The sequence below is a fragment of the Felis catus genome, chromosome D2 (genome assembly GCF_018350175.1).
Source record: "Felis catus isolate Fca126 chromosome D2, F.catus_Fca126_mat1.0, whole genome shotgun sequence".
Classification (NCBI taxonomy): domain Eukaryota; kingdom Metazoa; phylum Chordata; class Mammalia; order Carnivora; family Felidae; genus Felis; species Felis catus.
Window position 1 is genome coordinate 85004407 of NC_058378.1, and position 1147248 is coordinate 86151654.

Sequence of the window (1147248 nt, forward strand, 5' to 3'; positions counted from 1 at the left end):
TGATAAGTTCTTTACAGATTTTGGATACTAACACTTTATCTGATATGTCATTTGCAGATATCTTCTCCCATTCTGTTGGCTGCCTTTTAGTTTTGCTGATTGTTCCTTCGCTATGCAGAAGCTTTTTATCTTGATGATGTCCCAATAGTTCATTTTTGCTTTTGTTTCCCTTGCCTCCGGAGACATGTCAAGTAAAAAGTTGTTGCAGCTGAGGTCAAAGAGGTTGTTGCTAATTTTCTCCTCTAGGATTTTGATGGCTTCTTGTCTTACACTTAGGCCTTTCATCCATTTTGAGTTTATTTTTGTGTATGGTGTAAGAAACTGGTCCAGGTTCATTCTTCTGAATGTCACTGTCCAGTTTTCCCAACACCATTTGCTTGAAAAGATGGTCTTTTTTCCATCAGATATTCTTTCCTGCTTTGTCAAAGATTAGTTGGCTATACATTGTGGGTCCATTTTCTGGGTTCTCTATTCTGTCCCATTGATCTATGTGTCTGTTCTTGGGCCAGGATCACATTGTCTTGATGATTACTACTTTGTAATATAGCTTGAAGTCTGGAATTGTGATGCCTCCAGCTTTGGAGTTCTTTTTCAGGATTGCTTTGGCTATTCGGAGTTTTTCCGGTTCCTTACAAATTTCAGGATTGTTTGTTCTAGCTCTGTGAAGAATTCTGGTGTTATTTTGATAGGGATTGCATTGAACGTGTAGATTGCTTTGGGTAGTATTGAGATTTTGACAATATTTGTTCTTCCAATCCATGAGGATGGAATATTTTTATCTCTTCTTCAATTTCTTTCATAAGATTTCTATAGTTTTCAGGGCATAGATTTTTCACCTCTTTGGTTAGGTTTATTCCTAGGTATTTTATGGGTTTTGGTGCAATTGTAAATGGGATCCATTCTTTGATTTCTCTTTCTGCTGCTTCATTATTGGTGTATAGAAATACAACCGATTTCTGTACATTGATTTTATATCCTGCGACTTTGCTGAATTCATGTATCTGTTCTAGTAGTTTTTGGTGGAGTCTTTTGGGTTTCCCACATAGAATATCATGTCATCTGTAGAGAGTGAAAGTTTGACTTCCTCCCTATTTGGATGCCTTTTATTTGTTGTTGTTGTTGTTGTTGTCTGCTTGCTGAGGCTAGGACTTCCAACTATGTTGAATAACAGTGGTAAGAGTGGACATCCTTGTCATTTTCTTGACCTTAAGGGGAAAGCTCTCAGTTTTTCCCCATTGAGGATGATATTAGTGGTGGCTCTTTTGTATATGGTCTTTATGATCTTGAGGTATGATCCCTCTATCCCTACTTGCTTGCGGGTTTTTATCAAGAAAGGATGCTGTATTTTGTCAAATGCTCTTTCAGCATCTATTGAGAGGATCACATGGCTCTTATCCTTTCTTTTATTAATGTGATGTATCACACTGATTTGTGGGTATTGAACCAGCCCTGCATCCCAGGAATAAATCCCACTTGACTGTGGTAAATAATTATTTTAATCTATTGTTGGATCTGTTTTGCTAGTATCCTGTTGAGAATTTTTGCATCCATGTTCATTAGGGAAACTAGTTCTCTTTTTTAGTGGGGTCTTTGGTTTTGGAATCTAGGTAATGCTGGCCTCATAGAATGAGTTTAGGAGTTTTCCTTCCATTTCTATTTTTTGGAATAGCTTCAAAAGAATAGGTGTTAACTCTTCTTTAAATGTTTGGTAGAATTCTCCTGGAAAGTCATCTGGCCCTGGACTTTTGTTTATTAGGAGATTTTTTTGTTCTTAATTCAATTTCTTTACTGGTTATGGATCTGTTCAAATTTTCCACTTCTTCCTGTTTCAGTTTTGGTAGTTTATATGTTTCTAAGAATTTTTCCATTTCTTCCAGATTGCCCAATTCGTTGGCATATAATGCTCATAATATTCTCTTATTATTGTTTGTATTTCTGTGGTGCTGGTTGTGATCTCTTTCATTCATGATTTTATTTTTTGGCAGGGGGGGTCCTTTCCCTTTTCTTCTGCTAGGGGTTTATCAATTTTGTTAATTCTTACAAAGAATCAGCTCCTGGTTTCATTGATCTGTTCTACTGTTTGTTTTTTTTTTATTTTGATATCATTGATTTCTGCTCTAATCATTATTATTTCCTTTCTTCTGCTGGTTTTGGGCTTTATTTGCTGTTCTTCTTCCAGCCTTTTTAGCTGTAAGGTGAGGTTGTATATTTGAGAACTTTCTTCCTTCTTTAGGAAGGTCTGGATTGCTATATATTCACTCTTATGACCACCTTTACTGCATCCCAGAGATTTTGGGCTGTCGTGTTTTCATTTTCATTGGTTTCCATGTACTTTTAAATTTCGTCTTTAATTTCTTGGCTAACCCATTCATTCTTCAGTAGGATGTTCTTTAATCAACAAGTATTCAGGGTCTTTCCAAATTTTTTCTTATGGTTGATTTTGAGTTTCATAGCAATGTGGTCTGAAAATATGCACAGTATGATCTCTATCCTTTTGGACTTGTTGAGGGCTGATTTGTGACCCAGCATGTAATCTATTCTGGAGATGTTCCATGTGCACTAGAGAAGAATGTGTATGCTGCTGCTTTAGTGTGAAATGTTCTGCATATATCTGTTAAGTCCATCTAGTCCAATGTGTCCTTCAGAGCCATTGTTTCCTTGTTGATTTTCTGCCTCAATGATTTGTAAGTGGGGTGTTGAAGTCCCTACTATTATGGTATTATTATCAATGAGTTTCTTTATGTTTGTGATTAATTGATTTATATATTTGGGTGACTCCATATTGGGGGATATAAATATGTATAATTTGTTAGATCTTCTTGGTGGATAGAACCCTTAATTATGATATAATCCCCTTCTTCATCTCTTGTTACAGTCTTTATTTTAAAATCTAAGTCTGTCTGATATGGCTACTGTCTGATATGGCTATGGAGCATGGCTACTCCAACCTTCTTTTGATGCCATTAGCATCATAGATGGTTCTCCATCCCCTTATTTCCAATGTTCAGGTATCTTTAGGTACCTTGTCTCTTGTAAGAAGCATATAGATGGGTCTTCTTTTCTTATCCATTCTGATACCCTATGTCTTTTAATTGGAGCATTTCATCCACTGACATTTACAGTAAGTACTGACAGATATGAATTTAACACCATTGTATTGCCTGTTGAGTTGGTGTTTCTGTTGATGTTCTCTGGTCCTTTCTGATCTTGCTTTTGGTCTTTTTGTTTTCTTTTGTTTTGTATTTTCTCCACTCAAAGAGTCCCCCTTAAAATTTCTTGCAGCGTTGGTTAAGTGGTCACAAGCTCCTTTAGTTTTTGTTTGGGGAACTCTTCATCTCTCCTTTTATTTTGGATGAAAGTCTTGCTAGATCAAGAATTCTTGGCTGCATATTATTCTGTTTCAGCATGTTGAATATATCCTGCCACTCCTTTCTGGGCTGCCAAGTTTCTGTGGATAGGTCGACAGCGAACCTGATCTGTCTTCCTTTGTAGGTTAAGGACTGTTTTTCCCTGCTGCTTTCATAATTCTTTCCTTGTGAAAATTCCTTTGTGAATTTGACTATGATATGCCTTGGTGCTGGTTGGGTTTTGTTGAATCTGATGGGAGTTCTCTGCGCTTCTTGGATTTTGATGTCTGGGTCCTTCCCCAGATTAGAAAAGTTTTCTGCCATAACTTGCTCATATAAACCTTCTGCCCCTTTTTCTCTCTCTTCATCTTCTGGGACTCCTATGATTTGGATGGTATGCCTTTTTAATAAGTCACTGAGTTCTTGAAGTCTTGTATCGTGATCTTTTGCCTTTACTTCCCTCTTTTTTTCTGCTTCATTATTTTCCATAATTTTATCTTCTCAATCACTTGTTTTCCAGCAGCTTGTTTTTAAAAGTAGAAATTTTTGTTGCTTACTTAAAATTATAAATAGTACATGCTTATAATAAACAATGTGAGAATTACAGGAAAGGGATATATATATGTATGTACGTATACACATATATGTATATACATACATATGTATATATGTATATGTATATATCTCTTCACTGTTAACTTTTGGTGTATTTCTGTCCAGTCTTTTCAGAAAGACATTTGGAGATACATGCTCTTCCATGACTGGGTGGGTATTTTGTGCACCTAATTTTTTTCTTAAAAAGTAGTAACAATAAGAGATTTCTGCTTCTGGGAAGATGGAGTGGATGGGATTTTTTTCTTTTCTCCCTGCTAGGTACAACTAAAAACCCTGGACCTTATACGTAAAACATATATGAGAAGGCTGAAAAGTCCCAAGGAGAAGAAAGACCAGCTAGGGATCTTGAGACCCAGGGAACTACATAGTGGTGATTTTCCTGGGTTTTCTTTTTGCCTCATACATCCCAGACTTGGAGCTGATCATGCTGGCAGTCCAGAAGTGTCAATGGTACAGATTTGGGCGGGGGGAGGGGGGTGGGGCGGAATCCCTGTTCTCTCTAGCCAAAGGACAGGGAAAGGAGCATCCCAGTAAGACAGAGAACTTTTAGACTATAATTGCTCTATTCCAACCAAACACCTCAGAAAACCCGTGGCTCTACCCCACCCATGCCAGCAAATACTGAGTGGAGAGCCTATTCTCCTATCCTCAAGAGGCTGTAAGGAGGTGCCCCAATAAGGTGGTGTCAGAGGAGGCCTGGTGCGGATTTGGAGTCTTCACTAACACCCAACAGTAATGAGGCTATGGCCCATTCCTATGGTGTCAGTAGAGGCCATGTGGGGAGCAGTAATGAGGCACTCCCACCCAGCCATGGAGGTATTAGTGGAAGTTTCATGGGAAACCAGAACTCCCACACCTACCCAGCAGTAATGAGGCATCCACCCACTGAATATGAATGAGGTGATACCTTCCACTTCCCCTGCCACAGCAATGCCAGAGAAAGCCACCTGCAACAGAAATTTAGGTAAGATTCTTAGAACGTAGTAACAAAAACGTCCAAATTTCAAGTGAAAGTCACTTATCATGCCAAGAACCAGGAGTATCTCAAACTGAATGAGAAAAGATCATTAATAGATGCCAACACTGAGATATCGACATTTTAGAATTATCTGACAGATATTTTAAAGCAGCCATCATAAGAATGTTTCAACAAACAATCACAAATATGCTTGAAACAAATGAAAAGACAGAAAGTATCAGGAAATAAAATAGAGGGTTTCAGCAACGAAACAGAACATATAAAGAAGAAAATGGAAATTTTAAAAATGAAAATATAACAGATATAAAAAACTCAATGGATGGGCTCTACTGAAGTGTGGAGGAATCAATGAAAATAATCAGTGAACTTGAAGATTGAACAATAAAACTACTCAATCTAAACAGAGAAAAAAACATTTTTAATGAACAGAGCTTCAGGGACATGTAGATTATAACAAAAGATCTACCATTCATGTTTTTGGAGTCCCTGGAGGAAGAGAATTAGGACGTGACTGAAAAAGTACTCAGAAAAATAATGGCTGAAAATTTCCCAAATTTGGCAAAAGACATAAACTAGATTCAACAAATTTAGTGAATCTCAAACAGGATAAACTCCACTCCAAAGAAATCCACACCAAGGCTCAACACAGTCAAACCTCTTGAAAACTAAAGTATACATAAAGTATATATACTTTAAAGAGAGACAGAAGACACCTTACCTATAGGGGAAAATAATTTTAATGACAATGGATTTCTTATCAGAAACCACAGAACCTGGGATGCCTGAGTGGCTCAGTCAGTTAAGCGTCCAACTTCGGCTCAGGTCATGATCTCATAGTTTGTGGGTTTGAGCCCCACATTGGGCTCTGTGCTGACAGTATGGAACCTGGAGCCTGTTCTGGATTCTGTGTCTCCCTCTCTCACTGTCTCTTCCCCACTCGCACTCTCTCTCAAAAATAAATGAACATTAAAACATTTTTGTTTTAAAAAAGAAAAGAAACCACAGAAGCCAGAAGAAAGTGGCAAAAATTACTTCAAGTGCTGAAAGAAAAGAACTGTCAACCCAGAATCCTTCATTCAGTAAAAAAGTCCTTCAGCAATTAAAGGAAAATAAAGACATTCCTAGAGGAAAGACAACTAAGAGAATTTGTCACCTGCACACCTACCCCAAAAGGCTAAATGGCTAATGGCAGGCCCCTAAACAAGAAAGAAACAATAAAAAAAGAAATTTAGAAGTTACAAAGATAAACATCTAAACACAATAGTTAACTAAAAATGGAATTCTAAAATCTGTTCCAGTAACCCACAGGAAGACAGAAGTATAAACAAGAGAAATAAAAAGCAGAGGGAATAAATTGAAAACAAAACATAAAATGACAAACTCAAGCCCTAACATATTAAAAGCTACATTAAATGTAAATGCTCTAAATACACCAATAAAAAGACAGACATTATCAAAGTGGATTTAAAAACATGGCTCAATAATATGGTGTCTCTCTACAAGAAACTCATTTAGAATATAATAATGGTATAGGCAGGTTGAAAGTGAAAGGGTAGAAAAAGTTATACCATATAAACATGAATCTTAAAAAAGCAGAGTTGGTTTTATTAATGCCAGATAAAGCAGACCTCAGAGCAAAGAAAATTACCAGAGACGGAGAGGAACATTATACAGTGATAAAAGAAGACACAGCAATGCTAACTGTGTTTGCACCAAAAACAGCTACAAAAATATGTGAAGCCAAGAGTGATAGAATCGAGAGGAAAAATAGAAAATACCCTACAATTAGAGTTGGAGAGTTTCTCAACAATTGTTGGAATGCTTAGAAAACCAGCAAAAGCCCAGAAGAACTCAATCACACCATCAGCCAACAATTCAATCCAATTAGGGTCTCACTAACATTTATAGAACATTCCATGCAACAATGGCATTATACACATTCTTTCCAAATATCCATGAAACATATGCCAATATAGGCCATATAATCTAGGACATAAAACATTCTCAACAAATTTAAAATAATCAAAATCAAACAGAGTGCATAGTCTGACCACAATGGAATCCAACTAGTGTCCAATAACAGAAAGATCTTCAAACACTTGGAAACTAAACAAAATAATCCCACAAGTCAAAGAAGTCTTGAGTGAAATAAAAAAAAAAATGAACTGAATTAAGACAAAAAGACAACATATCAAAATTTTGGGATACAGCTAATGCAGTGCTGAGAGGAAAAGGCATAGCATTAAATGCATAGAGAATGCTTTTTCATAGGCAAAAACACGAACATCCACCCAAGACTCATACCTTATACAAAAATTAATTCAAAATGTATCATGGACTTCGTGTGGAATGTAAAAGTACAAAATTTTTAGGAAAAAAAACCATAGGAATTCTTAGACTTGACACAAAAGCACAATCCATAAAAGGAAACATGGGTAAACTGGGCTTAGTCAAAATATGTTGGGAAAGACGGTCTCCTGCTTGCAGTCTTCTGATCCCCACACTCGGCTGCATAGGAAGGAGCACTGGGCCTGGAACATTTCCTTATCAAGATGGAAAGGTACCACAAAGCCTGTGCTGGACTTGTCACCTCGTGTGGATATCTTTCCTTGTTTCAGATGCGATGTGCCCTCTTCTGTTCTGCTTAGGTGTGTGCGCCATACAGCACCTGGCCAAGCCCACTGCTATCTCTGTCACCTGCAGGGAGGGGACAGGGTCCACCTGATGCAGCACAAGATAAGTGCATGCAGGCCACGGCCCTGCACCAACTGCCATGAGGAGCCTGCTGGCCATGGGCGTGCCGATGCCCACTATGGGAGCAGCTTTTGCCAAGTCTCGTCTCTGTGCGAGGAAAGCATTGTTTCACCCATTGCTTGTCTGTGTTGTGTTTTCCCTGGCACCTCCGATACCAGGATGCAGGGGGCAGAAATGCTCAGACTTCTGAGCAGGTGGTAGGCAACAGATGTCACTGGCTTGACAAAAAGTCAAAAAAATGGAACACTTTGTTTAAGTGCCTACCTGTCGAAAAACATCGGGCAGTTTCCTGTTTGGGGCCATTTCATGAATTAAGCTGCTACAAACATTTGGGTACAGGTTTTTGTGTGAACATAAATTTTTGCTTCACAAAAGATCCTAGGAAGAAGATGTAAAGATAAGCTACAGACTAGGAGAAAATATTTGTAAATTGAAAATCTGACAGAGGACTAGTAACTAGGCTACATAAAGAATTCTCAAACTCAACAGTAAGAACACAAATATCTAATTAGGGGATGAACTGACGACATGAAGAAACATGTCAGCTGAGCATTTACAGCTGGCAATTAATCACATAAAAGACAAAAACATACTTATTCATTGAAGAAGCACAGATTAAAATCGCAATGAGACCCCATTACACTCCCATCGAAATGGCTACAATGAAAAATAGTGACGCCACCAAATGCTGATGCAGACAGGGGGACGCTGGATCCCTCAGGTGGGGCTGGCAGGAATACAAAATGGTGCAGCCACTTTGGAAAACGGTTTGGTGGTTTCTTTAAAAACTAAACACGCAGCCACTAAACAACCTGTCAGTTGCACCCCTGGGCATTATCTCAGAGAACAGAAACTTGCATTCATGCAAAAACCTGTACACAAATGTTTATGGCAGCTTTATTCATAATAACCCCAAATGGGAAACAGCCCGGATGTCCTTCAACGGGCAGGTGCTCAGACCAGCTGGAGCCCATCCACACACGGACGCTGCTTAGCAGTGGAATGGAAGGGACTGTCCATACATGCAACATCCTGGATGGACTTCCAGAACATTCTGCTAAGTGACAAAACAACAACAACAACAACAACAACACAAGTTTACACACCAGAGGATTCCGTTTGTATGGCATTCTCAAAATGACAAAGCTATAGAAACAGGTACCACGTTCGTGGTCTCCAGGGTCAGGGTGGGGTGGAGGCGGGAGAGCACTGTGGCGGCACAGGACGGCAGGTGGGAGACTCTCGGTGGTGGGAACGCTCTGTGCCCAAGCTCCGTCGCTGGGGAGCCCCCGCCAGTGGCGCTGTGTGAGATGCTGCCGTTGGGGGAGACCGTGTTACTTCTTACAGCTGCCCGTGAATCCACAACAAGCTCAACCTTGGAAACTGAGTGGAAAAGTAACAAGGACAGGTAATGTTTTCTGAGCGAGCGCCGTGTGCCAGGCATCACGTTTTAGTTCCCACGGGAGGCCTGCAGGGTGGGCGTTATCGTCATCCATTTTACAGGTAAGGAAGGTGAAACTCAACGAGAACAGCTCTCCCAGGGCCACCCGCAGCTAGTGGTGTCCAAGCTGAGATTCAGACACAGAGAGCCAGCCTGACTCTCCCCACCATCTCCGCAGTCCCTCCCGCCTCAGCCTCCACCTGGCCTTGCCTCTGGGCCCCGTGTGGGCTGTACTCCCTTCCTGGCCCCGCTCCCGGGCCCCCCACAGAGTCTCGCTGCTTTGTCCACTGCACTCGGTGATCCGCCCCTTCCTCTCACTGAGGCAGACACACTCTACACCCCCAACACCCCTCGGCTCTTGTACAAGACAAGACCCCCTCCCTGGAATGACTCTGGCCGCGGGCACTGCCTCGGCCTGCCCATGGGACAGATCACGGGAGCTGGGCATTAACACTGTGGCCGGTGGTGTTGGTGGGTAGACACCCAGACTCATCAGGCACCACACTGGCCTGCACACGCACGGGTCCTGCCCTTTCCCGGCTCGCATCCCCACCCCCCGGGATGGCCTCCCAAGCAAATGGGTGTCTCGGGGTCCATCTGTCAGGGGGCACCCGAGATGCTCCTTAGGAGTTTCTGTGCACACACATCATGTGCACCAAGCAGCTCCCGGGTCTGCAAGTGTCCCCATATGAGTGCCCTGGGGCAGCCACAGCAAATGACCACGGTCTGGGTGACTGAAAACAACACGAATGTAGTTTCTCACAATCTGGAGGCCAGAATCCACAATCGGCGTCACTGGGCTGAGGTCACGGTGTCCACGAGGCCGCCCCTCTGGAAGCTGCGGGAAATGACCTGCCCCTTGCGTCTTCCAGCTCCCGGAGGCTGCTGGCTTCTTCCGCTCCCATCTCTGCCTGTCTTCTGTCTGAATCAAGGGTCCCTCGGCCTCTCTCCTATAAAGACACACGATTGCGTTTAAGATCCATCTGGACGATCCAGGATACTCTCCTCACTTCCAGATCCTTAGCCACACGTGCACATTCTTCCCGACAGGGTAAGGTGGCGGGTTGTTGGGACTGGGGCCCGGCCTCCCTGGGGCAGCGGTCGTTCGGGCTCCCCGACGTCTTCCCGACCTCTATCCCGTCCAAGTCCCATCCTCGACCTTGCGCATTTTAACCACGGCGACTCCCCCATTCTGCCATACAGGCCAGAAATCAGGGCACCTTCCCCGCTGCCACCGCCTTCACACTGGGCTGGCCCCAGGCCCGTCTGCTTTGGCCCAGAGGCCCTGGCACACCTGTGGGGAGTGAGGTCAGTCAGGGTCATGCTTTGCCTTCCGTTCGCTGACCAAGAACTGCCCAGGGCAACGAGGAGTCAGGAGCTCCCCCGGGGTTCTTGCTGGAGCCCCTTCGCTGCACGGTCCCTTCTCTCTGGCTCCTCTCCCACCTGCGTCCAAAGCCACCTCCAAAGTGCTCTCTCTTGTCCTCCAATGTTCCCTGACACTCGATGCCTGGCTGGGGACGGCTCCAGGTCCCCGACCCATTCTGGACCGACCAAAGGTCTTTTGTCCTGGATGATGCTTGTCCGAGGGGACACGTCCCGCGATAGGGGCACGTGCCTGTCTGCAGCCTAAGATGCCGCGTGGCATACAACAGATGCCTCAGAGTATCCACGGGCTTTGTCACCGAATGTTCTGTGGGCATTCTGATAATTGACGTATCTTAATATTTTCATGTTTACCCAATCTTGTTACACGGAAGTGCCGTGCTCCCTATCGCTGAGCGCACAGGCACTGCCTGCTTTTCCGCGCTGCCCACGAGCCTCGAGGGGCGCTTTGCTCGCGGATCGCTGAGCACCCGCCTCTGCCTGCTTCCTCGGCCGAGGATTCTGGGAAGGCAATGACTGGCCCAGGGGTCTTTGGGTTCACGTCAGCGGCAGCTCGTGCGCTAGCTCAGGCCAGTCTGGGAAGAGCTGGCCTGGCCATCCGGCCTAAGCCTCTGGCCCCAACGGCCTCGCCCGTCCTTCCTCTGGCCCAGGAGCAGGTCCCTCCCGGCAGGAAGGATCAGGGCTCCCAGGGTCTCGGCCCTGCTCCGCCCGAGCGGTGCCCTGCAGCGTGGCTTCCGAGATGTGAGTCCAGGGACCCCGCAGCTGGGCCCTGTCCCCTCACAAGCACGCACGCTACACCTCTGATGATGAGACTCAGGCCTCCCCGGGCGCCCACGGGCCTCGGCAGTGGCTGCCCCAGGCCACGGGACCCAGGCGTGGTGGCCGCTTCGGCCCTCTCGGCACGCCACGGCTGCCCCTCCCCCTCGTGCCCAGTGTCCTGCAACACTGAGGCCAGGTGTCTGAGGCCCCGAGGTTTGTCCCAAGCCCATGGCTGGGATATGAGATTTTTAAAAAATATTTATTTATTTTGAGGGGGGGAGGGGCGGAGAGAGAGAATCCCAAGCAGGCCCCCCGTTGTCAGCACACAGCCCTCCTTGGGGCTCGATCCCACGAACTGTGAGATCATGACCCGAGCTAAAATCAAGAGTCGGACGCTTAACCGACTGGGCCACCCAGGCGCCCCGAGATTCCTTTCTTAATTGAGGTAGAATTCACGTAACACGAAGTTAAGCATTTCAACTTTGTAAAGCGAAGGATTCAGTAGCACTTAGTGAAGTTAGCACATTCACAAAGCTGCGCGACCACTGCCTGCTTCTCGTTCCACGGCATTTTCATCAGCCCAGAGGGAGACCCTGAGCCGGCTAAGCATCCGCCCCCGTTCTCCCGTCACAGGGACGAAGCAAGGCCACTAGCCTGGGGTGGCGGTCCTTCCCCCGGCGGCTCGCCCAACCCAGCCAAAGCCCCAGCCCGGGCCACGCGCTTGAGCCCAAGAAGACGGAGCTTGTAAACAGCCACCCAGGCTTTCGCGGAGAAGACAGCTGCTTCCGCCACGGTCACACCACCGCCTTGCTTTCTTCCCCGCTTCACTACAGAACCCGCCCCGGCTCCTGTCGGGGGCACGGGGGGCTCTCGACCGCTCTCGGTGCTGCCACATTCAAACTGATGCTGGCTCTTGAAAAATCGCAAGGTGCCTCGGTGAACCTTTCACGCCCCCTCCCATCGGCTCCTCCTAAAGGCCGGCCTGCTTTCCACCCCCACGGATTTACCTGTCGTGGGCGCTTTGAGTAAATGGGATCCTTCACTACGCGCCTTTGGCGTCTGGCCCCTCTCCTTAGCATCACGCTCTCACACTGTGGCATGGACCCACGCTTCATCGCTTCGATGGCCGAGTTCCACTCCAGGGTGTGGGCTGTGGTCCCGACCTGTGAGGGCCCCGCTCTGGTCTTGGGAGACTCCACTCAGCGCAGGCCCTGAGGCTGCTGAGAAGGCGCTAACTCCCAGAGGCCTCCGTCCTGGCAAAGAGGCAAGACGAACCGATTTCATTCGGAACAAACGGCTGTCAGCTCCATCCGCGAGCACGTGCCCACGAGGACACTTCCCCCGGGCTGTGGAGGGGTGAAGTTTACGGCCATCGTTGCAGAGACCACAAGCCCAAGGGTTTTTCCCTAGCCTGGGGCTGGCTCCCCTCCTGCCATGGGCCTTCGAGGACACCGCCTTCCCCTGGGTACAGCTGGGGAGAGGACTGGTTTTCCTGCCAGGAGGTGGTGGCCACACGTCCGGGCTGGGACCCCCTCCCCCACCCCCCCCCTCCCCAGGGCATCAGCCTGTCCGGCAGCCCCACGCCCGGCCGGGAGGAGAGACTGGTACAGGAAGGAGGCCAGCTGTGCACGCTGTCCTGCCCGGCGTGCTGGGCACTGCGAGCGCCTGGCTCAGACTCTCGGGCCAGGGCCGGATCCTGGGGCTGGGCTGGCCTCCAGGCACCTGTGGTGGGCAGCACCGAGCCAGTCGGCTCAGCTGCCCGCAGAGACGGGGCCGGGGCACAGCCCTCCACCCAAGTGTGTGGGAATTTCCCGTCTGCCCTTCGGCCAGGCTGGGCCTGCACCACAAGGCAAGGCGTCCCGTCCACACCCAGATCCCCAGGGGTGACCGGATCCTGTGACCCCCACCCCCCGCCCCCATGCAGACATGACCCTGACCTCACGGCCGTACTGGTGATATCATGGGCTTGACTTCATGGTCTGAGCGCCTCCTTCGTAACAGGCTTTGTGAATCGATCGTGGCTGGCTGGCACGTCTTTAGAACTAGGGTGCCAGACTACTGACTCTCATTCTGTGGGTGGCTGTGCTGGGGTGCTGGGGACAGGTGAGGGGTGGGGTGAAAGGAGGGGCTCCCTACACAGAAGAGCTCCACATAGATAAAAAAAAATAGTTTCCTTGAACCTTACAACTCTCCTTTTACCACAAATACTATGTCCTTCTCACCTCTCCCAGCATCTGACAGCCTATCAGCCACTCACATCTTAGTATGAATTTGTTGACCTTACACAAGTCCTCTGACAGCATGGCAGTCACAGCAGCCTGCATTCATGTTTCAGGTCCACCCAACCCTGTTGGCCCTATGAGATCCTGATTCCTCCACCCAAAAAGAAGACTCAGACTCAGTACTAGTCTTGTGGAATTCTAGGATATCAAGGATTAAGGAGCGATTGCTAGAACACTTAGAGAAGGAAAAGACAAGTTAACCACAGAGCAATGAGGAGACAGCCGGCAGCAAGTTCATCAGGCACAATGGAGCTGAGCTTTAGGGTCATGAGGAGAGTGTTCATTATATTTTATTTTTTTAGAGACAGTGCACACACATGCATGTGCCTGCATGACCGAGGGAGGGGCAAAGGTAGAGGAAGAGAGACTCTTAAGCAGGCTCCACACACAGGGCGGGGCTCCATCTGATAAGTGTGAGATCATGACGTGAGCCAAAGTCAGACATTTAACTGACTGAGGCACCCAGGCACCCCAAAGAACTCTTTCAATTTTTGTTTGTTTGTTATTGTTTTTTAAGTAAGCTCTACACGCAAGATGGGGTTTGGACTCATGACCCTGAGATCAAGAGTTATGTGCTCTACCAACTGAGCCACCCAGGCACCCCCGTGAGGAGAGTATTTTGAATTCAGAATCTATGCCAGAAAAACCAGCAATTATATTTGGGGCTAAATTTCCAGGTATGCAACTTTGGGGAAGATTTACTTCTTGCATCACCTTTTGTGCTCTTTCTGAGAAAAATTTGCTTGAGGATGTACTCCAATACAGTCACCAATAACCTGAAAAGAACTTCAAGCAAAAGAAAGAGCTGGGGTCCAAAAATCAGTTGCATTAACCCAAGAGTGCAGTATGAAAATAAATTCTAGTCTGAGAGCTTGGAAAGCAGCTGGTACAAATTAGACACTCAGAATAGTGCAATGAAGAAGCTGGACGATCTTCCTGATGTGGTGAGGAAAGCATACTTGTTCTATCAATATGAAAACATAAAGGCAATTAGCAATCCCAGGATAAACAAAGAGTTATAGAAGAGTGTGATGGGTACAGATAAAATATCATGACATGATTTGAGCAACTGATAGAATGTAAAAAGTACATATGCATTTTAACATCGGCTCCTGGATCATCACCCCTGCCAGCAGCTATACGTAGTGGTATAAAATTTCATTTCCTTCCTCAGTACAGAAAGGAATAATATTTATGAAACCATACTATATGTTTACTAGCCTTAGAATTATAGACTAAACATACTGGCATTTATAGAGGAGATATAGTTACAGATTTGGAACAGAGAATAAACGTTATAAATTCTTCCCTGGCCATTTATTGAATGGCACTCGTCACCTCCCTCCCTTTTATTCCCATAGCTCTTACCACTTGATACATTGTAGATATTACTTATTGCCTTTGTTCATGGTCTGTCTCCCCAGTGGAAAGTGAGTTCTGTAAGTCTAGGGATTCCATCGGCATTGTCTGCTGCCTATGACAGTGCCTGCCATTTAGCAGGTACTCACAACCTTTTGTGGAGAAACCTGTGAACAATCTAAGTGTAAAAGAATCATTGACATGGGTTGGTGTGGAGAGAATGACACGGAGTAGAGGAGCCCTCACCTCTTCACCCGACGTAGAAGGGAGTGCTGAGATCGTGTTCAGGGCTGCTCACAGAAATAGAGACCTGTGCACATGATTCTAAGCCATTGATGAAAAAATGGGAGAGCGAAAAATAATGTAACAAGATTAAGGGGAGAATGTAGAAAGTGGAAATGACTTAAACATTTGGATCATACTGAAAAGTCAAATAGACATTGTTTAAAATTGACAAATGCAGAAACAGAAGTAGAAGCATTTTATTTAGAATCACGGCGGTAACAACAAGAGCTGAAAACATAAACTGTTAATATGGTTCTCTCCGGAGAGTGGTAATGGTGTGGGAGACTTTTCTTTTTTATTTAATATCAGTCCACACTGCTTTAATATTTTTACTTTTTGTCTATTACTTTTATAATTTAAAAAAATGTGGGGAAAAAAGCCATGTACACAGACTTCAATGTCCTTGTTTCCTGTAAAAATGTCTTCACTTATTTATGATTTAGTCTTATGCCGCTAGACTTTATAGACGGTCAATATAAAAAATGTCTATCTGAAGAGTGTATCTATATTGTTTGAAAACTGCAATAAAAGACATTCATGTCCATTATGCCACCTAATGTCCCCTGTACAAGGATTCATGCCAGAAACTTCTCCTGGAATTTCACACCTGAAGAAAGTTTGTCTCAACCAGGGAAAAATATCTACAACGGACATGAAGGACAAAGGGGTTGACATTCTTTGTAGAGAGAAACTTTCTCAAATTAATAAAAAAAACTTCCTAAATACCTCAATAGGGGAAAATGGATAAAGAATACAAAGCATTTTACCAAAGAAATTTAAAAAATAGTCAAATAAAACGGTGAATTAATATTTTTACTTCTCAGCCTTGCAAAATTGAAGAAGAAGAAGAAGAAGAAGAAGAAGAAGAAGAAGAAGAAGAAAGAAAAGCAGTGGAGGAGAATCAGGAGGAGGGGGGAAGGGGAGCAGGAGGGGGAGGGGAAGGGGGAGGGGGAGGGGAAGAAGGAGGGGGAGGGGAAGAAGGAGGGGGAGGGGAAGGGGGAGGGGGAGAGGGAGGGGAGAGGAAAGGAAGAGGAAGGAGAAGGGGGAGGGGCCCAGGAGGGGGGTGGGGAAAGGAGGGGGAGGAGAGCAGCTAATAATGAGGTGGGGGACAGTCGGTGGGGAGCCTGACCCCCTGGGCTCTGTAATATGATCAAAAGCCCAGCAGTGTCATTTCTGGAACAGAGGCTAAGGACACAATTGGGTAAATGTGCAAATCTGTATTTCAAACCAGTGACTGGTCTCATCATGAAAAGAGAAAACAGAGACACCAGGACGCGCGCAGGGCGGAGACGGGAGACAGGGCAGCTGTAAGCCCAGGAATGCGAGGGACCACCAGCACCGCCAGGAGCTAGGTGAGAGGCCACGCGGGATGTCCACACCCAGAGCCTTCAGAGGGAGGCTGGCCCTGCCACCCGGAGCCGTGAAACGGCCCATCTCTGCTTACCGCGAGCCGCCAGTCACGCAGCCCTGGGAAACAAACGCTCGGAGGCTGAGACGGGCCGACGGTTCCGGGCTGGGCGAGGGCATCCAGGCACCAGCCCGGTGGGCCACCTCTGGTCCACAGCAGCTGCCACCAGTGTCCCCGTGTCTGGGCCGGCAGGCAAGGGAGAGGAAGTCCCTTCCTGCTGCTTTGTCCACGAGGAGCCCGCTCAGCGGTGGCAGCGTCACGGCGGTGCTGACTGGGCGGCCGGGCCCCGGCCACCCCGACTGCAAGGGGCCCGCGCAAGGCAGCCTCTGCTGGGCCGCGGTGTCCCAGCGGGAACTCCCGGGCTGGTGTGGCAGGGGGATCCAGGGGTGGGGCAGCCTGACGGCTCCCCTCCCCCAGCCAGGCGCCTGGGGCCTGGGAGGTCACAGTGAAGGACCAGCTGGTAAGGGGGGCCCGGGTCCTCGGAGGAAGGAGGGCCTCCCAAGTCGGCGGTGCCAGTGAGACCACACTCGGCCCGGCAGACTCCGCGGCTTTGGCGTGTGCACGGAAGCGCTCCGACTCCCGTGTCTCTGTTCTCCTTTTCTTGTACACATAGGTCATATGGGAACTTGACACCACATTTAGAAAGCGATGCCGCTCCTCCCGACTCTGGCAAGAAAGGCAAAAGGAGAGACAGTCTACCTGTGTCTAACCAGAAGGCACACGGATGCGGGTCCTGGGAGGCCAAATCTTCCGGGGTCGGGTGTGAGCACGGCCCTTTGACCTTTGACGTGGCCGTGGTGAGGGTAACTGGTACATTTCGCTTCCTGGAAAACACCTTAAGGGCCAAGTTCTAGGGTCATGTGAGTTCAAGCCCCACGTTGGGCTCCATGCTGGGCATAGAGCCTACTTAAAAAATAAAGTGAAGTATTTGTACAGATAAAGAAATGTGGGTAGTTGCACGTACCTGATGCGTCGACAAAGTGTGGTCTACCCGTACGTGGGTACATCATACAGCCATAGGAAGGAACGACGCCCACACTCTAGAGCTTGGGTGCCAACCTCGCAAACACGAGGCTCAGTGAAAGAAGTCAGGCACAAAGGCCGCTTTATTGTATGGCTCCTTTTATGTGAAATGTCCAGAGCTGGGAAATCTAGAGACAGGAAGCAGACAAAAAACAGTTCACGTAGGGCGGAGGCAGGATGCTGGCTGGGGGTTCTCTCTGAGCCGATGGAATGTTCCAAGACCGACGGAGGGGACGGTGGCCTGTGTCCGTGAACAGACTACAAACCACTGAATCGTGGGCCTTTAATGGGTGAACTGTATCTCAATAAAACCGGCTACAGAGAGAAGTGTGTGTATTTGTGCTGACATGGACGGGACCCGCAAACGGCGTTTGCTCCGGGGAGAAAAGGAAGAGTGGGAAAATTGCGCTTTGAACCTTAAACTCTGTTTTATTTCTGAATCGCATGAAGTTTTGCAATAAGCAATCACGTTTGGTACCTGGGAACCCAGTAAGGAGGAGGAGGGGCGGGGGGAGGGGAAAGGAAGGGGCACGTGGCCCACCTCTGCCAGCCCGGAGTTCTCCAGACGCGCAATCTTCCTGCCGCTTAAGAACAGCTCTGCTGGCGTAACCTCCACGCCTGCCTGCCTGGCCGGAAGAGGGCAGCGCAAAGAACCACAGCAAACCCGCTCGTGGGCATCTGGAAAACTCACACACGTCCCCCTGAGCGAACGTGCAAACCTAGTGTCTCTGCAGCTGTTTACGGCAACGCGGAATCGGGCCCCGTATCGATGCTGTCAGTATCGACAGGGTCTGGTTATAAACCTTGTCCCGGAAAGGATAATTAAAAGATGGATTAGACAGAGAGCACATCTCCTTTTCTTGCGGCAGGGAACCCGGAGGCGGCCCAGCAGCTAGCCGACTGGTCACGAGAAGCACGACTCATGGGTCTCGGCTAGTGTCTTAGGGAAGACGAACACAGATGGAGGGGAAGTTAAGAGCACGTCACGCGTATTCTCAGTTGTTCGCTTGTGACAAAACAGGCTTTCAGTTCCAAAGCTGGCCTGGGTCTCAATGGGTGTTGGGTCCTTAGAAGTGGAACCTGGAGGAAGCATGGCAGGTGCCGGCTGGACGGGCACCGTGGAGTAAGAGCAGGAGACCCTCTCCGTGGGCAGGGCGAGTCTGGCTTTGGAATCGGAACGTGATCCCCGCTGCCACAGGCCGGTCAGGACCTCACAGACGCGTGCGCCACAGCCCCGGGATCCGGGTTCCAGAGCAATCTGTTCTTGCTTTGATGTTTTGCAAGAAGACACCCGTCTGGCATATTCAGCCCTAAAATCCGGCCGGGCAGGAGGTCCATGCTCTGCAAAGCCTCACGGGAGGACTCGCAGGCTGTCCGCGGGGACCTGGAGGCCAGCGGCAGGCCTGGGAGGGCTGAGCCATGCTCCCACCTGTGACTTTCTCTCTCAGAAAGTGGCTGCTCCTCCCGAGACTCACTGTCCAGTGCTCGTGATGATCTGACCCGCGGCGGGCCCCCGGACTATGGGGACCATTGCGCCGCTCCAATGCAGTGTCTTGTCATTGGCCATTTTATGTGTCTCTCCCCTCAACTGGCCAAGGGGGCACAGGGCATAGAACGCACAGGGCATCCCAGCACACAGTAGGCATTTTGAACAGGGCTCGTTTCGTTGCAAAAAAAAGGATAAATCTACTCGAACTCAAGCACAAGAGCTGTGGTGGTTATTGCACTGCTCCTGGGGGTGGTCTGGTTGCAAGACACAGATCCTGGTGTGCCACTTACTGGCAGGGTGTCTGGAGTTCACAGAATTGATGGGCACAGTGGGCACCAAGGATGCTCCATACATCTTAGGACAGGAGGCAGATAATTGTCCGGCTGGCCAGATGCTGAGGGCTCTCCCATCGTGCAGGACCCAGCCCCGAGACCCAGGAGTTGAGGGAGATCAGTGGCTTGGGGGACAGAGACTGGCCCAAACCAGACCTCCTCCTGGCCCAGGGGCAGCCTGGGGGAGATGGCTTTGCTGGTGTGCACAGACTTGGGAAGGTGGTGACTGAGTCCTGGGGCGGCTTTGCTGGGGGCACCGTCTAGTGCGAGGGTCACTGACCTGGGAGGACAGAAAGTAGGTGGCCAAGAACCCCAGGCAGGTGGCACTGAGGGGGGTGAGGGGGCAGTGGTACACCTTTCTGGCATGACCAGCACAGCCCAGCGGGGCCCGGGGACAGGAATGGGGTCCCTGCCTCCCAGTGCAACATCGAGGCTCAGAGTCACGTGTGTAGCGAGGAGAGACGTCCCCACGATTCCACACCCAGATTTGGAGGCTCGGCCTTGTGCAGGCTGAACGATGACCACGGCGGCTGAGCAGGAGCCAGGTGACGCTGCGTCTGATCCCCACCTCACTGTGAGAGGTGATGGAGCTGGGGGGGAACGGTCGCCCCTAAAAGTGTGTCCACATCCTAGTCTCCAGATCCTCAAATGTCAGAGGAGAGGGATCTTGCTTTCCCTCTCCCTCTCCCTCTCCCTCTCTCTTCCTCTCGAGAGAGCAAACATAGCAAACAAGCGACTATGACCTTTACAGCAAAAGGTGCCATGAAGTCAAGGTTCTCGAGACGGGTCTGTCCTGGATTGTCCAGGTGAGCCCTCAACGCCATCATGCGTCCTCCCAGAGGGACACAGAGGGACACGTGATACAGATGCACGGAGGCCACATGAAGAAGGAGGCGGCGACTGCAGTGATGTGGCCACAAGCCAAGGACTGCCTGCCGCCTCCAGAAGCTCCAAGAGGCAGGACGGACCCTCCTCTGGAGACTTCACAAGGAACACGGCCCTGTGACACCTGACGTCAAACTTCCCGCCTCCGGGACTGGGAGAGAATAAATCTCTGTGGATTTAAAATACGTTTAGGGGCACCTGGCGGGCTCAGTCTGTTAAGCATCAGGCTCTTGATTTTGGCTCAAGTCATGATCTCACGGTTGGTAGGTTTGAGACCCACATCAGGCTCTGCACTGACAGTGTGGAGCCTGCTTAGGATTCTCTCTCTCTCTCTCTCTCTCTCTCTGCCCCTCCTGTACTCTCTCTCTCTCTCTCAAAATAAAGAAACTCAAAAAATAAAAAACAAACACTGAACTCTTTAAAAATAAATAAATAAAATACACCTAAATGAAATAAGTTTCTAGTGACTCATTATAGCAGCCACGGGAAGCGGCACAGGTGGGGTTGACCATGACCATCGGGCGAGGCGGACTTCGGCCCAGGGACGCCGAGCACGGCCGCAGAGCTCAGGCCAGCAGAACTTCCTGAGCCTTTCTGGCTCAGGGGTCCCTGCCAGTCGCCACTTCTGCTTTTGCTCCCACCTGCCCTCGTAGGCCTCCCTGAGCTCTGCGGACCCCGCGCAGCTGGCGGAGGTCAGAGTGGGAGGGGGGCGGGAGGCGCCCCCTTGGAGTTAAGCAGCCCAAAGTACAACAAAAGTTTTCCTGGTTCTTTGGTGGTGAGACAATTTTTTTGTCTTCTTGAGATTTCATTTGGCTTGAGACACGGGCTTTGAAGCGCGCCCCCCCCCCATTTGAGGACTGACCTCAGTCAAGTTTATGACCTGAAAAGGGAGCACAGTGTGTCTACGGGTGAGTCCAGGCAGCGCTGGCATTCACAGCAGGGCCCGGGGCAGGGGCTGGCAAAACAGGGCTGCAGGACGGAGAGGGGGCGCTGGCCCAGGGACACTGGCCTGTCGCTGCCCCTGCAGCCGGCTGCCACAGCCGTGTGCCCTCTCCTCGCCGTGTGGGGCAGGAACCGCAGCTGTGATGATCACGTTCACCGACAGCCAGGCCCTGCCACGCGCTCCCACTCTGTCCCCACCTGAGAGGCAAAGAAAGAAAAGTGCCCGCGACGTGCACTGCCTGCTGGAAGGCGCTCTGGCCGGAACTCAGCTCAGGAGCTCACAAGCCCACGCTCCCAGCCACCCCGCACCGCGGCCTTGAGAATGATTTTAACCTTATCAGAGGAAGCGCCTCCTTCCGACACTTATATTTTATGCCCGGTTCCATGTGTTTCCTATGATGTGGTGTGTCCTTAGATGTGAATGAAAGCATTGCTTCAGACATAAAAATTATAAGGCAACTTCTCCATTCTCCGTTTCACCCTCAAGGGTGTTGATAATCGTGGCCAGCCGCCGAATCCAGGGCGAGATGCCGGGTGGGCCGGGGACCAGGGTCTGGGGACTGCTGCTGTCACTCCTGCCCTCCGGGCTCTGCCTCTGTCCCTCTGCCACCCTCGGTCACATCTCCCATACATCTCAGAGGACATGGGAAACCTGGCCATTCGCACAGCCGTCCCTCCGTCTCTCACAGGTGATAACAACCAGAGGGACACAGGGACCAAGAGAACAAGAGGCGGCTGAAGGGGCCGTGGCCCGCGTTGCATCTGAGGCTCACAGGGGCAGATGCGGATGTGAAGCCAGGCACCGCATCACCCCCAGGACAGGGGGTGGGGGCATCGTGGCTGACGGGAGAGGTCGGCCACCTTTGGTGAGGAGGGACCCATCTGGAACCATCTGCCCCCTTTCCACTCATCTTCTGGAGGGTCTACAAGATTCATCTGTGGCGTTCCTGGGCCGGTTTTGAAAAGGCGGAACAGGAGAGAATTTAGGAGCCAGACAGTTTTCATAAAACAAAATAATGAATTCATCTCAAGTATGAGCTATTGATTTAGCATCACCTAAGAAGTCATCCTAACACTCTATGAAGAATATGTTTTCAGTTCTAAAATCTTCTAATGGATACGTCAATTTTAACTGATTCTTCCCTGTTAGGTCTAAATCTCTCCTTTGGGTTGTGCCACGCGGCTGTCATGAGCGCTGATAACATGACAAATGGGGTTAGGACGTGAATTTCCATTTTCCAAATGAGACTTTGAGCTGAGGCTGCACTGGCCTGCTTCTTTCTAGATAGGTGAGTCTGAAGGTGTGGGCAGCGGCCGGTGGGGTCCTCTGTGCAGGTGGGGGCTCCACTGCAGAACCCCAAGTAGGGCCGGCCGCCCTCCCAAGTGCCACCTCGGGCCAGGAGTCGGCCTCACAACGCACCATCACGTTGGCTTTCTTTATGAGGCGGCCGGTCCTAGGATCAATGTTACTAATTTTGCAGATGAGGGATCTGAAGCCCCAAGAGATGCAATGACTTGTCCAAATGGCTCTGCGATGCTTCCTCTATGCCCCGCGCCGCTCTGAGCGCCACCCACGAACCCTCTCAAGGTCTCTGTGGTGTCCTCCCAGCTGAGGCACGGGGGGCTGGAGAGACCTGCCCGACGCTGGGAAGCAGTAGCTTACCCCAGGTCGCCCGGGCTCCAGAAGGGCAGGCCAGCAGAGAGCCATTGGCGACCTCCTGCCGACCCCAGATTTCCACCCTGAGCCCCCATCTGCCCCCCTAGGTGGATGCTCACCTGCCAGGGCCCCTTCCCACCATGCACGGGCCCCACTGAGGCCAGCAGCCGTCACTGGGAAGGTGGGGCCCTGGCCCGCCTTGAACTCCATGGGCTCCAGTTAGGAGGCCCTGGACAGGGGTCTGGGGAGCCCCGGGGGCCAGGCCTGTGCACCCCCAAGCCGGCTCTTTATGTCTTTCATCACATGTGCCACATGTTGTGGGTTTTTTATTGGTTTTGTTGACTTGCTCTGCGAGATCTTCCCCAGGACTTTACCATAACAATGTTTTCTAGTCAGGCTGACGATGTCTCCCTTAAGAGGTATTAATATTCGAATAAATTGTTCTTAAGGTGCATCTACTTATGGAATAAGCTATAATAAGCACACCACAGTGTTCCACGGAGCACAGTAGACATCATAAAATACAGAAGGCTGTGGAGATCCATAACTTGGTGTTCACTTCCTGAAGCAGTCTGCGAGGGATGGAGGCCTTTCTAGAACGATCTCTGCTGGGGAGGAAAACTTACCTGAAGCTTCGCCTGAATGAGAGGGAGTGTCGGCCGGGAGCAGCACAGGGAGCCCGGGGACACGGCCGCATCTCGGCCGAGATCGTCACTCCCCTTTGGCCCATCTGGGGATTTCACTGCCTAAACCCCAGGACCCCTGCTGGAGGAGGACTTCACTCTTTTCTTTAAGGGGAGGTGTCAAATGCATCGCCATATCTAAATATTCAATTCATTAAGTATTAAACATCTGTTCTAAATAACACTGTGAAATGCAAATGATAGCGGCTGTGTTATATCTTAATACAAAATTCATTAAATGCATAGCCCCAAACTTTCCAACCTCATTATAAAGCTGTGTGCTCAACCTTGCTACCAAAGACACGTCACACCATCCAGGCTGCGGGCGTGCAAGAAAGCTGCCGGGGGGAGGGGGGAGAATTTACCACTGTTAACCAGGAGACACAGGAAATAAAGCTTTGCCGGTTTTGTACATCCCCCAAGAGAAACTATTTGTTCAGTTCAAAGAACTTTCAGGCTTCCTTATCAAAGTTAACCCAAACGTGTCCGTGCCTAAGATCAGAGTGGCTCCCACAGCACGGTGCAGGGCGCGGGGGACCACGGGCCCAGACCTGGGAGCTTCCTGTGAGGTCAGCACCCTGCAGGGGCAACTACCTATGTGCAGAGAGAACTTGCGGGCAGCCCGGCCCTGACTGGGGCACTGGGGAGCCGAGCCCCAGGGTTGTTTGGGAACAAGGTAAAGAGGACACGGAGGCTGGTCGGTCCCCGAGCCATGCCTTCTGCTGCACAGATACCCAGAACCATTCCCACCAACCTCTGCTACTCATGACAAGGAGCAGCTGGGCGGGGGGGGCGGGGCACACAGGGCTTCCGATAGCACTTGGTGGTTGATTCGTTGGTTGGTTGGTTAACTAGTCCCTTGTATGTTCCCTCCTCCCTCTGCACAACGTTGCTTCTACCCGGTTTCTCTCTGGAAATGATCTCATCTCACTGGGGTGCCTTGGGCCCAGTGGTGTTGTTTAACCCGCACGCCGAGCAGAACTTTCCGAAACTGGCTGCTTCCTTTTGGGGTTCTCCCCATGCGCAGGGCTGCCTTCTTTGCTGTGCTGGCCCGTGTATGCCTTGCACATGCCAGGTGCCCAGTGAATATTCTAATCTATGGAAAGAGCGAATGAACGTGAGGCGTGGCTTATAAGAGAGTGAGTGAGCAAGTCCCATCCTAGCTTCCTTCCAAGCCAAGGTCACGATGAGGTAGAAACCGAACAGTAGAGGGGGTTTGGCCTTGAAATCCACATGGCCGACCACACAGAGGGTGCCCACCTGGTGGGGGCTCTGCACCCCCAGCTGCTGTTGTCTGCCTGTGTGGACCTTGGGTGCCGTGGGCCCGGCTGAGCTCAGGGGTCGGCTTAGGAATACACATGTGACTCGGCCTCCAGCCCACAGAGGCGTCCCGGTGCGGAGCCCTGAGTCCTTGCGGAAGGCTGGGATTCCTCACGGGGACGTGAAACCTGCTCGCTGCTCCTCCACGCTTCACCACAAGCCACAACGGGAAATGCATTTTGCACTGGGCCTCCACTCACATACTTCCACGTTACTTATGGTCTATTCTAACACGCAACACGCACACTTCTTCACCTTCTAGCATCTCGCAACTGGGGCGCCTGGGTGGCTCAGTCAGTTAAGCGTCTGACTCTTGATTTCGGCTCAGGTCATGATCTCCCGGTTCATGAGTTTGAGCCCTGTGTTGGGCTCTGCGCTGATAATGGGGAGCCTGCTTGGGATACTCTCACTCCCTCTCTCTCTCTGCCCCTCCCCTTCTCATTCTCTATCTCTCACAATGAATAAATAAACTTAAAAAAGTGTAGTCTCACAATCAAAAACTCCACCTGGCCATCAAGAGCTCCCTGGCCCTCCTCACCCTGCCAAGGCTGCCATTTTACTGGGACCACGTGGGTCGAATTTCATTTTTGTTAAAATGTCTTCATGGAGAGTGGCTCTGAAGCCACATTGAAAGGAAAGGATTTTGAGTATGCAGAAAAATACCAAAGCAGGATCGCTAATTCACATTAGGTAACAAAAACCAAATTCAATGTTAGGGGAGCAAATATTTAGCATTGATTGGGAGGGTGACCTTGAGGCCACATGTTCTTTTTTTCCAAAACAACCACCAAGCGCTTTATGAGTCTTAAGAAGGGAAGTCGTGGGGCGCCTGGGTGGCTCAGTCGGTTAAGCGATTGACTTCGGCTCAGGTCACGATCTCACAGTTCATGAGTTCGAGCCCCGCGCCGGGCTCTGTGCTGACAGCTCAGAGCCTGGAGCCTGCTTCGGATTCTGTGTCTCCCTCCCTTTCTGCCCCTTCCCTGCTCATGCTCTCTCTCTGTCTCAAAAATAAATAAAAACATTAAAAAAAATTTTTGTTAATAAAAGGAGGGAAGTTGCCCACAAGTAGGTGAAGCTGGGTTGTTTGGTGACTGAGACACATGTGGAAGGATGGACTAGGACGCACCTCCCAACGCAGCCAAAGGCCGGAGAAACGGCCACGTCTCTCTGGACGGATGAGAAACTCAAAGCACCAAGAAGCTGTTGTGACAGATTCTGGTGTTTCAAAAAAGTCTGCTGTTTAACGTTATTCAGTGTGGCGTAATTGGCTGTGTTCTCCTTCTTACTCATAAAAATCACAGGACGTCTGACAGAGTAAGGCATTAAAGAACGCACGGCCGAAACACGTTTTGCAAACCAATACTCATCTTTAGCGTACAATTCACTAAACGTTTCCTATTTCGTTCTACTTCATTTTTTAAAACTTCTGGCCTGGCCCACGTAACGGACTGCGACCTGCAGTCTGAAGGATGGTGCTGGCGGCCCTCTCGTCTGCCACGTGCAGGAAGCCCACCAGAGAGGTCGGGGACAGACGTGACGGTGCCCAGTTTCTCGATCGGCACCATCTGACAGGAACACAACGGGAGCCACAGAGGCAGCTGAAAATTTTCCAGGAGCCACATGAAAAGTGTAGGGAGCAGAAGGTGAAATTAACTTGAATACTATGTTTTATTTAACCCAACATATTAAAAAATACTCTCTTAAGCAATCAGTATGCAAAAATTCTCAATGAGCCACTTTCTTTTCATTCTGTCATTGAAATAGTGCGTGGCTCACTCTTACGGCCCATCCTGATTCGGACTAGACACACTTCCTGCGTCTAAAATACAAGAGCTACGCGGGGCTAGCAGCCACCATATTGGGCAGCCAGGGTCAGCAAACCTTTTGCGTAAAGGGACAGATAATAACTATTTGGGGCTCTAACAGCTAACGCTCTTTGGCACAACTACTCAACTCTGCCACTGTGTGAAAGCAGATGTAGATAACACTTGAGCAGAGGACCGCGATAATGTTCCAATAAAAATGTATTTACAAGAGCAGGCAGCAGAATAGATTTGGCCCTCGGGCTGGAGTCTGTCACCCTCTGCTGTGGGTCATTCCATGCCTGAAGCTGTCAACGCCTCTAGACCCCCCCAGTTCAAGCCAACAAATCCTCTTCTGAAACTCACTCAAGATGATTGGATTAAGATGGCGGCCGTCTGAGGCTCCTGCCCCCGCCGAGGGTGCTGGGTGGTTCCCAGAGGTCCTCTGGGTCCATTTCCACCCAGTTTTCTTGTTCGTTCCTTGGAGGGCACTTCTCAGCTTGTGCCGTCCATGCACTATTCTTCCTGAGTGCCTGGCACTTCCACTCAAGTCTCTTGTGGACTCGGAACTCCCAATCCAGGGAGCAGGGAAACATGTCAGGCTGGTTTAGAGCAAGCTGGCCAGACAGGTGGAAGGGGCCTCCAAGTACACAGGCTTCCGGGGTCCAGACAAGCTTCCACTCCCTCGCTCCCGGGTCACCGCTGCCCTGAGGCCCCAGGAGGAGCTGGCGGACCCAATGCCGTCACACGTCACTTACGAACACAGCCCGGTGTCAGCCAAATGGCTCCAGCATCTGACTTCAGCTCCAGGCGAGGCACCTGCCCAGCCCTGCACAGGAAATGATTTCCAAATGACAAACATTAGCCTAGTGGCTTTCAAATGCCATTCTTGGAGCCAAGTGATCATCGTGTCATCAATGCGCGTAGCAGACCTCTGAGGGTTTGCCTGCCCGTCTTCCCCTTTTTCATGGATAATTCCTTGTCCCCAGTTGGTCTCCAATGACTGGGGGACACCAGACCAATGAGTCATTGCCCTGAGGATTCTGGACTTGGAGGAGCCGATTTGCAGCGAGAGTGAAGGAAGCCAGTGGCTGAAATGCCAAGTGGAGCGGGTGGGGATATAGCCGGGGGACCTGTGGGCAGGCATGTCCCTGGATCTCGTATCCAGATCTGGCTCACTCTGGCTTTTCTCGTGGCTCAGAGGCTCTTAGGGACACCTCCAAGTTCTCTCAATAAGCCCTTTTCTGCTTTAGCAGTTCCCAGTTTGTTCCAACTAACGCAAGCGAATTGAGTCCTGCTGACTCCCACCTAACTCGAGCGGTCGGGGGTCATGGTGAATGCCTTGAGGTGACACAGGCAAGGGACGCTGGGGGGGCTCCATCCTGAAGGGGCTGCGACCCGTCTGAGGCCAGAGGCCAGAGGCCAGCACCTCCCTTGCCACTGACGGTCCCGTGGTCTCGGGACTTAGTGTAGCCGTGGGGCAGCACCTCCCCTGCCCGGGGGAGAAAGCACCGGCTATCTTCCTGGGGAGGCTGCTCTGCCTGCTCCCCTCGGGACACCCGAGGAAGGCTGCCAGCTGGGGGGAAGCAGGAGGTTTGCTGACTCACAGGAGTGGCGGGTGTGGGAGTCTAAGGGCTGGGCCAGCTGGAGCCCTGCCCGGTGAGACGGTTAACCTGGAGAGAATTCCCTTACTTGGCACTTTTCTCCAGAAAACACGTGCGACTTTATAAGTACCACGTGCTGCTTTGGGTGTTACAGGCATGACGCGGGGAATGAACCACAACTTCACACCCATCTGGGACAAAGGGGGCTGCTCTTTTTTTTTTAATGTTTATTTATTTTTATTTATTTTTGAGAGAGACAGAGACAGAATGCGAGTGGGTTGGGGCAGAGAGAGGGGGAGACACGGAATCCGAAGCAGGCTCCGGGCTCTGAGCTGTCAGCACAGAGCCCGACGCGGGGCTCGAACCCACAAGCTGTGAGATCCCGACCTGAGCTGAAGTCGGACGCTCCACCGACTGAGCCACCCAGGGGCCCCGGGGCTGCTCTTTTTAACAAACTTTCTGAATGGGGTTGAATAGTCCACCCAGAACCCTGGACTGTGACTTTACTTGGACACAGATCTTTGCAGGCGTATTTAGTTAAGACAAGGTTATGCCAGCTAAGGGTGGGCCCCAAATCTAGTGACTGGTGTCCTCACAAGGAGAGGAGAGGGCACAGAGAGAGAGAACAGAACGCACAGGGGTGATGGCGGATGCAGATGGCAGATGCAGGCCAAGCAAGGCCGGCAAACACCACAAACCAGGGAAAGGCGGGGACCCCCTGGAGCCTGCAGAGCAAATACCCTGCCGGCACGTTGATCTCCGCCTTTCGGCCTCCACACCGCAGGATACGTGTCTGTTGCTTTAAGCCACCCAAATCTGCACTGATTTGGTACGGGAGCCCCAAGAAACTAAGGCAACGTCCATTCGAAGGAAAGAAGCCCCTTAGTCGGGTGGTCACCCTCTGCAGGGCCCCAGTGCCCACCCTGTGCTCTGGTCTGCTCTTTCCTACTGGCCGGCTGCTCCCTCGGCACAAAACCCTCTCTCCGCCTCATGCTTCATGGGCCCCTCACCCTCCTGGAGAATCCCCTCTTGCCCTGGGGGGCCACCCGTGGGCCCCGAGAGCTCCTTCCTCAGGGTTCCCTGTGCCCACGCGGAAGGCCAGTCTTACGCTGATATCAGAGGCTGCCTGTGTCTGCATCTGCCTCCCTCTCTGCAGCGAGCTCCAGGAGGCCACCCAGGGCCCCGGCCAACTCCGCGCCAGCCCGGAGAGGCACTTCATGAATGGATCGCCAAGTACGATCACTCGGTAGAGCCAAACCTTGGATGTGCATAAAGCAGCAGCAGCTGGGGCTTTGCTGGCAAAGCAGGGATTTGAGAAACAATCGTTCCCATTGACCACTGGCTTGCCGTATATCAACACTGCACTGAACTCTTGTGGCCTGGACAGATTCATTTCTCCTCACAGCACCCATGGGGATATGCTCGGATCTTACCGGATGGGTGAGGTGACTGGGGGCACTGCGTCCACGGGTGGCGGGCATCCCCGTGTCGCACCCCTGACTCTCCGGGGGCACCCCTGCCCACTCGGGCACACGAAGGATGAGGCCAATAGCGGTTTCCTCTCTGAAGCATCCAAGTCGCCACCAGAACCCCCCTCGCTGTGCCAGTGGGCAGCTGGCCACAGCCACTCACACCTACGATTTCCAGCGTTTGGATGTAAACCCAATTTCCCCAAATCCAGACAACTGAGTATCATATCCGTGGAGCACAGTCAGCTATAACAGGACCAACTTGTGCTCACGTTGGGAATTCCTGCTCCGGGGGTGGAGGATGCACGTGAGGTACCCAGAAGCTCACTTTTCTATCCATTGCACTAAGGTTGCAAGCTGTCTTCTACAGATAGTGACCAAGGCAAACTGACCCTTGGGGTGTCCGCAGAAAGCATCAGGGACGTCCCATGCCCACCCGCATTGTCACCTGACACCACCTCCAGGACTGTGAGAGCACCTCACATGTTTGTCTCCTGCCAACAAGCCCAGGCAAATGGCCTTGCTCCCTGGAGCCCCGGTTCCACCACCTGTGAACAGGAGCTCACCTCGGGTCTCACAAGGCGCTGTTAGGATCAAAGTTGGGTGGGGAAAGCCCTGGTGGCGTGGCTGGCACACATGTGGCCCTCAGAACAGAGTCATTGGTTATGCTCCCTGTCTCAGAGTGATGGAAGGCTCTCTTCTAGGGATCGATGACTGAACCAAAGCAGAAACCTTCACCGAAATTCAAGCTAGTAGGAAGAGTGAGTTATGGGTGGAAATGGGTCCCCCTTAAGTTTCACAGGGTGAAGCCCTAACCCTCATGGGGCTATCTTTGGAAACAGGGTGATTCAAGTTATAGGAGGCCATTAGAATGGGCCCTGATCCCATGGGACTGGAGTCCTCATAGAGAGACTCCAGAGATGCGGGTGCACAGAAAACAGACCGTGGGGGACACGGAGAGCAGACGGCCACCTGCAAAGCAAGGAGAGAAGCCTCAGAAAAGCCAGCCCTGCTGATATCTTGACCTTGGGCTTCCAGCCTCCACCAGAACTACAAGAAGATAAGTTTCTGGCTAAGGCCTCCAGACCTCCTGTACTTTGTTACAGCTGCCCAGCAGACAAATACAGCAGGCATCCCTCCCCTCATTTATTGGTCCTTAAAATTCCATTTTCAAACTTGACTCGTTCATTGGTACCCTGCCATGTTCCAAGATGGACACAGGGTCTCAGAATCTATGTTTCCAGGTGAGTGGGTCCCGTGAGCGTATCCGGGGGGCCACCCGCTAAGCTGTGAGGACAATTCGGTCACATTTATAGGTATGTGGTTCTGCAAGCTCACGTTCTGCCGGGTGGTCTCACAGAGTTAACCGTACTGGTTTGCAGCACTGATGATGACCTTGCCGGTGGTAAGAGGCCGTGACATGTTTGCCGGGCAGGACACTGGTGCTGTGTCCAGAGCCTTGTCAGTGTTTCCACACTTCACGCCGCTTGGTGCGAGGTGGTCGGTTTCCACACTTCACGCTTGGCAATGCTAAAGAGGGTGCCAACCTCTGAGCTCTTCAGACCCTTCTCCCAGAGCATTTGGGACCACACCCATGTGTCTCAGCAGAATATTCTATGCTGGACAAATTCAAGGCATGTTCAGAGGATTTTTTTCCTCTCTTTTAAAATGCATTTAGGAATGACTATACTGGTGAGGTTGGGGATTCCAAGTACTCCCAATTACTGGAATGTTCTCCCCAATTTGAAATGTTTTCCTTGCACGGCTCCCAAAAATTTGCACAAACGATCCCACTGTTCGGGTTTGGATCAGAGCTCCAGCGCTGGCTGTTGTAGGAAGAAGTGGAGCAGGCAATTTAGACACCCCATTAAGGCGATAAAAACCTCTCTCTGCATATTGAAATATATAAAAGGAGCAGGGAGCCGGCAGTCGGCAGCATGAAAGCATTTGCTTGTGGGGCACCAATGAGGAACAGGTCCAACGGTTGGTCCAACGGATGAACCAAAGTGGTTGGGCGGGTGACCTCAGGGAGTCTGGACTCTGTGGGAGAGCCACTGGGCCCCCTACCTATCCGGCCAACCTGCTGGGCACCAAGAACAGTGCCTGGGGACTTCCCCACTTCTGATGTTTGTTGGCCATAAAGGAGGTCCTATGAATCCTGAAACCACTGAGGAGGAACAGGTGTCCATGGCCAGGAACCCAGGCCCAAGGTGCTCCAGGCAGTAGAGCCCTCTGCGAGCAGCCACATGGGGGCAAGAGGCTGTCGGTGCTGTGACGTCGGCCAAACACGGCTCCACAGGCTGTGCCCCCGAGCACCAGAAGCAAAGGAGTGAGCCCTCACTAATGGCTCCCAGGCCCTGAGGGTCCTGAGTCCTGAAAACAACTGCATTTTCATGGCAACAGCCGTCTGCTCTTAGGGCCAGATGCTTCGGCACTCTCCACCGTGGACATGTCACCATCTGCCTTGACAAGCAGCAGCAATGACGACCCCAGACCAAAGACTGGGACTCTACCTCCCCACTGACGTGCCAGGAACTCCCTTCCTCGGGCAGCCCGGACTGTGCTCCGCTGGGCTCTGCGGCCATCGATGGCGGTGCCGTGAGTGTGGGCAGCACCCCCGGGAACTCAGGCTGGTCGGTCCAGCCCAAGGGCAGCACCCCAGCTCACTGGCACTGCCCTCCATCCCTCCCAGACACACGGCCTGGCGGGAGTGAGAAGAGGGCTCTGGGCAAGTCCTTGCCAGCTAGACATGGTCTCTTGGGAGCGGTGGCCTCCACCCAGCCTGGGGAACCAGAGGAGGACAGGGGCGGGGACACTCTCTGTGGACAGGCCGAGCCAGCGCGTGGGCCCAGAGTTCACACAGACACGTCCTGAGGCCTGGGTGACTGCAGGGTGCCGAGGGGCTGCAGCCACTGACGAGCCCCTGCCTCGACGGTACTTATCACAGCAGGTGTGATGCCCCAGGCAGAGCCCATCTCAGGGCCTGGGCCCGCGCCCAGCAGGGGACTGAGACAGAAGGCCAGGCCAGCCTCCGGGAGGTTGAGGGGAGACCACTCATGTCTCAGGAGTGTCACCGGGCCAGAATGAGTGCAGAGGAGCATAAGAAGGAAGCCAGTGTGATTCCCAGTGTCCCCCCCCCCCCCCCATCAGCTGCTGCTTTTGCCAGGTGCTCCCTGGAGTCTTTGAGCATCTGCTTCTGGTTGTAATAGCTCAAAGGACCAACACACTGAGCCTGGTGTGGTATTGGTGGCCTGGAGCTACCACAACAAACTCTCACCAACCGGGTGACTTAACACAACAGAAGTGGACCCTCTCACTGCGCTGGAGGTCGGAAGTCCAGATCAGGGTGTCGGCAGGGGTTTGGTTCCTTTGGGAGACTCCAAGGGAGAGTCCACCCTAGGACGCCCTCCCGGCCTCTGGTAGCTTTGCCCACAATCCTCAGTGTCCTATACTTACAGATCCTTCCCTCCAACCTCTGCCTCCGTCTGTCGCTGTGTCCCTACTTTTGTTTTGTAACCACCCTCCCATTGGGTTTAGAGCCTGCCTTGGTCATGATCTCATCTTGATCCTTGATTACATCTGCAAAGACCTTTTTTCCAAATAAGGCTGAATGAATTCTGAGGTCCGGAGTGCACATGACGTTTTAGGGGCCACTATCCAAACCACTACAGTGGGTATGGGGACTGCTGGTCCAGTCAGCTGTGAACAGTATGGACATCGCCGTCCACACGAATCCAGGGCTGGGGGAGGGAGGCCCAGGAGGAAACTGATTCGGCCTCTCCTTCAAGACAGACTTTCCCTTTATTTTATAACCTCCTTAATTTTTATTTTAATTAAGTCCAATTACTGTAACAACCCCAGTGAATTGAAATCAAGGGTTTTATTAGTTTTCTATTGCTGGTGTAATAAATGACCACAAACTTAGAGGCTTAAACCAACCCACACCATTGTACAGTTCTGTAGGTCAGAAGGCCAACGCGGGTGTCAATGGCCTCAAGTCAAAGTGTGCCTGCGGAGCTGAGTTCCTTTCAGGAGGCTCCAGGGGAGAATCCATGTTTTTGCCTTTCTCTGGCTTCTCGAGGCTGCCCATGTCCCTGGGCAGTGGCTCTTCCCTCCATCCTCAAGGCCAGGAACAGCAGGCTGAGTCCTTCACTCTTCCTCTTCGGCCTCCTTTTTCCGCTTAGGACCCTGGTGATGACGCTGGGCCACTGAGACAATCCAGGATCGTCCCCCTGTCCTAAGGTCAGCAGATTAGCAGCCTCAACTCACTCTGTAATCTACATTTCACTTTTCACTTAACGTGTATTCACAGGTTCCAGGGATTGTGATATGGACACCGTGTCCAGGGGTGGGGGATTTATACATTATTCTGTTTACCACAGGGCTTTTCCTAGATATCTTCCTGCTGTTGGGATCTGACCTAATTCCATACTTGTCAGTGTACGTTTCCTGCATTAATTCAATTTTTTTTTAATCTAGGAAGACTTGTTATGTGGCCCAGCATGTGGCAATCCACCTTGCAGAACATACCACATACTCTGAAGTTGCAGGAATGGTGTAGGTATTGATTAGGTCAAGGCAGTTGACAACGTTTTCATAGTACTTATGTTTTAACTCTATGTCTATCAATTGCTCAGCAATGGCTATTAAAGTCTCTAAGATCATAGAATATCTACTTCTTATTAGGTGGGTATACATTTATAATTATTACATTTTCCTGATGAATTGACCCTTTTATTATTACGAAATGCCTCTCTTTTATCTTTTTTAATGCTCTCTCTCTGGAGGTCTACTTTGTCTGGCATTAATGTAACCATTCCAGCTTTCTTATGCTTACTGGTTGCATGATATACCCTTTTCTATGTATTTATGCTCAGCCTATCTGGGTTTTCATATTTAAAGTTATTATTTATTTATTTATTTATTTATATTTTTATTTATTTATTTAAAAAATTTTTTTAATGTTTATTTATTTTTGAGAGAGAGAGAGAGAGAGAGAGAGAGAGCGCATGAACAGGGGAGGGGCAGAGAGAGAGGGAGACACAGAATTGGAAGCAGGCTCCAGGCTCCGAGCCATCAGCCCAGAGTCCGACGCGGGGCTTGAACTCACGGACTGCGAGATCGTGACCTGAGCTGAAGTCGGACGCTTAACCGACTGAGCCACCCGGGCGCCCCTATATTTTTATTTTTTAGAGAGAAAGAGTGTGCAAGGAAGAAGTGGGGGGAAAGAGAGGGAGACAATCTTCAGCGGGCTCCTCGTTCAGCACAGAGCCCAACACGGCACTTGATCCCACAACCTTGGGATCACGACTTGAGCCAAAATCCAGAGTTGGAAGCTCAACCAACTGAGCCACCCAGGTGCCCCTAGAGTAATATATTTAAAAAATAGCTATTGCAGCTGGGTCTTGCTATTTTTAATTTTCATTTTTAACTGTGGTAAAATACGCATGAAATTTACCATCTTAAATGTACCATTACCATCTCAAATGTAATTTACCATTTTTAAATGTACAGCCCAATCATGCTAAATATATTCACACTGTTATACAACCAATCTCCAGAACGTGCTTATCTTGCAAAACCGAAATTCTGTACCACTAAGCAACTCGCGTTTCTCTGCGCCTATCACCGCTTCCAGCCCCTTGAACGTATCCGTTTACTTTCATCTCTGGGAGTCTATTCTAGGTACCTCACGTAAGTGGAATCATCCAGTATTTGTCTTTTTGTGACAGGCTAGCTTATTTTACCAGGCATGATATCTTCAAGCTTCATATATATTATAGCTAGTTTCAGAATTTCCTTCCTGTTTTAGGGCTAATATTCTATTGAATATATTTACCACATGTTGTTTAACCATTCGTCATTCACTGATGGCCACCTGGGTTTCTGCCATCTCTGGCTACTGTGAATAATGCTGTTATGAACAAATGTCTGTTCCTGTCTTTGCTTTCTTTTTTGCTTGCTTTTTCTTTTGGTACGTACTCAGAAGAGGAAGTTTATTCTTTTATTTTTTAATTTTTGAGGAATCGCCGTACCGTTTTACATACGAGCTGTACCATTTTACGTTCCCTCTAACAGTGCGCAAGGGTTCCAATTTCCCCACACCTTTGCCAACACATGTTATTTTCTGGTCTTCTTTTATAGCCTCCTAATGAGTAATGGTGTGGGTCTCGTTTCTCAAAATCCATTTTGACAATCTGTGCCTTGTAAGTGGAATACTCCGTTCAATACCATTTAATGTAATTTGTGAGATGGCTGGATTCAGATATGCTAATTTATTATTTGTTTTCTGTTTGTTCCCTCTGTTTCATGTTCCTCTCTTCCTCATTTTCTGCCTTCTTCTGGATTATCTGAATATGGTTTAAAATTCCATTTTTATTAATCTATTGTATTTTAGCTGTATCTCTTTACATTATACTATTAGTAGTTGCTTAGGGGTTAAAATAATTATACACCTATTAGTTATTATTGTTATTAATTATAAAAATATTAATAAAATATTAATAATTGTTAGTTATCAACTATTAAGCAACTAATTATTAATTATTAAATTAATTAATAAATAACTAAAATAATGTACAACTTTAGCTTTTCAGTTTACTTAGAGTTAATATTGTTCCATCATATATAAAACATAGAAACCTTATAACTGTGTAGGTCCATATGCCTCTGAGTCCTTTAGGCTATAGTTGTCACGGGTATTATATCCACATACATAATAAATTCCAAAAGACAATGTTGTAATTTTTTGCTTTAAACAGTCTTTCATATTTTAAAGAAATTAAGATTTTAAAAGTCTTTTATACTTGCCCACACATTTCATTAATTCCCTAAACTCTGAATTTCCAACTGGTATCAGTTCCCTTCAAATAACTTCCTTTAGCATTTCTCATGAATAGCAACAAATTTTCTACATGTTCTTTAATCTGAAAATATTTTCACTGTTGAAGGATACTGTCCCTGATGGTAGACTCCTAGGAGGACAGGCTTTTCTTCAAGCACTCTGAAGACATTGTTCCACTGCCTTCTGGGCTCCATAGCTTTGGATGAGAAATCTGCAGTATTTCCAAATCATCTTCCTCCAGTATAGTGGGTATAGTTTTTCTCTGGCTACTTCAGAGATTTTCTCTTTCTTTTGACTTTCAGCAGTTTGATCATGATGCTCAGATGTGGTTTTATTTATATTTATACTGTTTAGGGTTCACTGAGCGTTTGCAACTCAAATTTATGTGTTCACCAAGTTTAGGAAACTTCTTGGCCTCTACACCTTTAGCCACTTTTTCTGCTACGTTCTCTGTTGCTTCTCTTGGGACTCAAGTTGCATATGTGTTAGACTTTCTGGTATTGTTCCTGAATCTCTGTTTGTTATTTTCAATGTTTTTTTCTTTTCTCTTCTTCAGATTGGGTCACTGATATTCATTTAATTTCAAGTCTGCTGACTTTTATCTGTGATCTCCATTCTTATAATAACCCAATCCACTGAATTATTTTGTTTTAGATACTGCACTTTTTTTCAGTTCTAGAGTTTCAATTTCTTTTTTTCATGATGTTTCTTTCTCAGCTGTGACGTCTTGGTGCTTCTTTTACTGCTGGCATATTTTACTTCATCGAATACGGTTATAGGAGCTCCTTTAAAGTCCTTGTCTTCTAATTCCAACATCTTGAGATCATCTAGGATTGTTCTCAGTTAACTTTCTTCCTGAGGCTGGATCATATTTTCAAGCAAGTTTAGATTGTATCCTGGGATGTCATGTATTGGGAATGTTATGCTGCAGAGATTCTGGGCTGTTTCAATCCTCCAGATAATGTTGACTTTTTGTTTTAGTAGGCAATTAATATGACTGACCTTAAACTGTCTCTTTTGTGTCCGGTCAAATCACAGTTCAGATCTTATTATCTTTTAACTGCTGTGAGTCCTGCCTAAAAGCATGTGTAGTTCAGGGCTTTGCCAGAGACTTGGGTAGAGTTGGTTTTTGTTTCGTGGTTTGTTTTCATACAGAGTTTGTAGTTTTTACATATAAGAGGGCTAGGTCCATAGGAATTTACTTGGCCACACCCTTATGCTTGTTTCTAACACACTAGTGCTTTTCCCACCTGTCACAAAGCCAGGAGGCCTCTGAGCAGGTGACTTGGTGACAGATAAAAACACCTTCAGAAGAGACTGAGGAATAAAAGGCCAACTGTCCAAGGCTGAAGGCAGAGGCAGCTGTGGGCAAGCCTGCCTTCATTAGTCTGCTCGGGCTGCCATAACAAAATACCATAGACTCTGTGGTCTAAGCAACAGAAATCTGTATCTCACAGCTTTGGAAGTCCAAACTCCAGTCGTCAACACATTTAGTTTCTTCTGAGGCCTCTCTCTCCTTGGATTCAGGCCCACCCCATCACCTCATTTAACCTTAATTACCTTTAAAGACTCTGTCTGCAAATACAGTCACATTCAGAGGTACGAGAGGTTAGGACTCCAACACAGGAATTTGGGAGGAAAACCATTCACCCTGTAACACGGCCCTGTACAGGCTGAGGGCTGCCCTCTCTTCAAGGCTAGCATTCATCATTGGATCCACCCCGTGGCACCCATGTAATTACCATATTCTGATGAGAGACCTGAGGCTCACACAGTCACAGGGCCAGTGAGCAGCGTGTCTGATGCCCCCTCCTACGTCAGGCCCATCTGACCAGGAGCCCGCTTGGGTCTTGGGCTCTGGTGTTCCAAGCCCAACAGGTCATGGGCACCACCCACAGACCCTAGGACCTCCCATCACAGGACCAGAAGCACCAGTGAGGGCAATGATCACGTTGCACGGAAGGCACTAGATGGTTTTGGTGGGCCCGGTCAGTTGCTCAGCACTGGCTCCTGGCAGCCGCAGGAGCCTGGCCCTGAGGTAGACGGTTTTCTCTCCAGGCCCCCCAAGACCCCACCCAGAACCCCACCTGAGGGGCACCCCTTTCTCATCATCAGCTTCCTCATGGCTGCGTGTTGCTGCGGATACCCCATATTTCAATGGCCTCTGGTTTGCCGAAGGGCGAAGCAGACACTGCCCCATACGTGGGGTAAATCACGACAGAACGTGTTCGGAGTCCCCCACGTACGGCACGGCTGCAAAACAGGCGTGCGGCCCACCTGAGTATGCACTGCCATGCGGTTCCTCTCCAAGTGGAGGGCAGGGGTCCCGGGGGACGATGGCGCCTAGCAGAGTCCACAGTCCCATCCCGGAGCACCCAGCATCCCACGCTTGCCTCTCCCCACTGGGCGCCACCCTGGAAATGGAAACTTCTGCAGAGATGCGTCCCATATGAAACGGGTGGGCTCTTCTGAGGTGCAGCCAGAGGAAGGAAGCAGCACCCCGAGTGAACAGAATTGAAATGGTCTGGAAAATATGGCTTCGGTGTCATTTTAGAATGCAGGGGATACTGGAGAGTGTGTGTGGAACCACCCTGGGGCCATCGGAGCGTCTGGGTGGAAACAGGAGGGGGTGTGCCGGGCAGGGCGATGCCCCCTGCACCATGGGAGGGGGTGACAGACAGAGAGGCTGCTGGCCATTACGTTGCTGGCTCAGCGGCAGTTCACGGGTCAAAGACTTTTACCCAAGCGCTGCTACTTTGCCTCCGCTTCATTCATGCCATTATACTCATGCAGTATATTCGCGTAATCTGCCTCAATTACACTGTCTGGGGAACCACTTGGCAGCCATTAATCCCCTGGCAAAGTATTTGACAAGCAAACAAATTCAGAGAAGGATGGCTGACGATCCTGAATTTCAGCAGCTCCCCTTCTGCAAAAGGTGTCAGAGCACTTGGCCTCCCGGGGAAAAGCAGGTGGCTCGGGTCTCTGTCCTGTGTTCTGAGAACTTGCCCTTCCCACTGTCCAGCCGCTGGTGGTTCGTCCCCCAACCCCCCGCCCCTGCCTCGGGGAGACACCACAGCACGGTGGGCGTGCCCCGCAGAGGAGGGGCGGCACATCTAGCCATCAGGTAAGTGTGCGCCCCACGCTGCCCAGTGTAGGGTCACAACAGGAAGATGTGCAATTACAGGGACAAAAATACCCCGAGGAAATCAACACGGGACTTATTAATATCAGATCCATAGGTGACAACTGTCAGACAATCGGTCAACAAGGCCCCGTGTCTCTGTGATCCTGGCTAACCCATTACGATCTTTATGAAGTGTCCTTGTGGGGGGTCCGGATCTTCAGATATGAGGGGAAGCCCCTGCCCTTTTATTAGCAGCTAAGCTCTTTATACTTTGACCATATTGCAGCAGGTTAGATGTCTAAGCTTTATTGTCTTATGTTATTGAAAATCCAGATTCGGGCAGGCTTCTCCCTCAGGTCATGCTTTGTCTGCGAATACATCCTCATTTCTCCATGTACAGAGACCGTCTGGAGAGAGGCAGAAAAAGATTATGACTGTAATATACTTAAATCCAATTTATTTGCCTGACCAGAAACTTCCACCCTCCACAATAGCTTCCTACCCGAGATGCTGTCCTTAATTCTTTGGTGACAGGGAGGAACCCACGGCACTGGCTTCCAGCAGGTATGGGCACGGAGGGCAGGCGTGGGTCCCCGGGCGTCCAGGCCAGTGGGTGGTGGCAGTGCCCCCGTCCAGCACGGACTCAAGTTTCTGCCTCAGAACCTCTCATTTGTCTATTGGGAATAAATCCTCAGCTGCATGATCCCACCGGAAGAGAAAGACATCCGGTGGAGAACAACAGTCTAGGAAAGGTCCCTGGCCCCTCGACTTTTGCCACAGGTCCCACTTCTGTTCCAAGATCCATCTGTTGGCTGCCAGCTCCTGCCCAGGCTTTGGCCCCTTCAGGCTGGTCCTTACAGCCACAGTTAGGGTCTTTATTAGCCTGTGTTAACATTTCCTCCAGACTCTGCCTCTGGACGGAGCCTTGCAGCCTTTGAGGAAAATAATTTGGGGGAGGGGAGGGTTGTTTTCTTAATTAGTATTTGCTCGATTTTATTTTTTTCTTTTTCTTTTTTTAATGTTTATTTATTTTTCAGAAAGAGAGAGAGAGGGAGATACAGAATCCAAAGTGGGCTCCAGGCTTCGAGCTGTCAGCACAGAGCCCGATGAGGGGCTTGAACCCATGAACTGTGAGATCATGACCTGAGCCGAAGTCGGACGCTCCACCAACTGAGCCACCCAGACACTCCAGTATTTGCTCAATTTAAATGATGGGATGCAGAGACCAGCCAGGGCAGACAGGGGATATGGGCGGGGTCCACTGCCTGGAGGGTGTCAACCATAGCCCTACTCCCTTCCCACCCCTGCCCTGGCAAAGCAGCACTGGTGCCTGCCTTGGCCTCGAACTGCCCACTTCATGAAGTTGGCATGGGCTGCCCTCCTGCTTATCACGTGCAGGCCTTGCCCACGGCCCCAGTCCATGCGCCCTGGAACACGACCAGTGGGCATCAGCTGTGCGTGCTCGTCCGGGACAGGCCTTGACAGAGGGAGGAGGCAGGGACGGCAACCCAGGATGAAGCGATGACCTGGACGGGTCTGAGCTTGGGGCAGGGACGTGGGGCCTGGAGACAGGGTCCCAGTCGGCAGGGAGGACCCAGGAGAAGCCAGAGAGGCTGTGCAGAGTGACGAACGGCTGCCAGCTAGCCTGGAATGTTCCCACGTTAGCGCTGAAAATCACACGTCGCAGGAAACCCTGCATCACAGGAAAATGGGGCTAGCTGGTCCCCCTAGCAGCCAGGAATGGTGATGTGCTGCTCTGTCCCCTCTGGGTGACCCCGCAGGTCAGCTTACAATTTGGGCCTGTGGCTCATTCGTAATCCACAGATGATAAGGATGCCTTTTTACCTCCAGAAACTATGGCTTCTCATATACTCCTTTGTTTGGGTCCAGGCACTTTGGATGACCGTGAATTTGCTGTTCCCAGAGCTAATGGCACGATCCATTTAAAGACGTGGCAAACTCCAGAGCATGGATGGCAGAGGGTTTGGGATAAGAAACCGGCCTGGCCGGGAAGCCGGCTCCAAAGTCAGCAGCGGTCCTGCGTCCAGCCTCCTGACAGTGGGGGTGCTCCATGAAGGGGCCCCTGTCCTCTGCCGCTCTCCCCTTCCCTGGGATGACTGTGAGAGTGGATGCATCCGTGGGGACGCTAGGAATGCTGGGAAATCTGGCTGTCAGCAGCACCAGCGGGTTTGGGTCCACAGGCCCCAGGCCCCACCCCCTACTGGGCTCAAGATGCCCCCGGGACAGCCAGTGGGTTGCCAAGCCGACCACAAAGAGTTCCTGGAACCGCATCATAACATCTGCTGGTCTCTGCTGTGCAAGGCACCTGTGAACATTTGACCCTCTCCAAGGCGAAGGCCACATCAAGGCTCCTCTGGCAAAGCACCTGAGGAAGTGGGTCATTCGGTTCACGGACGCTGAGGACTGGTGTCAAATTCTTCCCCCTTCCCAGAAATGAGACAGCAGGGAAAGTCTTGGGGAATCTCTCCCGCCACGCCGTGCCCTGCCTGCCTACTGCCGTGAGCACCTTCCTCAAAAGAACAGAATGAAGAGGCCGCCGTGGTGGGGCAGGAGGCCCAGCGACAGGGGGCACCAAGGGCTGTGGGGGCTCTGGGAAACCCCACGGGCCTCCTTGCTCAGGGGACCACTCCTGGGCCCTAGTGAGGCCCCCACGGTCACCCCCAGACCTGCTGAGGCGGGTGGGAGGTGCTGTGCGGCCCCAAACGGGATCACCTCCTTCCGGTCACTGCAGGGCAGTCTGTGACGTTTGCTTCACTTGGAAGGAGACAGAGCTCCAGAACGGACGTCGTGCCAGGGTGAAGCTGTGTTAGAGACACAACGTGATGCAGCAAACACCTAAGTACTGGTGCTTTCGCTCCTGAGACACACGGCTCCACAGACTTAAGTCTCTAAGGGGGTCAGTTTCCACATATGAAGTTTGAGCCGGGAAGGGAGAGAAGACAGTGGTCTTTTTAGTAGGTCCAGGGAGCAAGGCTCAAAACGCACTTTTGGGCATAAATCTAAGCGCAGAATCAATTCTCAGGAAAGCAACTAATTAACCAAAGAGCGGAAACATTTTACACGTTAATAGGTTTTGCCAAACTGTCTTCCAAAATGACTGTGACACTTTTTAGAGCTACCAAGAGTGAGTGCATACTTTTTCCACATCTTCACCAGCACCGAGTATTATGCCTTTAAAAAATTCTTGCCAATCTGACCGTAAACTATCTAGATTAGATTTGCATATTCTCACTTATGAATTTTAGCATTTTTGCCGTAGCAAAAATCCCAGAGCAACCCAAGTGTCTACCAATAGCATGCTGGCTGTGTGATCTTAACATGACTTTAACAGGATGATCCGGGTCTGTGCCTGTGAGTTACGTTCACAGGAAAGGCCTCCAGGACATGGTAAGTGAAATGAAAGTTGCAAGGCCTTTGTGTAGAAGTTTAACAGGCTTCCCCCACACACTCATATGCATACCTGTGCACGTGCACACTCACACACACACACACACACACACCCAGGCAGACTGTTGTGGGCAGGGGGGTGGCGAGATTGGGGAGACAGGAGACGGAGGCACTTCCTGGGTTTGGGGGCTGGGCCTGGGTTGGGGTAAATCAGACACGGCGAGGCCTCCAGGTAGATGGAAAGATCATTCTGCAAGTGTTAACCACTCTGGACAGTCTGGATGGAACTAAATTAACTGACCAAGGAAATATATTAGAAAACAAAAAATCTGCTAATCGGATTGAATTTACACTCTTAGCAGAGTTTACAAATGGGTATGAGCTTTCTTTAGCTCATCTGTCCAGGACAACACTGCGATCCACTTTACTCTCCATTTTCTAGAATAGTCTTGGACTTGTGTGTCTCGGGGCTGATGTGTTTCAGGCTGAAACGGAGCTTCTTGGAGCTTCTCCCTGGAGCTGCCCAAGCCACCGAAACCAGCCCCTCCATGCCCGCCCCTCCGCTCTCCCCTTGGCTGTGCTGCCCCCTCACCTCGAATGCCTGAAATTCATTCTCTGTTCTGTATCTACTCCTGTGTCCTCAGACCCATAACTACCCAGAGCCACATGCCGTCTTCGTCCTTCTGACCAAAGTTAGAAAGCCTACGTCTGGCTGGGGTGACAGGCACCGGAAGGAGGGAAAGAAGGTCTCGGAAGGAAGGCGGGCCTCTTCACCTGAGGAAAAGTCACCTGAAGGGGTGTCGGATGACATTAGGGAGTCACTGTTCTGTAAACGACGATAAAAGTGATGCCGAGATGCCCTCACCTGCTACAGGCATGTGCAGGAGTATTTTCAGATGACGTGAAACAGTGCCTGGGTTTTGCTCAATACACCTCAGGACAAAAGTCCTCAGAGGGCGAGGAACAGCAAGACTGGCGGAGAGTTCATACTTGATAGAGGCTGGCGGCATGCGGGGACGCCTCATCTCCTGAATACTTTTGAGCACGTTTGAATTTCCCCCAGCGCTAAGTTTCTGTAAGCGCCTACCGATAGTAAAAAAATAAAAAGAACAAGGGAGTTGAGGGGCCAATATACTTAAAATCGGTTATCATTATTTACAAACATGTTGGTATTAGCAAATCCAGGAGAATTAATTTGTTCAAACATTAAAAGCTAATGGGAAAGTTTGTCAGCTGGCCAGATCAAACATAACTATGGAGATCTAAAACTCCTCCCAAAAACCAGCCATGGGAAACACCACCGGAAAAGATTTTTTTTAATGTTTATTTATTTTGGAGAGAGACAGAGAGACAGAGAGAGCATAAGCAGGGGAGGGGCAGAGAGAGAAGGAGAGAGAGAATCCCAAGTAGGCTCCACGCTGTCAGAGCAGAGCCCGGAAGTGGGGCTCGAACTCATGAACGGTGAGATTGTGACCTGAGCCGAAATCGAGAGTTGGATGTTTAACCTACTGAGCCACCCAGGTGCCCCTGGAAAACAGGTTTTTTTAAATACGCCATTTATAATAACTGCCCACTATCAAGACAGTGCTGGGTCTCGTGTGCGGGTAGGAGAAAGCCCCCCACCCCTGCGTTGCCCTTTGCTTTCTGGGTCCCTAAGCAGCTGAGACATGGCATTCTCCCCACAGTGCTTCTGATCTCCCAGAAGACGCCGCGTCTCCTTGCCTCAGGGGGTGCTTGAGTCCTGCCTCCGCATAACCAGGGCATCCTACCCACTGCTTAAATAAAAATGATGGACCGCCGCCCCGGGGCAGTGCAGAGCTCGGCCCCCTACAGGTGGGCCCTGCTTGCAGCTTGTAGATGGCAGGGAACCTTCTAGTTCACACATGATGGACTTGAAACTGTGAGGTTTGGGGCAGTGCCCGGTGGGCCCTCACAGTCCATAGCATCCAAGGGCACATCAGCCACATGAGGGGTAGAGCCCCTGGGGCCTCCCCTGACCAGCACCTCTCAGCCTGCAGACTCCAGGCGCCCGGATCTTACGTGCAACGCTCCACCCTCAAGAGCCTGAGCCTAGTGGGAGATGGCCACACCCGCTGAGATGGGCACTTCCCCACAGCCGTGCCCGGGGACTATGGGCCCCTGCAGGTGAATGAGACCCAGAGAGTTTGGTTTTCCTGGAGGGCAGGGACCAGATTCCGGGGGGCTGTGCAGGTGTTTCCCGGCCGGGCAGGCTCTGGGGGAGGCATCGGGCCATGAGGCACGCACTCCCAGCCTCTTCCCTCCTGCCGGGGAGGCTACGCTGTGGTCTGCTCTTGCCATGCCCATCAGATGACTTCCACCCAAAATCGCCACACCTGTTACCGGCCGCCACAACTTTCAAGAACAGAAACGGAAATCTACACGTGTCAGTTGTGCTCAGTCTGACACCAGCAGGTGAAGTGCGTGCCCCAAGACCGGGCCAGCGCAGCCCCCGAGCCCGGGATTCGGCATTTCTGCAGCCGCCGCTGGGCCGGGCACCGTCGTCTAGAGACCACAGCGCTGTGCTCGGACCTTCGTTCCAGACACACTGTTATCCTGCAGCATTTTTGCGTGAAGCAGAGGCCGCAAAGCCTCACAGACAGGAAATCATCTTGAGGCGGCCGCGGCGTGGCCAGTCACACCCCACACTGACGGAGATGAAGCGGTGACTCGGAGGGTCACGTCCTGTCACACCCGCGTGGTGCGTCCGTCAGCCCAGAGGCGGGGATGCCAATTCGAGGCGGCCACCGTCCGCTCCCCTTGGACGCGCTCCCCGGGCCCCCGGGGCAGACTGATCACTCAGCCTGACGCGAGTAAGTCGTAGATTAGATTCCACACATACTCCCAGGAAACCCGACTGCGCCTACTTCGGTTTCCGGGCGGCATCCGTCACCTGTGACGGGACACGGGATGTGCGCAAGCTGTTTGCGCACGAGCCGGTGAGATCCCGGTGGACGCGGGCGGGAGGAGGCTGCCCTGGGGACCAGGCAGGGGGGCGGCCCAGGGAGGGCGCGCGGAGGTCCCGTCCGGGCTGGCCGGCCTGTCCCCTCCACCTGGTGCCCGCCCCCCCCCGGCCAGGACCCGCTCCGGGAGCGCCCGCCCGCGGTCCACGCGCGGGAAGGCGGGCGTTTGGTGGCTCTCGTCGCAATTCGTTTTAATTATGTGCGTCATAAAAAGACCACCTGTGGATGAGGCAACGCTACCGTAAGAGGCTCAAGGTTGCAGCAGGGAATGCTTCATCACCGAAGTGTGTTTTCCCCGAGGAGTTCTGCGACCATTTGATTTAATTTTTAATTTTTACATTTTAATCAAAAATAGATCAAACGGTGGTGGTCTCTCCGGGGAAACATACTTCAGATAGGAAGCCGGCCATGCTCCTCTTAAATATGTAAAGCTGCCATCTCTGCGTGAGTCGCGGGTGGCCCCCGCTGCCAGCCGCCCCTGCTGGGGGCCCGGCGCGTTTCTGGAGGCGCGAGGCCGGCAGGTGGCTCCACGGGCTCCAGCCCCTCGTGAGCTCTGAACGACGGACCCCGCGTGCATTTCACACAGGTGACCGCACCGCACGGGGCCCAGATCTCCCCGCACGGCAGGCCCATCCCCCGGGGGGTCCCCTTACCTCTGCAGGGTGGGGAGGGGGGCAGTGTGGGGTGCGGCTCAGGTGTGTGCGTCTGTACGTCCGTGCACAGTTGCTTCTAACGCTCTGCTCCGTAACAGCCAGCAGGGTAACCGCTGGGTCACAAGGAAAGGTACATGCAACCTCATCCAGGCGCCTGCACAGAAGACGGCCCCCCGGCTCGTCACCACGGGACTCGGAGTCCGCCCCGGCTCCTGCTGAGGTCCAGGTGGGCTCTGAAAGGTGGGCTCCTTTGTGACCCCAGGTGGCGTGCCTTGTGCCTTCTGCAGCAGCTTCTCTGGCTTGGTGTTCCCATCTGTGAAGTGGGGACGAGGCCGGGCTGTGCCCCGGGTGCAGTCGTGGGGACCGGGAGTCCGTCGAAGAAACATGTCGGAAAAATCCTGGCTGCACAGAAGTGCCCGCTGTCATTTTGTCCACGTCATACTGTTGCACGGGGACGAGAGGCAATCTGCTGTCTCATCATCCAGAGAGGTCTGAGGGTCTGAGGCATGAGGCTCTGGGCGCGTGGTGGGGAAGTAGCCAGGGATGGAGACCCGGGGCCTCCAGGAGCCCTGCCCCTGCAGAGGCAGCAGCTGCCAGCTGCCCTCTATCCCCAGGACTCTGATCTCCCCTCAACGAGCAACCCAGGCATCCAGGCGCCCCCATTACAAAGCCAGCAGATCCCACAAAGTTGGGGGAGGGGCTACGGGAGGAGAGGGAGAGCCATCCACTTTCTCTGACTCCTGTCCCTACCTCGGCTGAGATGGCTGACACCTCGGCCACATCCATGTGGCTCCTGGAGGCACGCCTTCACACGTTTATAGTACAACCGTTGCCTTGGCCTCTGGTGCCCTGAGTGGGGGATGTTCCCCCCCTCCCATCAATGACGTTTACATAAAGACCTACTGGAAGGATTCTTTCTGATCTGGCTCCAGGGAAATAATGCAATTTCTCTCCAAGAAAAAGTGTGCTGCTTCCTTTCTCCAGGCCACGGGGATATACATCAGTCTGTCCTCGTTGTTGCCTTAGAAGCTCAGAGAAGTGTGTGCTCAAATCTGGCGGCCGGCTTTTTGGTCTCGCCGCCTCTCCTCCAGCGCAACATAATTTGTTTCTCCTCCACCCCTGGCTCATCACTGACATGCTCTGCAGGGAGCTGTCCAGCTCCCTCTCCGCGCTGTGGGACAGTGGGGCTAGGGAAGGGCTGCAACGGCCACGTCCCCTCCCTGGAGCCACCCACTGAGGCCGAGGGTGGCGGATGAGCCCGTGGGCGCCTTACCCACCAGCCAGGGGCCAGTGGGGCAGATGGGCAGAGACCCAGCTGGCGGGGGCTCCCTTTCCTCCCCACTCTGTCTTGTCTTCGCTGCTTTCTTCCTTCCCATGTGCAGAGCACACCCTCCGGGGCAGGGCTGTGACTCCCTGAGCATGGTGTGCGACACAGTGGGCAGGCCCTGATCTCCCAGGTGGGGGCCAGGGGACCGTGCCCAGGGATCTGCTATTCCCCAGCTCCTGGGAGGTGCTCAGGCACCCTGTGGTCGCGGCTGGCGGCTCCCTGCAGAGGCAGCCAGGCTCACGCTGTCACCAAGGACGGTTTCTGACTCCGCAGTCATCCTTCGTGGCTTGGTGCTTGTGCTGCCGGAGTGACAAGTCTTTCTCAGGTAACACGCGGTAAGTGCCTCTTTCAGTTCTGGGAGGGAGGGCCTCCCCCTGGCTGGGCTGAGTCTGGGGTTTAGACCTTGAGGACTTCTCTAAAGTAACACAGAGAATCTGAAAGTCGTAAGAAACGTTTAAAATGTTAAATGAAAAATTCAAGATACTCAGTTGTGTGCTGCTCAGCACCAAAGCTGAGAAACAGAGAAACACATTAGAAATGGACTATCATCGGTGATAAAATCGGGGGCAGGGGGGGGAGGGGGTTCAAATGTCATGGGAGGTGTTCTGTGGTCTCTCAGCATGCACGTGTGTCTTTCACAGAGGAGAGGGGTCATCAGGACACGGGAGACACAACTCAGGGCAGGTTCAGAAACAGGGAGCAGGTGGTGGACTCTGACCTGGGAGAGACACAAGCTGGGGGCACAGGTCCAAGGAGCCAGAAGGGTCCCTCAGACCCTCACACGCCTCGCAGAGCTGTCTTGGCCGTGCACACCGCAGGCCTCGCGGTGTGGGGGCCTCACGGTGGCCGGAGCTCCTGAAGCTCTCAAGGGTTATTAAAGTCAGTTCAAAGTGACCCTGTGGGTGCCAGGGTGCCCTGCCCAGCTCTGGGCACCACTGAGCAAAGCCCATCCCTGCCTCCTCCTCAAGCCCAGCACAGACCTCGCTTGGCTACACCATTCAGTTTATGAGTCACACTTTCTCATCTCCAAAATGGATGGCGGCACCTTTCTCAGGGCCATGGTTGGTGGGGGGGGGGGGGAGACGATCAACGGAGCTACAGGTGTGTGGGATGGAGTCCTGGCCCGCCAAGGCCGGCCTCCCCCAGGGTGTCTGGGAGAAAGACGTGCGTAGACAAGGGCCTGATCCCATGGGAGCTCGAGCGCGCTCTAGCACCTGCAGGTGAGGGAGAGGGGGTCTGTGGACCCCACACAGTTCAGTCGTTGGCTCAGAGCTGCCCATGGGAGGCAGGAGCACCAGCCAAAGCCCCCAACATTCGGTGCCTCCACAGGATAGTCAGTGGAAGGAGACAACGCCTTGGAGGAAGCGACCAGGACAAGTCGGATGGAGCCGGGGCTCCAGGCCTGGCCTGGCTGCAAGGAGGCCCCGAGCGAGTGGCCTCCGGTCTGCACTGTCTCATCACAGATACCTCTGCCTTTTCCAATATGAGGAGCATTCTTACAAGGATACAGGATTACAGTAGGAGTTTAGACCAGGTCACCTGAGGATCAGAAGGGTCACCACAGCCTCATGGACAAATTAAGCACCAGCAGAGCATTTGAAAATTCCTGCACTAACTTGGAGAAAAAAATACACGTCCTAAGAATGTTTTCCAAACATGCCTGTTCGTGCCAGTCCGGTATCGGTGGAGCTCGTTTGCGTCATAAACATTCGCCAGCAAATCTGAACACCGTGTCTGGGGGCAAATCGGACGATCTTATAATTTAAACGAGTTGTACCAATATGTCATTTTCTGTCAAGACCCAAAGGTTCCTGGACTGGGGCACAGCATGACACCAGGTAAATGCTGGTCCGCTGCTGTGGGACTTCTGAAGTCTGCGGAGGCCACAACTGCCGTTCTTGGGGGTTTTCGGGGACAGTGAGTCAGATTTTCTTGGTCTAGCCTCTCTGTCCAGGGTGGTGTTCTCCAGGATAAAAGCCAGGACATGCCAGGGCCTCCTGGGGGCACATCCACCCTGTCAGGACTTTGCCGTGGGACAAATGGCTCGCTGCAGGAATCTGCGGTCTAGACGGGACAACAGCCAGCATGGGCATCTCTGAAGCCTCAACTCTGGGCTCACAGGTCCTGAGCGCATCTATCAATTACCCGGATGCCAGCGAAACCACGCTGTAAGTGGAACCATGTGGGGAGACACAGGGTCCTTGCGAGGAGTCTCCCCCTCCTCTGTTGTCATGGTGTTTCCCTAACCTCCCTGGCCGTGGGGGGTAGCAGAACAGCCTCCAGTGGCGGCCATAGAACAGAGGACCCTCCCAGGGGAGCGGCAGCATCTGGACCCAAAGGGAGAGACCGAGAGCGAGCACAACCGTCTCTCCCAAGCGCTCCTGCTGCAACAGGTCAGTGTTTGTTTGTTTGTTAATTTTACTGTGGTTAGATACTTACCACGAGATCTAGCCTCTCGGATCTTCAGGTGTGCAATACGGTACAACATCTACAGCGTATTCATCTTGCGTAGCTGGAGCTGTACCCCATGGGCAACAACCCCTCACGTCCAACCACCATTTTATTCTTTGCTTCTATGAGTCTATTTTAGATACCTCACTGAAGCAGAACCGTGCACCATTTGTCCTTCTGTGACTGGCTTGTTCACTCAGCATAGTGTCTTCCAGGTTTATCCATGTCGTTGGATAATGCAGGATTTCCTTCTTTTCTAAGGCTGAATAATATTCCACTGTATGTGTATACGGTATTTTCTTTGCCCGTTTATCTGCTGATGGACATTAGGACTGTTCACGTCTCGGCTCTTGCGAATAATATTGCTATGTATGTGGGTATGCTGAAATCATTTCAAACTCCTGATTTCAACTCTTCTGGGTATATACCCAGAATCGGAGCTGCCAGATCACATAGTAGTTGTATTTTTAATTTTTTGAGAAACTTCCATACTGTCTTCCACAGGAGCCGCACCAGTTTGCATTCCCACCAACAGTATATAAGGGTTCCAATTTCTCCGCACACTCACCATCCCTTGTTGTCTCTTGGCTTTTTAGTAACAGCCATCCCAGCAGGTATGAGGTGGTATCTCGCTGTTTTGGTTTCTATTTCCCTGATGACGAGCGATGTTGAGCATCTTTTCATGTACCTGCTGAAGCCATCGTACTCCCTGACTTTGAAATATAGTACAAAGTGACAGTAACCAAAAAAGTATGCACTGCTATAAAGACAGACATATGGACCAGTGGAACTTCAGAATTGAGAGCCAGAAACGAACACATATACAGTCAAGTGATGTTCAACGAGGTGCCAAGAACACACAACGGGGATAGGAGAGTCTCTTCAGCAAATGGCGCTGGGAAAACCGACAGCCACATGCCGAACAATGAAATTGCTTACACCACACACAGAAATCAACTCCAAGTGGACTGAAAACCTACAGATAAGGCCTGAAGTTCAAACTCCTAGAAGAGAACACAGAGGAAAAGCATCACGACATCAATTCTGGCCGCGATGTGATGTGGCGTGGACCAGACGCCGAAAGCAGGGGCAGTAGAAGCAAACATAAACGAGGAGCACCATGTGGAACCAAGAAGCTTCCACACGGCAAAGGATGCCATCAGCAAGGTGGAAAGGCATCGTGCAGAATGGCAGAAAGTATTTGCAAACCGTCCGTCTCATAAGAGGTTGATTTCAAAAAATATATAAGGAACTCCTGTAACTCAACAGCACAAAAGCTAATAACTCCATTTAAAAACGGGCCAAGGACCAGAAGAGACATGTCTCCAAAGGAGACGCACAAATGGCCACAAGTCCTTTTTCATGATTTGGACGGGCACCACTCCTCCTGGCCGTACTGCGACGTCCTGCAGGGGTTACTGGGGGAGGCTGGAGTCTTTCAGGGACTAGAAAAGACACTGATGACCCCAGAGGTGAGTTTCTTGTGCTAATTCGAATTAATTATTAAGGGGCCTGTCAAGAATGTTTTTAAAAATTAAGAGATTTAGATCGTCACTGAACTGGGTTTCTTGAAACAGGAGTAATGGGCCTCACCATGAGAACGACCAAAAAGATCGCTTCAGTTGATGTATACGTTTATGCTGATGGCTACATCTTTTCTTGTAATTTTATTCTTTTTCTTTTTAAGTTTATTCATTTTGAGGGAATGCGCACAAGCAGAGGGGAGGGGCAGAGAGAGAGTTCAGACACAGAATCTGAAGCAGGCTCTACGCTGTCAGCACAGAGTCTGGTGTGGGGCTCGAACCCATGAACCCTGAGATCATGACCTGAGCCAAGATCAAGGGTCGTATGGTCAACTGACTGAGCCACCCAGGAGCCCGTTTTATTCCTTTTCACAGAGGTCATAACTAAACCTGATTTAAGTTTTTATTTGTGTAATTATTTTCATGTAAGTAAATTTAGATGCCAGTAAACAACTTGTCTGTTGTTGTCTGCCCTGAATTTCAGCTAAAAAGTCACTGCATTTTATAAATGTACAATTACCCCTTACTGGCCTGAGCAAGCCGTTCCGAGTGCTTGGGCTCCTGTCCCCGAACGAAGGCTGCTCCCCGTGCCCCCAAAGCTCCCCTCTCTCTCCTGTCTACCTTGATGAAGGAAGCGGGGGCGTGGAGAACCACACACATGCAGTTCGCACGCACGAGCGTTTATCGTGGACACACTGGACGCGGCACCTGAGCTGGCTCACACCTGTGGCACTGGCTCTGGGAGGAGATGTAGATCCTGGAGTGCAGGGCCTGGAAGGGATGGGCGGGCAGAACCCTTGGCCGAGTCCACGAGAGCGGGAAGCACAAACCCACCCTCTGCATCCGGCCCCAGCAGTCACCACAGAGGGACCCAGTCACCTGTCCCCGGCCCCCCACCCACCCTGGTCATGCGCACGCAGCCTCCACCAGCCCAGCCCAGCCGTCCAGCTGCTCAGAAATGGCCGGTACATCAAGCCGACCCGCCGTCCGGTCCGGGCTCCACTGGACATCGAGCTGTTTGCCCACAGGGGGACTGGGAACTAAGGAGCTCGGCTTCGGAACGGATCCCGGCGCTCACCTAGAGGGCGTCACTGCTGAGGTCTCGAGCCAGACAGTTACTTACATTCGACATCAGCGGCGGGGCCCGGTGGCAGGGGGCGGGTCTAAGACGAAACATTAGGCGTCCGAGGAGACTCCTTCCTAGCAGAAATGTACACGGAGCTCAGCGCTCCGAGTGGACTTTCCTTTTTGTCTTCATTTGATCAGCTGTGCCCTGTGCCGTTCCCGCGTGTCACGGAGGGAAGGGCCAACCTGACCCACGCCGCTGCTGCCTGTGACCCTCCCCTGCGGCACGATACAGCACACCCCTGTGTGACGGGCGTCACTGGGTCACTGCCACTGCCCCTGCCATCCAGCCAGCCTCCCCCAGTAACCCCTGCAGGACGTCACAGTACGGCCAGGAGGAGTGGTGCCCGTCCAAACCCCCGTCAGGGCTGTGTGCCCCCAAACGTGGGGATCAAAGAGTCATCCCCAGCTCTCTGTACCGATAGGACTGAGGATGAGGGCTTGTCCAGTCCCCAGGTCACCCCAGGGTCCTCAGCGGCTGGAGGAGGAAGAGGAAGTAGGAAGTGAGTGACTGGGGTTTGGAGCACCACAGCGGATGACTCATGGGAGAGAAGAAATGCCTCCATTTCTCACAGAGAAGGAAAAGACTGAGTCATCATAAGTCTTGACTGGATTTGTTTTATTGTGGTAAAATACACAACACATAAATTGGACTGTTTTAAGTGTGCATTTCAGCCGCATGAAGCATGTTCACCCTGCTGGGCATGCATCACCTCCATCCATCTCCAGAACCGTTTTCTCTTCTCCAGCGGAAATTCTGTCCCCGCTAAGCAACTCCCTGCCTGTCCCTCTGCACCCTACTAAGTTTGCACCAGATGGCCCTGTCTTCCTGCCAGGCTGCTGAAGTGATCATGTAAGGTGGCTGGCTGGCAATCCTCCCCACATATGCATACGTACTGGTAAGGAACCGACGGGCCAGACGTTTCCCAAGGTGCTAAAGTGCACGCAGAAATCACGAGTCCTGGTCATCCTGGTCATGAGCTGGCAGCAGGTCCTGGGATGAGGTCTGGAATTGCGCTCTCCACGTGGCCTGCCACCGGGGGGTGGGGGGGGGGGGAGCGGCTTTCACCACAGTTTCGAAGTCAAAGGCAGAGAGAGCGAGGCTTTTCAGCTCTGTCGCTGACATCCTGGGACCCAGGGCGTTGGGCTCCAAGGCCCCATGCGTGTGTACGCAATCACTTTCACGAGTGCCAGGCCCCGTGCAAAGTACCTAATACCTCATGCCATTGCTCACTGCCCACCGCGAGTTAGGAGGTGGGCGCTGTTGTTGTCCCCATTTTCCAGATGAGGAGGCTGAGGCACAGGGTCAGAGTCGGAAGCAGCAGGGGAACCCCAGGCAGGTGCCTACCCCAGGCCCTGAGACGCACCAGACCCCACTACTTCCGGTAGTGGGCTTGCGGGCTGCCTAGTCCGGCAAAGTATACTATTCAACTTATTCCAGAACACTGGAGAGACTTTCCACATAGCACAGAGGAGCCGTCTGCCCCAAAGTTCCCATGTCACAATCTAAATGACTCAGGTATGCCCAGATTCCCGGAACGTGGCGGGCGGCATTTCCTGGGAGCTACGGAAATGCAGAACGCAGGGACCCTCCCCAGACCTGGTGTCTGCATCTGGACAAGACCGCCCCACCCCTGGGATCCACGTGCAGCCTGAGGAGCTGGGGTCTGGAGGGGCCCGGTTCGGACCACAGTCTGGCCGTGGGTGACTGACTGGGCCTTGCTCAGCCGCTGTCCTTATTAGTACAGTGAGGGTACTTGTTTCCTCAAAGGGTTTTGGATTATTAAAAATGATCACTCAGTACACTGTTGGGGGGAAAAAAACTGCACTATTCAGTTTTAAACAGCCAGTTTCCAGGAAATGATCTGGTAAGACAGTTATAATCAGAAAATTTAATGGGAAGAAAAAAAGATACCCAGGGTTGAGTTTAAAGTACAAGACCTGTGCTAACAAAACAAAAACCAAGAACAGGAGAAAAGGAAGCACGTACACACACAAGAGTGTTGATCGTGGCACAATGCCGTGTCTCTGAGTGGAAGTCTCAATAGTGGAAAGTGGCTGCTTATCCTGCAATTAATAGCAAATTCAGCAGAAATCCAACTGATGTCTCATGTGGCTTTTATTTGTGAAGTCTGACCAAATGATTCTGAAGGCGATCTAGACGAATAAGCACACAAGAACAGTCAGCAGCGTTCCGACAAATGACAGGCGATGACGGAGAAGTAGCCCGTGCCCAGGAGAACGGGACCCAGGCCTGGGCTCTGGCTTTGTCACCTTTCTGCACGTGTTATGTCTCAATAACAAAAGTCTCACACACACACACACACACACACACACACACACACACGCACGCACCCCCCCCCCCAAGCACACGATGCCACAGCCAGCAGATGAGAAAGATCAAAGAACAAGAGAAAGCACACAGTAACCCCACACATAGTAGAAATGGAATTTGTAGTCAGTGGAGGCAAATGTGGTTAGAATAAATGGTTAATGTCGGGGAAGAAATCAAGGTAGACATATCACCCTTTGCGCAACCCCCCCCCCCCAAATTTTTAGCTACAGCAAAGTTTTAAATGTTACAATGACAGGAGAGTCACGCAAAGCTGTAGACGCATGATTTGCATATCAATTCAGATAACGTACAGAATTTGGGAGAAATGAAGGCCTCACTTGAATGACTCTCGGGCTAGAAACCAGAGAAAAAGAGGCTGACAGATACGACCATTAAGTCTTCCATGTAGCAAATGGTACCATAAACATCAGTGAAAAGAAGCTGAAAAATTATAAAGTGGGAAAAGTACTTGTAATGTATGAGAGAAAAACAGACCTACTAGCCTTAGTATATGAAGAATTCTTAAAAATAAATAAGACATGGGTCCCAGTAGAAATATGGGCAAAGATGGAAAGTTCACAAAGTAAGTGGCACATGGCCACTAAATGGAAAGCAGGACAAAGACCAGAAAGGCAAGGATCAAAAAAGAAATTCTGGGGTGCCTGAGTGGCTCAGTCGGTTAAGCGTCTGACTTTGGCTCAGGTCGTGATCTTGCAGTTTGTGGGTTTGAGCCCTGAGTCGGGCTCTGTGCTGACAGCTCAGAGCCTGGATTAAGCTCCAGATTCTGTGTCTCCTTCTCTCTCTCTCGCTCTCTATCCCTCCCCCACTCATATCTGATCAAGCCTGGGGATCATCTACCAACTTGCAGGAGATACAGAGGTCAGAGGAGCAAGTAAAAACATGACTCACAATTAGCAAAATCTCAGCACAAGCTCTACAAACAAACCAGCTTCTTGAAAATACAGTCCAAGGGGGAACAAAGGAAGGGAGACCCTCGATCAGAAAAAACAGAACTCATCAACCGGCCGGACATGTGGACCTTATTTGGATCCCAACTCAGACAAGCCGTAAAAAAACAGACAAAATAGAAACAAACGTTTATGAAATTGATAAAGCATGCAGAAATGTAACCAGAGACTAGAGATTTCATAATCTGTTTGAGGAGGAACCATCATAGTGTGGCTCTGCTTTTAAACATCTCTGGGAAGGCTGTACGGAAACTATTACAGGTGAATGGATACCTGGGACCTGCTTCCAGTCAGTGTGTGGGGAAGGGGCGGGCAGGCAGAGCAGGCTGGGGGCTGACCTCTGCTGGGCACGGAGGGCTGAGGATGTCCCTTGTACTGTTTCTTCTGCCGACTTCTGGGTGTGTGCATAATGTCCTGAGTTCAAAAACAGAGTAGGCTCTGCCCAGTATCGGTCAAAGAGAAGGAAGTAGGCTCTTGGGACCAACCTGCTAGAGGGCACAAAACCAGAATGTACCCTCTGACTCACCGATTCAACTTATAGAATGTTCTCTTATGAACACAAATGGGAAACCTTATAAAAATGTGTGAGAATGGTTATCCGGCAATTTTTGTGATAGCAAGTAGATAAATGAGTAAATGAATAAATGAATGAACTTACACAGGCAGTACAGAGGGACCGGACAAAGGCACTGTGGCATTATCCACCCAATGGGACATTGTGCAGACATTTAAGGACATGACCCAGGACACATTTACTGACGTGAAAAGACGGACGTGACGTTAACATCAAAGGACGCGTCTGTGGGAGTGTATGCTTATGGAGCAAAGGTTTTACAAGGATAGTCATAGAAATGCTAACATCAGTCATGGTATGGGAATGATGGGGTTCTGGGAGACTTTTATATTTGTATTTCATTTTATCTATAACATTAGTTTTCTTCTGTAGTAAGTATGAAATTGATGTATAATTTTAAATGTTTTAGAAAGAAATTTATAATTAAACCATATTTTAAAAGGAGGCAAGACATTTCAAATGATGCTACTCTGTTAACCATTTCCCTTGCTTTTGAATTTTCTGAAAGTTGTATAATCTGTTGGTTTAGAAGCCACTATAAACTTATTTTGTGAGACGATAAGAGGTATTTTTGTCCCCACACAAAATAGAAACAATGACAGTGATTAAGGGATACACTGACAATGTATCTAATGGGAATGCACATACATACAGGCCCAGCCTGCTTCCTCGGGATGTAAGGGAACCTCTGCCTGCCCCCACCGCCACCCTGACAGGCAAACAAAGACGAAGCAGTCTACAGGGATAGCCACATTTCATGCTCGTCACGGGGTGTCAAAACCAGCTTTAGTGGGATCTGTGCGGGTGTTGCCTATTAGCTAATGTGCTTCAGTACCTGCAGTGCTGACTTGACGGGGGGCAGCCAGCGGGGGCTGGCCAGGGGGTGGTGACCAGGCAGGGAGCCACCAGCGGGGTCTGGCCGGGCCGCCAGAGGGGGCTGGCGGGGGGGGGGGGGGGGGGAGGGGGGGCGTGGCCACGGTGGGGTGCAGGTGGCACCGGGAGCTCTTCCAGCAGGCCGAGCGGCCGTGCCCCGGGCCCGTCAAGCCGCACATCCTGGCCCAGACTTCATTTTGCAAACATTAAAAAGACCTCCCCACACTTACCTACAGGCTTTAAAAACAACCTCTCCCAACAAAACGGGCACATCGTGCCCGAGCTGTCCCGACGACGGCCTGTGCCTTCCAGGATGGAGTACCCTGTTACCTTCACGAGGACGTGTTCCTGCAGGGATCGGGACGCGGCCCCCACGCAGCACACGGTGAGCCGTGAAGGGAAGCCCGCGTCCGGCAGGCCGACAGCGGCCACCTGGGTGAGTGGTTTCTGGGCTCCTGTCTTCGCTGCCCACCTTGTACGATGAACACGCATTACTTCTGTAGTCATGCAGCGGCCAATAAGAAGCAAAGCCCTACTTGGACACTTCACAAGCTGCAGGGCCCCAAACGAGGGGACCGGGCAGGGGCAGGGGCCCGCTCAGAGCCGAGGGGGAGGCCAGAGGCCAGGTTGGAGTGCGGTGGCCGGTCGGGGGAGGCTGGGCTAGGGCGGGTCCGGGGATGGGGACCAAGATGGCTCTGGAAGCCTGGGGCCCCACAGCGTTCTACTCTGGGACGTGAATGGGGAGGATGCACTGAAACCACCCCTCCCAAGCGCCCTGCCGACAGGCTTTTCCGCGGTGAGCACTCCCTCCGCCGTCTCAGGTCTACAGGGACTCGTGACAAAACTGCGGGTCGGCATCACCCCGGCCTCTGTCGTTCGCACTGCCACTCTGCGCTCTCGTGCCCTTCTGCTTTTCCAGAGGAGGGGGCCTCTCTGGGGTCGGAGGGCTGTGCGGTGGGGCACAAGGAAGGACACCGTGAGGTCACCACGGCCGTCTGTGCACGCCCGTGCTTCATGTTCCCGCCACCCCCCACAGAGGGACGGGGAGGACGAGGCTCCAGGACGCTGCTGACTGGCTCATGAGGCCAGACGCCATGGGGGACGGGGAACCTGCACCCAGTGTGTCTGGCTCTGAACGGAGCGGCTTTCCACCAGGCAGGAGGATGCCCGGGGCTTAGCGTCCACAGGAAAAGCTTTCGGTTCACGTCAAGAGCTGGGGTGATGTGTGGGCGACGGGTAATTGCCAAAACAACGAGTAACTAAGTGGCCACCTCCTGTCCCCGTGAATCTGGGGGAAGGTCAAGCTCACCCACCAGAAAGGTGAACAAAGAACTCCAGAACTCCCACTGTTTCCCTGGGAGCTCAGACGCGTCTCACTCTGAAGAGAGGAGTGCGAGAAAGGTCCTCAGAAGCACGTATTCTAAGGCCACGAATCTCAGCCTCACGGCTCTCAGCCCTGGCTGGCTGGTGAGGACTGCGGTCTCGTCTCAGGCCAGGTACGTGGCCTGACCCAGGGCTGAATGACTGGTGACCTCCAAGCCGCCGGGGGCAGAACAGTCCCATCTCTTCCCCGTGACACAGCGGTGCGCCTGAGGTTCTGGGTAAGCCACGTCACCACGGGTACTGGCCTCGTCTCCTCCCAACGCCCAGTCTTCTGCCCTTCCGTGCAACACCAAGTCCCTCCACGACCACACACGGGACTGCGGACCGGCTCTTTCGAATGTCAGTGCTGGGGCGGGCACCGGCACAGAACACGGCCGGGGGGTGACTGATGAAAACGGAGGGTGCAGGGACGCCGTCCCGCTTGGGCTTTGGGAAGGCAAAGAGCCAGAGTCGTCCTATAACCCAGTAGTTTCGAGAGGACCTTGCCTACTAAGTACGAGGACGTGTCAGGAAGCCCTCAGACCCAGGGAAAATGACGCCAGTCTGCACACCCCGACGATGCATTGAAAACCCGAGAGAAATAAGAAATTTCACTTTAATATAAAGGAAGCCCTGTGCCTGACAACTTCGGTTGGGGAATTACATGGAACAGATTGGATACCAGCATTTAGTAAAATCCAGGTTAAGATTATAGAGTATTTTAAATATAAAAATAAGTCTTTTAGTTAAAAAAGAGCACAAGCAGCCCTGGACACACCCACAAAACAACTGGAAAGCCTGACGGAAGAGCCCGGACGAAGCTCCATGAGCCACTGGGCCCTCAAACCTCATAGGGAATCTGACACCGGATCTTTTTTTAACTTTGACATGATGCAAACGATACATCTGAAAGGAGGCTGTGGCAGGTAACAACGGTCGGAAGGCTCCTCTGAGGGGACGGGGTCCTCCTGGCTCTGGCGTGGTGGACACGGGGGTCACCCGAGCGAGAGGACAACGGGCTGCAGCGTGAACAGGTGGGCGCCCACGTCCGTCCAGGACACGACACTCGCCGGCACGTGGATGGCTGGAACCCAGACCGGAGCCTTCCCGCTTGCACCTTCTAATAGTTCTCCGTGTGGCTAAGATGTCCCTACGATGACACAAAAGTACACCGTGGGAAGTAATTTGCTGCGGTTGTCTGTCCACTGACACAAAGCACTGCGTTTAGAACGACAGGGCACACACTTGTACGAATGTTTTATTTCTGAGGTGAATCTACATTTACAGAGTATCCAGAACATATAATAAAACATATTTAGAGCACTTCCTACGGTGCCTGTTACATAGAATATTCGCAAATAAACATTTTTCTTCTTTCCTACATGCTATGAAGGAAAACAAAGAGACTGAAAATATAACTTATATATTCATAAAATAGAATTATTTTTTTATGTTTATTTATTTGAGAGAGAGCAATAGAGTGCGAGCAGGGGAGGGGCAGAGAGAGAGGGAGACAGAGGATTCACGGCAGGCTCCACACTGTCAGCAGCACAGAGCCCGACGCGGGGCTCGAGCTCCTATACTGTGAGATCATGACCTGAGCCGAAGTCAAGAGTTGGACGCTCAACTGACTGAGCCAAGCAGGCATCCCGTGAAATAGAATTTTTTCAAACGACGTTGACTAAATACTGAATAGGAACCCAACACAGAGAAGCTGTAGTGGTTCCTGTCAGGGGAAGTAACCCCAGTTGGTAACAGTCCAGGGCTTCTGCCCATCCCACCTGAGGCCTCCTCGCCTTTGCCCGCAGAAATAACTGGGAAGGACCAGATGGCTAGGGGCAGACAGGTGGCCCGACACTGTGCCACCGTGAAGTGAGAGGTCTTGTTCCAGAGTCTAGAAACCTTCGTCCCAGTTGGTCACCATCCCAGCAGAGAGTAGTGGGGATCCGTGGCCCAATGACAGCAGCTGGCAGGGGAGCCCTGCTCTCCAAGACCACATCACGATGCCAGTGGCTCCCTGGGCTTGTGGAGGCCAGGAAGGGTGGGCTGGGCCGGGCAGTGGAGGGGACAAAGCGGTCTGGTCCACGATGGTGTCCATCTCCTCGAAGGTAGGTATTGCCCTGAGCCACAGGGACCCAACACGAAAGACCTGGGACTGGCACACGGCAGGGGAAGCGGCACCCAGGCTTGTGAGCATGTTTCACAAGGATGGATCATCCCGGCAGATTGGAATAAGATGCTCTGGAGATCTCAGATTCTACCCAAGGAGCAGTCAGCAAAGGCTTTACACAGGACAGGTATTTTAGTGGACCAAGAAGGCAGAACACAATCTTACAAGGTGAAAGGGCTCACTGGCAGTGAGAACAGATAAGAATATTCCAGAACCAGGAGTGCCTGGGTGGCACAGTTGGTTAAGCATCTGACTTCAGCTCAGATCATGATCTTGCAGTCCATGAGTTCAAGCCCTCGTGAGGCTCTGTGCTGACAGCTCAGAGCCTGGAGCCTGCTTCGGATTCTGTGTCTCCCTCTTTCTCTGCCCTTCCCCCGCTCGTGCTCGCTCTCCCTCTCTCTCTCTCTCTCTCAAAACTAAACTTTAAAAAAAAAATTAAAAATAAAAAAAATAAAAAAGAATGTCCCAGAACCAGGGAAGTCATCTGTGATGACTGAAGCTAGGGTTCACAGCACACACAGGCAGGGACAGGGGATCTATCTGGAATGCCATGCTGTGCCCAGATTGTGAAATTTATAGGTGTTGAATTTATTCAACAGGCCTCTGTTTCCCAAAATAGCCTCTGCACTGCATGTGTAACAAGCATCCCTTTATAAAAGGACATTTAAACAAGAGTCTTTACTGTGGTTCTTGGGCTCTTTAATCACCTACTACCCATCAACTCTCCAAAAGGTGGGGAAAGGACATAGCACTTCCCCAACTTCTCTGGCCAGGAAGCTCTTGTCCTGAGTCCCTCAGCAGCAGGAGCCTGGGCGAGGAAGCACTGCCCCAGGCACAGGAAGTGGCAGAGATGGGGTCACACAGAGCTTGGGAAGCTCACTCTGAGATGCTCTGGGAGAGGGAGTGCAGTGGACAGGGCCAGGAGGCAAGACTCCAGGGAAGATGGGGCCTCTCTTGAGGGAGGGACATCCTGGGGGGAGGGGACTAGATCAGGCTCTTTAATTCATCATCATCATCATCATCATCATATCATCATTACTGCTGCCAATAGCACCACCACCATGTAGCCCAAATACCAAATTTTTTTTTAAAAAATGTTTTGCTGAGAGGTCTCCATCCAGCCCCCAGCCGCCCCCTTTCCACTGGATGGGGTTATCTGAAGATGTGTTGGAGGCAGAATGGACAAGACTCGGGACAATGAGACAGACGGAGCCATGTCAATATGAAGGCCGAGTCCAGAATCTTAAAATTTTTTTTAACGTTTATTTATTTTTGAGACAGAGAGAGACAGAGCATGAATGGGGGAGGGGCAGAGAGAGAGGGAGACACAGAATCGGAAGCACGCTCCAGGCTCTGAGCCATCAGCCCAGAGCCCGACGCGGGGCTCGAACTCATGGACTGCGACATCGTGACCTGAGCTGAAGTCGGATGCCCAACCTGACTGAGCCACCCAGGCGCCCAACCAAGTCCAGAATCTTAAACACAGAAACTGCTCCTTTAAGCCTTTCGCCAATGCTCGGAGTTCCTGCGTCGTTCCATTCCCTCTCCTCAATTCGTTCCACTTGGTCAATGTCCCTCTTGGAGCATAGAGCCACAGGTACACCCAAAAAGGAGCCTGTCCTATCACCAATCTAGAAGCAAGGTCCTAGTCCTCTGACTCTGCAACACCCTGTGGCTGACAGGGGAGATCTGGGCGCTGAGTCTCCAACATGACAGGCAGGAAGAGGGTGTTATGCCTTACCTGTGAGTCTCATGCTGACTGACCACACCTTATGGCCTGACTGGGCTTAAAAAGTAATCTTATAAGAAACGGGGAATATACCACTTTTGATAAAATACAACTCCAATGTATTTCCACCAAGAGAGAGATGTTTTAGAAGAGAGCTTTTATTCGTTTCTAATATTGGGAGGGCCTCAGACCCAAAGATGTCCAGACTTGAACACAGCAGAATAACACTGTCAAAACTCAAATCCTCCTGAAGGCAGAGAGGGAGAGGGACCCTTCAGAAAGTTAACAGCTGACTTCTCATCAGAAATACAGAAGTCAGAAGGCAGTGACAGTGTGTATTCAAAGTGCTAAAAGACCGTCAATCAAGAATTCTATATCCAGCCAAACTATCCTCCAGAAATGAATGGGCTATGTAAATATCTCTGGATAAACAGAGAAAGTCTGTTGCAGCTAGACCTACCCTACAAGAAATACTGAAGGGCATCCTTCAGGTTGAATTTAAAGGATATTGGACAGTAAGTCAAATCCAGACTTTAGGAAGCCTAAATCGTTTCTTAAAGTGCTAACTTGCCTTTTAATGCACTTCATCGTCTCCTCAGAGTGTGGAACAGATTTTACTCTTTAAGAAGTTCTTGTTCTGTCCTTCTAGTCATCCAAAGGCTTGCTGCTTCTCACATCCAGAAGAAATAATACGGGTGTGATTGTGATTTGTTTCCTAATTATTACTGCTAAGAGTTTCTCTCTCTCTCCCTCCACCCAAGCTCCCTTAACAGTGTACCCACCACCTTGGGCCTCATGTTCCAGAGGAACTCCCCCAGCCCATCCTGGCTGTACCTCTCCATGGGGTAAGGAATCCACGGGGCCAACGGGATGTTCCCACCCCTGCTCTGCTTCCAGAGCCTATTTCCTGGGCCTGCATCTGCCTTTTCTGCAGGTACATTCTGCTGAGGACAGACCACAGCACTATCACACTACAGCACCCTTGTTTGCTGGAGAGGGGTATGGTGAAGTGGGAGGGGATGAGGGTGGAACCTGGACGTGCCCTTCCAGTGTGCCCCGGGCCCTGTGTCATGCAGGACAGAGCCTGCACTGAGCAGCAGGGAGGGGCACGCCCAGGAGTGAGCTCTCCCTCATCCCACCAGGTCCCAGCACGAACTGCTGAGAAATTCAGGAATGCTGTATTTGAACTTTCCACCTCCTTATGAAGTTAAAGTGCCAGTATGAGTCTGAGTCGTAGAGGACAGCAGGGCCCACGTGAAGTCAAAGAAGCCCCGATTCCTGAAATCACGTTCTGCCTCTGCTCCAGCTTTTCCAGAGCTCTCAGGCACTGGAACGCGCCCCGGCCTACCCAGTGAAGACCCTTGCAGGGGGCGGGAGTGGGCAATAGGAACAGAGCTCAGCACTCAGCAGTACTCAGTAGTACTCAGCAGTACTCAGCAACAGCTTCTAATGATCAACTCAGAACAGTAATGGGCAAACGGTTCATAATCCTCCCCACCGATTGTCTGTGACAGGATCAAGTTTGGGAAGCAGGGCACTTAGACCAGGGGGAAAGGACATGTGGGCAGAACTGAAGTTGGGGTGGCGTCCCACAACCTCCTCCCCCTTCCGAGGCTGAGTCAGGGGCTCCTGCTGGGGAAAAGAAGACGGAGACTGAACAGGCAGAGGCTGCTCCACCTGCCCGAGCAAGGAGACTCGCGGTGCTCACGTCCATGGGGAACGGGGCTGAGGGGAACACAGAGGAACGTTGCTGCTCGAGACAGACCATATTTTACAAATAGGGAATATGGAGGGGGGCGCCTGGGTGGCTTGGGTGGCTAGGTGTCCGACTTCAGCTCAGGTCATGATCTCACTGTTTCTGAGTTCAAGCCCCTGTCGGGCTCTGGACTGACAGCTCGGAGCCTGGAGCTGCTTTTGATTCTGTGTCTCCCTCTCTCTCTGCCCCTCCCCCGCTCACACTCTGTCTCTCTCGCTCTCAAAAATAATAAAATAAACATTAAAAAAAATAGGGAATGTGGAGGAAGGTACATTCTAGGAAAAGCCTTGAGTTTAAAGCTAAAAACAAAACTGTACACACAGCTTTCATGGACTTCAAAAGCAGGCACCAAGGACAGACTCTCCAAAATCGGGCTATCATCATAAAATTGTTTTCTCTCAAGCTCACAGGCATGGGCTCTAGGGAAGGGGCATCTGGCACCTCGAGGGGATGCTGCGATCTCAAGCAGGCTGCCTTGTGAGGAGTCTGAGGACTTTAAAGAATCCACTTACCTGCTGCTGCTGCTGCTGTTGCTGTCTCTTAAAATTTTTGTTTCCATTTCACCTTTTGATCCCTTTCACCCATTTCTCCAACTCCCTACCCTGGGCATCCACCAGCCTGTTCTCAGTATGTATTAGCTGCTTTTGTTTTTAAATAAAAGATCCGACGCGGTAGTGGGACTGCACGGTATGTCTCTTTCTGACTTACCCCACTCAGCGTAACACCCCCGAGGTTTATCCACGTTGTTGCAAATGGCAGAAGTTCATTCTTTTTTATGGCTGGGTAACATTCCATGGAGTGTGTCTATAGTTTCTCTATCCATTCATCTATCCTGTTTGAGTGTTCATCTTCTATCCAACAAGTGCGATGAATATCAGTTTTAGCACTTTATCTGTGACTTCTCTTGGATCTCCTATGTGGGTAATTGTATCATCTGAAATAAAAACTTATCTTTTCCTTTCCAACTGTTACACCATTGCTTCTTTTCTCCCATCTCACGGTGTCCAAAATGGAAGCATTACCCCTCCCTGGGTAGTCAGGGAGCGAGCGACAGCAGCAAACTTGTGTTTCCCTCTTCATCAACGGAAATGCTTCCACCCAGTGTGACGAACCCTAAACCTTCCCAGGATAAACACTTCTAGTTCTGGTTTGCTGAGTTCTTCCCATCAGTGGGATCTGGAGCCTGCATTTATTTAGATTTGGATGATCGTTGGTTTCTCTCCTCTGATCAATGCAGGTTTTCTAATGTTAACTCATGCTTCTGTTACTTCAAGTAGGACTTTTTTACCCTAAGAAGCCATCTGCGATGGTAGCTTTCTGCTAACTTTCCCAATTTGTTTCACTGTTACTGGTCTGTTTACATTGTCTCTTCTGCCATCCCCGCTGCGCTGGCCATCCTAGCCTCGTGCTTAGTACAGCCAGCCCACATGTCCACAAAGGACCTGTCCTCTGAGCGTGTCAAAAACACTATTCCAAAGTCTCCTGGTGTCTGTTTTCACCAACGAGAGGTCTGTGGCCAAAGCATGACCCCTCCCTGCCTCCTAACAGCTCCATGAGAGATGTGCTGACAGGTCATGCGCAAGGCCTACCCACCATGATTTCAGGAACACAAGAAAGGTATAGACACAAACAGACCCACCGTCACGAAGCACCACATGGCTTGGGAGACAGGGCATGACAGACACAACTTGAACACCCTGTACATCCTGAGCCCTCACTCCCTAAGGAGAAACGAACTCGTCATCCTGAACCTGAAGTTTCTCATTCTCAGGAATGTCTTCTTTCAGTTAATATCAATGTTTTACAAGTTTAAAATTGTATCTAAATGGCATCATTCTACACACATCCTTCTGTAGTTTCCTTAAGTTCATCCATTTTTACTGTGATACTTTGTCAAATTCATATACCCAAACTCACCTACCCACTGTCCCACAGGACAGTCGGGTTTCTGGCTGTTTGCTTGGCAAACAATGCAACTACAATTACCTTGTGTGCATTCCTCCCAGGGAAGAATCTTCTGGGTCACAGGGAATGCCCACCACCCTCCCTAGCAGGGATCTGCTCTCCCTTTCACTGTGTCAACGTGCACGGCCTCGAATGAGGTGGGCAGAGCCTTTCACCCCACACCCCGCCCTCACTTCTGTCGTCGGCTTCTAATGAGTGACTCGGAACAACTTTCCTGATCAGTCTCCTACCGATCATCTCGACAGGGATCAAGTTTGGGAAACCTTCCCATCTAAGCCAGGGGAAAGGGTAAGGAGGTAGGACCGAAGTCAGGTGAGGAGGACTAGCGGAATGGACGTCCCATTCCCTTCACACTTCTGAGGTTTGCTATTATCGTTGTTATTATCTGCCAATTTGATGCTTAAATTTGATACCCTTAATTACTAGCAAGGCTTAACATCTGTTTATGTTTACTGGCTAATTGGGTTTCCTCTTCTCTCAATTGCCAATTCATACACTTTGTCCATTTATCTGCGACTCTCTGTTTGGTATGTCACAAATGTCTTCCCTGCTTTATGGGATCTTCTTCAACAGTGTGGAGGGATTTTGGCATGCGACGTAGCTTATGTTCATAGCCAAATATACCAATCCTTCCCCTGTGAGTTTGTTAGATTGTACAATTCTGTGTGGACATTTAGGGTCTTTAACCTTCCCCCCCACCTCCCAGGATTGATTTCTGTGAGGCAGAGATCTGCTCTTACCTTTCCTCATGTAGATGGCCACGTATGTTAGCACAGTTGAGAGACCTTGTCCTTCCCGCCTGACTTGCCGTTGAGTCTCTACACTGTTGGCAGTTGCCGTATATGCAAGTTTAACGCTCTCCCTTTTATCTCACTGGTCTATTTCTCTATCCCTGGGCCAGCACCGTCTTAACCCTTCTCACTCTGTAATGGATCTTGACATCTGACAGGTGACCTTCGTCACCTTGTTCTTTTGCTTCAAGACTGTCTGGCTACACATGTCTTTCCTTTAATTCTGGAAAATTCTCAGCTACTATCTTTCCAAAAGCCATGAATCTTTTCAAGTCGGGTCATTTCATTATTTTTTCCTCCTCTTCTCTAAACTCCTTCCTTCTGGATTTCCTGATGGGGTTTCCATTCTTTCCTCAGACTCTGCATCACACCTTCTATACTTTCTGTCTCTTTATAAGCTCGTGAGGTGCTTTGGATGACCTCTCCAGACAAAGCTAGTTCACGGATTCTGTCTTTAACTACATCTAACTTCAGTGGCCAAGTCACTCACTTTTAGGTTAGTTTTTTCAACCTTCCAATTCTCGTTTCACACTCTACTCATCTTTGATTATGGCTCTATTTCCTCTTTAATCATTTTTAAGTTTAAAACAATCAGTCTTACGGCAAATTTCAAGTTCTTTTCTATTTCGGAGTCTTGGGGGTTTGTATTCTCGTTATAATTCCTGATGTGTCCCCAACGCCCCCCTCACCCCAGCCATAGATCTATGGGTGTCATTTGTATTGTTCTGACAACTGTTCAGGCATCCTCAGTGCCGACTGTCTGACCTCTGCAGCCTGTGTGCTCTGGATGGTGGAGGTGTGCCCGCAGGACGATTCTGCATTTGCCACCATCCAGGGCCTTAATGGACTTCGAGAGTCTGTATCTATTTCTATGTTCATGCTTTGCTTTTGGTTCTTGTACCACTGAGAAAGAGAACCAGCCTGGGGCCCAGACACCCGCGTATGGCCTGGTGTTTTAATTTCTAGTCCCCTTAAGGGACAAGTAGATCTTCCAGGCTCAGAACTTTAGGCAAGGGTCCAGGTTCTAGCTCCCACACCTCCACTGGCCAAAGTCACATCTATCTGCCTCTGGACATCAGAATTCTAGTCCCCCAGCCTCCCCACCCCCCGGTCCCCCCGGCCTACTCTAGGACCAAACTCAACAAAGGTGGGGACTTAGTAACTGCCACCAGGGATGTGTCTGTATCTATTGTTCTGCTTTTGTTTTCTCTCTCTTCACTTATTACACATTAACTATGCATTTCATGCTTTTATCTGTACCAGAAGGTGGATGCATTTGCATCAGCGCACCTAACGTGCCCCTAGCAAGTCTAAATTACATCTTTCTTAAAGTGTTTTCAATCCATTCACCATCTCCTCACAGTTTAACTTATTTTATTTGCAAGAAAGAAATGTGTGTTTGGTTTTTCTAGGTATCTGAAGGCTCTGATCTCAATAACATAGTTAAAAAAAACCACACAATGTTCCTGGTTGCTGTATTCTAGAGAAAACATTTACTGTCAGAAGCTAAATCTGAAGATTTGGTAAGAAGTCTATCCAAACTCATCTGTTCTGGGATTCACACTTGGCTGTACTGACACAGCCAAACCCTCTTCTCAGCCAGCGTGTTCATCCAGTTTGAATAATTCAGCGCCGTGTCTGAGCCCAGACGCTCTCCTGGCATCTGGGAGTGATGTCCACAAGGACACCCCTCTCTCTCTCTCTCACTCACTCACTCACTGCAGCACCTCTCAGCAGGTGAGAGCTGATCTCTGCGGCCATGTGCGGGGTTGGGGGGCTGGGGAGGCTGGCACGCGGGCTGTAAACACACACAAAGAGCAGCCGAGAGGAGCGGGCGGAGGGACGGGCTGCGGTGACCGCTGGAGCCCGCCTGCCCGCCCACCATGGTGGACCCCGTTCTCCTCAAGCATGAATGCACGAGGTTCAACAAACTCTGGCATCCTTGGCCAAGCTGGGGAAATGCACAAGCATGATTTGATTCTCACGGGATAATCGATGAAATTTCCCTTGAACCCACCTGATTGTGTTTTCCTCTCTCAGGACGTAAGAATGAAGGACTGACCAGAAGCAGCTAGTGCTGAAATGGGGCACAAAAAGCAAACAGCTGCTCATCGATCTTCCTCCGGCTGCGTCAGAACACCACGTTTTCATCCCGGCCTCGTCCCCGCTAGACGCCTGGACCGCTAAGCCCGGCCGCGGCCATCCTCCTGCTGCGACGCAGGCCAGGAGAAAGGCAGGCTCTCTGCACCCTGGGCCCTGGGTTGGTTCCTGTCTCAGCCCAGTATTTAGAGATGCCACAGATGGAGGAAGCACTTACCAATCAGACAGGTGGGTAAATAACACAAAACAAATATTTTAAAGGTCACGCATTTGGAGATAAAAAGTACAAAGAAAACAAGAATATCCACTCAGAATCAGAGTAACCATACTTGGGCTGCTGCAGCCGGGAGGCTGGACAACAGGCTGGACCACACACCCCACGCCCCGCCCGCCTCTCCTTCTCCCGCCCCTCCCCTGCACTGTCAGTCAAGGGACTTCAGTGTCAGCCTGGGAACAGCACAGAGGCTTATTAGGTCTACTCCCCTTAGTACCTGCCCTCATCACTAATGAACAGGCTGTTATCTAAAATCAACTTGTTGGGGTGTGTGTGTTGGGGGGGGATCCATAAAACCAAAACATCGTGGTTTGCACATCAGCTTTTATGTGGCAATTCAGCACCAGTTTAGGTAATAAAACCCAGCTCACCCCAGATAACAGAACAAACACCACCAGTGATGAGCAATATTAAAGGGCCTGACTCTTTTGATTTAATGCCCGGGCTCACCACATCGCCCAGGCAGCTCCGGGCTGGGGCAGGCTCTGCCCGTGCTACAAAACGCCACGCTTGCTGAACCACACCCTGAGGCCTGAGGGTGGGCAACAGAGACCCAGAGGCCCGTGTTTCAAACTGCAATCTTTTTTTTTTTTTTGTCGTCCAAGAGGACTGGTCTACTCTTCAGGCAATTAAGTAGGATACAGTTCAGAAACGAATGCAGGTATTTCACGCAGGGAATTTAATATGGCTTCAACCGCTCACGGAAGAGCAGAGAGGCCCTGCAGGGGAGGTCAAGGCAAGCCCACGCCCACACGCAGACAGCCGCAGGCTCCGGCACGGAACACAAGCGGAAGCAAAATGACCACAGAGCCCAGAAGCCCGTGCCACCTGGCAGGAGCTGGGGGCAGGCGGGCTAACTCTGCAGAAGCTGGCATCTTAGAGGGAGGGGCTGAGAGGCTGCCTTGGGGGTGAGGTGGGGGGAGAGAGGTGCCCTGGCTTCCACCCCACCCTCCCTCACACTCCGGGGTCCAGGGTCAGAAACCAGAAGCCAAGGAGTCTGGAAGCACAGGCTCCACAACACAGAGCAGTGCAAAGGTGGGGCACAGAGCTGAGAAAAACCGGGTAGGCGACCATCATGCAGACCCAACACAATCTGAAGGCGGCCCTGCCCCTGCAGGGCTCGTGCACTGGGGAGCTAGGGTGACGGGGACCAGATGCCACTTGGAAAACCGGTGCCAGGACACAGCACCGCAACGAACGAGGGAGATCCGCTTCTCCCACAATTTCCTGCCTTATGGTGCCCCCACCCCCACACCACGTACCTTCATTTGACCGCCCTACAGACCTTTCGCGGCCCTGTTGGGTTTCATCGAACGGATTAGCATTTGCAAAGGATGGCACGGTTTCCACGGTCCACTCGGCCACCGTGGGCCCTGCACCCAGCGGGCTAAGCTGACCCGAGAAAGGAGGCGTCGTGGCCAGGCTGTGGCCCAGTCCTGGAACTGCCCACGAAGGAGAGGTCATCAGCGATGGTGGCCACTGGCACTGCCTCCAGGTTCGCAGCCCTGGACGGGGCTGCAGAGAGGGGGCACCCCGGCCTGGGGAAGGGTGGACTCCCCAAAGGACGGAACGCCACGTCCCACCACAAGGACAGGGGCCGCCTTCACTGCAGCCGTCGGTCACCCGAGCAGGACGAAGCAGGGCTAAGAGAGGGTGCCGCCAAGGAACAGCACGCACGACAGCAGAGACCCCGCGGCAAGGCCCAAATGGCGGTCGCTGCAAGGGGAGCCAGAACAGACCGCACAGGGAGGAGACCAGGCGCCAGCCTGGGCGACAAGGCGGATGGAGAAGGGCAACCGAGAAGTCCCCGCATACGCGAGAAGCCAAGACCCTGCATTCACGAGAAACGATGCGCGCTAAAAACGAAGAAGAGCTCAGGAGCAGAATGACAGCAGAAACCCAGGCTCCGAGCTGCGACAGCCGCCTGAGGACTCAGGGCAGGACCGGCCGATCGGGTGAGGTCCCGCCGAGTCAGAACCACACCAGGAAACGAGGCACAAAGGAGGTTATGGGGGGAGGCGGGGAGCACCAAAGAAGGGGAGTTTCCCTTTAGGGCCGCACAGACTCCCCGGTGCACCCTGTGCTTCTCTGTGACCCAAGGTCACCACCCTGGCTCCACTACGGGAACAGTGGTACAGAAGGGGCACACTTGTGTGCACGGGCACACGTCTGTGGATGGAGTCGTGTGTCTAATGAAGTCTTCTGCAAGTCGGACTTGCTGTCTGTTGGCGATTTCCTGGTAAGCACTGCTCCCTGGGATCTCACATTTCTAAAAATACTATTTGCTTTTTATTTAACACTGAACCTTTTGATGTTCCAGAATACAAAAATAGCGTCTTATTATTTTAAAAGCTTAGGAGAGAAACTAGCCGTATTATTAGAAAAAGAAGATATACGCAGCTATAGTCTGTTCAAATATCAAGAGGTGTGACTTTTCAAATTCACATTTCAATCTTTATTTACATAAGACTTTTAGAAACAGTGGGTGTAAATATTAAATCACCCAAGCCTGGGTAAAGTTTTATTGAGAATGACTACTGATAAAGGGAAACTGATTTTTTAAAGTCGGTTTCTGAAATTTAGATGAAAAGAATATCGAGCACTAACGAAAAAATGATGTATTTACATATCAATATAGGTTCTCTGCTCACAGATTCATTTCCTATGAAACATAACAGAGGCAAGCCTGGGGAGTTACAAAGGAAGGAAAAATCCTAATCAAATAGATACTGTTGTTCAAACAGAATATTAGCTAAAATGATCCAATCAGCTGTTTGAGCCAAATTTTTTTTCTTTAAGCCATTCATGCCAGAACACAACCTCTTAGAGCAGTAAGAATCCATACTACGTTCCAAGTATTTGCCCAACAGATGGGGGGATTTGAGAGATACATTCCATGGAAATGGGACGAGGACAAGGAAGGTCACCATCTAGTCACCAGCACTGACACAATTTACTCACAATGGGGCCGCGTCTCTCCAGGTAAACATCACGTATTTGTATCCAGCGCAGGTGCAGCTGTTGTACGAACCAACCTAAAGTACAGTAAGTTCCGACCGCTGGATCTCTGACTCCGCCCTTGTTCAAGGACTACACCAGGGAATGAAGCACAACGCGCAGGAATTCTCCTGACGAAAAGACCACAAAAAGTCGAAAAGCAGGGCGCCTGGATGGCTCAGGCGGTTGAGCGTCCAACTTCGGCTCAGGTCACAAACTCACAGTCGTGAGTTCGAGCCCTCCCCGCCCCAGTGGGCTCTATGCTGACAGCTCAGAGCCTAGAGCCTGCTTAGGATTCTGTGTCTCCCTCTCTCTCTCTGCCCCTCCCCTGCTCATGCTCTCTCTCTTTCTCTCAAAAAATAAACATTAAAAAAAAAAATCGAAAAGTACACCTTTACAAAGCAAGTCAAACACTAAGCTTGGTTTCTATTTCTCCAATGACTTCAGGTGACCAGAGGTTCACACGGGCGATAGCCGACACTTAGGTCTTCACTAAAAACAAAACCATTGCTTCTCACTGTAAAATACAGTAGCCTGCAATATATCCACTGAAAATCTTATAATTTATTGACTCAATCTTTTGCTTATCAGAAACAGAGCAATACATTTCTCTAAAAATCTGTAGGGGGAAATCTAAGAAATACTCACATACACACAGATACACACACACACACACACACTCTCTCTCTCTCTCTCTTTCTCTCTCTCCTGGTTTCTATGTGTCAATTAAATGTAATTCCATTTTATTGTGATATTACGATTCTAAATTTAAAATTAAAAAAAACCCCAAGAATTACAGAGGTTATCAAAAGACATATTAACTTGTTCTTAGAGTAAGTCCAAAATGAATAACAAAGGTATGATGCTAGTGTCCAACCTTACGATATCCTGCCCGATACAGGAGATGGGGAATGTGACTCTGGCTATGTTAGGCCTCCTTTACTTTGATTTAATGGTGGGAATACTACATTTCTCCCTCTGAAATCTGTGGTTTCTGTAAAGTTTACGGAAACACGAAAGAAAGCTTAAGCAGGGAAAAGAGAAAACAATGTCCATCCCTATTCGGATAATTAAATGAGGTCAGGGCTTTCCTCCAAGACGTCCTCAAATGATCTCTATCAAATGTATCCAGTGGCCTGTTCCCTTCCCTGAACTCTGTGTTAAGAAAAAATTTTGAGTGTATTTTCATTTCTGCTTCCAAGCTGAAGCTGGAAACAAATCAGTTTGCACCCCAGCAGAATGCCAAGAAAAGCTTAAATCAATCTGCACCTTTTTATTTACATCCCTCATTCCTTAGAAATGTAATTGCCGTTTTTATTAACTTTGTTTTATGGATCTAATATTTAAGAACAAGTCTGTCTTTTATGTCACAGCGAGAAGGTTAATGCACTTACAGATTCCCCCGCAATACATCTCGGGCAAGGCTGGGCCGAGTTCCTTCCACCGTTGTGAGGAATCTATTTAACAAATCACAGCCGCAGATGTATCAGAACAGTGATTATTTACACTTTTTATTAAAATATTTAAATGGGTCACAGCTGGATTGGTAGGAATGGAACCTACCCCCACGCGTGGCCACCGCTGGCCGCTGTCAGGGAGCCCCTCGCCGCTCCAGGACATGGGGGCGCTCACCTTCACCGGGGGGCAGCCTCGCTCCTGCCCAGCCGCCTCGAGTCTCCTGCACACCCGCTTCTGAAATACACCAAATGTCACTTCAGAGAGCCTCCTAGAGCACACGACGCTAACTGGATTTGCTTTCGGAAAATGTCAGCTGCAAATACAGACCCTGCGGAGCCCGGGCAAGTTTACAGGGCGTTCGGGGGGTGACTTTAAACGTCGTCTTTCAGGAACCCATTCCATCAGTTACATTTAACCTCATTACTTGTAGCACTGTTTGGTGTTTACTTAGCTTTATAGATTTAAAGTAGCCATCTGCAACAATTTTGGGCGAAATTCTTATAATAAACTATTGTGACTGGTTTACTGATATTGAAAATATACAAAACCTATCAATTTTGTTCCAGAAACTAGTTACGTGCTTCAACACATTTTGCCTGGTTTCAAGTTACAAACTTTCTTTATACGAGATGAATAATTCACAGGTGAGTAATTCTTTATGGTCTTGCTGACACTGAGGAGCAAATTAATCGTACTTATTTTCAAGTTGCACACATGCTCTGTAACTGATAAGCTTTGGGAAAGTCAGCACTTGGCTTCTGCTTCCCCAGGAACTGAAGAAGGCCAACCGCTAAAGCAATCCTCCGACACTAAAGGAAAAACGCATTCACTCTCAAGATCCCAAGACTGAGCCTTCTGAAGGGCCACCCTGTTTTCAGTGATGCCCAGCTGACAAGCGACAGGACCCCTGCGTGTGGCGGTGAAGCCCGACCTCGGCCCGGGGCAGGCATCCGGCCCAGCTGCTGGACCAGCTCCCACCCGCTCAGCGGCCCCGCGCTCACGCTGCTGCCCCCTCGGCCACCTGGCCTCTGGCAAACCATCACCAAGGTTCGTACCACGTTTGTATTGTCTGTGCTAATACCTGTCTGTACTTTCTAATTTGACTTTATTTTTTTACTCAGTGGATTTACTCAGGATAGAAACCTTCTATCATGGATTTAGAGTGCTAGTTTTACTGACCTCTAACATGCCTTACAGGCTAAATGGAAATTGGAGATTAAACTGGAAAATGTTGAACTCCAAGTCCCTTAACCCACTGAGAAGACTTTCTCGGGGTAAGTGCTCGACCTCCAGGTGGCCAAAGACAAGGCTGGCTACGAGCCATGACTTCCCTACGGCTCCCCTAACCAAACTACGAGTCTACACAAGACCACACTGTGGGACAATGTGAAGACAGAGAACGTGAACGACAGAAAACAGGGTGAGAGACAGAAAAGCCAGCAGGTGCCAGTGCGGGGCGCCTCATGCTCCCAGCTCACACATGCACCTGCCGACGTGAGCTCTGGTGAGCAGGGGCACAAAGAAGAAGCATAGGACACAGAATGGCACCAGCAAAGGGGTGAGAAAGTCCAGTACAAACACAAAAGAGCTACAAAGTGCCTGAGCAGAGAGCCTGGGTCAGGGAAGGGGCTGAAGGTGCACACATGTGGCAGAAGGGGACAGACACCATTTACAGGGGCATTGGCAAAACTCCGAGCTTCTGGGGAAGAAAACAGGAAAAAGGCAGGGAGAACCACCCTTTGGCAACTGAGTGTAAAGCTAAAAAGAAAGAGGGAGAGTGTAGGGTCTTATGAGCAAAAAGGAAATACGAGATTCAACCTGCCCATCCTCAACAAAACCAACCAGCCAGCCAACAGTGGCCATGGCACCTGCACTTGGGCCAAATTAACCGCAGAGGCTGCCGTCAGACTAGAAATCTTTTAAAAACACTCAATACCGTAAAGAGTTGCTCCTGAAAACCACGATGAGTCAAAAGAAAATTGGAATTTACACCCTAAAATCATAAACGTATTCAAACATTTGAGGACAGGAAAGACTACCCTGAATCAGAAATATAAAATTAAAAACAGAAAAGGACCAAAACAGGGAGAAAGTGACATGAGCAGATGCATCAGATAATGGAAGGAAAACAAAATTATCTCAGAAATGAAGAATGGGGGCGCCTGGGTGGCTCAGTAGGTTTAAGCGTCCAACTCCTGATCTCAGCTCAAATCATGATCTCACGGTTCGTGGGACCGAGCCCCATGTGAGGCTCTGCGCTGAAGCATGGACCCTGCTTGGAATTCTGTCTCTCCCTCTCTCTCTGCCCCACCCCTGCTCTCTTTCTCCCTCTCTCACTCTCAAATATCAAAACAAATATCAAAACAAATATCAAAAAATTAAAAACAAAGACAGAAATGAGGAATAAACTACAGAGCATCCAAGGAGAATAACTCCAAATGAAAAGTAACAAAGGCACCGAGGAAAGACAGGACACGAGGAGGACAGACGTGGCAGGGAGAGAACACGAAGCAGTGGCACCCGTGAGTCGGGCTTCCCGAAAGAGGAAAACGAAACAGAACCGCAAAGCCAGGATTTAACATGTAAGAACATTTCCAGCATAGAAAAGGCCTGAATCTTCAAACGAAAGTTCTCACAGGGTACCTGGGAAAAATGACCCAGGATAATCAACTCTGAGACGTGTCCTAATGAAGCTATGGGGTCTCAAAGGTAAGGACAAAGTCCTCGAGGCCCACGGGCCCAGATTAATGAAGACGCAAAGGAAGTTGACTGGCACGGGCCTTACCAGGGACTTGGACGACAGTACCCCCAATCGGCCCTTCTGAAGGTCAGCTTTATCTGATCTAGTGATGACTGGGGGCTCCAGCAAAGGATTTATGAGGCACATTCAAAAATACGTAAGTGCGTATATTACCCAAAATAAAGGTGTAGTTAAGCTGAAAGGCAGATGTGCAAAAATTACATAGTGACAAAGCAGAAATAATTCAACTGAAAAATGTGAGGTGAAGTTAGAGGTAAAGGGCAAACACTCTGATTAATGGACAGGTCAGTGCTGTGTAAGCAACAGGTGTATTAAAGAATACGAGAAAGAAACAGGAAAGTGAGACGATAAAGAGTTTAATCACACAGGCTACTAAGGACGTAAAAACAGGTTCAAATACCCCCCTATTAAAAGAAAACAGTTTTTAACTGGGCTCACAGAACAAGCCCCACCTGCATGCTGCGTACAAGACACACACCTAAAATAAAGTCATTCAGAAAAGCGAAAAATTAAAAGGATGGACGAAGGTAAATAAAACAAAAAGAAAGAAGGAGACCGAGTAGGATTCAAGTCCCAAAGCATTAAACACAGGAGGATGTACTTAATGTTAAACGCCACAGTCTGCAACAAAGACACAATGCTCATGAAATCTGTGCACCAAATAATACAACCACCACTTCTACGAAGCAGATACAACAGGATATGCAAGGAGACGCAGGTAGGAACGTACTCATAGTGGGAGATTCAGTACACCATCTCCGTACAAGACAGAGCAAGTGCACAAGAGTAAGTAAGGAGACAGATCTCAGCAACACCATCAACCAAGGCAGATATTGTGCATACGCAGTGAACCGCACACCCTGATAACCGAGAATATACATCTTCTCAAAAAACTATAGCACATTCACCACAAGTGATGGTGTATTTAGGTCACAAAGAAAACATCAACAATTTCCATAATGTAGAAACACTGCAGACAATACCTTCTGATCACAATGCAATGTAAGTATACATCATTAACAACAACAACAAAACAGAAAGGCACTTCCACTTGGATATTTAAAAATCCTATTATTGACTCTTAGGTGAAACTAAAAGAATAGAATTTTGAAAAAGTAATTACACAGAAAACACTACGTATCTGAACCTAGGGAATGCATTTAAAGCAGTAGTCAGAGAAAAATTCATTATATGAATATTTTTATCAATAAAAGTGAAAAAACAAAATTAATAAACCAACAAATCTCAGCTCATAAAAACTATAAAAATAACAACAGAGTAACCCAAAAGAAAATGCATGGAGAGAAACAATGGAGGGAAAAACTGATTAATGAGGTGGAGTTTTCAATTAAAACACTAGAGCTAAACAATAACTCTGAGTCTTGTTTGTGTGTGTGTGTGTGTGTGTGTGTGTGTGTGTGTGTGTGTGTGGCGGGGGGGGGGGTGGTAAGTGACAAAACAGACAATCCACCAGCTAAGTTGCTCAAGAAAAAAGGGGAGAAAGCACAAATACAGAGAATAAGAAATGACACAGGGAAAGTGACGAGGAAACAAATTTTAAAAATCCCAAGAGACGGCTTTGCAGACAGACGTCTGTGCAGACAGACATCTGTGCAAACAGACGTGAAAACGTAGCTGAGAAGGACAAGTTCCTAAGGACACTCGGATGACCAAGGCTGGCCCCACTGCAGCCGGAATGCGGGACAGATGACCGCAGGGAAGAAAAAGAGCCGCTTCCTGGGCAGGCAGGCACCCCACAAGAAGCAGCGGACAGACAGCTTCAGGGGTTCGAGCAGACCTTCATCGCCGGACGGTTCCAACGCTCCATGTAAACCGCCTAGAGCACTGACAAGGTCGGAAAAAGCTCCCAAGTTCTTTAATGAAGCAAATGTCACACTGACACACCCGGTAAAGAGCAATAAAGACAGACAATCACAGGCCAGTACCCCTCAGGAATATCAATGCAGAAATATTAAACAAAACATTAACAAACAGAATCTAACACCAGACCACACACCGTGACCAAGTAGGATTTTTTTCGAGAAATGAAAGTTGGGTTCAATATTAAGAAATCCAGTAGCCTTCACTCTATAGAGATGCTAAAAAAACCCTTTGCCAAAATTTAAAACCCATCTATAAAAATCACAGAAAATAGAAATTGAGTTTTATATATATATATATATATATATATATATATATATATGTTTTTTAGTCACTTATTTGTGTGTGTGTGTGTGTGTGTGTGTGTGTGAGAGAGAGAGAGAGAGAGAGAGAGAGAGAGAGAGAGAGAGAGAGAGAGAGAGAGAGACAGAATCTAAAGCAGGCTCCAGGCTCCGAGCTGTCAGCACAGAGCCCAACGCGGAGCTCGAACTCACAAACCATGAGATCATGACCTGAGAGTTATATTCTTAACATGATAAATATACATACACTATTCCTAATGCCAGTATCTTACTTAATGGGAAAAGGCTGGTGGCATTTCCACTAAAATGGAGGCAAGGATGCCCGGTCTCCATTTGTGCTCACCAGTGCCCTACCCTAGAGGTATTATGTTACCCTGTACAGTTACAAAAGATACACCAAGCAGAGGCATAAGAATGGGTAAGGAAGTAAAACGATCTCTATTTGCAGACGATAGCATAATGTATATCTGGAACCCCCCAGAGAATCAATGATAAAACTAACCCAAGCAATAAAACCATCCCTTGAATATTAGGATACAAAGTTAACCTACAAAAACTGCCTTCAAATATAATAAAGTATTAGAGAAAAATCCATTCTAAGTAATTACAACAAAGAGGGTCAAACGTTTTGGAGTAAGTTTAATAAGAATTGTACAGAGCCTATGCGAGGAAAACTCAAAACATTCTTGAAAGACACAAAAGTAGATATGAACAAATGAAAAGGCATCTTCTATTCTAGGTTAGGATGACTTAACATTTGAAAGATGACAGTATGACAGTTAATTGATAAATGCAATGTAATGCCAGTAAAAACACCAACAGATTATTGTATGGACTTACACAGTTGATACCAAAGGTCACATGGAAAAACAAACATGCAAGAATAGGCAGGAAAACCCTGAGGAACATACCAGACTCTATGGATTGGACTTAAAGCGGTAATCAGAGAAACATTCATTACATTAATATTTCTATCAATAAAAATGAAAAAATAAAATTAAGCCACTGGATAGTAAACCGTACCATGAAGACTCTATAATTAAACTGGGTTGTACTGATGATAGACAAATAGGCAAATGGGACTGAATAAAAAGTCCAGAAATAAGGGGCCCCTGGGGGGCTCAGTCGGTTAAGCTCCACCTTCGGCTCAGGTCACGATCTCGCGGCTCATGGGTTCAAGCCCTGCGTTGGACTCTGTGCTGACAGCTCAGATCCTGGAGCCTGCTTCGGATTCTGTGTCTCCCTCTCGCTCTGCCCCTCCCCCACGGATACCACTTGGCATCTGTCAGACCGGCAGAACTTCCAAGTGTGACCCAGACTCTGCCAGAAGGTTGTGGGAAACAGGCACCTATCTCCTGCGCTGCAAATTCTGCAGGAAACTTGGTGATACGGAAGGAGAGCTACAAACAGACTTTCTAACCCAGAAATTACACCTGTAGGAATCTACCCACCAGGCACAGCTACAACAATGTGAAAAAAAGGCTGCACACGGTTACTCACCATAGCACTGGTTGAACCGCAAGCTACTGGAAACTGCTAACTAAGCACAGAGCTAACTACGCAGGAGAGCTGCTGGGGGAGTGGGGCGTGCCCAAGCAGGGCAGCTCTTAGGCAACCATAAGAACCAGGGGAAGACCTCTGTGCCCTGGCTTGCAGTGATTTCCTGGATATACTGTGAAGTGACAAAGTGCAAAAGAAGATCTGCAATATGCTACCCTTGGGGTGCCTGGTGGCTCAGTCAGTTAAGCATCCAACTTTGGCTCAGGTCATGATCTTGCAGTCTGTGGTTTCGAGCCTCACATCGGGCTCTGTGCTGAGAGCTCAGAGCCTGGAGCCTGTTTTGGATTCTGTGTCTCCCTCTTGCTCTGCCCCGCCCCTGCTCATGCTCTGTCTCTCAAAAATAAGTCAATGTTGAGGGAGGGGAGGGTAGGTGATGAGTATTGAGGAGGGCACCTTTTGGGATGAGCACTGGGTGTTGTATGGAAACCAATTTGACAATAAATTTCATATATTGAAAAAAAAATAAGTCAATGTTAAAAAAATTACAAATCCATACATCCATACATACATACAGAAGCAATCTACCCTTCATGTAAGAAAGAAGGGGTATAAGAAAACACACCTGTCCGTACAAAAGAAATACAGGGAGGCTGTACCAGAAACTAAGGAGACTGGATGCCCACAGGGAGTGGATGGGAAAAGGTAAAAAGGAGGGATGGCAGGTGTAAGTGGGAGCAGACACTTCTCCACGCATATTCTCGGAAGCTCTAGTCTTAGAACCACAGGGACATTTCATGTACCTCAAAATACCAAATTTAAAACAACTAGGGGGGCGCCTGGGTGGCTCAGTCGGTTAAGCGTCTGACTTAGGCTCAGGTCATGATCTCGCGGTTTGTGAGTTCGAGCCCCGCGTTGGGCTCTGTGCTGACAGCTCGGAGACTGTAGCCTGCTTCGAATTCTGTGTCTCCCTCTCTCTCTGCCCCTCCCCTGCTCATACTCTCTGTCTCTCAAAATAAATAAATGTTAAAAAAAAATTAAAAAAAAATCAACCAGGACGTCAGAGAGAGAAGACCCAAATGAAACACAAATAGTAACAAATGAAACTATTTTACAAACAAATAACGTAGCCGCTACAGAACTATCCTCAGTAACTCTGGCAGATACTATTTAGGCTAGAAACTCTTAAGTCTAAGGGAAAAAAAAAAAACTGTAAGGAAACCATCAGCAAAACTAAAAGGCAACTGACAGATGGGAGAAGATATTTGCAAACGACATATCAGATATAGGGTTAGTATACAAAATCTAGAAAGAACTTATCAAACTCAACACCCAAAAAATAAATAATGCAGTGAAGAAATGGGCAAAAGACATGAATAGACACTTCTCCAAGGAAGACAGCCAGATGGCCAACCGACACATGAAAACATGCTCAACATCACGCATCATCAGGGAAACACAAATCAAAACCACAGTGAGATACCACCTCACACCTGTCAGAATGGCTAATGTTAACAACTCAGGCAACAACAGATGTTGGCGAGGACGCGGAAAAAGAGGACCTCTTTTTGCATTGTTGGTGGCAATGCAAGCTGGTGCAGCCACTCTGGAAAACAGTATGGAGGTTTCTCAAAAAACTAAAAATAGAACTACCCTACGACCCAGCAACTGCACTACTAGGTATTTATCCAAGGGATACAGGTGTGCTGTTTCAAAGGGACACATGCACCCCAATGTTTATAGCAGCACCATCCACAATAGCCAAAGTATGGAAAGAGCCCAGATGTCCATCGATGGATGAATGGATAAAGAAGACGTGGCATATATATACAGCGGAGTATTACTTGGCGATCAAAAGGAATGAAATCTTGCCATTTGCAACTATGTGGATGGAACTAGATACTATGCTAAGCAAAATTAGAGAAAAACAAATATATGACTTCACTCATATGAGGGCTTTAAGATAAAAAACAGGTGAACATAAGGGAAGGGAAGCAAAAATAATATAAAAACAGGGAGGGGGACAAAGCATAAGAGACTTATAAATATGGAGAACAAACAGAGGGTTACTGGAGGGAGTGTGGGAGGGGGAATGGGCTAAATGGGTAAGGGGCACTAAGGAATCTACCCCTGAAATCATTGTGCTATACGTGAACTAATTTGGATGTAAATTTAAAAAAATAAAATTAAGTACTATGTTGAAAAAAAAAAAACCCGTATGCAAATACTGACTGCAGTTAGCAAATCCGTTTCTCACAGTGTTAGCAATTTTGAAACTATTTTATTGGCATCCTAGGATTGAATAAATAAGTAAACATATTGTAAATAATGAGAGCAAGGTTTCTCTGTTGCAGAAATAAGTTACATTTAAAGAAAGGGAAGGGCTCCTGGGTGGCTCCGTTGGTTGAGCATCTGACTCCTGGTTTTGGCTCAGGTCATGATCTCATGGCCTGTGAGATCGAGCCCCGTGTAAGGCTCTGTGCTGGTGGTGCAGAGCCTGCTTGGGATTCCCTCTCTCTGTCCCTTCACTACAGGTTCTCGTTCTCAAAATAATAAATAAACATTAAAAAAACAAAAACAAATAAAGAAAGAAGAGGCTATGAAAGAACCTGGTGGTGCTGGATTAGACCCGGATGTGCTGTTTTTACATCCAGACAGAGACACAGAAGCACATACAGATGTGTGTAATGCACATACTAAGAAGTGTAAACGATACAAATACCTACACACTAGTGCACGCACACACACACACATACACACACACACACACACACACACACACACAGACACCAATGCCTACATGTTCTAGTTGCGTCTGCTGACGACGGTGGCATCCTAGGAGCGGCAAGACTGCACCGAACAGGTGGGTGCTGCTTTCTAACTACCATTCTCCAGGAATGGTAGGAATTATTAAAGGAATCGAGACTCCAATGGAGAGGGACTGGGTCAGGCATACAACAGGGAAAGCATAAAAAGAGCCTGAGACATTCTGTGCCCCCCAAATAAGGAAGTTTTTAAAAAAGGATGAGGACACATCAAAAAGACAAAAACGTGCCATCTTGAAGGAGTTCCCAATGGCCACAGTTGGAACAACTGGATTGAAATCCAGAGAAAAAAGTAAATTCCTGTGAGTCTGACTGCGACATAAACAACTGAACAAAGAACTCAGGGAGAAGAGACAGTGTTCCCCTTTCCAGATGACTTCTACTTAACTATGTAAAAGGAACAAGGAAAACACAAAGTCACCACGAAGTAAACGCCACAGTGAAAGTTACTTCCAATGAGATTGACCAATAGATGCTAAAATCTATGGGTAGAAGTTTAAGGAGAACCAGGATACTGGCACCGTCTCCAGGCCCCTCCTCCGAGGATCTTATCAATCACAAAGAGAAAGACAGTGGCTTTACAGTGGATGAAATCACCTTCACCGAGTGACAAGATCAACATCGGCAGTAATGACTGAGATCGTGAAGCCCTGACACGACGCACTGGGGTGTGATGTCACCTCTGCGGTCTTTGTGCCAAAAGTGCATGGCCTTCATCTACTCATAGAAGCCATGGGACAAGCCAAACTGAGTGATATTCTACAAAATAACTGACCCCTCCTCATTAAAAGTGTCAAGGTCATGAGCGACTGAGGAAGTGCCACAGGCTGGAAGAGACCACAGAAGCACAACAACTCGGTGCAGTGTGGACACTGGATTCAATCAGGGTCAGAGAAGCCTGTTAGTGTGAGAACTGGGGAGGCGGGAGTAAGGTCTAGTCTAGTTAACACGCTGAACCGGTGCTAACTTCACACTAGGCTCACAGTACTATGATCACATAAGCTGTTTAGCCAAAGGCTATACCTGAATTCTCTATACGATGTTTTTTGCAACCTTTCTGTAAATCTGTAACTATTTCGAAGTTTTTAAAAATGAAAAAAAAAAAAAACCAACCATCTCTTATACCCCTGGTGGTATGTGCACCACACTTCTAGAAACACTGAGTTAAGCCAAACCGCTTTCCCATAATCTCAACCCACTGATTCTAATTTTTCCCTCTTGAGCAACATAAAACAAATATTCCCTCATGCATGAGATGCACATCCTTCCAGATGCTTGCAAATCCTACTCAGGTACTTTTGAGGCTTCCTCTCTCCCGCCCACTATTCCTGCTGCCTTTCACTAGCCCACACCTGAGATGTTTTCTGGACTTTTCCTATCCCAGACACCTTGCTCCAGAGTTTCTAAACCATCAGCACCCCTCTTAAACCATAACGAACACTTGCAAAGCCAAGTGGCCCCCACGGTGGATAGCAGAACGGCCACCTTCTAGGACTCGGCCAGTGTGTCTGATGCCTAGCTGAACAGGCAGCGGCCACATGGCGTGGCAGGTCCAAGGGAGGCGGGCATCCTCCACTGTCCCTGAGTCTTCTCCACATGAAACGGCCCGATGCTGAGTGTTCCCCTTTGCGGCGAAGGGCTCCCCTTGGCGCCTTCGTTAAGTTTAATTTGACATCCGTGTTGCTTCCTAGTCTAGCAGAGGACATCCAATCCTCCTCCCGAAGGATCCTGCAGTAATCCTTATTATCTTCATAACGTTTGCAAAAACGGGGCCTTCTGTGCCTCCGTCCAAGTCAGACGAAAGTACTGCAAAAGACAGGATCAAGGACTAGATCTCTGGTTATTCAGGACATGCTCGATCTTTGCACCATAAAAAGAAGGATGATGGGTAAAACTGGCTTACTGCCAACTTCCCACACTCTGCGTTAAGGGAAAAAGTGGAAAGGGTAAATGCGCCCCGTGTCATTCTGTATACAGGCTTCAACTCGCCCCCATTGGTAACAATATCATTTCCCTGCTCCTTTCTGAGTAACATCACACTTGCCAAAGGGGAAAGCCAAGGGGCACGGACAGGGGACTACGAGTCAGAACCCACACTTTCTGGATGAAATCTAAAACACCGGGGAAGCACATTCGAAACCATTTCTGTGTGGGGTCAAATAACATTTGGCACATTAAGGTCACTAGACTTGTGATCATGTGTGGTGACAAGCTGACATTCTTTAAGTGGCTCAGATGGTTGGGGAATTGGGCCCCCACACCCGGTGGCAGGCAAAAAGGGGGACTCATGCTGGCACCTAGGTGGTCGGTAAGAGCTGGGCTCCCCTCGGGGACGTGCAGGTTACCTGCTTGGGAGCCCCCGGCCAGCTGAGTGGATTAAATTATTCATGTGTTCTGCTATTTACTGTGGATTATTGAGAGCTGACTGCATATGCTATTGACCTGTACACTTACTTGGCAAATTGTCCAGTTATCATGGATGGGCCTGGACCAAAGGAAAATGAAGGCTGCAGAGGCATTTAACTCCGGGATGCTTGTGCTACACGGCTCCCTTTTACTCCCTCGTAGAGAGGATATGTCAGCCTTCATAAAGGCAGATGAAGATTTACCACCCAGCTAAGACACTTGCACTGTATAAACGAAATTAAAATCCCGAGTGTACACAAAGACCCCCGTTACTAAACAGTAACTGAGTATCAGTCGAACGGCAGCCTCAGCAGAGAAGAAGAGTTCACACAGGAACACGGCTGGCTAAGAGGAGACACTAAGAAGACGCAGGAATTAAAATACAAAACGCGTCTCGGGTTACCCAATGACGGAACAAAGAAACCTGGCCGGTCTGGCAAAGACAAGCTGCCGTCCGCCGACTGCATGATCCCACCTGTGCTGTCACCGACCTGTCCCTTTATTGGGAGTGGTGGCGCCCAGCCTGCCGAGGGGGGCGCGGGGCAGGGACGCCGTTCCAGGCTCTGCGGAAGCCGGGCTGGGGACGTTCCCACGACGCCCCCGTGGACACGCTGGTGAGCCGGTGAACGGGGAATCCTGGCACACGGGGCACGGCCACCCGCCGAACCCGGACACGCGGCCAGCGCTGGACCCCGGCTCCTCTGCTCCACACGCCACAGGGATGCAGAGAAGCAAAAAGATGCCGACTTCCTGGGCCGTCTGAACAGAAACGCACCGTGTCTTCTCCTCAATCAGCACAGCAAGAAAACGGCACAGTCTTCAAACATTAAACACCATGAATTGAGCATAGTTAATAAATACACCAATATGCGAATCGAGCATATGAAGTGTATGCTTTGTGTATGTAAAGTGGACCACCAGTGCAGATCGTTGCAACTCAGGATGCGATTGATGGTTAAGTCTCCACACACACGCCCACACCCCTCATCTTTCATTCGGAAGGTACTGTGGGGACTCTTAGTGACGAACGGCCTTTTTCCTGAAGATCGTTTGTATTTGAAAAGTGTCATGCCAGCTGACGGAGGCCTAGTTACCAGAAGCAGTCTGCTGAGCGAGGCTGTTCAGCTCAGTAAGGAAAGTTGACTCCTGCTGGAGGGGCGGACGTGGATGGCCACCAGCCCCGAATACGGGACCGTGAGTGCTGGCAGCGAGATCCACAAGGCCCCGCAGACCGTCATTTAGAAAGAAAACACCGCTTCCGTCACACGCAGATCCTGCTTCCGTGACACCGCCACTTGGAAAATGACCCTGCCGCCTCGGGAGGTTTGCTTTCTACGGGACGGTGCCACGTGACACGGAGTCAACCACGGACACCAGAAGCCAGGATTCCTGCTCTCCACCCCGTGCCGCCAGGACATGCTGAAACTTTAACCACAGGGACCTCACATGCTGGTGCTGTGCCCTCTTCGGCTGTGACCGCTGTCTGGACGACCCCTCGGCTTCCCACGCGTGGGCTTCCCGGGCTGCACGCCCGACCAGGTCTGGGGAAAGAGGGAGGCCGAGGGGACACACGGCCCGAGGCAGCAGAGGCAGGACTGACAACTTACTTGTCCACTTACAATCACACGTCCGCTTCCAGTTAGAGGAAAACCCACGGATGGGCACACTGGACTCACCAAGGACCCACTGCAGGTGTGCAAGATTACGAAGCCCACCACAGACCCAGGTTACACCCCGGGTGACCATTAGGGATCTCGAGGAAAGCAGGCACACGGACTGAGCTACCCCGGCCGGGCCTGATAAACGTCGCTTGCAACAATTACAAATACAGTTCGGGGGTGTTTCCACATTTGTCACTTCACAACAGGATCGTTCGACCCTCACGACAGCCGTATGACAGGAGGAATGTTTTTTCTACTTTGCAGATGAGAAACATGAAGCCCCAAACCCTCAACCAACTTGTCTGAGGTCTGGGGATCTGCAATGATACAGCTGGGCCTTCAGGGAGTTTTCAGTCTAACGAGTCAGACAAGACTGAAAAATACAGCCAAAGATGCACTAAAAACCAAACAGTGTGTGAAAAAGATTTCAAAACTTAACATAACTGTCATAAAAACATACAATTATCAGGCCTCCTGGGTGGCTCAGTCGGTTGAGCGTCCGACTTCGGCTCAGGTCCTGATCCCATAGTTTGTGGGATCAAGTCCCCGCACTGGGCTCTGTGCTGACAGTATGGGAGCCTGCTTGGGATTCTCTCCCTCTCTCTTCCCCTCCACGCTCACTCTCTCTCTCTCTCTCTCTCTCTCAAAATAAATAAACTTTAAAAAAACTTTTAAAAAAAGCTACAATAATCAAGACGGTGTGGTACTGGCATAGGGATAAACATCTAGAACAGAGCCGAGAATCCAGAAACAGACCCTGACATTTAGGGTGCCAAGACAATTCAGTAGGGAAAGCACGGTCTTCATAACAGACGGTGCTGGCATGACTCAACGTCCACACGCAAAAGGAGGGACTTTGGGCCCTGTCTATACACCATACACAAACATTAACGTAACATGGGTCAGAGATCTAAATGTAAGAGCTGAAAGCATAACATTTGTGGAGGGGAACATAGGACAAGATCTCTAGATATGACACCAAATGCATGATCCATAAAGAAACAAATTGATAAACTGGACTTCATTGATATCCAAAACCTTGGGGCTTTAAAACGCACCATCAAAAAAATAAAAAGACAAGCCACATTCTTAGAGAAAACGTTTATACATGTTAAAAGATATGTGTCCAAATGATATCAAGAAGTCTTTCAATGGAACAGGGCAAATAACATAATTTTTTAAGTGGGCAAAGAATCTGAATAGTGATTTCTCCAACAAAGATACACAAAAGGCCAATAAACACATGAAAAAATATTTAACGTCACTTGTCATTTTTTTTAATCTTTATTTTATTTTTGACAGAGAGAGAGAGAGAGAGAGAGAGCACGCGAGCACGAGCAGGGGAGGCGCAGAGAGAGAGAGGGAGACACAGAATCCGAAGCAGGCTCCAGGCTCTGGGCTGCAAGCACAGAGCCCGATGCGGGGCTCGAACCCACGAACCACAAGATCCTGACCTAAGCTGAAACCCGAAGGAGGCCAAGGCTGAACGCTTAACCGACCGAGCCACCCAGGTGCCCCAACATCATGTGTCATTAAAAAATGCCAATCAGAACCACAATGGGATGCCAGTTCCCACCCACTAGGATGGCTGTAATCACAGAGGGACAGTAACAGGTGTTGGGAGCGTGTGGCAACACCGGAACCCTCACTCGCTGTTGGTGGGAACGTGGGGGCAGCTGCTCTGGAAAAGAGTTTGGCAATTCCTCAAAATGTGAAGCGTCGTCAGGTTACCGTATGACCTAGCAATTCCACAATTAAGTATCCACCCAAGAGAAATGAAACCATTACGTCCATGCAAACACTTGTACGTGAACGTTCATAGCAGCATTACTTGCAGAATCCCAGGAGTACAAACCCAAATGCCATCAGCTGAGTAACAGATAAACAAAACATGGTGTGTCCACACAATGTAGTACTTACCAACAGAAAGGAATTAGATACTGGTATCTGCTTCAACAGGGCTGAACCTCAAAAACATTATCAGGCCAAGTGAAAGAAGCTAGTCACAAACGACCAAATATCGTGATTCCGTTTGTAAGAAATGTCCAGAAGAGACAAACTGATGGAGACAGTCAATCAGCAGTTGCTAAGGGCTAGGGGAGGGTGATAGTGAGTGACTGCCTACAGGAACCAGCTTTCTTTTAGGGGTCATGAAAATGTTCTTTATGTAGATTATGGAGACATTTACACAGCTCTGTAAATATATTAAAACTACTGCCCTGTGTACTTCAAAAGAGTGAACTTTATGGTATGTAAATTACAAACAAGGCCATTTTTAAATATGAGCAAAAGATCTGAATAATTCACCAAAAAAGATACGAGTGATAAACAAGGACATGAAAAGATGTTCAACAGCAAGTCACTAGGGAAATGCAGATTCATAGCACAGCGAGATGGCTAACTTCAGACCTACCAGGAGGACTCTAACCAGGAGCGTGGACAAACTGGAACCCTCTGTAGGTTGCCAGTGGGGGTGCAAACCGTGCCACTACTTTGGACGACAGCCTGGCAGTTTCTCGGGAAGGCAAACACACACTTGCCGTACGAAGTAGCAGTTCCAGTCCCAGGTGTCTAAGAGAAATGTAAACGTGTGTACATACGACCATCTGCATGTGAGTTTCCCAAATTTCCAGCATTATCTGTGATTGCCAAAAAGGAAGAACAACACAACGTCCACCAACAGGTGACTGGATAAACAAAGTGTGGTGTATTCATACAATGGAGTATTATTTAGCAATAAAAAGAGCAGACTACAGATACCTGCTTCATCATGGATGAGCCTGGAAAACATCACACTAAGTAAAAGAAGCCAGCTGCACACACACAAAAAACAACAACAACAACAACAAACATATGATTCTGGTTATACAAAAATTCCAGAAAAGGTAAATCTGGAAAAACAAAAAGTAGATTAGCAATTGCCTGGAGCTGGGAGGCACGGACTTACCGCAAAATGGGGACACACGAGGTACCAGAAGCGACCCAACACTGGGGTGACGGCTGCACGATTGATTAGCCAAAAAAATCGCTTCATTGTGCACTTGAAAAAACACCTAAACAACACTGTTCTGCTCATAAATGCAAGAAAGAAATTGAAAAGACAGGAAGCGCAGTCACGACCTTGAGGGTGATGATGGAGCACACCGTTAGGGCTTTACCAGCCGAATTAAAATTTTCCCTAAATAAATACTCTGCAAGCACCAAGGATTTTATGCATTAGTGTAATCCTCCCTGCGTTCCTTTGCACACACAACCCTCAACATGCCGATCAGCCAGAAAGTATTTGCTGAACGCCTACAATACGCCTCGCTCGGCTCCGGGCATCTGACACTTGAAGATGCTGAAGCCACGTCACGGTCCCCTGGCGTGGCCGCTGAGCCCAACAGACCCCTGACAGACCCCCAGCCAAGACCGACCGTTACCCCATTTTGACCTTGCTGTGTCATCTATCAGGAAATGTGCAAACAACTAGACGTGACCGGGCTCCGTGCAGGTGGCAGAGTCAAGGTGGCATCAGAGTTACAACCAAAGAGGAACCGTTACTGGCAAACTTCTCCCCTGGATGGGAACGTGGCAGAATACGTTTAAACTGAGTAGAACAGACAGTGAAAGCAGCTCAACAGATGAGCTCAACCTTGAAATAAAAAATGGCCGAGAGAATGGAATAACCTGTTTCTTGAGGCAGGGGCTGCCATCATTTTGATGGAAAGCACAGAAAGTCAGAGTGAAGGGTTTGGTCTGGGGTCGGCCCCACCGCTGGTGCTCACCAGGTTCTCACAGTTGGGATCTCGCTCAGCAGACGAGCTACAAAATCCACACCCTTCTGGGTGAAACACGCAAATTTAACTCTGAATTTTCTCTTTAGAAGGCAGACCCCCCGTAGGATTACTCAACTGGAGTTAAAGCCATAAACGTGTTTAAGTGCTTCTGCCGACAAAGACACCCAGCTTTACCAGATCATTTTTCAAGTGTTAGCAAAGGTAGGTCTAAAGTTCTCCACAGTGCAGAGCGGACAGAAAACATCCTCAGCCCTTGATTTTAGAGGCAGCTCTTCATAATACCAAGAACTGGTGAAAATGGCAGATTGGAACTTTGTAATTTACTTTCATCTAAATTTCCACAGCTGCATCAAAAACATTCCAGGTTAAAACTCCAAATTACCGCCTGTTTTGAAAAGTTCAAGCTTGCTCATCCGTGGACTGAAGGCAAGACCCGTGTGCAGGTATAAAGGAAGGGAAAACCATGTCTGCCAATGTAACGCACACAGCCCGCTGTCCAACCTGCAGGGAACAGCACAGCTCAACAAAGTCACACGCTGGGCTGGCAAACTAAATTCCGTGCAGAAAACATTCGCGTTGTTACCGGTTTTAGTTCGCCGTGGCATTCCTGCTGCCGTGTACAACCCACACACACTTAACACAGTTGAAATCAAATAGGACAGAAAGCATTTATAATTACAACCTTAAACTTCATGAGGAGTCCCTCAAACTTAACCACATTGGGTTAAGTTTCAACCTTTTTAAAAATTTTAAATCAATAATCCAACGAGCTCTTCAGGTGAAGACGGGGCAACGGGGCCCGGACTCACCCTCCTGCATGAAACATCCAAAAAGGGACAAAATAAATGAAACAACAGATTTCTAGACACTGACCAACGAGTTAAAAAGAAGAGTGACCCCCAAGATACAGAACACAAATGGGCTGGGCCCTACCTCTGCCCTACCTCACTGCCTGGAGGGTTCCCAGGCTACGGCACAGGGAGGGAAACCTGAGGCAGAGCCTGGGGGCCTCCCTGAGTTGAGAACACAATGCTGTAAGAGGTTCACAGGATACAGCATTCTTGAGAGAAGACAGCAACACAGAGAGAAATATGAAGATCTGCATGTACTCAGTAGAGTACTGGTCAGCATACAAATGTCAGGAAATTATCCAAGAGCAGGGAAAGAACCACCTGAAAGAATAACAGTGCTTGGTGCTCAGACAGAGCTGGGAATATGGCCTGACCCTATCATACCAAAGCAAATCGTGACACTGACAAAGAGAAAATTAAAAGTAGCCAGAGACAAAAGATACATTACATACTGAGGAACAAAGTCAGCGTGATGGCAGATTTCTTACTGGAAACAATCCAAGCAAGAAGACAGCACAGCAACATCTTTAATAACTGAGAGAAAAAACAGTCAACAGAATTCCATACGCAGTAGAAATATTTTTTTTTTTTAATTTTTTTTTCAACGTTTATTTATTTTTGGGACAGAGAGAGACAGAGCATGAACGGGGGAGGGGCAGAGAGAGAGGGAGACACAGAAACGGAAACAGGCTCCAAGCCATCAGCCCAGAGCCCGACGCGGGGCTCGAACTCATGGACCGCGAGATTGTGACCTGGCTGAAGTCGGACACTTAACCGACTGCGCCACCCAGGCGCCCCTAGAAATATTTTTTAAAAATAAGGGTGGGGGCGCCTGGGTGGCGCAGTCGGTTGAGCGTCCGACTTCAGCCAGGTCCCGATCTCGTGGTCCTTGAGTTCGAGCCCCGCGTCAGGCTCTGGGCTGATGGCTCGGAGCCTGGAGCCTGTTTCCGATTCCGTGTCTCCCTCTCTCTCTGCCCCTCCCCCGTTCATGCTCTGTCTCTCTCTGTCCCCAAAATAAATAAAAAAACGTTGAAAAAAAATTTTTAAAAAAAATTAAAAAAAAATAATAAGGGTGAAATAAAGACTTTCTCAGACACACAAAAGTTCAAAACACATACCACCAATCAGCCTTTCCTAAAGAAATGTTAAAGGAATTCCTTCAGGCAGAAAAGAAAGGATACCGAATGGAAATATGCATCTACACAAAAGAATGAATTGCACGGGGAAATGGTTAACTGTGGGCAGATATGTTTTTTGTTCTTGTTACTGAACCCTCTTTAAAAAATGATTGATTGGTTACAGATATAGTAATAACACAGTACCAGATTTACAACACATGTCACAGTAAAATGTAGGACAATGAAAGCACAAAAGTTGAGAGGAACAATGAAATTGTACTATTGTACGTTTCTTATATATAAAGTGGCATAATATCACCTGAAGATAGACTATATTTTAAACATGTACATTTTAAATCATAAAGCAAGGGGCGCCTGGGTGGCGCAGTCGGTTAAGCGTCCGACTTCAGCCAGGTCACGATCTCGCGGTCCGTGAGTTCGAGCCCCGCGTCGGGCTCTGGACTGATGGCTCAGAGCCTGGAGCCTGTTTCCAATTCTGTGTCTCCCTCTCTCTCTGCCCCTCCCCCGTTCATGCTCTGTCTCTCTCTGTCCCAAAAATAAATAAAAATGTTGAAAAAAAAATTTTAAATCATAAAGCAAATAACAAAATACAGCGAATGAGCCAACAAAAGAAATAACTTGAAATCATAAAAGTATGCCACTAAACTAGAAAGGGAAAAACAGCATAGCAAAGAGGACAAATAGAAAACAAAAATCAAGAAGCTAGGTTTTAATCTAACTATACCAACAATTACATTAAATGTAAACAGACCAAATATTCCAATGAAAAGGCAGAGACTGAATTAAAGAGAAAAAATACTCACTTATAGGCTGCATACAAGAAACTCCCTTTATTTTTAAGTTTATTATTTTGGGAGAACATGTGCATGAGTGTGCAAGCTGGGGAGGAACAAAGAGAGAGGAAGAGAGAGAATCCCAAGCAGGCTCCATGCTGTCAGTGCAGAGCCTGACATAAGGTTGGAACTCATGGACCGTGAGATCTTGACCTGAGCCAAAATCAAGAGCCAGACTCTCAACCAAGTGAGCCACCCAGGAGCCCCAAGAAACTCACTTTAAATGTAAAGATACAGATATAGAGGAGAATGTTACAAGGGATACAAGAAGTAATTTGCTAATGTTAAAGTAGTTAATTCATCAAAAAGATATACAATTCATAAATGCATTTGCACCTAATAAGAGAACTTCCAAATACATGAAAGAAAACTAGAAGAAATGAAAGGAAAAAGACAAACATACAATTACATTCACAGGTTTCAATACTTTCTCACAAAAACAGATAGAACATGAAGAAAATCATTAAGAAAATAGAAGATTTAAACCAAACTAACAACCAACATGACTTATTAGACACTTGTAGAACACTCAACAACTGCACAATATACCTTTTCCAAGATGGACCATACCTTGAATCAAAAAAATTGTTTTAGGGGCGCCTGGGTGGCTCAGTCGGTTAAGCGGCCGACCTCGGCTCAGGTCATGATCTCGCGGTCCATGAGTTCGAGCCCCGCGTCGGGCTCTGTGCTGACAGCTCAGAGCCTGGAGCCTGTTTCAGATTCTGTGTCTCCCTCTCTCTGACCCTCCCCCGTTCATGCTCTGTCTCTCTGTGTCTCAAAAAAAATAAAAATAAAATGTTAAAAAAAAAAATTAAAAAAAATTGTTTTACATGGAAAACAGTATGAAGGCTCCTAAAAACAATTAAAAATAGAGCTACCAAAAAAATTGCAATCAGGCTCTCAAAGAGATATCAACACTCCCGTGTTCACTGCAGCACATATTCACAGTAGCAAAGATGTAGAAACAACCTAAATGTCCACTGACAGGTGAACAAAGAAAATATGGTATGTACATGCATTGGAACTCTGTTCAACCTTAAAGAGAGGAAGGAATGTTATACGACAACATAAATGGACATTAAGGATCTTGGGCCAAATGCAGTAAGCCAGACACAGAAGGACACATAATGCATGATTCCACTTACATGAGGTATCTAGAAGAGTCAAATTCATAAAATTAAAGGGTTGGGGGGGGGGAGATGCTAGTTACCAAGCGTAGTGGGAAAGGGAAAATGGAGAATTATTCATCAATAGGTATCAAGTTTTGGTTAAGCAAAACGAATAGATTCTAGAGATCTGATGTAGAACACTGTACCTACAGCCTACTGTACAGTTAAGACTTGTTAAGAGGCTAAACCTCATATTAAGTGTTCTTATCACAGCAAAAATTAAAAATTAAATTTTAGGAAAAGGAAAATAAATAAGTCTAAGTAAACTAAAAGGATTCTAGTCACGCACAGTATGTTCCCTGAGCACAGTGAAATTAAATTAGAAATTCTTTGAAAAATTCTTAAATTAGAATTCGTTAAGAATATAAGACACAAGTGAGATCTTACCACAGATTAAAAAAAAGAGTTAAAAAAAGAATCAGAGATGAAGAATGCCATAAACGAGATTGGAAACAGGCTTGATGCAATGAACAGCAGCCTGGAAGAAGCAGAGGAACAAAATAATAGTAAGTAATAAACCTGAACAAGAGAGAGAAAGTAGAATTATGCAACAAAAGAATAGACTTAGGGACCTCAGCGACTCCATTAAACATAATAGCATTTGTATCATAGAAGTTCCAGAAGAAGAGACAGAAAAGAGGTAGAAAATTTATTTGAGAAAATAATAGCTGAAAACTTCCCTAATTTGGGGAAGGAAACAGGTATTCACATCCAGGAAGCACAGAGAACTGTCAAAATCAACAAAAGGAGACAACACCAAGACACATTGTAAGTAAATTTGCAAAATACAGTGATAAAAATTTTTTAAAGCAGCAAGACAAATAAGTCCTTAACTTACAAAGGAAAACCCATACAGCCAGCTGGAGATTTCTCAACAGAAAGCTAAAAAGCCAGAAGGGAGTGACATGAGATATTCAAAGTGCTCAATGGGAAACATATGCAGCCATGAATACTCTATCCACAAGGCTTATCATTCAGAATATTGAGAGAGATAAAGAGTTTTCCAGACAAAAACTAAAGAAGTTCACAATCACCAAACCAGCCCTGCAAGAAATATTAAAGAGGACTCTGAGTGCAAAGGAGAGACCAAAAGTGACAAAGAGAAGAAAGGATCAGACAAATCTCCAGATAACAATGACAAAATAAGCAATAAGATGGCACTCAATACATATCTATCGATAACTACTTTGAATGTAAATGGACTAAATGCTCCAATCAAAAGACATTAGGTATCAGAATGGATGATAAGTAAAAAAAAAAAAAAAAAAAAAAAAAAAAAAAAAAAAAAAGACCCACCTACATGATGCCTACAAGAGACTCATTTTAGACCTAAACACACCTGCAATTTGAAAGTGAGGGGGTGGAGAACCATTTATCATGCTAATGGACATCAAAAGAAAGCCAGAGTAGCAACACTTATAGCAGACAAACTAGACTTTAAAACAAAGACTGTAACAAGAGACAGAGCAGGGCCCTGTATCGTAATAAAGGGGATAATCCAACAAGAAGATATAACAATTGTAAATATTTATGCACCCAAACATGAAAGCACCCAAATATATAAAACAATTAATAACAAACATAAAGGAACAGATAATAATATAATAATAGTAGGGGACTTCAACACCCCACGTACATCAAAGGACAGATCATTGAAACAAAAACATCAAGGAAACAATGGCTAGACCAGATGGACTTAACAGATACATTCAGAACATTCCATCCTAAAACAGCAGAATACACATGGGACATTCTTCAGAACAGATCACATATTAGGTCACAAATCAGGCCTCAACAAATATAAAAAGACTGAAATTATACCATGTACCTTCTCTGACCACAATGCTGTGAACTAGAAGTCAACCACAAGAAAAAATCTGGAAAGACCACAAATACACGGAGGTTAAACAACATGCTACCAAACAATGAGTGGGTCAACCAGGAAATCAAAGAAGAAATTTTAAAAATACATGGAAACAAATGAAAGTGAAAACACAAAGGTCTAAAAGCTTTGGGATGCAGCAAAAGCCATCCTAAGGGGAAGTATAGAGCAATACAGGCCTACCTCAAGAAACAAGAAAAATCTGGGGTGCCTGGGTGGCTCAGTCAGTTGAATGTCTGACTTTGGCTCAGGTCACGATCTCATAGTTCGTGAATTCAATCCCCACTTCGGGCTCTCTGCTGTCAGCGTGGAGCCTGCTTGGGATTCTCGGTCTCCCTCTCTCTCTGCCCTATCCCCCGTTCACTCTCTCTCAAAAATAAACAAACATTAAAAAAGAAAAGGGGGGGGGGCGCCTGGGTGGCTCAGTCGGTTAAGCGTCCGATTTCAGCTCAGGTCATGATCTCACAGTCTGTGAACTCAAACCTCACGTCGGGCTCTGTGCTGACAGCTCGGAGCCTGGAGCCTGCTTCCAATTCTGTGTCTCCCTCTCTCTGCCCCTCCCCTGCTCATGCTCTGTCTCTCTCTGTCTCAAAAATAAATAAAAACATTAAAAAAAAAAAAAAAGAGGGAAGCAAGAAAAATCTCAAATAAACAACTGAACCTTAGAAAAGAGCTAGGAAAAGAACAAAAGAAGCCTAAAGCCAGCAGAAGGAAGGAAATAATAAAGATTAGGAAAAAAACATTAGAAAGCAATAGCAAAGATCTCTAGAAAACCCCCAAATATTGGGAAACTAACACATTTCTACATAACAAATGCATCAAAGAAGAAATCAAACTGAAAATTATAAAGTACATTGAACTAAAAAAAAATGAAAACAAAACATATCAAAATTTGCACTAAAGAAGTACTTGGGGGAAATGTTTAACATTAAATGCCTATGCAAGAAAAAATAAAAGGTCTCCACTCTATGACCTCAGCATCCACCTTAAATAACTAGAAACAAAAGAACAATGGAACCCAATGTAAAAAGAGGAAAGGAAATAATAAAGATCTCAGTGAAAAGTAATGCCACAGTAAATAGAAACAATAGAGAAAAACCAATGAAACTTAGATATCCCATGTTCATACATCAGACACTATGCAGAGTGCAGTCAAGATGGCAACATTCCTCAAATTAATCCACAGATTCAATACAATCCCTATCAAAATTCCAGCCGGCTTCTTTGTAGGAATTGACAAGCTGATCCTAAAATTCACATGGACCTTCCAGGGACCCAAAATTGCTGAGACAGCGTTGAAAACGAAGGTTGAAGGACCCACACTTGCAGGTTTCAATAGTTACTATAAACTACAGTCATCAAGACAGTGTGGTACCAACCTAGGATAGACAAACAGATCAAAGGAACCAAATTGAGAATCTAGGGAAAAACCCTCACATTTACAGTGAACTGATTTTCAGCAAAGGTGCCATGGTAATTAAATGGAGAGAAAGAATAGTCTTTTCAACAAAAGGTGATTGGATACGTTAATACCCACATGCAAAAGAATGAGGTTAGAACCTTACCACATACTATAAGCAAAAATTAACGCAAAATGGAACAGATCTAAATGTAAGAGCTAAAATTATGAGAGAGGTGGGTGGGGAGCGGGGGGAATTCTGCTCTGCAAATCACATTTCTGGTAAGGGACTCATACTTGGAATATATAAAAACTATTACAACTCACCAAGCAAAAGACAACCTAATTTTAAAAATGGGCAAAGGACCTCATCAACACCCTTCCAAAGAAAATATACAAATGGGCGAGAAGTACATAAAGATGCCCAACACTATTAGATATCAGGACAATGCAAGTCAAAACCACAGAGATGGCACTTCCCATCCACTTAGGATGGCTACAGTTAAAAAGACAAATAGCAAGTGTTGGAAAGATGTGGAGAAACCAGAACTCTCGAACAATGCTGCTGGGAATGTAAAATAGCATAGCTACTTTGGAAACAATCTAGCAGTTCCTCCAATGGTTAAAGATGGTTACCACAGGGGCGCCTGGGTGGCTCAGTCAGTTACGTGTCCAACTTCAGCTCAGGTCACTATCTCACAGTTCATGGGTTCGAGCCCCACATTGTGCTCTGTGTTGACAGCTTGGAGCCTGGAGCCTGCTTCGTATTCTGTGTCTCCCTCTCGCTTCAGATTCTGTGTCTCCTTCTTTCTCTGCCCCTCCCCCGCTTTCTCTCTCTTTCTCTGTCTCTCTCTCTCAAGAATGAATACACATTAAAAAAATTTTTAATTAAAAAAAAAAGTTACCACATGACCCAGAAATCCCACAACTAGGTTTATGCCCAAGAGAAAGGAAAATATATGTCCTTACAAAAACTTGCACTTGGATGCTCATAAAAACATTATTTACAAAGGCCAAAAAGTCAAACTGTACACTTAAATATGTGCCATTGTTATAGTCCAATAATAGTATTTAAACCAAATCTAACAGTACATTTAAAAAAAACATTCAGGGGAGCCTGGGTGGCTCAGTCGGTTAAGCGTCCGACTTCGGCTCAGGTCATGATCTCGTGGTCTGTGGGTTCGAGCCCCGTGTTGGGCTCTGTGCTGACAACCCAGAGCCTGGAGCCTGTTTCAGATTCTGTGTCTCCCTCTTTCTCTGACCCTCCCCTGTTCATGCTCTCTCTCTGTCTCAAAAATAAATAAATGTTAAAAAAAATTAAAAAAAAATCATTCATCTCAATCAAGTGAGATTTACTCTGGGGATCTAGGGTGGTTCAATATTCATAAATCAATCAATATGATTTATCACATTAACAAGAGAATGGATAAAAACCATATGATCATCTCAACAGATGCAGAAAAAGCACTTGACAAAGTACAACATCCATTCACGACAAAACTCTCAACAAAGTAGGTTTAAAGGGAACACACCTCAACATAATAAAGGCCACAAATGAAAAACCCACAGCTAACATCGTCCTCAGTGGTGAAAAACTAAGTTTTTCCTCTGAGATCAGGAATAAGACAGGGATGTCTGCTCTCGCCAATTTTACTCAACAGTATATTGGAAGTCCTAGCTAGCCACAGCGATCAGACAACAAAAAGAAATAAAAGGCATCCAAACTGTTAAGGAAGAAGGAAAACTTTCACTATTTGCAGATGACATGACACTATATATAGAAAACCCTAAAGACTCCACCAAAAAACTACTAGAACTGACAAACGAATTCAGTAAAGTCTCAGGATACAAAATTAATAAAATCTGCTGCACTTCTACACTAACAATGAAGTAGCAGAGAGAGAAATTATGAAAACAATCCAATGTATTTTTTTAATGTTTATTCTTGAGAGAGAGAACAAGCCCAAGTGGAGGAGGGGCCAAGAGAGAGAGGGACAGAGCACCCGAAGCAGGCTCTGTGCGGCCAGCAGCAAGCCGGATATGGGGCTCCAACTCACCAACCGTGAGATTACACCTGAGCTGAAGTTGGACGCTCGACCAACTGAGCAATCCAGGCGCCCCAGAAAACAATCCCATTTATAATTGGACCAAAAATAACAAAATATCTAGGGATAAATTTAAGCAAAGAGGTGAAAGACCCATACTCTGAAAACCATGAAACATTGATGAAAGAAATTAAAGAGGACACAAATAAATGTAAAGATATTCCAAGCTCATGGACCAGAAGAACCAGTATCATTAAAACGTCTGTACTACCCAGAGCAATCTACAAATTTAATGCAATCCTGGCCAAAATGCCAACAACACTTTCACAGAACTAGAAACAAATAATATTAAAATTTGGATGGAACCACAAAAGACCCCAATGAGCCAAAACAATCTCGAGAAAGAACAAAGCTGGAGGTATCACAATCCCTGACTTCAAGATATTCTACAAAGCGGTAGTAATCAAAACAGCATGGTACTGGCACCAAAACAGACACATAGGTCAATGGAACAGGATAAAGAGCCCAGAAACAAAACCAGTTATATGGTCAATCAATGGAGGCAAGAATATGCAATGGGAAAAGAGAGCCTTTTCCACAAAAGGTTGGGAAAACCAGTAGCTACATGCAGAACAATGAAACCGGACCCCTTACTTACACCACACACAAAAATAAACTCAAAATGGATTAAAGACCTAAATGTGAGACCTGAAGCCGTAAAAATCCTAGAAGAAAACACCGGCAGTAATTTCTTCTGACATCGGCCATAGCAACATTTTTCTCGGTAGGTCTCAAAAACAAAAATAACCTATTGAGACTGCATCAAAAGTAAAAGCTTTACATAGCAAACTACCAATAAAAACAAAAAGGCAACCTATTGAATGGAATGGGAGAAGATATTGGCAAATGATACATAAGGGGTTAATATCATGGGTGAAGGGATGGGCTAAATAGGTAAGGGGGATTAGGGAGGACACTTGTTGGGATGAGCACTGAGTGTTATACGTAGGGGATGAATCACTGGCAATCTACTTCTGAAGTCATTAGAGCACTATATGCAAACTAACTTGGATGTAAATGAACAAATAAGTAAAAAGAAAAAAAGGGATTAATATCCAAAATACATAAAGAACTCATACAACTCAACACCAAAACACCCAAATAATCCGATGAAAATGGGAAGGACATGAATAGACATTTTTCCAAAGAGGACATTCAGATGGCCAACAGACACATGAAAAGATGCTTAATATCATTAATCACCAGAATGGTGAAACTAAAAAACACAAGAAATAACAGGCGATGGTGAGGATGTGGAGAAAAAGAAACTCATGCACTGTTAGTGGAAATGCAAACTGGTGCAGCCACTGTGAAAAACAGTATAGAGGTTACTCAAAAAAATTAATATAGAATTAGTATATGATCCAGTAATTCCACAACTGGCTATTTACCCCAAGAAAAACACTAATTCAAAAAGATATTTGCACCCTGTGTTTATTGCAGCATTATCTACAATAGCCAAACTATGGAAGCAGCCCAAGTGTCCATCAACAGATGAATGGATAAAGATGTGGTATATACATACAGCAGAATATTACTCAGCCATAAAGAAGAATGAGGTCTTGCCATTTGCCACGCAGATGGATTTAGAGGTTATTACACTAAGTGAAATACGTCAGTCAGAAAAAGACAAATAACATATGCTTTCACGCAGAAGTGGAATTTAAGAAATAGAACAAACAAAAACAAACAAAAAAAGACTCAAATACAGAGAACACCAGTGATTGCCACAAGGGAGGTGGGCGGGTGGGGGGATGGGTGAATTCAAGGGGATCAAGAGTACAGTAATCATGACGAGCACGGAGTAATGTATACAACTGTGGAATTATTACAGTGCATCCCTGAAACGATCACTGTATGTACAGCATTCTTCAATTTTACTTTTTTAATTTATTTTTTTTAATGTTTATTTTCGAGACAGACAAAGAGCGCGAGTGAGGGAGGGGCAGAGAGAGAGAGAGAGGGAGACACAGAAGCTGAAGCAGGCTCCAGGCTCTGAGCTGTCAGCACACAGCACAGAGCCCGACACGGGGCTCGAACCCACAAACCATGAGATCATGACCTGAGCCGAAATCGGACACTTAACCGACTGAGCCACCCAGGCGTCCCTACACTTCAATTGTAAAAAATACATATCAACGAAGAAATATAAAGGTAAAAATTTTTAAAGAAAAAAACTAGTGATAAAAAAACGGTCAATAGCCAATTAATTATTGCATCCTGATACGTTATTTCTACAGGTCACTGATAAAGAATGAAAATACATTAGCGGAAATGGTCACTAATCCCAGGATAAGCTGGAAAATGGGATCCTGGATCAACCGAGAGGAAACTAGAAAAGATACCAATTGGAGGGTGAGCCCAGACACCTCGGGTGTCGCTTCCCTGGAGAATTTTTACAGAAGTCGTCAGGAAGGAGCACCTTCACGGACAGTAAAGGCTGAGTATGCATGAAGGTGGGCGTTCTGGGCACACCCTCTTCTTCCCGAACATGTAGGGTGGTGAGGGTGCGGGGGGCAGGGGGGCTGAAGCAGCCAAGCGCTGGATGCCTCCAGGTCTCAGGGTCAATCTCACCAGGATTTCACTTCTCTTTCCTTTCTGCAGAGCCCAGAATAGTGCTTGCTGTTCAGCAGGCACTCTAACAGGAATAATGAACCCTACTCATAGTCCATGGCTACACGTGTCACCACACTGGGCAACCTTCCCACAATCAGGACACCCAGGGGGTTACGGGAGGCGCCTGACTGTGGCTCCGCCGAACACTTGTGGAGCTATTACAGAGATGGGTCCTGGCAGCTGCAGGGGTTTCTACAGCTCCACTGGTGGTTACAACGCACAGGGTGTAGACCCACTTGTCTGTGAACAGAGGTAGGACATGAGTTGCTCTTTCCACGTAACCAAACTCTGAGGAGGCCGGGGGGGGGGGGGGGGGGGGGGGCATGTGTGTGAGAGAGAGAGAGAAAAGAGAATGGAAAACTTGGGACAAGGACTCAATCTGGATTATTGGATCAACGACTGAGGCACAATACAATATGAACAAGAACTTTATCAAATCAAGAGTCCACACACACCATGGCAATAAGACACCCAAGTCACTAATCCTTGGTAACAGGAAGTACTGCAGCCTCCAGCTGGGCACTTAATTTCAGCATCGCAATCTGCAAGATCATTCCAAGTTTCTCCTGTAAGCCTTTCTCGTTCTCTCTGATCAATAATGACCTCCATTGCCTCGTCCCTGACAGCCTGTAGCATCACACCTTTCATCTTTGTATGGCCAATTCAGGGCTTTGTTGCAAGCCCCACATGGGAGGCTGCAGACGTCTTAGGCTGTGACTAAGACGACAGGCACTGAAGGCAGGCGGTGGGGTCAAAGACCTACGTCCACCACTAGCTGTGTATCCTCAGACCAGCTGATTAACCTCCCTGTACCTCCGTTTCTTCATTTGTAATATGGGAATAAAAGCAGGTTGCTGTGAGATTCAGACAACCCACCTGCTAAGCGCTCAATGACTAGCACTACCTGTGACAAACGTGTCCAAAGTGGAAAACGCAGTGACAAAACCAGAGCTGGTGTTCTCCTGCGCTCCACACCAATCTTCTCCCGTAAGAGCACCATTGCCCAGCCAGGTGCTCAAGTCACAGCCCTGGGAGTCATCCTGGGCTCCTCCTCTCCCGTGACCTTCCACGTCCACTCCATCAGCAAGACTAGTCCGTTCTTCCTCCGATACACAGAGCCCTCTGTCTACATTCACTGTCCAAACCTGTAACCTCTCGTAATTTATACGCCCCTTGCCCCCCTTAGCTCTGATCACCATCCCTTTCATTTTCCCCAGAGTTCCCAGAATAGGCTCTTAAAATGTCAGTATAATCATGTCACTCTACATTTACTTCCCACCATACGCAAGGTGAGCAGTGTAGTGATGACCTGGCGTTGACCTCACGTAAAAGGACACCACCAGGGAATGCAGGAAGCAGGTGATGGGAGGAACCTGGGTCCCTGGATGTCTTTGATCTGGGTAGCACCAGCCCCACCCTGTATTTAAGCACCCCCCCCCCCCCCCCCCCCCCCCCCCCGCTCACCTCTATACATTATGGACAGCAGGATCAAGCTTCCACCTCGTTGGAACCAATGTGGTTTGAAACCTTCAGTTACAGAAGCTTAATTTGTTTCCTAGTAACACGGTCCCTGGAAGTGGTGTGCTTCTGTGACAGGGTGTTAAGTGACACTGGCTTCGTGGCCAGGCAGTGGTGGGTGAGGAAACACATGCAGGGAAGGAAACTAGGCAGTCTTGTCATGCTGTAAAATCATGCGAGAAAACTGTGCCTGCATGAACTCGGGAGACAGATCCCGTGCTTAGTAAGCCTGTGAGTCCAGAAGACACAGAAAACTTCCTGTGCTGGGTATGTTGGCTGCTCGCTGGTGCTCTTAGCAAGGAACCATGAAATAAAGCAGGCGGGGTGAGACCAGCCAGTTCGCAAGCGGAGGTGGAAGTCACCGGGAGCTGCTCAGGGGCTCTGCCTTAACGTTCCAATCCGACGGTACTTGCCTTCCAGTTCCCTAAAAGTCTAAGCAATCCCCTGCCTCCTATCCTGTTCCCCTTCCAGTCTCGTGCAGGCCCGATTACCCACCCGCGGATCTTGATCAGGGCTTTTATCACCAGTCACGTCACCTGACCCTGCTCCCTCGGGTCAAAGTGCTCAATCCAGGTGTGTCTGCTCACCTGGCAGCCCCACCACACCCAGCCCAGCGCCCGCACGCGGAGGCCTGACTCAGGAGCAGCAGCGAGCAGAGCGCGGGGCGCCACTTGACCCTCACCCTGAGTCCACCGAGTCGGCCAGGCCATACAAGGGAGCCCGCGCTCCTGAGAGGGACCCAGGGTCCGGGGCCCCGCATCTCTGCGCAGGCGCGGCCGCAGGGAGGCGGAGTGCCTGAGTCGCGGCCCCGCCCCCGTCCCGCCCACCCTGGCAGGAGGGCGCCAGCGCTAGTCCAGCTAGATTTCCTCCCGGGCAGGCCCGCGGGGAGACACGAAGCCCAGTGGGCCCGCCCAGGGGCTCCGCCAACCCGTTCCTAACGCCCAGGCCCCGGGGGGGCTCACCGCGTCCCCCGGAACCTGCAGCTCCTCCGGCCGCCGCCGTCGCCACGGGCCCGGCACCATGGTATCCCTGCGGCCCCAAGCCCGAGTCCACGGGCCTCTCATGACCTACGGACTCCGGCCGCCCGCCCCAGCCACTGTGTCCACGCCTCTTTGCCCCCCCCCCCACGTGCGCCGCGGGCGCCAATGAGAGACGGGGGGCGGGGCGCCGCGAAGACGGCTGGGCCTTGCTTCGCGAGGGCAGCAGACACGAGTAGCGGAGACCAGAGTCTTCTGGGCAAAAGGGGACTTCCGCCCAGGGTTGTCATTTCGCACAGAGGGCCAGCCTGTTACTTCTCCAGTCACTGGATCGACTGTGGGACTCCGAAGACCTTACTCCTTCAGGGTCCTGCTAGGCTTCGACTGCTGGTGGCGGATCGGCAGGGGGAGCTCCCTCCTCCTCGCTCTTGTGATTGGTCATCGAGCGCCGTCAGCAACCGTCTTCCTGCGGCTGGTCGGTTGATGGATGGCGCAGGGAGCCAATCCGCGTGGGCGAGCTGCCCTGGAGGGTGTGTCTGGGAGCTATAGTCCCGGGAAGGGGGCCTCACTTCCGGGCGGGCGTGGCTGGGGGCGGTACGGTGATCGCCAGCCCGGGTGTGGCCCTGGGTGGGGAGCTTCTCTGCGGGCTGTGCAGAGGAGGAACGGGGGCCTGACGGGCCGCGCCGGCTGCCCTCTGCGCTCGCACCCTAGGGGAGCTGGCAGCCCCCGTAAAGGCCGAGGCGCCCGGCCCCGTACTCTGATTAAGTAACACGCGTCCGAGCCGGGCTTCTGCCGGGTATCTGCTAGCGGTGGGCAGGGCCGGAGCTCTGCGCAGTGGCAGTAAAGTAGGTCTGCGGGGGCGGGGCTCCGGGACGGAGTTTCCCATCTGTGGTAAACGGATGGATGGGCGGGGGCTGCGTTCTTTCCAGCTATTGTTGGGGTTGTTTCCCGCCGAAGTGTGAGCTTCCCGGAGCCGCTGCAACCCTCCTGCCACCATGAGGGGCGGCTGGCGGAAAACCTGGTGAAAAGTGCGACAGCACCTAGGCCGAAACGCCTTGAGTTCCGCACCAATCCACAACTACATGCCTGCCAGCCTCCAGGCTTTTTGTTGCATTTCAGTTATTTGAGGGCTGAGTTTACCATTCTGCTGCGGGTAAAGGTATCTTTTTTGTTGCAAAGCCTGGTTCTTACCCGTTAAGGTGAAATGCGTGACTCCTCCACTCCGTTGGGCATCTGGCTGCATGATCTTCAGCAAGCCAGGTAGCTAATCTATATCAGTTTTGTTATTTATGAAAGATAATGATGAATCAGGGCATTATGAAGATTAAGTGAGGTGTATACATATAATGTATTTAGAACAACGACTGACACAAACTACTCAATAAATGGTATATTACTATTACTAGTCTTCCTATACTAACACTGCTGCTCCTAGTTGACAATCCTGTATCAAAACCCTGGACTTAACGGTTGTGAGCAAAAGTTAACAATACTGTATATTTGAAAGTTGTTAAGAGACTCCATGTTGAAAGTTCTCACCATAAAAAAAAATAAACTGTGTAAGGTGATAAATGTGCTAACTGATCTTACTATGGTAATCCTTTTGCAATGTAAACACGTCAAATCATTCCAGTTGTACGATGTCCTATGCCAGTTATATCTCAATAAAGTTGGGGGTGGGACCTTGGGGCTGGCTGTGTTTTGGAATTCAAAATCTTTAGGATTTTTTTGTTTTTGAAGCGCTATATATATATATATATATATATATATATATTACATATCTAGTATGAAACGCCTTCAGTAGGGCCTGGGACAACACCCTATGATCAGACACAATATTTATGTGGCAAAATGTGTTAATGTTCAGAAATATTCACCTTAAGTGGGATATATAACTGCTTTAAATAGTCTCATATCCGTTCAAATGTGTTTGCTCGAAACTTAGGAAGAACTGATTTTCAGAACTGTTGCATTTCAGAGTTGAAAATAAGGTGCTATCAAGAACCTGTACTACTACCCCTACTTTAAAAACTTTGTGTTCTTTTGGCCTCGCAGTTTACCTTAAACGATGTGCTGTGTGGTCCAGTGTCAGTATCACTGGCCTTTGGACTTGGGGCTGCTCTTTCAGGCACTTGAACCAACCATTGAGTAATGGGGGAACGCTTAGCCCACAGGCTGGTGACAGCTATTCTCCTTGACCAAACTCTACCCAGGCTCCCCTGAACTCTTCTCAACTAGTCCCTGACTCTGGGGTTTCCATGTTAGTCTCTGCATTGTCCAGGTTTAGCAAGAGTCTCCCACTCTTGCCCTCTGATCAGCCTCAATGTCTGATGGGGTTCCTCATTCCCCACATTCCCCCAGGTGATGTCTGATCACCCCGGCCTGCCTTCAGCAAGAATCCTGTTGGGTTGATTTAGAAAGAATTGTCCCTCACCCCAGATGTTTCCCTCTAGGATTTTTCACCCACTGACCTCCCCCTACCCGCATCACACTCCTAGGCTATGAATTCCCACTCTTCTTTGTGTTGGGAGTTAATCCCACTCTTCCTCTCCTATTGCAAAATCCCGTTATAATAGTCTCTATATCTGTCACAATGGACCCCCTGAATAAAGTCTGCCTTACCACTCATGTCAAGTGTCGTGCATTTTCTTTCTTTAACACTATGTACAGCGATAGGTATATTTAATACATTGCGATTTAGTGTGATACGCTAGTTACCAAACAACAGTCAATTGGATACAATTACGATGTATACAAAACTCTGCTACTACTTAGTTTATTTAAATTAATATCATATATTTTTCAAACTCTAAAAATAATATAAGACATCTATTAAATAATATTTATAGTACTCATTATTTCAATATGTTAAAACAAATACATTAGTTATTAGGAAAAAAAACTGGAAAATTCTCAGGACGTTGGATTCTTGCATATGACATCAAAAGCATAGTCAACAGCAACAACAAAAATGGATAAATTGGACTATATCAAAATTAAAAACTTAACGTGCATCAAATAACACTATTAATACAGTGATAAGGCAACCCCAAAAATGGACTAAATATTTGTAAATCACGTCTCTGATAAGGAGTTAAGACCTAGACTACATAAAGAATGTCTACAACTCAACATCAGGGAAAGAACCTGATTAAAAAATGGACAAAGGACTTGAATAGACATCTCTCCAAAGATGATTCCAAACAGCCAATAACCACATGAAACGATGCACAACATCAACTACTCATTAGGGAAATACAAATCAAATCCACATTGAGATACCACCTCACATCCATTAGGAGGTGCATTATAAGAAAACAAGTGTTGACCAGAATGTGGAGAAGTTAGGACCCTTGAGCGTTGCTAGGGAGACTACAAAATGGTGCAGCCCTATTAAAAACAGTATGACATTTCCTCAAAAAATTAATAAAATTATGATCCACAACCCTACTTGTGGGCGTATAACACAAAATAGTTGAAAGCATGGAGCTCGGATGCCCATGTTCATTGCACACTAGACGCAGTAGCCAAAAGATGGAAAGAACCTAAGTGTTCATAGACAGATGAATGGATAAGTAAAACGTGGTCCATCCGTACAGTGGAATACCATTCTGCCTCAAGGAAAGAAATTCCGATGCCAGCTACGACATGGAACCCTGAGGGCGTTATGTGAAATGAAATAAGGCAGTCACAAAAGGATAAAGTATAATTCCAGTTACAGGAAATACTGGAAAAATCAAACTCCTAGAGACAGATAGAATGGTGGTTTCCAGGGGTGGGAAGGAGAATGGGGAGTTAGTGTTTAATGGGTACAGACTTTCACTTTGGGAAGGCGTGAAGAGTTCCAGACATGGATGGTGATGATGGTCACTTAATACCATTGAGCTCTACACTTAAAAATGTTCAAAATGAATTACCCTATGACCCAGCAATGGCACTACTAGGTATTTATCCAAAGGTTACAAAAATGCTGATTCAAAGGGGCACATGCACCCCAGTGTTTATAGCAGTGCTATCAACAATAGTCAAGGTATGGAAAGAGCCCAAATGTCCATCGACTGATGAATAGGTAAAGAAGATGTGGTACATATATACAATGGAGTATAAGTTGGCAATCAAAAAGAATGAAATCTTGCCATTTGCAACAATGTGGATGGAACTAGAGTGTATTATGCTAAGCGAAGTAAGTCAATCACAGAAAGAAAAATACATGATTTCACTCACATGTGGAATTTGAGAGACAAAACAGGTGAACATAGGGGAAGAGAAGGAAAAAATAAGAGAAAAACAGAGAGGGAGGCAAACCATAAGAGACTCTTAAACACAGAGAACAAACTGAGGGTTGCTGGAGGGGAAGTGGGAGGGGGATGGGCTAGATGGGTGATGGGCATTAAGGAGGACACTTGTTGGGATGAGCCCTGGGTGTCATATGTTAAGAGATGAATCACTGGGCTCTACTCCTGAAGCCAATACTACACGGTATGTTAATGAACTTGAATTTAAACTAAAAAAAAAAGGTAAGACAGACAGAAATAAACAAATAAATAAATAAAATGCCAAGAAGTCTTTAATAAGAAAAAAATGTTTAACATGGTGAATTTTACGTATATTTTACCACAATAAATATTAATTATTTACCACAAATAAATGAATACATTAAATATTAAAAGAAAAGCATTTCTCTGCACACCATTTACCATCCCTCACACACCACCTTCCAGGGAAACGGCTCTCAGGTGACCTGAGGTCCGGTTCCACCCTGCCGATGTCCAGCTCCCAAGCGAGCTGCTTTAACCTCTCACCCCCTGCCCCTCTCAGTGTAGAAGTTGGGGGTGTTAATAGCGATGTCTGCGTCAGCGCGGTCCTGTGCGTCTTCCGCGAGATACCGTCTGTACCGTGGCGAGCCTGATGTGCGGTACTCGGTCACCGTAGCTGCCCGACCATCTCTAGTCTGTCCCCATCTGAGCCCTGGACCATTCGGAGTCCAGGCGGTTTCTGGAGGTTCAGTTGGCATATGGCTGTCAAACTTAACTAGTGATGTTCACCGGGGCAAGCATTCATTTCTAAGCCTCAGTTTCCTCATCTGTACAATAGGAATGAAATAGCCTGCTCCTGTCACCTGTCTTCCAGGAAAGAGGGAGCTTCAAAGAGTAGCCTGCAGATGGCCTCGGAAACCATGTACAGCTCAGCCCGGTCAAGGGAGATCGCACGTGTGTTGTAGGGAGGGGGATGAGTGACAGTTCTGTTCAACTTTTGCAAAGCTAGGACTAGTTTTTCATGAACTTAAACACCCCCCTTTCACTCTCCAACGACTTTTTTTTTTTAATTTTTTTTCAACTTTTTTTTGTTTATTTTTGGGACAGAGAGAGACAGAGCATGAACGGGGGAGTGGCAGAGAGAGAGGGAGACACAGAATCGGAAACAGTCTCCAGGCTCTGAGCCATCAGCCCAGAGCCCGACGCGGGGCTCGAACTCACTGACCGCGAGATCGTGACCTAGCTGAAGTCGGACGCTTAACCGACTGCGCCACCCAGGCGCCCCAAAACTTGCTACCTCTTCTTGTTGGGATGTGAAAGAGACAATACATCCACAACCTCCAGTACAGAGACTGGCACACAGTAGGTGTTTAATGAATGCCCCTTCTTTTCCTTCTTGCCCTCTTATTGAAAGAAATTCTCAGCACTTTCTTTGGGCACAAGCATAAGGATACCTTTCTTTCTTTGAAATTCTCAGCTTTTAGATACTATCATAGTGATAAGGGTCATCATCTTTGCCTGGAAACACTTCTCCCTGCTCTGCAACAGCTTGCTTCTTCTTGTTCAGATGTTGGCGGTCCCGCCCCTCCTCAGAGAGGCCAAGCTGACCCGCTGACCTAGAGCAGCCACCTACACGCACCTCAGCCGTGGCCTGACTCCAGTCCTCCAGGACGCTCAGCTCAGGGGTCAGTTTTCCTTCTTGCCGACCGACGTCCCGTAGGCCCCACCGAGGGCTGGTTCCCCACTGGCTGGGACTGGGCCTGCCGTCCATCAGGCGTCGGAGCTGGAGCCGTCAGCTCCGCGTCCCTGGTGTCAGTGAAGCCACGGCAGGGGTGTCTTTGTGTTCAGATACCAGAAACAGGCTCAGAGGCCTTAGCTGTGGAGCCCAGGGCTGCGGGAGGACCGGCTGGCCGACCCGAATTCCCTCACAGCTCCGTTGGGACCCCTCACCAGTTTTGCTGCCCTGTAGCCCTTCCTGCCTGTGGAGAGCCTCCCGATTAGGCTGCAGGTGTTGCTGGAAACCGGGCAAGTTTGCTCACCCCAGCAAACAAACACCAGCAACAGCTCAGGTCTGCCATTGGCCCCAAGGGCCTTCGTCTCACAGGCCGAGTTTGCAGGCGCCCTGCTGGAAAGTGCGGAACCGGCATCGGGCCTCGAGAGGTGACCGTCTGTTGTGCGCCGGCACGAGTAGTCTATCCTGCACGCTCCCCTCTGTGCCGGAAGTGGCTTCTGCCCAGGAGTGGGCGGTCGAGGGCCTTCTCCTCCCTGAGAACCGGCCCGTCTCTGCCTCCCTGGGTACGGCCTCACCTAGCGGCCTGTGTCCGTCCGCTTTCTTCCCTGACCAGGAGCCCTGTGCCTGTCTGGCCTCTCTCTTCCCGCCTCTCTCTTTCACCTCGGAGCTCAAGGTCCAGGCAACGTCCAGCTCGCCCATGGGACTTCCCTTCCGTGGCTCTGACGGCTCTGTGGTCCTCCACAGGAGCCACCCTCTGTCTGTCATGCTGTCTGTATCTTCCCACGTGGGCCCGTCTGGACTGGCCAAGTAACCTGTGCCAGGGGACCCCGACTCCAATGTTTTCTGCATCGAGCTGGCATACGACACATGCCCTTTATTGGCGAGTTAACGTGGAACGTGTGCTGCCTACGAAAGCCTCGGCATGTTGCTTTCCTTTCTGTCGTGACGAGAAGCCAGCCGACAAGTGAGACCACCTTCAGACACAGCGCCAAGTCAGGACTGGAAGGGCAGCGCTTCACGCGCTGACGGGGAAACTGAGGCTCGCTTGCCCACCCACTCACTCATTCCAAAACATTCCGTTGCCTGGAACATGGAAGGTTCTCTGAGTGGGAGCAGGTCTGTGGTCCATGAACTCAGGGTCCGGCCTGCCACTCTCTGGAAGCTCTGTGAGCATGTTTATCTGTGTCCCCAGCTCCCAGCGCGGGCAGGGCTCAGGGCGGGTACTCAGGGCAAGGCCAGTGAATGAATGAGTGCAGCACCGTTACCTGTGAGGCATCGGCTCCAGCCACAGCCAGGGGGGGCCTTCGGGAGGGTGCCCTGCCCTCTGGCCTCTGGGCTGCTAGCGGTAAGGACCTCTCTTCTCGCTGGGCTGGTGAGTGGGAACGTAAGCTCTGCTATCTCTGGGCTCGCATTGTTAGCCTTGGTCTTCAGCAGCTTGTGAGGCCCTCGCCCTGCGGACAGACTGCTTCATCCCCAGAGGATCCGAATCTGAGGCACACACACGTCTCTCTCTAGAAGGGAGACGTTTGTTTCCTCGAGGGTCACGGTTTGTTCAATGCCATTTTAGTCCGGGCTATATTTTCCTTTATGGAAAGAGTCGGTATAAGATTCTTCTACATGCGATCTTGATAATGCTCCAGGAAGAGTTCGTTGAGGCCAAACACAGCCCAGCACGTTTCACCTTTCAAAATGCTATCTCTCCGTGGAGACGTCTCTGATCTAAGCCAGCTCCCTACATTATTTCCTGACACTGTAAGTGTACTCTTTGGGAATGACCAGCAGCAGATCATTATTTAATACTGAAAGACTTTGGGGGCGCCTGGGTGGCTCAGTTGGTTGAGCATCTGACTTCGGCTCAGGTCATGATCTCAAGGTTCTTGAGTTCGAGCCCCACGGTGGGCTCTGTGCTGACGGCTGGGAGCCTGGAGCCTGCTTCGGATTCTGTGTCTCCCTCTCTCTCTGCCCCTCCCCACTCATGCTCTGTCTCTCTCTCTCTGTCAAGAATAAACATTACAAAAAATTTTTTAAAAATACCAAAAGACTTTGTGACCAGTACAAATTAGAGATATACATGAGACAACATAGCACACGATGTGCGCGCCCCCAACCCATCCCATAACGTCCGCGTAAACACTTGTTACGTACAGAAGGCAAGCTTTTTATGGTCCGTCGTTTTGCATTTTCTTCACAGGCGCCGTAAATAAATAAAAATATTAATAAACCACAACTGTGCCGCCTAAAATCAGTAATAGCTTTATGTTTGAATGGAGGGATTAATTGGGTCTCCTTCTGACCTCTCTCTGCTTCTAATCACTCGGTAATATTTGTCGAATGCCAGACACAGGTGTACTTTCTATGCTATGCTGTGTTTTCAACAATAGATTGAGATTTTAGCACGATGTTTTATATTTCATCCTAAATTTTTTTTATTTGCAAGTGTATGAAGTCACATTGGTTATGTTTGATAATCCATTTTTGGCATGTATTTTCATATAAATGATAGGGTGTTTGGGCCTCTTGGCTCTCACAACATAGTAAGGAGGACCCCTGCATGTGGAAATATGGCTGTGTGTGGGTTGGAAATAATAAGGATTATAAATGACTCACTAGGTATAGAAAATAAAGGAGAAGACTTATCGGGGAGAAGTAAAGAACCTTGCTCTCTTTATGCACCGCCAAAGAAGCCACCACAAAAGATATATTACTGTTTCCCTTCTTGTTATTTCTAAGGGGGGTTTTATTAACCCCTTTTTATCAATCAAAATAAATTGATTGCCAGTGAATGCAATATTTCCTGACTATATATAATTTGAAATTATAAAAGAAAAGCAAAGATGTGCAAGCTCATATACTACAGCTCAGGTAAAGAAGAGACAAACCCCCTCCAAAGAGATTGCTAAATAGTGTTAAAGATTTGTGCGGCCAGCCCTTAGAACATTCTCTCTAAGGATATGATCAGGCCTGGGGAGTCTTCGGGAATCCGGCTTCCTTCTGCCGTGTCAGTGGCCAGGTGTCCCAGAACACTGCCATTTCATATTTATGCCCCATCATAAAAGGACATATTTCTGCAGGGTAAATATAGGGATGGTCAATAAAAACTCGGTCCTGGGTAAGGAAGGATGATTCAAGCGGGGAGAAAAGCGAGTGGCCGGAAACCCACTGTGCATCATGAAGAGGGGACCAGTCACTGCTTGTGATTCAGGGACCAAAAATGCATGGAAAGCTAGAAAATTAGGATTTCATCCAAACAGCGGAAAGTATCCCTCCTGGTCCATGCCAGGCTGGTGAGAAGGCGGGAGGGTCCAGGACGATAGGAGTAAAACACAGCAGGATGGAACGGGGGTCCAGCCGGGCTTCCCACACGGAGGGGCTGGGGCTGCTGGCTGGCGGAGACCTCGCTGAACCAGGAGGCCCTTTGCCTCTCCCACCACAGGCCCTGGGGCGATCCAGCCCCACCTGCTGGGCTCGGCACCTGCCAGAGCCTTCCTGTGGGGTCTGTGGGACCCACCCTCTCCCTCAGACCCTTCCAGGGTCCCACACATTTGCCTCTTCACATAGGAAGGAGACTCTTCCCCTCCATCTCCGACTACTCATTGAACTGAGGAAAGAAAGAATGGTTGGAAAGTCAAAAGGGAATGTTAGCATTGACATTTTTAAGTGAGATACTTCTTTCGATTACAATAAGGCGTATTTCATATGAATGAGTGAATAATAGATACTAACTTAAACGTAGGCTAATAATGGAGTTACCACCAAGTTTTGCTTTACTCTGATGGAAGGGACACATCCATGGAGGTCTAAACTTCAGCTACTTTGTCATGAGAATGTGAAATAGTGACTCATTTATTTTATATACATGCTACAGAGCAATAGGACCCAGGCATCATTTAAAAATCAGAGGTTTGCCGGACACCTTGCGGGGCTCGGTCAGTGAAGCGTCTGGCTCTTGATTTCAGCTCAGACCATGATCTTATGGTTCATGGGTTTGAGCCCCACGTTGGGCTCTGAGCTGACAGTGTGGAGCCTGCTTAGGATTCTTTCCCCGTGCTCTCTTTCTCTCTCTCTCTGTCAAAATAAATAAATAAACTTTAAAAAAAAATCAGTGGTTTGCTCTTTTTTCTCCTTTCTTTTTTGTTTGTTCGGTTCTGGAGGAAGGAATTTTTTTCCCTAATGTTTATTTTTGAGAGAAAGAGAGAGAGAGAGAGAGAGAGAGAGAGAGAGAGAGAGAGGCAATGCAAGTGAAAGAGGGGCAGAGACAGACACACAGAATCTGAAGCAGATTCCAGGCTCTGAGCTGTCAGCACAAAGCCCAACTCAGGACTCGAACCCACCAACCGCAAGATCGTGCATGACCTGAGCTGAAGTTGGATGCTTAACCCACTGAGCCACCCAGGTGCCCCCAGAGCAAGGAATTTGAAGGCAGCAGCTATTCTACAGGAAAACCGCCCCAACCGTGAAAACCCGAAATGAGTGAGCCAGTTTGGAGACCATCTGAACTGAGAATCCTTTCTGGATTTGAAGCAAATCCAAATTTGTTCCCAGCACCAAGAGTTAGTATTTTGCCAAATCCCTGACATTGCCCCTGAACTTCCTGGAGGGCAGCTACTGGGAACGGGCACAGAGGCTCCCGAGCTGGCTGAGTAGAGGTGCCTTGAACGTCATGCATTTTGCCCTATCCTGCCCACTGGACTCCAGCGGGGGCGCCGTGGCGCTGGGCCAACGTTCACACAGCAACTCTGGAAAAGGTTCAAGAAGACAGATTCCAGAGGATTAAAATAAAAATCCTGGCCTACCTTAGTCCTGCCCCTGTGCAGGAAGCTGTTGTGGGTGTGGCGGACTTTCGAGGAATTTAGGCAAGTGTAAGACTACTGTGGTCGTTGATTTAACCAAAGTCGAACCAGTCAGCTTCCCGGGTTGGGATGGCCTCTGCTGTGCACCGAGAACCGATGATTGGCTGTTAGCGGTGGGTCGCTAAGCTGTGTCTCCAAGGAATGTGTGTGTTTGCAGTGTTTCCCAGACCTCTGTGCCCTGAATCTCTTCCACAGACAGGAAGGGCCAGCTTCACTCATAGTGCCTACTGGACACTCCAGATGTCCACTCCGTGTGGCGACCTCTCCGTGCCAGAGCAGACTGTGAGAGGGCGCCAAGGTCAGTGGGACAAAGGCCCATGCATTCAAGTGACACAACATGGATGGAGAGCCAGGGTCTGTAAGGGTCCCTGTTGAGACGTGAGCTGTTGGGGCCACACAGCCTGAAGGTGCTTCCCTGGTTAAAATTTCTCAGCTCTGTTAAAGATTTTTTTTAATGTTTATTTTGAGAGAGAGAGAGAGAGAGAGCGAGCACAAGTGGGGGAGGGACAGAGAGAGAGGAAGACGCAGAATCTGAGGCAGGCTCCAGGCTCTGAGCTGTCAGCACAGAGCCCGACGCGGGGCTCAAACTCGTGAACTGTGAGGTTGTGACCTGAGCTGAAGCCGGACGCTCAACCGACGGAGCCACCCGGGCGCCCCTAAAACTTCTCAGCTCTCTTAAGAATGACTTCTGATTGACAAGGGATCTGGTTTGTGACACCAAGTCAAGTTCATCTGTGTCCTTAGTTCCTCAAAACCGATGCAGGAATTATAACCAGGAGCAGAGAATTAGCACCAAAAGGACTTAGAGAAGACAGAGTCACACATGGGTGCGCACGCAATACGGTCTCCCTGTGAAAGGTGGACGCAAGACAACGAGCAGCTGCATAGAAACGCACACAGCGATCACAAACACTCGCGGCCAACCAAGTGTCCCGTATCTGCAACGATCACACCCCGGGACCTGGACCTTCGGGTAAACAAACACGCATGTGCACGTGTAGCGACAACGTGCGGAGTTGTCCTCACCACCACCCTTCCCCCAGCCCCGTACTGACGTGCCTTCGCAGCACAGTTAAGACTTGGTAAATGTCACAGGATGTCAAGTGCTGAGAAGGGCAGGAGAAGGTACTAGAAGTTGGCAGGTTGGGGAAAAAAGTACCCATTTGGTGGATCAGCAGAGCCTCTACAGACTCAGAATCAGTATTTGAGGCCAATCTGAATTCTGGCCTCTCTAGGTTGAATAAAGAAACCACTCAACAAAGGATGCTCCTTCCCCAGCCTGAGGAGGTGGCTAATGCCACCTACCGCCCGGAGACTGGTTCTGCAGCCGGTTCCGGCCACCCCGTCTGGTCCTCGGTGGAAGAGAGATTAGAATTTATGCCAGGGATGGAAAACGGGCTGTCACCTCTCAGGACGGTGATACATTGCAGGGAATTAAAAATTAATTTAAAAATTATCTGGCTAAAGTGTTTTTGGAGATCGCAATAAATTGGATTAAGATTCGTGGGCTACATTTCTTATAAATACATTTCTTCTGCAGGGCACCTTATGAGGTACGTTCATATTTTTTTCGTGGGTAGCAACCCCAAAAGCTTCATCCCAATTCTAGATTAGGTTATTGGGTACATGCTTACCTGCATAGTCGTATCTTAGGAGAAACTGGATTGCTGTGGAACCATCAGATAACACACATTTCTGAAAAGAAATGGAATGTATTTTTATTGGCACAGCCAAGATGAAGTATGTCTTGAAATCTGTTTTACAAATAAACTTGCACATAAATTGTCCATTCACTGCTTTGAAATCTTTTTTCACGTTTGAGGAGCTGTCAGAGGTCCCTAATAAACATGAGTCTTATTTAGTTTACTGGATATGTAATTCTTCTTTTCTTTGAAAATAATTATTTTTCAAGCAAGTGCAGCAAAAATACAACCAATAAAAATCTAGCTATGACAGCATAAACAACCTTTATAGCCAGCATATACATAGAGTTCTTCCAATAAAAGCAGTTTCTAGTAGGGAAAGGAACACAGAAAATTGGCCGACTGGTCGGAGATCAAGGTCTGGGCTCCTAAGGGTCGACAGCCTGTTTCCACTTCTCCATTGGGATAATTCCTGGTTATCGGGGACAGTTGGGGCATCCCAACTGCTGGTATATTTCAACGTGGTTTGTGAGACACCTGCCCCAGGGCCCATTCTTGGGGCCACCAAAGCTGATGGACGGTGGGGTGAAGGTCCCCAGAGGGCTCCGGAGGGCAGGATGCAGACCCTCTACATTTTGCATCCGGCCCTGCGGTCTCTCAGGAGGGTGGTGTCAGGATGCCAAGGCGAGTGGGCAGGGCTGGGGCAGGGGGATTCGGGTCCATTTAGCAGAATCTGGTCCAAGGATTCTACTCTGGATTTTGGTCACCACCAACTCCGACTAGTCAGGGCTCCCTTCCAGGTGTGTTGTTTGGGCCCTTCCCAGCTCTGCGTCCTGGGGTGGTCTCACCGTGCCCTGATCATGATCCTTGGCCACCAGCACGTGTGGACAGAGCATGAACCCTGCAGCTGAAGGCTCCTGGGCGTCCCCAGCCAGGTGCAGACTCTTCCCGGGAAGCTCCGTGTTAGCAAGTTCTCAGCAGACATGCGGGTGCTCATTTATGCTTTTTATAGTAGCTCCAGAAGATGTTATCGCAGCTTGAGAACAGAAATTAAAATATGTATCCTTCAGGTGCAAATCTACTGTACTTACAGTTTTACTGTTTCTCTGCAGGGGGGCTCCATTAATCTTGTAACAGTGAAATTCCTAAGGAAATTAATTCCCTCCAGTTGGGGTTATTCTCAACTGGTCTTCGGGGGCGGAGTAATTGGAATTTAAGAGTCTCTCTTAAAAGAAAGGAAACATTGGCCATTTTACTTGAATAACAACACTTTTTAATGCCATGCCTTGCCCATTAAAAACGCTGGTTCGTTCTCTCCCCGCCCTCCCCCCACCCCAGGACTCCTGTGTCTCTCAGATCCTTGGGGTGAGGTTTACAGAAACCCCCTCCAGGTGGGGACTTAATTCCAAGTCCTCACCTAGAGTGACCAGGCATTCCTGTCCGCCATGACTTATTTGTGTCTGCCTAGCTCCTCAGCACTGTGCCCTGCCAGGGAGTAAGTGACACTTGGCCCCAGGAAGGAATGATGTGTCATTAAAAATGCAGGGCGAAAATATTTCCTTGCCTATTTAGGAGCAGTTAATGTTAGCTGTCGTTACCTGGAAAAATAATGACCCCTCAGTCTCTCTCTCACACTCACCCCTCTTTAAAATGGGGTCCATTCACAGATGCAGGGTGGGGGGGCTGCTTTGCTGCCAGGAAGGCTTCCCGCAGCTCTGTCTGGAGCTTTGGTTCTCCCAGGCCAAGACTTCACAACGCGGGGCCCCGGCCTCCAGATCCCTGTGCTGCGGGTCCCTGAGACGAAGCACAGCACCCGTGGAGAAGCCTAACTGTCCTGTCCTTTTCAGGGCTGGGCCTCTGTCCCAGGAGAGCTGAGCTGTGCCTGGTTCCTGACTGAGCAGGGTCTGGGAGCCCGGGAGAGGCCCCTGCTCAGGGGACACTTAAGGTGAAATGTCACTGGCTTCCCTAAGGGGGCGCCGGGAGGGAATAGAACATGGCTAAATGATGCTTCTGTATGGGGTCAGCAGAAGGTCAGTGCCTGGGATGAACACACATCGGTACATAGGCCGAAAACAGCCCCAGTATATTGCTTTCCTGTGTTTTTACGCTCTTCCACACTAACGGGCTGGAGGGAAAGCCAAGTCCAGAGTATTCTGTAACGGGCCAAACCAGTTTACTAGGATAATGAGCTTTTCCCTTTGGGTGCAACAAGCTTAGAGACGACAGCGTACTCACAGCGTACTCACAGGGGAGGGATGGGGTGCAGTGGGGTACACGAGACGCGCAGGAGGTGTAAAGAGAAGGCCTAGTGTGATCTTGGTGTTGGTCCTTCCCTGCCGCAGGTCTGGGTGTTTCCTTAGCTATGAAGTGTAGGTAGGTGGTGATGTTTTCACCTCAGCAGCTGGAGGAGCATTGAGTGATAAATACAGACTCTTTTGTGAGGGCTTCGGAAGGCTGACAAGCACTTTATACGTGTATATATGCTTATGTACCTGTAACTCAGATGCGACAGCCTCCCACGTGTGGCTTGGGCTCAGGGCTGAGGGGAGTGGTCTTTTGTTGCCAAAGTCAGAGCATTTTATTTTTTTATGAGAGAGAGAGAGCGAGCGAGCGCCAGCAGGGGAGAGAGACAGAGAATCCCAAGCAGGCTCCACGCTCAGCACGGAGTCCAACTCTGGGCTCAATCCCACGACCCTGGGATCATGACCTGAGTCAAAATCAAGAGTTGGACACTCAACCAACTGAGCCACCCAGGTGCCCCCAAAGTCAGAGCATTTTAAAGCTCAGAGGTCAGCTGCTAACCATTATGCCTGCGTCTAATGTCTATCACTCACTATGTCGATGGTGATAGCGGCAGAAAGAGCATGAGTGACAAATGGTAAGGATCTGGGAGTTTTCCTTTTTTTTTTTTTTTGTAAGTAGAGAGCATGTTCTGTAGCTGGTGTGTGCTACTATCAGCAAATTCCATTTAAAGGGGAAATAGGGATTTTTAGAACAGCCACATTCAGAAGGGGTGATTACTACTGCTTTTTGAAAAAGAATCACTATTGCACATTTCCCTTGTGCATTACAATTTCATTATTTTTAAAATTACAAAGACAGTCCATGTTCTTTGAAAAAATGCAAATGACACTAAGAAGTACATAACGTAAAAAATGAAGGTCTTCCCTTTCACTCTGCTCTTTTGCAGGGGCAAGCTCTCCTAACACTTTGGGGCACATCCTTCTGAAGAACTTTTTCTATGCTGTGTTCAGCTATAGATAGTTATGTCATTTAATTTCTTATATTCCTGTTTAATATGGCCATCAGAGTGGGGTACCTGGGTGGCTCAGTCAGATAAGTGTTGGATTCTGGATTTTGGCTCAGGTCATGAGCTTATGGTTTGTGGGTTCGAGCCCTGCGTCCAGCTCTGCGTTGACAGCATGGAGCCTGCTTGGAGTTCTCTCTCTCTCTCTCTCTCTCAAAAATAAACATAAAAAAACTTTTTAAAAATGGCCATGGGAGTATACACCCTGTTTTGCAACATGGGGTTCCCCTCCTTCTATTGCATTTTTGCATAGTAATCTCTAGGTTTTATTTAAAAAACTTTTTTTCACTGTAAAATAATTTTGTGCCACGTGCAGTTCTAAGAAATAATACAGAGAGATCCTGTGTACCTTCTCCCCCAAAGAGGACATCTTGCAAAAAACCATAGTACAAAACCACAACCGGGATGTCCATGATCACACAATCCGCCCCTTTTCTTCAGATTCCCCAGTTTTACTGGAATTCATTTGTGTGTGTATTTTGTCCTGTGCAATTTTATGTTTAGGTTTGCATGTGTAACTACAGTCAGGATACAAAACAGTTCCTCATGGCTCTCATTGCATTTTAAATAATGTGATTTTCCATTTTCAGTAACATCTATCCCATTCCATCCGCACCTTTCAGTTAATTTCATTTTAGATTAAAATGCTATCCTGTGGGACGTCCAGACCTGACTTCACCTGCAGTCGCGCACACACCCTCCTCCCGGCTGCTGTAGAACTGTCTGGAAGGTGCGGAGCCTCCGGGAGCGGGCGCCCAGCGAGGCGGGCGTCCGCGATGCCAGGAGCACGCGGGTCAGGCGAGAGGGGGCTCCCCCGGAAGCTCCGCCCCCGGTTCCGCGCTCGCCCCAAGCGCAGGCCCGGGGCGGCCCGGGGGCGGGGCTTCCGTGCGCAGTCGCCCGGAGGCCCCGCCCCCGCCGGCCGCCCGCGCTCGATTGCTCTTGTCTGGCGGCTGCAGCATGGCGGCGGGGGCGGCCGAGGCGGCGGCGGCAGTGGTGGAGGTCGGTTCAACCCGGCAGTTTGAGGAGCTGCTGCGCCTCACAGCCAAGTAAGCGGGGCGGCGGGCGGCGGGGCTGAGGGGACGCACGCGGGGGGCGGCCTCCCGGGCGGCGGCCGGCGGCCCCCGGATCCCGAGCCTGGTCTCCGGGCCCGATCCCCGGCTCGGCCCGGACGCCCGGCCTGGCGGCCGCGGGGCGCGGCGGCGCGGCGAGTCGGCCCCGGGGCCGGGGGAGGGGCGCGGAGACCCCGCGGCCGCGTTGCCATCAGCGGGCGGTTGAGGAGGGCCTAGCGGCTTAGGTGACTCTGCCTCCCTGGAGCCGAGCGGTCGAGACGTGTGCATACTCGGGTAGTGCTCGCGTGTTCCAGCTCACCTGCAGCCGCAGACGGGGATTTCCTGTTTGGGGAGCTGGCCGAGCCGGGGTCTGTGCTGCTTTGGCACACGCGCTCCTGGCCCTGGGGACGGCTCCAGACGGGGACCCGCGGGGCTGCGCGGGATTGGGGGACACCGAACTGGGTGGGCGCGTACGAGCCAGGGCTTCCGGGATCGCCCCGCGGCGCTCCTGCCGCCTCCCCCCGTGAGCCCTCCGGGGCCTGGGGGTTCTCTGAGCTTCGTACCGCTCTACTGCCGCCGGGTACGGTGGGGGCTCCAGGGCCGGATGGCCGGGGAGCCAGTCCCCAGCCCCGCCACTACCTAGCCTTGTGACCCTTGGGCAGGCTTCATTACCGGGCCTCAGTTTCCTCGACGGTGAGCTGGATTCTTAGAGTAGCGGCTCCCTAGGGTCGTGGTGGGTGAAGGAGGCGGTGCGTGTACCCCGCGACCTCGCCTGGCGCGCGGGATCGTCAGCCCGGAGTATTTTCAGTATGGAACAGAGTAGTTGCATGGCGTTCCCAGGCAGTAAGTGCCTGTGGACCCAATTCCGTGGGATTAACCCCCCCTCCCCCCCACCCCCGGATTTGATTTAGGGGCAGGTAGTGCCATGCTCGGGAGAGCAAGTGAGACGGGGGAGTTAGGTGCCTGTGTTGGAAATGGAGCAGGGTGAGAATTCCTGCCTGAACTTGTGGCTGGTCATGGGCTGGGGACGTGGCGGAGTCAAAGGTATTGACCAGAACAGCTCTTTTGACTTTTGAGGCTTGCTTGGAAAATTGTTTGGGGTGGGGAGGAAGGAGAGAAATGACCAATACTCATTGATGGAAGGTGGGTTCTGACTCATCCCGCGCTTGCGTTCAGATTAGGAGGACAGCCAAGGTGGACGCTTCCTGAAAGGACCAGGGCCTGCGCGGGCCTGCCCTCCGGACGTGTTTGAACTTACTATCACCTGAAAGACTGTTTTGCTCTGTGTGTTGCACAGTTTGGTTTTTAGGTTTCATTTTTTATTCATAAAAATCCTTAAAATAACACAGTCCATACCGTACCACGTATTCTTGCCGCTGGCCCGCACTTAAAGTGATCCAGGAGACAAGACACCTTTTCCGTAGCGATTAAACAGGCACCTGGGCCATGATGCATGGCATCCAGGAAGGGAATAAATCTGCCGGTTTCGGTGAAAATGGAAGCATTTACGTTATTAAGTAGGGGCGCCTGGGTGGCTCAGTTGGGCCTCAGACGCTTGATCTCCTCCCAGGTCTTGATCTCGGGGCTGTGGGTTTGGGCCCGCGTTGGGCTCCGCGCTGGGCGTGAAGCCTACTTAAAAAAAAATTAAATAGTACTTGGCATTGTAGTCATTTAAAAATCTGCTTTGTAAACATCACTTCTCAATTTTAAAATTTTACGTGAATTGAACTTTTTGCTTGCGTCGTGTCAGGTGTTTGAGGATCGCTGACACCTCAGCTGGTCTGTGCTGGGCGGAATGTTCATACCCATCTGCAGAGTAATTGAGATTTTGCCCGTGTGTAAAATACTTACGAGTCGAGTATAGGCGGTATTTAATAAAGGGTAGCTGGTGTTATCTGCAGATGAGGAACTGCAGGAGCAGAACACCTAACGAGAGAGAAACTGCTATTTATCGAGCACCAGTTATCCTGCTGATGAAGAACCAAGGTGTCTGTTACGTTGTCCAAAGTCACGTTAGTTGGGATTTGAACCTGGTCCTCAACGGCACACCATGCACACTGGATTACAGACAGAGTACTCTCACCTATAACCTAAGAGAGGGCGGCGGCAGCGTTCATGTTTGTTTCCGGTTTATATCCTCATGCTACCAGACCCGGCGTCTTAACTAGAAAGCTAAGCATCTAAATATGAGAATATTGTGGGTAATGTAAAATAACTATTGATACTATCATACTTCTGTGTTTTCAAAACGTTTTCATATTTTTGTTTGATCTTCCCAACATTCCAGGGTATTAGTTATTGCTATTTTATAATTGGGAAGATTCCATGATTAAGACCTAGATTACTCTTCAAAGCCATGTTAGTGATAATGGAATTTAAGTTGTGTAGGTGTACTTTTTTCGTTTTTTTAATTCTTAGAGTATAATTGACACAGTATATTAGTTTCAGGTGTATTACTTATTTATTTTTGCATAGATCAGTTCAATTATAAAGTTTGGTAACATTTTAATGAAGTTATTTTTTAATGTTTATTTGGGGGGGAGAGAGAGAGAGACAGACAGACAGACAGACACAGCACGGGTGGGGGAGGGACAGAGAGGGAGACACAGAATCTGAAGCGGGTTCCAGGCTCTGAGCTGTCAGCACAGAGCCCTATGTGAAGCTCCAGCGGGAGCCGTGACATCATGACCTGAGCCGAAGTTGGACGCTTAACCAACTGAGCACCCAGGCGCCCCTTAATTTTTAAAAATACGATCATATTGTGAGCAATTTTCCATGTCGTAAAAATTCCTTGAAAAATGATTCTTAATGTCTTGATAGTATTTTATTGTTTGACCATTAAAAAAACTATAGTATTGTTGAAGAATTGATTTTTCTAGTTATTTTCTATAAGATAATGGAAAAGTATTTATATACATAAATCTTTGTCTCTTTAATTACCTCCTTAGGATAGATACTTGACTGTGTGTAGGAAATTTCTGAAAGGTTGCAGTTTAATTTTTACCAGCAGGATATGGAAATGCTTGGCTCTCTCCATATTTTTGGTCGTGGAATATTATTTAAAAAATCCTTTTCAATTTAGTAGAAAATGGTATCCCAGTTTTTTAAAAATGAGGTATTAACATACACATCATGTAAAATGCACAGATCTTAATAGTTAGGTATGATGAATTTTTATAGTTGTACGTACACAAGTAATCACCATTCACAACAGTATCGAGCCCCAGAATGTTCCTTAGCTCCTTTCCAGTAATCCCCACCGCTGATCCACTTTCTGTCAGTGTAGATTAGTTCTGCCTGTTCTTGGTACTTTATGTAAATGGAGTCTACAGCTGCTGGTTTCTTATGTCTGGGTTGTTTTGCCCAGCATGCTTTCGAGATGCGTGTTGTTGCATGGATCTGTCATTAGTTCCTGCTTACTGCTGAGGAGTATTTTATTATATGAATAGACAACAGTTTCTCCAATTTGTAGACATTTGGGTCATTTCCAGTTTTTGGCTGTTGTGTCTGAGGCTGTTGTGAACATTCGTGCGCAGGTCCTTTTGTGGGCCTCTTTTCTTTCTCCCCGTCCCCTTAGGCTTTGGAGCCTCCCCAGCATCCTCTGCAGAGGCTCATTCAGAGGTTTTTGAGGGGCAGGTAGATCACTTATGGCCTGCGTCACACTGGCCAGAGCTCAGTTCTGGGGCCCCAGACAGCTGCAAGTGTAGTCAGGCTGTATGCCCAGGAGGAGAAGGAAACCACACTTGGTGAAACACAGCATAGTCTCTGCCATAGGCCCTGAGGCCCACCTACCCACACGTTGGAGCTTCTGAGTTCTGCTGGACACGAGCGATAACCTATTGATTAGGGACCCACAGTATGTCCTTTCCAGCCTTAGGTGGGTCTTTCTTGAGAACATGCTGCTTTCCTCTCGTGTGCCCCCGGGCAGCTCTCCCTTCTGCCTCAGTGCTGTCTGGGACTCAGACCTCCATTTTCCTTTGTTTCAGCAAATGACACGCTTCCTACCTGGGAAAACAGCATCTCCCCAACTCTCCTTCTACTCTCCCCTCCCCCAACATCTAACATTTATTCGTAGCTTTACCCATTCTGGATTGCTTCACTCCTGACCTGGAGCAGACTGCCTCTTATCTCAAGATGAATTCTTCTCTGCTCTTAGGTTCCCCTCCCCTGCCGCCCCGAGCGAGACTTTGCATCCTTAGAAGGCTCTTTTGCCTTCAACCTTTTCCTCTCCACTTGCACTACCCCCTCACAAGATAAACGTGAAGATTTTCTTGTATTAAAAAAAACAGGGGCACCTGGGTGGCTCAGTCAGTTAAGCGTCCAGTTTAGGCTCAGGTCATGATCTCACAGTTTGTGGGTTTGAGCCCTGCATCCGGCTCTGCGCTGACAGTGTGGAGCCTGCTTGGGATTCTCTCTTCACGCTCTCTGTCCCTCCCCCGCTCACATTTTTTCTCTCTCTCGTAATAAATAAATAAACTAAAAAAAAAAAAAAAAAAAAGCCAATCCCTTGAGCCTGTCTTTGCCTCTGTCTGGGACTCCCCCTGTTTACAGACAGATCTCTTATTAAAGTGTAGATTTCTAGCAACCTGCTTCCTCCTCTTAGGTTCAGTCCCCCGCATGCTGCAGTCCGACTTGTGCTTCCGCCGTCCAGCGTTGCTGGTGCCCCGCCACCTGCATCAGATGGTTGTCATTCCTTCCTCCTCCTTCTCTTGACTTCTGTGAGGCCCTTTAACCTTTGAGGGGCACAACAGAATCGAGCCCCAGAATGTTCCATTTAGGCTCCATTTTCTGGTCTACTGCCGGGTTCCTTTTCCTCTGTCTGTCCCAACTCCTGTTGATGAGTCCAGAGGCTCTGACCTCTGTGTTTTTGGAGAGCTTGGTGCCAGCTCTGTTTCTTGAATCCCAAGTCTGTCTGCAGATGAAGCACAGACTTCTTTCCTGAGTTTGAGACCATCACTAGCAGCCCACCAGGTTTCCTCTCCTCTCAGGTTAGCGGCTAGTATATGTGACCCATGCCTGCTGCCACCGCTGGTCATCCATCAGTCACTGAAACTTGGAGTCGCTCTAGCCCTTGCTTCTAAGGTCACCAACCAAATCCTGCCCCTCCTGCCTCTGAAATCCCTTTTGTTCTGTTCTCTGACGCTGGATGGGAGGCTCACTCTTCTCTCAGCCGTACTGTTTCACTGGTTTTACGGGTTGCCACTCCCTTGCTTACCCACAGGTTAGTGGCCCTTACTTCCTTTCTCTATGTAACATTTTTTTTAAATTGTGTTTTTTTCCTGCTTTTTCACATTTTTTCTGATTGGGGGTGGTTATATTTGAACTTAGAATTCTGTGGAAGGGTGTTTAAGTTCAGTATGAGGATAGACTTAAAAGATATCTTTGCCAAGACAATTTTGTATGAAAATAGTTGGTAAATATACACTGAGATGCCTAAGAACTTAGTCAACAATTTATTAATCCACTGTCCTGTCTGTTCATACTATCAATTTTTAGAGAATCGTTTGTAGCATAATGTAAACAAAGGATGTCGTAGTAAAAAGTAGTTTCTTTTTTTCCGCTTGTTTTCTGCCTCGTGCCTTCATTTGCAACATTTTACTCCTGTTCCTGTGGTCACAACTATACCTCTGCCTCCACAGTACTGTGCTTAGAAAGTGAATCCTAGAATTTGTAGTCACCATCTACCTGCAGTCCCTTTTCAGAGACATCGTGCAGACATCTAGTTTCTGCCTTTCCTAAGGATCTGAGAACATAATTGATTTATAGGACTGTGAGTTGAGATGGATGAATATTTAGAACCACTTCATATGAAGTAAGTCTTCACTCAAGAGATACCATTGACTTGAAAGTTCATCCGAAAGATTATCAAGACCTTGCAAGCCTTCCATTTCAGTCTTTGTTTAATACAACTAAATTGTAGCAGTACAAAAGCGATTCAGGCAGTTCTTGTACAGGTTTCTTGGTGATAGAATTGAACATATATACATATCTCCTTATTTTTAAAGACACTGTAGCTTTAAAACATTGCGTTTTGTTGGTTTCTAGGTCCCTCCTCGTGGTCCATTTTTGGGCGCCATGGGCTCCGCAGTGTGCTCAGATGAACGACGTGATGGCAGAGTTGGCCAAAGAGCACCCTCAAGTTTCATTTGTGAAGGTATTGTATTTCCAGTGTCGCATCTTTTGTGAGCTTAATTCTGACTTATGATGCAGACTGCATTTTACTAACGTAAGGGAGGAGGGGTGTGGGATTCTACGTTTATAGTTGGTGCATGTGTTATTTTTGCAGTAGATCATTCTTAAAAATCTTAAAATTGTTTTGCATTTCTCAAGTACCGAGTAGTGTAACAATCACCATACTTTCCCTGACACATGCTTGGTAGATTGCAGGATGGGCAGCGGGGATGTTTGTGAACAGAAGCAGACTAGATCATTCAGTGTGGGCCATTGTGGTTTTAGTACGGTAAAAATACTAACAGAGCTTGCTTCATTGAAGAGCAAGGTGTGATGTGCCAAGTGATTGGAGAAAGGGTGTGGGAGGCGGCTGGGAACCCCGGGGAACGGAAAGAAGCTGCTATCTGGGATCTGGGGCCAGGTAAATGCAGACCCAGAGGAGAAACCGAAAGCTTTGCTGACCTGTGTAGGAAGCAGAGAAGGAAGGAATCTGGTGTCTCTCTGGCTTGCCTTGTTTTCACCCAGCTTTGCGTGCTCTAGTTCCTACTTTGTGTCTTGGGTGGGCACGTACTAGGAAGTGATAGTTGAGGCTGTGGATTAGCTACTTGGTTTAGCACATTTAATGCTGTCATTCAGGACTTAGTACTGGTTGAAACAACAAAGCCACAGTAGAGAAGCCGAGAATCTTAGAGGTGAAACCCTGGTTTCAGAAACTTGAATCCTTCAGATTTAAAGAAACAAGAAAGACCAAAGCCTTATTTTATGAAACCAGAATTTGTGAGTTCAGAGGACATGTTTAGCAAATATACCCACATGTGGGGTTAAAAGTGACATCTCTATTTTCCGCTTTGTGTATCCACTGAAAACAGAATTCTGAAGGCTAATTCATCTGTGTAACAGGAGATAAAACTTTCAGGCAGTTTCTGTACAGATAAGTGTGCTTTGAATGGTGTTGCAGTTAGATGTCTCAAAATCACAACAGCGTGAAAGGTGTACAACGCGAAGCTCCCCTGCACCTTCCCCCCCCCCCACCCCGCTGTCCTGCCCTATAAAGAAGGGGCTGCCTGTGTTAATTTTGCATGAAATCCTTTCAGTGTTTTCTTTTTTTTTTTTTTTTAATGAAGATAGAGCAAATATAGAAGTAATAGCTTTTTAAAATTTAAGGACTTATTTAAAATTCCAATGAAATGTGTAAATGTAACCTTAGAATATAACCCTAAAATGTCCAGTATAAATAATAGAAGGAGACATTAAAACTGCATGTTTGGTCAGTGATAAAAGATAATGATTACAAGTGGAATGAATGATTAAACATTTCAATCATAAGATTAATCAAGATGATGGTAATTGTTGCAAGTCTGCTTTTATGTGTATAATGTTACAGGTTTAGGTGACACATTGTTCTGAGCTGCCATCTGAATGGTTTATTTAAAGAGACTATAGAATTACTTCTCACATTGGTACCACACTTGGCTGTGAGATTTTAAGTTGTTCAAGTGCTTAAGTGTCTCGCCAGGCGTTGGAAGTCCTGGTCTGCTGGGGATGCCTGAACCCTACTGCACCTGCCTCTTGGGGGTAGGGGGTGGCGCTAGGTGGGGCAGTTCTCCCAGGAGTCATTACTTTCTGAAAATTCACTCTGTGGAGTCGTTGGTCTTTAAATGGCAGGGATAACCTGCAGTGGACTTTGTAAGGTAGGTAATTTAATTGGTGAGCAAATAAGAAGTAAAATATTTGAGAGGTCTGTTGGCATTCCCCAGTAAGAGAGGGTGCAGTTCATTTTAAAATAACTGTCTTTTGTTATTGAGAGCTTTTTGAACAGTCTAGGGAAGGGAACTGATGTTCTGCTCTGTGTCTTTTAATTTGATTTCTTAGTTTTTTTTTTTGTTTTTTGACTGCCAACAGTCTGGCATTTATGACTTGTGAATTATAGAGATCAGTCCATTTTATAACTTAGATTTCCAAAATCATCATGTAGGTGATCTCAAGCATAATGTTTTTAATACTTAATTTTTTTTCTTTTTTTTTTTTTTACGGTTTGTTTATTTTGAGCGACACACAGAGCATAAGCAGGGGAGGGGCAGAAGGAGGGAGACGCAGAATCTGAAGCAGGGTCCAGGCTCCAGGCTCCAAGCTGTCAGCAGAGCCCGACGCAGGGCTGGAACCCATGAACCGTGAGATGGTGACCTGAGTCAAAGTTGGACGCTTAACCGACTGAGCCCCCCAGGCGCCCCTTTAATACTTTGAGTGTAGAGTTTTGTGACCACCAACAGTTTCTTGTTTTGTAGACAATGGGAAAGTAATACCTGAGAAAAGTTAGCATACGTTTTGGTCCGAATTAGTCTGTGCTCACTGGAACAGGTTGTTGAAAGGCAGGACTCTCACATTTATTGCACGTGAACGGACACCCTCCTTCCTGTACTGATGGGCTGGTGATGAAGTGCACGCACGCTCCTTGGCACCACGTATATGCCCGTGCCTTGCGGTGATTCACTGTTGCGCATTGGCTGCCCCATCTAGCCCGAACCCAAGGCTCTGGGCCCCACAGGAGGTTCGCACACCTCCCAAGGCCTTCGAGAAGACATAGGAGTCGCTCTTATGGCCCAAAGTCTTACTGAAAACTTAACATTTGTTCAGAGTAAAATTAAATGGCTAATTAAGATGTTACATGTCCTTGCTTTTCAAAATGTGTAAAGTCAGTTTGTTAGCTCTTTGTCTTTAAATTTTTTAATTTTGTTTCTTTAATTTATTGTTTTTTTAATGTTTTTATTTATTTTTGAGACAGAGAGAGACAGAGCATGAACAGGGGAGGGGCAGAGAGAGAGAGGGAGACACAGAATCCGAAGCAGGCTCCAGGCTCCGAGCTGTCAGCACAGATCCCGACAGGGGGGGAGGGGGCTCGAACCCACAGACTGTGAGATCATGACCCGAGCCGAAGTCAGACGCTCAACCGACTGAGCCACCCAGGCGCCCCGACTCTTTGCCTTTAAAATGGGAATACACGTTTATTGTTTACTCCCTTGTTTGGTAGATAGAATCTTTCAAGGTCTAGGGTGTGGTAGTGGGGTGGGAAGGAGCGAGAACAGCATAAGGCTCCTTGTGATGGTGTAGTTGGGTACCAGTAGTTCTATTCGAGGTCCGAGTCAAATTCGTCTTTTCGTAGAGTGGCTGTTCATTTTTTTTTTTTATTTTACGTTTGATTTTATTGTGATTTAAATTAATTGAAATATTTTATTCAATTTGTTACATTAAATTTATTATTATTTTTTCTTCAAATGAGAATTGTATATTTTTAAGGTGTGCAACATGATGATTCAAATCAAATCCATTTTATATGAAGTCTCCCATGTACCCCTGTGGCTTTTTTTTTTTATTTTTTCCATCTCCAAACTTAGTCTGTGCCTATGGTTCAGCGATTAGAGAATATCTTGTACTTTTGTCTGTTCTGTTGTTTAATTCCTGTTTTGTTTGGCTTCTTGAGTAGGTGGTGGGATATTTGAAGTAGAGACCTGTACCTTACCTTGTTTTCATTTTTTTTATTGCTTTCCTTTGTGTCATTGGCTTCCATCTCCTAGGCCAGCCTCCCCCACCCCTCTTCCAGCTTGGTATTCTGATTCAATTACGCCGTGGTACTCGTTTTACCATATAAGGCACTTTGGTACATAAAATCTCAAAGTCAAGCTTATTGGCCACCTGGTTGGTGAGGTTTTGTACTACTGTATTTCATTTAGTAGTAATCTGATTTGTATAGTTCCTGCCGAACTTGAATTTTACGTCCATTGTAACTTCAGATATGAAGGCAAAGGTATAGGAGTTAGATACTTAAATTTGTATTTTTTGATTCTTAAAAAATAGAAATTGCTATAATTTGATTCTTGAATGCACAGGCATCTTAAAATACAGCTCACAGTTCAGTTTCTAAGGGTCTCTAAAATCAGTATAGATAATTTCTGTGTAGTTATAGAAATGTTCAATTCTAAATGTCTGTTCAGTTAGTATTTGTAAACAGACAATGTAGGGTCATCTCCAGAAGGGTGTCAGCCAGCTGTGTAACTAGGTACCACTTAGCTGAATTCCTGTTTTTCAGTGTCAGAGAATACTGAACAGTTTATTTGGCATCTTAGAGAACCTGTGTAGGATTCCATTTTTGGAGAACTCTAAAAATGCCTCTCAGATAATTCAAGTAGAATTGCTAAATCTTAAAAATATCCTAGTTTTTATTTATGCTGTCTTGGTAATTAAAAAAAAAAAATTAACAATTAACAGTTCATTAGCCATTCCTGGGCTACGTTTGGTAAAGGTCTTTTAAAAAGCTATCAAAAACATTAAAGATCTATTTGGACAAGGAATTTTACTTCGAAAGGTTTTCCTTTAATATCACAAGTCACAGAGTTAGAAAGAAGCCTCTTTTTGATGTTTAACAAAATATTCCTGAATGTCAGGTTTAATTGTTCCCTCCTCAGCCTTGGGGATCAGTGCCACACTGGCCAGTGGTCACTCCCGTTGTTGGCTTAGCAATAGTGACCACCATTTATTCAGTATTGTGTCAAAATTTATTTACCCAACACTTACAGGCCACTACTATGCTAGTCACTGGGGGTACACAACAATAGGGTAATCGGGTAACATTATCAGGGTAATTTCAGAGAATAGTTCTGAAAGGAAAGAAATCGGGTGTGGAAGAAGAGAACCTGGGCTGATGGGTGCTTTATTCCGTCTGGCTGGAGAGCTGCATCTAGTACGAGAGCTGGAAAATGAAAAGGAGCTGTCCTTGGGAGAGCCAGGACAAACTTTTAGGCTGTGGATTAGCAAGTGAGTACTGCTGGAGGGCCTGGCCTGCATATGGGCCACCGGTGGGGCCAGTGAAGGGGGAGAGGGTATGGCAGGAGGCTGGAAGGGGAGGCAACAGCCACATGACCTGTGGGCACTGGTGGAGTTTGGGTTTTATTTTGAGTGCAGTGGAAGTGACACATCAGTTTCTGGTTTTAAGCGCTTACCTGGCTGTCCTGTGGGGAGTGGGTGGAAGTGGCAGAAGGATGCAGACTGGAAGCAAGTACGCACGTTAGGAGGCTATTTCACAGGCCAGGTAAGAGATGCCTTGGACACTGGTGGCAAGGGAGCATCGAAATGACGTCATGGTCTGATTTGGCTTGTATTTTGGAGGGGGAACCCAGAAGACCTGTTAACGGGTTGGATGTCGGGTGAGGGAAATGGAGTAATCAAAGTTGTCTTCCTTTTGATTGGATCACTGGCTGGATGAAAGAAGACAGAGATGCCCTGGGGAGGAACAGGCTTGGTGGGAAATGCCTGGTAGAGATCCACATGCAGATGTCAAGCGTGTAGCTTGGAGCTGAGCGGGGAGGTCTGGCCTGGATACAACTTGGGCGTTGTCGCCATATTGGTGTTTCTTAGATGAGACCGCTCAGGGAGGATGAGCGTAAATAAGAGAAGTGCGCTCAGAGCCAAGTCCTGGGATGTGCCAGCCGTGGAGAGGTTGGCCAGATGTGAGGGAAGAAGCCAAAGAGACTGAGTCATGAGAGTTATAGGAAAAACAAAGCAAAACATGGAAGGCCAAGTGAAGGGTATCATGAGAAGGTGGGTGCGGTCGTACTAATGATACTGAAAGGTCAGTAACATGATGAACAAAGAGTAACCGTTGGCTTTGGTGAAATGGTAGCTTGGCGGTGTAGAGAGGAGCTTGGCTCTGGAGCTACACTGCCCTCCTCCACTGCTCACCGTTGTTGGAATCTTGGCTGAGTTACCTAACCTCCTTAAATTCCAGTTTCTTCTGTTAGTTAGGTGTAATGGCGGCATCTATGATCGTGCAGATTAAATGGCTCAGTATACAAACTGCACTTAGAACAGTGTCTGGCTTAGATTAATCATAGCTGTCAGCCATTACCATCATAGTGGTCTTTGGTGACCCTCTAGAGAGGGAGTTCCCTACCTCTGCAGTTAACCTTGCTGTGGTAACAGCTCCCTGCCTCTCCTCACCCGACTGCACACGGGAAGGGTCTGAGTTTGAGAGTCATGGTTCAGGAAGTAGATGGTTCCCAACAAAGGCATTCTGTCTGAAATTCCATTCTGGAAACGTTCGTGTTTGGTGAGGGCTAAAGTCATGTATAAATCCTATCTTTGAAATTTAATCTTTCTTTTTGATCGATAGAGTAGAAAAAGTTTACCGTAGTATAGTGAAAAAAAGCATAGGTTTTGTAGTCAGTCTTGGGTTTATTTCTCAGCTCTCCTACCCAGTGACTGTGTGTTTTGGGACAAGTTACATCTTTACCTAGCCCCCTGTAAGGTTGAGATGATAATGTACCATACACTTTTCCAGGTGTTAAGTAGTTTAGGCAATTGAATGCAAAGAGCCTGTTGTGGTTTATGGCACCGAGTAGGTTTTCCATGAAAGATAGCTATTATTGACTGCCCTTGGTCTTTTCTGAATGCAGCTCACTTTTCAGTATTTATTTATTTTCTATTTTCATTGATAGAACTGTCATGTTGCTTTACATCCAATAAAAATGTTTCCAGAGAATTTTACTGCTGCAGAGGTTTTAGGGCCTCAGATAACCCTTGATGTTCTGGGAGAATGGCTGTGCCTTTAGTGACCGTCCTGGCCCCTGCTCTGGGAGGATTTGTTTGTCACCACTGCCTTTGTCTTAGGAAGAAGATGTCATCTCGCTGGGAGCTATTTTGAGGAGAGGTGCTTGTGGTGATCCTCCTGGCTTTAGGAATTTCAGGAGGATGATTTGCTTCCTAGAAGAATTGTCACTAAGGGAGACCCTTGGAAACCAGCCGGAATATGAGAAGAGGTCAACTTTAAGCAGCACAGAGGAATGTGTTTTTATGATTCCCGATGTTGCCTGTTTTGGTTTGGTTTAAGACCATAGTATCTTGTTTTTGCTGAGTATTGCCCCCTTTCTTTTATTAAAAAAATTTTTTTTTAATGTTTGTTTATTTTTGAGAGAGCTAGAGCATGAGCGGGTCAGGGGCAGAGACAGGGAGACACGGAATCAGAAGCAGTCGCCAGGCTGCCGGCTCGCAGAGCCCAACGCGGGCTCGAACTCACAGACTGTGAGACCATGACCCGAGCCGAAGTCCGATGCTCAACCTACTGAGCCACCCAGGTGCCCCTTAGTACTGCCCCTTTTTAAAATTTGTGTTATTTTGCTGTTAGAATCCAGTTGTACCAAAGATAGGGATCGTAGCTGAGCCTCACCCAGTGCCAGTGTGTGCCGGGCACTCCAGGGGTATTATTTGCAAGAGAAAATAGCGAGCTGCCCTAGTCATCGCCTTCTCTGCTGTCCTTTGCTTTGAGTGTGCAATTGTATGAAAGAAAATGGCACAGAAGTTTTCAGAACTTTCAGAAAGCGTGTTCTACATAGTGGTCTCCAAATGCTTTGTCTTCTCTCTGTTCATTTTTTTTAGTTTATTGGACAGTTGATGTTGACTTGAAACGTATATAATTTTCACGTTAATACATTTTGAAAGATGAAGGTAATTAAAAATATTTGTCTAAAGGGCGTCTTAAAGAAATAAAGTAGTAAAAGAGCACCCGGGAACGTGTGAGACAGAAGATAGAAACCAAAGACGAATGACTGTGCCTCCCACTTGCCGTCCAGGTTCATTTGGATAGATGGATGCTGGATTGGGGAAGGCTGTAGATAAGAATAGTGTTTCAAGCCCAGTGGAAACCTTCTCTTCCTGGAAGAATACAGGATATATATCTTTAACTCTTTTAACAGTATAATTTATCAATAAATTTTATTTCCTACAGGTATAATGTGAATTCAGATTTTTATTGGTTTTAAAAAGTTTATATTAAATTGAAAGTCCTGTGAGGGAAGGATACAATATTATGTCTTAGTTTCTCTCAAAGTGTATTGTTTACAAAATCCTGCACATAAATAGCTTACAGGAACTGTGTTCTAATTATTTAGAAATTGAGTTGTGTAAAATTCATATGTCAGGTAACACATCGTGTCTCGTTGAGGGGCCTCAAGGAAATCATCAAGCAGAATGCAGTCATCTTATTGAAAATGCATTTAAATGTATGAATAGACTCAGAAGTAGATAACCTAGCAAGATCTCTGCCTAGTGTCCGGCAGCCTTGCAGGAGTTAAAAGTAAAATTTATCAGACATCAATAGTTTATTGAAGAAATACTCCTTTTTGCTTCATAATTTGCAGAAGGCTGCAACTGTCAGTCATGATGTACTGCCTCTTGAAATTAGTCAATAGAGCAAACAGCAAGAATTGCTGTGGGCAGAAAATAAGCACTGTAATCATGACATAACTGGGGTCAGTGATTTATGGATTTCAATATAGTAGTAGCTGCATATGATTGAAAATTTACTAGGTCACTAGTGCACCAAAAATTTTATTCACAGCCTCCAGGCATCTTTTGAAATGTGCAACAAAATAAAAACCTCTGAACCTGTTTTGACACTGCGGACTCAGTGGATGACACACCAGCCCAGTGAGTCTCATTTAAATGTAAATGTGTCATAAACTTTTGTACCAGACTCTTTAGAAACATCACCTACTTGAAGGGATGCTGCATGTGAATCTGGTAGACATATTGAAGTCGTAAAAAAGGACCTTTTCATAATCAAGCTTTATATTCTTTTGTTTTTAAAGTTGGAAGCTGAAGCCGTTCCTGAAGTATCTGAAAAATACGGAATTAGTTCTGTTCCCACCTTTCTGTTTTTCAAGGTAAGGATAAGGACGCACAAGAGATCCTGTATCTGTAGTGGGCCAGGGGGCTGAATCTTGGTTCCTTCACCCCTTTCCCTGATCCGTGAACGTTAGACACTCGGTTGTTCCTGGCTTTGCCCCGTCTTCTTGTAGTCTCCTTGTTTGCATCGATGCTAAAGCTTGGCCTGGGGCATCCTGCAGAAGTGATATGGGCCATGTAGAGGACCAGCAACCAGAATTGGAGCTTCTGGAGAACAATCCAGATACTTGGCTATAGCCGCAAAATGTCCCCTCCGTTGGGTAGAAGTTGGTTGCTTAGGGCATGTGCCTGGACGTAATGGAACATCTGGCCGGTCCTGGTTTGATTAATGACTCTCTCAGGAAGCAGGTGCAAATCTGTGCTTCAGGGCACCCCTGAGTGTCCCCACAGTTCCTCCAAATACTGCATTTGTACTTAGTAACAGATTAATCCCCACGAGGGTGGAGGAAATCTTTGCTCTTTAAGGTTGGACTCTGATCTGGTTTGAGTTTGAGGTGTAGCGATGTTTTCCTAGTATGTTCCCAAAAGGGGGATGAAAGAAAACAGTTACATATTTCTAAAATGGAGGTGCATTCCGCCAATTGGTAATCAGAGTTTTAAAAACTCACCTAATAGTAAGTAGTGTTGACCTCTTTAAAAATCAGCTAGAGCTGTGGATTCGTGCTTGTTATAATTTTGGAGCTTTATGCCGCACGTATTTTAAATGACTTTTTTAACTTCAGAATTCTCAGAAAATTGACCGATTAGATGGTGCACACGCCCCAGAGTTGACCAAAAAAGTTCAGCGACACGCATCTAGCGGCTCCTTCCCACCCAGCGGTAATGAGCATCCTAAAGAAGACCTCAACCTGCGCCTGAAGAAACTAACTCATGCTGCCCCTTGCATGTTGTTTATGAAGGGGACTCCTCAGGAGCCCCGCTGTGGTAAGAAGCTGCTTTCACACGGACGCGAGCAGAGTGGGCTCCACCGGCGTGGGGTGCGGCTGGGTGGGCGTGCTCTGGTCCTGCCACACCGTCCCTCCTTCGCCTGCGTGGAGACAGCTTTAGGAAATCCGGAAGGTCCTAATTCCCGCTGACACTCTGTATTGAGGTGGTGAGAATCTGTTTTGCACCACAGACACAGAGAATTTCAGAACCCAGAGGCTTCTTAGAAGTCATCCAGTTGAAGATTTTTGTTTATGTAATAAGCACCCAGAGACGGAAAGCCACTCAGCTTACCGGGAGCAGAGTTGGGAGGGCATTGCTGTTGTGTGAGTGGGCTTTTGTCTGTTCAGTTCTTTTTGCTGTTAATGGTTTCCGGTCTCTCTTGGGAGTCTCTTTTTATTCACCGTGCCCAGATTGAGTGGTTTAAAAATTTTCAGAATTTTGGTGGTGGTTCTGTGTCTCCCCCTGTACTTTGGCCTTCCCTGTTGTCGCACATCGAATTACGCGACTAGTGTTCAACTACTGCTGTCATTTCCAGTTCATAGGTGCTCTTGTTTTCTGTGTATGTATATACCCACCCACCTACCCCCCGCCCCCCCCACACATACACATACACGTACACTTATACATATACATATACATATACATATACATATACATATACATATACATATACATATACACATACATATACATGTACATGTACATGTACATATACGTGTACATATGCACATACATATACATATACATATACGTGTATATATACGCTTGTAATTTTCTCCTGAAGTGAGTTTTAGGGTTTATTTGACCCCTCTGGTATTGGGTTTATGTTATTTTCTTTTTACTATGCCTAGTACAACATTATTCTGCTTCATAATTGAGCATTTAATGCCTTTTGATGATGCTGTTGAGAATCAGTTTGTTTCAACTATACAGGGAGGAATTTTTTTCAGATAGGTGGCAGTAAAATTGAGTGTGCTGTTGGTAAGATTACTGCATGTCCAGTGTGACTTTATAAAAATAACCTAGCTTCTAGCATAGCTTTAATTGTGAATTCTTCCCTATATGGTTAGCAAATTACATGTTAGGTTCTGAAAAAGTCCAGTTTTAAAGATAAAGTTTCATGTTGAGTCCCATCTTAAAACGATAAAAGGCTCCTTTAGCTCTCACTTCTACTTGAAAAATTTCCTTGCTGGCATTTATGTGTCCAAGGATGCTTGCTGTTTAGATGTTGAAAAGCAAACTCTGTCTCTACCAGAGTTAACTCCAGGTAGCAAGAGTCAGTCTCTGTTGTGGTTGTTTGTTTTTAATAGAGGTTGTGGCTGGTTTACTTTCCCCTATCAGGCAGGAGAATCCATTCTGGTGCTTTCTGTGGTGACCTAATAACAAGGACTTACAACGTGAGTCTGACGGGGTTTGTTCAGTGCCTTCACTGAAATGTGACGAGTAGTGGAACTGGCTGTCACGTGGATGCACCTGAATGACAGGTTCCCACGTAGGAAACCTGCAGTAAAGCCGATCCAGTGCTCTCTTCTGTGGGTTCGAACAGGACCGTCCTCTCACTCTTTTCTGAGTGGTGACCTCACCAGATCGGCAGGTGGTAAAACCCGCAGCTTGGGGAAGGTGTGCTGAGGCAGCAGGGGGAAGCACAGTGGCCGGGTGTCACAGCAGGGGGGCTGCAGCCCAGTGCCACCCTTGGTGACGTAGGTACAGGTCAGTGACCCTTTCTGTGCTTTTGGTCCTTCCTTTGGTGGCATTGGGGTTGGAGCCAGTCTTGGGGATCCTTTTGAAATCAGATGTTGTATGATTATTCAAATAAATTAGAATTACCCTGAGGAATAACCATTTTTCTGCTTACCTCTTCATTAGACTTAACTTATAATGCATTTCTAGTCATTTGTATGTTAACTGGCATTTAGAAGAGTGTATAAAAAGCAAGTTAAGAGTAAAAAAGAAGCTTTCAAACATTTTGGAACAATCTGATAAACATAATTACATCTAGATAATAAGAGATGTAATTGGGGAATTCAAACAAGATTTTTAGATATATGTAATTTAACAGGTACAGTTTCATTTCAAACAAGTACTTGCTTTATTCTTTATAACTTTTATAACTATGTTTTTGACAAGTTTTTCTGTTTCCTGAGGTCTTGATTTGTGTAACAACATGTCTTTGTATCAGATATAGTAAGTGAGTGACGTATGGGAAATAGATCATTTTAGAATGTTGGTATTCTTGAATAAAACATCTATTCAAGGATCAGTTAGAAGGTGCCTTTCTTGTGCCTGTACCCTGCCACTTCCTTCATTGATGCTCCTCTGGCTCTGTGTCCCCCTTTGTGTGCCCTGCTACACGGACTCTTCATCTCGAAACTGTTCTCTTTCAGGAGTGTACTCGACTTTCACCCTCTTCCTTTCTGAGCCCACTTAGTGGAACATAGGTTGTGCTCTTGTGTTCGCACATCCGAGGTGAGGTACAAGCGGAGCCTCCTCTGTGCAAGCAGCGGCCGTCCGTGCTCGCGAACGCCACTGGCTGGTATTCCATATTTGGAAAGAATTCCCTTGGAAGGCCCCGCTGTCAGTGGCAGCCGGTACTCCCCGTGGGCCCCCTCTGTGGAGTGGAGCTGCGGTGATGTTTGATTAGCCGACCCCACCTTGCTTTCGGGTAATCAGAAAACATGCATGTATAACATGTAAATTTTCTGTCAGGGAAACCTTGAGAGCCATCTCAGGGTCTGCCCTGGAGCCCCGCTTGATCTCAGCCCAGCCCTTTCACACTTCACACCCTGTCTTTGTGGCTCTCAGCTTTGGCTTCTCCCGGCAGAACTGGGTAGTGTGTTAGGAGCTGGACGTGGTGATACGGTGTCAGTCGTCAAAGAACTAGATTATTCTTACGCTGTGCTCCTCAGGAGGACAGGAAAGAGAGGGCTCTCGTGTTCTAGGCAGATTTTCAAGACATACTGAGATGTACATCTTTTTAAACAGAATGTTAAATCCTTGAACATGCAGGTTAATTAAGTTATTTGGGAATTCTTGTATCCATTTCAGTTAACAAAGCTTTTAGCAAAGCAAAGGGTATTTGAACCACGGGACGGACTTCTTCTGCAGCAAAAGTCATCTAACAGGGTTTTCTTTTTAAATCCGACACAAACATTGTAGGTTGAGAAGTGGGCTTTAGGGTTTTATTGTTACTAGATGAAATGTACCAGTCAGGCTTATTGTTCATGCCTTCTGTCATGAGTAGAAATGACTGCAGACAGAAACGGTGGTTCTGTGACAGCTAAATGGTTCTTCTACTTTTAAATATTTGTATTGCGTGCGCACGTTTTTCTTAAAAGTGTGTAAATATTTTGTTATTGGGATGAAGCCTTCTCACTGTTTTATCCTTAAGCATAGCATTTCCAGTCTGCTCCTTTAACCCTTAAAAACTGAACATTCCCCATCAATCTTTCTAGTCTGCATGTAATTGCCTAAAGCTAAAAAAAGCTTTTCCTCAGCCAGTTACAGTAGAAATGAGTTAATATATTGGCAACAGAATAACCATCAGCAATCAGCCGTTAGCTGTTTACTAATGAACTCCCAGATGAGCGAAAAAAATTTCAGAATCAGTGTTTTACTTCAGGCTGTACATGAACTTAACACTTCAGTTGTAGGGAAAGCAACTCATATGCCGTACAAATACCAGTGCTTCGTCTCAGTAAACTATAGATTTGAAAATTGTTTGGAGCTCAGTAGTACATCCCCGTTTTCGTAGTAAAAGTGCTTTTGGAGGACACCAGGTGAAGCCTGTTCTTGCAATTAATCTTACACTGAATTTTATGATTTGATTTTATTTAAAAATACTTGCCGATGCTGTGAAGTCCTGTAGGAATTTTGCACCTGAAGAACAGGTCATTTTCCAGTGAATTATGACTGTTTGAAAAGAAGGATGGTGTGTGAAAAGAGTAAAGTGGTACAAAGTATTGAAAAACAATGGGGAAGAATTAGCTTATGAAAGAAAAATATCCTCTTTTCAGACAAGACGAATAGATTTATAAAAGACTGGTATTCACACTCTTATTCTTCAGTACTAATGTCATAATAAGAAAATGATGTCAAAAAAGTAGAGGACAGAAATGTGTCACAAAAGTATAATAAAATCACGGAACATAAGATTGTCACTATGGTGCAGTAAAAAAAAAAAAAAAAAAAAAACAAATCGCATTACATACTTCGGGGAATGTAAATAGTTTTCAAAAGGAGACTGTCAGGTAACAGCACCAGATGAGAAAGACGCTGTCAGCCTGTTGACAGTTCCTATGTAACAACACCAAAGACAGCTTTGAAACTCAGTGTATCCAGTGTCCACTAACAGAACACATTCCTCCTCGACCTAGATAATTTATTCTGTTAAAGATCATATAGGCTGAGAGCTCCTGAAATGGACACTCAGGAAGTACTTCCAGAGCAACAGAAACCAAACGGCTGGGATTCAGTATGCTCACGGAGTGGTTAAAAATGACTGTTGTGATTTTTTTCCCCCATCCGGTGTTCATTCTCATAGACTCACAGACCGCAGGGCTGGGAGGGACCGTGGAGGCATCCGAATCCGTCCCCTGATCGATGGGGATGTGCGGGAAGGTGGGGTGGCCATCCAGGGCTCAACTGTTTGTCTCGGTTGGTGGGTGGGGCAGGTTCTGGGGCTTTCTGACCAGCCTTCTTTCTCCTACAACAAAATCATGCCTAATACTGAAGAGGAACATTGGTAAAGAGAGACTTTAAAAAATTCACAAATATGTTAAACTCTAAGCCCCACTTGAACACGTGGTTTACTTCAAGGTCAGATAAGGGGCTGTTGGAATTTGTTTTCTCTTTCCATGCTGTATAGCCATGCTAATTAAATCACGGGTGAGATTGAGGCAGACATCTTTGTTCAGTAGCTAATGTGTGTTGTGAATTAATTTAAAATCATGTGTAAGAGAGAAGCTAAGTTCTTTATTTTCTTTTTCTTATGCAGGTTTCAGCAAGCAGATGGTGGAAATCCTTCACAAACACAATATTCAGTTTAGCAGTTTTGACATCTTCTCAGATGAAGAAGTTCGTCAGGGCCTCAAAACCTACTCCAACTGGCCTACCTATCCCCAGCTCTATGTGTCTGGGGAGCTCATAGGAGGACTTGATATAATCAAGGTTAGAAGTGAGAAGTCTGTACCTTGTAAAGAATTTTCATGTAGAGCACACTTTTGTAAGTGCCGTAATAAATGTAAAGTAGGAATTTCTTAAGAATCTCTACTTTTACGAATATGAATCTGGAGTATATGCAAAGTATTTCTGATGAGATGGTTGATTGATATTCTGTGTCAGGGTACGACCAAGGAGAGTTGCTTTGTAGTGAAGTTTCTTAAACTTACACATGTGTTTATTTCAGGAGCTGGAAGCATCTGACGAACTAGATACAATTTGCCCCAAAGCTCCCAAATTAGAAGAAAGGTAAGTGTTTAAAAGTGTCAAATAGTCTACCATTTATTACTTTAAAAGTATTTCCTAATTCTTGGTTTTTGCATTGCTCTTTCCATATAGAAACGAGGGGTTTGTTTTCGTGTGCCGAGGTCATAAGAGTGTTGTTTGCAGTCAGACTAGTCATGCGAACTTGGGAAGGTCTCATTTGCACTGGAGAAATTTTTGTGCCAATTTAATGAGCATGTGGAGGATATTCTTCGTTTTTATAGAACGAAATGTCATTGTCTCGGTGGAATGACTAAGTTTTACTTACTTCTCTGCGTCTCGGAGCCAGGCTCCAGCGGTCCCGGTGTTCAGCCTTCAGTAACAGCCCCTCCTCTCAGCATCATCCGGACGCGGGCTGTGAAGAGTGCCCAGTGTGAGGAGCGAGGGCTGCGCATGTGGTACCCGCGTAAACACTTTGGGGGCCTCACGCTGCCTTTCTAACCGTGATAACTTCAAATTCAAGGAGATTTGGAGCTGTAAAAATTGGTCTTTGTTTTATGAAGGATCTCAATCAGCTTTTAAAGATCTTACCTTATGGAAATTTTGGACTTTGGCCTGTAGGGAGACTTACAGGGATTTTTATTGTAATAAATTTGAATTAATGTAGAGGTTTAAAGAAGAATTTATTTTGAAATACACCCGTGTATCAGCCGTTCGTAGTTGGGGCTTGAGTCTGTAAGGCGAAACCTCCTCTTGTAGTTTTCTTTGAGATGAAAGTGTTTAATAGTAAGCACCTCATTTATCTGTCCTTGATTAACAAATAGTGTCCCATATGTGTCAAACTGACCTTTAAGTGCCACACTTTCTCAGATGATTTAGACCCTTTGCTGCCTTTTTGGTAGGGCAGTGAGTCTCCTAGTGCCTTTGTTGACTCTGGGTCCCCAGTTGTGTTCTTTGCTGAATAACCTGGGTGGCTCACGAAGGCGAAGTGGCCTCAGAAACCTGCTGTGCTTTGTACGCGCTAGTATCTGCCTTCATTCTGTCTTGCTGCTGTTTATGTCCTCGTCTTCATCAGACCTTCTGTCTCGTTTCCTAATGTGCTGTGTCTGTATTTCCTGTGGCCTCAGACTAGATAACTGGAGTTACATAGAGATTTCTGTAGAGATACACTTGTATTTTGAGTAATCACTTGAAGTGCTCCTGGCTCCTGAGTTCCTGGCTCTGGCGACGTCTCTGTGAGTCGGACGGAAGCGCTTGTTTTGGTTTCCTGGGCCCGGATAGTTGGGTCGCTGCAGGTGACTGATGGCGATCAGCACCATATTCTTTATTTCTGAGTTTTTCTGAGAATCGGCCCATCGTACTCTACCGGAAGTGTACGTGACGAAGCCCTGAGCACGATTTGGGTGTTTCGTTTGTGATCACTTTGTTCTCTGGGGAGGTGTTGAGCTGTGAGTGACCCAGAGCACTGGTGGGAGGAGGATCCGGTGACGTGACCACCACAGGTTGTCCTGACGCTGACTGTCCTGGGATTTGTGACTGACCCTTAGGCGGTACGCAGACGGCTGCCGCTCCTGACAGCAAGTGGGGGATGGCCTTTGGAAGATCGTACAAAGTGTGAAACGCAAAGTTAAGACAGGGGCGTTTGATGTGAGCAGCTGGCGTTCCGGCACTTAGCACCTCCCGTTCCCTCTGTGACCTTGTGAACATCGGGGAGTGTGGGGCCGTGTGCCGCCTCGTGGCGGAGAAGGGAGCCCACAAGATGTAGTTCTGGAAATTGTGGGTGGGCTCAGTGTACAGGCCCCTTCCTGAACAATTCCTTACTGAATTGGCTATTATTATTTTTTTAGTGCTGTGAGTTGATGGGCTTGAATTGCAACTCGAAGGAACATTCGTTGCCTTAAAAGCCATATTGTGTTTTATGGTGGCTCAGGGAGAGAATGAAATAAAGGAAAATGTCAATGCATTTGCTTGTTTAATACCACTCAAAGCTGTGAACTATCATCCTGCTATCCCTCAAATATGCATGTTACTCCTGAAGCGGAGCAAAAGTGGTGTTTAATAATTGAGCTGAGCCATTTTATATCAATTTTCTCTCTTCAGGCTCAAAGTACTGACAAATAAAGCTTCTGTGATGCTCTTTATGAAAGGAAACAAACAGGTAAAGAACTCAAAAATGGTTTTATTTGTAATTTCTTTTGATGCTAACATCTGCAACTAGGGGACGCTTAAATCTTTTCTCCTGGCTGTGGCTAATGAAGCTATAGTGGCATCAGGAAGTTATCCAGGCCTTAATTGGTGCTTATGGAGATCAAACAAAGTAATCCACATCTTGCCTGACTTCATAACATCAGCATCTCAGCGGGGTGCGTTTCTCTTTGCTGCCAAACTTGGTCAACACTGTTCACCCTCTCCTGGTTCTGTTAGTTGCTGTCCCGTCCCGACTTGAGTCCCTGGGCTCGTGTAGTGAGCAGTTTGGTCCACACGCGTCCCGGGCACAGGGAGCCTTGTCGCTGCCGGGGGCACCGGTTTGATGACTGAGTGAAAGTTTGGCAGTTCTTACTTGTAATGGGGTGGTTCCTGGAGCTTGTTGGATGAAGGAGCATACTGGTTGTGCATCGTTTTGAGGACCAAGTTAGATAAGAGCGCTCCCACCGGCAGCTTGAGCAAAGCTGATTATCGTTTGTATTTGGACTAGAAGGGAGATCTCCAGAAACCAGGCTGTGTTCCCTTCCTTTATTCTCAGCCAGTGACAGAGGTAGGCAGGTGGGACAGAGTATGGCTCGTGGCCCAGGGGAGGAGGTGAAAGCCCTGGGAGGCGAGGCTGGTGGAACGGAGGGACGGCAGTCCGTCTCTTCTGTCGTCCCGGGCTACTTGCTTCACCTCCCAGGGCCTCACGGCCCCTTGTGTGAGTGTTCAGTGTGCTTCCCGGAGAACGAGGTTGTGATAGCGAGTGTGAAAGTTGACATAACTAATACAATAAAACCAGCTAGTTAACATAAGTCGTCAGCGTAACTGTTACAGTGTAAGCAGTAACCGGGAAAATGGTAATCTATGTCTCAGCATGCTGAGATCACAGATCAGGACCTAGATTCTTTGACTGGTTCACTAATTTTATTAAAACAAAATAGAGGAAGTTAATAATTCCCAGTAGTGATAAAGTCATCTTTTTATATCTTCTTGGTGATTGTTTAAAGCAGGTTTTTATTCTCAAAAGAGTTTGTTTCTGGAAGTCAGCAAGTATTCATACATCTTGGGAGCAGAGTTACTTGCGCTGTTGAAAAATGCATGTGGTGCCGAGTCTTCCCTCCAGGATCGCTAGGATTTGGGACTTGGCGGCCTGACAGAACCGTGTAGCCCTTCCATAACCTCAGAGAGGCCTGGCACTCTGTGACTCTATAACGTAAAGATACGTTTTAAAAACTGGGGAGTAAAAGTCCAGTTGGGAACAGGCAGGCGATGATCCCGCTCAGTGCAGAAAGGTTAGGTGAGGCGAGGTCATCTGAGAGCGAGTGGAGAAGGAACTCGAGTCTTGGTAGAGCGGCAAGGTTCCCCTCTGAGGACCGTGTCACCACAAAGACTGTCAGGTTCCAGGACACGTGTCATCCCCGGTGGGTAGAGCCTGAAGGAAGTCTGTGGGCTGAGAGTCCAGGGTGATGTCCGGATGGGTCAGGACTTGAAAGGGGGTGGGGTGGGGATTGGTGGCCTCCTGAACTCCCAGCTGACCCACTACTCTGTGATGCCAGAGGCACTGGGAGGCTCGTCACTAGAGTGCGCTGTGCCCACTGTGTCCCAGGGACAGGGCGTCCACAGGACCAGGCCAGTGGGCTGAGTAGGAAATGTAATCCATCTTTACATGTCTGTGTGTTTTTTTTCCCCCTTCTAAATTTAGGAAGCAAAATGTGGATTCAGCAAACAGATTCTGGAGATTCTAAATAGTACCGGGTAGGTAAATCTTGTTTTCAAATGGTGTGTTAAAGAAACTCCAATTTTCCGTCCTGCCACTGATGCCTTTCGGTTGTTGTGGCTCTATCTGTATATGTTTATCTATTTGTTTTTGCTGTGGTGCTTTGTGAATGCTTTAACTTAGACCACAAGAGGATTTTTTGGACAGTATCAACTGATTGGTAACATAAAGGAGCTTCTTAGGCAATTACTGGAATAACTATTTGTCTGCTTTCCCAGAGGAAAGTTAATAACTGAGTTCTTGAACACACACAAAGATATTTTAGGGAAATGTATTAGAGGTTTTTAATTTCCTTAAAAACTATTCTAGTTTTCAACATTTTATCAAATGCATAGGGCCCATGTACAGGTCATTCTGTGCATCTCAGAAGCAGGGTGAATTGAAGGCTGTGTTCATGCTTTTGATCTGCTCAGTGGCAATGCTGCCAGGTAAGAAGATTGCAGTTGATTTTTTTCTGATTAAAAACAAACCACTTGTCTGGAGATACTTCGCCCATATTCGGTAGAGTTTATCAAATGTATTTGCTTATTATTATTATTGTTTTACTTATTCCACAACACTTTCTTTTTAATGTTCTTACTATGCTAGCCATAGGTTGCTTTATTTAGTTTTTAAGTTAATTTTTTAGCCATAGCTTTAAAGAGATTAACCATTTCTTTGAAGTCGTGGGGAAGGTAATCTTTTGAAATATTTAGACATGCGTGGGCATGGTTGAAAGCAGTCAGTTGAGTAGCACAGGTTAAATACAACTCTGGGGACATGAAAAGCAAAGATTGATTTCTTCAAGCGATAGTGACATTTTACAGAGGAGAGTCTAAAGAGTCTTTTGTCATATGGTCTCTAGCCAGACCTTCCTCACCCTGCCCGAGGACAGAGCAGAGGCTGGCTTGCTTTTGGTCATCAGTTTTTATGGCCCCGTTCTCTGTCTTCTGTCACAGCTCCCCGGTGTGACACGCTCAGTCCACCTGTCTCTAGTGACAGCGTGTCCCCTCAGGGCGTACCTCCACGAGGCCATGAGGCCAGGGCACAGGAGCATCGGGCCGTCTCAGCTCGTATGTTCGGTGGAGAGTCGCCCAATACCTGTCTAATCCTGTTTGGATTTGCAAGTACCTGCTCCCCAGAACAGAGGGGCTTCTTTGGAGACAAAGCGCTCCCAGCTGCAGACTTGCTGACGCAGTCGGCTCTGCGGTGAGCGGGGCCGTGGGGACCTTTGCCGCTCTTCACCTTGAACAGACCGTCCTCTTGCTGAGAGCTGTCAGTTTGTGGAGAAAGCTCTGGCTTTTTATTCCTTCCCCTCCGTTCTTACACTCCTCTTCACCTTCTCTGCCCAAAGACACACGCCTCAAGGGGCCGTGTACCGAGCATACACGGAGGTATGCAGGTACTCTGTGCACAGAACTTTCAGGAGATGCATTGGCTGTCGTGACTGCACACACACTTGCACGTGCGTGGGCCCGGTGCCTCTCAGCTCCCTTGTGGACCTGTAACTCGCGCTTACCGTACTGTTCGGACTAGGAGATCTGCCTCCTTTAGTTCAACCTGAAGGGAAACTTACGTTGGGTCTTGTTTTTTTTTTTTTTTTTTTTTTTTTTTTTATCTTCTCTTGCTTTCATACAGTCCTGTTGGTACTTGGTGCTGATTTATCCTGTCATCTTGTTTTTTTGACTGTTTTCTGCACCATGAACAGTTTTCTTGGGAACTTGTTTACTGAGTGAGATTTCCCTGTGAAGGTGGTTTTGGTTTTATGGAACCCGAAATTTATCTTTTATATGTGGCGTTTTCTTTGGCCGGTTTGTGGGACTGCACGTATCTCCGCAGTCTCCCTGCAGGAATTCAGTCCTACATTCATGCTGATTCCTTGACCACCAAACAGTGAAGTCCTTCTGAGTAGATATGGCTGGATTTCCATGCAGTGATTTTTCATTCATTATAACAAGTAGAGTTCATTGTACAGCATGAATCCACACCACTCTCACTGGTTTGTGCGTATTGAAAACAGCATGTGTGTTCTGAAATAAGTTCGCTTTCACGTGGGAAGGCACACCTCCGTAAGGTGGCGTCTGTTGGCGGCGTCGTCGTCCTGGGCGGTGAGCGTCCGGCCCAGCCCTGGTGTCTGCGAGCGGTCAGACGTCAGAGCTGCTCCCCGCTCCCTGAGCAGCTTCCAGGACATCAGAGGCGGCGGCTCAGGGGGTGAGGGCTGGGAACGGAGTGTTAAGGACAGACTCGTGTAAACTTGGGGTACAGGTCTAACCTGGGGTTGCCACACGGCCACACCCACTCCTGTCTGCCCTGTGTGGTTGCTTCTGTGTGATGCAGAGACTAGCCTCCAGGGCCCGCGTGTTTATGGCCTTGCCCTTTCAGAAAAAGTGTGCTGACGCCTGTCTAATCCAGTATTGTCTAGAGAAAAGTCCAGATGAATTTGTACCTACCTGACAGATTGAGAGAAGTAAAGTCATTTCCATTTTTTATAGTGAATGTCATTAGCAACGAAACAATTTACTTTTCCTGACTTTTTTAAAACACCAAGTAGGCTTTATAATTTTTGTTTAATACAGCTATTTCCTGTTAAAATGTTCTCTCCTTTTCGTAGTGTTGAATATGAGACATTTGACATATTGGAGGATGAAGAAGTAAGTTCTGTGTTTTATGTTTCTCATCCTTTGCCTTTAGTTTTACTCATTAGGGTCTAATAGTAAGGTTTCAGAGTTTCTCTTGTTTCCGTAGGTTCGGCAGGGGTTAAAAACTTTCTCGAATTGGCCCACGTATCCTCAGCTGTATGTGAAAGGGGAACTTGTTGGAGGTCTGGATATTGTTAAGGTAAGGTCGGAGTTCATTTGGCATCCTAAAGATGGGAAATGTTGGCATGTTTGAAAATTACATTTTCATATTGAACAGAAACTTCGGAGCTTCCCTGACTCCTTTCCTTCCTGGCCTCCTGTCCAGTCACTTCTGGCTCACTTTTGATTACCATTTCTTTTAAAAAATTTTTTTATTTCTATTTTTTTATTTACTTTTACTTTTTACATGTGTGTTTTTGAGAGAGAAAGCACGAGTGGGGGAGGGGCAGAGAGAGGGGGATAGAGAATCCCAGCAGGCGCCATGCTGTCAGCACAGAGCCCCATGCAGGGCTCCAAGTCACGAACCACGAGATCATGACCCGAGCTCAAGTCGGACACTCAACTGACTGAGCCACCCAGGCGCTCGCCCCGTGTTACCATTTCTGTGTCCCTAGTACCTTGTCCTCCCACTGTCCCTGTTGGATCAGGCTGTGCTCACCCGTCCCCTGAGCCAGCCAAATCATCCCCCTGCTGTGGGGCCTTCTGCCTCCCCGGGTCTTCTGCACAACCTCCTTCCTCTCCCGAAGAGCTTCCGGCCAAGGCCAGAACTGTAACTTGGCCTTCCAAGATGCTCTGATTATGGCCAAGCTCGAAATGTGATTTTTACTCCCACGCTACTAAATCTGATGGAACTGTCTTCCATGTTTTTAGCCCTTCTTTCCTCGTCCCCCCTCTGCTTTGGATATCTTGTGTTCCATAGTTACATGTGTTCTGTGCCCTTCAGGACCCTTGTTGTCTATGAATCGTGTATAGATTCTTGAAGCCAGAAATATTTCGCTCCCGTTCCTGAAGTTCTTCTGTCCTTTTATATTTACGTTGTATTGTGTTTTTGTGTTATTTTGCCTTACATGCACTGGGGTGATGGAGGGAAGAGCGCCGGGCCACGGGCAGGAGGCCTGACACCCAGTGCTGCCTGGTCCTGTCAGCTGTGTGACAGACCCGAGGCCCCTGACCCCGGCTTCCTCACAGAACTGTGCAAGGCTGCTGTGGGCCTTCCCCACTTCCAGCTTGGCCTCAGACGCTAGGAGATCGGTTAGCTCTGTCAGATCGTAAGCATGTTTAGAAACAATACCTTTTCTTATACACCCTTGACATCTTTGACCATTAATTTACTTGCTTAGTTTGCTTTAAGGAAACCCTCCGCGAATGCTCAGTGGGCAGGACTTTTCTTGGGGCGCTTACTACCTGATAGCGCCTGTGTGTGCCACGCGCTGTTTCTTAGCCTGGTCCCGCAGGGACGCTGCAGTGCTAACCCCCCGGCAGCAGCACTGCTCCTAGTTAGGTTTTAAAATAAGTTTTAACTCCTACTTTGGTCTTGTTGGGAGGACTCGAGCCCAGCGCTGAGTGACATCAGCTCTGTGGGCCCGGACGTGTGGTGAACACGGGGCAGGGGTGCCGTCTGCTGTGGTTTCGCCCGCACCAGTCTTGTCTGCTGCGGAGTGCTGTTTGACGTGGCGCTTCTGAAGGCAGCGAGTGAGGCACTTTTACTAGCAAAGTGTCTCATTCCTGGAGGAGAAGAACAGGCTTAACATAGTAGCTCTTGAATAGCCCTGAAGCAACAAAAATAGATCTGCATTTGTTATGTTATATATGTGTTTTATTTTTTTAAGACACAGTCTTCAAACCCAAATACTCCTGAGCCTGTTCTTGTCTGAATGTTTTATAGCCTGTACCTTAGCCATTGCTAACTCTTGGGAAGATAACAATCGATCAATCTCATTTAATTCTAAAGCCGAGCTGTGCGGGCAACTTCGTTTTAGGTATAAAACAGGATGTTACAGGACTCTTGATGTTCACCTGCTAAAAAGACACATCTGGACATTTGTGATATTGGTAACATTTTCTCCCGAGAAGATAACTGGGAACAGTTCTTAGGTTGCCATTTTAGTCCGTTTCCCACAGAGCACGGTTCTTCCGTCTTTAGTTCAGCGGAAACGTCATCATTGCCAGGTGGGTTAATTCTGGCTGGCCTTTAAGAGCACTGAGTGCTTTTTGCTGTTGAATGGTTAGATAAAGAAGTTACCCGGTAATTCAATGACTCAGTCAATCTAGTGTCTTGAGAAAAATACCAACTAATTAGTACATATTCAGTGAGGTCATGTTATCACTACTGCAGAATGTTTGTTTACAGAGGGAATATTTAGATAAGGTCGGCGCACATTAGTGGTGATGATGATGGCGATCCCCGTGTGCCAGGCAGGCTGCCTTAGTGCTTAGGCCGTCCTCACAGCACCCTGAGTTCCTTGTCCTCAGTCGTCAGATGAGGGGACACGGATGAGAAGTTAGGTAATCTGCATGTGATGTCACAACTCATGAGTCCTTGAGTCCAGATTCCACCTGCAGGCTTCTGGGCCTCTCCGTGAGCAGCATGGCCTCCTGCCCTCCAGGTCATGTGCTCAGAAAAGTCCTGCCTGGTCCTTTAGTGCAGTAGGATGTGTGCTTGTTAATGAGTTAATGTTGGAAGATCCCAGAACATCACTGAGAGTTGTCTGAGTTTATATGACAGAATCACACCTGATGGGGTTTAACCAGAGATGAAGTCACATGGAATTTAGTGTGTGTGTGTGTGTGTGTGTGTGTGTGTGTGTGTTTTAAGTAGGCACCATGCCCAACGTGGGGCTTGAATTTACCATCCTGAGATTGAGAGTCGCATGCTCTACCGACTGAGCCAGCGAGGTGCCCTGATTTTCGTGGTTTCATTGATGGATGTTCATGCTGCTTAGTAATAACCTGCAAATTTACATCAGATTAAATGTTTGTCTTAAACTAGAAAATCTCGTTCATCACTTATTGTCACATTTTAAATTTGATGCTGTGTTCCAGATTTTAAATCTGCAAGGTAGCACACAACATTTCTGGATTTGTATGTCTTTTTAGTGATTTTTGGCCTCTACATGTACACTTTTACGCTCGTAGTACTGCGGCCTTTCCAGGCTGGGTTGAAACAGTGAAGCCTGTGTACCGCCCGTGGGGCTATGGGTGTTTTGCTCTAATTGCTGTGTTTGTCAATGCTGATCAATCTGTTGGTTTTGGAATGCCCTTTAAAACCTCAGTTCTGTAATCTGATAGTGTTTATGGCATAATAGTTAGTTTCAGCGTGTTGGTGAGCTAGAGTTTTAATCCAGTGAAGTGTTTCTTCTGGTCTCTGATAACGGATGCAACCTGTGATTGTTCTTCAGACGTTTCCATTTTTCATCTGTCCGCATACATGTTGTTTTTGCTTTCTGTTTTCGTCGTTAGGAACTGAAAGACAACGGTGAGCTGCTACCAGTACTGAAAGGAGAGAACTAGAGGCTTGTACGCTCAGCGCCCGACTGTTGCGGGAACCACTTGGTCACAACTCCGTGCTCAGAGGTGGGCGAGGGGCAGAGACTGCGCCTCACCCCGTTACGCTCTGTGTATTTCACAAGCTTGTGCTAAATACATGTATGTGTTGTTTTGTTTTTTCCACCAAACAATGCAATAAACATCTTCAAAATCCAATTAAAAATACTTGTGTAAAGAAGGTGTGTTTTTACGATGATGTTAAACATGTAGTAATTAGCCTGCTTTAAATTTCTTTTTCGAAATACATGGGCGCCTTGTCGCAGTTCAGAAACGGCAGGTTTCAGGAAATTCAGAACTGTGAAGCTGTCTGAAATCCACACTAATACTTAGAACAGCTCATAGACCAAACCAGTGGCTCCCCTCAATGGCCAAAGATCTCTTTACAGCTTGGAAAAATTCAACTGAAAATTTTCCTCTGACAGCATCCCTGTGTGAGGCGCTGGTGAGATCGCACAGGCCGTGTAGGGCTCTGCAGACGTGGAGACTCGTTTCAGACAGCGCCGGCGGTGTGTTAGCGGGCGGCGGGCCAGAGGAAAGTGATTTCTCGTGAGCACGTTGCCCTCACGTGCTCCAGGACAAGGAGAAGAACGGGGTGGGCCGGGGGATGACAGTCGTCAGTTTGTGTTAAGCACCACAGTTTATTTTAGTCATTATGCTGAAAGCATTGACTTAGCCCTTAAATAGGCTGAGAACATCCTGAGGTCCATGAAAATTTCAACAGTTTTGATCCTGACTCTCACATATTTAACAAATAGTTGCTCTGTTAGGCCTTTGTTGGGCGTGCCTCAAACAGGTGGCTGAATTCACCTCCTGGGTTTGTAGATTGTGTTTGGTGCCCATGGCACATGTTTTCTTCATTAGATTTTTCCAGCTTGTTGGTCTGGGTGGTTGAGGCTCCACAGAAGTGTCTGGTGATCATAAGGAAAGGGTGCAAAGGTCAGCAGTTTACATGAGAAACCAGAGGAAGTGCACGAAGATCTAGTGAAGTTAGCCTTTCACCGGGACACGAGCACCCGGCTATTTCCTTGCTCTCTCTGTGTAGAGGAGAGATCTGATGTCTGTTGTATGTCACAAAGGGCAAGTCTGCACAAAATCCTAAAGGTGGTCACGGCCCTCCTGTCGGAGGAGGACACCTGTTGTAGTGGGTTTCCTTGCCAGTGTGTGTAATCAGATGGGGCTCCTTTGGGCATTGGTGCATGAACTTCTTTTTTCTTTTTAAAATAGAAATCCTTGCATAAGCGAAACCTTTACAACGCAGATGGAAATGGGATTCTAACTGAAATTCTATGAAGCTTCAGGGATGCCGTGAACCACGGAGGAGTGCATAATTTTCTCATATCCGGTGTCCCGACACTGAAAGCCTTGCGTACTGCTTTTGTGATTTTTTGCTCTGTCTGCAAAGTGCCACCTGTCAGCAAGCCACCTTTTAACTTCCCCTTATCCCAAGTGAGAATATCTATCTTTGTGGTCGCAGATTGGATAAGCTAGTTTTTTTCCTAACGCATATTTAACTAAAATGCGTAAATTTTAACGAATGCCCACCTGCCAATTTGGGAACCACTGATCTGGCCAAGGTGGCTGCTCGGGTAATGTGAGATGCTCATGCATCATAGGATGACCTCCTCCTCCTGTGGGTGACTCTTGCGTGATGCAAAACTCTGATGGCGTCACCCGTGATTGAACATCATAGTTTGAGTCAGGGTGAGTGTTCAGAGTTTTTGGGGGACATGTCACTTTGTTAAATTCTGCCAGTTGTGGGCACCATTGGCTCCAGGGATGGTGGAGGGGCGGTGGCGCATATTTCTGTTTTATAGGTGTTTCCAGCTAGACATTGGGAAGATCAGGGATCTCGTTCATGCAAAGCGATTTAGTTTTTCCTAACCTGACTTAATTAGGTATGTTTTAGGAGCAAGGCAAGCGATTCTTGGGCCCACCTGATCTGGGGAGCTCCATAGGCAGTCCCAGATCCAGCTTTCTAATCACAATGAGCCTACCCTCGTAGGAGCGTTTTGTCAAAATTGAAATCCTCTGTGATCCACAAATCCTAGAGAAGGTTGTGCCCAGTGCTCGAGAGACCATTCAGCTCACAGGGTTAGGTGACCGCGTCATTGGGATGCTGCCCTGTCCAAGCCGTGGTGGGAGCTTGTGGTGGGGGGCGGGGCTCACCTGGGTGCTGTCGGAGGGTTTTAGTGAGTCCCGGATGTTTTGGAGGAGCAGAGGCAGGGCTGAGCTGCTCTGTGCGCCGCCCAGCTCTGCCTGTTAGGCTGCCTCCCTGTGCTTGTGCTTCTCTGTAAAATGGAGCTCATCGTGGGGCCCTGAGGGGCTGGGGAGGGCGGTTAAACCTCCAAGGGCAGCCGGCACTGCTAGAGGCTCACGAGGGGTGGCTGCCTTTGGGACTTGGCCTGTTCACCCCCACCCTCAGGGCCATCCTTCCAGAAAGGCCTCCTCGAGGAAGGGCTGGTAACTCCTCCTGACTTGCGTGTCCAGGCAGGAGGTAACTTCCTTTCCAGGGAAGGGTTCTTAGAGAGTTAGCATCCACCTGGAGAGAGGAGCCTGCAGGAATGGATCCCCCTCCCACTTTTTAAGCTCTGATTTTGTTTCATAACCAAAAATAGAAAAAATAAAAAGCCAACAAGAGGAGTTGGGAATTCTGTGCAGGGAGGAACTCTGTAAAGTCAAAACTTGCTCAAGAGTGCAGCTGTGGCCTCGGAGCTGGGAGTCCCGTTCAGGATTCGGTGACTCCCCAAGGCTGGGGCCCACTGCCACCACCAGGCTCCCCCGTGAAGCTGGGGGATCACGGTGCCTTTATGTGTGTGGGGAGGGGCGCGGGCCACTCTACCTGGAGCTGCCCACTCCTAGGTGCACCAGGTGACTCTCAAGTCCAAGGATTGACCTGCAGGAGGCCCGGTAGGTAGGTGTGTTGAAGGTTGCTGTAATAATGTCGATGTCCCTCGTGAAGATAACAGGATGGAGGGTTGGCTTTGCCCATGCGGCAGCTTATTAGACGTTTTTGTGTCACGTTGTGGGACAGCTGAGGCTTGTGGAACCATGCTTTTCCTGGCCTCCGTCAGGAACCCCAGGCCGTGTCCATCTTAACAGGTGGTTGACTTGCTCAAGAAGGACGAAGACAATGATTTTCCATTTTCAGTCAACAAGAATCTTACTGAGTTTCAAATTGAGATGGATTTTTTCTTTATTGTATTTACTGAGATTGATTTTTAAAAACAGCATGTTTTGGGGCGCCTGGGTGGTCAAGTCAGTTGAATGTCCAACTTCGGCTCAGGTCATGATCTCGCATTTCGTGGGTTCGAGCCCCATGTCGGGCTCTGCTGACAGCTCGGACCGTGAAGCCTGCTTCGGATTCTGTGTCTCCCCCTCTCTCTGCCCACCCACCCCCCCCAGCTCATGCTCTGTCTCAATAATAAATAAACGTTAAAAAATTTTAAATACAAATAGCATGTTTTTATAAATAGAAAATCTCATTTTAGCAAAACTACATTGTAGTCACGAAAAGTTTAATTGCTCAGTAAAATAACTGCAATACATTTCAAGTGCCTGACTTTGGTCACCATCCCTTTGTGTCCCAGGAAGGAATCATACAGACGTGTCCTGTGGTCAGAGAAGTTAAAAGCTTCAGATTAAAATAGGAAATATTATTTCTGATTTAGTTTTTAATTAAAATCCATTTTCTTGGGGCACCTGGGTGGCTCAGTCGGTTAGGCGTCCGACTTCGGCTCAGGTCATGATCTCGCGGTCTGTGAGTTCAAGCCCCGTGTCGGGCTCTGTGCTGACTGCTCAGAGCCTGGAACTGGTTTCAGATTCTGTGTCTCCCTCTCTCTCTGACCTTCCCCCGTTCATGCTCTGTCTCTCTCTGTCTCAGAAATAAATAAACGTTAAAAAAATTTTTTTTAAAATCCATTTTCTTAAAATGGACAGTTGGTTCTTGTTTTTCCTAAATAAAAGTAATTTGGTTCTTTGTAGATAAATTCATTTTTTTTAATGTGTTTCAAGTGTTGGGCTCTAGGAATGGGTAGAAGTTGAAATAACTTACTGACGCCTCATAAACTGAAATGCGTAGTTCCAAGCAAGACAAGGTTTCATAATTGGTCTCCCAACTCTGGTTTCAGAGTCTTGGCTTTTTTCTCCCATATAGCTTTGTCTGTTACCTATAGACGTTCACATTTGATAGACGGGAGTTCAGCTGGCCTCGGGGACAGTCAGGGACCCGGGGAGGGGGGTGATAAGGCTCGCTTGTGTGCTGGGCGTGTATTGGGGCTCACCATGTGCTGGCTCATCTAGGGCCACAGCAGCCTTTGTGGAAGGACTCCTGGTGTGTTAAGTCACTGCTGGTTTCCAGGGCCAGGAGCTAGGATTTGAAGCAGGACCCTTGACCTCAGCTCCCCCGTGCTGTGCTTTGAGCAGGCCACGTGCGTGTACGTGCGTGTAGGGCCTGAGCCCAGGGCCAGCCATGGAGTTCCCAGGGCCCGGTGCAAAATGCCGTTGTGGGCCCCTTGTTCAAAAAGCAGGAAAAAAGTGCCCTTACAGGTGCTAAGGCCTAAAGCTGCTTTCTTGCACATTCTCTACCTGTCATGGTTTTTAAAATTTGCAATTTAATGTTCTAAGTAAAGTTAACAATGATTAGCACAAATCCATTTTTCTTTATGTCATGCAGTGATGCTTTTAAATGCAAATGTAGGAGCATTTGGCTTGTATGTGGAATACCTGACCCTAGTTTGGTTTTTTCACTGCTTCCGCCTGCGTATTTTGTTACCAGGACATCGCAAATGTGCACAGCGCCAGACTTCACCTCTCGCTCACTTCTCGATTGGTGCACATTCTCTCAACGTTCACCTTCAGTGCATGGTGAGTGAGGAGGACTGGGTGCTCTCTCTTTCCTTCCGTCAGGTTCCCTGTAGGTGACTGGCTAGCACAGGGGGTGACAGAGTCAGAAGGGATAAGCATCAGTCATTTGTCTCTTAGACCGCTGTTGCCTTCGAAATTCCTGTGCACAAAACAAGTTGTGTTTTGAACAGAAAGCATGGTTGCTTGGGGCTGTGTGCTCCCTGCTCCTTGATCATATGTGTAACATGCTCACCTGTACCGGCCTCGAGTCCCACTGACTTCCCACGCATCGGGGGCCGCTGGGATTCCGTGCTCACAGGGCTTCAGGAATGCTGTGTGTGGACTGGAGCCGGTGGACCTCTGCGTTACACGTCTCCTCACGTGCTTGCTCCCTTATCCCATTACACTTCCAGAACACTAGCACAAAGGTAAGATGATAGGGAATTCCAAGTGCCAGAGCATGAAACTAGCGTGGGCCCTTCTGAGGGCAGGCCTGTGGGACTGACTGTAAGGCCCATGAAGCTGGGCCTACTTCAGAGGGTGTGGTCTGAGGAGTGACGGGTGGAGGTCACGCCCTGGCCCCAGTGCTCTTTCCTACAGATTCTGTCAAAGAGCCAGGTAGTGAGTGTAACCACTACCTGCTAAGGAACCTTCTCTCTGAACTTGATCAGAACAGTTCACTAGATGGTGCCTGGGTGGCTCAGTCGTTTAAGCAACCAACTCCTGATTGAAACTCAGGTCATGATCTCGTGGTTGGTGAGTTCGAGCCCCAAGTCGGACTCTGTTGGAACAGAGCCTGCTCGGGAATCTCTCTTTCTTTCTCTCTCTCTGCCCCTCCCCTATTCATGCTCTCTCTTTCAAATATAAATAAAAAAAACTGTTTTCTAGAGAAATGTACACTTAACCCCAAATGCGATTGCACTGTCCCCTGAATCCTCTCTGTGTGTGAATTCCTGTGTTAATGATTTAGTGTAATAACAGCTATCACTTACCTGGTGTTAACCTGGAGTCAGGTACTGCCCTAAATAATGGACACATTAAAACACTGAATTCTACATTGTCCACCCCATCTTAACAGATGGGGAAACTGACGTTAAACGAACTGAACTGGTCCAGGTCGCACAGTTCCAAGTAGACCTGGGATACGGCCCTTGGTCATGTGGGTCCAGGGTTCAGCCTACTGCTGGTGGAGTCCCTGAAGAGGCTCGTTCGATCCCCCGTGAGTTGGGAGGCCGGAGGATCCTGGGCCACAAGCGGTGCTAGTGCGCGGCGCTGGTATAGGAGGTCAGGGCAACAACGACCAGCGTCCCCTGCTTTCATCAGGAGGGAAAAACTGATCATCGCAGGAGCCGCCCTCTGTGGAAGGCCAGGTGCTGCTGGTCGCAGGGCGGGTACTATTGAGAAGCCGCTAAGGACCCAGCACAGTGTGTCACCGGCACTCTCTTTGCCTTGGGGAAACAGGTTCAGAAATCTGCCCGAGCCGCTAACCAGAGAGTGGTCGGGCCAAGGTTCAACACAGCGAGGGGTCTTCCTCAGCAGGTGCTGCGCTGGGCTGGCGTGGGGGGCGGGGCTCGCAGAGGGTAAGTCCTGGCCCACGGCTGTACCAGCGCGTGTGGTCGGAGGGAGGCCCTCTGCTCAGGGCAAGCCCCCTCCCGCCTCGGTCTGGGTCCCGGGGCCCCAGAGGGGCGACTTGGTGCCCTGGGGTAGCCTGGGGAGCAGGCCGGCGCTCAGGGAGCTAACCTCCACTCCAGTGTGCCAACAGCGAAGTTCTAAATCAAGTGAACGAAACGTTACAATGTGTGCTGTCCTCTTATCTTGACAAATACAGCCCGCTAATGACCTGGAGGAGTACACTTGAATTTAGAGTAATCTGCTGGGAGGGCTCTTCTGGGTCCGCCCCCGCCCTTCCCGCCTTCAGTTTTCCTCCTCGCCTCGAGGGCCTGGCGCACAGGTGCGGCGCCCCAGCCCGACCGCCCGGGTCTGTGCGCAGGCTCCGGGTCCGCGCGGGGAGGGAGTGCGCAGGCTCCGGCGGCCCCCATCGCCCCCTCCGCGGAGTCTCGGTCCCCGCGCGCCAACTTTCTCGAAGGGCCGGCTCCGGGCACGCCCCACTTCTGGAGGGGAGGGTTCCAGTGCGAGCGCCTCCTGAGAGGTAAGTCCCAGTGCGTCCCCCTCCAGACGGGTCGGTGCCGGTGCACCTTTCACCCAAGGGGTCGGTGTCGGTGCGCCCCCCTCCCGAGGGGTGGGTGACGGTGGCCTCCTTCCCGAGGGGCTGAGGGGCTCGGGCGCGTGTGCGCCGGGCCCGCGGGCTCCTCGAAGGAAAGCGCACCGCCGCGCGTGCCTGGAAGCAGATGCCAGGGTCGGAGCGGGTCGCGGGCCCTGCCCGTCTGGGTCCCTGTCCCCTGCATGCCGCGGTCGCGGCGTCTCCAGGGGAGCCCCTCTGGCCTTCACCTCCAGGGCGGGTGACTGCGGGCAGTGACGCTAAGCTCTCCAGCCCGCGCGGCCTGGTAGAGGCTCGGGGTGACCTCGGAGGGACCGGGCCGCGAACTGCCACGTCCGGAAAGAATCACACCAGAACATCTCAAGCCTCAGTCCCTGCAAGTGCAAAACGGCCCCGGCCGGTGCTTCGACTCTCTGGCCGCTGCCGGATCCTAGGGGGTTGCGCCAGGTCGGCCCCCCGAGGGGCCTCCAAGCCGGCCGGGGATCTCGGGCGAGAGGAGGCGGCGCATGTCCACGCGGGAGCGCTGCGCACCGCGTTTCGGATCGACCCGCGTCGCCTGCAGGGAGGCTGCCGGGCGCCAGGGGGCGCGCGAGGACCGAGGAGCGCTCAGGATCCGGCCTGCGGAGCCCGGAGCGCGTGCGCTCGGTGCAGTGAGCGCGCCGCGCCGTGTGCGCGTGCGCTCAGCGCCGACGGCGCACCTGCGGGACGGCGGTCCCATGTCTCTCTTGCTTCCCGGGAGCGCGCCGCGAGCACCTGCGCGGAGGTCACCCGAGTGACTCACGTCGTGCGGTCCGCGAGTTCCAAGCGTTGGGGCCTCGTCTTCCGACCCGGGGTGTTCACGGTGCCGTCGCCGCGGCTGCCGCCTGCAGCCGGGCCCCGGGAGGCCTCGGGTGCGGGCCGCAGGGGACCCCGCAGGGCTGGCGCGGTGAGCGGTCCTCGCCGAAAGCTGGCGCCTCCGGACCTGGCCGCGGCGGGGGGGCGGCCTCCAGCAGACGGCTCCCCGGGGAGGGCCCGGCCCCCGCGCTCCTGCCGCGCGCGCGCAGAGGTGGCCGCGCAGTGCCCGGGGCTCAGTGCCCGGCGGCCTCCGGGCTGTGTGGTCAGCTCCGCGCGTGGGACTTCTTGTTATTGGGCCACAGGAAACCCTCAGTGTCCGGTTGAAGAGGGGAGCCGGTCGGGGGGTGGGGGAGGGGGCTGCCAGACAGTGGGAACCACGTGAGTTTAGATTTTTTTAATTAGTGTTTATTTTCTAGACTAGTTTTAGATTACAGAAACATTAAGTCCGTGGTCTTGAGGGTGCCCATATACCCCTCACCCCGTGTCCCCATTTATGAGCATCTTACCTTAGTATGCTTCATTTCTTAAAATTAACGAGCCAATACGGATACGCTATTGTTAGCTAAAGTCCAGACTTATTCAGATTCCCTTAGTTTCTACCTGATGTCTTTTGTTCCTGTCTCAGGATCGCAGAGGACACTTAGTTGTCATGTTTTCTTAGGCGCCTGTGTGACGGGTGCCTCAGACTGCCCTTGTTTTTGATAACCTTGGCCTCGGAAGAGGTGTGCTTGGGTACTTTGGAAGATGTCACTCTTTTGGGATCTGAGGTTTTTGCCACAATTAAATTGGGGCAGTGGGTTTGGGGAGGAGGTCTGCAAAGGTAAAGTGCCCTTCTCATCACACTGTGGTGAGGGGCCATATTGTCAACATGACTTTCCACTGCTGACCTTCACCTTGATCTGGCTGAGGTCACGCTTGTCTCCACTGTCCGGATACTGTTTTTTGCCCCTGTCCATACCGACTGTCTTTGGAAGGAAGTCACCACACTCAGCCCATGTGTAAGGGACCTCTTCAGGGGGAATATCTAATACACCACCAGGAATTCTTTTACATGGAAGTTTTGGGAGATTTTTCTCTTCTTTCCATTTGTTTGTCCAGTCAGTTGTGTCCTATCAGTATGGACTCACAAGTATTTATTTTATGCTTAAAAGGTAGGTCAGAGTAGGGCTTTAAGTTTGGGTAAGTCTGGAGGTGTATACATAGCTTTTGTTATATGGGTCCCTATTGTTGTCTGTGTTTGGAGTATTTCAAACGAAGTGAAAAAAAAATAGGGTCAGGGCCATCATTGAGGGCCTGAACCAAGCAGGTGGACTGTCAGTGTCCCCATGGCACCCGATGATGGGGAGGGCTAAGCCTGGATGGGTGGCTGCTCTGGCTGTTCTCTGCCCCTTCTCTCTGCCCTAGCTCCCTTCTAGGGTCACGTCCAGGGCTCCTGGGGCATAGGCCCAGCTCCCAGTGGCATCCGAAACCTGCCATATTCAGGTCAGGGCTCTTGCTCAGCTGACACAGACTGCGGGCAGGCCTCAGATGGGCTGGACCAGGGCCCTGTCCTCCCAGATGGCCTCCCTGGGGCACACGCACACTGCCTTTTACTGGACTGCAGTATTGTTGCCGTGGAGGAAAATGTGACTTTGAAAGTGCTGGGCTGGAGGGCATCTGTGGGCGCCCTGTTTCCCACAGGGATCTTCAGATAGAGTCACCGTTTGTGCCCTAAATGGAACTCCTATCCCTGATTTTGGGCCACACCCCCAGCCAGAGGGAGGTGTGTCTGTGGGGGCCTGCTTGGCCTGCATCCAGCCTGGGCTGATGGATGTGGGCTCATTATCTTGTCTGTCTTGGGGGATGGTATTAGCTTGGCAGTTAATAAAGGATTTTAATTAAAGAGGGAAGAATCATTTTGGCAAAGTAGCCTCATTCCCAAACTCAGATGACCTATCAAAGTTATAAGTTTGGTTCATTTCCATACTAGGCTCTGCTGTTTAGCAGGGAGTTTGGTGTGGAGCCTGGGGGAGATGCTGGGCACCCTGGGGTGGGGGGGAGCCTGCTTCCCCCTCTCTTCTCTGCTGTGGAAGCCCGGCAGCCCTCCCGATCCTTGCGTCTTCAGTCTGTCCCCTCTGGCCACCCCCAGGTGGGACCCCCAGGTGGCCACCCCCAGGACCCCCAGCAGGTGTACATGTGCCCTCTGACTCTCTCTGTGTCTCTGCCTTGCAGGGTTTGGCTCTTGCAGGGGCTGCCTGGGGTCTGCAGGCCATTTGGGCTGTTGCAGCCTGTTCTGCGAGTGCTGGCCGGTGGGACCTTGACAGAACTTGAGATAATTGTAGGTTCACATGCAACTGTAAGAAACAACACAGAGAAATCCCAGTACCGTCACCCGGCTCCCCATAAGGGGCGTCATGCAGTGTGCTAACAGCACATTGGTACCAATATGATGCACCGGCCGTGATCAGATTTCACCAGTTCCGTGTTACCTGATTATCACAGCAGATCTCTGGTTTCCAGGGTCAGGTGACGATCCAGGGCACTGCCACCCTGTGCAGCCTGGCGATTTGGTAAGACTCCCTTCTTTCTGTGCGTGCTCAGCGTTAATTGTTTTCATGTAAATAGGACGTTTATTCTCACTCTCTGCACCAACTTTGGCCACAGTAGCAGTACTGTCCCTTCTTTGCCTCTGGTCCTGTCCGGGCCTCCCTGTGTCTGCCACCATCTGGGGTTTGGGGGGGGGGTCTCATACACACGGGATATGTGGGCTTGGCTGGGGGCTGGCTGGCCTCTCCACCCAACACCCCCCCCCCCCCCCGCCCCGCCAGCCTAGGCTTGTTCTCACCATGTCACAGTGTCCAGGAGAGGGTGTGGGCGTGTGCAGTGCCTCTGGGGCCCAGGCGAGAGCTGGAAGCCTGTCCTTTGCTCTGCGGCTGCAACCAGCCCCAGTTCAGGGCCAGAGAGAGACTCTGCCTCTTCCGGGGGCTGCAGAGGGGCACTGAGAGGGGCCGGGTTGCAGGGAGGGAGAGCTGGGGCTCTCCTGTCCTGGTGCAGCTAAGCTGCGGGGGCAGAGGCTGGTACAGGTGTCCTGGTCAGTCTGGGAAGAGAGGCTGGCATGTGCTTGTGAGTGAGTGCCTGTGTGCTTGCTTGTATGTGTGTGCGCGCACACGCACGTGCTCGGGAGGTACAAGCCTGTCTCCAGCATGTCTTGTTTGTGTTCCTGTCAAAACCCCGGATGGTTTGTGGAAGGCCGGAGTCTGAGTCCAGATGGGGGCTAGGGGCAGGAGCTCTGGCAGCGTGTGGTCCCGTCTGCTGTCCAGGACGGACCCTGAGATGCTTGCATGTGACCTTGCAGAGTGTTGCCAGGAGCACGTGTTAGTTCAGTCCCTGCTTCGGTGAGGCTGTTCTCCATGACAGGGTCCTGTGAAAGACCCGTGGGCACAGCAGGTCACAGTGGGGCACCCAACCTCCCACTCGTTGGAACTGCCACGGTCAGTGACTCACCGGCTGCAGCCACCCCACTGGAGGCTCCAGACTGAAGGAGGCCTGTGGGGCATATGGGCCATGCCCTCCTGACCAGGGTGCCCCTCTCCAGCTGTAGGGGTCCCATGGGCCCCGGAGAGGAGGGAAGTTCCCCAGCTTCCCACAGTCCCTTTCTGCTCCAAATCCTCTCTGTCGGCTGGACTCAGATTCGATGGACCTTTCTTCTCCAGGTGCGAAGTGGTGTGAACCAAGAGATAAAAACTGGGGACTGATTTCTTTTAGTGCTCAAGGCTGAGACCCTCAGCGCAGATTAGTCTGTAGGGAGAGGGCGAGCGATGCCCCCAGGTTCTCCACAAACGCCGATGACCTACCTAACTGTTGTGTGTTGTCGTGCTGAATGGACGCCATGCAGAAGCAGCATGTGACAAAGGGGCCAGCTGCTGGCACAGCCCTCTGGGCCCTGGGGTGGAGGGACATGCATGTCTCTCAAGCACCAGAGTCAACATGGTGACGGAGGCAAGCCGCTCAGTGACAGTTTTTCAGGGAACATGTTTGGCTGCCTGTGCAAACACGCGAATAATTGATTTCAAATACAGATCAGAATAGAAATTGTGAAAAAGACGCCAAATGTTTGGCTAATAGAAATTAGTGTTTTCTCAGAGCCCTGGGATCTGTCTGAGGAACTTGTCCTGTTTTCTCCTCAAGCTGGAGGTGGGGAAGGGGATCCCACCTGGAGGTTTCACGGCGCAGCAGGCTGCATTGTAACAACAACCCTCCTCAATGCTGGTGAGGTGACTTTCCAGCAAAGGTCCTGCGGCTCTCAGTGTGGTCTGCGCTGCAGAACATCAAGAGAGCGCTTTGGGCATGATTTTAAAGTACATTGTGCACGACAGACATAGACTCAGTCGGGGGACTGACTGGAGGCACCTGTTCCTGGCAGGGCCACACCCCCTGGCACTCTTCGTAAATGGAAATAGAGAAATCTGGTTGCTCCTAAAAACCCCCTCTAACTTGTACTTGTTATTTCCGGGAGCCCAGATGATGAGGCACCTTTGCCTCAGGACCGGCTTCCAGGCGGGGTCCTGGCTCGTGGTCTGACTGGGTGGCCCTGGCCTCCCCTGCCCAGCTCCGGAGGCTTTGTCCAGAGCAATGGTGGCTTCATTCTTGAAGCTTGCTTTAAAATGCACTGCTTTTTAGTGTAGACTTTGCTTAGAAATGAGTATAAAAGTCACATGCGTGGTCTGGAAGGATTTACGAGGGGGTGGCTGGAAGGTGGAAATCAGTGACACTTTGCTTTAATCAGATTTAGTTGCTTTGTGCCTAGAGGGAAGTCAGATTTCCAAGTACGGCTGGCCTTTCTGAGATGTTAATCCTCTGCCCTCCCCTGGCGGCTCCCTCCCCCTGTTCCAGCAGGTGTCTGTGCTCCAGGCCGCCTCCAGGGGAATCTTGTCTACTTCTGGCTTGGCTCCCTGGGCTCCCCGCCTGCCTGCAGGAGGGTGGATGGCTGGGGGAAGAAGGAGCATGGTTTGGGGGACAGGGGGCAGTGGGTGAGGAAGGCAGACAGGGAAAGGGAGAGATGATGACTACTCCCCAGGTGGGTCCTGCTTGCGGGGGGTTGTCTCCCCGGGTGATGGTGGGTCTGCAGGAGGGAACAGCCCTGGGGGATAGGGGGATGCCAGATAGCCGGTGCTGCTGGACCCTGGACATGAGGCTCCCCTGGGGTAGGGTGGGGATGCCCTCAGTGGGGCTGCGACCCTACCCCCCCACCATGCCCCCGTGTTTGGGCGTCATGACACAGGGAGGCCCCAGGAGCAACAGATGAAGCATGTTCCTATGATTCAGAGAAAAGGCAGGAAGTGTTGTTTCTGGAATGTGTGCTCTGGGAGACTTGCCTGCACCCCACGCCCGTCTGCGAATGTGGACTTGCACAGGTTCGTCCTTGCCTGTGCCACCCTGGTGGTGGCCTGCCTCAGTTTGCTCATCTGTAAGTGGGGCTGGCAGGAGGCGTGTGGTGGAGGCCCCACGTCCCAGGGGCCCGGTCTCAGGGTGGCCGTGTGCCAGCAGTGAGTCAGGGGCGCAGAAGGGGAGGTGAGATCTGGAGGGAAGGAGGTGCCCGGCTGGGAAGGACAATGAGGTGGATGGGGGTTTGGGGCAGCGTGGGGGTGGTCCCAGGCAGAGGCAGCAACAGCATGGCGCGTGGGGGATTCTGGGATCTGGGATGGAGGGGGGCAGGTCCCCAAGAGCTGCCGTCAGAGGGTGCTGTTGGGTGGGGGTAAGAACTGGTGAGGGTTGGGGGTTGGGGGTCCTTGCGAGGGAGTGAGGGAGCCAGGGGCCTCGGCTGCTGGGCAGCAGGAACCAGCCAAGGAATGGTGGGCAGGTGCCAGTGGGATGGGGCCAGCCTTGCTCTTTGGTGGCCAAGTGTGTGCTGAGCCCAGAGGGGCTGCTAGGGCCTCTGTGGTGAAATGGGGGCCCCTTCAAATGTGTCAGGGTGATGAGCCAGAAGCATGTGATGTGCAAAGGGGCAGGGTGTCCCCAGGGTTGGTGGCTCTCATAGCCTCCTTTCTCCCTGGGGACCCGGCCTCCCCTGCCTTGTGCTGCCAGAGTCATTGTTCCCAGGATGATGGTGGAGCTGGGCCTTCTGTCTTCCTGCAGCTTCGCTCCCGGCTGCAGGAAGGGCACAGAGGCCCCTGGTACCCCAGAAGAGTGTGTGTTTTGCAGCCTTCTGCAGCCAGGCAGCTCACCCCCTGGAGGAGGTCCGGAGACCCTGGCAGTGGGCAGAAGGGCCAGCCTGGGGGACTCCGTCAACTGAGCATCCAACTCTTGGTTTCGGCTCAGGTCGTGATCTCATGGTTCATGAGTTCAAACCCCACGTCGAGCTCTGCACTGACAGTGCAGAGCCTGCTTGGGATTCATTCTCTCTCTCTCTCTCTCTCTCTCTCTCTCTCTCTCTGCCCCTCCACTGCTCACAGTGTCTCTCTCTCTCTCTCTCAAATACAAATAAACTTAAAAAAAAAAAAAAAAAGGAAGGGCCTGCCGGGAGGGCCCTGTGCCAGCTCTCCCACCTCGCCTGTTAGTGCCCGCCGAGCCACGTCCCTTGAGCCACGCTGTTCCCTTTGGGAGGAGACGCAGGCGTGAGCTCCATATTTCAGAATTAACGTTTCCTTCAAGCGAACACTGGAAGTCCCATAATTTCATTAGGCGCAATCAAAAACTCCATTTGCTTTTATTAGTTTGAAAGCTGCTCACAGAGTGGCCTCGAGGACAGGGTGGCTCGCAAGACAGGAGGAGGAGACTCCTCCCTGAAGGTCACCACGGCTGTGACCTACAGCCTCTCTCATCCATGCTGCTGGCCGCGGGGCAGCCTCGGGGGCTGGGGCTGCTGTCCTTAAAGATCCCTTGTCTCCATGCAGTGGACTGTTACTGAACATTAAAAGGAAGGAATGCTGACACAGGCTGAGGCACAGGTGAGCCCTGGAGGACGTCACAGAACAAGTGCCCTGAGATTCCACTTGCAGGAAGGATCACAAATAGTACAGACAGGGACTTAGTTGAATGCGCTTTCCAGGGGATGAGGAGAGTTAGCGTTTAGCGGGGGCAGAGTTTCCGTTAGGAAGAGGAGGGGGTTCTGGAGACGATGGCGGGCGGCTGCACCACGGGGCACAGGCATTTAATGCCACTGAACTGCGCGCCCCCAAGTGGTCGCTTTTATGTTCTGTGTATTTCACCACAATTCTCAAAGTGAAAAACGGGTGCCTGGGGGGCGCAGTGGGTTAAGCGTCCGACTCCTGATTTCGGCTCAGGTCGTGATCTCACCTGAGATCAAGCCCCGCATCAGGCTCTGCGCTGACGGCACAGAGCCTGCTTGGGACCCTCTCTATCTCCCTCCCTCTCTGCCCCTTCCCCACTCACACTCACTCACTCTCAAACTTAAAAAAAATAAAAAGTAAAAAGATTATTATTATTATTTTGGCCTTGGTCAGCTTTGCGTTAACAAAGGCCCCTTGAGCCCTCAGTAAACCTGGGTCACCAGCCGCAGATAGTAGGCGAGTTGCCGTGGGCTCTGGGAGGTGGGGACTCACGTTGCAAACACACCCTGGTTGCTGGCTGTCCATGAATTTGGGGGTGACCCTCTGCCATTGCTTCTCCCTCTGTGAGTGGGGGCGGCACGGTCAGCGTCCTTCCTGGAAGTTGAACGCAGACGCTGAGCAGTGGTTGTGGTTGCATCGAATGAGTTTTCTACTCTAAGTCCTGGGGTGAGGTCACTGTAACTGGGAGGTGGCCACGTGTCCCGTCTCTGCTGGCTCATCTCCGTTCACGCCCAGCACAGTTATCAAAGCCCTCTGTCCGTTCTCCAGAGCGTCTCCTCGTGGGGTGCTGCGTCCTGGGGCCATTCTTCCTAGAAGATGCCATGACGGGCCAGCTCCTCTTTGAGTGGGTTTATGCCCCCAGCTGTGGGAGAGCTGCCGTCGGGCCAGCCGTCTCTGAGAGTTTCCCTCAGCAGGCCCGAGGTCATGCCCTTCCCTGGGGTATCGGCGGGGAGCATAAGGCCCGGCGCCCCTCTGGAGGGCATCCCCGTGGCAGAGCTGCATGGAGGGTGGGCTGAGGCCTTTGTGGAGACCGGAGGCAGCCTGCCTCACCCTCCCCTGGGGTGCAGGTGCTCAGGGAGCTCCCCTCCCCTGGGGTGCAGGTGCTCAGAGGGTCCCTGATAACCCTCCTGCACACTAGTCTCCACGTAAGGGTGGGCTCCCCCAGGGGTGGCCTCTGGAGGCAGACACTGAGGTGAGATTTGGGAGCTGGCAGTGAGGACCCACCTCTGGTGGTGGCGGCGTTGGGTTGGGGGGCACAGACAGGTGGGAACAGCGGACGTTCCAGAGAGAGCACCCTTGGCAGCAGCTAGAGCCCCCAGCCCCACAGCGGGGGCACAGGAAGCTTCAGCCAGGCAGAGCTCAGCCTTGGCAGGGGAAGACAAGGACCTGAGGTTTGGGAGGGGGTCCCGGAAGGTCTGGGAGACTCTGATTCTGTGGCGGAAGGGGCCACGTCCTCCCACTGCTGGCTGGGGCTCCCCTTGCCTGAAAACAGTACAGACTCCTGTCCCAGGCCTCAGGCCCCCCTCTTGGACACAGGTCACAGCCTCTCCCCAAGTTGGGCCTGTGGAGGGCTCACGCCTAAAAAGGCCCTTGCCTCGGGCTCCAGGATGCGCTGGGGTGGGGCTGAGCCTCCTTGGTAGCACATCAGGGTAGGAAAGGGAATTTGTGACACATCCTCAGGGTTGCTGGAAGGCCACCCGGAGGTGGTGTCCCTGGGGAGAGCCTGGAGGCACGAGGACACGCCTGTGCGGGGCTCCAGCACCCCCGAGGAGCTCCACGGTGGCCTCCCCTGTAGGGGCGGGAGGGGTCCCCACACTACAGGGGACGAGCTGTCACTGAGGGAGGCCACGGTCACAGCAGTGAGGGGCTGGAGGAGGACATCACCGTGGAGGTGTCAGAGGAGGGCGGCCAGCAGGGAGTGTTCGCTGTCCACAACTGGGGGAGTCGTGAGGCTGGGGAGCTGCCCAGGACAGGGCACGGCCTTGGCCAGATTGTGGGACCTGAGATACTTTTCCCACCCGAACTCATGAGGGAGGGAGGCCAGGTGTCCTGGAGGAAGGACAGGGTGGGGGATAATGGCCCCGTGCAGCCTCAGCACATGCAGGTCCAGAGGAGCCGGAGGGAGGGGGGCCCAGGTCTGCCTGACAAAGGGCTGGGCGCCCAGGACAGGCTTCCAGAGCCTCCCTGCTGAGCTGGGGAGTTGGCCTGATGCCTGCCTAGCAATGCTGACTCTGTCTGGCCGAAGGGCATGTGGAGTCCCGGGGGTCGCCACCACCGGGGAGAAGATGGTGGAGGGGAGGGAAGGGGTGAGCCAGGAGGAGAGGCCCCCTGCCAGGGAGGGGGTGCCGGTCTGAGGAGGGGAGGGCAGACAGTGAGGCAGCGGGGAGGTTCGGCTGCACCACCACCAGCTCCTAAAGCTTTCCAAAGCCTATTTACTGACATTGTCACGGAAAAAGAAACACAGCGTGGAATTTACCATCTTCACTATTTAAAGTGTGCGGTTCAGTGGTGCTGAGTGTGCCCTGTTGTTGGTGAGCCGCTCGCCACCAGGCCTTCAGTGTCCCCCAGTCCCCAAAGCCCATTTTCTTTCTGTAACTAACAAATGATCCCACTTTGTTGGTGGCGGGCCGGCCATTAATGATCCAGAGAAAACCCCGACCTCCTGGTTTCTCCCAGCCTCTCACCTCTTTCCCTTGAGAAGGGAGAGACCATTCTTTCCTGTCTTCCTGGGATTTTAATGGATCTTACCCTCCCGAGAGGAAGAAATAGCCTTTTAAGACAACTTCCTGAAAGTCAAAATAATTCCCAGTGGTTATTTTTAATGCTCTTATTATATGAATTGCACAGAAATAGCTCGCCAATGTCGTTTCTCTCCTGTAAGCTCCACTATGATGTATCTGCCCTGAAAAGCCCTGCCTGCCCTTCCGCCCCCTCCCTGCTCTCTCCTTCCTCCCCCTTTCTCTCCCTCCTCTCCCTCCCTCCTACCCACCCTCCTCCCTCTGCTTCCTTCCCCTGTCTTCCCCCCCACCCCCCGTCTCCTTCCTCCCTCTCTTTCTTCCTTCTTCTCCCTCTCTCTCCTTCCTACTCCCTCCTCCCTCTCCTCCCTCCCCCTCTTTCCACCTCCTCCCCCCTGCTGTCCTCCCACTTCCTTTCCCTCCTCCCTCTCCCTCCCCTTCCTCCTCCCCCTCTCTCCTACTTGCTTCCCTCCTCCTTCTCTCCTCCCCTCCCCACACTCCTTCCATATCCCCTCACCCCTTCCCTTCCCACTCTACCTCCCCCCTCCTTGTTAAGTGGCTGAGGGGTTTGTAGGTATCAGGCTGATAACGCAGTGGCTCTTCCACGTGTGGTCCTGTGTCTCAGCCTGGTGCCCTGAGGGGTAGAGGGTCACTGAATGCCCACTGTGATTCTTGAGTTGGCTGGTGGGTGCTCAGCCTTGTGCTCCCCACAAGGCCCAGTGGAGACCCGTGCTGGGGCAGATGCTCTTAGTTTGCCGAGCTGTCTCAGAGATGGTGGCTGGTAAAGGATGTCTGTCCAACTGCAGGGGCCAGAAAGCCCAGCGTTGTTGGTTCAGCCCATGGTTCAGGTGATTTTCTGGATGACTGCCTCCTTCATGTTCAGGGAGACAGTGCCCTCTACACCTCTGGCCAAAGTGGAGAATGTGCGTTGCAGGAGGCATCCTTCCTTTGAAGCTAGGTGGTCATGGGCACGGCCTCCTGGGCAGCCCTGGGCTCCGGGCTGGTGTCCTGTGCCTGCTAGCTCCCAGGTAGGCATGCACAGGGGTGCTGCCCCTACCCCACCCCCAGATGAATGTGGCTGAGTGTAGTGCTTCCGGCTGCCTGTCTTTCTGACCTTGGCAGCCAAGGCTATGAAAACCCATTGAGACTCTGACATTACAGATTTTCCTTAAATGCTGTTATTTCATGTCAAAAATGCTGGCCAGGAGACGCCACCACATTCTTGAAGGTCACAAAGGGTTTATGAAGCCAATTTGAAAGGGTGCTTGTTGTGAACACAAACCTATGGACACTTTTCTGTTTCTTGTGGATTTTCACTATTCAACAGGCAATCAGATTTATCTCCTACGTGTGTTCTCATTTTCCTCCAAAGATAATTACACGTGATACACTCTGGCATGCTGAGCTCCACTTTTGTGTTTTCCTTGACTTCGAAAATGTGAAGATATTATAAATTGTGCAATAAAAAGCTGATTCTGTATCGAAGGAGACAAAAAGGCTCTCTTTCTAATTGCATGTGTTAATCTTGTACACATCTTCATTAGGGGTGTTAGTATATTGGAAAGATGCATCAAAGTTGGCAAGTAAGAAAGGATCCTCATCAAACACAGGTTAATACATTTTTCTCTGTTGACGGCTGTGGGAAGGATGCATCCAGGATGGGGCTCAGGTCTGCACCAGGGACCCTGCCTCTTCCACATTCGTGGGCTTTGATGAGTGTCTGCTTCTGGGGGCACAGAGATTTGGGGCCAATGGGGCCACGTCAGGGCTGGAGTGTTTAGGGCACTTTACACACACAGGAGCCTCACAGCCAAACCAAATGGTGCCTGGGGCTCCATTTTGCAGGCAAGGAACAGGTTCAGAGAGGTAAGGACGGGTACAGGACACATGGCAAGGATTGGAGCCCAGGTCTATTTTTGTCTGAACCCAAAACCCCAGCTTTTCCCTTCAACCAAGGGTCTCCCTCAGCCTGTGGGGCCGGCTAGGTGGGAGGGTGGGGCACCACGTGCGGCCCAGGGACAAGAAGGGAGAGTGTCTTTGGGTGAAATGTGTTTGTCCTGTGTTCACTCGTATTCCACGGCCTCACCCCAGGCCTTAGTCCTTTGGGTTTCCTCCTCCAGCACCATGGACAGAGGAGAGGGCACGGAGGCTAATGGAGGAGGACAGAGGACCAAGAAACATTAAAATCTTCGTCCTCGTCTAGTTAAGCTTCTGAAGCATTTGGTTTCAGAGCTGAGAGTGGGAAAAGAGGAACACTTTTAAGCAAAAAACAAAAAAACAAAACCCAAAACACTGAAGTAACAGTTTATTGGTCTAGTTCAGGAAGGAATTATGGGAATTTATTTCCCAAAGAAATGGGGTATTTAATCAGACACTGATAAATAGGTCTGCTCGTGTCTGAGAATTTTGAAGGGCTTTATTTTCCTCTTGCTGCTGCCATGGCGAGCAGTGTTAGCTCGTTTTGTTTTCACCGTTATTTCCATTCTGTTAATTAACTCAGCTAGCCAGCATTTGTAAAAGTCGCCAGGAATCCTCTGTGCAGAAGCCCACTCGCTTGAGGTGGGGCCTCACTTGGAGCTGGGCCATCTGGAATGTGCTTTTCCAGGTGGCTGTGAAAGGCCCGACTCTCCTGCTGTCTGCACTTCCCCGCCCCTGCCCCCACCCCGGGAGGGCCCCGAGCCCGAAGGACAGAGGCCGGGATTCCAGTATCCAGTGGGGGCCCCCTCGTCTTCCTCTGGCGGGTGGGCAGGTGGGGTAGACATGGCAGGTGTTTACCAATGTGAAGAAGCTTCTAGATGGAGCATTGCTGGTGTGAACAGACAGGGGACTTGCTGGGCCCTGCCGCCGGGCAGCCTGGGGGCTGCTCTGGGGGCTGGGATGCCAGGTCTTGGTGTGTCCCTCTTCCTGAGGTGCAGACACCTGCCACCCCAACCAGGCAGTCCACAGGTGTGACTGTGGTAGACACAAACATTAATGCTGAGTGTTTAAGCACTTATGTGTGGCCAACATTGCCACGTCTTCCCCTACCTATAATTCTCATTTAATCCCCACCAACAGCCGGTGAGGTATTTTTATTTAAACGGTGAGAAAGCAGACCCAAAGCACTTAAGGATCTTGATCGAAACCACATAACTTATACGTCACAGACCCAGGAATGGCAAGGATTCCAGATGCTGGGCTTAACACATAATGTGCAGGACTGTGTGTATGAAATGCATTTTGGAACATTCTAGAATGTGAGTTGAGTCTTTTCTGCGGTCAGGCACTGTGCCGATTTCATGAGCATAGGCAAGCGAGACCTAGTCACCTTGGCCTTCAAGGCCCACGGAGGGCCGGGAATATGTGTGTCAGCCAGGGTGTGGGGGCCTCCCCATGAAGGAGGGGCAGCTGCTGGACACTAACTGCCTCCTGTACTTAAACGTCGTCTGCACAAGTTCGGGCCGAAGAGGCCCTTGGCAGGGCAGGGGTCGGGTGTGCAGGCTCTGGGTTGGACCGCAGGATGTGCATCCTGGCTAGCACTGTTCTTGCTGTGTGGCCTGGGGAAATTCCTTGACCTCTCTGTGCTTCTGCCTTCTCATCTGTTAAAGGAGGTGGTGACAGAGGCTTGCTTTGAGGCTGAGTAAGCACGGGCACGCGGTACTCTCAGCACAGGTCTGCAGATGGCAAGGATTCACGTCGGCTGTTACAACTAGTTTTCATTTGCACGTGGCCTTGGGAAATCTGTTCTCCTTTTTCTTTGTAAATTAGGAAAGCAGTGTATGTCTACCGTAGAGGTTCAAACAACGTAAAAGTATTTAGTTACAAAGCAAATGAAACCTCCTTCATCCTTTGCCCTGTGCCTTTCTCGCCTCCTCTCAAGGGGAGGTACAGCTGCTGGCACGCAACACCCAGATGTTTTCCCGTATGTATTTACAAATAAGGACACATCCACATGTTTGTTTTTCTTTAAGTGTTTGTTTTTGGGAGAGCGTAAGCAGGGGAGGGGAAGAGAGGGGGACAGAAGGTCTGAAGAGGGCTCTGCACTGACGGACTGGCAGCAGGGAGCCTGACGCACGCGGGGCTCGAACTCACAAACCGCGAGATCATGACCTGAGCAGAAGTCGGAGGCTCAACTGACAGAGCCCCCCCAGGCACCCCGGTGTTTTAATTTTTTAATTTACGTATTGAAACCAGTTAATGATCATTGTACTGCCCCCTCTCTGCCCTCGCCACAGCAGCATGTCCTGGTTTGTGTCATTAGACACACGATGTCGGTGTTTACAGATTTTGTTTCTCTCCTGATTTACACCAGTTTATTTAATCCCTCCCTTACACCATGGGCGTTTAGGTGCCTGGCCTGCACCCTCCCCCCTGTGCAGAAGGGCTGTGGCAGCTGATGTCCTTGTACATTCATCTTTTTATTTTGTTTTATTTATCTAATTAATTTATTGAATTTACATCCAAGTTACTTAGCATCTGGTGCAATAATGATTTCAGGAGTAGATTCCAGTGATTCCTCCCCTACATACAATACCCAGTGCTCATCACAACAAGTGTCCTCCCTGATGCCCCTTCCCCCACGTAGCCCATTCCCCCACCCACCATCCCTCTAGCAACTCTCAGCTGTTCTCTGTATTTAATACATTCATCTCTTTTGAAGGAAGATTTGGACTCAGAAATAACAGGTGCGTGCAGCATCTGCCCAGCGGCCTTGAGAGCTGGCTGGTGACTCTGTGCTTCCCGTGTCTAGGAAATTCCAGAAGGGCAGGCTGGCCGTCTGTCAGGGATGGCCTGTGTGGGTTGCTGGGTTGTAACTCTTTACACACGGAAGGATTCTGGCAGTGAAATTAAGAGTTGAAGTAGGTTTGTCAATGGCAAAATGAAATGGGGAGAACTAAGAACATTTTATTAAGAGAATTAAGGATTAACTGACACATAGGAGTGCATCCAGGGAGGGGTTTCTAGGGAGAAAAAGTTTTCACAGCTGTGTTTTAGGCGGCATGGGGATGTTTAGCCTGAAAAGGCATGGGGACCCCCATCAGCGACCACCTACTGGCGGGACATCAGAAGAAGGGGACCTTTTCCAGGCGACTTCGTAGGGTGGACATAGACTAACAAAGACAACATAGAAGAGGCTGATTTAGAATCAAAATGCAGAAGGGCCTCTGAATACGCAGATTTGTCTGCTGAAGGGCTGGGCTGGACTTCCAGGCCAAGGTGGGGGAAGAGATCTCCCTTCTCTGCTCCTGACACAAGTGATAACAAACTGTTGCATTCATAAATACATGAATAAAAGAAGCCAGGTTCAAGAGGAAAACACCCAGGCCCAGGAGTGGAGGAAAGGCCGGGGGTGAGCAGAGGCTGAGGGGAAGGCCACGGCATGTGGGGACTAGAAGGACGAATGAGAGCAAGGCTTTTGCAGCCCCGAATGCTTACTGTAAAATCTGCTTCAACCCCACAGCCTGTAGGGGCAGGCCGGGGCAACTGCAGAATCAGACAAGAGGGAAAATGTCCGTGGGAAAAGTTGCAAACAAAAATTACAGATCACAGGAAGAAACTCACAGCCCTGAGAAAGTCAGGAGAACCTCCACGGGAAAATGCACACCCAGGAAGTAGAAATAACACGGTCTGAAAACGACTTTAAGATGGGAGAGTTCAGATTTCTGGAGGAGACCGAGGAGGGCATGGAATTCTTGAGATGGGGGAAGGAGGTGTTAAGCCAGGACGAGTGCTGTTCCTGGGAAGCAGACTCTGAGACTTGTGCAGGGAATTTATCTAGAGGGCTCTTGGAACGTGTCTGTAAGTGCCTGAGGGCAGGGCAAAGGGAGGTGCTGAGCACAGATGCAGCCACAACAGAGGCCACGGAACAGCCCACTGGTAGCTGGAGCTCGGGTGGCCCTCGGAATTGTCTCCAGGGAGGCAGGGGACATAGGTACCTCTGGGCAGGGCAGCTGTGTTCGGCCAGGCTCGGGGCCGAGAGCTTGGTTCTGGCAGTGACTTTGGCGTGCCGCTGCTGCCGTCCCATTTTGTGGACACTTCTGTGACTTCAGGTAGGTGTCCAGGAATGCAGTGTCTTATTTGTTTGTTGATGAATACATTGCTTTTCCTGGTCCAGACAGGGTTATCGGATTTGTGCTTTCTGCAAATGTTGTTTCTCTTGTGTTAATCTAATCAAATGGCTCCCAGCTATACAACCCTTTGAAGCAGTTATCCTAACCACGAGGACATTTTTCTAGCTAAAAAGCCATGCATGGTAATGTTCATGTATATTTCATCACTGCTTTTGTTTGTTTGAAATCAGTCACATTAAAAAAAATAGAAATGTGTTGCTGTGAAAAAGGCAAAAGAACCTGAAACCACCCGGAAGACTGTGTTTCACAGAGAGGATTGTTCACGTCAGGGTGCGGCCCAGCACCGCAGAGGCTGAACCTGGCCCTGGTGTCTCGCCAGCAGGAGGCAGCCCCGGGGAACAGGGCCAATACGTGGTGGGACCCTCTCTCTCCTCCCCTTGCCCCTTCTGGATTCCCCCAAACCGGCCGCATGCAATACTCTGTGATTTTGGGGTTGTCTGCCAGATGCTTGCTGGTCTGCAGAGTGGTAATAAAAACCCATTGCAGAGATATGGAAACCCTTGCTCGGAACTAGCAATTCTGGATACCCAGTGCCTGTGTCTCAGAAGGAGGTTGGTACTTCGCCCCACAGGAGCGAGTGTTTGGATCCCTCTGCTTTTACGAGGCCCCCTTCTTTTCCCTGATGTGCGTGACGGTTGCTGATCACTAACATTTCCCCTGCGGGCTCAGTGGAGACAGCGTAGTGGAGACAGTTTCCCGTACTGTTTTACGTGTGTTTCTCCAGACCACGTGTTTGTCAACTGTATGAGTCGCCCGGGGCAATCACAACAAATGACCACAGCTGGCCAGCAGCAGGAGTGCATTCTCACACGTTCTGGAGGCCAGACGTCTGGAGGTGGGGCTGGGGCGCACTCCCTCTGGAGGCTGCGGGGGTCCTTCGTGTCTTCCTTTCTTTTAAAAAAAATTATTATTTATTTTGAGAGAGATAGAGTACGAGCAGGGAAGGGGCAGAGAGAGAGAGAGAGAGAGAGAGAGAGAGAGAGAGAGAGAGAGAGAGAGAATCCCAAGCAGGCTCCGCACAGTCAGTGCAGAACCTGACATGGGGCTCGAACCGATGAAGCTATCAGATCATGACCTGAACCGAAGTCGGACACTTAACTGACTGAGCCACCCAGGTGCCCCCCTTTCTGTCTTTTTAAAGGACCCTTATCATTGGATTTAGGGACCACCCAGATAATCCAGGATGATTTCCTTACCTCACAGGTGCAAAGACCCTATTTCCAAATAAGGTCGCATTCACTGGTTCTGGGGTCTGGGGCGCGGGCACGTCTTTTGAGGCCAGCGCACAACCCACCACGTCACCCCAGATGCGTGTGAAATCGAAGACTCTGAGTGGACCCATAGCGTGTGGGAGCTGTGGGGGTTTCATGTTCGAAGGGTGAAAACAAGATGGGCTTCATTAGAGGCTGGAAGGTCACTCGGGCCAAGTGTGCGCTGGGCCAAGGGAGGCCAGTGGAGGTGTGTGAAGGACTCGATCAGCAGCAGGGACCCCAGATGCCCACAGAGGCTCAGCCTATGCCTGTGCCCTCCTCTCCCTTAATGGGGCAACTTGACTGTGGGGGTGGCAGGGCAGGGGCTCCCACAGTGGACAGTTGGTCCCTCCCACTGTGGACAGTTCCCTCTCTTTTACTTGTAGCGTCTGGCCCCGGGGGGCTGAGCCGAGGGGGCTTTTCTGGGGAGACAGTGGTCTCTGCGAAGCTGCTGACCCTTGGAGGAGGCTGCCGAAGCAGTGTGGGGCCTGGCGGGGTGGGGACAGGGCGGGGGTCTGGGGTGATGGCCCTGGCCTTGGTGGCCGCACAGAGCTGGCTCACTGGCCCGTGTAAATGTGTCAGTTTCATGCATGATGTGAGGCCACGGTCAGTGAGTTTGCTGCACAGCGTCCTGGGGGACCCTAGGTGAGGTGGGAGGGGGGCGGTGCTCACCCCCAAACCCCTACTTTTGTGGGGCTGCTCCGACTGTCCCTGCCTGCCTGGAGCTGACTCTTCTGTCCCTCGGGGCTCATTCCCCTCTCAGCCTGTGCCTCCTGTGCCGAATGTCATCTGCTACCCTGAGGACACGTCATCGGGGCCATCCCTGTCTGTGCCGGAGCCCCTCCCCTGCTCATCTGACTGTGGCGTCTCCCTCTGCCTGACCCCTCCCTGCCCCCCATACTTTCCCCGGGTCTCTGGCCCTTCTCTAGGGTCAAAGTAGGACTTCCTGGGTCCAGGGCACTTTGGCCTTCATGGGCCTTCCCCCGTAAAAACCTATTAAAAATTGTATTTTATGACCGTGTTGGTGTAAAGATGACCAGAATGCAGAAATTGTGAACCTTGCTTACGGCGAGAGGTGGAACCCTAGGCCCCATGCCTGCTATGCCCACGTCCCGCCTGCCAAGGCACCCATGTGGCCTGTGGCCCCAGCACCTGTGGTTTCTTCACTCAGTCACTTCTTTTCCTGGTCACACAGAAAAGCCCGGCTGGTCTCAGAGACAGGACCACTGACATTTAGCGCAGCCCCACCCACCCTGCACCCCGAGCTAGGACCGAGCACAGCAAGGACACTGCACTTCTGAATAAACACGGTCAGAATGCCTCCTGAGCCTGGGGTGCTGGTGGGGAGGGCTCGGTCTATTGAGCATCTGAGTCCTGATTTCGGCTCAGGACATGATCTCACGGTTGTGGGATCGAGCCCCACATTGGGCTCTGTGCTTGCAATTCTCTCTCTCTCTCTACCTCCCTCTGTCCCTCTCCCCCAGTCTCTCTTTCTCTGAAGTAATAAACAAATATTAAAAGAATGCCTCCCGACCCGAGTGGCTTGGCCACGCCATCCGGGACTCACAGCTCTCCTGGGTCTAATGATTTCATTCCTCTGGAACTTTGGCCACCACCATGGCAGTTGGGAACTCAACTGGCAGAATTAAGGACACGTACTTAAGAAGTTCAGAGCAACTATTCACTGATGGGAGTAACACGAGCCAGTCCTGCTGGGGCTTCTGGAACAGTCGGTGGTTCTGTCTGAAAATTGGCCCCAAAGCTGAAGAGGGCTCCAGCGGGCGCCTGCTTCCCTGGATGGACTTTCTTTGGTGCTCTGAGGGGTGACATCACATGGGGTCAAGGAGTCGGATCTAGTGGGGTTTCCACAGATACAAATGTGTGGAACAGAAGGGAACGACTGTGGTCTGACCGGATGGACACGGGGCCCCACGTTTCCGTTGGAAGCACAGCGATGGCAGCCGGATTTGCAGCTTCCCGGGCGTGGAGCTGTACCACGTGCTCCGCGTGACCCCGCAGGGCCCCCCAGCAGTATTCCCACGAGGAGGCGGGTGCTGCTGTCACATGCTCACGCGTGGGAGGAAGCCCCGGCTCAGGCAGGGCTGCTCAGCTCAGCCCGCGTCTATGCGGAGGGGCCTCCAGGGGAGGTCACGTCGCCCCCAGCTCCGTGGAAGGCCTGGGCTTGTTGCCGACGGTTCCTCCGCCTGGTTTCTCCGGGGGATAGAGTCTGCCTGGAGGCAGAGTGGGACCGCACGGAACCTGCATTTTAAAGGAGGTGAGAGCCTCGTGCCCCAACGTGTTCCAGCCGGCGCTGGCGACTGGCCACCGTGTCCCTGCAGTTGGCATAGTCACCGCCCACCCTGCCCTATCGCGAACGCGTCCCTACACCCTCCAGGCTGCCTGCTGAGGGTCTCACGTCAGCCCGCAGTGGTTACAAAGGGCCCACACGGTGCAGCCGGGGAGCACCCTTCCTCCTGAGCAGAGGTAGCTGCCGGGGCTCTGACAGGGATCACAAGCCTGGCCTTCCAGTGTGGGCGGGACAGTGCCGAGAGCCCCGGGTCCCTGCTGCCCAGCGGGCCCTGCCACCTCCTGGGTCCTGCTGGGCTCCTGGTCCTCTGCCTTGTGGCCCACGAGATGCGCACCGCGATGGGGGGCTGTGGATGGATAGGACACACAGAGCATCCATTAATAATGCGTTCCAGGGGTCAGCTGCAAGGCCATCAATTAAAACAGAATCCTGCTAACTTCTGACACAAAATCAATGCCGTCAACACCAGCAGGGGCAGAGCAGGACGTGGGGCCTTTGATGTGCCCCTGGGGCTGGGGCCACGTGGCCTGCCCCGCTCACGGCAGTGCCGTGCAAACAGCTCTGGTGCTCCAGGGGTCCATCCTGTGTCCTCTGCCGGCCTGGCCCAGGCTGCTGGGCGTGGGTGCAGGTGCAGAGACCCCCCCAGAAGCCTTGTTCCCTGACATGTTGCAGCCTGTTGGTACTAAATGTTGGTTCCACGTTCACACCAAGATCTCATCATTTGTTTACTACATTTAATCACGTCAAAGTTGATTTCCTGTTGGGGGCTGTCACTTGACCCCTGTAGAGTGTCAACCGGGACAGCTTTTTTGGGGTGCCTTTTAGCCACAGGCTCCCAGAAGCACATACACACCCCTGACCTGGGAATTTCCCAGCTGGGAATGTGTTATGCATGTGCCCGAGACTCGGCCGTAAGGGGCCACAGTCCAGGGAGTCTGGAAGCAGCAGCAAGTGTTTTCCATATGCATTAGTTCAGGTGAAATGCAGTTGAACCATATAATAGCATATCATAGGCTCATAACAGTACGTCGTTCAGAAAGAAGAGGTAATCATACGGGAGAAGCTTGAAGTGAGTCAAGTTTTAAAAGGCACGGAAAGAGCAGACGCAGTAATTCTTATTTTTATTAAAGATGAGAAAGAAATACACCTGAGTGTGTGTACAGGCATACATATGTACGTGGGCGTGTGTGTGTGTGTGTGTGTGTGCGTCTGGAGGGAGTGAAAATTCTCCTCTACCCTTTGAGTCTGTGCCGAGCTCGAGATTTCACTGGCATAAGGCAGACTCGCAGGAGAAACATTTATTGAATTGTCACATGTGTGTGGGAGGCTTCACAGGAGAACGGACCCCCAGAGTGACCAGAGCAGGAAGCCTTCATGCCTTTTAGACAAAGAAGCAGTGAGCATGTGACGGGTCGGCAGGACAGAGGGGTCGTGCTGGGCTGGCGAGGGCCGAGGACGTGGCCAGGAGGGAAGGGTTAGGTTGACAAGGTTCGTTTGTACAGGTTTCTCACCCCCGGTTCCCGGCTCTCGTGGTAAGAATGGCTTCATTCCTGCTGCAGGGGGGCCCCTTCCACGTGGGAGTTTTATCTCCTGCTTTTGGGGAGCAGTGGGAGGGGCAGAGTGTCCTTGCCCCTGCTGTTTCTTGAGTGCCTCCAATTCAAAACCAGCAATGTGCCAGAGTGGCATTTTGGGGGGTGACGTGTTCTGGTTTCCTTCAGTCTGGACGTATAGATTGATTACACGCCAGAACGTGTGAGAGCAGCCGTTTCTCAGTGGTGAGGTTACCAATAACTTCCATCTTCTTACCTGCTTTATGATTTTCTGTAATAAAAATACAGGTTTTAAAACTTGTAGTGCAAAATTAGCCCCAGTAGGTGTTGTTTTCTGGAACACATCTTGTTTTGGAGAGCTGTGGTGCTCCAGGTCCTGGGAACCACAGTTAGGGTGCTGTCACCCTGGAGATGCTTTATGCTGGCGGCAGGGAGGTGATGAGAGATGCCCAGCTCCCCGAGTGACCGTCCTGCTTCAGCCCCTTGCTGGTGGCTGTTTTGAGCCGCTCACGTTGGGACTGACAGGTGGTGCCTGGCATTGAGCATTCCTGTGGCTGTTGTCCAGCACCCTCCCGGGGGTGCTTCTGCAGTTCCCCGGGACCCCCATTGCCAAGATGTCCCCTCAGTTGCCCACCGGTGCTTCTCTCTGGTCTGCATGCTTCCTGACGTTACCTGCTCTTCCTCCTCCCCCTTCCCTGTCTCCCTGCCTGTGGCCTCGTTTCCTTCCTTCCTTCCTTCCTTCCTTCCTTCCTTCCTTCCTTCCTTCCCTCCCTCCCTCCCTCCCTCCCTCCCTCCTTCCCTCCCTCTCTCCTTCCCTCCCTCTCTCCCTCCCTCCCTCCCTCTCTCCCTTCCTTCCTTCCTTCCTTCCTTCCTTCCTTCCTTCCTTCCTTCCTTCCAACATTTATTCAGTTTTGAGAGACAGAGCATGAGCAGACTTCAGGCTCTGAGCTGTCAGCACAGAGCCCGACACAGGGCTCAAACTGATGAATCGTGAGATCATGACCTGACTTGAAGTCGGACGCCCAACCAACAGAGCCACCCAGGCGCCCCTTCTTTCTTTTAAAAACATTTTTTGGGGCACCTGGGTGGCTCAAGCGAATGAGTGTCTGACTCTTGGTTTAGGCTCAGGTCACGATCTCATGGTTCGTGGGCTCAAGCCCCGCATTGGGCTCTGTGCTGACAGCGTGGAGCCTGCTTGGGATCCTCTCTATCTCCCTTTCTCTCTGCCCCTCACCTGCTCTCTCTCTCAAAAACAAATATATAAACATTAAAAAAATTTTGGTAAAACATATATACCATATAATTTAACCCCTAGGAAAAGTAGCTGTTTTCAAGTCTCCGTTTGGTGGCACAAAGCACATTGACACTGTTGTGTGGCCGTCGCACCGTCTGCAGCCACCACTGTCTCATTTTCCCCACTAAACACTCACCCTTCCGACCCCCCCGCCCCCCACCTGCTTTCTGTCTGTATGATTTTGACAACTCCAGGGGCTCATGAGTGAAGTCACGAAATATTTGTCCTTATTTCAATGAACGTGATGTCTGTAAGGCTCATCCATTTGGCATTAGATGCCAGAGTTTCCTTCCTGTTTAAGGCTGAACAATATTCCATTGTGTGGATGGACAACGGTTATTTTTTTTTCTTTAATGTTTATTTATTTTGAGAGAGAGAGGGAGAGTGGGTGAGGGGAAGAGAGGCAGAGAGAGAGAGAGAGAGAGAGAGAGAGAGAGAGAGAGAGAGAATCCTAAGCAGGCTCCACATTGTCAGCACAGAGCCCGACTTGGGGCTTGAACTCACAAACCGTGAGATCAAGACCTGAGCTGAAACCAAGAGTTGGATGCTTGGACGGAGCCAAGTTGGATGGATGGTGGACGGAGCCACCCAGGTGCCCCTGGACCACAGTTTGTTTGTCCCTCCATCCATCAGTGGACACATCTGGATTGCTTCTTCCTTTTGTCTACTGTGAATAATGCTGCTGTGAACCCGGAAATACAGACATCTCTTCAAGTCCCTGTTTTCAGTTCTTTGGGGTAGGTACTGAGGAGTGGAATTGCTGGATTGTAGGGTCTTTCTGTGTTTAACTGGAGCCACTGTACTGTTTCCACAGTGGCCGCACCGTGTCACATCCCCACCACCAGTGCACAGTGACTTTGGGGTGGGGAGCACTCCTTCGCCGTGCCCAGCTGGTCTGAAACAAGTCCGCCTTAATGTCAGAAATTATTGCCCTATTTATGTCTTCTGTTTGCTTTGTGGGACTCACATAGCAGCCCTTTGTCTAGGCCTGAGTTAGAACGTGGCCCCAGGGATGGGTGGCACTTGGCTATGATCCTCGATTCAGAGTCTCTGACCTCAAGGACCAGGAGCCAAGTGGGGCACCTGGGTGGCTCGGTTGGTTAAGCGTCCGACTTCGGCTCAGGTCATGATCTCACGGTCCGTGGGTTCGAGCCCCGCGTCGGGCTCTGTGCTGACAGCTCAGAGCCTGGACCCTGCTTCCGAGTCTGTGTCTCCCTCTCTCTGTGACCCTCCCCCGTTCATGCTCTGTTTCTCTCTGTCTCAAAAATAAATAAACGTTAAAAAAAAAATTAAAAAAAAAAAAAAAAGGACCAGGAGCCAAGCAGAAGCCTGCAGTGACTTCCTCTGCTCCCTGGGGGGTCCCACCCTCTCCGCCGTGGAGTATCACTATTAAGTCAGGATTGGTTCCTTAATTTGTGGGGCTCAAGACAGAGCATTAAACCAGTGTGTGGGGGTGGGGCAGGGGTATGTGAGTGCCAGGTTCTGTGCCAGTGACCAGCCTTGTTTGGAACAGGTCACATCCTGGCAGATATCCTTGGGCCACGCAGTGTCTCGCGAGTGCCTCTGGCCTCGCCAGCCGCTGGTGGGGGGGGGGGGAAGTGGGGGGGGGGTGCAGGCAGTCCCCAGTCATGCCTGACCTTCATTCATTTGGCTGAAGAAGCAACAGCTTAGGGGCACCTGGGTGGCTCGGTCGGTTAAGCGCCCGACTCTTGATTTCAGCTCAGGTCATGATCCCACCATTTGTAGGATGGAACCCTGCGTTGTGCTCTTTGCTGACAGTGTGGATCCTGCTTGGGATTCCCTCTGCCCCTCCGTCCTTGCTCTCTCTCTCTCTCTCAAAATAAATAAAAATAAACTTAAAAAAAAAGCAACAGCTTGGGGCGCCTGGGTGGCTCAGTCAGTTGAGCTTCCGACTTCGGCTCAGGTCATGATATCATGGTCCATGAGTTTGAGCCCCTCGTCGGGCTCTGTGCTGACAGCTCGGAGCCTGGAGCCTGCTTCCGATTCTGTGTCTCCCTCTTTCTCTGACCCTCCCCCGTTCATGCTCTCTCTCTGTCTGAAAAATAAACAAGCATTTAAAAAAAAAGCAACAGCTGAATATATGTCGTGACTCTGTGGCTGAGCTGGGTACCTGTGCTAATCTATCCTGCATTCACTCACATGATCATGGATCTGGCGGGCCAGCTGCTGACAAAGCCTGTCTTGCATGGCCCGGTAACCTCATCTCTTATGTCGGGGCCTCAGATGACACGGCTGGAACAGGTCAGGGGGCTGGGCTGTTCTTTCACTGCTCCTGAGTTGTATCCTTTATTCCAAACCAGTAATCTAGGAGGTAAAATGTTTTACCGAGTTCTGTGAACCACTCTAGCAAATCGTGGAAGCCGAGGAGAGGGTCATGGGAACCTCAGATTGATGGCCAGCGGTCAGAGGCACAGGTGACAGCCTGACATCGGGAAGGGACCGTCTCGGAGGACTGATCCCTTGACCGCCACGGTCTGAGCCCGGGTTCAGGTAGTCCGTGTGAGGGTCAGGGCAGAGTTAAACTGTAGGACACCAGCTGGTATCTGAGAATCGCCTGGTGTGGGACGGCCACACGTCTGTGTCAGTGTAGAGTGTGAGCCCTGGCGTGGCGAGAAGCAGTGTTCTCCCTCGGGCCTTGCAGGCTCCCTGCTCTGAGGCGCGGGCTCTGTCCCACCTGAGCTGACGTGGGGTGTCTGCTCTCTGGTTGGGCCCTCAGAGGGGGCTGCCCTCCTGCTCACCTGACACCAGCTGTGACCATGACCGAGGACACCGCTCACGCTGCCGGGGCGCTCGGCCGCCTGGGAGGGCTCCTCTGCTGTGTGAGCGCAGTCATTTCAGATATTCGAGAGCCTGCCAGCTGCGCGTTCAGCGACGCCCCACACCCTCCAGGACCCCCAGGGAGCCCGCGAGCCTCGCCGTGCTTGTCGTGCTGGCAGAGCGGACGGAGAGTCCAACCCCAGGCGTGCGGTCATTCAAGGCCGCTGCTCTGAGCTCCCCTGGGGCTGCAGCAGTCTTTGTTGGCTCCTTCCGTGGCCTCCTGGAGACCTGGCAGGACACCCTCTGGGTGCTGGGGAGGGTGCTTCCCGGTGGCCCCTGCCCTGTACTGTTTCCGGGACCCTCGGTCAGGCTCCAGTGGCCCAGAACACCATCTCCGACCTGGGGGCTCTTTGTTCTGAAAGCCTCCTTCGAGGGTCCTTCCCGGGTGAACGTTGTGGCGGAGTTTTGTAGGCAGTCGTTGAAACCATGGCCGCCCATGGAAGCTTGTGTCTTTCCCGCACCAGGACTTCCGTGGTGGCCCTCGGGCCCTGGTGGGGATGCAGTGGCCAGCCCTGGTGTGCTGGGGTCTTCTTTCTGAACCTGGGCCCATGACTTTGTCTGCCAGCAGAGTTGTGGTATCTGGATTCTGCCCATCTTTGAAGCAAGTAGTTTTATTTTTTCTGAATAAGGTGGATTTGGAGACAAAAACAGAAGACTCATGAAAATGTGGGAGCTGAAGGGAACCTCAGAAATAGTCGGACCCAAATCCCCCCTGTTTTACCAATGAGAAAACAGAGGCTTGTCTGGGATAGGTGGCTTGTCCTATGTCACCAAGGTGTGTGTGTGTGTGTGTGTGTGTGTGTATTTTAATTTAGAGCACTCGTGCGAGTGAGGGAGAGGGATACAGAGAGAGAGAGAGAGAGAAAGAATCATCAGCAGGCAGCAGGCTCCATACTCATCATGGAGCCCGATGTGGGGTTCAATCCCACCATCCTGGGATCATGACCTGAGCGAAATCCAGAGTCGGACGCTCAACCTACTGAGCCACCCAGGTACCCCAGCCAAGCAGTATGAATAGGGTCCGGGCAGCTCACATGGCGGCCTCAGCCCTCCACTCCCCGGCCTCCCTCGCAGTGCCTGAGCCCGAGGCCAGAAGCAGCGGTGATAGCAGGCCCGTTCCCAGGCCTCGCTGCATGCCGGGCGCTGCACTGAGCCTCACACCTGCCCCTGAACAGGCACTGGTAGGAACTGCTTTTTACAGATGAGGACATTGAGGCACAGAGGAGTACAGTAGCTCGCTGGAAGACACACAGCTAGGCAGTGACGAATCTGTCTTGGCCAAGGGGACAAAATAAAGTTGGTTGCTTGGAGCATGACCCACAGGTCACTCTTGGGGCCCCAGGCTGGCTTGCGTCCTTAGAAAGGGTCTTGGACAGGAAGGTGTGCATCGGCAAAGTTTGGAGTGATCTGGGGAATAAAGGCCATACGACACTGACAGCCCTACCGACAAGGGACGGGTGTCTGTTGGAAATGCCGCCCATGGCTGGTGCTGGCCCTGCCAGCCTGGGACACTAGGGGGTCATCTGTGGTCATGTGGGGCTTGGGATCTGGTGTGATGGCTGTGAGCTAATGACGTGCGTCGTGAGTGAAGAGCTGTCCACACAAGTGAGGGCAGGGTGATTTCCACTGTAGCTGAAGCTGGTGGACATCACAGGCTCAGGGGGAGCATTTATGGGTCTTTGAGAGCCTTTGTGATGGAACGGGGCCAGGGAGGAGCGTGGGCAGGCCAAGTTGAGGGCTTTGATTTAGGAAGAGTTCCCTGTAGTGGGCCTGATGGGGACCCTGGTCATCTATCACCTCTGCAGGGAACTTTCTGAAGCCGATATCTATCTTCAAGCAGAGCAACTGTGTGCTCCCTGACAATGTGTGACCCGGGAGACATTTGTTCACAGCTTAGAGAGTATTCGTGCCATAAAGTTCCACCAAAATCACGGGAATGTTACAGACTTACCGTCACAAGGTATATCTTTTTAATAATGCGATGCTTTCAGTGACTGACTCGGTGGCCGGCCCTCCTCAGCTGTGAATGCTCTGGAGGAAATGCAGGGCAAGGGGCTGGGGTGTGTGTGTGTGTGTGTGTGTGTGTGTGTGTGTGTGTGTGTGTGTGTATCTGCTGGAGGCTGCCCTTGCACCTGTGGCAGTGAGTGGGCAGTGGCCACTGGCGTTAACGAGATAAATGCTTGAAGGAAACATTTCTCCTTTGGCCGATGATCGCAGCAGAAGCAAAAACACATGTCTGCCATAGAGGAGGATGCTGTTTTTGCTGAGGTTTTCTTTGGTGCGTTATCACGAGAGAGGGTAATGAGCCAGGCCAGTATGTGGAGTTCACGCTTTGCAGTTTGCCCACGGGTCCAATGTTTGCAGAATGGGCCAGAACATCTTAGTGAAACAGAAGCACATCTGTGGAAGCCCAGCTACCCTCACTGTCTGGCCACGCCACAGACACCAGCTGGTGTTCGCCATGTCCTGGCCTTGATTTTCCGGTGCTTAGGAGGCGTACATGTCTAACGTGTGTGAGCGTGGGTGTGTGGATGTGGATGTGTGTGTTTCTGTGTGTCAGTTGAACGGACGTTCAGCCATGTTGAATTTCATGCGGTTCAACCCAAAGTCTCTGTAAATGTGTATTTTGTATTGCATTTTTAGGTACATTTATTTCCTCTGGCTATAAATGCAATCAATGTCCTGTCAGCAGTTGGCAAGTAGAGAAAAGTTTGGAGAAGCAAATGAATGTTCTGCCAAGATCACAGCTTGCTGCAAGGACCTCTCTGGTCTTCTGCTGTGTGTGCTTTGTACTCATTTGTGCCTCTAACATCGCAGTGGGGGCCTCCGTGGCCACAGCTTCTAACCCCCTGGCTATCTCTAGTCATCCTTTGTGGCCCCTGCAGGGGGCGGGCCCACTTTCCTCATTGGCCAGGCTCCAGTTGGATTCCACCAATGACAGGCCAGCAGGAGGCTGGGGGTGGAGCAAGAGTGGTCCGGGTATCTTCTCCTGTTCCTACTTGGCTGTGGTGTCAGTTCTGAGACAACCTCCCCCAGTGCAGCCCAGGGACCATGGTTTCCCCTTGGCTCCTGGCTGCTACCCTCGGGGTGATAACTCATACCGAGGGGCAGCAGTGGCCAGGCTCTGGAGGCCCCCGACCCTCCCTGTTTGTTTGGTTGACCCTCTAGATAGTAGTTCCCTCAGACACTCTTCATCTGGACCTTGTAGGGAGAAATCTCTTTCCTGAGTGATACAGCCTTGATTGCTATCGTGCCACTGCAGGTGCTTGCCTGTTCAGACAGCACAACGTGGTGACACAGGGTCATGGATGTTGCGTGTTGCTTGTGTGTGTTCGCGTGCAGCCAAGTTCAAGGGTCAGTCATGTGAGCGCGACCTGACATGCAGGTGGTCTACTCCGGCTAGAAGCCAGAGCTTGGAGCGTTGGGCACTGACCCCTGGAAAGGTTTGTATGGGATTTTGACCTTTGCAAGGCCACGATTCTTAGGTGGCTGACATCTGTATGCCATGTGAAGAGGGAGGGGGGGCATGTCTGCAACGAGTTCTTGGAATCCGCCTGCCCAAGCAGGACAACCCTGGCCTTCCTCTGTATACCTGGAGTCTTCTGTGTGACCAGGGCATCTGATCAGGGCATCGTGCTTCAGCCAGTGTTGATGTCATTCCATAAACAAGGAGACAGAAGCTCAGAGTGAAAGTGACTTGCTCAAAGTCACACATTTTATGAATAGCCCAAGTGTGATTTACAACCAGACAATTTACTTTTTAGGTCTTTTAAAAAATACTCTGGAGTGCCAATCATATAACTGTTCAACTCGCTCCAGTTCTACCTGTCCCCTGGGTCTCATATCCACCATGACTGCAGAGTCCCCACAGATCTCCCGGTGTAATGATGAAGCATCATGAGAGGCCTTTCCCCCTGCGCTGTGGTCTAAGTGTGTGCTTCCCTCCAGATTCGTGTGTTGAATCCTGACCCCCAAGATGATGCATTGGGAGGTGCGCCTTTGGGAGTTGATTAGGTCATGGGCTGTGGGCATGGGATTAGTGTTCTTACAGAAGGACACTTGAAGCAACCAGGACCCTCCAGGGAAGAGAGGAGGTCACAGAAAAGCAAAGGGGAAGACCAGAATGGACCACATGCTCCTGTACTAGAGTCTGAAACATCGGTATGAACTTGTGTCTAGGCTGATTCAGATACAGATGGGTAAGAACTAATTATAGATATTTGAATATGCATGGCTTAAGACAGACACGTATATTCTGCACTGCTGTTACCTAAGGGCAACAACACGCCAGTAGCAATTGCTAACCAGTGCATCATATGAGCTTTCAGTGAGTCATGATCTTTTTGCTGGTGGAGGGTCTTGCCTCCATGTTGACGGCTGCTGACTGATCAGGGTGGTGGCTGCTGAAGGTGGGGTGACCAGGGCAGTTTCCTAAAATAGGATAACAACGAAGTTTGCTGCATAGATGATCTCTTCCTTCATGAACGAGTTCTCGGTAGAAGGCGATGCTGCTTGATAGATAGCATTTTACTCACAGTAGAACTTCCTTCAAAATCGGAGTCAGACCTCTCAGACCCTGCCGCTGCTGTATCCACTAAGTTTATGTGATATTCCAAATCCTCTGTTGTTACTTCAACAGTCTTCACAGCGTCTTCACCAGGAGTAGTTTCCATCTCAAGAAATCACTGTTTCCTCATCCGTAAGAAGTAACCACTCATCTTCTCAAGCGTTATCACGAGATTGCAGCCATTCAGGCCCATCTTCGGGTTCCTCTTCGGACTCCAGTTCTCTTGCTGTTCCCACCCCCCTGCAGTTACCTCTTCCACTGAGTCTCCAGAGGGTTCGAATCAACTCCTCCCAAACTCCCAATGATGTTGATATTTTGACACTCTTTCCATGAATCACAAATGTCCTTTTTGTTAATGTTTATTTTTTTTATTTTGAGAGACAGAGACTGAGGGTGAGAGCATGCTGGAGGGGCAGAGAGAGAGGGAGAGAGAGACTCCCAAGCAGGCTCCACACTGTCAGCGCAGAGCCCGACATGGGACTCTATCCCGTGAACCGTGACATCATGACCTGAGCTGACATTGAGTCAGATGTTTAACTGACTGAGCTCCCCAGGTGTCCCCACAAATGTTCTTAATTCCTGTAGAATGGTGAGTCATTTCCAGAAGATTTTCAACTTCCATTGCCCAGATCTGTCAGAGAAATCACTGTCTGTGGCAGCAAGAGTGTTGTGAAGTGTATTTCTTAGATAGCAAAACTTGAAAGTCAAAAATGACTGCTTGATCCGTGGGCTGCAGAATACATGTTGTGTTTGCAGGTATGAAAACATTAATCTTGTTGTATCTCCATCAGAGGTCTCGGGTGTGACCAGGTACATTGTCCATGGGCAGTAATATTTCGAAAGGAATCTTTGTTTCTGAGTAGCGGGTCTCAACAGTGGGCTTGAAATAGTCAGTGAATCAGTTGTAAACAGATGTGCTGTCATCGAGGCTTTGATGTTCCACTGACAGAGCACAGGCAGAGTAGATTTAAGCATCATTCTTAAGGGCCTCGGGATTTTCCGAATGGTCAATGAGCATTGGCTTCAACTTAAAGTCACCAGCTGCATTAGCCCCTAACAAGAGAGTCAGCCTGGCCTTTAAAGCTTGGAAGCCAAGCGCTGACTTCTCCTTTCCAGCTGTGAAAGCCCTAGATGGCATCTTCTTCCCGTAGAAGGCTGTTTGGTCTACACTGAAAGTTTGTTGTTGAGTGTAGCCACCTTCACGAACTACCTTAGCTAGATCTTCTGGAGAACTTGCTGCTGCTTCTACATTAGCACTTGGTGTTCACCTTGTATTTTTATGTTATGGGGGTGGCTTCTTTCCTTCACCCTCATGAACCAACCTCTGCTATCTTGAAACTTCTCCTGCGGCTTCCTCACCTCTCTCAGCCTTCATAGAATGGAAGAGAAGTAGGCCCTTGCTCTGAAATAGGCTAGGCATAAGGGAATGTTGTGGTTGGTTTGATCCTCTGTCCAGTCCGCTAAGACTTTCTCCGTATCAGCGATCAGGCTGTTCTGCTCCCTTCATTTGCGTGTTTATAGGAATAGCGCTTTTAATGTCCGTCAAGAACTTTTCCTTTGCGTTCACAACTTGGCTCACCGTTTGGTACAAGAGGCCTTGTGTTCAGCCTGTCTTGGCTTTCAACATTCCTTCTTCACTCAGCAGACAAATGTCTAGCTTTTGATTTAAAGTGAGAGTTGTATGGGGCGCCTGGGGGGCTCAGTCAGGTAAGCATCCGACTTCGGCTCAGGTCATGATCTCAGTTTGTGGGTTCAAGCCCCACGTCGGGCTCTGTGCTGACAGCTCGGAGCCTAGAGCCTGCTTTGGAGTCTGTGTCTCCCTCTCTCTCTGCTCCTCCCCCACTCATGCTCTGTCTCTCTCTGTCTCTCAAAAAATGAATAAATGTTAAAAATAAAGTGAGAGTTCTGTGACTCTTCCTGTCACTTGCACACTTAGAGGCCACTGTAGGGTTATTAAGACAGAACTAATTTCAGAATTGTCATGTGTCAGGGAATAGGGAGGTCCAAGGAGAGGGGGAGAGTTGTGGGAACCGCCAGCTGGCTGAGCAGTCAGGACACGCACGACATGTATTGTGTTTGCAGTCTTATATGGGTGTAGTCAGTGGCGCCCCCAAACAATGACAGTAGTAGCATCAAAGATCACTGATCACAGATCACTGTAACAAATATAATAGTAATGACAAAGTTTCAAATAGTGGGAGAATTACCAAAATGTGACACAGAGACACCATTTGAGCAAATGCTGTTGGAAACATGGCACTGATAGACTTGGTTGGATGCAGGGTTGCCGCAAGCCTACAGTTTGTAAAAAAAAAAAAAAAACAAAAAAAAAAACACGGTATCTGTGAATCGTGATAAAGCGAAGTGCAGTCAAACGAGGTGTGCTTGCATTTGTAATAATTTGATTCATTGATTGCAGTTGGCATCCCATCCTGGAATCCTCTGTCCTTTTGGTTGAGTTTTTAAAGCTTTGCACATGTCGGAGTTCACTCTCCATCCAGGATAGTTCCATCTCTCCTACGATTCTGCCGCAATTCCCTTCATAGTGATCAATTCCCAACACCTGTTGATGCTGATGTGCTTGCCAGCCCTGCTCCAGATGCCACATCAATAGAACCACACAATACATAGCCTGTCTGGCCTGGCTTCTTTCATTTGGGCCCACGTTGTTGCGTGAATTAATGGCTCGTTCTTTCATCCCGGAGTAGTATTCCTTGCTGTGGATGTACCACTGTTTCTTTGTCCATCACGTGTGGAAGGACTTCCTGCTTGCTGCTGGCTTTTGGCAATTATGATGAAGCTACTATAAGCACTCTCTAGAGGTCTCTGTGTGAAAATGGGTCTTCGGGTCTCTCGGATAAATGCCCAGGAGTCCAGTTCTAGGCTGTGCCTCGTGGGGGCTGAGAGAGCCCAATGGCACTGGAGGAAGTTCTGAGACAGAGAAGACGAAAGACACCGTGGGGGGTGGGTCCTCTGCCCCACGCTGCCCCCCTCAGCCGCCTGAGATGGGAGGTGAGTGGAGGGTTGTGTAGGGCTGCAGGGGGCTCACTCCCCAGGGGCCCACCCTGAGAGGACCAGGAGGACGGGGCCCGGAGGCAGTGGGGCACAGTGTTAGCCGCTCCCCCGAGGCCGCACCGCATCGCATCCACGGTGGGACTGGGACTGACTCGGCACCGGCGTTTACCCCCACCCCCATGACATCTGGCTGCCTCCTGTGCCTCGGTGCTGGCATAGGCGGGACGTGACTGCCTTGTCTCTCAGAACAGCCACGCTGGCTGTTGGGTGTGTGGAGACTCCAGTTGGAGGCAGGTGCAGAGGCTGCGTCTCTGTCCGTGGTGGAGCCAGGCTGCAGGGGCCACGGGGGTGGATATTGGCTGGCGCAGGGGTGAGGTCATGGCCTCTGGATGACAGCAGCTTCCTGAGGTCACACTGTGGGTAGCTGACTCTGTTGTAGGACTTTGCTTGGCCACCAGAACAAGAACCACAGAGTGCATGGTGGTTAAACATCAGAGATTTATGGTCTCCCAGTCCCGGGGGCCATATATCTGCGATCAGGGCATTAGCTCCTCCCCCTGGTGTGTAGATGGCCGTCTTCTCCCTGTGTCCTCACAGGGTCCCTGTGTGTCTGTGTCCTCACGTCCTCCTCTTATAAGGACACCTGCCATATTGGGTCAGGGTCCACCCAAGTGACCTACGTCACCTCTCTAAAGGCCCCATCTCCAAAGGCAGTCACCATCTGAGGCACTGGGGGGCAGGACTTCCACATCTGGGTTTTGGGGACACAGTCAGCCTCTATCACTTAGGAATGGGGTTTGGGCAGACTGTAGGACACGTGAGTTGACGCAGATGTGGCAGATGTGGTCCAAAGTTGAGGGCACAGGTGCTGGCAGGCACTTGGGCAATTTATGGTCAGAAGGGAGCAGAGCTTTTGAGCAGATTGTGTTTTCCAGCATGGCCACAGCGAGGTCCCCACCCTCCATGCTCTCCTCCCAGCATGAGGTCGACACTCCCATTGGCAGCCAGGGCCTGGGTCCTCTCTCTGTGACCCTGGATGGGACAGTGCTCTCGGAGAAGTGACCCTCTGAGAGGTGAGGCTGTGTCATCTGGAAGGACAGCTTCCCTTTGGACGCAGGGACAGCACGTGGAGAGGCCACACGCCGATGTCCCTCTAGATGTCTGAGTGTGTGAGCAACGGTCTCGGACCTGGGGGAGAACCGACAGCCGAGCCCCGTTGGCCTCAGACCTTGAGAGGTCACAATAAGACCTTCTCGCTGTCTTGAACCCCTACATTTTGGGGGTGATTTATTGTGTAGCAGTAGATCTCTAGAACCACTGTGTTCTCTCTAGCTTCAAGGAATGAAATCAGATGGGTTGTATGGTGCTTTTAAGCGTGGGCTAAGGCTTAGAGGAAACGAGACATGGTCAGTTGTGCGTGGTTTGGGTTCTTCACGCTCCTGTCCGTTTATGGGCCGTGTGGAGCAGGGAGCTGACACTAGCCCATGCCTAGAAATGGCAGATGAAACGTAATGCTCGTGAATCAAACCTAATGGTCTCTGATGTTTTTATGTGAGTTTCAGAATTCAGTTTTGCTGTCTTCTTTTCAATTTGCGATTCTCCTAGGGAAGTTAGTCCGATGATCTCACTGTCTGTGGTTGAAATGAGACCCTTAGTGTATGGATTTTTAAGTGTAATTAAAAAAAAAAGGCACACGGAGGGAAGTTTGATTAAATAGACTTTTATAGCCTTGGTTTTCTAAACAACGAAAGTTAATTACAGTGGGGTGTTTGCACAGAACTCTTCATCCACAGAATTCTGAGCAGTTTACTAAAACTTGAAATGTTAGTCTTGCATTTATTCAGTATGCAAATAAAGCACAGAAAATATTCCATCAAGCACTTTAAATAGTCAGCCAAACATATCTTCTTTATTATCAGATTAGAAAACTCAAATACAGTTACTCTTTATTGGTTTAATTAACATATTGAAAATACAATTTGGTGTAAACCTGTTCTCTTCTCATCAAAGCTTGAAACACCAGCAACTGTTTTGTGGGATTTGAAATTTTATTCTTTAAGGCAAATAGCTGTGTTTTCTATTAACGCCCTCATTATTTATTTAGACCCAGACAGGAAGGTGGCCGTGGGATGAAAGTGCTCATTTGAAGGCTGGTGGTGATTTTCTGTTTGTTTGGTGCTGAACTAATATTGCCCCACTAAGAAGCTAATTTCATTCTTTCTGTTCTGAGAGAAACCTCCAAAGCACATTACCGTTGGACTCCTCTGTTCTCGAAGGCTGTGATAATGCTGTCAGGTCCCGGTCTTGGGGACCCTACGCCGGGGCTGACGTTTCCCATCACGCTAGCCCACACTGGGGGGTGGGGTGGGGGGTGCTCCGCCACAGGCATTTGGGTGCTCCAGGGGTCAGTGGGAGTGCAGAGGGGAGCAGAGGGTGAATTGAGGCAGAGGAGGCCCGTCCTGGCCTACGGCCCTTCTGTCTAGACCAGCACCTGACCCTCCCGCATGGGAGATTCAGTCTTGGGGCTTGGCCAACACCTTCTTGGGGGTCTTTTTAAAAGTGCAAATTCTCTTCAGTTGCCCTCGGAACATTCCCCGGACCTGGAGACATAAGAAGCGCTGGCTGAGAGGCGGGCTGGGGGTCTGAGGTCCTGGAGGGAGGGAAGGGGGCAGAGCCTGCCACGCTCGTCCAGGGACAGACACCCACAGCTGTGTCTGACTCACCTGTCCCCGGGTGGTGGGGGGGCCTGTGACTGGGGAGGGTCCCATGACACTCTGTTCTGACACAGCACCCCGGATCCTTTCCACCCCATTGTCCCTAAAACCCCATGTCAGAAAGTTTCCGGGTTACCTTTGGGGACAGGGCTCTGGGCATTGAAGCCCTAATCCCCCGTGTCCTGCCTTGCCGAATTCCCTTGATTGGAGAGGACACCGTGTAAGCTTAGAAGGGAACAAAGGGCATCCGGGTGGCTCAGTCAGTCGAGCTCCTGACTCTTGATTTTGGCTCCGGTCATGATCTCACGGTCTTTTGGCCTCTCCCTGACCCCGGTTTAGCCCCGATTTCAGGGGTACTCCTGGCCTCCCTTTCTGTGAGAACTCCTGGGAGGGGCCCTTTGGCAGGTGGGGCTCGCTTGGCTGACCCCTCGCTGGCCCCGTGGCAGCTGCTGACTTCTAGGGGGACCCACGCAGCAGTGTCGTGACCCTGTCTGCTGTCCAACCACTGACTGCCGGCCTGTGAGTCGCCCCTGATGGGCTGGCAGCCTCTCCCAATTGTATTTCATGGGGTTGGTCTGGGCAGAAGCGTGGCTCAAGAAGCCTTAAAAAGAAATATCTTGATGCTCAGAAGCTTGTGGCTCTTCCACCCACATTTTGGGGAGAGGAGAGTTCATGTTCTGGGAGGCTGGGCCGTTGTGGGGTCCCTCTGGGGTGTGGGGTCCAGATGGGGCCAGCTATCCCTTCCCTGCCCAGGCTCTGTGGCCGTGGGGGACCTGTCCCCCTGTGCTCTCTGCCACCTGCAGTGACGGCCTCGGCCCCAGCAGCATGAACTTTGGCAGGGCTCAGTGAAATGGGACAGGAGGCGGTTAAGGACTGTTTTCTTCCTATCATAACACGACCGTCCCACGTTCTCATGTTGGTCTTGTGTGAAGCTCTGCATTATTTATCTATCAGCGTTTGATTTTTAATCCTCAAAGAAGGATTAATCTGAAATTTTCACCAAGAGTAACTCATCCTGGCTTTCAAATGAAATACACTTGTCGACTTAATTCAGAAACCAGGCGTTTGGATGATCTGACTCTTACCCTGAGCTTCTGGTTCGCAGGAACCGTGGGACAGGGCTAATCTGGGGCTTGGAGCGGAGTGGGACTAGGGCAGGTCAGTGGGGCTCACCCTTCCCCGGCCCCTGATTCATTCACATGCTCCATTCCTGGCACCCTTCTGGCTGTCTGGTTTTTAAAAGTCAACGTTGTGGCCTGGACACGGTCAGGCCCTGTTAGTGCGTGAGAAATATGTTTGTTCATTAAGTCCTTCCTTTCAATTAATCTGAAATTGATTTTTGGTGCACAGGCTGCCAGTCAGAGTGCACACACGCTACTTTTATTTGACTAAGCTCATTGTAGTTGGAATGGACACAGACTGGGAGTCCTTCCTGGCTGGTTCCCTGTTATCACGTTGCACCTAGGACCCCTCCTCCCCCAGGTGCCAAGAGGTTTGGGAAATCAGGGGGTGTGGACAGTTCCCTTGTCCCCCCGCAACAGCCAGCCATTGTTTCTTGCCACCTTACAGGCTTCCCAGATACCCTTGCAGCTACCGGTGGCCGTGGGACACCGTCAGACCAGTCTATGGGGCTTTTGGGAAGGCTTCTAATTTTCCCTGAGATGAAGGAACACTGGACTTCCCCTCTTGCTTCTCCTCCATCTTTCCCAGCTGTCTTCGGGGCGACAGGGGACGTCCCTGCTGCATCCAGCCCTGGCTCTCGTGATTAAGTTTCTTTTGGGCCTTCTGTTACATGGAGCCCCAAGCTCCACCACCAGGGATGGTGGTTCCCATATCAGCTGCTCTCGACGCTCTGTGGTTGTCCTAGGAGGCGTCAGTGGGTGTCGCTGGCGGGGAGTGAGCTCCGGGGAAGTCGGGATTCAGTGGGTGGACTCCTGGGGTCCGGGACCAGCCATTTCCTCCATGAGCATCACCCCATTCTGCCCATGGCCATCCTGCAGTGGCCCACCGTCTAGGGTTCCTTGTCAATTGGCAGAAAGTCTCCTGGTGGTTGGTTTTCTCAGCCACAGAAGGCCTTGAGTCCCTGATATGACTGCCCTCAGGGCTAATTCACCAGAGTTAAAAGTGTTAGCAAAAGGGCCCCTGAATAACCATGAGACGGGAAGGCAGGACGGGCGAGGGGGTGCCTCAGCATGCTGGGTGGGGGTTGGGGTCCAGAGCACGAGGGTGACCGTGAGCCCGACGCGGAGCTCAGACCCGTGAACTGTGAGATCATGACCTGAGCTGGAATCAAGAGTCACACGCTTAGCCGGCTGAGCCCCCCAGGCGCCCCGCATCCCTGCTTTCTGATTTGTTGAAAGAGAGCAGTGGTCCTACTGGGCAAGGTTGTTTAGGCTTAAGTGAGGTCTCTGTTTCCGTTGAATGCCCCCACCCCAGAGCTTAGCGTAAGGTGGAGACACATAAAAACCGCGTTGATGCCCGAATCCCAACTTCACATGGTGGGGGACGCCCACAACTGTCCCCTGGCATCTGCATGGGCACTGCTGTCCGGCCTGCACTGGGGGTGGGGCTCTGGGTTTACTCCGTGCAGGATGCCGCATGTTTGGAGGTCTTATAAATATACGATGCGAATAAGTTAGTTTCTCTACATACACTACTTACTTACTTTTCAGGGCTCTGTTCTGCCTTTAAAGTGTCAGCACATCTTGTCTTACTCGGCACCTGTACACTTTGTTTTCTCAGTGGCTCCAAGCCACGTTTCCCTCCATCATTTGTGATACATTTCTCATGTTGGAGCAGGAACCTCTTCCCCGCGCTGGCGTGTCTTCGTAATACAAACAGAAGAGCTTTTAAAATTAACAGGACATCAGAGACTTGGGTTTGTTGTAAAATCTCTCCAAGAACACAGCCTGTGCATATCAATGCCCAGGCGCAGGGTTTAGTGAGTGTCTTTGAAGCATTTCTGTGGTGGGAGGCACGGGGCTGGGCGTTTGCGTATTCTCTCCCTTAATCCAAGGGGGTTCAGAGCGGTTGGTGCTGGTGTTTGTTTTCCAGGGGAGAGGGTAAAAGCCCTGTGGGGAAAGACAGTCTTGGAGCCAGGTTGGAGACGGGCCAAGCACCTTCTGTGAGCATCCCCGGGGCCGCGGTGAGGCCAGCCGAGTGCTGGCAGGGTTTGTAGCAAGGACGGTGGCAACAAGGACTTCACCGAGTATTTGTTACGTGCTCATCTCTGTGCTGAGTGCCTCCCTCTGTCCTCTCCTTTGGGGCAGGTCGTAGCCACTGTTCCTGCCCAGAGGCTGCTCATGGGCCTGGCCGGTAGGGCAAGCCGGTCCCAGGAGCGATGACGCTAAGTATCACAACTGACAGCATGGGCTCCAGGTAGTAAGGAAGCATTAGCGTGGGCATGTCAGTGCTAGAGACCGTGGCCGAATCAGCAGGCAGGCATGGCCGGTGAAGGGACTTGTGACCTTTGTCAACCTAATCTGGCTGACGCTCAGCAGACCCAGCCATCTGAGGGTCCTGGAGGCTGTAAGGCGTGTCTAAGACACAAATTCAGGGAAAATGTGGCGCCACTGGCTGGTCTGTTCTTTCCCTGAGACCCCCGCAGGCGTTCTCACGTGTCATTTGCATTTTATGGGCTCTTGAACTGAGCGCTGGCTCCAGGTTCCAGGTAATGAGGTCTGCAGACATTCGTAGCCATCCCAGACACCAGAGGGTGAACCATTTGGGGGACTTCACGGTGCACATTTTCACTTTACTGCAGGTCTTTGCAGACAAATGGAAATCGAAGTTGAGGGAAGCATCGTATAATAATGTGTGCATGCTCAGCAGTGGTTAGACTATAAAATGTGCACGTCCCACCCAATCGAGAAGGGCGAGGGCACAGAGTGGCCCCACTCAGAAAGGACAGGAGCGCCTCAGCCACAGTGTCCAGGAGGCACCTGGACTTGACCCCAAGGAGTACGGCTCATGTGGGGACCTTGGTGCCCAGGCCTGTGGTGGCTGCCTCCTTCTCTGGATGACATGCCTACCCCGTCCCACCCCTCGGACCACAGACGGAACCCTCCTGTCTTTAGGACAGACTTGACAGGTTCCCGGATGTTGCTGGGCAACCTGGGTGCTGTGTAGGACTTTTAAAAATGAATGAAATGTACTTCTCTGCAGGCTTGGACTTTCTGTAGGAAGGACCTAGAATCTTCCCTGTAAGTTAAGCTTGGGAGAATGAGGTCCAGACTGTGCATAAGGACCCAGCCAGTTGATGCTCCAGAGGAGTCTGGCTGGGAAAGGATGTGTATTTAGTACAGGGAAAGAGGCTCATAATTAGTAAATGTTAACTAGACCTGCAATCATTATGATCTAACTCGTACAGTGTAAATAAATATGAAAATTTGAAATTCTGGAAGGTTCTAAACCGAAATAGGAATGCTGGCTGTCTCTGGGTGATAGGTGGGGAGGGACACGTGATTGTATTGCTGCAGTTTGTGTGCTTAAGGATTTCTGAAATCAGCACGCAGGAAGGGTAAAACGGAGAGGCCTGCTTGGGGGAACGAGGATAGCTTGGGGGAGAGCCATGGGTCTCCGCTAGCTGAGTTGGGAGGAGAGCGAGCTGTGTTTGCCACCGTGAATGCCGCTTCAGCTCTCCCCTGCCCCAGCCACTTGGTTTCCCCAAGTCCAGTTGTTGTCCACGCTGGCCACGTGGTGGCCCAGCCATGCAGGGGCTACCCCCTGTCCTCGTCTGACCCTGCCAGCTGGACTGTATGTGACCTGTAGCTGGGAACCTGTGTATTTAGTACCCAGGTGCTCTGATGCATCCCTGGGTGCCAGCCGCAGAAGGATGTGCTCACTGAACAAGGGGAGATCAGTACCGCTCTTAGAGCAGACACCTCACCTGCAGTTAGGTCTATAAGCAGATGACTTTACAGAGCTCTCAGGGTGGACGATGCCAGGCCTTTCCCATGGCCCCTCTCCACTTCTGTGTCTGCCGACAGGATAGAAGGGCTGACTCCTGTGGCCAGGCCAGATCTCTGGCTATTGGTAGAATTCCTCTCGTTCTGATATGACAGGGGTCACAGGTCAAGTGCTTCTCATGCTTCAGTTCCCTGACTTTCTCTTCTGCTTCTCTTCTGCTTGTAAGGGCTCATGAGATTGAGTTTACATGGATAATCAAGGACAGTCTTACTATTTTGGGACCAACAGATGAGTAACCTTAATTATCTCTGCAGAGTCTTCTTTTCCAGGTAACATCACAGGATCATGGGACTGACACCAGAGGGTGCAGCCCATGGGGCCTGAGTGTATCTCCCACAGTGAGTGTTGCCACTCTAGAGCCTATTGAGGTAGCAGACCCCTCTATCCCCTCTGTCATCTCCCACCTCCCTACCCCACATAGCAGGTGCCCAGGTGTCAACATGGGCTAGTCCTCCACCATCTTGGGCACTGTGATTTACACGAATGCCCTCCTCTTGGGGACCCAGGTTCAGGCCAGATGCACCCCTTGGGCCCATATCCTCTCTCCTGCCCAACTTCCTTCTCTGTGCATCATGACTAGTCAATACCAACATGGAAACTGGATAGGCAGCCAGGATGTAGTTTCAGCATGAGATAAGGAAACACTTTCCACCAGGCCCTGTGAACGAACATTGCTTCAGGTATAGTGAGTCTCCCATCACAGAAGGCAATCAAGCTGAGGCTGCACACCTGAACCTGTTGGTGAGTATATTTCATGGCGGTTTCTGATAGATGGTATATCAGAAGAAAAACTTTTTGTTTTATGAAGTCTGAAAAATTCTTTTAGTACAGTGTTTAGGCCGTTTATATTTAATGTAATTGTAAGTATGAGTCTACTGTCTTGTTATTTGTTTTCTATCTCCCATGTCTTCCCTTTGTTCTTGGTTCCTTTTTGCCTCATTATCTGACTTCTTCTGGGTGACTTGAGACTGTGCTGGATTGTCTTTTTGAGGAGAGTGCTGTGCTCGGATGTGTTCAGTGTTTCGTCCTCTGCCCGCTTTCACTTCACGCTCTAATTGCCTGGGAATCTTGGAGCCTGCTGCAGGGGTAGAAAGCCCCGTGTGTCAGGTTAGGGGCTTCCAGACACCCTGCTTCTGAAGTGACTTCACTCCTCCTTTCTTGCATGCAAGAAGAAAAGTGTTTCTCCCATAAATGCATTTGGTGACCTTGATGGCAGCAGTGCACTTGAAGGTTTGCTAATTGAATTGAGAGCTGAATTTAACTACAAAGCAAAAGATTCCTAAGTTCACTTAGTTTCCTTCTGTTGCTCTTGCGAAATCGTCACAGCCAGCGTTGCCTGCTGGCTAAGACTGTGAACCCTGAGTCCTGGGTCTGAGTTTGTGTGCTGGCTCCCCCTTCTCTGGCTGTTTGGTCTTGGGCAAGTTGCTTATCCTCCTTTCTTGCCTCAGTTGGCACATCAGTAAAATGAGATGATAATGAAGAATACCTCATTAGGGGGTTACGTGTTAGCTGATATCACTGTACGTGTTAGCTGATATCACTGTAGGTATTGCTGTCCGTGGCCACAGATGTTCTCTCCTGCCAGGGTGACTCAACCCCATGGGTTCCCAGATGCCACATGGGACCGGCTGCTTCCAGAACATCTGGGGAGCTTGTTAAAATACAGGTACTTCAATCTCACCTCGGACGAACTGAACCTGAGTTTTGGGGTATGTATGTTTAACATGCTCCAGGGGTATTTCTGACTTATGGCCGAGTTTGGAACCATCAGTTTGCACAAAATAAATTTTTCTTATTTAGCTGCTATTTAAAAACAAGTGAAATTTTGAAAAAAAAACAAAAACAAACAGTAAAAATAACAGTAAATGCTAGAATCATGTTAGTCCAGAAGGTGATGTCCTGTACTGCTCTGGGCTGTAATCCACAGAATTTCTGCGTTTGCCACTGGGTACAGACTAACCATGCTACAGTGAAGCAGTAAATTATATCCTTTCATGCTGCTGGGTGCTGCGTAGGTTCAGTTTCTGTCTTTTTGATGGTCACTTTGGAACCAAGCAGTCAGTGGATTCAGGCAAAGAAACCAAAAGAGTGGATGACTTTATTACAGGCCGTCTCTGAAACCACACATGCCAGGCAGCTTTGGAGGGTGTGGATGTTCAACGGAGCATATTCTAGCCCCTCTTCTGTGCTGGATCTGGTGCTGGGCACTGCGGACACTGAGAGAGGCCGTCCTTCTTGCCTCAGGAGCTCATGGTCTGGAGGGGAGACAGGCAGCCAAAGCCACGGGGTGTAGGGTTCTGATGGGGGGGCGCTCTGCCCTGGGCGAGCTGCCCACCAGGAAGAGAGGAGGGATGGGGTTTGAGTGTGAGGTGTGTTTGTGTCTTTGGCACCCTACACTGTGGACCTCGCTGGTCTATGAGCATAATCAAGGTCACGATCATTGTGAGAACTCACCAGCCTTTGGCCCTTTGTCCCAAGCTTAGCCTTGCTGCTGGCTCTTTGCTCGGGCCAACCTACCCCCTCATTACTTTCCCGCCCCACTGTGTACCCCAGCAGGCTCACAAAGGCTCTTCTGATGTCCTCTCTGGGCTGCTGTCCCTGGTAACCTGTGGTCTGCAGAGCCACTTGGGCACGGCGGTCTACCCGCTCTGCCCTGGACGGGTGCCCGGTCCTCACTGCCAGGGGCTGCCCCACTGGGATCACCAGGAGCCACTGGCCAGTGAAACCCAGCTCACAATGCAGACCCTGCTGAAGTCAGACATCTCCTGAGTACTCGCGGGGCCCCAGGAACGTGCTAGTGCTGCAGGAAGGGATCTGTAACAAATGTGGCCCTGACCCCCTGGAGCTCATGGCCTCAGACACCGGTGGCTGGCCGAAACTTGGAAGCAGAAACCCACATGCAGGTCCGCTCAAGCGCATGGCCTCCTCTGGCCTGTCCAGAGGAGGTGGGTTCTGACATCCTCGAGTCCCACCGTGCAGAGCCTGCTCCCAGACACCCCGGCACAGCCCGATTTTAGCCACTTTCACGGCAACCTCTAGAAGAAGATGTGACCTGGCGGTGGACTCTGGGCCTGTGGGAATAGCGCCTTTGGCTAAGAAGAGGTTCTTTGTACTCCGTGACTCACAACACGAAGTGGTCAGATCAGCCCTGTTCGGAGATACGCATCTTTCAACTCATAGCCAGGTGACAGGGTTGGGGAGAGCAATGGAAGTTTCTCGCACACACACACTGCCTAGTGCCCCTGATGGAGAGAAAGGTGGCGGAACGTCCAAGCCCCCCCTCTCCCAGTGTCCACACCAGGTGGCACTCGCCCCCCGCCCCCCTCGGCTCCCTCACGGACCCTCGGTAGGTTTTTCTTCTGGAGTATTTTAGAGCAAATGTCAGCCATCATATGATTTCTCCCACAAATACTTGCGTATCTAATTCTCACAGATAAGGACCTAAGGAAAACATAATCATAATTCCATGATCGCACTCAATACAATTAACAATGATTTCTTAATATAATCTATACTCAGACTATGTTCAATTTCCCCAAATTTCCTAAGAAAATGTAGTTTTACAGTTGGTTTGTTTTTAATCAGGAGCCAAACATGGTCCACACGTTGCATTCATCATTACATCTGTTAAGTGACTCATTAAGAGATGACCCCTTCCCCTTCCTCCCCACCACTGGCTTGTGGGAGGCGCTGGGACCCGCGTCCTATAGCAGTCCCCACCCTCCGCATTTGCAGATAGCGTTTTGCGGTTTTGTTTAGCGTGTTTCGTTACAACAGCCGTTTCCCGGTAAATTGGAAGGGAGGCCCAGAGTCTTATGTGGATTAAGCTTCGTTTTTGTTTTTCGTGAAAAGGAGATCTCCCCAGGGGTGGTGTGTACATCAGCTTTTATCTGCCCATTTCTTCTTGTTCTTGTTCATTTTCTCCATCTCGTCTGCCTTTGTTTCCCCTTTCTTCTCCATCCTCTTGTTGGCTCTCTCACACCTCTTCACCAGCCTTGTAGGCTTCCCCAGCGTGGGTTTTGCTGACTGCGTGCTGTGTGTGTGCGTGTGCGTGCACGTAACTCCTGTGAGTTGATGATTAGATCTAGAACTTCATACAGATTCAAGGCTGTGGGTTTGTTGTCGTGGCGACAGGCAGATGTGTGCACCTCCATCCAGAGGCGATGACATCTGATTCTGTCTCTTGTTAGGATGCTATAAACCATTGGCGACCATTGCCTAAATTCATTACTTTATTAGGGAGCGATCGCAAACTGGTGATATTAGTAAATTCTTCCTTTATTGGGTGTTCTCCTTCTTCAAAAAGAAATGTCTTGCCAATGATTTAGTTATCCTAAGATGTTCATACAGAAAAGGCAGAATAAGTGCTCGAGTCCTATCTTTTATTTACCAGCTTCAAAATAACGCCACGATCTCTGGCGTGCTCCAGCGGTGACCAGTGAGTTTCAGAAAATTGTCATGATGAGCCCATGGCTTTGAACAGTTTGATACATCTAAGTGGTTGCTGCTGTTCTCTTTATTGATTCTGAAATTGTTCCCTCTCGGGCTTATGGGAGCATCTTCACATCAGATTCTGAGTACTTGTGATGTGACCCCGGTCTTTGGTAGCATCTTTGCTTTCTGCGAAGACAAAATGTTCCAGGCACATCTCGTACGTTTTCTGTCTTCCTGAGTCAGGCATTTTTCTAAGAGGGGTTGTTTAGTTTTAGCGGGACACAGTAGTGTAGGGAACAGGGTGGTAGGGATGCTTCTTGCTAATGGACCGGTCGATGTTTTTAGACCTTTGCAGTGGTCAGGTTAGGAAACATGTATGTTTTTAGTAATAAAGAAATTATGGATTCATACAGCAGTGTCAATTAAAAGGAAAGGCTACAGAACTTTTGCTCAACTTCTTTGGTCTTATGTCTGTATCTCTCTCTCTCTCCCATTTCCTAACTCCACCAACAAATTACTGACTTGCCTCACCTCCCAACACGCGTGCACACACAGCCTCAGGATAGCGTCACTGTGTTCACTTGTTCCGCTAACACTGCTGCCGTGGTGGGCAACGTGGCTCCTGAATTCAGTGAAGAGTCCCTTTGCGGTTCTGTGTGCTTTAGACTCTCTCCCATTAGGGACGTACAGTTATCTTGCTGTGATTTCAAATTACTTGAAATCCTTCCCCTCTAAGAGGTTGATGCCATTAACTCAAAACGCAGTTGTGTTCATATGGTTCAACTTACTTTGGATTCTAGGGATTGATTTTTAATATAATTTTCTTTCACGGACATATAGAATAGTTACCTGTTTCTGAAGTTGAACCTATAAAACAAGGTGTGTTCACAAAAATTTGACTTATTTCCTTGGTGCCTCTGTTCTGTCTACCTTTAAAACTAACGATTAGGGGCGCCTGGGTGGCGCAGTCGGTTAAGCGTCCGACTTCAGCCAGGTCACGATCTCGCGGTCCGTGAGTTCGAGCCCCGCGTCAGGCTCTGGGCTGATGGCTCGGAGCCTGGAGCCTGTTTCCGATTCTGTGTCTCCCTCTCTCTCTACCCCTCCCCCGTTCATGCTCTGTCTCTCTCTGTCCCAAAAATAAATAAAAAAACGTTGAAAAAAACATTTTTTTTTAAAAAATAAAAAAAACCCTAACGATTAAGAACTCTTTTAATTAACTCGACACATTTATTTGCTAAATACATTTGTTTAGTTTTTATTTGCTTTATTTTTATGTATTCAAATACATATTCATATGTTTTAAAAAGGCCTCCACCTTTCTTTTTTAAAAAAATTTTTTTTCTCAACGTTTTTATTTATTTTTGGGAGAGAGAGAGAGAGACAGAGCATGAACGGGGGAGGGGCAGAGAGAGAGGGAGACACAGAATCAGAAACAGGCTCCAGGCTCCGAGCCATCAGCCCAGAGCCTGACACGGGGCTCGAACTCACGGACTGCGAGATCGTGACCTGGCTGAAGTCGGACGCTTAACCGACTGCGCCACCCAGGCGCCCCAAGGCCTCCACCTTTCTTAAAAGAACACCATGTGTGTTTTTGTCTACCTTGCTTTTTTCCCCACAAATACTATCCCGGAGATCATTCTATGTAAATTATGGAGAAATTCCTCTTTTCTACTTTGCAGCTATGCGGTGTCCCACTTTGTAAATACACTATTGTTTGGTCAGTTTCCATTGATGAACATTTGAGTTAAGTCGAGTCTTTTCCTGTTACTAATTATATTCCTCTGAATAGCTTGGTGTGTGTGTCTGATTTTTACCAGGATGGATTTCTACAGATGCCATTGCTGGATCAGACAATATTTGCACCTGTAACTTTTCTAGATATTACCACATTTCCATGCCTTCTATAGTGGCTGTAATAACAGCATGGTAATTTGAACATTCTGTCATTTCTTTTGCACTCGCTGACTGTGGAGTGCCAATAAGGACAGTCTTGCCCTCGTTAACTATTTGATTCACCTGAAATGCAGTCCTTACAAAGAAGGCAAGATGAATGCTTTATTCCTTCCCTTTGTTTGTTAAAATTCACACAAATGAGTTGACAATCTTCGCAGGCAGCCAATGAGTTTTTTATGTGTCATGGTGAACCCTCAAATTCTTACCTATTTCAGTTAAATCCCTTAGAGTCATTCATATTTTTAAACATAATTTTTTATTTTGGAATAATTTTAGGTTAACAAGTAGGTTGCCAAGAGAGCACAGAGTCCCCATGTACTGTTCACTGATGCTTTGTTTCCCTGATGCTAATGTCCTTAGGTTACCATGGCATATTTGTCAAACTTAGGAAAACAACATTGTTACATAATTACATTAACTACACTGCAGATTTTACTTAGATTTCTCCAGTGTTTCCAACATCATCTCTTTTCTGTAGAATCCAATCAAAGATACCACATTGCAATTAACAGTAATCTTTTTGATGTTTATTTTTTTTCTTCTTGGGCTAATGAGAGCCCCATCCATCTGGCTCCTGTCATTTAGATGAAATCTCAGTGGCCTGTGTGTGTCTGTGTTTCCAGGCCAATAAGATGTTCTCAAACTCCTTTTGAACATTTCTTTCTCCAGACCTAGAATGAGCTATTTTTCTAAAGAGCCTTGGTTCTTTTCAGGGAGAAATGGTATTTAGAGTCATAATCTGAGCACCATGGTGCTCATTGCTACTGAATCATCAATTTTAGGCATTTTCAATGAGCAGAATTAGAAAATACATACTTTTTAGGTAAGGAGAAAGCTATGGGTTCATACTCGTACTTACAATTCCAATGATACAGTACAAGGTCCTTAACTCAATTACTCAAAGTGAATTGTATATTTGTGTCTCTTCTGCACTGAAAATCTTGGTTCCTGACACAATTAATGTGTTCCTTATTGCGTGTAATAGTTATACTACTTATTACCTAGCCGATATTAGTAGAGATGAGCAGGTCACGCTGTGGAAACACCCCCACATCCCAATGGTTTGCTACAACAGTCTACCGTGTGCCTGTCATGGTTGGCTGTGGTTCTGTCGTCACTCAGAGACCCAGGCTGAGGTGGTGTCTCCTTCTGTAGCCCTGGCTGATCATCGGGATAGAGAGACCCGGCCTTTGTGCACAACAGCCTTTCCACCAGTGCTAAGTTCAGGGCTCACCCTGCAAATCACGTGGCCAAGACTGAAGTCAGGGAGGCAGGAAGGTAGAACCCAGCTGCAGGGAGAGGAGTAATCCACTGTGAATGCAGACATTATCACTAAAATATGGTTATTTTATCTTTTTGACTGTTTATTTATTTTTGAAGGAGAGAGGCATGAGCAGGGGAGGGGCAGAGAGAGAGGGAGACACAGAATCGGATGCAGGCTCCAGGCTCTGAACTCCAGCACAGAGCTGACCCCGGGCTCGAACTCACGAACTGCGAGATCATGACGTGAGCTGAAGTCAGATGCTTAACTGACTGAGCCACCTAGGCGTCCCACTAAAATACGATTAGAATACGGTGTAAGATTCCTTTTTGTCCATAGGCTGCATGTCAAACTAAAGACTGAATGGTCAAAATAATTCATTCAAAGTGATTTTTCCTGTGTGGGCATGTCACTGACCTGATTTACTGGGAAGCTTAATTTGTTTTGGTTTGCTTTTTGAGTTTTGGTGGCTGCCATTTTTAACTTTCATCCTTTTATTTGTATTTTAATAGAAAATATGTATATAGTTCCCAAGTGAAATACAGAATCAGGTATATTGAGAAAAGCCACCTTGCCTCCTGTCCCCTCCTCTAGAGAGCTACCTCCCCTACATCTACCCTAGAGCTAATATTTTTTGTTAGTAGTAACATTGTTTAGAATTGGAAATTTATAATGTATTTATAATTTATAATGTAGTTAGTAAAATAATTTATTTGCTTTATCATTCCTTTACTTTTGTGTTTAAAAGTACATGTAGGGGCGCCTGGGTGGCGCAGTCGGTTAAGCGTCCGACTTCAGCCAGGTCACGATCTCGCGGTCCGTGAGTTCGAGCCCCGCGTCAGGCTCTGGGCTGATGGCTCAGAGCCTGGAGCCTGTTTCTGATTCTGTGTCTCCCTCTCTCTCTGCCCCTCCCCCGTTCATGCTCTGTCTCTCTCTGTCCCAAAAATAAATAAACGTTGAAAAAAAAATTTTTTTTAAAGTACATGTAAATATGCACCTATTACTTTGTGCAAACAAGATGGGAAGCCCAACGTGGAGGGGTGCCCTGGCCCCCAGCAGCCTTCACACTTCCAGACAGTAGTGGATGGACTATCAGCCTCTGACTTTCTCCGCAAGGCCGACTCCTATCCTGAGGTGTGTGGTCTCTTTCCATCCCTGCTGTGATTGGAGTCTGACCGCCTTTCCTCCAGGTCTGGGGAGCGCCTTGTCTCCAAACTCCTGGTGACCCCGTCTTTTGCATCTGTTTTGAAGCAGCATTTGGTTGGAGGGAGAGTGTGGCCAACAATCAGAAGTAGAGCCTCCTGATCATGTGGCCCTGAAGTCCTACCGGGAACGTGATGGGTACAGGACACAGGCTGGTGTCTCCCTCCAGTTTTGTTAGGGCTCAGTCTTGCTTTTCTGTGCCCCTCCCCCCGCCCCCATCCCCAGGCTGGTTCCTCTAGGATTGCATTCTCCAAGACACGTTCGCTGTGTGAGTGGCTGCCTTGCGCCCTCTCAGCTCCCCTCCTCCCCTGGGGCTGGGGGTGCCTCGAGAGTTCTTATTTCTCTGAGACCAAATTAAATTTGTTGACCGCCCTCCAGAGTGGCTTTGGAGCTTTGTGCGTACCCAGTGCTAAGAGGGCAGCGGTGTCGGTAAAACAGTTTGTCATGCTCAGACCTTGCCCTGAAACAAAGTGTTTGTTATTGGAGCTTGTTCTGGGGGACACCCCTCCCCTCCCGTCGTCCCTTCTGGTCCTCACCCAGGAGCTACCTGGGTAATGGAGCGTTCTTCCTGAAGGAAATGTCACTGTGTAGCAGGGGGACCTTGACGGCTGGGATGTGCTAGAAGGCAATGTATGTGGCATCTTTCTGTCTCAGTTCACGGGTCTCAGTTCGACAGGGGCCTTCCAACACACAGAGCTGACTTTCTTATTAAAACTCAGGGCAAAGCATTACCCGATATTATCTCGTTTGTGTCATGCTCTCTCCTGAAACCAAGGCAGTAATTTATTTTAACCTCTGATGAAAGGGCTTCCTGGAAATAGCAGTACATCGGAGGCAGAAGGTTTGCAGGCTTACGGGGTGCTCCAAGATAAGAGCCTCATGGCTCTGTTGGAAGATTTAATATGGTTCTTATCTCTTTTATTGGCACTGTCCTAAAGAGGCTTAGGTGTTTGCAATGAGAGAATTAGATACTTTGGGCACTAAACCATTTTGTACTAAAATGTTGCTGTCCGTGGAAATACCGTTTTATATTTGGAGACTCATATATTCCACTCTGCCAAGGAGGGATTCTGATCAGAATTTGGAATTGGCTGGTCACTGACTGACAGGCTCTTTGGGGTCCCAGTGGCTCACCTATATTTGTCTTTGTGGAAGTGATCTTTGCTGCGCATTTGAGTGATGGTGTGTAACTCATTCAGATGATGTTTGTTTCTTCTCTGTAAGTTCTGCAAGGACAGCGGTCATGTGTGTTTTTTACTCCGAATCATGCACCCAGCGTCCACCATGAGGCCCAACCATTGGAGATGCTTCAGAACTTTTGTGATTAGGGGCGTCTGGGTGGCTCAGTTGTTTAAGCAGCCGACTTTGGCCCAGGTCATGATCTCATGGTTCTTGAGTTTGAGCCCTGAATATGCGGGGCTCTGTGCTGACAGCTCAGAGCCTAGAGTCTGCTTTGGATTCTGTGTCTCTTTCTCTGCCCCCACACTCTGTCCCTCTCTCTCAAAAATAAACAAACATTAAAAAAGTTTTTTTTATATATATATATTTTATATACATAATATTTAATATATATTATATATAAAATATATATGCATATATATTTATATACATAATACTTAATATATATTATATATTAAATATGTGTGTGTGTGTGTATATATATATATATATATATATATATATATATATAACTTCTGTGAATAAATAGAAGTTTGTCCACAGTTCTATAATCCTGAGAGAGCTCCCGGGACTGACCATGTGTCTGTTGGTTTTACAGAAGCTCCATGAAGGACTAACTTTAGCAAATGACCAAATGATCTGATTATAAAACTGTTTGATACAGGTGAACATCAGAGAAAAACTGTTAAAACAGGTTCTGTCAGACTCTAAGGAAATTATGGGGGAAAATATTACAGTTTTAATTTTCCCAAAAGCTTATTTTCTCTTCTTAACATGAGCTTTTTCTTCCCTCTTTTTTTTTTGAAACCAACCTACTAAATGTAGCTATGTAAAAATTGCTTGTTCAGAACTTTACGAGCTACAAAATGTATTATTGCAATCTGTAGTTATACAATAAACAGGCATGGAACTATGTAACAATTCCCAGTATGAAATAATCATAAAATCCAATATTACTTTTTCCCCAGTATAGCCCATATTTTTTAATAAACTGTCACTTCTTCTGCTCTCAGCAAACACCAAGTTTCCTTTGCAGCCTGAATTTTGTGCTTTGTCTCATCTTGAATATAACAAGCACGTGCCACATCTTAACTTGCCTTGCAAATTGTCCAGGGATTTGCGGTGATAAACAAGTTTGCTTTTAAATCAGCCTGAACCTTTAGGAGCTGTCCAAATGCTGACTGCTTCGGGGGTGGGGAGGATGCATGGTTTTGGCTCCACAGGGAGATGCAGCTATCTTTGAAAGGGTCTCGTGCTGCCTTTTGAAAGAGGACCTGCCTGTCAGTGGCTGGGGCTGTGTTCTGTGATCTGGGACACCCTTCCCCCCAGATGGAGGTCCCAGTTTTTCTAGCATTGTCACACGCTGGTGCTGCAGCACAACACAGTGCAGCCCAAAGGGACCGCCTTTCCAACTTCTCATTTTCTCTGTACCAATTTAGAAAAATAGTTGGGGTTGAAAAGGATATTAAAAGGGGTTCTCCTGAGATCCCCAAGGCAAGAATGGTTGTCTTTTGAGGAGGATGAACTCATCCTAACCGTGAACCTACGCCCTCGGCTCTCCTCCTAGCACGCACTCCCCCCCCCCCCGCCCCACCTCGTTCTCCTGTGTTTGTCCTCAGACAGTGGAGCAGACTGTTTCTAGCAACAGTTTCCCCACCTGGGGGCAGCAGGAGTTTAGGATGGAAACTGGCTCCACCCTTTAGGTTTCAATTTTAAATCTTTTTTTTTCCCCCCTAAGTCTAAATGTTTCCTCTCCCCCTGGGAGGGATGTTTTCTTGCCAAGAGCCTCCCAATTTGTGTCAAGTGCAATTTCTGATGAGATTGGTCAGCTGAAGGCTGGTTATTGATGGAGGGTGATAGTGATGTTAATAATAACAGTAATAAAAGTAATAGCTTGAGGCCTGCCCTCAGTGGAGACAGTGGTTGACCAGGCAGCCTGGCCTGGGTGGGAGGCGCCTACTTGCGGTGTGTGGGATCAGGAAGCTGGCTGGTGCAGACACCTGAGCCATGTTCTCCAAGAGGGATAAGGTAGACATTCCCCCCTCCTTACTCCTTTGACTCCAGATTACCTCAGGACTCCAGTAGGGCAAATGGGGGTTAGCCCCTCAACCCCTGAGTTGAGGAGCCTCTGGAGACAGTCTCTGCGTGTTCAGTTCAATAGAAGTCAGGGTCAGAGTTTCTATGAGGGAGGGAGGGAAGGAAAGGGAGGGGCCTGGCTGGTTGGTGGGGGTCCTACGGGCTTTGTTGGGGGAGTGGGATATGGATGGATCCTGCAGGACTGGTATGACCCACAGGTAGAGAGCATACCAGGTCAAGATGAACTTATCCACTCTTCAGCATGGGAGAAAAATCAAACTCTTGAGAGCTTGAAGCAGCAAAACTATAGATTTTTCATGAGATAATTGTAGCAAACGGTGCACATCTTTACACATGTTGCAAATTATAGCATCCCACGAATGGCAGATTTAAACTTTTTTCTCTAAATATGTATTACTTCAGAGAAAGCCAGACGCACTTTTCCCCTTGCTAGTGGGAGAAGAACGGAATTGTCTGGACTTTGTCTTTATTCATTTTCCAGACTGGATCGGTACCTCTCGGCTGGTCCTGCCTCCAGCACATGGGGCTGGCTGGGAAGGGGCTGTGTTGGTGGGTGCTTTGCTCTCACTAGCCACACAGCACTAAGATTCCTGGAGCTTTGGAAACTGGAATAAAGTCACATTTGGAGCATAGGGATCTGGTTCTGAAAGACTGGCCACCACTGTGTCCCCTGATAAGGGGGTGGGCAGCTTCAAGCCCTGGGGTCTTTAGCACATGCACTGTTCCAAGCACTAGAATTTGATGGGGGGCCTGAACCATGACCTTTGCTGGGAAGGTGGTGAGTCTCCCGACCACTCCCTGCATCCCAGCCCCCATGAGAAGTGAGTGCAAGCCAGCCAGCAACTTTAAAATAGCAATTTCCCAGGCCCTGTCTGCGGACAAGTGGCTGCAGGCCACCAGACCTCATGCCAGGTCCCGGACCTCAGCTCCTGACCGTAGTTCACATTTATGTGCATCATAAGCGCTCAGTGATGTTCGTTAAACAAATTAATGGCATATTTATATATCTATATTTTCACCAGATGGGTAAACAACTCCACAGCCATCAATTTAGGGTTATAGAGTGCACTTCCCTCCGTCTGATCATAGGCCCTGAGCGTCCTCCCCACAGACAGCCACAGCCCGGCTTCTGTGGGTACCACTGCAGATACGTGCCAGCATATAAACGCACATGCATGTACACGTGCACAGAGCTCACCGGAAATTGTTGCACATGAGCCCCTAGAGCTCCACCCCACCGATTAACAGGCTGCCTGGAATCGCAGTGAATGGAGGGCCCGTAATTTGTTTCATGAGTCTCTCGGGGGTGGTTTCCAGGTGTTTGCTGTCTCAAACCATCTCACAGTCAACACGATGGGACGCACACCATGGTGCCCGTATGCTAGTATTTCCGGGCCATTCAGTCCTAGAATTGAACTTGCGAGTCAAAGGGCAGATGCACTTAAAATATTGAAGGACGTTGGGGCACCTGCGTGGCTCGGTCGGCTAAGCGTCCGACTTCAGCTCAGGTCATGATCTCGAGGTTCGTGAGTTCGAGCCCTACATCTGGCTCTCTGCTGTCAGCGTGGCACCTGCTTCGGATCCTCTGTCTCCCTCTCTCTCTCTGCTCCCCCTCTTGTGCACATATTCTCTGTCCCCCTGTCTCTCAAAAATGAACGTTAAGGGGCGCCTGGGTGGCGCAGTCGGTTAAGCGTCCGACTTCAGCCAGGTCACGATCTCGCAGTCCATGAGTTCGAGCCCCGCGTCAGGCTCTGGGCTGATGGCTCAGAGCCTGGAGCCTGTTTCCGATTCTGTGTCTCCCTCTCTCTCTGCCCCTCCCCCGTTCATGCTCTGTCTCTCTCTGTCCCAAAAATAAATAATAAAAAAAAAAAAAATGAACGTTAAAAAAATTAAAAAAAATATATTGAATGGTGTTGCCAAAGTGCTCGGCACAGAGGACGCCCTGACGTGTAGGCACCAGCTTTCACTCATGCGTGTGCTCCAGTAAGGAGAGCAGAGCCCCCACTGGTACAGCCCCCTTCCTTCCCCAGGCCCGTTTCCCAGTTCTGGCCGTCACCGTAGCCTCATTGTAGGACTTCAGTAATTACTTGATGCTTTTCATGATGTTTTGAAAAGTGAGTTTCGAAAAAAAAAACCGAACAGTTTGTCTCTGGAAATTCAAATTACTTCCAACTACTGTTGTTTTGTGTGTGTTATGTGACATTTCAAATGAAGTAACAGGTAAATCCCACGGCTGCTGACTAGTACGTAATAAGTATTCAGTAAGTGTTACTCCTTGTTCCCTTGAAGGATAATTGTCTGTGGCTGTTTTCCAGAAAGAAGGAAAAATTTGGTTGAGGGTGTGTCAGGAAAAGGAGGTAGTCTAGCGCTAGCCGAGACCCTATGTGGTGGTGGCACCACGTCCCCGTCCAGGTGACTTGTCCAGCAGCCCTTGGAGGGGGGTGGTGTAACTTGTATTTACAGGTGAGCCGCGGGGGTCCAGAAGGGTCAGAGCGCTTTCTCAAGGTCACGCGGTCAGCGAGCAGCACAACCAGACCGGACCCCTACGCCTGGGGTTTCACCCTGTTCTGTCGACTGTGAAAACCAGCTCAGGAGGAGTGCACTTTTATTTGAGGCGAGGGTTGTGTAGCAAAACGCTTGGAAGCCTCTTCTCTGTCCCCGTGCGGGCATGTACGTGTGTGCGCGTGTATACATACGGTGCTTGCACGTGAACAGCCGCTGGGTTCTAAACCAGCCCTGTGGGAGCGATGCAAGATGTGCGTGTGGATTGCCTTTAAGCCTCTGCTTACGCGTCACTTTTGGACTGGCCAGCCAAAAGGCCTACCTGTTATTTCCAGATTATTCAAGTTAGGAAATAAAACTGGAAGGGAGGTCGTGGACTCGCCTGATGCATTATTAATAAAGCGGAGGAAAGCCGAAAACGCAGTAGGATCTTGGGAAAAGTAATTTTAACTTTGATGTGGCCACATAGATTTGAGAGGGGAAGTAGGGTCATTTTGTACCAAGTTCCCTGAGCCTTCAAATGAGGCAGAGGCATTTATAATGAAGCCCAAAGGAAATAATTTTGACAGGCGCAAACCTGTAGCTTCCCATTATCAAGTGGACGTCTTCCCGAAGAATAGAATATTTGGTAAAATGTTTTTCTTGTAAGTGTTCTCAGCAGCGTGGGGAATACTTGAATGACAGCTTCGGTCGTGCCCTTCTGCCGTGCAGGACGGACGGGGGGGCCAGTGTCGGCCGGCCGGCCGGTTTCCATCCTCTGGAGGACGAAGGCCACTCAGGCTCGCCTTCACGCCCGAGCTGTCCCAGGCGCACTTGAGGGATGTGCGGGCCGTCTGTTCCTAAGGAAGATTGGCTTTTGAGGCGTCTGCTTTTGGAAAGCGGTCAGTGGTTTGCTTGCTTAATGTAGATCATGTGGCAAGTTGACGGCAGGCTGGTTCTTCCCTCTTACGTGTACATGAAGTCTGTGTACGTCTCTCCTCCCCGGGGCTGCTGCAAGCCAGCACCACACACGGGGGGCTCAAAACACCCGGTTCATCCTCTCACGTTCTGGAGCCCAGAAATCCAAGGTCAAGGTATCAGCAGGGCTGAACTCCCTCCAGAAGCTCCAGGGGAGGATCCTTCCCGACTCTCCCAGCTTCTGGTGGCTCCTGATGATTCTTGACTTGTGGCCACATCACCACTTCCCTGCCTCTGTTGTCATGTGGCCATCTTCCATGTGTGTGTGTGTGTGTGTGTGTGTGTGTGTGTGTGTGTCCCCTTGTAATCCAGTACGAACTTACCTTAACTAACTACATCTGCAAAGACCTTGTTTCCAGATACTGTCATAATCTGTCGTTCTGGGTGGACATCAACTTTGGGGGGGACAGTTTTCAATCCGCTACACTCCATAAATAAAATATTTAGCTTCAAGGTAGGTTAACTAGGAAAAATATATGCAAAATTCCTTGAAATAAGGAATTTTTATCTTCTTTTTTTAATGTTTATTTATTTTTGAGAGGCAGAGAGCATGAGCAGGGGAGAGGCAGAGAGAGAGGGACAGAGGACCCGAAGCAGGCTCCATGCTGACAGCAGAGAGCCTGATGCAGGGGGTCAAACTCAGGAACTGACCTGAACTGAAGTTGGATGCTCAACTGACTGAGTCACCATGTGCCCGTTAAAGTAAGGAATTTTAATGCCTTGAACTGGGATCTCTAGCCTCACTGTGGTTTTGCAACCCGGCTCCAGCTGACATTGCAAATACATGCAAATGAGGAATTAGACCAGTTTTGGTTTCGGGGTGGTAAGTCACATATTCCCAATTTCTCAGGTCCTCAGAGGCTGCCAGGACTTTATGCCAACGGACGTAATATTAGAGCCACGGACATTGGCCCTGCATTGACTTTTTCCTCACCTTATGTTTTTGATTGCTTTTAATGTGCTTCAAGTGTAACCCGTTTGAGTCCATTTTGAGTGTTGAGTCCCTAACAGAGAACAGGCTTTCTGACGGGGCGTGGCCTGGTGGGCAGCATCAGTCCCCTGCTGACCTTCGGCATCTGGGCGTGACTCCAGCAGAGCTCCCAGCCCTGTGTCCGTGGCAGGGGGGAGGGGGTTGCTCTCTTAGTACAGCCCCTGGATGAGGGCCCCCTGTGCTTTGGGGATGTGTGCGTGGATGTGTGTCTTAGTAATAGACTCTCAGTATTTAATCCTCAAGATCCTGAGTCAAGGATTCTCTTTGCTGTTTCCCTTCTGTAGTGTCTTCTCAATATTATTTTATTTGTTTGTCTTTATAACCAACTGGGCTGTTCTTCAAACAAACAGAATAATATGAAATGCCATATGCCCCAAAGACTATAAAAATAAAAGCTACATTTATGAAGACAGGTGGGCAGGGAGCTGGCTCCGGTGGAAAGCTTTGTTGTCAGAGCAGGGAGCACACGGAAGAAATGGATTCGGTCAGTGTGGACTTGGGTTTCTCCAGCTCTGAAAGCCATGCCTGGCAGGAGCTCTCGAAGCTCTTCCTCTGCACACACTCTCTTCCCTCCCAGAGGCAGGGTGGTGTGGGTTAGTACCCCCCTGCCTCCTCCCCCCCTCTCCCCACCCCGGGCATCAGTGGGCTGGGCGGCTCTAATTTCCCATGTCACATGAAGCCCCTGAAGAACCCAAGAGTCTGGGGAGGCTTTGCCTCTGGGGCCCATGAGCGAGAAGGTTCCAGGATAGTGTAGCTCCATTGGAAATTAAAAAAAAATGATACATCCAGGGCGCCTGGGTGGCTCAGTCGGTTAAGAGTCCCACTTCAGCTCAGGTCGTGATCTCACTGCTTGTGAGTTTGAGCCCCGCGTCAGGCTCTGTGCTGAGGGCTCGGAGCCTGGAGTCTGCTTCGGATTCTGTGTCTCCCTCTTTCTCTCTGCTTGTCCCCTGCTTATGTGCATGTGCGTGCTCTCTCTCCCTCTCAAAAATAAATTAATAAAAAAACTAAAACATGATACACCAATTGTGTACAAGTTAAATAAAAATAATATGTTCTTTCTGTTGGTTCTCATATATATGCACAAAACCAAAGAAAAAAGACTTTTCTTAGGAAAAGGGAACTTTAGATTTATCTAGAATGTTTCATTTTTTCAATTATTTTTGATATTTTAGCTAAAGTAGTAAATGTGTGCAGTGTGACAGTCAACAGCACTACCCCATCTCTCTTTCAGTTCTTGTCCCTAGAGAAAGCTGCTGTCTCCTGTTAGCTGTTTCTTCTGAAATTTAAGCCTGTGTAGCTAAAGAGTGGCATATATTGCTACTTTTGATTCTTCCATTTTGGGTCATTTAAAAAAAATTTTTTTTTTTAGCATTCATTTTTGAAAGGCAGAGAGAGACAGAGCATGAAAGGGGGAGGGGCAGAGAGAGAGGGAGACACAGAATCCGAAGCAGGTTCCAGGCTCTGAGCCGTCAGCACAGAGCCTGACGAACTGTGAGATCATGACCTGAGCCAAAGTCAGACGCTCAACCGGCTGAGCCACCCAGGCACCCCAATTTTGGGTCATTTTTGACTCTTCATTGACTTGTACGATTTGATAATTTCTTCTTTGTTTTTTTTTCTGTTCTCTCTTTCTTTAACTTCTGTTGTTCAGATGTTGGGGCTCCTCGATGAATCACTTAGTTTCTTGTTTTTTATTTCCTGTTTTTAATCTCTCTCTCTCTCTCTCTCTCTCTCTCTCTCTCTCTCATGTTCACCTTTTGGGAATGTGTCCTTAATTTTGTCTTTCAAAACTTTGGGGATTTTCCCTTAATTCTGCTCTTATGCTTATAATTTCTAAGAGCGCTCTCCTGTTATCCAAGTGTTCTTGTTTTATATATGCCTGCTCTTGTTTTGTGGATGAACCATCTCCTTCTCCTTCTGAGTGTAGTGATTGTAGGTTCCCCCACAGTATGTCTGTTTGGATCCCTGCATTGTGCCTGTTGCCTCTGAGTTAACTTTTCCTTTGTTGGGCTGGCTTCGTGCCCAGAACCTTTCCTCACTGGCCTGGTGGTTCACGACTGCCCACTGGCATTGTGAGAGAGGCCCCAAGAAGCCAGCTGAAGCTTGGGTGGTTCCGTGCGGATGAAAGCTGGGACTCACTCGTTCTGTTGCGAATCAGCAGTTGCCAGAGTCTGTAGGTCTTCCTCCTGAGCAGGTGGTTTCCTGGAGAGGAACCCTCGACCTCCTGCTTGCAGGGTGTGCGTGTGCTGGAGCTGCCGTAACAGAGCATCACAGGGGGGTGGCTAACGGCAGACCTTTACTTCCTTGCAGTCCTAGAGACTGCAGGTCAAGGTGTCAGGTTGGTTTCTCCCAGGGCCTCTCTCCTCAGCTTGTAGACAGCCACCTTCTCGCTGTGTCCTCACGTGGCCTTTTCTCGGTGTGCCCACATTCCTGGTGTCTCTTCCTCCTCTCACCGGGACACGAGTTCTGTAATATCAGAGCCCCAGTCTCATGAGCTCACTTAACCAGAATTACCTCTTTAAAGGCTCTGTCTCCACAGACAGTCCCATTGAAGATCGGGGCTTGAGCATATGAATTTTGGTGGGACACAGTTCAGTCCGTAACATGGGGTATAAGCTGACTATACGTGTTCTGTGGGCCCAGAGTGGGGATGCTGGCAGCCTCGTGCTGAACGTTAACTTTTCCTTAGTGCCCTTCTTTTCTGTGCCTTATTTCACCCCCATTTTCAGCTGGGCTACAAATCCTGCCGCCCAAACCCTGGGTGGTTCTTCCTCCCCAAAAGGCGTCTCTTGTTCTCTCCTGGGGTGGGGGTGGAGCATTGTTTGAATCCTGAGCTGCCCATCAGGACACCTTTCAGGACGCCTCCCTCAGCTCCCCAACTTCAGCTTCCTCCAGTCTGCACAGTCGGTTGTCTCTTGCCAACCTGCCTTCCAGCCCCTCAGTGCTGCTGGCCTCACTGGTCTGCAGTGGTTTCTGCCTCGTCTTTGTCCTTGCGAGGCTATTCCTTTTTATTCCTTTACTTTTATTTTTTTAAGTTTATTTATTTACTTAGAGAGAAAGAGAGAGTGGGAGAGGGGCAGAGAGAGGAGACAGAATCCCAAGCAGGCTCTTCACCATCAGCATGGAACTCGGGGCATAAACTCGCAAACTGAGATCGTGACCTGAGCTGAGATCTAGAGTCAGATGCTTAACCGACCGAGTCCCCCAGGTGCCCCGATCTTTTCCTGTAATTTTCATGGGCTTGGGGCAGGAACAGAAGAAAACAGCAAGTGTTTGATCTGCTGTGTCTAAGCAGAAGCCCTGTGTCCCTGAGAAGTGACTCCTTTGTGCAGCACGAGACGAGCTCACTGAAGGACAGTCCCTTGGGCTCGGTTCGTGGCACCATTTTAATCCCCCCGAGCAAAGAACGTAGCATGACATTAGTGCGACTTTGTCCGTAAGAGTTCAGGGACTGAAACCGTGTACGCCTCCTTTCTTCAGGGAACCTTGAACGTTTGGTTCTCGGGATAAGAGCTGATGCTCCAGCTTCCAAGGGCTGATTAGATCGGAGCCCAGGGAAGACTTAGTGGGACGCAGGGGGCCCTTGGGCAGCATCCGCCTTATTTCCGAGTGAGTGCGGCCTGGAGAGATCAATCAGATTTTGCGTCTCTATCTGCTATCGTTTCGAGTCTCCAGTCACAATATTTGCCCCTCTTCAAGTGTGTTTCCAAGTGTGTGTCGTTATCTGATAGGAAACTCATCATTGCTTCAAGTCGATATCGTCTTCTGCCTACAGTTCACCAACACCCCTCCTCTTCCTGTTCCTTTCTGTTGTTTAAACTCCTGTTTTGACCTTAATGCCTTAGCTTATCAATTTTTAAATAATAAAGCAACCCACGTGGGACTCTTCCTAATTACTTCCTTAAACTTTTATGGGTAATGTGCATGAATTTAGCCAGGCCCCGTGGGTGAATAACCTTTGTGGTTTCGGTGTGCTCTGTCCTGTGATGAGTATAATTAATGCCAGAGTCCATAAAAGAGCCATGCTGTGTGCCTCATAAAACTTGGAGAAGGCACAAAATCCCTCTCGTGCTGTTGGTTGTCATGGTTACTGTTTGGGGAACGCTTTATTATCCATTCCTCACCCCTTCCTTTTCTTACCAGGATAATAATCCACAGATTTGTGGCTCTCCATTTGCCCCTGGTGTGCGTGTGTCACTGTCATCCTCTTAAACGCCCGGCCCTCGCCTGGAAGCCGGACACAGGGATGCCGGGACGGTGGCAGCTACCTTTGTGGCCATGGGGACACCGGGCGATCAGGCTCGACTAAGGTGAATGACAGTACGGGGGGGGAACCAGTATTGGGTCAGAGGTTAGGGGTGACTCGGAACTGACCAAAGAGGGAAAGGAGGACTGTGCAGAGTTCGAGGAATGGGTGGTGGACGGCGGCTGGGGGAGGGCGAAGACATGTGCTCTGTGCTGACACCTGCAGTGCCCGCCCTCAGAGACTGAGGGTCCTGGTGGACCCCCAGGCGGGGTGTGGGGAGACTGATGCCATCCTGCCCCAGGAGACCGTTTCTAGCTGTCTGGGCTTCCCTGTGAGGGGAGGGGGCAGCTCCAAGTGTGCAGGGAACGGGCCAGGTGGGGCTGCATGACCATCTGGGGATGACAGGCATCCTTGGGGAGATCCCGACCCTCTTACTCTCTCCCAGGGCCCCACGAGTGCCTCCTAGCCTGTGCGCGCCTCCTCTGTACCTTTAACCACTTTGTCCTCTTCTCTGTGGGCTGTGCTTTGTCCCCAGTGCTCCTCTGGGGCCTCTGCCCACCCTGGGCTCCGGGGCAGAACTCCGCTTCATGACCAGCCCCCCAATTTTGATGTCCCCCTGGTCCCCAAACTCAGAGTGAACGCAGGGCTGCTGTCATCTGGGGATCTCCCTTCTCTCTGGCCCCCAAGACCACTTTGCCTTGGGCTTCTCCCCTCGGGTGGCCGGACCGGCTAGCTTTGGTCCCTCAGCCAGAACCTCCCAGCACCTGGTTCCCCCCACCATTGCCCACCCACCCCCTCTAACCTGGCTGCCACTTGGCCCAGGGGCTTAGATTTCTTACCTTGTTTGTCATCTGCACTGTGCTGGTCACATTGAAGTTTTGTGCACGCGATCCATAAGCAAAAACACTGGAAATCTTTTAAAAAGCCAGGGAAATTTGTTACTGAAGACAGAGTTTGAGGATGGAATCCAATTAGGGTCAAACCTCGGGACAGCGCCCAACGTCCCCGTGCTGTGGACTTGGTCCCCGCACAGCTGTATTCCCACTGCCACCAGCTTCCGGGTTGCCATACTCACCTAGGGCAGTGGCCTTCTGCCTGAAGGCAGGCACAGGCTGGAGGGGTTCAGGGTTCGGGGTTTGGATCCCGGCTCCAGCCCTCAGCAACCCCGAGGCCTCGGGCCGATCTTACTGCCTCTCTGAGCCTCAGTCCACCCGTCAGATGGAGGTCACGGTGCTATTTGCCCCCCGCGCTGCTGTCAGAGGTAAACCGGGTGCCGTGTGGCACCGGGCCTGGCACATGGCCAACCCCCAGGCGTTATTTGCTACCATTGTCATCCTTGGTTTTAAATTGGGATTGCACCATTAACAGAGAACTTGACTTCGCTCTGCAAGCTTGGGCAACCTCAGCACGGACGCGTCTCTGGTTTTCCAGAGCAGGAGAGGAGACTAAGGATGCATCATCGCCGTCTTCCTCCCACGTGCTGGGGAAGGTTAAAGGGAAGTGGTTTGGAAAGAGCTTCGCGGCCTCTGACATAGAACGTCCACGTGGAGGCAAATGCTCGTAGTTACAGGTCCTGTGGGGGCGGGGCAGCCCGGGGTCATCTCGCCTCGCTGCCCACACGTCCCTGTAGGAGCCGCCGGGACTGAGCAGACCCTCAAGTCCAGCTCAGGGAGGTTTGGCAGGGAGGGGCCACGGGCCGCCTCCAGGGCAGAGACCTGGGGAGACTGTGTCAAGATGACCTCTCAGCCACAGGCTTTGGGGGGAGGGAAGAGGTGGGGGGCCCCAGGCAGGCCCTGGCCGGGGGGGGGCTCCAGCGGGGACTCCAGAGGCAGCTCAGCGCCACCCGGAGCCCCCGGTTGGTGCCAGACACGCGCCAGGCCTGTGCCCCAGGAACGCCTGAGTGCTGTCGCTTTGTCCTGAGCAGTGGGGTCCCCATGACCCGTCTGCTGTGTGACCGTTCTGTTCCCTCCCAGCACAGAGGAGGGAGTCAGGGCAGAGGCGATGCACAGCACGGCTGGCTGGCCCAGTTCTCCGGAGAGGTTTCCAAGCGTCCGGCCCGTTGCAGCCCGGTGCGGTGCTGACGGACGCGGGCTGTGTCACGGGGGCTCTGCGAGTCTGGTGGCGCTGTGGACTGTTGGTGTCCCCTGCGGTCCCGTGTGCAGATCCCAACCCCCAAGGCAGTGCTGTTGGGTGGTTAGGTCGTGAGGGTGGAGCCCCCGGGGGCGGCAGGGGGAGGTTAGTGCCCTAGTGACAGGGAGCCCCCTCTGCTTCTCTCTGCCGGGAGACAGAGGGACGTCCGGCAAGGAGACGGTCATGGGCAACCCGGAAGCAGCTCCTCAGAGCCCGACCGCGCTGGCCCCCGAATCCGGGACTCCAGCCTCCAGCAGTGTGAGGGATAGATGTCCGTCGTGTCCGAGCCCCCCGGTTGGGGGTAATCTGTCGTTGTTGCCGAGGCTGAGTCAGTCGGTGATTTTTCAGTCCTGGGAGGAGTTGGCCACACCATGGTAATGTCCGTGTTTTGTCGTCTTTGCTTTTGGAGGGCTGTGCTTGGAATTTTATGCCGACTACCTGCCGTCGTCACAATGATCTGGCAGTAGGTGGATAGGGAAACCGAGGCCCCGAAAGGTGGCCGCACACGCAGGAAGGGGCATGACGAGTAAGCTGCTCGTCAGCCCGACCTCGGCGGCTCCCAGGGACCGCGCCAGACAGAAGCCCCCGGTTCTGGGAGCCGCGCTCCTCCTGGGTGACCCGCCCTGGTGGTGGCTGTGAGGCCGGGGCCGCTTACATCGTGAGGGTTCCCCAGGGACACAGAACCAGAAGGACATACGTACCTCTGTATCTCTGTGGGGACAGAAACAAAGAAGAGGCTTCCAATGGGAACCGGCTCGCACGGTTACGGGGGCTGAGAAGTCTCAGGGCCTGCCGTCCGCAGGGTGGAGACCGGGGAAAGGTGGGGGTGGGGTTCCGTCTGAGTCGGAAGGCCTGAGAACCGAGAGCTCCCACATCTGAGGGCAGGCGGGGGTGGACGTCTGGCTCAAGCAGAGACCGCAGTTCATTTTTCCTCTGCTTTTCTGTTCCATTGGGTCCCTCACCAGATTGCAAGATGCAGCCCACACCGATGAGGGCGGGGTACTGACCCAAATGCTGATCTCATCTAGAAACACCCTCAGAGACACAGCCAGCAATCTGGGCTTCCCTGAGCCCGGTCAGGTGGACACATGAAACTAACCATCACACCATCCAAACTTAAATTAATAAAATTGAATAAAATATAAAAATCCAGCTCCTCAGTCACACTAGCCACCTGTCATGCGATTAAAAGCCACATTTTGGGGCGCCTGGGTGGCTCAGTGGGTTAGGTGTCCGAGTTCAGCTCAAGTCATGATCTCACGGTTCATGGGTTCGAGCCCCACGTGGGGCTCTGTGCTGACAGCTCGGAGCCTGGAGCCTGCTTCGGATTCTGTCTCCCTCTCTCTCTGCCCCTCCTCTGCTCACACTCTGTCTCTCTCCAGTCTCAAAAATAAATAAACATTAACAAAATTGAAAAACAAAGCCACATGTGTGAGCAGCTGCTCTTTTGGATGGTAGAGAGTTAGAACATTTCCACTGTTGCAGAAAGCTCTAGCAGGCAGCACCAGACTAACTTATGTCATTATCTTACAAGAGTCTGTGAGTTTTTAAAGATCCCACCATTCTTAGAGATGGCAGTTTTTTAAATGAATTGGTCAAGGATGTCTGAGTGCCACGGACTGGGCCAACTTTTGATGCCCGAATCATCCCAAGGCCTCTGCCCTGGACCGGCTGTGTCTGTCACTCCAGTGTCCTTCCCATGGGTCCACGGGCACCAGCTGCACATGGGCTGTTCACCCCCTGTGCTCATCTTGACATCCAGGCCTAGGGGTCAGTCCCTTGCAGACTGGAGAGTGATGTAAACTTCTGTTTTAGTGTTTTATTTTATTTTATTTTATTTTATTTTATTTTATTTTATTATTTCTTTTGAGAGAGAGAACAAGCTGGGAGGGGCAGAGAGAAAGAGAGAGAGAGAGTAGAGAGAGAGAATCCCATGCAGGCTCTGCACCCAGTGTAGAGCCCAATGTGGGGCTCGATCCCATGACCCTGGAATCATGACCCGAGTTGAAATCAAGATACAGAACCCCAACTGACTAAGCCACCCAGGTGCCTGTAAGCTTCTGTTTTAAATTTGGTTTTATGAAATGCAGTCCAACAGCAATAAAAGCAGAGTTAATATTTCCGTTTTCCTAAAATTGGTGTATGTGTGAGTTTCCTACGGCCGCTATAACAAATTATTGTAGCCTCAGTGCCTCAAAGAGACACATGTTTATTGTCTTGTAGCCCTGGAGTTCAGAAGTGTGGAATCAGCTTTCGTGGACTGAAACAAGGTGCTGGCTGGGCCTCACTCTCCCCAGATACTCTAGGGGACAGTCCGCGTTCCGGCTTCTAGAACTATGCCCTGCGGGCCTTGGCTCTTGTCCCTTCCTTACGCTTCAAAGCCCACAGCATAGCATCTTGCTTCATGTGACATGTGCCATCTTCTGTGTCAAATGTCCTTAGCCTCCTGCTTATAAGGACCCTTGTGATTGTATTCACGGCCACCTGGATGATCTGGAGTGATCACTGCATCTCAAGGTGTTTCACTAAATCATGCCTGCAAAGTCTCTTTTGCCGTATGAAGAAACATCCACAGGTTCCGGGGAATAGGACTGGGACGTTTTGGGGGCCGGAGTGCCCTGGTGGGCAGTTTGGTGGTGGGTCGGAGCTCTACTGCTGTCTAACAAACCACCCCAAACGTGGCAGCTGAAGAAAACCATTTTTTGTTTCTCCTGGGTCTGCTGGTCAACTGGGTGGGTTTGCTTGCTCTGGGCCAGCTTTGGCTGGTCTGGGTTGGGTTTACTCACATATCTGTGACCAGCTGGTGGTTGGATTGACTAGAATGGCCTTGGCTGGGACAGCCCACCCCCCTCTGATTGTAGCTCGCGGCCCTCCAGGTTGCTAGCCCGCACACCCCCAGGCCGATGTGGACTTGAGTCTCGTGGTGACTGTAGGGAAGTGAGAGACGAGAGACGGAGCAGAGGCACATAAGCCCTTGGTGACCTTCTTCCTGATGTCAAGTTTGTTGCCATCGTAGTGGTCAAAGCAAGTCACGTGGCCCAGAGTCTGAGTAGAGGAGGCTACAAAGTTAGAGGGTAAAGGCCAGGATACAGGAGACCCTTGATTAGAGCCATTAATCCAATCAACATGCCACTTTGGACATTGGAGTTAGGGGGCTTGGCTTTGATTTACTTGCTGTGTGACTGTGGACAAGTTACCTATCCTCTCTGACTCTCCATTTCTTCATTTGTTAAACAGGGTACTAAATGTGTACAACAGAGGTATTGGGAGGATTACGTGAAATCACGTAGTCAATGCTCAGCCAGATTCTGGGAACATGGGCAAGTAAATATTAACTACTGTTATCTCCCTGGGTAATAGTTGTGATGTGTTTAGCAATTACTATTTTATTCGTGGTCACCATGGGGGCTGTTTTGTGTCACATGTCCCAGCTCTCTGTCCTGTCTCCTTGTGATGGGAGAGGGCACGTCAGACGCTCAACTCAGGAAGCCTTCGACCTGAAATTTTCATGCAATCCAGCCTCAAGCAGACGTGAAGGAAGATTCGTGCACAGGGTGGTTTAAATGTGTTTGGGCAGCTCTAAGAAGGTGTGAGTGCACTTTGTAACATGAAATCTAATTTTGTTCTTCCTGCTTCAAAGTGGAATTAGTGGATTTGAATAGCAAATGTGTAATTGGCTTTAACTATTACTTATTCAAGTGATCACTTTCCGTGTTGACATGTAAGATGGAAATGCATAGAAGTCAGGCTTAAAGAGTTGGAGGACTTCACCCTTATTCTTAGGCAAGCAGCTGTCAGTAAAAGACAAAACGGGAGGTGTTACTAAGTTGGAAGCTGCCCAAACTTTAAACGCACGCAACAAGAAGCTTGTGAATAGTGAAGGGTTTTGAACTTTAATTTAGTGTTAGATTGCTAAGATGAAATATACAAAACAAAGAGGCTTTTGGGGGGGGTGGGGATTCTCTTGTCTGTAAACTCAGAGAAAAGTAGAACGAATATGCATGAACCTGGTAAGTGAGAGCCCCAATAAGGATTTAAAGTTCCGAGCCACTGAGCGTTTCCAAAATAGTGTTTCTGAAAGCCGATTGTAGTTTAATGGTATTGTCGCGGGTGAGGCTGGTATTGCAGAAGCACCCCACGCTTTGGAGTTGCCCGTGGCTTCAGTTTGCTCCGGCCCCTGATGTACTGCTGAGCAGAAACGTCTCCCTTCTCTTGGCGTCTCTCCCCTGACCCTCGAGGGCTTCCGAGAGAAAGCCCGAAAGTACTTCTTGACAGCCTTAAATCACTTTTATTTCTGTGACATACGGGCTCGATGGTTTCCAAGAGAAATACTTGGAAACACAGATGCTTTCCCCAAATCCCCCAAATCCGTGGTTTTGCTATGTCTTCACAACAAGTGACGCACTTGTGCTTATGGGCTCAGACATCGGGGTGCTTGACTCTTGGGGTCATCCCTGGAAAAGGAGGAATCCTAATGTCAAGGTGGTTCATCTTTTAAAACAACAAATGTTGGCTGTTTTTAACGCAGTTATTTCTGACTGCTTTGGTCTGGAAGGCAGAGCATCTGCTGCTTGACATTGAACACAGACACCTGTTCACGTCCCAGCTTTATTTTTTAAATTTTCTTTTTTCTAACGTTTACTTATTTTTGAGACAGAGCATGAATGGGGGAGGGTCAGAGAGAGGGAGACACAGAATCCGAAACAGGCTCCAGGCTCTGAGCTGTCAGCACAGAGCCCGACGCGGGGCTCAAACTCATGGACCGTGAGATCGTGACCTGAGCCGAAGTCAGCCGCCCAACCGACTGAGCCACCCAGGCGCCCCACGTCCCAGTTTTATTGAGACATAATTGACATATAAAACCGTGTGACTTTAATGTGTGCAGCGTATCGATAGACACATATATTGCAAAAACGATGGCCATCTTAGTTTTAGCTAACATCCGCGTCACATCACATAATTACCGTTTTCTTTCTTTGTGACAAGATGTACTCTCTTGGCCATTTCCAAGTATAGAATACAGTATGTTTTTTAACTGTAATCACCATGCTGTACATTAGGTCCCCAGCGTTTATTCATCTTAGAGCTGGAAGTGTGTACCCTCTGACCAGCAACTTCCATTCCCCACCCAGCCCCCGCCAGCCCCTGATAAAAACCATTCTGCTCCCTGTTTCTATGACTTCCAGCTTTTCAAGATTCTGTATATAAGTGACATCATACAGTGTTTGTCTCCGTCTGGGGCCATGTCCTTCCTAGGAGGGCCGGGTTCCTTACCCTTGGCTGTGAGGTGGGGAGAATGGTATCAGCTCCACAGGTGTGTCAGGGGGACTGTGAGAGGCCAGTCCCAGAGAGCGCCCTGATGGCCTCACACTGACCAAGGCGCAGGGCTGTTCCTGCCGTATGACTCTTGCATAGTCCTGGTTGGTGCCTCCTCCCGTCGCTCCTGACCACGTGAGCATTTAGGAAATGCTGAAACACACTCTATTTCTAGGAGTGTTTTTTTTTTTTTTTAAGTTGAGTATTTTGAGAGAGAGAGCGAGCGAGCAAGCAGGGGAGGGGCAGAGAAAGAGAGAGGGGGAGAGAGAGGATCCCAAGCAGACTCCATGCTGTCAGCACAGAGCCGGATGTGGGGCCTGATCGCCCATCGTGAGATCATGACCTGGCCGAAATCAAGAGTCAGACGCTTAACCACCGGAGCCACCCAGGTGCCCGGAAACATGTTCTATTTCTAGAGTCAGTTGCTTGATATTCTGTTTCTGTTAACAAATACGCAAATTCTGATTTTCATGTAACCTCAACTCCACTTTCAGTGAAAGCAGAGTGTATCCATGTTTCTGATGTGAATACATTAAATCTCATTTCCTCATAGATTTAATGTTTTGAACATATTTTATGCTGTTACGTATTTTATACTTTTATATAATTTAACCGGGTGATTGCTATTAATTTAAAGAAACTTTAACAGGAGCCAACTGCACGGTTTGGTGCAGCACCCTGCCCCCCTGGGTCCCTAAGGCTGCCTGTTCCTGTTTGCATGTGGGCGGGACCGGCCTGGTATGCACAGTGTCTGTCACGTAGAAATTGCTTAATAAGCATTTGATAATTGGCTGAAAAGAAGCTGCGACTCGAGCCTTAGACGATGAGAATGAACCCTCTGGACCCAGTCAGTCAGGACGTACACTTTGAGTATGGTGCACGTTCCGCGAGGAAGCTTGTCGGAGGTTGTGTGCTCCTGACAGAGGTGCTAAGACGGTTTAAGGTGCAGGAAGGGGAAGCAGGTCTGGGCAGAAGGGAGAAGTGGGACCGCTCCCGAGTCCTCCTGGCAGGGAGGTCGACGCAGCATCACACATTGCAGGTGCCCTGTATCCGGCCGACATGGCCCAGCCACCCCTGCTTCTGTAGGAAGGGTGGGCTGGTAAGCGTTTAACAGTTGACTCTTTGGGTAAAAAGCCATCATCTGTAGCATTTGCCAATTTCCAGGGTGTAAATACTTCCAGGGCTAATTTCTAGCTACCAGTGCGCCTGTCGCTGAATGCAGGTTTGGGGGGGGAGGGATGTTACAGCTGGCTGTCGGGAGTCGGGATGAGCTTGCTCTGGCGTGCGGCTGGCAGGGCCTCGGGCAGGTGGCCGTCTGCAGTGGGAGTGGCCTGTCACCGCCATCTCCACAGCCGGGCATGTCCTTCCTAGGAGGGCAGCGGTTGCCGCCACGATCGCTCGGCTTACCCCTCACATGTGAGACACGCACTTCCTCATCTGTCTTGGGGGAACAGCTACTTCCCCATTCCAGGGGCCTGTTTTCTTGAGAGGAGACTTGGAAGAGGGAGGTGGGGGGGATAAACCAGTGTCCAGCATTGCACTCGGTCTCAGGGTCGTGACACGTTCATTATCTCTCTTGTTCAGTGCCCATTCTAGAATGTTCTGGCCCTCAGATGGCTTCTATGCTTGCTTCCGGGCTTACGTGGTGCACAGCCAGACCTCAGTCCCGAGGGGCCTGTGCCCTGGTCACCACATCCCTCTCAGGACAAGGGAGCCCTGGTCACCACGCCCCTCAGGACATGGGAGCTGCATTTGTCCACTTACTGTGACAGTCCTTCTCCATCGTGCTGGAGATGGCAAGTGCTGAGTGCGCTCCCAGGGGACACATGCTGCCCTCCTTATCAGTGAGGGGATTCAGTGTTAATGACAAAGCTGTGACACACGGCTCTTTGGCTGACACCTGCCAGATGCAAACCAGGTTTGCCTTTGGCAACAACACAGGTCTTTCAGTTCAGGCTCCTGGCTCATCACCCCCTCCCCCTACGAATGATGATGACTCTTCCCCAATTTCCAATTCCTCCCCAGGTTGGAAGGGTTTTCTACCACTATAGAATAATTCCTTACACCATCTTGAAAGCAGCTGGCGAAGAGGTTTTTCCAATAATGGAATAAAAACAGGCTCCTTTTTGGATGTGTAACTTTGACCCATTTGGTGAAATACCAGTCACGTGGTCTGGGATCATACCTCATACGGGACCTTTTGCTTCCAAAGGAGGCTCTTGGGAACCACATTGAATTTTCATAGGAAATACGATTTTTCTCCATAAGAGCTTGTCTTCTGCATTTGACAAAACAAGTCCTCCCATCCTGCAGAGGAAGGTAAAAAAGCCTCTGGAGAAGGCGTTGAACTCAGAATTCTAGGGAGAAGATTCTCCACACACAGACCTGCGAGAGTGTGTTGAACTTTTAAATGCAGATGGAGTGGAATGAATCGTTTTTTTGAAAATGGATAACATGGTGAGTGAGTGCTGTTAGTGCAACACAATTACCCGAGTCCCGTGGGAGCAGGAGTCCTTTTGATGAGAACTGACTTGGGCCGCATGAAAAGGAGCCTGCCTGGGAACAAGCCGGGAGGAACACTAGAACATTCCTGCCTGGGTTTTGGTGATGTCAGCGGTGTTTTAACCAGAAGTCCCATTATTCTCCCTACCAGCCACAGAAATATTCTCCCTACCAACCACAGGAAGTGTGACCGTGTACCAACCCTCAGGAATCCTGTCAAGTTTAATTATTTTGACTCTGGATTCTTAGTTGGAAACCAAGCTTACGAGTGGTTTGGGCTCAAGTATATTTCTTTGCGATTACTTCATTTAATGGATAATTTGGACTATCGTTTGAAAGATGCACGTTTTCATGGGGGAAATGGTGTTATTTTTAGATCACTCAGAACTTGAATTTTATCAAGGTCAACAAAACTTGGATTTTGTCAGGAGATGTTGGTGAGCTTCAGCCTTTGGGAGCTGATGTTCAAACTGCTTCGCGTGGCGTTTCCCATTCCCTTGAAGCATTCAGGGAAATCCTTGGTCTTTGTAAATGCGCTGGCCAGCTGAGATGAAAGTTTGGACTCCCAGGAATGGTTTTCCCAATGTGGGGCCTGGTGCCCCTAGGAGCTCCTGCACCCAGGTGGACCACGCTGCCCCTGGCTTCATGATCATGGGACCATGTTGCTGGGTGTCCACCATCTTTACTCGACAAGCCTATTGGTGCACTCGTGGGTTCCACGTGCCATTATCATTTCCTCTTTTCCTGAAACAAATATATATCCCCCTGCACAGAGGAATAATTCCCCATGCCTTTTCAGATGATCTCCACACTAGGAGTTGGGGTCGAAGCATCTCAAAGACAAACTCCCCCTGCCATAGGATCCCTGGGTCCCACTGTTTTCCCAAATCAAAACTCTGCCCTTTGAGCCTTCAAGGTTTTCAGCTGATACGAAAAGGATTTTGCCAAACATGCCTTTTTTCTTTAAATCCTGGGACTTTCAATTTAATGGCTCCTTGTTTGTAACTCTGTCAGCTCCCGAAGAAAGAGGTCAATCACGGAGTCACACAACTCCATCTTTTAGTCTATAACAAAAGCCATATATATCGGGTTTTCCAGAGTCCCAAAGGGAATCGTTATTGGAATAATCATTTAAAGGCATTTCTTTGCAGCATTTTCCCAGAAATTGAATGTCAGAGCTACACCTCCGGTATTTGTTTCCTAGGGCTGCTTTAACAAATGGCTGTAGACTGGGAAGCTTGGGCAATGGAAATGTATTCTCTTAGAATTCTGGAGGCCAGGAGTCCAAAATCAAGGTGTCAGCACAGCTGTGCTCGCTCCAGAGGCTCTGGTGGAGAATCCTTCCTCGCCTCTTCTGCCGGTTCCAGGTGATTCTCAGCATTTCATGGTTTGTGGACATATCACTCCAGCGTCTGCCTCTGTCTTCACATGGCATTCCTCCCTCCGTGTCTGTGTCTTCTCCTTTTCTGTCTCTTACAAGAACACTTGTCGTTGCATGTAGGGCCCACCTTAAATCCAAGACGATCTCATCTTGAGATCTTTAATCATTTCTATTTGTGAAGATCCTTTGTCTGAATAAGGTCACATTCACAGGTTCCTGGTGTTAGGACATGGGCACTTCTTCTTGGGGCCACCATTCAACCTTCTAACCCTCCTTTGTGTTTTATGATCAGAACATACCCAGCAAACTCAACCTTTGGATGGAACACGCTACCCTGGAGCTTCCTTCATCCGCAAAGGCTCTTAGGGCTTTTCCAGGGACCGATCCTAATCTGGGTTTCTGGTGCAACTGCTACGTATGCCCTTTGCTCACGCTCTCGCTTCCATTTCATGAAGAGACTTTCCATCTTCTGTCCTCCTTCAGTGGGCCTATTTCCCTTCTAAAGTAGACCTTCTCCAGACTTGAAAGTAACAACCATGTGAGCACACTGGGCTCTCCCAGCTGCCCTTGTGAATATTGGGACAGAGCAACCAAAACATCTCGAAAGTGTCTAGATTAGAACTGGAACTGTGGGTTTGGATATTGAGCTAAAGCTTTTTTCACAGACATTAGACTAATATTTACCTTAAATTCTAAGGCTGGAGTAACCACGTAATGTTTGCTCATGCTTGAAGAGGGGTTGGGGGTCAGCCTTCTCCTTTTGGGGCGTGTTGGTTCACTGGCACTAATTTCGTGATCCAGATGGAGACGGCTTTCTTCCACGGTAACTCACTGCTGGTTCCAAGGCAAACCCCTGGTCCAGTCGGGCCAGTCCTTGCCGGTGCCAGAGAGTTGGGACGCACTCTACTGCCAGTCACCGTGCCCTACGCCTTCCAGTGAGAGGCGTCCTCCGAGGTGGAGAGCTCTGGACAGAGATGTCCCTTACAAGGCTGGGTCTGCGCTCCCGGGTCTTGCCAGACCGCTAGATGGGCGCGTGGCACGTGGCGTGGTCAGCTCTACCTCCCTGAATCGGGCTGGGGCAGAGACTGTCTGCCCACGGGCCTCCTGGTACAAAAGCCTACACGTAGCTCTGGGAAGCTCTCATTTTTCATTTTTAAGGCAATCTTTCAGGGGGATTTTCAAGGCGATTATTCCGCTTCTAGGAATTTATCCTAAGGAATATTCATATTTAGAAAATGCATATAGACACACGCACAGCGTTACTCTTTTGCAGTAATATGGATGTCCCTCCGCAGGAGAGTGGCTCTGTAAAGTAGTGCACGCACAAAGGAGCACAGGCCCACAGCCCTTCGGAGAGTGGAGCTGGATGTCAGAGGACCCTCTCCCCGAGCGGCAGGCGAGGGCCGTGGCGAAGGGTTCGGCTGTGGGGCCAGAGCACCTGCTCTCACACCTGAGTCACTCAGGTGATTCGGGTGAATTAGCACTAGGTCTGGGCTCCACTTCCTCCAATGTGAAGTGGGAGGATTACTCAGCCTGCCGGGTGGGGGTGTGTGCAGGTTAAGCGAGTTCTTGACTGCAGAGGGCTGGGAACAGGGAGGGCTGGGGCAGGGAGGGTTATAGCATCACCGGGGACATGCCCGTTTTACATGAGTAAAACCTGGCATGGAACCGCGTGCGGAGGAGGCTGCTGTGTTTGTTCTACACAAGCCGCGTGTTCGTGCCAGCGCGTGAACACGTTTGTTGGAAGGGCCTGGGATTTCAGGTGATTTTAGGAAATAATTTGTTCAATCAGGGGCGTGATTTTGCTCTTGCACGTCGAATGCTTTCACTCATTCACTGATTGAACAAATATCTGCTGGGTGTGCCATGGCCATGGAGAACAAGACTGTCAGCAAAGCCACAGACACGGTGCCTCCTGGAAGGGGGAGCCAGGATTCCACAGGCGCATAATTAATCACTTAATCACGAGTGCCTGAGAGCCAGAGTGGGGTGGGGGGGGCTGCCTTCTTTCTGGAAGCCGGCCTGCTGGGGCTGATCTCTGACAGATCAGCAGGGATTCCCAGAGGAAAGGGGGGGGGTATTCTTGCAAAGGGGGCAGCAGGTAGGAAGGCCCGGGATCTGGGAGGGGAGCAGGTGGCAGGGCAAGTCCTTTAAGGAAGCAAAGAGCCAAGTAGAAAACAGCTAGCCAGAAAAGGGCTTGGCAGGGCAGGGCGGGCGGAAATGTGATAAAATGTAGGGTTTAAAAATATTTCCCGCCCCCCACCCCCTGCCCAATGGAGGGCGGGCTCCAGGCCACAGAGACACCTGGGGAGAGGTGAAGGTGGCTAGGATGGGGGGCTGTGGATAGGGGGATGAACTGATTGCCTTAAAAGACAACCTAATTTAAATTCAGAGAATCTCACTGTTTAACCTCATTAAAAAGGAATGCGGCTTAACACAGGAGGGCTGGGTAAATTAACACCTGAATTGCTGGGAACACAAGCAGCCTGGATTAAAACCTCTTTAAAGCAAATAAATATCCAAGTGGACCCTCAGGCTGGCTCCACCAGCTGCTCCTGGGGGTGGGGGGTGGGGGGTGGGGGACAGGGCCAGGAAAAGGCCACGGGGTGCGTGCCCTAGCCGGGCCATGCACCCCCTCTGCTCTGCTCCCCAGGACACCTGGGTGGGCTCAGAGGCCGCGGTCTGAGACAAAGGCTGGCCGCCTTCCCAATCTGTCCCCAAATTTCCTGAGGCGCTGCCAGCGGGGAGGGCTGGCTGGATTTAAAGGGAATGAAAAACAGAGAGATCTTGGCAGGCTCTTCTGAAGGCCGGGCCTCCAAGGCCAGTGCTCCGCCAGAGGCCTGGGGCCGCCTGCCTGACAGCAGCTCTCACTGTGATAGCGACAGGCCAAGGCCACTGGCCACCCCACCATCTGCCAGTGGGAGATGGACAGCTGCCTGAAGCAAGGGCTCTGGCAGGGCCACTTACCCAGGACATCCCCTCAGTGACCAGTGATTAGCGACGGGAAGGAGGAGCAGAGAGATCGCGTCCTCCGGCCCCGCAGCTTGCCTCTGAGGTGAGCCCCGGGCACTTCAGCGAGCTTCCCGAGTGGCCGTGTCCCCGTGGGGCTTTTCCGGTGCTCGAAGGAAATGTTTTGCTGTCCTGTGCACGGCATCCCGGCTTTCAGCCTGGTAGGTCTGCAGCACGGGGAGGCTTCCAGGCACCCGGTCAGGTGCCCTGGTTTTCTCGGCGGAGGACAGGCCGAGGCTCTGTGCTCGGCAGCTCTGGGGCAGAGCCTGGTGGCTCCTGGATGCCTGGCCCGAGCCATGGGAGCAGAACAGGAAGCCCAGCCTCCACAGGACGCAGGGAGGGCGGGCTCTGGGCTTCTGATAGCGCGGGCTCAGGTGTCAGGACATCAGGAGGCTCTCGCCCCCCCCCCCCCCCCCGCCCCGAGCTGTCCCTACAACCCCCCGCCCCCCCCCCCCCCCCCCCCGACTGAGGCAGAAGCGGGCCCTTTCTCAGTTACCTCGGTGAAAACAGGGTGCGACCTCGACTGATTCTGGAACCTGGGAAGATGGCGCATTCACGGGTTGAGCATCCCTGAGGGGGTCGGGGTGGGTAACCCGGGGCCCGGAGATGTTGGAAACTCACCTTTGGGTTTGGACCTGGAATTTCCTCTCCAGAGCAGAGGAGTGTGGGAGCTCAGAATCGAGTTGGGGGGTCACTGCCTGGCGGCGGGTGGGCTCGTCGACGTCAGTTTGGACATGGTCTGTTCCAGGTGGCAGGTGGCCCAGCCAGCCCCGGCAGTGAAAGGACGCGTGGGCCGGTGAGCCCAGACAGTCCTGGGCGCCGGGCTGCTGGGAGGCCCCGGGATCAGCGTTCTGGCTCCCGCTCTCAGCACTGCCCCTGGCGCGGCCTCCTTCCTCAGGGCAGAAAGGGGCACATAGCTCTGGCTCTCATTTCCCTGGAGAGACCGAGGCATTGGGTCTCTTTGGCCACCATCGTCCCGTCCCGTGACCTGGGCCGGCTGACCCCTAAACCGACCACGGAGACCGGAGGAGCGGCTCCGCTGACAGCTGCAGCCCTGGAAGCCGGTGTCCATGGCAGTGTGTGGGGTGGGGATCGGGGAGCATCAGTCTGCTCACGGGCCACCATGTCCACTGCATTTGGGGGTTCTCTTAAATCCATCCATCCATCTTTCTTTCTTTTTTACTTGTTAAGTATTTATTATGGGGCAAGCACTGATTTAAGCACTTTGCAAGTAGTGACTCAATTAATCCTATGAAGTACCATTAGTTTCATATTACAGTTGAATAAACTGAAGTCAAGAGGGGTTGGATAACTTTCCCCAATCAACCAGAATTTGAACATGGGTAATGTAGCTCTACGGCCCACATTCTTTTTTTTTTTGGTGGAGTTTTTTATTTTATTTTATTTTATTTTATTTTATTTTATTTTATTTTATTTATTTCATTGATTTTGGGGATGATTTTGCCCGTTATAGTTTTATTTTATTTTTTTAATATGAAATTTATCGTCAAATTGGTTTCTACACAACACCCAGTGCTCATCTCAACAGGTGCCCTCCTCAATGCCCATCACCCACTTTCCCCTCCCTCCCACCACCTAAATCCATCTTTCTAGGTACTTTTTCTTTTTTCTAAAGTCAGTACATTTTCATTGTTGAATTTCTGAATATTGTCATTTACAGTATAGTGGCTTAAAGTTGTAATTGCCAAAACAGCCCTGGGCAGAAAAGGGGGTTTGTTGGCTTGTGTAAATGGACACGTAGAATGAGATGTTGTTTTCCTGTCAATGATGCTGTCCTGCTGTATGATGATGTATGATGCATGATGGTGCATGATGTATGATGGTTATGATGATGTATGATGTGTGATGTATGATGTATAATGTATGATGTATGATGCATGACGGCGTATGATGATATATGATGTGTAATGTATGATGACATATTATGGTGTATAATGTATGATGGTTATGATGTATGATGTGTGATGTATGATAATGTATGATGTATGATGATGTATGATGGTGTAGGATGTCTGATGGTGCATGATTTATGATGGTTATGATGTGTGATGTGTGATGATGTATGATGGGTGCATGATGACATATGTGTGATGTATGATGCATGATGCTGTGTAATGCATGATGGTGTGTGATAATGTATGATGATGTGTGACGTATGGTGATGTATGATGATGTCAATGATGAATGTGGTGCTGTCCTGCTGTAGGGACAAGTGGCCCTGTGGCTGCAGTTTTGGGTATAGAAGACTCTTCTGTCCGCGTGGTCCTCAGAGCTGTGCCTACGTGGCCCTTTTCCTCCCCAGATGTCCCACTTGGAGGTCCCTGGGACAGGGGCCAGTAGAAGGGCTCCCTGGGCCTTGGAGAGGACCCTCCTCCATAGGGGAGGGGTCAGAGGTGTGTCCCACTGTTGGGAGCGTTCAAAAGTGGGCCACACACGTGGCTGTGGCAAACAGAGACAGCCCCATTTCTCAGCGATTCTGTGCAGAGCGCCTTGTCTTGTTATTGCCATTAAAGGTGTAGAGTGGCAGCATCTCATTGGTGGTGTTTTTGTGGCATCAGTTTCTTCTGAAGTAGACAATAGTGCCAGCAAATTAGTGCAGTTTCTGGACCTACTGTTTAGTTCTAGTGGCCGTCCTTCCATTGAGTGAGTCCAGCACCTGACGTGAACGTATCATGCCGTGAGGGAGGGCCAAGGGCTTTCTTTTCGTACGAATATCCAGTTGTTCCAACACAATTTGGTGGAAAGACTCCTTTTTCTGTTAGGTTGCTCCCGTGCTTTTGTTGAATCTGTTTTGCTCTCTCTATTCTCTTTCACCGATACATTTGTTGGTACTTTATGCCCGTGTCACATCGCCTTGATTGCTATAGCTTTGTAGTAAGTCTTCAAGTCAGGTACTCGAGTCCTCCAACATTATTCTTCTTTTCTAAAATTGTTTTGGCAGTTTTAGGTAGTTTGCATTTCCATACAAATTTTGGAACCAGCTTGTGAATTTCCACATAAAAGCCAGTGTGCATTTGATTTGGATTATGTTAAATTTATAGAGAAGTTTTGGGGAAATTGACATCTTAATATTGAGTCCTCAAAGCCACGAGTGTGGGATGTCTCTTCACTTGTTTAGGTCTGACTTCATGTCTCTCAGTAATATTTTATGGCTTCTAGTGAACAGGTCTTGCATGTGTTTATTGAATTTACTAAGTGTTTTATTTTTTGATGTGATTGCAAAAGGAATTTAAAAAATTTCATTTTCCACTTGTTGCTAGGATATAAAGTTATAGTCTATTGCTGTATTTTAAACATGTTCTGTGATCTTATTAGTTATAAAAGTTGTTTTATAAATTCCTTAGGATTTTCTATGTAAACAGTGGGGTTTTCTGCAAATAGGTAATATTACTGCTTCTTTTCTAATCTCTGTTCTGTTTGTTTGCTTTTTCTTGCCTTATTATAATGGCCAGGACTTCCAGTAGAACATGGAGTGTAAGTAATGAGAGTAGACATCATCACATCAGTCCTAATATTAAGGGAGAGGCATTCAGTCTTTTTCAACATTCAGTATAGCTTTAACTTTGGTTTTTGTGTGGATCCCTTTAACAGACTGAAGATGTTCCTTTCTAGTCCTGGTTTGCCAACATTTTAAAAATCATGAATGGTTGTCGAATTTTGTCAAATGGCCAAGTGCTTTTTTTGTGACTGTTGAAACGATCATATGTTTTCTTTTATTCTGTTAATAGCATAACTTGCATTTATTGCTTTTTGAATGTTAAACCTGCCTTGTAGGGACGCCTGGGTGGCTCATTCGGTTAAGCTTCTGACTTCAGTTCAGGTCATGATCTTGCGGTCCGTGAGTTCGATCCCTGTGTCCAGCTCTGTGCTGACAGCTCAGAACCTGCAGCCTGCTTTGTATTCTGTGTCTCCCTCTGTCTCTGCCCCTCCATTGCTTGTGCTCTGTCTACACTCTCAAAAATAAATACACGTTTAAAAACAAAAACTTGCCTTGTATTCCTGGGAAAATTTTCACATGGTCGTGTGATATTATCCTCTATGTTACTGGATTATACTTACTAAAGTTTGCTAAGGAAATTTGGATCTATGTTCATGTAAGTGTCTTCCACTATAGTGTAATTTTCAGGTTGTTGTATTAGAATTCTTTTGGCCTGATATAATGGATTGGCGAAGGTTCCCTCCATTATTTTTTGAAAGAGTTTGTATGAGAGTGGTGTTATTTTTCTCTTTAATAGATAGATAACAGGGCTATTCAGAGTTTCTGCTTCATTTTGTGTCAAATTTGGTAAGCTGTGTCTTTTTCACGGAATGTGTCTTTTTCATGTAAGTTGCTCTATTTGTTGGTGTATAGTTATTCAAATACTCCCCTATTTCCCTTTTAAAATCTGTAGGTCCTGTAGTAATACTCTATTCTTTGTTCCTCTTTCTCTCTTTTTCTTTATCAATAACAGCTAGGAATTTCTTCCTTCCTTCCTTCCTTCCTTCCTTCCTTCCTTCCTTCCTTCCTTCCTTCCTTTCTTTCTTTCTTTTCATTTTGAGAGAGAGAAAGAGACGCTGTGAGTGGGGAAGGAGCAGAGAGCCAGAGGATCCCAAATAGGCTGCACACTGTCAGTGCAGAGCCTGATGTGGGGCTTGAACTCACAAATCATGAGATCATGACCTGAGCCAAAATCAAGAGTCAGATGCTTAACTGACTAAGCCACTCAGGTGCCCCTAGCTGGGGATTTATAAACTTTGTTGCTCTTGTTTTTTTTGTTTTTGTTTTTTCCATTTCATTGATTTATGGCTTTATCATTTCCTTCCTTCTGTTTAATTTAGGTTTACTTTGCTCTTCTTTTACTGGTTTTTGAGTTATGCATTAGTTCATTAATTTTTGAACTGCCTTTTTCTACTATTTAAAGTGGTAAATATCACTCTAAGCAAATCCCAAAGTCAACTAGTTGTATTTTCATCACCATTCAATTTGAATATTTTCTAAATTTCCCGTGTGTTTTCTGAGACATGGATTATTTAGAAGTAGGTTGTTCAATTTCCGCACATTAGCAGTGTTTTGATGTATTGTTAATTTCTAACTTAATTCCACTTTGGTCAGAGAATATACTTAGTATGATTTTAACCCTTTTATATTTAATGTCTTATTTTATTGGCCCGTATATGGCATATCCTGGTGCACATGTTCTGTGGACTTGCCAAGAATGTGTATTATGCAGCTTTTTGGTGGAGTAAACAGTAAATCTGTAGCTTTACTCATTTTTTAATCTACTCTATTAATTTATGAGGGATGGAAATTAAAGTCTTCAACAGTGCTTGTGGAATTGTCTATTTATCCTTTTTGAAAAAAAGATGTTTATTTTGAAAGAGAGTGCAAGCAGGGAGGGGCAGAGAGAGAGGGGGAGAGAGAGAATCCCAAGCAGGCTCTGAGCTGTCAGCGCAGAGGGCTTGAACTCATGAACCATGAGATCGTGATTTGAGCCCAAATCAAGAGTTGGATGCTTAACTGCCTGAGCCACCCAGACGCCCGAGGAATTGTCTATTTATCCTTTTAATTCAATTTTTGCTTCATAGAGTTTGACGTTCTATTACCTGTGTGCACGTATATGATTACTTTTCCTATTTGGTCATATATCATTCACAGGTGACCCTTGGACAAAATGGGTTTAAACTGCATGGTCCACTTAGATGGGGATTTTTTTTTTTTTTTAGATAAATACAGTCCAGTGCTATAAATGTATTTTCTCTTCCTTACGATTTTCTTAATAACATTTTCTTTTCTGCAGCTTACTTTATTGTAAGAATCCAATGTATAGAACCTATATCATACAAGGTATGTGTTAATTGACTGCTTCTGTTACCAGTAGGGCTTCGGTTAACAGTAGGCTTTTTGTAATGAAGTTTTTGGGAAGTCAGGTTATACAGGGAATCTTGACCACCCTGGAGGCTGGTGCCCCTAACTCCTGTGCTGTTCAAGGGTCACCTGTAATTTCTTCATGGGTCCTATCCCTTGTGAGTGATGTGTTAGAGACTCTGGATTCTGTTCTGGGCCTCCAGAGAGTACTTATTTTCTTTGCTAAGCAGACAGTACATATGGCTTTGAATTCAAACTTGAAATCCCCTCTCTTATAGCAAGTAGTTCATGTCTATTCAGTTCTTTCAGCCTTCGGGCTGTGCCGGAGCCTGCCTGCACATGTGCTGTTAAGTGGTTGGCCAGGTGCTTGGGCTGAGTTTACATGCAGAATCCCCTTCTCCTGCCCTGACTCTCCCCTCCCCGTGTTCCCTGTTTACTCTCCAGTGGATGTAGTTTCCCCTAGCTCTCTCCTCTGGTTCTGGAAGCTGGGGATACTGAGGGTCTGCTCCTCAGATTTAGCTGCTCTGGCTGTCTCAGCTCTGGGTCTGCTCTTAGACTCAAAGTCATGAAAATGGGAAACTCACCCCACACTGTTCCCTTCTTCCGAACGTCCACTCCCCTCTAGCGTCTGCCTGCTCTTGATAACTCTTCAGTGCCTTCAGACTTAAAAAAAAAAAAATAGTCTGAAGATTTTAGGTGTTATCTGTGGGAAGGATGGTCCAACAGGAGCTATTCCTCCATCTCCAGAAGTGAAATGGTCCATCTGCTTTTTATTTTCTAAGACATTGCTGTTGACCTATATACTTTGATTCTGTCTTTGTGAACCTATGTTATTTTATCGTTTTGATATTATTCCAATGGGGCTTTTGTAGGGAGCAGCTTTGCACTCAACTATTCAAGTTATCACGTTTAGTCCAAAGTCTAGAGTGTTTTCTCTATTTTGAATAATTTCAAAAAAATTTCTGGGTTGAAGGACATAAATGCTTTCAAAGCTTATCAGTTGACATGTCGTAGGATATAGTTTTATCTATTTGTTCCCCCTCCAGCAGGAATAGACCTTGTCTGCAGGGGCCTCCTGCTTTTCTTTGTTCTCTCTGATGGTGGGAGAGACCCACAGTTATGTCTGGAGCCCCAGCCAGGACAGTTTACAGTCGTTGGGCAGAATACCCAGAGGGAAGGCTGTTTCTAGCCCAAGAAGTAAATCCCTAACTTTCTTGACTGATCTAAGCCTATATGTCCTTGGGCATAGTTCAGTTCTCACTGGGTTGTGTTTACATTTTTTACCATCTCTACCTCTGCTCATCTAATCACCTTGCCTCGAGATAGGATTGTGGGTTTATCATGAAATCAAACTCCCACTCATTTAAAGAATCACAGTAGCATAGGGGCACCTGGGTGGCTCAGTCGGTTAAGCGGCCAACTTCGGCTCAGGTCATGATCTCGCAGTCCGTGAGTTTGAGCCCTGCGTCGGGCTCTGTGCTGACAGCTCAGAGCCTGGAGCCTGTTTCAGATTCTGTGTCTCCCTCTCTCTGACCCTCCCCCGTTCATGCTCTGTCTCTCTGTGTCTCAAAAATAAATAAATGTTAAAAAAAAAAAAATTGAAAAAAAATAAAAAGAATCACGGTAGCAGAGAGCCGTAGAGGAAACCATTAGGTCTTATATGAGGTGCTGTTTGAATCGACCCTGGAGACTGTGCAGTAGTTAGGGCGGTTCTCAGAGGCGGACATAAACCAGCAGCTTCATGGTTGACCAGGGGAGAAGCCGGCAGCTTGACGATGTCATGGATCTGGCACTGGCCCAGCACACCGGGTCGCCTCCTCCGTAACCGCAGTCAGAATCCCAGGGGGCTCAGCTACGGCTGCCTTGTCTTCTTTTCTTCGACTGCTTTATGACACTTCCTGTGGACAGGGAGTTTCAGTTCTGCTCAGCCTATCAAATGGCCAGAGACAAGGGCCAGAGGAGCTGCAGAGAGAACTTTGGTGTCAGCTGCGCAGAGAACAGCCACGGTTTCAGGAGGGCTCCCCTGGCTGGCGGAAGGCTGATGGTTCAAAAAATCCTAAGTAAGCTGTTACTGCAGGAATGCACCTGAGCCTTGAATTGTGGTTTTAAGGGGGAGGAGAGGCAGGGTGAGGAAAATATCTGCTCAAAGTGTGATCCGTGGCCCCGAAGCACCTGGGAACTTGTGGCTTCAGAGCCATGAATCTACATCTTGACGAGACTTCCACCCCACCCCAGGGGATTTCAGGTACCGTAAGATTCAGCCATTCATCTAGGAAGGCACGTCATGGGTGAAGGCCCTCACCCGAGAAATGCACTCAGGCTTTCTTAGGTAACACTCCAGGGTGGGGGCTGACCTGGTGACACAAAGATAGGAACAGTGTTTCCCAGCCAGAAAAGGCGCCCTTGGGACAGCTCTGCGTTCGCTCCACAGCATGGAGAAGCACAGACATCACAGGGCTTGGTTTTTCTACATGATTTAAAGCCCACCTGTAAGCCCCTGTTCAGTGGCATTGGCGAGATGTCCGGCGTGGACCCTTATCAGCACACCCCTCCCGTCTCTGGGTCTGTGCCCCCTGGGGGGCCCTCCTGCCTGCTCTTCTGGCTGGCAGGGATCTGGAGATAGATGGGTCTGAGCTTCTCAAGAGAACCCCACATTTGCTGGCATTACTTTTCTTCCTGGGAGGGAGAAAGGATTCCTTGCTCACAGCATTTTTACAGATCACCTATGCTGCAGCAGGAGGTGTTTTTAGAATCTCCTTCCTTTTTTTTTTTAATTTTATTAAAAAATTTTTTTTAGCATGTATTCATTTTTGAGAGGCAGAGAAAGAGTGCAAGTGGGGGAGGGGCAGAGAGAGGGAGACCCAGAATCCGAAGCAGGTTCCAGGCTCCGAGCTGTCAGCACAGAGCCTAACGCGGGGCTTGAACCCACGAACCACGAGATCATGACCTGAGCTGAAGTCAGATGCTTAACTGACTGAGCCACAGGCCACGCCAGAATCTGTCTGCTTCTAAATTGCCTTTTGATCTCACCAAGAACACTTGTGCTGATGACGCGGGACTTGCAGGGTGGGTCCACCCCTCTCCGTTTGACATGGCCAGTGTTGAGGAGCAGACAGACCGGGTGGGGTGCTCTGTGGGCCTTCCTCTCCAGGTTGGAGACAGTGGTGCGGACAGTCTCCCGTGGACTTGGGATCAGACTGGATCTGAGAACCCCTGAGATCCACGTAATTGTATTGATTTCAACGCCGGTGTGACAAACACTTGTCTTCTTTCTGGGGAAGTCGGAGGCAGACAGAGCTGAGCCGCGGTTAGATACAATTAGAAGCGCTTTACAGTTTTTATCGAGTTGCACATATCAGAGACCTTTCAGCCCAGGCTGGCCTCCAGGCAGGGCACCACCCCTCTCTGGTTTTCCAGGGGCCTCCCCTGGTTTTTGACTTTGTTTCAGAGCATGGACTGGAAAGGACCAGTTGGGGGGTGTGGGCTTTTCTTTTCCAGGCAAGGCCTGGGGCTGCAGCAGAAGGTTCTTCCTGGGCACTTGGAGAGACAAAGGGTTCTAGAGGTGATGACGAGTCTTACCATAGTGAGGTGACCAGTGTCCCCCAAAAGATGAGTCCAGGTCCTAACCCCGGGTACCTGTGAATGTGACCTCAGTGGAAAATAGGGTCCTTCATCTGCAGATGAAATTAAGGGTCTCGAGATGAGATCCTCCTGGATTAGGGTGGCAGAGTCCTTAGAGGGACAGGGATGGAGAGGACACACAGAGACGCAGGGCGAGGCCGCGTGAAGCTGGACACAGAGATGGGGATGGTGTGGTTGCAAGCCAAGGGATGTCTGGGGCTGTCAGGAGAGGGCAGAGGCAAAGAAGTTTCCTCCCCCAGAGGCCCTGGAGGGAGCAGAGCCCTGCTGTCACCACAACTCCTGACATCTGGCCTCCAGCACCCTACGAGAATAAATCCATAAATCCGCAGTTTGTGCTAATTGCTTTCATGGCCCCAGGACACTAACACGCCTCCCTTCTTCAGAAACCAGCAGCCCAGCCCCGTCCTGGCAGCCCTCTGCCCTTGGCAGTGATTTCTCCCCTTGCTGGCCTCACTCCGCATTCCAGTTGGGCCAGTCTGTGCTCTGATGGGCTGTGTCCTCCTGGCTGGCCTTTTTGGCTGTAGCCCCAGTTATTTTGATGTTTCCTTTATGTCCACAAATGGGGAGGATGTTTCTGCTGCCAGGGATTCAAGTCTTTGCCAGGTGCCCAGCAGTCGGTCTTGTTCTTGTGGTATTTTTACAGCCTAAATTAACTCCTAAGGAACTGGTACAAATTGCTCTCTGCAGCTTGGGTCAGAAAGAGGCCGGCATCCGCTGCGAAAGGTGTGGCTGACCCTAGGGGCGCTCGGATGCCAGAGTGGTGGGCTCAGTCCTGGGCTCCTTTCCACCTTGGGCTGAGTTCCTGGCTGAGGTATGCCCACAAGGTGGGGACTCCCCTGTGAGCCGGGCTTATCCGAGGACCTCACCCTCCATGAAGAGTCAGCGGGAAGAGCTGGGAGATCATACGGAAGAGGCATTGGGTGCAGGAGTGCTGTTTGAATTTCAGAGAAACCTCAAGCAGTGAGTGACGACAGGTGCTTGTTAGGAAAATGGGTCTGATGGTCTCAAGCCCTAGGTAGGCAGGAGATCCATGGCTAGAAAAGGAAATTAGTTTTTTAGAGAGCTGAGGTGGCTCTTGGGGGCACATCCTTGTGAATATCAGTGGGGTCTCTGGGCAAGGATTGCAGGGCCCAGGGCTGGAGGGCTCCCCTCCCCTCCCCTCCCCGCCCAGCCTCGCAGCCTGTCGTGCTCTGAGCCTCCAGCCTCCACCATGCCGCTGGGCTACCGGATGACCTGAGCCTGGGGTGGCCTCGGTGGAGGACACTTTCCAGAGTTTGTCTGTCCTTTCCCTACTTCCTGTTCAGCCTCGAAAGGCTTACTTCTGTGCTCACAGCCAATACATTTAAAATAAAAGGTTGTGACTTAGTAACTATGCAAGAGCATTCACAGACCACCCTGTATTGCAGAATCACAGAGAAAACCAAAGTTTTGCGTTAGACACGACCACGGCCCCTAAAGATGTCCGTGTCTTGATCCCCAAAGCTGTTAATGTGCGCCCTTGCCTGACAGAGGGAACTTTGCAGATGCAGTTAGATCAGGGACCTAGAGGTGGGGGACCTGGGTCATCTGGGTGGATCCAGTGTAATGGCAAGGGTGCGTGCCAGAGGGAGGCGGGGGATCAGCGTCCGATGACAGGCAGAGGTGGGGGCGGTGTCAGGACGGGCCCAGGAGCCAAGAATGAAGGCAGCCTCTAGAAGCCAGCAAAGACAAGAAATGGGTTCCTCCCTGAAGCCTCCAGAAGGAGCATCGCCCTGCCAGCGGCTTGTGTGGAGCACATCCTACCTCCGGATCTGCAGAGGAATCCACGTGTGTGGCTTTGAGCCACCAGCTTTGTGGAATTTTTTTACTGCAGCCACGGGAAGCTGGCCTGGTGATAAGGAGGCTGAGGGGTAACGGGAGACACCGTCGGCACTGGGCTGGGCCTCGGGGCCTCAGGGGACTGTGGCCACGGGGGCGACTGGGAGAGGGGCTGCACAGCTCAGAGTGGGGAAGGCCCAAGGCCCCTCCTGGCTCCGAATCTGAGTTTGAGGCATCACACCAAGGGTGTCTCCCTCTTCGGTTTCTGATGCTTCTGGAGGCTTCCAGTTAAGATGTTATATTCGAGGGGCACCTGGGTGGCTCAGTCAGCTAAGCATCCTAGTGTCGATGCCGTTGCGGGTTGTGATCTCATGGTTTTGAGTTCGAGTCGCATGTCGGGCTCTGCACTGAGCACGAAGCCTGCCTGGATTCTCTGTCCCTCTGCCTCTGCCCCGCCCCTGCTCATGCTCTCTGTCTCAAAATAAATAAATGTTTAAAAAATGGTATTACATTCGAGGGGCATCTGGGTGGTTCAGTCGGTTGAGTGTCTGACTCTTGATTTTGGCGCAGGTTGTGATCTCAAGGTTGTGGGATTGAGCCCCACATCGGGCTCTGCCCTGAGCATGGAACCTGCTTAGGATGTTCTCTCTCTTTCTCTCTCTCTGCCCCTCCACCACCTCTCAAAATAAATAAACGGTAAAAAGAAAATACATTCAAAATGCAAAAGATCTTGGGGCGCCTGGGTGGCTCAGTTGGTTAAGCGTCCGACTTCGGCTCAGGTCGTGATCTCAAAGTTCGTGGGTTTGAACCCTGCATCAGGCTCTGTGCTGACAGCTTGGAGCCTGGAGCCTCCTTCGGATTTTATGTTTCCCTCTCTCTGCCCCTTCCCCGCTCATGCTCTCGCTCTGTCTCTCAAAGATGAGTAAACGTTAAAAAAAAAAAATGCAAAAGATCTCTGAGCAGACTGAAAGTAAGACTGGGGATCCCGGAGTGCAACTGTAGACCCGGCGGGCAGTGTCCCTACCTCGAGGGCCTAGAGCCCCACCTCACTGCCTTCCTCTCCGCGTGTCCCCCTGTGCTGGCTCCAACGGGTGGGATTTACTTCTGTGTTGCCGCAGCCTGGCTGAGGAGAAACCCTCTCTGACCCCCTCTGCCTTCCCACAGCTGTGGGAGCCATGCGACATCTACTTATGCAGAACGCTGAGTTTATCGCTCACCGAGATTGAGATCTGCAGCAAGCACTTGCTTTGCTGGTCCGCTGAGCAGCACGTGGGGAAAATGCGCAGTTAATGATACAGTATAAACTAGAGAGCTCCGCTCTCATAATAATTTTGTTATGGTCAATCTAAGCCTAATATCCTCTCTCACAGCGTTTGCTGCCGTCCTGAATCTTTCCTCTGGAAAGCAGTAATGGGAAGGCCATCAGCAGAGCTTATGGGAAAACGATCGTGCTTAAAACGACCAGGGCTGCTGACTAACAGCACCGCTGCCTCGTCGGGAGTGACCCCTGTGTCTGCAGCCCGGGAGGGCCCCCCCCAGCGCCCACCTGCCGCCTGCCCGGCATCCCTTCCTCTCCCGTCCCCTCTGCAGGGAGGGCTTCACAGATGCCCAGGGGCACCTGGGGAGTAGGGCGCCAAAGGCCACTGGCCTTCCAGGCGGCGGACGGCAGCTTGGCCACAGCGGTTCGCCTCTCCCTTGGCCACCAGGGCGAGCTCCCAAGGGGCAGAGCACCCCCCGTTCCCCGTGGAGGCCTTTGCTGGGGGTCAGGCTTGTGGCCAGGTGGGAGGCCACGTTAGGGAACACCTGCCACGTGGCAGCATCAGCAAAACCTGTGAGGTTTCCAGAATGGCAAGAGGCTCAGACTTGGTCTCCGCCATCATGGCTGGACTCCACGGGCCTGCTGTTCTAGAACCTTCCAGCAGCTGAACAAGCAAGGAGCTCCGCTTTGCTCCCCGCGCAGGCGGATGGGGTTCCCTTTGCCTGCTGACCAGCCACAGGTCTCAGGACCCGCCTTTCGGGGAGTGTCTGTGAGATGTTCTAGGAAGAGCAAAGAGGGACAGAACTCCTGGAAAGCCGCCGGTGGCCACGGTGTGGGGCAGGAGTGACAGTGGCCACGGTCTGGGGCAGGAGCGACACTTCTCTGTACTCCCAGACAAGCCCCTCCTTCCGGGAAAGCGAACAAACAGATGAGAGAAAACAGCAGAGGTAACACTGGAGAGCCTGCTTGCACAGTATGTCCATCTTCCAGGAGCCACGGAGGGAGGCATCCTGTGACTGGCCGTGGCCGTGGGTCCTGCCACACTCTGTTGGGCGGTGTCCACGCACAGCGATGCTGTCAGGCCAGCCGCTCTGAGGGCCACGGTTGGGCCCAGAATGTTCGGTAGAGTTTGGGGACGCGGGCATGACAGCTCACGGATGATGGCATCCTCCCCCCAGACTTCGCAGGGCATGTGACTCCCTTCCCTGAGGGGACGAACGAGCCTTCTGGCGCCTGCTCCGGGCTTCCTCACGGACGACATGCAGACAGGGAGCTGCAGCCCGTCTCAGGGAAGCTGGGGACCGGGAAATGACGAAGGGCGGAGGTAACGGCAGCCTTAGAACAAAGCCTCACATGCCTGGCGGCTTCCCCGGCGGAAGTTCGTCTTCTCACGGTGCAGAGGCCCAGGTCCCCATCGGGGGCCTGAGGCCTCCTTCCTGGGCTTGCCGATGGCACCCTCTCGCTGTGGCCTCCTGGGGTCCCCCCCGTGTGCATGCACCCCTGGGTCTCCGTGTCCAAATTCCCCCTTCAAGGGACACCGGTCCTATTGTACCAGGGGCCACCCCAATGGCCTCATTTTGCCTTAATCACCTCTTTGGGGGCCCTGTCTTTAGATACAATCACATTTGGGGGTATTGGGGTTAAAGTTTCAACTCACAAATCTTGCAGGGACATAATTCAGCCCATCACATCCATGTATCTGTCAGCTGTTACTGTAATAACGTGAAGCAAGTCGCCTCAAAGCAAGACCCAACATTTATGTCTCCTCGACACCTGCAGGGTGGGGGCCAGGCTGCAGAGAGGCCGCCTTGGGGCCGACTGAGGCCAGGGTGGCCCTGGGCTGCAGGCTGGGCTCGGGTCTGCCTCAAGTATCTCCTCTCTTCGGGGTCATTGGCCACTGATTCTGCTTTCCTCCTGTCATCCGAGGAGCGCAAAGTGCACGGGCCTGGCTGGGTTGTATCCACCAGTCCCCTCCGGCCAACGCCAGTCTCATGTCGAGATTATAGGACTTTGCAGACAAATATGCATTTATCTCTCTATGTATCTTTTTAAAAAGCCTGCAACCTTTTCATTTCTATCACATGATACTCATTTTTGCTAAACTTCTCTTAACTCACATCTCATCACTGAGCCTTTTGTCTTATTTTCCAGTTAGCCTGTTGCGTTTTCCACTGAAACTCTCCCCTGTTCGGTTCCTGCATTCGGTCCCCGGGTGTCTTCTGCACAGAGCCTCCCTGCAGAGCCCCCATACCTATGGTCAAGCACGTGATGGGTTCTCTCCTGACTGCACAGTTCTGCAGGGATGACAGAGGCCAGTTTGCTGAACAGAGAAAATGTGGGAGCCGATGATGTCACACGCAAACGTGGACTTTTCAATTGCCATTAAATTCAACAAAATGCAACATGGTGGACCTTTGCGTTTTGTGGCGTTGTGGAATCCACACTCTTAAGATTCGGGTTGTAGACATGTGCTTAATTCGCATTTTTATTGTTAATGACAACAAATCTAGCATATTTTATAGGAATGCAAACTTTCTCCGTGAGCCTTCTTTGGTTTTAAGGGTGAATCTTACATCATCGTATGGTTTGTTACATATTTCGAAAGCAGATGCGTTTTTTTCTTCCTAAGCCATCCTGGGGACCCCAGATTTTCCAGCTCCCCGGTTGGTGTCTTACTGGCATTTTCTGGGCACTTGAGTCTGAAGTTGGTCTCACTTCACTAGTCCTGGGATCCAAGATTAGAGTGAGCCATCTTTTTATTTTTTTATTGTGGAAAAATATACGTAAAACAAAATTTTACCATCTTAACCATTTTTAAGTATCCAGTTCAAGAGTTTTCATCTTTGCAAACAGAAACTCTATGCGTTCTGTGGAAAGAGAAACGGAGTCATATTAAATACTTTGAGTTTATTTGGGCAAAACTCGATTCAATTCAGGCAGCAGCGAATCTAGCAGATAAAAGGGGCTGAGGAACTGTACAAACTGAACCACTTTTGTGGACAGGAGGGAGTGGGCAGAAAAGCGGGTTGGCTCTTGCAAGGTCCCTTTCCTTCAGGGAATGGGCTGAGGCCCTTGTTGGGTGCTGGCCAGATGATCCTGGACTGAAAGGTTTAAGGTTCTGTTTCTAGGAGAGCCAAAACCTAGGTGAAGTTCAGTCTTGATCTGGTGATACAGGGCTTAGCATACACGTGACTCAATTTTGGGCCTGTCATCTTGTTTTGAATGCCATGAAGTGATAATTCCCTTTTCCCCTGAAGAGTCTTTTTGGGCTAAAAGGCTAAAAATCATTTGCCGGCCACAGGTCATTTGCACGGTTGCTAGTGTGTGAACACGTGCTTTCCTTGGCAGCCTGGTAGCAGTGAATGCTCGTCCTGGGGCGTGAGGACACACGGCAGCCGTGCGTGAGGCTGGGCAAGGCTCGGAGCAGATGCTGGGGCCGCCCACATCCCCTCTGCCCACCTCCCCGAGTGGTGCTTAGCTCCTCTGCACTCTGGGAAGAGAAGACACTGATCTTCCTCTTGGGAGAGTGGAGATCAGGCTGTCTCTCCACATGGGTTTGCACGCAGTCAGGGCTCAGCACCTGACTTTGGGAGTGTATGCAAAAGGCTAGAGCTGCGTGTTCCTCGGGCAAATCGAGGCCCGATCCCGAGGCCTGCTCTCCCTCCCAATGCAGGATCCCAGGATGTGAGCACTCAGGGTGGTGACCGTCCCCACGATGACTCCTTGGCACTGTCCTTCAGGCACTGGGGACCATAGCGACCACTCTGCCCTCAGTCCAAGGAGCTCTCCTTGCCCCTCCCGTCGGCAGACCGCCACCACCCCCCCCCCCCCCACCCCCCGGCCCGTGAGACCCTGGCCATGAAGCTGCCTCCTTCCCCCGCTGCTCCCTGCTGACCCAGGTGATGAACGGGGTAGGCCCGTCCCCGGCCAGCGCAGATAATGGGCGGGAGGCCCGCCCAGCTTCGCTGCGCTGGGAGCCAATGGATCTTTAAATTGAGGTTTTTTAAAAAACTTGCAATCAGGTGGTTTGACCTTTGCTTCTAGAATTTGCTGCCATAACCTTTATTATCCTCCAAGGCAGCGCTGCCCTGGGCCGGCGTGTCTGAGCGATGGGACGGAGGGAATGAGAGATTGGTCTCCGCTGAGGCACACGACGTGCGGGCACAGCCGGTCTGACCTGGGGCATTAGACATTCTGTCCTCAGACGGCGGGGAGGCCGCTGACAGCAATGCGGGCAGGGGGGGGTCGGCTGTGGAGAACAACTTTGGATTCCAGTAAAATGGGTGAGGAGGCCCCGATACTGAGACCTTTTCAAGGAGAATTACCGTGTGGACTTCAGGCCCCTGACAGGCAAACGAGGGGTCTCTGACCTTTCCATAAGAAAGCACCCTGCTTATCAACCATTTCGTGTGATTCACATTCCGCGTGGTTTCACTAGCCACACCCCCCCCTTGCACGTGCGCGCCACACAGGTTATAATGCCCCCGTCCCTCCACCAATCAGAGACCTCTCTGACTTCCAGCCACGCCCCCATTACCACCAGCCACGACCACCATGCCAGTCACTGGGGTTTTGTCAAAGAAGCTTGGGGGTTTCTGTGCCCACGGGATGGCCACAGGCTTTCTGCACGCCCGAAAGGGACATGTGGGCCCTGTTCTTCTGTTGAGAGCTGAGGAGCCCAGGCAGGAGCCTTGGATTAGTTGATCTCCATGCTCGAGTGGCCGATTTAGCAGATAAAAATAGAAGAATCAGTATTTGCAAAGGCTTAACTACTAAAAAAGTATTTGTTGCTCATCTAAAATTCAGATGCAGGTGTGTGTCCCGCATTTTACATGGCGACACTACTGTGAGCCCTGCCTGCTGGTCAACCTGTGACACCGGGGTCTCTGCAGACACTCAGGGAAGAGGCTGGGGATGCCGTGAGTGACGAAAGACATGAAGGCCCAAGCCAGGGGGCTGGGAATGGGAATCCCCTCTGTCACAACTTGGACCCGAGTGGCTGGAGAGGACTGGGGGCGCACAGCGCTTTCCTGCAGCATGCAGGGGTCCCCCTGTAGCTGGAGCAGGACCACGTGGGAGGCCGGGGGGGATAGGGCCAGGGTGAGAGGGCGTTAGTGGGAGGGGCAGAGCCTCTGCTAGCCCCACCCCCACACGTGTGCTCCCACCCAACATCTTGCACTGAGCCCTGGCCAGGTCAGGCAGTTGCTTCGTCCCCCTTTGTTCATGCCTGATCACCTGTTCTCATGGGCTTCTGGGCTCTGGGTGAATTCTCCGGAGGAAAGGCTCTGCCCTGAGAGCCGAGGATGCCAGGTCCTTCCAAAAGGCTGTGCCCCTGGACAGGTGCCACAGTGTGCTTGTCTGTGAAATGGGAACCACAAGACGTACTCTGCCTTGCAGGTTGCCCACAGAGATAAAGAGCAAACAACAAAGAGATACCACTGCGTACCTCTTAGAATGGCCGAAATCCAGACCACTGGCAACACACAGGCCGGCAAGGGTGTGGAGCAGAAGGCGTGCCCATCCATCCCTGGGGGGGGGGGGGTGCAAAATGGTGCAGCTACTTTGGAAGACAGTATGGTGGTATTGTGATTTACAATTGCTATTGTATGTGGTCTTGGTCCCCGCTTCTAGCACAGAGCTCCTAAAAACCTTAGAATTTCCCAAGTGATGAGAGCCACGGAGGTGTCTTTTGTTATCTTAATAAGGTGACGTCTCGGAAGGATGAGGGCAGGTGGCCCTAGAGAATCAGCATCTGAACTTTCGGTCCACCTCCCGACCTCTGGGGAGAGGACTTGAGCAGGAAGTTGAATCAGTGAATGCTAATGATTTTATCAACTGTGTCTATGGAATGAGCCTCCATAAAACCCCACAAGGATGGGATTCAGAGAGCTTCTGGGTTGGTGGCCCCTGGAGACAGAGGGAGAGTGGCCCCCGGGACAGGGCATGGGAGCCCTGTCCTTTCCCCATACTCTGCCCTATGCGTCTCCTCTGTCTGGCTGTTCCTGAGTTATATATCCTTTTATTCTGAGTCAGTAACCTAGTAAGTAAAATGTTTCTCAGACTTGTGTGAGCTGCTCTAGCGAATTAATCAAACCAGAGGGGGTGGGTCAAGGGAACCTCTGATCTATGGCTGGTTGGAGAGAGAGAGAGAGAGAGAGGAGTCCAGGAGACAGCCTCGTCTTGCCATTGGCCTCGAAAGTGGGGGCCAGCGGGTCTCAGGGTCTGATGTTCCTCCAGGTAGATGGTGTCAGAATAAATTGTATGTCACATGGCTGGCGTCAGAGAATTGCCTGGTGCTTTGGGAGCCCCCTCTGCCCCCACACATTGGACTTGGGCGTCCAGGGCACATTTACTTGGAGAACTGAACATACTCTTCCCATATTTACCCAAAGGATTTGAAAACTTACGTCCACAAACAGCCTGGGTGTTTATAGCAGCTTTATTCATAATCGTCGAAACTTAGATGCGACCAAGACGTCCTTCAGTGGGTGATGGATAGATGTACTGTGGGCCATCCAGACAATGGAATATTACTCAGCTGTAAGAAGAAATGAGCTTTTAAGCTATGAAAAGACAAGTAGGAAGCTTAAATGCATTATTATAAAGTGAAAGAAACCAATCTGAAAGGCTGCACACTGGATGATTCCAATTACGTGACGTTCTGGAAAAGGCAAAATTTGGAAACAGTAAAAAGATCAGTCTCCAGAGGGCGGGGGAAGGGAGGGGTGAATAGGGAACACAGAGGATTTTTAGGGCAGTGAAATTACTCCGTGTGATACTGTAATGGTGGATACGGGTCATTACACATTTGTCCAAACCCATGGAGTGCGTCACACCAAGAGGTGAACCTAATGTAAGCTAAGTACTTCGGGGGATGATGACGTGTCGTGTAGGTTCATCCTTCGCAACAAAGACACCATTCTGGTGGGGGGGGGCATGGTAGTGGGGGGGGGCTGTGCACACGTGGGGGCCGGGGATCTGTCTCTACCAGCCATTCAGTTTTGCTAAAAAAAAGTTTATTAAAAAAAACTAAAAGCAGTGCATTAGTTAGGATGCTCCAGAGAAACAGAACCAATGGGATGTGTATGTGAAGAAAGACAGATTTATCTTAAGGAATTGTCTCACACGACTGTGGGGGGCTCTAGGGCCCCCATCTGGAGGGCTCTGCTGGCCCAGGGCAGAGCAGGTACAGCAGGTCTGGTGTGAAGGCTGCCTGCAGACGGGGTTCCTTCTGGCTCCAGGGACCTCGTCTTCTCAGAAGGCCTCATTGGAGGAGGTCCACCCACAGCATGGAGTCCTTTGGTTCCTTCACAGTCCGCTGATTTACAATGTTAATCATCTCGAAAATACCTTCACAGTGACCTCGGCTGGCATTTGACCAAATGTCTGGGTACAATAGCCTAGCCGAGCTGACACAGAGAGGGAACCAGAACAGCAGGTTACAAATGTACTGTCACCTCCAAGTTATGGCTCGAGTTCCAGAAAGTGAGGAAGTTACCTTTGCAGTTTTTTTCTATGAAAACTTCTTTATGGTCATGAAGATAACGCACCCTCACGTATTTAACAGTGAAATGGAGGGCAGAATAGAGAGGTAAGCGAAGGAGAAAGCTACTCCCGTGTTTCTCCCTCCAGGGGAGCAACTGCTCACATCTCTGCTAAGCTACTGCGTGCAGGCCCACGCACGTGCACACACGCGCACAACTTTATAGAAACAAGACGACGTTGCACACGTTGTAAGCTCCTGTCTTCACTCAGCAGCACCATGAACCTGCGTGAAGGAATGTTGGTATAGATCATTCTCATTAACGGCTGCATTACTTTCCATTGAATCGATGTATCATCACTTGCGTATGGTCATGGGTGTCAGCTTGCTTTGCCGTGATTTGAATGTACGTATATTGTGCACGGTTGTATAGTGATCTGCTTGGGACAGATTCCCGGGAGAGGAATGTCTGAGCTCAAGGGCACACGGTTGGATTTGGATTCCTGTTTTACGCTGGCCTGTGTTGTGCTTTTGACGTTCACAGGCCTGCTAGCTGTGCGCCCTTAAATATTCGCCAGTCCGATATGTGGGAAGGGGTCTCCAGCATTGTTTTTGTGCTGGAGTCCTTGAAACGTATCTGTTATTCTTCTCGTGATTTTAAACCCATCCCCACTGTCCTGCTGCCGTCGGTAGAACGGAAGATACTCCTTTATCGGAGTAAAGGAAAGGCATTCGTTACGTACTCATGGTTCCACATTCAGAAGCGCAGGCCTCGCTGACAGTGACTGCGGCAACCGGAGGGAAGGTAGGGAGAGAACCACAGGGATGAGATCTTTAATTGTCAGCACCGAGATGCTGGAAATCACTGCAGAAATGAAAATGGGATGATTAACAGTCTGTCTTCAGTGAGGAGTGTGTGTGCAATATGGAGCAAAGAAATATGAAGAATGGCCAGCAGTGAATCGTGGCAATAAATGGGTGGAAAAGATTTATGATCTCTCAGTCCTGAGGAGAGCAGGGAGGCCATGAATAAGAGAATGAAGGGCATTTAATTTAAAAAGAACTCTCCTTGCCAGCTGTGAGTTCCCTGTGTGCCGAGAAGTCCCTGTCCCGCCGAGAGGAAGCTCCTGTTCAAGCCGGACTCTCGTGTTGGCGAATCGGCCTTCTTTCTGATCCTCTAGCTGCGACTGTCCTGACACAGGGCGCGAAAGTCACTTCAGCGGGGACAGGAGTACCCTGCGGAGGGGCGTGTGCGGGCGGGCCTGGACACCCCGTGGGAGAGCGGGTGGGAGGCAGTCTCTGCCACCTGCACACGGGGGCCTGGGCCACGCTGGCTCCACGGCTCCCCTTGGTCCTGCTGGCGGTCAGGGTGAGCAGAGGTCTGTTCTGCGGCAGACTCGCCCTCAAGAGTTTGCTGAGCCTGCTTTCCCTCTGACACGATCTTCGTGGGGTCTTCCCTCACTGGTGGGGGCGAGGCTGGGCAGCCGTCCATCCGGACCGCGCATGAGCCCCCGGCCGGTGGGCACGGAGTACAGCGTAAGGGCAGCCAGCTGTGCTCCAGATTTCCAAGGGAGGTGAGTGGGCAGGACTGCAAGGGGGCTGGGGCCGCACTCGGCCCGTTTGGGTCAGAACAGGCAGCCTCTCTCCACGGCTAAGCTTTTGACCCCCAGAATCTCCAAAGGATGGACCCCAAGAGGGCACCCCTGGAACGGGCCTGGCTCTCTACCCCTTGGCCCCTCTGGGGCAAACTCAGGGGACTCTCCTCCTCTTCCCTTCTCGTGGCCCCTCCGTCCCCGGCCACTGGGGAACAGAGTCTCCTCACTGCTGCACCAGCAGCCTCATAAGATAAGAAGGGGGTGTTTGCAGAGGGAAGCTTCAGCAAGGTGTGCATCCGATGGACAGGCTTGCTGGTGCCCGAGTCCCCGGTAACTATCGAGACGTTCCCTTTCACTTTCACAGGTGGTTTAGTTTGCTGATGAATTACAGGGTCCCCTACTGCTGGGGCATTTGTTGTTTGACGGCCAACAGCAGGCCTCACCTACCGATGAGGTCCCAGCCCCGAGATCCGGAGCCCGGCCGGTGCGGATGCCGGAGCCCGGAGGCAGGTCCCTGGGGGGTCTGGCCTGGCATCCTGGTCCTGCCGAGGAAGCTCCCCTTGTCGCCAGCTGCCAGAGGGCTGCACACCCCTGTCCGTTTTGCAGGTCAGATGCACGGAGGGAAGCGAAAGTATTTTCCTATATGGCTCAGTATCTGCAAGACTGTGGAATAATCGTTATGACCCAAGTAGGACCACGATGGGCACAGAACAGAGCATCTTTCGCTCTGGGAGAGAAGGCGGACTAGTTTCGCTAGTTGGAGGACAGGGCGTGGTGGACAGGGAGGCAGACAAGGTGCCAACTGATCCTGATTCCAGAGCGACTTTCTGTGTATTTTGCCCACCCCCGAAGCGCGGCCTCCTGCTCCTTACCCGGCAGGCACTTCCACAACTGCCTTTTGCCTCCAGGCTGCGTTTGTCACCATTCGCTGGCTTTACTTGGAGGGAATGACCGAGGCTTTGCAATTTCTCAGACTGGGGTTCTAATTCTGCCAAGTTACAGTATGTGGTTGGGGGCAAGCTGTTCATTCTGTCTGAGCCTTGGTTTTCTGAATCGGTTAAATGGAGACAGTGCCTTGTGGCTTTACAGACAGGCTCATGGGCTGAATTGTGTCCCCCAAGTTCGTGTGTTGAGTCCTAACCCTCAGTCCCTCAGACTTTGGCCTTATTTTGGAGACAGGATCTTCATGGGGATAGTCAAGTTACCAGGAGGTCATTAGGGTGTGCCCTAACCCGACGTGACTCTGTTCTTATAAAAGAGGGGGATTTGGACACAGACGCACGTGCAAGGAGAATGCCGTGTGAAGATGGCCATCTGCCATCTAGGGAGGGAGCCTGGGACAGATCCTTCCCCCACGGCGCTTAGAAAGAACCAACTGCATCGACACCTTGACTTCAGACTTCTGGGCTCCAGAACCGTGAGGCAAGAACTTTTTGTTATTTAAGCCATCCAGTTTACAGTACTTTGCTATGGCAGGCCTAGAGAACTAATATCAGCAATAATTGGAATAATTTTTGTCAGTATCCTGGCACACAGTAGGAGCTCAGTAAATGTCGGTGAACTAATTTGGTCTAGGAAATGGAGCTATGGCCCCAACCCCCTCGCCCTCTTCCCCTCCCTCCCCCTCCCCCCTTGCCTCCCCCTCCCCCCTTGCCTCCCCTCCCCCCTTGCCTCCCCCTCCCCCCTTGCCTCCCCCTCCCCCCTTGCCTCCCCCTCCCCCCTTGCCTCCCCTCCCCCCTTGCCTCCCCCTCCCCCCTTGCCTCCCCTCCCCCCTTGCCTCCCCTCCCCCCTTGCCTCCCCCTCCCCCCTTGCCTCCCCCTCCCCCCTTGCCTCCCCCTCCCCCCTTGCCTCCCCCTCCCTCTCCTTTCCTCTTCCTCTCTCTTAACCCTGAGGTTGGGGACCACAGAGGTGAGCCTGGGCAAAGAAGGCAGAATTGCCACAAGCGAAAGATGCCACGTTGCTGTGTCCCCACAGAGAAGGCTCTGGGATGCTGGATTTAAATAAGCAAAGCCAAAGGTGCCCTGAACTGTAACTATGGCTTTAACCCAATTGACTAGTGTGGATTTAAGCATTTTATCTCCGGTGGATCCAGCAGCCGGATGTGTTTTCACCGTGATGCTGAGGACGCCCCTCTGACCACGTTCATGGGATCGTTGATATGAGAGTTGTGGTTCTCGGAGGGCACTCTGTTTTTGTGCAAAACTAAGCCCTGCTCCCACGCCCTGCAGAGAACACCCCCCTCCCCCACCCTCCTGGGTGCCCACACTCTGCAGTTCTGGTGGGCGCCTCCTTGTTCCCCCCATGCACAGCCCCATCCCTTGCCTTCTCATGCCCCTTCCCTCAAGGCTTGGATCCAAGGCCACCTCCTCCCTGCTGCCCTCCCAGATCACCGCACCCAGGCTTTCAGAGGCTCTGGTGGATGTTTATCGGCTCCACAAGGCTGGAGGCAGGACAAGCCTGTGGTTCCTCTTGTCCCACCTTCCAGGCTATGCCCAGCAAAGCTTCTTGTGTGTGTTGCTGCCCAGTTTCTACGTTCTGCACGGGTTGCTGTGTTAAGAGCATCAGAGGCACAGCGTATGAAGCTCACAGTTTCGATTCACGCGTAACTTGCTTCCTGCAGCCTGTTCCCGTGCACCCATCCTGGGAGCCTCGGTCAGCGACCGCCCCCCTCCTGGCACCGGTCACCGTTTCGTGATTGTTTTCAGCCCTCCCGATAGCCTGGACTCCGTGTGGGCGCGGATTCTGGCTTTTTACAGTAGTCGTGGGTAGATGAGTGTGTACTGGGATTTCTTTTCTCTTAATATTCTCTGAGGTATTTTACACAGATTTAGAAACTCTTCCCTGTTGTCATTTCCAGTGGTCACATGACATCCCATGTTTGGGATGTCCCGTGATTGATTCCAGTATTTCCTTTTCACTTTTGGGTATTTAATTTGTTTCCGGGTGTTTGACGTTTAAAGCGACACGCGCTATGTCCTGGCGTGTGCGCATGTCCTCTGCGGCCCTGGCTCCCCGGGAAAAAGTCACGGAGGTCCCGTTCTGGGTCAGTTCTGAGGCTCACAAGGTTGCCGTCCGGGAGCCCAGAGCGGTCCACACCGCGCCTGGCCACAGGGTCGGCCCCTGACCCGCTGACCCGGCCACCTGCGGATATTTTGATCTCGTTAGCATCGGGAACTGACACCTCGGCTTGTTGTATCAGCTCTTTAGCCGTCTCGGCCCCGTGCGATCACTGGATCTCATAAAGGTCAAGAAGCAGGTCGGGCTGCCGGCGTGGACCTCTTGACAAAAAGCCCAAAGCGTATAGCTCTCCTTCAGACTGTCTTTACACGATGTCCTACAGGTGCCGCTGGGGGCCTGCAAGGCGTCTGTGTCCTAGATAGAGGTACCAAGCACGGGGCTCCCAGAGGGGCAGACCCCGACCTGAGTGCAGTCTCGGGCTGTGATGGTCGCTCTGGGCTGCTCCCCGTGGCCTGTCCATGTGCCTGGGACTTCTGGTCTGGCCTGACTGGGTAGGGATTTGATGGGTGTCAGCTCAGCCCCACCCTGGTGCAGAGTGCCTGGGGTGAGGAGTCTGTCTGGGAGTTTTCTCTACGCTAGACAGGGACCCCCTGTGCCAACTGGCCTGGGCGTGTGAGTGCTGATGTGTGAGGTGAGTGGGGACGTGTGTGGGGTCTGCTGTAGTCTTTGTGGTCATGGTACAGCCGAGAGCAGCCTGGTTCTTTCCTTGATCCGGTTGGTCATTTAGACCCACCAACTCTCCTGGAACTAGGAGGCAGTACTAGGTTACCGATGGCTGAGGTGTGTCCGGATTCCGGTCCCCGGGAAGAAACCTGCCCACGGCTCTGGAAGAAGAGAAACCCGAAGCTCAGAAAACTCAGTGCCCCAGCTGGGATAGGGTGCATGAAGCCCCCAGGGCAGCCCAGACTCTGGAGGACCAACAGTTGGGGGTCTGGCCAGAGGAGGGCATCCCAGAGCCCCAAGGCTGTGCCAAGGTCAAGGGTCTGGCCCTTAGCCCTCAACTTCGAGATGGCCCCCCAGCCCCATGGAGTTACCAGCAGAAGGCCAGTCATGGCAAACGGACAGGGGGATAGCGCTGGAGTGAGGCTGGGGTGTCTGGGTAGACCTTGGGAGCACTTTGAAAATTCCCTCTTTGGGCATCAGATATGCTAACGAGGGTTTGGGTTCTTTCTGTGGAAGACCCGGCTCCTCCCGCCCTGAGGGTGTCAGCAGGGGGAGTGCTCATCCCTGTCCCAGGGTTGGGATTGGGGGTGCGCCAAGCCCCTGCATGGGGAGAAAGGAGAGAGGAAGGAGGCCTGGGGGTATCCCAGACTCTGCAGCAGACGCTCCCCACCGGTTCTCCATCTGCTGGGGTTTAGCCTAAACAGGAGTGTGAGAGCCCTCCCACAGCGTCTTTCTCTTTGTGCTGACTTTAGCAGAGGTCACCTTGCATTTTAATGATGGATGATTCCTTCGGGAACAGTGGCCTCCCTTGTTGGTTACCTGCGTGTCACTGGTTTTTCTGCAAAATAACTTTTAGAAAATGTGGTGTTTCATGTACTTATTCAACAAATTGCCTGGAATCTTTTTCAAGTCTGTGTTTTGTTGATAGATTGAAAACGTTGGCACCTTGAATCATCTCTTTTCTGCAGATGATACTATTTTAGTCACCCTGGAAAACAGAGAGAAAGATCGTCCCAAGTGGAGGTGACATGAACGCTTTTGTCGTCCTGTGCATGGCACGTGTCAGCGAGAGGCTGGAAAGGCTGGCGGGCTGTGGTCTTGCCCGTGGATGCACCCGTTGAAGAGTGGGCTCTGTCCAGTCGACACAAACCAGGGGGCACGGCCATGGCAGAAGCCGGGGGTAGGGATGGGAGTCCCAAACCCGGCTGCACTTACTTCCATGCAGCCCCTAACAAGACTTCTTCACTAAAAAGAAAAACTGCTGGGACACAAGCAAACGTGGATGGGACCGGATTGGCGGCGGTTGGCCAGGCTGCCCAGGGCAGAGCGGGATGTGGGCCGGGGGGCCTGGTCCTGTCCCCATGAACACACTGGAACTACAACAGGGCGTCTGCAAGTCCCCTGCCACCAGACAGCTGGAACTGGTCCCGGGCCTGCACAGGGCGTGCGGGGGTGGGGGTGGAGCCCCTCCTGCGGGTGAGCTGTGGGCAGGCCATGCAGCCTTGTTTTGCTGCTACACACACACACTGTGCAGCGACCTCCCGGTTCGTATGGCATCGTGAACATGCATTGTGTCCTTGGACTTCTAGAAGTGAAGCGGCTGCTCTGAGAGCAAGCCCAAGGGGACGTGGGATGCCCCCGCCCAGGGAGGAACGGGCACGTCTCCCGCTGGCAGCGGCTCCAGAAAGGCCCTCTTCACGCTTCACTTTCCAAATGGTCCGCCCGTGAACACGTGTGAGCCTCTCAAGGCCAGCGTAACAGGTGCCCACAAACCGGTGGCTTACAATGGCAGAAATGCGTTCTCCCCGTCGAGGCCGCCCCGGTGCCCTGCCCTCTGAGCCCTGCCGTGTCCCGGTGCTGCGGTCCAGGCTGTTGGCCGGAGTTCTGTGTGACGAGCTTCATCCTCGGGCACAGTTTTCTAAAGCCGGGAAGGGGGACAAACACGGAACAGCTGAACAGAGCCGGTTTCCCCCCGTGTTTCTAAATGTGGCGTTAGCAAAAATAAGACAGTTAAACTACAGCCTGCGTGGGGAGGGGCGGGTGACATCCGTCTCTGTGTCTCCAGGGCCGGGAGCCACGGGTTGGCTCCGCATGGAGGCTGAGGGAGGGCCAGGCAGCCCGGTGTTCTCCCGGGGACTCATTCTGCACATGCAAAGTACTTGTGCTAGCAGCAAACGCCGCGCCATCCGCTAGGAGGCCCTCTGGCTTTGTTAACGTCCACACTCGAGGTTGCTGCGAAGCAGCTATGAATACATCTTAAGAGCACAGAGCCTCCCAAGGATCTTTCTGCGTTCTCTTGGACACACAATGGAAACTTACAAGCCGTAGCATTCCGGTTCGGAGCGTGCCCTTGTCAGCCACAAAATGGAGCTCATGATGAAGCCATTTGCTAGGGCTTTCTCTCTAAAGCGGGGGGTGGTGACGACGGGTGGCAGGCCCCTGGGATGAGGGTGGGGTGACGCGGTGTTTTCAGAAAAACGTGGGCTTTCTGCTTGAAGGTTACTTCTTCTCTGCAGGATTCCCTTTTCTGCTCCAAAACCTGCACCCTCTGGCTTCAAGAATGGGGTTCTGCTGGAATAGAAAGTTGGACAAAACTGACAGGTCGCATGTAGCCTTTCCAGGAGGCAGACCTCGGCCTGTTCCAGGCATCCCCGCCCGTGGGTGCATAAGGACCAAATAGAGGCTGAAGCGGTCCCCGCCTCTTCCTGCCGGCTCCTGCAAGGAGGTGAATCAGGTGTGAAGACAAGGGGAGACAGGAGCTGGGGCTGCAGAGCTCTGATGGAGAAGTCCAGACTACACTTGTCTAGGTTAGGGATGCAGCCGTGGTGTGACTGTGGTGCATGTGTACATAGTGTGTGCCTGTGTGTGTGTGTGTGTGTGTGTGTGTGTGTGTGGACAGCAGAGGAGAATGAGCAAGAACATTGCAGCTCAGCTGAAGAAGGGGGCCCTCCTCACTCACCTGGCTCCTTCCTAGCTCCGTGGGCTCATCTGCAAATAAAAATCCTATGCGTTCTCCTGCCTTCCTCCCGTGGCTGTGACATTAAGTGGGAAGGTGAACATTATCAAATAACGTAGGTGAAGGTACTGCGACAATCGAACGTCTGGTGCAGAGCTGCACAGGTCCTCGGAGCAGAGCAAGGTTCTCTGATGCTTCTGTTCGGAGCCACACCATCTGGTGACACCCCAGAGCATCCTCGTGGTCCCTGTGCATATCTTAAATATCTCAAGACAAACTTTTCTTCTGGTTAACATTAATGAAACAGATGCACAGCCAAGCTTCCTCCTGCCACTGGGTTTGGCCTCATTTTCACCCTCTTTCCCCTGCCTCCCCGAGTCTGCCCCCCACCCCCTCCAAAGCTGAGGTCTGCAGGGAGGGGGCTGGGAAGAAGATGTGGATTATTACATCTTAGGTCATTAAAGTGTTAGAATTGCATTCCATTTAAAATAAGAAAATGAATTAGTATTTACCAACAAAGATCAGGACGGACCCCCACCCTGGTCTGTATGTCAGACAATGACACGTCACCTACATTTCCAGGGTGGGGGCTCCCCACCTAGAGAGCGGAGCAAGGGGATCCTTGGCTGTGGTTTGCTCCCTGCTGAACGGGACGCCAGGTTGGGGGATTTGTTGATCACTTTATCTAGGTCTAAGGAGATCTTCCCCTTTGCAGAGGGGGTTGTAAACAGTTCTGGAAATAAATATTGGATTGAAGATGTTACTAATAACGCAAATACGAGCTAGCAGCAAAAAGCATTGAAACTTGCGTGTCCTGGACAAGCTTTCACCGGCTGCACTAAGTAGAGAGACAACCTGCACAATCAAAGAGTATCTAATTGGGTTGGACAAGCCGCTAGGCAGAAAGATTTGAAATGAATAAGAAGGCCAAATGACATATAGACTTACACTCCCTATCATTTTTGAAAAATTGATTGAGTGCAGAGAGTTTCCATAGAGGAACACACACCCATTTTAGTGATCAGTACATGTGTTTTGACAATAGTTCACCAGGTAATCACCACCGTGATCAAGGTCTGGGATCCGTCACCCTGGACAGTTACCACCGCCTCCTTGTCTTTCTCACCTTCACTTCCAGGCGAACACTCAACCGCTTTCTGTTACTGGAGGTGAATTTTGTACAAATGGGATTACTCAACTTGAACCCCTTAGTGTCTGGCTTCTTTGCTCAGCATAATGATTCCGATGTTTGCTCACGTTGTATATATCAGTAGATAAATTATTTTTTACTTTTAGTGTTCCAGTGTGTGGTTTTGCCACCATTTTCATGCATTCATCTGTTGGTGCAAATTTGGGTTGTATCCATGTAAAGAAAGAAGCCCCTGTTTTTATTGACTCCAACACTCTATCTCACTTCTGACACCAGCTGTTGTGGGCTGTCCTATACTAAGCATTCGGTGACACCAGCTGTGTGTCCTGCAGGTTAACTCAATGGGACACTGTCTACCTGAAGTCCGCTCATATCCCACAGGTCAAGGGTTCGGTCCCCCGAGACTGCCCCTCCTCAACTTGAGACCCCAATCCCAAGTCCGGGCTGTCCCCTGTGCTTCTGGCTATAGATCAGAGGTCCCAAGACCCCCTCCTGTGTCTCGATTAATTTGCTAGAGTGGCTCATGGAAGTCAGGAAACATTTTACTTTCTGGATTATTGGTTTATTACAAAAGGATACAACTTGGGAGCAGCCAGGTGGAAGAAATGCAGGGTTGAGGTGTGGGGAGAGGGTGAGGAGCGTCCGTGCCCTTTCCCGGGGGCCACTCTCCTCCAGGCTCCACATGTTCACCAGTATCTGGAAGATCTCCAACCTTCCCCCTTTTGGGTTTTTATGGAGGCTTCGTCATGTAGGCATGATTGACTAAATAGTTGGCCATCGGTGATGGATTCAACCCCCAGCCCCTCTCCACTCCCTTGAGGAGGGGGTGGGTGGGGTTGAAAGTTCCAACCCTCTGGTCACATGGTTGGTTCCCTGGCCACCTGCCCCCATCCTGAGGTTCTCCAGGAGCCCCCAGCCACCAGTCATCTCATTAGCCTACAAAAAGACACTTATTACTCCAGAGATTACAAGGATTTTCAAATGGCTGTGTGTCTTTCTAAAAATTAAAGTTTTATCTCTGAGGAAATTCAATTTTCATCTCTTTCTGGTTCAGGCTTTTGAAAACTTTGCATATCCCAAGGTCTCAAAGATTTTCTCCTAGAAGATTTATAATTCTGGCTTTTACATTTATGACCATCTGCTTTTTCTTTCTTTCTTTCATTTTTTGAGGTTCATGGTTTATTAAAACATGAACATCTCCAAGGCTGAGTAAAAAAATTGTGGGATATTTTACATGTTGACATTAAATAAAGTAATGCTTTATTTAACATAGAGGAAAGTAATAACATTCTTCTGTTCTCAGTGTAATTACAAGATTCATAAAGAAAATACATATTAAGTAATAGTTTGCTCCAGGCAGTATAGATTGGGAAAGAGATACAAATTTAAAATTATTCTGTGATTATCTTCTACCATTACTGTTATTGTGTCTCTGACAGTTTGTATAACCCTGGGTATTGTTTGAACTTACTGTGTCTACAGTAATAATTGTGGCTTCACCTCCCTGGTCTCTGCCCCCACCTTTTTCTTTTAGACAAAGACTTTTCTTTGCTTCCCAGGGCATAGATAAGATTGTTGGTGCAGGGTTTTTGTTTGTTTTGGTTTTATTTTTATTTATTTCTTTATTTTATTATTTTTAAAAAATGTTTTATTTGTTTTTGAGAGAGAGAGAGACAGAATGCCAGCAGGGGAGGGGCAGAGAGAGAGAGGGAGACATAGGGTCTGCAGCAGGCTCCAGGCTCTGAGCTATCAGCACAGAGCTTGACGTGGGGCTGGAACCCATGAACTGTGAGATCATGACATGAGCTGAAGTTGGACTTTCAACCGACTGAGCCACCCAGGCGCCCCTGATTTTTATTTTTAAATGAAATTTTTACTTTGAGTGATTGTGGATTCATGTGCGATTATAAGAAATAATGCAGACAGGCTTCATGAACCTTTCACTCAAAGGTAACATCTTACAAAATTACAATATGATATCGCAACCAGAATATTGACATTGATAGAGTCAAGATACAGAACATTCCCATTTCCTCAAAGATCCCTCATGTTGTCTTTTCATAGCCACACCCACCTCCCTCCTGCCCATTCTCCTTAACCCCTGGCCACCACCAATCTGTTCTCCAACTCCACGGTTTTGTCATTTGAAGAATGTTATATAAATGGAATCAGACATTGTGAAACATTTGGGGATTTGATTTTTCAATGAACATAATTCTCTGGAGACTGATGCAGTTTGTAGCACGTGCCGGTGGGTTGTTCCTGTGTATTGCTAAGTAGTATTCCGTGGTGTGGATGTGCCACATTTCTTTTTTGTTTGCTTTTTACACCACTCATCTGTTGAAGGGCAATGTGAGTTGTTCCCAGTGTTTGTCTATTATGAATGAAGATGCTGTAAACATTCATGTACGGGTTCCCATCTGAACACGAGTCTTCATTTCTCTGGGACAGTGACCAGGAGCTCCATGACTGGGCTGTGTTTAGTTATCATGGAAACTGCCAAACTGTTTGCCAGGGTGGCTGTACCGTTTGGCAGTGATCTGGTTTCTCTGAGTCCTGGCCAGCATTTGGTGTGGTCATGATTTTTAATAGTAGCCATTCCAATAGGTATGCAGTGGTATCAACTTGTGGTTTTAATTTGCATTCCTCTGGAGGCTAATAATGTGGAAGATCCGTGCTTATCCACCACCTGTATATCCTCATAGGTAAAAGGCCTCTTCTTGTCCTTTGCCCATTTTCTAATTAGATTGCTTGCTTTTTTTGTTGTTGAGTTTGACGGATCTTTAAGTATTTTAGATTTATGAGTCCTTTGTCAGGGGTGTGGTTTACAGATACACTCTCCCTGCCCATAGCTTGTCTTTTCATCCTGGGGACAGGGTCAGTTTTAATTCTGACAATGTCCAGTTTATCAGTTTTTATTTTTATGGCTTGTGTCTTTGGTATCAAGTCTAAGACCTCCGCCTACTCTTAGGGGCGCCTGGGTGGCTCGTCAGTTGAGCATCCGACTTCGGCTCAGGTCATGATCTCGCAGTGTGTGAGTTCGAGCCCCGTGTCGGGCTCTGTGCTGACAGCTCAGAGCCTGGAGCCTGCTTCGGATTCTGTGTCTCCCTCTCTCTCTGCCCCTCTCCCACTCATGCTCCGTCTCTGTTTCTGTCTCAAAAATAAAATAAAAAACAAACATTAAAAAATTGAAAAAAAAAAGCAATGATGGGTAAAGGTGCTTGGGCTTCTGCAGGAACCAGGGTAATGGTGCCATACCGCCTTTGCTGCCATGGTGTTCTTCACCTCCTTGTAAAACACCCCAAATCCAGTGTCACCTGATGTAGCAATAAGAATGAATTATTTTTATCTGATTTAAATTCCCAAGAGCAAAATTTAAAATTCTGTGTGATGAAATGGGAAGTAGATAGACATTAAGCGTGTCTGCTGATGACTCCAATATGACCATTGGCTTGAAGAAAGGCACTTGAGTTGTAACCTGAAAATCAGCTTTTCTATGAAACACAGTATACAGGTGACACAGAACTGTGACTGTTTTGACTTGAGTTTTGACATTGTTTGCTTGAAAATGAATAGTGTGTTAGTTCAAAGAAAGTAACCAATGACATTGAGGGCTAATGATAAAATTTGAGGTTTTGATAAAAATTAGAATTTTGGAAACTCTATATCCACCCCTGTGATTAGCTCTGTGGTGATATTAACAAATGTGACACATTAGTTGTGGACAAGAAACGTGTCAACGATATAAAGATTTGCGTAAATCGGTAAAGCAATATTTTCCAGATCACCAGTGAATGATGTTCTGTCAGTAAAAGATACATTCAGTGGGGGAAAAGAGACTACTGGGTTTTATAATAATGGATGGCTTTAGACTGCACGTAACAATCAACATTTGAGGAACTTTTGCTTGTCGAGTTTTGGTGCCGTTATCTGAAAGAGCAGTTAAATTCTCTTTATTCACGTTGGTGTGAGATCTCAGTTTCTTCATGTACTTCAACTGAAACAACATAGGATGGGTAGAATGCAAAAGAGATATGGGTTAAACCTTACTTGTTTATGCTGTTAGCTCCCTTTGGGTAGATTGCTATGTTTGGTTTGCTAATCTTCTGTTAGGAAGATAGTAAGAGCTTTATTGAAGTATGATTGACATATAATAAATTGTACATGTTTAAAGCCATATTTGCTAAATTTCCACATTTGTACAGATCTGTGGAAACATCACTGTAACTAAGATAATAAACATACAGTTATCCATATCCCTAGACCCCCACCTTCCTCACTTCCTGTACCCCCATTTCCAGGAAATCGTTGATTTGCTTTCTGTCACTATGGGATCATATTTTCTAGAATTTCATATTAATGGAAACACGTAGTAGGTGTTTTTTGGCTTCTTTCATTAGGTACAGTCGTTTTGTGCTTCATCCTGGTTGTGAACATCAATAGTTCATTCCTTTTTATTAGTTAGCATTCTACTGCATGGATGTACCATTGTTTATTCATTTGCATGTTGATGGACATGGGTTGTTTCCGATTGGGGCTTTTACTAGTAAAACTTCTAGGAGCATTCACGTACAAGTCTTATAGTGGATATATTCTTTCATTTCTCCTTGGTGAGTATCTTGCACGGGAAAGGCTAGGTCATATGTGAGATTGATTCTAACATATTCACTTGTTCCTGTGGCCCCATAAGATATGTAATACTGTCATAATTAATCTCTTTATGGCCTTGTTTGCAAATTATTTCACCTGTGTCAATTGTGGGTCGGCTTTGATTGATTTTTCTTCCCTTGTTAAAGTATACATTTTCCTGTTTCTCTGCATGTTTGGTCATTTTTGGTTGGTTGCCAGACAATGTAAATTTTTAGCTTGTGGGATGAAGAATATTTTTGTATCCTATGAATACATGTGAATTTTGTCCTAGGACCTGATTAGTTTGCTTATAAGTAGTTTGATCTTTTGACTCGCTGTTAAGCTTTGTTGTCTGCATTTAGTGTAGCATTAGTTTTTCTGCACTACAGAGTCAAGATGTCTCTTAGTAGTGTAATCAATGCCTCCCGAATTACAGGGTTTTCAACTCTGACTGTTGGGAACAGAGACTATCGCGGGCCCTGCTTGTGCACTGGGCACCATTCCCCCAAATCCTACCAGGTGGTCTCTCCTCAGGCTTACACACGTTTACCGGTCAGCATTCGACTGAGTATTTGGGAGGGACCCTCTGCTCATCTCCAGAGTTTTCCCTCTGCGAAACTCTCCTCTTTGATCCCCTGCCTTGGGAACACTAGTTGCCTTGGTCTTCCCAAACTTTGAACTACATGTTCTCAATTCAGGGAGACCGTCTTGCTCTGACTGGGTTTCCTTTTCCTTCTCAGAGGCCTGGAAACTTCCTCAAGGGAGCAGCTGGGGCAATTGCGGGGCTTACCTCGTTTGTGTCTTCTCTGTATGGGTCACTGGTCTTTATCATCTAATGTCTAGTGTTTTGTGTACCACTGTTGCATATATCTGGTCTTTTTTTTTTTTTTTTAACTAAGTTATTTGAGGCAGGTGAGTAAGTCTGGTTCCTGTTGGTCCATGTTGACTTGAATTAGAATTTTCTCCGTTGAAGATTTTGCATCTGTATGGCATGGGTAATACCGATTTGGAAGCTGTTCTTTTTTTCTACTCTCTTTGTTTGGTTTTGTTACCAGAGTATTGCTAGTTTCACAAAACAGTTTGAGAAGTGGTCTCCTTGTCTATTCTCCCCAATTTCTTGGGGGAGGGGGCAAGATTTGTGTTATTTTCTTTTCTGTGTTTGATAGAATTAATTAGCAGAGGTGTCTTGTATTGGCATTTTCTTTATGGGGGATATTCTTTTTATGAGTTGAATTTCTTTAACGTACAGAACTGTGGCATTTTTCATTTTTTTCTTGAGTCAGTTTGGTAATTTTTATCTTTTAAGGAATTTGTCTATTTTGTCTAAGCTTTTGATGTTTTGGCCTAAAGTAGTTAGTGTCATTACTTTATTATCGTTATAACATTTACAGGCTTTGTGGTGATGGTGATGTCCCTGCTTTTGTTCCTGATAGTGGTAATGTGGGTACTTTTAAGTGGCTCTTTGTATTTTATTTTACTTTTTTAAAGAATTTTGTTTAAAGTTTATTCGTTTCCAGGGAGACAGAGAGAGCGAACGGGGGAGGGGCAGAGAGAGGAAGAGAGAGAATCCCAAGCAGGCTCTGCACTGTCAGCACAGAGCCAGATGCGGGGCCCAAACCCATGAAAGGTGAGACCGTGAGCCAAGCTGAAACCAAGAGTCAGATGCTTAACCGACTGAGCCACCCAGGTGTCCCTATTTTTTTATTTTATATTTAAATTTTAAAAAATGTTTATTTATTTTTGAGAGACAGATCATGAGTAACAAGGGTCAGAGAGAGAGGGAGACACCGAATCCGAAGCAGGCTCCAGGCTCTGAGCTGTCAGCACAGAGCCCGATGCAGGGCTTGAACCCACAAACTGTGCAATCATGACCTGAGCCAATGTTGGACGCTAACCAACTGAGCCACCCAGGTGCCTCTAAATGACACTTTTTAAACGATTTTCTTTTCTTATTTCCCCTCCCTCCCTTCCTTTCTTTCTTTTGCAATTTGAATATTGTGTGTTTTGGCTTGTGTTTTTGTTTGTTTTTTTTAGTGTGTGTATATTTATCCTTTGTGGTTTTATTAATGTTTATATTTTATTTTTGAGAGACAGAGAGAAAGAAAGAGCACGAGCAGGGAAGGGGCAGAGAGAAAGGGGGACAGAGGATCTGAAGCAGGCTCCATACTAACCACGGAGAGCCTCAGGTGGGGCTCGGGGCGCCAACTCATGAGCCATGAGATCATGACCTGAGGCAAAGTCAGACAGATGGTCAACTGACTGAGCCCCCCCACCCCCAGCGCCACCGTCCTTTGTTTTTTTTTTGAGGGGAACCTTTCAAAAAAAGGTTGATTCTTGGAACCAGGCATTTGTTGTTATCCAATTTGGAAAATAGTCAACCCCTCTTTCCTTAAATAATCTTTTCTGCCTTTCTCCTCCTTTTGCTCCTAAAATTACACATATCTTAGACCTCCTGATATTGTCCCATAGGTTCCTGGGGCTCAGTTCGTTTTGTTTAATTTTTCTCTCCTGCATCAGTTTGTGTGGTTTCTACTGGTGTATGTTCAAGTTTACTGATAATCTCCTCTATACTCACTCCCCAATTTGCTTTTCAATTCAGGTAATCAGCCTGCCTGCCTGCCTTCCTTCCTTCCTTCCTTCCTTCCTTCCTTCCTTCCTTCCTTCCTCTGTATGTTTTAGGCTGGAGGTTTTATTTTGTTCATTTTTTTATTTGGTTCATTTTTCTATCTTCTTACTATGTTTATATTTTCATTTCAATGCTTGATCCTAGTTATATAATAGAACTTCTAGGTTTTACTGCTGATTCCACCATCTCTGTAATTTCTTGGTTGGTTTCTGTTCGCTGATCTTCTTTGTAATGGGTTACATTATTCTGCATTTTCACTGTCCAGTAACTCTTTGACTGAATACCTGGCAATTAAAAAAATTTTTTTTTTAAATGGTTATTTATTTTTGAGAGAGAGAGAGAGAGAGAGAGACAGAGTGTGAACGGTGGAGGGATAGAAAGAGAAGGAGACACAGGATCCAAAGCAGGCTCCAGGCTCTGAGCTGTCAGCTGAGAGCCTGATGCCAGGCTCAAACTCACCAACCATGAGATCATGGCCTGAGCTGAAGTCAGATGCTTAACCGACTGAGCCACCCAGGCGCACCTGAATAGCTGGCAATTTAAATATCACATTGTTGAGTGCGGATTTTGTTGTTTTCCTTTCAAGAGTGTTGGACTGTCTTCGGGCAAGCAATCAAGTTACTTTTCACTCAGTGTTATTCCTTTAGGGCTTGTTCTTAAGTATCGCTGGGGGTAGGTTTGGAGGGGCCTTGACTCCATGGCCAGGTGGGCCCTACAACTGAGGGGTCATGTCTCATGTCCAGTGAGGTCTCTCTGGCCCTTTAGAACTTGAGTGGTCCCCGCCGTCCAGGTGAACTCTGAGAATACTTCATTGTACCGATGCCCTGCCAAGTGGAGTTTTCCCCGCGTCTGTGCTGTTTGCTACTTTGTAGTGGTACCTGTGGCCCAGGAAACTTGTTCCACCTATTGTGTTCTGTTTTCCAGCTGTGTATGAGATAGCAGGTTCTGTATCCACTTCCCCATCGTGGGAACAAGTGCAAGCCCTCGTTCAGTGTTCTTAGCGGTCTCCTTCTCAACCTGAGTTTCATGCCTTCCTACATCAATAATGGAGGGAATAAAGCACAAGACACACAAACAATTTAAAAACTAAGCTTTAAGAATCGTAAGGAATTCTAGAAAATGAGAGATTTTCAAATCCTATGATGCCCTTAAGTGTTACATAATTTTGCCAAACTTGTTGACATGTATTTGGAAGCCTGGTTGGCGGCTTCATAGTAAAAGCACATGACTCACAGTATCCTCGGGGAAGCTTTGTTCTTGCCACAGAGGTGAAAGGCCTGCAACACTTCTCATAAAACAATGCAGCGGCAGCCAAGACGCATCTCTGTTGGCAAATACTGTTGGAAGATACATAGAAGACGCTGATGAATATCTGACCAAACAAGAATGGACCAGAGGACACATTCTGTGGGAGGTGCCCTGTGCAGGTGCGTGAAACTCGGATGATTCTTGAGCTCTGATATTTATGACATTCAGCTTTAATTTAGACGTACATGAAGAACTCGTTCTCTTGAGTGAAGAAAAGAAAGATGTTCAGGAGAAGGTGTGTATTCAGTAAGTGTCTTTCTAACGGAAATAACGTTTTGGGAAAGTCATTAGAATTCTAGCTCCAGATGGAGGGGTAGTTTGGACTAGTAACCAGCAGCAGGGGATCCTGGGCCAAGCTGTGGGGACTGGGCGGCGCATCTGGGGTCTTTGCCTTTTTGTTTAATGGGTGTCGGATCCCGTACCTCGGTTCGGCTCAAGCAGTTGATTCTTCATGTTTACCCCGCGAGCGTCTGGACTGCGTGGTGGAGAGGCACGTGGGGGGTGTGAGGAGCTCACAGAGGAACAGGGGCTTTGGGTAATCTGTGGGATAACGGCTCTGTAGACAGGTGGCCTGGGCTGCTGACTGAACGCAGAGAGGGGCTTCTTAGTCACCCTGGAACTGAAAGGGAGCAGGGGTGGGTCAAGGGGTGTGTGCTGGGGCCTGGGACTCACAGGCCAGGTGTATTGGGGTACCTGGATGGTGGCAGGTCAGGTCACACACAGAAGAGATGAAACCAGGGAGACCGTGGGTGGGCCAGGGCCCAAGGAGGCTCATCTGCTGCACAACAGGCTTTCTTCTGCCATCGGGGTGGCGGGGGGGGGGGGGTGTTGCTGACAGGAACATGTAGGAGTGGAGCAGATGTGTCTGTTCTAGAAGGATCTCTGTGTGAGTGAGAGTCGTTGCTGCAGGCTGGGAGCAGCTGTGGGACTCAGAGGGAGGGGGCAGGTGGGTCTTCAGGGATGGTGTTAGAGGTTAATTGTGTCTCCACAAAAGATGCTGAAATCCTAACCCCAGAACCTGTGAATGGGATCTTATTTGGAAATAGGGTCTTTGTAGATGATCGGGTTAAGGTGAGGCCATCAGGCTGGGTCCCAACCTAGTCTCCCCCATACAAAGGAGGAAATCTGGTCACAGAGACAGAAGATGATGTGAAGGCAGCCATTTAGACACCACGGGATGTCTGAGGCCACCAGAAGCCAGGAGGGGGGCCTGAAACAGATTCTTGTCACGGCCCCAGAAGGAACCAGGCTTGCCAATGGCCTCCCCTCTGATGTCTGGCCTCTGACGTGTCTGCTGTTGAAGCCCCCAGTCTGTGGTCTTTGTTACAGCAGCTGAGCTGACTCATACTAGCATGTGAAGGGTGTGTGTGTGGTTAGAGCAGCCAGGCGGAGGGCTGTGGCCCTCGTGGAGGTGCGGACCAGGAAGAAGGAACGGGTTTGGGGGAGATGCTGAGCTCCGTTTGGGGCAGTGCCAGTGTGAGGGGGTTACTGAGCAGAGAACCCCACCGGCGCTGGCTGTCCAGGTCTGGAAATGGGCCTGTGGCGTAATGAGGCTGGAGGGGCCCTGTGGGGTCCCGCCTTGGGGAGCGCACATGGCATGCACGGTGGGGAGGGCCGCCTGGGACAAAGTGCATGGCACCCTTGAGGGAGGGTTTGGGAGGGAGGGATGGGGGAGGGGGAGAGAATGAAGTTCGAAGAAGAGTGAGGGGTCAGGGGCATAGTCTGAGCGAAAAGCATCCAAGAGTCCACTGGCCATACACTTGGTGGGGGGGGGGGTGCTTTGTGAGCAGCTGAGTGAAGAGCTGGGACCCAGAGCAGCCTGCTGGCTAACAGTGACCTTTCCCTCAACTTGGACTCCCAGGACATGGGGCCTGGAGCTCTCGGAGTCCAGGTGGCCCGCCTTGGTCTGTCCCGGGCTGTCTGGTCCCCTTGAGATGTGGTCTGAGAACCCAACCAGGCCTCCTGCTGGACCCGCTCACACTGGACACTTGGTTTCAACATGCACGTTTGTATACATACGATCAAACTTGTCCTGTCAGCCTGGATGGGGGGCTGGACCTGCCCCAGAAACACCCAGAACCTGGGGGGGCGTGGGGGGTGCCTAGCGAGTGTCACGGGTGGGGCATCCCCGGGTGGAGATGTCCCCCCTACACCTAGTCTGGGCGGTAGATCCACGAGCTGTGGCCCTTCCTCAGCCCTGGGCCAGCCCCGTCGCTCCCGCTGTTTTGTGCCTTCCTGGGTCGAACCTGCTTGGACAGGCATGACCGCGGCGGTCCGGGCTCATTTCTCCGCCACACTTGCGTCTGGCCTGCGGCGCCGGCACGGGGCTCGTCACAGGCAGAGAAAATTAGCTGGCGCTGCAACTGGGGTGTGAAACCAGTCACAGAAATAATGGTGCCCCGAAGACAGGAGCCTGGAGACTGAGGGATACAGGAACATCCTTCAGCCACCAGTGCTAAGGGGAAGGGGGAGTTGAGGCAGGCGAGAGCGCTGAGCGTGGAGGGAGCCTGTTCCCCCAGCCAGAGGCTGCTCAGTTGGGGGCAGCAGAGCCCTCCTGGGGGGAGCTCCAGTGGGGGGGCTCTGCCAGTCCTCCCCCACCATGTCCCATGCTCACGTGCTCCTGGACATGGCCAGCACTGGAGCAGCAGGAACGCCAGACCCTTCCCCGGCTCAGTGCTGCCCTCTGCCGGGGAGCCCTCCGGCCTGGCCACTGTCCCCTGAGTCCCTCAGGTTTTCTGTTTCAGAAACTGGCTCCCCCCATTTCCCAGCTGACAGAGCTCTGGGATTGTGGCCCCTGTGAGTCACTCAAAACGTTCATTTATTTTCTCCAATACAATAGCAGAATTTTAAAAACGTATTTAAGTTTAATATTTTTATCTGAAAAACAAAGGTGTCTTCCTGGAAACCAAATTTCATTATCGCAGTGGAAAAAGCTATTTCAAAAGCATTTTGAAAACCCCGTTTTGTTTTATTTTATGTTACTTTCTCAACTGAGGATTAATTTATAATTAAAATGTTTTTGGGAGAGATGTAGCCTGGGTGGTTTTATGTTACTTAGAAGTGAGCAGAATTAGGGGAAAATGATTATTGATTTGGGGCTCCTGTGACCACATTATTATTTGATTAAATGACTAATGGCATGAACTTTAACAATTGATTTATTGATGTTCTACCTTCTTTTGGATTCTGCAAATATTTTTGCGATCAATAGGTTGATACAAACTCTGGACACTTACATTTTTCATGTTTTGGTGGAAATTGTGCATGGCCACCCCAGGATTTGGGAGAAACCATTTTCTTTTGTGAAGAGTGTAGGTTCCAGTTGATGGGAGGCCCCCTGGCCCTGTATTTGTTTCAATTAATATTAACGAAGGTTGGTGATTAATACATGGCTTGGAATACAGAGGGACGTGAGTTACTTAGACTCGTGGAGTATTTACCAGTCTGTGAAGTCAGTGGCATGGAAAACTGTGTGCTCTGGGAAAACAGAATGTGAAAGGCAACAGACAGTGCTGGGCTCCAAGCCAGCCCCGGGTGACGCGTCCCAGTTCCGGTTCCGTAGCTGTGTGCTGCCTGCACCTGCACCCCGGAGTGCCCTGGGACAGCCCGGCAGTTGCCTTCTTCCCTCCGGTGGGGGGGGGGGGATGTCGGGAGAGCGAATGGTTTTCTTGATTTGCATCTCTTTCATAGAGGGCTTAAGTGGCTTGTGCAGGTGGGTAGTTGGGCTGCAGGGACAGCGAGGCAGGTGGTCCCGGCGACTCCCTCATTCATCTTTCACCCAGGGTCCAGCAGGTGCACCTTGTCTGCCCCTTCAGAAAGCCCACCATCTCCCTCCCCAGGGGTGAGCTTCAGAATTAGAATTGCATGCTTCTTGGGGCACCCGGGTGGCTCAGTCGGTTGAGCGTCCTACTTCGGCTCAAGGTCATGATCTCACAGCTCGTGGGTTTGAGCCCCACATCGGGCTCTGTGCTGACGGCTCGGAGCCTGGAGCCTGCTTCGGATTCTGTGTCTCCCTTTCTCTCTGCCCCTAACCCACTCACATTCTGTCTCTGTCTCTCTCAAAACTAAATAAACATTAAAAAAAATTAAAAACAAAAAGAGAATTGCATGCTTCTGGCCCTCAGGCTAACGCCAGGAATTCTGAGGCATGGTGGACGACTCCAGGTTGATGGAAATAATTAGGTTTAATTAACAAATTTCAGGAATAACTATTGGAAAACCCCGAGGGCTCCAGAGGAAAGCGTGGCAGTGTCCCACGTGGAGCCCCCTCCTCCTGGCCGGTTTGTCGCAGGTTCATTATTAATGCCTTTTATCGCTTTGATAATAGAATCTTGTCTCCTTTGCTGTATTATCCTTTGATCATTGAAATGAAGCTTTGATCCTGTATTTCACTTATCACTGAAATGAGTCCTTGGACCTTTAGTGCCAGGAGGTAGATACCTTCAAAGAATCCTGCTTTTAGGGCAGGTTCCCCGAAGAAAGCTGAAGGTGAGTGGTGCTGTGGAGGAAGCCGCCCTCTGCACAGGGGAGTCCGGGTGTGGTGGGGGGCTGAGGGCTGTGGTGGGGGCCTGGAGCCACCTGCCTCCCAGGCACCTTGCCTGTTTCCCTACAGTTTCCCAGCTGAGTTCGGCTCTGACTCCCTGGACTTAGCACGGACCCCCCCCCCCCCCCCCCCCACGGTAGAGAGAAAGGTCCCCCATGACGGCCCTCTCCTGAATGCCACCCCCACATCTGTCCGACTTGGCTGTGAATCCCAGGGCTCCGATAATGCCCCTCGGCGTCCACTAGAAGGACCCGTGGAGGTCGGGACAGCACGGTGCTCCCAATGGCCAGTGTATCTTGAAGGGTACAGTGATCAGCCAGATGTGGAGGTGCCTAGGGCGAGGTCTGGAGGGGTCCCGGGTACACCGCCTGTGCCCCAGCCAGGAAACAGGTTCCCAGAGAGTTTATGGGTGTCCACGTGCAACGGGATTGGGTACACCATGGACCACGTGACCGAAGCTCTGCCTCCACCCCTCCCCTCTGGACCGACTGCAGAAAACTGGGTTCCTTTCCTGGCGCCCCGCCCCCGCCTGAAGCTGCCCGCTGAGCACACCCGAGTCACTCATTAGCATTACAAAGACTCCTATCACTCAAGATGTGTAAAGGAAGTTTGAAGCTGTGCACCAGAAATAGCCGGCACAGAACAAGAACTTTATTTATTTTTTATTTTTTGTTTTATTTTTTGCGAGACAGAGTGCGGGCAAGGGAGGGGCAGAGAGAGAGCGAGATTCTCAAGCAGGCTCTGCACTGTCAGCGCTGAACCAGACTTGGGGCTCAACTCACGAACCATGAGCTCGTGACCTGAGCGGAAGTCAAGAGTCAGATGATCAACCAGCGGAGCCACCTGGCGCCCTCACATACCAAGTGCTTTCTTACGAAGCGGCGGGAACCCAGTCCCCCCTGTGCATTCATAGCTGATGGCCACGGCCAGCTCGTGTGACCCTGGCTGGGGGAGCGGCCCCCTTGATCTGGCTCAGTGCTGTGCTTCTGGGCGAGTCCCCATTCCCCCCCCACCCCACCCCCATCCCAGAATGTGGCTCTGGAGCTCAGAGTCTGGAGGCCCAGGTCTAGTCTGTGCCTGTTACCACAGTCTGCAGAGGTGGCTTCATGCTTCAGTTCACGCCTCCCACGCTTGGATGTAAAACACAGAACGAGCAAGAAACGGAAACACGGGAGTGACATTTCCTACATATGACCTTGAAGGAGACTTTGGGGGAGGGGGAAATCTTTATTTGCTTCAAGATTTACACTTTGCTGTTGTAATCCGAACATCGCCCGGGAGTGTGCTTTGAGTTTCAAACGGAATTGTTGGACACCCCCCCCCCCCCACCGCGGCACACGGCGGAGCACATGTGAGCCAGCGCGTCCCTACACGCACCCCTCCCCCGCCCACATTACCGCCTGTGGCCAAATGTGGCACCCCTCCCCCTCTCTCCAAGGCGGGGCCCGCACACCTGAGCCCACTGGTCAGATCCACTTGGTGCCTGTTTTTATGGGAAATAAATGGGAACACAGCCACGCACGCTGTTTGTGTGTGAGGAGGCTGCTTTTGTGATGTTGAGGGCAGAGCCAGGCAGCGGGTGGGGGCGGTGAAACTGCCCTTCAGGGAAGAGATTGCCAGACAACCGCCCCCCCCACCACCACCACCGATGTCCTCTGCTGTCCCCCCGCAGCCCCCAGCGCTGGCCGGCGAATCCCTTCATGTCACTGCGTCCCGCAGACCTAGCCTGTGGCCTCTCTCTCTAAAGCCAACGTGGCTCATCAAGGTGTTTTGCTTAAAAGCAGACCGCTCTGAAGAGGGGCCGCGTTACTCCCTTAGGAGGAGGAGAAAGGCAGTCACTTTGGTTTTCAATTGCCTGTATTTCCTCTCCGTTACACTCGCAGCAAAGGCGAGCTCCTGGCAGGATTGGGCTGCCTCGGCGGAGTCTGATGAGGCAGGTGGCTCGCCCAGAGTCGGGTTCAGCTGGGACACAGGAACGCCCGGCGATCTGCCGTCTTCTCCTTGAATGATACCGACGTGGAGGCAAGAGAACAAGGTTCAGGGAGCCACAGAGGCCTGGGGATCATTTAATCCTTAATTCACGTTGTCCCGTTTTCACGTTTGCCTGCTCTTTCTGCCACAGCAGTAATAACATTGCCTTTGGCACCCCCCCCCCCCCGCCCAGCATGTCCCCTCCCAGTGTGCCCCCCCTCCCAGCGTGCCCTCTCCCAGGGTGTCCTCTCCCAGCATGCCCCCCCTCCCAGGGTGTCCCCTCCTAGCATGTCCGCTCCCAGTGTATCTCCTCCCAGCATGCCCTCTCCCAGGGTGTCCCCTCTCCCAGTTTGCCCCTTCCCAGCATGTCCCCTCTCCCAGGGTGTCCTCTCCCAGTGTGCCCCCCCCCCAGGGTGTCCCCTCCCAGCATGTCCCCTCCCAGTGTATCTCCTCCCAGTGTGCCCTCTCCCAGGGTGTCCCCTCTCCCAGCATGTCCCCTCCCAGTGTGTCCCTCCCAGCATGCCCTCTCCCAGGGTGTCCCCTCTCCCAGGGTGTCCCCTCTCCCAGCATGTCCCCTCCCAGTGTGTCCCCTCCCAGCATGCCCTCTCCCAGGGTGTCCCCTCTCCCAGGGTGTCCCCTCCCAGTGTGCCCCCCCTCCCAGCGTGTCCCCTCTCAGCGTGTCCCTCCCAGTGTGTCCCCTCCCAGCATGCCCCCTCCCAGGGTGTCCCCTCTCCCAGCGTGTCCCCTCTCAGCGTGTCCCTCCCAGGGTGTCCCCTCCCAGTGTGTCCCTCCCAGGGTGTCCCCTCCCAGCGTGTCCCCTCCCAGCATGTCCCCTCCCAGGGTGTTCCCTCGCCCAGCGTGTCCCCTCTCAGCGTGTCCCTCCCAGGGTGTCCCCTCCCAGCGTGTCCCCTCCCAGCATGCCCCCCTCTCAGGGTGTCCCTCCCAGGGTGTCCCCTCCCAGTGTGCCCCCCCCCAGGGTGTCCTCTCCCAGCATGTCCCCTCCCAGTGTATCTCCTCCCAGTGTGTGCCCTCTCCCAGGGTGTCCCCTCCCAGTGTGTCCCCTCCCAGCATGCCCCCCTCCCAGGGTGTCCCCTTTCACAGGGTGTCGCCTCCCAGCATGCCCCCCTCCCAGGGTGTCCGCTCTCCCAGGGTGTCCCCTCCCAGCGTGCCCTCACCCAGCGTGTGCCCTCCCAGTGTGCCCCCCCCAGGGTGTCCCCTGTCCCAGCATGTCCCCTCTCAGGGTGTCCCTCCCAGGGGTCCCCTCTCCCAGGGTGTCCCCTCCCAGCATGCCTTCTCCCAGCGTGTCCCCTCTCAGCGTGTCCCTCCCAGGGTGTCCCCTCCCAGCGTGTCCCCTCCCAGCGTGTCCCCTCCCAGCATGCCCCCTCCCAGGGTGTCCCCTCTCCCAGCGTGTCCCCTCTCCCAGCGTGTCCCCTCTCAGCGTGTCCCTCCCAGGGTGTCCCCTCCCAGCGTGCCCCCCTTCAGCATGTCCCCTGGTCTTGGTCCTCTTTTGCTGACCATTTCTGAGGTCCTCAGACATGAGCCCTCTCTGCTCTGAGACACCAGTCACCCTGTGACTGTGCTTGGGGTCCCTCTCCCATCACCACAGAAGCCAGCGCAGGAAGGAGACATCACAGAGTCCATCCCTGTGTTTGCACGTGTGAAGCCCGTCCCGGCCTCGTTCTCGCGCTTTTGGTTTAGGTCTTGGACTTTGGAAACTATGGCTTAGTTTCCTTCTAATTTTATTGGGTTTTGGTTTTAGTTAGAACTTTAAGTTGGTCCCCCTCTTACCTTAATGGAGGGCCTTGATTTTCTCTGGCTGAAGGCATGGAGCACGAGTGGGATCGCTCCCTCCGCCATTGCCACTGCCCAAGCCGGGGACCAGTGCCTGTTAGCGTGGGGGACTTGAGCCGGGGGGGGGGGCAGGGCGTGAGCACCTGGGCTGTCCACGCTGGGGCACCCGGGACGGGAGGGCTCAGCAGGCAGGTACCAGCGAGCTCTTAGCCTCCCAGGCTGCGAGCATCACTCTGGACCCTTCACGCAAATCTCTGATCTCAGCCCACCTTGGCCAAGCTCCTCCCAACCATCATCAGCTGCGTCCTTGTAGGGGGGGTGGGTCATGCTGAGGGCCACACCTGTGCTGTCTCTCTGCCCTCATCCCTTCTGTCCCCAGGCATCCTGCCTGCCTTACTGCTGGGGGAGACCCGTCCACTTACTGCGTCAGGAGAGTGCGCTCCACTCCCGTCTAAACAGCAAACCAGAGTCCCGGCTGGCGTGGCTCCTTACAGACTCTCCTCCAGGGCACGACGCCTTCCAGGTTAACATGACTCAACAGAATGCCTGTTTTAGAAGGATAAACTTCTCTCTGCCTAACACCACCCCTTAGAGTTTAAAATCAAACTGACCTTGGGGCACCTGGGTGGCTCAGTTGGTTAAGTGTTCGACTTTGGCTCAGGTCATGATCTCGCGGTTCATGCGTTTGAGCCCCGTGTCAGGCTCTGTGCTGACAGCTCAGAGCCTGGAACTTGCTTTGGATTCTGTGTCTCCCTCTCTCTCTGCCCCTTCCCTGCTCATGCTCTGTCTCTCTCTCAAAAATAAATAAATGTTAAAAAAAAAAAACAAAAAACCCCGCCTTAACCTAACCCAAGACCACATTTAAAAGGAGCACAGTGAGATTTTTTGATGGACAGTGTTCCCATCGCCACAGAGCTCTTGACTCTGTGGTCCAGGATGGATCCTTGTGGTGGCCTTCGCTGAAGATGGGCCAGCAACGTCCTTCTGCAAGCTGACAGATCGTGCAGTCCCCTTCTCTGTCTTCTGCTTTCTCGTTGTTTCGTCCCCTTTCAGCGTCCAACCTCAGGCCTCACCTCCTTCCTGTGCTTCTGGGCCCGTGGCTCCGTCTGGCTAGGCCCCAACAGTGGCACCCTGAGACCAGACCGTGCCTCTTGGTAGGCTTGGGGAGGTGAGGGCTGCCGCAGCCCAGGACCCCAGCCTCCCTCCCTGAAACATAGTTCTGCATTCTTCCCGGTGGGAGTGAGCGGGAGTGTGAGGCCATGACGGAAGCTCGGAAGGAAGGGGAAGGGGGGAGGCGGTGGTGGGCTGCAGGGATCTCCACCCCACAGCGAGCTCCGATAAGGGAGCAGCCTGCAGTTGCCCTGAGCTGCGGCGTGGGGCTGGTTCCCCGTCGTGGATCCGTCACTGGGTGTAGCCGTGGGGACGGGCGGTGCGGTGGACGAGGCAGTTCTCTCCGAGGAGGGCGGTTTCTGCAGACCCTGGCTGCGAGGGCAGTCAGAGCTGTGCCATCCACGGCGTGAGCCGGTGCTATGCACGCCCTGGACGTCGCTTATTCCGTTCAGTCGTGCTTTGATGTGGCGCCTACTGTCTGCCCATCACCGAGCTCGGCCTTAGGAATACAAGCGAGTGGCTGAGGTAGGACAGCTGCTGAGAGAGAGAAGAAGGCAGAGGATGAAGAGGAAGGGGCGGGAAGGAAAGCGGGAGAGAGGAAATATGTACACCGTCTAGACTGGATCGCCTTGCCAGCGTGCCAGGGAAGATGGAACTGTGTTGAAACCCAGGCCGTCATGCGCCGTGGGAGATTGGTTTTCAGGCAGCACTTTGTGTGCTATCTGTGCCTCTGAGGTTTTTTTTTTTTTTTTTTTTTTTTTTTTCTACCAGCTCTTAGAGTTGCACGCCAACCTTATGGAGAGGTGAAATACGTCATGTGTAGACACAAGCTTCATAACACGGCCTGGTCACCGTCATGGGAAATCCACTCCGAGTGTGTGTGGGTCTGTTTTAAATGCCTGCTGGCTGGTTGCTGGCTTCTTGAATGAACAGACTGTCAAGTGCCTGGGTCTGCCTGGAGGCCAGAGGTAGCTCCAGCAGCCACAGGGAGCAGAGTGGGCTCTCGGTCATTCACAGTGACGGTGGGGAATGGAAGCAGACACAGGTCCTGTGGGGCATCAGATGAAGAGGGCAGGTGCGTGCGCCCTGCCTGAGCAGCCCGGCAGCCTCCGCGTCCGTGGGGCTGTGCCCTCCCAGGCCCTAGGTTGATGTCCTCACAGGTGGCTCTTCCTACTTCCGGGCTCTGCAGGGCCACCCAGCGTTGATCACTGGATTCATGTGGCTCTCGGTGCAGACTCCACGGGTGACCTGGAGGGCCCGTCCCAGGCAGGGGACAGCACTGTCCTCAAGGGCGCTGCCCCAGGCTGCCAGGTCTTCTGCCTTTGACTCGGTCTCCGGAAGCCGTGGGTGCTGGGAATGCAGTGGGGAAGCTGTTGCTGCGGCCGTGGAGACGGGTCCTCACTCTGCCACCCGGGGTGAACGTTAGGACCCGGCTGGCAGGGCTCCTCCTGGCACAGAGTGGGCAGAGTTTGTCTGGTGTGGTTGGCACAGCCTTCTCATGACGTCAGTTCTTGGTTCCTGATCAAGTCTCTGCTCTGGGGCAGGCAGCACCTTGGTCGTGTCCTGCTCCTGGTGGGCCTGTTAGAACAGGTGCTCTCTGCCCCTCCTGGCGGGCTGGGCTGCAGAGACTGGGACAGGCAGTGTTGGGGGGCAGTGCCCATTCCGGGGTGGACTCCACCCTCCCTTCTTAGCCTTACTGAGCCATGGTTTAGAGTTTGGAAAGTGGGGAGCATTGCTTCCCCCGGCTCTGGACAACACCCTGGTGGCTCCCAGAGGTGGCTCCCCTGCTCTCCCTGCTCACAGGATTGGTGCCTGTGACAGGTGGTGGCCTGATCTAAGAGTGTTCTGGGGCCTTCTGGAAAAGCCTTTCTCCCTGATAAAAAGGCCAGAGCGGAAAGAGGAGAAGGTCCCTGTCATCCCTGGCTGCCTTCTGTGCGTCTCTGATTGTGGTCACATCACCTGGAGACGCAGCCTATCCATACGTGAAGTCAGGTTTGCAGAGAGAGGCGTCCTGACAGTGCTCAGCAGGCGGCTCAGGGGCCCAGGATTGGCTTTGAACCTGTGGCTACTACTGACCTCAGGTGAGTTCCTTGATTGCTGTGTGCCTCAGTCTCCCCAGATGATAGGGTGGTGACTGTGCCTGCCTTGCAGAGTTGTTGTAAGCATTCCTCAAGTGCTGGCATTTTATTACTTTGTAAGTAAAAAAAAAAAATTAACTGCATAGACAGTACACAAGTACGTGCTTGTTGTAAAAATTCGAACAAAATAGAAAGATGCGCAGAAAAAGTCAACCAGCTAGCCTCCACCCTGACCAGTGCCTTCCCTCCCCCACCGGCACTTGGGATCTCGTTCTTCTCCCAGAGGCAATTACTTTGAAGAGTTGGGCGTTTTTTCTTTCAGAATATTTTCTGGGCGGTCCATTTTGCATAGGGGGTCACGTTGTATGAGGAGTTGAGTATCTTGATGTTTTCACTCGATGGGCATGTCAGGTTCCTCTTGCTGCTGTGACAAATTACCATAAATGTAGCAGCCTAAAGCAATACCCGTTGCTTACACCCAGTTCCCAGAGTCAGCACCCAACACAGCCTCTGCGTCTGGCCGGTTCCCTGCTTAGAGGCTCACAGGATGAAATCAGGGTATCCGCAGGCTACCTGTGCTTCTTGCCGGAGGCTCTGGGATGAGTCGCTTCTGAGGTCACTGGGTGGGATCCACGTTCCCGCACTGGCTATCAGCTGGGTGGCCCCCAGGTCTCGGCAACTCCTCTCCTTGGCTCGTGCCCCCGTCCTCCAGCATCAGGCCAGCGTCCGGGGGGCCCTCTCCAGTTTGGGTATCTGCGTGCTCCCCGCTGCCACATCTATCTCACTGGTGCTCATGAGCGCTCGTGGGACTGCCCTGGGCCACTCGACAATCCAGGATGCTCTCCTGTGTTGAGGGGAGCTGTTTCATAACCCCAATTCCATCTGCACAGTCCCTTCCCAGCTAGAGTGGGGTGAATAGTGTCTCCCCAAAATTCATATCCACCCAGAACCTTGCAATGTGACCTTACTTGAAAAGGTCATTGTAGTTATAATTAGCTAAGGATTGAGATCAGACTGAATGAGGATGGGCCCTAAATCCAATGACTGATGTCCTTTAAGACCAGGAAAGGACACACACCCCCGGGACAGGGGGCAGACGGTGCCGTGAGGTCCAACACAGAGGCTGGAGTGACATTATCTGCAGGCCCAGGAATTCCGAGCACTGCGGATGCCAGCAGAAGGATTATTCCTGGGACTCTTCGGAAGGAGTGGCTCTGATGGCATTTTGATCTTGACTTTGAGTCTCTAGAACTAGGAGAAAGCAAATCTCTGGTGTATGAAGAAACCGCCCACTTTGTGGTACCTTGGTGTGTAGGCAGAGGGCAGTGTCTGGGTCGGTGCTTGATGGGAAACCAGGGTGGGAATCTGGGGGCACCTGCGGACTTCTGCCTACCACAGTATATCGTGGACTTCTTTGTAAATGTCACGTGAACGTGTGTGAGTGCTTTCCACATCTACACAGACATTCTTTGCATGCACAAGGCCGACATTAGGACAAAATTTTATTTGATGGAAAGAGCCCTCCAGGTTTCATTTTATAGTTAACAGTGTGGACGTCAGAAAGCAGAACAAATGAATCAGACACGTTTACGGCCATTGGATGATACGCAACAATGACTATTCATTCTGACATCAATCTGGACAGGCAGGGAGAGGTCGAGGCCGAGTTAAGGATTAAATCTAGTCATTAAATGAAGCCAGTGATGCTACAGAAAGAGAAGAAGGAAGGACGTTATCCGTCATAAATGCCTTTAGACCTCTGACCCCCACAGAGTCTGTTGTCCTGTCTCATTCAGTGTGAGGGCTTCTCCTGGATTTGTCTCCGACGTGAGGGTTAATGGCAGGTAAGAATAGGCCATTATGGAGATCCTGAAGCTGGACTATGAAAGAGATGTGAACATTTCCCTGAAGCAGGACATTCCATCGAGGTAACGGTATCGAGGGCTTTTCAGTCATATTGCTTTATGTCATAAGGCTTCAGCCTGTTAATTAACCGTCACAATACAATCCGTAGATGCTTGCCTACGTCCCCTTAGTTGTATGTGTGGGTGTGCAAACATGTGCATCTCTGTTTTAGGGTCCAAAAACCCTGGATGTTGGGAAAAAAAGACCTGTTACTTCTTCTGTGGGACAAAGGAAAGAAAGCCAACCCAGGACATCAGAGCTTGGGTGCTGTCTTGTGGGGACATGGTAAGGCTAGGTGTCCCTACAGCGTAATGGCCCCCAAATATCGGTGGTTGAAAACCATAAAGGTTTTATCTTCCTCACTTACCCGACTTCTCCATCAGACATCGGTGGGCCTCTACTCCCCGTTGTCCTCTCTCAAGGACCCGGGCTCCACTTCTGCAGCGGCTGCTGTCACAGCAGGTGGGGAAGCCAGAGCAGGAGCCTTGGCTGAGAAGTGGCTCACATTTCACTGGCCAAACTGGACACATGATTGCCGCTAGCTTCGGGGGAAGGGGCACAGCGGGTCCTCGTGCCCTTACGTGTGGGACATTAGAGTGGTAGGCATCAGGAAGGCCCAGCGTGGGGGCCAGGGGAGGCACTGGCTCTCGTATTTCTGCAGGGATCCCCGAGCAGACACGGGCTGTAGTGGCTTTATCAAGCAGGTCACTGGGTCATATCATCAACCAACACATGGGGCACACATGACGTCTTGAGTGCCAGAGGGTGGACTGTCATTGGTTGGATAATGGCCTCCAAGAGATACATCTGCCAGGAACCTCAGAATATAAACTTATTTGGTGTAAACATCTTTGCAGACATAATTAAGGTCAAGATTTTGGCACGAGATCATTGTGGCTTCGGGTGGGTCCTTAATCCAAAGACAAGTCCTTTTCTCTAAGAAAAGAGAAGGGGAAACAGAAGCAGACACATGGAGGGAAAGGCCATGTGATGATGTAGGCAGAGACGGTCCTGATGCAGCCACAAACCAAGGATGGCCCGGAAGAGGCAAGCCAGGAGTCCCTCCCAGAGCCTTCAGGGGGAGTGCAGTCCTAGTGACACATTGGCTTTGGACCTCTGGCTTCTAGAACTGTGAGAGAATTCATTTCTGGTGACTTTTTTTAAGTTTATTTGTTTTTAGAGAGAATGAGAGCAGAGAGAAGAGGTGAGAGAGAATCCCAAGCAGGCTCTGTGCTATCAGGGCAGAGCCGGACACAGGGCTTGATCCCACGACTCTGGGATCATGACCTGAGCTGAAATCAAGAGTTGGATGCTTAACTGACTGAGCCATCCAGGCGCCCCCAATTCTGGTGATTTATGATGGCAGCCCCAGGAAGCTGAGGCAGACTATTGCTGCAAGATAGTTTTTGAGAAATTACATATTTCTCCCTTTGCTGTGCCTGTTCTCTTCTCTGGTTCAGGCTGGTAGGGTCCACAGTTCTTGACGCCTCTCTTCCCTTCTCTTGTTTCTTGTAAGGAGCTAACGCCCACCTGTAGACTCATGGCACTTTCTAGAGATGGGGGAGGGTGCAGAGGCCATGGAGTCTGGGGGCCAGTGGGAGGTAGACGGGACGGATCCCCAGCTTGGTGCCTGAAGGGGGATGCTGTTGGCGGAGCAGGGATTCAGGAGAAGGAGTTGTCGATGGGACCAAGGGAGCTTCTGGCCAGGTTTTAGACAGGTAGGCGATCATGAATCTCTCTGTAGGGTTGGGCTGCAGGCGCCTGGAGATTTTGTTTGAAGCTGGGACCAACCTTATGGATCTGAGTAACTAACATCCAAATCTTGATGAAGCGCTGAAAGTCTGCCTTTTCAAATGGGCATCCGGGCTCAAAAATCTGCTTAAAACCAATTTATTTTGACTAGAAATTGATATTAAATTGATTTGTGTTGACTATGTGTTTAAGGGCCAAATATTGAGTAAAATCCATAGCAGAGAAGATCCTTTGGCAAATCCACCTGTCTATATGTGCTAAATACACTCGTGCCTGAGAAAGTTGAAGCTGGCTCTCGTTGATTTATTGCTTTCGCTCGAGAAGGTCAAACATCTGAAAAGGTAAATTTGATCTTAGATTCCTCGTGTCGTGCGTTCATTCATTCAGCAGATAGTTAGTGAGGCACTGTTGCAGGTGTTTGGAACACGTGCGTGAAGAAGCCCGTCTGGGCTCATGGTGTTCCCGAGCCAGCCGTGGGAGACAGACGCTAACGTAAGGCACATGAACATGAGCCTTCAGGAAGGGGGAGAAAAACCAAAGCAGGAGCGGGGGCTCCTGGCATGGAGGGTGCCGTTTGTAGTGTTCAAGGGCGTGGTCAGATAGGCACCTCTGACAAAATGACATCTGGGCCCGGACTAGGGGAGACAAGGAAGTCGCTACTTAGAGAACCGGGAAAAGGCTGTTCTGGAGGGGGAACCGCACTGCACAGCCTCTGGGTTCTGGCACGTTCTAGGAGCAGTGAGAGGTCAGGGTGGCGGAGGGAAGGGTGACCAGGTCCGTGGGCCTCACTGCTGCAGTGAGGATTTTGTGTTCCATTCTGTTGAGGGGCTGCTGAAGTGTGGGGCATCATGACCTCGCAGTTTTAGGTGACCTCTGGGCTGCCGGGTGGAGAATGGATGGCACAGAGGTGGTGGGGAGCCACTTAGGGGGCCGCCACACCAGTGAGGGGCAGATATGGCCACATCCTGGGCAGGCGATGGGAGCATGGGAAAGACTAGGTGTAGGTGAGGGAGAAGAGAGAACCTAGCTGACCCAAGATGCCCCCATCACGCTGGGGGCCCGAGTGGTGGAGGGGAGGGTCCCAGGACGTGTCCTCGCTGAGGAGATCTCATCACACAAGTGAGGGTTGACCCCGGCCACAGACGTGATTCCGTGGTTCTTATGTCTCGTGGACCAGGGCCGAGATTCTGGCACTGTCCAGCAGCATGTGGCAGCATCTCAGCTCCTGGGAAGCCTGGCCTCTGCCAGGCCCTCAGTCCACCCCCGCCCCAAGAAGGTCTGCCAGCGCCCACTCACTGTGGCTCCCGTGCTGGGCAGAGGGAGCGGGAAGAGCGACCACGTTTTCAACAACACATTAACGCCTGGAGGTGAGACGGGTGGGTCATAGTGGGTTATCTGGCTCTCCTGCATCTTGGATCTTGGAGCTTGGGGCCATCACACAGGTGGGCAGGGGCCTGGGAGGCGGGTGGAGGGGCCTTCAGAGCCCCACAAGGGCCTGGTGCTGAGATCCAGGATGCAGAGCTGAGTGGAGAGACAGCTGGGGGTGGGGGGGGGTGTGGACCCCTGCCACGGGTCTCAGCCCTGGGTGCCTGGCGGGCCCATTCTGGAAAATCACTCACCGCCAGGGTCTTGGTTCTCCCTCGTGTGAAACGGGGAGAGTCGCCATGGAGATGAGAAGGTGCAGATCAAGTGCCCTGTTGGGAGCCCTGTTGGGAGGCTGCCCCGAAGGGCCTCCTAAGAAGGGTGGAGGAGGAGGAGGGGGAGCCCTGGGGAGGGGTCGGGGTGGGGTTCCCGGGAGGAAGCAGGGGGCACACAGCCTCCTTCGCCTCCTGGGAGGTAGGCTGCCAGGCCCGGCCACAGCTTGTGGGGGGCGGGCCGGGCGGCCCACGGAGGCTAGCTTTGCCGTCTCTTGAGCTGGAGGACGGTGCTCACCGGGCACAGGGCCGCTGGCATGGCTGGGGCGTGGTGCCCTGAGCTGCCCTGAAGATGACTTCTGCAGAGCCCACCGGGCCTAAGGCTGCCTGAACGTGCGATGCAAATTTATGCAAATCACGGCAACCCAGATTCCTGGCTGCAGAGACCTCTGCCTCCTCCGCCTCCTTCTCCCAGGAGAGCTTGCGGGGGGGGGGGGGGGGGGGGGGGGGGGGGGGGGGGGGAGGCGGTGTTGGGCCCCGTGGGGCTCCAACAGGCCTCCTCTCTCCTGCAGCCCGAGGGGAGATTGACAGACTCAGGGCTCCAATCTCCCCTTGGCCTCCTGGCTTCCCGAGGCAGATCCCTGCCTGGCTTACAGACACGGAGAATAAACCTGTTCAGCAGGTTAAACCCTCTTTTTATTTCAAGGCTCTGCCAGTCTCTTAACAATTAGAGGGCTGATCTCAATTCTAGACGCAGAGTCAAGCAAGTTCTCAGTTGACTGTAGTTCAGCAAACAAAGTGGCTTCCCCGGAGGGGTCTCTGTTTGATTAATAACAGCAGTTCTTGGTCTTTTCACGGCGCCTCTCGGCAATACTGCTGTCTAGCTGCTTATCAATTCTCAGGACACCCATGATGGGCAGATGGCGAGTCCTGGATTGTGGTCTGCAGGTGGGGGAGGGGCACCAAGGGGGCCGCCCTGTCCTCCTGGGGGAGCTGGAGGGCCCGGGGGCTGCTCCCACAGCCTGCGTGCAGCTCCAGCCAAAGTGGAGAGCGGCTCCTCCCTGGACCTGAAGGTGGAGAGCCAGGTCTGGGAAAGAGAACACCCCCCCCCACTTCTCCATTTGTCATTGTCACACAGAGTGTGTTGTCTTCTTCCTCCTTGGACACGGGGCTGGTCTGCATTACGCGTTGGACCACTCCCTCCAGGGTGTGCTGTAATTGGAGGTACCCCGTGCCTTCCCCCCAAGCCCAGGAACGATGAAGGCATATGGCTCTGCCTCCCTCTTCAACACTCAGCGGGGATGGCCGCCCTCTCTGTGTTCACACTGAGCCGCAGGCTTTGTGCTCTTCATTAAGGTGTTAATGTGGACAGGAAGTAGAAATTTCAAGGGTTTGATGAAATTAAGACTTACCTGTTAGCTGGCAAAACTCAGGAGGGGGTAGAAATACATCAACCTACATGTTTGAAGACTAGGAAGCAGAAAAGCATGTGATCTGGGCTAAGGGGACTTTGAGGCATAATCTAATTTAAAATCAGCCAGTTTACTGTGATGTCTCTGCTAAAACACACTTCGCCCAGGCTGTGAAATCAGGGCTCCTGCTCTGACAAATGTCTGTGTTCTGATTAGAATATTCAGGCAGTCTCCCCGGAAGCAGGTCAACCCCCCACTGTGACAGAGAACCGAAGCTGGGTCATACCACATGTTCGGGTCTGCCCGGGTCATCAGATCCGTGGAGCTCAGAGCCTTTGTTGTGACAAGGGCTGGGTGGAGCCTCCTTCTGCAGGGACATGGGGGACCCCGCACAGTGGCAGGAGACACGTGCTGCCGGCTCTCAGTCCTCTTCCCCAGGCTGCAGAGTGTCCAACCTGCACGACGGGGCCAGAGTCCCGCTTGTTCCCTGTGGAATTGTCTCGGCCCTGCAGAAACAACCAAGCCATGAAGCACACTGCCTCACTTTGACTTCTGCTGGAGATTTGAGTGAACGGACAGGACAGCCTTCGTCATGACCCAGAGGGGGTCCCACAGACCAGCCAAGAGGGCCCCTGGCGGAGGGCAGGGTAGAAATCAACCTCGAGCCAGCAGGAGGTGACCGCAGAGTTTATTGAAGGTGTCGAGAGTGCAGGTACAGACAGTGATGGGAGACTCCGAAAGCAAAGGAGAGAGAGTCCTGTCTTTGCTTGGGGTCTGGGGTTTTTCTTGAGGACCGTGGTCTGGTGTAGAATGTCCTCTCAGTCCTCCAGGGACTGGTTAGAACAAAGGCGAGGGCCCAGGTGCTATTGCTTGGGGCCAGGGGGTCCTGGAGATATCTAGCGCCTGTGGTCTGGAATCTGCATATGACAGCTTCTCTTGGTCATTCTCACCTGGTCCTTCCTTAGATGCTACCGGTTCTAGAGAAGTCATTAACTCCTGGAGGGAGTGGTCCAACCTGTAATGCAGACCTCATGAGGAGGACCTATTTGCGTCACAAGACGTGTAGAAAGTGGGGGTGCAGGTCCTAGCAAGAACAGACGCAGGAGGAGGAGCAAAACGCAGGTTTTTATGGAGTCTTTCAGTTTTCCTGTTTCAGCCACAGAGGGGTCTGATCCAGAGATGAAACGACTAGGCCAGAAGCAAAAGAGCGAACGTTCCGAACTCGTCCAGGTGGGAACATTCGTTCAGGCGATAGTTACTGGGCATCACCTTGTGTTTCTGGGTGCTCTGCGCATGGCAGGAAGCCCTTGATGAGTGGAGACCCATCCATGAAGCTGGCCAGCGGAGAGCTCTGTGAAGGCACACGCAGGTGTCATTATAACACGAACGGGACCCAGGCTGCGCAGGCAGAAGAGCTCGGCCAGGGGTCTGGCAGTCTGGGCGGTATTGCCGCGGTTAGCCAGCTGCAAGTCCTGGCTCTTTCTCCAGAGCTGCTGTGAATCCAGGCTCAGAGCGCTGTGCTGAGCTGTGGCCACCAGACCCAGCCCGTGGGGCGGCCGCAACTGACCGGTCGGAAGCTTGGGCTTCTGGACGTCCCCGACCTGGCTCTGAACTCGGGCCCCAACACTCGCCAGTCCCATTCCTCAACGTCATCACCTGCAAGGACAGCCACACGTGTGTGTGTCACCTGTGTGAGCGCTGACGTGCACCAAATGTTTAACTTGGTGCTTGGTTCTACACGGTGGGGCTGATAGGGATTTGGGTCGTTGGCACGATGTGGTTCTGTGCGTGTTCTCGTGCTGTGTAGTAACACATCATCACGGTTTTAGCTGCTGAGCACAACACTGATTTAGTATCTTAGGGCGTCTGTGGGTCACGAGGCATCAGCAGGGCTCTGCTCCCTCCCGGAGCTCCACTTCCAGGACTTTCAGGAGATTGGCTGAATTCAGTTCCTTGGGTGGTAGGTTGAGGTCCTGTCTCCTGCTGGCTGTCAGCGGGGAGCTGCTTTAACTCCTGGAGGCCTCTCTTGGGCCCGTGTGCCTGGGTCCCGCCTCGGAGCCAGCCACAGCGCTCAGAATCCTCGTGCTTGGAGTGTCTCCGAATGACCTTTCTGCCACATCTCTCTTGCTTCAGCCGGAGAAAGTTCTTTGCTCTTAAGAGCTCGCCTGAGTTGGTCGTGCAGGATAGTCTCCCTACCTAAGATCCATAGCCTTACATCTGCACGGTCCCGTTCGCCTTGTGATGTCACATATCTACAGATTCCTAGGGCCTTGTGGGGACTGTTCTGTCTCCTACAATGGCCTTTCAAGGGGCGTTCAGAGCACTCTGTTGCTTGCAGCGGAGGAGGCGTAGACTCCAGGCGCCAGCACTGATCACCTGCGTGAGTGCAGGGCTGACCTCTGGGAAGGACTTCCTAGGTGTCACGCACCGTCAGGTCTCATGTGACTACACGAGGGCTATGTGATGCCAGTACTGTTTAGCACCCCGCATTTAAAGATGCTTGAAACGGATGCTTAGCGAGGCCAGTGACTTGTCCGAGGGCTTCACTGGTGGCTCCCAGAGCTGGCACCAAGCCCATGTGACCGGGCCCCAAAGTCAGAATTGGTGGTGGTGGTGTTATATTTTTAAAACATCAGTATTAAGTTATAATTGTCAGAATTAAATAATAAAAGCGCCCTAGGTGCTGGGCTCACCCCAGGCGATGCTTTGAGGTGGCAAATCCCAGGCATGGGCGACAGATCAGACCAGTGTTCAGCAACCACTTCCTCCGTGTCCCCATCCCCCGTGTGCTTCCTCCTCCCCCTCCTCCTCCTCCTCCTCTGGTCCTGCTTGGATGTTGGGCTCGGCTGCGTAACTTGCTTTGGCCGGTGGAATGTGGGAAGAGGTGGCCGTGCACCAGCTCTGAGCCCAGCCCCTGGGAGACATAGCCCTCAGGGAACTTCTGTCATTTGTCAGGAGCTCAAGCCCCGGGTGGCTGCCCCTCCAGAGGGAGACACGGAGAGTGGTCTGAGTGTGATCCCAGCACAGAGCAGAGCCGCCCCAGCTGTGCCTTCCTCTTGTTAGTGAGAAATAAATGCTTATTGCTGTTCTCCTTGGTGGCTGTTTGTTACACAGTAAAACCTGACTGATACACCTGGGAACCAAGTACTTGGCAGAGTGGGAATTGAGTTGTGTCAGGGGCAGTGCATTAAAGCTCATCAGAAATTAATGTAATGATTTGTTCTAAACTTCATAAGTCCTGATCTTACATGGTACCTGATTATGGGTCTTCCTGGTCATTGTCGGTGCCCTGACTTCCCTACTGAGAGAGCCCTCTCATATTCCTGCTGGAGGAGTGGTATCAGGGCCCGCCCTGCTCCTGGGCATGATCTGAGACAGGGTGGGGCCTGGGCTCGGGGTTCAGGCCCTGTGGTCACATCTTAACTCCCTGGAGAGACTTCCCTTATCACCAATCATAGCACCCTCTGGACTCTTTGTGACGGCTCCTGAGATGAGGGGAGTGTATAGAAGTATTTGTGGCTTTATTCCTTCACTCCTGTGTCCATTCAGCAAAGTTTTCTGAGCATCTACTATTCTCAAGGACTCGATGAGGGACTCTTGTCTTCCCAGTTCTGATTGTTTGCAGGGTTGTGCTCAGACCCGATGCCAGGGAGAGTGTGCACGTGTGAAACAGAGACTCCGAAGATGTCCCCAGAGTCTGGAGGAGATTGAGTGCCTTCCCCTGGCAGTGCTGGGGCGGGCTGCATGCACGTGGTGCCATCTGAACCCGAGGAACGGGCCCCCGTTCACTGGATCCCTCATCCAGAAATGTTTTACTGCCTGTCTACTAAGTGCCAGATACCGGGCTAGCTGCTAGAGGCATGAGAGTGAACCAGTCAGACCATGTTGCTCTCTTCGTGGGACACAGGGAGAGAGGAAGGAAGGGTGCTTTAGGAAAGGGAACAGCACATAAAAAGGCATATTTTAAATAAGATTTGGGGAAGTCCTGGAAAACAAAAAATGGTTTGGTTTGAACCCATCCATGACGAAGCAAGAAAGTCTCAAAGCGGTTAGTCCTTATCACCTCCGTAATGCTTGCTAAAAGTATCAATAGTAAGACACAACAGAAAAACCTATCCCATATAGGGAACAGCAGCAGTGAAAGTTAGTGTCAGCCAAGACTCTAGGGAAAATTCTGAGTGATTCTGTTCATTATAATGAGATGTGTGTGAAGTATGTGTAAGTTTCTGGTCATGTTAACACATGGCTCCTACGTGCCTGGACTGAACATGTTGTGTAGTGTTGGCCAAGTGGGATTTGGAGAAGAGCCTTAGGGTTTGGAAAAATTGAAACTTACATGAAAGATCCAGGCGTGGAAAGTCTCACTGATCCAGAGCAAAGCTTGCCTTTCAAAGGATCAGAGAGCCTGCTTCACCCCCTGAAGGCACAGTGGGTCTCCGTCCTGGCCAAGAATCAGCTGACCAGCAGCCCAGAACTTGCAGCCTTGGCAGGGCTGAGATGACTTTCCCCTTCTTCCTTTTGGGTCTTAAGTCGAGGAAGGCAGAGAAATAAGAAATGAGATATTGTAACAGTGCCGAGATTCGGACCACAAACAACAAAGTAAATTGAATCCATGCTGTCGTATTTAGAAGGAGATTGAGTGGATGTAGTAGTGACTTGTGTGATCATCTCATTTATTCATGTGTTTTGGGCCATTTCCATGCTTTGAAGGCTTCAGAGTTGTCCGCCATGTTGTATTTTTAGATATGGTTTAAATTATTTAAAGGAGTTGAATTACTTACATTTGCAAACATCACTTAGAACAATTAAGTTTTATTGTAAGGTATTAAGTTCAGTACATTGAGAATTGCATTTTAAGGTGTGTGAGTTTGCCCTCTGGCTACAAAAGCAGCATTAAAGATTGTAGAGCACGGGTTTTTCTCTTCTGTTATGATGAGAAGTTATATTAAATTTCCTAATGTCATACTATTCATTTGCTTATTAATTCAACCAGTTACAGTGACTATGTCCTCATAGAGACCAGCTTCTGGCTGGCTCTCATGAGGCTTAGTGTCCAGACTGCCAGATCTTAAAATGTAGTCCTTGAGCCAGCAGCCCCAGTAGAAATTCAAAATTTTGGAAGCCCCCACCCCGACCCCACCTGCCCACAGACCTGTTGAATCAGACACACTGGGGCCAGGCCCAGCCATCTCTGTGTTAACTAGCCTTCCAGGTGGTTCTGATACTTACTAAAGTTGGAGAACCACCGGTTTGAGTTTCTGTTTCTTCTTAGGTCAGTTTTATAATTTGTATTTGCTCAGAAAACTGCCCATTGAATCCAACCTCTAAACATATTATCATGGAGTTGTGAACATATTTATTAAGAATTTTAAAAAGTTGGTTTTTGCAGTTCTCTTCTGTTAGGCTGTATATTGTCTTCCCACATTCCTGCTTTTTTCCAACTGATGAATTGGAATTTTGGAGCAGACGAAGTCTGTGCTTTCTTGTTTGAGTGACACCCTTATGGATGTGGTTTCAAGGATGTCAGTTTCACACATGCAGAGGTGAAAAATGGCAGGAGAATCCTGTGCCGCCCTACTGGTGGGATCTTCTTCTGATCTCATCCTGGAGATGGGTCTGTTGGCTGGGAATCTTGTGGCCCTCATCTTCTGGACAGACACCTGTAAATCCTGGTGAGGGCGTGCTACCTTTCTACTCCTTTCTCCAACTTCTCTTGGTTCCAGAATGGTGCCAGGACAGAGTGAGCTGGGTCAGAGCAACATTGTCGGCAGGAGTGGTGGACTAAGTCACTTGGGCATGCTTTATCACATGACTTGTCTCAGCAGGGCTTCTGTCTTGGTTTTGCCAGATGCCCTTTATAGGGCCTTCTTCTGAGGCCCCGTGCTCCCACCAGGAACTGTGTGTCCTCTGTGCTCAGGAAAATCTCCTCTTAGGGCCTTGATGCATATCAAAGTGCAAGATGGATGTTCTAGATGTACTTATGTGAAATGGGAGACATGGGCCAAGGGATCAGTGCACTGCTTAGCACTTACTAAGTACTGGGTTAATAATATGCTGGCTCAGTCGGTTGAGCGTCTGACTTCGGCTCAGGTCATGATCTTGCGATCCGTGAGTTCGAGCCCCACGTCAGGCTCTGGGCTGATGGCCATCAGCCCAGAGCCTGGAGCCTGCTTCCGATTCTGTGTCTCCCTCTCTCTCTGCCCCTCCCCCGTTCATGCTCTGTCTCTCTCTGTCTCAAAAATAAAATTAAAAAATGTTAAATTTTTTTTTTAAATAAAAAAAAAAATAATATGCTGGTAAAGGCATTTGCTGTGAGCAAAGTCTTCACCAAGGGGATGGGCATCTAATGGTGGAGTTCACGGTTGGCCCACCCTTGTCTTTGCCACCACATTTTTATAAATGCAGGCTGTAGTGGGTTAAAGAGTATCCCCTCAAAAGATATGTCAGTGTTAATCCCCATACCTATAAGTGTGACCTTATTTGAAAACAGTCTTTGAAGATGTAGTCAAAGATCTCCAGATGAGATCATACTGGATTCGCTGTGGGTTCTACCTCCAATTGCCGGTGTCCTTGTGAGAGGCATTGGAGGGATGTGGCCATAAGTCTAGGGACACCACAGACTACTGGCGGCCACCAGGTGCTGGGAGAGTGCATAGAACAGGCTCCGTCTCAGAGTTTCCAGAAGGAACGGTCTCTGTGGACACTTCGATTTCAGACTTCTGGCCTGGTTTCTCCCTGATGTTGGACTCTGCCTGAGGTATAGCTGCTCAGACACCTTCGGGGGTCCCCAAGCATGTGCCGGGCTGCAGGGAAACAGGCCTTCCCCACACATCCCCAGGCATCTCGATCCTTCCCAGTGGAGAGGCGAGCCTCTTAAGGAAGGGACAACCTTACCAGCCTATTGGTAAGATTGGGGGTCTATTTTATTTTATATGTATTTCAAATATGTGCCATCCATTCGCTCTGCCTGAGAGAGACATGGTATCTGGGTTACAGCCTACTGATGGTCATTCTGGAAACTTCTAGAATCTCAGTTTTTGCCATAAGCAAAATAGTAGAGCATGTGTTCACACTTAGGCATCTTCAGACTCCGTAAATAGCACACATGTCCTCACTTGTTACCTGCTCTCTGTGTAAAAGGAGTTCTATTTCCTGGGACTGCCTTGTTCTGTTTCTGATGCGCTTGTCCTTCCTTCATTCATAGCTCTTAGCTCACACTGCAGGGAGCTCACACCCTCATGTCCTGGGCAGGGCTTTTGTGTTGTGTTCTTTGTGATCTGGACAGTCAGGTGCAGCCTCAGGAGGAGCCCGGGATGGGCTCAGGACAACAAAGACTATCATATCATGGGTCCCAGAGGCAGGAGGCACGCCAGGCCATGTGGGGCCCCATGAGGAAGCACCAGGGTGGCCAGGGGACAGAAGTCAGGAACACGGTAGCACCTGGGCATGGCCTTTGTTGGGAGTTTCCAAGGGAAAGGTGAGGCAGGGCAGCGTGAACCCTTAGGATTGGCCAGTGTGACCAATTCTGCTGGTTTTGGGGTCTTCAGTTGTCTGGCACCTGGCCCTGGGATGAGCGAGGCAGAGGAATGTGGCCTTCTGGGTGTGGGGGCCAGACAGGAGATGTGGCTCTGGGTAGTTGGCCTACATAACCCATGTGTGCCCTGCTGGGCTCATTGTGTCTCCAAGAACTGCCTAGCTCGGGGGGCAGGGGGGGCAGTGTGTCCACGGCCAGAAGGGTTTTCTTAGAAGTCTAAACATCATAATACACAGAAATAGAAGTACACGTATTTACACAGTGGAGCTTGCTTTTCCTCAAGCAATCCCCGTACCCACCGCCCCCCACTCTGCTCTTGCTCAGCTCCCCAGGGCTGCTGGCTTCCTCCCAGGGCGGGAACATGTTGTCTTCAGGAGGTGGCCCCGTCTCTCAGGTGGACAATCTCTGCAGGATCATTTGGGCCCAGAAGCGCGACTGGCTTAAGTGCCACGGAGAGCGTCGGCTGGAGCCAGCCGACCCTGCCCGGGGTCGGGTCTGACCTTCCTGGCGTCGGCTTTCTGTGGCTCCTGGAGCCTTGGCCTCCTTCTCTCCTGGAGCAAAGCGCTTTTCTCCAGGAGGCGGGAGACTGGCTCAGGAGGCCCGCCCTTGATCCTCCCAGCCCGGGCACTCCACAAGGAAAAGGTCCTCCTGGACTCCGTTGGAAGCACCAGGCAGGTTCTTTGTGGTCCCGCTTAGCCTTGTAGCAGCTTCCTGAAGTCACGGTGACGAGTCACGGCACACTGGGCGGCTCAACACAGCAGTGTGTTCTCTGGTGGGTCCTGAGCCCAGAAGTCTGGAAGCAGGGTGCGGGGCCACTCTCTCCCCGAGGCTCTTCCCGGGTTCTTTGGCTCGTGGTGGCGTTGTTCCAGCCTCTCGGCCCCATCGCCCTCTTCTCTGTGAACCCCTCAGGTCTCTCTCTCTCCTAAGAACTGCTCCTAAGCAGCACAGCCCTCTCTCGCCTAAGAACACTTGGGGTGGCGTTTGGGGTCCACCCACACCATCCAGGGTCATCTTCCCATAGGAAGGCCAGGAACTTAATGACACCTGCAAAGTCTCTGCTAAGGTCACATTCACCGGCCCCAGGGCTTGTGACCGGGCATCTTTGGGGGCCTTTATGAGCTTACCCCTGGCCCCGTGCCCACCCTGGGACCGCAGAGCCCAGCGGCCAGAGCCTCAGCTTGGGTAAGAGGCCCACCTGTGGGGCCAGAGGAGCGGGCTGCACCCCTGCAGGAGGGCGCGCTCCCCTCGGCCCCATGGAGCCGCACCGTGACTCTCTGGTGATTGCTCGTCGAGTGTGCAGTTTCCATGTGTGTCTTCTCTCTTGACCGGGCTCGTCAGCAGCGTTGAGGGGTTTTCACTGATGCTGTGGTTATCTCCATGCTTCTGTGACCCTCGGGGGTCAGTCACTTGCTCAAGGCTTCACCATCCTGGCTGCCCAACTCCCGGGGCCAGGCCGCCCTGGCAGGTGCCGGCTCACTGTGGGGGTGGGGGTGGCCAGGGAAGGGCTCCGGCCACCATCTGGCCATCTCAGGGGCGTGGAGTTTCCTGGCCAGCCGCCCCGGATGTGCCGCCCAGGCCTGTCTGCTCTGAAGGCCTCATGGTGGCAGAGCACAGAGCAGGACGAAGGCCGGGCGTGTTGCCCTTTTGCCCATTTGGGAGCTGAGTCGCCTGTCAGCATCACCCGACCACACCTGAGCCACCAAGCTCCCTGTCGTGGTGGTCCCCACGTGTCTGCTCTGCTCTGCCTGACTGCTGGCAGGGTTGGTTCTCGGGGCGTCTGCTTGCCTCTGTTGCTGTTGACCCTGAGGGTGGGGGCTCCCGTGTCCCTAGGGCATTCGGGGGAAGCCTGCAGGACGCTGCTGCCTGCGGTGGCCCCGACGCAGGACAGCCCGGTGCTCTGGGCGTGCCATGGCCCAGACCAGTGCAGTGGGGGTGGTGGGGGGGCAGCTCGCAGGAATGGCCACACTCCTCGTTGGTAAGAAAGTGACCATCTGTTTTTGCCCAGCAGAGACCAGAGTGCAAGATAAAGCAGGGACCTTCCAGGCTCTGTATGTGGCTTTGACGGGCTTCCAAAGTGAAGCATGAGGTGAGGAGTTTCGTCAGATGTGGCAAACAGATGATGGCAGTTGAGACGTTAGAATTTCACGGAGGCATCCGAGTGGCTGGAGCGCCCATCAGCAGAAAACCCCCGCGGGGTCCTGGTTGCCTTGGGAAAGTTGCTTCCCAAACCCCCAACCCAGCCTGCTGGGACCAGGGCTGGGCATTGCGCAGGGGTGTGTGAAGATACAGCCACAGGAGGAAAGCGTTCACATTACCATCTGGCTTTCCACTGTTAAATTACGAAGATTAAAAAAAATTAATGTTTTTTTCTATTTGAGAGACAGAGAGCAAGCAAGTGAGCAGGAAGGGGCAGGGAGAGACAGAGGGAGAGAGAGAGCCAGCCAGCAGGGGAGGGGCAGAGAGAGGGAGAGAGAGAGGAGCCAGCAGGGGAGGGGCAGAGGGAGGAAGAGGGAGAGAGAGAGCCAGCCAGCAGGGGAGGGACAGAGAGAGAGAGAGAGGGAGAGAGAGAGTGAGCCAGCAGGGGAGGGGGAGAGAGAGAGAGAGATAGCAAACCAGCAGGGGAGGGGCAGAGAGAGGGAGAGAGAGAGGAGCCAGCAGGGGAGGGGCAGAGGGAGGAAGAGGGAGAGAGAGAGAGCAAGCCAGCAGGGGAGGGGCAGAGAGAGGGAGAGGGAGAGAGAGTGAGCCAGCAGGGGAGGGGCAGAGAGGGCTAGCCAGCAGGGTGGGGCAGAGAGAGGGAGAGAGAAGGAGAGAGCCAGCCAGCAGGGGAGGGGCAGATAGAGAGGGAGAGGGAGAGAGAGAGCGAGCCAGCAGGGGAGGGGGAGAGAGAGGGAGAGCCAGCAGGGGAGGGTCAGAGAGAGGGAGAGAGAGAGAGAGCCAGCAGGAGAGGGGCAGAGACAGCCAGCCAGCAGGGGAGGGGCAGAGAAAGAGGGAGAGGGAGAGAGAGAGCCAGCCAGCAGGGGAGGGGCAGAGAGAGATAGCAAACCAGCAGGGGAGGGGCAGAGAGAGGGAGAGAGAGAGGAGCCAGCAGGGGAGGGGCAGAGGGAGGAAGAGGGAGAGAGAGAGAGCAAGCCAGCAGGGGAGGGGCAGAGAGAGGGAGAGGGAGAGAGAGAGTGAGCCAGCAGGGGAGGGGCAGAGAGAGATAGCAAACCAGCAGGGGAGGGGCAGAGAGAGGGAGAGGGAGAGAGAGTGAGCCAGCAGGGGAGGGGCAGAGAGGGCTAGCCAGCAGGGTGGGGCAGAGAGAGGGAGAGAGAAGGAGAGAGCCAGCCAGCAGGGGAGGGGCAGAGAGAGAATCCTAAGCGGCCTCTGCACTGTCAGTGTGAAATCCAATCTGGGCCTCGAACCCACGAACTGTGACGACATGACCTGACCTGAAATCAAGAGCCAGACGCTCAACCGCCTGAGCCACCCAGGTGCCTTAAATTATGAAGACTGTGTTTTCCAGGTTGTTTTATTGTCGTGGAAAATATTTAGGGATGCAAATTCCACAGGTCCATCTTCGGAGAGGACGACACGTGTGACGCCGTTTTTGCCACATTGTGCCTAAAATCAGACCCCATGGTGACCTGTGCTGCCTGGCCTGCAGGCCTTCTCAGAGGCTTTACAAAATGTGGGTGTGCTTTGGAATGCTAACAGGGAAGACATTTTCCACCTTCTTCTAAGTTCTAGAATTCTTCCGACAGAATTCCTCCTTTGAGGTGAGCCTGTGAGTGGTCCGTCTGTAGGTCAGAGGGGGGCTCCTTGCCACCCCTGGCGTCTGGGTGTGGGTGTGAGTGGACCCATCCTCCCCCGCCCCCAGCCACAGGCCCAGGCGGTGGGGAACTGCGTCTTGCTTTGCCCTCCTGTCGCCGCAAAGTCTAGTTAGTGCCCAAACGTCTCCTTGGGGGAACTCGCAGTTGCAAAGCCTCCTCTCAGTTTGACCTTGCACCTGCTTCCGTCCCCGGCTCTGTCACACAGTTGATGTCACACCCGCGTGACGTGGCTCCAACCCCCCCAGGGGAGCCGAGGCGGGGTGCTGACACCCACCTCTTCAGACTCTGTTCCACTTCTGCTGGAGCAGAGCAGCGGGCTCCCCTCCCGGAAAGCACCACCGCGGGGAGCCATCCGTGCCCCTCGTGTCCAGCTGGGAGTGGGGGCTCGCCTCTGCCCTTAGCAGGGCCCACAGAACCTTCCAGGCTTCGGCCTCCAGGGAAGGGGTCTAGGTCGGAGCTGCCTGCTTCTGCTTCTCTCTGCTCCACCCAAAATTTCAAAATGGAAACGAAGTCTGGGGGGTCTTGTTCTGTAGGGGTTCAGACAACTGACGATTAGGGTCCCTCAAGTAACCTGAAAGCTTTACACGATGCTGGGGCGTGGAGTCAGTGTCAGGGGCACAGCGTGGCTGCCTGGTGGGGTGGCGGAGGAGACGGGGGGCCTAGGCGGTCACCTCTGGGGCAAACGCAGATGATCTGCCTCCTGGAGGACTTTGCAGCCGGCCATCCACCCCAGACCCGGCGACTCCCTGCAGTCCGCGATCCGCTGTCCTTCCACGGGAGGACCGAGAGCGGTGCTTCTTGGCCGAACGAGGACAGCTTAGGAGCACATCCGGAAACTTGTAGACCATCTGTACCTCCGTGGTCCCTTTGTAAGCAAGGCCACTTGGATGCTTCAGGTCTCCGAATGCCGGCAGTGGGAATTCATCCGATGCTCCGCCTTGGCGCGTTGTGGGGTTTCTCTTCTGATATCCACGGAACTTTCGGCTGTCCCTAACAGTCCATCTAAATTGGAAATGAGGTTTCGTCTTAGGAGACATACATATTTCAGGAGAATCCGGTTCTGATTCCTGCGCAATTGAACACGGTTTTCTCCTCAGCTGGGAAGCGGCCCATTTTCCCTGGTCTGTGCGGCTCAGTGTTCCCTGGCTTTGGTGCTGAGGCCGTTAGCAAATGTGGGGTGACCCTCCTCCTCCCATTATCCCAACGTCCTATAATTTGCCTTCCTCGGGAGGCAGCGAGACAATTTGGTTAAGTATCTCATTATCAGCTCCCTCCTTCCGGCGGGCTTTTCTTGTGCCTTGTGCGGGCCTCTGGGGCTCGATTTTCCGTCACACGGGACTTCTTGCTGGCACATTTTAACCCCCCACAAATCCCGTGATTCACTGGAACTCAAAAGCCTCCCCTTCTCCGTTTGCCATAGCCTCTGCAGAGATCTCAGAAGAAATTGAAAATGGGCAGATGGGTTATTCTATGGCTGCTTTAAGCTTTCCCCCTAATGAAGTGTGTTCGTTGCGTTATGATTTCTGTTTCGTGGCATTCAATTTCTTGTCGGATGTGATAAACAACGGAGCGGATAGGTTTTATATTAGCCTTTCATCACTCAGTGGACAATTTCAGTCTCTCATAGCCTCTGTTATGGCCTCTCAGTGTTTCATTTAGCTGAAATGTGACGACACGGAGGCTCTTTGTGGCCGATCGACACAATACGGAGCCATCGTGGAGATGAGTTTGCTTCTCAATTATTTGCCGGGCGCCACCAGGTAGTTTCCTCGCTTACTGGGCGCTTTGGCTAATTGCTGTTTTAACTTCGTCTGTCTGGCTTCCAGGAGGGTCCCACACTCCCGGTACTGTTCCTAATCTGCCCCCGATTCTCGGTCGTCTGGCGGTTTCCACCGGCTTGTCATCTCTCCCCGTGTCTCCAGCCTCCAGCTGCCATCTTGTTTTCCTTCAGCGTCTGTTTCAGGCTTACTGGGCATCTCTACCTTAGACACGTTTAGTTGTATTTCAGAGCCAAAGTGTTTGACCTCTCTGTAGTAGTTACACTTCACAATCTTCACACTGACTTAAAAATCTCTGAGATATTTTCATGCCTAAAAGGAACCTTCGCAAGATTTTTCAGGTCTGCTTTCTGAGTTTGTGGGGGTTTTGATTTCTCTCGACGCTGATGAAACGTCTGTGAGTCCCTCCCCTGGAGAGCTGAGTGAGAGTTGAATGGATGTGGGGTTCGGCGTGAGGGGAGTTGGCCTCGGATCCATTCTGATCTAATTGCTGGGAATATTGAACAAAGATAATTCAAAACTAATATTCTCACCATTTTTACCCTCTTTTCTGTACCGTGTCCCTTTTTATCAGGGACTCCTAGATATAATTTTTTTGACACTTAGACATCTCCTTCCTCTCCTGGAAATTGGTGTTGACATTTTTCTATAAAGACATTGAACTTTGATGCTCTTTATGCGAAACTCAATTGAACTCTTCAGAAAACTTATTCATTTTCTTTTGGCTTATAGGATGGGAACACAGAGGTGAACTTACCAATTTCTCCATGGAAAGTAGAACTTGGAGAGATTTCAGAAAAGCCAGGATTTGAAGATCCTGAATATATTCCTTTGCTGGACCTCAGTAAGGAAGTGACTTATTATGGCTGGTGTTAATGCATTTGAAATGGTTTCTTAAATACACTTGTGCAAGGCTAACAAGGGAGGTCTGTAGTTGGTGTTAACAGCGTGATACAGTCTGATATTTGCTGCGGAGAGAGGCTTCGTGCAACATATTTTTACCAGGGGTGTTCTGGAGGAATTCAGATTGAGGTGGAGGTCATCTTAAAATAAAAATTGCTGTGGCGTGTGAAAGGTAGTTAAACGCTTTGTTTTGAAACTTGAATAGCAATTCTTAGGGCTTTTAGGCAAACCTTTGCCTCCATCGCCAGGTCTTAGTAGAACATACGTTAGAAAAAGTGATTTGTTTTCTTTTTTTTTTTTTTTTTTCAACGTTTATTTATTTTTGGGACAGAGAGAGACAGAGCATGAACGCGGGAGGGGCAGAGAGAGAGGGAGACACAGAATCGGAAACAGGCTCCAGGCTCTGAGCCATCAGCCCAGAGCCCGACGCGGGGCTCGAACTCACAGACCGCGAGATCGTGACCTGGCTGAAATCGGACGCTTAACCGACTGCGCCACCCAGGCGCCCCTGATTTGTTTTCTTTAAAAAAAATTTTTTTTTAACGTTTATTTATTTTCGAGTGAGGAAGAGACAGAGCATGAGCAGGGGAGGGGCAGAGAGAGAGAAGGAGACACAGAATCGGAAGCAGCTCCAGGCTCCGAGCTGTCAGCGCTGAGCCTGACGCGGAGCTTGAACCCACAGACCGCGAGATCATGACCTGAGCCGAAGTCGGACGCTCAACTGACTGAGCCACCCAGGCACCCAGAAAAAGTGTTTTCTTAAGTCAGGCTCCTTACAGAGGAGAGTCTGCGGGCCCCTAGACTGCCTCGCCCAGACTGCAGGCTCCTAGATGTCCAGCTGGAGCGCCCACGGAAGGGTCCAGACAAAAGGCTGCTCCCAGGGGTTGACAGCCCTCAGCCACGCCCTTCACATTCATTTTAGTGGAGCTGTCCTCCTCGTGCAGCCTGGTATTGTTTTCCCTCCGCAGCCTGGTGTTGTCCTCCCCCCGCAGCCCTGCGTTGTCCTCCCCCGCAGCCCTGAGTTGTCCTCCCCCCGCAGCCTTGAGTTGTCCTCCCCCGCAGCCCGGTGTTGTCCTCCCCCCAGACATTGAAGCCTCGGGCCTCATCACCTGTGAATGTGACCTGTTTGGAAATAAGGTCTTTACAGATGTCGTCAACCTATAACTCACGAGGCGATCATCCTGGCATAGTGCCCTTGGTCTGGTGTGACATGTGTCCCCATAGCAAGAGGCTCACACAGCGCATGGGGGGAGGCGGTCACGAGATGGTGCACGCGGAGGGTGTGGCCGTGTGGCGCCAGCCACGAAACGCTGGCCGCTGCAGCGGCCAAGAGGCACGAATCGTCCTCCTCTGGACCCAGCGGAGACAGCACGGCCTGCTGTGCCCCTCTTTCAGACTTCCTGTGACACACTCTGTTGTCTTAAAGCACCCGGTCTGTGGCCATTTGTCACAGAAGCCACAGGAGCTCCCGTGCCTTTGCCCCCTCCTTCAAAGCCCATCGGTGTGTGGGGGTGGTCCTGGCACCCTGACGGGAGGCCATGGTCCTTCCTATGCACATGACCCAATGAACTTGATGAGACCCAGAGAGGGACTTGTGCGTTCTCGCTCAAGTGCCCTGGCCGCGTGCAGGGGCGGACTGGCAGCTGACCGGCCCCCGGAAGCTTCCTCCCCCGGACACTTGTTTGACAGGTATAGGTGAGTGGCACAGAAGCTCTGAGCCCAGAGAGATCAGCATCTGAGGACAGCCTGCCAGGCTGGGCTCACGTTTAGAGGACGGACACCCCCAGAGAAGAGGTGATAGCTGGATTCTCGACTCACCTGCCTTCCCTGTTCTTGACCTGGGCGGCCCTGTATCACAGGGGTCCTGCCGTGGGGTGTGTGTGTCTGCAAAGGACACAGCATCAGCCACTGAACGTGGGCAGGGGGCATCAGAACATCTGTGGATACTTACCTTTAACTTAAAGGAGTTACACTTTATATATATATATATATATATTTTTTTTTTTTTTCTTTGTACATTCACAATGTAGATTTTATCAGTCAGAGTCCTGGCAGGAGGGAGGCAGCACCCTCAATGTCAGCATGATCTCATGAGCCAGGAGTAAAGGCTGTGCTGGCTCCCTTCGCCCCTTCAGATGCCCTCTCACTGCTCCTTTGTCCTGCGTGAGCTCTGTCCATGCGCCCCTGCCCTTTTGGGATTGGGCGGTGGGGAGCCCTGGCTGGTTTTGGGAAGAGGGAGGAGCAGGAGGCTTGGCAGTCACCGCCCCCTCTCGTGGGCTTGCCTTGGGTGTCTAACTTCCTTCTCCCAAGGGCCCTGTTCTCTCCAGGCCTCTCTGCAGGATTCTGCCCTTCTGGGTTTTGGGTCCACTTTTCCCCTCTTCCTGTGTGCCTGGGAAGGTGACTACACCTTGACAACTGGCCCTGAGTCACGTTTTTCTCCCACACCCCTGTAAAGGGTACTAAACTCTGTACATTTACTAAACGCTTATTGAGGTGTCCTAATCGCATGAGCCATATGCTTCTTGTTGGGACCCGGGACAAAGAGACCCTTTGGAAGATGTGGTCACGGTATAGGGAAACCAGGAGGCACGGTCAGCACCCCAGGGCTCTATGGAGAGGGGCAGGGTGCAGCGAGGCCATGACACCCCCAGGGAGGGAGCTGGGAGTAAGCACCCTGAGCTCACGAGGCTACATGAGGACCAGACCCAACAGAAGGCAGAATATGAGGGGACTGTCGATGACATCCGTGCTGGATAGCGTTCCGGGTGCAGAGCCAGGAGAAGAGAGGGGACGTAGGTCTGGCAGGGTCCGCTAATGACACTGAGCACATACATTATGTGTTCATTTGGCCATTGATGTATATATTTAGAATGTAAATAAATACACATGCACTAGGAGAGTATGCTCATTTCTTTTTAATGGATGGGAGTGAAACAGCAAAACGTTTTGGAAATCAGCAACTTGGAAGATGACTTCCAAACACTGAGGACAGAATGTTGACACTTTATCAGTCGTTGGTAGTTATTGGCTGAAGACGCTTGAAGCCGCGGAGCCTAGAAATCAATTGCTTGCGTCCGCTGGAGATGCTAGGGGCCACGCCGGATCGAGTGAGACCCGGAGGCTGGAGGACAGAACCCGTGCCTCCGTCAGCAGCCGGCTCCGCGGAGCAGAGGACGCTGGCTCTGGGACAGGCGGCCGGCACCACCCTGGTGGGGAGACTGGGAGCCTGCACCAGGGCGGTGGCAGTGAGGGTCGCGAGATGTGGGCACGTTCTTGGTTCGCTGAGACGGTGGAGCCCACGGATCCTGCTGCCGGATGGACGCAAGGCGTGAGTGGACAAGGGGAGTCGAGAGTGACACCAAGGGTGGGGCTTCACTGATGTGAGGGAGAGCTGCCGGAGGGGTGAGCGCCCGAGCTCGGGTGTGGACACGTGAGACTGTGTGGGACACGTTTGAGGTGCTGTGGCTGCCTTCCCGGCCTGCAGGCCCCTCTGCAGCGGGGCTTGGCCGCTCCTCCCATCGAGAGATGGAGTCTTTTCCCCAACCCCAGACTGTGGCTCGTCTTGACACTTGCCTTGGCCAACAAAAGTCAGAAGTGATGTTGTGTGGCTTCCTAGCCTTGGCCTCCAGAGGCTTTGCCGCTCCTGCTCTCCGGATCTTAGGAACATTCCCGGAGGCGGCCGTGCGGAGAGGAGCTGTCCTGGCCGAGCACGGGTTGCCCAGCACGAATGAGGCCATCTTGGGCCGGCCACCCATTAGCTGCTGGACAATGGCACCTGCAGGGATCTACCGCCCAGCTCAAATCATCTGGCCATAGGGTCTTTATTTAGGTTCTTAAGCTTTGGAGCGGGTTCAAAGCAGCACAGACAATGAAGGTATCAACTTCACATTCAGAGCAGATGCTTTAAAAATACAGGTTTTGTTGTTATACAGGACTCGTGAGGCCAACAGGCCAGGCGATTGCCAATGAAAAGAGTGTGTGACTCACAGCTCCCAAGAGTGGGGGGCACATCAGGCTACAGGGGCCCACGGGAAGCACGGGGCTGGTCAGGAGGCAGGGTGGGGGTGTGGACCCCTTTACTTTAGTAAAGGACAGGAGCCTTTACTATGTTTCCACAGGAAAAGATGGGAGAGGCATAGGAAGCAGGTTCAGCCTGGCTCATTTGAATGATGTCGGTGGACTCTGGGTCGGGTTCTCTACCCTGAAGAGGTTAGGGCAGGGCAGGTGTGTGAGAGCCAGATGGAGGACATAGTTAGGGATTGGTGGGTTTTCATAAGAAAAATGCCTTTGAGTTGTTCACTGTCACTAGGCATGGGGCAGTCCCTAGGAGGGGCAGTCCCTCCAGGGGCAGCAGGGAGGGTCACAGATGTCCGAGCGTCAGAACAAATAACCATGCTTAACACAGAGATGTCATAGAATCATCAGCTCTGGGGGTCTGGGGCTCCGGGGAGGGTCCGGGCTGCAATGCAGATGTGGGAGCTGTCAGAGCCTGGACAAGGCCACCCAGCTAGCGAGCAATGATGGAAGGGGGAGTGAGCAGCAGAGCCGGGAGGACCTCCAACACGCAGGCGCCATGGAGCAGGGACTCGGAAAAAGAGTCCCACCAAAGAGCCACCAGGATGAGGAGGGGGACGGACTGACCGTGCTGAGGGCTTCGGATTGGCCCAGGAGAGCTGGGTTGGGGGTCGGCAGCAAGGAGGCTCCGGAGGGAGCTGCCCAGTCAGCCTGCACCGCCCCCCCCCCCCCCCCCCCGCCTCCTGGCTCCCTCCTTTCAAGCCTCTTCTTCCTCCTTGCTCTCCGAACATGCACCTGCTCCAATACACCACCTGAGCTACGAGTTTCTCTTGTGTGTTGTCCACGCTCTTGTTATGCTAGGCTCTGGGAGGCGGTGGTTTCGGTCCCTCGGATGTGCTACTGAACCCCAAGAGCAGAGCCCAACACTGGGAAGAATGAAGGAAGGAAGGAAAAGGAGCTTACGTGTCAGCAGACCTGCAGCTTCTCAGGTGCAGGTGAATAAATGGCGTGTCGGGACGGACGGCCGCCAAGGGGACCAACTGTGCCCTCCCCCGCCCCTGCCCCGGGCACTCGTGCTCACCCCTGAACCCAGCTGCTACTCCGTATCGCCATCACCCTGACTCAGTCCAGGATAGCAGGCACTTACCAGTCACTGAACAGATAAAACGATAACCTATAAACATGATATTCAAAGAGCTTGAATTTTGTGTTAATTACCAATCCAAATCTGACATGTCTCACATCTGCCCCAGAAAAAAACCCAAATGTCCACTAATGAAAGCACTTAGTGCAATTTCATCCCCCAGAAAAGTGAGCTATTTAAGGGAAAGCTTGTAGCAAATACCTCTCAAGATAGTAAAAATTAAAGTTTAAATTTTTTTTTTGCTATTGTTTGTAGTTTAATTATGCAGCATCCCTTTGCAAGAAAGGCTTTAGTCTAGGGCAATTTAACACATAAACATGTTCTCTCTTGATTCTGGAACAGAGATTTTAGACAGACAGTGTGATTATCAGTGATCAATCTTCAGGGAGGGAGCCAGGCTCCCCAAAATACCGGCTGAAATTCATGTTCAGAGGCATGATGGATGAAAAGTGGAGGAGGGTGGATCGGGAGCCTGGAGCCACCTGCTCTCGGCAGTCCCAGACAGACGGGCTCTGCCAGGGGTGCATATACTTGAAGGCGGGATCGTTTGTGATCCTGGTCAGGCAAGTCTTCCCAGAAACACCAGAGCCCTTTTCATGATGATGGGCCGGCTCTCTGGGAGGGCGGTCTGCAGGCACATCTGTGCGGCCAGGGCGACTGCAGATGGTTACCACTGGGTCCTCGGACATCGCAGCCTCCACACGAGACGGCAGCGGCAGGAGAACACGGGGTATCCAGCTCCTACATTTTCTGTCCAGACCTGGCCCTGTCCTTTGTCGTGGTAGAAGCAAGTCAGTGGTCATGTCTGTGCCGGGGGGGGGGGGGGGGGGGGGGAAGAGGGAGCTTCCCTGGGTGGAAGGAGGGGGAACTGGAAATTCAGGGAGTGGCTGGACTTGAGGCCTGGGCCTGGCATTAGGGTCTTGCCCCGGGGCCTGAGATGCCCAGCTGGGGAACGAGTGTCTACATCTGCTGGGGCAGGTGCGTGTGTATGGCGGGGGGAGGGGGGAGGCGCTGGAGGAGGCCGGTCATGCAGTGGTGCTGAGGGCCAGGGTCCACGGCCAGGCCTGGACGGGAGTGCTACCAGGCTTTCCAACAACGTGTGGCTTATACAACTACTGGGGTCAGCAAGGTGGAGAACAGACCTTCTCCTTCCTCTTCTCTCTCCTCCTCCAATGGAAAATCTGGTGTCTCTGTGCCCTCCTGCCTCAGGGGAGGCACGCGGGCAGGTGAGGTGTTTCCGGGAAGTGTCGGGTCAGGGCAGGGAGACATGGGCGGAGCCTCAAGGACAGAGGATGGCAGGGTGGGGGAGGAGCAGGCAGAGGACATGCTAGTCTTGGTCAAGGGCCCCCTGCCGGCCCCTGCGGATTCCCTGGGAGCCTCGTGCTGGCAAATGAGGGACCCCAGGGCCCCATTAGATCTTCCACCAACGCCCGGAGAGGCGCTTCCTTGTGCGGGACTGGTGCGCCGTCCATTCCCTGGGGCTCCACTCGGTTCCCCCAGCTTCATCCATGTGAAGCTCCTGGTGTGGAATCCAGGACAGGTATGAGTCTGGGAGGAGGCTGGGGCCCTGGACACCTCGTGGGGATGGGGAGGCACACAGGAGGAAGCCCCTCGCCACAACACTCGAAGGAGGGGTGTGGTTGCCTGGATTCTCCCTGAACTTAATCCATGGAGTCAACCCTGGTTACAGAAGCATCTCTGCCTGTGTCCGCATGCACCTGCTGGGATGGTCCTAATGAAGTAGGAAATGTTGGGGTTAGAGGTGACGGCCAAGAAAGAATTCTTGAGACGTCCTCGGTGCAAAAAGGAAGTTTTATTAAAGCACAGGGACAGGACCTGTGGGCAGAAAGAGCTGCACTCGGGTTGTGACAGCTGACGGATTATAGACCTTCAGGTTGAGGGGGCATTAGGGACAGCAGAAGTCTCTAAGGAATTTTGGAAGCGAGGTCTCCAGGACCTCGAGGGGCTGGCTGCTGTTAGGGAACAGTCATTTATTACAGTCTAGTACAAACTCTGTCATGAGACTCTTCAGATGTACATCATGGGGCCACATGCTTGGAAGGTGATTGCCAACATCTATCTGGGGAGATAAAAGAAGTTTCCAAAGGAATTTTTGTCTGTTAGAGGAGACTTACAGGATCCTGGAGGTTGGAATAATGTTAAGCTATGATTGCCTTTTACCCTGAGCAAAGCGTCAACATCCAGGCAGTTGAGTTCCTAGAGCAAGGTCTTGTCAATGGGCTGTAAGTTGTGAGCAAATTCAATTTTTGGGGGGGAGGGGCCTTCGTTTCCCACATCATTGCTCCCAGAGGAAACTCCGTGGCAGCAGAGCAAGCAATGCCCAAAGCCAGGAGAATCCTTGCTGCCCGGAGGAGCTGGGTGCTTTCTCCTGCTAAAAACAAACAAGTAGACCAACATGTCGCTTTTCACGAGCTAGTAGGAAGCTCAGGGCAAAATAAATGAGGTAACGATAGTTATCAGTCTTTGTGGTTTTGTGTCCTGTCATACTGTGGAATTCCTTGAGTCTGTTAAAATTATTTTTGCGTTTTATCGTATGTATCGTTAATTTTTTAAATATTTATTTATTTTTGAGAGAGAGAGAGAGAGGAGAGACAGAGCGTGAGTGGGGGAGGGGCAGAGAGAGCAGGAGACACAGAATCCGAAGCGGGCTCCGGGCTCCGAGCTGTCAGCGCAGAGCCCCACGCGGGGCTCGAACTCACAGACCACGAGATCAGGACCTGAGTGGAAGTTGGACACTTAACCGACTGAGCCAGCCAGATGTCCCTCTTTATTTATTTTTGAGACAGAGAGAGAGATAGAGCGTGAGCAGAGGAGGGGCAGAGAGAGGAGGAGACACAGAATCCGAAGCAGGCTCCGGGCTCTGAGCTGTCAGCACAGAGCCCGACGTGGGGCTCGAACTCATGAACCATGAGATCATGACCTGAGCCGAAGTCAGACGCCTCACCACCTGAGCCACGGGGGCACCCCTGTGTGTGTGTATTATTAAGAGGTCACAGACACTTAGTACAGCACAGCACAATGACACAATACCATGCAGCACAGCAGACTTGGTCCCTGAGGGAGGGAGGCATTGGAGTTGAAGGCAGAGAAGTCTGGTCATATTAACCAGTGGGTCTGGTACCTGTTCACCTCCTGGCAGATGTAAAGAGATTTGGCAGCTTTGTCTGTCTGCTGCCTGGGGGGGTGATGGGGTGGGGGTGGGGGTGGGGTCTTCTATTCACAGGCAGCTCTGCGCAGCAGGGGTCCTTGTAGCCTGATGCAGGACTAACTTTCTGGTGGGGGACCAGGCTGCTGGAGGAGGCCTTGCAGACAAGCTGCACCTGCCCAGGTGAGGGTGGGAGGCACTCAGGCTTATCCTGCCAGGGCTTCTCAGCAGAGGCTGTGAACTAGAGTCACCTGAAAAGCTTCTAGAATGCCCCGTGTGTGCACCTACCACAAACCCGATAAATCAGAACCTCTGGGGATGGGACTCTGCATCTGGAGTCTGGACTAGGTGATTCTAATGTGCAGCCAGGTGGAGAACCCCTGGGCATCTGCAGGGCAGAGGCATGGGCGCTAGGTTCCCCCTTGCCCCATAGGGAGGAACTTCACCCAGGGCGACCTGGTGGGGGCGACCCTGGTGTCCAGGACTAGGCATGGAACCCCTTGCCCCAGGCTGTCTCAGATGGCTGACAGGGGTCTGCTCTACTCTGGGGCCAGTTTGCAGCCCCTGATCCTTCCAGAGAGCACGTGCACCTGCCCATGTGCACCTGCCCCGGGGCCTCTTCCAGATGTTGCTAAAGGCTAGCCAGGACGTCTCCAACAGCCTGAATTCCACATTCAAAGGCTGTGTCATAACCGACACCCAGGGCACCCAGCTGCCCAGGCTTCCCTGACTTTCGGTGAGAGTCTGGTGACCCAAGCGGACTCTTTATCGAATGGTATTGATGCGGTTTTGGAGCAGTGTGTGTGTGTGTGGGTGGTCTGGAGCCAAAGGCCAAGAAAGAATTCTTGAGATGTCTTCTTGGGTGCACAAAAGTAATTTTATTAAAGTGTGGGGACAGGACCGGGGCGGGGGGGGGGCAGAAAGATCTGCACTGGGGTTGTGCAGAGTGACTGAGTAAGTACTATGGAGTTGGGGAGGTGAAGTCAAAAGGCGAGGCCCCGGAAGGACTTTCAAGTGCTAAAGAGGACTCTCAGATGCCTGGGCCCTTGCTGTTGTCAAGGTTGTTTTTCCCTCTAGCAAAGCATTAACATAAAGACAGTAGGGAGTTCCTGGAGAAACCTTGCTGGTCTCAAGTATTTGCCCAAGGGCTGCAGGTTAGAAGGAAACTAAGGTTGCCTGCCATCTCCTTCTGGCCTTTGTTCCCACATCACTCTGGAGGGGAGCGCGACGTTGGGGCTCCAGGAAACTGAGTCTACAGGGGTCTGGAGGTTAGGCTGTTGACAAGATTGCCTTTTTCTTGTAATTTACCGAGACACGTACACTGAGGGAGACGCCTGTCCTGCAGGACCGTGACCTCTATCAGTTACCCTGGGTTTTTCCCTTTGCTTTGTTCTTGGGCAGCCGGAGAGCCCAGGAGAGTCCCGCAGATCCCACCTCGGGACGCAGGGCTGTGAGCTCGGGCTCTGCCCTCAGCCCGCCTTAATGCTCCCTCCTCAGGATTGCTTGTGGGGGTCCAGGCTGATCCTTGCTAAGACAGGTCTTTTATTGTTTTGTTTTAACGAATGCAGAGTGTCTAAAGCGTCGGATTCTATTTGATGGGGTGGGTGGGGTGGTGCGGGGACTTGCCAGGAGGCCCCCAAATGGAGATCCTTTGGTATGTAGATGTCCTGGGACTCTTGTCCTGATCACTCCCTGAGCCCCAGGACACTCGGACCTGGACCCAGGCCCCAAGTCTGCATCAACGCCCGAGGGCCCACGGACCACGCCTTGGAAGGAAGGGCCTTGGAGAGCTGTTGTTCTAAACAAGAAAAAGAACAAAAACAGAGCAAAAACAAAACCCCTAGGAAAGCAAATAAGAAGGTCGCGGGAAACTTCCCCAAACCGCAAAAGGCAGGGGTCGGATTCCCTCAGGAACTAATTAAGGCTTCCTGTTTAAGCGTGAGGCACAAGCCTCAGCAGACCCTCCCCAGTGCTGGCCTAGGGCCTGCCAACTGGCCCTCCGAAAGGGCTGTGTCTTTCCTCCCTGACTAATTGCTGTTTAAGCTGAGTGTTGTCAGATAAGTGCTTTCTTATTCAAATCGCCAGCTTTCTCCGGGCTCCAGGGGGCCCTCACCTTGGGCTGCGAGCTCCGTGGTTTGGTTTCCCTTCTCCGCTTGGGCAATTTAGCAACTGCTGGTTGAGAGATGCTAAATTAATTAAAGAGGTAATGGTAACGTGGAACTGAACATGGAAAATCAGCTTTTAATTGAAAAATGGAAGGCATCTTCCCAGCGTCAGACATTGGATCTGGAATACTGATGCTTCATTAGCACAGTGTTGGATTGTGGAGACTAATAAAATACACGAGGTGTGTGAGCACCAGAGAGGTGCCTTTGCAGGACACCTCAGTTGTGCCCCTGTGTGATTATTGTATCCTTTTGCTTAAACGTGGCCTTGGGCCTTGGACGGCAGCCTCCAGGGCGCACTGAACTTTCACACGCAGAAGGCAAGACTGTGAACTCCAGCCATTTCCTACTGAGAGCCCTCGAACCCAGGCCCCGATTCCCAGTTGGGGTGGGAGCCCTGGTAGCAGGCCTGCTGATTGCTGACCGTTCGCTGGATGTCCACTCTGCCCTCCTTTGCAAGGAACTTGTTCTGCGAGTGTCCGCAAGATGGGCAAACATTTCTAATAAATTTTAACTTGGTAAATGAGTGATGTCCTACAATATGAGCAGTACGTGACCCTGAACATCACATGATCACAACTGAGCCAGTGGTTCTCCTCTCTCTCTTCTCTCTCTCTTCTCTCCCTCTCTCTGTCTCTCTCTGTGCGGGATTGTGGGTGATCGTCTTCCCTGCTCAAATGCTCAGTCTCAGGCCGTGGGGTTTGACAGAAATGAGTGCTTTTTCGGAACATTGGAACGTGCCCACAACTGGCGTGAGTGTATCTTTTTGTCCCTTCAAAGCACCTCCGGTCAGTCCTTTGCTTTTTCCATATAAAAGTAAGCTTAGGAATGCTTAGCTTTATTCTAGGTCAAGTTGCCTGCAGATAGAGACCCTTTTGTCTGCTGTCTAATTGCCAGCTACATGAAATACAGTACATGACAAGAGTTTATTAATAGTGTACTGTAGTCAACATCCGTGTGAGCGTATACAGTGGCCCCCATGCAGGGAAAGATTCCATCGAGCCAATGGACAGCAGTGATTCCGGTGGTGATAGTGAAAGTCGTCCTACACAATGACCCTCCTCCCTTGTCTCCCTCACACCAATCACCATGGTTTTCAAGGGTAGTGCAGGTTAATTTATTTTTCTTTATCTTCTGTATTTTCTTGATTATTTTGTATTATATCACAGTATTGTAATCATTTTTATATGAATATTTTTGGGTTGTGGAACGAATCATCTAAGTTTCCATGATTTCTTATGGGGAAATTTGCTTTGATTCCAAGTGCTTTAGATTACAAGTGTGTTTCCAGGACAAATTATGCTCGCAAACCAAGATTTCGCTGTATTCCTTTTTGAGGAATCCACCAACCCCTTTGGACAAAGTCTGGTGGGACCTGGCCAGAGGCGGCCAGAGCCTTCCTCTCTGAGGAGAAGGCAGCCCGCTGCTGCACGGCCATCAACGTTACTCCATAGACTGGCCCCTGAACAAGTGCCTGGAGTGGCCCAACCCTGGCGGGAGCACAGGTTATATGAAGTCCCTGAGTTCCTGTGGAGCTGCCTGTGTTTCGGTCCTTTCTGAGCCTGGTTCCTTGGCCTTTTCTTCGATTCTGTGAGCTTCTTTCATCATCTTCTAATGAATTCTCCTATGGCTTGGATTTTCCAGATTGATTTGTGTTGCTAGCAACCGGAGGGCCCTCGTGGATGAGGAAATCAGGACACAGATCTGGAGCATCCGGCTGTGCTCTCCCAAGCCCCTGAATCACAGCACTGCTCTTTCCAGCCCACCCACCCTTTCACTGAATTGGGTGAGGGAGCCGATTAAAAGCTGCTGGAATTTAGCAGCGCAAGCGAACTCCGGGTCTCATTCTGAGCTGTGCTAGCCTCGGGTAGCAGAGACAAGAGATTTTCCCAGCCTGGTCACGGACCGTTTCTCAGGGTGAGCGTTGAGGGGTCTGGAGTGACCTTCCTTCAACCTGGCTAGCGGGTCCCCACTTCCTGTCACCATAGTCCTTTGTGGTAGGTGCCTGTGGGCCCAGAGCCTCCCACCTGGTGGTGGCAGCCTGGGGAGCCGTCCTGATACAGGCCCCGAGGGCTCCGGCATCTCCTTCCAGAAGAGGAAGGAGCTTTTCTGCTGTCTGCCAGCTGGCTCAGCTAGGTACCCTGGTGAAAATGTTCCTTGTTTCCCAGAGGGTCTGTTACCTCCCACCTATTGTCAGGTAACAATGCTGTTTTATAGGAAGATGGGAACAAGTTCAAGTGAAGGTAAGCAAGAGGAGAGTTTATTAGGAGCGCAGTGCAGCTGACGCCACGAGTACGATGGAACTATCCGGGGCAGGGGAACCACACTCCGGCGGCCCTGAGGGTCCAAGGTGGGCAGTGTCGGGCCTGCAGCGGGGTAGAGTCAGGGCTTCGCCGTCTGGTTACAAGTAACATTCCAGAGAGGGCACCTGACGGGCCTGGTGCCTGCCCGTGACCGGCACCTGGCCCTATCATCTGCTCTGGACGTGGGTTCTCACCTTGGGCTGGGGACACAAGACCCTGAGTCGCCTCATGGCTGCTGCCGAGCCCCACAGAGCAGGGAGAGGACTCAAGTCAGCTCCAGACACTTGGAAGAACATTTGGGCAGAACCTGGAGGGTTGCATTCTGGGATGCGTGGATGGCACCATTGTTGGAAAATCTTGGGGTTGGAGTTTTATCAGAATACTGGATGGACGGGTGGGTGTATAATTGAGAAGCAGAGGTTTTGAGGAGTCCACTCATCCTCTTAGATTTTCACAGCAGTGGATCATGTTCTTAATGAGACTGTGTTGGTGCGTTATCGATGCTCCGTTCCCTCTATTGTTAAGGGAAAGATATTTATTTTTAGCTGCTCTGTAGAGCTTCATGATTGCTCAGCGATCCCAGCAACAAAGAAGAAAGAACCGGCCTTTGTTGATTAATTGGAAGTTGGGAAATTATCTTTTTCCTTGTCTTTGAGAATTGTGTTCCCCTTTTGAATACTCAGACCACGCGAGCATTATTATGCAAGTCTGAGCTCCGCTCACTGACATTGGAAATGGAGAGAACTAGCCCGATTCATCCTTGAAGATTCTGCTGTGCAACAAAGCAGAACCCATTGCCCTCCCTGGGAGAGTGATGACGGATGCCCTGCTGCCTTTTGGGCAGAAATGGAGCAGCTAGGTGTTTCCCGTTGTGCTCGAGGCAGAGGCAGCAGAGGGGGGCAGAAGGGAGACCTTTCACGTGGACCCGCTTCCCCTGGGTCCGGTCCAGCCTGCCGTGCGAGGCTGCCGCATGGAGGGCCGGGCGAGGTGGACGGGCTGTGGCCAGCCCTGGAAACCTCACTGTGGCAGGGCCCCTTTGTCGATACGAATATGCCGCCACCAGGCTGCAAAGCTGGTTGGCAATTTTACGTGCAAATTGGACCCCGCCACACACATCGGTGGAGGTGGTTAGAGCTTGGAATCCCTTGTGGATTCGCCCCCCAGAATAGAGGGTTTTGTCATAAGTGAACAGTTACTTCCACCTTCTCTTCTGGCAAATCTGGATTCCTAGTCACTGAGTCTTCTTAAGGCACAACAATCCTCGAAGCAATTTAAAAAGTATAACTAATAAGCCAGTTGTAGAGATAAAATGAAATTATAAAGAACACTCAGTCCAGAAATAGAAAAAGAGAGAAAACAGAAAGAACAGAGGAGACAAAAAGCAAATAGCTAGCAAACTGATAGATTTACTCCAATCACATCATTATCTTAAGTATATTGAATATAATATAAAAGTTTATATATATGTATTTTAAAGTTTATTTATTTTGAGAGAGAGTGCACAAGCAGGGGAGGGGCAGAGAGAGAGAGAGAGAGAGAGAGAGAGAGAGAGAGAGAGAGAGAGAATCCCAAGCAGGCTCCATACTGTCAGCACAGAGCCTGACACGGGGCTCAGACTCATGAACCGTGAGATCAAGACCTGAGCCAAAACCAAGAGTCGGACACTTGACCAACCGAGCCACCCAGGCACCCCTGAAGTTTATATTTTTGTACCTTGTGTTTTTATTTTCATTCATTGGAAAATAATTCTCATGCCCTTTATGCCTTCCTCTTTGACCCCTAGGTTGTTGAGAAGCACGCCTTTCAGTTTCCAAATTGGGGGACATTTTAAATATTTCGAGGTGTTGAAGTTCATTTTACGGGCCAGAATATGGTCTATCTTTTGGTGAATGTTTCTGTGCCCTTGAAAGGAATATATGTTCTGCTGTTATTGGGTGAACTGTTCTGTGTTAATTAAACCAGGCTGGTAGGGATTGCCGTTCCATTCTTCTGTATCTTACTGATTTTCTGTTTACTCGTTCCATTGATTACAAAGAGAAAAGTGTTCTAGTTTCCAACTATAATTACGGATTTATCTATTTTTCTTTTCAATCCAATCAGCTTTCGCTTCACATATTTTACAGTTCTTTTATTAGCTGCATCCACATTCAGGATCATATCTCTTGAGTAATTGACCTCGTATCTTTGTGTAATGTCCTTCATCCCTGGCGAGACTCCTTGTTCTAAAGTCTGCTTTGCTACAAATACATTCATTCCAACTTCCGTTCAATTAGTGTTCGTACGGCCCATCTTTTTCCATCTCGGTATTTTTACCCTATTTCTGCCTTCATATTTAAGTGGGCTTCTTGGAATGGCACGTTGCTGGCTCTTGCTTCTTTATCTGGTATTGTGATACTCTGAATCAGATGTTCTCTGACTTTAAATTGAATGTATTAACTTGCTCGATCACAAATTGTGAATAGCTTTCCATGCACAAAAAGTCTCCCAGAATATTATCTCTAATGCCTGAAGAATATTCTATTTAATAGATGTTCTCAGACAGACCCTCAGTATCCTCCTGTTTTGGGACAATTTCTATTAAAAGTGAAGCATCAATTAATTTCCCCATAGCTAAATGCTTGGGCGTAGCCTTGATCATTTTCTGAAAGTACAGTTGCTGAGTCATAAGCAAAAATATGCCTATTTTTAAAATGTTGGATTTATAGCCAACTCAGCTTCTAAAATGATTGTGTAACAGTAAGCAGTAGCACTTTCTTAGAATCTCAGTGCCTAGAACTCTCTCTGGCTTGGGGACACAGGGCCACTCAGTAAGTGGTTTGGGGAAGTCATGACTTTAGCTCTGGGAGTCCGTGAGGACACGAGGTGTTGTCCCAGTGAGGGGACATCTGCCTGAGGGGACCTGCTTCTGCCCCAGGACTGAGGGTCTTGGGGCCCCTGAGCACGGCTGGTCCTCCACACTCTCGCTCGGCTGTCTCCTTCTCAGTGCTCAGCTCTGTGTTCAAAGTCACCCCCTCGTGGGCCCCCTGGCTACATGATCTACAACCCCCGTTCCTGTCGTAATTTAGACTCCCGGAGAGGCGGTGTCTCTGTTGGGACTGTGAGGAAACACGATGTCTGTCGCTCCCCAGCTGAAGCCCTTGGCTGCAGTCCCGCTCGCTCGTGTCTCTTCCCAGCCTCCACGGCCTCGGAGAGCGTGGGTTCAGCTGGCGAGGGGTGCCTGGTCCTCGCTGAGTTTACGAGTGAGACGCAAACCGTGTCCGTAAAGCCATCGGGACTTGAGATCCGCCTGTTTTGAGAGTGAACCGTCCTCTCCTGACTGGTTTGGGTGGAGACCCTGACCTTGTTTGTGCACTAGACAAAGGCACCGTGTGGCAGGAACGTGGTGACCCAGGCGGGCGGCCCACGCTAGGGTCATTTTGTTAGGGGGACTGGGGGTGCGGTGGGAAGGCCCGGTTAGCGCAGGCGTTGGGACGACCTGAGAGGCGGTTGGGCCGCTGCCGGCTGGGGCTTGGTGTGGCTGGAGGGGGAAGCAGCAGGTGGACCCACACGGGGTTTGGAGGCAGGGAAGACCACACTTGATAAAAGGTTCACGGCTGGGAGGAGGCACAGAGGAGCCTGAGACCAGGGCTCCAGGGCTGCCCCACCCACTGGGTGAACGGTGGGGCCTGTCTTTGCCACGAGGCCTGGTGGAAAGCAGCTTGGCGAGGAATCCCGGGTTCGGTTTGGGCATCTTAAGTTCGCCACGGCCGTCGGATTCAGGAGGGAGAGAGGAGCTGCTGTTGCAGAGTCCGTGTCCAGGAGCGGAGCAGGGGTCTCGCGCCCTGGGCCCTGGGCCCTGCACGCATGTTGCGGGATGTGCGAGGCCTGCGGTGTCCTGGAAGGACGGCAAATGGCCGGTTCGTGTTCGGATCCCTGTAGCTTCCTGGCAGGTGGGGAACAGTGCCTTTGCCGTGTTTAGGAGGGTGTCTGTGCTGCCGTTTCCACAGCATTTAAAGCACCCCGTGTGTTCCGCGTAATTGTTTGATGCGCACACGGTATTGTGCCAAGTGAGGCTTCCACGCTGTGCCTCGGGGATCAGAATTTCCATGTCCGCAGTTTGGCAGTGACGATGGAATGCTGTTCTCCGCAGACCCAACGGCGCCGAAGGCTTCATTCGCTCTGTCCTTGAGAACAGCAGCCCAGGGCAGAAAGGGGGGGCAGTCTCGGCTGATTTGTCAGGAGCCCCCAGCTGTCCTGGTGCGTCATCATTCTGTTTCCTTCTACCAGAGTTGCATTTAGTAGACATTTTTGCCCCTGTGAGCCAAGGCCAGCTGCTGGTGGTGGGGCAGGAGGTGAAAGGTGCACAAGGCACGGTCCAAGGGCAGGTTACACGAGGGCGGATAGACGTGCGAACCTGACCGCAGCCGAAGCCTTGTGAAGGGTGTTCTCGTCCAGTGCACGAGCCTCATGCTCTGGGAACGTCAGGGGAAACAGCACCGTCTGGGGATCAGAGGGGTGTCCTGGGGGGTGGAGTTTTAGCTGAGTTCTAAAGGGTGGGCAGACAGAGTGCAGCTCGAAGGAGCCCTTGCACAAAAGCCATAGAAGTGGGCGGCTGCATTCCTCTTTATTGCGATCACAGACACCTACTGACTCAACACCTACTAACTCAAGCTCCTGGGGGGGCGGCTGGCACATGTAACTGGCGTGGCCCGATCCAGGCATTGGAATGATGCCATCTAGAACCTGTCCCCGACTCCACCGTCTTCCTCCACGTTGTCCTCGTTCTCCGCAGACCCTCCCACCTGCGGACGCAAACAGCCACCCTGAGTCCCCACGCACACCCGCCAGCTGAGCTCCTTGCAGAAGAAGTCCGCATGGCCCTTCCGGAACCAACCGCTGCCCAGGGGGAAATGCGTTGTGATCCGACCACCCGGGGCCCTGGGGCCACTCTGACACTCATGTTGGCCTCTCCTGACGCCTGGATCGAAGATGATGGAAGGGCAGTTTCCCAGAGCCAAATCCAGGTGCCCAGCCCTCCAGCCGCTCAGTGAATCGAATGTGTGAGTTTCCCGCAGCTGCTGTAACAAATCATCACACGTTCAGAGGCTTAAAACAAGACACACAGTTCTCTCACAGCTTTGGAGGCGAGTGGGTAGCACGAAGGTGTCAGGGGGCTGGGTCCTTCTGAGCCCTGGGGGAGAACCTCTTTACGAGGCGCCCACCTTCCTGGGCTCGTGGCCCTTTCTCCATCTTCGAGCCAGCAGCGTCGGACTGGGTCTTTCTCACTCTGCTGTCTGGAGGGTTCGCTTTCTTCGGCCTGCCGCTTCCACGTTCAAGACCCTGTGACGACTTGGGGCCCCCCCGGGTGTGGTAGTGAGGTCCCGAGAGGTCGAGTAGAAGGTGCTGTTTGTGCTGCTGTGACTTTCCACTGCGGGGTGTTGCAATGCTTCTCCTGACTGACACTGTGCCCTCAGAGGGGCGTCTGAGGTGCTCTGAGCGTCTTCCAGATGAAAGAAAGGGGGAAGGCTTCTCAGCCAGGGTGCGTGTGGCGGGGACTGCAGAGGGGCAGGAGGGCTGCAGGCTGCGGGGCTCGGAGCCTGTCTAGGGCAGGGGTGGGTGGGTACCTGGGCCAGACTCTGCCCCTCTTCAGGGCAGCCCAGCAGGCACTGACCTTGGCTTTGCAGACGCGTCTGGTCCGCTCGGAGCTGCGTCCAGCAAGTTTCCTTCAGGAACAGAAGGAAGACGGGGGTGCCCACCGAGGTGCCGCTGTGATGGACATAAGTCTGCTCTGAATGTCCCTAGAGGGAACAGAGTGTCAGGCCAGTGCACCCCGTGGGTGGTGTCGTGAGGCATGTCTCCTCTCCTTCAGACCTGGTGGCAGGTGGTTGCTCTGGGACCTGGATGTTGCTAGTGACCAATGAAGGGGGAGGTGCCCAGGCTTTCTCTTTCCAGGTGTTCCTGTTGTGCGGGGGTCCCATGGTGGGAGGCAGGTAGTCCCTGTCCCCAAAACTGCAGCCCCAGCCCCAGAGGCCCGCTCCCTCCTTGTGGCTTCGGTGCGATGTCAGCAGGGGACCTCGTCTTTCAGAGTTGTCTATTTCCTCTTAAAAATTAGTTTTAAAGTTATTTTAAAGATTTGCGTACAAAATGGACTTTTTTGGGGGTGTAGAGTCTTAGAAGTTGTTACACATGAGCAGATTCACAATCGGCTTACAGCTCAGCTCTTTTACCCCCCAGACTCTCTCCTGCTGCCTCCATGGCAGCCCCTGATCTGTTGTCTGTCCCCATAGAGTTCTTGAGAGTGTCAGAGACACGACGGTACAAGATGTGCCTTCTGAGTCTGGGGTTCACTCTGCTCGGTGCCTCTCAGATTCACACAGGTCGTGAGCACTGTCAGAAATACCCAAAGTAGGGGCGCCTGGGTGGCTCATTCGGAGCGTCCGACTTTGTTCAGGTCATGATCTCGTGGTTCGTGAGTTCGAGCCCCGTGTCGGGCTCTGTGCTGTCCTAACAGTCAGAGCCTGGAGCCTGCTTCAGATTCTGTGTGTCTCCCTCTCTGCTCCTCCCTCACTCACACTCTGTCTCTCTCTCTAAAATAAATAAACATTAAAAAATGAAAATACCCAAAATCAAACCAATGAGTCCCCAAAGTAGTGATTCCAAAAATGTCTTGTGAGCACACCAAAAAAAGGAGACAGCTGGCGAAGCGGAGTGCTCAAATCAAACCACGGGGCTCGGTGGGGGGGGGGGGGGGGGGGGTGGTTGGAGAGCAGCTCATGCAGGGCGGAGGCAGGGGCTGCGTTCTTCACAGCGATTGCGCATCATATTTGAATTTGCCTGAATGAGAGGGCACTGGTTAGTGGTTACCTCCCATCAGCCTTGGAAGACGGTTTGTTCTTTGCTTATGATCTCCAGAGGCATAAGCGTGATGTGACTCAGGCCCAGGTAGTCTTGCACAGTAAGTTAGCTAAATGACTCTTTGCTCGTGTGGGTAAACTGGTTTTGTCTGCTCAGGGAATGTTCCAGCAGCTCTCCATTTGATTGTGTTATTGGTCTCCATTTGCTTTTGATTTTCACAGCTCAGGAGTTCACTGCGCCTTGGGGCAGAGGTGGACCCCTCGTGAGTGGATGGAACACAGTTTTTATCCACTCCCCTGGTGGAGGACGTTGGGGTTGTTTTCAGTTTTGGGTTGTTACAGAAAGAGCGGTATGACTATCCCTGTGTAGGTTTTGGTGTGAACCTGTGTTTTCATTACACGTGGGTCAGTCGCGGACGTGGGGTTGCGGGCCGTGTGTCATGTGCACGCGGAACTAGGAAGCTGCCAGGGCCTCTGTACCACTTAGCGTTCCTGCCAGGAGCGACTGAGAGCTCTGGGCTCCTCCCCCCCCTCCCCCTGCCGTTGCCCCCGCCGCTCTGGCCAAGCACCCCCCACTCTTCCGGGTGCATTTCCTTGTGGATTTTCAGAGTCCAGCTGGGTCTTTGTGAAGCATTTCGGCACTGGAGGAATCTCCCTTATCCTGCACCTCACCGCGTGCTTCTTTGTCCTCCACACTGGCCTGACGGCAGTGTCTTCCAGAACAGAGCTCAGATACAGGTCTGATCTGACTCCCTTACTCTGCCACCTTAGGTCATTTTGGTGTGGTTTTTGGTTTTTTTTCTCAGGGAGACAGAAATTAAAATTCAGAAACAGTTCGTTTTCTGCATAGCCTATTTTGTTTTCCACTGGGATTAAAGGAAAATGACCATGATATTGTGACTCATTTTCTGGGTCTCCTGGAGAGCTCTCCACCCAGTGTGGAGAGGTACCCACAAGTTCATGGGTATCTCCTACAGCAGAGGTCCTGGGCTTTGTGCTGGGGAGGAACTTGCCACTGGGAAGCTTGTCGTATGTATGGAGTTCCTATGGCAGCTTTAACAAATTCCCACAGACGTAGTGACTTAAAACAACACCCGTTAATTATCTTATGACTCTGGGGGTCACAACTCCTAAAATCGAGGTGTGGGCAGGGCTATGCATTCATTCAGGAGGCTTCGGGGAAAGCCTTGCCTCTTTTTCAGCTTGAAGAGGCCACCTACACTCCTCGGCTTGGAGCCTCTTCCTTATATCCCTTTAACTCACTGGTTCCATTGTTACGTCTCTTACTACGGACTCTGATCCTCTTCCCTTTTTCTTAGAAGGACCCGGGGCGCCTGGGTGGCGCAGTCGGTTAAGCGTCCGACTTCAGCCAGGTCACGATCTCGCGGTCCGGGAGTTCGAGCCCCGCGTCGGGCTCTGGGCTGATGACTCAGAGCCTGGAGCCTGCTTCCGATTCTGTGTCTCCCTCTCTCTCTGCCCCTCCCCTGTTCATGCTCTGTCTCTCTCTGTCCCAAAAATAAATAAACGTTGAAAAAAAAATTAAAAAAAAAAAAAAAAAAAAAAAGAAGGACCCTAGTGATCACACCGGGCTCATGGCGTAATCCAGGATAAACTCCCTACTCACAAGGTAATTTGATCACATTGGCATCGTTCCTTCTGCCACGGTAGGTCACATGTTCACGGGTTCTGGGGATTAGGGTCTGGACATCTGGGGCTATTAATCCACCTGCCAAGAGTAATGGTCAGTTTAGTGGTCAAATACTTGAGGATTTTCTAGATATCTTTATTGTTGGTTTGTAAGGTAATTTTATTCTGGACAGAGAGCAGACTAGATGTACGTATGAATCCTGTTCAGTTTTTTGAGACTTGTTTTATGGCCCCAGCTATAGTCTGTCTGAATGAATGTTTCATGTGGACCTAAGAAAAATATGAATTCTGCTGTTGTTGAGTGGGCTGTTGTATCAGTGTGAATTAGATGAACTTGCTTGGTGGTGGTGTTCAGGTCTCCCATATATTTACTGATTTTTGATCGACTTTTTATGTCAGTCTGTGAGAGAGAGGCACTGAAATCTCTGACTGGAATTATAGGTTTGTTTATACTCTCCTTGCAAATCTGCTGGTTTTTGCTTTATGCACTTTCAGCTCTGCCTTCAGATCAGAATACTTAGGATTTTTGTATCTTCTTATCTTATATTTTCAGGAGCTGACGTTTTCATCATTATGGAATGACCTTGCTAACTTTCTTTGCTTTGAAACCTACTTTGATATTAACGTATCTAGCTTTACTTTTGGTGAACTTGGAATGATATGTCTTTTTCCATCATTTTACCTTTAAACTATTTGTGTTTTTTTTTTTTGTTTTTTTGTTTTTTGTTTTTATTTTTTTTTTCAACGTTTATTTATTTTTGGGACAGAGAGAGACCGAGCATGAACGGGGGAGGGGCAGAGAGAGAGGGAGACACAGAATCGGAAACAGGCTCCAGGCTCTGAGCCATCAGCCCAGAGCCTGACATGGGGCTCGAACTCCCGGACCGCGAGATCGTGACCTGGCTGAAGTCGGACGCTTAACCTACTGCGCCATCCAGGCGCCCCTAAACTATTTGTGTTTTTATATTTAAGATGGGTTTCTTGTAGGCAGCATATCATTCAGTCTTGCTTTTAAAAATCTATCCTGACAGGGGTGCCTCACTGGCTCAGTTGGAAGAGCATGTGACTCTTGATCTCAGGGTCATGAGTGCCAGCCCTGCATTGAGTGTAGAGATTACGAAAAAATAAAGTTTAAAATAAATAAAAATAAAAATCTATCCTGACCATCTCTGTCTTTTAACTGAGGTGTTTGGCCCATTTACATTTAATGAGATGCAGATACTGTTATTTTTAAGTCTGTCTTGCTATTTGTTTTCTGTTTGTTCCTTTTGTCATTTGTTCATGTTTCTTCTTTTTCTTTTGGATTATTTGTATTTTTATGATTCCATTTTATATCTTGTATTAGCTATAGTTTTTTTATTGTTATTGTAATGGTTGTAATGGTTTATACATCTTTAATGTGTCACAGTCTACTTCCAAGTGATATCACCTGGCTGTGTATGTAGTGCAAGAGCCTTAAAATAATATACATGCATCTCTTCCTTCCTTGTTCTATTTCCATGGATTTTACTTCTACAGATGTTATAAACCAGACAATGCATTGTTACTAGTTTTGGTTTAAAGAGTCAACTCTGTTTTAAAGTGATTTAAATAACTGTCTTCATATTTACCCCATATAGTTACCATTTCTGGTACTCTTTATTTTTTGTGTCTATACAGATTTCCATCTGTTCTCATTTTCCTTTTGACTTCCTTTCTCGTAGTGCAGTTTTGCTGATGATAATAGTTTTCAGCATATATGTGTCTGAAAAAATTGCCTTAGGTTTTGAAACTATTTTTAGGGAGTACAGGATTCTAGGATTCTAGGTTGATAGTGGTTTTCAAAAATTTAAAGTTGAACCACTGCCCTTCAGCTGGAACTGTTCTCATTTACCATTATCCTGATCTCTTTTCCTCTGTAGCTAATACAACACTTTTCTCTGGCTGCTTTTAAGATTTTTTCTTTCTCATTGAACAATTTGACTATAATGTGCCTTTGTATGTTTTTCTTCATGTTTATTGTGCTTTCGTTTTGTTCGTTTTGGATTTATGTTTTCATCAAATTTAGGGGATTTTGGCTCAACCTCTGCTTTCTTCTGGGAGCTCTTATTGTGGGTTTATTTGGCCACTGAAGTTGCCCCATCACACCTGATGCTCTTCGTTTTTTTGAGCCATTTTCCCTCTGTTTAATTTCACCTATGTCTTCAATCTCAGTAATCTTTTCTTTTGTGATGTTTAATCTGCAATTAATTTCATTCATCATATTTAATTTTACTTAGAATTTTTTTTTAATCTTTACTTATTTTTGAGAGAGAGAGAGAGAGGGAGAGACAGAGCATGGGCAGGGGAGGGTCAGAGAGAGAGAGAGAGAGAGGGAGACACAGAATCCGAAGCAGGCTCCAGGCTCTGAGCTGTCAGTGCAGAGCCCCATGCGGGGCTTGAATTCACAAACTGTGAGATCATGACCTGAGCCAAAGTTGGACACCCAACCGACTGAGCCACCCAGATGCCCCGTAACAGTATCTTTTTTAATGTTTATTTATTTTTTGAGAGAGAGAATGACAGAGACGGACAGAGCACAAGTGGGGGAGGGGCAGAGAAAGAGGGAGACACAGAATCTAAAGCAGGCTTCAGGCTCCGAGCTGTCAGCACAGAGCCTGATGCGGGGCTCGAACTCACAGACCATGAGATCATACCTGAAGTCTGACGCTTAACTGACTGAGCCACCCAGGTGCCCCCCCACCCGTCATATTTATTTTGATCTCACACCTTATTTCATTTCTAGAACTTCATTTTGGGTCTTTTTAAATGTCTTTCTTACACGCCTAGTGCCTCTTCTATCTTCCAGAACAAAGAGACCAGTTATATCAACTATTTATGTCCTTTTCTACTAACTTTGTCCTCTGTGTCAATGCTGGGTCAGTTCTGATGGATTGCTTTTTCTCCTCATTACGGGTAATATTTTCTTATTTCTTAAATGCCTGATAGTCTTTGATTGAATGCCAGGCACTGTGAATTTTACCTTCTCATGTGCTGGGTATTTTTCTGTTCCTGTAAATATTCTCTAGCTTTGTTTGGTTCCATGGCTAAGTTCCATGGAAACAATTTGATCCTGTCAGATTTTGATTTTATGTTTCTTAGGTGGTTGCAGACCTAGGGTTAATTTATTCCACCATTGAAAGAAAACTCTTTTGAGTTCTCTGCCCTATACCCTGTAACTTAAAACTTTCCTGCTCTGGCTGCTGGGCATAGGCCCTGTTCAGGCTTTGTGTGAGCTCCATTGCTGTCCCCTCTAATCCTTTGGGGCGTCCCATTCCTGGCCTTGGGTAGCTTTTTCACACGCATGCACAGACCGTACTCTGCTGGCTCCTTGAGGGGAGCCCTCTGTGGGTCTCTGGAGCTCTCAGTGTGTGCAACCCTGTCCCCACCAGCACTCTGTGACCTCTAGCCTCTTGTTGTCTCCTGCTTTATCTCTTCATCTCAGGGAGACCATTGGGTTCTGCCTGGAGGATATTTTGGTGACATATGAACCTATTAAGGCAGACACAAGGAGACCACTTTGCTAGGCCTCCTCTCTATAGCTTTCCATCACTTTTGGACTTGGAACTACACGTAGCTAACCTGTTAAAGTGGTTTGTTCCATGCCAGAGTGGCTCTGTGTGCAGGGAGCTCCTCCCAGCTTGTCGTTTTTATTGATTAGTCCCCACACCAATGCTGTGACATGCGTCCAAGTCCTGTGACCAACCTTCCTCTTATCTCTCAGAGCCTCACTTCAGTCTCTAAACTATGTATGCTGTTCTCCCCTTATTTTCTCTTTTTCTTTCCAAGTGAGGGGCTCATATTTAAATATGACACTCCAGGCGAGTTCCAATTACAGGGTAAGGCTATTACCTCCTGCCTCCTTGATATTATGACTCTATTATTGTAGCTCAAGATTGCTTTGGCCTTTTTGATGTCTGTGTTATTCTCTTGTCTGACAGTGAGCTCACAGTTGATGGAAACCCCCAGAGCTCACAGTTGATGGAAACCTCCAATCCTGTTTACATACGTGATTGTTAAGGCACGATAAACGTGGTATTTCTTTGCTTCAGTATTGGCTTTCAAGGGACCACATTGGGCAAATATGCATTAAAGATGTATCAGGGAAGAGTGAAAATACAGGTGCACAAGCCGGGGTTGTGGTGGGTGAGTCCTCAACATGCACACGCTCCCTTGTATCTTCAGTGCAACCACATTATGTGAGGGCTCATTGGAAGAGGATGCATGCTCAAAGTACAGTTCAACATTTGGTTACCTGAGGATTTTGATGTTTTACAGAACTCTTAAATTTGGCAGATTTCAGTATTTCAAGCCAGACCGTCTTTTAAATTGGTTCTGATTCATTAAACCACACTTTAGAGAACACTTATTTAACCGATAACACTTATGGTATTGAAGTTTATGAAGTAACAAATGGCATGTGCTATTGACTTAATGCTGGAATCAAGATGAACCATTGCTATTTGATTAAGATAACAGCTGTTACGGAAGTGCTATACCCTAATGCAAAGAACACTGTTATTATACAGTAGGATAAAACAGTTACTGCAAAGCACCCCAATTTAGGAAATAAAGGTTACTTGAGAGCATGAAATTATTTGAAGTTAATTTTGCACTCTGCTCTTGAAGCTGATTAGTATAAAATGTAATGAAATGCAGTTTTTGCCAAACAGCTGAGCCGGGAGGGTACCCCAGAAACCTGCAATTAGCCCTGATTGGTACTGAGCCTTTTGTGTGTCAGAGAAGATCTGAGTGCACAGTGCTAGTTAACAAGGTGACCCCTACCAAAGCTGGTTACTCTGGCCTCTGGGAAGTGGACTGACATCAGGCTGTTATTTTTGCAACTATCTTTTAGAGGCCATGGGGGGGGTACAACAGTCAATTCCAACATCCCTGGGGTAGGAAGAACGTGATGCGGGAGGTCTTGAAGCCCTTGTCTGTGTGTGTGTCTGTGTGTGGGAAGGGTTGTTTCTGGTCCCCTGTGTACCGTTCAGGTCCTGCCCCTACCCCCAATCTCTGGCCAATGGTAATACAGTCCTAATGATGAACATCAGCCAACAGCCACACCACTAGGGTGTCAAGAAAGTAGTCCTTCCCCAAGGTCTTAGGAGGGGGATCATTCTTGTCCAGAGGTGATGTGTGGCTTCTGACCCAGCCACCTGGCACCTTGAGCTGTTGTAAAAACGTGTGTGTGTGTGTGTGTGTGTGTGTGTGTGTGTGAGAATTAACAGAACTGTCCCCGAAGGAGTGGCCACTGGCCTGTGGTGGTAAAAGTGGTTGGAACTGAGCCTGATGAGGAGGGAGAGGTGTCCTTCCCCCAACATGGAGAAACTGTTTGAGAGCCATGGTGAGACCTGGCTTGTTGGCCTGTGCGGGGCAGGATCGGTGCGGAAGAATCGGGCCAGTGGCTGTGTCACGTGGCTGCATGGGCAACCACGGCCGTGAGCCAGGCCCTCCTGGGCTTCTGACTTTCTTTGTAGCGGGTGGAGTGTGCCCGTGTGGGGACTGACGTTTGGGGAAGGGAAGGTCCCAAACTGAAGGAAGGAAAGCGTTCTTACGGGTGCAGTTTGGAAACAGGGAGTTATTAACTTGACTTTTAAAAGGTGTGTGAGCTCATTATGTAGTCTGAGCCGGTGGAGGGGGCTGTATTAGTCACACACCCGTGAAATTAAGTATGGGTTAGACGCTTGTGTCCTTGAAGACATCAGGCAGGCGTAAAGAGGATTTCAGCCTACTCTGGGCCTTCATTTTTCTCTCTTCTGATTTTCACGGGTGCTCGTGTTGGATGGAGCAATTTCTTACATCGTGTTATGTCTGTGAAATGGGGAACAATACAAGAAGATCGGACTAAGAGCCTATAGGGAGCGGTGGTCATAGCCGGTATGCAGGACACATGTGTTTTAGGATAAACAGGTATGAAACAGCTTCCACTTTCTCTTAAAATTCAGTCGATCCAGTGGTCAGCGCCACCCTGTTCTTTATCTAGATCCCAGATGTTCCTCCGACAATAGGTCTTCCTCTCCTCGGCATCTCCTCACTCTGAGGGAGCCCACTCACTACCTGGGCCCGGGGGCTGCTTCCTGTCCTGCTCTGTGACCAAGAGCCGTCCACCTGACACCCACATGGCCTCCTTGTTTGAAGGGGACGGGGGTGGCTTCCAGTGTCTCCTGGTGCAGAATGGAAGGTCCGTTTGCCTTCTCCTTCAAAGTCAGCTCCATTCAGCCCACTGAAGGCCCACGGTGAAACATTTCTGAGCTCCCAGCACAAAGGTGGGGTTCTCTGCGTTGCAAGGGGCAGACGCCCCTCTCTCGGTGGCAAAGAGGACATAGAAAGGAAAGTGCCAGAGGGTCAGGGCCTCTGCTGACTCCTCTCCGTGTGCTCTCTGCTGCCGTCTGTGTTGCCTTGGCTCTTGGCGGGTTCCCCCGGCCTGGCCCCCGTTGTCCTGCAGTGACAGCATTCAGGCGAAATTCCAGTGGGAAGGAAGGGTCTCCTCCGATGGTTCCAAAATTGGGGTACCGGGATTTTCTGTGATTGGGTGATCTTGGGTCACGTGCCCAGGCCACCAGATAGGCGGTGTGGATTTGCCAGGGCTGGGTCACGTGCTTACCCTGAACTGTGGCATACAGGGGAGGGAGGGTCAGTCCCAGCCAAGCCACACAGACTGAGAACAAGGAGCTGGCCTCCAGAGAAAACCGAGGTGCCATTTTTGAAGAATGCATAATGAGTGTTAGATCTGGAAGTAGCAGGCCTCCGTGCTGCTCCGTAAGTATTTGTTAACTCACTGAATGAATAATGGTGCAAAGGCCGTGGATCACTCAGCGTTCTGCACAGAACCAGAACCACCAGGATCGGGTCACATGATAACGGAGGCCGACAAGTCCTAAGGTCTCCTGTCGGAGCTGGAGACCCAGGAGAGTCAGTGTCAATGCCAGTAAATGCCAGTCCGAAGCTGACGGGCTCAAGACCCAGGAAGAGCCAGTGTTTCAGTTCGAGGCAGGGGAAAACCAATGTCCCAGCCCAAGGCTGTCAGGCAGGAGAAAATGTCCTCTTACCTGTGGATGGGTAGGCCTCTCTGCTGTCTCAGGCCTTCGCCTGATTAGAGGGGCCCCACCACAGTAGGGTGGGGACTCCGCTTTACTGGGGCTGTGGACTCAAATGTTAATGTCATCCACGAGCACCCTCACAGATATACCCGGAAGAGTCTGACCGAGAGTCAGGGCACACTGTGGCCCAGTCAGTTTGGCACATAAAACTTTTTTTTTTTTTAAATTTTTTTTTTTTAATGTTTATTTATTTTTGAGAGAGACAGAGACAGAATGTGAGTGGGTTAGGGGCAGAGAGAGAGGGAGACACAGAAGCAGAAGCAGGCTCCAGGCTCTGAGCCGTCAGCACAGAGCCCGACGCGGGGCTCGAACTCACAAGCTGTGAGATCATGACCTGAGCCGAAGTCAGACGCTCAACCGACTGAGCCACCCAGGTGCCCCTGGCACATAAAACTTTGACATCCAGCCCTACCACGTTTTGTTGGAAAATGATTTTTCTTGAGGAGAATCTTTGTGTTCGCATGTGATCAGTGGTAACAGCCTAACGAGTAACTTGCCTCCAAGAGTTGAGAGATTTGGGCTCATCAGGTACCGTGGGCCTCTCTTTGGGTGTGGGCTATGAGAGTTGTAAGATTTATGAGTTGTAAATACCTTCTCTCGCCCACAAGACATCCATCTGATGGGTTTCTTTCTCCCCCAGTGCCCAAGTTAATTGCATTTTTAATGTTGTATTCTATACCTGTCAAGAGTTAAATAAAGCCAGTAAACTCAGGTTAGTTTCTAACGACATTTATGCCATTTCTAAAGATGAAGATAATTTATTAGGTATGTGTTTTTAAACTAAAGGAGATGCAGGTGTGGCCTGGAAACTTCTGCATCTGAGGGGACTCTGATCCCAGACATGTGAGGATCCGTGTCCTTACACATCAGTGAGTATTTGTGGCATCTGGGGACTAACACACGTTCTGTGCTGTCGTGTCTCCTGACACCTGCTCTGATGGGTCCCCCAAAGCAGATGGGTAACAAGCAGTGCCCAGGGCTGGTCATGGCCACATGCGTCATTCACACTTTGTGTTCCCTGTGACTACTGAGGGTCCGGGCACAGCTGCGTCCAGGGGTTTCCAGTCTGGTGGGGGGGTGGGGTGTCTGAGCTGCCTCCTCCAGGTGCATGTGCTTGAACAAGTTGGTACAGGAGGGGCAGGGGTTGCAGACCCCCTGGGCGGGCAGGAGGCCCCCATGCCCAGCCCATCTGAGAAGTGAAAGCTTTCACGAAGCCGTCTCCACCTAAGCTGTAGAAGCCGTGGCTTCCCTCTGCTTCCCTCGCCCCCAATGAGGCAGGCGGCCTCCTCACAGTCCATCTGCCTTGAGCTGCCCGTGTTTGTTTGTTTGTTTTTTTACATTTATTTATTTTTGAGAGACAGAGACAGAACATAAGTGGGGGAAGGGCAGAGAGAGAGGGAGACACAGAATCCGAAGCAGGCTCCGGGCTCCGAGCTGCCAGCACAGAGCCTGACGTGGGGCTCAAACTCACAGACTGCGAGATCGTGACCTGAGCCGAAGTCGGACACCTAACCGACTGAGCCACCCAGGAGCCCCTAAAAGGGAGATATTTAGACACGGAGAGAGACACAGAGGGGAGGTGACGTGCAGGCAGAGGGTTGGAGCGATGCGTCCACACAAGTCAGGGAGCATCACGACTGCCACCACCACCGTGGATAGGAGAGAGGCCCAGAGGAGGTTCTCGGCCTGCCGTTTCTCCCACAGGGAAGCGAGAGCATGCATGAGGACCGGCTTCCCCGGCTATGTGAGCTCTACCCAGCGTAGACCCGCCCTGCCCAGAATACCGAAGGGAACGGCATGGCGGGGTGGTTGGGAGAAGCTGGTGACCCAGCACCCAGGGTTGGAGCTTGCCAAAGGGGTGCCCCTAACTCCTTCAGGGGTCATCCTGGTGACCAGGAAGCCCACCCTGGCCGCCCGGGCACCTCTCCCACAGGCCCGAGGACACAGGGAACAAACACCACAACCGGCTCCGTGTTCCGTGTGCCTCACCGAACCCTCCCGCCCCGTGGCTGGCTCCCCGTGTCATCCCGAGGACGGCAGGAGCAGGCATTGGCAGATGGCTCGTGGGCACACACAGAAAGCCAGCCCGGGGCTGCAGGATTGGGAGAAGGTTCACAGGCTTGAGCGTTTGAGGACACCGCACTGGGGAAACAAACAGGAGGCTCTCCACTCTGGGCCTGGCCTTTTGGGAAAGAGAGAAGGCCTACAATCTTACAGACTCCTCCACCCCACCCCCCCAAGACGGAATAAAGCATGTGGAAGGGAAAGTCTGAGAAAGCCTCAGCATCTACAGCCGGGTCAACCCAGCATCCTGTCTCTACCCCCTGCACACCTGTATTTTAGCCACTGGGACTCTTTCAGGGTTTTGTGTGTGTGCCCTGCACTTCCCCACCTACATTCGTGCAGTTCATCCTTCTGGAACGTTCTCCTCTCTCCTTGAAGTCTATTTCGAGCATTGCTCCTGTTGTGAGGCCTCCCGAGAACTCGGTGTGGGCTCTCCCCTCATCGTAGGGGCTGCTCAGGGTCATACAGTTCAGATTAGACACTGCTGTGGGGAGACCCGGACCGAAGGGTGTGCGTGGTGTTCCCGGTGTGGTGTTGGCCACGTACCAGCGCCTTCTGGGATGCGGGCCATTTTACAGACTCACCGCCAGGAAGCCACCCTGCCTGGAAGAACGTAGCTATCAGCGATCCTGTGGGTGGAGAACACTCAGGTATGTCAGCCTTGTTCTGAGAGGGAAGGACAAGGACGGAGTAAGGTTCCGAGGACTGAGGGAGAATCCTGATGCCTGCTCCCTGAGCTCCCTACAGCCTGTGAGCAGCCGTGAAGCTGCCTTGCGGGACCTGCCATGGTCCTCTTAGCGCGGAGAGCACGTGGCTCTGTTCCTCTGCTGGACCTTGAAGCTCTTGCTGCCTGTCCTGGGTTGAAGCGTGTCCTCAAGCCCCCAAAATTCCTGTCCATCCAGAACCTCAAGAATGTGACTTATTTGGAAATAGGGTCGTTGCAGGTGTGATTAGTTAAGATAAAGTTATACTGGATTAGGGTATGGCCTCGGGTGTGCCCTAAGCCGTGGTTGGCACCCTTAGTAGAAGATTCGAGGACACAGGGGACAGCAGCGTGCGATGACAGATTGCCGGCAGCCCCCGCCAGCTGGAGGAGGGGCACAGCTCAGGGGCTCTGTCGGAGCCTCCAGGAGAACCGGCCCAGACACACGCTGATTTTGGACTTCTGGTCTCCAGAACTTTGAGAGAATGTATTTCTGTTGCGTTAAGCCCATGAGTCCATCAGGAAGCTCGTGCACTGTGGGACTCGTCTTGTGCCACAAGTAGCTGAGCGTCCTGTATCCTCCTCGCCCGTCTCTACGGCACCCCCACCCCGTGTTGCTCCTCTCGAATCCCCACACACCCTACCCTTTCCAGCACATCAGTGTGTCAGCCTATATGCCCTGGAAGGACTGATTGCCACTTGCAATTTGAAGTTCTTTAACCAGCAAAATGTTTGTGTTTGTATGCTTTTTTATTTTTAATAACTGTTTGGCACATAGCGTGCTTCCTAATGCTTTCAATTACCATGTATAATTATTTAGATATAAATTTTAGAAATGTCAAGTGACTGGTTTCTTGGCAGAGGTAGCTCAAAAGCTATAAACCTGCTGCGTCTGATACTCCGTTCCCGTCACACCGAGCCTTGCAGACCAGGGTGGGCACGCTCCAGGGTAGGCTGAGGGGCGGGTGATGGGGTCATAGGACCAACAAATGTGCTCTGTTTTACTGAGAAGCAGTAATTTAAATCATGTGTACATTAAACCCCCTCCCAGTCACTGAGCATATTATGGTGAGGATGCAGAATTCCCCTGGATTTTCATTCTGTTCAAGCCTTGCATCAGTAATCTCTGGGGATGTATTTTAGGGGAACAATTTAAGAAATATGTCCTTTCTATCCCTATAGTTACAGCAGCATTATTTACAATAGCCAAACTATGGAAACAGCCCAAGTGTCCATCAATACATGAATGGATAAAGAAGACACACACACACACACACACACACACACACACACACACACACACACAGTGGAATATTACTCAGCCACGAAAAGGATGAGATCTTGCCATTTGCAACACCATGGATGGATGTAGAGGGTATTATGTTGAGTGAAGTAAGTCAGTCAGAGAAAGACGGATACCATATGATTTCACTCATAGGTGGGTGAAAATGTCACTCGTTTAGGAAAATTTTCCCTCATTTAAGAAAAAAACAAATAAGCAAAGGGAAAGAGAGAGAGAGAGAACAAACTAATGGTTACCAGAGGGCAGGTGGGTGGGATGGAGATTAAAGAGTACACTTACCATGTTGAAAAAAATTGAAGAAGAAAAAAAAGATCTGTCTGAGATGGGGCCATCTGTTCATTTGCTGACCTTGGGCACCTTCCGTGTTCTGGGTGGTACAGGAGCTGAGGACAGAGGGTGACTAGTTGTGTCTCTGGCCCTCGGGGAGCTTCCATTGGCTGGGAGAAGTTCCTGCCTAGCTGGGTGGTTGTTGGGGAGATAACGTCTTTCTGCCATTAATGGAAATGATTAGGAAGTAATTTCTTAACTCAGTACCGCCTCCCTTTTCTTTTTTATAAAAATGTTTTTTATTTATTTTTGAGAGAGAGACAGAGAGAGAGAGAGATTGCACAAGCGGGGGAGGGGCAGAAAGAAAGGGAATGGAGGATCCGAAGCAGGCTCTGCACTGACAGCAGTGAGCCCGATGTGGGGCTCAAACACACGAACTGTGAGATCATGACCTGGGCTGAAGTTGGACAGTTAACCGACTGAGCAAACCAGGTACCCCCCTTCCTCTGTTTTTTGGATACTATTTTGAAAATGAATGATTTATCAGACAAGTGGGATGCAATAAAACAATTAAAATCCTTCCATTTGAGAAGTCAAGGGAATGTTGATCTTTCATAGTCACAGATCTTGTTCCAAATGTCCTTTTGCTTTTTGTGCAAAGTAAGTGGATGATTCATTTTCAGAGATACCAAATAAAATCTGTGCTGTCTGCTTAACAATAGATTTACAACCTACTGGAAATATGTATGAATGCATGCAATGAGTATGTGCCAAAGATCTGAAATCTGAGTCACCTCAGGAAATGTACATTTGTTCCAGTCAGACTACTTTTTGCCTTACTTGGGCACAGGCGACTTCTGGAGAAGGCTGTAACCTTTGTAGCACTCAGCCAATGAGGAACCAGGGGAGGGACTTACCTCTGTAGCACTCAGCCAATGAGGAACCAGGGGAGGGACTTGCATACTAGGGGATAAATTGTCTGCTGTAACTGCTCCAAGTGTTCCTGTTCATCAGACACCTGCTTTTGCAAGAACGTTGATTAATACCTTGCTTCACTGTCCTCTGAGTCTCTGCGTCCCTCCTTTGATTGGGTCAGTGGATTTATTTCTCACGTTTTTATTTTTATTTTTAAATTTAATTTTATTAAATAAGTGGCCCGCACTTGCTAGGGATTTCCTTTCCACTCAGAGGAGGTGCCTGGACCAGAGGCCTGGAGGCCAGTGAGCTGTCGTGGTCCTGCCGCCAGCTGTGGGGTCACCCCACGGAGCCTTCAGCCTCCACTCCAGAAGGGGCTGTGGATGAGCCTCTGAGGCCCTGTGCTCAGGTGTTGGCAGAGGCTCCTACTGGGTACAGGGCTCATGGCTGTTCTTTCAAGACCTTAGCCAGAATAAGGATGAAAGGCTTCCTGGAAATGCCTCATTATTTGCCTTTGTCCCTGGAAGGCTGCCTCTGGAAAGGGGTGGTGGCTCTGTGTCCACGTTTGGGGTCCTATCTGCAGGCAGTAGATGAGGTCCAGGCCTGTGGGCTGAAGCTTGGTTCCTCACCCCTTTGGGGGACCCTCTTAGCGTGTTTGGGACCTTGGCCTAACACTGCCTCTAGGGGTCCCTTTGGCAGACATGTCCAGGAGTAACTGTTATTCCCTGAGATCCAAATCTCAAGCCAACATGGTTTCTCCTAAACTCCAACTTTTTTTTTTTTTTGAAGAGTCATTCTTGAAAGATAGCTTTGTAAACCAAGGATCACCTTCTAAGATCTTTTAGGCTGCATAGAATGTAGCGGATCCTCGTGGGGGGCTCAGAGAATTATAGTATCTGTCTCACCGGGGCATCCTGGGACAGTGATGCTTCCCAGTGGCCCAGTCCAAGAGGGCTTTGGTTGGTTTTGCTTTTCTCGTGGAATTCATGGAACAGTGAGGAGGATGTAGGAGAGGGTTTATCTACTATGTATGGGAGTTTCTCCACTGGGGAAAGTCCTGCTGAGCCAGGACTCTGTCTGCAGTTTCCCACAGAGTCCGTGATACGGGCCGCGGGTGTGGTTGATGTTCAGTACCTCTCATGAACGAATGAACGAGTGAGTGGATGAAATCCGCTACCGTTAAATTTGGCCCCTAGAGGAATATGGCTGTCCCCGTTAAGGGGATACCATATATCTTTTTTTGCCTGTGTTTTTCTGTGAGTTAAACATTCTTTAGTAAGTGATAATCATCTGTGAAACAAAAATTGACCGGTCGACCAATTGTCTCATATTTTCCATCTGTTGTTTACGTGCTTTCGTAGATTGTGCGAAGTTTCAGAACTGGTGAGTTGACACGGTCCCGCTTGAATTGAGTTGAATTTAATTCTTGCCGTAATGATGTATTCACGTGGGAGGCCCGCTCAGCTCCAGGGCTGATGATCTGTACAGATGGAAGGAGGAGAGACAGGGGGGAAGAAGGTCTTGGTGCCAGTCAGACCCTGGCTGTGCCTTGGAGGAGGACGGCCGTGGTGGGCAGCACCGAGCCGTACATGGTAAGAAGGGCGTGGACGCAGCACCCCCGAGTTCCCAGAGGGAGAGAACTGATCTGGGGAGATGGTCCCAGGGGAACCGGGGGGTACTTCACAGAGGTGGCATTTGGACTGATGCTGGGGGAATGGGCGCATTCAGATCAGGTGGCAGGTGAGGGGTTGGAGGGAAAAAAGCGGGCTGGGTGACCGGGAACAGCACGGGTCTTCATTCTGTTGGAATTCCTGCTCCGCTGAGTAGTCTGGGAACAGACAGTGTCAGGCCTTGAGGGTCAGGCAAGGGGTCCTCATCCTAGGGAAAGGGGAGCATTTCATGGGGTGGAGTAGGACGAGAGGTGGCCACAGCCCACCCTCGGGAGGCGTCACCTGGAAGCCTGGTCCAGAGTCGAAGTGGAGCCATAGGGAGCAGGGAGGTCAGGCGAGGTCCCCAGGGAGGGAGGGAGACAGGGTGGTGGCATTTAGGGTGGGGAGGCAGGAACAGGTGCTGGAGAAGTAGGGAGTGCCAGTCATCCGCAGACAATAGAGAGAAGCCATGGCTCCCTTCCAAAACGCTCCTATGACTCCACACTAAGTTTGGGGCCTCAGACAAAATTTTATCTCAGTGCATCAGGGCACGATACACTGGCCGCAAAATGTGACTGTTACTCAAGGTTCAACTTAGACTTTATTTTTAAAAAAATTTGAAGTCTATTTATTTATTTTGAAAGAGGGACAGAGAGAGCAGGGGAGGGGCAGAAAGAGAGGGGGAAAGAGAGTCCCAAGGAGTCTGATGTTGGGCTTGAACTCATGAACCGTGAGATCATGACCTGAGCCAAAACCAAAAGTCGGACGCGTAACTGACGAGCCACCCTGGTGCCCCTCCACGCAGTACTTTCAATGTTAGCGGCACAAGCTGGTCTTGCCTCTGAATGTTTGTGCAGATTCAGGGTAGAATCTGCTGAACTGTAAAAACCCGCCTTGCGTGGTGCTTTCTCTCACCGAACCATGGTCTGCAAGGCAGGGACCCCTGTCCTGGTCGTCCCTTGTTCCCGGCACCCGCAGAGCCTCTGTCACCATAGCGCTCGGTGCTCATCAGATGTTGGTGAGTACAAGCCATGAGACACATTGCATGTGAGATCTGCTCCAAATTAAGTTCAAGGACAAAAATTTGGAATTGGAGTATCGACTCTGCTTTGTATCTTTTGTATTTTGTTCACAGTATTGAACAAAGTTGTGTCCTACTTCAGTAAAAATAGAAGTTTTTCAGGGTATTGATTTTCTGGAAATCTGGTTCTGTCATTTTATGAAACGAATGAGATCACTCTCCTATCCTCCCAGATGTGACGTGTTACAGCCTTAGTGCTGATGGCCATAATCAGGGGTGAAAGTGGCCCAGTAATCTATGGCTTTACGACCAGTTTGTGAATAGCTGCTATAATACTGTGGAAAGGTGTTCCAGCCAGACTGGAAGGTGAATCAGACCATGGAAGGGAGGATGTTAGCTGGAGGGAAGGATAAGAAGGCACAGGTGTTCCTACTCAGGCCCAAAGCCCTCCTGCACTGGTGGCCTCTCTGGAAACACGCACAGGGCAGCAGGGCATTGAGAGATCCCAGGGGGACAGAATGCGTATGGGGCACCCTCAGAGCAGGGCCTCTGCTGAGCTCTGGGTAGGTGATCCCAGCACCCAGGGCCTGGGTGCCCGGAGGATTCAGAGGAAAATCGACGTGAGCTGGTCAGGAAGGTGAACATAATGCTTGACTCAGGTTCGAAAGGCTGTGTCAGCAAAGCCGCGTGGCAGTGCAGGTGACAGAGGATGTGGAACGAATGAACTACGTCAAACATTTGAGCAAGTTTTCTGCTTTGATCTGGAAGTTGAGTTTCATTTGCTGAGCACACAGTGTCACGAGCTGCCCTGACGGCCTTACCTGCTTTCCTCTCTGTAGATTCTTTGCTTCCAGAACGGCTGGGTCTCCCAGCCGGAGGCTCCAGAACCTTCTTCTATTATGTTGCTGAACCATTCTCCACTCACTCGTTGTGCACGTGTGCTGGTAGAGTCCATACGATATCTGACGGCAGAATAGTCTTCCAATTTTTTTCTGTCAGTTTTGATAGATAAACAGGGTCAGGCTGGTCTGGCCAGCCGTTTAACAGACAACACTTCTGGGGCTGAATGAGAATTTCACCTCTGCTACATCAGAAGAGGGCTGCGTGCAGACCAGGACTTCGGCTGCAGAATTCACAGGCTCGTTCCCGATTGGAAATCTTGATGACACTAGACTTATGAAGCAGAGGCTCTGCCCGGTGTTTGTTCTCTGCATTTATTTGTGAAACAGCAATAGAGGATCTTAAACGCGACGCAGACGGCACTGACTCTTTTTGTAAACATGTGTTGTTCTTAGAATCGCACACCTGATTCCCCCCACCTGAGGATGAAACCCCTTCCTCTGAACCAGATGTGGACTCTGATCCTGGTTCACGGTCACCATGCAGAGAGCTAAGCTTGCCAGGCCCTCCCCTGATTCGCCACTGCTCTCCCAGGACCCTCGCTGGCCTTCGCTACCCCTCACTGCCCCTTGTGGCCCCTTGTGGCCCCTCACCGCCCCTGGTGGCCCCTTGTGGCCCCTCACTGCCCCTGGTGGCCCCTTGTGGCCCCTCACTACCCCTCCCTGCCCCTTGTGGCCCTTGTGGTCCCTCGTGGCTCCTCACCACCCCTGGTGGCCCCTTGTGGTCCCTCATGGCCCCTCGTGGCCCCTCACTGCCCCTGGTGGCCCCTTGTGGCCCCTCACGGCCCCTCACTGCCCCTGGTGGCTCCTTGTGGCCCCTCGCTGCCCCTCACTATCCCTCACTGCCCCTTGTGGCCCCTTGTGGCCCCTCACCGTCCCTGGTGGCCCCTTGTGGTCCCTCGTGGCCCCTCGTGGCCCCTCACTGCCCCTGGTGGCTCCTTGTGGCCCCTCATGGCCCCTCATGGCCCCTCACTGCCCCTGGTAGCCCCTTGTAGCCCCTCGTGGCCGCTGGTGGCCTCTGGCAGACCCTGGTGGCCCCTGGCGGCCCCTGGCGGCCGCTTCATCCATCACTGTCAGGCTCCTCTGGATTTTCTTTCTGCCGCTGCGACAGGTGCCCTTTGCCAGCCAGTGCTCCAGGGGAGACCCTCTTTGCCTCTCCCCCCTCTTCCTTCCTTTAAATTAAAACTCCAGATCTAGGATAGATATTGGCTGGAACGCACTTGAGCTTCTATTTATGGAGTGGCTTGGTTTTGACTGCGGTGGTGATTTGCTTACCTGTTGCATTGTCATCTGCCCGGTCCTGCATCCTCGGCCAACCCCACCCTCCGCTCCCTCTGAACAGGCAGATATTTCAGTGACCTGCTGCCTTTGAATCTCAAAAGAAACTAGAAGTCCCAGGGACTTGCTGGATTTTTGCCAAAGACAGTGTCCCGTAGAGGTAAATGTGAGGAAACCTCCCACCGTCTTGCTAGGTGGGTTTTCATGGGACGTAGGGAGACAGAATTGAGAGGTGACTGGGCAAGAATCATCCCGTGAGGACCCACAAAATATTTCTGAGAGGTAACTCAGGACTCATGCCAGCCACCATGTTCATAGGGTGCCTCCGGGGTGTCATTAAGCCCGTGAAATTTCTTACATTTTCCCCCAGAACAACCTCCCTCTCATTGTTCGGGAGCCTAAGGGGCCAGATCCAAAGGCGTCAATGATTTCTAGGTTTCTACAGAGAATTTTTCCTCTACCTGAAGCCCATCTCCTTTCTCTCCTGTCTGGTTGCCCTCCTGCCCTCCTTGGGAGCCCAGACTCAGGCCACCCCTCCCCCCCCAACCAGAAACCCTCCCCACCTCCCTCCAGGCAGGGGGCGATGCCCATCACACTTGGAGCCTGGTACCCCCACCTGCGTGGGAGGTGAAAAGCCACCTTCACCTCTGGATCCACAGCATCTAGGTACCTGGTCCTACAGAGTCCTGGCCACAGCCGTGATTGTAGGTGGAGAGAGGCTGATCTGGTGTCTGAACAATGGCTAGAGACTGGGGCATTCTGCTCTTTGGATGCCCTAAAGATTTTGTGTAAATAGTTCCTTTTCTTGTTAATCCCTAGATGTTAGATGAACAGAGATATGAAGCTCAATACAAATAAGGCCAGAAGCATCTTTCTTAATTAAATTTGAAATGCTAGTAATTATCCACATTATTAAAGCAGATTGAATCTACCTTATTGCCGCTGACGTGACGGGTGTTGGGAAGCTGGTACCTCCTCACTCACGATGGTTTAAACAACATTAAAAAAAAAATATCCAGCCCAAGAGACAATAGCCACTGGCTCCTGAGCGTTCACTGCCCAGAGGTGTTACTTCAAAGGAGGGACGGAGACGTGTTTTACCAGTTGGGCCCACGAATGCCCACTCTCGTGGACACGGGTGTCCTCACCCGAGCTTGCAGGGGTGCGGGGCTGTGGTTTCGGTTGGGGCGGGTGGAGGTGGGCGTCTGCGGGAACATGAGCGGCACCGGTGGGCGCTGCCCGCTGCGCGTGCGGAGGTTTCTGTCTCTTTGCCAGGACATGCGGCTGTCGCCGGGAAGGCCGTGTGTCTGGGGGAGGAGCCACGGCCGGATGCTGTGACCACAGAGGGTCGGGGCCCGTGCGATGCCCCCCCAGCCCCAGTCCTGGTCTCTGTCACCCCAGAGGCAGGCATACATGTGGCAAAGCCTTGTGACTTAGCGCCAAAGCCCGTGGCAGCACTGGGCGTGGATACTTGGAGATGCCGATATTTGCCCAGTCAAGCCTTTCCAATCTCAAAGGGCACTCGGCAGCTGAGGGCACCCCGATGGTTCAGGCCCGAAGTGGTGTAATGACCCTACGTGCAGGGGACGGAAGGAACGTGCTTGCTTGTTCTTATTTTCAATCCTTGGACCTGAATCCCTGGGTCATCCCTTCATCGCTTTCAGTTGTGTGTGTGTGTGTCCATGTACATGTATGTGCGTGTAAATGTGCATGTGTGTGTCTACAGTGATCTGAGGGGCCTGTAAAAACCAATGCAATTCTGGCAAAATACTTCTAAAATCTTTTTGTTGTCAGTAAATTTTATGTGTTCTCTGTTTAAAGAGCAGGCACATTCTAGCTTAAATTAGTATATTTGCTATATTCTTAGTCTTTTAAAAAAGTTTATTTATTTTGAGAGCGAGAGAGACAGACAGAGTGAATGGGGAAGGGGCAGAGAGAGAGAGAGAGAGAGAGAGAGAGAGAGAGAGAGAGAGAATCCCAAGCAGGCTCCTTGCTGTCAGTGCTGAGCCCAATGTGGGGCTTGAACTCACATGACCTGAGCTGAAACCAAGAGTCAGATGCTTGAACAACTGAGCCACCCAGATGCCCCTATTTTTACTTTTAAGAGTCTTCTCAGGGTTGAGCAACATTTGGGTGAGAGCACCCAATATCTGACAAATCAAAGAAAACTTGAAGCTTATGCAGGTCTTAGGAAGCGTATCGATTGAAACAACACTTTCTTTAAACTCAGCGAATTCATTTCGGTGTGTTGTACCAAAACGTGGCTTTTGACAGCTAATGACCAGGTGATTTGGTTCACGGTATTGGACAAGGCCCTCTGAGGACACACGGGTCCTCAAAAGCACAGTCAGTGCTAAGTTAGGAAAAGCAAATCGGTGACCCCCCTCCCCCGTCTTGCTGCCTGTTTTCCTCGGCCTCTGTCTCTGCGGGGGTCCTGCGGAGCGAGGCATCCCAGAAGGAGATGTGAAGCTTGGTGATAACCTGCACGTTGATCCCCTGGCCGCCTCATTCCTGCCTCCCTGGCCCGTTTCTCCAGACACACTAGAGGCCGGCCCCTTGCTTGGCCACGTTGGGGAGGAGAGTGGTGGGGAACAAGGCCAAGGAAGTCTGGAAGCTTTCTTATCTTTGCTCTTGCTTCAGGCTGGATGGAGGGGAGAAGAGGGTGGGGGAAGCCGTCTCCAGGCCAGAGCAGGAGGTGACCTGAGCTGCAAGGGAGACACTGAGGCTTTGGGAGGGACGGCCTGGCTGTGGCCCCCGGGGAGAAACTGATGGAGTCACGAGGGTGTAGAGAGGGACAGCTCTGGGCACTTCTTACAGGTGATGGAGACAGGCTGGTGTCCCTGGCCTTGCAGAAGACTCCTGTGTTCCACCTAAGACACGGGGACGTAGGAGCCACCAGCCTTGTAGGGGTCTTGATGATGGGGAGACTGGGTCTGTCCATGATATCCTGGTGCACACACATTCCAGAGCTCTTGCTTTACTGTGTGGTGTGTTGAACTGTGTCCCCCAAACTGCGTTCATGTCCCAAACCCTGGGAGTCAGAATGTGACCTTTTTGGAAATAGGGTCTTTGGGGGTATAATTCATTAAAATGAGGTCATCTGGACTAAGGTGGGTCCTGAACCCAATAACTGCAGTCCTCATAAGAAGAGAAGAGACACACAGAGAATCAGAACACACAGGGAGAAGGGTCCATGTGAAGACAGGCAGGGATTGGGGCGATGCTGCCACAAGGGGTGTCTCGAAGCCACCAGGACCTGGAAGAGGCAGGGATGATCTCCCACTGCAGCCACCAGAGGGGGCCCGGGCCCACCAGAGGGGGGCTGGCCGGGTGCGGACTCCTGGCCTCCAGGGCTCCCAGAGAATAAGTGTCTGTTGTTGCAAGTCACCCGGGTGGGTTGTGGCCCTTGGCGATCGATGGTCGTCCTGGGAAACTAGACACCTGCCATGCTGGGTGCTGACCGAGCTCCTGGAACACTGGCACCAGGTGCTTGGAGGAAGAGAAAGGCCCCAGAAACTGACCGACGTGGACGTTCCAAGCAGCCTGATGTGCTGGGAGGAGGCCGCCGGGCCTCAGAAGTATTCCTCGTGCATCGCACATCTGAGTTTGCGCGTCTGATCCGAGGTTGGCTGGGTGTTTGTCACCCTTTTTGGTTTCCCTCCTCTTTCAAACTAGCGTTTTGCTTGTTGATTTCCTTCTAAATGCCTCCCCCGAAGTGTCCGGGGCTCTTCTCTGCTGTGTCTGCTCACTGCCCGCTGCTGCCCACCAGGCCCGTGATGCTGGGTAAGGAGCCTACTCCCTGCCTTCCAGAGACGGACACCCCCTCTGCACCGCGCACCCGTCACCCCTGCAGAGACCCCCAGCTAAATCTGTCACCATCGCAGCTTGGAAAGGAGTGTGTGCCGAGAGGAGGTGGATTTCGAATAAAACCGCTCGTTATCATCCTTCGGAGGTGAGACCTATTTTCTGCTCCGGGCCCAGAACTCCTTCTCTGGTGTAGGGCCGATGTCGTTGGAAATCCTGTGAGGCCACCGTTATCACTGTAGCTCCCGAGGCAGGCCTGTTTTGTGGAGTCAACGGGCAGGGCGATGGTCTCTGTCTCAACTCGTTGCCTCGAGCCTCTTTGTGAAGCCTTGAGGGACCGTATTTCGCCCTGAGCACCGGGGGTTGAGTGGTCCCTGTGGTGGCCTCCCTGGGACCACGTGGACTGGCCTGCAGGGGCTCCCTCTGGCCTGGCAGAGGCCCTCCACCGATACCCCTGTTTATGCTTCGCCAGCTCAGTCTGGGGCAGGGATGAATTTATCGTGTTCATGCCTCTCTCAGTGACAGTATTGAACGAAGAGACATTCAGGGCATCTTCTGAACTCGTGAATTTGGAGACTAGAATCATAGCTTCACAAAATCACTTGTAGAAACAATTCCGAACTGTAATTTACTTTGCTTAATGAAAAGAAACCTTAGGAAGCGTGGCCTTGCCGCTCGGCTGTCTATTTTCTCTAGACGTGTCACAGCCTGTACACATAGTGAGCCCCCAGGCCTGTAAGCCAAGAGCTTTCACACCCCAGCGGGCTGAAGACGATGTATGGAGAGTAATCCAGGGGGCTCGTGTTGGAATTCCAAAGGCGGGAGACTTGACTTTGCATCTGAGGGGCCCAGCACAGCTGCCGGTGCCTCGTGACTCATCACAACAGGCGCTTCTGACTATCTGTGAGCTGAGTTTGAACTTTCCAACAGAGTCCATCAGCGATCCAGACTCTGCCCTCGAATCATCTGGTTTCTGGAATAACACACCTGGAAGACTGCAGGGCCCGAGTCTGTCACTGTGTGGTGTCCGTGACCCTGAGCTGTTCCGGAGTGTGTGACGTCTGACTGAGAGGCGGTGGGAGGAAAGGGGTGCTGAGTCCCAGGTGTCCCGGTTTCCAGGGGTCAAGAGTCTGTGCACCTGTTCAGCTGCGCCTCCCTGAAATCCAGAGTCCCTCCTGAGGAAGAAGGCTCTGTATCCCACGGCTCACCCCAACATCGACTTCATTGTCTCATGTTTCCGTCCTGATTTTCCGCTGACATGGCTGTGTAATTGCCTGCAGCCTGGTAATTAATTGTTAGTTCTGGTTGCACATTTGCTCCTCCAAGAGCGTGAGGCCCCTGTGTTGGGAAGGTCTCTGAATTGGATTTTCATCTGTTTGGCTCTGTTAATTGGGAGAGTAGGAGTGAGGCCATTTTGGATGGAAACACATTACCCTGGCATCCACCGGATCCCCTCGAACATCTCTCTTCCAGCCGCCTTGCATATCCACGCCGACGGTGACTTCGGAGAGTGACTGGAGATTCACGCACAGACAAGATTGTGGCCTTGGAGGTTGCTTCTGGCACCGGAGGGATGCCCGTTTATGGCTTTTGCTGTGCTCGGTTTAACCTCAGTTTCTACCCTTTGAGAAACAAAAGAGCAGCACGGCCCGGAGGCTGCGGTATTAAGCCTATGTTGGCAGAGTTCCCTGCACAGTAGGGTCTGTTTGAAACTTGTTTGAGTGTCCCCTCGCCTCCTATGCTCAGGGTGCCTCCCTCTTTTCTAGCTTCCTCCAGCACATTTACTCATGGCCACACGGTTTACTCCTGGTTTCTGGCGTGTGTCACTTTGCTTGCCTGGTGCCACTTGCTGGGAGGACAGGAATGCCCAGCACCAGCCCTGCCCCCGTGGTAGGCAGAACAATGGTCCCCCAGACGTGCCTGCGTCCTAACCCCTGAAACCACCGAAAATGTCCCCTTATGTGGTGGAAGGGACTTTGCAGAGGTGGTTGAAGGAGATACTTTGAAACGGGGAGATTATCCTCGATTACCTGGGCTAGCCCAGTACGAGGGTGGCGAGGTCAAAGTGGAGACGGGGGACGCAATGATTGAGCCAAATCTACTTCAGGCTGGAGTGAGGTGGAGGACAGGGTCCCCAGCCTGGAGGGCAGGCGCCTCTAGAAGCTGGCACAGGCAAGGAGACAGATTGTCTTCTGGAGCCTCCCGGAGGGACGCGGTCCAGTGAGAGTCCATGCACCTGTTCAGCTGTGCCTCCCCGACATCCAGAGTCCCTTCTGAGAACGAAGCCTTTGCCTCATAACCTGATGATCCGGCTCTGTATCGGATTTCAGAGTTCTGACCTCCAGGACCGGAAGATGATAACTGTGTGCGTTTCTTTGAAGCCACTGCGTTTCTGGTAATTTTTTCCAGCAGCAACGGGAATGTGATGCGGAACCTGATGCTTGCGAGGATCCCGCCGGCCAGGGCGAGTCTTACACGTGAAGGCAGTTTCGGAGCGAGTGCTGATAAACAGTCCTCGCCGTCCCTCACTTGGCTGAAAGGAAGACCATTCATTGCCTTTTGATTCACGAGCTGAATATTCATACGCACGGAGCGGCGGCCTCCCCGGCAGCCTCCCCTCACACTGCAGCACCGTGCGAAACATCTGTGAAACGGCGACCTGAGAGTTTCCGTTTAACTTGCTTTCATGAAGGTTTCGTGATGTATTTAAAGTAAAAACGGTGAGTGTGTCACCTGTCATCTTTTTCAAAGCTGCCAGAAAGTTAAGAAAAAAAGGGAAGCAGAGCAGTATTTCGAACTTTTGAAAGCATCGTTTTCCAGAGCCCTCAAATTCCCGGTGGAAGACGGAACACATACCTTTGGCTTAAAAGGATACTTTGTAGCGCTGTGTTTCTTTTGTCCTTTTTATTTTATATCTCAGCACGTCCCTAATTTATGGTCCGCGTGTGGCCTTCATATCAATTAACCAGAGGCCTTCAGGAAGGTTTCAGAGAGAAAGTGAGGGACAGGGAGTCACAGAGGGGTGTCCTGGCCTGGCCAGCAAGCGGCTGGTGCCCTGGGTCAGTCACTCCCCCTGGCTGGATTTTACTTTCCCCTTCTGTGATGGGAGCGGCTGTGTAGACAGTCCGCAGGCACATGTCCCCCCGAATCCCGGTTCCTCCCAGGCCGTTTTAAGGGGATGCGTATCTGTTCTACTCAGCTAGAGATTTCCAAACAAGAAGTCTTCCCAGGTAGGCTGCCCTTCCAGGATTTTTCTCTTGAGAAAAACAAAAACAACAAACAAATATGTTCCTAAACATGTTAATAAGCTAACCAGAGCTATTCATCATTCTGATTGAAACCTTTTAAACTGCATAATTGTGCGCTGTTTTTCTCGGTTACCTTAATGAAGTAGCTTTTGGGGCAACAGTGATTAACTACAGGCTTGATCGAGTATGATGCATTTGTCTTTAAGTGTCTGCTTTTTTTTGGTCATAAATTTATCTTAACTCTCTGTGAGAAGTGAATCGGATAGGACGGTAATGCAGCCACAGAGATGGCCGTCATTGCTTCCTTCATTTCATCCAAGAGAAGCAAATGGGGGTGAAGTGCCTATTTTCCCTTTATTAAAAAAATTTTTTTATGTTTATTTATTTTTGAGAGAGACAGAGTGCAAGTGGGGGAGGGGCAGACAGAGAGGGAGACACAGAATCCGAAGCAGGCTCCAGGCTCTGAGCTGTCAGAACAGAGCCCAACGCGGGGCTCGAACCCATGAACCGTGAGATCATGACCTGAGCTGAAGTCGGACGCTTCACTGACTGAGCCACCCAGATGCGCCCCCCACGTATTTTCCCTTTAAATGCAGTGACTCCCCCTTTCCTGGAGGTGCTGTGCCTTACAGGCTGGCCCTGTTTCCCAGTGAGATCTACAGCCCCGTAAATGCATATATATATAAAAAAAGACTTAATATGTGGCTTCTTTAAAGATTTATGGGGGACTGCAACGAGATTTTGTATTAAAAAAGTATGGATCCTAAATTTTATGTTTTAATAAGATCAGAGGTGCTGATTCATTGGCTTTTTGGTACTTTATAGAAAGCTAATAAATACAGATCTTTGACTCTTGTGGGACTTCCGGTGTTTTGGTCCTTCATCTGAGCTCACTTGTACATTATGGGGTAAGGTTTCTTGTTGGAATGATTCAAAAAATGCATAATTCAATAACCTGAGCAGGAAGTCCTCTCATAGGGAGTTAAGATAAATTCACAACCAAGAAAAAAGCAGACACTTATCCCATCCTTGGGATAATCCAGCCCCTCAGATGTGAACAGTATGTAATCCATTGGAATTCCCAGCCTGAGAACACTGTTTCCAGTTCCACGGGTCAAAGAATTGTTTTTAGTCCCTTAACGGTAAGTCGTAAAGGAAAAGATGTAGAAATAATTGCTTATGGCTTTGAGAAGTCTATGAAATCATGCTGATCCAAATGAAATAAATAGGTTATGAGATATAAGAATTATCTGCTCTAGTAAACGTGAAGTGGCCATAACTCAACAGCGTGATATCGTCCCCTGTGTGGAGAATAAACAAACAGTGATCCACGCAGAAGAAGGGGGTGGGGGGAGACAGGCCGCCAAAGGGGGGCGGCAATAAAAGGCTTTCTTTGTTCTTTGCCATAAAACTGCTTAACAACGTGATCTCGAAGCCAGAAGCCAGCCAGTTACCCCAGGGTTGCTGAGAACGACTCTGGTTTCAATAGCCCTTGGGCATTAATTCTAGTGTCAGTGTTTTCACACCTGCTGTGGAACTGGGTGGCGCCCTCTACCTGGGACCCCTTTTTCCTCCCAGTGTGATCCAGTGCAGGATGTGGATTGAATAGAAAATGGCATTCCAGATCTTTACAAGCCTTCTTTTAAAAGTTTTCACGAGGGGCGCCTGGGTGGCTCAGCCGGTTGAGCGTCTGACTTCAGCTCAGGTCACGATCTCGCGGTCTGCGAGTTTGAGCCCCGAGTCGGGCTCTGGGCTGACGGCTCAGAGCCTGGAGCCTGCTTCCGATTCTGTGTCTCCCTCTCTCTCTGCCCCTCCCCCGTTCATGCTGTGTCTCTCTCTGTCTCAAAAATAAATAAAAACGTTAAAAAAAAAAGTTTTCACGAAAGTCACCTGAATAATTCAAGTTCATCATAGAATTCAAGAAAACAAGAATATACAGGTATTTTAAAAATGAATAAAGATCGCTCATATATCTCGTACCTGGAGTCAACTTAATGCTAATGTTTTAATGTATAATTCTTCCAGACTTTTTATATATATATGTGTACATGGGTATATTATACATTTATGATAATGGATTGCACTTTGTGTTCTTTAAAAAAAAAGCGTTTACTTAACATTAATATGTCCAATTAAAAATTTTTTTTTCTGTTAATGCTTTTTGTCATGTTAAGAAATATTTCCCCACTCAAGATGAGGAAGATATGTTCATATTTTTTTAAACTTTGTTTTACGATTTGCATTTATATTAATAATAAGTCTTGAATTTAATTTTTGGATACGGGTTGAAGTTGGATGGAAGTGTATGGGTTTTTTCCCCATATCGATATGCACTGGCTTCATTACCAGGTGCTAAAGAACCTGTCCTGTCCCCACTGAAATTTGGCACGTCCTTTCATAAAGCAAGCGACTGTATACGCATGTCTGTTTCTGTATTTTCTGTTCCCTGCCGTTGGTTTCTTTATCCATCATGCAGAGATATCGCACTGCCCTGATTCCCTTTGTGAAGCTATGTTGGCTGATAGTTTGTCTCACAACTTTTTTATTCTTCCTCAAGACTGTCTTGACTATTCTATGCTTATTTATATATTTATTTTTTGTATTTTTGTATGGATTTTGGAATCAACTGTCAACTTACACAGAAATACCTGCTGGGATTTGGATTGGGCTTGCATTGATCAATCTGAGAAGAACTGACATTTTTTTAAATAATGATTTTTCTAATCCTTAAGTAAAGAATATCGCTCCTTTTACTTAGGCCCTCTTTAATGTATTTCAGTAATGTTTTGCAGTTTTTCACATAGAGGTCTTGCACTTGAAAAAAATCATCCATAGATATTTGATGTTTTTTGATGTTATGTTAAACAGTATTTGAAAAATTTTTTCCTAAAATTTGTTGCTACTACGTAGAGACAAAACGGACTCTTCTTAGTGGTTGTGTTTCCAGTGACATTTCTAACTTCACCTGTTAATTCTAAGTTTATTCATAGGTTATTTTAAATTGCTGTGTATGCAATTATGTCATCTGTGAATCTTGACATTTTTATTTTTTCTATCTATCCATCCATTATCTATCTATCTATCCATCCATTCATCTATCCATCCATCCATCCATTATCTATCTATCTATCTATCTATCTATCCATTATCCATCCATCCATCTATATGTCATCTATCTTTTTTTGCCTCATAACTTTGGCATAATATCTCTAGCACAATATCTAACAGAAGTGATGATAATGACCATTCTGAACCCACAGAGAAGGTGTTCACTATTTTAATGTCAAGTATGCTATTGGCTGTAGGGTTTTTTCCCCAATAGCTACTCTTTAGCACAATTGGGAAGACCCTTTCTATTACCAGTTTTCTGAGCATTTCAATCATGATTGCATATTGAATGTTATCAAGTGTTGTTCTTCTTCTGTCGAGATAAGTCTATGGTTTTGTCCTTTACCTTGTAGTGTGGTGAATAACATTGTTTTGGTGTTTGAATGTTAACACTTGCATTTCTGGAGTAAACTCCATCTGTCTTGATATATGTTACTTTTACTATCCCTAAATTCAAATAGCTGATGTTTTGTTTAGGATTGTTGTGCTTAAACTCATAAAAGATATTGGCGTAGACAGTAAAACCTTGGATTGTGCGTAATTTGTTCTGCGAGTGTTCTGCAAGATGAGCAAATGTTTCCAATAATTTTTTTTAATATTTACTTATTTTGGGGGATTGTCCAAGCAGGGGAGGGGCAGAGAGAAGGGGACAGAGGATCTGAAGTGGGCTCTGTGCTGACAGGCTGACAGCAGTGAGCCCAATGTGGGGCTCGAACTCACGAACGCAGATCATGACCTGAGCCAAAGTCAGACGTGTACCTAGCTGAGCCCCCCAGGTGCCCCTCCAGTAAATTTTAACTTGATAAATGAGCCACATCTTGCGATATGAGTCGTACGTGATGCTACATGTCACATGACCACAACTGAGTCAATGCTTCTTGAAATTCGCTTTGATATACAAGTGCTTTGGATTACAAGCATGTTTCTGGAATGAATTGTGCTCTCAAACCAAGGTTTTACTGTACTTTTCTTTTTTTACAGTGTTGTCGTTTTTTGGTATCAGGTCCATGTCATAATCACAGAATTAACTGGTAAGTGTTCCCCTCTCTTCTCTTCTCTGAAAGAATGTTTTTTTTAGGTGGGTATTATTATTTTTAAAGGTTTGGGGATGAATCAGTAAATCCATCTGGGAACAGTTTTCTTCATGAGAAGGTGTGTGACTGTCGGTCCAGTTTTTAAACAGATACAGAATTATTTAAATGCTCAGTTTTTCCTCGTGCCCTTTAGGTTGTGTCCTTCAACAAGTTTATTCTGTTCATCTAAGTTTACAAATTCCCCGGCATAAGGTTTTTCATAATGCCTTTTCTTTTCTTTCTTTTTTTTTCTTTTCACAGCTCATCAGGTCCTAGCTACATCTGCTTTCCATTCGTGAGAGTGGTAATTTTTCCCCCTTTTTGCCTCATAATTCTTACTAGAGGGTTTAATTTTATTAACATTTTAAAATAACATGATTTGGCTTCATTTCTCTGTGTTACAGGTCTGCTTGCTCCTTCTCTGATGCCTATTCTTGTCCTTGTTATCTATTCTCTTCCACATCACTTTGCTCCTCTTCTGGATTCCTGAGATGGCAGGTCTTTTTAAAAAAAAATTTTTTTAACACTTACTTATTTTTGGGAGACAGAGAACAAGCAGGGGAGGAACAGAGAGATGGGGGGAAACACAGAATCCAAGGCAGGCTCCAGACTCTGAGCTGTCAACACAGAGCCTGATGCAGGGCTCGAACCTACACACTGTGAGATCATGACCTGAGCCAAAGTCAGTCACTCAACTGAATGAGCCACCCAGGCACCCTTGAGATGGCAGTTTAATGAGAGTTAACCATTCCCCGCTGCCCCCCCCCCCCCCCCCCCCGCCCCGGGCTTCAGGATATGCATTCCAGGCTGAATCCCCACTCAGCACTGTTTCGTCCCACAGTTTTTAATATCCACATTTCCATTACCGTGCAGTTCAAAATATTTTTTTTTGTAATTTTGTCTTTATCCGTGGGTTTTGCTTTATTAGCGTCCTTTCCTTTTGGCTGAAAGAATCCGCTGTAGCACATCTTCTAAGGCAGGGCCAGTGCGACGAACTCCCTCAGCCATTGTTGGTCTCGGGAAATCCTTCTCTCTCCTTCATTTCTGAAGGGCAACTTTGCCTGGTAGTGTTCTTGCTTGGAAGTTTCTCTTTCTCAGCACTTGGAGTGTATCAAGGTTTCTGCTGAGAAACCCACTGATAGCCTTCTGGGGGTTCCCTTGTAGGGGAGGAATTTTTTTTTTCTCTTGCTGCTTTTGAAATTTTCTTTCTCTTTGATTTTAGACAGTTTTATTATAATGCATCTTAGAGAAGATCTTTTTGAATTGAAATCTGGGGGGGGGGGTGTCTAGGAGATTTACGAACTTCAATGTCCAAATCTCTCTCCAGAGTTTGGCAGCTGTCAGCCATTATTTCTTGAAATAATCTTTCTGCCCGTTTCTCCTTCTCTCCTCTTTCTGGGACTTCAGTAACACATAGATTATTCTTCTTCATGGTATCCTACAGTTCACATGGGCTTTCTTCACTCTTTTTTTTTTAATGTTTATTTCTTTATTTGAGAGAGAGAGAGAGAGAGAGAGAGAGAGCGCACGCACCAGTGAGTGCAAGGGGCAGAAAAGGGCAGAGAGAGAGAGAGGGAGACAGAGAATCCCAAGCAGGCTCTGTGCCAACAGTAAAGAGCCTGATGTGGGGCTAGAACTCATGAACCGTGGGATCATGACCCAAGCCAAAATCAAGTGTTGGACACTTAAATAACTGAGCCACCCAGGCGCCCCATTTCTTCGCTCTTTTTTATTCTTGTGTCTTTGTTCCCTGACTGGATACTTACAAAAGACCTGTCTTGGCGCTCACACATTATTTCTTCTGCTGGATCACGCCTACTGTTGGTGCTCTCCACTGCATATTCTTTTCATTTGCTGCATTCTTCAGCTCCAGAATTTCTTTTTGGCTCATTTTTATGATTTCTATCTCTGTTTTGTTTATTTATTCTTTTCCTGATTTTGATGAGTTGTCTTTCTCTGTTTTCTTGTGGCTCCTTGAGCACCCTTAAAATAACTATTTTGAATTCTTTATCAGGCAGATTGCAGACTCCATTTCTTTGGGCTTGGTTACTGGAAAATTGCTGTGTTACTTTGCTGGTGTCTTGTTTCCTTGATTTCTCCTGTTCCTTGAAGTCTTGTGTTGCTGTCTTCACATTTGAAGAAGCAGTCACCTCCTCCAGTCTCTGCTGACTGGGTTCAGGAGAGAAACACCTTTCATCAGCCCTACTGGAGATTCTGAAGCATTTTGAGTACACCTGTGGTACTCTGGGTACACCTGCTGCATACTTTTTATGCCTTCCTGGCCGGGGGTGGGGGGGTGGGAATCCTGAAAGACTGGGCCAGGTGTGGACATCCATTTGCTGTCTCCAGGGTAAAGCTGTTATGCCTTCCTGTAAGTCCATTTATCATCGTGAGCTATTCCCAATTTCCTCTAGTAATACAGAAAGTGTTACATAATCTGACATTAATAGAACAAAATCAATTTCTTTTGGCCAGTGTTTGCATAGTATGCATTTTCCAATATTTTTACTTTCACTCTGTGTCCTTAAATTTAAAGTGTGTCTCTTGTGGGGCACCTGTGTGGCTCAAGTGGTTGAGTGTCCGGCTCTTGATTTCATGATCCCAGGGTTGTGGGATTGAGCCCCATGCCAGGCTCCATGGTAAATATGGAGCTTGCTTAAGATTCTCTCTCTTGCCCTCTGCCCCTGTTCCCATTTTTTGCTCTTTATTTCTCTAAAACATTAAATAAATAAATAAATAAATAAATAAATAAATAAATAATAAAGTGTGTCTCTTGTAGAAAGCACATAATTGGGTTTAATCTTGTTATGTGGTCTGAGGATCTTTGTCTAGTAATTGAAGGTGTTATTCTACATGTATGTATGTATGTATGTATTTATTGATTTATTTTAAAAGTTTATTTATTTATTTTGAGAGAGAGAGAGAGAGAGAGAGAGAGAGAGAGAGAGAGAGAGTGCATGCACAAGCAGAGGAGGAACAGAGAGAGAGAATCCCAAGCAGGCTCTACACTGTCAGCATGGAGCCTGATACAGGGCTTGAAATCACAAACTGTGGGATCATGACCTGAGCTGAAATCAAGAGTTGGAGGCTTAATCGACAAGGCATCTAGGTGCCCCTCTATTTATATTTAAAATAAGGACTGATTTTGTTGGGTTTAAGCCTATCATTTTACTGTTTGTTTCCAATTTGTTCTACTTTTGTTTGTTCCTTCTTTCTTGGCTTGTTTGGGATTAATGTTATTCCACGTGTCTTTCTGCATTGTTGTTTTTGTCGATACTTTTTTAGTGGTTATTCTAGAGATTGCAGTATGCAGGATGCGGTTACAGTGGCGCATCTCAGTAATTTTTCCACTTCCCTACTGACACATGAGCCTTATAGTGGTTTAGCTCCGTTTACCCTTTTCCCATGCTTTGTGCTATTTTGTCACCTACTTTCCTTCTCCATACGTTGCAAACCCAGTCGTTATTATTATTGTTGTATTAGTAATATTCTTGTGTATTCACTCACATATTTACCCTTGGTGGTGCCCTCCATTCCTTAATGCATTTCTGCGCTCGCATCAGTGATAATTTTCCTTCTGCAGTTAAGAACTTCCTTTGGTGTTTCTTGTACTGTGGCCCTTTTAGCAACAAATACTGTTTTCACACCAATGTTTCATTGGTATGAAAACATCTTTACCAATTATAATTATTATTTTTTAATATTTTTTAGTGTTTTTTTTAATTTTGAGAGAGAGAGAGAATGCAAGCAGGGGAGGGGTAGAGAGAGAGGGAGAGAGGGAGAGAGAGAGATTCCCAAGAAGGTTCTGCACTGTCATCACAGAGCCTGACATGGGGCTTGAACTCACAAACTGCCATAACGTGACCGGAGCCGAAATCAAGAGACGCTTAACTGACTGAGCCACCAGGTGCCTCTTTACATTTATTTTTGAAGGACTTTTTCCTATGTATAAAATTTTTTAGTTGGGATTAGCTTTTCTTTCAGCATTTACCAATGTCATTCACTTGTTTCCAGGTTTTCACATTTTCTTTTAAAAAGCCACCTGTTGGTTTTGTTGTTATTGTTTTGAAGTTAATTTGACTTTTCCCCTCTGGCTAGATTTTCTCTTTATTTTTGGCTTTCAGAAGTTTGCCTGTAATGTTTTTAGGTCCAGTTTTCTTTGCAAGTACCCTTCTGGGGATTCACTGAGGTTTTTGAATCTGCAGGTTAAGGGCCTTCATCAGTTCTATGTAATTCTTGGTTATTCTCAGTTCAAATATTGTTTCTGCCTCATCACTGGTCTTCTATCATTTGGGACTCTACTCACAGGTATACTGGTCCACATGTGTCAAGTGCTCTCTTCTGTCCTTGTTGTATCTTGCCCTCTGTGCTTTGGTGTAGACACTTTTTAATTGGTATTTTTGTGAGTTCACCATTGTGTTCTGTGTACAGCCTGTTTTGAGTGCATCTGATGCTTTTTAGTTTCAAATACTGTAGTTTTAGTTTTAGGATGTCTATTTTGATTTGATTCTTGCTATAGATTTAAATATTCTCAATCTTTTAAAAATGTTTATTTATTTTTGAAAGAGAGAGAGAGAGAATGTGAGTGGGAGAGGGGCAGAGAGAGAAGGAGACACAGAATCCAAAGCAGGCTCCAGGTTCCAACCTGTCAGCAGAGAGCCTGAGGCAGGGCTTGAACCCACAAACTGTGAGATCATGACATGAGCCAAAGTCAGATGCTCTGCTGACTGAGCCACCCAGGTACCCCTCAATCTTTTCATTCTTTTATCCACTTTAAAATTTTTCTCTGACATATTATCCATAGTTATTTAAAAGTCTTTGTGTGCCAACGCCAACATGAGTATGATCTGTGGATCTGCTTATATGGTCTAGTTTTTATTTTCTAGATTATTGGTCACCTTATTCTGCCTCTTTATTTGTCTCGTAATTTTTGATTGTGTGCCAGACATTGTGGATGAAAGAACCATAGAGGCTACAGATGATATTGATTTCCTCTGAAAAGAATTATCTTCTTCATACCTTTGGGAAGGATTATCTTCTTTGTAAGTAGTTTTTTTGTTTGGTTGTTTAAGTGTGAGCAGCTGATTAGTCAAGAGCTCAGCTGGGTTGCTGTTTTAGTAAGATTCAGCTTAACTCAGTTCCCTCTCTTTTTCTTGGGCGTGGTCCTCCTTGGCTGTTGATCTGGAGGCTGACAGGCGTCTGCCTCCTCAGCTCTGAAATGCTGTGGGACATTCACCTGTTTTCAGAAGTTTGATCTTGGGCCTGCAGCTTCTCACGTCCTGCAACTTCCAGTTCAATTTTGCTGAGCAGGATACTGGTTCTGTATTTGAGGCAGCCCCCCTTTCTCCTGGAAATTTGTTTTTTAAATGCTTCTAAAATTTTATTTTGTAAGTAGAATGTGTGTGTGTGTGTGTGAGAGAGAGAGAGAGAGAGAGAGAGAGAGAGAGAGAGAGAGAGAGGTATTAAGCAGGCTCCATGCTGAGCATGGAGCCCAACGTGGGGCTTGATCCCTGGGATCATGATCTGAGCCAAAATCAAGAATTGGATGCTCAAGCAACTGAGCCACCCAGGTGCCCCCTTTAAATGCTTTTCATTGCAGGATATTTCCTTCTGCCCAGTACAGGTTTCTGACTGTGGCCCACCCCCTCCCAATCTCCAGTGTTACCCTAGAATTTAGCAAATGCCCTGAGGATTTAAATCAGTGCTTTTGGTGCTTTTTTCCCCCTTCTATTTCTGGATTTCAATCCATCATGCCAGCTTATATGACTGTCAGCAGCTCTGTGGGTGGCTGTCTGTCTCATTAGAATACTTCTGTGTTGGCCAAACTAAATCCTCAGATTGTGCCCCAAATGTCCAAATGTCCTCACAAGGAAAATTTCTGGCAATCATCAACTTAGTAAGGAGTCTTTCCTCCTTACTAAAGATATTTGTCTAGATGATATCTAGACACTGGGATATCATCTAGACACTATTGCTATCACAACTCTTTGATGTTTTAAATGTATGGCTTTCAGTGTTTATTTTTATTTTGTTTGTTGCAGTGGGACCATCAGCTGGCTACAACCTATTATGGGATGCTTGGAACAAAAGTTCTACATCTTGCTTATAATCTGTTTTTTCCTATCAATATGTTATGAATTCCTTTCTTTTAAATCAATTTATATCAATAGGTGTACTTCTATAACTTTATTTAAAAATCTATATAGATTTTAACTAATCCCCAGTGGTTGAATTATTAGATTATTTATTAAGCATTTATTAGCCAATCTTACGACTAATCATTTGAGATGGAATAAGAAAATAGTAATTTGAAATCATTTTTCATCATCTTTTCTTCTAGGAGAGTGTTCAGGCTAGCTCACACCATCCCAAAGCCCTTTGTCTTAACTTTCAAACAAGTCTTGATATTTTCCTTCTTCATGGCAAGTTTATTTTCCTGCCTTGTAAAATGTTGACACCACTAACGATTGAGAAGAATGGCTGTGTGGGTAAATACTGTTAACAGTCTTCGATATCCAACTATCCTTGAATTTTCTACAGAGGATGCTGTGGCCACTGCATTTGTATAGCACAAGATGCATTTCGCTTTTCTCTTGGTTGGGTGGCTGCTTTCAGTGTGTACCAAGCAATACTCGAGCAATCCTTAAGTAGTCTGTCCCTCTTATCCTTGCTTTTGCCTCCCCCACTTGCACTGATAGTTAAGACTTGGAGGGCTGATGAGAGAGAGAGAGAGAGAGAGAGAGAGAGAGAGAGAGAGAGAGAAGAGCAGGTTATCTTCAAACCTAGGTGATTGTTCATAGGATAGCTTATTTCAAATAGAGATTTCCTCAGTCTCTTCATCTGTAAAATGGGGTGTGTAAAGAATTTAGAACAGTGCCTACCTAGCACATAGAAAATTAGCAAACAGTGCTGGCTGCTGTCATTGTCATGGTTGTCTTCATTGTCACTGTTATCACCATCACCATCATCACCATCACCATTTCCATGAACACCATCATGACCATTATCACCATCATCACTATCACCATCATCAACATCATCATCATCATTACCCATCACCATCAGCAACACCTCAACATGGAATCAGAATCTTCAAGGATGAGGCTGAGAGTCTGTATTTTGAATTTATGCCCCAAGCAGTTCTCAACGTTGTCACTGGTCCTTAATTAGTATTTGCTAACAACCATTGGTCTTGGAAGTGTTTTAATCATTTCTACCTTTTGTGTTAGTTGATTTCTACTTTTGATTTATCATGTTACCTAGAAGACATGCCCGTACTGTGAGTTTTGTTTCCTAGGGGAATGCCCTGAAACAGTTTTTATTGTGTTGCCCATTGTGCAAAGGCTGAGGTGTGAAAGGCCACAGAAAGTATTCCTGCATCATTGGGAAATGCCATTAATGATGGCCTTGCTCTCATGCCCCTTGGACCTCACATAAAGAACTGTGTATATTGGAATTTGGGGGGTGTTTTTGTCCTCTTCATTACCCAATGTTTCTGTGGTGTCGATATTTAGATCTCATCGCTTTACAAAAACTAATACACATGCAACGGACTGTTCTCAGTGTTCAAGGCTGAGAGAGGTGTTCTCAAACGGACACGTATCCAGCAGACAACGAAGTTTTTGTTATTGTCTTAGTGTCCAGGAAGCTCAGAATTAGATGTCATGTTCCATTTTGCTGTTTGTTGATACAACTCTGTCTACCCTTCTCCACTCCCCACTTTCTTATCCTTGTGGTAAATTTTGACTGTGTTTGGGCCTCTTATTGTGAACTCTTTCAAACCTTTTATGGTAGTTGCCCGTGGTGTAAAAATACATCCGTCATAAACTCATGATCTCTAACTGCCACCGGGCCATCAGTGCTGCCCAATGACATTGCGAATCTCTAACCAGTTTGTTCTGTCCCCTGCAATGGTGTTTTCAAACCCTTTACATCCTCATATCTCTGACCTGTCCAGCTTCCATGCTTACTCTGAGCTGAATTATCACTCCCCACTAATCCCAGAAAATAGAAGCTGCCATCTGGAACTCCCTCTTCTATGAATGTGTCTGCTCCCACATGCGTCTTTCTCTTCCTTTGCTGTCAGAATACGGGAGGCACGCCCTTCCGTCTCAGGCGGGCATCCCAGAATGGTCTGCATTCTGTCCCACCTGCCCACTGCCCCTTCCCTCTCCCGCAACTTTGACTCTCCTCCTCCTCCTCCCAGTCCTTGCTCTCAGCACGTAGGACGTGCACAGTCATATGCCACGGAAATGGAAGATCCTCCCCGGCCCCACTTGTCTCAGTCAGATTTCTTGGATGAGTTCTGTGCTTCGTTCCCTCACTGAGCCGCTCAGCCCGCCTCTGCCCTCCGCCCTCTGCCCCCACACGGTCACCAGTGAACGGGAGTCTCCACCGGGGGGCCATCTGGGCTTTCAGCTTTCATAGCAGCTGCACTGCACGGCGACCAGCAGCGCAGTGAGCTCTGGGGCTGGTCACCTTGTGCACACTCCAGTGTAACCAGGCACACACTGGCCGGTGTGTGGCCAGCTGACCTGTCCAAGCCTTGATCTCCTGAAATGTAGGATGTGAACCTGACGGGTGGTGCTCCTCGCCACGGTGCTGCTGTGAACAGTACATGAGAGCGCGCTCTAAAGCAGCGAGCACTCCGGCGGGCACAAAGCCGCCGTCCTCAAGGTCCCTGTGATCCCTGCTTTGTCACCTGTGCTGCAGCTGCAGCCATCAGTTATCCTCTAGCAGCAGTGACACTGCTCCGTCCCAGCACATCCTCCGGATCTGTTCCTTGGTGGTTGAGAGACTGGGTGCCAAGCGGGGCTGGAGGTGAGCCCTGGCGCCCGCTGCACCCCCAGCACTCCTGGCTCGCTGCCAGCCTGCTCCACTCGCCACGTGTTGGCGCCTGCCCCAGATGGAGGCTGGGTTAGAGCAGTGGAGGCCACGTCTCCGCGCACCCCGCTCGTAGAAGTGCTCACTGGCTGTCGGTACCCGCATTCTGCAGAGGGCCGCTGTGCCCCGGGGGCGCCAGGCCACTCCGCCAGCACAGCTCGGTCAGCGCAACCCCGATGCCGTGACCCATGGCTTTGCCGGCCCCCCGCTGGCCTCACAGCTCCATCTGCTTGGGTTTTGTTCAGATATTCATAGATTCCAAAAGTGACCCATTTCGATGAATTACGTTTGCAGGGCTGAATCTGCAGCGCCGGCCTTCCTGGGGCTTCTCCTGGCAGCTCCAGACTTTGCCTCCCCTCCTGGAGCTCTGTTCCATCATGTCCCTCATCAGAGACGAGGCCTCAGTGCCGACCCCCGGAGGGGGCTTACCCCCTCTTGGAACGCATTTTGCAGCAGCCGAAGGCCCAGAAACCCTTCCAGCATGGGTGTCCGTGGACACAGGGCGCAGCTCTCGCTGACACGGTGGCCAAATCTAGCTGGACTTTGAAATCTCGTACTTTTTCTTTTGCTTTGACGTGGCGGCATTGGGCACGCCCTCATGGTGGCTCTTGTGTGCTGGTTCGGGGACCTCCGTGTGTAGGGGGGTGGTGGCGAGGGGCTTGAGGTCCTGCTCTGACGACCCTCTTGTTCTGTCTCCATCTAGAGCCAGGAGTGCAGGTTTCTCAGAACCGGGTCCCGACTCCCTTGGCCCAGCAGGTGAGGCCTTGGAGCGTTTCCCCTTCCAAGAGCAGTGCTTGGCTTGTGGGAATTGACATAAATGTGCAGAAAGTGAGGGGCTTGTTCCAGGAAGGCAGCGCGGCCCTTGCAGGTGGTTGGGGCAGCCCAGGAGAGCCGTGGAGTGCCCTCCGTGTCGCCACTGCTGCCCCTGGCCCCATTGGCGTGTCAGCCCAGCTGGTGCGGGCACCCTGGCCTTGACCTCAGGGCTGGAGCAGCTTCCTCTGGAGAGTCCACCAGGTACGCAGTAGCTTCTTTGCAATCGCATCCTTGGCGGGTTTGCTGGAACTGAAGGGCCCACGGAGAGGTTGAAGGGCTCTGCAGGGAGGGTTCCCAGCTATGGGATGGGCACATGGCTGCTGGGTGACCCCAGCCTGCCCCGACAGCTCAGGACCTTGTCCCACTGCTTTACCAGGACCGGTTTTGTGCCAGGCCTCTGTTTGTGGCCAGACGGCCTGGAGTGCGCTTTTAATGCCCCCTCCGCTTTCCTGTCTCAGCCAACGAGCGAGATCGCCCTGGCGTCGTTCTTCTCGTACTATGTGCGGGGTGTGCTCGGTAGGCCAGTAGGAAAGTCAGCCTCAAAAAGCCATCACGAGCCGACCGTTGCTGTGGAGGGTGCCTCTGGTGCCCCGGGCCACAGCCCCAGTGCCCCTCTGATTCCAGCCCAGCTACGGGTGGCGGACTGGGGAGAGCTCAGACCGTCCCGGTGCTGGCCGTGTCACCCCTAGAGGACGTGCTGCCCCTGAGGGCATAGCTGCAGCCCAGAACCGTGGGGGAGGGAACGTTCCAGCAAGGAAGGGAAGCCGCTGGCTGCCGGCTGCTGCATCCACCCTCCAGGCGGGCAGTTCCGGGGGGACCTGCGGATCCGCCCTGCTGGCTTGAACCCCTCCTACGTTCCACTCCCACCGCCCAGGTACTGCCGGCTGTTCCGATCTTCAGGGAAACCCAAACTGGCATATTGGCTCACGTGCCTGGGGGGCTCCCTGGGCTGCCTTGGGACCCAGGGCACTCTGGGAGCTTTCTGAGGGGCCCAGGGCTCCCAGGTTCAGGAGGGGGTGGGCCGCCGTCCAGTGCTGGGGAATCCTCACTGGGAGGGGCTGGGCTCCCTGCGCAGACGCTTGGCCTCAAGGTTTTGTTCGTGCATCAGGTCCTGAGGAAGGGGCTTCTGGCCATCCCCCTCCCTGCTGCTCCTCCTTGAGGCCAAACACACATGGTTTCTACCACTTTCCGGAGAGAGGCCCTCGGACAGCGTCCTGGGGGTGGGAGAGCCCCAGAGGTGCAGGCCAGTCTCCAGTGTCTTTTGTTTTATGGGCCTCCTCACCTGGCCTTCACCGTGCGATGTCCTGCTGAGGAGGGGCCCGGAGGATGAGGAGGGGCCCCCCTCTTCGAGCTCCAGGTTCTGTCTGCCTGGGCTCTGGATGAGAAATACACGTTTGTTCCCAGGGCTTACGTTGATAAATAATATATTACCGAAGCAGCTCTTACGAAGTCACATTTGCAACACCTCTGACTGAGGCCCCATAAGAGGCGCCTCGTAACCAGCCCCGGTTCAGAGCCAGGCCACGTGGAGCAGAGACAGCTGCGATTTCTGAAGAGCCCCGCGTTCACGGTGCTTTGTGTGTTTGCTTCTGCATAAAGCCGCGCTTCCTGCCCCCCGGAGAAGCTGCATAATGAAAGACGGCGAGCTCTTGCGTGATCCTTAACACTCACGTCTCAACGGGGGTCTTAAGTGCCAAGTTGATATTTTGTGCAGTGGCAAAAGAACAAAGCCGTGTTAAATTCTAAGATGTTTGCTAAAATGCCACGGGCTTTGTTATTTTGTTGTTGCCTCCGGTTTTTGTAGTTTGAGCGTGCCCCAGTGAAGATTACATGTTCCCGTGGTGGGGAAGAGACCAAAACAGTTCATGCAGTGTGAAACCAGACCAGACCACGCCTCTCCATCATGGCGGCTGCTTCGCCTTGGCCTTCTGCGTTGGGGTTGTCCACCTTGGGCTGTCCTTCTGGTAGAGTTCCAGGGATCAAGTATGAATATTTAGCACAGTAGGTTGAAGACTTGCTTTGTCACTCTCGCCCCTGGAAATGCTCTGTGCACTAGAGACTGAACCAGCCAATGTGAACAAGAATAATGATCATTGTTAGCAGATGTTCTTGCATGAGAATCTGATGGATGTTGGAGACCTCCATCCCAGGAAATACGCATATTTTATACGCATGTCGAGAGTGATTGCAGGGGGTCATGTACCAACTAAAAGCCACTCGTTTGCCTCAGATGAAAAACGAACTACTGATCTACGGTCAAGAAGCCTACTGGCTGGATAGTTGAGAATCATGAGTTGTTTTGGGGAAGACGGGCGGTAGACCCCAGGCCATGTGTAAACTCGCAGATAACTAGGCCGGTGCAGGTTGCGGGACTCTGTTTAAGATACTGGCAGTTGGGAGAAAGATGGTATATATTCTCTGCAGCTTCAAGAAATAAATTTGCATATTATGGAGTTAGTATGTGCTTTTCTGGTCAGATTGCTTTTTGTGATTTTCTATGCAAATAAAATCAGGGCCTTTCTATAGCATTAAGAACTGCAAGTAGAAAAAAAGAGAGAGAAGAAAAAGAAAGATAAAATCACCTATTATCCACCGTTGAAAACAAATGAGCCGAGCGGGGAGGTGTGACTGAGAAATTGGGGCAGCTGAGTGTACGGTGGGAGTGGTAACATTGTAACAAGATGGTTGGGGTGGTTCTTGGTGAATAGCGGGGCAAGAGACCCTTGAGGCCGGTGGTGAAGAGCAGGACCTTGACCCAGCTGTTCTCAGCACATGGGGCCATGCCCACACACTGGCGGGGAGAGCTTTCAGGACAGATACTCGGTCATCGCGCGCAAACCACAAAGCTGCCAAGGTTCTGGAAACTAGAATTGGCGAAGGCAGCAGTTTAGGGAATAGACTCACAGACGGACCCTCCTGGGCTGACTCTTACCGGGAAGTGCATCTTGAGGGAAAGATCGAGTTTCACCTGTGCCAGTTACTTTGTTCTTTGTTTTGTTTTGTTTCATTTTGTAGAAGAGCCTCTCTTTTGCATCTCAGTGACTTGTCAAAGCTGATGGGAGTTTGGTTTTCTCTCAGTAGTGATCGGGGGAAGGGTAGTGATCCGAGCCAAGAGCCCCAGGAAGAATTTTCTCCAGGAGAAATTTCCTTCTGAGGGAAAAAATGAAAGCATCCCATCAAGACATGCAACCTTATTTGTTTGTTTGTTTGTTTGTTTCGGGGGGGGGAAGTATTTTCTTTTTTCCATTTGAAATTTGTTTCAAAGCTAAATACGAATGTGTAGCTTGCCCAAGCAGGACATTTGAATGTTGTCTAATTATAGGAGCCATTAAAAATACGTATTTTGTTCTTTCTAAGATAATGCATGGTTTTTCCCAAATAGCGAGTTGAAGTGGTCTAGAGAAAATTTAAGGAGAGTGTTAACTAGCTTCCATGTGTCCAGAGTGGGGTCATTTAGAAAAGCCATCCTTGTTGGCCTCGCACCAGGCAGGAGGAAAGAGGAGGCCAGCATGTGCCTGTGAGGGCGTGGAAGGTTCCCCTGGACGCTGGGGAACGTGGGGAAGGGGTTCTCCATTTCTGGGGAACGTGGGGAAGGGGTTCTCCATTTACTCCCTCACTTCCTCTTTTGCTCACCTTGGAAATTGCTTTGACGCTTCTCCTGGTGTCTGTGGTTTCTGAGCTGAGAAAGGAGGCTGGCCAGCCCCGTTTCCTTTTCCATAATAAAAAATGATTGAAAAGACGCTTGCGTTCACAAGTTGAAAACATTTCAAAATGTGGAGGACTATCCCTGGAGGAGGTATGAATTTCAGTCTGCAAGGAAGGGGGTTGGGGCAGAGAGGAGCCGAGAAGGCAGTGCTGGGGCTGGGAACCTCCTGCTGCTGGTGCCGCCGTGCTAGCCAGCCGGGTGCACACGCGCTCTCAGAGTCGGGGCCGCTGAGCCAGGCCCGGGGACCGGACCTAGTGCCCGTCCCCTCGTCCTCGAACAAGAGGGACTGTGCAGCTCCCACCTGAACACGCGCAGACCCAGCCAAGCGCAGGGGCCTTCAGAGGGGTGGGGGCGGGGGCTGGTGAGGCACAGAAGAAAGGAGAACGTTCTCCAGCCCCATGGGGGTCTGTCCCCACTGAGTCGCGCAGGCTGTGACAGAAGCTGATCCGCTAAAGAGGAAGCCTGTGACCCCTTCCCTTGCCCAGGAGAGAGGGCAAGGCCTCCTGGCCTTTCTGTCTCAGGACTCCCAGCTCCGTGAGGCGTTGACAGTGGGTCGGCCCGAGAGCGGGGGCATCCTTGAGTCTCCAGTATGCAGGGGCAGTGGTGGCTTTCCGACCTAGAGGCATGTGGGGTGTGAATACACTCGGCAAGTGGTCACTGCCCCCGGGAGCGGCCTTCATCTGGTGCCCTTGTGACACACAGGGTGGTGCTCCCACTGTAGCCCAACTCATAACGGGCTGTCGACCCAGGATGATCCTCCAAAGGGCGAAACGGGTAACGTGTCAGACAGCATTCATAGAAATCAGTGGGAGTCACCGATCAGTTCCAAACCACGGAAACTATACGTGTGTGGCCCATGATGTTCGTGAGTCATGGTTCCTTGATGGATGACCGCCCATCAGAGGCTGGGAGGATGCAGGGAGGAATCTGTGGATGTGGTCTTGGTGACAGTTTAATATCAAACCACCAGCTAACGAATGTCAAACGAGACGCCGGACCCCTGGGACCCAATGGGCTTTCGAGACGCTGCAAACCTGGAGGGGCTACGAAAAGACGCCTGGGCGCTGACATTGCTGCCTGGTCTCCCAAGAGGCGACGCGGACATGATAAACCTCTAGAACATGATGCTGTTTGATGTCTGCAAGGACCTCCTATGAAGGGCGAAGGTGATGTGCTTACGCCCTCCATGATTAATGGTGTAAACTTCCCAGCATAAAAGAACTTTGGTACAAGAAGAATTAGCTTCTTTGTCTGTTAACATCCTAGTTTACTGATTTGTGGAGATAGTATCCACACACCAGCTGTTGCCCCCTGAAGCCCTCAGTTAGGGCCCCAGCATTCTGGAAAGGTTCTGTATCTGCTCATGCTCTGGGCAGCCCTACGTCCTTGTCAGGAGCTTCATCTAACTGTAACGTGTGCATGGGTGAGTGAGTGTGAGGGAGTCCTGGTCCCGGTAGGATGACTGGTGGTGTGTGGGTTTGGGGTTATCTTTAGACAAGGTGAGTCTGAGGCACCTGTGGGACATCCAGAAGGTGGCTGGAAACAGGAGTGTGGAACAGTGGTCGGGATTAAAAGCGGCTCTTCGGGAGGTACTGGCATAGGGCTGGGCAGATGAGGTCACCTGGGCATGGCTGACAGAACATGGTGAAGGTCAAGGCTCTGTCCAGTCCCAGTGGCCACGGATGGGGAACTTCAGAGAGGCCTAAGTCAGGCACCCAGGTCCTCTCCTCCACGGGGAGGGGCTGTCCCCTGGTGACGGCTCCATACTTGGGACTCTGGGTTTTAGAAGGGACGTTAAAGTCACCTGGTTAGAGCCCTGGCTCCGATAGATGCCAGCCGCGTGCCTCAGGCAAGGGGCTGACCCTAAGTGTCGCTCTCCTTGTCTGTGAAGACAACAGACGTGCCCTCGTCCCAGAGTGGACAGGCTTCCGCGAGATGACATATGTAAACTGCCTAGTGCGGTGACTGTGCATAGGAAGCTCTCATAAGTCGTGATCGTTCCTGTGGACCAGGATGCCTTCTAGTTACTTGTGGACAATTCACGACAGGTGGACTTAGCTTAAATAGCTCCTCTGGGGCACCTAGGACTTCGGCTCAGGTCATGATCTCACAGTTCATGGGTTCGAGTCCCATGTCGGGCTCTGGGCTGACAGCTCAGGGCCTGGAACCTGCTTCGGATTCTGTGTCTCCTTCTCTCTCTGCTCCTCCCTTATTCATGCTCTGTCTCTCTATCTCTCAAAAAAAAAAAAAGTTAAAAAAAAAAAAACAAACCCAGCGCCTCTGACAGGCTCCTCAGGCCGTCCATGGGAGCCTCTTCAGCAGGTCAACCAAGTGAACTGTTAAGATCTCCTTGCTGCTTCTCTGCTTCTGGAGGGAAAGGCGTCCACGTCTCCTGGAGCTCCTCGTATGGGACACTCGCCTGTTCACCTTTCCTCTGCAGTGATGGAGGGGCAGGGGGCTTCCCTGTAGTGGGGGTGGCCCAGAGAGAGGGGTGTAGACTTTTTATTTATTCCGAATAAAATGTTCCTTCTGCTGTCCATCTGTGTTGATAACCCCACATCATGTGGATCTGGGACAGCAGGTACCACTGAGTTGATGGGGCCACCTGCCAAGCAGCTGAAGACCTTCCTTCTGGATCTAACACTCTTAGGAAAAAAAAAAATGTGTTGAGTTTAACACTGAACTCTAAGGAAAATCTGGTTTGAGTTATTTTCAGGTGCAGATTTATGAAATCATAATGAAATAATAATGTGAGGAGAGCCACTGATCCTGGACACATATTAACAGTAGGCTAAGATAATACAGCACGTATTTCCGATGCATATGTTTTTGAAAAATGCCATCTAGTATTTCGTACATGTCAAAATGATCAATGCCCTTTGTTAGCTCAGACCGGTCAGCATTTTGTTATTCAGGAGTTGGGAAATATCCCCTTTAAATTAAAGTCCTAATCCTTGTGAGTCAGAATGAAACCATACTGTTCTTCCTTTTTACCCCACTTCTCAAGAGGCCATTCTGGCCTTCCTGCCGCCCCAAGCAGGGAGCTGTGTGGGGTGGTTTTGTACTGAACTCTTTGCCCACCCGGCTGGGTCTGGAGAGGGCGTGCCTACAAGGACAGCACCTCTGCTCCCTCTTCTGTGCCCCCCACCACCCCCACCAGACCCTGGCCTGCAGAGCCTACGATTCCAGAGGGGCGGGTGGGGGAGGGCCGAGGGGGCCCCTGGGGAAATCGTGCTGTGGAGGTTTTCCGCGGAGCAGGAAAGCAGAGAGCTCGGGGCTGGAAAACGGGTTTGGAGGAATATGTGCCATTATGGTTCTTGCACCTCGGTGTCTCCAGAACGTCTGCTTTCCACGTCATTACTCAAAAGGCACAACGCTACATTGAGGATCTGTGTTCTTGGCTGTGTGCGTGCATTCTGACAGCGGGACTGTGAGTTCAAATGTATTATTTCCAGTTTCCACTGTGGTCCAGCTAGACCCCAGGAGATTTAAGATGTCTCAGCTGACATTTCCCTCTAAACCCTGAAACAGTGCTCTAGCTCCCACTTGCGCTACAGGAATGCAAATTAAGACACACGTCCTCCCTCCCCTTAGAGGGAAGAGAACCCCTTAGATCTCGGAGCAGGCTGGACACAGGTGTCTCTGGTGGGACTCCTCCTCTTGCCCCCCACCTTGTACCTGGCGGCCGGTCACTTGATTCTGAACTGGAGCCATTGCTAACAGAGGCTAAGGGCCAGTTGTGGGGGGGGGGGCGCTGAGGGAGGCTTGATGGAGGGGATCCTGCCGAGGGCATGGGTGTTCTGGTGGGGGAACAGACGCCCCTGGGAGTCTGACTCCTTCAAGGTGTGTCCTTGAAATGGAATAGAACGAAGGTCACCGTGGACTCGGTGACAGCGGCTCCAAGCTAAGTAGCTTCATTTTCCGCAAATAGGTCCTGTTAAGAGCAGATGCCTGAGTGCAAGCCCTGGCAGGCCAGGAGGATTAACCGCTGACCAAAGTTTTCCTTACAAGTAAATGGCTCTTCCCTCCCTTCTCCCCTCAGATCGTAGTGTCTTTCCTCTGTGGACGACTTTTGGTTATTAGGGAATCCAACATGGGTGTCCCAAAGGCCTTGTGAGACACGGGCGTTGCCAAAGGGTCCCAGGTCTGCACCCTCTGCTGTGTTTAGGGAACCCACCGCAGGGTCCGATGTCAAGCTTCCCACGTGTGTCAGATGATGCTCGGTCTAACCTCCCCCACCTCCAACGTACACACACTGGCAACAGCCTTGGTCATTTAGCCCGATATGTGTTTTGACTGAGGTAAGAAACACTCACACACACACAGACGTGAACTGTTGCTTCGGGTAAAACCAGCCTTTGCGTTACTCGTGTGTTGAGCGCGTGACAGCTCTCTCTGCCTGCTCTTTGCTGTGCCCTGCCAGCGGGTTCTGGGGGTGTTAGAGTTGATTTTTCAAATGTGATGCCATTATGTATACTTTTCTTTGACCCAAAGGTCTTGACGTGGTATGAGGTGAATCACTGAAAACTACTGTCTGGTCCCTCTCAGGAGTTGCCGCACTGGGCCTCATTCATACCGGGTATTGGGTTTAAGAGACACAAAAATGATCATTTACAGGTGCGGCTCTCCGAAGTCTGGGAATGAAAGCTGTCTGCAGTGTTGCTTGGGAGCCCAGTTGCTCTGTCCATGGCCGGCTCTGGACAGCTCCGGTCCTGTCCTCTCCAATACCAAGTCCCGTCTTGAAGGTCACTAGGGCTATGGTGTGAGCCGGAGGCTGGGTGGGGCACCACTTTACCGTGTCGGGTGACAGAAGATGAGGGTGACCTCCAGGGTGGAGAGTGAGGAACAGAGTCAGCGGAGCTTTGGTGCCTGTTTGGATCTGGGAGGTGGCGGGAGAGATGGAAAGTTCAGGATTCAAGTTCAGGCGAGCGGGTGGGTGGAGGGCGGTGGGAGCCCAGGAAGAGGCTGAGGAGGAAGGTGATGAGCACACGTTTGGGCAGGTTGGGTCGGAGGGTTCAGTTCAGGGGAGACAGCAGGGCTCTCGGCACGGCTTTGTGTCTTGAAGTCAGGAGGTGTAGAGGGAGGAGAGGGTGATCTTGCCCCCCTGTTCTTCTGCTCTCAGTGTCTTTCATTTTTGCTCTGATGCCTCATTCCTTCTCCTGTGTTCAGCTGTTCTTTTTCTATTTTGAGACCTTTCTTCTTTTCTAGTGTAAGAGCTTACTGTTCCGGAAATCATTCCATAAACACTGCCTTTGCTGCACCCCACACATTTGATCTAACATGTTTTCATTTTCATTCAATTAAAAATATTTTCTCATTTCCCCTGTTACCTCCTCTTTGACCTGTGGATTCTTTAATTTTTTTTTAATGTTTATTTCTGAGAGAGAGAGAGAGAGAGAGAGAGCGAGCGAGCATGAGCGGGGTAGGGGCAGAGAGAGAGGGAGACACAGAACCCAAAGCAGGCTCCAGGATCTGAGCTGTCAGCACAGAGCCTGACGCGGGGCTCAAACCCACAGACCATGAGATCATGACCTGAGCTGAAGTCGGTCGCTCAACCAACTGAACCACCCAAGCGCCCCTGACCTGTGGATTCTTTAGAAATGTGTTGTTTCATTTGGCATTTGGGGACATTTTCCAGATCTCTTTCTGTTATTGATTTTTAGCTTAACTCCACTTGAGTCAGAGAACATACTTTGTAGGACTTAAATTGTTTTCTATTTGTCGAGGTTAGTTATAGGGCCCAGATGGTGGCACATCCTAGTGAGTATTTAATTTACTCTTGAAGAGCATGAGTCCTTGTAGAGAGTGTCCCATGTCAGTGAGGCCTCATTGGTTCCACGTGTTGTTCACATATTCCACATCCTTCCTGACTTCCTATCTACTTGTTCTCTCAATTTCTCAACGATGACTGTTGAAGTTCCTGACTGTATTTATAGATTTGTCTGTTTCTGCCTTCAGTCCCATTAGTAGTGTGGCTTTGTGTATTTTGAAGCTTTGTCATTAGGTGCATGGACATTTAGGGTTGTTACATCTTCTTGGTGACCTACGTCATGTCCCTCTGTATCCGGATAGTGTCGCTTGTTCTGCATTGGCTTTCTCTGATATTAATATAGACACTCGAGATTTCTTTCTTTTCATTAGTGTTTATACATTATGTCTTTTCCCCATCATTTTGCTTTTAGTGTGTGTGTGTGTGTGTGTGTGCATGTGTGTGTATAAGTCCATTTAATACATAACCCATATTATACACATATAGGTGAGATATAGGTATATGTCTTTATATTTAAAATGTATTTCTTGTAGACAGCACATAATATTGGTCATTCTTCTTTGTTCAATCTGATAATCTTTGCCTTCTAATTGGTTTCTAAAAGACCATTTACATTTAATGTAATTATCCTAATGTTGGATTTAAAACTACCATATTGCTGCTTGCTTCTTTTTCTCCTCTGATTATCTTAGTGGGCTATTTTCTTAAAGGTTTTACCTGTCTTTCTTTATAGATTATTCCCAATTCCAACCTGCTGTGTGGGGGAGGTTTTTGTCTCCAAAGAACTTATTCTTAGCATGTTCTAGAATATGCTCCCTGCTCTTGTTATCAGTATGTTTAATGCGCACAAGTCTTATCGCCAATTCGATGGTGGGTCCTCAAGCCGAGAGAGACAATACCTTTATATCTTCTATGTTCCTCACGACACCCCACAAAATCGGGGTCTAGAGAAGGGGCTTATTACCCAGCTCGGGTGACTCCGTCATTGGTTTCTTCACTCACAGAAGATGCTGAATGATATTGGAGGCAAGTCAGGCGATTGCTGTACAAACACATGGCATCCAGCCACACCATCTCTCTTTAACTAGAGCCCTCATTTCCCCCTGATATTTGTGATGAAACTTTTCTGGTTTTCTTAGCTTCTCGGTGCCCCCTGCTCAGGGCTCCAGGGGATGTAGCTCCGTGGAGCTCCGTCCACGGTCCACTTCCTCTTTTGCACACTCTCCTCTGCTGATCCCAGTCACTTACGCCACCGTAGGCTGGGCTTGGACGGAGATCTGTCTCCTGAGTTCTTGGCTCTCATCCCATCCATACCCTGCCCTCACCCCAAACTCCGTGTATCTCATACTGACCTTTCTCTCTGACTTTCTGTCTGGGGTGAAAGACTCACTTCCATGCAAGACCCAACCTCCAAGTTCTCTTTGGATTCTCCTCCCTCCTGTGTTCCTTCCCATCCAATTGGTTGTCAAATCCTGTCTTCCTCTGACTTTCTCTTCTGCCGTGTTTCTACCATCATCAACAGCTGCCTCTGGGACTGGAACAGTGGCCTGTATCTGGACTCTCTGTGCCTGCAGGACTCCTTCCTTGCCCACGCCAATGTCCCGACCGGATCTGCTGCCCTGGTGTCCATTCTCTCTGGCCTGTGGGCACCCTTCTCGGCCTTCCCTCCGACCTAAGTTAGATGGCTGTGCTCTGTCCCATTGTCCCCACATGCCATGCCTGTCCCGCCCCTCTCTCCCCTGCCCTTCTCCAGTGTCTGTGGAACCTCGTGTCAACATTTACATCACTCTGTTTTTGGTTTGGAGCCTGTCAGCTCGCCTTGGGGGAGAAGGTCTCACTGAAAATGGTGATCGACCAGCTTGCATTTCTGCTTCTGCCCCAGGTTATTCTGAAGGTTCAACATTCACCTTTTATATTTGGTTTTCTTTCCTCCCTAAAAGTAAGGACACAGTTACTCCAAAAAAAAAAAAAAAAAAAAAACCCGTAACATCCGAAGTAAGAAACTAGAAATTCACAAGGGGCTTGAGGCTGTTGGGAGCGTCGTTAGTGGGCTTACCTCTGCGCTACTTACCTTGATGTCAATTTGGAAAAAGGATGCAAACAAATAAATGGAAAGGAAGTAGGACAAACGTTTGGTCACCGCAGAGCCGTGGCGGGTCTGAGCCCGCGGTGTTGTGATGCTGCTTCACCGCAAGTGCCGTCCTTCCTTCTGAAAATGAATCTCAAACACAGAAGACGATGTTTGTTTTGCCCTGCTTAATACTTATTTTCCGGTGGACTGACTTAGCCTGTGGAGTCAAGTCTCTTGCATTTGCCTAGCAGCTTATTTGGGGGAGAAAATAGCCTTGTCATGTCATATTAGCGGCGACAGAACATTCCATCTGGCGGCCGCTCAGCCCTGCTGCTGTGCTGACCCGTGTGCAGAAAATCAGTGTCGGCTCTCCAAAGTGCTCTTGATTTCTTGATTTGGCCATTTGTCAGGTTTCCATCATCTGTGCCCCTGGGTGACTCTCTGTGAGGATAAGAGGAGCCTTCAAAGGCACAGACAGTTTGTCCATTGTTGTAAAACATGAGTAGCAGCACAGCAAAGCGTCAGATTGGAATGGAGACGCTGTGTAGACTGCTCCTTCTGGGACAAGTCACGGCCAGATGTGCGGTCGGCTTTATGGGGTTCAGCAAAGATGGCGGCTGATGACTGGGGAGCAGTGAGATGGGCCTCATCCTGGTGCTCCAGAGAGACCGGCAGTGGGGATGAAAACCTTTGGTCCATGTGTATATTCAGATTGCAGCATTTATGAAAAAAAAATTAACTCTGTAATGTGGATTTTCTAACCTGTTTTTAAGTGAATAATGTAGAAAAAGAGACATTGTGTCTGGTTCTGCAGTGGGTGTTTTATATGCATTATCGTGGATCAGGGAGTGACCATGATGTCCGTCCCCTCTTGCATAAAAAGTCCACGGACAGATCATTGTTTTCCAACCATGTGTGTGTACATGTGTGTCTGTGTGTGCCCGTGAGCTTTGTATGCATGTGTGTGCATGTGTGTGTCTGTTGTGCATGCACATGTGCCCATGAGCTTGTATTTATGTGTGTGTGCATGCGTGTCTGTGTGTGTGTGTGAGTGTGCCCATGGGCTTGTGTGCATGTGTGTGCATGTGTGTGGACAGGAAGGTCCCAGTGGCCCATTTGAGTAGGACTGGCTGTCTTCCGGAGCTTGCCCCCCGGGCTCTTGGGAACATGGAGTTACTTACCCGGCCTGTGGCAAAGGCACAGACCCCAGTGTGAACCTGCTCATACAGTCCAAGGGCCTCGTCTCACTTGGTCTGTGCTGCCCGCAAGAAAGTAGTACGCGGAGGGAGGCAGGTGCAGCTGCTGCAGAATCCGGGGTAGCGTTTCATCAGGCTGCCGTGCCAACACGTTTCAAACACTCGAGACATGCATGGCTGAGGGGTTGGCCTTTCTTCTGGAAGCAGTCATTGGCGGGGTCCATCCCCTCTCTGGGGGGTGGTCACCGAGGTGCCCGGGCCTCTCTGAGAGCAGCCGTCACCCAGGGACCCGGCGGGGTGCTTCTGTACTCTGGCCTCAGCTGGGGAAGCCAGGGTAACTGGCAGTTGGTGGGGTGGATCTGCAGAGCCGGGTCCCAGTGGGAGGGAGACCGAGGCTCCTCTGGCTGTTTCCAAGCAGGAAGCAGCCTCCCCGAGGAGACAGTGACCTAAATGGGGAGAATTAAGGCTGGCTTAATGGCTCATTAAATGTCTCCTCCACAAAAGAAGAGAGAGCAGAGCCGAGTGTGATCAGTGTGGGGAGGACAGAGGCAGGGGGAGCTGAAGATGCCCCTCTCGGGCAGCCCGGCCTGCTGCCCACCCTGCCCTGTGCCCGTTTTGCAACAGCCTGGGTTTGTTGAATGAGATGAGCAAATGGGGCGGTGGTCCAGCAGGCGACAGGGGAGGAGCCCACCTCCGCCCTCTTCCTTATGTTCCTTATTCTCGGTCATGCAGGACACTTCAAACTGTGCCACATGAAGGATTGGCAAGGGTTGGAATTTGGCAAGGTCAAGGTGAACTCCAAATGCTGCGCAGGGAAGGCCTGCTGAGCCGCCGTTGTTGAGTGGCACCTGCTGCCCGTTTGCTCATCACAGTGCCACACGCAGCCCTTGCCCCTGGGTCTCCAACAAATGCGACCAGGACTCCTGGCAGAGCAGCTGGCTTCCGTTCAGTCTGGAAGCAGGAAAAGATCAGGGTGGCTCTGGAACATGGTCTTATAGCAGAGAGAGTCCTGTCCTCAAGGGAGAAGCAGAGCTGGAAGCATGGAGGGTCCAGCCGGAAGGGACATTATCGTCCCTGTGCTGAGGTGGGGAGTCCAAAGGACAATGCTGGTGGTTAATGGTGGGGGGGTGGTCTGGTGGTTAATGGGGAGGCGTGGGCTGGTTGTTAATGGGGGGGCGTGGGCTGGTGGTTAATGGGGGGGGCGTGGGCCGGTGGTTAATGGGGGGGCATGGGCTGGTGGTTAATGGGGAGGTGTGGGCTGGTGGTTAATGGGGAGGTGTGGGCCGGTGGTTTATGGGGAAGCGTGGGCTGGTGGTTAATGGAGGGGGTGTGAGCTGGTGGTTAATGGGGAGGTGTGGGCTGGTGGCTAATGAGGGGGCGTGGGCTGGTGGTTAATGGGGGAGGCATGGACTGGTGGTTAATAGAGGGGGTGTGGGCTGGTGGCTAATGGGGGGGGCATGGGCTGGTGGTTAATGGGGAGGCATGGGCTGATGGTTAATGGGGGACGTGAGCTGGTGGTTAATGGGGAGGTGTGGGCCAGTGGTTTATGGGGAGGCGTGGGCTGGTGGTTAATGGGGGGGCGTGGGCCGGTGGTTAATGGGGGGGCATGGGCTGGTGGTTAATGGGGAGGTGTGGGCTGGTGGTTAATGGGGAGGTGTTGGCCGGTGGTTTATGGGGAAGCGTGGGCTGGTGGTTAATGGGGGGGCGTGGGCCGGTGGTTAATGGGGGGGCGTGGGCCGGTGGTTAATGGGGGGGCGTGGGCTGGTGGTTAATGGGGAGGTGTGGGCTGGTGGTTAATGGGGAGGTGTTGGCCGGTGGTTTATGGGGAAGCGTGGGCTGGTGGTTAATGGGAGGGCGTGGGCCGGTGGTTAATGGGGAAGCATGGAACCTGTGATAAGCCACGAGCTCATGATGATGCCCAAGAGAAAAGTTACCACAGAGGATACAAAAGGAGTCCTCAAAGCAAACAATGGTATAGTCAGTAGGGTGTCTAGTGTCTTCTCATAAGTCCCCTCCCATCTCTGAAGGATGGAGATGTGTTTGTTCTTGAGGCAGCAGGAAAGGATTGTAGAAACATGAGAGAGAGTCCAGCAGGCCTGGGTCATGTGGGAACCATCTGGGGAACGAGAGGCACACGTCCACAGTGGACGCCACACATCCTCGTGAGGAGGAAATGGAGGGACATAGAGCATCCAGTGGTCTCGGTGGTCACATCCAGCAACCATATGCAAAGAGCCTTGGTGCTTCAGGAAGGCAATGGTCCCATTGTCTAGTAAAGAGAGTCAACCAACCGGATTTAATCCCTCCCTTCTAGACCAGAGTTCTTCACAGTGTTTTGACCTGACCCATAGCAAACAATGCCTTTGACATCAAAGTCTAGAGCAGGTGCATGTACACACACACGTTTCATAGAATAGCAGATACATAGGACCGACACTGCCATTACGTACATATAAGTTTCTACCCTTCTGGGACGGTGAGCCCCATGGAGCACCACTTGCCCTTCTATGCAGGAGACTACTGTTATGCGTTGGGCACCCTCACTGCCTGAGCAGCCAGGGGGAGTCCAGCAGAGAAGGAATGATGTAAATACAGTTGAGTCATGGTGCCATGTCTAGTCCCAAAACCAACCTGCTGGGGACTGGCAGAACCAGGGCCTCAAGTATTTCTTGAGGGGCAGCAGGGGAGACCGGGCCTGGGAATTATTACCAAATATTCTTTGAGGGCCACCATGCAGGACAAGTCTTGTCAGCAAGTCTCCCTTTGGACAGGAGAAGTCTTTGAGGCGAACTTGGTTACCTTGGAGTATGGACAGCTTCTCAGTGGTGGTTGGGGATCAAAGAACACAGAATGCTACTCTCATCTCAGAAGGAAACTTTGACTTTAGCAGGAGACCCCATATGGGAGAATTACCATTTTGTTTTACATTGAAGATGTCTCCTCTTTGTTAATTGAGTGTTTACTGTGTGCCTGGCTCTGTGCTAAATACTTTAAAACTCCGTCTGGGGAGCCCCTGATAAAGCCTTCTGCAGTGGGGCCCCGTCTCCCTCCTATAGCAGAGGCTGGCTATCTCCTACAACTGAGGCTGGATCGGCCAAGGACACAGCCCCTGGTTAGTGCTGTGATCTGAATCTCCATCTAGATCTCTAACTGCAGACACATTATTTTCTCATAATGCCTTCTATGTTGAATCTTTTTACATTTCTTAAGCAGCTTGGAGGGGGAAAAGCACATTTCGTCCTAAGGGAATAATCGCTTGATTATTTTGTGCTATTTAATATTTATAAATACTTTCCAATCTAAGAACATAACTTTTAGTGAAATAATACATTGACCCCATGTAGTTAGGGCTCAATTGACCTTTCCCTCCAATCATGGTAGACACAACAACAGCTACTTCAAAACACATCTGCTCTCAGCACCAGACATATCCTCAGACGGCTCCTCCTGTCTCTGGACCTGTCAGAGATCGTAAGTGATCAATTTGTGCATTCCAAAATGCGTAAACACAGAACGCTTACATTGTAATATGGAAATAGGTACTTAATGGGGAAACAACCATTGTTTTCCCCTTATTATTGTCCCAGCTATGAGCTCCTCTGTGGTTTAGGAAACTGTGACTAAGTCTAGGCTGTTGTCCTGGGGGAGAATGGAATCCCCCAATACCCTAAACCTCATTAAAGCCGCTCTCTCAAGTTCCTCCATTCAGTTGTCATGGCAGGTGTGGATGGGTCATCGATCTGGTTGGTTTTGCATTTCCCCTTTTCTTCCTGCTCTCTTCCTCCTGTCCCTGCTAACAAGCAGTGAAATGGACAAAGAAGGAGAAGACAGAATTGCCGAGTGTGGAGAATTCAGCTCGTAAAATCCCTGTCTGGCAACTGCTGCTGGTTAATTTGGTCTAAATTTCGATGTTATAAATAGGGGCTACAAGCAAAGTCCCACCGCCTTAGAAAGGTGATCCCTCTCTCTCCAGGCTTCTCCAATCTGTCGAACAGAAGCGCTTTGAAGCTCTTGCCTTAAGAGTGAGCTTCCACAAAAATGCCCATCCCCAGCTGGCCCATTGCACTCCTCTTGATGAATCGCACAGAGATTTGGCCCCCCTACTGGAAGGATCTCAGTGTTTCTCTTCTCACCTGCTGGGTCTTCTTCAAACACAAACAGAACACAAAGAACCTTAAGGGTGTAGGTTTTATTGCATTTGCTTTGAAATTCCTACTTTGGCAATAGAAATTGGGTGTTGGAGATGACCCCCCTCCAACCCTGCTTTGTCTGAAGCTCCCTCTGGAGGCCATTCATAATGGGGGACTGTCAGGACTGTTAAGCTGGGGCTTGACCCTTCCCCTCCCCCCCTCCCCATATCTTCTGTAGTCAGGAGATGGAACATTCTATACGCTTGATGGTTACTTTTTCTTCTACTGGTACTCTCACTGTGGGCTAATTGGAGGTAGGGTCCCCATTCTGTGAATGGGGTCTCTAAGTTAATTTTTTTTGTGGTTGGTATGTTTCTGAGGTTTTAGAGAAGTATTGACATTATTTTCAAGAATTTAAATATCTATGGAAAACTCTTCCGTGAAACTCTGAAAACAGGGATTGTAATGGGAATGTAGGATGTTCTCATAACCTCGTGTTGTCTGAGAGATGTGGTGTTGGCATTCCCACGGGAACTTGGGAAACATGGCCCACACTCCATGTCTGACAATGTCTGGTGTTCTGGGCAGGCACGTAGGGAACACGTTCTCGGTCCTGGGTCATGGTGGGGTGGCGTCCACGTGTCATGCTGCAGCAGGTGGCCTGGCCTGCAGTGTGTGGCTCTCTTTGGCAGGCCAGGTGGGCGGGCTGTGCCGACGGGCTGGGTTAGCCAACTGGCACTCCAGATCTCAAGGGAAAAAGGAACTGACTGAAATAACACAGTCAGGCTGTGGGCAAATGCGCGTTCGAGTTTCCTGACTAGTTAACGAGGGAAGGAGAATCACACAAACTTCATGTTAGCGGGCTTTGTGTCCTTATGTCACCTGCTCCCACCCCTGGGGGCGGTCGGCTCCCGGCCCAGCCTGAGCCACCGTCCCCGCTCCTGCCCTGCTTCTGCCCCCACCCGGTTCTCCTGGGTCCTCGCTCCTGCGTTCTCTTCCCAATGTGCCTTCTGGACTGTCTGGTCTCAGTGCCTCGCATTTCCTCATGGGGCTGATTTCAGTTTCTGACATTAAAGAGCCAAGACTTGCCCCATCTTGGTCCGTTGGGGCTGCTGTAGCAGATGCCCACAGACCGGGCAGCTCAAGAGCAATAATAAGCCGTGTTTCTTACAGCTCCGGAGGCTGAGGGTGCCTGCGGGGTCCCGAGGCTGGGCATCTGAGAGCAGGGTGCCTGCGGGGTCCCGAGGCTGGGCATCTGAGAGCAGGGTGCCTGCGGGGTCTGGCTCTGGCCGGGACTCTCTTCCCCATTGTACATGCCATCTCGTCGTGTCCTGACGGGGTGGAAGGGGTCAGGGGCTCTCTGAGAGCCCTTCTTATAAGGGCACTAACCCCATTCACGAGGGCTCTATTCTCATGCCCTAATCACCTCCCCGAGACCCCACCTCCAAACACCTTCCCACTGGGGTTAGGCTTCAACGCAGGACTCTGGGGGGATACAGACCTTCATCCGTAGCACCCCTAACTGCTCAGCCTTCTGTTGCTGTGATCCGCACTCTCATCTCCCGTTCTCGTTTCCCGCGTCCTGTCACGTGCTCGAAGGCAAAGGTGGTGCGCCAGCCCGGGGTGGCTTCTGGGGATGAAGCGATGTCCCTCCTCTGGGGTGAGAGGCAGGACATGCAGGACATGAGAGGTGACATGCAGTCAGCGGCCGGGAAGGAGGGGGCTTTGCCTTTTCCACTGGGAGCCCCTTTGGAGGGCTGGCTTTGCCAGGACACCTGACCAGACCGTCCTCCTCCGTGGTGGGATCAGAGGCAGGGCCCACCGCACGGCGGCTCCAGGACAGAGCCGCACAAATGCACTGTTTGTGCAAACGGTGTGGGCACGGCGAGGCAGCGTCAGCAGTTTGGGCGATGGGGCCCTCCCCGAATGCAAGAGCCCAGATGCCAACAGAGAGTCTGTCCCTCAGCCCCTTCCTGCACGGGGACATCGGTTGTCTCCCAGCTTGCGTAATCTCCTTTGAAAACAACTTCTGTTTTTGTTTTTTTTAATATATGAAATTTATTGTCAAATTGGTTTCCATACAACACCCAGTGCTCATCCCAAAAGGTGCCCTCCTCAATACCCATCACCCACCCTCTCCTCCCTCCCACCCCCCATCAATCCTCAGTTTGTTCTCAGTTTTTAACAGTCTCTTATGCTTTGGCTCTCTCCCACTCTAACCTCTTTTTTTTTTTTCCTTCCCCTCCCCCATGGGTTTCTGTTAAGTTTCTCAGGATCCACATAAGAGTGAAACCATATGGTATCTGTCTTTCTCTGTATGGCTTATTTCACTTAGCATCACACTCTCCAGTTCCATCCACGTTGCTACAAAAGGCCATATTTCATTTTTTCTCATTGCCACGTAGTATTCCATCGTGTATATAAACCACAATTTCTTTATCCATTCACCAGTTGATGGACATTTAGGCTCTTTCCATAATTTGGCTATTGTTGAGAGTGCTGCTATGAACATTGGGGTACAAGTGCCCCTATGCATCAGTACTCCTGTATCCCTTGGATAAATTCCTAGCAGTGCTATTGCTGGGTCATAGGGTAGGTCTATTTTTAATTTTCTGAGGAACCTCCACACTGCTTTCCAGAGCGGCTGCACCAATTTGCATTCCCACCAACAGTGCAAGAGGGTTCCCGTTTCTCCACATCCTCTCCAGCATCTATAGTCTCCTGATTTGTTCATTTTGGCCACTCTGACTTGTGTGAGGTGATATCTGAGTGTGGTTTTGATTTGTATTTCCCTGATGAGGAGCGACATTGAACATCTTTTCATGTGCCTGTTGGCCATCCGGATGTCTTCTTTAGAGAAGTGTCTATTCATGTTTTCTGCCCATTTCTTCACTGGGTTATTTGTTTTTCGGGTGTGGAGTTTGGTGAGCTCTTTATAGATTTTGGATACTAGCCCTTTGTCCGATATGTCATTTGCAAATATCTTTTCCCATTCCGTTGGTTGCCTTTTAGTTTTGTTGGTTGTTTCCTTTGCTGTGCAGAAGCTTTTTATCTTCATGAAAACAACTTCTTAAAAAAAATAAAATAAAAGGTGTGGCCAGCATCTATGTTGATTTCTAATCTGGTAAGCGTGTGTCTGACTGGCTCTGTGATGCACTGGAAGTACCCCATGTCTGAGCATGGCATGAAATTCCAGTGTAGATCCTGAAATTGTATCCAAATGCACCAGTAGAACTATAGAGTGTTAAAAGTCAAGCTGAATCCCTTACTCTGAGAATCAATACAATTATTGTGAGATGATGGATATTGATTATCCCTTTTAGCACCTGCGAGTTTCAGAGTGGAAAACGCTGAGGTTTTGGATGTGGTTGTAACTGTGCACAGACGAGCCTTTATAACAGCCCTATAACCCGGGGCTGGGACCGCATTCAACCCTTCTTCCCTCGTAAGTGAAACTGGCCCCAGTCAGCCAATGTTTGAGAGAAAGACAGTAAAACTGAATAATGCAATTGATTTGGCACGGAGTTAGGGTGGTTATGGTGCTTGAAGTTAGCAGCATGTTGACTGTTTCAAGGAAAACCCGAACTTAAAAATACATGCTTATTTTCCTCATCACAGAGCCTGTTACAATAAGTGCCTTTCCCTAGAGCGATAATCTGAGAGAATCCGTCTCAAAGACAACCGCGTTGGTTATGTCGCTGCCGCTCTCGGTCTCGTGTCTACGCTTCAAGGACAGCAGGTGCCTGGCGCGCATCACCTCCCCCCGTGGCGGGTTTTGGCAGCGTGGCATTAGACTGCAGCTACGTTCTGGAGCCATCTAAGACTGACCCACTGCTACCTCGGATGGCAGCCAAGCTTGGGAGGGGGGTGTAGCCGTAACCCAAGGGGCTCGTGAAATCGGCTGATGTGAGAGCCACAGCCTCCTCCGTGGGGATGCGGTGCGTAGGGCGCTTCCTGCCGCCTGCCCGCGCCTTGGCAGTCCAGCTCTGGAGCGGCAGGGAAAGCAGTCGGGACACGCTGGCTGATCCTCCCGTGGCCTGGTCTAGCTGCCCCCCACTCCTACCTCCCCGGTTTCCAAAGGAGCTTATATGCCGGACTCTGGTTTCCCCTAGACCACTGTTTCCACTTAGCGTCAGGGGGTGATGATGGTGACTGTGCATTCTCTGTTACGGGCACAGCTGCTTCTTATGGGGGGTCCCGGGTGCTGTCTTCACAGGATACGGGAAGTGCCAGAGGCGGGGGCGTCTCGGTGGAGGATGGTTAGAGGAGTCTTGTCTGCACGGGGACGATGTGAAGGCGATGGGCAAGTGCTGGGGGTGCACAGCCCCGTTTGTATCACGGCCTCGTGAGGCTCCTCCAGCTGCTCGAGGAGCGTCCTGTCACAGGGTGACTCTCTGAGCTGCTACCCATCAGTGTCCTAAGATCCTTCTTCTTCTCTGGGTTCCTCATGTGAACTTCAGTAAGACCGGCACTTAAAATTTTAATTGTTTGAGAATAATTTGGGGGGGGTGCCGAATTATATCAGAAACCCCATTAAAGTACATAAAAGATTAATTTTCATTATGGCTGCTAGTTAGTAAATATTATCTTTTCTATCAGCCTGAACAATAATATGAGTAATGGGAACTATTTTACTTATTTTGGTTTAATTTGAAAACTCTAATTATGGCAATACTTTGCATTTTTATTAGTACCGTAAAGGGGATTGAAGAAAATTATTTTCGGTGGTTGATTTGTTGAAGCAGTTTCTACTGGATCACTGGATGTGAAGTCCTGGGAGCAGGTGTACGGGTGGGACGACCTGGGGTCCTGCGGGCGGGAGCGAGCTGCCTGGGAATTCTGACTGCGTTCGGGCAGAATCTCCTGCAGGCAGTAGTGTCCTGATGGAGGAGGCGGGATTGTTCAGCCTGTCCACCGTTCGTTCATTCATTCATCCATTCATTCATTCAATAAATCCTTACTAAGGCTGATGTATTCTTTTGTCTCGGTGACAATCATTTTTTAAAAAAATTTTTTAATGTTTATTTTTGAGAGAGAGAGCGAGCGAGCGACTGGGGGAGGGACAGAGGAGAGGGAGACACAGAATCCGAAGCAGGCTCTGGGCTCCGAGCTGTCAGCACAGAGCCTGACGCGGGGCTCGAACTCACAGACGCGAGATCATGACCTGAGCTGAAGTCAGACACTCAATGGACTGAGCCACCCAGGCGCCCCAGTGAATTTGTGTTTTAAAATTTTATTTTATAATCAGAATTCTGTATATTTAAGGTGTGTAGCATGATGATTTGTCATACAGATACACAGTGAAAAGATTACTACGGTTGGGGCCATTAACATTTCACCTCCTCACAAAGTTCCCTTGTTGTGTGTGGTGAGTCTACTCTCTTAGCCGAGTTCTAGTATTCAGCGCCAACTTGGTAGCTGTAACCATCGTGGTATATGCACATCAGGTCCCTGGACTTATTCATCCTACGATTGCCTCCTTGTACCCTTCGAACAACATCCCTTCATTTCCCCAGTTCCTCTCTCTGCTTCTTTGAAGTTGGCTATTTAAGATTCTACATATAAGTGAGATTATGCCGTTTCTTTTCTTCCTGTGTCTGGGCTTGTTTCACTTCAGCAAAACGTCTTCCAGGTTCATCCAAGTTTGTTGCAGACGGCAGGATCCCCTGTTTCTCGTGGCTGGATAACATTCCACTGTGTATATAGCACCTCGTCACCCACTCCCCCGTCGATGGACACTTAGGTTGTTCCCCTGCTTTGGCCATTGTAACTAATGCCGCAGCCAGTGTGGCTGTGCACGTATGTCTTCGAGGTCCTCCTCCCTTTCCTTTGGATACATGCCCGAGGGGCGATTTCTGGATCGTAGGGTAGTGAGGAACCTCTGAACCGTTTCCCCTACGTCGCTTCGTCAAGTGCCGGCTGTGGCTGGGTGTGGAGGAGTCTCTGTGGTCAAGGGCTTCCAGCCTTACATGGACTGAAGGCTCCTTCGAACTCCAGAGCGTGGCCATTGAGAGAATGCATTCCTGATCTGGTTCAAACAAGAATCTGGGACGTCTGTGCCCCACGGGAGCAGGCGCTCTGGGGGAGGGACACGGGAAACCTCCAAGGCCCACCAGGCTCTCGTGGCTGGGTTTGCTGCTGGCATTTGATCACTACCTTGAAACCTCAGGCAGGAAATCTCTGTGTACGTGAAAGTGCCTGGCCTGGGAAGGCCCAGGAGAAACAGCAGGGGATGTTAGCGGCTCCCAGTGTTTCTCTTTCTGATGCCACATTTGGAGCACAGCTTCGTGCTGGCCATTTCCACCCGACTCTGTTCAAGCTCGCCGTGTGTGTGCATTGTCCTTCTTCTGAGTATGATTCTAATCATCCTTATAATAATCCTTGATCATAATTATGCTCATAATCATAAGAATAAATCTATGTGGGCTTAACCTGATGGGGCAGAAAGGGTAGGGTTTGGCCCTGGAGTGGCCTTGACTTTGGTTCTAACTGTGTGACCCTGACAAGTCACAGATCCACTCGGAACCTCAGAATCTTCATCTGTAGGGTGGTAGCAGGCAGGCTACTGACCGTGAGGGAAGGTCTCGAGAATTAGGTTGCTGAGGATACATCATGGTCAGCCAGCAGCTGGGCAGGGCCCCTCAGTCAACGCCTTAAAGGCCTTCTGCTCCACGGGGAGAATTCTCTCTGGATGGTAGCGACGGGGACACCGTGCGTCACATCTCCGGTCGAACATCTCAGCTCGCAGTGAGGTCCCCGGCACTTCTCTGGTTTCTTGAATTCCTGTAGGGCTGAGTAGGGAGAAAGTGCTGGCCTCGTGTCCGACTGCTTGTAGAAGAAAATCACACGATCACCCAGCCCTCTGGCCTCATTTGGCGCTTGTGGAGGTGGAAGTCAGGTAGGAAAGGTGACTCTGGTAAGGTGACCTAGTTACTGGGCAGGGGCCCGAAGGCTTCTGACTCTCTCCAGCCTGTTCCCATCTGGCTCCCCAGTCCCGTGTCGAAAAATACTTTCCGGGCCTTTTTCCTTTCCCACCTTTGTCCCGAATGCAGGGTCGTCAAACGCAGAGCTCTGTTGCATCACCCCCCATCATTCTTAGGAGGGGCAACCCCAGCAGCAAGGAAGGTCGGAGCCCCGAACACATCACCGGTGATAATAGTCCTGCTTCAAGAACAAGTAAAGATGCTTGCTGGAATTAGGCTTCGGTCGTTTGGAAATAGCGACTGGAGCGGAAAAAGAATATTTAGGGAGAAAAGAGGAGGCGATTGTGAACCCTGGCTGAAAGCATCCGGCCAGCCCAGGCCACGGTAGGCATATGGGGACAGATCTGTGTTCTCGGGAACAGGGACTCATCAGCATGATCGGCCACTCGTGGGCCCAGTGGGTGTCAGGCTGGCGGCCACAGCTAGTCTTCTTGGAGGGTGGTCTTGCTCTTCACAGCCCGCCAGGTGTCTCTGCCTCTAGACTTCTTTGCTTCTCCCTCCTCTGGAGGGTCTGCTGGAGCCTGCACGGCTGCTTCAGGCGCTGCTCTGGACACGTCAGGACGCCGTGCTTTCCGGTACTGCTGAGTCGGTGGGGTGGCCCTGCCTGGGGGGCTGAGGGCGGTGTTGCACCGAGCTGACAAATAGACTCGCATTTACTAAAAGCCAGCAGCCGATACCAGCAAGAAGGCGCGGGTCAGCTGGCACCCCTGTGCCCCTCCGATTGTCCTCACGCTTGGTCTCTGAGCATCTGTTCACAGCCTCCGGGGGGGCGGGGCTTCATCACGTGGGGCGCACTGGATGAGGGACCCTCATCTTACCTTGGTTACCTCTGTAAAGACCCTGTTTGCAAGTAAGTTCACGTGCTGAGGTCCTAGAGGTGGGAATTTCAGCATATCTTTTCCGGGGACGCAATTCAACCCACAGCAGGGAGCCAAGCGCCTACCCCCAGAAAGCCAGGCCTGTCACCCGCGTGGCTACCAGCGCAGGGCAGTGGAGGCTGCGGGCAACAGGTGCACACAACCTCCGCCAAGTGAGCGCAGAGATCAGCCCCGCCCGTGCCCTCCTGCCTCCAGGCCGCTGAGTCAGAGCAGGGTGGGGGGTCATTGTGAGCCCTCACTTCCTCCTCCCGTGCATTCGAAGGGGCACACACCCCACGCACCCTGTCCCTGGGCCGCAGCTGGCCTGTGACATGAGGGCAGCTCAGCAGAGCGGGGAGACGGAAGCTTTCGGCTGGTCCAGGCACTTGTGCCAGTGCGTGCTGGGTGGAACCCAGGGGAGGGCCAGCTCCGGGTCTCTTGCCGCCGGCCTGTTTTGCCCAGAGCTGTGTCCAGGACCCAGGCCTGAGGAGATCGGGGGCCCGGCAGAGAGTTGTTGGTGTTCAGGAGGGTGCTGAAAGCGGGGAGGGCCAGTTGCACTGCAGGGCTGAGGGGCCTGGGGAGGGTTTGCTGCTCCGGGGGGCTCCAGGCAGGTGGGAAGATAGGGTCGTGCCCAGACCCCCACCGCAGGGCCAGGCGGGCACCTGGGGTGGCATTCATGTCACATGGAGGTGGGAGATGAAGCAGCCTGGCCTGCGATGGAATTTGATAGCTGAACATGCCAGGGAAAGTTCTAGAACTTGTCCAGGAGGGTGGGCTGAGTGAAATAGGGACCGAGGGCACAGCGGTGATAGGAGAGGCAGGAAACGGTTCGTGGCAGCCAGCCGCCACATTCAGACTCTTCCCTCTGCCCCCACACTCAGGGGACTCCAGGAGTCTCCCTGTAGAGGAGTGTGGTGGGGCTGCCTTACTCAGGACCACAGACCAGGGGGCTTAGAACAACAGACTCGGACTCTCTCGCGTTCTGGGGCCGGAAATCTGAGCCCCTGGTGTCCTCAGCCAGGGCTCACCCAAAAGGGAGGGTCCTTCCTTCTCACCCGGCTTCCTTCTGGTGGCTGCTGCCCTCCCATCTCTGTCGGTGTCACACAGCCTTTCCCTCTGTGTGTGTCTCTGTTCTCTTCTTCCTATGAGGACACCAGGCTTTGGATTTAGAGCCCGCCCTGGTCCGTGGGACCTCACCCTAACCCATACGGAATGCCTGGTAAGAGTCTGTTTCCAAATAAGGTCACGTTCTGAGGTTCTGGGTAGACGTGAGTTCTTGCGAGGGCACAGTCCGACCCGGTACGGAGGAACTATTCCGGAACTTGTAAATGAGACTCTGCCCTCCTACCCCCCCTCGTGTCCGAGACCAAATGAGCTTCCATTTCCACCCAAGCCAGCCCTTCGAGGTGGCGCCCTGCTCTCCAGACCCGTCCTATCTCGGGTATGAAAGCACGCTGCCAGGTGGCAGAGGGGTGCACGGTGCTCAGCAGTGCAAAGTGCCCCTCCCCCAGCCCAGATGGCCCCCTAAGCAAGGACCCCAAACTGAGGGCCTGTTGTGGGGAGCCCCGCCCAAGCCCCTCCCCCAATTCTAGGGTCTTCTAGTATGTCCCTTAGCCCCAAGTCTTTCCAGAACTGCTTTCTGAGCCTGAACTTGGATCTGGACAGACGAGAGACTGTCCCAGGATGCAGCCACACCTGTGTCTGCCCCGCTCCGTCTTACCAGAGTAGGGAAACCGGGGGCTGCCAGGAACAGGGCAGGAACCCGAAGTGAGGTTGCTCTGTGTCCTTCCGTCTAGAGCGCCCTGTTTTCGCTCCTCAGGATCAGGCTCCTTGCACTCATGTGCACAGTTGTTTTTCTGTTGGAAGCTCTTCTTCCATTAAAAAACAAAAAACAAAAACCCCTTAGCAAGCATTTTCCGTATCAGTTTTGTGTTTTGAATTTGACTAGACGATAATTCCAGCTACGTTGTCATCTCTACGGGCATAAAGTTTTCATAATATCACCTTGTATTTTTTTTTTTTTTTTTATCAACTTTCACTGAAGCGTCTAGTTTGTGCCGATCGCTTTCCCTGGTACCTGGGATAGAGAGAGAGGACCTCCGTGGCTAGGGAGTGTGTGGGAAGTGGTGACAGGTTCCAACGGCCAGCCTCTGCTCCCGGAGTCTGGGCTCTGTTGGGGTTGGGGGGCTCACTGTCTGAGGGCAGAGGAAGGGAGGTGCAGGCTGGGGGAGGTGTTGGGCTCAAGGGGGCCTCAGGGAGACGGGAGGGGGCTCAGCGTGGAGACAAATGGAACAAATGGGTTTTATAGTTTCCATCTTCTGGAAACTTCTAAGGTTTTTGGTTTTTTTTTTTTTTTAACTTTCTGGCTTTGGAACGATAATGTATAATCTTCTAAAAAGGTATGGAATAAAGAGGATGTGCATAAGGAAGTGAGAAAAGGCCCTGATCAGTTGCCCATTTCCTGCGTGTAGTCGGTAGACATTTGGGGAATGTCTGAGATCTTTGGGGAGCGTCTCTCTGCACAGGTGTGCATGGAAGGAAGGAGGATGCGTGTTGGGTCAGGTGGCTGGTGCAGGGAGCTTGCTCTAAGTTAAGGTGAGATTATGCTACACATATTTTATCTTTTAGAATATATATTTAATTATTTAATTTAATTCTGCATGAAGGTAAAAGAAATGCAAGGAAACTCGAAGAGACGGCTGACTTCAGATATCTTTTTTAAACTTTTGTTTCCAATTTATTTTAAGGGAGGGGAGGGGCAGAGAGAGAGGGAGAGAGAGAATCCTAAGCAGGCTCCACACTGTCAGTGCAGAGCCCAACGTGGGGCTCGAACCCACAAACTGTGAGATCATGACCTGAGCTGAAATCAAGAGTCAGTGCCCCGATCTCAGATATTCAGATATTTCTAATTAAAAGAGATATTGGTGATGCAGCGATGGCCCCAAGGTTATGAAGAGACTTGTGCAGAATGGTCAGGTTGGAGTCCTATTGTCCAAACTACATGTTTTCGTTTCCCGGTTATTGGCTGCTTCTCTGTTAGGGCAGATCCAGAGAGATGCCTCCACGTCAGGCTTTTGTCATTTGTGACGTTAACACGCCGAAGCTGCCACCACATGCGTTCGCTGTGTGGCTAATTCCCACACATGTCTGGGCTGGGGTCTGTGTTCAGTGGGCTCGCCCCTCACCTCCAGTCCTTTCAGTGAAAGCCGCCCTGTTTCTAGATTGTCTCTATTCGTTTCCTAGTTGGTTCGATTTGCTTCCGGTGATTTTTCCCTGGAAGAACCCCAGTTACCATATTCCCGGAAGCCGTGGGAGCTTGGGAATGTCTGTCCCTTTCCATCCTCCATACGGCTTTCTTCTGAGGACGGCTTGAGTCCCCACCGTCTCTGGTGGCCTGTGTGGGTGTTGTGCCGGAACTGTCTTTCCCATCGGCTGGATTTTGTTTCTGAGCAGGTTTCCCAAGAAGGGCTCCTCATGGTTGTGCATTCCCGAAATCTTTTGTGTCTGTGAGTCTACTGTCTGTTGTCTTTACGGCCGGGGGACAGTGTGGCTGGAGCCACGCATCCTCCCTCAGAACCTCGGGTGAGGGCCCCATTGTTTCCATAGCGCTGACCTTGGCAGGTGAATTCTGTATTTACCTGGATGCCCCAAGAATCATTTCCTTAAACTTAAATCAGTGCCTTAAACAGTACGTGTCTTATTGTAGATTGTTCTGTATAATCTTATCCTGAAACCTGGTATGATTTGGGGCTGTAGATTCCCACAATATTTCTATGAGATCTTTCCTTTTGTCTTTGACCCCGTGGGCTCCACATGTCGGGCTCTCCATGTTGGGGAAGCCAGTTCTCCCTACATTTGATTACTGCTGCCCAAGACCCACCTCTCTTCCTTGGCTCTGTCCCCGCCTCCTCAGCCTCCCTGGCACTCTGGGTCTTTCTTCCACGTCGTCCTTGCGAGTCGTGTGTAGCTCCTCTCTGGATGCTTTGACTTCACACAGTATCTCTGTAATGATGGTGTTTTGGTCAATCTGTTTTCTGGAGTCTACAATTTCCATTCTCATCTTATTTTCTTGTTTTATAATCTTGCCTTTGAGTGACTATTTTTTATTGAATTTCTGTTCCTTTTATGTCCTTCTCAGGCACGAAGCACACACAGGACATTTTCTTCTGTTCCCCAGGGGATGTGTCCCGTGGTCCAGGCTGTTTATCTTGCTTCCCAGGCTATACCCTCCTTTCCTCCTTCTCCTCCTTGCCTTCTCTCTCTCTGTCTGTCTCTCCTCTGCCACTGTCCCTCCTCCTTTGCTGCCAGACTCGGTGTCCCAGGGACACCACCCCTAACCAAGGACTTTGCACCTAGGCTGTGCCTTTGAACTACACTGCTGAAGCCAGCCACACCCTGGGCCAACTAAGTTAGACCCCTTGGGGTGAAGCCTGGGCCCCTGTGTTTCTAAATCTGTCCAGCTGCTTCCAGTGTGCAGCCAAGGCTGGGAGCTCCCGCCCCATTGTCTGCTGTTACCTACAAAAGCAAGAGCAGGACCAGTCACAGGAGTGTAACTTGCTATAGAAAAGGAGTAACCGTGTAAGAACAGGAGCACTGTCTATAAGGGCTTAAACGTACTGGCCTGGGGTGCTGCCCCCCCTCAACGTCCCTGACCGGCCCTGGCTCTGCCTGTGTGAGCTTGCAGAGGGCAGCCCGCTGCACGCAGGACGCACTTGCTTTGCCTTACCCCCCACTTTGCTTTCCGACAGTTACTCGTCTAGAGAGAAAGGTCTGTTCTCAAGTCAGCCTGGGGTGCGCTTTCCAGCGCCTGCCAATGCCAGCTCCCGAGCCATTACTTTAAAACCAAGCTGTGACTTGTTCATTCCTCACTAATTCCCAAATGGAAGTCACAATTTTTGTTTACTTTCCTAAAAAATTCACATGTAGCCTACGGCTCGACTGGAGGAATTTTAAACATTCTTTGGAAGTTGTACAAAGGCCGAGCTGGGAATGAAACGGCCACTCAACGCTAATCCAGCTGTCACTTTGTAAAGCCTGTCATTAAGAAGAGGGACGCAGTCGTGACCGATGAGCGATCGCCAGCCATGGGGAGAAAGGTAATGTCGTCGGACACATCGCTGGGAAAGAACTTGCGGTTAAGGAATGGTGTTTGAGCCAGGTGAAACCCCACTACAATGGGTAACATTATGATTCTGTACACCCAGCGTTTACTGAATATTTTATTTGGCTGGGGAATTGCGTGACGTGCCAGGCACCTGCTCACACCAGAATAACAGCTCCTGCCGGTTGGGGACGGATGGCAGGGGAGTCAGGGCTGGGCAGACTATGTGCCAAAGCATTTTCTAAGGGAAGTTAAGTCTGGGACAGCAAACGCACGCCCCTGCGCATGCCCGGAGTGCGCTCGCTCTATAGCTGGAAACACCAAATTATGGTTCATTTAATTTAATCCGGGAGCATTGAGCCTCCCTGCCCCTCCTCTAGCCCGGGTCCCAGCTGCGCTGTCGTAATTCTCCTAGCTACCCTCAGGAACAAAACACCGTGAGAGGCCTGAGCTTGGAGAAAGAGGAGCAGGAGAGAGTGGATGGCACAGCCCGCTGAGTTTAGACATCATCTTTGGGAGTTTTGCCCTTTGTTATCTGGCTCTGGATGGAGCGTGTCAACAGGGGCGAGGGGCATAGGATGTGGGGCATGGGACCCACGGGGCACGGGGGTGTAGGGCACGTGGGACATGGGGGTGCGGGGCACGGGGGCCCCTGGGGCACGAGGTTCCAACGCTACCCTTCCGCTGTTCGGGGTTCGCAGTGGGTGGGGTACTGTCCCCGGCTCAGGTTCTGATCTGTAACTTTGAAGCCACTCCCAGCTAGGCCACCAACCTCTGGAGGACCGGGGACGTGATTGTAGTGTCCCTGGAGAGTCCCAGGACGCCGTGCTCGGTGCAGCTCCAGGGGTCTCTGCGGACCACCTGCTCCCTGGTGCGTGTCAGCGGCAGGTGGCTGTTCTCGGTGAGCAGCTCTGACCTGCCCAGAGGGGGACGCGCATGGCCAGACCTGTGACCAGGGGCTGTGAGGGGATGGAGGGGGCTGGGGGTGACACTTGGGGCGTTTGCACGCGTGGCCCCCGGTGACTACGTTTGTGAGGTGCGGCCTCCTCTCCTCTGACCACACGCCTGTGCAAGCCGCGAGCTGCGTACTTCGTGCACAGAACACGCTCGAGGCAAGACCCAGTCCGCGTGGGAGCCAGGCGGGCCTAACGCGACATCCTTGCTGCCGACTCCAAGGAACCAGGTCCTGTCCTTTAGAGGCAAAGGTGGCGTTTAAAAAGCAAGGTTTGAAAAAGGAGACTTCCAGACGTAACGAAAGTTTCTTCTCAGACACTTGCTGGCTAAACTCACAAAAATGATGCCTCTGGGGTGTTTGTTTCTCAGTGTGATGGTTCAGAGTTCAAATACTGGCCGCACCGTGTCTTAGGGTTCCAGAGAGGCAAGTGGCAGGGTCGGGGGGGGGAGGGTTCCTCCAGGCTACGAAGCCGCCTTGCCCAGTTCAGCGGGGTCACGGGATGAGAGGCAGAGCCTGGGGCCCGCGCGTTGGCCTTCGAGGCTCTGCACCCTGGGCCGCAGCCTCTCCGCCCGTGCAGAATGTCCACGTGACACAGCCAGGGCCGTTGCCGCTAATAATGACTGCTAGTTAAATGCTGGCGAGGCGCCAGATGCCGTCTGGCCCTCCACATCTCACTTCCGCTGCCTGCCCGCCTTGCCCAACAGGAGGGGAGGGGACGCAGGGAAGATGTGGGGCGGACCCTGGGCGATGGGTCCACGGGGATCGTTAGATTGCTTTCTCTCTTTCACGCGTGTTTGAACATTTCTATAAGAAGCAAAGTTGAGATATATTACCATATAGATGGAGGAATAAAAACTGGCCTAGAGATAACAAGATGCTCTTTCGAGTTTCAATCAAACCTTGGGCTGCTTTTCTCTCCAGTGTGTGGTGGGGCAGGGTGGGGGATCGGGCCTGGCTTCGGGGCTGGGCTGGAAGACAGAGGGTCAGTGTTTCCACAGGGTCCCTGTCCGGGTGTGGGCACCAGCCTTGCCTCTCCGGGGAGCAGTGTCCATTCAGAGCCCCAACAGTGTTAGCAATTGTGCCACAAGCAGGCACTTTTACCAGAGGCTCCGTGTGCGTGCGTGCGTGTGTGTGTGTGCATGAGTGCGCATGCTTGTACTAGTAAACAGAGGTCTGACTTTGCATGTACATGTGTGCACATGTGCTTTTGTGTAGGCATGAACTCATACACGCTTGTGTGTGCACGTATGTTCACATGTGTGCGCAATTAGGTATGCACGGTGTGCATGTGCGTGTGCATGCAAGCACGTAGGTGCGTGTGTACATGTCTTCACGTGCATGCATGTGCATCTGTGTGCACACGTGTGCCTGTATGCACGTGTATGCATACACGTACACGTGTGTGAGCGCATGTGTCTGTGCACATGTGTCTGTGCATGTATGTGTGTGTACATGTAGGATGATAATTTCTCTTCAGGGCTTACCAAGACATACCCGGGGCCTGGCATGTGACGGTGATCCATAATATGAAATATGTAGCGATAACACGGAATGGGGGTGCTTTTCTGAAAAATAGCGACTAAATGTCTAAGCATGTCGGGAATGGTTTGTGACTGTCACTCATGTCTTTAGCCTTCTTTCCCGTAGAACGAAGCCCAAGCCCCTGACCTGCCATTGCCACCGCCCGGGGCATGTGGTTTGCAGAATTTCATGTTTCTTGAGCACCGGTAGGTGCACTTATGGGGCCGTCTGCCGGCCAGGCCCGCTTCCCGGGCAGCACCGTGGGGGCGTGCCGTGGGGGGTACACGCTTCCCCCACCGGGACCTGCGAGAAGGTGCATCTGCCAGGTCAGAGGACACTGGATCACGCGCCAGTGGCTGGGGGGGCCAGAGCGCGACCACGGCCGGGATGGAGACGACTGGGCTTTGGTCCCGGAGCAGCTGGCATGGGTGGAGAGGCTCCTGGCGCCTGTGATCAGGGACATTGCCGTGTGCCTCTGCGGCCTTTCCGTGGAGAGCGGCCTGGCCCCGGCATGCTTGTCTGGGGGAAGCGGCTGAGCTGCCCATGGTTTGTGCCGGGACCTTCCGGGAAAGTGGCACACCGGGGGCAGCCCCTTCCTTCCTCTTCAGGACTCAGAGTCCAGCTCCTCAGCTGTCAGGAGTCCTGGGGCCACAGGGTGGGAAGCGGCGCTCATGCTGCTCCCAGCTGCTGGGAGAAATGCATCTGGGGGAGAGGCGTGGTAGGGGTGCGGGCCGGGGAAGGACTGACCCCGGCTGGGCGTGTGTGGGATCGGAGCGGACACGGGACGCCCAGGGGCCTGGGTGGGAGGGATGGGGAGGGGGGTTGCTCAGAGAAAGCCCGTCCCATCTCAGAAGAGCAGTCCCTCGGGAAGGCCCCACCCTGCATGGTGCATGAAGCCCCACTTTGGCCAGAAAACGCTGGAAACGTCTGAACGAAACTTTCTTGATGCGATGTACGTGACGGCTGTAGGGCTGTCTGCTGGGCCGTAAATAATTTATTGGCGTTCTGAACTTGCAAGTTTCATGATGAAACGCAGTTACCACTAACCATTTGGTTCTGCTCGTCCTCCCGTCCAACATCAGCAGTTTCCGAGACGCGCCGGGTGGCGGCCCTGAGAGCTGCTTCCCGGCACGCTGGCCGCCCAGGTTGGCGACAGTAGCGCCCGTTCCCTGCTGCTCGGGGCAGACTGGACTCTGGTTCAGCTGGCGGGACAGGCGGTCCCCCTGCACACGCGGACCCGGGGCCTGTCTCGAGAGGCTGCCTGCTTGCGGGCAAGCCTGTCGGCAGGCGATGAGCCCCCTACTCCTGCACAATTTATGATCGAAGGGACCTGAAGACAGAGCAGAGCATCTTCCGCAGGTTCCTTTGGAAAATATCTCGTGACTCACGGCTTCATTAGTACACGGATGGAGGAGAGGGATTCGAAACATGGCTTTGCAACATCCTGGTGCCTGTTCCACAGGAACCTAGAGGCCCACGCAGGGGACACGTCCTCCTGGGACATCCCCCGCAGACTGCTCAGATTTGGGTACAGGAAGGAAAACGCTCCCATTGTGTTGTACGGTGTGCCTGCTGTGTGTCATTGATGGCGCCCTACAAAAGTGGAGTGCATCACTTACACATCCGGAGTCCAACGGAGTCGGGCTATTAACATTCTGTAGCTGGCGGGTCTGTTCACTGGGGGTGTGAACTGTGTGATGGCTCCCAAGGGCAGGAGAGTGTGCTGAAAATGCAGGAGATTTAGCCGCCCATAAACATATTAAATCGTTACAGTTTGTTTATGATGGCGGTCCACTTGGACTCCAGGATGATTTTCTCTTCCACTTTGCAGACCTCTTTGATGTGTCCCGCGGATTTCACAGTGTGCTGCACGCACAAGGGACACGGTGAGTGTGGAAACTCATTCGAAGCATCCCCTCTGCCTGGGTCAGCAGCGTATGGAATGCTTTCTTAAGAGCGTGAGACGCCTGCCCACTTCAGAAGGCTGGCGGGCTGGCTGCCCAACTGGGGGTGGCAGCAGTGGGGTCCAGAGGCTTTCCCTCCCTCTGCACGGCTCAGCCCTCAGCTGCCTCCGCCTCCCTTGCTGCCAGGACAGGTCCGGGGGCAGGTTTCGGGGAGGCGAGGGCTTGTGGCCAGTGCAAAGCAGAGCCGCCCGCGGCTGCCTGGGTCTCTCCTGGTTCGATCCAGCCCGGCAGAGCTGGGTGTGTGTGTGCGGGGGTGCAGAGGGCACAGAGGGAATGGGGCCCCAGGTGGACGTCCAGTCGGCGAGAACTCTTAGGGAACAGGTGCGGTGGGGGGGCCGATTTCCCGGGACCTGGGTTTTTCGAGTAGAAGCATTCAGAATATCCCGGGGGCACAGCACGTGCATGGGCTCCGCTTGGGCGGAGGTGACATGTGGCCAGACACAGCTGGAGGATGTGGAGAGTCACTGCCTTCAGAGCCCTGGTCAGGGTCAGTCTAGAGCCATAAAGAGACTCGGGCGGGGTCCAGGGAGTGCTCGGCGTGTGCCGTGTCTGCCGCGGCCCTGTGGACAGCCTGGGCCGCGGCCAGGCCGTGGCTTCGGTCTCAGTTCATCTTGAGAACAAAGAGAATATTTCCATCGCTGTCCACCCTTTTCTCCATCGGCCACATAGCCATTTTTTCGTACAGCAAGGGCTTAACCAGATCCTGTTCATATTCTTGTAAGAGAAACGCTTGATTCCTCTGTGCCGAGACTCATTCTAAGCTCTGGAAAGTACTACATGAGGAGACAGTGTTCTTGCTCTGGAGAAGGACCAGCGTCGTAAGACAAAGCCTCAGTTAGAACACAGCGAGGTGGGGCGGGCAGGGAATCCGGTGGGCACCCAGAGGCCCAGGAACTGGCCCCAGACATCCAGGGACGACCCCTTTCCTGGGGGGTTATGAATGTGTGTGTGCCGCGGGCGTGGGTAGTTCCCGCCGGGGGCCCTCTGTGAGGGGAGGGACCCGGGATGCCGCGGCAGCCTCCAGGCTGGATGACGCAGACTCTAAGAGGGGACAGTTCAGTCTGAGACACACATGCCACCACCTCAGTGCCGTGGCTTCGCGGGCACCAACCCACGCTGGCTCTGGGCATGACCACCCCTGCCATCGCTGTGGGCTCTCTCGGAGGCCGGGCACCCGAGGCGTTCTGGGAAGGTGTGCTGCGGCATTTCAGGGTTTGGGCAACACTGAGTTGCGGGCTAAACCCCCAAGGGATCAAGGCAACGGCCATGGTGCAAAACTGAGTTTGGCCACCTTGGGCAGCTACTCCGTCTCTCCCTGCCTCAGTTTCCCCACTGTCAAATGGGGATGGCCGTGATATCTGCTGCATGGGCTTTTCATGAGGATTAACTGAGACAAATTACACAACACACTTTATGCATGTACCTGCTGTCTAGGAAGCACCCAGGGGGCTTTGGCTACTGTTGTCCTGATGCCCCTTTCTAATGGATTTTACCAGGGAAAATCATCATCTCTGCTACAGGTGAACTCTCTGGGGACATAGTTTCCATGTCTGTAAGCAGTGGGATCTCTCTTTTGCTACTTGTTTCCTTATGCAGGTCAGAATCAGAACGTGCAGGAAGGGGGCACCTGGGGGGTCAGTCGGTTAAGCGTCCAACTTCAGCTCAGGTCATGATCTCGTGGTTTGTGAGTTCAAGCCCTGTGTTGGGCTCTGTGCTGACAGCTTAGAGCCTGGAGCCTGCTTTGGATTCTGTCTCTCCCTCTCTCTCTCTACCCCTCCCCTGCTCACCTCTGTCTCTCTGTCTGTCTGTCTCTCAAAAATAAATAAACATTAAAAAATTAAAAAAAACAAGAATATGCAGGAAGGATCACCACAGAAATTTAATTGCCATTGTACGTACTTATCTGGCATTGGGTAATTGCTCTTTGAGACCGCCGGGTGAGGCTGTTGGGATGCGGTCACCATCACTGTTAAGCCCTTGTGTGTGGCTATTGACAAGTAACAGTCACAGAACTCCAGATATAAGCCAGCGCAGATTCAGTGATAGGAGCTGCCCCAGGGGCCCCGTGTGTCTTGCTTACTCATAAAAGGAGATTCGGCTCATCACCGGCTCTTTCCAGTGTTTTCCTTCATGAAATGAAGTCACGGCCACCAGCAACTCTTCCCTGAGAAATGGAACCCACCGTCGGACCTCTGTTAACCATCAGTGACTTTGGGCCCGAGAAACATGCCACCAACTTTGAGGCGGAATGTAATTTTGATCCCAGTCCTGCCCAGTTTCCCCAGACCAGCTCTCCCAGTGAGAATCCCACCGTCAGGGGCCGGTCAGATGGATGTCGGGCAAGGCAGGTATTAGGTCCAGGATTGGCCTCTGCTGTTTCCTAAGGAGTGTCTAGACTAGGGAGCCCCTTGACTGCTGTGTGTGTGTGTCAGATCATGGACGTCCTCATCAAATCAATGACAAAGGACTATTGTTGGGAAGCAGTGTGAGCCATTAGCCACTCCGGCTGGTCCTGGTAACCACGCACAGGCTGCCCACGCTGGAAGACACAGGCATGAGCGGATGGGGAGTACAGAGCCTTGGACCTCGCACGCTGGTCTCAGGAATGTGCTGGGCAGAGTTAGGCCCGGGCTCTGATGGACACTCCTATTCACGGTGCGTTTATATCTGGGTCTCGTGCCTTGGCGACCAGTCCTGGAAATAGCAGGGGTGCACCAGGAAGGTTCCAGAAGCTCTGTCTGCAAATGGTCACAGATTGATGAGATTGGAGAGGAAGAAGCTGCCCCATGGAGCCAGACAGGGTGGGGACGTGGCTCAAACCAGGAGTTGGTGCCTGGGAAGCATCTGGGAGTGACGGCTCTAGCCAGGCTGAGGATCAGATCCCAAGTCCACGGCCAGTGTCGGTGTGGCAAATGTCAATGGCTGACGAGTGGACACCAGCCTCCTGGAAGAGGAGTCGGAGCCGGAAGCTGGCGGGCAAACGTGGCGGTGGGGCTGGGCACGTGGACAGAAACCGAGCACAGTCTGACGGAGTCGCAGCCCGCGTGCTCCAGGCTGCCTCTCAGGGACCAGGTTGGCCTTCCAGGCACCTATGGCATCTGATGTGCACGAGGGTCTCAGCACACCTGGTGTTGCCCTTGTGGAGTTTTGCCGACACTCATTCATTCACTCACTCATCGGTGTTACCTGAGCGCTGCTATTTGCCACACACTGTTCTGGGCACCGTGAGGCCTCCTGGTCCTAACGCGAGGCTTGGTCGGCGTCCTCAAGGCTACTTACATCTAGCAGGGAAGATTCGATGCACTTACTCATATACACAGGTGAAGCCGAATTAGGGAGTTTCGAACGTGGGCTCAGAAATGACTGCAGAGCGAAGGCCGTTGGTGGCTGGGGACACTTCTGCAGCTGCTGCCTGGAAGGACAGGAAGGAGTGAACGGTTTCTCTTTATTTTAAAACACACACACAAAGCAGGGTCTAAAACACATACACCCAGAGTATTGGCTTCCTCTGGCTCCTGCAAAACCAATCACCACAAACTAGGAGGCTTAAAACCAGAGAAGTCAAGGTGCGAGCAGGGCCGCCCTCCCTCGGAGGCTCCAGGGTGGGATCCGTGTCCCCAGCCTCAGCCTCCGCCTCTTCAAGCCACCTGGTCTCTCTGTCTTCTCTTCTGGCTCCTCTGGAGACATTTGTCATTGCCTTTAGGGCTCACCTGGTTAATCAGGAAGATCTCCTCTCGAGAGCCTGTTTATTTACATCTGCGAAGACCCTTTTTCCGAGTAAGGTCACATTCCCAGGTCCTGGGTGTTAGGACTTGGGCATAGCTCTTCTGGAGGGTGGGGGCAGTTCACCATTTAACCTGCTATACCCAGTTAAGAAAATAACGGCGAAGCAGAACACAAGCAGGGTCAAGTCAGAATGTTCTGGAACCTTAGAGGTTCTCGGTGTGGGGTAGCCAACTGTCTGTCTGCCAAGACCATCCTGGTGTGAGTGCTGAAATTCCCAACTCCCAGGACCTTCCCAGTCCTTAGACATTGGGAAAGTCGGTCATCCTGTTGCCCCCGCATTTCCCAACCTGGTTACCTCCCCTCTCTCCAGCTCCCCGCCTGGGAAACACTATCCTGAAATTGAACTTGACCCCTGGTTTTCCCTAGTGTCATGTCACTCGCATGGGTACTGCCTAATCATTTGTTTCTCTCTTCTTGAAGTTAAGAAATGTGATTATACAGTCTGGAGGTTGTTTATTTCTCCGCTTGACTTTGTGATGTTTTATTTCTATGTATGTATGTATGTATGTATGTATGTATATTTTGAGGTGGGGAGGGGCAAAGAGAGGGAGAGACAGAGAGACATCGTAAGCAGGCCCCGTGCTCAGCACAGAGCCTGACTCAGGGCTCAATCCATGAGATCAGGACCTGAGCTGAAATCAAGTCGGACACCCGACCAACAGAGCCCCCCACGTGCCCCGCTGACATTGTGACTTTGAGGTTTGTCTACATCCACGCACATGGCTAGTTTGTTCCTCCCGCTGTGCAATACTCTGTGGTCTGTGTATACCAGTCACTGTTGGTGGGAGCGTCGGGTCATTTGGGGCCCCGGTGAGCCGCGATCCTGCCATTCTGGCGTCCTTCTGCCGCATGGGCAGCAGTTTCTCAAGGATGTACCCCTACGGCCCCCTTTCTGTGGGGCTTTGATTGGGACACGTACAAGTTGGAGGTGATGCCAGGCTTCCTGCAAAGTGGATTCCGCTGTTCGCACTCTGCCCCCAGGGTCGCGGCTTTGGTGGGCCTGCACCCCCCTCATCCCAGGGATGTCCCACATGTCCATTCCCTCTCAGAGACAGGATGCTTCTAGGGTCATAATATGTTTCGATATCTGGTCAAGGAAGTGCTCCTACCCCTGCTAGCACGTTATCATTTTCCAGGAGTGTTTTCAAAATCCTTAGTTGTCGATTCTTCAGTGTGCAGTTTAGAATAATCCTCAAGTTCCATATTACGAATGAATGTGTTGGGATTTTGGTTGGACTCGTATGGAATTTGTAGATCAATTTGAAGAGAGATGATCATGTGGGGACCTTGAGGTTTTCTACGGCCCTGGTTAGTATCTCTGCTTCTCTACATCATCTTCACCGCTTCCCAGTCCAGTTTTCTGGTTTTCTGCACGAGAGGCTTGTGAACATTTTATTGCATTTATTCTTAATACGTTGTGTTTTCGTTGCCCTCATCCGCGACACTGTGGTGGTCTGGATTGTTTGACGCTTGTCCCTTTGAGAGGTGGAGCTGGGTTGTCTTCCCCGGGAGAGTGGGCTGAACTTCTTCATTTGTTTCACCGACCAGGTGAATGCTGGAGGGACACGTGTGGCTCCAGGGTGCGGGGCTGTGCTGCATGCTCACTGCCAGGAGGCGAAGAGTTCCAGATCCCCCCACACGTCCACCGACTCCCCGGCTGGAGTGTGCACTGTGGGACTCCCCCTCGCCTCCTGTGTGCTCCCCGGGGACGGAGGGGTGCTGCTGGGAGCTGGTCAGAGTCCTGGCTTCCCGCCGGGTCTGCGCTGACACCCCAGCAGGGGTGGAGGTGCCTTGTCACTGCCCAGTACAGGTGGATGTCCGGGCTCCCCCAGGCCTTTGCTGGCTGGGTTGGGGTGCGGCCAGTTTTCCCGATGGCTGGGGGAAAGCTGTTGTTGTCTGTAAGCTTTCTGTCTTTGTTAAAAAAAAAATGTTTACGTATTGGGGCGGTCAGTTGAGTGTCTGACATCAGTTCAGATCACGATCTCGCCATTTGTGGGTTCAAGCCCCGCATCAGACTCTGTACTGCTTGGGATTCATTCTCTCCCTCTCTCTCTGCCTCTCCCCTGCTCACACTCTCTCTTAAAATAAATTAATAAACTTAAAACAATTTTTTTAAATAAACAAAAGTAGGGGTACCTGGGTGGCCCAGGTAGTTAAGCGTCTAACGTCCGCTCAGGTCATGATCTCTGGTTCATGAGTTCGAGCCCTACGTCAGGTTCTGTGCCGACAGCTCAGAGCCTGGAGCCTGCTTCAGATTCTGTGTCTCCCTCTCTCTCTGCCCCTCCTCTGCTTGCACTCTATCTCTCTCTCTCTCAAAAATAAATAAACACAAAAAATTTTTTAAAAATGTTTATTTTTGTTTGAGAGAGAGCATGAGCAGGGGAGGGGCAGAGGGGGGAGAGAGAGAGAGAGAGAGAGAGAGAGAGAGAGAGAGAGAGATTTAGAGAGAGAGAGAATCCACACTGTCAGCGCAGAGCCTGATGTGGGGCTCGAACTCCTGAACCGTGAGATCATGACCTGAGCTGAAATCGGACGCTTGCCTGATGGAGGCCACCGCACCCACCCCACCCCCGTGCCCCTGTAAGCCTTCTGTCTTGATGGGGCTCCTTCCTCGTCCTGTTGTCCGGCCTCCTGTCAGCTCCTGCTGCTGTTTGCCGCTGGTGGGCTCGGTCCGCTTCACAGCCGGGCGTGTGCAGCAGAAAGGAAGCCCAGAGGCCTCCTCCGGGTCCCTGTCTGTGTGCCTTCTCTCCACCCTCCAGAATCTTCCGATGTTCCTTGACGATAGCGTCAGGGGCTTTGTGACCCCGAGCAGGAGGAATGGCACATGTGCTCCATCTTTCTGGATGTGGAGACCAGAGTTTTTAATTTCAGTCATCATATTTTTCATCCACAGAAATTCTATTATTCAACTCTGCTCTTTGCTCCCATGTTTCCCTTCTATTTCTTTAAAACATCAATCACAATAGGCTTTTCCCGCCTGCTTCTGTTGCTTTTGCTGCTTCTCACTCATGGCAGTTTATTTCCTGACTTGGAGATCAGCTGCTCCCTTCCTTGAATTCTGTGGGATTCTCTGAGAGGTGTGTTGAGATTGATTTCCTCCAGAGGAGCTCCACATCTGCCTCCTCCCTCTGACCCGGGCACCGCCAGGCACCTAGCTCCACGTCCGCCTCCTCCCTCTGACCCGGGCGCCGCCAGGCACCCGGCTCCACGTCCACCTCCTCCCTCTGATCCGGGCGCCGCCAGGCACCCGGCTCCACGTCCGCCTCCTCCCTCTGACCCGGGCGCCGCCAGGCACCCAGCTCCACGACTGCCTCCTCCCTCTGACCCGGGTATTGCCGCCAGGCACCAACATAATTTAAATGTCTTGCTTGACATTTCTGGATTAAAAACAGTGTGAATTCAGACAGTGGACCCGCACAAGGACGGGGTGTGGTGTTCAGGGCAGTGTTTCCTCCTTCCCCTGTGTTAGGGTGAGAGGATACAAGACCTCTGCAGTCCCATCTTTAGGCGGGAGACTCCATTAGATTCCCTACCTGGAGCGGTCCTTGGGTTCATGTTCAGACATTGTTGATCTTCTGCCCCATTTTAATAGTTTTCCATTCTGGTGTCTGTCCTGCCACCGTGGCACTGGGAAGGGGATGGTGGGCGAGGCTTTCTTTGGTGGGAGTCTGAGGCAGGCTTTTTAGGCAGCGGGGCTGTCCAGGGAAGGCACAGAGGGCTGCACATGGGGGCCAGGCGGGGTGGATCGTGCAGGGCAGGGCCAGGGCAGCGGGGCAACCTCGTCAGGGCTGTTCTGAGATGAGGGCCTTGGAAGCAAGGCTGGGGACTCTGCCGCTATTTTATGGGAAATGATCATCATAAGATATGGGGAAGGTCTTGGGCGGGGGGGGGTCGTGTAGGGCAGAGGCGAGTGGGGAAGAGCAGGGGTGGAGGGGGTGACCTAAGTGGGAGCAGGTGAGGTGCTGAGAGCACAGGTGGGAGGGCACAGGTGTGGAGCAGACGCAGGAATGACGGGGCTCTGCATGCGGTGAAGTGTTGTGGCCAAGTTGCTGGTGCGGAGGCTTCGAGAGTCCAACAAACATCCAGGAGAGGTGTCATCACCTCCCCCACGGGGGAGGGAGGCCAGGAGGAGACTTCAGGAGGGACTGAGCCAGAGGCATCCTTTGGGATGTGCCCCTGGGGTTTCCCCAAGCTGGTGGGGATGTTCCAGAGCTGGGGAGTACAGCCCAGAATGGCTTTCCCATGTCTATGAAGTGTTGGGACCCAGCGCCCTAGTCTGCAAGGGGGAGTGCCTTCCCCAGGACCGTGTGGTGAGGCCTGCAGACCCTCTCCTCCAGCCTTCTGGATGTCACCTCCTGTGCCTGCACCTGCCTCTGTGGGAGGGCAGGCTGGCATTCTGTTCCTCCAGCTGGTGATCCAGGAAGTTATGTCAGCTGGTGCCTGCCAAGATTTGGTCAGGAATGCTGCCTGACTGCCTTTGGTGGACCTCGGCTCCCGTGTTCCTCTTGGCTTTCCTGTCTCCATCGAGGGAAAGCTCCCCACCGTGAAACCCGAGTTCTCCCTCTACAGGGTGTCAGGAAACCAGAGGCCCAGTGAGGCCGGGAGTGGGCGGCGTCCCCAGGAGTGGGGCCTGGTCCTCATGTGGTGGGGTTTCTCTCTCTGCAGTCCCGGGCAAGGGAGAGAGCTTTGGGCAGGACCAGGCAGCCTCCTATGGAGCCACGACCCTCTCCAGGTGGTCTCACTGCTGGGGCCTCTTGGATGGGGGGGGCTTCTCCCCGTGTCCTCGGTGCCCATTATGTTGACCCAGCAGGAAGCCTTCATAACTGCCGGACAGAAGACTGGTCTCCGTATAGAAGGAGGGGCGACACTTTCGGAAAGCACGTCTGACCTTCCTGGGACCGACCGCATCCTGTCTGTGATTCCAGCTAATTCAGCTCCTGACCGTCTGCATGTGTCGTCCACTGGGGCCACGCGGGTGTCTGCTCCCCGCCTGTCTGTCTGTGTGGTGAGGGCCCAGCTGTGACCGCGGCAGCTGCCTGTGCCCACGGCAACTGGCCACGATGGGCCCCGTGTGGCACACGGCGGACCACTCGGTTTACTGTGACTGTGAGTGTCTGGGAAACATTTCATGATAATGGATCGTCCCCAAAGTTGGTGATGAAATAGGCTTCTCACTCTCTATGAAATGGTGGAAAAATCACTCGGATGTTGTGGCAAAAACAGTACTTTCTGCCCGAGAGAGGAAGCTGTTTGTTCCTTTTCCCCAGGAACGTCAACATGAAATCTCTTCCTCTGTGTTCCAGAATCTTGCGCTCGCAGGGGAAGACAAGAGAGTAGGAATAAAGTTTTGTATTTTTTTCTATAATTGTGCTTATTTAGTGCTGAGAAATATTTACATCGGGTAGTAATGCGTGAATTCCTGGTGCGAACCACTGGACTCGAGGGCATGTTTCCTTGTTGTCTGTCATTCCCATACCCTCTCGGCCTCTCTAATCCCTTCTGCCACCAGCAGTGTGCTGTTGGAAGGTAAACTGAGGCACAGTACAGCTTTTCAAGGGTTTTTTTGAGCAAACATTGATTCAAACTGGCAAGTGCCAAACTGAAAGTGGATGGGAGCGCCCCTCCCCCAAAAGGAGCTGGGGAGGGTTGTCTGTAGAGAAGTGGGGAAACAAAGCAAAGGAAAAGGTTTGACCATGGTTGAAGCGGCTGCCTGCTCGGCTGTGTGTTGTGACTGGGACGATAGAGAGGCACGTGTACCCGAAAGGGGAACGCTATTGTGGGAATTGGCTCACTCTGTAACGGAGGCCGAGAAGCCCCCTGATCTGCCCTCTGCCAGCTGGAGAGCCAGGAAAGCTGACGGTGTGGTTCCGTCCGAGTCTGGAGGCCTGAGAGCCAGGGGAGCCAGTGCTGTGAGTCTAGTCTGAATCCAAAGGCGGAGAGTCAGGGGCGCTGATGCCCAAGTGCAGGGGAAGAGGGATGCCCCAGCTCAGAGGAGAGGAGCCCGTTTGAACCTCCTCCCACTTGTTCTAGGCCCACCCTCGACGTGCTGGATAATACGCTGTGGAGAGCATATTCTTTCCTTGGTCTATTCAATCAAGTGCTAGTCTCTTCCAGAAACACCCCCAGAAACTCTGTTTTGCCAGCAATCTGGGCATCCCTTAGCTCAATCAAGGCGACACATAAAATTAACCATCACAGATGGGAACCTCCTGAGCAGTATATGTCACATTGCGGTGTGTGTGTGTGGGCGGGGGGAGGTCGTCAGTCAAGTACAGATTCCCAGGCCCCCCGTGGATGCCACAGAATGAGGACTCTGGGAGGTGGGTACTCGGATGCATGGTGCTCACCAGCACTCAGGAGATTCTAGTACACTGAGGTCTCGGGTCCCGAGCCTTAAGCAGGCTGCCGGTCCTCCCCCCGGCAGTGGGGAGTGGAGGCTGGTCCCGGTGCTGAGCCTGGCTGGGCCACAGGCAGGTGCAACACTGCTGAGCCAGGTCACGGAGAGCCGCGAGCTGGAATCATCTGTGGGAGCTTTGAAAAGCTACAGATGGCTGGGCTCCACCCCAGAGATGTGGGATTGGTTGGTCTGGGAAGGGCCCTGTAAAGCTTTCCCCCGGGCTATTGATGGGTGGCCGTGTCAAGAACTCCACGTTGGGGCATCAGATTTTGGGGGCCCGTACTACAGTGCTCACCGTTGCAGGATTCACTCTTCCTTTGGGGTGCCTTCGAGACAGGAAATATCCCTGTCCCCTGGAAATCAGGCTTGGCCACGTGACCGGTTCTGGCCAATGTGTTGCCGGAAGTGATGTTGCTCCCGGGGGAGGGAGGTGCGGGTACAGGTGCAGGTGGGAGCGGCCCGTGCCGTTCCATGAGCACCGTGGACGTGCGCTGTGGGCGAGAGACCGACTGGCTATTTGCACTCGCTGAGGTCTTGAGCTGGTTCGTAACTGTTTTCTACCCTGGCTTCTCCTGGTAGACACATCTGGTTTTATAAACAGGTACTAAAACTAAAGAGTTCTGTGTCATAAGTGCCTTCTTCGTTACCTTAATAGAACAGGTCAACTGCGTTTTCTTGTTTTTAGTTTTTCCTCCTGTTCTGTTTTTAAAATGTCACCCATTGATAGATGAAGCCAGCCTTTGATGCTGAAATATTTTCCATTGTCAAGGCAGCGCGCTGTAAAACGTATTCAGTTCAGGGAACTTGGTTATTTAGTTTGTCCCTAGGAAACGAGTGTGATGTCAGGCAAAAAGATCCAAAATGATTAGAGCAAGTGGTGGTCTTCTCTCACGGAGAAAAATGCCTCCAGAAAATTGATTGATCCTTGAGCGATATGCATGCTGGCACTCTGTTCTCTTGGCTTTCACCAAGGGAAATCTCAAGTTAGGGAGAAGGAAGAAAATACACCACTTACTTTAAAATGCATTTTTTTTTCCAGGGGAAAATTTAGCAGCTGTGATGGTTACTCAGCTTTTGTGTGAGAGCTTTTTTCTCAACATATAATACATTAGACTCTACCGTAAGCTTCCTGCCAAGGTGAGGGCTTGCATTAAGCAAGCGATGGTTCCTACTTGATTTAATTCTTGAGCAGAGTGATGGCCGGGCTTAGAGAAGGAACAGGAGGATAATAGAGGTGAATTTATTGAGTTCAAGTGTCCCGACATTTGCATTTTGTGAAATTTCTGTTCGTGCTTCAGGGAGAAATAATTTTAAAATACTAGTGAGAGGAAGCAGCCTTTAGAAAAATTCAATACATACCTTAAAGTTATTTTTCTAGCTCTGAACTGCTATTTAGGGTTGAGTTATCATATGACTCTTTTTGGAAAGCTGAAATTCAGTTGACAAGGGGCAATTTGATTTTTCTGGAATGTTTTATATGAAGGGAGGACTCTTGTAGATACCCAAACCGCTGAGAATATAGGACGGGAGACTGCTGATAATGACTTGCTCTTCCTGTAGCACCTCTGGAGGGGCCTTCCGCATCCAGGGCAGCGTGGGTCCTCAGAGTGGGAGGGGACGAGGGGGCAGGGAGCTCTGGCCCTTTGTGTGTGTTGTCTGACGCAGCCCAGCAGGTGACTTCATCCCCAGGAAAGCTTGGAAAGCAGAGAGAGCTATTTAAAAAAACAAAACATTTTTTTTTACTATTTATTTACTTTTTTTTTTTTGAGAGAGAGAGAGACAGAGCACAAGCAGGGGAGGGGCAGAGAGAGAGACACACACAGAATCAGAAGCAGGTTCCAGGCTCTGAGCTGTCAGCACAGAGCTCAACGCGGGGCTCGAAGTCGTGAACCGCTAGATCATGACCTGAGCCGAAGTCAGCTGCTTAACCAACTGAGCCACCCAGGCGCCCCACAGAGAGCTATTTTCGACGAGATTCCTGGGATGATGCTCACAAGGACATAATACACCAATGAAGGGGTGTGATTTTTCAAATCAACACCGTTGTAAGGACGTGCGGGCACACTCACCCAGGAGGACACTGACCTCCCTGGGAGCAGGTTTGGGTCGTGGACACTAGACTGGCCATTGCCACCCGAAAACTCGGAAACTCCTGTGGGACTGCCTGCCTCTCTTCCCCCTGGGACCATGCTCGCTGGAGAGGAGCGGGTGGGTCGTACGTCAGAGGGAAGCACAACTGCTCAGATGCTCGCTCGTCCTGGGGGAAGGCTGGAGCCACGCTGAGGATGTGACTGCCTCTGGCTGGCTTCCCGTGTGGGCGCCAGCCTGGCCTCGTGGTACAGTGTGGACTCTCTGGGCCCCGGGAGCCTCAGATGAAATCCTGCTCTCCTCCCGGGCCGTGCTCATCCCTGGCGGCTTTGAGCAAGGTGCCCTTGTGGAGGCCGGGGGCCAGTAATCAGGGCGGCTTTGCATCTCTGTGGGGTTAGCAAGGAGCTTCCTCCCGTGGTCCCCCTCCTCCCACTCAAGGGGAAGATGGAGGGGAGGATCCCAGAGGACAGAGCTGGGAAAACGGGGGAGGCGATGATGCAGCGGCGTAAGTCTGTCCAGACCACAGCCTGTTGGCTATCTTTCGGCCAGTCTGTGAGCTCAGCTCTGCGGGAGCCCCTGGGGCGGCACCTGTGTCACGGCCTCACCTTACAGTCCTGAGACATCGGTCTCGCCCTTAGCAGGTGGGTTTCTAAGACCTCAGAGCCCCCTCTCCTGTGAAGTTGAGCACCACCCGCTGTGCGCAGCGCTGCCCGATGCCCCTCGTCCTCGTCACTCGTCCCCGTGTGCCGTTTGGCCGGGAGCCAAGCAGTTACCCTGACCGTGGAAAAGCATTGCTCTCTGACCCTAGTGGGCAAAATTCCTTCCAAAATAGTTTTCTAAGGGCTTTTCAAAAATGGGACATTGTAGTAAGGGTTGCTCTCCTCTTAAGTGGCTGTGTCATTGTATTGGTCACACTGTGGGCTGATGTTGGAGAATGAAAAACACACAAGCGGTTGGTTAAATCAAGGCTCCTGTGTCGATTATTGCAACATTCAGTTTCGATGCAGCGTTTATTCTTTTATTAGAACAGCGACACCGTTTGCTCTCTGCCGAGGGCAGCACATGGCAGGTGGTGAAGTCACGGCCCACGGTGGACACAGCTGCATTGGAACTGTTAGCAATTCGAACAGCAGGGCTCCCTTGAACCCCAAGAGTTACATGTGTCCGCATAACTGTGGGTGTTTTGCCCAGAGCAGAGATGAAACCAGGGTGGAATTTCCCATGTGATCGCTCAGGCCACCACGGGTCAGGGATATGAGGACAGAGACGTTGTGGGCAGTAGTGAGACAGCTCAGGAGGGCAAAAGCCACAGGTTGGAAGTACCCGGGGCCTGGCGGGGTTCTGGACCCTTCCTGAAGGTGGGCTCCTTTGCGTGTTGGGAGCAGTTGACTCTGTTTGTTGGGGGGAGGCCGGGACGTGGCTGCCGTCCCTTCCAGGTCCCCCGTGGCCTGCAGGCGTCACCCAGAAGGCAGTCATACTGCTGCTCCATTGTCACAAGAGCTGGGGGGACCAGCAGTTGTCAAGGTAATCAGCCACCGTGCTCATGTACGTGGGAAGTTTATAAAACTCATTTCCGAATTGTTCGTTTGGGTGAAGACGTTGGGCTTGACTCTGTCTCAGTTTATGGCATCTTGCGGAAAACTTGAAATGGGATTTTTCGAGATGGCCTTGATGGTTTCCTTGCTAACGTCATTGTCCCCATTCACTGGTATTGCCTGCTTTTTGGGACTCAGTCGTTCTAGCTCTGTCCCGACTGGGAGGCTGGGAACAGGCCTCTTGTGTGCTGAAACGGGTCCCCGCTGGTCCAGTACCGGCTCCTCGGCACCTGGGTTTGCGTTCAAGGTGGGGGAGGGGGGGCGCTGTGGCAGAACCGTGGGGCAAGGAGCCACAGAGATGTCAGCACCAGAGTGACCCTTCGCTGGCTCTCTTCCTGCTGCCTGCTGGTCCCGGCCCCCTCCTGGGGCTCCTCCTCCTTTGAGGATAATAGATGAAAAGGATACTCTGGGAGCCCTGATCCTGGGAGCACGTGGTTTCATGACTGGAGGGGTTTGCATCACCCTCCTGAGAGTATTCTTAGAATTAAACCCACATAAATATGGTTTTATTGTTCTCAAGCAGTGTAACTACTGAACTCTGCAGTGGTATATCTGTAATCCAGTTTCAGTATATTTAGAAAAGTATCCTTCTTATTAATGTGCATTTTTACTGTTCTGGTTAGAGGCTGCTCATCAAACACCTTCCCCGCTGCGTTCTGGATCTTTCCCTCTGGCACACGCATACGGTCAAGTCTGTTAAGTTCACGTTGCCATCTACATGATCGTTCTAGGGCCTGTGGCTTTTCAAAAATGTTGAACTGTTTCCCAGTCAACTAGTAGAGTGTGGTGGTTAGGAGAGGAGACTCTGAGGTCAGATTTTGCAGGTTCCCTCCTCCCGCTTTCCAGCTGTGATCCACGGCCTTGGCGGTTCTCCTCTGCCCATCGTGCTAACGACTCATAAACTGAGCTTACAACAGTGCTCCCAACTCAAAGCCTTATTGTGGGGACTAAGTACTTAGGCCAGTGTCGAGCATAGTAAGAATTTGGTAGCAAATCTTGGACATGATGATGTAGGTCCAAAGTCCCCCGTGATACTTTCTGTCTATATTGGCACCTGAAAATTCAACATAATTGGAGATGAACCAAGTGTCCGTGGAAGTGATAATGACCAAGTTTCCACGCCTGGTAGTGGGCGGTGGGCCAGGTGTGGACCAGCCCTCCCACTGATAACAGCCGCAGGAGCTGGAGAAGGAATCTACAAGTTCTGTTTGGAAACTCGGGGGAACTGTGGGCTTCTCAGGGAGGGCAGACCTGGGAGTCTGAGGGTCACTGGGGTGGATCTTACCCTGGCGGTGTTTGCAGTTTCTGGAAGTGGTGGCTCAGAGGCTGAGGAGACCAGCAAGTTTTCAGCAGGTGCTGGGGGCTGAGAAGCCAAAACGTAGAGTCAGAGTTTGGTAACTCCAGGGGCCGGTTGTGATCTCCAGGACAGGCATGGAAAGAGTTGCAGATGCCTGTGTAAGCATCAAGCTAGCAGAGGTAACAAATAGAGTAATAGAAATATTTAAGGAGTCTGAAAGTTGGCAAGAAAGGGATACAGGAACATAGAGGAGGAAGGACAGAGAGAAGGCAGATCGTAAGATTGTGCATTCATTTCAAAGGTGTCAGCAACGCCTGGGTTTGGGCTTTGGGACTTCAGAAATTTACAACTCAAGAAAGAGAATAAGCTGGAAATAGAAGAGTGCACACAGACAAGCTTTCGATCCCTCAACCCCGATTGGATTAAGGTGAGTATTAGTGACCCTCGTTTAGCCACCAAAAAGAATAAAAGTATGTACTCTCTGGAGGAGAATACACTGTCGAAATCGTCAAATCACATGTACTATTTTCATATACAAAGTTCTAAATTTCCTAAGACACACACCCACACAGAGTAGCTAGCATAGGAGGAGATGAGGTGTAATGAAAAATCAAGGGGCGCCTGGGTCGCTCAGTCTGGTAAGCGTCTGACTCTTGATCCCAGCTCAGATCATGATCTCGCAGTTTGTGAGTTCGAGCCTTTTACTGGGCTCTGTGCTGACAGTGTGGAGCTTGACTGGGATTCTCTCTCTCTCCCTCTCTCTCTGCTGCTGGTCTGCTCACGTGTGTGCGGGCTCTTTTTCCCTCAAAATAAAGAAATAACCTTAAAAATAATTAAAAAATCAAAAGAATAAGCACATGGCACAGTCATGACATCCAGGAAATGGAACTTACCAAACATGAAATTATAGAGTTATCCGTCACAGAATTTAAGATAGCTATGCTCAGTGTGTTCGTGAGATGAGATTGAGAAATTTGACAAAATATCGGGAATGATACAAATAAGAAAATGGTAATTCTAGAACTAGAAAGCCCAATGCTGAGCTGAACTGTGCAGGGGTCGAGTTTAATAACCCTCCAGACCAGGGAAGAGGGAGTCAGGAACTCTGAAGGGAGGTGAGAAGGCCACATCACAATCGAGTGACCCAGAGACAAAAGGATCGGAAAAAAATAAGCCACAAAGCCGTCAAATATTAGGATGTAGGATGAGCTCTATTAGATACACAGGGAAAGATGATTGAATACTGGCAGTTCCTTGGGGTGGAACTCGTGACATTAAGTTGGGGCTCACTGGGAGAGATGTGAGGATACCAAGAGACCCTAAATGCCAAATTCAGGAGTGCTCGGAAACTTAGGATAAGATATAAAGAAAACTGCTCTCCACGTTATAGCAAAACTGAAAGCCCAGGCTAAGAAAACCTTAAGAGGAGCCAAAAAGTAAGCAAAAAGCAAACAAACAAAACAAAAACCCCCCACATAGGACTTTGAGAGAAGCAACAAAGTTTGACAGCTGGCTTTTCAACGGAACTACGAGGCTCCAGCAGTAGCCGCACGCCGGTTTGAGGCGCGAGGGAAAAAGCTGAGTCCCTAGTGTCCTGTGCTGTGCTGTGACAGCAGCTCTCAGACAGGAAGCCAGAAAAGGATTCTGAGACAAACTGAAACCATCAAACAGAACAGTAGGAGAAATACAGAAGAGTTGTGTCCAAGTAGGAGAAAAACGATTCCAGATGGTAGTTTAGGGAAACAAAGGAATTAGGAGCAAAGAGAAGGGTAAACGTGAGGGTGTATTTAAAAGCACATTTGTAATAATAATGCCTTATGGGTGTTTAATGTATAGTCTCAAAACACATAAATTCAGCAGCATACAAGTTGGGAAGTGGTTAATGGAGCTAAATTGTTCTAATCAGAGGGAAACATAGCCTTAAGTGCATATATTGGGGAAAAAGCTAATAATTAATCATCAAAGAATCCAACCTCAAAAAGGAAATTAAGGGGTGCCTGGGTGGCTCAGTTGGTTGAGCAGCTGGCTCTTGATTTCAGCTCAGGTCATGATCCAGAGTCATGGGATTGAGCCCTGTATCTGGCCCCACTCTGGGCACGGAACCTGCTTAAGATTCTCTCTCTCTTCCCCTGCCTCTCTTTCCCTGCCCCTCTCCCCAGCTCACACACAGGCTCTCTCTTTTAAATAAATAAATAAATAAGTAAGTAAGTAAGTAAATAAATAAACAAACCCAAAGCAAGTAGAATGATGGGAATAAATATAAGAATATGAAGTAATGAAATAGAAAATAAATATATGATATAGAGATTTAACAAAGCCAAAGCTGATCTTTTAAAAAGAATCTTTGAATATTGATAAATCCCTGAAGACATCAAGAAAATATCAGGACTGCTGGAGGGGTTATTGCCAGAGATATTACTGTCATTACAAAGATCATAAAAGGAAAACCATTATGACCAATTTTATGGAAATAAATTTGGACATTTGGGTGAAATTACCAAATTCCTGGAAACAGAAGTTTAAAAATGAACCCAAGAAAAAGCAGAAAATCTGAATATTCTAATCAGAATTAAATAGTCTTATCAGAATTAAATGTGAAATTTATAATTACATTTTTACACACCCGCACACACACCTGCACACACACCTGTGCTCTCAGTTTTATCAGCAAATTCTATTAAACTCTTCTGGACAGAGTCACACACCCTACAGAAAATATTCCAGAGAATAGAAAAAGGAGAAATACTTCCCAATTTCTTTCATAACGGTCAAATAATGTGAAAAATTGAAATTTGACAGAGACATTACAAGAACAGAACAATTGAGTTCAACCTTATTCACAAAAGTAGATTTTAAAACCCTAAGCAAAATATTAGCAGACTGAGTCCAGCGATGCATAAAAAAGGTAATGGGGTATGTGTAAGTGATGTTTATTTTAAAATACAAGATTGATTTAACCTTTGAAAGTCAACCAATATAACTCAGCATATTATCAGAATAAAAGAGAAAACTCATGATGGTTTTAACAGATGGGGGGAAAAGCATTTGGTAAAACTCTTAGAAAGTAAGGAAATAAAGAAACTGTACGCAGTTGAATGTGATAAAGGTCACACCATCCACATAGCATCATAGCAAAGGGTGAAATATCAATTCTTCACATAAGACTGGAAACAGACCAGAGTGTGCTCTTACCATTTCTGGATTGTGCTAGCGTTTATAACCAGTGCAATAGGAAAGAAGAAGAAATGAAATTTATAATAATTGGGAAGAAATAAAACCACCACTATTTGGAGATGGTATTTTATGTACACAAAACATCCGAAAGAGTATATAGAGAAATTATTGGATTTAATGTACTCATTCAGCAATGACACTGAATTCAGTCACTGTATTTCCATGCACCACTAACCAATATAAAAAATAAAATTGAAATGCTTTGCCATTAATAACAGTGTTAGATGAACTATAGGAATAGCATAGAGTCCAGAAGCCGAGTCAAGCATGTATGGACACTTGATTTAATTTCATGGCGGCGCTGCAGGCAGATAGATGTTTATTTATTTTTTCAATAAATAATACGGAGTCGCCTGGATATCCATGTGGGCAAAAATTAAATTTCAGCATTGCCTCACCACATAAACCAAACAAATGCCAGCCAAACTGCTGATATAATGTGAAAGGAAAAATAAAAATGAAAATTCTATCCACCAAGGATAAGATTTAGAAATCAGATTGTGTTAGAACAAAGAACTTCTGTCCATCAAAAGAGACCTTCAGGGGGTAGATTGCAAATACAGCAGGCGAAATTTGTTTTTTTTCTTAAAATTTTAATGTTTATTTATTTTTGAGAGAGATAGAGTGCGAGCAGGGGAGAAGGAGAGAGAGAGGGAGACACAGAATCTGAAGCAGGCTCCAGGCTCTGAACTGTCAGCACAGAGCCTGACATGGGGCTCGAACCCAGGAACTGTGAGATCATCATGTGAGGTGAAGTCGGAAACTCAACTGAGCCACCCAGGTGCCCCAAGCAGGAGAAATTTGTAATGCAGTAACCACCGATGGCGCCTATACAGAATCTGTGTCTGTGTGTATATGTGTGTGTGTGTGTGTGTGTGTGTGTGTGTGTGTGTGTGTGTGTATGTATCTACCTACCTACCTATCATCCATCCATCCATCCATCCATCCATCCATCCGTCTGTCTCTCTGTCATCTATCTGGCCTCTGTCTTTCTCTAGAGAGAGACACTAAGATCTTAATGTCCAATTATGGTGATCTTTCCATGTTTTGGTGTTCTGCTATCAAGACTCACCATGACCTGGAGGCATATTCAGAGTCGTCACCCTGAACCAGTACACTCATCTTTCCCTTTGCTGAGCTTGCAACGCGGAGTACGACTCTGCTACCTAAATGCAGGCCGTACCCATAGCCCAAGGTCTAGCTGTCCTCTGCTATGGCTGTGCTTCCTGACACCTCGCCTGTGTCCTCTTTCCTGAACGTTTTCAGCAACATTTTACCCCCCCATCCAATGGATGGGGGAGTAAGGCTGCCGGTAAGGTGCCCTTTAGCTGCCCCCCCACACCAGCTGGACATGCTAAAAACCTCTCTCTTTCACGGGCGATTAAGTTAACCTTCGCCTACGGTCCTTCAGCTTGGCTAGGGCAGGCAGCTCCCCTTCTTGCCTGCCTACAAAATCTTATGGAGGGTACACACGAACTCAGGAACAGCATGGCTACTTGCCAGGGGGTCATGCCTGAACCCAGTACGTGTTCGGGACGTGGTTTCGGTGCAGTCACTCATACGTGTGTCTGCCCAAGTTAGAGGATCCTTCCCTGATGGCACCGGCTTCTGAGAGTTTCTCCAGGTCCCCACAAAGCCTGCCGTCCTACGGCACCTGGGTTGTGTCTGTCATCGACCTGCGTCAGACCCGGCGAACCACTTTGCCTCATGAAATCTGGAGGTTGTGCTGAGGGATAAAAGCACATAGGAACAGAGAGGGTTGTAAATGAAGTCACGGCCTCCCGAAAAGAGAACCTAGCCTGAGCGTTACGATATATGTGAGGGGACCATAATCAGTAATCCATAAATCTTATCTGATGGTAGTGGTTGTATGATTTGAATTTATGTGAGAGTCTGAGTCAGGGATATTCTGGTTACGGTTTAAACCTGTTGATAGAACTTCATGAATATAATGATGTTTTATATTTTCTTTTCTTTCTTATATTAGTTTCATCACCTCCTTAGTTACATCAGTTTCACCTCTGCCCACTCATGTATACCCTTTGAAGAAGTGCCTCTAGGGAGGTCATATAGAGGAGGGGTTATTTCCTTTTTCTCTCGGGGGCTGGTATCCTTACGTGGCATCCTCGCAGATGTTGAACCTCGTAACAAGTAATTCTGTTTCTATGAGAAGCCTTACAAATATAGGAAATATATGTATTCATATGGGTAAGGAGATACTGGAACTTTTTCTATACTTAAAGTGTAATACCAGGTAAAGAGAAAACAGTCACATCAACCACTGATGAAGGAACCAAACTGAAGGTTTTTTATTCTTTTCAATGGAAACTTACAATTTCTTGAGTCCTGGACTCATCTGTGCCTAGTCATTCATTGCCCGATCATAAATTTCTCACAAGGAGGGCTTATGGCATTAAATAGGCTGGGTCTCCCACCCACAGGGACACCCCCCCCCCACAGATGGTATGACACTGGAAACAGGAAGTGATAGTTGACTTTCCCGTGGCCCCCACAGCTGGTGCACGTGGCTCCATCGGCACTCCTCCATGAGGGCACGATGGCAAAGACTTGGTGGTGCTCCACAAATGGCAGAGCTGAGGGACACAGGGCAGCAAGCAGGAGGTGACAGCAGAGGCGAGAAGCCAGGGACCTAGCTGCAGCACGTCGACATGGCGTGGGCTGGAACGGAAGCTTGGTTTCTGGTCTGGGACTGACTTCTCCGGGCTTCCCATTTATCATCTCCCAGGTGAGGAGACTGGACACATGCTTGATCAGCCCCCTTCTAGCTCTGACATTCTGGGATTCCTTCTATGTGGGTGACGTAAGGTGCCTTTCCAGTCGGGATGTCCTGGAGAGGCTGGACTGGGCCACACCGTCAGTCGTGCAAGGGTTTACAGATGTTATTAGATAAGTTTAAAAATGTCCCCATAATCTGTTTAGAAATCATGTGCTGGTGAACTCAGAATTTTTATTCAAAGGTAACTTTTTTTTACTTAGCATGTCTCCTAGTCACATATCTACCTGATCTAATAGGGAGGTCAGCCAGCTCTGAGTCGAGATGGCTCTGTTTCTGGATTGCTCATGGATGGGGGATATGGGCCAGCTGGACATTTGGGACAAGTCGCAGCAGGGCCCTCACTTATGGTGTCCATGCCATTTCTAGCTGTGCAAACAGCTCATCTTCTCCTTCCTTTTTTTTTTTAATATTTTTTTTAAACATTTACTCATTTTTGAGAATGAGAGAGACAGAGCATGAGCAGGGGGGAGGGGCAGAGAGAGAGGGAGACACAGAATCTGAAGCAGCTCCAGGCTCCAAGCTGTCAGCACAGAGCCCGACGCGGGGCTTGAACTCATGGGCTGTGAGATCATGACCTGAGCTGAAGTCGGATGCTTAACTGACTGAGCCACCCAGGCGCCCCATCTCCTTCCTTCTTTTCGTCTCTCCTTTCTTATCTCAGAAACAGTTATGGGGCGCCTGGGTGACTCAGTCGGTTAAGTGTCCAACTTTGGCTCGGGTTATGATTTCACGGTTCGTGAGTTTGAGCCCCGTGTCAGGCTCTGTGCTGACAGCTCGGAGCCTGGAGCCTGCTTTGGATTCTGTGTCTCTCTCTCTGCCCCTCCTTTGCTTGCTCTCTGTCTCTCTCTCTCTCTCTCAAAATTAAATAAACATTAAAAAATTAAAAAAAAAGAAACAGTTACTGCTTTTGCACTAGAATGTGTGTCCTGTAGTCTTGTACAGCAGGCCAGGTTTAAAAAGACCCACAACCTCTGGTGGGAGTGGGGACATCATCTAGGGTGGTGGCATCACATACAACAGTCATCCTGAATGTTTGTCAGGCACTCTTCTTTTTTCTTCCTGGCTGTGCAGTGCAGCAGGTAAACGAGATTATTTCATGAACATTTATGGAGAACTGATTGTGTGCTAAGGGCAGGGGAATGAACGTAGGTAAAAAAGCGTGGTCATAAGATGAACGATTGTAATCAAGAAGAGGTGAATTAAGCGCCCTAAGAAATACCACTGCAAGGGCAGAGGGGACTTGCTGGGAAGAGAGCGTCACAGCTGCTTCTCAGGAAGGCTTCACAGAGGACCTTGAAAGACAAACTTGCGGGCCGGATGGGGGAGGGCCTTACGGGAATGAGAACAATGCCAGTGTGGGTGGCGTTGCCCAAAGTGGGTAAAGCAGTGGAATTGGAGGGATGATTGTAAGTAACACATAAGACAACATTTTTTTTTTAAATTTTAATAATCTCAAATGTATTCCTATATATTGGACAAATGCATGTGTTTCTTTTCTGGTATAAATTAGAGTTTTAAAAAATTCGTTGATTGGGGAATTCTGGGTAACCAGGCACTGGGAACTGCATAAATCTGAAACATACAACGTATCCCCTCAGTAACATAAAGAGGAATAAGGAAGCCAATAAAACTGCAAAACCAACGTCCCAGCATAACTGGAAGATGGAGAATGATCCAATATAAAAATCTCTGCAATTAGGGACAGAAGCCCCAAATGCAAGGACAGACCCCTGTGCTCCAGTGTTGTCAGAGAGCAGGTGCAATTCTCAAGGGCAGAGGGGACCTCGCGGTACGTATGAAATTGACCCAAAGTCACTGCTGGAAGGAGAAAGTCACCCTCAGCATGAAAATGCAAGGTTCTCTGATAGATCAAAGTACCCACCATCGAGAAGATGCTGAAAAGTGAGCTGAAAAGGTGAGGAAGCCACCTTGAGAAGGTGATGCTCTGGGAGGATTGGGGGTAACAAAAGGGAGAGATGGCCTGTGAATAGTACAGTGTGAAGAGAAAAAGAAGCAAGGGAATGTGGGATCCTAGTGGAAAAGCACTCCCTCCCGCCATGGTCACCTCCAAGTGCAGACGCTGATCGTGGAGTAGGGAACCACACCTCTCTGCTCTCACAGAGGGTAGATGGGGGTAGTTTTGAACAAGGATCGCATGAACCCCACCAGGGCTCCAGCCTTGTCTATGTGAATGTGGAAGCACAGACTGTTTTTATCCACACAAAACTACTATAAGAAGGGAGTTAAAATTGGGACTCCAAACGGTTCCATGAGAACAAGACCATTTAAACAGGAATGAGTCAACGCATCCAGAACAAAAATGCAAATGGTCATCAACACCACAGTAAATACAAGTGAGATAAAAAAGCAAACACATCAGCTAAACAACAAAACAACAGATACAATACGCACAATAATCATGATACTCAAATAATGTAATGTGTTCACAAACGGTGCTCGGACACGTACAAAGACAAATTTAGACCCGTTTGTCACACCATTCACAAAAATTAATTCAAAATGCATCACAGATCTAAATGTAAGATGTAAAACTATAAAATTTCTGAAAGAAATTTTTAAGAGATACAGCTTCATGACTTGGGGTTAGGTAAAGATTTCTTAGATTAAACACCATACACACAATTCATGAAAGAAAAAAAGATAAATAGGACTTCATTAAAATTAAAAACTTTGGCGTGTCAAAACACACCATTAAGAGAATAAAAGACAATCCACAAAGTGGAAGAAAATACTTGTGACTCATATATTTGATAAAAACTTTATATCCAGAATATCTAAAGAATTCTAACAATTCAATAATAAGAAAAATTAAAAGTGGGCAAAAGGCTCGAATAATTTCTCCAAAGTAAGCATATGAATGGCCAATGATCACATAAAAAAGATGATGAACACCGTTAGTCATTGTGAAATGCAAATTTAGACCACAGTGAGGTGCCACTTTAACACACTTGCTACAGGACTCCTAATCCAAAAGATGATAGTAACAAGAGTTGGTGAGGATGTGGAGACATGAGAGGCCCCCGCCCTGCTAGCGGGGAGGTCGGTAGTATAAGGTGCTTTGGAACGTGGTCTGGCAGTTGCTTAAAATGTTGAACACATATTCGCTATAAGACCCCACAACTGTACCCTTGGGTGTCTACCCAAGAGAAATGAAGACGTATTTCCACAGTCTTTCATGTGAATGTTTATAGCAGCCTTACTCATAATAGCCAGAAAGTGGAAACAACCCAAATTTCCATCAACTAGTGACTAAATAAATAAAATGTGGTATATCTATACAGTGGAATACCATTCACAAATAAAGAGGAGAGGTGTATTAGTATTTGCTACAACATGATGAACTCAAAAACAGTATTTCTGAGTGAAAGAAACCAGGCAAAGAATGCTACATATAGTGTGATCCCATTTATATGAAATATCCAGAAAAGGTAAATCTATACAGACACAAAGTAGAGTGAGTGTTTGCCTGTGTTGAGGATAGGAAGAGAAAATAACCTTCAGACGGCCACGCGTTATTTTTTTACGGGTGATGGAAATGTTCTAGAATTAGATTGTGGTGTTGGCTGTACAGGTCTGTAAATTTATTAAAAGAATCGTTGAATTTTACACTTACAGAATTTTACACTTACAGAATTTTATGAGGTGTAAATTATACCTCAGGAGAGCTGTTAAAAAAATAATGACAGGGTTTGAACCAAACGTTTAGCCCACTGTGTAAGAGAAAATGATTTCCAATTTGTTTCAGAAAGGAAGTCCCAAACGGATTCTGTGGGCAACACAGTCACCTGAAACAAAAGTGTTCGAGGGTGATGAAAGTAAACACACGTGCAGAAATGTGCTATTTATTGGAACAAAGGTCAGATAACAATACTTTCATGGACCCAGTATTCAAGGAGACTTACACAGAAACGGAAGGCTTTAGCGGGTCACTGTCGCACAAGATAGAGAAAGGGCTCAAAACATATGTTAGTCTATAGAAGATGTAAAAGATGTGGGAGCCTGGAGGGCTCAGTCGGTTAAGCGTCCGACTTCGGCTTACGTCATGATCTCACGGTTCGTGGCTTTGAGCCCCGCGTGGGGCTCTGTGAGGACAGCTCGGAGCCTGGAGCCTGCTTTGGATTCTGTGTCTCCCTCTCTCTCTGCCCTCCCCCGCTCGCACTTTGTCTTTCTGTCTCTCTCAAAAATAAATAAACATTAAAAAAAAATTAGAAGATGTAAAAGACATAATCAATAAGGCAGGTTTTTGGAAATATTGTAATTTACACCCTAATAATTGCTAGCATGTGTTCACATAAACACACATGGCATGTTAACAAAAACTGACCACTTGTTAGGTTTCAGAGAGAACAATATTAAGTTTAATGAGGTAGGAGTATTAGAACACTTTTTTTTAAAAATTTTTTAATGTTTATTTTTGAGACAGAGTGTGAACAGGGGAGGGGCAGAGAGAGAAGGAGACACAGAATCTGAAACAGGCTCCAGGCTCTGAGCTGTCAGCACAGAGCCCCATGCGGGGCTCAAACCTATGAACTGTGAGATCATGACCTGAGCTGAAGTCAGACACTTAACCGACTGAGCCACCCAGGCGCCTCTGAACGCTTTCTGATCACAGTTCAATGAAAGTAGAAAGCATTAACAACAACAACAAAAAAAAGCCCTTTCATCAAAAATTTAAAATTCCCCTCCTCAGAAGCACAGTAGCAGGTCTGTGTCCATTCAAGCAGCCATAAAGAAATGACCAAAATTTAGGAAAATACCGTCCACAGCCTCACCATGCAGATACAAGCACTGTCCACATTTTTGGATATTTCAGGCATTTTTTTTCCCACATAAAGCTGTTTTTTTTCTTACATAAAATATCCAAACTTTATATAACATGCAGAGTCCTGTTTCTCTCGTAGCATTTTGTCAGAAGAGTTTTATAATTTTACAGCACAAGTGCAGACTTTGCAAGACCTTATTTACAAAATAGCATTCACAAGCATCCTTGAACAACTTTATTGAGGTGTTATTGATACTCCGCGAATGGACGTCTTGAAAGTGTGCAATTTGATAATTATGTTTGGGTGTGTGTGTATACTTGTGAGACTGTCCCCACAATCCGGAAAATGAACAAGCCCATCACTTTTGAAAGCTTCCCTCTCACCTCTTTGGTTATCCCTCCCTCCCTCCTCCCTTCCCTCTCTCTTTCCTCCCCTCCCCTCCCTCCTTCTCTCCCTCCTTCTCTCCCTTCTTCCTTTCCTCCCTCCTTCTCTCCCTCCCTCCCTCTCTCCCCCTCCCTCTCTCTCCCTCCCCCTCTCTCTCTTTCCCTTCTTCCTTCCCTCCCTCTTTCCTTTGTTCCTCCCTCCCTCCCCTCCACCCCCCCCCACTTCCTCTTCGCAATTCACCTGCTTTGTGCCTTACAGCAGTCTGTATTTTCCAGAGTCTTACAGACCAGGAACTGCAGGATACACATTCTTTCGTGTCCAGCTTCTTTCACTCGGAATAATTGTTCTTAGATTCATTCGTGGGGTTGAGGGTATCATATTTCATTCTTTAAAAAAACTTTATTGAAGTATAAATGACAGTGTTATATTAGTTTCAGGTGTACAATATAATGGTTCAACACGTCCATACATTCTCAGTGCTCATCACAGTGGGTGGACCCCTGATCCCCTCTATCTGTCTCCCACCCCCACCTCCCCTGTAGCAAGCACCAGTTCTCTGTATTTAAGAATTTCTCTGGTTTTTGGTTTGTTTCTTTTTTTTATGTGTTTGTGTTTTTCTTAAATTTCACATACGAGTGAGATCATACACCATTTGTCTTTTTCTGACTTATTTCACTTAGCGTTATCCCTTCTAGGTGCATCCACGTCATTGCAAATGACAAGATCTCGTTCTTAGGGCCGAGTGGTATTCCACTGTATGTGTGTATATATGGGTACACTACATTTTCTTTATCCATTTGTCTGTCGATGGACACTTGGGCTGTTTCCATATCTTGGCTATTGTAAATAATGCTGCTGTAAACATAAGGGTGTATATATCTTTTCGGAGTGGTGTTTTCATTTTCTTTGGGTAAATACCCAGTAGGGGAATTACTGGATCATAGGGTAGTTCTGTGTTTAGCTTTTTGAGGCACCTCCATCCTGTTTTCCACGGTGGCTGCACCAGTTTGCATTCCTACCACCACTGCAAGAGGGTTCCTTTTGCTTTCCATCCTATAACACCTGCTATTTCTTGTTTGATTTTAGCCATTCTAACAGGCATGAGGTGATATCTGATTGTGGTTTGGATTTGCATGTTCTTGATGACGGGCGATGTTGAGCATCTTTTCATGTATCTGTTGGCCATCTGTATGTCTTTTTTGGAAAAATATTTATTCGGGTCCTCTGCCGACTTTTAATTGGATGGTTTGGAGGTTTTGGGTGTTGAGTTGTTCATTCTTTTTATTGTTAGGTAGTGTTCTGTGGCATAGATATATCATAGTTAATTCATCCACTCACCTGCTGAGGAACATTTGGGTTATTTCCAATATTTGGCTCTTGTAAATAAAACTGCTCTGAAAATTCACGTATGAGTCTTCGTATGGATGTGTGCCTTCTCTTCTTATGAGAATTACCTATGAGTGGAATAGCTCGAGCCTAGGGTATTCTACATCTAACATCTTAGGAAACTGCCAAAGTGTTTTCCAAAACAGTATTCTCATTTTCCATTTCCAGCAGCCCCGTATGAGAATTCCTGTTTCTCCACAGTCTCTCCAACGCTTGCCCAGTCATTAACTGGTCAGTCATTAGTTTTAGCCATTCTGTTGGGTGTGGGGTGGTTTCACACTGCAGTTTTCATTTGTAAATCCCCAGTAACTCACGACGTTGAACATCTCTTAGTGAACCAATCTTCTTCGGTGAAGTGTCTGTGTATCTTTTACCCACTTTTTTGTTCTTACTTTTTTTTTTGATTGTCAAGTTTTGAGCATTCTTTCTATATTCTGGCCATGAGTTCTTTCTTCAGATACATGCTTTGCAGGTAATTTCTCCAAGCCTGTCTTTTCAGTTTCGTAACAGTGTCTTTTACATTTTGATGAAGTCCTATTTTTTAAAATTTCTTTTATGGATTGTGCTTGGAGTGTCGTATCTGAGAAATCTTTGTTCAACTCAAGGTCACGAGATCTGTATCTTCTATTTTATTGTGTAGTTTTGTAATTTTAGGTTTTGTATTTAGGTCTGTTATCCATTTTGAATGAATTTTTGTATATGGGAGGATGTGTGGCTCACAGTTCTTTTTACTTTTTGCGTATGGATATCCAGTAGTTCTAGAACCATGTTTTGAAAGGGCCACCCTTTTTCTACTTTATTGCCTTTGTATCTTTGTCAGAACTCATTTGTGTTGTCCATATATATGCAGATCTATTTCTGAAGTCTATTTTGTTCACTTGATCTAATTATTTACCTTTATGCCAGTATTGCGCTATCTTAATTGTTATAGGTTTATAATGTCCCGAAATCAGGTAGTGAGAGCCCTCTAGTCTTCTTCTTTTTTCAAGTTGCTTTGGCCATTCTAGGTTCTTTGTGTTTCCATAAGAATTTTAAAATAAGTTTGCCAATTTCTACAAAGAAGCCCATTGGGATTATGTTGAGTCTATACATCAATTTAGGGGAGAACTGACACACTAACCTCGTGAAGTTTTCTGGGCAACCTCACGAATGTTTCTCAGAACTGTTCTCAGCTCCCAGTACGTGGGTCCCACTTATCTTTTGTCACATTGACTTCCTATTTTTGATACTATGGTAAATGAACTGCTGTTTTAAAATTCCATTTTCTATTATTTTTGCTAGGGTCTACAAAAACCTTTAAATTTTTATAATGGCTTTGTATCCTGCAACCTTGCTAACCCCACTAGTTTTAGAAGCTTTCATAGATTATTGTGTCCATTTGATTAATTGACCCTTTATCATTATGAAATGACCTTTTATAAATCTCAGGTAACGAGACTGCTCTGAAATTTACTTAGTATGGTATTAGTGTAGCCACTGCAGCTATTTGGAGTAATATTTACGTGGTATAACTTTTTTTTCTTCCCTTTAATTTTAATTTGTGTGTCTTTATATGTAAAGTGTGTTTCTTGTCCTCATCTTACTGTTAGATCTTGTCTTTTTAAATCCACTCTGTCAGAGTCTTCTTTTAAATGAGATGTTTAGACCTTTAATGTGATTCCTGATATAGTTAAGTTTTAGGCTACCATATTGCTATTTGTGTTTCTGTTTGTTCTCTTTTTCTGCCTTTTTGTCTGGATTGTGTGTGTGTGTGTGTGTGTGTGTGTGTGTGTGTGTGTGTTTCCCAGTTCTATTTTGTATCGTTCGTTAGCTAATTAGCTGTAACTCTTTGTGTTGTTTTGTTAGTGGTTTTGCCTATTCAAGTGATGTTGTAACGTGTCGTAGAAGACTTCCGTTTCTTCCCTCCTGGCTTTTATACCGTCCTGTCATACACTTGAGTGATGGAAGTGTTATAAACCTCACGATTCAGCAGTTTGTCAAAATAGTCAGCTACCTTTCACGGAGATTTAAATAACAAGAAATACTCTCCTGTACCTCCGGAGGTAGTTACCACCTGTAGTGTTCTTCGTTCCTTTCCGTGGATCTGTATTTCTGTCGTCACTTTCCTTCTGCCTGCCTTTGTTGCAGCGTGAGTTTTCCGGTGATGAATTCTTTCAACGTCTGTCTGTCTGAAAGTCTTTTAATTTTGCCTTGGTTTTTGGTTTTGTTTTTGCTGGGCGTAGAATTCTTGGTTGGCAGCTTTATTTTTCCCTTTATGCTTTTTATAGATGTTTGCTGTCTTGCATTGCTTTTGACAAGAAATCTGCCTTTATCCTCACATTTATTGTTTCTGTGCACAATGTGCCCTTTTCCTCTGGTGGCTTTTAGGTTTTTCTCTCAACTACTGGTTTTGAGCAATTTAATTATCGTGTATGTTGGTGTAAGTTTCACGTTCCTTTTGATTGCAGTTTCTTGAGATTTTTGGATTCATAGGGTTAGAGTTTGCATCAAATTTGGAAAATTTGCAGCCGTAATTTCTTCCAGTACTTTTGCTGTTCTCCCACTCCAGCCTACTTAGGGGACTCCGATGACACACATATTCGGCTGCCTGAAGTTGTTCTATAGCTCATTGGTGCCCTGTTGATTTTCCTTTCTTTTCTTTCTTGCTTTTTTTTTATCAGCATCATTTCGAACAGTTACAGAATATTCCATCCTGTGTGTTTCCTAATTTGGTTAACTATTTTTCTTTCAATCAGACATATAGTTTGTGTTTATGCTTTGTTTTTCTACTACAAGTATGGCTGATAAGAATATTTTTTCCAGTTTTCTGAATGTAGAAATCATGAGATAACTATTGTTGAAGTTTTCTTTGCCTACTCACAGATTGTTTTATGCAAGGGTTTGCTTATTTCCCCTCCCAGACAAGGTATGAATGTCCACCTCATTAGGGGTTTTAAAAGTTATGTTATACAAAAATAATTTTGCCATGGGAATAAGTGTGTGTGTGTGTGTGTGTGTGTGTGCGTGCGCACACGTGCACACACACATGCTGCCGTATGAATGAATGGGCACATTATTAAAATGAAAAATTCTTTGCTTATTTTTATTTTTAAAACTTCAATTTAAGCACAATAAATATAATGAGATATTTGAATAACCATAGCATTTTATCACATCTTTTGTCTCAAATCTACTGATTTTGACTTGCATTGTTTGCCACTTGCACTACTGCTTAAATGACACCTGGATGACTGCTTTAGGATATAAAATTTTCATGTTTTAGATGAAATATTAACAAGCATTAAATTGGAAAAATCCACTTATAGAGCTTACAGTACACATAAGCACTGAAAAATGATGGGTTTTTGTTTATCAGCTAATGTAAAGTGTCTGTAGTTTTGGGTAAAACCTCCTTGGTTTCCAAGATTATTTGGTTCGTATCCTGTTGATATTTGTTCTGTTTTTGCTTTGCTAATGTTGTCCAGTGAGTTTTTAGATTCCTTTTTAAACAAATTTATTTTTAAACAAATTTATGTTTAAGTTATTTATACTGTAACTTATTTTAAAAATTATTTATTTTACACTCTCTTTGTCAGTTTTTGATATTAGGGTTGTTTTCACTTTGTCCAACAAGTCTAGCAGTTCCTCAGATTTTTCTGTGCTGTAGACCCATGAGTAAGAATGAAATGTTTGCTGTTGTAAGCCACGGAAATTTTGTGTTTATTTCTAATACAGAGCTAACACGGAAAAAGTTGATTGATATATATACCAATATTAATAGTTGATAAGATAGAATTTTTCATATCTCATATGCAAAGCAAAGTATTTGGTACTCCGGCTTTGCCTGATTTACTTATTTTAATTCACTTAAGATAATAACTCTTCATAATATTCCATACTAAACAAGGGCCTTTTTCCATATGTTCATTAAATAATTACAGAACTAGTCACCTCATGCGGTTACACTTAATTTTGATGCTTACCACATACCCTCTAATCCCTCCATTTTTATGTCCTTATTTTGATTTGTCTTTTGATGACGGACACGGCAGGGTAAGGTTCCTGGTCATGGTGCAAGGGCAGGACATTTTCTGGTGATCTGTGTGTTGAGAGTACTGTTCCCCTCTGTGAGCATCAGAGTGATTCTGGGAGCAACTTGGGCAGGTGTGGCACGTGTGGCTGTACCTCCCGCCTCACGGGGTCTCCTGGGTCCCACCTGCAGGGCACCAGTGCCAGCCCAACCATGTGGCATCTCTGCTCCTTTCTCTCTTCTTTGTGGAACCCCTGACGGTGTTGGTTGGAGGTCTGTGGTCAGTTCTCATGTCTTCTTGTCTTCTCTTCTGTCTTATTCTTACCCCCACCGTGGAGTGTTCTACGCGTTTCTTCCTCTGGTCCTGGTTTCTGCTGCACCATTGCGTGGGCTCTTGGCTGCCTGCAGTGTGGATTTTAATTTGCTGTTTTTGTTTTCCTCGCAGGGCCTTCTTTCTTCTGCCTGTTTTCTACTCCTTATTGGAATATCCTCTTGAATCTTATTGGAAACCTGAATCTCATGCTTTATGAAATATTCTTTTATTGTCATAAACAGCTCAGCAGACTTCCCTTCCAAATCCCTAGGATATTATTCTCATTCTTTCAGGCTGCAGAAACTCATCGCAAGGCACACGGTAAAGCGTTTTCTGTGTTTCTTAAAGAAAGACCGGCCCGGGCTCAGATCTGAAGATGTGAGGGCCACAGGGTGCAAGTGCGTGGTCCTTAGCGGCTGACTCACGCGTTGCAATGGCAAGCCTGGAGCCACCCCCGCCCCCATGCTAGTGCCCTTGTAGGTCAGTCTCAGGTCATGGTTTTCAAACTGGAATCTGTGGATTCCGAGAGGTTCTGGAGAGTCTTCTGGGGGAGATCTTCATTTTCATTTTCCTTAGCAGTCCGTGATACAGAGCTTTGATTTAAAACCTGGCTTGGAATGTTTGAGACCCACTGCCCCAGCTCCTCGGGCCCGGACGTGAGAAGACATTGCTCTGTCTGTCACACAGTTGGCAGGATCGCAAACCTCCTGCGCTGCAGGCCGGGGGGGCCCGGGGCAGCTATGTCTTGGTGTTCTCTCTCACCACCTCCCCCTTGCCCTGGTGAGCACGGCTCCTTGGACGCACGGCTCCTTGGATGGAAGTTCTGTCTGCATCAGGGGGGCTACCACGTGCCATTGCAGAGGTGCAGGGAACTCAGAGCCCCCACCCCCCGCCCCTGAGACAAAATCCTGCTAGCCCCCCATTTCTCAGATAGGTGCACTTTTCTGATCTGTGTGCGAGGAGTGATCTCTGTGCGAGGGGTGGATTGCAGGGGAGAGGTGGCAGGTAAGGTCTTGTCTTACTTTCTGATGTTTGGACTCAGAAGGTGGCCTGTCAGGTGGATGCTCATGTCACTTCTTCATGTGACATTCATTCTCTTTTGCAAAATGCATGGAGAGTAAGTTACATGAATTATGCCAATGATGCCCTCGTGTTAGCGGCCCCCCTTGCGCTGGGGTCCGTGGTGGCATGTCACAATCTGTCCGCCGTCCTGCTGCGAGGGGGCCAGGACTCTTGTTCGGATGCAGTTTGGCCCCCAAAGCCTGGGTTCTTTTCACTAACTGCTTCCTTGGTTCTACGATAGAAGCAGATTTTTTTTTTCCATTTGTACGTTTTCATGGTTACTTAAGGGAAATTAAGAAATCTCATTTAAAAAAATGTTTTTATTTATTTTTGAGACAGAGAGAGACAGAGCATGAACGGGGGAGGGGCAGAGAGAGAGGGAGACACAGAATCGGAAACAGGCTCCAGGCTCTGAGCCATCAGCCCAGAGCCCGACGCGGGGCTCGAACCCACAAACCGCGAGATCATGACCTGAGCTGAAGTCGGACGCTCAACCGACTGAGCCACCCAGGCGCCCCAAGAAATCTCATTTTAAGACATTTACTCAATATTCTTCATGTGGACTTTTTAAAAATCAGAATGCATTGAATGTGATTAAGAGTTTGTTTAAAGCATCTTTGCTGCCTCCTGGGGATGGGGATGTTCTCGGATGTGTCAGGCTGGGGCTGAGAGATCAGCTGTTGTCCGTGACTCGCAAGGTCACACGCACGGCTAAGTGATCTGTGCTCGATTCTAGAGGGACGCGGGCATGCGCGAGGCCAGTGGGGCACCTCTGCGGGGGTGACAGACCCTACGCAGCAAAACCCGTTCGGGATTCCTGCAGTGCTGCATATCTTCTAGGCTGTGTGACCATGGAGGCGTCAGTGTCCTTTGTTCATGGTGGCAGAGGAAACGTGTGGGGTGGCCAGTGGGTTTGCAAGTGGCTGTGAGGCTGCAGGAGAGGTGCCGGGGGAGGCACCGGGCCACTGGGGTGGCAGGGGCCCCGAGGTCCGGCAGTGTGTCTGGTGGCCCTCCCGTGGAAACACCACCACCACTTACTGGGCCCTGTGCAAGTGTCTTCTGGGTTATTTGTTCCGGCTCCCTGGCACGCAGGCGCCGCACTGTCCTCAGCTTTGGGATGAAGAAACTGAGGATTCAGGAGGTTGTTGAGACCTTTGACATCACGGAGCTGGTCAGTGGGGGCTGACGTGTGGATGGGGTTCCAAGGCCAGCATCTGGGTAACTGCGACAGGGCTGGGCGATTGGGTAGCTGTCCCAGGAGAGAGGAGTGACGAAGCAGACGCTTTCACTGTCAAAGATCGGGAAACCAAGAGAGCAAGAGCTTTAAAATGAATGAACAGGGGTGCCTGGGTGGCTCAGTCAGTTGAGCGTCTGACTCTTGGTTTTAGCTCAGGTCCTGATCTCATAGTTCATGGGTTCAAGGCCCGCATGGAGCTCAGCACTGATGGTGCAGAGCCTGACTGGGACCCTCTTTCCCTCTGTCTCTGCTTCTCCCCTGCTTGCCTTCTCTCTTAAAATAAATAAACGAACATTGAAAAGAAAATAAAATGATGGAAACGCTTCCCATGCGTGCAGCAGGAGAGGCACACTTTTGTTATAAGCAGAGGCGGTGCAGGCCGGGCTTCCCTTGAGCCTCAAATGATCTAATTTCTTAGTCAACACGTGTCTCGTCCCTTCATTTCTCCACACGATTGTGGAACGACCACCGTTTAATTTCTCTCACACTGGTCCTTGTAAAAAGTTCACTCTCGTATTCGAAGTAAAACATGACGTACTTTGTTTAATCACCGGAGGTCGAAAGCCAACACTCAGAGGAGACAGACGCCAGCCCCTGGGCAATTCTTTTTTTTTTTTTTTTTTTTTTTTAACGTTTATTTATTTTTGAGACAGAGAGAGACAGAGCATGAACGGGGGAGGGTCAGAGAGAGGGAGACACAGAATCCGAAACAGGCTCCAGGCTCTGAGCTGTCAGCACAGAGCCCGATGCGGGGCTCGAACTCACGGACCGCGAGATCACGACCTGAGCCGAAGTCGGCCGCTTAACCGACTGAGCCACGCAGGCGCCCCCGGGCAATTCTATCCAAAGGAAGGAGAACCCATTTTCCTGCACGAGAGGAAACCGGAATGTCAAGCTCTTACCTCCAGTCTTTGCAACAGTGGCCCGATGTTAAAGGAGTCCCTGCCGTCCTTGGTAAGGATGAGGACACTGTCTTACTTAAGGAGAGGCTGCCTTTCACGTCTTCTGTGTGTTGAAATGGACTCTGGGTCTTTCTAGGCCTGCACGGGCTTTTATGTAGGAGCCTGTGTAGAAAAGCCCCCAACTTCTGCTGGACGGTATTTAAGACGTCAGCTCTGGGAGGCTATGGAGATCTGGTGTTGAAAAATGTGTGCTGGGTGAAACATATTGTCAAGGCTTGCTTTAAATGATTGCTGTTGTCAAGGTCAAATGGGATTTCACTTAAATTAATTAAAGCCGCAGGAACAAGGCTCTATGTGATAAAATTATTATGCTCTTACCTTAACCATTCTGTATAGGCGAAGAGAGACACCAATTAGAGCTCCAGTGAGTGGAGGGGTATGTGTCTGTCGAAATTAAGATTGCATAGAACTGGACAAAACATCTGTTCAATTGTGATTAGCCAAATCTCCCAAATTTCATTTGGACGAGCGCTAAAAGGGCACATTTGCTAAATAATGAACAAGACAGATGCTGCAATTACATGATCATATTTGCAAAAACAGTTTACGCAAAGTCAGAATATATTAGATAAAACGGTAACTAAGTGGCACGTGACCCCATTTTTTGCCTGAGCAAGAGAGAGGATTGCTGACGGGACGTGGCTGCCTGAGGGCATGCTGTGTTTTCTGGTCTGAATACAGTGTTTTCATTGCTAACCACGTTTTTGACCGAAATCTCTCAATTACCGCAGATCTGACCGGTAGCGTGAAACAACCAACCACGCGTCTTCCTAACGTTTAAACTAACAGAATCCACCTCCAAGTCCCAGGAAGTGGACGCGAGAGACTGACAGCTCCTGTTGCCAACAGTTTTTTTGAAGTTTTATCTATTTATTTTGAGAAAGAGAGAGGCAGAGAGTGTGAGCAGAGGAGGGGCGGAGACAGAGAGGGAGAAAGAGAATCCCAAGCAGGCTCCGCGATGTCGGTGCGGAGCCCGATGCGGGGCTTGAACCCACAAACAGTGAGACCGTGACCTGAGCCGAAAGGAAGAGGCAGACGCCTGTGCCCCTCAGGTCGCCAACATTCTTGCTGGAGAGTACAAGTCTGTGGCATGGCCAGCATGACGGTGAGCACTGGTGACACGAGCACGGGGCTCAGAAAGGACCCTTTCAAAAGGGGCGGGTGGGTTTGATGCCGTTGGTTTCCTGACCCTGCCATCTATGGGAGTTGGGGCAGGGGCGGTGCTGTCACAAGTGGCTCGGGAGACTCCCGCGCTCAGGGACAGAGAGCCCTGGGGCCATCCTTGGGGGTCTCTGAGCTTGTTCTGCCTCTGAAGTGGCTCTGATGACATGTCACGTCCCGGGATGTTGGGCGGGGGGGGGTGGGTGGAGGCATTCACCGAACCACTTGGCAGGATTCGGGCCCAGACGCGGACGCTGGCGGGTGATGCGCTGACTCAGGAGCAGAAGCTTGCAGCCCTTTCCATTCTCCTGAACGGTACCCTCCAGGGCCGCCCCTCCTTGCGCACGGTTGTCCGCCGATGCGCTGCCTGCCTCCGGCCGCGGGCACAGGGCGACCGCCTGCCTCCAGCTGTGCACAGAAGGTGGCCCTGGATGCTCCCGGTCACACTCCACAGGCTTCCAGCGGCGGGCAGAAGGCAGGGACGGACGCCCAGGCTGTACATCTGAAAACAACTGTGTTCTGACGGAGAGCGCCTGTGGTCTTCCGTGCAGAGTCGTGAACGCTCGCGTAGTTTTCTTGGTAAACTGGCTAATATAGTTACAAACTTAAGAGAAGTCACTGCTCTGGCGCCAAAATCCATGAATTTAAAAAATTGTTGTCTTACGATTATAAAAGTAATACGTGCCTATTGGGGACAATAGCATAAAACTTAATTTTAAAAATTGTGTAAAAAATAGTAAATATTCATCGATGCCCCCTTGCAGCTGGCATTCTGCCCCTGGAGTACAGCACTATTGGTACTTATCTTTATTCCTTATTTTTTTTTAAGTTTTTATTTATTTATTAAAAAATTTTTTTGTAATGTTTGTTTTTGAGAGAGAGAGAGAGACAGAGCGTGAGCGGGGGAGGGGCAGAGAGAGAGGGAGACAGAATCGGAAGCAGGCTCCAGGCTCTGAGCTGTCAGCACAGAGCCCGACGTGGGCTCGAACTCACGGGCCGCGAGATCATGACCGAGCCGAAGTCAGATGCCCAACCGACTGAGCCACCCAGGCGCCCCTATTTATTGTTTTCAATTTATTTTTTGATTTTTATTTATTTTCAGAGAGAGAAAGCAAGCAGGGGAGGGACAGAGAGAGAGAATCCCAAGCAGGCTCCACACTGTCAGCACAGAGCCCGACACAGGGCTCGAACTCATGAACCCTGAGATCATGACCTGAGCCGAAATCAAGAAGTCTGATGCTCAGTCGGTTGACTGAGCCCCCCAGGTGCCCTCTTTACTCTTTAAAGTAAACGTAGCCCACATTACGTAACAGGTGCCTTCTGTGGGCTCTGATCCCTTGCCGCCTGGAGCAGGAAGGACCCCGAGGGCCAGTCTCCTGCAGCAGCCCCCTACTGGGGGAGCGGTGACCTGCCCAGGGTCACAGTGTCAGCGGCCCAGGTGGGGACCGTGTGCAGGCCTCTTCCTCCCACGCCCGCCTCTCTCCTCCATCCCGACACACGAGGCTCATCTGACAGCAGCAGGGCACCACTCGGGCCCCTTTCTCTGTCTTTAAAACTGAGAGGTGAGTCTCTGGTTCTGGAAGAGGTGGCCCAAGGAAGGAGCATGTTGTTTACTAGCTGTGGACGGAGCACTAGAAATAAGAACGTTCTTCCAGTGGGCTGCAGAGAGATGTCCCGGCCTGACTGCCCGTGGACAGCTCTCGCACTGCCAGCTGCTCCTCCTGCGTCCGTCCGTCTTGTCCCAGTCACAGACTTGTCACTGCAGAGGCGGGACCAGCCAGGACTGCGGGCCTCCACACCGCTCTCTTTCCACCGGGCCAGTCTGCCATTACTACGCCCTGTGGTTCCTTCTTGGAAAGTTTCTTCTTCTTGGATAATACCTCTTGTTACCTGCCCTCACAATCACGTGCTAACAAGCTGCGAAAACCAAGATTTGTTGTGTCACAACACCTGGCCTCCTAGAGCTTGCAGCTAAGTGGGTGACAGGTGCATTGGTAGTAACCATAATGTTCACACAGCGCTTCACACGTTATTGCGCTTTACAGATTCTGTGCTTTTAACAACGTGAAGGTTGCGGCAACCCTACGTCAGATAAGCCTATTGGAGCCACTTTCCCGAGAGCATTTGTGCACTTCGTGTCTCTGTGTCACACATGGGTAATTCTCAAAGTGTTTCAAACTTTTTCGTTATTGTTATGTTTGTTATTCTGATCTGTGATCAGTTACTACAACTTGCTGAAAGTTCAGATAATGGTGAGTATTTTCAGAAATAAGGTATTTTTTAAGCTACATAGTTTTTTTTTAGATGTAATGCTATTGCACACTTCATAGACTACAGTAGAGTGTAGACATACCTGTTATATTCACTGGGAAACCAAAAATTCATCTGACTAGCTTTATTGCAATACTTGCTTTCTTGCGGTGGTCTGGAACCAAACTTATGACATCTCCGAATTACGATTGTGTATTTCCTAAAGAATTCTTCTATCATGGGGTAGACAGTGCTCTCTCAGAAAGATAGGGCTAGGGAAACTACTTGTGAACGGGGAGGACTGGGAAGGCTTCCTGGAGGAAGTGCCTTCTGAGACTGGTCTTAGGTGTCTTTACCCTTCTCTGGAGGGCTCGGGAGTCATGGCTTTTCCTTCCTTCTGAGATACCAGGATTGGATTCTGGCTCAGGTTTGTTTTTTTAAATACAGTTTATTTGTAAACAATTTCAGGGGATGTGTTTTAGACATTTGAACTTTTCAGGGCGTGAGCATTAAGGTCGGCTCTCCATCTGGCTGCACGTGTCTATGTGAGTCGGCCGTGGTTTCCTGCACCGTGTCCACAAAGCGCTCACATAGCGCCTCAGCTTTACGTGGAGGGACCGAGAGCTTCTGCGCTAATGGGAGTGAGTCCCAGGCTGCGTTCAGAGCTAATTAGATGGAGAGAAATTACCCAGGCTATTTCGGTGTCGGCCAAATATTTTGAATCTGTGTTCGGCGGTGATAATCGACTTCATCTTGATTGCCTCGAAGTAAGTTAACAGGTGATTAATATTATGAACATAGACTTTGCGGGGGGAAGGGTTGGGATAATGAGAAATTAAGGAATTCTGAGTCAGACGGGAGGAGCCAGATGAACTGCACTCTTGGAGGCTCCTTCTCCTTACTCTTGGTGCGTGGTTCTCTACCAAGTTTTGCTCCTTCTTTTGTCCTCAGTCTCAGAAGACTCCTGGGCATCTGTGCCTGGGGCTCTGAGCTGCTCCCACAGGGGCCCTTCCCTGCCGGAGCCCCCACCCTGCCCCAAACCTGTGCCCTGCCTCTCTTTCCCCTGACATTCCCCAAACACTTGTTCTTTTCGTGGCTCCTACAGAAATTAAATTGTGCTTCTCTGCTCTGGGAAACTGCCTCATCCGTTCCATGGTGCATACCAGGAGAAGGTCTTCATTTCCCTGAGCCCACAGTGCCAGTGGGGAGCACGTGCCAGCAGGGAGCACACGCCATCGGGACGCCCCCGTGGGGACCAGCGAGCCCACAGTGCCAGTGGGGAGCACACACACGCCATCAGGACGCCCTCGTGGGGACGGGTCACACGGGTGGTTCTGGGACTTTTTCTGTCTCCTGGTCGAGAGAGCACGGGCTGCAGCCCGTCCTGGGTGGCGACACGTCTCTGCCCTCCTTTCCCTGTAGAAGTGCCCCTCCTTCGGCCTCTGGAGGAGGTTCTGAGTGGGACAGGTGCCTCACTGGAGCAGGAGGTCGTCGCACTGGTTACCGGGGATTTCCTCCTTTGTGGGCAGTTGTTTGGAGTTCTCCGTGGCTCTGGTTGCCTCAGGCTAGCTGTCCATCCGTCTGTGAAAGCCTAAAGTGCCCACTCTCTGCACAGGAACCTCGGGGGCACAGTGACAGCCTGTTCCGTCTCCCCATAGCCCTTCTTGCCTTTGTGCACATTCGTGGTGCACCGTGCACCTCCCACACTCAATGCTGGCACCTGCTGTTGTGTCCTAGAGCTGCAGGGACCAGGGAGAGCTTTCTCCAGGTGACTGGGAGCCAGGAGCGGCTGCCCAGGGGAGGGGATGGGGGAGAGAGGAGTGGTCTAGAGAAGGTATGTCCCCTCGGGTCTTTAAGACATAAAATCACTCTAGTTTCCTGGGCTGTGTTCTCATCACTTTGTTCTGGCTCTAAAATGGCTCTCGTGGGCCGTGTCCCTTTCTGAGCGCTCAGGCTTTATCCGTCTGTGTGGCCGGCTTCACCGTGGGTATCTCCCAGGGCACACCCCTGCAGCCCTCACCCTCCCGTCTTGTCAAAGGCCCTTCAGGTCAAAACAACAAGAACAAAATCCCTCCGTCTTGCAGCGGAGGCCGGCGTTTGGCCGTGTTTTCCCGCTGGTGACTGTGGCTCTCTGTGGGGCGGCTTTCAAACTCAGTGGCCTTTGGTGTAGAGAGTCTTCTGGGTCAACACCTGCCCTTCCCGTTACGGGCCGGCTTGGAGCACAGTTTGCTGCCGATTAATTCATAATGTAAGATATTTGGTATGCACATCTAATTTCTTCACTGTCAGCTTTTATTTGCCAATATGGCAAGCCTTTGTTTGTTTCTATTATAAAACCAAATCCCTAAAACTCTTAAGTTCTTAATATTTTGAAATTTCAATTATCCTCCACGACTGTATCTCTATTCACAGATGCATTTGCATGTGGTAGGAGCTGGTGGTAAAACAACAGGGCCTTTTGAAGGGAGAAGAGCTCTTGGAACCTCCAGCAAGAGGGGATACCGTTATTTGCCTGAGAAAAATCCTGTTCTCTAAGCAAGCCAGAGGAGGATCGGTTGGACGCAGAGCCACTTCGGGGAGACCGAGCGGTTGTCAGGACAAGATCCCGGCTGCCATCACGAACCTGTGCTAAGTCCTGGCATTCGGAAAGCCCCAGGAGACCAGGATGGACCTGCCCACAGGTGATCCGCCCTTGTGAACCTTAAGGGTGGTTGGTACTTGTGACTTGAGCCAGGGGCTAGTCAGTGTCCCACTGTATCCTTAGAATCATGCCCTGGGTACTGGTATAGTCTAGAAAGCATGCACGGGTCTTGAAATATGAAGAAGGATTTGGGGTGGGGGATCTGGACTGTCTGTGAATGTTTACTGAGCACTGTCGGGCTCCGAGGGCACAGTGACAGGCCTGGCGGAACCCCGCTGGGGCTCACTTTCAGGTGGACGTGGCCACACAGACTCCTGGTCAGCATATCCTATGCCAGATGACGGGGAGGGTCTGCAGCTGGGCGGGCAGATGGTGGGCACTGCTCTTTCATCTGTGGGACGGGGAGGCTTCCTGATGAGGTGATCTCAGAGTATCTATTTGAATAGACGTTTGTGGATTTCAGGGATTACCTGTGCACTTATCTAAGCACTACGGCAAAACTATTAGAATGGTCAAATATTGTTTCTGGAAGGGCTGGGCATGTCTTTGGAGTCCCTGGATTTTATGGCTCTGGCCTCCACCTTCAGAACACGCACGAGGAGTCAGACTCCAGTCCGGATCAGTGCCTGCTAAGGGACCGACCACCCTGCAGCCACCTGCAAGGGGTCCTCTGGGGCCATCTCCCTGCCGCCTCCCCGGCCCCATGCCATTGGCCCTGGCTGCCTAAGCCTATTCACCAGGTGTCATCACCAAGTGGTGAGGACCTGGGAGGTGGGAGAAGGGGGGCAGGGCTGTGAAGGGGGCGCCTGTGAGTGGAGCCTTTGGGCGTAAGGGCCTTGGGGTGCTGCCTGGCTTGGGCTGTCCGCCCTGGGAATGCAGGGCACTTTCCCAGGAGTCAGGGAAGCGACTTGCCCGCCGTCAGATGGCTGGAGGGAAGAGGAAAACGCCAGATCTTCACATTTTCTTCTAGAATTTGGACTGATGGCTGGCAAAAGAGCAAGGGAGGCTCTCAGGGCACACAGCCCCTTGCGGGAGTGAAGGAGGAGGGAGCAAAACAGCTTCCCCGGTGCCTCGTCCTGCCCGTCTGAGCGGAGTCGGGGGCGGGGGGGGGGCAGCATGTTCCCTCAAGATGGATCTTTTATTCCGTTGATCGAGCGATTCGGGGCTGCTGTTCCCGTTCTGTGCGTGTGCGCATTTGGTTATTTGAAAATTTTCTTTAGCAATTTACCAGGCCTGGTATATTTCTTTGTTTCACTGTTTTTCCTCTGCGCATAGATTACATGTTTTCAGTAGCATCTGCTGTGAATTTTAATTACGATGTTCGACTCCAAGGGAGCCTTGCAAAGCAGCCAGAGTACTTAGCAGTCCAGACCCATGTTTATGGCACAGACAGACGGTTGCAAAGTGTGTAGGGACACGCGGACACAAGACAGAGGAAATATGATCCAACAGTTCTCCCCCTGCACCCCCGCCCCCCTTTTTAAGAGACCTCTGTAGCAAGGGACTGATACGCACAAAATTACTGTTTTTCGTGTTTTTGTTTTTTGCCGATAATTGCTCTTTGGTTCTTTAAGGAGGTATCACAAAGCCTCAGTAGCTTTTAGAGCAGCAGTTACGGGATTTGTAGCTCGACCAGAATGGAAAATGCCGTTCTGTGTCCTGCTACGTCAAATTGCAAAAATGAGCTTGCGGGGCATCATAAAAACGGGGCTGCTACTATCAGCCTAGGAAGACCTTCCAGAGTCCAGTGCAGTATGCGTGGCACCGATTCCCTGAGGCCTGTGCTGTTCTCAGTGGTGGTTCCGTGCCTCCGGCACACGGTGTTCAAGGACCCATCACGCCGGATAAGGCAAGTCGGCTCTGTGTGTGCCCCAGGGCCAGTGAGGGGACCGTCCTCTGGCTGGACGGGGGCCGCGCGTCCTGCCTGTGTTGGGTGTGCTCCCAGCAGACGAGATTGCGTCTGTCCCTCTGTCACATGAAGCCAGCACTGTGACCACGTTTTAGTTCAGCAGCAACACTGCTGACCGCACAGCGTACTTATGTGGTGATTATTTCGCTGCCCCCGTAAGTCCAGGGGAGCCGAGCCCTAGGGGTTGAAAACAGTTGCCCTCGGAGCCCTCTGTCCAGGCTGGAGTGGAAGTCCTAGGCTTGTCCCTTGGGTGTGTCCTTTAGAGCACATCCCGGCCTCCTCCAGGGCAGGATCCGATGCAGGCTGCCCTCTGGAGCCCGGGCTTCCTCCCGGCCCTGCCTCAGGGTCTGCAGAAAGCGTTGGCCCTGGGGGCTGGGACGTGCCTCGTCCTCACCGAATCCTGGCCAGAGCAAGTGTCAGGACTGTTGGCCAACCCGCATTTGAGGCTCTGCTGTACTCTTCTTAGCTGAGTCATCCAGACTGGCCAGTGCGGGCTCCCGATGAGAGGTGGGGTGACGCTGAGGGTACCGGTGCCCGTGTGTCGGCCCACGGAGAGCCCGGGGCAGTGCCAGAGGGGCACCGGCTCTGATCACATGTCAGCACGGAGGAGGCTCCGTGATTCACAGACGATAACACTTAGGCTGAGGGGTTTAGTGATTTTCTCTCACTGAGTCTCAGGACAGGCATTGGGGTCCGGCACCCAGGGTGGTAACGTTTGCCGCCCTGATTCCCCCAACCCCAATCTGTGATCTCACCGGGGACCCTCGGAACCAGCCTCGCACCCCTCCATCGAGGCCTCTCACGCTGGGCCTGGGGGGAGAATGTTCTGGAGATCCAGGGACGCCACATTCTTTCCTTCCTGCTCTCTGCTGCATCAGATGTACTCAGAGACATCGTGGCTGCTTGCAGTTAGGAACTCTCTAGAATGCCTTCGCCCTCTCTGAAAGGCAGTTTCTGGGCCGCTGCCTTATTCCCCCAAGAGCCGGCCCTCCCTTTCCCCAGAGGCTGACTGACCCTCCTCTCTGCACACCGGGCACCAGAGGGAAGCTGGCATGGTCACCTCGGCTTCCAGGACAGTACTTTGTGGAGCAGCAGTGGACGGCCTCAGGGCTGCCCCCTGGGCGTGCAGAAATGAGGGGTCAGGACTCGGGCGTACGGCTGGGCAGCTGGGAGACGTGAGGATTGGGGTTTTGAGACGGGCCAAGCCGGCTGGCTCCCGGGTGTGCCCGCTGCCTGCTCTTGGAGCGGCTTATCTCTCCCATGGTGGCCTAGTCCTGGCGGCTATTTCCGGGTGGGGGCGCTTCCCAGCTCCCCTTTGTGTGGAGGGTGGGCGAGGCCGGGGGCTGCTCTGCCCGCACCCGTGAGCTCACTGACGGGACACCGGGTGCTACCCCTGCTCAGCGAGCAGCGTCCTCCACACTTGGCCTCCGGGCCCACTTCCCACCATCGACCAGCCGTAACCAGCAGGACTTGTGCAGGCGCGTCCAGCCACTCAAGAGACGGGCTCCCCACTGTTTGTCTTCTCGATGACAGACTTGTCAGCTTCTGGGGGTTCGCCCCCCAAATGGCGCAGCAGGAAAGTCCTCTGAAGGCCTCGGAGGGTGTCAGCTTCCTGCAAAACAACAGCTCATTGCTTTGGCAGTGTGTTCCTGAGTCCCTGTGATTCTGGGGACCGTGTATTCCTGGTGTCACCGCACTCTGGGGGCTCTGTGTGCTCCTGGAGCCTTGTGTCCTGGGAGTCCAAGTGCTCCCGAGGGCATTCTGTTCCTAAGGTCCATGGATTTTCAGCATCTGTGCGCTGGGGCTCAGGAAGACGGCTGAGGAGTGTCTGTGAACACGAGGCCCTTTGGGGAAATCGGTTTCCATATTCCCTACTTCCTATCCTTCCTACACCTGACCCGTCTTACCTCTACCCTGTTGTTCCCCATCCACGCCTGCCCTTCTTCTCCACACCCTTGCACAGTAAAGGCAGGTGAACACCCTTGCCCTCGGTGTCACCTCGGTGCACACCCACGTAGGAAGGCCAGTAACAGTCACGGTAACCTGAGATGTTGTCGACTTTTGGGAAAACAAATGCTAGTGAGCTGGGTTCATTTTGCAAGTGAAATGGTTCTAATACCCAGTTTCAAGACAAAATCGAACAAAGACCCAGGCTAGTTGTTGACCTGGCAGAAGTGTTAGCCTGGTAGATAATTACAACTCATCCACCCAATGTCTTTGCACATCCCTTGGAGGAAGTTTGCCACTTAGAGTGATAGAGCCTTAACAAAGCTTCTTTGTCATCTCCGTGCTCGAGGTGACGCTTTCTCAGCTCATACCTCTACAGAAAATAAATGGAAATAGAATCAATCTTTGACCCCAGCCCCAATCCAGCAATAAGTAATGGAATCATTGCAGGATAAATGAGCCATTTGGAAAAATCACATCCATTCCATCGAAGATGCACTTCTACTAACATTTCATTTTTACGCTTAATACGTATCTATCGAAATATAGATAACATTTATGTTGTTTTGATTTGTTATGCCAGTAATAATGTAGAAAAATCCAATCCAGAAGAAAATTATTTTTAACACTTAGAGTCTATGGTCACTGGCAATAAAGAGTAGATATATATTTCGTATCAATATTCTTGAGCAGAGAAGTACGATAGGATGATGAATAACACAATCTCAGGCGTAAACATTGATCCCTTCGGGACAAAATCCTGGGGAAGAAGTGGCTCGGAAATACAGGTTTAAGTGGAAGAAAAAAGAAATATGTAAGATTTTCTGCTATTGAAGGACCTGTTCTTGAATTTTTGAAATGGTGACCGTGGGTATGGAATGCCTCACTTTTTTGATTCCAATTGATACAATGAATGATGATGTGATAGTTTTATTTTAAAACGGTAATGTTTACACCATGCCAGAATTTACAGCCTATTCCACTTTTTGAACTTCTAACCAACACCTCAACTTGCAGATTCCAAGGGGTGAATGGGCAAATGGATGATGCCTGCGGGCCCCAAGCGCTTCTGCCCGACGGAGGAGGCAGAGGACGTGGGGTCTGAAGGGCGGAAGGAACACAGCCCTTCCAACAGCTCCCGTGCCCAACGTGACCTAATTCTATTTTAATTTCTTATAGACTTTTCACTTCAGAATGGTTGGAGATTTACAGAAAAGTTGCAAAGACACACGGAGTGTTTCAGCACGTGACACCCAGGGTCCCCGACGGCTGACATCTGACACGGCTACGGCACACTCGTCACCACGGACCGTGACGCTGGTGTGTTAGAACAAACGACAGTGCGCGTTTTCTTCCTATCTCCTTAGCTTTCATCTCGTGTGTGTTTCCCGTCCCAGGAAAGGTCTCCTTTGGCTCCGCTTCAGTTTCTCGGTGTTCCTTTATTTTTGCTGATCTTGGCAGTTGGAAGGGTTCGGGACGGGCAGGTTGGACAAAGGCCCTCTGTGGGGAGCCGTCCATGTTTTGTTTGCGGTCAAGCTGGGATTATGTGTTTTGAGAAGGAAGAGAGAAGTGCCTTCTCACCGTGTCGTAGCCACGGGCCGTCCTGTCCACGTGACCGGTCACTGCCGACGTTGACCTGCATCCCCTGGCTGAGGCCGCGTCCCCAGTACCCCAGGTTCTCTCCCCTTCCTCACCGAGCTCTTGGAGGAAGTCGCTGTGCAGTCCACACTTGGGGCTGGGGGCGTGCTCCTCCCGGGGAGGGGGGTGGGAGTGGCCGCGCAGTTGTGTTTTGTTTTGAGTTTCTTCATGGTCCCAGAACACACGGGGTCGTGTTGTGCGTGTGTGTGTGTGTGTGTGTGTTGTTTGTTGTGTGTAGTTGTCTGCACATTGTGTTCTATATTGTGTGTATGTTGTGATGTGTGTTGTGTGGGTTTGGTGTGTGTGTATATGTGTGTGTTGTATGTGTATGTGTGCTGTGTGTAAATTGTGTGTCTTGTGTATGTTGTGTGCTGTGTGCACGTTGTGTCGCATGTATGTGTGTGTGTTGTATTGTGTGAGTGTGTATGTACACACATGGGTGTGAGCGAGGGGCCCACCCTGCAGCGCATCTCAGGGCCCTGGTTCCCCGCCCCCCATTAACGACGTGTATCCCAGACGAGGAACCAGATGCACGTGGTCTGCTGCCCTTCAGACCTGGAGACCTAGGGCACGTAGAGGATAAGCATTCCAGCCCCGTGTCCTCGTCATTGCTCCCTCCCGGGAAGGTGCCTGACAGCTGCCCTGCAGCTCACCTCGGCTCTCTGCACCCCTGCACCCAGCCCTGTGCTCCCCTGGCCTCCTGCCCGCTTTGCGGCATCAGCGGTAAGCGGGGAGAAGCTGGCTGACTCCACGTGGCGATCGGCCCACGAGCTTCTGTGCCCCCCCACCCCCTCCCCGCTCCCTGGGTTCTAGCCTCCCTGCACCCGCTGTACCTGTGGGAGCCAGTCACCTGACCGGGCCTGCGGCCGGCATCCGAGACTGGACCCAGGCGCACCCGCCGTCTCCCCTGTTCCAGCCTCGGTGTGTCCCCGGCCTCAGACTCTGCTCTCCCTACCCTGAGACCCAGACTGCTCCGGGCCCGGCTTGCTCAGGACCTGTCTGCTCCTGACCCTCCCCGGGCAGGTGCCCACGTGGCGTGTGAAGGGTAGACCAGGCCGTGCGGAAAGCCCCTGCGCCCACCCTGTTTCTTTCGCATTCCTTGTCCCCTGGAGGAGCGTTCTGTGGCTACTGCAGTGCTGTACTTTGAGTTCCTTAAACGCTATGCGCTCACCCTGTGGTTTTTGTGAGACTCCGCCTTCCAGCCGCGTCGGGATGGTGGTTCCTGCCCGTGGGCTGCGTTCCTGGTGCAGAGGTCAGTGGCGCCCACCAGCGCCTCCTGGTCAGTGCCGTGGGCTGGGCCTCTGGGCCCTCCTTGTGTGGCTGTGGCCTCAGGGGGCGGCTGGTGGCCCTGTGCCCTGCCCAACGTGTGGGGCCTCCGTCAAAGCCCTGTTTAAAGGACCTACTCACCCTGGAGTTTGTTTGCTGTGATGAGGAGAGTGCCCCAAGCCGGCGTGAGGCTCCCCCACTGCCAGAGGCTGTGCCCCATCAATCCACCTTGGCTTGTAGGAACGGGGACTTCCAACCAAGTGAAGAAGTGCCAGATGGGGAGTCGTTGGTGACCTTCCCCGAGGATGGCCCCACGCTCTCACCCTGAGTATTGCCGGAATCCCTTTGGGAAGCAACTTCGATGCGAACTTCTCTTTGGTGTGTGTGTGCACCGACCAATTCCTCCTGACCCTGTGCAAAACAAGACTATATTCATCAAATGTACTGAGCCCTTACAGCTAAGAGGGTTTTGAATTCTTATCGAGGCATCTCATTCTACAAATGTCTTTCTGGAATGACCTTCAGGGGGATTTAAAGCCTGGCCAGCTCTGCCTCAATAACTCACATGCGTGCATTGTTGACATGGGCATCACTCTCCTTCGGGCCCAGCCCTTCTCCACTCTGGAGCTCCAAGCCTCCCTCCCAGGGCCACGATCCACCTGAAGTAAAGGGCAGGACCACAGCTTTCCAGACGACCACATCAATCGTTTGGAAAAGAGCATTCTAGTGGGTTTGTTAACAATCAGTCATATCTTTGTTGCAGTATTTCACCTTAATTATGATAACTTTTTTCCACGTGTGAGGTGCACAGAATAGACTCACTGCCACATGGTTGAAAAGACTTGTCACTGATGAGAAAGAAAGCCAAGCATCCCAGCACACAGAGGTCAGGGGTGTAGTGGAACCAGAGACGAAGCATGGGGGGGTTCGGGAAGGGGCCCAGACCATCCTCACGGCGCTCGCTTGGATTGTTGAAAATACTTAGAAACCTAGAAATAATGTAATTTAACACAACTCCGTCATTGATGTTGACTTGACAACTTACAGCCATTCTCTTATCTTTTCCTGTTTTGTATTTGTGTTTTGTCTGTGTTGTAGCACAAGTAAAAATCGAAACCCCCCGAATACGTGCCCCATGCACAGCTGTGCTGGAGGCCCGTGCCTGTGACACACGCGGGTGCCAGTATGGGAGAGCGACGTCTTGGCCCCATCAGGGTTTCTCCTAGAAACAGGCTATTGCTTGTGAACAGCTGGAATTGTTTCCTTGGCCCCACGGGAAAATGGATCATAGTATTTTATGGTTATTAACCTCCTGTTATTAAGTTCTCAATACTGTGCTGTGATTTCTTACTTGTGAATATTAACTGTTGTTCTTACCGAGGCCGTATTTTTCTCCTTCCGAGCATTATGGACTCTCACGTCTTAAGCAGCTGGGTGAGTGGGAGTGGCTTGTGGGGTTCCTGCGTGAGGACAGGCGGACGTGATTTGTTACCTCCGCAGAGGGGTGAGCAGAGCCCGAAGGCTGTCTCTCGTCCCTGTGGTTCTCATGCACAGGACAGTGGGGCTCCCTCTGGGAGGTGGGGGTACAAGTAGAGGGAAGAGTGATGGGGGGCATGAAGAAGGAAGGGCGTAGGAAGCAGGTGTGTGGTGATATGAGGAGGACTCAGCCTGCTCCGCGGTCCTGAGGGTGGGGCTTCCTTCGTGCGACACAGATGGTACCACATCCCCGCTTTTGAGCCCCTCGTGGACGGCCACGCATCCGGGAGGTATTCAGTGACAATCAGCGCAAGTCTGCGGGCATCCTCCCTCGCCACGGTTGAAGAGCATTCCTGGCTTATCACATGTGGGCGAATTACCTGCCCAAACTCCTGGGACAGAGAGCCATTTCCAACTCACCCAAAGATGATTCTTGCCCTCATATTGCGATCTCTGGGAAACAGCCTTTTCTCTTTGGAGGAAAGAAATCAGCATTTTGTTTTCTATTTTGGTAACAAAAGGTCTTTCTGAATTTTTCAGTTGCTAAGCTCTAAAACCTGTAATTCCCACACAAACCTGTGACCCGTCTACTGCTTTGTAAACACGGGGAACACACAGCTCTCTGTGCCGCATGCGCTCTCCGTGCAGGGAGGCGGCGTGGGGGCCAGTGCAATTCAGAATCAGCCTGGGAGGCCAGCTCACCTGTCACCCCACACGGGTGACCCAGGAGCAGGTATGTCTTGGCTGGGATGTGTCTGGGGCTCACTGTCATGGAGCCCTGCTGGGGTCCGATGGTGTGGGATCCAGACACACCGGGCTGTAAGAGGACTCCATCGTGATCCTGTTCTGATATGCATGACTCTGCCAAAGAGAGGGGGCCGCTGCCGCTTCCGGTTCTTTCCGGTAACTCCAGCAGTGTTCTTCAAAACCGAATGCCCCAAACGAAGAGAAAATAGATGTCATTGTAGAGCATCGATTCGTTGATTTATTGATTCATTCATTCACCAACTCTCCATCGAATGTCTCTATGTCAGACACGACGTTCATTGGTGCGAGGATAATGGGATAGGTCCCTGGCATAACAGACCTTCATCTGGTGGGGGGAGGCAGACATTAATCAAATAATTAGATAAGTCATAGTTTCATTACAGTCGTGAGAGGTGTGACAGAGGAAAATACCATGAAGACAGAGTGGGGAACCTGGGACATCATTCTGACTTATCTGTAAATGAGGAGCCCTGCATCTGGCACTCGTTCCCAGCAGGACTGGGCTGGGCACAGCACCCTGACACCCGACAGCAGGTCCGTCCAGGGTGCTGGGGGCCACTTTTGCCTGGTCATCATGCACAGCGGCTGGGAGGCAGGTGTTGGGAGGGTCCGACTTGGGAGCTGGGGCAGGAGGCTGTGGTTTTTCTCTGCACGTTGTCACTGGGACTGTTTTGCATGCTTGCAAACATTATGCTGGGGGATTTCCCTAGTGAGTGGTGCATCAAGTTTTGTTGAATTTCCAATCAGGCTAATTAGGAGAGGTGGCTCTTCTAGCTAAATCATATCATCACCACATTGAAGTTGAACGTGTCTCCTCGGAGGGTACAAGGTACTTAGGAAGTAGCATCAAGTCCAAGCTGTTCTCCCAAAATAAATACAAACTGATTGCCACCTGCTTCAAAATCAAAGTTGGTAAAGTTACAGCAGGAAGAGCATTTATTTGCATACTAATTTCTTTTGGAAAATATTTTGGGAAGATCCTGATCCCGTACATCTTTATGAAAAATGAGACTCTGGATTTGCTAGATGTGCACATCAACGGGAAAGTGCTGTTGGTCCCCAAAGCCCTTGGGCCATTCCAGCTGGGTAATAGCTTCTGTGTTGATGGTGAGCCCCAGTGGGATCTGTGAACAGAGTAAGTCTCGCAGAGCAGAGGGTCAAAATTCACTCTTAGCCCAGGGGTCCAGAAGTGGTCCTCAGCCAGAAGAGGGTTTCAGCGTTGTTGACCAGTGAATGAGTCAGGCATCGGATGACCTAATGGCGGGATCGCCAATAAAAGCCTCTGAGCTGTGGGAGGGTGGATGTGGTTGGTGATGCACCTGTCTGTAATTTTTAAAAAACTCATACTGATTTATTTTCCATCCAATTTTTATCAAGTGCTTCTATGCCCATACCTTCGCCTGGTGAGTGGAAAATGCTATGGAATTAGGACTCAAGGATGATGGTTCTGGCATCACCTGGTTAGTTCTCCTACCCTAAAACTTCATCTGCACTTGAAGTTAGAAGTCACGACCTCTTTCTCTTTTCAAGGCTAAAATCCCACACTTGAGGCCTATGACCCTGACTTTCCCCCTCTCCCTTCATGGTGGGTTCTCTGTAGATGCATTAGTTCTTCCTGTTCTCCTGCGCTGCTCACTCGGGAGCTGCCAGAGACTTCTAGAATGTTCACGGGAACAGCCCCGTCCACCCTCCCAGGGGCTGTGTCCCTCTGGATCTCATTTACTGAGCTGGTAAAACATACCCTCCCTGGACAGTAATGACTATGTTTTGCACTTACAACCTACTTTCATCCTAGACGTGTGCTGTTTCTCTCCTGATGCTGGAATCTGGAGGAGGTTATATTAAGATTTTCTACAGGACCTTAAGTCTTAGCTCTGCCCATCAGCATCCAGCAAGATACCGGATCAGACGTTAGATCTCAATGCTGTAAGTTTCTGAGGCTCATTTAAAAGAGCCTCCTCCAGGAAGACTCAGTTGGTTGATGAAGCACGGCCCCTTTACCCAGCCCCTGTCCTCATGTCCTTGGCTGAGCTCCTTCTGCCTCAACTCCAGGAAACATGGGTTTTCTTTGCAGTCCCTCTCCTGCCCTGCCTATGTCCTCATTTGAGCCGTCTGTGTGGGACCTACTGTGAAGTCTTCTGCTCACAGGCCTTGGATGTTTCCCCATGACCTCTTGAAGTAAGTAGAGGACTTTCAGCGTGGCAGCGAGGCTCTCCAGTCTAGACTCAGTCAGCATATTCAGGCTCACCTCCCATGTAGCGACTGAGGGCTTATGGCTTCTTTTGTGTGGGATGCCCCATATCTCCCCTGCTCCTACAGAACATCGTCTTTGGAGCCGTGACCATCTCCAGGGCTTTCCCCTTGAGGCCCACGTTTCTGCTCAGTCTTCTGCTCTTCCAGCCTGCCCACCTGGTTTTGATCTCTTCCTATTCTGAGCCTCCACAGAAAGGCATTCATTCATTCATTCATTCATTCACTCATTCATCCATCTATCCATGAAACATTTATACACCTCATATCATGTGCCTGGTACTTTGACAGACTCTGGAAAAGTAACGGTCCCTGTCCTCAGGAAGATTCATTGCTGCCAAACTTTTTGAAGAGATCCTCACTCACTTCTGTCCTTTCTCCTTCCCGTTCCTTCCTTTGTGCTGTCCAGCTGGCTTTTACCTCCATTCTCTTCCCACCACTTCACCAAAACGTCCTTCTTAGGGCAGCCAACGTCCTCCATGTTGCTAAATCCAGCAGAAAGGTTTAGTCTTTATCTTTCTTGACTTTTTATCCCTTTGGACACAGCTGGCTGCTGTCTCCCCTGTGACACTACAGTATCTGTGTGCGTGGTACTCACTGTATTGGAGGCAGGAAATGTGGTGTACATTGTTAGGAGACCAGCAGGTCACGTCTGGTTTTGTTGGTCTGGGAGGGACTCGTAGAGGGAGCATATCAGGGGAGTCTTTCTCTCTTCCTCCTGTAGAATATTCCATATCAGCAAGGGCACCATAGGCCATCATCACCGAGGCCAGAAACCATCCCCCCACATCTGATGGTCTATTTCCATGTCCTGGGAGTCTTTATCCGCCTCAGCTGACTCACTTCCCGCCTGAACTGTTGCTCTCATCCCCTGTCTGCTGTCCTCCTGTCCACTCCGGCCCATGGACAACACAACAGAGCGGTCTCTAATGATGCAGACATTCTCTGGGATACATTGATGCAGAATTTGCTCCGGTATGATTGCAGCTGCCATCCATAAAAGGGACTTTTTTTTTTTTTTTACAAGTATTTAGCCCCCTGTCTGCCTTACTTTTGGGGTTATAAACTTGTATGAAGGAGTGTGTGAGCTTGATTGGTCATGTGTTCTCAAGTCCGGGCTGCCCTGGACATAGGAGCCAGACAACTGAAAGGCCTACAGGCTGAAGGAGGTCCTCTCCGGCTCCTCCTCACAGTGCCCGTTGCATTCTGCCCACAGCAGACCTGTTGGGGCTGGCTTCTCCTCCCCCTCACTCCCTTACCACTCATTTGCCTCATCAGGCTTGCCTTGCCCACGGAAGGGGAGTGAGGGGGAGTAGTTTGATGGGTTCGCATCTCCACACAGTGACCTTTAGTGCAGCTTCGAGGACTTGGCGGGCCTTCACGGTGTGATCAGATTTCATCAAATGTGCCATTCACTTCTCTTTTCTCCCGGTGACCATCAGAAAGAGAGTTTTCTTTTCAAAGTTTATGGCCTCTGTGGCTTGATCGCAGTTACAGAGCCCCTAACAGCTGTTACTCCTTGCAACAGTGGATCAGAAATGAAGCTGAGCTCAGGCTTAATGGAAATTGTCCCTTGAAAGGTTTGAATTTGGAACGTTTATTCTCCATTAATTTCAAGTAGACTCTAAATTGAGCAAAACATTCTCTGTCTTCCCTCTCAGTTGCAGGTTTTTAGCTGACAAATGGATGTCCGGGTTGCTGGACTCAACTGCAGGCACTGAAAAATGGAGGCTTCAAAAAATGTGCTCATCTACCCAACTTAGATCATTCCATTTGGGTTGTGGACCCCGCTGAGTGAGTCAGTGCTGGAGGGCTGAGTATATTGTGATGCCCCATCAAGACGAAGTGGACAGCACACTTTAACTGCCTGCACTGACACTGAGAGAGACACAGCAGTGGACATGGGGAGAGGCCCACAGATCTGCCCTGAATAGGAAGGAGGTGGCCAAAACGTCCTCTGTCCCGTAACTTAGCCCTGTCCACGGATGGGGCTCTCTTGCAGTGTAAACAGGCTTTGGGGGGAGAGGTAGCTCCAGGATTTCTCTGTAGCATCGCGGTGGTATTCCTGTCGGGAGTGGGGGCTTGAAGCTGTGTTTCCCTATGAAGTTGAGAAACTCAGGGTGTTAAGCATCGACTCTTGATTGCGGCTCAGGTCATGATCTCATAGTCGTAACATTGAATCCCACGCTGGGCTCTGTGCTGAGTGTGGAACCTGCTTGGGATTCTCTCTCCCTCTCTTTCTTCTCCTCCCCCACTCACATGCACTCATGCTCTCTCTCTCTCTCTCTCTCTTAAAAAATTTTATTTTTCAAAGAGCACAGGCAGAGCAGTGTTGACTTGTAACCTCCATAAGACCACCCAGAGTCGGTGGCAGACAGGGTTTGAGATATTGCGTCTGGCTCCTATTCTCTGTATTGTCTTGCCTTCAATGCCCCCAAACCCTTAGACAAACCAGAGTGTAGCCGGACATGTGTAGGGAGATCCTGACTCATCTGGAACATGTGAGGCTTTGAATGATTGGTGCTAAATTTGTCCTTTGTCGTATCCATGGAAAGTCAACACCAGACACCCTAACTGACTTCAAGGTATTGCACTTAGAAGAAAATAGACATAATTGTAAGCTGCTTATATGATGGTTTATTGTTTATAAGGAAATTTTACACATCGTATGCTGTCTTTATGCCCACCTGGCTTCCAGCTTTGCCGAAGAAAAATCCTACGGTTCTTCACTGGCGCTCCTACTGTCTCATGGGCCCCTTGGCACTGGTAGACATTCCTCTACTTGACTGTCTTCATTCTTTTCCACTGTGATTCAGCAGTGATCCAAACGCTAGTGTTTGACTTGGCAATGCAGTGGGGCACGAACACAAAGTGACTTTGGTATTTTCTGAGAATGCTCTTGAGCAGTGTGTCACTTCCTGCTTGTGCCTCCTGCTGTCATCCGGACAGGATTCCATAGATTTCTGGTCACTTCTGTTTATTGAAAAGCCCAAGTGTGTCCAACTTGAACTCCAATCTTATCTACTCTCCTTCTGAGGCTCCAGCATCCTGTAGTGAGAAGGAGGTGTGGTCCAGTCCCTCGTCTTCCTGGGTCCCTGTTCCACGCTATGTCAGGGTGGGAGGGGACATGTGTCCTCAGGCACCTGAGTGCTGTCAAAGTACTTTGTTGGCTGTGGCTGCTTCTCTGGTACGTTCTCTCTGAATGGCTGATCCCCAAAGCTGTTCTCTGGCAGCTGGAACGTCCTGGAAGCGTCACACCAGGGCCCCTCCAGGTTCCCCTCTCTGTTGTGGGAGGTCCACTCAGCTTTACTTCATCCTGTGCCTCTCACCTGCCCCCTGAGCCCCTTGCTCCTTGGATCCCGTTGACCAGCATGCCACCCATGTGATGGGGTAGCAAAATTGCTCCAGCCCAGCGCCACCCCACGGTGTCCACTTGACCCAGAGGTGGCAGAGCAGGGGCCCCACTGACCACCACACTCTGCTCTGTGTTTAAGGAGGAGCAGGAGGAGGCTGTGAGTCAGCCTTTAGAGAAGTCTGGTCTATGGCGCCTGGGTGGCTCAGTCGGTTGAGCGTCTGACTTCAGCTCAGGTCATGATCTCGTGGTTTGTGGGTTCGAGCCCTGCATCAGGCTCTGTGATGACAGCTCGGAGCCTGGAGCCTGCTTTGGATTCTGTGTCTCCCTCTCTCTTTGCCCCTCCCCCACTCACACTGTCTGTCTGTCTGTCTGTCTCACTCTTTCTCAAAATTAAATAAACATAAATAAATAAGTAAGTAGGTAAGTAAGTAAATAAAAGCCTGGTCTAACCCTTGTTTACATTCCCAGCCCGGAGCCCAGGTCTGTGTCACTCTCTTTGCTCTGGGGGCAGGCAGGACACCCCACCCCCCACTGGAGGCAGAGGGCACAGGCTCCAAAGTCCCGGTGCCCCGCACCTGCCGTCTCTGGGCTGCATCAGTGGCCCGGGCAAGGGAGGCCTGGAGGGGAGCAGGGGTGGAGCCAGTGCGATCCCTTCCATCGGCCACCCGGTCATCTGCAGCGCTTACAGAACATGAGGTGGTTCAAGTTTTTGATACTTTGATAGCTCTTTGTCCTCAGCTCTGGGTTCTGAGAGCCAAGTTCAGCACCACAGATTCTGACCCATCTGCCACCCTCTCAACCGCTATTTCCAGCTATTTCCACATCCTCTCCAGCAGGCGCCATGCCCCTGCTCCACCCCTCTCTGCCCTTGGGCTGCAGGGAAGGTGGCCCGACCTCCTCCTCTCTGGGGGTCATGTCTCACCCCTCCCATCTCCTCTGGGTCCCTGTTCCATCCTCCACTTTCTCTTCCTCTCCCTCTGCAGTCAGCACTGTGACTCATTAGACTCCAGTCAGGGGAAGTGACTTTAAATGATTGGGAAGTTGTTGGTGTTTTTAGGGCCGAGAAGCTAACGTATCCTGGTAGCTGAAAGCCCAGGAGACCGGAGTAAAAGTTGAGACTGGAGATTCTTTTAAAGGTAACTCTTGAAAACATTCACTAGTTATTGGACTGTTTGATATCTGGGGGCTGTTTTGTCCTCCATACTTTCTAAGTGGCATCTTTCGTGGCTCTCTGGTCGTATTTCGCCAGACTCTGTGGACGTGGAGCTCAGCCCTCTGAGGCTCTCCTGCCACGAGCTTGTGCCCTGCTGCTTGATTTCACGTGGGTCCTTTCGGAAGCTGGGAAGGGCCAGCGGGCACCGGGCTCCGGTACACTGAAATACTGCATTCTGCAGGACTCCGAGAAAAGGACGTTTGTGGGGAGAAAGGAAGTCCTCACGCACAGTCTAAATTCTTAGAGAGACTGGCTTTTCGGTGATTTGTGTCTTCTAAAAAACAAAAAAGTCACTCCATTTGTACATTTAAAGTGGGAATATGTTTAAATGATTACAAACTAGTCACATTTGCAAGCCTTTCAAGAATGATAGCTCCAGCAAGAAAGTGCTTAAATAAAAAATAAATTATTGCAATTTTCAGGTTGAGTAATATAGTGTGTATAATTGCAGCGGCTAATATATGCATTTAATGAAGTGTATCTACCTTCTTGCTGGAGCACCACCAATCAATTTGCGATGAAGTAATGTAATGAGCAAATAAACGCCGTTCCCTATGCTTTAAAATCCCCCCATGTCTAATAATGCCTTACATCCATTAGCAAATAGTTAGCTTCATCTGTTTGCCTGATCTTTGCTAAGTGCGTGGGATTCGCCCCCAGCAGATTCTCGGTGTGCCCCCTGGAGCCTCGGTCAGGTGGGTGAAGGGAGGCTGACTCCCCCAGAGCTGGTATCACAAACACCGTGTCCTGTGGATGGCACAGAGGTCCTTAAAGTCAGATAGTCCTGGGTTTGAATTCCTGCTTCTTCTAACAGCTGGCAGATTGAGGAAATCTCATAAACTTTCTGAATTTTGATTTTCCCATATGACAAATGCCAATAATAATCATAATAATCATGCCTACAGATGAGGGTCATGAGCAGGCTTTTAAATTTTTTTCTTTTCATGTTTATTCACTTTTAGAGGGAGACAGAGTGTAAGCAGGGGAGGGGCAGAGAGAGAGAGGGAGACACAGAATCTGAAGAAGGCTCCGGGCTCCGAGCTGTCAGCACAGAGCCCGATGAGGGGCTTGAACCCACAGACCAGGAGATCATGACTTGAGCTGAAGTCGGATGCTAAGCTGCCTGAGTCACCCAGGCGCCCCAGTGAACAGGCTTTGAAAGACACTTAAAACATTCATTGGGATGATGATCCTGATAACAGGCAATGATTTCACCATTACTTCCCGCTACCCCCCAGGAGCCGGAATCCCCCTGCTACAAGCAGCTGGGACGAAAAGGTAACTCTTGAGGAGGGCTTCAGGGCTTGGTCAGATTCAAAATGGGAGAAACAAGGTGCATTTTATGCTCTGTTCGTCCAGAACTTGTGATCTAGGCCCCTAACTTGCTTGATTCCCAGCTAGGTTAGTTAAAATCTTCTGTTAGAATTATTTTTCCAAGACTCGACGCACAGTTACATAAAATCGGTCGCCAGCAACCTGACGATGTCAGGCCCACGCAGCCGTCACAGAGCAGGGCTCCAGATCGCTTTTGAAAATTTATGTCCAAATATTTCAATTCCTTAACTTGCTCTTTTCAGAAAAACGTAGAGGAGACACAGAATTCTCTTCCGCTCTCTGGTTTCTTTACATGCCTGCTGGCCTCCAGACCTCTCAAAACGTCCTGCAAAATCTCCTCCCTGAAGCCTGCCCAGCGTATCTCTCCCCTCTCCCCCTCTCCTTACCCTGACTTGGCTTCAGAGACCCGGGTGGGGAGAGCACAGCTGTGGTAAGAGACTTCAGGGGACGTGCTTTCTCTCTGGTGGGCAAGGTGGTGGTGGGGGGACAAATGCAGCCCACGATACTAGCACGTCAGCGTAGGCCACACGTACATCTTATAATCCCCACCCTAGTAGTGCCCGACGTCCCGTCCGGTTCGCATACAGCACTGGCCCTTGCATGCGTGCCTCAGAAGGTGCCTTCGGGGACGTCAGAGCCGGCTTTAGGTGGTCCCTGCAGTGAAGAGGCCCCTCGTCCCCGGCAGTGGTGGTGCGGAGTCTGAAAGCTTCCACTGAGTCACGCCGATGCCTCGGGGGCCAGGTGCTCCCCAGAGCCGGCCCTCCCCTCACTGAAGACCCGTCCTGCTTCCCTCTGCCTCCCTCCTGAGGTCGGCAAGTCCTCACCGCTGCCTCTGCCCTGAGCGGCGCCCCTCCTGTTCTCGACAGCCGACGTCCGCTCTTCCCCGTCCCGTCTTCTGGCCTGGCCCGCTTCCCTCTGGATCCCGTCGCTGTCACAGGACTGAGGATGAGTGAAGAGGCGGTTTTTACCCGCTGGCAATAGGGGTTCTTGCTGTGCCCTATGGATAAAAGAATTAATTCCTGACTTGCGTCTTCTGGCGGTAAACTTTTCTGACGGCCAGTGATGGGAGAGTTCAGTGCCGAGTCTGACACGGGTGGGGTGGGACAGCCACAGAGGGTTCAAAGTGTGTTCCCAAGGATCAGTCTTGAGGTCACTCTAGGTGTCCACTATCACTATTAGCTAAACGAAGAGTCAAATGGGAGCGAATCACGTCCAGAGAGACCCATGCTCAGGTGTTTTCTTAGCGCTACTCAACGCGTCATCTCACATACGTGACATTTCTGTCAGTGGTTTCAGCCACGCGGGAGAACCGTGCCTCGGGGGAGGGTGTGGCGGGGCTCTGTCGGCTCAAGTTCACCGTGAGGTATCCACACGGGAGCCGGGGAAGCAGACAGGCTCCAGGGAGCCAGGCGCTGGGCACACGCAGCGAGTCGGAGCCCCCCAGGGAGGAGCGGTGGTGGAGGAGAGACCCAGGGCGCATTCTGGTGTAAGAGGAGAAGCAAAGCCATACAGCGCACAGCTCGGTGCGGATGTCGTATAAAACACTGCATCTTTTGGCCAGATTATATATACCCAACATACGTGGCATCTGTGAAGTAATACTGATGAACCAAACGCCCGCGTGCATATCACCCAACCAATGGCAGAGAATATGAAGGACTCTTCGAAGCCCACGCTGGGTCTCTCGCTGATAGCGCCGGGCTCCCTTCCGACCCGAGATCTTCACCAAGCCAAGTGTCCTCGTGGCCACCCTGGCGACCCCTGGTTTTTTACGACACGTGTGCAGTAAACAGTATTTTACTTAGCCTTTCAAAACTGTGGACTTTCTATAAACCTTATGCATTCTTCTGTAGTTCCCTCCATGTCTCCTATCACGTTTGCGAGTTCATCCATGGTGACGAAGGGAAGGAGTCGTAGTTCATGCATCTTTACTGCTTTATAGCATTCTGTTAATAGAGAATAGAATTATTTATCTCCTGCACTGCCAGTGGATTATTTTCAGGGTTTTCCTGTTATAAAACACTGCTATAAGTAGTCTTGCATTTGTCTCCTGCTGTCTAAAAGCAAACATGTTCACATACATGTCTATCAGGGCATAGGTTGGACACGTCTTTCCATTTAATGAGGTCATGCCGATTTGTCCCCGCCCCCCGACTTTATTGAGATAGGATCGACGCGGAACATGGTGTAAGTTTAAGGTGTACGACATGTTGATTGCACACACTTACATTTTGCAGAATGATCACCAGAGAGCTAGGTAACACCTCCATCATGTCACGTGATTACCATGTCTTTTTAGTGGTGAGAACATTTAAGATCTACTTTCTGAACCACTTTCAGATATGTAATACAGCATTATTGGCTGTAATCACCGCACTGAGCCTTAGATCACCAGAACTTACTCTGCTTTGAAACTGATTACACCACTTGACATTCCCATCAAAAACTTGGTCTCTCTCCCTTCGTTAGAGGTTCCCGCCGTAAGGTTTTTCAGTTTTTCTTCCGCTGCTGGGTACGAAAAGGGGTCTCACTGTGGTTCTAGCTGCCACTTCCGTGATTATTAGTGAGGCTGATAATCTTTTCATATGTTTATGAAAGTTGTGTTTGAGCTTTTTGCCTATTTTCCTATTGAGTTGATTGGGCGCTTCTGAAAAAATAGATTTGAGTTCTTTACACATTCTGAATACTAATGTCCTGGTTTTTTTTTTTTTTTAAAGAATTCTTGTAAAATATAGATCATCACATGCTTGATGGTGTGTTTTATGAATAGATATTTTTTTATTTTAACATAATCAAACCTTATCCATCTTTCCTTTATGTTTGTGCTTCTTTCTCTGGTTTAAAATCATTTCCTACTTCAAATGCATGAAGATATTTTCCTCATTTTCTTCTCAAGGTTTATAGTTTTGCCTGTCACATTTAAGTCTATAATCATCAGACACTAGCTTCTGACAAAGGTCAGTGTGATCCAGTTTGTAGAGTATAACTAGAGTATAATTTATTCATTTCATACTGCGTAGTATTTCATTATATAAATTAGCCACAATTTTTTTATTCCTTCTTCTGTTGAAAGACACTTGAGTGTATCTCTAATTTTGGACTATGTTGAATAATGTAGCAATGAACATGCTTACATCACGTGGGTGTTGGTGTGTGGTGTGGGTGGCTGTGTGTGTGTGTGGGGGGGGGGGGGTTGGTTCATGTGTACGTGTATCTACTAGAGACCAGGAAGTCAAAGATCAGAGTACTAGAAGATTTGGTGTCTGGTGAGAACTCACTTTCTGGCTCGTAGATGGCTGTCTTTTTGCTGTGTCCACGGATGGTAGAGAGAGGGGTGAGGGGGGTCCCTGAGGCCTCTGTTACAGTGGCACTAATCCCAACATGGGGGCTCCACTCTAATGATGTAATCACCTCTCAGAGGCCCCGCCTCTAAATACTGTCAACTTGGCATTAGGATTTGAATGTATGAATTTTGAGGGGACACATTCAGTCAATAACATTTGTATATATTATAAATATCTTCTCTTACCCATTTAGATTGCTTTTCCACTGCCTTGATGATGACTTTTCATAAACATAAATTCATAATTTTAATAGACTCAGGTGTATCAATCCTATCTTTTTTGTTCATAATTTTTATTTCCTGTTTAAGGAAACTTTCCTTGTTTCAAGTCATTAGTAGGATTTATTCCTGGGGGACAAAGGTGGTTCAATATTTGCAAATCAATTAGCATGATATATCACATTAACAAGAGAAAGTATAAAACCGTATGATCATTTCAGTAGACGCAGAAAAGCATTTGACAAAGTACAACACCTGTTCATGATAAAAACTCTCAACAGAGTAGGTGTAGAGGGAACATACCCCAACATAATAAAGGCCATAAATGAAAAAAACACAGCAAACATCATCCTCAGTGGTGAAAAACTGAGAGATTCAGGAATCAGACAAGGATGTCCACTCTCACCACATTTATTCAACATAGCGTTGGAAGTCCTGGTCATAGCAATCAGACAAGAGAAAAAAATAAAAGGCATCCAAATTGGTAAGGAAGAAGTAAAACTTTCACTGTTTGCAGATGACATGATTGTCTGTGTAGAAAACCCTAAAGACTCCACCAAAAAACTACTAGAACTGACAGACCAATTCAGTAAGGTTTCAGGATACAAAATCAATGTACAGAAATCTGTTGCACTTCTATGCCCAACAATGAAGCAACAGAAGGAGAAATTAAGCAATCGTTTTATTTTTTAGAAGTTTTACTGTCCTTCCTTCCACACTGTTCCAGCCAACCCCGCATCATTTCTTGAGAATACTGTCTTTTTCCTCGCTGCTCTGCAGGGCCATTTTGTCGTAAGCCAGGGATCTGTATATGTGTGGGTCTACTTCCGGGCTTTCTACTGTCTCATTGGCATGTACATGCTTGTGTCAGTTCCGGTCTGTGCTGTTTACTTTTGCTTTGTAATCCATCTTGATACAAGTAGAGTAAGCTGTCCCAACTTGTTCTTCAAGAATACCTTGCCTATTCCGGGTCCTTTGCATTTCCATTTAAATTCTAGACTAAATTTGTGAAGGTCAACAGATTGGGATTTTGATTGGTATTGTTTTGAATCAACTGGTGAAAATTGACATTTTATAATATTAAGTCCTTAAATCACAAGAATATGGTTTATTCCTCCATTTATTGAAGGTTGCCTTAAGTTGTCTTAATAATGTTTTTCCCCCTGCCTAGCGATCTTGCAATATTGTTGATTTAGTCATAATACTCATTATATTTGTAAATGGCATCTTTATAAACTGTACTTTTTAATTTTGATGGTGTCTAGGAGTATAATTGATTTCCACAGATCAAATTTGCATGCAGCAACTTTTCGAAACTCTCTGTTGGTTTATCTATACCTTCCTTTGGATTTTATACACAATCATGTCATCTGTGGACAATAACAGTTAAGTTTCTTATTCTTCAGTTTTGTCATAAGCATTTGATCAATACAGAAAAATGGTATCAAGGAAGGTAGTTTCCTGCTCTTTCTAGTTTGCTGAGATTTATTTTTACCATCGTCCTGCGTGCTGTCAAAGGAATTGGCATTTTCTTAGCCTTGTTCTCTAGATTGGATATGAGCCCAATGGGAAAGTGGGTCCCCAAGCAGGACTTACCTCCTTGGGTCACTTTCTTCCTCTGATCTTACTGGATATCCAGTGTCTTTAACGGATCTTTAAAATATATTGTTTCCTCAGGGAAGTGTTAGTTCAAATTTCCTAATATGCTGTCTCCAGAAGTAGAATCCCAGAGTCACAAGTTAGTGTTAATATCACTTTTTTTAAGAATGGAATCAATGCTTGTTTAAATTTATTCATATTTATCATTTTTCTTTTTCAATCTCAGAAATTCCTTCTTGGAATAATTTTCCTTTTCTTCCCCAGACTTATCCATGAGAAGTCCCTGTTGGCAGGATCTGTTGTCAGTAAATTTGAGACTCGTTTGTCTGAAATGTCTTTGTTTCTCCGTCTTTGGGGTTTGGTTGGGAGCAGCTCTCTAGACTGAGGATGGTGTCCTCCTGGGACCCTTCTGGCCAGCAGACCGCTGCAAGGCTGGCCACCGCCCACAGCGGCTTATCTTTCTTTTCTCTCTGGCCGCTCTTCACATTTTTTGATTTTAATGTTCCACAACTTGTCTGTGATATGCCGTGATGTTGTGTTTCATTTTGTTTATTCTTTGGGATTCATTGTGTTGTGATTCTGAGGATTTATGTCATTCCTGGGTATGGAAGCATCTCGTACATTATCGCCAAATATTACCTCTGCCCCAATCTCTCGGTTCCTTTCTGCAACCTCCGTCAGACATGTGCCAGCTGTCACCAGCTTTCTCACCCCTTCATTCGTGTCTTCCCTTCCTTTGTCCCTCTGCTGTGCCCCTGGCACTTCCTTCCCATCTGCTTCCCCGTTCACCAATTCTCTCTGCATCTGCTTACATCTTTTCTTTTCTTTTTAAAAATTTTTAAATGTTTACTCATTTTTGAGAGAAAGAGAGACAGAACATAAGCAGGGGAGGGGCAGAGAGAGAGGGAGACACAGAATCTGAAGCAGCTCCAGGCTCCGAGCTGTCAGCACAGTGGCTCTCGAACCCATGAACCGTGAGATCATGACCTGAGCTGAAGTGGAAAGCTTAACCGACCGAGCCACCCAGGCACCCCTGCTTAAATCTTTTCTTAAATCTCATGCGTTTTAATTTAATATAGCATTTGATTTCTTTAAGGGTTTTACTGTTTATTTTTATATCTGCATAACCATTCATCTCTTGTTCTGTGCCCTATTTTGTGTCTCTCTTTTGTTTGTTCATAATACGCATCATGATTTTGAATCTATTATTCTAATATCTGGCATCTTTTTAAAAAAACTTTTAAAAAATGCCTTATTTATTTTTGAGAGAGAGAGAGAGCACGAGCAGGGGAGGGACAGAGGAGGGGGGACAAGGAAGTGAAGCAGGTTCTGCATGGATAGCAGCGAGCTCGATTCGGGCTCCAACTCATGAACCATGAGATCATGACCTGAGCTGAAATCGGACGCCCAACTGACTGAGCCCTCCAGGCGCCCCTCCATCTGGCATCTGTTTGAATCTGACTCTGCTGCTGCTTACTTCTAACAGTTGCTCATGTGGCTCATTTCCTTTGTTGTTGTTTTTGTTTGATGAGTCCGCTTCCTTACGTGCAAGACCCTTTGGGAAGTATTTGGATTTGCTTCTTCCAGGAAACCAAGGGTCTCTTGACTTAGTATCTGGGACCACTTTAACCTCAGTCCTCAGCTTGGGTTTGTGTGGATCTTGCAGATGGCTCTCAAAGCCATGAGTCTGGGCCGACATGTCACTGTTGCCAGGAGATGCTGCCCGTTACACCCAGAGTCGGGGCACGAGAGCCAAGTGGGCTTGCTAGCTGTGTTTGCAAGTTAGGGCTTGATTTTGTTCACTGCAAGTGTGTCCTGTGGAAGTTCTGGCTTCACGCACCATCACTGCAGGGACGGTCAAAGGAAGCCCTACGTCACTGCAGATCAGTCTGTGACTCCAGAGAGACACCAGACTGGGGACTCACCTCATTTCATATTTTAATCTTGTTTGTTTGTAGCCTCTGAGTATTTGTGCAATTTCCTTTAAGCTCATTCGTGTACTTAGTGTCTTTATATTTTATTTTTTTGAGAGAGAGAGAGAGAGAGAGTGCAAGTGAGCGAGGGGCAGAGAGAGAGAGAGAGAGAGAGAGAGAGAGAGAGAGAGAGAAGTGGGGCTCATCCGATGTGGGACTCGAACTCACAGACTGTGCGATCATGACCTGAGCTGAAGTCAGATACTCAATGACTGAGCCACCCAGGTGCCCCGAAGTAGTGTCTTTATATTTTACGTTCCACTACACATCCGCATCCTGTCTCCTCTGCTTTTTGCCCCCAAGCCCGCCTGCCTCCAAGTACAGGATTTTAGTGCCTTCATTCAGCACGATGTGTTATGACTGCTTCCCAGTGTGGACAGTGTGTGGTCTACACCCAAGCTCCATCAGTTCTTACGCCTTTTAACTTTAACCTTGACCTAAAATGATGACATTGGTGTGATTGCATTTCAGACAAATGTAAGGGAATGGTCCCTCCCTAGCACTGTGAATGACAGCCGATGAATAAAAGCTGGTTCCAAGGGAATAGGAACAAAATCCAAGTGTTCATGAAATCGAGAAAGTTTCTGAGCAAGGATTGCATTAGGGCACAATTAAGGGAAAATTTAAAAGGAAGTTGGAGTGGCAAATTCTGTTCTAGAGATCTGAGCGGGATATTCTCAGGAAGATAAACCCCCTTCATACAAGCCAGTACAAACCTTGATATTGCAAAAAATTTATATTTGACTCATACAGTGTATTTACATCGGAACAAGACATTTTGTCAAAATCAGATACAGGATTGGCGTCTACATCATCTTCTCGTAAGCGCCACGTCGGAGTTCCCAGGTGTCACTCACCTACAATTGGCAGATGGCTCTGGTTTTCAAACAGTGAAGTGAGCTCAGTCACCTGCTGGATGGTTTTTGGCACAGAACATCAGCGCTGTCAGATTTCCGACTTGTCACATTAGCGGGAGATGCTGTGATAGGAAACAGAATTTTACTGCATAAAGAGTGTAATCCGGAAATCTGGATCAGCTTTTGTCGGATGTCACAGCAGAGGAGATCGCCGGGAGTCAGGCCTCGCCCGACAGCTTTCCTTGTCTTTAATGCTGCCTGATTTGCTGGAGTTATTTTCCTTGGAGGGAGGCATTTAAGAAGTGAGAGAGGCTTTTGTCTTCGCTATTACGTGAGCTTTTGAAATGGGACTTGGCTGACTTCAGATATTTAAGCCATAATATATGTTTCACTGCATTCTCCTCTGATCGATCTTTCATATAATGGTAGGAGCTGTTCCTAAAATCTAGCTTGGATCTTCTTAAAATACGGTTTTGATCATGAATCCTCAAAAACTCAGGGACAGCCTTAATACTTTTTTTTCTTTTTAACTATTTAGGGGACATCTGTGTGGCTCAGTCGGTTAAGCATCTGACTCTTTTTTTTTTTTAATTTTTTTTTAACTTTTATTTAGTTTTGAGACAGAGAGAGACAGAGCATGAACGGGGGAGGGGCAGAGAGAGAGGGAGACACAGAATCGGAAGCAGGCATCCAGGCTCTGAGCCATCAACCCAGAGCCCGACACGGGGCTCGAACTCACAGACCGCAAGATCGTGACCTGGGCTGAAGTCGGCCGCTTAACCAACTGAGCCACCCAGGCGCCCCGAGCATCTGATTCTTGATTTCAACTCAGGTCATGATCCCAGGGTTGTGAGATCGAGCCCCAAGTCAGGCTCAGCGTGGAGTGCTGGGCATGGAGCCTGCTTGAAATTCTCCCTCTCTCTCTCTCTGTCCCTCCCCTGCTCGCATTCCCTTTCTCAAAAAAAAAAAAAAAAAAAAAACCCAAAACCAAAAAAACAACCACTTTGGTCTTTTTAAAATCTTGATTGGGGCGGGTCGCCTGGGTGGCTCAATCGGTTGAGTGGCCGACTTCGGCTCAGGTCATGATCTCGCGGTCCGTGAGTTCGAGCCCCGTGTCGGGCTCTGCGCTGACAGCTCAGAGCCTGGAGCCTGTTTCAGATTCTGTGTCTCCCTCTCTCTCTCTGCCCCTCCCCTGCTCATGCTTTGTCTCTCTCTGTCTCAAAAATAAATAAACGTTAAAAAAAAATTAAAAAAAAATCTTGATTGGGGCATATTTTGTAGACCATACGTATCACCTGTTTTAAGTTGATTTTTTTTAAATGTAAATTTTTTAAAAAATTTCTTTTAGTACGTTGACAGAGTTGTACAACCATCACCATGAATGGGTTCTGGAACATCTCACTGCTGCAGTAGGATTCCCTGTGCACATTTATCTGCCCACTAATCTACTTTTGTGGATTAAAGCTATTTGGTAGCTTTGCCGTCTCTGGATATTAATTTTTAAATAATTTTTTAATGTTTATTTATTTTTGAGAGTGTGAGTGGGGGAGGGGCAGAGAGAGGGAGACACAGAATCCAAAGCAGGCTCCAGGCTCCGAGCTGTCAGCACAGAGCCCAACACGGGACTCAAACTCACGAACTGTGGGATCATGACCTGAGCCAAAGTTGGACGCTTAACCACCCGAGCCACCCAGGTGCCCCTTCTGGATATTTCTTAAAAATCAAACAATATGGTGGGTGGTTTCTTGTGTCTGAATTCTTTCATGCGGCATAATGTTTTTGAGTTTCATCCAGGTGATGGAATGTACCTGTGGGTTTTCCCCTTTTGTGGCAAAGTAGTATTCCTTTGTCTTCTTCCCAATGGATGGGCATTTAGGTTGTTACCACATTGGGGATATTATGAGTAAATGCTCAGAATATGCAGCAAAGAAATACACTAAAGTTCTTGTGTGGGCATGTAGTTTTACGTCTCCTAGGTGGATACTTGAGAGTGGAACTGAACTGCTGGGTCATATGGTAAATTCACGTTTTCCTTTTTAAGAAGTGGACAAAGTTTTTGGAAGTGGCTGCACCATTTACATCCCTACCAACAGTGCACATGGGATCCAGTGTCTTTATATCTTCACCAGCTTTAGTCGTTTGCCTTTTTTGTTATGTCTATTCTATTGTGGGTGAAATGATCCCTCATTGTGGTTTTCACCACCATTTTCCTAATGACTAAAATGTTGAGCATTTTTTCATGTGCTCATTCGCCATTTGTATGTTCTCTATGGGGAAATAGCTATTTAAATTTTGTGCTAATGTTTTGATTGGGTTGCTTGTCTTTTTTTGTTTGTTTTTTTGGGGGGGGTAAGAGCAAGTGTGAGTTGGGGAGAAGGGCAGATGGAGAGAGAGAGAGAGAGAGAGAGAGAGAGAGAGAATGAATCTTAATCAGGCTCCTTGCCCAGCATGGAGCCTGATTCAAGGCTTGATCCCACGACCCTGGGACATGACCCGAGCTGAAACAAAAAGTCAGACGCTCAACTGACTGTGCCACCCAGGCACCCCAGGTTGCCTGTCTTTTATTATTGAGTTGTAAGAAGTGTTTTTTTGTTTGTTTGTTTTTACTATATTCTAGACACAAGTCCTTTATCAGATATATCTTCTGCAAATATTTTCTCCCAACCTGTTTGTATTTTCATTTTCTTTTCAGCGTCTGTTGACTTGCTGAAGTTTTGAATTTTAATGAGGTCCGTCCGATGTATCAGTTTTTTTCTTTTATGGACCATGGCAGGATCATATGTTAAATGTGTGTTCAGATGTAGGGAAAACTGTTTTGCAGAGTGGTTGTACCATTACACATGCAGGAGAGTTCCAGTGCCCCCACAGACTCACCAATACTTGGCATGCTCTGTCTTCTCTAGCTTTGCAGCCCTACTAGGTTTGCGGGGACATCTCACCGCGGCTCTCATCTGCATTTCCTTAATGACTCATGCTATTGAGGACATTTTATTAGATTACTTGCTGTCCATACCGCTTCTTTGGTGAAATGTCCAGATCTCTTTCCTAATTTTGAAGACTGGGTTACTGTGTTGAATTGTAGTTTGAGAGTTCTCTGTAGATTCTCGATACAACTCCTCCATCAGATATGTGGTTTGAAAATAGTTCCTCTGACATCTGTCCATTCTTTCAAGGGTCTTTTGAAGAGTGGAAACTTACAGTTTTCACGAACTCGAGTTTAGCAGTGTTTTTTTGTGTGTGTGTACGGATGGTGCTTTGGGGATGGAATGTAGGGACACTTCTCCTCCATGAAGATCACAAATATTTCCTTTCGCTTTTATTTTCTTCTAGAAGCTTTATGGTTTAGGTTTCACTTTGAAGTCTGTGAAACATTTTGCATTAAATTTTACATGTGGTCAGAGAGTATATGCATATTTGTATGAGTTAATGTTGGTCATTTTTAAAAAAAAATTTTTGTAACATTTATTTATTATTGAGAGACAGAGAGAGACAGAGCATGAGCATGGGAGAGACGGAAAGAGGAGGAGACACAGAATCTGAAGCAGGCCCCAGGCTCCGAGCCATCGGCAGAGAGCCCGATGTGGGGCTCCAACTCACAAACCACGAGATCATGACGTGAGCAAAGTGGACCCTTAACCGACTGAGCCACCCAGGCGCCCCTGGTTTTTATTTTTTATTTTTTATTTTTGTGCACACAGAATATTGCTTTGCCCTGCACCATTTGTCAAGGGGACCGTCTTTTCTCCACTGAATTGTCGTTGCTCTTTTGTCAGAGGTCAGGGTCCATACTTGTGTGTCTGCTGTGGAATCTCTCCTTCTTCTTTCAACCTACTTGTTTAATTTGAAATCTGTGGCGCCCTGTTTGGTTACTGTCACCTCACAGTAAGCTGTGACGCGAGGTGGTGCTGTCCTCCCAATGCCGTGCTTCTTCTTCAAAGCTCCTTCCGTTTTCTAGGTCCTTTTGAATCCCACGTGAATTTTAGAATCACTTTCTCAATTCCAACAAAAAACTTTGACAGGCTTCTGTTTGGGTGGCACCGCATCCCCACATTTTGGGGGGATTGGGATCAACACGACCGGGGCTTCTGACCTGTGAACGAAATCGTATCCCCAGTCACTTAAGTCCTTGGTATCTCCTAGCAATGGTTTGTAGACTAGTTTACACACATGTTTTGTTGAATGTATCCATTGTCCATATTTTTAATGCTATTGTAAATAGCTTTTAAGTTTCCAATTGTTTTCTGATATAGAAATATAATCGATTTTGGGATGCTGGTGTTATTTCTACACCACATCCTTGTTAAACTCATTTACTTGTCCTAGTAGCTTTTACAGATTTTATTGAATCTTTGTCATTAATGATCATGCCATCTCAGATCCAAGACAGTTTTACTTTTTCCTTGCCCATCTGTTTTCTTTTGATTGCTTATTCTGGCCTGAGTGCAGTGGACAGAAGCTTCAATACAGTATTGATGGACATGGTGAGGGTAGACATCCTTGTCTTGTACCTGATCTTAGGGGAAAACATTTATCATTATAGATGACATCAGCTGTAGTTTCTCATTGATGCGCCTTATCAGGTTGAGGGAGTTCACTTTTATTTCTTGTTTTGTGGGAGTTTTTAAGGAGAAGAGATGTCAGATTTTGTGAAATGCCTTTCCTCCTCCGTCAAGATGATCATATAGTTTTTATTTTTTAGTGTGGTAATGTGGTGAAGTATACTGATTGATTTTCAGATGTTAGACCTTGCTTTTAGGGAATAAAGCTTACTTGGCCATGATATAGTATTATTTTAACATATTGGTTGATGATTTACTAAAATAAAATTTTGCTTAGATTTTTTTTTCAGTCTATGTTTATGAGGGATATTTGTCTCTAGTCTTTTTTTCTGATAATGTCTTTGATTTGGGAATCTGCATAATGCTGGTCTCAAAAATGAATTGGGAAATGGTTCTTCCTGTTCAGTCTTATGGATGTGTCTCTGGTGAATTCATATGTTTCTTCCTTAAATGTTTGGTATAACTCACAAGTAAAGCCATCTGATTCTAGAGTTTGTTTTTTTGGTGGATGTGGCTGGCATTAGGTGTGGGCGAAGACTTGTACCTGTAAATGCCATTTCTTTAATAGATATAAGGCTATTAACATTATGTGTTTTTCTGGCAGTTTGTACCTTTCAGGAACTCTTTCATAGCATCTATGTTTTTGAAAGGAGGCTTCAAGTCGTTCCTAATAGTCCCTTATTATCCTTTGTAATAACTTATGAATCTATAGTGATGTTACTTTTCTCATCCCTAACGTTGGTGATTTGTGTTTTCTCTGTTTCTTTATCACTATCAATTATGTTGATCTGTTCAAAGGACCAACTTTTGATTTGATCCATTTCTGTTTTCTTTTTTGTTGGCTTCCATGTTGAGTTTTCCTGTTTCCTTTATTCTGCTTACTATGGGTTTAATGTGCTGTTGTTTTTCTAGTTGTTCAAAGACGAAGCTGAAGTCCTTCTTTGAGATCTTTCTTCTTTTCTTTTTTTTTTCAACGTTTATTTATTTTTTGGGGGGACAGAGAGAGACAGAGCATGAACGGGGGAGGGGCAGAGAGAGAGGGAGACACAGAATCGGAAACAGGCTCCAGGCTCCGAGCCATCAGCCCAGAGCCTGACACGGGGCTCGAACTCACGGACCGCGAGATCGTGACCTGGCTGAAGTCGGACGCTTAACCGACTGCGCCACCCAGGCGCCCCAATCTTTCTTCTTTTCTGATGTCGGCATTTGGTGCTGTAAATTCCTACCTGATTCTTGTACTTGCTGTGTTTCACACATTCTGATATGATGTGTTTTTCATTCAGTTTAAAATACTTTCTAATTTCCCTTTTGGTTTCTTCTTTGACCCACAGCTTATTTAGAAATACATGTTTTTTGTTTTCAAATATCTGGGCATGTTCAAGATATCTTTCTTGTAGTTACTAACTTGTTATTATAGTTATTAACTTGTATATTTTAACTTGTGGTTAGATTCGTTTTGGTCAGAGCACATACTTTCATGATTTGAATCCCCTGAAGTTTGTTTAGACTTAAATTATCCTCCAGAACGTTATCTATCTTGGGAAACTTTATGTGCATGCCTGAAAAGAATGTGCATTCTGCTTTTTGGGGTCCGGCGTTCTGTGTCAGTCAAGGTTGTTGATAGTGGTATCGAACTAGGCCACATTCCCGCTGGTTCTCTGCTCCTTCAACAAGGTCCTGAGCGGAAGCTACCATGGTTTTATTTTCTCTCCTTTGCTTTGTAGTTGTATCTGTTTCACTCAGTGTATTGGGAAGTTTTGTTATGAGGTTCGTAAAGGTTTAAACTTGTTTGAGCTTCTTGACCGGTTCAGCGCCCCTCTCCTTATGAAGTGACTTTCAAAACCTGTTACTTCTCTTTGTCTGAAATAAAATAGTCAGTCCAACCTTATTTTGACTAGTGTTAGCGGGTATATATTCTCCCTGTGCTTTTGTTTTAACTCCTCTTTATGCTTATATTTAAAGTGCTTTTGGGCGCCTGGGTGGCTCAGTCGGTTGGGCGTCCGACTTCGGCTCAGGTCATGATCTCACAGTCCGTGAGTTCGAGCCCCGTGTTGGGCTCTGTGCCGACAGCTCAGAACCTGGAGCCTGCTTCACATTCTCCCTCTCTCTCTGCCCCTTCACTGCTCATGCTCTCTCTCTGTCTCAAAAATAAACAAACATTAAAAAACATAATAAAGTGCTTTTCACCTAGGTAGCAGGTAGTTAGGATTGCTTCCTGACAAGATTTCACTGTTTCAATTAGGATATGCTGTGGGATTCATTAAGCTCTTCAATCTATGGGTTTATTATTTTATCAAATTGAAGCCTTTTCTGCTACTATTTTCTCGATGCTTTCTCTGCCCTCCTCTCCATTCCTTCTAGTCCTCAAATTACACACATATTGTAGCTCTTGAGGTTGTCCCACAAGTGCCCAGTGGTTGGCTCATTTTTCTTGATTATTTTCTTTCTTTGTGTTTTATTTTAGGTAGTTTCTATTGTTGTCTTCAGCCTCACTATTTTTTCTTCAGCAGTGTCTAATTTGCCCATCTAGTGGAACTTGCATTTCAGATTTGTAGTTTTTACCTTGAGGATTTCTGTTGTGTTATTTTATATCTTTCATGTCTGTAAGAAACTTGAACCCAGGGGATGCATTTGTGATAAATTTTAATGTTTCTGTTTGCTGATCCTAACCCCTGTGTCAGTTCTGGGTTGGCTTCAATTGACTAATCAATTCTCCTCATTATGGGTTGTGTTTCCCTGGTCTTTTGTTTATCTGTTCATCTCAGAATAGCAGACATCATAGATTTTACTCAGTGCTGGATATTTTTGCAACCCCACCGCTGTTACTGGACTTCTTTCGGGGACACAGTCAAGCTAATAGGAGACAGTTCGATTCTCTCAGGTTTTGTTCTCCCGATTTGTTGGCTGGGTCCATTGGGGTGGGGTACCATCTAGAACTAACTGTGCCCGTCACTGAGGCAAGATCTTCCGGCGTAATTTACCCAGTGCACCGTGAATGATGAGATTTTGCAGTCTGGCTGGTGAGAACAAGCACCGTATCTGGCCCTATGTGAGGCTCAGCGGTTTTCTTCTGGGTAGGTTTCCCCTGTCCTCATGTAGATTCTCCCACCTGCCACATAGGCTGACGTGTACTTGGCTCTCCCTGGCTGAATATCACAAGATATCCTCTTGCAGAAATGGGTTTTCCCTGTGTGCAGGGTGCTCTGACAGCACTCTGCTGTGTAAACTCTCACCGGCCTAGTGTTCCGGAGTCTCTGTCCTGTCTCCTGGGTTGCTGTTCCCACGCTGTGGCTCTCAAGGCAGTGCAGGGGGCAGCGATAAGGCTCATGTGGTTTGTGAACTTCCTCTCACGCATCACTGTTGTTCACTGCCTGATGTCCCGCCTCTTGAGAACTGCTCTTTTGTATGTTTTTCCTGCTCTTCTGTTTTGATGGTTTCAGGTGGGGCAGTGACTCCTGTCCCTGTCAGTCTCCCAGAGGTAGCGCAAGTCTTGCCTCCCGGATCCCTAGCCTGACATTCAAGGCCTCCTAGGATCTGGCCTCAACCTGCCTTCCCAACTGAATTTCTCATTGCATGCCTGTCTTTTGAAATTCCCAATGAAAGGAGCATGTTTTCTGCATCGCTATGGTCCGAATGTTTGTGTCCCCTCCCGAATTTCTGTGTTGAGATCCTAATGCCCAACGTGGTGGTTTTAGTAGGTGAAGCTTTTGGGAGGTGCTGAAGTCAGGAGGGTGGAGCCCTCGCCAGTGGGATTAGTGCCTTACTGAAGAGGCTCCAGAGAGATCGCCACCCCCCTTCCACCATCGAGGACACAGTGAGAAGGTTCCTGTGAACCAGGAAGCAGAACCCCACGGAAGACAGCCATGTTGGCATCTTGGTCTTGGATCTCCAAGCCTCCAGAACTGGGAGCAGTACGTTCCTGTTGCTTGTCAGCCACCCGGTCTGTGGCGATTTGCGGTGGCAGCCTGGATGGACTAAGGCCCACTTGCTGAGTGCAGTTATGGATGCTTCACGGCTAGGACAGCGTGAAGACATTCCCCCCTTTGCTCATCCATGTGTATGTCCTAAGCATCTGCTATGAGCCAGGCACCGTGCTAGGTGCTAGAGGTGACGATGGTGGCCCGAGCAGACCCCGTGTGTCCTCACAGAGCCCTGCTCTGGTTGACGGGCACTCATAATAGTGGTGTGAGGAGTCACATGATAAGTCAAGGGCAGGGGCTGTGACGGACAGAAGCAGGAAGCCACACAACCTAGATATGGAGTCACAGAGGAAGGGATCTCCACGGTGAGACAGGAAGTGGATGCTACGGGATGGAGTGGAGCCAGGGGGTGAGGTCGGGGAGAGGGCTGTAGAGCAAAGCAGGGCACCTGCAAAGAGCTAACTGACGTTAAAGATTCGGACGTGAGCAAGGAGAAAAGAGAGAGACTTTACCGGCCTCTTAAGAACTTTGGACTTAAGGTTAAGGACAACACAGAGCCATTGAGTCGTTTTAGCCCAGACACCGGCATGACCAAACCTGTGCTTCAAAGTCGATTCCGAGGCCAGCGTGGTCAGGGGAACAAGACTGGAGGCGGGGGAGCAGTCCACGTGGGAGGTGAGGGAAACCGCAAGTTCCATGAACTGCCGTGATTTTGCCACAGAATCCTTGAGGCACTTTACCCGGTGTTGGGGTTGGCGAAGTTTAATCCTTCTCGAGCTGCCCCCTCTGGCCCGTGATTGCCGCAAGAGGCGGAGCTCGCCTGTGGTTCCTCTTTGTTTCCCCGGCTGCTGTTCCGGTCCCCAGACAATGCCTCACACACAGTAAGTGATTAATAAATTCTGGCGACTTAGATTAACAAAGGAGCTCCCTTTTAGGGGACGTAACAGATGCACGATTGAATGCTTTTCTGTTATGAAATGTAGCACCGTGGTGTCCTTTGCTCTATTCTCGAGGACTTTCTAGGCGTGCGGTTTTAATTTCGAGATCTAAATAGATGTGTCAACAGTGTGAGGTCACACAAGGAATTCTCAGCGTGGTGTTTTCAGTTGTCATAACAGTTACGATCCTGTGGAACCACAGGCAATTTCCTCAGTAAAGAAGGAAAGAAATGAACAGGCATGCCGGATGCTAATGCCACTGCCAGGGTACATGGGCGGTTTCGATGCTAATACGGGTCAGGGAGCAGGAGGTAGCCTTGCAACATATTTTGTGGAAATGAGTCTCCAACAGGCACGGAGCTGAGGGCCTGCCCTGCAGAGGCTCGGCGGAAAGGTGTCTGGAATCCCAATCCGGGCGCAGAGCCGGGAGGCGATTTCTATTAGCCGGGGATGTGCCTGCAGTTTATTGCTCCTGATAGAGTCAGCGCCCAGCGAGGTACCCGTCGGTCTTGTGTCAGGACATCAGTGCGGAAGTATCAGCTCCTGGAGGAAAGTCTTGCAGCAAAGATATGAGAGACTCCGAAAAATCAATGCCCCTAATAGAAAGATATTTCTGGAGGCGATCCTTTTAGAATGAAGAGACACCAAGCTCTTGCCAATCCTTCACGTCTCAGAAACAATATTTCTTTCACAAAGAATTGGATCTAAAGCACAGGGTGGCTTAAAACACTACAAACAAAACCACTTACGTCTTGTCGAGTGAGCGCCTGGGACAGTTCCAAGCCCAAGCCCTGCCCCGAGGACCCAGCCTCCCGGGTCTCTCTTTTGGGCCTTTCTCCCCACCTGTGAACCGTAGCGCTGCGGTGATGCAACAGACGCAAGACCTGCTCACACCTTTGCCGTTCACACTCAGCTCTAAATGTGGGGGGTGCCTGATGCTTCCAGCGATTTCTAGAGCTCTGACTACCCCATGTTTGCTTCCCCCAAACTTAACCAACAGTGGATATTAAAATGTTCTGCCTCTCGGGGCACCTGGGCGGCTCAGTCGGTTGAGCCACCGACTCTTGATTTTGGCTCAGGTCGTGATCTCACGGTCGTGGGATCAAGCTCCATGTCAGCTTACTGAGCATGGAGCCTGCTTGAGATTCTCTCTCTCTGTCTCTCTTCCTCTCCCTCGCTCTCTCCCTCTAAAATTAAAAAAAATAAAGAAGAGAAAAAAGAAAATGTTCTGAATCTTGGAAGGGTGGGGCCAGAATGTTATCTTGGTAAATCTCACATGAATGTAATTACATGACAATGGCTCCTTTCCATAGTTTAATTCCATTTGTGTGCCTTCCTTTGTTCGCCTTTCACATGCCTTTTAATGTATCTTTTCCTCTCTGATGTTTGGAACACTTCATTCATTAAATATGGTAGCCAATTCACTCTGCTCGTGGTTTCTGTGAGTTAGCTTCTTAAGCAACTTGTCCCCAGTCCCGTGAGGTGGGTCTTATTGAAAAACCCATGTTGAAAATAGGAGGGCTTTATCATTTTGAGGTTTATTTTCTTTCATTCCATAGTATATGTTCACTTGCAGGCTGGGGGTCCTCGATGGTCTCACCCAGCAAGGATGGGGTGGGCGTCCCAGGCAGTATGTGGGGGACGCCCCCTCCCTGGCATGTTGCCCCGGTTTTCCTGTTGTTCCAGAGGCTTAGGGGCGTGGAGTAACTTGCCGGAAGCCAAGTAACTTGCCGGTGTCAGAGATCCGCCTTGACCACCATGCACACTCCCGGGCCTCTTTGGGAGTGTTTCCCACCTTGAGAGAAGACGGTCTCTCTAGCACCTTCCAGGCACTCTTGTTATCACACTTTGCATTTATTTTGTAGTTATTTTTTAATGTTTGTTTATTTTTGAGGGAGAGAGAGACAGAGCACGAGCAGGGAGGAGAGAGAGAGGGAGACACAGAATCTGAAGCAGGCTCCAGGCTCTGAGCTGTCAACACAGAGCCTGATGGGGGTCTCAAGCTCATGTACCATGAGATCATGACCTGAGCCAAAGTCAGATGCCCAACTGACTGAGCCACCCAGGAGCCCCTCTTTCCATTTCTTTTAAAACTTTATGTATAGTATTTGTAGTGTTGGTTGTTTCTCTTTCGTTTTGTAAGCTGTGACAAACCCATAAAAGTGTGTGGTGGGAGGGAGTAGATATACAGATGAACAAATTACAATAAAACACTTTTATTGCCTCCACCTAGGTCAAAACTAAGACTTTGCCAAGTGTCCCAGAATCCCTATCCATACCTTACCATGTAGCTGCTATCTTGAATGTTATGGTATTTCCTTGATTGATTTTCTTTATAGGTTTACTACCTAATTATGCGTCCCTGATAAATGGAGTTTAATTTTGCCTGGCTTCGAACATGATGTCAATGGGATGCTATAATTTGTGTTCATTGGTGTCTGGCTTCTTTTGCTCAAAATGATGTCTTTGAGATTTATCTATGCCAACTGTACTCATGGTGTGTTTGTTTTTATTGCTGTACAGCAGAACATTGTATAAATATGCCACAGTTTGAAGGCTTCCTTATTTATTCTACTGTCAGTGGACGTTGGATCGTTTGTAGATTGGAGTACTGCAAATAACTGTGCTACGAATGTTCTTGTACAGACATCTTAGCGTGTGTGCGTCTGCCTTTCTCCAGGGTAGGCACCCATGTGTGGATTTGGGAGTTCATAGGGTTTGTATTATCTTCTGCTTTGGTAGATACTGCCAAATGTTCTTCCAATTAGTTGAACCCCTTAATCTCCCGTCAGCAACAATTGTGAGTTCTGGTTGCCCCCTCTCCTCATCAATACTTGGTGTTATCAGTCTTTCTCAGTTTGGCCAGCCCGTAGGGTAAGTCGTATCTCACAGAGTTTTCACGCACATTTCCCTGACTGCCAGTGAAATGCGGTGCATTTTTGTCTGTTTGCTGGTTGGATCCTTTCTTTGTGAAGTGCTTGTCAATCTATCTGCAGAGCATTATACTGAACTAATAAATTCGTTTGGAGAGAACTGTCACTTTATACCATCTTTTCATTTGTCTGTCTTACGTCTTATTTGATTTGTTGTAGGTTTTTTTCTCTTTAAAATTTAATTTTCTCCACCGAGTCCTTACACACCTTTTGTTGGATTTATTCTGATACTGTACCTGACAATTTTTAGTACTGTTAACATTTTCAAATATTCATGTCACATCTTTTTATTATCAGGATAGAGAAATACAATTGATACGGTATGATCTTGAGTCGCAAAAGCCTCCTACTATTTTTTATGGTTCATGTGGAGGTCGTTTTGGATTTTCCATACGTACAATCCTGTCTTCTCCAAAACACACCGTGTTTAGCTCTTTTCCTGTCTCCACCCTTTGCCTTGCTACCCCCCTGTGCGTTCTTCAGATCAGAGCCTGTGTGTCTCCTTGGAATGGTCTTCCCTGATGTTCCCGTGTAGTTAAGTGTGTCTCACCATGCTGTCTTTGAGCTGTGCTTACTCCAGTGACATCCTCTCCCTCATCAACACCTGGAAGGAAGGAGCTGTATCTGTGGAATTCATCAGTACACGCCCAGGCCCAGGACAGTGCCTGGCACACTGTGGACACATGAATATATTTCTTGAACAAACAGAGGAGTTTATTTATTCAGACGAATTTTGAACTCTTCTGCTAACTTCACTTCAGAAACTCTGATTAGTTCTTTGATTTGAATCTCATTATATTTTTAGTTAATTTTGAGGAGCTGTAATAAAAGGAGAAATCAACAGAGATACAGAAATGACCAAATTATATGCACGTTAGCAGCACAGGTTTGAAATAAAAAGAGCGCCCACGGGCAGGGTTAAGAGGAAAACCGGTGCAAGCCTGTCGTCTCATCGACAGTGCACGAGACTAAGACACCTCTTTTAGCATTGGACCAATCGGGCAAAAACTTGAAGAGTCTCAACTGAATTTTGGACGGTACACGTGCAGCGATGTTTACATTCCCCACACAGAAAGTCATATCCTTTTCTTTACCCAAAGTACATTTACAATAATGACTTGGGAGCCATGGAACAAGAGACCCGTTCCAGTTCCAAAGGGTCAATATTATACATAATGTGTTCTCTGCTGGTAGGACAATATGTGTAGAACCCGGTAATAAAAAGATGTAAGAGACAGAATACTCCTGTGATGGGAATCTAAACTGGAATCTGTGGTAATTATAAAATATTCAGAATTATATCCCCAGCATCCAGAATGATGCCTGATGTACAGTTGGTACTCAATGAACGTAGGTTGGACGGCAAAACCATAAAGCTAACCTTATGAAACACTGTAGGTTGCAGCAAAGTCATTTCTTTCGGTAGATTTAGCGTTAGTGCATATGTTAGAACCAAGAAAGAAGAGTTGCGATTTAACTATTGTGGGTTAAATACTTATAGTTTTCTCTCTTCCATCCATCGGTTCCACTAATCATCACTGGTACTAATTCTGGAGGTTCGGGTCAAACAGTGAGCCACCGTGTTGCACCCAGAAGACTGGAAGTACGTGATAAGACTACGTGTTGGTGTGGACATGTGAGGGGAGAATACTGTCGGGTGTGAACTCCTACCACCGTTTGTTTGCAGAGCGGCGTGGCGATTTCTAGCAAACGTGGTGGGCGCTACCTGGGACTTACAGTCCATGGCGCTGTGCACGGTGCTGTTTGCTGCAGCCTGGTTTGCAGCGGTAAATTTGGAAAGCAGTCTACACGTTCGCTGACAGCAGAACTAATACAGACAGCAGAACTGACAGCAGAATTAATACGGTCCATTGGTGCACTTATGATATAGATTACTGCGCTCTACAGAGATGATAATGATTGAACCTGATCAGCAGTGTATTAATTTGGCAGACCTTAGAAGCAATGTTGAATAAAGAAGCAAGTGGTAGAATGAAAGTAGAGCTTAACGTTTGTGTGTTCTTTAAAAAGGACACAAACTGCATGTCGTTTGCAGGTTGGGGTGATAGTACAGCATAGACACAAAGGATAAACATAAAATTCGTGTTTGTTGTTGTCCATGGAAAGACAAGGAAGAGACGAGGACCAGGGAGAAGTACAAAGGGGGGTTGTTGTATCGGTAATATTTTTGTCTCACAGTGGGTTTTCTGGAGCTGCAGGATATCAGAGAGGAGGAGTGGGAGGGAGAGGGAATCCACTGCTCCTGGGAAGCACACCAGTGACCACGGGCCAAGGGAGAAATGACCTGGGATGTGGACCCAGCAAAGACCCAGCCGCCTCCTGGGGCAAGCACGGGGCCTGGGCCCCCCGCAGATTGTCCTGCGTGGGGTCTTTTCATCCCCCGTCATCAGGCACTGGCTGTGGGCTTTCCCGGGGAAGGAGGTGCGACCCAGGGAGGGGTGGTCCCCTGACACAGCTGAGAGTGGAGGGTGGTCCTCTGAGAGCCCTGCTGTCTCCTGGATTCTTGTATTTTCCTAAAATAAGAAACAAAGAAGAAGGTAGTGATTGTTTTAAAATTCTGGGTGGCAGTTCCTGGAAGTCTTTGTCATATTATTTTTTGTAACCTTTATGCATTTTTAAAGATTTACAAATATCTCCCCCAAAACCAGAGAGGGGCACGTGATGGTGCAGGGAGCAAACTCAGCCCACCTGGGGAGACAGCCGGCCGGCAGGGGTTCTGCCCTGCAGTGTCTGCTCTGGTGGAGACTCTGGGTTTCCAAATCGTGGGGGGCATGGCCTTCCCACCGTTCCCCGGGGGTCGGGGCTGAGGTCTGCTCCTGCTGTGAGGAAGGGTCAGGAGGCTTTTCTTGTAGAAAATCTTCCTGGAGGAGCGCCAGGAAATCGCCAGCCTGACTTCTCCTGTCCTTCTGGGGACTCACTTTGTCCTTGGGATTCTTTCAGGAAGGAGCAAGGGACGGGGTGCACCTGCGGCTTCTTAAGACACCGTCTTAAACCCCAACACTAAGACATTAAGCTCGGTGAGGACATCTCGTGCGGCAGGCGGGCCCTCCGGCCTCATGGGGCACGATGGCCACGTGGAAGTGGGCCTTCCCTATCGGACAAGGATTGTTCTAAAGGCTTCTTCCTGCTTTAGGAGCCCACTTTTTATCGGCCCCCCCCAGGCCTGTGTGCATTTAGGACCACACGAAACACCTTTGGCAGATCTTTAGAAGCGCTCACACATTCTTCTCTTTGTTCTTTGTGAAACTTCATTTATTTCTAATAAATTAATTAAAGATTCAGGGCTCCAAGTTTTCGAAGGGCTATCCAGAGAAGTGTCCCCGACCCCCCTCTCCCAACCAGTTTCTTTTGTAAACTTTCCAGAGGGCATTGAATGCCAGACCAACATACTTAACATTTGCCTCTTGGAAAGTGGGAGCTGGGGGACATTTTTGTGCTGGGGGAGAAGCATTAAGTCTGCTCGAGGACGAGATGGTTGGGGAGTGTGAGGGTGGTTTGGGTGGAAGGGGCAGGAGCAGGACATCACGTGTCAGACTTGTCTGTGGCCTGAGCGAGGGTGACCAGGGACGCCCTCGCCATTGGGCCCCCGGGGGGGGGGGGCGCGAGAAGGAGATGCGTGTGCAGAACCTGGTGTGGTTCCGGGAGGTATGGTAACGCCACTGTCACTATTCTCTCTGCACCACCATTGAAAATATATGGATGGAAAAGCCCACTTCTCAGGTTACTGTTCGAGCTGACTGACTGTCCTGAGATGCTGTTAGGCCAGTAAGATCTCTGGGTTCTTCTGGGGAAACCTGGGGTATAAATTGCCAGGTAAAACCCCATTTAATTATATAAGCAAAGCACAGCATCATGAGAAAGAATTGGTGGGGTGCACTCATTATGAATGAGATTGTTCGCTGGCTGATAGGGAGGAAAACATCCTTCTTTTTAGCCTTTACCACCGTTGAACTGACATCACCAGATGTGTACTCCCTCGTATACCCTCCCGCTCCTCTGCTGGGCTGGAAACTCCATGAGATCAGGGCCCCAGGTTTGTCTTGGTCAACATTTTGTTGCATGACTCAGCATAGCGCCCAAGTGTTAGGAGCAAATGGAGAAAATAATAATGAGTATGTGAAATGAAAGGAATAGATGGGTAGATGGACGGAATGATAGATGATTGTGGAAATGTGCCCAGAAGACTTACCCGGCAGACTGACTCTCTTGGAACGCCCTTGAGACACGTAGAGCGTGGGTAAGAGTGTGACGATTCTGGAAGTAGAATGAGTGTGTGTGTGTGTGTGTGTGTGTGTGTGTGTGTGTACGTGCGCACACGGGTGTGTGCACGTGGCAACGTGGAGGGACACAGAAACGATCGTGTCTAAAATGTCAATGACCTTAAGCGGAGCCAGAAGCTCCCAACCAACCGTTTAAAAGAAGATATAAAATCCACACGAACAAGGAGAGTAGAGGGCTTATGTATCTCCGAGAAGACTCAGCCAACAGGAGTCGATTTAAATTTCCGTGAAAATATTACCCGAGAGGAGGGTGGCTCGCCCTTTTCACTGCTGCTGTTGACAGAACAAAAAGAAATGTCTGCAGGCGGCTGAGAGGAGCCAGCGTCTGTGTGGGAGGCCGGCGATGTGGCCGGGGCTCCGGCGGGGAGCAGGGGAGCAGGGGGCGCTGGGGTGCATCCCCCCCACCCCCAGGCTGTAGAGTTCCTCTTTCTATAATGGTCAAGCGTGAACGTTTCTGGGGAAAAGGGGGCAGAAGAGGCCGGCATCCTCCCAAAATGAAACCGAGTTCTACGAACCTTCTGTGTTTCGTACACGTTCTGGGCCGCGCCGGGAAGAATTTGGGGAGATTGCAGGGGGGACAGCGCCAGGCTGTGTTCAGGGGGGTACTTGAGGATAAATGGCTGCTTCCCCGGCGTTTGCCCCATAGACGGACCTTGGTCACATGTCAATATGTCTGTGGACGTATTTGCCAGCTGTTTGTGCCCAAGTGTCTCCACGCTCAACAGAGAAGCAGCCGGTTTTGGGGGGCACAGCCTTGCCAGGGCCTTAGCGCTAGGGGCCACACTGTGGGCCACACTGTGGCGCAGATGAGGGACCCCCCCCCCCCCCCGACCACGTCCACTCTGCGGTGAATCACGAGCTGTGTGGCTCTTGCCTCAGGGCCAGGATGAGACTGTGTGGTGTCTGGAGAGCCCAGCAAGGGTAGGGGAACCGGCATGCATGAAACGGTGACTGCCACGCTCTGACGTGGGGGGCGCAGGGCGGGGCAGGATGTGCGGGGCAGGGAGTGCCCTTGGAGGGAGCCGGCGCGTCCTAGGAAGCTCCCCCTGCCTCTGGCTGCTTGCCTAGCTCTGGGAGCAGAGAGCCGGCTCTCACGCCACTCATGCCTTGTGGGGTCGTCCGCTCAGTCGTCCGTCCATCCGCCCGCCCGCTCAGCGCTGGCCTGGCACCGGCCCGGGGGGTCCAGCCCACTCCCGGGGGCCTGCGTGGTTCTCCTGCAAGTCTCCCGTGGTCTCCGCCACCCCCACAAGCACGTGCCACGCCGAGCTGCCCCATCTACAGGTCATGAGCTCCTCAGAAGGCGGTCTCCTTTTCCCTTTTGCTCCTGCTCATCAGGCTGTGTCTCGGGCAGCCGTCAGAGATCTGAGCCGAGCTACAGGCAGTGCCTTGTCCTCCCTCTGCCTGAGCCCCTTCCATCTCGACGCTCAGTGCAGGTCGCGGGCACCAGGACCAGTTTCCGCCCATCACCTGCCTGTCAGCTGAGTGCGGGCTGCTGGCGTCAGGGAGCCCCTCGAACCCGCGTGTTGGCTGTGATTGCTGTCACCTCCGTGGGTTCAGGGCCCTCATTTGTAACTCGTGTGTGTGCGTGTGTGCTTTGCTCTAAAGTCGGTGAGGAAATTCGGGACACCTAAATAAAGGGATATCGCTTTTTGGTTTCGACGTTCCAATTGTTCACGATGGGAAAACATGACTGGTAGCCGAGGGGACATAGATTTGAGGGGGGGGGGACCCACCAGTGGCTCCAGACCCACGCATCCCTGCATTTGGCCCGTTGCGTCTTTAGATGTTCAGAAATGGCATTATGCTATTAGGTTAACAGTCCTGGTCACTTTGAAGGCATTTGATGAATATCTCCACATTCTCTTCCAAAGGGGTTGCAGGAGTTTCTATTCGTGCCATCCGTGGACGGGAGCCCCGGTTTTGTGCGCCCGGTGTCAGCCTGAGCTGAAGCCTGCTCTCACGGGCTCCCAGAGCCAGTGCCTCCCCAGCCCCGTCTGCCCTGAGTTACCCTGGAAGCTTGAGCGCGGTCGTGGTGGGGGTATCCACAGCATGGAAGTCGTCACAGACACCAGGATGTCCCCCACCCTCCTCGCCCGCAGACAGAACTGGTTGTCACACGTCTGCCAGCACGCCACTGCTGCCGATGGCCGTGCAAAGAAACAACACAAAACCAGCTGGGAAAGGTTTGCTCGACGGACACTGCCTCTCCCCGGGAGCCGAGGCGGGAAGGGGGAGCCAGGAGGCTGTACCAGGCCCGTCTGCTTCCCTCGGGCTCCGTGTCCTTGGTGCCATGTGGATGGCGCTCAGCGGCACTAGCCAGAGCATACACACCTGCGGTCCCGTGGCCTTTCGTCCCCTGGAGGTACCAGCCACCCGTCAGCCTCTGTCCCCTGCGGCCCCTGCACGAGGCCAGGCATCCTGTGTTCGGGCACCTACAGGCTTGAGACAGGGAAGCCCATGCAGACCCTCATAGGCAGTCTCCTGCCCCTGTCACCGGGAGGGAGGTCGGGGTCCCCTTCCGCCGAGCCGGCCCACGCGAGGACATGGAGGCGACATGGTATGGTGGCCCTGCCTCCACGGCCGCCTGCCGTGTTTCATGCTAACAGACTCCAGTCTCCTCCAAAGACGTCTCTCCTATGGAGGCTGGCATTCCAGACGGTGCTGCTCCCGGATGGAGTGGACAAGGGCGCTTCCTGCCCCTGGAGAGCTGCCCGAGCTCGCCCAGCCCAGCGACCGGTCCCCATCCTCTCCCCGTGAAGTCACTAAATGGCCGACCCCCAGGTGCCGGGGCTGTCTGTGCGGCACGCACAGTCCTGCTGCTCAGCCTGTGCACAGCCAAGCAAAGACGGACACCGCCCACTAGGACGCCCGTGGTTACAGTGGGAATGCGGGGGTTTCTGTAACGAGTAACGCGTGCTTGTTGAAAAGTCTCAAAAAGTATGGAAAATAGGACTATCGTAAAAATGAACATTGGCACCTTTCAGAGATGAAAATTGTCAGTATTTCTGTGTTTTCCCTTCCTTCTCTGTGTACATTGTTGGATAATTTTATTCTGATGTTTTGCAACATATCAGAAGCGTTGTCACATGTCCCTATCATGTTAAACCAAGCCAGACTAGGGGAGCCTGGGTGGTTCAGTCAGCTAAGTGTCCAGCTCTTGATTTCGGCTCAGGTCATGATCTCACGGTTTGTGAGTTCAAGCCCACTTCTGGCTCTGCGCTGACAGTGTGCAACCTGCTTGAGATTCTCCCTCTCCCTCTCTCTGTCCTTCCCCCTTCATGGTCACTTGCTCTCTCTCTCTCTCTCTCTCTCTCTCTCTGTCAAAATAAATAAATAAATAAACATTTAAAAAAACCCTGCTGAACCAGACTGTAGCACAGGGCACATTGCATTTGATAACCCCTCTCCAACGGTCGCACGCTTATGTTCACCCAGCTTCTCTGGAGTTGGCTTTGCTAACGGAGTGTGAAAGTTTTTCCACCTTTCTGCTCGTGTGTCCCCCAGCCTCACCCCATGCGAATGGGAATCAAGGACAAAACCTGCCACCCCAGCACGGGGGTCACTTCTCTGATGTAAGGTCACACTTAGAGGACCCCAGTTGGGGTCCTGGTGTGCACACAGTTGGCTGGGTCTGGTGCCGTGTGGCCCGCAGGCTCTGTGTCCTCCGGGAGCAAATCCACATGGCCATTTCCCGTCTCTCACCCACTGGCTTGGGAGGTGTGTCCGACAGGTGCTTGGAGACAGGTGGAGTCCAGACTTGGATCTTCGGGGCAAGTGGGTTTTCTCTCTCTTTTCCTCCCTCGTCGCTCAGCGTGGAGAGACCCCGGGCTCCGGGACTAGTAAGTAAAGCAGGATTCCTTCCTCTCCCAGATTCCTAACCCATTTATAATGTTTCAGGTATGGCTTGAGATCATATTCCGAGTGAACTTGTTTTTCAGTAGCTACCCAGTTACTTCTGCCTACATATTGGATTAAGCGATTCTCCGGCCCAGAGACATGTGCTGTGTTCTGTCACACCACCTTGACTGATACGAAGGCTCATTTGAGGATATTTTCATTGGATTATGCTTGGTTGGGTGCCCATCTGATACTTCGAATTTTGGTATTTTTACAACGTATTTTAGAATCACACAGGGCAGTGTTCCTCCTCTATATTTTCTTTGTTGTTATTGTGTCTTTTTCCTCCACTCCTTAGAATAATTTTGGAGCAATGAACCGCCCCCCCCCCCAAAAATAAAACCCACGTTGAGATTTTTCCTGAAATTGGCATCAGTTGGCCTGAGTCAGGTCGCCGTGGTCCTTGAGCCTCGCCACCTGGGTTTGAGCCCCACGTTTGCCGCTTCCGGGACATGCGCCTGGGCAGGTGACCAGCTGACTCTTCACACGTAAACGTGGTTGTAAAGGTACCTACTTCATAGGTTTTGTTAGAAGCATGATCTATTTGTGTCTTTTCTAGGAAATCCTTGGCCGCCACAGGATGGCAAACGTGTTTTCTTATGCTTTTTCCTAGAAGTTTCATAATATTAGCTTTTACGTTTTTAGGTCTGGGAGCACTTTCAAGCTGCTTTTGGGGTGTGATATCACTTGTTACCCCACGTCGACATGCAGGTGTCCTAGCGCCATCTGTTTGACGTGTATTCCTCTGTCCGTTGAACGGCAGTGGTGCCTTTGTCAGAAATCAGTTGAAGATCTATGTGCGGGTCCATCTCTGGACCCTCTACTCCGTTCCATTGATCTGTATCCCTGTCCTGCCAACACTACACTGTTCCAGTTACTGTAGCTTCATGGCAAGTCTTGAAATTGGTTAGTGTACATGTGGCGGCCATCGGAAGGCGCCTCGTGGACTTCCTGCTTGGGGAGTGCGATCGACCGCGCCCAGCCGCGCTCCTAAATCCGTCCTGCGTTGCTGGGAGGCTGCTCCAACCACACGCTCCCAGGCGGTGCCAGGTGACGCAGAAACGGAGGCAGGCTGTTTCATGGAAGTCCTGGGGGCTTGTCTCAAGGACGTCCCCAGGCGGGCACAACCTGTTAGACCTCACGGCAGCCGCTGGTGGTTCCATCAGCTTGCCTTCCTTCTGCCTCCTCTGGGTTCTTCCTGCTTCACATCTGCTTGTCCTGACCTCGGCTTCCAGAGCTCCCGACCTCTGCCCCCTGTTCTCTCTCACACAGACGATTCCTCCAGTAACACCCTCCCCCTGGCTTCTCAGAGGACTTGCACAAACACAGCCGACTGTCCCACTATTTTTCCTTCTTTTTTTTTTTTTTAATTTTTTTTTCAACGTTTTTTAAATTTATTTTTGGGACAGAGAGAGACAGAGCATGAACGGGGGAGGGGCAGAGAGAGAGGGAGACACAGAATCTGAAACAGGCTCCAGGTTCCGAGCCATCAGCCCAGAGCCTGACGCGGGGCTCGAACCCACGGACCGCGAGATCGTGACCTGGCTGAAGTCGGACGCTTAACCGACTGCGCCACCCAGGCGCCCCTATTTTTCCTTCTTATAAAAGTTATTTTCATCCTTTGCATCCCCATAGACATTCCTGAGTCCTCTTGTAAATGTCTACCCTAAAAACGTGCTGACATTTGGACTGGGATTGTGTTGAACAAAAAACCAATCAAAGAGGATCTGTATCTTTCCTGTGTTGAGTCTTCCAATCGATCAATACCCTATGTCCCTCCATTTCTTTTATTTTTAAAAATTCTTTTTTAACGTTTATTTATTTTTGAGGCAGAGAGAGACAGAGCATAAGCAGGGGAGGGGCAGAGAGAGAGGGAGACCCAGAATCGAAAGCAGGCTCCACTCTGAGCTGTCAGCACAGAGCCCGACGTGGGACTCGCACTCACGGACCATGAGATCATGACCTGAGCCAAAGTCGGATGCTTCACCAACTGAGCCACCCAGGCTCCGCCATTTCTTTAGGACTTAATGTCTTTAGGGAAAGTTTTGTAGTTTTCAATAGATGAGTCTTACGCATACTCCATTTGATTCACCCTTAATTATTTCACATTTGTGCATGCAATTGTAAATTAAATTTTTACTTAACTTCCAATCATTTGTTGCCAGTATACAGAAATGCCTACTGACCTTGCTTTCAAGAACAGTGCTAAATTCACTTAGTTCCAGTAGCTTTTAGGTACATTCCTTAGTGTTTTTCATTTATACATACAATTCAACTGTGAAACACGACAGTTTCAATTCTTCTTTCTAATCTGCACGCCTTTTATTTTGTGTTCTTGACTTGTGGCATCAGTTACATTAACCCTAACCCTAGACATAACCCTAACCCTAAAGCCCTATAACCCTAACCCAATAACCCTACCATCAGTCTTTTCAGAATGACATTCACTGTGACTTTTACATAGATGTCCTTAACCAAATGAAGTCTCTTTCTTTCCCTAAAAAAATCTTTGCTGAGATTTTTTTTTTTATCACGAGTAGCTTGGTTTTGCCCGGTAGTTTTTCTGCATCTGTGGAGATCAGAGTGCCTGGTTTTCCTTTTTATTTTTTAATATGGTGGATTTTATAATTTTTGAAAAGTAACCTAGCATTCCTGGGACAAACACTAATTGGTCATGTGTTACCCTTGTTATATATTGTTGGATTCAATTTGCTAATGTTTTATGAAGGGTTTTTTGTGTGTGTGGTTATGTGGGCTTCTGTTTCGTGGCACTGGCTCTGTTGTCCAAGTGAAAATGGATCTCATCAAACCAACTGGCTAGTGTCTCCACTTCCTCCTGTTTTCTGAAAGAATTTCCAAAGAATTGGAGTTATTTCTTCTGTAATGTTTCATAGAAGTTGACATTGATGCATTCTTGGTGTGGCGTTTTCTTTGAGGGAAGGTTTTGAATTTTCTTGGTAGATGCAGGTAGAAATTCTGATGTTCTGTGTCTTTTTCTATCACTGTTGGTCATTTTTGTCCGCTCTGGTGAGGGTTTTGGTCAGAGGTCATGGATATCTTTCAATCTAAGGTGTCCAGTTTATTGAAATAACATTATTTTTATGATTCCCTTATCATTTTAGTATCTGTAGAGCCCGTAATAGTCCCCTCTGTTATTCCTGATTTCTGTAACTTGCGTTCTCTGTTCTATTTGTGCAGATGTTTCAATTTTATAGATCTTTTGAAAGAAGCTTTCCTCTGTTTTTGTTTTTGTTTTTGATCCTATGATTTTCACTCTTCATTACTATTTTTTTTTCTACCTATTCTTCAGACTCGTTAATGTCTATTTATCTATAGACAAGGTAACCGGTTTTTCTTCTCTATCATCTCCAATCCGCTATTGAGTCCTTAGAATGGATTTTAAAATCCATTGCTCTACTCTTTAGTGATGAATTTCCCTTTCTACAGCTCTGTTTCTCAGTTGAGATTTCCTGTCTCCTGTTAGCAAGACCACTTTTCTTTCATCCTTTAATTCTCCTTGTAAGAGCTGCTCTGAAGCTCTTGCTTGCTAAAGCCAACATCAAGGCCATCCGTGGTCACTTTCCAGTGGCCTTTCTTCCTGTGGAGAGATTCCACTTTTCTGTTTATTTGCATATGTCTACTGATTTGGGTTTGAAAACTAGACATTGTGGAGAGTACGGTATAGTGATTCCGGAGTCTGCTGCATTCTGAGTGTTTATTTTTCTTGTTCTCACATGTTCAGTTGCTGGGCCTCTGATGACGAAGTTTGCTTTTTGTGTTTTATACAGCTACTGAAATCTCTGGTCTGTTTTTATGAATTCCCAGTGTGGATATACAGCCTACCTTTGTACATCAAACTTGCTTGCATTTATATTTCATTGTCATTTTTGAAACTGATTTTTCCCAGCTCTTAATGCATTTGGACAATTAACCTGTGCCCAGATAATTTAGTGGTCCACCGAAGACTTAGCCTGAGCTTTACTTCAGGCTTGGGGGCTCAGCTTTTCCAGGGTTTCCTTGCTCCCAGGGGTCCTGCTAGTTTCCAGCAGCTCTACCACTTGAGGCTCTGTCTTCTGAAATGTCAAGCCCGGTAGACGTTAGCTTTTTGCCCTTTGAACCGCGCGTTTGGGGAACGCACTCAGTTAGCAAAGCAGCAAACACATAAGCTCACCTTGCAGCTGAATTTCAGGAATAATCCCTCCCCATCTCTGCGGCTTTTCCGTTGAGTCCTTTGTGGTGTCCCCGGCTGTGCAGAGTTGGCCTGCACCTCGAGGTGGCTGGGCTGCCGCTGCTGTGACCACAGCAGTGTTGTTGGAAAGCCCTTGGGCTCCAAATGCCACAAATTCATATTCTCACATTTTTTTAGTTGCCTTTTTTTTTTTTTTAAATAACATGAACCCCTCCCTGGCCTTTGTCCATTCCTTTCTGCTTTCTAAATGTCTTTAAGTAGCTGTTTTTAGCATTTCATCTAGATTATCATTTTATGCGGGGGAGAGTTTGCAAGAACACTCACTATGCTTCAGTTCTTGCCTCCCCCTGTGATTAGGAGAATAGTTCCCTTTAACTACTTTTTTGTTTTTCTTTTTCTGTGTTAGTACATTGGCTACCCTTCTGGAAGAATTTAAGCAATTGTGGGAAGAGTGAGTGTATTGGCTTTTCCTTATTTTTACTAGAACACTTGTAATCTTTCATTGTTAATTAGAATTCTACAGGTAGTAGAAGTATCTGAATATGGCTGGTTTTCAATTTTTTTTCTTTTAGTAAATCAGAAATGGGCATCTTATATCCAATGCATTGTGAGCATTGGTTTTTATTTTTATATGGACATTGTGTGACTTACTGTTTTTGTTAAGAGATTAAAAACACTTGAAAACGAATCTACTTTGTTAACTTGGTTTTTGTATTGTTGTTAATAGTTCACATTTCTTTGATTGCTCTTGAGATTGAATATTTTCCATATGTTTATGGGCTATACAGAATTTCCCTTTTGTGAGTTGATTTTGCACAATAATCTTTTTCTAGTGATTTGCTATAACTTTTATGCATTAGGGTTATAAACCTTTGCTGTAGGTGCCATCAGTAGCTTCCCCAGGCCTTGTTTATTTCTAATTTTGTTTATGGTGCTTGCTGATCTAGAATTCTATATTTTTTTCATTTTTTTAAAATGTTTATTTGTTTATTTTGACAGAGAGAGAGAGAGAGAGAGAGAGAAGCAGAGGAGGGACAGAGAGAGAGAGAGAGAGAGAGAGAGAGAGAGAGAGAGAGAATCCCAAGCAGGCTCCACACCATCAATGCAGAGCCCGATGATGGGCTTGAACGCGCAAACAATGAGTTCATGAACTGAGTTGACCTGAGCTGAAATCAAGTGTTGGACTCTTAACCGACTGAGTTACCAGGAGCCCCAGAGTTCTATATTTTTATATAGTGAAATATATTCTTTCTTTCTTTCATCTGGTATTACGTTTAAAGTGATCTTTCTTCTACATACTAAAGTCATCTGCATTTTCTTTCAATGCAGTTCTGGCTTACTTTACATTTAAATTTCAGTTCACCAAAGATGTATTTTGATGTAGGTTGGAAAACAGAGACCTAAATATTATTCCCATACGGTTTCCTATTTTCTTCACATCATTTATTAAATGTCATCTTTTTCTAATTTCTTTGAAATCCCACTGTTCAATTTTAAGTAGCTCTATGTACTCGGACTTGCTTCTTAACTTTGTTTTTATTCTGGTGCTCTGTCTTCGTGTGTGTGTGCGTGACATTTATGTTAGTCTAATGAATATTGCTAAAATGTGTGTTTTATATTTTATAGGGCAAGCATCCTTATTACTCTGCTATCTTATTTTATTTTTAATTTTTTTCTCTAATATTTTTATACATGTTCTTTGACAAAATAGCTTTAGAAACAACCATCTACTTGTGATTTCTATTAGAATTACATTACACCTGTCGAGTAAACTGAGGGAAATATGACATCCTCATAAATACTGGAAGGTCTCATCTGGAAACATGATACAACTTCATTTGTGCAAGTTTTGTGACGTCCACACTCTGTACATTTTCTTTGCGCAGGTCTCGCACGTTTTAGGCTATTTTTTTCCTAGAAATATTGTAGTTTTGTTGCTATCATAAATGGGATCTTTTGCATTTTTACATTGTACTTGACAGTTACTGGCTCTGATAAAGTGATCAGTTTTGGGTCTACTAACATGAACAAACATCAAAACACTTTGTCCTAATACATTGTGATTTGATTCTCTAAGTCAGATCAGGTATAAAAAATTATAATAAAAATTCTTTATATTTTGCTGTATCATATTCTATTTTTTATTAAAATGTTTAATTTTATTTATTTATTTTGAGAGGGGAGAGAGAGAGAGAGAGAGAGAGAGAGAGAGAGAGAGAGAGAGAGCATGAGCAGGGAGGGGCACAGAGAGGGAGAGAGAGAATCCCAACAAGGCTGTGTGCTGTCAGTGCAGAGCCTGACACAGGGCTCAAACTCATCAACTGTGAGATCACGACCTGAGCTGAAATCAAGTGTCAGACGCTTAACTGACTGAGCCATCCAGGTGCCCCGTATTTTAAAAATTTGCATTGACTTCAAAAGTAATAGTTATGAGAATTTTTGCTTTAATAGGAAGGGCTAATAATTCGAGATAAATCTTTTTTTATCTTATTTATTTTTTATTATTTTATTTTCTAAAGTTTATTATGTTGAGAGAGAGAGACAGAGAGAGAGGGATGGGGGGAGGGCAGGAAGAGAGAGAAAGAGAATCCCGGGTGGGCTCCATGCTCAGCCCAGAGCCCAGCGTGGGGCTCGATCTCATGAACCATGACGTCATTACCTGGGCCAAAACCAAGAGCTGAAACTAAGAGTTGGGGCGGGTGGTCAACTGACTGAGTCACCCAGATGCCCCTTCATCTTATTTTAAAATATTTTTAGAAATATTCTTCTGTCCTTATTTTATAAGTAATTCATAAAAGTCAGGAAGTAATGCGGAATTTGGCCAAATGGCCTTTGGAACATTTATTACAATAATCATGTAGTTTATTTTTCTTGGACCTGCTCTGGCAAATTAATAGATGCGCTTTTTCTAGAATTCAACATTCTAGAAATGTTGTTTTTGGTTGTTCCAAGTTTCTGTGCACTGAAATAATTTCAATAGCATAAGAATGATCTCTTCTGAAATAACCTACTCATACGAATGCCTGGACCCAGTGTATTTTATGAAGTTAGTTCTTGGGCAGCTTTAAATATTTCATCTTTTAAATTAATTTCTAACTAAAAGCCATATACGGATATACTTTTGTTATATGAATTTTTACAAACACAGGTAAAGCAGAAGCCTCTGGTAATAATTCCTGCAGTGCCTTTCCTGCTCCCGTCACCTGGGTGTGGATTCCTCTGTATTTTCTCCCGTGTTTCAAAGTGTATGTAAGCCCTCGTGAAAATATGTCATCTTCCTCTCTGCTTTATTTTCAGAGAAATTCAATAATTCCGAATGTGTGACTTGGCTGTTTCTTTTCATGATAAATCCTACAGAAATCTTTTTGTGTGGATATATGCAGCAGGTCCATTTAAATCTGTATTTTACTATTGGATACCATATGATGGAAATCACCTTAGTCTAGCTGCCTTTAGTGCTGTTTCTTTTACGGTTATTGTGTGTTTATATTTTCCAGTATTTCCTTAAACGAGTTTGGAAGCATTTGCTTTTTAAGATATGTTTAATTTCACCAAGATTTCCTTTTGTCTCTCCCTACACTTAGTAAATCACGCATTCATTCATTCAACAGATACTGATTGAACCCTAGCTGTGTGCCAAGGCACTTTTCCAGAGGCTCAGCGTGTAATTTCTGGATGGGACAGACCAAGACTCCTGACCTCATGCTGCTACTGATGATGCAGATTTTAAAGATATAGGTTCGAACGTACTAGCATTATGAGCATCAAAATATTAATTCCAAATTTTATAGGGTATTTTGTAGGTATTAGCCACCTTTGTGAAATTTACTTCCTGTTTGGGATGATCTCTGTTTTCATTCCCTTTTTCCCTGTTTGATTAGAACATGTATGTGTTTTTTTTTGTTTTTTTTTTATTATTATTTTTTTTAACGTTTATTTATTTTTGAGACAGAGAGAGACAGAGCATGAACAGGGGAGGGGCAGGGAGAGAGGGAGACACAGAATCTGAAACAGGCTCCAGGCTCTGAGCTGTCAGCACAGAGCCCGATGCGGGGCTCGAACTCATGGACCGCGAGATCGTGACCTGAGCCGAAGTCAGCCGCCCAACCGACTGAGCCACCCAGGCGCCCCAGAACATGTATGTTTTTAAAATTCGTTTAACTTTCTTTATTATCAGTTTTTGTCATGATGATGAGAAGCCCACAGACAAAATTTATGAGTTTCACTACTTTAAAGGCATTTCTTTCTTCATCCGTAGTTTTTCAATTTTATTTTATTTTTTTTTAATCTTTATTTTTGAGAGAGAGAGACAGAGCACAAGCAGGGGTGGGGCGGAGAGAGAGGGGGACACAGAATCTGAAGCAGGCTCCAGGCTCAGAGCTGTCAGCATGGAGCCCGATGCGGGGCTCGAACCCACAAATCGTGAGTTCTTGACCTGAGCCGAAGTCAGATGCCTAACCGACTAAGCCACTCAGGCGCCCCTCTTCATTTGTATTTTTAACTGTATTGATTTTTCTTTTCTTTTGAATTTTACTGTTTTTTCCCCTCTAAATTTTCAGATTAGATGCTTGGTTTATTTACTGTTTCTTTGTTGTTTAAAAACAAAAGTGTTTCAGGCTTTGTATGCTCCTGCGAAGAAGGCGTGGCATTGACCATGTTTGTTTTTGATGGTCAGTGGCAAATACATACACACTTTCCAGTGGGGCACACGCTCGCCTGCTCTCTGTTATACTCATGACAGTCCAAGAATTTGTGGAAACCATGGTGGGCTTTCTCCATATTCTTCCATCAACGAGGAAGCATGTGGCTGAGGACAGGCAACAAGGACATGCCCCTAGAAGGCGGCCATCACGGCAGGTGGCGTAGGGGGAACCTCTGTTATACTCATGACAGTCCAAGAATTTGTGGAAACCATGGTGGGCTTTCTCCATATTCTTCCATCAACGAGGAAGCATGTGGCTGAGGACAGGCAACAAGGACATGCCCCTAGAAGGCGGCCATCACGGCAGGTGGCGTAGGGGGAACCACGTGGCTTGAGTAAACGAGGGCAGGAGAAGAGAGAAGAGACATACTGCCCCCACGAAAAAGAGGGAAGTCTGAAGCCACCCCACTCTTACTCCTTTCCAGTCAAACTGTGTTAGAAGATTTACGGTAGCTTTACGGTGAGTCTTACACTTTAGAAATTTTATACGTTACGTGCAGATATACATCTCTTCACAAGTTTTCCATGGTAATTGTTGGTGTTTTCTGAGATTCATAAAAGCTATTATTTCTTCATACAATGTACTGAGGACTCATTACTTCTTCTGTCCTTGGAACGCGTCCTCCGCAGGCACCTCGGCAATTTGATAGTGAAGACAGACCCGCAGGTGGTGAGCTCACCGGGCACGGAGACAGCAGCACGGCTGTGCTTGAACTCCAGGGACTGTGGCCCCAGAGCCTGCGCTTCTCAGTACTTAGGTTTTAGAGCACAGAAGCATTTTCTTTTGGTTTATATTTTACTTCTATTGCTCTCTTTCCCCCTTTTCTCAGCAGCCGAGGGAGAAATTCTCCAGCTGGTCATCTAATTCGCGGAGGAGGTCTTCTCCTGTTCCATTCTGTTCTCTCCTTCCATTGTCCCGTTAAAAATTCCGCCATCTTGGTTTTTGACCGAAAGCAGTACTTCTGACTGCAGAGTGCGCCGTCATCTGAAACTTCCTTTAAAAAATTAAAATAGGGAAATAAAACGTTCCCTTTTGGATGGATGTTGCAGTGAGTTCTGCACATGGGAGAACGTTGCTGACTACACAGATTTCTGCTTTTCCTTTAGTCGCTAATCGCTGTCAGATTCTCTTTGCTCACCCAGCTGCGTGGGGCTGTGGTTCATGCTTAGCGCTATTGGGCGGGAGTCAGGTTCCTGCGCAGATTTTGTGGGGTTCTGATTCGCATCTTTCGGAATGAGGGAAAGGCTGGCTTGGCTCTCATCTTGTTTTGCTAAATCGGAAGGTCAGTTGTTGAGGGTGGCGGGGCCGCGTGGGCAGGCGGGGAGCCTGGTCGGGGTTCTGCTGCCTTGTGGCTTCTCCAGACTGGCTCAGCCACCGGCTCCCCCGGATCACGGGAATGGCCTTTCCCGTAGGACCTGCCCAGGGTACCTGTGCTCACAGCTCCCATCTCACTACTGGGGAAGGATCCGCACTAAAGTGGGTTATTTTTTTCCCAGGTACTATGTGCCAATACTCAGAAAAACGCAATTTCTGTGTCTGTAACCGTCCCCGAGGTTGGCCCCGCTCTGGCTGGTTTGCGCGTCAGGATTTGCAATGGGCCCGAAGATGTGGGGGCCTGCCGCCTCTCCTCACCAGCCTCCAGGAAGTCTTGTCCCGGGAGACCGTCCAGGTAAATGCGTCTTCTACCGTCTGTTTCTTGCTGGTCTTGTCCCCGACCGCCTCTTCTCCTGGCCTCTTTTCCCAGAAGGCGTCTGGTGGTTAAGGGTCTGAATGCAGCCTGCCACCAGCACCCCACTGTGCCGGGTGTGACACGGCTGGTCGGTGCTGGTCGTGGGCCAGGGTGGGCTGGAGGGGCAGGTGGGCCTCGCCTCTGAGCTCCCTCGAATCTTCTGTCAGCTGGGCGCCTACAAGACCATGGGCTTCCTTCCCACGGCAGCACACTGTGGACTCAGCTTGGCCACGGTGTCCATGGAAACCTGTGCGAACCTCAACATGGGTCCTGCTGGTGTGCACTGGGTGTTTCGAACTTAAGTCTGAGCAGAGGGGCCGGGCTCCGAGGACCAGCGTGCACGGTCCCCTCTGCGAGGCCCTTCATGCGGCTATCTCAGCTCATCCCTTTTAGCCCTCACACATCCCCAGCAAGGCCAGGGACCGAAATCTCCATCACAGAGGCAAGGAGACCCAAGGTTCAGGAAAGTGAAAGATGTTCTCCATCACCAGGTGGCCACGGAGCCGGTTTCCCACCGGGCGTTGCATCTGGGCGCTGGGCGTTCCCCGCCCCATGCTCGGCCGCGCACTCTTGGACCGACTTTGTGGACACTGCGATTTGGTGTGGGGGGCATTTCTATTTCAAGCCATGTTCCTCTATAACTGCACCTTTCTTTCCAAGCACTGTCTTCCACTGACACACAGAGAAGACTGGAAAATCACAGCCTCAAGAATTTACTACGCAACCCTCAGAGTCCTGCAAGGAGTATCTACAACCAGACTTTGGTCCGCGTTCTCCACTAGTGAGCTCCGCGAGGAGCCAAGGGACTCATCACATGTGTGGTTTCATCCCCAGACCTCTGCCGCGTCCGGGTCCCGGTCCCTAGTGAGCTCCACGAGGAGCCAAGGGACTCACATGTGTGGTTTCAGCCCCAGACCTTTGATGCGTCTGGGTCCCTGTCCCTTGCACGGCCTGCCTTGCGGGCATCAGCTCCCCCCTCCGTGAGTCGGGGGACCCCAGGGGTTTCTGTCAAGTTTCTCAGAGTCTGTTTATAACCCTGGGTTATAACCACAAGAGACCCCTTCAGGGAAGTGGCCGTCAGCTGGGTCGTCTGTGTACACACCTGGGCCCTGAAGCCACGTGTCCCTGTCACCGCCTGGCCCTACTCCCAGGTTCCGGCACATTCTGGCTGGGAGGGCTCTGCAGAGCCATCAGAGGCGCTGGTCAGAAGCCATGTGCCTGAGGACACTTTGTTCCTGTGATCACACCGGACCTGCCTGGGCATCTTGTGAGGCTGCTGACCTTGGCCTCCTCTTATCACTGGGGTCTGCTGAGCTCCCTGGGGGCTCTGCTCACGTGACGCCTTGAGCGTTGGAGTCGCTCTTGGCTCTGGTGCTCCGGCTTCTCCTCGCTGTGGCCGTGCAGCCACTCCCACGCTGCGGGTGAACTCTGTGCACACGTGCTCTGTTCAGGCTCCATAACAGGACCCCTGGGCTGGGGGGCTTTGAAAGGTGGCAGAATGTGCCCCCTCCCCGAGAGTAGGCCACTTCGGCATAATGCTCATTTTGAGCTGAAGATGCTTGGAAAACAGCAGAGCAAGAAGGACACTGACCCTCACTTTTCTTCCTAAAGCAGGAGAGAAAACTCTCATGTGAAAGATCCCCTCCCCGCGCCTGGAGGGAGGAAACACTCTTCTCACCAGAGACGCGGGGCGTCGGGGCCGAGAGAAGCCGGCACACGCAGACCCTGATAAAATAGCTCTTACCTTCCCATCCCCTCCCGTTTTTCCTCCTCTCCTTCATCCATACACACTCGGGCCTGTCTGCTCTCTGGGTGTTCATTTCCCCGAGGCCCATGTCCCTGCTTTCCCCTGTGACCTGGGGCCTGGCCGGTGACCTAGGGGGACGGAGGCAGAGTTTCGCCTTCCCTACGGCTTGAACAACACGGATGCACTTCTCACAGCCTGGAGGCAAGGAGTCCAGCCTCACGGTGTTGGCGGGTGGGTTTCGTGCTGAGCCTCTTGGGTCCCAGGCAGCGGCCTTCTCGCCGTGTGCTCACATGGCCCGTCTTCGGGGAAGCAGGGACTCAGGGCCAGCCCTCTGCCATCTTGTCCTGCAAGGGCACTGATCCTGTCGTGCCAGGGCTCTACCTTCATGACCCATTCAACTTCCGTTACATCCACATGCACCTTGTCTCCAGTAAGCCCTACTGTGGGTGGGGTGCAGGGGAGAGACAGCGTTCGGTCCACAGCACAGGTGATGCACAGATCTCATTTCTGTGTCTGTAGGTTTTCTCCTGCCCCAGGCCCCTGTCCACCCGCCCAGGGGCCTCCCAATTGGGTGTCCCGCAGGCTTGTTGAGCACACCGTGTGCCAGCCTAGGCTTGCTCTCTCCTGATGCCCTGGACAACCTCTTTCTTCTGCATCCGTGGAGCCTCGGGTCTCCCTCTGCCCAGCTGCCTGCACCAGAAGCCGCAGCCTCCCTCTGATGACTTCCCATGGCCTTCATGGTCGTGTTCTGCTTCCTGGAGGTGGAAGCCTGGTCTGCCCGCCGCCGACGTGTTCAGCTTCTCAGTCTTTCCCACGGCCTCCCCCTCAATGCTACGCTCTGGCTGACAGACCCCTTTGCAGGTGCCCAAACAGACCATTCTGCCTCTAGAATTTAGCATACAATTTTCCCCTCTGGAATAACCCATGGAAGACGAGTAGGGATTGGAGACTACAGGGGAAAATCCAGAAGGTGAACCTAGTTGGGATGTAGGAGGAGTTTCCGAGCTCCGTACATACATCGGGGCCCCAAGTTTCCAAAACAGAAAGAGGCTTGACGCGTATCACAGCCTCGTTTTAGCCCCGTGGCCCTGTCGATCCGCCGAGGCTTGGTCCCCGGGCCCACCCCCAGCTTCCCTCCTGCTCCTCCATCACCCCAGTGACTGGTTCTCATCCTCCCCTGTTAGGCTCAGATATCACTTCTGTTCACGCGCGACCTGTGCTCAGCTGTCTTGCACAGCTCTGCACAGAATGGCCCCTGCCTGTGTTCCCAGTGCCTGTGGAAGTGACGGTGGTCCCTAGCATGGTTAGTAAGTGATGGTTAGAGCACTGACGCTCCACTGAACGTGGACATGGTGTTCTTGTGACCTGAAGGCAAGTTACGTTGTCACAAGACACCACCATCTGTGTCACAAGATCACAGGTGCAAACTCCACCAGCAAATTCTAGTAAGTAAGCAAGAAAACAAGTGACAGCCATGTACACATTTTCTGAAATAGGAGAACAATTCTCCAGTCATTTTAGCAGCCTGGGAGAGCCCTGAAATCAAAAGCATGCAAGGGCATGAAAATAAAACTGTAGAGCAAGATCCTTGCAAATCTAGACGCAGATGTTCATCACAAGAGATTAGCAAAGCCAATCCAGCATCACACACGCACGCGCACTCTACGTACCACATGTTCACACACACACAATACAGACTACGTTCCTATGTATGTCGTGCCTACACATGCGTGCTTATGTGTACGTACATCGTGGTCAAGTACAGTGTATCCCAAAGAGCAATGAAAATTGTATATGTAAATTAACATTATTCACCATATTAACAGACGAAAAGGAGAAACAGTAATGTAGTCATTTCAATAGATGAAAAAATAGCATTTGACAAAAGTCAACACCTGTCAATGATAAAAGTTCTCTGCAAACTCAGAGAGAAACTTCCTCAAGGTGATAAAGGACATCTTTGAAAAACTCTATAGCCAGTATCACACTTAATGCTGAGAAATTCAGTGCTGTATCCTAAGAGCAGGAATGAGGGAAGGATGTCTGCTGTAAGCATCTCTATTCTCCACTGGCTGCTCGCGTCCTACCCAGGGCACTGTGGCCAGAAACGTAGATAAAGAAGTAATAAAGCTGCTCAGTGAACGGACAGACACACAGACAGACAAAGGAACAGAAAACAACGGTGTGAAAAGAATTGCTAAGCTAGCAATACTGTTTTCCAAGGATGAAGGTCAGTAGGTTCCAGGCAAACACACTGGACCGAAGGCATGCGCACACTGAAAGCAATACTAAAGGTGTTCATTGGCTGCAGGAAAAAATGATCCCCACGTAAGAGAGACAAGCAAGAATGAAGAACAAAGAAGCAGTAAGTATGTGGAAGAATCTAGTGAATATGGTCCCTACAGGGGAATGGGAAGGCAATAATGCATGTGGACCATCTTAACAGCCGGTTAACATAGGACAAATTGTCTTTGTCAGGTCCCAGCAGGAGGGTGCGCTCATTCCCCACCTTCCTCTGCTCTGTCAGTATCTCAAGGAAGCTGAGACCGGGCAAAGCTTTCATTTTTATTTGTTTGTTTTTTAACTTTTATTTAAATCAAGTTAGTTAACATGTAGTGTAATAATGGTTTTGGAGTAGAATTTTGCGATTCATCACTTACATACAATATCCAATGCTCATCCCAACAATTTAGCCCATCCCCCTACCCACCTCCGCTCCAGCAACCCTTTGTTTGTTCTCTGTGTTTAAGAGTCTCTTGGGGTGCCTGGGTGGCTCAGTCAGTTAAGCATCCAGCTTTGGCTCAGGTCATGATCTTGTGGTTCCCAAGTTCGAGCCCTGTGTCAGACTCTGGGCTGACGGCTCAGAGCCTGGATCCTGCTTCAGATTCTGTGTCTCCCTCTCTCTCTGCTCCTCCTCTGGTCACGTGTTCTCTCTCTCTCTCTCTCTCTCTCTCTCTCTCTCTCTCTCTCTCTCAAAAATAATAAAACACTAAAAAAATAAAAGAGTCTCTTATGGTTTGCCTCCCTCTCTGTTTTCATCTTACTTTTCCTTCCCTTCCCCTGTGTTCATGTTTGTTTCTTAAATTCCACTTAGTCATGAAACCATACATTTGTCTTTTCTGACTGACTGATTTACTTAGCGTAATACAGTCTAGTTCTATCCATTCTTTTTGATCTCCGAGTAATACTCCATTGTATATATAAACCACATCTTCTTTGTCCATTCATCAGTTGATGGACATTTGGGCTCTTTCCATACTTTGGCTATTGTTGAAAGCACTGCTGTAAACATTGGGGTGCACGTGCCCCTTTAAATCAGCACTCCTGTATTCTTTGGATAAATACCTAGTAGTGTAGTTGCTGGGTCATAGGATAGGCTCTCTTTTAATTTTTTGAGGAACCTCCATACTGTTCTCCAGAGTGGCTGCACCACTTTGCATTCCCACCAACAGTGCAAAAGGGTTTCTCTTTCTCTGCATCCTCGCCAACATGTTGTTTCTGAGTTCATTATAGTCATTCTGACAGGTATGAGGTAGTATCTCATTGTGGTTTTGATTTGTATTTCCCTGATGATGAATGACGTTGAGCATCTTTTCATGTGTCTGTTGGCCATCTGGATGTCTTCTTTGGCAAAGTGTCTATTCATGTCTTTTTCCATTTCTTCTCTGGATTATTTGTTTTCTGGGTATTGAATTTGATAAGTTCTTTATAGATTTTGGACACTAACCCTTTATCTGATATGTCATTTGCAAATATTTTCTCCCATTTCATTGGTTATCTTTTAGTTTTGTGGATCATTGCCTTTGCTGTGCAAAAGCTTTTTATCTTGATGAGGTCCCAATAGTTCATTTGTGCTTTTGTTTCTCTGCCTTCGGAGACGTGTCAAGTAAGAAGTTGCTGCAGCTGAGGTCAAAGAGGTTGTTTCTAGTTTTCTTCTCTAGGATTTTAATGGTTTCCTGCCTTACACTTAGGTCTTTCATCCGTTTTGAGTTTATTTTTGTGTATGGGGTAAAGTGGTCCAATTTCATTCTTCTGCATGTTGCTGTCCAGTTTTCCCAACCCCATTTGCTGAAGAGACTGTCTTTTTTCCTTTGGATATTCTCTCCTGCTTTGTCGAAGATTAGTTGACAATGAGGGACGAGGTAGAAACCCTGCTTTCCCAGATATCAAGACCACAGTAATCGGGTCCAGGTTATATTTACACAAGGATGGGCATACAACAAATGCTACAGAATAGGAACCAGAAATAAAGATAAGCTTTGTCCTCACTTGATTGACAACAAAGCTGTCCTGCAGAGTTGGCTCTCGCTATAAAATAAGGCAAGAATGCTGTTTACAAAAAACGTTTGCTGTTATGCTCATACTAATTAAAACCACAATGGGATACTGATAGCCAATGGCTAAAACGTAAAACTAGAAATACTTAGTGTTGACAAGGAGATGACGCAGTGGGGGTGCTAATACACTCGCGGATATGAACGTCAATGGGAACAATGTCGCGGAAAACCGTTCAGCAGCTGTGAGATGAACGCCCACAGGCTCTAGCGGTTGCACCCTTAGGTAAATACCCAAAGGCAGCTCATGCCCTAATGCGCTTGCAAATATATTTAAGACTGCTCAGCCCTTCGGTCATTTGCAATAACTAAAAATTGGAAGACAGCACAGCTCTACCCATCAGTGTGACCGAGTCTCACCAGTGTGGTGTGTTGTGTGCAAGAAGCTGGACATGGAAGCTTCCTTAGGGGATGGCTTCATTTATATGAAGAGGAAAATAATGTGAGCCTAAGCTTAGTATTCACCAGTGAATAACTATGCGGTGCTGATATAGGAAAAGCTAGGAACTGGTTACCAAGCAAATCAGGTAGAGACTATTGATACAGGGGAAGGAAGGAGGGGCCGAGCCTGAAAGGGTGTTCAAGAGGTTTCTGGGATCTTGACAATGTTCTGTTTAATGACTCAGTGCTTACACATTGTTCGCTTTGTCATAATTCATTATGTTCACACTGATATTTGTTGCACATCTAAGTAATTTTTTAAAAAAATGATGGTTGAAAATACAACACAGGCAAAATGAACGGCCAATCAGAACATTTCCCAAGGACCTCGCACGGAGACCTGCCATTCAGGACCTCACTGGGAGGAGGCTAGCGGCCACACGGAATGGGCGAAATCAAACCCAGTGTCCTGGAAACAGAAACTCTGACTGTGGACAGGAAGGTCCAAGGAAGGGACCGTTCTAAGTTCCTGGACGCGGGTCACGTTCCTTTGTTAAAGATTTTACTTAAGTCTTAGGCTGAAAAAGACCCAAGGAGTTCCTTTTCCAGCCTTTGAAAGACCATTCAAATCCAAGCCTATGGCTTTGGAAACCCTTTGAGTCCTCTTTATCCTTATTTCTATCGGCCATCCTCTATTCTTCACCATCTCTTTGTCCCACTGTCTGCCTCTCCCTCCCCCTTGGATGTTAGTCAAGGGAGGAATAATAGTCTGGAGGCAAAGTTGTTATTTAAGAACTGAATTATGCAAAAAACAAAACATGCAAACAAACCCTACTGGAGCGTGATAATTGGAATGGAGCCCTCGGATCTGGAGTTCTCCAAGTGAGGTCAAGTGCATTTTCCCGGCAAACTTTTTCCTCCTTGAAAAGACCATTTAGAAAATCTTAGAGGGGCACACAACCATTCCCAGAACACATATAATTTTCATGGGTGATTTTGTTTCAAGGAGGAAACATTTTTCTAGCAGGGAACCGAACGCAGAGAGCGGTGGCAAGTTAGGTCTAACGACAAGCGATGCGAACAACATGTATAAATGTTTAATTTTGGCTCAGACATGCCAGATGCAAATTTCCTATTTCCTCAGGCAGTGCAAATACTGATCACTTATATGATTACTTTGAAAAAGGGTCAACTTTTGGTTTAAGAAAACATAGCTGAAATATTAAATATTTATGAAACAGAGTTATTGCAGCAGGAGGTTGAGACCCACGCAGTGGGGTTTGCTGCGGAGTCGCGGTCACCACCTCCTGGCTGCCAACCGCTCCCGTCATATTTCTCTTCTGGCTGTTGGTGGGGTCGGGAGCGGGACAAGGTCATTTATTCTCCAGGGACAAACAAAGCCAAGTGTGGATTTTTCCCGAGTCAATTGAATTGCCACAAAAGAATTTCAGTGAAACATTTGAGCAATGGAGCAAATCCCTTCAATTGGCCTGTTTGTGTGAACTCGTGCTGTGGCCCATCCTTCCACTGGGAGGGAGAGGGTGGCGGTGTTCTCTGCCCTTCGTCTGCTCGTGGGCACCATCAGTCCAGGGGAGAAAAGCCGTCAGCAGTGCACCCCAAACTACTTCTAGATGGCCACCTCTGCCCCCTTCCTGCAGACTGGGGACCTGAAGGGCCGCTGGGCAGTTGTGCCACATTAGCAAAGAGATTTCGTCTCTAGCTCATGATGATTTGGAAAGACGAGCCATTACCATTCATTTAAAATGTGCATAAAGGAGCGCCTGGGTGACTCAGTGGGTTAAACATCGGACTCTTGATTTCTGCTCGGGTCATGATCTCACAGTTTATGAGATCGAGCCCCATGTCGGGCTTCATGCTGACAGCATGGAGCCTGCTTGGGATTCTCTCTTTCCCTCCCTCCCTCTCTCTCTCTCTCTGCTCCTCCCCCGATCATGTGCATGTGCGCACGCTCTCTCTCTCAAAATAGATACATAAACTTAAGAAAATAAAATGTGCATAAAGGCATTATATATATACACATACCTATATAGTTTTATATCTATGTATGTTTATGTATTATATACATATTTACATCTATGTATGGACTGCATACACACATATAAACTTACATATAAACTTATATGTAATCTTATATAAATCTCTATATATTTATATGTTTGTGCATACATAATATACACACATGTTTATATGCATCTATAATATCTGCATATTTATACGGCCCATATCACATATACACACAGGCGTATGTGTGTATATACATTTGTAGCTAAAGGTGTGCGGGCACACAACTGCACACTCGCACTCACCGTGGTTTGGGACAGTAAGGGTGGATGGAGACACCCCAGTGTTTGCTGTGAGTGTCCTGATTCTCACGACACCGTGGGATCTGAGCCTGCGCTGGCCGTGCCCAGAACACACGCTCTTTTCCATGGTGTTTGTGACGAGGACAATTTGGTGGTCACTGGGGACTTTGCAGAGCCTGCCAGCTCCGGTCTAGGCTCTGGACAGTGTCCGCGAGGCTCCTTTTTTCCTAAAGCAAGACCATGTCCTTGCTGCTGGCTGTGGCAGGGGGCCCTGTGGGTTAGTGACAAACCAGTGGTCGTGTTGGCCGCGATGACGCGTGGTGGCTCCTCGGGAAATTCCCCCCGTGCAGCCGCTGCACCGGCCTCTCCTGGGGGGGTGTAGTAACCCACTGGGTGACTGCGTAGTTCATCTTATGTTTATTTCCTGCCTGTTCCTTCCTCTCTCCACCCCTTGCCTCCCGGCACATCAGCGGTGCTGGTCTGTGGCGTGATTCCCACTCCCCTGACAAAGCGGCTCTGCTCCCTGGCCGGACACGGCACCTTCTCTTCTGTGTGTGGAATGTTCCAGAGCTCTCACACGGCCCTGGCTTCCTGTAAGTCCCTGAGCAGCCTCTGGAGCTGTGTGCAGAGATGTCCCCTCTGAGACGTCCCCACGGTGAGATGCACACTGGCGAGCCTCCTGGATCCAGACGTGTCCCTCTGAGGTGGCCCAAGACGTCCTTCGTCACACGGCTAATGTCGACCTGCTGGGCCTGGACTCTCTGTGGCGATTTGGAGGGGCCTGGGTTTTTCTGGGGAACTGTTTTGTGAGACTAAGTCTTCTTACCTCCTTCTGAAATATTGTTCTGGAGTTCCTGATTTTCCTCATCCGGGACTGTGTGACCACCTGCCATGCTCGGTCTGGGATCCCTGCCCTTGGACACCTTGTCCTCGCTGCTCTGTTCCCCTGAAGCCCAAGGTCCCCCGCTGTAGACGCACTTCCTATATCCAGGGCTCAGTGTTGTTGGCTCGTGGAGCCACTGGGGCTGTGGTCATGGGTTTGGTTATTTTTTTTATTTTTTAATTTTTGTTTAATGTTTATTTATTTTTGAGAGACAGAGACAGAGTGTGAGCAGGGGAGGGGCAGAGAGAGAGAGAGAGAGAGAGAGAGAGAGAAAGACATAGAATCTGAAGAGGCTCTGGTCTCCGAGCTGTCAGCACAGAGCCCAACGTGGAGCTCAAACTCACAAGCCGTGAGATCATGACCGGAGCCGAAGTCGGATGCTTAACCGAGGGAGCCACCCAGACGTCCCTCTTCTTCTTCTTCTTCTTTTTTTTTAATTTATTGTTATTTTTTTTTAATTTTTAAACTTTTTTTTTTTTAATTTATTTTTGAGAGAGAAAGAGAACATGCAGGCAGGGGAGGGGCAGAGAGAGGAGGGCAGAGGATCCCAAGCAGGCTCTGCACTGACAGCAGAGATCCTGAGGTGGGGCTTGAACTCACAAAGGGTGAGATCATGACCTGAACTGAAGGCAGATGCTTAACCGACTGAGCCCCCCGGGCACCCCTGGACGTTCTTCACCCAGAAGTGGATGAGCGCTGGGTCACGGTGAAGGACTGTGGCCCTAAAGTTCACCAGTGTCCCGTCTGTCTTTCCGCCCTTCTGCAGTCCGATGCCTCTAGGAAAATCTGCTCGACCCTCTTCACTCAAACCCAAAACGAGAGTCAGCACAGATCCTTCAGAAAACCTCCCTCTTCCCCTGACAGACATGTGGGCAGCGACTGGAACATCCCCTGGGATGGCCAGGTGTGCAGCCAGCGTCCAGGTGGAGGGAAATTCTGCTGTCATGGGCGGATCAGAAATGTCACTGCAGGTCTGAAATCACTCAGAAGCCATAGTTCTCCATTAGTGCAGTCGCCCTGCCCTGGGGGTGCTGGAAATGAGCAGGTGCCTCTGGTTGTTCTATGATGGAGGATGCTGTGACAGGTGAGGCCCAGAGGGGAGCACAGTAAGTACAGTGCTACAGTGCGGCAGGACACCCCCCCCCCGCCGTGGGACCCCACCTGCTCTCAGCTTTCGTCCACACCGGCTGCTTCCTATAACTTTTCCTAGTACTCACGAGGCGTCGTCACATTGCCAGACTCCATTTGGTCCCGTCCTCACACAGTTCACAGCCATGGACTTTCTAGAAGGATCAGGTTGTCTCCAGAATGCAGTGGAATATCTTTGTGTCTGTGTCTCCCAAGCCTCGGTGGGCACTTTGAAGGCTGCCAGATTCCCTGCCTTACGGGGCCTGTCCTGTGCTCCAAACCAGAGTGTACCCGCTCCTGTGCTCCAAGCCACAGGTGGATGAGACCCGACGTGCTCTGGTCCCTTCTTGCAGGTGTGAACACTCAGATGCCAACTCACCTGATTCTTTTATAAATGAGATGCTCGCCGGGTTTTCGCGGAGGGCTCACAATCAAAGCAGATATTGTCATTTCTGCGGGCTGTGGTTTCCTTTCCTGACACCGAGTTCAGCTGGAGTTTGGAAATATCAAAGAGCTGTATTTAAAAGAAGTCCTTTGGCAATTGATACAGATAGTCCTATATTTAAATAAGCTTTGGGATGACGGAAAGTGTAGCCGAGGTGTTGTGCATAAAACATGGGTTTGATTATAGAACCTCATAAACACTCCTGAGCCTGCGAGGGGGAAGAAGGCTTCAGGAGGCACAGCTAGACCTGAAACGGCAAGATGTCCTTACAAAGAACTGGTTACACAGCATCTGGAAAACTCCGAATCGATTTGCCACAGAGACATACCCCACACCTCCCCATGACATTTCTGACATCGCAGGGAGTGCCTGTGGAGGCTCAGTCCCATGTGACTTTCACGCTTCCGTCTTGCGCCGTGGGCCGTGGGCCCTGGGCCTGGGAGCTGCTGGTCGACCCCCTTCTGAGAAGTGACGGCATCCTGCCCAGGCCCCAGTGTCCCTGGTGCCCCGAGGACCAGGGGCTGCCCTTGCGGGAGAGAGGAGACCTTTGAGGAATGAAAGACCCAGGGTTCCAGCCCCACTGCAACCCTGTACCAAAATGCCTCCAGGTTGAGACCCTTCAGTCGGTTTACCTCCTAGGACTTCATCGTAATGAGCTAAATGGTTTTAACTTACAATTTTGAAGTAATTTCAAATTTAGAAGATAGTTGCAAGAGTAGTACAAAGCACTCCCATCTCACTAATTTTTAAAGGAACTCCCAGATTCACTAATTTTTACTTTGTCCTGTATACGTTATTAATCTCTCTTCTCTCTCTCCTTACTTTATTAAGAGTCATACTTACATAATGAGATTAACAGAATATTTATTGCCATAGTACTGACAGGATAATAATGTGTTTTAATACATACTTAAAAAATTAAATGGCTTGCAATACTTTAATATTATTATTGATTTTGAGGCCTCACACTTACTCACCAGGAGCCCCTTAAGCTGCTTTCCTCCATGTGCTGACAGGTTCCCAGTACTTTTTGACCATTATTTATTTGTGTATTTGTTTGCACAAAAATGTGTTGCAGGCTTAGCTTATATTTTCCGTGGCCCAGCCTAGGAATCAGTTACTTATTGAACTTACTTATCCTGTTAGTGGGAAACTGTATTTAGAAACCAAGATCTAGCCGGTTGAGCGACCGGCTTTGGCTCAGGTCATGATCTCATGGTTTGTGAGTTCGAGCCCCGCGTCGGGCTCTGTGCTGATGGCTCAGAGCCTGGAGCCCGCTTCTGATTCTGTGTCTCTGTCTCTCTCTGTCCCTCCCCCATTTATGCTCTGTCTCTCTCTCTTTCTCAAAAATAAATAAACATTAAAAAAATGTTTTTAAAGAAACCGAGATCTATATGCTACATGGGCTAATGGGGTGTCACTGATCTGAGTCTTTCAACCAACAAAGCAAAGAAACATACACTTGTCTCTTGTCAATCTTCCGTCTGTTTCTTCTTGTATCTACTTCTTCGTCTCTAAAACCAGGAGACCTCCAGCTCCATTCAGGCACAATGGGATTCTTCTCAGCCTCCTGTATTTCATATTTGTGTCTTCCTTTGCCAACAGAGAGAAACTTAGCACCACGCATCATCATGGCGTTTCCCAACTTGCTCAATCCTACGAATACAGAAAGCATTTGCAGAATTGCTAATTTGTCCCATTGTGGGAAACAAGCCTACCAAGGACCTCTTCTTCCCGCCCTGAATGAAGAGAAAATGATAAAAGATAGGCAAAACAATGATGTTGAGCTTTAAACAATAAATAGCACGGGGCCAAAATAATACCCGAAGGAAGGGAAATGAACAGTTAGCCATATCATTCTACAGCTTACTGCTTCGGCATTTCCGGGCAGCGGCACAGAAGAGGCAGAGCTCAGCAGCCTTGCTGAGGTGAGGAGGCAGAACCTGAAGGTCTGCGAAGCAGAGGCCACCAGGGTTTGCGGACCAGCAGCTCAGAGCGCCTGAACCTGCAGAGGTCCTCTGGGGTCTTTGCCTCAGTGTTCATATGTGACTGGTGGGGGGTGGGGGTGCATCGCCACAAGCTGGGGAAGAATTGGTGCAAAGCATTAGGACGAGCAGTTCCCGGAACTCACACAGATACAGGAAATTTCATATTCCCGCCAACAAGATTAGAGAGACCTGCTAGTGTGGGTCATTGGGTAGAGTCCCCAGAAGGTGTTGCCTTAGAAGTTAAGATAAGTTAGCTCTGGATGAAAGACTGCTCTGGACTTTATGCAAAAAAGCTTAAAAATATCCTCAAAAATAATCACTCTGATTTCAAGTATATCACTGTGTTCCAGACCAAAATTTAACACTCCTTAAAGCAGGATAGCACCGATGACATTAAAATTCACGATGCCTGTTATCCAACCAAAATACCAGTTACACAAATAAGCACGCAGATAAAACCCATAACGGGGCGGGGGGGACTCTGTTGATAGAAACGTTCCCAGAAATGACAGAGATTATGGAATTAGCAGATAAGGGCATTAAAACAGTGCACACACACACACACACACACACACACACACACACACATTAGTGAGCTTGAAGATGTAGCCATAGAAATTGCACAAAATGAAGCATAGAGAGAGGAGGAAGAACGGAGCATGAGAACTTGTGAGAGAATGTCAAGTGGTCTAAATTAGTGTAATTTGAATCCTGTACACAGAGAACAGAGAGCAAAGGTGGAAGAAAAATTATTTGGAGACATAGTAGCTGAAAAAATTTTGAAATTTGATGAAAACCATAAATTCACAGATTCTGGAAGCTCATCAGGTCTCCAGCAGAAGAAACATGAAATCACGCCAAGTCGCAAATTGCTGAAAAGAACAAATCTTTAAAGCAGTTTATGTAAGAGAAATACAGGTACATATTACATAATTACATACAAAGTACAAAGACAAGAGTGGTAATACATTTTGCATCAGAAATGTGGTAAGCCGGGAGAAAATGGAGCGATACCTTTAAACACTGAAAGAAAAGTCTCCACTGAGAATTTTACACCCAATGAAAACATCTGTTGAAAATGAAGGTGGGCTTCTGTTCCTCAGCATGATAGACTAAGAACCTAGCAGACAGCATTCCCCTCCAGAGAACAACTGTAATCCAGAAAACGATACAAAGGAGGTTATTCCTGAATGTGCTGGGAAGCAGACAGAATTTAATAGAGTCTCAAGGGGTGGACACTTGCATCAGGAGTAGAGACGTGAGATCATACGAGCATATCTCTGTCACCGAGGCTTAGCCTGTGCTCAGTGCAGCCAGCACACAGGTGAAATGGCCGCACCGTCTTACCTAGAAAACCTAATTACAAACACTGCAGGGATAGGGGAACCATCACAGGGAAAAGCCAGGGGAGGGGCCCCCAAGTCTACCGCCATCTCTTATTGAGCCTGGAAGCACACAGGTGCAGAACAGACTCGGCATAGCTCAGCTAAAGTCAACATGCATGAGCCGAGCTGCCTCCCAGGAGAGACTTTGCAGTTCAAACCCAGCCAAGGAAATGACCTGCTGAGAAAAAGAAAACCATGGTTTTTACAGAAAATCACAGGTTCTGGGATCTCAAAATCTTACCACTTGTGATTTCCAAAATGCAATCCAAAATTACATGACATGTGAATAAAATAAGAAAATGGAATATGTTCTCAAGGGACAGGAAAACAAAATAATTTAATAGACTCTGGTATGCAAGATGCCAAAACTATATAATAATTATCCCAAATAAAGTAAAGCACGTTTTAATTTTACCTTCATTTATTTTTCTATAACACTCTTCCTTTCTTTGAGTAGATCTGAGTTTCTGACCTATATAATTTGGTTTCTCTTGAAAGAGCTTCTTTTTAAAACAATCATTTAACGTTTATTCATATTTGAAAGACAGAGTGAGACAGAGCACAAGCAGGGGTGGGGCAGAGAGAGAGGGGGACATGGAATCCGAAGCAGGCTCCAGGCTCCAAGCCGTCAACACAGAGCCCAACGCGGGGCCCGAACTCACGAATCGTGAGATCATGACCTGAGCTGAAGTCAGACGCTTAACCGACTGAGCCACCCAGGTGCCCTGAAAGAACTTCTTTTAATGTTTCCTGCAAGGCAGGTAACTGGCCACAAATTCCATCAATTTTTGTTTGTCTGAGAAACTCTTTATTCTCCTTCACTTTTGAAGGAAATTTTGCTGGCTACAGAATTCTAGGTTGTTGGTTTCATTTCTTCAACAGTAAATATTCCCCTGCAACCTCTCATTTTTTTCATTGTTCCTGAGGGTAAGTCCAGTGTAATTCTTACCCTTGTTCCTCTGCAGGTGGGATATGTCTCCCTTCTCCCTCCCCACTTCTTTCAAGATTTCCTCTTAGTCTTTGATTTTCTGAGGTTTGAGTACGATATACAAAGGTGTCTATTTTGGGTATTTATCATATGGCTGGTGTTCTCCGAGATTCTCAGATCAGTGGTTTGGTGTCTGTCATTGACTTTGGAAAACGCTCGGCCATTGTAACTTCAAACATGGGTTGTATTCTTTCTTTGTGTTCATGTGTCCTCATCACAAAAATGTTACTCCTTGTGTAGTTATCTCATAGTTCTTGGACGTTCTCCTTCATCTTTTTCATTCTGTTTTCTCTCTGCCTCTCAGCTCTAGAAGTTTCCCTTGACAGATCTTTAAACTCACTGATTCTTTCCTCTGCTGTGTCCAGTCTGCTGAGCCCATCAAAGACATTCTTCAGTTCTCTTATGGTCTTTTTTATTTCCCGCATCTCCTGTTGATGCTTTCCTACAGTTTAGGATGTGCACTCTGCTTCTGTCACCTCTCTGCTTCTGCATGCTGCCCGGTTTTCATTAGCACTCTTAGCAAAGTAATGATAGTTATTTGAAGTTTCTAGTCTGATAATCCCCAAATATCTGCCACACCCACGTCTGGTTCTGATGCTTGGTTTGTCTCTTCTGTTTGTGTATTTTGCCTTGTGATGTGCCTTGTAGTGTTTTTCGAAAGCCAAGCACAATGTACTGGGTGAAGGGAATTGAGGAAGCATGTGACACACAGCGTGTCAGAGGCCAGATTTCCCCTGGTATCCTTGTTCTTGTTTCTTGCTGTCTTTGGGTTGTCCTGGGGATTTTTGAAGCAGGGTCTCCGGCTTTCGTATCCTTTTGGTGTAACCCTTGTGTTACAGAGGAGGGCTGTTGATGTGGTATTGAGGCTGGGGGAGGGAGGTGTTCTGTAGTTCTGTGATTGGGCCCAGCCCCACGTTGGGAACTTTCCTTCTCCGGGTTGGTTAGGCTTTGGTGGAATTAGGTTAGGCTCAGGTTAAGCAGTTGTCCTTGAGGCAGGGCCCTGAAGGAGAACGGAATGTTCTGGGCATACTTCCAAACATTTTTTCCTGTCCCCTGTGGGAGGCAGTAGGATTTTTCTTGGATCTTCATGGTGCGAGTCTGGTAGCCAGGGCTCCTGGAAATAGAGGTCACAAAAGTGTGCTCCTCTCCAAACGGAGACTTCTTTCATTATCATTTATTTTAAAACTTGAAGTATAACTTTGTTTAAAAAAATTTTTTTTAAGTTTCTTCATTATTGAGAGACAGAGGGAGACAGAGCATGAGCATGGGAGGGACAGAGAGAGGGGGAGGCACAGAATCGAAACAGGCTCCAGGCTCTGAACTCCCAGCACAGACGCCAACGGCGGGCTCAAACTCAACGAGCTGTGAGATCGTGACCTGAGCCGAAGTCGTACGCTTAACCAACTGAGCCACCCAGGCGCCCTGAAGTCTGACTTTGTTTAAAGAAAAGCTCTGCAGAGAGCCAGAAAGTCTATAGTTGAATGAAATATTCAGGAGATGAGTGGAGCAGCCCAATGGACAAGACAGTCTGGAGCAGGTAAACTTGAAGACATCAACAGAAATGATCCAAGAGCAAGCGGTTTTTTGTCTTTTTAAAGAATGAAGCCTGGGTGCCTTCTTAGATTAAAGCAAAGGTTTCCACCTACATAGAATTGATTGCCAGAAGGAGGGACAAGAGAGAATGAGGTACAAATATTCAAGAAATAGTTGAAGATGTACTGTCCGGATATTCTACATCTGACATAAAACGGAGATATTCTAAAGGAATGCCAGGAAGAAAAAACATAGAAGTCGCTGCTGGAGCACATCATTATCAAACTGTTGAAACCAAAGATAAAGAGCAAGTCTTGAAAGCGAGGAGAGAAAAATTGCATGTTACTTTACAAAGGAGCTATGATGCAATTAATGGCTGGCATCTCATCAGAAACGAAGTGAGACAAGAAAACAAAGCCAACGTTTACAAAGTGCTGAAGGCAAAAAATAAACTCTATTCAGTGTTCTATTCTTCAAACATTGTTCAGTGAATACATTCTTCAAAATTAAGGTAAAATAAAGACATTTTCCAATAAAGGGAACTAAAAGAATTTGCTGCCAGGAGACCTTGGCTGTAAGAAATGCTGACCTAAGTTATTCAGTCTGAAAGGAAACGCTACTAGATAGAAAATTGGGTCTTTCAAAAAGAATGAGGAACGTCAGAAATGGTAAATATCCTGGGTGAATTTCACAACCCGTAGAAGGTGCACCACAAACACTGAACTTCACTGTGTGCAAAGTTAGGTGATTAAGACAGGTATAGGGGACCCCAGGAAGGAACACAGACTATGAAGGATATATCTAACTGTGTTATTAACGTGTGGCGTAGCCACATTGAGGGGGGAGGGGAGGGAAGGAACTCGATAATTTTGGTGTTTGCTCTGAATACTGTTAAGTCTGAAGATGGAAAGAACTGCATGTAAGCACTGTTCTCTGGGAGCCATATTTCTTTCTCATATGGGTATGATTTAGCAGGTCCAAGCTAGTTCACATGTGTGCTAGGGTTGAATAAATGAGTAAATAAACTGTAGATAAAAGCAGCCAGGTTTCTCAATGTGAGGAAGGAACAGGTAAGTAGGGGAAAGCTACGTAGAGTGAACCCTGTGGTGGTGAACGAGAGTCAGAGATGCCAGGGGTTCCTGTTTATGTTCATGTTCGTGCAGATAGACGCAGAGCTAGTTAAGGCACACGGACTGTTCAAGAAGACAGACGGTAGTGTGGTGATACCTGTTTGATAGCTGGCTCTCCGAAGCCCTGATGTGTAGGGCTGGCCAATATCCGTGGTGTAAGCACTCCCACTGTGTCTGATTTCGAGCTACCAACACGATGTCGCTTAATGCCGTGTTGGGAAGAGAGGTGCGCAGTTAACTCTAGTGAGCCAGTACTGGGGCCAGTACCCTACTGGAGAATAACCATACCCAGGCCACAAAGTTCTCAATACATTTTAGAGGACTGAAAAAGCAAGTAAGATGTTTTCTAACACAAGCAAATTATACAAGTAATCAATAACTGAAATACATCTGGGAAAATCCTCAAATTTTTAGAATTTAAAACAACATTCTCTTTGTGTGTGTTTATCAAGAAGGATATCACAAAAGAAATAAACAATAACATGAAGAAATACATTCCAACTCAATTTATGAATCTGGTATTATTACCCTGATACCAAAATCAGAATCATATATGTTCATGAAGAAGATTGGCCTGTGGTTTTACTTTCTTGTAAGTCATACTTCTTGTAAGAAAGTAGCACTACCACTCTTCCTCACGAACATGTACGTAAAAATCCTCAACCAAATGATAGCATGTTGAAGCCTGCCTTATAGCAAAAGATGTTTCAGCCTGATCAAGTGAATTTCATTCCATGAATTTAAGGATGGTTTAATGTTGAAAAATTAAGAAAATTCACGATAGTTATAGAGTAAAAATGAAAACCATATGGTTATTTTAAAAGATGCAGAAAACGCGTTTGACAAAATTCAACCTCCATCATGATAAAAACTCCTAGAAGTCTAGAGATAGAAGGGACCTTCTTTGACCCAATTGACAGTGTCTAGAAAAACCAACAGCCAATATCACCCTTCATGGTAAAAGACTGATTCCCACCACCACCCCCAATTGCTAGTGTAATGGGGAAAGATAAAGAAGTTAAGTACAAAAATCATTTGCATTGGAAACCAAGGAATAAATCTCCCTTTATTCACAGGATACATGATTTTTTAAAAGAAATCTTAGTGCATCTACAAAAAAAAAAGCTACTAACATTAATGAGTAAATTTAAAAAGGTCACAGGATGCTGGGCCCATGTACAAAAAATTAATTGCATTTTTATTTTTGATGAATAAACAATTATAAATTAAACATTAGGGATACTATTTTCTGGACAATACAAAACATGAAATAAAGTACATAAAAAAGATGTTTATGTTAAACACCTGCTTACCCACCCATGTACCCTCAAATATGAAATTCCTTAGAATGGATTGAAGAACATATATGCATGATTTGTAGGCTGACAACAATAAAATACTCCTCATAGAAATTAAAAAAGACCTACAGAAGTGGAGAATTGATCCCATGTCCATATCACAGAAAGTTCAATATTGCTGAGATGTCCCTCTTTCCTAAATTGATCTATAGATGTATACAAACTCAATTAAAATCCTTGCAGGATTCATTTCCTAAAATTTATGTGGAAATTCGGAGGACTTCCAAAAACTTTAGAGAAAAGTGAAAGTTAGAGGAATCATACTATCTGATTTCAAGTTTACTATGTGCATCTACAGAGGTCAAGTGTGGTGCTGGCCTACAGACAGACGCAAACATCAAAGGGACAGAATGTGTGTGTGGTTGCACACAGATACTCACGTATTTGGTTAATTGATTTTCAGCAGATGGTGCTAGACTGTGTATATGTGTGTGTAAGAGGCCTCCATGTAAAAATTAAAAGTATAAAAGTTCTTAAGAAAGCATTGGTGATAATTTTGTGTGACCTTGCGAGTAGACAAAGGTTTATTTCTTAGGACAAAGAAAGGACAAACAAAAGAATAAAAATACATAAATTTGACTTCATGAACATTTTTAAAAGTTGCTTTTCAAAAGATGTCACAAAGATAATAAAAAGGTGAGCCACGTACAGGAAGAAAGCATTTGCGAAACATATCTGATAAAGGTGTATCAACAATATATAAAGAAGTCTTACAACTCAATAGTAAGACAGAGAACCTGATAAGTGAAGGGCAAACAGTAGAACATACCCTTTATCAAAGGAGATATGCAAATGGACACCAAGCCCAGGAAAAATGCTAATATTAATATTTCCTTAGGGAAGGGAAAACTAAAATCACAAGGAGATCCCTTTACACACCCTTTAGAATGGTTGCAGTGGTAAACACAGCATCACGTGTTGGTAGGATGTGAAATAAACACAACTCTCGTGTGTTTCTGGTGGAAATGTAAGATGATACAGGACTTCAGAAAAAAGCTTAGTAGCTTTTATTTAATAAAGTTAAATACACACTCAACATACACCCCAGCAATCCCACTTCTCAGTATTTGCTCAAGACCAGTGAAAACCCGTGTCCGTGCAAAGACTTGTACACAAGTGTTCACAGAGGAAATTTTTATAATAGTCCCACCCGGAAGGAACCCCAGTGTGTCCACCTGCAGCAGGATAGACAAGCCGTGGAGTATCCATCTGGGGCAATGCTCTTCGGCAGTAAAAGGGACATTCAGCGAAAGCATGTCCACGTGGGTGAGCTGTGTGCTGAGCGGAAAAACGAACCAGGCACAGATACTCCATACCGGATTATTACGGACCCCCAAAATTATAGTGTTAGGGATACTGTTAGGGAAGCAGCTTGATTGCAAAGAGACAAGGAAAGTATTTGTGGGGAAGGGGCTGTTTTGTGTCGAGATTGTGGAGGTTGTTAAAATCTATGCACTTGTCAAAACTTGCTGAATTGCACACTTAAAATGGGTGACTTTTATTGTATGTAAATCATGCTTCAATAAAACTGATGAAAGAATACTACAAAAAAAAAAAAAAAAACCAAAAAACAAACCCTGGGACAAAAGCCCTGGGAAGCTGGTCATCCGAGTCCCCTTTCGGGTCAGTAAGAGCAGGCTGCAGCCGGGAGTCCGTCCTGTTGTCCCAGTTCACTGGCCCAGGACACACTTGTCAGACTCCGCCTTGGGCGTGACAAGTGTCAGTTGCTCAGGGACCGGTCGTGCTCCTGGGGCTGGTTCACAGACCAGGTGGTCTCCACCTGTTGGCTCTGGAATCTTGTCAAGGAGCACAGCTCTCTTCATCCTGGTGGATTCTCTGAATCAGGGGAACATCCGCGGTCCGTCCCCAGGGCTGTTGTGGTCCACATCAGTGAAGGTTTCCACGTTCCGTGTTCTAGCCCTGCTCAGAGAGCAGCACGGGGCCAGTTTCCCGCTTTTCCCTCTTGGCTGTGGTGCCCGTTGTTAACAATCACGTATATCTGTCTGTCCGCAGGACGTCCGCTGTCCGTGTGTCCGGCCTCTTGCTGGAGGAGCGAGCAATGGGGCGAGCGGGCACGGGCACGGAGGCCTTGCCCTGCAGTCCTGCACTCACTGCACCCTCCCATACCTGTTCCCCGCATCCCCCTGCTGGACCCACTCCAGTCATTTAAGGGATGCTCCTTGCAGCATCTATTCTCTGCAGCTACTGAGGGACACCGGTGCGTCCTGACCTTGCTCAGCTGGCCGCTTTTTAGTATCAAGAGGCGAGCGGTGCCAAGATTTGCCCCCGAAAGGAAAGCTCCACGCTCTTGCTTCCTCCCCGTGGAGTGCAGTGCCAGAGGGCTCTGCCTGGCACAGGGCCAGTGTGGCAGCCTAGACTGCTTGCCTTGAGCTCCGAGGCCCCCCTTTTCCTAACCGACTGCGGCTCTTGAACATCGGCGTCGCCTTCGCCAAGAGCCGCCACACTTCAGAACGAGACGTGGGTTTAATGAGCAGCGAGGCCCGCGGGACGGGGATTGATTTTACGAAATCCAAAGATGCAAGGCGGTGACTCCGACGAACGTGGTATCGGCAGTCAGATGGCTTCTCCATCCCAGCCGTGCAGGAGGAAGCGGTGAGAAATAGCATTGCTCAGCAGAAATGTCTTGAACTGTTCCGCTCTAGAGTCAGCTCGGTGATTTCATGTTATGTCAGCCAATTAATACCTTCTCCAGTCTGTCCTACGTGTCAGGCACAGGAGGGATGTGTGCATGTGTGTGTGTGTGTGTGTGTACGCACAAGAGTGCTGTTTCCAGTAACCATGTGGAAAGCATCATCAGCTTAGTGGAGAGGCTGACTTCTTCCCCGCCCAGTAGAATATGAAGACGTTGTGGCATGTTTGGTTAAAGGACACGGTGGTGATGTCATTCAGGATGAGTGATTTACAGATGACATTGAAGAAAAGACAACCTGCTTGGTGCTCACTTAAGCTTTCCTCCTGATAGATGTGGGGGCTCCCTCTAAGGGGACCTGGGCGTCCCCAGGCCACGGCTTCTCCTGTGTGTGTTCTTCCTCCTCTGCTTGCTCTCGTCAGAGGCAGGTGCCCCTGTCCTCCAGAACACGTGTGCGCTCAGCCTCCTTCTGCGGCAGGTGCAGAGTTTAGGCCTTCACCCTGGGCGGCACCCAAGGCGAGGGGCCGTCACTGCAGAATCGTCCCCAGGAAAGGCGCTAACCACTCACAGGCATGCCTGGCTCTCCTGCACGTCGCTTTGTCGCACTCCACAGATGCCACGTGTTGGACAGACTGAGGGTCTGTGGCAGCTCTGTGTCCAGTGTCCGTGGGTGGCCTCTTTCCAACAGTGTTTGCTCCCTTCGTGCCTCTCTGTCACATTTTCGTAGTTCTCTCAATGTTTCCAACCTTTGACGATCGTTACATTTGTTATTCTGACCAGTGATTATGACTCCCAGAAAGCTTGGAGGACGGTTAGCATTTTTCGTTCAGGTACGTGCGTCGTATTCTTAGATGAACTGCTGTTGAGCACGTCTTAGCCTGCGGTGTTGTGTGAGCGTGACTTTTTTGTGCACTGGGAAACCCGGAAGTCGTTTGACTCTCCTCGTTGGGACGTTGGCTCCAGTGGGGCGGTGTGGAGCCACGCACAGCGTCTCCCGGGTGAGCCCGTGCGGCCGCCAGGGTGTGAGTCCCGCGGGAGACGCTGCCGACGTGGACTGCTTTGCCCGCATGGGCATTTACTGATGTCGGTGTGTGAGTGTGTGAGTGTGCTCGAAAATGCGTATGCTTGAGAGTGTGTGTGCTTGATAATGTGTGTGAGTGTGCATGTGCGAGTGTGCTTGAAAGTGAGAGTGAGTGTGCCTGAGAATGAGCATGGGTGTACTTGAGTGTGCACATGCTTGACCATGTGTGTGAGTGTGCCTGAGTGTGTGTGTGTGTGCTTGAGAGCAAGTGTGCCTGAGAATGTGTGTGTGTGCAAGTGTGCTTGAAAGTGAGAGTGAGTGTGCCTGTGAATATGGGTGTGCTTGAGTGAGTGTGCACGTGCTTGAGCGTGTGTGTGAGTGCTTGAGAGCAAGTGTGTGCGCAAGCATGAGTGTGCTTGAGCGTGAGTGTGCTTGAGCGTGTGTGTGAGTGTGCCTGAGAGCGAGTGTGCCTGAGAATGAGTGTGTGCGTGTGCTTGAGCGTGTGTGAGTGTGCCTGAGAGTGAGTGTGCCTGAGAGTGAGTGTGCCTGAGAGTGAGCGTGAATGTGCTTGAGTGTGCACGTGCTTGAGCGTGTGTGTGTGCTTGAGAGCGAGTGTGTGCAGCAGGAGTGTGCTTGAGGGTGTGAGTGTGCTTGAGTGTGCACGTGCTTAAGCGTGTGTGTGTGCTTGAGAGTGAGTGTGTGCAAGCAAGAGTGTGCTTGAGGGTGTGTGCTTGAGCGTGTGTGTGAGTGTGCCTGAGAGTGAGCGTGAGTGTGCTTGAGTGAGTGTGCACGTGCTTGAGAGCGAGTGTGTGCAAGCAGGAGTGTGCTTGAGGGTGTGAGTGTGCTTGAGGGTGTGAGTGTGCTTGAGCGTGTGTGCCCGTGCTTGAGCGTGTGTGTGTGTGCTTGAGAGCGAGTGTGTGCAAGGAGGAGTGTGCTTGAGGGTGTGAGTGTGCTTGAGCGTGTGTGTGAGTGTGCTTGAGAGCGAGTGTGTGTGTGTGAGTATGCTTGAGAGTGAGAGTGAGTGTGCCTGAGAGTGAACATGGGTGTGCTTGAGTGAGTGTGAATGCTTGAGAGCAAGTGTGTGCACAAGCATGAGTGTGCTTGAGCATGTGAGTGTGCTTGAGCATGTGTGTGAGTGTGCCTGAGAGCGAAGTGTGCCTGAGAATGTGTGCGTGTGTGAGTGTGCTTGAGCGTGTGTGTGAGTGTGCCTGAGAGTGAGCGTGAGTGTGCTTGAGTGTGCACGTACTTGAGCGTGTGTGTGTGCTTGAGAGCGAGTGTGTGCAAGCAGGAGTGTGCTTGAGGGTGTGAGTGTGCTTGAGCATGTGAGTGTGCTTGAGCGTGTGTGTGTGTGCTTGAGAGCGAGTGTGTGCAAGGAGGAGTGTGCTTGAGGGTGTGAGTGTGCTTGAGCGTGTGTGTGAGTGTGCTTGAGAGCGAGTGTGTGTGTGTGCGAGTGTGCTTGAGAGTGAGAGTGAGTGTGCCTGAGAGTGAGCATGGGTGTGCTTGAGTGAGTGTGCACATGCTTGAGTGTGTGTGAATGCTTGAGAGCAAGTGTGTGCGCAAGCATGAGTGTGCTTGAGCATGTGAGTGTGCTTGAGCATGTGTGTGAGTGTGCCTGAGAGTGAAGTGTGCCTGAGAATGTGTGCGTGTGTGAGTGTGCTTGAGTGTGTGTGAGTGTGCCTGAGAGTGAGTGTGCCTGAGAGTGAGTGTGAGTGTGCTTGAGTGTGCACGTGCTTGAGCGTGTGTGTGTGCTTGAGAGCGAGTGTGTGCAAGCAGGAGTGTGCTTGAGGGTGTGAGTGTGCTTGAGCATGTGAGTGTGCTTGAGCGTGTGTGTGTGTGCTTGAGAGCGAGTGTGTGCAAGCAGGAGTGTGCTTGAGGGTGTGAGTGTGCTTGAGCGTGTGTGTGAGTGTGCTTGAGAGCAAGTGTGTGTGTGTGCGAGTGTGCTTGAGAGTGAGAGTGAGTGTGCCTGAGAGTGAGCATGGGTGTGCTTGAGTGAGTGTGCACATGCTTGAGTGTGTGTGAATGCTTGAGAGCAAGTGTGTGCGCAAGCATGAGTGTGCTTGAGCATGTGAGTGTGCTTGAGCATGTGTGTGAGTGTGCCTGAGAGTGAAGTGTGCCTGAGAATGTGTGCGTGTGTGAGTGTGCTTGAGTGTGTGTGAGTGTGCCTGAGAGTGAGTGTGCCTGAGAGTGAGTGTGAGTGTGCTTGAGTGTGCACGTGCTTGAGCGTGTGTGTGTGCTTGAGAGCGAGTGTGTGCAAGCAGGAGTGTGCTTGAGCCTGTGTGTGCACATGCTTGAGCGTGTGTGTGTGCTTGAGAGTGAGTGTGTGCGTGTGCGAGTGTGGCGGCAGAGGGAAGCAGGCAGACGTGTCTGAGGGAGGCGGAGGCGCAGCGGGGCTGGGGTGTGGGTGTTGGGGGTGGGGGCACCGTGTCCCTGAGTCTTGGGGACAGTGGTGTGTGACCAGGAGCTTCCCAGCCGCGGGCTGCTGAGGGGAGACGTTGTTCACGTTCGCTGCCGAGGGACGGACGCGAGGCCTTTCCCGGAGTCTCTGGGTGACCGTGTGGCTGGTGCGTGGAGGCTTCGAAACGGGTGGAGGGAGGGCGAGAGGTGTCGGGGACGCTAGCTGGGACCTTCCCCGGAGGGTGGCCCGGGAGGCCACCAAACCTCAGCGAGAACATCGTAAGAGGACTGAGGGGATTGTCACTCATCTCCAGTGATGAGCAGAAGTGGCTTCGCAGGTGACGGGCTCAGCGGCCGGACCCCCCGCGCCGTATCGGGCCCCCCTCCCCGCTGATTAACTCGTGTGCGTGTCAGACACCGTGGGCTCCATTTTAAACACTGGATCCAATACGATAAGAGTATGACTCTTGTTCAGGGTGTCATAATAAGTTAACCGAAGAAGAGGCAGAACGCAAACTACTATTATCCTGAGCTGCCCTCCCCAAAGCGATGTCACGTGCGTGTAGGGGACGTGTTTTGCACCGGGTAAGACCTGAGGTTTGCCAGCCACGGGCTGGGTGCCGTGTCCCCGGGAGGCACAGGGCTTCACCGCAGAGCCGGGCCGGCCCCCCCGCAGGCCTGAGGCCCCGCGAGCTGCCCACCCGGGACGGACCCCGCGTCGGCACAGCGTGACGCACGTCAGCGAGCAGGTGGTCGGGGCCACGGCAGCCACGGCAGTCTGTTAGAGCTCGTTTCTCCCAGGAAGGGAAAGAGCAAATCAGCCAGTGTGTTATGGCCACAATCAGTAACCCATCTGGCAGGTTTATTCAGTCTGAGACTCCTCAATCTTCTCCGTAAAGACTGCTTTCTTCACCCACTGAGAACAGACCTGTCACTCTGCCGCAGGAGGTGGCCCGTTGCTGGCAAGCGCTGCCGGGGGCCAGCAGCCTTGGGTCTCCCCAGGGCACTTGGGCACCTGGACCCCTGTGTCAGCGCTGGGCTCCTGCAGCCCCCATCCCTGGGGAGAAGGGGGTTCAGGACACTAATCCCCGTGTGCCTGGGCTCTCCTGGAGGACACGCCTGCGGGGGGGGGGGTGGCGACACCTGGGACCATCAGGGATGATGTCTGATTGCATTAGGAGCAGACTCGCAGATCTCAGAGACATGGGCCCCGGGGAGGGGCCGTAGGTGTGGGGCCTGGGGGCCCAGGCCGGCACTGGTCAGCAGCTGACCTAGTTAAGTGCTCTGAGTTCACGGAGTCCTGGTGCCCTGCCCCCTGCCCCCACGCTGGAGGTGGGGGGCGGGGAGGCCACCCTGAGTGCAGCCAGCTGTGCCTGGCTCCATCGGCCACCACGCTTACACGCCCTCCAGTCTTCACCGTCACCTTCCCAGAGAGTCTGAACCCCGTGTATGAGCAGGCAGGAGGGCAGCCCCAGGTTCTCGGTCTCATAGGCACTTTCCGACCCCTTCAAACCTCTTCCGCTTCTTGTCGAGCTGCCCTCCCCTCCCCAGTGCCTTTGCACACCATCTCCTGTGGTCCCGGGGCTGTCTCAGGCTGGCACCACCCTCCCTGGGGGCTGTGGGCGCCTCTATGGGGCGAGACCTTGCTGCTCCCTGCCTCACCCCAGTCCCCTTTCTTTCTGACTCCATCGTGCTTCAGAGTCAGCCCCTCCTAGGGGGATAGAGGGTGGGAATAGTTACCTTCTACAGGGAAACCCCCCAAACCACAGAGGGTGGGCTTGCTGCAGGGGACAGAGATTTAACTTCTTATGGAAAGACCAATAGGCTGGCCTAGGCAGAGCCCTCCGTGGCCCAAGCGTCTTCCTTTTCCTGGTGTGAGGGGTTCCTCTTCCTTTCCTGTGTCTCCCACGAGGAGGTGCTCACGGCAAGCCCTGGTCCAAAGTGGAGGTACAGAAGAGGGGGAGTATTTCTGCACCCCATACCCTCACCACCCTCCAGGATGCATGACAGTGTTTCCAAATGCTCCCCCAACCACAGGCAACAACCCGTATTTCCCCACAGAACTCTGCCTCTCGGTCTGAAATGCTTGCATTAGGTCACTTCACACATCCCCCAAGAACTACGGACGGGGTGTCTTTGCATTGGTTTGGGTTTGCTGGGAGCACAGCTTGGGCCTTGGGAGCAGGGAGTCTACTGGGGGAAGCAGGTGTGAGGGAGCAGGGAGAGCCAGGCCGGACCGAGGAGCATCTCCAAGGCACCTGCTGTGGGCAGGGGGCCCTTGATTCCTCTGGGACCCCCGGAGAAGCATCAGCCTGAAGGACAGGAGGCAGGGGCGCCTCACAAGTGGCCGAGGGAAGCCTCGGGGCCAACAAAGCGTCCCTGCATTTCCGGGCTGTGCCCGTGGCCAAGGTGTCAATCACCCAGGGAGAAGATGCTGAAGAACGGTGCCCCTGGGGGACAGTCCACCTGAGAAGACAGGTGCCCACGGGGACCCGCTCACTCAGATGCCCACTTGGATCTCACATCTGAGAAAGAGCGTGGACTAGGGCACCCGCGGTATCTGCTCCCTGAAGCGCCTGGCTTCTCACTGTTGAGGAACGATTCAGTTTAGAACTACTACAGGGTGGTCATTGTTTTTCAGTCCTTCAGGGTTCAATACATAAATAAACGAGGCAGTCTCCGCAGGAGTTCAGTTCTTTCAAGGCTGAGCAGAAGTGTGGAGACCCCATGAAGTGTCTGAACGGCCACCCTCGGTTGACCCAGAAGCCCTTCCTGAAGATTCCTTTACATTTCCTCAGGAACGAGGACCCTCCTCGGGGTGGACGAGGACATCGGAGTCGCCGCGCCATCTGAGAGCGTGCAGCCGTGCGGGGGGGGGGGGGGGGCGGGCTGCAGGGGGGAGATGCCTGTCGATGGCGGCTCCGAACCCAGCGGGCATCCGCCTCATCTGCCACGGCCTCCGAGCAGCAACCACACACCGCTTTTCAGCCCCGTGCAATTCAGTTCTTTCCCTTCAGTTTCAATATAGTTTCACTCTGAATTTTCTGCCAGACCCCTCACCATTTGGAAAGTTCAGGCCCTCGGTTGGGCAGTACACAGGAACTGCTTTACAAAGGAATGATGTGATTTTCTGCAGAGGACTTCCTTTGCGAGCCAAGAATTTGTATTTTTCCACACGGTAACGGGCTTTAGTTCTTCACAAATAACCATCTGTATCCATCTTCGGAATAAAAAAGCAGGTGCCTCTTAAGAGCGCGGGTCTTTGGGGTCAGAATTCTCTGAATATGAACCTAGTTTCCCCCTTGCCTAGGTTTTTCTGACCTGGAGTAGGTTATGTAAGACCTCCTCGGATGCAGACGTTATACTGTGGACACTCAGAGTACCGTGAGGGTCCGATGAGGTCACGTACATGCAGCAGCTCTGCTCGAGCTTGTGCAGTTAACGCTCTGGGAAGGCTGGGACTCCGTGAATTGTGTTACTCACTGCATCTGAAGAAGTGGACACAGTATCTCCTCTGACCCTAGAATCCTGGCGGAGTTCAAGCATCTGCGGGTGTTGATTTGCCATTGCTGTTTCAGGTGCGGGGGCGGGTGGTCCCGGGCCACAGCTGAGGCTGTAGGCACAGACAGGCTTCATGGTTTCCTTTGGGCCGAGAACAGTGTCCTTCAATTCAGAGCCACTGGACTTGTGCCTGACCAGGCACGGGCAGGACATTTATTTCTGTGGAACGCCTTGGGGGATGACCCAGCAGGGTCGCTGTGGAGGTGCGTAACTATGAAACCCCCACACGAACAAAGCCAGGAAGACCCCACCGGAAGCAGCCGTGTCGTCTTGGATCGGGATCAACCGTTTACAGGCAAAGCCTCTCGCGCCAGACTGGCCGCGGGCGACAGTCACAGATTCTGCTTTTGCTCAGGTCGTCCTATAGGCCAGACCAGGCCAAAGACAGGGCTTGGAACTTACTCAACAGATAAAATATTTAGCTGACTCTGATGAGTCCTGTGGTTTAACTTTTGCAGTTATTTGGATGAAAATACAGCCAAAGATGTCCTCCAGCAGTGAGGTCTTTCTCACGTCTTCCGTCAGAGGAAAGCCTGCTGTGTGGACCCTAAGCGCACGTGTCACAGGCTATGGGTTGTACTAGTGGGAGCAAAGCGCTTCTAAACTACACGCGGGACATTCCTGATTCCAGGTCAGAAGCAAGGCTGCCCGCCGCTTCTGTTCCTCTTCTGCCCAACGTTCTAGAGCAGAACCTTCATCACCCTCCCAGGCGTGTTAAGGACAGAAGAGAATTTGCATCACGAAAACGGCAGGAACCTGCCTCCTCTACCACGAGGAAGAGTTAATCATCACACCAGGACTTTTTCTGTCATGCAGTCGGTTTTATTAAAATAGAACAGTGTCAGTTACTCGTGGAACTTGATAAAAAAAAAAGAAAAGAAACCGTACCTGTTCACGGTTCTGTCCCTGCCCCCGTCCCCGTTCCTGTCCCCAAACCGTCCCCCTGGGCCCAGGTCCCTTCCGTCTTTTCTGGTCGCAGGCTCTGTCTCCGTTGCTGCTGTGCCTGGAAACGCGAGTGAAAGCAGATGGCACCAATCGTGGTAATTAAATTATCTGTAGCCTCGCACTGATTGCACTTGGAGGCAGCAAGCAAGATTCATTATGAGGAGCTAAAAGCCCTTTTCCACTTTGATGTGAACCACTTTGTTGACATGAAAAATTTGATTGGGATTCAGATGTAGTTATTCACCGAGAATCTCCAATTTAAGAAAATGTTAAGTTAATTTGCAACTCTAATGTCAAAGATTCACAAGGAAAAAGGATGCTTTAAAAAATTCTGAAATAGCATTATTATTGAAAATAAAGCTGTCCCTTTTTGCCTGGTATTGAGAAAAATTCCCCCATTACACAAAATTAGTGAAGGGAGTGTGGTGACTTCCCAGAATCCAGGATGGTGGGTCTGTTACAATCATGCAATGTTGATGAGACCATCTGGGCTGAATGAAAACCGAGGGGAGGAAGGAAACGTCTGTGCAGTGAGGGAAAGGTCCGGGAGGTTCCCTCATCGCTGCGAAAAGGAAGGAGAATTGACAGACGGGAATGGGGCTGCGAAGGATCTTTCGGGGTGACTGGTCGCCTCTGGTGCCCGGAGGGCTGTGACACAGAGGGCGGCCGGGCCCACGGCTCTGAGAAGGAACCTTTCTTGGGAGAGCGGATGGTGCTCCGGACGATGAAACAGGTGAATGTTTCCATTTGGGAAGTGCTGTGCTGAACAGGAAATAGATGATGCCCGAGACCAGCAAGGCACGCGAAGCGGTTCTGCGGCCGCCAAGCTCCCAGGCTTCCTCTGCCATCCCACCCTCTGAACCCAGACCCCGTGTCACTTCCCCAGGGCACCTCTGGTAGCAGAGGGACTTGCCTGATATGAGGGGAGCAGGGTCGGCAAAGAAGAGGCCCGAGGGAAGCAAGGAGAGACGTCAGTGTTTCCTGCTGTCCTCAGGGGGTGGGGGTGGGGGCTCAGGTGAGCAAACTCCAACCCCCCAGGATGGGAGTCAGTGGGAGGCAGATGGGGATCTGGAGAGCTAGGAGGGTAGGACTGGTGTAGGGTTGCCAGATAGAACACAGGGTGCCCGCTTCTATTTTCAGATAAACAACGTCAGTATTTGGGGATATGTGTCCCCGAGACTAATACTAAAAAAAAAAAAAATGGTTACTTATCTCAAGTTCAAAACTAACTAGGCACCCTATTTTTTATTGACCATGTCTGTCAAGGATAGACTGGGGTGGGCATTTGGGTCAGGGAGGAAGGAGGAAGGGGCTCACAAGCCCATGAGGAACCTCCCGGAATTCACGAGATGGGCCTTCTAGTGGAGGTGACGCTGGGTTCTGAGGTGCTGGCCAGGGCTCTGAGTAGTTGTTGGGAGGCCCGAGGCTCGAGTCTGTGCACGGAGAGGGCATCTGAGTGTGCACATCCAGGGTGGTGGTCTCGTCGCAGACGTGCTTCCAATGATGAGGTTGAAAAGTGCATTCCCCTTTTGGGATGAGCACTGGGTGTTGTATGGAAACCAATTTGACAATAAATTTCATATTAAAAAAAGAAAGAAAGAAAAGTGCATTCCACATCCCCTGGAAGCAAATGTGCAGAAAATGGGCTCCAGTAAACCCTCATGCACCTGGCAGGGAGACCCCATCATAATACAGCTTTCCCAAAAATGCTTCTTTACCGTGACACCTTATTTGAACAATAAAATAATAATAGCGAATATTTATCTAACATTCACTGTGTTAAAGGGGCTACGCTAAGTGTTTTACGTATTTTCTATCATTTAATTGTCCCAGAAGTTCTTTTCTGTTTTTTTTTATTTTTTTAAAGAAAATTTTAATGTTTATTTATATTTGAGAGAGAGAGAAAGAGACAGAGAGCAAGTGGGGAAGGGGCAGAGAGAGAGGGAGACACAGAATCCGAAGCAGGTTCCAGGCTCTGAGCTGTCAGCACAGAGCGTGACGTGGGCTCGAACTCATGAACTGTGAGATCAGGACCTGAGTGGAAGTCGGACGCCCAACCGGCTGAGCCACGAAGGCACCCCTAATTGTCCCAGAAGTTCTTATACATCTATCCAGTAACTACTCTGTGCTGAGAGTGAATTTCTAGCTCCTGCCAAGTGCTCCTCCCCATGAGGGTGGTGGTGGCCCACGTGAAGCACTCAGGGGGCAGAGCTCGGTGCCCAATGTGCTGGACGTGTCCAATCTTTGCAATAACCCTTTACAATTTGAATTTCAGATCAATAACAATGGACCCCAATTATTGTCCCAAATATTTAATGGGACATCTACAGAGTGGAACTTGTACTGAAAAGTTTGTTATTTATCTAAAATGGAAATTTAACCGGGTGCTGTTAGTAGCTCTTCAGAAAACTAAAGCACAGAGAAGTTAAGGAATCGCCCAGAGCCACACAGCCAGGAAGCAGATGAGGCAGGATTCAAGTCCAGGCCAGCTGTCCCCTGAGTCAATCCCTGACCCGCACTTGTGCCCCCCGACCACACTGTGTTCGTGAAAAGTGAGAGTCCTTGGAAGCCCTTGGGGCTTGGGTGAGGAGGAAAGATAGAGCTTGACCAGGGCTGCAATGATGAGGGTTACAGAGAAGGCTCTGGAAGGCCACGGGATTGTGAGGGTTTCTTGGGGAAGAAGTGTTTATTTTGGGACTTGAACACTGGATAGGAGGGGAGACAGGCAAGGACATTCCAGACAGACTGGCTTGGGCAGAGTCCTGAGTGGTAAAGAGACCTCTCCAGGAATAGGGACAGCTACATATTTGTGGGGTTCAGTGCAAAATACAAGGCAGGGCCCCGTTCAAAACTTACTAGGAATTTAGAGATGGTGACAGGAAAGCATGGAGTCAAGCACAGGGCTCTGTGTCCTGTCCAGGAGGGACAGCACCAGGGCTGGAGGGCAGGTTGTGTCCTGTCCAGGAGGGACAGCACCAGGGCTGGAGGGCAGAGGACAGGAGGAGGTGGCTAGGGAGGCAGGGTGGGGAGCTGAGCCGGGAGGCCATATGGAGATGCCAGACTTTGGTCCAAGGGTAATTGGAGGTCATGGGGTCTCCAGGTGGGTGGGAATATATCAAGATTGGCATTTTAAGGGGTTTCCCTGGCCACTGTGTGGAGCATGGACTGGGTTGGCTGCTGGTGACTAATGTGGCAGCTGTCACAGCTGTGTTCAGGAGACGCACGTCAATGGCTTGTTGGGGTCGGGGAGTGGGGGTGGCAATGGAACGTGAGGAAGCAGGCAGTTCGGGAGCTACGTGGGAGAGGATGTGTTGCAGGGGGAGACAGGGAAGGGAGACACGCGGACTTCCAGGGTGGGGCCTGGGGTGCCGGAGGAATGATGGAGAGGGCTCTGGGGACGTGTGAGGCCCGCAGCTCACCGCATCCGGCTCTAGAGGAAGTGGCTGCAGATGTGGGTCTGAGCTCAGACACGGGTTCGGGGCTGGATATGCACACGTGGCGGGTGCAGAGGTGGTGCCAGCCCCTGGTGGAGAGTGCAGGCGGGAAGGGGACCGGAGCCCCCCAACCACTGGCCGATGGGGATGGGCTGGCACACCGCTGTGCCTGGAGGGGCAGCCAGGGAGAGAGCACACCAGGGACTCCGGATGTGTGGACGATTTGTGTTGCCAAGGGCCGGAGCGAGAAGTAGGCAAAGAGCCGCGGAGTCCCAGAGCAGCAAAGCTGTGCTTCTGGGACGAGCTCCGGATTCAGAAAGTGTCAGGGCTCCAGGGTAACATGGCAAGGGACCAGCCACATCTGCCTCTGCCTCGCGCTTACCTTTGACATTTCGGAAGTCTGTGCGCTGCCCTTCCGATCTCCCCCTCCTGCTCCTGCTGGTTCGAGGTAAGACTGGAGTCCAGGCCAGGGATTCTAACCAGAAGTCCTGAGCGCCATTGCTGGCATGGCGTGTTTGATGGCCAGGGTGAGACCCTGCAGGGCTCTGTCCCCTCCGAGATTGAGTCTCTATTCCACCGTTCCCCCCTGGATTGAGGACCAGGCTGAGAAAACCCTCCTTCCCCCCTGTGCCGCTCCCCCCGCCCCACCATGTCTGACTGTCAGCGAACACGTGTCAGGAGGAAGAAACAGGCCTTCATCGACATCGGCCATTGAGACTGGGGTTGTTACAAGACGACTTCGACTATCCTGAGTTATTTGTAAATAGTCCCGGGCATAGGAGAAAAGAGAGAAATGACGCCAATGTTAGAAACTAAAGAGGAGACGTCACGCTCCACAAAAGTACCTGATGGCCCGACCGTGTGAGGCGGGTGACTGTGCTCTTACCCAGCAGGAGGGTTGCCTGGACCCGAGGCGCTGGTCCTGGGGGCTAAGCCACCCCAGACTCTCAGTCTCTGGCAGATGTTGAGTCTCCAGGGATCTGTGCACCGGAAGGACAAACAGCCACAGCCACGCGGGGACTCTGACGTTGCTGAACTACCAGGGAAGGAGTGGAGCCCAAGCCGTGGAGGAAAGCGTTCCTCTTAAACCCTGTGCTGGAAACGCTCAGACTGGAGAGACGTGAGGGGTCAGAGCCGGATGAGACAGGGGGGAGAGAGGAAGGCAACACAGGAGCAGGGGGCCCCGGAGGTCAGGAGACACCGCAGCAGAACGTAACGTGTGGCAGCAGAAAGAAAAGCAGTGTGTAAAGCTGAGAGGCAGAGAGATTCCCCGGCCGAGTGCTGAACCGGCACAAGGAGGGGAAGGTTAGGGGCTCTTTCAGAGTCCGGAGGGAAAGGAAAATTATATATTGAAACGATAGTCGACCACAACCAAAGGCTTATTTTAAAAAGAAAAGGTTAATTCGTTAATAGAAGATTGATAGACATACTTCGTTCTATCGGTAGGGTAAAATCCGTCATTTCAGGAGAAAAATCTTTTTCAACGTTTATTTATTTTTAGGACAGAGAGAGACCGAGCATGAACGGGGGAGGGGCAGAGAGAGAGGGAGACACAGAATCGGAAACAGGCTCCAGGCTCTGAGCCATCAGCCCAGAGCCCGACGCGGGGCTCGAACTCACGGACCGCGAGATCGTGACCTGGCTGAAGTCGGACGCTTAACCGACTGCGCCACCCAGGCTCCCCCAGGAGAAAAATCTTGAAATTAGATTGCTGAAGCCACAGAGGGCATGGATAGAATTGTTTTTCTGCTTATAAAAACAGGAGTATCACAAAAATAACAGGAGCTGTGATTCAAGGCATGCTTTCAAAAAGTGATGAAGAGTCTGCAAGTCTCACAACGGTCCCCTGCGGTCAGTACTGGGACATCAGAGGAATTCACGCAGAAGGACGGCCACAGCCACCTGGCCTGCGTCTGCCATGCCGTCCCAGCAGGGGTCCCTCCACGGGGCAGGCGGGATGGCGGGAGCACTTGAGTAGGCCGGCACTGGCTTTCCGCACCATGGGAAGGGCGCTGTCAGAATGGGAAAGGGAGCCCCCCGCCATGCGCTTTGTGACGGTGGGAGAGTCGAACGCGGCTTCTCCCAGGCAGACTTTCCTCTTGTCTCTACCCCCATCCCTCGGGTATCTGCCTCCCTTGGTTCGGGGCAGTCTCTGTCTCCTCTGCCTGACGCCTTGCCCTCTACTGTTTTCTCAGTTTGCCTGTGTATGTTTTATTGGTTGGACCCTGTGGGGAATAAGGAAGGAGCGCGGGACTCAGGCAGCAAATCCACGCTGAACCTCTGCCATCTTGGTGCCCAACGTGGTGCCAGTGGGGTGCTTCCACAGGTGTAGCTTTCGGGGAGCGATGACGCGTGCTCGGGGGCGGTGCTTATGGTGTGGCTGTGATGCACGGTGTCTGGTGTCCACGGGTGGGTGGCTGCTTTTCCCCGGCAGCCGGTTGCTGGGTGAGGCTGGCTGGGATTTGTGCTGGACCCGGGTGGGGGGAGGAGTCAGGTGCCACGGCTTGTACGGCAGCTGCTGATGACGCAGACCTCAGCGACCTTGAATGTAGCGAAGGTCAACCGAAGCCCTAGAGAACCGAACTCGGAGAAAAGGCAATTTTGTCGGGGAGAAGCCTCTGACAGAGGTCAGAAATCCCAGAAACATACTACAGGCTTCAAAAGGCCATGGGCTTCTATGAGAGGAGAGCACATGACAACTCAATTAAACTCCTGATGGATGATTTCTCCCGGCAGAGTTGAAGTTCACAGGTTGTGACCTCCGGACAACAAGTGCCAACTGGCTGGCATTCAGACAAGTCAAAAGCCTTTTCCCCTCATGTTTTTCGTGTTGTCTGTGTGCCTTCCTTCCTCTAGCTCACGCTGAGTGTCTGTGGCCAGCATCAGCGTGCTCTCGACTTCTGTCGTGCGTCAGGTTCTAGATCCAGATGTGCTGCAGGGAGCTGTCACAGACCGTGGGATGGGATCTTCGTCTCCAGAACTCGTGGGGAAGAAGAATTCAGCGGGGGAGGGAGCGAGGGGGTTTGTCATGTCCCCCGGAAGTCAGCACCACAGCACCTGCTGGCAGGAAGCAGACGGCTCTGTGCAAGACAGGACCCTCTGACCAGACCAAGGAGGAGAAGGAACAACTTTAGAGATCAACGTCCTCAGGCTTTAATAGATACAAGGAGAGAGATTTAGTTTTCAGAATTTCATAATGAAAGGCAATGTACATGTTATGAGAGTACCAACACCATTTTTACGTTATTAACGTATGTCTTGGGGAATTTGAGGTTGGCCCTTAGCCTCCTTATCTAATGGCCGAAGGACTATGAACCCACAGTGCTGGGTGTCATTTGAGGCAAGAACTTAAGTTGGACATTCATGCTTGTTTTGAGGGGTGACGTGTGAGCTTGGAGCTCTTTATCTGGACCTTGTTCCAATATTTCAGAGGGTCCTGGAGGAAAGAGGGAATCATCACTCACCAGTCCTCGGTGGTTATGTGTGAGCCAGGGGACGGTCACCTCCCAGTTATGGACTGAATGTTTATGCTTCCTTCACTAATCATACAAGAAGCCCTAACCCCAGCATGACGGAATTAGGAGGTGGGGCCTTTGGGAGGGGATTAGGGGCAGATGAGGTCATGAGGATAGGGCCCCCATGATGGGATTAGTGCCTTTGGACGAAGAGAGACGCCAAAGCTTGCTCTCTTTGTCACGGGAGGACACAGTGAGCAGGTTCTACCTGTAAGCGAGGAAGTGGGCCCTCACCAAGAACAGAACCTGCTGGCACGTTGATCTCGATCTTCTCAGTCTCCAGAACTATGAGAATAAATGCCCGTTGCTCAAGCCCCCCTGTCTGTGGCATTTTGTTATGGTGACCCCCACTGACTAAGATACCTTCTCTCCAGAGACGGCCGCTCCCCAGAGGACCACAGACTAGGGAGTGAAGCCAGCGGATCGGAAGGAAAGCCTAGGCCTCTGAGGTGGGCTCATTGGTGCCTCCTGTTCTAAGGACACAACTCTGACATAGTTTTCTGATGGGGAGATTGGGGGGCTTGCCTAGGACCTCCACCTCCCCTGATTATCTCAAGCATTCGCTGTGTCTGGGGGACGATGCTGTGAGTGTCTTCGAAGGTCCGGGTGTGCGAACCTCCTCCAGCCCTTCTGTCACATCCCTGCCTCTTGATAGAAGCCCACACTGGCATCAACTGTTCTTTCTCACACAAAAGAGCAGATGCATTGCTGTCGAAGGACAGGTTGCATCTGGGTCTGAACTTCTGGCTTGACCATGAAGGATGCACCGTTCCTGCTTGACTTTGCAGGGTGCACCGTCCCTTCTAAATGGTCCACAGACAGCTGCTATGGTTGCTGGGGCTCCGACTCATTTCCCAGGGATCGATGGGACCCCGGCCACAGAGGTGGCCTTGAGGGGGTGCAAGGGGAGGGGCCGAGTGAAGCAGTGTCCATCAAGCTGGAGCTGAGGAGTCCCAGAGGAAGAGTAGACACTTCCTAATGTCTAGAATAGATCCTCTAGTGTGAAAATGCAACCTGGGTTTGGGATCTACAAAATAAAGCATGGGTATGTGCTTTACTAGTTTATAGAAGGGCGAGGGGTGCTCAGAGGTGGTTAACTGAGAAGACACATTATACACTTTTGAATAAGAATGCCTCTGCGTTTATTCAAGTTGAAAAATATGTATTCAGAATGGAAGTCTGAGAAAATGAAAAAAAATCACAAGGACTAAAATAAGTAAATAATAGAATTGCCTATGTCGGTACTACCCAGGTGTATATGTTGCTAACCTTGAGGTAAGACTTTTTAGCCTATATCTGTGGCTATAATTTTATTATATTTTTAATAGGAAGATTGTGTGTGATACTATGTCTGCTTTTTAGATTGGACAGAAGATATACCAGGAAAACAGTAACTAAGAGAAAGCCACTATTTTATCAATATGCTAAATTAAATCGCATTTTTAATATCAGCAAAAAACATTCCAGAAATATATCTGAATAAGTATCAAGGAATAGGGGCACCTGGGTGGCTCAGTCGGTTAAGCGTCTGACTTCTGCTCAAGTCATGATCTTGCAGTTCTCAAGTTCAAGCCCGGCTTCGGGCTCTGTGCTGATCCTGGAGCTGCTTCAGATTCTGTGTCTCCCTCCCTTTCAGCTTTTCCCTTGCTTATATGTGCAAGCACGTGGTCTCCTCTCTCTCTCTCTCTCTCAACAATAAATAAACTTAAAAAAAAATAAATATCAAGGGATAAATCTAAAGGAGATGTGTAAGAAAAAGTGGAAATTTATTTAAAAAGTCATTAAAGAAGACTTAAGCAAATGGAGAGATTATAACAAGTGAATGTAGGGAGACACAATATCAAAAAGATATAAATTCCCCCCCAAACTGGTTTCTAGATTCAGTGCATTGAGATTTTTCCTGTATCAAGTAGTATTCTCATATGATATGATTCGAGTGAATTCTTTAAGGAATTCTATTGTGTGGACATACCATAATTTACCTAAGCAATCTCTAATTGCTTGACATTTAGATATTTTCTGTTTTTCATTAATACAAAATGCACTGTTTTGAAGTTCCTTAAATGTAATTTATCAAATGCATTTCTAATTATTTACTTGTTATAAATTTTTGCAAGTGGGATTGCTAACCCAAAGGACCCAGACATTTTTTTTAAGTTTATTTATTTTGAGAGAGAGAGAGAGAGAGAGAGAGAGAGAGCGCATGCGAGCCAGCGGGGGAGGGGCAGAGAGAGGAGGACAGGGACAGAATCCCAAGCAGCCTCCACGCTGTCAGCACAGAGCCCGACTCGGGGCTCAACTCGAACCCACGAACCGCGAGATCATGACCTGAGCCGCAATCAAGAGTTGGACATTTAACCGACTAGCCACCTAGACGCCCCAGGACACAGACACTTTTTAATGTTTCCACCCACAACTTGCCCACCAGAAATATTTTGTTCAATTGTTATTCCTCCTCCGACCTTCCCTATTTCCTCACATCTTCCCTGGTCGTGGGTGCCAGCATCCATTGCCCTTTGTTAAGGGGACAGGCAAAACGTGCCCCTTCAGTCATTGCTGGACCTCAGGCTGGAGTCAAGGAACGTCCAGCATCACGTCTGGCGCATATTTGGTGCGCGGTGAGTATTTCTGGGTGAAGAAACGATAGGCTGCTTGAGATGGAGACTGTCCACTGTGTACTGATGAAGGGACAGAAGGATCTTCAGGGACGAGCACTCAGCCCAGACGGTCCAGATGCCAGCTGTAGAGCATTATGAGATACCAGAATGCGCCATGCCCTCTCACGGGAACGCGGCAGAGCGTGGGAGGATCAATGACACAGGATCCCTGTGACCTCAGCACGTTGCTTCTGCGCAATCCGTGGGCTCGGTCGGTGGAAGAATGAAAACCCACGGCCTCCTGGGCCCACTGTGCCTGTCAAATTCTGTGTTTCATCTCCCTGTTTCATCCGTCTCATCCCACAGTCCAAGGAAAATTGCAAAGCCACCGAATCGTGATTAATATAATATTTAAAGACTCACAAACCCTGTAACCACTGGACGAGTGCAAACGTGCAGACTGAGCCCTGGACCTGGCTTGTGAATGTTGAAAAGAATGGCCCGGGCCCCGGACCCCTGCTGCTGCCTCTGGCCACCACTTGCTGGCTGTTAGGCCTGGATGACGGGTTCTGACAACTGATTCAACTTTAAAACAAACGCGTCTTCCTCCCCCTGCCACCCCCCCCCGCCCCCGCCACCCCTGCCACCAGGTGTTTTTGGTATTTTGTAAAGTGGGCCACTGGCGGCAGGGTTACAGCCACACTCTGCAAAGGATAGGAAGTAGCTGGGTCTCATTTTTATGATCGTATCCATTACTGTATATTTTGTTTACAGAAAGCCAAACGTTCCAGATTTATGGCTTACATTTTCTCCAGCTTCCTTAGCATAAATTGCAGACCTATTTATGTGTGTATAAACCACCTGCATCTCAGTTTTAAAACATTTTTAAAGAGTTGGATCTTTTATTTTATTAAGTTCATTTATTTATTTTGAGAAAGAGAGAGCATGCAAGAGTGAGCAGAGCAGAGAGAGAGAGGGAGAGAGAGAATCCCAAACAGGCTCTGTCCTCAGTGCAGAGCCTGATGTGGGGCTCGAACTCACAAACCGTGACATCATAAGCTGAGCCGAAATAGTTGTACGCTTAATCAGCTGAGCCACCCAGGCACCTCGAAAAAGTTGGATCTTTTAAAAGGTGAAAGCTAGGGGTGCCTGGGTGGCTCAGTCGGTTGAGCATTCGACTTTGGCTCAGGTCATGTTCTCACAGTTCGTGGGTTCGAGCCCCGCGTCGGGCTCTGTGCTGACAGCGCAAAGCCTAGAGCCTGCTTTAGATTCTGTATCTCCTTGTCTCTCTACCCCTTCCCTGCTCATGCTCTGTCTCTCTCTGTCTCTCAAAAATGAATAAACGTTAAAAAAAATTTTTTTAAAGATGAAAGCTATCTCTCTTGATAGTTCATTGATTCTGAGTTCTCGATTTTGAGGATATCTCCTGGAGACCATTAGCGGGGTGTATCAGTAAGGGCTGAAAACTGGGAAGCTCCTCCTGGGGTGTCAGACAGGAGGCAGTCTGCCTTCAAACCCCAGGGTGCGAGGGCCTGACTGAGTGACTGTTCTTTCTCAAACATATTTCTAATGACAGTGAAGGTTAATTCATAAAACTCAGGGCCGAGTATTAACGACATTCCACAAATGTGAAAAAGTTTGTTTATGTATGTATGTGTGTGTGTTTATTTTTGAGAAGGGGAGAGGAACAGAGCAGGACAGAGGATCTGAAGCAGGCTCCTCACTGACAGCACAGAGCCCAACGTGGGGCTCGAACCCATGAACTGCGAGATCATGACCTGAGCTGAAGTCAGACGCTTAACCGACCGAGCTACACCGGTGCCCGAAAAAAGTTTATTTTAAATTGTTACTTCAATTAAGTACACGAGTGCAGATTCTCAATTTAAACTCAGAAAGAAATATATTACACATTGTCTTAATACCAAGACCTTGTCTATAGTAACAGAAACCCAAACTCCCCACGTCTCCCCGTATGACACATGCCATCCCCGAGGCAGCCCGTTGTGCACGATGTGGCCCCATTTTTCTCACTGGGCAGAATTTATGATCCAGTCATTGCCGGACCCTAACAGAATCCTCATGGTAGGGGCCACACGGTCAGCCCAACAGCCATCGCGTGGCTTATGAACTCGGCTCTTATCAGCCATGCGTGAAGGAGACAGAACATCTGCAGCCCCGGTGACACAGGAGTGGCCACGTCGGTGAGGCGTCACTCAGTGATGTGCTGCTGCTCTGACAAGATGAGGGACAAGGACCGATCCGAAATGGGCTGTTGGGATTTTTGTTTTCAAAGGGGTGAAATTTAGCCTTTAGAGAAAACTTGAACAAACCAAAATGGGGTGGAAAGCCTCATGCTCAGAGTCCCAAGTGAACGGACCCTATAGATATGTCCTCTTTGAACCAAGAGAAACGTCTAGTCCAAAGCAGAGTTCTGTCTCTGCTTTTATCACTTAAAAAAGCATAATATATGAAAACGCTGAAAACTTGAAAAAGTGACAGATAAAGGGTAACGGATTGCCGAGGACTCTGATAACATCATGGATCAATATGGTAATTACAGTTCAATGAAGAAGAAACTGGAGACTTCCCATCTCTGGGAAATCCTGAGCACTCTTTTCTTGGTTCCGTTCCAGGTGTTACAGAAGCCCCTCCTCACCTTACGCGGTCCCAGGGGCCGCGGGCAGGGAGCACATACATGCCCACCAAGGTTGGCCTGGACGGTCTGGATGGCGCTTCTGCCTGAACCGCACAGCAGAGAGCATCATTATTCAGGGAACGCGGTCCAGGAGCCACACATTAAAGCACTGTGTCCATTTAATCATTTCCCAATCTGTTTCCCTTGTGAAATTCATTACTTTTCGTGGAAACAAATATCTGTCAAAATATCATATTAGCCTGGCATTTGAAGATTCTTGTATCTTTAGCAATAACGGCTTCACATCCCTTTTCCCTTTGAAGGAGAGCTGATGAGGCTCTCTGAGGACGTCTTCTTGATCCTGGGGCTGTTTTCTTGTCATCAGGTGGTAAACACCCCTAATTGGTTCAGCACGCCCTACCGCTGGGCTCTAACCATGCTCAGACATCCAGGGGGCCATGCAGAGAAATCAGAACAATCTTAACTGCTTTTTTCAGGGCAAATAAAGTCTTTAGATGAGAGGCAAAATGTCCCATTACCACTCATAAAGAGTGCCAGGTCTTTAATATATGGTTGCACTAACATGTTCATTAGGAACGCCGCCTGTATGGAGGGGCTGAGTCCAAGAGCACAGGCATTTGCTTCTGCCATTTGGTATTTGTCTCACGTTTTATTAGCTAGAAAACACAAACGAAATCCAGAGAGTACAATTTGAGGAATGGTCTCCACGCCCCTGAACTGCCTCTGCTCTACACAAGCCTCGGCATGAGGGTGGGGGCAGGTGGGATCCGTGCCCTGAGGCAGGATCCTGCCACATCGTCCCTCTTCCTGCCCACCTCGCTCCACCTCCCACCCGGCCTCTCCCTTTCTTCCCAGAATGCTCCCCGTGTGGAACAGAAGCGACAGGAGAATGGATGTCAGAAGACTCACAGCCCAGAGTCCTGCTTGGTTCCCTACAACACCAGCCCCTAGAGGGAGGCTTGGCTGGTGGGTGATAATATCCAATCGTTCATGATGGTGAACAGAAGGAGCATCAACTCTCCATCTGGAGCCCAAATGTGATAAAACCTCTGTGTCCACGGGCTCCAAGCATGGTGGGTCGTTGGCATTTCCAGACAGCTTCCCTCTGCTGCGACGATTCATTTCCTGGCCCCTCCAGACTTGCCTTCTCTCCTGCCCACGCACACCCCATCAGATCCACTCACGCTGTGGGACCCCACATCCCCTTTCAAGAAAATGGCAGTGGCTTGTTTTTTGAGTCAGCTGCTCCTATGAAAGCAATTGTGGACATGCATTGACCAATCGATGCCACAGTGCCACAATGCCAATCAGACTAAAGCCACAGATTTGTAGTCAAACTCTTTCCTGTCTTCCTCGTAAACACATTTCAGTTGAAAAGCACAATTTCAGGCCTGAGGTGAGGCAAACCATCCAGCTGAACTTAAATGGAAATAAAAAGAAACAAAGCAGGATAATGCGCCGGGTAATAAGAAGACATCTAAATCTATTCTGGGGTCTGGAGGCAGAGAGTGTAACTTATGACGTTCATGAAGACAGGCACATGTCATGGTCTAAAGTACCACCGTGCAGGCTCAGTGGCAGAGGAATGATTGAAAGCTGGGGTCTCTGTATCCTCAAGATGGAGGTGGCTTGCTATATGGTCTTGCCAGAAGTAATTCCTGATCATGTAGGTAAGAACAGTGTAGGGGCACCTGGGTGGCTCAGTCGGTTGGGCGTCCGACTTTGGCTCAGGTCATGATCTCATGGTTTGTGGGTTTGAGCCCCACGTCGGGCTCTGTGCTGATGGCTCAGAGCCTGGAGCCTGTTTCAGATTCTGCGTCTCCTTCTCTCTCTGCCCCTCCCCCACTCGTGCTCTGTCTCCCTCTGTCTCAAAAATAAATAAACATTTAAAAAAAAAAACAGTGCAGATTGGTTGGTTTTCATAGGCATATCACCCCAGCTGCCTTTTGAGTTCCTTCTGTGGGCCTGGTGCTGCTTTTTAGGGTCGGGGTATCTTAGGTTAGGGATGTCCATAGATGAGGGACTTAGAATCATTATGAGCTCATTCATTTATTTATAAGTCTTATTTGCACACTAATTTTGGACCAGGCATAATGCAAAGCACAGAGATGAAAGAACAAAATAGACCTTGTGAGGAATAAAGCCTGTGGGCAAAGGAGGCCAGTGGTCAAGTGATCACTGAAGCAGCTGTGCCTAGGGCTGGGTTCTTCATGCCAAGAGACTGAATCAAGGGGGGGGTGACCTCCTAGGGAAGGGTGAGGCTGTGCAGGGTCTTATGGCCAAGTGGACAATTGTGGTTTTCATCCTAAGAACGGTGGGAAATCACGTTAAGTCCCTCAAAATGGGAAAGATCTGCGTCAGTGGGGGGCAACACGATCATTTTGACTTTTTGCAATAGCTTTGTTGGGTTAGCAGGTGTAAGAGTGGATGTAGATACTCAGGCAGGACAGGACCGCCATCCACAAGGCAGTCCTGATGGCAGCTTGGACAAGACCAGGGTTGAAGATGTGGAGGAGGTTGAATCTTCAGGGCGTGGTGTAGGATAGACTTCGGGCGGATGGATAAAGTGTGGCCAGGAGTTTGGGGGGATTTTAGAGCTCTGGTCTATCCAACAGTGTTGAGATGGCTCAGGTTGGAGGAGGTCATGAGTTCATCATTTGGGTATGTTGAACATCCGCGGCACATGCATGAAGAGATGGCCAGGAGCCTGTAAGAGGTATATAGGGTTGGGGCACAGAAGGGAAGCCTGGGCTGAGATATAAATTGACAGTCAGACTGCAGGTGGTAATTAAAGCCAGGGACACAGATGAGATTTTCTAGAGAGAGGCTATAAATGCAGAGAAGGAGCTTTGAGAGTCTTTGACAGTTAGTGGCCTGAGAGAGGAGGGAGGGAGATGGTGAGACAGCAGCCTCTAAGAGTATGTGGGAACGTGGGCCTGATCGTCTGATCCCCAGGAAGAGAGTCTCCACATAAAAAGGTCTGCTCTGAAGCTCGGAGCCCGCTTCGGATTCTGTGTCTCCCTCTCTCTCCGCCCCTCCCCACTCATGCTGTATCTCGGTCTCTCTCTCAAAAATAAAGAAACATTACAAAATTAAAAAAAAAAAAAAAGAAAGGTCTGCTCTGAATACAATGGACATTGAATAACATTCATGGGAGATGTCGCTGTTAACAGGTGATTATTAACAATGACTGCTTTGATGGAGTGATGTGGGCACAACAGTGGGGGCCAGTTAGGAACGAATGGAGATGGAACAAGAAAGATGAATCTATTGGTGTTTGGCTAAATTGAGACGAATAAGACCTAATTTCTATCATCACTTCCAATGCAGAAGAATATGGATGGAGAAAAGTTCCTACGGTTAACCCACTTGGGACAGGCGCTCACTCGCTCTTCAAGGAGCAGTTCCCTGCCTGTGGGCACGTGGTCCAGCCATCTGGCATGCATCACACTCCTATGTTCCTACCAACACCCATCGCTTCACTTTCTTCTTTCTTGACTCTGGATACGAAGGGCGAGGTGGAGGAAGGATGTTTCCCATGTGGTTTGAGAAGGACACTGCAAGCGCTTTGTGCGTGGTCACGTGGCTGCAGCTTTCCACAGCAGGGTGACACAGGGACATTCTGCTCTGGTAACAATTGAGCGTCACTGCGTCTCTTACTGTGCTTGATTTAATACAACTTTCCGCAGAAATTCTGCATCGTCAACTGACACATCGCTAGAGGAATTCCAAAATGAATATACTCTGCTCTGAAGCAGAATGCCTGCCGATACTTGGCCCTGAGTCTCAGGCATAAGCTCTGGAACTTCTACAATTTACGAAGGCCGTTACTATTTCATTTGTTCCAAGTTCCAAGACTTGCGGCTTAATAACACGTCACATAGCTTGTGCCACTGCATAACAGGCCGTGACAGCTCCGGAACACATTTTGGAAGTTTACTTGGTGTGACAAGAATGAATATAAAATTATTTGCAATAGATACACCAATAGAAATAAAATTTTTATTTCCATCAGGAAAGTTCTCACCCATGCCACGGGCTGTCGCTCAGCAAGGGGGGGCTGGTCCGGGCAGGATCGCCCAGTCCGCCCACAGCATCTGCCCCCCAGGTCAAGCCTGATGCAGAGAGCAAAGCGGCCGGGAGGGCCCCCACTGCTTCCCGGGCCCCGCTCTCTCTACTCCCCAGTCATCAAACAAGTGGGTTTGGGTTTATCAAGTTTTCTCTCCAGTGCCTCTGCCGGTGATGTAGAAACCCTCTTCTGAATGTGGGGGACACTGCCAGTCCCCAGTAGTGGCAGGGACACACATGCTGACTTTGTGGCTGTAGACCAGCATCCCGCTATGTGATTTGCTAGGCCACGTCTCCTCCTGGGTAATTAGGCATCACGGCGGCCCTGCTCGCGCATCTGAAGACGGTCATCTCTCTTCACTTTGCAAAATCACCGATATGCTTGTCCTTCTCCCCTTTCTCCCTTAAACCATTCGCCAAGAGTCCATGTAGGTGTTCTCTCCCTGACTCTGTTGCTTTCTCGCTCTCTCTGTTTCCTTTCTTCTCCCTCTCTCCCCTCCCCGGATCTCTCCGTACATTTATGTTTTTCTTACCGTGCATGCTGAATGATGCAGGTGCACGTGGGTGGAGGTGGCCCCAAATAGCTCTCCGGGTGACAAGTGGATAGACGACCTACAGGGAGGGATATAGCTTCTGACGCACAACTCTTGTGGTTGGCTATTGGTGCGTAAAAAAACAACATAAAAAACTTAATGGTGTGAAATGCAAACCTCTTATTAGGCTTATAATTCTGTGGTTCCAGAGTCTGGACGGAGCGCAGCCTGGGGCCTCAGAGGAGTGGCTTGAAGGGCTGGAGGGGGCTGGGTCCGCTCAGCTGGGCTCAGGCATCTGCGGCTTCAACCCTCCTCCGTGGGGTGTGTCGCGGGTCGCAGTATCCAAGCTGGTGTCTGGCCCCGGGGCTGGGATGGCTGGAGCGACTGGACACTAGCTGGCTGGCGTTGCCGCCTCCCCGTGGAGCCCGGGCTGAGATGGGCTTCCTCAGGGCGGGAGGCAGGTGAGTAACACGGTAGCTGGCCTCCCCCGGAGGGAGCATTCCAAGTGACGGCAAGGGGGCACTGCCATTTCCTCGTGGCCTGGGCTTGTCCCTCCTCACATTCTGTTGGTCACAGCAATGAGGGGCGCCACTGAAGACTCAAGGCGAGGGACTCGAGACCCACATGTCATGGAGAGAGTGTCAAAGAAAATACGTCTTCTTCCTCCACGGGAGCTCCTGCTGGGCAGCCGTGCAACTCGCTGGTTTGTGTAGAGCTCGCGAAACTGGTTTAGGGGAGACTGAACAGGAAGGAGAGAGAGAACAGTCTAGATTATCTGCCAGGTAGAACCCCGAGGGAAGCTGCTGAGGGGATAGAAATGAATTGCACTGTACCGATGTCAGAACATTATTAAACGGCAACTCAGACATGCACCCTCAAAACCGACACGTTGTTTCCAGGATTTCATTTTTTTGAAATGTGAGGATTGAGAGCACAGTCTTATCGTGGAGTAATAGCTCCACGTGGTGAAACTGCCATGGGGAGCCTGCAGGAAAATCCCTGTCCACGCTCGCTCCCGGGAAAGGTGGCCCCTCCCGTGACTCCGCTTCCCTTGTGCAGGGCGGAGGGCCGAGCCCTGGTGTGTGTCCAGGTCCCAAGGCTGTCAGGGAGCTTAGGAGGAAGTGCAGGGCTTGTCGCACCTCCCCTCCCCCTGCCCTCAGCAGCCACACCTCCTGGCTGGCAGCATCTCTGGGTTTTTTATTCTTGTGTAAACGCATTCTCATTGTATAGTATCACTGACCTGGGTGTCAGGAAACGTACCAGTAATTCAGGTTTAAGGATTGTCTCATGGAGGGAGGACCTGACAATGGCCATTTAGCACTTCCAGCGGGCTGCTGTGTGTTGTGCTGAGTTCTGCTGTCACTTGTGTCCCCGGTGATGCCCTGGGACTGAAATGTGAGGCTCGGGCGTTTCTGGGTGATTCCGAGAACCCAGCACCTGCTCTCCTCCCGGGCCCACGCGGATCACGGTGATGTTCCTGTATTTCTCTCCGCCCTCCACCGGGAGGCATGCGGAATACATCGGGGAGGACAGTCAACGAACACCGTATGCGGGTATAAAATGGTGCCTTTCAGAATGGGTCCATGGGGAACGCCGCCCGTGAACCTGCTCAGAGCCCATCGCCGACTGACTAACCTACAAAGAGAATTACGCGGCTGTCACAGAGGAAGCTGCACCAGGTGAAGCCAGCGTTCAAGCCGTCACATTGCATCTAAATCAAGGAGTAAGTGGAGATCATAATCCAGAGGTTTTTCAAGCACATTTCCCCAAATTTGCATCTGACTGTTCTTAATTACGGAGACTGTCACAATTCCATCCTTAATAAGATCAGAGAATTTTTCTCAAGGGAGAAATAATTCTTATTACAAACCAGAGTGCCAGCGATGCAAACATCATGATGTATAGGGAAACAGTCGTCACACGTGTTTAATCTTGAGTGGCAGATGAGCACCTACAGCTGAGGCAGCTGGCCGGGGAGCGGGGCCTCGGGGTGGTTAGAGACGCGCCAACAGAGGCCAGGCAGCGGCACAGATGCGTGGGGCCAATCGACGGAGACCCTCCCCAGCTGTCTCCCCCACGCTCCATTCCCCAGTTCCTGCTCCAAACCCTTGAAATATCTTACTTCAAAGCGTAACGTAAAAACGATCACAGATATTTCGAAACCCCTCTTTGCAAAGAGGGAGTCCTGTATTAAGAAGAAATACTTCAGTCCTTCATTTTACCACAGGTGAACAGTTTTACGTCTTCTTGGGCAAGGGGATGGGCCCGACCTTCCGGGCCCCACATCTCCCTGGACCTGTAGGTTTGCTGGCCCCCGAGGCTCTGCCCTCCACACACGGCTGAGGGGTCTGCTGGGGGAGCCCTGGTGGTTTCCTGGGAGGGGGACAAGTAACCCCGGACACCCAGGTCAGTGGATTAGCATCATCTAGATGTAATAGAGAAGCATATGGGAGAGACCGTAGCCCTGTCTTCTTCCCTCTGGATTTAATAGGTCTGTCACCAACTCTAGGCTTTGGAAATCTAAAGCACCTTTCAAGTGTTTCCCTCCATCCGCTTGTCCTGTCCAAAGATCTTTCTTATCCATCACTTGGGCCATTTTCTCTGAACTGGTTTCTCTTTCTTCACCTTCCTTGCCCAGCTTCACCTCTAGTCTTCCAGAATTATTTCCTAACAGCAATTCGTCTATCATCTATCTATCTTTCTATCTATCCTCTATCTATCCATTCTAGCCATCCATCTGTCGATCTATATATCCATTTATTTGTCCATCTATCATCCATCTATCTGTCCATCCATCTTTCTATCTGTAATTAAAGTAGCACCAAGTCATATCATATTTAATTTAGACCCATGAAACTATATACATTCAGCAAATACATACATATACTCGTAGGAAAGACAGAACAATTTAAAATGCCCAAGCAAGGAGTATATGGCTCAGACTGCACAATGTACAAACACATAAGCCTGCTGTTCCCTTAGTAGGTTTTGGCTCCCATGTGGCTGGCTCTCATTGGGCGAGCATCTCATCACGACGTGAAGCTGCTATTCATGATGTGACAGCCTCTAGGCTCAACCCAGTGATTCCCTCCTCCTGGGGTTTACTTCCTTGTGTAATCTGCTCTTCTTGAGTTTGGGCTGGATCTAGTGACCCACTTATAATGCCTAGAATATGGCAAAAGTGATGGCAGAATAGTTTATAAGGGGATAGTTTATAAGTTGGCCTAGTGTGATCTTGCTTGCTTACTGTTGTGAACAGGCCTGTGGAGAGACCCACATGGGCAGGAGCCAAGGATGCCTCTGGCCAATAACCAGAGAGGCTGAGGCCCTCAGCTAGAAATGATGAGGGATTCAGTGCTGACCACGATTGTGGGAGTGAGCATAAAGCACATCCCTGCCGACTAGCCTTCAGATGAGATCACAGCCCCAGCCAACATTTTGAATACAACCGTATGAGAGACCTTGAGCCGGCTACACCATGCCCAGACCCCTGACTCCTGACTGGGATAGTAAATATTGTTTTAAACCACTAAGTCTTGGGATAACTCGTTACATGAAAATAGATAACTAATACATAAAGAAACTGGACATTTTAGGGGTTGTCAGGACTAATAGCCCAGGAACAAATTCAGGTTGCACCACTTCCTAGCTGCGTGGACTTGGAGAAGCCACTTTACCCCTCTGTCCCTCAGTTTTCTTATCCAGTATATGGGTATGGTGGTTCTCCACTTGACAGATTTGTTGTAAGGATTAAATGAAGTAAAACTCTTAAATGATGTAATACCCCTGGTAATACTCTGAGGCTAGGGCTGTGTCTGGTATACAGAGATGCACTCAATAAATGCTTGCTTTTTATTGTCTGGTTCCATTTATGCGAAATGTCCAGAATAGGCAAATCTTTAGAGGCAAAAAGTAGATGAGTGGTCACCTGGGGTTGGGGTTGGGGATCATTGGGGTGAGTGCCCAGGGGCATGCAGTTTCCTGTTGGGGTGATGGACATGTTCTAAAGCTGACTTTGGTAATGGCCGTGTGACTGTGAATACACAAACGCCATGCATCGTGCACCTTAAATGGGTAAATCGTGTGGTATGGGAATTATATCTCAATAAAGATGTTAAATTAAGAAAGAAAAGCGTAACCGCCATGCTACATACATTTTGCCTAATCCCAAGTGCATGGGTTGGAATCTTTCCATGGCTCCTGTGGAACTTTCTCCTGTGGTTTCCTAAACACAGTCACCCTGTGCTCTGGCCAAGCTCGTGTATTCAAAGTGACCCAAATACTCATGTCTCCTGTCCACCCTGCCATCTCCTCTCTCTGGAGAGCCTTTGCTCTCCTTGCCCTCCCCCAGATCCCCCACCCATCACCCATCACTCTGAGCTCTGCCCCAGTCACTCGCCTGAGTAGCTCTTACATCTTGCTGGTACAGCCGAGGCAGCTGGGCCTCATGGCCTCCCCAAACCTCACGGTTTAGTGCCTCAGCCACCACAGTCCTGTCCCTCAGGGAGACTGGATCCCCTGGCTTGATGAATCAGGTTTAAAGAGCAGTTTGCAAATATGGTGGAACAAGATGTTTTGAAGCAACCCAGGTGAGATTTTGACCTGGTCTCAGAGACCCTCTTTCGTTTTATCTGGTTTTACATTCCAGTGTCAGTGATGGCCATCTGCTGGTCTCAGCTTCCTGTTGTCAGTTTACTCTTGCCGTGTGACAAACTACTCCAAAACTTCATGGCTTAATGCCATGGCCGTTTACTATTTATTGTTGGTTTGGCTGGGGGTCGGCAGATCTAAGGTGGATGCGGCCGGTCCTGGTTGGATTTGCTCATCATCTGTGAATAGGCTCCCTCATGCATCCGTGGGTCAGCTGGGGGCTCTGCTCTCCTCTAGGCTGAGCTGGAGAAGCGTGACTACACATCAGCCATCATCACCTTGGGTCTAGGGGGCCAGGCCAGACATGTGCTGCTTGTGGGCGTGGCCCACACACCACAGTGGAAGCCCTGGAGGCCTCTGGAGATCTAGGGTCAGACTAGTGTCCTGTCCCTTCTGCCTCAATATCCAGGCAAAAGCAAGTCACATGTGCAGGCCAGGTTCAAGAGGTGGGGAAATTGAAGCTGCCTCATGAGTAAAAGTGATCTCAGCAGCACAGAGCGTGGATGCTGGTGGAGGTGAACACCACCCTTCCTTCCCTTCCCTTGCCCTCCCTTTCCTTGCCCTCCCTTCCCTTCCCTTGCCTTCCGTTGCCTTGCCTTCCCTTGCCTTCCCTTCCCTTCCTTTCCCTTCCCTTCCCTTCCCTTCCCTTCCCTTCCCTTCCCCTTCCCTTGCCTTCCCTTGCCTTCCCTTGCCTTCCCTCCCCTTCCCTCCCCTTCCCTCCCCTTCCCTTCCCTTCCCTTCCCTTCCCTTCCCTTCCCTTCCCCTTCGCTTGCCTTCCCTTGCCTTCCCTTGCCTTCCCTCCCCTTCCCTCCCCTTCCCTCCCCTTCCCTTCCCTTCCCTTCCCTTCCCTTCCCTTCCCTTCCCTTCCCTTCCCTTCCCTTCCCTTCCCCTCCCTGCTCCGCACTGAGAGCCAGATCATCAAGGTCCCTTGTAGGCTGGCATAGGTAACAGAAGCACTGGAAGAGAGTGGAGACGACCCTCATTCTGCCTGTGGGGGCATTTCTGGCAAAGACTGAATCTCCTTTGTGGCTCCAACCCCTACTGGGCATCCCTCTTGCCATCCTCCAGCTGTTACCAGGACGCCCTCTCTCCATGGTCTGGTTCCCACCCGAAGGCCCTGGAGCCTGGACCCTGCCCTGGCCCTTCAGCCCCTGGGGTGTGAGTGGCTCCTAAGGGGCTATTTTCTGCTTTCCCCGGTCATCTTTTCATTTTTCCATTACCAACGCAGCAATTCTATCAGATTCTGTCTATTTAGAGGGCCTAGACTTTTTCTGGCCAGATCCCAACTTACACAGTGTTCTGCAGACACCCCACCCCATCCCTGATCTCTGTGGGACACTACCCGTCTTGGGTGAGGTAAGAGTTGTGCAGGCTGGGAGGCATGAGGATATTTATTGAACAGAGCACGGAGCATTGATAAAGCAAAAGACACTCTGGTCTTTCCTTTGGTGGGAGCATGAATTTTTGAAGACCGTAAAATACATATGGAGGAAGTAATGCACTCTTCAGCCAAATATCCTATAACTTTAGACCTGTCAGGACACATCACCTGTCTGGTATGACCCCAAGTGCCCTTGTCCATGCTGAGGCTTGCTGTCTTCCAGGATGATGTGTGAACATGAGCAAACACCCTGCCCATCTCGCCGGGTGGGGGAGGGGAGCGGCTCGGCTTGGGGTGTAAAGGGCTTGGAAAATGTGACATGGAGCGTCCACGTCCAAAATTCAGCTGTATGAAATGGTGCCTCTCTCCACTTTGTTGCAATTGCATTTTCAATTCAAAGCGAAGCAAAGGAAAAAAAAAAGACATCTACTTCTGGAAGAGGGCTTCTTTGCTGTGAAATACCCACTCAGAATGGAGGTATGGCATGTGGATGGTTAGCTTGGCCAGTGCACGTTCCTAGCACTAATAAAATTTAATTTAAAATAGTAAACTCACTGCCTTCTTGTGACAGATATATGGGTATTACATAATTACGGAACAAATGGCTTTTCTGGGGAGGTCATGAGAGCCGGTGATTTAGTGCAACACTTCCACTCCTCATTAAAATCCGACAATCTACACAAATCATCCTGCAGTGCAGGCGGCCACCCCTTCCCTTGGATGCCGATTATCAGCTCCATCTGCTTGACGGATGCGGGGTTCCGTTGGACAGGCTTCCACGGTGACAGAGGCAATATCTGGAGCTACAGGCACGTACCGCTATCTCAGTCTTCATAAAGTCAGGTCTCGGGAAGCAAAAGGCTCCAGGCCTCAAAAGATGCATGAGGACTATTGACTCACCACCTGTGGTCTATGCAGCGATTTTCATTAAGAGTCAAGGAGTGTTTTAAGTCTTTTCAAGATACTTTTCCTTTAGTTTCTATTTTCCTATTTCTGTGGTTTCCTCCATCCACCTCTGTCAGAAAAGACTACCCTGCTATCACCACCCTCCACGGGCTTTCCTTCTAAGTGCGAGGGCTCATGTTCAATGCCTCTTATGGTGTTGAGACCAAATAGCCCCTTTCCATCTCTTCTCTGTGATGATCAGAACAACTTAGTGGAAAATTCTCTTTGGAAAATAGCTCAAACTTCTTCCCGAGGGTCAAAGCCTTATCTATGACCACCTCTGTCACTTGTCCCTGTGGATCCCCCTGGCTCCTTTCTCTCTCTACCCAACTTTTATAGTTCTCAGAGGGGGAGTTGTTACCCTTGTCTACCATTCCCGGACATGGATTTCTGTCTTAATTTTTGTTAGAATGAGTCACCCCTTTTGTTTTTTCTGTCACGGAGTTACCAGGGCTGTTTTCGAGCATTTATTTTTCACACAAGTTATAAATCTGTTAAATTCTTTAAAAAGGGTAATTATGAAAGTTGTGGGATAACCTACTGGGATGCAGACTGGCATTGCCTTTACTGTAGCTATTTTTGCTGTCTGATTTTGCAGTTTATTTATTTGTGTCGTGCAATTCTGTCAAAAGCATAGCGACCCCCGTCCTCTGGAGAGGCTTTCCGTAACATCCAGGGGAGAATTCCTCTCGGAAATAATTTAGATGCTGTCAGACAGGAGGAGAGCGGCTTTCACACATGTGCTGTGTTCCCGGCTACGTCGTGAGCTCCTCCAGGACGTGGACCAGAGCCACGTGTCTTTGCAGTGTCACCATCTCATGCCGTGTCACACGAGAGCGGGTGTTTTCAATGCTGGGCTGGGCTGGGCTTGTACTGGCTCATTGGAGTGGATTCTACACATCTTTCCCCAACCCCGTGTCCACTGATGTTGTGTTGCTTGGTGGAGATAGAATGCACCGGGAACATTTACACAACAAATGTTGACCAACACCACACACACATTATTATTTTTTCCCAGAGACTGTTTACCCTCATAGCATTGGTGTGCTTCTCACATATTTGCTGCATGACTGAAGACAGATGGCCTTTATCTCAAGATGTGGAGGCGAGCTTTTCTGTCCAGGGCTATTTTAAACAATTCCTTCTCCCAGGTGGGAAGGAGGACACGGCATGTACCTGTGCAGGTAGAGAACCGCAGGTGGAGAGAGCTGTAGCAAGAACCGGGTCATAGACCTGAGGACTCCATCTTGCCGGACACTTGGGTTGGAAGGGAACGGAGACTGCACGGTGCCTCTGTGCGTGCTGTTCTAAAGCAATTCCAAGGGCACCTAGGGGTGCCCGCCATGCGAAGCACATACTGGTTTCACACGTGGGGCTCGAATGGTCTTTGCTTTTCATGCTCTTGTGTTAACTGATAATGACTCACATCCACTCTTCTCCAAACAAGGGTTGGGTTGAGTGACTGAGTCTAAAGTAAGACATTAACTACTGCCCATACCAGGATCTTCAAGAAATTCTACCTTTCGTGCTTCAAGGAAGTGTTGATTAAAGGTATATTAAGGTCACATCGGAGGAAATGTGGAGGCCATTCTGGGGGCCTCACAATGCTCATGGATTAGTCCTTTCTTTATGTGACTTAATCCTGTCATTAATTTCATGGTAAAATACGGTGTATTCTTCCAGAACTACCACCAGTCTGTGTGAGGTTTCTCAGAAAAGAGAAGGGGTTAATGAGCCTCCACAGATATTTACGTCTCCCCTGGGAGATGAAACATTTCAGGTCAATGTGTTGAAAGTAATATTATGCTTTGTTGATGTCTCATTTCAGAGACAGATTTATTTTCCGGGAGCTATTCAAAAACAATGACTCCTAGGAAAGACTTCTTTTTGGCTTGTGAAACTTCTAAATATTTTCCTGGTATTATTAGGACTAGAAATAAAAATGCAGTCCAGTGAGGGATTCCACACAGCCATCTTGGCACAAAGAAGTTAAAGAGGTAAGGGGAGAAATTGACAGCCTCATCCATGGTATTAATACCCTACAAATATGCAAATATCTAAAATTCCAACAGTGGGAGCCAAAAGCAGGAAAAAAAAAAAATGCTTCTCGGATCAACCTGAAGGAAAACGTTTGAGATGAGGTGGGTTTAATGAGTCTGAAACCCCAGGCTTACTTCCCACAGTCCTGTGGATCAACAACAAAATGATCAATATGTTTTATTCAATCTCATGTGGTGTCTGGGCTGTGGGATGGGCTAATTGATGAGCTGATCTGCTGTCTAGCTGTTTCCCCTAATTGTTTTATCAAGAAACTAACATGCTTTCTGGCTGCCGCCGCCACGTTCCTGCTGGAGGCATGATGATCTTTGACAGTGGATTCCAGTCAAATGTTTCAGGCCAAAGTCCCTCGCCCTCGGTCGCTGCCAAGCACCAGCTCTGTGATTGGGGATGTCACCTGCTTGGGCATTTCCGCATCCGGACCTTGCCGGGAATGGTATGATGAATGATGTGACCTCCACACTTCTGGAGGGTCCGGCTGAGGGGTGGCCCTCGTTGGCAAAGCAAGCCTCCAGCTTCCCTTTGGTTTCGTAGGACGTGGACGTGCTCTATGAGCACTCACAGCAGAACGTGAGGCTTTGAGAGGTAGCCCGGCAGGCCCCCTGTGGCCACGGAACCGCTCAGCTGACCCAGACTTACCTGAGGCCTGCAGAATGTGCTGAGCTCCAAAAGGAGAGGGGACCTCGTGTGCCAGCTCCCGAGGTCCCGCTGGGCTTACGGCACTGGGTCCTCCTGCGGACCCCAGCCTCACACATAGCTGAGACAGCACAGGGATTCCATGAAGACTGGGTCTCCTGGGCACAAATGGGTCAAAGTTGGAAGCTGGGGAAGAGAGTTTACACACGCGTGTATATACTTCTGTTTAATAAGCATTAAACAGTGCACGCCCTGCACTCAGCACGTCAGATAGTAACTCCTTTCGTGCCTCTCGACAGAGCCACCCTATGACACAGGTTATCCTGCGACTGTGCTTTTTCCAGACGAGCAGAGTGGGAGTCCATGCGTGCGCTCCGCATCACCAGCCATGCCCTCCTCCGCGGGGTCCCCAGGCCACACGCGAGGGGCGGCCTCCCCAGAGGAAGAGGGAATTTCCCGTTTGCACTCCTGGTCAGGGGTCCCCGTAACGAGGCTGTGGGATGAGGATCCAGGTGACAGTGGGACACGTCCAGGCGAAGGGAGGTGGGTCGGGGCCGGAGGCGCACCAGGGTGCAGCCCATGAAGCCCCCAGCCCCGCGTGGGCCCTGGAGCGCACGTTCCCGCCCTTCCAGTTGGGTTGGGGGCCGCCCTGGCGGAGATCCCCCAGGGGCTCATCTGCAGGTGCAGCGGCGGAGGGCGGAGAGGCTCAGGTGCCTGGTGCTCAGGAGGGGTGGGGTCCGAGGACACACCGCGGTCACAGCGCTCCCCGCATTAGGGGCCTGACCACCGTCTTCGAGGGTCAGAGCCACATCCTCACCCCCAGCCCACACTGTGCCCGAGAGGTGGCGCAGAGGACTGAGAAGCTGGACAGGGGTTGTCGAGGGACCTGAGTTCTGCGAAGGAAAGATGGGCGAAGGGAGTAAACAAGATGGGGCTCTAGAAAGACCTCTGGGTCCGGGCGCCCCAGGCTCCGAGTGCCTCCCCCGCAGACGTGTGGGTTCTCTGCCTGGGGAAGACTGTCAAGAATACAGAATAAAGGGCAGAGGAATGACAAGGAGGTGACTGCGTCCAGCAGCATGTACGGGTCACGGCCACCCCCCGGGAACTGTCCCCCCTAGAGCCCTGTCTCTGGGGTTCTCTGCACGTTCTGTCTGGACTCTTTCACTCAGCTGGGGGTCCAGTGCTGGCAGGGGGGTCAGCAGCCCCTGGGCACGGTGACGATGTGAGAGCAGAGCTACAGAACGTGCCACAGGAGAAACCCTTCCCAAGAGCCCACCTGAAGGAGGGGAGCTGGTGGAAATGACTTGAGCAGTGGGCATCCACAGGGACGCCGGTCCCTACAGGGCACCGCTCACCATGTGCCAAAGCACCCCACCCACTCTGCCCCCACATTCTCTTCAAATGGCCAGGAGTCATAGGAGGGGAGCCCGGGGTCTCCCGGGAGCCCACAGGTGCCCTCCTAGGACGACCTCCAATTTCTTCACCTTTCTGTCCTCTTGTTTGGTTTCTCAAGGCAACAGGAATAGGGGAATGAGAAACCTTTTTTAAAAAAGAACAAGCAGAGGGCACTCATAAACAGGATGAAAGAGGCACAGAAAGGGGGGATGTTTCCTTTGAAAGCAGATATGCAAGTACCATCACAGAGGCGAGACTCTTAAAAATAGACCGGATCAAACATGCATTTGCTTTCTGAAGAATCAGGGAATTTGGGGGATAAAGGCTGCCGCCTCCTCTCCCGAGTACCTCCCACTGCTCTGTGCCTTTGCCTGCACACTAGGGGCTCAGTTTACCGGCAGAAACTGTAGCTTAAAATCTGCCAAACAAATCAAGTATCATTTTCCTATGTAAATAAAATGATGGTGATGAATTATTCAGGAGCTGGGCCCGGTCATTTGCATGCATTCATCATGTACACAGATGTATAATACAGTATGCCTCTCTCAAGATGTTTTCTAATATTTATGAAAACAATTCATAAAATTAAATCCCATTAGTTCTAGATTAGCACTTGACATTCGTCAGACTAATGACTTGTTGCTAGAGGGGATACCCTAAGTTTCAATAACACTTAATGGCTTCTTCTCCTGATGACTGCTCAGGAGAATTATCCCCACTTTTCTTTACAGAGATGACTCTGTTCCTATAAAAGGGTGTTTTTATCTAGCGTGGAACTCAAACTTTCCACTTCTGGTGGAAACGGATTCTTTGTTCAGTTTCATATTTAAAAACAATCATGTCAGATAAAGTTTCCTGGAAGACATCGATAGACGTAATCATGGCCGTTTATCAACTATTGGATTTTCCTGCTTCCCCAGATCACTGTCGGCTTTGAATGTACGATGTGATATTGTCGTCAGTGCTGATCTGATTACCTGGCTCAGTGGAGTAGAAGCCTATGCGTACATCAGGGTGTCATCGTGAGTTCCACTCCACGGGTGTCACATCACCTACTCGAGATGATTTCTAAGGACCTTTTCCCCTGGCATCTTTTAATTCCTTATGCTCACCCTCCATCAGATAGATGGGCCCTATTGTTAAGAGGCTCAGATGTGTCTGATGTGATGCATCTTGAATACCGTAGGTGAAGCAGAACTCAAAGTACAGACTGCAAATTTTAGGATGCCTTCAGGGCTAAAAATAGGTGGTCTTAAGGTCACCATATCTGGGACTTTGTTTTAATGGCAAACAAATGTATCAGGGTCAGACCGTGTTCCTGCCAGACTAGGTGATGCCAAAGGGATGGTCCCCATCCAAGCGTCTCTTCGTCTCCAAAGTATCCTGGCATCTAAAAATGTCATCAGCAGAGATCAATGTCTTAAAGTTAAAAGGTCTCTTGTTTCTGACATGTTTTTAAGCATAGACTTCAGAGATTTGTATGTTTCAGAATGGATACCCTTATATGTGTGCCATGCTTGGTCTGTGGCAGGTGCCAGGGTTAAGGGGACAAGCTCAGTCGTCACAGCGTGTGATGAGTGAGGCCCTGGAGGACATCCTGCAGAGTAGGACTGAGTCAAAGGGCCCCTGCCCACCAAGGGGGTGAGAGAGGAAGCAGAGACTACCGGGGACACAGGGCAGCAGATCGGGAGGAACAAAGAGCCCCAGCGTGGGGGCCATGGCAAGGCTGGGGGCATTTTATGTCAACGAGGTGGTCACCAATGTCCAGAGAGAATGAGGAGGAGTAACACAGGGCCACAGGCGCCACAGCAGACAGGGCTTCAGGGGAACAATGTGGGGCCTGCAGGGGGACGAGGGCCTCCCGGGGACAGCTGAAGCGAAACCCCATGCTTTATAGCAAGGCAGGGAAATAGGGGAGCTAAGCGGGTGCGGAAAAACAGGAAGAGAGGGAGGGTGGGGCTGAGCAGGTGTCACTAGTTGGGCTTTCGGGGCAGATGACTCTGAGACGGTCACTGTGCAGGGCGCTTACTGGGAAGACCCTCGGGAGACCCCATGGGCCCCAGCAGAGGTAACGTTCGGGCACGAATGGCTTGGTTTTTACACCCCATCCTCAGTTACTCATCGGTAATTACTCAGCGTGGCCATGGCTAAGGACATGACCGGGTCAAGGGGGCCGAGGCAGGCCTTGGGCATTTGAGACCTGCTGGGCTGCCTACTGATCACACTGTCCCAGCCCCTGGGCAGCTCATCTCCAAGTCTGCCTCACTGAGAACCTTGCCTGTGGGCCCTCAGGGCTCCGTTGTTGGCAAGGGTCCTCTCCTGCCTTCCCGTGTGTCTTTATCCATTCTCAGGAAACCGTGAGGCTCCATCCGCCTGCAGAGCTGGCGTGTCGCAGGGTGTGTGATTCAGCACCCCTAGTGGCTGAGGGCGCCGCGGCAGCCAGGCTGGGGAAGCACCCGGGCCGCACACGGGGACACACAAGAAGCCTTCACGCGTGTGCGTTCCCAGGTCGCACACGCATGCATGCTGGGATCGATCGTGCTCCAAACTGAGCACGAACGCTGTTCCCACAGGGGCATCGTCCATTAACGGATTCTGGACACGGCCACGAATGCAGGCCTCCCGGGATGTTGTTTTTACCCCAGAGGGAGAAGTCTTTGAAAGGTCAGAAACAGCACTGTGCACGGTCAGGGCCGGAAGGGGATGGAAGCTGGCCTGGCCACCTCCGAGTAAAATCGGCTTTCTTGGCAAAACTGTTTCAGGGCATCGGGCCCGCCTCTCTGGGAGCCCAGGGACTCATCAGTCCGCCCCAGGGGCCCCTCTTCCTGCTAATGAGATGCAGCGGGGTGCGTGGGCCACGAGCTCTCCCTGCGCCACACGGCCCGTTCATCCTGTGTCCTTAGGATAAAGGCCCTGATGAAATATGTACTGAATTTTAAGTGCTGCATGTCTCTTATAAAGTAGTGCACTTTTCATTATGTTTTCCACTTGTGTTTTTGTGTTTCTAGAGACCAGCCATTTTTAACCATCATGGGAGGTTGTTGCTTGGAGAAGCCCCCTCCCTCCAGACGTCTTTACAACCTTCTTGTCTTAATCAGGTTCTGAAGAAGTGTGAACGAAATCCACCTAGTGGGGGAGAAATGTACTTTTGAGACAAGGAGATACATTATCCTGGGTGGGGGGTGCAGTTAGAGGCCACGATCTCTGCGCTTCCCCGTCCCTTCCTGGGCAAGTTTAATTTGGTTCTGTATCAGGTTCAAGTGTCACACGTGCTCAGGAACTACCACATGCTTCTCTGTCCACCATCCCCGTGGCAGGGCCAGCCCTACTCCTTTCGGTGGCCCCCGAAGCTGCACTTCCCGGGACCCCCTTCCCCCAGTGGTCCTGGTGACAGCCCGCCAGGGAGGGCCGTTCCCGCAGGGCCGGGAGGAGCTGCCCGTGTTTCCTCACCGTGGCAGCAGGTGCACGCACAGCTGGTGGAGGGCAGCGGCAGACGAGGTCCCGAGAGGTTCCTGGGGGTGCTCTGCGGGGCGCCAGCTGGATCTGGCGACAGCTGGGCCTGGGGACTTGGGGACAACGGTTCTCAGGTGAGCTCTGGTGGGTGCTTCCCTGACGTATACTCCTCTGCCCTGCCCCCCCCCCCCCATGGCCATGTGAGCCAGTCTGCACCTGGAGAACATCACGTGATGTGACTCGACTTTCCTGATCAGACCTCGGCTGTGAGCGCTCATACAGGCCGAGAGAAGCATGGTTTACACGAGCCAGGACACTTCCCTGGTGGCCAGTGACCGGAGGGAGAGGCAGGGGGCCCGGGGTCAGCCTGGACAGGGAGGCCAGGCAGTCTCCCTGAGGAGCATCTTCTGGCCCCCATGGCCTTCTGACTTGAGGCGGAATCAGGGTCACGGGTCGGCCCACCCTCCTCCCCCCCCCCCACCCGACAGCCCAGGTGTCCCCTGAGTTTTGCAGGGGAACGAGGCACAGCCGATCAGTAGTGGACACAGCCAGGGCTCATTTGGGTGGCCGGGAGTCACTTTTCCCTCAAGTCTGATCCAGGGAAGCATTAGTAGTCTGCTACAGAGGTTTAAAACAGCAGGCGGTTTTGTTTTCTTATGTTTATAGCAATGTTAAAAAAAAAATCACACTTTTCCCCAAGATAGAGAAAATACAAACGGGCTCTGCCCTCCATGGGCACCCCAGCTGCTGTCTGCCCACCCGGTGCCCCTCGCCCGCCTGCAGGGACGGCCTTATTACCGTGACACTCGCACAACTTTGTTATCCGCCTGGGCTGCTTGCCGTGTGGGTCATGGTTGGTTGTGGCTTTCTTTTTGGTAACTATGAACACTTGAAAATGATGTCAAAACAAAAGGCTGTTTCTTGTTTCCTCCTCAGCATTGAAGCTAGTGCTGTGGGATGGTTTAATTGCTGCACAGAGACACCGGGGCGTTCGGCGTGGTCTGGGTGTCCTGTGACTTCTCCTAAACTGAGGCACGGAGAAGTCGTGAGTTACTGGCTGTTGGTCCCGAGTTCAGCGGAGCTGAGGCAGAGGGTGATGCTCCGCCTCTGAGCCCTGAGCGGGAGCCATTGCTGCTATATCGGCCAATCCGCACGGCCGTTCCCACCTGTGTCCCCTCTCTCCCTCTGTCCCTCCTTCTCTACCTCTCTCTCTCTCCCCTCTTTCCTCCTCAGGTCTCCTGGGTGGCGGGGACACCCCGGAGGCAGACGGCAGGGGTGCCTATGGCACCACACTCTCACCTGTGCAGGTAAGGTGCACCTGACTTCCAGGTCAGGACGTCGCTTTGAGCTCCTGGTTCTGCCTGACCGATGGGTGGGTCAGTCATTTGGAGAAGGCGTCTTCGTTTTTTGAAGAGCGTGCTGTTTCCCACGAGTCTTGGGCAACCCAGAGCATTGTGCAAACCGTCCCCTCTCGAATCACATCCCTACACATCGCAGGTGTGGTCCTGGCCGTGGCCGGCAGGGCCCCACAGTGCTTTTGCTTCGGGACCGGGCTTGGGCAGGGCCGTGGGCATCTGTCCCCTGGTGGCCCTTTTCCAGGGCCTCCACGGACCCAGTTCTACTTTGAGTCCTGCCCCTCCCCCACCTGACACGTGAGTATCCTCAAGTCAGAAGCCTCCCAGCCCCCTCCTCTCATCCCTAGAAAGCAGTGCATGTACTTCCTTCAGGGAGACTTTGATCTCTCTTGCTCCAAGCCCTCCCGCGCATTGATCTTGGCCCAGCAGCATCCGTCATTGTCCCCAGGGAACCCAAGCTTAGATACAGCCATGAACAGGGCAGCAGGAAGAACAGGAGCCGGGGGTGGGTGTGGGAGGGAGGGAAGGACAGCTGTGTCGCAGGCTCTGTTCTGCCCCCTTGGCTTGAATTCATGCCTGTTTCCAGAAACACGGTGGAGCACTATGTACCATGGAGGTCGGCAAGCCCCAGAGCCAAGAGTCTCCAAAGTATGAGATGGCTCGGGCTCCTGAGAAGCTGGCTTCTGACTCACCCAGGGGCAGTGGGCAGACGGGCTGGCTGGGCGGCGCTGGGCCATGCTTCGCTCAGGGACCAGGCTGTCGTGGCCCTGCCTCCCGCAACACACACCGGTTCCAAGGTTGCCATGGTAATCTTCTTTCTGGCCAGCCAGGAGAGGGAAAGGAGTGTGGTGGAGAGTCACCGAGGGGTTTGGGAACAGAGACCTTCCACTCAGGGTGCCATGCCCAGAGCACTGAGCCGCACAGGGATAGTGAGGAGTATTCGGTCATCGCAGGGGGCCTCGGGGCCATCAGGGGGCCCTTCAGGGCACGTGGACAGGACAGAGCCCCAGCGCTGAGGAGACTTTCCTGAGGGCAGGTGGTGAGTGAAGTGTTAATACCCTCGATCAGCAAGAAGTAGAAGCGAGATCTGAACTTTACTCTTCCGGCAACTTAGAAGACCAGCGCCCCGGGGGACACTCAGCTGCTCTCTGTGGCTTGGCCTGGCCCTTGTGTCACAGGCGGAGCAGAGGAAGCAGCATCGGCACAGGTGCGGTTGGGGCTGGGAGACGGTCAGGGCGAACTGCCAACCCCTTTCATTTATTTTCCTCCGGAGCCCCCAGGTCAAGGAGAGACAGGCAGGGTCATGCCCTGCAGCCCCCTTTCTTGGGTAAGTGAACGAGGTAGGACCGCACAGCACCCAGGGCGTCCTGTGCTGATGCAGGCGGAGAACCTGGCAGCGAGGGATCCAGGGATGCAGGAAGGAGGGAGGAGGGTCAGCTTTGAGCCAGACTGGGTGAGCCCGGGCCCATCTTGCCTCCTCCTCTCTGAAGCCTTGGGCAGGTGATTTTCCAAGCCACGTTTCCTTATCTGTCTTGGGGAGATAATGACGGGAGCCGTCCCTGAGATATTTGAGGAGCAAGCCAGATGACGCGCAGAAGGGAGCTGGAAATGGTGGCATTCCTTATGCAATTATTCTCCACTGCAGCATCAGGAGCGTTTAAGGAGGCCCTAAGGATGAGCATAGGATGGGAGGGGGATGGGAAGGGGTGGGGAGCGGGTGGGATGGGAGAGGGATGGGGAGGGGCAGAGAGGGGATGGGATGGGAGAGGATGGGGTGGAAAAGGGTGGGGAGGGGGCTAGGAGGGGGAGGGGCTGGGGGTGGAGAGGATGGGATGGATGGGGATGGGAGGAGGGTGGGAAGCGGTGGGGAGCAGGTGGGGAGCAGGTGGCAGGAGATGGCAGCTGTGCCTCCCCCCACCCAAAGCACACATACAACTGGGCGTGAGGCTCTGCCCCTCAACTGCAGTGTCAGTATCTTCTGTTGTGTTTACTCTGGCTAATCACCGGCTCTGTCCGCAAGGTAACAGCGATCGGATCGGCGGGGATGCCCTCTAATGGTATAACAGACCCTATTTGTGGCCAGCATGGTAATGCTGGAAAGCACCAGGAGTTTGTGCCTTAGTCTTCCGGAAAAGACATTCAGGGTGCCCTAAGACACAGTTTCTTCTCAGGTAGCACTTGACTTGCCGTCAGGGTCAGACCAATTAGAAGATGTACCACCTGCACTTGGGTTGGTTCAGAAACAGCGGCTTGTCTACCCCAGAGCGGTTATAATTTGAACCCTGCGTGGGTGTTTCTGTTTTACTGTCTAAGTAACCCATCCACCCGTGGCCACAAGGAAGCAGAAAGAGACAATAATTTCAAAGTGCCTGCACATCGAGAAGGGGCGCTGGGAAAATGTCGGAAACTCCCTACACCTGCTCCTTCTCTCTGGACCCCGGAATCCAGGCTGGAAGATCTCCCTCCCGCAGGCAATGGAAGAGGCATTTTAAAAATATTAATTTTTTTATAAGTGAGTCTTAATTATTTTGGTATGGTTTTAGATTTACAGAGTAATTGAGCAGATAGGACACAGAGTTCCATGGACCCACCCCACTCCCGCGCAGTTTCCCCTGTTGTTAATATCGTGCACATTTGTTACGATTGATAACCATACCAACACCCTATTATTCACCGGAGTCTGTAGTTTATATTAAGATTCACTCTACCGGCTGCGCAGGCTCTGTGTTCGACGAATGTACAAAGTCGTGTATCCACCACAGAACAGCTTTATCCCCCAAATTCCCCTGTGTCAACGAGTCCTGTCTGAGAGCTGTGCACACGGCGAGGGGCCAGCCGTGCGACTCACGCTGACCGAGCAGGGACGGGCTCCCAGAGAGAGCCAGTCACCTGCCTCCAGGGAAAGGAAGGGGCCGGCATTCCTGCGTCTCAGTGACCTGGACTGGATGTTTCCTCTCCAGAGTTAATTCTGACGTGTGTCCCTTCTTCCCCCACCTCTGTACAGCGTTCTCCGTGAAGCGTCCCTGTGGGCAGCCTGGACTGTGCGTATGGCAGGATTGAACCTGCCCCACCATCAGGTCTTCTGAACTGGCTCCTGACCGCTTCCGGTCATCCCTCCGTGGGCAGGATTCTGGGATGCCACCCACACTTTGTGCCCTGGACCCTCAGAATCTCCTTGTTCTGTCCTCTGCCTCCCCCCCTCCCAAGTCCTCGGGCTCAGGGGCTGCTTTTGCTCCAAAACCACCCGTTGCTGGAGCAGACCTAACGTCCACGGAGCCTCCACAGGTGCAGAAAAGTGCACTGGGGGAAGCAGAGCATGCTGGGAGAATGCCCCAAGGGTCCCGCAGCCAGCGTGTGCTCTCCCCTGCCCCACAGTCTCTGCAGCCCAGGCATGCTGTTCCAGAAACTTCCTAACCTCCTGGGCAGCGGGGACAAGTGGAACCAAGCACTAATGGGTGACCAGGAGCGCACAAGACCTGTCAGCCTTCCTGTTTGAATGTCCTCCTGCCCCGTGGGTGTCATGTGGGCTCTCGTGAGCCCATGGCTGTGCCTTGTCCTCTTTGCCCTTGAGGACACGGGCTCGTGGTCATTGTGACCATCGTCTTTCTAGAAACAGGCTGAGGCTGGTGAGCTAACTCTGGAGCAGCCAACACTGTGAATCGATCCCTGGGCTGCCCGCCTACCTCAGAACTTTCTATTCCTTTCCATGTGGGTGCAGCGGTTTCCAAGGGACCATTTGCAGTGGACTGAGATTTATTTCTAATAATTGTCCTCATTTTATTCAACACGGACTCCTGGCTCCTTTCTCATCAGACACATGTGTCAGTGCATGGTACCCCACAGGTACCCCATGCAAATACAGATACGCTATCTTTGGACTTGCCGTCCCTCTTCCCTCACTCTGCTTGAGGTGGTGGTGTTTGACATTGCCGGGCCAAGGGCCCCCCCCGTGCCCCCCGCCACCGCATGTGGTTGGCTCTCCGGAGAGCAGTGGAGGCAGGAAACCATTGAGTGCTGAGTTCTTAGTGGGAAGCGTCGCCATTACCATCAACGTGGAACAGCTTGAGGAGCGATCTGATGTCCGTTCCCAATCCATGTTTGTGTGTGCAGAGGGGCTGAACTAGCTGGAGAAGGGAGAGCATCATACCGAAGATGGCGGAGATGTAAGAATAAGGCTTTAAGGCAGTAACCCTGTAAGCCACGGTTTACCAGATGGCAAGGACTGGTATTCAATTCACTACCCTTGAGGTATGGATTCATATCTGATGTCTACTGGACAGATGGCCCCAACCAGCAGGGAACCAGACGAGAAGTCAGAGTGTGCATACAGAGGAGAATGCTCTCTCTCTCTCTCTCTCTCTCTCTCTCCCTCACACACACACACACACGCTATAACATGGGTGAATCTTGTTAATATTACACCCAGTGAAAGACGACATACTATATGATCTCCTTGACATGAGACGTCCAGTAAAAGCATATCTGTAGAGCCACAAGTAGGTCACTGGTTGCCTGGGGCCGGGGGCCGGAACGGGGATTAGCTATAAATGTGCATGAGGGCTCTTGCTGGGGTGATGGAGACGTTCTAAAACTGGATCGTGATGATGTTTGCACAACGTGGCAAAATTTGCTAAAAATTATTGAAGTGTCTGCTTAAAATGCTTGAATTTTATGGTGTGTTGTTTATGCCTCAATAAAGTTGTTTTTTAAAAAAGTCGGCGCATGCGTCAAATTCCACAGTCTGAACAGGGTGAGACTGCCCGCCTCTAACACATGGAACAACATACTCTGGGATTTAGGGGACGTGTGGGCAAAGCTGTCTGTTGCCTGGTAGGCAGTCGGCATCAGATATGTCTGCTTCGTCACACCCGCCTGGCCTCTAAAGGAGGCACTTTCTAGGAAAAGGGGGCCAGAGAAAGGTGGATCTACAGGAAATTCACCCGAGCGAGCGGTTACTGGGACAGAGCCATGCTGAGAGGGCAAGGGGGTGAAGGGAGGGGAGGAAAGAGGAGGAGGAGAGAAGGAGGGGAGGGGAAGAGAGGGCGGGAAGAGGAGAGCAGGGAGGGGAAGGGAGGGAAGGAGTGCTTTCTAAGGGAGTCGGGCGAAGAGGTTTTGCCTTTTTTTGGGGGAATCACATACATCATCCCAGCAACAAAAAAGTTCTGGTTAAAGATCGAGCAAAGCAGACGAAATGTAAGGACGCCTTAAAAAGGCGTTTCCTTTGGGATGTGTTGGCAGAGCTGACTGTCAGGGCTGCTGATGCCTGGGGAGCCGGACGCAGCCAGGATGCTGTGAAGGAAATGGGCAGGTGGGAAGAGCCAGCCGGGAGTGAGCTTCTGAGGGCAGGGCTAGTGGTGGACCAGTGGCTGTGTCACTGCTTGGATTTAAGGCCAGGGAGTGTGTTCAAGCTACGCCCCTCCCTTGGAAATGCCGCTGTAGCTCTGACCACACACACACGTGTGTGTTTTAGCCACTCGCCAGCAGGAATTTCCAACTGAATCTGGATAGCCCTAGAGCGGCTAGCGGCTTTCTCCCATCCTGCCCTGGGACAAAGGGGTGGCCCCTGTGACTGAGCAGGGCCTCCCGGTCAGATCTGCATGGGTTTATTATTATTTATTTATTATTTGCATTATATTTATTATTATTATGTTTTATTTATTTTGAGAGAGAGAGAGAGAGAGAGAGAGAGAGAGAGTGCAAGCAGGGCAAGGGCAGAGAGAGGGGGACAGAGGATCCAAGCGGGCTCTGCGCTGTCCGCACAGAGCCCGACGCGGGGCTCAAACTCACAAGCAGTGAGATCGTGACCTGAGCCGAAGTTGGGCACTCAACTGACTGAGCCACCCGGGCGCCCCAAGTCTGTATGAATTTAGATGCCGCAGGCAGCCTCTCTGCCTCTGTCCTCCCGAAAATGGGCTAATTCCCGCAACTGCCGGATGGAGCTGTGGGGACGCGGAGGCTCTCTGGCAGAGTGTCGGGCCCGCAGACACATCTGCCCTGGACAGTTGGCCTCGCCGGGAGCCCACACGCGGTGGACGCTGCTCTTGCCCAGACAGCAGCTCCTTCCCTGCTTCCGGATTTGGGGAGCTTTGCCCTGTCTTGACACTTGTACAAAGGGACGTGTTCTGCTTTTCCTCTTGAAAATTGCCATTCCGGGGGCGCCTGGGTGGCGCAGTCGGTTAAGCGTCCGACTTCAGCCAGGTCACGATCTCGTGGTCCGTGAGTTCGAGCCCCGCGTCGGGCTCTGGGCTGATGGCTCAGAGCCTGGAGCCTGTTTCCGATTCTGTGTCTCCCTCTCTCTCTGCCCCTCCCCCATTCATGCTCTGTCTCTCTCTGTCCCAAAAATAAATAAACGTTGAAAAAAAAATTAAAAAAAAAAATTACCATTCCAGTGTGTTTGTTGACATCAGGGATGAGAATAAACATAAGGTAGAAACTGACATTATGTGCAAGCCAATCGAGACCTCTTCTCTCCTTTCATCTTGCTTTCTTTTAGTTCTCTGTCCTCTGTCGGCGTAGTGAGCTCCGTCCATGTGGGTTTGGGCCTCACTCCGGCATCTGGAGCAGAAAGTGCGTTTCCAGTGACTTTGCAGGAAGCTGGGTGAGGGGCCGCACCCCAGCAAGAGATCTTCTTGGGCTATTGGCAACACCCTAGTGTGTGGGAAGAAAATCCTTCTTGAAGGTGCAATTATTTAAGCACAAGGTACAAATGCAGGGGTATTACTACCTGCTGCTTCGCAGGCGTCAATGCGATCGATCGATCGCTAACTGCTATCTCGTACCTGCTGAGCCAGCTCTGAAGAGAGGATCGCCGACCGACCGCTGGCTACAACAATAGCATTTCACATGAAAGGCCTGTGAAGTTGTTTTGTTTTTTTTTTTTTCCAACTAAATAACCATTTGAAGCTATATATGAGGCTTTAAATAGACACTTGGAAACTTTATCCTCTGGGGTAGCCAATTTCACAATGGTGGGTTCTTTTTTTTGTTTGTTTACCAATTGATCAGATTCTTTTTTTTCAAGACGATACTCACTTTCAAATGATACTCTCTTGACACACAGTGGCTTCAACCACATAATTCAGCTGCATTTATGTTGTAGCTGCTAGGAAAAGCCCAACACGCACACAAGGACTCTCCCAGGTAGTAAGATGTGAGGGAGGGTCTGTTTGAGGCCACCACTCTTTGCACTGAGAATTCTCGATGCCCATCGCACGTGCCAAGGACCCCGGTGCTCAGCTCGCACTAAGAGTGAGCGCCTGGGATGCCCCGGACCCGTTTGTGTTCCAGGGACCTGATCCCCTCCTTTATAGGGTGAAGAGGTTCAGAACATGCCTCCCCAAAATATGACACTGGCGTATTTGAAGCTGAAGACAATTGAAAAACAGCAGACACAGAACGAGCTCTCTGCCCACCCTGACCTGAGAGCAGAGCGTGTGCCTTGTGAGGCTGCCAGCCCCCGTTACCAGGAGCCTCATCACCCCCCCCCCAGGTGGGGTCCTTGCAATCCCACCTCCAACTACCCTCATCTGCCAGCACTCTCCCCCACAAGCCTCCTCCCAGTTTGCTACTCACCCCTAAAGCCCTAGAGCCTAAAGCCCTTTTCCTTTGTGTTGTCACTTGTCTGCAAGTTCTTCTGTTAAGGTGCCAGACAAGCCCAGTTCGAAGCCCCCTTTGTCACGCATCCCTGGGTTCTGTAAGGTGGGTGCGGGACGTACACGTTAATACAGCACTGTTTGGTTTCTCTGGTAAATCTTTTATTAGTCTAGCTTGTAGGCCTTGGCCAGTGAATCTAGAAAGGGAGAAGGAAAAAGGTTTTCTCCTCCCTTACAAGGGCCCATCGGCCAACTTGACCTGTGGGTTAGGAACAAGGTTATACAAAGAATTCACTTAGAGAAATCAGACAGAGAGAGACAAATACTGTGCGATCTTATAGGTAAAATCTAAGAAAGCCAAACTCAGAGAAGCAAAGAGTAGACCGGTGGTTCCCAGGGACTTGGGGGGAGGGGGTGGAAGAAGATGTTGGTCAAAGGCTGCGAACTTCCAGTTATAAGATTAACATGTTCTGGGCGTCTACTGTGCAGTGTGGGGACTGTGGTTAATATGGTATTACACACTTGAAAGTGGCTAAGAGAGATCTTAACTGTTCCCACCACAAGAAAGAAATGGGGCGGTGCCTGGGGGACTCAGTCGGTTAAACATCTGACTCTTGACTTCCGGCTCAGGTTGTGATCTCACAGTTTGTGGGTTCAAGCCCCACGTCGGGCTCCATGCTGACAGTGCAGAGCCTGTTTGGGATCCTCTCTCTCCCTCTCTCTCTGCCCCTCCCTCTGCTTGTGCACTCTCTCTCTCTCAAAATAAATAGATACACATTAAAAAGAAAGAAATGGTAATTACATGACACGATGGAGGTGTTACCTAACACTATAGTGGGGATCTGATTACAATAGATGAGTGTACCAAGTGCACGTACCTCAAATACACAGTGTTACGTGTCGCTTACATCTCAGTACAGCTGGGAAGAAAGAACCCACTTCCTCATGAGAAGATGTGACCGTCCTGTTGAGTTTGCTCACCACACCCTGACCGATGTTGCTGACGTCTGTGTTCCTGCCATCAGGTGGTGTTTTCAGGGGTCTGGTGTGTGGCTGGTTCCATGTGTCATAGACCCGGAGAGGTGTGTGTGTAGGTACATGCGTGTGTGTATGAGTTCGTGTGTGCCTGTCTGTGTGCATGCCTGTGTGCGTCGGTAAGTACAAAGCCATTTGGGGAAAAGTTCTTTGCAAATATAACACATGATTAACTTGTTAGCACTTAGGGGTTTTAAAGTATTTTTTTTAGTCTTTATTTATTTTTGAGAGAGAAAGACAGCGTGTGAGCAGGGGAGGAGCAGAGAGAGAGGGAGACGCGGAACCCAAAGCAGGCTCCAGGCTCTGAGCTGTCAGCACAGAGCCCGACGCGGGGCTCGAACTCATGAACAGTGAGATCATGACCTGAGCCGAGGTCGGACGCTCAACTGACTGAGCCACCCAGGTGCCCCAACACTTAGGGGTTTTAAAATCAAACTTTCTTTCTGAAGTTTTTTATAATAAGGAGGCAGGGCTGATGCCTGTGTTTCCCCGTTCCCTAGCATTTCCCCAGCCCTTGGTGTGAGGACAGGCCTGGGCCGAGGGAGGTGGACACGCTCAGAGCCGCATCCTGCTGTGTCCGTGTGTTGACCTGGTGGAGTGGAGGGAGGTCGGGGTGACGTCCTAATTACTGAAGCAAGGACAAGCGAGTGATGAAGGGGATGCGCCCAGGATGCCACCAGAGACCAGAGACAGTTACAGCGTGGCTCAGTCCTTCCAGCGAAGCGGCCTGGAGGGTCTCCGCTCACAAATGTGCTGACGCACGTGTGCAACCTTCTTCCAGGAAGCTGCCCGAGAATGTGCCCTGAGCGTGGAGAGCCTTATCAGGGTACGGAGGAGGGCGCCTTAGACGGTCAGCCGTGTTCCGTCTTGAGAGGCTGTGTGCACGGGGCGGTCACGTTGGGACCTGTAGTTGGCCTTGGGGCGTGGGGGCTGGGGGAGCACGTGGCCGTGTGCGTCTCTGGGTTGTGTGTCTGTGTGTGGGCTGGCTCACGTGGGGGCAAGGTCACGGGTCCCTTCTCCTTCAGACTTCTGTCATTCTGAAACATGCGTCTGTCCCCGGACAAGTGATGGGCGGATCACAGCATTCCCAGCCCACGGGAGCAGCGCGGGCACTGGGCTGATTCCAACGCCCTCTTCTCGTCAGCGGTGAGACTTACAGCAAGAACCCTGAGTCCAGCACGGTTCATTAGCTGCTGCAATTCCGGAGCTTTTTTCTTTTTAATGCTTTCGAGGTTTAACTCCTTTGAACTTTGGATTCTTGTTGTATAGAAACAAAGAAATGTATAGATGCTTTGCGGTCAGCATCCGGGAAGGGACTTGGGGAGGAGACACCGGGTAGGTTCTTTCCCAGAGCAAGGGCGTGGGTTGCCCCACCATCATACACTGGAGATCTGCCTCCAGGGGTAACATGGGGGGACCCACAGGATCACGATCGTCACCCGCAATCCAAGCAGCAGACCATCTTTGGGAAAGACGCAGCGGGAAAGCCAGCGGAAGGCGCTGGGAAGCCGCATGGGCCCAGGAGGGCTCCCTGGGTCTGGGCCCATCCTTACTCTCCTCCAGCCCCTGTGGAAAGGCCGTCCAGGGAGGCTTCCCCAGCGAGGAGTGAATCTGGTCTCTACCTGGTGGCTCTCCTGGAAAGCTGGGGCCCAGGAGGTCCAGTCCTGCTGCTCCTGGGGCCGCTGAGGGGACCCTTCTCTTTGCCGGGGGCAGGTGCAGTGGGCTGGTGACCCGGGTGGTCTGTGCCTGATCGCTCAGAGCAAGTGCTTCAGACCTCCCACACCTAGCGCCTCTGCCTGCGGGCGCAGCTCGCCTGTTGGGGACGGCTCCGTGCGAAACAGAAGTGGTCGTGGCCTCGTGGAAAGTGACCAGGGCAATCTTCTATCCAAGCCGTTGCGGAGCTGGCCACTGGCCGCCCAGGAGAATGGCCACAGGCGTCTGCCGGGGAGTGCTGGCCAGGCCCCAGGAGGGTGCAGTGTATGTTTCATTTTTTACATTGATCTGCCAAGTTGATCCAACTTCCTGACCAACTCGTCTTTCAGAATAATGAAAATATGTGAAGTGAAGTCTCTTCCACAGCACAGCAGTTGTAACCATTGCTCTTTAAGATAGTGGGGGTGATGTATTCCCAGGGAGGAGCTCAGAGAAAGGAGGTAAATTGGAACAAGAGGGCCAGGCCCTGCTTCGTGGGCAGTTTGCAAGCAGCTTATGATGTGCGTCCCTGGCGGGAGAGGTGAGGTGGGTGGTCATGGTGCACCTGTCTGGCTTCCCCTGAACCCGGCACACCCTCCCGGAGAGCGAGGTGGGCCCCCCGGGAGCACAGCTGGGGTCCGTTGGGCTCCGGCGGCCGGTCCCTGCCCGGTCGTCCCAAGCACCTTCCCCGCCGCGCTCCGCAGCCGTGCCGTGAGAAGCCCTCCTCTCGGCCCAGAATGGCTGCGGTGCCTGCCAAGTGGCCACTCGAAGGGCGGCTGTTACCTAGTCCCCGGTGCTGGCCTTTCCTCACCCCTGTCCGATGCTCTCGACCTGACCCTTCTCAGCCTCCAGCATGCGGAGGCCTGTCCGGATCCCTGGCCTGAGGCACACCGGGTGGACGCGTCCACGTTTCCGGTTATGTGGTCCCTGCGGCCCGTCAGACAGGACCCGCTGACAGACGCAGGGAGAGCAGATGTTCCGTGTGGGTGGTGTCTTGGGGTGACCGTGTCGGGGTAACCGGCCTCCAGCGGATTCAGGCCGTGGCAGGTGCCCTCGGCCCCACACTCAGCCTGCACCCCCTGGGCACTGCCCTCAGGAAGGCGCTCCTTGGCGCTCTCTTCCTGCCTCTGCGGTGATCCCCAAAGACACCGACACAGAGCCTGCGACTGTCTTGGGTCTATCGACAAGGGATTCGAATGACCTACTTTAGAGCCCAAGCTGGACACTGACCCGGAGTGAGATGTGAGCTCCCCACTCGTGCTCCTGTGGGACTGGACAGAGTGGCCCCTGTGGGAATGTTTAATTGCCTTTCGTGATTGGGCCAATATCTGCTGAGCGCGTCCCGTCAGCCAGGGCGTTTGCAGACGTGGGGGGCACAGCAGTGGGGCAGCGTCAATGCTGGTGGGGCTGGCGTGGCGGAGTTGACGTGGCGTGGCTGGCGTGGCGGGGCTGACGTGGCAGGGTTGACGTGGTGGCATGCCAGGCCCTGGGTGGCTGCAGGGTCAGGGTCATGGCCACTCAGGCCAGGGGTGCAGAGCACCGGCGTTTCATGGCCCCATTTGAAAACAATCCCCAAGTCGTGCTTCTGCATTCAAGTCATTTCATTTGTGCTCTAAATCTGATTGTATTCAAATCGACATCCTTAGGGCTGTGTCCCTCTCCTGGAAGGAGAAATGGAGTGATTAAGAAATAAGATGGACATTTTTACCTTAAAAACGCCTCCACAAATGCTTCCTGGAGACTCCACGCACAGGACTGCAGCTCGTAGGCTTGTGTGGGAGACATGCTCCTCTGTAAAAACAAAGTGAATTACAGCTAGCACTCCAATTTACCAAAACAGATAGACCGCTAAGTTGAACTGCAGCGGATTGTTCGCAAATGAATACTACATTGGAGAGAACTCATCCGTCTCCACCTTCCCTGAGACTCACTGATAAGCCATAAATCCATTAGGAGAGCCTTTCCTCTGCCATTTACAGCCGAGGATCCGCAGCGTTCGGGGATGGTGTTCCCGGAGACGTGATTCATGTGGGGTGTATCATCAGGAGACAGCCGTCTTCAAGTCCCATTTTAATTTCCTTATGATCTGGGTAATATTTATCGTACAAACAAACGGAAACCTGTGCATATTTATGGGAAGTCTCAGAGCTTTTCGTGGGAGCGGCTGCATAAATCCGTGCGCTCGGAAAGGTTGGAGACAAGCAAAGTCCGGCTGGGCAGGGATCTTAGACATCACTTTCAATTAAAATGGAGTCGAGCAGAGCCGGATTACAATCATTCCTCATGTTTACAGCGACTCCCGAGGCAGGGAGGGGAGCTAAGCTCCCCGTTCTCTGTCTCGTCAGGCTCTTGGCTGAAAGGGCAGACGCGTCCTTTTGGGGAATTTAAGGGAAGCGTGGCCTTCCCGAAGCCCTTTGTTTCCAGAGGGTGTGGACCGCAGGAGGTGGCCACCCCGGAAGGCTCGAGCAGGTTCTCTCCTGGGGGATTAGGGCCCAGCTCCACCATGGGCGGCCACGTGGATGCTCTTGGGCAAAGCAAGTGAGAGACGGCAGTGGAAGGAGTCTGGGTGGAAACTTCCCTCTGAAACACATGGGTCACCCGTCTGGAGCAGGGTGAGCACGAGGCCTGTGCTGCTCCTCCCCCCCCCCCCACCCCAGAGGTCACCCCAGGTTCCCAGAAAGGCAGGGCTGGGAATGATGCCCTTCTGGGTCATCCCAGACAGAGCAGGTGGCCTGCCTGGTCCCACAGAAGCTTCATCTCAGGGCTGGGAGTGGAGCCTCCTTGCCTCCTAATCCTGCAACCTTGTCACATTCTCAGCGCGTTTCTCTAGAGATGTCTGGTTGTTGGGATGATCCACGCGGGAACTGTACACGTGGGGGAAACAATGCACTGCCTATGGTATGCCCACCACCTGCACTGAGCATCTCTGGGGACCAGCGTGTCCCCTCGGGCAGCTCCCACCTCTCCATGGGGATTTAAGGAGAAACAGCTCAGTGCCCCCACCCAGTTTCGCACCCCAGGGATACACCCCAGGCCCCACTTCCTGGGCTTGAGCCCGGTCCTGAGGACTGTGCTCAGGGAGGCCAGTGGAAAGTCTACTGACGGAGAAAGTCGGAAGCCTTTCCAAGCACAAGCCAGTGGAGCTGAGGTAAAAGCATAATAAATTACTCAACTCTGAAAGTGTTGCAATTAGGCTGGGGAGATTCACTTCATGTCGGAAAATTGAACAAAAAAATATCAAATTTTGAGTATAGAAAAGGGGGAAAAAAAAACCCCTTCGTTGAATAAACGAAACAAAGTGGCACTCTTAATAGCATGCCTAGTTCAAAACCCAGTTAGCTCTATAAGAATGAAGGGTGGGGGGCGGGCAGTGGTGCTCACGCCGCAGCCTTATTTAAACAGCGGCATTCATCTGGAGGAAACAAGCCACTGCATTCAGAGGTAATTAATTTAGTAATTAGGAATAGAAATCACCAGCTCTTAGCAATCAAGGGTGTCTGTGCCTTAAGAGAAAATTTTGTGTTCTTATAGAAATGTGTCCAGGAAAATTGGAAAGATACAAGGGCAATTTCCTTTATAGTTATAACTGGAAAATATCTCTAAACTCTTGCAATCACATATACCCTGCGTGTAACGCTCTTTCGGCGTGACTGGCTTATCTTGACTTTCTCTGATAGGAGAAAGAGAAAAACTGATAGGAAAGAGAAAAACTGGTTACAAGGGAATTTGTGTTGATTTGTCTTTTTGAAACTACTGACTGTCATCTTTACTGCACTGAACCTAATGTGTCCCTGTGGGGAAGAAGAGACACTCGTAAGGAAAGGGCGGGCGAGGGTGATGGCCGGAAAGAGAGCGCCATCCATTTAGGGTGGAAGAGGCTGTCAGCGTGCCCATTAGCTTGCCTGTCTCACCCCACTTAGTACCTGCAAGAACACATTTGTCTGGGGCAGCCTCTGTCTCAGAGCGCGGGCTCCTGGGGGAAACCCGGTGAGTAAGCCATTTTCGGGCTCTCGTGGCCTCGAAACATCCATCAGGGGAGACTGGGAGACAGGTCTTTACTTTCAGGTGACGGTGAGTCTCCAACATGCATAGAACAGCACTGAAAATGCAATCAGGGCAGAGGAAAGTGTGAGGAGGCTGGCATCAGCCTCCACCTCTTCTGCCCACCTGGACGAAAGACAGATTGGCTTCCCCGTCAAGCACGTGCAACGTGCACAAAGTTCTGGGGAGGAGGGATAGGTCGGCGCGGCCCCTCGGCACGCTGGTTGGGCTCCTCGGATATCACCTCGTTATCTGGCAGTAGGCTTTTAATGAAATAAAGTATACGTTGCTTCTCAAGTTGGATGAAAATATTGAGCCCCCATTGCTGTCTGCAAGGCATCACTTGATTAGCATGATAAAACACAGTACTGCCTTACATCTGTCAGCACGCATATTCCTGGGGAAGTAATTACACGGTACCCAAGGATGTGGCTTAGTGCTTAATACAACTGCTTTCTAGGTCATGATGAAGACTGTGGCATCGATTTACTGCTCTCCCCCTTCGTGATGCCAAACAGCACTAAAAACGAAGTTTGAAAAGTGTTTTAAAAACATGAATTTTTAAAGGGAGAAGAGTACTTTTTAGATTAAAATACCCTTGGCCTCTGTTTCGCTATACAGCACGACACCTGGTAGCTGTCCTTAAAACCATTTGGAGAAAAATCGAAATTATCTTCCCACGATGTTTTGTTCCATCCCGTTTTTGGTGTTTAGGCCATCTAACCACCCTCAATTTTGCATGCTTCCGGGAGAGAAAGAAAATCAAAGTTGTGCCCGATTATCTGATGCCACCATTTTTTAGCCTCAAGTGATATTTATTAAAACATCCTCGGTAGGCAAAATTTGGGCTCCCACTCTGCTTTTGCTCCTGCCTAGCTCTGTGGATATTGACAAATTATACCTCTTTCCCTGCGTCAGTTTGCCAATGTATCAAGTTGGGATAATACGGCATCACCTTGTGAAATGGCCGTGGGAATTGAGTGAATACGCGTGAAACACTTAGCACAGAAATGACACTTCAGAGAAGCACCAGGAATAATTGCCATCGTTATGTCCTTTTTCAGCATGTCCTTATTGAGCATCTGGTGTGCTGGGCGCTGTTCTAGGTGTTAGGGTTGCTGTATCCAAGGAGACAGCATGGTAGCTACCCTAATAGACCTTATGTTCCTTGTAAAGATAGGGAAGAAAACAAGAAAAATAAACAAGATGTTTCTGAATGGGAGCAAAACTCTAAGGAGAAGGGAAGAGATGGTGACAAAGCATAGTGACGGACACTGGGTACCCACGGATGGATGGCCGAAGAAACCTCATAAAGAGGGGACTTTAAACCAAGACACGAATGATGAGACGGGACAATGTGACTGAAGGGCATTTCGAACAGAAACTCGCAGACCCAGAGGAGCTGGGGTGGGAATGAGTTTGACTTCTTTTAGCAAAGGAGAGAAGGCTTATGATCTTAGGGCTGGAACATCACGCCTGCTGTGTGCAAGTCTGAGATGGGGTTTCAGAAGCAGGCAGAGGTCATGCTATCTAGACCCCGTAGGCATGGTAGGGAGCTGAATTCAATCCAAGTGGGATGGTGGAGGCATTGCGGTGTTTGAATGCATGATTTGTGCTCAGATTTTTAAACTTGCTGTTGCTGCTGTGTGGGACGAGGGGACAGGAGAAGGGAAGTAGACAGGACAGGGAGGAAGGTGGTGGGTCTAGTGATGGAGGGGAGGACGGAGATTCAGGACTCACTGTAGGCTGGCAGAACCCACATGAGCTGCTAATGGCTTAGATGTGGAGCTGCTGGGGAGGGGACCAAGCACGACCCCTTGGCTTGGAGTTTCAGCCCTGGGTGGCCCGGTCGCCAGTGCTGAGATTGGGGAGCATCTCCTGCGATTGCTCTTTTTCACTTCCTCTGCCTCATCAGGATGCAGGCAGCATCAGCAGGGTGATGAGGGCCAAAACCTTCTTGTATTCAGTTCAGAAGAAATTAGAAGCACTGAGGACAAATAGCATTTTTGGAACTGTTCTGGGAAGGCGGGGGATGATGGAGCACAGCTGCAGGAGAGCGGAGAGAAGTTTACCCCTTGTTTACAATTACAGAAGTAGGGCCGTGTTTATGTGCTAACTAGAAGGCCCAGGGGTGAGGGCCAGTTTGCTCAATGCTGGGGGGTTGGCGAGAATTGCTATAGCAGTGTCTTGCGTGGGGGCGGGTAGGACCTCCCGCACGACAGAAGGGCCTGTGCTTTGCAACTGGAGGGTAGGTAAGGTACGTGGGCACAAGTTCAGATGGATGGGCAGATGTGGTGGGAGGCAGTGGAAATTCAGTTCTGATTGTTTCTACCTTCTTGGTGCAGTAGGAAGCAAGGTCAGCCGGATGTGAACTTGGCAAAGCGGGGGGGGGGGGGGCATTAAGTATTTCAGGAGGCAGTACGAGTTTTGGAGGAGGGTATAGGATGCAGGCAAATAATATGCCATGACAAAATATTGAGGATTTCTGGACAGCATCAGGGTGCTCTCGGTGGCAGTGAACTTGGATTCAGAGCCAGTTAGTGTGGGCGTGTGTTTTCTACAGTTACATTCAGTGAGGCAGGCAGTTGACATAGAGCAGGCAGAGAACTGAACTTACCTGGGTTGTAATTTAGCTAAACAGCGCAGCAAAGATAGGGAGGGAGGAGGGATTTGGGCATACGCACTGCAGTGACTGTAAAACTTAACCAAGGATTTTAGTTTGAGTAAGGGGCAAAGTGTGGACATTTGGATGGGAGATAACAAAACGGTGGTAAAATTAGGGGGCTGGAGGGGCGCCTGGGTGGCTCGGTCGGTTAAGCGTCTGACTTCAGCTCAGGTCATGATCTCACAGCTTGTGAGTTGGAGCCTCGCAACAGGCTCTGTGCTGACAGCTCAGAGCCTGGAGCCTGCCTCGGATTCTGTGTGCCCCCCTCTCTCTGCTCCTCTCCCACTCATGCTCTGTCTCTCTGTCTCCTTCAAAAATAAATAAAAACATTAAAAAATTTAAAAAGAAAATTAGTGGGCTGAAGATGGCAGTGAGGTGGGGGGTCGTTGGAATTGGGAGAATGCAGGGATGAGCTAAAGGTACTTGTCAGAGAGATGCTTGAACCTGAAATGCACCTCAGTGATTGGTGGTGGCACGTGCTGGGGTGCCAGTGAGAATGAGTGATGAAGGCATGCAGGGTGGAAGACAGAGTCCCTGCAGGAGAGGAGGTCCATGCAGAGAAGAGACAGGAGGTTCAAATTCCAGTGGGAACAGTAGGAAAAATGTAAATCAGCCCATACTGGCATGGTTATCTCAGAACCCATGGACCCCTGCAACGTGCAAACGGCTGTTCCTTCACTGAAAAGTGAGACCAACAGGGCTCTGGTGTTTGCTCCTTAAACAGTGCATCCACACCCTTCCAGCCCCACTCTGTACGTCTAACAGTCCTGGATAATTTCTCCAAACTTGACACATCCCTCTGGAACTTTCCTCTGTCCCTATGTGTAAATGCAGCCAGCCCAACCCAGTCCTCTTTTTGTGAGTGAGGCCACCGCCATGCTCTGAGCTCCCGGAGAGTCTAGGACATCTGATACCGGTTCCTGTTCACCTGTAGCTGACTCTCTCAGCGCTGTTACTCCTGCTTGACCAATAACCCTCCAATGGCCTTTCATCCGCCATGACATGACCCAGCCCATCAGAGCTCAGCTCACTTCCTAACCACAGCACATCCCAGTATATCCTCAGATAACACCCTGGAGTGCATGCCTCTGTCCATAATCCCGTGGCCCTTTCCAGTCCCTGAAGCTGAAGTGAATCTCTGGTGGCTGATCTGGAACCACATGGTGAGCTAGTGTCTGACCTGAGACTAGAACTTTATTCTCCCAAATGTGAACCCTAAACCCTGTATCTTCCTTGACAGGTAGAAACTCGAACATCCAGTTATTTAAATAATGATGATAAGTATGAATCCTGATGCCAAGCAGTGTCTTCCTGTGACTTTTTCATGAACAGTCAGGATATCTGTGAGAAGCATCATGACTCCCAGTATTGCACACTTAGAGAAAAAAGGACAAAGGTATAATTTTTGCTAATGGATTATTATATTCTACTTACATATCTTTTTCTAATTATTATATTCATAAAAAATTATTGCTCCAAATCATGACATGAGATTCCTTTCTGTGCAGGCCTGAGCAATTTGCCAAGCCATCTGGGCAAGTGATTTAATTAGTGCCACCACTCCAACATTAATGAGGCCAGGGTGGATGGGAGCCCCTCCACGGTACTCGTCGAGTTGCCTCTGTGTTCCAGCTATATTTGCAGGATGAGGATTTCCGGTAGGAGCCTGAGGCTCTGTGCAGGCTGGTGTATCAGTCACACAGCTCAAGGGTTCAGTGCACTGTACGTGGGTGCACAGAGCAGTCATGAGAGGAGGAGAATGTGGGAGGACTGTGGAGGTGCCCCTTCAAAATCCAGGATTTTGACCTTAGGTCTGATATGCCCTCAGGAGGCAGCAGTGCCTAATGGGAAAGGCCCAGTTTTTGTGTTGGACAGACTTGGGCTCAAAGCTCAGCAGATGGGAAGTGGAAGGAGAATCATTATACTTTGTGTAAAAACATCATCAGGGAGTACAGGGATCTGCTTCTAAAAGATGTAGCTAAATGATGTTTCAGGACCAGGGACAGCGACCCCATGATTGAGCCCTCCTCATGGCCCCATCCTTCATGCCTTAGTCTTAGCACGCTATTCTAAGGGGACCTGGGACTCGATAAACATTTGTAGGATGGATGAATGAATGTGTGAATGAGTTAGATACACTGTGCAACATCCGTATCCAACAAATCATAACCGGAGGACAAGCAGTGCCTAAAATTTGCCTTTTATGATTAGGAACACCCAAAGGAACTGGGTTTATTTATTCTTTCATATGCTCACTCTCCCAAGAAATATGTATTGAGTGTCTACTATGTTAAAGCTCCATTCTATGTGCTGAAAACACAGAAGAAAACAAGAGACCACGTCTCCGCTCTCATGTGGCCTCCGTGTTTAGTGAACGAGACAAACATAAATTGATGAAGCAATAAATATATGATAGGCACTGCAAAATGTTTAGAGGACAAATAAGGCAAGGGCAGGCAGATATAGAAGAAAGCATTATTTTAAGTAGGGTATTATCTGGCAGGGCACCAGCAGGGCAGAGAGGGCAGCCTTGGAGGGTTTAACTAAAGATGCTAGTGAAGGGATTATTAACAGAGCTCTGTGAAGGGTTAAGAGAGCCCAGCAGCAATGATGGAGCTCCTGAGACTGGAAACAGCATTGGCCATTTGCATCTTTAGACACAAGGAGGCAAGAGAAAAGAGCAGTGTTTCCAGAAACTGGAGAGAGCCGTAGGCGTGGAAGCAAGTTGGCCCAATGGTGGCAACAGTCACACATCCATAGCCAGAGCCAATGAGAGGGAGAAGGGCCAGGGCTATGGAGACCTAACTTGGCTCTCCTCGCTCTGAATCTCATGCTGATGCCTTGTTGGCTGAAACCAACCAGAAGCCAAGTGTTTTGACCTAAGTGATTGGAGGAAGAGAGCCCTTATTTTTCAAGTTGGGGCGTACTGCAGGAGAGCTATGGGGACAAATCAAATATTCATTTCAAGCTATCTGTTGGTCACAGAGGTGGAAATGCTGAGGGCCATCAGGTCTATAGGTGTAGAGGTTAAGAGAGGGCAGAGCTGGCATTCTACAATTGGGAGTTCATACAGAAATGGCATGCAAAGCCATGGCACTATACACAATCACCCGGAGCATGAACACAGGCAGAGAAGGGAAGAGGTTCCAGGTGGATCCTGAGTGCCAGCTGGATGGGGAGGGTCCAGAGCACAAGAACAAAGGGCTGTGATGCAGGAGAAGGTCCCTGAGAGATCTGGAGCTGGGAGCTGAGGGCAGATGGGGAGGAAGGAAGATGTAATCAGGGCTGGAGATGTGGGTGGTAGACTGATGAATGAGGTAAGGGCTGAGGAATAAACATAGATTTGGCAACAAGGGAAGGCTCTCCTGGCCTTGACAAGAGTGGCCGGAATAGCATTTCATTAATGTCTAATGTATCTGTGTGAAAGAATAGCAAGGCCCAGAGTCTAACGGGTGAGTCCCCGAGAGCCCTGTGGGTGGGACCCCTGCCCCACCGCGTTCATGGAAGACGGCGAACCGTGCCAAGACTCCTCAGAGCTCCCTGCTCCCTGTGGTGGGAACGCCAGCCCCTCTGTTTCCCTCCCTCGTGGCTGCACCTTCCGGGGCCACATCCAGCGTCCACTCTCCAGATGCCAATTGAATGAGGCAACACGTGCCATTTGCTGCTGTCCTAAGTGGAGGAAGCACCAAATCACCTTTGAAGTATTGAATTTGTGGATTTAATTTGAATGTATAGATTTACATGTTGATCATTTATGAGTGTCCATTTGCTCCTCATGGAAGTTCCTGGCACCTATAGACAGACAGGGAGTTTCAGAATGTTAAATGTGCCAGCAGGCAGGCACACGTGTCTAAGTCATGTTGTCTCCTTTACTAATAAATCTGTAAAGGCCTGTGTCCTGGTCCTCATGTGGGTGCAACCAGGTAGACAGGTGAGAGAGGGCTGCATTCCTGGCTGCAAGAGACCACAGGCTGTTGGTGGCCAGGGGTCGGCTCTCTTGTAGATCTCTTCCAAATCCGACAGATGGTGGGATGGGCCATTTGCTTCCTGAAGTGCAATTCCTTCAAGGTCTTAAAATCAGGTGCTAAAATATACGGCAGCTTCTGTCTTCTGCCTAATGAATTTGAGTTCATAAAATTGCCTGGGTAAAAGCAAGCCGGCGAACGTTTAACCGTCAGCCATTTAGTGGCCGATGACTAGCCAGAGCCAGTGGGGTGTGGGCACCATTTCGAGGGGCGGGGGGTCAGGGAGCGGGGAGAGGACAGACAGGGAGAGCTGGGGGCAGAGTCATCTCCAAAGCTTAGGGAGGAGGGGGAGGCGTGCCCACCGGGACGGGAAGCGCTGGGGACGGGAGCTTGGGCGGGGCTCTTCAGAGGCTGGACGCCTGGTGAAGCGGTGAGCCGTGCACCCAGCAGCCTGATGATGTGTCCTGAAAACATCAGCAGATGCTAACCTGCAGAGCACGTGGAGGCTGCCTTGTGCTCCTGGGTTTGAAGAGCCTCGGGAGCAGCTGTCTGTGGTGCAGACCAGCCCTACTGTTTCTTGCTCTGGCCCGACAGAGACGTGGGCTTTGGTGGGTATTCTCGTTTGCACAGAATTCTAGAAGAATACAAACGTGTTAATTATTGGAGACATGTAATGCCTCCAGTAATTTCTGGAAACTTCCCTGAGGCACCACACAGCCACATTTAGAGGCAAGTGTGACCTGACATTTATGGTTCTTCCAAGACTGAATTCCTATTTCCAGCATGGTTTCTTGGCAGGGAAACCAGTAAAATAAACAAATGCTTAGACAAGGTTGGCAGCTTGGTGGGGTCAAGTGGGAGGTGTTGACCTTGAGGGTAGCACCCTCCAATGGCGTGGTTCTGCCAGCCGCCTTCGAGAAAGAGGACATTTGCCCTGCACATGGTGCCGACACCAGAGGCTCTAGGAAACCTCCGGCCAATGAGAGTAATCGCCGATAAAGGAAACTGTGTGTCTGCGTGTGCGCGTTTCCATGCGCGTGCAAAAGCACCAGCCGATGACTTTCAATTTTTCTGGGGTGGGGATCACAGACCTCTCAGAAATTGGATTAATGTTGTGGATCTGCTTCCAGAAAAGAATGCATGTACACGCAGAGGCACACGGTTTTGCACCTGGCGTCCACGGGGTCATTTCTCATTCACAGTAAAGCTTTCAGAGCTTACATCAGTGGTGCCCTGAGAGCCAGGAAGAGACAGGAGCAGCTAAGGGGGCCCTGAGGGAGGGTCAAGGAGATGTTTGACGGGTACCCTGCCCGCCTCTTTCGATGCCGAGTGATTGCTCCACGAGCAGACGGGAAGATGTGACTTCACACGTGTGGTCTCCGGGGGTGTTCACCCACACTCACCCTGGGGTCATCCTCATGGGGCTAGACGGCACCGGTGGTTTGGGCGGGTCCTGCACTGGTGCTGGCTCTGAATTCTGGCTTTTCCAGTGTCTCTTGCTGGCTTCTGGGCACGGGTTTATCCCAGGCAGGGGGCCTGGAGAGAGCCAGGGGACAGGCTGCAAGAGGCACTCTCCCCGACCACAGCCTGCTGGCATCAGGGTCTCCCCCAAGCCCTGACTGTCCCTGACCTGATGATTCTGGTCCCAGGCCATCTGGTCTCCCTTTGGCGAACAGAGGGGTGCAGGAGAGGGCATCTTCTCTGTTGGTCTAGACATGTCTTGTCGAAGAGATGTCACTAAAACCTATGGATTCAGCCTGCCTCATGCACAGTGGGTCCCAGATAGCCTGCCTGGTCTCCGGTGGGCAGAAGGGAGGGCACCGGACACAGCCTGCTCTGAGTCCATGTCCCTTCATTGCTGATGGAGTCTCCTTAGTTCTCTGCCCACAGGGTAGCCGCTCCAGCCTTGTCAAGGTCTCAGAGTCTCACGTGGCTCTTCTGGCTGTCCATATTGGTAGGCATGTCTAAGGATGGGCAGGACTGTCATGAGGAACGTGGAGAATTTCAGAGACGGGTGTCATTTCCACCAGCCCTCTCCCACCGACGGCACTCGGAGCAAGAGGAGAGAAACCCCCCTGATGCAAGGCTGCCTCTCGGGGCATCTGCCCGGGCATCTCTCTAGCTGTGGAGGGCTGAGGGGCAGGGCCAGGGGGAGGCAGGTCGCAGTTCTCAGCTTGCCCCCGCCCCATGTCACCTGCTCCCACTCACCCCAGCTCCCTATCCAGTGGCAAGCCTCCTCCCCACCCACGGTGGCCGATCTTCAGTTCTCAAATGTTCCTTCCTCGCCCCAGGGCCGCCCCCAGCCCCTGCCACCTCTCAGCCCAACACTGAGCACTCCACCTCCTTGCAGAGGGAAGCTGGTCTGGTCCAGTTTAAGTCCTAGTGCCTCGCAGAACCTCAAAGTACAGGGGACGAATTCCCTGGCCCGTGGGTTCCTGAGGAGCTGAGAAAGCCCCAGATCTTCTGCTCCAGGATGACAGAGCCCCTCCCCAGTTAGCTGGGCCTCCTCCCAAGGCCAGAGTGGGGCCTGGGCACTAATCGGAGAAGATGCTGGTGATCAGAAGAAGCTGGGAGAAATGGAAAAATGCTTGCCTCTGCGGGTCTGAGACCAGACCCTCGAAGCGGGTTGGACCGACCCACGTGAGCTGCGGTGAAGGGGCTGGTCTGGGAGACTGCAGACTTGTGGACACCGGGGTCGGATCCCGGCCCGCAGGTGTGGCTGGGCCCTCTCAGCTCCCACGTCGCCACCGGAATCAGAGATGGCCAGTCGGCGGGGACAGCTGGGGTGGACAGGCAAAGGGACAGCCTGGACAAGTGACAATGTGGCAGATTATTGTCAGAGAAGGATACGAAGGAAAACTATAAAGCTGTGTCTTCTAAAACGTGAGGCCTCCTGGGGACAGCAGACCCTCCCGTCACTAAGAAGGGCTAAGGAGAGGCACCTGGCGACGAAGACGTGTGGTCCTAGCAAATGAAGTGTCCAGAAAAGCCCAGCAGGTCTCATGCCCAGGGTCTCGGGGACCCGCTGTCCTTGGGCCTCATCCAGCACTCACCTCATCCACAACCTGCGTATCATTAGCCAGAGAGCTATCCTCAGAGGCTGTGGTTTCTGACCTGGAGTAGAGGTGGCCAGTGAATCAGGGCATGACCCAGGACAGAGGACACTGGTGACCTGGGACAGGTCGGTGACGGGGGGCACAGGTGGCGGTGACCCCGCCGGAGGTCACCGGCACCTTTGGGCTTTAGAAGACTTCCCTTGCTGTGCCCCCCTGCACTGCCTGTCCCGGGACGGGCACCGTGCAGGACTGGGCTCTGTGCCCGGTGCTCCGCCTGTCGGCTCTGTGTTTCCCCTGGCACTGTCCCCCACCCGGGCTTGTCTGAGGCAGAAACTCCTGCAGTGATGGCCAGCACGGAGGCTGCGGTGTGCGGGGTTCAGGGCCGTGCACGTGTCCTACTCTGAGGACAGCTGTGTGCTGCCTGTCCTGGGTCCATGGGTGTCTGGCCCTTGGCCCTGCACCTGTTCCAGCCACGCCCTCCTGGCCCCCCTGCACGTGGAGCCTTTTCTTCTTCCATCTTCCTGGCTCTCCTTCAATGCCCCCTTGCTGTCACCTCATGGCCACTCATGTGCTGGAAAAGGACATTCTGTCTGAAAAGGCCCCAGAGCTGGGGCCCCACGGGTGGAGGGCCGAGACTAATCGGGATGTGACTCTCCAGGGCGCCGAGGGATCCTTGGGTAGGCCGGCAGTCTCTTCACACCCATCTCATCAAGTCTGCAATGACAAAACTAGACTGTCTCACCCCCGGGACCTGCGATAGAAACTTCCCCAAATCAACTTTCCTGGGCTCAGTGGGGACACAAAGTTGTTTGTGTTTCTTCCCCACCATCCTACCTGTTTGTATGTTTTCCCCTGACACCTACGCTACACCGTACAACCAAGGACCAAATGTTGCAAATATAAAGAGATGAAGCCCCTCGCTGGGTCAGGTGCAGGAAGGCTGCCTGCAGTCTGCGAGCCCTGATCCATTTGGGACTCGACACAGTAATGAACAGGCATTTACTGAGGTCGGGACAGCTCTCTAGAGTGACAGATTCCAAACCCGGCAACGCAGAGCTCATGGTGGGATGCTTCCAATCTTCACGGCGAGGCCGGCCATGCTCTGAGGACCCCAGGCTGACACCTCGAAATTAACGCCTTCCTCACTTTTCCTTTTCTTAGGGAGTTGCTGGCAATTGTTTGGGAACTGAAACCAGCAGTCGTCAACACGCTTAAACAGCCCTCATCGGGGAACCCGGCAGCCCACTGTAGACGCAGCCTCCTGGAGGCAGAGGGCAGCACAACAGATTCTCAGCATTCGTGGGGAATAGGCTGGAAACACCCCCAAGAACAGGGCCACCTGCAAATGCCACCATAGGCGCTTCCAGCAAGGGGCGGGACCTCCCTCTGGCTGTGGTCCTTGCTCGTTGCCGGCTGCTCTGCCCCACCAAGGCCGGGGCCCCACGCCAGCTCTGTGGGCACATCTGTTGTGACTGGGGACGAGTGCCACCAAGTTCCTGGGCAGAGCCTGCTTCCGCTAATGTCCTCTTCCCTTTCTGACCCTCCTTGTCAGCCTCTTGACCCTCTGTCGTCCCCCAGCCGCTGTCCCCAGCAGCCCCAGGCGCGGCTTCCCTGAAACCCTCATCCTGCCCAAGATTGTTCTGATGTCCCTGCCCTTCCTCTCGGAGCGCCTCCCAAGATTTCAGGAGCCATACGGTTCGGACAGAACACTGTAGCTGGAATAGCTGGGGAAAACAGCCCGAAATAGAGAAACGGGTGAGTCTGTCCTGTGCAGAAGTCTGACGTTTGTCTGATAGGAGATCCATGCTGTCTGGAATCCTCTAGCTCCCTTTGTCTGTTCCTGTGACGAGCTCCCTTTCCCGCCCCGCTGGGAGATGACCCACCGTGCTTGTTGACATCCACGATGCCTGCTGGGATTGGCCCCCACAATCCGTGCATATGAAATAATGGTAAATAATCTCCTTACATCACTGCTGCCTGCAGACACTGGTTAATCACTACTGTGGTGCCTTTGGGTTTCACAGCAGAGGCCAGCACAGGATGGCCAAACCACAGCTGTCTTTGTAAATAAAGTTTGACGAGCACACAGCTGCTCACCATCTACGTGTTGTGTGTGTTGGCTTTCACACAGGATGTGTACGTAAACAGCTGCACTGTCGCTGTAGAGCCTGATGCGGGGCTCGAACCCACGAACCTTGAGATCGTGACCTGAGCCAAAGTCAGACGCTTAACCAACTGACCCACCCAGGCGCCCCTGTAAGCCCCAAATTCTGACCCTTTGGATGACTCATCACTGAGTATTCCCATACTCATGTGTAAATAAATCTTTTCTCCTGTTAACCTGCCTTTTGTCAGTTTAATTTGCAGGTCCCAGGTCCTGAATGTAAGAGGGTAGAGGAAAAGATTTTCCTCCTCAGCACAGTCTTCTGTCTTTCTTCCAGGCCCCGAACTTTGACCAACACTTGAAGGTGGGAACGTGGGACAACCAGGCTCACAAGAACGTCCCCTGGTCAAGTGTCCCGGCCACTGTCCTATCATGCCACCCGACACCCAGTTCTTTATCGCCATGGTTAATCCTCCTGAGAAGAGAGAATCCCTTTCTGTGTGGCCCTCGAGACCCCTGCAGGTCTCATGGTCCGAGCTTCTCCCTGCCACAAGAACAGCCTGGTCTGACCGCCACACCAGTGACAGGGTCAAGGTGGCCGCTCAGCAGTGCTGTCTGCCCTGGGTTGCTTGGATGGTTCCAGGGTCTCTGCCAGCCGCCCAGCTGCAGTGGGTTGACTCGGTTGTACTCCAGACAACGAGAAAGCCTCAAATCGTGCCCGAGTGCCGTAAAACAAGGTAAGAATGATGTTCGCTGATGTCCTCCCACGTCATGCGGCAGAAGCCGGGCCCACATTGACTCAAATCTACAAAATGCCCACGTCGATGCTTCATCAATGTGACAGCCTCAGCCACCTGCAGCCCCGGGGCCGGCGGGAAGGTGCAGAGAGCCTGCTGGTCCTCTGGAGCCCACACGGCGGGGTCTGCCTTCTCTGAACGGCGCTCAGGTGACACGCTGCTAAGGCGCCTCTGAGCCGCCTTTGTTTCTTCTAATACACGCGCCCTGCCATCCTGTGTTTGGTCCCTCCGGGGAAGGGCAAGTTTGATGTTCTGTTTCTTTTCCTTCTCTGGTACTTCTCACTCTATGTTAGGGAACTCTCCTAGGGTTTGAACAGAAGACAGTTTGAACCTGATGGGGCTCAGCGTCACAGGGCCCGATCTCCTTTCCAGGCCGCTGGGCGGGGCCCGAGCCCCGGCAGCCTCTGGTGTGTGGTCTGTGAACCACACCCCCCCCCCCCAGGTTTAACCAGCTGCCTGAACACCTCAGAGCTCGGAGCGAAGCTTCTAGATCTTTGTGGGGTTGGAGAAAACCAAAGCTATAAACAGGAGAACCCGGCAGGCTGTAAACCTCCCCAGCACAGGTGGACATTTACCTACTCAGGTCATGGCTGGGGGCGCCACTGGCCCCATCACTCGCCTGGAGAAAGACAGAGAAAGTCACGATGTGGAGCCCCCACAGGTCTGCAGCTTTGGCCCCCGGGGAGAGGGCCCCACTCGCCCTCGGTCGTCAGCAGCCTCGGTGCCTGCTGCTGCCCTTGAAGGATCGACGGTGTGACTTTGAAGACAGATCTAATTAACCAAGGTGATAGAACCTGATCTTTCAAAACTGTTGTTCTGGTCTTGATTGCTTGGCGGGGGGGGGGGGGGGGGGGGGGAGGGGGGAGGGGAATATTTCCTCCTCATTTAAACATTAAAGAACAAATATGTAACATCCGATGTCTTTCAAGTTTCACAACAAAAATGTTTCAACATATGGCACTTGCCAACCTTATACGTGTGAGAAGCACTGTATATGTTACACACCCACACAAGCACACAAACACACAATTCTTCCGCTTGTGAGCGATTCGCTTCTTTGTGCATCCACTGTGCTCCTAGACTGGGACCCTTTGGAGCTGTTTTAAATATGGGCTAACAAAACCACCAGCCTCACGGGGACGTTTCTCACCGGCCGGCTGGGCAGGGTGGAGGTCAGGCCGCTGTCCGAACCACCCACACCTGTCACCTGACTCAGTCACATGGAATCTTTGACATCCTTCCAGTTGCCCCACGGCACTGCTGCATATACCTGCGGAGTTCAGGGGTGCCTGGTTCCTCAAACACGCGGTTCCATCTCCAAACAGGCAAGACAGACCCTTCCTCTGCAAGAAGTCAGAAGATGGGAGCCAGATCCCACCCCCACCCCCAGCACACCTGCTCCGCAGCCCGGGCAGGGGGCAGGGGGCACAGGTCCTCTGGCTGCCGGGGGCCCCGAGGTAGGAAAGGCCAGGCCTCGGGGTTCAGGGCTGGCCAGAAGCAGGTGAGAAGGATGCCACTCAACAGCGTCAGGGGTGGGGCGTGGAGGCAACCCAAGCTCCTTATGGCGGATGGAGCTCAAGACGAACTCTGACCCCGACCTTGTCTAGTTCCTTCGGCTGCCCTGCTGCCATTCCCCCTGTGCTGTGTCCCCCACCCCGTGACACGGCCCCGCCCGTGCTGTGTCCCCCGGGGCTGTGTCCCCTTTGCTGTGTCCGCTTTGCTGTGTCCCCTCGTCCCTGCCCGGATCCAGCCTCCGTGCCTGTGCCGGCTTCTCAGCCTCTCCCTGCAGGGCCACGTGCCCTGCACTGGATGACCCTGGTCTGCGGTGGCCGGTGGCCTTTCTCCCCAGGCCCGTCCCTCCCAAGACCTTCCCAGCAGCTGACCTTCTGCGTCTTTGCCATCACAAGCGGAAGGCGGGGTTTTGTGTTCAGCTGGGTCCCTTGCCAGTCCTACATTTGCACACGATCTCCATCTCTCACCGGCTAGTGTTCGTGAACTTGAACACCAGACATGGCTTTGGGGAACACCGGCGGCAGCCGAGGTCCACGGGTCCCTCCCGAATCCTGCTCTGGGTTTCTCGGGCCCTGACGGGCCCAAGGGATGCTCAGAAGAGCGGCTTCCTCTTGGTCTCCGGCGTCGCTGAGCTTAGACCAGCAAAGGCAGGTAGAATTCCATTTATCAAGACTGATGGGACATGCGCGTCGCATCCGGAACTCTCATTACACAGGAGCCTACAGCATTAGCGACGAGCAAACGACACACTTTGCTCTGCCATTTGCTTACATAAAGCAAATGTGCTGGTACATTCTATTTGCCAAGCAACAAATCACAGGCCGTAGTGCGCAAGGCAGACACTTTGCTGGTTCCAAAGTCGGAGAGGATCAGAGGGTGCGAGTGGAGGCTGCTAGGCCCACACGTGCGGCTTCGGTGCCTGTGATGACAGGGCCCCGGGCGGCTCTGTCGGAGCCACCCTGTGGGCACGGAGGGGAGCACATCCTGTGAGGCTGCTGGCTAGAGTCTGCCCCGGAGGCCCAGCCGCTGCCCGGCTCTGGTCTCAGCAGCAGACACTCGGAGAGGTCTGACAAAGGTCAGCCTGGGGGGTGGAGCCTTGAAGGCCGAGTCAGAGCCGGGCTCCCACAGGGCCAGTGAGGACGAGGGGGAGGCGGCTGGGTGTGGGAGTAGAACCCAGAGCATAAATTAGACTTACGGGAGTCCATGTTCTTTTAGGTCGTCCTGAGATACGTAAGTGTTAGAACGAATAAACAGACAACTCTTCCTCAGGCAAGACTTCCAAATACCACGTGCACGTGTTCCTGCCTCCAGGAGGTGGAGCTGAGCTCTTGCCCCAAGTTGCTGGGGATCAGTAGCTCCTGGAAGACGCCCTCTTCGTGAAGAGGCCAAGGTTCACATCCTGTGCGCTCATCGTGTGCGTATCGCGCCCCCCGATACGTGTGGCGAGATGGGCATTTCACCTCCGCGGTGTCCTTTCCTCAAACGGATGACCTCACATCCGTCATCGGAAGGACATCAGACAAACCCAAACCGAGGGCAGAGTAGAAATGCAGGATGAACACCATTCAGGACTGTTGAAGTCATCAAAACAGGTCGAGACTGAGGATGCGTCACAGACTGAAGAAGACTGAGGGCAGTGGTGACAATGTCCTGTGGGGTCCTCAGCTGGATCCAGGGACAAGGAAAGGACACTGGTGGAAAAATCGCCAGTGCAAATAAAGCTCCACTGTGTTAATTGTGTCGTACGCATGTTAATTTCTTAGTTGAAAAGTGTATCACTCGACGTAGGATGTCAGCATAAAGGGAGACGGAGGGAGAAGGCAGGGGCCTCTGTACTGCCTTGGAAAACGTAGAATTATTCCATGAGGAAGACCTTTATTTTATAAACCTGATTAAATGTGTGAATGGACCACGGATGAATTCGGTGCATTTGCACAAATCAGGGGGAGGAGGCCGGCTGTCCTGGGTTCTGGCATCGAGGTGGGATTTGCAAGCCTTAACTGGTTAATATTCGCTAATCAGTACCTACCGCCCGCATCACCGATATCTGTCTACATACAATAGCAACGGTAACTCGCTGGTTGAACGTAGGCGGCATTTGTGACGTTTGACACGGATGATGCATCAGGTGCGTGTCAGGTCGGTGCTCAGGTCACAGTGACACAGAGGCGGCCCTAAGGGTTTCTTCCAGCCGGCTCGTCCCCCACAGGCCGCCGGTGCACGTCTGCATGTCTGGGACGCCTTTTTCTCTGTTCTGAATGGAAATAGGACCTCCTGCTCCTGTGTTTCAACTTCCTGCTTCGTAATAAAAAGGGTTTTTTAAAGAGGAAATGTGTAAAGAGTACACCTTAGTGGCACACAAACCACATCCGCCTCGAATGAGGAAAACATCCAGCACCTCCAATAGCGCGTTCCTGCCGCCTCCCAGTGTGACAGAAAGTCTGTGCTCGGTGCTGGGTCCGGCCTTGGCTTCCTCCCCCGGGTGCCGTGCGCACAGCCGTCCTGTGGGTCGCGCTTTCTCGGCATGCGGGACCGGCCTGGGCTCGGCCAGCTGCCGGGGAGACTTGTCCTGACTTCTCAGCAAGAAGCAGTTCGTGATAATCCCTCAGTTGTCTTAAATCCTGGACAAACGGGTGTTACTCTGGGCACGAATGTGGCCTCTTGGAAAGGTTGATGGACACGGAGGTACATTTATAGAAAACAGCTGTAATTTAGAAAGAGGCTAGCCATCTTAAAAGTTACGCACACTTCGAGCCTGGAGAATGAAGGGGAAGCTGGGCTGAGACCACACTTTATGTGTGTATTTGGGATTCAGGAAGTGAGGCCGGAGCACGGGTGGCTCCCTGTCACCGATTGTGGCCCAGCTCCCACCACGTGGGCCATGCGCTACGTCACAGCCTTGTGCCTTCTAACAGCACCCGTTACGTCCATTCTGGACGTCAGGAATCCACAATGTGACTCACTGGGCTAAAGTCTGTGTCCACAGGTTCCTTCTGGAGGGCTCCCCACCCCCCCCCCAAGAGGCCCCCCTTCCTGGCACCTTCCAGCTTCTGGAGGTACCTCCGGTCCCAGACTCGCAGCCCTTCCCTCCGTTTTCAGAGCCAACAATGGGGGCTCGGTCCTTCCACGCTGCCTTCTCTCTGGCTCTCTCCCTTCTGCCCCTTTCTTCCCCAGGAAGGACCCCCACCTGGATAATCGGGGATGATCTTCTCATCCCTAGCCAACTACTTAGCAACCTTACTTCCCCCAGCCAGGTTAAGGTAACATAGTCACACGTTCTGGGAATCAGGACATGACATCTTTGGTGACCTTGCTCTGCCGACCACACTGGCCTTGCTGGGAAAGGGCACGGCCCTCACAGGTGAGTGTGGGGGGCTCCTGGCCGAGCTCTCCCACCCTGTGGGAGTTTGGGTTTCTCATTTCACAGAAGCACAGAGAACTCCCCACATGCCCGGCATGGTTCCAAGTGCCTTGGTCTCCACCGCCCATGAAGAGTACGTTCCCACTCCGATGTCACGGCTGGGGAGGTTGAGCCTGGGAGAGCTGACTTAGCTCACTCGTGCGGCTGGGCCAGGACTCACACCAGGTGGTCAGGGCCCAAGCCCCGCAGCCTCTTCTTGGCTCCCCTAAACCTGCCGGAAACACAGGCAGAGACATGAGACGTGGGGTCTACATGGCAAGAAGCAGGTCCTACCGGTGCTTCAGCCCTACGCCCCTGTAAACCTCAGATATCTGATCGGGAAAGCCAGTGCAGCCCAGCTAAGAGGAACCTGTTGGGCTCAGGGGGGGCTGGTGGAGCCACAACGGCGAGCTTACCACCTCCGTCCCTGTCGCTGAGACCTGGGCCCCACCCAGGGCTGGCAGAGAGCAGCGAATCACCTGCCCTCCCCATCCCTTAGAAAGGCTGTGCACAGAGGGGTCCGTCCATGGCTGCAGGGCTCAGTGTGGCCTCTGCGGGTGCCTCTGGCCCCTCCTGCCCCCCAGAGCGGCTCGGGGCCGGGAGGCAGCAGCCGGGCAAGGGACAGCAGTTTGTACAGTAGCCCCCCGCCCTTATCCACGAAGGATATGTTCCAAGACCCTTGGCGGATGCCTGAAGCTGTGGATGGTTCCAGACCCTACGTGCACGACGTTTTCCCCATACATACTCCCCTGTGATAAATTACACACAGTAGGACAGTAACAGGAAAATCGTAACAACGTGCTGTAATAAGCGCTACGTGCCTGGGGCTTCTTCTCAAACATCTTGTTGCGTCCACCCTTCTGGTGCTGCCGGGAGATGGGAAAATGTCCACACGATGAGGTGAAGGGAGGTGAGTGGCGTGGGCGTCGTGATGGAGTGCGAGGTTGCTGCTGACCTGCCCATGTGTCAGAAGGGGGGGTCACTTGCTTCTGGCCCGCCGTTGACCGCGGGCACCTGACATTGTGGAAAGAGACGCTGTGGGCGGGGATGGGGCAGCTGGACTTGATATGGGGGGCAGGGAGCAGGGGCCTGGCTCCTAGACAAGGCAACCGAGGAGGCGACGAGCTGGGACTCGGGGCCCTGCCGACTGCCCGCTGCGGGAGTGTGATGCTGTCCGCCAGGCAGGAGCCCGGGAGACAAGGCCTTGCACTTCCTGCAGGGCCTCTGGGTACGACACAGAGGGTCAGGTCCATAGACACGGTTGTGGGAGTCTTACCCCGGGCACAGGGGATCTTGTCTCTGTGCCCAGATCTCCAAGGGGCAAAATGGAGGCGCCTCTGGGAGCTGGGAGCAGGGTGGAGGGATTCCTGGGGGGCGAGAAGGGACTCATCTGGGAAGGGTGTTCAGGGGCCTGGGCCCTTGCGCTGGGAGCGGAAAGGCCCCTCGGGCCGTGAGCCAGGGGCACCGGATGCTTGGCTTCTGCTCCCGCAGACTCACCAGTGCCTGGTGCCATGTCAAGCTGACCTCACACGGGCTTGGGTGGGTTTGGAGGGGGCTGTGCTCCAGCCAAGGCCAGCAGGGTGGTGCTGAGGGGGCCCTTAGTGTAGGTGGGGGCACGGGAGCCCCACCCACCAGGTGGGGTCCTCTCTGGCCCCACCCTGCAGGAGCTGGCCCCCACCCACGAGTGCTCGTGGGGTGCGTCCCACAGATCCTTCCAGGTCAGCTATGGGGGCAACTCAGCATCACTGGAAGGCCACATAGCTGAGGATAAGAAGTCACTCCATTGCTACAGTCAAGGGCTTTGGGGGTGGCCTTGTCCTCCTGAGTGGAGGATCCGCTCATGTCTGGCCCGAATCTTCTACCCTGGAGGGCGGGGCCCCTGGAGCCTGCAGTCTCCTCAATGACTCAAGGGGAAGGGCCTCTCACTGATTCCGGAGATTCTGTTGGAGAAGCTCACAGCACCCCGTAGTTATGACTTTGGCCGGGCAGGCAGTGATGTTGGGAGGATGCACCAGCAGAGAAGTGCCCTGTCCTCGTAGATGCTGCGGAGACCCACGGACTGATTTACAGCCTTGTCGCCTGCTGATGTAGGGCCTGGCTCTGTCTCCAGTGCCATTACCACCCTCTTTACGGCGGCTCAGCCTCGACCCTGGCTTCATATATCAAGGTCTGGAGGCTTCTCCCTGCTCCCGACAACGCTGGCTGAGCTCGGCTCCCAGCTGTGTGTCACCAGGGCTCCAGGCCTGCGTGCAGACACGGGTGCTGCGTTCCGGGGCCCGCCTGGAGGTGACCATACCATTTATTGTTCAAAGTGCTTTGGGTGGAAGGGAGACCCTCTGACCGCCGTCTCAGGAACACACGTGCCTGGCATTGCCGTCACGCACGTCCGAGTAATCCAGTCCACAGTGGACACAGGAGCTCAGAAATGGGTCGGCTGTCCCTCTGCTGGGAGCTGGTGGTGACAACAGGCACCATGGACTCAGTAGGCCCTGCATGCACTCCTGTCCTGGAAGTTTGGATGCCCACTGTCCTCAGAGAGGAGGTGTGAGCCAGGGAGGATGCCTGAGTCCTCTGGGGGCCAGCCTCGGCTCTGTCCTGCTTCCAGAGCTCCCAGATGCGAATATCTACCCGACTTTATCCCAGCACCCAGCTCATGGGGCGGACTCTGCAAGAAACCCTAGAGGTATGTTCCTGCCGTTCCCAGAGACACCAGCTCCAGACACAGAACTGCAAACTTTGTGGGAAACACAGGGCAAAACAAGCCAAACCCCACAAAACAGTGTGAGGTTCTAAGCAAATGTTTATATGCGTGAACACATGTATGAATGCACGTGTGTGTGTGCATGTGAGCGTGTGTGCATGCACACAAATTCTTCCATGTCTGCTTCTTCTTTATCGGCACTGGAAGAGGCCCCCGCACCTGTCTCATCCCGCTCTCACGGGGTCACCCGCTGCCTCGGCCCCCACGTGGTGCCGTCTGAGGGGTTACACCCGTTTTCTTGAGAAACCATAACTTCCACTGTGCCTCCCCACTGGACTTTGAATAAATTCTGCTCACGAAGGTCTGATGAACCATGTATCATTTATGACCTAGGGTGTGATTTTCACAGAAATTCTGAAGTCAGCCTGGAGAGTGGATTCTTGGGCAAAGGTCTCAGACACGTTCCAGGTCTTTCTTTGGGGGGAGACTATTCTTTCTGTGTGTGGGCTCCCCCCTGGTCCCTCTCCGGTGTCCTGGAGATGAGACGGCTCCTTCCAGCAGGTGTGGAAAGCCCAAGGGCCAACGACACCTGCTACGCAGCCTTTCCTGACAGAACCTCATTAAAAAATGATTCTGGACTTAATAGATGAGAGGTAGGGAGAGAAAAGGGAAAATGGATTTCTTTCATTAAGGTGTAGTACCGGTTCCATTTTAAAGCCTCTGTGTGGGGTTGTGGGCATCGAAGAATCAGGAAGAAAAGCCTAGAATTCATGACCCTTCTAAATGAATTGCACAAAGCAAATCTAGTTCCAATTATGCTAATTATTGTTTAAAGATATGTAACTTCAGGTAAAATAGAACCATCTTGCATTTGGGAAGGTCTTGTCAGGTCTCAATTACACTCACCCAGGGTGGGTAACTGCGCACCCTTCCCCGGGGGCGTCTGTGAACGTGAGAGTTTACGCAAATTAGTCTCCTTAAATGTTCAGATGTGATTGGCAATAAATATGTCCAGGCAAGATCTGAGCACTCAGCTCCCCTTGCGTGGCCCTTGCGTGGATTCACATCCAGTGTGCAGGTGGAATGTGGCAGGTGTACCTGTTGTAAATAGACTTACCTTTGCCTACGCAGAATTCATGCACTTGCTCATTCATTCATTCACTCATTCACTCAGCTGCAGGTGTCATGTTCTTACTGTGATGCTGACGAAACCAAAGTCTCTCTCTTTGTGGACAAAGTCCCTCCCCCGTGTGAGTCCTTCCCAAGGGCCCTGGAAGAGCTCTAACGATAGATGTGTCCACATGGTCGTGTATTTTCCCAAACTCTGAAAAATCAGACACTTTAGTTTGTGGCTACCCCCCGGGCTCACGGGCTCACCGTCTAATCAGGGGCAGAGCAGTGGGCCTCAGCTGGGGACAGGTTTCTTGGGCTGTGCTGACGTGCCCCAGGGCCTCAGGTTTTGTGAGGTCAGACCCCACTGCTCGAACACCCTCTGCACGGCCTGCCGTGTGTTAGGGACCCTCCACAGGTCTTCGGCCCCTTAATGGGGAGCCTTGCCGGGCCCCACAGCCACTTGTGGCTCATTCTGACCTCCCACCTGGCCCACTGCCCACTTCCCACTGTCCTCGCTCTGTGAGTATCCTGTGGCTGCATAACAAATGACTACACCTGGGAGGTTGTCAGCAACACACATTCTTCAGCTCTGGAAGCTGGAAGTTCCAGGTTGGGATCAGCTGATGGGATGCAAAGTGTTGTTGGACCATGCTCCCTCCAGATGTCTGGGCTGTGCTTCTTCCAGATGTTGGGGCATATTCCCTCCGGATGTCTGGGCTGTGCTTCTTCCAGATGTTGGGGCATATTCCCTCCGGATGTCTGGGCCGTGCTCCCTCCGGACGCCTGGCCTGTGCTCCCTCTGGATGTTGGGCTGTGCTCCCTCTGGATGCCTCAGGACAGTCTTCCTCTCCTCCTGCAGCTCCTGGTGGATACTGGCATTCCTTGGCTTGTGGTCACATTGCTTGGATCTCCACCTCCACGGTCACCTGGCCTCTCCCCTTCTGTGTGACAAACCTCCCCTTGACTCCCCAGTGTGCAGACATGAGACTGCGCTTGGGGTCCACCCACACGATCCAGCGTAATCTCCCCATCTCGAGATCGTGAACTTAAGCACATCTATGGTCACATAAGGTAACATTTATAGGTGCCAGGATCAGAACCTGGTAACTCTGGGGACCATTATTCAGCCCGCTGCACTGTCCCACCTGGCCTCAGGGGACCACATGTCTTCTGTCCCCTCCTCAACGCCCTGGTCCAGTCATATCTGCACAATTTCTTACTAATTTCTTCCCGATTTGATAGGAAATACTGAGACTGGCAAATAAAAAAACTCATAATGCCGCTATCACAATGTCTTAGATATTGGCAAGACCAGTTAATGGAGGATATTAATTAAAGAAGGAGTTTTGTATTCATGATAAAAGAAAGCTTAAAATGCCCTGAAATCTTAAGAAATAAGTTTCATGGAGTTTTTGTTCTTTCTAAATGTAATAGCAACCTTAAACATTTCCATGACATTGCTCTCAAGAATCTCTGAAACAGAAGGACCATTTCTAAATAACAGAATTACAAATAATGGGAAAACATACTGGAAGAAAATGTTAATCACCTTTCTATTCTATTTATAGGAAAATGGTATTATAAAATGCCATCTGTATCCGTCAGCCCAGGAGGCCATAATGGAACACCAGAGACCGGGGGGCTTAAACCACAGACATTTCTTGCAGCCTTGTGAGCTGGAAGTCCAAGACCAAGGTGCTGGCAGATTTGGCACAGGCGAGGACCCTCTTTCTGGCTTGCAGACAGCTGCCTACTTTCTTGTCCTCACATGGCCTTTCCTGAGTTCAAGTTCTCTGTTGTTGCTCCTTAAAAGGACACTGATCCTATTGGACCAGGGCTTCACCCTTATGACCGCGTCTATCCTTCCTTCCTTCCTTCCTTCCTTCCTTCCTTCCTTCATTCCATCCTTTGTTCCATCCTTCCTTCCTTCCTTCCTTCCTTCCTTCCTTCCTTCCTTCCAGGCCCCTCTCCAGACACAGCCACTCTGGGGGGCAGGGCTTCAACATATGAATTCTGTGGGACACAACCATTCAGTCCCTGACACCATCATACAAAGAAGCAATGCAAGATAATGAACCCACAACAGACAGCAAAAAATATCCTAGATAGGTATCAGGGAGCTAGTTAGTGCCGATATTATTTTCTGAATGCTTGATATTTATACTTGTCAGCTCTGCAATTTGTGATTTGTTGTGATTTCTTTTCTCATCCTAGAGAAACATTTGCTTGGGGGGGACCCCTGCTCTTTGTTTCTTTGCCCTCCCTCTGGTGGGGGACACAGCAGACAACGTGAGGTGGCAGTGCTCTGGGTAAGTGCCACTTGTGGTTATTTTTAGCCGCAGAGCCGTGGAGGGGTGGTGGGTGAGTCCCAGGGCCTCAGTCAGCACCCCGCGCTCGCTGCCTTTGCTAACGATGACACGGTGCCCCGCACCCCCACTTCTCATTCCCGTCTCAGATTTCTTGACTTCTATTTGTGTCTGCACCATTGCTTGGTTAAGTGAGCTTGCTCACAAATGTAATGATGGAATTTGTATCTGTGCGTTGTAAATATTATAACCTTAGAATCAGTCCCATAAAATGTAAGAAGTGTGTTTGTAGAGGGGCTTGTGTATTACCATTAGAGTTTCATCTGGGGAAATAGGTTTAAGCATTATCATCATGAAAAAAAACGATTTCATTTCTCCTTATTTACAGTGCACACTTCATTGGTTTTTTTAAAAAAAAAGAAGTAAAAAGAATCCATGCTCAAAATGTGGAGTGAATTCAGATCTGTTTACCTCTAGAAACTGATCTTGGACAAAAGAAAAAACAAGTCTGCTGAATTGTCAGAAGATGTCAGTGGAGAAGCCCATCGTTGTTTGAATGAACGCTAAGTAAATAGGGAACAGGGTGTTCTCGTGTTTATTTACAGCACAATGGATTGCGTCACGTTATTTAAAAATGTATGCGTGGCTTTAGCTGAGCTGCTTGATGAAGTTTGGAACATGGAGACTGTTTTTCCCCTGGGATTGGCGTCCTGGCCTCTGCAGGGCAGCAGGGCTGCTGAGACGCCGTGACCTTGATGCCCACTGGCTCCACCACTGCCGCTGGGCCTCGTCCTGGCAAAGCAAGAAGGGGTCCCGCCAAGGTGGCCAACGGTTTCTTGGACCCCGGGCCCTGCCACTGCCACGCACGGAGGACGTGTTGTTTCCAAAAGATTGTTTAAAGGAAAGCACGTAGCTAGTGAGCCAGTTTGGGCTCGCTGCCTCTACCCGTTTCCCGAAGAGCCAGCAAGACTACGGTGATGCACCGCGTGGTAATGGTTCCGCGTTTACGGAGCCAAGTCTTCCAGAAATTTGGCCATGACAGCAACCGCTCCGTGTGGCCCTCAGCTACTCCCAGGCAAGGCCGAGCAACCCGCTCAAAGATGAGGTGTGGACGTGTGGGCGTCTGTTGTCCTTTGACAAATGCCGGGCTGCGGTCGAGCCTCTGTGCTCAGCCTGCTTTCCTCCCCGTGCTAACCACCATTACGCTCCCGTAGGCGAAGCACGTGTAGCCAGATGGTCAGAGTCCCGGCATCACGTTTCATGTCCCCCTGCATAATTCCTCTGGCAAGGAGACACACGCCCCTTCCATTTTATTGTACCGAAACGCATTTTCTTAACAGCTTATTTTCTTGAACATCTTAATAATTCTTGCAATGGTGAGAACACACTCCGTGATGGAAGCAGAAATTGCAGCTGAGGGAACGCGGGCGATGACATCCTTCTTTTTTCCTAATTTGCTTGATAGCACAGAGTCCAAACCCTACCAGGAAGAGAGCAAACGCTCTGCAGCTGGAACCCATCACCATGTCTCTAAAGCATCGGTGGATAATTGGCTCATCGGACCTTTGGGAGCCACATGGCGACGGCAAGGCAGCCGTAGGCACGGTGAGTCCCCAGCCTCTGGTCGGGAGCCTCTTTACAACGTGCTTGCCGCGTGAGGCCCGGCGTGCTCTGCCCACACCAGGTATGAAGGGTATGGACCAAGTGGGCCTTATTTAAGAGCGACGCCCCTTTGGGTGGTAAGAGCGAGGCCCTGGGACGGCTCGCCCGGTGGCCTGTCTGGACCCCCGGTGATGAGCATGGGTCCGGGCTGTGTTCCGCTCAGACATGCACACGTCTGCATGGGAGTCAGTCTGGTGTCATCTGTGCTCCAACCCCGTTCAGCACATCTGTGCAAACTCTCCATCCTGCGAGCACCCAGGTTCGAGGGCCTCCCGCCGGGGGCCCTGTAGGCTTGGTACAGAGGGGTAGTGTGACACTGGCCTGCCTCCTCTCCCCAGAGTTCTCTGGAACCCCACCCCCACAGCGTGCTCCCCCAGCACGCCGGGCCCCTGGCAGTGTAGACCGCAGGAAGGCCTGCTTCTACCTGGACACAGTGAGAATTTAGAGCTCTTCAGCCATGCCGCTTGCCCCAGGCCTTCCAGAACAATCAGTGCCCTGGGCCTGCACCGTCCCGTTCTTCTGTGGGCCTGGGTCCTCCTGCTCCTGAGTCAGGTGCCTGGTCTCTCAACAGGCAGGCTCACACTGGCTAAGGAACCTTCACAGCAGGACCTGCAAACAGATCAAGAAAACACTGCAGTGATTGGTTGTTTAAGTTTGCAGGAAAAAAAAAAAAGGTATCCAACCACTCTCCAGGGGCGAGATCAGAGCCCCCTCTCAGACTTCAGTGGGTTTTGTAATTGCATCTGAGGAAGGGGGCTGGGCATTGGGAGTTCTTCCAGGGCTGAGGGCTTCTGGAAACCATCACCTGACCCTGCACTTAACACAAGCGTGGATTTGCGCATTTCGGGACTCGCTGTGCTTCCTCAGAGGAACCCCTGGCGTTGTGGCCACCATGGGGAGGCTTCCTTCCTACACCTGGAGAGTCAGGTTTGTCAGTGACACCGAGACCTGAGGCTGGGGACCTGCCCCCAATGTGCATCTCAGAACGTCGGCGCTGGTCCAGGTCTCAGGGCCGGGCGGGGGGGCTCCGGAGCCCAGGGTGGGATCTGGTACCTTGTCCCCGGCGGCTCTGACCGCCACCATCCCACAGGCCCGAGTGACGCTCACTGTGGCCCGCACCTCCCCCAGTGTCTCCATAAGTAAGAAGCAGCTGGCACCCCGGCCCCCTCACGTCGGGATGACACCAGCCATGGGTTTTCTCCTCGTGAGCTCTGTACTTCACCAGGCACATCACCTTGTACATCACCAGCCCTCAAAGAACACACACTCTCTTCCCAAGTGATTCCAGCCTTTCCACCTCTCTTGTTGAGAAGACTGTTACACCTTTCTAAAAAATCAGCACGGAGCACCTGGGGGGCTCAGTGGTTAGGCATCCGACTTCTGCTCAGGTCATGATCTCACAGTTCCTGGGTTCGAGCCCCATGTCGGGCTCTGTGCTGACAGCATGGAACCTGTTTCGAATCCTCTGTCTTTCTCTCTCTGCCCTTCCCCCTTTCACACACACACTCTCTCTCTCAAAATAAATACATAGACATTAAAAACATAAAAAAAATAAAAAATCGGCACAATCAGGTGTGTTTCCACATGATCCATGATAAAGCACAGAGAGTATGGTTGAGGGAAAATGCACCTCCTTTCCTAAGCAGGGCCCCGGTCTGTGCGAGGGGACAACCCCCCGGGACAGCGGCCTCATCCACTCAGCTGGGAGGCAGGACAGAGCATTTGTGGCTGGGTGTGTCCACTCCCAGTGGCTGCTGGAACAGAGTCCACAAACGGGGGCCTGAGGCCCCCGACATTCACATTCTCGTAGTCTGGAGGCCAGAAATCCAAAATCGAGGTGGCTGCAGGGCTTTGTCCCCTCGAAGGGGAGACTCTTCCCTGCCTCTTCCACCTCCTGTGATTGCCTGAAGCCTGGGCATCACCTGGCTTCCAGCTGCTCCCCCCACCCCCGCCGTCTCCACCTCTGTGGTCCCCTGGTCTTTCCCACCACATGTCCTCTCCTGTTCCTACAAGGACGACAGTCAGATTGGATTCAGGGCCCACTCGAGTCCAGTATGACCTTACCTTAACTCACTGCCTCTGCAAAGACTGTTTGCAGATGAGGTCCCATTTCGGGGGGCTGCTCATTCCTGAACACGGGGTGACCCGAACGAACAGGCCGTGAGGGTTGAGCTGCAACCGACTTTGAGCACCACTCTCCTACAACAGCCTGAACACAATACTTTGTACCAGCTTTACTGTATTTATGGCCATCTAGCAAGTTCTAATTGCCTTCTGGATGAATATTGCTCTTGGGATATTCTGCTGCCACCGTAACTCACTGGTCGCAAGACCTCTAACCCCCTGGGAACCACGTCCAAGTACACATGTGTCCTGCAGTGTGACCCATGGTGTAGGAATTGTGGATTCGGCCACGTTTCCATCCGACTGGAGGTCCCACCCTGCCTTTTCTAGTGAGACCCTGAAGGTTCGCTGTGGCTTGCGCCTGCCGGACGACCGTTCTGTGAGCCTGTCACGTTAAAGCTGTGTATCTACACCAGCTGGCCCTGGCCAGGGAGCAGAATCTGTGCCCAGGATTGAGGGGTGGGCTCAGCCATAGTAGGACAGATTTGGCTTTGAATTGTATCTTTTTCCTGAACATTTTCCCTAAGTGATAACATCTAGTGTTCATATCCGTTAATACAGAGCTAATGGTTGTGGGATCAGGACGCTCTGGAGACCAGAAACCGACAGAAATGTTTGAGCCTCGATGGGTCCGTGTGGCCACTCTCGCCATGTGGATGGAGGGAGGTCCTTAAGACGTGAGCCCTCAGCAAGAACGGGAGAGGGCCTTCTGGGTCCCCAGGCCTCGAGTGGCCATGGGAAAGGTGACCGGGCCGGTGTTCTCAAGCCCCACCTGCCCCAGGCTCAGAGCAAGCTGCATTGGGACCAGACCCCAGTGGCTCAAAGGCAGTATTTTCCCAAGACACTGTCTGCACAGACACTTCACAGAAGTGAAGCTAGACCCAGACTCAAGGTCAATCAGACAAATGTCAGGTCGGAGTCCCAAGGGAGACTGGAGGTGATGCCAGGGCTGGTGAAGAGTCTGTAGGGGCTCAGCAGGCCGGGGGGTGGGGGGGAAGGGGGACCACCGCTGACAGGCAGGCAGGCGTCCTCATGTGGCCCCAGTGGGTCTCATTCCGGAGCCTGCATTCACCACCGGGAATTGTGATCCTGGGAAGGCTTGGACTTGGGCAGGTGTCGGGTATGTCTTCAGGAAAAGGCTCAGGTACAACCTAGGGAGCTCCCACACCCCAGGGCTCGGGTGCAGCATGGGGCAGGGGCCTCGGTTCCCTCCTGGGAAAAATGTCTCCAGGGTTGCATCGGACGGCTCCCTTCCTGACAATATTCTGGCCGGAAAACCTTTGGTGATGAAGCAGTCGGGGAAGTGGCTGACCTTGTGAAGTCATGGAATCGGCTGGAACACTGGGATTCTGGGAACAGCTGCTAATCCCCGTAAGGATGCAAGGGTCCCAGCCAAGGCCAAGCTGGCCGTCACCCTCAGGCCGGCACAGGATCTGTCAGAGGCTCTGTCTGTGCAGCAGCCCTCAGCAGGGCCCCCTAACAGGACAGTTAGCGACAGTCCTGGGCCTCCGGGCCAAAGGTCTGCAGGGGAATCCGGAAGTGTGGACCAGCCAACACCAGGAGCTCCTCCTTCGTCCCGGGGGCGGGGGCACACAGCCAGGGCACAGACACACTAAGTGAGCCGCTAGGACTACAGCAAGAGACTCAGCGGGTGGGAAAATGCGGACTCCAGGGCCCGCCCAGCCATTGCACCCCTACCTCTTGGAGGGCCTCCGAGTCTGTGTTTTCAAGGAGCCCGGAGACCCTTGGAGCCCCAGCCTTCAGAGCCGGGTGGGGCTGGTAGTGCTGGGCAGCGTTTGTCCTTGGGGACCGAGATCTCCTTTCCACAGGCTCTGGAAGCATCTGGGAACATCCAGCCTCGGAGAGACACCTGGTTGTCAGAAACTGAGAAGCCGCTCTGACACGTGGACCGGTTGGGGCGCTGCACGTGCTTGGAAAGGAGTAGGGGGTCAGTTCCCTATAAAGTCCCTCATATCACCGCACCTGAACTTTATTTATTTTTATTTTTTTAATATGAAATTTACTGTCAAGTTGGTTTCCATACAGCACCCAGAGCTCGTCCCAACAGGTACCCTCCTCAGTGCCCATCACCCACCCTTCCCTCTCTCCCACCCCCCATCAACCCTCAGTTTATTCTCAATTTTTTAGAGTCTCTTATGGTTTGGCTCCCTCCCTCTCTAACTTTTTCCCCCCTTCCCCTCCCCCATGATCTTCTGTTAAGTTTCTCAGGATCCACACAAGAGTGAAAACATATAGTATCTTTCTCTGTGTGACTTATTTCACTTAGCATAACACTCTCCACTTCCATCTACGTTGCTACAAAAGGCCATATCTCATTCTTTCTCATTGCCAAGTAGTATTCCATTGTGTCTATAAGCCACAATTTCTTTATCCATTCATCAGTTGATGAACTTTAAAGAATGTAAACCCACCGCACTTACCGGGCCGGCCACCCTTTTCACATGCGCATGAACCCGCAAGATGACTTAGCTGTGCGGACGGACGGGTCAGCAAGGAGCAGGGGTGGGAGTTCAGCCCTCTGCCCCTTGGCCGAAAATTCCATTTACTGGGCTGAGACCTAAGGAATCACTTAGATTCAACTACTTTCGACCTAAGAATGGCAGTTCGGGGGCCTGGAGTCGCTTCACCCCCGTGGCCTGGTGAATGCCCCACCCCGAGACACTTCTGGTGTCTGCCTGGAATGGCTCGTGGGAGGTCAGAGCAGGCGTGTCCCAGGCCTAGTGAGGGTTAGGACCTGGGGTACACAGAGGCCAGGTCTGGCCCACAGTCGGGCGCCTGGTCACCATCAGGGTGACCTTCCTCCATGGCAGCAGACTTTGGGGTCGCCCGTATCCAGACATGGGGGGACAGGTCCACTGCCTCGCCTGCCGGGGGCCCTCGAGACACAGTCCTCGGGGCTCCTTGGGGCACACTCCTTGGCCCAGGCCCCGGGGGTCAGGGGCTGGTGTGGCCCCCGCCCTCAGCTCAGAGCAGCAAACCGCATTATCCGCCAACCTCAGAGCAAACTTCACTCATGATCTCTAGGAAACAGAGAGCAAGTTGGCAGTGCAATACTTTCCGTGGATTCCTTTCGGATGGCAGACAAATTGTCTAATACTCAGTAATACCGTGACCCAGAACCTTCTGTCCTCTGTAAAATGACCATATGGGTCTTGTGTTTTGCGCAAGAGAGGGCTGGCCCATTCCCCACGATGTAGCTGATTTGTAGAAAGATATTAAAAACATCCTTTCTTCATTCTACATTTGAGTGTGATGGCATTTTCAGGCTTGAGAGTAATATTGTTACTACGTGCCCTCAGACCCACACGCATTCCTTAGGTCACGAGGGAAAAGGTCCTGCAGGGCACATGTGACACGTTGAGTATTTTTAGCTTTTACTTATGAGGAAGAGGACAGCAACAGGGGGCTGAACCGATTACGTGCCTGTGATGAAGAAACGTTTGACCCAGTGAAGGTTAAGCCGGAAACACAAGGCCGTCACTATGATTCTCCATCTTGGAACAGAGGCCATGGGAAGCTTTGTTCCCTCAGTCATTCATTCACTCATCCCCAAAGCACGTGGTCAAGAGTTAACTGCGGAAGCAAGACGCACAACCGCTTCTAGAATTCCGTCCTCAGGCACGTCGAGAGCTGCCTTCACCAGCCGGCCTGGAGAACGTGCTAGAAGATGGCGTGGCCGTGCTCGCTCCTGCACCTGCGCGTGCCTCCTCCGCGAGTCCAGGCTCCACCCCGCTCGTGCTCTCCGATAAACCCGCTCTGCTCTGCTCTCAGCCAGAGGGACCTCCTGAGGACTCAAATCTGTGGCTGCCCTCAGGAACTGAAGTGGTCTTGGCTGAACCCAGCTGGGGGTCAGGGGGCACCCACAGGGCAGGGCGGGTTGGGTGGAGAACGGGAAAAGCAGGGCCCACAGCGCACAAATATTTGGTTTTATGTGTCTCGTTTTATTCCACACTTTGAGAAGAAGGAAGTCTCTCCTACCATCTGTTGAGCTCATAGGAAGTATATCCCGATGATCTTTCTAGAATGGATTCTGAAGCATCCACTTCTACTCACACCCATAGTTTTGAAATTCAGCACCTCCGTGCCAGGGGCCCCAGAACAGGGACCGAGGGCCTCATGACGGCTGCTGGTGGGCCCACGGGGCTTTCCCAGGCCTTAAGTTACAGGACAAGCTTCTGAGAGCAGGTGTCTTCAAGCCCAGTCCACTCACTTTGAACGCAGCAGTGTCTGGCCTTGGCGACACCCTCATTTTCTCTCCGCGTGCCGCACAATTGTGAGCTGATTGCAGAGCGCATGCTGTTAGTGCCACATTCCAGCCATCAACAGAGAAAGACTCACCTATCAGCTCTGCCTGCACCTAGAAATAGGGAGACAGCGAGAAAGACAGCGAGGTGTAGGGCAGGGGGGTGGGGGGGCGGGGAGTCGGCACCAGGCCGAGGCTGAAGACAGCTCCAGACCTCGGACAAATCAAAACGGTCTTTTTGGCTGCAGACTCTGGGTTTCAAGTATTCAAAGTGGATTTTCCCAGCAGGAAAAGAAGACATGAATAGCCTGATGCATTTATGCTCCACGGGGGACTCGAGGCTTAGTCTTACTTGGAATTGGGACATCCTTTGGCATCAAAATCCTGCAGCACTGATGGGATAGCGGGCCAGCCAGGGCACGCTCTGAGTGGGTGACCAGTCTTCCTACAGTCCCACACGCTCCCCCACCTTGGGTCAGAGATGCAGATCAGACTGGGAACCTCCACGCCCAGGGAGGTGGGCGTCCCCTGTAAACCCGCCCTCCTATGGGTCCTGCACGGCTCTAGCTGACTTTACAGAAAGAAGGTATGTTCAGCACAAACTGGACCTTGTGTTTTACAGTGTTCCGTGCAGGATGCTGGGCGTCTGCAGGATGTCCTCAACTTTGGGGGGTTGGGTGGGGTGAGAGGTGGTCTGCAGACCTTTCCAGGTCCTGACTGCCCACCCTTGTGTGCTGCAGAGGATGGCGTGTCACATAGGGCACCCTGGGGGCTCATTCGCTCACCACTCCGGTGGCCAGAAGTCTGAAATCGAAGTGTCCGCAGATTAGCTGCTTCCAAAGGCTCAGAAGGAGAACCTGTCCAGCCTCTCTTTGAGCTTCGAGTGGTTTATGATAATCCTTGGTGTCCGTTGGCTTTTAGACACATCACCCAAACTCTGCCCCGGTCATCACGTGGCCTAGTCACTGAGTGTCTGTGTCCAGATTTCCTCATCTTTATGGGACATCAGTCATTCTCCTGATTCAGGGCCACCAAATCCAATATGTCCACATCTTATGCTGATTGTGTCTACAAAGACCCTATTTCCAGAAGAGGCCACATTCACAGGGACTGGGGTTTAAAGGTGCAGGCATGTCCCCTTTTGGGGGACACAATTCAACCCAGCACAACCTCAGGAAGCCCCCGAAATATGGGTCAGGCTAGTGGCCTGTTAAATGTCCACAGTTATGGACCGTGATTCTGTCCTTGGAGCCTGGATGATTCTTGTTCAGCCTCGGATGGTTCTCACATGCCCTGGGAAGGCTGTGAGGACCCAGAAAAGCCATGAACACCTGCTGTCCGGTACAGGTATGAGACACCGTCGCCTGATGCGCCGTCCGTCCCAGAAATGCACACGGCAAGGGTCACATTCACGGAGGATTTAAAATTGGCCGGGCTCTCTTTGCAAGTGTCCTCACCACGTCTCCTCTGGTTCTGCTTTGTCCTGAGTCTAGAAGCACAGGCGGGAAGAGCAGGTGTCTGCTCGAGGAGACCGGATTCCGCAGCATTCTCCAGAGAAACAGAACAAACAGTATATACACGGTAGGGGATTTCGTAAAGGCATTGGTTCGTGTGATTGTAGCCAGTCTGAAACCTGTAGGGCAGGCTGGAAACTGAGGCAGGATTTCGTCTTCAGGAAGCCTCAGTTTTTGCGGTTAAGGCTTTCACCTGACGGCGTCAAGCCCACCTGCGTATCAAAAATAATCAGCCTTACTTCGAGTTTCTCGGCACCAACTGGTAGATGACACCCCTACAGACCGCCTCCACGGCAACGGCCCATAACTGGGCCCGCAGCCTGGCCAAGTTGACGCATAAAACTGACCATCACAAGGTTGGGTAGAAGTTACTAGGTTGGCCGCACAGCACCCGCGAAGCGGGAAACGCAGCCGCGAGAGAGTGTCTGGTGTCTGGAGGCTGCAGCTCCGACCACCTGGCCCATCGGAGGCCACCTGCCCCCAGCGTAGCGGCATTCAGGACCCTTCACCTTCGGTGAAGATGGCGCATGGGGACTGTCCCTGGTCACGGCCACAGGGATTCTGGCCCAAGCATAGCCAGAGCTCGGGCCCGTTGGGACCTACGGCTCCCCTCCAGGAGTCTGTACAGCACTATGACCAGGGACATCCTAAGGAGGGGGTAGATGGCGGGTCTGGTGTTGGAGACCCAGCTCTTGAGCCCAAGCTCTTTGGTTTGCTAAGCCCCGTGACCTTGCGTGCGACCTCGCAGGGGGCACTCTCTCCAGCAGACTTTCTTATCTGAAGCATTGGAACCTCAGAACCATCCCTAACGAGGCTCTCGCATATGAAGAGGCGTGTGGCAGGGGCCTTGCCCTAAGGACACTGTGAAGGAGACAGAGGTGAACTAACATTGACCTCCAGCCTCAGTGCCGCTGAGGGCCAGGCCCAGGCGAGGGGGGCCGCCCCCACGGGAGTCGGGGACGACGAGAAGGTGGGCGCCTCCGTGTGGGTCTGCAGGGAGAGCGGCTCTGGGGCTGGACAAGGAGAGAGCCGGCGGTACGTATGATGACCACATGAGGGGCTGGCTGGGGGACATGGGGCAGGACTCTGCAGGGCTGGGCAGGGGTGAGGTCAGAGATCGGAGGGCAGGCAGCCGGGTCCCCGACCCGGGGTGAGTCTGAAATGGAGCCCTTGGGAATAACAATGCTTCTCCCACAGAAATGATGCTCTCGGGTGTGCCCGCAGGGGTAAAGGCTCTGGGTGGGGCGTTTGGGGTCAGCAAGGCCCCCCCTTCGCCGGTCAAGTTTTGGGACCCAGTGTCTGTCGTTTCCTGGGTGTGGGACAGGGCTGCACCCCTGGCAACGAGCCACACGACCTGCTGCCCAGCAAGGCGAGCTGAGCTCAGCCACAGGCAAGCAGCAGGCCGCCCCGGGCCCGGCTCCTTGTGGCCGCTCCATTTGGGCCCTTTCTTGACCAAAGATCAGTGTCTCCACACTCTTATCTCAGGTCCAGAGTTGGGGACCCAGAACTTCATGGAAAGCCGGTGGCAGCATAAAACCAAAGCCAGTTCTGAGAAAAAAACCCCAAAGCTGCTTTGAAATCACACACCCTCCTGCACGGTTCCCAAAGCAGCGAGCGTCACTGCTCCCGGCGCTGGACGGGCCCCCGCAGGCACGTGCAGAGGGACCCGTGGAGGGGCTCCCTGGCCGGCACTCGGCTCGTGCGCCCTGCCCCAATGTGCCCCTCTGTCCTCACCTTTCTCCGTCCCAGGAGAGCTGGTGAGGTCCTGACTCTGCAGGTGGCAAGAGGTCTCTGGAAAGAAAACAGATGCTTGACTTTGCGGCTGCTGCTTCAGGTAGGAAGCCTCACATTCCAAAAAGTGCAGCGTCAGGGACACCTGGGGGCTCAGTCTGTTGAACGTCCGACTTCAGCTCGGGTCATGATCTTGCGGTTCGTGGGTTCGAGCCCCGCGTCGGGCTCTGTGCTGACAGCTCAGAGCCTGGAGCCTGCTTCGGATTCTGTGTCTCCCTCTCTCTCTCCGCCTCTCCCCTGCTCACTCTCTGTCTCTATCTCTCTCTTTCTAAAATAAATTTAAAAAATTAAAATAAAATAAAATAAAATAAAATAAAATAAAATAAAATAAAAAGATGCAGCTTTAAATCTGCCCCTAAATGATTGTTCTGGATGTAGAAGGCGTGGTCTGGGGCGCAGGGTGGGGTGCAGATGGGGGACAAAAGCCAGGTCCTCTGGTCCTTGTTCCTGAGTACAGGCAGGAGTGAGAGAAGGCCACCCCTCTCCCTCTCAGGAGTCGTGAATGCAGACCCCCGGTCTCACGTCAGCCCAGCCTTGGGAGGGGGCAGGAGGGGCTGAGGGTGTCCCGTCTCTGCCGCTAAAGAAAAGCCCACGTGAACCTGTGCCTCTGCACGATGTTGTAGCTGCTTCTTGCATGGAGTGGCCAGATGGAGAGACGAGACCACACACAGCTGTGACCTGGGGCACAGGACGGCAGCACAGGGGGCCTGAGCATGTCCTGCCCACAAGAGACCTTCCTCAGAGACCCCTGGCTGCCCCGAGCCTTGCTCACCTTCCCCATTCCGGCCCAAACCAGACCCCCCTCTGCGGTCTGAACACCTGCCCTCGCCTTCCTGGGCCCACGTTCCCTGGTTGCTGTTCTACCTGTTTCCCGCCTTGCGCCCAGTTCTCCCTGGAACTTGCTCATGGGGCCATGTGGCCTCATGGCTTCCTGTTGCCCTGGAGATGGACAGGTGTCTCCTGCAGAACCCCCTCTGTCTACCTTGTCATCAGTGGACAGCCCCCACCCCCACCACAGTCACTTCCTGTCCAGTGCACCCCTCTCTCCCCCAGCCCGGGCCTGCCCACGTCCTCGTCCCACTGCCTGGAGCTCCTTCCCCCTTCCTTACCCTCTAAGCAATTCCCTAATGTCCCTCGGGGCTGGCACAATGCCACCGTCCTCTCCTGCTTGTTTCTCTTGGGTGTTCTTGACCCAGCGACTGGCCAAGTCCTGTGCAGAACGTGACCTCCACTCCCGGCTTCCTCTCGCTCGCCTCTTAGTGAGCCTGCGGTTAGATGGCCTCTCGTGTCACTGGCTGGCTCGCGCAGGGTCCCCATCCTCCCCTCGTGTCCCCCTGTGGCGGGGACAGGGGTCCTCACTGTCCCAGTGCCCGGGGCTGCACGCTGCTCTCTGCGCTACAAGCCGGGGACAGACACGTCTGCTGAAGAACACTGATCTAAGCAGAGCGGTGACTAATGATGAAGCATCACCAGTCACAGCTTAAGGACAAGGAGGCTGGCAGAATCTGTTAGAATATGTGCTAATTTATTGACCTTGCTAAATAAATGGCTTGCTGGAAAATGTCGAGCACACATCGGTGAGCACAAAGTCTGGAGTCTATTCTTATTTAGGCGTTTGGACACAGAAGGCCTGGATCACCCGACATCATTGTCCCCTCTGGGAGGCCCGAGAGGGAAGCAGGTGGATGGCACCAGGCGACCTTGGGACGTCCTTTCTCCTCCTGGGTTCCCACGTAACAGGGTTTGTCCGGATGCCCTTACCGCTGGAGACACGGACACGGCCTGCTTGCCCTGCTGCACCCCCTTTTCTCCGCCCCGCTCTGTGCCTTGAGAGCCCGGCCTCCGGGGGCGGCATTAACCAGTCTCTCGCCTCCAGTGCCCGCTGGGCAGCCTGCGGGAGCCAGAAGCTTGCTCCTCTGTGCCTGCCTCGTCGGGTGCCTGAGAGAGCTGTGGCCGATTTCCTCCGCCCGTGGCCTCTTCCTGCCGGGCGGCCCCTCCTGCGCCTGGAGGTCACAGGGATCTGCCAACTGTGCCCTCCTGGGCCCTGTGTCTCAAAGGCTCGCGGGTTCTAGCAGGGCGTGAAGTGATGCTCCCTCACCCAGCAGGATTCCCGTCTGCCTGGGGAATGCGGTCCCTTGTCCTCCAGCGTCCCTCAGCAGGCGTGTGGGCAAGGAGTGAGCACGGTCACTCCGCAGAGCCCCCTGGACAGTCCCTGACAGGCCAGCATCAGAGTGACCGCACAGCCAGAGCCGGGAGGGAGAGGCCGCGGTCCGTGGGTCCATCAGGGGAAGGGGGGTGTCTGCGCTCACCCCTCCCTCACAAGTCTCCCGGTCCTGGGCTTCATGCAGCGCCCAAGGAGTGCATGGGGAGTCAGTCTCATTCTGGAAAAGCCAAGTTACAAATGTTATAAGACTTTTCCCACCAAATGTCAAAGCCTCCCGCCAGTCTCAGAAGAAAGAATCATTTCTTATTAATTATCAGGCGTCCGAAGGGAAAGGCCGGGGAGGAAAAAGCCTAGAGTTCTTCTGAAAGCCAAAAAAAGGCTGAATTGAAAATAGAGGTGCTCTTTCTGCCTACCTTAATCTCAGTTTCCAGAACGAGAAACGCCAGGTTGGATTTCATCTAGATCTCTCCGGCCGCGTGCCGGGCAGCTCCTCCATTCACTTGGGATAAAAAAGAAAAAAAAAAAAAGAGGGGGCTTTTGATTCACTCTTCGTGTCTCAGATGTGGATTCCACTCCGCGAGATAGTGCGGTGATCGTCCCGAAATTTTATCTTGAGTACCCAGCAAATTTTATCCTAACGCTGTGGAGGTTCCTGGCTCCAGAAGTCCTGTCCTCCCTCCATGTTACCCCTTCCCACGGTGCTGGGGCCTGGAGGCCCTGGTGGGGAACAGAGGTTTGCAAGACGAGCCATGCTTACTCGGGAAAGGCCGTGGCACTGACTTCACTTGTACGTGTGCAAAAGGCAGGCGCTGCGGTTCTGCCGGAAAGACTCCGTTTTATGTCCCTTGATGTAACTCTGAGCATCAGGCACTGGTGTTGGGTCCAAGGTACAAGGAACCAGCCGTCTCCTCCGGAGACGGTGGGGGGCCACCAGCCTGTCCTGGTGACGTTTGGGTCTGAGGGCCCATCTGCTTGTGCCTATCTTTTTCTTTTCTCTCTTGGGAGGTCTCAAGTCACGCTTCATTGACAGGGTCCAAAGGGTCACCTTGGGTCACCTTCCGTTTAGTTGGGGAATGTGAGTATATTGACTATATTTTTAGCCCTTACTTTGGCTTCCCGAGGTTGAAAGCACCTGCTCTCAGATGACACAGACCCCTCTACACTTCCGGGTCTCGGGCAGGAAGCCGTCTTGTCCCAGCGATGGGCCAGTTTGGGATTTGTCCACACTGCCCCGGCCTCCACACTCTGTCCCTAGGAAGCCACCCAAGAGACGGGTGAATAGGAAACCAGGGACGTTTTCCAGATAACTCGGCACCCCAGCTCCATCCCAAGCCCGGGAGGGGCCCGGCCGTGTGTTTCTGGTCACGTATTTGGTAAAGTTTGCAGAAGATACTGTTCTGTGTCTTTCCACTGGGTCCTGCTCCTCTGGGGGCTGGAAGGCCGTGGGGGGGACTCAGCTAGGGAAGCCTGGGTTGGAGACATACCGGGTCTCTGCATGCTACCCCATATCTCTGTGGTTCAAAGCCTCTTCCAGGGAGCAAGTTACTACTTGAAGTTTCCAGGAGCTGGCGAGGGGCAGGGCCAGATTCACTCATCATGCTGAGGGTCTGAACACAGCCCCAGACAGCCCTTCTCTGCCAGCCAGCCCTCACCGGCCTTAGATTCCTTAGCCAGAGGCCAGTAGGTCATCGTCACTGCCCCATCACCTCCCCCTGCCCACCTGCCCACACTGTCCCCTTACTTCCTGCCCTTGCTTCCGATGGATGCCCGTCTCTGCACCTGCTATCCCTGCAGCCCATCGTCGAGGTGCAGTGACTTTTCCTATCACACTCATGTGCACAGAGACGGCATGCGGCTCTTAATGCACAGCAGTGACCGGGACAAACCACAGGGTACCGTCCTGCAGGGTCTTCAGACACTACGTGAGAGAATGCCAAGTAACCAGAAATCTTAGCGCTCTCTTCTAAACAAACTCAGTAGATGTTTGTCCAGATGTGACAACAATCCAAACAATGACATTACCGACATTGGCATGAGAAGAAAGCTTTGTAAGCACCAATAATAACAATAACAAAGTCTCCCTGAGTTGTGCTAGAGGACCATCATGTCCCTAGAAACTGAGAACGTGCCACCAAAAAAGCAGGTTATGGTGGGGGGGAGGGGCGGTTAATTAATGTACGAGTTGCGCTTTTTTCTGGATTTTACGATGTCGGTGGCATCCTAGCGTTTGCAAACTTAAAATCCGTCGTAATTTCTTCTCCTTCGTGTTTACTTTAGTGCCCTGTTTGGTATTGTTTCTTCAGACAGACCTCGCGGCTCCCGGCGCCAGCAGCCTCGCGTCCGCGGCCGGTTTACGAGCCGCGCCTGAACCTCCGGGGCTGCCCCTTCCCGCAGCCCTCACCCCTCCCGCCCGGCCCGTGCGGCTCTGGCGGAAGTGAGCGGGGATTCTGTGCCCCTCAAGCCCCCTCTGGCCCCGATCCCATCCCACAGCCTCTCTCGCCGGGTCTTGGGCCCTGTCGGGTGTTTCTCTGAGGCAGGTTTGGGGAACCCCAGGGGAATGGCCCCGGCTCTAGGGGGTCCTCGGGGTCGGGAGGGGCCGGACACCCTGCAAAGGGGTGGGCTTGGCAGGCTCGGGTCACCGGCTGATGGCCTGCGGCCCCTCAGCGCTGGCACCTGTGAGCGTGCTGGTCCCCAGGGCAGGCGTGGGTGAAGGGTCACCCTGGCGCCTTCCTGCCCCGGGGTCCCCTCCTGCATCGCACCCCGCGTCTTTATGATGCGCTCCCCCCGTGACCCTCCTCCCTTTTCTGCAGCCTCCCCCTGCTGTCACAGGAGCCACCAGACCTCGGGAGCCCTGTCTTTGGACTCAGACACAGCCCGCAGGCTCTAGGCTCCGGCCTCTGACTCTGCCTGGCCTCCCTCGTCCTGGGAACCGCAGCCCCTCCGTCCCTTAGCCAAGGGGCAGGAGCAGGACATGTGTTTGGATGATACTTTACCACTTAACGTGGGAAATGGTCAGATCCCTTGACCTATCGAATCGCTCTTCTCACATCGTAAAAATAGAAATAAATACACCACCTCATAGAATTGTTGTGGGGACACATGAGGTAAGAGTGCAAAGTGCTCGGCCCGAGGCCTGATGTCTGTGGGGGGCTCACACACACACGTGCACGCGCGCACACACACACACACACAGGCACACACACCCCTTCACATCACACGCACACGTACACACAAACATCTCAATTACAGTAAAACCTTGGTTTGTGAGCATAATTCATACGGAAACAGGCTTGTCATCCAAAGCACTCGCACATCAAAGCGAATTTCAAGACCCCTTGGCTCAGGTGTGATCATGTGACATTCGGTGCCATGACTGTAAGACATCGCTCGCTTATAAAGTTACAATTTAACAGAAACGTTTGCTCGTCTCACGGAATGATCGCGGGACACGTTCCTTGCAGTGCAAGGTTTTGCCGTGTCCCGACACATCGCACACACCACACGTATCGGATGTGCACGTAGGAGACACACACACGCCACAATCCACGTGTGCACACGCATACACACGGGCTTGTGCCACACCCACGCCTACGCACGCCACGCGTGCACACATCTGTAGATGCACACACACCACGTGCGTGTACGTATCAATGTCACACTCATACCACACGCACACACTGCACCTTACTGCATCCACGCACATGCACACATATCGCACAACCCCTACAACGCACACACGTGTCCCACGTGGACATATCGACGCACACATCACACACGTCTCACAGTGTATATTTGAGCACACACCTACAGAACACGTGTGACACGCATGTATATGTACGCCCGCACACGCTGAACACGCGTATATTTGCACACACACATGATGTACGTCACACACACATCAGCCACCCCAGCGTCGATCCCTGTGCTGCTGGTCCCGTGGCCTGCACGGCGTCACCCACCCAGCTGCACAGGGGCCCCCGCCACCTGTCCTCTCCCGGCCTCCTTCCCGTGCCCACCCCGTCCCCTGGACCCTCAACCCTTCCCTCGACCGGCACCACCTCCCTGCTCTCGCATCTTAGAATCCTGTACCTTGGGTCTTTCCATTTAGCTCCCACTGAACACTCCGGGTCGGCATACGCACCTCACAGAACTCACGTTCTCTGGCTCGCTCACCGCAGACCGACCTTGGACGGGAGGGGACTTTTTCCTCCACCGAGGGGCCTCCCTGGGTCCCCGGGATTCACCCAGAGCTGAACTCCCAGGTCTTGGCCCCAGCATTCTTGTCTCAGGTGCGTCTGACCCCATGAAGCGCACTTGCTTCAGGACGTGCCCCCTGACCGGGCCCTTCTGGTTCCTCCGACTCCGCCTCTGACCCACCTTCCTTCTCTGGGTCTCGGGGTCCCTTGACCTTCCCGTTCCTTCCTCGCTCAGGCTCCCATGAAGAAGCTGACCTGTGAGCCCTTCTGTCATCCTTACAAAGTTCCTTAAAGTCACCATCTGTCTACACTGCGTTCCTGCATATGTGAGGCCAGATGCTGCAGAATAAGAGACCAGGCCACCGAAGGAGGTGTGGACCCGAGTGGCCTTGCCCACGGCAGGGGTCAGCGTGGCATCTGCAGGTGTGGTTTCAGTCCCCGGAGTCCTCACAGCCAAGCACCGAAAGGCAGGGGGACGGGGAGGTTGCATGCGGAGAGGGCTCGCAGGCCCTGAGAGTGGCGACTCTCCCCGCCTCTCCTGTGTGCAGGGGTGAAGCTGGCACAGAGACCGCAGGCTGACGTGGGGGAGGGGGTGGAAATCAGCAGCAACCCTGTGAGGTTCATGCATAGAGCGCTCTCCTCTCCGGCGGAGGGGCCCCGGGGGAGTGTGACTCAGGGTCACAGGTCCGTCAAGCTCGGCTCCTTATTTACGTTGCGCGGCCCAGACTCAAGGATGCTTCCCACTTCGAGTTCGCCCCTCTCATTGCTCACCCGTCCAGACTCGCCGGGTCATCTCATCTCCGTGCATGCCATCCTGGGCGCAGGGGGAACACGGCCTCTGAATTTCTGTCCGTTGTGCCGCGTTCTCCCCCGTCCTCGGAGCCGCTGGGATTCTGTGACGACACAGCGAAGCCGTCTGGGAGACCACACAGCCCGCGTCTCCCCCCCGCCCCCCCCACCTCCCCCCGCACTGTCCACAGGTGGGTGGAGCTTTTCTGTGTCGTCGGCTCTGGCGAGAGCCTGAGGGCAGGGGCGTGCTCTGTGGCGGGCTGGTGGCTCCCGTGCGCGGGCCTGAGGCCCCGGCGCCACCCGCGTCAGTCCGGCCCAACGCCGATCTCCTGCCCCACAGGAAAGGGCAAGCTTGATTCTGCAGGGAGCTGGGCCTAGAGGAGCAGTCTTCTTCCCTGGCATTCAGCGTGGAGCCTCTGGGCACGCCCGGGGCGCTTCGCTCAAGAGTTTGTTGTTACAAGAAGACAATCTGAAGGAACACGAAGTCCTCCGCCCGCGACTCCCCACCGCCCTCAGCCCCACGGTGCGCCCAAACCCTGTGCCAACGGTGACGGCCCGCAAACCTCGGATTCATTCACTTCGTCTTTCCTTTTGTGCGTTACGGCAAAATGCGGGAACGTGGAATTGACTGTTTTTAACCATTTTAAAATGCGCAGTTTGGCAGCATTAAGCGCACGCTCGATGTTGCGGAACCTTCGGCACCCCCAGGTCTAGAGATCAATCAGTGTTTCACGTCTTAAGTGAAAATGTCAGCATCTCGGTGAAGCACAGAAATGCCGTGCACAACCCCTTGCTGCCCCCCTCCCTCTACTTCTCGCCCTCCGGCTGCCCGCCCCGCCCACGCCCAAGGCCCTGCTCCTCTGGCTCCTGCCTCTCTGTCTCCTGTGCCACAGCTTTCGTTCTAGACGCCCCTCCTCCGTCTGGGCCATGCTCACCTGGAACTGTGTTTAAAAAAGTCACATCTAAGTCTTTGTTCTTACTTCTGCTGTCTTGCTAGTCAGTCAATGATTCAGAAACGCTGAGCCCAATGCCGTGTTGGCACAGAAGGTGTGACGTGTGTCCCAGGTTCTCCAGAAAGACCCGACGGTGTAAGTTCCAGCCTGAGCCTGAGGGCAGGAGAAGAGCTATCCCGGAAGGGTTCCTCTTATTCTCTTTGTCCTACTCAAGCCTCAACTGCTTGGACGAGGCCCACCCACACTGGGGAGGGCAATCTGCTTCACTTCGTCTTTTTGGCCTGCCGAGTCAAATGCTAACCTCATCCAGAAACAGCCTCACGGACCCAGCCAGAACAGTTTGGCCGTGAAGAACCCCATGGCCCAGTCAAGATGACACATCAAATAACCATCACATGTGACCGTCACTCATCTGTGAGTCTCTTAATCTGCTGGGCAGAAACTAATGTGCCCACGTGCGTGCTCACCATCACAGGCGCCTTCCGAGCGCAAGATACTTACTCTGTGTGGCGGCTCCCCAAAATGATACTGTGCCCGTGTCATGAGGGAGTGATGTCACTCACTGAGGGTCCATGGTCACCATAGTGATGGGGCTCACGGCAGGTTTCCTGGACCCCCAGGTGCCCGTCCTTCCCTGTGTGTGACACTGATTTGTGTGTAGACAGCTATGCATTTCCCAAGCTCTGTGTTTTCTGCATTTCCCATAATAAACAAATCTTACTTTCTTGAAAGAAAATCGCTTCGGCTTTTTAAAAATTATTATTTTAGAGACAGAGAGCGAGCTGGGGGGAGGGCAGAGGGGAGATAAAGAGAATCCCCATTAGGCTCCGTGCTCAGACCAGAGCCCAACATGGGGCTCGATCTCATGGACCATGACGTCATTAGCTGGGCCAAAACCAAGAGGTGGACGCTCAGCAGACAGCCACCAATGTGCCCCTTGAGCTTTTAAAACAAGACAAAACCAAGCCAAAGGACAATACACAAGAGCCCTTAAAATATTGCCTACAATTCTGGGTAGTGACTGCTACTGAAAAATAGACTAGATCCAACAGTGGCCCAGCAGGTGGGCACTTTACCTCCCCCCAGAAGGGGGCAGTCAGGGAGGGCTTCCCGCAGGAGGAGCGGTTGAAAAGCAGGTGAGCACCAAGGCATTGGGTCCAGGGCCCCACTCTGAGCCCATGTGGTCCACACTCCATCACACGGTAAACACCGGGGCTCCGTGCCCCGCGCTCTGCTCAGGTGCCACTGGGGGACCCTGTCTCCCAGCACCCCGGCCCTGGATCCTCTGCCTTCACTTTCAGGAAATCCACTTCCGAGCTGGCCTTGACCCCACTCCGGGTTTTGGGGGTCCTGAGATTTCTAATGTCCCCTCAGAAGTACAGGTGGCCAGACGATCTGCAAGCATAAGCAACACCCCAGCAAAGTAGAATTCTCCAGCCCCTCGAAGGTCACAGGTGCCCTCCATTACATCAGGACCTCCACACAGCGGAACCCTGTGCGTCTGGGAGATGACAGGCTGCTCTCCACGTGGACAAGCAGAATGGTCCCCCACGTACACCGCTGGAAAAGGCAAGGTCACTACAACTTATGCAACATAGTCTCGTGTATTTAAGACGGAGCAGTGTCATACACACACACACGACCTTGTATACGCGTGGGCTCTCTCTAGGGAACTCCATCAAGTCAGGTGGCCGTCGTGCCCCTGGGAAAGGGATCCGGGACGATTTTGATCTCTCTGGAGTGTCTGAGTTCTTCACCATCATACACACTATTTAAAAATCATAATAAGCTCAGTTAGTACGGTTCTTGATCAACTGCAGGTTGGAGATACGCGTGTCAGTCTCCCCTTTGATCCCCTGGTTCTTGTGGAGTCTTCGCCATCCTCCCAGACGACTCCCCAGATGCCAGGGGTGATTCAGTGAGAAGATCTCTCCTCAATACCTTCAACACAGAGATCACTCCGTCAACTTTCCAGAAAAGGACTCTGCACGCCCTGCCCTCCAGGGAGCCCTAGGTCACCTGAGCCTGATCAGAGGTCACCAGAGCCTGATTCTGCCCTCTGTGGAGAGCAGTGCCGGGCCCTCGGCGAAGCCTGGGCGTTCTCCCACCTGCCCACACGGACCACCGGTGACACGCCCACTGGCCGGCAGGTCAGAGATTTGTGGACTTTGACGGGAGCCACGTCAGGCAGGGTGGCCTCCGGTCCAGGCTTCACTCCGGCAGTTGTGGGTTCAGGGAAACAGAAACGCTTTAAGCAGATGTGAAGGGGATTTGTGCAGATCCAAGCTCCTGGAGGAGGGCAGCTGCCCCCTCTGACTCTTCTGTACGCATCTCGGGAGGAGGCAGAGGCCTCCAGGGATGCTCCGAAGGGGCAGCGGCCTGTGGGGACAGCACGGTCTGGCCCGCTGACGCTGCCCTGTCCTGGGCCACAGGACAGAAGGGAGGGCCTGCCCGGTGCCGCGCCCCGGCCGGCTCACACAGCGGTGCCACTCTGGGCACCGCGCTCAGGGACAGCCTGCGGAACCCATGAAGTCACCACCAAGGGGGGTTGACCCGAGACGCCGGCACACCCCGAGCGGCAGCCTCCCCCACGCCCAGCCTGCTCGGTGGTGAATGTCACCTGGGCCTCACACACCCGGACAGGCTCTCCCTAACGATGCCCGGGTGCCCCGGATCGCCTGCCTCCCCGCTGCGCTCACCGTGCTCAGAATGTAACAGGACCCATGTGGATAGCCTGATACCTTCCCCCCTACTCAGGGCCGCAGGAGGGCACTGGGGACCCCTCACCGTGTCTCTGTCCCCAGTTCTCCCACGCTCCTCACACACGCAGACGGCCCCTCCCAGGTGATCTCAAGCAGCTGCCCAGGCTGAGCCCCCTGCCGTCCGTCCCCGCTCGGCGAGGCGGCTTCTCTCTGCCTGTCGGGGTTTCTGTGGCTCCAGTCCTGCCAGAGCGCTGGCTCCAGTCTGGGCGTGTGCCCGCAGCCCTCGGCCGGATCAGCCCGGAGCTCCGTGCTACCCGCCTGTCCGCGAGTGACTGGTGGCCATCCCACCCTGATGACTCCCACGACCCCTGGGGTATTCTAGGCTTAAACTGGGTTCGGTTAAACGCTCTGCTCCCCTTTGCTGGCAAACCAATTTGTGCCCCCCTTTAAGGTGTTTGGGGTCCAAAAAATGAATTTGCTCCATGTCTGCTGCACCTGCTCTCACTGGGGTCGTGGCTCTTGTTGGAGGTGGGGGCCGGCCTGGGGGCTGTCTACAGCATCCGGCTGGGGGCGTAGCCAGCCAGAACCCTCCCTGTGGCCGTTCTGCCCCTGGTGACCCCTCATCCCTGCGGGCTTCGGACAGCATTCTGCACTGGGGACGGTAGAAATGGAAAGAAAGGCCCTCAGCTTCGGTCAGGGGCCAGAATAGTCATGCTGGGGCCCTGAGGCGGCTGCGTTGAGTGCCTGACTCGCTCCTGCCCTGTCCGCACGAGTCTGAGCATGGGGAGACAGCTGGGGTGCCAGGGGCAACGCAAAGGGCAAGGAGGAAGCAAAAAGGGGGAGAAGAACGACAGGTACTTTGTAGGAGTCCTGGGAGCTCCTGACGAGCGGACGCCTGTGCTAACAGCCTGTGAGTACCCCGCAAGCCGGGGCCCTTGTAACCCCGGCCTGGCCGGTGCGAGGGTGAGCAGTGCCGGCCGCTCCTGTGAGCCCGTGGGCAGAGCCTGATCCCGCTGGGGAAGCCTGGGCAGAGCTGGGGGGTCACCCGCAGCGTCCCCACATCACAGAGGAGGCTGGCTGGGGTTTCATCCACATCCAGCAATGGCTGAGACAAATCCACAAGACCATCCAAACTCGGGCTGCCCATTGCTTGAAAGGCAAGTGGCCTTTCAGGAAGATTCATGCCCCAGGTCTTCCCTCCTCCTCCTCCTTCACTTTCTTTAATATTTAATCTGAAGAGCGTTTGCTTCTGAGGATCTGCGGAGGGCTCGGTGGAGCTCTGAGGGCGGCTTCCCCGGAGGGAGCTGCGGGGCCGCGGCCCCTGAACACCAGCCCTGTGAGCACCGTGGCTCCGTGTCCGAGCAACTCCTAGGCTGCTGGCTTACCCTGAAGTTTTCTGCAACCCAGCTATCTTTGACACTAAATGTATTATCTAAATTGCAAAATGTGTATCAATAGCTGACATGGAAAGCCATTATCATTTAGCAAAGATGACCAAGGCTCTATGCAATTCACTTATGCATTCAAGTACGTGTAGACACACGTGAAGAAGTGAATTGTGTTAATATTCCTGAGCGAATGAACATATAGATGTATACACACGGCACACACATATTCTTGGAGACTGAATGTATATGCAATGCATCATTATACATTTATACACACACTGCCTCTTCCATGCTCCGGGCTGGGGACGTGAGAGGGGAGGTGGTGTTGGGTCTTTCCTGCATGGAGCGTCCAGCTGACAATAAACAGGCAAGCACATGATTAATGATAGGAAAAGGCAATCTGAGATCGCAGCAGGTTGGAGGCGATGAAATGGGAGAGGAGGATGGGCCTCCTAGGACACAGGATTGGGGTGTGGCCTACTTGGCTCCCGAGTGTAGACTGAGTGTCCCTCAAAATGGCGGATGGTTGGCAAAATGCTGGAGAGCTTCCAGCGTCCTGGCTTCATTTTCCTTCAGTTATACCTGCAGAATCTGACTGTTTTGTGCTCTGTTTGCCAACAGAGCCACGTATTTGATGTAGCCGGAGAGCAGAGAGTTAGAATGCAGTGGGCAAACGGCCCCGGCTTCTCCAAACTGGGCTGTTGGTGGTGGTGACCGGCTTGTGGATGAGAAACGGAGGCCTGTGACCTGGTTTCCTCTTCTGAGGTTTCGGGCTTTGGAATAAGGCAACTACCAAGGATGGAAGTATTGGCAATTTTCCTAGATGCGACACTGAAGACCACAGAAAACAGGTTAATTCTTCACACGTTAATAGAATTTTCAGTTGAGTTTTTAAAACAGTTTATTCCTTTATTTTGAGAGGTGGGGGGAGGGGCAGAGAGAGAGAGAGTCCCAAGCTTGCTCCGGACTGTCAGCGCAGAGCCCGACGTGGGGCTCAAACTCACGAACCGTGAGATCGTGACCTGAGCCAAAACCAAGAGTTGGACGTTTAACCGACTGAGCCACCCAGGCGCCCCTTTCCGGTTGATTCTTAATTGAGAAAAACAAACCAAAAAAAAACCCGAACCCCATCAATAGGTCCTGAATAGGATTTGATAACATTTCACCCTCAGACTGCAGCCTCCTGCAGAGGGTGAATCCACTGAGACCCGGGCTGGAGAGCTGTCCCTCCAGAGATCCGGGCAGGAGGTGGGGAGCCGGCCCTGGTCACCCGCTGCCGGTGGCTCCCCGTCGGCTCTGAGAGCAGCCGTCGGGTGTGGGAGATGCAAGCTGATGAGACCTTCCTTCACCAGATTGTTTTAAACTGGGACGAGAAGCCGTTGCATTCGTCAGCACCTCACAAACCCGCAGGCAGACAGGCAGCATCCAAATGGCACCTGCTCCTTTCCGCGTGAGACAGCGAACAGACTTGGAGAGAGGACACCTGGGCACGTGCACACGTTGCCCCTGGCACGGGCAGCCACGGGCAGCCGGCTGGAGGACATATTCAGACCGTGTGTGCCACACAAGGCCATGGGGCTCAGGAGTATACACAGCGACCCTTTGCACGTAGACAAGATGGGCTCGTGCCGAGCAGACATGATTGGACACACAGTACTGACGTGTAAGGTTTTAGGGAAGGACCAGAAAGCAGGTCTGCAAGGACCCTGGCTCCCAGTGGTGGGGACCTCTGACCACAAAAGGAAGCTGTTCACATGTTGCTCTGTTCCTGCGCAGAATTGCTTAACTGGTTTAAAGAACTCTGTCTCTACTCGTAAATGTTTTCAAATATTTATATTTAAAATGTTCCAGAATTCAAAATACATCCATGTGGTAAAGCCGAAGTCCTATTTCTAAAGGAGAGTGTTGGCGACCGGAAGACTGAGGTCGGAAACTCCCACCTTCAGACCCTCCCTGCCTAACACACACACACACTTTCTGCTGCCGTCTTTTCCTATCCCCTCAGGGGTCTCTGTAAAGGATGGGATTTAGCAGTACAAACTTTCCCCGCATTAACCATCAAAACCACCAGAATGAAGGCACACATGAAGGAATTAATGCACACAGGAATGAATGAATGCACGCATGAATGAATGCATGCATGCATGAATGGATGAATACATACATGAACAAATGAACGCACACATGCATGAAAGAATGCATGCATGAACGAATGAATGCATGCATGAATGAATGAATACACCCATGAATGAACGAAGGCACTCATGAACGAATGAAGGCACTCACGAATGAATGAATGCACACACGAATGAATGAATGCATTATGAACGAATGAATGCACGCATGAACGAACGAATGCACCCATGAATGAATGAATGCCCGCATGAACCCTAAGTGAGCCCCCCCACTGTGCTGGATCCACAACAGGGCTCCTCGCACCAAGAAGCAGCGCCCCCAGACGCTGTTTGCAGAGGTCTGCGAGGGGCCCCGGGGCTGGGGGAGGGGAGACCCCCGTTAGCTGCACGACGCGCGGCCTGGCTGCCTGGTGCGGGCAGGACAGGGGTCTGGCCGCAAGCACTGGATCGGATGGCCCTTCTGTTTGCCGCGGTGGATCCCAACCCCATTTCTGTTGGGTGCGGGGGCCTGAGCCGGGGGACACACGTCCCACCTGGTAACGTGAGAGAGAGGAGCATTAGTATGTCTCAGGGAAAAACTGGCATCCAACAAACGAAAAAAAAGAGAGGATGAATATACCTTAAGCATGAGCTACAACAAAAGGGACGCACAGCTCTCGCTCCCGCCAAGCCTCAGGTCAGCGCCCAGGACCCCCCTGAGGGGGGAGTGAGTGAGGGCAGGACTCCACGAGGGGCCGGGGCATGAACCGGAGCCTACATAGGGCCGTGTTTGCAGCGGCACGAGGCCCCCGGGCCTCCACACGCCGGGCAGGCCCAGGCGCGGGTGTGCGGGCCACCGGGGGCCACCGCGGCTGCGGGGGCCACAGACTCCCCCTGTGGGGTGTCCCAACCGCCCCCTGCCTGTGTCTGGGTGACGCATGGCAGCGGAGGGCCCCACTAGCCACCCACCGCAGGTGCTGTGCTCAGAAGAGGCATTAGAACTGCAGAGTCTTAAATACTCAAGTTGACGACTCCTTTGCTCTTGAAAAAGCAGAATCTAATTACCTTCTTGTCAGTTCTGGTAGCAGTTGAGGAAGAGAAAGGAGGAGAGGAAGCGTATGACACTGCAGCCACAGGTGCATTTGCTGAAAACTCCGTTTTTGGGCCCTTCCTGGCGGTCATATTTCTTGTTTCTCCAGAGCGTTTTGCTTACTTCATTTATAATAAATAACCCCTAAGTACATCCTGTATTTGCTCACAAGACAGAGTCAGAAATCATAAGGAAAAACCACAAAGAAAAATTTTTGTCTCAGGAAAGGAAAGTGTGTGTATATATATATATATATATATATATATATATATATATTTTTTTTTTTTTTTTTTCCAGAAGCACGAGTTGGTTCTCTCATTACCAGTTCTGGGCTTCATTTCAACTTCCCGGAGGTGTTTTCCCGGAGAGACCCCCTTCGGCCTGCCGCCTCTCGACCCACAGGTGCACGCACACCAATGCTCACCACCCCACCTGGAGTTGTTTTATACCCAGAAAGGTCTTTTCTTGTAGGGTTATTGGAGCGCGCCACTTGAGGAGACTGCCTAACAACTACATCATTGCTTCTCCAGTGTCAAGGTCTTCCGTGGACGCAGCCAAAGCTCATTCAGAGAAGCTCGGTTTTACCCCTTGGGTGTCCGCTCAGCTGGCGGGTGACCCAGGCGTCCCGGGGTGCACGTGCTCCAGCGGGGTCCGTGTCTCCATACCCTCCCGGGGATTGTTTACATATTCATGGGTCCAGAGATACGAACGAAGACCAAGAAATTACAGACCACGATTGATTTCCATTCCTGGTGGGTGGCTGCGAGGCCCGCTGCCCTGCGTTGAGCGGTCTCCTGACGTTTGAGGCCGGGTGGGGAAGCGCGCCGGGTGGCTCAGTGGCTCGTGCTGTGGCTGGTGTGGGGGCGTGGGCGTGCGGCCATGGTATTCCTTCCTGATGTGGCTCGTTGGGTGAAAAGTTAGAGAGAATATCGTGTCTTCAGAAAACATAAAGGCTGAGGGATGTTTCCCGTTCTTTCAGAAAGGAGTGCTCCCATTTGGCCGTCAGTGCTCGCCCTTGTCTTTGGATGAGGGGTGGTCCCATGTGGGAGCCACAGGCTGCTACGTCACCCCACGGGGTAGAGGGAGAGCCCCATTCTGTTAGAGGTCAGATTTAACCCTCTCAGCACCAGGACCGGGCCCGCGCTCGTGTTGGGGACGTGCAGTAGCAGAAGCAGGTAGTGTCTATCGAAGCATACGGTATGGCGCCTGGTCTCAGGACTTCCCTTTTAATTTACGAAATTCTCACAAAGCTGCACAAGGTCTGGGCCGTCGTCATCACCACGCGACAGGAACGAGGACACCGCGGCACGTGCAGAGCAATGACGTGCTCGGTGGCCGAGAGCCGGTTGAACGCAGGCAGCCTGTCGCCAGAGCCCGCCTTGTCCAGCCTTTGCTACACGAGGGAAGGATCTGGGGCTCCGGTTCTGCCTCCACGAACGGGGCCCGCGCAGCCAATGAGAAGGGTCCCCAGCTCACAGTCCATAAGACTCAGGGACAGGTGGTGCATTTAGACATCTTCCTGACACTGAGGAAAAGCGCTTGACACTCAACCCTGGAAACCTCTCGACGTCCGGGCCGCATAGGAAGCCGTGGGTGTGGAGAGGTCTCAGCGTCTGCATGTTGCTCTGTACCCACCCTCCATGAAGGCCGTGGGGTGACTCCCCGGCTGTGCTCTCTCCCGGGCCCCCTGCCACGACCCCGGCTGCTCCTGTCATTTCTGGGTCGTGGTCATGCCATCCTTGTCTGTCATCAGGCCCCTTCCTTCCTGTGGCTGGAAGGCCCACCTGGGGATCGTCCAGTGGTCCCTGTAAGGTCTTGGGTCTGTGGCTGTCGTCCCACCCCCCAGTCCCTACTCTGTAGCGCCCTCAAACCTGGAAGGACGGGAGCTGGAAGGACAAACCTGGAAGGACCTGGAAGGACAGGAGCTGCCACAGGGGCCCCAGGCTTTGCATGACCTTTCTCCAGCTCCTCTCAACCCTAAATATCAGATATCAGATGGCAAAAATAACATAAATGAACTGGTCCCTAATGGAACAGGTGTGTCCTCGGCTGAGAAGGCTCCGTCTTCTCTCCCTGTGCAGGTCTTTATTTACTCAGATGCCCATAGGATTTCGTCCACTCAACTATCCCATGACTTGGATGTTCCTACATTTAGGCCAAATAATGGATCCCTGAGGTGCTTCTCAGACTTCCACAAAGGTGGGAATTTGCTGAGTGATCTGTTGAGTGTGGAGATGTTCAGCCCCACCCAGGCCAAAGGACCACAGGCCTGGTGAGCTGACCGTGCCCCTCCGGGGGACACTATCTAGACGATGTGGGTGCCTGCCCTCTGCCCGTCCATGTTCCTTGCTGTGGGAATAAGACTTAGAACTTGCCGAAACATGATTTTGGCTGTCATTCTGAGATGATTAGTGCCCCTCCCCCGGATTCATCTAGAACCACAGGAAGTGGCCTTATTTGGAAATCGGGTCTATGCAGACATCATTCGTTGACGGTGAGGTCATGCTGGACAAGGGTGGGCCTTGACTGCACTACGACTGGTGTCCCCACGTGAAGAAGTGACACAAACAGACACATGCAAGGGGACAAGGCCATGTGCCAACTGACAGGTCAGACACGGCAGTGACCAGTCTCTAAGCCTGGGAGCGCCGAGGCCGGCCGGCACTCCCAGAAGCTGGGAGACAGGCAGGGACGGATTTCAGAGCCTCCAGAAGGAACCAGCCCTGCCCACCGGATGGCTGACTGTGGCCTCCAGAGCCGCGAGGCATACGTTCCGTGGGTTTAGGCCGCCCAGTTTGTGGAAGTTTGCTCTGGAGGCTCCGGGGAACCAAGACAGAGGTTTGCTGAAATTGTGCGTTCAGGGAGACATGAGGGAGGCACCCACCAGCCGGGGGCTGGCAGGCTCCCTGACCTGGTTTTTAACAAACAAGTTTCCACGAGGACAGTCCAGGGCCACCAGCTGTGCCCGTGCCCCCCACCGCCGTCCAGAAACCGTGTGGACTCCAGAAGGAGAGGGACCTTGTATTGGTGAGGAAATCCCCACCTTCGCGTCGTCCAGCTGAACAGGGATCCTTACAACAGTTGAAAATAGGGACATGATAGCCATCAGGGGAAACCCACATTCGAGTATACATTTGAAAACAGGGAATGGCGGGAAACAAAGAAAGCCCGCATCGGAAAAGATGGATGGATCCACCGGAAAATGGAGGGCGTCTGCGTTCGCTCAGAGTCTGCGCCTTTTCCGCTGTGGGGCCTGGAGTCCCAACGGGGCAGATCTCTCCCCTCGTCCGGGCAGCCCTGCCGGCTCCACTTCCCCAGACACCTGCAACCTCCCTCATCGCTTGGAAATAAAACAAACACGCCCCAAACGGCCTCTTCTGGGTCACTTTGGAGAGTGGGAGAGTTGTCAGTAGCAAGCTGGACAAGGCTTGTCGGAAGACCAGGCCAGGGCCGGCTCTAAAGGACGTGAATGCGGGGACGGAGCACAGACCCGGGGGGCGGAGCACAGGCTTGGGGGCGGAGCACAGACTCGGGGGGCGGAGCATAGGCCCGGGGGGCGGAGCACAGGCCCAGGGGATGAAGCACAGGCCTGGGGGCGGGCGGAGCACAGACCCGGGGGGGTGGAGCACAGACCTGGGGGCGGAGCACAGACCCGGGGGGCGGAGCACAGGCCCGGAGTTGGGCAGAACGGGGACCATGGATCTTGGCCACCTCACCCAGGGAGGCATGCTTTGCACGGGGTACCTGGCGCTCCTGTCACAGATGCAGCACGGGGGTCTTCCTCTTCTACATCTTGGTGTCTGGAAGGTTTCAGATCTGTTTATTGTAAATATTAACAACCACAGTAGGGTTTTGCCTTGTGTGGTGATGGCCATTTTGCTGCTTTTTAGGCTAATTAACGTGCTAACTTTCAGCTCTTATACCTGAAGCGTTCTCACATGATTCTCCAGCCTGCTCCGAGGGTCTTTACAGGTGGAGGCACTTCTCCCGCGGGAACGGGGAGCGGACATAAATGGCAAATCAGGTTTGCACGTTATAATTCACCTTTTGTGTCCCCAAACTTACCAGCTGTGACCTGATCCAATAGCAAGGAAGATTGGGGGCCCTGGGAGCCCTCGGGGCTCTGTCACCCTCCAGAATAGTGCAGGGGCACCTGCTGTCCCCATGCAAGCCTTCTCTAAGTTATCCCGTGTTTGGCAACGGCTCTGATGTTCACCCCAGAGTGGTGGGATTCAGGTCCCTGCCAGTCCCGGGGTTATGCAAACAAGCCCGTCACGGCCTCCTGGGGGACCAGGCCTCACACCCGCTTGCTGCCGAGCAGGCCTGCAAAGCCCCTGCTGATGCAGGGTGTTCAGGCCAGAGACCCCAGAGTACCCATTTGGAAAAACGTCAGAGGGAAACTGCAGCCCCGCCCACTTTAGCTCAAGCGAAGGAAGCCTTCGCCAATCTTCCTTCAAAGGGAGTAAAACCCCTCCGGTTTTCACTTGGGAAAAAAAGATTCAGGTTGACTCGTCTTTCTCACTTGTGACAAGAACACATTTCAGCGGGGTCCCCAGGCTGCATGTCTCCCTCTGACTGTTGCCACGTCCCGTCCCAGTAATCAGCCCTGAGAAGGGAATCTGCTCAGCACAAACCATGCACCCTCTGCCTTTATCTCCTCCAGCTGTGGCTCCTAAAGTCACTCTGCTGTGTCTTCCCTTATGCGGCCACCGACGCTCAGATTCCGACGGTGGGGAGCAGAAACTGCGCTCTGAGCGGGTCCTGAGTGTCTGCAGGTGTGCGGAGCTCACGGTCCCAGGCCCTGGCTCGCTCAGGGTGGCCCGTGTGGTGGCCCGTTGCCCATGGGCCTCTCCGGATAGGGCTGAGTTCTGTGGCCCTGAGCCCCCCCTCCCAGGTGTTCAGAAGGTTCTCTACAGGCGGGTGGTCCTGGATGTGCCCTGGCCTCCCCAGCTCTGTGTTCACCCAGGAGGGCGGGCCGGATGGTTTCCTCGAGGATGGGTCTCCCCTGACACCCAGCGAATGCTCCCCACCGCTTCTGACCAAGTTCCCACATCTCTGTGCTGGGGGCTCTCCCTTTCAGTGACCTGAGCTTCTCCTGTGAGGGTTTATGTTTGGAATTCCTAATGTGGTAGATTTTATTTCCCACATCTGCTTGCGGCAAAGTCTCCCATCAAATACGCTCCTCTGTGTTGTGGCTTTGCCCTGCCCCCACCTAGGAGTGGGGTCAGCTGCCCGCCCCCAGTGCCCGGAATCTGGGGGGGCCTGGCCACCTGCCTGCAAGCAATGGGACGTGGAGTCAGTTACCATGCAGGAAACACGGCATCTGGAACGACCGAGCTGCATAAGAGGTTCTGATCTAATGATGAGACTCCACACGGCGAGGGAGAGACAGACACAGGCAGAGACAGACCAAAGGACACCACTGGAACCCCAGTTCAGATCCCTTGGGGCAGAGAGAAACACCCAGCCAAGCCCAGCCCGTCCGTGTCCTTGACTCACAAAACTGTGTGAAATTGCGGCAGTTGTTCCAAATCCCAAAGTTTTAAGATGGTTTCTTCCTCAGCAATAAATAATTTAAAAATATATACGTACCCACAACAACCACAGATATCTGAAGCTTGAAAATAATTATTAGCATTTCCTCTGCCTCATCCATTTATACCAGGAGAATATTTTTCACATTCTAGATAATAACTTTCTCAGAAAGGGAGAGACAAACGTTCAGTTTCGCTCAGTCAAGGATGACATAAAGGAGGCATCATTGCTTATGTCAGACCATCATTTCTTGAGCCGGGAAATCTGTTGGTTTTGTCAAGTCGGGTTCTGTGGGCCCTCCCACGACCGCGGAGAAGCCCCAGAGACCCATCTCCCACCCCCCCTGCCACCTGCACGGACCCCGACCTTCTCGGAACCGCCCTCCACCTCCGCTCACCTGGCCCGCTGGGGTTCCGTGACTGGTTCTTCCACGTAAAACGTTTGCAAACCACTGATCTCGTCACCTGTGTCTCACGGTTAAAGCCCTGCTGCGTTTCACGTGCGGAAAGAGACTCACAGCACTTTGAAAACGTGTCCACCAGGACTGAGCGAGTTCTGAGCCTGGAGTCCTGGCCACAGCCCACGTCCTTGTGACCGCTGTGACCACTGACAGGTGTGTGCGTGGCCGGTGCGTCCAGCGTCACGGGGCCTTCCACCCTCCTGTGTCGCGGGAGACTGTGCTAACACGAGCCTGGCCCGCAAGGTAGAGGTGGCCTTGGCTAAATGCCCAGATGGTCATCTCTTGGCTCCTGGAACCCAGGCTTCCCTGCAGCGGAGACTTGCTGAGTGTGAACCAACCAAATCTGTTCTCCTTCTAAGTGGCAGGTACTCACGACAGAAGGACATGTTTAGGAAATTGAGAGGCTAAACATCGTATGTAGGAAAATGCTGTGTGGACATAAGATTTTTATTGATAAGCCCTTTAAATAGCCTGCTTGTGCATCAGTCACGCTGGGAAAGCTGCCTCCAAATGGACTATCAAACCTACCTGAGTCGTGACTCACAATGTATTCTCGAAAGCCTCTACCACTGGACCTGAACCAAAATCCCTTGGCTGTTTTTTCGGGGGGGGGGGGTGCCTGGGAGAGCTCACTGCTCGGTGCCTTTCAGATCCCACAACCCAGACCTTGTCACAGTGCCAGCAGCAAGACGCCCCAGTCAAAGGAAAGAAGGCTTCCCGAGAGGAAAACTGACCGTGAACGCAGACTAGGAAGTGGAGAGACACTCACAATCACAGGAAAGTGGGTGAGAATGCTTAATAGGTTCTGTCTCTTGGGGACTGAGTTCTCCATTAATCTCCAAATTCTGGGGACACTCAAAAAGGTGGCTTATCTGGTCTATAGGCTAAGAGAAGATACAGAATCGCACGTCCCTCACAAACACACCGATCGCTGCACAAACACTGGCTTTCTCTTAAATACTCCTGCAGACGATTCCGCACCATGGAGCCCGCACTGACATCCGAATGAGGCACCATCAATACAAAAATTAAAAGTGCTTGCTAGAAATTGCTTAAGTTACAAAATTTAGTCCAAGTTCTCAGGAAAATAAACTGGGCTACATCCAAAAATTAAAAATGATCAATAGTCAATTTCAAGGGCATATTTAATCAATTCCACCCGCGTTCTGATTGGACACGCAGTATTATCCAGCATAGCCCAACTCTCGCGTGGACTGTTCCAATATGCTTTAGTGACCACGTTTGTTGTAATTACGCCTGCTTATACATTAATTAACTGTCTTTTATATTTATCTTTGCGTTTAGAAAGTCACATCTCAATGTTGCCACTCGGTAGAAAATAATTCCCCTTTCCTTTTCTTTTTTAAGCCTGATTTCTTTTTCCAAGAAATCAAATGAAATAACTTGGGTCATCAGTCTCAATTTACTTTAAGAAACTTTAAACAGCAAGAAATGAAAAGTCATAGATATTGTTTTCACATTAATTTGCATGTAAATGATACTATCCGGTTATCGCTTATTGTTTAGGGAAGGGGAATCTTATGAAAATCAAAGGGAAGTTTAAATCAAAGCCGGCCAAGACAAAGCTACTAATAATGTTTTCTGAAATCTTGTATCGTTTACATTCAAAGTGTTATTTATTCCTCACCGAAGCTTGATGAGACCTTTTGGTCTTGGCAGTTTGTCTGCCGATGTGACTGATCCTTCCCGGACCCCCGTGTCCTCGCTCCGGGGACTGGTGCCGCTCGGGCACTTGGGTGACTCCGTGCTCACGAGCTGCATGTTGCCCCTGGGGCTGCACACTCCACCCTGCAGCCAGCTCCCAGGGCAGGAGGTTCACGATGGAGCCCAAGCTGCAGCCCCCGCGGAGGTGGCCCCTGGCCCGAGGCTGCCCTCTCTGCTTCTGGTCCTGCCAATCAGACATGTTCAATGCCAGCAGCATGTCACAACATTGCCATCACGGTGGCAGTGGCTACCCTTCACGGGGCACGCACTCTCTCCCTGCCGGGCTCTGCATGGTCACTGGGTTTATACCCAGCATCTCTGTGCCCTCAGAACAGCTCAGGGGGAGGGGGGGGGGTCCTGCGGTCCCCGTGCAGGAAGGGTGGGGGGCGTGTGTGCAAGGTACAAGGCTGGCCTGAGTCAGAGCAAGGGTCTGGCCGGAGCCTGTCATTTCCAGGATCATGTCCTGTTAACAGAAGCCCCGTGTTGCAGGCGAGATGCTGGGGTGGGTGTGGCCACGAGCTGTGAGGCTCGGCGCTTATGGGGAGAAGGTGTGACCCCAAGTTTCTTCTTCTTCGGACAGTTAATGGGCTGGGAGTCAGCTGCTGTTTGCTGTTGGGACTCTGCTCTGGAGGAGCCTGCAAAACCTGTGGGAGACGTCATCCGACTGCAGGCGATCCTGAAGACCCCGCCTCTTCTCAGCCATCACTTGCTGTGAGCCGGGCCCCGTGTGGGCACGGGGGCGCCAGGCGACCGGGCTGATCATCACGCCTGATCAGACGTGCATTACCCCGGGGTACTTTGCGCAGCAGCGGCTCTGTGGGCTGTGTTCCTGTGGCTCTGTGCTGCCCGCGAGAAGAGGGCTGCATCCCGGAACACGCCTGCCTGCTCTGCGCGGCCCTGTGTCCCCCCTCCACCTGCCACAGTCCCGGCCCGGGTCACCCTCGGGGCCCCCCGGCGGCCCAAAGTCAGAGTGTGGTTTTCACGAGGCGCCTTTCCGTGCAGATCGTTTCCCTGGGGAATGAACTTGTGGCAGGAGAACGGTTTTTAATTGAGATGCTTTCTTAAAAAATTGTACCGTTATGAGAGGGGAACATAAAATCCGCTTTGCCGCTAGCCGGCACCGAGTCAGGCGCCAGCATTTCGGAACAACGGGAGTGTGAGCTCCAGTGTGGGGAGTCGGGAAGACAGATGGGCTTAATTTAGATGTGCTGGCAGCGAGCACATAAACACATAAACCCGTCTCCGCAGCTCAGATGTGCGTCGCTCACACTGCGGCAGGGAGAAAAGTTGTGCACGGCGGCTCTGGGAGAGCTGGCTGCCTTTGTTGGCTCTGCTGGGAGAGAGCCGTGGCCACAGAAGGAACCCACAGTCCCCGGGTCTGTTCCAGAAAAATTCGGTGGTTAGGGGCACCGGGAACGTTCTAGTGAGGGCTCAGACCATACGTGCTGGTTGTGCCCCAGACAACGCACCTCTTTTAATGCGAGGAACCGGCCGGTGGTGCCATCTGGGGCCGAGGTGGGGACCCATCCCTGTGGCTGAATGGGGGGTGAGGGAGGAGGGAGGACCCACGGGTGCCGGGGTGCCGGCAGAAGTTTAAGTAGCTGGTGCTTTTGCGTAAAGCCTCCACCACATCCACTGTGTCTGTGCAGTGTAAGAGGACCTCAGCCCCCTTTCCAGATGACAAAATGCTGTGCGGTCTCGACTTGGCCCTGGTTTTTACATGGACGCCGTGAGATACCCTGTTAACAGGTGAGGAGCCTGGGGGTCAGAGGAGTCAGCAAGTTCCCCGGCCACCCAGTGAGGAGTCGGCAGAGTGGGAACCTGACAGAGGAGGGCTGCAGGTGTTGGGGCAGGGTTGACACGGAGCAGTGACACCCCAGCAGAGACCTCCAAAGTGTCATCCCGATGGTCAAGGGCACCTGGGCTGACAAGCTCACCGGTCCGTGACTCTCAAGGCCATCCACGGACACCGCACATCCCTCTGTCTCTTTGGACACCGTGTGTGTGTGTGTGTGTGTGTGTGTGTGACTGTATGTCTGGTTGTGTGTGAATATGTGAAGGTCCACTGTGTGCGCGTGTGTGTGAGTGTTGGTGAGTGTCTGGGTGCATTTCTGGTTGTGTGTGTGCAGGGCTGGCGTGTGTGTGAATGAACGTGTGAGCGTGTTTGTGAGTGTGTGTGAGTGTGCATCTGGCATGTGTGCTCAGGGCTGGGATGTGCATATGTGGTTGAAGGTAGGTGGGTCTGAGTTTGTGCATGTCCGCTGTGGATTGTGTGAGTGAGGACACGCGTGTGCATGGGTGTGTGCGTGTCCATCCCCCCTGTGTCAGGGCATCCCCACTCGTGCTTGCTGCCTCCGCTCACAGAAGGCACTCAGGGGTCGTTCTTCATTTAAAATAGAGTATCTTTTGCAGAAAGAGTCTAGAATACTTCCTAATGTCCCCCCTATTTGTGTTTAAAAACAATGGAGATTGTTGGTTGCTAAGGAAACAACTTTTTGAAAATGATCAATGAAAGCTGATGGCCGAAGATTGTATTCTTTGTCTGGGTGGAAAATTACCCCCTCACACGGGAGGAAGCACACACGCGTCGGAACAGACGTGGCCCTACCCTCTTGCCCGAACGTACAGCGAGGTCTCTTGCTGCTTTCTCAGACCAGAGTGAAAACACGAGCGGGAGCACCCTTAAAGGCGGGGACAGACCTGCCGTTTCCGGCCGCACAGAATACAGTCTCATTGACCAGGCCGGCAGGATGGTGAGAGGTAGCTATGTGGTTCTAAAGCTTACGCGGAAATGTGAAGAATTCAGAACAGACAGTGAAGCAGATAAAAGTAATTTTTTGAAAACCCTGAGGTATTTTTGTCTCCAAATGCTGAGACATAGCATAGAGTGATACTTACTAAGGCAGCGTGGTACAGGGTGAGGACAGAGACGCTTTTGGAGAGCCCGGAGGCAGACCGACCTGCACGCATGCCTCACCTGGTTTATGACAAAGGTGAAGCTTCGGTGCCCTTTCAGGAAGTAACGACGCGGCAGTAATGGGACATCTCCAACCGGGAAGATGGGTCTGGGCTCCTGCCCGTACAAGAGAAGGGGGAACCAAGAAACAGACTTTTAAGTACTTCACTCTAGAGAACACGTTGATGGTTTACCAGCAGGAGGTGGGGTGGGGGACGGGGGACGTGTGGGATGCGGATTACTCTCCACAAAAATTAATAAATCCCAAATGGGCCAGGAATTTATTTAAATGTGAAAGCGTAGACAAGAAGTCTTGTGGGAAGGTGACATCGGGAAAATGTGCAAGTCCCTACGGCAGGCTGGCCTTTCCCGAACAAGGAATGAGGAAAAACTTGGAAGGTTAGATTACATCTGAATAAAACTTTGGCACCATGAGAAGGCTCTGTTAAGAGAGTGGAAAGGCAAGCCGCGGATAGGTGTGGGTGTTCTGGACACATCGAACAGGAGAAAAGGATCACGCTGAGAGTACGTTGACTCCTTCCATTCGATAAGGAAACGATAAAGAAGCCCAGTTTTTCAAACGGGTGAGAAGCGTGACCAGGTACTTTACGAAAGTGATGATCCAAACGGACACTGACTCTGAGAAAGTGCCCATGTCAGTGGTCCCCTGGAGATGCTCACGGAAACCGCGTGGGGTGTGCCGGCGTGCACGTGAGGCTCAGTGACTCCGGGTCGGGCGGCACCACGCAGCAGCGGACGAGCAGGAGCTGGGCTCTCGTCAGGGAGCGGTCGCAGAGCGAATCAGCACAGCCACCTGGCAAAACTGATTTGGACTGTCTGCGAAAGCTGACCGGGTGCCCCCGTGTCATTCGGCGACGGTCTTCTTCGGCACTCAGCCAACAGAAACGTGTGCACGCGCTCACCCCGAGACATGGCCGGGGCCGCACACAGCTGCCCTCCTCAACACACCCGCAGCTGGAAACGACCCACATGTCCACTGGCAGCGGGGGGGGCCGGGTAAGCTGTGTCACACGCAGGCGACGGGGATCATCCAGCAAGAAGGAGCGGGTCCCAACTGCCCGCCACCACCTGGCTGGAGCCTACAAACATCAAGTTGAGGGAAGATGCCAGACACAAAAAGTGCACGCTCTGGGTGGTGGCCACACTTTCTCTGGCGCTCGTCCACCGATAGCCTGGGGTCTATGCGCCTCCCCTTGAATCTCCGTGGGCTAGAGACTATTTCCACCGAAGGCACTCGTGACTTCCACGGCTGGACCGCCAAAGACAAGCAGTGTCCTCCCTGCTCATGGGAGCATCGGGACTCAGTCATCCACTGCCGCGTAACAAAGCACCCCACGCTCAGTGGCATATGAAACAACGGTGGACGGACGTACCCGTGGCCCAGAGGGACAGGATGGCGAGGAGTCTGGTTTTCCCGGGAAGACTCGGGGGCTGCTGTGACTTGAGTGACCGAAGCTGACGTGGCTGGGGCTTCGGGTCCAGTTACCGTGTGGTTTGTTTGCCCGAGTGCCTGCAAAGCCGGGCTCGGCGAGGTCTGTCATCCAGAGTGTCCGCGCACGGCCCCCAGGCCTGTCTACCTCAGGGGGGTGGCCAGGCTTCTCACACGCCGCAGCAGCTAGCCGGAACGATCTATGGTCCATTGATGTGAAGTCTGACCGCATGCCACATTAACCGTGATGACCTGGACGGCGGTTACCCCTGAGGGGGCGACAGTGACCAGATGGAGTAGGACAGGGGCTTCTGGGTTCTGGTAATGTTTTATTCTGTGCTCTGAATGCTACAGGTTTAATCTCCATTTGGAAATGTTCCATGCCATATACTCAGGCCTCTTGTGCTCGTGCATATTCACATTATACTTCCATAAACGTCCCCTAAAATAAACAAGCAGCATTTACTGAATGCTCAGCATGCTTCTGTTATCAGGAGCTGCCATCACAGAGAGGCGAAGGGACTGGCCCCCAGCCCTTGGTGGCACTGGGTGTTGACAAGGGTTTCGACTGATCCCAAGCCCTGGCTCTTAACCAGGATTTATATCGCTCTTAAAATGAGTGCTCTAAGCCATCGAGTAGGCAATCAACAGAAATCTAATAAACAAAATGGTGAATGCGCATCATTAAAGGTCCAACCTCACCAGAAATCAAAGAAATACAAATTCAAACTATGAAGATTTATTTTTCTTTCTCATCAGATTGGCAATAATCACAAGCACGAGATGGGCTATTTTCGGAAAGTTTATGGGGAAATTCTTATGCCTTGCTAGTGGGGATGTAAATTGTTGCAAATGTCTTACAGATATTTGACAAATATGTATTAAATATTTAAATGTACATAGCCTTTAACCTAGCAATTCTGATTCTAGTGATCTCTCCCAAGAATAATGGGGCAATTATGCAGGATCCATGCAGCAAGGTCATTCATCATCAAGTGTTAACGGCAGACAGACGGAAGAAAGCGGAAGAGGCGGGTGGGCGGGTGAGAGGGAAGAGAGCAGGTTAAGATCCCCCAAGTGTGGGTCACCGAACGTGTGCGGAGCATTTATTACATACGTGGAGGGTAGTAGTGACCTCTGTGCCACGTTGCTCACGCAGGAACCTCTCGTGCGTGCCCGTGTGTGCACGTGTAAACACGGCAAACTTCGCAATAGCGTCAACGGTACAACCCACTGTGTCAATGCATGTAAGTGTGTGTGTACAGAACGGTGAGTGGGCTATTCCAAAGCGTAGACAGAGTTTTGGGGGTGGCTCGCAGCGCTGTGTGTCTTGATATCGTGAGTGCTTTTGTGGGGGCCACATGTTTGTGCATGTGCGTATATATCCTCTTTTCAAACACTTATGACGATGGAGCCCTAGGAGAGGTGCACACAAAGCGACGCTGGATGCAAAAATAAGGCTCGTGATTATATGCTCCCCATGATTACGACCACGTGGGATCCACACGCAGGGGAGAAACAAAAGCCATGGCGACTGCAGTGCAAAGAGAGGATGATTTTCTCATCTGTTTTGTAGTTTGCAGGGGTTTTGTAGCTCACCTGAGGTCTGAATACAGAAATGTAAAATTACCCTATTACCTCGGAACCGAAGCCACGCGGTAGAGCTCAGGTACAGGCCCTGGCCAGTTTCCCCGGTAGGCGTTCACACCGGCTCCACACATGGGGTCGGGACTGTCCCCACCCCCGTGGCTGGGAGCAGAGCAGACCCGGGTTCTCGGTGACCCCACCAGGTGCTGTCCGCGGTGGGACCTCAGCCGTCTTCCCAGCCCAGTGAGCTCGTGGGCACAAGCACTGGGGTCCACCGCTAAGGGGCCCCCACCCCCAGCCCCTGGGATGGCCTCCGTCCTGCTCCCGTGCACCCCCAGCCACTCTGCCCTCTCCGGCCCACCCCCTGCCCCACAGACCTCGCTCTGTCCCTGCCGCCCCTCACCCCGGCTCATCTGGGCACCATGCATTCACACCGCTTCCAAAGGGAAGTCTGGTTTCTCTTTCTCTTTCCCTCCCCGACCCCAATAAACACACATCTGTGCCGGGCACACAAAACACACACCTGTGTATGTGCTCACACCTCCATGTACACCTGTGCTCACATGCACACACACGTGCTCACATACAATCGCATACACACATGTCTCCACGGACAGCACACACAGAATCGTTGGCTCAACCGTGGCACAAGCACACACACACCAGTGCACACACACACACACACCAGCATGCACACACAAACCAGCACGCATATACACACCAGCATGTGCACACACACACCAGCACACACAAACCAGCACATGCATGCTCACTCACACACTTTTATGTGCACACATGTGTACACACACCAGTGCACACACACACACCAGTGCACACACACACACACACACACCAGCATGCACACACAAACCAGCACACATATACACACCAGCATGTGCACACACACACCAGCACACACAAACCAGCACATGCACGCTCACTCACACTTTTATATGCACACACACCAGTGCACACACACACACACACCAGTGCACACACACACACACACACACCAGCACGCACACACAAACCAGCACGCATATACACACCAGCATGTGCACACACACACCAGCACACACAAACCAGCACATGCACGCTCACTCACACTTTTATATGCACACACACCAGTGCACACACACACACACACACACCAGTGCACACACACACACACACACACACCAGCATGCACACATAAACCAGCATGCATATACACACCAGCATGTGTACACACACACCAGTATGCACACACAAACACACACACCATCATGCGTGAACACACACACAGGCCAGCACACACACATGCCAATATGCACACACACACCCGTATGTGTGCACACACACATCAACATGCGTACATACACTAGCACGCACACACACAAGCATGAGCACACACACATCAGCACACACACACCCACACACACCCACAGTGAGCCTAGTCTCTCCACCCTGAGAGCCCACACTGCTTGACGGTGCCTGTCACATCTCTCAGGTATTGTGAGTAAGGAATGACTGGACGTCTGTCTTCCTGCCTGGCCAGGCACTCGGGCCCACCTCTGTGTTACAAGTAGCTGCACGTCCAAACCCAGTGAGTGCCAGGTGCTGTGAGGTACTCAGAACACTTGCCAGGTGAGCAGATGACTGGCTGCCTGAGCAGTCGGGTGATGGGTGGGCAGTTGGGGTGATGGGTGGGCAGTCAGGGTGACAGGTGGACAGTCAGGGTGATGGGTGGGCAGTCAGGGTGACGGGTGGGCAGTTGGGGTGACCGGTGGGCAGTTGGAGTGATAGGTAAGCAGTCAGGGTGATGGCTGAGAAGTCGGGGTGATAGGTGGGCAGCTGGGGTGATGGGTGGGCAGTCGGGGTGATGACTGAGCAGTTGGGGTGATGGGTAGGCAGTGGGGGTGACGGGTGGGCAGTCAGGGTGATGGGTGGGCAGTTGGGGTGATGGGTGGGCAGTCGGGGTGATGGGCAGGCAGTGGGGGTGATGGGTGGGCAGTCAGGGTGATGGGTGGGCAGTTGGAGTGATGGGTGAGCAGTCAGGGTGATGGCTGAGAAGTCGGGGTGATAGGTGGGCAGCTGGAGTGATGACTGAGAAGTTGGGGTGACGGGCGGGCATGGGGGTGACGGTGGGCAGTTGGGGTGATGACTGAGCAGTTGGGGTGACGGGCGGGCAGTGGGGGGGACGGGTGGCCCTGGCATCAGGGCCTCGAATCATACCTTCCTGGGAGGCCAGGTGAGGTGTGATGGAGGACAGGCCGACCCCTGCCCACCCAGGAGCAAGGAGAAAGTCGCCCGCAGCCTGTTTGGATCTTGTCTGTGGCATCAGCCTCCACATGGGCACAGACGCACAAGCACACACACACTTGCATGCACATGTGCCCCATCACAGGCACCGTGCAGGTGTGATGATGCCACCGCACCGTCTCTATTTCCTGTTCTACTCCCCCTGCTTCCCGCCTCACCCCACCTCCAGGGTCGCACCAGAAAGGCTCCACAGGGCCTGTTGTACAGCCACCATGTCTGACACCCCCCATGGCCCTCAGTTTTCAGACTATGTCCCGGAGCCTCCAGTGTAAGGCCCTTTCACTAAGATAAATGTCCCAGAACCAAGTCTGGGCGACATCCACTCCCAACTTGGGACGTGCCTGAGGGGACGAATCCCGGGGTAGGATGAGGGGCCTGGGGAGAGGGAGCCCCTGGCCCTGCTCGGCCACAGGAAGGGCCCGATGTCACAGGGTGCTGGTGCAGCGTGGCCCCTGCAGCCCCCCACGTGGAGCTGAGCACTGACACCGAAGCGAAGCATCGCTCCCTGCCGTGAGGCCCGTGGCAACCGTGGCCTGGATGAAGAGAGGCCTTTCCAGAGGCTCCGTCTGCTGACAAGCCTCGCCGTCATGGGTAAGATGTCTGGCTTTAGGTGTTTTGGCAAAAACCCGGCCGGAGAAAGCTTTAGCTGCAGCATCTGGGCTCGCGGTGAGGGAGACTGATCTGTAGCTTTTCTCTGATTACATAAGGCAATTAGAAACCCAGCCATATTTCTCCGATGCGTAGGTCAGCTGTGCAAATCAGGCATTAATTTGCGTTTTCTAATATGCTCCTGCCACACAGGTATTAAAACAGAATCTTTGGGTGTGACCATAAATTTGGACCAGATTCTAATTGTCCCCCTGTGTACTCGGGGTTTCTTTTTGTTTCAGTAATTGCTTCCTAATTATCTTCCAGTTGCTAAATAACACTTTACTTAGTTTATCAAACAGAATTTTCTAAAGCAGCTCCTGAAGGCATTGTCAACATTTGACTCTGATTACCATCATCCAGAAGAAATGAGCCATCAGCCTCTTTCACTTCTGTAGAACGTGCCAGAGTCGGCACGGGTTCCTCACAGCGACAGCGCGGGGGCGGGAGGGACCCCTTGGTGGCCAGGAGCCTGTGCCCCCACGCTCCCTGGCGATGGCCGTTCCGCAAGCACTCAGGGACTTCACTTCAAGCTCTGATGTATGAAGAATGTGGGAGCCTCTACTCTACCCTCACGAGAAAAAGTGGAACAAAGGGAAATCAGTGATTTTTCTTTCTTTTTTTTTTAAGTTTTTACAATTTATTTTGAAAGAAAGAGAGAAAAGGAGAGAGCAACAATGGGGGCAGAGAGAGAGAGGGACACAGATAATCCCAAGCAGGCTCCACGCTGTCAGCACAGAGCCTGATGTGGGGCTTGAACCCACAAACTTTCAGATCATGACCTGAGCCAAAACCAAGACTTGGAGACATAACTGAATGAGCCACCCAGGCGCCCTGGAAATCAGAGGTTTTTCTGAAGCTGTCAGAGAACTGAGGTCGCAGGACACCTCCCTCTGACACATGGAAGGACAGGTGACCATGGACACTCACAGCCAGGATCTACACCCAGGAACAGAAATCAATAGAGCCTCAACTGATAGGAGATTTCCAGGTAATGTTGGTGAGTTTTGGAGCCTCGTTAGTGGGAGAGAGAGTCCTGTGGCTACCGTCTTGGGGGGGTATGCTTTCAGGGTGATTCCTCTGGGATCCCCACTGTGTTCTCATAGAACGGAACCCCCACCATGGCTGGGGCAGGGAAGGGAGAAAGTGACCACCCAGGAACAATCCCCGATGCCCTCCAGGAAGAAGGCCCACACCCAGGGGAACCTTCACTAGAGCCCCACTCCCACTCCCACAGGGGTGAGCCTCTCGGGCCTTCTTGTGCCACTTGGGTGGGGGAAGCAACCAAACACAAAAACAATCACAAACCAAGCCTACTTGTGAAGACCAAGTCCAGGGTCGCAGGCCCAGTAAAAGACTTAAATTTACTCCTGAGATTCCAGATGTCTCCTCTTCCCCTTTCCCTCCCACCGCGTCAGGCAGGCTCCAGCACAATAATGGCGGGTTATTAGAATTCAGAGCCGAAAGGCACACACGCTATTTAAGTAGGAGCTCCTGGGGAAACCTGAACACGAGAGACACTTGAAACATGATAAACATAGTAGATATTAATCTAAAATACATCCCCCAAATATAAAGAATAAACATCCACAATTCTGCACGGACACAAGTAAATGCTCAAGTCCGTTAACGAATGGGGAGAAAAGAAAAGCATGCCATGTAGAATAATTCCAGGAAACTTATGTGGGCCCTCCCTCCCCTGCTAAGTGGGAGCTGCTCAGAGTGACTCCTTACGTGTGCAGAATGGAACAGAAGGCTGGGTGTAGCCTGCAGGGGACGTCCCAGCCAACGACCAAGGTGAAAATCAGCACTGATACATCATGTTGATGGTAGGCACCCTTGCACGGCGTGATGGACGATACTTTACCCTGCGATCTTTCTCCCCCCAACTCCGGGCCCAGGCTGACCATAAAACTACGGGGAGAAATTACTATGGTAAGACATCCTGTGGATGCCTGACCAGTGGGTTTCAAAATATCAAGATCGTCAGAAACAAGCGAGGTCAGACTAACGGTCATAGCCAACAGGAGCCAAGAAGACATGATAACTAAATATCATGTGTTGTCCTGGATGGGGTTTTGGAAAAGAAAAAAAAAAGGCACAAGGTAAACAAACTAGGGAAATCTGAGTGAACAGGGCACTTTCGTTAATAACCATGTTTCAAAAGTATTGTATTCATTGTAACAACTGTACCCCATACTCAGTTAAGATGGCAACAGTAGAGGAAACTAAGTGTGAGGTGCCTACGAACTCTCTGTACTATCTGCTTAGTTTTCCTGTAAATCTTTATTGAAAAACAGGCAGTGGGCCAGGTCTGCTCCTCAGGCAGCAGTTTTCCACCCTCTGGTGTGGAATATGTTTCAGTTTCCCTGCAGGGGGGTGGGGGGCAGGAGTCTGGAGGATCCACCACCAACCTCCCCCCTCACTGTCAGTCCACCCTTGCCGGAGGACGTCCTCGGGGCTCCCAGGGGACTGCCCGATCCCATCCAAGACCCTGCCCCTAGGCCTCTCCCCTCATGTGTGTGACCAAGTTGCCGAGTTCCTCCCTCTGAGAAAGTCCCCAGTTTGAAGGACCAGTGCCACTCTTTTGAATGGTAGCACCCCAGGGGTGTGAGTATGGGCTGCTGGGGAAGCCACATGGTCTCCTGGGTGGCAGGGTGGCCCCCAAAAGACATGTCCACAGCCTAGTCCTGGAACGTGTGAATATGAGCCTACTTGGAAAAAGGGTCTTTGCAGATGAAATTACTTAAGGGTCTCGAGATGAAAGATGAAATCATCCTGGAAAAGGGGAGGCTTGAATCCAGGGACAGCCATCCTTACAAGAGACTGAAGAGAAGGTGCAGACATGGAGAAGCCACGTGGAGACAGAGGCAGACATGGAGGGACACAGCCACAAGCCAAGGAAACACCCGGAGCCGCCAGAAGCTGGAAGAGGCAGAAGGGACCCTGTCTTGCAGCCTCCAGGGAGAGCACAGCCCCTGCCAGCACCGGGATTTCAGATGTCCCGCTCCAGGGTCGCGAGAGTAAACTTCAGTTATTGGGAGTGGCTTTGGCAGTGGCCCCGGGACAGGAGTGTTCAGGTACCAGGCAGTGGCCGCTGTCTGATGCTCCTTTCACCACCTTCTCTGAGCTCTGCTGCGGGATCGCACCTCAACCCAGAAAGGAGACCCAGTCCCCGAGGCGCCCCTGCCGCCAACGGCCGCCAGGAGCCGTGGACTGCGCCCATCAGGTGGCAACATTTCCAGTAAAGCGGAGTCAGCCCCTGAGCCTGGGACGATGCGCGCTGTCATACCGCCTTCCATTTCTGTGCGTTCGCCAATGACCTGCGTAAATAAATTTGTGCCTGCCTGTTAATTTCTTTAAAAGGTGTATTTGAGCCTATCTGGACAGGAGTTTGGAGGAACAACTCCTGTTATACACTTGAAAATAATCTTCTGATCCTGAAATGTGGTCAGAACAAGAAAAGTGACTCTGTTTGACGAAGGGTCCTGTCGGAGGGAAGCCTGGCTGTCAGTGTCAGCCCGTGGCTAAATGGCAGGAAACTATTTCTGAGATGAGGGCTGGTGGCAAATCAGATAGCTGACATCCGTAAATACTGCTGAAATTACTTTTTTCAATTGTGTGTTTCCAAACAAGCGCGAGGAAACTCCATTTCCCTGCAGGCCAGCAGTGGCCGGACAAGGGTACCGGCCCTTTGTCTCCTGGCCTCCTGCCGGGTGCTGTGTTGGCCATTCCCTCAGCCTGGAGACTCTTCTGGAACCCTGACTGCCAACGCCTTGCATTTCCTAGCCAGCCCCGTGTTGGGAGCACGGGCCATTTCTGGATTCCTCAGCCCAGAGACCAGGAAGATCCTATCTTAATTTATTCACAATAATTGTGGTTTGCTTTGGAGAATTTCGACACTGTGGGGGCTCTATTCGTTCAGATATCTGCGTGGTATTTCCATGCGTGACCCTGGTGCTTGCTCTTTGGTTGTAGCTGAGTCTTTATCGTATCACTATCTTGTTGCTTCCCCAAGGCTCTGAGGCCCCCAGGCAGGGACTGGCCGTTCCTTTAATAATTTCCATATCTAGAAGGCAGTGCACATTCATTTGACTCAACAGATGTTTGCTGAATGTCTTAGACTTTGTTTATTCTTTCAACAAATGTTTATTATTACCTATCACGTGTCACTCAGTGTTCAAGGCTCTAGGGTTGTCGCTGTGTGTAAAGCAGCACATCTACTATTTCTTGAACATTCCAGGAGCATCCCTACCTCAGGGCCTTTGCACTTACCTCCCTGGAGGCTGCAGGGTTCTCACTTCCTTCCTGTCTGCACAACAGTCAATTTCAGTGAGCCCCTCTGCCCCCCCCCCAACAGTGTCCCCTTTTTTAGAACTCCTAGTGCCCCCATCCTGGTCGATTTTCCTCAAGACCATCCATCCTGAGGAAGCACCAAAGGGCTAATACAGGGTAAAAATTGGGAAGTTCCCTGAGCAAGGCAAGACTGAGTGTGGGTCCAGGGCTCACCTGCCAGGCGGACGGTAAATTCTTCTTGGTGACCAGGCGGTGAGCAGGGCTCGGCCATCAGCGTGGTCTGGACTAGGTTGTGCAGCCGGGGGCTCGGGCTCACACAGTGAGTGGATTTGCATCTGTCAAACATAGCTGGGTGTTTCTGCACTATACCTTCTGTCCCGGCCCTCGTCCGGGGGTTTGATGCCAGGGAGGAGGTCAGAGGAGGTGGTGGTGGCGGGGGTCGTCTGATCTAAACTCTTTCTGACGCTGTCTGCATGAGCTTCCCAGGGCCGCTGCAACAAAGTCCCATTTGCCATACGGTCGCATTCACAGGGAGTGGGACATTGGGGAAGCAGTGACCTGCTCATTGCACTGTCCTCACCCCCAGATCTGGGAAGGACTTCCCTGTCCTGTGCTTCACGCTTGGGTCCTTCCCGCTCTAGGATTCCCCGTAAAATCCCATGATGTGCCTTCCCATGCCCGGATCTTTATATGTCTGGTCACCCCAGGTCTGTGTGACTTCACCCCCAGAATTTCCTAAAAACCCTCCTCTTTCAACACAGCTTGGCTTCCGAAAACCAAAATGATGGTGGATACATGTCGCCACGCCTTGTCCAAACCCACAATGTGCCCAACAGCAAGAGTGAACCCTGTCACCGAGGGACACGGGGGGGTGACGTCATGTGTCAGCGCAGGCTCCTGGATTGTAAGAAAGGTGCCACCAGGTGGGGACGCGGATAACGGTGGGGGGTGTGCGTGAGTGGGGGCGGGTGCACTCAGTTTTGCTGTGAACCTCAAATTACTCTGAAAAATGAAGTTTATTAATTAAAAAGGAAAGTGCTTGTTCTCTGTACCTTGTCATAGTCTCGATTTAAAAAAATGCTCCTAACTCTTGGACATCAGCGCCTCGTTCTAGATGGTGGCCATTTTCCCCTGAATCAAAGAGTGCATCTGCCATGGGTAATCCGGAAATGTCAGACGGTTCGTGGCCTAAAGATGCCTTAATTTAACACTTAAAAAATGTGACCTCCCCAGTCACCCCCAGCGAGCCCCCCCACAGACCACAGGCCCCTGCTGGCTGGGCTTTGGCTGCCCGCATCTGCACGGCACCACTGGGGAGCTCTCCGGTCGGGTTGGGGACGCACCTCGGCAGTTCAGGACATCTGTCCAGTCCCTCGTGTCTCGTCTTCTCCAGTAAGGGTTCGAGCTCAGGACGTGCTGTTTCACCACGGTCCCTGCAAACCAGGGGACACAATTGCAGCTCCCTGCTGAGTTGCCTCCAAGGAGGCTCATCAGAAACTCTGCGGCAGAAATGTGGTCAGGTCCAGATTGGTTTTCTGATGACTTTAAATCTACTCGGAGGGGAGAGGGACTTTGCAAGTGCTGTCTGAACAGAGGTCCAACCAGCCTCTCGTCCTTCGTCTGCAAAATGTCTGAATGAACAAGGCACACCTGGTCCAGAAAGTGTCAGGTGCCAGGTGTGCTCATGTCCACACTGCCTGCCCTGGGTGAGGCGAGGGGACAGCAGGACACGAGAACTGCCAGGAGACACAGGACCCCCATGCTCCTCCGGCTAGCTAGGAAGGCTGCCTCCCATGCTTCTTCCCCCTTCCCCCCCCCCACACCGTGTCCCCCGGGAGGGGACGTTAGTGGCCGTTAGCCTGTGTCACAGAGATGCTCCCCGGAGGATTCGGATGTAGCATCCAGTCCCTTCCTCCGACTCCAACCCTGTGTCCCCTCCCATCCTGATACTCAGGACCCACTTTACAGAGACCACCCTGCATGGCGCTGGAATTTGTCCCGACAGACAGAAGTAGCCTAGAGAAGGGGGTTCTAACCCCGACACTGACTTCAAGGGTACCAACGGACGCCCGGAGGGGCCACTCAGGACGGACGGTCTGCAGGGCGCCTGCCGTGCTCTGATCTTCAGGTTATCCTAAGAGAGCTTTGTAGCTGCCTCTCCCAGTGCATCAGACAAATTAGCAAACCCTGGATTCCTTCTCAGGCAGGGAAACAATGCCAGTATTTTCTGTGACAAACTAACATGTATTTTGTAACACTCTCAAGGCCTACCATTTAAATTGGAAAAGACAGTCTAAAACTCCTTTTATACATCGCCTACATTTCCAAAATAATTTCATATGTTGCGTTAACTTCCAAAATAACTCAGCTGCTGAGTTCTTGTATCTGTGTCATACTTTTAACAAGAAAATGAGTAGGTTCTTTTTTGATAATCAAAGCTCCATTGTTTGCTTTTTTAACTAAAATGCCGATCTTCTTACAGAAATAAGTCAAGGCAGGAACCTTGCCAGAAAAGCCAAGACCAGAGGTTTCGAGACCCGCCAGGCTCTTAGGAATGCTCGCGAGTGGGAGCCGCGGGGTGGCCGGGATTAACAGCCTGCACCCCGACGCGGCTGCCGGGGAGCCTCAGCTCTCCTGGTGATTTACGGGCTCTCCCTGGCTTGGGTGTTTGTCTGTTTTCAGTCTTCAAGCCCACAGCACTTCTTTTCATAAATTAGATCAAAGCATCTTTCAGAACGTACCGAAAACTGGCGCAGAGCTGACAGGCCTCTTTGGAATTGCTTGACTTACTTTCTTCAGATTCAAAGCTGTGAATCAATCCAAGACTTCTGTGCGCAAGTGTCCCCTGGGAGAGCCTCTCATGGATCACTCTCCCCATTATGACTTGCAATTTATGGATTTCGCAGCAGATGATTATTTTAGAACAGATTATCATTTGCAGAGATATTTAGACTTAGAGCATAGCTCTTTCAAGTCAGCCAGGCTCAGACTTGATTTAGTCGGCTTTTCGGGATACATATTGAGTTTTCCTCAAAATATTTCTGTGTTTCTAATTTTTTAAAGAAAATTTACAAGTCAAAAAAGACATGCAGTATACCAATAATGTGAAACATTAGCAATAAAACGCGCCCCTCCGTTCGAAGGATGATGAGAATCGTATCTCACTGATGATGAGCCTCTGTGTATCTCTAGCATCCAAGGCACTTAGTACTTATCTCCGATCTGCACAACAACCTTGACAGTTATTAGGCGCATTTTCGCACACAAGCCTGGGCTTCGCTGAAGACGGGAGGAAAGAGGACGGGCACCCAGGGCTCAGCGGGGCTCAGCGCGCACTCTCTCGGCACAGCAACCCTGACAGTTGGGGCGCGTGCCTGAGGCATGTGAAACCGGGCACATCCGTCGCTTTCCTTGGGAAAATGTCTATTCAGGGCCTTCGCCCATTCCCAACCGGATTGTGTGGATTTTTCGCTATCGAGTTGCATGTGTTCCTTGCATATTTTGGACGTTAACCCCGTATCAACCACTGGGTTTGGAACAGCGTGCGCCATGCTGCAGGATGATGTTTCATTTCACTGCTGGTCTCCTTTGCTGCCCTGGAGCTTTTTCAGTTTTCTGTGGTCCCACCTCTTTGTTTCTGCCCTTGTTGCCTGTGTTTTTGGCGTCACTTATATGTGGAGTTTGAGGATGTCCAATTTAGAGAAACAGAGACCTGGCTGGGGTTGCCAGGGGCTGGGGGTGCTGGGAAAATTGGGAGATGTTGGTCAACGGGTACAGACTTCCAGTTTAAGATGACTAAGTTCTGAAGTCCTGATGTACACCGTGGTGACCATCATTAATAATAATGTATCATACGCTTGAAATTTGCTAAGACAGTGGATCTCTATATAATTCTCCAATTGTATATACGTCACCTATATAAAACTGAAAAACAACAAAATTGGGTCACAGAGGAGCGACGTGTCAGTGATCGGCAGGTGGATTAGTTTCCTGGGGCTGCCGTACCAAGACATCCCGGACGGGGGGCCTAGGCTATGGAAAATCACCGTCTCCAGTCTTGGAAGCTGGAAGGTACTGGCAGGGTTGGCTCGTGCTGAGGCCTCTCTCCTCGGCCTGTAGACAGCTGCCTTCTCCCTGTGTCTTGAGGCAATCTTGCTTCTCTGTGTGTCTGTGTCCAAATCTCCTCTTCTTACAAGGACACCTGTCGTAATGAATTAGGGCCACCCTAGCGACTTCAGTTTATCTTAATTACTGCTTTATGGACCGTATCTCCAAATGCAGTCACATTCCGAGGTTCTGGTGATGATGGCTGCAGCATGTGGATTTGAGGGGCGCACCATTCAGCCTGTCCTGTAACAGCAGGAGAGCAGGTTGACATGTTTTTTCTAAGTTTATTTACCTTGAGAGAGAGAGAGGGAGAGAGAGAATCCCAAACAGGTTCCAAGCTGTCAGCGCAGAGCCCGATGCGGGGCTCGAACTCACGAACCCTGAGATCATGACCTGAGCTGAAATTCAGAGTCAGACGCTTAACCGATCCGAACCACCCAGGCGCCCTACTGGTTAACATCGCTTTACACGAGGGAACGCATTCTCGTCATTAAACGCTGACCACCTCGCGGCACAGACAGCTCCAGTGATGCTGGCACTGGTCCACTGCAGCCTCCTGGGACGTTAGACCCGGGGGGACCTATGTGATCCGAGCCCAAGCACCTTACTCCAGACACTGAGCCCCAAGGGAGGCCAGCTGGCCAGCCCACATCACAGAGCGAGCAGAGAGGTCGTGTCTTCATCTCCGATGTCCTGTTTCCACGGAAAAGCCTGCAGATTCACAGGGAGGAGCCACTTGGTCACGAGCACACAGTTATACCGAGCGTTTGCAGCATCACAACCCACCGCCTGCTAGCGGCTACATCCTGCCCTCTCCGTCCGAGGCAACAGCAGCCGCCCCAGGACAATAGGGTCGTGTTCCCGGTCTCACCTCCAGGAGAGACAGAAGTGGCCCTGCCCTCCTATTCCCAGGGCAGGGCCCCCATTCTCAGAGGGCCTGCAGGGTCCCGGAGCAGTGAGCACATGTCGTCAGCCCATGCTGGAAGCCACTCTCAGACACGCTGCTTGTTCCCGAGGGATGTCCGGTGCGGGGAAGGTGTGGCTGTCGAATCCCTTCAGTGCCATCCCGAAGCTGCCTGCAGGTGTGACCCAGGCCTTCTGGAAGCATCTGTCTCTGAATTAGACATCTGTCTCAGGGCACTGGACCTTGTTCTAGTCGCTTCTATTATATTAATTTACCTTCTGACACAGAAATCCTATGAGGAAGAGGTCGCTACCACAGGTGTGTGTCGAGGCTTGAACAGGCCGCCGGTTTCCAACCCAGGCTGTCAGACTACGGTCTCACACGTTCGCCCCTGCCTCCCCTGAATTCTTCAGTGCGACCTCTGTCCTGCTCATATTATGGCTTTTGCATTTGTGGTCCTTCGGCAAAAATCAAAATCAATTATTATTTATGCAAGGGAATATTTTTATTCCAATAACTTGGGATGAAGCCCCAGACTTCAGTCAAATGTGCCACACGTGTTTAAAATCAGCGGGTAAGCTGGAGGATGTTTCACATTCATTTATCGATTCCTTAGTTTTCAACAGTCAATTGATCAAAACGGATCATGCTATAATGAAGCTAATAGTATATTTGAAACAGATATGCTATTTTAAAATTTGAACCAAAGTAGCTCTCTAAGACCCTAACATTGTTTTCTGGCTGATCAGTTTTGCTAGTTGTAGCTTGATTTAGGAGGCTGTCTTTACTCAGAGATTTACTGATTGTTTTAACATTTCCAGGAGCATTTCGAATATCAGATATTATCTTTCTGGGGCCGTGTTTCAATCAACTCCAAAAGAGATACAGTACTTTCCTTTTGGCAATGACAGCTATACAGTAGTAACTCTCCTGCTGGAAACAATTACAAACCTGTGTGTGTGTGTGTGTGTGTGTGTGTGTGCACGTGTGCGTGTGTGTGCCCACACCTTATTGCTACAAAGAGATGAAGAGCTGTCAGTGTAGCAGGACCTGCGGACTAATGGCTCTTGGGAGGTGGTGAACACAGGAGAAATCCTTCCACCTCCAAGGACAGAAGGGGGGGAGGTGGAGGGATCAGGAGAGGCGGTGTCCGAGCAGAAAGACAACGTTGCACCAGGCTGAGGACACATACTCGGAGTTCAGGAAAAGCAAAGTGGCTGAAAATTAAGTGGCTGACAACCAGGGAGGAGAGACTCAGAGAAGGCAGCTAGAAAACCTCCGAACAGCTTCCTTGCAAATTCTCTGCTTTTTTTTTTTCAGTATCTTCATTCATTTTGAGAGAGAGAGACGGCGGGGGAAGGGGGCAGAGGGAGGGGCAGAGAGAGAAGGAGATAGAGACAGGATCCCACCCTGGCTCCGTACCATCAGCGTAGAATCTGATGCGGGGCTCAAACTCATAACCATGAGATCATGACCTGAGCTGAGATCAAGAGTTGGACGCTTAACCTACTGAGCCACCCAGGCGCCCCTGTCTGCTAACTTATAGGCTGTATGCGTGCGGGGCAAGATCTCTAGAAGTGAGAGAAAACAGTGGCTGAGAGGTGAAAATACTGAAAGGATTTTCAGCAGCTGTGGAAAGGGAAAGAGGCAGGAGTTCAGCCCTGCCAGGGTCAAGGGCACCCGCAAAACCACGGACATCAGGTAGGAGCTCCAAAGGGCCACATCTGCAGAGTCAGGATCCCACCCTCTGGGCTGTGGAGGAACTGATAGGTGGGCTACAACCAACCTTAAAACTAAGCAGGGGCAGGACCAGCGTGATCTGAGGATGCCCCACCGGCCTGCCAGAAACAAACTCATCCTCTTCGGAGGAAAGAATCATCATCTAGAGCCCCTAAAATTCCCTGTTATGTGCAAAATCTGAGAAGTCTGACACCCAATAAAAAAAGGTGATAAGGCCTGCTAAAAATCAGTACTAAACAACTAGAAACCAGAGAAACAATAGACATTTGAAAGGGACCCACAGAGATTCAGATTTTGAAGTTCCCAGGCACCAACTGGAAAGCAGCTCTGATGGATGTAATTAAGAACCTAGAGAAAAGGGTGAAAGCTTTCATCAGACACAGAATCCGCCGGAAAACCGCACAGAAGTTCCAGAGCCCAAGTAACCATAAACAACGTTCACATTTTAGCCAATGAGCTTGGTAGGAGAGCAGACACTTATAACCAGGGCATAAGTCACGTGTACAAAGAGGAAGAAGAATGGAAAATGCACAGAAGCACGTAAGACTCGTGTGGGGCACAGCTCAGGGCTCGGGTCCGTGTCTATGAGTCCCCAGAGGAAAGCAGAGGGAGGGTAAGACTGTAGCAATAGCACACGCTGGCTGTGGGGTTAGTGAGCTCAGACTACCAGACGGGACGGACCCCAGACCCGGCGGCTGAAGCTGCTCAAGTTCCTCTCGTCCCGGTTCTGGAGGCTGGAAGTTCAGGGTCAAGGTTCCAGCAGGGCTGGTGTCTGCTGAGACCTCACCCGTTGGCTTGCAGGTGTCACCGTCTCTCCGTGTTCCCACGTGGTTTTCCCTCCGCCTGCACGTGGGGAGAGAGGTCCCTGGCGTCTCCTCCTCTCATTAAGGCAAAACCACAGACCAACAAGTAAGAGGGCCACAAAAGGGCCACACCCACATAATCAGGATCCCATCCTCCAGGCAGTGGAAGGCCGGGGCTGATCATGACCCCAGTTAACCATATTCACCTCCTTACAAGCCATATCCCAAAGGCAGTCACAGTGTGGCTTAGGGCTTCAACATATCGATTTGGGGAGAACACAGCTCAGTCCATAACAGAGGGACATGAAATCTGGTTAAAGATACCACGACACTTTCCAAATCCAAAGCAGGATAAATACAAAGAAAGCCCCACGTGGGCAAATCGTTCTTAAATTGCTAGAAAGCAGAGATGAGAAAAATCTTAAAGGGAGCCAGAGGGTGGGGGGAAACATCACTACCTTCAGAGGGCCAACAGTGAGACTGAAAGTTGACTTGTCAATGGAACTGAGATCCAAGAGATTATGGAATAATACGTTTTGGAGGCTTTTTATCGAGATGAAATTTCAAACCAGAAATGGTGTAAGAATAATAAATTATGCCCATCTACATTTTACCCCAACTCACCGATTATTTCCACGTCTCCCTTTATCATTTGTGCATCTTGTCTCTCCCAGTGATTAGAGATAACTCCAGTTGTATATACGCCCATTTGTTCCAATTGAGAAGTAAGTTGCAGGCCTGGTGTCCCTTTATCTCTGAACGCTTTAGTGTGCATTTCCTTAGGACAAAGGCGTTCTGTTACACCACCACAGTGAACTGTCCAAACGAGGAAATTCTGCATTGATCCACCATTACTATCTCATCAGAATCCTTTTTCAAAGTTCTGAAGTCCTTCCTATGATGTCCTTCCAACTTATCTTACTTCCTGCAGCCCGAGACCCGAGCCCGATGCGTCTGGAGGCCGGGACTCTGGTTTCTCCTAATCTAGGGCAGCACGCTTGGATGTCTTTAAAGAGGGTGGGCAAGTCGTCTCATAAAACGTTCCTCCATGTGGGTTTGTCTGATGTTTCCTCCTCATTAGATTCAGACCCTGCATTTCTGGACAGAAACAGCCTGGAAATGATTTGTGCGCTCATAAGCGAATCTCAGCAGAGTCGGGGATATTGGTGCCTCCTGCTCTAACTCGCAGGCAAACAGGGTGACCTCCGTTTCGATTCCAAGTTCCCCTCCACCCAAGGCCAAGAGATGTGAACCCACACACAAAACTTACTTAGAAAACAAACTGACTAGAGTCCCGTATTTGCTCCCCTCCCTTCATAATCAGGCTACAGGCTCAAATTACGGTGTTAAAAGGCCGTTGATTTAGTTTGTTTTTTCCTTTTCGGTGTGCTTGTGTTATCCAATTAAAATAAAAATTGTGTGCATTAGTCCCTGCATTCTATTTTAGGGATTTTGAGTATGTAAAACCTCAGCATGGCTCCCAAATTCCAAACCATACGGAAAGGAATACTCACCGAAGCCCATCCCCCCGTCCCCACCATTCACCCCGTGGCTACACACCCCAGTAGGCAGCTCAGCTCCCCAGTTTCTGGCTCATTCTCCCTGTGCTTATTTTTGCAAACCTAAACCAGTAGATATTCTTGCTTGCTCTTTGTACACACCTTATATTTTCACTGAACAACACATCCTGTCATTACCCATCAATAGAACGGCTCCTTAATCTTTGTTTATACCTGCACAATACTCCCTTGCGTGACCACGTCATCCAGCCACCTCCTGTGTCTTGCCATTTGTGACAGGCTCGGAGCGACTTTTCCTTATAGGGCCTGGCCATCCGTGTCTGTGGCTTGCAGGCGACGGGGCTGCTGTGACTCTTGATTGGCTCCTCCTTTGTAGTTCAAATCAGCCACAGCTCACACATAAGCTAACAGGCATGGCTGTGTGCCAGCAACACTGTGTTTGGAGAGGCCGGAAGCTGGCAGGTGGCACCTAGTTTGCCAAATCCAATATTGTCATTATTCTGCAATCGCAAACAAGGCTGCATGCACAGCTTTGTTCCTCTATGTTTTTGTGTCTTTGAAGGAGGACTTGAGGGTAAACTGATCGCAGTGGGGTTGCCGGTCAAAGATAAGTGCACGTGTGGCCTCCACGCTGCCCTTTTTCCTTCCCGGGGGCAGCCCGCTGCCCGCAGCCTCGCCGTCAGCACGGCGGACGCAGACTTGCTCCTTTCGAAAACCTGATGGGTGAGAAGTGGTCTTGGAGTGGTTTTATTTGGCCTCCTCCTGATGGAGATTGTATTATGCTGTCTTCGACAGGTTTAAGTATCAACGTGTCATTGCTTCATGAAAAGAATGTTTTCCATCTTTTGAAATGGAAATTCGAGTTAGTTAACATACAGTGTCGTCCTGGCTTCAGTAGAACCCAGCTAATCGTCACTCACATACAGCGCCCAGGGCTCATCCCGAGGGCCCTCCTCAATGCCCATCCCCCATTCAGCCCATCCCCCCACCCATTTCTCTCCATCAACCCTCAGTTTGTTCCCTGGGTTTGAGAACCTCTTATGGTTTGCCTCCCTCTCTGTTTTTATGTCATTTTTCCCTCCCTTCCCCTATGTTCATCTGTTGAGTTTCTCAAATTCCACATATGAGTGAAATTATATGATAGTTGTCTTTCTCTGACTTATTTCACCTGCCATTATGCTCTCCAGATCCACCCACATCATTGCAAATGGCAAGATTTCTTTCTTCTTGATCACCAAGTAACACTCCATTGTGTGTTCCATGTATGTATCACACGTTGTCTTTATCCATTCATCCATCGATGGACATCTGGGCTCTTTCCGCACTTTGGCCATTGTCAATAGTGCTGTTACTTGCTTTTCATGCCCGGGGAAATTCTGTGGCCCTGGGAATATCTTATCTTTGAGGCTTTAGTATCATCCCCTGTAAAGTTATCAGAACCTCATATTTTTTGTGGGTAGTTCCTTGATAAGTTTCTAACTTCTATAAAAACTTTTCTGTTGAAACTTTCTATTTCTGTAGAGCTAATTTCAGAGAATTCTGTTTTCATAAGATGTTATCCTTCCCATCCAGATTTTCAAATTTATTTGTAGAGAATCCTGCAAATAGTCTCCTATGATGGTTCTTAATTTTTATTTTGGCAATTGGTTATTACACACGTGTTATTTTCATGTGTATATTTAAATCCCTTTTCCTAATCAAGGCAGCTAGATGTTTGTCTGCTTTGATATGAAAACAATGAATTTTGATTTATTATTAGGGATATTATTTTTCTATTCTCTGCTACATTAATTTCTGCTTTTATTTTCTTTGTTGTTTGCTTTTTTGTGTTTTCTTGTGGCTCACTCTTTGTCCTTTTCCTAACGTTTCCCTTTATTAGTGTTTATACTGATGTAGATATTTAAGGCTATAGGGTTTCCTCTGATTACTGCTTTCAATGAACACTATAATCATGATCTGTTTTTAGAAATTCTGTAATTTCAATTTGCATTTCCCCTTTTAACTAAAAGTTGTCTAATTGAAGGTTTTGTTTGGTTTTGTTTTTAATTTCCAGGCTGAATTAACTTTTTGCTATTTATTTTAGGTATTAGCTTTTAGTTTTACTGCACTGTAATCAGAAACAATTATTTGCCATTGTCTACCTTATGGGATGTATTGATATTTTCTCTGTGAGCTAATAAATGATCAATTCAGGGTAAGTGCTGCATGTGCCAAGGAGTGAATTTCAAACAGTTAGTAAAATCTGTCTTATTGATTATGTTATGTCTTCCAGCTCCTTACTTATTTCTCTTCACTTCTATATTTTGTTATATATTTATGGAGATTTTTACTGTGCCGTTTTCAGCAGAGTGATTCATAACTGCCATCTATTTGTTGTGAATTGTTTTAGCATTAAAACATGCACTTCTTTGTAATGTTTCTCACTCAGGATGAGAACATATGCTTTCTTTTTTTAATGTTTATTTATTTTGAGAGACACAATGAGAGAGATAGAGAGCAGAGGAGGGGCAGAGAGAGTGGAAGAAAGACAATCCCAAACAGGCATTCTGCTGTCTGTGCAGAGCCCGATGTGGGGCTTGATCTCATGAACACTGAGATCATGACCTGAATAGAAATCAAGAGTCAGATGCATAGCCGACTGAGCCACCCAGGCGCCCCTGTTTTTTAGCTTGTCCATATCACTTTGTTTTAGATGTGTCTTGGGCGTGTGGCATAAAGTTAAATCTTGGTTTCTGGAGCAAATTGGGAATGATTTTCTCTTAATAGTTCAGTTAAACTCACTCATGTTATTTATACAGCTGCGTGTTGGGTCTTACCACAGTTATATCATTTCACGTTACGATTGCTAGAGTCATTCATGTGTATTTGCTATTTCCTTTCCTCCCATGATGGGTCTTCTCCACTCTTATTTACTTTACTTTCTCCTGTCTCTGGTATTTACTCTGACACGTGTTTGTCCTAAGTGTTTTTCTAGTGTGCCTTGCACCATTTTCAAATCCCCTCATCTTTCGTGTTGTTTCTTAGCATTTTGCAGCCTGTTGTTTTAAAATCAAATTTAGCGGTGTCGTTGACAATCCCCTGTGCCCCCACCACAGTCAAGATGTTCTTCTCTTTTCCCTGTTTGTTTTATGTCTCTTTTTAGATTTGTTATTTCCATCTTGCTGAATATGTAATACTTGTATATCACTCCTCCATTCCCACCCCCACCTGCATTATGCTGATCTTAAATATTCAATTACATATTTCAAATGGTCATCATCAGTCTTTTTGCCCAAGTTTCTCCAGTTGTGTTTTGGATGGATGAAGTTCATCCTCCCGCAGGTCCCTTAGGAAAGGCTTCACAAAAGCTGTGCTTTGCTGTGGTCAGAATAGCTGTTCTCTAGCCTGGCCATGGGACCAGTTCTGCCTGGAGAATAAATCCTTGGTTCACGTATTCATTACTCAAATATAGTGAAAATCTTGTGCTGTTTTTGCCTTGAGATGTCTGATGCCAGACTAATTTTTCTTGCTCTTGTAGGTTATTTTATATTTTTTCCTCTGAGGGTTTGTTCATGTTTAGCTCTTAAAGCCCTACTGGTCTTACTGGGGTAAGATCTGACGGTTGATCATTCTCGGTAAATATTCTCCAGTCCCTGTAGGCCATTTAAAAGTGTAGTCTTATGTCTTTTATTTCTGGAAAATATCCATCAACTATGGATTTAAATATCAGTTATGATCTTTTGTTTAGCTGTTTCTTTTTTGGAAACTCCGATTATACGTGTGTTGGATTTTGGTTTCCCTCATCCGTCTCCCATTTCAACCACTTTACCCTAATCCTTTCTATTTCTCTCTTTCTTTTATTTTCCTCTCCAAGTTATCCTGACTTGCCTCTGTGACGTTTAATAGATTTCCATCTACATCTATCCTTCTTAGGGCAAGTTTGTAGGTTTGCCTTCATTTCTGATATGACAAGATCTTTTCTTTTATTTCTTTCTGAGCTCAATAACTGCCATTGGATTTCTTCCCCCTTTTGTGTATTTTTAAGTTTAGTTCCTGAATCTGTGATATCCTCAGATGTTTGCATGAGGACATTTAATTTACTCTGGAGCTTGTGTTAGTTTTGTTCTTCATTCATTGTTTTTGGTGGGTGGATTCATCAGCTTAAGTGCTATGACTTATTTTTTTGTTTATTATTTATGTGGGTGAATATACAGATGCTTCATACAGATGAAGACTGCATATGTCTGTTCACATTGTGATGGTCTGGAGGCTAAGTTTTATATCCTGAGATCAACTTCTGTCATGGTGGCCACGGTTGCTTCTGTAACTGTTTTGGGGGTGAGGGGTAGAAGGTCTGTGTAGCCTTCAATGTTTTGGGATCTATTTTATCTCACAGGATTCTAAACTTTGTTTCTTGCTTTTCCCTTTTCCCTTCCACCACCCAGTCTCCAAGGGTGCCATCCCCTCAACTTTCAGCCTCTTGTCCCCCAGAGACAATGCTTTCTGAGTCCCACTCGATTTGAGGATCTTTCCTTAGTGTACTGATCAAATAGGATGCCTCTCAGATTATTCACATTTAGGGCTGACTCTGTTTCAGGGACGTTTTAGTCCTTTTGATTTCCTCTTTCCTTACTGCTCACTCCCCAAACCCCATTAGATTTCCACAGAGATATTTCCACCAAAGACGGGTCAGTAATTCTCCAATAGCAGGAGACTGAAGTTTGGGGTGTCCTTTGCCTGTCTGTTATGTGGAGGATGCTTTGTTTCTTTTTGTTTTTCCGCACACTAGTTTTGGCTCTGTATGGAGAGATCCAGATTCCCATGATCACTTCAGCTTCCTGGAGAGTCTAGGGTGGCATCTACTGAGTGCCGGGAGAGAAATACCTCCAACCGGGACATTGATGCCCACTAACTTGTTGTTCAAAAGTGAGGGTGAAGAACTGGGAGCAACACTAATCTATGTGAAGAGGTGAGTGATAAACACACTTTGCAACATTTGCACGATGGGATACTGGGTGTAACACTGATGGGAAACTACTGTTTCAACCATGACTGGCCCCAAGAGCAGTGGCTGTGTGCCAGGAGCCAGACATGGAAGAGGGAATGCTTTGTGGTCCTGTTCATGAGAGATTCTAGAACAGATAAAACTGACATTGTGTTGGAGAGCCTGGGGCTAGATGAATGGTGGCCAGGACACCCAAATCAAAGGGGCATGAGAGGCTTTCTGAGTGGAGGAAATGCTGCATGTCTGGATGGTGGTGGTGGACAGATGGGTACTTTCATAAGAAGTTACTCAACTATTACTCGATACGAGTGGTTTTTTATTACATACAAATTATACCCCACAGTTGATCTTTTTAAAAGCCAAAAAAGGTATTTTCATAAAGGAAAAACCTGGGAGAATTTATTTCCATGAGAAATGCATTACAAAGTTCCCCACAAAGTAAAGGGAATTTTCAAGACTCTGGGAAGTTGCCCCAGACGGGAGCCTGCGTGTGTGGGAAGGGATGGAGAACCGTCCTCTGGAGCCATGGTCCCCTCTGGCCGCCACAGAGATGGTCTCTTGCAGGACACGTCCTCCTCAGAGCAGGCCATGGGAAGAGATGCCTTGGGAGCGGCCCTTCCCTCTAGAGCCACCGTGGGTCAAGCTGGGGCATTCGACCCCATCGTCACTACCGCGACTACCCCAAGCAAGGTGTTCGTCGTAATAGAGTAGGCTGGTGGTTATATAGCACTTTGCAAGTTTACCCATTTTTAACTTGTTACGGAACATTTTAGTTGTCAGTTTAAGAGAATAGTGATAAGTGGAGGAAATATCCCTGAATATGTGTGCGATGAAGGATGTGTTGGTGTGCAGCATTGAATCACACCAGCAGCCCAACTCTTAAGTGTGACAGAGCTCAAGGAATATTGCAACTATACATCCTCTTGAAATATCTACTTGACAACTGAATTTTGAAAACCAGGAGATGAATAAAAATAAAGCTCTCAGGAATGGAAAATGTGTGGTGTGAGGGCTTGTGGTGAGCACAGACCCGTTTATACACAACGCTGATGGGAACGCCCCCCCCCCCCCCCAGAACAGCCTGTCATACAAACCTTAGCGGTAACAGTCGGGGTAACACCACGAGCTCCCACAAAGCTGGATGGAGGTGAGGAGTGAGTGGGTAACACTCTACACCTTTGAGATCTGTTTCTCCGGAAAATGAGCCCATCGTTACTGAGCAACACGGAAGCTTTATCTAAACAAAGGACTGAGATCTCCATCTTTTCCATTGTTGTTTTCATTCTTTAACTCTCAGAGGGACCCTGTATGGAATAAAACATAAAGCGAAAAGAGATATTTATCTAAAGCCCAGCAATTTCCTGAGCTTTCGTTTCATTCTGGTAAAACCAATCCTGATGCTTTATTAAACACTAAGGTGGATTGTGATTCTATTACGGGAAATCTCATTCTCCCTCACCCGTCGTTTCTATGGGTAAAAAAAACTCTGCATTGATGTCAATATAATACTAATAAAGGTTATTATTAGGAGGGAAGATATGGGGATTTTTTTTTTACCCTTTAAAAGTATTTTTTGCATTTTTACAACAGTAATGAGACTAACAGCAGAGTGTTGTTTAGGGCACCTTGCACTCCAGAGGATGTTCCTGCCACCCTCTGTGGTTAAGCTCCATGACCCTCAGAACAACCCTACCAACTGTACCCTGCTTCGTGGATTAGGAGATCAAGGGACGGACAGGTGTGTCATCTGAGGTCTTCGGCAGAGCCTGTGGGTGGGCCTGGGCATCCTGGCTCCGGGACCCGAGCTCCTGCCCACCGCGCCCACCCACCGGGTTTTACCCTCTCAGCAGCCGTGAGAGGCTCTGCTCCAGTTGGCTCTGGTCAGGAGGCAGCAATGGCGCCAGCTACTAACCAGAGATGATTTACTTATGAGGTCGCTCGTTGGGTGCCCGGCCAGTAGAAGACACTGAAGTGTCCCGGAGGCTGTCACTGCTGAAGCAGCCACCGTAAGAGAATCAAGGGAGAGGCTGGGTCACTACAACTTTGAGGGAGAAAGTGGCCCCTCAGAGCTGGCCGTAGAGTGGGTGCTGGCCTCCAGGGCCTGGGCTGTGACCCGAGCAGGGCCGCGGGCCGCGGGGCCAGGCTGACTGCTGGTTCGGGGAAGCTGCTGGCTGGACCGGCCACCAGGAAGGGGGGGCCCCGTGGGGCGAGGACAGGACAACACAGTGCCACGGTTCGTGGTTGGCAGCCGCCGCTCTTGACCAGGAGTGGGAAGCAAACAGGGAAACAGGAGGGAGCGGGCCCCTTCCCCATCCCCCAGCCCAGCAGCCTCTCTCGGGCGTCTCCCCCTCGCGAGCCCGCCTCGGGGCCCGCCTGGAGACAGAAGCGGGGTTCCCAGAGCGCAGGCCACGGGGTCACGGAGCAATGGGGAGTGGGGAGAGCGGTGTGACCACGGGCGCAGCACGGCCCTGGCTCCCTGGGCGCTTCCCCATGATGTCAATGGGCCTGAGCTCCCGGCTCACGGCCCTTCGTGGGAACAGAGGTGCTCCCACTGTCTCCGTGCTGCTGTCAGCCTGTGTGCTCATGTCAGGGACGCGGGCAGGTGTACTGTCCATCCTGGGCTCGTGCCCACACCCCCCAGTAGTGACAGGCACACAACACGCCAGGACCTCCGATAGGTGACCTGGAGTCCGTGCACGCTACTTGCAGGGAGGGGCTCCGAGGGCTGTGCGGTCCCCAGTGTTGGCCGGGCCTGTGGAGGCCCAGGCCGGCAGATGCTGTCATGGCCACCAGGGAGGCTGTCGGCCGACTGTCCCTCGCGGCTCAGGCTGGCGATCAGGGCTCTCAGCGATATTGCTCTCCCCATGGAAACCCTGCGGCAGGGACCTTCACCAGACAATGACATCACCTGCAGGAGGGCTGGGAGGGGGAAGTGAGCTCTGCACCCATCACCCCCTCCTCCTGTGCTGCCCCTCCCTCACGGGAATTGAACTCGCTTCCAGGCTCAGCCAAGCCGGTCCCCTAAACCCCGACCCCACTTTGGTTCACGCCTCCTCAATGCTTGCTCTGCCCTCTCCCGCCCCAACGACTGAAACCACATCCCTCCAGCAAACCAACACACCTCCTCCAAGAAGTCTCCCCGGATCGACCTGCTTCACTTGCAGTGTGTTGTTTCTCTCCCCCAGAACGTGGCTGTGGTCTGCCATGTTCACGTGCACTTGCTTCTGTGACGCTTAGCCGGCCTCATCCAGCTTTCATTCACTTTTGTCCTTGAGCATTATCTGACTGCAGAGGTAACTCTGTGAGCTTTAGGGACACTCCCATGGTATTTATTTCCCACAAACGATGGGGGTGCTGTCTGGGGACACCCCCTGGATTAAAGTCAAATGAAGTGACATTCCTCACCCGCAGACACAGTGACAGAACTCAAAATCAGTGGGGCATGAAGATTCTCAGAGAGGAGCCTGGGTGTCCGGGACGGATCGTCAGGTGCCCCCCCAGACCTTAGCTTTTGTGACTTAGACACAGGGACGCTGCTCCTGGTCCCTCCCTTGCAAAGGACCGCTTGGGTTTGCACACGTCCCGTCGGCTGGTTTGCACACATCCTGACGACTGGCTGGTTTGCACACGTCCCGCCGGCTGGTTTGCACACATCCTGACGACTGGCTGGTTTGCACACGTCCCGCCGGCTGATTTGCACACATCCTGACGACTGGCTGGTTTGCACACGTCCCGCCGGCTGGTTTGCACACATCCTGACGACTGGCTGGTTTGCACACGTCCCGCCGGCTGGTTTGCACACATCCTGACGACTGGCTGGTTTGCACACGTCCCGCCGGCTGATTTGCACACATCCTGACGACTGGCTGGTTTGCACACGTCCCGTCCCGCCGGCTGGTTTGCACACATCCTGACGACTGGCTGGTTTGCACACGTCCCGCCGGCTGGTTTGCACACATCCTGACGACTGGCGGGTTTGCACACGTCCCGCCGGCTGGTTTGCACACATCCTGACGACTGGCGGGTTTGCACACGTCCCGCCGGCTGGCATGACCAGAAAGAAGGGCTGTTTGATGCGCACTGTTACCTCTGACAAACGCTCGTCTTCTGATTCTTCAGTAGGGCAGATCCCGACACGTGCCGTCTGCAGAGTGCGCTCGGAGAGCTTTCTCACGGACACTGACCAGCATCCCCAAGTTCCCAATGCTGGTGGCTCTCCAAGTGCGATCCCCCCCTTGGTCCTGAAAACAGGACAAGACCCCCGAGCGAAACAGCCGGACTTGCTGGGGTGAGATGTGGGCTGCTCACCTTGTAGACGCAGGACGGGCACGTCAGCCGCGGGTGTGCAGGCGGGAACAGGATCCCCCACGCTAGGACCACCGGCGAGGGGTCCCTCTGTCGGATCACGCCTCCAAATGAAGCACACGGTTTTATTTTTTGGAGCTGGTGACTGCAACCCAGGACCGACTACAAGCTACGACCTCAACCAGAATGGAACTCGAGCGTCCCCATCCCATTTCTAGCTGCCGTTATTTTAAGGCCCCAAACCTCAGGCGTTGTGGCCTGAGAAACCACATGTACACATACACGCTGCTCCCAGTCTGCAGATTGCAACTGGGAGCCACGCAAAGATGATACTCAGCCAGTGGTAACCGGGTCCAGCAGGGTGCGTGGGATCGATACCCTTTCCTCCAGCGTCCACACGGCCAGGTCATGGGGGCGGACGGTGGTCTTGTTGGGGACGACCGAGCAGGCCAGGTGGCGAGACATGGGGCAGTCACACGTGTGCGGGCATGTGGGTGAAGGTACAGCCGACCGGGTGCCTGGTGATCTAGGCCCCAGGGGGTCCGACTGTTCTGCCTCCCACAGTAACACCCAGAAAATTGACGGTGATCAGGCCGAGGCAGGCCGGGAAGCCTTGTCCATTTTCACCTTCATCTTCTCTGAGCCTATTCCTGAACCTTCTCCTGAGGCTGCCAGCTGCCTGCCCCCTCCAGCCCTGGGTCCTGCTTCCACAGCAGCCCGCGCCTGTCCTGTAGGGCTCTGCATGGACGCCTTGTGTCTCCAACAAGCAAGAATGATACAGGTACATATCTCTGTCCCTGTACTAAAATTTCCACCTGCAGAAGAGTCTGGAAGGCTAATGGAAACGGATGGCCCCACACGGGACCCTCAGCTGGAAGGCCTGTGTGGGGGCGACGTCCCCAGAAAGCAGCCCGTGGACGGTCCAGGGGCGTGGCCGGGAGCGAGGGGTGAAACGGTCGCCGCCCTGGGGTTGAGGTGTCCTTCTGGTCCTGGCTGTGCTTCTGGTGGTTCCCAAGCCAGTCAGCTCCCCGAGCTGCCGTGTCTGCAGGGGCTGAGGTGGGCTTCGTGTGTGCTACCGACTGTTCACACACATTCTGAGCCCCCCCTGGGAGAGGCGTCACCTTCCCACAGACTGACCCGCGCCGGCCGACGGCCCGTGTGTCCCGGCAGCGAGAGCCAGTGCCTCAGCGTGCTTCCCTCCGTGTCCTCTCGTCCCCTGCCACAGCAGCCGGCGATGGTCCCAGGCCCTCGAGCGGGGACGGCGTCGGCCCTCCTCGGACACGCAGCATAAACTCTTGCAAACCCCTGGCGCACGCGGGACGCTCATTACCGCAGCACCGACGGGACTGTCCTGACTGATGCACGTGTCCTTCCTTAATGGGGCCGAGACTCCGGGGATCCATGATCTGAAGTTTCTGGGCCTGGGGTCCAGGCTGTAATCACAGAGACTTGCACCTTCTCATCTGTTAAGAGAAGCAAGCGAAAGGAAGTGTCTAACTCATGGAGACAACAAGATTCAGAAGAAACAAAAGTGATGCCCGGTTTTTAAAGGTTCGGAGGAAATGCAATGTGCCTGTATCCTTTTCCCCCCTTTGGTTGGAAGTTAGACAGCAGACGGGACGTTTTGCAGATTCCTACTGACAGACGAGAGGCGCTTATCACAGGTGTAGTTTTCTGCCAAGCGGGATGGGAACACTCTCTTATTTACATGGGGCAAGGCGGCCAGAGGAGTCTGGGGTTGGGGACACTGCTGTCAGTCATCACAACGAAAGAGACGACCTGAGGGGGGACGTTCCTCCCGGGGTCTCGGGGAACCACCTGAGGATCATGGGGCCTGGGGAGCGAGAATGATTGGCAGGGTTGGTACAGGTGGAGCAGGTGAGCAGAGGGCTCAAGACACAGAGTTGGGGGCACCAGGAGGCGGGGACAGAGGACGTGAAGCCCCGGGAGTCCACCTGGGGATAATGCTGTCTGGTGCAGGTTGTCACGTCCTGGAGAGTGACAGGCGAGGACAGACCCCAACCCGGGAGAAACCCCATCATAGGAGAAGGACTGAGTCCCAGGGATTCAGGGCGCTGACCCAGTTTCTGGAACTGGGCCTCTTGCTGGCGGCTCATCCAGCAGAACAAGGCGAGGGACCGGCGAGGGGACCCCGGGTTAAGGGGCAGGCCATCAGCTGGGGTCTCCTAAGGGGGTAGGCAGAGTGGAACCCGTGGAAGGGTGGCCAGCAGGAGCCGCTGGGGTCCCTTCTCAGCCGGGTTTTCCTCACGTGCAACAGGGCGGGAATCGCCGGATGCCATAGCGCAGAAGTCTGACAGAAATTGCTCAGTAATTGTTAGTCATAATTGGTCAGTGATTCTCATGCTCTAATTCCGACCCTTGTCCTCCAAATGGGGGCAGGGTGGTGGCAGGAAGCACGTACAAGTCATCAGGACAGACACTGGTTCGCGTCCAGCATTTCAAGACGAGGCTCTCTGATCTCACACGGGCTCCGTGGAAGCACGTTGCTTGGGTTCAGTAACTTCCATGTGACACACACTGTCTGCACTCCGAGCCCAGCACGTGGTATCCAATCAAATCCAAGAAGCGATGTCCCTTGGCGATCAGAAGTGCTCGGTTCAAATACAGGTTGCACCTCTCTAGCTGTGTGATCTGGGAGCCGCCTAACACCCCTCGTCTCACCGCCCACGTTGTTAGAAGGGGATCTGATTCTCGGATCCACTGTGGGGAGGGCTCGAGTAGGGCAGGACAGTGGATTCAGCACAATGACAGGCTCGTGGCCAGGATTCAGCATAAGCTGATGTTATTTTTTTAATTTTTTAAGTTTATTGATTTATTTTGAGAGAGAGAGAAGACAGAATGCATAAGCGGGGGAGGGGCACAGGGAAGGGGATGGGGAATTTCTGCACTGATGGTACACAGCCTGACATGGGGCTTGAACCTACGAACCGTGAGATCATGACCTGAGCCAAGATTAAGAGTCAGATGCTTGGCTTGAACCCGTGAACCGTGAGATCATGACCTGAGCCAAGATTAAGAGTCAGATGCTTGGCTTGAACCCACGAACCGTGAGATCATGACCTGAGCCAAGATTAAGAGTCAGATGCTTGGCTTGAACCCACGAACCGCGAGATCATGACCTGAGCCAAGATTAAGAGTTGGATGCTCAGGGTGCCTGGGTGGCTCATTGGGTTGAGCGTCAGACTTTGGCTCAGATCATGATCTCGCGGTTCATGGGTTCGAGCCCCGCATCAGGCTCTGTGCTGACAGCCCAGAGCCTGGAGCCTGCTTCCGATTCTGTGTCCCCCTCTCTCTGCCCCTCTTGTGCTCTGTCTGTCTTCTGACTCTCAACAAATAAATAAATGCTAATAAAAAATGTTTTTAAAGAGTCAGATGCTTAACCAGCTGAGCTCCCCAGGGGCCAGCACAGGCTAATTCTTACTCTTGGATTCCCTTCTCTCTGTAAAGTAAAAACCTTTGTATAACATAAAGAGCTGCCCCAGTGTTCTGCTGTTTGAACTGAAAAAGGGACAATAGGTAGTAGAGAACCACGTAATTGCCACCATTTATGAAGCTCTTAAACGTGCAAGATTCACTTCCTTTCCTTCTGAGTGTGACGCCCGGTGCCCTGGCTCCCACGCCTCACTTTGTCACGGATAAAAATGTCGGCTTGAGGGCTCCCACCTGCCGGAGTGTTAGACATTGGAGTCAATAATTTGTGCTGAGACCAAGCCCAGAGCAGGCGTCCAGTGGGTTATTATTGCTGTTCCTGCCATGACCCTGAGCCCCGAACGCTGTCTTACAGGAAGAAGATGCTTCGCGTTTCCGAAGCAGCGACGAGGTTGCGGGGTCCACACCACTGGCTCTTGGCCGGGCTCGAGCTGAAGGACCACGGCTGCCCAGCGCTCGATCCGGACGGGGCTTCAGACGACTCCGTCCGGCGTCGGGACCCAACGTGGTAACGAGTACCTGCCAATTCCTCCGTCCTTGCGGGATTTGACGCTCCAGAAAGACGAGGGGTCCAGACGCTGTTTTAAAATTAGCCGGCTGATGACCCTCTGTCCATGTGTGCATGAGATGTTGGCGTGAACCAAACCACGAGCAGCCGCTGTGAGGCTGCTGTCAGGAACGCTGGGCCAGCAGGAGCCCGCGGCCGCCCACGCCTTGTGCCCCTGTGTCCACCATGGCCGGGGGACGCGGGGTGGGAGACCCCGCACTCCGGGTCAGGCGCCGGGGGGGGGGGGGGGGAGGGGGCGTGGGCCATGGGTGACGGTCACTGCCCCCAGGTCAGCTTCGGGCTCCACACCTCCCACGCAGCGGCTGGCCGCCCCTGAGGCCGCGCAGAGATGAGCCCACGGGAGCCGCGTGCAGGACATCAGGACAGATTGACACCAGCTGCTTGGACAGAGGGCTCGAGAACTCCTCTGGACGGGAGCATGAATCCGCGTCTGAGGCAAGTGACCGTGACGCAGGGTTAGGCTGTGTCGGTGCGAACGCCACGTGAGCAGGTGTGGGCTGCCGTCACAGACAGGCAGCCAGGCCCGCAGCCAGGGGAGGACACGTGGCAGAACGTGATTTATTTCTCCCGGTTCGGGTCCCCTGCCCTTCCCCATAGGTTCTGTTTGCACGGCCCAGAGGGAGGATTTAGGGAACAACTTAGAATGTCCCGTTCTTCTCTTGCCGCAGGGCGGGCAGAGGTGACCTCGCCAAAGTGAGCAGAGGGAGGGCCGGCTCCCAGGCCTGGCGCTCGCTCCCGGCACGGCACCGCCACCGCCACCGCCAGACAGGACAGAGCGTGACACCCAGACCCAGAGAACGAGAGGGAACGTTTGCATCTCAACATCAAGGGTTCACCTTCTGAAGTGTATTTCTTTGCATGCACTGAACATATTTAAAACAAATTGTTTTAATGTTTATTTAAATTTGAGAGAGAGAGAGAGAGACAGAGCAGGAGTTGGGGAGGGGCAGAGAGAGAGAGAGAGGGAGACAGAATCCGAAGCAGTCTCCAGGCTCTGAGCTGTCAGCACGGAGCCGGACGTGGGGCTCGAACTCATGAGCTGTGAGATCATGACCTGAGCCGAAATCGGATGCTTCGCCGACTGAGGCTCCCAGGTGCCACGCACTGAACACATTTTAAAGGGAACATAAATACAGTTTTCCACCGTTTAATGGAAGACATCTGTAGGTTCTTTTCAAGGGGATCACGGGGGACGTCACTTTGCATTACAGCGTCTTCCTTAGAAGCGGTTAACCTAGGCTCATGTCTCTACCTGCCCCCCATCCCTGATGCAGCCCACACTGCCATCTGCTCCTGCTTTGAGGGACACAGGTCTCTGCTGGCTTTTCCCAATGACACTTCTCAAAGCAGGGACACAGGAGATCCTTGTGATCAGGAGCTGCGGCCTCACTGGCACTGTGTCCACACACAGAACCTCCGTGTCTGTGTCTGCTGCCCTGTTGGCCTGGGCTGGCCTCCCCTCACCCACTGATCTGTCTGGAAAACATCTACCTCCCTCCCTTTGATCCAGCTCATTGCCCTGGGGTCCCCTCAACCCCTCCTGGGGGTCATGGCTCCGGGTGGGTGACTGCAGGCGGCTGGCCAGGCACTGTGCACGGGTCGGTTAGGGTGATCAGTTCACTTCAGTGACATCTTTGCCCAGGGGGTCCCTGCACCTGCAGCCCACCCCTGTCCCACCCTGTGCCTTTGGGAAGTGCTGCAGGGACATCCTAGCAACCGGCCAGCCCGTCAGTCATGGTGCATTATTCTCCAAGCCAACTCACCTCTGCTCGGTGCATTGATTCCGGGTGGTGCATGGTGAGGGTCACATTGGGAAAAAATGCAGGTTGCTCTCTGGGAGCTTTCTGCTCAAGGAGGACTGTCCATCAAGGGGGACTGTCCCATCTGCTGAGTTCTCTGCAGTAATGGCCACATCGTTAAAGGTGGGGTGGCCCCAGCCTCGTCATGGAGAGAGAGCATGACCCACTGAGGGGCTGGGGTGCCTGGTGCAAAATGTTGCCTTTACCTTAAGTAATGAATTGGGCTTCATTTGTAATCATTAAAACCAGAAGCTACAGAAATATCCAACAGGTGACAGTTAAGACTATGGTCCAGCCACAGATGGTACAGGAAGTGTCCAAACAGGAGGAGCTCGCGGAGGCTGGGAGGTGGCAGAAGGGTTCCCGTTAAGTGAACACAGCACCCTGTGCACACTGTGGTCACACGAGAGTGAGTCTGTGCATTAAAAAGTGCTAATGAAGAATAAACTACCACTAGAAGTTAATCCTTATGATGCACAGAACAGCGGGTTAATTAACGCGGTCGTTTTGATGACATACAGAGTAGTAGTTGTTAAAACACAAAAACTCCACAAACAATTCAGTTAAAAAATGGGCAAAGCACCTGAATAGACACTTCTCCAAAGAAGACATCCAGACGGCCAACCGACACACAAAAAAATGTTCAACATCACTCACCATCAGGGAAAGACCAATCAAAACCGCAATGAGATACCACCTCACACCAGTCAGAGTGGCTAAAGTCAACAACTCAGGAAACAACGAATGTTGGTAAGGATGCGGAGAAAAAGGGACCCTCATGCGTGTTGGTGGGAATGCAAACGGGTGCAGCCGCTGTGGGAGACGGTGTGGAGGCGCCTCAAAAAGTTAAGAATAGGACTACCGTCCGATCCAGTAATTCCACTACTGGGTATTTATCCAAAGGTAATTAAAACACTAACTCAAAAAGATACATGCACTCTGACGTTTACGGCATTATCTACAGTAGCCGAGGTATGGAAACAGCCATGTGTCCTTGGACTGATGAATGAAGAAAGAAGATGAGGCACATACATGTGAGGGAACATCTTCAGCCATGGAAAGGTTGAGATCTTGTCGTTTGCAACAACATGGATGGACCCGGGGAGTATGACACTAAGTGAAACAAGTCACTGGGAGAAAGACAAATACCGTGTGATCTCACTCATGTGTGTAATCTTAACACACAAAACCGACACAGGGAACAGATCGGTCGTTGCCAGAGGCAGAAGGTGGGGGCGGGGGCAGACAGGTGAAGGGTTTCAAAGGGACAAACCTGCAGTTATAGCCTAAAGCACACATAGGGATGTGCAGCACGGTATGGTCACCAGAGCTGATAACGCTGTGCCGCAGAGTTGAGAGTGGCTAAGAGAGCGCATCTTAAAGGTTCTCATCACACGAAAAAATTGTGGCCGTGTGTGGTGACGAACGCTCACTGGACTCACCGTGGCTGTCACCTCCCGGTTCACCAAATACCTAGTCGTGTGCTGCCCCTGGAAGTAACACAGCGCTGCAAAGAGAAACAGAGGGGGCAAGTACTGTGCAGCCATATGGTGACACGAAGTGTGACGTCACAAGCGGGAACCTACTGCAAGAGAGTCCTCCCAACAGACCGCACGCCACCCCAAATGCTTTCTCAATGTCCTCTTATTTTTAGGTAGAGAATGCTTTTATTTATTTATTTTTTGACAGGGTGAGAGGGACAGAGAGAGAGAGAGAGAGAGAGAGAGAGAGAGAATCTTACACAGGCTCCACACTCAGTGCAGAGTCTGACGTGGGGCTTGATCTTACGACCCTCGGGTCTTGACCTGAGCTGAAAGCAAGAGTTGGACGCTCAACCGACCGAGCCACCCAGGTGCCCAGTAGACAAGGCTTTAGTAGAACAGTCCCACATGAGGCTTAATTCATATACGCTAACCATAGCTATAACATACAATAACTATATACAGTTAACATGATAGCATATAATAAACTATAACATATATAACTAATAGACGCACTTAAAATCATTTATGACCAGAGCTAGACTTTTTAAGACGATCAGCACTCAGGTACATCTGGTAGGTCACTGTCATCCAGAATATTCTATTTCCTTGTCTAATCCTACCTGGTTTCCCCTGAGTGGTGTTTGCACACTTAGACGCATTCTGGAACTTTTTCCTCAAGTACAGTGTATTTGTCTGCCCGCCTAAAGCTCTTGTATATATTTAATTTCCGCAAATAATCCACTGTCGAAGGAAGAAGCCGAACATTTTCCCTTCTGACCAGTTCCCGCGAAGGTGTCGTAATAGGCGTCTGGGCAGACGGCCCTGGTGGCAGCGGTGGTGACGGTGGTGACGGCCGCGGCAGCTGGGGCTCCCTGCCCCCTCCCGCTATCCCCACACCAGCCTCCCTCCCTTATCTGCTTCTGTCCCCTCCTGCCTCCTTTGAATCTAAACTGGTGGCGGTGCAACCCTGCAGCTGCAGAGGGGAAACCCCGGAGCCCTGTTTCATCCTTCTCGCTCCCTTCGCTTCCCCGTCCGATCAACGACCTCTTCTGACTAACGTTGCTTCCCGAGTCGACCCAAGCCTCATCGTCTCCCTGGCTCTGGGCTCCGTGGTGTTTATGGCCATGGCCTCGATCAGTCTCCCCGCCTCCAGCCTCTCCCGGCTCCAGTCAGTTTTCTGTGCTTCCCTCGGTGTGTCCAGAAGAAGTATTGTTTCACCCCCCAGTCTGCACTCTGGCAGTTTTCCTCCCACCACAGCATAAAGACCAGTCTTCTCCGGGAGACACGGAGGCCTTTGCACCTGACTCCAGCTTGCTTTCTGGTTTCATCTCTTGCCAGAACACATGGGGGCCCCGGCTTGGCAGACACAGTAACCAGACTCTGCCCCAGGGGCACGTGCCTCTGCCCTTCAAACACCGGCACACGGACACTCTTGTCCAAGGCTCTCCCCGCCCAGAAACCCCTGCTCCTGCCCCGGGTCTGGAAAATGTTGATTCATCCATCAGGACTCAGCTCAACCTGCACTTCTTCCAAGAAGCCTTCCCTGAAATCCCTGGAGGAGTTTGGGCGGCTGGCCCTGGGCTGTGTTACTTTCTGCTTTCCCTCCGGGCTCTGGAAAACCCAGGGCCAGGCCTCACCTCGCTCAGCCTTTCTCCCCTCTCTGACACTGAACTTGGCATGCAGTAGCCATTCCATAATGTTTTCCTAAATGAAATGTGGACAAAACACTCTCCATTTGAAGTTTCTGTTTGTTTTTTGTTTTTCTTTTAAGCTTGTTTATTTATTTTTAGAGAGAGAGTCAGAGAGAGAGAGAGAGAGAGAGAGAGAAGGAGAGAGGGGCAGAAAGAGGGAGAGAGAGAATCCCAAGCAGGCTCCACACCATCAGCGCAGAGCCCAACATGGGGCTCGAACCCAAGAACCAAAAGATAGCGACCTGAGCTGAAACCAAGAGTTGGACACCTAACGGACTGAGCCATCACACACATATAACTCGGGAACACTAACGTGAGAGGAGGTATTCACACAGTCTTCCCTGGGAAGACATGACTTCTAACTTGGGACTGAACTAAAACCAAATTAGAACAAGTATCCATGTGGGACTTAGTCTTTGTCCAAGAATATAAGCCATGAGGTGGGTGAAAATGAACTCATATCTCTTAGAATAAGAAGCTCATATCCTTTCAAAAGGGAGGCATGTGTGAGCAGGTAAGTGGTGCCAGTGTAAGGCTAATCACAGAATTTTTAATGAGTCCTGACATGTTATCGATGAAGGATAGCACACTGTTTCGGTTTCCCACTCCACACCGTTGCGCCATTTCTGAGAATAGTATCTTAATTGTAGAAACAAACTGTGATAAAGAAAGGAACATACATGGGCTTTCCATTCCCTAGTTATTTATACGATCAGTCGTTCAGGAAAGAGTAACCTTTATTCAGCATGCACTATGAGTTATTGCTCTGAGGCTGGAGGTGAGGAGAAAGATAAAGACAGAAGACACACGTCTCTTTATCAAAGGTTATGTGGAATGTGCAATGGAGTGTTAGTGCAGTGGGGGGCAACTGTCCAAATATTTGAGTCTTGCCTGGTCTAGCCAAGAGTAGTTTCTGTTTGATTGTTTGATATAGTCCAGAAGCCACCTGGAATTTAAATCCTGGTTTTCACTTTTCCTAAAAAGTAAAATCCAGTGGGCATGCTTTACTATTTTTGAAGGCTCTGGGTCTTATACCTGGAATCATCCGAAATGAGTTATCATCATAGTAATCTTTCAGGAGACGTTCATTTGTAGAACTTCACGGTGAGCCGAGTACCTCTGCTGCCAGGGACCCAGAGATGAGGAGGCGGGGGAGAGTATGACACATGACACAAACCTGCAGGAAGCTCGGGGCTCCAGGAAGACAGTTTCCAATGATGTGAGACCATGTGGGAACACGAGCTGGGATTTTCTCACTTTTCAAACTCATGCTGAAGCCCGGGAAGTCACCTTGACTGGGCTCAGGTGCTTGGACGCCTCCTACCTGGTTCCAAAGGGGTGCCCATCGATACCCCCTCACCCTATCTGGAGCCCATACTCTGGCCCCCATTCTCGACATTTCTGGCCTAAAAAATAAGATACACCTCTTCCATCAAGACGATTTCACCAGTTTCCTGATGGGTCTTGTCCTGGCACGCTGTCACTAGAATTCTCATTGAAAAATGAAAATCTCATCCTTTGTTCTTCTACTTAACCCCCTGAGAAGACCCTCCGCAGTCTCTGAGATGAATCTGAACCCCTGAACATGACACAGAATGCTTCAGGCCAGCAGGATTACCTTCTGCCACCTTCCTTGAACTCCTCCCTGTTCTATACCCCATGGCATTGAGCCCCTGGCACTCCTGAGTGAGCCGTGCTCTCCCGAAGTCCCCACTGTTGTCCCTGCTATTCCTTCTCCCCTCCCTTGGGAGCCTGGGGACACGTACCACTTTAACCAAATATGTCACTGGCCAGCCAGGTCCCAACCCCTGCTCAGAGGTCTGCCTCCATACCCAAGTGTACTGCCTCCCAAACATCCAGCCTCTGTCTCTTGTCCCTTCTCCATCCCAGGGTGGGATCTGCTTCCTGACAGTATGGCTTCTGTGATACTCAGCATTTCCTGTTTGTCCTTCCAGCCCTCCACTACCTGGAAAAGGAGTCTTCATGTGACGTTTTCCCTGCCGCGGTACCTTCTCCTGACTGGAACCTGGCTGATTTACAAATGGTCACCGGGAGTGGCCTTGGGAAACACACACTCAAAATGGTATCTGGGGGTTCTTCTGGTCATGTCCTTAGATTTGAATGCGTGGCTGAGTTCCTTGCAAATGGGAAATAGGACAGTAGCACCAAAGCATGCACCAGCATCATTATTAATTAAGTTATCAGCTGCAGTTGATGGGTGTGAAGTGGTTATGGAAAAAGCACATTTGAAGGACTCTAGTGGCATTAAGGGTGTCTACAAGGGCTGGGGAGTAGATAATTGCTCCTGAGGGCCAGGAAGTGCTTCTAGAAAGAAGGTGACAAACTTGACTTTTAAACTCTCAGGTCAAGTCATGGCCAGAGTAAAGCAGAACTCTGGTAGCTGTATAGGAAGCTTCTAATCCACTTGGTTGCAGGGCTGACCTCTCTCAGAATCAGAGGCTGCATGAGCTGTGTAAGCTGCAGAATTACAGTGTAGGTTGAATTCACAGCCTCAGCAAATCATGCATGTAAATTGGGGTATTGATGGAGCAGGAGGGGACCCTGAGACCTGGAATGGGGGTGCATGGGCAGACACAAACGCAGCTGAGAACCTTGAATCCGTAAACAACCCCAAGACTCCTTTGCAGGTAAAAGCACCCCAACTACCCTGCCACATGTCTAAGGATACCACCAACCTTTGATTAAATACCCTGACGTAACCTAATCTGGGACAGTTGCCATGGAAGCACATGCCTGGTTCACTGAGTCCCCGACCAGCTCCGGCTGCCCCTAGACGAGCAAGCAGGGCAGATCTGGGCATGTGCCTGGGGGAACACACGGTCTGACTCAGGAAGAGGCCACTCATCCTCTAAAAGGAAGATAAATGTTTGTTAATTTATATTGCAGAACCCCCAGATATCTGTATAGTGGTGGATTCTAAGATATTAACCCAAAGGAGACAGACTCCAACATGAGGGGGCAGGTGGATTCACGTGAGAGTGCTCCCCAGAGAGGCTGCGCGGGATGAGGTGGCTTGTGTGGTTGAAGGTGGCGTCCCCAGCTTATTAACAGAAACTCCAATCAACTACACTGCATACAGTGAAGTTGGGGTGTTAGAACTCTCCTGGTGTTTTATGAATGTCTACATGGATCACAACTTTGGAGGGTACTCACGTAGGAAGGGGTTTATTCACGACTATTCTGCACAACCACACACCTGGACAAAGCCCGCGGAAAGAGTGTTGTCCTAGAGCATTGAGAAATGCCTTTGTGAGGGAAGCAGCATGGTCCTGGCTGTCCTTGTAGGCTGGCAACAACAGTGGGGGTTCTGCCACAGAGCCCCACTCCCCCCATCTTGTTGGGGTGGGGTGGGGTCCTCAGCAGCAGAGGCCAAGTGGCTTCGCTGCCAGAAAGGAGGTGCTTGTATTTGCCGTAATGGGCATCAGGAACAAGGTGGTGTTCCAAATGGTTTAACCCAGGGAGTGTTTGGGCCGTGTCTAATGGCTCACGGAGTCCCTGGGAATGAAGAAGAGAAGAAGGTCACCAAAATGTCACCTGATTTATAGCCACATGGCAGGAAGAACCCCAGGCTGGTGGCCAGAAACCAAGTTGAGGTGGTATGTGGAGAAGTACTTCCAGATTCTAGAACTAAACCAGCTCACAGGTGCAGCAACCTTGAGGAACTGGGGAGCTCAGGGTACCTGAGGAAGGACCCCACAACGCTGCCACCACTGTCTTCCTCACAGCTATTCTGAACGGGCCTGTGATCATTAACTAAGGTGGCTGTGTTCTGGGGGAAAAACGCCCAGTCGCTTCAGGAGTTTCTAGATGACGTCTAAGAATCTATACCGCTCCTAGAGATCCTCTTTCCCCCTCAAAAAAAAAACCTTTGTGATCTTACCATTCACAAAGTGGTTAATGGCGGTCAGGTGGTAGGTGGTGTTTTGGCCCAGGTTTGAATCCTTATGGTCCCAATGGATTATATACCACCCTGAGATCATTTTCCCAAGTTCTAGAATTTATAAGTAGAATGGACATAATTCACAGTGGAAGGATCCCCATACCAGCCCCTGACCCACGAAGAGAGGGCTATTCGTGACAGCAGTGGACACATAGAAGACCCTGAGAAACCCCCCATCTACCAGAAAATGAAACAGAAGCAACACAACATCCTTTCAGGAGTTAGAGATTGGATCATCACCGAAGACTTGAAAGATACAGAGTGGAGACCGCATTCCGCACTCCTGTAACAACCTGTTCTGACCTGTGCAGAAGCAGGCAGAGCTCAGGGAATAACCCCGCATTATTATAGATCCAGTCGACCGGTGACTTGAATTGTAGCCGCTGTTCTACGTAGTTCTCTTTACTGGAGTAAAGCAACACAGCCCGGAACACGGTTGGTAGGTGTTATTTTTCCTCCACGCCATTTGCAATTGCTCCCTCCTGGAAGGTTTGCATTACCTGGCAGGGACAGCCACACACCCGTGAGCCCTGGCTCAGAGCTACCTCTTTTCTCCTGTTCTCTGCAAGGTCGTCCTTGGCAATCCAATTACTGGACATTCCAAAGCAGCTGGCATTGGCTCTCTGGGTGGTAAAATCACACAATGGGACCTGGTGAACAGGAAGAGGTAGATACTTTCGATGCCTCAGGAAGATGAGAGGTGAGAGAAAATCCCAGGGAAGTGTAGAGGTCCACCACATGCTGATGTTTGGAGGAGATATGCGCACAAACAGAAGACAGGAACACCATCACATGCCACATGCTCTTGCCCATTTCCTGAACAGCCTGTGAGACTGCGTGTTTGAGTGGGAGCAACGGTGATTTCGAAGGAGTCCGGGCTCTAGTGTAGACAGACCTGCTGGAGACGGAGACACACGGACCGTCTGCAGCACGCAGGGCTGCGATCTAGCGCCCCTGGCCCACACAGATTGGACTTTCCTCGAAGGCAGTGCTTGTAAGTTGTAGCAAGTGTAAAAATCACCTGGAAGGCTTGTTTGAACACAGGCTGCTGGGTCCCACCCCTGAGCTTCCGATTCAGTGATCTGCGGTGGGGCTGAGAAGTTACATTTCTCACAGGCTCCCAGAGGCCCCCTCTGCCAGTGCTGGATCTGTGTACCGAGAAGCCTGCTGTGATGTTTTAGGGTAAAGATATTCTTTCTTTTGAAGATAACTGTTTTCCTTTGGATAAATGCTCTGGGATTTGTCAGGCTGCCTTAACAAGGTACCGCAAAGTGGGGAGGGGGGAGTTAAAACCAGAGACATTTATTGTCTCACGGTTCTGGAGGCCAGAAGCCTGAAATCAAGGGGGAGGCAGGGCCGTCCTCCCTCTGAGACCCACAAGAGAATCCTTCCTTGCCTCTTCCCATCTACTCTTGACTGTATTCTTCCTTCAAGTTGACACAAATAACTCATGGGAGTTTCTTATGGCCATCGACTGGGAAAGGAGAGCTAGCTCATCCCTGGGTTACAGATGGTCCTGCCTGCAATGCTGACCCCAACCAGAAGAGGACCGCCAGAGGCCGATACACAGAAGTCACAGTCTGCGGGGCCTCTCAGTGTGTGGACATTTGAGCTCACTGAGTATTGACTCAGAGATGTCCAGAAGGACGACTCAGCACTCATCATGGGTGCTTGCTAAGGATTTTCCTGGATGGCCCTGAATTTAGAAAGAATATAATTGGAATATTGATGACAAGGAGTTTTGGGGAAGAGGCAGGGAGATGCTATTCTTGGAAAGGACACAGAGTATAAAGATATTTGTGTCCCAGTGTATGCTCACAAAAGTGTATCCACTGCAGAGTTGGTTATCAGTAGATAAGCAGGTGATGTGACTCATTCTGTAGATCTTAGAGACTGAAATGTTACTATATAGTGATCATGGCGATGGTGGGGGGTGGCTAGGGCTGGGCCCAACAACACGGACATGCTGTGCTCAGGATGGCCTGGCCATGCTGCCAGGGAGTGCCTTAACCAGCCAATAGCCCCATGGGCACCAGCTCTTGGGGCAGTTGCACATTGACTATAGCAAACCACCTCTGTTCTTGAAAGGTAGAAATCGTCCTCACCGATAGACACACCTTCCAGATCTGGGTTTGCATTCCCTGACTGCGGTGCTTTCTCTGGCACCCCACGTGTGCTGTACTCACTGCCACAGTTTCTGCACAAGTTCGCTTGTGACAACGGACTCACGTCCCTGTCATTCAGAGGGTTTACCATGCATGGCATCACCCAGGTCTATTAGAAAGATTTAATGAGCAACAAAAAACTCAAAGCACTATTTCCTAGACAATATCCTGAATGGATGGAGTTTTATATTATACACTTGTACATATAACAGTGCATATATAGATCATGCTTGTGTATATAATGGCGGGTGGAACCATTTCTCCTGTAGCCAACACACATTGGTAGAGGAATCAGGCAGTGGAAGTAGAAATTGCTCCTTTTCATGTTATACCTATCAAAATACCTATAGATTTTTTTTTTATCTTCTTGTCCCTGTAAATTTGAGTTATGCTGGTTTGGAAGTCTTGAATCCCCTTGATGAGAAAGCTGCCATCAGGGAATGTAGCAGTGGTTCCAGTGAGTTGGAAGGTGAGCCTGCCACCTGACCATTTGGGATTTTCTATGACATCAGCATGACATAACATCAGCAAAAGGGGGGATACTCCTCAAGTTGAGCTGGTCAATATCCACAGAGGGGAGACTGGGTTGGCAGGTGCACCATGAGTGCGGGAGGCCTTACTCCTGGAACCAGGGACCTTTCTGGGGCATCTATTAGTACTTAGTTCTGCCCAACAGCAGAAGTTAATGGCAAACTATAACAATAGAAGAAGATGATGAAGCAGTAGTGAGGGCTGCTGAACGTCCACACTCTTCAGGAATGAAGGTTTTTGTCACCCGTGGAGTAGAGCACACACACCCCCAGTAGTTGAGGGGGGTTGAAGAGTCGTGGAATGGGCAGTGGAAGAAGGAAGAAATAATGAAAAACCATGGCATCAATTACAGAAAGGAAGCCCGTCAACTAGACATCACATCTCCTCTGCTTCTTTTGTGATCAAGTATCCCTCCACTACTGTCTTAGAAGAGCCTTTGTGACAATATTGGGTCTGCCTGGAAAATCCAGGCTATTCTCCCCATCTCAAGATTCTTAACTCAGTCACATCTGCAAAGTCCCTGTGCCAGTAAAGAAACATGCACAGGTTTCCAGGGTTGGTATATGGACCTCTTCAGGACTGTTATCTGCTGACCACATGTACTCTGAGATGTGGTTGGCATGATATGAAGAAAAGTGGAAGTGGCTTCTAAAATTTAAGAAAGGCAAGGAAGCAGAAATGTTGCTGAGTCTTCCAGAAGACTTTCCCACACCTTGATTTCAGACTCCTTACCCCAAGACCTGTAAGGGAAAAAGGTGTTGTTTTCAGTCACTAAGTTTGTGGTTATTTGTTTCAACATCCACAGAAAAGTCACATAGACAGATAATGTGAATGTCTTCTAGGTGATTCCTGGGACTCCACGTCCCCTCATTTTGGGACCAGAATAAGAGCATCTTTGTGTGAAGGTTGGTCGTATTTAGGGAGAAGAAGCTCCCCATTGCTGACATTGTATGGAGGTCCCAATACGCATAAGCGTAAACTTACTGGATGGTCAAGGGGTGGACTGTGCCGATTACCAGTTTATGGTCTCCCAGTTTCAAATGCACTTCTTTTTTTTAAGTTTTTTCTTTTTTTAATTTTGAGAGGGAGAGAGAAAGAGAGAGAGAGAGAGAGAGAGAGAGAGAGACAGAGAGAGAATTTTAAGGAGGCTCCACCTTCAGTGTAGAGCTTGAATCAGGGCTCGATACCATGACCCTGGGATCATGACCTGAGCCGAAACCAAGAGTTGGATGCTCAACTGCCTGAGCCACCCAGGCGCCCCTCCCCCCCAATGCACTTCTAAACTATGCTTTGGAAGCTGCAGTTGGAGCTCTGCAAATCATCTTTCAGTGTGCCAGTTGCTCCCCACCAGCCATCTGGGATCTGCAAGGTGGGAGGGAGACAAGATGTGAGCCTTCCCACTTTGCTTCCTGTTGTCAGGCCAGCTGGGCGCTGACCCTCCTCCCTGGTGGCTAGTTTTGGTAGCCACCGCAGGCTCTAGCTTGCTTGTTTTATTCCTTCACTCCCAGAATTCACCACGTGAAGATGCCAACCCCAGCTGACAGCACCTCCTCTTTGGTTATCAGAGTCTCAGAAATTTGAGCCCCTGGGGTATCAGCACCAGCTGAATGACACCCGTTCTCTGAGAACCATCTCCATGGACTTCCCCAAAGTTCTAAGTTTGATTACCCCGATATCCTCCCTTCATCGTCCCAGCTCTTGCTGCCTCTTTAACTTACCTTCTGTGCCACCTCAGTTTCTTTTTTGTTTTCCTAGTTCTCCAAAATCTAGTTTAACATTATTTAATTTATCTCTACTAAATAACGGTGTGGCTCTTGTTTTTTGACTGGACCCTGACCGAGATACTCAGTTTTCTGCAGAGTGTCGATGATAACCCTCAAGGACACTGACGCAGAGCCCCTGGGGATGCTGAGTTGGCACACAGTTCTCTGCAGCATGACCCATGGCCATGGCAGCTGATGGCTGTTAACAGCTTACGTTCACACTAGAGCTTCCGGTGAACACCAAGCATTGTTATCACTGCTTCCAGAGGCCGTGAGCAATGTGTTCATGCTCACTGGCCACTGCTGGAAGATGCCAAGCCAACTGCCCATGCAATAAACCCCAGTTACAGTGATGGTCATCCACGATAGACACACAGCCGATGATTTTATTAAAGTGACTAGGAGACACCAGGTTGCATGAGGGAAGATGTGGAAATTGTCTTTTGCTCAGTCACAACCAAGAGCAGATTTAGACAGGGACAACGACTTGGTTTTTGTTTCCGAGCTCAGCTGCAGTTTTCGAAACACACCGATATCTAACATAGACCACGGCCACCGTGTCCTCCTATGGTGATCACGTGACTTCGGTATTCAACAACCACAAGAATAATCAGACATTTAGTGCTATCTTCAAAAGCAAAGTAAGTTATTATATGAAATGTATTCAGAATTCAACTCTCACTTTTTAATAAAATGAAATCATTTCTATTGCATCATAGGCTGTTGATACTTTCAAATATCCTTATACCGACTCGATGCACCGATGGCTGATCACTTCCTGGGAAGAGTCGAGTGTCTTTGAAAGATCATCCCTAGGGATAAGAACACACAGATCCAGTGACACAAATTGTCCGCTGGGGACAAAGCCTTCACAGTTTGCTTAATATTCTTACAAACTGTAGAAGAGAGAAAAGTTATCTGAGTTTTTAAGAAATGAACTTGAAAAATGATCCCTTTACCTCCTTCAATTGAAGGGGTAGAGAGAAAAATTCTTCAAGTCTGTGTTTAGTCTCAAATCATAACTGGATTATTTGTACTAATTTAAACACAGCCTAAATGTAACACTCCACAGGTGCATCTCTTTAGAAATCATCATTTCTACCTCTGTGAGCATAATACGAGACCGGGCATATCTTAAACATGTGTTCTATTCTCTTCTTCACTTTGATGTTACCTGGGAATAATGTTTGCTCTGCCCTGGAGAGAAACGGCCCAATAGATCTGGAGGAGGAGCCCAGGGGATAGGCTTCCTGCTGGGCTATGGGGCTCATCGATGGTCGTTTTATGTCCTTTGAAAACAGGGCATCGAGGTTTAACATGCTGCTGATGTCCCTCGATAAACACAGATCTACTGTGGGTAAGCTTCTCTCTCCAGATGGATGGTGTTTTGCCTTTATCTAAACAGTCTCTATTTATAAATCTCTTTTATTCATTTTACTAAGCCATACAGTGTGACGTCCAGGCAGGAACGCCAAAATAAAACCTGAGGTGGAAAAGCAGGCACCGATGCCCACGGGGACACGCTGTGTTAATCACATTTTATCGAGAATGTCTGAGAGAGACGTAACGTTGTACAGAATTACCGACACCATTAGTAGCATATTAACTAGAAGGTGAAGGAAGGTGTACTACTAAGGTAAGAAAAACCCAGGGTGGTCCTAGACTGAATTCTGATTTGCACTCTTGGGTTTACCAAGTTCCAAGAGCCGACATTCCTTCTGTACATTAAACAGCCCCCTTGCTCCCAGTGGTGTCAACCAGCCGTATTCTTTCATCCACGTGCACACACCTTCCCTCAACCCCCTCATGACACCTAAGCGTGTCTCCTGTGCTGGGTAGAAGGGCGGAGAGATTTGTAGGTAACGGTAGTTATTTTCTTGTTCGCTTTTATAGCTTCCTTAATGAGCACGTTTTCTCGGTAATGTTGCCTTGATGTTTTCCTCCCCTGTACTGGAAGCTGCTGTCTTGGATATGAAAACTCGGAAGCTGATAAATCTCATTTCACATCGAGAGCAATCTAAATTTCTAGCAGAGCGGACATCAATATAATGTTCATTGCCACAGGCAAAACTCTTTCCTAAGGCATTTAAAGATTCTTCTTTTCTCCCCGTAAAAAAAGGAAATCTTGACACATGTCAACTTATGCTCAGCTGAGATGTCTGACTTCACAATTATTCAAGAAACCTAAATGTCGTATTACTCCAGCAGACTTAGTGCCTTACCACCTGCCCCCTCCCGCTTAGCCTTGTGCCCTGGGGTCCGGGTGAGCAAATCCCCCCGGTCTGACAGAGAAGCGTGGCTCTCTGGTCAAGCAGAGGCGAGTAGAGGACACCGCAGCGTGGGGAAGCGTCCCGGCTTGCACCACGGCTAACGCTGCCTGTCTTCCCGCTTGGATTTCCCCCTTGCTCCTTCCTCCCAGTGTCCTTTGCTTGCTCAGATGGTTACACTGATGCTGGGATTCCACAGAGAAGCTATTTTCAGCTGTCGTGGTCATGAAGAGTCCTTCGGCGCACAGTCGTCTCCTCTCCCTGTGACTGCGATCTTTCGCCGACAGCCCGGCCACAGCGCTCACGGAGTCGGCCTGTCCTGCTACCACGCAGGGCGCCGCCTCCCGGGCCCGTGCTCAACTCACGGAGTCTCAGCCGTGCTGACGGTCCTGTGGTCCCCGTGCCATTGGAAGGATGTGCCCTTCTCCAGTGCGTGGCCATTGTCCTGGCTCCATCGGGAGAGCAGTGACTACCCTGGGTCGCTTGGCCGTCCACGTACAGCAAGTGAGCACCAGAGGACAGTCCTGGCGCCGGTGGCTGGACTGAGCCAGTGTGGTGGCCATGACCCCGGGGCGCAGAGCAGGGGCCCGGGCGGGTAGGCAGGTCTCCACGCCACCTCGTCCCGGTGGAAACACTCCACTCATTTCCCCACGTTCCCTCAGCTCATCCTCAAACCCTGAATTCTTTACGCTCTGTGTTGTCCGTGCCTCCGCCTCAATTGCCCTACTTTTTACTTATCTCAGGGAAGGTGCATTGACCTCTGTATGACCTGTATAGATTTTGTTCTACAAATTATATTGAATCACTCTTCTGTATTACACCAAGGCCGCTACGTGCTTTGGATACAAGTGTCTGTTTTCTGCTCCTGACCACTCCCTTCCAAGTATCGCTAGGGTATTGACACGATTTATTCCTTATAGCTTCCATTTCTTCCTCTGAGCATATAAAAATGACCCAGTTTTTATTGTAAAATATAGTAGGAGGGATAAACAGTCTTCAAATTCCGCTTATTCGACTCGGAGGCAATCATTTGTGACAAACTTCTCTACTCGCAAATTGGTATTTTTCCGTGTTTTCTTATAATAAAATAGAAAGCAATTTCACAGCCCCAACAGGTTATAAGCAGCAATATTTTGGCACAGTGAGGGAAGTCGTTCAAAGAATCACGTAGTTTTAGCCAAACCGCACAGGTGGCAATCCATAGCGACCACACCCAGCGCATCTGCAGAAACATTTCCAAGGGTATTAGCCCACAGTCGGAGAGCTTTCTCAGGCTAGCGCGAAGGTCCGTGCTGTGTGCGATCGTGAGTCCGCATCTCCTGTCCTGGGAAGCCCTTTCCTTCCTGTCGTCTCCGAGAAATAGTATCACCACCGTGTAATTTTGTCCGATCAAGCCACATACTGAAAGGAGGCACTGAGGAAAATAATCAGTCACGTGATCTGGCACTACCGTGGTTCTCAAAGACACAGGAAGTAAGGGCTGGGGGAGAGGAGGGTCCTTGGGTCTTACCTACGTGGGCCTTGATCTCAGAGGAGGCCAGAGAGGGAGAAGGGGCCTGGCCAAGGTCGAAGGTCATTAGGGGAAGCACAGGGAGGGTGGCCTGAAATTTGAGACCACCTTCTCACACTGCACTTCCTGTCCCGGAGTGGACCCAGAGATCCCGGCCTGTGAGGCCATCCTCTGGGAGGACGGCCATCGGGAAACTGAGTGCTATCACCTTCTAGATTTCCAAGTCACTGGGGACCCAGGGAAGGAGACAGAGGCTAGGGGACCTGGGCCAGCAGCCATAGCATTGGTGAGGTGCCTGCACACAGGAATCCCTGACCAGGGGAGGCGAGCAGCGGCCGCGGGCACCGCTCAGCTCCCTGCTCCAACTGTGCTCGTGGAGACGGCCTCGGTCTCCCCCGGCCCTCGTGGGTACGGCCAGAGGCAGTGCCAGTGAATACCGCTGGGCTTCTGGGAGACAATTAAAATGGGCCGCACAGCAGAGTTTGGGGGCCTGGGCTCAGCAGTGAGACATCAGACGGAGGTCTGGGTAAGTGATTCAGGCTCTCAGAGCTTCCTTTCTTGTTTGTCGGGTGCTCGGCACGGGGTCTGGCTAATTAGCTCTCAAACAACATCAATTAGCATGATTATGCTTACGTGGGAGGCTTTTCTGGTGCATTTAGGGTGTTTCAGGATTTTGGTTTGAAGAAATTGTAATGTGTGAGGAGGGTGGGGAAGGAGAGGGAGACTCCAGGAAGCAGAGACACTCTGCTCCTCCCCTCAGGGCCGTGCTCCTGGACGTCCTCCCCAGGGCCTCCCCCGGGCGCTGCACAAGCGTCCTGCCTCCCGGCCCCTTGTGATGGTTTTAGGGAGAAAGGCCAGGTGAGCGGCCCTGGGTTTGTGTCTGAGTAACCACCCCCACCGGCTGCCTTGTTGCAGGGTGACCCTGACCTGTGGGCTCCCCGGGAGCCCTGTCCACCCGTTAGATGCGACGAATGAGGGAGCAAAAAGTGAGCGAAGGTGTGAATTCTAAAGCCAAGTGCTGACACCTCAGGGTCCCTTGGGACGGGGCGGGGGCTGCTGCTGTTTCCTTATCGCTGCACCAGGCGAGCCAGCAAAGCAGGAGGGTTTTAAAACCAACCAACCAACCAACCAACCAACCACCAAATCAGTCTGTAACCGAACGCGGGTCCGTCTGCCAGGTCGGCAGCAAAGCCCTCCACGGAGGCAGGGAGGCCACAGGAAGGGAAGGGCTTGTTCGAGAGGCAGCCGGGCGAGCGGGAGGGAGGGTGACCCGTGTCCCCGAAGGGGGAGGGAACAAGTGTTCTGTAATCACATACGTGTTGGTGAAAGGGCGGGGAAGCGGGACTGTTTGTGGGGAAAGAGGGGGCACACACATGGCACGCGTGTACGGAACACACATCCCGCGTTCACTTTGGTGTGGAGCCCACCCCAGGACGAGGCAAAATCCCGCCCCTGACGTCGGGAGGAGGGGCTGCGGGTGTGCTCCCAGGGCTGGTGTAAGCCGGGTGGGGTCTTGGGCTCCTTCCTTTGGGACAGGAACGCGGGGCCCCGCTCGTCCTCAGGCTGGACCAGAGCCGCAGACCTGGAGTCCAGGCCTCTGTAGACACAGCAGGTGGGTTTGCTGGTGGGGTCTGAAAAGACACAACAGCTGCTTAGGGGGAAGCAGTTCTCTAGAAGACAAGCTTTACATTTTCTGCTGGTTCAAACCACATAAACCCGATGGGGCTCAGTTTCAAGCACAAGCTGGGCCAGTGCCAGAGGGGGCTGGGGGGTGTCTGACTCACCGGGGTCTTAAAGTCTGGTTTTAACAAACATGCACACTTCAAAATATCCAGTTCTAAGAAAGGGAAAGAAAAGTTCGTATCTGGTTCTTCGGCGGGCCCCAAGCTAGGAAATCGTGCCCCTAGAACCGAGCGAAGGGGCCGTAAGGCGCAACAGAGCACGTGAGGTGGGAGCCCTCCTCCCGGCGGGTCGGCGAAGACCGGAGGCCAGGCTTCCGCACAGACCCCAGACTCACCCAGCGGCGAGCGCAGGTGCACACGCAGACCCGGCTCCGAGACCTCGCTCTCTCCACTGGCCACACGTCCTCGTCCCGTGCGTGAGTGCGTCCGTGGGTGAACACACGGCTAGGATCCGAGTCCCGAGTCTGCCTTGAGCGACACGGGAGCAGCTGTCCGAACTCAGAGCCTCGATTTGTGAGATGGGAAACCGTCAAGCACCCTTAGAGCCGCTGACATTCGGTGGGCAGCACGTGGCAGGTGTCTCTGGAGCACCTGACGTTGGGCGGGGCTAGGACACTTGCTTCTTCTCCATTGAAAGCCCTCTCTCTGCCACTGCTGACTCTCCAAGCCGGAAGTGATGCATCCGCCTGGAGCCCGTGAAAAGGGCACACGCGTTATTGCCAGACTCCCGCCGGTCTCTCCCCTGTCGGGGAGCACACGTTCGTGTCTCTCCTCCTGTGCACTCGCGAGACTCGGGATGGCGGCCACCACACGCTCCCCTCACGTGTCCCCCCTGCACACTGGTCCCCAGGCCTGCGCAGTGGCCTGAATTGGCCTCGGTTTCCAGGCGTGCTGGCCTGGCTGTGGGGTGAGTGGAAGATGACGCCAAAGCCACCAACTCAGGTTCCTGGGAGGGACCGAGCGGTCTGTGTGTGCGTCGCACACAGATGATTGAGACGTGCCGCTCCTCGCTGCGTACAGATTCGGGTCCGCCCAGTGCCGGCTGGTCTGAGAAACGGTAGCCACAGAACACAGGCCGAGGCTGAACTGCGGTGTAGCCGTGTGGGCTTCTTGGCTTTGAGTCACCAGGGTTAGTGCCTTTACTTACTCTTTTAAAAGAGAGAGAGAGAGTGGGGAAAGGGAGAGAGAGAGAAAGAGAGAGAGAGAGAGAGAGAGAACCCCCAGAAGGCTCCACACTTAGCTTGGAGCCCAACACAGGTCTCGATCCCACAACCCTGGGATCATGCCCTGAACCGAAATCAAGAGTTGGACACTCAACCGACTGAGCCACCCAGGTGCCCCCTCCTAAAGTATATTTTTACGTTTTTAGTTTGCTTTTATCTTACAGAAGAAGGCAAGATGTTGAAAGCAGCCTTGACTTGGTATTTGAATTGGAAACCGTACCCTCCCATGCGTCAGCGGCTGTAACGTGTCCACTCTGTGCACCCTCTCGCCCTGTCCTCCTCCAGGGAGGGCCCTCTGCGTCTCGTCCATCATCGTCCGTGAGGCTCTGAGGGCCAGTGTTGACCAAGTCTCCCCAGGTGTGCAAAGGTCCTGGATGCCGTGGGCCAGGCAGGAGCCCTGTGGGACGGTCGGGTGTGTGTCTGCAGTTTCAGGAGATAATTGCAAACCGTTTCAAAGCGGATGTTTTGCGGGAGAGGCCGGGGGAGCCCCACTCGTGTGATGCCCGGTGCGCTCAGGCGTTTCTGCAGCGGGCTGGGGACAAGCCCTGTGCCCTGCGGTCCGGTCAGCGTCCCCTGGCCCCGGCGAGGGCAGCGGGGCCTCCCTGACCTGCTCCCACGCGCTTTTCGTCTCCCGCTAAGCATCGGCTGTGCCCACTCTTCTGGGAGGTTTGTGTTTTCCTTATTGATTTGTGGGAGTTCCTGACTTACTCTTGACATAAAGCCTTTGCCAACGTTGTGAGTAATTTCTCCCAGGTTGTAACTTGTCTTTGCGTTTTCTTATTTCAGAAACTTAAAAATCAATTCCGTGTGCGCTGAAATTGTGTGGAGCTCATTTTACCCGATTGTGATTCCTGGCGGGAGGGCAGGGTGGCCACGTGTGTACTTGTTCTCACAGCCCCGAGGGGCCTGGGAACACCCGGCTGTCACCTCCCCACCGGCTCTCCGCAGAGGGCAGGGAGGGCAGTGTCAGAGGCAGGGACTCACAGTGGGCTCTACGGAGGGCGGTGTCAGGTGCAAGGACACACGCTGGGCTCCTTGGGGGGGGGGGTGTCTGTATGGAAGTTGTTGTAACTTGTTACGCATTCCTGCCCCGAGCCGCGCATACACAGTCATGGGGGCTTAGTTGGCTTGTGCTCCGTATCTGCCCTCAGGATCAGAACTGGCCCTGTTGTTCCTGAATACAAGAGGGATTAATGTGCCTCAGTTGCTCCTGGAGGGGACAGGCTGGCCCCCTGGGATGGATCAGGGAGGGAAGAGGCGTTTGCAGACGCCCAGGCTGCTGAGATTGTAAGAGAAACCGAGAAAAACCAGCGCTTAGGCTGACTTAACGACCGACCAGAGATCACACCCGGGTGGTGGATGGCGGAAGTAGCTAGTGGGAAGTCCCACGTGAGGGGAAGACTGTGCCCTGGACCCTCAGTCGGGACCTCAGCCGGTCTGTTCACCGCGGGGCTTCCACAGCTGGGAGGCTGGATGTTGTGAGCACCCGACTTGATGTGTGAACCTTCTTTTATTAAATTAATAAAATTTTCCTCCACAAACTGGAAGTGAGGCTATCGTGAATTACTATTATTCAGAGCAGGAGGGCAGGGAGGGCAGGGTCAGGTGCAGGGACGCTCCGTGGGCTCTGCAGAAGGCAGGGAGGGCAGAGTCAGGCCCGTGGGCTGGAGCCCCTCCTGGAGGTCATCTCCGTCCTCCCTGGAGCCTGCAGTCCTCAGCAGTGCAGGGCCTCTACTCAGAGACCTTGGGTGCCCACCTCGGGGGCCACCGACTGTCTCCACGTAGCACATGGCACAGAACTCTGGACCAGAGGGCTCAGGTCAGCACCACGACCTGTCGTCACCTGAAGTTACACTGCACACCAGCCCTGCGGAAGCTTCCTGGGACCCTGGGTGCCTCTGCTTTCACAGTAAGACTGAGGGACATGTCCACAGCCCCTCACGGCTCCTCAGCACTCCCTCCGGCCACGAGGTGGAGGGAGGAACCCGTGGGGTGCAGCCTCCTTCCTTGTGGTCCGGGGACCTGCATCTGACAGCCTCCAGGCCGGCTGGGCGGCTCCCTGGGAGGGTGCCCCTGAGGGTGTGTGCATGTTCGTGCGTGTGTGTGTGTGCATGTGCATACATGTGTGTGTTCGTGCATACATGTGTGTGTGTGTGCACGTGAGTGTGTAGGTATGTGGGTACAGGTACATGAATATGTGCACACGTGGGTGTGTGGGTACGTGCATGTGGGTGCTGTGTGTGCCTATGGTCCTGTGCAGACATCTTTATGTGCATGTGTGTGTGTGCATGCATGGGTGTCCATGTGTGCGTGTGCATGTGCTTTCATGAGTATGCATGTGTGTGCATGCACTTATGTGGGTATGTGCTCACGTGAGAGACGTGCACGTGCATACATCTGCATACGTGCCTGTCACCCCAAGGGGCGAGGGGCTCCTGAGGCCGTGATCACCCAGTTCCAAGCGTGAGGAGAACAGAACTCGAGTGTCCATGGAGCACGCTGACATCAGAGACAAGCCCCGAGGCTGGTGACGCCGCATCCCTGGATGAGCCTCACTCAGGATGTTTCCACCTGCTGTTCACTTTCGGTGACACGGACTCTTCTGGGCAGCAAGGCAGGGGCGTGTGCTGGCAGCGTGCTGAGGCCACGGCTGAGTGTGGACTCGGGGATCATTGGCCTTGGGGAGCACTCGCCTTCTGGAGCACCTGCTCTTGGGACCCCCGTCCCTGGGGAGCATTGACCCTCAGGATCACCCGCCCTGGGGAGCACTCACCTTCTGGAGTGACTGCTCTTGGGACCCCCGTCTCTGGGGAGCACTGACCCTCAGGAGCACCCGCCTTGGGCAGCACTCACCTTCTGGAGCACCTGCCCTTGGGACCCCCGTCCCTGGGGAGCATTGACCCTCAGGAGCACCCGCCCTGGGGAGCAGTCGCCTTCTGGAGCGATTGCTCTTGGGACCACCGTCCCTGGGGACCACTGGCCCTCGGGAGCACAGACCCGTGGGTCCTGCCAGGGGCTGAGAAACGTGCCCCTGGTTGGTGCAGAGGCACCGAAAGCATTTCTGCTCCCATGCTCCAGGCTGCCCTCTGCAGAGCTCAATCCCTGGGCTGGTTCCTCCTGCAGCCAGTGCCCCGGGGCAGCGAGGTCCCTTCCCTCCCCTGTGAGGGGATGTGGAGGGAGGGGCTCGGCCCGGAAGCACGTGCCTGGTGGTTGGTAGATTCTGAGATTTCATAATGAAAATATAAGCTAGCCCTTAACTTAGCATCTGTCTAAATAACAGACTAAAAATCATACTAAAGAAGATGTATCTAAATGATTCCTAAGCCATTATAACTCAAGTAATAACCATACATTATGTGCTGAGGGGAAATAACACAGTCCCACACCCCGTGGCCACTGCAGCGTTTCATCTTTCCATATTATTTGCTTCTTGCACTGATAATTCACTATGTACCACGATGGGCACCAGCCCGGCCACTGCCTCTGTGCCTGCTCCCTCCCGAAGCGCAGCAGGTGTAAGAGCCGGGGCCGGGGACCCCTGGGGTACCCCCAGTCGCCCTCAGCCTGCATCGCCTTATGAAGCCAAAAAAGTCTCCTGCTGAAACAAAATGATCCAGGGCCCCCCTCTACATCCTTGTTTCTCACCGAGTTCCTCTTGTCCTTAGCAGTGAGAGAAGGTGGAAAACATCAGACCACGCTCCATCACAGTGTGGCCAAACCCAGTGGCGGGGACAGGGAACCAGGCCAAACCCGGGTGGCGGGGGGACAGGGAACCAGGGCACAGACAGCACAGAGGAGCTGCCCTCGGGGTGCTCCCAGCCTTCCATGGCCACTGTGGCTTCCTGTTCTGACAGTGGGGTCTGCTTGGCTCACTCTAAGCAGAAAATGTCCCCCAAAAAGTGGGTCCCTCTCACCCTCAGTCTGCATGGAAGGTCCCGACCACAGTGCCAGGCCCTGGTGTGCCTCACACACGCATGGCTGAGCCGTGGTTCAGGGTCTGTGCTCTCATCCCCCTGCTTGTGCTCCCCTGCTCCCCTGGCAGGCGCCCTGCCCTGCCACGTGCCCTGTGGCCCCGCCGGGCCCTTGGGAGTCATCCTGTAGTGTCTTCAACCAGTTGTCTACCTCCTCACTGTGAAGTACAAGCTCAGCGAGGGTGAAGTTCATCACGTTAGCTCTACTCGTACTGGGTGCTAGAACTGGGCCCGGCACACAGTAGGCAGCTCGGTGAAGGCCATCACATTGGCTCTACTTGTACTGGGTCCTAGAACTCAGCAGAACACACAGTAGGCAGCTCAATAAAACATTATTGAATGAATGAGTGAGGGACAGACGAATAACTGAATAGACATTCCTGCCCATATTCTGCAGGGTGGGGGGGATGAAGGGACACCCATGGTCCCAGTGGTGAATTAAAGATGGTGGACAAGCCAGTTAGAGTAGAGGCTGCAGTGCACGGGGCTCTGAGCGGCCCTGGACCTTCTGCGGGGTTCTCTGCTTCACCGAGCTGTGCTTAGGGAGATGCCACTCAGGTCAAGTGCAGAATAAAGCACGAGGACCTCCCGGGGACGGCTTCCACCGCACGCTCTGTTTCCTGGTTGAAGTAGGGAGTTCGGGCTCCCAGAGATGGCTTCATGATGCGGTGCTGGAGTCCCGTCATCGGGCCTGGGTGGGGGGTGGTGCTGGTTCTCAGTGTCTTCGGTAGGACTGCCCACTCCCAGGATGCCCAGACTCAGCGAGGGTTGGAAGGCAGGTGCTACTACCCAGGCCTGGAGATGCCACAGGTGGGGTGGTGGCTCTGGAGGTCCTGCTCCGCCCGCTCTGTGCGACCCCAGCTGGCTGTCCCCTCCGTGGCTGATGCGAGTGCTCCTTCACCTCAGCTCCCTGACAGATCCCCGCCCGCCTGGAGCGGTGACGGGCGTCAGGGGTGCACGTCCTGGTGCCAGCTCTGCCGCTAAGGACGAGAATCGGGGGGGGCGCACGGCCGCTGTGACAAGCTGTCAGTGCTAACCCCTTGGTTTCGATGGACGTCCCACGGTCACCTCCGCGGCCGTTACTAGGAGAAGCTGTGCGACGGGTGTGTTGGCACCACCTGCATTATTTTCACAACTTTGTATAAATTCGCAATTACTCCCAAATAAAAACTCTGTTAAAAATAAAGGAGTGTGTGAGCACATTCAGTGGGGGGCGGCGGACCGTGACGGTGGTTCGTGTGCTGCTGCTTTTTCTAGATCGGGCACGTCGGCGCTTTCACGCTGGCCGCGAGTCTGGCGGCGACGGCGTGCTCAGTCCCACACCACGCCGCTCGGTGTCCCGGCGGGGCCAGCGTGCCCTTGCTTGGAACCTGAGGTGTGAGTCCTGGGCAGGAAGGAGCTGTGTCTGCTGGCCGGGCAGCAAGTGCCCTCCGGGTCCCCAGGGCCCAGTGCATCTTATTAAAGTGGAGGAAGTTCGGGGCCTCCACGAAAATGGCCTTCGATTAACACGCTCGTCTAAGGGGCTGAGGAAAGACACAGTCCGCCACAGACTGCGGACGGATGTCAGCACGGATCCCGCCCACTCGATCCAGCCCCGCAGGGGCTTCGGCTGAGCCTCCAGAATGTTTGCAGGAACCACAAGAACAACTCTACACGATGAAAAGGATCGGTGCTCTGTCGAAACTTGGTTTCTCCTTATGACTATTCCCGCTCGGGAATATTACTTCTCCTATCTGCCATTGATTAAATAAAGCTTTTTTTTTTTTTTTTCTTTAAGCATTTCAAAGTTTTCTTTTAAAGCTGTTCTCTGGCTAAAGGATGGCTGTGTTTACGCAACGTGACGTTTTTGTGGGTCAGTTCTTAAACTGGACAGATGTCTGGTAGTATTGAGAACCAAGTAAATATTTGCATGCTCTGGTTTCTGTAGAAATAGCATGAGCTAAATGACAAACTCTCTCTTGCAGATCCCAGAAAAAGACTCAAACCAGTCATTCTCTCTGCCTTCCCTTTATCTGCCTTTCCCTCTGACATCAGTCAATCTGGGCCGTTTCTGGAAAAATACAAAGCGGAATGGGGGCAAGGATATTTTTCTTGGCTGACGGGAGCTGACGGCTCTGTCTCTTTCCTTCCCCCCAGATGTTGAAGGCCAGGAGCCCAGGTTTTGGATCACAGACTCCCTGCAGATGCTGGAAAGGAGTCTTTTCGGCTTTGGGCATCCAGGCAACCCCTCGGGGTAGGCGGCCCCTGGGGGGGGGGAGGCAGAATTGTTGCCGAGGCAGAGAAAATGTATTCGGTTTTTGCTCATAAGCCACGATCATGGAGACTGGAACAAGCCGTCTTCATCATGTCAGGGCAGAGGAGGAAAGGAAAGGAGCCACATTAGTAATGAGGGGCTCACAGGGCAGGGCAAGGGGCCGGAAAAATCACCTTTGGTGGGAATCTTCATCACTTTGGGTCTAGATGTGGTCTGTGAGATGCTGACAGCTACAAGGGCGGGGCAATGGATGGAATCCAGGAACCGACAGGACCCTGGTGGCGGCAGGAACCGGGACCTCCGTGCTTTCTGCTTCTCCGTGCCCTGGGATTCGTTTCTCAGCTCAAGGGAGGTCTCTGCTCCTCCTTCCCATCGTGTCTGGGGCTCCTGATGGGGCCGCTGTCCTCAGCCTGTGTCTCTCTCTGCAGCTGTTGTGATGGACTCATGCTGTGGATCAGCGAGCCCAGGACTCTGCGAGCCACGTCTTCAATGCCATGCCGGGGTCATGAGTCAGGCGATGGGAATGTTTGTTTCCCTTTGGCCACGTGCCAACAAATCGCGCTCACCTTCCCCAGGTCTCAGGTGGCCACTGGCCCCTGCAAGAAGACACTTGGGGGAGAGGGGGGGCCCTGCCTCCTGTGTGCAATCCCAGCCCAAAGAGCTGATCTGCCCCCCGTTTTTGTCATTCTTCATTATATGAATATAATCTTTGTATTCATTCCTCTGAGTGTGAATGTTCATGCGTTTCTCTGCAGATACATCAGTGCCTTTCAGGTTCGGCCCAGACTCTGTTGGAGGTGTCATGTGACAGCAGAACACGACGGTCCACTGTTCCCAGCCTCAGATGTACGTCCCCTTTCACGCACAGACCGAGAAACCAGCTTTCCACACGGGCCTCACGCATGGTCGGTCTTCCTTTTTACATAAGATGTGGCTAAGCAGTGCAAAAAATTACCTTGCATTTTCTGGAAAGAGAATTTTTTTTTTTTAATTTTTTTTTAGCGTTTACTTATTTTTGAGAGTGACAGAGAGCGTGGGGGGGGGGGGGTGGAGAGAGAGAGGGAGACACAGAATCCAAAACAGGCTCCAGGCTCTGAGCTGTCAGCACAGAACCCGACATGGGGCTCGAACTCACAATCCGTGAGATCATGACCTGAGCCGAAGTCGGACGCTCAACCGACTGAGCCACCCAGGCGCCCCGAGAACAGGTTTTAAAAGTAAGCCAAAGATGAAGATCAGAGAATTCCCAGCATGGCAGGACTGAAAATATGGCTGTGTCCTAGAGCAAACAAAGGTCTTTGCAAGATTGAGTCACTCCCGGACGGAGTGCAAGGCCCTCTTTCGGCTGATGGGCTCTGCCCGTTTGCGTGTCTCATCCCTTGTGGGGAAGGCGCTGGGTCCTTTGTGGCCGTGAGAAACCTGTAGATAATTAGCTGAGGTCTGTCGGAGTAGCAGCAGGATCAGGCAGTGGAGAAACGGTGTGGAAGGAAGGTGACTGATACTGTGTTTTCAGTAGCTTAACACCAAGAACGAATTTGCTAGAAAAAGTGATTGGATTATGGAGAAAGAAACAAGCACAACTGGGCGGTTGGTCATAAGCCTTTCTTCACAGTAAATACAAGTACATTCTCAAAATGTACACCTATACCTTGACAGGAGTTGTACATCACCGATTTAAGGAAAAAAAGGGACAAATCCCCAGCCCCGAACACCCCTAAGGACTGAGTGAGTGTTCCCAAGAATCCCTGTTACTGTGATGGAGCTCGAGGCACCTTTTGGTGTCACACACCAAGGTTTGGAGGCCACGGACAGAACACAGGGAATTAAAAACTCCTGGTGGTGAAACTCATAACTTGCGTTTGATGAAAAGATGCAACTTTTCAGAAAACCTAGCTCACTGCCGGGAGAGGCCCAGTGCCTTGGCTGGGCCGTGCGCACCCTGGCCCCAATGGAAACCCCGAGCGGGGTCCATGCTGGGAGAGGTGCGTGTGTTCTGAGAACAAGACGTGGGCAAAGCAGCCCGGGAGCTGGGGCTCCACACCAGGGAGAGCGCCCGTTCCTCCTGTCCATGGGGAGTGGTCCACGCGGACTGTCACCAGCCTCAGGCTCGCGGGGCTCAGACCACAGGTCACTGGACAACGATTCAATGTGCTCGCCAAGCACGGTGCAGAGTGAGAATCTACCCCTGCCTCCGTGAGCGCAGTCTAGAGATGATTTTACCGAAATGCTCTGAAACTACAAGCCCACCTGGCCGCTCCCTGCACGGTGGCTCTGTTCACAGATACCTCCCGTCTCCAGTGTTGCTCTCTTCACTCGGCTGCCCCGCTGAGCAGTCCAGCGAGGGGACAGCGGGGGCTGCACTCTGACCACCGGTGGCAGGGGACACATTTCAGGCACAGGCAGCAGTGTGAGAGCATCCAGGGATGTGAACCTGGGATCCACTCAGCACGCGACGAGGCGTGTCTGCAGGAGCCCAAGTTTGTGGCCAGGAGGGGGGAAGGGGCATTTGGGGAAAGTGACTGAGACAACACATGGAGGCCTGCACATGGCCATCGGGAGCCACGGGAGGCTTTAGAGAAGCAAGCTGCTTCGAGTCCGATGAGCATTAGCACACTCAATCTGCTTTCCCGGGACAGTGGCACGTCCCTGCCACCCGCCCCGAGAGGGCTCAGGGCCGGGCCTCCCGGTGCCTCAGCCACTCGTCACAGCAGCCTCTCTTGGGCATTCCTGCTGTGTCCCGACCGTCACCACCTCCCGCTGGTCGCCGTGCAGGGAGCTCTGTGCCCAGAGCCTTGGGTCTGCCCATTACATATACTGCACTTGAAAAGATCTTGTACTCAGAAGCAGTTTTTATTTTCAGTCTTAGCACATGAACCAATGATAAAAGGCCTTCAGGCCTCTGCTCCACCAGCACAAATGTGATCTTATGTTTTCATTTTCGCGTGTGATGACAGATGCCTGTGGTATGACTTGAGTTACAAAAATGAAGCTGTATTCTACTAATTGCAATTGCGTGTAAGGGAAACTCAAATCTTAGCACTCTTTGGAGGGATGCTACGGCTGCATGCGGAATGGGGCTTTGGGTTAAGACGTGAGGTCTCTTTTTGCTTTCTCTGTCATGCGCAGGAGCACAGTGAGATTCTCCCGGTCTCCAGGAAGCCTCGTGTATGCCCCCTCCAGCTCTGGGGACTGGATACGGCCAGGAAGCCCACCAGGGTCAGAGCTGGGGACAGGAGAGCCTCACACCGTCCTTGGACTGACAGACGGGGCCACGGGGGCAGTGAGCCAGCGTGCAGAGGCCAGCCTGGGGGCCTCTCTGCTGTGGATCTGAGGCTCACGGGCCAGAGGTCAGCCCACCCTCCCTGCAGGCTGAGAAAGACCCAGAGACGTCTCAAGACCCAGCCAGACTCCCTTGCGGCCAGCAGCGGTGGTCCCTGACAGCACAGCAGCGGGAGAGTCCCCGTGTGAAGCTCTCACTGGGCCACCTTTCTCACGAGCTCTCCTGGCGACGCCTGAGCCCCGCGGGGTCCGGCTGTGCCCTCCTGGAGGCATCTTCCCCAGTGTGTGTCTGAACCAAGGGCTGAACGGCCGGCAGGGAGGATGCACTGGAAAGTACCCCTGTTTCTCCCAGGGTACTGACAGGCTGGGGAGGGGGCTCCCAGCCAACAGAGGGGGTTTGGTCCGGTGAGGGCTCAGGTCACTGAAGGGCACCAGGCCAGGGGGGTCGGCAGGGGAGGGTGGCTGTGTCCCACCGGCTCAGAGGGGTCTCCCTGGCCACAAGCTAGCAGAGCCTCTCCAGACCCTGGGGACACACAGCCTCTTCATCAACGCTCTCCATGATCCACACGACCTTCCTGCTCACCCTCTATGCTCTGGTGTCCCCTCAGCCCGGCCAGCGCCCGGTCTTGCCCACCTCTGCCTGCGGGACGAGGGTGGGGCCCAAGTGAGCAGGACTGGGGGTCTCCACGCTGGCCCCCGACACCCACGCCCGCCGGCATTGTCCAGGCACCCCCTCCCCAGTGTGCACACAGGCATCGCTGTCTAATCTAGTCCCTGACCAGGCTCTGTAAACCACTGCATTTTCATTGCTGTAAGTCATAAATCCCAGGGTTCTACCCCTGGGGCCAATAGGGTTTCTGCATTTAGAGTAAGAGGTAAACACATTTGAACAGAGATGTTTCTTTGCTATAAGGGTTTTAAAACCATTTTTAGAGCGATAGTCATCATGACTGAGGTTCCACAAAGGATTTCCAAATCCCAAGCAGCTTTAGTTCCCACCAAAGGCAGGTCGGCCCGGGAGCCCGCAGGGCATGGAGGTTTTGTTCTAAAGGGAGGGTAAGGGCCTCGGGCCACGACTTAAGCTGGGGTTCTCAGCTCAGGCTGCGTAAACCGCCTAGCAGCCTTCAAAAATGCCCACACCCACCTCTCCTTCCAGGCCAATTAAATCCATCACTGGGGTGAGGCCAGGGCATCCGGTGGTTGAGGAAGTTCCTCAGCCACTTCCAACGTAAGGCCAGGGTTTAGAACTGCAGCTTTAGGAGTGGTCTTTCCCACGGGCCTGGAGGAGACGGGGGAGGTGAGGTCGGAGGCCAGGTCTGGAGGTCTCGGTTTGTACTCAGAGTTCAGGCTGCAGGAAATGGTGGACCACGGCTGGGTGGGTGTGGAGCCTGGCCGGACACCGGAGGCCCTTCAGGAAAGTCCCAGAAGCACCAAGGCACAGTAGAGGCTGGCTTAGAAATAGCCGAGGCGCATTTCCAGGCCAAAGGGCTGAGTTAGTGACCCTCAGGCATATTCCCTATGTCTCTATTGGGGGGGGGGGGTGCTCAGTAATTCTCACCTGCCAAATATTGGGGGTGGGGGGTGGAAGGCTGCCATAGAGAGCAGGAGGGGGGCCAGGGCAGTCCTGGCAGTGCTGAGACCTGCCCGTTCGGCCAGAAGAGCTGCCAACAGGAAAGCTCCCGGAACAGGGGAGAGACGGGAGCACGTTGTGGATGGAAGCCGAGGGCGGAGTGGACAGCAACCAGCCCCGCTTTGGTGATCCGGAGAAACACACACGCCCCCACTGTACCCCTATGGCTGGGAGCGGCCCCCACCAAGATCTGACACCTGGGAGCCACCCCCGCAGAGACCCTGTGCCCGGGAGTGACCCCCTACCATGGCCCTGTGCCTGGGACACAGAAGACACAGCTCTGAAGAAGCAGAATCAACCTGAGGAGCACTCTTCCATATGCTGGGAGAGTCACCAACGCCTTTCTTAGGGAAGATTATTTTAGTTCTGGTCCCTGCCTGCCATTGGCTACGATGGGGGCCCATGAGCAAGCTGAGAACCGTCCCAAGAACAAAGAAGGGTCTTACACACTCTCACTGCCCCTCATCGATGGTGGTCCTCAAATGTGTTCCAGGGACCTGACCACCCACATCGGCATTCGTGTGCAGGCCAGGTGAAAATGCAGAGTCTCAGGACTGGAGTCCCTCGGGATGGGGTGTGTCAATCGGCCTCTCAACCGGGGGTTTGCAGGCAGGCAACCTGCACACGGATGCGGTGACCCGGGAACTGCAGCACCCTGGACTCGCGAGGAGGGTCTCTAACCCCCGGCATCGGGCCGTGCCCGCGACTGCACCATCTGATGTCGGGGCAGAACCAGGCGTCCACCAGCATTTTCAAAACTCCCCAGGTGATGTTGACGCGCAGCCGAGGTCGAGAATCCGCCCTCGGCTCCAGGGCCTCTCAGACGTCCCAGGCTCGCAGAGCACCTGCCGGTCCTGATAAAACGCAGATCCCGGCTCAGTGGGTCCTGGGCGGGGGGCGCGAGTGCTCCCTCCACCAAGCTCCAGGGCGGCTGCTGCTGTGCTCCTTGGGGGCTCTGCAGACCACCGTGCAAGCAGCAGGTGGCCCTTGCTTCGGACAACAAGCTCTTCGGAGAGTCCTCGCTAGGAGCTGATTAGGACCCACAGATGGGGACAGTCTTTGTAAATGATCAAGGACAATCAGGGTGAGGTCCTCACGTCCGGGTTCCAGGGTCTGAGCCGGGGCCCATGAGAGGCCATCAGGACCGACGTGCACGAGGACGTGCCCCCTGTGCGCCCCGCTTTGTGCTGATGACCGACTCCGTGGGCTTGTTGGTGGACGAAGCAGGAAGCCTCCGTACCCCGCTGGTGTTTGTTCGCTCCTTCTCAATGTTCCATTGCTAGCTTTTAAGGCTCTGAGAAATCTGATTCCCACTGGGAAAAAAGATATTCTGATTTTAGGAAAATAGTCAGTGGCCAGTTTTCAGATTCTGTGATCGAGGAGTCTTGAATTTTCTTCTGTGCTCAGAGACCCTGCAAACGGGGCTGGTGTTTTTGTACGCTCGGCAGGATTCGTTCCCGGAAGCAAGTGGCTGTGAGCTTTGAAGTGAGTAGATGCACGGATGGGGCGGGGGGGTGCTGAGACTATCTGTGAGCTGGGGAACAGATGAACCCATGGCGTTATGAACAGAGAAGTGCTTCAGGAAATGGCTTTACAGACTTCCTTTTGCACGCGCTTCCAAACAAAGAGGAGGTGGCCACAGTAATGGAGTCCGTCTTTTCTGGAAATATGCTTCATTTCTACGGGACCCCCAAGTATCTGTGCGCCAAACAGAATTAATTTAGTTAAGAATTCTGCTACCACGTCCTGATACTATCAGGTAAAACTACATTGTTTTGCAAGTCGGGTTGCAAGGCGAGTGTCCCAGTCTCTCCTCTTTCCAAGCTTGCGCGGGTCCTTCTGCACAATCTGCCATGGTTGATGACTTCCGTTCGGATTTATCAGTCCAGGCTCCTCCGTCCTCCCGGCTACTCCTCTCTGAGGGATAGCCCAAGCCGTTTGGAGGGGAATCCTGCAGCGAAGGCTGGGCCACGGATGGTCTCACAGCCGATTTTATAGCCGGCACAGGAATGTCTTCAAGGGTGACACTAAGTTTCCTGTCCTTGGGTGTCGTAAAGGGAAGCCTCTTCCCCCACTTGTGCTGGGGTGGGTCCCATGCTGCCACTTGAACTTAGCTTCTTACCAGATTGTGGAACTTACGGTAGAGCAGCAGATCTGTGGGCTGGCCTCGTCTGAAGGTGGCTCGGCCGGGAGGGAACTCATTTTCTTTTCGTTGTGACTCTTTGGTTTCCCTTAAATGCTTTCTTTCAGCAGGAAGCACATGGAGGCCACCTTGAGGACCACCTGTGTGTGATGTGCATAATTGCGGATCCAGCGGGGGGCCCTCCATCTGCCTCTGGGATGAGTCTGGCTTTCTGGCACCGGGAGTTGGAGGCAACTCAGGCAGAGGTGTGTTATTTACGGTCGTGGGTCCTCTCTCAGCCTGCGGAAACTCCTGAGAGTGCAGCCTCCTCGCTGGTTCCTGGACGATCTCCGCACGGACGCGGAGATGGCTTCGCGGGGATGCCCGGGGGCAGCGGCTGGTCCAAGAGCCGACCAGGCCTGCCCGTGGCCTTTGGGAAAGACTTTTCCCAGGAACACTGGCTGATGAGCTGCAAACCCTTGATATAAATTCTGTAGCTCCTCTCAGGCTGAGACGGCTCTCGGGGCTCAATTCCTCCCTAAGGCGATGCAAGCTTTGCATAACACGGGGAGATAGAAATGATTTTTAAAAAGGGCATTTTCCAAATTCTGCAGTTTCTCTAGATTGGCAAAAATGACAAAAGCGAAGAATGAAAGGATGATATGAGGAGGACGACGGCCTTCTGATCACGGAGGCAGGGCGGTGGGCGGAATCACTTGCCACTGTGAAGTCACAGACCTGTGACGTCTGTGACACTTACTGGCATTTCTTGTATTAAAAATGACCTTGATCCAAGCCCCTGACCGGGAGGGACGTACAAGTCAGCGGCCACAGTTCTGAGACCCGTCTCGGCCTCCGCCGTCCCATTTCCATTTTCTTGAGGTTACATCCTTTGGGGACCTGCTCTCTGCTAGGATTTCTAGCACTTTTCCTGGCTTTCCCTGCATCGGAAATAGAAAGCAGATAGCATTTTTGGCAACCATTTTCTACGGGGATTTTTAAGTCCCGAACATACCTTGAGCCCAAACAAGCCAGTCTGTAGTAGGATTTGGGAGATCGTGGACGTCAGAGCCAGCTCTTTACACATGAACTCCTGAGGGACGACGAGTCAGAAAGCATGAACTTTGCCGAGGTTCATTTTAGTGCTCAAATGGCTGGTTTTCTGCACCAACGCCATATTCTGTCATAAATCAACTTCGTATCACAGTTGGTTAAGACAATCTCTTGAGCAACTATGTCGGGGGGGATTTGTCTGCTGGAGAAGGCTTTGAAACAACAGTTGCAAAGCACAGTGACGTGATGAAAACACGTAAGTCTCCAGTCCGTGATGGGCAGTATGAATTTATCGTCCTCTAGTGGCCGACTCGCCGAGACGGCAGAGACCGCGGGGTCTTGGACGGGGTGCCTGTCCCCCGCGGAACTCACGTCTGATGGGGCAGGAAGACCCTCGGCCCCACGGCCGCACGGGACACGACCCTTCCTCACGGGGAGGGCACCACGGGGACCAGAGACACGCTGTACTGTCACAAGGAACGTGGCCGGGACGGCTGAGCCCCCAGGGAGGGCCCAGCATCCGGGATGAGGGCTCCTGTTCTGTTAGGAGGCTGCCCCGGCTTCCACTCAGGGGACATGACACGTTAGCTTCTGGGCCCACGGATCTCCCAGAGCTATTGCAGCTCAATAGCTCTGCCCCCCTCACCCTGGCTTTTCACACCCTTTAAAGCCAGGCTTTCCCTGAGCTGCTGTGCCGGGTGCATTTTAAACAGGGTCTGATCTTTCCTGGTTTCGCTTTCAGGACGAAGGTGCCGCGGGGTCTGCTTGTGAAACCCAGGACTGCGTCCTTCCCATCACACCCTTCTGGGTCTGTGTCTACACTCCGTCCTGACTCTCTCCATCTGCATGAGGTTGAAGGGGTTCCCCACTGCTGAGCACCGATTGAATACTTCAGGAAATCTGTTTTCCTTGAAAGTCTGACCCTAAGGAAAGCAGCCAGCTGCCTAGTATTCGCACTTGAACTTTTTGCTGTTCTCCTTCTGTGCCAAGTTTTCATTTTGCTGATCGGATGGATGAACAGAACGGTATTGGGGGTGAGTTATGTTGCATTTCCTTTCTTCTCTTGGCTCCAATCAGATTTACTGACGTATTCTTTGCACACAGTGAGTCCCTGGTCTGGGGTGCCGTCGCGTGAGGGTTTACAAGTAAGTGCACGCAGCCACGGCCCCCGCCCCCCCATCCTGCCGTTTCCCGGCTTGTCTCCTCGTCCACGACCCTGGGAACTACTGATTCCGGTCCTCATGCTTCCCCCTTCGCGGAATGTCCTATCCACGGAATCATATGTAATGTTTTGAGTCTGGCTTCTCTCACTTCGCAAAATGTGCTTGAGGTTTGCTCACGTCTCCGATTCTATCCCCAGTTCGTTCCTTTTCACTGGTCAGTAGTGTAGCGTCAGGACGTCCCAGCCTGCTTATCCGTCACATCTGGGTCGTTTCCCGCCTCCACGGTTACAGATGAAACCACTGTAAGTGTTCCTGTGCAGGTTTTGTGTGAACACATCTTTTGTTTCTCTTACGTGAACCCTCTACAGGCGGGATTTCTGGGTCACGCGGTAAGGGTTTGGTTAAGTCTATAAGAAACTGCCGTCCACTTCTTTTTACTATAATATTTATCCAAACGTTCGTAGTGGACACACATTTCTCCATAATCAATAAGCTAATTGATCCCCTAAGAATCGATTGTGGGAACGCTTCTCCAAACTTGACTGACATCCAAGTTCTTCTACCTTTGAGCTATTTTTTGGTTATTCTTTCTGTCGTCATCCCTGAGAACCCCCTTCTGTCCCAGCTAAGCCTCCCTTTCGGTCCCTGCCGGTGACAACCAAGCTCAGTCCTCCCCGCCTGCCCCTGGCAGTCCAGGATTCCAGGAAGTCACGGCAGTGCTTTCCCTCTACACGCTGCTTTTCCTGTACCCATGAGTTCTGCCGTGCTACGTCTTCCTCCTCACTCACCCCGAATATTTTCTAACGTCTCCCGTGGCTTCTCCCTTGACCTGCTGGTTATTTATGAGTGTGTGACGTAATCCCCACCCCTTTGTAAACTTACCAAATTTCCTTCTGCAGTTGATTTCCAATTTTAGTCTGTCGTAGTTGGAAAACGTATTTGTATGATTTAATTCCTCATCAATTTGGGGGGGCTTCTTTTATGTCCTGACATACACCCTGTCTTGGAGACTCTTCCATGTGCACTTGAGTTTTAATAAATTTCACTGGATAAAGGTTCCTCCATTTGCTGTAGGTTCTTATTCAAGTACACCTTTAGCTTCTCTCTCTCTCTCTCTCTCTCTCTCTCTCTCTCTTTCTGGAATTCCTATGATACGGATACTGTTCTGTTTGATTGCATCACTTAGTTCTCTAATTCTGCCCTAGTGATCCTGGATTTTTTTTATCTCTCTTTTTCTCAGCTTCCTCTTTTTCCATAATTTTATCTTCTAATTCACCTATTCTCTCCTCTGCCTCTTCAATACGCACTGTGGCCACCTCCATTTCATTTTGCACCTCATTTGTAGCATTTTTTAATTCATCATGACTACTTTTTAGTCCCTTGATCTCTGTAGCAATAGATTCTCTGCTGTCTTCTCTGCTTTTTTCAAACCCGGCGATTAATTTTATGACTGTTATTCTAAGTTCTTGTTCAGTTATGTTGCTTAAATCTGTTTTGATCAATTCTTTAATGTCACTTCTTCCTGGAATTTCTTTTGAAGAGAATTCTTCCGTTTCATCATTTTGGCTAGTCTTGTGTCCCTCATGAGTTTTAAAAGCTTGTTATGTGCTCTGCACCTGCGAGCACTGCTATATTAAAGGGGGGGTCATACACTGCCCAGGGCCTGGCCCTTCAGGAGGTGTTTTTTGGAGAGTGTTACTTGCTCTCTGTTGTTGTGACTTTGGCTATTTTATTTCCCTGCTCGTAGTGATGTTTTGGGCCCTCCACCAGGTGTGCTTTGATTTGTTCCTTGAACTAGCCTTTAGGGGGATTCCCAGACTTTAAATATATATTTTTTATTTTTTTATTTCTTTAGAGAGAGAGAGAGAGAGAACAAGAGCATGAGTTGGGGAGAGTGGTAGAGGGAGGAAAGAATCTTAATCAGGGTCCACACTCAGCATGGAGCCCGACTCGGGGCTCAGTCCCATGACCTTGGATCATGACCTGAGCTGAAATCAAGAGTCAGATGCTCAACCAACTGAGCCACCCAGGTGCCCCCCCCCGCCCCGCCCCGAGACTTTAAATGGTTATTTTAGAAATAGTCTCTCAAATTGTGATAGTCTTACTGGGGAAAGGTTTTGCTATTCCTCCAAACTCAGTTTTTGTCATTCTTTGCTATAGGATCTTCCATGGCTCCCCATTGACTATGGACATTTTAGCTTTGCTTTGGACTCTGCGGCTTCTATTCGGCTTTGTTTCCAAATTTCTGATGCTCTAGAAGCATGAACTTGCCCCCTTACACCGTTTCTGTGGGTTTCATCGTGCTGCACGCTTTGGGGTCAGTTGCGTCTTCTGGCGGTAGACAAGGAAAGCCCGAGTTTGCCTGAGGCTGTGCAGTTGCAGTGTGTGTTCTGCTATCTTATTCCCTCCATCCTACATAATTTATTCCCCAAACTCTTGTCCAAGCAACCTGGCAGAGTTGCAAGGATATAGGCGTGGCTGACAACTGAACAGCTGGGTCCCGGTCCCAGCTCTTCCTCTGAATATTTGAGCTGCATGTACACGTCTAGTCCGTGTCGCCTGCTCACAGAATGTAAGCTCCACGCCACCAGGCATTTGTGTGATTTGCTGAGCTGTTATATCCCGACACATAATGAGTCCCCCTTGAGCAGTGGCCGTGAGCGTGTAGGTACGGATATCATGACTCATCGTGACATTGTTTTAGCTTTTCAAATACCTGAGCCTTGCTGGGCAGCTGTCACTGCGCTCTTCTCCTATTGCACAGGCGTCCGGGACGCCACTGGCACCACTGTCTGGGAACTGGCAGCAGCAGGGCTCCGACCTGGGTCCCCTGGCTCGTAGCCCAGGACTCCCCTCGTGGGTTAGCAGCGTCTCAGAGACAGACTGTTTGCTTACTCATCTTCGGGGGGTTCTGATGGCCTCACGATGGGAGCCTGTCACGTGGGTGTGTACAGAGTGAGGTCTGAGAGCATGTGACAGAGATGCAGACCTTCCCGTGCTTGGCATTTCCTCCCAATTCCACGTTGTGTCTTTCCACTCACCTTTCTCCCTCCCTGCTGCAAATGAGCCTGTACAGAGGGCTTCTCGGTATTCTGGGGGACACAGTAATTGGGCACTGAAGGCAAATGGCCACGGGTGTTGTCAGACATTATGACACAGCCACCGGGGGCTGTGGGACAAGCAGTTTCCCTGCACTCCTGCCTCTGCTCTTTCTCTCTCTCCCAGTGAGGGCACCGTGAGACTCTCTGAACTGCCTCATTTTATTCCAGGTTCCCGGGTAGCCTTGAAAAAAACAAAGTTGGAGTGAATCGTGCTGAAGTTCTCTGTGTTTCTAATCAGAAACTTACCACAGGGTTCATTTTGTTACTGTTGTTGATGTCAGATTGCCCACTTCAAGTCCCCTCTTTCCATCCTTTATGATGCCTCCCCACCCATGGCTTCGTTTTCTTTCATTGTGCCCTCTTCCTGATTATACCGCTCATAGATTTTCTCAAAAATTAAGGTGTGTGCCTATTTTTGTTTGTGGGATGCGTGCATTCATCTTATTTAATATTTTCGTAAAAGCATTCACCTCTTTGACCAGAAGGGTTGGTGAAGGCATCCGCCTCATCTGATTTACCCTCAAGCTCCTCGTTCCCAGGACGGCATCCGGCACATAGTTGTATGCAAAGCACCGTAGTCAAATGGATGAATGAGCTAATTACCAGTTGCACGAACGTGGCAGCTGGATGTTGCCAGGAGTGACAAGGGACTTCAAGTTTCATGTTGAGAATGGTTGGGGATGCCTACAACGTGGACAGATTAGTTGGTGGTGTAGACCATAAAATATCAGGAACTCCTCAGAAAAAAGTACTTCAGAAATGCCAAACATCAAGAACTATTCCAGGAAAAGCTGTCTTGGTGACCTGGGTCAGGGCGGGGGGGGGGGGGGGGGTGGGGGGGGGTAGAGATTGTACTATGGTTAGGGAGACAGGATCTGTAGGTCACCCTGCTATATGGATGGTGGTTCATCATTGAACTTTCGTGAATGCTCCCTCCCTCTTGAGCTGGGCTGGAGGCCTGTGGGGCCATGGGATTAAGGAGAGTGAACCTTCCTAAAGTTGCCTGAAGAATTTGCCTTCAGGATCTAACACTTTGCTCCCAGGGTACTTGACCCAGAGGAAAGTCCTGGCACAATGAGACCAAGGCTCCTCGCCTTTGGTCTGTCCAATGGGTAGCTCTAGTGAAAGAACCATGCACCCAACAGTCAGTCTCCACACTGGACTGGAGTTCATGTGGAAGGAAGTGTGGGCTCCGTGAATGGGGTCTGCATGGGTGGTGAGCCCCCTATGGGCAGACCAGGCCAACGAGCAGGGCCCACACTGGTCTGCTGGTCACTGTGTTGTCAGAGCCCCACGCCCCTCAGAGACCCCCGGCTCAGGGATGTTCCCGCATGTTCCTACCTGGGATGCCTTGAACCAGGCACCCTGGGAGCTGGCCTTGGCCTCCTTGGACGTGATGTGTGAATGACGCCTGAGGCTTCTCTGCCAGCCCCATGGCTACTTCCAGACTCGAGAACAGTAAGCAAATCCATCAGAAATGTCCTCGATGCTCTCCCCCAAATCAGGTATGTGAACCCAGAGGCACAACTGACATGATTTATGGTCCAGATCAAATATGGACCTGAAAGCTTTCCATGTAGAAAGGACTTTTTTGATCAATTACAATGCACCTGCAGCACCATAAAAATACTGTCTGTCTCAACCGTTGAGACGTTTCATCAAAATGGCACAATTTATTTGATTTTTCTCTCATGTGGAAGCTATATCTCTGCCTTCCTGATTTTCTGCCGTATTCAACATCATTTTTTCCTGTGTCACTGTTGAGATGGCAGCTCCTTCAGCTAGGGCTCAGGGGGGATGCTGCGTGGACTGGAGCTTCGGGTTTCATGTCCCACAGGAATGAACTCTCCCCAGACAGTTGCTTTTAGCCGGACATCACACTTAACTTTGTTAAACCTAAGTGTCCGGTGGGTGGGGACACGTCTGTGTCCCTCACCTCACCCCTTTCTCTGTCTGATCCCTCCAGGTCCCCTCCTTAGCCCGGGACCCGGCAGACTTGAGGCTCTCAACAAATGGCTCACGAATGGACGAAGCAAATCAGCGACCCAGTGCGTGAATCCATGCGGGGTCACTTAGGGTCCCTTACAGAACGATGACCTGAACCCAGAGGGGAGTTTCCTGAAGGTTGAGGGGAAATGGAGTCCTTGGGAGCCATGAAGCTGAGCAAGTGGCCTGGCAGAAAGCCCTGGTGGGGTGGCTACCAAACCATTATGAGGAGCGACAGAAACCCCTCATCGTGCTGCTGAATTAAGGAGAAGACTCAACCTGGGTGATCATAATGAAGAAAGAGTGCTCGAGATTCTGGCCCAGACTGGTACAGAATTTTCCACCTGCCTGTCTCCTCCCCAGAGCACACTCAAGAGAGTCACCAGCATCCTTAAGGACACCCTCATCACGTGTCTGAAACTCACGAAGGAAATAGCAAGTCAACCCAGAGTTTCGCCTCCTCCCTGCTGCCCCCCAGGCCAGTGCCAGGGCAGATGCATCGTTGTCCTCGAAGTCATGCAGGTAATTGGCTCGTGGTAAATACGGAAGAGAACACGTGTCTTCCACGGAATCCTCTGGGCCCAGCTGCACAATCAAACTATAGCCAAGCTTCATGTTCTTTTTAATGTAAGGAAAACAAAACTATTTCAGATGTACTGTGAACACTTAACATATGCCCACATCTGTGCCGTGGGCATGACTTACACCAGCTTGGTGAGGTTGCATTTTACAGAAAGGCAACTGAGCTCGAAGAAACCTGGTGTTGTGTTGGCAGCAGGAGGCCCAGACCCGGGTGGCATGGGGCCCGCCCTTGAGTCTGCACCCTGGCCAAGGGGACGCCCTCCCTCGCTCTGAGCTCAGGGACTCCGTTGGTGGGCGGAGGTGTCCCCGCGCAGAGATGCAGAGGTGCAGGCTGAGGAGGGGGGGGAGCACCAGACGCTGTGGGTGACAGCACAGTGCCCTTGGCTGAGTTAGAACATTCTGGAACCACTGCCAGATGGTTGGCTCTGCAATTCTGAGTGCTGCTCACTTCTGGATGACCTCTAGTGAGCCAGGCTTGTTTATAGGACGGGATAGCTGGTTGCCTGCCTCCGAATCTGACAGAGAAAGAATTCACTGCGCTAACCAATCCCTGAGACGGCTCCTTGGGGGGGAGGGGGCTCAGACACGGCGACATAAGTTGACTTTGTTTTTAAAACAGTTTTAGTTTCACAGACAAATGTGAGGACATCACTGCGGCCCCCCCCCCACGCCAGATAGCGCACCGTTTCCCTATAACTGACATCTTGTGTTACTACATTTGTTACCACTGATGAAAACATGTTGAAAATGTATTATTAACTAAAACCCACTTTATTCAGACTCCCTGAGTCTTGGCCTAAAGTCCTATTTCTATACGAGGATGCCATCCGCAATCCCACATTTCTGCTTAGTTACTGTGCATGACCTTGACAATTTCGAGGAGTACTGATCAGGTGTTTTCCGTGTGCCCCTCTATTAGGGTCTGCCTGGTAGTTCTCGCATGATCAGACTGGGGTTATGAGTTTGGGGGTGGAGACCATGGAGACAAAGTGCCATTTCGTCACAGCAGTGGTGAAGGGCACACGCTGTCAGCGTGATCCACAACTGTTTGAGCTGCCTCTCACCTGGCTGGGCTGGCGTTTGTTGGGCTTCTCACTGCAAAGTCGCCTCTCCTTCCGTTCCATGCTGTGCTCTTTGTGCGGGAGTCACGTCGGGCAGCCCGCCGTTCCGGAGTGGGGGCCGTGTAGAGGGGAAGGTAATGTGATGACGGGGCCCAGGCATGTTTGCGGGTGCCGGCCTTGAAGGCTGTGGTTCCTGGCAGTCACCAGGAGCTGGGGGAGGCCATCCCCAGAGCCTGTGCAGAGGGAGTGGCCTGACAGCACCCTGGTCTCAACCCAGGTGGTACTGATCTCAGACTCGTGGGCTCCGGAATGGTGGAGAATGCACTTCTGTTGCTCCAAGCTACCAAGTCTGTGGTGATTTGCTGACACAGCCCCTGGAAACACTCATTTACGTTGGTATGAACACATGAGTATTTGATTCTATGGGATGGATTATAATTTCAAACTACTCAGTTTTACTGCTTCCATTATTCAAGTTTTGGACAAAGGGATCTCCTTCATTTGGTGCCTGGTCCCTTTGGCCAACCCCATTGTCTGTCCCCTGGGGCTGCTTCTGCAAGACTGCTGTCCGCTGCCCACCTCACACAACAGACACTTATTTCCTACAGTGCGGGAGGCTGGGCATCCAGGCCCCAGGCGCCACAGCCCTGGTGTCTGATGACGAGCCCCCTTCCTGGTTCATAGACGGCCATCTTGCTGTGTCTTCACATGGTGGAAAGCACTCTGGGGTCCCTTTTATAAGGTGCTGATCCCATCATGAGGGATCTACCCTCATGACCTCATTACTTCCCCAACCCCCCCTCCTAACACTATTGTATTGGGAGTATTTCAACATGTGAACTTGGGGGCACAAACACTCGGTCCATAACACAAGTCACTGCGAATTTTTTCTGAACATCTCCTTACTTTTGTCGTTACGAGATGCTTCAGGCTGATCTTGTGTGTGTCCTGTTCCATGGACTCATCCACTCCTCCAAGGAAACTCGATTCCTTGTAATAGATGATGGTATTAGAAAGAGAGACACAAACCATAAGAGACTCTTGAACACAGACAACAAACTGAGGGTTGCTGGAGGGGAGGTGGGTGGGGGATGGACTAAATGGGTAAAGGGCATTAAAGAGGGCACTTGTTGGGACAAGAACTGGGTGTTCTATGGAAGCGATGAATCACTAAGTTCTACTCCTGAAATCATTATTACGCTGTACATTGACTTGGATTTCAATACAATAAAAAAATCTAAAAAAATTTTTTTAAAGATTAAAAATATAAAATAGTAATTTTTACATTAAAAAAAGAAACAAAGACTTGGGTATGGGGTGTGCTCACTGCTCCTGGAACATCATCTCTTTTGGGCCTCCAGCTGACAGAGAGAGGAAACATATGTGTGTATCCTCACCTACGTCTACACGTCTACAAATACTGCAGACATCCGCATCCACGTGAGATGGAACACGTGTTCCTATGATGTCTGAAACTCTAGTCCGTTGTTCCCTCACCAATCATTCTAGCCACCTCCCCTTCTCATGTGGGGTTCCCTCCTCACAAAGACAAGCCAGTCACTGAGTGCCCCGATTGTTCAGTCCCACCGTGCACAGGTAACATTGCTTAAATAGCCGGTGAGTGTTGTGGGACACAGACTCATCAGGCGCAGCCCAGCGCTCACGTGAAGTCCGCTCCTGTGTCTGTGGTCTCACGGATTCCACTCACTTCCCATGTCGCTTACATCCATGCCTCCCTTCCCACCTTCAGTGAGGTTGTTTCCTGCATGTGTAACACAGGTAGACCCTCTTGTCACATCCGCACACCTTCTTCGGATCCCTAAATCATGATTTTAATTTGCACACATTGAGGATTACTCTTTGTTCTGTAAAGCTCTGCATCTATTAGAGAATATAGAATATTCCACTGCCCTCAAAATCTCGTGTTTCATTCAGTCTGCTCCCCTTCCCAAAACCCTAGCAACCACTGACCTTTTTTTTTTCCTGTCTCTATAGTTTTGTCTTTTCCAGAATGTCATATAATTGGGATCATATAGTGGGTAGCCTTTTCTTACTGACCTCTTTCACCCCGCAAAATGCATTTACAGTTCCTCTTTGTCTTTTTGTGTCTTGAGAACACATGTATTTCTATCTGTGAATGATATTCCATTGTCTGGATGTATGTAGTTGGCTTATCTATTCACCTATTGAAGGGCACCTTGATTGCTTTCTGTTTTGGAGAATCTTGAATTAAGGTGCTATCACACCCACATTCCCAATTTGTTTGTTTGTTTGTTTGTTTGTTTTTTAGACATAAACTTTCAAATAAGTTGGGCAAATACCTAAAAGCTTGATCTTAAATTTTATGGTAAGACTATGTTTAACATTGTAAGAAACTGCTAAAGATATTCTAATGTGTTTAGTGGTATCTCATGGTTGTTTTCATTTGTAATTCAGTAATATCAAAGGATGTGGGAGCATCTTTTCACAGGCTTGTTTTCCGTCTGCGTATCTGCTTTGGTGAGGTGTCTGTGTAGATATTTTGCTCCTAATTGGGTCGTTTTCTCATTATTGAGTTTTTAGAGCTCTTTGTATATTTTGGACACTCATCCTTTATTAGATATATGTTGCAAATACTTTCTCCCGTCTGTGGTTTGTCTTTTCATGATCTTAATAGTATCTTTCAAAGAGCAGAGTTTTTAAATTTTAATAAAGTCTAACTTATCCATTGTTTACTTTCATGAGTCAAATGCTTTTGGTGTTGTCTAAAACCCTACGGCTAAACCGGAGGTCATATAGATTTTCTTCCATGTCTTCTTCCATATTTTATAGTATTGCCCTTTATATTTATGTCTATCGTACATTTTGAGTTAATTTTTGTAAAGTCATAAGGTCTACGTCTTGATGCTTTCTGATGTTCGGCTGTTTCAGCCCTGTTTGTTGAGAAGCCTGCCCTTTCTCTGTTGAATGGCCTTCTCTTTTTTGTCAAAGATCAGTTGTCTGTGTTTGTGTGGTCTTGTTTCTGGGCTTTCTGTTCCGTTCCATCGATCTATATCTCTGTTTTTGCACCGTGCTGTCTTGATTTTTCTCTTGTCCGACAGGTCCCCACTTTCTTCTCCAGCATTGTGTTGACCAGTGTTGATCTTTTAACTTCTCATACAGACTTTAGAACCGGTTTGTCAATATCCACAACATAACAGGCTGGTGTTCTGAATGAGACTGTGCTTTATCTGTAGGTCACATTGGGAAGAGCTGACATCGTGGCTGTGTTGAGCCCTCTCATCCCTAAAGAAGGGATATACCTCCATTTATTTCATCTTCACCCATTTTCTTTATCAGTTTTGTAGTTGCCTGCATGCAGATCTTGTACACATTTTGTTAGCACGATCAACTTTTAGAGGGGTCTGCGACAGTGCACCTGTGCAGGACTCTGGACAGTGGTAGCCCCCTCCCCCTCCCCGCCCCATCCTGGCAGGGAGGCGAACCCTCTGGACAACCGCCCTCACCTGCAGGGCGTGCCCTTCTGCCCTCAGCTCCTGAATCAAACCGCTTATGTGGCCCCTCTCACACGAGAATGTGCTTGCTTTGGTTTGTTTGTCCATCTAAATGGCAGCCCTGAGCTTTGTGAGAAGAGCGCCTTTGTCAAGCCCATTTCCATGCCCCCCCCAGGGGCCGCCTGGGACCTGATACAGAGCGTGAGTTCACTCCACCCTCTGCAAATCTCAAGAACCTCTAGAAACCACAACTCTCTATCTCAGGCCACCACAGGGCATGTGCGCAAGGAACTCAGAGCTTCTAGGAAACTCACATGCACCCACGGCCCGTCTGCAACTGCCTTTGGAGAAAGACCCCTCTCCTTTTATTGCATCTTGCAAATCTCTTGCCGACGTTTCTCTTAGGACAGTTCTAGTCCAGGACCATGTGGAGAAGGGCCCTTGGGAAATCCCTGCAGTTTCTGGCTTTGTCTTGCTTCGCAGATACGACCCTTCAGAATGAAAGGCCGCGAGGTCACTTTGACAAGAGGGTCCTGCCATCTTCCACATCAGGGCCGATCCGTAAAGCCATGGCGTCTGCAGATGGTCTCTGCCCAAATGCGCCCGTATCACTTGCAAAGAGGGGCAGGGCCGCTGAGGCCACGCGGGCTTGGAAGTGGAGCTTCTGGGCTGAAACGAGCCCCCCAGGGCTGCTTTCCTCCTGTATCTTCTTTGTCCCACCTTCCCCACAAACGGAAATTCTGGATTGTGACATTTTACATTACATGATAAGTGCTGTGTTTAATGGCAAAGTTTTCTCTCCGAAAAGTATTACTAAAAGCTATGCGTGTCACAGGCAGATTCTGTGTAAAATTTGCTAAACTATCAGACCGTTGGATTTTCAGCAAAAGCAATGATTTTTGACTCGTACTCCCTTCAGAGAGCACTATCATTTTCCTAAAGAAAGAAAAAATATCCCACGTTGCTTACATTTTATTGCCTTTTAGTTTTAAATAGACACGTTTCTTTCAAGTATCAGAAATCGAGTGAGTGTTAGTGCCGTAATCTGGAAAGCAGGGTAAAGTTGACCAAGTTCTTGGAAAACATGATTTCCTCTGTAACACCGTTGTCAGTAGGTTAACTCTGACTTTGGAAGCATTTAATATTGCAAAAGCCCTATGCTGTTTTCCACGTAGCTCTTCTCCAAGGAAGTCTACACTCGAGACAGAATGTGGACTCCAGGGAGGCCTGTGGAAAGATGTACCTACTTTGTGTAGTGCACATGGGGGGACGTGTATCTCCCCTTCAGGGGCACAGTGCGGAACAGGGTCGGGTCGGTGCGAGCTTCCAGGCAGTGCTCTGATCGGACATCGTATTGCTTTCTGTTTAGAGCTAGCGGGGTTGGTAACATCATCTCCCCTTGGCTGTAACGGGAGGCGTTTCCTTCAGTGGGTGTGGAGGAATGTTTCCACCCCGGGAGCCTCTCCTTCTCACACTGCCGCACACGTGATGTGCTACCTAGGGTCCAAATCAGCAGAACGTCAGTGACGTCAGAGTTCGAAAATTCTCGTTGGGTTTGGAAGACTGAGCTACTGAGACGTGTCCCGTTGCACCGGGATCCCCGACACGAGAGAATGGCCAGTGTGACGGGCATGAGGTCGGTGTGGAGCGCGGACGCACCCGGTACGCGTGGCTCCCGGGTAGACAGCAGGTTGCTGAGGACACCGCACAGGGGACAGGAGGAGGAACAAGCTAAGAACAGGGCAGGCGTGTCCCGGTGCATTTCAGGCGTGCCCCGCCGTGTCAGCGGGTTTCTGCTTCACGTGACAGAGACAGACGAGCCCTGGGAGGTGTCAGGATTCATGACAGCAAGCTTCTGCACGCATTTCCCGCAGCTCCTGAGGCTCACACGCACTCCCAGCCGGGCCGCCTTCCCCGAGCGAGCGGTGGCCGCCGGAACCTCTCAGACTGGATTCGGGAAAGCTGGGCGGGCCGGCACTGGGGTCTCCAAGGAGCGCGTGTGCTGTGAGCCCGAGAGTCCCCTCCGGTGCCCCGTTCCCCGTACCTGTTGCTGCCCTGAGGGAGGCCGAGGGCCCCGCCAGCTGCTGCTTTTCTGGAAGGTTCTCTGGGGTTTTAGCCCCACTTCAAGCTGCTTTACTTGTTCCTTTCAGACGGCATTTATGTTGGGATTTACCTTCTTGGTTCCCAGGCCTCTCCCTCCTTAGGTATCTGCTAATCAAGCCAGGCACATAAACACAAACCTCACGGGAACCACTTACAGACATGAAGGGGAGAGAAGCCACGGAGGTGGATATCTTGCGTGCAGGGAACACAGTGGTTCCCTGCGACAGTGAGGTGTGGGGGGCCCCTCTGGAGCAGGTGATGCCTGCACAGGGTTTGTTAGAACGAGACAAAAGCACATTAATCCACAAAGAAGCCGCTAGGTAACGAGGTTTCAGGGGGAGGTGAGGCCTCCTCTCACCCCACGCCGCAAACGTGTGGCACGCGTGGCCACCAGGCTCACTGGACCCTGGAGTGTGGCGCGTGTCCCTGAGTTTGGCCACACACACGGTAGCCATGCTTTCAGGTATACGGTGGCAGGTGGCTGATCATACCTGCCGACGTTCAGGACGTTTCCAGTACTTTCCTTTGGCCACTGTCTCTAATCCCCGAAGAACCAACACCATTCAGAGAATGTGATTCGAAGTCCCATCCTGTCCAAGCACCTCCACGCAGAGCATCTCTTGGTTCGGTGGTCGCCTGAGCCTGTGACTTACCGGCCAGTCCCCCCAGGATCCCCCCGGAATGTCGATGACTTAATACAGATACACCTTTGCTCATGTTTCATGCCTCACGTGCTGCAGGGAGCACCTTTCTTCCCCTTGTCGCTCGGGACTGAGTCTTCCTCTTCGAGGTGGTGCCGGTCACTTCAGCCGTGGAAGAGGCCCACGGAAGGCCCACATCCCCTTTCCTATGCCTCTTTCTGGACGCGATCGCCAGCCCGAGTGTATCTCGTGTCCCACTTCACCACGAGGCACAGAGGCTCCTTCACAGTGTCTGGGAGTCTGAACGCCTCTGCCCCTCACAGCCTGAGCGGTCTTCGCAAGGAAAGGTGATTCTTCAGCTACTCTTGGCCGACGAAAGTTTCTCCTTTACCCGTGAGTGACTTTTCCCGCCGAGTGCGGGTTCTGGTGGGGTGGTTTGCAGATAGGAGAGGTGCTTGGAGGACATTTCCAGCCACCCGGGTCGGCTAGTTCCTGCCTTAAAATTCCTGGGACTGGCGGTCAGTGATGTGGCCAAATCTCCTTCCATTGCATCATAACGGCATAGAGTTGTTTCCAAATATGAGACTCCCCCCAAAGAGGCAGGGTCCCAGAAAGAAACAGAAGACACACTGACGTGGAATTTTGAAGAGAATGTGATGAATAAACTATTTGGAGAAGTGAGAATACGGTTAACGGAACCAGCAAGAGATTGGAGGCCGGCAGGAATGGGCAAATGTAGGAACCTGTTACCCTTTCCAGACTGGAAGGGAACTGAGGAGAATGGTTGATTTCTGAGGCCACGGAAGAGGGAGGCTGCTCACGGGTGCACAGCATGGTTGTAGCAGTGGGGCTGAAGCAAGCACGTGGGGGCCATGGTGGGTTTCCCTCTTCCTGTCGTCCTGTGTGTGTCGGCCAGACTCCCATGGCGGGGAGGGGGGAGACAACTGGACGGGGAGGGAGGGAGGGGGAGGGAGCAGGGGAAGAGGGAGGAAGGAGGGAGGGAGGGGGAAGGGGGAGTAGGAGGTGGGACAGATCCTGTGAGTGGCTGACGGGGGGTCTGCTGGCCCAGTCCTCCATCAGGCATGTGGACGTTCCATTCTCTTTCATAAAAAGTGCTCCATGAACCCCTGACGCGGGGGGGGTTCCTGTCCCACCTCGGATCGTCGCCTCTGTCTCTGACGTTCTCCCTGGGACACTGCCTGGCAGGGCCCAGGTGCACTGAGGCCCCCTCCGTGCCTTTCTGGTGCCTGGAAGCACACCTGGCAGGGACACAGAGCCCCCGAAGTGTCCCCCTGCCCCCCGGCTGGACCACGCACACCCAGCCACGCAGTCACTGCTGGGAGTGGGACAGGAGCAGGGACCCCGGGACGCCACACACTCGTTCCTCCCGGTCGTGTTAATAATAGACAGCAGATCTCTGCCGTGCAGGCCGCAGGCTCTGGAAGATTCTGCTGCTCGCTGGGGCAGAGCTCGCAGTTCATAAGGAAATTGTGTGGCCCTTGGATAAAAGCTCTGGTGTGCTTCCAGATGACAAAGGTTCGTGTGCTAGATGGGTACATGTAACGCAGCCCCTCCGCGCATGTGGGCTTCTTCTATAAGTGCAGAGGCTGGATCTCTGGACCCCAGGGCTCCCTCCTGAGGCCAAGGAGCCGGCAGCCTCCGCAGCTGCCCCCAAATCCTTAGAAGTCACTGCCCCGACATCACAGCAGGCCCCGATGTGGCCGTGCCCTGAGACCGGCGGGCGGCTCGGCCTGTCGCGGGACAGGCTCCATGCGACCTCCGTACCGGACCCGCTCTCACTTTGTACAGGCGGTTTCAGCAAGTGTGGCTAGAGCCAGGCTCGCCCGTGGGGGGTGGGGACCTCCCGGGCCGCCCTGGAAACAGGGCGTCCACAGACCGGCCCACCCTCGGAACACCGGCCGAGCGTCACATGACACGCCATCGCCTTCCCTTCGTCAGGAGAAGTGGGGAGCTGGCGGGCAGTGCAGACAGCAGCCTGGCCCCTGGCCCCCGGCAAGTGCACTGTGGTCGGCACGTGCAGGCACTAGGCCCGTGCCAGGTGCCGTGTGTGCTCGGGTGAGGAAGCTGTGCTCCTGGGCCGTAGCAAGAAACGTGCATTTGCAGGGGCGCCTGGGTGTCTCAGTTGGTTAATGTCCGACTTCGGCTCAGGTCATGATTTCACGGTTGTGAGATTGAGCCCTGCGTCGGGCTCAGCACAGAGCCTGCTTGAGACTGTCTGTCTCTCCCTCTCTCTCTGCCCCTTTCCTGCTCATGTTCTCTCTCTCTCTTTCTCTCTGAAAGAAAGAAAGAAAGAGAGAGAGAGAAAGAAAGAAAGAAAAAGAAAAAGAAAAAGAGATGCGTTTGGTCTTTGTCCTGGGTTCCTGGCACACAGCTTCACAAAACCTTTGGAAATTCTCGAGCGTAAGGGTGTCTTTGTGTGCTAGGGAGGTGACTGGTGTCTGGGGCCTCCCGATCGCTTCAGGGTGGGGCTGGTGGCCAGAGGGACCAACCAGGTGATTAGGAGGTTTGCACATTAAGCTCCACCCCCAACCTACAGGGGAGGGAAGCCAGGCTGGAGACTGAGTTAGTCACCAGTGGCCAGTGGCTCATCAATCATGGCTGTCAGGCAGCCTCCCTAAAAGCCCCGAACAATGGGGCACATGGAGTTCAGGGCTGGCGAACACATGGGCACTCTGGGAAGGAGGTGTGCCCCTCCTCGTACCCTGCCCTGTGTGTCCCTTCCACGTGACCGTTCCTGAGCTGTATCCTTTCTAGTAAACTGGTAACAGCACGTGATGCGTTACCGATTTAGTGAGACGTTCTAGAAAACTCTTCAACCTGCAGAGGGAGTGGGAACCCTCAACTTTGTAGCCAAGTAGGATAGTTGTGTGGGTGCCCCAGGGGCCCTGTACTCATGATGGGGGTCTGAAGTGGGGGCAGCCCTGAGGACCGAACTCTCAAAGCTGTGGGGTCTGACTTTGATACTTTGATACTTGTTGTCAGAATTGAGTTGTAGGACACCCAGTCCATGTCCATAGAGTTGGGGACCCGGTCGTGGGTGTGGAAAACCCCACGCATTTGGTGTCAGTGTTGTGACGCAAACAGTCCGTGGCTCCCCGTGCCTGCCCCATGGCAGAGGGAGGGCTGGGGGGGAGACACGTGGGAGGCGGGGGCCTCCCCCAGGTCAGACCCGCGGCCTCAGCTCCGCAGGAAGGGTTGGGAGAGAAACGCTCGTCCCAGAGCTGACTCTGCAGGAGGACACGTGGGTCCATGTGCCGAGGTGACCCCGGCACACCGCTGTGCTCCACGGCGCCCATTCTAACTCAACCATGGCATTTCCTCAACCATGAGACGTGCTGATTCACTTCTGCAGTTTAATAGACATCACAGAAGTCTTGAACAAGCGTGTCTGTCCACTGTCCCGTCACCCGGCGATGGGTTGGATTTGGTGGCAGTAAGATGGGGCCATCAGACAGCCGGGGTGGTTCTGAGTTAGTAGGCTGGGCGGTTTCTGCACGAGGAGAAAATGCTGAATGGGTTCCTGGACCTCAAGCAGGTGCTGGTCGTGATCTGCTCTGAGGACCCTCCCGGTGGAGGGCTGAGGGCCGTGGAGGGGACGGCCAGGCAGGCCAGCACTGGGGAGAGTAACGAATTCCTGGGACAGACAGAAGCATCCCCGTGTGTGACGTGCTCCACTTGCACGCACGTTCCCCTCTCGGGTTTCCCCAGGCCTGCGGGAGAGACAGAAAGGTTGCAGGAAACACACCCCCAGGTTGGAGACAAACCCCGAGGCTCCGAGAGGCTACCTGACTTGCCTGTTGTCGCGCGCCTGGCAGACGCCGGGGTGCAGGGCTGCACCCCCCAAGCCCAACCTTGTGCTGCTCTAGACGGGAACAGGGCACAGGGACCGTCCCCACAGAGGGAGCGGGAAGGCGTGATCCCACGGGGCCGCGGGCCTTGGGAACCTGTGCAAGGCGCTTCACATCCCACCTAACGCCACAAGAACCCAATCAGTTCATTTCTCCGCGGAGGCCGGACAAGGACACATGCACAGCTGATACCTGTTTTGAAATACAGGCTTTAGGGGCACCTGGATGGCTCCGTCAGTTGAACGTCTGACTCTGGATTGGGCTCAGGTCATGATCTCACAGTTCGTGGGATTGAGCCCCACATCAGGCTCTGCACTGACAGTGTGGAGCTTGCTTGGGCTTCTCTCTTTCTCTCTCTCTGTGCCCCTCCCTCCCTCCCTCTCTCTCTTTCTCTCTCTCTTGAAAGAAATAAACCAACATGAAAAAATCTTTAAAGGGAAACCTGGGTGGCTCAGTTGGTTGAGTGTCTGTCTCTTGATTCGGCTCAGGCTGTGATCCCAGGGTCATGAGATCGAGCCCCTGTACTGAGCGTGGAAACTGCTGGTGATTCTCTCTCTCTCCCTCTGCCCCTCTGCCCTGTTCATTCTCTCTCTCTAAAATAAAAAAATAAAAAATAAAATACAGACATTAAGTATATGAGTTGCTGGATTCTGTACAGTTAATCTGTAACTAAGGTTTTCCAGGCATAAAAATAATGCTTCCACTATCACTACAATTTAATTTTACTTACAGCATGTTCATAATTCCCAGGCATCTTTATAGCATTACTTTTACAAGTTTGCATTCATTTTTTTACAGCTCTGTGTGTGAAACTGCTTTAAAGATGAAAAGCACCACGTAAGATCTAAGTATTATTATTATTTTCTTTAGAAAAGAAAACTTTAATGCGCTCACTGATATCTGGAAGCCAGGAGATCTCCCCCCACCCCGTGAAGGAGGGCCCTGCACGGATGTGGTGGCTCCGTCTAACCTGAATTGGAGGGAGAGCAGGTGGGACGTCGAACGCTCACACGGTTCTCCGTCTGAGGTCTAGGTGTCTGCCAGGACCTCTGTGGGCTCCCACCCCTGCCCCTGACCTTTTGAATGCAAGGCACACAGACTGTGAGCAGTCAATGCTCCTGCTCCAGACCATGAACAGTCGACACTCCTGCTCCAACACACACATTTTCCTAAATGCAAACATGCTAGAAGGTGCTTCCGCTGAGCTTAGAGACTAGCGAGGAAACAGAGCCTAAATCCCAGTGCAGGGTCACCCGGGATGAGGGTCTGGAGAGAGTAACACCAGACCCGATGACAAAACCTTGACAACACGAATACCTATCTAAACTCATCGGTTGTGTCTGAACGAACCTGGAGTCACTTAAACAAGAAGACACAGCACAGGAGGCTCCGAGCAGAACAGAATTTGTTCTCGCGTGGATGTTGTGGCAGCTGCTGTGTGTCTCTCCCAAGGTGACTTTGCGACATCAGTTACTTTAGGGTCAGAGATACACCCCCCAGCACAGGCATCGGCACACGGTCTGATAAGGCACCGGGCTGTGTGGCTGGGAGTGATTCCAATTCAACCATAATGTTTTCTAAAAGCAAAGTCACAGTGAGTCATTTCTGAAATCTAGTGGAAGACACAGGGGGTTGAATAACATTCTGGTAACTGATATGAGTATCAACTGTAGCAATGCCTGGATTGGATTTGGTGACTGGTCCGGGACGGGCCATTAGACAAGCCCAAGGTGGCGCCCAGGTTAGAAGGCTTGGGCATGATGAGGGCAGAAACGCAGGCAGGGCCACTGGGAGGAGAAAGGCCGTGGAGTCAAGGTCGACGTTGACACGTGTGTGTGACATGTGTGCTGTCCTTGGGAGGCAGAGAGAGCACATGCGGGTTCTGGGGCCGGAACTCCCATTGGGCCCGTGGGGTTTAGATGAGGTTTGGATACCGTGAGAGGGGAGTGAAGGATATTCCCAGCTATCTTTGGGAGTGTGTTCAGGGTTCCAGATCAGAGAGAGGGGCCAGAACAAAGGCTGGCTGGGGGGTGGGGGACACAGAGGCACCGGGGGAGCCTGGGGTCTGGAAAAGACTGTGTGTGAGAGAAGGCTTCCTTGCAGACCACAGCTGGCTCACCACCTTGGGCCCTGCGTGACTCGGGGCAGGAGGACACGCCTTCCCCAGGGACTGACGGCCTTTCTGCACAGACCTCGTCTGTGATCTAAGCAGGATTGCCACACGAGCCCTGACCCCGGGAGCTGACCCGCCCCTCTGCCCCTGCTCTGATTGCGGTCACCTCCTTTGTGCTGTGGCTGCACCGGCAGCCTGCACGCTGTCACCGGACCAGTGCTTCCCGGCTCTCCCCAGAAGCGAGCAGAGCCCACGTGACTGGTTCTGAGCACTGGAGCGTGAATGCGCAGGACGGTGGCCTAGTGTGTGCTCGTGTGGTCCCACACGGGCAGACTTTGTCCACCCTCTGTCTTTCCTCACCTGCTGGTGGGCACAGAGGCTGCAGAGGGGACCACGCGGCTCAGGGTCTCGAGGGCACACGTAGGACTGTGGCTGAAGCAGGGACAAAGCCTTGTGGCGTTCGTCACCAGAGTGTGGGGATGCTCGTTACAGTGCTGAGCCTCTCTGACTGATGCACAGACAGTGCCCACTGGAGCCGAACTGCAGAACAAAACTGCAGGCCCTGAACGCAAGCGCTCCCAACGCTGGAGAAGCCCGCTCTCTTCTTAGGCTCTTCCTCCGGGAGCCTGGCACGCACGGAGACAGACGCTGAGGGTGTACATCACACGTATCGACAGGGGAGTGTGTCTGGCAAGTCAGCGGTGGTGACCAGGCGGAGGTGGGTGGGAGACGGCCGAGCGCCAGATGCCAGTGGAAGCGGTAAGGACGCACGTCCCTCGGCCCTACTGCAACAGGCAAGGGAGGCTTGGGTAAGACCGAGCTCAGCTTCCAGTACCGGAAACAGAGCTGGGGACCGACAGCCGGGACCAGAGTGGGATCAGCGGGCGGGGGACAACGAGGAGGAGCACCGGGGTGGGGAGGGCCTTGCCGGACCAACCTAACGGGACTCTTGTGGGGGGCAGGCCGAGGGCATCGAGGCTGGGGGTGAGGAACCCCGCCAGGTGGCAAAGGCGAGCACACGTCCAGAGTGGGGACTCTCGCTAAGCTGCCTCATCAGGGCTCTCGCTGAGACTGAACTGTAGGGACCAAGGACCAGGCCCGGTTGAAAAAGAGGGCTCCCAGGAGGTTGTCTAACGTTCGGTCAAGGACGGAGTCTTCGCCACAAAGCGGCCAAGAGGAGGCGCTCTCCACGGGGCAGCATTCTCTCTGGAAACTTCCGCAGAGGGTTTGCCGTCAGATGCCCAAACTTAGAACGGGAGAGCTTGCAGCCCGCTGACTAATCTCACCAACAAAACGGAAGACTGTTTGCATGCGGGAAGCGGAGGCTGCGGGGATGCGGCATCTAATTGTGGTGCCTCATCTGTGATGTGATAGGAAAGTAATTTTCTCTGCATACATAGCCTCAGTATATTGATATTAACTATAAAAACAAATCCCTTCCATAGGCCAAACGAGCAGATAGGTTGTGAGCATTTTAAGAATAGAAAGAGGTCACGTAGCATGTGACGGTTCAGATAAACACTGAGCCTGTCAGGCCACGGAAGGCAGCCCCTGGCGCTTCTCTGCCTCCTTCCCTCCTTCTGCCGGAGGCCCGGGAGCTGAGTCGCCCTCACCTCCCCTCTGCTTCCCCGGGGCAGTGGTCTCAGACCTGCGTGTGCATCTGTGTCACCGGGGGGGCTCGCTGTGCCCCCCAGGGTGCCCGGCCTCCCCGGTTTCTGCTCCATTGCTCTGGGGTGGGCCCTAGAATTTGTTTTTCTAAACACACATAGTACACACACACATACACACACGTGCATGCACACATGCACATATACATACATATGTGTACATGCGTACATGGACACACACGTATACACAAGACACATATATAGGCATATACATGCATGCATTCACATATGCACACATAAACACATGTACACACAGACACACATGCACACATATGCACACATGTACACACAGATACATGTACACAAAGACACATATGCACACGTACACATATACACACATGTAGACACAGACACATGTACACACAGAGATGTACACACATGTACACAAAGACACACGTGCACACACATACACACAGGTACACACATACGCACCCATGTAGACACACACAGACACACAGACACACACACAGACACACATATACACAGATGTACACACAGACACACGTACACATACATATGTACATGCACACACATACACAGACTGAATTTTACATTTGCTTTCAGGGGTTTGGGAATTTCCTGAACACCAGGATAGCAACTCTTAGTATTCTAAAAACAAGCAAAAAGGGGTAAAGGGAACAGGTTTCTGAGATAACAAAGCGCAAATATTTGGAAGGGAGTTTACCGTGTCCGTGGTAGATAAGAAGAGAAGACCAGTGGTCCGACACGGAAGAGAAGTCGTGGGTTTGCGGCTGGTGTCCCTCTGCGGCGTGGGCCGCGAGGAGTCGGGCTGGGCGCACGGTGGGGCAGAGCAGGTGCCCGGGGAGGCGGGCGGCCCGAGGCGGGTGTCAGCGCTGAGCCTGCAGACGGGAGCAGAGCCGGCTTCGTGCGGCTGCCGTGTTCCCTCCTGCTCCTTCCCCACAGCGAGTGTGGGGCTCGTCCGAAGCCCCGCTGCCCCCTCCGCGGGCTGGATGGCCGTCCCTTCCTTGTCCAAGCCCCTGCCTTCTCCCTGGAGGGCAGAGCGAGGAGGCCATGCCCTCCGCTCCGCCTGTCTGTGGCCTCGGGCCCTTCTGTGCTGTCGCCTCCTCCAGCCTTGGTAACAGCCACCCCGGGAAAGTGACAGAGACGCTACCGCCCCGCGTGCAGCAACCTTCCTATCTCGTCCACCTGCCAAGAGCAGCCTTGCTCTTTCTGCGCACAAGATAAACAATGGCTTTACCCTTCAAAAGACCTGAGATAAAATCCCACCTCTGCAAATCTCCAACCGTTGACTGTGGACAAGCTACTCGTCCTGAGACCGTCTTCCTGTGTGTCAGGCAGGGACAAGGCCGCTCTCTCTTAGAGTTCCTGGGACTGTTTGCTAAAATGTGAGGCCGGTCACTCAGCTTGGTGCCTGGCATACTGCCGGTGCTCAATGCATGCTCTTTTCCTTCCCCCGCTGCTATGTTTTCCACGTTGGGAATAAAGGTAAGCAGCCCCGTCCTCAGCCACAGCATATGGAAGCCAGGAGATTCATCGTAAAGCTGTCAGAGAAGATGTGGACTGTAGCTCAAATTAAAATATCTGTGTTCGTTGCATCTTTGTGCCAAAGGCACACTCGGTTGACATATGTCTGCAGCACAACATTTGCAAGTAGAATGACACTTTAAAAAACTTTGCAATAAATATTTTGTTTTTTGGTTACTGCACAGGATATATGTATTCCCGCTCTCTCCTGTCTGTGCCGCATGACTTATCATTAGGACAGTTCACACTAAGTGCTCGTCACGCTCCAAAAGCCTTCCACGTCTGATGGATGTTCCTCCACTCATTTCAGACAGGTGAAAGGACGCCATGGGCCTCAGAGACGCTCTGGGGCCAGGAGGGGGACACTGAGGCAGAGAGGCTAACGGCCATAAATGTTCATCCAGGAGCTACTTTGTGTTCTGCACCATGGAGAACTGGGGATGGGATGGAGGTGAAGGAGACCGTCCCTGGCTTTCAGAAGCTCACAGCTGACGTCGAAGGACACCCCCAGGTCATTAGTGAAGAGCGGCGAGCGTGTGCTAATCTGGATTGGAGCCGGCTTGGCACTCTGTTTCCCAGGACCACGACTGCGTGCGGGTTCCAAAGCCCCGCGGCCGCACTTCACGTGGACGCGGGCTGTTTCGGCCCCTCGGAGACCGCCTTCGATGGCGGGAGTGGGAGGGAGGGTTTGAGCACAGAAGCAGGCTGCTGGCAGTGGCACGGAACAGATGCACGTAAGGACTCGACCCTCCATGGCGGTGGCCGCGGGTGGGCAGGCGACACAAGGCCGCTGCTGCATCTGGTTTGGACCCCGAGTCGCTTTAGATCCTGAGGCCGGCAGTTTGGAGGGAAAGGTGGGTTGGAACGGGGCCAGCAGGAACGAAAGAGAACCCGTTGGGGAGAGCTGGACCCCCTCCAGCCTCCATGACACGGGACCCGGAGGGAAGCTCGGGCTTATGCCCGGAGCTGCACAGATGTGCCCTGGACTCAGAGAAGCTGAAGAGGGACACGAGACGTGCGGACCTGGGAGCTTCCTGCATGCCCACGGCCGCGGTGCCCGGCCCCCACGGCAGCCCTCGGGGTGCTGGGGCGGCTGCCTCACTCTGCCTGCGAGGCCTTGTGCAAATTTCTCCCAGGACCGCCCTCACCAGCCACCAGGGAAGGACATTCAGCTGTCACAGAACAGAGCTGGCACAGGAGACACGTGAACAGGGCTTCAAATACAGAGCGGGGTTTAAATTGATAGAAACGTTGGGAAAATGACTCGAAGACTGGACCAAAAAAACTTTAAGCATTTTATCTCGCTTTACCAGTTAATTGTGCTATCGTAAATCCAGGTGAAGGAAATAATTCTTTAAAAAATTTTTTTAATGTTTATTTCTGAGAGAGAGAGAGCCCCCGTGCCAGCTCCACAGGGTGGACACAAGACAGTGAGTACGGAGATAAACACCCACGTCCTGGAGCCATCCCAGAACGTGCCAGAGCCAGGCCGACTCTGCTCAGAGCGAGGGGAACCCAGAGAGAAGTCCCGCTGAGCGGGGAAATACCGTGGACGTGGTGGGGTCTGGGGGTCAGAGCACCTGCTACTGGGGGAGCCGGAGAAAGGGCTTGGGGATGTGCCGGGCAAAAGTGCCAGGCTTGGGGGCCACCTGTCCTCAAGGAGAGGGTGAGGCTTCGGGGAGAGGACATATGTGGTGACGAGCCCTGAGGTGATGAGGCGTGCTATGGAGGGGAGAACAAGCCAACGATAGAAATTATTTTAGAAACCGGGAGATCCACCAAAGTCTAGCTCTGGACCTTCCAAAAAAGGAGTACTATGGATGAGAAGCCACATACCTCGTTACACGCGGAGAAGCGGACGTGCCTGCGCTGAAACCCGGCCCGCCCCTGCCTCCTCCGATCCTCGCCAGGAGGGTCAGGAATTAAGGAGAAAGGAGTGGAAAGTGGCCACGCGAGTGAATTCCCTCCAAATCAAAACACACACGGCACATAAAACCCTAAGAGAGGAGTCGCCTGAAGGAGTTATTTTCACACGAGCACAGGATGAGGAGAAAGCACAGACCGAGTCAGAATTTAAAAGCTCAGAAGAGAAATGGGCAAGACCTGGAGATCCATGAAGTGACAGTTGAGTCAACATGAGGGTGACATTAAAGCAAAGCCAAGAGCTATCTGGCTAAAGGTGGAGACGAAATCACAAAGGGCCCGGAAGGGGATGCATTTGGTTTAAAAGGTAATTAGTTGTGGAGCCTGGGTGGCTCAGTTGGTCAGGTGACCGACTTCAGCTCAGGTCATGACCTTGCAGTTTGTGGGTTCGAGCCCTGCGTCGGGCTCTGTGCAGACAGCTCGGAGCCTGGAGCCTGCTTTGGATTCTGTGTCTCCCTCTCTCTCTCTCTACCCCTCCCCTGCTCACGCTCCATGTCTCTCTGTCTCTCAATAATAAATAAACGTTAAAAAAAAAAAAAGGTAATTAGTAAGGGGTCGGGGCACCTGAGTGGCTCAGTCTTCTGAGCGTCTGACCGCCTATTTCGACTCAGGTCATGATAGGATGGTTTGTGAGTTCGAGCCCCACGTTGGGCTCTGCACTGACGGTGTGGAGCCTGCTTGGGATTCTCTCTCTCCCTCCCTTTCTGCCCCTCCCCTGCTCGTGCTCTCTCTCTGTCTCTCAAAATAAATAAATAAACCTTTATTTTTAGAAGTTAATAAATAAGGGGTAATGAGTGAAGTCTTGAAAATAGACAAGAGTAGGAATGAAAGTAACCAGGAAAGAGAGAAAACACCACAGAAGTACAAGCTGAGCCGCAAGATAACACAGCCTGTGTCTAAGTGCGGCTCCTTGAGGCGACAAAGTCGATGCAACAGAATGGGTGTTTGAGCTCTCGTCCAGGGAGAGCACGCTTCCCGTGGCCGGCGCCTTCCCGCGATCCCGGGAGCACTGACGGGGGGCCAGCTCCAGGACGAGCCTCGGGAAACCCCTTCCACTCCAAGGACCAAACAAACAGAGGCAGAAACGGTCGGCTTCCAGAGCCTCTGGGCAAGAGGACCGAGGAGCTGAAGAGTGAAAGCCATCCGGATAACGTCGGAGGCCGAAGCTGGACCTCACTTTCAGGAAAGACTGTGGAGGCCAGGCCGAGTGCGCTAAGGCTGGTCCCCCAGCCAGTGCTCGGGGGGTGGGGGGGGGGTGGGGGCTCAGGAGATGCCGTGCACCCCGGGCATCAGGGAGAGGCTCCAGCGGCCGAGCAGTGAGTGGAGGACGTCCACCGAGGGACGGACGGCGAGCACCGAGTATGCGTGTCCACACACCTGAGACCAGAAGCAAAATGGGACGGGGTCGAATCGTGGTACGTGAACGCTCGTGTTCCGGGAAAATGGAAAGCCTACAAATAAGAAGAGGCAAGGGAGAAACAAAAGGGGATCGTAGGGGAGCTTCACTGATTGTCATAAAGGACTTCACTTCTATTTATTTTTTTAAACTTTTTAAAAAATCAATTTATTTTTGAGAAAGCGAGAGAGACAGAGTGCCAGTGGGGGAGGGGCAGAGAGCGAGGGAGACACAGGATCCAAAGCAGCTCCAGGCTCTGAGCCGTCAGCACAGAGCCCGATGCGGGGCTCGAACTCATGAACCGAGACATCGTGACCTGAGCCGAAGTCGGATGCTTCACTGAGGTGAGTCGGATGAGTCACCCAGGCGCCCCTCGGACGTCACTTTTAAAAGTGACCTGCTAGATAATGGACGTCTGTGTGAGGCAGAGTGGGGACCAGGGACATTACAAAGGATATTAGGGCTGGGGTGCCTGGGTGGACCAGCTGGTTGAGCATCCCACCCTTGATTTTGGCTCAGGTCACGATCGCAGGGTCTGGGATCGAGCCCCACGTCACTCAGCACTCAGCACAGAGCCTGCTTGCGATCATCTCTCTGTCTCTGTCTCTCTCTCAAAAATAAAATAAAATAAAAATAAAAAAATGACAGGGTAAAGGTTATCACAGAATAAGCCTACAGACTGAGCCAAATATCAAAAGAGGTATATCTTAGATAAAAAAGCAAACTGGCCACATACAGAAAGACACCTGGTCAATACAGCATCAAGTGCTATTCATGTTTCAGAGATACAATCGAATGTGCCAGTCATTTCAACAAACGTACTGGGGATTATTTCACCGACTGAAAGGCTTTCAAACTGGCTGGGAGAAAAACACCCGACTGTGTGTGGGACCTACCCAGCATCCGAAGCGATTCAGAAAGGCTGAACTGACCCGCATGACAGAAATGACAGGACACTGGGAGGAAAGTGTGCAGGCAGGTGAAAGCAAGAGGAAGCAGGGGCCAGAATTTGTCAAGGAGAACCGAGGCCCCCGATGACACATCGCACGGAACACTCTTTGCGTCCACGTCCGAGAGGGGAGCCGCCGCCCTCAGCCAGGACTGGAGGGGACGTGAGGACAGATGGAAACAGCTCCAGGGGGAGGGGACGAGAAGACAGAGAGAAACAGCTCGGCAGGAGCGTAGCATCCTTCATCTCCGGGGCCGTGTGAGTAGAAACCACCAAAACCACCGTAACCCGCAAGGCAGAGTGCATGGACATCCACCAAAATTTACACCTTAGTAACAGGACGCATCCTCTCCTTTCTTGGAACATTGGTCAAAATCCAGCAGTTGCCGGGTCACAGAGCAGGTGCCCAGCGATGCCCTAAGTGAGAAGAGGGGCAGGAGCGTTCCCTGGTCACAGCGCGATGCAGCCAGGGACTAACGATGCAGCTTGTCACCCAGATCCTTCCCTCTGTATGTTTTGAACTCTCCGTAAAACAATTCTCGGAGGAAGAGAAAGACAATCCGAGATTGCAGAACGCGATGCAAGCACAGCGTATCAGAATTTCCGGAATACAGTGCAAACAGGGATCAGAAGAAAATTCAGTCTTCAACGTGAATAATAAAAAGAGCAAAAAGAAAGGACCTTCCCACCTTAAGATACTGGAAATAGAATGATAGAGTTTACCAAAAGAAGGAAATAATAAAGACAAAAGCACAAATCAATAAAGTAAGAAATGTGGAATTTATAAATACAAATGGCAGTTCTTTGAGGAAAGTAACAGATAAACCTACCAGATAACCTAATTTTAAAAAGAGAAAGTGAAAATATACAAAGGAGGAGAGACAGAGCTGAGAGCCTGGCGCCCTCGCTGGGGGCGTCTGTTCCTGACCCTTCTGGAGCCCGCAAACCCCGGAGCCCCAGCCCACCCTCCCCAGCGCTCTCCCCGACGCCCCCCTGCAGAGACAAAATGAAACGCTTCTGGTCACCGGAGACAGCTGCTGCTTTGCTCTTCGGAGACCAAAGTGTCAGGACTTGACCATCCAGATGTGAGCTGCTGTCCCTTCTCCCCCACCACCCTTGCACCTGTGAGCTGTGGCCGCAGGTGCGTGGCTCGTGTCATTACACTTCCAGGCCGTTGCCCCGGATGCGGCATGTGCTGGTCGTGCTGCGTTCGAGACGATTCACTCACGTACACGAGATCGTGGCACGCGGACGGGAACGCATCTGAGCAGGTGCGCGTGGCCGCGACTCCCCGCATTCTAGAGCAAACAGCAACATACCATTTCTGGACTTCGGTGAGAGGCTGGGTGAGGAGGCCACAGGACGCTCGGCTTCTCCACTCCTCCCTTGTTAAAGGTGACGGTACTTCTGAGACCTTCCCCTTCATCAAATGTATGGAAACAGCACGTGCCCCAGGATGGTCGTATACGTGGAGAGACCGTTACCTCTTAACGTTTCACTGAATTTTACGTAATCTTAGCAATGGGCACAGCAATTCGAACTCGTTGCCTGATAACCCACCAAAAGTCATCTTCCTAGGAGAAGGCAATTAACCCACTTTGCTTGAACCTCATCTATGGAGTTTGAGGCGTGTTGCATTCTGCCTGTATTTCTGGCCGCACAAGAGGGAACGGGGCTGCCCGCAGAACAGCCAGACGACCAGGGGTCAGGGGACGGGGTCTGATCCCAGGTCGACTAGCAATCGGCCTGAGGGGCCAGCCGCTGGTCTCAGCTCTCTGGGCCTCGGCTCTCCGATTACAAGTCTAGCTAGATTTTCTCTGTGTTTCCAGCTCTAATATTCCGTGCTTCTTCAAATCCCACAGCCAGGAAGGATTAGAGTAAAAGCTGCTGACCGACTTCAAGAAGAAAATCCTGCTCTGTGGTTCCCAGCTCCGAGCAGGCAGGCTGGCCGGGAGCCCAGCTTCAGGCTGGGGAGGTGGTGACACTCAGGAGCCCAGGACCTCCGGGCCCGTCAGAAGCCCGCGGAGAGAGTCAGAGACAGAGGGTGACAGATCATCGCTGTTTGCCCAGGACGTAGCTGGCCTTGGCGTTGAGAGTCCCGAGTGTCGGGAGACTTCCCCGCACACCAGGAAGGTCGACCCTGGGGCTCACTGCGGGGCACGCGTGGGTGTGGCCAGGTTCAGTTCCGAAACACGAACATGTACGAAGCCTGCTGTCTACTGAGCCCCCCGAGGTGCAAGCATGCGTGGTCACGGCCCTCGGGGGCTTTTGATCTTAGACTCCCAGAGCCCTTCAGAAGCTCCTTAGCTGAAGGGGTGACAGGCCACGGGGGGGCTGCAGACCCTCACTCACCCTGAGTATGATGGGGGTAACATTTTCCCTCGATTAAAACAGCTGGAAACCCCCCGGGGGGGGGGGCCAAGTCCTGTCTGACCTGCCGTAAAATGCATCCCACGTGTTCGTTTCTGCCACCACCGCTCAGGGACGATTTTCCCCTCTCTCTGCGGGACTGGCCCAGACAGCCCTGGAGCCCCAGCCTCTGTTTAGTCCTCACTTCCTCGCATCCCTCTTGTGGCCGCAGGAGTCACCATCCCAGAAGAGCTGGGGACACAGAAGGGAGCCAGAGGGAGAGGACGAACCACAGTGAGGTCTCCACAAAACTCCAGCCAACTGTCTCTGAGCCACGCCCTGGTGAGGGGACAAGCCGGCACTGGACGGGGCCGTCCCGGAGGGAGGTGTCCTCCTTGGCGAGGCGGCTGTCCCAGCCCAGGCGGCCCTAAAACACGGCTGACAGCTGAGAGTCGTCTTCCGGATGTGCTGTCGGCAGCTACGGGAGTAAATCTGATTCCTGCAGGGGCCCTGGGGGGCACATCGCGGCACCCACTAGAATTAACTTCCTGAGGCATGAACCCGATCCTGTTTTGGGTTCAACTCAGCTCAAACTTTATGCCGCAGCCTACAAGGCTCCCACGCCAGTCCCCGCCTGCCGCTCTGGCCTCGCCCCATCCTGTGCCACACTTCCTCTCCGGGCTCTGGCTGCAGTGCCCACGTTTGGGAAAACGCTGAACCCATCCTTGTCTGCTGTTCCCTTACGTGTGTGCACAAATGTCCCATCTGCTTGTCTCAAAGGCCCCCCCCAGTGCGTTCCCCAACCGTCCTACCTGGGGGACGCGCTCCACCCCTGCCCCGCCGTGCTCGGCGCACTCATCACGGGCTGACGCTTGTGTTTGTCACAGGTGCACCTGGGGCTCTGCTTGGGGACTGTCTCCTCACACAGGGACGTGGCCCCAGATTGCGGGGGGGCTCCTCTGTCCGCTTCTGCATTGTGCTCGCAGAGCTTTCCCCCACACTGAGGGGGCCCCCGGAAGCCCGGGTTGAATGAGTGCTTCTGCTTGGTCACTCGTCCAATGTGAAAACGTCCTTGCAGAGCCTGTGGAATCCATCACAGTTCCCTTGCCAGGAGCATCTGTTGCCAAGGGTGGGACCGGTGGGAACCACCCGGTGAGAGTACCTGGACCCTATTCTAGGGGACCCTGTCTGTCCCCAAGGCCTGGACCCATTAGGCCGAGCCACGTTTCTGCAGCAATAAGGGTCTGTAAATACCGCTATGAACTGAGGAGAGCCTAACTACCGCCCGGGCAACCACGGCACCACCACGTGCCCACCGTGCCTTCCGAAGCTTACAAACCCTGGAGAAGCAGAATGCCACACTTGGCGGGGGGTGAGTACACCATCCACAAGCACTGAAACCAGGGGTCACAGCAGCAGGTGCACAGGGTTGTGGGAGCCACCGCGCGTCCAGCCTCGGGCTCGGGGTGCTACGCTCGGTGTGAATTATGCTCCGGTTTATCGACGGCTACAACCTCATCTCACATGCCCAATGGTGGATCTGCTCCTCGTGCGAGGGGGAGGTCGGCAAATGCCCCCACCACGCTGAGCGGCTGGGGTTAGACCTCGCTCTTGGGTCTGCGCCCTTCCTTGCGCTTCAGGCCTGTCCCTGGCAGGCAGTGCCCATCTCCCAGAAGGTGTGTCCAAGGTCACCCGCCGTGGTGGGCACCAGGACACCTCTGTGCTCCAGGGGAGCTGAGCTCCGCTCCCGAAGGACTGGTCTTCCCACGGGGGCCCCCGGTGTCCTCTTGCTGGCATGTCAGGCCTTCCAGATTTGCCTGCAGAAGCTTCCCGCCCCATCTTGCGTGCTTCCTCGTGCCCATCTTTCCGCTCCGAGCTGTGGCTGAAGGGCTGGACGCCGTCCTCCGCGATCCTGCCTGCCTCCGGTCCACCGTGCACGGCTCTGCTCGCTTTCCAACTGCACATCATGAGTTTTAGTCTCTACGCGACTTTTTCTTAGCTTCCTCTTCATGATTTCTTGTTCCATTTCTGTACCGGCACCGACCTCTAAACCCTTACTGAGAAACACATCATAAATATTCTAACGTACGTTTTTTTCCCCCTTGCAGTAAATGCATTTCAGAGAAAGACGTTGCCTGATTTTTCAGTGTTCCTTCCCAACCTTAGGAATTGCAGTGTCATTGGCTTGCTGTGGCGATTTAAACCATCTTTTCCTCCACGGTGCACCCACACATAGGATGAGGTGTGCCACATGCATGGGTCTGTAGTGGCTGCGACTGCCTGCACCCCCCCCCCCCGAAACGTGTGAGTAGTGCTGAGTTCCAGGAAGGGTCTCTGCAGCCAGTACTGTAGACATTCAAACTCCTTCTGCCCCTCTGCTTCTTGCTGAAATCCCTGGAGCTTCCTGTGGACGGAAGGCACTCTTTCACACATCTGTCCTCACACCAGACCCCCGGGCATGTTGACGCCGTTGGTCATTCACATGAGCCCAGCATTGGGAAGGCGTCCTTTAAAGACCATCCGTGAGCCACCGTCTTGCTCAGGAGTTCCACGTTCTTCCTCCGGGCTTTGAATCCACTTCCAAGGTAGTTCTTCCCTTTTGGCTGCTGGTGCATAGGGAGCCTCCCTCAGCAGCCATTGTGTCCATATCCACCAACCACGTGGTAGGCATCGTGCTCAAGGTTGAAGACCCTCAGTTGAATCGGATATACTCTCCTGGCCTCATAAGGAAGAGACATCTCTTCTAGTCTGTTCTCTCCAGCCATATTTGAAAAAAACCCCTTGGCCTAAGGGTGACGGATAAAGAACACCATAGCCGCCAAGAACGTATGCCCTCCAAAGTGCTCTGTCATCTTACCATGCCCCTGTGCCCGCTTACGTGGCACAGTAATTACCAGGCCATACAGCTGACTGTTTCTGTTTCTGAAAAAGTATCTCCTCCTCCCACCTCGTTCTGACTCAACTCCATCCACTCGCGACCCCTCTGATGGATGCTCACTAATGATACTGTCACAGTGGAAATCAGATGAATAGACGTGCGGAAATGGCTTTTCATCATATTTACTCTTTTTTTTAAACAATGAAAGTAAGTACTTTTCTCAATAGAGTAAAATCTGAAAAATGAGACCATCTGAAAGTGTAAATCCAAGCCCCATGAGTGTTCTCTTGCCTCCTCTTTTGTGTTCATGGTCCCCACCGACGCAAGCTGCTGCACCAGGATTTCGAGACATTAATTCCAACCCAACTCACTTCCCATTGAGAGGATATGGATTTTGGCTGCATGGGATTCTACTGAGCTTCTTTTTAATGTGACAATATTCTTGACAGTAACTTGTTTCATCCAGATATTTGAAGATGGAAACCTATATCAGATGCTTTGGTAAGACATTACGTTATAAGAAGGCGCCCAAAAATGGTAGACGTTCTCAACCCAACACCACTTCTTTCAATACAGATACTGGGCAAGAGCTGTACAAAGTGGGCCGGCCAGGAATGAGGGACGGTAAGCCTAGTTTCCAGAGGGGATACAGCCTCATTTCACACCCACCCCTGGGTGGTCTGTGGGAAAGGCAGTTTGGGAGGGTGCCTGATAGACATGCCTGGCATGGAAGGCCAGCCCCCTGTTGCAGAAGAGGCAGGTCCCACCAGGTCCAGGGCTGGGTGAAGAAGGAGAGCACAGCACAGATGTGAGTGAGAAGCCTGGCTCCAGGCAGCCTTCACTGTGTTGTCGGGGTTGATCCTGCTCGAGTCCCTCACTTAGGTTATCTCCTGCTCATCATCCAGCTTTGTGGGATATTTGAACGAAGCATTTTCCTGCTCCTGACCCTTTTCAGTGAAAGGGGCTTTAATAAACTCCTTCTAACACCACGAGTGAATTTCTGAGAAATGCCAGCACGGATGTATGCAACCATGTAAACGCCAATTGCTTCATTTATGTGCAAACACAAGAGCCAGAAGGTGAGTCCCTCTCCACCCCTCACCTTGATGATGAGCGAAGAAGCATTTCGTTCGTTCCTCTAACTGTGCGTGATTTTTGTTTCTACATGGTGGCACATTTTTATTATTAACTTTTCCTTACTTTACACTTGTGGGGGAGGGGGTGGTATGAACTATGGCTGCAATTGTCCTCAATACCAGCAATTAACAGACACCCATGAAGGCCAACACCATGTGTTGCCGTCCAGTAGAAGGGGCTTGCACAGCCCCTGAACTCCGCCTCACCAGGCTTCTGTTATTCCAGTCGTGGCGTGAGACCTGCACATCTGGCTTCTCCTTTCTCATTCCTCAGCCTGGAAGGCCTTCCAGGCCCTGGGGTACGGCTGCGTGGAGCTGGGGAGAAGGACGTAACCAAACAAAACAACGGCGAGAGGCTGAGCTGTGCCAAGTACATACTCCATGTTCTGAGGCGCCCGGAAGATGGTCCTCTTGGGAGAGAAAGGGAGACGCTGTCCAAAAATCAGCTTTGGGTTGGTGCCAGAACGTGTTACAGACTTGCCCCCTGTGAGGCCCACCAAGCCCCATCGGCAGACCACAGCATGTCCGCTTCGCAAAGGTAGAGACTGAGGTTCAGAGATGATTGGAGAAGTCGTCGGATTGGCAGGTGTCAGAGCTGAGATGTGGTGTTAGAGCCGACCTGAAAATCCACACCCTTTCCCCTCCACCCACTGTTATGGGAGAGGAGGTGGAAACAACACGCTTAAAAATAACCGGTAACCCAAGATGAGCAACCAGGAGGATTAGGTGACACAGCTGCTCCAAAGGAACTCTGTTCTCTCCCAGCAGAGTCACATCTGCACCAAGAAAGACTGGAGGAGACGTGCTCACCACAGAAGACATTAGAAGATTCAGAATGGTAAATGCTGGATTATTGGGAAAAGAAGGCTGTCATTGCCAAACACAACCAGCTGTGCAAGGCCCGTGTCCATTCTGGGTAGAACTCTACAGCAGCATTTTCAAAAGTATGAGTGGTAACACCATATAAAAAGGGATAAAATGTGTTCACTAAGTACAAGTCAAACCAGATAGAACTTTTTTTCTTTGGGGAAACAGCCACTGAATTACCGGATCCCCAACGGGGACATGAGAATCCACTTCCCACACACTGGCCAGGCATCAGTCCCCCAGAATGACCAGAAGTTTTCCCCCTGAAGATCAGATGGCAGGAGGGGGGGCAAGAGAGTTTAGCTAGGAGAGAGACAACTGAAGAAGCTTGAAGAAAGACCTGATTGCAAAGTTGAAAATGTTGCCATCGATTCACTCCTCAGAGCCCATTGGCCAATGGGTGGAAATTACAGGGAAACAAATTTCCACCTTACTTACGAGATAGTTTTCTAGCAAACAGCAGTTGTTTCTTGCCAACAAGGAGGTTCCCTCCATCACTGGAGATCAATCAGAGGATTAAAGACCATTGTTTTTCAAGGATACTTGTCAGGGAACCAGATATTTGATGGGATATTGACTTAACCTTGAAAAGTCCTTCCAAAATGAGATCTCAGACAAACAGAAGCATCTGAAGAACTACCAAATGTGGGGGAACCATGGGGATTATCTTGAGTTTTGAGGAGGAGAAGATCCAAGACCCTTCCCACTGGAAAGAGGGTGAGAACTCAATTAGGTAAATGGCCCGGGGGGCTCAGCAAACAGATTCTGGACCCACACTGCTGTCCACACATTTGCTGGGTAGCACCCAGCAGATGTCTGAATCCAGGCCTGCTTTTGTCTCTGTGCAGTGAGGATGCTGGGAATGAGACTCTCTTCCTCATGGGTGTAAAGGATGACAGAGTGACCACCAATGAGCTCTTACAGACACAAAGGGCACTGGGGGGTGAGGAGACGGCAGGAGTTTGGATGAAAGAGGGCTGAAGATGTAGAGGTGCCTTCAGCTGCCAGGATTGCAGAGAACCCACAGGAAATGCAAATGGCACCTGGAAGGGGTGTGGATACCTGCTGTTGCTTATGGGAGAGTAGGGCCTGGGACCCGAACCTGAGGACCTGTCTTTAGACGCATTGAACTTCTGGAAGCAACTGGCGCTCACAGCCTGGAGACTGCCCAGCCAGAAACTCAAGGCTGAACTCAGAATAGTTGTCCAAAGCGAGCAGAGCCCAGGCCAGAACCCCTGGAAAGCCACAATGACGACCTCTAACAAGAGGCTGGTCTCCTAGCCAGCTGGGGTTAGGACCCACCTTCCTTCTGAACAAGGGTGGAAGTTCTTCCCTGGATTTTTCCACCTACCCCAGGCCATGCAGTCAGACCTGGCTATCCACTCAGCTCTGCCCAGCTGCTCCCAGAACCTGCAGGACCGGCCACGCCCTGGCCTCGGGCTTGCATCATGCCAGTAACCTTCCCCCATCTGCTCCCTGGGCTGTTCAGACCATCATGGGTGCTAGCTGGAGATGACCTTGGACATCACTGGGGAAGTCAAGGCCTCGTCATTGCATATCTATGGAATGAGATTCCTGCAACAGTGGCAGTTGAGTTAGGTCACTGTGTCGTTGGCCTGAAAAACTCTCCCCCTCCTTCTTCCCCCCATCCGTCTCCTTTGGACATTAGGAATGAGTGGCAATGCCTCTGTTCTTGACTCTCCATCATTCCGGATTCTGAATATTTGCAGAACTGCTAAATCCTATGATGTCCTGTGTCTTGGGCCTTACTTGTTTACATTGACAAGCTACAACTACTCACTTGTTCATTCCCCAATTTATCTCTCCCCTCCTCATTTTTTTTCTTTTTTTTTTTTTTTAATTTTTTTTTTTCAACGTTTATTTATTTTGGGGACAGAGAGAGACAGAGCACGAACGGGGGAGGGGCAGAGAGAGAGGCAGACACAGAATCGGAAGCAGGCTCCAGGCTCCGAGCCATCAGCCCAGAGCCCGACGCGGGGCTCGAACTCCCGGACCGCGAGATCGTGACCTGGCTGAAGTCGGACGCTTCACCGACTGTGCCACCCAGGCGCCCTTCCTCATTTTTTTTCGAATAGCATTTAATAATTTCCAGACTTAATATTTCACTCACTGGTCCTTACTCTTTCCTTACATTCATGCGGAAGCTTCCCAAGGGCAGGATCTCTGTTGATCTGCCAAGGGCTGAGAGCAGGAAATGGAACGCGGTAAACCTGGTAGGTGCTCAATAAATCAACAGACGAATAATGGATACTGAAAAGCCGAGCGTGTAGAAGCGGGTAAGGTATACTACCCGTTGCATAAGAGGGTGACACTGTAATATTTTCTTTCTGCACCATGGCTCTGGAAACATCCTGGAGAGTCATCAGCAGTGGCTGTGGGGGGGCCCTGAATGGGAGACCTGGTCTTCAGAGACAGGGTGGGAGGGAGACTTCTGTACATAGCCTTCTGAGTTTTTGTTTTTTGACGATAGGAGCCTATTACCTAACCATCAAATTAAGTATATTTTCAAAAGGAAAACATAAAGCTTGTTTTGGGAAAGACACATGGTTACTGATTAATGAACTACCAGTTGCTTGAACGCAGACCACTCTGCAATGATACTGATGTTGACCATTATCCTAATGGCCCTGCTTCTACCAACAAATAGCCTATTAAACTTTTGGAGGACAGGGAGCCAGCCCAGAATCTATTTCCCACAGGGCCAAGCATCAAGCCCAGGCTTCTGAAACATTTGTGCTGGTAGCGATTATGAAGGCACAAAACCAATTTGTATGAAGAAGTATATGGCCTCTTACTAGAATGGCACTCTTGGGTTCCGAGCCACAGAACGGTGCTTTGGGCGGCAGGCCAGCTGCTCCGGGACAAGCCCACGCGTGGAGAGCCGTGGCACTCTGGCTTGCCCTCCGCTCTCAGGCTGGATGCAACCAGCTGCAGGGTCCACAGAATCTATTGTAACAGATTTCTGATGCAGGCACTTCAAGGCGCTCTCGGTTATATAGCCTCCAAATAAAACCAAACCTGGATCAGAATTTATTTTATGTCAGAATTTTATCATAGTTATAAACCCTATCGGGGCTGCAAAGCACTGTGACCTTAAATCTATCCACATGGCAAGACGGAACATCAGGAAGGGGACGAGTCACATTTGCTAGTTTTATTTGATCACTGGTACACTGAGAAGTGAAACAGCCCCCATCTCCTAAATGCGCCGGATACACATTTAATTTTGTCATCGTGTGGGCCCCCCAGGACAGTGGTGCTCTCTCCAGAGCATTTCAAATCGCCATTCAATGGCTTGAGCTTTTCTTGGTTCGGACACTGTTTCTGAACCCGAATCAAAAGGAAGAGGCTATTGATAAGCGGTCTATACCTATGGTTCTCATGCCGTCTGGACACAGGGTTTTTAAAACACTGGTGACCGGTTCCCCAAACCTTTCTGATGAGCACCGGGCATGGGGGTTTAAAAACAATTTCCCAAGTGATTCTGCTGTAGAGCCAGTCTACCACAACCACGGACCCATGCCTTCCTTCTCGCAGAAAGGAGGCACACAGGCTACCTGGGGACCTGGTCACAGTGCACTTTCTGGGCTCAGATTCTGCATTTCTCACCAGCTCTAGGCGATGGCACCTCCAACTCCAACCAGATGCGCTTGTAGCAAGACAGGCCTCTGCACGGAGGCAGGACCTCGTCACGCTTCCTGAGGTGCCAGCGGCCACACGGGACCTGCCCCGAGTCCTCCCCTCTCCCTGCGGCCACCGCATCCCTTCAGAGACACCGAGGCCAGAAGATGAGGCTCTGCCGTGCCTCCAGGTCCCCATGTGAGTGTGTATTTCACGACTCTGGGATCTTACTATAACCAGAACTCTCCAGCTGGGAAAGCTGAATGGCAGGGGTTGAAAAAAAAAATTGTGCTAATAATGGCAATGACCTCGAATCCTGCTGGACAAATGGATTCCCCCGACCCGGGGCTTCCCGGCTAGCACCTGCCTTTTCACTGAGACTCTCACACCCTGCACGCAGGACTCACTCTGGGTAACAGGCAGCTGGAGATCAGCTTGAGTACCTGATAAGAAAATTACATCTTAGAACGCCTCGGCCAACACACAATTACAGGATATTTAACAACTCAGCAGTGCTGATAGAAGCAGTAGCTGCGGAGTCAGTTAAACTCTTGTCGCAAGGGCAAGACTGGCTGGGCACCACGGTCTAGGGTGAAGCGACGTGCTTGCCAGTCTTATCTCACTTGGCAGTCTTGGCAAACTGCACGAAGCACTTGAAACGCCAGAGACACTTATTAAATAATCTTGAGAACTCATCAGCAAAATGGAGGGACAGTAAGGTCGCATACCAGCTGTGTTCTCTATGGCTGCATGAGTGAGAAGGCCCCGGCGTTTCCACCGAAGACAGCCAAGAATGGTGGTTGAAGGGGTGGGGAGGGGACGTAAGCACACGGGCCAGGAGCTGCGGCCCCGCACTGGTCCCCCCTGCACCCCGGTCACCACCTGCAGCCACAGCTCCGTGTAGAGTTGGCCTCCAGGCCGCTGCAAACTTGCAGCCTTTCGGCACAGCTTACAGGTCACAGACAGGCTTCCTCCTGCAGGAAACCCCCTCTGACTAGCAAATGACCCCCCTGTGAGTCTCTAAGGAAGACAGAGTTGTCGAAGATTAGGGTCTTAAAAGAAGTGTCAAGTATTACAAGAACCCATTATTTTCTCATAGAAAACGTTAGCCTCTTATTTCAATGTTGTCAAGTGACGAACAGCAGCAAAATAAACGAAAATAATGATATGAAAAGGACTCTCTTACACCCACATCGCCAACATGACCATCTCTTTACCCCTCTGTCTTCTCGGCGAGAGGCCCTGTGGGTGGAGGGGATTTCTGCTCTGTGTCTGTGCCCACCCACCTGGGGGAGGGGGGGGGTATGGTCTGGGACTGGCCGAACCGGAGTGGAGAGGTCTCCCCTCTTCCTGGAGAAGAGAGGGCTTTCCCAAGGGCGATGGCACACAAGAGTCATGAAAGGTGATGAAGCTTTTTCTAGGCGTGGAGAAGGGTGAACCCACTTCCAAAACAATCACCAATCCAGAGCTGTCATCACGAGGAAGAATCTAGAACGGTGTCAGCACAGAGTAGATCCTCAGTCAGTGTTTAGAACTTAAATATATGTTCAAAAGCATTTCACCCTTAGGAATGGATCCTACGTATGTAATCAGATGAGGACTTAAGACGATCTGTGTAAGGACGCTGACCGCAGACTCTGATCGGGCTGCTGTTGGCAGAAGCTGACACATAGGACGGGTTAGGGGAGCAGTGAGTTTCACGGTAAGATGAGGGGCTCTGGAAGCAGGCAGCCCTCTGAACTCAAGGAACAGAAGCCCTGTGCTTCTCGTTCCCGTCCGCACTAGGGGGTTAACGGCAATGCTTACTTTGCAGTATTGTTATCAGATGGAATGCGGCCATGCGTGGAAAGTGCTTAGCGAGTACGTGCCTTAAGGGGGCCGTATGATAGGCTGCTCCTCATCCACAGGGGACAGCAAGTGGTGAGATCACGCTTATTCTAGAAGACAAGGTGCCTGGCTAGGAGAATCCACCAGGATACAGGCCAGGGGAACCAGTTTCTCCACTTACTCCAAGGCTTACACTTCTCAAGTGGTACCTCAGACAATCTTCACAAGTGTTCCTTCATATAGAACTCCGTTTCCAGGGGAAGACTCTGAAATCAAGAGGGATCAAACGGCATGCCTGCGTTCACACCCAAGGTGACGATCGGAGCTGGGATTTGAATCCAGTTAGACTGCATTCATCCAGCAAATATTTATTGAAAAACTGCTTTTGCCAAAGGATGTTGTAAACCCTCGCGAAGCACAAATGCACCAATCCCCCAGAGTGCTCATCTGTATCGGGAGAAGACAATGAACAACAAATACGTTAAATATGCAAATTATAAAGTATGTTAGAAGGTGACAGATGCTGGGTGGGGAGAAAACAGAGCAAGACAGAGGGGTCGACTGGGAGCATGGAGGTAGACCTCACTGAGAAACCGACACCTGAAAGACCCCTGATGGTGACAATAAACTGAGCCAAGCCAAGGCCACAGGGTGGGTTATCCCAGGCAGAGGGAAGCCCAGAGCAAAGGCTGAAGCAGGAGAGAGCCTCATATGGTTGAGAGAGCGGGTCAGCGTGGCCAGAGATGTGAGAGATGAGGACAGCCGCGTGGGTGGCGGTGGAGAAGAAAGAGATCTCCGAAGGACCTTGGAGACGTTTGTGGGCTTTGACTTTCACTTTGAGTAAAGCAAGGAGCTGTTATAGGGTCTAAGGCATCTTGGTGATGTGATCTGGCTTTTGTTAAAAATCCTTCTGGCTTCTGGGCGGAGAACATATTACCGAGGGGCAAGGGATAGCAACAGTCACAGTGAGAAGTGACAGCGTTTTGATACGTTTTGAAGTTAGAGCAAGGACGATTGCTGATGGATTAGATGTGGGAGTGGGAGAAAGCCAAGAGTCGACAATGACTGCCAAGTTTTGGCCAGAGCGAGTGGAAGGGTAGGTGCGGTTGTAGAGAGGATGCGATCAGCCAGACGCCTGTGTGCAAATGTCAAGCCGACAGCTGGATGTGTGACTTCGAAGTACTGTAGCCGGAAGAGAGGTCGGGGACACTCTGGCCTCAGGAGGTCGGGGACAAGAGGAGAAACCAGCAAAGGACACTGGGAGGAAGGAGCAAGGGGGAAATCCAAGCGGGAAGAGAGGCAGCGTTAGCCGTGGTGCAAGCCGGGACGCTTCCCCACGCTGCGGTGTCCTCTACTCGCCTCTGCTCGACCAGAGAGCCACGCTTCTCTGTCAGACCGGGGGGGTTTGCTCACCCGGACCCCAGGGGACAAGGCAAAGTGGCGGGGGGGGTGCAGGTGGTAAGGCACTAAGTCTGCTGGAGTAATACGACTTTTCGGTTTCTTGAATAATTGTGAAGTCAGACATCTCAGTTGAGTATAATTTGACATGTACCAAAACTTCCTTTTTTACTGAGAGGAAAAAAAAAAGAAACTTCAAATCCCTTAGAAAAAAGTTTTGCCTGTGGCAAAGAACATCATATAAATGTTCACTCTGCCAGAAATTTAGATAGTTTTAGATGTGAAATGCAATTTATCAGCTTTAGCGTTTTTGTATCCAAGACAACAGCTTCCAGGACAGGAGAGGAAAACATCAAGGCAGCATTACCGAGAAAATGTGCTCATTAAGAAAAGCTATAAAAGTGAATGAGTAAATAACTCTGATTAGCTACAAGTCTCCCTACCCTTATCCCCAGCATAGGAAATGCACTTAGGTATTGTAAAGAATAAAAAAAAAAAAATCAGCTCGTCAATGTCCATCAAATCACTTGCTTGAACTGAGATTGCATTGAGTCCATAGTTCAGGTTGGAAAAACCGACATCTTGGCGATATCGAATCTCCATGAACATGGAATCTTTCTCCTTTTATTTGGTTCTTCTTTGATTTTGTTAATCGGTTTTATACTTTTCCTCATACAGATTTTGCACATGTTTTGTTAGAGTTATACCTACGTATTTCGTTTTTTAAAGTAATAACGTAAACGCTGTGGTTTTAATTTCGCAAGTCACTTATTCATTGATGACATCTAGGAAAGCAATCGACTCTTGTAGATTAACCTTGTATCCTACAAACTTGCTATAAGTACTTATTAGTCCCACGAGGCATTGTTGTTGTTAACGTTAATGTTTTTGGATTCTCTATGTGAATGATCATGTCATCTGCAGATAAAGACAATTTTATGTCTTCATTCACAATCTATATACTTTTTACTTCCTTTTCTTGCCTTACTGTATTAGCAAAGACTTGCAGTATAATGTTGAAAATCAGTGGCGAGAGGGGATTGCTCCTGACCTTAGTGGGAAAGCTTTGAGTTCCTCACCTTTAAGTATGATGTTAGCTGTAGAGTGTTTTGGGTATTTTTTGTCAAGTTTAGGAAATTCCCCTCTACTCCTAGGTTACCGAGAATTTTAATCATGCAGGGGTGTTGGATTTTATCAAATGCTTTGCCTGCATCTATTGATAGGATCGGGAGATTTTTCTTCTTTTGTCTGTTGGTGCGATGGATTACATCCAGATGATTTTCTCAGTGTTGCCCCAGACTGTCATACTTGTGATAAATCACACTTGGTCATGGTATATAATTCTTTTTATACACTGTTGGATTTGATTTGCTAATATTTGTTGAGGTTTGCATCTATGTTTTGAGAGATACTGGTCTGTCGTTTTCTTGTAATGTCTTTGATTTTAGTGTGAGAACAGAATGAGTTAGGTAGTATTCCCTCTGTTCCTATCCTTCGAAACAGACTGTAAAGAATTGGTGTACTTTCTTCCTTAAATGTTTGGTAGAATTTACTAGTGAACCCATCTGGGCCTGAAGCTTTCTGTCTGGGAAGGTAATTAATTATTAATTCAATTTCCTTGATAGATATAGGCCTATTTAGATATTCTATGTCTGCTTATGTGGATTTTGACAGATTGTGTCTTTGAAGAAATTGCTTCATTTAAAAGAGCTTACCAAATTTGTGGGCGTAGACTTTAGTATAATGTCCTTGTATTATCCTTTCAATTTCCATGGGCTCTGTAGTGATGTCCTTTCTTTTATTTTTGATATTAGTAATTTGGGTTTTCTTTCTCCTTTTTTCTTTGTCTGGCTAGTGGCTTACTGATTGTATTGATCTCTTCAATAAACCATGTCTGGTTTGGATGCTTTCTCTGCGTCTTCAAATTGTGTTCTGTTTTCTGGTGTGCCTTGTAATTTTTCTTGATAGCAGAACATGATGTTCTGGGTACAAGGAGCCGCTGCAAATAGGCGGTTAGTGATGCAGTGGGGAGACCAGCAGGAAGAGGTGCTCCGGAGCACTATGATGAGGTCTTGGCCTCTGACGGAGAATTTCCCAGTGTTTCTAAGCTTTGTCTTCTGGGACAGGTTGGCTACAGCGGGTTGGTGATTTCCCTTCCGCGGGTCAGTGAGGCTCTGGTAGCTAGTTTCCACGGGGGGCAGGTCTTGTTGAGAACAGAGTGCTCTCATATTTCAGAATTGTTCCTTCTCTCCTCCGGATGCTGGAAGCCTGAGCGGGTTTTCTCTGATATTTATTGTCAGGGTCTGGTGGATCTCCTGGAGGCAAACCTCACAATATGCGGGACTCTCCTACGACTGCCCCTTCCCCAGACTTTTTACCTTATGGAGGAGAAAGTGCAGTTTGCCTCCAGCAACTCATCAATTACAGATAATTACAGATAATAAGAAAGGGTCTATAGACACTCCCCAGGGCCATGGGAGTGGAAAACCCGGACCAGAGAGCAGCCAGGTAATGGAAAAGCCTGAGACCCCTGCCAGGCAGCTGGGTGGCTGTCCTCCTCATCGGGCGTCCCGCATAGTCGGGGAGCCAGCTGGTCTCTGCAGAGGGGACCTCGGAACACTTCAGTATGCACACGAAATACCCTAAATACAGGCTGGGTCTGCTGCAGGTCAGAAGCGAAGTTTCACGGAGCTGTCCTGACGCTCCCCAGACATTCCTCCCTAATTTTTGTAGCCCCCATCAACAGCAACTAAAGGAAAAAATACTGCCTTATAAATAAATCAGCCGGAAGAATTGCAAACGCTGTTTTGTATTCAAAGAGCCTTCTGCAACTTTTCAAAAATAGACCGTTCCCTCTAATAAGAGCAATGACTATTTTACAGAAGGTTAGCAACTCCAGGCCCATAAATCCAGGGACCGCTGAACACGCCACAGCAAGTCCCCCTCTCAGCCAAGGCTTCCGTTCCTCCATTAGGCCGCTAACTAGGTCCCAGAGCCGCCCATCGGCCCCCGCGCCCGCCTGCTCGCCAGCTGGATCGGGAAGCTGGGAGCCTGGAATGATCGATAGCAGCCCTGCCAAGGGGCTCATCTTCTTTCCTGGGGCGCGTTCTGGGGATGATATCTGGTGAGCCTGTCTAGGCCCACAATAAATAAGCACTTAGTAATTTTCTTTGGAAAGATAGATGTAGTAGGTGCCCTCAGAGTTATTGGGGGGGTTTACAGTGAATGGAGCTTTGTGAATCAGTCACGCCGGGAGACAGGAACAAAGGATGGTGATTGCAGCTAATCCCTAATTCAATTAGAGAAATGCAATTACCCTAATAGTTATTGAATACTGTTTGATGTAACGCACACACATGCACATGCACACATGCACACGCCCACACATGCTCTCATGCACACACGCATATGCACACGCACACACATGCGCTGTCATGCACACACGCACACGTGCACACATGCATATATACAATGCTCTCACGCACACACACGTGCACACACGAACACAAGCACACATGCGTGAACACACATGAATGCACACATGCACACACGCTCACACGCACACAAGCTCACATGCACAGATGCACACACTCACTCACACACGCTCTCAGGACACCGGAGGACTCACGGAGCCCGCTGTCCCACCTTCCCGAGGATCCGTGGTAGATGTGAGGCAGGAAGAGCGGTACGCGGACGCTGCGCGTCTGGCAGCGGAATCCGGCTCCATCGGAATCTCCGCAGCGCGAGCCAAGGCGTGGGCAGGTGCGCACGGCCCACCTGAGCTTGGCCGTGCCGAGTGTTTGCTGCCGGAAGTGCCCGACGACCTGACGGGTTCAGCTCACACCTTGCTCCTGGGTGGGGCTCCCGACCCTACTGGCAGAGCAGCAAGCACCCTGAACCCGACAGGACTAGCACAGAAGGGACCCGCCGGGGGGCGTGTTCCTCCGGCTGGCCTGCCACGCCGCGGCCCCGCCCCCCGCTGCCCTGCCCCTGCTGCCCCCCACCCCGTGTGGCTCCGCCCCCGTCCCTGCTGCCCTGCCCTGGCCCCACCGGTCCCCGCTCCCCGCCCCACCGCGGCCCCCTCTCCCAAGGCTTCTAATCAGAGTGCTCCCACTGCTGGCCACCGTGTCATTCAGGACCCAGGCTGTCATGGGTCCCGTGGCCCCAACATTCCCTCAAATGTAATCGGTTGCCACCTTCTGCCGCTTCTGAATCCAGACACCGCTTCATCCCGGCCCCCTCCCCAGCACAGAACGTGGCCTCGTCTGGTAGGCCACGGAAGCTGCCCTCGGCTAGGTCTCCGCCAGGCACTCCCGCCGGAGCCGCATGATCACGGAAGGTTTCCGTCTGGTCTCGTCCTCCGTTTAGTGGATTGTCCTTACTCAGCACGAGACACAGCCGAGCTCCTTCACGTGGGCTACAGGCTATGGTCCCCACAGTAGGTGACGTCTTGGTGATGGAGCATCCCGTGTGGTCGTGTACGGATGACACCGAGAGGCCTCATTTCCCTTAATCTGCACGACCCTCCTCGAGACAGGGGCTGATGACATCACTGTCCATGGAGAGCCTGGGGGTTAGGGAAATCAACACCACACCTGCTCAGTCTGCCTCTACCGCCGTTCTCCGAGCCAGTCGGCCCACCTGACCTGCTTCCTGGTCCAGCCTTGCCATGACCCACCTCATGCCCACATCGCAGCTGTCCCCACAACTGGCCATGTTCCCTCTGACCTCTGGAGCTTTGGTCTCGAACTCTGCCCACAATGTCCCTTTGTTTGCTTGGAGAATTTGTATCTACCCGTTTGCTCCCAGCGTGGCATCACCTCCTCCAGGCAGCCTTCCTGGATCCCCTGACATGCTTTAGTAGCACTCCCTGGCACTGGCTATCCTAGAATAGGTCACTGCACAGCAGGGGTCTTTTCTGTCTTCCATAAATGCACAGAAGTCCCCAGGAGGCGAGGACTGTCTTATTTTGTGTACTGCTGTCTTGGCAGACGAGATGAACGGCAATGACAACAACTGCGTCCTCGGTTCTGTTTGTCATGAAAAATCCGATGCACATCTGATCGGGGCTGGAGGAGGAGGGCGTGCCCTCGAGAGAGGGAAAATCGAGACACGATGCCACATTCCACAAGCATTTCATTAAAATGTGGAGATGCGCCAGCCATTAGGGTCTCAGGTGAGTGTCCTCGGTGGCGAGATTGGGAAGGCCTGGTCGTCTGCACCCCTGCATATGCTCCCTTTTCCCCATGGCGGGGACACCAAGGGGAGGGACGGGCAGATGCCGTCCTTCGCACATGAAACCTTTGGGTGCTACGGGAATCGAACAAAGGCACTTGGCATGCTGCCCGGAATGCTTCCGAGGCTGTTCCTGGGACACCTCCCTGGGGTTCCGCTAACCACCGACGGACGTGTGGGGCTGGGGGTGGATGGAGGTGCCAGCTTCCGGGAGGCGTTCGGAGAGTTCGCTAATCTTAACTCACCCATGAGGCTCACATGTGGTTTGGGGCATTTCCGTCTGACGCTAAGCTTCCGCTAAGGTCTAACCTTCAGCTGAGGCCACCTCCTCCTCTCCAGAATGAGCCCCCCCCACCCCCAGACCCTCTTCTCTGCAGGAGTTTACATGGAACACTGCACCCCCAACTGGTCAGAGCACGGGGCCGCTGACTCCTGCAGCCATTTGTAGGGAGACGCGTGAAAGCCCTTACTGATCGTAAAGTTGGGAGCGTTTCAAACCTTCCCGCGGACCTGGACGATCTTGGCGATGGCCTTTGGCTTTTCCGTGCGCCTTATACCTCTTCTCCACGCTCCCCAGCAGATGGATGTCCGTCAGTGTTGGTCTGTCCTGTTTTCTGCACAGAGGTGGGAAAGTTGGGGAGTCAGGCCCCGGTCCCCGTTTCTGCCCCGTTTCTGCCCCGCAACCACTTGGTTCCAGGTGAACAAATGGGAACAGAAACTGGTGTATGTTTCTGCCCTGCTGACCTCAGACCGTTTATCTATTTTGCCCTTTCTTTCGACTGTGATCGGCTACAAAAACCCAGGCGAGAAGTCAAGAGCAACCCCCAGGCCTTATTGGTCAGCGACACCAGGGGTGGGGGAGGGCCATCGGTAAGAGGTATCCACTTTCTGAGCACTTTTCCTTATTTCAGCTAGAAAGAGTTACAGTTGGCCCACCCACGTCATGGTGAAAATGAAGTACACGTGTGTATCTGGAAGCGGATGGGGTCAGCGGTGATGCGCAAGGAAATATTTGGGAGGTGAGAGCAGTATACTTGACAGGCATGTGACATTCAGAGTCTGTCCAAGGGACAGGACTAACAAAAGTAAACAGTTACACACACCCAGGGGAGAAAGAAATGCCATGGAAATGCCCCTAAAGCCGAGGTTGGTGCAGGTGCAGGCAGCTGGGGCCATCTGGATGAGCAGAGGGCGCGATGGGACGCGTCCCCCAGTGGAGCTGGTCTGCAGCCCCAGAGCTGAGCTCGAACACAGCTCCCAGGGGAGCACGGCCATCTGCCGTGAAAGGGAGGCACAGGTTCCGAGGTAGGAAGCTGACTGCTTCTTCTCCTTTGCCAACCCTTCCTGACTCTCCCCTACCTCTGCCCATCGGTCCTCCACCCAGAGACGGTCCTCCCTGTGCTCCACAATCTTGACTCCTTCTGTGATGCTCACCATTGTTCCTGCAGAGGTGGGGTCTATTCCGTCCCCTCCACACCCTTCCCTAGACCCCAGCTCTGCCCGCATCTCCCTGAGACGAGCGCCCTGCACGCTCTCAAGCACACCGTCCCCTCTCAGTGCTGCCGGGAAGAACAAACATCACACGATTCTGAGCAGTCTCGGAAGACGTCTTCTGCTGCTGGACCCCGGCCTCCCTGGAAGGTCAGGAACCTGGGTAGAGGGTGATCGTCGTGCTGGGGAGGAGGGGAGCCAGCCCCCATGGCGCCCCAGGCTCTGCTCCTGACAAGGGGACCCACCCTCACTTCCTTTTTTATGTTGTTTCTTTTTCTTTTCTTCTCTTTTCCTCTCTTTTCTCCTTTCTTTTTTTTTTTTTTTTAACGTTTATTTATTTTTGAGACAGAGGGAGACAGAGCATGAATGAGGGAGGGGCAGAGAGAGAGGGAGACACAGAATCGGAAGCAGGCTCCAGGCTCTGAGCCATCAGCCCAGAGCCCTACGCGGGGCTCGAACTCACGGACCACGAGATCGTGACCTGAGCCGAAGTCGGACGCTCAACCGACTGAGCCACCCAGGCGCCCCTTCTCTTCTTTCTTGAATACAATTAACACACCGCGTTATGTTAATTTCAGGTGTAGGCTATCGTGAGCCAACAACTCTACACAGTGCTCAGTGCTCATCATGGTGAGTGTGCTGGTCATTCCCAGCGCTCCCTCGGCTCATTCTCCATGGTTAAGAGTCTGCTGGTTTTGTTCTGGTTTTTCCGTGTTCATCCACACGAGGGAACTGGGTCGGTCAGGTTCCCCAGAAGCCGAAACAGGGACTCCTGGGCAAGGGCTGAGGGCAGAGTCTTGGGAGAAAAGCTCCAGCGACTTCAGGCAGAGAGAAGGGGAGACGTGAACTGGAGCGGGGCTTCAGGCCACGTCGGGCCTCCGCCTGAGCCCACAGGGACCTCGGGAGCAGGGACGTCACCACTCCAGCGTCTGCTCCTCCTTGAGGCTCTGGGCCACCCTGGTTGGGCTGGGGGCACAAGACTCGGGACCCTCCAGGCAAGGCAACCCTGGGCAGGCAGGGCAAACCTGGGACCCGGATAGGCCAACAGCAGTGTCTGTGCACGAGTGGAGAGGGTACAAGAACCCGGTGAGCCTGCCCCCATTCTCCAGACCCGGCAGACGGGGCCGGCGTGGTCAGGCTGAGCTGGGAAGCTGGGAATGTCACCATCAGTCACCAGCCCCCAAGAAGGAGCCGCTCCACAAACGTGCTCGATGTTGTGGGGGTGCAGAGATGGCCCACCGTCTCCAGGAGAGGGACGTCTTTGGGTGGAGGGCTGTCACCACTTCCTTCCTAATCTTGTTAAACGATGGTTTTCAGCAAGGACCCAGCTCAAGGACGTCACCCTTTGTACATGCAGATTTGTGGTAAAAAGTGAGTTGGATGTCACTGATTGACAGTAGGGGCCTTGGAAGTTCTGGAACCAGAAGAGCCTGGGTGATCTGGCCCTTGGTGGTGAGCACGTTCGACACATGAAGGAGGCCGCCCAAATGGTCTTGAGAACCTCCTCGGTGAGTGGAGGGGGCCCTGCCCAACAAGCTGGGTGGGGAAGCAGGTGGGGGGCCGCAGGAGAAAGATGGTGAGGGGCCGTGCTGGGGGGGGCAGGCACCAAAGCCTTTCCAGGAACCAGCACCAAAGTCTAACTGTAAGGACTGCGGTTCTGAGTTTCTTCTTGCAGATTCACAGCCAGGAGTGGGGGAGCTAGATGCGAGAGGGAAAGAAGGACCAGCTTGATGACCGGCCACCGGGCCCTCTCCGGCTGGCACATGCTCTGGGGAAGCTCGGGAAGCAGCAGCCGTGCAGGTGAAGGAGACACTATGTTCACACGCACTTTGGGAGCAGAGGGGCTGCATGAGTACAGAGTTAGCATGACCTCAAAGCACAGTTTATTTCACAAATGCAGCCGGAGGCCCCGGGATGCTGGAAATGCCAACGTGTAAGCTTGTCTTTGTGATGTGGTGATGTTTGCAGAGCGCATCCCTGCTTCCCCCACGCTGGCCAGGCCCAGAAGGACGCCAGAATAAATCAGCAGGAAATTATGTATTATGTATGTGTTCCCACGCTGGAGTTGAGAGAAAACCAGGTCACCTCAGTTTCCAGTCTGTAGCACACGTGTGTCTCTCAAGGTCTCCCAGAGGGGCAGTGGTGGCGGGGGCGCTTGTGAAGCCACCGCGGAGAGAAGACACGGCCTTGCTGCCCCTCGGATGCTCCCAACATCAGACATCTGGCCACATCTAGCACCCGGCCCCTCTCAGAGCACCTGGCAGGCTGGCTGGCTCCATATTCCTGCCCCATAAACCAAACTTCTGAGGCCCCTGGTTCCTTCTTCATCCACCACCACTCATTTACTTGAAGCAGTGTTTCCTTCACAAGTTGAAGCTCAAAGGCACTGAGATGTGTGCCCGGGAAAGGGACACGGCATCCTTGGCGGAAGCAGAAGACACCAATCCAGGAAAGCAGGGACCCAGCTCAAGGACGTCACCAGTAAAGCTTATCTGGAAGAACGTTCAGACTTGGAGTTAGTGATGGAATTACCTGGTAGAGTTTAACGAAACGCCCATCGAACTGGGAGGGCAGGATGTCTTTTCACTGGACCGAAATGTCTTCTGCATAACGTTACGTTCCCCCCAACGTCTCACCCTCGTCTGCGAGGTTGAAGTCAACTGGTACCCGAAAACATGACTCCAGTTTTCTGTGTCAGTGTGGACTGCCTCTCATCTGCCTTCAGCCAAGGTTGCTGGGTTGCTCAGATATTTCTTATTTTTACTGTTGCCATTTGGGGACTACCGAAGGGCCCCGAGTCCCATCTTGTTCTTCCCGAAGGCGTTCTTCTGAACCGTCAAAGTTATGCCCGTGCCCGTCTCTCCCGAATATCCCCTTTGTACATCACTCAGTTCATTCCCAATGTGATGTCTCTACAACCAAGCGGCAGTCATTAAGTGACGGGCTACAACCACACAAGTACCAAAGAGGGGTTTTATGTCCCCACCTGGCCCTTCTCCAGCATCCGTCATCAGTGAAACATGGACGTGCTGCCCGCCATAGGCTCTGCTGGCCTTTATTTTCTAAGATGGAGAAGTTCAAATGATAGGAAAACAGAATCGATGGAAGTCTGTGTCTGCAAAGCCCCACCCGGGCACGTTGCTCATGATGGAAACTGGCTTAGTCTTATTTAAATCATATTTTAAAAATCATTTTTAAAGTTTTTAAAAATTTAATTTACTTTTTATTTTTTTATTGAGAGAGAGAGAGAGTATGGGCGGGGTAGAGGGGCAGAGGGAGAGAGAGAGAGAATATTAAGCAGCCTCCATGCCCCCGCAGGGTCCAACCTGAAGACCACTGAGATCGTGACCTGAGCCAAAATCAAGAGTCTGACGCTCACCTGGCTGACTCACCCAGGCGCCCCTCAAAAAATCCCTTTTGATTTAACTAATTTCAGAAATAAGACTGTTACCACGTAGATCATGATTCTAAATATTTTGGTCCTTTAGCATGTACACAAAACATTCTCTGACGGTTTGGAAGGCACAGGAACCCGCAAAGTACCAAACGTTTTCTCTGAGCACTTTGTTTGCTTTCTGTCTCTTTTCCTACCAGAGGGAAATGGCAGCTGGCCCAAAACGCTTAGAATGAGCTGGGAATTTTCCTTTAAAATTTTTGTTCTGAATTATTTCAGACTTTTAAGGAAATATAGCTCAATCACCTGAGTCCTGAAGAAGAACATAATTAACAGCAACATGCCTATCACCTTGTTTATGGAACAGAAATTCCGGGGCAGCCCCGGGCTATCCGTCCTTGATCACGTCTTTCCTGCCCTCCGGCCTCCCTGTTGGTTATTCTGCCCATGGCCTTACTAGACACATTTCCATAAATAAAAGATTATTGATAATGTTATGGTTTCAAATTATAACATTGAGTAAAAATGTAGCTAGTTCTCTATAGTGGCTGAGAGGCTATTTGACCTTTTAAAAACCATGTGGACCACCTGTCGGCTACACCCTTCCCACGGATGTGCTTCTGGCTGCTTCCTCCTGGGGGCGCCGTCCCTCCGTGCACCTGCGCATCGTCCAGCTATTACAATGTGATAAGATTCCTGCTGTGTGGCGGGGCAGGCCGAGTGCTTGGTTCTTCTTCAGCAGTATCTTAGTTATTCTTTCTTCTTTGCTTTCCTATGTAGATTGCAGATTCAGTTTATGAGGTGCCATGAAAAACACCGTTGAGAGTTTGATTGAAATTGTATCAAAAATTAGATTAATTTGGGGCAATGTCTCGGTTTGCCACATTGGGCTGTATCATCCATGAACTTGTGATCTCTTCCACTTATTTATGTCTTCTTTAGAGTCTTTAAGAAAAGTATAATGATTTTCTTTCGGATGATGATTCATGTCCTTGGTTAACTGAATTGGAGGCATTTTATATGTTTAGTGCTATTGTAAATAGTATTGGTATGAGTCAGGGCAGGCTGTGTTATATTGTAGTAACAAGCAGCCCCCGGATCTCTTGGTGGTTGGAAAAACAAAAAGTTCAATCCTCATTCAAATGACACGTGCGCAATGGGGACTCTTTTTCTTTCCAAATACAAACACCCCTTTATAGTTAGTTCTTCAGAGACCTCACCCCAGTCTTAACACTGGCCTTCCATTGCAGGCTGTTCACTTGCTTACTCTGGATCAAAAGAACAGAGACTTAATGCCTTTATGTATTTGCTAAGGTAATTACACCCAAGGCCCGAAGAAGCCACTGTTTCAATGGACATCTGTCCTTTTTAAAAGGAGCTAATTTGCTGAAACCAGCCCTCGCTGGAGTTCTGGAAACTCCAGAACTTGAGCAGGGGGCCTCCCCATGCTTTTTGTTTCTCTGTGGTCTGCGTGGACATAAGGGTCCAGGTGTGCAAAAGGAAACCAAGACAGAGGGTAGAGAGGGTTTTGACTGAGCTCCTGACAAGCCCCTCTGCTGATGGTTTTTGCTGGACCCAGAGTCCTGGGGAGGGCTTGCCCAGAAATGCCTGTGAATGTCCTCTAGAGAGGGACCAACTCCTGCCAGTCTCCTTTTAGTGAACATCTGGAAGCCTGTGACAACTCTGGTCGCAGTGGACAGAGCGAGGGCCAGCCTCCTGAGATGCTGAATGCACTTTCCCCAGGGACAAAGCACCAGAGACTGAGGACGTTTACTTCTGCCCCCTAAGCAAGTAGCTTGTGGCTGCACTGGAAGGACAAGAGCCCAACGTTAAACACAAAGTGACGTATGCTTCAACCTGCCGAAGGAAATGAAAACAGATGTCAGCGTTGAGCATGGACGTGAATGTGGGTAGCAGCATTGTGCGTAAAAGCCAGGCCTGGATGCGGTCCAAATGCCCATCGACTGGTGATAGGTAGCCAAAGTTATCCGTACCACGGATCCCTACTCAGCAATCGGAAGGAAGAAAGTTCTGGTACGTGTCACAAACATGGATGAATTTCAAAAACACGCTACAGGAGAGAAGCCAGAGGCAAAAACTACACACAGTATGGTTCTGTGTCTCGGGAAGGTACAGAAAAGACAAATTTATAGACGCAGGAGCAGAGCAGGGTTTGCTTAGGGTGGGAGTAGTGGGTGTGGACACACTGCAAGGAGCTGGTGGGAGGGACCCGTTCTGAGCCTGGAGCGTGGCGGTGGGGGCACCGGTCCGCACTTGAGTGAGATGCGGCCACATGGTCCTTCCGCGCTGGGCACATTTTACTGTAGGCAAACTCTACTGAAATACAGCTGGTAAACACACATGTACATACATACAGCCCGTCATTCTCACACCTGTGCATTTGTCCAGAAATAAAAGGATAAAAAGAAACGTTTACACGAAGACCCATTTGTGAACGTTCATGGCAGCTTTATTCCCAAGAACCGGAAATGGGAACAACCCAAATGCCACTGACCAGGAAATAAATGGACAAATTGCAAGACAGCCACACGGTGGACGGCTTCCCCGACGCACAAGAGACACCGGCCACAGTGTGATGAAATCTCAAGCATGTGCTAGGGGAAAGGCTACTGGGTGTGTGACGTCACCTCTAAGACGTTCTGGATGAGATCCAGACCCCAGGAGAGAATTGGTGGGGGGGGGGGAGCTGCGGCAGGGTCTGGACAGAGGAGGTAGGGGGTGTTAGGGGTGATGGAGACCTTCTGTGTCTTGTCTGTGCTGGTGGCAGCTCACAACTGTGTCACTTTGTCGACACTTATCTGTGCATTTTAAAAGGTGAGTTTTAATGTCTATAGCGTGTCCCGAATAAAGTTGACTTTAAAAACAGATTCTCCAGTCATGTTATTTTTTTAATTTATTTTTTTACGTTTATTTATTTTTGAGAGAGAGAGAGAGACAGAGCATGAGCAGGGGAGGAGCAGAGACAGAGAGGGAGACACAGAATCTGAAGCAGGCTCCAGGTTCCGAGCCGTCAGCACAGAGCCCGATGTGGGGATGGAACCCACGAACTGCGAGATCATGACCTGAGTTGAAGTTGGACACTTAACCGACTGAGCCACCCAAGCACCCTCTTTCTTTTTCTTTTCAAGTTGGTTTATTTATTTTGAAAGAGAAAAAATGAGAGAGAATGGGGGGGGGGGCAGAGAGAGAGAGGGAGAGAGAATCTGAAGTAGGCTCAGCACGGCCAGCACAGAGCCCAGTGTGGGGCTCAAACCCACTGACCATGCGATCATGACCTGAGCTGGTTGGATGCTTAACCAACTGAGCCAGCCAGGAGCCCCTAGAAACTGATTATCCAGTTGTGTTTAGGCACATCAAAGGCCCCATGAACCTGGTGACTCTGACCTGAGAGACAGCGAGTTCCACCCCGGCAGGAGGGGTGGTGGAGAGTGTGCACAAGCTCCCAGGGACGCGTGCAGCCCGGCGCTTTGGGGCCAGCGGCCTGGGTCCGGGTCTGCTCCGCGTCCTGGCCCCTCCTAGTCGTCTGTGACCTGGAAGTCATCTGCTCTTGAGCTGCAGTCTGTCACCTGCACCCAGGAGCCTGACAGGCCCCGCCCTGGTCACTGTCCATCACAGGAGGGGTGGGCAGGGAAGTGCCTTCAGCAGGAGCACTTCTTCCTGAGTCCCTGCCTCTATGAATGGTGCTGGCTCCTGCATGCATGAGGTCTGGCAAGGCCCGGGCCAGAGGAGACACGGGGAGACAGGCTCCCACCGGACAGGCAGTGGACAGGGCTGGGCCCCTGGACCCCCGGGACACACATGCTGCTTCCTTGCCCGCCCCTCTGTTCCACGTGAGGCTGTGGCTCCTGGAGCACCTCACCAGCCCGCCCCCTTCACAGCCCTTTCCAGATTCCGAGGAAGCTCAGACCCCATTTGAGTGGTGGCCACCTGAAAAGAAGCCACATCAAATCACGATCCAGTCAAATATTTAAGCAGTACCGAGTGTGTGGGGCCCGGGAGACAAAGGGGGAAGATCTTATGGACCTCAGTCTGCAGCCGGGACACGTGCAAAGGGCAAAAAGTGGTAGAATAAAAAAGTCACCCCATAGAAATAATTTACTGAGCCATATGTATGCCGCTGCTCCGAGAGAGATATTGAGTCACGGCCTCCACTTGTATACTTTCCTCCCAGATGCTGTTGGACACAGAACCAGTGGATTATAGACGCAACTTACCCATAAAATTAGTTCTTTATATGACAGAGTGTCCAGTCTGCAGCCACCTCGCCCCTGGGCATGTGAGTTTGGAAGACCAGGGTCCTGCATTTTTATCTTTTTCTAAAATGAGACAGGAGGCGCGTTGCTGGTTTGCGTATGGGAAGATGTGCTTTCCATTTTGGACACGCAGGAACAGATGGACATAATTCTGATGTACGCAGTGTCACGAGTTCACTTTCAATTTGAGGAGAGGGGACCCTGCCTTCTGGACTGTCTGTGCGTAGCACGCTGGGCAGAGGCAGCCAGTGACACAAGCCCACCCGTATTTGTCAGGCTTTGGGGACTCAAACATCTGCGCAGATAGAATCTTGACAAAGCGTTTATCCAAAGATAAACTGACAGTACTACATTTATATATTTATTTCTGGATAAAATAAAACTGACCAAACAAAGCCAACGACTTAACCACATGGTGGGAGATAAACCATGTATGGGGTGTTCGTGGGTAACCTCGCAGTAAGCTGTCTCAAACAAGAAGCCAAAAGAATAATTACTTTTCATCCCTAACAAAATACATATCTAACCCTTAATGGTCAAGTTCTGTTTAACAAACATTTATTTCACAATCCCTCACTCAATTGAAGGGATTCAGAATCTTAAGTTATTGACACAGACATTCATACTGGTTAATTCTTCCCAGCGTCCCTGGAATCAATAATTTCCATCCTCCTTAAAGTTATCCAGAGGAGGAATACCATAGAATATTATCTTACTTCTTTTTGTGCTTCTGAATTTCATTTATTTTACATATATTTACTGGAGACCTATCATGTGCCGGATACTCTTCTAGGCAAGGGATACAGCATAGAACAAGACGTACAAATCACTGTCCCCGTGGAGATTGGGTTCCAGTGGACGGTAGGGGGCAGAAGTCTAATACATAAGCCTGTGTGTTAAGTGATAAGAACCAGGGAGACAAATATGGCGGAAGGATGGCCAGGGATGCTGAGGAGTGGGAAAGGTCTGTCACTGGACACGAGGATGGAAGAAACAGAAAGCACGTAAGATTCCCAGCCACGGAGGACTGTCCAGTTAACGAACGTCAGTGTTTAATCTCGTTGAGAAAGAAAGAGACTGAGCTAACGCCCTCACCCTCCCTGACCTCTGCCCTCACATTTCTGACCTCTCTCTGCTCAGGGTTGGACATGGAACATTCCTGTGGTTCTTCCCCACAGAGGTTTTAATGCTCTTAGTATGGAGGTAGGTACTCATGAAATATGTACAGTCTTTTGTTGAACATTTAACACTTTTACTGTTGTTCCATTGCTAAATCATCATTGTGTTTTCTATAAACATTCATTAGGATTTACTTTGCATAGCAAATAGTTCATTTCCTTCAAGTGTACAATTCAGTGGCTTTTAAAAGTATATCCAGAGTCTTATAACCATCAACACCATGTGCTTGTACATCTTACTACCTCAGTAAGAAACCCAGTGTCCATCATCAATCACTCCCCAGCCTTGGACAGCAATTAACCAATGTTTTGTCGCAATTCCGAATGTTTTTCGGAAGTAAAATCATACCATATGCGGTCTTCTGTGAGACCGCATCTCCCTTCAGTCTTCCTTCAGTTATTATGTTTTTCGAGCTTCCTCCCTGTTGTCGCATACATCAGACCTTTGTTCCTTTTCCGTGCTGAATAATGTTCCGCTGTCTGGATGTACTGTGTTTGCTCACCTACTCATCAGTTCATGGGTATTTGGATTTTTCCACCTTTTGGCTATTATACACAGTATCGGCATATGCATTTATACAGTTGACCCTTGAACAACGTGGGTTTGAACTGCATTTGTCGCTTACACGTGGATTTCTTATAATACAGTACTGTCACTATATTTTCTCTTCCTTATGACTTTCTTAATATTTTCTTATTTTTTTAGCTGACTTTTCTGTAAGAATACAGTATATAATACATGTCACAGTGGAGCCTGGGTGGCTCAGTTGGTTGAGCGTCTGAGTCTTGACTTCAGCTCAAATCACGGTCTCATATTTTCAAGAGTTTGAGCCCCACATCGGGCTCTGTGCTGACATGGCAGAGGCTGCTTGAGATTCTCCCTCTTTCTCTGCCCCTCCCCCCCCCACTCTCTCTTTCTCTCGCAAAATAAATAAACTTAAAAACATATAGGTCACATACAAAGTGTTTGTTAACGAACTATTTATGTTATTGGTGAGGCTTCTGGTAAACAGTAGGCTGTTGGTAGTTAAGTTTTCTGGGAGTCAAAAGTTATACATGGATTTTTTACTATGTGGGGGTCAGTGCCCCTAATTTCTGTACTGTTGAAGGGTCAGCTGTATACAAGTTTTTGTGTGGACGTGTTTCGTTTGTCTTGGAGAGGTTGTCGGGTCATATGTAACCCTATGTTTAACATTTTAAGGGGATGGCAGACTGTTTTCCACCAAAAAGGCAACCACTTATATTCCTCCGGATGATGCATGTGGGTTCCAGTTTCCCCACACCCACACCCATGCTAAGTATTATTTGACTTCCGATTACACTCTCCTAGTGGGTATGTAGGGGAATCGAGTGGTTTTGATTTGTGTTTCCATAACAACTAATGATGTTGGGCATTTTATATGTGCTTTTAGACCATTTGTCTGTCTTTTTTGGAGAGAAGTTTATTCAGGTTCTGTGACCAATTTTTAATCGGGTTATTTATCTTTTGATGATAGAGTTGTAAGAGTTCTTTATGGGTTGTGGATACAAATCTTATCAGATTTGCTAATTTTCTCCCTTTCCATAGGCTGTCTTTATACTCCCTTGATGGTATAATTTTCAGCACAAAAATCTTTCATTTTGATAGAGTCCAATTATATTTTACCTTTAATTTCTACTGGTTTGATGGCATATTTAAGAGGGCTCTCCCTGGTCCCTTGCATTTCCATAGAAATTAGTTTTTCACTTGCTACAAAAACAAAACAAAACAAAACAAGGCAAAGCAAAACAAAAAACCCAGCTAGAACTTTGATAGAAATGTTGCTAAATCTGTAGTTTAATTTAGCGAGTGTTGCCATCTTAACAATATTAGATCTTTTGATCCATGAACATGGGGCATCTCTTCATTTATTTAGATCTTTACTTTATCTCAAGCACCATTTTCTCAGAGTATGTCATACACTCTTATTTTATTAAATTAATGCCTATTAATATTTTATTCTTTTTCATGCTATTGTAAATGGAATTGTTTTATTAAAGTAATTTTTAATTGCTTGTTGCTAGTGACTAGAAATACAAATAGGTTTGTATATTGGTTGCTAAATTTGTTCTTTGGTTTTAATAGGTTTTATTAGCAGACCCTTGGAAATTTTAATATAACTTATATGAAAATAGAGTTAGTTTTATGACTTCATTTCTAACATGGATGACTTTTGTTTCATTTTCTTGCATGATTGTCCTGGATAGAATTTGCCATGGAATAGAATAGAATAGAATAGAATAGAGCAGAGCAAGAGAGGAGAGGCGAAAACAGACTTCCTTGCCTTGTTCCAGACCTTAAGAGAAAAGCATGCTGTCTTTCATCATGAAATATTACATTAGCTGTGGATTTATAATAGATGTCCTTTATCAGTTGACAAATCTCATTTTATTCTCATTTTATTGTGTTTTTTTAAATGTTTTTACTCATTTTTGAGACAGAGAGACAGAGCATGAGTGGGGGAGGGACAGAGAGAGAGGGAGACACAGAATCGGAAGCAGGCTTCAGGCACAGAGCCCAACGCAGGACTCAAACCCACAAAATGACCTGAGCCTAAGTCTGTGGCTCAGTCAACTGAGCCACCCAGGTGCCTCTTATTGTGATCTGTTTTTTATAAGAGGGTGTGGAATTTTGTCAAATGTTTTTCGTGCAATAGGAACATGATCATGTGGGTTTTGTCCTTTATTCTTTTAATACAGGATATCAGAGTCATTGATTTTCAGATGTTAACCAAATCTTGAACTCCAGGGACACATCCCACTTAGAGCATCTAATTCCTTGTATGTGTTGCTAGATTTACTTTGCTATTATTTTATTATATATTTTTTGTCTTATTCTTCATAAGACATTCAGTATTTTTTATTTATCAAGTAAATAAATGTCAAATGTCTGGTTTTGTAATCAAGGTCATGACAGCCTTATTGAATGACTTGAGAAGGGTCCCTTCTTTCCTATTTTCTGGAAGAGTTCATGAAGATTGATAACTCTTTAGTTACTTAATAAAATTCATCAGCGAGGTATCTGCATCGAGGATTTTTCTTTGTGTAAAGGTCTCAGTTGCTAATTCAATAACTACTGTTACGAGTCTGTTCACATTTTCTCTTTCTTCTTTAGTCCATCTCAGTTTGTTTCTTCTTTTTTAAGTTGCTTCTTATTTTTAAATAAAGCATATCAATCTCCTTGATCGCTTTAGGAAGCTCGTTTTATATTGAGCTTACTTTTTTACTTTATTTTTAAGTAATCTCTACTGTATCGTTATAGGAATGCATTTCATTGGAGTTCTCTAACTTACTGACATACAATTTTTCATGGTCTTTACTTGTAATCTTGGTTAGTATAGCGAGGTCAGTAATGGAGTTCTTTTCTTTTGTGTCTGTCTTCTTGGCTGCACACCATCAAAATAGAGCTTTAATCACATTAGGGGTGGGGTAGATGTGAGTGTGGCGCAAATGTCCTAAACTCACTGCTCACACTGAGACTTAGCAGATTTCTTCAAAGAGATGTTTCTCTATCTGCTATATGCTCTTGGGAAATTTCCAGAAGCTTCAGCTGTTTTTCTGTTGCTCTTTTGGTTTGGTTTCACTTTTTGTTTTCAACATTTAGTAGTTAAGTGGCTGTTCCACGGAGCAGGAAAACCACTGCCTGCCTTCTTGCCATTCTGGAAGTCAAGCTTCAGGCATCATTACATTTTGAGTTTATCCACTTTGACCCGTACAGCTCATTCATTTCAATACTGGATCGTATTGGAAATACATGAAAAAAATATTTTTACTGTGCTGAGAAACACTGAAATTATGTCCCTTTTTCTCCATACAATAATGTTAAAAATACTCTTAGATGAGTGTCTGGAGTATGTCTGAATTTCTCTTAAAAGCAGACTTAAAGACGAAACCTCAGGAAGTGGGGGATTTGCATCTTTAACTTTATTAGATGCCGCCCGTTGGTTACACCGCTTTAACCTACAACTACATTTACTGCTTTACAGTTTCATTAACACTTGATATAGTGCGACTTTAGTTTGTCAGGGAGGCCACTTATTTTCTTTTTGATTGTAATTTTATTTTTCTCTGATTGCTAGTGAAATTCTAAATCATTTCATGTTTTTGGGTCTTTGGATTTCTTTTCATGTTAATCTTTTCGTACATATTATTTTGCTCATTCTTCTACTGCATTGGTTTTCTTTAAAGAAAAAACTTTTAGAAGTTACTGCTCTGGGGGCGCCTGGGTGGCTCAGTTGGTTAAGCGTCTGACTCTTGATTTCGGCTCGGGTCGTGATCTCATGGTTTGTGAGTTTGAGCCCTGCATCGGGCTCCACGCTGACAATACAGAGCCTGCTTGGGATTCCCTCTCTCCCTCTCTCCCTGCTCCTCCCCCGGTCACTCTCATGCTCTCTAAAATAAATAAATCAACTTCTGAAAAAGAGAAGTTACTAATTCTGGATTGTGTTATTCTATGGTTATATTTCTTCTCTCAGTCTGTGACATGCCTCTTTACTTGATTCTCTCTTCTTCCAGATTTTAAAAAATGTTCGTGGACTTAAATTAATCCTTTCCAAAATGTCTGTTCTTTGCATCTTATTTAAAGAAATTCTTCCCTATTTTCAAATCACAATGGAATTCTACATCTTCCAGCATTTAGTCTTTACCTGGAATTTATTTTACCAATTACCTCTGAATCATTAACTGAACAGTGCCTTCTATTCTCACTAGTTTTTAAGCCTTCTTGGCCAGACATGAAAGAATCTGTATTTGGACCTCAGAGATGTCCATGTGGTCTGTTTGTCTCTTCCTCTACCAATGTCACATGGTTTTAATTATAATAGTCTTGGTAGCTCCTAGACTAATGTTCTAACCCTTCCTTCATTATTTGACGTTGCTTTCGCATTTTTTTCCCTTTATACCTGCATATAAATTTTTAGCATTAGTTTGTCTAGATCTGTATCTCTGTCTGTTTAAGCTGGCTTTTATGTTATTTAAAAGGAGCTTTAATTTTTTTCCACAAGATCTTTTTTGTTAGACTTATTATTAGTTATGTTATTTTCTGTGTTGTTACGTGGAAAGATCATCTTTAAAACTTTTCTTTCTAATTGATGTTGCTGTGGCTAGGAGAACTTTTGATCTTTGTGTTTTATCTTGTATCTAGCAACCTCAGTGAACTCTCCTATTCATTTGAAACCTCCATCGACAGAATCTCTTAAATCTGTCTTACTGCGAAGCGTATTTTATCCTTTATCAAAAGGATAAAAGGCCTTGAAACTTATTTTTCTTATTTCAATTTCCTCTTTGAAACTCTAGTATAATGCTGAATAGCATTGAGTGATGACAACTATTCTTGTCTTATTCCTGACTAAAAAAAAAGAGAATACTTTACATCTTAAATATAATATTTAGCATTTAGTAGATGCCATGTGTCATGCATAATGTCATAGGTGGGAAGTAGATGCTAAAATGGCATTTGAGGTGATCATAACCTGTAAAGGGGAGGGGGGATGGTCCAGCAGAAGGAGAAGTTGAACTGTGATCAGGCCCAACAAAGCTGGGTCAGTCTGGTGGGTGACTCTAGGGTCGATGTTGTTTTCTGTCAGGCCCAAGTGGCCCAACTGTCCTCCCAGCTCAGTTACCAGATGAGATTTGCCCCAGATGATGTAACCTCAGCAAGAGTCACCTCTGCCATCGAGGCTAAATGTGAAGGGACAGACGGCAGGAGGCTCAGTGCTGGCTGTCCTCATGCAGTGGGGCAGAAGCTCTTTCCCTGTAGGAGAGGGACAAGGACACCTCTTAAGGAGGGCACCTCTCCTTCCACCATCATCAGGATGTGTCCTCTTGAATGCTTTTCCCGCAGCTGTTGAAAACCATCCCCCTGATTTGGTCTGCCGTTGTCAGAAATTACCTTGCAAAGAATCCATTTATACCTCATCTCTAAATGTGTTGGATAAATTCTACTTGGACAGGATGTCCTTTTTTTGCCATGTGCATGATTGGATTTGGTTTGTCATATTTATATATATTTTAGAGAAATTCTGACTCTGTTCTCACAAGTGAGACTGGACTGAATGTTCTCTTTCTTCTCTTGTCTTTGTCTAACTTGATATCTTGGCTCTACCAGCATAAAAAAAGAAAATAACTGGGTCAGTATGTTCCCCTGTTTTATTTATTTTGTAGACTATGAGCAGTCTACATAAGATAAGGATTATTTGGTTTCTGCAGTTTGGATGGAACTTTTCAATAACGCCACACGGACCTGACAAAGTTTTCTCTGGTGGTAAAGCGATAGGGAAGAACACAAGTGATCTTTGTTGTGTATTTGACTTACGATTTCATTTTGTCAGTGGTTGTAGTTCTAAGTATTGCAGCCACCCATCCCCATTCATTCCCTATGCTCTTAACTATTATGTTTGTTTTATATAATTTATCACTGGCCTAAAATTTTACCAATTTTTTTGTTCATTTATTTTCTGTCTTCTCCAACTAGAATGTAAGATTTTTTTAAAGTTTATTTGTTTTTTGAGAGACAGAGAGAGGGGAGGTGCAGAGAGAGAGAGAGAGAGAGAGAGAGAGGGAGGGACAGAGGATCTGAAGCAGGCTGTCTGCTGTCAGCCCATGTGGGGCTCGAACTCACAAACTGAGAGACCATGACCTGAGCTGAAGTCAGATGCTTAAGGGACTCAGCCACTCAAGCACCCCCAGAATGTAAGTTAATTAGGGCTTTGCCCTTTTGTTACTATATCTCTAAATAATAGAAAAATCCTGCTACATCACAGGCACACAATAAAAATTTAAATGATTGCATGACCTCATATACGTAGAATATTTAGCTTCTTCTAAGAAAACTGGAATCAGTTAATATTCTCCTTTACTGCATCGCTACATCAATAGGAAACATAAGGTCATCTCTATAGAAAACAAAATATATTCAGGTATTAAATATTCTCTTTAAAAAGTGAACTAAAATTTTTATAAGCAAAGCTACTACCAAGGAATATACTTTTGCAAACACAGGCGTAGATATGTTTGTCTTGGATCCATAAATATTCTTTTTTTTTTTTAATTTTTTTTCAACGTTCATTTATTTTTGGGACAGAGAGAGACAGAGCATGAACGGGGGAGGGGCAGAGAGAGAGAGGGAGACACAGAATCGGAAACAGGCTCCAGGCTCTGAGCCATCAGCCCAGAGCCCGACGCGGGGCTCGAACTCATGGACCGTGAGATGGTGACCTGGCTGAAGTCGGACGCTTAACCGACTACGCCACCCAGGCGCCCCTTTAATTTTTTTTTAATGTTTATTTATTTTTGAGACAGAGAGAGACAGAGCATGAACGGGGGAGGGGCAGAGAGAGAGGGAGACACAGAATCGGAAACAGGCTCCAGGCTCTGAGCCATCAGCCCAGAGCCTGACGCGGGGCTCGAACTCATGAACTGTGAGATCGTGACCTGGCTGAAGTCGGACGCTCAACCGACTGAGCCACCCAGGCGCCCCATGGATCCATAAATATTCTTGAAGTGTGACACTGCTCCAATTCACAAGCTAGACAGATAGACAGACAAACAGATGGACTCAAACTTTTGGCATCTGGCCAAATTTCACTGGGTACAGAATTCTAGGTTGACAGGTTTTCCTTAACCCCCTTCCTTTAAACTCCTTTAAAGATGTCCTACTGCCTTCCAGCCTACACTCTTCCAACAGGAAGGCTTCTATCATTGCCATCTTTGTTCTTTTGTGCACATCATGTCTTTTCCCTCCGTTTCTAGAATTTTCTCTATATGATTGATTTTGTGAAATTTGATCATGCTGCATTTGGATGTAGTTCTCGTCACATTTATTGTGCTTGGGGTTTGTTCAGCTTCTTGGATCTATGGGTTTTAGTTTGTAAAGTTTGATACCATTGTATCTTTAAATATTATTTCTGTCCCCCCTCCCTCTACTCCCTTTCTGGGTATCCAATTACATGTATATTAAACTGCTGGAAGTTGTCCCATGACTACTAATGGTTTTTTCAGTTTTTTTTTTTCCCTCTGTGTGCTTTATTTTGGATAAGGCTGACACTATGTTTTCAAGTTAACAGATCTTTACTTCTGCAATGTCTAATCTGCCATTAATTCCATCCAATATATTTTGAACCTCAGACATCTTAGTTTTCATCTCCAGAAGTTTGATTTGGATCTTTTTATATTTATAATGTTTCTACTTAACATGTTCAATCTTTCCTCTAATTTTCCAAATATGTATAACACAGTTATACTAGTTATTTTAATATTTTTATCTATTCAATATTCTGTATCAGTTGTGAGTTGTTTTTTCTTGATCAATTTTTTGTCTATTATGAGTTGGTTGTATTTTCCTGTTTCTTTGTATGCCTCATAATTTTTGATTGGATGTTAGCTGTTGTAAAACTGACTGTGCTGGGTGTTGATATTAAATTTTTTTAATGTTTATTTCTTATTGAGAGAGAGAGACAGAGCATGAGCAGGGGAGGGGCAGAGAGAGACATACACACACATACACAGAATCGGAAGCAGGCTTCAGGCTCTGAGCTGTCAGCACAGAGCCTGACACAGGACTCAAACTCACAAGCCGTGAGATCATGACCCGAGCTGAGGTTGGACGCTTAACTGACTGAGCCCCCCAGGCACCCTGGGTGTTGATATTTTTAAGCTTTGTTCTGGGATGCAGTTAGTTTGTTGGAAATAGTGTTTCTCTTGCAGGTCCTGCTTTTCAGCTTTCTTGGTTAGCATCAGCCACCTGTTGTCAAGGCTGATTATTCCCCATTCCTGAGGCACGACTCTTCTGAGTATTCTACCTGCTGCCCAGGAATTACAAACTTTTTCCACTCTGCTTGGTTGGTACAGGAAATGAAAATAAAAATTAGGCATATGTAATGTTCCAGAAGCCAAGAGAATAAAGTGTTTCAAGGGAGAAGAGGCCAACCGGGAAGACTATTGTGATATTATTGAGCAAGATGGTGAGTGTTCACTGTATTTGGTAGCCTCTGGTGACCCCAGCACACGTCATGTCAAGGATAAGGCATGAATCTGGACTACAATCAGTTGGGAGAGAATGTGGGAGAAGGAAGTAGAGCTAGCAGCCATCTGTGACCCTTTCCAAAGTCTTGCTGTGATGGGGGTCAGAGAGATCGATCAATGGCCCCCTTTGTTGTGGGTGAGAATGAGGACCAACGTAGAATAAATAAAAGTAGATGGAGAAGATGACAGGTAATTGGGTCTCAAAGAACAATATGGAGCTTCCTAGGCAGAAAGGGCAGGAGAAGAGGGTGTTTCAGGGGGACAGGAGTATGGGGGTGTCTGTAGGGCAGGGGTAAAGCAGGACTGGGTGACTAGCCCATCTGCAGCACTGTGCACATGTCTGACAGCACAAGCTCTACCAGAGACCCCTCCATTTTTTCCTGCCATTTTCTCTAAGATAAGTAAAGACCCCATTGGACTCCTTGGGCCTCCCTTCTGAGCCTTTGTGCCCTACACACCTGCCCACCTCACGCTTCTAAATGGTCCCCAACAGAGGACTGCCTGGTGTCCCGGAGCACACGGCCACCCCAGCTTCCCTGGCTCTGCTCCTGCCCAGTGTGGAGTGCCCCCAGCTGGGAGGGTGTGGCGGAGTTCAGGCCCCTTGGAGTGACCTTGAGAGGAAGTCTTTGCGCTTGCTGCTGTGCCTTTGCTCCCCTCCAGAGCCACTCCCCTCTCTTGCTCACCCCTGAGCGCTCAGGGCTGCCCTTCTCCCACTGCTGGGGTTTCCATGGGGACGTCTTTCCTGACCATCGTCCAGATCTGCTCCCTTCTCCTCTGGACTCTGCTGCTGCCATGCCTCTTTGACCACAAACCAGGAGGGCAGCCTTCTAGTTTTACTTACCGTGGGATCCCGGCTTCTAGCCTAGCCCTTGGCTGACAATGGGCCCTCAGAACACCTGCCTACAATGCTTGCATGATTTGGAAGCAGAAGCCAGCTCTCACTTTGCCTTTTTAGAGGTTCAGCACCAAATTATGGGGGCTGTGGGATCAAGGAGGATGCCTGGGTGCTCATCCCATGCACAGGGAGGCAGAACAGAGGCTGTGCCCATGGTAGTGATACTGTGCAAGGATCCACAGGCACTCTTCACTTATTCTCAGGGGAAGCCCCTCCTTTCCGCCCTGCCTGAGGACAGTGGGGGACCGACCAATTACAGATGGGATGTCACCCACGCCTTTCAGGATGTGCATGCCATGATTTTGCTAGGGGAAGGCAAACCACTGCCCGCTCCCATCTCATTCCACGCCTATTACTTCTGGGGCCTATAATTGCTCATTTCAAGCTGCCGGTCTGACACTAGACAAATACATCTTGGAGAATCTTAGAGAAGCCAGAGTGAGTAAAACTGATGGGGCATGTAGGCCATTGGAGTATTTCTCCAGAGGAGCATTTGTCTCAGGCAACACAGAGCCCTCATCCTGCAGACCAGTTGTGTTTAGGGAGCACTGTGCAGCCCCTCCCATTAACGTCCCACCAGGCTGCCCATTTGCAGGCACTTCCCAATGAGTCTGCTCGGGGAGCCAGCCCTAGTTTCTGGGTTTCCTTACTGGTCCCAGAAACCCGGATCTGCCTTCCCACCTGCACATCAGCGTTCACCACACCAAGGTGTCTAGATTAAAAGCAAAGACAGCGATCACCTGACTGGTTTGATCTCTCTCTCATGAAATGATGGATTGGCTGGAAGCATTCTTAGCTGAATTATCTCATTTTGGAGAGGGTCTTTCCAGCTGTCGTGGTGCCATGGACCGGCAGACTGGTGCACGAGATGGGTTTATAATCCTGTTCCAGCCTTCATCCCTGTGACAAATGGGCTGTGTTAGCAGTCCACTGGGGAAAAAGGGTGATCATATTTCGTCATTTATAGGATACCTGGAGAAAATATGATTCACAGTGGTATGGAATCAAGGAGGATAAAAAAATCAATTTATTATTTCAGCTGTTCCTGAACATCACTTTTTAGCTGTCTTCAGGCCTGTGATATTCTGAGCAGCAGAAGATTGCTCAATAAAAAATCTTACGACATGCTTTTGCAAAGCGAGGGCTCTCCTCTCCCTCCCCCAGCAAATGATTAGGCTGAACAGCATCGGTGAGGTGGTGAGTGATGGTGTAAGAAGCATGCCTCTAAATCAGGTCTGCCTTCCTGGACACATGCCAGCCTTGCATGTTTATAACCAATGTGTCCCACCCTCCGTAGCCGGCCTGATGCAGGCGGGGATATCTTATCCATCAGGACACTTGAGGTATAGGGACATCCAGCTTGGTCTGGCCACAAGGTCGGCCTTCAGAGGCTTCCTAACCAGACCGTGACTGGGAGCTGAGATACGCACCTGCCTTGCCAGCAAGTTCGGATCCATCAGTTCTGGGGATTTGCAGAATTGTCCTGCCTCCGAGGACAGAGAGTTCCAAGCCCTGAGTCCAGGACCAGAGAGTCACCTGGGCCTCCTGTGGTGCAGACACCCGAGCCTTAGATGAGGAAGGATTCCAGACACTCCCCCCAGTCTGGAATTCATGCCGGTGTCACTTTGAATTCATGCCCCAGCTTATATCCCTAAGGATCTGCTTGCTCTCTGGCACAGACTTCCTTTGTGTCTTTTATGAAGTCAAGCGAGCACTTTGCAACTGTAGCTACCTCCCTCTACCTGCAGATGAGTTACAGCCTCTACCCCGGAGCCGCTGAGGACGGCAGGCGCTTGGATCCAGGTCAGAGAACACCTGAAAAGGACATTTATAGGAGGCAGTTGAGGGCACCCTACGCAAGAGTCTTCTGTGGGCACAGAGCCAAGGCCGAGGTGTCCCAGAACTGCCACTTGCTCCCTCGGCCACGTCACTCTCTCTTCCCTGCCCTGCTAACTCCGTGTTCCTTGGACACCTGCTCCACCCACACACTGCCCGTTCTCCCTCCTCGTTTCCTTCCCTGCCTCTCCAGCTCTCCAGACTCATTTCCAACGTGAGAACACTGATAAGCGTCCTGGTAAAATCGACTTGTACAATCTAGGAGTTGTCAGTGCTGCTCCCGGGGCTTTTCAGAGGCAACAGTTACGTAATCAGAGGACGGGCTCAGAAGCACCTTCCCGGGGCCGGGCTGGGGTGGGGCTGCAGCGGGAGCGAGCTGGGGGGATGCAGGGGCCTGAGCACGGGACGGGGACATATTTAGGCCACGCGGGAGTGCCCGCAGCTCTGGCTTCTGTGCGTTTTGTCCATCTATCCTTCCAGCCTTTCTTGCTTCTGCTCAGAAGCACTCAGGTTGCTATGGAAACGATAGGATCTTATGGGCTCACTTAAGGTTACCCCCCAAGGGGGATCGATCTCCATCCAGGGCTGAAGGCGGAGCCCAGCATTTGCGGCAGGAAAAGCAAGGACGCCACCTCCACTCTTCTGCTTCACTCTGTGCGGCAGGGACACTGGCCACCGCGTGGCCCCGAGCTCAGACACCGCATCGCACTTCCCCTAACTCGTAGGCAGCCTTTAAAATTGAGGCCCACCCACACGGTCGCGGCTGTAGAGAAGCGTCCACTCTGACTTGCCTCTCAAGGTCCTCCGCCCTCCTGGTGCCCGGCCTGGAGGGGCTGCCCCAGTTTGCCAGGTGGTCTCACTTCCCTGGCCTCGTTTCCCCACCCGTGGGCACCTCTGATCCCCGGCCGGGGATGAAGCATCAGACTCACCTCCATGGCCTCAAACTCCGCCTGCCCTGTGGGCCCTGCTCTTCAGGCCCTCTCGTCCCCCGGCCTCGGCTCTCTTGGGCGGCCCGGCCCCCTGCCCCTTGCGTCCCTGCTCTGACGCCCCAGGCTGGCTGAGCCACCCCATGAAAAAGTCTTATTCGGGGAAGCTTCCGGAGGCTGGTGTGGAGCTGACTCAGCTTCTAAGACACCAAAGAACCAAAGCCAGGACTGCCTGATGCACCTGCCAGCCCTCCAGGGTGTGATGAGTCGGTCAGGGTTCGGTCTCTCAAACGGGCTCTTGGGGGGGCAGAGACCCACATCCTTCTCTGAACACCCCCACGGGTACTTGAGTGTCCCTGCTTCCCCAGGGCTTGGGGCTCTTACCGACCCAGCATCTGCGTCTTCAGGTCCCTTCCTGCAATGTACTGCGCATCCTGGGTATATTGGACTCTCAGGTTCCCGGGCCTGTGGAACACTGGCTGGCGGTCAGACACTGCCCGGGCCCCTTGCTTGCTCCGGGCAGAGAGTGCTGCCCCCTCCCTGGTAACCCCCCCTTCCCCCACCCCAGCTCCCTCACCAGCAGGGACCTGCCACCCTCAAGATCCAGGCCACACCCCCACCTGCACTGACTCTTCTGCCCCAGGAGATGCCGTCGTGTTATCCTTCCCAGGGGTTTCCTTTCCTGGGACCTTTACAGTGACACTGAATAGCCACACACAGCCCACTTCTGTGGCCTAGGACCCCCAAGGGAGGGGAGCAGGGAGTTCTCGGGACATAGGCCCGCCTCACCCGCGTGGGTGGGAGGGGCCTGAGCTCTGGAAGGGGGACCCCACACCTCCTAGGGCTGCCTGGGACTCTTCCCAGAAAGATGCAGACCCATTACAGGCAGCCTTTCCTGCTGATGTGCACAGCAAGCCGCAGTACTATATAGGGATGGCCGTGTGTGCGTGCGCGTGTTTGCACGCCGCATATAGGGATGGCCGTGTGTGCGTGCAAGTGTTTGCACGCCTGCACACGCACATGCATGTGTGGAGAGAAGGAGGAGGATGTGCCCCAGAATACGGAGGCTTTGGGGAAGGCCTTTTCATACTCTGTAGTCCTTTTCCTGTATTTCTCCAACGCCTGAGGTCTACATAAGATGCACGGACTAGATTTGAAGTCAGGAAGAAACCCCCAGAATGGCCCAGACACGAGAGGAGCGGAGCTGGAGGAGCCCGTGTGGAGCAGAGACGCTCCCTGCTGCCCTCCCTCTGCGCATGCGCCGTTAGTGCAGTCCCATCCGCTCACAAGCCGCGTGTCACGGAAACGACGCTGGCTCGCTGTCTATGCTGAGCCCGTCTGTGCCCCTGGGACGTTTCAGGCGCCGAAGGCACACGGGCGGTGCCTGGGTCCCTGGAAGGCTGCTAACGTGGGAAAGGGGGTTGCACGCCCCGCCTGATCCAAGGACAAAGGTTCTGGACGCTTCCCCGACGACCTGAGGGGTGTGTCTGAGCAAGATAAGGGGAGCGTGTCCAGCGCCCCGGGAGCCTGCTGGGTAACTGGCCTGGCAGAGCGGACACGCGGAGAGAGACCCTCGTGGACGCTCACCACACAGCCCTGCTGACGCTGCCCCTTCTCAGCCGCCCTGCTGAGAAATTCTGCAAATTTCTGCTTTTCCTTCCTCCCTTGAAGGCCAGAGAGTACAGCCAGTGTTCAGGCTACCCGGGGGCAGTTTTGTGAAATCATTAGCTGCATCTGAAGCCAAACAAGTGATACTGAAACCAGCCGCTAGCCCCCGCGTTCACGCAGAGAGCCAACTGATGGAGTGCTGAGCGGACAAGCATGGACAGGCTGGTGGACGCAGGGGTCAGCAGTCAAGGTCAGGAGTCAAGGAGTGGCTGGATTCCACAGCGGACGCTGGGATCTTCCTATCAGCCGCCCTGGCCAAGCGAAGAAGTGTGAACTCGGCGCCCTGATCAGGACCGTGCTCTTGGGGCCCTGGTACTGCCCATGTGTCAGCAGCCTCCTTGTTCCAGAATTCCCCCCCCCCCCCCCCCACCGTCTGGGCTCTGGACCAGCCAAACCCAGAGCAAGCTGTTTACCAGGCAGACTAGCTGGTAAACAGCCTCCCCCTGGCTCACTTAGTGATTTGGAGAGACATTTGCATGAGGTTGTGCATTTGGATGGAGACTCAAGCCGCCACCTCGCCAGCACATGTGATTATATTTGCATGATCTCCAGAGCTGATGCTGGGCCCCAAGGGGAGCTGGGCAGAGCTCAGAGGGGCCCGCTGGCCCATTGGCGGTGGCTCCGGAGCCACCTCTGATCTCAGAGTGGCTCTCTGCTCCCCTCCCTCCTCTCCACCTCTCCCTCTCCCCCCCTCCTCCCAGAACAGAATTTACCAAAAAGAATCCTGGCCCGTCAAACGCTGGGGAATGCCTTTTAAAATGGCAAGCTGTTTATCCAAAGACCCGATTCCCAGATTCTCTCAGCTTTAATTAAAAACATTTGTAAACAAGCTGATGATTGTCACACACGTCCCATCCATGAAACAGTAAGAACAAGAACACCCCGCTCAACATATAATTGGGAAATGGTTTTCTTTTGAACTTTCCAGATGGGATTGGGATATGCGGTTTAATAGGAGATTATGGGCTGCATTACCCATTGAATACACAAATATTTGTCTTCTGTATTCAGAAGGCGCTGTGGGGAGTCATTTTTCAATGCTGTGTCCTACAGCATCTCGTCAGGATCCAGTGCCAACAGATATATAAGCCAATTAATTCTGGACACATTTAAAAAACAAATACCAGCTGACCACCTGTTTCCTGGTGACAGCTTTATGCCATTTCACTGGTTTATAAACAGGCCAGCAAAGCGTCTCCAAGATTCTGCACAGCACAGAGTAAGGCCAGCTCATTATCCTTCTGGTCCAGCCTGGTCCCCAGACAAGCTGCTCACCCAGAGCTGTCAACATTAAGCAATAGTGAGCTTGAAAAGCTTCGCCAATTTGGGAGAAACTTCCAGAATCATTTCCTTTTGGTGAACAGAAAGAAATTTGCAAGAGAGGAAATCAAAATCAAAAGCTTTTTAAGGAGAAAAAAAACAACCCAATACTCTGTGAGCCATCCACGGTGGAACTCACGGTGACGTTCACATGTTCAGAAACAGCATTTGATTCATGTGGTCCAGCTTGTGACGTTTCACAAAGCAGATCTTTCGATTCAAGGTTTACCCAGAGGGTAAAGATTGCTGTCGTCTCGATACAGATGGAGACGTGGAACACCGATGGCAGTTGCCACTAAGTCAATTACACCTGCAGAAAGATGGAGGGTAAGTTCTGGGGCCGATCAGAGGGGCCCAGAAGGGCTCGTCCAACTTGGCCAGAAAAGGTCCGCCCTTGCAGAAAAGGAATGGTTCTGTTGATATAAACAGAAAAGAACTGAAATCCTAGGATTGTCTAGTACTGGATGGGGAGACCTCAGCAGAGCCATAAAAACTTAAATTACAGATATGTTGGGGCGCCCGGTGGCTCAGTCGGTTGAGTGTCCGACTTCGGCTCAGGTCATGATCTCACGGTTCGTGGGTTCAAGCCCCGCGTCGGACTCTGTGCTGACAGCTCGGAGCCCGGAGCCTGCTTCGGATTCTGTGTCTCCCTCTCTCTCTGCCCCTTCCCCACTCACACTCTATCTCTCTAAAAAATAAATAAACATTAAAAAATAAATAAAATAGAATTGCAGATACGTTAGATACTTCTCTTCTGCGTGCACCTGCTGTGAGTAGAAATGAACACATCCCTGGAGGGCCAGATCCCGTGTGGGACCCATCAAAGTGTCAGTTAGAATTGGGACATGTTCTTATCGTATGTTTAGATGAAATGGCATACGACTGTATGCTTTTTACATGTACTCGTACATGTCTGTTAGCCCATGCATCTATACACAACTATGTGTACGCACAGCTGTCTATCTATTAATGGACATTAATGTGTGTTTCGGTGCACGGACAGGGAGGGCATCATGGGAAATATCACACATGTACGTGGCTCTTCTGGAAGTACAGCTGGAGAGACCACAGCACCAACCAGTGTGTGTCCTTCACCTTACAGGGACCCACTTCCAATCCTTTGAGGGTGAGCAACCTGGGCAGGGCATCCCGGGGAGCACTGTGTCCGCAGGCAGGGAGAGGCGGGGCTCACTCGAGATACCACCCCTCGGCGACCTAGCGGACTGGTGGCCCTGGATGGAGGGACCAACAGACGGCCCGTGTGATCTCTTCCTCTGCTCTTAAATCCTCTCTTTCTGAGGAAACCAATGGCATCTGGGGTGGAGGGTGCAGGAGGAATTTGGAGTGTATTTTGTGCTTAAAACAAGATGCCTGAGAAATTTTATATTTAGTATTTTCACCGGCCAAGAAAAAGGCAAATAACACCTCCCCCGCCCACCCCCCAAGCTCAGTGACGCTGTTCCACAGTAGCATAGCTGATGGTTTAAAAAATGATGTTCGTTCAGATGACCCGAGCCAACAGTTTTATTATTTCGTCAATTCTATTCCTGGATTTAATGGCCTTGTAAATAGGGGGCGTTCAAGTTCAGCTGCTCACCAAATTATTCTACGCTATAAAGGGGATTCTTTCCCTTTACATATGACCATCTACAAAAGGCTCAAAAGGGAGAGTGGCCCGAATTTTACACCATTCCGGGAAGCATTTCTTCATTCCAATTCCGGTGGGCTCGGGGAAATACATCTTATTCTTTGTAAATGCCGATTAACACCCTCTCACTTAAAACTTCAGCCTTGCTCTCACTCGGAAGTTAACCTGATATTTCACACCAGCTTGACCAGTCTTGTCAAAACCCCCTGGCCGATTCATCCCTGTGGGACAGGTTTCCAAGAGCCGACATTTGCTGCTGCGTCTGTGACATGTGGTGAGTGGCACTGTCACCTAAGGCCATCTGAAGATCTCACGACATTTCCGTGTCACCCCACATCCATGAGCCGTCACAAGGGGCCTCTGCTCTGTGCTGTTTCCGCCTAAAGACTCGGCTGACGAAGGTCCTACCTTCCTGTTTCCCGGTTGTTCACGCGGGTGAAGGAAAACATGGCAAATTGGCCCCTGGCTCTTACCACTTCTGCTCAGGGGTGACGGGTGTGACTTCTGCTCACACCTCATTGGTTAAAGCTCGAGGTCATGCTTTGTGTCTTCAAGGCCAGGAGGCTGGAGGGTAGAGAACTGGAGGTGTTTGCTGAAGGGCAGGTACCGTTGGAGATGGAAACAGACATGTGGATGTGTCTAACCCAGAGCCCCCCTCCCGAAGATGGAACCTGAACAGTGAGTCTACCCCATTCTGGAAGCAAGGCCTTCTGGAACTTTCTCTGTCACTGCTGGAAATGGACTGGGTGGGAGGAAGGCCAGAGCAGGTCACAGCCCCCCACCCCAGACATCCTTCTCCCCTGGGAGCCAACGGCAATGCCCCGCTCACAGCTGCCAGTTTCCCCCACACCCCTGCTGTGGGTGCTCTGGGAGGGGCCCAGGACGGCAGGCTGCGTCTCCCACCCCAGAATTCCTGGCGGGGCGCCTGGTCTCAGCCAACGTGGATGCTGTGTATAGGTCCACACGGGCCGTGTTGGCACCCACCTGCCGGTAGTGCCCCTGGGTGGATTCTTCTTCCTGACTCTCAGAGTGACATGGCACACACATCACCCATCCATTGCCCTGAGGCGCGGCCTTCTATTTCTGGAGGAGGAGCACCGTGTGCTTCATCGACACTTTCTGGTTGTTTGTTTTTAGAAGCACATTCCCCAACGTTTGTCCTGATGGGACCTACCTGGGTCACTGAAGAAAGACTGTTTCAGAGACCCCTTCCCCTGAACTCAAGGAAACGAATGGTCTGGACAGTCACAGAACCAGGCCTGGCGCCCGGGGCCGGGAAGCCAGGGTGGCCGTGGCCCAGACGCTGCCTGCACCTCCTCCCACCCCAGTCTCGGGCAGGGAGGGTGGGGGAGGGGGGCTCAGCAACAGGTGTTTGCAGGAGTCTCGTCCAGGGTTCTCTCGGCCTGCGTCCTGCCCCTCCAGCAGGGTGGCCAGCCTCAACACCTGCGTCGGGGGCAATGACAGGAAAGGACATGGTGGACAGGCCCGTTCCCTTGTCTTCAGTTTGCTTGTGGCTGTGGGCGTCCGCATGACGAGGGAGCCAGCAGACTGTGGAACGCGGAGGGTGAGCGGAGTAATTACAGCTGGTGACTGCCCCGTGCCCACTGCCACGGCTGAAGCCCCCTGTCCGCAGGACGGCAAGACACCTGTGCGGGTGTCCCCGGTGCTGTCACAACAAAGTGCCACATGCTGGGGGGCTTGGGCACAGACATCCGGCTTCTCAGGTCTGGAGGCACAAGCCTGAACCCACAGTGTCAACAGAACTGCTTCCTTCTGGAGGCTCTGACAGCGACCCTGTTCTGTGTCTGTCCCCAGCTGCTGGTGGCTCCAGAAGTCCCTGGTGTCCCCTGGGCTGTGGACACATCCCTGTGGTCACTGCCTCTGTCTTCACCTGGCCTCGCCACCCCACCTCCCTATCTCGGTTTCCCTCTCCTTTCTCTTATGGGGACGCCTGTCTATGGAGTCCCACACCCGAGCTGATCTCATCGCCAGACCCTCAATTTCCTCTGCAAAGACCCTATTTCCACATAAAGCCACACTCGGGGGCTTGGGGGTCATGAGGCAGACGCATCTTCTGGGGGCACCGCTCGGCCCAGCCCAGCACCCGTGCCCTCTGGTACTAAACGTGGCTGGAACGTGTGACAGTGGACCCTGCTTGTGGCCTGGAGCCCACGCGGACAGCAGGTGGGACTGAACTCGCAGAACCTAGACCCTCGTTAGAGACAGGAGTTTACCCCCCAAGGCTGCAGGGAGCCCCGGCCCGCCAAGGGGCCGCTGTGGGTGCAGGTCAGGCTGCGGGAAGGGAGGGTGCTGCTCTGAGAGCCCAGGGAGGCGCGGGCAGTGTGGAGGGCCGGCCCCCGGACGGTGCCCTGTGTGGACGCTGCCTGCTGCAGAAACACTTTCCTAAAGTCGATCCCTCAGCGCCCCGCCCAGCTGTAGAACCCCGTCAGCATTGTTCCCACGGAGGAATGAATCTAGTCAATAATTTACACTCCTAGGATTTGAGTATTCCCCTCAACATCCCGTTTGTTAAATTTTTCAATGAGAACAAAACCCCCCAAATGAAACAGTTTCCCTATTCTAATCACAAATGCACGTTCCTCTGGGCCCCCTGGCACAACAATGCGGAACATGTTATCATCCTGAAAAATCAGACGGCGAAGTCCCGGTTCTAAAGCTCAGAATTAAGCACCTAGAAAGGAAAATAACCTAGGATATTAGAAGTCGAGGGTCGTTTCCAGTGAGGAATCTTCCACAGCCCTGGCCAAGCGGCGTTGCGAGTCGGGGACATTGGCGGCCTCGGCCCCGCGTGGCCAGAGCCCACGTCAGCCTTGCCTCCCGCCCGTGAGACTCCAGAGGCAGTGCTCAGAAACTGCAGAGAGGTAAAGGTGCCCCGTGGAAAGTATGTGTGTAATGAGGTGCCGGAGAAGAAACAGAATAAACACCGATGGAGAACCTACTCGGTGTCAGTCATCGTAACAGATGCCGTTCTAGAGCGTCAATCCCTAAAATCGCTTGCCCGCAGCAGGTGGTGATTGGTCTGTTTCTCTCCTGAGCTCTGTCGCTTCTTGCCGCGTGCATTCCGGAGCTCTGTCGTGAGGCACACACCTTCATAAGTGTTAGGTCTTCCTGATGTATTCGTCTTCTTATCATAAGATGTTATGTGGCCTTCAGTTGTTTTCGTTCTAAGATCTAGTTTGCGTGATGCTAATAATACCGCGCCTGCTCTCCCAGGCTTAGTGTCTGCTTTATATATAATTTATGACTGATACATATATAATTTATATGTATCAATTATATATACACACATACATATATTTACTTTTTATTATGGTAAAATATATACAATAAAAATTTTTCCATTTTAACCGTGTTCAAGCATACAACTCTACACTGTCAATCACACTTTAAATGTCTTACAGATCGCCGCTATTTCCAAAATTTTTCATCACCCCCAACAAAAGCTCGGTACCCAGCAAGCAATAACTCACCTCGCCCTGGCCGCCGGTAACATCTAATCTACTCTCTGACGTTAGGTATGTGTATTCACGTAAGTGAAATACTGTGTATCTACCCAAAAGAATTGAAAACGAATCGGACAGGGGCGCCTGGGTGGCGCAGTCAGTTGAGCGTCCGACTTCAGCCAGGTCACGATCTCGCGGTCTGGGAGTTCGAGCCCTGCGTCGGGCTCTGGGCTGATGATAGCTCAGAGCCTGGAGCCTGTTTCCGATTCTGTGTCTCCCTCTCTCTCTGCCCCTCCCCCGTTCATGCTCTGTCTCTCTCTGTCCCAAAAATAAATAAACGTTGAAAAAAAAATTAAAAAAAAAAAAAGATAAAAAAAAAAAAAGAAAACGAATCGGACAGATACTCATACATCAGGTTCATAGAGTTCATGGCAGCTTTCTTCACAACAGCCAAAAGGTGGAAACAGCCCCGGTGTGCCCAACAGGGGCACGGTTAAACAAAGTGTGGTCTCTCCGCACAGCGCAGTGTGATTCAGTGACAGGAAGGAACGCCTTCATTTGCTTTTATCCTAATGTTGCCTTTGCTTTTAAAATGTGCTTTTTGCCCAGAGCATCTGGTTGGGTCTTGCTTTTATTTTTTTAATTTTTTTTCATATTTATTTATTTCTGAGAAAGAGAGACACGGAGCATGAGTGGGGGAGGGGCAGAGAGAGGCGGAGACACAGAATCCGAAGCAGGCTCCAGGCTCCGAGCCGTCAGCACAGAGCCCGACGCGGGGCTTGAACTCACAGACGGCGAGATCATGACCTGAGCCGAAGCCGGACTCTCAACCGACTGAGCCACCCAGATGCTCCGGGTCTTGCTTTTAAAGCTCAGCCTGACAATCTGCCTTTGGTGAAGTGTTTATTTACACTTTGATGCCATGACTGAGACGTTAGGTTGAGATGCGCCGGCTTGCCCCATGTTCGCTCATTTTCTCATCTATTTTCGTTCCTCTACTTTCTTTTTCCTGCCTGCTTTTGGATTCATGGAATCTATTTTAGTATTTCATTGCAATTTCTCTGGTGACCTGGTGGTGAGATCACTAGGGGGCCCTACCATTTGGTGGCTGCAGTTCAGACTATAGGAAGTCTTGAATTGTCACAGTAGTTAAAATGTCCTGCTTTGCAGCCTGCAGAAACCTGGGGACAGGGTAGGCCCGCCTCCCTGCTGCTCTCCTTCCTGTTCTTTCAGGTGCATGAACCCCTCCCCCCCAAACCCCCCCCCCCCCGCAGGCACCTGCTCCTGTTTTGTTTGCACTGAGTCACCTTGAGCAGAATCCCGGTATCTGGGCTCTCTCTCTGTCATGGATGGTTTTCTCTCATTCTCCTTCATCCTAAGGACTTTTCTAGCAGTCTGCTTCTGACACATGCTCTTGATTTTGACTTACGTAAAATGTCTTCATGCTACCGGTGCATTTGAAGGGTCATTTCACTCGGTGTGGAATTCTGGTTTGGCTCGTCTTTCAGCACGCAACTGTCCATCTCGCCTTCGTTATTTCTGGCGGGAAGTCCACTCCCATTTGTATAATTGTTCCCCTTACGTCCGACATGCTGTGTATCTTTGGATGCTTTTATGATTTTCCCCTTATCTTTGGATGTGCCTGGGGACAGTTATTGATTGAATGATTGTACGGACCCTACTTAGCATTTCTTGACCCTCATGGATCTATACATCAATGGTTTTCATTAAATTTTGGGAACATTTTGGCTACTATTTCTTCAAATATTTTTCTGCTCCATTCTCTTTCTTCTTTTTTTTTTAAAAAAACTTCAATAATATATGTGTTAGTAGGCTTCACATTCTCATACATGCCCTTGAGATTGATATCCCATATGTTTATACACGTATATGTATATATATATTATATGGATGTATAATATTTATTTATTTAGAGAGAGAGAGAGAGAAAGCATGAGTCAGGGAGGAGCAGAGACACGGGGAGAGAGAGAGAATCCCAAGCAAGCTCCACACTGTCAGTGCAGAGCCTGGTGCAGGGCTAGAACCCACGCACTGTGAGATCATGACCTGAGCTACAGTGGGACACTTAGCTGACTGAGCCACACAGGCACCCCAAGGTTCTGTTTTCGATTTGTAATCCCTTTCTTCAGACTGGGTTATTTTTGCCAATCTAACTTTAAGTTCAGTCTTTTTACTCTCCAATTTTATGCCTTCCTAGTAAGTTTTTCACTTAATTTCTGTACTTCTTCGGCTCTTGATTTTCCACTTTTAAAAATACTGTCTATACCTCCTGGGGTTCTCTGTTTATACATTGTGTATATATTTTCCTTCAAGTCTTTGAACATGTCAGTGTGTTCAAAATTATTGTTTCCTAATTGCAACATGGGGGCATATCCATGTCAATTTCTTTCTTTTTTTTTAAGTTTATTTATTTATTTTGAGAGAGAGAGAGAGAGAGAGAGAGAGAGACAGCATGTGAGCACAGCAGAAAAGGGGCAGAGACAGAAGTAAAGAGAGAATCCCAAGCTGGCCCTGCACTGTCAGCCCAGAGCCTGATGTGGGGCTCAAATTCACAACCGTGAGATCATAACCTGAGCCCAAATCAAGAGTCAGACAGTTAAGAGACCGAGCTACCCAGGCATCCCTCCATGCCAATCTCTACAGGCTCTTTTCTTTCTTGAGATCGAGTCACATTTTTGTGTGGCTATTATTGTGGTTAGATGCTGGGCATCAGTTATGTTGTAGAGACTCGGACCTTTCTGATGTTCCATGAAGGGTGATTTTGTTTTAGTCGACAATTAACTCACTTGGAATCGACCTACAATCTCTGTTTCCTCTGTGGCGGGAAGCAGCGTAAATCTCAACTCAGTTACCCCGATTCTTAATCCTTCTTTTCTGCCAGTCCCTTCCCTCCACGTGTGTGTTTAGTTTGCTGGTGAGCCAGGGGTTTCCTAGATCTTATCCACAGGCTGGGGGGTGTGTTTCACATTTTCTAGTGACTCCTTCCCTGACTGTATCTCCACACTGATTTTATGGCTGCTGTGTGAGCTCACGTTCTTTCACAGTCACTGTCTCACTGGCATAAGTGGTCCTTCTGCCCACACCCCCGACCCCCAGCTGCCACTAACTATAGCCTTTCCTCAGCCCACAACCTGCTTGTGCCTCACAGCCCTCACCCACTGTGGTTCAGTGCTCCAGTCATAGACTCCCCTCCCGGTGCTGCTTTGTTGGGGTCTTTCTCCATCGCTGCAAAGAGTAAGATTCTTTAAAAGGTATTTTTAGCCCAAATGTTGTGATTATTATCTGCGAGCTAGCTAATATTTCATTAACCTCTGGTAGATTTTTGCTAAAGACCTGATCAAGTAACGCCGATTCTGGATTCTTTAGAAAGAAGGTTTAAAACACTATGTTTTGGGTTTGGGAAAAAGCTAGAAGCTCAGCGTGGTGGTGATGATAGACTTAATCACTTACCTTCACTTGTCAGCTTAAAAAATCATTCTGTGACTGAATTATGAGCTAATAAAATCAGAGCATAATTATTCTACCCACAAAATGTTGTTAAGGTTTTTGTATGGTTCCCTGGGGTTTCAATCAAACTGTGTCAGAAACCATTCTATCCATTATTTTGGTGCTTGGACTCCTTGATAGATAGATGTTACCTTGTGAGCTAGTCAATTGCTCTTTGGGGTCCGGATTCTGCCTTCATGAATCACAGGGTGACCCCAAACCGTGTGTGCCTGGGAGCTCCTTCCCAGAACAGCAGAGGGTTCTGAGCAATGAACACCCTCTGTTTATGGGACGCCTGGAGGACCCACCGCACCCCAGGGCAGGAGGGGCTGACATCCGACGTTAGCCCGGTGAGAATATGAGTTGTGTATCCAGCTGAGGGGGTGGGACTTTGCCCTGCTGGCTGGGACACCTCCACCAGTCGGTGACAAGGAGCAGTTGGTGGATGGAGAGATTCGTATTTTTGCTAGCTTACTTTCCATGTTGGTCCTTCCAAAGATGGAAAAGATGCTGCCGTATCTGGTGAGCAGAGTGATGTGAAAGGATCATCCAGTGATAAAGGAGCAAACATGGAGACAGGCTCTGGGAAGTGGTTTGGGCGTGTGGGATCCAGAGCTTGGCTGAAGTGTGGACCCCTGCGTGGGACGAGGGCGTGGCTCCATTTCCAGGGAGGCGGGAGGTGGAAGGAGGACGCAGAGCAAGATGCTAACAGGTGGGAAGTGGGTTCCTGCTTCGTGTGTGATCGGAAGCACCTGCTCTTCCCCGTGGGTCATGGGGCAGGTGGAGGAGATCCCTCCCCCGTGTTGTTGCTCAGAGGTTAGGACAGGACCGTGAGAAAGGGCCAGAGCGAGTCCCCGTTTGGGATCTGGGGGCGCAGGGCTGCAGTGCGGTGCCCTCCCGGGTGGTTCAGGGTGAAAGGTCAAAGGACCTAAAAGGAAGAGTGAGGCAACCAGACTCTCCCGGAACCAGGCTTCTCTTATATTCATGGAGGAATAGCATCTGCCCTGTTCGGGCCGGGATGGCCAAGGTGCACGGTGGCGGTGGGCACCTGTCCCTGACCGCTGGAGGGGGGACTCAGACCCTGCTTGGTTTGGATGAAGCTCCTCATGGCCCCTCGGACCTGGCCCGGGCTCTCAGGCCAGGAGAACTGAGCTGAGATGGCAGATGCCCCGTGACTCTGCTGACCCTCGTCTCATGCCCAGCTGGGATTCCCCGGCCCCCCCACTGTGGGTGCCCCAGTGGGCACCCCCTCCAAGCAAGGCCACACAAGGCGCTGGGGACTTTTTCTCAAACGGATCTGTCATCATGACTCACTTGTAGGCCATCCCAGGCTCATTCTCTGCTGTGTGTGACAGGCCAGACTCTGTCCGGCTGTCCGTGTGGGAGCCAGTCACCAGCCTCGCTGCGTCAGCCCCCCTCTCCCCTCAGATGAGAGCCTCCCGGGCTGCCAAATCCAATTCCTTCTGACCGTTCAACTGTCAGGACCAGAATCTCAACATCTCTGTTCAAACCCGGCGAGCTTAATCTTTCTCTCCCTCGTTGCTTAAACATCCCCTTTCTCAAAGGCAGGCTTCATTTGCTCCCCTTTCTAAAAACAATGTTCCAACTCATTTCCCAAATTGTTTAAAGAAACCTGTCATTATCATAGGGACACAAATAAACATTGTCTCTCTTTTTTCCTCTTCTGGAGGGAAGAAGTCTTAGAAGAGGCACGATTTGTTTTCAAGGAGACCAAGGAAGACATTGTGGAAAAGGGGCAGGGTTTGGGGCCAGGCAGGAAGTGGGGTGATGCCCGGGGGAGGGGGTGCCGGGCCGGTTCCAGAGGAGATGTCCCCTGTGCAACGCAGACCGGCCTGCAGGTGGGGACTGCAGGTGCCCAGGGTTCTGTGAATGGACCCATGCTGACCAAGGGCGGGCCGGGGTTTCTGAATGACCGCCATCGCCTCTCTCAGTGCTCGGAATTCACCCTTGGTCTGGGCGTGGTTGGGTGGGGTCTTCCCTTGGAAGCGTGGACGGGACAGGACTCCCTCTTTCCGCTTTAGTCCCCTCTCCATGCCTTCTCACTGCCCGTTGGAGCAGGGGAAGTCCAGCCGTGGGCCCTGGGTCTTGGCTCCGGGTGTGGGTCTTGTTCTCCCTCCTCATGGTGACACCTCACCCTTTGCTCCAAGGCTCTTCTGAATCCTGCCAGCCTCTGGGTCTCCAGACCCCTCTGCCTTTCCCCGTGTCGCACACAGTCCCCCTGGGTCCAAGACTTGTGTTTTCACTTCCCGCAGGCGCACCTAGGAGTTCAGACTCATTGCACCAGCGCCCCTGCCTGGTGGGGCACCTGTCCAGTTGGCATCCTCTCTAGTTCAGAGCCACGGTCACACGCAAGGGCAGGCTGCCCTGGGCCCCGCTGTGGAAGGTGAGACGCAGGACAGAACAGGGCGTCTGCTAAGGTGCAGCCCACCCCTCCTGGGCGCAGTGCATGCCTCCGACTGTCCTGTAACTCAGTGACTTACACCCTCCAGCCCCAGACCCCTTGCCCCGTAGGAGAAGCCGTGTGTTATGTGACTTTGTACCTCTTTAAATTGTAGCACAGGGGTGCCCGGGGGGCGCAGTCGGTTGAACTTCGGCTCAGGTCGTGATCTCACGGTTTGTGGGTTCGAGCCCACGTCGGGGTCTGTGCTGACAGCTTGGAGCCTGGAGCCTGCTTCGGATTCTGTGTCTCCCCTCTCTCTGCCCCCCCTCCACCTGCTCATGCTCTGTCTGTCAATAATAAATAAACGTGAAAAAACGCTTTTAAAGAAATAAAATAAAATAAAATAATAAAATAAAATAAAATAAATTGTAGCACATCATCCATAGGTCAGTGATAATCAGAATGTTTTCCTAACTAAGCTTTGACAAGTGTCTGGGCCAGTTCAGATGCCCAGGAAATCAAGCGCTCTGGCCCCTAGTGACATAATCATCTATGCCTCACTTTGAAAACAGAGCTGTGGCTGCTTTTAAATTGTACGTGAGCATCAATTCTGACCGAGTAAGAAAAACGCTAACAGCTGTGACGGCCCTGTTGGGAGGCAGCTTCATGAACTGGGGACTGACGGGTCCTTTCCACCTTTCCCTGCCTCTCTCGGCCTCGTGACCCCCAAATCTGAGGGCTAAGCCAGGGAGACACTTGGGTGGGGGAGGGGGGAGTTCCATGTCTAGTGGGAGCATCTCCTGAGTTTTTCTTTCCCCCTCACGCCTGACCCTCCCCACGTCCCTGTTGACTTGGTAGGAGGTTACAACCCCCAGAAAACAGGGGCATCGCACCCGGAGATAACGTCCCCACAGAGACAGGACAGTGTCCAGTGCCGTGCGGGACGGCCTCACAACTGGCTTCCGTCGGGCTGGGTAGTCAGAGAGCGGGAAGCAGGATGGAGGGATGTGGGTTTTGCCCGGGAAGGCACGCCAGCCGGTGAGTAACCACTGAAATGTGGGTTGCGTGGAAGTTGCCCCCGCCTCTTGCCACCCAGGGGCAGCCTGGAAGACCAGGTTTAATCCGTGAGCAGATGGGCAGAGAACAAAGGTGGGTGGCATCCTTCCTCCTCTCTGTCCACCAGACTGCACCCGTGGGCCCCGAGGGACCGCGTCTGACACAGGCAGGAAACAGAAGCAGCAGGGGGTGTACGAGCACCGGTCACCCAGGCAGGGCTCCACAAAGTGACCACACCGGGGCCCTCCAGGGTTTCTGATGCTGGCTCAGGGTACAGTCTGCAGGACGTGGTCACGTTTAAGGCTCGCGGGGGATGCGACCTGTTGTGGCCCCTTCCCTGACTCCAGCTCCGGGCTTCTACACCATTGATCCCCAGAGCCCCGTGTGCCATCAAAAGGAACCCTTAATCCTGTTGTCCCTGTGCCTTCTGGGGCAGACCTGTCTCCTCTATTTTGTGCGGAGCGGCACAAAACTCTTGTATCCTAACTCGTTGTAACATGGTGTCCTCCCCTATAAACCACGCCTCCCTCCCCTGAAATTACTGAGGCTAGAAGGGCTTTGATGGGGTTGATCGAGGCTTTGAAGCCTCTGGTTTCTGGCTGCCTACAGCGAGTCCTCTGCTTGAGTCTTCACATCCTTCCTGGGGCTGCTGGCCCCAGAGGCTCAGAGCCGGCTGGAGGTGCGTGTGTGGGCGGCTGTGGGGGAGGGGGGTCCTTCTCGGCACAATGTGGCCCCAAGCGCCCCTGCACACAGAGCGTGTCCGCGGGATCCGCAGGGCGCTGCACTGGGGGGAGAGGGCTGTGGCCTGGACAGTCCTGGGGTGAACCCCACGCCCGGGGAGAAGCTTTCCTCGGTCTTGAGACTATAAAGCCGTGTCCTCGCTGGCTCTGCGCGAGAAAGAAAAGAGAAATGCAAGCGGTCTTGTCTTCCCTTATTGGACACCAGATAGACACCAGCAGGGAGTGAATTCTGGAGAAGCATTTGGTGGAAATCCAGATTCCGCCTGTTAAGCTATTTGAGTCTAGTAGATTTACGGTGGTGACTTCCTTCTTTCTCATGAAGGCCTCCAGAAGCTCTCGGAGGGGGCAGCCCGGCCACACCACCGCCGTTGGCGTCCTGGCTTTGCACAAAAATGTAATCAGGTCTCACAGTCAAGTTTGAAGGAAGTACATTGAACGGAAAATCTTTTTAGTCTCAGTAGCCCAGCTGCTGGTCACGTCCCTCAGGTGTCCTATGGTGACGTGATGCTGTGGGTAGCAGCGGAGGCAGGGCTCGTCTCTGCCCCCACCCCAGGGGGCAGGAAGCGTCAGGAGACACCTCACAAAGCCCCTCTTTCTTGCCACAGAAGGTTGTGACTTTCAGATTATGTCCCTGGAGAAGGGGGCTAAGAGAGCTCCTCGGTGCGACCGTCGCCGTTCATAAGTGGTTCTACATCTTGTCACATCAGCTGGGCCCCCGTTTTGAGGACCAGGATCAAGACCAGAGACCTACATTCTGACGAAGCCCCTGGATTCTCTGCACTTGGGGAATCCGCCATTCGTTCCAGATGCTTCTTGCCTAGCAAATTTGTGCTAAAGGATCTTTTGGTTAATATCCCTTTCCTCCTGCCGGACCCGTTCTCTGCCAGCCTAGCAGGAAATTCCATGTGTCCTGGCCATCTATCCTGAAGAAATAAGAACCCGTTCTGAGAAAGATTGTTTTCTTTGCATCAATCAATATGTTATTTAGTTATGAAGTTAAATCGCCTGTGCACTGACCTTGAGGTGCTCAGATATGGATGGTTTATATATGCTGGAAGTGAAACACGTAACAGACTCACAAAGTAACACGTCTCAATCAGAAGTTTTGTGAGAAATGAATAGACCAAAAAGAAGTCGATATTTATGGCTATTTAAGGGTCTGTTTTGTGCTGCCAGCCACGAGGAGGGAAATCAGGTTCGTGCTCCAGAGAAAGAGCACTGAGCCCCTGCCAAGGCCTTGAAGGCGTCACGTTCTAGTCTCACTGAATCAGGTGGGTGCTCCTGTGGGGGAGCAGTGAACAAACCACCTTTCCTGGGGCCCCAGCCCCGGAGGGCATCTGCCGCGAATTCACGGGGCGCTCAGAGTCAGGGCGAGGGGGCAATGGCGACCTCGCCCAGCCGGACCTCGCTCCGTGATCCAGACCTGTTCTTCCCACACGCCGTGTGGCCGGTTAACTGCGCCCTGCGAAGTGCCCTGTTCCAGCTGATGTCACAGAAGTGTGGGTGCTGGAGGAGGGAGTCACAGCTCACGAAGAACGGGGTTGTCCATGGCCTCATCTGGTTCTCCAGCAGCAGGAAGAGCAGACGTGACACGTGGGGAGGGTAAACTGAGGCTGAGAGGTGCTCAGAGGTTTGCTCGAGGTCACAGGGTGGTGCGGCTAGACCCTGCAGCATCCTCACGGGTCCCGGATCACGCAGCCTCGGCCCGAGAGTTTGTATTAAAGCCTGGGACCAACGGCCTTGCTTCAATACATGGAGAGAATTTGAGCTACATTGCGATTCTGGGAGGGACCACTGAGTTCATTTTTGAATGTGAGGCTTTCACACAGGGCTTAGTGCAAATTTCACGCAATGCCCATTTTGTGCATTGCTCAGAACCATGTGAAAAGCCCTTTTTGCTTGCATTGTTTGTGCTGCCTGCCAGAGCACCTGGACGGTCATCGGAGCGACTTTGCCCACAGAGAGGTGCAGAGAGCATGGTCCCTGCCCCCCTTCCGCGATGGGAAAGGCTCCCTGGCTGATAAACACACGAGACGATGCTCAACACCGGGGAAACACAGTAGCAGGTGTGGAAGGAGTTGGGTCCACAGGACTTCCCATCTAATGCTGGTGGGGTATTAATTAGTATAATTATTTTGGAAAACGGTTTGGTGTTATCTCCTAGAGTCAAACATTCATATGCTCTCCTCCACAGACATTTCCCTCCCAGATGAACACCCCTGGGGAAGTCTCGCCTGCGAACACCTGGACACACGCATTAGCATGCTCTGCGCAGCGCCACTGACAACAGCGACATCCTGGGCACGAGCCAGAGGCCCGTCGGTAGTAAGACGACGAGTAAGCTGTGGTATCGACAGACAGTGAGCCGTTTTCTAACAGTTGAGGGGAAGACACGTGATGATGCTTCATCTTAGCAAGACAATAGTAAGTGAACACTTAAGTCCCACAAAGTTACATGCGGGAAGATACCATTTTTATAAAGTTAAAAATAATGAACACAAAACACAATTTTAGGAAAAATATATACGGTAGAAAACAAAGGATCGATGAGTTTGGGGTTGATGTTTACTTCCGGGGGAAGGAGGCAAGGAGGGAATGAAGCCCCTGTTGGTCAGAAGTAGACTTTTTTTTTTTTTTTGGTCAAGATATTATTTTTTGTTTTGAATAGTGGATTTACAGGTGCTTGTCATACTATAAAAGTGAATAAAAATATAACTGAAGGAAAGGGCTACATGTGCTAGTAAAAGCTAACTCTCACAGAGCCCCACCTACTACATACAAAGGAAGTTGTTTAAAAACAATTTATTTAATACCACAACTTTCTTATATGGTAAAGACTCTAAATTCCAAAGGAGAAACACGACACTCTCTCTGAACCCAGGCTTCTCAGAACACAGAACCTAAGACACAACGTATGTGCTCATCCATAGCTGAGGGGTGTCATCCCAGGATGGCAAGAGGGGGGTAAACAGGAAAACAACAAAAAGCAACCAGCCGGGGGTTCACCGCCACACTGGCCTTGACATGGGTGAGTTTTGCTTGCGGGTCCAGCTTACCTGGTCCAACCACAGAGAAAGCAGAATGGATGTGGGGAGGACCTATGGTGCATTCAATGCAGGCGGGGGAGATTAACTAACCTTCCTGAGGTCACAGAGCTAGGACTTGAACCCGGCACTCTGGCTCAAGAGCCCACGGCCTTCCCCACTACACCATTTTGCCTCTGGGGTGAGATAAGATCTTCGTTTCCTCGGCAGTCAGTGACTCCATCGAGGGAGAGCTGATGGGGTGGCCAGCGAGGGGTAAGGACCTCTCCGAGGAAGAAGAGCCACCCTTTCCCTGATTCCTTGGCCTGAAGCTACAGTAAAGTTCTCCTTGGCCAGTGTGATTTTTTCTTTGCTTTGTCTTCCCAGCACCCGACACGCACCCTTTTAAAAATCACAGCACGGTGCTACAGTGATCTGTTGTTCTGTTTTCTCCAGTAGACTAGACTCCCTGGCTCTTTTACGTGCATGGTGATGTGTTCATGGGTGAAGAGGAAAAGAACGTGTGCGTTTCTGGGTGAGATCAGGGACACCACGTGTGGCACCAGTAGTGGCCGATGGCGATGGTTCTGGAGGCAAGCACGGCTCCACCAGGGAGGCTCGGCGTCCGGCTGCCCCGAGATGGGACGCGTCAGGCCCCTTCCAGCTCACACTGGACAAGCACAGGCACCCACGGGCGCATCTGGGTGGAACACTGCAGACCAGCTCAGCTCCTCCGTTCGACACGACCAACCACGCTGGACACCCTGTGAATAAACAAACCTCCCAATGCACGTCACTGGGTTGGCAAAGAAGTGAAGAGGATCCTCGGAGGCACTGAGGGAAGCAGGAAATCAGAGAAACAAGTCACCTTTGAGGCCACAGCTGCTGGACAACATGGGCCAGCCCCGGTGACCTTGAGCATAGGAGACGACGGACAGAATGCAACCCACGGGACGAATCTGATGGGAGCCTCCTTCAGAAAGCCAGGAACTAAGGGGCGTCTGGGTGGCTCAGACTTCAGCTCAGGTCATGATCTCGCTGTCCGTGAGTTCGAGCCCTGCGTCGGGCTCTGTGCTGACAAGTCAGAGCTGGAGTCCGCTTTGGATTCTGTGTCTCCCTCTCTCTCTCTGCCCTTCCGCCGCTCATGCTCTCTCTCTCTTTCCCTCAAAAAACAAATACTTAAAAAATTTTTAAATAAAGAGAGCCAGGAACTAAAATGGCTATGATTTCTGTAGAAGAATTAACTAGAAAAAAAAATAATAATTCACTCTTCCAGAAAAGAATATAAAAAACCCACCCAGCACCTACACTACCTGCATGCATGTTACTGGCCTTGAACGCACGCTATTTAGAGATGGTCCCAAAACATCTTCAGTTAAAGATCTACTTAAAAGTGGTTTCAGTTTAGTGGTGATTCCAAGTGTCTGTCGGTAAACAGATGTAAACTGCCTGGGGCAACACGCCTTCAATCCAGGCCACTAAGGATTCTCATGGTAGGGCTCTATCAAACACGAGCCTACGGTAACCAAATAAAAAGTATAAATTGCACAAACATCGCGAGTAGGAACTCTCAAATGAAAAAGATCAGGGAAGTACATTTGCAAAGCTTGCAGATGATGGAATTATCGAAAACCAGGTGAAACCTGACGTGTTTTATTTGTTTCAAATAGTAAACATAAAGACAGGAGGCACTGAATACTTGAGCAAGAAATTGTAAAAAATTACAAATGGCGAGGCAAGTTGGAGAACCAGCTCAACAGAACGTCAGGCGATTTTTAAAAATATGAATATTTAGAACTCGGCAAATGAATTAAACGATAAAAAGGAAATGAGTAAAGAGAACATTTAGTGACCTGGAAAAGGGATCCAAGAGGTTACACGGAACAGACACGGAAGACAAAGGACCAGAAAGTGTGGAGAGAAGAGACGAGCGGGAAGTTCAGAAACAAGGGTGCTCAGAGCGCCAGAAGGTGGTGATTGATGCAATGAGGAAGGCTATCTGGGAGACAGCAGCTTATATTATCTACGACTAAAGAGGTACCAGCTAACATCTTCTCCAAAGTATTATGAAGTCATGGGAACCAAGTATTTTCAAAGTAGGGTAACTGAAAAATTATATATATACATATATATATAATACATTATATATATTATATGCATGTGATATATATGTAATGTGTATGTATATTATATATGTATGTATGTAATGTATGTATGTGATATGTATGTATATAATATATATGTAATACATATTGTAATATATATATGCACACAATACACATATATAATGTAATGTATATATCTCCCCATCAAGTCACAGCTGAGTGAAGCCACAGCAAATTAATTAAAGAGCAAATCTTAAAAGCAGTCAGAGAAACACTACAAAGGGAAAACAGTAAGACGGATGGCCGTTTTCACAATTGCAAGAATGGAATCCACAAGACAGTGGGGAATGTCTTCAAAGTGTTGAGGGGGAAAAAACAAATATTGTAGACACAGAAAATTCATTGTTTGGAGAAACCATATTGAAATAACAACTATTTTCAGAGGGATAAAACCAGGAAATTCTGCCCCCTTGAGCCGTGCCGTAGGGAATCCCAAGACACGTCCTTCAAGGGGAGGAAGGACCAAATGACCTCCGAAGGATGGTCTGGAAAGCAGCAGGGAATGCTGTGCGACAAGACTGGCAAATGTCATCGGATCTAAATAAAAACGAACGGTGTGAACTTAACAGAAAAGCTCGATTTCTGGTCAGCCTCACAGACCTGGACTGCTGGGGAGCAGCAGCATACAGATGGGGCAGTGGTCAGAGTGCAAGTGTTTTAAGGACTCCGCGTTGTTCGGGCAGAAGATAAAACCATTCACTGACTTGCGTCTTTGCTCAGTGTGTGAGGGGAGATCTCCAGGACAGCCACGGACTCCAGGACAGAGGAGTATTGGTGAGTTGGGGGACGGTGGGGTGGCCTGGGAGCCGGGAGTTGCCCTGTGGTCTGGGGCCCCCAGACCAGACTGGGAATCTGCGTCTTTCAAGCTGGTGGATGAGCAGCTCCAGTACCAGTGAGTGGAGAGCAAGGAGAATGGCCTTCCAGAAGGGTCTGCCGGTCAGGGCTGCGGGTGGGACCCGGGGGCGTCAGTGGATCCCCTGGAGGAATCCTAAGCTCTGTGAGCAGGAAGCACACACCTCTCCAAACCAGACATCCTTTGGGCATCTCTGAAAGCGTTGTTTTTCTCACCTTAAGCGTAAGGTTGGATTCTCTTTTCTAACAGAGCAATAGTGGTGACAGGTGATTTTTTAGCACATCCCCATCCCTAAGCTGTAAGACGACGTGCTCTGAAATCGGAGACCCTGCTCCCGCCCCTAAATACACCCAGAGCAGACCCCTCCACTTCACCCCTGTGTCCGTTATTAATGCCACAGGGACTGGAGTATCTTTTATATTCTAAGGCTTTGTAAACTCCAAGGACAGAGTCCTTCTGCCCTCCCTCCTCCTACAGCATTGTCAGCAGAGAGGAAGAGGAACCTGAATCAATGATATCCTCTCACAGACCATCCTTACCAACCTTGGAAAGGGTTTTTTGTTGTTGTTTGTTTGGTTTTTATTTCTGCTTTGGGAATCGTCTTCTTCAGGGTTTTGGACCCTGAGGCGGTGCGTCGAGCCCTCAGGATGACATTGTGGGCAAAGTAAACCTCATTTGTAGTCACCCAGGAGCTAATCATCTTTAATTATTTTCAAACATAATTTTCTCCCAAGAAATATTATTTATTTCTTCGTATACCAAGCTGCCAATACAAGTGACTTAGAAACTGGAGGACGCAAGGAGTCTTACCTTGGGGAGAAAGAAAAACAGAATAAATGGGAAGATGGAGTGATTTGTGTGTGTGAGTCAGGGCGCTGCACCGAGACCGCAAACAAAATGTGGATGAATTTCTGAGAAATGTTTCCTCTGGTCAGAAACGGTGCTTTTCTCTTTGACCGGCAAGATACTGTCTATAACAATTTATGTGTCTGAGGACAGACCCTTGTCCGTAAGGTAAGGATCATACTAGTGATATCTCGTGATGTCGTTACTGGGATTAAATAGCTCATGTGAACGGAAAAGGTGTGGAAATTCCAATTCTAAGTAACTGGTGATATTTAAGAATCAATTGGTTTTGAAAATTTTCAACATGACCATTTTCAACATCCAAACTCAAGCCTATGAAGTCTCTTGCGGTCCCTCCGAAGGACCAAGTCACCCCCTGATTCTGAGCAGCAGTGCTTTTGCCGCACGAACAAAATCTGTCCGGGAGACACCTGCTCCCGGGGCCACAGTGGTCAGACTCCATCTGCTGCGGTCTCCACGTTCGTGTTCCCTCAAAATCCCTGTGCTGAAACCCTGTCCCCAAAGTGGGGGTGTCCGGAGGGGGGCCCTTGGGGTGATCAAGTCGTGAGTGTGGAGCCTGCTGTTAGGGTTGGTGACTTTAGAAGAGAGGCCCCAGAGAGCTCGCTCACTCGCCCTCCGTGTGAGGTCCCAGTAAGAAGGGGCGGGCCATGAATCAGGAAATGCCACCCCCCGCCCTGCTGGTGCCTTCATCTTGGACTTCCAGCCCCCAGGACTGTGAACCACGTACGTGCACTGTTTATAGGCCCCGACTCTGTGGTGTTTTGGGGTGACAGGCGGAACAGACCGGGCCAGTACGGGAGCTGAAGCTTCCTGAGCCTCGTCACTGGTCACTGTACGGACCTGGTTCTAGTTGTCCGCCTGCCGCCCTGGCTTCTGGAAGCTGCCTCCATCAGGCTGCACTGGCCCTGGGCTGCCAGCGCCTGCCCACCTCCAAGTGCTTGGACCACCGTGCCGTCGGCTCACCCGGTGTCATCACAGGGCACCGGCTGCCTGTCAACGGCTGTCCCCAAGCTACTCCTACATCTCAGGTTCGCTGGGATCCAGGACAGGATGGGTCTAGAGTCTCGGAGCCCACACAGTGGCCCCGTTAAGTGAGCGGCCACTGCTAAGTGGAGACATGGGGTCAGCGGCTGCCGTCAGCTAATTAGCAGGAGAGTATTTCTTTTTTTTTAATTAAAATGTTTTTAATGTTTATTTATTTTTGAGAGAGAGAGACAGAGTACGAGTGAAAGAGGGGCAGAGAGAGAGAGAGAGAGAGAGAGAGAGAGAGACACAGAATCCGAAGCAGGGTCTAGGCTCCGAGCTGTCAGCACAGAGCCTGACGCAGGGCTCGAACCCATGAGCTGTAAGATTGTGACCTGAGCTGAAGTCGGACGCCCAACCAACTGAGCCCCCCCAGGAGCCTCCAGTGGGAGATTATTTCAATCCACTTTATTCTATAAGCAAATGATACAATTCAGTTTTCTTTTACAAAAATAATTTTATATCTTCAACCCATATAATCACTTAAATTCTATAATTGATTCTACAGGCAATTTTATTTTATACATGTGGTAATTACTTTATACAGACAAGTCAGGAAATATTCTAAAATGATATAAATTTAGAAATTACTTACATGGTACAAGTGAGGCTTTTTAGAGTTCATATTTTACAAATGCTAAGGCACATGGCCTATGACATGCTTTTCTTATTTTAAGGTTATTTTCTGCCCAAGATTTAACAAATGAGTACTTAAAAAGGGACTCATCCAGCCGTGGTTTAAGATAATGCAGGTGATGGAGCATGTTCGACAGCAGGTGGGCTTTCTTCGCTTGGATGCGATGGAAGCTTCCTTTGGATAACGGAAGAAAAACGGGGATGTGTAGAATGGACTCTGGCGCTCACCGCCCTGGCGATGGGCTGACCGCGGGCCTGACAGACGCCAGAAGCAGGAGCTGGAACCGGGTCCAGGTGGCAGGACCTGCTCTGGCCAAATCCTATCCCTGCCATCATGGGGGCCGTGGGTGGGAGCCTGCTTGGCCTGACCCTGGTCACCCTGGCTCTCCACAGACTGTGGTCCCTGGTCAACAGTCTCACCAAGACTTCAGAGAGTGTGAAGCTTGCTCCCCCGGGCGAAGGAGAGGCTGGACAGCAGGGGTTCTGGAACATTCCCTTGAGGGAATCAGGAAGAGCACCCGATTCTGAGTGGCCAGACCCAGGCACGCGGACCGTTTGGACAGACAATCGGTAACAGGTTAGGATATAGGAAATGAATCATTTTTCCGCAACTGCAAATATAATTAGGTATCACGCAAAAATATTTACACTACAAGACGCGTGGTTGGCACCATGATGAGAATCGTTCGGGGGTGGCGGAATTTTCTTAGTTGTTCGATCATTTCCTTTGTGTGGATTCTCACGTTTATCCCTAAATTGTCACTTTGTGAGATTAGAAGGCAAACTGGAAAATACTCAACATGATGTTTAGGAGTTGGGAGATAAAGTTTGTGAAAACGGACCCGAAACGATTCTCTGATCACAACCCTTCTTGCACCTGACTCTCCTGCTTGTTCACGTGACACGCATTTTCTTGGCATGTCCCCCCTGCATAAGGTTGAGGCAACGTTTAGATACATTTATATTGGGGCGCCTGGGTGGCTCAGTCAGTTAAGCGTCCGACTTCGCTCAGGGCATGATCTCACGGTCCGTGAGCTCGAGCCCCGCGTCTGGCTCTGTGCTGACAGCTCAGAGCCTGAAGCCTGCCTCAGATTCTGTGTCTCCCTCTCTCTCTGACCCTCCCCCAGTCATGCTCTGTCTCTCTTTGTCTCAAAAATACATAAATATTAAAAAAAATATTTATATCTATTTCTATGTCTATTTATCTCCCTACCTGCCAACTGTCAACCCCCTGATCTCTGGCTTGACTACCTGTTGGTACCAGACACACACCTGAAGTGTCGAGTCAGTTCCTCTCCGAGGTGTGACGAGCAGGTCCCAGGGCACAGAATGCGGATACCCCCCGAGTCGGCCGAAAGGAGGGACTCCTCTCCGGCACGTGGGCTGGAGCAGGTGGGGAGGGCCTGGGACATAAAGAACGAGGCAGATTGGCTGCACGAAAGGGAGACGGGAAAGCACTAGGTGGACACAGCGGGAACTGTGGCTTTGATGTGTGTCGAGGACAGAAGGAGCCCGTCCGGCTGGAGTGTTGCTCATATTTTGACTTCCAACAGCACCCAATCATTGATCTGGAGAGTCCCGACTGCCCCTGTCCCAACGGGCAGGCCCCAAGCAGCATGGAGACTCGCCCAGCTGAGTGTCTGGAAAGAGCTTTGGTTTCAGAGATTTGGGCCTAGAAGGAAAAGAACCAGGAGTGGGGGGGAAGTCAAATCGAACACTGGCGTGTCTGCTCTCCGTAGGTACTGAGCCCCGGAGGCACAGAAACGTGGTGACGTGAAGGCCATCTGGTTCCTCGACCTCGCCACCAGGAGACACGGGGCCCGTGCTCCCTTGCGTCTGTGCACAGCCCCTGGAAGACTTTCACTCAACACCTTTGCCGAGCAAAGTGCTGAAGCAAATCGGTGCTGGCTCAGTGCCAACTGGCACACCGTTCCTCTATTTTTCCTCCCGAAGCAATCCGCTGAACATGCACCCTCTTGCATTTTGGGTCCGCTGCCATTATTCGTACCTGATCACTTAAAACGAACAAACACGCGGGTGTTTGCAGCTTTCAGGGGGAAGATGCCCCCCGCCCAGGGTGCAGAGTTGAGCTCCCAGGTCCCCTGCAGCCCCGTCTTAACTGCCATTGTGGGACCACGCACTCCCTTCGGGGCCGGCAGGGCCGGTGCAGCTGTGGGCTGTGTCCCCGACCTGATGGCCGTCCGAGCTTGTTCGCGGTACAGAGGAGGCGCTCGTTGTGGGGACAGCGCTCTCCTGTCCTTTCCCGGCCGAGAGCCGAATGCCAACACAGCCGCAGCAAACAGCCCAAAAGCCCGTTCCGCCTCCAGATAGTCCTGCCCCGTGCTTGCCGCTCAGCAAAAAGGCCCCAAGTTGTTGCTTTGTAGTTTCTCAAACCCCAGCAGCTTCTTATTTAGGGTGCGAGAGCTAATGCACCCCCACTGTCTCCTTTGCAGGGTGTCCCTGGGAGCCGAGAGCAGGGGCTCGGAAGGAATGTCACATTGTCGCTTACAGCAACCCTTGGCACACGCAGCCTGTCCTGGGCGTGGGCGACGAGGCCGCAGTGCACCCGGGGAAAGGGCAGCCACCCTCAGCTGGCTGGTGTCTGAGCCCTCTGTCCAGCCAGGGCACGGTCGGCTGAGACCCCAAAGTGCCACCAGTGGCCCAGAGGCTTCAGGTGGGATGTTTGAAGATGAAGGGGCATCTGTCCCTTTGGTGAGTGCAGTAAGCTATGGGGTAGAGGCCCTGGACGGGGACCCAGGACACATGGGAGAGGTCAGGTGTGTCTGTCCCCATTCTGGAGCCGGTCCTGAGCCAGGGGAAGCTCACCTGTGTGGGGCCTGGGACACATGTCCTGAGGTGGTCCCCCAAGCAAAGGCAGCTCCCTGTCTGGCCAGGATTCCTGTTTATGCGCCGTAGGACCGACTCACTCAGGCCCACGTTCCCAACCCGGACAGGCCTGGAGAGTGTGGCTGGTCCTTGGGGAAGGAGCCCCCGAGAGCCAGGCTGGCCCCAGGGGGACGCCAGGTTTATTTGGGTTACTGGAGAGAGCACTTGGGGGTCTCAGGGCTAGCATATAGCACTTACTGCCCTTCACGCTGTTCGTGACCTTGATTTTGACGATTCCGTGCTCGTGGCTGTGGTGTCACGAAAGCCACTGACATGCTGCACAGTAGCCACTGTCCTCCCACGTTAGGCTTCAGCTCCCTGTGCCTCGTCCACGGCTGGAGTCATGCTTCCTCACGCTGCACGTCCCCTGTTCTCCCGGGTCAGGGAAGCTCCTGTGCCTCCGTGGTGACAGTGATTCTGGGGCCCCCAGGGCATTGCACCCCAGTCCTCGTCCCAGTCCGGGAGCCACGGCCACACTGTCCTGACCGGGACCGGCTGCACCACTCTGTTTCCCTTCAGCCTTCGCCCGCTGGGCCTTCGCGCCCTCCTTTCTGTGCCTTTCCTCTGCCCGTCGCTGTTCGGAGTCACACGTCGAGTCCAGGAGCGTCCTAGCTTGGCTGTCACATGACCCTGACATCAGCCCCCAGGAGACGTCTGGGACATTCCTGACGTGGCCCTGGAGATGTGACTATAGCAGACATGCGTCTGGGTGTGAGCTCTGGGTGTCTGTGCCATGTATAAAGTGAGAACAATTTCCTTGTTCCTCAAGAGCATATCCCGTGGCCCTGTCGCCCCTGTTGAGAAGGCGCAGTGGGACCAAAGACGGCTCCAGAAACGGGCTGCGCTGATGTGGGCAGGACGGGGCTGGGGGGAGGGGGCCCCGGGAGGACATCGGGGCCTGCATGGGGCAGCCTGAGGGGCACACTTTTTCCTGAGCTGTCCCATCAGCCAGAGCCTCCCCTCAGGCCATTCCTGGGCTGGAGACACTTGCTTTAGGAGGGCCCAACACAAAGAGCTTTAGTGGGAGCATCTGGTCACCTGTCCCCTGCATTAGCTCACCTCCCCGAGGAGACCCAGCCGTGCCGTAAACCCATTAGAGCCGGTACCCACCTCCCCACTTCCCTGGAGAGAAGGAAAGTCTCCACGCGAGCACAGGGCCAGTCCGAGGGAGGGGGGTCACTCAGACCCAGGGAGGGCGTTTGTTCTGGGCTCACCGAGGGTGAAGTTGGACGGACGTTCTTAAGAGCAGAAGGGAAGTGGGTGTCCTGTAATTCAGCACATGGGTTTCACACAGTGGCCCGGCTGGGAAGGACCACCGGGGACGCCACAGCACGGGCCCCGAAGGAGCCCATAGGGCAGGGTGAGCAAAGTTCACGGTTGCCCTCCCGGTCCAAGACAGGGCAGGATAAGGCAGATGTCTCAGGCAGATCACAGGAAGTACTGGGGACCGCAGAGGAGAGCGGAATATGTCCCTACGAGGGGGGAGGGTCCTCGGAGGTGGGATCCTGAGAGGAGCCTCCAAGGGAAGCTGCGGTTTCTGTTCTGCACCCCCAGTGGTTCCCAGCCCTGGAGCTGGAGAGCGATTTGCCCAGAGAATGAGAATGTTCTCTGGAGGGTGGTTGCCAGTAACCGGGGACCCCGAGACACCCCCCAGAGGGTCAGCCTGGCGAATGGACCCACAAAGGGGCACCGGATGGAGAAAGTGCCTGCCATGGTTCTTCCCCACGGGGCTGTCCCCGCCCCCTGAGGAGGGTCTTGGGCGGACGACAGGCTCCAGACGCAGGACGGTCCCTCGCCTGTGCCCAGCATCACACCCGTCACCTTCTCTGGGCCCCGGCCGTGCAGCAGCCCTAACTGGCTGCCCTGGGACTCAGGATGATGTATGTGGGGACTGTCATATCCAATAAGTCACTCTAAAAGCTCATCGGGTGACACTACTCCCCCAAATATCGTTTTTTAAACTTGGCACCAAATGCTGTGAATCTCACCCCTTGCACTCCGCCCCCGCCCACAGCCCATCATTTAGGAAGCATCTCAGGGACAGATTCAGACACCGTTAGCTCGCATTAGTGTGATGTTAGCACATGAGGCTTAATGGCACATAATGGAATCCATCCCGCCCACAGCAGGGAAAGAGCAGGGCAGGTGCAGCCATCCGGCCCCATCCCCCAACGTGTGCCCGCCCCGGAGTGAGGGAGGGGGCGGGGGCGGGGCTGTCCTGCAAGGCTGGGGTTGCACCTGCGGGCCCCCCGTCAGGGTCAGGAGGGCGGCCTCGTCGCCCGGAGGTAAGGAGCCACGGTCAAGGGAGTCCGGATGGGACGTGAGACCAGGAGCAGCTCGTCCAGGACGGGGCTGTGACGCCCCTGACGCAGGACCGGCCCCAGCTCCACCGGACGGGGAATTTCTCCAACGCTCAGCAGCTCAGAACCTCCTACGGAGCCGAACGCCGTTCACGGCATGTGGGGCCGTCGACCGCTTTACGGACGCGCTGGGCAGAGGCTGGCCCTGTTGGAGCAGCCTTGGTTGGGTGGACAGAAAAATCAGAGACTCCGAATGCTTTCCTCCTGGAGGGACCTGCTCCGTCCCAGCCCCCGGCGTCACCCGCACCACGCACGGCCCGCGGGTTTTGCGGGCTGGCAGGATGAGAGCCAGTGTGCAGGACTGTCCTCGGCCTGGCGTGCACAGCCCTTGGGGAGTTTCCACACAGGCTAATTTATGGGAAGCTGTTTGGATTTCCTTCCCAAACTTTACGGCTACTGTGCCCTCTTACCTGTCATCTGCCTTGTTCCCAGGGGCCCCACGGGATGCTGGATTGCCCGAGCCACTCATCTGTCACTGCCACACCCGCCCAATGCCCAAACACCGGGGGCCAGGGCCCGGGCTGCGGCTCTACGACAGGGTCACCACGCGTGCTGGCTCCAGGAGGCTCCACTGTGACGCCCCGTGTGCCACCGTGAAGATCCCCAGCCCCGGTTCTCTCTCTCAAGTGCCCTGGTTTGAACAACAAAGCATAAGAGCCTCCACGGATGACCCAATTTTGCAGGTGGGTCTTTCTGGTCAGAGCTCAGCAGCCCAAGGCTCCAAGGGAGAGGCCGTCCAGCCCGTCTCACCTCGGGACCCAGTTCCCGGAAGAAGCGGACGAGCAGAGAGAACCCACTCTCCGCACTGGGGACTCCCGGGGGGCCGCCATCCAGGTCAGGCCACGGCACAGCCCAGGTGGCGAAGCTACTGAGCACCATTGTAAGTGAGGTTTTTTCTCGTTTCCTTGCCCAGGGCTCATGACCAGCGGGATGTAAAGCTGTGTGGAGACAGGGGTGACGGGATCCGCCTCAACTCTGACTTTCCGGACTGTATTGTTGCTGGCAGCTGAGGAGGACAGCTGTCGGGTGGGGGGAAGGGAAGGCGAGGCCAGTGCTAAGCGCATCCCGGGGTGGGGGATGCCCACGTACCCACGGGTATCACCCAGTGACTGCGCTGGGGCGCGTGCGGGCGGGAGGCCCCTGAAGCCGGCAGGCTCGGGATGGCCCCGTGCTGGTGGCAGAACTGGGAACGTCGGGAATTGTGGGAGTGAATCCCAGAAACCTGGAGCCCGAACTGGGAACTCGGCCCCTGCGGACCCCCAGATGCCATCAGAGAACCAGCCTCTGGCTCCGGCACGGCCTCGCGTGGGCACGGAACTCCCCCGCCGTGTGGCTGCCTGGAGAGACCTAAATTCCAGGAAAACAGGTCCGAATCCACCTGACTGAAAACGAAACGAGCGCTTTGGCCCTTGCCCTCGATCGGCTCAAACCATGAAATCACACGTGCATTTTGAGGACGGCCTCCTGAGCTGACCTCAGGACAGCTAGGAACCGCGTGGACCTGGGGAGGCCGTCCCAGGGACGAGGCGAGACTCGGCGGGCCCTTGATGTTCCGGAGACCAGAAAGGCCATCAGAAATCCGTGCGGCCGGCGCTGAGGGGAAACCACCCCTCGGCTGTCGTGAGAAGGAAGCTGACGGAAGAGACTTCTAACCCGACTGCGCCGGCTTCTGACGTGGGGCCGGGGAGCGCCAGACCGGGAGCCCGGCCGCTCGATTTCTGGGCCCTTCTGTGGGCGGCTGCGGGGCCTGCAGCCGACACAGCCCAGGCCGTGCCGCCCGGCCTCCAGGGACCGAGCCCACAGAGCCAGTTCTCTCCCCAGCTTGGGCAGAGTGCCTGACTGGAACCGAATTTGCCCTCACGGGAATGTGAATGTGGAAAACCCATTGCACAGCTGTGTTTGCAGGGGTGTCACATTTCCTTTTTATGCGTGAGAGACAGCTGGGAGGACTGACACGTGGGCACACGCCCCACGCTGACCCCACGATAGACACAGCTCACACACCCCCCTTGGATTAGACCACAGATCCCAGATTACCAGCCGGGATTCCCATGAGGGGTCACGCTCTGCCTGAGCATCCCCGGCTGCTTGTAATTTGCTCCAGTTTTACGTACTGTCCAAAGTGACAGCGATGGGGGCGCCTGGGTGGCTCAGTCGGTTGAGAGTTCGACTCTGGCTCAGGTCATGATCTCGCGGTTTGTGGGTTTGAGCCCCGAGTCAGGGGCTGTGCTGACAGCTCAGGGCGTGGAGCCTTCTTCAGATTCTCCATCCCCCTCCCTCTGCCCCTACCCCGCTCACACTCTGTCTCTGTCTCTCTAAAAAATAAATAAAAATTAAAAAAAAATAAAGTGACAGTGATGAAAAAGTATGAAAAACAGAACTTTTTATTTCTTTATTAATTTTTAATGTATATTCATTTTTTTGAGAAACAGAGCACAAGCCAGGGAGGGATAGAGAGAGAGGGAGACACAGAAACCCAAGCGGACTCCAGGCTCTGAGCTGTCAGCACAGAGCCCGACGCGGGGCTCGAACTCAGGAGCCGTGAGATCATGACCTGAGCCGAACTCGGACACTTAACCGACTGAGCCACCCAGGCGCCCCAACAGAACTTTTTAAATAAAGGTACCCAGAGCCTCGGTATAAACAGGAATACAACTCAACCTGAGACAGAAGCCGTGATTCCAGTGTAGACGTGTGAGTGATCAGAGACGCGGCCCTCCTTCCAAGAAAGCAGCAACCCTCTTTCGTTTCCGTTATAGCCGCCCAGAACGCCGCCTTGGCTTCCATTCCCTCCCCGGATTCCCAGCCCTGCAGCCTCTCCGTTTCCCGAGGCTGTGGTTTACTCGCCACCCGCTCACCCACCCACCCACCCCCCTGCCAGCCAGGCGTCAGGACGGGGCAGCCCAGCTGGAGCCCGGGCGCGAGGGAGGGAGGACGGCGAGAGCTCCTGTCTCTCCTCGTTCTCGGTTCCGTTCCACTCACTGGAGGGGCACAATCCACCCTCGGCCCTTTCTGGACGCGTCCCGGGTTGGCTCCCGTCCAGGAAGGGTGCTCAGCTCGTGACTGTCAACATCGCGCAGGCACAGGTGGCTTTCTCTGCTCCTTCGCATTTTCAGTGCCTTCCTCACCTACGCTTCTCTTATTGGTTTACCAAGTTCTAACACTGGAGTATTGACTTTCAGATTTAAAAGCTGCTCAGTGGAAACAGGTATTTGTGTAGTCAAATTTTTGTTGCTCGTGTCTCCTCTAAGTCGTAAGGATGCTCCCTGCCTGTTCCGTTCTGCTTGGGCCCTGCTCGTTGACGGCGAAGTGAATCAGGAGCTGGTGTGGCTAAAAAGGCGGGGTGGGGCACGGGGGCAGAGGCCACCTGTGCAGCGCCCCCGTGTCGCGGCCGCTGGACCAGGACAGTTGATTCTGTGCTCATTCATCTCCGCCAGGAGCTTCCACAATCGAAAAGCAATCAGCGCCCTGACCCCTCGGCAGCAGCTCGCGCTGTAGAAGATGGCGGTCTCTCCCTTGCCTTTCTTCTTTGCCCATCAGACACTCCCACGGGTCACCGGGGAATCTCTGCTGATTCTCAGGGACATCTGCGGCCAGGCTGGGGGTACCGTGTGGCTTCTGAGGTTGGGGGGACATGACAGTGATACACACGGGGACTCCGGGATGGCCTGCGAACACGGTCCGCCGGGACCCTGCCTGGCAGGCCGCTGGCTTTTTGCCCACGGCCACGCATGAAGAGAGCTGGTGGTTACGGAGAACAGTCTTGACTTAATGTTGCCTCACTTGTGTCTCAGGGCAGCCTTCTGGAGGCAGGTGTCCCTGTCCCCTTTTACAGAGGCACAGAGATGAGAAGTGACCTCCCAAGGACACAGAGCTGGGGTGACCCCAACCCAGACTATTCCCCTTCAAGGAACAACCTTGCGGCCTGAAGTCACAGGGGGTGACTGCACCGTTTCTGGGAGAAGTCCAACAGCTGGAGCAGTTGCTGACTCAGTAAGCTTCTCCGTGCCTGCCAGGCAGGTGATGGGGCTGGAAGGAGGCCAGGGTGCGGACAAGAGGGGGTGACCGGGCTGGAAGGAGGCCAGGGCGTGGACAAGCAGGGGTGACGGGGCTAGAAGGAAGCCAGGGTGCAAACAAGCGGAAGAGGCCCTCCAGATGGGGGCAGGGAGGGGAACAGATGGGCATGAGATGCTTCCCCCAAAGGACGGAGTGCCCCCCGGCCCCCGTGCAGCTGGGGAGAGAAGACAGTGAGGGAGGTTTGAGGGCCATCCTGGAGTCCCTGTGTGTATCACAGTCTGGCCTTAGGTACTAGAGAGTTCCAAAGTCCCACCTGACATCGGGAAACACGAGGCTGCGTGAAATGACCTCATCTCTGTTGAGGGAATGAGGCCCTTTCAGGCAGACCCCTCTGCCAATCCAGAAGGGCAGTAGCACAGGGGGCACTGAGGTGCCTGTTCCCCAGCCTTCCCCTTCCATCCACAGAGCTCTGTCTCAGGAATCCTGCAGCAGAATGTGACGCCCCCCCCCCACCCCGCCCCGGCCCCTCTTTCTCGTCACATAACCCTGACGGGGTTTGGGCAGCGACACGCCCGCTTGGAGAGCAAATCAGGATCCGTTCGTGTTGGTCTTGTGGTCTGCTTCGTCTACACCAGAGCTGGGTCTGAGACAGCACGTGACCCGGGCAGCAGGTGAGAAGCAGAAGTCTGCTGAATGCTTTTTCGAAGTATACAGGATTAAATTTGAAATAGCTTAAGACTGACACCAAGTTGCAACAACCGTAGTGAGCTCCTGAATACGCTTCCCAGCTCACTGCAAGGGTGCGTCTTACACAACCACAGGGCGTTTGTCAAAACCAGGCAGTTGGCATTGGTTTAATACAGTTGACTTAAACACAGTTCCTAATTGGATTTATCTGCTTTTACCTAGACTCCCCTTTTTTAAATGTTTGGCATTTACGGGAGACTGGATGGCTCGGTCGGTTGAGCATCCGACCCTTGATTTCGGCTTGTGTCACGATCCCAGGGTTGTGGGACCGAGACCCACGTTGGGCTCTGCCCTGAGTATGGAGCCTGCGTGGGATTCTCTCTCGCTCTCCCTTTGCCTCGCCCCCACTTCTAAAATAAGAGAACTTGAAAAATGTTCGGCATATAGTCCTATGCAAACCGACCACATGCACGGATTCAAGTCGCCATCCATACAGTGAGGATACAGAGCTGTCCCGCCACGACACAGAAGCCCCCTTGAACAGTCACATCCTCCCACATGCTGACCTCCGGCCACCACCCTGTATTCTCCATCCCTGCAGCTGGGTGACTTCTGGGATAGTACAGAAATGGAATCGTACAATGTGTAACCACTTGAGACTGACGTTTGTCACTCAACACAAAGCCCTAGGGTCGGTCCGGGTTGCCCGCACTCCTAGCTCATCCCTCTCTGTATTGCTGAGTAACGTTCCGTCGTCCGGATCTACCACAGTCTCTCTATCCAGTCACCGCCTCAAGAGCATTTGGATTGTTTCAAACTCAGGGTGGCTACGAACATTAGGAGCCTCTGTGAGCAGGAACCTGTACCCACACAAGCTTTCATCTTCCTGGGGGAAAACACAGGGCTGCGACTGCTGGGCCCCCATAGGAAACCACCACTTTCCAGAACGGAGGCGCCATTTTGCATTCCCACCAGCGACACACGGAAGCTCCGGTTTTCCACGTCCATGTCGGCACAGCTGTCCTCAGGGTTGGCTATTTGGTCCATCCCAGCTGGCGGTAGAGACAGTTCATCCTAGAGGTAAGTCACCCACTGCCCATGACTGGTGACGCGAAACATCTTTCCACGTGCGTATCCAACATCCAGTCCCTAAAGAAGGGGCGTCTGTGAGTCTTTGGCTAAGTGTCTGCTCAAGTCTTCTGCCAATTTTTTTGATTGGATTGCTTGATTTCTTACTATTGCACTCTGAGAATCCTTTCTATATTCTAGAGACAGTCTTGTCAAATATGTGACTTCAAAGTATTTTCTCCCAGTCTGTGGCTTCTGTTTTCATTCTCTTAATAATCTCTCACAGAAAAGGGCACCTGGGTGGCTCAGTCGATTAAACGTCCAACTTCGGCTCAGTTCATGATCTCACAGTTTGCAAGTTTGAGCCCCGGGTCAGGCTCTGTACTGACAGCTCGGAGCCTGGAGCCTGCTTCGGATTCTGTGTCTCCCCCTCTCTCTGCCCCTCCCCTGCTCATGCTCTGTGTCTCTCTGTCTCTCAATAATAAATAAACGTTAAAAAAAATTTTTTTTAAAAATCAGAGTTGAATAATCTCTCACGGAAGCAAACATTTTTGATGAAGTTTCACGTGTCTGTTTTTGTGTGGATTACGCCTTGGGTGTCATGCCTAATACATCTTTGCCCAGCACCGGGTCAAGAAGAATTTCTCTTAGATTTTCTTCTAAAAGTATTATAGCTTTCCGTTCTCCGTTGAGACCCATGATCCATTTTGAGTTTTTTTTGTATAAAGTGTGAGGTACGCTTTTCAGAAAGCTCTGCCTCCCTGACTTATTCAAGAATTACCACTGGATGGGCTGTTCCCACTTCCCTTTCTTTCCCGGTTGTGGATGTTACCACAAAGATGTGACGGCAGGAGATGTCTGGGATCATGAGGCAAAATGCTTCGGGGTGAACAATACCATGGCAAGAATGGGGGAAAAGTCACCAAACCCAGGCTGGGACCTGGGACCTCGAGGTTCCTTGCTGAGTAAATGTCCTTATAAGACATCGTTTGGGTTTTCTTCCACCTATAGATGCCCCGACCCAGTCAGAGAGGTGCCTGGTATACGTGCATTACTCATCACCTTTCAGTCCACAAGTTCACACTACAAGCCTGAGAGAAAACACCGGTCTTCACAGAAGCCAGCTGTGTGTGCCTGCCTGATGGGGAGTGGATGGAGAAAGGGCGTCTGAGGCCCCAGCCATCAACTGTGAACTTGACAGCACCCAAGGTCTCAAAGTAAGAACGGCAGATGAACCGAGGGCTGGAGGTATGGCACTGGAGGGGCACAGAGGGGCACACAGGGTCCCCTGTCAACGACAAAGCAGAAGGCTGGGGCGCTCGCCTGGGCAGGGCTCCTGGGTGCAGCTGACTTTGACTCTGCCCAGCTGGGCTCTGTAATAAAGTTTCAATTCTGAACCCCTCCCAGCCCTTCTTGGGACCGGGATAGTGGCCAATCCCGGGTCACTTTGCTGTCCCACCAGGTACCGACCCCGTGAGACAAGGCACTTTCCGGAGAGACTGCTGCCTCAACGGATTGCCAGGATCCGATGTGAGCGCAATCTTTGAAAAGCAGGCTGCTTCTCCAGAGACGCAGATCTGAGTTCACCGCGTGGTTAATTGCGGTGAACAGAAAGTGGTGGGCATGCGCCAGTATTTATGCAAATAGCGAGGCTGCTGGGGGGGGGGGGTTGTGCCCCGGGGACGTTAGCTCAGCGTGGCCACCTTCCAAAGAGGACACTTCCGTTTTCACGGGCAATTTAGATGTCTTTGCATTTTGGATGGAGATGCATTTTGCACATTAATGCTAATGGTGTCGAAGGTTCTTAATCAGACTCCAGGGTCCTGATTTTAGACCCGCGGGGGCATCCTTGTGAGAGAACAGGTGGGGGGTGTCTACAGCCATCATCGCGGTGGGGGGTTGATAGGTCGGCCGCTCACCTTTCTGGCGCCGGGAGCGCTTCGCGTGGGCATCCATCTCTGGGAATCTTACGCGCTGACGATGCGATCGAAGAAACGCCCTACGTACATCCCCGGGGTCTGCGAACCCTGCCGGCTGCTGCGGGCCCAGGTCTGGTTCCCCCGAAGCAGCACAGGAGACAAGATGCGGGTTCAACTGATGGGTGGCACGCGTCCCTCTTGAGACACGGGGGTGGGGGAGGGCGGGGAGGGCAGGACGGGAGCTAAGTGAGCAGGGTCCCTGCGAGAGGCCAGCTTCATCCCGGTGAACCCGGGGCAGCCGGGGCAGGTGCGCCTGCCGGTGTGGCACCAGAGGGCCGCTGGAGCCCGGGCCCTGCCCCGCCCCCTCCCCCTGCTCCTCGAGCGCACACAGTCCCCGTGTGGCTCCTCCAGGATCCTTGCTTATTCAGAGCAGCACCTAAAGCTGCGCTTGGACGACGGCCGTCATGGCCCCTTCCCACCTCCCCCCTCCACCACGTGGATTCCTCTTTTCCTGGCCAGCACTCTTCTTGGTGGCTTGCTTGGTGAGGCCACCGGCTGTCATCCCCGAGGGGTCTGCGTCCTGGGTTGCCGGGACTTTGTCAGGCCGTGAGTGCCGTACTTCCCGTGTGGAGCTTAAAGGGGGCTGAGGGGTGGAGGCTCCAGGGCTCACCTGAGGGCCCGTGTTTCCCCCGTTCCCACTGCAGGCTCTGGGGAACCACAAGGGCGGCGGGAGGCAGGCTCCCCCTTGTCAACGCTGGTTGACACCTGCTGACCCGCCGTGCCAGGACGGTCTCCTCATCTTAGTGGACTTGCCCCAGGCAGAGGCAGGAAGGGAAACCAGCCTGCACTTTTGAGAAATGACCGCAGAGAAGAAAGACAAACGATTACGAGCCATTTTTTAACGAAAGAATGGAAAGGGGGTTTGAGGGGCCGGACTCTTCGCTGTCCTGGGAGAGCGCTGGACCCTCCCCAGTCAGCGCACCAGCACCCCAGAAGCGACTGTCCCCTCGGCGCCCTGAGAGCCTCTTTCAGATCGAGAGAGATGGAATAAACTTTCCCCCGCGTCTCCCTAGCATCCGGCCAGCCAGCGGGGACTCCACTCAGACATGCCTGGGGTTTACTGCCCTGCCTGGACGCCTCTGCCGTGTGTTCCTGAGGACGCCTCAGAGGGCAGCGGTCGGGACGTGCAGAGACAGAGATGGGGGCAGGGAGCAGGTGCAGGGAAGGTCAGAGTCGGAGGTACAGGGGCAGCCGTGTTCAGGCCCTAGGTCAGCACTGGGAGGACCCTGGCCCCTGCACGGTGACCCAGCTCCCCCGGCCCGGGAAAGCCGCACCCACGGACCACAGCACGTCCCCTGATAGAGCCAGGATGGGGTCTCCCACACAGGGTGCCAGGAAGCCGCCACCCCTCGCTGGGGTGGGCAGGTGAACCGGCAAAACTAGACCGCGAGAAGCTACGGAGGCTTGCTAATCTCAGAACAGTCTGAGATTAAGGAAGCAGAGGCAGGGAGCACCGCCAGGGAGGACTGAAGTGGGGTCCACTGGTCGGGCGGCTTCGGGAGAGGAAGAACCCGGTGGAGGGGGAGGAGGGGCGCGGCGGAGGGGTGAGGAAGGGTGCTGTGGCGGGGGCGGGGGGCTGCGGTTGTATGCCGGTGTGCGTGACGGGGGAGGCACCCCTAGGACCCCCTGTGGCCCTCCCCACAGCCAGGTGAATGGAATCAGGGACCGGGAAGCTGAGGATCCCCTCCCAGAAGCAGCTGAGTCCAGTCTCCTGTGCGACTCCACCGCTCCCTTCCGGATGCTTCTGCGCAGGAGGGAGGGTGGGTTCAGGGCGGGAGGGGAGCCTGCAGGGGATTCTCACCAGTGCCCCTGCCCCACCCGCCATGTGGCTAGTAGCCACGGGAGGAAGGGGTGCAAGGGCGCCCCGCTCTGGCTGCTGAGAAGCTCACACTGACCCCCCGAGTGGAGGAAGCGTCTCTTCTCCGCTGAGAAAAGGCACGTGGCCTTTAGAAGGACCGACGCCTCCGTGCTTCTCACTTTCAGAAGCTGGGGCTGCAAGACTCACCAGAGGCTTCCGGTCCCCACTGCACTGTGCTGCCCTGAGAACTGGGTGGGGGGGAGTCGGGCCAGGCGGCCACGGGGGCGCCCAGTGTCTGCAGGCGGTCCCTGTGGCTCCCGGACCGTCCCCGCCCGTTAGCCTGGTCACCGCGTCCGTTTGGTGCACCTGCCTTGAGCAGTGTTACAGAGCTGGTCGTCAGGAGCCTACAGCGCCCTTCCCCAGGACCTGGGCAGGCCTGGGGTCACGCTTCTGCAGAAAGATGGTGACACAGAAGGGACCTGGGCCCCGGGGGAGTGAGCCCAGCCTCCGCTGGGGCACAGAAGCGGCTCGTCCAGCACAGCCCGGGTGTTCTGTTAGCGCAGGTAAGGGGGGGCGGGTCGCTCGCCCCTCGGCCGACCTCGCTGTCACCCCTAGGAGGCCACAGTCCGTTCCAGGTTATGGGGACCCGTAAGGAGTAGCAGGAAACCCACGTTGCCCCTGCTTCCATAGTCGCCATGGCAACAAGAACAGATGTGTTCATCTCTCTTCGCCATCCTGCTGGAGCACTTGAGTGGGTGAAGCCGAACTCCTTTTTGATGACTTACCGTTAATACGATGCTAATTATAGTCACAGAAAGGGATCACAGGGCGGGAGGAAGAAAGCCAGCACCTGCTGAGAGCCCCCGGTGAGCCCGCCCGCGCTGGCTAGGCTGACCCCTGATGGCTGGGTGTGCCCCTCCTGTGCCTGGAGGGGGGGTGGGGGCTGCCTGAGCCCAGAGCAGGCCAGGGCACCCACACGGAGGTGGCGGGTGGGTCCCTGCGTCCTGTAAGGTCTGTTCCAGTCCGTGTCGTGCCAGCGGACTGTGGCAGTCTGAGCCACAGGTGCCTGTAGTGGAGGGAAGGCCACCATGTCCTTCGTCAGGCGTCTCCTCGGGACTTAGATTGAGAGAGAGAGAGAGAAAGCAAGTGGGTTGGTGGCGACAGGGAGGAGCAGAGGAGGAGGGAGGGGAGGAGGGGGGGAGGAGGGAGGGGAGGAGGAAGAATGGGAGCAGTTTCTTGCTTCAAGTTTCCACTTTGGGCCTTTTCGAGCGTCCTGGAGGTGCAGCTTATAAATGAGAGCTGGAGAGATTCTGCAAGAACAACCACTAAGTAAGGAAAACAGTAGAAACTCACACCGGAACACGTGACTAGGAAAATGGAGCAAATATCCTATTTTATAAAAACAAGTGTGGGGGTTGTGTCCTGCTCCCCGCGGGTCACGTGCAGACTCCCTCTGGAGGCAAGGGGTTAGCAAGCAAGATAGGGCTCCACCCGCCCCTCCGCCAGCTTCGTCTGAATCCCAGCAGAGCTGAGGGATTGTAACCCTAAAATAGACGCCCAACTCATTAGTCATCGCTTAAAATCACACAAATGGCCAAAGGTGGGCTAGAACTTCAGTTTTGTGCGTATTTAATTTTTTTCCTGTTAATCACCAAGATCAGTCACAGATTAGTTCCAACTTATTATGAAACCCAAATAAATCTGTCTTTCTCCTACTTGCTTTAAGGCCCACCTCAGCGTGATCACACATCTGAAAGAAATCAATTTGACCCCAAAAGCCTCAAAGGATAGAATGAATATTCATGAGAGGCTTTCTTCCGGGGCATGAAGAGAAGTTGAACTGCTCATCACATAGCAAATCTTCCCCCACTTCTCTGTGTCATTAATCTCCGCACCGTCCCCAGCAATCTGGGCAGGTGCCCCCCACACCCTCTCACTGGATACGTCCCTCTCGATAATATGTCCCCAGACCGCTACCCTCCTTGTCGCCCCAGCCCTCGTGGCCACCTCCACAGACACGTGGCTCAAGAGTGCGGTCTGCCATAGTCCGGGCGGCTCTGCGCTGACTTCCGGGGTTCCCTGGGGGCCCGAGAAGTTAGGGGCCCCACAGCACGCTTTCCCCGGGCCGACACTGGAAGGGGAACAGTGTGGGCGAGATAGGCTTCCAGGATGTCCCCTTGACGGATGGACACCCTGTGCCTGGTGCCTCTGTCATCTGGGCCAGGGTCAGAAGGCCACACAGTGAGCCCTGTCACCATGTCCTGGACACCAGGTCTGACCTCGTGCAGGCACAGCAGCCTTGTCCACATGGAGCCACCACTCTCCTGGCTGAGGAGGAGGTTGGGGGCGGAAAGTATGAGGCGGATTGAGAGGAGCCACCTGCCAGAGAAGGAGGAGAAATGGGAGAATAGGGGAAGACGGACATCCAGAAAAGCAGCTTCCAGAAGAGGAGTGTGGGAATGCTAGCTGCAGGAAGCCGCTGCTTGGGCTGGGGGTGTCCACTGTCACTGTGGAGGGGCTGAGATGGAAGGAAGGAAGGAAGGAAGGAAGGGAGGAAGGGAGGTAGAGAAGGGAAGGGGGAAGGAGGGAGGAAGAAGGAAGGAAGGGAGGAAGGAAAGGAGGGAGGGAGGAAGGGAGGGAGGAAGGGAGGGAGGAAGGGAGGGAGGGAGGAAGGTAGAGAAAGGAAGGGGGAGGAAGGGAGGAAGAAGGAAGGAAGGGAGGAAGGGAGGGAGGGAGGAGGAAGGAAGGAAGGGAGGGAGGAAGGGAGGGAGGGAGGGAGGGAGGGAGGGAGAGAAGGGAAGGGGGAGGGAGGGAGTAATTAGAGAAGGGAAGGGAGAGGGAGGGAGGAAGGAGGAAGGAAGGGAGGGAGGGAAGAAGGTAGAGAAGGGAAGGGGGAAGGAGGGAGGAAGAAGGAAGGAAGGAAGGAAGAAAGGAAGGAAGGAAGGGAGGAAAGGAGGGAGGGAGGGAAGGAGGGAGGGAGCGAGGAAGGTAGAGAAGGGAAGGGGAGGGAGGGAGGCAGAAGGAAAGAAGGAAGGGAGGAAGGAAAGGAGGAAGGGAGGAAGGGAGGGAGGAAGGGAGGTAGAGAAGGGAAGGGGAGGGAGGGAGTAATTAGAGAAGGGAAGGGAGAGGGAGGGAGGAAGGAGGAAGGAAGGAAGGGAGGGAGGAAGGAAGGGAGGAAGGAGAAGAGAGGACAGTCTCCCCGAAGGAAGAGTCCGGAGGGTTTAATTTTAGGCGAGGGGATATCCTCACCCTACACCAGGGATCTGTGTGTGTACGCATAAGTTACTCCTTATCTACACCCCAAGATTGTTTTGAGGGGCAATACGAGAAGGGCCCCATACAGAGAAAGGCTACAAACACGACTGAACAAACAAAATAAGAAAAGCACATTAAACACCTATGACGATACTTTGTCCCGGACCCTCAAAGTGTTCGGGGGCTTCGATCCAGCAACCCAGCTCTCGGACAATATTTAATCGGGGGTATTTGAAGTTAATCCAAATGCTCCACGGTGAGAAAACGGGTAAGTGCCTGGTTCCACACAGACCGAGCGGAAGGCCACAGTCACCTCAAATATGCGTTAGAGTTCCTAGTAATGGGAAACGTGTTTGTTGCAGTGGGCGAGAAAAGGTTTTTAAAAAACCAGGCGTGCAGCATGATTTCAAATATCTGGAAAACACAGCCAGCAGGAAGGAGGAACCACGTGAGGCTCCCCTGCAGTTGGTGGCCTTGGTGGCCCGGCTGCAGGGCAGGGAGGGGGGGGAGGGGCTCCTGGGAAGGAGGGGGCGGGGCTGCCTTGGGGAAGGGCACCTGTTTCGGGTTCCTCCCTGGAAGGATGAGGTTTGCCCAGAAGGAGGGCGGCTCTGGAGTCTGACGGGTCGGGGGGAGCAGAGGGCCCCGTGGGAGAGCCTGCACACGTGCTGCCTGGACACGGATGGTCCCCAGAAGGAGCCCCGTGAGGCCACCTCAGCGCTGGGCCCCGTGCCAGCTTTTGCCATCCCTGAGCCTGGGGCAGGGGGGCCCCCACGATATGCTCACATGCCCGGTCCCTTTTGCAGAATTCGTAAAAGTTCTGCGGCCCTCCCCTCCACACGTGATGGTGGGGGATCAGATGCGTATTTTTAGGGTGCAACTAAGGAGGAGTTAAACTGGAAATCATGAGCTTAACGAGGCATATTTGTGGGTTTACAGCTAACATCTGTCCTGGTGCAGGGATGGCTTTGTGGAAGCGTACCTTCCCGGGTGACGACCGCACAGGCACGGGGACACCAAGGTGCTGGCGTGCTGGACAACGTGAACATGGCTCAGCAGCACTGGCAGCATCTGGATAGCGGAGGAGGAAGAAGGGGTGGAAATGTAGAGACCGAAGCTGGCCGGGGGCGGGGGTGTGGGTGGAGGGAATCCCCAACCGTCATCTGGGGAGAACTCCAGGAGGAGAATCTGCTTCCAGGGACCTGGAGAAAAGGGAAGTGCTCTCTGGTCAGGTTATACTCAGTGACTGGGTATGTACAAGAAGAGTGTGCATATAAATTTGCCGTAGATATAGATTCTCTTGGATAGACAGACCGACAGGCCGGCTTTATTGACTCTGTACATATTCTATGTCATATAATTCAGTAAAATAATTATGTATACAGTAGGTCTACACAAACCTATGCATGTATAGAGAAGCATATATAATTAGTTTGGACTAAAATAACATGAAATCTAATTTATCAAACTTCCTATTCTATAGGCACAAATTAGCAGGACTACAGGGGCTCCTGGGTGGCTCTGTTGGTTAAGCATCTGACTTCAGCTCAGGTCATGATCTCATGGTTTGTGAGTTCGAGCCCCTCATTGAGTTCTGGGCTCACGATGTGGAGCCTACTTGGGATTCTCTCTCTCTCTCTCTCTCTCTCTCTCTCTCTCTCTCTCCCCCTCCTACATCTCTGTCTCTGGTCTGGCGCTAAATGTCTCGGGTTAGTGTGGACACCACAGTGTCCTCAGCAAGACTGTCCGCACTTCAGGGACCAGCTGCAAGTTCCAGGGTCCCCAGTCCACCTGCACCTCCAACCAAACTGGCTACAAATCTAAGTGTTTCCTTACCTTTTCTGTTTCAGTAATTCACTAGAATGACTCAGAACTCAAGAAGGTGCCGTGCTTTTGATTCAGTCTGGTTATAAAGGACACCAATCAGGACAAGCCTCACAAAAAGAGGTCTAGAGGGGAGCCTGGGTGGCTGTGTTGGTTAAACGTCCGACTTCAGCTCAGGTCGTGGTCTCACGGTCTGTGAGTTTAAGCCCCACGTTGGGCTCTATGCTGACAGCTCCGGGCCTGGAGCCTGCTTCGGATTCTGTCTCCCTGCCCCTCACCCACTCACGCTCTGCCTCTGTCTCTCAAAAATGAATAAATGTTAAAAAAAAAATTTTAAATAGAGAGGTCTGGCAAGGTCCCAAACATGGAGCTCACCCCCTGGAATCAGGACAGACCAGCTTCCTGCCTGTGATGAGTTCACCCACAAAGATACTCACCTGACCCAGGTAGCCAGAGTTTTTACTGGGGTTTCATCACACGGGCATGTGTGGTTGAATCCTTGGTCATACACCCGAACCCCGTCTCCGGCGCCCCTCCTTTCCCACACATCGGGGGGTAGCCGGTAGCCCCCGCCCTGTAATCACAGTTGGTCTTCCCAGCATGGCCGCGAGTCACCTGACTAGCACGAGCTCAGATGTGGTCCCAGGGCCTACCATGAATAACGAAGATGTCCACGCTTACCTCTCAGGAAACCGGAAGCGTTTGAAGCTTCCTCCCCACGCTCAGAGATAAAGAGCAGACACATTGTTTATTATGGACAGTTATTCCAAATGCAGCGGACATTGATTTCTTGTTCACTGTCATTTCTAGCGAATCACGAATTATTATACCCTTGATTCTCTCTAAAACTATGAAATAAGTTTTGCACGGCACCTGCATTCTCCACGTATTAACAGTGATAATCCCGGTCGCTGGGAGAGTACAGACCCCATAAAGCAGTAAAAGGAGAGAAAACCACACCTCTTCATGCAGATGAAAATAAAGACATTGACACATTTGAGTAAAACACAAATGCAGTGTATCCGATACAGAAAATCCTGTTTCTGAACATGTATTTTTCAGCCTAAAGATAGTAATTTCCCCCAAATTGTCTAGGTCAGCACGTGGGGACATAGCATCACAACCACGGGGGAGTGAGATTGTGTTCTCGTGGATCAGTGGCGGGATGGCGAGTCCCGCGGCCGCTGTCGCTGTCTGCACTCAACGTGACCACGTGACGAGAAATGCAAAGGAGGGAAGAATTTGTATTGGAAGTGTACAATTTGCCTCCAGAATTACTGCAGGGTAGAATCTGACTTTTGTTGGGACGGACAGCTGGCTCGAAGAAATCTTATAACACGGAGGCTCCTCTGGCAAGGTGGGAAATTTCAAACCTATGGGCGCCTCCGTGGCTCTGTTGGTTGAGCGTCCGACTCTTGATTTCGGTTCAGGACGTGATCCCAGGGTCGCAGGATCGAGCTCCACATCAGGCTCTGCACTGAGTGTGGAGCCTGCTTGGGATTCTCTCCCTCTCCCTCTGCCGTTCCCTAGCTCACACACATGTGCTCACTCTCTCCTCTGCCGCGCCCCCCCCCTCAAAATAAATAAATTGCAAACTTTATGACCCTTGACGATTATGATTCACGTGTAGAATGTCTGAAATGGTCCAGAACCTCCTTGATTTTTGTCCTAGGCTGCTCCTAGACTATCTCCAGGATGAAGCACTGGGTTTTCAGCTTCCGGGACACAGCCGCCTCTATTTACAACTTCTGCTCGTGGAGAAAATAAATAAGTCCTTTTCCGGAAGCTCCAGTTGACGTGAGTTCTAGTTTAGAGGAAGTTTGTCCTGATGTACGAACATCATTCGAAAGAGGAAAACGGGAGCCCCTTGCCTTTATGACCAGCGGCAGGAATTAAAGAAAACGACTTTGCCGTTACTGGTGTTTCCCCCTTACGTTTCTTTGGATGTCATTGAGGAAAGCGACAATAACAACAACAAAAACAAACCGCACAAACACAACAGAATCAGAGTGTCTGTCGGATTTTTTTTTTTTAATTTTTTTTTTCAACGTTTATTTATTTTTGGGACAGAGAGAGACAGAGCATGAACGGGGGAGGGGCAGAGAGAGAGGGAGACACAGAATCGGAAACAGGCTCCAGGCTCTGAGCCATCAGCCCAGAGCCCGACGCGGGGCTCGAACTCACGGACCGCGAGATCGTGACCTGGCTGAAATCAGACGCTTAACCGACTGCGCCACCCAGGCGCCCCTGTCGGATTTACTTTTGTCCCTGAGTGTGACAGGATCCGAAGGCAGGGGGCTGTCTGTCAAGGCTGTTGACAACTGAGGCAGGAAGTAGCTCGTCAGTCTGGGCACCTGCATAAATACACTGGACGGGACCGTCCTTTCGGAGGACAGTAGCTCTTTTCAAAAAGACTGTGATTTAAATAAAGTTCAAGTTGGCCCCAAGGCAAAAATCTGGCTTGGAAACACCCTGGGAGGCTGCCCAGCTCAGGCCAGGGGAAGCTGTCAGGTGAACTTGGGAACAATGGTGGACCCTGGGTCCTGGAGAGAAGGGCTCTGCAGATGGGAGCCGAAGAAGGGAAAGGCTGCGTCCCTGTGTCCAGAAGCAAGGCCACTTGGCGGGACGCACCCAGGCGGGCTGCCCCCCGTCACGCGGCCGGCGGAACCTTCTGGCGTCGTGTCAGGCGGCTAGCTGCACCTGCGCCTCGTGATGCCCGCTTCTGCCGCCACAGAATCCGTGTGCTTTTGTGCTCTGTGTCTTCTGCTTCTTTCTTACACTTGAAAGGACGTACGTGTCTTTGAAATTGTGAAAACTTTCTTTTCAAAGAGTCACTTTGACCGGAGGAAGATCTCAGAGTTCAACACACAGAGAGGACGCCTCCTGCATCCGGCCCCGCATCTGGCTCTGCTGCTTTCGGTGGAAAAACTCCTCCAGCCATCGTGTTTCCTCCCATTCCTGATGATACGCAAGCACCGTCAGTAATCTGGAAAGTGTCTCACGTATGACCGTGGAATTTGTCAAATTCATAAGAGATCGTCTGGAATTACTGCCTTTCAAAAGTTTTCTGTCAAGACACGGAAGTAGGGTATGCGATTTTTCTCATCAGAAATCCTTTGCTTCTGGGGCGCCTGGGTGGCTCAGTCGGTGACGCGTCCGACTTCGGCCCAGGTCATGATCTCGCGGTCCGTGAGCTCGAGCCCCGCGTGGGGCTCTGTGCCGACAGCTCGGAGCCTGGAGCCTGTTTCGGATTCTGTGTCTCCCTCTCTCTGACCCTCCCCTGTTCATGCTCTGTCTCTCTCTGTCTCAAAAATAAATAAACGCTAAAAAAAAAATTAAAAAAAAAAAGAAATCCTTTGCTTCTTAGGGAATCTGTTCTTCCTCGTGCACGTGGCTCTGGGGGACAAAAGGAAGAGTCGGCTCTGAGAAGCTGTGATTCGTGGCTTGGCTCCGTCGGTGGATTTTGAGCCGTGAGATCAAAAGCCCTCCCATCACTGCGTTGACTGCGGCTGCGAATCTTCCACGGAGGAGAGGCTCGTCCTGCTTCAGAAACTTCAGGGCTGCCTCTCACGTGTTCCCGCAGGCAGAAATCAGGTGGAAAGTTCTTTCTATGTCTCTTAAAAAGGAATCTGAGGCCTCTTCTGGCAAGATGGAGGGGCCATACTCTTTCCCCTTATGTACCCTCTCAATGCAGCTAAACACCCAGGCGTTATTTACATGCAGACCCAACAGATCTCTGCCAGGAAAGACAGGAAGCTGGACTGGCCAGGCACCCGGGGACCTAGGAGACAACCAGCGGGTTGTCTCTGGGTTTGTCTTTGCCTCTCACACCCCACCTGGGAACTGAAGAAGCCCACCCAGGACCCGAAGCCAGGTGGGGAGCCTAGACTCCCGCCCTCGCCTGGCTGCAGCGAGGCTCCTAGGCTCCCTCTCCCAGGTGTGTCCCAGAAGGCCAAGTTGGGAGCCACACTTGCACCTCACGAGGCTGTCCCCAAGCCTGTCCCTCCCCATGTGGTCAGCAGAGACACCACTCTGGGTGCTAACAAGATGTCCTTCATAGCCCCTCCTCGCTGGGGTGAGGTGGGGGGGGGGGGACTTTGACCACCCTCCAGAGGTAACAAAGCCGCCCCCACCGGGTGCCATCAGTGGAGGTCACCTGCGGAGCAGTAACGGGGATTCCTACCACTCCTGGCCACAGAGGGACCCAGTAGGAGCCAGAACCTCCGCCCTCCCCCAGGCCGCGGTAAGGTCCCCGCCTTGTGCATCGATGGAGCCCAGTGGGAAAATGGACTTCTGTCCCCGCCTATTAGTGATGTCAGCGGAAACCAGCTGAAACAGAAGACTGAAATAGTTTCTAGAACCTCAAAACGTAATACCTCAAGGGCCAGGTTCCAATAGAGGATCACTCATCATACCAAGAACGTCTCAAACTGAATTAAAACAAAATCAACAGATGCGATTATGAACACTCCTCAAACAAATGGGAAAATAGAAAGTTTTAGCAAAGAAACAGATGATTTTCAGAAGAAACAGAGGGAAGGTTTAGGACTGAAAAATACCATGACAAAATGACGCCCTCGGCAGCAGAACGGAGGGGGGCGGAGGGAAGAATCAGATCGTACCTAGAAGGTTCTGTGCCGCGTGAATGCGGCACAGTGCGTCATCTAAAGTGAACAACGGAGAGAAAATAGACTGGAAACAGTGCGCGGAGGCTCAGGGACCCGCAGGACAATAACGAAGCTTAAACATCCGTGTCAACAGCTTCCTGAGGTGACAAAGTGGGGTGAGCTGGAAAGGTGCTCAAAGAAAACAGGGCTGAGATGTCCCAAATTGGTCAAAAGACAACAGTATAGATTTAAAAAGCGATCTCAAATGGGATAAACTCCAAGAAATCCACACCGAGACGCGTCATTGTCAGACCCTGCAAAACGAGAGACAAAGACGGTTATTTTAAAGGCAGGGAGGCGAGCGGACATTTTACGAGTGGGGGGTAACGACGGGGATGCACGGGCTTTTCCTTGGGGGGCACAGGGGTCACAGGAGGTGGGTCCCGACGGGAAACAGCAGCCAACCCAGAATCTGCTATTGGCAAAAATCTCCCTGGGACGTGAAGGGAATGAGGTCTTGTCCGTCCCAGGTGATGGGACACGGAGAGAAGGTGTCACCCCTACAGAATGTCTGGAGAGAGCAGTAAGAGAAGAGTGTGGGGAAAGGAGCTGGAACAGACAGGGAAAAGTACCAGCACAGACAGTAGACTGTTTGCTGGTTTCTTTATTAAAAAAAAAAAAGAACTAACTATGTAGCTCCCAGGCGACCCACCAATTTTCCTCGGGGACGTTTATCGCAGAGAAATGAGGACTTGGGTTCACTCCAAGATCTGCACCCACACATTCGTAGGGGTTTTGCTCATCACGGCCCCAAACTGGAAGCAGCCCGGACATGCCCGGGTGGGCAAATGAGCGGACGGTCGTGGTCCCCCCCCTCCCCCCCCCGCCTGTACCACGGGGCACCGTCGGCAGTGAGCAGGAGTGAGCTGCTGTGACACACAGTGGCCTGTGTGAGTCTCCAGAAAATCGTGCTGAGTGAAGAAAAAAAAAAAAGAGCCGATCCTCGAAGGGCACACGCTGTCCCCTTCAAATTCTGGACGGGGGGTTTGCAGGGGCTCGGGGGGAATGGGCACGCGGGGGAGCCGGTGGTTAGGAGGGTGTGGCGTGAGCTGTGCGATGCCGGGACCGCTCTCTGTCTCACTCTGTCGATACTGACGTCAGTTATAATTGTCGGGAGAAACAGGCCCTCTGGGCGTGGGGTCTACAACTGTCTCAAAACAAAACGTTCACCCGAGAACAGGGGAGTCTGTGGGAGCCTGGGATTCTGCCCGGCGCCTCCTCTGTGCGTTTCGGAGACTTTGGTCCTCGGCCGTGCGCTGGTGAGGGAAGTGTTCTCGGCGGCAACCTCGCCCGTCGGACCCACACTGAACTCCAGCAACGCTCTGGCTCTTCGGCAAAAACAGACTCTCCTGAAAAACTCAGTTCTAGAAGCGCCACGTGTATTGCAAATGGCGGTTTTCGAAAAGCAGTGTTTTCGGGACTTACTGCTGCTAGACGCAAGGCGGCAAGGACACCAAAGACGACAGGCGTCGTGCTGTCTGCCCCCTCCCCCCCCCCCCCCCCCCCCGCTGGAGCCCAGCCCGGGGCGGGGGAGGGGGGCCCATCCACGCCTCCTGCTGTGCACGGCTGACGTCACTTTCTGGTGCTACCGGCCCAGCTAAGATTTGTGTCGATTATTTGACAAGGATCGGAAGCCAAATTGTGCACGAGCGAATGACAGCTGCAGGCTCTTTCCTGTGACACCGGGTCCCCTGTCTCCGTGTAAGGTGGCAGGCTCCGGTGCAGCGAAGCACAGGGACACGCACGCGAGCTGTCCTGGGCGCCGGGCGGTCCATCAGGCTTTCGTCAGGGTCTCCGAGGCCCAGGCCCGCACGACGTCAGCAAAGAGCCGCTGAACTCCGGGACTCCTTCAACTTCCATTCCCAAACTTCCAAAAGGGGCTTCTCTGTGGAGCGTTCATGGTAGGCCTGCCCGAGTACGACGCGCTCGAGAAGAGGACAGCAAGGTGCCGCCGTCCCCGGAGAGCAGGAGCTCCGTGTCAGCTTTGAGGCCCGCTCGCGCACAGAGGCCCAGGTGTCCCCATTCACAGCGTCCCTCAGGCGCTGCCCTGCGTCCCCAGCGTGCGTGCTGGCCCGCGCTCGGCTCTCCAGGACACGGGCAGCAGCCTCGGTTTAAATGGCCCGGCTACCAAAAGACCAGAGGTGGAAAGCCTCCTCCCCGGGTGAGCGAGGAGGCCCTTGGCTTCCTCGGCTGTGAGAAGAGGGGGGAAGGAGCCATCACCCCGGGCTCCAGGCGCTCAGGCGCTGAGACCACGCGTTCCTGGATGTGCGGGGAGCACCCCCTGCTCCTCAGGCGGGACCCCGTCTTGGCTGTGGGAGCAGATCCGCGTGGCCGCGTGTGGATGACGGGCTCTCGAGGACGCCCCGGGCCAACGTCGGGCTCGGCTGTAGGAGATGCGCTTCCTGAGCGCCTGGACTGTAAAAAGCAGGAGAAACCGGCTCGGCGTGTTCAGCAAGGCCACGTGTTCCGCCAAACAGCGGCAAAGGGTCGTGTTCTCGCGGGGAGAACACGGGGTGGGGGGCCCAGGACCGTACCCCGCCCCTTCCGTGTCTCTGGGATGCTTTCACCGGGAGCCCCTCGGGAGCCCTGCCCGTCTGCACCGGGAGCTGTGCCGTCAGGGACCCGCCACAGAGCTGCAGGACAGCTTGCTCTCAGGCAGGGGTTCGGGGGAGTCGGCCTGGGGCCCAGGCGGAGCCAGCAAGGAGGCACGGGCTGGGCTGAAGGAAGGTGGCCGCAGGGGAGCGGAGGCCCCAGGGGCTTGACTTCAGCCACTGAGCCCCTCCTTCCCCCACCCTGACCCCAGGCACTCGGAGTGCCTCCCCTCCCCCTCCCTTTTCTGAGCTCTCTGCTCCCACACATGGCACAGCCCGAGGCAGTCCACTTATGTGCCCACACTGCTTCCTCCGCCTGGAGCTCCTGCCTACTTCTGTGCACCGGAAAACTCCTATGTGTACCTCAAGACCCCAGCGCAAACATGGTCTTACTTTAAAAGTTTTTCCAGATTTCCTCGGTGCCTTCCTGTGTCTCCACCAAGTCCAGGGCACTGGGCTCACACCCTCGCTGCCACAAAGAGCATTCGTAAAGACAAATATCCGTGAGCAACCTGACCTTCGCTGGATTCAGAGGGCCTCCAGGGGAGGGTCTCCAGGGGAGGGTCTCCAGCGGCTGGGGTCTGGCCTCCACAAGGAAGGTCTTGGGGTGTTCTACAAGGGAAGGAGGAAGGAAGGGAGTGTGGCTGGAGGCCACTTTCACATCCCTGGGGCCAAACACAGAGTGGCTGTAGCCAGCCCAGATGATGGCCCCCGGCCTGGAGACACGACCGATGCTTTGGCAGCCGGAGGCATCCCGTGGAGAATGCAAACCACTTCCCGCCTCTCAGAGCCATCGTGTGGGTCACAGCCGGGCAAAGTCCCCACCTGTGGCTGGTCCCCTCCCTCTACTGAGGGCCCCGGGGTGGCTGAGATGGGAGGGAATGGGGAGCACAGATGGCAGTCTGTGCTGAACGGGTCCAGAAGCAGGGGTGGGGCCCTGGGGGTCAGCGTCTGACCTTCTGGAGAGAAAGCTGGATGAGGACCCCCACCCCTCGCTCCCCCAGCCCCAGACTTCCTGCGGAGCCTGCTGGGCCGGCTTCAGCTACGACAAGGGTGCCCTTTCAGAAGCCAGCGCCCAGAACCTCTGTCCCAGAAGAAGGGGCCTCCAGACCCGTGGACCCACCTCCCTTGTAAGTCTGGGCGGAGCTTCGGGCATCCCTTGACCCCACTTGGGTGTTGTGTGCAGGAGTCAACGGGCAGCTTCGGTTTTGTCCCCAGAACAGGCCAGAGCGGTCTCATTTTGTTCTCTGGAGTCACAAGCCACTCTCCTGGAGTCTGGTGCCCCACACTTCAGGGGTTGCAAAACTCCTCCCATCCGTGACCCCGTGACCCAAGTTAATCCTCCTGGTAATTCTACCCACCGCACAGGCAGAGACTGGGCAGGGGGGCTCTCGGCCGCTGCCCCAGCCTCATAATCGGCAGCCTGGATCTGGATCCAGGCAGCGCTGGCCGTGGCTGGGACGACTCTCCTCCCAGAGCGCGGGGCTCTCCCTCCTCCCGACGTGCCCAGGCGCTGCGGGGGTTGCTCTCTGGAAGGCACAGCGTGAACCCTAGAGCATCAGGGGTGGGAGCCCCCTGGTGGGACAGGACCCCGTCTCTCCGCCCCTCCAGAACTGCCCCTTGTGAGATTCCGGGAGCCGTGACTGCCCAGTGGCTGAAAACACTTAATTTCACAGGAGAAAAATGAAAAACCCAAAACTGTGTTTCAATCATACACATAAAATAAACGGAATAACAATGAACCAAGAAAGGGGAAAAACAGCCCAGAAAATTAAGATCTATAAATGTGTGATGATGTATGATGAGATGCTCCTTTAGTCAATAGGGGGCAGAACGGAAATATTTGGTCTTGGCAGCTGACGAAGGCCGCAGCTCCGGAGGAGCGGATTTTAGGGTGAATCTGGGGTTTCGAAAACTCCAGCGCGCTAGCTGGCTCAGCTGTGGAGCCCCGTCCTGCTCTTTATGGGAGGCTCGCGTTGGCTTCCTCTGCCGTATTATTTTTGGAACGTGATATATCCTCGTGAGAGAGGACAAAGACGAGGCCTCCCGGGCCGTACTCCAGGGGTAAAGCGCGGTTACCTCCACTCGCTCTTTCTTCTAGTCTTATGCACGTGTATTCACATAATTGAGATTATACTGTGTGTGCAAGTTTATCTCCTGATTTTTTCACTTAATTTTCTGCAGTAAAAAGTTTTACGAGGCGTTGACAATTTTCAAGAATTATTTTAGCGGTTATGTAATTATCTGCTGCGGGATCTAGCACACTTTAATTATTCCCCTATTGTGGGACATATGATGTTTGCATTTTTTCACTGTTGTGGATAATATCGCGATGAGCACCTTTGTGAGGAACTCTTCGATGGTCACTAAAACTGCTTCTTGAGAACAGATATTAAGCCCAGGCGTCACCACGTCAAATTATGTAGGTCAAGGACTCAGGGCCGATGAATCCCGAGGTAACAGAAGCAAAGCGCCTGCGCTCTTCCCTGAGGGGCGATCACTATCTCATTATTTGTAAACTTTTCTAATTTAGTAAGTAACAAATATCTCACTACTGGGCTGAATCGTGTCTCCCTAATTCTCCAGCACATTTAAGTCATTTTTATGTTTATCAATAACCCCCTTATAAATAATTGACGCACTTCCTTCCAACACTTTTCAGTTAAGGAAAATGAAACACTTCTAATTTATTAATTGCTCGTTAGTTTTTAATTTTTTTAACGTTTTTATTAATTTTTGAGAGACAGAGAGAGACAGAGCATGAGTGGGGAAGGGGCAGAGAGAGGGAGACGCAGAATCGGAAGCAGGCTCCAGGCTCCGAGCCGTCAGCCCGGAGCCCGATGCGGGACTTGAACTCACAAACCGTGAGATCGTGACCTGAGCCGAGGTCGGATGCTCCACGGACTGAGCCACCCAGATGCCCCTAATGACTCATTAGTTTTTGACTCTCAGAAAACTGACCCTTTGTCTGGCATTTTTGTAGAAGGTTCTCCTCCCTAAGTCCTGCCCCTGGGATTGCAAATCATTTCATATGCTTTTCAAGTAATGTTTCAAATATTCATCTCATCACACCCAGAAGAAAATAATCCTCTTGTGGTTTTTTTTATTGTTTACATACTTCACAACCCAACACACATCTGACAAAACCTTCCTACCCATCCAGATCTCAAATAACCTCCTAACGTTCCTTCTCTTCCTTCCTCTGGGCTGCGCTTCAACATTTAGCCCGGTGTGGCTTTTATGTGGCACAACCACGTGGTGTAAGAACCCAACCCCTCTCCCCCAACCGCCCCCCCCGGCTTTTTTTTTTTTTTTTTTTATACAAAATGAGAACTCACTTGACAGAGCATGTTGAGGAACGCATCCCTTCCTGACGGGTGGGTGGTTCCCACTGCGTCTGAAGCCCCGGGGGCCGGTCTTACCTGTCCCACCAACCTCCCAATTCTTCCCAAAGCATCGCACCCCTGCGGGGACTACAGGGTTAGGACATCTTAAGGTCTAAATAGGCCCGGCCGTTCTCGCCTTCTGATTGTATTCTGACTCATGGTCTCTAGTAGCCAGCTCTAAGTAACTGTCCCAGGGGGAACGAGAAATGAGTGTTGCCCCTCCCCTCGCCTGGAGTGCACTCTTACAGCGACCTGACCGCGTGGGAGCAGGTGCTGGGGACAGGGGGATGTCCAAGGCCTCCTCGTCCAGCTCTTAAAGCACTCCCTACTTCAGGGCCGCCTGCCAGGCCCCCTCTGCCCCTGGCCCTGCAGGCACCGCACCCGTGGAAGCTCTTCCGGGGACCCGGGGCCGCTCTCCTCCCCTGGGGGTCCCCCACCCTCTGCATGTGAGCCCTTGAGTGCCACCGGGAGCATTGATAACGCCTCCCCAAGGATATCAGAGGCGCGGGAACCAGGTTTAAGAAGCACAGTTCACAGGACACGGTCCCTCCAGGCATGTGATCTCGGCCACTGGGCGGTGCCCTCGCTTCTTGGACCTTAGGTTGCGGGTCCCCGAAGGTGCCTCCCGAGGCCCCGAGTCATACTTAGAGCACCTCTCTTCACGCCAACCGTGCCTGGCGTGAGTCCGGACAGGGGGAGGGGGAGGCCCTGACGCAGGAAACAGTAAGACTGAGCACCCACACGCAGAAGGAGCGGCTACGGAACCCTGAAGTGCGGATTTCCACCGGGAAACCCTGACACCCTTGTAGGAAATCCCGCCTTCCAGTCGCGGCGCTAACACGGTGACATCAATGCTCAGGACCAGCGGTGGTTGATTTAAAAAACGGGAAAGAGATTGTGTACTCCACCTGCGTCCTTAAGTCGGTTCGCAAGAGGGGACTTCGGGGTTGACCAGTGCTGATTCCATGAAGAAATGTCGTTGAGAGTTTTGTGTGCAAACATTCTGAGGGCAAACGCAGGAGTAAGGGCGATTCTCTGCGCTCTCGTGTCGGCAACTCAGAGCACGACACGCGCGCCGTTACTCCACGAGGCGGACCGTGCCGCCGGCTGGGCCTGTAATCTCCAGGTCTGGCGTGGGACGCGTGCTCGTCGGATGCTGGGTGAAGGAGAAGACAGGCGTTGTTCTAGAATTCAGATCTCCACCGTGTACGGACGAGACTCACACGTCATCCGCCGGGTCCCCGGAAGCGGGGGTGGGGGGTGCTGTTCCACAGACGTTCGTGATGGAGGAGCCAACCTCCGCTCCGCGAGAGCCCCCCGGGACCCCCAGGACCGCTCGGCAGCCTCTGCCCCCACCTGGAGCACCTCTGGCAGCAGATGGGCTCTGCGGGCGTCCTCACCAGGAAGAGGTGCCCTGGGTTGTGGGGAATCTCTCCCCGATGACATCCAGCCAGTGGCTGTGTGGGGTCCCCAGCATTGAGAACCCCACCTCTGAGTCTCTATAGAGCCACTGGGCCAAGCGTGAGGCCCCCCCACGGTGAAGTGCTGACAGGTGGCTGCCCTGTGGGTCCCGCCCCTTCTCCCCAAGCCGCAGTGGCTGAGGCTGTGCTGGCACAGCGGGGACAGTGCCCTCTCTCCAGGTTTCGATGGACAGGGTGGGGGTGGTCATCCACGGAGCTTCCCAAGAAGCTCCCAGACCCAGAACAGCAGGTGCAGGGCGAGCAGCGCCGCGGACAGTCTCTGGGCCATCTCCTGCCCCTTCCTGCCACATTCACCGCTGCAAGAACAGTGGGGTCCGAGACGGAAGGAGAGCCCTCCGTCAGACAAGCCCAGCGTGCAGCGCTCGACCTGGGAATTAACAGCACAGCTTCGTAAAGAACTGACCCTGACCCATCCGTGAATTCAGACGGCACTTAGACTCACTGGGCATAGCAGGTGTTCACCTAACACCTGCCCCGCAGCGGATGGGCGCACGGCACGGCACACTCTCCCGGCAGAAGTTTCCACGGAAACTCAGCATCCTCGGGGACCACTTCCACCCGAGTGCGCCCACCTGCCACGGCGGGACCCGGGTGCGTGTGGGACACAGACAAGCTGCTCTCTCAATTCCTACCATCGTTTCCTCTTTCTGCCAGGTGGACCCAAGTCCCCCACGACCAGTTCATGATCGAAACAGCAACAACAAAAATGCTCAGTTAAACAGGAATCAGTTAAACAGTAATATTCTGACATGAGAAAGTATCCTTCAGTCCCACAGCCGAGTGCGGCCTGCGGAGAGCGCCTGGTGAGACCGGTGCGCCCCGTACCCTCACCTGCGGGCAGCGAGTCAGACAGGAGAAGCCCGCAGAGGCCCAGGAAGGGACCCCTCTCTCTGCCATGGTGCACAGAATCCCCGCGAAGCCCATCGGAATTGAGGATGAAACTAAGTCCCTAAAACTGAAGCTAAAACCAAAATGTAGAAAAGCAAACAAATTAAATGATTGTGTGAAGTGTCAGGATATAAAATCAAAATAACGAACAGCCTTCACACAATGACTGAATAGAAAAGATAATGGATAAGAGAACACCGTTTACGCGGCAATAAAAAGAAACAAATACATAAAAAATAAACTTAACAGAACTGTGAACTTATGGGAGAAAAACTGAAATGTCTCCTGAACAGTAGAATTAGACTTACCTACATACAGAGTCACCCTCGTTCCCGGCTAAGACAATTCAAAATTATAAAGATGCCCGTTTCCTCTGGCTAACATATAAATTTCTGAGATACCAATAAAAATGCTAATTAGTTTTTTTTCTGAAGCCAAACAGGTAAATTCTAAACTTCATATGGAAACGAATGCAAGATATCTTTAAAAAAAATATCAAAAGCAGGGCAATGAAGGGAGACTTATTAGATCTGAAAAGTATGATAAAGCCTCTGTGATTAAAACAGTGTAATACTGGAACATGAATCAACACACCAACAGGAGAAAATAGAAATCCATAAAGAGACCCAATTACCTGAGGAAATTGAGCATGTGTTCACGGCAACATCTCTCAAATCCTGGGGGAAACAGAGGTGTTTTCAGAGGTGCGAGAGACCCGAGAGCCACGTGGGGGCCTGGACGGGTCCTCCCAGCACTCGCCGCAGCCCCCGGACGGGCCCCACGGTAAAAGTGGATAATTCGAGAGTGAGGAGAAGGCAGGGCAAACTGCTTTTTAACCTGGAGGTGGGAGAAGCTTTTTCCACGGGGAACTCAACATTTGGAAGCAATAAAATGCAATAGCCTCCTTTTCAGTCGTGTGGTAATATCACCACAAATGAATCCGAGATACATCGCGAACTGCGAGAAAATATCTACAACTTTGCTCACCATGAAGGATAACGCAGTAAAACCTGCACAAGGTTCGGAACGTCGGAGGCAGAGCAGACGCCCCGCACGGGGACCGCGACACCCGAGGACTCCCGGTGACGGGGAGCTTCTCTCCGCCGACCCCGGGGAGGACCCGCTTTACTTCTAAGTGAGAAAAACGAAGCACAACAGGGTGTTCATAGCGTGCAATCACTCACTCTTTCGGAAGGAATCACAGGGAGCATCAAGTGTGGAAATAAGGTGGAGGGGTAGGAACGATGAGACTTCTCTGCTTAATCGGGTTATGGCTTTAATTTTCAATGACATAAATACCTTAGACATGCAAAAAAATTAACTGAGAAAGGATGACCGGGGGGGGGGGGCATTAGGCACCCGGGTGGCTCTGTGGGTTGAGCTTCCGGCTCTTGATTTGGGCTCAGGTCACGATCTCGAGGTTCATGGGATCAAGCCCGGAGTTGGGCTCCATGCTGACAGCACAGAGCCTGCTTGGGATTCTCTCTCTCCCTCTCTGTCTGCCCCTCTCCCTGCACATGCTCACTTGCTTGCTCTTGTGCTCTCTCTCAAAATAATTAAGTAAACTGAGAAAGAAGAAAAAAGAAAAGGAGGAAGGAGAAGGGAGGAAGGAAGGAAGGAAGGAAGGAAGGAAGGAAGGAGAGGGAGGGAAGGAGGAGGGAGGGAGAGAGGGAGAGAGGGAGGGAGGGAAGGAAGGAAGGAAGGAAGGAAGGAAGGAAGGAAGGAGAGGGAGGGAAGGAGGAGGGAGGGAGAGAGGGAGAGAGGGAGGGAGGGAAGGAAGGAAGGAAGGAAGGAAGGAAGGAAGGAAGGAAGAGAAGGAGGAAGGAAAGGAAGGAGGAGGGAGGGAGGGAGGAGGGAAGGAAGAGGGGAAAGGCAAGCCATGAACTGAAATGGAAGTCCATGGTCCGAGTGTGCATCATCAGATTCACAACAGAAGTCACGCCAGAAAGTGACAAACAGCTGTTAAATAGCGAACTCTGTTCGTCCTTAGTGCCATCCAGTCTGGAGCAGTGACAGCAGAGTCTGAGTTCCAGCTGACAGGTTTATCGTTGACGCAATGCGATGCCAGCTCCGAGACGTGCCGCGCGGCGCATGTGGCACTTGCGGTGGCGCTGGGTGTGGGGCTGCTCGTGGGGGAGACGGGGGGCCAAGCGCAGGTGGCGGAGCCATCAGATGAGCCCGCGATGCTGCCCTGGAAGTGAAGGCACCTGTGTGAACCACGGGTTTAAATTTACGTGTTTAAATTAAAAACCTACGTGTACAGTTGCATGATTAGCTAGTGTAATTGCAGGTTGTGTGCACAATCTCCTATGTCTGCACATGAAAAGGAGTCGGGGCTCCTGGGGCGCCTGGGTGGCTCAGTCGGTGAAGCATCCAGTCGGCTCAGGTCACGATCTCGTGGTTGGTGGGATCGACTCCCCATGGGGCTCCGTGCTGACAGTGCGCAGCCTGCCTGGGATTCTCTGTCTCCCCCTCCCCCTGCCGTGTTCTCTCTCAAAAATGAATAAACGTTTGGGGCGCCTGGGTGGCTCAGTCGGTGAAGCATCCGACTTCGGCTCAGGTCATGATCTCGCAGTTCGTGGGTTCAAGCCCCGCGTCGGGCTCCGTGCTGACAGCTCGAGCCTGGAGCCTGTTTCAGATTCCGTGTCTCCCTCCCTCTGACCCTCCACCGTTCATGCTCTGTCACAAAAATAAAATAAAACATTAAAATTTTTAAAAATAAACAAATAAATAAACATTTAATAAAAATAAAAAATAAACAAAAGGAATCAGGGTTCCTGACTCCAGCCCCGCAGAGCACTTGGTGACCCCACACGTCTCATTGCCCCTGAATGAGAACGAGCGTGTGCACGAGGACACAGACGCCCGCCCCCCGGAAAGCCTTCCCCTGGCCGGACCCGGGACACTCGAGCGTCACAAGGAGTACTGGCAGCAGCGGCCGTAACATTCTGAAACATGTACTTTACAAAGACCATGAGAGAGAAAAGGGGAGGAAAGGGACTGTTCTTTGTTCTAACGCTGGAGTGCACTCTCCAGACTTGGCCACCGGTCCCTCCGGTGAATGGGCCACAGAGATGGAGGCGGGGTGCCAGGGACAAGGTGTCCGTGTGGACTGAGCGTGTGCCCCCTGCCCCGGAGCACACAGCACCACACAGGAAGGGGGAAGGGGAGCCATTTCTGGGCGCACTGACAGCACGACCAGCAAAGCGCAGCGGCCTCATGGCGTTGTGCGTGTCCCCGGAGGAGGCGGTGACAGGACGCGTGTGGCCTCTGGGCAGAGGTGGGGCAGCAGAGGTGACTCACGGAGAGGTGATCTGCCCACACCAGTGCTGGCACCGGTCCTCCACGGATCCGAGGCCAGGAGAACAGACGGGATGCTGGGAAGTCCGGATTTTATTTTCTTTAAGGTTTATTATTTATTTTTGAGAGCGACAGAGACAGAGCATGAGTGGGGGAGGGGCAGCGAGAGAGGGAGACACAGAATCCGAAGCAGGCTCCGGGCTCCGAGCTGGCAGCACGGAGCCCGACGTGGGGCTCGAACCCACAAACTGCGAGATCATGACCTGAGCTGAACTCATACTGAGCCGACTGAGCCACCCAGGCGCCCCATGGATTTAAAAATGTTCAGAGTGACCTGATGCCCAAATCTAATGAGTAAAATTTGGTTGGATCCTAGGCGAGAAAAAGTATAAAAGATACTTTGTAAAAACGAGCACAACTTGAGTGCGGACGATTAGCTGATGATCGAGTTACAGTTGGAGAATCTTGGGTAGACAGTGGTGTCTTGGCTGCGGGGACGGGACTCCTTGCTCTTTGGGGACACACGCTGTGGTACTCAGGGGTAAAGTGTCTTAAATTCACCTGCAAATACCTTAGGGAAAAAACGTCTGTGGTTTCTGGCTGCGTGTGTATGTGTGTGTGCACGTATGTGCCTACAGAGAGAGCTCACGTATGACATTGTTGCAAAGTTATGAATCTGATAGATGTGGCAGTGTTTCTTTAAAGATTTTTAACAATTTAAGAATAGAAGTTGGGTAACAGAGAATGATTATAAACACACAAACTGTCCATTTCCTTTAGTCACGGCTGCGAGAGTCGAGTCAGAGCTGGTTCTGGTTGGGAAGCAAGGGACCCTCGGATAGCAGGTGCCTCAGGACACGACCGCATGGGCCCGGGACCGCCCCTGGGTCTTTCGCACCCGGAGGCTGTCCGGGCACATCGTGGACGGCCGCGTCCTCTGCCGGTCATGGGGACGCCTCCAGGTCCTTCCATCCCTGCCCCGGGCTCCGCGGTCAGCTCGCCCCTCTGACCCCGGCTGCGGTCTGTGTTCAAGGCCCAGTCGGAGACTCCTCAAAAGCATTCACCTCCTAAGCCACATCCCTTGGAAAAATATGCTTGTAATATTGTTCCGCTCAGATCTACACGCTCATGGTCCCGTTTATACAACAGCTACATGATGTTCCGTGTTTATGTGCTCATTACAAAAAATTTTACAGCAAAATAAAATCGGTATTTCAAAAGGACATTATGCGTTTAATGATTTCCGTGCCCCAGATGATCTCACACTTGCGTTTTCCCGTGTGTGCAGGTGTGTAGAGGCGGGGCGCACGGGGTCTCTTGGTGCACGAACACACGCCCGGGCCCTGCCACGCCACGGCCTTCAGTCCAACCTTGTAATCCAGTCCTGGCCACACCGCCCTCCTGCAGCACTCTCGTTCCTTCCACGCACACGTGTTCCTTCCACGCACACGCACGTGCGCACACGTGGGTCCTTGCCCCGGGCTGTTCTCCGTTACAGGTGCATGTTTAGCCTGTGTAGCTGGGACCCTGTAGTGTGTTCCCGCAGCCTCTGTGCGTTCAGATCACGAGAGCTCAAAGCACCGTGACCCTGGTCCTTGGTTCCAGTGGGGCAGCGGTCCCTGCCGCCTGATGGCCCACACTCAGTTCCTGCTGCCTCCAGCCTGAACCCACCCCTCTGCCAGCCTGGCCCAGGTCCACTGCTGCTCACCTGCCGTCTAGCTCACTGAGAAAAGCAGAATAAGATGGCTGGGGAGGGGACGGCTGTCCCTGTGTGTGTCCCTGTGAGCCAAAGGGACCGCTGTGGCCCCGAGGACGGGCACCCAGGCTGTCCATACCGAGGGAGGGACTGGGGCCGGGACCAAGGATTCCACCCGGAAGCAGGCCGCTCCGCGGTGTGAGCTCCCAGCTCGGTCTGGGTGGGCGGGGCAGCCCCCCCAGGGCACAAGTGTCCTGCTTGGGACCCCTGACCTCTGCCTCTGGCTTTACTCCAGCCTCCAAGCACTGCTAGCTCCTTTCTACAGAATCCCACGGCCCATTCCATCCTGACGGGAGGCGTCTCTGAGCACTTCCTAACAAGAGACCCTCGTCACCGGGAGAGCGCCTGCTGGCACTATCGCAGATGCGAAGGCCCCTCGAGGCTGGGGCTGGGCACCCTCCCATGGTGCCCTCCCCCGACCTCGACAACCCGCAGACACCTCCCCGACCGCAGGGCAGGTGCTCGTGGCCCCGACGCGGCCCTGGGAGGCAGCTTCCCTCACGTCCGGGCGCGGGAGTCGCAGTGGCCGCTCCGTGGGCTCGGAAGGGCCTGGACGTTCCAGGGGCTCAGCACACCCCGACTGCAGGATAATCTGCCCCCCAACCCCCCGCCCCCGCTGCAGACGGGAGCTCTGGGTCCAGGGGCTTCGGACAACATCCTTTCCCCGCGTCCCTAACTTCAGCCTGACCGACGGCGCCCCCGATGCATTTCTGTCAGGGAACAAAAGCATCTATCAATTAATTGATGTTTTGTACCACGACTCTGCTGAGGCTGTCAATAAATGTTTCTAAAGATGTGAATTTTGCCATTTCATTATTGGACTTTGCTCACAAATGTATATTTTGAGTAGCTGATTCTAAAACGAGGAACGCAGCAGGAAGGCGGCCGACCTTGAGGGGCCCAGGACCCCACCTATGTCCGCAGGGCCACACCGACGGGCCAGGTCTGCAGGCGCTGAACCCGGCCTTCCCAGGGCAGCAGACCGTTCCCACCCGGATCTCACCTCGGTGAAAGCCGTCTACACCGCACGGGACAGCACGAGGGACGCAGGCAAATAGGACCCAAGCGCAGCGAAGCAGCCAGTTCCACCTGCTCGGGGTGGGGCTGCGCCGCGGGGGACACCAGCTCAGGGGACGCGGACTGGGGGCCGGTGAGCGCGCCACGGCCTCGCTGAGAGCCCGTCAGCACCGAGACCCTGCCGAGCAAAGGCAAAGTCTGGTCTCTGGTGCCCACACCTGCGCCAGTTCCCAGAGGGACGCCCGGGTCCTGCCGCTGCTCGTGGCCAGCGCGGCCGTGCGAGACAGAGGGACCCTCCTCTCTTTACGTCGGGCCCGTGGGGGCGGGCTTCTCCACTCCGAGTCCCCGGACGGGCACGAGGGCACCGGCAGCAGGACACGGATAATGCCCCAGGGCGTGACCGCGGTGCCTCGCGTGAGCTCCGGACGCTCCTCTGTTAGCACTGACCCCAGAGCCCAACGGGCGGGGGTTTGAGGTCGGGACCGCACAGGGAGGGGGGCACCCAAGGGACCCAGCTTCGGGGTCTGGTGGCTCCTGATGGAGGCGTGGGCGTCTGGGGGGCGATCGTTCTCTGCCCGCTCTTCCACGTGCATGAACACCCCCCCGAAGGCCCGGCTGCACTCAGCACCCAGAGGCCCCATCTCGGTACGTGCAGTGTTGTTCGGAGCCACAAAGCATGAAGGCCGCCCCGTATCCCTCCACCCCGTCCGGCTCCTGCATGAAGCCCCCCAGAGGTGGCCCGAGCCTGTAGGAGCTGCAGGCTCTCCTCGCGGCCCCATCGGTCACGGCGCCGGCAGGCAGCGCCCCTCCCCCCTGTCTCTGTGTGGTGGCAGGACTTCGGGGAAGGTGGTTCATTCATGAAATTCGCACAGAGGCTTCATCAAGCCCCGGGACTGTTGCGGGCTGGGGGCCTCATCTGCTCCCTCAGCTGTGCTGCCCAGGGCCACGGGGACACACGTGGCACAGCACGGCACCCACGAGGACACGGGATTGGCCAGCTGTGGAGCCCGGGCCACGCCCCAGTCCTGGCCAGGACGGTCACCTTGCCTCTCTGGGCCTCCGCTGGAGACCAGGGTACGGACTGAATGACAACGACACAAATCAGATGAAGGCCTCTCAGAGACAGGTGGGACGGGCAGCCTCTGTGTGGGGCCCAGAGCTAAGTCGCCATCCAGGGATCCGACCTTTAAGGCGAGGTGTGGACGACGGTGGTGGCAGCCAGCGAGTCACCTCTGCCCGCCCCTCCTCGGCCTGGGGGTGGGGGGGCTCTGGACGGTCCTCTGCTGGGGCTGGAGGGACGCAGGTTGGCACCACAGATGGTCAGCCCTGGCTGGCTGCGGGGTCAGCCAGCCCCGAGCTTTCTGAGCAGAGGGGACAACCGTCCCACTGCTGTCCCCTGTGACACAGGGAGACCGGCCCCGGGAATGGGTGTGAGTCAGGCTCAGGCGAGGCAGAGCGTCTGGAACCGGCAGGTGGGGGCATTCATCACAGGCGGTTGGCCCCACAGGTGCGGAGGCTGGGCAGCAGGGACGGAAAGGGGTCAGCGGGACCACCGGGGCGGGGCCGGCTCCCCACCTCCGAGCCCCCATCCTGGACGAGTGAGCCCAGGGCAGGAGGAAGAGGAAGGCAGGGCCAGGCGAGCCGCCGAGCCCACCAGGCGAGCCAGCGGGGCAGTGGCTCCAAGGTGCGTGATCCCCAAGCTGCCAGGAGCTGTGCTGGGAGGGGACCCAGGAAGGCAGTCCGGCTCAGCTGTCGGCACAGCGCACCCCCCATCACCGCCTTTGACCTCGGCAGACCGTCCTGGAATCCAGAGCAGAGGCTTAGCAATGATGGAATCTGAATCTCAGGCACAGGCGGATGGGGAGTCGGAGGCCCGCGGAGGGGGAGGCGTTGACGGCTGACCCCGCTGCGCCCCGCCGCGCCCCGCCCGGGAAAGGGGGTTCTGCCGGCTGGCGTGCTGGGGACGGGGAGGGGGGGACAGGCTCTGCCCGCGCTGCCCGCAGCCACCAGCCCCCGCGTGATCAGCGACCTCCACGGAGCCCACATCGTAGCCAGTCTGCTTTCTGTGGCCGAAAGGGACTTTTAAATCCTAAATATTTTCATGTAAATTTGTCTTTAGACTTACGCTAAAAACACAATACTGTCAGAGGGGAACACATGGCTAAGAGGCTGATTTTTTTTTTCCTGAAGATATTTTCATTATTTGATAAGGATTTAAATGGATTTTAACTACCTCCCCAGATAGTTCTTTTTAAATGTTTTAATTTTAAGACCTTCCTGGCTTAATACATTATATGGTGCATAATCAGGTTATATATTCTCTGTCCTATCTCAGCCTGAATAATAGGAAAATGGGATTATAATAATACCTCTGCAGGGCAATTAAATGCAGCAATCACGGTGCAAAGCTGGTCTCCTCCCAGCTCGAGCTGGCTGGGGGGTGGGGGGGGTCTCCCTGCCTCCCACATCCCCACCCTTCTGCCTCCACAGGGCCCGGCAGCGGCCATGCCTGGGGCAGCCCAGACCCCAGAGTCCTTTCCCGGTGACAAGGCCGTCATGCGGGTGGCATCGACCGAGCCCGTGGTGTGCCGGCCACCCTCACACACGGCCCCTCTCCCTTAGGGGCCTCCCGCAAGACGGGAGCCGCTGTTCGGCGGAAGAAACTGAGCTTCTGAGAATTTCACCGGCCAGCCCGAGCTCACCCACTGAGCACCGACTCTGACCCCACAGACTCCAGGTTTAAACAGCTCTGCCCATTCGTCGACCCTGGAGGGAAACTGAGGTCGGGTGGGTGCCAGATCTGTGGCCCTGAGCAGGTGGCTTCTGCCTGAGGAGACGCTGAGTCTAGACGGAGCACTTAGCTCAGAGCCTCGGGTGAGGTCACCTGCCGTCCGTGCTGCTGGGGGTCCCGCTGAGCAGCGTCTGGACACGGGGCCCTTGAAACAGTCTGCCTGAGCCCCTGCCCCAGGTCAAATGCTCACTGCCCTTCTGCGAGTCAGTTTGCTCATCTGTAAAATGGGGCAATCATCTCGACTATCTGGTGGGCCCCCGCAGGGATTACATGAGTTGTGCCTCGAACCGAAACCCCTGGCGAAGGTCTGCGGTGAGGACATCGAGCGGCATTGTTGCCTGGAGTGTCATTCCACCCCAGGGTTCGGTGTGCGGGGCCAGCAGGGTTAACTTCCCCGCCGCTGCCTGAGCTCCACGGTGAGTTCCCGGGGGCGCGGGGCCTCTGTCTGCCCCACGCCTGAGTCCCCAGAACTTAGCAGGGACGCACCTTCGCCGGCTGTGACCTGCTCGTTCTGCCGTCCGCGGGTAGAGACGCGGGGCATTCGGGCAGCCCGCGACCCCACCCGCACAAGGGACTCCCAAGTCAGTAGCCCAGGGCTTGCTGTCCTGGCCTCATGGGAGAGCCCCTCGGCCAGCAGAGCTCAGGCCAGCGGAGGGGAGGGGACGGACGAGGGGCGCTTAACGACTCTGCCCGAGGACGATTTACGGCGAGCTGCTGCACCGGAGGCTGCCAAGCGGGGGCCGGCGACTTCATTCTGCTTCCCGGCACCGGGCGATGTTGATGCAGAATCGTCGGGACCTTTATGGGCCGTTTCCAGTTCTAAAATACGGCATAAGTGGCAAAGCGATCGTGCGCGTGGCGAGAACTATTTATTACGTGTGGGACCGTGATAAATATTTCTTTTATATCCTAAATAAAACCCCCAAATCCTGGGTGTTTTGTGGTCCTCTTTTATATCTTCCCATTATGGCCCTGGCCCTGGGATTTAGCCAAAATTTAGTGGCAGTGAACATGAGCTATGTGGAGCCCCCCCCGACCCCGGCAGGTGTCAGCACGGGGTGCCACGGGCTGGCTCGGCCGCTTTCGTCCAGAAGGAAGCCCCGCTCGGACGGAAAGCGGTCGGACACGGCACAGAGGAAGAGCTTCTCAGAACACGGGCCACTCGGCTGGACACGCCGCTCTCCGCGCCCAGAACAACGGCCCAGCACACACCCCTTTCCTGAGAGCAGCGACGACATGCGTCCTAAAGTTGGTGAGGACCGTGTGCAAATACATTGGATCCAGACGGCATTTCAGTTCTGTTAGTCTGAGCTACGAAAAATGGCGTAGATCCGACTCTTGTATTAAATGCGCACGGCGAAGGTAGAGGAGGTCCCAAGGGCAGGGGAAGTGACGCGTTCCTTGGCACATCTCGCCGGCAGGCGACTTGTCGAAGGGAGCATCTGAGACGCCCACATCTGGAGACTCCCGGGTGCGATCAGAGGACTGAAACGGAGCTCCGTCTCGGAAGGCCATGGCTTTGAGAGAATGTGAAAGAGATCCGTCCCTCCTGGGGACGGCATCCCGTGCTTCTCAGGTCCCTGCCCTCTGTCCGCTTGGGGTCGAGGCCACTTTCCAATGACGGTCCCACATCTGTGTAGGTGCACAGGGAGAGCCACAAATTTGGATGTTCCCCAGGGTTCTGTGGAGACACTCGCCGTCCCAGAGCCTCCGCGGGAAGGACCGGGCATGGGTGAGTGGGTGACGGAAGGTAGACAGAGGGGACAGTCTGGAGGCACTGGTGTGCACACCCAGGCACACACAGACACAGGCACACACCCCACGCACCTGCAGGCAGTCCCGCAGGGCAGCGTTGGCCTCGGTGGGCAAGGAGGGAGCAGCCGTGCCCGGCAGGTTCATCGCCCTTCTGTGGAGTGTCAGTTCTGTCCCCAACTCCGCCATCGGGCACCAGGCACCCAGCCGGCTACATCCAGCCCTGCCTCCAGCCCCCTCAAATGCCAAGGGGATATTTTCCCGGATAATTCGGCACAACGCCACTGAAAAGAAAACGTTTGGAATGTCTCTGCCCTGCGACCAGGCAGCTGGTCCTCGCTCGACCTCCTCCGAGACGGTCCCGGCCGGCTGCGGCGGCCCCGTACGTCCCGGGACAGAGGGACAGACTCAGCATGAAGTCCTCTGCTGGCCCGAGCTGTGCCCGGCGAGCTCCCTTCCTAAAGATAGCTACGTCCCAGGACACACAGCAGGTCAGCAGAAGCAGAGAAGACAAGAGCCCAGACTGAAAGGACCAGAGTCCCTTCCCAGCCGCCGCTGCACTGGCCGGCCCGTGGGAGGCGAGTAGGGACAGTCGGTGGCAAGAAGGTGCTCGTTTCTGTGATGGGAGTAAACCTACGGGAGAAATACCCACCCCTGGGGTTCGAGCAGCAGGGCTGTGTCGCCAGGTCGGAGCCCCGGAGCTGGAGAAGCTGGCACTGGGAAAGGGCAGGGCCGGCCGTTCCCTTCTCCCCCAGCAGGTGGGAGCAGGGAGGGCCTTGGAGGAGACGGCGCTTGGATGGAGGTGAAAGAGATCCAGGCCCCAGAGGAGCCGGGAAGCGGGCCCTCCGACCGGCCACCCCGGACAGATGCCGCCGCCAGACAGGCCTCCAAGCTCCAGAGCGTCGGTGTCCCCGCCTGACCTCACCCGCACCCCCACACCCGGGCACCCGCTGGGGTCGCCCTGCCCTGGCAGGAGCCACGTGAGGCTCACCGTTTGTCAGGGAGCAGCACCTGTGGGGGGGCTGGGCTGCCGTTGTGCGGGGCAACGTGGCTTCCGGGGCCAGCCGGCCTGGGAGCCCCCCTGGGCGGGTAAGGGCAGCCGCGAGGTGGAGAGACGTCCTGCTGGGTTACGCCCAAGCTGCCAGTGTAGGAGCACCCGTGTGCCCCCGAGACCTTTCCTCAGCTCCTTCCCCACCAGAGGCAACTTGGGCATTTCCAGAAGCGTGTGATTTCGGAGCAGCTCCCGCGAGGCTCCACTCACCTGCATTACTGCTTGATCGCGGTAATGAACCTCCCGCCCATCAGTGAGCCGCTGGCGAGGCTTCCTTCCAGGGGCGCCTGGGCCAAGAGGTGACTCCTCCGTGCCCTGGGGAGTCTCGGGGCCGGGGGGCCTGGGGGCCTGGGGGGGTTGCGGCCTGGAGCACAGATTCTGGAGTCAAACGGACTTTTGGGCAAGTCCTGGCCGCATCTCTCTCCAGGAGACTTTGAGCAGATTGCTCGATGCCTCCAGACTTCGGGTTCTCTGTGAGCTGAGGACAGTTAACAAAACCCACCTCGGGGGATTGTTGGAGGCACGAAACGAGGCAAGGAACCAAGGCCGGCGGAGAGCGAGCATTCGTCAGATCTCCCGTTAGAATGACCATTTCTGTGATTTATAGGTCAAGGGTCACGGTCATTCCCAAGGAGGAGCTTGTTGGAGTTTCGAAGCCTGCACAGCAAGTCGCTGACACCGGCGGGCCTGCAACAAGGGGCACGTCTGGATTCGCTCATGGGCCTGCCGGGGGGGTGGGGCTTGGGGAGGGGGGCTCGTGTCTGCGCCCCTTGGGGTCCGCGCCGCCCCTCGAAGGCCCGGAGGTCCACGCTTGGCAGCTGACGCCGCTTGTCACCTGAGATCCCAGCCAGAGACGAGGGCCACGGCACCTTCCCCTCCCTCTCCCGCCAGCCTGGGCTTCCCCGGGTCACGGTGGCTCCCAGGGGAGGCTGCCTCCGCTCTGGGGCCTGGCCCGGCAAACCCCGCGGCCCCGCCTCTGCCACGGGGCCCGCCCACACCCCGCCCCTGGCAGGCGTGTCCGCACGCGGTCCGGAGGGCATGCGTGGCGGTACGTGCGTGTGCGATCGTGCGTGCGATCGTGTGCGTGCGTGGTCATTTTCGGGGCGTTCGATCCACCGCAAACTTGCACCAGACGCGTGGACACCGCTCAGCGCTGCGGGGGGGAGGCCGCCAACGCCCACGGGGGGCTCGGTCCACAGGCTCCCTCACTTTCCTGCAACAAGCAGGTGTTACTTCGATGATCACTAAACATCGCAATGTTTAAAAAAGTGTGATATAGTGTTTAAAGACTGTTTCTTGGAAAATAGAAAGTGGAGACAGAGAGGGTTTATACCACATGACAAACATCTCTAAAATTCCAGCCAAACAACGCTCTGCCTCAAATTCCTCTCCCTCCCCCCGAGCAGGCGTCTCCACCCTGCGATGGCTTGGGGCGCCCGCCAGCCGACCACCGTCCCCCCACGTCACCCCTCCACGTCCACCGCTCTCCCCTCCTCACGGGCTGTCTCACGGGTTGTCCCGTCCAACACGGCAGTGTTTACAGGCACTGACTCTGGAGCCATTTTCTCCCACCACTGACCCCAAGGAGGCATGACTCCATTATCTCAACAACCTTTCTTGAGTGATCAGGAAGCTTTAACCTGTTCGCACTTTATTATTTTTTTTAATTTTTTCATGTTTATTTATGTTGAGATTAGAAGAGAGAGAGAAAGCAAGCTGAGGGACAGAGAGAGAGAGAGAGAGATGGAGGGAGAGAATCCCAAGCAGGCTCCACAGCACAGAGCCCAGCACGGGGCTTGAACTCATGAACCTCGAGATCGTGACCTGAGCCAAGACCTAGAGTCGGAGGGCCGACCAACTGAGCCACCTAGGTGCCCCTGGTTCACACTTTAAATACCTTATGGGGAAAATGTCAACCAAGCAAAGGTTAAGTATGTGGGGACAAAAGACAAATGAACGACTTTTTCCCGCTATTGTTGGGGGATTATTTGAAACAGATCATTCAAATGAAGCAACAGGAAAATAAATAGTAGAGACAATAAACGCTTCGTACAAAAATAAACCTTAAGCAAACCCAGGATAAGAAATCTGTCACTGCTGTCATCGATAAAGAAACCAGTGAGGACGCATCCATGTGCTCTGTCCTTTTTATTCATTCACCAGCTCCATAGGGATCCCTGCTGCCCAGGGCCCAGGGCACCTGCTGAGGCCCCTCCCTGCAGGGCCTGGGGGGGATGGGGTGGTGAGCTCTTCGAGGGGCTTCTGCCCACAGCAAGAAGATCTATGTGGGGAGCACGTGACAGATGTGGCTTCACCGAGAAGGCAATGGAAGCTGGGCAAAGAGAGGAAGACGGGGCCCCGTGGAACCAGGGGCCTGCACACCAGGACCCACGTGAGCGCGCCAGTGCATGGCAGGATAGCTGGGCGAAGGCTGTGGTCCAGGGGGCGGTGACTGGCTGGGTGACGCTTGGGGAAAGAAGCAAAGGGACAGGTGGGTGAGAGGCGGGTGCTCTGGAGGTCGGGGTGACGGGCGGGACTCAGACCCCATGGCCCTATTGGGAAGCTCCTGCCTCTGGGACACGGAGGGTTAATCCAACGATCAATGACAGTGACCCACCACTCCTGCGTTCCTCCTTTGACTGGATGCATTTTTACCTGATCGACAGGCACTCAGTTTCCTGCTGGGTTTTAGCAGCTCAGAGGGCACGACTGAGTTGCCCCACGTTACCCGGTGGTGTTTCCAATGAAAGGAAAAGGTGCAAAAATTGAGCAAAGCTGCCATTTAAAAGAAATCTTCGTCTATTGTCTTCCTATCATGTCTTAACTACAGATCGATGGCTTAAAAATGGATTAATTCCACAGCCCTCCAAGTGGGCAAATGTTTGAAATCCAGATCCCAGACACCTAGGGAGCAGCTTTTTCTCAAGCTGGTTCCCCTTCTTCTCCCTGAGGGTTTCCCTGATTGCGCCAGAGTTGACCTTTCATCTCCAACCGCATGATGGCTGACAGCTAGACAGACGTGAACATGGACGTGAACATCCATCCTAAACATGGATGTCAATAGACTATCTACGACCTTCAATAATCTCATTTTCTGAGATTCAAAATCACGGTCAGAGGAACGAAAATGAAAGTTCCCAAACGTCTGGGTGAAAACCAGAAGCATCTGGAACTTCCCATAGGGGCCAGGAGGTGCCTGTGTGTTTCTAGGTGCTAAGGTCATGGATGTTTTCCACCTCCTTCCAGCACAAAGTCTGGGCTTGTGTGATCTCCTATGTCCTCCCACTAACATGGTTTCTGGCGTAGTTCTGTGGCGTCGTGAGCCTCGGATAACTACCCTTGGAGTGTGATGATGGTGGTGATTAAGTCGTGCTGACAGCAAACAGATGGCCCGCAGCAGGAACGACTGAGCAGGGCTTAACAGAAGGGCCGTTAGGGGCGCGGGAGCAGCTATGGTCAGCACGCGCGGCCGGGTGCCCGGGACCAGCCTTTGCAGGGACTGTCCTGCTGCGGGCCTGAGGGAGCAGGACGCGGTCCTCACCGGAGCCGGGGGCCCAGGAGGCCCCCAACCGGGCCGAGCAAGTACCCCAAATCCGCTGCTGCCCACGCGGAAGCACCGAAGGCCAGAGGTTGTGGTGGGGAGGCTCTGGGGCCACTGGGCAGGGGAGAGGATCTCAGGCAGCGAGTCTGCCGCCGGGCCCCGCGAGGTGCTCGCTGCCGTGGGTGTAGACAACGCTGTGGCCCCGGCGTGGCAGACAACCGACCCAGTTCCCACATGTTTGTGGGGTGAGGCGAATGAAATCAGTCACGTGTCCGAAACCCATAGTAGTCCCCGACCAGGAAACAGTAGGGGCAAAGAAGGGAGAGACAACTTAATGGGAAAGCACGGCCCTCCAGCCTCTGCTTCTGCAGACGGTCGCGGAGCCCAGATGGCGATCGCACCTTCAGCCGACCCTGCGGTGCCCCTCGCCCCTCGCGGCACCTCAGACCCCAGTCTGCTCCCCACAGGCCCTCAGCGTCTGGCAGGCCCAGCTGTGTGCTGACTGGTACCCCGGGCGCCCGCTGAGCCCTCTGGCCCCGGACACTGTCCCTGTCCCACGGGATACGGGAGACATAACTTGCCCTCGGCAACTGGGATAACTGCCCAGCAAGCGTAGCCACTGTCTTCTCCACCCGATGTTCTGACGAGGCGTCAGAAGAGCCAGGGGCCCGGCTTCAAATCGCATCCAGATGGTGGATGCTGCACTTGGGCCACGGGTTCTCCAAATCCACTAAGCCCGGGTTGCTTATTGGATGAAGGTTATCGGGCGGCATAATGAGAAGGGTCGCTCCCATCTCCCCTTTTTGGGGGCCGGCGTCTTGCCCCGTGATTCCAGGGAGACGGCGACATACGCCAGCTGCTGGTTTAAGGCCAACAGGTGACCCCCGCAGGACCCTACCCGACCTCGCCCGACCTCGCCCCGTAGATGTACTGTGCCTTCAGCAGGCCGTCCCAGCACGGGACCAGCCAGCTGCTTCTGGGCCTGAGGGTTCACGGGGGTGCCCGTGGGGCCTGGGCGTGAGGGTTCGGGGGGGGGGTGCCCGCAGGTCCTGGGCGTGAACCTATTGTTGCAATGACTGTCCCTTAAAATGCATTTCCTGGTCAAGACCACACTGTGTGGGAAGCCGTGTGGCCCAGCAGCCATTCTGCAAGAGCGTGGGTGGTAACTAGGGGAAGGGAAGGAGCATCTGAGATTCACTTTTGTGAGGGGGAGTTGCTCCCCGGAACAATGGGGGGATTTGGGGGCGCCTGGATGGCTCAGTGGGTTAGCATCCGACTTCGGGTCAGGTCATGATCTCACAGTTTGTGGGTTCGAGCCCCGCGTCGGGCTCTGTGCTGACCGCTTAGAGCCTGGAGCCTGATTCGGATTCTGTGTCTCCCTGTGTCTCCGCCCCTCCCCCACTCACGCTCTCTGTCTCTCAAAAAATGAATAAACGTTAAAAAAACAAAACCACCAAAAATAAATAAACGTTGAAAAAAAAATTAAAAAAAAAAAAAAAAAAAAACCAAAACCAAATGGGCGGATTCATGGGACCAACCTGGAACAGGGGTCTGGGTCGGTGGACACAGACCAGGAACAGTGGGGAGGGAGACACTGGCCGACGGGCCCACACACCCAGGACTGCCCACCTGGTGACCCGGTCTCGGAGCTTCGTACAAAGAGCGCAGGACGTGCGAACTCCCAGTGCTGCGCCCACCGCGCTCCCCTCACCTCATCGCCCCCATCCCAGTCTTGCGCCTTGTAGACCCCCAACCAGCCGGCGGTTCAGCCAGCCCCCAAATCAGTGTAGACGCGTGCCCCGGGCCCCGTCTCGTCTCCCAGGCAAGTTTACAGAACTGTCGTTCGGTCTAGCCTGATGCTCCCCCGTGGGGACTTCCTTCACCTGCCCTCGGGGCCACTCCTGCCCTGGGGGTGGGAGCTGAGGCCAGCACAGCAGGACGTGTGACCGCTACTCTGGGCCTGCCCCTTCCTCCTCAGCTGACAGACGGCAAGGACCTGACCGGGGGGGAGGCAGCAGCCAGGGGAGCAGGGGTCCACCGAGGTCTTCCAGAACCACTCAGGCTCAGCCCTGCCGCTGGCCTCTCCATCTGAGGTTAAATGCTGCCCCGTACGTCCGGCTGCACGCCGAAGGGGTCAGGTCACACTTCACGCTGACAACGCGGGTGCAGTCACATGGGATCTCGTGGCCAGGCAGCCGGCCTCTCGGGGCAAGCAGCCAGTCAGCTGGCTTTCCAGTGGACGGGACAGATGGCAGGAGGGCCGCTGGCTTGTGCGAACCTCAGGGGTTGCCGGGGGTTCCGTCTCTGTCCCGGCTCCGCGTCCCGAGGCCCGCACCGCCGGCCGCCTCTCCCAGCCCGCCGTCTCTCCGGGTGCTGTGGGTGAGGGTATGCCACCAGACCTGCCACACGAGCCACTTTCCCGGCATCTTAGACGGCGGGCTCCCGGCGCTCCCAGAGCCACAGCCGCGCCTTCTCCAGGGAGGTCCCCATCTCTGCACGGGTCGGGGGGCTCCTTCCGTGGGGGCTTCTCTGAGCCCTGGGGGTCACGTCTGCTCCTGTGGCTGTCGTCTGTGCATTCTTTGGCGGTCACCCGGACTCACCAGCCTCATTACCCGAATGCCTTCATATGTGATAACTCTTTCCATTAAATTTCTCTGTTCAGTTTACAAGGTGGGTTCTACTCCAGATTGGACCCTTACCGGAGGGTCTGCCTCCTGGCCCCTGCCCCGGATGCCCAACCCCACTGGCTGCTGCCTGAACCCAAGTGATGGCCCCAGAACCCAGATCTAACCCAGAAGCTAGCCTCACAACACTGGTGCTGAGACCAGGGCTTACCCCAAAGAAGAGAGAAACCCGCCCAATTACGTCCTAATACGTGTGGCAGAGAGTGTGTTCACCGCACTGAAGAGGGACCGGGGAGGCGAGGAGGAGGTGTCGCTGTGCCCTGGGGCAGTGGCAGCGTATCTGAAGAGAGGCCCCGTAAGCCGTGAAATAAGCAGGCAGCAATTTAGAGAACGCGGTTAATTAGCTGGGTTTTAGCCACCATCGCTCCACCCGGAACGGGCAGGTTGAAAGGCAGGATTTTTGTTTGTGCTCACTCAGCCCTTGTGTGCGTTCACAAACACTGTTAGGAATCTTTCAAAACAGACTGTCTTCAGTTGAAACACTGTTTTGCCGCCGGAGATCGCAGTGGAAATCTTACCACCAAAACACACTGGTTTAAAATATTTATTAATTAAAAAAAATTTAAAATTCTTTTTATACAAAGATGATGAGAAAAATCTCATGCAAACTGGGCATACAATAAAAATAACTCAACTATTCGTATGATGATTTTGTACAAAATAATCCCATTTTGAGTAGGACCCCCGACAGACGTTGCGGCCGCCCTGTCTGGGGCCCGGCGCCCCCTCGGACTGCCGCGGGGGTCCGGGGTCCACGTGTGGAGGCGCTCAGGGTCGTCGCTATGACTGGTGATGATGATGCTATTGCTACTACTCGGGACACCGGACGGACACCCAGCACTCGGAAGGAGCCCCCGTGCCACGGGGCTCAGAACCCAGGGAACACACAAAGGTTTGGAGAAAAGTTTCAGGTACTCAGATCAACTCATGAAAACACCTTGAGAGGGATATAGATATTTCTGCTGAGCTACAACCTGCGGTGGGTTTATGATTTGTATATATTACAAGTACTTTGCATAATTAAACAATTAAGGGAGCGACCTACCATGGCAATTAGAAACGCATCAGACTCGGAACGCCGTACAAAAGAGAGCTTCAATATGAAACAGTAATCCTCCGAGAAGTGCGCGCAGCCCCGCGCGGCACCCTCCGCTCCGCACCTGTCCTACTGCGCCTCTCACACACTCATCTCATCTTCCGCAGCCGGAGTCGGTTTTCCTTGTCCCGTTTCTTAAGAATAAGTATGAATTGGTTGAAAAAATGCTCCTGGTCCTTCTTTCTTTGAACAAGACGAAACCTCTGGTCCCGGCCGTACTTCTCCGCAAACTCCTTAAACGTGGTTCTGAAAAACAGGAACTTTCCTGAGACCTGTCTGCCCGGGAGCGGTTTCCGCACCTCCTGAGCCCCGCAGGCTGGCATCACCTCCAGAGGTGGACAGCCGCTACCACCCGATCTAGCTGTCCTCGGGCCACAGGGAGAGGACATGGGGAAGGTCGGGGACAGGGGCGGGACTTGGGGCAGGCCGGGGGACAGGGGCGGGACTTGGGGCAGGTCAGGGGACAGGGGCGGGATCTGGGGCAGGTCAGGGGACGGGAGCAGGATCTGGGGCAGGAAATGGGCATCCCACACCTGCCCCAGCTACTCCCGTGCTGGGCGCCACTCCCCGTGGGGGCCCTTGGGATCCTGACCCCACTGAATACCCGCATGGCTACCTCTCCCCAGCCTCTGGAGATGAACCCGGACTCTCCGGCTTCTTCAGCCTCCCTCACTCAGAGCTCTCAACTGCCCACCTGCGTCCACCACTGCTTTGGCCACACGGGTCCCCTCCTGTCCCCTTAGGATGTCCTGGCTGCCACAGGCCACTCAGGCAGCCCCTCTGCCTGGCACGCTGTCCCTTACATCTGCTCTCGTCACTGGCAGTCGGGCTCCGCGTGTCTTTTTTGAGGAAACTCACCCTACAGACGGGGTCCCTCGCAGCCCTTGTCAACAGCCACAACCGTGGTAAGCCCAACTGTGCCATCTACTCCTCCCCGCCCCCCGCTCCACTGGAGGCTCTGTGATCCGTGTTGTTTCCCGCCAAAGGTCCCGGACGCCTGGCGGCAGTGGCCGGCGTGTGGAAGAACCCAAGGTCAACTGAATGGGCCCGGGAGTCCGACGCAGGGTCTGGGCGGCTCAAAGGGCAAGTGGGTAAGCCCCTCGCAGGGACAAATGACACCTTCGCGAGCAGCGGTCCCCACAGCCTCCCCCCTCCCAGGCCCGAGCTGGCAGCCGGGAACAGGCCCGCGGGGCTACGTGAGCTCGGTCCGGGGATCCAAAGTCCTCCCACTTCTCCTTGTGGAGGACTTCATACTCCGCTGCAGACATTTCACTCTTGTATCAAAGGATTATAACGTAACAGCTGTTTCACACATGAACAGGAGGGCTGCACTGATATGGCTGTCAGGAGCCCGGACACATCCCCACCTGCCACCAGCGTCCCTCTTCCTGGTCCAGCCCCACAGCCTCCTGGGTCACGCTCTGGGGTTGTGCCTGCTCATGCGCGTCTCAGAAAGAAAGCGCTTCTCTCTGCTGCCCTCCTTCCTTCTTCCCTCTTCCTCCTTCTCTGGACTGAAAGTGTACATCCCCCAGGATCCTAGGTGGACCTCCCGGCACCCCCCGGTGCTAGTGTTGGGGGGGTGGTCAAGGCCTTTGGGAGGTGACTAGGTCACAAAGGGCTCACCAGACCCTGAGCCAGAGCGCTGATCTCGGACTTCCAGCCTCTAGAACTGTGAGGAATATCCGTTGCTTGAGGCCCCTGGTTTGTGTTCCTGGGAACAGGAGCCCAAATGGACTAAAGGACTAAGGCCCTTGTCTCATCCTTCCTTCCTTCCAAGATGAGAATCACAGGGACTTGCTACTCTCTTCCCTTGTCTGGATAGCAGCCTGCATATCTTCCATTCAGAGGCTGAGCACAGATCTTGTCTACAAGGTCCTGCTCGGGGCACTTCTGAAAAGAAGTGTCCCTGAGAAGAGAGGGAGAATTAAAAATCTGTGGCCCCCCAGCCATGCCGTGGGGCATCCTGGCTTCTGCTGGGCCTTCCAGTGGGCCGGGGGGAGCCCGAGTCACGGGCACAGCACCCCCCTTTGCCCTCTGGCAGCTGGGGACACAGCCCACCTGCACCTAAAGGAGGCAGACAGTGTGGCCTTGGGAAGAAGCACAGAGTGCAGACCCCACAGCCTGAGCGGCAGACCGAGGGGAGGACGCCCGTGGCCCCTCGCCCCATCTCAGGACCCCCAGAGCCGGGCAGGACTGGGAGCTGGCTCTGGCCGTCCCCGTGGCTGTGGTGACAGGGTCAGAGCACAGTGTAACTGGCGGAGTTGCTGAACCCCGAGAGGCTGCTTCTAGGGTGCTCAGATGGCCTGTGCTTAGCTCACCCGGCCACCCGTGTGCGACTTGAACTGCACGTATTCTACTAGGAAACCTATGGAACAGTGAGGGGAGAAGGTGAAGTGGTCTGTAAAGTCTTGACGATGTGGCAGAATCAGCCATTTTGACATAAAAATGGTTTAATAATCATAAAAGTACGTATGCACGGTGCACATTTTTAACATAGCAGGCAGTTTAATCTACCTTTAAAGAAGAGTAAGTTTACCTTTCTGATTTCTATCAGTCGTTTTCCTTCTGTGTGTGTGTGTGTGTGTGTGTGTGAGATCTTTCTCCTAATTGCCAGATGCGTTATGAGTATGTTCTCCTTTGTCTTCAGGACAGTAAGGGGAATGTGTTGACTTACTGTTAACATTTTACCAATGGACAGATTGAGAATATTTGATGCTGCTGATGATGAGAGGCATCTGCACCACCCAGGGAGTCTGCTGTAGCCGTACTGCCCACAGATGATGCCGGAAGCTCAGAAAGGTGCAATGCCTCACTCCACTGCAGGGCTGAGGTGGGGTGGGGGGGCTGTGCCCCGAGGCAGGGGCTGCACACCAACTCCTCTCTCCTAGGGTCACCATGTGGGGACACAGAGATGCCAGTGTTCTCATCTCTGACCACAGGAAATCACAATTTACAAACGTTTAGATGAACATTTGCTCTTCTAGATTAGCCTTTTGTGATGGGGGTAATTCATGCTGCATTTTTCCCCATTCAGAAAACATCTGTCCTTTAAATACTTGGAGAGGCTTTATAAGGACCATATAACCAACATCCAATTATTGACCAGGTGAACTAAATAATTATCAATCAAAACATGGGAGCCTATGTCTTCACAGAAAGCAAACATCAATTAATGTTTTTTTTAAAAAAATAATGTTGTATTTATGCATTATTACTAAAATGCCGAAGTGCCCGCATTATTTTTAAAAATAATAACGCATAAACATCCATTCAGATGTATCTCAACCCCAAATAAAAATAAACCGAAGTCAGTTTTTTTGGCTTATAAAAGTTATAGTCCTATATTTCTAAAAGTAGTACAATGTTCATTACTTCTTAAATATCAGCCAATTTTAGGGGTGCCTGGGTGGCCAGTTAAAGCGTCTGACTCTTGATTTTGGCTCAGGTCATGATCTCACAGCTTATGAGTTTGCACTAACAGCATGGAGCCTGCTTGGGATTCTCTGTCTCCTCTCTCTCTGCCCCTCCCCCTGCTTGCATTTTCTCTCTCTCTCTCTCTCTCTCTCATAAATAAATAAACACTTTTACACAGAAGCCAATTTTAAAGAAGACTTAAGCTCATGCATTTTTCTAAGTTCTAACATCCAGTTTCCTATTGGTTTATTTCACGGGAACAGTGCCAGGTTATTTTAGGTGACTTTGGCAGCAAAATTACTTGGCTCATTTGCCCTGGTGTGTGTCCCTTCTCTTTCCACCCTGGCCGACCGGGGAGACGTCCACAACCAACGGTGAGGTTTATTTTACTGCCGCTGTTCGGGCTCTGTATGCCTAGTCTCCGAGTTCGTGTTCCGTGCGCTTACTTTCTGATCCCTGGATTCGAGGTTAGCCCTCATCTTGAGTGCTGACCTACTGACTAGTTATTTAGGTCATGGAGTCAGGGTGGCCACGCTGGAAAACCAGGCAGGGCAGCAAAATGGAAGGGTGTGGGGAGCAGAGAGAACCGTGAGCCGCGCAGGCAGGCAGGGCTGGTGGCTTAGTCACCGACAACTTCACCATTACGCTTGTGAGGTCTCCGCGATGGTAGGTTACACGATTTAACCAGAACAGACTTTAAAAGCCCTCTTACAGTCATCGGTAAGTCTCCCGCCCCGAAGTTACCCGGCATTTCTGTCTCCATACCTGGGTGACACCTTAGATTCCTCCAGAAGTTTCTTGAATTCTTCTTTGGCGAGCAGCAATTTGTTTTTCTTCTCCTTATATTCTTCTTTTATCCTTGTCTTGACAAACTGTTCGAATATCTTGAAACACACACATACACACACAGAAAGTATTACAGGTTGCATATCAGAAATGAAATCTTGTGCCTCAAACACAACACAAAAGAACAGCGAGCATCTGTGGTTAAGCCTTTCTTTTCCATAAGGTGGAAAGCACAGCCCCTCCGGGGGGGGCTCTCCTGAACCAAGCGTCTACATAATTAAGCCTGGATCCCCAAGAGAATCTCGGGGTCAAACGCTGAATCAGCCCCGCTTGGGGCGGGGGTGGGTCCTGTTTCTTGTTTCGGAATTCCGTGAGCAGCTTCTGGGGTCACGCGCTGTCTGGCTGACCTTCACATCGCTGCCGGTCGTCCCAGGAACACATGAGGTTTTGTCATTTGTTCTAGTCAATTCCTACAGTGACACAATTGGCATCTGAGCCTCCAAACGTGATTTTAACTTGTGAAAAGAAAGTCAACCCAGCATCTCTGATCCCCCAGCCTCTAGTCTCTAAGAAGACCACTTGTGGTCTGGGCATCAGGGCGGGGGCGTCATGCAGACACGGCAAGCCTCTCCTGGGGGCGTCACGGAGCCTCTGGGTGGTCAGACCCAAAGCGAAGACCTGACCCTCGGACACGGCGTGATACCCAGTTGGACAAGAAGTGGGTTTTGAGCAGGAGAACCCCGTCCCCTAGCCTGAAGGATACGAGTATCGTCTGGTGGGCAGGTGCATCATGGCCCCGGGACCCTCTCCCTTGCGAGCTGACAGTCAACACGGTGACGCGACACCGAGGACCCTCTCTGCAGCCGTCAGTCCGTCAACGGACGGGGGCAGCGCATCGTTGTGGTATGAGGTGCCATTTACAAACCGGAGCCCGAAGGGGGTAGGGACAGCTGCTTCATTCCTAATGCTATCCGAGCCTCAAGAGCATTAAAAAGAAAATACCGGAGATGACTTGAGAGTGTCCGCACACATGAATAAAAAGATCAATACAATTTTCACGTGTGACCCTGGAAGGCCTATAACCGGCAACTCTGTCCCAACCGGACCCAAGGCCACTGCCGACATTAGACTTTGACCCGAGCGCTCTGGGGGTCTCCCGCACTCCTGCCCCCGAGGGGGAGGCGGGGAAGACGCGGCCAATGCAGGAGGCTCTCTCGGCTTGGACGGGGATTTCACACTGCCTTTCAGTGGCCACTCGCCTTACGGGATTATAAACACCCAATGCTCCCCTGTCCTGAAGACTCTGCACGGAAAGGAAACATTCAGGAGCAGGACTTAAATGGAGAAGGTGTGCTTATACATTGAAGTAGGACTATGTCGGCTTATCTCACCTTCAAGGCAAGTGGTGTGCAACCTCGCCGGCTCTTAGAACTTAAACTAATAAAACAGGTGAAGGAAGGGTTATTATCCACATAAAAGTGGGGCTCCGTCATCAGAGCTTTTGCTCTACTAATTTTAAGTCCGGACAGAATCCTGCCTGGCCGCGGGAGACCCACTTCTCCCACCGCTGAGCGCCCACCCATGGAACCCGACTTCTCGCCTCTCCCTCCGCCCTGTCGCCCTATTTACGCCGCTACAATTTAACGTAGCGGCGTCTTTCTCCCCGCTTTGACAAATTACACCAGCTCCACTCAAAGTGGGGCACGACTTTTTAAAAGAGAGACCACTGGCCATTGTCCCGCTATGGCGTGTCCTCCCATAATGAAAAGGAAACACTATCTGTTACTGTGGAAACAGGTCTGATGAGCGTGGCCCGACCCCTCGTCTCTGTTTGGGCTCAGTCGCTTCTCCTTTGCAGCCCCCTGGGGAGGACGGGCCATTGGCGGTTTGCCCACCATGATCTCTAGTTTCCCCATAGAAACACCATGTGACAGCGGGGCCGGTACAGGTTCTAGCCGGATGCTTGCCATCAACGGTGGGGGTGGGGGGGGGGGTCCTGTGAGGAGCACTGGGGTTTCGGGTGGCCTAGATATTGCCTCCTTCTCCGGCACGGCTCCAGCCCCAGTGCTCATAGGAGCTGCGGCTTCCCCCGCGTCACGGGTGGTTTCTGATCCCAGGGCTCTCTGGTGCTGCTCTGTGTCGATCGCCAGCGAGGCCCAGTTCCCGCTCTTCCTCCCAGGGCCTTCGGGGCCACGCTGCAGGCTGGTGACCCTGAAGTTTCCTCTGTCTGATGGCGTCCCCCAAACAGCGCACTCCGGTCTGATCTGTCTGCACAGCGCACATCCAGGCGTGGGGGCCCGGACATCCCAGCCCAGGTGGCCACAGCTGCACCTGCTGCCATGGGGGGGGGGGGGGGACGTGCAGCCCCGTGGTGCTCACATGCGCGTCTTGTGCAGGACGCCCCCAGAGCAGTTCAGCAGCACACCGAGCGTCGCGTGCTCCCACCACGTGCGGGGGGGCGGGGGGTAAGCGTAAGATCCTGGGGGGTGGGCTTCCTCAGCTTCCTTCAAAGGGGCTAACGGTCTCTAAAAACACCCCTGAACTGGCAACGATGGTGCTGACCGCGCCATCAGCGAAAGCACGGTCTGCAGATGGCCAGCGTGCGGTCTTCACCAAGTAAGGCATTCTTCACAAAAACAAGCGGACTACGAGTGCTCACAGCCGAGTAGTCTGACCGTTTGCTCTTTAACATCGCACAGAAGAGCGAAATATTACCGATGATTAAAGTCTACAGTTTTCTTCGGCTGTGTGCACACGTGTGCGTGCGCGCGTAATCTAACCTCCTCTGACTCTATTGTAACTTTTTTTTTTTTTTTTTTTGGAGCCACTGCTAACACGTTTCACACGTTTTCAGATGTTTCCTTCTGGAAAATACAAGCCAGCTGCAATGCAACAAAAAGGTCATTAATTCTAAGTTCCTCAAAGGTCTAAGTTCCGTGTTCCAGTGTGGCCGACCCAGCACCATCCCAAGCCCCGGCGTGTGCCAGCGGGGCCCTGCCATCGGCGGGACGGGCAGGGGTCCGCAAGCCCGAGGCTCCGCCCGCTCGGTGTTTCACTGATCGCGCCGGCGTGTGCTTGAGGAAACTTCAGGACCCGCGACAGAGCTGGAAATGGGGTTGCCCTTTCTGTCCTCTGGGCCCCGGGCTCTGCTGTCTGATAGCACGCGGGCCGTGGTGACAGAGGCCACATCTGAAACAGCTCTCCGGCCTTCTCTGTTTCCAGCGGCCGATCCGATGACCCACTTTCCTGGTGCATCATTTCACACTCAGAAGAGTGCAGACAGAAGAGGCAGGACTGGAGCAGGAAGCAGAGACCCCAGAGACCTCCAGGGAACCCCGGACCCCGGCCGGGCTGTGCATCAGGGCCCAGTCCCTCAGCCGGCAGTCAGCACCACCCGTCCCTCTGTCCATCTGCTTCGTCTTGGAAGTCGTATCGACAACCAGCCAGCGCAGACCGGCCAGGCTGACGTGTCCTCCAGGCGAGCTGCCTCTCGCCCACCTCTGCCCTTTCTGGGGACCTGCCCTCTGGACCTGCCACCCCTTCCCTCATACACCCTCTTACTGTTTCCGGGACCCTCCTCTCGTTCAATGGCATCGTATAAGAGCTTAATTGAGTCTTAACACAGCTATCTGGGGTGCGGTCAGTGTTCCCAGCACGTGCAGTTTCATCTGTCCTGTGGGGTCACCCCCAGATGGTCTGCTAAGACACTGAGGGAATGACCGTCCTCTGCACCGGTAACCACTGCTGCGCACAAGCTCACACGTGAGACCACCGGGTCTACCCCTTCCCCTCCGACAAAATGAACCTGACAGGCGTCTGCGTGTCACGAGCGTCAGGAGGAGCGTCCTGCTCGCACTGGGTCTCCAGGGCCCGCCAGCCCGCCACCACGTTACCTGCTTCCGCTCCTCAGAGTTTAGCAGGAGGTAACGCGGATCAAACACGATTTTGTGTAATTCTTTCTCCCAGGTAGAAAACGCTGACACCTGAAGAAAGATATTCAACAGAGTTGTTTTTAGCATCTAACACAGAGCCCGAGGTCATGCTGAAATCATCGATGGGGGCAAACAGCATCGGGGTGCCGTGGGCTCAGCGACGCAGCCTCGCACGAGAGCGTTAGGCACGCCAACGTTCCAGGAAATCAACACCTAGAGCTCTGGGAAATTAAATTCTACGCTCATGCCACTATTTCTTCCCTGGATTTCTTCCAGGGCCCCGTGCCGCTGATCTGAAGCCCCCATTCTATCTGTGCAGCTGGAACGCCATTCTGGAATGTCACATCTTGAAATCAGAAATAACGGTAAAAACTTTCAGAACCCCGCAGACCATGACAGAGGGCGATTTCTTATAGTCTGCACTTTGCAACAAGTTTAGTTGATTTTTAGTCAATATTTAAATCTTTTTAGGTAGGCCATGTTTTTAGAAACAAACCATGTTACAATAGTTCTAGATTTACAGAAAAGTTAACAAGAATATCACAGAGTGACCACATATCTTACTCAGCTTCCCATACTGTGAACATCCTACATCAGTATGGATGCCAGATTTGTCTACACGGTTGTTAACAAAAGTCCACATTTAAGACTTCTTTAGTTTTGGGGGCACCCGGGTGGCTCAGTCTGTTAGGCATCCGAGTCTGGCTCAGGTCATGATCTCGTGGTTCGTGGGTTCGAGCCCCACATCGGGCTCTGTGCTGACAGCTCGGAGCCTGGAGCCTGCTTCGGATTCCGTGTCCCCCTCTCTCTCTGCCCCTCCCCTGCTCACACACACTCTCTCTCTCTCTTAAAGATGAATAAATATTAAAAAAAAATAACAAAGAAAAAAAGACTTCCTTAGTTTTGACCCAATTTTCTTTTTCTGCCTAGGATCCCACCCAGGACAGCGCGGGACAGTGTCATGTGAGTTTCTCCGACTTCCCTTGTTATTCTGGCCTTGACGGTTTTGCTGGTCAGGAGTGTTGTAAGATGGCCTCTATTAGGATGATCTTTCAGATAATTAGATGATTAGACCAGGGTTCTGGGTTTTGGGGAAAGCACAGAACAAGGTGCTGTCTTCATCCATCACATCACAGTACTTCCTGTCACTGTGACTGACGACACTCGGTGTGGACCCAGACCACTGGGCTGAGGCTGTGCTCACCAGCTCTGTCCTGCACACACTCACTCTCTGTCCCCTTCCCGCTGTGCTTTCTGGGGGGGAAGTCACTGTGTGCAGCCCCTCCGCGGGTTATGTTCCACCTCTTGGTGGGGGGGTATCCCAATACGAGCTATTTGGAACTCTCAAGGGGATATTTACCGATTCCCCCACATTTACTTATTTATCGCATCATTTATTTGTATCATTACAGGCTCATGGGTATTTCTAACCTGGGTTATAACCCAATATCATCCAGACGCTTTGTTTTTGCCCACATTCTTCCAGCTTTGGCCGCTGAGAGGTTTTCTGACTGGCTCCAGCGTGCCTTTGGCGTACCCCATCATCGTTTTGGGGGGCCCTTCCTTATTTTTGGAACTTCAAGGTGCCCCGGCCTCATCTTGTGTCTCTCCTGCCCCAGCCCTAGAGTCAGACGATTCTCCAAGAATCGCGGTTCCTTTTGCTGGAGAACAAATCAGAAACCGTGACCTGGTTCTCCGCCGTGGGACACCGAGCTTCTAGCTTCTCCCCGCTGACAGAGCAAGGAAACGTTTAAGTCATGTACACAATAATTTATCCACTTAAAAGCATGGACTAGGGATTGACTACGCCCTAGGCCCCACGCTGCGTGCTGAGGACTCAGAGAAAGTCAAGGTCCTGACATCAGAGAGCCCGTGGCCTGGGGCAAGGCAGACAAGCGAGCTAATGATCCCTTGCGAGGCATCTGTGCCATATGAGGGACACTCCCGGACACAGAGAGGCCACGGCAAAGGGATATCCCCATCCCCAGGGATCAGTTTCCAGAACACTGACTATTCTGGAACATGGACACTCCTCAGGCTCCCGAAGGGCCTGGGGGTCCAGGAGGGGCTGTCTGGGGTGCAAAGGCGTGTTCGTGAGCTGGGGATATGTGACAAGTGCGAGCGGCAGAGCACGTTGGGGGGCAGGGAGGGGTCGGGGAGAGGCAGGATAGTCCCAAGCTGAGGGAGGACCTGCACTTGACCTGGGGAGCCACGGCGGGCAGTCACACGTGATGCACATTTGAGGGAGGCTACTCCGGCCTGCCGGGCGGGGAATGAACCCTGGGCCCAGAGGAGACAGCAAGCTAACGGTGGCTTTACAAAAACAAAACCCATTCACCCTCTCACCTCTGAGCACATTGACGTGTTGCTGGTAGAGACACTATTTTAATAAACAGGTGCTTTACTTGGTACACCACAACATGTGGGGTTTTTTTTTAATCGACGCTTTCTACCTTTACTAACAAAAGTCAAAACCCCTTGTTAATATTCATGAGCTCCGTTACTGGGCGGGATGACCCAGGCTCCACCCGGGGACTTCTTCCAAGGAGAACATGGTAAAGTGTGGACACGCCCCAGGGATTGGGGGCAGGGTTCCCGGGGAAGCATCCAGGCAGAGCGATCCCACCATTCTTTGGCTCCCGGCCACAGCACCGTTAGGGCAGCTGTGGAGAGAAACTGTGGGCCGCCTCGGCTCAGCCCAGGCACACAGGCTCCTGTCCACCTGCTAGGGACCGGTCTCTCAGCTCGCTAGGGAGGGCAGAGGATGTCACAGAATCGGTGTCACGTAACTAACTCTACCAGGATTATGAGAATTTGGGGGATTCTAGACGTATAATAAAATCATTAAAAAAAATTAATGGTATATGGTTGCCTCCAAAGGAATTTGCAGTCTGTAAGAGGAGATAAGCGTGTCTACAATGACTGTAATTCACAGTGACAGACAGGTGTTGTCACATTACCTGAGAGCCATGCTAACAGGTGCTGCCCAAGTTCAGAAAATGGCGGCCGTGGTTGTGAGAGGGACAACCAGGTGTGGGACCCAGGGCTGGGGATCAGAGCAGATGGGACGGATGGACGGCCATGTTGGAACATTCGCCACCTGTGGGGGCACAGCCTTGTCTATGAGACCCAGCTGTTCCCAGAGGACCCCGGATCATTGCCGTTAGGATCGATTACAAGCATCGCTGCAGACACAGCCTGATCTCACTAGGCCTGCGCCTCCCACGTCCCCAAGGTCACGTCTAGGTAAGTTCATTCTACGGGACCGGGATGGAGGTCTCCCCACTCTTGCTGGGTGCCGGCAGGAGCCATTCTCAGCCCCAAGGCCACCGTGTTCCCTGCCGTGGCCCCCCACCCCATGCCAAGTGGCTGGCTTCTCCAACACCCACAGGAGAGTCTGTACGAGCCCCAGGCTTACATTACATCACGTAATGTCCTTCCGGGTTGGCCCACCACCTTATTCACGGGCCTGCCCAGTCTCAAACGAGGGGGTTACTCCAGGGGTGCACCCGGGGGTGGGGACCTTGGGGCTGCCTCAGGATCCTGCCCACCCGGTGGACCCAGGACTGACTCCAGCACACGGCTTTTCTCTCTTATGTCCAGCCCACACTTCCCGACACTTTGGCGCTTCCCCGAGATTTCGTCTTTGAACGGTGGAATTTTTCAGCAGTTTTAAACCCTCGCGTGCAGAGTCCTGCCGTCCCTCTGCAGCCGGGCGGTGTTCTGTGCTGATTCGGTCTCCCCCGCGGGGCCGTGTTCCGTGATCCGCGATCAGCTCCCGACCATCAGCAACTGTGATCCAGGCACGTCTGAGCGCCTGGGTGTGCCGGCCACCGGGAGACTCTGCCGCCAGCCTCTCCTGAGCCCCGCGCACGTTCTCCATTTCATCCACGCTGGGGTGTCATCGCCGGCCAGCGTCATGGGCACGTGCTGGACGGGTCACTGACTGCTGGGCCACGGCCCTGCCTTCTTCCCGCACAGCCTCCTGCTCCTGGCGTTCCTCGGGCACGCGCCCTCCCCGTCGTCTCTAGGTCCTGACTTGCTGTTGGTTCCCTGGCGTCTACGCTGCCGAGGACACTCCTGGGAGACGCAGCTGTAAGATGGCCTGCGGACAGGCCTTGACCTCCGGGCAGGGACCAGAGGTGCCACATGGCTGGCTGGGGGGGGGGGGGGGTTGTCCCTGTGTGGCACGTCTGCACCCACAGACATCGCTGCTGGGAGCAGCAGGGGGAGGACGATGAGAGGCAGGGGAGACGCTGGCACCATGGCCGCAGGAGCCGGGCCCTCTTCCAGCCGCTGTCAGCGTGCTCCCCGCGAAGACAACCTCACTGGGAAAACCCCCGAGTGTTTTGCAGGAACCAGCTGCAAATGGAGGCTGGTCACTGCAGTGCCTGGAGACGGTGGTCTGGTCCCCAAACTGCTCCCCGTCCTCCAGCGCTCTTTTCCCTGGACCCCAGCACCCACCCTCCCGAGGGCTCCGGTTCTTGAGATCCGACTGGCCAGCCATTCGTTCAGCCAGGGCCCCCGTGGCGGCTTCTTGGTCAGCCAAGCCCTGAGCTGCTCCCGTGCAGGGCCCATCTTCCCTGAGCGAGGGACCTCCTCGGCCCCCTCCACCTGCTGGGCACAGGAGAGACCCACCCTCTATCAGAAGCCCCCTGAAGGTGACCAAGGTCTTGTGCACGAGGAAGAAAAATCGCCGATGAGATTGTTTCTGACCTCAGCCCCAGCGTCACTAAAGCCTCTGAAACCGGAGGAAAAGGGTCTCGCATTGCGTTCCGGCAGGAACACCAGGTGATATGCCAGCAAGAGCCTCCCGGGAGGCCGTCACAACCGGAAAGGCCCCCGCAGGCATGACGCCTCGAAGGAAGCAGGCAGATGCTGCTTTTATCTTCAAAGCCAAAGGCCATTTCACGAGCTTGTCACTCACTGGATCACACACAAGACCAGGGACCCTAAGGACCAGAGAAAATGAAGGAAGGCTGGAAACGGATGGCTCGTGCCCGGCCCTGAACTTGAGGGTCAGTTGGCAGGACGGCGGGCTCCGGGGCACATTGGGGGATGGCAGGGCCACCGGGGCTCCCCTCTCATGCCCTTTGGGGCAGACGATGAGCCTGTGAATAGGTGATGTGACTGAGTCGCCTGTCTGTCCATGGCACCGCCCCCCTGCACTGTCCTGTCACCTCCTGAGGGCTCTGTCGGGGTGCCCTGGCTGTTGGCTGGGCTCAGGAACACGGAGCTGGGTGGTCTCAGGGTCTCGGGGGCAATTTCCATCTCAAACACAAAACGCACTTATTTCAGAAGCCAACGGTTTTTCCCGAATTTGATTCTCAAACACGTCGTGTTTACTCTTTCCTTCCTCTGTGTTCCTAAATGTGATAACGGAGCCTGGAGGGTGGACGGTCCATCCGTAGGGTGGCTTTTCCCTCTGGTTTTCACGGCCTCCACGCCCCGCAGAAGGGCATCTGTCACAAGCACCTCCCAGCTCTGTGACAAGGACACTGGCCTCTGAGACACGGGCCGCACCTGCCTGGCCAGTCGGCTCTTGTCTTAGGCTTCTGCCTGCACATGGTGTCTTGGTGCCAAGAGGTGAGCGAGGCTCCTGTATAACGTCTCCTCATGTCATGTGAAAAACCAAAGAAGAGAAACAGGAGAGCGAGACCCCTCACAGGCCTATGGCCTGTTCTCGCAGCTGCTAAGCAGTGGGCTGGGCTGGGCCCCGGGGACCCGCCGTGCTCCCCGGCCCCTGGCAGGGCCCCATCGCTGGTCCCCTGAGCTCAGGCAAGTTCCCCAAAGTGTCCATCGGGGGCAGCAGAAGGTATCTGTCACCAGATGGAGGGAGGCGGGGAGCAGGTGCAGGGGTCTCCCAGGCACCCCAAGACCACTGGGTGCAGGTGGACGTAGTGTTTGCCTAGCCACACCGGAGGCCCAGTGGCCCCCGGAGAAGGGTCAAGAACCTCCCTCCGGCCTGAGCCCGCTGACCTCTGCCTCCAGGACCAGAGGCTGGAGACGCGGCCCCTTGTTTAGTCTGTGTCTGCGTGCGGTGTGCCTGCCAGTCTGTCCACGCCACTCAGGAGCCCCCAGCCCCAGCTCAGCTCCCCACCCAGTCCGCCCACGGCTCCCCTCCCAGGACCGGTTCCTCCTGAGCACCGCAGTGCCCCCCCCCCCCACCACCAGCCATCTCCCACAAACCCGGGTGGCACCAGGTCTATGCGGACGAGTTCTGGTTCCGAGAATCTGCATAGCTGCCCTCCACCCGTTCCCATCCTCCCTCTTCCCTCCTCTCCCGCTGCGTCCCACAGGCTCAGGCTGATACCGAATACAGTGTTCTCTGTAATTAGCACTTACACCATTACCCTCTTTACCCAATTTCCTGGAACGCATGGCTGTGTCTTCCAGAGCTCCTGACAATTAAAGGCAGTGTGAGAGGCCGGAAGGACAGGCGTGCTCCCGGCTCGGCTCGTCCTTGGTGGGGAGGCACGGGCACCCCTGTAGGCCGCCGGGATGAGGCCTGGGTGCAGGCGGTGCGTTTGGGGGGCAGCCGCAGTCATGCTGGGAGGAGAAAAGCCAAGGACGCTGCACAAATGAGCAGGTGACCACGGCGGGCCACCGGCAACCTCGGAAGACTCACGTGGAACAGGCCCACGGCTGCCTGATACTTGTCCCGCGTAGGACGGGGACGTGGGGGTTACCTCCAGGTTGAAAATCATCCACGGAGATGTCCAATCTCTAAACCTAGACATGGGAGCGGTCCACACGAGCCCAGGTGAGCCAGGTGAGCTACAGGTGGGTCCAGAGGTGAGCAAGGGGTCTGCCCGCTTCCCCTGAACTCTGGGCACTTCGACTCCCGCCCTCACCTCCCAGTGCTCATGGGGCTTTAGCAACTTCAGCTTCTTTCTTCTGTTTTGACAGATAAACAGAATTTTGTGCCATCGTTGCACAACATCCTCCACCGATTTGATTTACGTTTGCGGGTTGTTTTCACCTTAGTGACGGGCGGAATCCTGCTCCGGCAGTGAGAGGGGTGGTCCGCCTCCCTCCCCAAGGGCATCTTCATGATTAGAACAGGGTCTCATCGCTAACCACACGTATCTGAAGATCCGGATTGCCAAAGGCCACGGCCGTCAGTCCAGGAAAGAGGAACCACAGCACAGGAGCGAGACAAGACATAAACCCCAGGCAAAGAGCTATAGTATTCAAAAAATGGTATTTACGTTTCTTACTATTCAGTGCTGCTGGGGCTGCTGGGAAACGCCGTGTCAGGAACTCTCAGACGTGGCCACCAAACTACTCTTCCCAGAGCAATTCGGTTTATCGACCACATGTTCGTAGCCCGTAGGAAACAATTCCGCACACAAAGTACACACGTCCATATGATCATCAGAGTATTATTTGAAACAGCAAATTTGGAGAATATAAGAAATGAATGAAAATGCAGGATTTCTGAATTGACAACGAATTGAATATTATGACCTCATCCAAATGTTTTCCAAAGGATTATATGAATGCTTTTTAAAAATGCTGGAAAGGGGTGCCTGGGTGGCTCAGTCAGTTAAGCATCTGACTTCGGCTCAGGTCATGATCACACGCACGGTCCGTGAGTTCAAGCCCCGTGTCGGGCTCTGTGCTGACAGCTCAGAGCCTGGAGGCTGCTTCGGATTCTGTGTCTCCCTCTCTCTCTCTGCCCCTCCCCTACTCATGCTCTGTCTGTCTGCCTGTCTCTCTCTCTCAAAAATGAATAAACATTTAAAAAATTGTTAATGCTTGGGGCACCTGGGCGGCTCAGTCGGTTGAGTGTCCGACTTCGGCTCAGGTCATGATCTCACGTTTCGTGAGTTCGAGCCCCACGTCGGGCTCTGTGCTGACGGCTCAGAGCCTGGATCCTGCTTCGGATTCTGTGTCTCCCTCTCTCTCTGCCCCTTCCCCGCTCATGCTCTGTCTCTCTCTGTCTCTCAAAAATGAATAAACGTTAAAAAAAATTTTTTTTAATTTTAATGCTTAAAAAGGAAAAACAGTACACAAATTTATAAGTAGGTTCAACCTCATAAAATCAACGACATCAGAATGTTTGGTTGAACCATGTTCAACTACAGGCCAATCCTGGTTATGTTCTAAGACAAAAATACTTATTATTGATATTTTTAAATCTAGTTTTAGAAACAAAAGACTGGAAAGAAATGTATCTGAATGAAAATAATGATCTCTTAGGACAGACAGGACTTGGGGCGAATTAGATATTCTTTTTTGCAAACTTTCTTTCCATGCACACGTCACTGTGCAGCAGGACTGTGTTATTAGTGGTGTGACGTGTGCCCTGCGGGGTCCGCGGACTTGCCATAGGTCCACGAGGAGCAGACACTGCAGGTGTCCAGGCTGGGACTCACACAGGTACCTGAGACGCGTCGCCTCCAGGGCCGTCTCGCCTACGTCGGCCGCTGGTCATGAGGATGACGGAGCCCTCCCGCGTGCGTCCGGAGGCAACGCCATGTGCGTGTCCGAGAGAAGGGGCGCCAGACACGGCTCACGGGGAGGGAAGCGAGGGGGCACTTCCTGCTTCCGGGGGAAGGCCTCCCCCGCCGCCCTGTTAGCCAGAAGGCACCCAGTACTGTTACTTTACGGCGACCTCGTACGACAGCCTCATGGTGGACGGCCGACCCAGTGCAGAGAGAGACCGGCATGGCCCGTGGGTGTGAACGTGTGGTCTGTGAGTTTCTCTAACAGACTCGGATCCCAACTCCACGGAGCTCAGCTCCACAGTCAGCCACCATGCCAGCCAGTCTCCCCGAGGCCACTCACCGCTGGGAAGCTGGCCGAGGGTCACCCACAGAGGGACCCCAGAGAGCACAGCAGGTCAGGGCCGTGGGGTCCCTAAGGTAGGATCTGGGACTCTCCAAAGGCCCTTGAAAAGCCATACTTTTTTTTTTTTTAATGTTTATTCATCAAATTCAACTGAAGCAGGCTCCAGGCTCCCAGCTGTTGACACAGAGCCCGATGCAGGGCTCGAACTCACCAGCTGTGAGATCATGACCCGAGCCGAAGTCGGATACTTAACCCCAGCGTCCTAATGGCTAGGTGCCCCAGCCGTAGCCACTTGTAAGGGATACTTTGCAGGAGGAAGATGTTCTCAATAAAATGTTTCTAATACATTTGCCTGAATAGGAGGGATCACATTAATAATCTGCTATTCGACGAGACCTGCCCCTTCACAGGCTGAAGTTTTTTTTTTTTCTTTTTAAGGCTCTACTGTGCTTTATACAGTAAAGCAAAACAAAAATAAAACCTTCCTTGAGCCATCAGATACATACTACAAACACGCAAAGCCACAGGCCCTTCCCCAATCTGTGATCCCCACGGAAAAACCCCAAACATGCCCTTGTTAAACTACGAGAAACCCACAGGACCTAGCTCCATCGTTCCATAAGTACATGAATTTCTGGACGGAAGCATTGTACAAATGCAATAAAAAACATTATTAATCACTCAGTCCATGAAAAAAGTGACCTTTCTGTGCCTTATTTTCAAGCAACAGGAAATCTTATGGGCTTAGCTATCAAATTCTCTTGAGCACTGAGTAACTTATAAAATATGCTGGCATATTTTATAAAGTCAAAAAGCCATAAATGGTGGCATTGCTTTATGACATCAGCAGTAAATTCAGATTAATCTTTTCTATTCATGAGCTGCGTGTGGGATTCTTGCAAAATCCTCCTAAGACAGGGGTCAGGCTTCGCCCAGGTCTCTTCTTTCCAGGGAAAACTCAGAACTCCGGGTGGGTACTTGGCATTTCTGTGTTGTTTTGCTGATTTGCATCTACACGACCTACACAAGGTTCTCATGCAGAAGAATCTACGAATCAAAGGCCGAAAGGAATCACCCACCTCGGTGAGGCAAGAGCGTAGTGAAAATCTCATTAGTAAAGCTGCTCGACCACAGCCATTGGGATAAATTCAAGAAACCGCACAGCCCTGGCCTGCCGGCAGGCTTAGCAAACACAGGTAGGTGTCTCAGGCAGCCCTGGGCTCTCCCGGGGGTCGGTCTGATGCTGTGCTGGTGAGGCCGGGCTGGTTGGCTTCCCAAACAAAGAGGGGGACATGCAGACGAGATAAAATACGTTCCTGCCTCCATTTCTCAAAGGCTCCTAATGCCATCACGTCTCAGGGAAGAGGGGTCACGTCTCCAGCTGGCTGGGTCAACAGGAACAGACTGGCCAGGTCGATCCAGACACTAAGAATTACATATATTTCTGTGCGTGACAAGGGCAGACAGCCACCCGCGTGTTGATCAACGCCTAATGAGACTAGAGACAAACCTCAGGAGTGTCCACGCCTATGGCTCTCCAGAGCAGAGCGGCCCATTCTGGCGATTCTGTCGGGGGAGGAGTATGCTTGATCACTTCTCCCGAGTGATGCCGAGACCTGTCCTGCAGACGCCTGGTGGCCATGCGCGTGGAGAGAACAGAACGGGGAACGACAGGTGCTTCGGAGATAAGCCCCTTCGTCACGGGCTCGGCGGGCGGGCTCCAGGACCAGCGCGTCAGGGGGCACGTGCGGCGACATCACAGCCCAGTCCCAGATGGCGTCCACGTGGACACTGAGGGAATCTCGGGAGGTCGTTGAGCGCCTGCTGCACACCAGGCCCTGGGGACCCAAGGGAGCATCAGGCAGTCCCGACCCTGCAGGAGCTGAGGCCTCTCACAGCAGCTTGGACAATGTGGAAGGGGCACAGGAGTCATGTGGCATCCTGTGTTAGCCAGGGGACGGGCGGCAGGGCAGGGGACCTGAGGCGAGAGTGGAAGGCGGGCAGGGCATGGGAGAGACAGGGCAGGGTGGTGACACTGGGCCATGAGGCCAGCCGGACCGTCACAACCCGAGCAGCCCCAAGGGTGGCGGTGACGGCATAAACACGCTGTTGGCAGCTTCCGGCACCCCCCGGGAAGAAGGGGAAGCAGCTCGCAGGCCCACGTCCCCAGCGGGCCCAGCTGAGCAGAGTGTAGGATGAGGCCGAGAGCAGAGCGAGGCCCCAGTGAGGGTTGTCCTGGCTCAGCGGGTCTCTCCCTGTCCTGTCGGAGATACGCAGCCGCCCGGGCGGGAGCAGGTGGCCCCCTGCTCCCCGGGCCATTGCACATGGCAGGATTTGTTCCCCAAAGGGTCTCAACGTCTTGAAAAAATTGTTTGCAGGGGGAGGCAGGAACTGACGTCCTTTTGAAGATAAAATTTCAGCCCAACACATGCAGGTTTGAACATCGCGTCTGTTCAAGTAACCCATCGTCATCAGCGCACATAGGCCGGTCCCCACGGGCCTGTGCCCCCGGCCCCCCTCCCGGCACGGCCATGTCACCTCGCATCCGTGCCAGTTTGGGCTTCGCACACCCCACCGCGGTTTTGACTTCACGAGGCGACTTCTCCCTCCAGGCCCTCACGGCCAAGGGCTGTATTTCATTTGTAAGTGAATGACAAGACCGATGAAGTGATGCAGACGTTAAAACCCATGGTGCGAAGGAAGAGAGGCCCCCGCTGTGGACCACCTCCCTCCTACCTGTAACACTTAAAGCTGACATGCCCCAGTCACCCTGCATCGCCAGGGCCTCATGCCAGCCTCACTCTGGGGAGCCCTGCTCGACCTCCCGCTCCGGGGAAGGTGGGGTCTCCCGACACCCGGCCTCAGAGCCCGCGGCACCTGCTGTTGGGAGGGGCCGGCCCAGGAGGCGGCCTGGGCACAGCGATCGACCAGGGAGGGAATCTGCTCCCTGTGCCAGGCCTCCCAAGGCCACCAGAGTGTCCGTGACCGTCACCACCACACAGGGCCCCTGGTACCGCGTTCAGCCTCATTCTGTGAAGAAGCCCAACTGGGCTATTAGAGCTGACTCATTTTATACCCAAGAGCCAAAGCTGGAAATAAAAGTCATTGGAAGGAGATCTGGTTCTAAAATGTTTCTCTCTTAAATTCAAAACAAGGTTCACAAGTCAACTATAATGAAGACATTCTCATTTTACTAAAAATAGTGGAACGGATCCACAGGTGTGACAGTCCCGGCTTGTCCAAGTTAGAACAGGGGACGCCCCTCTGGGGGGCACGGACCCCGAGACCTGGCCGGGCTCCAGCAGGAAGCTCATCAACACAGGTGCTGTCCGTACACAACACCAGTGCCCGTCCCCCATCCGCCTCTCCGGGGCCGGCATGAGCGGGGGGGAGGGGGCCGCGCGACCACCGCAGCCCTCCAGACCAGAAGCAGGGGCCCCTTTTCGTGTCGCTTCAGCCTCAAGTCTTTCGGCACCTGAATTTCACTCAGCCCGATGCCCTGCACTCAGAGCGGGAGGAAAAGCGTCCCTCGGGCTGCGGGGGTGATCGCTCGGTGACTGGCTTCGAGGGGAGCCGTGATCTGCATTCGGGACCCGCCCCCTCGCTCCAGGAGCACGTCTCCGAAGCGGTTCCTTACCCCTCGCTCCAGGAGCATATCTCGGAAGTGGGTCACCCTCTCCTCCAGCGGCAGCAGGATCTGGGGAGGTGGCGTCTTGGTGTCCTTGTCCGCTCCTTCTGCCTCCTCTGGCCCAGGACTCGCGTGGCCTTCTGTCCTTTAGGGCACGAGACACAGACAGTTAGCCGTGCCCTCGGAGACCCACCTGCCAACCCCTAAAAGTCCCCCAGGAAACTCTTTAAGAAGCAGACACTCTGAGAACCTTTCAAAGCCTGGTGCAGGCAGCCCAGCAAAGGTGGCGATTTTTGCTCTGGGGCGAAGACTGCTTTGTTGCGTTTGGGGCAGAGCTGAAGCTGAGACCCTGACCCCAGGGGCGCCGGCAGGGAGCGAAGGCAGCGGTGGGTGTGTGCAAGGGCCCACGAGGTGGGAGGAAGCCCAGAGTCACCGTTTCACTGCCTAGACCCGGCCGTCAGAGGAGGTGAAGAAGCCTTTCCATCTGACAAACCACGAGAGCCCACACCCGGCTCTCTTCCTGTTGTTTGGGTTTGTTTCGTTTCAGGGAAGACCTTCCTTTTGGACAAATGCAGGAAGACAATTACCGGAGACCAATCCGTCGACACTATGGGTACAGAAAATGCCGTCCCGGGGTCTAGCCCGACAGGGAGATTTCAGTGACAACAGGGGGAACTCGACCCCCACCCCAGGCAGTCTGCGCAGCGATCGGTGCAGAGTGGGACCCGCAAGCCCTGGAGCTGTTCCCTCCCTCCGGTTCCCCCCGGCCCACAGCCACCGCCCAGACGCAGCGGGCACAAGCCAGGGCCCGGCGGGCACCAGGGGATCCAACAAGCCACCTTTACCAGGCTGGTGGCCGAGAGGAAGGAAAGAGCCCACTCTCGCGAAGCACCAACCTGGCACCTGCCTTCTGTTACACACCCGGCCGCTCGATGGTGCTCTCGGGTCCACAACTCATTCCAGCAGCATTTGGGAACCTGCCTTCCAAACACCTGGGCATTCGTTGCTGCAAGATGCTCAGGGAACAGCAGACATGGCTCTCTCGCGATGCCCCTCTCACCCTCTGTTCCCCGACGGGAACAAGCCCGTACAGCCGCCGCGCCTGCCCCGCCTCACAGCCTGGGCTCTGCCCTGAGGCATGTTCTCCCCCTGCCCCGGCCTGGAGAGCCACGCGCTCTGACCCCCCGGAACCCTCTGCTGGGCCTCCTTCTGGCCCACCCTGCCCCACGCTTCCCCACAGTCAGGTCCCACGGCCAGTGACTCCCGCAAGGACGGGTGCAAATCCATTGTGTCCCGAGACCCCCTGGTTCAGAGAACCTTCACTTCTGATGCGTTTTGGTCAGGTTAGACCAGCAACTGTAAAGAGAAGTCCCCTGGGAGGCGCCTGGACTCAGCACCTCCTGCGGGCCCGCCAGCACCTACATGGAGACGTCAGAGCAGAGGATGTGCCCCTCAAGAGCATGGCACGTCCCTGCTTCTTTGCAAACCCAGCCTTACCCCGGGAGTTAGTCAGCGAGAGTCACTTATGCCAGATACAGGGAGGGGCTTCCTGACACAGGTGTGGCACGGTGCCCTCCCCAGGGGGACTGCGCTCCCCGGGGACACCCAGCGGTGCCTGGAGACATTGGTGGTGATCACCGCCGGGGAGGCGCTGCTGGCACCTGGAGATGTAGAGGCCGGATGCGCTGCTAAATGCCCTGCATCGCACAAGACAGACACCCTCGAAGGCTTGTCCGGCAAATCTCCACCATCCACGCATTTGGGGAGGGAGGGGGCAGGCCCACTGAAGGTCATACCATCACTTAGTGGCCGGGACCAAGGTGGTCCCTGCCTCCTGACACCTGCTTTTTCCATCACTGTCTATCCAAGATACCGCAGAAATCCGTTAGTTACCGGCTTCAGGATGTGCCGAGAATATACAACGTTCTATGTCTAACACTCACCAGGGTTGCGCTATGGCTTAATCCAACCTAATACAAAATGTGCGAAGGGAAAAAAAAGAAAAAACATTGGCTCAGCCCATTAGGGAATCTTATTTATAGACCAACTATTTCAGGAGAACTTACATTCTTTGTTGCTTATGTGATTATGTGGAATTTCAAGAAAAAGAAAATTACCAGTGGATTTGCAATTGTATCATAATCCAAAGGGTATAATTAGGAGTTCTTTGTAATAAATTTTCATTAGTTAAAAATAGAAGTGTGGAAACAAGACACGTATTGTAACTTGAAATAAGATTAATAGGAACGTTGTAAGCCCAGCAATGATCACATTTTACTGCTCACTCAACACAATACTTTGTTCAGAGGTGCTGGGTGCTTTCCATATTGTGAAGCTATCGGTTCAATTAGAATTGGTCAAAAGTAATGCAAACTTGCCAAATATATTTTTAATAGTCTCATGGCTGAATGAGTGTTGTACCTTTACCAAAAAGCAAATTCTAGTACTTGGGATACAACTAGCTTCAGGCCAAATCACCAGGGACGAGAGGCAGAAACCCCAAGGACACGGTAATTGGTGCCCACAGGTCGTGCTGGCCGGATGGGTGGGAAAGCCCTCTCATCCGGAAAGAGTTTTGCCGCATGGCAGACCCCTCGCCAGGTGGACACCCTGCTTTGGGAAATCTTCCAGGTCAAGTGCATAGGTTGAGAAGGGCCTGGTCCTGCCCAGCCTTTCCCGCAGAGCAGGGGTCCCCAAGTCTGGGCCGCAGTGCTGGGGTCCCTTCACTCTGAGGGGCAGCTCCCTGGCTCCTGGCTCCCTCTGCCCTCTGACTGCTACTGAGCTTGTCCAGCTGAACCGCTAATGGCCTGCGTACGTGAGCACGAGTGGCGTCCACCCGGCCGCTAAGTCTGTAGCCACAGGGTTTGCCGACCTCGCCCACGTGCACAGGGCAGCAGGCTATTTGGTAAAACTCACCAGACGTGTGCTCCGTGCAACCAGATTCTAGACGAGGCACGTCTGGTCACTGTTTCCTTTTTGTGGATGACAACCTTTAATGAGCTCATCTGAGGCTGAGGGAGCTCAGGCCGAGGGACTTTGCACATCTGCTGTGTGCCCAGAGGCCTCAGACTCGCAGACGTGCCTCTCTCCAGGAGAGGATGGGAAGAGGGCCAGAGATGGCACCGTCTCCGTAGCAGGTGCAGGTGCATGCTGGGGGCATGGTGCTCAGCACGTCTGAGGCACCCGCTGTTGACCCCAGTGTCCATTCGCCAGTGTGCCATCATCCTGCCACCCCACGGGGAAGCTCACGTGGGGCTGGACGCATCAAAGGCCAAACCTCGGTTTGCACCGACGGACTGAGGTCCGCACACCTCAGGGTCCTCATGTGGGGCGATGACAGTGCTCACCTCACCGAGCTGTGAGGATTCGTGAGATAACCTGTGAACCCCTCCGAGCACCCGCCCCCCTCCCCTCTCCCCTCCCCCACCTCTAACACCATCACGCGAGAGGCTGTGCACAAATAGAAGGCATTCACCCTAACGCTGCCCCGACGGCAGCACCGGAGCGGGAGGGAGGTGAAGGCCGACGCCCGGTTCCGGAGAAGAAGCCACACGTGGATGTGCAGAATTCAACATGCTTCTGAGCCTCCGTGGGGACGGCTCGTTGCAAACTCTTGGGCAAATTATGGAAGTTCTCTGGACCTCGTTTTGGTAAAACCAGGTGGTTTGGACAAGACGATCTTGACACACCTCAAAGCACCTCCATCCTGTGATGCAAATGGGATCCTGCTCGCTTAGTCCTGGTGAAATAGTCCAGCATCTGGATTCTTCCATAGATTAGCTCTGCCTCCTGGTTTTGACTATAAACTTGGTAAGAGGCCTCCCACATCTTCATCCAGATGGTCATAAAACGTGCAGCAGGAAGTGCCCAGGGCAGTGGCCTCTGGAGGGACCCACCAGCCCCGCCCCGCGGCGACCCTGCGTTCTCCCAGGTGGGTGATGGGCAAGGGGGCGGCCACGGCGGGAGCAGTGTCCTGGCAGCACTGTGTCTGCACGTGCCACGGTCACCACTGGGGTCCCTGCAGGAGATGGCCAGCCTGCGGTGCTCTCCGAGGTGCTGGTGGCCCGTCTCAAGTGACCTTGGTTTCATTTAAACCACCTCTCTCTCCCTCCTTGTCCTTGGGTCCGCTTCCCAAGGGGAGGGCAACTTGGATGGCGTTTCTGCTTTACCACCATCGTCTGCAACCGGTGACCACTTGGTGCCACACTTCTGCCGAGGGCCGGCTGGCCGGGCGATGAGCTGACAGGGGTGGTTCCATCAGGTAATAACGACTGTGTCTGGTCTTTGTCCCTGCTTTCTTTGTGAATTTCCTGAGTGACTGGGGTGTCCTTGTTAAGGAGCCCGTTTTGGCCACCCCTGAGGTTACAAGACACGGTGACTCGGGGTGTGCCCTCAGACAGGTTCAAGGGAGGGCCAGGCCTACTGGAAACACCAGCACGTGAAAAGAGGGCTGGAACCCTCAGGAAGGGAGGGGGCTGGAAGTCGAGTTCGGTCACGTGGCCAGTGATTCAATCCGTCCTGCCTATATACCAACACCAGTGGGTTTGGAGGAGCCTCCTGGCTGGTGGGCCGGTGTCCCAGGAAGGAGGTGCACCCCAAATCCACAGGGACAGAGGCCCAGGACCCTTCCAGAACTCACCCTATGCATCTCTACCATTTGGCTGTTCCTGGGTTGTGCCCTTTATGATAAAACCACAACCTGAAGTACAGTGCTCTCCCGAGCTCTGTGAATCATTCTAGCAAATTATCAAACCTGAAGAAAGGTTATGAGAACCCCCGGATTTTCAGCCAAGTCAGACAGAAGTGGGGACAGGCTGGAGACTCCCCCGTCTGCTGGTGTCTGGAGTGGAGGCAGTTTTGTTTGGACTTCACCTGTGGGGTCTGTGCCGACTGGGGGCAGTTACGATCAGACTCGAGTGTGGGACACCAGGTGACTCTCAGAGAATCACCCTCAGAAGGCAGGCACAGGTTTTTGGGTTTTTTAATTCTGTCAGTAGGTGTGCCTGAGGGCCTGCTGTGTCGCCCCCGGTGGCCAGGGCAGGCCGCATGGCTCCTGGGCTCCTGGGTCATTCATGGCAGACCCCCCCCCCCCCCCCACCAACCATGCAGCACTCAGCCAGGATCACCGATGGATGCCTTTCAGAGGTCGAGAGACTCTGTCCCCAGTCCCTCCTGGCTTGGTGGCTCACCAGCTATACCTGGTGTCCCCTGGCCCGTAGAGGCATCCACCAGGTCTCTGCCCTCGTGGTCCCATGGCATTCCCCCATGTGCATTCATGTCCAAATGGCCCCCTTTTTTAAGGACACCAGTCATTTGATTAGGGCCCACTTTAATGACCTCATCCTAACTAATTACATCTGCAACGACCCTATTTCCAAATAAGGCCCCATTCTGAGGTTCTGGGGCTAGGACTCCAACGTTTGAATGGGGCGGGGGACGCGATTAAACCCATAACCAGGTCCATCCTCACTGGGCAGGAAAGTGCCACACCCTCCAGGACGGTCCAGGTTTTGTCAACACGAGAAGCAACGGGCTGGAAATTGGGGGCCCGAGGTCTCCCTGTGTGTGAAGTGGGGTGCCGACATGCCCCCCAACCCAGGAAGCACCGCACCAACCTCACTCTCCCAGGGATGGAGACCTCCTGGGTCATGGCTTTTTTTCTAAAACATTCACGTTGGTTTGTGCAGAGAGGTCTCAGCTTCTCCAGGACATGCCTCTGTTTGCCCACAGCCCACGCAGGTGTCCCCTGTGAGCCTCTTGGTGGCATCACCACAGAAGAGCCACGTGCTTTCTCAGCTCCTCAGGCTGCCAATCGGTCCACCCGCCTCCTGTCTTCATGGCTCTCACCTCTGTGCCTTCGCCGTGACGCTTCATCTTGACATCTGCTCTTCCTGCCCCTTGTCCGCTCACAGGCCTGGCTTGCTTTCCATCTGGTCACCTGGCCTGCACGCCATACCTTACCCTGAGTGACTGAGCCGCTCTCTCCTCTGCACTCGCAGGTGTGGGGTTCCTGCAGCAGGTGGCCCGGACACACGATGCTTTCGTCGGAGCCACCAGGGGATCTGCCTCTCTGGCTGCCAGGCACGTCCCTGCATGCAGCATGAGGGCTTGTTCATGTCTTCTTCTCCAGCCCTAGGCACGTGCTGGGTGCCCAGAAGGCAGTGGCTAAACTGTTGACTTAGATTCTGTGGTTGAGTTTGTTCCCTGTGATTTCCTAGGAGACACGTTAAATGCAGGAGAGCCTCAGGTCTCACTTCCTAAAGGGGACAGGTGTTGTGGTCTTTAGACGTCTTTCTTACAGCCACAGAATGGTGCCCTTCTGAGCGTTTCCTCTCGAATTTGTCTGGATGTAATTAACACATTTGTGTAAGCCTTCTGAATGCACGGCTGTTCTCTCTGAGAAGAGTTGTCAAAGGAATTCATAAAACAAGGTTGTTTTGTAAACGTCCTGTGGTTTGGTATCCACCGCTCTGTGCCATGTGAAGTGGCTGAGAGCAACGCTTCAGGACCCAGGCAAGACTAGAACCCTTCCGTGGCTCACGGTCACTGTCTTCTGGATATTCATTAGCCTCTTCAAGCTTCATAGTCCTTGTCCTCAAAAGGGGAGGAACACGGAGGAAGAGGAGGAGAAGGAGGAGGGGAAGAAAACAGAGAAGAAGAAGAAGAAGAGGAAGAGGAAGAAGGAGAAGAAAAGGGGGAAGAGGAGGAAGGGGAGAGGGAGGGGAGGGGGAGGAATGGGTGAGGGGAAGAGGACACAAAAGAGAAGAAGGGGAAGGGGAAGGACAGGAAGAGAAAGAGGAGGAGGGCAGATCTACACTGTAGGGATGACACAGGAGGCAGAGCGTTTGTTGGGCATTAATAGTTTGATCTCAACAGACTTGTCTTTGAACTTGGACTTTCATCCAAACATGCTGTGTATTTTCAGACAAGCATCATCATGTTCCTTTTTTTTCACCTGTAAAACTGGAATTATAATAGTACTTGACTCTTAAGATCTGTTGTAAGAATTCAACGCAGTAATATGAATACCTGATATTTGTTGACATTCTGTGTGTAAACCCTTATCCTCCTACTTTGCCTACATCACTTCATTCAATCCCAGTGCTACAGGGTGACGTGGTTATCATCCTCACTCTACAGATGGGAAAACTGAGATGATGCCTGAAAAGTAGTTAGCACAATGGCTGCTCTATACATAGTACTGATGCTGCTGCTGCTGATGGTGGTGGTGATGGTGGTGGTGGTGGTGGTGGTGGTGGTGGTGATGGTGGTGATGGTGGTGGTGATGGTGGTGATGGTGGTGGTGATGATGATGGTGGTGATGGTGGTGATGATGATGGTGGTGGTGATGGTGGTGATGGTGATGATGGTGATGATGAGGACGGTGGTGACGATGATGGTGATGGTGATGATGGTGATGATGATGATGATGGTGATGATGGTGATGGTGATGGTGATGACGATGGTGGTGGTGATGGTAGTGATGATGGTGGTGATGGTGATGATGATGGTGGTGGTGATGGTAGTGATGATGAGGATGGTGGTGGTGATGATGGTGATGATGAGGACAGTGGTGATGACGATGGTGGTGGTGATGATGGTGATGATGAGGACAGTGGTGATGACGATGGTGGTGGTGATGGTGGTGATGGCTATGATGAGGACGGTGCCACGTGATAGTGGTGGTAACAGTAACGATGATTCTTCACTTTCATCGTCTCTGGCGGCCTCTGACCACCCACACCAACCCTCCAAAGACTGGGATCCAGTCCTCTATGTGGCTGGATGATGTCTCATCTTTTATTTGATTTAATAGAAGGGGAGAACTTGTTCTTTCTCCTGGCAAAGAAGGCTGGGAATTCATCATCAAAATACTGCCAGCCTGTAACTCTGGTGTCAGACACAATACGAAATTCTGCAGGAATCAAAGTCTCTGTGAACCTCTGCCTTGTGGGGCCTCAAACATTATAGCGTGTGGTTGTAACAAATAGTCTTCAGATGAGGCGAACTCTGAAAGATGCGTATTCTCTGGTCTTTAGCCCTGACACCGAGCGCGATAGCGTGCCCCTGGCCACTGTCAGAAGACTGGCGCATCGATCAGGGTGGGCTCCAGGTCCCTTGACGGGGTGGGAGGGTGCAGGGGTGACGGCTCTTCCAGCAACACCCTTCGTATGCGGATGGTCGGGATCCAGCAGTGGCCTCGAGCAGGGCGCCTCTCCCGGATGAAACGCAGCCGTGGGCAGGATCCTGGCTGCGGGGCCTCAGCACCGGTCCCGGGCAGGACAGAGTGAGGAGCCGTGGGAGCACAGGGAGGTGGCTGTCCCTGCCTGCACACAGAGGTGAGGCTCAAGGCTGACAGGGACACAAGGTGCGCCCGGAGGAGCAGGACTCAGGCTCCAGGCCGGGCCTGGGACCTCGGGTTCTCAGCGCTGCCCTGCTCTGCCTGACTGACCGCGGACCCCCTGGCAAACCTCTGTGCGTCTCCTCGCCCGGCCCCACCTTCGGGCCCTGATGACACCTTCAGGGGGGTTTGGGCTGGGGATCAGCACAGGCACCCCGGCTCTGCCGAGGCCAACCCCTCCGTGGCGGGCTGACCACTCAGCTGTCCCCTTTCTGTGCACACAGTTACGATTTGCCAGTGACCAGCCAGGACCTCCTACCACACGATGCTCTGCTGGCCACGGCCTTCGGAGGGACCGAGGGGTGCCAGCTGCAGACTCACTTGTCAGCCTAAAGGCCATCTCTGCGCTCGAAGGCCAAGGTCCCCTCCGTGGAAAGCAGCGGCTGAAGGCTGTACTCTGGCTCCTGGCAGACGGCCCCATTCTGGGCTGCACAGAGCTCGGACCCCTGTCTCCAGAAATGGGTCGGTCTGGTTGTCAAAAGGGCAGGTTCTGAGTGGAGTCCCGCTTCACGACCCAGCTCCGTGAGGTGCCGTGCTGTCCTGGCTTCAGTGCTTGTCTTGGAGAAGTCGGAACAAATTCCCAGCAGCTGGGGGTCCTCAAACGCCTCGGCGGATCCTGTGCGGTCTCATCTGGGAACGCACAGGGCCTCAGCACCCAGGACCTGATCTCACACGATGGCAGCACGGGGGGCCCGCGGATGGGTCCTCGCTGTTCCTCGAGCAGGCGTTTCCTCCTTGCACGGGGCTGGTGGCCCCGTGCTGAATCCTGAGCACGCCCAGGCTTGCGGGGGGTGGGGGGCGTCCTCGGCTTGGGGGACGTGGGCCAGGGCCCACGGAGGCTGCCGTGTCACTTGCATTGCAACAGTCACGACGGAACTTTGGGGAAGCACCGGAAGGAACGCATCAGCCCAATCCCACGCACCTCGGGACACAAGACTCTTGGACATTTGAAGCTTTAAACCACAGCAAAACCTCCTGATGTGAAACAAAGCAAAGGCAGAGAAGTTCTCAGTGTCCCCAAATCCTCACGCTACAGCAGGCCGTCAGGACCACGGAAGACAGCCCGCAGACGACGTCTTCACAAGTAGGGCGGAGGCTTCCCTGGGAACTCTCACCGTGGCGGGCACAGCCAGGCCCCGGGCACCAGCGGGCCCTCGGGTATCAGCGACGGCCCCAGGAAGCAGGGAGGTGGCGGAGGCCCAGGGAGCCCGACGTGTCCCCGGGGCTGAGAGGCAGCCGCGGGGCGGCGGCTGCCCGGAAGGGGTGGGGCCGGACCTGGAGGGGCTCCGGCTTCAGAGAAGCCAGCATGGTGGCCGGGCCCGCGAGCTAAGGGTCCCTCAGGTTAAAACCCGGGACAAGGACGAAGAGAAAACGGCGTGAACTTATCGGAATTGCACAGAGACACCAAGGAAAGGGAGAGGAGGGTGAAAGTGGGGGGCACCGTGGACAGGCTCCAAACACAGGGGCGCACCCCCGTGTCACGACAATGAGAGGGAGGGTTCCAGAGCCCGGTGACCAGGAATGCCGCCTCGGACCATCTCCCCAGCACCCTCCCGTTTCACTCGAGCTGCAGGAAGATGTCACCGTGCAACCCCACGTCCAGGAGTGAGAGAACGATGATGCCCCTGCAGACAGAAGGAGCAAGGCCCGAAGTCAGCCAAGAATCGGATGAAAATAGCAACCGACCGCTTGAAAATGAGCCAGCTTTTCTTTTCTTTCTTTTTTTTTTAAGTTTATTTATTTATTTATTTTGAGACAGAGACAGCACGTGTCGGGGAGGGGCAGAGAGAGAGGAGACGGAGAATCCCAACCAGCTCCCAAGCTGCCAGTGCAGAGTCCCACGCGGGGCTTGAACCACGAACCGTGAGACCGTGGCCTGAGCCGAAACCGAGAGTCGGATGTTCGACCAACTGAGCCACCCAGGTGCCCCGAAAACAAGCTCGCTTTTCAAAGGCTGTGGTGGAGGTTATAAAATCCCAGCCTATATCAGAGTCGATGATTCAGGGGGAAAAGGGCATGTTGTTGCCCCAAATAAAGATCTGAAAAGACAGCTGGGTGATGCGGGAAATTGCAAATTAAAGGGAAACAAATTAGAAACGAAGCATAGACCAGAAGGCGCACAAACACGCCTTAAGGTTAACAGATAAGAACGAGAGGGAAAAACCTAAAGAAACCAGGAAAGGTACGAAGAGGATGTGAAAGAAAGTGACACAGGAAGGCAAAGACCTACTTGTGTCTTTGGAGTGGCCAGTAAGGAGGCTCAAAGGATAAAATGGAACAAATTCTAAAAAAAAAAAAACCACAAATTCAAGAAAATCTCCTCGTATTAAAAAGATGTTCCCCTACATTTTGAAAAGGTACATCTCATGCCCAGGACAGTCAAGCAACAATCACCAAGACAGGGACAAGTGCTTTGTTGTTGTTGTTTTTAATTTTTATTTATTTTTGAGACAGAGAGAGAGAGAGAGACAGAGCATGAGCAGGGGAGGGGCAGAGAGAGAGGGAGACACAGAACCCGAAGCAGGCTCTGGGCTCCGAGCTGTCAGCGCAGAGCCCCACGTGGGGCTCAAACTCACAGGCCGCGAGATCAGGACCTGAGCGGAAGTCAGACGCTTAACCGACTGAGCCAGCCAGATGCCCCTCTTTATTTATTTTTGAGACAGAGAGAGAGAGACAGAGCGTGAGCAGGGGAGGGGCAGAGAAAGGAGGAGACACAGAATCCGAAGCAGGCTCCGGGCTCTGAGCTGTCAGCACAGAGCCCAACGTGAGGCTCGAACTTACGAACCATGAGATCATGACCTGAGCCGAAGTGAGACACTTAACTGACTGAGCCACCCAGGCGCCCCAACAAGCTCCTTGTTTTTTAAAGGACAGGACCCGTAACAGGGGGAAACACATCAACTGTTTAACTCTGGGAACTCATCGTGAGTTCATCGCCTTTGCAGGACACTACCAAGTCAGCACAAGGCTTTGATAATGAGCTTGGAAGGGGAAGAATCCAGCTTTTATCCTGTTTTCTATCTGGGTTATAACTTAAGGGAACCAAAAAGTTTATGAGGCCATTGCTCTTTGTAAAGTGTTCAATCCAGCAGGTGCAAATAAAATGGGACGACTCACACACTGGTTTTTAACAACCCTTACGGAAATGACAGTCCTACACAAATCACCCGCTCACGTCACAAAAAGACAGGTGACCAGAGATGCTGAGGCTCCTGGCGGAGGGAGCTCAGTGCTGCCGTAAGGTTTTCTTACCAAACGTGGACCAGACCGGAGCTGGGGCGGCCTGTACGTGTGGCTGCACGCACAGAAGCTCAGGGGCGGTGGAGCCCATGGACGCGAGGACACGGATGCGGGACTTGGGTCGGGGGGAAATGCTGATTTCTTTCAAAGCAAATGAAGAAAACCAAACTGGGGCAGGAGAGGAGAAAACCGCAGATTAAAACAGACTCAGGAAGGTGATCGGCAGGGTGTGGAAAGCAAACCTGACTCGGACGCTGGTGCGAAAACGAAAAGAGAAAGAGAAAAGAAAACCATCAAGGGAATTTGAACAATGTCCGGGCGGTGATTTGATCACATTAAGGAATTGTTGTTTGCTGCTTGTTTTCAGGCGTGACTACGGATAACTTCTAAAAATCTGGTATGTTAGTCCTGTGCCCTGAAATGCGTCCAAACGGAATTTGTATGAGACCTGGGTTTGTTCCCAAATAGTCTGAGTGGGGGGCACAGACCAGACATGAGCTGCACTGGCCGTGACGTTACTGAGGCCGGGAACGTGGCCCCGGAGGGCGGATGTCCTGCTCTGCTTTCTATACTGAACTTTGCCCCGTTGAAAAGTTGAAGGATGAACTCAGGGCTGGGTCTGCTGAGTTGACCTCACCCGCGTTTTCCCTGCACACAATCCTGCTCTCATCGCGGACCATCCTCTTGAGGCCGCACCTGCTGTGTGTCTGTCACCATAGAGGCAAACGCCGCCCTGCCGCTGCTCCAGCCACCTCCCCCCGCCTCCCGCCAGCTGAGCGTTCTTGGCGGTAGACGCGACCGTCAGAGGGCGCAGAGCTGACCCATTACTTTTCCCCGGTCTGCAGCACGTACATTCTGGCTCACGGGACACAAGAGAAAAGGCTGCCTCAGGCTGTCACACGCGTACACCTCCCGGGGTTAGGGAGGGAGCCCCAATTCTTGACAGCCAGTCTGGAGAAGAGGGAGGTGAGACGTGGGCCAGCACGTGGCGACGTCTCTCTGTGTCCCCGCCGTGACACCGCCATCACGCCGCCGTAAGGGTCCAGTCGATTGGACGGAAGGGCTGCAGGAGACAGGTTCACTGTCGCAGCAGGCGCCCGGCTCCAGGCCGCACCCCCTTCCCCTCACTGGCCGTCGGGCGCGCCCGCACAACGACGTCTGCTGAGGCAGAAAACGCATTTCCCATTTCCCCTTCGAAGGGCTGCAGTGATTTCGGACATCCTAACTGCAATCGAGGCAACGCATGCAGGTTGCTGATGCTTGGCCGCTCGTTCGAGCAGCTTCTGGGGAGCAGCTGTAGCCGCGATGACCTCTCGGTAGGGACAGTCACCCTGGGTGCGCCACGGTCAGTGGGATGGAGAGGAGTCTGGGGATAGGAAACTCCCTGGATTCCATTTAAGACGGAGAGTTTGAAAGTGGGAATTTTGAGGAAGAGGTGGAAATTGAAACTGTCTTCTCAAATCAAAGACCGTCTCCAGAAGCAGTCCCGTCCTAAGCTCCCTTGGGAGCGGGCGGCAGAGGGCACTGCACGGGGGTCCCGGGGAGGCCCCCGGGGCTCATCGTGGTGGAAGGAGAGAAGGCCAGCGTGAACCCAGACCCCACACGTCTCCTCGGGCTCCTCCGTCCTGGGTAAGCCTGTCAAAGTCCTGATTGTTTGAGACTCAGCTGACGCCTTGCCTCCCTGACCACCCAACGTCTGCGTGGCCTTGCAGGGACCCCCTGAATGCTTTCTCAGGGAAGGCAATGCAGACGGGCACAGCTCCGGTGTCGATGGCCCGTGTCACACCCGCGCTGGGCCCTCCCTTCCTGGGCAGGGACTCAGATCAAACAACAGCTGTGGTTCTGTCAAGCAGAGGCCCGAGGAGAAGCCAGATGCCCACGGAGGGACAGAGCGGAATCGGTGACTGTGCCCGGCCCCAGTGCAGGGGCGGCAGGCGGTCCCCGTGCCGAGGGGAGGGGGCTGCAGCTCAGCCGCGGTTATCGTACACCCGGCAGCTTCAGCACAGAGACACAGGATGGCGAGTTCCGGGATCAAGGGCTAGAGCGGGGAGTGCCGACATGGTGGCACCAGGGACGGAGACATTTCTGCTGCAACCAACTGGCCCCGGGGTGCCCCAAGCCAAGGAGGAAATACGGTTGGTCCAGCGGTGCCGCGCTGCAGCGTCTGGGATGCTGGGTCTGTCTGGCATAGCCTTAACACTCCTGTCTTCCTGGGCTAGAGCTGCCGGAGACAGAAAACGACACCCAAGTGTTTGTGTGTCCCTGGGCCCCACACAGCAGGTGCGGTGGGCATCTGCTCGGCGCACGCCCAAAAGAGAAGGGGGAGAGCCAAGGATTGGTTATAATCTGGGAATGCGGCCTCCTGTTTGTCCGTCCATCCGCTCTGTCTGTCTCTCCAGGAGCCATGGCCTTCCGTGGGAGGCCCCAGGCCTCCTATGCATGACCATTTGACAGACGTGGGCCTCATCCTGTCCCTGAAGTGTCCATCCCGCCACAGAGATGGGGGCCATGGGAAGCTCCCAGACGGGGACAACCTGGAGGACACCGGGGGCCCGGGCACACGGTGCAGCGCATACAGCAGGTGCTTAGCATTTGACGGATGCATGGGCCCGAACCTAGCTTCTCTCTGCTGGCCTGCCTGTGGGCGGGTGCCACGTGGGACTTAGGAGGTCACGGCAGGCCGGGAAGGTCCCCAGGGTCTCCTGTGCACCCTGCATGTGGGTGTGCTCTCAACGGCATGAATGGACCCCTCGTGGAAGAAAATTCTCCAGCAGTCCCTCCCCCATGTGAGGGAAGACAGACTGATCACAGACATCACAGTTTTATCTCAGAGTTCAGGCACCTGCTGCAGCACTAGAGGTCCCCGGAGACCCCCGGCCAGCCCTCCCGCGCAAAGGTAAGCGATGGCAAACCAGAGTCCCAGGAAGGAAAGGTAGGCTGAGAGTTCTGACGAAGAGCCAGCGAGGGAACTTTGGGGGGGGTGAGGGCTCCGGTCGACTTGGCCTGGCCTCCTGCAGGCCGGATTTCAGATCTCTCCACGGGAGACCCTTGCGTGACGGGTGACGGCAGAAGTCTGCCTGTTCACCCCAAGGCAAGGGGCAGTGCCCACCGCGTCTGCGTGCAGCTGGCGTGCAACACGGGTCTCCTTACCAATGCTGGTATCTGGTCACCCCTTCAAAAACACAGGGGTTTATAATTCTTTTTGAAGAGAAAATAAATGGCAGGAATATGTGTGTTCCAGTTCAAAAAGACAGTGAAATCCCAGCACAACTGATCACTCCATCCCAAAGGCAGCTGTCACAAGGTAACCTGTGTGGGCTCTAGTGACCTGTGGCACAGGTTTCTATACAGACCCCACTGATCAGCTGAAATCATGAATTATGTACGAAGAGTAGCAGCAGGGCAGTGGGCGTTAATCGTTTGTTTTCCATGCTCGTCAAAGACCACAGAAAGACGACGCACTGTCCTATCTTACGGAGTCGCCTGGAGAAGAACGCGAGACTCCCACCCTGACCCTGGAATGCGGATCATTCTCGTTCTATCAGGGCCAATTAAAGATACAGTTTTATAGCAAGTTTATTTTTAAGCCCACCTATTTTCTAGCATTATCTGATGGCATTTCAAAGAGGCGATGCTCTCACTTTCTCAACAGCTAACCTCCGTGGGATTCGAGAAACCCGGTACGTAGAAAGAGCTTGGCTCCTGGTTGTCTCTGTGGCGTGATGCCCCCGCCGCTGCCCACACTTACTGATAATCGTTTGCCTGTGCGCCGGAGATCAGCGGCTTTCTGACTGCGGGAGGAGGGTTTCCTTCCACCTTCCACAGCTGGCTCTGTCTGGATATGGGCTTGACTGGGGAACAGTGTCAGGGGCAGTGTCTGCAACACCTCCACACTTTATATTAGTCTTGTCTTTTGGATGCTAATGTTTTTTTCGTACTAGATGGATTGTCCCAGCCCTAGATTGCCCCCAGGTGGGGTGTAGAACTCCAGGAAGACGGATCATAACCTCACAGCTCTGTGCGGTGCACCTCGGGATCATGTGTGGACACGGAGGATGGGGGTACCTCCTCAGGTGACCCCAAAGATCCTTCAAGACCCAGCCTTGTCCAGAGGCCCTGCTTGGGGCGTGCCTTGGCCACGTTGGTTTGCCAAGAGAAAATATGCGGGACGTACTTGGGGCAAACAGAAAAAGGACCGGGCGCTTCCTGCCGATTCAATGTTCTCTTAGGTCTCCAGCCCACGCTGCTCACGACCCCAAGAAAGCGCCCTATTGACGCGACTTTTTTATGGGATGAGGCCAACTTTACCCCTTCTACCCAAAGCCATCAACTGGGCATCCCCAAACTTACAAACTACAAAAGTTACAAACTTAGAAATAAGCAATACTCCAAGCCAAGAGATTTCTTTTGGTCACCCACAGGATAAAAAATCTGCGCCACAGCTGTGGGGCCAGTGGTAACTGAAGGAGCAAGGCCACCCTTTCGTGCTCCAGGAAGCCGTTAGTGAGGAGGAACCCCCAGCCCGTCAACTGGTAAAATCAGGCACCGCTAAAAGCCACACGTATCGTTGACAATTTCTTCTCTGATGCGTCTTGTGGATCATTTCATTCTGATGTTTAAACTATATGACTCACATTCGCTGGATCCTTGAGATAGTACCGTTCAATTACCGGACATAAATCCTAAGTTCTTAAAATAGACCGCACATGTGAAAAGCATGTCTGAACTTAGAGAAGACCACTCAACCAGAAACCGGCAAAACCCGTAGACACTGCACAAAACGGCAACACAGGGAGACACAATCACTTTCCCACTTCCCAGTCCCGGGGAAGATGCAGGGTCACATGTCATGGGCGCATCCCGTTAAGTAGTAAATAACAAGGCACTTGAAACTGCTCACCAGGTCATGTAAAATATTTTAGTAATTTGAAAGCTTGTCACTGGGACGTATTTCTCTTCCCAGGGAGTTTTGGGAAAAGTATCATCTAGACTTGAATTATTGGAACAATTGAGCTAATTCCATCTGTGGAAGAGTGTGCAAGATGTATACGAGTCGTGTCGGGGTTTGGAAGAAACGCAGGAGCAGAAAGCAACGTCCAATGTTTCCTGAACATGGCGGCTGCTGAGTCACATGCCGTAGGAGGATCTGACATGCTTCTTGATGACGAAAAATGTCCTTAGTTATACAATAAAGGTAGGTCAGGAGGGACTGATTTCAGCAGGTCCTCTGAAGGCTTGTTCTCTTAGTATCTATGCCAGAATCCGCCAATTAAAAATACACAAACGCAGTCAGGAGCTCGAGAAAAGCCCGGACTCACTGACAATAACCTTCCCAAAGACAGACACGGTGCACGGAGATGCCGGTGGTCTGGCAGCCCAGGGCGATAAGCTCTGAGCAAATGACACGCGGGTCAGGCTGTGGGGGGAGTTTGGAAAAACCGCACGGGAGTGAGCCTTCCAAACAGAACACGTGGTGTGTGTAAATGGCTCAGAGATGAATGACCAGGACGGGTGGAATATTCTAGAAGCCCAGTCCAGCTGCATTCACTACAGAGGAAGCACTTCCTGCCAGAGCTCAGCGGGAGAAAAGCGTGGCCAGGACAGGGACCCCCAGCCGGGGAAGGAGTCTGCAGGAGGAAACCGGGGCAGCAATGCCCACAGCATCTGGGTCTGTTCCAAAGCTGGTGCTCATTTGCGGAAATCATTCAGATGAGTAAGACCAAAATTAACGTTCTGACGTTACTTGAATGCCAGCCGATCAGAATTCAAGGCCAGTCCCATGGGAACATGAGCGAAATGGGGCCACATGTAGGCAGATGTCCCAGCTACTCTGGACCCCATCCAGCGTCTCCTCCAACCCAACTCCAACATCATCAAATGGTGGCTCCATGTGCATATTTCTGGTGCCTCGGGAAGCTCGTTTTGTTTTTCAGATCGTGGATACATGTATGCAAAGACCAACAGAGACCGGCTTGGCTGATCCCCGTGGTCTAAACATAAAAACAAAGACATGACACTCTACTCCCTTTCCTGGAGCCGTTGGCCCCGTGAAAGGCACATAGCCACAGGGAGCCTCTGGCCGTGCCGACCGGCAGCCCTGGTCCCCTTCGTCCCAGGGAGGAGCCATCCCTGCACCCAGACAGCCCCCTGTCTTGGGGAGGACAGTGCTCACCATCCCCTGCAGTGTTTCTAGAAAGTTCTGTGCTGTCTGCTTGTGATCAGTTGAAATTACAACATACCTGGGCCCTGGTCAGCAAAATGATTTTTTAAGGGGCGCGTAATAGGGAGAGACCCAAAGGCATCGACATGAAAGGAATGGGGACCACACAGGGCTAACTCTGCAGGTCTGGGTCTCCAACCTCACTGGTCCGTCCTCAGTCCCAGAGAAGAGTCCCATCCCGACTGGGGGTCAGGTGTCAGGCGCCCGGTGCCCAGCGCTCGCTCTCCCTCCCTCCCTCCCCCTCCTCCCCCTCCTCCCCTCCCTCTCTCCCACCTTCTTTTGCCAGGAAGCCACCCCTAAGGGCTGAAGAGGCTGGGATGGGCACAGGCTGAGACAAGATGGCATTTTCCTTCATCACCGTAAACAGGTGTCACTGCGGGCGTCTTACTTCTAAGGCACTTTTTTTTTTTTTGGTAGAAATAATATTGAGAGTGTATTTTTAAGACTGTACAACATAAGGCTAAAGAAGAATCAGGTGAAAGAAGGGCGCCTGGCTGACTCTGTCAGTGGAACGTGTGACTTTTGATCTCAGGCCCCATGTTAGGTGCAGAGATCACTTATAAAAGAAAATCTTTAAAATGTTAAAAAAAAAAAAAAAGAAGAATTGGGTGGCATGAAAATGGTGACAGATAATGGTTTTCACCAAAACACACAGATCAGTGACGTGAGGTCCATTTTCCTCAGATATACAGACGATGATTTTTCTTCGCCACTATAGTGATCACACTTTCCGTTGTGATGCTATTAAAAAACCACCGATTTTCACAAGTTGGCTTTGGAGTCTTAGCCAGCACCTTCCCCTCGTCTCCCTCGCCCTCACAGCCCCGACGGCAGGCTAGAGCCCGCCCACCCGGCCAGCTGCCCCCCTTGTCCACACAACGAAGCCCTTCTTTGCACCGTTTCTGTGTCCAGAGACTCGTCTGAAGCGCTTTCCTTTCAGAATGACTTCAAACGTGAGGCTCTTTTCTGCGTGAGCAGGGTGGGGGCTGGGCTCTGTCCGCAGCACCTGCCTCCTCCGTGCTCGGGTTCTAAGGCACGTTGTGTAAGGAGAACGTACCCACGGTGCTCACCCTCCGGGGGCACGCCGATCCCTGCCGCCGGCCGAGGCCATCCCGTGAGAGGCGGGACGAGGGGGCGGCCGGCGCGTGGCCGGGAGCACCCACTGGGCCACGATGAGGGCCGGGCTCTGGCAGGACACGGGCACCCCCTGAGCTCAGGAAGTGGCCCGTGACTCACGCTTCACGGGCGGCCTTTTATATCCCCCTCCTTCTCTGCCAGAGGCGGGTGCCGGACAACACGGCCACGCCTTCTGCCCGCTTCCTAGGGGCTTAGACACACGGACCCGGGCTTCACCCCTGACGTGGGGGTCAGAAGGAAAGGAGCCACGGAACCGGCCCAGCAGGAGGGGCTGCAGGGGTAGCAGTCAGAGGAGGGTCCCGCACCTGCGTGTGCTGCCCGCACCACAGCCACAGGGTGACGAGCACAGAGAGCTGTGTATTCGCTAGTGTGACCACAGTCACACGCCCGCCCCCTCCCCCAATCCTCTGTCACCTTATGCTGTCATCGGGAGCTTCTGCAATCTCGCGCAGGTGGGAAATCTGAGGTCAGGGTGGAATTATTTTGCCCAAGTCACAAAGCAAGAGGCGCCCAACTCCAGCCCCAGACCTGCCTGACCCGCAAAACGGTGTCCTCTCCTCCCCCCACACCTGGCGCCTTCCATCCACACCTTCAGGGCTCCGGGTGCCAGGCCAGGGCTGAGCACGTGGGCACCAGGGAGGGCCAGTGCGGGCCGACGCTGGCCAGCGTCCAAGGTGCCTGGAGCCCTCCCGGGCACCTGCCTGCCGAGGCACAGGGCACCCGGAGCAGTCACTGAGGAGGAACCTGGGACCTCCTGTTGCCTGTCCACCGGTTACAACTCTTCATTGCTCACACGGCAGGGCCAGAACGATCCCTTTTCTTTCCACACCCCCCAATTACCCACTAAGGAGAGACACAGGAGCAAAAGGCATCGTCACCTACCGGTTCCTCTTGGTTCTCATGTTTCGGTCTTCCCTGCCATCCTCAGACCTCGACCCATCGCTGTGGTCGGCTGCAAGAGAACCAAGTTAACAAGATTGCCGGTCAGCGCCCATCACCCTGGCAAAGCCCGGGCAGCCCCCGCTTCCAAGCGGAGTCAGCTGGAGGGTCAGAAAACATATTTCCCACAAAGACTGACATCAAATCCTGGAACCAACCTTCCCTTGGTACTCGCTGTATGTTCCAGCAGAAGAAAGATCTGATTCTCTTTCGTGCGGAGAAGGCATCTCTAGCTGCCGCCCGTGTGTAGAGGCTGCTAGATCGTCCAGAGGAGCCAGAGAGGCTGGAGACTGGGAGGTGGGCATCACCCAACCCCCACCCCCCTGCCCCGGCACCTTGGGACTCAGGCCCTTCTGTGTCACCCGTGCAGGTTCTCACAAGTGACCCGAGAGACCTGGTCCCCCCTCTGTCCACTGCAGTGAATCACCCCACTTTTTTTTTTAATATTTTATTTATTTTTGATAGAGAGAGACAGAGCACAAGTGGGGGAGGGGCAGAGAGAGAAGGAGACACAGAATCCGAAGCAGGCTCCAGGCTCCGAGGCTGTCAGCCTAGAGCCCGACGCGGGGCACGAACTCACAAACTGCGAGATCGTGACCTGAGCCGAAGTCAGACGCTTAACCGACTGAGCCACCCAGGCGCTCCGTGAATCACCCCACTTCTGCACGCGGCATGTACCTCACTACTGGCCATGCAGCTTCTTCAAAAACCCAAACTGATTTTGAAGACAGGCCCCCTATTTCCATCCTGAGGAGGCTGGCCTTGTAAATATTTGATGAGCTGTTGGAATGAAAAAGTAAAAAGGTGCTTCAGCATTTCTTATTTGTCTCCAAGAGGGAAAGAGGAAAAATGAGTATCAGGATGCTTCCAGAGCATTATTATTTCGGTCCTGACAGATGAATGATTTCCAAACGCTCCCTGGCGTCACAACTGACTTCTGCCCTGCTTCTCATTCTGTGTCCATCAGGCACAGGAGACCACTTTCTCGTGCCCGTGTCCCACGTGGGCAGAGGTGCAAGGGGCTGGGCTCCGTGGAGCATCCCCGGTCTCCGCGTCCCCCAGCCCACCTGGCTGCCTGAACTCCGCCCTTCCTGGGGAGGCTCTGCCATGAGAACGGGGCCACGAAGGATGCGCTGTTTGGAATCCCAGCGAAGCCTCCGCCCCCCACCTTTTCATAGGCTTCTTTCTATGTTCAGTGTGGGGCTGCCTGCAGGAGGAGAGAGTCAGGTTCTGGAAGCTCCCGGCTGCCCCAGCCCAGCCGTCGTCCTGGTTGGGGTTCCTCCCACGCACAGCCACCCACGCCAAGCTGCGTGCGCTACACTACGCCATCACGGGACCAGTGGGCGCTTGCCAAGAACCTTCTGGAAGCACCTTCTGGAAGAGGCTCGCCCAGGAAGGAGACGTTACAGACACGGACATTGTCCAAATGAAGATGGGAAGCGGGGCTCCCTGTGGGACAGTGGGGAGGGGTGGTCCGGGACCTCAGCCCCGGCAGCCTCAGCGGCACCTGGGGAGCCCTCGCGCAGGGAGCTTCCCGCGCTGGTGACGCTTGGGGCTGGACGTGCTGCAGGTTGCTTAGCACATGCCTGTCGCAGGGGGGACAGGTCCCAGGTACGACAGCCAGAAATGTCTCTAGAAACTGCCAAACACCCCCTAGGGAACAGAAGCCCCCTCTTGGTTGAGAACCAGGTCCAGAGACGAGAGCATTTGTGACACCAGCTGACATGGGGGGGACTCACCGTCTTCACGCTCCACACTCTCTTCCCACATGGCCCGTCCAGGGCGCCAACAGTCAGCCCTTCTAGGCCGCTGCCCCAAGAGGCACACGCACCTCCCTGCCCCTACCCTGTCCTCCCCACCCGGCCTCTCTGCTTCAGTGGCCCACGGGCACCCCAGCCCTGCACACTCAAACTGTCCACCCCTGTACCCACTCTGCCCCGTCCCTGCCTCCATGCCTGCCAGACCCCTGCACCTGAGACGCCAGGACTGGATCCCGGCCCCTCTGCCCCGGGGGGACAGGGGTCCCCCAGGGGCTCCGCCTCAGTGACCCCAGAGCAGCCGCGAGCCTGCCCGTCTGCATCTCAGGGTGTCTGAAGGTGCACCTCCTTCCCAGAGCACTTGGGGGGAGGGGACGCTGCAGCCAGGTTTCCCAGAAAGAGAGGGACTGTGTTTTGCCATCTGCTGGCCTTTTAGGCAGAGAGGACGGGGGTGACGGGGAGCAGGCAAGGTGTGGCCAGAATAAGAAACCAAGTGGAAGAGAGGCAGACCACGCCCCTCGCTCCACTCCAGTACGTACTTGAAGGAGGGCAAAGGGCAGACGTGAAAAATCAGAAGTTTTTTCAGGAAGAATGAGGTCATACAATTATAAAGCTATTGATTATTTTTTAAAGATCTTTTGTTGGTTTGTTGCGGATAGTCTCGTTGTGAGGAAAGTAATCAAGACACAGAATCGAGAAGCTGTAAAGGAAAATATTCGTAACTGTGACTGCCTTTAACAGTACAAGACCAGAAGGAAGATCACGCATTCGGCAGAGCGGGGGGCGCTGGGGTCGGCAGCTCCTCCGGATGCCCACTGAGCTCTGGATTCGGACGAGACCGCAGAGCCGCCCGGATGAGCCGCCAGCCTTCAATAACCACAGAGATAATAACGGAGCAGAAACTCCAGAGGCCACACGCAAGGATCACACGTTTAAGAAAATCGTTTGGAAAACTCACAAATGGATGCCTCCAGTCCTCCACAAGCAGGAACCAGAAACCCCTGAGGATAGGGGAATCTATTTTCCAGGATTTCCGTGTAATAAACCCAGAAAGTCCAGTTCTCAACAAAAAATTACAACCCATACAAAGAAATAGGAAAGCGTGGCCCATTCACAAGAAACAAGAATTGGACAGAAACCATTCCCGCGGAAAATGACCCGCGAACAGATGAGAGAGGTAAATGTGGGAGCTAAAACCATAAAACTCTTAGGGGAAAACACAGGGAGACATCCTGACAGCAGATTTGGTAATGGTTTCTTACCCATGACACCAAACCACAGGCGATAAAAGGAAGAAAACCCGAGAAATGGGACTTCATAAAATTAAAAACTTGTGTACATCAAAGGACACTATGACCACACAACGGGAGCAAATGTTTGCAAATCACGTATCTGCCAAGGGATTAGCACCCGGACCATGGGTAAACTCCTACCACTCCACAACAACACCACAAACTAAGACAAAAACAACCCAATTATAAAAAGGACAAATGACGTGAAGGCACGCTTCTCTAAAGAAACCATACACGTGGCCAAGAAGCACGGGACAAGAGGTCACACACCCTTAACCATTAGGGAAACGCCAGTCAAAACCAGAATGATGAGCCACTTTACATGCTCTATGGTGGTGATCACAACAGCAGTGATAATAATACTACCGATGAAAATGAGATCAGCGGGTTCTGGCGGGGAGAGAGAAGGATGGGAAGACCCCCGTGTTGGGAACGTAAAACAGCGTCACTGCTGTGACAGAATAAGTCTTGGCCGCTCCTCAAGAGGCCAGATGTAGAACTGCCCCTGGAGCCAGAAATTCAACTCCTCGGAACAGACACAGAAGAACTGAAAACAGGGATGCGAACAGATCGATGTTCATACTAACACAATTCATGGTAGCCAAACGGAGGCAACAGCCAAGCGCCCATCAACCAACGGACGGACAGGAAATGGGTCCATCCACACGATGGGATATCATTCGGCTGGAAACAGGAACGAACGTCCGGCAGAGGCTACAGCCTACGCGGATAAGCCGAGAAGACACTAAGCTCGGTGAAGCCAGTCGGACACTAAGGGGGCAGGACCGCCTGGTGCCACTCGCAGGAGGCCTATGAGCTGGCAAGTCCATAGCCGTGGGGGGCGGGGAAGGGAGGCTCCCGGGGCTGTGGGAAGAAAGTCACGGGGACTTGCTGATAATGGTTACGGAGTCTCTGTCTGGGGTGAAGACAGAGCTTTGGAGGATGTGGTGATGGTTGTACAACAATATTAAGGAAGTTAATGCCACCAGATCGCACACTTAAAAATGGTTACAAAGACAGACGCCAAGTTACGTATACTTTAGTACAATCAGAAGAAGTTCGGGACCGATTTTTTATGGAAAAAAAATCAAAAGATGGGGAAAAAATACTGTAATCGTGCTGTAGCCCAAATGCTGATATCTACAACACTCCATATATTTCAATAAAAGAGACAAAGACTTAAGCATGTCACGGAATACAAAACAAAACAAATGGCCAATAAACCTGTGAAAAGGTTCAATTTCACTCAAAACTTAAAAAACGCCAGTCGAAACAAAGAATGGTTTTAAAATTCAAATGTGGATGATCTCTGGTGCTTGCAGAAGTGTGCAGAATCTATTAGTGGGTCTGGGAGCTGGGCTATTGTGGAGGAAAATTTAAAAGGCATGTACCTTTTGACCTGGCAGTTCGGATAATACGAATCTGTACAATACAAACGCTTGTAAAGATGCTCCTAAGATAAACACATGTGCACAAAGACATTCTTATCAGCACGTCCAGCTGAGGGAGAGGGAGCGGGAGAGAGGAGGGAACCTTGCACAGAGGATCTGAGCACTCTGCGGGAGAAGCCTGGGCCCTGGGAGCCAGGGTCAGGGCTGGCCAGATGTCCGAGTCCCACCTACAGGACTGCCCCACGGGCACACCCAGAATACAAGGCTCAGCAGGCCTGTCCTTCCGCTCAATGGGGGCCAACCTTTGACGGGACAGCTGCACCCCTGACCTGAGTTCTCTGCCAATCGCCCTGCGACAGCTCTGTCTGCATTTCCTAAAATCCATGAAATTTGCAACAGATGAGTCATTCATTTAAAATTGTTGTCCCAGGGGCGCCTGGGTGGCTCAGTCGGTTAAGCATCCGACTTCAGCTCAGGTCATGACCACGTGGTTTCTGAGTTCGAGCCCTGCGTCGGGCTCTGTGCTGACAGCTCAGTGCTTCCGATTCTGTCTCCTTCTCTCTGCCCCTTCCTTGCTCGTACTCTGTCTCTCTCTCTCAAAAATAAATAAAACATTAAAAATAATAATAATAAACACATAAAAGTTGCTGTCCTGTGCTCTTTGGGGCTGCTGTTTGTGAGCCAACGGGAAGAACGGGCACCCCCGTTCCCTCCGAGACCCAGAGGAGAAGCAGCCCCCGAGACCGTGGCTGCCCGGGGCGAACGGAGGGGCAAGGTGGGTGCACTTTCCTGCTTGGCCGCGAGCCCCGAAACCTGTCCCCCAGGCTGGGTCAGGGCAGCTGGCAGAGGTGGGTGGGGGTGTCAGCACCGGGGGACACGAGGGAATCCCGGGGCAGATCCAGGGCCCTGCACCGTGGCTCCATCACCTCCACCAGCGGGGGGCCTCCTGACACCAAAACCAGTCTCTGCGTTTCTTGTTTGTCTGCAGGTGGTGTTCAGTTTACGGCCTGGCTGCTGGTCTGGGACTCACTTTGCTCCTCCCCCACTGCCCCTGGGCCCCCTGCTCACTGCTGGGGTCGGGTGTCAGCCCCGTCCCCAGGTACACAAATGACTGGTCTGGAAAGGAACTAATGTCCTCCTCCTTCCCCTTCCTTCCCTTCCTCCTTCATTCCTGGGTCCGCAGTCAGGGGGTGACAGCTTGAAGCATTAGGTTCTGGGGAAAACCACTTTGAAAAATGCTCTTCCCGCCTCTCGGGGTTAACAGCTGCATACACGGGACCCAGCCCCTGCATCAGCGCTAACTCAGCAGTGTTGCTGACCCCGGTCGAGCCTCTGCCCTGCCGTCCTGGCCACCCAGCTGCAGGAAACAGGGAGGTGACTGTTACGGAGCCTCATGAAGACCCCTGCTGTGATGCCTGTCCCGGCTGCCTGGCACATTCTGCTAGGAGTTCAGGCCCCCTGACCCTGCTTTCTGGAGGCATGACCTGTCCCCACTCATCTGCCCCATGTAGGGTCTGGGTCATTCATCCCGCAAAGAGGAGCCACGGGAGGGGCCCCCACGTGTTGTCGGGTGTGGGACACATGTCACATGTGAAGGGCAGCGTCCCTCCCAAATAGCCGGGACGGCTGAACCCTGCTTGGGGCGGGGGCTCTGCAACCTGATCCCTGGGGACAGGTGATGCCCACACTGGAGTGTGGAGGACCAGTCGCCGAGCCCGGCCACCTGGTCCCCCTGTGGCTCGGAGATCCTCGTGCTGTCCCTGGGCAAACAAAGCCGGGGAAGTCACAGCTGTGTTGACTCACGGGGATGGTTCTATGTCCTACTTGGCGAAATGAACGTCATTAGCATTGTACATCTGTCTTGAATATAAATGACTAAAATGTTTACAAAGTAATTGAAGCCAAGTGACGTCCGTGCCCCCTCTGCTGCAGGTTGGGGACAAAGCAGCATTAGAGAACAAAGCCGCCTGCACCTGACTGTGGGTGTGTCGGGCACAGGGGGAGGTGCGTTCCCCTCACAGGCTCGCAGCTCACGAGAAGCCTGGTGGAGTAGGACCCACCGGGGTGCAAATCCGGGTCCCCCGCCTGACAGAAGCGTGATCTTGGGCCATCTCTTTTTTATCCCCTCTTCTGTAAAATGGGTATAAAGCCAGTGGGTTGCAGAATGATGACCCCGAAGATGGCCGTGCCCGGTCCCTGGAGCCTGTGACTGTATCAGGTTAGGCTGCAAAGGGAGATTTGCAAAGCATCCTTCCTTGAGATGGGAGAGCATCCCGGGTCGTCCAGGTGAGTCCAGTCTCATCAGAAGGACCCTGCCAAGCGGAGGAGGAAGGCAGAAGAGTGTCCAGAAGGATCTGAGGTGCTGTGCTGCTGCCTCTGTGGTAGAGCAAGGGGCCCGGAGCCCCGGAAACCAGGCGGCCAGAAACACGTCTGCCGACACCCTGGGACTTAAGTACCGTGACAAACTGGCGTTGTGGCAAGCTGCTAAGCGTGTGATGGTGTGTCCCAGCAGCGACGGGTAGTTCACACAGACGGCGCCCGCCCGGTGAGGCTGGGGTGGGCTGGGCCCGCCGGGCGACGCACCCCTGTTTTCCATGCGCACGTCCCTGCCCTCCCCCACCCGTGCCACCCGCAGCCCAGGTGCGAGGCCCGGACGGCCGGGAGCCCTCCACCCGGCACGAGAAAGGGGGGCTCTGGTGCCGCAGGGGAACGCGGCCCAAGAGCCTAGTGTCCGATGGGGCCGTGGACACCAAAGCCCGCGGACGAGCGCGAGCGTCCTCTGAACCGAGGCCCCGGCCAAGGCCCCTGCGCGGCTGGGGGGGGGGGGTGCGCAGGTGCAGGCTGAGGCTGGCGCCTCTCCGTTCACTCCGGTTCCGCAGGTGTCTACTCTCAACGAGCCGTGGACTTCGAGAGCCGAACCCAATCAGGACACGCTGCCAGACGGTCAGGAGACGGTCCCGGGCTCTGTCCGACTCTCTCTCTGAGCGACGCTACCAGAACGAAGGGGCTCTGCTGCTCGTCTGCTGACTGATGAGCGGCTCGGCACTTTTGGCGGTGCTGTGTCCTGGACCCCGAAGCCATCTGGCACCATCAGCCCCCGCTTGTTTGCCTCGCGTCCCCGGCAGGCACGCGCGCTTCTAGAACCATCGCAGCTAGATGTGGCAGCTCTTTTATAAAACTCGTGTATTTCATTTGCCTCTTGAAAGATAATTGCTATCCACTGGAAGGCTTAATTGTTCCATTCCAGACCAGAAACAGGTATTCATATATTCAAATCCATAATGACTCACGGTCGAACAAAACGTGAAAAACAAAATCCTCCACCAAGAACAATCTCCCCTGGAGCTGATTCTTATAATAATTAGGGTCAGATCACTGATGAGTCATGATGGATGAACAGCCAGGGAAAAATGTCACTTGCTGAAGGCTGGAGGTCATCAACTCTGCCCACTAATCGCTAATTAATCCTCCAGAAACACCCTCTGTCCTAATTGTTTTGCGGCAAACACAACAATTTGGGCGGGTGGGTCTTAGGAAGTTAGAAATTATGCACGTAAATGTCAATCCTACCCTGCGACAGGAAGTTGCACTGAGGTCATTTGCATATCTTGAAGATTCAGGTTAAAAAAATACTGGTTTAAGAAAATCTCTTCCTCTCTTTACAAGAGGAAGCAAGGTGAAAACTTGTTTTGTAACTACACGTAATCTTAGTAATCACATATCTATCTAGGTAGAGTAGTTTGGGTCATGGTAGCAGGTTACTGGATGACAAAATATCCTGATACAAGAAATCTAAATTCATCAGATATTTCTGCTTGTGTTTGTCAGACTTAAGACTCAGCTCTCTCCCTTTTTTAAGTCTAAAATGAGATTCTGTTGGGAGACTCAAGTGGAGCACTGATCTATGACCCACGTAACTCAGATCCCTGCCGTTAAGTTAATTAAACAAGGAGGCCACCAGGCTGACGTGGCTCTGATTCCTTGGAGGTCTACTTAAGCAAACCGAAATCTAAGCCAGTAAATATCTCAGGTTGCAACACCAATCAAAACACTAAGGATGACCGGGGCGCCTGGGTGGCTCAGCCTGCGAAGTGCCCCACTTTGGCTCAGATCGTGATCTCGCAGTTTATGGGTTCGAGCCCTGAGTCGGGCTCTGTGCTGACAGCTCAGAGCCCGGAGCCTGCTTCGGACTCTGTGTCTCCTTCTCTCTACTCCTCCTCTGCTCATACTCTCTCTGTCAAAAATAAATAAACAGTGAAAAAAAGTGCTAAGGATGACCAATCCAAAACAGGCACCTGTGTCTGAAGCTGCCGCCAATCAAACGGTTTCCCTTCTTGGCTTCCCCACCTTGTCTGCCCCCCCTCGCCGCCCCGCCCCCGCCGGCTCCCATCAGCTGCCCTGAACTGCTTCGGCTTTGGTACTCCCCAGCTGGAACCGGCTTCTGCTCAAAGGAGTTCTTCAAATGTTTAATATCCCTCAGCTAATCCTCAACCCCGTCCTCCACCTACAATCCCCACAAGCCTTGAAATGGCAGGTGACTCAGCGGGGAGCTCTGTGCATGCCTCTGTTTCTCCTAGACCTGGCTTCATTAGACCCAAAGGACAGAAGCCACAGGGCAACCATGCGTTGACTGTTAATGAGCTCCTTCCTCATGCCTACCAATACTTCTGGGGGAAAAAGAGAAAAGGGAGGGAAGGGAGGGAGACAGGGAGGGAGGAAAGGAAGAAGGAAGGGAGGGAGGGAGGGAGGGAGAGAGGGAGGGAGGGAGGGAGGGAAGAAGGAAGGAAGGAAGGGAGGGAGGGAAAGAGGGAGGGAGAGATGGAAAGAGGGAGGGAGGGAGGGAGGGAGGAAGGGAGGGAAGGGAGGGAAGGAAGGAAGGAAGGAAGGAAGGAGGGAAGGAAGGAAGGGAGAGAGAGAGAGGGAGGGAGGAAGGGAGGGAGGGATGGAGGGAAAGAGGGAGGGAGGGAGGGAGGGAGGGAGGGAGGGAGGGAGGGAGGAAGGAAGGAAGGAAGGAAGGAAGGAAGGAAGGAAGGAACGGAGGGAGGAAGGGAGGAAAGGAGAAATAGCACCCAATTACCTAGAAGTACGTAAGCTAAGGACACTGCCTGCATTACCCATGTTTTACCAATCGAATAAAATCCCAGCTATCGCAACCGCACCCCGTGTTTCTAATGGGACTGGGGAGTCCTGTGAGGCCCCAAGGTGTGCAGTGTTTTGTGGTCCGTGAATCAGGGGATGGTTTTCTATGAGGATTTGTTTTCAGACCTTCTGTCAACAAAATATTCCCTGTAAAAACGGACACCACTCAGTCAAAGGAGGAAACAAAATCACAAACCCAATTCATAGTGTCCCTGAATGCAGCTAAGTTTTTACAGATTCAGTTCACGATGCACCTAAAGCACTTGTCTTTTCCCAATGTGGGTTGCCCCAGGCTCTCTGGAGAAGGGAGGGCCGTCTTATGTGAAACAAGTGTATCACACTGTCACCTCTCAATCCTGAGGACCACCAGCAGCTCCGGAAGGGCAACACTTTCCAGGCTCTCAGCGCTGTTAAAAGTGCTAAGAAAGCTTTTATAATACCGCTTTCTAAAGTTGTAGTTAACGCCTCTGCCTCTACCTTTGACTAAGAACTGTGGGCAGGTGCTGGCTTGTGTTGGCCCTATATGATGGAATAAAAACCACCCATAAGCTCAATAAAGCACCCCATAAAAATAAAGACCCTTTTTCCAGGGGTCAAGATCCAGTTTCCTGGCCTCTCAGCCAAGCGCGTGCATCTCAGGTCGGGAGAGGGCTGCCGATTTCAAGGTTCTCCAGCGTAGCCAATGCTATTTTAACCCACGTGCTCAGGGAATGGGGCTTTCCCAACACCGCAGCTAATAAAAAAATATATGGCATCTAATCAGAAAGTATCCTTGCCGAAAATGCTGAACGTTCTTCTCAGACTCTGGGGAAATGAGATTTACACGGGTGTCTTCAGACACCACCACCTCCCTGCCAAGTAGCCCGTCCCCTACAGCAGGAACGCAGGAACGTCCCCCACATGCCCGCCTCTCCCTGGAATTCAAGCACCCCTCAAATAAACGATGGATGGATTTTGTTCAAGGCTCTAAAACGAAGGTAGAAGGAAATTTGCTCTGGTTTGTGAGCGTCTGGTCTCTCAAGTGGAGCTCACGAAACATTTGGAATAAAAATTCAATGTTGGCTGACGACGGTGCTAGAAGCTTCCAGAGGCGGACAGAAGGCCTCTCTGAGTTCACAACTTTCCATAATGCGGCAAGAAAGCCCCAGCCAGCCCCCGGGAAGGACGTGCCCTCAGCAGAAAGTGCCATAAAAATTTAATTCCTAAATTCTAGAGTAGCCAAGACAATTCTTTAAAGATAAATCTCCTGCATAACCGGGAAAACCCCGCTTCCCATCACGACCATCAGGAACACGCAGTTCAAACACCAGGAAAGAGGACGCAAACGGCCCCGCTGTTAGTCACCTGTCGGGGCCTCCAGCTTGCGCTTGTGGGGCGGGTCCTCGATGATCCTGTTGAGGTCCCCACGGTTCTTCAGGTCCATGGGCTTCTCCCACACGGACAGCTGCATCGTCGGGTTGAAGAAGAAAACCCGGTCATCTCCCGTCCACACCACACACCTGTTTGAATGGAAAACTCACCTCAGTTATCCTCGGAGACATTTAGTTAAGAAATCATTGGCCTGCACCCTCACCCAATTATAAACCCTGTACAAATCATGATGACCGTGTCTGGCTTCTTAGGGGTCCTTCACAGAGATTCTCGTACGTCCCCATTCGATTCACAGGTCGGTACTATCCTAACCATCCTCTGACGGACACCGAAGCGGAGCGAAGCAAGCAGCCCGACAAGGTCCTTGGAGGTCCAGGCTCCTCCTGGCGTGCCAACAGTCTCGGCTTTGCCATAGCTCGGACCCTGCGCTCTGCCCCAAGGACTGCATACTTTGCAGGGGGCTTCCCGGTAAACGTTCCTAAGTACCGTACACGCGGGCGGATTCACGGGCCGTCGTGGCCCAAGGGAGTCCATACGCTCCGGCATCAGAGATATGAAAAGGGCTGCTTCGATTAGCAACTCTGGCCCTCGTTTCCTGGCTTGTCTCTAAAAGATCAAAGGGTGAAGCTTTGTGTTTTCACATGTAGGAATCTAAAACCTGCAGAAGGAATAATATGCAATTTTAGGACCCCGTATCCGCGGAAGGTTATCAGGCAGGAGAAAAGATTAAAAAGAAAAAGAAGGGAAGAAAACAAAAGAATTTATTTCATCTGTTCCGAAGGAGCGTGCGTGGGTCCGTAAGGACTTGGATCTGGGGTCCCAAAGAACGCAGCCGCTCAAGGCCACCAGCCCAGCTTCCGGCTCTGTCCCGAGACTCGTCCCGGGACGGGGCAGGGAAGCAGCGGTGTGCTAGCCTGGGCTCCCAGAAGCTTCCTCTCGGACAAGGCCTCTCCCCTCCCTGGGCCTCAGTTGCCCACAGTGATCTCTCAGCGCCCTGCAGCCCCAGACATCTCGGACTCCCGGCGCTGGGGGCTGAGCGGGAGAGCCCACGTGTGTGAAACCCTCTGGCTATTGACTGTCCCCTGAGGTGGGGGCCTCTGCCCAACGGGAACCGCCTGCCAGGCACGGCCTTTGTCTCCGATAACCAGCTCCTCCCCTGCCCAGCCAGTGGCACGGAGCCGTCTGCCATCAGGATAGAGCCAGCCGTCGCCAGCCGCTCCGCTCTGCACAGAGGAAACACCTCTGAATGTACAGCCCAGCTCACCCAGGAAGACGTTTCCCACGGGCCGCACAGAGGGCTCAGGCGCTGAACCCATGTTCTGGGAACTCTTAACAAATCAGTCTCCTTCCCGAAGGTGACACTGAGATGGTCTGCTGGATTTACTACCCCAGCCAGGCCAGGTTCAAGGGCATGGTCGGCAGAATGATGGCTCCTAAAACGTCCACATCTCAATCCTTCAAGCCTGCCAGCGGGTGACCTAACATAGCAAGGGGGGGTGCTTTGCAGATGTGATTCAGTTAATATCTTCGGATGAGGGAGGATCCTGGATTGTTTTGTAGAAGAGCGAGGCAGGAGGGTCCGAATCAGAGGGGGAGACTTCGTGGAACCAGAGGTCAGCCGCACGGGGAACCTGAGAGACATAGAGACCCCCTGCGGCTCTCAGGTGGAGGAAGGGGCTCCAGAAGGCAAGACGCTCCAGAAGCTGGAAAAGGCAAGGAACAGACTGCCCCCTGGAGCCTCCCGAAGGAACGTGGCCCCACCCACACCTGCACTTCAGTCCAGTGAGACCCCGGTGGGACTTCTGACCTCCAGAATGGTGAGGTGATACATTTGTGGAGTTGAAGCACCTGGGTTTGTGGGAGACCGGTCAGCGGGGCTCGCCTGTGGCCCCTCTCCGTCCTGGGCACCAGCATCGGGACCCGCCTCCAGCCAGCAGTGACCCAGGCGCCAGGCACCGGGCCCACAGGCACTGGCCACCACCGGCCCAGGCATCCCAGAGGAAGAAGACAGCAGCCTGCCCTCTGGCTGACATCTTCAGCTCGAGACCTTCAGGTGACCTTGAGAGCTTCCCTCACCCTGGCGGCCTCTGTTCCATCATCCGAGTAGGAGGGGGTTGGAACGGGAGTCTGCATTATTCCAACACCCCCCACCCCCGCTACAGGGACGTGAAAGCGAGGCGTCGGGGCCCCTGCCTTTGTTAGAGGCGGGAGGGCTCCCGGGCCACAGGGGTGCTGCCCGCGCTGGAGCTGGAGGTCCAGGGGGAGGGCTGGCAACCAGGAACACAGTGTTCCCATCCCTCCCCTGCCCCAGGCAGCCTGGCGGGCCTTGCCTAACCCCTGCAGGCCGGGAGGGGGGGTGTATGGCTTTACAGCGCGCAACCCGGCGGCATAGAGCTTTTATGGAGCGTGAAGCCGAAGGTAATCACGCTGGCCGTAAGTGATGCACAGTTCAGCCACCGTGTGAGCTCCCCAGACGGGCTTCTGGGCCAGCAGGGACCATAAACCCTGTCAGGGCCGCGAGCCTCCTTCCCCCTCGGATGCGGCTCCGGGGACAGAAGGCTCCCCGCCCGTCAGGGCGCCTCGCTCCTCACCACACGCAGCCCTGGTCTGGGCACCCCCACGCCCTGGGCCTGTGACCTCCGGGGACTGGAGGGGGCTGGTTTTCCTGTCCTCACTGCAGCTTCACCTGGAAAAAGGCTGTGGGTCAAGCCACGTCGGAGGCCAGCTCCGTGCGGGAGGCGACGGCGGACCCCCGACCTCTTCCTGCGCGCTGCCCTGTGTGCCTTCGGGCTCGGGGTGCACACGGCCCCACACGTGGTTCGGGAGCCTCCTCGGGCTGGGTTGTGGCTGGAAAGGGCGCTGCAGGCCGCAGCGTCGTGCATGCTGTTCGACAGCACGGGGCCCGAGTGGAATGTTCTAAAGCATCCCTGGCCCCTGCATTCGTCTGCTCACTTGACATAAAAGAGGGGCCACGTGGACCCACAGCGTCTCCCCGGAGCCCTGACCTCACCTGACAGAGAATAACCTCTGTCAGCTTGGCTGTGGCTGACACACCTAACGGGTCCCTCGGCGCCCGGCGGCCGGGCGTCCCGTCCCCACCGCCCCCACCAGCCCCGGGGGCCCCGCCCCCCACGCTGACTGACCTGTTCCCTCCCCCAGAGCCATGGAGGGAGACGGCACTCAGCTGGGAGTCCAGGGGCCTGGAGACCTGCCCTCCGGGGCGGCTGTGCCTCTGCGTCTGTACCACCCGAGCCTGTGGCTTCATGCCTCAGCGTCCTCATTTTTGAAAGAAGGTTGGCGGACTGGGATCTAGTCCCAGACGGTCGTGTAAGTCCCTCCAGGCTTCGATTCCAGTTTCTAGACTTCTCTCGCAATCTTCCAGGTTCGTGCCAGGACCCCAGTCACGGTCAAGCTGGTGTCCCTCCCCTCAGACCGACGTTCCGGGCAGGTGCGCCCACGCCTGGCTCCCTGAGCCCGGCGGCCTTGGGTCATGGCCGCACGTCCGAGGTAGCTCTGCTCAGCCAGTCGCAACCTCACCCGGGGCAGTCTGCAGCCCCCCACTTCAGCTGGGGTCAAGGGGCGGGTGCGGCCTCAGCTGCCCTGCCGCTTTCCCTCTCCCCTCTGCCTGGAAATCACTCCTTGGCAACACAGACATCCAGATCCCTGCCTGCCGCTCCTTCTGGGACATCTGATCCGGACAAAGCCCAAAGGGGAGGAAGGACTGTGTTCCAGGAGATGTCCCAACAGGCGAAACAGCGGGTGGTGCCCGTGCCGGGGACACGGTTGCCCCCCTCTGCCCTAGAAAACCTGCACTGTGGGTTTTCAGAACGAAGACCTGATCCCACCAAACACAGCACTGTCATCGTTACGGTGGCTCAAGGACTCAGGCGTGAGATGTTCACAGAGAAATGGCTAACTAGGGCCTGTGGATGTGACACGGTCCTGGGGCACATCAGTTTGTCCCACAAGTAGCTGGGCCATTTCACATGAGAACTACTGAGGAGCACGTAGCCTCGGAAAGGCAGGTGCCCAGTGGCTCGGAGCAGAGAGGGGGCGGCCTTGGCTCCAGGCCAGCCCCCCAAGGTCCATCACGGGGAACAACCTCAGATCACCCCCAGGCTCTCTCACCTGGCTCTGGGAGGCTGTCCCACTCACGGAGCGGATGGCCTCCTAGGTTGTTGACTTTAAGTCACTGGTTTCCCAAAGGCCCGGGCAGCGTGCTGGGTCCTAAGAATGTTCTGGTCAACAGCAGGGAGGAGACTTGAGAACAAGAAGCTGAAGACAGATGAGGGAAGATACCCACCACCCCTGGCTTGGGCAAGCCCACAGCTGTCATGTGGTGCCATGGGGTTTAAGAGAGATGGGGTTTCAACTCTGGGCCCTAGGGTGCCACTTGCCCATATCGTGTTGTCCTGACATTAGGCTGAAGGGAGGCCCGTGGGTCCAGGCAGGGTCCAGGCAGGGGTCCGAGCAGGTGTGTCTAGCAGGTGAGTTTGGACAGTAGGTTCAGACAGGTGGCTTATGGTCAGGTGGGTCTAGGCAGATGGGCTTGGGCGCATGAGTCTGGACAGGAGGCCTGGGCGGCTGGGTCCACGGAGGGGTCTGGACAGGAGGCCTGGGCCAGCAGGGGGCTCTGGGCAGCTGTGTTCAGAGAACTAGGGACTCCGCTGAAGCCTACCCCAGATAGGCTAAATGGCGTCAGAGGGACCCCTGGGTACCCAACCTCCCCTAGTGCAGACAGCAAGGTGGGAGCTGCCCAGGTTGGACTGACCTCCAGCAGAGCCTGTGGGACCCTGCCCCGAATTCCTCCCAGTGTGTCGGTTTCCAAAGAAAACCAAATAACACTCCAGCAGGGATCAGGGCAAGCCGGGAAATCTGGTTCTCTCGAGAGCCGCTGCTGAGGGCTGACAGTCTGACGTCCGGGGTCCTCCCTCTGCTGCCTCTCCTTTCCCTGGTGAAGCCCATGTGCAGAGACGCTAGAAAACATGTGCTCCAAAGAGCCGCACGATGGCAGGACCCCCGATGTTCTCCGTCAGGTGGACGCGGCTCGTTTTGTCCCGAGGGGCTTGCAACCAGGCTCCAGGCACCGCTGTTACCGCCAGGAAGAGACTTCACACCCGGGGACTTAATTGGTACCATCCTCCCCAGCTGCTGGGTCAGTCCCCTGTTCCGGGGACACGCTGACTCCGTAAGCTCCCGGTGCCGGGTCCAGAGACACTCAGCTGGCATCCGAATCCCGGGAAGGGCCAGCACCCTGACTGCCCCAAAGTGTAGAAGCAGTCACTGCCCCCTGACTTCCATCACCGAGCGTCCAGAACAGGGAAAGATGAGGGCTAATCAGACCCTTACTAGGAGATTATTACCAGGATGAGAGCCGAGGGACAACAATGAACATGGCACCCACTCCCATCCAGGCTGCAAAGAACCCAGTTCCTGTGCCGTAGGGACACGTGTGGAATTGAACCAAAGAGCTGGTGGCAGGGTAAACAAACATGAATCCCCAAGAGAAATCTGCCCATCCACTTGTTACGGTTGGTTTCAACTAGATGGAGCCAGCTGTAACATGCAAAATTAATTTTATGTACCATTTTATGCACATTTTAAGTAATATGTATACGTTCGCCTTCTTTAATCATGCTGCATAATTTTTGGATAGCTGCCATAGTCCCTCTTCTCCTTAACTGTCCCAGTATCCCAGAGGATGTAATTAGCACATCACAGCTATTTAAGTCTGGTACAGAACATCCACACTTAGCAGCCCCAACAGACGAAGATCCGGATCCCATCGAGTGGAATCTGGGCTTGCAGTTGTGGTGCGCTAAAGGGTTCCCACGGTCGCCTTTTGGACGGCGAACCCCCAGGGCTGCAAGCTCCAGGGGTGAGGGGTGTTTCTGCTTCTCTCTCCAAGCATGCCCGCCCTCCTCCCCACATACAGGCAAAGACTCACTTCGGGTCCCTGCCTGTCCCAGGAGGACTGTCCTGAGGGGACAGAGCCTGATGTCCCTTGCAACTCACCCCCAGGGCCGAGGGCTCTGGACTGAAAGGCAGGGTGTGGGTGCCCTTCACTCTTCCCTCTCTGTCCTCACCGCCCCCATCACGTCCAGGAAGGGCCCTCTGGCTGGCGCATAGGCGGCTTGGATGGGGTGACAGGTTCAGGGAGGAGTAAAACCTTCCCTCTTGTGACGGTGTGATGTGGACCAAGACATGCACATTTAGTCTTGTTTCTGGCACAGGGTTCCTAAAACTCTAGGCGTTTCCTGCGAGGTGAGAGCAGAGACAAAAGGCGAGATGGCCTTCTTGCTACTTGAATCACAAGCCCTTTGTGCTAATGAGGTGACTCTGGGGCAGCCCTCAAGGATGGGGGCAGGTGGCCAGGGAACCAACCATGTGACCAGAGGGTTGGAACTTTCAACCCCGCCCACCCCTCCTCGAGGGAGTGGAGAGGGGCTGGGGGTTGAATCCATCACCGACGGCCAACGATTCAGTCAATCGTGCCTACATGACGAAGCCTCCATAAAAACCCAAAAGGGGGAGGGTCGGAGATCTTCCAGATGCTGGTGAACACGTGGAGCCTGGGGGAGAGTGGCCTCCGGGAAAGGGCACGGACGCTCCTCACCCTCTCCCCACACCTCAACCCTGCATTTCTTCCACCTGGCTGCTCCCAAGTTGTATCCTTTTGTAATAAACCAATAATCCAGAAAGTAAAATGTTTCCTGACTTCCATGAGCCACTCTAGCAAATTAATCGAGACAGAGGAGGGGGTCTTGGGACCTCTGATCCATAGCCAGAAGCACAGTGGACAGCCTGGACTTGGGATTGGGGTCTCAAGTTGAGGAGGGGCAGTCTCGGGGAACCGAGCCCTTGACCTCTGGGATCTGAGTGGCCTTCAGGTGGACAGTGTCCCATTGAGTTAACCTGCAGGCCTCACAGCTGGTGTCACCGAATGCTGGGCGTGGGACAGTCCACCACGGCAGGCGTCATGCTCTGGGGTCTCGTGACCCCAGCAGACCCGGGCGCGTGCTTCTGTCTGTACCTCCTCGGCCTGCTCTCCACCCCACGGCGCTTACTCAGAGAAGAGCACACAGGTAACCAGGCGGACAGCTGCTGCTGCTACTCCAGACGAGGGCCCGGCCACGCCCTGCAGGACCGGTCATCGTGAGGAATTGCTGATGTCGGCTCGTGTGCGCTCAGCTCCAGGACGTGGAGGCAGGGCCATCTCTCCTGCGGAGGCCGGTCAGACTGGTGAGACCCCAGTGTTGACACCAGACAGGTCGTCCAGCTGCTGGGAAGGGGTGCCGCCCAAGACGCCGAGGGCACACAGTTGTTCACCCACCGCGACACTTGGTGCCCTTCGTCCTGCCGTGTTCCTGAGGGAGGAATGAGGCTCCTGCCCCCCACCCTGTGCGGGAGGCTGAGCGTGTGCGTGAAAAGACAGGGGCGGGGGGGGGGGAGGGCAGGAGTGGCCGCTCCCAGGCTCCGTCCTCTCCGCAGCCCCCACGCAGGGTGTTTTTACGACGAAGGTCCATGGAACCGTGCCGGCCTGTGCTCCCGACCACAGTGACTTCCACGTCTTTGCAGAACTCCTGAGAGCATCTGTCTGTCCTTCTTTGGTTACTGCACGACACCTCTCTTCCCATCTTCAGATGAGCAGCACAGAAGCGCCAGGAAGTCATCGGCAGAGCTGGGCTCCTGCTCCGGGGACCCGGCCTGCTGTCCGTCCGGCCTCTCGGAGAGGAGACGAGGAGCCCCAGGAGGCTGGCTCTCAGCTTCGGAACAAGGCCCAGGACGCCCAGACCGTCTTCACACAACAAAGGCCCCGGGAACCCCCATCCTGACCGTGGCCGAGGCTTCCCGACGAGTCTGCCTTCACGGAGATCCAAAGCGCCGCCTCCCTCACTGTTGCGGGCGCAGGACCTTTTCACGGCTGTGAGTGCTGGCCACTCGGTCCCCTGTCCGGCCAGAGATGCACAGAACCGGCAGCCTGCCCCGCGCAGGTGAGGGGCCACGGCAGCTCCTGACACGACACTCCACCCCCGCCTCGGGCATCAAAGCGAGGCCGCCTGAAGACTAATAAAACTAAGCCAAGAGCAGAGCAGAAGCGGCACGTCTCGCGCTCCATTCCGGGAGCCGCTACCGGGAGGCCTCTTAAGTGCGGATCTAAATGGCAGCCTCCTCATGCGTCTCCTCCGTCTGCCTTAACGAACCACTTTGACATTTCGCTGAACATTAGAATCCCCTCCCCGACAAGTAATGTCCCACCTGTCCCCTCTTTGACATAACGAAAGGCTCGATTGTGCTAAGGGGACGGCGTGACACTTGGCGTCTCTTCAGTGGGACGTACGCAAGGCAGCGACGGTGCCCGGCCTCCGGGCCCAGCTGCCGTGACCGCGCGGGACCCGTGCGCAAGCCCTGCGACGCGACCAGCCCAGCGCCCTCGGGGCTGCGTTTTCCACTACTCTCCTCTTGCCAAACATCATCCATGCATGTTGTGCTTTGGGGAACGTTCCTTTCTTTCTGGAAAAGCGCTACCAACTTCCTCCAAGAACTTGTCGTTTATATTAGTTCGTTTAAAGCCAAAAGCGTCCACTATCCGGATTTAGAAAAATCTGGAGAACCTACTTTTAAAAACATCACACTCGGTAAGTTAGGAGTTTTGAGTGAATAAAGAGACACCACCGATAGGTGCTAAAATATCCAATAAAATCAGAATAAGAAGCGTGGCGTTAACATCAAGTCGGGAGGAGCAGGGAGCGCCCCCCCCCCAGGATGCCGCACCTCCAGTCACCTGTTCCAAGGGGGGCCGCCGGAGCCTGATGCGCACAGTGGCTCCACCAAGCACGTCTCTCACTGCCTCCGGGGCCTGTCGCTACTGCCTGACCTCTAGCTCCAGGGCAGAAGGCCACAACCAGCCAGCGGCTTCCCCGTGGCCGCACCACGGCCGCGAACACGCACCTCTCGCGAGACCACCTCCGTCCTCACGGTAACCGCACGGAAGCCCGGCCGCAGTGGCACCTGCTGTCGGTGCCGGCTTCCTGACCGTGAGCGTCCCCTCGTGTTTGAGCACACCGTGGTCTCGTCCCACGCCGCTGGGAAAGGACTTCCCGTTTTGCTATGACGGCATCGCAGATGGAAGACTTGTACTACGTCCACCCTGGCGTTTTGGAAAATGGTACTATTTCAAACCCAATGTTCGTTTTTTTTTAATTGTACAAAAACAGTGAATTACTTGTAAACCCACAGTCTTCTCAAGAATTTTAAAACGTTAATCGCCGGCTTTGGCATTTATTGTCATGTAAGTGAAAACCTCATGATTTTTACACTTTATTTGATAGTTACTTTTGACTTTTTTCCGTGTCTTCAACAATTCCAAGGAATATGTTTTAATTATTTTCCAATAAACAGAGTAATTGCTATGTGGCTCGAAAGCCAAGTTATAAAAAAGGAAGAGGAGGATGGGAAGGAGAAACGGAGAAACAGAAATCTGGAAGAGACTCAAGACTGTTCTAGAATTAACACACCCGGAAGCAGGAGCAGATTGGGAAGGACAGCTCAGATGACGCTGCGTCTCTCCCTCTGGCTCTGACTCCCACTTCGAGGTGGATGGGGTGTCCCTTTTTATGAAAGTTCACACACTGTCTTCATTTTCTTCTTTCTCCTTAAAATACCATGCCCCCAATTATGCCATCCTTAAAACCTCCCAAGGGCATTAAGCTAAATGAGCCTCTCGATGGCAGAGTTGGCCGAAGAAATTTTTCTGGGCTCTGAAACCACACCCAGTGGTTAAGCGGGCACACACTCTTGTCCCGTGTCCACTCGGTGTCAGGGCACTGACTTGGCATTTCTGAAGGGCTTAGCATGATGCCAATATTTTTAAGAAGGCTGTACATCTGGCCGTGTCTCCTGGCAGCGAGAAGAGCAGAGAGAATCTTAGCCGGGTGAGGACAATTTAGGAGGCTGTTGGCTCGGCGCTTAACGCACACCGATGAGCCCCCCTGCCCGGGAGGAAGCAGTGCCTTCTCCGCTCTCACTTCCAGACCAGCGTTCGCACCGTCAGGGTCTTTGCTGACCCTGCTTCTTCCTCCCACACGTTCAATTTCTCAGCTCCAACTGGCTAAAAATGTGACCACAGTGAACAAGGCAACAGAGTAAGAATAGTTTGATTTCCACTTTACGTGTTTTGAGTAGATTCCAAAACTTTGACTTCTTTATTGTGATTCCAGCTTCCCCCTCACCCCCAGCTCTGCAACGGTCAAGAGGATCCTTTCTGAGCCCATTTGGGCTGCACCACTTACCCTGGATCCTCAAGAATCTTCTAGAAATCCTACATTTTCTCTGGAGAATGTTGGTCCGAGATTAAGGCTCAGGTTCCATAGGTGATGTGTAATTTTCAGATCTGACCAGGGCTGGCAGGCTGACCCCTCACCCTTCCCTCCAGAGGAGGGTCTGCTCCCCAAGGCAGGAAGGGGGCCTTTTGACCCAGGGGACCGCCACGCAGAGGGTGTGCCTTCCAGAATGAGATTTCTCAAGACCTGAGCAGGGAGCCCTGGGCATTGGACTGTGACAGGGGACCCACTTACGAAAGCACAGAGCTTCTTGGGGGTCCCGCCCCACTCCTGGGTCACCTGACAGCAGCTGCCGGACATGCCAACACCCCCACTCACCTCCAAGGGACCCAGTCACACCCCCCCCACCCTCCCCAACCTCCACCTCACATTAACCCCTCCTGGAATACTCCATCTGGGTGAGGGTATCCTTAAAGCACCAGGGGCAGGTTCAGATGTCCAGACACACAAGTGGCCGGCGAACACGACGGGTGATAGAGCCCGAATCCCTCACCCGCCGTGGGTCCCTCTGCCCCCTGACTGCCTGAGAAGCCGGCTGACCCTCGAGAAGGGCCGACTACCAGCAAACCCCAGCACGAGGCCGGCAGCGGGCGGCTCGGGTTAAGCTAGTGAAGGAGACACGGCTCCTCCGGGCGGGAGAGCGTCGCTGCCGGTGACAGATGGCGGTGTCGGTAAAGAGTGCGGTTACAGAGGGTCCCACACGCGCGACGCCACGATTAGCAGACCACTCCGCTCGCAAAGCCCCCTCCCAGCTGGAGAGTGAGAGAGTGGGGGCCCTTTCACCCAGCAAGGTCAGGGGTCCGTCCCCATTTGCAGGGGACGTGCAAACCCGGCCCCTAGGGTGTGGAGGAGGGTCCGTCAACACTCACATCCTTCACCCAACGGCAGCGCCACGAAGCCCAGAAGCTCCGCTGCAGGCGGAACAGGGTCGGAAGACACAGACGAGGCGGCAGCTCCCGACACATCAGAGCAGTAACACAGGTTCCAGCCAGCGAGTGTCATTCTGACTCAGAAAGTGCGTCCCCGTGGCGGGTGGCCCGTCCGTGCACATGCACAGGGCGACCACGCCTCCGTCCAGCCAGCGTCCTCAAGGCCTGCCCGCCCCATCCTGCCGGCGAGGCGGCGAGAAGACGCCAGAGCCTGGGCCCTGCTGCCGGCCGCTCGGCCGGAGGCCCGGGAAGGGCACGCGCCAACGTGTAATTTGCGGGCAGAGGACCCACACTGCAGCGAGCGATTTCCCCGACCCCGCTTAGCACTGTGCGTCCAACATGGTATGACCTACGGGGCAGACAGACCATGGCTTCACAGTGAGAAATGCCCAGTGCTCAAGGTCACACATCCCCAGCTCGGCGTGACAGGGCCGCTCCCCTGTGCTGAATTTACCCCAACCCCCTACACACGACTTGTAAAGTGCACCTGCCTTAGACACACACCGGGCAGAGTTTCCTTACAGAAGGCCCCAAAAGGCCCCGAGCAGCACGTGTGGCATAATAAGAAAGAAATGTTTGGTCTTCGTCCTTCACTGCACCCCTGGCACCGACCTCCTAAAGCCCTTGGGACTGGCTGAGTGATCGGAACACCTTTTTTTATTCGCCGGGAGCCCCTCTGACCACCGCTGGGTCCACGCAGACGAGGTGACTCCTGGAGGGCAGGGCAGGTCACCAGAAAGACCAAGCGGTGATTCGAAGGTCGGTCCTTCTGTTCCACCCCCAGCCGCCAGGGAGGGGCCGCAGATGGGAGTCCAGTCCCCCGGCCGGTGACGCCGGTGATGCAATCAGTCATGCCTTCGTAAGGAACCTTCCAGAAAGCCCCCGGAAGAGCGGGGTCCGGGGAGCTTCCTGCTCGTGGACACTCCTGCCCTGGCGGTGGCGCTCTCCGGGGCACGGATGTTCCTGGACCCCCCTCCCCACACAGCTCAGCCACCGGCTCTCTTCCGTCTGCCGGTCTATGCTTCCTGATCAAACTGCAGCCGTGAGTAAACCTTTTTCCTGGGCTCTGTGAGTCATGCTGACAAATTATCAGACCTGAGGGGAGGTCGTGGGAACCCCCGAATTTGCAATCAGCCAGACCAAAGTGCAGGTGGCCCGGGACCCCATTTGCATCCAGATCTGCTGTGAGGGTGGCACTGGGGGACTGAGCCCTTAGCCTGTGGGGCCTGGGCAACTCTGAGTTGGAGTCGGAACTGAATTGAATTGCAGGACGCTCCCTAAGTGTTGGGACCCCTGGAGAAGCGGGTGTGAACTCTGTGTTAGCAGAAGGAGGCTCTTCCCCAAGAGGCGTTTTCAGGGTGCACAGTGGCTGCGGCCAAAGACAGAGGGCGGGAGGCCGCCAGGTGCTAGCCGACACTGACCGCCGACCGTGCAGAGAAGGAAGGAATGGTCCAGTGGTTCCAGTTAAGAGCATTATTTACCACAACAAGCAGGTGATGGGGGCATCGGTGGTCACGTCAGACGGGGACCAGTAGCGGGTGGCTTTCCTACCCAGGAGGCACGTGAAGCTGACCCAGGGCGCTGCGTGTGCTGTCCGAATTAGCTGCCCCTTCCAGCGCTGTCCTACCTTCTAATCTTCAGGTTTTAAAACTCATTTTTATTATAATAACCTTTTTCTTCTGCTTCCAAATTACTCCATTATAAAAGGACATTTTAAAAAACCAAAGACAGTGGCTCCCTCGTGGAGGCTAGTTTGAGCACAGCATACTCAAAGATCAGGAATCCTCACAGGGCAGCTGGAGAAAGCCAGACACATCTTTAATTAACAGCCATTCAGTTACTAGCTTCTTGGAGGGAAAACAGCTCTTTGAAGCGTAATGCGTGCTGCCTTTTCTTCAGACACCGTCTTTCGCTGACATATACGCAACAACTTATTATTTTAACACAGATTTGCAAATGCACGGGAGCAGGATAACTTATCACTTAAATGCTACTTTTCTTTCTGCAGCATTTGACAACAGTATGGTGCTGGTACCTGCCGTGAGCCACAAATTAATTTCTCAAAGCACGGCATTATCTAAGGAACGCGCACGTTCTCTTTAGTGCCAACCAACCATCGCTCCCATGTCTCGAGGCATCTTACCAGGGGGATCCGGGCACCGGAGTAGAGGCCACGGGTCGGTTGCCCTTTGCTGCGCTGTCCTCTCTTGTGACTAGTATCGACGGAGGCTCCTTTTAACAGAAAGAGAAGGAGAGCACTTTTTTTTTTTAATTTAAACACTCGTCTTCAATTAGGCAACCAAGTGAAGGGCAACACGGTTCATGCAGACACCCGCTGGATAATGACCCGCTCAGTACAGCTAAGCCAATGGGACTGAGCAATTATGCTGAGAATACGGAATTTGAGGCACAACAGGCCGTGCTGAGGAATTCAGACCAAGGCATCTCCCTGATCACCCCAGATTGGCTAGACTATCTGCTTTTGCAGATACAGAGAAAGGCAGCCGCCACCAAGAGATGGCCTGTGGATGCCTTAACATCTCACGGGCAAAACATCACACAGGATTCATCTCCAGAAATGGGCCGACCCAGAGACTGGGGTCCAGTGCTTCCAAGACTGTGCGCTCTGGGAGGGAATCTAGAAGCTGCAAGGAGGCCTGGGTCCACCCGGACTTCCTCATCTGGGCCCCTGAGGACGGGGGGGCGGGGGGCACGAGCCCACGTCCTTGTAGCATCTGGTGATGTTCTCTCCTTCCCGAGCACTTAGCTGGGGGCGGAGATGGGGGGTGGTGCAAGGGATTCTGGGGCAGAGTTGGGTTTGAAAATCACTCTGTGTCTGTGGCTCTATTTAGAAAACAAAGAATGTTTGAACGTTACACCACCTAGAAGAAAATGAAGATGTATTCTCTAATATTAAAAAGGAAAAAAAAAAAAACTTTAGCGGTGTGGTAAGGACATGTTTTTCCTCTCCCGGCTGTCTCTACAGTTTTAATCTCAAACTTAGAATAATAACACTGTGTTCTCCTTCTCTGAAAAATCAGATGAGATTAAAAAACACCAGAATGTACTCAAAGCAACAACCAGGCTCTCAGAGGAGACTGTCATTTGCAATTAAAGCTCTGGATTCATTGAGTTGAGCTGAGTTGAGTTGAGTTGAGTTGAGTTGAGTTGAGTTGAATTGAATTGAATTGAAGAAGAAGGCCATCCTAAAATTCCGGGATCTCTATTCCCACCACTATTCATGCCAGGACCTTATGGGATGAGACACTGTAGGTGAGGTGATCAGCGGCCCGTGTGAGCGACGGGGCCGGGAGGTCAGCGCTGCACATGGCAGAGCCGGCCAGCGGGGAGGGCGCGGGCACAGAAGTCCACGCGCTGATCCGGGGCCCTGAGGGCTGCACCCCCTGTACGTCGCGTCAGCCTCCCTTCACACACAGGAGCTGGAAAGGCAAACGCTAGATCCTGGGGGCACGGGAACACGAGATCCAGACAAAAAGCTGAGAGAATCCCAGTGTCTCCAAAGCCCGGGCCTCAGTAAGTGCCACGCACAGAAACGTGGCATCTGCGTGGCTGACCCTGTTGCCATCTGCCCACCCACGAGCTGGGGACAGAATGGCCCACGTGGTCAGGGACGAATGGCTGGCCGAGCAGAGCCGGCCAAGAGGAAGGACACAAGTCATGGGATGAAAATGTTCCCCCGGAAGAGTCCCCGCATGGCCTCCGGGTGAGGGCAGAGGGCAAGGCACGTCTCCAACAGACCTAACGCCCAGGAGCGAAGGGGTCAGGACGCCTCTTTCGCACGTGTGCTTCCCTGCTGGGGGCCTCCTGCGACCCTTTGCTCACCCACACGGAAAATTTCACTGAATACGTGAGGCTTAATTTATATAATTATCCTTAAGTTCTACAGTTTAAGAATAATTTCTTTTAGACTTTTTGGGGAGTAGAAGATGCCTTTCCTTCCTGTGAGGGGGGACAAAAAAGGTCAGGATAAATAATGAGCGTAACAGGAAGGACTCAGACAGTGGTGTTAAAAATATATATATATTGAGACCACAGTTTCCATGACTAATCCAATTAGAAAAACGAGGGGAGATTTTCATTATGGAGCTAATTGAACAGTAGAAACCCAATGAGAGCCTCCGAGTACTAGATTACCCCAGCTAATCACTCACGCAGATCTGGCGCGGCGCGACTGGTGACGGGGACTAACGTTCAAATTTGGCAATGCTGGGATTCTCTACTGCTAATTACCAGGGTCTCCTTCTTGTTGCACGCGCCAGTTATGATTTCCTGTTGGTGATAAAAATGGCTAATCATGGCATAAAACTCCCTTTCCATGCTACAGTAATGAAACTGAATTAGAGGTGTGGAGCCCAGTGATGAAGTAGTTAAGGCACTAGAAAGGGTATTTGTTTAATAAACACGTAATACTGGCACGGATGCTGATCTCTTCCAGAGAAATCCTGCATCAGGGAGCAAAGGTGTCATCTGCACGAACATTCGTGACCCACTTACACCATTTAGCGCCCGTGTCCATGATGGTGCCCCCGACCGTCCCTAAGGGGGGAACCGGCAGGACAGCCCATGGGTACAGGAGGGTTCGCGGGGCCGGCGGGAGCAGAGACGCCCCCGTGGAGGTGAAGTCAGAACGTTCACAAGACCCTGGGGCAACCACAGGCCTCCGAGATACCTGACAGCTTGGAGCGAATGAAATTTGTGATTTTCAAAGACAGCGATAAAAGCTAATCCCTCGGGTCTTTCGTGGGAAGGTAAATGTGCCGAGCACATCCACGGTCAATCCTTAAAATGCCACTTGGCAGAGAGGCAGAGAGAAGGGCCTGAGACTAGAAGGGCCGGAGAAAAAACCGATGTGTGTGGGGCTTGACGTACACGAATTTTAAACATCCGGAAACAGGCTCTGGCTTTGCCCTGTGGTGTCCGTGGCCCTGCAGCCCCGTGGCGTCTGTGGCCCTCTCCCGAAAGCGGGCGCGGCACACCCGGGAAGCCCAGGTCAACACACGGAGCCCCGGCCTTGCGAGGCCTGGAGCCAGGACCCGAGGGGAAGGCCTGGCGGCTTTTACCAAAGCCCGGGGCACCCACCCCTCTCGTCCGTGATCTGGAATCCACGTTCTCGCTGGATTTGACTCCGCTTCACAGAGCAGACCCCAAAGCGTCAGCGAACGACAGAAGGGGTGAGGGGTAAGACCCGAGGGGTGCTCTGGGCCCGGTGCCCCTGACCCCGGGGTTCAGGCCTGCAGAGCACAAGCAGAGTCCAGAGACCAACCTTGTCTTCTCCATCCCCGGCCCGGCTCTTCCTGTCTGCGTGCAGCATCAGGCCGGGAGGACAGGGCGCTCGGCCGCGCTCTCTGCTTTTATCTGTTGGACCAAAACAATTGCATTAGCATCCCATCCGTCACACCAATTTGGAAAAACAGGGACAAAAAGTGGCCTCGGACGTTCAAACTGGCTGCACACGGTGGACCTCCCGCAGAAAGGCCGTGCTGGCACAGGCCCTGACGGGGCCTTGTGACCAAGTCCCTCCAACGACGCTGAGCTCCCTGGCAACTCCATCGGAGCCTGTGCGCCAGCCACAGCACTACTGGCCACAGCTGATGGACCAGGCCCCGGGGGGGTGTGGGTTGATGGCCATAACCTGACAGACTTTTCCTCCTTGACGAGGAAAAGGGTCAACATGGGGCCGAAGAACCAGGCTTTCTTAGGCTTTGGGGGCTAGGGGCCACGATGGGCCACGCTTGGCCCCCATCCTGACCAGGGGACGGGCGGGGCCCATGACGGTCACACCCCAGGTCACAACAGTACACGACCCACACAGCACTTTGAAAAGTAGTTGTTTGTGGTGAGGGAGGGGGAAAATGGCAAAAACACAGATTCTGGGTACAAGAACAGAGATTGGATTTCACCTTCTTCTAAAATGTCCACTCAACCCTCAGACATTTGCAAGCGGGAAACAGGTGCAGTGAAACACAGCGAGACTAACCGCTGTTTTAATACTAAGAATTTTAAAAATCCCAAGCCATCTAACCACACGCCAACCTAACAGATTCATCCTGGAAGGGGCTTGAAGGTCAGGACCCTGGGGCTGCTGTCTGTCCCGAAGTTAGGAAGGCCCTGGCTGATGGTTCCCTGGGGAAGGGAGGAAGGCGTAGAAACAGCACCACTTCACACGTGTGTGTGCGTGCACGCGTATGTGCACACACACGCACAGAGCAGGGGCAGGGAAGGTCCCTGTGCTCGCGGGGCGGGGCAGGGAAGGGCGGAGCTGGGAGGCCAGGTGGGGCCACCTACCTCCACCCCACCTTCCTTACCCTGCTGCAGACTCTGGCTTCCTCTGCCGCCGATCCCGGCAAGGAGGCCACGGGAAGGGGCCACACGGGCGGGGGCCCCTCGTGGGGCCCTGCATCTGTCCGCGGCGGGCGTCTACACCTGGAACCCTTGGGGCCACAGACCCGGGTCCTGCAGGGCAATCTGTCCCAGAGCCCACAGGCGGTCAGCGCTGACCACCGGGCCCCGGGGCAGCCGTGACCACCAGCAGGGGACACGCGTGAGGGCCCGGCAACCCCCAATATGGGTCCACCTCCGGATCGGCCCTGGGGAGGAACCATCGAGCTTTCATTGAACTGGGAAACCGAACCTGAGTCAAGAACATTCCAAGCTCACGGGCAGCGGACACATTTTATCGTCGCTCACGGAGATAAGCAGAGCCCAGGGCCGCGCCGACATCTCCAGAACCCGTAGGGATTGCCGCCCAAGGCCCGTTTCTCGTCCAGGTGTGAGGAGCAGTGGGGAGCCTGGGCCCCCAGGTCTCTGCGGGTCCACGCAGGCCTGTGCCGCCACCCGCACCCCCAGCCCCACGGCACGGAAGGCGGCGGGGCCTCACGTCCACGCAGAGGGAGCGGCTAAATGGGGGAGATGACAGACGCGGCAGCAAAACACAGCAGAAAGTGAGGCGCTGCCCGGGAAAGCGAAGGGGAGACAAGCAGGACTCAGTTTACCGAATGTCTCAGGAGGGTGGGTTTCTCACCCTGAAATCACAGGACCACTTCCGTCAGTGTTTTATGTCGTACGCGGGGATGACGCGTCCTCACGTTAATGATGCCTGATTCACCAGCGTCAACATCAAAGCCCCTTCCATCCACACTTCCTCCCGCGGCTGCGCACTCCCCGCTCTACTCCGTGGAGACCATCTGTGCGCAAAGACTCATGATCTAAACATCCGGCTACCTCAGCCATGTTGTCTTCCTCTGCTGGAACCAGCCAAGAAGCAAGTGTGGGCGATTCAGCTAGATCACGGGCACGCTTTCTGGATACCCTGTCCCCCGCACACATCCCAGGGGCCCCTGCCTGTAACAAGACCCCAGACCCCAGGGATCCCCATCTGGGCTGCAGCCCATGGCCCCTCGATCCGGCCACCCACCAACTGTGCTCGAGACGGGAGAGGGCTCGTCCAGGAGGCCTCTGAGAAGCGGGTCTGGAGCCCCCAACTCCTCTCCCACCAGCAGCGGAGGAAACAGGGTTGGGAGAGAGTGTGCAGCCAAGTCTGGGTGTGGGCGGGGGGATGTCTAGATGGGCCAGAGACACGAATGGGCCTGTGTCAGGGGGACCGTGGAGGACAGGAGGACTCATGGACGGCGGGTGTCCCAAGGAGCCAGGAGACGGAAGCAGGTCGCCCACCTGCACTGCTTCTGAGCCCTCAGGGAATAGCGTTAAAGGGGCTCCCAGAGCCGCCAGGCGGGGCCCCAGACCCATGCTCCTTGTTGCGTGAGGGAGGCCACAGAGTGAGCTGAGCCCACCCTCCTGTGTCCCCGTAGAGACCCAGCCCAAAGCAGGGCTGAGGGGCAGAAAGACTCTGACTTGGAGCACAGTCCCGCTCTTCCGTGATGGCCCGGGACTCCACCTGTTTAGTTACGGCACTGAGCCTGGCTTTGTGGCTAGAGATGAGGGGACGGAGCCAGGCCTGAAGGGGCCGTGCGGGGAGACGAGATCGGGTCTCACTGTGCACGACGGACTCCACGCCTCCCTGTGGTGTCTCCGCAGAAGGTCACAGCACTCGTGAACCAGGATGCGCATCGCTGACTTCTCCGCGTGAGAATAACACACACACCGTGGAAAGTGTGCTAGGAGACCTGACCGTGGGCTGGGGTTCGCCCAGCTAATCTCAAATGCAAGTTGCCTTACTGAGGTTTACTCCCTCACTATCTCAACACAACATGAAAATAGTTGAAAATAGTTGATCTTGGTGAAAATCAGCTTCCGGAATCTGGCTTTGGAGGTAATGGATTTGCACGGCTCCCTGTGACTGGCTCTCTGAGGCCGGGGAGATCATTTCAAAGCCCCGCATCACAGCCCTAGACCCCAGACTCTGCGGGACACGTGCTCCCACAGAGTCTGCATCTTCTAACAGTCCTGGGTTTGCAGCCGCCCGCGGCACCGTGGGCTCTCACACGTGATCGGGTCGGCGTCTGGGCTGTTCCGCTGTGGAAATGCTTGCTCTGCAGCTCCCCGGGGGCCACTTGTGGGGTCTGCTCTGACGGGTTCACGGACTCCCTGCTCTGGGCCTCTCCACAGACTCCGCTGATGTCATAAAACACTCCCCGGGGTGTCAGAGAGAACGAGTTTATGGAGGGAAATGTACCAGCCGTGATAGCAGAGGCACCGAGGCCCCCGGGCCTGTGCTGTGTTTCGCCCACAGAGGGAGGTGGGTGCTCAGAACTTTCAGGGCTATCTGCCTATTAATCATGCCCAGCTCCGCGATCTGAAGTGCTCTCAAATGGCCTGTGGTTCGATTTTCCTCCCGGCCGGGCTGAGAGGCAAGTAGGCCTGGAAGGACGGACGGAGGAAAGGTGTCTGCTGAAAATCGCCACGTCCGTCAACTGACACGTAGTTATTTGCTGCTTGTGTGGAGTCTGCACAGCCCTGGTGCTGGTGGGGGAGGTGTGGGGCAACTGAAGTGAGCAATTATACATCCGTCAGGGTGACCCGAGGAGACCACAGAGGAGGACGCTCGGAAGGCGAGCAGTGGCGGTCATTTAACCCCTTGGAAAAAACCGAGGTTTCCGGCCCCAGATCAAAGGCAGCTCTCAGGGCACAGGATGGGGCAGCAGGCCTGCTGGGAGCTCTGCCCTCCATTCAGCAGACGCTACACATATTAGATGAAGCACTAGGCTTTTTTAAAAACATTCAAAAAACTGTTTTTTTTTAAATTATTAAAATGAACTGCAGACAAGTCAAAAGTGCCTAACTTATCAAAAAGATACGAGAAACGTATCAGTATCTCCTCATCCACAGGAAAATTCTACATTCAGTCTAGTTCCAACTCAGTAAGTATTGACCTCTCTTGCTCTGAGTCTCTCCATCTACAAAATAAACTAACCTCCTGAGTGTCTTCCGGTCTGGGGACTCGAAGAGTCATCTCCATGCTGGGAACTCTTGGGGGTATATCTCAAGGAAAGAGAAGTGACCTTGGGGGGGATGGTGAGAACAGTCTTTGGGGTTCCTGCTGGGGAGAAGGGCCAACTCTGGAAAATGGATTAACCCCAAGGAAGAGGGCAGGAGAGATAACTAACCGTTTCTATTCTGAAAGCCAGAAATGACCTCTGATGGACGGTTCCTTTGGAACCCACCCTCTCCGATGGATTTGGAATTAAGTGGGAAGTCTCCTCGTAGGCCGAGGGACCCCTAACTCACCCACGTCTCCCCCAGGGTGCCACGAGGTTGAAGGGGACCGCGAGACATCCTGAGTCCTCTGGCTGTTGCAGACCATTGGCCGTACAGGAAGGAGATCCACATCACCGACCCACCCCGCACACCGGCCTCAGCCTGCAGCATGCTGGACGTCAGCCGTGAGACGGGTTCAACAGAGACCCACGGCGGGGGAGCCGTGCCTACACACAGGTGTCTCCCCCCAGTGGCCTCCACTCCCGAGAAGCCTGTACATGTGGGTGCCAGGGGACAGACACCCCTGCAGTCACGGCGGCTCCGCTGTCTGCGTTTGCCACAGTCTGGCGACCTCATTTCCGCGTTTGAATGTTCTCACCTCCGAGAGCAGATAGTTCATCACGTGCAAACAGCAGTGTCTTATGGAGAATAATGGGTGTTATTTCCACCTTGCACACGGTCTCCCCACAAGCACCATCTTGAAATTATCTCCCCGACGCTCGAGCAAAGCAGGGGCGATCATCTCGTTTTACATGTAAGGAAAACAGACCAGGTGAGCCGTCTCCCAGGTTACAAAATAACCCATCAGGGAGGGCAGACTTGGTTTGTCAATTTAAGTGGCATCGGGCTCCCCTAAATATGTGACAATAAAATAAGGAGAAAAGTGCAATTGATGATTAAGATAATAAAAATGACAGACTCCGGCCTGTCGTACGTGGTTCTAAATGAGGCTGGGAGAGCACGCTGGTTTTCAGAGTCTGCTTCCGGGGAACTAACGCCTCGAAGGGAGACCCCGCCCCTCCCCGGGAAAGTGGGGCTCCCCCTTGACTGCTGCCCCGTGGTGAGTCAGCAGGGGCTGCCGGTCCGGGGTGCCGACGGACAGACGGATGCAAGCAGGAGAGGCACGGACTCCAGAGGCTGAAAACAGGTGGGGTCCCAGCCTCGGCAGAGTGACGGGGGAGCGGCTGTGACGGCCTGGAACAGGAGGTCACTCCTTCCGTCCCTCTGCCCTTCATCGTGCCGCCCTCCCCGAGGAGCCCCTCACCCCGTCCCTATGGGCCTTAACAAGGTCACCACGGAAGGACGAGCCCTGCTGTGAGGACTGTGCGGAAAGGGCAAGGCTGAGCGGCTGCCCTCGGGTTCTCAACCCCCAGCTCAGGGGCCGGAAGGCGGAGACGGAGACCCAAGTTCCTGGGAACCCCCCCGCCGTGCCGGCAAGCTGGGCAGTCAGCATGGCCGCGCACAGAGGAGGCAAAGGTGGGCGGTCACGGGGATCCCCTTCTCCTGTCCCCTCCTCTCACCAGGGACACCCAGGACGGGTCTCCCACCCTCTCAAGCCGCGTTACCATACAGAGTGGCCGCCACGGCCGGGATCAGGAGGCCACGAGTCAACGTCCCCGGACACCTGGGAGTGTGGCTGCCTGGGTGTGAAGACGAGGCTGCGAATGTCCACTCCCAGCAAGCCCACCCCCCGGCAGCAAAGGCAGAAATCCTGAGGTTAGCCAAGTTTTGGCCGTTTGCTCAGAGAGTCTCATGGGGACGGAAAGACCTGGTAAGTGCCGGGCAGCGGAGCCTCAGAGACCGTGACCTGGAGCCTGCTCAGCGGGTACAGCATCGGGAGGCCGGGACAGCACATGCAGGGAGGGCCTAGGGTGCAAAGGGTCACTCGAAGGGGCCAGGGGTGTCAGAAACCTGCCGTGTCCTGGCCCGCCTTCCTGTTCCCCCAGCAGAGGCTGCCACATGAGGTCTAAGGGCACCTTCTGGAACTCTGCTGCAACTGAAGACTATTTTCCTATAAATGGCAAATCATTTCTGAGTCCTTCTAAATTTTTCATGGACAGTGATTCCCAGAGTTGACAAGCTGCAGAGAAAACTCATTTTCTACCTGTTTGTAACATCCTGGATCTCACTTTGCAGGAACAAAGGGTTTTAAAACACTCAGTTTAGAGGCCGTGAGCTTGGCTGTGACATGTTTTCACCCCGGTGATGGGTTTCTGTCCCCTCTGTCCCCCGCCAAGCTCCCACACCCGCACATGCAGATTCTGCTGTTGGTCTGTGCGGGTGAACAAGGAGCTGAGGTCACCCCTGTGGACATGATGGGTCATCCTCACCAGATGATTCTAGAATCCGAGCCCCTGCAGCTCTCTGATGAAGGCAGGCTTGTGATGGGGCACGCCCACCTTACAACGGGATTACGTGGAAGAGGCCAGGCTGTGGAATGCTGGTGGGGACAGCGCGGCTCCCCTGTGTCCGGCAGGAGGCAGAGAGGAGTGGGCAGTGCCCCTCTCGCCTGGACGTGGTATTCTGGCCCAAGGGGAGGTCGGGGTCTTCCAGAGGAATGGCTCCAACGCTGTGCCACGGCCGGAGACCTACTCCAAAGTCAGCGGGGCCCCGAGCAGAGCAGGTCGGCACCCGGGAGCGTCTGTGTGGGGAGGGACCGGGAGGGCCAGCGCCCGAGCCACCTCGCTGACCCCAATGAACGTGTGTTCGGTGAGTGACCGAGTGACCCACAGGTGAGTCCCACACAACTTCAAAACCTATGTCCGAAGCTGTAATTATTATCCAAAAGTAAGGATATTAAAGGCAAGAGGGACACAGCGAAGGAGAATTTCCATGAGAAAGGAGGCTGCAAGCCCTCTGTCCGCTATGCGGTGGACTTTGCCACCAACTCGGACCAGGAAGAGGACAGGAACGGAGCAGGTGGAGACAGGGGTGCGGAGGGGCCTGTGAGTGGCACAGGGGTGACGTGGAGACAGGCAGGGTGGGGGGAAGAGAGGGAGAGGGACTCCTGTCACCCGCAAACCATCGTTTACGTCCCCTTGGGCTCTGGTAGAACGTGCCGCAAAAGCCCAGCGTCCGGGCTTTTCCAAAAAGCGCACCCGTTTCACCGTCCGGCTGCATCACCCTCGCAGCACCGACCGTCCGGGCCGTGCAGAGTGACGGCCTCGGAAGGCCGAGGTCACCACCTCGCTCCCTCCACGCGCACGCGGGCCGTTCCGCCAGACTGGCCCCGCGAGGTCACGGCAGCGCTGGTCACGGCGGTTGCTCCGGGGACGTGAGCTGCTTGGGTGTCCCCTGAGATGGACGCTGCCCCCCTCCGCGCACACGCGTGCGCGGAGACAAGGCTGGTTTGGGGATGGCTTCCTAGCCGTCCCAGAGGAGAAATTCACTGGCCACGGTCCCCTGCTCAGTTAGTAACTCTCAGGCCCACACGGCCGGAAAGGAATGGAAGAAAAGTTGTCTCTGTTAGGAAAACCACGCATGCCACGCGCTGCTTCCGAAACACAGACGACATCTGTGAACGCTGCCCCAAAGCGCGTCTTTAGCGGGAGCCCCTCCTCTGACCCTGAGGGCACAGCGCCACGTTCGCTTGCGTTCTTGCTTCCTCGGTGGGTCGGGGGCAGGGTGCGCGGTCCCACTCACATCCGCACGCCTTCCAAGGCCCCAGCCAACACCTGCTTCTGGGGCGCCGAGCGGGTGAGCAGGCAAGGGGCCCGGAGACGTGACCCCACAAGGCTGCGGGGCCAACAGGCTTCCCCTTCTGCACCCCCGTCGAAGCGTTCGAGACCCACCCGTCTGTGTTCTTCAGTCTTTCACGAGGCCCGCACCCCAAACGGTAGCCACCCAGCCCCTCCGGCCTCTAGGGTCAAGCAGTTCCCCTTGTCTCCTCTGCTGACAGACCTCGGCCTGTGGCCATCTCTAACCTGACCAGCCTGTCCGTCTGGGACAGCCGCCCCCGGCCCTCCGCCCTGAGCCCTTCTCAGGCCTCCTGGCGGTCTCCCCGGGGCTTTCACAAACCCAGGGCCTCGGGTCCGCCCCTGGGCTGGCAGACCCTCGCCTCACCCCGGTGGAGGTTTCCCGGGCTAACGCAGGAAGGAGAAAGCTGGCGCGAGGCCCTCGAAGCGGCTTTGGAAAAGGGCGGCTCGCAGCGTGCACACCTCTTCCCATCGGCCGAGCCGCGATCGATGTGAAAATGAGCCTCTTGTGGCTCTGGAGTGCTGCTTGAAAGGCCGGGGCTGAGTGTGCTTCCCGGGGCCTCGCCGAGAAGGCGGGGCTCCCTGACCTCGTGCACAGGACACCCTGCTCTCACAGGCTCTCGCCCGGATTCGGAAACTGGCCGTGGAGACACCGGGGCACGCGGTGCGGAAGCCCCCAGTCCCGCAGACCCGCTGCTACGCACCCGCCTCGGCATAAATGCTCCCAGGTTGACGATCCGGTTTTCCACACTCGATGGCTCTCTTTTATCAAGTTAAATAACAGAATCAACAGATGGGACTCTGCTGCACACTCCAAAGAGCCACAAATTAATTGTTTAATGAGAAAACAAAGCCGTTCTGATAGAGCCGCACAAAGCTCCGCGTCGGACTCCAGTGTTTAATAGCTCAGATGTGCTCGTGAACGCGTGTTTGTGTCCCGCAGGGACGTGCTCCCCTCGAGGGACAGGAGTCCAGCCCTATGGCAGCCAGTAAGTGTCACGCGTGGGGGCTTGGGGCCCCCAGGATCACACGGCCCCTGGCTCTGCCCACGGTAGGAACAAAGCAGGTCTGTGCGGGGTGAGCCAGGCCCACCCCGCACAGCAGGCTGGCCGCCACGACCCTGCGGCCCCCTGGGCTCTGAGCCGCGCCTGCGGGTGGCCCATGGCCAGGACGCTCTGTTTCCTTCTCTGGGTTGTGGAGACAATCCATGCCATGACTACGGGCAGGACTGGCTTAAGTTATAAACAAAGAAGCATCAAAACGTGGATCGTTTCAGTCGGTTTTCAGACTTTTCTTTCAATTTGAGAATTGCTAAACAGGGGTATGAAGAATGAGTCCCTCAGAGCGCCCTGTGTCCTGGAGAGCGTGGCCCCTCCCTCCCCCAAAGGCCACAGGCAGCCTGGGGTCCACCCTGGTGGTGGCATCTCCAACCTCATGACCCTGAAAGTTCAGGCAAGGCCCCGCCCACCAATGGGGCCACCACGAACAGCTGGGGTCGGGGGTTCCCAGCAAGCAACCTCTTCCAATCCCAGGTTACTGAGCAAGGACCACACAACATACTCAATCTGGGTTTTGAGGTTCATGACAACTTTGCCAGTCTATGATCTACAGCAAGGGAACAGAACCCTAAACAATACAGCACCATGAGTTGGCGATAGTTTATGGGATGGTCTCTCCGTGAGGTCACAGCCCACACACCCCTGGGGGCCCCGCCACAGAGGGGTGACCGCCATTTTCATCTCTGTGCCTCCAGACAGTGGTCCTCCCAAAAGACAAAGGGTTTACTGCTGTTTCTTCCTCTCTTGCCCCGAAGCTGGTGCCCGGCACTGCCCTGCTCTAAGCACCGCATGAGGTGTGAGGGGGAGCAAGGGATAGGAAGGGCACGTCTGAGGCCAGCATGAACTTTGGCGGTCAGCGGTGAGTGGCCAACCGACGTGTCGCCAGGGCGCCTGGGGGAGGCCAGGCCAGTGGGGCGGGCAACTTGCACACACAGTGAGCACGGAGAGAGTCCCCAGGACGTTCCACGGAGACCCCAAGATGGGAAGGCATGAGGACAAGGGGGCAGGAGCGGCACATGGAGACAAGGAAGAGCAGACGCGAGGTCCCGGAGCCAAAGTCCCCTGTGTCAGCTCCGACCCTGGGGCGGGGCGGTTGGAGGGGTGGGGCCAGCGGGGAGCCAGGCCCCCCCCACCGCCCAGCGGAGCAATCCCCTCCCCACATCTGCACGTCCACAAGCATCAAGAGATGGAAAATGTGAGGACAGTGACTGGGGCCAACGTAGACAATGCTTTCAGGATACATCACGCGTAGAATGTTCCTGTTTCTGCACGTAACAAAAGTGACTCAGCTTTATTTTCACACTGAAAATTATTTTTCAAGCCCCCTAATCACTGTTCCTATTACTTCCCAGATAAAAGGAACCTCGAGGGGGGCCTACAACATCCGCGGCCGTGTTCTCACAACGCCGGAACCGAGTCTCGCAGCCATACGGTTCAAATATTGCCTTAACGCTGTGGTGATGCAGGCGCGGGTTACCTGAGGCTTCAGGTGTTCAAACATCTCCAAAGCACCTTTTTGTAACCGTTAGTTACAAATGGAAGAGAAAGCGTGATTCAACATATGCATACTTTAAATTACATCATTAAGTTTTACCAAACGGGAACATTTCTGCTGAACGATGGGATCCGACGTTAAAGCAACTGTAACATGATAGGGAGGTTTGCGCTCCGTACTTCTGGAACAGGAATCATGATCGCTGAGTGTGTCCGGTCACGGCCGGGCTGTGGCTGCAGGCTCAAAGTGGGTGTGGGGCTGGGTGTCTGGGTTCAAGAGCGCCTGCTGGCTGTATCTCCTGAAAGGCCCTTCCGCGCTCAGGCCAGGAAGGGCACGGCGCCCCCCAAAGTCACTGCCCCGTGAAACTGACTGGTCTGCCCCCCCACCCCCCCACTGCTCCGGGTCGGCCCAGCTGGGACTCCCCAGTCCTCCAGCCCCACCACAGACGGAGCCCGGCCTGGGAGGACGGAACTGCGCTGGGGCTCAGCGAGGAACCCCCTCCCCCTTCCCTGGTCGAGGAGGCCCAGGAATCAGGGAGGATAGGGCAGCGGCTGACGCATCCTCAGGGACCAGGCCGGACAGGGGCTCAGCACCCAGGCTGGGCCTGGGAATCAAGGCTCAGCTCAGCCACTTCCTACCCCGAAGTATGGGGACGAGGGACGGAGGGCAGGCCGCCAAGGAATGTGCCCCTTTGGCGTGTGGATTATTTCGAGCCAAAGACCATTAAGGCCCAAGGAACAAGAAAGGCCGTTGATCTCCCCCTTCACTGCCCTGGGGAGTTTAAACAGGGGTCTGTACCAGGAAGACAGCTCTTCCCAAAGGTTTTTACATAAGAAAGACTTCTCCTCACACGGCCCTGCAAACACCTGGGATTCCCACTCCCCATGAACTGTCCTCCCTTGGAAGCCGGACCCCACCCCTTGTCCTTAGCTCAAGGGGGCACGTAAGCCTCTACTGCCTGACGCTGGAGGGGCCTCTCACGTCCTCGTGGGGCTCCGGTCCACACAGGATCAAATCTGTGTTTCTCCTGTTAATGTATTTTACGCCAATGTAACTGTTGGACGAGCCAAGAACACAGAAGGGAAGGTCTTCCTACTCTCCAGGGAGAATCACGACCCTTCCCTGAGTTTCAGTGTTCCCAACAGAATGGGACAAACACTGTCCGAGCTCTCATATCAGAATACCACACGTCGAGGGGACGGCAACAGTTCCAGAGGCTGGGAGTTCCAGATCTAGGTGCTGGCGTTGTGGGATCCTGGGGGAGCCTGGGCCTGGCCGGCAGGTGCCACCTCTTGGTGCGCCCTCACACGGCAGAGGAAGAGCGCTTTCTGGCGACTCTCCTTACAAGGGCACTGATGCCCTTGTGAGCGCACCCCCCCCCAAAACCACATCTAAAGCTAATGAGCTCCCAAGGGCTCCACCTTCAAAACCATCACCCTGGAGGCTGGGGTTCAACATGCGAGTTTGGGGAACACGGGCATCCAGTCCATACACAACCACAGGGAAGATCCCGGTGACAGGCAGTCCTCGGCCACGGCCGGCATGCACGCAATGAGATTCTAGCAATTATGGCGGCAAAGTCATCCTAAAGCAGCTTCATCTGGGGTTGGGCGAGCACAAAGGACCCCTGTGGATCCGCAGCAGAGGGGCTCTCTGGGCCCCGGCTCCCCCCATGGTAAACTCGGGCCCCTTGGGCCCTTTGACAAACGCAGCCTGTATCTCCAGCAGGGTCTTTCAAAAATTTGTCGTTGCAACTATTCTTTTTTTTTCAACGTTTATTTATTTTTTGGGGACAGAGAGAGACAGAGCATGAACGGGGGAGGGGCAGAGAGAGAGCGAGACACAGAATCGGAAACAGGCTCCAGGCTCCGAGCCATCAGCCCAGAGCCCGACGCGGGGCTCGAACTCACGGACCGCGAGATCGTGACCTGGCTGAAGTCGGAGGCTTAACCGACTGCGCCACCCAGGCGCCCCGCAACCATTCTACCACAAAGACTTTAAGGGAAACGTTGACAGTTCCTTTCAAATATATTGGGGAAGAGCACCCAATCCTCCCAAAGCATCCTGGCTGTACTAAAATGCAGCCGGGTATCAGGACGCAGAAACCAGTGGTCCTCTGACGTAGCCGTGAGTCTAACCGTGCGCAGGCGCCAGCTTTCCCAGGCTTTGAATCAAGCGCCCTGTTCAATGTCCAGACCCTTCCCCTGGCCCCGGGGCTCCTTGTGAGCAGACATAAGAAACAAGTCCTGAAGAATTTTCTCACGGGTCCTAAGAGCTGCGTCCGGCACTGGCCTCGTACGGCAGAGATGAAACACATATCAAGGGGACATCACAAGACCGTGGGAGGGTGCCCTCCGCACCCGGCATCTTTCTGGTCCCCGCGCCTGCCTGGGGGTGGGGGAGGGGCGGGCACCGGCTGGACCCCATCACGTACGTAAATTGAAAGGATTAGCGTTTTTTTAAAAAAAATGTCTTAGCTGTAAATCACGATTTGTGATACATTCGTCCTGACCGAACTCATTTGCATGGTTTCAATGAACAGATACTTACCAGGGTGTATGCCCTGTGCACCAAAGTTGTGTTTCTCGTAACTCTATGTGCCTGAAACAGCAGGAGACAGTAAAGGACGGTCGGAGGCCACCGCGCATCCGATCGTGGTGGCCCAGCTCACGTGCCTGCCGCCCCAGCACTCGCAGTCAGCTTCTCCGAAGAGCTGATTCAGAGTCCGCTCGGACTCTGCGGTCGCATCTATGTGAAAATGCAGCCCTCACCTAGCTGATCTATGCTCACGCTTAGATGTAATAAAATGAATAGTGCACTTCTCATTTCAGTTGATGAAACGAACTCAGACTTTCTAAAAAAACCCAACTTCCTTCAAGTATTTTCTTTATTTTCAGAAGGGAAGTTATTCCAGTCATTTGATACAAATGGCTTTAATTAGTTTGAAGGCAAACATAACCTTTAACAAATACAGGCTGGGGATCGCTCGTCGTGTGCTGAGGGATAAAAAACAGTGCTGCGCGTACAGTGATTTGTGATGTGAGCCTGTGTGATCTGATTCGGTGGCGTCAGAGTAAACCCCCGTCCCCCGAAAAGAATGATCCCCCCACCCCCGCGGAGGCCACGGGAAGCCGGCCCATCTGCTCACGCGCACAAACCCAGTTTTACAACACGGGGCGCCGGGAGCAGGACACCCAGCGCGTCTGTGTTCTGCGCACTCTGGTCGCCTGAAAATCAGACTTGCGCTGCCTTGGAGAATGGTAGATGCCTTCTAAGGAACCTGCATTTTTAATGACTTTCTTGTAAAGGTATTAAAAATGAAAACCAGTTAATCCTACTCTTGCCATGGAACACGTGGTAAAAGGAAACCTTCATCTCAGAAATACTCAAATGAAGTCTCGAGTCGACCTTCCCCCGGCTCCCCTGGGCAGGGACCACAGCAGGCAGCTCTTCGTGGACTAGAATCATCGACCAGCACATCTGCTGCACGTCTGACTGTGGACCCTTTCGGTGGCGCCCCCTCCTCTCAAGACGGACTCGAATCCCCTCCCTTCCCCTTCAGCATCTTGTTCCCTAGGAGCCCCCGCTGCCTGAACCCCCTCCCCAGAACAAGGGTTCCAGTGCTTTCCATACCTGCTCCGTGCAGAATGCCTTCCCCACCCCTCCCCCGCACACAGCTCAGCTCTCCTCCTCCCTGCGACTGTCCGGGACTCTCCACGGTGAGCCGACTTCCTCGCTCTGCCCTCCGCTCTATTTCTCACGTCTTTACGAATTGTACTAAAATTGTTGGCTAATGAATCTCTCCTTCTTGGGAGATAAACTCCCAAGGCAGAAACCATGTCTTAGCATTTTTGTCCATCATGCACCTGCACGGGAACTGGGGGTTTCACAGGGATCACCCAGCTCCGTTAGCCAAAGTGACTTTTCTACCTCGGTGACCATTCCTTCTCTCTGCATCTGGCCAGGCAGGGCTGTGGGCTTTTCCATCTCACCCACTATCTGTGCCTGTGTCTGTGTCTGTGTCTGTCCCTGTCCCTGTGTCTGCATCTATCCCTGTCCCTGTGCCTGTCCCTGTGTCTGTTTCTGTGTCTGTGTCTGTCCTGTGTCTGTTTCTGTGTCTGTGTCTGTCCCTGTCCCTGTGTCTGTTCCTTGTCTTTGTCTGTGTCTGTCCTTGTGTCTGTTTCTGTCTCTGTGTCTGTCCCTATCCTTGTGTCTGTTCCTGTGTCTTTGTCTGTGTCTCTCCCTGTGTCTATCCCTGTCCCTGTGCCTGTGTCTGTGCCTGGGCCTCTGTCTGTCCCTGTATCTGTCCTGGATGTTACTGTTTCCTAGAATTTGTCTCCCTTTCTGCCTGACAGCCCTTGTCCTCTGTGCAGTAGAGAATGCCAGTGCTCCTGTCCTCTGCAAAGCCTTCCCATAGATGGCTACACAGAGTAAAGACCTTATTGTCCTTCTGTATTTTCAAATATATATATTTCTATTCTAGCATATCACATTTAAATGACTCATTTCATGTCTGTGAGCTCTCCGAAAACAGAAGCCATGTCTTTTAATCTTTAAATCTACTTTAAATCAACTGTGTGATGGATGCAAAATAGACGCTGAATGAATGCTGGATGGCTGATTACATTTGTACTCAAATGAATGAACAACCACCCTCTGGAAGAGAGAAGCGGGCTTATCCATCTGCCCCCTCCCGTGTGCAGAGCAGTCAAACAAAAGAGAAACAAATCAGCAAATAAACAAGAAACTGGACACAAAATTCTGCAGAAGCCAAGGCAGCAAGTGTGGGGATTCTCCATTCCAGAGAAACACCGGTCGTTTACGGGTCCCACCACAGAATGGCTACCTCCCAGCACACCCAAACTCCAGCAAGATCTGCCTCTGGATGCTCCCTGAGGAGACCGAAGTCGTAGTCAACTTTGTACCGGCTGACTCTGGAGGCCGAACGGGCAGCCCGGGGCTGCCAGACACCTGAGCACGTCTGCGGCACGAAAGAACGAGGCCACCCGTGGGACGCAGGTGGGGGGGCAGTGGACCTCACGTAACGGAGGAAAACGTGAGTGTTCTTATTAGGGTCTGCTCATGCTTTGCATGGCGCCCTCAAAGGGGGTTAAGAAACTGCTGTATCCACGAAACAAGAACAAAATGCTGCCAAAAATAACTCTCAGAAAACATAACTAATCCCTGGGAACAAATATATACAGGCGGTAATACACGTTATATTCTATTACATATAGATACATACACACACACACACGTGTGTGTATGTGTGTGTGTGTGTATATATATATATATATATATATATATCTTTCCTAGTATATTTACGTATACTTCTATTTCAGCTTACACCTATATGTGTAATACAGATATGACTATATTAATGTATGTGTATATACATAAGAAAGACCATATCAACTATCTCCAAATAGAGAAGAATGTGATCAAGACTTTTAAAAAAGACAGAAATGTGACCTTGGGTTTGGCAGTGGGTTACTGGCTAGGACACCAACAGCACGAGCCACAAAAGAAAAAAACTGATAAATTGTACCTTCTCCAAAATGAAAAACTTGTATGCATCAAAGGACAGTGTCAAGGATGTGACAAGAGCCACGGGATGGCAGAAGATATTTCCAAATCACTTCTCTGAAAAGGGTTGAGCATCAGAATATACAAAGAACCGTTACAACTTAACAAGAAGACAACCCGATTCAAACGTGATTTGCTCAGAAGGCCCCAGACCCGCCCGCCTCTCGGCACTGGGAGCCCCGCAGGCACCCTTCCCTTGCAGCCCGCAGCCTCCCTGCACCCTGACACGCGCTCTGGCCCCCACAATCATGCACGCCCACCAGACACACACCACAGCACCACGGGTAACCGGAAGGACGGGCCAAAAGCACTTTGGATGGAGGACCCGTGTCCCTTAATACAGAGGACAGTGACTTCAGTGACGGCAGGGCGTGCCGGTCAAGGACGCCATCGCCCCCACCCAGCCACCCGTGCAGGAGGGTGTGACGCACGGAGGGGCGAGGACGGGAGTGGCAGGTATTTGCTAGGGCTCATCCAGGGTCGTCTGATGTCCAGAGGGCCCGGCCGTGAGCACTCGGTCTGGCGCTCCGCTCTGCTGATATTCAACCCCATGGCCTTGTTAAGGACTGGCCCTCATCCCCACCCCCCCACCCCTGCTCAGTGCAGGGTGTTTGCTAGGAGGAGGTGTGTGTGCCCTGCATTCTGTCCATTCCACAAGGAAAAATTAAAGGCCGAGATAATCTGCCCCTTGCGGGTCTCCTCGGTTCTCCCTCGAATTTCCCAACTTCCTTCCACCCCCCTCCCCCATCACCCATCTGCCAGCGACAAAACAGCCCTGCGTGGGATGTCTGGGCCACGTGAGCGCCCCTGAGGGCCCATGCAGCACCTCTACGAAGCGCTGGGTCTCGCTGCCACTTTGGGGCACTTGGGGTGAGCCCATCAAAAGAAGGGGGAGAGCCACAAGGTCCCCGGCAGAGGGCAGCGCCCCACGCGGCCCGCACAGCCACTGCCCCTTCCTGGCTGGTCTCTGGCCTGGAGGGGAATGGGTCTGGGAGTGAGTCAACGTACGCTCTCCTCCTGGGAGGCATCTTCTCCGCTCCGTCCCCAGCACACACCTTCACCGCCCACCTCTGGTGCAATTAGAGCCCTGAGCTCCAGGCTTTTGACAAGGAGGAGGACTCGGCAGTCCTGGCGGTTAATTGGCGGTGTTATTTATGGGCGTTGAATGCTCCTGAAGTTCCCTGACCGTTTCTGATGCAATTAGCTTCACTGATGGCAAGGTTTATGAGTTGAAATGGTGGAAATCTAAGTGCCGCCTGATACAACAGGACACGATAAAATATGGGCACACGCTGCCTGTTTCCACGCAGAACATCGAGACAACGGGCTTCAAAGTTTTTACGGGAAGATAAAAGATGCCTCTGGCTCAACTACTGTATCCACACTGGAGACGTACAGACCACAGCCAGAGGGCGACGAGCCTCCGAAACACAAGGCAGATTCCACTTGTAGCCAGCCCCGCATCTAAGTATCACAAAAACAAATCTGAATTTCTGTATTTCGGTGACTCCTGCATTCAGTAACGGGCACATGGTTCACATTAATTCAGGACAATTATTGCAGAAAACTCAAAAGACATTTCACATAAATGCTTAGATAGTTTCGACTTCGAGTGTTTTGCATGTGACAGTTACATATGCACATGTATGCGGGACCTGAATCTCTACCTTTCTTTTTTAAATCAACTTAAGTGTTAATAGATAATTACCCAACGCCTAACTATTCAAATTCCAAACAATACAGAAGAATATAATGGGAAATAGCTCCCTTCACTCCTCACCCCAGACACACAACTGTCTTTGGAACCAGCGGGTGTCAGCCCTGGCTTCTGTGAGCTTCCTTGGGTGTTCCGTGCATTTACACACGAATACGAGTGCACCTGCTTTCTTTTTGGTTCTGTACACAAACATACAGTCACACATACTTGCGTTGTGCCTTTTCCCTCAAATCTAATAATGTATGTATCTTTGAGATCCACGTAAAGAAAGTCTGCGTTACCCTTGGGAACAGCTCTAAATAGTCACTGTATGGATGACTGAAGTTTGCATAGCACTCCCTCCCTCCCCATTTCTAGGTGCTCGGCATGAAAATTAGCGGAACGTGCTGATTTTTATTGTGCTCTATTGTTTTGGGCATGAAGATTTTTCTAGTCTTTTGCTATCACTGCTATTATTGCCCCCGCAGGTAAAGCCCCAGAGGCCAGTGGCTGGGTCAGAGGCCACGGTCTCTGTGATTTTGACCTTTGCCGAATTGACCATCCCATTTCTCATTTTTAAAAAATTTTAAATGCTTATGTTATTTTTGAGAGAGTGAGAAAGAGAGAGAGACAGAGTGTGAGCAGGGGAGGGGCAGAGAGAGGGAAACACAGAATCTGAAGCAGGCTCCAGGCTCTTAGCCTGTCAGCACAGAGCCCTACGTGGGGCTCGAACCCACAAACCCTGAGATCATGACCTGAGCCAAAGTCAGATGATTAACCAACGGAGCCACCCAGGCACCCCCCATTTCTCATGTTAATCAGTGACCACACCTCCCACCGAGGGGAGTGCCTGGCTGCCTGGCTTCCTGGCCACACGATGGGGCATCAGGTGCCGCCTGGGGCCAGTGGGAGACGTGATGCTTGTCTTAAGAGAGATCACTTTACTTTGTTTCCTCCATTGAACAAATGTTTGTGGAGAACCTCCCTGAGTGCCGAGTGCCGGCCACAGTTCTGATGCTGCCGGGGAGTGCATGGGGAGCAAACCACATGAGATCCCCTGCCCCCGGATGTCCGTTCTGATGCAGACAGACCTGGCATCATTATGACTGTGGACAGCATGGCCCCCGGACATCCATTCTGTGGGCAGCAACTTCCACAGCTGAAAGTTTGCCGTTCCAGCCCTTCCTGCAGCCAGCGGCCCCGCACACACAGACACAGACACGTGCGCACACACGCGCGCACACACACACACACACACACACACACACACACACGCTGTTTTAAGATCAAAGGGCAAAGAGAGCTGATGGTGGAACCTGGCAGACACACCCATGTTGCTAAATCCGACCCCCTCGACATTTTTGCTGCCCCTCTTCCTGGGGTCCCTGCCAGCAGCAGAGACCCCCAGAGCCAGGACCTCTGGTGTCCGCAGATGCTGCCTACGTTCCCGCTGGCCCAGGCGAGTTTCGGGGTCAAGCGGCGGGGGACCCGCCCCAGCAAGCACGGGGACGGTGGTGAGACGGGGAGCAAGTGAGTCCTCTTGTCACATTGGCAAACCTCCCAGGAGCCTGGACCCCTGAACGGTAAGCCGGGACCACAGCCTGTCCGTCCTCACGGGGCAAGCGGTGTGGCCGTCCTCCTCACGTGAGCTGCACATCTCCGCTCAGAAACCACAGCGGGACGCCCACAGCAAGGCCTATCATCCGAAAGGCTTAGGCCCCTGTGAGTACAGCCAGAACCCGGCTTATGAAATCAAGCTCAAATTGAAAAAAGGAAATCCCTGATTTTCAAGGTTGATTAGAGTTGGGAATCCCTTCCTGAAATGGGCGCCAGGAACGCGAGCTTATTCCTAGGGATGTTCTCCCGGATGGTCTTGCAGCTCTGCTCCTCCCATGGCTTCCGTGGTAGGGGTGGGGTGGGGGCAGCACAGGACCAAGAAGGAACCCCCTGCCTGGTCCGGAGCGTCCGTCAGAGGGGCTGTGGTCCCACCCGTGCCGCCTGAAGCTGCCACACAGGCAGACACGCCTGCTGGGTGCGGTGATGCTGAGGGCTCTACCCAACGGCACAGGCATTCTGGAAAGTTCTGCCTTGGGGTTTTGCGGGATTACCATGGGAAGTCACGGTGTGCTTACCATGTACATGCTTCCTGATGGAGTATATTCAGACAGGCTGCTGTTATAAATAAATCCTCACCGGGGTGCCTGGGTGGCTCAGTCGGTTAAGCATCTGACTTCAGCTCAGGTCACAATCTCAGGGTTCATGGGTTTGAGCCCCGCGTCAGGGTCTGTGCTGACAGCTCAGAGCCTGGAGCTGCTTCAGATTCTGTGTCTCCCTCTCTCTCGATCTTTCCCCTGTTCACTCTCAAAAATAATTAAACATTAAAAAAGAAAAAAAAAAGGAATGAATCCTCACCTTACCATTGTACACATCTGAGGACTGAAGGACGTTTTCACCCACCTGCTTCCCACCTGGTCCCGAGGGACTGGGCACCCACACGCTTCCCCCGTGCAGGTGAGAGCAGAGGAGGCTCCCCTGGGAGCCGTGCCCCCCTGGCATGGCTGGCCCTGCCCTGCCGGAAGCAGAAAGGTGCCCCCACCGCACCTGCCACACTAAGCGAACTCCCCGCTCACTTCCCCACACCGCGTCCTGAGCGCCCAGGAGCACCCCACCCCTGCCCTGCAGAAGAAGCCGAGGAGGGGTGGTGGGGAGAGACGGCACACAGCGCCTACATCTTTGCAGAGTTGAAGTGAGCACAGGGTCAAGTGCACACACTGCCAGGAGCTCCCCGGGGGTCTGGGAGGAGCCTGAGGAGGGGGCCCGGGAGCTTGGGCTTCATTCAGGTCTCTGCAAACCCGTGGCTGAAGCAGCGGGACTGTTTGCCTTATCTGCTATTTTAACAGACCACGTCCATGCTTCCAAAGCCCTTCACGACACGAGCATGATTTTAATAGCTGCCTAATCTCTCAACAGAAACGTAGACTACAATTTGCTCAGTCCCCGCTGTTGGACACTTAGACTTTTATTATTTCTGATTGCCCTATTTTACACCATATTCTGTGGCTGCGGACCTGTCATCATGTTCTAAACTTTCAGCTGCTATTTCAAGCTTGAGCTGGACAGGTCACTTGGCTAAGGAGCCTGATCCCTACCTCACCCCATGTCCAGGCGAGCCCCGTGCGAGTGGTCCACTCGATCGGCTGCTTTTTAGAAGGGAGGAAAGAAGGGATCGAACAAGAAGGTGTCAAACCCCAAGGCTATGCAGGAGTAGCCGGCTCGACCCGTCCAGGGGGCTGCAGCCCTGTCCTGGATTGCTGACAACAGGGCTTCTTAGGACCGGGTCCCAGGATTGCAGCTGCTGGGCTCAATTATTTGTAACATTAAGCATCTTGATTGATATGAACCCATTTCCTTCTAGAAGCATTGTACCAAGTTACATTATCGACAGCTACATGATACTTTGCCACCTGCTTGAAGAAGCATGTAGAAAAAACTCACCAAGGACTGTTTGTGATGGGTCCACATTAGGAACACTTTGTCCAACAGCAACAACATATGTTTACGCCCATACCACGGAATATAACAAATATGTTTATGCCCATACCACGGAATACTCCTAGAGCAGTTAAGATTGGAAGTTCTTTCTGTGTGACTGCATTTTGGTCTTCAAGGTACGTGGCTAAGTAAAAAATTAGAAATACCTGCACCACAGAACCCCATGCAAGTTAAAACAAGCATGCTCCACACAATCGTGAATGAATGTGTGTGCGCATAACGCATTCAAAACATTCTGACTATCACACAAACCTTCTAACAGACGTCTCTTCTTTGAGAAGAACAGGGCTGAGAGCAGGTAGATTTCTATATGCTTCTAAATTGTTCCCCTTTCTTAAACAGAATATATTCACATTTTATACTTTAATTGGAAAGCAGCAAACATTTAACCAATCAAGTCTCTAGCCCAGGAGACCCACACCTCGTTTGAGACTCTGCCTGACGGAGCAGACGATCAACTGCCATCCTAAGTGGAAGTTTGGGCTGAGAGGTTTCTCTGGTCCTCAGATGATGGGAGAGTGGCGACGGCCACACTGGCAGGCACACGTGTGACGCGGCACGCCGATGCCACTCAGGAATTCAAGAACCATCGTGACAACAGCCCCGGAAGAATCTGGAAGAGCTGGGGCAGGACTCGTCAAGGAGCCGCAGTGGGAGTGAGTGGTGCTCACACTACATCAAGGGCCCCCAGACCCTGTGATTCCCTGAGTGCGTCTGCGGCGAGAGGCCCCTTCAAGGTGGCCGGTGCGTCACCGCAGCGCACCGCACAGCACTCGACGTGGCTCATTCTGGTGAAGGATGAGGGACCGGGCGTTAAAGGAGGTTGATGGCAGAGAAGTGCCAGATTGCTCTTTTGTCATCGGCCAAACCGTTCCTGGTAGGTTCTCTAAATTGGCCCCACCCACACAAGCACGTTTCTACTTTAAGAAAACACGTGTACGGGACTCACCGGCTCTCCCTGCCGTGCGAAACCGCTCGAGTTTGGAGATGATTCATCACCGTGTCAGAACCAATCAGCGTCAGCGACGACGACTCCTTCCTTTTCGGGAGCCCGCCATCCCCAGAGCCTCAGCGTGGCCGGGATCGGAAGGAAGGCAGGGGATTCGAGGTGGGAGACACACATCCCCTTCCCGGCTGCCGTGCCAGGGACCTGATGCTCATCACTTCTGCGTACGCCCCGCTGGGTGGCCTGGCCGCCTGAGCCGTCCTGGCTCTGGGTGTCCAGGGCACCGCAGTCTGGTCCCAGGAGCCACTTCCCAGCTACAGCCACACAGCCAGAAGGGACAGCTGGTGTCTCCACCACAGCACGGCTGAGATGGCCGCCGGCGGGCGGCACATTAGGCCACAAACCAACACGTGGGCTGGTGTGACCACCCTACCTGCCAGGTGGCCACAGGTCATCAGGCTCCCCGATCTCAGTTCCACCAGGGACCTTTGGGAATCCCTCATCAGGGTCCTGGTGGGGGTCTCCTAGAGTCCAGGACGAGGGTCCTGGGCACCGACCTGGCACCCCCTTTCTCACACCGTTCCTTGAAAGGGGACAGAGTTTCACTGCCATGGAAAGCTGGCTTGCCTGGGGACAAAGTGAATGCTTTCGGAGGAGAGGATTAATTATAATGCTTGCTCTTAATTACAGCCATTGTAATCGGGTCATCTGGCCCTGGGTGTGCTGCCACCACCACGTGTGGTCTCCAGGACATCCCAGAGATCAGTAGGATGTTTGAAATCCTCCGGTGGACTTCACCAATTTTGAACACTTCTGCGCCCTCACGGGCTGCCGATGCTGCTGCCAGGCCTCAGCAATTAGAAGCCGACCCTGCAATGGGAAGGGTCCTGGGGGGCCCTGGCTGGGAGGATCAGCCTTCCTGGATCCCAGGACAAGCCCTTCCCCTCCATGGCCTGTGCAAACCGGAAGGAAATAAAGGGGCACCTGGGGGTTCCAGGAAAGAACATGGATCTCGACCCAGACCCACCACTGGCAGGCGCCAAAAACTAGCGACTTACTTGTCCTCATAACCTCCATACGCGTGGCGGAGCAACGGGGGGGGGATCACAGTTAGATTCTTCCCCCGCCTCCCCCCCCACCGCCAGGTGCCAGGAAGCACCTGTTGCACTCTTTCCAAAGGGAGGAGTTTTCTCGAATGCCAGCTGACCCCCACTGCTGGCTCACCGCCCATCAGCTCCAATGAGATGCGGGTCTCAGGTAAAGCGCATGCCCGTGTCCTTCCACGGGAGCCATCTGTCCAACGTTCTTCCTCTGGTGGCTAAAATGAACCATGGAAGCCGCGATGTGATAAGGGGAAATTTGTTTTCAGAGCAGAAGGCTTCCCGTAAGGGAGAAGCCCCCTTGGTAGGGGACTTTGTCCATCAGCCTTGTGCTTCCCAGGCCCCCAGTCAGTGGGGGGCCACAGGCCAGACCTGTGACCGCCCAGCCAGTGAAGGGTCCCCGCGGGAGCAGAGAGGAAAGCCGCGGCAGGACAGTGGGGGAACCGGGGGTCAGGGAGGGGGGCAGGACGTCCTGGGCTGCATCATGTACATCACACACTCTCCCAGTACTTCTAACAAATTTCACTTTGCTCATTGTACTAGTGTCCTGGGGCTTCCTGAATTGACTTAAAACGGCAGAAATGTGTTCCCTCATGGTTCCCGAGCCCAGAAATCCTAAATCGAGTGTCAGCAGGGCTGTGCTCCCTCGGAGGCTCCAGGGGAGGGTCCCTCCTGCCTCTTCCCGCTCCTGGGGGCTCCAGGCATCCCTAGGCTTGTGGCTGTATCACCCCTCCCCCAATGCGGATCCCTTACTCTGGCCATGTGGCTCTGTTCCCCATTTCTGCGTCCTTCTCCTTTTCTTGAAAGGACACCAATCATTGGATTTAGGGCCAGCCTAAATCCAGCCCAGCGTCCTTCTGAAGTGGGTTTCTTTTTAGAGGATGCTACAAAGTATGGCTCCTGCTTCCAAGTTATTACAAATTGAAGCCACCAAGGGGTTTGCGCAGATGAGTCACAAATGTATAAACTGAGATACTCTAAAGCTTAAATGTCATTTAGTCCTTTATACCAAGAGAAAGTCCGGGGAAAAATGTCACCCACCTCCTGGCTTCATCAGTGGATGGAGGGAGAGGTTTGGAGGCAGGCTGGAGACCCTCCAGACCCCGAGCCCAGCATCACATCCGTGGACCCAGGGCTCGGCCGGTCCACGTCCAGGGTCTGGCCCAGGGCCGGGCTCTGTCTCCACACTGGCCCCGTGTTCTCTCTGCGGCCGCCGTGGGAAGCCAGCCGCGTCACATCAAACGGCTCATTTCATAACCAGACCCATCCTCCCTCAATCCAGTCTCATCAGACCTGATTTCATTGCCTTTTGTGCTTGATAAGTGGCTCCCTTAAAGAGAGAGAGAAAATGTTCATCTTAGCACTTGGTGCTTTCATCCCCGCAGACCTCTTTGGAGGAGCGCTGCGTAATTAAACAGGTACCAAGGCCTGGTCGCGAGGCACGAATCAGATGCGTCCTGGCGACCTGGCGGAGTCACTTACCTCTAAAATGTGAAGCTATAAAACCTAAACAGGCTTTCAATTCCTCCTGACGTCGAAAAACAATGGCAATAAGATCAAAAAGTGAGGGAAAGGAAAAGGGAGGTAGGCTCTGAGAGCGGCACCGGCCACGAAACCACATCAGACGCGAATCATTCCCACGATGATCCCGCGGAGCGGCCTCGTTCCCACGTGGCTCCCACACGGACACTCGTCAGTGGGCAGAACGTGTATTTGGAAAAAGAATAGAAACTTCCTCCTCCGCAGCTCCAGCTGCAGAGGGCACCTCTTCCCGTGGCCTCCTGTGTGGACCTAACGAGGGCCACAGCCTGGAACGGTGGACCTTTCCCCGGAGCCTCCACGACGACGCCCCCGGGGCCTGCAGGCCCAGTTTTGCACAGACCCGACTGCCTTACAAGCCGTGCTCGAGTCACCAGAGGCACAGGAGCCCGAGACGCAGAGCCGAGGACGTGGCTGGTGTCGTGGGGCCGAGGTGATGGCCCCCGCCCCACCCACCCGACCCCCAGGGGCTGCAGATCTGATCCTGCAGACACTCACGGCCCCCACCGTTCCCATCTGGGCAACTGGCAGGTAGCCCTGCGTTCTAGAATAACCAGTACAGACAAGGTCGCCAGCACACATCCAGCATCAACTGCCCTGCCCTGCTGGGTGTCCAGCCGAGGTCAGGGAGAGAACCCTCACAAGAAGGCTGAGGGGCCCCCCTCAGAAGGACCAGATCTGGCGATGGGCGTGATGGCCCCACAGACAGTTGTCGACCCGGGGGTAGACTGAACACAGCGGGGCGCAGCGGAGGGTCCTCTGGGTGGACGCGGAGGCGGTGCGCTCAAGCACGGGGCACGGGGGTTAGGGATGGGCTGGGGGGCTTGTCACTGCCTCCAAAGCCCCCAACATCCAGGAAGGACAGAACTCGGGACGGGACACCGGCCCTCCTGGACAGGCACCTGGGCAGCGACCAGCCATCAGCGCGAAGGGCAGCTGCTGATCCGGGCGGCCACCAGGAGGGGCAGAGTGGTGGACCTTTGGTGCACGCGGATGCGGCCAGCACCTGGGAGGCCGATCGGGAGCCCGGGCAACGGATGAGAGTCCATGAAGACAGGGACCCCCATCGCTGAGCTCACAGCCCGCAGCAGGGGGAGGGGGTGAGGCAACCGGGCCTGTGTCCCCATCAGTGACTGAGGGCCAGACCATCGTGGCTCTCGGAGCTGGGGGAGACAGGTGGACACAGCGCAGGCTGGAAGGGGGCGGGACACAGCCTGGGGGGTCTGCACGTGGGGGGGAGGGAGGGGGTGCCTGGCCACTGCATATGGTCCTGCAGTCATCGCTATGAATCAAATTCTGGGCATAATTTTAACACAGGGACCCTTGGGACCAACCCCAACCACAGAGCCGGCCCCACCTAGCCCCCCAGGGACAACAGGGCACAGGACCCGGAGGCTGGGAGAAAACAGATTGACCTTCCTAAGCGACCTCTGATCTTCTTGAAGGTCCAACCCTGCACCCTCCTCTGAGGGATCCCCCACATCCTGGACCCTTCCCTCAGGGATGCCCCAGATCCTGGACCTCCCCTGGGGGATCCCCAGACTACTTCCATTGGAAAGCTCTGAGGGCTCTGTCGTCCGGTCGCCCTGGCTGCCATGCCCGGGAGGGGCTGCTGGCCTTCCTTCCTCTGCTCCCCCTGGGCTCTAGCTCCCCGGTGCCAGCAGGGACACGACCCAGTCCAGGACCACAAGCTCCACGGGCATGTGCTCTGGCCAGGCAGGAATGGCGGCGTGAGCCCCCCGGCCACCGAGAGACCCCAGTTCACACAGGGCCTCTGTTGCCGCAGCACCGTCTCCACGGTCTGTGTTTTAGCGGACAGATTTTCACCGTAGGAGTTAAGCGCACACAGTGGGGATGCACAAACCCTGTGTGATCCGTCCGCGCCCAGCCACCACAGTGAGGAGCAAAGGCCAATGTCCACCTCCAGGAGGGCTCTCGGCCCAGCCTTCACACCCCTACAAAACCATGAGCCTTTTCAGTAGAAACGAGAATGAAACACCAAGTGGATACTCGCCTACCGTAATTATGATAAAAAAAAATCGGAGATTTGTTTAAAAAGCGTTAGGGGATCATTATTAGAACTTTGAGGAACAGACATTTTTCTACGCACATGGCTTGACTTGTAAAATAATTCTATTATCACAAATGTGAATGTTCTAGATAAATGTCCTCATAAATATAAAATGTACCATCCTCGCTGTCTGTGCGGGAGCCAGCCTTCTCCAGGATCGTCCCTGCCCCGCACGACCCGGCAGCTGAAGGCCCATCTGTCTTCCCCCTGTGCTGACCAACACCCCGGAGCAGCGACCCAGGAATCATTACGTTTTAGAATCATTTAAATACTTACGACAATACATTATTAAATAAGCCATTTTATAATTATCTAAATAAATATCAGCAAATACTTTTAAGCTGAAGGAAGACTTTACGGTTTTAATATTAATTTTCAGAGGTAAATGCTTTCTCAACGTTATTGTCTAATAAATCAGAATCTCGACAAGGCGGCTCCCGTGGTAGCCAGATCCCAAATATATTCCCACCTACAAATGCAGCTTTCATCGATCAGAGCTTATTGGGAAGCTATCATTTTACCGGGCCGGCCACACCGACAAAAGTGACAATTAAAAATCTAGAGGATGTTGGGGCGCTTGGGTGGCTCAGTCGGTTAGGTGTCCCACTCTTGGTTTCGGCTCAGGTCATGATCTCCCGGTTCAGGAGATCGAGCCCTACGTCAGGCTCTGTGCTGAGAAGACCCTGCTTGAGATTCTCTCTCTCTCCCTCTCTCTCTCTGCCCCTCCCCTCCCTCCTTCTCTCAAAATAAATAAATAAACGTTAAAAAAATCTAGAGAATGTTATCCTTTTACTAGTTTTCAAAAATGTGTTTCTGGTTAAGCAAGGAACATCAGTGAGATAAGACTGGCCGGAGAAAACCCGGCCTGACCCGAACTGGGAGCTGTGGGAGCCCATTGCGCAGATGGGGACACGGATGCTGGACGTATGCGGTGCTCCCAGCCTCTGGCTCTGAAGCAGGTGTCCGCTCACAGACGGACACCTCCCAGTCCCTCACGGCCCCCCAGCCCGCCACCACCTAGGGCAGAGCTGAGAACCTGCCCAGCTCTCACCTCACTCCCTGAGGGGACCACAGCCCCGCACAGACCTCTCCAGCAGGGGACTCCCAAATGATGGGGACTCCATGGGCAACATCCAGGAGAAGACAGGAGAAGTGTGATCGTCTCCGGGTAGGGTCGAGCTGTGCCACTCACGAGTGCCACTTGGCCCAACAGATGCTAAGAAAACTAGAGCAGAGCCTTGCAGGATTCGATTGCCTGTCAGGTCTGTCCTGGGGGCACACCCTCCCCTTCCTCCGCCTACGGGGACTCCCTCCCCTCCCCCACTTCTTATTATTCTTTCTTCCAGCTATGCTAACTACCCCATCAGGCCCAGGTTGCAGACACATTTTGCTTATTAATAATAAATTATATCTGCAGTCAATAACTCATTTTCCAAAAATTAATTTAGGAGCTACAGTACACAGGTCCCCATGTAAAATCAAGCAGGCATTGCAAGCCACTGAAACCCCAAGTCATTATATCATGTCCTTCCCATTTTCTCATTTTCCTCCAGTGAAGATTTACAATTTCCACAAGGAGCTGCCATGCACTTTAATGTTTTAATCAAAATAAAATGCCTAGAGACATTTCGTTCAATCTGCCCCTCTGACTCACACCCACCTGGGGACACTCTAAATGCCGGTTTGCAGACGTTGCCCGCCGTGTAGACACGTGTGCTCTGGGAACGGCCGTGGAGGGTCGTGGGGTTGACGGAGACAGGAGGATGCCGTCTGGGTGCTGGAGCGGTCAGGGCCACAAATGCAGGGATCAGGCCAGCCTGGAGGGACAGGGGCCACCCTGGGCCTTCAAGGTTCCCACAGGTAGGACTCTACTTAGACTAGACTCCCCAAATCAGGACACAGTCCGATGGGCCTAGAGAATCTGACTGGGCCCTTGAACATGCAGCCAATCACAGCTCTATCTTACTGACCCCTGTGCCTGGGGTGGGGGCGGGATTCCTACTGCGATTCCCTTCCTGGCGTTGTGGACCCATGCTGTGCTGTGTCCCCGCCCCTCACTATAACACTCCTACTACCACTGACATGAGTCACCGTGGCCACCATCACCACCATCGTCACCTTCACCGTGGTCACCGTCATCACCACTGCCATCGCCATCATCATCCCCGCCGTCCCCACCACCATCACCGTCCTCAGTACAGCTGCTAACGCTCGTGGAGTCTGACTCTGTACGAGGCCCCACGTTAAGCATCCTTAGATACGGTGCTTCGCTTAATTCTTCCATATACCTCTGCCCTTCACAATTCATACCCCAAACTGAAGACACTGAGGCTCAGAGAAATGAAGGAGCTTCTTTAAGATTAGATAAAGCTAAATTTTGAACCCCAGATATGTGACTTGAAGGCCATGGATTCCAAGCCCTAAACCACTTAGGGACCTACGCTGACCAGTGCCATCCTCCTCACCTCTGGGCCGCACATCTCTTCTCCGGTACCGGCCCCGATTGGGGGAGGCTGAGGCTGCCATCCCCAACCCCACTTAGCCTACACCCTGGACCCCCATCCAGGTCCCATTCGTGCCCCCCACCCCCCAACCCTTGCTCTTGCTGGGTCCTAACCAAGCTGGAGGTGTCACGGTCCACTAGACAGCAGCTGGCTCTCCTGGAGGAAATAAAGGAAATAGAGCCAGTTCTAGAAGCCCACCCCACGTCACGTGGCTTTTCCTCTGAGCCTCCCCAAGGCTGGGCCGGGTCACACACACTGGACCGTCACACTCACGTGCGGTCCCCTGGAGGCAACCCAGCGCCAGGGACTGAGCGTTGGAGCCACAGGGTCAGGGAGGACTCAAGATCCAGGGAAGGGAGGAGCCACAGAGAGTCAGGGAGGACTCAAGATCCAGGGAAGGGAATGTGACTGGAAGCACACACAGGCAGGGCCCCAGCCTAGGACTTAAGGGCCAAGAAGCAAGAGCCCCACCCTCCGCACTCAAGGCCCTGCAGGGGGCAGTGCTCCAGGACGCAGAGCCAAAACGCACAACACGAAGGACAGGTTCCCACGGAGTGTCCCCTGTGCTCAGCCTGCTCTCTCCCCCGCCCCCCATGTCTCTGTCTCTGTCTGTCTCTGTCTTTCTGTGTCTCTCTCCTCCCTCTCTCTGTATGTCTCTCTCTGAGTCTCTGTGTTTGTGTCTCTCCCTGTCTGTCTCTATTCCTCTCTGTGTTTCTCTCCCTGTCTCTCTCTCTGAGTCTCTCCCTGTGTCTTTTCCCCCACCGTATGTCTTTCTCTCTGTCTCCCTCCTTCCTCTCTCTCCTTGCACTGTGTGTCTCTGTGTGTGTATGTGTCCCTGTCCCTGCCCCTTTCTGTCTCTCCCCCCCACTGTGCGGGTCTGTGTGTGTGCGTCTCCCCATGGCACCCGCTCACCTACGGACACTGCCCATGGCGGAGAAAAGCGGAAGGCCGGGAGGCAGTTTCCCCACCATAACCCACCATGAACCATCAGCAAAAGGAGACATTTTCAGAATAAAATTAACTAACATGCAAAGGGACAGAGAGCCACAGTAATTATTTGCATTTGCACAAGTTCAGATGCATCCCTGGTGACAAGCCGGCCTCCTCTGACGTCATCAGGTGTGCTGGGGGCGTCCCTTTGCCTTCCTGCTCAGTGCTCAGTGAAACCCTCAAGCACTCTGAAGTCAGACACCGAAGAGTAGAGGCTCTCAAACGGAGGAAGCGGAGCGCCAAGGCCATGGGGCAGTGAGAAGTTCATGGACGGTCTCCCATGTCTCAGAGCCCAGGCCTCATCCACAGGTGCCATCTCGCCACCGAAATGGAAGGGCTCAGTGCGGTGACAGTGATGCTCGGGTTCAGATCTGACCAGGGAGTGCCTGGCTCAGCCTGGGAACAGAATTAGGACGTGGATGCAATTTATTCCGCCACAAAACCTTTAAAAGAAGGATCCGGGGTGTGAGTGGTGCAGACCGATGGGGCCTTGGGTGGTAAAAGCTGGAGGGGCCAGAACTCACGCCAGATCTGGCGCAAGCTCTCACGTCTGACGAACGGCACGACAGGAACGCCCTGCCACGTGGTGACGTCTTCACTTGCCTCCCAGACGGTGAACGGAAGGAAGCCAGGTCCTGTGTTTCAGCCACAGGAAGACATCTGCCAGAAAGATCATGAACGGCCTCTCTCGTGCATGTGATGTACGTCATTAACATGTAGGGCTTCAAACTGCACAGCCAGAGAAAGGGCATCACTAGGACGTGGCCTCAGGCCTGGCAATGGGGCACACCCCGACAAGCCAGAGAACTGGCTGCCCACCCCCAGTAGCCTCTCGAATGCACAGTGACTGGTGGCAAAGGATTGTCCGAAAAGGTTTCTGTCTCGCATCTGTCTGTCTCTCTCTCTCAAAAATAAGTAAACATTAAAAAATTTTTAAAAATAAACAAAGTGAAATAACCACTGTGCCAAGGTGGCACATTTGGGGGCAACCTGCCCTTGGGCCCCACAACGCTGAGAAGGACCTTTGAGATCTTTTCCTTAAGACCCTGCAAAATAAACCGTGTTGTGGGTCTGGGAGCACCGTGGGGGGAGGGGACAGCCTTCTAGCCCAGTCCCTGAGTCTGTGTCAAGATGGTGTCGGCAGGTGGAGAGAGGGGACAAGGAGGCTGAAAAGGATTACGCGAGGATTGTAAAACAGCAAAGTAACCCAATTAGCAGAAATTTCCACAGCATTAATCCTAAGTGAAACTGTCTTTTTGCCTTTGCTGGGAAGCTACACGACCACCGTAAGTCCTTCTTGTTTCTTTCCCGGGTCAGGAAGCAACGACAGATGATAAAACACAGCAACTCTAAGGATTTTGTGCACAGAAGCACCCAAACAGGGTCACGGACAGGTGTTCTCTCTGCGAGAGCTGCTGCCACCTGCAGAAGCATGGGGAGGGGGGCCTGCAGAGAGAAACCGCTTTGCCCCTCTGGCCGTGTGGACGCGGGAGAAAGGCACAGCCTCGCCGTGCCTCAGCTCCCTCATCTGGGGAGGCAATCATAACAACACCCCCCGGTGCCTTCTCCCTGGGCCTGCAAGGAGAACAAGATGGGTGAGTATTTAGAGCCCCGCCTGCCCTAAGGTAGGGTTAGTGATGGCTGCTACGGTTGCCGTTACTCTGGGGTGGGATGACTGAGAAGTTTAGGGGAACAGCTTTGCACTGAGTTGGCTGAGAGCGAAGAATTCTATTTCCAGACTAGAAGGGTACAGTTGCTCCCGCCGCTAAAATCTGCCAGCTGAATTCAATTCTCTGTGTTGTCTTGGCTCCAGCAAAACTCACAGAGGCAAAGCACGAAGAGTCTGTGACTCAGGTGTGCACTGGATCCCATCACCCTCATTTCCAGGCTGGATAAGAGGATGTCGGTCTCACCCCTTGTGTGAGGCGCGAACCCGCGGTCAGGCCGGCTGAGTGCGTGTCTGCCTCCTTGTCCCCTCTCTCCACCTGCCGACACCATGTTGACACAGACTCAGGGACTGGGCTAGGAGGCTGTCCCCTCCCCCCCACCCCCAGTGCTCCCAGACCCACAACACGGTTTATTTTGCAGGGTCTTAAGGAAAAGATCTCAAAGGTCTTTCTCAGCGTTGTGGGGCCCAAGGGCAGGTTGCCCCCAAATGTGCCACCTTGGCACAGTGGTTATTTTATTTATTTTTAAAAACATTTTTAATGTTTACTTATTTTTGAGAGAGAGAGAGACAGATGTGAGCAGGGGAGGGGCAGAGAGAGAGGGAGACACAGAATCCAAAGCAGGCTCCAGGCTCTGGGCCGGCAGCACAGAGCCCGACGCGGGGCTCGAACTCGCGGACCACAAGATCATGACCCGAGCTGATGTCAGATGCTTAACTGACTGAGCCACCCAGGCGCCCCAGCATATTGATTATTTTCAATGAAAGTTACCTAGGAGACAGGCTTGTACAAGAAGGACACTCAGACTTCCCTCTGTCCCCTGAAAGCAGGGAATAAACCTCCCACACAGAAGGTGCCCTCCCTGTACCAGGAGGAGAAGACTTCCTTATCACCAGAGGCGGGAAACGCAGGGCTCAGAGGCCGTTGTTACTTCTTACTCATTTACTACTCCAGCCACATTCTGTTCAGCACTCTTCCTGACCGAAGCTACTGGAGAGAAGTGTCCTCCTCTGTCCTGTCGATCCCCCACAGATTTGTTATCTCTTTGTCTAAAAAGTATAAAAACTGCCTGTCTTGGCTATTTCTCTAGGTCTCAATTTCATTATTGGGCCTCCGTGTGCACACAATAAAACTTTGGGTTTTTTTCTCCCGTTAATCTGTCTCGCGTAAATTTAATTCTTAGTCCAGCTAGAGGAATTCCGAAGGGTAAGGAAAAATGTCTCCTTCCCCACGGTGTCCACACCACATGACCGGAAGTTAAGAGTACTTCAAATGCATGATGGGGAAGTTCACTCATTCATCTTGGCATATGCAAGACCAAAATCACAAGCCCCCAGCTAATGAGCTTATCATTAAATTAACCTCCGAAGTGGAATGACAAATAGAGAGGGTGAAGTTCCAGATGAAACATCAAATACACATAGACAAGTTGAAGGGTCTCAGACACCCGCTAGTTTATACACACACACGGCTGCTGTGCCAAGATTCTTAATTACACCTGGAACTACCAAATTAGGCCCATTAACTGGTGGCTAATAAAACAGCTAATTAACTTGTGAATGCTGTGAGCAACCACAGATGCATATAAAAGCTCATTTTGCAATCAGATGAGGAGAACTGAGGCACGGGTAATTCTGACAGTTGGACGGCATGTGCTGGGGCAGGTGACGAAGGTGCCCTGTGTGGGGCCACACCCCTAGAGCACTCTCCACAGAAGGGCTCCAAACCCACTGTCCTCTCAGCCACTTGACCTTCGGCTGCAAGTTGGAGCTGAAGACTTTAATTACTAATCAGCTTGAAAATGCTCCCGTCTGCCCCTGGGAGGCAGGAGGCCCAGAAAGCCATTCCTTAATCAGCCCCAATCAGCGGCTGCCTGGGCAGTGAGGGGTGTCTGCGGGACTGAGGACCGGCTGCAGCCCCCGGAGTCTAGGACGGGTCCCCTCCTGGGATCAGCATGGCCCTGGCGCCTGGAAAGAGGGCACATTTCAGGCTCACCGCCTGCGCATCGACCCTCCCGTGATCTTGGTGGGGCTTGATATCCAGGCGGCCCACTTGTTCAGAATTCCCAGAGAAATGCAAATATTGAAAATAGATATAATTGGAACAATAGTTCATATTACAAAATTTCTTCACTGGAACTAGATATTTGTAAATGTCCACAGGTGTTTAAACATGATTCTGTTCTGCAAAGTCCTAGTGACTATCAGGCAGCAGCCAGGGGCTCAGCCCTGGAGCCTCAGCTCTGATCCCAGCTCAGCTGGGCCACCCTCTGCCTGGCTGGCTTGGCTGTGTCCCGTCTGTGGAAGGGGGACAAGAAGCAGAGATGCCGAAGCTCCCTGCTGAGAAGGTTCAATGAGCTAATTTATGCAAAGCACTTAGAACTGCACCTGGCCCAGGTAAGCCCTGAGCAAATGCGACTGTGTATCCTGCTCTCTGCTGTGTTTGCTGAACAAAGGCCTAACTGAAATAACAATTTACACAGAAACATGAGAAGTCAGTGGAGCCTGAGCTCGGGGCTACTGACGGGCTGCACCGGGCACAACACACGGAGAAAACAGAACCGCTGCCCCAGGCAGGTGTGGCGCGAGGACTGTGGTCCCAGGTCCCGAGAAGGGCTCACAGCGCCAGCCTGTCCTGCAGTGACGACGGCTCCAGTGAGCGTGGAAGTGAATCGATAACACAGCAGAGGTTTCCGTTCAAGATGAGGACACACCTTTAACGTAACACCAGCAAAACAAAACACAACACCCTCTGTCGACAGAACTGGGCACTCGCTGGTGAATTTCCAGCTCCTTGAGAAACCCGCAGGCTCCCAGTGTCCCGGCAGGGGTGGGGGGCTCACTTCCGAGCCCTAGGCCGGTGTGGGGGGTTCTGGAGACGTCTCCACTCCTCTCAGGGCCAGAGGCCCGCCGGCACCCTGCCCCGCTTGGCCTCTCTGCCTCGTGGTTTGGAAGTGTCCCTCCTCCCAGAGTAAGGCCCTCCTCCTGGAAAAGCAATCTTTATATTTGCTATTTAAGAAAGGATTTACCATCCTCGACACTTTGATTTCCACTTAACAGTGAGCATCAGGAGGGAAAGGGACTGCCTCCCTCCTGGGATTGTTTGCTGCAAGGCTCATCAGGCCCTTGGCTCTTGGGAAGTGAGGAATCCACTGAGGGGGGGGGGGGGCGGGGGGAGAAGCTTCAGTTCAGCCTAAAGGAGGATTTAGAATCCTCGAGATGGTCGGGGGAGGGCGTGGGTGTCCACTCTGCCCCACACGCCTCCAGCGCCCCCCAAATGCCTCAGGAGCTGTCACGGCAGCCCTGGTGGTGGCCCCGCTCACGGACGGGCAGCTGGCGCTCCGAGCCGGGCTGAGCGGCTCGCCCAGGATGGCACAGGGCCAGTGGAGCGCGGGCTCAGCCAGGCTGGCGGCCCCCTCCGGCACCTCTCTGGATGCCTGCCTGCCGCACTCAGGTCAGAAGTGGGACACATCCCCATACAGACGTGTCCCAGTCAGTGCCATTTTGTTTAGTGGTCCTGACCCACTAACTGATGTGGGAAACAAAGGCAGAAGAAACGGCAGATAGAAGAAACGTCCTTATAACCTGCAGCCCAGTGACAGATACTTGGAGAGTAGAACATCTCTCCAGGAACTCCCTATGACTTGATGCTAATGCTTTGCTGGAGGGCAAACAACCTCAGCTTGATGATGGCTAGGCCTCCGGTATCCTGGGAATCTTCTTTAGCAGATGAAAGTCTCACTGGAAACTCCCCTGGACTTTACCTCCCCCCAACTCCACAGTATATCACTAGTCTCTCCTCCTGGCCCTGGGGCAGCTCTTCCTGCCCACAGGTCCTGTCCCCGTGCTTCGATAAAATCACCTCTTTGCACCAAAGACGTGTTCGAGAATTCTTTCTTGCCCGTCGGCTCCGGGCCCCGCAAGCCCCACTATCACCCCAAAAACCCCATCACTAATGATTTCTGATCCTATGGAAACTCCAGGCCGTGGGTCAGCCAGGCTCTCGTGTCACCCGCACACCAGTGACTCCCCTGCAGAAGCCACCACACCCCACGGGGAGCCAGGACGCACGCCAATCACCTAAGACTCTTTCTAAGTCATGCTAGTGTTTCGAGTTGGGAACTCACCGCTAGACAAACATAACTGCTGAGAGAAAACTTCCCTAGATGTATATTTAAACATAAGTGGAAATTGTCACTCCAATGCAGCTTGATTAAAATGGAACAAACAAATTGGTGAAAGCAGCAGCCTTTCAGTCTGGGGAGGTCCTCGTGTGTACGTGAGACCTGGGGGGTCTGACCAGTAGGGACCCTGGCCTGAACTGGACCGCGCTGGGTGGAGGGCCGCTGGAAGGAACGTGGTGGGGCATGCGGGCTCCAGGGGTGCTGGTCCCCCAAGAGAGCTGGCTGCTGTTGGATGGAGGCAAGAACGAGGGGAGAACATGGTCGTGGGCCCGGGGTTCACGCTCATAGGTCAGAGACCCAGAAACTAGACACAGAGAAGGACAAAGCCAGTATGTCGCAAACAAACACAAAAATGTCTTCAACGGCAAAACCGCACGACTGAGAAAAAGAGTGACCAACTGGAGCTCAAGGGAGGCCAGGCCTCTTGCACACAAGCAGCGACCTGAGCGAAACTCCGCCCTGTTTAAGTCAGAGAAACAGGACAAGAGTCCTGAGCAAACAGAGAGCGTGTGCAAGATGTGTGAAGTCAAAGCGGGTCAAGTGCACGCAATAGGGGGTGACACGGGGACCGCAGGTGCCTGCAGAGACGGTGGGCACGGCTTTGGGAGCGTCAAGCCCACCACAGACCCCACCACCGTCGCTGTTTCACATCAGCGAGGCCTTCAGCTTGGACACGATTCGGCCTCTTCCCGGAGTGGTTCTGAGAATCTTGGATAAAACGGGCTTGCCCCGGCCTTGTGGACTCCAGCAGGTTTTATCACGTTATCCTGGGTTTCAGAGCAGGAAACGGAGTCTCCTCCCGCCAGAGTCAGGACGGGAGCCAATTTTTCCAACAGCTTTCTCTTCCACTTTACTGGGACTCTAACAAGGGCAGCAGGAAGACGAATGGGAAACGGACCTCAGGAAGCAGCCCCACACCCGGAGCAGGACGTGGGATTTCACCTGCGCCGACCAAGGTGGGTGGACAGACACTGATGGCACTTATGAAGCGACGTATGTTGGGCGGACCACGGGCCAGCCACGGGAGGCCGGCCACATGAATTTCCAGCGGTCCCCACAGCCGGGTGCCCCCGCCGGGCTGCAGGAGGAAGACGTTGCTGCTCAGGGACCGCGGCTGCAGAGAAGGGGACGGGAGGCAGGGCTGTGGTCTGCTGCAGTCTGGCTCCCAAACGCCACTGGGGCTGTGGCACCTCGCAGAGAACCCCATCTTCCCACCTGGCACTATTGTGTTGGGAGACCAGGGCGGTGGCCACACTGCAAAGCCAGGGGAAAAGTGGGAGGCACCCGCAGGCCGAGTGTGGCTCTCATCTGGCCCCAGGTGACAACTGGCTTCTTAACTGAAGGTTGAAAGAGTGTGAACCCCTACAAGTAGGAGCATCAGGCACAGTCAGGGTCCCTGTTGCTTGTGGGGTCAGCGGTCTGCCTCTTCCCCAAGGCCATCCCTTCTTGCAGACACCTCCCCCCCCTTCCCATGCCCCCAGGGCGTCCCCAGTGCGTCCACTTTCATTGTTTTAACAGCACAGGAGTCTCGCTTATACTTCTCTGTAAAGTTCTGGGAGTGCGGTACTGGGAAGTGCCAATCATCTGACAGGTATACATGAAACTGCTATTTTGGGGTGTTTTTTTTAATTTTTGGGTTTTTTAAAAATTTTTTTAATGTTTATTTCTGAGACAGAGAGAGACAGAGCATGAGTGGAGGAGAGGCAGAGAGAGAGGGAGACACAGAATCCGAAGCAGGCTCCAGGCTCCGAGCTGTCAGTGCAGAGCCCGACGTGGGGCTCGAACTCACAGACCGTGAGATCATGACCTGAGCCAAAGTCAGATGCTCAACCGACTGAGCCACCCAGGCGCCCCAGAGAGCCGGTTATTAAAACACATAACAGGGGTGCCCGGTGGTTCAGTCGTTAAGTGTCCAACTTCGGCTCAGGTCATGATCTCACGGTCCGTGAGTTCGAGCCCATGCACATCGGGCTCTGCGCTGACAGCTCGGAGCCTGGAGCCTGCTTCGGATTCTGTGTCTCCCTCTCTCTCTGCCCCTTCCCTCGCCTGCACTCTGTCTCTCTCTCAAAAATAAACAAACATTAAAAATAAAAATAAATCTTCAGACTTTAAAAAATAAAATGAAATAAAATAAAGCACATAACAAGACAAAGCCCCGTAGAAACACCATAGCCCTATTAGCTGTCCTCCCTCACCCCAGAGAGCGGGGAGCCCAGGGGCCCCTTCCCTGCAAAGACCCCGCACCCTCTCCGACCTGCAAGGAGCCACGGCATTGCCATTGCGCATCAGTTACAGCTGATACAGGAAAACTCTGAGCATGCTCAGATCTAGCAACACTTTAATTCGCCTCTGTAGTTGCTTTCCATGGAGACACCACCCCTTTCTCAACCTGTGGATTTCAGGCACCGGGTGTGGAAGGTCAAGGCATCGGTGGTTGACACAGGCCAATGCATCACCTAGAACCCACTTCTGATCCAGAAGCCGACCATCAAAGCACAAGGAAGGCAAGCTGCTGTCAAACAAGGAGGCAGAGGTGGGTGTGGAGAGGTGACTGCACGGGATTCTACGGGCCCTTGGAGCCGAGAGCTGCACCCACGCAGCCTCTGGAGACACGCGTGAGTCAGTGACCGGCCTTGGCACCTGCCCTGGAGGGCTCCGCTAAGGAGGGTCCATGGCCAGGAAACAAGAGCCCCCTTCATAGGAAAGCTCCCCCTTCTTGAATTCTTCATAAGCACAAGATTTGGGGAGACGCACTCCCTCCCCGATCAGACAGAGCCCTATGACAATTTCTACGAATTCTGATTCCTGGGGAAACACTACCCAATTCCATCTAGTTAATCAATATTGGCCTATCTTCCATTATAGTTGATTCTGTTGGTTTTCGTCAGTTTATAAATGGCAATTAATTTTCTAGGGTAGGTTCTGAGAATATTCCTCTTTTTATCATCATATACATTTCTGTGGGGCTCTCCTTTTATAAAACTTCCAAATATGAATCCTGTAAAACCTGGACCCCGGACTCCACCGTCGGGCACGTGCCCACCTGTGAAGCACGCTGCAGACACACACCATGCGATGACGATTCCTCCCAATGGCTCTCGTGGATGGACATTCTAACTGCCCCACTCATAAACGGGAGAAGGCACAGCATCAGGAGTACGTGGACGTCCTCCTGGAATCCCAGATCAGGGGATGCGGGGGCAAAGCCAGATTCACCCAAGTCACTTTTTTTTAAGTTTATTTATTTATTTTGAGAGACAGAGACAGAGCGAGCAATCAGGGGAGGGTCAGAGAGAGGGAGAGAGAGAATCCCAAGCAAGCTCCATGCTGTCAGCGCAGAGCCCCACGTGGGGCTCGAGCTCACGAACCTTCAGATCACAACCTGAGCTGAAATCAAGAGTTAGCCGCTTAACCGACTGAGCCCCCCAGGCGGCCCCAAATAACTTGTAAATGCGCTTGTGCTGTCCTTTGCGGGGACACCAGCCCGTCCCCTGTGGCCCTGATGTACTCCAGCTGTATTGAAAACTGACAGAGCGACCAGATAAATGAGTCCAGTGTTAAAAAGAATCAATTGTGTAAATATAGAAACATATTTAGGTGTGGTAAAAACAAGTTACCAGGTGTAAATTAATTAAGTTGCTTAAAGACGAAGAAGTCTGAAATCAGGAACCCACAAGCATCACCGTGTCCCGTGTGCAGGGCTGGGCGGCCCTCACACCCGGAGCCCTGTTGCAACCACGGTCCGTTCCTTGCTCCGCTGGATTCTCAGAAACAGGCCCTCAGAAAAGGGCCCTTCCATCCTGAGCTCTGGGCCTGGCCCCGCAGGCAGTCGATCCCAGCCCCCCAGCGCGGGCCCCGGGCCAGCAGGGCAGTGCGTGCCGACGGTGCCCTCTAACCCACCTACTCCCCCGGGGTGCTCCACCCTGACCAGCTGGTGTAAGCAGCTTCCCCTCAACGGAGGGAGATTCCGGTCACTAGTCTTAACTCATCAGGACACCCCCGTTCAGTGGGCTTTGTGCCCCAGACACCAGTGGGAGACTCCTGGGGGCCCCCCGGGAAAGCTTTCCAGGGGGACTTGGGAACAAGGGGGCAGTGAGGAAGGCAGCCCAGGGACCTGAGCACACACAGCCCCCACAGAGCTTTGGATCCAGGCCACAGGCTGTGCAGGGAGGGCCACGCATCACTCAGCTCACCAACAAATACTTGCTGAACACCTACTACGCGCCAGGCCCCTCATCGACACGGGATCACACGGGAGATGGTGAAGTGTGGACACAGTCCGACATCCACACAGCCTGCTGCTGGCCGAGGCCGGGGGGAGCTCAGACGGGAAATCACGCACCAGCACAGGTGCCTGCCAGCTGGGGGGTGAGGACGGAGCCCGGCCTGAGTCAGGGCTCGGGTGGAGGGAGGCCCTGCCCTCCGGGGGTAGCCAGCAGCCACTTCCTGCCCTTTGCACACGGACTGGCGAATCATTAAGGACCGTGAGACCCATGTCGGCCCAGTGGAGTTCTTCTCCTGTTTCTGGTTTGGACTCGAGATAAAGAGAGACGAGCTGGGCTTCCTGAGCCCCCTCTGTGAGCTGGGGACAGGCTCCAGACAGAAGGGGGAGTGCAGAGACCCTGGGGGTTGGGGACACTGCCCCGTGCCCCTGGGGCCCTTCCTCGGCTGTGGGGAAGGGGCTTGCCTGAGCTCCCGCAGCAACTCCAACCTTGGTAAACTGTCCGTCCCCTTGGCAGTGCTTGAAGGCCAGGGTAAGGGAGGACGGTGGGTGGTGGAGGCAGGGTCCCGGGGGGCAGACCCCACACTTTGCCAACCGCTCTTCTGGACAAGCGTGTGTGTCTAACATCGTGGCTTCTGTCCTGGAGTCAGGGCCACCACCCGTCTAGGGGACATACAGCCCTGCTCCATCGGGTGGTCCTGCGTCCCTCCCACCCCCGGCCAGCGTCTGCCTGTCTCCGTTTCCCTGCAGCCACAGAGCAGCTGGGAACTATCTCCCACCCGAGCACAGGTGTGGCACCCTCCTAGCCAGGGAGCCTCTGGGCAGGAAAGCTGTGGGAGTATGAGCAGCCTGGGACCGGGAGGGCCCCGTGGCTGGACACAGGTGTCCCAACCAGCGGGACCCCTTCTGAAGGACAGGGCCCCTCAGCCTCCCCACCCTGCACCAGCCCCGGCCAAAACACGCTCCAGCCAGCACCCTTTGATGGCCGATCGTGCCCATGCATTAACCACAGACATTTATTAGGGGCCCAACTTCAGCAACACCCTGAGTCAGGCATTAGGGACACGCTGATGAGAAAGTTGCCTGTAACACCCAAGGCAGCTGACCTGACAGCTCACATTTTCCGGGTGACAGCGGGAGGCACACTGACAGTTCCAGGAGGTGCCCTGAGTCGTGCTCCGGGGAGGAGACAGGAAACACAGGAAAGAAAGACCCCGTCCAGGTGACGGCGTTCCCCCAGAACCCACTTCCGCCGGGTAAGTAGAAGCGAATGGGAAATTTCCCAAAGACACACAGCAGGGAGGCAGCCTTCGGAAGTAACGTGCCATTTTTTACAGCTGGCCAGGTCCCCGAGCTGAGACGCGGGTCAGACACCAGAGCACGTCACACCCAGACAGGGAGTCCGTCGCCCTCACCGTCCTGCTGTCCCGAAGGCAGAGGAGGCGTCTCCGCAGGCTGCTTGGCCCAGCCCGTTGCCACAGCACACGGGGCTCCATGTGGCCTCCCCACTGAGAGCCATCCTGCAGCCAACGCGCGTGGCTGACTGTGGTTGGGGGTGTTCCCGTTTTTACCCAGGGCCTGTGGCACGCGGAGGACGGAGTCCCATCCCTCATTCCTCAACAACCCCAAATCCGCAAGAAAACGGCCTCACTCAGTCTGGGCCGCGACCGTGCAGCCCATTATGCAGTAAATATGAAACGGCCTTACAGGTTCCAGCCCATTAAGACGGCCGTTGCTGGTGTTAGTCTGGCGAACGCGCCGATTCATCAAATGAAAGAATGACTGATGCCCACTCAGTCATCCGGGGTGTCCAAATCTGACAAATGCTTCAGAATCACCACGAATGGTGTCCTTGTTTGGGCAGCGGTGGCCGCCTTTGGACCATGACCCACTTACCATTCACGTACGAATCCGTGCTGTTCTAACGGGCCGTGAGCCTGAAAAATGTGTTGGCTTCTTCCCGCAGGATCCAGCATTCTGAGAAAGGCACGTATCTCTACCGGCAGATAGCAAACCCACTAGAATTCTCCACCTACATCAGAAGCCCCCGCCCCCCAGCGAGGGTGTGGACGCCAGTCCTGAGACTCCCTGAGGACAGAAGGGAAGTTCCAGGTTTTCAGGCGGCTCATTCAGCACAAGAGACCTTTGCAAAGGCTTCCGCACGAGTCCAAGTGGGTGTCCATTGAAACAGCTCCGGCTGTGTGGGACCGTCCCCCTCGGGGAGCGAGACCCTCGTGCCACTGTGCCCACAGCCTGTCACCTGGCCTGCCCCCCTCCCCCACGTGGATTAGAGGCTGGACCAGGTCCTTCCCGACTCAGCCTCCGGGCAGGTCCCGGGAGACGCCCTGCAGATGCTCCGCGGGGTTCACCGTTTCTCCAGGGCAGGTTCCGGGCCGCTGGCCTGGCGGGTAGGGTCCCCCAGGGGGCACTGAGGCAGAGGACAAGCTGAGCCGTTCCAGCACAGGGGAGACCCTGGCGAGGCGTGCCAGGCGTGGGCCATCTCACCCCGACGGCCACCCCCACATCAACACCACCGCGGGGCTGAGCTCGGCTCCCGGGAGGGCAGAGCCACCGCCCAGAATGACTTCTTCTAAAGTTCTTGCTGTTGGCCCTTTTTTCTTAGAATATAGACATATCCCATGTTTTTTACCTTAAAAACCAACAGCTACAAAAATGAAAAAACCAGAGTGTATGTGCTCACACCCACATACACATGCACTCACACACAGACGTACACTCATGCACACACGCGCACTCACACGGACACATACACACACTCACACACGTGGTTTTGAGCCAGGTGAAGTCTAGTTATCACTCAATTAACTTTTTCCCAGCAAAATCTCCTGGAACATCAGACCCTGTGCTCGGCGGAGTCTGTGTCCTGCCCCCTCTGGCTCCCGCCAGGAGTCTGCTAACGGGATAAACTTTGCTCTCCCCAGGGTGATTTTTCGGACGCCTTCCCAGGCTCTCTTGGGCTCTGTCCACGCGGCTGTCTGCACACTCGGATGCGGGGACCAGCCTGCCCTGGAAAGCGTCCTCCGGGATGACTGGCCTGGTGTCGCCTGAGCTCTGGCCAGCCCCTCGCAGCCTCCAGGGTCATCTCCGAGTCCTCCGCTCCCCGGGCCCACTGTTCCTGGGGACCCGCTGTAACTGGCACCCTGAGGATGCACACTCCACATGCCCACCCCAGATCCCCCCGCGGCACCGTGCTGGCCAAGTCCTGGCCGTCCTTCCGGGACCCCTCTCCTTGCTCTGTCCCCTGGGCGGCGGCGAGGGCAGCCCCAGCCCACCAGGGCTCTACAGAGGACACTTGGCATCTCGGAGATCCTTCCCGCTGTCTGCGGGTCCCGCAACGTCCCCAGCTCCTGACAACGCCGCCCCAGGGCTCCCCCGAAGCTGGTCTCCAAGCCCCAGTGGAGGAGGCCCTTCCGTCCACCCTCCTGGGCGCGGCTGAGCACCTCTGGCCCAGTTATCCGACCGCCTTCCAACTGCAGGCTTCTCTCTGGGACACGGACGGTGCCCCCCTCCAGGGACCGGCGGGAGGGTGACGGGGGACACACCCGATGGCAGCCGGTGTCTCCCCAGGGCCTGGTGGTCTCCCGTCCCCGAGGCCCGTCCCCCAAGTCTCCAGAGGGAACACCAAAGGCAGGACAGCCTGGCAGTAACAAGGTCTCACATGCAAAGCCTGGCGCAGTGTATCTCTGCTCGGAGCAGAACGTGTGGACCTCAGGCCCTCTGCACTCCGCAGTGAGCAGACGTGCTCGGTGGGCAGCTCGCAGGGGCAGCGAACACCATCCTGCACTTTGACTCGTTCACGTTGTCCACGTGTCACCCTGGAGAAATCTGTGTATCATCCCATCTCGCAGCCGGGCACAACGAGGCCCTGGAACCCGCAGCCCCCGCGCAGGGCGCCGCTGGCCGTGCAGAGCCCCCCCGGACGCTGGAGCTCGCACTTCCTTCTACATCAGCAGGGGGCCGGCGTATGGGAGGGAGAAGGCTTTGCGGGGAGCAGGGCCGCTGCAGCCCCATGAAGCTCCCTCTGTGACGGGCCCTGCGCCCCAGACACCAACGTCCGGCAGCAAAGCCCAGAGAACAGACACCCGGCCGGGCCACGCAGGCTGGAAATGCACTACAAGCAGTGTCCTGGGGAGGGCCCCCCAGGATGGGCTCAGAGCGGGAGTTAAGTCTGTTCACGCCAGCACAGTGCTCTCCCCACACACAGAGAGGCGAAAATCAGAGGCGTCCCTCACGTTTTTAGTGTCATGACCTCAGGGACGCCAGCCCAGAGCATCGCTTCTGCCTTTTGAGCTGCCTGCCGGACCCCCAACTGGCTTTGATTTCCGAGCAAGGATGCACTTTAATGCTGATGGCCAAAGCAGGACACGTGAAGGGAAACCCCAAATCCCACAGCTGGAACGGAAGTGGTCAATCCAAGCACGAGGGCAAGGACTCCCTGAGGGGCAGATGGAGAAAATGCCCACGTCAGGATGCCACATCCCTGGACGCCGACCAGCCCCTCACAGGAGCGATGCTCTGATCTCTGCACAGCAGGACGCCCGAAGTCAGCGTTAGGCCCCGAAAGCAGACAGACTCAAAGTTAGCGACTTGTTTTAAATCTCCCTATGAGATGAACTGACTTAAGCAACACGCACCCCACAGAACCCACACTGGACCCCAGATATTAACTGTTCTTCAACCTCTACCTGGCCTGGTGCTTCCTCACTCCAAAGAACCCCACTCGGTCCCAGAAACAGGTGGCTACCTTTCCAGAATAATGGGGAATCCAGAAAATGATTAGGTTTTCAACATTTCCTTTGGACCCTTTAGAGTTAGGATTACACCGTGAAAATCAGCATTCAGGAGGAGCGGGCTTTCTGCTTGGCGGCCAGGGAACCGAAGTTCTTATTAAGCAGACAACCGAAGGAAGTGGGCCATCACGGCTGGGACAGCTGGTGGCAGAGGGAGAGACACATCCCACAGATTCAATTTCAAGGCACTCAAGGTAAATTAGTCGCATAGTAAATACACGTGATCAAAAATCATTATGGTTTAGAAGTTTTAAAGCCAAGGCAACAAAAACTGGGTTGACCTTGAGCACAGAGGAATCCTGTCCTTCTGCCTAAGGGTGGATGGACAGACAAAATGCTCTATTTTAATGTGGGGGTGAAACTTGGGGGGGGACTCAGGTTTCCGGCTTCAAAGTAAAAGCACCAAAGCCAAACAGAAGACCCAAATGTGGGGCTTCTTACACTGCTGGCCTCCGTCACTCCTGAGGCTGGCGGCCACTGCACCAGGCCAGGCAGGCTCTGGGCAGGAAGGAGACACCCCTCCCCTCTCCCCGGTGCTCACCTCCTGCCCCAGGTGTGTCCCCTGCCTCTGGCCTCCTCACAACAGCAATGTTGAAAACTGGCTTGGCCCTTGGCCCTCATAGGCCACAGGAGAGAGCGACTCTCCATTCAGAGGCCGGCTCTCCAGAACTTTCTGTGGGTGTGGTCACGGGAAGGGGGTCTCCTTTCAAGTGGAGCTGGCCACCAGGCTTGGAAATGCAATGGCGGGTCTGAGCTCAACCCAGCACGTGACCCTGTGGAGGGCCGCCCTCTCGATGCCCGTCCACGGTGGTCTCGGGAAAGACGCCCCCTCACTTCTCATTCTCCTCGGCGGGGCTCAGAGCTGGCAATCAGGAGCAGCAGAATGCACTCAGCTGGGCCAGGAGGTGTGGGCAGAAGTGGATGGGTCGCCCCCACACACTGGTGCTCAGTCTCCCTGCCGTCTGGGCTTGGGCAGGAGAGCACAGCCCCTCCCCGACCCCGCGCGTGCACGCGCACACGCATGCACACACCGGATGCAAACCCGACGTGGCCAGCATCTCCACGGACCACCTGGCTCAGGCTCGGGGGAGGAGGATGGAGAAGCTCGAACCATCTGCAGCCGCAAACCTCTGTGCTCTGCATCAAAGTGACCGCTCAGCTCAGCCACACAACCAGACCAGACCGAGAGTCTGCAGCAGTCAAGCTGGCTGTCTCGCTGGATTGGCCGTTTGGGGCTGAACGGGTGAGCAGACATGATCACACATCTAAGACACATACTGTGGTTTTTCAAAAAAGAGGTCAGTCATATTCATTAAAATATTAATCACTTATAAGTGATATTCTTTATTTCACATTTTTTAAGCAGACGGGGAACCTCTTCTCCTGGTATCTGCGTAGCATTTATATTTCAATTTGAGCACCGCTATATTTAAAGCCAGGGCTCACCAGTGATTCAGACGGGACAGGCTGGGACCCTTCTCATTCACGGATGGTCCCGCCAGCTCCTACCATAGCCCTCTTCCCCCTCCTGGTCCTCCCTGGGTTCCCGCACCCTGACTTTCATTCTCTGCTCCCTGATGAGGCTGCACCTGTCCTGCCCAGCCCTCAGCCACCTGGTGCTTCTCAGGGACATCCCAGTAACATTACCTGGACTGCCTCCATGTGCCTCAGAGCAGAGGAAAGGGACTCTCCGCCCCTCTGTGGGTCTCTATTCCTGGTCTAGCTTCTGGGTCATCATCACTACAGGGTCCAGCCAGGGCCCTGCTTCTCTGGGATGACCTCCGTTGAAGGACAGAGCCCACAGGGCTAATGCTTCCTTCAGAATTCCCTTTTTTTATTTTTAATTCCCTTCCTAATGGATGGGTTGGGGAAGTTAAATGCCTTCACATATCATACCAAGATCTTTAAGAAGGGCAAGTCGTGGTGGTCAATAACACGTTTTATGCTTCCCACCCTCGATGCCCATCGCCAAAATGCCTACTCAAACGTTCATCCCACAGCGATAAGGCAGTCCAACCTCACTACTCACGAGTGAAGGTCAAAGTAACAGGGAAGGTTAAGAAACAGGTACAAATGGCGACTACTCATCAGCTTCTGATTCTGGGAGGTGAATGAGACCCCAGGATAACCCGAGATACATAGAGCTCTTCTACCGTGAGAAAGCTAATGACTAAGAATCACGGCCCGGTATGCGTGGCCTCCTAGCTCTCATAGCAGCCTGGCTGCGGAAGGTCACGACTGCACTTGGCTGCACTTTCCACACTTCCTGTCACTGCATTTTATGAGGACGGGGTAGTTCATCTCTATCCTCCCTACACAGACCCGGTCCTGAGCCCTGAAGCATCTCTGGAGCAGAGGGAGGACTGTCCTGGGTCACCCACGAACCCCACACTCAGCTTCTCAGCACAATTCCTGGGTGAGTGTGGTGTAGCAGGGAGGCTCCAGTCATCCTGGAGAGTCCTCGCCCCAACCGCAGCCAGCCGTTCCACAGCCCAGGAGAGCAGGGCGAATGGAGACACGCCCCAGGCAGCGGAGCTAACACCCTTTCACCCCGGGCCACACAGGTGCATGCTCTGTGGACTGCCGCTGGCCCCAGTCCTCACCCTCGACAAACGCTGGCTGTTCTCAGACCTGGTGCTGCAGGTGGTGCCAAGGCTCACGCCTTCGATGTGTCACACAGGCCACACACCTGCTTGGTCAGAGCACGTGTTCCGGAAGGTACCTTTAGAGACTGTGACACAGCCTATTCAAAGCACCTGGGGTTTTGCTATTTAAAGGCACTTTCGTGAAACATTCTATAAAGAGAGTAAGACCTGGCTTACATAATTAAGTTTCTACTTTACCAGTTTATGTGTACACACAATAGTTCATTTTATGTGTCAACATGATGGGGCCGAGAAGTACCGAGATGTTTGGTCGCATGCTGTCCCGGGTGTGTCTGCCAGCACGTTTCTGGATGCGGTTAGTGTTCGTGTCCGTGGACTGAGTGAAGATGCTGTCCCCTCCCAGGTGTGGGTGGACACCGTCTGATCGGTTGAGGGCCCGGATTGAACAAAACGGTGGCAGAAGTATGACTTAGCTCTGCCTGACGACTGAGCCTGGAATCTATCCCCTGCACCCTGTGTTCCGGGTTCTCCAGCCTTCAGACCATACCTCTGGCTCTCCTGAGTCTTAGCTTGTAGCCCCCACAAACGCATGAGCCAGTCCCGGCTAATAAATCGCATTATATCCCACTATGATTCCCAGGATATATCTATACAGTTACGCAGATACATAGACGTACGTGTCACCCTGTTGGTTCTCTTTCCCCGGAGAACCTTAATACATAGACGGACACGTGTGATGTGCGTGCACGGGCACATGTACGTGTGGGACATACACAAACATGTATCCGTACAACGAAATACATGTGCACCTTTAAAGTCTCACCTTCAGTTTCACAGACAGGCTCGAAATTCTACTTGTTAATATGCAAATACATGCTGAAGGAAAACCTCATCCATTTCTCATGGGCCATCTCACTGGCCCTGCTTCCTGATTTAGGCCACACGAAACCCAGTGCAAACACGGGGCTCTGTGGCTATGTATCAGGGATGACGCACCCACACACACCTGCTGAATCAGGAGCTGCATTTTAACCAGGTCCCCAGAGGATTCCCAGGGATGGAAGCGTGAGGGGCGCTGGCCTAGAACACCTCTCAGCCGGAGAAAAGTCTGTCCCCACGGGCTCCTGCTTCAGAAGCCTGCTGCCGGCCTGTACGCCCACCTCAGGGCCCCGGCCAGAGGGAGCCGCTCCCTCCCCACACTCGCTGGCAGGGCCTGGATGCCGCTCTCCGGTGCGGCTCCGAATCCGCTCACCGGCCGTCCAGCTCCCAAGCGCCTCATTCTACCTGTGTGAGCATCACCTCGCTCAGCCTGCCCGCACCTGTCCTGCCTCTGAGGCCGAGGCCACGGGACAGCTTCCCACTCGAGCCCGACGGCTCGTGCCCATGACTCTGAACCACCGGGTGTGAGTGGCAGTGAGTTCAGCAGTGGCCATTCAGTATATACAAATGAGAAGAGTATTTGTGCTGGACGCCTGCTCACAGACAAGAGGACACCAAACACACCGACAATTAGTACAGCGTCCCAGCTGGGCTGTGTTCTCACCCCCGTTCACACCTCTGGGGTCTGAGGTGGGGTCACCCACCCGGATCCCACCGGTGGGCTGGCCGCCTGAGCTCTGTTCGGACACTGGCCTGGGATTATCCCTGAGGCGATCGGCCGTCTCCAGGGCCTGCTCAAGGCTGCTCGTGGCCAGAGGACCCAGGAGCAGCGGCAGCACAGAGCTCCGCGGGCCGCAGGGAGAGGCGCGGGCATCCACCAGGCTGGGGAAGGTGGCTCCTGAGGGGAGGAGGTGCCCACGCCCGTGCAGGGGGGCCTCTGCCGAGAGCCGGGTGCAGGGCCCGCACGGGGCACCTCCCTGCGTGTGGGGAAGCCCCCTGAAACTACACGAGATTGGGATTTGGCCTGAAAACCACATAAAAAGGTGTTGTCAGTAGACGGTCCAGCCCAGGGGACTGCAGGCAGCGTGACAGTCAGAGCAGGAGGGGGACTGTGGCCTTGTCGGCCTGACCGCCTGGGGCGAATCAGCCGACAGGTGCTCAGTAAGTGGGAAGCGAGAGGCCCTCGGCTGGGGTCACGTGTGGGTCCGGGCAGGCTCGTGGGAGGCTGGGATGTTTGCACGGTTGACGCCGGGGGCTTCTGACAGTCACGAGCCACCAGTCCGTCCAGCTGTCCTCAAGGTGGCTCCCACGCTGATATCAGCACCGGGTCTCAGAGAGCAAAGAGAATTCAGTCAGTGGAGACAGCTCGGTGAACGCCTACTGTGTGACAGGCCTGCACAATGTCACATCTGGACACAAATGTCATTGGCCTTGCTCCAGTGGTAGACAGCTGGGGCTCAGAGAGTGTGCACCCCGGGACCCAGACTGCTTGGACCACCGGCTGCAGAATGCTGGTCTCAAACCGCCACGGCCACACTGAGGAGGGGAGGCAGTCCATCCACACCCCTGCCATCATCCCCGGCGTCCCGGCTGGCAGGCGGCCTGAGGAGGAGGAGGGCGTGTGGAGCCCAGTAAATCTCCCATCCCTCCGCCTGGGACCACCCAGGTCCCACAACCACCTGCCAAGACCTTGACCCGCCAGGAGCCCAGTCAAGGTGAACCGCTACCCAGATGACTGGGGAGGACCGCCACAGGCGCCTGTTGCCTCCTGTCACCAAGGTTTTGTCCGTCACACACACACACAGAACAGATCACTAATGTTCCCCGCACCCCCGGCCCTTGCACACACACAGCTGAACCCTGCAGGACCGGCCGGGGCGAAGCCTGCACACTCGACTGACTGCATGTGCTCTGGTCCACAGCCCATCTTTATTCACAAAAAACTGAGTCACGGGAGTTGATGAATCCTGAAGTAAGTTTAAAAATAGTGTTTGTTCCTTCTCTTCAAGATCGCATTGGATAGAAAGATTTCCAGGAGTGAAGTGACTGTGTGCACAGAAAGCCCTTTGCCAGGAGCTGCTTGTGGGGGTGGGGGCGCCTGCAAAGCCCCCCTCCCTCAGCTCGTGGGACCGAGGCCAGGGAGCGAGCTCGCACTTCTCACCTCTGCGCCTGAAAGCGCCAGGTGTGACCAGCCTGTAGTCTTTGTAAACAGCTTTTGGAACAAGCTACACAGCAGAGTTACTTCAGAGAACGATGTATATATACGCGTTAGAACGGGCGACACAGCTACGGGAGACGCTGGCCGTCCGAATGTCACACATAGCTCTGCCTGGGGCCAATCTCCCGGCTCCTGAGACCGAATTTCCCTGAGGAAGATCGTGGGTCAGAGGCTGTCAGCGTGCCAAGAAAGACGACTCGAGGCCCCAAAATTCTGGCACAAAGACACTTTGTTCTGCTAGAAGCTGTGTCTGAGCCTGTTGCGATGCGAGGCCTCCGGGGCAGTGAGAGCTCACTGTTACAATTTGTAGTTTCTGATTATTAACAAAGTTACACTGACTCTGTATTTTCGTTAACTCGTGTATTTCTACTTTCTTGATCCCTTTATGTTTCTATGCATTATGTTTTTATAAGAGCTAACGTTAATATACCTGTGTGTATAATATACGTATATAGAGAGAGAGAGACTTAGGAAATTTAGATTATGCATTCACATTTCTGTCTTTTTATAACTTTTTTCTTCCACTGTACAGTTTACTAGTCTTTTTTTGGTCCCCATATTTCCTCTCGTTAGTGCTGGTTTTTATGTGTGACTTTATAATCCATTTTTAATGCTACATTAAAGCATAAATGTTGAAACTATGGAATACAGATTGCAGGGGAAAGAGGATCCGTCATTTTAATTTTCATTCAACACTTGGGAACGCCCTTAATTCCTTAAAAACTCTTGAAGGCAGACCGTCAGGCATTTTTGCTGTGATTCCTTCCTGCTCCATCAACCCCAGTCCGCCGCTGCTGAGACTCAGTGCGCCTTTTAGGTACGCGGTCAGGAAAATGTGCCACAGTAAGACAAGCTGATTTCACACACGTCATTTCAGGAACGGTTGCCATGACGAATAATGACAAATAATTTTTTTGTTGTGGTCGTCTATCACCAGCGGTTAGGCACACGGAAGAGTAAAATGGTGAAGGGGATATGAAGGGCTACGGAGAAAATCATTAAAGTCTTTTATGGGAAAGTTCTGAGAAAACTGGAGAGGCTCCAGGGGTCAGGAGAGCGGACTGGAGATGAGCTCAAGGGACTGTACGTGTGCAGGAAGCGCACACTCCCTCCTTCTCGCTCCGATGTTGCAAGCAGTGAGCGCCCCCTTGCAGAACGCCCCTGAGGAGCCCCTGCAGGTTCAGAGGCGCGGGGACAGCGGTGTAAGGAGGTGGCCGCTTCCCACGAGTGGAGAGCCGAGAGTGGCAGGCAATCCAGCGCGTTTTCCACACGAATTTCAGTGATGACCCCTTGACAGGGAGACAGGCTGGTGGGGCCTTCTGGGAAGCCACTGGGCACCATTTTTTTTTTTTTTTTAATTAAAAAGCGCTTAACTTTTGGGCCAACAATTCCATTCTTGGGAGTCTGTTCCAAAGGAGGTGCACAAGGGGCACCTGGAGGGTTTGGTTGGTTAAGAGTCGGACAGTTGAGGGGCGCCTGGGTGGCACAGTCGGTTAAGCGTCCGACTTCAGCCAGGTCACGATCTCGCGGTCCGTGAGTTCGAGCCCCGCGTCAGGCTCTGGGCCGATGGCTCAGAGCCTGGAGCCTGTTTCCGATTCTGTGTCTCCCTCTCTCTCTGCCCCTCCCCCGTTCATGCTCTGTCTCTCTCTGTCCCAAAATAAATAAAAAACGTTGAAAAAAAATTTTTAAATAAAAAAAAAAGAGTCGGACACTTGATTTTGGCTCAGGTCATGATCTCACGTGAGATCAAGTTCCACCTCAGGCTCTGTGCTGACAGCTGGGAGCCTGCTTGGGATTCTCTCTCTCTCTCTCTCTCTCTCTCTCTCTCTCTCTCTCTCTCTCTCCTCATCCCCTGCACTCACTCACTCTCTCTTTGATCAAAAGCTAAAAGCAATATTTATAGGCCGGTGAGTCACAGAAGCTCCCAAGTGGGGAGTGTTCACATGCACTTTCACAGAATGAGGGGATCCACGTGTGCTGATAGGGAAGCCATTCCAATAGAAATGATTATGGGAAACTATCAGTTTTCCCATAAACACTGCAGAAGAGACTACCCTTTCCCCTGTGTGTTCTCAGCACCTTGCTGCTGATCGGTTGACTGTAGCAGTGGTTTACTTCCCCTACCCTCTTCCATCCGTCTCCAGGTCTGTCCTCACACCAGAACCACACTGTTTCAATTACTATCCCTTTGTGGTGTGTTTTGAAACCAGGAGGTTGATGCCTCCAACTTGGCTCTCTCTCAAGATTTTTTGGGCCAGTCAGGGGATTTCCGTGGTTCCATGTAAATTTTGGGGATTGCTTCTACTTCTGTAAACAACATCATTGGGATTTTGATATGTACAGCACTGAATCTGTAGACAGCTCAGATTTCAAAAATAAAAGTCTTTCAGCCTGTGGACATGGATGTCTTTCCATTCATTTGTGTCTTTAATCACTCTCATTCAACTTTTATAGTTTCCAGTGTGGTCCCTTCAACAGAGAGTCGGGAAAACTGCCCAGGCACACGTGAAAGAATGAGATTGGCTCCTCATCACACACCATTCACAAAAGTCAACTGAAAATGCATGCATGAAAGATTTACATGTGAGACCTGAAACATAAAACTAAGTGAACAGAGAAAAAGCTTCCTGGCTTTGGTTTGGCAATGATTTTTTGGGTCTGACACTAAAGGCACAAGCAGTAAAGCATAATGAATTGATTGAATTAATTTCAATTAACTGATTGAATTAACCGAAAAGGCAATCTACAGAATGAGAGAAAGTATTTGTAAACTATACATGTCATAAGAGATTGATACTCAAAATATATAAGGAAGTCCTACAACTCAATAGCCAAACAAACAAATGGACAAATCACCGACTTAATTAAACGTGGGCAAAGGACTTGAAAAGACATTTCTCCAAAGAAGCTATACAAACAGCCCACAGGCATCTGACACTGTGTGCAACGTCCCTGGTCATCAGGGAAGACAAAGTCGTCACACCTGTCCGGGTGGCTGTTCCCAGAAAAGCAAAAATAGTAGGTGCTGGTGAGGATGTAGAAACATTGAAACCCTTGTGCACTGTTGGCGGGAATGTGAAATGATGCAGTGACCAAAGGGGGGAAAGTTTATGGAGGTTTCTCAAAAAATGAAACATGGAAATTACCATAGTATCCAGAAGTCCTGCCGAAAGCGTATCTATCTACCGACATCAGGATTCGACACCAGGATCTTGCAGAGACATCTGCACCCCTACGCTCACTCGGCACAATTTACAAGAGCCAAGACACAGACACAAGCTAAACGTGCGGTCATAGATGAACGGATCGGCAACGTGGTACGTGCACGCAGTGGAACGTTACACGTGACAGCACGGATGAACTTGGAGGACTTTACGCTACACGACATAGGCTAGGCACAGAAGACAAATACTGCATGATTCCACTTCCAGGATGCACCTGAGAGTCAAAGTCACAGCGGCAGGGAGAAGGGAGCTGTCCAGGGTTCTGGGACACAGAGTTTCAGTGATGGAGGATGAACACACTCCGAGCTCTTGAACGACGCGATGCCTGTCGTTAACATCACTGCCTCGTGCACATAAGAGCACGGTAAGTGGGTAGGTCTCATGCGAGTGTTCTAACCCACAATTTTAAAAAGAACTACTTGTAGAACAACGTTTATAATGCCCTGTTCTTGCAAGCCTTCTGAACAGGCCTGTGTCTGCTTGTAGCACAGAAATGGTCTGGGAAGTTCTGGAGAGGCCACCAAAGGCAGACAGCGGGGTCAAAGTGGTGATGTCTTGCTCTGTGTACCTTTGTTCTGTATGAATCTTATAATGTGAAAATGCAGGCGCCCCTGGGTGGCTCAGTGGGTTAAGCGACTGCTTTGGCTCAGGTCATGATCTCACAGTTCGTGAGTTCGAGCCCCGTGTCCGGCTCTGTGCTGACAGCTCAGAGCCTGGAGCCTGCTTCTGATTCTGTGTCTCCCTCTCTCTCTTCCCCTCCCTAACTTGCACGTTCTCTCTGTCTCTCAAAAATGAACAAATGTTAAAAAAAGAAAAGAAAATGCATTTGTCTATTACTTTAAAATAACACGATCTCTAGGAAACAGTTTCTGAATTAAAGAAATCTACAGAAGGTATAGTAAAATGAGAATGCAAATGGTGTCTTTCCATGTGAACAAACGAGAGAGATTTCATCACATGGAGGTTCACCTAGACGCCTGTGCCAGGCAGTGAATATACCTGCAATACCTAATTAAACCCCAAATGCCAGGGTGATTCTTGCCCTCTCCATCTCCCAAGATATTGTGTATTGTGTCTTGCTTACATGCAAACCTCAGCTTTTGAACCTTGTTAGCCCTGCTGTGGTTGGTGGTCCTCAGTGTCTAAATGTATGTACAAGGTCATACACCTCAGTCTGTGATCTACAATCCAACGGATTCAACCATAAAGACCATTAAAACAAGGTTCTCAGAAAATAAGTCATTACTGTGATTTATTCAAGCAATGTAATGAAAACAGCCATTTGGTAACGGGCCATGGAAGCCAGGCTCACAGAGAGAACGGGCCATGTGCTGTCATGGCACCAGGAGGTCACCGCTGCTCAGAGAAGAGCCTTTGAAGGTGCTGTCCCACGTGTGTCACAGCATCCAGCTCATTTGTCAGTAAACATGACATGTGTTCCATCACAGCCATCCCCACGGGGTGGAAGGACTGGAGGTCTTTTTATCCGCGGTCCCCCTTGGATCACAGCTGTGGACTACCCAGGGGTGGAGACACTGAATAGAGACAACTGAGTCCATGAAAAGAGCCTGCCAGGAGCGGAGGCCCCGAGAAGAAAAGGACCACGTCAGGGAAGCAGGAACATCTACCCGCGCCTATAGGCTGGTGCAAGTAACAGGTTCGACTGACATGTTGGTTTGATATGAATCGAGGACCCACGGTTCTTATAAATTCCATCACGTGGACACCTGCTTCCCCCTTGACCCCGATGGGTCCTTCTGAGCAGCAAGGGCAGTGAGTAGGGCTCTGTGTCTTGCATGGCCACCGTGAAACAATGGGAAGAAGTCTCATCTGAGAGAGAGAGAGAGAGGCTTTCTGCAAGTTATGTGGGCTCCTATTGGGAGCTTTTCCTGGTACATTCATTATCTCTGGTGTTCCTTCCAAGATTCTGCGAAATAGAAATCACACTTGTATTTGCAACCCTGCAGCATGAGCCCCAGCAGGGCGAGTAAGGACCTCGGTTAGAAGCACACTTGGGGGAGGCCTGTGAAGACTGCTCCGAAGTCCTGGGGGCTGTGCTGGAGAGACGGGCCACCCTGTCCTCGTCGTGAAGGCGAGGTCAAGACAGGACAGGGTCCGGCTGCTACCTCAGCTCCACACAGCTGTGCCCGGAGCCCCTCTGCCTGGCAGCACTGGTCACCGGCACATCCCCGGCACAAACCACACACCAGGCACATGTGCCTGCTGGTCCCGGAGTCTCCTTCCTGCCATATACGCGAACTCTGAGAACACGAAAACAAAAGCCCCAACTAGCCTGTGTGCTTTTTCATATGCTGTTAACCAAACAGAGCGCCTTCCCCAAAGGACACTGTATTAAGGGCTGCCAAACGCCAGGAAGCTGGGATATAGCGAAACGCAGAGCTGAGCGGTCACCTCCACCCAGAAACAGAAGTCAGATCTGCAGCTGCCTTTTGAAGGTCTAATTCTACGCCTTCGCTTGAATGCAGCCTTTATCAGACATAAAAAAGAAGTAACAGTCCAAAACCTGTTTGCTGCATGGGAACCAAAGATATGCAGATAGATAGGACCTGCTGTAAAAGACGTTTATGTAACACCCAGATTAAAAATGAGAATTAAATGTCAGCGTACTTCTTATCTCCTAAAAATAAAGGCATGTCAAACAAAGAATACATTCCCTTGTTATCTGTTTATTTATTTATTACTCCGAAAGAAAGCTTTTTGCAGATTTGACAAGTGGTCAAATAAAGGAAACAAGTTTGGTAATAATCAGACATCTCTCACAAACACCACACTCGACAATTTGTATCTGCAGGGGCTTCCAAGCCCCACGCGCCCAGAGGAGAAGTAGCCAGAGGTCCGCAGGGCAGCATGGGCAGAGGGTCCTTACAGGACTGACCTTGAAGACCTAAAGGCCGGGAACATTGGGGAGAAATCGCCTTCAGCGCTGTGGAAATCTCACCGCTTGGCTTCATGCCCAGCTTCCTGCACAACGGACTGTGGTTCCTTCCCAGTCTGCAGAGACCCTGCTCCAACTTGGATTGGAGTGAGGATCCCCCTCAGGGCTCCTCGTGACCCCCTGGCATGCAAGGTCTTCAAAAAACCTCCCAGGACATGGAGTAGAGCAACCCCATCCAGACAGACACAAGTCAGGTGGTGCCAGAAAATGGGGTACCTGGGGTTGGGGAAAGGGTCCCTCCCCAGAATATCCTTCCTGCCCTGCTCCTGTGAATGGACATGACTATAGACCTTAGAATTTCTGACCCTGAGGACCCAGCAACACCACATCGACCCACCTTTAATTCTGTGCAGAGACGCACGGCCTCATTTCAGGACTGCATTCCCAGCCTGACGCAGTCCCTTGTTACACCCAGTTCTGGGCAGGGGCCGTGCACAGAGCAGGCACGCGCCAGACCGCCAGCAGTGTTCCTGCAACGTGACAGACACCTGTGTCCTGCTGCTGGTAGCGGGCGCTGTCATCCACATAGGAATTAAGTTTCCTCCTACTCCTATACTTTCCCCGTCCATTCATTTATGGAATACGTTTATGGGCTTATTTACCGTGTCTCCTGTGGCTAACCCAGAAGCTTCTGGAAAGCGGGGACCCTTGCCTCTTCTTCAAATTGACCATCTCCAGAACCTGGCACAGTTTCTGGCACAGAGTGAGTGTTCAGTACATGTCTGGTGGATGAATGGATAGACGGGTGAATGGGTGAATCGATGAATGAATTGGTGAATGGATAAGTGGGTGAATGGGTGAATGAATGGGTGAATGAATGGATAAATGGGTGAATGGGTGAATGAATGAACAGGTGAATGAATGAGCAAATGAATGAGCGAATGGGTGACTGCATGGGTAAGTGAATGGGTGAATCGATGGGTGAATCGATGGGTGAATGGGTGAATGAATGGATAAATGGGTGAATAGGTGAATGGGTGAATGAATGAATGGGTGAATGAATGAGTGAATGAGCGAATGGATGACTGAATGGGTAAGTGAATGGGTGAATGTGTGAAGGGGTGAATGCATGGGTGAATAGGTGAACGGGTGAGCGTCTACCCAGGAAGTCAGGCCCAGGACAAGGAATAGAGATGTGACAGTGAGCACAATCCCATCCGGGTGGAGTTCAGTCCCATAGGAGGGACATTGGTCAAACCTTCTCAAAGCACAATACCCAGCTTGAGGTCTCAAAACTTCAGGGAGACACCTGTGCTTCAGGGCCTCCTGATACAGATATGGAACAGCCAGAAAGACAAGATGGGGTCAGGGTGGGCAAAGGGGGTCCCTAACAGATGAGACATTCCCACAGGTGTTAGGAAGGAGAAGCAGACAGGAGCCGGTCCCCTGGGAGGGCACAGAGGCGGCGGGTCCCTTGGCTGGACTCCAAGACGCTCCACGCCACTGCTCCCACACAGATGGGACCCACGCCCGTCTGGAATTTCTCCTCAAATCAGGAGGAACAGCTGTGCAGACGAGGCAGAGGCAAAGAGGGAGCAGGAAAGACAGACTGAGGCGAGACGATCCAAGAGAAAGTCAGCAGGGGGACGGAACAGAGCAGCAAGTGAGACAGAGTGAGTCACACGGATGCCACGTGTGCCACAGGAAGAACAGAAAAGTGTGGGGGTGAGACACCTGCTCAGAGAAGGCAGAAACGCTCTGGAAGGTGCAAACAGGTGTTTTAAAGCTTCAGTAGATTTGGAAAACAAAGATAAGGAGGTCTTCCAGAATGTGGGGAAAAGTCAGAGAGGCAGAAAATACAAGAGAAAAGAGACAAGGAAGGATGACCGGTGACAGCTGGCAGTCCGCTGACAGGAGCCCCCAAACCAAGCATGTAGCAGCGGGGGAGGGGAGTTACAGAGAGCGCGAGGTTCCTACCACACTGTACGTAGTATGCATTTTACGTTCTAATGTACGTAACGTATATAATGTACTTAATACACAGTACAACATACAACACATAAAATATCACGCATCGTGTACAATACATAATAATATGATGTGCAGCATAATATAAAAATATTGGGGCGCCTGGGTGGCGCAGTCGGTTAAGCGTCCGACTTCAGCCAGGTCACGATCTCACGGTCCGTGAGTTCGAGCCCCGCGTCAGGCTCTGGGCTGATGGCTCAGAGCCTGGAGCCTGTTTCCGATTCTGTGTCTCCCTCTCTCTCTGCCCCTCCCCCGTTCATGCTCTGTCTTTCTCTGTCCCAAAAATAAATAAACGTTGAAAAAAAAATTTTTTAAAAAATGTAATATGCAATATATACTAAGAGTACTGTGTGAATGCATGTCTGTGTATGTATAAACAGAAGAGAATTTTCCAGAAAGACAGAAATCTGTTGAAAATGCTCATAGAATGTTCCACTGAATTAATATTTAGAAATGTGTAGATATCATCAGAAAATCACTGAACATCAAAGATAAACGAGATCCTGTCACCATAGCACTTTTCCAAAAACAAAACAAAACACCAAGACAAGCCACCTATGAAGTCACACAGACTGGAATGCGGCCCTCGGTGAGTTCAGAAGGGACTCTGAAGCTCTTAGAAGATGACACGGTCATTTCTTTAAAATTTTGAGGGAAAATCAGTTCAAGCAACTATTAGCATCACCGGACACCCTACAAGTCAAGCGTGAGGGCACGTGAGAAAATGTGAACATCAGAGCAGGACATCGTGCTAGGATCCCCCCCGGGAGAGGGCAGGTGTGACCAGGAAGGGGATGGCAGCAGGTTCAGGGGCAGAGGCTCCACACCGAGCCCGCCCGCAGCTGCCCTGGGGAAGGGCAGGAAGGAGACAGAAAGGGCGGTGAGCAAGTGGAGAATGTCCCTGGTAAGAGGAGCGGGGAAACAAGGAACGAACGGCAGGGCGCCAGGCAGGAGCCGGTGGGAAAGGCATCCCGGACACGGTGGAGACAAGCCCCTGACGCGACAGGAGGGGCCTGTCTGACGTCGATGCCACAGCGTTTTCCCCGGGGGGGGGGGAGGGGGGGACTCTCCCCGGCTGCCATCTATTTCATCAGGATGCTGAAATCTTACGTATTTTCCTAATTAACACATGGATCCAGGTTAGAACAAAGCAGGAAACTAGGGGCATGGCTGTGGACAGGTGTAACCCTTCCCACCCTTGACGATGGAGACGTAGAGCTTAGGACTCAAAGTTGAGGGGGAAACGGGGAGGTGAGTATCCTCATGTTATTAAAAAAAGGAACAGAGTCACCACCTTAGGGACGGAACTCACCTTTTTACGGAAGAGGAATTAGACATTTAAGTATTCGATTTACATTGCCACTTATTTAAGACTATTTGGTTTGAACTGTCTAAAGTGCTATAAACAGCATCTCGGGGGGTGGTGTGGGGAACCACGCTCCGGCCGTGGGAGCCACGAGCCTCCAGTTTTCTCCCACCTCCGCGTCCGTGCCCTTTGGAAGTCCACCGTCCCCAGCTCCGCACTGGCCGGCGGTGCAGCCGCAGACTTGACGTGGACATCTGAACATGGCTCGCGCCTCGAGGCTCACCCGCTCTTGCTGCCCCCCGAGCTCCGTGTGAAAAATGTGGTCTTGCTCAGGGGAGGCACGTGGCCAGCGCCCCTCTCTCCCTGGCTGCCCACTGGGCACATGATCAACGCCGGCCTCGGTCAGCCAACCACGGCCAGGGGCAGAGTGACAGCTGACAGCGGTCCCCGAGGGCCACAGCCAGGAGCAGAAGACCTGCTACGGAGCCCGGCCTCCGGCACTGACCACGTCACCAGTCAAATAAATACTGGCTGTTTTAAGCCGCAAGTTTTGGGGCACTTCGTTACATCGCGGTAGAGTACGGTCACAGACACGGGTACAGAGGAAGCTACCAAAGCAAAAACCTAACAAAGGTGGCGTTTACGTAAGGACGGGTCAGAAAGCGGGCGTCACACTCTGTCATGTGGTGCGAGTGACAAGGGAGCATTAAGGCGGGCTGAGGGCAGAGCCCGAGCTCACAGCCCTGCGTCCCGAGGTGGGATCTGCGGGACTCTCCTGGGCTCTCCGGCTGCCCAAGAACAAAGCAAAGGGAAAAACCCAGGGTAACTGATAGAGGTCACAGTCCTGCAGGACAGGCGTCTCCCTCAGTGTACGTGTCTCGGTAAATTACAAGAAAAAGGCAATCTTGTCAACAGCCTAACCTCCAGACCCCTGTAGACTCAGTTTCCTGGAGCCCCAACGTCGCGCTCCCCTCCAGAGTGATGTGGGAACAAAGGCCAGAAGGAGATGGCAGGCAACCTTAGTTTCCTTCTAACCTGCAGCCCTTGGGCAAATACTCGAAGCAAATACAGAACAGGAGTTTCTCCAGGGCCCCCTGCTGCCCTAATGTTCCTTCCTCACTAGAGGGAAAACAGCCTCAGCTCCACAAGAGCAAGCCCTCCCCTCAGGGATCTTAGGCGTCCTCGTTAGCACATCAAAGTCCTTCCGGAGGCCTCTCCTTTGACTTCACCTCCCCCAACTCATAACCAATCACTGCACAACTGCGGGGGCTGCTCTTTCTGCCCCCCCCCCTCCGGTCCTGTCCCCGCACTCTAAGGAAGTAACCTTTTTGCACAGAAGAGGTCTCAAAAATTCTTTCCTGGCCATGGGCTCCAGACCCCACCGTCACCCCAAAACCTCATCGTGAACACCCCTCACCACAGCCTGTGGGATGATGTCACCCACGGGCCCGGAGGAGGATTCTGAGAAAAACACCGTGTCAGCCCGCCGTCTGCTTGGGATGAGCTCCGAGAGGAAGAAACTAGCTGAAGAAAGGAGCGTTCTGTTTTCAAGAAGACTTGCGAGGGGCCAAGACTTGCAGGGTCGGGGAGAGCAAACTGCTTATCTCTCGCCCCCCAGTTGGTAAGTGATCGGTAAGTGACTGGTAAGTGACTGGTAACCGCCCCCAGATCAAAGTGCAGTGAGGCCGAAGCCCGAGACCAAATACACGGAGCTCCCGTAAAACACCGCGTAGGACTCGGGGGGTCTGGGGCCCTGTCTGGTAGCGGGACAAGAGTCTTGTAAGAAGTCTGGCAGGGACCAACCTCCAGTTGCTGCAACTGGAACGGAGACAGGCCTCAGCAACCTGTCTGTCGCTTCTGCCGAATCTCATATATAGAAAACCCGCACATTTTTAAGAGTGTCGTACCAGCAGAAGCACCGCCTGCCTGAACTCAGCCCAGCCTGCTGACCCAGGAGGTCACGAGACGAGTACGTGGCCACTCTCCGCACCCCGCTGCACATCGGGCACTTTGCCAGCCAGTCCGCTCTGCAGCCACTGACACCACACAGTAATCTTCAACTTCCACACGAGGCCAGAAGACGTTGTCTGAGATTGGCGGATCAAGAAACAAAGACACCAACGGTCCAGTACAGTGGAACATTAACCGGCAAAAATGCACGACCTAGAATACAAGTAGCAGGCATTGAGAGACGCCCCCTCTGGGGTGGGGGTTCCAGGTGCCGGGGGCAGGAGACCCTCACCCTCACCCGTCACCTGGGTCTCTGTCCCCACGAGCACGGGCGTGTAGATAAAAATAAATGTGAATAGGTGTGAAATCACAGCTACGGGGAATGAATGCCACAGGTCAGAGGCGCTGGACGCATCCCATCCTATGACAGGCATGTGCTCCGTCTGCTTCAGGACCATCAAAGAGACAGACTCCCGGCAGCCTCCAGGGAGGTAACCGTGCAAAGGGGGAGAGCAGGCTGGGGGTACGTGAGGGAGGGTGTTCTTGCCGCCTGCAGAGATTATCTGCTGGGTGGAGGGACACACAGAGCGCAGTGTCACCAAGATTCACTAAGGGGGGGGCGGGGAGGGCAGGGTACAATTAACTCCGGCTCCAGAGCGGCCAGCGGCCAGCTATGTCCCCGACCAGCCACAGCCCGGACTTCGGTCTCAGGGATGTGGGAGCATGTCCTTGGTAGGTTTGGCTCAAGAGCATCAGCTGAGCCCCTCCAGCTCATGGCCACTGGAATCATGGCGTGATTGTGCTTTGAGCACAGGGTGACTGTGCTTTCCCTGTGGACAAACTGTCAGTGTGGCTTCGACACACTGCGGACTGCAGGGTCCAGGGTCCCAGTCCTGCTCGGTCACCAGGAGGAGTCTCACGGCATTTCCCCCAGGCAGGGGAGGCAGTCATCAAAGACCAGCACATCTCGCGTCTCGTGACCACAGGTGGGGTCGGGTGTCTTCCTGCCCAAGACACCCCGGCCTTGGGGCAGCAACGCAGGGAGCAGGAGGTCCTGCAGGGCCCGAATGCGGAATGCTCCGGCCCAGGGTGAGGAGAGGCCCCATCTGGGTCCCCAGGGCATCCCCTCACACCCTCCCGGCCAGGCCAGCGATGGGCCAGCAGGATGTGGCGAACTCCCCAAGGGTCTCACTGGCACCCATGCCCCGCGTGTGGAGCGGGCGCCTCGGCCCATGTCACACGGAGAGCGGCTCGGAGGAACTAATTACAGAGACCGGCGAAGGGAGGCGGCAGGAGCATATTAATTACAGCATTTAATCCATTAGGCAGAGCCGCCAGCTTAACCTCTTTGGAATTCTTAGAGTTTGTCTATGATTAATTATTTTTGGAAATAACAGCCAGCATCATAGCTTGTTAATAGGCTTAAAATAATAAATTTCAAAAACACCGTGAGACGTTTGCACGGGATTTAGCTTCCAGAAGGCCAACAGTAATTTCACGAGACACATCGGCCTCGTTCCCCTGACTCGCTTCCTCTGCACGAGGCCACGGCTGTCCGCACGCGGGAGCCGGAAACGCCGCCACGTCAGCAGCTCCTGGCCCTCCCCCACCGGGGACAGAGGAGTGGGGTCCTGAGAGATGCACGCTTGCACATTAGCAAGCCCTTCGTGGTGACAGCCCAGGCCAGAGACGGGCTTCCCAAAGCAGCCACCGTGATCCATTCTGATTACCCGTTAAATATTACGTCTTCACAAGGAGCCGGTCCACGGTCCGCGTGCGTGGGAGGGATGTAGCAGGTGTTGCACTGATTTGGGACATGCACCCGGGCCGTTGTCATCTAAGAAGGGGGCTGTGTGAGGTTGCACTGGGATTCAGCAGGGGTTCGGGCTGAGGGGCTGGCTGTCAGCGTCACTGATGTCTGGACTCTGACGCTCCTGAGCCCGAGAGCCACTGCCGGGAGGAGGTGCTGGTGCCCCCAACAGGATCTCCATCCTGGCCACCATGCTGACGGGGCACCTCCCGGTGCTGGGCCGCGCCCGGCAGGAGGGAGGTTACACTTCAGCCGGGCCCTCTGGGGCTCCCAGTCTGGCAGGGAGCAGCCCTGCACGATTCGCCGATGGCAGGTGGGCGCAGTGCTGTCCGGGGCACGAGTAGCACGTAAGTTGAGCGCAGGGGCCAGGCTGGGGCAGGTGCACTGGGGAAGGCTTTCTGGAGGTGACACCAGCTGGAGGTTTGAGGGCAAGCAAGAGCTGGCCAGGACCACCGTGGACAGGGGAGTGGGGCTCCCGAGAGACGCGGCGAGTGCTGGGCTTGGGCAGTGATGGAGAGAGACGTGCTGGTGAGGGCGCAGAGGCCGAGCCAGGAGGCATTCTCGCAGCAGGCCAGCACCTGATGCTGGAGCCCGAGGGGCTGTAGGCTGGGAGCCTCGTGGTCTGGACGGCGCCCTGTGCTTTTTGGGGCCCTGGAAACAGGCAGGGAGAGCTACGGGGTGTTTCCAGAGGGGAGCCTGGGCACCACCTTCTGCCCTCAGGCGGGACCACCCCCCGGCCAGACGCCCTCACCGCCGCAGACCCTCCACACGCTGTCCTTCTCAGGGCCCTGCGGGCAGGCGGTTGGCGGCCAGTGACGCAGCCCAGGGACGTGGTTACCAGCAGTCCGTGTTCAAACATAACCAACTAACGCCCTTTCCTGACACCGTCTCCACCCACCGCTCGCGAATTCCCAAGCCGATGGATGTCGGGGCGCAAAGTCACGGCACCTCTCAGACGAGACGCAAACGGGCAGTTCCGTGCCCCCACAGCACACGCAGCGAATGGCACGTTTCCATCAGCAGCAGCAGCCGACACGGAGGTCCTCAAACCTGCCTTGTGTCGGGCAGACGCAAAGTGTCTTGTGTGTAAATTCATTTCTATTAATTACTGTAAATTAAGTATTTATATACTTAAGTATGATTATGCATGAGCTGTAGCAAATCACATCTGTGCTCTCTTGCTCACCGTTGTCGAATTTTGCAACACGTGCACATAAATCAGCGTCATCTGACCTCATTCTCCTCCTGCCTGGGGACTCACTCCCTTAAACGACCTCAAGGGCCCACAGAACCCCCCTGGACGAGCCCCTGGGGCACAGACCCAAGCCTGTCACCTGAGGACAGGCAGGACTAAAACGTCATGTCACAAAGGACTGTTAGCACGGGTCATCTGTGACACCCTCTCCCCACAGCGCATCCTTGGTCCACCCATGTCTGTCCCCTTACTGTTTTCCAGACCCGCAGATCCACTTCTCACAGCCATTTCCCCCCGTCCCCCACCCCTACCCCATGCCCAGCATCACCGAGGTCACCCGGGCCCCTGTGTGACACCCACGCGCACACACCCTCATGCCTGCACACGCACCCTACAGCTCACACTTACTGGCACCCACATCCTGGCACGTATTTGCACACACACGTGAATCCAGGGTCCACAGCCTCAGCAGCATGCCCGCTCTGGGGTCCAGCAGCCGGATCGCTCTCCAGAAAGTGCCACAGGAAGCAGACGTCATCCTGACCTGGCAAGCACTTTGGGGTGTCACCCGCAGCCGTGAGTGGGGAGGACCGTCCGTGGGAGGAGCCTGGGAGACAGAGCTCACGTGTCAATGAGGGCTGGGGGCCAGGGAGCCCTCGCTCTGGGCTGAGGACCCCTGACTCGGTGGGTGGGGACCTCATTCTGGCTCGAGCTTTTCCCGACTGAGGAGTTTGCTACATGGGAGCAGCGTGAGCTGACAAGCGTCCCCGCCGGGGCCTCAGCTCCGCTCAGGCAGTGCCCGGCCCAGCAGTGAGGGCAGGACCCTAACACAGAGCACAGGGCAGCTCTTCGGGCTGGAGGGACATAAACAGCCACCGTGACAAACACAGGCCCTGCTCTCAAGGCAAAGCAGGGGCTCCCGGCGTCCACTCCTTCCGGGAGACATCAAAGGCCTCCCGGAGGTTTTCGCCGGGACGGCCCTGCTGCAAACAGAACCAGAACACCCCTCACCTTCCCGTGTCATCGCCGCAAGAAAAAGATTTACAAAATGATCCGACACACACGAGCCAAATAATGCAAATAGTTGTATACGCGCTTGGGAAATTAATGAAATCACTTTCAAAGTCACAGATGTACCAGTTACTAACGTGTCTGAGGACGTGCGCGTGATCACACCGGGTACCAGATTCGCTTTCCGCGGGTCCCCCTCCACGACCATCCCGGCTTCACCTTGTACCAGGCCATGACTCGTGCCCCGAGGGCCTGGAGAGGAAGGGCCGCCCAGGATCCCCTCCCCGTGTTAACTGCACAAGAACCCACACCTCAAAACCTGGCCTCCTCACCCAGACCCAGCACCTTCTCTTCCTGACCCCAGCCTCAGGGCTGCAGGGGCGTGCGCTGCCTTTGAGTCCTCTCTCCTGCCCTCCTCCGTTCCCCATCCCCCCAGGCCCACGGGCCCTCGCCTGTGTCCCATCCCCCACCCCCACGGGCCCTCGCCTGTACCCCATCCCCCATCCCAACTGCCTGATCCTGGGGAAAAGGCTGGAACCTCAAGACGACCAGGCCAATGCAGCAGGGCAGCGGAGGGACTGAGACCTGAGACCTTCCCTTGCAGGACCCGCGGACCCTGGGCTTCTGCTACGATGACGGCCACAGTCATGCAAATTTGCAAAGCTACCAGGAAAGAGCTAAAAATTACTTGGAAACATTCACATAGAAAATTACTGAAATTAGTCGCTTTGACAGAGTGCTCCTGCACTCTCCCCAGGAGGGGTGTTTAACTGCTGGGCTCTGAAGCGGTTTTCACCCCAGAGAGATCCCGGCACAGGGCCGCGCAGGGCCGTGAACCGCCCCCCTGCAGAGCTGCCCGTGGGGGCTGCCTAGTAAACGAGCCCCTGCACTGTTTGCTCTCCCATAAAGGGTTCATCAAGACACGGTTCACGTACCCTAAAACTCGCCCACTTGAGTTGGACAAGTGGGTGGTCCTTACTAGATTCATGGAGTTGTTGAAACCACCAGTTTCAATCAGTTTCAGAATGCTGTCACCCTCGTACCCATTCGCAATCACTTCCCGCTTCCACACACCCTCCCCACCGTCCCTCTACCCTACAGGACCTGTAATATTCTCCTTTCTGTCACTGGATTTCATGGTGGTTTGGGTTTGCATTTCCTGATGACTTAATGGTACCGAGCATCTCCTCATGTGCTCACTGGCCATCCATATGTCTTTTTCTTCGGAGAAACGTCTACTCAGACCCTCTGCTCATTTAGTCACTGGCTTCTTCATCTTGCATGTATACTTTCACAAGTAAGTGAATCTTCAACAAACTTGATAATTCTACAGCGCATGGAAAGGGACAGTTATATACGCAGAATCAATGCAGACTGGATGGTTTGTGCACATGCTGTCAGACCACAGGTTTCTTAGCACAGTCTCCAGATCCCCTCCAGGAGCGAGGGCACAACCTCAACGGCCATGAAACTCTAACACAAGGACGCCGTAAGCCTCCTGCCACCTGTCCCTTCAGCCACTGCCCATAACCTATCTTCCGTGTTTTATACCATACTCTTTCCATTTTCCCCCAGATGCTGCGTTGAGAAGAATGAGTACAATAAAAATGTGAGCTTGTTTGATAACATTACAAGGACATTTGGGCCCCGTCTGGGATCAGTTCAGTGCGAGGTGGTTATTAAGTATGCAACGGGGAACGTCACGTAGACATTTGGATGCACAAGTCGGGAAGTGGGGAATGGTCCAGCGTCCCAGGACAGAAATTTGGGGCAACAATGCAGACGTGGTAATTTAGCCCCGAAGCTGAATAATTTTATTGGAAGTTGCACCAGCGCAGGTGCTTGTGTTGGAGAAGCCAAGTACGGGTCTAGAAGGTAGGAAACGATGACCCAGCTGGGGGAGCTTGGCATTTAAGGGTGGTCAGTTGACAGGAGTAACACCAGGTATGGAGGAAGGGCATCCGGGAAGGTGGGATTAGCCCTGCACGCGGGACGGCCTGGGGGCACGCTGGCAGAGCCATTTCAAGGAGAAAGTGATTAACTCTGCAAATGTAGATACCAAGCCAATAGCAGTAGGACTAAGTATTCACCACACCACTGAGATTTTGGAAAATCCGGGTCTTGGTTACCTAATACAAGCAATTTCAGTGGAACCAATGTCTGCTTGGATTACGTTCAAAAGAAAATCCGAGTTGGGGCACCTGGGTGGCTCAGTCAGTTGAGCGTCCGACATCAGCTCAGGTCATGATCTCATGGTTCCTGAGTTCAAGCCCCGCATCAGGCTCTGTGCTGACAGCCTGGAGCCTGGAGCCTGCTCAGGATTCTGTGTCTCCCTCTCTCTCTCTCTGTGCCTCCCTCGCTTGTGCTCTCTCTCAAAAGTAAATAAACACTAAAAAAAAAAATAAAAAATAAAATAAAATCAGAGAGAAAGAAGCTGAAACCAGCACGCATATGCCACATATTTGGAGGAATGTTGTTTAAGACGAGAGGGAAGCAGGCTGATGCTACAGGAATTCGGGGTCCCGGGGTCTGCCTTCCCACGTCCACGCAGCCCAGGCGCCCTGATGGATGGATGGCGCTCCCACAGGGTCCTGACGCTCAGGAAGATCACCGATGCCACTCTGGACTCCGTCTCCTGCACAAGCATCCCGCCGACCAGCCTGCTGAGTGAACCCCTCAGTCGGCGCAAAGTCGGGCCCCTGCCCACCCCCACCACCTACTTGACCCAAGCCTCCAGCATGTTATTCAAGTCATTATCACAGCTGTTTGTCCAAAGTCACATAAGTAACTTAATGACAACTCCACGGGACCAGTTAATTACTGCGAAGAACTGACAGGGCTGGGGCAAGAACGTTAAGTCGCGGACACACTCAGAGGGGCTGCACCTGGCGGCCATGGCCGTGTCCGCCCCGACCTCGGAGGCCGTCTGGCTCCTGCGTCTTGCTCCCCTGGATGCATGGACCCTGCTTTGTGGACTCGTGGCCCCTTGGAGGCAGGGAGCCCCCTCAGGGTTGCCCTTACCCTGGCGTCCCTCTTCACCACTGAGCAAAGCAATGTCAGGGAGAGGAGTGCTGTGACCAAGCTCGCAGAGCCCTTGAGACTCGGACCCCCGAGTCCCTTTTGTGCCATTAGCCTTAGCATCACTAAGCTCTTCGGGCCAGGGGCCGAGCCTGGTTCCTGACCCGCCGTGGGCTAGTACCTAGCCCTGCTCTCCACGGTGATTATGCCCACAGGCTGCCCCGTCATTCAACGGACACTCACCGAATACCCATCATGGGCCGGATGGTTCCATGGGCTGAGCCCGCTGTGAAGTTGTAACACCCTCCACCCTGCACCCCATTTCTCTGTGTAGCCATCATCTACAAGTCCACTCTGGCCCTGTGTCATCTGGGCCAGTGTCACTGCCCACTCGTTCAAGAACAGTGGTCCCAAGGACAAAAGAAGCCTGGGGAGAGCCCTGAAGAATGGTCTAGAGTTGGAGGGCCCCCACCAACATCTCAACTCCTCGCGAACTAAGGGGATTCCTTTTACAAAAACCACCATTTCAGGCGCCACCCAGGCCCGGGCCCTGCCCCTGGCCAGAAAGGTCATAGTTCCAAGATGGCAGAAAGGTCTCTGTGTCTCCAGCTTGGAACCCTTACTAATTATGCCCTCTAGAAACACCAGGCTTTATCCAAGCTTCATGTCACCGCCCTACCTTGTTCCCAGGGCACACACGTTCCCCTGGGCCACCGGCCACACCTGCTGTGCCACCATATTCCCTGAGGGCGCAGCTCCCCCACACAGGCCGATGGCCGCTGCCTGCTCCCGCTAAGTCTCTCTCGGCCCTGGGCCTGTCGGGCTGAGGGTGGTCTCGGCCCAGGTGCAGGCCTGGAAGGAATGCCATGAAACTGGAGATGCCAGAACTGCCCTTGGACCAAACGCAGGCGAGAGTCAATGGAAGGGAGCCTAGCGCCTTGGAGCCTTGAGGGGAACGCCCTGAAGAAGATGCTGGAACGTCCGCCCGAGTCCCCAGCAAGCCTGAGCCCCCGCGGCCGAGAGGAATTATACCCCACGGAGACGCCTCTGCACCCTGATACTCTCCCCCTACGGTGCTCGCACCACACCTGCATCCAGAGTCTGCTTCCGGGAGCACCGTCTGCTCTGGGCCGGCCCTCAGCGGGACTGGCTGGTGCGGAGAGGGGCCGGGTCCCGGTCTGCGAGGCAACTCCCCTGACTTAGGGCACCCGACTTAGCGTCCTCCTGGGGGAAGACATCTCCTCTCTTTGCTCACAACTGCACACGTGGAGCCTAGCCTCGCACTGGGAATACAGCAGGTGCCCAGAACTGGGGCGGGGGGTTTATTGAGCAGGGAACAGAGCAGGTAATTCATTCAAGAAAGTGGAGATTTCCTGTCTACACCGTGCTGCTGAGGAACCACCTCCTCCGGCTGTCCCTGCCGACCCAGCAGGTGCCACTTCCAGCTTCTAAAGAAAACGGGGCCAACGGAGCCTCCTGCTCACACGGTGCTTGAACCTGTGAGACCCCGACAGCGGCCTCCACCTGGCTGGCTACAGTCTAGTGTCTGCGAGCTCCTGGACAAGAATCGTCCTTTCCAGGGAAGGGAAAAACACACACACACACACACACACACACACACACACACACACACACACACACACACACACACACTGGGTCCTTTCCAGCAACGAAACATGGGTACTACTGTAGTTTCAGTTCTTTTTTAATTTTGATTTTAGAGACAGAAAGTGTGAGCAGGGGTGGGGCAGAGGGAGAGAGAGAGAACCCCAAGCAGTCTCTGTGCTCAGTGCAGAGCCTGACATAGGGCTCGATCCCATGACCCATGGATCGTGACCTGAGCTGGACTCAAGATTCGGACGCTCAAAGACGCCCCCCGGGCACCCCTCGAATTTCAGTCCTTGAAAAGCCTCAGATGGAACTTTTGGTCCCCCCGTATAAATTACCAAACCGTCTATGTCTCTACTGGAAACCGCAGAGCACTGCTTCACGCGGGCACGCTGGCCACCGTGGCTGCGGGGCTGGTGCACGCTGGGGGTGGGTTCAGAGAAGGCCACACAGGCCGCGTCCTCCTGCCCTTCCAGACCATCGCAGGACACCAGCTGTGTGCCCGGCACATGAGCGCCTGGGGACAGAAGGCGGTACTCCGCCCTCGCTTGCGGGATGGTTCAGACACTGGTCTTCGCCCCGTGAAGACGGCTGTGCACCTGCCCAAATGCCCACGTGAACGCCGCACCCAGACCTGCTCCTGGGCCGGCAGAGCCTCCAGGAGAGGACAGGGCAGAGTGGCTCTACTATGTGCTTAACCATGAGGGCGAGCGGACCAGAGCAGGGCCCCCGCTGAGTCCACTGAGGACACATCCTGCCTGCATGCCCGACGGGAAGCCGGTGGAGACCGCGTGGCCCCCGAACGACCCTCTTAGAGACAGTCCAGCTAAAGCCACCGACCCGGCGGCTGCACCGAGCATGATCGTGAGGACGTGGAGGGGAGCGGTGAGTGCTGAGAAGTGGGTGCACCTTTGCACACACAGGCTAATCCCGCTTTGTCCCGCACTGCCTGCATGGAAAACAGATGTGTCAACGGTTCTCAGAGGCCGAGGGATTATGGGCAATTTTAATTTTCTCATTTATGCTTCTTGACTATTTTCTAAGTGTTCTAAGTGAGCATTAACCACTTTAATAATTGGGGAAATCTATGAAGGATATAATGAAAAGGACAACAGCCACAAAAAGATGCCTTCGGTTTCCCAGCAGCTAGACCGGAGGCCACTGTCACCAGGGCTCTGTCACAGCTATAAAGGGATGGACCAGCTGTTCTGACCCTGTGGGCGCATTTCTTGCTGTAACTGGAGTCAGAGGCGGGGCTGGGAGTGGTTGGGCCAAGGGAAAGGGGAGAAGGAGCTCGGCGGGGCGGGGGGAGAATTGAAATGTGAGGGACCCCCGCCCGGGGTGATTGGGACGTGCCCTGCACACCGCCGCCCTGGGGGCTGAGTCCCGTGCCCCTAACGCTGGGCTGTGTGCAGGAGACACAGAGGGACACGCCCTCAGAGCCCCCCTCTGACCCAGGGTTTGAGAGTCCGTGGACCGCACGGTGACGTGCCACATACTCCTTACAACTACTGACAGAGAGGATTCCCACAAGTTGTCGGCCCCCAGCATTAACCCCGGCCCAGTTTGCCCACAAGAGGTGGCAATCTTTTCATTCCACGGCTCCTCTGGGCAGTGGGAAGTGACCGCACCCCGCAGCCCACCAGGACCAGGCCTGGTGCTTAGGGACCATGGCACTGAGGCTCCTCGTGGCATGAGCCCACAGTCACGGACTCGGCATGGACTTGGCCTGCTGGGGGGCTGGATTTCGCGCCCTGGAATCTCTTCTACTTTCCCAGGTCCTATTGAGACCCCACTCCCCACGCCCCGTCTCTGAGGGGCCCAGGCTCCACCCCTTTGAATGCTCACAACAGGCCTCTGGTGGCCCGTAGGTCCTTCCAACATCTGCTTGGTCCTTCCAACATCCCGGCAAGGGAGGGGGGTGCTGTTCTGCTCCCCCGATTCCCTCCCCACCGCCACAGTCTCACGCACACAACCTGCCTCTCTCTCCTCCCCATCCTCCCACCAAATCGTGTGAGGAAACTTTGGGTGGGTCTGTGTGAAGCAGGAGAGAGAGAAAGCGAAGGAGAAAGTGTCCCTGTCTTCACAGGCTCAGCCGGGGACAGCGGGTGGTGGCCACAGGCACGTCCACCCCGGAGGCAGACAGCAGACTGGCTGGGGCTCCCAGAAAGGCGAGGCTGATCATTCTACAGCAAAGCCTGTCTTATTAAAGTGAATTCTATGCAGGCACAACAGAAATTTAAAAATCATGAGAGACACAGAGAGAGCGAGCGAGCGAGCGAGAGAGGAAGGGAGAGAGGGAGAGAGAGACAGAAAGCCTGGGAATGCCTTATATCAGTAAATTTAAAAGTTTAGAAGAAATGATCAAATTCCAGGAAAGAAACATATTCCAAAACTGACTCCAGAAAACAAAGAAAACTTAGTCACGCGGTTAGAAAAAAATATCAAATTATTACTTAAAACTCTTCCAATAAAGAAAAATCAGAGGATGAAATAGACTCATAGGAGAATTCTGTCACCCTTCAAGACACCAACCATTCCAGGGGCACCTGGGGGCTCAGTCGGTTGAGCATCCCACTTTGGCTCAGGTCATGATCTCATGGTCTGTGGGTTCGAGCCCCACTTCGGGCTCTGTGCTGACAGCTCAGAGCCTAGAGCTGCTTAGGATTCTGTGTCTCCCTCTCTTGCTCTCTGCCCCTTCCCCGCTTACACTCCGTCTCTGTGTCTCTCTCAAAAATAAAAGACATTAAAAAAAAAGAAAGAAACCAATTACTTCCATCCTACATAAATTCTTCCAGAATGAAGAGAGAGAGAGAGAGAGAGAGAGAGAGAGAGAGAGAGAGAGCGAGCTTACTTACTCTCCGAGGCCAGGATGAGCCGGTCTCAAAGGGTCACACACTGACTACAATCACATGGAACCCATCACCACAGCTCAGAGGCCGCCCAGGGATAGGCGGGGCAGCAGTGGAAGGGGCTGATAACGAGCTCAGGGGTTTCCGGGGGTGCAGACGTTCTGGAACCAGACGGCGGTGTTGGGGACCCAGCACGCGACCCATAAAGGACACCGAGGCGCACACTGCAAAGTGGCTGATGGTTAATTTCACGTGTGAAAATTCAATTAAACTGCACATCAGCCTCACTCATAAAGGAAGACAGACTTTCGGAAGTTGTCCGTGGGAGATGTTTCTGAGCAAGGACCCGGAGGTCTTCAAACCAGCACGAAGGAGCAGGGCTCCCAGGCCAGGGGCCGGGACGGCAGGAGCCCCCTCCTGCCCAAGGGGACGGCGGGGCCGCCCAGGTGCAGCAGACCAGGGAGGGACCTGACGTGTGTCCTGTGGGCGCCACCAGCTGACCTGACCGGGGAAGAGAGCAGAAAGCTCTCTGGGCTGGGCTGCGTGGGGAGGGCTGGCTGACGGTCCAGACCCTTTGTCAGCCTCTTCTACAAGATGAGGGGCTGCTCCTCCCGGCTCCACACCCACGCCCTCCCTTCACCCCTTGAGGGGGGAGGGCCTCCCCACCACAGGTAGCAAATGGTGACGCCGGGCAGCTTCCCGGCCGGTACAAAGGTCAGTCCCCGAGAGTGGGTTACACGGTCCTTCTCAGGCTCCGTGCCTGGAACTCTTTCTTATGTTGGATGGCACAGGAGATCTGCCAATTTCTGTGCAGCACAGAGCAAACGAGATGGCTTCTGAAGACCACTGAGTGGCTGGCGAAGGAATCAGGAGCACATTCCCTGAGTAAAGCCGTGCGGGTGCCACGGGCTCAGGGATCTGAGCAGACCGGAGACGTCGATGACGCCTTTAGGGGGAAATGCAACATAATGACCGGGCTGTTTCCTTCTCGGGGCAAGATTGTATTCCCAGGACGGATAACGGGAAAGGACCACGGTCTGTGCGTGTTGCACAAGCAGGGAAGGGGCTATTTTATGAAGCGGTATAATCTTAACAATCCCGCCTAACTTGACCAGTGGAAGTCGCTGCGTCTCCTCCGGCTGCCGAGTCTCCTGCCTGGAAAAGACACAGAGCCGCTGCCGTGAGTGTGCACATGAGCCATCTGAGCCCGAGCGGGTGTGCAGGCAGCACCGGGGGAGTCCAGGTCTGGACTTGTGAGCCATTCGCTACCAGGTAAGGGACGGGAGAGGCAGGCACAGGATAAGAGTACGGGGCCTGGAAACGGTCTGGCAGCAGACAGGGCTCAAGGCAGGTGCCGCGGACGAGGTCGGCACTCCCCTGGACTTCCAGAAATGGGCTGGGGTGTGGATGGAGGGAGAGGAAAGGCCACAGAAAAGCAGGTGGGAAGCACAGCACTTAGACGTCAGGCTGCGGTTCTAACCCTGCGTGCCTGCTCTTCTCCGAGGGTCCCCCGTTGCCACAAAGGTGGTCCTGCAGCCCGTCCCTAGATGGGCCCCACTGCACGGGGGGGGACACGGTGTCAGGAGGGCCTGGGACCCACATGGCTGCCAGCCCTTCCCCGCCGCCAGCTGGAGTGACAGACATCAGGGAAAGGACGAGGGTCCTGCCCGTGGGCGTCTGCCCGAGGGGAGGGGTGAGCCCCCAGCAGCTAGAGTGACGGTCTCAGCAGATAGGGTCCCAGCAGAGCGCGGCGCACGGCTCAGGGTGTCAGTCTGCTCTCTTCCCCCTCTGTCTCCCCTCTGGGTTCAGGCGAGACGGGCTAAGGATTGAGCACCAAGCTGCACTTTGCTTCCCGGGGCACCCTGCCGGCCCACATGGCCTCGGGGAGAGCCACCGCCTTCTGTGTGTCAATCTCATGACCGATGGCCCACAGGGGTCCCCGATCAACTAGTTCACTGGGTGACAACGTCGACTAGCACGTTACTCCCTCTGGATGGGTCTGCTGCAAAGCCCGCAGCGCCCGGCCGGATGTTCGGTGCAGCGACAATCCACTGGGGTCGGGAGGGACCGCACCGGGGGAGGAGGCTGCGGTCCGGCACTTCCTGACAGGCTGTTTGTGCGGCGGGTATGTGCCCGCAAGAACCTTTAAACCGTCATGCTGGCCCCTGAGGAACGCTCAGCACACAGAGGGTGGCTGGCCGCCGTGGGCGCACCCGCGAATGGCAGGACGGCCGACAGCCGAGTCCTGGGAACCGGGAACCAGGGAGACCACACTGGGCGGGGAACGGGGTCTTGGGTCAGTCATGACCCAGTCCGAGCACTGCTTGTCCTCCCACTGCTTTGGGAGGAGGGAGGAAATCGAAGCAGGGCTCGCTCACGATCGCTCGGTGATGGGACCCCCGCCGCACCCCCCCCACCCCGAGAGGGAGACTGCAAGGCCACTGGCCGACTTCCTGGGGGTAAGTAGCTCACACTCCCCATCGCCAGCCTTTATAGAACTTCAAGTACTGTCGGGGTGTCTCGACAGCACGCGTCCTTCCTGGCTTAGCAGTTTCCCAGGAGCACACTTCTCTCAGGACCTAGGACCATGCTGAGCCTGCAGACCGCCCGCCCTATGCTGGGGGACAGCGTGAGCTGGCCCTACACTAGGAGTCAGTGCGAGCCCGGCCCTGCTCTGGGGGTCAGCGTGAGCCCAGCCCTGCACCGGGGGTCAACGCGAGCCCGGCCCTGCGCTGGGGGACGGCGTGAGGACCACATCCCAGCTACTCCTGCCGTGGAGGGTGGAGGACTGGCCAGAGTTCTCCAGTTCATTACGTCAGCGGGCTGACACTCAGCAGGGGCACGTCCCGGAGCCCCGCTCACCATTATCGCGCATCCTTCAGGGCCGGGGATCCCAGCACAACGTGGACAGCATCTTCACCGCCACAGGGCTCTCCCAGCGTCTACACAGACAGCCTGTGCCCTGGCCCCCAAGTCCAATGCCGTGGGTCAGCCTGTCCACACTGACGGCAAACTTTGACTCTTCTATCCCACCCTCCCCACACCTGCCCTTCCTGCCTCCCCCCCCAGGATGACCCAGCCCTTCCTCCCTCTGCCGCTCCCGTGACCGCAGTCCCACTCAGGCCAGCCCGGGTCTCCACCACCCCTCTGCTCTCTCCAGATCCCACCCAAGCTCTGCCAGGCCGCCTCCCAGGCCAGGAGAAGGCACGCACCTTGCGACAGCTGTTTTCCCACACTCGGAGGACTTCCTTCCTCCTTCCTTTCGCCTCAGTTTCTACTGTGTTCCAGATGGCTCAGGTTGCCAGAAATCCGGCTGCTGGAACGGCTACTATCAGGGTTTAATCAGGGGACGTGCGGATACTATGTGGTCACAAATGTGACTTACAATGAAAGTCATAAGAGTGAGACGTTTCGTCTCATCCTCCTCAATGCTGTTCTCCTGGGACTTTCCAAATCCCTGAAATAATTATACTTGGTGCCTATACATTTCATGCAGAGTGTCTGTGTGGCCCTGGTATTATTTCCTCACCAAGTGGGTCTGTTTGAGAGTCGAGAGCAAAGCAGCTCAGCCCAGAGACCCTTGTGGGTGGGTCCCTGGACCGGCCGCCTCCGAGGGCACGTCAGGGCACGATGCCCCTTCCCGAGCCCTCGAGCGGGCACCGCCCCCTGCCTCGGGTGGCCACTGGCCACGGCCACGGATGCTACTTCCACGGTGCCGCTCTCCCAGATGCGATGGAAGGCCCTGGAAGGAACCCGACGCGAAGACAACACGCTGGCTTGTGGCCACAGCCACCAGGCCTCCTTGGAGGAGGTTTTCCATTAAAGCAACAGCCGACACGTGGCTGTCGTCTCACTCCTCTGGCTCAGACCAGCCCATTTTCCCACAGTCCCTCCAGGGTCCCCTGTAAAGACAGAGCCCTTGGAAGATCACCAGGCCCACCAGAGGGTCTGTACCACGTACACCGCTGTGTGTGAGTGTGGCTTGGCCACCGTCCTCTGCCCGGTCTGGAGCCTGCCGGTGAAGGCCCCCGTGCAGACGGGGCTGGCCACAGGGCTGGATCCGGTTGACAGCCCCACCGCCGGAGTCCTGGTCACCGACTTTTAGCATAAAATGGCTCGATGGATCACAGGGTGTGAATGTGGCTGCCGGGAAGGTGGGACTGATGGCTCCGGGACGGGCTGGGAGCTTGCTGCCCTGCCCTTCCCAGCACCGGGACGTAGGTGAGGCGGCCTTCACCAGCCCCCCACGCTGCCTCCCAGCTGTAAGGATCAGGATGGGTTGCATGGGGTCCAGGAGCCTTTTCAGGGTGAAAGTCTGGGGTTTCAGGAAACTCAGATCTGACAAGAATGTAGCGACTGAGGCACGGCCTCTGCTTTGAAGTCCTTCACCACTAATGCTGAGCTGATGAGCGATGTAAGGAGCACTTCTCTGGCCCAAACAGTGCTGAGAAAGCCCGCGGCGTGGAGAAGTCTCCCCGTGTCACGACCCTGCGGGTGAGGCCTGGGTCGGGCGGGGTGGGGCACGGGGTGAACCCCGTCAGAGCGGACTGTCACCTCTCCAGAACAACACGCTGTTACTGGGTGTACCGCGTGCAGCAAAGACGGAGACAGCTCCGCCCTGAGCACTGGCCTTGGTTCTAGACTCACAGTGAATAATTCACGCAAAGCCCCTGCCCTCTGACACTCAGGGTTGGAGGGTGGAGAGAAAACAAGCCAGAAACAGACATTACAGATAATTCTGGATGATGAGAAATGCTACAAACACTGCAGAATGGGGTACCGGGGGTCTCAGACCTGAGGCCTGAATGACAGAGGAACAACCAGCCATGTGTAGAAGACATTGAAGGCAGAGGGAGTGGCCAGTGCAAAAGCCCTGAGGCAGGGCCGGAAAATGGGGACTGGCACAAGTGGCAGCCAAAGCACAGGCCAGGATCACAAAGGGTGGGTTCCAGAGACTCCGGACAGCCGTCTGGAGTTTGCTCCAAGCTCCTGGGAGTCTCAGGCAGGGGAGGCTTGGTCTGGCACATATTTCTGAGAAGCCACCTGAGGCTCCCGCGTGGAAAACAGCTTATGCCAAAGGGCGCGTTGGGAGCAGAGACTGTGTGAAGCAGCCACAGTCTGAAGGTGGCGCTGGCCCAAACGCAGAAGGCGGACTTGGGCGCGGGCTTCAGGAGGGGCAACGGCGGATGGGCTGGACGTGAGGGGTCAGGCAAAGGGAGGAGCCAAGGGCGCCCTTCAGTCGGGCAGACTGGCGGGTCCCCTGGAAGAAGCAGGCTTAACCAGAACCCAGCAGGAGGAACACATTCTCGAGTTCGGTTTTGTTTTATGAGCAGGCCCATGGGTCGGGAATCAATACTTCCTTCATAGGAAAATGCAGTTTGAGACATCCATCAGAAAGTGCAGGTGCCCAGTAGGAAAGCAGATCCGTCAACGCTGAGGTCAAGGGAGGAACGGGCCCTGGAGACAAGGCTGAGTGAGTTAGTATCCCCGAGAGGGTTTGGGACGCCAGAGAGGCCGTCTGGCACCCTGCAGAGTCCTGTGCACAGCGCCCCGCCCCCTAGGAACACCAGCAGGGGAGGAAAGTGCTTCCAGAAGGCGGGAGAAGGCCACTGTGCTTGGCATTTCAGAAAACAGCCCGGACGCCCACCAGCACCGGGACACCGGACGCATTACGCGGATTCCCACAAATGACGGAAGGCTTTACCTAAGGGACGCGATTGCATTATGAGCACATGCATCCTGGTATGACTGAAACAAACAAACAAACAACAACAAAACCGTCATTTTGAGCAAAAAAGGCAATCACAGAAGAACGCGTGAATTATGATATCTACGTAAAATTCAAAAAAGCCTAAATTACACGACACACGTTTAGAGATAACACATACACAGGAAGCACGTTTCTAAAAACGTCAAAGCAACGACTGGCACACAGTCCAGAGTACTCGCCCCGGGGCAGTCGGGAGTCGAGGCTCCGGGGCACAGGGGTACGGACACATCTACGTTCTCAGGCTCAGAGGGAGGTATTTGCGGGTGCTACTGTGTCGGCGTTCTTTCCGCGTGGCATAAACACACACGTGCTTTTGTATGTGCGACGGATCTCCAATTTTTCCTTTCAAACCGAGAGTGAACTTGAGCTAATGGAGCTGAAGAGTCGGGCATTTCTCAGGGTGGGTGGCAGGAGGGGACCAGCCCCGGGGCGAAAACAGGCCAGGGGAGGACCTTCTCCAGAGCACACGCACTCGGGAGGACGCTGTTTGAGAGTTAAGGCCGGAGCAGCCTAGCCCAGGGACCCTTGCGGGTGGGTCCCTGGACCGGCCGCCCCCCTCTCTAGGGCACCTCAGGGTTCTAGGTCCCTTCCCGAGCCCTCGAGCAGGTGCCGCCCCCCTGCCTCCGATGGCCACTGGCCACGGATGCTGCTTCAACGGTGCCATTCTCCCAGATGCAGTGGGAAGGCCCAGGAAGGAACTGACGCAAAGGCGACGTGCCCGTGCTACGGTTTGTGGCCACAGCAACCAGGTCCTCCAGACCCCAGGCCCTCCGGGCGTCCGCCGTGGGACGTCCTTTCAGGAAAATCTGCACTTTATGTGTGCAAAGCTCATGTCGCCAACTTGGCCATTTGTAGCTGGACCCTTGACCTGAGTTCACCGTGGATAGCACACTACACACAAAGCCTTTTTGTTTGTTCAAATCCAATACCTTTTCTGCTAAAAGCATCTCGATCCCTGTATCACAAACACGTACGTCTTTCTCACAGAAGCCAATGAGTCCCAGGCACTTTGGGGTGTAAGCAATTTCGTCGTGATGGTATTTCTGTCTCTGAAAGTCTCTAAGATGTTGATAGGTGTCGTGACGTTTTTGATTACAGTGAAGGAGGAAACGATGCCTGGATGAAACAAGAAAAGGCTTCCTCCCCAGTGGCCAGGTCATTGTCATGAACCTATTTTAGCATCTGCACACACCGCTAACGAGGGGAGCCACAGCCCCGTGAAAGGCGGCGTGGCGGCTTTTCCTGGCTTGTCGCAGAGCTCGGGCGGGGCGTTTCTGATAGAAGAAAGAACAGTCACTTCCCAGCTGCTGTGTGGCAGGACAAAATGTGAAATTTAAACCACTAAATAGTTCTGGAAGCAAAAGAACAGGTGGTAAATGGTCTGCAAGGCAGATGGTGCTTTTTAATCGTTGTGTTCGATCGTCATCCGCTCGGCTAGCGACCGTAACTATCACTCATATTTTACCTTTCTCACTCGAATGCTTGCAAAATGGTGGCAAAGGTTTAAAAATAACTACCGTCATTCGTTAAAAAAAAAAAAAAAAAATCAGTTCATTTATTTCCTCAAATAGGGACACCAGTGGAGCCCGGCTGCACCGTGGCCCCACGTGGCCGGAGGACGGAGGCTCCAGGCAGGTTGGGGGGGGGGGTGCCTCATCCTCCCCAGAAACCCCAGGGTCTCCATAAATGGAACACAAGGTACAGTTTCCCCTGCGCTCTAACACATAAAGGCCAGTACGAATGGAGGGAGGCAAGCAGCACTCAGCTGCAAGCCCACAGAGAGGCGACCGAGGACGCCCGCCTCTGCTGGCCCTCCAGCTGCCACACGCCCTCATCCAGGGGCCCCGCGCTGCCAGCATCGGGGACGGGACAGTCACGTCTCCAGGCCGCCTTCCCCGCCCCGTGAGTCACCCGTGACTTGGGAGCACCTGTGTGAGAAGCAGCCGATTGCGTGGCTGACAGAACTGTGGGTATTCAAGGCGCCCACGCGCGGTCCGCAGGATGGTCGCCCACGTCGGGAAGCCGCCAAAGGACGCGGTGCCCAGAGCCACGGGTTCAGCAGACGCAGGCGGGGCCAGGAGAGGGGGACTTACAGGCCAGGGAGGGGGACAGACGAGTGACAGAGGCCGGCGCACGGCCCGGGGGATTCCCGAGGAGTGCGCGGGCCCTGCGAAGAGCCACGGCCAGGACCCACTGAGCCGCGCGAGCAGGCAGCAGTCTGGAGGGAAACAGCCGTTTGTGACTGGGGAGGAACAGCGCGTGGGGCTTTTCAAATACGGTGTCTCCCTCGAAACGTCAAACCACGTCAAAGGCACTTAACCAAGTGCGGCTCTTCTGGCTGATCGTCTTTCCAGCCACCAGCCTGTTTCCTTCAGGCTCCTTCAGTTACTACGTCCCTGACTCTCCCGGGGGAGCCTAGTCACACGCTAGTGCAGGTTTTCACGCTTCGTCAAGTGCGGTCCTAGAATATAATCCAGGGTTTCCCAGCAGAAGCACTACCACCTTGGGCCGGATACTTCCGTATCATGGGGCCGCCCCGGGGGTTGTGGGGTGGGGAGTGTCCCTGGCCTCTGCCCCCAGACCCAGGAGCACCCCCCCCCCCGACTTATAGTGACCAAAATCTGTCAAACCCCATACCGACCTCCAGGTGAGAACGGAAAGCTAACCCCTGTAGGGCCCCTAAGGCTCTCTGGCTTTCACGACCGAGCCAAGAGCATAACTAAAGTAGTCTAGCTCATTTACCGGATGGGAATGCTGTGAATAAAAACAAGGTTATTCATCAGCAGATGAAGGAAAATTCCCACGCTTTTATGAAATCGGCTTCAATATGGAGCACGCTTCACACATAAGTGCATCTGTCTCCGTCTGTGAAATCTGCTTTGCTGGGGTTGCTGCTCTGTCTCCGCCCCGCCGGCCCCACCCGGCCCTGACGGGACACCTCCTCCTCCTCCCCCTGTCCCCGTGCCCCCCACCCCGTCACCTGCGTCAGGGGTGTTGGGAATGTCCCAGCTGGCCGCCTGAGCCTGCACCAAGAACGTCCCTCAACCTCACTGAACCTCACCGTACGGAGTTCCTGACTGTGGTTAAGACGGGTTCTGAGGGACGAACCGCTCAGGTGCCTCTAAGCTGCGTTTCCCAGAAAGCGTTCAGGGAAATTCTGGAAAGGCTTCACCCCAGCTATGGCCAGTGTCGCTCACTGACGTCAAGGGGACACCGCCAGCTCAACACTGCTAGGTGGTGTTGTCTCGCCAGCACCCTGCTTTCCGGGGCGCCCAGGGAGGCCCACGCCCACGCTGGCTCCAGGGAGGTGCACAGAGCTCCACGGTCGCCCAGCGGTGCACAGAGCTGGGCGTCATGCGTCCGGACCAGCCCCTGACTGTATTTCATCCCCCTCCCCCCTTCGCCAGCCCCTCTGCGTCAGCGTGAGGTTTGGGGATCAATGCCACGGGCCGTTTGAGAAGCCATCTCTGGAGTGCCGCCCCTCCTTCCCACTTTCCGACGGTACATGTTGGCAGTTACGTACAAGACAATGTCGCCGCTGGTCTCCTGACTGAATACGCGTTATGGCAAATTTGATTACGGGGCCTTATAAAATGCAAACACAGAAAGACACCTAATTATTATGTCACTTTATAAATCATAGGAGGCATGGAAAGTGAAGCCACCCAGGGGCACGTGGGTTTTGGTTCTGAGATTAATTTTCTCAGAAAATACGAAGTCATCCTTAATGAATGCCAATGGACTGATGGATTTTAACTGAAATCTTGACACAACTGTAAATTATGTTCCACACAAGAGATTATTTATGTGTTTTATTTATTTTCCCCATCACACCCTCAATGCGTGTTCACTAACAGCCTAAAACAAGATTTTGTTCTTGAGAGTACAATGTCCCACCGACCAACTAATTTATCAAGCCGGTAGGGAAATACGGGCTCCAAAGGTCTAGTAAAAAGACGACATTAGACTTATCAAAACCAATGTCAGCAAACCAAACCGGGAAAAGAACGAAACTAGGGGGTTTTCCTGTTTCTACCATGAACTTGGATGCATGTGTGTGTGTGTGTGTCTCACAATCTAGTGATGCTTCCTATTAGCAATAACCTAGCAATTGATGATATTAATGCTAAAATTAGAATTCTAGCAGAGGATTAATATTAGAACACAGAATATTTTTTTAATTTTTTTTAAGAGAAAGAGAGAGCAGAAGCAGAGGAGGGGCAGAGACAAAGAGAGAGAGAGAGAGAGAGAGAGAGAGAGAGAATCCCAAGCAGGCTCCACACTGTCAGCTCAGAGCCTGACACGGGGCTCAAACCCATGAACCGTGAGATCATGACCTGAGCCGAAATCAAGAGTCAGACGCTCAACCGACTGAGCCACCCACGCGCCCCACCATTTTTACCCAGGTCTTATCACATGCGAACCCAACACTGGAGTAGCAGTACCAGCTCTCAAGATTGAGTCCTTCCTAAAAGTCCTTCCGAATCAATGTTGTTCTTGCCACATTTAAGGGAAGGACCTGAGCCCGCGTCCACGGGTGGCTTGGACACACGGCCCGCTGGTCACCGTTAACGGACACACCTACAGCTGTGACCACACACGGACAACGGAGCTGCAGCCAGCCCAGGACCCGGAGCCCTCCGTCTCCCTCCCGAGCCCCTCAACACGCACCTGGGTTCCACCGGGGACGGTGGAGTGCCTACCAGCCCCACGTCCGCTTCGAAGACCTTCCGGAAGAAGCGCGCAGCCACGGTTAAGGAACCCAAGACCCTTCACGGCCACGCACGCCTCACGGTCAGCCCTGCGCCGCGGGGACCGCCCAAGCCCCCCACCCCTGTGCTCGGAACGAGCCCAGCCGGCAGGCCCGGGGGAGGGCGCGGCCAGCACTGCACGTCTGTGTGTCACAGACTCAGGCGCTTAACTAGTTTCCGGCGTGCCGTCGGGCTTCCTCCCGAGCCCCGTGCACCAAAACTGAAAACCTCTGGGGATCCTCACACTGTGAGTCACTACGCTACTCCCCAGAGACCCTTGGTAAAGGGAAGCCTCGTCTGTCCAGACGGAGACTTCGAGCTAGGCTTTACGGCAGAAAAAGCCCCGCTTGGCCTAGCAAGAGCTTCTTCGAAGGAACCAGGGTCCATCTGTGCAATCTGACGACGAGCAGCACCCGTACGACCGCTACCGACTGTCCCTGCCTGGGGGGCCGCGGGCACGGGAGTCCAGGGCTCTGCGGCCGGAGGCAGGCGGCTCCCGCCGGCTCCCCACACCGTGAGCTCTGGACCGGCTCCAGGCGCCGAGCGCCCGTGCTCTGTGCTTACCGGAGAAGGGGGCGGTCCGCAGGGGTATTTTGATGGGGGCCAACGTCAGGAAGTGGCAGGGCTGCGTGCTGGGGGGGGACGGGCCCCCAAGTCCCTCGGGCTCCACAGACAGCACGGCGGCGGCGGCGATGGCAATGGCGGGGCTGCTGCCGACGGGCTTGAGGCTGTCGGGACCACCACCTGCAGAAGAGGGACAGGGAGGTCAGCCTGGAGGTGCCCGGTGGCCACCAGAGATTGGCACCGCCTCCTCGGGCCACACTCGAGCGCCCAGGGAACACGAGCAGCCCGCACCCCGTTCTCAGAAGCCGATACCCCAGAAACACATGGGATGGTTCCCGACCTGTCACAACGTCGACTGGGCACAGAGCACACGCACGCTGCCGTGCGACGTTCAGAGGCACAAAGCCCAGTCACCAGGGGACGTGCGTGCCCTGGAGAGAAGTGGCTTTGCTGCGGTGCACGCGCGTGGCACACACAACCGGGGCTCCTGGCGACAAGGTCACAGTGACTCGGAGCCGCGAGAGGGCCCGGGAGGGGCACAGAAAGGCGGGCGGTGGGCCCGGAGTGGGACGCAGCTGTGGGTCGGCGTGGGGAGGCTCAGCTGCTCCCCGAGGCTGCCACCTGCCCAGCCTCTGTGGCGGAGAAACTCGATACCCCCGTCAGCCTGGATGGCTCCTCGTGAGGGGTCGGGCCCCAAACCTGGAATTCAGGCCGTCTGTTGTCTGTCCTGACGTAACTGGGAAACGGTGACAGTTTGCTTCTGTCTGTGCCTTTCCTGTAAAGTTTTATTTATCATTTATTTATTTATTTTTATTTTTACATTTACATCCAAGTTAGTTAGCATCTAGTGCAATAATGGTTTCAGGAGGAGATTCCAGTGATCCATCCCCTACACACAACACCCAGTGCTCATCACAACAAGTGTCCTCCCTGATGCCCCTTCCCCCACGTAGCCCATCCCCCCCACCCACCACCCTCCAGCAACCCTGTTTGTTCTCTGTATTTAAGAGTCTCTTTGTTTTGTCCCCCTCCCTGTTTTTATGTTATTTTTACTTCCCTTCCCCTATGCTCATCTGTTTTGTTCCTGTAAAGTCTTTTGGTCCCTAAAATAATTGTGGTTTCTAAGAAATATTCTGCAGCTACCAGCTTACATTGATGGTTCCAGTTCTGGAAAGCAGTTTGGAAACATGTTTTTAAAATGTTAATATAGATCACAACTTTTGATCTAATGTTTCCCTTCCTATAATCCGCCCACATGTCCAACGTCTTCAGATAAAGGTTTGTAGTGAGAAATTAGAAATACCAGCAAAGGGCAGGTGGTTGTATAAACAACGGTACATCCACTCAGTGAGACACTGAACGGCCAGTAGAATCACACAAGGAGAAACACTCAGTGCCACAGGGGACGACCCACAACATGCTCAGTAAATAAAGCAAATTACAAAATCATTTCTATTTCTACACCATTCAGTCAACAAATCTATATTTGGTTGACTAGATGCCAAGCATATTCTAGCTCTTAGGGACGGAGCAGTGAACCAAACAGATAGAAGACCTGCCCTCAGGGACCACACCTCCCAGGTAGGGACGATACACGGAATACGTTTTCCTTGTTTATTTGCTTTCTGTTACAGGTTGATGGGCACAATGCCGAAAAGTAAAGCAGGGAGAAAGGATTGGGAATTGGTAGGTGGGTTTCATCTTCACACGGCGTTGTCAGGAAGGTCTGTCCTGGGACGGGAACCCATAGGTGACAGCCTGCAGGAGGCAAGAGGGGACAAGCAGGCCAGGGAGAGGCGAGGATGTGCAAAGGCCCTGAGGCAGGCGCCTAGCCATTGTGTTCCAGAAGCCGCAAGGTGATCAGGCAGGTGCAGCGGAGGGACAGAGATGAGAAAATGTGAGTGGGGGTGGGGCGTGGAGGTCGGAGCGTCAATGACGGGAGGGTATGATGCGGAGTGGAGGGCATGCTCTGACTTCCATTTTAATGCATCGTCCCGGCTGCTTCGTTGGCAACAGACAGAAGAGGGCAAGCTGGGTTCTGGCTGCCCTCTGCCAGGCCCTCCTGAGTCTGTCTTCGTTTCTGTCTTTCCGTATTTTTCACATTCCCTTTGACGGGCATATACAAGTTTTGCAAATTTAATTTTTATAGAGTAGTTTCAAGTTTATGGAAAACTTGAGCAGCAAGTACGGGGAGTTCACACATATCCCACTGCACCCAGCTTCCCTATCACCCCATCTTCTGCTAGCTGCTGCACCTGCTGCCACTGAGGAGCCAACACCGATACACTGTTATGAAGGAAAGCCCCTGGTTTAGAGCAGGGTTCACTGTTTGTGCTGCACACGTGTGAGTCATAATGTCATGTGCTCACCTCCACCCTGTTGCACAGAAGGGTCTCACTGCCAAAAATCCTGTGCTCTGCCTGCTCATCCCTCCTCCCACCCCACCCCTCAAGACCACAGATCATCTTACTGTGTGTACGTTTGCCTTTTCCAGAATGTCTTATATTTGGAACCACACATTATGTAGCCTTTTTAGACTGGCTTTGTCCACGTATCAACGTATCTTTGACGTCTGTCTTTTCATGGCCAAGATAGCTCCTTTCCTCTTATCACTGGACCACATTCCACTGTTTGGAAGGACCACAGGTTACTTATCCATCACCCGCTGAAGGACATCTTGGTGGCTTCCAAGTGTTCACAATTATGAATAAAATAGCTATAAACATGTGTGAGAACGCGAGTTCTCTATTTGGACAAATACCAAGGAGTGCGCCCACTGGACCGTGTGTGGTACGACAACATGTAGCTCTGTAAGAAACCGCCAGACGGTCTCTCAAAGTGGCTGCACCATTTTGCATCTCCAGCAGCAGTGAACGAGAGCTCCTATCGCTGCTCATGCTCACGGGCCTTTGCTGTCCGTGTTCTTCTGGATCTTGGCCGTTCTGACAAGGGTGTCGTGGTATGTCCTCATTGCCATGTATGGAGTTACAGAAAAAAAACAAAAAACCACTGTCCTGAATATATGATCTTACTTGATAATAAAAGCCCATTATAGAAACTTTATAAGGTGGAGTGAATAAGCGTATCAAAATGTCCCCACGGCCTCCCCAGCTGAGCACCGCTGGTCTTCTGTTTTGCAGGAATCAGCAGCTTCCTGGCCACGTGGTCCGGCCACCGTCACAGCGCAAGCACAGCTTTGTCGCGAGCTTTACAAAATGAACACTTCCCCTACCATCAAATGGCTCACCCACGTCCAATTAGTAATCGGGGTCTTGTCTTCCAGGTACTAGACGTGACACTCCAATTTGCCATATTCACTACTATCCCCCGTCCTAACAGACATTGCCTCCTGTAAAGAAACATGACATAAACGATGCTTTGCCAATAAAGTTCATTTCTGCATATATTGTTCTAGGACAGATGTTCAGGGTCAAAACAGTGTATTTTTGGGTGCATGTATCACTTTAATGAGGTAGTCGACTTTTGTGGAAGTCGACACACCGCGGAGGCCTCTGCAAATGTTTCTTATTAATTGTGGCTTCTCTCCCTCAGGATCTATATGTTGAGATGCTCTCACCAGAGGTGTTTAACCACCTATTTGTGCTGCTCAGAGACAGACCTGCCGGTGTAACTCAGCACCAAGTTCCATGGCCTCGGGGACGTGTTGCCTGGCAAATCTAATAAACTCAACCTGTTCTTTACAATGAGGGTGACCTCTTAGCAATAAATGGCAAAGCAACTGCTGATGTTTTCAAAGAAGCAGAGGCTAAACGCAAGAGCGTTTTGTAGATGAAAGTGTGGGGACGTTTATATTATCGTGTGATTTTGTTGTCAGGAATAATACGTCGCTTCCTGATTTCAAGCTATACTATGAAGCCCTACTCACAAAAACAGTATGGTACCGGCATAAAAGCAGACAAATCGGCCAATGGAACAGAACCAAGAGCCCAGAAACAAACCCAAACATAAATGGTCGACTAACATTTCACAAGGGAGCCAAGAACACTCAGTGGAGAAAAGACGGTCTCTTTAGTAAGTGGTGCTGGAATAACTGGAGAAATGAACCTGGACCCCTATCTTTAAAAAATTTTTTTGATGTTTATTTATTTTTGACAGAGAAAGAGACAGACAGTGAGTGGGGAAGGGACAGAGAGAGGGAGACACAGAATCCGAAGCAGGTTCCAGGCTCTGAGCTGTCAGCACAGAGCCCCACGCGGGGCTCGAACCCACAAACTGCGAGATCATGACCTGAGCCGACATCAGACGCTCAACTGACTGAGCCACCCAGGCACCTCTAAATTGTTTTTAATGTCTATTTATTTTTGAGAGAGAGAGAGAGAGAGAGAGACAGAGAGACAGAGTTCAATGGGGGGAGGGGCAGAGAGAAAGAGGGAGACACAGAATCTGAAGCAGCTCCAGGCTCCGAGCTGTCAGCACAGAGCCCAACGTGGAGCTTGAACCCACAAACCACGAGATCATGACCTGAACTTAACCAACTGAGCCACCCAGGCGCCCCGGAACTGGACCCATATCTTACACGACTCACAGAAATTAACTCCAAGTGGATTAAAGACAGAAACATAAGGCCTGAAACCATATGAACCTAGAAGAAAGCAGATATGTTTTGGAAATCGTACCTAAAGGTCAATCAATGTGAACAAAACCAGCAAGCGGACCATGTCAAACAGCAAGACAAATCATCAACAAGGTGAAAAGACAATTTGCAGAATGGGAAAAACAGTCATTTGCAAACCGTATATCTGATAAGGGGCTTATATCCAAAATATATATCAAAAGAAATATAGCTCCTACCGCTCAACGGCAAACGAATAAAAATCCCAAATGATGCAATTTAAAAATGGCAAAGGATCCCGATGGAAATTTCTCCAAAGAAGATACATGAAAGGCCAACAGGTATGTAGTGAGGTGCCCCACACCACTCATCACCAGGGAAATGCAAACCCGAACCACAATGAGGCATCGCCCGCACCTGTTAGAACGGCCATCAACCCCAGATAAGATGGCAGGTGCCGGCGAGGATGTGGAGAAAAGGGAGCCCTCCTGCGCTGCTGGTGGGCATGTAAGCTGGTGCGGCCACCGAGGAAAACAGTGTGCAAGGCCCACCAAAAACTTAAACATAGAACTACCCTGAGATCCAGCAAGCCCACTTCGGGGAATTATCCCCAAAGGTAGCGAAAACGCTAACTCACAGATCTACGTGCACTCAAACCCCGACTCACAACAGTCAAGACACAGAGGCCACCCAAGTGTCCGTCGATGGATGAATGGATGAAAAAAATCGTACATAATAGACTGTTAGTCATAAAAAATGAGGAAACGTTATCATTTGTGACAACATGGATAGACTCTGAAGGCATTATTCTAAGTGAGATCGTTCAGAGAAAGACACGTGCCACACGATTTCACCTATATGTGGAATCTTAAAAACTACAAAAATAAAAACAAAAAACCAAACTCATAGAAAGAGATCAGTCCTGTGGCTAAAGAGGCAGGGGGTGGGGGAGGGGGAAGTGGAGGGAGGTGTCAAAATGTAGAAGTTCCAGTTATACTATAAACACGTGCTGGGGACCTCACGGACAGCGTGGCGACCGTGGCTGACACCGATGTACGATTTATAGGAATGTGGTTAAAAGAGTAAATCCTGAGTTCTCATCATACGGAAAAAAAAAAACGTTTTCTTTCTTTCTTTTCTTTGTGTTGTCTCTATATGAGCAGGTGGGTGTTAGCGGAGGCTATCGTGGTGACCATTTTACAACAGATGTAAATCACGCCAACGTGCTGTACGCCTTAAGCCTATGCAGTATGTCAATTACTTCTCCATAAAACTGAAAAAAATGAGTCAATCACAAAGGAACCCTGGTAAGTTAACCTGAGCTGCCTCTTCAAAACACAAAAACAGCTTGGAAAGATATTTTTTAACCTGCTTTGAATTCACTTGGTTACATATGAAAACGCAGCCCTCTCCAGGTCACAAAATCGACTGATTAATATCAGTGAAGTCAGGACGTTAATAACCAACATCGGCAAAATGATGGTCATAATTGGTGGGTGGGATGGAAAGGAGGCCTGGTCTTCCCGCGGCAAGGGTTTGGCCAGGCTCCAGGCGGCGGAGTAACGTGCGAACTCACCCTGTGACACACGAACCAGGTGGCCGGTGTGACGGAGCAGAACACGCAGCCCGCCTCCAGCACGCAGGGAGCGCGCGTGAGCCCGGGCACGCATGCGCGTGTGTGGAGGAGCCCGCGCGGGCGGGCCGCACATGCGCGTGGGTGAAGGAGCGTGTGTGCGCCTGCACGTGTGTGGAGGAGCCCGCGCGAGCGGGCCGCGCATGCGCCTGTGTGGAGGAGCGTGTGTGCGCCTGCGCGTGTGTGGAGACTTGCGTGCAGGAGCCCAGGCGGGCGGGTGCTGGAGAACGGTTACAGGTGAGCGTGCGGTAACAAAATCCCGCGAGCCCAGCTTCGGGAGGCAGTTGGCCGCTTTGTGTTTTTCCTCTCGGTTTCGTTTCCCGCACCCCTCGGCCGGGCATTTACCAGGCATCTCTACCTGCCAGACTGCGCCCAGCTTGCGGCTGGGAAGACGACCGGATGCAAACAGATAAGCGCCCGCAGGGGCCTCCTGCCCATGGACTCCGGCCGGCAGGTGCGCGGAGCCAGTGAGAGCCCCGGGACGCCGGCTGCTCCCCCGAGGAATGCCCCTTGAGCCACGTCTTGGAAGATGAGCAGGCACTGGATAAATTGTGTCGACTGATAATAATTATCATAACTTGCTTTCCCCAAAGGACTGCAGAGAATCCCTTAGTTGAGTAAATAAACAGTGAGATAAGAAGTCCAGCCAAAAGAAAACTGCTAAGCCAGCTAAAAGATAAGCCAGGAATGCTATCCCGTAAGGATTACTTATAAAAAAAATCAACGTTTTAAGCAGAACCGTAATTAACCGTGAGCTCTGCTTGAGGACGGGCTGAGGCCAGTGCAGGCCCGCCGCTGGGGGAGCTCCGGGGGCCAGGCCCTCGGCCCCAGGCTGCTGTTTCATCACTGTTCCCACTGTCTACCTCCTTCTCTGACTCCCAACTTGCGAAAGAGCTCTGTTTGCATGTTTTATTCCCCGTAGTCCCTCTAGTACCGCATGAAGGAGAAATTCTCCTGTCTTTGTTTGTGGCCAGAGACAGCGGGGTGGGCGAGGCTGAAGGAACTTCACAAGGGCACCTGAACCCCAGAGCGGGTGTGTCTGACCCGAATCCCCCTGCGGGGCTGGCGCCGGGGCCCCACCTGGCTGGCCATGGGCAGTCTGAGACACGTGGTGGACAGCAGTGGCTGGACGCCTTCCTCTGCTGGCCGGAGCCCACCGAGGGCCACACGCACAGGGAGCCCTTGGTCATGGCTGACACGCTGGCTTACTTAACCCAACACCGGCCTCAGGACCCTGGAGGGCAGGCGGGCTCTCGTCATCAGCTGTGCTCACAGGCAGACTGGCTGTGGACACCCTTCCAGAAGCTTCCTCCCAAACCGGAAGTCAGCCAGCAGCTGCATTTTGCTTTTCTCAGGACTGGACAAGGAAACGAGAAAGGTTGGTGGCCGTGGGAGCCGGGACGTGGGAGCCTGATGTGGTCAAGGAGTCTAGAACCTCCCAGTGCAGGTACACGTTCTAGGTACGCACTCGGTTCAGATGGCGCTGTCTGTCCTGGTCCCCGGGTCTTACCTCTGCTCCAGGCGTGCTCTTGGCCCACAGGGCCTCAGCTGCATCCTGCAGACCGAAGCAGGGGCAGGCGGTGCTGGAGGGGACGCACCCCTGCTCTGGGCCTCCAGCCACCCTGCAGAGGGACGCGTCACAGAGTCACCAAACACGAAGTTGGGGTTTGAACCGCCGGTGGGTTGCCGAGTAGATAAAGGCTAACCGGTTAGCTTCTGCGTCTTCTCGGAACAGGAGGCAGGCAGCGCACACGTCATGTGTCTGTGAGAGCGCCCGCAGAGGCGAGGGCCCCTAGGTGTCCAGAACACAGAGGGTGCAGAGTAAACAATGGGCGGCTGGCAAGTCCTCGGAGGAGGAAACCTTGCCTGACAAATGCCAGCTGCTGCCTTCTCTGTGCTGAGCCACACATTCCAAAAAATAAACAATCATTAGTTTATTATGTCTATTTAGCAAATGATTTCAGCTCCGGTGGAAATCCTTCAGGCGATATATCTACCAACTGGTAATTATTTCTGCAAAAACGACTGTTCGATGAGAGCGGTGACTTCAGGCTCCTGGTGCGTGTGCATGGTGCTCACGGAGGCAAGTCCGGGGACTGCGGCGGGCAGAGGGGAAGGACGCAGGGCTCAGCCTCGAGGCTCCAGCTGCCATCGCCCTTCCTGGCCCCTGGGAGCCTGGACACTCAGCTCCCAGGAGTGAGGACATCCTCTTAGCAGGATGATGATGGGCTCTGTGCATCCACATGATAAGCCAGCTTTTCCTGAGGAGCTGAGTCAGAACTGGGTGGCATTTTATCTCCTTGTATCGACACTCGGGTGCTATGGTGAATGTGGACCTATAGAGACCCCATCGACATCTCCAGTCTCCCCCCAACATTCTGCCTTGTTATCTTGGGTGAAGCTGGGCAGACTCAGGATCTCGGAGTCAAGCCCACAGCTGTGGGTGCAGAACTTGAAAATCCACGGTGGTGCTCTGAGCCCCACACCCCCTGATCGTATGATGAAAGTTGTCCATGGATCTTGGATCCTGGCACTGAAGGGGCCACCAGCCCAGATGAATTCAGCTCCTTCTCACAGCCACGGGGACCCTCTGGGTCTCCTTCCAAGGAGCTAAAGAGCAGAAGGTGTGGCTTTGACACCTGTGTCTCTACCAGGGACACCTGACGATGGTTGTTCAGAACGTTCACTGGATCCCAGCGCATCGATATGAATGAGCACCCCATCCCCCAGTGGACAGAAGCTCGAATTCCTAATCACTGAGTTAACCCCCTGGGAGCAGGAGCATGGAATTAGGTCTCCTAGCCTGGGTGCTGCAGACGGTACAAGACAAGGACAGATGAGCTATTTAATGCTAACAGGGTGGCAAATTCACTTCGCTTTGTGCATCAATTTAGAAATACTAACTTGTTTTATTTTTATGATGTCATGTAACTTGGTACACAATAACGTGAAAATTCATTTTATTAAAACCAGAGATTAATTATACTACCCCAAAGAACAAATTGCCACTAATACTGGGTAATCTAAGTGTCCTGATTGTGGTAATAAACTGAGTCAGGGAAGGAAAGGAGAAGAGAGATCAGGGTGGCAATTTGCTTAAGAAACAACGGACCGTCTAATGGTAGCTTCTACTGAACGCCGTGAGCCCAGGCCTCCGCTCTGGGCCAGCAACTCCCAAGGCAGCCGCTCTCTGGAACCCCAGTGCCATCAGAGGAAGGAGGTGATGATGGCCGGCCAAGCTGAACCCAAGGGCTGGCTCGGCAGAGCGCCTGGCCTGCTCTGGACTCACTTGCCATCAGAACACCCAGGACCCAGGCACCCCTACCACACACACAAATTCCTTGGGGGTGGGGCCGTACCTGTAAGACATGCCCAGGTACTGTGCACGCAGTAGGTGCTTAATGGATGCATGCCAATCAAGCGGCTCCGAGACAGCATTTGTCTCCTGAAGGACTCACTCCATAAGTGGCTTAGCGGGTTTCACGGGTCCATATGGACTTGTGAGTCTACTGCTGAGAGGAGCCACCGGGGGGCCGACGGTGCACGCTGTCCCTAAAGGCAGTGCGTTTTCCTGTGGAATGCAGTGGCTTTGGTGAAAGATTAACCTTTCGCCTAAAAATAAATGTATTTACATTCCCGACAGGAAGCCTGAGGTTTTGCTGACCTTGAAGCAGGACAAAATCTTATTTGTTTGCACGACAACAAAAGTTGTGTGAAGGGTTCTTTAATGCGTTAAGCAAAACTATGCTGTTTATCATCAGGCAGCTGTTTCAACCCACTTCACTATGCTCAGCGCACACATGATTTACACTCACCTCTTACCTGACTCATAATATCCCCTGGCAGTCATAAAGCACAGGAAATTATTCTCAGCCCGTGTCTCTCTCTTCAGAGACACATTTAGACAGCGATGCCATCAACCAGCTGACGAGTTTTAGGAACCTTCCTGCTTTGCTGCGTCTATCTTCATTATGAAATTAAGATGATTGAACGCCTCATAATGGAGACACCAAATATGCCTTTCCCCTCACCACCTGCCATGGTGGTTTTGTCCCCTGAACTTCCCCAGGTAGATGCATGCGGCTGTTCACTTGCAAGACGGCTCAGGAAGGTAGGTGGGGCGTTCACGGATCACGCCGGGGTGACCGTGTCCACACTGACTACTTTCTTCCTCGCGACCCAAGCGCCGTCCCTAAACACAGCCTCTGGAGCAGGGTTCCGTACACATCCCCGATGACACACGGTACTTGAGAATGAACATTTTAAGACAGAAACTTTCAGAAAAACGTTCTCACCATATGCTGCTGCTGCTGAAAGATGCCGTACGGAATTCATGTTTCCGTTATGGCAAAATATGGTGCAACCACGTCTGTCCTTGAAGAATTGATACCCCAAGTGAGACGAGAGTCTGAGTTTTCAGAATCCAGGCGCAGGTAGAAATAAGGGTAATCACAGTTCTGCTCACACCGAGACTGCAGGGAACAGGAGGATTCGCGGGGCCATTCTCAGAACTTCCGCTCCTGCAGCCCACACGCTGACCGCCAAGGACGAAAGGGACTTGAAATCAGCAGGCTCGTTACAGAGATTGTGAAAGGTACGGAGGAGGTTTTAGTCCACTTTTGAGCCCCGGCCCCTGAATCACGAGGACCCTCGGTGGCAGGTGTGTGCCCGCCCCAGAGCCCCAACAACAGCCCCTGTCACGGAGCCACTGCAGCTACAGGGATGGGCGGCAAGGACCTCCTGCAGGAGGTGAGGTGGTGGCTGGGCCAGGCGCCAGTGACACAAGGGCCGCTCTCTGCTTCTTGCCACGAAGGTCGGTGTTCCCTGTGGCCGTGTTCATGCACTGCCTTAGCGGACCATACGGAGCACCTCAGGGATGGCCTGCCTCATCCGGGGAGCAGTGGCTAACAGCCAAGGGCAGGGTTTATGGTGCAAAGTCAGGCGCTGGCTGGGCTGGGCAAGGATGTGAGGAAAGGACACAGAGGCCTGGGCACTCTTCCGTAAAAGGGCGGGGCAAGGAGGCTGGTCCCAGAGGTCACATCTCAGCAGATCTTAAGGAAGCAGCAGGCGGTGAGCTACAAGGATTTCTGGAGGAAAGGCGATCCAGGAGGAGGGAACAGCGGTTGCAAAGGCCATGAGACAGGTGCTTGAAAAGTGGAGGAAGCCAAAGGGGCAGGGGCTTCCTGGGAGGTGGGGAGGAGTGACAGGGGGTGGGGGGGACCACCATGCGCTTTGGGTTTCATTCCCCATGTGGATGGGGGCTTTGCTCACTTGCCAAGGCTCAGGCTGAAGAAAAAGCTAGAAAGCTTCACAGACGCTCCCGGAGAGAAGCCGAGAGAACCAGGCTGCTCAGGAGGCCAAGTGCAGTGGCCACTGGCTGCACCCCGCCCCACAGGGCCCCAAGGGCTTCGACTGGGGACCCTGACCCCACAACTCCAAGCCTGTGGTCTTGGGAACGACCTGAGCTCCCAGAGCCTGCATGGGTCACCTGTCTGTAACACACACCTCCGCGGGGTCACATCTGTGCAGTGCAGGCAGGGCGCCCCACCCCCACCCCCAAATTATCTCCACACCTGAGCCCCTGGGGTCTTTTCAACACTCACAGCTGACCGCCCTCCTGCCTCCAGGCTGCCCCGAGAGAGGCCGTCAGGTCCCTGAAGGCTCAGGCTCTGTCCTGCCACAGGAGCTCTGCCTGGTCACCCGGATGGTTTCCCATGTCCCCCTTCATGATGACCCACCCCCTCTAGTCCCCACACACTTCCCACCCCCTCCCCCTCCCCCACATACCAGACATCGTCAGCTGCGCACACACTTATGAGTTCATCCCCTGAAAGCCTGTCTCTCTCGCAGCCTCAAAGCATAATGGCCAGGAGACCTTGGCCGGCTGGTTTAACAACGCCCTTCCAGAACCTGGTCTGGCCTCACAGCAGCACCAAGTGTCCCCAGACACTGTGGCGTCCACAGAGCCTGTGTGAGGAGCCGGTGACCAGTTCCCCTTATAAAGTGGTATGAACTGCACACAGTTCATGCTCAAGTAAAAACGGGTCATCATCCTTGCAAGTTTCAGGTGTTGCAAACGTGCTGCCTTCACAATGGGTCAGAGGGAGGGAGGGGGGACAAAAGGAAGGCAGAGGCAGGCAGGTAAGCAGCAACATGAGATGCTTGGTGCACTGTATTGTCATAACCACCATTCCTATGTGTAAATCCCAGGCATCGCGGTATGCCTTGACTTTTTATGACCAAAGCACTCCCAGGAGGGGCCAAAGAAACTCAGTACCATCATTGGCAAGAGCAAAGCGCACAAGCCCTGGAAGAAATGACGTTTGGTGAGATAGATGTGTGCCACGCGTGTGACAGCACCCGAAGCAGAGAAGACCATGGTCACATCAGTCTGGAGTCCATGAAAATTCCCAACAAAGGAGATGGAAAATCAAGATGGACCCAGAAGGAACACAGGCCACCCAGTGTCCTTCAACAGACCCACCTCAACGTACTGAGTCCTCAAAATGATCCAAAGGAATGGAAGGTGGATGAGTGAGTTCAGAGCTTTAGCAGGTCCCCAGTGGCCATAACACCCAAGGCAAACTTGTCTCAGCCCACGTTCAACCTCCCCTTCTGCCTTCCAACATAGTGGTGAAGCCACACCCTCAGGCGTGCACCCTAAGCCCACTGGAGATTCCCACTGGGAGTCCACTTGGGGGAAGCTTCTCCCCGTGTAGCAGGGCCCAGCAGAGCGAGCCTGCATCCCTCAATATTAAGCTGCGCACGGCATCTGCACCTGCACAGGAAGACACCTGTGCACACACCCCCGTCCCCTCTGTGGCTGCAGTGTGTGGAGTCAGCGGCACCTTCACCCGAGGGCCGTGGAGAAGCCCTTGTGACAAGCTCAGGGTGGGCAGCGGTGGGCCTCGCCACCAGAGACTCTGCAGCCAGAGGCGGACCGTGGCAGGCTGTCCTGGGCCCTGTCTTTTCCTTCCTCCGACATGACCGTGGAATCCAAGCCAACCCCGTGACCCCGCCCTTCCTCTCCTCTCTAGACCTTTAGACTCAGTCAACAACGTTTCATTCATAAAACGTGTGGTCCTCGGCAGGAACCGTTTCCCTCTCTGCCAAGCCTGCATCAGTGTCTCTCTGCCTCTTTCTTGTGATCTCAACGGCAATCATCTACCGCCAACAGTCACTAACCTGCTTCCTACCCTTGCAAACTGTAACACTCCATTCTCTGCATAGTCCAAACCACACTCGGTCTTCCTTTTAATGAATCAGCAGACGTTTTCTGAGTGTCCATTATGTACGAGGTCTCCCAAACACGCGCCTAAAGGACACCGTGCATCCCCCACCCTGCATAATGAAACATTGAGGCAGACTTGTCTCTCTTTCCTGGAGAATGAATGCAAATAGGCTAATTAGATCCGAAGAGATTCCAGGTTCATTTCCAATTAAAAAAATCCTCTGTATTGAAGATAACACTACCTGAAGTGAATACTTATTTTCCTTAAAAGAGTGACTAATGTATTGTTTATATGAGAGGCATTCATACTGATGTAAGGAGGAACAAGGAAGTTACAGGTAAAACTCGGGACCACCAGGTCATTATCCCAAGAAGAAATACAAGGGTTGGTCATTGGGAAACACTCAGATATTTATTCTTTCCAAAGGCAGATCTGACTTGACATTCGTGAGGCTTAACCTCTAGAGCGTTCATGCACACAAACTCTCCCAAGCCTCTATCCTGAATTCCTATTAGTGATTTTGTCTTCTCTTCCTTAAAAAGGAAACAAAATTTGCATAAACGTCATGGTCAGAAACACCTGGTCCTCCACTTCTTACCACCTTCCTTCAGTATCTAAAAGTAAATATTGCCCAGTACCGCTGAAAGCCCATGTTTCTGCAAAGCTGCTTAGGAAGAACTGATCCCATCCCCCTCTCCTGGAACACGCGTAGGAGCCAGACACTGAGGTCTTAAGCTTTCAATTTTCTCAGAATTCTAACTGACATCACATTTACATGAATTCAGCAAATTTAATTACGAAAACTATGACCATGACTGCAGGGCATCTTAGAAATAGGCATCGCTTTTTAGGAGATCTAGTGCCGTTTTCATGTCGTTTGTTTTCATTTATAGTGTTGGTAATACCTAGTAAGCAGAAGAGAACCGATTCCTCATTATAGAAAGCAGTGACAGTAGCCTTGGGTGTCACCAGAGAGACTAGGTGTGCCTATCTGAAAACTTTCCACCAGGAGTATTTTAATCTATTCATGAACATGATACACTAAAATGTTAACAAAATAATAAGCTAGAATGTAAGACCTATGGAGGCAGACCTCTTAATCTTCTTTGTTTGCATCTGTCCAGCATTAACAGATGCCCAATCTTATCGACCATGATGAATGGGACATTTATGAAAACGAATAATGTATCAGACCATAAAGCAAATCTCAGCAAATTTCAAAAGGACTGTTGTTAAATAAGCCACCCGTCTGACCACAACTTATTTAAATTATAAATGAATAACAAAAAGAAAATTGTAAATCTTACAAATTGTAAAATTAATTAAACAGATATATCCTAAAAATCCACGAGACATAAAATTGCAATAAAAATGTAAAATCTATAAAACTGAATGACAAATAGACATTTACAGATTTACGGAAAGCACTGAAAATGATATGTGGAGAGAAAGGGGTAGTTTTAAATCTTTTATTAGAAAAGAAGACATAATTATTGTGCAAATATACAACTTAAGGAGTTAAGAAAAGAAAAATCTGAGTAAATCCAAAGAAAATGGAGGAAACTAGAACGAAGGGCAGAAATAAATAAGATTGAAAAATATCTATAGAAAATATCTTTAAAGCGCAAATGTTATTTCTTTGAAGCTCTAACAAAATGGACAAATCGCTAGTGAAGTTGAGCAAGTAAACTTTTCTTAAGTAAAGAGGTTTGTATGAGCGCCTGGGTGTCTCAGTCCATTAAACATCCGACTCTTGATTTCGGCTCAGGTCAGTCTCACGGTTTGTGAATCTGAGCCCTGCACTGGGCTCTGTGGTGACAATAAGGAGCCTGCTTGGGATTCTCTGTCTCCCTCTGTCTCTGCCCCTCCCTCCCTCTCTCTCTCAAAAATAAATAAATAAACATTAAAAAAATTATATAAAGAGGTTTGTAAATAAGCAATATTATATGTTTAAAAGGAGATAACTATTAATATAGTATATTAAAACAAAAAGTAAATATCATAAATAACCGTATACCAAAACAGTTTGAAAATTTAAGTTCAAGTATGAATTCTAGAAAATATACATATAACTTGCCGACCCTGGCAAGAATAAAAAATAGAAAGCATGAAGAGTCTTAAGACAATTAAATACATTAAATCAGGAGTTTAAAATCTTTCCACAAAGGAAAAACCAGGACTTTATATTTTGACAGAAAAGTCCTACAAGTTGTTGTGGTGTTTTTTTTTTTTTTTTGAAGCATCCCTTTCTAGTGTGAAACACTTCCAGAGAATTAAAAAAGAGGGTCCTCTTCTCAATGTATGCTATGCAAGCGATACAACTTCCACACTAAAACCAGGTGAATAAGAAAAAAACGAAGGTGCAGGAGGACAGATCAACCACCCTAAACAAAAGAATAACAATAATGCAGCGCTCTATGTAAAAATGGCAACTTGTAAAAAGGAACTTGGATTTACCCAAGAATGCAAGTGATTTAACATTAGAAATCTTTTTTTAAACTTGATTGATTGATTGAGAGAGAAAGAGTGCAGCAGGGGAGGGGTAGAGAGAGGGGGCAAGAGAGAATCCCAAGCAGGCTCCGCACAGAGCCGGACGTCAGGATCGATGCCACAAACTGTGAGATCATGGCCTGAGCCGAAATCGAGAATCAGACGCTTAACCAACTGAGCCACCCAGACGCCCCAACATTATAAATCTTTTTAATAGCATGTACTACAATAACAAATTAAAAGAAGAAAAATGTGCTTATGTTAATAGAAAGAGAAAAAAAATTGACAAAAATTTACTTCTAAATCATGATAACAAGCAGTTACCACCAGCAAATGAGGAACAGAAGGAACTTTCCTAAGCTCAATAAAGGGTAATTAATAAAATCTACAACATGCATCATTGTTAATGGGAAGGATTAAAAGCATCCCTTCAAAATGGGAACTGCACAGAGCACCTACAATCACGACTAGATTAGTTATTGCACTGACAGTCCTGGACAGCAAAGGTAAAAATAAAAATTCTGAAAGTAGAATTAAAAAGCATGAGAATGGAAAGGAAGAAACAAATCCTTTTCCTAATCATCTTGCAGAGCAAGATGTGGTTCTTGCAAAGCAGTCTCGTGTCCTATAAAGCAAGGCAAAGACTGTGACAATTTGGCTGGAGAAGTCTTTAAGAAGACTGGGGAATTAGGGAAAGTTTATGCTAAATGCCTACAAAATACATATGCACAGTGAAAATGTGAAAATAGTTTCTTCTGGTGCATTTATGGCAAGTAAACTCTGCTTCATCAGCTGGATTTTGAAAAAAAAAATTAAAGGTAACATTTACTAATTTACTAAATTATTCCATCACGGAGAAATACATATTAAAATATTAAGTCAGAGTCGAATGCAAAACTGTGGTTATAATATCGCATCACATCTGGCAATGCAGCCACACAGCAGCAGCATTGCTCAGAAACATTCCCTGGAGACTTGGGTGACTTTTTTTCCTTCCTTCTACATTTTGGTAGTTTCTACATTTTTCCATACCTAACAAATGTGGATAATTCTTAAGTGGGCAAAAATGAAATATGTTAAAATGAAAGGCAATCCATTTGTGCATATAAACACCACACACGCTTATTACCTTCTAAATATTCTAGATGTGGGATAAAATTGGTGCCTTAACTGTTTTTAGAAGATCATAGACATGGAAAGGTCACATTTAAATTCAAGTTGTTTGCAGAATGGGCATTGAGTAAATTTCCTTGAAATGCTGTCTCAACACCTTATTGAGCAGGCATTCTATAAAATATCCTGACAAATAGATCTCTAAGGTCTCCACAGATACACTTGGTTATTATCTTCCTGTGCTGCCCTGTCCCACACAGGGACATTAGCCACATGAGGCAATCAAGCATCGGCTGGTCTGCACTGAGGTATGCTGTGCGTGTAAAACACACTCGACTTCAAAGACAATATAAAAAAAAAAAAAGGAGGTAAATACATCATTAATATTTTTGTACTGATGACGTGTTGAAATGACAATGTTCTGGATATGTTGAGCTAAATAAAATTAATTGCTAAAATTAATTTCACCTCTTTCATTATGCTTTTTAAAATATGACTACCAGAAAACTAAAAATTCTATATAAGGTTCACGTTACATTTCCCAAGGGGAATAGTGCTTTTTTTAATTTATTTTTTATTTTTAAAAATTTTTTAATGTTTATTCGTTTTTGAGAGATAGAGACAGAGTGCACACGGGGAAGGGGCAGAATCTGAAGCAGCTCCAGGCTCTGAGCTGTCAGCACAGAGCCCGACGCGGGACTCGAACCCACGAACCGAGAGATCATGACCTGAGCTGAAGCAGGACGCTTAACTGACTGAGCCACCTAGGCGCCCAGGGAATAGTGCTTTAGAATAGGTACCAGCCTATTGAAACTTCCCCTGAGAAGAAAGTAGGGAATAAGCATGTCTAAATTAGATCTTGAAGTCCACAGTTATCACGGAATTCTGACACTCCCCTAGTTATTTTCTGAATGGGGATCAGCACTAATACAATGACTCAGGATCAAATCTGTACCTTACAATTCTCATCTTTAGACAAACTGTTCCATTACTTTGGGGAATGTCACCCATAAATTCAAAGAGTAAATGATCCCAGGATGCAAACCCTTAGTTCTATAGAAGGAGACGAGTTATGTTGCTTAATTATTTCATTATCTAGGCAATCTCTCAATTGTTGCTGATGTCTGAATACTTCACCACTGGTTCTAGGGACACAACAGTGTTCATACAGATGGAGCCTTGAAGTACAGTCTAGACACAGAGAAAATATAAAGTGATGACTCAGTCTCCAAGAAGGCACTGTCCCCACCCCGCCTGGAGAAGAATGTCTCCCCCAAGCAGCTGAGAGAGCGCCAGCATCCAGGATGGTGGGGACATGACCACTTACATCGATTACTAATGTCACAGTAACAATGTATCTAAGTCTTGAAAGAAGCCCACTTTACAGATGAGGAACACTGAGGACCACGCAGCTAACAGGTGGCAGGTCACACTCTGAACTCAGGCCATCTGCCATCTGTGATGCCTCGTCTCTAACGCAAACTTTCAAGCCACTTATTAGAAGATGTCTTTCAAATGTAAATATTTTTCTGACTTTCTGCCTTTGGCACAATTCACAGGGATTCCTGGCTCTCCCTCCCTCCCCCACTCCCCCCACACACAGTTTTCTCTGGAACCGGAGGGAAGCATGAACCTACTCGCTGGGTGCGGGGCAGAGACTCTAAACTGGCCACCGCAAGCCCAGAGTCCCTTGAGGGCTTCCTGTTTTCTGGAGGGTCAAACACATCTGCATCGCCTACTAAAATGCCCGCTTCTCAGTCACAGAAAGGCGGCGTGTCCCCCCCACCCTCCAAGTAAAGTTGGGGGTCCTGGAAGATCTACGTGCCTTTCCTCTCGCCACAGAAATCGCCGGGCCCTGTTGGCACAGGGGCTGCGACGTCACGGCTGTGCTTCCCACTGAGCTGGGCTGAGTCCTGGCCGGCAGTGATTAGCTCTGTGCACATCCTACTCTACCCCCTCGCCCGACCCTGGCACCTGGACATCCAGTGCCAGGGCACGGATCAAGCCGCCCAGAGCAGGTTACACCGCGGGGACGCCACCTCCAGGGAGTGCCTGTGCTGGCCCCCGGGATCCACAGGGCTGTGTATCCAAGGAGGAAATGAAAGCCATCTCCTTGGGTTCTCCACCTGTCCAAGGCTGCGTGGCAAGACAGAGCCCTGCTCCTTCCCCGGTAGGGCAGGGGCTGAAAGAAAATGGGGCACGGCCGTAGCCAGGCCCTTGCTCGGTGGCGCAGATGGGCACAGCTCCACTGTCTTCCTTCTGCGGGGCTCTGCTGAGAGGCCCTAGAAGCAACTCGTATTCTCACGTTCAATGCCATGAAGGAGAAAGAAGCATTCTTGTGTATTTTATGGCACTTTTCTGATTATAAAGTAATAGCTGCTCATTAAAAATGGAAAATAAAAGATACTCTATAGTTGGACATCAAAGGTTCCCCCCCATTCCAGCATCCAGAAATAAGTACTACCGTTTTGGAGTGCTTCCTCATCATTTACCAGTGTGTGTGCCAGTGAGTGTGTGTGTGTGAACGGTGCTCTCAAACTGAACTATCCTGCCCATACACTTCAGAACCTGCTTTTAAACCTTTTAAACTAATTTTTTTAGTTTCTGAACTAAGCTTTTAAACTAAACTAAACTAAAAAGCTTTTAAACTAAGCTTCTTAAATTAAAACAAACAAGAACATTCCCTTTTGTCTAAATAATCTTCCAAACAGGATTTTATTCAAGGTTAAAGACCATTTACTTTTTAATACTGATGTATCCTAACTCACTGGACCAAATGTCTAGTCACAGACATTTGAGATTTGATTTTTCTTCTTAGTGGTATAAATAATGATGCGCTGAATCGCTTTACATATATATTTGCTCTTTCTTGAAGAAGTAGAATCACTGGGTGAAATTATATTAACTTTTTTAAAAGATCTGAAAGTCAGACTGCATGACCCATTACATTCTAGATTTCGTAGCATTAAGAATAAGTGTACGTCCCATTGCTCTATTGCAAACACGGAACAGAGCCAAGGGTTTTGAAAGTCTGTGCTAATTTAACAGGAATATTATATTTGGTGGTTTGAATTTGCATTCCTTGAATTACTTATGAGTCATCCACATACCGCATAATGATCACTTATAATTATTCTCTAAGTCATCTGCTTATGTCTGTTCATTTTTTATTATGTATTAGAATGCCGTCCTATGTAACAATTCTTTTAACACTCATTGCATTGATCTGTATGGAGGTTAGTACCACATTTTTAAAAACTGATGCAACTTGAGAATAAGAAGTGAAGTCCATCTTACAGATTCTTAAAAATACATATTTGTCCATCTCATGTGCATATTCCATGATCAACCCTTATAAAATGATTTTCTCACATTCCAAAAAAGTAGTTTCGTTAGCATTGTGTTACATCCACAAGCTAATGTGAGAAGAATTGGTAACTTGGCCATGTTCCATTTTCCCATCCAAACACATAAGGAGTCTCTCCAGAGAAAAATACCATTTTCAGTTTTCTTTGTTTAGAGTCACACACAGGTGAAGATTCTGAGTCATCTGCCCATGTCGATGGCTCTCGATGGCTGTGTGCAGGTACTTGATGTATTTTCCACGTGCACTTGCCCACAGCAGCCTCTAAACAACTATTAATATGTAGGAAAAATATTGTCTTTTGTATGTTTGCATTTTATCCATCTGTCTTGCTGAACTGCCTTTCTAGTTCTCAGTTTTTAAGCTGAATGTCGTGAGTTTTCAAAATGTTAAAGCGTATAAACTTCGAGCGGTATTTCGTATTTGTGTTTCATTTCTTATTGCATTGGCTGGGACTTCCAGCAAATAGTCAAAAGATAAACAGGGATCGATTACCATGGGATTAACGGTGATGTCTGCAGTGCGATATGGCAGTTTTTAGATAAATATCACATATCGTGTTGAGAAATTACGCTTCAGTGTTTAGTGTTCTCACTTTTTAAATGGTTGTTGAGTTCTATCAAACAATACATCTTCCGGAAATGCAGTTAAAGAATATTTTTTTCTCATTAAACCTACAGACATGACGTTGTTGCCAACACCCTTATTACTATACAATTTCCACAACCATGAAATGTGTTCCACTGAATCCTGGCAGATGTTATTGTTACTATATCGTTACATTTTCAATAATGCTTTTAGGATTTTACAGCCACCTTTCCAACTGAGATCTGTCCAAATCATTTATTCCCTTCTCTTTTTTTTTTTTTCCTATTTTTGAAAAACATTGGTGAAATGGGTGGCCGACTTCATAATCTGTCAGCATCTTACCATTTTCTACATTCTGAAAGAAACTCTGTATGAGGAGAAGACCCTGGCTGGAGTCCGGGAGACTTTACAGGTCACACCTGGGGGTGCCAGGCTGCAGAGAGAGACAGGTGCAGGGAGCCGTGAGGGCGAGTGTTTGAGCACCTGTCCTGGGGGCTGTGACCCAGGCTACCCCACCCTGGCCCGAGTTGAATAGCTCATTGTGTCCCAGAAAACAGTTCATCTAATTATTTAAAAAACTACTGGTATTGAGCAGAAATGTTTCCACCTAATCTGTTTTTTTTCTGACCATGGGCGGGGCGTGCTTTTTAAAATCAATTTATTTGTTTTTAAAACTACAAACGTATGCCTTTATTTTTATCATCTGCTTCCTCACATTTTCCCTATTTCTGTCTCCCTTCCTGCTGCCTTGACCGAAGGCGAACTGATGCTGGGCTCTCCGAGCGGCACGGCCGTCACACCTACCACTTCTCATGCGCACACATCGTGTGTGGTCACTGCATAAAGTGTTTATTTTTGTAGCACTGATTCCTGCTTTATTCATTTATTCTTGGGTAGTGTTTTCACTTCCCGGATGCTGGGGGTCTCCTTACAGTTCACCTTCGATTTTCAAGTTCGATGAGAGTGACAGGCGGGTGATCTGCGCAATCCCTCTTGTAACTCCTTCAGGTGTGCTTCCGGGTGTCATTTTCTTGCTCTTTTTCCCTTAATTTTTACTATGAAAACTTTCAACAGTGATACAATAGAGACAGTGTGACGAACCCCAGGGCCCCAGGGCCCCGCAAGTGTCAGCTCACGGCAGGCTTTAGACCTGTCCACGCTCACACCCCAGCCACCCCAGCCCCACACCCGGATTCTGATCCGGTAAACCCGTGACTGGCTTCAGCTCCGCCCACATGGTGTAACAGGTGTCTCTCAATTAGAAGGTTCTTTTTAAAAGCATAAGCATAGAACTCTTATCACACCTACAAATTACCAAATTAACAATAATCCCCTAGGGGCGCCTGGGTGGCTCAGTCGTTAAGCGTCCCCAACTTTGGCTCCAGTCACGATCTCGCCGTTCGTGAGTTCGAGCCCCGCGTCGGGCTCTGGGCTGACAGCTCGGAGCCTGGAGCCTGCTTCGGATTCTGTGTCTCCCTCTCTCTCTCTCTGCCCCTCCCCTGCTCACACTCTGTCTCTCTCTCTCTCTCTCAAAAATAAAAATAAATAAAAATAAAAACATTAACGATAATTCCTTAGAATTATTAAACACTTATTGTTCAGATTTCTCCAGTTGTCTTACAATTTTTTTGTTTGGTTTATTCCAACCAAGGTCAGACAAAGTTTACATATTTTACTGGGTACGTCTCTTATGACTCTGTTTAAAAGAAAAAAAAAAAGTTGGGCGCCTTCAGACATAATTTACATGTAGCAGCATTCGCTCTTTCTAGGAGTAGAGCTCTCTGAATGTCCACAACTGCAGTCACGCGGCCACCCTCACAGTCTGGTACCTGTCCACACCCCACAACATGCCCTCTGCCCCTTTATGGTCAATACCTTCCTGCCACCCCAATCAGTCCCTGGGAACCACTGATCTGGTTTTGGTCTTACAGCTCTGCTGTCCATGGCATGTCACAAAAACGTAATCGTATGCAACATACATTTGATTCTGGACTCTCACTTAGCACAGTGTCTTTGGGATTCAGTGACATCGCTGAGCGTACCAGGGGTCCCTTCCTCGCTGTTCCCATCAGGGCCCCTTGTTTGGACGCGCCCAAGTTTGTCAGTCCATTCAACAGTCAACGGGTATTCGGATTGCCCCCAAGTTTGTCGCTCACCAAGAAAGCCAGTACAAACACTCGTGTCTAGGTTTTTGTGTGGACACGCCTCTCTGTTTTTCTTGGGTGAACACCTAGCAATGACATCACGGGGAATATGAGACCCTGCCAAACTGATTTCCCAGGTGACCCTCCCGTGTCGAACTCCCACCAGCAAGTTGGGAAAGTTTCAGCTGGTCCCCACCTTCACAGGTGCGAGGGGCCGCCAGTGTATCGTCTAAATCACAGCCGTCCTGATACAAAGGGGCGCCTCGTTATGGTTTTTCATTGGTATTTCCCTAATGATAGAAGACGTTGAACATACTTTCATGTGCACAACTGCCATCCATGTATCTTTGTTGGTGATGTGGCTCGTCACATATTTTGCCTATTTTTGTTGGGTTGTTTGCTTTCTTATTATTAACTTACAAGAGTCCTTTGTGAATTCTGGATATCAATTCTTTATCAGATAATATGTTTTGCAAATATCTCCCAGTGTGTGGCTTTTCTTTTCATTCCATTAAAAGTCCTTTCAAAGCACAACATTTGATGTCGATGAAGAACAATTTATCGATACATTTTCTTGTATGGTTCGTGCTTCTGGTGTCCTATCTAAGCCATCTTTGCCTAATTCAAGGTTAAAACTTTTACTTTTATGTTTCCTTTCAGAAGTTCTACGGGTTCTACAGGTTTGGCTTTTATAATCAAGTCTGTAATCTATTTTGAGTTAATTTTTGTATATGATACAAAGTATTGGTTAGGGTTTGTTTATTGCAAAGATGAGTGTTCAATTGTTCCTAAACTGTTTATTGCAAAAGGCAAGTTTTCTGTACTGAATGCCTTTGCAGCTTTGTCAAAAATAAAGTAACCCTACCCGTGTGTGCCTGTTTCTGGAAGGTCTCTTGCTACGTTCTGTCGATCTCTGTTCCTATGCTTCTTCATTCCTGCAGCTTTATCGTGAACGTTCAAATCAGTTATGGACGATTCCTCCGCAATGTTTTCCAAACTGCTGTGGCCGTCCTGCTTTCTTCAGCTTTCCAGATAGACTCAGCTTGTCAATTTCAAGGACCTGGCGTTTTGTCAGCATTACGTGGAGTTTATAGATCAATTTGGAGACAACTGATATCTTACCACTATTAAGTCTTCCAGCCCATTAATGCAAAACATCTCTCCACTTATTAATGTCTTTGATTTCCCCCATCAATGTTCTGTAGTTTTCAGGGCATATATTTTAGCAGGTTAACCTGTTTTTGGTGTTTTAACGCTACTGCTATTTTATTTTAATTTCCAATTGTTCATCAATAGTGATACAGGAACACAAGTGGATTTTCACACTAACCTTGAGTCCTGCAACTTGCTAACTTCACTTATGATAACTAGTGGCATTTGGTAAACTCTTTGAGATGGTCTATATGCAATCATTTTGTCTATATATTTTTGCATTTTGACTGTATGCTTTTCTATTCTTTTCTTTTTTTGTATTATTGCATTGGTTAGGACTTCTAGTAAAATTTTGCATGGGAGTACGGAGAGCATAAATCCTTGCCTTGAGAAAAAGCATCAGGAATTCACTAATATAATATTATATTGTAAATATAATATTAGCTGTGACTCTTTAAAAGATGTCCTTTCTTCGTCTGAGGAAGCTCCCTGTAATTCCTAGTTGACTTCAAGGTTTGTTTGTTGTTTTTATTTTTCTTAATCTGAAGAGATGCTGAATTTGACAAATGTATTTTCTGCATCCGTTGAAATGGTCATATTGCTTTTTTTTCTCTATCCTTTTGGTAAAGTAAATAACATTGATTTGCTAATGTTGAACCGGCATTGATTTCCTAGAAGAAGCCCTGCTTGGTCATGATGTATTAGCAGTTTTACATATTAGCTAATATCATCTTGAGGATATTTGTATCTCTGTTTATGAAGTATATTGGTGTGTAACTGTCTCTCTTTGCACTATTCGAGTTCTGTATCAGAGGAATGCTGACCTCAAAAAGAAAAATATGCATACGTACATTTAATTAATTAGCTAATTAATTAATTAAAATTGAGAAACGTTATTCCCGCTTTTATTTCCAAACAAGTTTACTTAAATTTAGTATCATTTTCTTCAAATATTGGGTAGAACTATACTGAAGCTGTCTGGGTCTGGAGTGTTCGCTGTTGGAAGGATTGACTTTACGAATTCAATATTGTTAATAGACACAGTGCCATTCATGTTTTTCATTTCTCGAGTGAGCACGGGTAGCTTGTGACTCACAACAAATTTGTCTCCTTGATCTAAACTGCTGAGCTTATCATCATGAAGTAGTTTATAATACTTTTCTGTTTCATTTTTTATGTTAAGACCCATAGTGATGTCCCTCTTCTGATTCCTGACGTCAACAATCTGTGTTGTCTCTCTTTTTTTAATTATTCTCTATAGCCAGGGGGTTTTCAGTTGTATTGACCATTCTATAAACAAACACATAAATAAAGCCATTGGTTTCATTGATTTTCTTTATATTCTTCTGTTTCTAGTTTCTTTGATTTCTGCTCTTGTCAATAGTATTTCCTTCTTTCTGCTTGTTTCTGCCTAATTAGCTCTCTCTCTTTTCTGGTTTCTTAAGGTGGAAGCTTTGATCATTGATTTCAGAACTTTCTTCTGATTTTCTTTGTTTCTCTGTTTTTGGTAAGAACATTTAAGATCTAGTCTCCTAGCAACTTCAAAGTGTGTGATACAGTGTTGTTGAGTATCAACGCCAAGCTGCTCCTCAGATCCCCTGAATGTATTTGTCTTCTAACTGCAAGTTCGTGCATTTTGACCGACATCTGCCCTGGCGATCCCCCGTCTCCTCTCTGTTTCCGTGAGTTTGGCTTTTTTAGATTGTGCTGGGAAGTGAAATCACGCAGTATTTGTCTTTCTCTGCCTGACTTATCTAGCACGACAGCCTCAAGGTCCATCTGTGGTGTCACAAACAGCAGAACCTCTTTCTTCCTCGTGGCTGAGTAACATTCCATTAAGTATATGTACCGCATCTTTTTTATCCTTTATCAATTAATCCACAGACAGACACTGAGATCGCTTCCATACCTTGGCTGCCGTGAATAATTCTGCAATAAACATGGGAGTGCAGGTGTCTCCTCCAGATCCTGATTTCAATTCATTGAATATATACCCAGAAGTGGGATTGCTGGATCATAGGAAAGTTCTATTTTTCATTTGGGGGGGGGGTACCTCCATATTGTTTTCCACAGTGGCTGCACCAATTTACATCCCCAGCAACAGTGCAGAAGTGTTTCCTTTTCCCATACCGCCACCAATACTTATCTCTTGTCTTTCCGACAGCGGCCATTCTGAGAGGTGTGAGGTGGTGTCTCACTGTGGTTTTGATTTGCATTTCTCTGATGATGAGGGATGTTGAGCATCTTCTCATGTACCTGTTGGCCATCTGGACGTCTTCTTTGGAGAAGCGTCTATTTAGTTCTTCTGCCCATTTTTTAACTGGATCGTGTGCTCTGTTGTTACTGAGTTGTAGGAGTCCTTTATATATTTTGAACATTAGCCCTTGACAGATGCGTGGTTTGCAAATACTTCCCCCCATTCCATAACTTGTTCTTTCATCTTCTCGATTGTTTCTTTGGCTGTGCAGAAGCTTTTAAGTTTGATGTCGTCCCACCTTTGCATGTTTGCTTTTGTTGCTTGTGCTTTTGGCATCATATCCAAAACCTTGTTGCCAAGAGCAACATCAGGGAGTTTTTTCTTTATTTTCTCCTAGGAGTCTTACAGTTTCAGGTCTTACGTTTAAGTCTTTAATTTTTGTGAGTGTGTAGGATAGGGTTCTAAATTTGCCTTTTTAATTGAAGTATGGCTGACCTACCACATTATAATAGTTTCAGGTGAATGACATAGTAATTCAACATTTATATATTATGAAATTTCATTTTTCTGCTTGTGGTCGCCCAATTCCCCAGCACCATTTACAGAAGAGACTATCCTTTCCTCATTGAATATTCTTGGCTCCCTTGTCAAATAGTAGTTTCATACATATGTAGGGGTTCACTTCTGGGCTCTTTAGTCTGTTCCATTGGTCTATGTGTCTATTTTTATGCCAATGCCATGCTGCTTTGGTCGCCGTAGCTTTGCATTATAGTTTGACATCAGGGCATGTGATGCCTCTGGCTTTATTCTTTTTTCTCAGGATTGCTTCGACTGTTCAGGGTCTTTTGTGGTTCCATAAATATTTTAGGATTTTTTTCCATTTCTGTGAAAAATGCCATTGGAATTTTAATAGGAATTGCATTGAATCTATATATGTGGCTTTGGGTAATATGGACATTTTAACAATATGAATTATTCTGATCCATGAACACAATGTTTTTTTTTTTCTTTGTGTGTGTGTGTGTGTGTGTGTGTGTGTGTGTGTCTTCTGCAATTTGTTTTGTCAAAGTCCTGTGGTTTCCGTAGCACAGATCTTTCACTTCTTTGGTTAAATTTATTTCTAACTATTTTATGGGTTTTAATGCTATTGTGAATAGGATTGTTTTATTTCTTTTTCAGATATTTCAGTGAAATAGAAAATAGAAGTAGTGAAATAGAAAGGCAACTGCTTTCTGTATGTTGATTTTGTGTCTTGCAACTCTACTGAATTTGATTAGTTCCAACAGAGTTTTGGCTTACCCTTTGGGATTTTCTCCATATAAGATTATATCGTCTGCATATAAAGATAATTTTACACCTTTCTTTCTGTTTTGGATGCTATTTATTTCTTTCTTGGCCTGATTGCTCTAGCTAGGACTTCCAGTATGACGTTGAATAAGAGTGGTGACAATGGACATCTTTGTCCTGTTTCTGATCTTAAAGAAAAAACTTTCAACCTTTCACTGTTGAGTACAATGACACCCAAGGGCTGGTCACATAGGTCTTTATTATGTTGAGGTATGTTCCTTCTGTACTCAGTTTGTTGAGGGTTTTTTTTTATCATGAAAGGATATCGTATTTTATCAAATGCTTTTTCTGCATCTATTAAGAGGAGTATATGATTTTCATCTGTCAGCCTCTTAATGTGATGCACATTTATTGATTTGCAGGTGTTGAACCATCCCCACATCCCGGGATGGATCCCACCTGATCATGGAGTATGCTCCTTTTAATGTGTTGAATTCAATTTGCTAAAAGAAATGAGAATTTCTTTTTTTAATATAGGCATTTTAATGCAATAAATTTCTGTCCATACTCTGCTTTAGCTATGTCCCACAAGAATTTTTAAAATTGACTTTCATTTACATTCAATTCTAAATATTTTTAAATTTTCTCCATCACTTCCTCTTTCAGCTATACAGCACCTGACAGTTTTTCATTTAATTTCCAGATACCTGGAAATTTTCTGGACTTTTTTTTTTCCCTGCTACTGATTTCTAAATTAATCATATTGTGGCAAGAGAACAGATGATATACATCTTTAACTATTTAAGATTTGTTGACTTGTTTTCTGGTCAGGAATATGATTTATGTTGGTGAATCACACAAAAACTATGCACGCTGATCTTGTTAAGCAGAGCGTTCCATAAATGTCGATTTGATCAAACTGGCGGACGGTCCTGTGTAAGGTCTCTACGTCTGTACTGATATTTCACCTTCTCACTCCGTGAACTCCTGAGAGATGAGTGCCGCAGTCTCCAGCTACTATTGGTCTACTTCTTTGTTCAGTCCATCCTTGTTTCATGCATGCTGATGTTCTCTCACTGGATGCAGGCGCGTTTAATATTTGTTTATTTTTCGGAGAGAGACGGACAGACAGAATGGGAGCAAGGAAGGGGCAGACAGAGGGCGAGACACAGAATTTGAAGCAGGCTCCGGGCTGTCAGCACAGAGCCTAACGTGGGGCTTGAACCCATAAACCGTGAGATCATGGCCTGAGCCAAAGTCGGATGTTCAACCGACTGAGCCCCCCAGGCGCCCCACATGGAGACACGTTTAGAATTGTCATGCCTTCTTGGTATGTTTTTAAATATGTTTTATTAGTTACATAATGTCCTTTTTCATCCCTGGTAATACTTCCTGCTCTGAATTCCAATCTGCCTAATATTAATGCAGGCACGCCAGCCTTCTGATTGGTACTTGCATGCTGTGTATTTCCTATAGTCTCACTTTTATCTACTCTATATGTTTATTTTTAAAATGACTTCCTTATGGACATCACGTACTTGAGGATGAATACTGCCTTTTAATTTGGGAGCTGATACTTTTGTACTTAAACCTACCATGTTTTAGTTACTATTTTTTTTTTAACATTTGTTCCATCTGTACTGTGATCCTTTTATTCCTATCTCTGCCTGCTTTTGTGTCATTTGTTATGATTCTAATTTTATCTCCACTATTGTTTTATTAGTTACAACCTTTTAAGTAATTTGTGAGCGCTCCCTTCATGCTTTATAATATGCATTTACTTCACCAGAGTTTGCCTTCAAATAATAATATAACCCTTGATGTGTGGTGTAATAGACGTACAGCTCTACACTTCCAATTTCTCCCTTCCCTTCTTTGTGATCGCCGACATATATGTTGATTTTATATATGCCATCTACATACATTATATCACTACTGCTCATCCTTTACACAGTTAGCAATTAAGAGCAATTAAGAAGAAGGAAAATATATGTTACCTTACTGTATTCAATCTCTAGGATTCTTATTTCTTTTTGCACATGCTAGCTTCTCCCTGCTATTATATTACTTCTGCTTGATATGCTTCTTTATATTTCTTGAACTACAGGTTTACTGACGATGAATTCTCTTCAGCTTTAGTTTGTTTGGGAAAATATTTATGTCACCTTGTTTTTGAGAACTGTTTTATCTTGGTAAAAAGGTCTTGAAGAGAGATTTTTTACATTTTATTTATTTATTTTGAGAGAGAGAGAGAGAGCACCAGCACGGGAAGGGCAGAGAGAGAGAATCCCAAGCAGGCTCCGTGCTGCCAGCACACAGCCCAAGTCACGGTTTAAACTCACAAACTGTGAGATCATGTCCTGGGCTGAAGCCAGGAGTTGGACACTTAGCCAACTGAGCCACCCAGGTGCCCCTTGAGAAGAGGTTTTTTATCTTGGTCCTTTTCCGATGTCATTTTGTGCCTTCTGGCTTATATAGGTCCTGACAATAAGACTACAATTTTAATCTTTGTTTCTGTGTAATGTGCCTTTCTTCTTTATTTGTCTTCAAGATTTGATTTTAATCTTTGAATCAGAAGTTTTAAAGTGATTTGTCTAGTTTTCAGTCGTGGAGTTTGCTGAGTCTCTTGGAGCCATGCTTTGACAATTTCCCTAATTTTTTAAATCATGTTTGGTCATTATTTCTTCAAATAATTTTTTTGTTTTTTGCCATGGTTTCTCTCCTCCTCCTCAGAGTTCAGTGAATACATGTGTTAAACCATTTGTTATAATGTCAAACCTCTATCATTTCACTCGTTTTCTCTTTGCATTACCATTTCAGTAATTTCCATCGATGTGTCTATACATTGGCTCATGCTTTCCTCGGACGCAATCATATCTATTTATGAACCCACCAAAGTAGTCTTCATTTCTTATAATATGCTTTTTTTCCCTAGTATTTCAGGTTGTTGTTGTTGTTTTTATTTTCCATATCTGTGATGAAATTCTCCATCTGTTCATGTCCTCCTTTTCCACAAACGCATGACGATATGAATCGCAGTAATTCAAAGTCCCCGTCTGAAAGCGCCAACATCTGCGGCATCTGAGAGTCTGGTTCTGTCGCTTGCTTTATCTCTTGATGATAGTTTAGCATCTCTTGCTTTGTTTGTGTGTGTTGTGACTTTTTAATTGAATGCCACACATCGTGGATAGAAAACCGAGAGTGGGGCAAATAGGATTTACTCCTAGAAGTGGGCACGCCCTTTCTTCCTTGAAGCTGCTAGTGAATGAGGTACGTCAGCGTATTCGGGGGTTGACCTGGATTTGGATTTTGTTGCCGCAGTTGCCTTCAGTGTCCCATAGGCTTCGAAGCCCTTTAACAATGCCTTTTGCTGAGGATAAGCTCTGGGGTATCTGACAGACTTTCCTAATATCTGAGCACCCCCCCCCTCAATTTTCAGCCATCCTTATATTCCTGCCCCACAGAAGAAGGGCCCCTCTCCAGGTCTTACCCTGGTAAGTGGCAGACAGCTGTGACCCCCACTCATCTGTGCTAGGCTGGGCAGGAGCCCTGGTCCAGTCTCAGATGCAGATAACGTTATCTGGGCTTCAAGTATGAGAGTTTTCTAGTGTTTCTGCTGCTTTTAACAAAGTTGAGGGATTTTAAAAGAGTTTGTACCTTCGTACTCACATCTCTCATTTCTCGTCTCCCTAGTTACACACAACACAATTTGAGGTAGTCTATTCAAATCACTATTATTCTTATAATTCCTTCTCTAGGAAGAATATTGCTTGGACTTTTTCACTCGTTCCTGTAACCAAATTAACAAGTATTCTGTACGATTGACAGATGGTTGATAGTTATAGATATTTTGAAGCCTAACTAATCCCACTCTTGGTTCTTGCCTTAGATTAATTTCTCAGTTAGTAGAAGATATTAAAGAGAGACTATACATCTTTATGACAAAATTTTCCCAAACTTCTCATACTCTATAGAAGAATTCTGAAGTAGATAGTGCTGCCATGGTTTGGAAATCAGAGGAAACAGAGGATCAAGTCTGCCTTTCAAAATCTTACTGGTAATTGCTTGAGAAGGGAGGATCAGTATTGACACATTCCGAATCACCATATAAAACACACGTGAACAAAGTCAAAACACAAATAGCACAGCAAGAGAGTAAAAAGAGAGTAAAAGAAAGGAATTACAGAGAACAAACTGATGGCTACCAGAGAGGAAGAGGGTAGGAAGACGGGCGAAGTGGCTGATGGGGATTAAGGAGTGCACTTGTCCTGATGAGCACCAGGTGATGTATGGAAATGCTGGACCACTACATTGTACCCCTGAAACTAATATCAGTTAACACCATATGTTAACTAACTAAAATTAAAATAAAAACTTAAAAAACTATTTTAAAAAAGGAATCACAAAATACCATTAGAAATAGGATATAATAATATGGCAGAAGAAATATAAAAACAGGAAATCAACTCTAAATATGCTGAGCTACATCTCTAAAAGGCAAAGGCAGAGGCTGTGCCTTTAAATGATTAACCTGAGCTTAAAACAAACGACGAGGCAACACCGACAGGAAAGAGGGAGCCGTGCCGTGGAATAGTCGTCCAGGTAGGACAGAGGCAGGATTCACTTCCGACAAAGTCGAACTTGAGGTGAAAACTTGCTGCGACAAAGCTGATCGTGGCTTACTCGAGAACGTCTTTTCCCTGCTTACGCATATGACTTTCCCGTTGGACATACGTTTCTTCAATCACAAACTTTTTGCTCATGATTCTCTAAAGCTTCCCCACCAACCAATCGCATCTAATACTGTAGGATGATGTGAAGCTGTGTCCACTCCTGTGTTAAGTGGTGCCCCTACCATGCATAAAATTTACCAGGAAATAGCGAGAAAGATATCCGGCCCGGCCACGGGTAATACTTGAGCTGCACTCCGTTTCCTATGGAGGTCAAATAAAAATAGACGTGCCGTTTGCTTTCTATTTTACACATCACTCTCTCTAGCTATTCTCATCTTTTTTGTTGTCCCAGATACATGCGCTCGAGACTTTTCCTGTGCTGTCGTCTGTCATTACGTCCAGAATTGGTTCTTCTCTTTATTGATTTTAATGGCCAGAGTTCAAAATTTCCCTGTATTCTCTCCTCATCTCTTCAAACTGTCTTCCCCACGACTTTGCACCTTGACCAGCTCCCTTTCGATCTCATTTTTCGCTTTTTTTCATAAAACTTTTTTTTTCCTACTGAGGTAAACCAAAAGTTGATTTACCCAACATATTTACAAGTTCCTGTGCAAGAACCTTTTCCTAGGTTTGTTTCTCTTCCTCATCTGTTGAGTAAATAAGCCTTTCATGAAGCAGAGTTCCGCACTTCAGCTTCCATTTTCTCTCCCTCTCTCCCCGGTCATCTCTGACCAGGCGTTGGTGGGGGATTTTCCCGAGGGAGGGAGGCCATGCTGGTGGCAAGCCGCCTCTCCTCCCCAGCAGTCCTGCCCTGAATCACTTTCTGATGTCTGGGAATGAGTGAGTCCTGGCTGGTTTCTCAGTGCAACCCATTCACACTTTAATTAGGGATAATTCCTTAAAAAGCCGCTAAATTATTCATCAGAGACTTAAGTTTCTAGTACAGCTGTAACTTTGCATATTTTTAAACGCTGGGATTTACTTTTCAATGAGAAAACTCTCTGTCTTCTCTGTGTCTGTTCTGCTTCACTGTGCTGAAGGGACCACGGGTCGTCAGCCAAGGAAGGATGGAAAATTCCGCAGCACTCTGTGAAGAGCGGCGGCTTCCTCACAACAGAACCAGAGGGATGATGGGGCCCGTCTGCTGATCCCAGATCCATCCCTTCTCCCCCTACCTGCCTCTGTGGTGTCGCCACACCCAGCCGCTTATAATGACCGGATGCAACATTTCCCATGTGTTTGCGTCTTGGGACATTCCACTCCCTTTCTTTGGAATCCCATTCCCCTCTTCCTGCCCCGTTAAAGTTCTGCCACGTCTTGCTCGTGTGTTTCCGGTGGCGTCACCCTCCTGGGGGTCTTTCCTGACAATCCCCCTCCTAAGATCTCCTCGAAGGCCTGCAGCCAGCATACCTGATCCGTGTGGTGTAACTTTACCTGCCAACTTGCCTAAGCCCCACTGGAGCATGATCTCCCTCATGGCGCCTCGCACGGCCCTGGCTCAGGCGTCACCCCTGCGGGGGGGGGGGGGCGGGGGGAGGGGTGCACAGTGACAGCCTACCTGATGAAAGAAGGCGGGAATAGGATATTAACTATCCGCTTCCATGATTAAAACTGGTCAGTGGGCTTTTTTTCAGACCTGCATATGATGGCGGACCATCACTATTCTGGTCAACATAAGGGAGACCGGGATGTATCAAAATAAAGTTAAGTCCTTTATAATATTTACTAGACTTCTGAAGACTTACCCAAATCCGAAGTTGTGCTAATATTACATGAGACCCTGTTGCTGTGCAGTTAATTCTTTTTAAAAAATTTTTTTTAATGTTTGTTTATTTTTGAGAGAGAGAGAGACAGAGACAGAGACAGAGACAGAGTGCGAGTCGGGGAGGGGAAGAGAGAGGGAGACACAGAGTCCGCAGCAGGCTCCAGGCTCCCAGCTGTCAGCACAGAGCCAGATGTGGGGCTTGAACCCACGAACCGTGAGATCATGACCTGAGCTGAGACTGACTGAGCCCCCCCAGGCACCCCAATTCCTAACCAACAGTATATCTGGGGGGTGCGTTATTAATATGAGTCTCAGGGATCCCCTACCCACACCAACATCTCTACCTGTTTCAACCCCTAATTCAGTTCGACAAACAACATGCTTACTCAAACAGCCGCATGCTAGCGTCACATCACGTGAGCTCATGGTCTGCTCTGACCGCGCCCCACACACAGCACAACACTGCGTACGAATCACTACTTCAAAAACAATCATTATGCAGAAGTTGCTACGCGTCCGAGAAAGGAGAATGGGCTTCCCTCGGTAGGCCTGTTCAAAACGAGGGGGACTGACTCGTTCTTCTGGTTCTTTTAGAATTCTAACAGTGCTTCTTTGATTAATTGAAAAGAGATCAATAAAATAGATCTATGATGGAAGGCCATTTACTTATGAATGTAACGATTCGTAACAAGACCGATCAATTTAAAATATCAATTATATAACATATTTATAGATGATACATTAATATACAACATAGTTTTATATCTAAAATGTATAACTATATAATAGCAAATTAATATAATATTTAAATGTATCCATTTATAACAAGATATAAAATTTCATAGCAATTTTAATAATTACTTTTAATTATACATCCACAACTTGACATGGAAAATGTTTCATAAAGTTTTATTTTCTTATTAACTAGGGTGCTCCTGGCATGATGCATTTTTTCAGTTGACCCGGAGCTGACCTGCCCCGCCTCGCCCAGTTACTGGCACCCCTTCCCAGTTCCTCTGTTACGCAGTTAGTAACACATAAACAAACCCCTAAATGTGCTCTTTGGAACACAAGACATTTAACACATACTTTCCAGAATAGTGATCCCTAAAAATTCTGAAATGTATCAAAACATCAAGTTTTTCACAGAGTTCAGAAACTCCCCTCTCAAAACACATGCATTTAACTGTTATAAAATTATCTATGAAGGCAGACAAATATTTCCCCAGAAGACAGCAAAACTGTAAGTGCTATATTATTATGGTTTATAAGTAAAAAGAAAAAAAAAAACGGGGAAAAATGAAAGCAGAGATTTGACACACGGCAGACCAAGTCAGAATGGTCATTCTATTATCCACCAAGTTAGTAAGAAATATTCCTCTCTTTTGTTCTTTAAGATAGATTAGCCAGAAGGCAAAGGTAAAACTAACACAAATATGCTTGGAAGAAAGTGTGATCTGTTTCCCAAACGATAAACGATCTCCATAGGAAAGAAAAGTTGCCATAAGCTTCCTCAACTAGATATTTCACACATTCATAGTAGGGGGTTCCTAAGAGGACTAGGTCTACTGAAAAATGTCTCTCTGATATTCAAGCATAGCACTCAAGCCAGTTAAAGTCACAGAATCTTGATATACGACGTGCTATCTGATCATCTTTTATGGTCATTAAATTAAATAGGAAACAGGATCATCTCAGCGTAAAGTGTTTATAAATGTATGTATGATACTCATTCAGATTTTAATAACTCAGTAATGCATAATTACAAGGACAGAAGGGAAGATTCAGTCAAGAATCATTAAAGCCTGTGAAAAACACTAATAGTTGAGTTGTTCTTCCCGATTTATTACTAAACAAGATCTATAGCAAATTAGAATACATAAGATAGGCAAAGAGAGAAGAAAATAAATACGTCTCCTAAACCAGCACTGCGTTATCCACAGGAACATGTCCTTATTACTAAATTTTAGAGACACATATTGAGAAAAGCTTGGTAGGTAGGAAATTACAGGGAGATAATGTAATTCTGAAGTCATAAAATATTCCATAATGGAAGGCGTTGCAAGATAATCTTGGCATGGACAACATTTGCTTTTATAATATGATTTACGTTAAGGTGATTTTAAAAATCAATTTAAAAATTCATAAGATGATTTTATTCCCCTGTTGCTATATAGGGTTATTATACAATCCTTCATCCAGAAATTGTTTCATGGAAGTCTGTTCCAGGACAAATGTTCTTTCAGGCCACCAGACTCCAAAGATAGAACAAAATCCATCTTCCAAACGGTATATTTTTACAGGCCAGTCCCAATATCACCCCCAACGTGCAGGCAAAATTCATAAACATCCTGCATGTGCCCCTGCCCCTAGATCAAGGAGCGTACTACACGCACCTGAGTCTGCCTGGCAACACGTGTTTAACGGGTTCGATTAGCGCTCCTACCAAGAGCTATCGGCAGAAGATGTGGTCCTGTTCTAAAATTTGAGCGCCAGAAATATATGATTCCGTGCAAATCCCCTCTACCAAATCTTCATCTTAAAAACAGATTCCATAGTCTAAAAACGCAGTAAATGGGATACCTAACACTCAGCTTCTTCATAAAAAGGAATCATGCTCGTGAAAAACTCTATAACTTGAAGTAACCATTTGTTTAAAATGACAAATATGGTTTTCATACCTAAAATTAACATGGCTAAAGCAAACGTATATATGTATATATATTTGCTGTATAAAAATATATATGTATGTATATATATACATATGTATATGTGTATATATATATATAAACTATATATATATATATATATACACATAAACACACACACACACATATATGTGTGTGTGTGTGTGTGTGTGTGTACATAGGGCACCGGGCACCAACCTGGTATCGGCTGAGGCGCCAGCACCAGTGTGGGAAGAGGCCTGGAGGCAGGAGCTGGTCTGGACAGAGACATCGCCACTTGATTCGCCAACAAGTGAGGCTTTTCGTGCCCGTGGAACAACCTTGATTCCTCAGGATATATCCATGTTGAGTCCAGAGCAAAGGAATTGTTAAAAAAGATCTGTCCAAAAATAAAGCAAGCGTAACATTTAAGACAAGACACATGATAAAAGCTAAACACTGCTATAAAATATTTCTCTTTCCTAACCTTGATCGAATATTGGAGATTCTGTAAGTGGGCACTCTGTAAAAGCATCATGCTAAAATTTAAAGATCCACGAGGCTCTGATACCAGTCACCTTCTGGATAAAGTCTTCTGGGCTGGTCTTCAACTATTGGCTTGGTTACTTCAACCTAGCAGCCAGCTTACAGATTGAAGAATCAGCCCACTGAGGTCAACAGTCTGCCGTAGAGCAAGCCACCATATTAGTTGCATTCAGTTTTCCGAGCAAACAAAGTGTGGCCATTAGGTTTGGATTCAAAAGCCAAGATGGAGCATCAGAAAGGTGGACACTCAAAGCAATAACAGCAAGAAAACCCCACTTTCAGAATTCATACTTAAATTATATAATGTTTCAGGCTAGATTCCGATCAACGGTTATAGATTCAAAAACTGAAAACTTTTAGAAGTAGATTCTGATTGGAAGTAGAAATCTCATATTGTTCTATGGAATCCACATTTTTAAGTTAAAACAAAAGGACCCCCCCCCCACCTCTGCTGGTGCTTTCGAACAGGCTGATTTTACTCTGAAAAGGTTTCTCTCTAGACCTACAGATTACAATCAGAAAATGCACAGTGTTTTCTGCTGTTGTGGTGACACCCAACAAATTAATAATTAAAGGTCCCCTTATCTAATTAAACTGCTTGCATTTTACCTTACAATTAGGTATCCTTTTGTCTATCCAACTTTTCCCAACAGGAGGAGGAAGAGCGGCTGGGCAGACATGTGGGAAAACGGGCACCAGCTCCACAGTGGAAGAAGGGGTCAGTCCTATGGACGGAGAATGGCCACCAAACAGCCACTGAAAGCCAAGAGAAGAGAAGGGAGTGCTCATTAGCCTAAATAGATCAGCTAGGTCGTACCACAAGATACCGGGGGGAAAAGCTTTTGAAAAAGAATTTAAAAATGTATGCATTTGATTAGGAGAGAAATTCCCTCCTTCAACAGTGGAGGAAAACTGTAAATGTTCACAAAATTTTAAAAATTTAAAAGTTTTCCTATTTGAATCATCACAACGCATCACCAACATTGCATTCTTCCATACCGAGAAAGAATTTCCAAGCACAAAACCTTAAGAATGTGGTAAGAAATGGGTTTCTGCCTTGAGATAATGAGAAACCACAGTGGAAAGACGAAATGCTGGGTATTCCTCTTACAATTCTTGAATTCTTTTCATAAGCAAGCAGGGAGTTGTATTTTATGGTAATCTTTTCAACACAACATGTTGTATTAATTATGCTTATCATTTAAAAAGCCAACACAACTAATATTTTCAAAATAAAATCAGCTAAGGGGTTAAGATTCAAAGTTTCCCAAGGTTCACAAATGCAAATACATTCCAAGGCAAAGAAAAGGTAAGTGAGGTTATCACATAACCGAAGATCCCAGTGCACAGAATAAAACAGCAAACACTGAAAGGGGGCAGACAATTTAGGAGACGGTCTCCCTAATCCAAATAACTGAATCTTCATCAGTGGAGAACCAGGAAGATCACTGCTCAATGGTATGGAACGTTTCGGTATCTATTTGTTTTAAGATCATAAAAGCGTTTTTTAATTTTCCTGTTATGGGAAAATATTCTTCTGGTTCTAAATACTGTTATTTAACAGAAAACATGTAGCACTAAAATATTTAGAAGATAAGAGTTTTGGATTTTTCTTTTTAAATTTACACACACACACACACACACACACACAAATGCAGTGTTCTATACAGAAAAAAAAACCGTAGTTCCTTGACATTATACACCTCTAGTGGTAGCACTCTGATATAACAACCCCTTCAAAACATGGAAAAAGCTACCAACGTTTTATTCAATAAAACCCAATATGAACTGCATCACACATCAAAATGTGATATCCAGCACCGCATATGTGATGTATCATTAAGTCTAAAGAGCAAATTAGGAGGAGTTTAATAATATCTTTTAGAAAAGCCCACAAGATAATATTGGAATTAAATTAATTAAATGATGTATTCTAACACACCACTCATTTGAATATGCTAATGAAGGCAATCTTTGGAATAAAATACATGTTATTCCCTGATTTAAATGCATCTGCATAGTTAGATAGCAAACAATGGGTCTTGCCAAAAGCAGGCTGCCTTGCTCTGTTGCACCATTAATCAAAGGCACAGTCACTTTTTCTTTTTAATTCTAGGCTTTCGACCCCAAACTCTTCTAAAGTGCATGACCAAGGTGGGAGGGGAAATCGCCCGTAATATTTCCCAATATTAAAGGCAGGATTTCCTTGCCGGCTTCCATTGGTTTGAATTCTCTCAAGCATTGTCCTGAGTCTGTTTCAAAAAAAAAAAAAAAAAAAAAAAAACAAAAACAAAAAACCCACCCAGATCAGAATCAGAAATAGCTATTGATTCCCAGCCTGCTTTTCAAGTCTGGCAGAGACTGTAAAAGTATTAACTTCTCTGCGATAAGTCAGCCCCGGCTCGCGGCCGCAGCGGCGGAGACTTCCTCACCGCGCTCTGGACAGCGACCCCGGCCCGGGCGAAAGTTGCGGCCAGGGCGGTCCCAACTTGGCCCTGGGGTGCCGGGTCCGGAGCGCTCGGCCCATGCAGCCCGGCGCCACCGGCCGCAGGACCTGCCGGGAGGCAGCGCGGGCCGTCGAAGCATGAACTTTGTCGCCGAGGCATGGCTGCCAGGCTGCGCCCTGATGGCTCGGGAAGCCGAGGACCACCGGGGGCGGGGAAAGGGCGCGGAAGCCGCAGGGCCAGGGGCCGCCCCCCGGGGCCAGGCGCGGGCCGCGCCCGGGGGTGGGGGGGGCGAGGTGGGGCGAGGTGGGGCGGGGGTGGGGCCCAGCCGGCGACCCCGGGGCCGGGGCCGGGGCCGGGGGCCGGGGGCCGCGGACACGTTACCTGCCCGTGCAGCAAGGGGTAGTGGAGCGCGGCGGCGGCGGCGGCGGCGTGGTCTGGCGCAGAGGGCAGCGGCAGCAGCGGCGGCAGCAGGGGCTCGCCGGGGGCCGGCCAGCCGGGCGGCCCCGGGAGCAGCGGGGCGGCGGGGGGCTGCGCCGCGGCCAGCAGCACGGGCGGGGGCGCGACCCCGGCGCCCAGCCGGAGCAGCCCGGCCGCGCCGGGCACCATCCATACCCAGGGCGGCGGCGGCGGCGGCGGCGGGTCTGCGTTCATCGGCCAGAGGAGAGGCTGCCGCCGCCGGGGCTGCTGCTGCTGCTGCTGCTGCCGCCGCCGCCGCGGGAGCCTGGCGCCCACCAGCATCCTGCATCCCCGCGCGGGCGGCGGCGGCGGGGGCGGCGGGGGCGGCGGGCGCCCGAGGTGCGGGCCGGCGGCGGCGCGGGCTCCGGAGCCAACTCACTTGGTTCCGCGGCGCGGCCGCTCGCTCCGCCCCTGCCCCGCGCGGGGAGCCCCTCCTCCCGCCCGCCGCCCGCCCCCTCCGAGCGCGGCCGCCCTCGCAGCCGCCGCCGCCGCCCCCGGGGCCCCGGCCGGGCCCGTGCGCCCCCTCCCCCCAGTCCCCCGCCCCTACTCGAGGCTGCGGCCGCCCGCGCCCCTGGACCCCAGCGGCGGCGCGGGCGGAGGCGGCGGGGCGGGGTGTGGGGGGTGGCGCGGGCGCGCGGACCCGGGTCCCGCGGATCGCGCCCCTGGCTCCCGTGCGGCGCGGGAGGCCGCCGAGTGGCGCGGACGGTGCGCACGGAGGGGTCCCGAGCTCGGCCGGGCCCGGGAGCGGAATCCACGCGCGGCGGCCAGCGGAGGCCAAGGCGGCGGCGGTGGAGCCGGGCGGGGCTGGGGGCGCGAGCAGGCACCGCGCCAGCCGCCCTCTGCCCGGATTAAGCGGGGCGGGGGTCTCGGGTCTCAGGGCTCCGAGGGGGTGCCGGCCGCGGACCCGACTCCCCAAAGGCATCCATCGCCACTGGGGGCGAGTAGATTTATCTCTCGGGAGAATCTTCCCAACATTTCCCTGAGTCCCCAGCAGGTCCTCTGCCCCGGCGGCCTGTGCCCCACGCCCCACTAGCTCCCTTGCGACGCAGCAGGCAGGTCGCCTCCGGGCCTTTGCACAGGTTGGCCCCGCGGTCGGACCGTGAACTGGTCCTGGATTCCCCCAGGCACAGGACTGTGCCTTCACCCACCGCAGGCGGCTTCTGCCGAGCACCCTGAGCTGCCTGGGGCTGAGGACGGGTCCCTCCTCCCAGGACCCTCGCTCAGCCCGGAGCACAGCCTGAGCCTGCACAGCCGGCAGGTCCAGCGCCGGTCACACGCAGTCACCGCCAGGCGGCGCGTCGCAGCCGCTCGGGCCCACCTCCTGCTGCAGACCCTGGTCCCTCGGAGCGCCATCAGCATCACCTCCGTGTGCTCCTGGCCCCAAACAGCGGCTCGGACACCTAGCCCAGCCCTGGGCGACTCGTGTGCTGATAAATTGCTTAGGTCGCTAAGCCAGCAAAGCCCACCAGCAGCGAGCAGAGCCCGGGCTTCTGTGCAGCATTTGATGAAGGGGCTTCCGGCCGCCTAAAGCGGAAAGGGGGGCGGGCTTGGGATGCACGCATCCAAGAGCTTGTCTGGAAAGCTCACCCTGACCTAGAGGGACAGCATGCGCCCACGCACCCACACCCACGGACACAGTTGAGACCCCCCTCGGACCGCATTATCTCATCACCTCTGAACTGGTGGCCACATCCCCCCCAGGGAAGGTAGACCACCAGGGCGCCTTCAACTTGCTTCTGGCCTTGTGTGCTCGTCCTAATTTGCCTAATTTCCTCCTGGCCTGGCATGATTTCTGGTAGATCCGGGCATATGCTAATTTACATAGCTGGCATCCCCCTACTTCCCTCCATGCAAACCAGCTTTCAATTAGCAAGTTTAGCTTTCTCTTTGATGCAAAAGTACTGGCAAGATTTTGGGTTTTTTCTCACCTAAAATCAGAAAGCTCTGCAGATTAGAGTCTGTTACTATTCAGCTTAAGCCCTTAATTCATGTGCATCTATTTGTCTGTGCATACACACGTGATCTTGACGGCCACAGCCAGACTAGGCTTTTCGGGGCGGGCGTCTTTAGGCAGGCTAACGTGGACCTCTTAAGGGTCCTGCTTGAACAGGAGTCTTCGTCCCTTCTTCCTCACCGGGGGACTGGGGACCGGGGACCACTCGTGGCAATGTCCCGCTCGTTTGCTTCTGCGTGAACACACGGCTAAGCGCACTGACCCCCTGCCCCTGGGAAGGCAGGGTCGAGCCACCATCCCAGGAGCTTCGGCAAGCACTTGGGGAGGACTCTCGCCCCACTCCTACACAGCACTGTCCTTGGAGCGGTTCTACTGAAGGCAGCTTTTGTCACCTGCTGATATTTATTCCCTCCCGGGGGATTCCAGTGCCCTGAGTGCAGGTGCCTTGGGCAACCACTTGGCTCTGAATGACAGCTAGAAAATCCCAAGTAACTGTTCACTCACATAAGCTCAGAGTAGTCCAAACTCTTTTGTCGTTTCCTGCCATGGGCTTAACTGTACCCGGTTATTACAACGCTTTGAATTCTTTCCTGTACCGTGCTCGATTCTGGCGACAGCGCAGATGCAGAGCGGTTTCCACTAATGCGTTCACGGATATGATGGGGGACCCGGGAGACGGGCTTATCTCCCACTTCTGGCTCTTGTCCCACTCAGCCTCATCCCAGGGTCTCCCCCCTACACCCCACTCAGCCCGGGAACAACCCTAAACCCTCCGAGATAGTAGAAGCTCTCCTCATAGACACTCTAATCCCAGCGGGATTTAAAGGACTCTCTTCCAGCCGGAAGCCCTGTTCTCCTTGAGGACCAGAAATCAAGGACCCGCCCATCCGCAGGTGGAGGCTCTGTGCCGGGTAGATACTGTACTACCGGTAAGCAGGTCTGCTTGCCCGGCAGTGCCCCTGGGGGGGGGGGTCGCCCTGGGCGGGGCACGTGGCTGGCACCCCACAAATTCAGGTCGGTTGTCTCAGTGAGACATTTTCTTTATAAAGACTTTTATACACAACTAGTGTCAAGGTCTCCTAGCCAATAAAAACAGCCCTAAGTCCACCTGCGTGATTCAGGGAAAACCAGCAGAAATTTCTAGCTGAGACCGACAGGGAAGAGGAGATCCACACCATGAGAAAACATGTCAGTTATTGACATATGCTAATGAGTTCTGGATTGTTTCTCACCTTTCAGGAAAAAATAATGTTGGGGGTTAGGGAGAGATCAATGAAATAAGATTTTGCAGGCTCTAAAAGGCTTTTCTTTTTATTCCAAGTTATTTGGTTCTGTTTTCCTAAATAAAAAGTAATAGAATCTGAAGAATGGGAAAGATCCAGATGCTCCCTTCCAGACCCTCAGAGTTAAAACAAGCCCCCAGAGAAGGGGAGGAAGGTGGAGCGGGAGGCGTCCCCCCTGCAGCGCCCCGCCCACCCGCCCACAGGGCCGGAACGTGGTCACAAAGCAAACACAGATGCCACCTCGTCCTCCCCTGCTGAACACTCACCAACTGTGGCATGATGAGGTCCTGGACAAGAGCCAGGAAGGCGGCCACAGCAGGGGCGACAGCTGACAACGCGGTGCCTGACTCAGTGCCGGGTCAGAAGAAGAAGCTTCTGGGTAAAGCGCTGGTGGACGTGGGAGCCTGTGCAGCTGAGCATCTCTCCTGGAGGTGAGGACTTCGGGGGTGACCAGCAGCGAGGAGAAAGCGGCCCCAAGCAGGACGACTCAGAAGCCCCTGTGGGAAATCGGGGAAGATGCACCGTGTCACAACTGGAAACGCACTCGGGAGTTCGGGGGCAAAGTCGTGGACGGGGCGCGGGGCTTAGGTCAGCCCGGGAGCTGAGGGTGACAGCTGTCGGCGTCCCTGGGGGCAGGGATGGGGGCGGGCTCACCCCAGCTGATGACGTGTCTTGGGTATACATCACATGGAATGCATCCTATAATATCGCATTTCATACTGAGTTGCATTTTCTAACAAAATAGTTTTGATTCACCTTGTGCTGTATATAATTTAAATCTTATTTTTCACCCAACTTCATAGCATGAGCATTCCTTCACATTATTAACAATTCTCAGAAGAGCCCACTTATCAACAGCGGATGATTCGGAGTTAAGGTGCCCTAATGGGAATTTGGTAGCCGACACAACTCTGCCTGTGTTTCATTTTGTACTTACAAAACTCTGTCTATCTGTCTGTCTGTCTATCTATCTGTCATCTATCTATCTAATCTGTCTATCTATCTATCTATCTATCTATCTAATCTATCTAATCTGTCTATCTGTCATCTATCTAATCTATGTATCTATGTATCTGTCTATGTGCCTATCGATGTGCCTATCTATCTATCTATCTATCTAATCTGTCTATGTATCTATGTATCTGTCTATGTGTCTATCTATCTATCTAATCTATCTATCTACCTACCTACCTACCTACCTATCTAATCTACCTGTCTACCTGTCTATCCGTCCATCTATCCATTCACCCATGACACATGTAAAGTGTTCCAAATAATGGACGGTGCAGAGGCGTGTGGAACAGAGCGAGGCCGCTGTGAAACCAGAGCCCTAGGCGGTTTCTCCCTGGATTCTCAGGACAACTTGGGAACCACGCTCCTCTCCCCGTGCCCCCAGCCTCCACCCTGCCCGGAGGCACGTCCCCAGGTCCACACTGATACTGGGTCATGGCACCTCTTGGGTCACCACGTGCACCTCTTGGGTCAGCTCAGCTGAAAGTCCAGGGATGGCAGAGACCAAATGCGCTTCTCTTTTCTGTCCCCCAGCACCCAGCGAACGGAAGGTCTATGCGGGAAGCTCCACTGAGCCCCCGCCAGACCAGGAGACAGATCTGTTACCTAACCGAGTCCCAGCCAACAGACAGTGACACAGCCGGGGCTTTGCGGGTTGTTTCCAAGGAGAGGGGCTGGGACCCAGCCAGGCCATCTGCCAAGCCACATGCCAGGTGTGTCCACCCAGAGGGGCGGCTTCCTGAGACCCACAGCAGGGCAGCCTGGGTGCTGGGCTCCAGAGAATGACAGAGAGAGACAGCTGTGCCTCATGAAGTGACAGCACCAAACACTCGCTCATACAAAGCAGAAGGCCCTGGGCAGGGGGTGCAGGAGGTCCTACGTGCTCTGAGTGCACTCATTCCTTGCTTTCTGCTCTTCAGACAAGGATGACCTGAGAAGGCAGGGAGGTCAGGGACAGGGGGACGGGGGGCACCCCAAGACAGGCTCCGGCAGTGCTGGGGGGGTGGTCTGTCTTAATGCCCTCGCAGCTCCCGGCCCCTCCCTGTGCCTTTTACTGTCCCACCACTGCCCGGCAGCCCCAGCTGCTGGGTGGGGGGTTGGGGGTCTACAGTCTCAGAGCCTGGGTTACCCAGCCCTTACGATGAGGAGGGAGGAGACACACAGTGCAATGAATTCGCACCAGCCAGACGATTTATCTGCCTCGTTGTTGGCACACATCTGGCGGCATGATTTGTGGGTTTTGGAGACTCGAAATGGTTTGCACTCTCACTACGAAGCCCGACCAGACAACGAGAGAGCGCCGTGATGCATGCTAAGCAGACCCAAATTTCCCATTCCGACGCAAACATTTACACGTAGGTATGCTTTTACTTTGTTCTGTCAAAACACGTTGACCTCATGCCAGACGAAGCCTCCGTGTTAACCCGGTTCCGATCTGCCCGGCATGAAGTGCTCTTTCCCCAGATTTCTTAACTAGGTCGGAGAAGGGGGTGGGGACTCCCAGCATCCATGTCCCTGTGGAGAGGCACATTTGACCACCACTCCGCTTAATTGCCCTGTGGCCTTGCCACATGCTGACTTGTAAGAGGGGCCATGATTCGAAAACCTGTTGGAACATTTCTGCTGATTGGAAATAACTCAGGAGGAGAAGCGGTCTGGTCTGAACTGGGAAGAACGTAGAGTGTCGAGTGCGTTTTTCACACAATCTGACTGTTTCGGGGCATAACCAGTAGCACGAGGTCACGGGAGGTCAAGGGGAAGCCTGCCACGCCACCTCCAAGCAGGTGAGAGGCTTTGGCGATTACGCACCAAAGGCGTGTTGTTCCTCTTTGCAGGCTAATCAGCTTCTGTACACGGGGCTCACTTTGCAGATTCCAGCCAGGCTCAAATTACTTTTTTTAGTATGAAATTTATTGTCGAATTGGTTTCCACACAACACCCAGGGCTCATCCCAACAGGTGCCCTCCTCAATGCCCATCACCCACTTTCCCCTCCCTCCCGCCCCCCATCAACCCTCAGTTTGTTCTCAGTTTTTAAGTCTCATATGGTTTGCCTCCCTCCCTCTCTAGCTTTTTTTTTCCCTTCCCCCCCCCCCCCACCAATGGTCTTCTGTCAAGTTTCTCAGGATCCACATAGGAGTGAAAACATATGGTATCTGTCTTTCTCTGCCTGACTTATCCCACTTAGCATAACACTCTCCAGTTGCATCCACGTTGCTACAAAAAGCCATATTTCCTTCTTTCTCATTGCCAAGTAGTAGTCCATTGTGTCTATAAACCACATCTTCTTTATCCATTCATCAGTTGATGGGCACAAACCCCCCAGCACAGGATCTGGATTCACAGCATAACCCAGAGCACATTTCTTTAGAGGCACGGGGCAAGATTCCCGGGGAGCGGATGATCTGCACCGCTCCTGGTGGCTCAGCACCTGTCTGCCAACACGGGCCCGAGCTGACCGGAATTCTGAACATCCACAGACCTCGCTCCCCCCAGCAGCGTCCAAGCTGCCCGGATGCAGGGGCCACCATGCTGGCCATCACGCAGGCTTCTGTGTGCCCTGACCGTGAACGTGGGGGTCCAGCCCGCGGTCAAGCTGCACGCTGAGCTCCGGGCACAAAACCTAAGGGCGGAAGTGGGTGTCGTTAGGTCAGGCCGAGGTGTCTGTCCGTCCTCAGCCTCTGTGCCTGATTCCACTCTTCCCTTCTCTTCAGAAGCATCCGGGCCCCGCAGCCTCTCTGCACAAATGTTTGGTTTTATCCAGCACCTCCCACTCCCGAGAAATGGCAGGTCTGAACTCAGCGACCGTAATCCTCCAAATCCAAATTCTCCCTTCTCGATAATAAATCACATTTCAACCGAAAAAAAATCGAGGATACGACTAAACGTGCTCTCTGCACCATTGATTGTCTTAATATTTTTCACCTTGATAAAATATTCTTAGGGCAAGAAAAAAAAATAGAAGTTCGTAGAAGATCGTCTGTTTTTTCTTCCCTGAACCATTAACTTAAGTAATTCTCTGCATTCAGCAAATTCTGCCACTTAACCTTTTCTCTGACTCCTCCAACTCATTAATAAATATATTGAAATATACTTGCTTTGGGACTAATCTCTGGGGCACCCGACTTCTGACCTTCTTTCCACGTTCAGAGTTGGACAGGGCAGAAGTTTGGAGTATTTAAAGAGCTAAGTGGTAAAGTAGAGGCACAAACATGAAAGTCCCGGGCCCCGAGAGTGAAGTTTTCACAGGGGTGCTGGTGGAGGGACAGCAGGGCCACCGTGCTGCTAAAAATCTGCCCCGTGAGCTCCTGGGGCTGCCGCCGTGCCAGCCTTCACGTGAGACATCCACAAGGGGCTGGGGGCAGGCGGCCCATGGCTCCCCCTTCAAGTCCCCTCAGCAGGTCATAAAGATCCTGTGGCTCCCAGTGTCCCCCTGGCCAAGGCCCTGACAGAGCTGGACCTCAGGTGTCCGCGTGGGAGACGGGTTTGGATGGAGTCAGCAGTCTCCAGTAGTGTTTGGGCGTGTGTCTGGGGGGCCCTGTGACTTGAGACAAGTTCTGCCACCTGCCCAGACTCAGGTTCCCCAGACAGAAGCCAGAAGCAGGTCGCACAACTTGGCAAGGCTCCCATGGAGGCACAACGAGCAAATGCTCACGGGGATGTTTGCCGGGGGTTGATAAAGTCGCTGGGTTCACTGTTGTTCTCTGTGCAACGGCACAGGCACGGCTCCTCAGCTCCTTTGGCGACGCCGTGTCCCCACTGCCCGGAACGATGCCTGGACCACGGTGGCTCAGGGAGAAAACACCCACATCTTCGTCCGTCCCAGAATACCGCGGACGGGGGCTTGTGCAGGAAAACTCTCTCCTCAAGGCTGCGGGAGGCAGGTCTGGTGCCGGGACATCCTGCTTCCTGGCTCACAGACAGCTGTGACCTCACATGGCAGACAGCAGAAGGAAGCGAGTTCTCCTGGAACTCTTACAAGGACACCAAGCCCCTCACGGGCTCGTGACCTCAGCAAACCAAAGCCCTCCCGAAATCCTGATCCCCGAATACCACCACACTGCGGGGTAGGATTTCAGCACATGAATTTGGGAGGGGCGGGGACAGACATTCAGACCGTAACAGCATGCATACAGAAACCCCCCTAAACTCCATTCCACGATAAACAAGACCTGCCGGGAGCCCGGGGGAGGCCGGTATTGTCAGAGGGACTCTGTCCAGAGCCTCTCTGGACTCCCAGCAGCAAAGCTGGCTGAGAGATTCCCCCACCCCGAGCCCCCGGACTCGGGACGCCCCGCACCCTGGGCCAGGTGCGGGAAGGGCCTGCCCCAACACGCCTCTGGGGCCTCGGAAGGGACACCTTCCACCGCAGTCAGAGAAAAAAGCAAAATAATAACAATAAAATAAAAGATCCCTGAAAGGGGGAAAAGAGTGACGCGTACTGGGCCCCACAGCCCTTCATTTCGAGGGGAGAGCTCTGTTCACGGGACCAGACACGGTCCGTGCACTCCAGAGCCAAGCCCAGGCTGGGATGCAGAACCCTTCTAGATGCTGCTGCAGCTTCGGCTCTGGGGGCTTTGGGGGGCAGGAGGCCACGCACACTGGGCTCCCGGGCCCACCCACAGACGGCAGAGCTCCACGAACCCCACATCCCACCAAGCCCCGCGGCCGCCCCGGGGGGCACGTGAGGCCCTTCCGGCAGCCGAGCCGGGGCCAGGGTCCTGGTTCCACGGCCGTTGCTCTTTCTACCGTCAGCAAGGTGAGGACCCATGCCAGACGGACAGACTGGCTTGGGGAAGGAGAGGGCTGTGACCCATGAACGTCCCAGCCCCGCCGGAGCGGCCAGGGCCTCAGTGGGGCAGCCCCCGGGCCCCAGGCGTTTCTTTCGAGGGGCTCCCCTCCCTCCCTCCCTCCCTCTGCCTCTGCCCCTGCTTGCTCTCTCTCTGACCAGGGCGACTGCTTGGATTTGCAGAAGTTAACTGTCCACCCAAGTGCCAGCCCACTGCACCAGCAGCACCGGGCCGCGAGGGCCCGAGGTCAGAGGTTCCTGTCCGACCTCAGCCCTGTGCCACCCGAGCAAACGTTCCGATCTGACAGACGGGGCGGGCGAGGGCGGGGCCCACAGCACAGTGACGCCACGTTGCTTTTCCTCCTTTTCCTAATAAAATCGTGAGCCGCCTGAGTGCCAACACCACACCTGGTGTCCTGCTTAGCTCACCTCCTGTCCCTCGACCTCCTGCCGGGGACGTGCCGGGTCAGTGAGCCGGTCTGAACCCCAGTGTGGCCCTGCACCCCCCTAACTGTGCAAGTCCCCCGCTCCTGATTCTTTGGGACAGCGGAGAGCCTTTCCTTCCCGCCCCTCCACCCCCACAGGCTCCAAGGACAGTCCTCCCTTCTCTGTCGGGGTTCCATTTGCCGGCCACCGAGGCGCACTTTGGCACAGCCACGCCCCCCGCCTACAGGCTCTGCCCAGGGGCCACCTGTCCCCCCCCGTCCTTCTTCCTGCGATGGATGGAGACACCGCCCTCCTCATCACTGGCTCCCTGCTCACTGTCCACACGGAACAGCCCGTGTGGGGCCCTCACTGTGGGGTGGGCGGGGGACAGGGCACTGTCCCTTCCTTCTGCAGCCAGAGCTCTAGACTCTCAGCTTGTACGCACCACGTTCTCGGAACCAAAGCACAGTCGGCCGGCGGGTATATGCACTTGCTGAATGAGGCTCTCACAAACTCTACATCGTGAACAGAGTTTCTAGTATGAAACGTGGAAAGAAAGTATGAATGAAACTCTTGAAAAATCCAAGGCTGAATTGGTTAAAAACAAACAAGTAAAGGAAAGGGTCAGGGGCCAAAAATGACAAGAAAACCCAAAACGGAGCCGTGACAAGGCAGCGGCTGTCATCTGACCGTGGGGCATTCACTGCCCATGGGGACGCCTGCACCCCTTGTACTGTCGCTACGGAGACCACACTGGGGATGGCAGCTACCCCACGTCGTGCTGGGAACCCAGGAGTTGTGACGGCCACCGTGTGGGCCAGGAAGAGCGTCCCGCGAGGCGAGACAGGAGCCTGCCCACTGCGCACCTGCCGCCGGCTGTCAAAGGAAACGTGTCCTCTGGAAATTCATAACCACAGACTGTCCTCACGGGGAGTCAGAATTCATACCGCCCCCGCACAGAAAACCATTTGAAGTGGCCCGTGAAGCAAGGAGGCCCCAGGCGCCTGGCAGTGAAGAGTATCAACCTCTGGAAGGAGACAGTTAGATCCAGTCCCCGGAGGTAAGCCTCAGAAGGAGATCAAAGGCACCTGTCGGGACGGGAACCCCCCGGGAAAGAAGTCGTCCTCACTCAGGTTCGAAGCAAAGAAATTAAAACGGAAGTATCAGACCCCAAGACGAAAATGTCAGAATTACTGGGCCTGGGATATAAAATCTGTGTCCTTGACACATTTAAATAAAATCGAAATATTTTAGCTCACTCTGTAGAAACTGTTTTTAAAATAGTTTAAAGTAATGTCTTGGGGCACCTAGGTGGCTCAGTCGGCTAAGCATCTGACTTCGGCTCAGGTTCGTGGGTTCGAGCCCCGTGTCGGGCTCTGTGCTGACAGCTCGGAGCCTGGAGCCTGCTGCGGATTCTGTGTCTCCCTTTCTCTCTCCCCTCCCCTGCTCACACTCTGTCTCTCTCTCTGTCTCTCAAAAATGAATAAACATTAAAAATTTTTTTAAAAAGTAATTTCCTAAAGTTGCAGCTAAAGAACGAGATTATGAAAAACAACTAGGTGAATTTGTAAAGTGATTTAATGACCCTCATAGAGAAGAGCTCAGTGTCCATGGCATGTGGATTAAAAAGCAGAGAGATGGCCTGAGAGAGGAGGAGCCTGGGGGCGTGAGCGCAGGCCGGGAGGTTCAGAGGATACGGGAAAAGGGCTCGGGTGTGTTTAGTAAGAGTTCTGGAAAGTGACCGAAGGAAGAGAAGGGGAGAGGCAATCTTTGAGAGATAATGATCACTTTCCAGAGCTTACAGGAATCACAGGTCCCTGCTTCTGGAGGTGCGACGGATCCAGATGTATTTTCTACGTGTGTGGCCATCACGGAGGAGGCCCCAGGACAAGCCCTGATCGGGGGTGGGGCAGCAGGACCGACGGACAGCTTCCAGAGTAAGGATGCAGCTACAGTTCACGCAGCCGCACAGGTGGGAGGGAATGTGCACACGGCACCAGCCACACACTCGAAGCAGCCACGCTCCGCGAGTCACAACAGCTCTGCCGCCCTTCTTCTCAAGTCCGGAGTTACGAGATTGGCCGGGAATGATGCTTCTGGCAATGAATAACATGCAGGGAGCACTCCTGGACCCAACCAGGAAGACATGCTGTCTCGAAATGACCAAGGATCTTCACGGGCGCCTGTCGGAGAGTAAACCAACACGCGGGGCCTTCTGGTCTCTCCGCTGTTGTAAATCTTCTCGGATAAACCCTAATACCTCGAATGGGTCCCACGGATTTTCTAAGACATTTTAAAATCAAGGTACTTGCATAGACAAGACCCCACGTGAAGTATTTGCCCAAGGCCCCACAATCACGAGGGGCAGTGCTGCGTACGAGCAGAAAGAAAGAAAGCTGGTGCAGGCACACTGATATCAACGAATACTTGGAGACAAGAACTATGATCAACATGTGCAGCAAATAATGAGTAACAAGAACAGAACATTTCCAAATGTGTATGTACCTAGCAACGGAAACTCAGAATACATAAAATAAGTATTAGCAGATTTTTTAAAGAGACAACTTAGTAATCATCCTGGGGAAGTCTATCGCATCTCTCTTAGCAACTGGAAGAACAGCCAGGAGAGTGTGGAAATCAGCAAGGTGCATAAGAAATGAACATAAGATAACGACGTCCGCCTTTTTGATGAATACGGAACACGGGGCCCAACATCTGGGGAAGACAACGTCAAGGGCAAAATAAAGCTTTGTGTCAACCGACAAAGACGGAGAGCATTTACTCCAATGGACCCTCGCTATCGGGAGTTACAGAGAGGCTCTGGATAGAGAAGGCAGGGTCCCAGGAGGAAGGTCAGAGTTGCCAGCAAGAACAGTGAGTAGAGGAAGCGGTAGACACGTGCGTAAAATATGCACCTGCACCCACCTGACAATCCTTGGTGGAGGAAAAAATTAAGTTAGGAATAACATACTGGACCAAAAAAAATAGCACATAAATCTGGAGAGAAATAAAGACGCTGAATTTTAACCTTGTTAAATTAAATATGCATGTTAGAATTTCTAGAGCGAATACTAAAAGAATAAAAATAGAGTTTGGCAAGCTTTTAAAAACCAATATATAAAGAAATTATTTGCATTTCCATAACACATGCAAGTGGAACATAAAACTTAAAAATATGTAATATTTAAAATAGTAATAAAAATGATGAGGTTCCTGAGAGTAATCTACCAGAAAATGTGTAGCTTCTTTATGGATAAAATCGTGTAACATTGTTGAGATATTGAGAAAAGTCTTAAAAAGTGGATAAAACATATATACAGATATGAAGACTCATATTTTAAAGCTGTCAGTCCTTCCCAACTTGATGTATAATTTTAATGCAATCAGGATAATCAAAAGTTGTTTCTTAATAGAACTTGAGATATGAATCCTCAAATACATCTACAAGCACAGGGTCAAGAATAACCAGATGTGAGGCACCTGAGTGGCTCAGTCTGTTATGCATCCAACTCTTGATTTCAGCTCAGGTCATGATCTCATGGGTTGTGAGTTTGAGCCCCGCATCCGGCTCTGTGCTGACAGTGCTGGGCCTGCTTGGGATTCTCTCTCCCTCTCTCCCTGCCCCTCCCCCCTCTCAAAATAAATAAACATAAAAAAAAAAAAAGAATAGCCAGACGTAATGAGCCATTCAATAATGAAAACTACTCAAAGGTCTTTTCAACAAATGGCGTGGAATTCCTGGATAAAAGTATGAAATGCAACAAAACAAAATTTGAACTTTTGTTCTTCAGAAGAGACCATTAGGAGAATTAAAAGAAAATTTTTAATGTTTATTTATTTTTGAGACAGAGAGAGACAGAGTATGAACAGGGGAGGAGCAGAGAGAGAGAGAGGGAGACAAAGAATCTGAAGCAGGCTCCAGGGTCCAAGCTGTCAGCACAGAGCCCAACGCGGGGCTCGAACTCACGGACTGTGAGATCATGACCTGAGCTGAAGTCAGATGCTCAACCGACTAAGCCACCCAGGTGCCCCCCCCCAATTAGGAGAATTTTTAAAAACAACCCACACACTGGGAGAAACAAAATTCATAGCACATATATCTGACAAAAGATCCAGAAAATATAAAGAATACCCAGCCTACACAGAGAACTTCTATGCATTAACAGCAGTTCAATAAGAAAAGTTGATGGGACATTTTATAAAATTCATGGCTGATGCCCATGAATGTCACCAAGCTCTGAAAAGTCACAAAACATCATTAATTACCGGGAAAATGCAAATTAAAACCCATGGGAGATGCACTGCACATACCCCCAGGATGACTAAAATTAACTAACGAACAAAACTGAGCATTGCAAATATTCTGAGGCTGTGGTGTAACCAGAACTCACGCACTGCAGAGAATGCCGATGGTCCCGCCAGCGTGGAATTCGGTTGGCCAGTTTCTTTCAATGTTAACCTTGGTCGTGTGACCTACAATTTCATTCTGAAATACGATAAACATGCCAGCAGTAAGACTTGTACAAAATGTCTGAGCAGATTTAGTCATGACAGCCCCAGACCGGAGACCTCCCAAACGTCCATCGACAGCGGACAACGGATTTTGGCACATTCAGACACTGAATTACTACTCGGCAATAAAGTAATGAAAGTTCCTGAAAACTGCAACATTGATTAGCATTGAAAACATTATGTTGACTGAAAGAAGCCAAACGTAAGAGAATACGTACTTAGTTCCATTTTTTTTACAAAATCCAAGAACAGGCAAAAACTGATCTGCAGCGATAGAAATTAGAACGCAGGTTGTGGTGCGGGTGGGGATTGACCTGAAAGGGACCCAAAGAAATTGTCTTGGAGGACGGACATGTTGTGGATCTTCCGTGGATGGGGTTACGTGGGTGCAAACATTTACCAGAATTCATCAAACGTTACCTCGAGATACGTGTGCTTTACTCTCTGTACATTTATCTCATCAAAACATAGATAAAGGACTCCTAAGCAAGAAACACTTGTTTTATGCCTTTACAAATTAAACTTTTCGTTTGAGCTCATTGCTGATTCGCAGGCAGTTGTAGGAAATCATACAGAGACATTCTGTGAACCTTTAGCCAGTTTGGTAACATCTTGCAGAACTGGGGTACGATGTCACAACCAGGGTACTGGCATGGACACGGTCAAGAAACAGAGCATTGTCATCGTCCCCAGGACCCACACACTGCCCTTCCAGCCAAGCCCACCTCCACGCCCTTCCTGCCACCTCCTTACCTCCAGGTGGCCGCTAATCTATTCTCCAGAATTCCAAGTGGGTCCCTTCGGGATTGCGGTGCCAGTAGAGTCACAGGGCACGTAAGCTCTGGGGTGGTGTTGTCATTCCTCGTAATGCTCTGAGGACTTACCCAGCTTGTCATATGCATCGACACTGCATTCCCTTTAGCTGTTTGTTCAGAGGTATTTCATGGCCGTCTGGATTGGTTTGCGTTTTGGGCTATGATGAACAAAGCATCCGTAAACATTCACGCACAGGTTCTTGTGGAAACACATTTGCATGTCCCTGAGAAATGCCATTTCTGGGTCATTTGACAGTTTGGTGTTCAAAGAAACTGTCAGATTGTTTCCCGGAATGGCTTTACCATTTCATGTTCCCGTATGAAAAATCAAGTTTCTCCTCATCCTCACCAGCACTTGGTGTTGTCGCTTAGAAAAACTCAGCAGCCATTCTGACAGGTGTGGAGTTGGTGGGTTTAATTTGCTTTTCCCTAATTGGTGGTAACATCGAACCTCTCTTCCTGCGTTTTTGCCATCTGTGTATCCTCTTTGGTCAAATCCTCTCGATACCTGGGGCCATTTTCTAGTGGGATTGTTTTTTAACATTGAGTTTTGAGTATTCTTTATATATTTGAGATAATCCTTTGTTGGACCGCTGATTTGCAAACACCTTCTTGCAGTGTTTAGCATTCTTGTCATGTCATTAGCAAGGTCTTTTGCAGAGCAAAATATTTTAATTTTTATGTCTGTTTTTTTTTCATTTTTTTCCGTTTTATGAGTCATAGTTTTGGTATCAAGTCTAGAAACTCTTTGGCTGGCCCGAGATATCGACGTTACCTCCTGTGTTCTTTTAGTCCTTCCTAAAAGCTTCATGGTTTATGTTTTACATTAAGCCCACAATTCATTTTGAATTAATTTTTGAACAACGCGTGAGAATTAGGTTGTTTTGTTTTTATTTGTTTGTTTTGCCTGTAGATTCCAGTTGGAAGCACTTGCTGAGAGGCTCTCTCTCCTCTCTGGAATTGTTTTGACTTCTCTGTCAAAAGTTAGTTAGGCAGGAAAAACCAACCCGAATGCGCAGCAGCTGACAATGCGCACATGAAGCGTGGTAGGTCCCTACAACGGAATGTTAGCGATCAGCAGGGAGAAAGCGCGGACATGCTCCAACACAGGTGGGCCGTGAAACCGTGATGCCGAGTGAAAGAAGTCAGACACGAGAGATCACGCATTATACGATTCAGTTCTTACGACGTGTCCAGAATAGGCAAACACGTAGAAACAGAAAATAGACTGGTAGTTTCTTTTTTTTTAATCCTTGACTCCATATTTGTTGTATTTCTTTTTTTCTTTTTTTTTAATTTACATCCAAGTTCATTAGGATATAGAGCAATAATGATTTCAGGAGTAGAACCCAGTGATTCATCCCCTACATGTAACACCCAGTGCTCATCCCAACAAGTGCCCTTCATGACCATCACCCATCTAGCCCATCCCCCCGCCCACCTCCCCTCCAGCAACCCTCAGTTTGTTCTCTGTATTTAAGAGTCTCTATGGGGCACCTGGGTGGCTCAGTCAATTAAGTGTCTGACTTCGGCTCAGGTCATGATTTCACGGCTCATGAGTTCAGGCCCTACATCAGGCTCTGTGCCGACAACTTGGAGCCTGGATCCTGCTTTGGATTCTGTGTCTCCCTCTCTCTCTCTCTGCCCCTCCCCTGCTTATGCTCTGACTCAATCTCTCTCTCTCTCTCTCTCTCTCTCTCTCTCTCAAAAATAAATAAACATTTAAAAAAATTAAAACAAAAAAGAGTCTCTCATGGGGGCGCCTGGGTGGCTTGGTAGGTTAAGCATCCAACTTCAGCTCAGGTCATGATCTCACGGTTCGTGGGTTCAAGCCCCGTGTCGGGCTCTGTGCTGACAGCTCAGAGCCTGGAGCCTGCTTCGGATTCTGTGTCTCCCTCTCTCTCTCTGCCCTCCCCTTCTCATACTCTGTCTCTCTAAAATGAATAAATGTTAAAAAAAAATTAAAAAAAAAGAATCTCTTCTGTTTTGTCCTCCTCCCTGTTTTTATATTATTTTTGCTTCCCTTCCCTGTGTTCCTCTGTTTTGTATTTTATATTCCAGATATGAGTGAAGTCATGTGATATTTGTCTAAACATGTAGTTTCTTAAGGTTGGAGAGGAGGCAGGATAGGGAAATAAATGATAGCTAAATTTTGGGGGAGGGTCTTTTTAAGGTGATGAGAATGTTCTGAAATTTACTGAAGGGATAGTTGCACTAAAAACCACGGAAGTGTGCACTCTTCGTGGGCAATGTGTCCCCAGCGACACTGTCTGGGGCATGAAGAAGTCCTTCGGGCCGGGTCGCCCTGTGTGATGGGGGCTGTCCTGCTGTTACCAGACCTTTGGCAGTGTCTCTAGCCCTTCGCCATGGGTTCCAGTAACAGTGCTCCGAGTCACGATGATGAAAGAATGTCTGCAAACATTGGCAAATGTCCCTTACAAGGAACCCCCTCAACATTGAGACCCCATGCCATCGAGTCAGAAAATAGCAAAAAAAAAAAAAAAAAAAAAAAAAGCAAACGTTGAAGCCACGTCAAGAGACCCACTGTGAAGACAGCCAAAGCAGAGCCACCCTGGAGTAAAGGCCGGTGGTTGTTATGCGCACCCACACACCCACCCAGCACTCACGTGACTGACAGCAATGTGGACCACTTTGGGAGTCTTCTCCTTAAAAGATGGCTTCCTCACTCCTGGGGTTCTGTCTCTGTGTCCTGTGCTTGACCAGGATCCACGCAGAGGCTGGGAAACAGGGCCCTAAATCTCCCCACCGCTAGTTCAGTGAAAAGGTGGGCATGACTTTGCACAAAGACAGATGCCTGCGCTACTCCAGTGGGCGTCCCTCTTTTCCAATTCATTTTGACCAAGACGGTTCAAGCTCCCTGGTGAAGACCCCCTCCCCACGGCTGACGGAAGCATCATGCCCCGAAGGAGGGTCTGGCTTCGGTCCTCTTACACCTCCACTTTGTGCAGGAGCGACTTTAGTGGATGCCACAGAGTGTCTCCGCTCTCGGGGAACGCCAGGCTGAGCTCCTACCACGGCATCAATCCCTCCGAATGACACCCGAAAGGGAGAATTCCTTGCTCGTATTCCTTAAGGAGGAACACGAAGCAAAGCAGCAACCAGCCACCAGAGATGCCCCTCCTGCTATTCCATTCAAACTGGACCTTCCGTAGGAAGAAGCACTAAAAAGCCGTATCTCGAGATTGATGGGTTGCACCACAAGAATAATTCCACTTTTACCATCAAGTGGCAAGATGCTTTTAAATAACATCACTCACGCTGTTGTGGATGTCCCCCGGGAGCCCGCTTCACGAAGAGCCCATGAATAAAAGACACAGAAGAAACCTCAGCAGAGGCTGAGGCCCAGAGACCCTTGCTGTGCGGTGAGGCTGTGTCAGGGCCAAGTCAACCTGATGTGGATGGGGTGTGGTCCCGGGCCCCTCCTAAGACCAAGCACAGACTCCTTAGGAGGTGAAATTCCCGCTAAGGACGAGCACACCGCACGGTCACACGTGCAAACCCGCCTTGGAAGTCACGGAGAAGAATGGGTTCTAAACAAGCAGGGTTTCACGTGGGTTTCAAACCACTTAGTTTTGTGGGGCTGGAGTTTCGTCCTCTGTTCCCTCCGAAGCCTCCTCCATGGGACAAGACTCTTCACCAGCAAACACTGCCAGCCAATGGGACCGGCTGAGGAAGGACAGGGGCCACATTGAGGCCACAGAGAATGAGTCTCCCGGAGTGGGCTGGGGGGTAGGTGTCCAGCCTCAAGGGTGAGAAGGCAGTGGGGGAAAAGAAGGACAGCATTGCCCATTGCAGGGGGAGCAGGATGGGGCCTGGGCAGGGTCACCAGGGACATGTTAGGGGCGACTTCTCCATCCAGCTGGCCTGGGCACTGGCCACTCCCAGCATGCAAGAAAGTTTGCTCTGGTTTTGGCCTTTGCTGTCCTCTCCTAGAGTGTTCTCATCCATCTATACACATCCTACTGTCTCTCCAGTGTCCACCTCCAGGTCACTCTTGTGGGACCTGGCACTTCCAGCCCAGGTGGTCACTGCCTTTTCCACGTTCACATAGCATTGGCACTGGTGGCCATGAAACATCCATGTGGGCCATTCCTCCCAAAACTGTAGGCCTCGGATTTATTCAGGACCCAGTGCAGTGCCTGGCATACAGCAGGCATCAGTGTGTGACATAGTAATGGATGGAGGAAAGAAAGAAAGAAAGAAAGAAAGAAAGAAAGAAAGAAAGAAAGAAAGAAAAGGAAAGAAAGAGAGAGAGAAAGAAAGGAAGGAAGGAAAAAAGAAGGAAGGAAAGAAGGAAGGAAGAAGGGAGGGAGCGGAAAGGAAGGAAGGAAGGAAGGAAGGAAAGAAGGAAGGAAGGAAGGAAGGACAAGAAAGAAGAAAGCAAGAAAGAAAGAAAAAAAAGAAACAGAGGAGGGAAGGAAGGAAAAGAAGCAAGCAAGCAAGCAAGCAAGAAATAAGGAAGGAAGGAAGGAAGGAAGGAAGGAAGGAAGGAAGGAAGGAAGGAAGGAGGGAAGGAAGGAGGGAAGGAAGGAGGGAAGGAAGGAAGAAAGGTTTATGCTGTCACACACGGCTGTAGTCCATGGCTGGTGATGCAATCAGCTTGTAAAATGCACACCCTCACCCCCCCAAATATGATTGCATAAAAACAAACAAGAAGATGCAAATATGTAAAAAAAATATTTTCAACAAATAAAGAAAGGGTGCTGTTGGTGTCGTCATCTGTCAGTCCCTGCGCGAAATCCTTCCCAGCAGACGGGAGCTGGCGTGGGAGCAGCAACGACGGTAGAGAGAGCCCAGGCAGGCGATTCTCAGACCAAGAAGTGCCCCAGGACTGCTCCCGGTGCCGGGCGTGGCGGTTCAGGGGACGGAAGGCCCCTCACCCGGCTACCCCGCCGGCATCGAGCAAGCCTACACTCGTTCCGTTGATGGGGAGAGAACCGTATTCCATGCCAAGGACAGATTTTCCTGATGCGTTAATTACCATCAACCCACACACTATTTCATCCTTTTTCACAAATTGCCAAGAAGGGGTTGCCGTGTGAAGCCTCGGCATCGGAGGACAGTTGGCGCGCGGATCGCTAGAAGTTATTTAGAATATTTTATGGGGGCGGGTGGTGGGATGCAAAGACGGGGAAAAATGTTATGTGTGCCTATCTTCCATAGCAGTGTTAGTTACTTCTGTCCCCTCAGTGACCCTCTCCACCTTGGCAAAGCACGTTTGGGTTCCAAAACTCCCACAGCACGTGACGTCAGTCCTCAGGTGTTCTCGGATTTGTGAATCTCTCCACGAGGAAGATGCCCGGTCCCGATGCCTCCATTTACCTAGTGTCTGTTTTCTTTTTTATTTAAATTTAAAATTTGAAAACGCTGGAAAAATACACAACACATAACAGTTCTCCTCCAAACACTGGGAAGTACACAGTTCGGTGGCACCGCGTGACAAGTGTCGTTGTGATACAGGTGTCCCCACCATCATCTCCAGAACGTGGTCGATCGGCCCATTAAACACTAGCCCCCCGTTGTTCCTGTCTCCCAGCCGCAGTCCCCACCATCTACTCTCTGTCTCTCGAGGGACGACTCGAGGGACGTCATACAGCATTTGCCCTTTGGTGCCTGGCTTATTTCACTGAGCGTCGTGTCCCCGGGGATCATCGGTGTTGTAGCAGGTGTCAGGGTTTCTTGCCTCTTTTCGGCTGAATAACGTTCCGTTGTTTGGATAGACCACATTTTGTTCATCCGTTCATCCCTGGTGGCATTTCCATTGTTGCTGCTTTTTGGCTAATTGTGAATAATCCTGCTGTGACTATGGGTGTACAAATACCTTCAAAGACCTTGCTTTCAATGCTTTCGGGGACACACCCAGAAATAGAATCGTTGGACGATACAGTAATTTTATTTCTAGTTTTGTGAAGAACCACCCTAATGGCTCCCACAGAAGCTGCCCCATTTTGCATGCCCACCAATAGTGCCCAGGGTTCCAATTTTTCTTCATAAACTCTGACACTTGTTATTTTCTTTTTCTTTTTAAATAGTAGTGCACGTGGTAATGTATCTCCTTATGGTTTTAACTTGAATTTCCCTAATGATTAAGGAAGTTCAGCATCTTTTCATGAGCTTACGGGCCAATTTTAATGCCCCGAGAAAACTGTCTATTCAAGCGCTCTGCCCATTTTTTAATCAGGTTGTTGATTTTTTGTTGTTGAATGTAGAAGTTCTTTATATATTCTGGATATGCGCCCCTTATCGGATACATGGTTTTAAGGTCTTGTCTCCCACTCTGTGGGTGCCCTCTTCACCCTGACGCACACGTTTCCGGTCTTGATGAGGTCCCACTTATCCACATCTTTTGCTGCTGGCCTGTTCCTTTCTGCATCCTTCTCGGCTCCCAGCTCTGTCATCGTCTCCCGTCCTCCGTGAGCTGCCGAGCTCCAGAGGCACTGCACTTTTTGGGAAACGTGGGCATTGGAGTCTGGCTACTAGAGTTCGAATCCCCGGTCAACCACTTTCTGAGTGACAGAAAGCAAGGCATTTTACACCTGCCACTCAGCCTGCTCTGGGAAATAGGACAGGCCCCCTAACGTTTACCTTACTGTGTTGTAATGACACGGGCAAAGCCACGCTAAATATTCACTCTCTGTAAAGGTCCTTGCACCCTGCTTTCAGGAGCACGTGGGCTGGGTCTTCACGGTCAGAGAAGCCCCGTGGACATGTTACATATTCCCTGAACATCGGGTAAACAGAGAACCCCGTCCCCCATCCCATTTCACATCTGGTGACTCAGGCTTCCCTTTCTCTCTTCCTCTGCTCTCCTCCATTTGCACATAGGATAGATGGATTTCTCTGTAAGTGCACCTGATAGAAATGCCCGTAGGTAAGATTATCCTCAGAAATAAAATTGTATGTGCTTTTTACCCATCATTGAAATCAGGTCCAGCTAAAAAGTAGCACAAATAAATACATTTGATTTGTGTGTGTATCTTGTTTAAGCACTAATGTTTCGGGTTTTCTCTCTCGCACGTAGAAGTGCTGGGGACAGCCCCCCAGGACAAAGGGTCTGCTCCCAGACGACTCTGAGCCTTACTGGTGTGTTCCAGACGGTCGCAGGTGGAGCTCCAGCTACGGATAAGCGGGACGAAGAAAGGGAGAAGAAACACCAATAGGGGCGTGCCAGCTGATGTTTAAGAAGGTTTCCAAAGACTGCCACCTGCCTGAGGGCCCCCTGGCCTGTCTTTCGTCCTGTGGCCACACCTGTCTGCCAGAGATTCCGGGAAGTGCAATGTTTAGATTTATGAGATGCAGGTGTCTCAGCTGAGAAAGTCTATCACTCTGTAGGAAGGAAAAAGGCTATTAGGTGACAACCAGCAATCTCAACCACGGAGAATCTCTCATGAGAATTTCCGCTTTGAGAAAAGTGCAGACTTCCAAGAAAGCTGTGTCGGTGCTTTCAGAGCAGACTTGGGGACAACCTCACCGACATTTTCGACGACACGAAATACGAGAATGCCCTTTTGGGAGATGCTGCACCCCACACTGAGTGGTTAAGTGCCTGTGGGCACCCTGACTCCCATGGTCATTACTCTCTGACCTCGAGCTCTCTGTGCCTGGCACGTTGCAGGCATTCACGTTAAATCCACGCAACTCGTAGCTGGGGTATCATTTTTATCTTGCACACGGAATGAAAGCGAGGAGTCCAGCACCCTGGTCATGCACATGCACCGAGCGAAGAGCCAGCTTGGGGCTGGGGGGCCAGGAGAGAGAAGCCACCTTCACGGGCTCAGGCACCAGGTGTTTTGGCTGGTCAGCCGTCCCCAGATCGCCCCCTTTCCAGTCACACAGGGTGCTGCGATTTCTTCACAAAGGTTCCCAGAGGCCGCCAGGCATTTACCCCATAGGGCACGCATCGTTCTCAAGACTGGCAGGTTCTCCTAGAATTTGGAGAAATGCACGGTATTTCTCCTGTTATTTTTGGATACGTGAATTTGCTATAGGGAAACACTGATCATTTAGATTTTTGCTTTTTATAGGTTTTGGGGGGGGGTTGTTTTGTTTTGTTTTGCTACTTCTTAAATTATCTATCCTGGGATGTATGTTATATGTATGCAATAAAATGCATCCATTTCCAATGGCTTGACAAATATAAACACCGATGTAACCACCTCCACAATCAAGATGTAGGACATGTCCACGACCCTCAAACAGTGCCCTGTGAATATCGTCCCGCAAGCCATCCCCCACCACAGGCTCCGGGCAACCCCTGACCTGCTTTGCGTCCTGTTAATTAGTTTTGTCTGCCCCAGAATTTCACATAAAAGCATTTTTGCAATTTTCACCAATTTATGTCGTTTCTTGGGCTCAGCGTGATGTCTGTGGGACTCACGCATGTTTTTGTGAGGACGAGCTGCACACTCCCGTTTATTAATAAGTAGCGCTCCGTGTCTAAGTATACCCAGACCTGCTTATCAGTTCGTCTGCTGATGGGGTTTTTAGTTGTTTCTAACTTAGGGCGTCATGAGCAACACTGCTATAGACATTTGCATACAGTCATTATGCGGACATATGTTTTTATTTCCTTTCGGTAAATATATGAATGGAATTTCTGGCTTATGTGACAGTGTGTGTTTAACTTTATAATCAATTGCCAAACAATTTTCCGAAGTGGTTGTACCACATTTAATCTCCCCAGAAATGCAGAAGGGTTCCAGTTTTTTTTTTTTTCATATTCACCTAAATGTGTTTAAGATTTTCTCCTTGCTACTGCACCTGTGAGCCTGTCTCACTGGGGCTTTAATTGGCCTTTTGATGATTCCTGATGATACTGAACATCTTTTCATATGCTTATTGGTCACTTTTATATATTGCTTTATCAAGCTGTCCTCAAATAGTTTGCCAAGCTTATAATATTAAAATTTTAAATTAATTCCACCGAGGTTTAATTTATGTAGAATAAAATGTGCTGACTTAAAGTGTGTAATTCAATGTGTATAACGTAAGACCTTCTTTGTTGAAGTGCCTGTCCAAATACTTGTCCTATTTTCTCTCAGAATGTTTATCTTGTTATTGGCTTGTATGAGTCAGTTATTGTTTTGGATATGATTCCAAGATTCAGGCATTTTTCTGGAAGAAATGCTCCTCGGATTGTGGAAAGCCTATGGTTAATTTATAGGTGTTAGTATTAAAAATAGATGTTGGTAATTCTTTACATTGTTTTCATCACTTTTATGGATTTTCAGAGGTCCTAGCCATTATGGAAGTGGCTTCTAAAAAGACGGGCCCCACTGACTTACTTTGACATTATATTCTGTTAATTTGACCTATCAATCTACGCTGAAAGCAAATCGCACATGTTCTCGATTAAGGTAGCTTTATCGTAAGTCTTGAAATCAGATAGTATGACCATTATGAAAATTAAAAATAACCAGCAGAGCCAAAACAATTGCAGAAGAGAACAAAATCAGGGAAGTTATACATGAATTTTGCAAGGGCAAAGAATACAAGGTCAATAGTTTATTTTAGATACCCTTAAGCAGGGTGCGGAAATGCCCTTCTATTCATAGTTTGCTGATATCATTCCTCAGGGATGGATGTTGGGTTCCATCAAATGCATTTTCCACATATATTGAGGTCATTTATTTTTTACTCTTTTAATATGGTAAGCGACATTGGTTGATTTTTTAATGTGAAATCACTCTTGCATTCTGAGAATAATCACCACTTGATAATAATATATTATTCTTTTATATATTGCTTGATTTGAATTGCTAATACTCAGCTAAGGATTTTTACATCTATATTCATGAGGAAAATTGGTCTGTAGCTTCCTTTTCTTGTAATTTTCTTTTCATAAATGAGCTGGGAAGAGTTCCCCGTCCTCTATATTGTGAGGGATCTTACGTAACGTTAGCATTGCATCTTTCCTAAACATTTGGATAAGATTCACCATGAAAGCCATCTGGGTCTGCAGTTCCTTTTGTGAATGAGTTTTCAGTATAAATTCAATTATGCTACTAGATTAGAGATATTTATTTTTGTGTCATTTGTGTTACATTACTGTTTCTCAAGGAATTTTCCAACTTTGTTTATATTTTTATATTTATTGGAATATAGTCGCTCATGCTACTATCCTATTGTCCTATTAATTTCTGTAGGATCTATAGTGATATCACCTCTTTTACCGATGATATTAGTAGATTGTGTTTTTTCTGTTTTTAAAAATAAGTCTAGCTAGAGACTCATGGATTTTATTGATTTTTCAAATACCACTTTACATTTATTTCCACTGTTTTTTGTTCACTTTTTTACTTCATTGAGTTCTTCTCATATTTATTGTTCCCTTTCTTCTACATTCTTGAGTTTATATTGTTCGTTTCTCCGCTTGCTTCTTCATGTACAAGTTTAGATGATTAATTTTAAAACTTTCTTCTTTTCTGACATAGTTTTCCAAGCTCTAAATTCCTTTCTATGTCAGCTTTATCTGTATACCGTAAGCATTGATACATTGTGCTTTGTATCACTGGATTCAAAACATTTTTGCTTAATTTTCAAATATTTAGAGATTTCCCAGATATTTTTCTTCCTGATTTCTAATTTAATTGCAACTGGTTCACAGAAGGTAGCTTAAGTGATTTCAATTCTTGTAAATTTATGTGGATTTGTTTCAAGGAAACGTATTATCTATCTTGGTGAAGTTTCCTGTGTACTTGAAAAGAACATGTGTCTTGCTGTTGGGTGGCATATTCAGTGAGCACTAGATCAGGGTGCTGATGGCACTGTTCGAGTCCACTGTTTCCATACCAAGTCTATAATTGTTGATTTCTATTCTTTACTTTTGAATCCTGAGCTTTGGTCTTTAAGTATTGGAAGTCTCATTCTGGGCACACACACACACACATTTAGGACGTTATGCCTTCTTGACGAACGGATCCATTTCTTGTTGCAGAAGTTTGCTACTTACCTCTTACGATAATCTCTCTCAAACATGTTTTGTGTAGCAACAATAAAGCACCTGCGGCCCTTTTATCATTAATATTTACATTATCATTAATATTAATATTTATCATTAATATTTATCATTAATATTTTATCATTAATATCAATAATATCATTAATGGCATATTTCATCATCTTTCCATTTCCAAGCGTTCCTTTTTTTTATATATCTAAAGCACATTTTCTGAAGACTGCATAGGTTTGTGTTGTATTGTTACCCAGTGTGATCATCTGCTTTTTTATTGTATTTTAGACCATTTACATTTAGTGCAACTATTGACAGGGTTGGGCTTAAGTGCATAATTTTGCCATTTTCTTTCTGTTTGTCCCATTTGTTCTTCTTCAGCTTGTTCCCCTGCTTTTCCTCTTTTTTACTAATTGTTTAGATTAATTGAGAAATTTTAGTATACATTTTCTCTTTCCCACAGGCTTATTAGCTAAATCGTCTTGTTTGTCTTTTTAGTAGAGGCTATAGAGACTGAGCATCATTAAAATATCACAATCAGCCTTCAACAAATACACAACTTCACATTTAGTTCCATAAACTTACAACCATATACTTCATTTTTCGCTTCCCCCCCGTATGTTACCTGCACTCACTGGACTCCAGTATGTGCTGCAAACTCCACAATACATCCCTGTCTTTATTGTTGTTTTCCCTCATGTCTCTGATAGATGATCTGGCGTTAGACAAGACCACCCTGGGGCGCCTGGGTGGCGCAGTCGGTTAAGCGTCCGACCTCAGCCAGGTCATGATCTCGCGGTCCGTGAGTTCGAGCCCGGCGTCGGGCTCTGGGCTGATGGCTCGGAGCCTGGAGCCTGTTTCCGATTCTGTGTCTCCCTCTCTCTCTGCCCCTCCCCCATTCATGCTCTGTCTCTCTCTGTCCCAAAAATAAATAAACGTTGAAAAAAAAAATTAAAAAAAAACAAGACCACCTTCCTTTGTTTGGCCAGTCAGAACACAAACATCTTCCAGCTCCTGTGAGCCACGGGAATCGCTCGTTTTACATCCACAGGCAGTTTTCTTTCAGTCGTTCTCCCTTTTTATATAGATTTCCGGATCGTGCATGTGCAGCCTAACATTCAGCCAAATTTTCGTAGGACTAGCCAACGGGAGGCCTATGAAAATTCGTGGAGCCCCTTCTTTACGTTAGCTTCATCCTGTCCGGTGACCTGCTCTGCAAATTCCAGACACATCGGCCCTGCTAAACTCTGACTTTTGTCAACTCAGAAAGACTGTCATACACCATCTATATGTATGTCATGCACACAGGCGTCCACTCCTTGTGCCACAGTCTGGGAAATACCTCCAGGGAGAAAGGTGAAGTGATCATAGGATCTCAGGGACTACACTCCTGAGTCGCCAGTTAACGAAAGACTCCAAAATCATATTTATATATTTTGTCCAGTTTTCTAATTGATGGAGCAAAGATAAGTTAGTTTTTATAAACTAATTTGTCATAAACGGAGGTGGAATGAGAATCATATAACATTATCTTACACTTTTCTTTCCCACATTCTAGCTTTATTTAAATACTTTTTGTTTAAAATTATTTTTGTTTAAAAAAATAAAATAATTATTGTCTCTAACCACTATGTATTTCAGCTTTAAAAACTATAGCCCTGAGGTGTTTTTTTTACACACTCTCTTTTACGAGGTTTTATTTATATGTTCTTGCCTTTTATATGCTATGATAGCATTCATTATGCAATTTTGTGACAAATTTTACTTCACCGTCTTTATTTTTCCATGTTGCAAAACATTTCTGACAAACGTGATTTTAAACAGCCACAGAATAGTCCGCATGTGAGTGTCCCACGTCCCCGTGATGAATATTTAGGACCTCCCAGTCTTGCTAATCTGCACAATACCGTATGACTGTCTCTGAGTATAAATCTTTGTCTTCGCATTACAGAAGGCCAAAAGGTAGGGGCCCTTTTAACATTCCTGATACACATTGTGAAGTCGCTGGTGTGGGAGTGTAGTCAGTCCATCTCGTGTCGTTACAGAGCATTAATCGTTTTTTGAAATCGTTCAAGCCTGGCAGGCAACAACTAACCCTTTCTTGTGGTTTCAATTTATATATATTGGATTCCTACTGAGGTTGAATCGTTTTTAAAAACATGCTTATTAACTAATGTCCACGCGTATGCCTTCTATCGTGAATGATCGGCTCACGTTCCCCGCTCCTTATCCCGTGGTACAAATGTCTTCTCCTGATGCAAACTCCGCCAAGAAAGTGGCCCACCGTTTTTTCCCCTCCTCATACTTCAAGGCTTGAATCAATTATCTTCGCCTATGAGAAGCATCTTATTACCTCTGTGACATGTCTAATCCCACATCCTGCTCTACTGCCAGAGCTCATCCTATGTCTTGATTGTACGACTGTGTCCTTTTATAGGATTTTGTTGAGGACAGGAATTCTTCCCCAACTGTCCATGTACAGCAAGCCCTCACCCGGATGAATGAATGAATGAATGAATGAATGAACGAACCAACGATTCGTGCTCTGATGATGCTGAGGCCCCTGCCTCCGTGTTCACAGGTGTGAGGAAGGGACAATAGCAGGGATACTTGGTTCTTCGTCCAAGGAGGAGCTGAGGAAACTGGCCAGTGTTCTTGTGTGGCAAATGTGAGGCAAAACGAGGAAACCGGCCTTTGGCGAGGACAGAGGCAGAGATAAGGACAAAACACGTTCTCCGAGTGAAGAGTGTGGTTGGAAAGCTGACATGGCTGTTTGGCGGGCCCAGCCGGAGCAGACAGCCTGCTGGTCAGACTCCGCCGCCTTCCGCGCAAAGCCACGGTCCGTGAGTCAGGGCGAGGCTTGGGGACACAAGTGAGAGGTCCCCCCACCGCCAGCCTTCCTCCTTGCAAGAGCCGTGTCTTTGAGGCAACCCAGTGCAGCCGCGGGCTGACGGACCTTGTTCACGGGCACGCCCAAAAGCGTTGGAGGGAACGAGGGCACACGTCTCCGGAGGAATCCGTCGGGTCTCCGTGGGGGCCCCCCTCCCCTGCCTCACTTGCCGAGGCGCCCGCGCCCTGGGCTCCGGTGCTATGGGAACGCTGGCTGCGTGCCCCCCTCGCCGATGAAAAATGTCCATCCTTTCTTTGGATCACGGAAAAGCCAGATTAATGTGATTTTTTTTTCCTCGATTCTAAGAAGTACATTTAAATGTCAACCGTCTGAAAGGAAAAATGCACTTCAGTCGATACGGTGTGCGGTATATTTCCCATAATGCGAGGTTTCACGCAAGGTCAATAGTATATGTAAATTTTACTCATTAAAATAAAGTCATTTTTATGTTTTCCTCTGGCACTGAATAGTTAAAAGAAAGATGTTTTAAATTGCCAGCTTGTCTCATTTTCAAGAGTAATTGAGATCCCGAAATAACTTGGATGAAACCTTTTTAAAAAATGTTTACAGAAATGAATTTTTCTTTAGTTCAAATAATGGGAAGTCACTGTCTGCTTCTGTTTTGGATTTTTGTTTAATTTAATTCCACCAATGCTCTTCTCCTTTGGTTCATCCCTGTCCAAATGCATCATTTTATCTTTTTAGTATTGATTATTACATCCCTGTGTTGGAAAAGCATGTCGTCAGGCAGCTGCATTTATGGTGAGACGAGACAGTCCATTTCAGAAAGAAAAATCGGGCTTTGGCTCTCTGAGATTCAGGACTATGATTCACTCTTCCCCCGGACGTACAGTTTGCTCCCAGGAAGGTGCCACTCTCATTTCTTAAAAGGGAACACGTCCACTCCTTTGCTTACTCTTTCCCCGTGAAGTATGTAGGGTGATCATTCAAGCCACAAAACAGGAGAACAGTAGTTCCCCAAGCACCCAGGGGAGCGTGAGGCAGAAAGGGCTGGCGGGCGGCTTTCTGTCCCTTCCTGCGACGAGCTCTGTCTAAGGCAGGGGTTGGCGGGGTCGATGGCTCCACGGCGCCCACGGGCAAGTCTCTCGTGCAGCTCTTCTGGCCTCGGGGAGCACCCTGGCCTCAGCGGGAGCGGCCCCCGGGCCTGCGTTTGCAGCTCTCAGCTCAGATAGGGCAGGTGCACCGGTGACGCTTCAGCACAGCGTCCGCTGCGTGACAAATGAGGCCCACGCGCAATGGCCCGAAACACAAACATTTATCCGGCTCGTGAGTCATGGGTCTCTGGCGGGTCTTTTGGTTTCAGCTGGACTCGCTCACTCTTCTGGAGGTGGGGTGGCTTCCACAGGCCTACGATGGCTTTCTTCTGTGCGTCCCCTCCCCCAGCATGCGGTGGGAACGTGGTGCAAAGGCAGAAGGACAGACGGAAAAGCCCAACCCAGCAAGGGCTGTCCAGGCTTCTGCCCGTGCCGTCTTTGCTCACAGCCCCTTACACAGCACGTCCCCGGCGGAGGCCGGGGATTAGCGTGGGGGGACCGTGAGTCGTCACAGGGTTGGGAATCTTCCACAGCAGGATTCTCTTCTGGCCAGCATACGGGGGCTTCGCCCTGTCGGTGCCCTTCCCCCTGACAAAGTGAGCTTGGTCTGCGCTTGGGAGAGGGGGTCCGCCTCTGCAGCAGGGTCTCAGGGGCACCAAACGCTTCTGTGGCCCAGACTAGCTGCCCCTTGGCCTCTGTGGGCCCGTCCATGGGCCCCAACAAGGGCCCGGCCTTGGCACGCCGTCCCCCCACCTCAGTTATCATCTGCAGGGGCCGTGGGCGGGGCTGACCCTCGGGGGCAGGGTTAGGGAGAGGATAAGAAGACAGGACATGGAATGGGACGGATGGTCCATGACTGAGGAAAGGGGTCTGGATGGGGAAGCCAAGCCTTCGATGCCCCCGCCGCGGCCTGAGGCTGACTCCACGCGGTGAGACAGAAGCCTGGGTGGGACCCTCCTCCCGGGCCGCACGGGCACACCTTGTTCTGACGGGAAGGCAGAGACGGAGCCGGCGGGTCTCTGTGAGGAGGCCCCTGCGTTTGTTCTCAAACTTGACCCCCACCCCGGACGCTCACCCGGCTTTCCCCAGCGTCCTCACCCGGGACGCGACCTCTTTCATCACGGGAAGACGATCCCTTGAGATTCAACAGCGGCTCGCTTTGAATTCTGCCCTTTCGAGGCCAGTTACGTGGTCTTGGGTTCCTTATGCGAGATCTGGGGCCTTCTTGGACCCCACCTCCCAGACGGCAGTTCCGAGTCCTGCTCTTTAGGATTATCTTGAGAAATAGAGATTTTGCACACCTACTCACATGCGTGTCTACACAGAAACGTGCATACATGGTTTTGGCACGTAGCACATAAACGTATCACTGACGTGTCCTGACTTTCAAAATCACAGTGTCCTCAAGGCACACAGGGGGAACGTGTGGCCTAAATTTGGGGTTGTCTCTGTGGTTTTGCTTTGTTATTGTTTAAAACAAGGTGGGGTCCAGAGATGTTCCCAGGGAGCAACTTGCTCAGAGCATCGTCCTGGGGGAGGCCTGCTCTCCCCCCTCAGCCCCACGGGACACCTGCTGTCCCCCACTCAGCCCTGCAGGATGCCGGCTCTTCCCAAACTCAGCCAGTCGGACCCCGGGGCTCCTGAGGGAGCGTCACCAGGGCTCCAGGAGCATCTGGAGGAGGTGACAAAAGCCTGAGCACAAAGCGGGAGTTTCTTGTGTTAAAGGGAGCCTGGGGTGGATGGCGGGGGCACCGGGCCCATCAACACCCTCCGGGGTGATGCCAACAGCTTGGTGTCACACGTGGCAACAGGCACCGAACTAAATACAATCAGTTCATAACCATTTGCTGAACAGTTCGACTTTTCCACTTAACCACAGCCGCGTGTTGAACTGTTGGTAAATACATAACGTCACAGGGCCCAGTGGTGGGCGTAGCCTAGGTTCTTCGAGCACGGACACAAGACCACCCTGCAGAGCTCACTGAAACGTGGGGAACGCGCGGGATCAAACGGGCAGGGGCTGGACCCGGGGGGCTGGCTCGGTATTTAGTGCGATCTTCCTGCAACTCTAGCCCAGGGGCCCCAGGAGGAGTTGCCAGCAGCAGGCGAGCACAGCGTCTTCAAAACATCAGTGTCTGCAGAGCTGGGGGCCCACACCCCAGGGCCCGGGCGAACCCCGTTCCTCCACCCCTGTTCCTCCCTCTCTGTCCTCCTCCAGCGAACATCCCGCTTTTCCAGAAGGACAGCAATCTGGGACGGTGGTTCTCCGAGTGCGCTCCTGGCAAGGCAGCACCAGCTTCACCCGGGGGTTTGATAGAAATGGAGATTCTCAGGTCACGCCCCAGACCACCGGCTCCAACGCTCCAGGCTGCGTCCCTTCAGGGTGTTCTGAGGCACCCGAGGTCTGACACCCATCGTCCCTGACGTCAGGTCACCACCGAGGGATCTGGAGCATGAAGTCTGCCTCAGACGCCGGACCCTGAGGACACAGGGCGTTTCATTGCTTGATGGGTTTCCTGCGGTCCTGAGATTTGCTAGTGGAAATCCTTCCTCCCAGGCATCGTGCGGAATCTGTGGATCCCACAGGGGCACGGACCGGGGGCTGCCACAGGAAGCTGGTGTGAAGACCACCTCTGTCGTCCCCAGTTCCAGGTGGGGACAGGAGCGGTGCCGCCCACATGCACAGAAACAGTGCCCCCTTCCCCGGGTCTAAGGGACCCCGCAGGAGAACAAGCAAGCTAGTTAATGTGCAGACAGGCCAGTGAGGACTTTCGCACCCCCGGGGGGGTGAGGCTTCACCAAAAATAATTGTCCCATTCCACCGAGAGAAAACCGTATCACACAGGGAATCTGCGGTTCAATTCTCAGGGGCTGGCGGTAAAACTGTTTGGAGATAATTGTGCGTGTTTACTGAGCCAGGCATCACTCTCCGCCCGGACGTGCACACGCGCATGCAAACCTCCAGCAGCACTTGGAGATGGCGGGGCGGCCGCTTACTTGGCACATGGAGACACTGGACAGAAGCACCGAGTAGCCTGACCCGGCTCACGAGGCTCGGAAAGGGACAGGGCAGGATTTAAAAGCAGCAGCCGGACTTTGGGGGGTGCCCCAGCGCCCACGACGCCAGGCTGCTGGGGCAGAGAGGAGACCAAGCCCTTGGCTTGTCCTCCAGCGGGGGCTTTAGGAAATCACTGAGCGTGCCCGTGCGGGATGCTCCCCCAGGGTCCCCCACTGGCGGGGGGTGCGACCCTGGCTGTGCGCTGTGCACACATGGGGCCAGCTCATCTCCAGGGAGATGCTCACACCATGGTCACAGGGAGGCACCGTGGTCCAGGCAGGCCCCCCCCACCCCCCCCACCCCCCGCCAGCCTCCTCGGGAGGGAGTCCTTCCAGCGAGGACACTGGCAAAACTCCACCAGGTCTCGGTAAATGATGAGGGGTCACGTTAATGTCAGATCGGACCGGTCACTGCAGGACACCACGAAGGGCCCGGCAGGCTCTCCTGTGGCAGCCTCCGCTCCCCAAGGCCCTGGAGTTTGCAGGAAAAGCAAGCAGCAGTTGGAAGCAGAACCCGCCGGGCCGACCTGCAGGGGGCGAGCCACCTGGTCGCTGCCCTCACTGGCCTTAGCTGCGACTCCAGACTGAGCACACCTCCGCGGGGGCCTGCTACCATCCGGCTCACTGCGCGGCTTGTCCTGGGCACCTGCTGCAGCCCGGGACCCTGCCCTCACAGGGCTCTGCAGCTGACCCTCAGCAAAATCCCAAACGCTCCTCCACGGCCCGACCAGCGATCTGTCCACACGGCTCCCACAGGGGCCTTTGCGGGGAGTGGGGTTTCCCAAAGCCAGTGCCTGTCGGATCCCCACCCCCTGCCCCCATGACACAGCCACCCACGAACCGCCTTCATGCTGGCCTCCCTGTCCCCTCCAGCTGGTGGCAGCCACCACCCCCCACCCCCACCCCCAGTTCTTGACCTCAGCCCCCTCCAGCCTGACTCTTGTTAGAGGAGGCAGCACGTAGACGGGGGTCCGTCCTTCGTTCACGCCTCTCTCACCGAGTGTCCAGGCCTCCTGCATCAGATCCACCCACCGGCGTGTTCACTAGGCCCCACCCCGGCGTTCGGGACGTCGTCTGCCCTTGAACCCGCGTGGCCGCCACTACGTCACGACTGAGGGTGAGCGCGCTGAGTCCCCGCGTCCCCCTCAAGCGTCCCTCGCTGCCACGGTGGAGGGGGACAGTGCACGCGCCGCTGTGCAGCCCCCCGCCCCTGGCACCCCTCCCCCCGGGTGCCGCGTCCGCCAGGTGGCGCCCGCGCAGCCGCACACGCGGACCCTCATTCGGCGGTAGCCGTGCAGGGGAGGGGGGGGGGTCAGTCTAAATTCCAGGGTAAGTTACGCAGGTCACGTCCGAGGGGGACTTTGTGCTCAGTCTTCATCCCCCGGGGATCAATGGCCCTCCGGAGGCCTGCTGTTTGGTCACCATGTATCCCCGGACTCGGGCCATCGTTGCGTGAAGCCCGTTTCTCTCCGGGGCCCCCTGCTTGCCCTCCAGCGGGCGCGCTCCGCCGAATGATGATGCGTTTACATCCCTCGGCGTCAACGCAGACAATCCGCCCCGAGGCGCAAAGGTAGCGGGAAGCAGAACCGCGTCTCCGCTGCCGGACACGTCACGTGGCCGTGCCGAGCATCTCTGTGTGCGCGTGAGGGATTTTATTGTCCATAAATCTTGAAGAGCCAAAGCGTACTTGTCCTTGCAGGAAGGGAATGATCTCCTGGTAGCACCTCGTGGTCTCCGAGGACGTACCTAGTCCCTGAAGCTGGAGATCGAACTTCGGGCGGGACGGGGGTGCGCCTGGGGGCTGTGGAGCGTGGGGGCCGCCTTCCCCTGGCCGGTGACCCTCTGACACCCCTGTGCATCACGGGGGAGCACGCGGGAGCCCATGCACCTGCTGTCAGGAAGGCCCGGTGCTCGCAGAGGCGAGGTGGGGAGAGGCTCCATCAGCCTTCATTTGGCGGGGGAGCGGGATCTCGGGGAGAGGGAGCAGCCAGCCCTATCCCTCAGTGGGGAGCCCCGCAGACCGAAATTGGCCTACATTCGAGGCCCTTCCTAATTGAAACTTTCTCCTCTCAGAACCCAATGAGAGCAGCCGAGGACCGACACGCGGACGGGAACGGGGTCACAGGTGGGCACACGGGGTGTTTGCAGGTGCGCGGCAGGGGGACAGAGGCCACCGGGGCCTCAACACATGAGGAGCCCGCATATGATCTCAGCACCACCCTCCTGGCTTCTTGGGAGGAGAGCTTCTTAAACATGAGGATTTCCTTCTGTTGTTACTTTGACCTACTTCGCTCCTGTTTGTGTGGTTATTGAGAATGGGCCACGCGGAGCCCTGTGGCTTTTTTGGGTCACCTGGGGGCGGCAGGCAGGTTGATAGTTTATCACAGCCTGCGACGGGGCTCCCAGCTCTACCTGGGGTTCAAATCACTGCCTGAGACCTGAGCCGCGGAACATTTCACTCTAATTTGCAGAGACTTAAAAAGCTGCTGCACAGAACAAATCTAATCGGAACCTGTGCTGTGATGATGGGTCTCAAGCACTCAGGGCAAGCACCCATCTGTGCTCAGTTGTGCGGGGCACTGCGCTCACTTCTTTACACACATAACCCCTGAGGCGCCGGGGGGAGGGGGGGGAGGGGCTCAGTCGGTTAAGCACCCGACTCTTGGTTTCGGTTCAGGTCATGATTTCATGGTTCGTGGGTTCGAGCCCCAGGTTGGGCTCTGTGCTGACAGTGCAGAGCTTGCTTGGGATTCTCTCTCTCCCTCTTTGTCCCTCCCCCGCTCATGCTGTCTCTCTCTCTCTCTCCTTCAAAAATAAATAAAAACATTAAAAAATAAATTAAAAAAAAAAACCACATGAAGTCAATACCGCGGGTCTGGGCTCAGCCGTGCTCAGGATCCACGGAGCAGGGAGGGAGGCACATCTAGGTGGTGCTCTGTGAGAGCACTCGACCGAGGACCGTCAAAAGTCATTCCCGTACAAGCCACACCCAGAGGGGCAGGCTTGTCCAGACCCATGGGGTCCTCCTCGCTGAGCAGAGGGAAAGTTCGGTGGCAGAAGAGGACAGTCTGGTTCCAGGCCACTTCCCTGTGCCTTGAGGAAGATCCCCTGGGGACAGGTTGTGCTTGGGACTTGCATTCCAGCTGGCGTTGGACCCCGCAGGCTCCCTGCATCGGGACCTGGAGGCCGTGGGGAGCACGGTGCTGGGCTCCAGGGAGCGGCCTGGGGGCGCCGGAGGGCCTGACGTGGGGACGTGGGACAGAGTCCCAAAGCGACCAGAGCAAAGCCCCGTAAACCGTGTTTCACTGGCCTTATTGGCATGGATCCACTCCTGAATATAATAATGATAATAATAATAATAATTAATAATAAATAATCTCGTGTGACAAATAGCACAAGAATTAGATGATTCTAGTTGCTGTTTTGTCTTTCCTGACTCTTTGGCTGTTTTGTCAGAAACAGGACGCATCAAGGGGCACCTGAGAGGCTCAGTCTATTAAGGATTTGACTTCAGATCAGATCATGATCTTGTGGTTTGTGAGTTCGAGCCCCATGTCGGGCTCTGTGCTGAAGGTTCGGAGCCTGGAGCCTGCTTTGGATTCTGTCTCCGTCTCTCTCTGCCCCTCCCCGCCTCATGCTCTGTCTCTCCCAAAAATAAACATTAAAAAAAATTTTTTTTTTTAATTTTTTTTTCAACGTTTATTTATTTTTGGGACAGAGAGAGACAGAGCATGAATGGGGGAGGGGCAGAGAGAGAGGGAGACACAGAATCGGAAACAGGCTCCAGGCTCCGAGCCATCAGCCCAGAGCCCGACGCGGGGCTCGAACTCCCAGACCGCTCCCGGACCGCGAGATCATGACCTGGCTGAAGTCGGACGCTTAACTGACTGCGCCACCCAGGCGCCCCTAAAAAAATTTTTTTAAATCACTAAAAACAGGGTGCCTGGATGGCTCAGTCGGTTAAGCATCTGACGTTGGCTCAGGCCATGATCTCACGGTCTGTGAGTTTGAGCCCCGCGTCGGGCTCTGTGCTGACAGCTCGGAGCCTGGAGCCTGCTTCGGATTCTGTGTCTCCCTCACTCCCTGCCCCTCCACTGCTCACACTCTGTCTTTCTCTGTCTCTGTCTCTCTCAAAAATAAACAGTAAAAAATTTTTAAAAGAAGCAGGATGCATCAAGGCACTACATACTTAGTCTTAAATTTCTGAAACTTACTCGATGCGGGATCCCTGACCTGGGCAGCTGCTCACAGGAGAAAGGGTTTTTTTCTTCTCTCTGAAAAAAGAAAATCTATAAGCAAATTAGTTGTGGGGCCACCGATAAAAATTAAATAAATGTTTACTTTATTGTGAAATTTGAATTTTCAACTGCAAAAATAGCCTGGGAAAAAAATTAAATGATTTGAGTCCCATCTCAATAAAATCCCCCAGAGGCAGCTTCTGGGAAATAAATTAAGTAGTGAGCGAATTGGACTCAACGACATTCAAACAATCTATTTTTTTATTTTTATTTTTTTTAATTTTAATGTTTATTTATTTTTGAGAGAGAGAGAGAGAGTGAGTGGAGGGGAGGGGCAGAGAGAGAGGGAGACACAGAATCCGAAGCAGGCTCCGGGCTCTGAGCTGTCAGCACAGAGCCTGATGTGGGGCTTGAACTCATGAATCGCGAGATCGTGACCTGAGCCGAAGTCGGTCACTAAATCGACTGAGCCACCCAGGCGCCCCCAAACTATTTATTTATAATTTGGCTTTCCAAATTAACAATTTCACTTAAAATAATTCTCCCACATAAGGAAGTGGCCGAGTTATGTGGCCCGTTGTGGAGCAGGTGACAGAGGTCTCAGTCTCCCTTTGTGCCCAGTCCCCAGTTAGGTTCACTCCGTGTGACATCCGGGCAGATGGACGGTAAAGGTTTCCCTGAATATGGGCCAAGACAAATTAAGAGAAGGCTAATTTGTGCTTACATGCTTTGTTATGCCGAAGTGCATCATCAGTGAGGGTGTTCTAGAGAAACACCACCAGAAGCGTGTGCTTGTGTGTGTGTGTGTGTATACCTACACCTGACCTGTACCTGTATTGACCATCTGTCTATCCTTCTGTGGAGAGAGGGGTGTAGGCAATTAGAAGGCTGTAGTGTCAGGTCCTAATCCGTAGGGCAGGCTGGAGGCTCGGGCGGGATCTGGGGCTGCAGTCTTGAGGCAGAATTCCTGCTCTGAGACACCTGAGTTTTTGCACTTAAGGCCCTCGCCTGATTGGATGAGGCCCACCCACATCATGGAGGGGGACCAACTGTGTGTCGTCCCTGACACCACACCCAGACTGCTGTCTGGTTCACTCAGTGGCACTACAGCCTGGCCAGGTTACACGTAAGACTGGATCACCCTCCTCAAAGCTGTCAGGGCTCCATCTGAGAACAGACGTACCTCCTGTTTTCTTAGGAACAAAGGTTGAAAACTCTCCCCGCCACGTGCCAGGCTTGTCTCGGAGCAGGGGTGCTGTTCGGTCACATGGGAGCCCTGACTGCTGAGCCTCAAGTGGGCAGGGGGTTCTGGGATCTCTCCTGTCAGAGCTGGAAGAGAAGAGACCCCCATCGGAAACACAGCGGAGGCTGAAGGAAGGGCAAGGGGGGAGGAGAGAGAACCTGGGACCAGACTCAGGGCAATGTCACCTCCCCAGGTGCCTGCCCTCTCTCAATCTGGGCCAGTTCTCGCTATGCAACCCCGTTCCGGGGCACCCCTGAAGTCTGGACAGCCCCATCCTGGGCACCACTCAAGTCTGGGCAGCCCCATTCCAGGGCACCCCTGAAGTCTGGGGAACCCCATCTGAAGCACCCCTGAAGTCTGGGCAGCCCCATCCTGGGCACCCCTAAAGTCTGGGCAACCCCATCCAGGGCACCCCTGAAGTCTGGGCAACCCCATCCGGGGCACCCCTGAAGTCTGGGCAGCCCCATCCTGGGCACCCCTGAAGTCTGGGCAACCCCATCCGGGGCACCCCTGAAGTCTGGGCAGCCCCATCCTGGGCACCCCTGAAGTCTGGGCAACCCCATCCGGGGCACCCCTGAAGTCTGGGCAGCCCCATCCGGGGCACCCCAGAAGTCTGGACCTCTCTATTCGGGGCACCCCTGAAGTCTGGGCAACCCCATCCGGGGCACCCCTGAAGTCTGGGCAGCCCCATCCGGGGCACCCCTGAAGTCTGGGCAGCCCCATCCGGGGCACCCCTGAAGTCTGGGCAGCCCCATCCGAGGCACCCCTGAAGTCTGGGCAACCCCATCCGGGGCACCCCTGAAGTCTGGGCAGCCCCATCCGGGGCACCCCTGAAGTCTGGGCAGCCCCATCCGGGGCACCCCTAAAGTCTGGGCAACCCCATCCGGGGCACCCCTAAAGTCTGGGCAACCCCATCCGGGGCACCCCTGAAGTCTGGGCAGCCCCATCCGGGGCACCCCTGAAGTCTGGGCAGCCCCATCCGGGGCACCCCTGAAGTCTGGGCAGCCCCATCCGGGGCACCCCTAAAGTCTGGGCAACCCCATCCGGGGCACCCCTGAAGTCTGGGGAACCCCATCCGGGGCACCACTGAAGTCTGGGCAGCCCCATCCTGGGCACCACTCAAGTCTGGGCAACCCCATCCGGGGCACCCCTAAAGTCTGGGCAACCCCATCCGGGGCACCCCTGAAGTCTGGGCAGCCCCATCCTGGGCACCCCTGAAGTCTGGGCAACCCCATCCGGGGCACCCCTGAAGTCTGGGCAGCCCCATCCTGGGCACCCCAGAAGTCTGGACCCGTTGCTCCTTTTTGCCGTCTCTCCACTCAATGATACAGAGATGAAAGCAATCTCCAGGCTCAGGACTCTCTCCCCTGCTCGTCTCTCCATGCTTGGGAGAAGGTAATGACCGCGTGCACTGCCCTGGCATGGGGACGGTGACCGCGGTGGGGGGCCTGGGGTCGCAGGGAAGCCCACGAAGCATCCAGTTTATAATTTAGAACCTCTTCACCTAACATTTGGACTCATTTTTATGGTAGAGAATATCTGAAGAGGTTTTTCTTTTTCCGAGTCTAAAAAGAAATGTGAGGTTATTTTCAATGTCACCTTATTCAACCAGAAGCTGAAAATGCTTTGAAGCCGTGCCAGATGCAGTAGCTTCCCGTTCACTGAGGCTTTTCCCCGCGTGAGCCGAGAGCCCCTCTTCTCCCCTCGGCCACGTGGCGGGATAATAGCCCTCCTTCCAAATTGGTTTATCTCCGTCCACGGCAGCTTATAGCTCAGCGTCAGGGAAAGAAGCCCTCCCTTGGGAGCGTGTCAGCGTAGAATTGAGGATCCGCGGCCAGCATGGGACGCCGTCTCCAGCAAGATGCCACCGACGCTCCGACGTGCCCGTCCCCACCTCCGTCACGGTCGGCTCTGCGGGGGTGGGGGGGACACCATGCCACAGGGACACAGACCCTACCCTCAATCCCCTAGCTTCGTTTCCCCCCTGAACTCCGGCTTCCACACGACGCACCCCCTTCAGTGCTCCTGGGACCGCCGTCCAGCCCTGTCGCTCCACGGTGCTGTGGCCTCCCCTCGAAACGGCTGGCTGGGGAGGGAGAGTGGCCCCGAGTGCCTGACGCCATGGCCGTGGTGAGTGGGAATTTCATAGACTTCCCCAGAGGAGGTGCCCCAGGGCACGAGGGTCCCAGGAGGGCCTGCGCAGCAGCCCCCCACGTCTAGAAGCCCACCCCACAAATCCTGCTGGTGTTCCAACTACCTGGTGTCATTAAAACACTACACCAAGAATGAGTTAACACGACACAGGTGTATGGGCTTTCCGCAGGGATGCCTTCTATCAACGGGCGAGTTCAGCTGTCACTCGTGGCTGACGTCTCCCACCAGCCAACACGCTACTCTCTGGGTTTCATTTCTGTGCTCACAAAATTGGTAGTTTGCACCCGGACCGTCACTGATTTTCATCCCAGTTGGAGCTCTGTGTGAGGGATGCAGGGCCCCCACCACGGACCCCACGGGCCTCAGTTACCCCGGGCACCTCCCTTGCCCTCAGCTGGACGCTAGGACCAGAACGGATGACGATGACCACAGATGACGCGCCCTCACCCCACCGTCGCGTGCACTCTCCTAGAGATGCTCACGCCCCGGCAAGGGGACGCCCGCAGTGACCACGCGTCACACGCATAGCTCATTATAACCACAAGCCCGACGCTTTGAGACCAACCACATCGTTCCAGATTTGGGCTCCCAAGAGCCTTTGACGCGCTCAGAAGATGTAACATATTTTATTTTGTAAGAGATGCTGGGTAAGCAGAGCCTTCCTCTGCTAATTATTTGTCAGGCCCCAGAAAAATCAGTCAGCCGTTCCCGTGGCTTCCCCGTCATTTGGCAAAGACGGTCTCCGACTTTCTCCCTCCAGCTCTGCTCGGGGGGCCCGCTGCTTGCAAATGAAGGTTTAGGTGCAGAAATATGAGGGCGCATCCCGGTAAGAGAATCTGACAAAATTATTAGTTATCGCGTGGAGATAGAAGGGGATAGGATCAGAAGTGTGTTCGCACACAGCAGTATTTTAACAACAAAGAAACGAACGGGAAAGATGGCATTTTCTACGGGAGCTTTAAAAATCAATTACTGCAGATTTCCAGTGGAGAAATATGTCTGCTCAGCATAACTGTTTTCATCTCCCACATTAACAAGAAATATTCTGCTGATTTCCTGGCTCACCATCCCGCGTGGCCCCGGTGCCGAGGGATCTCCCGTTTGCCCCGAGAGGGAGAGGGCGGCCGCTATCTCCCCTGGTTTCTAGAGCCCGCTGTGCACTTCTGGGGCCCACGGGCTCTCCGGCCGGCCCATCGCGTCGCGTCCACAGCATGAAGTAAGTGATGGAGGCCGCGGACGTCAACGAGGGATGACGGGTGGAGAGCCGGGAGGACAATGTAGTTCGCTGTCCGGGGCCCCTCGTGCGTGCGGTTTCCCTCCCTCGTCATCGAGCATTTGTGGCCGTGGGAGAAGAGGGGGCCAGTGTCACCCGTGGGAAGGGAACCCCTCACGAGCCGGCCTCGTGGCGCTCACCTCCGCGGGGGGCCCTGCCAGGGGTGTGCGTGGCCCCCCGCCAAGGCCAGGAGCGCCTGCCTCAACGCAGAGCCTACGCCTGGTAGACACCCGCGTGAGTCGCGAGGAGGCTCCACACGCGAGGGCTCTCTTCCCTCCCCGTGGTGCCTCCCGCAGAGCTTCTGACCCGATGACTCATAATAGACGTGTTTGAGTCAGTCCCCGTTGGAACATCTCAAGGAAACAAAATGGCAGGTGCCAGCCCTTGATTTCAAAGGGAAGGCTACGTGAGTCACCCAAATAGGCCCCCACCCAATTTGTAACTGTCTCTGAATTAACTCTGCTCGCGGGCTGCGTGGCGGCCGGCGGAGACCTCAGCTCAGGGGACCCCCGTCCCTCTCCCCGTCAGCTGTCTGTCACGTGTCTCTTCACACGGTCTGCAGGCCAGCAGGGGCTTCCTTTTGAAGATGAGGAGGATTGAGAACTTGGCGAAATCCCCCAGAGCAGATCACGCCCCTCTGGTCGAGCGATGGTTTGGGGAACTTGTCCTTGTCCGCGCAGCACGGAGACGGGAGTGCCCCCGTGCCCCCGTGAAAAGTTCCTGGAGATCCATGGCTCCCTTGCAGGCACTGTGGACAAGCTTTCGGGCCACGCCGCCACGAGCCTCGCCCTGCCCCCGTGGCACTCCCACTGCCCAGGCACCCTGGGCGGGACAGCCCGCCCCTGCCGGGCAGTCTTCAGAGTCCGAAGGTGCACACGTGTGTACGTGTGTGCACGTGTGGCTCCGTGCGTGTGGACGTGTCTCTGTGTGTGTGCACGCGTGTGTCTGTGGGGCTGCACGTGCGTGGGTGTCCACACGAGCGTGCACACGTGTGCACGTTTGCAGGTGCGCCCGTGTGTATACGCGTGTGCATGTCTCTGTGCGTGTGCACGTGTGTGCACAGGCGTGTGTGCGTAAGTGTTCTAGCGGAGAAGGGTTGCAGGTGGACGGCTCCGGAGAAAGGCGCTCTGAGCCACCCCCGGCACCCCCAGCACCCACATCCGAGTCGCCTACACGGTGAGGCAAACACAGAGGTCTGTTTGTGAAAGTCGGCTGCGGAAGGGAAGGTAACACGCAGAAGCGTTCACGAGCAACGTGAGACGTTAAAAGATTAAACCAAGAACAACTTCGGCTGAAGGGTCTGCTTAATTAAAATTAAATTCTGGCAGCGGTATAACACGTGTCCCATTTAAAGCAAACCCAACATAAAATATCCCTAATTCACATAAACAATAAATTAGCAAGCGGTCATTTCCATTAATACCGTCCTTCTTCCCTTTGCAAAGCTTTCGTTCATTCATTCGTTGGACAAACATTCCTGAACACACACTGGGGCTGTAGCCATCAATAAGACAGTCACATGCTTGTCCTTAAGGAGCTCGTGCTGCAGACGGGAGGCACACGTGCAAAGGGGCAGCTGGAACAGAGCGTGACAAAGAGCCTAATGGGAGCTGTGTTCGAGTGACAGCAGGAGCCCCAGGAGCCGGCAGAAGCCCAGCGTGGTGCGGGGGGTTGGGAGGGAGGGAACGATTACTGGGTGCGGGGACCACGCTCGGGTGGCGCTCAGAAGACGGAGATACTCGCGCTCGAGGCGGGTGTATCTGTCAGCGCGGGTGAGGTCGCACAGTCACCGACATCTCCACACCTCGGCCTTGGCAAACAAAGTTGAATTTCCTGCTCGCGTGAGATCTGCTGTGCTCCTGGGAATGCTTTAGGGTAACGCCCCTTCGGGTGGTGACTCAGGAACCAGAGACAAAGGCCAGACCCAGAGGCTACATGGTCTGGGCGCTCGGCTTCCTCTGTCTGCTGGAAGGTCTCGCGTCGATGATTAAAAACTTGGCCTGGTGGTGACGCGCGGTGATTCTGTCTCCGCCGGCCGTGTGGCCTGCCTCACCCTGTGCGGTCACGGGAAGGTGCCCCTTCTGCTAGTCGGGAAGGAGGAAAGGACCAGAAGTGCTGAAGAGCAGGAAAGCCCACCGGCGTCAGAAGACGTGCAGACCCCCGAAGTGTGAGCGCAGAGCCTCGCGTGGGGACACGTGGCTGCCCGTGAGGCTGAAGGGGACTCAGCACTTTCGGGGTGACCCAGCCTGCCAGGCCAAGGACCCCATCCCACTCCTGGTGCAGGACCACCCGAACGGTGCACGGTGCCCAGGGAGACCAGGCCAGGACTCAGCTCTGGGGACAGGAGGGGACATCTCTTACAAAACGTAAGGCTCGCCAGCACTCGAAGGGGAGGAAAAACATGGTGACTTTATGCGGAAGACATCGCGGCTCCTTCCATCGTGATGTTATCTGCGCAGTAACATTTGAACAAGATGTGACTCATGGACAGATCAGAGGAGTTCCTGTGGGCGAGAAAGGGACACCCGGAGGAGGGTCCTGTCGCCAAGTAGCAATCACACATCGGGGGAGACTTCGGAGATCAGCGGCTTCTTTCTCACAAGGTCGCCTCGAGCCTCCTGCAGATGGAGAGAGGAGCACAGATGTTCCTCAGCGCCGCCTCCGCTCCCGATGGAGACATCCCGCAACCCAGGAGTCCACCAGGAGGCGGTGCTATAACTGGAGCCACGCACTTGGGATCTCGGGCCGCGGTTGTTGCCGAGTCCCTACTTCCCAGGGGAGGAGCTGTGCCGTCTGTGGGTCCCAGCGTCTTTGTGGATGGAGGGGTGGTGCCATCCGCGGGGAGCACCCTTGGGACCCGGAAGGCAACGATGGCGGCGACGCTAAAGGGGCGGGGACTCCAGGTCAGCTGGCCCCTCGATGCTCACTGGTGGGGCGCCCTTGGGCAGGGGACCCTCGGCATTGCTAGCTCCTCCCACGTCGTAAATGCCCTGGGGCAGTGATCTTGAGAGCTTTAGCGGCAACAGTCGCTCTCAGTTCATCTTTCGCCCAGTGAACCAACGAGTCTCATTCGACCTGAGGACTCAACGGGTGCAGATCTGTAACCGGCATCATTTTAGGCGCATTGACAGCTTCTCAATAACCGGCATCATTTTAGGCGCATTGACAGCTTCTCGATCTTACGTGCAAGAGGGAGCCATTCCTGAACTCGTTCATTCAACACCCTCTATCGAGCACCAGGACTGGGATTCCAGACGGGAGGACGTGGCGGAGCACCGTCTGACGGGTCCCGGCCCGAGCTTCGTCCCCAGCACGATGACGGGCGATGGCCGTCGCCGCTCCCTCTGCCTCCACTTCTGCCTCTCGGAGCCGCCTCCTTGACCTTCTCCTCTCTTGGGGCCCGGGACCCAGACCCTTCTCTGGGACACCCCGCACGGGACACCCCACACGGTTTCTCACAGCCTGACCTCTACCCTTTGGTCCTTCTCAAATTCCTCTGCCCCCTGCCCTCTCTTGATGCACCCGCCCTGAGGGACCTCAGCCACCTGCCGCTGAACCCCCCACAGAGCATCCAGCATCCTGCCCTCCAGCTCCCAGACTCCAGGCTCTGCCGAGTCCCACCTGCACAGTAGGCAGCTCGGGATAAAGCCCAAAGCTCACTATCGTTTTCCCAGGCCCTAAACACCTGCCTCTGCCGAATCGCTATCGGACGGGGATGCCCCAGCCTCTCAAATGCCCACTCCAGACATTTCCTGCCATCTTCGGGGCACACGTGCCCCTCGCCGCCCACCCATGCTCGGCCCTGAATCTGCCCCGTCCACCCACCTCTCTTCCGTCCAACCCCTCCTCCTGCCTCAGAGTCCGAGCGACAGGCGACGACTCCGTTCTCCCAGGCTTCCCCGCTCTGGAGCACCTTCCCTTTGCGTGTGTATCGTCCACACGGCTTCTGGCTAGACTGACCTCCATCACCGACACCCGACGCGGGTCATCACAGCCCCTCGTCACCGCCAACACGGCCCACGGGCGCCTTCGCCGCACTCGCCCGCCCACTGGTCCTCTCCCACCGTGTGCTCTGTACCCCGTGTCTCTCTCTGCAAAAGCCCAGTCCTTGCGGCACCGTCCACGGGTCTGGTTCCTCCTGTGGGATCCTGGTCGGATGCACCTTGCTGCTGATGTCTGCCTGAACACCCCAGCGCGGGTGGCCAATCCTCCTCGATGCTTCTGGAAATAACAGGCATGTGTCACGCCGTGCTGCGTGCTTTCTAGGGCCAGCTGCCCTCACGACACTGGGACTCTGTTGGGGCAGGGCACGCGTCTTCGAGGGGCTGCCCCCGCTGCCCAGCTGTACTTTGCATTCGTGCACAAGGCGTGCACAGGGCACCGAGGGCGTCTGTAAGGGAGAAAAATACACCCAAACTTCTGTTTCATGCACCGTGTCCATCTGTCCACAGCTCCCTCCCTCTCTGTCTCGAAGCCGCGTGGATCACAGAAAGCAGCGTTCAGTCTCTCACATCCAGCTGTTCCCTTATGGGCACCGGACACCCAAGTGACGAGAGACTTCGAGTCCACGGCACGAGCAGATCCTACTTCCTGCCATGGCTCTGCCTCCACCTGGGAGTGAAACCCACACCAGCTTTCGTGGCCACTAGGAACCCCGGACTCGTCATCTGCTGTGAGGACCCACGAGTCCTAACACGGTGCCTGGGACACAGGGGTATCCGAAGCCTTGCGCATGAACGCTTCCCTCTGCTGCGATCAGCATCATTACCGGATCCATTTAGTGAAGAGACTAATCTGTTGAGCACCTATTAAGTTCCAAGTGCCGTGCCACACTGGGAGACAGGAAGGCAAATCAGACGCGGCTCTGCTCCCGAGAACTCACTGCAGGGTCACGTGGTGACAGTCGGTGTTGTCAGATCTCACCGTTCTAGACCCTGAGCCTGGGGACCAGAACCTGGTCTCTGAAGCCCAACGTCGTGGTCATTCTTCTGTCCTGCTGGTTGACGAGGTAGAGCGTCCTGCAGCTCAGGACCACGGGCGGCCGGTGACACTCAACCACGGAGCACGGCTCTGAGCCCGTCCCGTCCTCCGGGCAAGGTGCCTGGACAGCGCCCACCTGCACCGCACCTGCTTCTTCCAGGGGAGATGGGCACCTCATGGTGACTGTCACCACTGTGACCCAGGCAGCAGGCTTCCCGGGGCTTCTCCTTCTGTGCTCTGCAGAGGTGGGAGGAGAAATATTTTCTTTACAAAGTTGAGATGAATTTTTAAATCGTGGCAGGACTGCGTTCTCAAGCTGTTCTATGTTGTCTTGGCTGCTTTTCTGACATGTAAATTAAATCATCATTTCTGCCCCCGCTATTTTTTTTTTTTCCTTCTGGTTCGCAAAGCGAGTGCTGTGTGAAAGTTAGTGCCATGCAAGGATTTTAAACGTCTGAAACATTTTACTCCACGGGGCGCCTGGGTGGCTCAGTCCGGTAAGCGTCTGACTTCGGCTCGGGTCATGATCTCACGGTCTGCGAGTTCGAGCCCCGCATCGGGCTCTGTGCGGACAGCGGGGAGCCTGGAGCCTGCTTCAGATTCTGTGTCTCCCTCTCTCTCTCTGCCCCTCCCCCGCTCAGGCTCCGTCTCTCTCACTCTCAAAAATGAATAAATGTTAAAAAAAATTAAACAGGGGCGCCTGGGTGGCTCAGTCGGTTGAGCGTCTGACTTCGGCTCAGGTCATGATCTCACGGTCCGTGAGTTCGAGCCCCGCGTCGGGCTCTGTGCTGACAATTCAGAGCCTAGAGCCTGCTTCGGATTCTGTGTCTCCCTCTTTCTCTGACCCTCCCCTGTTCATGCTCTCTCTGTCTCAAAAATAAATAAATGTTAAAAAAAATTTAAAAAAATTAAACGCCTGAAACATTTTACTCCTTCATTATCAGAAACATAATTGTTCCAAAGGAAGCTTCCTCCTCTCCAAATAGCATCCCTCCACCCCCCACCTTGGCGAGTAGCTGTGTGTTAGGATGATGTCCCTTAGAAAGGGGTGTGGAGAGCACTTTGTCCCTGTGCGGCGGGGGAGGGTGTGTGGGGAGACCCCGAGTGTGGGGGCCACGCTTGCGTGTGGGGTGAGCGTGTCTGGAGTCCGTCCTCGGTGTGAGATGGGAGGGGAGGGCGGGGTGCTTAGCCCACCACCGGGCTTCCAGCAACTCTGAAAAAAGCAAAATGCCTAATTACGGGCATGAATCAGGTCTTCTGCTTGGCCGGGTGGGTAATTGTGATATTTGAAACATAACAACCAAAAGTCCTTAAAAACAAAACAAAATAGCACGGAATAGAAGCAGCGATGTGGAGTCTGAAATTTGGGATTCAGATTTCCTGGCGTCCAAATCCTCGGCCCGGCTTCGCCGAGAGACCGCTCTTCTCTGTGCCCCGAGTCGTTCGTTTACAAATTGCCGCAGGATCGCCAGGTTGCTGATGTGACATTCCTGGAACAGGTGAAGGTGGTTCCCTGTCTTCTCTTTTGTAAGTCGCTGTGTAATTGCTGGGAACAAAGTCTAAGCATGAGGCGGAGCCCGTGGAGTCCAAACGCGCCTCCCTCGGTCTTCACTCTTTTGCCCGCGCACCTCAGCTTTGACCTACAGAAATAACGGACGTGCGCGCTCCGCCCCCTCCAGAGCTCTCCCTCTGCCAAGACTGCAGGGGTGGGCCAGTCTTCCCAGCCGGTTTTGTCCCACACGTTGAGAGCTTGATGCATTTGTACTGAACCCCATTCAGCCTCGCTGGGTTTGAATCGGCGCGTGCTTCTGGAGGAAAAGGTGACGTGCCCGATTGACATCTGCTTTCTTCATGGGCTGTCTACTTTCGAATTATTTTTCTGACAAATAAATCATCCCTTCCCAAAGCACAGACCAAGCTTTGAGAGCACATTCTAAAAATAACTCAGGAGACCGCAGAGCCAGAAGAGCAAAGTTAGGGGCATCGCTGTCGCGGACACAGGTGCGTCCGGGCGGCCGGGGCAGCCGCCTCGCCTCGCCTCGCCTCGCCTCTCGGGGGTGTGTGTCCACTCCCGCCCACGGTCTCCCTGCGCCGCTGCTGAGTGCGGGCTGTTTAGACTTCTCCCGACCGCCTGCAGGCTCTGTCTTTCCAGCTCGCTCTCTCATTGACGTGAAGGGGAGCTATTGATTTCCGATGATGATGCTGTGTCCATTCATTCCCTTTGCTGAATGTGTTCAGTTTATTAGAAACAGATCAGTAAAACGCTTTCCGTGCCAGCGCAGGACCGTTGGGTGGGTGTCGCCCCTGCGGCCAGCCGTGCTCTCCGAGAGCGTGACGTTCCCAGGGTCGCTCATGAACCGGTTGCACACACACGAGAGCACACACCAAGCACATCTGCCAAGTGTCTATCAAATGCCACCGATGGATCCGTTACGTGTCCATCCGGGGCGAGGGGGCCGGGCCCAAGGGTCCCGCCACATCCGAGAGCCTGCCGTCGCCCTCGCTCGACCCCCAGCACTCACCACCGCCCACTGGTTGATATACAGTCAGCCCCCCTGTGTTCCTTGATTCCAGCCAAATAGTTCATCCACCCTTCTCCTGAGACATTTATATTTTTCCTCGTTTTTGACACTCGGTGTCAAGTAAAACCTTTATTAAGCATGTGAAGCTTTTAGAACACGACACAGACCATGAGGATAACATGGGACGAGCCTTCACAGGGCAGTGTCGGGGTGGCTGCAGCCAGATGAGGAAACAGAGGCATTCACAGAAGCCCTCCCCACACGCGGTCACCCACACCTGCACCCGGGGTCCCCGTCCTCCCCGGTGGCTGCGCCGGGTCCCCACTGTGTGCGTCACTAGAGTCACACGGGGCGCACGTTTGAGTTTGTCCGCTTACGGCCAGAACTAGGTTTGTGATATTTACCCGTGTCGTCGGGTGTAGCTGCTGTTCAACTGCCCGTCAGTAATTGCCGTATGGGATTCTGCTGTGACCCTTCCCGCCGTCGATGGGCAGCTGGGCTGCTCTGGGTTTGAGCTGCGGCCAGTAAGGCTGCAGCAAACCCTCTAGAGGGTGTCCGTAAGGGCTCCAGTCACTCTGGGTTTCCGCAAACACCCAGCATTATCCACTGTGGTAATTTTAACCATTTCGTAGCGTGGCCATAAATCAACACGACATGGCCATAAATCGAATTTACGGAAGGACAATTTGCATATTATGAAATGCACTTATTTTAAGCGACTAGTTTGATGAGTTTTGACAACTATATACATTTCCATCATCTTAGATAGGTCCTGATGTCCCGTCTGGCCAGGCTCCCCACCCCTGTGCTCAGGCAGCCACTGGCCCATCCCCGTCTCTGTGGGTTGGTTTCACTCTTCCAGAAGTCCAAATAAACGCACGCGGGGGCATGCGGTATGTTCTGTCCTGGGTCTCGCGAGAATCACGGTTTTGTGGTTTGTGTGTGTGGTCATGTGAACCAGCATTTTATTCATGTCTATTGCTGAATATGATCCAAGCAACTTGTGTATTCAAGCCTCTCACTGAAACGCGTTAAGGTCGTGAGTGAAGCAGATATGGACAAACATGAACAAGCCTGTCTTCGACCTTCAGGTGTCCCTTCCCCTGGGTTAGTGCCGAGGACAGGGATTCGGGGCCAGGTGGCAAGGGTGCCTGACCCTGTAAGAAATCGCCCAGCCATCCAGCCGGTTGCAGGGTCTGGGGCCCCGGCCTACAGGCGTGAGTTTCCGGTTGTCCCACGATCTCGCTCTACTTGGATTGAGAAGAATTCGTTAGCCTTTCCGGTGGATGGATAGCGGCAGCTCCCCATGGTTTTGTTTTTAGTAGACGCTCGAGCAGTTTGGGGTTCACGTCGACGTTGACCAGAAAGTGCTCTCTGTAGTTCCCCTTCTCATTCCCCTGAGGACTCATGGTGTGGATCTTTCGATGTGTTGGTCAATCATTCAAATATCTTGTTCCTGAGAAGCATCCGTTCTGCCTATTTTTAATTAGGTTGCTGTGGATGGGGCATTTGTGTCTCCCTGTCCCCAGATTTACACGATGAACCCTAAATCCCCAGTGATGGCTTTTGGATTAAGTCGTGAGGGGGGAGCCCCCGTGGACAGAATCAGTGCCCTCATAAGGGGATGAGGAGAGCAGAGATGTCTCTCCACCACGTGAGCACAGAAGGGGACAGCAGTCAGTGTGCTCGGAAGGGGACGTCCCCAAGGCCAGACCCCAAGGCCCCATCACTGTCTTACAGCCTCCAGGGCCCTGTGAAATAAACATTGGTTAACCCGTCTGCGGTGTCCTGTTACAGGAGCACGGGCACCCCTGTGGGCTCAGGATGTGCCCCCCGTCCTCACAGGCCTGCGACACTTCCCTGGGGCTGCTCCTCTGAGAAGCCCTCCGTGCCCAAGCCCCTCGGCCCTGCAGGTGCCACCCACCCACCCCCGTCCCCGCCCACCAGCAATGCACCCTGTTCCAGAAAGTTCTTGTTGATTTCTCACTGAATTTCGCTTCTTTCCTTTTATTCCACATTCTCCCTTGAGGGTTCCTGCTGCTGGTATTTGGGAACTTTCCAGCATGCCTAATGTTTCTTTTGAGCCCCCGATTCCATGCACCCTCCCTCACGGTGCTTCCGTTTGGGGGCGCGGGGTCTGCCGGCACCTTCTGCGGCCGCTGGAAATCTGCGGTCAGGGCCTCCTGCCTGTGCGTAGTTCCTCAATTCCAGAATCTCCAATGGATTCATCTTCATGAACGTCCGATCCTTGTAACAGCCTCCGTTTTTTCATGAATTCACCACATTTGCATCTACTATCTTTAACACAGTCACATGGTCACCGCGAGGTCCTTGCCCCCAGCCTCAAGGTCTGCGTCAGTAACAACCTGTTCTGGGGTCTCCTTTCCCCCCTGGGTCTGAGTCCGGTGACACCGTCTTCTGGAGACACCGTCCTCTGGAGCGGGAGACATGAATGTCCATAAAATGTCGTAGCGTCTCATGACGTTACTCCTTCCAGCGGTCACCTGGTCCCGGCCCGGAGCTGTGCCCCTAACTCTGGGTCTCGGCTGGCCCACCCAAGGCCCCCAGGTTCCTATAGGCCACCCGTGTCTTCTCCGCAGCAGGCCCCTCTGTGGGTCAGGAAGTCTAGCTTTCGGCTCATGACCGTGACCGGAGCTCCCACGGTTTCTAGGGGCTTTCTGCGACGGCTTTTGGTTTCCAGCTTTGTGGAGGGGGAGCCCCGCCCTGCCCTGAGGCAGCTCCCTGCTCAAGCGTCCCCTCGGTCCCCTTGGTCCCCTGCCCACGCCCAGAGCGGTGCCTCAAGGGCCCCTCTCCTGCCGCGGTCCAGCAGGTGGCCTCTTCCTCCGCTCTCCTCTGTTTCTCTGTAGGAAACACGGTGTCCCACCCGCCCTCCCGCCTCCCAGAGACCCAGGTGCCGCAGCAGGACGCCTGAGTCTCCTTCGTGGCTCGAGGAGGCACTCGGCCTCCGGGAGGCTGCCCTCGAGCCGCGGGACGTAAAACAGCCTTTGGCCTTTTACCTCCTTCTGACGCCCTTTCTCGCCCCTACACGTACCGTTCTGTCCACGGACAACACGCGCAGTCCACGCGGCGAGTGGGACATGGGGTCCAGGCTTTATTTCTGCTTTATTTCTGCTGCCTCTCGAACGGAAATCAGGTCTGAGACTCTGCCGAGCACCGAGCTTCCTCCGTGTTTGCGACATCACCTCCCGCCGGGGCATCCGCGTTGTTGTTTGCTTCGTTTGTCCTGCGCGAGTTGTAGCTTTCATCCCAGGGACGGCTGGAAGGCGCTTTCTGATGTCCCGAAGAGTGACTTCTCTCTTCCTAACTTGCCACGCGTTTTAGGATCAGTTGGTGCGTTTCTTGGAAAAGCAAAAGGAAGTGCTGGAGGATTTTGACGGGAATCGCATTTGAGAGTGATTAAGGGAGAGTTGACATCTTTACAATATTAAATTTTAAATAGTCATTGTTAAAAATAAAAATTTGTATTCCAAGATGCCAAGTGATAAACTGAGAATATGCCACGGAGTCTTTAAGTGTGGTGATTGTCATTCAGCATTTTCGTGTCTGATGCTCCGGGGAAATGTGGCTCTTACGCTGTCGATGCTGGGGTGTGGTATCGAATCTTTCCCGAGTCTGAATTTCTGTCTGTCAGAAGCACACAGGTGCCCTGCCCAGTCGGGGGCGGGGGGGGGGGTGACGCCCTAACACACCGTCCCAACCCCCACCTTTCAGGACAAAGATACGGCTGCCCCAGCCCCCGGGAGTCTGGCCGGGGCTCCCAGCCTCGTCCCTCGCGGGAACATCAGAGCCACTTGGCCCACCGTCCTGCTTCTCCACTGGGGACGCCTGGTCCGTGCATCGGCTCAGCCCCGAGCCGCGGGCTGGGACCCTTCAGAGGGGCCACAGCTCGCCTTGCCTCCCAGCCTGCCCCTCCTCCCCACGGGTGCTGTTGGCGAGAGCACCCCCTCCCCGTCATCAGCTTCCCGCAAGCAGATCTCACTTCCCGACTGTGGGAACCACTTTCGAGGAAGGAAGAAGGGTCTGAAAGGAGATTAGGGAGCGGGACCCCGGGGACAGGGCTGTGATCCCCCCGAATGCTCTGCACCACCCACATCCCCCGCCTCGTCCCCCTTCGGACCTCAGCTCCAGCATCGCCTCTGTGAGCCGGTTCAGCGTGAGCTACACGAACCCCGAATGCTGACACCTGGGTCCCTCCCCCGAGTTCTGACCCAGTTGTTCCGAATGTGCCCAGACTCGGGTTTTTCCAAGCTTCCCGGGTGACGCCGTTGTGTGGCCAAGGTCCAGGCCTCTGTCCTTCGGGAAATCTTCCTGCCGCCCGGGAGGTCCTGGGGCCCGTGTGTGCCGAGGTGATGGCACCGACCCACCAGCCTTGACGATGTGGGGGTCGGCCCCCCCACAGGCCTCGCAGCCGCTGTCATTCGAGTGTGGGCACCAGTGTCTGGGAAATGCCAGGGGGCTTTCTCGGTCCTGGGCTGAGGTCGTCCCCTTTAGATGAGGTTTAGAACCCAAATCTCTAAAACCTTTAAGTGCAAAGAAATGCCAATTTTAAACCTTATGCTTTCTTGACCATTTTATTCACACGGTGCTAAAGATTGAGAGAGATTTTCTCTTCTGTGTGGAGCTCTCTGGACATCAGACTCCGCTCACCTCCCGTCCTGGAGAGCACCACCCCCCTCCCACACACACGCAGGGAGGCCCGTCTCTGAAAAGGTGACCATCTCACAGACTGGTTTCTTCCAATGAGCCTCGGTCTGGAAAATCCGGGCCCTTCCGAGAGCCTGGAGGTGAAAACAAGTGTCTTTTTTGTAGCCTCTGACAAGCCTCTCCCGAACGCATAATAAATGCAGAAAATGTCTCATCACAATAAAATTTAAAAATACTCTAAACCAGTTGCTAAATATGATTTTTATAATTATTGGAATACTCTTATTTTATATTATTAAAGTCGGATATTTTAAATGAGATTTTCTATCCCCTTGAGCAGCCCAAAATGCAGGGTTTTTTTTACAAAAAATAATTGAATTCTTCTACATTTTGATTAAACCCTTAACCAAGATTACCATAAATGAATGGTAAGATGAAATTACTTCTAAAACTATAGTTGACTTCCACATTTCTATCAATGGCCTGACTTTAAACACTATTTATTTATTCAAAAACCTAGGCAGAGAGCTCTTGTCGTCATGTTGTAATTGTCTGGAAAGACCCCACCCCAGTCTCCTCTCACACCTGCTGTGGTTTAGGCTCTACCCCACCTGCCTTCCTGCCACAGGCCCTTTGCATGTGCTGCTCTGGCAGCCTTTCTGCTCCCCCAACAGAACATCCCTTCTACCATCCCCTGCTCGTCCGAGGGCCCTCACCCCAGATACCACTTCACAGAGACTTCCTGACCCCTGTCACCCCAAGCATAGCTTCTCGTCTTTCGACACTTCTTTTGAAACTTCTTGTCTTGTGATGCTTATATATAACACGGAGACCTTCATAGTCAGTTGTGCAATGACAGAACTTGTGCCTGTCTCCCTCCTGGACCGTGGTCCCTGAAGCCAGGGCTGTCTTCCCTGAGGGGTGTGCACCCCAGGGCCCGGCGGCCATGCTGTGGGGGGAACACAGCCCCAGCAGCCAGACGTCTGAGGTCACTCCTGCCACCACGGCAGGAAACGCCCCGGCCACCTGTCAGGAGTAAGTTTCACGGACTCAGAAAGGCTGGACCGGAACTTACTTTCATAAGAAGAGCCTGGGATGACGGCCTTTCGTCTAAACGCCTTTAGGACCCTGAACATCTAAACTGGAATGTTTATCACTATCGGTGGACACGGCATGTCCTCGTTTCTCGAGCCTCTGAAAATAGCTGTGCGATACTTTAATTAAGCCAATTTTTTCTGGTGACAGAATTTTTCATACTCTCATTCACGGAGAAGAGGCTCTGTGCCTTCAGATAGATTTTACCGAAACGGCTCCGGAGGCTTCCCTCTGCCCACAGAATGGCCCTTCCCTGTCGGTGCTGTGACCGCGGAGGAAGAGATTCCCGCCCCGCTGTCCTGGGGGAGCCCTCGGCCCCTCTGCCGGCCCGGCCTCTGCGGCTGCAGCCACCCCGCTTCTTCCCCAAGTCAGGGCAGCGTGCACGCGGGACCCAGTAAGGAGCACGCAGAGGGGGGCCAGGCGACTCTGGGGGGCGGGCGGGCCTGTTCCCGAGCTGTGCCGGCCGCTCCTGATGGCTGATTAGCCCAGGCACCCTGAATGAGCCGGGAGCCTTTGCAGGCTTGACCGAGGAGGCATTGGTTTCTCTATCTGTGGCTCCGTGTGGCTCTTCAAGCTGGTAAATAGAATCTCACGCCATCGACCGTCCTGGTCGCTGCTTTGAGGGATCTGCTCCCCCGAGGGGGCCACATTATCTGTGCCCAGGACGGGCTGAAACACATTCCAGCGCAGCAGTCCGTGTCTGTGCTCCCCAAAACCCCGACGTCTACGTTCCTCTCCTCCGTGAACACTGTGACCAGAGCCTTCCGTGCTCTCCCGCCAACGAGGATGCCCCCGGGTGTCTCATCACATGCGTCTCGTACCGGCCTGACCCGCGCTTAGGAATCCGTGTCACCTACGCTTGGTGAAGAAAGCTCGCTGTCGATGCGGCCAGCAGAGCCCCGCCCGATTCCTCCCTCCCGGCCCATCCAGACGCGGCAGCACGCACACGGCCGGCCAGGCGGAGGCGTCACAGCTGGAGCCGCCAAGGGCTCCGCCTTGCAGCGACACATCAGTCAAAATGGGGACACGTGCATCCTTCCGCGTGCCTGCATTTCGGATGAAAACTTCCACCGGTGAGAGAAGGTGTTGCTTCCCTGTGGTTTATCCCCACAGGGTTGAGTGTGGGGGTCCTGGGCTGCTGTCCACTTCTGCACTGTTCGATCCTGGGGACGCATCAAGGGGGCAGAGGTCAGGGAGAGCCATGGCCTCCAGGCAGGTCTACCACCCTGGCCCACGGCGGACGGGAGCCGCAGACACGGTCTCCCCTCGCCCCTCCTCCGTGCCCCCAGGGTTCCCTGAGCGCCTGGGCCTCAGCCCTGGTCAGGGCGTGGTGTTCCCACGCCATAGATGGGCTGGTCGGAGAACAGAAGGTGGCAGGTGGGGGCAGGGAGGTGACTGGTGGGCGGGACTGGCCTGAATTTGGAGCTGGACAGGGTGGGGGCCTCAAGATGGGGTCACCAACTCTGGCTGCAGCTGAGCCAGCTGGATCCCATCAGGACCCCTCCCAGGCTGAGCCCAGCTCAGGTGTATTTTACACATACGGACGGATGGGTGTGTGTGTGGGTGGGTGGGTGGATGGATGATGGACGGATGGTGAATGGGTGGAGGGACAGACACACCTAAAAGGAAAGAGAATTTTAGAAGCCAATAGAAAAAGAAATGTTGTCCAGGCAGAAAAGACAAATAAAAACAAATAATGCCAGCAAATCACTTATATTTTAAGCTCCCAGGAAAATCCTGATGCATCCAACGCTGAAGACCAGGGGCTGGGCTCGGCTGGGCAGAGAAGGGTCCTTCTGGGAAGAGACACCAATGTCGGGTGGTCCCCTGGGGTCCTGCTGTGGGCTGGCACCACGCCCAGGGCCTCCCCAGCACCCCTCCTCCCCTTTCTTCCAGACGGTTGGAGAGTGCCTTCCGTCTAAAGCTGTGGGGGAGAACACCCACAGACCCTGCTGCTGAGGTGGTCCTGCCTCGAACCTCGGTCCCCGGCGCCCAAGCCCACGGCCTACCTGCACCCCTGCCACCCGCTGTGGGCTCATAGATAAGACACTGCTCTGCTGGGAAAGGAAGCGGGAGAGAGAGGGGGCCTCACGGGGGCTCGGGAACCTGTAGAACGCGGAGTGAGCAGAGCAAGTCTTACGAAGAACACCGTGCGAGCCTCTCAGTCCTGTTTCCTGGGAGAACCCAGCCCCAAAACAGGGCACAGAGACCGGTAGGTGAAGAGAAGGACCCAGGCCCCACACCTGTCACCCCCAGCCCGGGGCTAGTCCCTCTGGGGGTGCGGGCTGGTCCTGGGAGCAGGAAGGGCCTAGGAAGGATGGGTCTGGGCTGAGAGGGACCTGTGAAGCGTGAGACTCGGCCACAAGCCCCCAACCCAACCCCGATGTCACCCCCGAGGCCAGCGCTGGGTGGACAGCACCCCACCTGAGGCTCCCACGGAGGCAGAGCCCGTGAGGCAGAGGGGACGGTGCCACCACCAGTCTGTTTGCAGCCCCCTCTGCACAGTCCAGTGACTGGAAAGAAGGGCAGTGCGGTTCACGGGCAGGACTTACGCATCATCCTTAGATGCCCGCGTCGTATGAATAAAGCTTTCTACCTCATTTTCTCTCATGTCCCGTGCAGAGATCCAAAAGAAAGGTTTGAAGTCTGAAAATGGCGATTTTATTTTACAAACACGGGAAGCTAACACCAAGAAAAACAATGCCATCAGAAACTGCAAAATTTTCAAAAAGGGGGTGAAATTGGTCGTGCTGACTGGTGGCCAGTCCCCCGCGTGGCTCTCTCCCGACACAACACCGTGGGGAACACCTGATTCACATCCCGATCTACTGGTCAGCAGAGAAGGGTCGCGGTCCACACGCACTCGCCGAACTGCCCAAGCACATTTTGAAGGGCTCCCCTTCGGTGATCGGATTTTCACCAAGATCCTCAGCCTCACTACTGAGGAGCATCTTCCTGCATGGGAGCTTGAGATCTGCTGGGCCAGCCGGAAGTCATGCCGGCAGAAGATCCCAGTGCGTTGGGAGCGGTGTCCCCTGGGTCCCTCTCATCTCCTGGGGCAGAGGTGCCCCCGCCAGCCCTCACTTGAATTTCCCCAGCGCCTGAGGAGTCGTCATAGAGACTCTCGTGAACGCTGTTCTGCCATTTATTGGGAGGGCCTGTGAGGCCCAGACACGCCCATGTGTGGCTCGGCTGGAGCCCTAGCAGGAGACGTTCAGATGCACCTTTTCGAGGGATCCCCCCAGGAGACCACATGTTTCCTCTTGGGGCCAGTGCCCCCCCCGCCCCCGCAGAGCTGGGGGTCCGGCTCGGGGGGGACCGTTCTCACCCCGGACAGCGGTATCGCTGAGGGCCTCCGTCACGCATGGCGACACCAGGCAGGAACGCTTGTGATTTTCCATGAGACACACATTATTTTTGTTTAGTGACTTCGAGTAGCTACTTGGAGGCGATCGACCATTATGGTTTATGGCTTTGACTCTCAGGTTGAGCGAATGTCACCCACGGGCGTCTCAAATGAACTCAAAACGTTTTGTGAATGTCTCTAATGTTTTCAAGTGTGTGTGTGTGTGTGTGTGAGACAGAGAGAGAGAGAGAGAGAGAGAGAGAGAGAGATCAAAACGATGCTCACAGCTCCCTGCTATCTTTACGCCTCATCTGTTTTGGGTTTTCTTGTTCTGCAGGGGAGGGAGTGGGGAGCAGAGGAGAAGGGGGGAAGCTGCCCCACAAAATCGGGCTCGTGGAGCTTCACCAAGCCGCAAACTTGGCACGTCGCTCGCTGGAACCATTCAGCCATAGCACCACGAGGGTGACCTACGGCTCTCTTGACCACGACACAGACACCCTGCCCCTGATGAGCGACCGCTGGTCACGGTGCCCACAAGGGCAGAAAGCATCTGGCTCTACTCCAAGTACCGTGCCGAGATTTTACATTAATGTTGCACTTAAGAAATTTGAGCTCTGTAGCGTTTAACATAATTTTCCTCTTTTACTGACTGTTTCCAATGAAGCGGCCAGGCAGCAGCGCATCAGAGAGTAGGGCCTCCTATAGCCATGGGCGATGCTGGGGTTGTCGCGTCCCAGGTGGCTGCTGCTCGGGCAGCGGAAGGGCCACGGGCATCCAGGGCCAGGAGGCTCCCCCTTGCAGACCGGAAGGCTCCACCCACGCGTGGGCTGCAGGGGAGAGCTGGGCGGGCAGGGAGCCCGGGGGGCGGCGTGAGGAAGGATGCCCGGGAAGCGGTGGCTTCCTTGCAGAGTGCGCGGGAGCGTGGATGGATGGCCGTCAGGTGGGGGAGGCCACGAGGGGCAGGCTGAGGACGGAACGCCGGCCCCGGTTTAGGGCTGGCCAGGCGGTGGGGGCAGGGCCGGGATCCAGACATCTGAACGGCACAGCGGATGTGATAAAACCGTCAGATGTTCAAGTCCCTGACTCAGGTAAGCGTTCTGCATCCCTGACACAGCCTGGATGCTGCTGCGCGGAAGCAGGTCTCCCCTAACTGCCCCAGGGTGGGTGGCCAGCCCGGGAGGGGTCCTCGGGGCCCACGTGGTCGCTGTCTGGGCTTTTAGCTTCCCGCACCGCCCTCATTCTGTCCACACGGTCCTCTCTCCTCTCCGCCTCGCCTCTCACCTGTCCTGACCCGTGTTCTGTGTGGGTCTGGAGGCCACCAGCCTACCCATGGCTGCGAACATCCCCCAACCCTACACACTGAGAAATCCTGGTGCCAGCCCCAGACCCCTCAGTGTCCGCAGCACGCACCCGCACTTATCCCTCCCCGGACTGGAAACCGGGCACGAGAGGACACTCTCCGCAGGGTCTAGGTGACATATGTGACTGCCAGTGTCAGTGGGGACCCTCCAGAGCACCCCCAGGACAGCCCCTCCGCACGGCTGGGCCGCCAGGTGACAATGAACTCGGGGAAGCCTTCAAATGACACCTGCCTTCTGGGAATGTCTCTCCACTGCCCTTTCTGCCCGCAGACTTTGCGGGAAAAGGGAGTCCGCCAGTCCTGACCCCCTCTTCGCTCTTTCCAGCAGCAGGGACTACGGGTAAAAATGCCCACATTAAATCCCCATACAGATTTATTAGTTTTCCGTCACTGCGGTAGCTAATCACAAACTTGGTGGCTCAAACTCAAGAATTTACTACCTAACAGAGCTGCAGTCACGTGTACAAAACGGGTCTCGCGGGGCTAAAACTGAGGCTCCCGGGGACACCCACTTCTTTGCCTTTTCCAGCTTCTAGAAGCGCCTGCCTTCCCTGGCTGGTGGCCCCTGGCCTGCCTCTCTGGCTCTGCTTTGGCCGGCGGGGTGTCTCTGTCTGTGACCCCTCTTCCTCTTTCAGGGACCCCTGTGATGCACTGAGCCCGTCCAGATGGCCCAGGGCCGTCTCCCCAGTTCCTCAGAGCCAGCTCATTCGTAACCTTAATTCAGGGTGCAACATCAACTCTCCTCGGCCACGTAGCCTGACCAGCTCCCGGGTTCTGGGTCTTGGACACGGACGCTGCCGGGCCATGGTAGAACACTTCCTAGTACTTCGCAGTTTTTTGAACAAAAGAACCTGCAGAGAGATATTTGGACAAACATTCTCACTACATATACTTAAAGAGAAAGAAAGAAAAGCCCATCATCCAGGGCAAAGTCACAGGGCAAGATCTGTCGGTGCCATAAATTAGCTCTTTGCTTACTTAGACTGCAAAGGGCTTGAAGCAGTCACAAACATTTAACAAGGAGAGACGCATCACTCTGCTGGTACGAAGGTAATCAATGAGGTAGGCCAGACTGCGTTTCCAAAGCCTCTGCTCGCAGTAGTTTTCTCACCAGGATTATAGTACAGTTCTGTCCCCAGATTCCAGGGGTGAGGACAGGCGTGTGTCGTTGTGGCAGTGGCCAAGGCAGGGGACAAGGGCGGGCTGAGCGGCCGTCTGGTTTACCTGGGACTGCCGGTTTCCTGGGACACGTTTCAGTCTGGAAACCAGGAAGGTCGCGGGCACACGGGGACGGCGGCTCACCTGTCTCGGGTGTGAGATTGCCCGGAATCAGGCGCAAGGACGCTCTGCCCATCCTGAGAAACGGAAAGACAGATTTACCGAACGCCCGCTGTGCATTTCACCCCGTCTCCAGGGGACATGGGCCAGCTCCTTTCACAGATGGGAAGCTGAGGCTCAGAGTCCCGCATCTGGCCCACGGCACGGCCTAGGGCTCAAGCCCAGGCGTGTCTCACCCCGAAACCCACTCCCTGAACCTCAACATTCAGGGGCTCATTTCAAAAGCTGTCAGCCGAAGTACGTTCTCTCCACTACCTCCGTGGTGGTGGCGGCTAGATGAAACGATTGCTCATGGCTTGTGCGTGCGCGTGCGCGTGCGGATGTGCGGGTGTGTAGGTGGGGGGAGTGATATAAAGCCATGAGAATCCCCATCTCTCTCTGGCTTTATTTAAATCCTTCACATAAACCTTTCATAATGAAGGCTCTCCGGCCTTAAACTTTAACCGAAGGCTCAGCCAAAATCAAACGCGACCGGCTTCCTCCCAGAAATCGTCTGTCTGTGTCAGCCCCGCAGACTCGGAACTGAGCCTGGAACCCGGGCACGTGTGCACATTTCGCTCGGGTGTTCCGGAATGTCTGACACCTTTGCTACAGATCCTGGATGTCTGAGGCTCCAACGGCATCCTGCTGAAAAATAAGCCATTTGCGTAAAAGGTGTCTTGGATTTGAGGGGAAAGAGTGGGATATAAATAAACACGAGGGAGAAGAAAGCGCATAAATTGAAAGCTCAGAATAATGTGTAACTATTAAAGATTTTGAAAAATCCACGTTATCTGGTGAACGGTCTCTGAGGTGACGGGGAGGATGACAATCTCCAGCTGGAATTATCGGCTAATGTTATTCATAACCAGGCGTTATCAGCCTCCATCCAGCCGCATGTTTTTATATTCTGTTAAATTCTGCATCCAGTAAACGAGCGCCGCGGGAAGATTCGTGCGCTCCTTCGCGGACACACGGAAAGGGTGAGCAGAGATTTTTAACTGATGAGTCTTCAGCCGGGGACCCTCCGGAAGTTTTCATCATCCCCCTAATTGTAGGACTAGCGGTAACAAGCGTGCGGGATTTTTCCATGAAAACCCTGCCTGACAACCTTACTCCGGGAGCTGCTCTGTGGGCGCCCTGACCGCGCAGGGGACCCGCCGACCTGGCGAGGGGACAGAACGCCCCCCTCCTCTGCAGCTCTGGCTGGAGCTCACCCCTCGGCCTGTTCACATTCATCCCAGGAGGCCGCCTGGGCCTTTCTCTGTCTGTCTCTGGCAATTTGAGAAGTCAAAGCACGGACACGGGCCACATACACACACGTTACACACATGTGCACGTGTCTCCTCAAGGATTGAAGTGCCTGCAAAGCAGATTGCTTTGTGTCGAATACGGGTTTTGACCCATCTGTAAAAATAAATCTTTTTCTTATTCTAGTCTTTTTCTTTAAATAAAAAAAAAAGATTATTTATTCATTTTGAGGGAGAGCGTGCATGCACGTGTGAGGGGGGAGGAGCAGCGAGAGAGGGACAGAGAGAAGCCCAGCAGGTGCACGGCCAGGGTGTGCTTCCTGAACTGAGTCCGAGCCCAGTTCTCTGTAGCCCCCAGGGCCCTTTGCCTCCTTTGACCCACACGGCTCTTCTCAGACTCTCGGAGACCCAGGCCCACCTTTCTGGTCTTCCGGCTCGTCTTTGATTTGTCAGCACGCGGCACCCCCGCCCCCACCATGTGCTGCGTATCTTGGGCCCAGGTGCACCTCGAGTGGACTCACTGCGACCTGCCCTGAGTCCTTTTCCTAAGTGATTATTGAGTGTGAGCCAGGATGCCGCGGGGCCGGGCCACCTGCTCGCTGATCCTGATGTCACCAAGGTCTCCAGGTGCAGAGTTAGCAACTGGGATCAATTAGGAATTGTGATTGAAGCTAAATGTAATTAATTATATAATTTGAGCGAGTCAGATTTTAATTATACTAAAATTGCATCGAACACCCAGGGCATTTGGAAGGAGCCCCAACAAAAGGCATCCAGGCGGGAATGCAGCGCCTACACAACCCGGGTCTCATTTGCATCACGCCTCCTGCTGCGTGCCGGCGTGGACCGCTCACGCTCGCCAACAGCCGCGCGCCGTGCGTACGGGACACCTCACTCGCTCGCTTCCGCAGCGCACCAGCGGTCAGTGAGCACAGTGATCTGCGGCACGGCCAGCCCGACTGCACTGCCCTCCCTGTTGCCGACAGGAACGGGCAACAGAGCCTCGCCCTTTCCATCTGTGCACCGGGCTTCGGGTCGCTCTAGGATAACACGGGCCTGCACCTCTTCAAGGTAAAGCTTAATGCAGATTGCAAACACTCAGTTTTATACCCTGCACCTCTATGGGCTGCTTGGGGGCGGTCATTGATTGGATGATGTAAGTCCCTTGTCATTAGTTTCTGGCACCACTTGGAAATCTCTGGAAAATGGGGCATTCGTTCTGGCAGTGATTTCTTATTCCTCAGAGTAGCTCAATAAAGTCCCGCGAATCGGACCATCGCACAGCCTGGATTGGCTCCACTATCACTGGGGAGCAAGTGTCGCCAGGAATGAGTGTCTCCCGGGGTCCCTGGGGGCCTCCATGGCGTGAGTGCCCACTGTGTACACGGGGAACAGGGCCTCCGCACGGAGAGAGCCCTCTGCAGTGTCCTCTCCCCGCTACAGCAGGGCAGTGCTCCTGATGGTCGGGAGCGCCTACCGACCCCTTGCTCATTGGAGTGGTCACCTCTCTGGCCGCTGGCCCTTCTGATTATACTCCTGACACCGCTGAATCAGCATTCGCAGAGGGGAGAGCAGAAGGGCGCCACACTAGGAGAGGACGCTGGTCCAAGAGAAGCCTTGTGGATCCACGCGTCTGGCCCCGGTTTGTCTCCTGCCTGGGAAGCGAGCTCAGAGGGCAGGGATTTTGCCCTGTCAGCACTCAGTTCTCCACCCTGGCTGGTGCACTCACTCCCTCATCCACCTTCTGCCTCCAGAGCCTCGTGAGATCCTTCTGCGAGGCGGCCTGGAATCTGACACCTGCCCGTCCTTGGCTCCGCTGGCCTTCCCCCCTAGAATGTGTGCTCCAGGGACAGCTATTTGTAGAAAGTGTTGTCTGCATTCTTTTTTTTTAAATTTTTTTTGATGTTTTTATTTATTTTTGAGACAGAGAGAGACAGAGCATGAGCAGGGGAGGGGCAGAGAGAGAGGGAGACACAGAATCTGAAACAGGCTCCAGGCTCTGAGTTGTTGGCACAGAGCCTGATGCGGGGCTCGAACTCACGAGCTGTGAGATCATGACCTGAGCTGAAGTCGGACGCCCAACCGACTGAGCCACCCAGGTGTCCCGTGTTGTCTGCATTCTTAGGAGCAGGTGTACCATCTGGGCTTCAGCCTTGAGTAAGCGGCTAGGTCTCGTCTCCCCAGGAACAATGAGGCCCGTGGTCGGCACCCACGGTGTGGGAACGAAGCAGCTGATGGATGCCAAGTTCCTCATAAGCTCTAATACGCTGAACGAACCTGGGGTGTTCGCGTTTTACACTCCATGTTACATTCCCTACCGTCCCCAAAGTACCTTCAAGAAACGTTGTGCCTGTAGACGGCAAAGTGAACCGTTCGTGTCACTAAAATCACGGAATTCTCAGCTAGAGAAACCCTGAGCTCATCCTGAAGCCCAGGTGCCCTCGCTCAGGCACACGGGCGTCTAATTCCTCTTAAAGCTACGAAGGCAGCTATCGGCCACCTGAGGCACGGGCTAGGCGTCCCCTTGGGGAACCTGGACACCGCCTTCCAATTCATATTTCCAAATTCCAAACATGAGGGAGAGCTTCCTAGGTAACGACAGACGTGCTCCGAAGCTAAGTCAGTGCAGCGCATTGTTCTTCGGATTTCGTTCTTGCAGGCGGGACGGTTAGCGGTTCGCGGGGGGATCTGCAGGCGTATCATCTTGATCACGTTTGCTGATTCAGCTCTATGCGGAAAAGACCTTCACAAATAATCATTACCAGCCTCGTTGATCTTCTTGCGCCCTGATAAATCACACGGAACAAGTGACAGGATCCACCGATCCGTGCTTTAAGCCATGCTCCTAAAACGTCGGGCCACCGCCAACTCTGCCCCCATGCTCCCCGGTTCATCCCGTCCCTGTGGCGCACCTATTTATTGGGCTGTCTGCATGGGGTGGAACGAGGCCATTGGCGCCTCTGCCAGGACAGCCAAGGCTCACACCCTGCAGAGTGTTCATCACAACGAGCAGAAACACGGGTACGGCTGGCCAAAAGTTTGAGGCAATGGCCTTTCTGGGCATGCACACCCGCAAGAGAATCTGAAGATATGTAAGAATCTTTAAACCCCAGGATGCTCGCTAAGAAGTGAGTTTTGCAATCTCACCAATGATAGCCCTCGCGGCCGTCGCGTTGCTCCTCAGAGTTCACGGGTAGGAAGCTACGATCGCAGATCTGTTGGAATAACTCTCTTCTGTGAAGCAATACACCAGCGAAGTATCGACGAGAAGTCTGATTGAATCAGGACGACTCATAAACACATGGAGTGATAAAAAAGGAAGTACACGGAGGCAGACGACGCCACTTGCAAGAGGACAGCTTGCTGAGCTCAGCGCTGAGACTCGGCGCGCTCATCCCGGGAACCAAGTCACGTCTCGGTGGGGCCTGCTGTCCCCCCAACCTGGCCTGCCCAGGGCAAGGCGTTTAGAGGTCAGATCTAGTCACTAGGAGATCTCTGGTGAAAGTAATCACCTGCGAATGTTGCTGCCCACGTCTGGGAGCTCATCGGTGCAAAGCACGCACTTGACTTTGTCAGGCGGTCTCCCACGATGTCCTAAAGCAGGGGCTCTGGGAAGCTCCCGCACACACAGCCGGCTGGAGGCCAGCGGCCCAGGACCCGCCCCTCTGCCTTTGCAGCGATGGGCTCCAAGCTGCCTCGTCGTCTCCCAGAGCCCAGACTGCCGGAGCGGCTTGCCCTTCCCTGGTGGGGACATCCCTCTGGGTCCAGCCCGCGCCCTGGTTTTGAGCTTTGCGCTCTTCCTCACTAGCAGAATCACTATGGTCAGGACCCACCGACGGGTTGGGGGCGAGGCCCGCGCCTGAAACATCCCAGCGTGTTTAGCCTTTTTAAACTGCAGCTTGTCAGAGACTGGGGCCCAAGGTGGGGGTGCAGGGCGGGGGCTGCGACGCAGGCACTGGGACCGGACGACAGAAACGGGAACAACGGAGGAGCACCTCAGGGTCGCTCGATTGTTCCGGAACGAGCATTTGCTGCTCTGAACGGAAAGTTACCAACCGAACGCTGCACACGGACGCTGACTGAGCGTAGGAATGACAGAAGGAAAGAGCTGACACTCGGTTAGGACAGGAGACTATCACCCCGGCTGGCTCCCCTCTTGCCGTGAAGGGACCGTGAATATCTGGTGTCCGTGTGAAGGCCCGGGGGCCCCATCTCAGGAGGCATTTCCATAGTTTCTTATGGATCCGCAGGGTATTTCTAACCCAGTTCCCTAAGTTTATGAAATATAGACAGAGGTTGAGGCGCTCCGGGCCCAGCCCGCCGAGCCCGCCACAGCCTCTCTCTGGGCCCTGCAGGCCTGTCTCCACGTGGCCCTGACCGCCCTCAGGCCTCTGGCCCCGGCCTTCTCAGCTACCATCCACTCTCCAGATGGGCGGGGTGCACCCTGCCCTCCGCCTTCTCGCGCCCCCTTCTGCGTCCGAGAGCTTCTCACCTCTCCCACCACCCATCTTGAAAATCCCATGTTACACCACAGACAACATACAAATCATCCTTTCCTAAGGATTCACACCGCCAGTATCCCGCCCCCATGACAGACGAGGTTAAAATGCAAACATTTTAACAACATTAAAGAGGCTGCAGAGAGTCTACAAAGGAGACACTCTCCAAAAGTGAGCTTGATCTAATTTATTAAAGGCTGCTTATCTTTGTTTTCCCAAATAATGCAACAAAATGGCAGCAGAAAAGAGATTGTCTGCACAGCCTGGCGGGGGGGCGGGGGGGGGGGGAGGAAGGCCCATTTGTCACCACCTAAGTCATCAACACGATGAGCGATGAGCTCATCTTAAATTAATGTCCACGTTTAAGAAAAATCTCGTTATCTTAATGTATTGTTAATCCTTCCTGGATAATAGCTTGGGGGAAGCTGGCCTGGGGAGACCCAGGGGCTGCAATCCTGGGACATACGCAAGTTGTAGAAAGGACGGAACCATCTGCCCGGGATGGGGAGCCATCAGGAGACAGGTATGACTTCAGGCTTGTTAGTAGCTGACATTTAAAGGCCATCAGCTCCGGCCCAAGCTACGTGTGACCTTGCAGGTGGCATCTTTGCCTGTTCAAGGGGGAAGGAAGTCAACTGTGGGAGCAGAAATGCCATTTTCAGAGGATGCCCTGGGTAATGAGACCTTGTGGTTTCCGGGGCTTGGATGTCCTCGTGGCGCTCTGGGCAAGGATCTGTCCTTGGCCTCAAGTCAGGCGTTCATAGGGTGCACGCTCAGTGGCCCCTCGTCATGCTTCTGCATGTATACTGGTCACCTATTTGCAAATCTTTGCTTTCTTGGGTCACTTTGCCACGGAGACTGTTTAAGTTTGATAAATTTGTCAGGTGTGTTGTGCAATTAGAAAAGACCATTCTCCCTTCTCCTATTTGTGATTCTGTTCTATGCCCTGGGGTCAAAGTTCTACGAGAACACGTGCTAAGTCCAGAGTCCAGATGGCGACGGAGCTCTCAGAGGTGACAGTGAAGATGGGCTGGCTATGTTGATTCTCAATGTATACTTGTACATTGAAGAAATATGTTTGAAAACTCTGGAGGCCAACCAAGAGATGTGTCTGGAATTAATGATGTGAAGATACGCTTACACATAAAACCCCCAACACTGCCACGCAGAACGTCCCGCCCAGTAGATTGAGCAGAAGGTGTTCCCGCCAGGCTCGGGCAACCGTCTTCACCAGTGCCGTGCCTGCTGTCTTCTCACCCTGCACACTTCTTGATTATTTATTACTACTGATTTTGCTTTTTAATGTTTATTTATTTATTTTGGGGAGAGAGAGAGTGAGTGGAGGAGGGGCAGAGAGAGGGAGAGAGAGAGTCCGAAGCAGGTTCTGTGCTGTCAGTGCAGACCCTGATGTGGGGGCTCGAACCCATGATGACCTGAGATGACCTGAGCTGAAACTAAGTCAGACACTCAACCAACAGAGGCCCCGCCCCCCGCAGTGCCCCTACACTGGTTTTAATCCTGAAGCTCCAGGCGGCCCCTCTGTTCACAAGAGTCATGAGGACAGAGTTCAAGAGCTCGTTACAGTCTGGATCCCCGTCCACACAGCTGTGGAGGGTGTCACTCGGTGACCCTGCGGCTGACGGGACAGTGTGTCTTGTGAGGCCCACGAACGGCAGGCGAATGACACAGGAGCAAGAGTTTCTCCCTAAGCACCCGTCATGCGGGGACGCAGGCCACCCTTGCAATAGTAGCCCACCAGCCAGACACAGCTGTCACCCCACTCTCCATGTGAGGAAGCCAGAGGCAGACAGGAGAAACCTGGCCCAGGAACACCACTAGTTCACCAGACTCGGCTCCGTGGGCCGTGCTCTCAACCACCACAGGTGCTGTCCTGACAAAGGACGTGGCCCCAGTTACCACTTCCTGCTTTTATTCCTGGTCCCCAGATGGGAAGCTGGCAGCCCCCGGCATGCTCTCTGGATGGGTGTGGCTCCCCATGGATGGCGGGGTTTCTCCAGACAGCGGCTTGGGGACCGCTGAGCCGGACTTCAGTGAGAAGTCCCGACGGGTCTCGAGGCCTCTGCCGGACTGAGCAGAGTGTGCCCGTCGAGAGTGCAGACACCGGCCCAGCGTCCTGTGCCCACAGGACCCCCACTTTGGCGCCTTGGCCTCCTCACCACCCTCTCCATCTCCGCTCTGACGTATTCACCCTAAAGACACCTCAAACGGGTGTTCACCTACACCCATACCTCTACTTGGTTGTCTGGCCTGTGCCCCAAATCAAGGCAGGAAAGTGATGCTCTCCTCCACTCAGAATGCACACGTAAGCCTCAGACCTTCCTCACCCCTGCTCTAGGGCAGGGCCCTCATGACACTGTTTTCAATGCACTCGTGTCTACGGGAAGCCGACTTTCCCACGCCTTGGTGGACCCCTGCTCACCAACATTGCGCTGTCTGTCGAATCTGAAGGAATGGGGACAATTACAACGTCATCATAGAGGATACTTCATTTGCTTACTTGTTCGTCTTGCCGTGCAGCGTGGGTGCCGGTGAAATATGACTGGAGGCTCCAGGAGCACCATCAACCCCACATCAACATCCCCTCAGCGAAGCCCCTTGGAGAACGATCCCAATCTGGCCTCCAAGCTCTCCTTCCCCAATTGAATAGTGTAACCTGACAGCAAATTGATGTAGGGTAGCCGAAATAAAAGCTCGTTTCAGTGTCGACATCCGCTCTGACGTGGAGTCAAGTTTCCTTCCACCTCTCGCGGTGCATCGGGAAACCATCTGCCTGAAACGCGGCCTTGCTGTGGACTGAGAATCTGGCCAGTGTAGACTAGGGTCTGAAAGCTCCCTCAAGAAAGACCAGGTTTCCTGGGCGAAGGGTCTACAAGACCAGCCAGTAATCCCGGGCACTCGCAAACCCCTCAAGCTCATGAGATGTGGCAGCAAGGAGGGCGGCGGGTGCAAGCGTAAGGAGGAACAAAATTCGGTTCCAGAGAGGCACACCGTTCGTCCCAGTGCTTGGAGTAAGCTTGGGCTCCACTGCGGGTCCTTTGGCACCAACAGCCACTCCTGCTCCCGCAACTAGGAGGAAATTTTTGGTGTAAGAGCCGTGGGCGGGGGGGGGGGGGGGCATCCTTGGTTATGGGTCAGGCTTTGTCTCCATTTCAGACCCTGTCCTCTGAGCACTGAGATGGATCAGACCTGGACTCTGCCCTCAGGAACTGGGTCTCCCAGCTGAGAACAAGGCCAACACATGTGCAGGGAGAGAGGGCAGAGCAAGCGGGTCCAGGTCAACCGCCAGCGATGGCGTGGAGAGTAGGTGCGGGCGGAGCAGAGCAGAGAAGTCCACGAGCGCTGAAGAAGCCGCGGCAGTGAACTAATCACCACTCAACTAACGGTGAGGACAAAACGGATGTGAAACCTGGAGCACGGCCCCAGCCAGCGGCAGACGAGGGCAGCTCAGATGACCAACCCTGGCAGCGCCTCATGGAAGTGAGTGTCCGTGTCCACTGGGCATGCGACGGTGCCATGGGGTGCCCGGATATTAGTCTAGGTGTTTCTGAATGAAATTAACATTTGGGTCTGTAGACCGAGTAAGGCACATTGCCCTTCCCAACATGGGTGGGCCTCACCCAGTCAGTTGAAGGCCTGAAGAGGACAAAAACTCCGATCCTCCTTCGAGTAAGAGAATTCCTCTTGCCCGACGCCTTCGAGCTGGGACAGTGGGGTTTTCCCTTCCTTCAGACTCAAACTGAAACATCGGCTCTTCCTGGGTCTTGAGCCTATGTGGTTTGGGACTAGAATGACACCATTGGCTTTCCTGGGTCCCCAGCTTGCCGACTCACCCTGCAGATCTTGGGACTCTCTGGCCTCCGTAATTGCATAAGCCAAATCCTTACAATAAATCTATGTATCCATCCAATTGGTTGTGACCCTCTAGAGCACCCTAATACTCTGGGCAACGCCCCCCCCCCCCCGTTTTCATTCAACCTGCATCTGTAGACATTCAAATGATGCTGCCTGGAAAGACGGCACAGTGGCGACTTCGATGTTTTACTCTGTGATTAGGAACTGATAATAAATGTTTGATTCGTCCCAAAAATAAGAACGAAAAAAACCTACAGCAGCTGTCTTCACAGAGCAAACCTGGTCGTAAGCACCCCGATGTTGGACAGGTGTGGGGTGGGACAGGCAGCGAGAGGCACCAAGGAGGCCTGGGGCGCGTGTAGGACAGAGGCCCCTGGAAAGGGCCTGGGCTCGGGGGCGGTGTGGGGTCGCGATTCTGCAGGAGGAGCCGGGGAGCATATGACTTGGGATTCAGCAGGAATCTACCCGGAGAAGCCTCCCCCAGCACTCACATCCTTCTGCCCTGAACCATATGCTAGTACCCAGTTTCACTTCCTATCCCATCTCTATATGTTCACTCATCTATTTACCCTGTACTGTGCCCTAGACGGTAGTGTGGACTCAGGAACCATTTCCTGACCGAAGTCTTCACCACCCTCCCGTCTTCCTGGGTAAACCCTTCCGCGCCCCCATGACCGGGAGCCATGTTTGCTGATCCGTTATAAGTCCGGGGCGGTTCAGCCCACAGAAAGTTCCCGTATCTCGAGGTCCCTCTTAATATTGATTGCAGCCTGTGAATGATCCCCTAAATCCATATCAGACACTTCCGTTGAGAATGGGCAGATTTGCCAAGACGGGCCCATTCTAAATGGTGCTAACAGGTGGGGTGGCCACTTGCAATCTAATTAGCATGATACAGATGTGACAAGAGCTGCGGAGTCCTCTGCTGTCACAAACAGGAGCATTGGCCAGCTTCACGCGGACCAGACAACGACATTTTTAGTTGACTTAGTCAACGTGCCGCTGACCGCCAGGAGACAGAGCCCAGCATTAATCACATGAAGACCGAAGTTATTTGCGATCGGATAATGCTCAATCACCCTCAGAGTCTGTCTTCAGCGGGTTTGCATGACCGCAGCTAAGCTGTCCCAGTGGGGACCCCGACACATGTAGGTAAAGACAGCTGATTTTTATGGGAGCAGCAGGCAGCCGGCCAGGAAGCTGCCACGACTTTTGAGGCTTCTCCCTCGCAGGTGTGTTTGGGGTGCTGTTCTGATGGGAGGGGCCACAGCTCTGACGCTGCATGCACACGGAAGGCGTGTTCTAGAGAAGCCCATGTGAGGCTAACGCGCCCAGACCCGGGCCCAGAGGCGTGCGGTGGCCCTCCGCTCCACCAGGGAAGGTGCCAAGGGGCCATGCTCCTGTTTAGTTATTCATGATTAATTTCAAGCCCTCAAGTCAGACTGACGGGGAGCCCCGGCACCCCCCCACGGAGCCGGCCGCTCTGGGATCCAGCTTCCAGAAGGCACCCCGTTGCGTCTACATCTCCAGATCCCGGCAGAGGGCTCCCCCCCACAATCTGTGATCGCTCCACCCACGGTCACCCGGGATTCTCCTGTGCCAAGTCCTAATGACGGTGGGGTTCGGTCCACAGAGAAGAGCAAGAAAAGCCCCTGTCTCGGGGCAGGAAGCCACCAGCCATCTGGAGAACGGTTGCCAAGACTTCGAGCATGAAACAGCGCTCGTTTAAAACAAAATGTTCCTCCTAGTTTGACAGTTTTTGGCTCTCTGGCCAACATGGCACCACGGCCACGTTAGGATCCCTTTTGGGTCCCGGCGGGCAGGGTCTGACTTCGAGACTCTGAACTTGGAGCGAACAATTTCCACCTGCTCCCGCAGCTCATTAGAGGCGGTTGAGCAGCAGGCAGAACTCAAGGACATGGCCCTCCGTGGGGATCTGTCGCATCGCCTGTCAGCGAGGGGGAAGGAGGCTGTCAGGCTGTGCACTTCACCCCCAAAGTCATCACAAGGAGCAAAACAACAACAACAACAACGAGGGAAGATGAGCACCCGGGGCAGGAACTGAAGAGAAAGCCGGCCTGCAGGGAGCGGGAGGGAAGGGGGTCCTTTGCGGCTGGGCCCGCCGCCGACGGGGGAGGGGCAGAGGTCCCGACCTTGAGCTGACGGCGGAAGTGTGGCTGCTGGAACCACCGGAGCACCAGCTGGAAGAGTCGGTCCCGATCCCCTTGCTGCCGGCCTTCCTGACCTGAGCTTTTGTGTTGTGGGCCCGGCCCGGCCAAGCCTGATGCACGGAAGATGAGCCCCATGCCCCCAAGCGTGGCAGCCCCAGGCCTGACTCAGACATCCAAACGCTTCACTGCAGAAGAGTCACGGGCCACATCAGCTCAGGAGCCACAGACCACATCAGTGTCCACTAACGGGGCCTCGGCCCCACGAGAGAGGCTCCCAAAGGCGTGGAGCATGGTGACTCGGGGCGGCGGGGGGGGGGGGGGTCTGTGATGGCCGCCCCCTCCACAGCCACCCGTCCTCGAGAGGGTGCCCCCGGGTGACGAGGTTCCAACTTTGCCTCTCATTTTGGCCACCCAGCTGCCACGTCACCCAGGAACCACCTTCTCCGTGGGCACACGCTTTGGGCGCCCAAGTATATCGCATTCCTTCTGAGCCTCTGCAGGCATGCCTCAGTGCCACTCCTGGGGGCACCGTGGGGGGACACCCGTGCCCCGTGAGCCAACTGGCCTAACTGGTCGGATCCGGTAGCAAAGTTGAAACGCTGTCCCCACCGGAGCAGCTGGTGATCGCCCTGAAATACGGGCTCCATTTACTGGGATATAGAAATGGGCCAGATAAATGGAGGCAGGGACTTCAGAATTCCACATTAACGCGCGGGCCGTAAATACTAACCGATATTGATGGCAGAGATCTAAATTCAGATTTTCTTCTTGGAAACGGCAATAAATAACATGAAACATTTTATACTTCAGAAGCCTTATTTGCTTGGAGCATCAAAACAGATATAAATGTCATTTCTTCAAGGAGCAGAGAACAGCTCAATCTCCCCACGAGGGAGTTCCTGGTGAGATGCTGGGAACAGAGGGGGCGGCCCCGGGGGAACCCACAGACCGTGGCCGGGGCCACGCCGACGTGTGGCTCGCCCCATTTGCTCTGTGGAAAGGCCCCGCGGTGGCAGGACCGGGCGTGGCCCTGACGCAGTCCCTCCGGCAGGACCGCGGAGGCACGACAGGACGCGGGGGATGCGCAGAGGGGAGAGGTGAGACGCCGGAGGCCTCCGGGACGGACCCCCTGACGGTGCGTGCCGGGCCCACCTCATTTCGCCTGCCTCCTCGAATAAGAAGCACCGTCCACCTGACACAGGTGACGAAACGGAGGACCGGAGCCGGTGAGGAAGACACGGAAGGCCCGGGTCCACGCACCTGCGGAGGCAGCGGGAGATCACATCCTCCTGCCCGGACCCCGCACTCCCTCCCGTCCCACTGTCCGACCCGCAGAGCCCCCAGGAGGGACGCACGGGGCGGGGGGGCGCGGGAGAACGCGGTGTGTGAGCACGTGCCCAGGAGGCATGCGGGGTCCCCGGTGGGTGGAGGCGGGTTGGGGGGGGGGGGGGTTGGCGGATACGGCCGACCGCTGCTGTCGCACTTCCACATCCGTGAACGCACCTGCTCGCCACGATTTACTTGTAACCCCAAACCGACGCCTGGAGTGAGTCTGCAATCATCCCGGGCGCGCTCCGGCCGGTGAGGGGTTTGAACGGCCCCACGTGCGCGCTCCCGGCCGAGGTCACGCACGCGACACGCCACCTTCCTGACTCGGTGCTGAGACTACGAGCAGGTCTCACGCCACGGTCTGTTGAGTTCCAGACTTTTCACATCTTCGTGCTGTTTGCGGGGGATTTTGAGGCTTCACTGGCCCCCGGGCACCGTGTTGAGGCGCCGTCCAGGGGTCCTGCGCGCCAGAGGCTGAGGTGCGTGCTCCTTCTGGAGGAAAAACGTGTGTCGGATAAGCTTCCTCGGGCGCCAGTCGCGGTGCTGTTGGCCGTGAGCTCGACGTGAACAAAACCACCACACGCGTTACACGAGGTATCTTTCAACAGCATGCGCGCAGCAAAGTTACGCGTTAAGGAACATGCCGTGACGGCAGGCCTGTGGGACCCAGACCCCGCGTCTCCTCTGAGCCGTGGCTCTGTGCTCGCAGATCCACCGCCTGGTGCCACGGACTCAGTCGCCCCAGTGACGTGCACCACAGAGCAGGTCCGACGGGAATGCGGCGTTGCGGGCCGCAGGACCCCGCTGTGCTGGCTTCGTCCGGGGCCTTCGGTCATCTCCACTGTCCCCAGGACGACCCGAAAAGCGGGAATCCTTCCTCTCACTAATCCCCCGGGGACTGAAGTCTGGAAACCCTGTCACCGGCCAACGGCGCACAAGCGACAGGTAAGGGTGAAGCCTCAAACCCAGGCCGGACCCGGGGCGCCTCGCCCAGAGCACACATTGCTGGCACCTGTGCAGGACCCACGGACGGCAGCCCATGTGGTGTCTCCCCGTGATCCCGGCAAGGAGCGGGGAGCCTCACGGACGACACTACTGCTGTGTCGGGGCCCCGGGGACAGGGCGTGCCTGCTGAAAGCCTGGGGGGGGCCCCACCTGGAGAGGTGACCTGGAAAGGCATCGTCCGAGGCCAACCACCTGCGTGCGACAGCGTTCTGACCGGCATTTTACAGTCGGACCACGGAGAGGCGTCCAGAGAGGCTCGGCGCAGAGATAAGCCCTTCCCGGGAGGCGGTGCCCTCGGCCCTCTTGGGGGAACTTCCCAGCAGACGGAGCTGATGGAGACCGGGGCTAGCAGACCAGGGATTATCTCCAAATGCAGGGAGGGGACCCCCAGGCAGCCAAGGGCCTCCATGGAGGCAGAGAGGATGGAGCAGAGCCCGGAGGACGGAGGTGATGTGCACGCGGCCCGCGTGAGGCAGGGACGTCGCATCTCACGAGCAAACCGGGAAGCACGGGTTGACCAGGCCGAGGCTTGAGGAGGCGGCAAGGAAGCGGCATCTGAGAGGCCCCGGACGTCCGTACGGGCACCGGGTCCGCCAGGCGCAGTCCCGTCACCTGCAGAGCCAGGCCTCGGACCCCTTCTCTGGAGCAAGGGCCCGGAGTGACGGGCCTTGTAGGAGGGACGTGGGGTCCTGAGGAGACGACAGGCAGGAAGAGGCTCACAGAGCTGCAGGCGTTACCGATGCGTGACACTTCCGTGTCACTGCTCAGGCTCGCTCGGGTTCGGCGTTTTCTCGAGTGCAGGGTAGCTGTTCCTGAATTCACCCTCAGCTTTGCAGACAGACGGAAACTAGCTGCAGAAAACAGGCACCCCCTTAGGAATCTGTAGGCGGATCATCTGACTGATCTCCCGCCTCCGGGTGGGGACTCGGGCCAGAAGAGCTGTCTCTGGGAGCCCGTGACAGGTTCCTCACCCGAGGGGGATCACAGCCGTTCCACGGCTGGTCACGCTTACCTTTCATCGTAACGGTTAATATTAAATCACACTAGTTATGAAAATGCAGGCCACGAGTCCATCAGTCTGTGCTAAGAGCTACCCAGCTCTCCATAAAACTCATCCGTGAGAACGGAGCACTTTGAATGTGTTCCTCTCAACCACAGGCTGAGCTGCTGTGCTACTTACCGGGACACTTGTGGAAGCCTTGGCGGGTGGCCCGCTGCTGAGGACCCGGCCGCCCCCAGCAGGCAAGAGGCCCGGCTTGAGGGTGACGGGGGGTGTCAGGATCACCCACAGCCAGCCACCCCCTGCACAGGTGCAGACACTCAGGGGCCCTCAGCCCCCGGACGGCACCCGGGATTGGCCCCAGGACCGCGGGCCACCTTGCAGACAAGGGCCGTCCTCGGTCCCCCGTGCCCATAGCTCCGTGACCGATCCCCACACAGCTGACTCAAGTGCAGGGCGGTAGCCGGAAGACAGGATGTCTCTGTCACTTGCTAAGATTGTGCCCATCACGTGAGGTTTGTAATCAGGTGCCCAAGCTCAGGGCAATTACAAAATCAAGATGCAGCCAGTTTTCCCAAGCGGGAATCGGACTTACTCTATTCTCTGTTTACCAGCCCGTCGGGGGAGAAAACCAGGACCAGTGGCCGGCAGGAGGCGGGAACTTGGCCAACAGGGACGGCGCACCGAGGAGCCATCCTCGGGGACCCCGTGCTGTGGCGGGAAGGAGCCTCCGGTTCCCCGCAACCAGCCCCAAACCCGCGGACTCGGGATGTGAGCGATGTGGTGGTGAGCCGGCGTCTGGAGCTCAGGGGCCCGGACCTTGTCCGTGGGGTCCCGCTCCCTGCCACTGTCACGTCCACCCACCGGCTGCTGAGAGGGTCAGATGGGGGATCGGAGCCCACCGGGGAAGTTCGGGGCCGCCGCTGGGGGACCGCAGGGGGGTGACATGCATGGAGCGTCAGCTTCATTCTCGTCACGTCAGCTGGGCCACAACCCAAACGGAGGAGACCATGCACGGACATGGTGTGAGTGAAAGCGTCACTTGTGGGTCGACTTGCGTCCCCAGAAGATGGGCTGAGGGCCTAAGCCCCAGAGCCTGTGAATGTGACCCTATTTGGAAATAGAGTCTTGTAGATACAATCAGGTTCAAATAAGGTCATGCCTGGTTAGGGTGGGCCCCAAATCCAAGGCCTAGAGTCCTTCTAAGAAGAGGGAAGTTTGGACACAGAGACACACACAGGGAACGCCATGCGAACGCAGAGTCAGAGAATGAAGCCATGCGTCTGCAAGCCAAGGGCCGGCAGGGCCAGAGGATGCTACACCTCCGGGGGACCCCCCACCCCCTCCCGCACCGTGACTACAAGCTTCTGGCCTCCAGACTGCGAGACAGTACATTTCCTGCTCTTTTAAGGCACCAGATCGGGTGCTTGCTACAGCGGCCCCCGGGGGCTGGATTGCCCAGGGGAGCCACACGTGTGCTGCCCACGCCCCCTCTCAGAGGGCCGGCTGCATCCACCGAACGGAACCACGGAGCTGCACTGCCGGGGGACGTGACGGATGAACTGTCACCGCACCCCTGGGAAAGCTGCCAAGGACATCAGCAAACACTTTTCAGATTTTAACACGTGCATCCCGATAAACAACAAACTGAGCCCTGAGTTCAACACGGTGCTGCAGACAGCGGTTGCAGGACGAATGAAGCTCCCTGCCGGGTTGTGCGTGGCCGTCCCCAGCCAGCTTGCGCCCGGGCAGCCGTGCTCACATAACGGAGAAATAACCTCTCGGTTCACGGCCGCGGACGAGATGCTTCGGACAGCATGGCCCCAGCCCCCAACTCCAGCCCTTCCAGGCATAGGAATTTAAAGAAAAAAAAAGAAACAAGTTTTCACTTTATTATTCATAAGATCGTCACACTGCTTTAAGCGTTAACTTTCTAGAAAAGTACAGTTTCTGTAAAAACGCGCTAATGTGAGGCACAGCCGCTCTTGGCAGGAGGCACGGAACGTGGACCTCCCAGAAAGAGCGGAGGAGGGGCGCTAATGGGATCAGCAGAGTTTCGAGCGCCAAGAAGGGAGGTGACACGGGAACCGGAGCCAACGGGAGCGCCACTCACAACGCGGGTTGACTCGAGCCGGTGATGTGCCCACAGCCCTCAGGGCGCCGCCCCGGAAGCGAGGAGGTTTGCTGCTCTGACTTAGCCGCCTTCTGGCATCTTCCCCCCACGGCCTTCGGCACCTGCCTCCAAACCTGCTGGCGCTGGCCGCCTCTCCTCATTGTCACCAGGGCTGGGGCTAAACCCGGGATGCTGTGAAGCCCTGTGAACCCTGGTGCGGGGGTCGGGGGAGAGCTGCCTTCGTCTCGGGCCAGTGCTGCCTGGTGCTGCACCTACCGCCTCCAGGTGGCGGCGTGCAGCCTCGTCTTCCACACTCGTCCCAGGCTCCCCCCTGGGATTTCGAGCTCCGTGTGTCCACGGCCCAAAGCAGGGGTCAGCGAACCTTCCCCGTAAAGGACCAGACAGGGAATACTTTAAGCTTCGTGGGGCAGGCGGCCTCCGGCACAGGGCACAGGCGACCTAGACATCAGGTGTGCACGCGGGCGCTGGGCCCCTGTCCCTCACCTGTGGATGCTGTGTCCCCACAGAGCCGTTCTGCTGTTGACATTTTCGATGATTTATAAACACGGCCTGCTTTCCCCATCACTGTGGTATCTTCCCTGCTGTGGGATTTTCTGAAGGTGTGTTTTGCATGTTTTCTGAAATCTCCATTAGTTACTAGATTTTATAACTATATTTCATTTAAAAATCTCGTGTTGGTACCTGTATAAATTTACTGACTTATGCATTTAATGATGACAAAATATAAAGTGATATTTAGGGGTGCCTGGGTGGCTCAGTCGGTTGAGTGTCCGACTTCAGCTCAGGTCACGATCTCACGGTTTGTGAGTTCGAGACCCGCCTAAGGCTCGGTGATGAGCGTTTGGAGCCTGTTACGGATTCTGTTTCCCTCTCAGCCCCTCCCCCACTCACACTCTGTCTCTCTCTCTCTCTCTCTCTCTCTCTTAAAAATAAATAACCATTAAGAAAAAAATTTACACTTGTATGTTTTATTTTATTTTTTAAATGTTTATTCATTGTTGAAGAGAGAGACAGAGAGTGGGAGCAGGGGAGGGGCAGAGAGAGAGGGAGACACAGAATCCGAAGCAGGCTCCAGGCTCTATCAGCACAGAGCCGGATGCAGGGCCTGAACCCACAAACCACGAGATCATGACCTGAGCATCTGAAGTCAGACACTCAACTGACTGAGCCACCCAGGTGCCCCTAAACTTGCATGTTTTAAAGGATATCACTAGAAAGCGAAAAGACAATTTATATAATGGGAGAAAATATTTGCAAATCCTATGTCAGATAAGAAACTTGTATTTAAAATATATAAATAAATAATACTCACACGTTGATTTAAAACTTTAACCCAATTTACAAATGGGCAAAGAGGGGCTCCTGGGTGGCTCAGTCGATTAAGCGTCCAACTTTGGCTCAGGTAATGATCTCACTGTTCCTGGGTTCGAGCCCTGCATCAGGCTCTGTGCTGACAGCTCAGAGCCTGGAGCTGCTTCGGATTCTGTGTCTCCCTCTCTCTCTGCCCCTCCCCTGCTCATTCTCTGTCTCTGTCTCTCTCTCAAAAATAAACGTTAAAAAAAAAAACATGGCATTTTAAAGTGATATTTAGGTAATTTTTACAATAGAATATCATATCTCGTACAGGTGAGTGCCCGCGAGATGGTCCCCCAACACTGCTGTGGGGAACGTGAATTTGCTAGAAAAATAAACAACAAAGCCACAAAGACGGCTCTTACCCCGTGGGCCTCACAGAAACCGCACCAGCCTGATCCGGTACTCGGGCCACGGCAGCAGTCCCCGGTCGTGGTGTCGCATGCCCAGGACGCCCGCGGTGGGGGAGCTTGGCCTCTGCTGACTATCCGGGCCTCAGTCTCTCCCTAGCAACTGACCTTCGGATGAGGACAGACACACAGACACGCCAGCCGGAGACCCCACGCCGGAGCAAACACCGGGCAGGCACAGACCGTGTTCACCGGGGCCTGCTCTGGATTGCTCTCTTCCACTCTCAGCGTCCGGGAACAGGGCCGCAGACGGCACGGTGTGTCGAGGGACCTTTGGAAAAGCCGGACCCGGCAGAGCCTCTCCGGGAGCTCTGCTGGGCACGAGTGCATCAGCTTGGTGGCCGCTCGGCCAGGGAAGCATCGACGCGGCCCTGAGTTCTGCCGAGCACCGGGCTGGTCGGCAGCCACGGGGAAGGGGGTCAGATGTCTGGCCTGTACCCTTGCCCCACCTGCCTTTCTCCACCCTCAGCCCTGCAAACCGCGAAGCCCCTTGAAGCTTCCCTCTGCCCCGTTGCCTGACCATCCACAGCTGACCCCAAAAGTGTGTGGATCCATGAGGAGGCAGGAGACCCCACCTCTCAGGCCTCACGGCAGAGCCCTCCGCCTCTCCCCACCACCCTCGGCGGGTCAACAGGTACCGACTGAGAAACACCTCCAGGTCCGGGGCTGTTAGGAGCTTCAGTATGGGAGCCCTGGGAGGCTTATGCAGCGGCCAAGGAAACCTCAGTGCGTGAGGATGCGGGGGGTGGGGGGAGGGATCTCCTATAGTGGAGGGGGGTGCGTGAGGCTCCTGCAGTGGGAAGGAGGGGGGAGTGGAGGCAGGGAGAGGGGAGAAGGAGTGAGGGGGTTGGGCAGGTCACCCAGGACTTTGGGAGCCTTGGATCCTGGGACTTTATTTGAGGAAAGCAGGGAGCCCTCAGGGGCTCCAAGCAGGGTGAGTGTCCACTTTGCAATTTAGAAAGACCCCTGAGTCCCTCCAGGAGAGAACAGACCAGAGGAAGAGGTGGACGAGAGGAGATGAGTCACGGGGTTGGTGCAGAAAGCTAGCCCTCATTTGGTGTAATTGTTCAGAGGGAAACACCAGGGCTAGAAATAACCTGCAGGGGTGACCAGGGTGGAGGCAGGGGCAGGTGGAAGGGGGAGGGCATCTTTGCATACTGGTCACAGAGCCCCCAGAGCTTCCCCAGAGACAGGAAACAGACCTGTCCGTGTTGATGGGACTGCAGGAACCGGATGGAATCCATTAAGGTGGGGACCCAGAGTAACCAGTACTTGTAGCCGGTCCTGCCCCGAGGCTCCTCTGGGCCACCAGCAGGGCCTGGTCGGGGACTCGTCTCCTGTGGGGGAGGTGTTTGTTGTCAGAAGCAGGAGTGCAGGCAGAGAAGATGGGGGCAACGGGGAAGGGACCAGCAGGGAGCAGCAGGGCCTCCTCGGGGAGCCCTGGAGAGTTCTGGAAGACTCTGGAGAGGTCTGGAAAGATCTGGAGGGCCCTGGAGAATCCTGGGGAATTCTGGAGGATCCCGGAGAATCCTGGAAGACTCTGGAGAGAGCCTTGGAGAGTTCTGGAAAGATCGGGAGGGCCCTGGAGAGTTCTGGAGGGCCCTGGAGAGTTCTGGAAAGATCTGGAGGGCCCTAGAGAGTTCTGGAAAGATCTGGAGGGCCCTGGAGAGTTCTGGAAAGATCGGGAGGGCCCTGGAGAGTTCTGGAAAGATCTGGAGGGCCCTGGAGAATCCAAGACACACACGACTCCACCTGAGACCTTTTACTGTGCATGTTTTTCCCTCCTAATTGTAACGATCTGCCTTCAATTTGAAAACCACTTCTTTTGCTCACCTTTCCAGAAAATGTGACACCCTATGGAGCCCGGCAATGAAAAGGCATTCCGCAGGCCCGCACACCAACCTTCGGAAAGGAAGATTACCTATCGGGGCACAACCGGTAATGTTGGCGTTACTTTGGAAATGCCCTTAAAGACAGATGGGCAACATGGTGGCACACCACCCTGGGGCTTCTCTCTTGGAGACGCCCAATTCTTCGGGCAAGCTAGCCAGAAAGGAGGGATAAAAGTGCCAGGGGCGTGAATGATGTGCCTGCGTATCCCTGGAAGGGAGAGAGAATTTCATTTTCTCACTTATTATCCCCTATGATGTGTCACCAATGGTCTGTGAAAGGAAAAATGGGAGGGACCACAGTAAATTTTCTCGCTAAGCTAAAAAGATTAGGGAAGAGGCAATGCGAGCTCTCAGCTCGTATTTCTCTGCGAACTTAAAAAATTAGTTTACTAAGCAAATCTTTGACTGTTCCCATTGGCTAAGAAAATGAAGAAAAGAAAGAGGAGGCAACCAATGGATCTGACAGCTAGAAAAAGTTGTGTTAATAACCTCATTTGGGTAAATGTCCTTAGAATGCTCTTTAAAAACTATAAACATGAGGTATGTTCTGCTCAGATTCATTTTCTAAACGTCCCATTGCTGCGGGTACGAAAATCACTTTGAGTGCATTTTGGGAGGACAGGGCATACACTGCAGAGTAGAAACCGGGTTTTCTTCTCTGACTGCAGACGGCGCGTGACCCTGGAGGAGAGTCTGTCCTTCCTCATCTATAAAATGGGGCCGCGTCTGAGGAAAGGTATTGAGTTATGCTGAGTCCTATGTTCCTGCTGAAGACAGCTTGGAAGGTATTCGTGCAAATGTCTGGATTCACTGGATCTTCATTCTAAGTTTGATTTTTTTAATTAAGATACCATTTTTAAAAGCAGTTTTGGGGGCGCCTGGGTGGCTCAGTCGGTTAAGTGTCCGGCTCTTGGTTTCGGCTCAGGTCATGATCTCTTGGTTCATGGGATCGAGCCCGGCATCAGGCTCTGTGCTGACGGTGCAGAGCCCGCTAGGGATTCTATCTCTGTCCCTCTCTCTCTGCCCCTCCCCTGCTCTCTCTCTCTCTCTCTTTCTCTCTCAAAAATAAATAAACAAAAACTTAAACTAAAAGCCGTTTTAGATTCACAGCAAAATTGGGAAACGTCCAAACTTGTTGTGTCATTCAGACACCTCTTTTGCCTGGGGTGTATCAACCTCCAGACTCAGTCTCCGTGAGTCACCACCAAGCCCCACGACTGTCGAACGAGCCCGCGGGGGGGTGTGCGGGACGGAGCGATGGGAGTGTGTGCGCCTTCCACCGCGGGTAGGCTCCCGCCTCCCATGCCTGGAGGAGAGAGGAGAGGCCGGGGACCCTTCGCAGGGAGCACAGCACCTGGGCCATCTGTCCATCCGTCCTCCTTCCTCTCCTTCCCTCCCTCCCTGCCTCCCTCTTCTCTCTTCTTCACTCCCTTTTTCCCCTGTTCTGCTCCTTCCCCACGTGCACCCCCGCCAGCTAGAGGGAACCGTTCTCACACGCTTCGTACACGCTCGTGAGCGGATTCACCGAATCTTGTCCTTGTGCAACGTGGTGGTGGAGTTCTCCCTGTGCACTTGTGTTTTAACTATGTCACTGAAAATAATGCACAGATCCTAAACACACAGCTCAGTGTGTTATCACAAAAGAAAAGTGGAGGTGGTCATCTTCCAGGCGATGCAACAGGAGACCCCAGCCCCCCGAAGCCATCCTCACTCGGGCGACCCCACCCTCCTCCTAAAGGCAGCCCCGTAAGCCCCATGCAGCTGGCATTGGGAGCACGGATTCTGTTGTGACCGGGTCCTGACCCGATGTCACGTGTGCGGGAGCCACGGTGGTGAACGGGGGTTTCGTTCGCTCATGTTGGTATCGTACGTATTTCATTGCATCGGTGTTGCTCATAATGTTGATCGTCATTTTGATTGGTTCGAGTTTGGGACTATTTCATATAACGCCGCTACAGGCCGCCGACGCACACCCTTTAGTGCGCATGCGCACGTCTCCGCTGGGCTTATACTCCGAATCGCTGGGCAAAAATAGTGTTTCAGGCCACTGCGCCAGTGCGCACACGGCAGGCATCGCGTGGGAGGTCCAGCTGACTCCCAAGCTTGCCAGATTCTGGAGTCCGTCTTTTGAAAAGTGTCAGCCACTGTGGCACCATCGCACGTTTTAATTTTATTTGCGTTCCGCAATTTAATTAGTAATTCCTCGGTGATTAACAAAGAGAACCGCCTTCTTGTGTGTTGATTGCCATTTGAATAATGTTTTCCTATTTTCGTCCCTTGAAGCTACGATGTTGGATGCACGCGGGCTCACACTTAGCGTGTGCACGGGGATCCCTGTCTGGTTTGGGCCTTCAGGCTCTCTGCACCTTCACATCAAGCATAACATCTTCTGTGAAAAGCGCATACTTGATGTCCTGACTTGCACCCACTCCGATGGTCTAGCCTCGAAGAGCGTGGGCAGCCTCACGTCGGTGGCATCGCCGTCCCCTCTGGTGGGTCCTGTCGTTCGGATCCCTGGGCTTCACCCACCCCTCCCACGTCCCTTCTTCTTCCCCTCGTCGTCTTTTTCATGGGTAACTGGATATGTGTAATTGTTTGATTTTCCCCTCCATTGAATTCATAGTCACGCAGCCCCTCGTGGCTGTTACAGGTTGTGCTGGAATCCAGAGCAAACGTCATCTTCTCATTTCCCGCAAGAACTGACCCTTAGAGCCCTGTCGGTGCATTTAGCTTCCTTCTGCTTCTGAGGGATGGTCGGTAGGCCTTTTAACTTTTAAAACTTAAACTGAGGGGCGCCTGGGTGGCTCAGTTGGTTAAGCACCCAGTTCAGCTCAGGTCATGATCTCACGGTTCATGGGTTCGAGCCCCGCGTCGGGCTCTGTGCTGACAGCTCAGAGCCTGGAGCCTGCTGTGGATTCTCTCACTCTCTGCCCCTCCCCCGCTCGTGCTCTCTGTCTCTCTCTCTCTCTCTCTCACACACACACAAATAAATTAAAAAACATTAAAAATTTTTTAAAAATTAAATTGAAACTTGAATTCAGTATGTTGAAAATCACACAAGACAATATTAATTTGGTGGCTGCAATCGGTCCTCAGTGTCCACTTACACGTGTATTTATGGTTTCCCTTTACCGCTCAGGTTTCCCGACTTTCCCTGCTTCCGCTGCCCTTGGGGTCATTTTCCTCCTGCCTGGAGGCCTCTCCTCAGTGTTTCTTTCCACGAAGCTCTGCTGGGTGTATTCTCTCTTCTTTCCTTCCTGTTCTTTTCTTTTTTGTCACAAAATATCTCTTTTACCCTCACCGTTGAGGGATTTGTGCGGGGCCCTCGATCCTGGGGGCACGGCAGGCCCCTCCCGCGATGCCCCTTCCCCCCCCCCCCACCTCCGGCTCGCCCACCCCTGCCGAGAAGCCAGCCGGCCCTCGGCCCCTCCTCGATGTACTTCTCCTGTGCCTTCTCGATTACCCGTGATCTCAGCATCCCCCTCCTCAAAAGCCTAGATTATTTGAGGTTCATTTTGCATTATTTCACTCACTCCTTCTCAGGGTGCACAAGTCGTTTTGAAGCCGCGCCACAGATTCAAGCTACTGAAAACCCCTTTCTGCGTTTTAGAGGCTTTGAGTCCGCATCCCAGCCCCTCGGGCTGCCCGGCCAGGTGTCCAGCCGGTGCGACGGCCAGCGGCTTTGTTTGTTCCCTGCGCGGGCAGCGCCCACAGCCTGCACCTTCCCCCGTGTGCCCCGGTGAGCGGCCCCGCGAGGTGAGTCTGGAGTGGCAGTGTGGACCCTGCACCTGCTTCTGCACGGCCGGCAGGCCTCAACGCTTGACTCTGCCCCGAAATGGATATTCCCCAAAATAGTAGTATTACCTTTCGCATTTAGAATGATAACCCCCCTGGAATGGCATGTGTTTACTAGTGAGTCGGGGAAAAGCTCATTCTTGTGACTCTGGGAGAAACAGACGTATCCCCATCGGCGCACCTGTGCTCTGTGTCATACCCGCTGTGGGTCAAGTGTCCGCGTGGGGGGCGGGGGGGGGCCGGGTTCGTGTCTGGACTTGACCCTGTTATGTTAGCCCGTGTGCCCACCTCTGTTCCAACAGCAAATCTCACTGGAAACGAACAGTGACATTCGGGAAATCAAAATCTCCCTCTTCTTGCTCTGAGATCCAGCCTTCTAGGTCTGAAGGCCTTTCATTCCCACATAAATTTCAGAATTTGTTTACTAATGTGTAAACACTTTAACGATAAACAAACACACAAAACCTGTCGGTGCTCTGACTGGTATTGCGTTGCCTCTGTAGATAAATTTGGGGACAACGGGTGGCTCTGAAATGCTGAGTTTCCCAGTTCACGCACCCCACACCCTGCCCTACTTCCTTATCGGTCTCCCCGGATTTTCTAATGTCCTCAGTGTTGGTCTAAACCAACTTGTCCATTCTTTCCAGAAGAAGTCATGAATGTGGTATCTCAATTTACAAAGAGTATAATGTTATTTATGTCATATTTTTCACTTATTCATTCAACTCTACAGTTCATGATGACTTAAGAATACCTACTTTATTGCTTTTTAATGACTGCAAACTTATACAGCAATATCCTTCATATCTTGCAAAATAATAAAATAATACAAAAAACTATTACAGAAAATCTATTACATAATAATAAAATTTTAAAAAGTCAGGGGCACCTGGGTGGCTCAGTCGGTTAAGCAACTTCCGGCTCAGGTCATGATCTCATCACGCTTCATGAGTCTGAGCCCCACGTGGGGCTCTGTGCTGACAGTACAGAGCCTGCTTGGGATTCTCTCTCTCCCTCTCTCTCTGCCCCTCCCCTGCTCAGACACTCTCTCTCTCAAAATAAATAGATAAACTTAAAATTTTTTTGATATTAAGAAAGTCAATAAAAGTGGATAAGACAAGAATCATCAGAGAAAGCCATGCAAATTATCAATATGAAACTGAAGATACACTCGACTTCACTAATAATCGAAGAAATGCAAATAAAAACAACATTTGTCCCTCTCGGATTGCCAAAGATTTTTTTTAAAGCCTGTAATACCGAAATTTAGTGCAGATGTGGGGAAACAGCCTTTTCCATTGGCCATTTTGAGGAGCTCAAATCAGTATGTCACTGTCTAGTGAAATGAAAAGTGTGTACGTCCTTTGATGGGCCAGATTTTCTCCTTGATATTTACTGAGGAAAAAAAGCTGCCGTCACAAGTTCACAAATAAGCATATAATGTGATAATCATGGTGGGCTTGAGTGGAAAAGGAAAAAATGTTCAAACAACTTACATGTCCACTAACAGAAGACTAAATATGTAACTTCTTGGCCATCCATCCAGGTGATATATCATGACGCCATTAAAACATGATCTAAAAATCGGACATATTAGGATACTTTTGTGATGTGGCGAAGTTAGAAACCAAGTCTGGAACCCAGGTGCACGGCGAGACCATCCCACCTTGTGACGCTGCGGCTTGTGATAGAGGATTTCACAACCTTCCTGTATCGTGGATTAATCTGCTTAGAATATGTTCAGACGAAGCCAGGCACGTCGAAGATGAGAAAGTGTCACCCGCTGTTACATAAATGCACACAGACCACAAGAGGAACTCATATGCAGGAAGATTCCTGAAAGAAGAGACATAATATTTTTAAAACTAACTATCGCTGGTGCTTGTTTCTGAGTTAACCACGTTCGTAAAGTTTGAGATTAAAAACGATCACTTGTTGGGAGACGGGACGGGAGGTGGGTTAAGTAGCTGATGGGGCACCTGTTGTGATGAGCAGCGGTGGTTATTCTGGAAGGTGTTGAATCACTGTATTGTACACCTAGAGCTAATATCATACTGTATGTTAACGAACTGGAATTTAAATAAAAACTTTAAAAATTATTTCAAAAATTGATCATTTGTTACTTTATAATCTTTCATAATTGAGAAACATAATCAAAGTGAAAAGGAATTATTTAAAAAAAATTTTTTTAATGTTTATTTATTTCTGAGACAGAGAGAGACAGAGCATGAGTGGGGGAGGGGCAGAGAGAGAGGGAGACACAGAATCTAAAGCAGGCTCCAGGTTCCGAGCTGTCAGCACAGAGCCCGATGCGGGGCTTGAACCCACAGACCGCGAGATCATGACCTGAGCCGGAGTCGGTTGTAAAACCGACTGAGCCACCCAGGCGCCCTGAAAAGGAATTATTTTAAGTGAAAGTGTTGGGACCTCTTTCCAGTTACAGAAAGCCCACCCGAGGAGTGAAACGTCTTCCTGAAGAGGCAGTCCCAGGGAACATGGAAGAAAAATAAGGTGGCATCATGCCTTTGTCACCCCAAAGTGTACCAGAGAGCGACTCCCACGGGGAATCCCTGAGCTCTAGGCAAAGAGTGATTTACCGAAACTTAAAACAATAAATACATCTCTACAGTACTTTCTCCCCCCTCGCATTAACTTTTAAAGGTTATTGTGTGTTATTTTTCCATTAAGAAACTAGATAAATAACAATGCACTTGGCATTAAAATTAGAGAATTTCATTGGCGACCTCTGGTTCATTTCTTCTGGTAACAATTCCAGGCTTTTAGCTGCCCATGCAGAGCATTTAAAGCTTTTTTTTTTCCTTTCTTTCTTTTTTTTTTTTTTCCTAATAGCTCACATGATAAATGCTCATGGCTAATTTAAAAGAGAATAAAGAATCAAGTGTGGCTGCTTTGGAATACTTCTTTAGCATTCTCTCTAACTTCTTGGGCTGCGGGCTTAATAATTAAGTGATGTAGGCATTCGATACTCAAGGCGAGTTAATAATCTCCTTAACCAGGTGATGGCTCTGATGTGAGCCCTGCTCCGGACGACTCACCGTGTGCTGGGCATCCTACAGGACTCGAAAGCACAGAAGGAATACGTCTCATGGTCCTGGTCAGGATGCCGGCACAAAGGGGGGGGCCCCTCCGCAGGCTGTGAGCCACGGGGGTGTGGGCAGAGCTCAGGGCACACGAGAGGGGCTGACACACCCAGCGTCCAGCAGCAGGCGGGGAGGCGGGCGAGTCTGCTCTTGCTGGGGACGTGGGACCCCACACCTCACCCTTCTGCCTGATGCTCTCGTGGGTTCAGCCCGACCGGAATTAGAAGTCAGGGGGCGCCTGGGTGGCTCGGTCAGTTAAGCGTCCGACTTCGGCTCAGGTCATGATCTCGCGGTCCGTGAGTTCGAGCCCCGCATCAGGCTCTGTGCTGACAGCTCAGCCTGGAGCCTGTTTCAGATTCTGTGTCTCTCTCTGACCCTCCCCCATTCATGCTCTGTGTCTCTCTGTCTCAAAAATAAACAAACGTTAAAAAAAAAAAAAGAAGTCAGGGATCCAGTGGTGCAGCCCTGAGGCCAACCTTCCTGGGTACAGAGCAGGGCAAAGGGGCGGAGGTTGCTGGCAGACCCCATACTTCGAGCTGACGCCACGCACAGAAGAACCACAAACAACACCCGACTTCTCCTTCCTCTGAAGTCCTGCTCTGGGCTCCCTGAGATGTCCAGGGCCACCAGGTCACATCGGAGTCTCATTGCAGAGTAGTTATCTTGTGCCTGGACACCTGCACGGATTAGGTGCCTGGCCTTGGCAGCGGGCCTGATGCAGGCATTGCCATCAGGAAGGAAGGGTTGGGATGTTGCTGCCCTAACTCAGCCCCCAAGCCGATTCGGTGGCCTCCACTCTCCACAGGCTCCCCAGCGCAGGGTGATCTTGAAATTGTAAACCGGTTTATGTCACTAGTCTAGCGGGAAGCTTTTGGGAATTTCTCAAATGGCTTCGGAATTAAAAATGAATGAACAGACAATAAAAGCCCTTTCCCGCATTATCCTGGGGCTTACATGGCCGGCTCGCCGGCCCCTTCCTTCTGGTCCCCACCCGCGTCCCCACCGCTCGGCCCTGGGACCCTGCCCCGCCAGCCCCAGAGCAGAGCGGGCCTGGCCCTGCCCATCCCGGGCCCTACACCTGCTGGTCTCTGCCCACAGCCATCACCTCCAGCCCCGTGCACGGCCGGCCAACGCTCATTCCTCCTGCAGCGGGGGGTGGGAAGGCCGTGGCGAGCGTCCCTGTCCCCTCTGCGGCCGGAGCCCTGGACTCCCCACCACGCCTCCTGCTTCCTGGTTTTCTCCTTCGCAAACTGTCCCCGCAGCCACCGCCAGCTGCTGTGTTCCCGTCCCAGGGCGGTCTGGCTGCAGCGAGACTCGGTCCACACGCCAGGGTGAGCCACGAGAGCGGGCTCGCCCACGGCCACGCTGCCACCACACGCGGAGCCAGGCGACCCGCTCCAGCGCCCACCCCAGGGCCCGCTGTGACCCGCCTGAAAGCACGGGGAGCGAAGATCCGCCCGGATATCTGCAAAAGGAGGGGCAGGCCTCTCACGCTCCGGGACCACTGAGGGAGCCACAAACGGTCATCCTGCGTCTCTGAAACCCTCCTACGGAGTAGAATCCTGCAACTGTGGGCTTCTGGGTCCCCATAAGAAGCATGCTCTAGGCATGTAATTTGTTTTCTTTGTAATTATTGACAGTTTCCAAAAAGTTGTCACAGAAGTGAAGCCAGAAAATGTCTGAAGGACAGGGCCCTGTCACAGCAGGACCACGTGCCTCACACTGCTAGTTCTCAAAGACTCTGCTCAGTCCTCTTGGGTATCACTGCGCCATGAGCCAGTGGGACCTGAAGCAGGCTCATCTCGTTCTGGTGGGAGATAAACACACCCGCCAGGCAGCGGTTGCTGGGGGTGGCCTTAGACTGGGTTCCCCGAGAGGGACGGTGACTGGGCAGAGCTTCTGAGAGAGGTCCACACAGAAACGGGGCAAAGGGAGAAGCGGACCCTGTGGCTACACGAGACTCTCACCAAGTCCACTGGGGGCTCTGGAGCCGGGACACCCTTCACAGCCACCCCACGTGGATGCCTGCCCCCAGCCCCCTGCCGGGAGGTTACACCTTAGATGCCACATCCGTGGTCAAGGGGCAGTTCCGGGGGTGGGGCACAGCCAAGCAGCCGGCTCCCATCAGCAGAGTGCGGTCACACGGCCCCTCGAGAGGCGCCCGGCTGGGGCAGCGACCTCCACGCCGACCTTGCCTCCAGCCAACCTGATCTGTTTGCTTTTATTTTTTAATTGTTTTAAATGTTCATTTATTTTTGAGACAGAGAGCCAGAGACAGAGCACAAGCGGGGGAGGGACAGAAGGAGAGGGAGAGAAAATCCCAGCAGGCTCCCAGCTGTCAGCACAGAGCCCGACTCAGGCTGGATCTCATGGGCCACGAGACCATGACCTGAGCCAACAGGACGCTCAACCAGTCAAGCCCCCAGGCACCTATGTTTCTCTCCTTTTACAGTTTAGAAGTCATCTGCTGCCCTCCTTTGTTGTTGCTTTTTTAATTTTTTTAATGTTTATTTATTTTTGAGAGAGAGACAGAGAGACAGAGGGCGAGCAGGGGAGGGGCAGAAAGAGAGGGAGACACAGAATCCGAAGCAGGCTCCAGGCTCCGAGCTGTCCGCACAGAGCCCGACGCGGGGCTCGAACCCACGAACCACGAGATCATGACCTGAGCCGAAGTCGGACGCTCAACCGACTGAGCCAACCAGGCACCCCACGCATTTGATTCTTGGAGCAAAGTTCGTGCCTTCTGAGAACAACTCGTCTGGAATTCCTAGGCCCTTCCACACCGTAGGGCCAAGTGTGAGACACACACACACACATGTGCACACACGTGCACACTCCCCAGCGTCAGTGAGGGCCACCTCAGCTCTCGTCTCCCCCTCCCCACCACAGCAGCAGCAACGCTTTGATCGGGTCTGGTTCTCAATCCTGTGCCGCCATCTAGAAAATCCCTCCGGGCGGAACACCAGGGCCTTCACCTTGCGGTGCACGGCCCTGTCCTGCCTGTTGCCCAACGTTTGAAAGCAGGTGTTCGCATGTTGTGTCCAACGTGCTAGTTGTTTACCGCGGAAGGGCAAATCCAGGGCCACGCACCTCGTGGTGACCAGAAGCCGAAGCCAGGCTGGCATTTGACTCTTGTTAAGGGTCCAGGAAGGGAGGTGGGGTCACTGGAGCCAGCGCTGTCCTGAGAAGCACCCGCACGTTCGTGCTGTCTGGACTGCACTCAGCTATCGCTGGAAGGGTGACTCAGGCCCGTCTTCCTGTCCAGGGCACCGTGGGAGCTGAGCGTCCCAGTTGTCAGTTGCTCCAACCCCGTAGGGCCCCGTTCCCGTCCCTTCCTTAATAGGGACTCGACCTTGGCCTGGGACCCCGGGCAGGGCTGCAAATGCACCTGCTCTCTCCATCCTCCCCGACCTTCCCCGTGAGGCCTGACCCGGTCAAGTGCTCTGGCCGCTCTCCGCGACCTTCCCCGTGAGGCTGACCCGGTCAGGTGTTCTCTCCATCCTCTAGCCACGGGTCATGACCATCTGCTTCAGCCCCCCTCCCCCACCCCTCCCACTGCTGTCACAGTGACGCCTTGAACCGGGGATTAGTCACCCTGAGCTCCTCACTCTGTCTCCCGCGAGAATCGCGGGTTCTCAGCGGCGCCACCCTGCCCAGGGTCCTGCAGCGACGCCTCCCTCCTGCATCCCTCAAGCTGGGCACCACGTCGATCATCAGCGGTAAATGTCTTCACAGCTGCCCCGTGAGAGCATGGGGGGCCACACCCCTGTCTCCATCAACATTAGGGTCCTGGTGCTCACTCCTTCGGGGGAAGAGCCAGCTCTGAATCCAGGTTACAAGTTTCTTTCTAGGAAACCTCCCCGGACCACCTGTCTTCGATTGCATCCTCTGAGACAGACTCAGAGATGGCCTCCGCTTTATTGAAAAGGGAAGGAGGTGCACAGAAGGTGAGCGGGAGAAGGTCCCGAGAACCCTGCCTGGTGGGTCCGACGGCGTGGCTGGTCTCCAGTTCACCTTGGTGCCCAGGGCGGCCCCATTCGGTACGCATTTCACAGGGGAGTGGGGTCCTCCGCCCTTGACACATTCTTCGTACCCAGTGCCCTCTCCTGTCCACCTGGGACCCTGTCTACACAGGACCTCCATCCTTATGACACTGGAGTCACGTGGACCTTGCTTCTTGCATCATGTCCCACGGACCTCCTCCCTTCCTAATGTTGGTGTCCCGTGGACCTTCCTTCCTGGGCTTGCTTCCCAGCAGTGACGGCAGTCTCTGTCCGAGCTCCCATGTATCAGATGTGAGATTCAAGGCCTTCCCTGGGGAGTGGGGTATGGAAATGGACAGGGGTGGGGCAGGGGAAGCGGAGGGCAGGACGGTGCGCGGGACCCTCCACTGTCCTGAAGCCGCCCCAGGGGATCCAAACGACCCAAGCCACGCGCTCAGTCCTGACCCACTCCTGTTTCCCACTCTGTTGCTGTGGGAACAGAATAGACACAGGGAGGGCGGTCCCCGTGGTTCCCGAGGATCAGCAGTGGGGACATGCGGTCTAGGGCAGGCTTGTCTGGAGCACCTGTGGCCGCCTCAGCCGAGCTTCCGGCAGCGGCTGACGCGCAGCCCTGGGACCAGGTGCTTTCAAAGAGGACCGGAGGGAGGGCGGGGGAGGGGCATACATAGGCTCCCTTCTCTTTGCACAGAGATCTCAAGACCCACTTGCTTTGTAGGGGCTGCAGCAGCCGAGTCTGGGCGGCTGCCCAAGTTTTGGACAGAACATTGGGTCAAAGCCGCTTCCAAATCCCTTGGCCATTACTATTTAATGTGCCCATAATTCAAGTTTAGGAGACTTTGTTTTCTCAGATTATAGCTGGACCCGGCGGCTTCGTGGGCCAGAACACGGTGGAAAAGGCTGCTACTGAACAAAACCAAGGACACAGGAGGCACGGCGGCGCGGCTGCTGTCGTGTGAAACAGCTGCCCCCGGTGGCACCCCCAGGAAACGAGCACGTGAAATACGCTCACGTGCGCGCGCGCTGACCCGGGGGCTCCGATGCTCGAACAGCTAAGGCACTGGAGGTGCCCAGACGGCGCGTTACTGTTCTAGCTTAGGGAACCTCTACGGCGTGTGTCCCCGTGGACGGCCACACGGCGCGTGTCCCCGTGGACGGCCAGAATGGCGGGCGTTTACCGAGTGCCGAGGGTGGCGCGCTTCGCCGCAACAAGCCTTCACCACCATCCTCCCCGTCCCGCAGGTGAGGGACACGAGGCTCAGAGGAGGTCAGCAGCCCGCCTGGCCGGGGCCCTGGGACGGCGGAGCGTGCCTGTAGTCGCCGGTGGCACGGGGCACCGCCCTTCTCCCGAACCCACTCACCCGCAGCCCCCTTCTGTTGCCTTTCCTCCCCAGGCTCATCACTCTAAGGTTAAAAAAGCCCAGACTGAGGAAGCAGCCTTTCGTCTACCTGCGCACGACCTGCGTGTGCACACTCTCGCCGGAGAGAGCGCCACCTCGGGGCACCTGGCGTTTTCCCGCGTTCGCCTCGCTCCGGAGAGGCAGCGCTTCTGTCTGGTGGTCTCTTCTGTAGGGAAAGGGACAGGGGACAGATGGTGTCCGTTGAAGGCCACCAGGGGGCGGGGGAGAGGGCAGGGGGTGCCTTAGCAGCTCCTACAACAGAGCCCCATCTTTGTGTCTCCGCCTAGAGGACATCCTCTCACCGGAAAGCGCTGGCTCTTTAAGACCTACGTTCACATATCGGCTCTCCTGCGTGTCCTCTGTGAGCCTTCGCCCGGTAAACAGCACAAATTCAAAAGGACATTGCCATCCTTCCGTCTCAAAAATCGGGGAGAGGCACTTTTGCGGAGGTGGGATGATCAAATCTGCCCCGAACGACAGCCACGTTTTCTGACTTGCGTTAGAATTACAACTGACCGATGAGTAAGGAGCCACTGAGTTGGCCGGACTCGACGGCTTTCTCCGCGAAGGAAGCCGCGGCCAGAAGAGGGGCAGCGCCTCCGACCGCATGAGGTGGATGCCACGGAAGGTTCTACCTGTCGCCTCTGGACTTCAAAGCCGTGTCAGCGTGGCGGGCTTAATCATTTCAGAACCTGAAGATTCGACTGTGGCTTAATTAGCACGGGTCTGAAATGAATCTGCTCTAGTGTGGACACAGGTCTGTGCACCGTGAGCAAAGTACTGGGCTTTTATCAAGTGATTTCCCCCCAGAATCCTGTGTCGGGATTTCCGTGTCTTCATCCACTGGTTCTTCCTCTATGTGTTTCCTGTCTAGGGAATTTGGTGACAGCAAGTCCGCAGAATGGATTAAATGTGACGATAACGTGGGGACGCTCTGGCCGATGAGATCGGTCTCAACCGGGCTGGCCGGCATGGTTGGCCCCGTACCACACCCGCCCTGTGTGCTGGTCCTTCTCCTCAACACCGGCTTCGGCGGCCTCACCCCCGGCCCGCCCTCCGGTGTGGGGACAAGCACCTGGCTCCCGGCCGAGGGCAGAGCAAGTAACACATACCCCAGACGCCTGGCCACCGTCTGGAAGGACTGGAACCCAGAGCAGCAAAGGGAGTTCGCCGATGCCAGACTCCCTCCCCCATCGATGCCGGTCTCCCCCAGCCCCGTCAGCCCCGCGGAGAGGCACCCGCGGCCCCCAACAGTGTGGGGCAGCCCCCCTCGTGCTATGCCCCAGCGCGGTTTGGAACGACACTACCTTCTACTTCAGGTTCCTGCTTCTCTCGACGGCCACCGTCTCCAATACGGGCGGGGAGAGAGAAACAAATGTAAATTATTTAGATGTCGTTTCTACTTTGTAGTTTTGAGTACCATCCCCGCTATTCTGGGCGTGCCGAAACATCGGAGTCTGGGCGCTGGGCAGAGATGCGCGAGAAGGGACGGAGGGGGATCCACCTGCAACTCCGTAGCCATCGGTCGCTGGGGAAGAGGAGGACCCCCCCCCTCCTCACTCACCCCTCCCCTCAACCGGCCTCACCTCTGCCTCTGCCAGGGGACCTGGAACATTTAGGCTCAGTGCTCACCTCATCCAGAGGCTCACCCTGGATTTTTCCTGCAAACTAGTTGTTAAGGATTAAGAGGCGCATGACTTTGCACACAAATGACCTGGGCTGGGAGGTGGTTTGTGGCTCCACTCAGCAGGTCCTTTCCCGAGTCCCCAGCTGCTCTGCCCAGTCCCTGAACCCCTTGACCAGGCTCGCTGGGGTTACAGCACGGGCCCCTCCCCTGGGTCTTCCCCCCCTCACCGGGGTTCCCCCTCCAGCACCTGGGGAAGAATCTCCAGGTAACACCCCTGGGGCTGGCTCAGTGAAGGCAGTGGTGGAGGACGGGGTGAACACATCGGGGGCATCGGGGTGCAGCACAGCTCAGGCACCAGGGTGACGTGAGGTGCCTGCTTGTTCTCTTAAACGAACGCGCAATCCCTAAACCCCCTGCGGTCACCTCGCTGACCCCCCTGCCACGCCCCCGACGTGGCGCGCACCCTGTAGGCACCGACCGGGTAACGTAAGGACCGGGGAAACCACCAGAGGGACCGTGAAGTCACCACACAACTATATTTGCAAATTCACACGAAGCGGTTGGGTACAGAAATGTGGGGCTGGAAGCCGAGGAAGACTCCCGAGGGTAGAACTGCTCGCTCGGTGAGGTCGCACCACACGCAGACACGCGGACACGCACGCCGACGCAGTCACACCCACGCCCAGGCTCACACAGACACGCAGGCAGTTGCACGCATATACGCACACGGACACAAAACCCACAAAGACGCCCACAGACACACACATTTAAACAAAACTGAGGTCGTATTAGGTATACACTTTGAGATCTTTTATTTCTCGCTGGTTACTGAATCGGGCCGCTCCTCGCCCGACGCGCAGACAGGGGCAGGTGGAACCAGTGTCCCAGGCTCCCGACGCCCTGTCGACGGCCAGCCTCCCCAGCGTCTAACGGCCGATGCCCAGGGGAGACAGCTTGGAGCCTGCTTTTAATCTTTGATCCTTTGTCATAAGCCATTCGCAAATACATTTTCAAATGTTCTCTGTGTCCTAAAGACATTGCATTCTAATTGTACAAATAATAAACACATACTCTACACAGTGACAAGTAGGTCACTCCAAACATGTTAGCAGGCTGAGTTTAGTGCAAAGGAAGCCAAAAACTGCTTTGTTCAGAATCACTAATTTTCAACAAAAACTGGTAAAATTTATTGAACCATAAATTTATTTGACCATTTAACTGCATGAGTTGGGGCATTCGGCAGAGAGTAAGAAAACCACAGTGCCTCCTCTCACGACCCAAGCCTGAGAGGCCTGAGAGGCCGGCAGGTCTGAGAGAGCGAGTACACACACATGACGACAGGTGTCTCGAGGAAAGCTTAGTGGGCAGGGTGACAGAGGGCGGCCGGGGGGTGGCTGTCTGGCAGGTGCTTAGCCACGGCATCTCTGATGAGGGGCGTTCGGGCCCCGGTTTTTCCTTTAGTTCTGCTTTGCTTAGGGGTGCGCATTTCTTGACAAATATATTCCTACACATTTGTTAACGATTGCTATTGTAAATGAGATTTCAATATATCTGGAATGTTTTCAAGAGCATTTGTCAAAAAGCTGTTAGCACTCAGGCATGTTGAGTTGTACGTATTTATTTATTTTTAATTTTTTTTAATGTTTTTATTTATTTTTTTGAGACAGAGACAGAGCATGAGCCGGCAGAGAGAGAGAGACACGGAATCCGAAGAGGGCTCCAGGCTCCGAGCCGTCAGCACAGAGCCCGACGCGGGGCTCAAACCCACAAACCATGAGATCATGACTGAGCCGAAGTCGGACGCTCAACCGACTGAGCCACCCAGGTGCTCCAGTTCGCATTTATTATTTTTTTTTATTTTTTTTTTCCAACATTTATTTATTTTTGGGACAGAGAGAGACAGAGCATGAACGGGGGAGGGGCAGAGAGAGAGGGAGACACAGAATCTGAAACAGGCTCCAGGCTCTGAGCCATCAGCCCAGAGCCCGACGCGGGGCTCGAACTCACGGACCGCGAGATCGTGACCTGGCTGAAGTCGGACGCTTAACCGACTGCGCCACCCAGGCGCCCCAGTTCGCATTTATTTTTAACCAACCAATCACCAAACACCCGAGCGGCCTCCACATGATTTTTATCTGAGTCACTCAGGGTCTGGATAGGCCACCTAGAAGTCCTGGTGATGTATTTCTGCCTCTCTTATAATCAGGACATTTCATTTCTCGTGTTCTAATTGTTATTTAGAATTCGGACGGTAATCTTAAATAACTACAGTGACAAGAGCCATTGTCCCTTTAACAGAGTCCCTGTGACCGCTCACAGGGCGGGAGGGGTAGTAGGTGTTTTTCCCTGTGTTTTAAAAAATAAAAAGTCCTCATACATTAGGAACTGAATCAATTTAACAAAATCCGACACTTTACAGAATATCCTTCCGGCATGTGTTGACATCATCAGACCGTGTCTCTCCGTTACCTTCGCCAGCCATCAGATGGACTGTCGTGATGAAATTCTTCCCAACACCAAACCGTCCCCACCTTCGTCAAAAACTCCTGTTGTGGCGTTTCTTTTTACCTTTCTTTATTCTTTGTCAAGTTTTCCAAGGTGTACATTTTAGAATAACTGTGAAAATATACAATAATCATAATGGAAAAGTTTCTAAAATTAGACACATCCCAAAGAAAGGCACTGTCATTATTTATGTGAAAAGGGAATTTAACTTATTAAATGCTGTATACAAGTGCTTCTTGAATAAGACTTTACAAATGTGTTTCTGGTTTCCAGAGTTTTGCCAGATGGCAGCTGATAGTAAAACCATCATACCCAGTACACGCTGATGTATACGCATGTGGACGCACGTATGGACCTACCCGGGTTTACGACTTCCCGCATTCCTTCATCAATTCCCTGTTAAGTGGCTACTTTGAACCGAAGATTGTATAAAGTGCCAGGAATTCAAAGGTGGGGAGAAGGTTAAGACGTTGTCATTTGGAAAGTCAGGTTTTCACCTTATTAACATGGACATAAATAGCAAACTAAGGTGGAATTAAGGGATCGGGGACACAAGTCATATGCTCAGACGACAGTCGCTGGGCGCCCACCCCAGGCACAGAGCTCGGTGCTGGGAAACATCTGTGTGTGGGGGCACACACACGCGTGTGCGCAGGCATGCACGTGTGTACGTGTGTACGTGTGTACGTGATGCGTGTGTGTGTATCACCCGGTCCAAGTTCTCTAGTTCACAATCTGCTGAGATTGGAGAGCAGATAAATCCACAGTACCATTTTCCGAGTGAGGTTCTGACCGCACTTCGCGGGAGCTTCGAGACCTGGGGAAGGAGCCTGGGCCCAGACGTGGACGGTGGGGGGAAGGCCAGCACGTGAACTGAGCCTCCGAGGGGCCTGAGCAGCCCCCAGGGGAGCGGCTGTGCTGGCAAAGCCAGGCGTCCCGGCACCGGGAGTGGGGAGCGGACGTGGTCGAGGTCAGCGGGAGAGGCGGACAGAAGGACAGCGGGGGGACTTGGCGAGATGAATTTCTTTTTACTTCGAGCTCGTTAGCAAGAAGCAGCTGTTAGCTCATCCAGGACTAGTGTCGGCCTGTGGAAGGGGCGAGCCGGGTGCCCCACGTGTGTGGAGTGGCCCCCGCCGGACACACGTGGGGCACCCGGCTCGCCCCTTCCACAGGCCGACACTAGTCCTGGATGAGCTAACAGCTGCTTCTTGCTAACGAGCTCGAAGTAAAAAGAAATTCATCTCCGCGGCTGCCACCAGCAGGCTGGCAGGGAGCCCACGGCCGTCGCCAGGAGAAGCCGGGCTGTCGAGGGTCCCTGAAACTGTGTCTTGCTTCCCAGGGCCGCCTGCCTAATTTCCTGTGTTGTAAGTATTTTGAAACTAGAAAATCATTAGCCCTACATATAGTTAATGCCCTTCCTTTTAATGGCTAGAATTGACTTTTTTTAATGTTTGCTAATAAACAGATCTGGAAACTCTGTGTCATTAAGTACATTGAAGAACCTTTTCTCATGAAATCTGACTTTTTAAATGGCCTTGACCAAATACAGAATCCAGATAACCCAAAGGAAGAGCTTTTATCTGAAGGAGAACTTTTCACCCCCCTCCCTTCAGAAATTCTCATGAAGATTAAAGTCACTCCCAGGTAAGGGGATGATGGATCGACTCCCCCGAGTTTTCCTGGGCACCTACTATGTGTCAGGCCCCGTGCAGGCGATGCTGGGTGAGATGCTGTCGTCACAGAGCGCACGCCGTGCCGAGGACGGTGACAAACAAACAATTACCGATTAATGAGACGGGATGCAGAGCCAGTCACCCAGGCGGCTGAGCACAGTTGCTTAACCGCTGTGTCAAGGTCAGTCACCGTCCCACCGTGGACATGACAGCAGACCTGGGCCTGAATTATCATATGACCTTCCAGGAAGAGACGAAAGTAAAAAGTGTTCCCGGCAGAGGGAACAGCAAGGACAGCAGCCCAGAGGCTCAGAGCTCGGGAGCTGAGTCAGGCTGGGTTGATCTCACAAGCTGCCCGGGAAGTGAGAGATAACGCTTTTAGGTCAGAGAGACGGGGAACTGCGGCAAATTTACTCTCTGAAGGAGAGAGCCCAAAGGAGTCGGCAGCACACCTTTCCACGTGGAAAGGTGGGCGTGGAATATTGCCCAAAGGTCTGGGCGCAAGAGATGTACAACATAGCCCAAGTCACCGTGCCGCCGTGGACCGTGCCCGCATTTGCAGGGGCTGGATCTCAGCCGAGAGCTCATGGGCTCGGCCAGCTTGGGTTACTGTCCTCCCATCGGGCCCCACGGCCATCACGCCGTGCAGCGGTCTCTGCTGCATCCAGAGCGCTGCGAGCAGGGCCATGAGCTCGGTAGGCTCGGCCCTCCCTGAATCCAGAGCCCGTCACCGGGCGTCACCCCCAGGACCCCCGTGCTGCGGACCCTCAGGGGGATGTGGGGCTGCGAGGGAGCATCTTTCGGAATCCCCGGAACCATGTGTCTGCTCGCAGAGAGGTCATGGTTCCCGAGGGCCCGTGTCCACCACAATCTCCCAGGATGGGCCCCAAAGCCAGGGCTTGCTTGCAAGCCTACAGATGGAAACATCCATTCGTGGGAGGGCATCACGTGCACAGACGGAGCCCGCCATCCGGTGGATCCGTAAGAACTCTGATGTGCACTGATCGCGGGGAAAAAAACTCACACATGGAAACGCGTGGGCGATTCAGCCCAACCCGTGCTCTGCTGAGATCAAGGTCAGTGCTGTGAATTTGGAAACATCGTATGAAATAACCGCTTAATGATTTAGTCTCGCTCGCGGTAAAAATAGTAAGTGTGTGTATACCTATGTGGGTAATTTAATTCCCAAGAAAGGAAGGGGCTGGGACAGCTGAGTGCAGGCTAACGTTCTAAGAAGATACCAGGACCCCGTCAAGCGGGTTGTGAATATCCAATTTTAAGCAGGAATCGCAACCATTGTACAAGGTTTCATTCTGAACTGTCTGACCTCAGTTTTTAATTCCATATGCATTACAAGGGATTTCAAGGAGATTGTTAAAAGCAGATTTTCTGCTAGGAAAAAAGAGAGCTACAGGTCTTATTAAAGGATCTTGGCTATATGCTGCTTGAACATTACTTATTAAACATGACGGGTTTAGTGGTGAGGACTTGGTGAAGCCTCCAGGGGGCCTGGGGACGTCATTAAGGCTCCAGCGTCCCTGGGACCAGGCTGCAGCCCTAAGGGCTGGGACAGACGCAGCAACCGTGGAATATTGCTGTATGACATCGGTCAGCAAGATAAGAAACTCAGCCAGCTGTTCCTTTTTCCAGGACATAACTGTAAAAAGTGTGACAAGGGGACTCGATTTCTGCAGGTCTACGGGCACAGAGCAACTCTCACTTGAGTGGAAGAGCCCCTGTGTGCTCTGGGGACAGTGACAGAGGGTCCGCGGAGGCCCGAGCGGGGTCCCCAGGTTCCTGCTCATGTTGCCAGGAACATGAGCACCGTCTCATGTTGGCCAAGCGCACACGGACCAGAGGACGAGGCGCTGAGCTCTGCGGCTGGTGCGCGGCCCCTGACAGATCAGGCTCCTCCAAACACTGCTCACATGGGCCACTCGCCCAGCAGAAACTTCCAAAAGAAGGTCGGAGGTGTGGCCTTGGAGCTGGGGGCTCAGGCCCAGGAGCAAAACACCTCTCAGTAACAACGAAATTGTGTCAGATGCGGGTTTCTTCCAGAAACTGCTGATGCATCTGCCAGTGAGGGAATGACACCTGAGCTCAACCTTTACTTTAAAAGACCAAACTCAGGGGCCCCTGGGTGGCTCGGTCGTTTGAGAGTCCGACTTCGGCTCAGGTCGTGATCTCACGGTCCGTGAGTTTGAGCCCCGCGTCGGGCTCTGTGCTGACAGCTCGGAGCCTGGAGCCTGTTTCGGATTCTGTGTCTCCCTCTCTCTCTGCCCCTTCCCTGCTTGCCCTCTAAGATAAATAAACATTTAAAAAAAATGTTTTAATAAATAAATAAATAATAAATAAACAAAAATCAAAGCGGAGGGTTCTGCTGTGGCTCTGAATGGTGGGGGGTTCCCCCCGGGGGTGGGATCCCAGAAGGGACCCGCTTCCAGCCGCCTGCAGAGCGGACCCACCGCCTTAATAGCAGGTGACTGTTTCCTCCGCCTCCGCATTGACGGCTTTAGTGTCTTGAAGTCCATGCAACTCTGAGCCACATCGAAGCCATTCATAATGGAAGGCTGAGTATTTGCGGCACCCTCGTAAAAGGAATTCTGGCGGAACGCCTACCCAACTCCTAATTGTTAACGCTCCGTAAGACTGCTAATTCTGCACGTGCGGCCGTGGAAGAAGGGGGTTCTGGAGGCTGACCGGGGGCCCTTGCAGGCTGATGACACTTTCGTGTCATACGGGAGACCCGGGGGCACCTGCCACCCCATGGCTTGCTTCTCACTATGTGATTTATTTCCATTGTGAAGAGACATTTTGCAGAACACTAAAAGTGCCATCATTTTTAAGTTTCCAGCCGTCATCATCAGAAAAAAAAAAAAAAAAAGCCCATTCATACTATAAGTGACATAAATGTGGAAATGTCTCAGGGTAAGAGGAGCCCACCCCATCCACCCTCCTCACTCCACGCCTGGAGCCCCCAGTGCCCCCGACCCCTCCCATGCCGGCCCGTGCCTTCCCGCCCCTCCCCGCTCAGAAGACCCCAG

General features: G+C 51.7%; 4 protein-coding genes and 7 long non-coding RNA genes across 23 annotated transcripts; 6 read left to right on the forward strand and 5 right to left on the reverse strand.

The window, feature by feature from the left end:
- Positions 1-39972: 39972 nt before the first annotated feature.
- CD2H10orf143 (chromosome D2 C10orf143 homolog) lies at positions 39973-106558 on the reverse strand. Of its 2 annotated transcripts, none has more exons than XM_045040856.1 (4): positions 106196-106558; positions 74715-74843; positions 74546-74608; positions 39973-40196 (listed from the first exon to the last, which is right to left on the reverse strand). In XM_045040856.1, exons 1-4 carry the CDS (start codon positions 106295-106297, stop codon positions 40095-40097), a joined length of 396 nt encoding a protein of 131 aa, XP_044896791.1. In that variant the 5' UTR covers positions 106298-106558; the 3' UTR covers positions 39973-40094. The 2 variants fall into 2 exon arrangements, with proteins under 2 accessions (XP_044896791.1, XP_044896792.1); XM_045040857.1 differs by lacking the exon at positions 39973-40196 and adding an exon at positions 59968-60519 and having other exon boundaries at positions 106196-106544.
- A 7591-nt stretch (positions 106559-114149) lies between these two features.
- Positions 114150-122817, reverse strand: LOC109492787. 3 transcript variants are annotated; one of them, XR_006587427.1, is made up of 4 exons: positions 122615-122817; positions 119540-119727; positions 118683-118743; positions 114150-114192 (listed from the first exon to the last, which is right to left on the reverse strand). It is a non-coding gene; the product is annotated as an uncharacterized LOC109492787 (long non-coding RNA). The 3 variants fall into 3 exon arrangements; XR_006587426.1 differs by lacking the exon at positions 114150-114192 and adding an exon at positions 117589-118400; XR_002736993.2 differs by lacking the exon at positions 114150-114192 and having other exon boundaries at positions 117589-118743.
- A 68-nt stretch (positions 122818-122885) lies between these two features.
- On the forward strand, positions 122886-154590 carry GLRX3 (glutaredoxin 3). 3 transcript variants are annotated; one of them, XR_002736992.2, is made up of 11 exons: positions 122886-123044; positions 129093-129201; positions 137855-137929; positions 138674-138875; positions 143872-144044; positions 144283-144344; positions 146400-146457; positions 148189-148241; positions 150854-150893; positions 150968-151080; positions 154341-154590. XR_002736992.2 is itself a non-coding variant. In XM_023241115.2 (11 exons), exons 1-11 carry the CDS (start codon positions 122956-122958, stop codon positions 154389-154391), a joined length of 1005 nt encoding a protein of 334 aa, XP_023096883.1. In that variant the 5' UTR covers positions 122887-122955; the 3' UTR covers positions 154392-154590. The 3 variants fall into 3 exon arrangements, 2 of the variants coding, with proteins under 2 accessions (XP_044896793.1, XP_023096883.1); XM_023241115.2 differs by having other exon boundaries at positions 122887-123044; positions 150988-151080; XM_045040858.1 differs by lacking the exon at positions 154341-154590 and having other exon boundaries at positions 150968-151081.
- A 3776-nt stretch (positions 154591-158366) lies between these two features.
- LOC109492789 lies at positions 158367-567054 on the forward strand. Of its 8 annotated transcripts, XM_045040859.1 has the most exons (6): positions 439426-440510; positions 441008-442342; positions 442921-443189; positions 499234-499406; positions 562216-563544; positions 565342-567054. In XM_045040859.1, exons 2-3 carry the CDS (start codon positions 441377-441379, stop codon positions 443041-443043), a joined length of 1089 nt encoding a protein of 362 aa, XP_044896794.1. In that variant the 5' UTR covers positions 439426-440510; positions 441008-441376; the 3' UTR covers positions 443044-443189; positions 499234-499406; positions 562216-563544; positions 565342-567054. The 8 variants fall into 8 exon arrangements, 4 of the variants coding, with proteins under 4 accessions (XP_044896794.1, XP_044896795.1, XP_044896797.1 ...); XM_045040860.1 differs by lacking the exons at positions 562216-563544; positions 565342-567054 and adding an exon at positions 521104-523107; XR_006587431.1 differs by lacking the exons at positions 439426-440510; positions 441008-442342; positions 565342-567054 and adding an exon at positions 158367-161418 and having other exon boundaries at positions 562216-564027.
- LOC123380957 lies at positions 293330-296301 on the reverse strand. Its single transcript, XR_006587433.1, has 2 exons — positions 294068-296301; positions 293330-293722 (listed from the first exon to the last, which is right to left on the reverse strand). It is a non-coding gene; the product is annotated as an uncharacterized LOC123380957 (long non-coding RNA).
- Positions 403622-405836, reverse strand: LOC123380956. Its single transcript, XR_006587432.1, has 2 exons — positions 405477-405836; positions 403622-405178 (listed from the first exon to the last, which is right to left on the reverse strand). It is a non-coding gene; the product is annotated as an uncharacterized LOC123380956 (long non-coding RNA).
- A 137619-nt stretch (positions 567055-704673) lies between the features above and the next one.
- Positions 704674-712404, forward strand: LOC123380958. Its single transcript, XR_006587434.1, has 3 exons — positions 704674-705047; positions 705534-705825; positions 711022-712404. It is a non-coding gene; the product is annotated as an uncharacterized LOC123380958 (long non-coding RNA).
- A 137962-nt stretch (positions 712405-850366) lies between these two features.
- Positions 850367-1044530, reverse strand: TCERG1L (transcription elongation regulator 1 like). The gene is made up of 12 exons (XM_023241116.2): positions 1044156-1044530; positions 1041937-1042083; positions 1041001-1041181; positions 1003905-1004084; positions 918932-919023; positions 915791-915879; positions 902349-902503; positions 891369-891438; positions 871498-871633; positions 859026-859115; positions 855112-855230; positions 850367-851178 (listed from the first exon to the last, which is right to left on the reverse strand). The coding sequence occupies exons 1-12, from the start codon at positions 1044510-1044512 to the stop codon at positions 851022-851024; spliced, it is 1773 nt and encodes a 590-aa protein (XP_023096884.2). The 5' UTR covers positions 1044513-1044530; the 3' UTR covers positions 850367-851021.
- LOC123380959 lies at positions 857971-861475 on the forward strand. Its single transcript, XR_006587435.1, has 3 exons — positions 857971-859429; positions 859995-860027; positions 860684-861475. It is a non-coding gene; the product is annotated as an uncharacterized LOC123380959 (long non-coding RNA).
- On the forward strand, positions 984775-1007680 carry LOC109492792. Its single transcript, XR_002736994.2, has 3 exons — positions 984775-984906; positions 1007045-1007187; positions 1007457-1007680. It is a non-coding gene; the product is annotated as an uncharacterized LOC109492792 (long non-coding RNA).
- LOC109492793 lies at positions 1010176-1017577 on the forward strand. Its single transcript, XR_002146776.3, has 2 exons — positions 1010176-1011488; positions 1012062-1017577. It is a non-coding gene; the product is annotated as an uncharacterized LOC109492793 (long non-coding RNA).
- Positions 1044531-1147248: the final 102718 nt, after the last annotated feature.

Excerpts from the sequence above, each read along its gene's own strand:
- CD2H10orf143 (XM_045040856.1), bottom strand. The coding sequence starts at position 106,297 with ATGAGAGGCCCGTGGACTCGGGCTTGGGGCCGCAGGGATACCATGGTG. Across the intron at positions 74,844-106,195 it reads TGCAGGTTCCGGGGGACGCG|AAGCGGGTGTGCAGGAGACT; the intron begins GTGAGCCCCCCC and ends GGTGTATTTCAG. Across the intron at positions 74,609-74,714 it reads AGCGGTGGCCACGCGTGGGG|ATTCCTCACAACGGTGGAAG; the intron begins GTAGGTTCCATT and ends TTTGTTAAATAG.
- GLRX3 (XM_023241115.2), top strand. The coding sequence starts at position 122,956 with ATGGCGGCGGGGGCGGCCGAGGCGGCGGCGGCAGTGGTGGAGGTCGGT. Across the intron at positions 129,202-137,854 it reads CTCAAGTTTCATTTGTGAAG|TTGGAAGCTGAAGCCGTTCC; the intron begins GTATTGTATTTC and ends TTGTTTTTAAAG. Across the intron at positions 150,894-150,987 it reads ACATATTGGAGGATGAAGAA|GTTCGGCAGGGGTTAAAAAC; the intron begins GTAAGTTCTGTG and ends TTGTTTCCGTAG.
- LOC109492789 (XM_045040859.1), top strand. The coding sequence starts at position 441,377 with ATGAACTGCACTCTTGGAGGCTCCTTCTCCTTACTCTTGGTGCGTGGT. Across the intron at positions 442,343-442,920 it reads AGAGGAGTGGTCTAGAGAAG|ATGCATTTGCATGTGGTAGG; the intron begins GTATGTCCCCTC and ends CTCTATTCACAG.
- TCERG1L (XM_023241116.2), bottom strand. The coding sequence starts at position 1,044,512 with ATGCTGGTGGGCGCCAGGCTCCCGCGGCGGCGGCGGCAGCAGCAGCAG. Across the intron at positions 1,041,182-1,041,936 it reads AAAGGATACCTAATTGTAAG|ATCTTTTTTAACAATTCCTT; the intron begins GTAAAATGCAAG and ends ATTTTTGGACAG. Across the intron at positions 851,179-855,111 it reads GAATCTAAGGTGTCACCCAG|AACCACGTTTAAGGAGTTTG; the intron begins GTATGGAGACAG and ends CCTGTTTTTCAG.